Raw genomic sequence first — 1,153,433 nt, 5'->3', positions numbered from 1 at the left:
TAAGGGATACTGTGATGAGTCACCCCATCCCTTCTCAGGACCATAGGAATTATGACCCCAGCTGCTGAGTCTACTAGTTGTTGACCACTCTTACTTGTGGTACCCTCTCCAGGAAGTGGGCTGGAGAGAGCTGCTTCCTGGTAAGAACATCCTGTGTCGAAAGACTGGCTGTACCTAGAGACTGGAAGTCCAGATTCTTTGATGCAATGTAGGGGAACTCTGGAGGGTTATCTAGCTTCCCTGTGGAGACAGCTGTAGTGTTTGCTAAGAGTGAACCAATTTTTCTCTCTGCCCAGCTCCGTTCTCCTCTGGCCCATTTCCCTCCATGGGTGCTATTCCTGAGAGTGCCCCCAAATCAACTTGCTACATGTTACTCTTCATCTCAGAATATACTTTCCAGGAAACCCAACTTGGCAAAACCTGTAAAATTATTTCTCTGGTGCTAATGTTTATTGAGAAAATTTATGTGTTAGTTATCATGTATGCACTCTACGTAGATTATTTAATTTTATCCTCACAATTTGTAAGGGAGATAAATAATCATCCACAATTTTAAGCTAAGAAAACTGAGTTGAAGTAAAGTTAAAGTATGTGTATTAGTTCCATGAGTGAACAGAGTTGAAGTCCAGAGCTGGAATCCAGCACACTCTCTAGAGGGAGAAATTTCCCAGCAAGTTGCTGATGACAAAGCTTCAGGGATATTGGCTCTAGAGTAGAATTAAAAGTTAACATTCAGGAGGAGATTTAAAGTCCAATTTAAGGGGCACCTGGGTGGCTCAGTTGGGTAAGCATCTGACTTTGGCTCAGTCATGATCTCATGGCTCGTGGGTTCGAGCCCTGCATCTGGCTCTGTGCTGACAGCTTGGAGACTGGAACCTGCTTTGGATTCTGTGTCTCCATCTCTCTCTGCCCTTCCCTGCTTGCACTCTGTCTCTCTCTCTCTCTTAAAAATTAATAAATATTTAAATAATAAAGTCCAATTTAAGTAGGTAATTGTAACTCTTTTTGAATTAGAATAATAAAGGATTTTTTTCCTTTTTCTTTTCAGTTTTATTGAGATATCACCGACCTATAACACTATATAAGTTTAATGTGTATAGCATAATGACTTGACTTTCATGTACTGTGAAATGATTACCATAATATGTTTAGTTAACATCGATAATCTCATGAAAGTATAAAAAAAGAAGAGATAATTCCTTTTTGATGAGAACTTTCAGGGTTTATTCTCTTAGCAACTTCCAAATATACCGTACAGCAGTATTAATGCAACCATCATATTTTACATTATATCCCCAGTAATTACATCTTATAACTAGAAACTTGTACCTTTTGACTACATTCATTCATTCATTCACCCACTTCCAACTCCTGCTACTGGTAATCACAAATCTGATCTCTCTTTTTTTATAATGTTTGTTTTTGTTTTTATTTTTATATTCCAGATATAAGTTAGATCACAGAATATTTGTCTTTTTCTCTCCGACTTATTTCACTTAAAATCTTTCTAATTCCATCTATATTATTGCAAATACACACACACACACACACACACACACACACACACACACACACACACTTGTTATTCATTCATCCATTTGTGGACACTTGGGTTTCTTCCATATCTTGACTGTTGTAAATAATACTACAGTAAACATAAGTGTGCATCTATCTTTTTGAACTAGTGTCTTATTTTCTTTGGGTAAATACCCAGTGGTAGAATTACTGGATCCTATGATATTTCTATTTTTTATTTTTTTAAATATTTTTAATGTTTATTTTTGAGAGAGAGATAGAGCATGAGCATGGGAGGAGCAGAGAGAGAGAGAGGGAGACACAGAATCTAAAGCAGGCTCCAGGTTCTGAGCTGTCAGCAGAAAGCCAGATGCAGGGCTGGAACCCATAAACCGTGAGATCACGACCTGGGCCAAAGTTGGATGCTTAACCAACTGAGTCACCCAGGCGCCCCATCTATTTTTAATTCTTTTGAGAAAACTTCATATTGTTTTCTACAGTGGTTGTGTTAGGTAGAAGGGGAATGATGGAGACATGAGCTGGAGGCAAGGATGGTGATAAATGAACTACATATTAAAAGCCTGAGGTCATGACATCCTGATGTGGCTTCTAAGACCTTGCAGATGACAGATAAAGAGCCACAGGTGAGACGCTTGCACTCTCCTCTTCCACCTCTGCCCTAAGGTAACCCCTAGACTCATTATAATACATTTGCATTGTAGGTGCAGCATCCCCTGCCCTCCATAGAGAAAGGCTGCCAGGATGGTTCCAGTACAAATCTTGTAAGGTCAAAAACTTCCCTTCCCAACCTGTGGGGGGAGTTCCCCAAATGAGTGGAAGCAGCCTCCATTAGAGACCAGCCCATGTACTTCACAGCTCCTCCTAGCCCAGAGAGAGGCAACAAATATTCAATCCAAAAACAACCTAGAGCCAGTCCCACCTGGTAGAACCTGCCTGCTCTCCCAACTTGAGAATGTACTTTCACTGTGACAAACTGCTTTCTGCTTGCTACTTTCCTTCTGGCTGTTTTTATTGCAGCACAGATCCTCACCTAAGTCCAAGGACTGAGACCTCCACTCACACAACATAGTCTCTCCCGCCAGTAACAGTTGCACCAGTTTGCATTCCCGCCAACAGTACATAAAGGTTCCCTTTTCTCCACATCATCTTATTTGGAAAAGGTCCTCTGCCCATTTTTAATCAGATCATTTTTTTACTGTTGAGTTGTATGAGTTCTTTATATATTTTGGATAGTAATGCTATATCAGATATATCACTTGTAAATATCTTCTCCCATTCAGTAAGTTGCCTTTTATGTTTTATTGATGGTTTCCTTTGCTGTGCTTTTTATTTTGGTGTAGTTCATTTTGCTTTTGTTTCCCTTGCCTGAGGAGACATTTCCATAAATATGTTGCTAAGGCCAATATCCAAGAGGTCCAAGCCTCTGGTTTCTTTTGGGAGTTTTATGGTTTCTGGTAATACATTTAGGTCTCTAATCCATTTTGTGCTTATGTTTGTGTATGGTGTAAGAAAATGGTCTTCTTTCATTCTTTTCATGAGGCTGTCCAGTTTTCCCAGCACCATTTATTGAAGATAATGTCTTCCCCATTGTGTATTATTGCCTTCTTCACACTAGATTAATGAACCAAATAAACATGGGCCTATTTTTAGGTTCTCTATCCTATTCCAGTGATCTAAGTATCTGCTTTTATGTCAGTATCATAGTGTTAGATTTCTATAGGTTTAAAATCTGGAATTGTGGTACTTCCGGTTTTGTTCTTTCTCAAGATTGCTTTGGCTACTTGAGGTCGTTTGTGGTTCCATGCAAACACACACAGTCTTCCAAAACTGAATTGGGAAAAAAAAAATAGAAAATTTAAACAGACCAGTTGCTAACAACAAAATTGAATCAGTAATCGAAACTTCCAATAAACAAAAGTTCAGGACCAAATGACTTCATAGATGAACTCTACCAAACGTTTAAAGGACAATTAATACCTACTCTTCTCAAACAAGTCAAAAAAATAGAAGAGAAAGGAAAGCTTCCAAACTTATTCTACAAGGTCAGTGTTACCTCAATACCAAAACCAGATGAAGACACTACAAAAAAAAAAAAAAAAAAAGAAAACTACAGGCCGATATGCCAATGAACTTAGATGTAAAAATTCTCAATAAAATATTAGCAAACCACATTCAGCAATGCATTAAAAAGGTCATTTACCACAATCAAATGGGATTTATTCCAGGGATGGTTCAATATTCACAAATCAATATGAAATACCATGTTAATAAGGAAATTTTAAAACCATATGATCATCTCAGTAGATGCAGTAAAAGCATTTGACAAAATACAACACCCATTCATGATGAAAACACTCAATGAAATGGGTTTAGAGGGAACATACCTCAACATAATAAATGCCATATATTAAAAAAGCCCTACAGCTAACATCATAATGGCGAAAAACTGAAAAGTTTTCCTCTAAGATCAGGAACAAGACGAGATGTCCAGTTTTGCCACTTATATTCAACATAGTATTAGAAACCCTAGCTGTTGCACTCACACAAGAAAAAAAATAAAAGGCATCTAAATTGGTAAGGAAGAAGTAAAACTCTCACTACCTGCAGATGACACACTATACAAAGAATACTCTAAAGAGTCCACCAAAAAACTGTTAGAACTAATAAATGGATTCACTGTAGTTGCAGGACACAAAATTAACATACAGAAATCCATTGCATTTCTATATACTAATAGCAAAGTAACAGAAAAAGAAATTGAACATACAATACCACTTACAACTGCATCAAAAAGAATAAAATACTTAGGAATAAATTTAAGGAAAACAATATTTAAGGAATATTTAATATTTTAAACAATTATTTAACAATTTATTTAATATTTAAATGCTAAATATTAAATATTGTTTGTTTAAATATTTATTCATTATTTATTTAAATATTAAATATTATTTAATATTTAAAACAGTTTATTTATTTAATATTTAAACAATATTTAAGGAAAACAAGGAAAATTTAAGGAAAACAAACTATGAAAGAACTTAAAATGACACAAATGGAAAGATATACCATTCTCATGAATTGAAAGAATTAGTATTGTGAAAACGTCCATACTACCCTATGTAATCTACAGATTCAACACAATCCCTGAATACATTTTGATGATAGCCATTCTAACAGACACGAAGTGATATCTCCTCATGATTTTGATTTGCATTTCTTTAATGATTCTTGGTGTTGAACACCTTTTAGTGTACCAATTGCTCATTTGAAATTTTCAAGGGTAAAATTGAATAATAACAAATAAAAATATCTGATTATACCCCTGAATTTAGAGCTCTAAGTTTCAATCACCATTCAACCTTGAAATATAGTTCTTTTCCAAGAATGCTGCAGATAACTTTTTATAGAAATATTAATTTCTTATATGGAAGTTTAGAGTTTTTATTATAAATTATTTTTTAAGTTTATTTATTTATCTTGACAGAGAGAGAGCAAGACAGCATGAGCCAGGGAGGGGTAGAGGGAGAGAAGAGAGAGAATCCTAACCAGGCTCAGCTCAGCTATGACCTGATGTAGGGCTCAATCTCATGAACCATGAGATCACGACCTGAGCCAAAATCAAGGTTAGATGTTTAACTGACTGAGCCACTCAGGTTCCTCTTACTATAAATTAGTAAGTAACATTTGAGATAACACTTAATCTAAGAAAATTCAGAAATTCTACCACTCTGTTTAGCTCAGTATTGGCCTTGTACTAGAGGAGAAAGAAATCCCTTTAAAAAATTTTTTGCTTCCCTTCTAAATGTAGTATGTAACCATGATTAATAAGGGATGGAAATATAGAATCTAAAAAAATACAGTTTTGTTATGTTTCTTTTAAAAATTTTTTTTAATGTTTATTTTTGAGAAAGAGAGAGAAACAGAGCACGAGTGGGGGAGGGGCAGGGAGAGAGGTAGACAGAATCTGATGTAGGCTCCAGGCTCTGAGCTGTCAGCACAAAGCCTGATGTGGGGCTCAAACTCATGGACTGTGAGATCATGACCTGAGCTGAATGAAGTCAGACGCTTAACTGACGGAGCCACCCAGGTGCCCTTTTGTTATGTTTCTTAATATTTGTTTTTTAAGCTTGTGATTATGTTAGCAGCTTCACATTTTTTAAACTTAATATGAGTTATTTTTCACTTATACGGGCACTTCATATAAATTTTAATGTTTTCACAATGTCCCACTGGGCAGGTGTATAATTTTAGCTTGAGTGAGAAATGGGACCCTGAAGCCAGAGGTCACTTAGGGAAAGTCAGCTAGCCCTGAAGATCCAATCTACTCAAGGCAATATTTGACTTGATCCCAGTATCAAAATGGTAAGAATTAAATAGAAACAGGAGAACCCATGAATCACTTTACAATGAAAAACTTACATAGAAGAGCAAAGTGTGACTAGTGAGTGTGGATTCGGAGCCATGGAAATTAGTTATGTGATAGTAGTGGTGGTCTCATGGCCCTCACCTTTGAGAATGTCTGTTCAACAAACCAGATTAGATTATATGTCAACCAAAGACTCTGTTGGTGTCATTACCTTTCTTAAAACCCTTTAATGGTTTCCATTACTGTTAGATTAAAATATAATATCCCTTTTGATAATTTGTTCCTAACCATCCTTTATATCTCATTTCCTACCACTCCCATCTTGCTCCATATAATCTATATACAATGTACTTTTTCTCAGTTCCCTGAACTCATCAAACCCCTTGCCCTTTGAAGATGCCACTCTCTTGACCAAGAATGACCTCTTCCCTAACTTCTCCACCCCATCTATCAGTTCAACTTCCATTTATCATTCATGGTTCCTCTGGAATGTCATTTCCTCAGAAAGTCTCTGAGTTACAGATTAGTGAAATTTGCATTCTCTGTCTCTCTGTTCCTTTCTATCTCTGTCTCTCTCTCATCACCCAGGCTTCCTTTGGGACACTTGTCTCACTTGCAATTAAACAATTACATGCACAGTTTTCTGTGGATCAAGTATATATTTAAAGCAAAAGTTGATGTGGTAAAATCATGTGCAGTGAATTATGTGAGGTCAAGGACCATATCTCTCTTACTTACCACTGTGACTTTAGTGCTGAGATGTGGAGTTGGCACATATTAAATATGTGTTGAAATCACAAACTTCTTTCTCTGCCTTTTTCTCTTCTCTGCTTGCATTTTTAACCAAAACATTTTTCTTCCCTTTCTTTGTTAAGATAAACACACATACACACAGGCACATACACACACACGTCTGTGTGTATCTGTGTGTGTCTGTGTGTATATGTTTCTATAAAATCTCCAAATTCAGGTTAAAATTAACTTTTTGTCTCTGAGTAAACAGTCTGTTTAAATTGACTTTATATATTTCTGCTTTGATATGAAAATAGAGACTCTATTTTTAAGATTTCAGGATATGTCTTTACAGTTTCTTCTAGTTATATAAGTAGTTGGCCATTTCCAAAATCTTTGGACAATTATGCTCAATTATTTTTTTCTACTATATACAATTCTGTAATGAACTTATACTTAGAGAACAAATACTTATTTTTGTATTTTCTAGTTGATTTTTTCCTAAGATATACCAAAGAAATGCTTGTAAGAGATGAATAAGCCCTTCCTGAGATAAAATTTTAAAAAATTAAAGTTTTGTGACAATGGATTTTTATTTTTTTTTTAATTTTGAGTTCTCTGAGTTCTCAGTTTATTATGAAGATTCATGTAAACGTAAAAACATTACCAAGCTAGAAAATGAGTGTGGCTAGCTGGGTTTGGTTTCCTTCAGTCTTTCAGGAAATGACAAAATGTTCAACCTTTTGAGAGAACTTAACTTTATGTTCCCGTATTCAATGCTGACACTTCTAAGAATGAATCATTAAATGTGAGAGGAAGGCTAAAAGGAAAAATGTTTAACCAACTGTCCTTTCCTGGTGCTACATTTAGAAAAACTATTTTTTGAATATACAGAATATGTTTCAATGGCTAGGATACAATAGGACCAAAAAAGATATTTGTCAATTGTTGGAATTTATTTATGAAAGGATTTTACATACTTACAGAATCAAATTCTGGAGTCTAGAATAAAATGTGGAGGGAGGAGAGAGGAGAGTTTCTTTATTAGTTAATGGGATGAAAAATTTCTTGTAAAGTAAAATAATAGAGCTCATTACATACCTCAACAAGAGGAATTGAATTCAACATGAAAGGAAGAAACTACTTCATCCCTCTTGTAAATTCAGGAGCTTCAGTTGCAGGAAGTAATAACCTTAATCACATAGAATTAAAAGGGGCATTCAGCTAATCAGATTTGTTCCTAGAGTTCAACTTTGGGGGGAAAAAAAACAGGACCCAAAGACCAGCCTATTAATACATATTTGGTTCTTATTATTGACTAATAGTTGCATCCTGAGGTATGGATCCACACTACTAAATGTATATTTATGTATTTTATGCTAGACTATGAGGAATGACACTTGGGATGATTTATTTTTTTGAAAAAAATATTTTTGCATGTCTATAATGTGTCAAGTGTTGGGATAAACACTTTAGACTAAATGGTAAACCAAAATAGATATTATCTCTGTTCTCGTAGACTAAGAATCTAGTGGAGGACATAGACATGGGAAAAATTGTTTTAAAAAAATAGGTAAATTAAAGCTCAGATAAGCACTACATGAAAAGTGACATAATGGTTTAAGAGAGTGTAATAGAACTGTTTGAACTAACTAGGAAGGTAAGAGAATGTTTTCCTAACAAAGGTGTGGTTGGGCAGTGAGAATAAGAATTATGTAATTATTAGTTAAGAAAGAAGAATTTCTGAAGAAATAAGCTTTACAGTTTTTCATATTACCCTCTATATGAAAAATGCATATGATAGGAAGCATGATAACTTTTTTTTTTTAAATTGAGGTACAATTGATATATTAGTTTCAGGTGTGAAACACACTGATTTTATATTTGTATATATTGCAAAATGATCACCACAGTGTCTAGTCAGCATCTGTTACCACACAGTTACACATTTTTTTCTTCTTGTGATGAAAACTTTTAAGATTTACTCTCTTAGCATTACTCTATTAGCATTCAAATGTGCACTAAAGTATTAACTACAGTCACCATGCTGTACATTATATCTTCTCGACTTATTTTATAACTGAAAATGTGTCCTTTTACCCATTTTGCCTATGCTCTACCCCTCACCTGTGACAACTACTAATCTATTTCTGTGTTTATAAGCTTGCTTTCTTTTTGTCTTTCTCTGACTTCTCTCACTTAACATAACGCCCTCAAGGTCCATCGATATTGTCACAAATGGCATGATTTCATTCTTTTTTATGAGTGAATAATATTCCTATGTGTGTGTACATGTCTGTGTGTGTATATCACAATTTCTTTATCCATTCATCCATTGGTAGACACCTAGGTTATTTCTATCTCTTGTCTATTGTAAATAATAGAATAATGATACTGTTATTAGTTTAAGAAAGAAGAATTTCTGAAAAGATGAGCTTTAAAATTTATTCCTTGATATTGCCCTGCATATGAAAAATACATATGACTGGAAGCATGATGACTTTTAAGTGATAAAAATACTCCCATTTGAAGAGTTTTATTTCATTATTCTTTCAACAAATTATCAATTATTGTCTAGTTGTAGTAAGAAACACTCTTGATTGTGGTAATGTGGTAATAAATAAGAAAGACAAACTTTCTCACCTGTGGAGCTGAACTCTGGTAACCCAAGTTAACCAAAAAGTATATAACATTTTTAATAAGTGCTGTATGGAAAATAAACCTAGGTAAGGTAACAGACCTAGTGAGTGTGACAGGAGGGGATTTTGTTTGATGTATGTGTAAGTGTTTGGGGTGTGTACACATTCAATAATTTTGGATACACTGGTCAGGATATATAGAAATAACTGACAATAAAGGGCAAACTTGAAAATTGAGAAAGATTTATGAGAAAATGTTAGCATAGGGAGGTTTATGTGGAACATTAACAAGGGTTGAACAATAATTGTAATGGCCTTGGACCAGACATTTCATTCTCAAAAGCCAGGGCACTTGGAATATGGTGAATGTAGGAGAGAATGCTAGACAGTGTGAATCTCAGTGTCATGGTCAGACATAGATTGCCCAAGGCAATCATATGCCTTCTGCCTTAATATTTGCTCACCCATCTATCCACTCTTTTATTCCAATATTGAATACTTAGTTTGTGCCTTTCTAGAAGCACTGTCCTGTGGGCACACAAAGATGAGAAAGACAGACTAGGTCCTTGCTTACTGAAACTTCCATTTTATTATTTATTTATTCATTTATTATGTTTATTTATGTATTTAGTTATGTATTTTGAGAGAGAGAGAGGGAGAGAGAAAGAGAGAGGAAATGAGTGGGAAAGAGGCAGAGAGAGAGAGAGAGAGAGAGAGAGAGAGAGAGAGAGAGAATGCCAAGCAGGGGCCATGCTGTCAGCCCAAAGCCCTATACAGGGCTCGATCCCACCAACCCTCAGATCATGACCTGAGCCAAAAGCAAGATTCAGATGCTTAATGAACTGAGCTACCCAGGTGCCCCTGAAACTTCTATTTTAAATAGGAGCAGACAGACTGGTAAGCAAATGAGTAAATAAAATGCTACAGTTTGTGATAAGTGGGATGAAGGAAATAAAGAAGCTCCTGTGATAATAAATCATGGTACCTAAGTTAACTAGGATGATCAGGGAAGGATTCTTTGGGCTGGAATCAAAGCCATTATCTGTAGAGCTTCATGAGTCCTTCATGGAGTCAGGCAGGTATTTAAGGAACCTGGAAGAGACCTTTAAATCAGGTGTGTGTGTGTGTGTGTGTGTGTGTGTGTGTGTGTGTGTGTGTGTGTGTTTTATTTCTTGATTACCTACCAAATGAGAACTCAGAGCTCTGGTATGACTAGGAGATTTTATTGAAGATTCTTGAGAAGAAAATCACTACCAACATCTTCCCTGACCCCTCCACTGTAAAGGATTAATTCATTTTGATCTCTCTTTCAGTGTAATTTATTCAAAATAATTTTTATACTCCTATTGGTTATAAAAGAAACACAAATTACAGTTAATTACATTATAAAAATACAAAATACATAACGTGAAATTTCCAATCCTTTGATTATTTCCTCTCTGAAATATACATTATCAACAGTTTTGCATACTATTCTGCCTTTTTATATACATATGTTTATATATATTTTTTCCTTTTTAACAAAAAAAAAGGAACACTACTCAATACATTCCTATGGAGCTTGTATGTTTTTGTTTTGATTTGTTTTTATTTTTCTCTTTATAATAATATCTTGGCGAGCTTTCCCTGCCAACATATATGAGACTTTTTATTGTTTTTAATAGCCACATAATAATCAATTTGTGTATCTATCATTGTTTAACAGTTTCTGTATTTAAGAATATTTAGTTTTATTCCATTTTTTTCTACCATTATTATAGATGATGAATGAAAAAGCCTAGGCAATTGTAGAGTTTTTGTAAAAAAAAGATAGTAGAAATATTAGGTCAAATGTATATGCATATTTTAAATTTACTAGATATTTCCGTGTTGGCATTCCAAAAGTTTGTAGCATTTTTGTTCATTTAAGGAAACAAAGCAGTAAAGAACCCATTTAGTTTTCTCTGAAAACTAAAGGTTACATATCAATATAACCTTTTTATGTTCAGTTCTTTGATAATCAATGAAGTTTATATTGATACTGTCACCCTACCAAAGAAATTGATTTCTCCTTTCTAAATTACAAATAGCAATACTTTAATGGCCGTTTGTCTTACCATTCTAAATTTCTTTCTGAACTTTATGTAGTTTTATTGCCCAAACATTACTCAGATATGCAAAACCCCAAACCAAAACGGCTTTAAAACTTAAAGGTGATAGTAGCAATTTCAACAGTGAACACAATTTGGAATATGAGAAACACTTTACATGTGCTAGGCTAATGTTGGTGCAGGGAAAAGACAGCAGGAGAAGTGAACATTGGAGTACTCTGCTAGTGACAGTGAATTCCAGCAGTTCCCATTTGAAACCATAGCACAGAGATCCTAAAAAAGTGGAATATTAAACTGTATACAAGGATCATCAAGAATTATATTTCACTATAATTGCTTAGTGGCACTTACATAGGTATGGAATTTAGTGAGGTTTTCCTCACTAAAGAGGTTTTCCTTTAAACATACAATGAATTTTCCTGAGTATTTCATGAATATTTAGAATCTGTAGTTTTGGGGTTTCATCTATTAATTCTACTTTATTAATTGTATTGTTCTTATCCTTTACACGTTCTATCTTAAACTGGGGCGATGTGTCCTAATGAAGAATAAACAAGCCACAAGCAATATATGACATTTTTCTGAAGTGCTGATATCAGTATAAAACAATGGAAAATTCTGTTAAAGTTTGATTTTGGGAAGCACCACTGTTATGTATATTTAATATACTTGAGTAATTTTTCTATCATATACAGATACAGATAATAGCTTCATAAGCGTCCACTGTTGTGTTTCTATCAAACATTTTATCTAGGTATCTCTAACTTTTTTTTCTTTATGTCTTTTTGTGCTTTTTTTTTTCTTTTAATTTGGCATTTAGATATTTATTACTTTTAGGTCTTTAATTTGGATGTAGTTTATATCAATTTAAAATGATCCTCACCTTCCCTTTTACTTACATTTTAATTTATCTATAGAATTTTTGTTTTATTATTCTCCAATAAACATTTAGCACTCCTTTTATTTTTTACTAGTTTTATTTTCCTTTAGAGTTCCATATAAGTAGAAGCGCAGATACAGTGTATCTTATTCAATTTCAAGAGATTATAATGGTTGAAATCACTGTCTATATTTATTCATGGAAATCTGTTAATTTCAAATTTCTGAAAACTCATGGTAACTTATTAAGTAAAAAAAATGTGGAGGATTTGAAAACATAATGAGAAAATTTGACCATATTGACATATACAGAATATTGTATTCAACATCTGCAGAATACACATTCCTTTGACTACACATACAGAATTTCCTAAAAAAATGATCATATTCTAGACTATTAAACAACTCTCAACAGCTTTCCTATGTCTGAAATCACATTAAAACTCCAAGGACTTAATAACACAATGGAACTAGGTTAGACATGAATAAACAGTACAAAATCCACAAAATGTGGGAACCCTCTTGCACTGTCAGTGGGAATGCAAACTGGTGCAACCTCTCTGGAAAACAGTGTGGAGGTTCCTCAAAAAATTAAAAATAGAACTACTCTATCACCCAGCAATAACACTGCTAGGAATTTATCCAAAGGATACTGGAGAGCTGATTCATAGGTACACATGTACCCCAATGTTTATAGCAGTGTTTTCAACAATAGCCAAATTATGGAAAAAACCTAAATGTCCATCAACTGATGAATGGATAAAGAAGATGTGGTTTATATATACAATGGAATACTACTAGGCAATGAGAAAGAAGGAAATCCTGCCATTTGCAGCATCGTGGATGGAATTAGAGGGTATTATGCTAAGTGAAATAAGTCCATCAGAGAAAGACAAATATCATGTGATTTCACTCACATGTGGAACTTGAGAAACTTAACAGAAGACCATGGTGGGGAGGGAAGGGGGAAAAATAGTTACAGAGAGGGAGGGAGGAAAACCATAAGAGACTCTTAAATACAAGGAACAAACTGAGGGTTGATAGGGGGGTGGGGGGGAAGGGAAAATGGGTGATGGGCATTGAGGAGGGCACTTGCTGAGATGAGCACTGGGTGTTGTATGTAAACAATGAATCATGGGAATATAACCCCAAAACCAACAGGACACTGTATACAGTGTATGTTAGCCAACTTGACAATAAATTATATTACAAAAAATCTATAAAATGTGGAAATTAAGCAACTTACTTGTAGGTAATACAATGGAATACAATATTTGGATCTTACATCAACCTAAAAATATCTATTTAAACCAATGGAAGAAGATGGGAAAAATTATTAAGAATAGAAACTAATAAAATAGGAATGAAAGGTTCAGTAGAGAGGATCAATAAACCAAGAGTTGGATTCTTTGAAAATTGATAAAATGTACAACCTCTTGGTGAGTCTGTCCGTAAGAGCTGGTCAAAAATAACAAAGAAGACCACAAAACAGATCATACAGAATATAAAAAGAAAGATGTTATAAACATAATTTTGAATATATAGAGGAAATGAACACATGTCTAGGAGACCGGAATCTACCTAAACTTACATAAGAAGAAAGGTAATATCTGAATAATATTATTATACACGAAAGAAATTGAATATGTAATTAAAAATCATTCTACAAATAAAAGTCCAAACTTAGCTTCACCAGTGTAGGAACAATCCCGTCATGTCCAAACTCTTTCTGAAAACTAAAAAAAAAAAAAAAAAAAAAAAAATTGAGAGCAAGTTATGAGTCATTTCATGAGGCTGACATAAACTTGACATGAAATCTGACAAAGACATTACAAGATAGGATATCATAATTCCTCTGACACATAAATATAAAAAAAAATTCTAAAAATATTTCCTGATTCCAGTGAAATGGGTTGATTCCATGAATATAAGGTTGCTTTACTGTTTGAAAATTTGTATTAGTGGCCACACATTAATAGTACAAAGAAGAAAAAAATCCTTTCAAAGGTTGCAAAAACACTCAAAATAATGATCTATTTATGCTTTAAAAAAATAGTAAACTAACAATAAAAGAAAATTTCATCTAATAATGAACATCTGTTGGCAAACATTTTACTTAATGGAGAGATATTGAAAATGTATCCCCTAAATTAAAGAAGGAGAAAGGAGGTGCTATTGTTACCATTCATATTCAACATTCTACTACATAGTCTAACAAATGGAATAAGACACGAAAATAAATAAAAGATACACAGACTAGAGAGGAATGAATAATACTACTCATTCATAGACCTCAATACATAAAAATATTCCAAAAAGAATTTATAGATAAACCAGTAGAGTTGACAAACAATTTTATCAAAGACACAATCTAGATTGTGGATACATGGGCACTTTCATTTTGTGATTATTTATTGCATTGCATAGTTATGATTTATTCAATATTTTATCTATATGTTATACTTCATTAAAAGGTATTAGAAGAAAATGCAGAGTAATAGAGCTAACCTTGGCATAAAGGCCCTCCTAGAGAATTTGTAAATTGAGTAAAGTAAGATAGATAATTTTGACTTCACAAATCTCCAGTCTTCTATATTGTAAAAAAATAATGTAAGGCAAGTAGTACTCTGAGAAAATATTTGTCAAAATAAAATAAAACACAACATTGTTATCCAGATTATAAAAAATTCAAATATTAAGTAGAAAAGGCAGAGAAAGACATAGATATAGTAAAAATCTATGATCAGGCAACTCACAGAAGAAATATAATTGACCGATAAACATATGGGAATGATTTCAACTTCAGTATTACTTAGAAAAATGCAAAGTAAAACAAATAATATACTTTTAAAAAATGTTTGTCAGTATAAAATGTTGGCTAATATGTGGTGAAATTGATGGGAGTGTAAATGTGTGCAGCCTTTTGGGAGACCAATGTGATAATGCCTACCCACAATAAAGGTAAATATTGTTCTTTGAGCTAGCAAGTATATTTTAATGTGCCTTACCTGCATGATTATACACATGCTCACAATCAGTCATGTGCATGGATTTTCACTAATAGGAATAATCAGAAACAATCTTAATATAAATGTAGTGATATGAGTAGATCCTAAGTCAAACTGGAAGATAAAAATAGTAAGTTACAGAGTAATGAATCTGATTGGTTTCCATTTTTTTCTTAATGTTTATTTATTTTTGAGAAAGAGAGAGACAGAGTGTGAGTGGGGCAGGGGCAGAGAGAGAGGGAGACACAGAATCTGAATCAGGCTTCAGGCTCTGAGCTGTCGGCACAGAGCCTGATGTGGGGCTCAAACTCATGAACCATGAGATCATGACCAAAGTCGGACGGTTAACTGACTGTGCCACCCAGGTGCCCCAATTTACATTTCTTTATTAAAGAAAATAAGCTGTGAGCATATACAAGATTGTACATCTATGTGTTTCTTTTGTTTTTGTAAAAGTAAAAGAAAAGGTATAGAGAAATATACAACAAAAAATTAGAGTGGCAATTCTGTGGAAGGAATTAAGAGGACCAAATTAAGGAGTTTTGCTTTTTTCCTACTGCTGGAATTTGTTACAAATTTTTAATATAAAGACTCTATTCTTGGGGGACCTGAATGGCTTAGTCGGTTGAACATCCAACTCTTGATATCCACTCAGGTCATGATCCCAGGTTCATGTGATTGAACCCATGTTGGGCTCCATGCTGGGCGTGGAGCCTGCTTGGGATTCTCTCTCTCCCTCTCTCTCTCTGCCCCTCCCCTAGTTGTGTTCTCTCCCCGCCATAAAAAAAAAACAAAAAACAAAAAACAAAAAACCCTATTCCTGCCTACTTGAGTAATTAAAAGACAAGAAGAAAACAATAAAAAGCCCAGTACAAATGTGTCTACTGGTTTTTATTATAATATCCATGTTTTTCAAATATCATTCTTTAGGGGTATGTTGAAAGGCGTAGTATTTGCACAAATACTAGCCATCCAGGAATCCAAGAGATTCAGAGGTGATAAATGAAATCCCCACTTGTCATAACTACAAGGAAAGATCTTAGTGAAATTACACAAGAAATGCCAGGAAAGACATCTGAGTGTTAGACACAATACTAGAAGGGAATACAGAAAAAAAATGAACATTTCTATGGCCCTTACTTACTGTACATGCTTTTCAATTGCCCCTAATTATTTCTCTCTCTCTCAGGAAGACATTAAAAAAGGAAGTAGTTTCTTGCCACAAAGAAACTACTTTAAAAAGCTATGCTAGAATGCTAAATACAGATTTTGATGAGTATCTAAAGAATTCTCAAAGCCAAGGCACATTTATCTGAGCATACAGTGTATGTATTTTAATGAAATTCAGTGAAATTTCTAAACATCTGACATCTGTTTACTAGTAAACATTTAATTAAGTATTTGAACACAACAATGCTAAATGAAATGTTTTAAAGAAGCCATTAGAACTCGGGAGTTCTAACTGTAATCCTAACTAACTCATAGGAGAGCAGTAGAATCTGCTACTACAGTCAGGGACAAGAGAACCCATTTGCTCTGTGTTCTTTTATTCTGTTATTTCTTTGACTGTTGCCTGCTTTTTCTTGCCATCTCTCTCTCAGTGATGATGCATTATTCATCAAGCCTTATGTATGAGAAGGTTAGCATCTTGTAATCAGAGCAGTGGGTCTGAAGGTTTTCATTCAGAGACCATTGTGCCTATACACATTTGAAAATCATTTGTTTTCCCAGTAAAAGTAAAGCATGCATCTCATTAAATGTTTTCACTTGGGGCATTGCCTTCTCTTGGTAGTTACAAAACTGACTTTTATCTGGCGATGAAATATGAATTCGGCATTGCAGCTTTAGCAGATTCCATGCAAACATAGCAGGCAGAGAAACCCTTTTATCCTGTGCCATGCTGTTTTTAGGAGAGGATGTGTGAGAGTAGGTACATGGGAAAGAGGCTTCTCAAGTAGTGGGAATTTTCACACAGCTGTTGTGACCTCTCAGGACAAAGCTGTACAGGGGTGTCTGTAACCTCTCCTATGGGACACTCTATTACATTCTGGCACCCTGTTGGCCTAGGGCCCTACTATTTCCCAGTTCAAAGAGGGCCACTTGGGACTTCCCAGCGTGGTATTCCTGAGATCCCAAGCCTCCAGAGCAGCCATCATTATGCAGACTTTCCCAGATCCCACTCTCCTTATTGAATATCAGAATTCACTCTTGTTCATTCTTGTTCCCCTAAGATAAACCTACATTAATGCAGTTTATCTGTGGAAAGAGGAAATAAAATTGTGATGTTAGAAGCTGATAAATGACTTAACCAGGTCTCCTTTCAAATAATACCAGTATTTGGAAAATAATTTTTAATGTCTTTGTACAGCATGAAATATTGCATGCAAACACCTAGAATGTTGTGCCTGGCAACTACTAAAGTGGCTATCATTATTGTTGTGCTGTTATAAAGAACACAGGAGTAGCAGGCAGAGAGGCTTATTTTAAGATCCAACTTCTTTATCTGCGATGCTTACTAGCTCTCTGGTTTGTATTCTCTAAATGTCAGCTCAATGTCTAGTTACATTCTGACCTAATATCCTCAACAGCAACAACATGTAATCTTCTCACTGTGTTTATCCTGATTCTAGAAAGGCTGAAACACTATTTTCCTCTAATAATAATGGCAGCAATGGCTAATATTCATTGATATCATACTCTATGCCAAGCACTGCACTAAGCCCTTTATATGGATTATCCCGTTTGATCAATACAACAATTCCATGAGGAAGTTGTTATTATTCCATTTTTATAGATAAGGAATCCATGGGTCAGAGAAGTTAAGTAATTTTTCAAAGGTCAAGTAGCTTGTAAATAACACAATTAGAGTCCAAACCCAAACTCTTAACTAGTAAAATATTCTTCTATCACTCCTGGAATGGTCTCCTCCTCCCACCCATACATTGCCTTCCCTAGCCTGTTGCTGATCTTTGTCTGGCAGAGTCTATTTCTTCCACCCATGAAATGGGAAATCAGTACCTTTGCAACTTATGTCCTTTTTCAATGAAGTTGCCTTCCTCATTTTCCTTTTAAAAAGCATTAATCACCATCAGAGTGCTGTACAGGATCAGAACAAAGGCATTCATTCAACAAATGAGCTTCTACTAAGTGTCAGGCACTATTCTAGGTAATGCAGATATTGCAAAATAAAATATCTGGCTTAATGATACTTATAGGCTAGAATGGGAAGACAGGATGAAAACAAATAAATGATCAAGATACCTTTTGTCAGTGATACATGCTTTGAAGAAAATAAAACAGAATGCTAAAAGCAAGTGACCTAAGAAAAGCTACTCTACTTTAGACTGTATCAAAAGATGGGTAAAACACCAGTGACCAACAGTAGGAGATTTATTCAATGGACTATGCTCTATCCACATAATAGAGTACTAATCAGCTGCAAAAAGTAACAAGGGAGGATCTCTAAGTACTGATGTGGAATGATTACCAGAATAGTTTCTTATTTAACATACTACCTTTTGTGTAAGAAAGGGGATACATGAACATATATGTATATATATCTATTATACATGCATACACACAAATATATGTATATTAAAAGTGTATATTTTGCTTGTATTTTTTTAAATAAGAGTGGCTGAGAGAAAACTGATGAAAAATTTACCAATAGGAGAGAAGGGAAAAGAGCAGAATGAAAAGGAGTAGCAGTGAATTTTCTGTGAATGTGTGTTCTTTGGTATATAATTGAGGCAAATTATTCTTTTCATAATTTAAAGAAAGTTATTGATTCCAGAAATTGCAGAAAATAATGGAAACAAGATTCAATGAGATGCTTTAAAAAATATTAGTAGATGCCATCAACACTGTTTTCTTACTGGTTCTTCAATATATCACATATATTCCTGCCTCAGGGGCTTTGAATTCAACATGCTCTTTTTAGAATGGTCTCTGTATCCCATAGCTTGTTCACTGTATTAGGCATCTGATGGTATATTCTGAGTTGTCTGTCCAAAGTAGCACCTTCACTTTTTTATGACATTTATTACCATTTGTCAAACCATGAGATACAGGAAATACATAGCTGGATCACTGTGGAAGAGAGTTAATCTTTGGTAATATCTGTATTCTTCTTTTCTTTCCAGGCTGAAAGGTACATTAGATTCCCAGGCTCCCTTGTAATTAATTGTATGTAACCAGTCATGTGGGTAGACTGAGTTCTAGCCAGTTTACTATGAGCAGAAGTGATGCAGACACTCCCACACAATTACTCTTCCCAGTCTTCTATCCTTTCTGTCTCCCCATATACCATTGAGTAGGGAAGACTCCAAAGACTTAGATAAGGTCAGAATTTCAAAAGCAAAGGATCTTGAACCCAAATGCCTGCTGGAGAAGGGCTCCTGCATTTTTCTGTGAAAAGAGCATGGTATAAACCTTATTTTGTTAAGCCCTTTTATCTGTTGAAGTCTAAACAGGTAAATGGAAAACACATGAAGTACATAGACCAAAAACATGGAGAACTGGTTGACATACATGATGGAGGAGATGAGAGTCAGATAAGGGACTGAGTCATAAACCAGAGGTTAGTATCAGCAAGAGACTACTACCATCCTAGCCAAGGCAGATAAATGGAGGTGTGGTGATCATAGAGCTTAGGGCTTGGTGGACGCCAGGACCATGGAAAGCCTGCTCTGTGGGAGGTACAGGAAAGACACAGAAATATATTGGAGTTTCCCTTTCCAACCCTCCAATCCACTGGCAGTGCCCTCTGTTATTGGATTGATCTAGAAGTGAGTTCACAAAGGAACCTTTGAAGAGCAGCTTGCACAGATCAGCTCACTTGCAATCAGAGCAGAGTAGGAAGAGGGTAAGTCTCAGGCTATCCCTGATGTTGGCTTTTGGGTTTCTTTAGGTTATGGTAACTATGCTAGCTTTTATGTCCTGTGTAATCAAAAACCTCTTGAGGATTGTGAGCAGAATAATACAATGATCTGATATACAATATGATAGCATTGCTCTGGCAGCGATAGGGAGAATCTACTATAAACTGGTTAGGAAAAGAAACAGAGAATAGTAGCCTATTGCAGAAATCTAAGCAAAAAATGAAGAGTACTTGAATAGCATGGAAGTAGTGGAGGGAATGAGAAGCAATTGAATATCGGAAGTTTGAGCCAACAGTGTTTTAGATAGATTGGATATGAGGTATGAGAGAAAGAGAGAAGTCAATGAAAGCTTCCAGATTTTTGATCTGAGTAATTAGGTGAATGTTAGTACAAGTTACTAGACTGGGGAACACTTAGGTTTAGAATTTGGAGGAAGGAGTAAGGAATTACTGGATTTTTGAGACGCCTATAGGAATGACAGTTTTTGTTGGATGCTTTAGACACCCACTACATTTTTTTAATGTTTTAATGTTTATTTATTTTTGTGAGAGAGTCAGAGCATGAGTGGGGAGGGGAGGTGCAGAGAGAGAGGGAGACGCAGAATCCGAAGCAGTCTCCAGGCTCCGAGTTGTCAGCACAGGGCCTGATGCTGGACCCTCCAGCTCACCACTGTGAGATCATGACCTAAGCCAAAGTCAGATGATTAACTGACTGAGCCAACCAGGCACCCCACCCACTACATTTTTAATGGTGGGCAGTGGCTACTTGGAAGTACTGGAAAGTCTCATTTCATTGGCATTATCTATTTGGATCACCACCATCCTTTTATGTAAAACAAGCAAACAACAACAAAACCTTGTATATAGTGCATAGAAACCTAGTTTTCATAATGTCACCATTGTACCATGTTACTATGTCACAGTAACACCAAACTAAATATGAGTTCCTTTGGTTAATAGATTAGCATTCCCACTTTTTTTCCATAAAAAAACTGAAATCAGATCTGAGTCTTGGAATGAGAGGGAAGGATCTTAGGAAAGAAAAAAATAAAATCTGGTTTTAGACCAAAATACAACTGAGTCATAAAATTTGAAAATTCCAAGTAATGACTTTGTGGTTCTGAAGAATTGAAACTAACCAATAACTGTTATATAATTATAATCTCACCTTAAATACTAAACTTAAAATAAATATATGACTATAAGACTCACCTATAAAGTATTAAAATTTTATTATACTGATGATGATGGGAGTTATTACACAATATTTAAAAAAAAAATTTAGGGGCACCTAGGAGACTCAGGTGGTTAAGTGACTAACTTAGGCTCAGGTCATGATCTCATGGTTTGTGGGTTCGAGCTCTGCATCAGGCTCTGTGCTGACAACTCAGAGCCTGGAGCCTGTTTTGGATTCTCTCTCTCTCTCTCTCTCTCTCTCTCTCTCTCTCTCTCTCTCCCTCATTCTGCTTCTCCCACACTCATACTCTGTCTCTCTCAAAAATAAATATTTTAAAAATTTAAATTGTTTAGTTTATTTATTTTGAGAGACAGAGAGAGTGAGTGGGGGAGGGACAAAGAGGGAGAGAGAATCCCAAACAGACTCCATCCACGCTGTTGGCACGAAGCCCGAAGCGGGCTTGAACTCACCAACCGTGAGATCATGACCTGAGCTGAAACCGAGAGTCAGACACTTAACCTACTGAGCAACCCAGGAGTCCCATTTCACCATATTTTTTAAAAGTATTCTCACATCTTTTCCTTTGGATTGCCCTTAAAATAGCTTCTTATGTTAGCATGGCTGAAATTAGAAATAAGAAATGGCTTTCAGTCTGTCACACTGTAGTCTCCTTTTGAGGGTGTTCAACATTAGTCAGTGTTGAAATAATGAATAGTGTCTTGAAATGGACACAATACTTCTGATGAGATCTAAGTAAGGTACTGCACAGAGACACTATGGTTTCCATGATCTGGACACATGTCCAGATAATGACAGTATGACCTGGTGATTACAACTGGTCTGCTTGGGTTTGAACCCCTTCTTGGGTTTCAGCTGCTCACTGGTGATGTGATTTTGAGTATGTTCTTTGTTTTTAAGTCTTCTTGTTGGAAAAAAAAAAAGAATGTTCTAGGAGGCATTGCATCTTAGCAATTGGGTTGTAACCCTCTTCACTTAGCCATCCCTTTCTGTGTACTTTCCCAAGGCAAAATGGAAACTGTATTATTCAGAATCAAATCTATAAAAACCAAATCTCCAAATAAACACAATGATCTATAATGGAAATGATCATTATTTATCCCTGGGACAAAAAATTAAATAGATTATGAGTCATATTTTGCTGAAATTTCAGGTTGAGGAGTCCTGTGACTCCATTCCCATATATTACCCAACACTGTCCCTGGTGTGAATTATTGATAACTTTTTTGGTGGATTCTTCTTAGATTGAAGTTTACAGGTGAAGCAAATATTCACAAAATGTGATAGCTATTGTGGGGGTGGGACATGTATAGATTGAGTCAGAATGGGGAGACACCTGTTTCTTTAGTAACAAACAACATACGAGATATTGGCTTCATTAATTTCACTGCCTTTGTAAACTTAATTAACAAACATCAGCATCCTGCTATCTATTCCCCAGGGTCCCGACATTTTCCACATCTTCAAATACCTTCATTTTTATTGATTGAACATTTCCCAAGCAGCTATTCTGACAAAGTTACCAATAGGTGAAATGTCAAGAGTAAAACTATACTTCTTGAGGCTTTTAACTGGCCAGAATACCAGTGCAATTTTTGACCACTAATCATGGGGTGTGGAAGAAAAACTGGGTACATCGCATTGGTTTTTTTCTTACTGTCCAATTCCACAGATGTCAGCAAAAAATTCAAGATCACTTCAGTGTCTGTAGTGCATATATAACTAAGTTCATATCAATTCAGTTTGTTTTAAAAATAACCAGTGATTCACTACGCAGATCTTAGATGTATTTTTATATTCCCAGGCATATTCTTTTGTCCTTTTGGTGCCCCTTCAACATCCACCCAGGGTTTGATCTTCCTCAGTAGTGGCAGATTTATGGCTGTGATTACAAGGAATGGGGAAATCTGTCTGCTTCTCTTTCATATGAATGGAAGGCCTAGATGTGGATTTTGATGGAGCTGGGCAAAATTATTTTACCTCCTAAAGGCCTCAGGTGAGTGAGTTTGTGGCAAAAGATAACTGTGTCTAAGAGCCCTCTGAACTAGCCCATTTCTCTTAAAGTTATTTCAAAGGATGTCCCTGGCAACCAGCTGATTGCTCAGCCTGCATTATCAATAGCCTGCGTAGGTGCCACAATTTAAATTGGCTCCCTGGCTTCTTAGGTTGATAGTTAATATTTTCGAGGGATGCATCTCAGTGCCAAAGGAATACTGGTTGGAAATGGAAAATTACAGACATATAGGTAAAAAATTATTCATTTTTATAGAAGGAAATGTGTTCTTTTAATATGCTGCGATTATTTTTAGATGTCGAGATGAGAGCATGACTCACCACCTTCCATTTCATCCACCACTTGTGCCGGCCCCCACTCATCTTTCCTGACACATTGTGCTGATGAAGGGAGTGACAGCCTGTTCTTCACAATGTGGCCATCACCACATGTTGCAGCCACTTTGGGAAAATATGGGGTGCTCTATTTCTTGGATACATATCTCCTGACTTAACATCAGTATTCTGTGGGTCAGTCCACCCTGTGACCTAGAGTATGTATCATCACATAGGGTATCAATCAGTGTACTTCTTAGGTTTCAGAATATATTAGACATCTGGGTTCAGATCTAGGTCTCACCTCTTAAAAGTTGTTGGCACTGAATACATTTTGTAACAACTTTGAACATCTCCTTTTCTATGAGGGAATGAATAATACCAACCCAATAGAGTTATTTGAAACATTAAACAAGATTGTGATTATTAAGAACTTATTACTGTGATTTACACAGAATATAAAGCCATTGCTCTGCTAATAGTGAAGATCATTATTATAATCATAGTTATTCCAACTATGGCCTCTCCCATTTTCTCAGCTGTAAAATTAAAATATGCCTATAGCATCCATTAGAATACCATCAAGCTAAATTTCTACATATTCATATGAGCATGGTGTGCTTTTGGGGAAGAATCCTAAGAAAATCCAATTTGCTATTACTGATATTTACATCCGGGGGGATTTTTGATTGGTGGTATCAAAAAAGAAATTTCCTTTGCCGTTTGATTTTTCTTATGCTCAAGAGGCAATTATTTATTTGTAGTCAGTTTTATCAAGCCTTAGGCATGATTCATGTTCTATCCCATCCTTGGCCAAGATTTCTGCCCACTGGCTCCCCACACACCCCAGTTCTGCCTCATTGCTAGTCCATTGCTCATATTTTCAGAATTACCCTTCACCAATTTTCCTATTATTCCTCTACTTACCTTCTTCTAAAAGCAATTGGTTTTTAGACTATTTTTACTGATTGATCAGAAGAAATATAAGAACTGTAAAACACTTTAAAAAGGGGGAGGATAACAGAAGAGTGCTCAAAATATGTTATACATCATTATCCTTCTCATGTGAAATCCCTCCCCAACGTCTCTGATTTTCATTGCTCGTATGACTGGTGAGTAGACACATCTTAGAATCTTTGTCAAGCCAGCTAGGGGACAGATGATTGTAGTAGATTTATATCAAATTATTACTATTTCAGAAGAATTTAAGCCACGATGCGTAGTTCTTCTTTCTTAGTCAGACATTATGCTTCTTGATATAAACTTAAAGTTCAGAAGATTATAGGGGACATTTTAGGGGGGGAAAAAGCATGTCCGTAGTGATTTGTCTGGTGATCTCTTCTTTTCTCACCTCCTTTTCTCTCTTGGCAAATAGAAAGGGAGAGAAAAGAATATTCTCAAAACTAGCTACATATTGAAAATAAAATTGACAAACTGCCATCTTTCTAAGGGGAGGGTGAAAATATCAGTTGACTGTTATTCAGAAATGAAATTTTTGTATGTGCAAGTCCATTATAGAAGGAGGGATGGAAAATGTGAAGTTAAGAAGAAGTAATTTAAAGAAAATGATTACTCTAGTTCTTACATTGGTGTGGATATCTATGTGGTAAAATAAGGAAGACAATGACCTAAATATAATATAGGTTTCCCAATGTTGCTACTGGTGCTTAGGATCTAAGAATCTCTAAACAGTGCCTTTAAAAGTGAGTCTATTCTACTTCTAGATCAGAGCCAGATTAAGATAGTGTAAACTTCTAGAAGTCTTAAGTAATAATAATAATGATAATGATGATAATGATGATGATGATAATAATAATAATAATAATAATAATAATAATAATAAGTCCCCACTGTCCCAGACTTGTCACATCCAGTAAAACACAATACATTCCCCCACACACCTCCCCTCTGGTAACCATCAATTTGTTCTTCATAGTTAAGAGTCTGTGTCTTAATGGTACCCTACATATAAGCTTAGTGTGAAAACTTGCATTGCCTTAAACTTTAACAGATATGAAGTGACAGGTTGTAAATAGTTATAAGTTTCAGCTTTAGGATAAATCTCTACTCTTTATTTTGAAACCTGGGAAAATTTCTCTAAGCTTCAATGTTTTATAAGTGATGTGAATGATAATAGAAGCAAAGAATTAGTGTATTAATTAACTGAGATAACGTTCAGTACATTTTAATCATTATTATAAAAATTATATGAGTGCCCCCTCTTAGGTGCTCATGAACAACGGGACAAATACCTGATCCACTCATATCTCTTCTGTAAAAAAAGGAATGGATAGCAGCAAAATGGGAGTAATGAAGAGTAGTATTGTGGAGAGATAGAAAAAAATCATGTTATTAAAAAACAAAGCAAAACACAAGTCTGGCACATAATAGACGTGTGGTAAATCTTCATTGTCTTTTATCAGTATGCCTTACCAGCACCAATGCTGTTCAATGGATTATTTGTTTGTTTGTTTGTTTCTGGGAATGTAGCACAAGTTATATGAGTGTTGCTGAGGAGGAGAGGACAAGGAGAAATCAGGAAATTCTTTTTCTTCATTTTCTTCAAGTCACCCTGACAATTGAACACTACTTTACCAAAGAGAATTTGGAATGGACGATAAGGGTTCATTCTCACTTTGAGATTTTATAGGATTTTGAGTAGAGAAACTGTTTCATAATAGTATAGGACATTTAACCAGGAATTGGTTAGCAAAATATGAAGATCTGGAAAGGACAATTTTCTTAAATGGAAATCAAACACTAACCCCATCAGTTAGTGGCACCATTGCAGAGGCTGTACAGAATCTGAAAATGTAGTCAAAATAAGAGTTTGCTGGCACAAAAGAATTATCTTAAGTCTTTCCTTATTTTCTTGGTTGTTTTTGTTTTGTATTGATTAATACTTACTTCACTGGGTTATTTATGGAAACTGATTAAAACCATCAAAATCTGGGAGTATGATGAATGTTAAAAAATAATCTATATATCTAATACTCATACGAGGACACTTGCAATAAAATCTAGCCATGCATGATACATGCTTATCAAGATTGTACTAAATAAATTATAAAAGCAAATCTCAAATATTTTCTTCTATAAATATTGTGTATAATTAACTTCTATAGCAAACTTACTGGTTGTCAGTTTCTTTTATGAACACTATATGTTTACAAATATGTTTACAAACTCAGTGCCTCTTTTAATTGTTTTGTTGTGTTTCCTCCCAATAGAATAGACATGAATAAAAGAGTTTTTCTCCAAACCCATTTGAACTTTGAACCAAAAATGTTAATTGATGGGAGAAAAGGTGTTGAGATCTCCCAATTCAAATCATAATCATCCAAGGAGTCAAAAAATAGACAAAATAATGAAATAATCATTTTTAAAATACTGGATGAATGAATGAACGATGCTTAACCCTGAGAGATGGAAAACAAAAAAGATGAGCCAAACAAATTTCACAATTACTAATTTGAGAGCATATCTAGGCAATGGTATGTGGAGGAGAAAATTATGTGGGGCCAAAGGAGTCTTGAGTTAAGGAAACAGTGCTGAGAGTCTAGGAAGACAAAGGCAGCTAGAGTATAGGACAAATTATCAGAAAGAGTACAAAGAAAGAACACTCCTGAGATCTGTAAGTGTCTCCCTTCAGTATTCAGCTGCACATACATGTGAGAAAACTACTCAGGACTATGGAAACAATTACCCAAAAGGAATAGAGTAACGATGTCTAACATGAAGTAGGAATAATGCCTGCTTGTATCAGGCAGATTGAAAAATCTCATGATTTACAGGGACTTGGGAAGTATTTAAGGAGATCTTGCCTTGATAGTGCAAAATAATTATTTCTAAATTGACCATTGACCCAGAAGCAACTAACAATCATTAAAGCAGGACAATTTCCAAGTGACTTAATTGAGTACCAGGAAGAAATCCAATAATATTTATAGGAATACAATAGTACTCAATACCCAATAAAGTAAAATTTGTAATATCTGGCATTCAACAAAAGATTACTACATACGTAAGAAAATATTCCTATTGAGGAGAAAAATCAATCCATTGAAACCATTTCAGGTCTGAGCCAGATGCTAGAATTCACTGACCAGGGTTTTCAAAACAGTTATTATAGATAATTTAAATTTGTTTAAAAAGTAGAGCTAGGGCGCCTGGGTGGCGCAGTCGGTTAAGCGTCCGACTTCAGCCAGGTCACGATCTCGCGGTCCGTGAGTTCGAGCCCCACGTCAGGCTCTGGGCTGATGGCTCGGAGCCTGGAGCCTGTTTCCGATTCTGTGTCTCCCTCTCTCTCTGCCCCTCCCCCGTTCATGCTCTGTCTCTCTCTGTCCCAAAAATAAATAAAAAACGTTGAAAAAAAAAATTAAAAAAAAAAAAGTAGAGCTATAGAAGATATGAAAAAGACCCATATCAAACTTGGTGACATGAAAACTACAACATGTGGGATGGAATATATAGGATGTTGAGTAGATATGATTAATTGCAGATTAGACAGTGTAGAAGAAAAGATGAGTGAATTTGAATGTATAATAAGAACTGTCTCAAGGAAAACACAGAAAAATAATTTTTAAAAAATAAAGACAGTATATTCTATGGAAGTGTTGAATCATTATATTGAACACCTGAAACTACTATTACAGTGTATATTAACAAACTGGAATTTAAATTAAAACTTTAAAAAATAATGAAGAGAATATTACTGAACTGTGAGACTTCAAATGACATAATGTATATTTGGAGTCCCTAAAGGAGTAGGAGCTGGGGAAAGGAAAATATTTGGAGAAATTGATATGGAAAAGTTTCCCAAATTTGGTGAAAATTATAAACCTGTGGTACCAAGAAGCTCAACAATTCCCAGACCAAAACAAAAAAAAAAACAAAAAAAAAAACAAAAAACACAAACCATGGAGAAAACCTTAGCAAAGTAAATTATACTAAATCATTCACAACCAGTGACCAAAAGAAAAATTTAAAAACAGAATAAAAGTAAATATAAAAGTTCAAAAATAAGTATGATAGAAGGTTTCTCATAAAAAACAATACAATTGAGAAAATAGTGGAGCAGAGCCCCTGGGTGCTACATTTGCTTAAGTGTTCAACTCTTGATTTCAGCTCAGGCCATGATCTCATGGTCATGGAATCGAGCACCGCATCAGGGTCCATGCTGTCAGCATGGGAGCCTGCTTGGGATTCTCTCTCTCTACTCTCTCTGCTCCCATACCTGTTCACATGCTCTCTTTCTCTCTTCTTCTCTCCCTCTTTCTCTCTCTCTCTCTCTCTCTGTGTGTGTGTGTGTGTGTGTGTGTATTAATGAAGACATTGGAACAATATCTTGAAAATACTGAGGGACAAAGCTGTTAAACATGAATTTTATATCCATTACTATATTTTTCATATATGAAAGTGAGATTAAAACTTTTAGGCAAAGGTGAAAGAATTCGTTGCCAGAAGACTTGCACTATCGGAAATGTTAAAGAAAGTTCTTCAGAAGGATAATTAAGCCAGAAGGAAATATGAATTTATGCAAAGTATGAGGAACACTAAAAGTGGTAACCACATGAATTCCATTCCTAGGACACTCCTCAGTAATCCTCTTGCATATAAATCTCAGCATATCAAATTATACAATCTATAGTAATAAAAGGAAAGATGATAATGATTAAACTCCAGTGTCTGAGCTAGTATTGGCAAAGAATATTAAGACTAGTGGCAAATTAGTTAATTGAGTAGTGTTTACTATGTATTCTCAATTATGCTATTTGTTTATTTGAAATTCCTCTGAGAAAGAGAATGTATGGAGTTGGATTTCACAAATATGTGATAATTACATAAATGTGATATTTCCTTAACAAGGATCAAGTTCAGATTGCTTTCAGATATTAGCTTTTCTCAAGAAGGCAAGGAATCCATGTCAAAAAATTTGTCCTTTGGGGGTGCCTGAGTGGGTCAGTTGGTTAAGCATCAGATTCTTGGTTTCAGCTCAGATCATGATCTCATGGTTTGTGAGTTTCAGCCTCTCATCGGGCTGTGTGCTGAGAGTAGGGAAACTGCTTAGGATCTTGTCTCCTCCTCGCTCTCTGCCCCTCCCCCACTTGTGTTTTCTCTCTCTCTCTCTCTCTCTCTCTCTCTCTCTCTCTCTCTCAAAATAAATAAATAAACTTAAAATCATCTTTTGCATTAGAAAAACAAATTTAAGAGTAATCCAGGATTTACTAATAAATCTTGTTTCCTATTTATAGACTTTCCAAATTTGCTCTAAATCATATATATACTTCTATATATAATTATACATATGAACATATATCTATCTATATATAACTATATATAGAGAGAGAGCAAGAGAGAAAGAGTGCTAAGTTTATATATATATATATATTTCTGGTATAACATAAAATGTTCATTTATGCTTAAGCATATATATATATATATATATATATATATATATATATATATATGTCTATAAACAAATATGGCAGTTAGGGATCCTAATTCACTATACAGTCAAAAATATGCCTGTATTGAGGGAATCAATAACTTTTTATTCCCCCAAAAAGTAACTACCAATAGCTTATATACTATTGGTATATAATACCAATATAGTGGACTGATAACCTTACCGATAATATAAATAGTCAATTCACACATACTTTGTATAATTAGATGTATTATATGCTGTATTTTTACAATAAAGTAAGCTAGAGAAGATGTTATTAAGAAAAAAGGAAAATATTTTTACTTGGCTGTATGTTTCTCAAAAAAAATCCATGTATAAGTGGACTCATATAGTTCAAACCTGTGTTGTTCAAGGGTCAACTGTATGTGTGTGTGTGTGTGTGTGTGTGTTATTTAAGTGCATATATATGTAATTTGTAAGTATAATATAGAGATATTCCATAGTTATATTTGCTTAAGTTATATATACATATGCACATATAAATGTATAATTTATGGGTGTATAAATATATAAATATATATCCTACAAACTATATTTGCTTCAGTTATACATACATATACATACATATATGTATCATATATACACACACATATAGGTTTTTTTTAATGTTTATTTATTTTTGGGTAGAGAGACAGAGCATGATCAGGGGAGGGGCAGAGAAAGAGAGGGAGACACAGAATCCAAAGCAGGCTCCAGGCTCTGAGCTGTCAGCATACAGCCCAACACAGGTCTCCAACTCACAAACTGTGAGATCATGACCTGAGCCAAAGCTGGATGCTTAACTGACTGAGCCACCCAGGCACCCCAAAACATATAGTTTTTATATATAGTTGTGTGTGAGTGAGTGAGTGTGTGTGTGTGTGTGTGTGTGTGTGTGTCTATGTCTATATACTCATATATAAAACTTATGATTCCATAGGCACAAACTTTTGGGAGATAATACACAAGACACTGTTAGCAGTGGTTGCATCTGGGGAGGGATATTGTGAATCAATACCTTTTGTACTATTTGAGTTATGTTTTTTTTCATTATTTGTTTGTTTTCTGTTATATACTACAATGCTTGGCTGATTGCAGAATCCTGCTGTCTAAAACAATAGTCCTACGTGGCTGTTAATCATTTGAAAGTGGTTAGTCCAAACTGAGATGTGCTGTAAAGTATGAGACACACTGGATTTTGAATACTTAGTGTCAAAAAATTTAAAAAAGTGAGTTTTACTAATATAATGATTATATGCTGAAACAGTAATATTGTGGATATATTGTCTAAGTAAAACATGCTTATTAAAATAAATAATACCTGTCAATTGTGTTGGGTGTACATTCAGAGTTGATACTTTGCATAAGGAATAGTATTTTCAGTACTTATACATACCAGTATTTCTTACAGTATGCCTTGAAAGTGCCTTGTTGTGTGTTACTTTCCCCATGTTACAAATGACAAGATAGAAGCAGAAAAGTTTATGGAAATTTTTGAAAATTTCAGAGTGAATAAAATTTAACGTCATGAGTTAATTTTTTCAGCTGGCAATTTAAATATATGAGGAATTAAATTTTCTGGGAAATATAGCTGAAATAGAAACATGAAACATTTAATCCAGTTCATTACTCTATCATTTAGAGGAAGACTTTTAATGTCATTTCCACATAGAGGTATAGAGGTCTTTCCTTTATCCCAAACTAGGTTAGGTGACTGGTATGTATGTAGATCTCTTCAATCCTGTCATAATTTTAATTAATTACTTTTCTCCTATTAAACTATGGACGAAGAGAGCAATACCTCTCTGTTTTGTCCATCACTTTATGTCCTGTCATTAGAGAACCAGGAAACTAGTTGATACTCAGCACCTATTTATTTAATCAATCAACCACTCCTGGAAATCAGGAAATTGTTAGTTTTACAAATATGATGTATCTCTTTGCTGTGCTCCATTGTGTTAATTACTCATTCAGTTATTTTACAAATGGAATTGTGTGAGAAAACATACTCAGTGCTCATTGTTTTGTGTACTGAGTACAACTTAAACCTTCTTCATATTTTTTTCCCATTGTTTGCAGGGGTACATAGTACCATTTCTCTATCATTCTTCTCACCACCTGGGGTTAATTCTACCTTCTTTTATTATTAAACACTTAGAATTTACATTTCAGAAGCTTTCAGATTCTCTTTTTGTCATAGTGTTATGTTGGCATTACCAGGACTATACTGGATGTTGTTGCATATTTCACCATCTTTTGTGGGTGATATGACACTAAATATGACATAGTATTTATCATGCCAATAAAGAAATAAATATTTTGTAACTATAAAGAGAGAAGATTGATGGATAATTCCTCACCATGCCAAGAACGACATTCTACAATCTGTGTGAATCTTGAGGTCATTAAATTTATAAGGCAGCATGAAATAAATTAATGTCTTAAAGAGAGCTGATAATGATTTATTATGAAATTGACAATAGCATGGTATTTTATAATTTTATAAGAGCAAGCTAAGCTATGTGTCTCATTGACAGTACAAGTGAGAAGCTCTGCTCTTCCTTCTTATGCAGATATTTAAATCTCATTTGAGATGAGGCAAACCAGGTTCTGTCTTTCTCCAACATGTTGAAGAGAATGTGCAAACACACACATTTTATTAATCTATTTTAATTATTTAAATGAATAATGAATGAGATGAAATAAGTGGATAATATAGCAAGATATCATGGATTTTTCTTTAAAGTTTATTTATTTTGAGAGACAAAGAGAGAGAGAAAGAACATGAGTGGGGGAGGGGCAGAGAGCGAGGGAGAGGGAAAATCCCCAGCAGGCTCCCTGCTGTCAGCACAGAGCTGGACACCAGACTCAAACTTGTGAATGGTGAGATCATGACCTGGACAAAAATCAAGAGTTGGATGCTTAACCAACTGAGCCACTGAGGCACCCCATCATGGTTTTTGTGTTTATTTGTTTGTTTGTTTTAATCAAATTTAAATTATCTCCTGTGAACAGAGTCTTAAGGGTTTAGGACTCAAAGGACTTTTTATGCAATTTACTGAAAACCTCTTGGAAATACTGACTCTTGGAGAACAGTTTCTATAAAATTAACAGCTTTGCTGCATTTCTCTATCTTTTCTTAAAATGCACACCTCACGATAATGATGTCCAGACCCTGATATTTGCTACTTGATTCGTGAACTCATGTACACATATACAGACACAGACTTATAGATATTGCAGCCATATAAAGAGAATTTAGAGACCTATATGAAAGAAATTATATAAAAACCATTATTAGTTTTAAATAGCATCTATACAACACAGAAAAAAAAGAAGAACATTCAGTTAATAAATGTATTTCCCACATATAATACAACAAATGTTTTTGCTCTCTTTTATTTTCTGAACTGAGTTGATGTTTTAATATCCTGTGCACAGTGGATGAAAGCATTAAGGGATTTGCTATATTTGCCTCTGGAAACCACTTATTACTTCTGACTTCATGAATTTCCTCAAATGATAGGACTATGGGTGAATGAAAAGAGCAAGGGACTTGTATTAGAAAACATGAGTTCAGTTGTCATCATTTTTACTTATTAGCTCTGTGAACTTTTTAAGGTCAAATTTGCTAAAGATACTAATTTTTAAAGAAATGAAATTTAGAGAGATAATCAAGATCTCCTTATAAACTTCTCTTCCTCCAGAGGAAAGGAAAAAAATCACTATCTTGAAGTGGTGTGGTATTCTCATGCCAATTTTCATACATTTGCAAGATATATATGTACCCATAAAAAATATTTAGTATTCTTTTCTGAACTCTCTTCCACAAATGTTCTTAAATTGTATGGATTATATTACACTTTACTTTTATTGCTTATGATTTAACATTTTTCCTATTTAAATTTTTATAATCCAACTGCTACTTTTTACTATAACTGATGTTGATTATTTTTTCTTTTATTTATTGGTCATTCAGGCATCCACTTCCCAGAATTAGCTCATCCTATATTTTGTTTGATTTTTTTGTTTGTTTGTTTGTTTTTACTTTTGGATTGTTTGTCTTATTTTAGTGTTAGTTTGAAGGCTTATTTTTATGTTTAGTATAATCTAGATACCAGTCCTTTCTTGATCACATGCTATGAAAAATACCTTCTCATAAAGATATTTGTCTTTTAACTTGATCTTTAAAAATTTTTCCCATTCAAGTTTATGCCATTTGAATGTTTTTTTTTAAAAATAGTTGCCTACTTCTAATTTATAAAGGCATTCTCCTTCAAAAGCCATAATGTTCAGTCTTTAATTCAAATTTGAGGTGATGTGAAATAAAGTTCTAAGTAGGGAATACGGTTTTATTCATTATCCTATGGTTAGCCATTTTTCCTAGAACCATTTTGTAAATATTGTCCTTTCTCCCCACTGAGTTATCATGCCAAATTTGTCATACATCAATTTCCTATCTATAAATAGGTCTATATCCAGGATTATAGCTCTGTTCCAAGGGTCTACTTTTCTAATTCTATAAGAAGTAAACATTATCCAATTATTTAGCTTTGTGATATCTGCCTATCCTATAGGAGAATTCTACTTCCCCCATTTCTCAAAATTGGCCACAATCTTGACTGGAATTATATTTGATTTATTGTTTAATTTGAAGAGAACTGGCATCTTTGTATATTGTTGTCTCATTCATTACCATAATGTGATAGCCATTGTTGTAAGATGGCTTGCTTGCTTGCTTTCTCTCTCTCTTTCTCTATTTCTTTCTTTTTCTTTTTCATAATCCTTTTAAGGCATTAACATATAGCATGGAGAAAAGAAAAAAAAATATGGAATACAAAAAGCAGAAGGATAGGTAATAACTCAATTAACCCAACAGAGCAAAATTACAAAGTAACAGTAGGGACAACTTAGGATGAGCCTTTTGCCAGAGAAAACATGAAAGTCGTAGGAACTGGAACACCCAGTTACCCTTAAACCAAGAGGGAAAAGAGACCAAAAATAAGGAAAATTGAGTTAAAGCTGTTTGATAAGTAGTTAGATTTCTAGATACTTATCTTTCTTTTGCTTTGTTGGGTGACTGCTTTTCCTCTGCCCCAGTAAAAATGTAGGAATTTGTTATCTTGAAAGAGAATCCACAGCATCATTGAACTGAAGATGGCAGGCACATTTAAGATCAGGGGTGCCCTCCTAAACAAAAGGAAGACAGGTAACAGTAGATATACTAAAGGGTAAAGATAGAGGCCCTTAGATCTATACCCTCCATTTGACCTCCAGAATACTAGGAACCAAATCCTTACTCCAAAGTTGAAGAGATATAAGGGCTCTTCTAAAGACGTCTGAGCAGCTCAAGAAGAATATGAAATGATCCATCTATCTCATACTGTGAAGCACAAATAGTTCAAGTTGCCAATTCTTAACAATTTCTACAGAGTCAAATATATTCATATCACAGAGAAAAGTTATTAACAAGGAAGAAATAGACACAAATAAATAAACCATAGAAACCAACTTGAAAAAAGATACTAAGAACAAAAAATGTTATTAATATTCTCAGAAAAATTGGAGAATATGTTACATCTATGAAACACGCTATAAAGATAATATTCAGTGAATAGAAAAGGATTCTTAAAAATTAAAAAGAAAAAATGTGAGGGGCACCTGGGTGGCTCAGTCAGTTGAATGTCTGACTTCAGCTCAGGTCATGATTTTGTGGTCCATGAGTTCAAGTCCCACATAGGGCTCTGTGCTGACAGCTCAGAGCCTGGAGACTGCTTCAGATTCTGTGCCTTCCTCTCTCTCTGTCCCTTCCCTTGTCATTCTCTCTCTCTCTCTCTCTCTCTCTCTCTCTCTCTCTCTCTCTCTCTTTCTCTTTCTCTCTCCCCCTCTCTCTCTCTCTCTCTCCCTCTCTCTCTCTCTCTCTCTCTCTCTCTCCCCCCCTCCCTCTCCCTGTCTCTCTCTCCCTCAGATTAATAAATATTAAAAAATTAAAAATGATTTTTAAAAATGTGAGAGTAAAACAAAAATAATACAAGTGTTAGAAAATAGAGTTGAGAAAGTTTTCTCAAAATTAGAGCTAAACATTTTAAAAGGTACAAAAGGAAAAAGAAAAGGAAATCTAACATATGAATAACAAGTGCCCCAGGAAGAGAAAACAGAAAGAATGAAATTATCAAAGAGGCAATATGAAGAATTTTCTTAGAATTTCAGACTAAATATTGTTAAACTGACAAGTCCAATTGGATTAGGCTCAGTAATAGATATGCAGAGGCAATGTTCTTGAATATTCTTGTTCCTGGAATAATTTATGTCATACATAAGTCAATTATTCAAACTGATCTATAGCTTCAATCAATCACTCACACAGATTCTTTTTTTTTTTTTTTGAGTTTATTTATTTGAGAGAGAGAGAGCAAGAGAGAGTGAGCATGCATGCAAGCAGAAAAGGAGCAAAGAGAGAGGCAGAGAGAGAGAGAGAGAGAAGAGAGAGAGAGAGAGAGAGAGAGAGAGAGAGAGAGAGAGAGAGAGAGAATCCTAAGGAGGCTCTGCATTCACAGCTCAGAGCCTGACTCTGGGCTCAATCCCATGAACCAAAAGATCATGACCTGAGCTGAAATCAAGAGTCAGATGCTTAACCAACTTAGCCACCCAGGGGCCCCACTCACACATATTCTAATAAAAGTTTTTCCACGGAACAAAATGGTTTATGACACTTAACTATTGCTGAGGATAGGGTTTTGTGGTTTTTTTGTTGTTTGTTTAGTTATGTTTGCTAGTCACTTATTATTGTTAAATGGGAAAGCTTTTGTCTTTTTGTACATTGATGTTGTTGTATGCAACAACCTTGCAAACTTAATGATGCTTGTGTAGATTTTTCCAAATTTTCTGTTGAGAATTAAACTATCCATGAATAAACGCAATTATATTTTTTTCCTTTTCTATCCTTAGAGCCATTCATTATGTTTTTCTTATATGATGCATTGGCTAGAATTCCTAATGCAATGTTAACTATGATATTTTAGTGAGTTTGAGGACTGAATCTGGCAGGTTAAGGAAAGCTTTTCTATTTTTAGTTTGCTAAGAATTTTTCTTTTTATGACTGAGCATTAAATTTTATTTCCCTTTTAATCTGTTAAAATGGCTAATTATATTAATAAATTTGGGGTGATATTGTGAAAATTTTTAAGTACATATTCCTGAATTTAGTGTTTAGTATTTTAATTAGGATTTTGTATATGTGTTTATAAACATGATCTGTGTATAATTTTACTTGTGCAGTCATTTTTGGGATTTAGCACTAAGGACATGCATACTAAATTCAAAAGAAGTTTGGAAAGTTTAACTTTTTCATATATTCTCTTGAACATTTTATGTAAAATAGAGATTATGTATCTGTTCCTGGAACATTTGGAAAACTCTATCATCAGGATGTGATGTTTATTCTGTGGAGATATATATATTTAGCCTAATTTATGTTGTATATGTACATATATAAATATATATAATAAGGCATATATATATATATATATATATATATATATATATATAATCATGACTAATATTCACTAGAGCATTAAATTGAAACTCTGGCTTTAAGTTTTATTTTCATATTTTTAACATGGGAGTTATGAGGATTTTCTTTCCTTTTTAAAAATTTTTTCACCATGAAGGATATTCAAACTTTTTAACCCAATTAGCTAATTTTCAAATTAAATAAATACAGTGGATGTATCTCACCCTTATAAAAAAATCTTTGTGGAGATTGAAACAGTTACTGGTTTTTCCAGTACTTGATATTTGAGTATTTTAAGCTGAACTCTTAAATATGGAAGAATGGAGCAATGTAGTTGATTTCTGGGTTTTATTATAAAGAGTAAGACATAGCTTTGTACTCAAGGAACCAAATGATGGAGTTAAGACAAAGCAAATACAGATATAAAACATGTCAATATAGGAAGATGTCAAAGGGAAAGTTGAAATACCTTGCTGTAGCCTTGTATGATCTGACTCTTGCTATGTGATCTCCTATTTTCCTTGCTCTCCTACATCTTTGCCTACTATGCCCTATCCATCTCGAACTTTGTTTTGAATCTCAAAACTCTGAAATGATTTACATCTCAAATTCTTCATACTTCCTACTCTCTCTGTATGAGGTGCATCTCCCCAGATTCCACATGCCAGCTCCTTTCTCAGTTGAGTTCCAACTCTAGTGTGATGTCCTTGAGAAGATTTTTACCACTATTGTAAAGAATCCCTCCCACATAGTTATTCTTGCTTATCCTGCTTTATTTTCTTCAAGACTTTACTCTGAAATTATCTGTTTGCTTATTTGTTCATATATTTATTGCATGCATACTCTCACTAGAATGTAAGCTCTATGAAAGAAGAAATGTTGCTATCATCACTGAATCTACGGAACCTTAAAAATCCCCTTGCAAAAATTATGCTGCTCCACAAGTATTTGTTTAAATGAAAATGGCATTTTCTATACTTTTGAGTTTTTGTTGGATGCTGTATTCTTTAAATTGACATTGGAAGACGCACATTCTTCATTTTAAAGACAACAGCATAATAAGAGTTAGGTATTCAGCAATGATACCCCACAGAGCCCCAGAGGGATCACAGCTATAGCACAGCATATAACACAATCATTTCACACATAAGAAATATCAGGAAATATTTTTAATTTTAAATAGAATAAAAATGAAATTTCTCCATCCTCAAATTTCATTTAGTTCTTTTAATTTGGTTAATTTTCCAAAAAGCAAATTGCCTAAAAAATGACTGTCAGTTTTTAATATGCACTGCCTTCAGAAGGTATACTTGAGAAGTACAGATAGAGAATGATGTTTTAAGTTATATTTACAGTGAAATAGCCTCTAGAAGGAATTGTCTCTAACATCAGGTACATAACAGCATGTTATATAACTTCAAGTTCTTCACAAGTACTGACTTATTTTGTAGTTATCGTTGATGTCAAATTGTCTCCTCTGTAAAGGATGTTCAGTTAGACCTCACTATATTTTTCTGTTCCATGTGTAACAGGATAGCATCAAGATAGCATTTATTAAATGTCATCGACCTGTTTCTTACCTATAGCACCAAGAGTGTTGCCCTGTATTGAAAACAATGTGGTCTTTTCGTGGTTATGGTTCAAACAATACTGTTATGCTTCTGCAGATTTTCAATAAGATGATATCTAGCTAGACAGATGAAATTTATATGCTACAACATCATCATCATCATCATCATCATCTGTTTTTAAATATGTACAAGGAATTGCTCCATCAAAAAGAACACAGATGGCAAATATCAAGGCCTAAAATAATTTATAAAGAAACCAATTTCTCCAATGCAAAAACAAATGCAAAGCGTGATACCTTTTAATTGTACTTATATGCAGATCCAGATATTCCCCAGCTTGTGTGAGTGAAGAAATCTATTTTAATATAATTGAGAACTGCCTTCCCACTATGGGGAAGCACTCAGTAGAGTAAGCAGTTTTTAGGACTCTCATTTTGACTGCTCTCCCCCAGCGTTGCCATCCTGTCATCTAGCCACATGTGCTCCTGATCCAAATCACCATGCATATGCATAGCCATATGTTTCCTCCTTGTGGGCCTCCTTCGTCTCATCATTTGGTTCAATATCAACATTCCCATCCCCTCCCTTGCAATTCCACACATTGTGTTTCACTCATTGCACCTCTAACCACACCTCAGGAAAACTGTTGCTATCCGAAGGGAAATGATATTGCCTAAGATGTGTGATGGTTGTCATTCTGACAATCTATACCATCTATACCATGGCTATTCCTGACTGCCTTCTCCTCTGATCTGTCATCATAGAGAAGTCAGTGTTTTTCTCTGCTTTGTAAATTGGAGTGTAGGTTGAAGTTCTTTGCCATCCTCCACTTCTCAAATGAATTAAGGTTCTCAGAATAACTCTGAAGGGAACTGAGTTTTGCATGTGTTTCTAGCAGCTTTGTCTGCAATGGAGGTGATCTAAACTGCTAGGACACCCAAGGGAGCTTGGTTGAAAAATGCCATCTGACTTGTCATCACTCATGAAATCTAAGTGTGAAGTACTTTGTGGGAGGGGGGTTCCAGGGGGAGAAGGCAACAAAACAAAGTAGGAATATAGAGAGGTACAGTGGTGTTTCTCTGCATGTCAACAGGGAAGGTAAACAAACATTTACATAATAGCTGTTCTCTTTAAGTAAGATCTCCTGAGAAACACAACTTTCCAGAAAAACAAAATGCTTTGCGGATTAGGGGGGGAAAGGAACTTTAGAAAAGGAAAGTAAATGCCCAGAAATGGCTTAAATCTCCTACATCAAATTTCTTTGTTAATTGATTCTACTTTTAGGTCCAGGTATATCATTTGTGAGACCTAGTAAAAAATGAAAATGTAGATTTCCTTGTACAAAAAGCAGGAAAATGTTATGTTGAATATACTAAAAAGTTTTTCTTCCTTCTGTGGTCTCACTCTCAATCTGTGGTTATGTTTATTATTGGGTGTTTAATGCCATTCTAAGTAAAAAAAAAATTAAAATTTGAAGCAATGAGCGTAAATTTTACCATTCATCTTAATATTGTGCAATGCTAATTTTAAATACAATAATTAGAACATAATTATTATGTGGAATCCCTTTAGTTATATAATATGCACTTTGTAGCTCATACCTTCATATGTATTTTATACTTACCAGAGCTATAGAAATACCTCACAAAACTAACTCAACTTCTTCTATTCCTTGACTCATGCACATCTACCAGTACAGTCTATCCTTGGCTTACTGATGAATAAGAAATGAAAACAGACTATGGATTGCTCTGTTTTCCTTTTCTATCTTCTATGTTATGATTTTCAGCCAAAGTGGTTGACCAATACAGGAAAGTAACATGAGTAAGAAGAATATGATAGGGTTTCTTGGTTGCTCTTGTTTCTTTTAATTATCTTCTTTCTACATTTCAAGCAAGTTCTGGTTCAAACAAAATGTGACCTCTTAGAGCTATTAATACCCTTGTTTACTCTATTGTAAATTTAACAGGTTTTTCTTTTGTGCGAGTCTCACCAAAGCGGCCACACATTTTGAGTCCATTTGAATTCTGTTCTCATGGGACATCGTGAATGCTATATGTACATGTGGTGACAAGGAACAGGGGACACGCATTTGCATGCATCTTGTTTGCTTTATTTTCCCATTGTACTTCACTTACAAAATTCAAGTACAAAGATAAAATCATTAAGAATTGCAAGATGGTGAGAGCAGAGTACTAAACCAAGTACAAAGCCCTTCTGATTTCAAGACCCTGTGTGACTACACAATTGTATTCCTATACAGGTTTCACTGTCCACTCTTGATTGTTGCCTTGTTAAGTGGGAATCTTTATTTGAGGACCTAAAGTTGTGTTATGTTCACCTTCATTCAATCATGCCCAGATATATCTTGAAACTAAGAGGATAAAGTCTCCAATCCATTTACTTGGAAACAAAGGAACCCTTGGGAGGGGAGAATCAAGAATAAATTTGTTTAAGTAAATTTTGCTCAAACAAGTATTATAGAGGTTAAAGATACCTAAATCGAAGGGTATCCAGTATCAATGGGCATATCCTGAAGGCTTAAGGAAGAATGACATAGTAAAGAGTGAGCACAAATTAGTATAGAGATGTCTTAATACAATCTCTGTTTTATTTTATTTTATTTTATTTTATTTTATTTTATTTTATTTTATTTTTTTATTTTTAAGTTTATTGATTTTTGAGAGATAGGGCACAGAAGTGAGCGGGGAAGGGGCAGAGAGAGAGGGATACAGGATCTGAAGCAGGGTCTGTGCTGACAGCAGAGAGCCCATTGTGTGGCTCTAACTCATAAACCACAGGATCATGACCTGAGCCAAAGTCAGAGGCTTAAGTGACTGAACCACCCAGGCACCCCTCTATAACATTTTAAAATCAAAAGTCCTCATTGTTTGTCACCTGTGTAAGGAATAATAGCACCATGCCTCAAAGAAGAATACTTAAGGTTCTTGGACTATTAATATTGGAGTACGAAATTCATGCAATGAGTAGCGTCCAGCCCAAAGAAGAAACTCAATAATATTTTGGGTAGTAGATGATATTAATGCTCTTAGTACAAGATTTTTGACTTCTTGGTGTCAGAACAGAAGCTTCAATACTAATGGCAACAAGAAAGAGCCCCGTAAGAGGAAACATTTAATAAATACAGTTTGTCAATAGGAGTAACAGTAATGATGATAAATAGTAATTATGGCTCATATTATAAGAGCAAAATTGTGAACTCTGTGCCATAGTGTGCTTAGACTATGTATTATCTTACTTAATTCCCACAATAAATCTGTAGGAGAGACAGAAAAGAAACGAACTTCATTAAGATCCCAGTTTAAATGTGATAAATATGAAGTCTGGAGAATGAAATATCTTGCCTAAAGTCTCTCAGAGGATAGGTTGTGGAGGCAAGGTTTGAGAACAGGTGGTGAGCAGGTGGCATGGATGACTTGGGATTTCTGTACCATCTGCATGTAATATTCCTCTTCTTTAAGAACTGCACCACACTGCCTTTCCAGAGGTAGAATCCCTTAGCCAGGTATGTAAGACATCATAGTTCCTTCTTTGAAGAAGTGTATTCATGGTAATTTGACAAAAAAAATACTGGTTGGTAAGAATCTGTTTCCCAGGATTTTGGAATTGGGACTGACAAACAGCTAATTAAGTTTTTTTGTGATTCTAACAGTGATGTGTGAATTTTATTTATTGGTGCTTCAGGGGAGAGGGCAGCCATATCCTACTACTTCTACTCTACAATTTTGTGTTTACAAAAGATAAAGAGGAAGAGATTGATGAGTTATAGTACTTAATTGTGACTTTTGATTCATTTAGTCAATTACTAGTTTGTTGTTTGGGTTAGAGGAACAGAAAGGCTAGACTTGCTTAAAAAATCACCAGAAGAACCAGGTGAGATTAAGTTATCTGTCTCTGACCGGTTTTTGTTAAATCATCATCTGTATTGGTTCTGTAGATAAGATAGGGGAAGGAAATATTATCCAAATATAGAAAAACTCTACTTACTCAGAGGACAAGATTATAATAATTCCAATAAATTGAAAATAGGAACATATCCCACAACCAGAAATATGTGAATGCTTCAAAAGCCAATATCTAAAGTTGCAGTATTTAAAATCTTTCTTTCTTCCTTTCTTCCTTTTCCTTTCTCCCTTTCCTTGCTTTCTCTTTTTCTCTCTCCCTCTCTGTCTCTTTCTTTTCTTTTCTTCTCTTTTCTTTTCTTTTTTTCTTTCCTTCTTTTCTTTATTTCTACTATTGATTCCCACAACAGAGCCTAAAGAGAATATATGTGAGAAATACTCATGAACCCCATAGTATGGTTAGCTCTAATTGACTTTAAATTCAGTGTTGTGACAACTGTCAATTCTATTTTTGTCCCTTCCTCCTCTACAACAGAGAAAAGACATGCCCCATTTTCAGTGACACCTGTAAATCCCTTAGTTAACTGGTGACTTATCCTGTGGGATGCATCTTTGGACTGATCTTGAGTGACAGAGGCAATTCCAAATTCAACTTGCATTTTCTGCTGATCAAAGGTACTCATCCTCCCAAGCAATGATCACTTAAATCTGTAGAATGAGAGTAGGAAAAGCTGGCACAATTAAGAACTGAATTACATACTGTCCCCAAACTCAAATTGATTGGGATAGAGCTAGTTTGAGAAGTAACCAGTTTTCTTTCCCTATCTCTAGTTCATAGGCTTCAATACTTACATGACAGAAAACTCACATGCAATAATGAGTGAGTTGTTAGGAAAAAGCAAAGGTTTGTATGCTAGGTTATAACTCCTGAGAGCAGCTAAAAATATCTGGGAATAAACATGTCACAATCTAGCCTTCATGATTTGGCCTCTTCGTAATTTCATTTGGTAATTCATCCATTTATATTTTCTTAATCACTTACTACATACAAAGTGCTAGGTAATAAGATTATAATAATGTGTGTGGACAATTGTACTTTTCAAAAATAAATGTGTGTGTACATTTCATTTTACACGCTCTTCCTACAATGTGACTGGCACTCTTCTCACTGAGATGTGCATTTCAGGTGTCTCTGCCCACCTACCTTGAACCTGAGGAAACTTTGCAACTATCTCAAGCAATAAAATGCAGCGGAAGTGGCACTGTATGACATCTAAGCCTAGCTCATATAAGGCAATGCGGCTTCTACTGGCTCTGTCTCAGGAAGTTCATAGTGAAATCCATGTAAGGATGAAGATTACAGACAGAGATCCAGGAACACCGAAACTGAGATTCCCAGTCAACAGTCTGAATCAATGATTCAATGTGAGAAAATGAAACTTAGGATAATTCAAGCCCACAGTCTTTTTTTTTAAATTTATGTTTTTATTTATTTTTGAGACAGAGAGATACAGAGCATGAGCAGGGGAGGGGCAGAGCGAGAGGGAGACACAGAATCCAAAGCAGGCTCCAGACTCTGAGCTGTCAGCACAGAGCCCAACGCGGGGCTTGAACTCACAGACTGTGAGATCATGACCTGAACTGAAGTCGGATGCTCAACCGACTGAGCCACCCAGGCGCCCCTCAAGCCCACAGTCTTTTATCCTCTGCCCAATCTCTTTTCTTTTCAAATTCCTCATTCATAAAAACCAGGAAAGAAAATAAATGACAATTACTGCTTTAAGCCACTAAGTTTTAGAGTAATTTGTCATGTGTCCAAAGGAAGTGACAGGGTAAAAAAAAAAAAAAAAAAAAAGAAAGGCCTCCACTTTCATGTAGATAACCATTTGTTAAAAGATATTAATCCAATATGACTACAAACAACCATAAACCTTAATTACAAGTTATAAAAGCTAGAATGTAAACTCAATGAGGGCAGAAATAATGTCTATTGCCTTCATTGTCTTATCTGCAAGCCTTAATGCAAAAACCTAGTATGTCCAGAATTGTTGAGTGGACAAATGAATTAATTGAATGTTATGAAGGGAATATACACAGAGGTATGAAAGCATATACCAAGGAGCCTGAATGAGCCTGAGGGATTAGGGCAACTTTTCTAGAAGAACTTTTCATGAGCCTGAAGGAATAACATGTGTTAAAGTCTGATTGGAAATAAGCAACATGATACATGTAAAGGTTTAAAATAAGATCAGTGCAGAAGAATGTAGAAGGTAAAGGTGAAAGTAGTTCATGAAAAGGAATAAGCTTTATTGTAAAACTAATGGGAAACCATTCATGAACTTTAACCAGGGTCATGATATGACAAGATTTTTTTTGTTTTTTTGTTTTTTTTTAAGTTGACTCTGGCTTAAATATAAAGGCATGGGTGGAGGAGTTAATGTATCTTTTTCAGTAGTCCAGATGAGAAATTTTGGTTAAAACATTTGTGGTAGGACAGAACAAATAAGTGCATTCAAAAGATATTAGGCAAATAAAATCTATAGGACTTGAAGATGGATGATTTTTGGAGGGTGAGACAGAGAAGGGGCATTAAAGATACCTTCAAGTCTCAAGAAATGAGTATTTCCTGCTTTCATACATTGAGAGAGAAACCATTAAAGAAAATGAAGTTTAGGGGTTAAGATCACAAACTGTACCTGTTACACATCTGAATGGAGATCTCATGTAGATGGTTAGAAATATGGATTTGAAGTTCAGAGGAGACTACTTAATAGAAATAAAACTTGGCATATTAATGATTAGTGAAGATTTGAGCAGAGATGAAGTCATTTAGTTCACAGCCTAAAGTAATATTTTGGAACTTATAAAGGATGAATCTAGAGAGGAAAAGGAAATATGATCAAAGAGATAGAACTGAAAAAAGTATAAGGTCATGGAAACCAAGGGAGAGATCATTGCAGCGAAGAAAGTATATAGTACTGAATACTAGGGGAAAGCCAAATAAGAAGTAGACTAAAATCCAACTAATTTGTAGTGACCTGAACTGTATTGTTGACCTTACATGGTGCTTACTTGTGTTTGGGCATTAGGTTAACTTCTATACACATCTTGTCTCATTTATATTTACAAGTGAGGAAAGAGATTAGGAAGATCTAACAACCTGTTTCAGAATTTAGTTTAATGGAAGTGAGACACATCTAGAAACTGAAGTTTACTATAGTTTCTATTCTTGAAAATGGTGATAAGGATTGTGTATTCCACCAATGAGTTACTTAAGGAAAATTTGTGATTTACATTTGCCCAACATTTAAAGAAAATTAATGGGAGGAAGTTTAAAATGGACCTAGAATATCAATTACACCAAGTCAGCTAGCTTTAGAAATGAAACTACAGAACAGTATGCAAGATGTAAACATAATTTTAGAAAAATAATGGATGATTTACAAACCTGTGACATGTAGGTAATAGTTATGCTCTATTACATACCATTCTGCCTAGAGCACAAGGAGTTGATAAGTTGACAACAATAAGTTAATCTGTGTACTGTTGGTCTCCAAATAAAAGTATGTAAAGTTTCTATAGATAGGCATTTTATCCTTACATGAGTATCTGGCCATAGCAGTGAAAACCAGAATACAATCAAGTTCATAAAAACACATGATGGTGGACAAAAGACCATGGCCTCTGGAATGTCTAAAAACAAGTAAGAAAGCTATGGTTTACTACTCTAATTTAGATAGCTGTTTTATTGTAGGTGGCTACTTTGCTCGCAGTGGCTAACATTATTTAAAGGGACTAGTAGATCTTCATGGACAAGAACTGCAAGAGTGAAAAGTATAAAGTTATGTCTGCTGAGTAGTGGTTGCAAGTTTCAGATGAAATGTGGACTAGGATTGCCTTATTACTACGATTGGGTTCACCTATAGTTTGATGCAGGACTGGGCCTGTTACTGAATCAGAGGAAATGAGTCACTGCATTCTTGTTAAGTGCTCAGTTTCCCACTTCTATGCCCAGATGAACCTAGTATTTCTTAAAACATATTGGTGATAGAACAAATCAATCCATACCCAAAGTGGGTAGAGAGAAGATTTGCAAGCAGGGAAGAAATACGGACAGAGAATATTTGGGAAGGCTGTTTATCAAGATTTTGGCAGGAAAAACTGGGATATTCAAACTGCGTAGCTTGAGAAGAATTTATTTTTTAAATGTTTATTTATTTTCAGACATACACACAAAGATACACACACACACACTATAGGGTTTGGGCCAGAGAGATAGGGAGAGAGAGAATCCCAAGTGGGCTCCCATGCTAGTGCAGAGCCTGACACAGTTTGTGAGGAGATCATGACCTGAGCTGAAATCAAGAATGGGGCGCTTAACCAACTGAGCCACATAGGCACCCTGAGGAGAATTTGATGCAGGGCCTATTTATATAAAGGTGTATTAAGAGTTGAAACCAATCAACAATAACACATATCCTGCATATCATTATAATAGTAAGCAGCCACTGGGACTCAGAATTGAGACAGCCAGTGGAGGAAGCATTTATTGGAACTCAGTAGTGAACTGGCAAGGAGAGATCCAGTGGAATAAACATGCTTAATTCACTTTTCTCCTTTTCTGACATGGCCTCTCATTGGCCAAAGCCAAACAGAGGGGAAGGAAGCTTGTTGAGGTAGTCCATTGAGTTCTGCCTCTCTATACACACAGCAAAGTGGAGAGCACATCTGGAAGGTCAAATTGGAGACTCTTTCTAAGTATTGCCTCTAATGAAAGATGGAGCGGGTGGTTCCCTGGTTTTATGTTTAATTAAGTTGAACAAACATTTATTCAGAGGAGAATAGATACAGTGGGCACACATTTTGAGATGTAAAAAAATGGATAAATCTCAGATTCTATCCTTAGAGGAGCAGCCATGTAGCCAAGCAACTATACTACAACTTACAAAATGAAAAAAAAGTGACTGAAAAGAGGGATATATTTCCCTTAACGTATTAAGAGATGACCCTGATATGCAAACTTTTTTATAGCTGGGGAAAATTTAAAACTTTGTTGCTGGTTATTCAAATTTAATCTTAGTCAAAAGCTCACTATGTTAATCAGATAAAAGAGGCACATTTGTTCAAGTAAGGATGCGTCAAGAGGTGTGTCTATAAACGACACAAATCTATTGTGTGTAAATAAGAAATGATATAAAAATTTTGGAATAAACACATGTTTTTTTGAGTACCTGCTATGTAATAAATATTACAATAGGTACTGGAGTTATAAGAGTGAATAATAATGCAACATTCTTTGTCTTCACAGAATTAAAAATCTAGGGGAAGACAGAGAAGTAGCAGTTCAAGTTGATAAGAATTATAGGAAGAAAGAGGTGCTATGGGAGCATCGGTGAAGGGAATAAGGATTGAAAATTTGGAGCTCAGGATACATTGGTCAAGAGAGACTTCCAGGTGATGTAATATCTAAATTGTTATCTGATAAAATTTCCTCAAAGAAGCCATGAGGGGGTAATTTTCCAGGCAGAGAGAATGGCATATATAAAATTCGAGAGAAAAGGGACAGTGCTAGCATGATACTATCAGGGAGAAGCAAGAAATTGAATAGTATTGGAATTCAAAAGGAAAGATGAAAGAGCTAAGGTCAGGCACATCAGCAAAGGTACATTCATGATGAGAGCAAAAGAGGAAAGAACATAGATTTTATCTGGAAGGCCCTGGGAAGTCTTTGAGGGTTTTTAGGCAGGGATGTGGCCTTAGCATATTTGCATTTTAAAAGACTGCTCCAATTAATAGGGTGAATTAGAAGCAAACTAGATTAGAAGAAAGCTAGAAATCTAGGTAAGAGATAATGATGACCTGAGCTAGGAATGGAGTTGAAAGAACTGGATGAATTTCAGAAATATTGAAGAGATACAATTGTCTGGATTGACGATGGATTTGATGGGGCCACGGAAAAGAGAGATATACACATGGATGCCGCCTGTTTCTGATTCGGCAATTCAATAATCAGTGGCTCCATTTACAGGGAAATTGCAGGGAAAGAAACAGGTTTGGAGTGGGGTGAAATGAGTTTAATTTTTGATATTTGACACTAAAGTACTTGGAAGATATTCAAGTATAAAAGCCCAGTAATCATTTGAAAACATGAATCTGAATTTTCTGTGAAAGTTATTAGATGGACCTCTAAATTTAGGAGATGTCAACACATGAGTGGCAATTAAGCTATTCAACAGTATAATGTTACTGTGAGAACATATAGAGTGATAGGAAAAAAGAAAAGATAGCTTGAAACATAAAAAATTAAGAATGGCCAAAGGAAGAGGAGCCTGCCAAAAGACTGAGAACAGGTGGTGTGGGAGACAGGACAAAAACTAGAAAAATGTGGTATCCAAAAACTCTTACAGAAGACAGTATTTCCAGAAGAATTGGTTTTTGATGGTAGCATGTACATAATCACTTTTCATTGACATGAAGGACAGACCAGAGTTCTTGCTGATACCCGTCTTAAGAGGAGAGACACGTTTTTATCCTTTCTTACAATTTCAAATTTTGTTTTCTGTATCTACAGCAAACAATTTCCTTCACTTCACTAATATTTCAGCAGGTCAGCATGTTCACACTTACTAAAAGTCACCATGTTTACACTTACTAAAAGTCTACAAGGTGGGTGGAGTAGATTCAAGAAAGTTTCTATCACAGAGTTAGTTGAGTAACTATATGTGGAATTATTACCATTTCATTTGAGGCTATGCTGAGTACTCAAATCAATATTTCTCAGCATCAATATGTAGGACTTCTTTGACTAAAAAACAGTCATTTGCCAGTGTGAAAAAAAGGAGAGCTCAATGACAGACTAGAGGGCATTTCACAATAAGTTAATAGATTATTTAAGTCACATATATAGAATATATATGTATATTATTTTCTATTGTGCTATAGATAGAAAAGCATAATTTTTAAATTTTATATCATTTATATATAAATATTTTTTCTTGGTTGAGTCCTGCTCATATAAAAATAATCCAACTATATGATTAAATATGTGATGAAAACTATATATGATGTTTTGGGACTTGATGAGTCAGAGGAATGGGGCAGAAATTTCTTATTGGACTGACATCATTGAAGGATTCCAGCCTTGCATTATCAACCAGATGTTTTTTTAACAAGTTGTCACCTTCCTCCTTTTATTTGTTTAGGAGTAGGACACAAAATTTCAAAGCTCTCATTTGGGTAGACACAAAGTTATAGGAGTATAGGTGGACAAGGCACACAACTTGCCTTTGCTGTATACAAGCATATCGACGGGTTCTAATCCATCTAAATTAATTAGACTTCTTGATACCAAGAATCAAAAGATTCGCTAACAAGGTAATGTTAATATCTTAGACCTGAGTGACAAGGGCACTGTTTTGTTGGATCTAAAAGGTTGAACTTGATTACAAAAATCTTCACAGAAGAATTTCCTTTTAAAGTATTCACTAAACCTCAGGAGAGGTAAAGGGATAAAGCCGTTTAAAGCATTTATCCTAAAAATTTTTAAAGATCTCAGTCAGAAAACTATTAAAGTATAGCTATCTTTTTAGAGATAAATCATCTTAAAACACAAACTCTCTGAGGGCAAAGACCATGTTCATATTGTTCATCACTGTACCCTTAGCTCTTAGCACTTAATATTGCCTGGCACATATCAGACATTCAAAAATATTTCTTGGATAGATGTAGCATAATCTCAGCTTGGTTAAAAAATACTTGGCTGAAAAATACTGAAGCCTACTCTAAGTATGGTTTCTATCATCCAATAGTTATCTCTACCCATCAATTATGATTGATGTCTAGGCCACATTATGTTGAATTGGAAGCTGCATTCACAGCTTTTGCATAACAGCTATGGTGGAGAATCAAAGATATCTAAAACTTCTATGTGGTTCCATATATATAAGGCAGAAATCACCATAATAATGTTGATTCTTTAAAATTATGTAACACTTTTATAGACTTTTTGTTTTCATTTGAGCTTCACAACAACCCAGGTAGAGAAGAAAGCAGAATACTATCTGCAATTCACACCTCTCTGTGTGATTAATTATTCTTTCAACAGGCACTGATTGTGTTCCAAATACTGACAGTACCCCTTGCCAGATAGATACATAGATTATTAGGAATGAATCCTGCTCTTAAGAAGCTGGCATTCTTTTAGAGGAGATATGATAACGATATAAATAATTATAAGAAAGTGAAGAGATCAATATCAAATAAAATACATAACCTCATTGTATAAGGAGGCTGGAGAAGAGTACAATGAAGTCCTTAAGAGGGAAGGTGGCATGTCAGTGAGATTTTGAGATATGCATTTATCAAATTTTGGAGGTTAATAATAATTCACACCTACTGTATTTTAAGCACTGTACCGCATGCTGGGAATAGAAAAAAAGAATTAAATATATTTCTAATTTTTTGGTGTCCTGTTTACTGTAAAATGAGTATAGACCTTAAAGCAAATCATTACATTGCAGGGGAAAAAGTTGTAACAACAATCCACTACAATAGAGCCAGTACCCCCTTAGTCCTTGACAAAGAGAGACCCTGCCTCAGCCCTTAGTTTTGTAGAAAGGAGTTACATAAAAATATTCACTGGAGATGGGACTTTACATACTTTAGAGGAGGCACTGGGTAGAAAGGTGAGCCAAGTACTTTTGGAGGATTGATGTGGAGGAAAATAACTGATTAAAAATGGTTAAAGAAGGCTTACAGAGGAGACAACATTTTTAATGAGAGAATTTGATGTTAAAAACATTATTTGCTATTTTTAGCTAATATAATTATTTCAAAAGATATAACTATTTTACCTCTTCCAAAATGAACTTTTGAACAGTGTTAATAAAGATATAAATTTTGTACTATTTGCAGCATGGCTAGAAAAATATCAGGCTTGAACATAGGCTCTGAATGAGTTAGACTTACTATATAAAACCTAGCCAAATTCCCCAAATTAATTTGTTTTGCAGAGAAGGATTTTATTTCATTCATACATTATTAAAAATAATTTTTTTAGAATAAAGCTAAAAATGATGTAAGGGAAATATGGTGCAATGGGAAAAGAGCTGGAGTTTGATTCTAACTATAAAAACTATGCAAAAAAAGTATTGACACAATACAAAAAAGTTATCCCTCATTTTTTTCCCCAGCTTATTTTCTATAAGCCCTCAGGATGTGGATAGTAGTATATTGTTCATTTATGGTTTCTTTTTCCTTTTCCACCACTGTTAAGCTTTACTATTCAACTGGGAAGAAACGTCCTTTATATTGTCCCAAATGACTATCACTAAATGTGCCACCTAGAAATACATTTAAAAATGGTCGTATAAAATTTAACAGGTAGAAACGAGAATTTCCTTTTTAATTTCCTCTTACTGTAAATAGTTCTTATGGAGACTCTTGAATTAATTTTGATGGAATGGATTATTTATGAAAATAAGAAAAAGGAAACCTATAAAAATACTTCATGTAATATAGATCAAATACTGGTTTCACAGATGGATAGACTTATTTAAATTTTATACTTCCAACAGAAATTTGTTATCATTGAGGCAAAAAAGTCTTCAAGTCACACACAAAAAATACTTTGAGAATGAGATTCTGATAAATCAATCAATTTTACTTAAGTAAAGATGATAGTGAAAATAATTTGGTTTTTTTTTTTTTAAATAATTCCGTTGGAAAAAATAATAAATGTTTAAGTCAAATCTTCTCATTGGGGCCTGTTAGTAGAGTGCTTGGAAGCTTTTGGGTCTCCATGGCAGACCTGAATTTTACTTTCTCAAGAATTATAGTTGGAGGCTTAGAATTTGTTTAATAAATTCACATTCTCTGGAACTTTTTATTTAACAATTCAGTTTTATTTGTTTATAGCAAATCTCCATTGTTAACTCATATGAAAGTAGAGACATTTTTGATGTAAATAGCTAAATTTATTAAAAAATAATAGTAAAAGCAACAAACAGGTTTGCATTTCATCTTCATAACTGTATGAATCATTTATAGGAATTGAATTTAAATATAAAGTGGTGTTTGGAATATTTTTATTTCAGTTATGGTGAGGTAGCATTAAGCTACCCTTTTTTCTCTCTAAGAGCAGCTACCAAACTAGATATAATTTAAGGGGGGAAACAAAGCAGCTGTTTGAATATATCAGGAAACTGCAAGCTAGGAATTAAGGAACCAAGATGCTAGAGATAATCAGAAATAATGGAAACACAACTACATGAGGTGTGTATTTATGCCTAAATTTTCTCATCAGGGAATTTGTTGATTTTAATGGTGAGATATGAGGCTGAACAGAAAGTAATGATTTGGATATTGCTGTCTTACTGGACAAGTGCAATTAAAATTTGAATTTAGGGCTGCCAAGGAATTCTACAACTCAAGGGACTGGTCTCAGAGAAATGAGAATTACAGAAAAGTAAGCCATGAATTCTGTGTGTGATTTCCTCTTGAGGCATTTGTTGGTTCCTGAGTTAAATATTTGTGGGCCACAATTCTGGAAACACAACATGGGAATGGTTACTAGATGACTAAAAGGCAAGCAGATATTTAAGCAGTTCCAATAGGCTAGAGACACAAATGTTAGAGTTGAGAGCCCACCCAGAAAGACATACATAAATATCATAGACTTTTTAGTTAAAAACTCAGAAATGGATAGGATTTAAGACTAATGGTAAATTGGAAATAAACTATTTAAGGAGATCCTGCCCATAGTCAATACCAGTCTATTACACCTTTACTACTTAGTCTTTTATGCCATTCAAACTGTGTACAATTTTTCATTACAATTTCTAAGGTTTAATAAAACTTGACAGGAATGCTAGAAAATAGATCCAAATGACTAAACCAAACAAAGAAGGATTATATAGGAAGACCTATAGGGTATAGAAATATTAGAGTTATCATCTAAGGACAGTAAAATAACTGTAATTAACATATACAGGAAAAATATCGCTTTTCAGGCTTTTGGCTAAGATCAAGTGTAGTATCTGTTCTTATCAGTTTAATATATCTAGGAAAATAGATGTATAAGGTAAAGAATTTCATTGAAGAATTTTAATATATTACAAATAATCTGGAAATAATGGGACTGAGAAATAGAATGAAAAAATTAAAAAGTCAATAAGCAACAAATTAGATAGTGTAAAACAGATGATTAATGAACTTTAAGTTATTGTGGTAAAAATAATTCATCTTGAAAAATGCAGAATAGTAAAGAACATAAAGAAAAACAGAATCCTATAGGACCCAGTGAAAAGTTTTAACATAATTGTATTGCGAGTCTCAGTAAGAGAGTATTAGAAAGTAAGTGGGTCAGAAACAATATTCAAAAAGATAACAATAAAAGAATTTTCAAAATTAATGACAGATATGAACACAGAGATTCAAAGAGATTTTGTAACCCTAAGCAGAGTAAATATAGATATTAACCACATCTAGGCATTTCATAGTGAAACAAGTAAAAAACAAAGATAAGAGAAAAAGCAGCCAGAAATAAAAGATACACCATCTTCAAACAATAAGATTCATGAGTAATTATTTACGATAAACTATGGAAGTCAAAAGATAAGGGGATGACATTTTTATAGTGCCAAACACTTTCTTAGAAAAAGTCAAATTTGTCAAAATGGACACAAAAGAAACAATGTAAACAACTTTATATCCATTAAAAATGTAATCATAATTTACAACCTTTCCACAAAGAAAGCTCCGGGATTAAAGGGCTTCATCTACAAATTTTTCTAAACATTAAAAGGAGAAATAACATTAATTTTATACAAAATCCAGAAGATAGATAATAAAGGTGAAATACATACCACAAAAATTTTGAGAACTAAAGAGCCTTAGATTGTACAAAGATAATACAATAAAGGAAAATTGTAGGCATTATCTCAAAAAAACCTAAATATAAAAATCTTGGGGCACCTGGGTGGCTCAGTTGGTTAAGCATCTGACTTCAGCTCAGGACATGATCTCACAGTTTGTGGGCTTGAGCCCCACGTCAGGCTCTGTTCTGACAGCTCAGAACCTGGAGCCTGTTTTGGATTCTGTGTCTCCCTCTCTCTCTGCCCCTCCCCTGGCATGCTCTGTCTCTGTCTCAAAAATAAAAAAACATTAAAAAAAATTAAAAATCTTGAACACATTACTAGAAAACTTGATCCAGCAATACATAAAAAGGATAATATACCACAACTAATTTGGATTTTCCAGAAACGTAATGTTGGCTAATCATTTGAAAATAAATTATTATGGATCAGTACAGTAAACAAACCAAACCATATGTATATTTCAATAGATACAAAAAGCAATTGATAATAATTTGATAGCCATTCATGCTGAAAACTTTTGGCAAACTAGAAATAGAATGAAATTTTGTTAATCTGTAAAGTTTAACTTAAAATTTAGAGCAAACATGATATTTAATAGTGAGATATTGAAAGCCCTTCCCCAGAGATAAAAATTAGAATGCCTGCTATTATGGCTTTTATTAGTATTTTAATGGAAATCTTCCTGATCTTTCTTGCTAGAGCAATAAAATAAGAAAAATAAATGAATTTCCTGAGGATTTTGAGAGGCGAGTAAAATTGTCATAATTCATAGATAACATGATTGTGTACCTAGAATGAATGTGTGTGTGTGTGTGTGTGTGTGTATCCGAATTTAGTAGTAAGATAATATACAAAGTTAATATACAGTAATCAATTATATTTTATTTCTAGCAATGACCATTATGGATACCTAGGAGCAGATCAGAAAAGCAATAAGCAAGATCTCTATAGACATGGCCACTTTGAAGCAAAGTTTCAGTACTTTGGCACCCAGTGTCAGTCAGTCATTAAGTATGAGCTGTCCTCTGCCCTTGTCTCATGATAGACTATAGGAGGTATAACCTCGCTCTGTGGTCATTTGCAAAGGCATTTCTCTGGAGAAGAGGGCAGCTGTGATCATTAACAGGCAATATTCACAGCTCTCAGGGGCTGGTGTTTTGGTGCACTTGCCTAGAAAATGGGATCTGGGAGGCATATCAATAGGGTGCTCCACATTTGAATTTCTGTTATTTGACTCCCACTATAGGCTGAATGTTTGTGTCCCCTGCAAATTCAGGGTTGAAAACCTAATGGCCAAGATGATGGTATTAGAAGGTGGGGCTTTGGGGAAGACAATTAGGTCTTGAGGGTGGAGCTCTCATGAATGGGATTGTGCTGTTTAAAAGAGATCCCACAGAGGTAGCTTGCCCCATAAATCATGTCAGGATACAACAAGAAGTCTGTGACTCAGAAGAGGGCCTTCACCCAGCTGTGCTGGCATGCTGATCTTGGACTTCCTCCTCCAAACTGTGAGGAATAAATTTTCATTTTTTATAAGCTACCCAACTATTCAATCTATGGTATTTTGTTATAGCGGCCTAAATGGACTAAGACACTTCTCTGCTAAAAGGGGAGTACCAATATTCCTCTGATCATAATTTATTATGTATCAATCAATACTTAGTTATAGAAGATGACAGGAAATCCTGTTTAATATACAAGAAAAAATGAGTTTTATAAAGAAAGGTGAGAGTATAGGGTAAAATGTAGAGAAAACAGTATGAGATATAAAAACAAAAGTTTCTGAAAATATGCAAAAATAAAAAATTACTATAATACAGGAATGTAATTTTGAGAATTGCAAAAGCAGGAACAAAATTTTATACAGTCCTTTTAGTTAAGGTGACATCTGATTAGCAAAATATATTCTACCAAATTGAAACTAAAAACTAAGACACAAAACCATGAAAACAGAATCAAAGACAATTTTTCACTAATTATGGATTTGAAGATATGAAATGAAAATCATCACCAGTAACTGAAGCTGAAATACAATTTCATTCCAAAGAAAAACAAAATTTGAGGAAGGAGATGAGAAGATATCCTTGCATTGCATGTCTCTGTATCAGAGATCAGGATCTGTATTAAGAAGAAAACTTAGTCATGCTCCCTTAATCCCTTAAAACTCCCTTAATCGTTCATGCATTTGGACATCCTGCTTCTTGTAATAAATATATCAATGAATGGATGCTAGCACACTTATAAAATTTGAAGTCAGACTAGTAATAGTTTGTGATGGAAAAGTCATGGGAGTAGTACATTCTTGAAATCAGTTTTTATTCAGGCTTTTTGGCAAGAGGAAACTATTACTATAAATTACTAAAGACTAAATTTTAATTTTCTTAATCCCAGTCAGAGCTAGCAGATGATTCCTCCCCTGAATTCTGTAGCCAGATTTGAAAAATTATTGCTAGATACACAAATTTTGCCTAGGGGATATGCACATCTGTGGCCCTCTAGCTTAAATCCTGAGAGGAAACTCTGCTACTTGTAACCAGGAAACAGGAATAGAAACAAAGGGAAAGTCTTGTTTATGGCAAAATGCTAGCAATGACTGATCTCTTTTCATTCAAGGCTGTGTAAACAGAAACACCCAAAAACATGACCATGAAAAGACTCTGTACTCAAGTCAAAGAAAACAAGAATAGAGTACTGAAGAAACAGAAGAACATACTTTTTAAAAATTGTAAATTTAAGAAACAAATAAATTTAAGAAACAAATTTGCTTTGTCCTCATAATATAAATCAAAGAATTAGGGACTTAGTAAAATTAAAACTTTGATAAAACAACAGTCTAAGATAAATAAAATTATATGATTGAGAGGGGGATAGAAATGAAAAGACATCCAGTTTAGAGAATTATTGAGAGAAATTTTATGTATTGATGGACATACAAAGAAATATCCAAAACAAGATTTTTTTTAAGTATTTAAGAAAGTAAGTTTTAAAATAAATTTGAGAGAAAACAGACTTGATGATTTGTAAGATAACTTGGCGATAATACTTAAAGTACAGAAGTAGAGTCATGCAACTGGGAAAATGGGGAGAAAACATGATCTGTATGGAAGAAACAAAAGAAAACACATTGTTTATGGGAATTTTGCATAATAGATTCATATATAATAAGTGGTAGTATAAGTCAGTATTTTCATTTATTCAACAAATGTTTACCAGCTGCAATGAATGGGGCACTACTATAGATGAATCAGAAACATAAGTGAACAAAAGAGTTAAAGATTCCATACCCATATACAGCCTTTAGAGTGGGAGGGCAAACAGTTAAAAATAACACAATAAATAAATTATGTAGCTAGCACTTTGAGGGTAGTAATTGCATAAGAAATGTGATAAGGTGCGTTTCATTGAGGATGAAAGATTTTTTTAAGTTTTAATTTTAATTCCAGTTAACATAGAGTGTGATATTAGTTTCAGGTGTACAATATACTCAGTCAACAATTCTATACATCACCCAGTGCTCATCACACTCCTTACTTTCCATCACCTATTTCACCCATCGCCCACGCCCCCACCCCACATCCCTCTCCCCTCTGGTAACCGTCAATTTGTTCTCTGTAATTAAGAGTCTGTTCTTTAGTTTCTCTCTGTCTCTGTCTCTCTCTCTTTTACCCTTTGCTCATCTGTTTTGTTTCTTAAATTCCACATATAAATGAATCATATGGTATTTGTCTTTCTCTGACTGACTTATTTCACTTAGCATTATACTCTCTAGCTCTATCCATGTCATTGCAAATGGCAAGATTTCATTGTTTTTTATGGCTGAGTAATATTCAATTGTATATACACACCACACCTTCTTTATCCATTTTCTGTTCTGTTCCATTGAACTGTGTGTCTGATTTTGTGCCAGTGTCATATGTTTTGACTATTATAGCTTTGTAATATAGCTTAAATTCCATACTCATGATGCCTCCAACTTTGCTGAATCCATGTATTAGTTCTAGCAATTTTTTGGTGGAGTATTTTGGGTGGTCTATATAGGGTATCATGTTGTCTGCAAATGGTGAAAGTTTGACTTCTTTCTTGCCAATTTGGATGCCTTTTATTTCTTTTTGTTGTCTATTTGCTGAGGCTAAGACTTCCAGTACTGTGTTAAATAATTATGGTGAAAATGGACATCCTTGTCTTGTTTCTGACCACAGAAGAAGAGCTCTCAGTAAAGTCACAGAATACAAAATCAAAACACAGAAATCTGTTGCATTTCTATACACCAGTATTGAAGAATCAGAAATTAAATAAACAATCCCAGTTACAATTGCACTCAAAATAATAACATACCTAGGAATAAACCTAACCAAAGAGGTGAAAGACCTGTACTCTGAAAACTATAAAACACTAATGAAAGAAATTGAAGGCATCACAAAGAAATGGGAAATCATTCCATGCTCATGGATTGGAAGAAGAAACATAGCTAGAATGCCTATACTACCCAAAGCAATCTACACATTTAATGCAATTCCTATAAAAATACCAACAACATTTTTCACAGAACTAGAACAACATTCCAAAATTTGTATGGACCCACAAAAGACCATGAACAGCCAAAGCAATCTCGAAAAAAAAGAAAATAAAGCTAGAGGTATCATGGTTCTGGACTTCAAGCTATGTTACAAAGCTGTAGTCATCAAGACAGTATGGTACTGGCACAAAAACAGACACATAGTTCAATGGAACAGAATAGAAAACCCAGAAATGGAGCCATAACTATATGGTCAACTAATCTTCAACAATGTAGGAAAGAATATCCAGTGAGAGAAAGATAGTCTCTTCAATGAATGGTATTGGGAAAACTGGACAGCAACATGTAGAAGAATGAAAACTGGACCACTTTCTTACACCATACATAAAAATAAATTCAAAATGGATGAAAAACCTAAATGTGAGACCTGAAAAAATAAAAATACTGGAAGAGAACACAGGCAGCAACCTCTTTGACCTCTGCTGGAGCAACTTCTCACTAGACACATCACTGGAGGAAAGGAAAAACAAAGAAAAATGAGCCTCATCAAGATAAAAAGCTTTTGCACAGCAAAGAAAACAATCAACAAAACTAAGCGTAGCCTATTGAATGGGAGAAGATATTTGCAGATGACCTATCCAAGAAAGGGTTAGTATCCAAAATATGTAAAGAATTTATACAACTCTACACCACCCCCCCCCCAAAATAATCCAATTTAAAAATTGGCAGAAGGCATGAATAGTCATTTTTCCAAAGAAGACATCTAGGAGGCTAACAGACACATGAAAAGATGCTCAACATCACTCATTATCAGGGAAATACAAATCAAAACTACAATGAGATATCACCTCCTGCCTCTCAGAATGGCTAAAATTAACAACACAAGAAATAACAGGTGTTGGGGGAGGATGTGGAGAAAAGGGAACACTCTTACACTGTTGGTGGCTAAGCAAACTGATTTAGCCACTTTGGAAAAGTATGGAGTTTCCTCAAAAAGATAAAAATAGAACCACCCTAAGATCCAGTAATTGCACTACTGGGTATTTATCCAAAGAATACAAATCACTAATTCAAAGGGATACGTGCACCCTGATGTTTATAGCAGCATTATCTATAATAGCCAAGATATGTAAGCAGCCTAAGTGTCCACCAAATGTTGAATGGATAAAAAAGATATGGTGTATATATACATTGAAATATTATTCAGCCATAAAAAAGGATGAAATCTTGTCATTTGCAATGACATGGATACAGCTAGAGAGTATAATGCTAAGCAAAATAAGTCAGACAGAGAAAGACAAATACCATATAATTTCACTCATATGTGGAATTTAAGAAACAATAGATGACCATATGGGGGAGAAAAAAAAGGGAAACAATCCATAAGATACTCTTAACAATAGAAAGCAAACTGAGGGCTGATGGAGGGAGGTAGGTGGGAGATAGGCTAGATGGGTGATAGGTATTAAGGGCACTTATGAGGAGCTCTGGGTGTTGTATGTAAGTGATGAATCACTGAATTCTCCTGAAATTAATACTGGACTGTATGTTAACTAACTAGAATTTAAATAAAAATTTGTAATGAAAAATAAATGTAATAATTTTAGATGTGGAAGTTATCCATTTCTGATGAAAATTCTGGACTACATTAACATTAAATAAAATATTTATTGTGATTTAAAAAATAATTTAAAAAATGAAATAACAATATGTGTTTGATAGATCAAACATGATATAAGGTATTTTAATGATGATGATAGGAAACAGAATTCTTACTCTGAGCCAGACACCAGCTTAAATGCTTTGTTTTAATTAAGGAAATCTGTTTTTTAATCTGCTGGGTTAAAATTAACTTTGTGAAATAGAAGGAATTATAGGAATATGTTTCATTTTGTCTACTGAATCAAAAAAATGTCAATCACACATGAAGATGCCTTGATAGCATCCTGATGGCCAAAATTATCATCTATTGTATGGGATTTTCGCCTGTCAGTCTCTCTGATTATAAACAAAATAAAACAAAAATGCTCCACCTATTGGTGAGCATTTCTATGTTTTGGAGGTTGTATGAAATACTGACACACTTTATAACTATTAATCTTTATAATAGTTATGTGAAGTAGGCAATATTCATCATTTACATCTTATAAAATCAAGTCTTTGAGTGACTACATGGCCCGAAACATCTTAGCTAGCAAATGCCAGAAGCAAGACATAACCCAAGATATATCCAATACTCAATCTTCTTTGCTTAACCACTACTATCAGCTCTTAGGAACACAACTTAAATACAGGCTTAAGTCACTAGATTTTCTATGCATGGTGGATAATTTGTTCACTGCATTTATCTACTTTATTAAATTCAGTCTATCTAGGAATTTTTAAAGCACATTATATGCTTAGAATAGAATGCTAGAATCCAAAGAACCTTTGGTTATCTTGTCTAACCTTATGCTCTAAATTGTTATATCTCTCAGTAACATTTCTTGGTGGTATCCTGACTGCAATGCCTACTTGACTGAAACTCTTTCCACAGCATTTTTGAAGATTGTTGTGTAGTTTCAAAGGATCCTTCAAGATTTTAGTAAATTTAATAGAAGCTTAGGATCTGGTATCTTTGCCCTAGAAGGAGCAATAATACCGATGGAAGCAGATTTAGTTTACAATTGAGTATAATGAGTTCATATGTAAATATGTATTCAGTATCTGGACACACATATACACATACTTTCTCCTCCTTCATTTAGTAGCAAGCATTTATTGAACACCTAATACATTCCAGGCAATGCTCTAAATGCTAACGATACAGTAGTGAACAAAACAGGTAACATCCCTCACCTTCAGACTTCAGGGAGGATGTATACCAGAAGTGGCCAAAAAAATTTTTACAATAGGAAAGAATGAAAACTCAACAATTGATATTAAGACTAGAGCCAAAGGAATTGTTTTAAAGCTTTTCATTTAAGTTTATTAATTTGAGTGACACTAATTTTACTGCAGGACTGGCTGATGCCTGGGAATATGCATTGCTATTTTGTAAAATTTTGGAGTTGAAAGGAATAGTAAACATGACCGATGCTCAACTTTCTTGATCATGGATGGAACTCCTTTCTTTAACTTTCCCCATTGATCTGAGTTCTGCCTACTAGACTATAGAACAAAAAAATATGACATAAGAAAGGAATTTTAATCATTACAATGCTTTGCAATACATATCAGCATTCCCATTTTATAAATTAAAAAGTTGATACTTAAAGATATAAATTGACAATCTAAAACATACAGTTATTAAGTATAAGATATGGCATTAGAACATGGGTCCATTTGTCTTGATACTGTACTCCCTGCCTTATCAAATCCTTCCAACTCAACAAGATTAGTATTTCATGCAAGGATTATGCTAAATTACTTGGAAGATAAAGCAGTGTGTGTCTTCACTTCAGAGTAGTGCTTTGGGAATAGAGCTAGGGACATAATTAATGCCAAATATAGGAAATTAGAGATGATTTCACAAAGATGTTTTGAGATGGGCATTAAGGATAAATAGAATGTTGATACATAGGGTAAAGCCATATCCCCTCTGGCCTTACCATGATAAACAAAAGCTGACTTCCAAACACCTAAGAGCTTGCTATTACACCAAATCTACTCTTCCCAAGCTTATGGTAGGCCAAATATGACTGCAATTTTTTTTTCTTTTAAGAGCAGCTGCCAACCAATGACAAATGGGATTTGGTGTAGAAATATCCTCCTTCCTTTATTCCTCAGGCGGGTTAACTACAAGGCACAGGTTCCAAACAGACTCCTAAAGTTTTCAACAGAATTAAAGAATTAAGCTGCAGTAACCCACAAAGAAAACATGATTTAGTGCACTCTTTATTGTTTTCTTTCTCTTCATTGTTTTCTCCACTCGTTTATTGGAGTTTGCTTGTATTATTAATCTACTAAACTACTTGCATTTGAATTGACTCATGATCTGCTTCTGAAAAACTCCTCCTTCACATCATCAGAATGGGAGGTTCTAAGAGCTTGCTGAAGCCATTGTGAGTCTCCAGGTTATCTAGTAAATTTACAAAGGCTAACTCACAGTAATTGTCAGGATATGCCCTGAAACCAACTGTGAATTTCAACATTTGCCCATGTGGGGTTGCTGATGCTCCCAAGATTGAAGGACTATCTTTGTCTTGTACCTTCCAAATATCATATTAATGCCTTTATTGACACCTAACTCCAAATCTCTGAAAGCAATGTAGGTGATGTTGAGTTGATAACAGGAAATGCAGCAAATTTTAACCTAAACATTATTTCACTATTTCTCTATACAAATGCTCCCTACTGACCACTGTTTTCTGTTCATATCAACAATAACCATGGTGAGATTTCTCACCTTTTCTCTTTCTGCCAATAAAAATCCTACTCAATCTTCAAAGTGCAGCTTTTGTCATTGCCTTGCAGTGATGTTTGGGGGGTGGCTGGAGGAGATTTGGATAAAGATCAGCTGCTTTTATTGAGAATTAACAGAGAGAAGTGGTAGACTTAAGAAAAAAATAATGACCTGAAGAATAAAAACTCTGTAAAGAATTAGGTAATTTATTCAAATCCCTATGGCTAACTACTGGTTTTCCAAATCATTTTGGAAAACTTCCATTAAGAAATTATATTTTCTGACATGATTGCTAATACATTGTATTTCTAGTCTTTCTGACCCCTTGGGAGAGTTACCATGTCCAAAGTGTTATCCTAAAACCTTCCTCAGTAAAATGGGAGCAGGTAGTACAGCTAGAAAAGTTTTAACCTAATTTAATTTTGGAGATGAATGTTGGTTTGATGACATTTTTTTTGAAAATTTGCAAGCAAAACCCAAACTACTTCCCAAACAATATTTTCTTCTTTCTGTTTGCCTTATGTTTATAACCAAGGCATCTGACCAAAGATTTTCCCAAATTTTATTTGTCTGGAGTAAGCAAATTCAATCTTTAGATTATGTGTATTTGTATGTCTAGTATGTGTGTGTGTGTGTGTGTCCCTGTCTATGCCAAAAGGAAGAAAATACTTGCAATTATTTTCTGAGTAATGGCTATCTGATCACTTCTGAATTGTTATAATAATTACACCTGAAATTCATTACAATACATGAGACCCTGTCTCATACTTGTATATGCATATTATCATTTAATCCTTACAGTAAATCTATGTGGATACTTTTATTATCATCACTTTTATAAAAAGGTAAATGAGTTAAATATCTTAAGAATACAAACTATTAAGAACTAGAGTCAGAAGTTGAATCTAAGCCTACTACCTTCCTGCTTGTAACCAATAAAATATTCTGCCTCTAGGAAGTACTTAGTTTTGCTTAAGTGTTTATAGTACTATTTAGGAGTATTCCCGTATCAGAGGGAAGCACAGTGTCTGTGGTCCCAGAAATGCAAGATGAACCAATGTGCTTAAAGTTTTCTCGCCACCGCCATATTTGACCCTCTATATCAGCCTTCTGATCAAAGGCAGTGAACACCAGGCTTTGGTTAAATTCTCCAGACAGGATTTTCTCCATGGAATGGAGACCTCCATTTTTTAGTAAAAATATATTTAGGGGCACCTGGGTGCCTCAGTCAAAGGTACAACTCTTGATTTTGGCTCAGGACATGATCTCAAGGTTATGAGATCGAGCCTGCCATACTGGGTGTGGAGCCTGTTTAAGATTTTCTCTCTTTGTCTCCCTCTGTCCCACCTCACCCTCCCAAAAAATATCTATTGAAATTGATGGATATAATTGCGATCAATATCAAAATTTCATAATTTTTATCGGAAAGGCCACTATATCATTAGTTCTATCTCTTCTCTGTGAAGTGATTTGAGGATTGCCACAACAGTAGTTGAAACACAGTCAAAACTACAACTTTAAATGTCCTGTATTAAATATACAAATGAATGGAAATAACAATTCCTTTGAATCCTTCAGTTTATATCCCTGACCAACACTAGGACTTCTCCATAATCAGCTTCCAGTGAGCAAAACTCAAATACTCCTTTAAGAACACAATTAAGTAGGACATTTTTACATTTCTGGATTTGGTAACTATACATGTAAGAATGTCCTGTTTGTGTTATAGAAACATATGATCTTAAAAAAAAACAACAAAAAACAAAAAACAAATCCCAGGGCAAAGTAGAGAAAGGGTTTGGAAACCAAAAGCTAAGGAAGATATTCCATTACAATGATCACATGGCAGGTCAGAATTTAGCATGGCCTCTGTCCCAACTGTCATCTTGCCCTTTATAAATTGAGTTTTTGCAGAGTTCCAATTCATAAAGTCTCTTTCTCCTCCTTTTGTTTAGAACAGATTCTGTTTAACACTTCTGCCTTATTTGTGAGTCTGAGCAGTACAGATTACAAAACACAAGAAGTTGTCCTTTATGATACATGTACACAGGTCATGGGGCAATTAAACCTCGGTTGCACTGACTACAGGTAATATGTAAATTAATGAAATGGGATTGTTCTAACTGCAGCAGAAGAGAAATGCCAGATGTGAGGTCAACCAAGAGTTGTTATATCAGCAGCTATTCTAAGTAAGAGGGAATTTAATTATTTGAATGGAGCAATAACTGAGACTAAGTTTTATTTAACACTCAGTGAAGATGTGATAAGGATAGGCTATCATAATAAGGTTTTTCATTGTTCATTTCTTTTTAAAAAATTTTTTAATGTTTTTTTATTTCTGAGAGAGACAGAGCATGAGAGGGGGAGGGGCAGAGGGAGTGGGAGACACAGAATCAAAAGCAGGCTCTAGGCTCTGAGCTGTCATCACAGAGCCCAACACGGGGCTCAAACTCCCAAACCGTGAGATCAGGACCTGAGCCAAAGTCAGTAGCTCAACCGACTGAACCACCCAGGTGCCCCTTCATTGTTCATTTCTGAGGGATTTCTAAGCACTCCTGAGTTTAATGGAATCACAGGGAAAATACCTGTTGAGAAAACAAGTCTTAGAAAACAGTTCAGAATATTCACTTTATGCTCTGGATTAGAAAAGGGTACCAGAATAAATACACAATGACCATTTAAGAGGAGGAAGAGGCAAGAACAATAACAAAATTGAATTATTCTTCATCCCTACTAGAATTTTAGAATTAAAAACACTCTGATAAACTAAACATGTGTGTGTGTGTGTGTGTGTGTGTGTGTGTGTGTGTGTGTGTGTATACACACATTTAGTTTCCTGGATTCTGGTTTTTTTTTTCAATTTCCTAATCCTTTAGGAGGACAAAATCTGACATGGCCAGTATCATCTTTGCTTCAACAAGCTCTTTGAATTACTTTAGCACATTTTTTAAATTATATAAACCAGGACTTTAATAACATGAAAGAAAGATCTTCTTATCCTTTAAGGAGACAATATATTCTCCTTTTGCCAAAGTATCTTCACTCACATTGGATCCCTGAAAATTTATCAAACATCATGGAGTATTTCTTATATTCATACATTCCTGTAATACCTTACTTCTCTTGTCAGAGCATAAAGAACCATGAGGAATGCTCTGAAGTCAGACTCCCTTCTTTCAAATCCCAGTTCTACCATTTCCTCATTGTATGATATTTAGCAAATTGTCTAGCTCTCTAAAATTTAATGTCCTCATCTATAAACTCAGAGTATTACTAATAGATACCCTAGAACTATTGAAAGATTAAATAAGATAACTATGTGGAGGATTTAGCTACATGCCTAGCTATCGCATACAAAGAATGATCGCGATTCCTATATTACCATTATCTATATAAAAATTATGTCTAGGCTCTTTGAATAAGACAAATCATTCCAAAATCTTGGTCACAGGTTCTTATGATTCCTTGAAGTACTAATCAATACCAAGATTGGAAACTAAAGTCAAAAGCAAAGCAAAGTGTCAAATAATTCCTTAAGATCACCTAAAGATTCAATGTGGAAAGATTCTAGAAATGTAAAGGACACAGGCATGCTTTATCTTGGTGACTTGTAAGAATAGTAATTCTTTTTGTTGTTATTTTTTTCTTTTTGTTTTTAACTTTTTAAAGTTCTTATTTAAATTTCACTAACAAACTAATATATTAGTCTCAGGTGTGCAATTCAGTGGTTCAGCACCTCTGTACAACATCCGGTGCTTAACACAAGTTCACTCCTAAATCCCCATTACTTGTTTTACCTTTTCCTCCACCCACCTCCCTTGAGGTAACCATCAGTTTGTTCTCTATAGTTAAGAGTTTATTTCTTGGTTTTCCTCCTTCTCTTTTCCCCCTTTGTTTGTTTCCTAAATTCCACATATGTGTGAAATTATATGGTATTTGTCTTTTCCTGGTTGACCAGAAATTACTACTTATCTCCACCCATGGACATCTAAATGCAATGAAAATAATATTTTGTTACTATTTTATTTTATTTTATTAAAAAGGTTGATTTTATTTAAAAAGGTTGATTTTAGGGGCGCCTGGGTGGCTCAGTCGGTTGAGCATCCGACTTCGGCTCAGGTCATGATCTCACAGTCTGTGGGTTCAAGCCCCGCGTGGGGCTCTGTGCTGACAGTTCAGAGCCTGGAGCCTGCTTCCGGTCCTGTGTCTCCCTCCCTCTCTGCCCCTCCCCCACTCTCACTTTGTCTCACTCTGTCTCTCAAAAATAAATAAATGTAAAAAAAAATTTTTTTAATAAATAAATAAATAAAAAGGTTGATTTTAGTCTCAAAATCTCAAAAGCAAAAGAAACTATTTCTACTTAGGCTTTTTAGAATTCATTTCCATTTGGGGCTGTTGCCATTAAATGTTATTTTCTGGGGCACCTGGGTGGCCCAGTTTGTTAAGTGTCTGACTTTGGCTCAGGTCATGATCTCATGGTTCATAGGTTCAAGCCCCACGTCGGGCTCTATGCTGACAGCTCAGAGCCTGGAGCCTGCTTCAGATTCTGTGTCTCCCTCTCTCTGTTTCTTCTCGCACTCTGTTTCTCTTTCTCAAAAGTAAATAAACATTTTTTTAAGTTATTTTATGACTCTAACAATTATGGTGATTTACTTTCTGAGCTAACTACTTACTAGCTACTGGTATTGCATACTAGCTATGCGACTCCAGAACTTTACATGGCTTCTCTGAATCTGGTTCCTCATCTACAAAAGGTATAAATGATCTTCTCTTAAAAATCATTTTAATGTTTATTTTTTGAGAGAGAGGGAGACAGAGAGAGACAGAGCGCCAGTGGGGGAGGGGCAGAGAGAGGGAGATACAGAATCTGAATCAGGTTCCAGGTTCTGAGCTGTCAGCACAGAGCCTCATGTGGGGCCCGAACCCACAAACTAAGCCAAAGTTGGATGCTTAACCAACTGAACCATGCAGGCATGCCTAAAATGATCCTTAAAAAAAATTTATTTATTTATTTGAGAGAGAGCACAAGTGTGTGTGTGGGGCGGGGGGGGCGGTGCAGAGAGAGAAGGAGAGAGAATCCCAAGCAGGTTCTGTACTGTCTGCATAGAGCTCAATACAGGCTCGAACTCATGAACTGTGGGATCACAACCTGAGCCAAAATCAAGAATCAGACGCTTAGCTGACTGAGCCATCCAGGGACCCCTGTATAAAGCAATCTTAACAATATTTTCCTAGCCTAGTATCTATGATACTTTATAATATATATAATATTTCTTGTATACACATATGTATGTATACCATATGTAGTCAGTATACAGCATAATGAGTAGTTAATGAGGTTAGCTCCAACCCATAGATAAGTATATATATGAATATCAATATCAAGATATTTACATCATGATACCTATATCAAAATATATTGAGATGTCTATTTTTATATTTCCAGAATCAGCACAGAAGCCTTATTCTGAATAAGGTTAGACCTTCTCCAGATAAAATAAAAATGTATACTTAGGAAATACATATCGTGTGCAAGGCACTATGCAAGATTTTATTGAGAATGCAAAAAAGCATAGATATTGTTCTCATTCTCAAAAATTTACCTTCAAGTTGAAAAGATGAGGCTTTTCCATCTGAAGAGTTATGTGATAATAATGGCAATAATTACAAGTGCTGCTCCTGTGTGGTGTGACATTATTTGACCAATAAGTAAATAGAGGCAAAATTTTCACCTTAGAAGGTCTCTACTTCCCCCTGAGAAGCTACAAATTTAATCATGGTTTAACCCTTTTGGAACATCCCATAATTTTCAGGGTAAAGTCTGTGCTTCATTCAACAAGGCTTGCAAACTCTTCCAGATCTGCCTCTTTCTCCATTCCATCTTCCTTCCTTTTGATACATGTCCCATATATCCCAGTCACACATCACTTTTTTTTTTTTTTTTTTTGTAGTTCTTTGATTAAAACAAACTCTTTATCAAGACAGGTCTTCCATCATACTGTTTTCTCTAGTTGGAAAGCTTCCTCTCCCTCACCTTCCTAGTGCCTGTTCATCCTTCCAGACAGCTCAGGCATGGCCTTCTATTAAAGTGAGTTTAGTGGGTCTCCTTTACGCACCAGTAACATTCTGCGTGCATTTCACTTGCCACAGGGTTCTACTGTAGCCTGCTTTCATCCTCTCTTTGCTACTAGGATCTGATCTCCCTTGAAAGTTGAGGTCCTGTTCTCTGCATTTGTGTGCAGACTACTGTGCTAAGCACATAGTAAGGGTATAATAAGTGGGTATTAATGTTTGATAGGGTTTTTCTGAAAAAAGGTAGTATTTTGACTGGACCCTGTATGCTAAAAAGGAAAGGCTTATGCCTATTAACTGATAAGAAGAAGAAGGCTCTAAGAATTCTATGGGGAATTACAATCACAGGACCAAAGAAATTATAATCACTTTGCTATAAATTGCCTATATCCTAGTCCGATGAAGTCATTAGGTATACGTATTTTTTTCTTTTAAAAAGTTTTTAATATTTACTTATGTTTGAGAGAGACAGAAACAGCACGAGCAGGAGAGGGGGAGAGTTAGAGAGGGGGACACAGAATCCAAAGTAGGCTCCAGGCTCTGAACTGTCAGCACAGAGCCTGATGCAGAGCTTGGACTCACTAACTGCAAGATCATGTGTGACCTAAGCCGAAGTTGGGCGCTCAACCAACTGAGCCACCCAGGCGCCCCAGTAGGTATATGAATTTTAAACTATACAAATAACATTTTACACAGCACTAAAATTCAATTATGAAAAGTTTTCAGGAGAATTGGCTGTTATACTTTGGTATCAGAACGCTTTCTGTGTAAATAATGATAGTAGGCCTAAGTCTAATACTGAAACTAATTAAAAACCTTCACATGATCAGTATTCCTATGGAATCGATGGCATGTTCTGAGAAATTATATTTCTTGATTGAATAGTGATTTTGATAATAATCCCTTTTTTCACTACTCTATAAAAAAACAAGTTCCTTTAATATTGACAAGAATGTTATAAAATATATGCAATTCTTATTCTTCACAGAAATTTTCCTCTTTGAAAAATAAGAATTATGTCCATTTCATAACTAGAAGTTGTATGAATGGTCACATTAATTACTTTTTGGTTTTGGTTCCACCATGTAGAATATCTTTGTAAAATGAGAAAATTATAATAATTTAGAACTGGAAAATATCTTAAAAATCTTTTTCTATCCTTATATTAACCTTATTTCTTGCTTTATGAAGAAGAATAAATCTTGCCATTTGAGATAAGTAAGTCCTATGTCCTTCACAAATACCCAAATTCACCAACATTTTACAGTTTTTACCATTGCCTTCCTGTAGTCTCTCATTTATATTGCAAACATGGTGTACTTTAGAAATGTGAACATGGCCATCTCACACCCTTCCTCAAAATAACAGGATATGCCTTTTCTTTGGGTTTTCCTAGGATAAAGACACAGACGTCTCCTAAGAGGATCTATTCTGTGGTCTGGCCCCTGCTTACTTCTCCAATGGAGCAATCAAATCTCTAAGCAGTGGCTTCCCTAGCCTTCTTTTCATTTCTCCAAATTACTGTGCTACCTTTGCCCTGAGGCTTTTGTGCAGCCTCTTTTCTCTGTCCCTCCTTCCTACTGTCCTTTTTATGGTTAGTATCTTTTCTTTCTTCCCATCTCAGCTCATTCTGTTTCCTCAGAGAAGACTTCCTGCTCTCCTTGAATAACTCAAAGCTCCTGTTAGAATTTTTTTCACAGCCATATATTTCTTCTTCACAGCATTTATCACAATTGTAAAGTTATTTTGTTTGTGTAATTATTGATTTTTCCATGCTCTGCACAGAACTGTAAGCTACATAAACATAAACAAACATACATAAAACAGAGACTCTGTTTTACTGACATTATATCCCAGCATCTAATGGTGCGTCAAGGACAAAGTAGGTGCTGTTACAAGGATTTATAGAAAGTAAGAATGTGGGGCACCTGGGTGGCTCAGTTGGTTGAGCGTCCGACTTCAGCTCAGGTCATGATCTCGCTGTCCGTGAGTTCGGTCCTGTGTCAGGCTCTGTGCTGACAGCTCAGAGCCTGGAGCCTGCTTCGGATTCTGTGTCTCCCTCTCTCTCTGCCCCTCCCCCACTCACTCTCTCTGTCTCTGAAAAATGAATAAACCTTTAAAAATAATTTAAAAATTAAGGTAAGAATATATATGCTTCGTATTATGTAATTCAGCTATGGCAAGAAAAGTTAACTAAAGATGAGGTCATATAGCTGAATTGGTAATTGATAAAGAAAATTGAAAGATTTAAAGTCTTTTCATATGGGTGATCTGAGCTCTTCACTGATAGGAATTGATAAGTAAGGAGATGTTTCAAAAATGGTTACGTGGTTATGGGGCACCTGGGTGGCTCAGTCACTTAAGTGACTCTTGATTTTGGCTCAGATCATGATCTCACAGTTGTGACACTGAGCCCTGCATTGAGCCATGCACTGGGGATGGAGTCTGCTTAAGATTCTCTCTCTCCTTCTCCCTCTGCCCCACCCCTGCTTATGATCTCTCTCTCTCTCTCTCTCTCTCTCTCTATCTCTCTCTCAAAAAAAAAAAAAAAGTTACATGCTAGGATTTCATAAAATGTAATTTAATTTTGTCCCCTTATAATTAATACATTTCTGTCTAAGGTACTGTTTGATTTATAACCTTAAGGATACTGTCTTAGTCAGTTTGGACTGCTATAACAAGTTGGTGGCTTAAACAACATTCATCTCTCACGGTTCTGAAGGCTAGAGTCAAAGATTTAGGCACCAGCCGATCGGGTATCTGGTGAAAGTTTTTTTCTGGTTTGAAAATAGCCTGTCTTCTCATTTCATCTCATGTGGTGGAGAGAGAGAGAGATCATCTCTCTCATGCCCCTTCATATAAGGGCCCTGATGCCATTTGTGAGGGCTCAACCCTTATTGCGTAATTACCTCCCAAAAGCCCTATCTCTAAAACCTTCATACTGGGGACTTAGGCTTCATCATAGGAATTTTGGAGTGATACAGGCATTCAGTACACAACAGATCCAGTATGCTTCCTATGCGGAACAACATTTGTTATGTTTATTAGAAAAAAATGCTAGTTCTTTACTTAGAGTTATAAGTCATATCAGTCACAGGAGAATTATCTTTCCCATCTATGTTAGTGATAATTAATTTAGTGAACATAAGTAATCTAGCTCTACCTAACTGGTAAAAAAAAAAAAAAAAAAAAAAAGACTGTGAAGTTCTTTAATTTGTTAAAATGAGGAAATAACTAGAGCAATCTTTAATCCTTATAGATATATTTACAAATAGAGTCAATTTAAAAATAAACTACAGAACCTAAATAGTATCAAAATGGTGACATGTGGGGTGCCTGGGTGGCTCAGTCAGTTAAGCATCTAACTTTGGCTCAGGTCATGATCTGGCGGTTTATGAGTTCTTGCCCCACTTCGGGCTCTGCGCTGACAGCTCAGAGCCTGGAGCTGCTTAGGATTCTGTCTCCCTCTCTCTCCGCCCCTCCCCCATTCGTACTCTGTCTCTCTCTCAAAAATAAATAAACATTAAAAACTTTTTTAAATGGTAATATGTAATAAAAAGTCTGTTAAATATCTTAGTGGATTTCTGGTTTAATCAAAGTTAAATTAGATTTTTTATTTCATTGTCCCAGAATCTTTAATACAGTAATCTTCATTGTGAATCTTAAGGTAGGAAAAGTACAAACTGTATTTAATAAATTCATCTTGTATTTGATAAATTCATCTGGAAACACAATTCTTTTTTACAAGTAGCTCCCAAAGAATATACGGGGGAAAGCAGATACTGGGGTACTTTCCATTTTTGTCATTCTACATCTTATGTCTTAGATGTATACTATGATGAATATGCCTGAGAAGGGAAAAGAAAGAAACTGTTTTAAAAATAAAGTGGAGATATCGGATTTAAACAATTGGGAAAAGTCTTTCAAATATAGAACTTGGTGAAAAATGGCACACTCAGCACTTTGCTATTTCCCACTCAACTCTGAATTTGAGATGTTACTGCTTCATGTAAAGTACACTACTTTACACACATACTAACCCTACACACATACACGGAAATTTACCTTAACACTTGTTGCGTTAGGAGGGCACAATTGCTAATGATGTTTTCATGACTGTATGTATACCCAAATATTTAGTTCATCGCACAGCTGCACACTCACTGGATGGCTAATTTCAATAGACAACTTTTAAAATTTAAATTCTGAGGTAGGTAAGTAGAACTTTCTTTCCAAGGCCTCCTAGCTTAATCATCAAATTATATTAATTATTTAAGATGTTTTGTCAAGAAATGTGGCCAGTTTTAATTCATATTGCCAAATAAATTTGAAAGAACACATTCATTAAATTCTTCTATTATGTTCTTGTCATTGTTATTGGTATGAATGTTCTGACCTTTGAAAATGATGAACAATTCAGAAATTAAACATTTAAAAAAGCAGTATTAAACTGTGATTGAGGATACTGAAGAGTTGTTTTGCTGTTATTGACTTTTTGGAATTTGCTACTGGTTGTCATCAATTTCATCTAGGCTTTCTCTCGATAAAAATAAACAAATAAACACTAAAGCAACTGTAAGGCAGACATGTGAGCACTTTTGTTAGAAATTCAAATATGGAGTCTTAGAATTCTTTCTCAATCTAGCACAGTGGTATAATAGCAAAACAGGTTCTGAACTGTGAATTATAGAATCTAGGCAGATGTCAAAGGTCAGGATTTTTATACACCACATTCTGTTGCCATTTCTATTTACAAATGTCTACATGAAGAACGTAAATGCTCAAATTACCTTCTGAGTAATTTGTGTTATCTTTAAGAATTTAAAGTACTTTGTGGGGCGCCTGGGTGGCTCAGTCGGTTAAGTGTCTGCCTTCAGCTCATGTCATGATCTCACCATTCGTGGGTTCAAGCCCCGTGTTGGGCTCTGTGCTGACAGCTCGGAGCCTGGAGCCTGCTTTGGATTTTCTGTCTCCCTCTCTCTCTGTCCCCCTCCCCTCCACTCACACTTTGTGTCTATCCAAAAATAAACAAACATTAAGAAAATTTAAAAAAAATTAAAAAAAGAATTTACAGTACTTTGGAATATGTAAGCATATAAACAACTAACAAATAATGCAGGCATTTAAATATAGAATATTGAACATGGTACCACACAAAAGAAATATTGTATGTGTATTTCAAGGAAGAATGCAAAGTATGTTATTTTATATAGGTCTTAATACATGAGTAGATCTTTACAGGGAAATAAAGAAAAGGAGGTACTGGTAGAGGGGGAATGGGGGAACCATAGGATTTCCAGATTAGGCAAGTAAGAATATAGAATGACTTTGGGAGTCCTTTCACATTCCAGATTGAATAGAAATATTATACCCAAAAGGATTTATTGATATTAACTTTCATATTTAATGGATAATCCTGTGTGAATACAATATTGACTTGACAATGATGTGGAATGCCAAGCTGTTACATAGAGTGAATGTGAGTCAATAGGGCTCAAAGTGTGTGAATTTAAGCACTGGGTGTTATATGTAAGAGATGAATCACTGGGTTCTACTCCTGAAGCCAAGACTACACTGTATATTAACTAATTTGAATTTAAATTTTAAAAAAATGGGTGAGGGGCGCCTGGATGACTCAGTTGGTTGAGCGTCCAACTTCAGCTCAGGTCATGATCTCACAGTTCATGAGTTTGAGCCCCGTATGGAGCTCTGTGCTGACAGCTCAGAGCCTGGAGCCTGCTTCAGATTCTGTGTCTCGCTATCTCTCTGCCCCTCCCCTGCTCATGCTCTCTCTCTGTCTCAAAAATAAATAAAAAAAACATTAAAAATTTTTTTTTAAAAATGGGTGGAACAACCAATATGGAGAATGACAATGGTTACTGACTAGTACCTACTAAAATAATTTTCTCAGGGCACCGAATTTTCAGTATATTAGAAACTGTCTTCATATATTATTTCAAATATCCATATACTTGATATAGTATAAGCACATATACAGGTATAGTATTAACTATATAAATACTTCTTATATATTTTCTTTTTTAAATGTTTATTTATTTATTTTGAGAGAGAGAGAGAGAGAATAGGGGATAGGCAGAGAGAGAGAGAGGGAGACAGAGAATCCCAAGCAGGCTCTGCACCACCAGCATGGAGCCTGATGCAGGGCTTGAACTCATGAACCATGAGATCATGACCTGAGCCAGATTCAAGAGTTGGACACTTAACAGACTGAGCCACCCAGGCACCCCATGCTTCTTATATATTTTCTTATATATTATATGTACCCAATTACATTTTATTTTAAAATTAATGCATATGCAAGAAAGGGAAATTTAAGGCACACAATATGTAAATATAAAGGAAAAAATAATCATATCAACACAGAAATAACATGTTACATATTACATATAAATATATAGATAATATATGCATATATGGCTATACATAATATTTAAAGATTCATGCACTATTCGTGCACTGATAAATAGGAAAGCATTTTATTTAATTAAAATAATATGAAAATATCATTCTCAGTGGCTATATATTATGTTGTTTGTATTGATAATTATTGAAGCAATTCCTTATTATTTAACATTTAGAATGCTTTTCAACTGTGCACTGTTAAGGTAACATTGCAGTAAAGTAAAATCCTGTAGCATAGAATTATTGTTTACCTTTTTGTTATGTGTTTAGGATGAAGTCCAAGAAGCGTAATTAAAGCATGTACAACTTTTAGATCTCTGGATTTGTTTTGCCAAATTGCTTTCTAGAAAAGTTTTATGAATTAACTTCTGGGAGTATGAAAGAGTATTTGCTTTATGTAAATTCACTAACATTAAATATTTTTAAAAATTATTAACTATTCTTAGGGGTTCCTGGATGGCTCAGTTGGTTAAGCGTCTGACTTTGGCTCAGGTCATGATCTCACGGTTCGTGGGTTCAAGCCCTGCATCCAGCTCTGCGCTGACAGTTCAGAGCCTGGGGCCTGCTTTGTATTCTGTATCTCCCTCTTTCTCTGCCCTCCCCTGTTTGTGCTTTGTCTCTCTTTCTCTCACTCAAAAATTTATAGACATTAAACAATTTTTTTTAATTATTAACTATTCTTGAATTCACATTTCTTTGTTTACAGGAAGTTTTACTAGGAAGAGAAAGCATAGGTGTGCCTAATTCCAGGATTATCTGCTCATGTCTTTCCTCAGTTTTCTATTAGGCTATTAGCTTTTATTTTCTTAGTATTGCACCACCTTCCCATTTTGAGATTAGGCATAACATATGCCTTACTTTAGCCAATGAAATGTAAGCAGAAGTGGTGCATAATTCTGTTGAACAATTTCTATCTTCCTTTCTCCTTGCCACAGTACAGAGCATATCAATATTTGGGTTCCTGAATGAGCATCATATGGAACAGAGCACCCTTCCAACTGACCAAAGATATGAAACATGAGTGAGAAATCAAGGTTATTTAGGGGGATTATTTGTCACTGAAGTATAAGCTAGTCTATCCAGAATAATTCAAGCATTTTATAATTTTTTTCATATAAGTTTATATAATAATATAACTAGGCAATAATTCCATGTGTATATGTGTGAAGAGTACATTGTTTTGCGTGTTTTCAGTGTGCAATACTTCTGGCTTTATGATATTTGATTGAAATGTTTTTTTTTAATATTTCAGGTACTGTATTTCAAGTACATCTGATGTACTTGATTTTTTATATTAATCTGATTTTTATATTAATCTAGAATATAACCACTGTTCTTCAGATGAATTCAATCTAAAAGGTTATCTCTCAATTCTCTACCATTTTCTTATATACGATTCGGCCACCTGCAAATAATGTTAATTTTGTCTCATTTCCAATAGTTATATCTCTTATTTCTGTCTCATGCTTTATTACTTTGGACAGAACTTCCAGACAACGTTAAAAAATAATGATGTCTTTGTCTTGTTCCTGATTTTAATGGGAATGACTATAGTATTTCACCATTAAGTATGATGTTGGCATTTGTTTTAAAAAAAATTCTTTATCATATCAAGGAAGTAACTCTCTATTCTGACATTTCCCCATATTACTTTTCTTTTTACCCAGAAGTAATTATTTCATGCCTTTAAATGCTTTTTTATTGTTGTTTTGAAATGATAACATTGTTCTCTATGTTAATCAGTAGGATTAATATTAACATATTAATTGATCCCCAAATGTGGTGAGATGATATTTGTGATGTGTCATCTGCTAAATGGTCCCTTCTCAGTAACTTGTTTTTCTGAAGCTCTTCCACCATTAATATAAGACTTATAGCCTCAGAAAAAAATAGTAATACTGCCTCTGTAAGGAGAAGAAAATATTAAACAGTTCCTTCCAGAGAAGAAGGGGAAATGGGAGCCCCTTCTATTGCAAAGATGGATTTCTGGGGAGAGAGAGATAAAGATAGGTAATGCCTGGAGGAACTGAAGAGGACAGCCCCCCAAACATGATATTCCTTTTTTTTTTTTTTTTAATTCCTATTCTTCTATATGCACAGATGACCCAGGGCACAAAGGATAAAAAGATTTTCTAATTTTCCAAAACTTAGTATGTTCTTAGAATAAAGAAAACTATTTTTTTGTTCCAAAATAAAAGCAGAAGGTTAAGGCTTCTGACTGGTGACTTCATATTCTGTGTGGTAAAGGAGCTAGGGATTTTTAGAGATTTTTGACACTTATCATTTGGCTGATGTTTAGTGATGTGATCACCATTCTCTGGTTGCATGTGACAAAAATTCAATTTAAAGTAATTTATGAAATAGCGAGAGGTGCCTGGGTGGCTCAGTCAGTTAAGCATTTGACTTTGGCTCAGGTCATGATCTAGCGGTTTGTGAGTTCCAGCCCCACATCAGGCTCTGTGCTAACAGCTCAGAGCCTGGAGCCTGCTTTGGATTCTGTGTCTCACTCTCTCTTTCTGTCTCCTCAAAAATAAATAAAGATTTAAAAAAGTAAAAAATAAACAGATAGTGATGGTTGTACTCTTACCCTGTTTGTTGTTTGATTTTAGGATCCAATAAATCCCCATAACTGGAATCAAAACTTCTCAGTCTCTATCATTCTCTTGCCATTCTTTCTCATCTTCTCTCTACATGTTGCTTTTATCTTTTAGGACTCTTTTTACCGTGAAAATGAAGTCCCAGTCACTGGTAATTCCATTCGGGAGGCGGGGCAGGTAAGGACCAGATTGATCTGGCTTGGGTCCTGCGTCTATCACAGTCAGCAATATTTTGTTCTGGAGACAGAATGTTGCCTTTGGTGCAAGGTGGGTCATACATCTGCCCTTTGGCCATGAGAGTGGGATGTCATGATTTTTAGCTCGCATGTGAAATAACTGTTGTAGAGAGGGAGAAGTATTTCACTAACATAATGGGTATGTAGTTACCAGGAGAAGGGAAGAGGATTCTTTGACAGCCCAACTCAGGAGTTGTTTATTGCAACTAGGAAATGGGGAACAATGTCCAAAAATGTACCGATAAAAGGCAAAATTAAAATGCAGAGTAAAGATAAGCTGTTATTAATAGTTCCAGAAAGAGAATGTAATCAATTGACAGTTGACAGCTGATAGTTGAAAAAGAGGAAGTGGAAGATTAGTGAAGTGTTGATGGGACAAATACAACAGCAATTTGTCAACTGAATGGCAGTAAGGAATGGAGGGATTAAGATATTTAGAAAATACAACCAAGTGAATACTTAAGTTTTGGTAATGATAAATCCCAAATTATAAACTTTACTTTGCTATTAATAGAGAACAAGTAAAACATATGGTATGAGGAGATCTGAGAATTTTTCAATTGAGATGGAAAGGACACATGGAATCTTATGTGCTAATTGTAACTCTGTGTATTTCTATCTGTGGGGAATCACAAATATTCCAGGCACAAGGGAAACGCCCACAGAGTATGGCATACCTCTACGTCTCATCTCTGTGAGAATTCATAACTATTCTTAAACAGCCACACTGTCAATAGACCATGAAAAAGAAGGTGGTCCATGGAGGATGGGCTAATAATTAAGTAGCATTTCTATTAATAAAGAAGTCAAACATTCTAATTTTTAAGCAGCATTCAAAATTAAGTATTTTTTTCTATTATAAAAGTTATGGAAATGAAAATAATAGTCAATAAACATTTGAAGAAATTAATGTGGTTATAAGGGAAAGGCTTAGATAAAGTAAGATTTCAAGGCAAAAGATGTACATATTAGATGACTTCTGTATCCATCCCCATATTTTCTCTGCTTACCCTTTTATTCCAGTCTTTGATGTGGAATCCAGATTTGCACAGGTATAAACTAATAGCATCTCACCTCAATTGCACTATATACCTCTCACTTTCTGCTTCCAGGCTTCCATTCAGCCATTTTAATGCTTTTGCAAACAAATATGAGGTAGTTATGGGTTAATTCTTGACTGGTGGGAAATAGAACCCAGTGGATTAACCCTTACCTCTTCTGCCCCTTAGGCAGACAATTTTTTTTAAGTTTATTTATTTATTTTGAGAGAGAGACAGCGTGAGCTGGGGAGGAGCAGAGAGGGGGAGAGGGAGTGAGAATCCCAAGCAGGCTCCACACTGTCAGTGCAGAACCCAGTGCAGGGCTTGAACTCACAAACCTTGAGATCATGACCTGAGCCAAAACCAAGAGTTGGACACTTAACTGACTGAATCACCCAGGGCTCCCTGGCAGACAATTTGAAGTACATATTATGACTCCCCAAAGAGTTCTAGCAGGATTGAATCCTGATTGCCCACAATAGGATCACCTTGTGACTTACTTTTTGGATTGTTTTTTTCCCTTCCTGTTGCACATCTCCTGACCCCTCACTCTTGTTCTCTGGGATCACCTCCCAAAATAAACTACCTGAACAACAGCCATTTTTTTCTGGCACTGCTTTTAAGGAAATTTTAAAATAAGACAATGGGATAAAGATGATACAAGTATGATTGTACAAATGAAGTCAGGGAATTCTAAGGGCCAGAACAGATGAAATTTGCATGCTAAAGGAAAACACTAATAAAATTACTGACTTTGTAAGTTGTGATTTGGTCCATGGAGAGGTAGTTCTATGCTCTGTGAGTATGGTATAATCTGAAGAGATTACAATGGAAAGAAAAACTTCTTTAGTTTCAACTTCATTAAGAGAAACTATAGTATAGTGCTCAGAGGCATGTGGCCAAAAGCAAACTATTTAACTTCTGTTAACCTCTGTGCTCTTATTCTGTATAAAATATAAGTAATGATAGTATCCTCTTCCTTTGGTTGCTATAGGACAAAATTGGGTAATAAGAAGTAATGATGATATCTACCTCATTGATTATTTTAATGAGGTAATGTCTATAAATCAGTAATGCATTTTGAAAATACAAGAGCCAATTTATTCTCCATGATGGAAGGAGAAACACCTTATATCATATTATGATATATCAATATCTATTCTGAAAAAGATAGGGATTCTTCCTACTACCAAAGTAATCTCCATCACTACAAATTAGTTTTCTGAGGGTCACCTACTATCCAAGTATTTCTTAGGATACTCTTATGCTCTTACTACAACTGTTTTTACGTTACATACCATTACAAATTGTATATCAACATGACTATTTATATCTGTATTTCTGGCATCCAGCTAGTCCCTAACCTGAGTACTCAGTAAATATTTTTTGAATGTGTAAACAAACAATTTGCTAAACTATGAATGGTATAATAATTATCATAAAGAGAGAATTGACAGCTATAATGGGATGAGAAATCTCTAGCAGATGTGGCCTCCCTGGTGACACCAGTTTTATAGTGAAGACAAAAATTAATATAGTTTGCCAGACCTGAAAATTAGTTGACATCATGATGAATGTCTGCATCACAGGAATAGACAACAGAATATCTTAACCTTTAGTAGAAGGAACAAGTTTTTGCAACTTCAATATATTAGTATGTTAAAGAATAAACATCAAGTTTACATATATCCTGCATATATTTCAAAAATGTAAAGAATTTTAACTTTGACACTAAGATCACAATTTGAAAATCTGAAATGCTCTGAAATTGAATGGAATTCAGAATCTCACAAATTATGCTTAGCCAAAAATACAACATGTACAACGTTTTTACCAATAATAGTAATAATATCACTCAGGGACACAAGACAGTTTCAAGGGCAGGCCTACGAAGGTCAAGCCACTGAGGCAAAATTAAATATCCCAAAGAACACTGTTGGCTTTCAAAGAATCTGAAGAGCATATGTTGTTCTGTTTCTATTCAAATAGGCTTATTTTTAAGTCCCTCAGTATAACCCTTTATCAATGAGAATATATTAAGAACATAATGTTGCCACTCAAGTTTAAAGCCCCAGATATTTTCCACAAGAATGTGAAGAATAAACATTCCATTAAGATCTCAATGTCATTAATGCTTAATTTTGGAGAAATTATTAACTGAAGAACTACCACATGACTGGACAGGCCAATGCCTCAACTGATCAAAGGCAGAACAGAAGAAAGTGGCGTAATGTGTGACTGACTGGTAAACCTGATGTCAAACTTTAACACAACTCTAGAGTAGGTTATGCATAATAAGCATTAGGAACAGAAAGAGTCAACATGAGTTCCCTAAGGAAAAGATATGTCAAAGTAATAAAACTTTTTAAACTACTGTCTCTGTTCATAAAGCACTATAAATTTAAAATGCTTTAATTTTATCAAACTATTTGATAAAAGGAAGAGACTTTGCAGCTGAGGAGTATAGAGTAAGCTGAAACATGTATGATGCAAGTGAGTGCACCATGTGAAGATCTGATTAAAAAAAAAAGAAACATAGTGCCAGAGGGGAAATGGTCTTGAAGTGAGAAAATTCCAGTCATGTTCCAGGGGTAAGGAAGCCACTGTGAATGGTGTGGTGCGAGCACGGAAGAGAATAGTAAAAGATGAGATCAGAAATAGAGGGAAAGACTGTATAGAGTCATGATTGTAATAAAGAGTCTGGGTTGTTTTTGTTTTTGTTTTTGTTTTTTGTTTTTTGGTTAGGATGAGAAACTGTCATAGCAGGATAATTATGTGAATTATGATGAGAATTATGATTATCAAGATAGAGGATCTGTTTTTAATCATTCTGACCTCCATATGGAAAATAGATTATCGGGGGCCAAGAATAGAATGAGGATGTAAGTAGGGCGGTTTTGCAAGTTTCTAGTTGAGAAATGGTACTTTGGATATGGTGTGATTAAGGCAGAGATAAGGAGTGGTTATATTCAGATTCATTTTTTTTAATTTTTTTTTTAACGTTTATTTATTTTTGAGACAGAGAGAGACAGAGCATGAACAGGGGACGGGCAGAGAGAGAGGGAGACACAGAATCTGAAACAGGCTCCAGGCTCTGAGCGGTCAGCACAGAGCCCGACGCGGGGCTCGAACTCACGGACCGTGAGATCATGACCTGAGCCAAAGTCGGACGCTTAACCGACCAAGCCACCCAGGCGCCCCAGATTCATTTTTAAGTAGGACCAATGGTCTTGCTCTTGATTCCATGAAGAGCCAAGAACAGTACGTGGGACATAGTTGATCCTTGACAGATATATAGTCTTAAATAACAAAACAAAACAAAAAAATTGTGATGGAGTGAAAGGAAAAGAGAAGTGGCAAGCATCATTCTTAGGTTTAGGCCTGAGGTGAACTGGAGAAAATTAGGAAAGAAACAAAGTTAGGGATCAGGAGTTTTATTTTAGATGTGATAACTTAAGGATGTCTATGTCTATATTTATAGACATAGTTTTGAGGTCAGAAATCCCAAATTAGTCTCATTGGATTAAGTCAGTGTCCTTAAGGTTGTTATCCTTTTTGGGGGCTCTAAGAGAGAATCCATATTCTTGTCTTTTCAACTTCTAGAGGCTGTTGGCACTCCTTGGGTCATGACCTTCTCTTATCTTCAAATCCAGCAATGATGGCTTAGTCCTTCTCAAAGCATCTTACTCAAAACACTGACTCTTCTGCCTCTCTTCCATATTGGGTTCACTCAGATATCCAGGATAATTTCCCAATCTTAAAATCAGCTAATTAGCAAATATAAGTCCACATGCAACCTTAATCCCCCCTTTGCCATGTAGCATAACATATTCACTGATTCATGATGAGGATGCAAACATCTTTGGGGGAACATTATTTTGCCTATTATACATATCTATAAACTAAGTTTCTCAGGCCAATATCCTACAAGAAAAGGAAGCCAATGAGCTAATGCTAAGGTCTATTCCTTTATCAATTTCTGTGTATTTTATCACATTGTGGAAAAATAGGTAAACACACATACGCACACATTATTTGAAGAATTTATAAGCATTTCATGAGTCTGTATCACAACATAAGGTACTGATTATTGCTTGAAATGTATGGTTCAAATGATCCATAGAAATCGATGCGTGTTCAGAACTTGCCTATCAATAGCACCTTAAGTGTCAGATTTGTTAGAAATGGTCTCTTAGCAGGCAACATAATTTCCAGTGGAATTATATATAAATATACTCTTGGCAACTCCTCCTCCCAATCTTTTCCTCTATTTGTATATAAATTACTTGTTAACACTTTTGATGGAAGAGATTTATGATCCTTTCTTCTGTGCACACAAGCAGATAGAAAATTAAGTATTTTTCTATAGACTTCTGTCAGACACTTCCAGATCACAATCATTTTAGTGAATGCCTCTGAAATTCTAACAAGCCATCAAATCTCAGGTTAAATAGATGTGTCTTGCTCAGGGAAGACTTCCCTGTGACCATCACCTTAGAATAATTCCTTCAGCGATATTTCTTCGTGGTACTTTGCACTTTTTCTTCATATTTAATTACAGTTGTAAAGAATTAATTGAATGATTATTTCTTCCATGATTGTGTTCACTGAGTGCAAAGGCAACACCACTTTCTTTGGCTACCCTGCTTTACCACTAATGCTTCACATACAACCCTACCACTTGATGTGCAATAATTATGTGATGAGTTATTTAAGCCAGCAGACTTAACCTAGATATGTGTTTTGTAACTGATTTATCTTGAAGGATTAATAGTAAAGTTACAACTTTAACTTCAGCTGTCCTGTGAGTACATTATACATTTTATTTTGAATGACTTCCTGAAGATTTGGCAATATTTGCTTTAAAAAAACGTTCAATTTAAAATTTTCTTGTGCATGTAGGGGCATAGAATCACTAATTGTCTACATATTCAATAATAGATCAGAAATTATGGAGAAAGAGGATCTTGGCTTTCTGGCATATATACACTTGGCTCACCTCAGTGTGGACCTTTAATTTAGGACACTGTTCTTATTAAAACATATTAACTGTCATAACTTACCTATAGACACAATAATAATCAACATTTAATAAATGTTTACAGTGGGCTAGGTACTAGTCTAAATGCTTTTCATACTCATTTAGTCCTTACAACAGTCTGCAACATACGTATTTTTTATTGCCTTCATTTTACATATGAGGCAACCGAGATACAGAGAAGATAAATACTTACTCAAGGTTGTACAACTGAGGGAGGTGGCCAGGATTCAAGCCAAGGCTGATTTTGCTCCACATCTCATGCTTTAAACCAGCAAAGTTTATTGACTATGGAGTAACTGCTAAAGCAATAGAAAATATCTTTATTTCAGACATTTCTTAAAGGGTATACATAAGATGTTCAACCACAAAATAGTTTTCCAAGGCTCAGAATGGGAAATAATATTCAAGTGAGACTATCTGAAGAACAGGTAGTCTGGACATTCCTCTAGAGCAATGATTCTCAAAATGTAGTCTTTAGACCAGCAGCATCAGCATCACATGGGAATGTGTTAGAAATGCAAATCATTTACCACATCACAGACTTACAGAGGTGGTGCCCCATGATCTGGGTTTTAACAAGACCCCTATATAATCCTGATGCATATTGAAGTCCAGGAACCTCTGCTCTCTTGCATGGGTTGGAAAAATTGCAAGCATTTTTTTTAGTACCACTTCATTAGTTAAGAATTGTTTTTACGTTTTTAAAGATGAAAAAAAGCAAATGAAGGTAGTATTTTATGATATGTCAAAACTACATGAAATTCAAATTCAGTGTCCATGAATAAAGGTTTATTGGAACACAACCATGCCCATGCATTTATGTTATCATCTATGGTGACTGCACACTAAAATACTAAACTTGAAGAGTTACATAGACTCTATGACATGCAAAGACTGAACCATTTATTATCCAGCCCTTTGTTGATCCCTGAATTGAATAGTGGTAGTCAACTGAGAAAATAGGGCTATGGTAAACCTACAGATGCAGAGACCCAACATAGAGCTACTGAATAATAATCCTCTATCTATCTATCTATCTATCTATCTATCTATCTATCTATCTATCCATGTACACACACACACACACACACATACATATATACATATATACAGCAACAAAAACAAACCAAATCATAAGGTAAAAAAAATAAGGTGAATTTGAGATGAAGCCAGGATTGAAAACCCCATTTCTAGATACACTATGTTATGTCAGGTTTTCATCTCAGCAATTCTGAGAGATAAGTGATAATTATTATTTTCTCCAAGTTACTGACAGAAAAACTGAAGTGCAGAGATGTTAAAAATTTTTCTGAGTCACAGTTAGTAGGATTTGAGCTCTGGATTTGCACTTTGGCCTAAAAACACAAAACCAATGTGTTTAACTCCCTCTTCTGTACTGCTCAGTTTTGTTTTTTTTTTGTTGTTTTTTTTTGTTTTGTTTTGTTTTTTGTTTTTCCTGCCTGAGGGTATCTCCTCTGGGCCTCCACCAGTGCATTCCTTTATATACTCTTTTATACTCTTTTGATGTCAGTACTTTTTAGGTGCCTGGTTCTCAGTTTTTTAAAGTTTTCTACTCTGTGTATTTCCTCCAGGCTGTAAACTTGTGTGTAGCCTTGCAGTCTCTGATCATACTTTTTTAGCTTTTAGCTCATTTCCATTTGTCTGCTGTTTCCTGTAGGTCCACCTTGACCTTGTATCCGTGACAAGGTAAAACCCATTGCTCTAATTTTCAACCTCTGAAAGCAAATGAGCTGTCTTTTACAGGGCTCTGGATTTCTACATCGTGGGTCATGCCCTCAGTAGATCTCTTAAACACCTAGAATACATCAAGAGAGCTATGTTTCCATTCAGAAGGAAGGTTATTTTCGACTTGGACCCCAATCAAAGGTAGGACCCATCTTGCAGCATAAGTATAAAGCACCTCTCACACGGTCAGGCCAGAATACTGCCTATGGAGAGACTGCATAGATCAGAGAGCAGTGTGGCTCCGTGGCTCTCATTATTAGAGCAGCACTTTACAAAGCCTGCTGCTGGGTGACTAAGATTCCCTGAACTCAGGACTTGTAGCAGAGATTTCTAGAACTCTCTAGTATATGAACTCTCCTTTTCTTTGGCACATGGCTAAACTCTATTCCCCAGAATTCTTTGAGTTAAGTACAGCCATTTGATTGAGTTCTGTACAATGGAATGAGAGCAAAAGCCCTCTCACCCTTAGAAAGCCCCATGCCTAATCCCCCATGCTTTCTCCATCTACCAAAAGTAGAGAATCTAAGGACCTAGGAGAGGGTAGAGACACAGCATGGTAAGAGCTTTGATCTCTAAATTTGTGCATGGAGTAAACCCCAACACACGCACACACTCACTCACTCACTCACTCACTAACTCTACATGTATTAGCATATGACATGAACTGGAATTTAGTTGTGTTAAGCCACTGAAATTTGGGAATTTATCTCTAATAGAAACCAGTGTTATTTACCTTAATACAGCTCTTAAAGTCAGTTCTGAGTAGCCACATTAGTTGAGGTGAAAGTAATATGAAAATAGGTATCAGAAAAAGGAAGTATTGAAGTACAAACAACTCAGACAGTAAGACACTGCATTTCATGTACTAACTTATTTACTCCTTAAAACACCCATTTTATGGATGTGGAAACTGATGTAAAATGTTAGGAAACTTGTTTCAAGTGACACAGTTTCAAGTGGCAGAGCTGATATTCAAACCTTGGTCATTTGGCTCTAAAGTCTAATCTTGACTACTACACAATGCAAAATGCTATTCATATGCTTATAATCTTCAGATCACCCTGAGCTAAAGATTTCTTCCACAATTGTTAAGAGCCTTTTGTCCATGGTAAGATAGATATTGTACTCGGCAATTATACATCTGATTTATTTGAATACTTTATACCTATGCTATTATCCCTCTTGTGCAGAGGAGAGCACGGAAGTTTGACAGTTTAAAGCTCATGGTTCCAGAGCTGGTCTGAGCTATTATTCTTACCAGTAAGATTCCAGAGGATGTGTTTTTATAAGCATGCTCTGCTATCTCAAACCTGTGTAAATTCCCCTTCTAGAGTACTCTCTTCCTCCTGGCTGAGTGTCTACAAGATTGCTTTGCGAGCAGGATGACATAACATTTGGGAAAGTGCTCTGTAAACTTGGAAACACTGCACAAACATAAAGTCTGGTTATTACCATTATTACTTAAGACAGAGAACAAACCATGACAGCCAAATTGCATGTACTTCCTTGTTATTCAGTCAGGGAGCTCAGAGGAAAAGGCTTGCCTGGGGAATTCACTACCATCTGACTGTATGCTCTGCAGTTCATTCAGAAAACTGTGATTTGGCAGTTCCTTTCCTAAGTTCTGCTTCCCAGTAATTGGGTGATATTCACTTAGATGCAGTGCAGTAGGATCACCTCTGCCTCACGCACCCATGCCTCATTTCCTCACTCAATGCCTTCTTAGTTCCGTTATTTATTTTCTTTAATATTACAGCAGCACGGCAGGATGAGTCACATTCCCTGCCATTTCCAGTAGCACCCTCAAAGGCCCATGAAACCATAAGGTGATTTATGAGGCCCTTTCCACCCAAATGCTACACAATCATGGAAGCTCATTTTCACAGAATTGATCTCCAGATCCAGAACAGGTTTCAGCAAGCCGATCAGGGAAGGGGCTCTGGATCCTTTAACTGAGCTCCTGTAATGAGACCATTCCACTACAGGGAGACATGGATGGCTGGATGGCCTAAGAGAGAGGGTAGAGACAAGGGTATGAGGGCAAGTGGATGTAGTCTATAGAAAGAGAGATCACAAACACAGAGCTCAGCTTATACACTACTTCTTAAAATGGGAGTACTACACATCTAACCCCATAGTTCTCAACCAGTGAGCATTTTTGTCTTCTAGGTATCATTTGACAAAATCTGGAAACACTTTTTGCTTGTCAAAATTGGGAGGGGGGTGCTACTTGCATTTAGTAGGTGGAGGTCAGAAATACTTTACACATTCTATGGTGCACATGACAGCACCCTCCTGCCCCACCCCAGCACAGAAATAACTGCCTCAATTTCAGTCATGCTGAGATTGAGAAACCCTGCTTTAAATGAAGAGAGAGTACCCAGTCCCATTCAGAATTAGAGTTTGAACTTTGGGACCATGATGGAGGAATGGAGCAATATGATTGGAGTCTCCAAACCCTTGGTGACACCAGTGTTTTCTTTTCCCCAGTGGTACTTGCTTTCAAAGTTAAATTATATCACTTTCTTTTTAAAGTTCTTTCCAGTTTTATCAAGACATAACTGACGTATAACATTATGTAAGTGTAAGGTGTGTAATGCAATGATGTAATATATATGTATATTATGCAATTATTATCACAATAAGTTTAGTTAGCATCCATCACCTCACATAGTTACATTTTTTTTTTTAATTTCTGATGAGGACTATAAAGATCTATCTTAGCAGCTTTCAAATATACAATACAGTATTGTTAACTACAGGCACATCTCAGAGATGTTGCAGATTCAGTTCCAGACAACTATGATAAAGCAAATACTCCAATAAAGTGAGTCAAGTGATTTTTTTGGTTTCTCAGTGCCTATATAGAAGTTGTATTTAAACTCTAATCTATTAAGTGTATGGTAGCATTATGTCTATAAGCACAATGTATATAACTTATACTTTATTGCTAAAAATAATACTAACCATTATCTGGGCTCTTGGCAAGACAACATCTTTTTTGCTGGTGGATGGACTTGGTCCAGTGTTGCTGTCTGCTGACTGATCGGGGTGGTGGTTGCTGAAGGCTGGGGAACTGTGACAATTTCTTAAAATAAGACCACAGTGAAGTTTGCCTCATAAATTGACTCTTCCTTTAATGAATGATTTTTCTGTAGCATGTAGTGTTGTTTGATAGCATTTTACCTATTGAACTTCTTTCAAAATGGGAGTCCTTTTAACTCTATTGGTCCTCACTCAGTCCTCTTAAACTCTACTGGTGTTTTATCAACTTAAGTTCATGTAATATTCTAAATATTGTTGTCATTTCAATAGTCTTCAGAGCATCTTCACCAGGAATAGATTTTATTTCAAGAAACCACTTTCTTTGCTCACCCATAAGAAGCAACTCCTCATATATTAAAGTTTGATCATGAGAATGCAGCAATCCAGTCACATCTTCAGGGTCCACTTTGAATTCTACTTCTGTTGTTATTTCTACAACACCTGGGATTACTTCCTCCACTAAAGTCTTGAACTCCTCAAACTCATCCATGAGGGTTGTAGTCATCTGCTTCCAAATTTCTGTTCATGTTGATATTTTGACTTCTTCCCATGAATCATGAATGTACCTAGAGTGGTAAATTCCTTCCAAAAAGTTTTCAACTTCCTTTGCCCAGATCCATCAGAGGAATCACCATCTAGAACAGCTATAACCTTATGAATGTATTTCTTGAATAATAAGACGTGAAAGTTGAGGTTACTCCGTGATCTATGGGCTGAGAAATGGATGTTGTGTTAGGAGGCATAAAAAAATATCAATGTCTTTATTCATCTCTATTGGAGCTCTTGGGTGACCAGGTACATTGTCAATGAGCAGTAATATTTTGAAAGGAATCTTTTTCTCTGAGCAGTAGTTCTCCATAGTGGGCTTAAAATATTCAGTAAACCATATTGTAAACAGATGTGATGTCACCCAGGCTTTGTTGTCCAACTTAGGGAGCATAAACAGAACAGATTTAGCATAATTCTTTAAGGCCCTACGATTTTTTTGAATCGTAAATGAACATCATCTTCAACTTAAAGTCACCAGCTGCTTTAGCCCCTAACAAGACAGTCAAACATGTCCTTTGAAGCTTTGAAGACAAGCATTGACTTCTCTCTAGCTATGAAAGTCTTAGGTAGCATCTTTCAATGTAAGGCTGTTTTGTCTATGTTTAAAATCTCTTGTTTAGTGTAGCCACTTTTATTAATTATCTTACCTAGATCTTCTGGATAACACTCTGCTGCTTCTACCTCAGGACTTGCTGATTAACCTTGTACTTTTATCTCATGGAAATGGCTTCTTTCCTTAAGCCTCAAGAACCAACTTCAGCTAACTTCAGACTTCCTTCTAAAGCTTCCTCACCTCTCTCAGCCTTCATAGAATTTAAGAGAGTTAGGGCCTTGCTCTGGATTAGGCTTTGGCTTAAGGGAATATTGTGACTGGTTTGATTTCTCCAGACCTTAAAACTTTCTCCATACCAGCAATAAGACTCTTTGGCTTTCTTATCATTTGTGTGTTCATTGGAGTAGCACTTTTAATTTACTTTAAGAATGTTTACTTTGCATTCACCACTTGGCTACTGTTTGGGACAAGAGGCCTAGCTTTTGGCCTCTCAGCTTTTGACATGTTTTCTTCTCTAAGGTTAACATTTCTAGTTTTTTATTTAGAGTGAGAGACATGCAACTTCTTTCACTTGAACAATTAGTGGCCATTGTAGGATTATTAATTGGCTTAATTTCAATATTGTTGTATCTTGGAATAGAGAGACCCAATGGGAGAGAGAGAGAGAGAGAGAGAGAGAGAGAGAGAGAGAGGAGCTGTTATGTTGGTGGAGCCATTAGAACACATAGCATTTGTCCATTAAGTTTACCATCTTTATATGGGCATGGTTTGTGGTCCCCACAAGCAATTACAATGGCAACATCAAAGATCATTGATCACAGATCACCATAACAACTAAAATAACAATGAAAAAATTTGAAATGTTGTGACAATTACCAAGTGTGACACAGAGATATGAAATGAGCAAATGTTGTTGGAAAAATGGCACTGGAAGACTTGTTTGTTATAGTACAGGGTTGCCACAAATCTTCAACTTGGAAATAATGCATATCTGTGAAGCATAATAAAGCAAAACACACTGAAGTGATATATGCCTGTAGAATCATCATGCTATATAGTCCATCTCCAGAACTCATTTATTGTATATAGAAGTTTGTACCTTTTTGACCACTTCATCCAATTCCCCCACCCCACCCCACCCCAAACTCTTGTTTGTGGCAACTACCTATCAATTCTCTGTTTCTATAGTTCAGGTTATTTTAGATTCTATCTATTGGTGAGATCATATAGTATATGTCTTTGTTGGTGACTTATTTCACTTAATGTAACACCTTCAGTGTCCATCCATGTTGTTGCAAATTGTAGGATTTCCTTTTTATGTGTGGATGAATAGTATTCATATATCTAGATATATGTTATTTAGATATAAATAACTTTAATAAATGACTATATTAATTCAATGGGAGACACTCCATACCTTGTCTATTGTGAATAACCCTGCAATTCACATGGGGTTGCAGATATCTTGTCAGGATGTATCGCTTTCGTAAAGAGGGAGTTTGTGAACTGAGGAAGGAGCAGTGACTTTGGTGCTAGACAGACCTGAATTCGAAAGTGTAGTCAATCACTTACTAGCTCTGAGACCTTAGAAAATGCTTGTAACTTCTCTGTAAATTTCAACACCTGTACAGTGGAAATAGTAATAGTTAACTTGCATGGTTTTGCTAATGTTTAATAAATTGCTGGAGTTTCTGGTGTTCTTCTCTGCTAAAATTGAAGCGCCTAGTTGTCAGAGTTGCAATCTAATATTTGGGGCAGAGGGAGAGGAAGAGTATACCATTTTTGAGTGCCTCCAATCTGTTGGTTGGTGACTTCACAAATATCATTTCACCTAGTAAACAGGACCTCGATTAGAATGGTTATAGTGGCATGAGAGCAGAGGATGGACATCACCTCCTCTGGAACAGGATCAGTTGACTGAGGTTTTCCCAGTAGGGATCCTAACTATGCCTGGGCAATGAGGCATTTTCTTAGTGCAAAACAAATCTAACTCCTTAGCAACACTTCTCACAGTGTCCCCCTTTGCATCTGTGACACTACCTTCCCCTTGCCTCTTTTCCCACTTTTTTGACTGCTTTTTGGTCAATCTTCTTGAAGAACCCATCTTAAGTATTCATGTGTTCCTATGACTCTGTCCTAAATCCTCTGAATCTCTGGTTGTTTGTTACTCATTTCTAATTAATGCTCTCCATAAATAATTTAACTGTTCCATATAGGAACAGTATCTCTACAATTGTATTTGTAGTTGATATGTATATTTTAAGTCCTCCTGAGCATCAAATTTACAAAGTGAGAAAGTCTTGCATAGTGGTTAACAAGTATAGACTTGAAGATATCTAGAATTTTAGTAACATTTTGGCCCTGGCACTTAAACCATTTTAAATAAAACAAATTCATCTCTTTGAGCCTTCATCTTTATTTTACTTTATTATTTTATTATTTTATTTTATTTTATTTTATTTTATTTTATTTTATTTTATTTTATTTTTTTGAGAGAAAGAGCAAATGGGGTGGGGGAGCAGAGGGTGAAAGAGAGAGAGAGAATCCCAAGCAGATTTCATGTCCAGTGTGGAGCCTGTTGCAGGGCTAGATCCCACAACCCTAGGATCATGACCTGAGCCAAAATCAAGGGGCAGACACTTAACTGACTGAGCCATCCAGGTGCTTTCTGAGCCTTCATCTCTAAAATAGAAAGATCAATATCTTCATCACCAGATATTTGTGATGATTGATACATGAAGTGTCCAACAGAGTTTCTGTTATTAGCCCACAATATTATTTATTCAACATAGGTATCTTAAAGCTAATTCTGTCCTAATATAAATGACTTTTTATCTACTCCTACTCTGATTCTCCAAGGGAGAAATGCTCCCTTTGTCTTAACTTCCATATCCAAGACCTATAAATTCTATCTCTAATTCTATTTTGATTCTGACTTTTTCTTTCTTTTTTTAAATATAATTCATTGTCAGATCAGTTTCTATACAACACCCAGTGCTCATTCCAACAAGGGCCCTCCTCAATGCCCATCACCCACTTTTTCTTTCTATTTTCACTGTTCTTGCCTTAGTTGAGCTCTTTATCATTTTTTTATCCAGATTACTATAATAAACTCAAAGCATGTCTTTCTACCCCCCGTCTCCCTGACTTCTCTAAATCCAATGGTACAATATCTTTCTCAAATGTAAATGTGATTACTTATTTTCATTTTGAAACTCTTATTGATTTCAATTGATTTTCAGAATAAAATTCAAACTTTTAGCCACAAGATTCACGGCCTGGCTTTTCTGTCCCCTTCAGCCTCATCACTCTCTACTCCACCTAGCGAACTCCATCCTCAATATGTCCCTCACCTTATACAAATGACCATTCTCAGGAGACATACTCCATCATCTCCAAAGAAAGTTAAGTGTTTCTCCCTCTGTGTTACTACACCATCTTGTTCTCACCTCTGTCTTAGCATTTATCAGATTTTTGTAATTATTTTCTATGTGTCTGGCTAGAGTAATTGGTTTTATACCAAGAATTTAATAACTATTTATTAAATGAATGACTAATGAATGAATGAATCTTCCAGTGTGAAAGTCAGCAGCTATTGGTTTCATAGCCCTAAGTATATAACTTATGCTAGTATATTATATTGCATATTTTCTCCATTATATTAGGCATGTTAAGGTAGTGTCACTATGCATGTCTATGTTTTGAAGGGGAAAAAAGTAGAAGAATAAATCATATATATATATATATATATATATATATATATATATATATATATAAATCACATATATATATATATATATATACTTACAAATATCTATATCTATACATAAATACACATACAAACACACACATGCAAACATACATAGATACATACATACATGCATACTGATTAGCAATATATAGTACATACAGCCAGAACAGACACTTTTTCTTGGGTTAGGTGAAATTATCTTACATATATGCAGCCTGTATACTCCATGGAGTTCTCAAAGGCCAAGTAATTCTTCATAATTCATTACCAGAGAGGTGCCTTCCCATCCTTATGAAATTAAATTCTTAAAAAAGAGTTTGTTATACATGAAAAAGTCAAATGCCTCTAGAAACTAGGCTTTCAGAGTTATGATTTCCTTTATCACCATGGCTTGTCCAGTACAGCATGATGCAGAAGGGTTCTTTTTTTGCAGCTGGACCAGTCTGGATTCAAATCCTGCCACTTGCTAACTTTGTAAACACACAAGTCATTTAGTCACTTCCATTGGCCTCATCTGTAACCCGTATAGTGAGAATATTATACTCACCACATAAGACTTTATGAGAGTCAGTTTCAGAGTTTCTTGATGTTGGTACTATTAAGAGTTTAGGTGGAGGATTTCTTTGTTGTGTGTGTGGGTATCCTATTCATTGCAGGATGTTCAGCAGCATAACTGGTCTCTACCCATCTGATGCTAGCACCCACCCCACTGTAAGTATGACAGCTAACAATATATGTAACTATCACCAAATTTCCCCAGGGGAAGGGAGAGGGGGCAGGGGATCACAGTGGTTGAGAAACAACTTATATGTGATCATATATGTGATATGCCCAGCATAAAGTAGATGCTTCCTTAATGTCCTTTTCCTTCCCTTCCTTAATGGGATTGATGAAATTCTATACCAAGTATTTATTTCCTCAGGAAAAAAGAAATTATGTCTGTTAATGGCCACATCCCAGTGAATGTTTAACCTGCGGTGTGTGAAATTTTTATCAGCCCTGCCTCGCACTCCGCAACAGCTTTACTCAGAAAACCTTAATTACAGAGCAAAGTGATAGTCTGAATTTTCCAACGACAAAGCTTGAGCTCTAATAAGTGTTTCCTGTGAAAAAGAAAAGATATACTTCTTTTAGTAGGAGAGGAGAGAGAAGGAAAAGAAAAAGAAGCTCCAAACCTGAAATAAATTGGAGGCTGTAGGTGTCATGGCAATGTGAGTTGAGGGATGATCGATTCCCCTAGATTCTGAGTGGCACATTCTGTGCACGGAGCGCCGGCTGACGTCAATCGGATTAAGTGGCCTCAATGGGAGCACTGCATGCAAGTTGAGTGAAACGCAGGATCCAGGATTTGTCATTGCCTCCAAACACAGCTTCCTACTTCATAGAGGGTGGGAGGGGAGTCTGAGAAGGAGGAGGGAGAAAAGGCATGTTCTTGCTTAAGGAAAATCTCTCTGGGTTTGTAGAATAGCTGCAATGCAAGTGAAGTTTAAAAACACTTTACGTTTTTTCACATGCATTTGTTGAGTAATATCTCTAGCCAAATGACATCCTCTCCTCTTGGATCAGGGGTGTATAAGCTCCCACAGCTCCATTTTGAGAAAAGGTGACATTTCCAAGAAAATATTACCTTAAGACATGAATTTAGAGAGAGCAGAGGCTCAGAGTTTATGAGTTTATGAGTTATTCTACTTCTAAATTAATAATTTAAATAATTTATTCAAAGGGCTTTGAATAGTGTCTGACATAATAATTCTATGTAACTGTCAACTGCTTTCATCATCATTGCTGCTGCCACTACTGTTACTTTCTCTTTTTGCCAAACACTATTTTTCAAGGGTGTTTTGAGGAAAGATTTCCCTGAATCTCCAGGATGGATTAAGCTCCACTCTTCTGTGATTCCACAGATATAAATCATCTCTTTCACAACTTATTCTATTCTATTGAAATTGTCTGCTTCACTGTTTTTCTTTATTGAAATAGCTTCTTGGATTGCAGGGTGTTATTCAGTTTTTGAATTTTAGCATTAGCAAGTTGCTTTAAAATTCAGTTATTGAAAATTGCCCCCTGGTGTATAGTCTTCATGATCTTTCTGGAATATTTCTGTCATGGAGAAAACATGCTTGAATAACCAATCAAAGTGAGAAGAGCATAGGCAATTATTTTTCTCCAAAGATTGTGGGCTTACTCTTCATCAGTGTCATTCAGCTGAATCCAGTAAAGACTCTTGTTCTTAGGACAGCTGGTCAAAGATCCATATGTGGCCCTGTGCAGTGAATAATACACTTTACTCAAAGGGAGGTTTAGCTTTTATCCTCGACTACTAAGAGGTAATCTCGAGTTCCCTGGAATGTTCTCTCTGGTAGAGTGTCTTTATTTGCCTGAGAGCTTTCACCACCCAACTATCTAATGATGTGATTTATGAAAGGAGCTTTGAGATACAAATTTTCAGTTCCAATCTCTGGGAGAACTGACAACCATCACCCAGAGGTCCAAGAGGGGTTGAAGACTAAAATTCTCCCATATAGAGGATATATCATCAAGCTGTAGTAAAAACTCTAGACATCGAAAGCTAGGGAGAACTTTCCTGTTTCGCACAACTGTGCAGTGTTGCCACATGCCATGGCCAGGAGGAAGTAACACTATCCATGACTATCCAGATCATTTTTGGACCCCTCCAAGACTCTACCTTATGAATTCCCTTCTTTGGCTAATTTTAACCTGTAACCCTTCCCTTTAATAAACCATGAGTATAATAGCTTTCAGTGAGCCCTGTGAGTTCTTCTAGTGAATTATCAAACTTGAGGGTTGTTTTGGGAAACCCCAAAACTTGAGGTCAGAAATGAGGGTGATCTTGTGGAGAATGTTCCTTCTAATTTCTCAGTTGGCTAAAACTAATGCATGATGACTTTAATGACCATGATTTGGATCAGTTGGGTGTATTCTCATTATAGATCATTACTCTGTACTCAGGACTTTTGAGTCTACGAGAGCAGTAAATTTTCTTTCCTTTGTTACCAGCCAGAATTGGGTGATTATGGGAAGAAGATAAAACAAACATATTATAAGGGTATTAGAAATAGACCTTACATGAGTTGTGTTCTCTTTTTTTACTAGAAAGGCTATAACCCTTACATCATTTCATAATAAAAGCAAGAGCTACCTATGTCTTGTGCTATCCAAAGATGGTCACTTGCACATGACTTAGAACTATGCATACCTTAGTTACATTACTAGAAAATAGACATAATTTTCCAGAGTTGGGTCCAGGAACTAACTGAACAAACTATACAGAATAGCTGGTCAGGAGGAATACTAGTGCCTTTTTTTTTTTTTTTAAGCACTGTTTTGTTTTGTTTTGTTTTTCTACTACCCTTCCTGTACCTTCTACCTTTCATCCTGGAGCTAATGACCAGCTATATCTTAAGAATATAACAACAAGTTTATAAGTCATAAGTCATGAATCAGAGAAGATCCTCAATCATGAAATGCAGGTGTACAAATATGTAACTTTCTTATTTATAACTCAACAAAGCTTCTATTTCAAACCCTTACACTGGTAGGCTGGGAGGGATTCTAATTCACTTCCTCTTGGAATGTATTATGATTTCCAGGAGTACATGTGTACTTCTAGGGTTTTGTAAAACAAAAGAAAGTATATGCTCTTAGAGATATCTAGATACACAGGTAATCACCAAAATGTCTACATCCCTGGTCAATTCAGTGACTACTGTGTGGCTCTGCTTCTGTGTCCTTTGAGTGAGCCTTGAGGCTCTTTATGTGATCCCTCATGATCCCATTTTCTTCAACTAATCAATTTCCTCTCTCAGATATTACTACTTTCCAGGGAAGCTACTGAGAAGTTGATGCAATTCTTCTTCCCATTCTTTTCCTCCCCATATCTTAGGCTGGAAGAGAATTTCTTACCTGTGTTTCTGACTTAAGGTCTTATTTGTCACTTCTCACATCAGTCTTCTAAATTATATTGAAGATTTCAGCTTTTGGAACAGAAAATCAGAAAGACTATGAATTTATTTTTGAGTTCTATTTTGTTATATCATCTACCCTGTGAAGCGGTGAACAAAGAACGGTTTCCTTAATGTCGGAAGAGGAAAGAGGAAATTCAGGGAAGAAAAAAGTTGGAGAAGATAATATATTCTCTTTAAAACCTTGGGCTCATCCCACAGAATAAGATAACACATTTAACATCGTGACCAATTACCACATGGGCATAATATCATACTACCCATACATTGGCATGACCAATTACTATGTTTATATATGCATGCACACAGTGTCATAGGCATATATATAGACACACACATATGCACATGTGTATGTGTAAATATGAAAGAAATGCAAGTTTCTAAGAAAATGCTTGCCTATACTATATTGTATGTACTCTGTAAAAAGTATTTTCCTGTATTTTATTTTGTTATTATGATGACCATCCACCAGATTGACATTAGGAGGATTGATGTATCACAAACTAATATTTGAAAAAACACTAACTTGGTTATGTGGCAATTCTGTTTTCATTGTTGAAACTGACTTTTGAGGGAAGTGGCTGAATTCTTTTCAACCTTCAGGTCAGAGAGTCAGTGATCCATCAAGCCATGCAATTGGAAGGATTTTGTTGCAGAGGATTATATTAAAGAAATTCCAACACCTCTTAAGTCCTATGATTCTAAGAGCACGGTTTGGAAAATTAAGATCTTAATATATTTTTTTTAAATGATACTAAATCTCCTATCATCACTCTGGTAATTTAATTGACAAAAAGAAAAAGAAAGAAAGGGAAGGAAGGGAAGGGAAAGAAGGAAATTCTGAGAGATTTAACATCCTCAGTGCTACAAAGCCAGTAAGTGCAAACGTAGATCCAAATTCTTATCCTCAAATTGCTAACTAATTTCATTCACATTATACTATACCACTCTGCATCTTTAAGTATTTTAAGGTCAAACTTATAAAGTGCTTATTATGAGCCAGGTACCTTTCTCAGACCACTGTATGTAGTGACTAATTCAATCTTCACTGTAACCCTGTAAGTATTATTTCTTCCATTTTAAGAAAGAGGAAACTAAAGCAAAATAGGTTAAGTAATTTGGTCAATATTATATAACTTGTAAAACATGGAGACAGGATTCAACTGTAATGTCTGTCTCAAAAGACTCTTTAGCACAGAGGTTTGTAGGAAAGACATGTTTGCTCGCTGGTCCAAAATAATAAAAAATATTTAGTGACAACTTGTGGCTATGAATATAAATTTTCTTATGTTTTTACTTAAGTACATATGTCAAGCCTCATTAAAATATGTATAATAATTATATGCATATAAATGATATGATTTCTATAAATATAGAATATAAATAACAATAATATAATTTTAAGGTAATGTGGCTACAAAGTTTAAAAAAATCTATATGATTAAAGGAGTGAATTTTAAGTGAGGTAAATAAAAACTTGAAATTTTTAAATCAAAAAAGAGGGAAATAATGGTGGGACAACACTGTGTAGTTATTACATAACAGTCATGATGAAAGGCTTTGGTGTTGTCCACTTGAGACACAGAGAAATGATTTAGTGCTGGTGTTGCTAGAAGGCTATGCAACGGGGTACAAACCATTTTTATTATTTATAGAACTTATTAAGTAAAATATATTTTGATTATAATTTAACATGGAAAAGTATTCCAGTTCATAATAATGTTTGAGTAATGCCAAAAAGGATTTATAAAACTGGGCCAGAGATTTTATAGTTCTATGACAATGTTAGGATTTAGAAGTTAGGCTTTAAAGAAAAAGATTTAAAGTTTAAAAACCAATAAATAATTAGTAATATACATTAGAAAATAGAAGTGAAAGTGGCATGCATCTGCTAGCAAAGACCACATTAGTTTAGCAGAAATGAGGTGAGAAATGGACCATATTATTTACGTAACTTTGGGCAGAGAGTTAAATCTCTAGCGCATGGGTACAATCTAGTACAGCATCTTGAAGCCCCACCTCTGCATTGTTTTTTTTTTTTTTTTTTTTTTTTTTTTTTTTTGATCACCAAGTTACATTTGCCAGTGATCCAGTATTTGCAGATTTTGATAAATTATCAGTCTTTCAAATAAGTAAATTATAGCAATAATTTATGTTCCAAACTGTGAAAAATTGAAAATAAAAGGGGAGTGGTTAATAATTGCACTGTGATAATAGGCAAAAAATGGGACAGTTCCAGGCAAACTGAAAAGTAAATTCACGTGGAGAACATTTAGTCAGTATAGTTGCTAAAATGTATAAGTTCTTTTTCTACAACTGTTAGAAAATTCCCAATGCTCCAGTTTCCCTAAGTGCTTTTTAATGCTTCTGAACCACTTCAGCTCATACCCTAAGTCCTATAAGATCAATTGATGATTGAGGAAATAAAAGGACAGTGACTAGGACCCTGTTCCATGACTTCACTGGAGTCCTCATACCCATAGTAGTGTGATCATTTCCTGGTTTGTACCAACATCATTATTAATAGTGTTCCTTTTCAATCACAAAAATGTCCAAAGTTGAATGATAAATGTTATGACTACCCTATCCATGCTGAATGAATGCAGTGTTCCGGATTGGAAGAGGAAAACAGAATATAAACTTTTTCTCAGTTCCCAAATCCACCTAGCTGAATAAAGTATTAACTACTCAAGTTCTGAAATATGGCACATAATAATAGCCTCTCGGTATGACTGGTGTCCTATGGAGTAGGTCTTACAGCTTTACTCTAGTACACAAAGTGATTTTCCTTGAAGCTGTGGACTCCTTTGAATGAAGATGAGTCAGACAGTCCTTTGGGGCAGGAGAAAGGGATGTACATTACTGCACTGGAATTGATTCGACTTCCTGTGAATATTCTTTTCTCCAGAAATAGCCTTTGGTTCCCAGTAATTATTTTAAGATATTTTCTAAGTTGACACTGTTTTGGCATCTTGGCACTTAAAGTTATGTTTATTTTACAAAATAAATATATTCCAAACTACCTATATATACATATCGTATCAGTACCACACTGACTGGTATTCTTCTGGAAGCTGGAAGTGATCAGAAAAGACTAAATTTGCACATTCATATATTCATTCCATAATTAAATATTTATGAGTACCTTTTGTGTGCCTGGCACTGTCCTAAGTACTTAGAACACATCAGAGAACAAAACAAAATTACTGGGTAGATCTGGCACTTTTAAATAAGGTGGTCAAGGTAGTCCTTGCTAAAGCGAGATTTGAGCAAAGATTTGAAGGAAGTGAGAGAGTTAGCTTTATAAATACTTTGAAGAAGAAAATTCTCTGAAGTGACAGTAAGCAGTTCAAAGGTTCTGAGGGGATTTTTTGCTTAGCCATTCAAAAAACAATGTGGGGGTGGGCATGGCTGAGGCAGCATGAGCAGGAGGTGAGGCCAGACAACACAGAAGCAAGCCCCACATAATACAGTTGTGTAGTCCATTGTAGTTATTTTTTTTATTTCAAACCAAGAATGTTGTGGATTGAAAATAGACTGTAATAATGCAGGTTTGGAACCTATTTGCAGCAGACCAGGAGAGAGAGAGAGAGAGATGGTGGTGAGTCAGAACAGGGTAGTCAAAGTGAAGGTGGTAAGATTCTTCCTATATTTTGCAAGTACAGAAAAAAAATATCTCTTTAGAGATGTGAAGTATGGTAGAAATTAAAAAGGGAGAAGTCAGTGATGATTCCAATGCATGTGTTTGATTTACTGATCAGCTGGAAGGAAGCTGTTGCTATAATTTGATATAGTGATGGTGTGGTAAATAAGGATTAGAGGATTAAAAGTGGAATATCAGTTTGTTAAATTTAAGTTATCTTTTGGGTATTAAATTTGACACATATGTAAGTCAGAAATCCAAACTTTATTTAGTTTTTAATGTGTACAACACTGCATTATATACCAGGGACTATAAAATTAAAGAGGGTGCCATCACAGCCTTTTTTTTTTTTTTTTTTTTTTTTTGATCCTATGGCCTCATCACCTATTTATTTATCTCTCCCTTCCACAGGCACATTTTTCGAAAGTGCAATTTATACTTATTTCCATCTCACCAAAGATCCCACTCCTTACTCCATGACCATCAGACTTCTTCCTTTACCAGTTCTCTAAAACTAATCCTCCTAAATTAACACGTAATATACTTGTTGCCATTCTAAAAGTTTTCAGTTCTTATATTACTTGACCCCCTGTGATATGTGGCAGTGTCGAATACATTCTCCTTTAAATGGTCTTCCTTTGATTCATAAGGAAGCTCTCTCTCTCTTCCTGTTTCTCTGTCATCTCATGATTTCTTTTCATTTTCTCTTAAAGGGTAGTGGTCTTCTGTTCATACTTGAAATGTTATGTTTTCTCAAGTTGTACCACTACCCTTCAGATCGTCTAAATCAACATGCTCTCTCTAAGCAATCTGCTTAGCTTCTAGAGCTTCAACAATATGCTGATGACACTGAACTATGTGTCTGTAGTTGAGACTTTTCTCTGTCTATAGACTCATTGAGACCACTGTTTGCTGGGTATCTTCAGTGGTGTTTTCCATAGATACCTCAAAGTGAACATAATCTCAATTTTCATTCTTCTGTAACAAACATACACATGCAAGTACACATACAGTTTCTCTTCTCATTCATGACATTTCCTTCCTAAGTAGGCCCTCAAGTCAGAAATCTTAAAGTTATCATAACTTGTCCTACTCCAACTGATTAATTCTACCAATTTTTGGTTTTTAATACAACCCAAATCTTTCCCTTTTCTCCACTCCTGAGTGTTCTCTTAATCTAGCCTCACATGCATACCTACCATATATTTCTGGAATTGTTACCTACAGGGATGGTATTATTCTAGCTAACTTAGATGATAATGTGAATATTAAACTGTGCTTACTTGTTTTGTCCATGAACTTCCTTTATTATTTATTTTTATTGAGGTATAGCTGACACACAATGTCACATTAATTTCAAGTATACAGCATAGTGATAGCATATGTTATGTGTTATGGTTATAGTGACAACTGTATATATGATGCTGTGCTTACCACAAGTATCACTACCATCTGTCACCATACAGCACTATTATAATACCACTGACTATATTCCCTCTGGGGTACCGTTAATCCCTGTGATTTATTCATCCCATATCTGGAAGCCTGTATTTCCCACTCCCCTTCACTCATTTTGCCCAACCCCGCCCCCTCTGGCAACCATCAGTTTATTGTCTGTATTTATGAGTCTATTTCTGCTTTATGTTTATTTGATCATTTATTTTTTCATATAGAAGTGAAATATGTTTTGTTTTTACATATAAGTGAAATTATATGGTATTTATCTTCCTTGACTGATTTATTTCACTTAAAATCATATACTTTAGGTTTACACATGTTGTGAATGGCAAAATTTTTATGCCCAAATAATATTCCAGTGTGTGTGTGTGTGTGTACACACTTCTTATCCATTCATCTATTGGTAGACGGTTATATTGTTTCCATAGCTCATATCCATATCTCCATATTGTAAACAATGCTGCAATAAATATATAATTGTATATCTTTTTGAATTAACACTTTTTTTTCCTTTGGGTAAATACTTAGTAGTGAAATTACTGGATGATATGGTAATTCTAGGTTTAATTTTTTGAGAAGCCTCCATACTGCTCTCCATAGTAGTTGCACCAATTTACATTCTTACCAACAGTACATGAGGGTTTCCTTTTCCCCATGCCCTCACCAACACTTATTATATCTTGTATTTTTAATACTAGCCATTCTGACAGATGTAAGATGATATTCTTGTGGTTTTGATTTCCACTTCCCTGATAGTAACGTTGAACATCTTTTCAAGTGTCTGTTAGCTATCTCTATTTCTTCTTTTGGGAAAATGTCTATTCAGGCCCTCTACCCATTTTTAATTGGATATTTTTTCGTGTTGTGTAAGGTCTTTATATATTTTCAATATTAATCCCTTATTGGATATATCATTTGCAACTATCTTCTCCCATTTCATAGGTGACCTTTTTGATTTGTTGATGGATTCTTTCACCATTCAAAGCTTTTTTCTTTTGGTGTACTCTAAACACTTTTGCTTTTGTTTTCCTTGCCTGAGGAGATACAGCTAGAAAAATGTTGCTAAGGCTGATGTCTGAGAGATAACTGCTTATGTTTTCTCTAGGAGTTTTGTGGTTTCAGGTCTCACATTTAGGTCTTAATCTACTCTGAGTTTATTTTTAGGTATGGTGTAAGAAAATAATCTGGTTTCATTCTTTTACACATAGCAGTCCACTTTTTCTGGCACTTTTTATTGAAGACACTATATTTTCCCCCATTGTATATTTGTGCCTCTTTTGTGCCATACAAGTGGGTTTATTTCTGGGCTCTCTATTCTCTTTCATTGATCTGTGTATCTATTTTTGTGCCACTACCATATTATTTTGATTATAGCTTTTTAGTGTAACTTGAAATCTGGGATTGTGATACCTCAAGCTTTGTTTTTCTTTCTCAAAATTGGAATCTTTTGTGGTTCCATACAAATTTTAGTATTATTTGTTCTAGTTCTGAGAAAAATATTGTTGGTATTTTGATAGAGATTACCCTGTATGTGTATATTGCTTTGGGTAGTTGTGGACAATAGCAATATTAATTCTTCCAATCCATGAGCACTGAATATCTTTCCATTTGTGTATGTCTTCAATTTGTTTTATCAGTGTTTTATAGTTTTAAGAGTATAGGTCTTTTGACCGCCTTAATTAAGTTTATTCCTAAGTATTCTTTTTGGTGCAATTATAAATGGAATTGTTCTCTTAACTTATTTTTCACCTACCTTGTTATTAGTGTGTAGAAAGCAACATATTTCTGTATATTAATTTTGTATCCAGAAGCTATACTGCATTCATTTATTCTAATAGTTTTTTGTGGCACCTTTTGGAAATTTTTAATGCAGTTTTATGTCTTTTGCAAATAGTATCAGTTTAACTTCTTTCTTACCAATTTGAATGCCTTTTATTTCTTTTTCTTGTCTAATTGCTGTGGTTAGGACTTCCGGTACTAGGTAGAATAGAAGTGGGAGAGTGGACATTCTTGTCTTGTTCCTCATCTTAGAAGGAAAGCTCTTAGTTTTTCACCATTTAGTATGATGTTAGCTGAGGGTTTGTCTTATGTGGAGTTTATTATGTTGAAGTATGTTCCTTTTAGTCCCTCTTTGTTGAGAGTTTTTATCATAAATGGATATTTAAAATTGTCATATGCTTCTTCTGCATCTATTGAGATGATCATATAATTTTTATCCTTCATTATGTTAATGTGGTTATCACATTGATTGAATTGCTGATACTGAACCATCCTTGCATCCCAAGATAAATCCCACTTGGTTGTGGCAAATGACTCTTTTAATGTATTGTTGAATTCAGTTTGCTAATATTTTGTTGAGGGTTTTTCATCTACATTCATTAGGGATATTGGCCTTGGCCTATAGTGGTTTTTTTGTTTTCTTTGTTTTGTGTTGTTTTGTTTTGTTTGTTTTGTTTTGTTTGTTTTTGTGGTGTTTGTCTCTGGTTTTAGTATAAGGGCAATTCATAGAATGTATTTGGAAGCTTTTCTTCTTCTATTTTTTTAGAGTAGCTTGAAGTAAAAAGGTATTAACTCTTTATTAGCTGATTGATAGAATTCACCTGTGCATCCATCTGGTTCTGGACTTATTTGTTGAATGCTCCTTGAATACCTATTCAATTTTGTTACTAGTAATTTGTCTGTTCTGATTTTCTATTTCTTCCTGATTAAGTTTTGAAAGATTGTATGTTCTTAGGAATTTATCTATTTCTTTTAGGTTATCCAGTTCATTGGAATATAATTTTTCACAGTAGCCTCTTATAATCCTTTGTACTTCTATGGTGTCGGTTGTTACTTCTCCTCTTTCGTTTCTGATTTTATTTATGTGGGTTCTCTTTATTCCTTAATGAGTCTGGATAAAGGCTTATCAATTTTGACTATCTGTTCAAGGAACCAGCTTTTGGTTTAATTGGTCTTTTCTATTATTTCATTTTTTAGTCTCTACTTCATTTATTTCTACTCTAATCTTTGTTTTCATCCTTCTGTAACTTTGTGTTTTGTTTCCTCCTTTCTTCTGTTTTTATTTGTTTGTTTGTTTTTGGTGTAAGTTTAGATTGTTTGAGATTTTTTAGTTTATTTTTGTAGGCCTGTATTGCTATAAATTTTTTTTCCTAGAACTGCCCTTTCTGTGTCCAAAAGATTTTTCCCATTGTGTTTTCATTGCCATTTGTCTCCAAAATGTATTTTTTATATCTTCTTTGATTTCTTCAGTGACCTATTTGGTTATTTAAGTAGTATGTTGTTTAGCCTCCACGTGTTTGTGTTTTTTTCAAAGGCTTTTTTATTTTTTATTTTTTGAGTGGTTTCTAGTTTCATACTGTTGTGGTTGGAAAGAAACTTGATATAATTTGTTTTCTTAAATTTATTGAGAGATAAATTTGTGTCCTAACATGTGATTGATACTGAAGAATGTTTCATATACACTGAAAAGAATGTGTTTTCTGTTGTTTGGGGATGGATGTATATATCTGTTATGTCCATCTGTTCTAATGTGTCATTTAAAGACAACGTTTCCTTATTGATTTTCTGCCTGGACGATCTATCCATTGATGTAAGTGGGGTATTAAAATCCTCTACTATTATTGTATTACTGTCAAATTTCTCCTTTGATTTCTGTTAATTTTTACTTTATGTATTTAGGTGCTCTGATATTGGTTGTATTGGTATTTACAATTGTTATATCTTCTTTTTAGATTGATTCTTTATCATTATGTAATGCTCATCTTTGTTTCTTGTTACAGTCTTTGTTTTAATGTTATTCAGTTTAAGTATTGCTTCCCAGCTTTTTTTTTTTCATTTGTATGGAATATCTCTTTCCATCCTTCACTTTCAGTCTATATATGTCTTTAAGTCTGAAGTGTGTCTCTTGTGGGCAGCATATAGATGGTTCTTGCTTTTTATCCGTTATGTTGCCCTATGTCTTTTAATTAGAGCATTTAAACCATTTGCATTTAAAGTAATTATTTATAGGTATATAGTTACTGCCATTTTACTTGCTTTGTGGTTGTTTTTGCAGGTTTTTTCTGTTCCTTTCTTATCTTGCTCTCTCTGTCTTTAATTCTCTTTAGTGTTATGATTGACTTTAACTGCATATTTTTTTGTATATCAATTATAGTTTTCACTTTTTGGTTATGTGGTTCATATGTAGCATTCTATGTGTACAGCAGTCTATATTAAGTTGATGGTTCAAACACACTGTAAAAGAACTTCATTTTTACCTCCCACCACATTTTATGTATATGTTGGTATATTTTACATCTTTTTATTTTGTTAGTTCCCTTTACTAACTTTTAAAATATAACTGATTTGACTACTTTTGTCTTTTAACCTTCCTACTAGCTTTATAACTGATTGCTGTATTAGCTTTGCAACTGATTGCTATATTAGCTTTGCTGTATGTATGCTTTTACTCATAAATTTTATTTTCTTTCATAATTTTCTTCTTTCTTTTTTCTTTCTTTCTTCTTTCTTTCTTTCTTTCTTTCTTTCTTCCTTTCTTTCTGTAATATAATTTATTGTCATGTTGTCTACCATACAGTGTATACAGTGTCCTCTTGCTTTTGGGGGTAGTGATTCATTGCTTACATACAACACCCAGTGCTCATCTCAACAAGTGCCCTCCTCAATGTCCATCACCCATTTTCCCCTCTCCCCTACCCCCCCCATCAACCCTCAGTGTGTTCTCTGTATTTAAGAGTCTCTTATGGTTTGCCTCCCTCCCTCTTTGTTTGTAACTATTTTTCCCCTTCCCTTCCCCCATGATCTTCCATTAAGTTTCTCAAGTTCCACATATGAGTGAAAACATATGATATCTGTCTTTCTCTGATTGACTTATTTTACTTAGCATCACTTCTTTTCCACATAAACAAGCCCCTTCAAAATTTTTTGTAAGACCAGTTGATTGCTCATAAATTCCTTTAATTTTTTGGGGGGAAAATTTTTATCTCTTCAAATCTGAATGGCAGTCTTGCAGGATATTCTTTGTTGTAATTTTTATTTTGTTTTGTTTTATTTCATTAATCACTTTAACTATATCATGCCACTCCCTTGTGGCTTGCAAATTTTCTGCTGAAAAACAGAAGATTGCCTTATGAGGTTCTCTTTGTAGATAACTTTTTGCTTATCTCTTGCTACTTTAAAAGTTTTCTTTCTCTTTAGCCTTTGAAATTTTAATTATTCTCTGTGTTGGTGTGGGCCTCTTCAGGTTCATCTTGTTTGGGATTCTCTGCACTTCCTGAAACTAGATTTGTGTTTCCTTGCCCAGGTTAGGTAAGTTTTCAATTATTATTTCTTCACGTAAGTTTCTGCCCCTTTCTCCTTTCTCTTTTTGGGATGACTATAATGTGAATGATTCTTTGCTTAATGTTGTCCAAGAGGTTCCTTAACCTATCCTTATTCTTTTAAATTCTTTTTTCTTTTTGCTGTTCAGCGGGGGTGCTTATCCTGTCTTCCAGATCACTGATCCATTTTTCTACATCCTTTAATCTACTGTCGATTCCCTCTAGTGTATTTTTCATTTCAGCTATTACAATCTTCAACTCTGAATGGCTCTTTTTTTTTTTATATATATATATTTTCTATCTCTTTGTTGAAGTTCTCACTGAGTTTATCCACTCTTCTCTCCAGTCTGGTGAGCATCTTCATGATCATCACTTTAAACTCTTTCTCAAGCATATTGCTTATCTCTGTTCCATTTAGTTCTTTTTCTGAGGTTTTGTCTTGTTCTGTGATTTGGAGCATATTCCTCTATCTCATCATTTTGCCTGACTTTCTGTGTTTGCTTCTATGCATTAGAGAAGCTACTTCTCTTAAATTAGAAGGATTGCTTGTGTGTATGCTCTTCCCCTGTGTAGTGTATGTGCCTGGTGACTTTGGTTGTGTGACTGCACCTGTGGCTTCACTGGCTCTGGGTCCTAGGGCGCTTCATGCTGGGGACACTCTGTCAGGAGAGCTGGAGATGAAGTGGGTGCAAGTCAGAGGATGTGGTGCTGTCTGCTCTGGTAGTACCCTAACAGGACAGCTAAAGATGAAATGGGCATGTGTTGGGGTGGTCCTGTTCTCTCCATACTCAAGAAACTCTGGGAGAAAAACTGAAGCTGAACTGGGTGCAACATGGGGTGTGCTGGGTTGTTCCACATAGGGAGTGCCCAGGTGGAATGCCTGAAACTGAGGTGGCATGGGCTAGGGATCCCGTGGTACTCTGCACAGGGGTACCTTGGTAGAGCATCTCAAGCCAAGGTGAGCATAGGCCAGAGGGTCCTGGGGTGCTCTGCACAGAGGGATTTTGGTAAGTCCTCTGTCTATGAACTTTTTAAAATCTATAACTTTACCTATTTTTATCGGTAGACATGAGACCTCCATTGTCTAAGAGAATTTGATCAGAGTGGAACAAAAGATAAAAACCCTTCATTTTAAATGTTCAAAAGCAGAGACTTTTGTTAATAGAGGGGAGATTTTTGTGAGAATACTTCACAAGTCTTTTTTTGTTGTGCTTTTAAAAGTGATAAATCCTTTCTGAACTAGAAGAGAGAGAAAGAAGTATTATGTAAGAGAGCAATAGAGTATGGTTGTGTTGTATGTTCTTTATTTTAAAGTATTTTTGGAAAAATAAATAGTTTTTAAACTTTTTAACCTAATGCATATTGGAAGTACATTATACATTGAAATTTAGTATATATATCCACATACACAAAACACACATATGCGTATGTGACACACAGATACACATATAATTTACATTTAATTACATTTTCTTACATATATATATAAGAATTCTTACATATATAATATACATATTATATTATATTATATTATATTATATTATATATACACACATTTCTTATAATATAGAAATATATATTTAAATGTTGCTCTTGATACATGAAGTTGTTTTCATTACTAATTAATGGAGCAATTAGCCCTGCAATTTGGAAAACCATAAGAGTGATCTAGATAGATGTGTTTGTAAATTATTTGTAGTCTACAATCAATGGCAGTTAATTAAAAATACAAAAAACAAAAAAACTGAATCAAGGGCCCATGTTTCCCAAACTTCATAACAAGTACTTCAAAAACTTCTAAAAATGCACTAGCAATTTGACTTCGACTAAGTGATATTAGCAGTGACTTTTGTGTTGAAGTAAACAGTATTCACAATATAAATGGCTACAAATACTATATACGTATGTCTCTTCTTACATGAATGGAATTTTAAAAAATTATGAAAAACTGGTGAACCCACTAGCCAAAATTTAGAACTGTATACTTGGTATAAAAGTCCACACTGTCCAGGTTTCTACCCCTTTTGCTCACTAGTGCAAATCTATCCTGTGTGATGTAACTATAGGCACATCTGATTCTTCCTGGGAATAATTTCTGTTTCTACCTTATAATAAGCCTTTCAGTCAAGGTGATTGTTAGGGAATTAACAGGTCAAAAATCAGAAAGTATCAACCATGCAGAATAGACTGGCTAACTGTCTTTAGACCTGTTTGCTAAGAAATGTTCATAGCTGTTACAGATTTCATTCTAGACTTGCTCACATTGTCACAAAATATGGTAAAGGGTACAGGTAGGAAATAGGGAACTTCTCCATCTCTAATCATCAGGGTAATTCTATATTACCAAAGAAAAAACAACCTTAAAATTGTGAATAGTCAAATTAGCTAATGGCAGTTTGCAATACAGATGTTAGTGGGTGCTTGAGAAGTGCTAACTTGCCAATTTCTATAACCCAAGGGTTTCCCAGGTAATGGGGTCAATAAATATTCCAAATGAATGGAGATGGAAAGTAAAAGATACATGTTCTCTACTTCCTTTCTGGGCCCCTTAAAGGTGATACCTTCACAGAATTTGCAGGATCATCATCACATAATGTGGCAGGAAATCTGGGTGGTGAGGTAGAGAAGACCTAAAGAGACACAAGCTTTCTGGATTCCAGCCTCAATGGAAGAGCAATTAAATTTCCAGTCAACCTGCAAAGGTTAAAGTGGTTAGCTAAATGCATTTTAAGGTCAGGTTAGGGGACTCCACATCATAAATTCTGGAGCATGACTTCGAATCTTTAGCACTTCTTAGGTGTGCATAAACAAGTTATTTAATGCTCTCTGAAGCATAGTTTACTGACCTATAAAATGAGGAAAAGGATACATACCATTCAGCATTGCCATGAATATTCATTTGGCAAAATTATATAGAGAGTATTTGCAAATAGTTTATACCTATGCATGTATGAAGTCTACATTGATGTCAGAGAGATATAACTTTCTTCTCTTGTAACAGATACACTGAAGATTCAGTTACAAATTAAAAAGAAAATAGAATTAATCCCTTTTGAATGCCTTTATACTACATAGAAAGTAGGAACTTTGCAAATATATATCTTTAATCAGCTCAACATTCCTGATCAGTAAGTAGAATTCTTACACCCATTTTATAGCTGAGGAAAAAAGACACTAAGCTATTTACCCCAAGTCATAGAGCGCAGAAGTGGTTAGGTCTATATTGAAACAAATCTGATTTTTCAGACAAAGACAAATATTATGTTATCTTACCATATGTAGAATCTGAAGGAAAAAAGAAAAAGAAAAGAAAAAGAAAAATCTCACAGAATGGTGATATCCAGAGGTGGGTGTGAGTGAAGGTGTCCAGAGGTATAAATTTTCAGTGTTAAGATAAATAAGTTCTTAACAATACTCCATTGAATATTTAAAAGTTGCTAAGAGAGTAGATCTTGAACATTCTCATCACAAGGAAAAAAAAGTGTAACCATATGAGGTGATGGCTATTGACTATATTTATTGTGATAATCTTTTTACAATATATACATATATCAATTCATTATGTTGTACTCCTTAAACTTATACAATATTGCATGTCAATTATATCTCAATAAAACTGAAAAAAGTGTATAAAAATAAAAATAAAACCAGAAAAATATGATTTAAAAGCCACCCTCCATACTCCTCTTGATAGTGACACTTTAGACAAAGCTGGATGCTGTGTCACTAAGTGATGAACTGAAGAAGGAAGATAAGTCATCTACACTATTTTCAGTCACAACTAGAAGGGTACAAAAGAAATAATACCATTTCTGCAAGTGAAGTTTAACAAAGACTTCAGACATATTTTTAGGTAAAGGGAAAAAAAAATTATTTTAAGTAAAACTATGTAAATATACTTGCAGTATAAAGAAGTATCTTGTCAATTATTTCCCTTTTTTTGAAAGTATAGCTGACACATGGTGTTGCGTTAGTTTCAGATATACAACACAATGATAGTGTATATGTTACATGCTATGGTGAAAGTGACAACTGTATATTCCATATATGGAAGTCTATATCTCCCACTAAGCTCCACTCATTTGGGCTATGCCTCTACTCACCTTCCCAAAGTAGCCATCAATCTGTTTTCTATACTTATGTGTCTGATGCTGCTTCTTGTTTATTTGTTTATTCATTTAGACTTTTTTAGATTCTAAATATATGTGAAATCATATGGTATTTTTCTTTCTCTGACTTGCTTCACTTAGCAAAATACCCTCTAGGTTCATACATGTCACAAATGGCAAAATTTCATTCATTTTTATGGCTGAGTAATATTCCATTATATGTATGAACTACATATATCATAACTATATGTATCATATATATCATATCTTTTTCATCCATTCATCTATCAATGGACTCTTGGGTTATTTCCATATCTTCCCTATTGTAAATAGTGCTGCAATAAACCTAGGGGTGTATGTGCATTTTTTACCTTTGGGTAAATAGCTAATAGTGGCATTACTAGATTATATGTTTTTTATTGGCGGGTAATCAACAGGATAATAATTTTAGGATAATTATAATCAATTTTTTTTAAATAGCCTACCAGCATTATAGAACACCAAGATTATTTCTTTCAACTGATGTTCAACCAATAGAAATCATTCTGCTTGTGTTTAATAAATATTACAGAATATTAAATAAATTAGAAATACAAAACCTGTTTTGTTTTTTTTGTTTGGGTTTTTTTTTTGTTTTTTTGTTTTTTTGTTTTTTTGGGTTTTTTTTTGGTTTTTTTACCAATTGCTATATTGTTACTCAGAAATGGAAGTAAATCAATCTCTTTAGGAAACTGAGCAGCCTTTCATGGATACCATACTGCATTGCAAAAGTTATTTCTCCTTTTTGATTTATATTTAATGATATAATGAATGTAAATTTATGGGTGGCCTATCTAATCTTGGATTATTTATATTTCAACAGATGTACCTATTAAATGATCATATTTCACCATCTATGAAAGCCAGACCCGAGTCAAAATTGCATAAGAACAGGGGAAAATATACATGAAACACATACGCCACTTGGGTTACTATCTGGTGATTGCTTAGTCCTCAATCAATAATTTTAGTGCTGTTGTTATAGTAGTAATAGTTGTTATTTCTATTGCTGCCATTAATTTATTATTGTAAAGCACTAGAGAAAAATAACTCAATTGTGCTATATCTATAAGAAGTATATTTCATAGCTGGTGGGTATCAACTTGGCATGATGATGATGGTGGTGGTGATGGTGACAATACCAGCCCATTATCAATAATCTAATGTATAGCTTAAGATTTAGATATATCATCTAATGGAATTCTTACTATGATTCTATAAGATGCTTGCAAGTATGGTAGCTTGAAAACATGTTCACCTATTCTTTGCCATTCTTGCTAAAGACCAATTGGTTCCAGGTCTCAATATATTTTTTTTTAATCTTGGCTAGGCTAAATGACTTATTTTTAACAAATAGAATGCTGCATAAGTGGTCCTTGCATGACTTCAGAATTAGGCAGGAAAAAAACACACATCTTATTCTTGGCTTGTCTCATTAATTAGTTGATTTTATTATTTTTAAAATGTGTCTCAGCAGAGACTGAGCTGAAGAATATTTACATCTGGAAATGGGTATGTTTTCTTCTTTGCTCAGGCTGTTAGGGTAGGAAGTTGAATCAGTCTACTCGAGGAATTGAGTTGGGTTTGGGTTTTTGTGGTGTTGTTATTAATCCACTTGCACTGTGGGCTTCAAAGTTCTCTTGAAGTGGGTACTGGTTTTCTGTGCTTAAGATATGAGTCGGAGCAACAGAGGAATTTGCTCAGTGATTGTGCTTTATCCTTGGCTTTCAGTCATCCTGGCATATTCAGGCTGGAAGAGATCCCTCTCCGTGCTCTTGTCCCTTCCTCAGCAGTAGGCTATTGTAGGATATTCTCAAGGTGGAAGACAGGACTTCTCTGTTGTCCTGGCCCCAGCTTCAGTTTTAGGTTAGTTCTATATATGTAGGCTTCTGGAGGTAGAACATTTTAATATATTTGCCTCTCCTCAGCATGGCAGCCAACTCTGTCTTATATCTGTGCTTGGTCTTGTGTGGGCATTTTGCTGCCCCAATGGAACATAAAGATTTTTTTTTTTTTTTTTTTTTTTGTAGAAAGGTAGGGTCCAGGGAAGAAGATGTGATAGGCACCTTTCCCTTAGCAGTTGCTGGTCAGATAACCTTCTTCAGATTTGCACCATCAAAGGGGACTTTTTCAGGTCTCTTGCCCTGCATCCAATCTTTGTTGTGAGGACCAAGTAGAAGCCTAAGGAAAAGAGCTGGTGAGTGTAAACAAACTCCTCTGTGTCTGGAGTTCCCATCCCTCATTTTTCTAAACTAACTCAAGCTTACACTTGGCCTTTAACAATTCATTAAAATTCTAGCTGATTTCTTCTTTCCTGATGGCAACTTTGTGGTGGGCATAAGTGAACCACTTCATGAATTCCATCACTCCTTAGGAATTCAGGTCACAGGATTGTCTCTAGACTTCATTTCTTTGATTCAGATATTTTTGTTAACTATTTTTATTTGTTAACTAATCTCTTTTAATTTTGAGATTAGCATATGCATATATTTCCCATATTTTTCTGCATTTGAATATCAAGACAAGCTATAGAGAATATGGGTTAACTGAAAATCATGCAAAGAAACTTGAAGGTCATTTAATTTGATGGACTATGCAATTAATAATGATGTATTATAGTATTCTACCAAGTGGTCATTTGGTCTGTGCTTTTTTTTTTTAAATAAAGTTGCAAAGATAGTACAGAGAGTTATACCCCACACTAAATTTGCCCTATTTTTGTTTTAAGTTTATTCATTTCTTTTGAAAGAGAGAGAGAGAGAGAGAGAGCGAGAGCATAAGTGGGGGAAGGGTAGAGAGAGAAGGAGAGAGAGAAACTCAATGCACAGAGCCTGATATGGGGCTTAAACCCACAAGATGTGAGGTCATGACCTCATAACCTGAGCCAAAACCAAGAGTTGGATGCTTAACCAACTGAGCCACCCAGACTGCCTTGCCCTATTTTTAACATCTTAAATTTTATGATAAATTTGTCACAAGTAATGAGACAATACTGACATAGTCATATATTATTAATTAAAGTTCATGCTTTTTTTGGAGATTCCTTTAGTTTTTATATAATGTCCATTTCACTTCCAAGATCCCTTTGTGGATACCATGTTATATTTAATCTTAATGCCTTTTTCAGCTCCCCTTTGCTGTGACAGTTTCTCACATTTACTTTATTGTTGATGACTTTGAAACTCTTGAGGAATATTTACCATGTATTTTTAGAATGTACCCCAATTGGGATTTATCTGATGTTTTTTTTTCATGACTTCACCAGAGTTATGAAATTTAGAAGAATAGAGAGGTAAAGTGCCATTTTTTTTTTTTTTACATCATATCCAGGATACCTACTATCAACATGACTTAACATTGTTGATAATAACTTGATCACATGACTGAGATACTGTATGCCATATTTATATGCTGTTAAGATTCTCTCTGTCCTTTTTTACTGTACTTTTGTGGAAGGATGTAGTGACTATGCACAGCCTACTTAAGTTTCAGAGAGTTATGTTCTACCTCTCTGAGGGCAGAATATCTCCATAAATTATTTGATTCTTCAAATTCTTCTGCATGGGAGATTTGTTCATTCTTCCCTGTTTGTTTATTCAGTCATATGTTGGTATCAATATTGGGTATTTTTATAAGTATATGGATATCTATTTTATAGTTTGGGATTAAAAATTGAGTACTTATTTAATATTTATTTTGTTGCTCAAAGTGTTCTAGCTATGGCTATTGGCAATTCTTTCAGTTGTCTTCTATATTTCTTTAACATATTCTCATCAGTGTGTGTGTGTGTGTGTGCATGTGTGTTCTAACTTCCTGTAATTGCAGGCTTATCTTGTATATATCCTACCCTAGTTTCAGATCTGCCATTTCTCCAAGGAGCTCTGGGTTCTTACATGGGAACATGTTATTAGAAATAAAGGTCTGAGTGCTAAGTGTGCTTGTTGCTACTGAGATTTTATTGCTTACAGGCTCTCTCAGTTGACAGACCAAAGAAATATAATATTTATGCTAACAAATGTATATTTACTTGTCTATTAATGTTTAATTTCTTGTGAAACCACTGGTATCTATATCAAACTGAACATAAATTCATCCTCACGTCTCCAATTCTAATTCATTGTCACATGACTCACATAGACCCCTCTTCCTCTTGCTTGTCTCTAACCATCCAATCCAGTAGTAAACCTGGCTTCCGCCATCTGCCATACCTAAATGTAAATATACATTTAAAGCATTATTATAATTGTTGGCCTATACCTCTGTGGGAAAAACTTTATTGACTGAAGTGTTCTTATGTACGTTTCCTTTTGCCTTTAGTCTTACAGACTGCATGTACTTCCAGAATTACTTAGATCATCATCTTTTTTCTCCACCTCCTTCAGTAAAATGATTTCATAGATTTAAAAAAATTTTTTTTACATGTATTCACTTTTGAGAGACAAAGAGAGACAGAGCACAAGTGGGGAAGGGACAGAGAGAGAGGGAGACACAGAATCCGAAGCAGGTTCCAGGCTTTCAGTTGTCAGCACAGAGCCCAGTGATGCGGGGCTTGAACTCACAAACTGCGAGATCATGACCTGAGCCGAAGTCGGATGCTTAACCGACTGAGCCACCCAGGCGTCCCTCATACATTTTTAATAGTTACATTGTTTTGTCACATTCTGCATTCTAGCATGAGATTTTCTAATCTCGAAAATGGGTGTTAAATTTTGTGTACATTAAAATTCAGTCTTTGTGTTGTCAAGTAGTATGAGTTTTGATAAATACATACTTTTGTGCATCCATCACTATGGATCATACAAAATATTTCCAACAGTCTAGAAAATCCCCAATGTTTCATGTATTTGAATTTCCTCCTCTCCCTAAAATAACTAATTAATAAGCATTAAATATGGTGTTAACTGTAGGGGTTTTTTGCGGGGGGCGGGGAGTTAGATTTTTTTTTAACTAAATTGGAATGTTCTCCTCTATTTCTAGTTTGCTCAGAGTTTTTATCATGAATGAATATTGTAGTTTGCCATATACTTTTCAGCATCAATGGATGCAATCATATGCTTTTTCTTTTTTGGATCGAATTGATGGTTTTTGAATATTGAACCAGTCTTGTATACCTGGAATAAATTCTACTTAGTCATGGAATAATATTTTTCTACATAGTTGGATTCAATTTGCTGATCTTTTGTTGAGAATTTTACATCTATGGGTATGATATATTATCTGTACTTTTCCTTCTTTGTAAATATCTTTATCTGACTGGGTATCAGGTAATGCTGGCCTTATATATGAGTTGGAAAGTGTTACGTCTACTTTTATTTTCTGGAAAAAATATTTCTTTGTAAATATTTGTTAGAACTTACTAGAGAAACTATACATTTCAGGTGTGTTCTTCTTTGAAGATGTATTCATTTTTTATTCAATTTCTTTAGTAGATATAGGCCTACTCATATCAATTTCTCCTTGTGCAAGTTTTGGTAGCTTTTGGGTTTAAAGAATTGGTCCATTTCATTATCAAACTTGTGGGTATAGAGTTGTTTGTCATATTCCTTTATTATTTTTTTGATGTCCATGGAGCCAGTCGTAATTGTACCTCTTTCATTTTGTTGTTGATGATTTGTGTTTCTCTCCTTTTTTTTTTTTTTTTCTGGACAACCTGTATAGAGGATTATCAGTTATATTTACATGTTCAAAGAATCTATTTTTGGTTTAATTGATTTTCTTTATTTTTAAATCTGTTTATGATTTCTGCACTATTTTTATTGATTTATTTTCTAATTTTTATTAGTTATTTTCTTGCTTTAGACTTAAGTTGCTGTTTCTTCACTAGTCCTAAAATATAAGTGTATATTATTGATTTTAGATCTCACTTCCTTTCTAAAATATGCACTTAGTGGCATAAATTTACCTTTAAGTACTACATTCACAACATCCTGCAGCTTTTGACAAGTTCAATCTTTATTTTTTTCTTTACATTTAAAACATTTAAATATTTTTCTTCTTCAGAGTGACTTTCACTTTTATCCAAGGGTATTTTAGAACTTTAATCTCTAAATATTTGGGTATGTTTCAGCTGCCTTTTTGTTACTAATTTCTAGTTTAATTGTATTATGGTCTGAGACCATGCTTTGTGTGACTTTATCATCTTAAATTTTCTAAAGTATGTTTTTAGCCCAGAATGAGATATTTATTCTATATTCATTCATATTCCATATAAGCTTGGGAAGAATGTGTATTCTGCTATTGTTGAAAGGAATATTCTCTAATGGGATATTTTATAAATATCAGTTAGGTCTAGTTGATTGATAATGCTATTCAGGTCAAATATGTCCTTACTGATTTTCTTCCAGATTGATCTATCATTTACTTAAAGAGGAGTGCTGAAGACTCAAACTGTAGTAGTGGATTTGTCTTTTCCTTCTTTCAGTTCTATCAGTTTTTGGCTCACATATTACGACACTTGGTTGTTAGGGACATACATGTTAAGGATTGTTATGTTACTTCCATGTCAGATTTCCCCTTTTATCACAATATAATTCCCCTCTTTAAACCATATACTTTTTCTTGTTCTGAAATCTGTTTTGTTGAAAATTAATATAGTTCCTTTGGCTTTCTTAAGATATTTTGGTTAATATTAACATGGTGTATCTTTTTCTGTCTCTTTGTATTTAACCTATCTGATTTTATTTAAATGAAATTTGTGATGACCTGCTTCTGTGTTGGGGTTTTGTACATATCAGAGCAGCTCCCTTGCTGCAAATTATTGAAAGTCAGCCCTCATCACAGGGGTTTATAAAACAAAACAAAAAAGACTTAATTTAAAAAATTTAAAATTGAGTTTCTTGTAGACAATATATGGTTAGGTCTTGTTTTTTGTTTCTGTTTTGTCTAATCTGCCAATCTCTGCCTTTTAATAGATGTATTTATACCATTCATATTTAAAGTGAATATTAGTATAGTTGGATTACTATCAACCATGGTTGTAGCTAACCACTTTCTATATGTAGTGTTTGTTCTTTGTGTGTTTTTTTGTTGTTGTTTATTTGTTATGCTTGTTTTGTGTATTATTGTTTTGCTTTTTTATCTCCTTTTCTGCCTTCTCTAGTTATAACTGAGAATTTTACTATTACATATTATCTTTTCTTTTACCATATCAGTTATACTTCTTTTAAAAAGTTTAATGGTTGCTCTAGAATTTTCAATGTACATTTTTTCCTAGTCTGTGCACTTTCAGTAACTGTGTTGTTACACTATATTCACAGGTAGTGTAGATCTTTTATGATATTGTATTATAGCATTTCCAATCCCTTCCTTGTAACATTCCTGTTGTTAATTTCACTTATCCTTATGCTATAATAACCCCCATAACGTTATTATTATTTTACACATTAATTTTTAGATCAAGAAAAAATATTTTACCTTATTTTATTTCTAATTTGATCTTCTTCCTTTCTTTATGTAGATCTCCCAAAAGAACTTTCGTTTTCCTTCTCCCAAAAGAACTTATTTTAACATTTCTTGCAGAGTAACCCTGCTCATAATGAATTCCTACTCTTTTCATTTGTCTGAGAAAATCTTTGTTCATTTATTTATTTTTCCACTTTTAAGGGATAATTTTTGCTGGTGCAGAATTTTAGATTTTTTTCTTTCTAAACTAAGTATTTTCCTTCATTCTCTTCTTGTTTCCATGACTTCTGATAAAAATTTCACTTTAATTCTTACCCTTGTTCTCTCATAGGTGAGGTCTTCTTTTTTATGGCTATTTTCAAGACATTTTTCTCTGTTTTTCTGCAGGTTGATTGCAGTATGTATAGGTGTCTTTTTGTTGTTGCTGACCCTGCTTGCTGTTTTCTGAGCTTTCTGGCTTTGTGATTTCGTTCCTGTCCTTAACTTTTAATGATGCTATTAGCCATCATTTTTTTCCCCCAAATATTTCTTTTCCATCCTTTTGTTAATTTATGCTTTTGTTGTTGTTGTTATTGTTGTTGTTGTTGATGATAATGTTTGAGTGAGAGCAAGTTATTTTTAGCTTTCCATAGTCCAAATGAAAATAGGATCATTCATCTTGTTCTTTTGAAATGAGGGGAGCCATTTCCCAAATAAAATTCTTGACTACTCTGAGCTGACTGTGATGGTGGATTCATGTGCAGGTGTTCCTGTCAGCATTCCAGATTAACCCCCAGGTCATACCTAGTAATCATTGCCATTAATCTGACAGATCCATATAAAGTGGGGATTAACAAACCATGGTCCATGGGCCAAATCAGCCCTCTGCCTATTTTTCAAACTATCTTATTAGAATAAATAAAGACATCCATTCATTTGCACATTGTATATAACTACTTTTATACTAAAATGGAAGAATTGGATAGCTGTAATAGAGACCATCAGGGCCACAAAACCTAAAATATTTACTACTTTTCCCTTTGGGGAAAACATTTGTCAATCTTGATCTAAGATTAAGCCTAGTTGAGCCTTCAGATTACTGCAGCCTCAGTTAACATCTGACTGAAAACGCATGAGACATTTCATGCAAGAATCAACCATATGAGCCTTTCCTAAATTTCTGACCCCCAAAAAATCATAAAATAAAATTGTTGTTTTATAAAATTAAGTTTTGGGGTAATTTATTACATGACAATAGAAACAAGAGTAACTGGAAGCTGGTTTCTGGTTGTCAAGAACGTCAGTATGTATTCAAGATCAAGACAACCACATTAATATCAGAATTTTCTGTGAGGGTCTATTTGGTGGGACCACTTTGTATATATATCAAGTATTGCAAGAGTGCAAACAAAGAAATAGGTATACGTCAGTTATTTTAACAGCAAAAGTTCAGTGTAAGGAACTGGTTAAATGGACATTAAAGGACTGGAAAGGCAAAAGGAGAACTCAGAAGTGGCACAGAGGTACTAACTTCCAGAAACAGCCACCGTTCTGGGAAAGGAGAAACAAAAGACACTGTGATGTTTAGAACCTTGAAGCTTACAGGAGAGTCTTTGTAGATCTTGCAGATAGACATCAGAAATGTGGATTCTAACTGATTATGGTACTCAGGAACAAGAAGGAATAAGTCACTTTATCTTTGTAATGTCCATTTAGTACCATTTATTGGCAGAACCTAACAGAGAACCACCTGGTAAAACATACATGCTTCACCAGGAGCCCCCTATAAGAGTGATTTGGAGCTTAGATAATATAGCTTAATAACTATCAAATCCATATTATGGTACATCTAACTCAATCTCCACTCAAAGCATCTCCCCAGACAGTTCTGTAAATAAATAGGTAACATCATCCGAGCTACTGTGTGACCTTCACCATATTTATTCCTCTCTTGTTCTAGCTGTTTACAGACATTTGAACTTGAAAATGAGAGATAGTGGCTTCCCAAATGCTTCTGCTACTGGGGCTGCTTCTTGGCAGTAGGGTTACTTCTTACTAAAAGAGCCCATGGAATTTCAAGTGAGCTAATACTACACAGTGCTAATACCATTCAGCTGTGCTAGAGGTAATTCCTGTCCCCTCTATACTCATAGTTTATCCCCACTACACTAATAACTTTTCTATTAATTAGGACTCATGGATTCACAGACACTCTTGCTAACTCAGGCAAAGAAGAATGTTTTAGAAGGATATCCCAGGAACCGGAACATCTCTTGGATCTGGGTAGTTGGAATTTATATTCTCTTCAGTGTACTATGTGGGGACGAGTGAATTTAAAATCCTTTTCAGCCTTTGTGTCACACAAATAAGATTCAGGTTTGAGGCAGGGAATCTGATTTAGGTTGTTCACACGAACATTTTGCTATGGAAAACAGAACGCTTTGAATGACAGCATTCTAAGATAACATGAAATGGAGGAAGGGTAGTTTACTTAAGGAAAATCAGAATATTCCTTTGAGATATAAGGGGAATAAATTCTGATCTGACAAAAATAACTTACCACCTCTTGTAATATACTTTGTGATGTATATTACCAAAGGAATTTACCCAAAGGAATATAAATATATGCTTATCCTACTTGTAAATTGCTTCTTCTGATATTCTTTTATAAGTCCTTTTGCCTAGGACCCAGTCCACTCTCTCAAATAGATGTGGTGTGCTCAATATGTATCACCAGTACCCATACCTTTTGAACTCCTACAACCCAGGTCCTATCATTTCTAATTGCCCACCCTATGTTCTGCCTTCATCCCATTTACCAAGAGCTAATATTTTGCTATAGAAGTTTGCTTCTTTTTTTGATTACTGTTTGTGAATTTAAAAGGCTAACAATATAGTCAAAGACTTACTTGAACCTTTAAAGATAAAAAGCATTCTAGAAAATAACACTTTGAAAATTTTCACATGAATTGAGACTGCCACTCATGGTCAGAAATTCTTTAAGGTCTCCACCATGAATTTTGCTAACATGAAAAAAAAGAAATAAAAAAGAAGTTCTAGTGAGTCAAGGATACATGAATAGTTGATAAAAGGTGAAAATGTGTGTAAAACAATAGGGTTATTAGTTATTTCATAAACTAACAGAAGTGTTATGGGCTCTGTGGCTTTGACATATGCTACCCCACTGGTTGCTAGAGGAGATTTTCCCAAATATGAGTGATTAGACAGGCATGCTCTTTCTCTTTTACTTTTTGTAGGATTCATGCTAAAACCATGGGATCATCTGATAGCATCTAAATTTCTAGCTAAAGAAACATTTCGCTTCCTGAAAACCTAATATCTTTGATTAAAGGAGAATTTTTCATCTATTTCATTTTTATCCATATGTACATATTAAGTGTCGATGATATTTCAGGTTCTATGATGGACACTAGGGAAAAGTTTTGCATAAAGAAGATACATTCTCTACACTTTCAGAGTTGAAAGATAGTGAAAGAAAAAGATATTAAGTGAGTTTAGTCTGCTGGATCCTAGGATTGCCATTTTTAGAAAATAAAAATTCAGGACACAGTTACATTTCAGTTGCAGATTAAAAAAAATTAATATGTATGTCCTCTGTAATATATGTGATATACTTAAAATGCTATTTATTAGAAATTCAAATTTTTCTCTGCATTCTGTATTCTATCTGACAACTGTAGATGGACAGTTCAACAGAAGAATTATATTTGGAAGTATGTTTTTATTTCTCTAACAAGGATTATCCCTAGATCTTAAAGTCCCAATTAGAATAATAATAATAATGAGCCAGTCTGGAGAAAAGATATGCAGTGCATCTGCGGAGGGCTTTTCCACCAAGTTAATATTGAGATAAATAATTCAATGTCACAATGCAAAAAGATTATTTTAACTTTAGGAGAAAAATCCCATGTCCTGAAAAGGATTTAGTATTCTGCCTCAGGAGATTCCATGCGGCATTTGTAGCATCATCATCTGTGAACATTACTGCACCTAATCATTAAGACCATTGCTCCCAGAAAAATGCAAACACTCTCATGTGACTTCTGGGGACACCACATACACCTAGACTTTTCAACCAGTATGGAAAAGTCGGAATGTGAGACATTGGAAAACTGGGATATAAACTGTGAGAAATGCAGTCTGGCAGAAAAATGAAGGTCAAGGGTTAACAAAGGTGACAGTTCAAGTTCTATTACTAAAATGTGCTTGTCCTTTATCGATCAGGTAGTGTCTGTTGCTACATCTTGCCCAGGGGAGGCTGGTGAAAATTGGTGACTCTTAATTTGGCCATCTCTGTCTTTCTATGTCTGTTTCTTTAGTTATTTAGTAATTGAGGTGTATTAAGATTTACAGCTAAGATGACTACTCAGTAACTAGATTGTAGGCCTAATACTACTAGTTTATAGGGACTAGTTTTACTTGAATATCTTTAATAATAGTTAGCTTGAACATTTCTTTCCTGTTTAATAAGTGTCTGGTTCCAGGTGAAACATCTACCTAAATGCATTATTTTAATCTTCACAGCAAGTTTAAGAGATAGAAGCTTCATCATCTCCATTTTATAGGTTAAGTAATTGAGGCTCCAAATATTTATTTGTCTGAAGTTCCGTGGGTAATAAATGTAGATATGGGATTAAACTCAAGATAGTCTAAGTCCAGAACAAGTACTTTTGATCATTAAAGAATTCAGTCTCTACGTGATAATAGCTACCAGTGTTTTGAGTTCACTAAGTACTTTATATACATTATCTTATTTAATCCTCATAAGAACCCTATGAGTACACTAGCTTAAGGAGATCATGTAACTTTTCCAGGGTCACAGAGTAAGGAAGTAGCAGAGTCAGGATTCAGTCCTAAATCTTTCTAATTCCTAAGTCATTCTCATAATGACACTAAATGCTGACTATTTCATCATATGTAGGAGGAAGCTCTGACTCTTAGAAATTAAGAAGCTGACCTAAATTCACACATCTAGTTAGTAACAAGGAAGAGGACCAATAAATAAGGCCAATAAATAAATGTCTCTTGGCTCCTTGTCCAACAAACTTGTGATTATTCCTCTGTCAGCTTTCTTCTTTTATTTTTCTCACTTGCTGTTCATTAGTTATTAAATTTAGAGAGAGTATTTCTCTAATCTCACTCTGTTGATCAAGCTTAGGAATGTTGACTTGCTCATATAAATCATAATTTCTGCCATAGTCCTCTATTTATCAGTGACCTCTAGCATGTTCACAAAATTACAGACTGATAAATTTCTTAAAGAGTCAAGTATATTTAAAAAAATATAAAATTCAGACTAGCCAAAAATCATAATTTTAAATAAATCATCTCATCTGTTGCCTGTAATAAAATTTGGATTTGTGGCAGTCCTCAGAAGTTACATATAGATTACAGACATCTTCAAACTCCATTTATAGTTTTGGGTCTGTTATTGGCAAATTTACTTAAATGAAAATTTCCTAAATTATGTTCTGTATAATATTAGTTATTCTGCTTAAAAGGGGGTTCAGGGCCAAATGCATTTGGAAAATACAACATGATATAGCCATCTATATATTTATAGCTAAAATGTAATTTCCATCAAAGTCACAGGCAGGATTTTTGTAGACGTAGACAAGAATATTCTAAAATTAATATGGAAATCCATAGGACCTAGAATAGCTGAAACAATTTTGAAATAGAAGGATAAAGTGGGAGGAATCATTCTAGCTTATAGCAATAATAGTCAAAAGAGAGTGGTATTGGCTAAAACATGGATAGACAAATCAATGGAATAGAATAGAAAAGCCAGAAACAGATCCATATAAATATGCTCAACTGGTATTTTTGGTTTTATTTTTTTTAAGTAACATATTTAGTTAGATAATAATTTGTTTACTACAAAAGTTAACCTTTTAAAATGAAAAGAAAAAAAACTGTGTCTTTTAGAATAGTCACATAGTTATATAACCATCACCACTACCTATTTTTAGAACAAACATTTTCATCACCCCTAAAAGACACTTTGTATCCATTGGAAGTCATTAACTATTTTCTCCTCAATACCTGAAAATCCTAATCTACATTTTGTCTCTATAGATCTGCCCAACCTAGATATTTCATGTAAGTGAAGTCACCAATATGTGGTATTTTTGGGACTGGCTTCTTTCACTTAGCACTATGTTTTCGAGGTTTATCCATCTTATAGCAACTACCAGTACTTCATTCCTTTTATTGATATAAATGTAACATTATGTGACTATACATATTCATTCATTCATCTTTTGAGGTTGTTTCTACTTTCTGGTATTCTGGTTCTCATGCTCCAGCTTGCTTTTTTCTTTCTTTTTTTTTTTTTTTTTTTTTTTTTTTTTGCTATTATGAATAATGCTGCTCTGAATATTTGTGTACACATTTTTACGTGAACATATGCATTCATTTCTCTTGGATATATGCTTATGAGTGGAATTGCTAGGCCATATGGTAACTATACTAAGTATTTTGATGAACTATCAAGTAGTTTTCCAAAGTGGCTGCATTATTTTACATTTCCACTAGCAATGAATGAAGGTTCCGATTACTCCACGTCCATATCAACACTTGTTAATATCTGTCCCTTTAATTTTAGCCATTTTAGTATTCTGAAGTAATATTTTCCTGTAGTTTTGAGCGGCATTTTTCCAGGATTTATGAATTTGAGCAATTTGTGTGTGTGTTGGCGGGGGGGGTGGGGGCTCATTATCCATTTGTATATGTTCTTTGAAGAACTGTGTTTTCAAATCAACTGTCCACTTTTTAAATTGGGTTATTTATTTTCCTGTTGAGTTATTCGTCTTCTTTATATATTTTAGCTAAAAATCCCTTATGGGACGCATGATTTTCAAATATATTTTCCCATTCCATGGGTTATCTTTTCACTTCTTGATGGTGTGTTTGAAGCACAAATTTTCAGTGTTGATGAAGGCCAATTTGCCTAGTTTTTTCTTTGGCTCATTATGCTTTTGATGTCATATCTAAGTGGCAACCAAAGATTATGAGGATTTACTCTTATGTTTTCTTCTAATATTTTTATACTTTTAAATCTTATATTTAGTTTTATGATCTATTTTGAATTAATTTGTACATATGGTATGAAGTAGGAATCTAACTTCTCTTTTATTATTTTTAAAAATTTTACATATGGATATCCACCAACTGAATTTTTACAGTTGCTTAATTCAATTGAGGAAGGATAGACTTTTCAACACATGATGCTGATGCTGGCTGGATTAATTGGATATCCACAGGCAAAAACTTAACAGCAACTTAAACCTTATACCTTATGTAAGAGTTAATTCACAGTAGATCATGGACTTAAATGTAAAACAAAACTAAAAAGCATTTAGAAACAAAATTTTTAAATTTAGAAAAAAAATGGAAAAGAATTTTTGGAATCTTAAGCTAGGCAGGGTTCTTAGACTTGACAGAAAAGTATCACTTAAAGGGAAAAATCAATAAAGTAAGTCTTACCAAAATTTAAAATGTTTGTTATATGAAAGAACCTGTTAAGATAACAAAAGCTACAGACTAGTATAAATATTTGTAGACCACATATCTGAAAGTAATTGTGTCTAGGCAAGTTTAAGGAATACTCAAAACTGAACAGTTAAAAAAAATTGGAATCCAATTAGATAATGGGTAAAATACATGACAGACATTTCACTGAATAGGTTATGCAGATGGCCAATACATGAAAATATGTTTAACATCATTAGCTAATAGAAAAATATAAATTAATATGACAAGGAGATATCACTACAAGCCTATCAAATGGCAAAAAATAGAAAATACTGATAATACCAAGTGCTGGTGAGGATACAGAAAAACTGGATCATACTCTGCTGGTGAGAATGTAAAATGGTACAGGCATTCTGGAAAATCATTCGGCAATTTCTTATAAGACTTATAAGACTAAACAGGAAACTATGATATGGCCCAGCATTTGTATTTTAGGTCATTTATTCCAGAGAAGGAAAGACTTACATTCACATATAGTTCTACTCAGGAATATTTATAACAGCTCTATTAGTAATAGTCAACAACTGAAAACCAACCCACATGCCCTTCAGCATGTGAATGATTAAACAAATCATGGCACATCTAAACCATGGAATTCTGTTTAGCAATAAAAAAAGATTAGACAGCTGATACCACCAGAACTTAAATGGATTTCAAGGGAATTATGCTGAGTGTATGTGTGTGTGTGTGTGTGTGTGTGTGTGTGTGTGTGTGTGTGTATAGCTAATTGCAAATGATTGCAAACCATATGATTCTTTTTCTATAACATTTATGAAATGACAAAATTATAAAGGAAGATAGCTTGCCAAAGATGATGGGTGGGGGGTGGGGAGAAGGCAAGTGGGTGTAGCTATAAAAGGGTAGCACAGAGGATCTTTGCAGTGATGAGACTATTCTTTATCTTAATTGTGGTGATGATTACAAAAACTTGCATGATAAAATTTCATGGAACTAAACACACACACCCACACAGACACACAGTCAAATGAACGCATGCAAATCTTATAAAATCTGAATAAGGTCAGTGGACTGCATCAATGCCAGTTTCCTGGTTGTGATATTTTATTATAGTTATTCAAGATGTTACCCTTGGGGGAAACTGGATGAAGGGCATATGGGATCACTCACTCAGTATTATTTCTTACAACTGTATGTGAATCTAGATTTACCTCAAAAAAAAAAATAACACAAAAGAAAACTTCTCAGACTGGAATTTTTTTTATCTCGAAGTAGATGATTCCAAGGGGAACAAAGCTGTCCTGTTCATAAGTATGATTAAAGAGATGGTAGAGAAAGAGTGTGCTTCCATTTCCTCTGAAGAAAAAATAAACAGTTTTAATCTTGGTAAGAAGACATGTAAAATATCATTAAAGTGGTCCTATAAAGTTTAATCACCTCAGAGCCACCAGTGTAATATTTACAAAATGTAATTGAGATCATGTCTTTCCTATGCTGAAAAATCCCCAGTGGTTTCCCATTGCGCTTAGAATAAAAATGAATATCTTTGCTACAGTTTGCCAGGCCCTACATGATGTGGCCCCTACATAGTCTCTAATTTCATCTCATCTTTCTTCATTCCTTGTGTTAGTTATCTATTGCTGTGCAAGAAGCCACTCAAAAATTTAGCAGCTTAAAACAATACACATTCATTATATATAATTTTTGGGAGGTAGGAATCTAGGCATAGTTTTGCTGGGTTTTCTGCTTCAAGGTCTCTCATAAAGGTGCAATCCAAGTGTTAGCCAGTGCTGAGTTGTCAGCTAGGGAAATACCTGTTTCCAAGCTCACTTATATGGCTGTTGGAAAGATTCAGTTCCATAAAGTCTGTAGGATTGAGAGCCTCGTTCCTTGTTAGTTGTTGACAAGAAGCACCCTCTGTTCCTTGTCACAGAAGTCTCTCTGGCATGTCTCTTGTTTCATCAAGGCTAGTAAGAGAGGGAGAGATAATCTGCTAGCAAGACAAAAGTCACAGTCTTTTATGACACAGTCCAGAAGTGACATCCTCTTAATGTTGCCGTCTTCTGTTAGTTAGAAGCAAGTTACTTGATGGAAAGGCATGACCTCAGGCCCTGAGTAACAAGAGATAGGAATCACTGGGGCCCATATTAAAGCCTGCTTATCACACTGATGTTCTTACTATTCATTGTGTACCTGATCCAAGGTTGTTATAAAGCTGACTTCTCTTTTGGTAGGTCACACTACAGTGAGAGTTAACTGTAGACAAATCTCAAAGACTATAGATTGTGAGGGAAGGTATATCAGGCTTATGGATAGCTGGTAAGCTAGCTGAGTGTTTAGGTATGCCTGTGGATTATTGAGTTAGGCTGACCTGAACTGAAATTTGGAAATGCCAATACAAGTATGACATTTAAAAAAATATGTAAGGGAAATAATATTTATTAAATGACTTCTATGACTCAGGCACCTTGTTTGTAGTTTTGCAATAAAAAAAAAAATGGTATTACAATCTTATTTGGAAGATATAATCTTAACCTCTTATGTAACAGAATCTAAGGCCCAGACGTATTAAGTATGTCTCCTGAATTCATATAGTTGGAAGATCATTCAAAACCCAAGGTTTTCTGACCTCAGTGGCTATCCCCATCCCATACTGTTCCCTGGGATGATAGACAGGTTTGGAGTCAGGACTCTTGACTTTGCAGTCAAGAGTGGATCTGACTCCTGTTTTACCGGGACTTGCCTACTGAGTTTTTCCCTAGGGTACAGTGATGCTCCTTTGCATTCTGCTGCCCCCTAATGTCCATAGCTGTAATTGCAGCTAAGCCTACAGCCCAGGGCAGTTACCAAGGGAAGGAGGTGAGGTAGGCGTCTGAAAGAACATAGACACATCAGCCACTTAAAGGAAATAAAGGCTTTGCTAAATTAAATAAATAAATACACAAATAAGTAAATACATAAATAAATAAATATTTATTTTATTTTCTATATTTTTTAAGGAAGACAGGAAGGAATTAAATAAAGGAAATGAAAGCTTGTGGGGTCAGATCAGATGCTAAAATGCTGGTATAGATCAGCTGTCTTTTATCCAGGCCTGCCTAGAAGAAAACCCATCCAGAGCTTAGGGGAATACATTCTACATGAAGGACTAGGACTCCTTGAGGAATCAGACAGGTATGGATGAAAAGACCTTTGCTTTCCTGGCTTAAAAAGAATATGAGGAAGTTGGTAGAATAGCTAAGAATCTACTAAATAATTAGGACTGGGCAGGCCTTTTAAAAGATTATTATTCAGTATAACTTAACTACAAAACAATAGCTATAAATATAAAACATAACTGTAAAATTAACTTCTAGATGCATTATTGCTTTGTATAATCTAAACAAACCTATGAAACAGAATTCTCATCATCCCTATTTTACAGATAGGAAAATTGAGGTTTAGGGCAATTTAGACTTTTTCCAAAATCACTTGGTTAGAACTGTCAGACCCAGATAATACTTCATACCCCCATTTTGAGACTCTGTGCTTTTCCTGATATATGTTTGTTATCCCTATCTTTCATTTTTCAAGTATCTTTAACCTGATTCTCTTTCCAGGTGGTCTTCTGCATTTTATAGATTTTTTTTGGCTTCAGTGCCTAGTTGCATCTTCTTAGTCTTTATGCTACAAGGCAATTATTCATGTGTGATTAATTTTCACATCCAGACCACCAACACCCATGCTTTTCCCACCTTCAGATAATGCATACTTAGGAAATTTGAGTTATGCTGGACAGACTGTACAAAGATAGTTATCAATGAATTTAAAAAATCTGTTCTTGATCTCCTGGGAAGGGACATAGTACCTAACTGAGTGCTAATTGATTGTGTCCACCCCCACCCCAACCCCACAGGAGGTTCCCTACCATCCCACACTTCTATTATATAGGTCTTAAGGAGCATGATTTCTGAACCCACCAATAATTCATCAGATTAATATAGACAAGAGGTAATAATCACAGCTTGGAGATGAGGGAATGAGATCACACTGACTGAAGAAATAAAGGGCAGTTTGGAAGGGAGGACCAGGAGCTGCGCCTTCATTGTTTTTCCTGTCTGTCTGTAGTTCATTGTGTTCTTGAAAATGTTACTTTTCCAGTACCTAATGAATGATACATCAAGGGCTGCCATGAAACTGTAGGGAGAAACTTTATGGTATGACTCATGAGCCATGCTGAATTACAGATCTTTTCTCATTAGTCTGATTAAAAACCTAAGCTCATTATGGCTCAGGAAGTGATTTAGTTTCAATGCCTTTTGGTTATGTTTCTTTTTTTATTTTCTAGGAGCACATATTTTGGCTAAGAATTCATTTTCTATTTTAAATGGTTCTAAATTTCAATTCTTAAAATGTGTATTCATTATCATATCATTCAGACCTGTAAATGTTCTTTTTATATTTTAAGAACTATTTTTTAAAAGCAAGAGTGATTTTTATTTTATCTCATGTAATATCTTTCTTCACAAATAGGATTCTTTTTTTTATTTAAAATTTTTTTTAACGTTTATTTATTTTTGAGACAGAGAGAGACAGAGCATGAACGGGGAAGGGTCAGAGAGAAAGGGAGACACAGAATCTGAAATAGGCCCCAGGCTCTGAGCGGTCAGCACAGAGCCCGACGTGGGGTTCGAGCTGACGGACCGCGAGATCATGACCTGTGCCGAAGTCAGACGCTTAACCGACTGAGCCACCCAGGCGCCCCACAAATAGGATTCTTTAAGAAAGTTATTGATGTTTTTTTTTTGTTTGTTTTTGAAAAAAATAGACTCCATAATATCATAGAGAATGTTGGGTTTGCAGTTAGACCTAAGATATGTACCTTAGCCATTGCCAACAGTCTCATCTTGGTTAATTTACTTAAACCTACTAAGTCTCAATTTCTTCATCTTCTAAGGAAGTCTGAATAATTACAGTAATTCAATAGCACTGATATGAAGATTAAATAAGTTAATGTATTTAAAGCATGTGAAATAGTAGGAGTCCAACAAATGTTTGTCTCCCTTGCTTTCTCTGCTAATATGGAGATACAGAGCCTTTATATTTTTAGTGCCAACAAAAATTAATCAAGAGGCTGATGAATTGATTTTTAAATAACCCATGTCTGCTGTGTGGATTTAAGTCTGTGTTTGCATGCCTCTGGGGACACATGTAAAATTCTAAATGTAGACTAGGAGTTGATTGCTCAAAATTTGTGGGATTATTTCTCATGAACTCTACTTGGCATAAGGCATACAAATGAAACAGGGTCTACATGTGAATATGTGTTGGAAGATGCCTACCTCTATGACACCCCAATGAACTTCTCAGAGAAAACTATATAATTTTCAGCCTTGGAAGAGCCTGATAACTATGAAGAGCTTTTCTATATATTGGCAACTAGAATCTCAGATCTGGTATATCTGACTGAAAAACTGAAGATGTTAGGACCCTTTCTGGTATGTGTACATGTTCCTTGTTAATTGTAACTGAGCAATCTTCTTTAAAACAGTGATATCATGGTTCTCAATAGAGGGTGGGTGAGTTTTGCCTTCCAGGGGACATTTGGCAATGGCTGGACATGTTTTTGGCTGTCACAAATGGAGGGGTAGTACTGGTATCAGGAATACTGCTAAACATTGTACAATGCACAGGACACACCAACTAACAAATAATTATCTGGATCACAATTTCAGCGGCACTGTTATTGAAGAACTTTGGCCTGATAACATTACCATTTCCCCTCAAGTGTTTCAAATACTTTTGAAATGTTTTCTTGATGTCATGTGGAAACAGCCAGAGGCTTACAAAGTCGGAGGGGTTGTCAGGGCTATTGAGTAGAGATGTGACCAGCTGTGCTTTCTTTCTATTCAGACTGATCAAGTAAAAATAGGTCTGAGGTACAAGAAGCTTAGTTTGAATTGAGGGATAGCTTTCTTCTAGTAAAGAAGTATAATGCTGTTAACCTTGACATTGGAATTTTAAGATAGACTAGGGAAATTATTTTCCTTGCATTATTTCACATTGGTCATCATCCTGTCTTCCTGTAACCCAACTTGGTTATGATCAGAAAAATTAGTTAGATGGCAAGACAGCCTGGTTTGGATTCATAAGCTTTCATCAGCTGAAGTTGCTGGTTAACCCTACTGTCTTCTTCTTCTTTTTTTTAAATTTATTTATTTTGAGATGTGGGGGGAGGGGAGGGACAGAGAGAGAGAGGGAGAGAGAGAATCCCAAGCTAGCTCTGTGCTATCAGCATGGAGCTTGACACAGGGCTCAATCCCACAAATTGTGAGATCAAGACCTGAGCCAAAATCAAGAGTCAGATGTTTAACTGACTGAGCCATCCAGGCACCCCTAATTCTACTGTCTTTAACACTTTGACTTCCCAACAAAGTGCCATTTTACATCATAACAAAGTCATGGATAAATTCATTTTTAAAATTTTCTTTATTCTTTCCTTCAAATAATTCTTGATTGGCTTCTTCCCATCATATTACTTCAACAGCTATCTTATTGCTTTGTATATCCATGGCAATTTATAGAAGGCTCCTAAACAAAGGAGAAAGCGATATAAATATGTTTGGTAGATGGCAAGTATTTCTGAAACTCCCTGTGATTACTTAAGTTTTGATTGTTATAATAGTCATAATGAGAGGCAACAAGTGTAGAAAGGGGTCCAGTTGGTACCTCAGAGACGATAAACACATTCTAAAGAATCTACCCAGGAATCAAAAGGACATATGCTGTTACCTTTTCATATATAATTATTATGTTTTCTTTATGTGAGTTATCTCATGACTAAGAATACCAAGTTTAGGGGAATATGGAAACTTTATTTCACAGTTTAAGGAAAACTTTCCATTTTTGAAAGTATTCAACTTCAATATGAAGATATTATTCTACTAGTGGGTATTTAAATTATGAAATTTTTATGAAAGAGATCTGAAAAAAATTATTTCAACATTTGAGACAGGTATTCCTTTGTTCAGCAATGTCATTGTTAGGAATCTATGTAAATGCATTGCTTAAAAAAGTATATATAATGGGCCTATAAGGGTAAGAATTATTTATAATTAGAATTAACCTAAATGTATAGCAATTAGGAACTGGTAAAACAATTTTTAACATTCATTTGATGGTTCTAGGTGGTTTTCAAAAAATATGATTGATTTATATGTATTGACATTGGAAGTTCTCCACATCATGTTCAATTGAAAAAGAGACTGTCCAAATAATATGGTCTTATTCATGTAAAAACCATATATATCCATATATATCACTTTATATTTATATATAAATATATATCCATATATATATATATATATCACTTTATATATATGTGCGTGTGTGTGTGTATATATATATATGTATGTATATATATACATACATATATATATATATACATACATATATATATATCACACATATATATATATCATATATATATATCATATATATATATGATATATATATATCACAGAGAAAATAAAGACTAGAAGGATATTTGGAAATAGTTTTTCCATGGGAGAGAAGCAGGATTTTTTTTTTCAGATGGTTATTCTCTATATTGGTGAAGTTTTTATAATGAGTATGAAGTCATTTTATAATAATATAAATATTTTAATAGTTCAATTTTGAAAAAAATCCAAGTAAGTTACAGAAAAACTGCCATGGCTTGCATTTATTTACTCAATAAATGTTCGGGAGGACTTGCTATTCATCAATCACTGTGCTGGTCACCAGTGATATGCTACTTTTCAAATAGTACCCTTGTGTAGTTTGGAGCATGTAGTGGATGAAACAGATATTGATCAGATAACTATATGAATATCTATAAATTATAGATTAGAGCAAACATATTAAGGAGAAGTTCCTGGTAATATAAGAGTACATAATGGGGGATCCTGACCCACATCAGCACGTCAGAGAAGTTTTCCTCTATGGAATGAAATGGGATCTAAATATAAAGTATAAATAGGAATCAAATAGGTAAAAAGGAAAAAGAGCATCTTAGGTAAGGTAAACTGCATGTAAAGAGATTTTCTGGGGCACCTGGTGTCTCAGTCAGTTGATCATTCAACTCTTGATTTTGGCTCAGGTCATGATCTCAGGATTGTAAGACTGAGCCCTGAATTGGGTTCCATGCTGGGCATGAGTCTAGTTAAGATTCTCTCTTTCCCTCTGCCTTCTCCCCCTTGTGCTCTCTCGTCTTTCTCTCTCTCTCTCTCTCTCAGAAAAAAAAAAATTTTCTGATAGAAAATGCATTGGTACATTTAGGTGATTAAGAGACAGTCAGTGTAGTTGGACCACAAAGAACCAAAGGACCTTGGTCAGAGAGATGGCTGGTAGGGGCCAATACTACAGAGCATTTAACTCACACTAAGGATTTTTGAGACTATAATAAGCATGAAGGGAAACCATATATTTCAGAAAATATAACAGAAAATTTGTGTGTATGGAATACCATTTGGAAAGATTACTCTGGCTCCAGTGTAGAAAATAATGCTAGAATAGCAACAGAAAATTCATGAATGCTGATCACAAGCCTCTTAAAGCACTCACCATGCACCCTATCACCTCATATAATGGTGGTCCGCATAGTGGCCATTTCCCAACATATTGGAAGTACATGAGTGGTTAACAACCTTAGGATCACCTCCAAGAGATAAATTTTTAAAAATTTGTCTAGAAATGAGTGGAGCATGATATCTGTAGAAAGAACATACTTAATAATACTTTGAAAATGTGCAGCCATTTAAGTATAATTGTAATAACTAGAATGTAACTTCAGAAATATATAAGTGGAATCTGAGTGTGTTTCGGGAAGCTACAACTTTTCCAAGGGTGGACTGACCAATATAGAGCCAGAGTAAAAGCTAAAAGCAAGATTTTTGTCAGGGTGTTTCTCATTGATAGAGGTCTTGTACCCTGATCATTTGCATTCTAATCTAATTGGAAAGTATATGTCTTTAGAGGAGATGGATAGATTTTTCAATCCTTTTTGCTCTGATTCTGTGACCAAAGCAGCCTTCTGATTATAATGTGTCTTCCTGACTACTATCCTACAGGACAAGAACATACTGCTCAGTTGAAATGAGCCATTCTGATGATTTCCAGTTATATTTAACACTAGACATTATTAAATGGGCATAGTTGTCTCTTATAGATTTAATTTAATGAGTCCCTCTGATCTCAAAAGACTAGTCACTTTTCAGCAGATATAATGAAGTTAAGGATATAAGACTAGAAGTTGAAGACCAGATTCTGGAGTTTGGGGAGCTCAAATATTTTCCGTGTAAACTCTTCATGATTGACAGCCATCATCCTTTTGCCTCCCAATATACCTTGAAATCCATTATTCTAGCAAAAATTTTCTAACCAAGCAGTCATCACAGGAACATAATAACTTATATAATTGGTGTTTACAATTCCTGAAAGCCTAGTCCCTTGTGTTGAATAAAAGTCATAGAATTAGAATTCTGCTGATAGCTGGGTGCTCCCAAATACGTAAACAATTCAAGATAGTGGCTAAGAACACAGTCCCTGGAGGTAGGTCCATCTATACTTATTCAACTCTGCCTCTTACTAGCAATGGAATAATGAACAGTCATTTGCTCTTTGGAGTCTGGGTTTCTTCCATTATAAATGGGGAATAATTTTGACCTCAGATAAATGTCAACAGAGATTAAGTGGTGAAACAAGTTCATAACATAGTGCCTGATAGAATAGGTTTTCCATAAATAATAGCTACCATTATTGCCGCTATTTTTATTTACTTTACCCCTCAAAGCTTTACCTCCATGTATCTAGAGAGATTCTATTTCCCATTCTTCCAAATAATCTTTTGTACATGACACTGGACTTTGTCTGCCCTATCAATATTTTACTTCTCTTTTTTATTTTGTTTTCTGTTCAGTTTTCTGTTCTGTTTTCTGTTTTCCATGGTGTAAAATAGAGACATTCTTCCAATAATTGTCCTCTTGGCATGTATTTTAAATTCTAAATCTTGAGGAATGTACCTGTGGCACAAAAATGCATATTTGACATTGATGAGGGCATCATGGATAGAAAGAATTTAATTTACAATTTCACTCAAACAAGCAATAAGAAAGGACCTCCATGCATCATCAAATGAAGGAATAGTAAAATCCCTATCAAACAGCAGGGTGTTTTTTCTTTGATCTGCCACATGTCACCATTGCCTGTCTTGAGCTGCACACCAGCTATCTGGCAGGCAATACTTCTGCTCTTGAAGATGAACAGGTGCAGTGACTTATCCCGCAGGGAGGGCAAAGATTAATGAAGTGTGTGTGTAAATTCCATGAATATGAGAGGCAACAGTCAGCCTTTTAATAATACCTTAATTAACACTGATATAATGCATTAACTAACCCTCAGCAGCACATTTTGACTCATTTGTTAATCTTGTTCTTAACAGCAGCTGTTCAACTGTATCAAAAAGCATTGCTTCTTTGTTTCATGTTAAAGAGCCCAGAGCCTTATAAAGCACCTTACAATGCAGTCATGCTACTTGGCTGAGAGGAGGTTATCAGCGAAGGCAAAAAGAACACAGAACACTGAAACAGTAAATAAATTTCAAGTCATTATCTATATTGTGGGTTGTAGCAGACTTTCTTGGTAGTCCAGCACAACAAATTTTATATGGAATTTCCCTAACAATCCTTGACATTTTACCCCTTCTGTATATTTGTTTATGCTATTTTGTAACCTAGAACAGCAGTCCAAACATTCAAAAGCTTGGTCACATTTTACAAGCCACACACTATCCCCATATTTATCTATTCTTGTTAGATCCCCTTTGTCCATGTTTCTGTTACCCATTTGCTTCTCTTTTTACATTGATCACACTATTATATACATCTCTTTAAACGTATCTGAAAATACCACTAGACTTTGAGTCTTGAGGGTGGAGGCTGTATGTTATTTATTTCTAGAGTATATTTCCAGAGTTTAGCATGGTTGTTGGTATCTGGTAAGCTCTCAGTAGATGTTTGTGGTCTTAATAAATAAACGAAAAATCAGTTAATAGAATTCATGTAGGTTATTAAGAGATTTTATTTGAGTCCAGATTGTTCTTTTATGTCCTTTAGATTCAACAATCCACAAAAACAATGAAAATCATGTTTCTAAGAATTGCCTCTTATAATACCTGTGATAGAAAATTGGATACAGCTACTGAATCTGTAGCCATGACTACATAGTCTGGGACTAGGAATCCATTCCATCCTGTTTACCATGACAAATCATTCTGATTATCCCATGACTAAAAGTTCTGCTAAATGTCATAATTAAACATCAGTTTAAAAGGAATGTCAGATGTTAGGAAACACAGAAATTGCTCTCTCAACAAATTTTCTAATACCCTAGACCTTTACAAATTCTGCTCTTTTCCTAAACCATCCACTCTGTCACATGTCTGCTGGCTTAACTGTTGTCTATTTTTTAAACTCTGCTTCATGGTATCTGTGAGGCAAGTCTCCCAACTATAACACTTTATATCTACATCCATCCAAGGAAGTATTTTGTGTGTTAATTGATTGTTCAAGAGTGTGTTTGTCACTAATCTATTCACTTTTAGATAACTGGGACCACATCTTTTCAGCTTTGTATCCCTTCTTTCTATCTATGGGTTAGAATATCTAACCCATAGTAGGCCTTTGAATATATTTGATGAATAAATGGTTATTTAATGTAAACAGTGGTTTATGGTTATGACTGTGTTTAGTTTCTATGATGATTGCATTTTAGTAGAAGCATTTTCCTGTCAGTGATAATAAATTTATTTTAAAACACAACTAAGTGTATGAGAAAAGCTTCTAAAGCTTGGCTTATGTTCTGGTGCTCCATCTTTTCTGTGTCATTCTTGAATTAAAGCTCACAAGGACATTAGTGCTCCCAGCACTATATCACTCAGTGGCTTAGTTGATTTACTGGAATAACCCAGTGCAATGTTCATGTCTTTAAAGGATGGATCACCCAAATACACAGACACTCTTGGGAAATAAACCTAATAGAGACTTTAACATCAGTTCTGGAAACCTTTTCACCATGAGGTGGCATTTTTTAGCACAACAAAGCTATATTAAATATGTGGGGATTAAAAAAAAATAATACTTTGGCCATTTATAAGCCTCCGTTCTTCATTTTCTTAATATGAACAGCTATGGAATTTGGTAGACAATAAGCCCTGTGATGTTTGGCATTGCTTGTAGTAGTTGGGTTCATTGAGTTACCATATAGATTTTAGTTATTTCCTTATCCATTTGGTTGTTTCCAACAGGTGAATAGTGCTCTGAATCATTACAAATACAGTAAGTGTGGGCATTTGAGTCAATTATTATTGAAACTATTTCCTTGACTCTGTTCCTAGAATAAGAGTTCCTTGAGGGTGTAGTCTTGTCCTTATTCATCTTTGCATTTCCATTTTCTTTTTTTTAAAGAATTTTTTAACATTTATTCATTTTTGAGAGTGAGAGACACAGAGCATGAGCGGGGGAGGGGCAGAGAGAGAGAGGGAGTCATAGAATCCCAAGCAGACTCCAGGCTCCGAGCTGTGAGCACAGGGCCCAACATGGGGCTTGAACTCACGGACTGTGAGATCATGACCTAAGCTGAAGTCGGATGCTTAACCGACTGAGCCACCCAGGCGTCCTTGTATTTCCATTTTCTTAATGCATAGTACTAGACGTGCATTAAGTTTATAATAAAGACTTGGCCTTAGAAACTGTTCTTGAGTACCCATACTCTTATATGCTTTTTTCCCCTACTATCACACATGTATACACTCAAAACACATGCATACACACATCATTTTGGGTCCAAAGGGGTTTTTGATGCCTGAATTATTATGAATTTCATCCATTTGTCCTGTAATTAATTGCTGTTTAGATATTCTATATTTCATTTTTCCTTTTATGAATTGTGACTAGTAAACACATTTATTCTTTAGTGAGTTCCATATATGTCTAAATTAGAAAACTATTTTGATATCTCAGTGGCATGAAAGACACAAGTAATAATTCCTCCTGAAAAGCAGAATTATATAGTGGGAAAGATATGGGTACTAATACCAGACTGACAGAGATAGCAGGGTCTGCTGATGGATGGGAAGGAATGTATGGAAAAAAAACAATAAGACTGTAAAGGTACTTAGAATGTATATGCCACTTATGAAGATGGAGTGGCTATAGGAGAGACACTATCTTACAGAAACCGGTTCTTTGTCTAGATGAGGTTTGAAATGATCCACAGACATTCAAGTTAGAGATGTGGAGTAGGCAATTGGATGTATGTCCCTGGAATTCAGAGGAGAGACTTCCCACTAAAGATAAAAATGGACGTATACCAAAAAATACGGTATTCCAAGCCAGGAGATGGAATTAAACTTTCATAACTATTGGAGGTTGTTACTCCTACAGTCATCGTCATCATCGTCATCATTGTCGTCGTCATCATCATCGTCATTTTGATCATTATGTTAGCCCTGTGTTCCTCTGTGAGGCCATCAGAATCATGCTCTCTTTGGTCTAGATGATTAAGAGAAAGTAGACATAAATGTGGACCTGGAATAGACAGTGCAGCAATTCTATAAATTGTAGCTGGAAGAGCAAACAAGATTTGGGGTTGATTAAAACATTGTCAGGTCTAAAGTTCTTTTGAACCCATTTGCAAACCCAATCAAGAACAGTTGGAATAAATTAAAGCTAAGTGACAAAATAAACCTTTTCATGTCCTAGGGAGAGATGGTTTGAGTAATTAAGGGCAGTTTTGCACTTTTATTTCAGTAGCATAATATTTGCATTGCATATTAGAACTGTGTTAATCTGACAATTGGTTTCTCTGTTCACAATTCCCTTTCTTAGTCACTGATACTGAAAATGATTCAGCACCTCATGTAATAATAATCTCTCAGCAAAATTCAGCCAAATAAATCCACTCATCTGATCATTTTATACTAAAAGTAGGTCAAATTGCAGGCAATCTATAATCTGCAAGGTCAAATTATGTTTATGGATTAGAAATTAAAATGTTCAGGGGCATCTGGGTGGCTCAGTCGGTTAAGCATCCAACTCTTGATTTTGGCTCAGGTCATGATTTCACAGTTCGTGGGTTGGAGCCCCACATCAGGCTCTGCACTGACAGCATGGAACCTTCTTGGGATTCTGTCTCTCCCTCTCTCTGCCCACCCCCTTGTGCTCACTCTCCCTTAAAATAAATAAACATTAAAAAAAGAAATTAAAATGTTCAACTCTGAAGGGGGATTTAGGTAGTCTTTTCAACATTTATTTTAATTAAAAAATAATTCTTCAGTATACACTATTGCTCATGTTAATATATTAACTTCCAATTATTAGTACCCACTGTACCAAGTATCTACTAAACACTTTGGAGATGTTATTTTATTTAATCCTTATAACAACCTTATAAGGAAGCCACTGTCATGTCTTATAGATGAGAAAACTAAAAATAAGACTTTCGGACAATTTTTCTCAAAGTAGATGCAGATCAGTAGGTCTGGAGTACAGATTGAGATTTGCATTTTTTTTATTTTATTTTATTTATTTATTTATTTTTTTTAACGTTTATTTATTGTTGAGACAGAGTGAGACAGTGCATGAACGGGGGAGGGGCAGAGAGAGAGGGAGACACAGAATCAGAAGCAGGCTCCAGGCTCTGAGCCATCAGCCCAGAGCCCGACGCGGGGCTCGAACTCACGGACCGTGAGATCGTGACCTGGGCCGAAGTCGGACGTCTAACCGACTGAGCCACCCAGGCGCCCCGAGATTTGCATTTTTAACAAACTCTCAGGTGTAGCAGAGTTGGCCATAAATTGTCTGGTCCAAAGGCGCTGCTTATAATCCACTTACTTTGAGTCCAATTTCATCCTATTGTAAAAAAGAGTATTTCTTCCTGCAGCTGAGCTCCTTTCTCCAGTATCCTATGGAAACTCAGCCCTCCAAGCCTACTTGATATTTTCTGTAGGTGAGGCTGTGAGTGTACCTTAATCCTTGGACTTTATATGTCTTCTATTACTGCGCCTTCCTTCTGGCTTCCCAATCAAATCATGGCTCAAGTTCTTCCTTTAGACTCCACCTGTTTCCTTGACCTTAGTGAAGAACATAAAGTTTTTGCTTCTTTGTCCAGACTCAAAGAACCAAATTCACAGGTTTTCCTAGATTTCCTAATAATTGGCCACTCTTCCTTCCTATTCTCTACTCTTTTGCATTTTTAGATTAATTGCTATACAGAGGTATGAAGGAGCAAAGACACCAGTGTTCTCTCTCTGTATTCTCACCTCCTACCTACTCTAATCTGCTACGAGTCCTTTCTTACTTATATTCTCACTCATCCCATTTGTTATTCTTGGAATTATCTTTTACTATAAGTCTACCTTCTTTCCTCTTTTTCAAAGGTTTTCTAAAATCTTACCTCCAACAGTAAAAATCTTCCAGAAATGAAGTCCTGTGAGAATTCTCTTCCCAAGGCTGGTGAGTAGCTTTCACATTTTCTATCATAGAAACTGCAAACATAGACACTTTTCTTAATAAAAATGTATATATAATTTGTGTTTTTCCCATTAATTTTCTTCTGTCTACAAGCTGTGTATATTATATATTAATGATATAAGAACTAGAAAGTTTTTACCTTAGATTTTACCTACTAAAAAACAGCCATTCTACAACTAGAAAATTAAGCCAAGTACAGATTTAAAAAGTACAAGATACCAATAACATTGTGAGAATTAAATAAAATAAAGAAAGTTATGTGCCTAGCAGTCTAAGTATTAAAGCTGAAAGAAAATACTAAAACAAAACTGTAATAGCACAGTTTATTAGTAAAATTGCTGAGAACAAAAATAGTTCAGTATTAATTCAGTACTCTTTCCACTCAACCATTTGGAATTAAAGCATTTAAAATTCTCAGACTATGACAATAATGGTATAAAACTATGTGGCTGGGTCTTTAGGATTCAAAACAATAAAACATTCTAATCTTCTCTGGCCTTTACTGTAAAGACATACCTGCCTGCAATAGTGGTTGAGGAAATATGATCAGAGAGCATTCTCTGCTTTTTTGAAATCCAGAAGAAGAGCAGGGCATGATGGAGCTGAACATAGGACCTAATCTAACTGAAATAAGAACAGAGACCCTTAGGCATTTGTAATGCAACTACATTCATAAGTTCACCTTCTTCAGGGGTATTAGATTCATCCTTTGAAGCTGTCCTATCAATTTCCCGAGAGAGAGAAAGGAAGGAATAGGGGAAGGAAATAGTGCTTCTTACTATATTCCAGACTTGATTTTACACCAGTCAGAGTTCTAATCATCTGCATCTTTGATGCAGCCACTTTTAATTATAGACATCTATGATTGTGCACCTTTAAAACGGACTTTCTCTTTTTCTATCATTCTCTACCTTGTTCTCTTAAAATCATTGATTCTGCCTCCCCAACTAGGGCATTTGATATCATTCTGGATGCTTGTCTTCTCTATCCCTTTTTCTCCATTTAAGAAAAATATAGAGTGTCTGTTATATGTGGAGATTTTTTAGATCCATATTCCCTTGTCTACCCCAAATGCTACTATGTTAAATCGAGTCACTTAACATCTTACTTGAAAACCTGCAGTTATAACCAAATGCTCCAAATGCCATTCCATTTTCCAAATGACAAAAAATTGTCACAAATATTTGTTCCTTAACACAGGGTGATCACAACACACTTTGGTCAATATTTACCATTGGCTCTTTGTCTTTGGATTAGTCCTTATTCACAGGGAAGTTCCAATCTGGTGCAGCACAAAAATCTGTCCTTGATAGTGTTACATAACCATCAGCCAACAACACTGAGCTGAGTCGTAGATACTAGGAACTAAAAATGTACAGTTTACTTTTTTTTTTTATTGTTTTCAGTCTTTATTACATACAGATTTTTTTCTTTAACATTTATTCATTTTTGAGAGACAGAGAGACAGAGCGCAAATAGTGGAGGGACAGAGAGAAAGGGAGACACAGAATCCGAAGCAGGCTCTGGGCTCTGAGCTGTCAGCATAGAGCCTGAAGTGGGGCTCAAACCCATGAACCATTAGATCATGACCTGAGCTGAAGTCGGACACTAAACCGAGTGAGCCACCCAGGCACCCCTATTACATACAAGATTGACAGTTTTTCTTTAATCGGAAAATACCATAACCTTGAAACGTAAAAATAATCAGTCTGAAAGTTTACTTCAGTAGGTATTGGGTGGCCCTTACTTTCTAAAAGGCGATAAGATACATACTAGTAGAGGGAGGTAGTTGAATAGCAAAGCATTTCGTTTATGCTTTTATGTCTCTATCAAATTTTCTCATTGTATTTTTTAAAATACATGCTTTTGTGGGCTGGGAAAATATTTTAATTTCAGTTGGTTATCTGGTAGGATTGTAACCAGGCACAGGAAATTTCTATGTGTGCTACTTAAAAATAAAAGGAAATTTCATAGCTTTAGTGAATTATTTGACTTTAAAATTTTCTAGATAAAGTATCACAGAAAAGAAGTTTCTTGGCCTGCTTCTATGAGAACTTCTTTGGGTGAATACATTTGCAGGGATGTATGAAAGCATTCATTAGAAGTGAATCATAGGGTACTTTCTTCAAATAATTTTCCATTCAAGTGACACTTAATTCATAGTTTATAAATTCAAGGCCAATAACTACACGGTCCACATTCCATGAGGAGTACCAGCAATTTATAAGATGCCCCAGGTTTCCTGAAAGCAGAACATATTATGTCTACAACAGATGATAGTCAGAGGAGTGAAATGGTGAGATTGTCAGCATCCCTTTGATGTCTTTTAAACAACGATCCTAATGAGCATTTACTTATTTTTACTCCATGTGATCTTATGAAAGAAAAATGTTGTTTGGGTCTTGGGATCTTAGGCGTGCAATGAACCTACATTTCGTTCCGACATTTTTTTCATTTTTGTAGTGGAAATATTTTTTTTTATTCTTCAGATCTCACCCTCATTAAATTTATAAGCTACAAGGACACACAAATAGCATTCAGTACATTTGTGCATGTGATGATTTCGGTAAATTCAAGAGCCTTTTACCAATTTACCCCTCTACAGCATCCAAAGTGGGAGTTCATCTCCTGTAAATTGTCTACCTGCTAATGCTAGATACCACTGAGAATAATGATCTTCAATATGTTTTTAAATGGGAAAAAATATATTTTCCTAAAGGAAATAAACTATGAGTCAATTACTCTGTAAAATTATTTGTTTGGTGGGAAGTGCTGTCTTACCTCCCTTAATATACCATAGAAAGTGTATTCGTTGTTGCTCTTTAATTTTTCTGTTGAACCAGATTCTCCATCATGCAGATATTTTGCTGAGATTGAAAGTTAAGTATCTTAATAGATGTGTTTGTTTAAGTCTCTTAGGCCACTAGAAGTATAGGAAGAGGTGGGGGAGCTACCAAGGGAAAAGTTCTTCCTGGTGTCACCCACATAAATAACAATAATTACATTTTATTTTGACGCCTTCAAGAACATCTCAATGAAGATAGACAAGAGAATGGTAAATAAAGTAAGTGAATGTTCCTGTAGCATAAAATATGATTACAAAAAATTAGAGAATTTACCCTTAGCATTCACTCAAGAGATTTTCTGCTTAGTAGGTGAGAGGTTTTGTTTTCTTACCTCATCACCTCTTCTAAAATCCCAGTAAGAATTTTTAAACAGGAGAATTACGGAAAGGAGGTAAGGGTGGCTTTTTTCCACTCTCTTCAAACTCCTCCCCACAAACTTCACAGGAATGAAGAATGCTTAAATTTCTCTTACTTGCTCCTCTTCCTCTAGAAGGAAATTAAATGCCTTCCTGACATTTCCTGGGTGGAACAATAAGAGTCCCTAGCTTTTTCCCTCTGGCCATTTGCACATGCCTCAGACAACTCACAAAGAAGAGCCAGAGGCACCATGGAATATTAATTACAATGAGGTAAGGAAGAAAATGTTTCTCTAAATACAGTTCAGAAATCCCAGGCAGGCTAAGTAAAATAAACCCTTGGCATCGTGGATAATAGCAAACAATTTGTACTGAAAAAGAAGTAATCTGGTGGATTTATCAGTATTTGAGTCTTCCCTATCACTGAGTCAAGGACAACTCCTGTCTTAAATATTGTGGTAAGAAACATATTAAATATTGCTTTAAGACTGTCACTGTAAACTTAGGTGACTTTGCCAGTTATGACTATAGTGGGCACTGGACTTTACCTACCAAGGAGAAGTTTTTCTTGACTTCTGGAGTTTGGCCAATTTCCCCAGCACATGTCCTTTCCTAGTTAGGTATGGGCTTAATTTCAGACCAGGATGATTAAGTTGCATATTTATATATTATCATATTTCACAGTATATAAATATGAACTCCATTAGAGTCCATAAGATTTTAGAGATTCCTAACAATGGTGAGAGATAGGAAATCATGAAGACTCCTACTGTCCATCTGATCAAAAAGTTCCAGCTTCAGGACTTTAAAGTCCTTTGGGTTAGAGACCAAGCTGTTTTACCCTGTCAGGCTCTTAGGATCTGGTTTTCCACTGCAAGAGCACATTGATCATCAGATGCATGTTCAAACTTCTCTCCAGTTGCCAGAAGCACTATAAGTTGAAATAGGGGGTTTTAGTGTTTTTTGCTTTTTATTTTCTTCTTTCAGGAGTAGCATGCTATGCCTTGGTTCAGCCCATTCTTTTGAAGCCAGATGAATCTGGATTTGAATATCAGATCTGGAATTCATTTATCTACTTATCTGACCTTGGAAAATTAACTTGCCCTTACTGAATTACAGTTTCTTTGATCATGGAAATTCCAATGCCAAATCTTTTCTTCTGGATTTGTTAGAAAGAGTAAACATCATGCCTGTATAGTAATAGTAACAGTAGTAATTCTGCCTCAGGTTATCTTTGCTGTCTCTATAGCAAGTCTTCTAGCTGAAAATGAAAATTGGGATGTTGTCTCATTGCTTGAATTCCAAGTCATATCTGAGATTTTATAATTGACCTCTTCCCTTGGTTTTTATTCTTATGAACCTGTTTTGTTCATCTGCCTAGAACCTGGATTTTGAACTCTTACCTTAACTATTATACAGTAAGCCAATAGCCCTGGTGACTTCCTAGGCATTGTTTTTCTTGCCTACTGACCTATCTCATTGTTTTAAGACTGTCACTGATAACTTAGGTGACTTTGCCAGTTATTACCATAGCGGGCACTGGATTTTACCTGCCAGTGAGAACTTTTTCTTGACTTCTGTATTTTGGCCAATTTCCCCAGCACATGTCCTTTCTTGGTTAGGTATAGGCTTAATTTCAGAGCTACATTCTACGCCAGGAATTGTTTGTTCTTCCAAGAGAAAATGGACAATTCATGACCAAGTTCCAGGATATGAAAGCACAGGCCTTTGGTAAAACATTAAAAGAGTGGATTAACTTCTAATAATAAGAATATAATACAATAATAATCAACATCCTAGGTATATTACACTTCTTCCTTCACGGATATTGTCTATGAGCCTCAGAATAATCCTAAATGTTCATCATTATTCCTATTTTACAGATAAGGAAAATTGGTTCAACCGCACTAAGCTACTTGTCCAGAAATATGTTGTTAGTGGTGGAAAAATCAAAATTGAATTCAGCCAATTACAACTCAAAAACCTATGCTCTTTTTACCAATGCCTTCTACAGTGTCATGAATTATGCTCCATTTTTTTTTTAATTTTTTTTTTTTACATTTATTTATTTTTGAGACAGAGAGAGAGCATGAACGGGGGAAGGTCAGAGAGAGGGAGACACAGAATCTGAAACAGGCTCCAGGCTCTGAGCTGTCAGCACAGAGCCCGATGCGGGGCTTGAACTCACAGACCGTGAAATCATGACCTGAGCCGAAGTCGGCCGCTTAACCAACTGAGCCACCCAGGCGCCCCATTTTTATGCTCCATTTTTTTTTTTTTTAATTTTTTTTTAACGTTTATTTATTTTTGAGACAGAGCATGAACGGGGGAGGGTCAGAGAGAGAGGGAGACACAGAATCTGAAACAGGCTCCAGGCTCTGAGCAGTCAGCACAGAGCCCGACGCGGGGCTCGAACCCACAAGCTGTGAGATCATGACCTGAGCCGAAGTCGGACGCTCAACCGACTGAGCCACCCAGGCGCCCCTTTATGCTCCATTTTTAATGCTGTTAAAGCAAAATTCCAAGGTAATTGATACTGTTGTTCGATGTAATGGAGATATTATTTTCCAGAAACAAATTAGTCAATTTTTCATAATATCTGTTGTCAACATCTTGCCCTTAATTCCCTAACACACTCCTTATTTCAGTTCTTTTCCTTAATTTGGACATGTAAAAATTATAAAATAATGGCAGTTTTATAGTAGAGATTTATTTGGCTTGGTGGCCTTTGACATGATTTGGTCAGGTTTTTTATCTGTTTTAAATTGATGGAAGCATCTATCTGTAGCTATCACCTGTATCTCTTTGCACACATCAGACCCTTGATTTTATGATTTTAGTCAGGTATACTGGAGAGTAAAATGAATGTGTAGAACATTTGGGACACTCATAACTTTGTCTATAAGCCCTCTTTTTCTGAATTAGGTGAAGAAATTGAGGCAATTATCTGGAATATTACCTTCCAGTTGGGACTGAAGCTTAAATCATCAACATCACATCTCTGGTTTGCATGTGCTGGCCTTGGATAATAGTTTTATCTGGACTGCCTTGTATTTGTTTGGATAAAGGGACATATCACAGAGCATACATCTTAACACTATTATTCATCCCATTATAAATGACACTTACAAATGTGAAGGAGGCGGGGGCCCACTTATGAAGTATTCATGACACACTCCTTTTCCATCATCCCACATCCGCCCACCCTGACATTTCCTGATCCAAATTGTGTAGTAATTCTTATCCTCATCCTATGTTTTCCACATATTCTTTCAGGTCAATACACAGATGCTTTTACTTCTCTGAGTTTGAAAAAATAAATTATACTCCCACACCCCTCTATAAAAGATTATTCAAGGTCATGACAATAACAACTCTTTCTTCCTGTGCAAAAAGAATTACTTTGCTTTCTTATAGTGGATATTCTTTCTTGTTTGCCTTAAAAATACTCCTGGGATAAAAAAAAAGAATAAATTGGAGTTTCCACTGCCCTTCGTGAATTCAGAATGGTTTGCTAATATGAGTTAACAATACTATATTAAAAGTAAGAGCTTTCTAGGTGCATTATACTGTCTAGACCAATTGGTTCTTAACCTTGGCTGTACATGAGAATCACGTGAAGCATATTAATATATCTATATCTGTATCTATATCTATATACCTATAGATAGATAAACATAGTTACAGATGATATAGATATATTTCTGGTTCTCAATCCTCAATGGCTGCATATGAGAATCACCTGAAGCCCCTTAATATCTATCTATCTATCTATCTATCTATCTATCTATCTAGATAAATAGGTTGATATTTATCTAGATAAATATTATCTAGATTGAATCTTACTAGAGAGATAGATATATAGATATTAAAGGGCTTCAGGTGATTCTCATATGCAGCCATTGAGGATTGAGAACCAGAAATATATCTATATCTATATCATCTATATCTATGTTTATCTATCTATCTACCTAAATTGATAGATATCTATCTAAATAGACAGATACACATTTTTTTTTTACCTCTAGTTCTAAGTCCTCAATATTCTAATTAAAATAATCTAGATTGGGTTCTCAGCATCAGTATTTGTATTTAACATTTTAAATGTGTAACCAGGATTGAGAATCACTAATCTAGACAATGTGACACAGGGGTTAAGAACATAGGCTTTTTGGTCAGAAAGACTGAAGATTGGATCTTACTCTCACATCAGATATTAAATCTTGGGTATGTGTGTAACTCTTCTCATCTTAAGTTTCTTCATCTATAAAATGGTTTGGCAACACTTCCTTGAGAAGTTGTTATGGGTATAGGATACAATAATGAACATGACATACTTAGGAAGTGCCTGGTTCTTACTTATTGCTCAAGACATTATTTAGTGTAATGATTAAATTTATTGTGAGTTTTAGGCGTGTCTCTATGATAATACACAAGTTAGGAGACATTTTTATTAATAGTTTAAAGTTCCAAATTTGAATATATCACAAATATCAATAATAATAATTGCAAACATTTATTAACAACAATAATATATGTAAGGCTCTTTGTTGAATCTTTTACTTAAATTATATTTTTGATTTGCTCAAAATTTCAAGATATGCTTTAAGCCACTTTTACAAGAGAAGACCTAGATTTTGAGAGATTGAAACTTTTTTTTCCCAATCTGGTAAGAGGAGTTGGAACTCAAATCCATGTCTGAATATATCTAAACTCAGACTTCTAATTTTTAATTATATTGTCATCAGAATAAGAAATCTATATAAGATCAATATATAGTCTCTTTAAACAAGGCACCCTCTCTCCTTCCTTCTTGACTAAACTCAGAGAATGGAAACCAGGACTAGTTTCATATGTGTGCAGCCATGCAGTGCAATTGCACTGGAATTAGTACTCAGAAGAGCCCTGCACTCAGAAGAACCCTATGCTTGAGATTTAACACTTTGCAATTGGCATTTGAAATACTTAATAATTTCATCTTTGGACTTAACGTTTTGTAAGTGAAATCTAATAGGATAATGGAGGAAGCATTGGAGACTTGAGGCTTAGCTTACACATTGCCCTGCTCCCTACCCTGTTTCTGGGATGAGTTCTTAGTTACTCATTCTCTGCTGCTATGTTCTTTTTTATTTATTTTTTAATTTTTTTAATGTTTATTTCCTTTTGAGACAGAGAGGGACAGAGTGTGAGTGGGGGAGGGGCAGAGAGAGAGAGAGAGAGAGAGAGAGAAAGAGAAAGAGACACAGAATCCAAAGCAGGGTCCAGGCTCCGCACTGCCAGCACAGAGTCCAACGCGGGGCTCAAACCCACAAACCGTGAGATCATGACCTGAGCCAAAGTCTGACGCCTAACTGACTGAGCCACCCAGGCACTCCTCTGCTGCCATGTTCTTTTCCCCCTACTGCTCCTTTCCTCCACCAAAGTTGGTGACTTGGTCACTTTGTTTGGGGTTAGGGAGGCCTAGATTTCACCATGACTGTCTGCCTCTGGCAGGAGCCTAGGTATGGAGGGTCAAGTTTTGGCACATATCCTACATCATCTCTGAGTAAAGCAAGGAGGCAGTCATCTCCAGTTCTACTTGCCAGTGCCATGGCTTATTAAGCAGATGACTTGGCATGGACCTCTTGCTTATCCTATTTCTTACTTTTTTAGATGTCTCATATCTCCTGATATAGTAGTTGTTATCTCCAGAATCTCCAGGATCACTCATCTGCTCTGGTTTGATTGAGATGGCATCCTCATGGGAAGGAAAGATTGAAATTTTCAACACTAGCTGGAACTCCACGTTTTCATTTTACACTAGACCCTCGTGTTAATAACAAAATATGAAAGAGTCCCAATAAGGTGGGTTTGGGAGGGTGGCTTGGTATGTTTGGAAAGGACAAGGGCAACTTGAGGCTAGATGAGTGAGACTGAAGCCGAAATGATATGCCTAGTGTTTAGAACCATGAGCTCTAGAATTTTAAATATTCTCAATGTAAATGCCACCTGTGCCACTTATTAGTTGTGTGATATTGGATAAGTAACTCACCATCTCTAAACCTCAGTTTCCTCTCCTATAACCTTAACATAATTATTATATTAACCTCATGAGACTGACATAAGGTTAAATAAGAGAGTGTATGTGGAACAATTGCTTACTAATGTCTGGGAGGCAGTAAGCACCAGATAAATGTGGTTAATACTATTTTTATTTTGGGGATACCTGGGTGGCTGAGTCAGTTAAGTGTCTGACTTCGGCTCGGGTCATGATCTTCAGTTTGTGAGTTCAAGCCCCGCAGCAGGCTCTGTGCTGACAGCATGGAGCCTGGAGCCTGCTTCAGATTCTGTGTCTCCCTTTCTCCCTGCCCCTCCCCTGCTCATGCTCTGTCTCTCTCTGTCTCTCAAAAATAAATAAATGTTTAAAATTTTTTTTAAAAAAATACTATTTTTATTTTCTTTTTGACTCATTGTGCCTCTGAGCTGAGACCAAGTTTTTTGCAATGAAGTATTTGACCAAGACCCTATAAAAAAGAAAAGATTGCTGAGAGGTATGCCCCTTCTTATTTCTCAGTTATGGTCTAGGTTCCCCCAAGAAAACTCATTTGATTTCCTATTTCTTCAATCAATTCAAGGGATCTGTAGTTTCTTATTGTATACTTTCATCAGCCATCTCAGAAAATAGGAAATAAAATTTTTAGCTTTGCTCTCCCTCCTTTCTGTGCCCTTCATGTCATAATTTAATTAAAATGGGAGAAGCATTTAAGTAACAATTGTTCTACTTCTTCTACCTCCAACTCACCCACATGAATATCTATATATTCTCCTTCCTTCCTCTTCCCTCTCTCTCTTTCTCTGGGGATGTCCATTCATACACTCATGCTAATTTTCCTCTAAACATTTAAGATGCATTTCCAAGTGACAGGAAGGGCTGCCATACAGAAGCATCATCTTTTTTTTTTTTTTTTCCATTCTCCAACACATTAATTGGTTGGATTGATTTTCTGGATGAGCAAGAAGGGAGAATATGCATTAAAGAAAGATTGATAGGATAACACAGTTGTTTATGTTTGAAAATGCAATTTTTTTCTCAGGAATAAATACATAGGACATGATGAGGCCAAGAAATATCAAAAAGTACATTCCTTGCCTTAATTTATCTCATCTAGGTAAAAATATAGTCTTCTGATTAGAAACAATGTTAGCAGATATTAACCAACAAGCTAGTCAGAGAAAATATAGTGGAAAATAAACAGTACAACAAAACAATGATATTTCCCTTTGCATTAATCAATTTAACAGATTTTTCTTGAGATTAATTTTGTTGGTGAGGGTTTATCAAGGAATATACCCTTATGAATGTAAACCATAAACCATTCTGGACTATAATTTAAAAATTATGTTCAAGACTTTCAAAACTGTTAGGACTTTGAGTGCCAATTGTTCCGCATCTAGTAATATTGTCTAAGAAAATGATAGGAAATATAGATGAAGATCTATACATCAAAATGTTTATTTGTGTCATATCATCAATTATAGTAGTAAATAATTGACCACAAGCTGAATGTCAAAATATAAGGGCTAAATAAATTATTTATTATTTTTTATATCCTCTCCTCTAATTCATCTTCCTAACATTTACACATTCCCCCCCAGACCCCACCCCCATAGATATCTCTCTATCTCTTCTAGTTTGATGGTGTTTCTGTGAGGAAAAATGAGATTAACGAGAGGAAGGGTCATTCTCTGCTGGTTCAGTAATGGTCTCTATCTGATCTCCTTTAGAGTACATCTGTGGGTGAACCAGCATCATTTTGGGGGATCTTTGTCTTTACTTCTCTTACTATTATCAGTGTCTCTACTAGAGACAATCCGCTTGACACAGACTCTGTTGGAAATCTCATTTATTACCTTTTCAGGCAGTACACTTAGGTTGGTTCTTTTTTAAATTGGTACAGGAAGGCTATTATATAGCCCCCGATTGGTCCAAGAGAAATTTTCACATATCCTTTGCCCTGAAAATTCTAGGTATTCATAATTTTCCCATGGACTCACACCTGTTTCCTTACCATCACAGAGGTCATCTAGTAAAACTCTCACAATGTTAGGCCTTTCTGGTAAAGGATTCAGCACTAGCTGCAGCTGCTGTGCTCTCATAGATTTTAATGAACAAAGATCAAGCTATTGAATTGCTCTTCTGGATTCTTCTCTCACTTGTCTTGATGGGGAATGGAGGCATTCTCTTTCTGCCCCCTAAAGAACAGAGTCTGTAGCCTCATTACATATTGTTTTTCCAAGGAAATTTTATCTCCCTGATGTGTCACCTCAATTCTCTTACATATTCTTCAATAAGTGCTAAGCCACAGTTGAAAAAATAGACATGGGCTACCTCCTTTATAAATTCTACTAATATAGTGTGGCACATTCTTTTGTATCCTGGGATAGTTGGCATCTGTGATCTTGCAAGTTCAGTTCAAACTGAGATTGAAATAGCCTTTTTTTGTGTTCTTTTAGATTATGCAACATTAATTGATGAGATACACAATAGTATAACAGAATACAGGAGATACATCAATCCAGACCTGGGAGCAGGGAGGGCTTTCCCAAAGAAAGTAATTACCAAAATGAAGCCTCAAGTGTAAGTATTAGTGAGTAGAGTGAAGTAGATGAATGAAATAATAGCAAGACAAGCAAAAGGGCCAGCATTAAAAGAGAATATTGTAGAAACGCAAACTGGCATAGTCACTTTGGAAAAAGTATAGAAAGCAGTTTATTATAAATTTAAACATAACACTCAACATACAATCTAGTAATCCAAGTCCAAGGTGAAATGATAATTTATATTCATGCAAAAGCCTGTAAGTGAATGTTTATAGTGGTTTTATTCCTAATAACTCCAAACTGAAAATAATACTAATGTTCTTTAATTGATAAATGGATAATCTGTGGTATATCCACAATGGATGACCACTCAGGAATAAGCAAGAGATCATTACTAATAAATGTTCCAATATGGATTAATAATTTCAAAAGTGTTATGATAAATAAAAGTATCCAGACTCAAAAGGCTCCATGCTGCATGATTTTATTTACATATTTTTTGGAAAAAAGAAAACCATAGGTACAGAAATCTGACCATTAGTTACCAGGAAGAGGTTGATTGGACATGAGGGAATTTTGGAGGGTGATAGAAATGTTCTATATATTGATCATAGTGTAGTCATATAACTCTATTCATTTTGTCAAAGTGTGTAAAACTGTATAAAAAACAAGGGTGAATTGTAGTGTATGTAAATTATACCTCAAGTGAAAAAAAAAAGAGCATGGCTTCTTTGAGGAACTGAAAAATAGTTACTATAGAAATTCAGTGAGAAGCAGGGAAAAGTAAATGATGAGGCAAGAAAGATATATGAGTATCAAGTTATTAAGGTCTTTGTATATCATGCTCAGGAATCCGAGCTTTATCCTTAAGGTAATGGTAAACTATTGAGTGGTTTAGCTTTGTTACAGATCATTTTATTTTATTTTATTTTATTTTATTTTTTAATTTTTTAATGTTTTATTCTTGAGAGAGAGAGAGAGAGCATGAGTGGGGGAGGGACGAGTGAGAGAGGGACACGGAATTGGAAACAGGCTTCAGGCTCTGAACTGTCAGCACAGAGCCCGACTGGGGTGGGGGCGGGGGGGAGCTCAAACCCACGAACCATGAAATCGTAACCTGAGCTGAAGTTGACACTTAACCGACTGAGCCACCCAGGCGCCCCATGTTACAGATCATTTTAGAGGGATCACTCAGCCAATAGAGTGAAAGCAAGAAGACCAATTGAGATGTTAGGCAGATATGTAGTAAAACAAGTAGGAGCTACTGCTTGCCTAAACTAGGAAAGTGTGGTAGAAGCTTATTCATTTTTTAACAAATATGTTTTGAGTGCCTATTATGTTATAGACACTGAGGCACTTCTGGAAATAAAATGGGCAGTAAAAATCAAACATATACTCAATAAGCTCAGAACTCACAATCTATTAGCATAGACAGCAAATATACAATTTTGTCTCTGATAAATTATAAGAAAAAAGAGATAGTTATTATTATGAAAGGTGACTGTGTCCCCAAATCTCTTCTCTTTTTCTTTTCTAACAGAAATTCCCATTGTTAGGGACACCTATGTGTTAGCTTTAAAAACAGTATTGCCCAGGTTCCCTAGGAGTTAGGGGCAGTCATGTGACTCAGTTCTGGCCAGTGATATATAAGTGGAAGCATGCTGGGTGTTTCTAGGAAGGTTTTGCTTTCTTGATTATAGCCTGTCTTTCTTGCATTCTTTCTTTTTCCTGCCTAGTACCTGTGATAATGGTTGAATTAGTAACAATATCAAAACTTATGTTGGCATAGCAACTATTTACTGATTTTTAAAATTGAATGCATGATAATAATTATCGATTGTTACTTACCTGGAACTTTTTCCTCCCTCTCCACACCACTCCCCCCACCCCCCACCCACCAACCCAGTGCTTAACAGAAGTTGAGACAAAAGGTTCATCAGGCATGATATAGTTCATCCTATCAAATATCTGTGCTCTCTGACTCTTATCCACTCTCTAAATAACAATGTTGAAACGCTTGGGTTCTTCAAGCCTACAGAAGGTTGAATATAGGGTTTTGTGGGGGAGGTGAGGAGGGGAGTGTTTTTCATGCATGACAGTGCTAATCAATTGGTACTAGCATCCCCAAACATTATGTTGAGGAGGATTCTGTATCAGCAGGAAAGTGTATAGTCTTAATTAGTGAGGTCTGCCATGTACAAAGAAAGGTAGATTTACAACAAATAGTTTTTGTCATCATGATGTAACCATTTAAGAAAGGAAAGTGAAGCAGTCCTTTTAGCTATGGCTTATATTCTCAAGAACACAAAAGCAAGGTGAGATAGTTCTTGGAGCACTCAGAAGCCTGACTTACATAGTTGCCAGTCTGAGCAGATAGACCTGAGGACAGTGAACACACACCCAGGAGTGAAGGAATAGGGTGATACCCGTGGTATGGGGGGGCATAGACTCTGACACCAAAACCTTCATTTTTATCAGCCTTCACTTTAGTGAGTTCTAAAACCCTTTGAGTAGTTTGTCTTGCCTGAGGCCATTTGCTACCCCTGGAAGCCATTTTCTTCCTGCCTGAAGAAAGTGAGGAGAGGTGAAGAAGTGGGGCCATGAGTGAAAGCAGCCTTCTGTGCCAAGCAGTCAGGTCTCAAACTAAAAGCAGAACAAGTCATGAGGTTAATTTTGTCTAGTTTTAGGTACAAATTACTTTATTTTAGTTTTGGGGGAAGTAAAATGAAGCAATTCAGAAAGAAGAAAGAATTCCGGAAAGAAATTCTATTCTTACCAACCCAGCAGGGATGTACATTTCAATTGCTGAGAGGAAACAATATTAGATGTAATACTAGAGGCTCATTGGAAGCGGAAACAGGAGCCCTAATTTGAAGCGGGAGCCATTCATAAAATGACTCACAAACTTGCTTGCAAGAATTAAACCAAGTTTATGAAGAATAATTCTTGTTTGCATTTTTTTTCCTTTTCAAGCAAGTAACGAACAGTAATGTGGCCCGTATCCAAGGTAACATCAGTATTTTTTCTGGTTTTTAACCATGGTCATTCTTAAAGGAAGAGACGGAAAGACACATATGTTGAATAACCAAGGAGTAACTGACAACAAAAGGGGGGATATTGGAAAATCCTGGCTCCTGGCCGTACACTGGATTAATAAGAGGATAGAGAAGTTAATAGTATTTCATATTCGAGGTAAATCTGACGCCCAGATTTCTCCCATGAAGGACATTAGGCAGCAGTGGAGCCAGTGACAGGTCCTTTCGTATGCCAGCGTGGCTGCCTCAAGGGACCTGCATGATGAAAGCAGGCGATTAACAGAAATCATGTTTTCACTGTGGGACTTTTACACATTTCCTGCCGGACAGCTCCATAGTCAGATGGCACCCTTTATTGAATTAATTGATCAGATTAGTTCCAAAGTGTTTCCGTGTTCTGTGTCCTCCCCCACATTCATGTATCTCACTTCTATCTGGGACAGAAACATCTTTGCAGGCAGTGGATGCCAGCAAAGCTTCCGCAACTCGGAACCAAAAGAGCAATATCTCCTTCTGACTCATTTCTCAAGACTCCTGACTATTACCACTTTGTATCATATTATGGGACAAGCAAGTTGCTTTGGATCACAGAGCTGCTATGCATTCCAAACTTCTCCCCAAGAGAGAAAACACAATGTAATGTAAAGTCATGGGTCTGAATAAATTTCTGTTCTCCCCATAAATTGCTGTTGTCTTACTTAGTGCCAAGAGAAATGAACCTATGTCACTGTAGTTCCTTAAATGTGCTCTCTCACACTTCAGGGCGTGTCTTTTGGAGAGAGAATTGGACGTTTAGTTCCCTGGCAAATCCAATCCAGAGTGTCAAGTCTTTCTCAACTGAAACATGGGTCAGATGTCAAATCTGTCACTGCAAACAGGAGAACTTAACCTCTCTTATTGGTTTCATATTTTTGTTTCTCCTCTCTCATTCCCCATTCCTCATCTATGGCACATTTTCTGAGTGTCTTGGGAGAAAATTGGGACACCCTCGCTCTGCAAGACAATAGATTTAGGGAAATGATAAAAATAGTTAACTTTTATGTAGTGTGCTTCCTATCTATTTGTCTCAGTAATTACTTAGAATAACTCATTCAGTCATCATAAAAACAAAACAAAACAAAACAAAAAAAACCCTGAGGTCAGTGCTATTTTTATCCTCATTTTATAGGTAGGGAAGCTGAAGCATGTGGAAGCTAAGAAACTTGCCCAGGTTTACAACAGTATTAAGTGGTGTAGCTAGTACTAAAGCTAGTCTAACTCCAAGAATATATGCTAAATGGCTTTTTTACAGAGATTCTTGTTTTAGTATTTCTCAGAATATTAGACTAGTACTACTAAAGACTTTTGTGCTAACGAATATAGTTAACTAATGAAGACTGAGCCAAGTAGAAAGCTAATGAGAGCTGAAAGAAGAAATACATTTACACACACACACACACACACACACACACACACACACACACATGAACATTGAATCATAAACTCATACATCATGTGTTTATTGACTATTCATTCATTCCTTCATTCAGAACACGTCACCTACATGTGCCACTTTGGAAAGGTAGTTCCAATCTCTCTAAGATTCTTCAACCTTTTGTAAAACAGAAATACTAAAAGTAGATATAAGTTTTTTTGTGAGATTTAAGATATGGCATGTATGCACAATCTGGTCCATAGTATGGCTCAATTATTATATATTTAAACTAATTATTTTTACTAATGTTTTTTTTTTAGAGTAGGAAAAACAAGCAGCTAATGTTTATTGAGCCCTACCTATGTACAGGGCCACTGGGTTTAGAGAACAGGGTAGTTAACATGTTATTCATCTCTGTTTATGTGATTTCTGCATATTATGTTTCTCCCTTTCATCCCATCCATTCTTCCTTCATTAGTTTTTGTTTTTGGAGAGAGGCAGTTTGGTCATGGGCCAGTTTGTGTCACTACCCCTCCAAATATCCTCCCCCCCCCCCCCCCCCCGCCTCCCGGGCTCATGTCACACCTGGTGTATTTTCAAAGGTATGATTTTACTTTCAGGCTGCCTCTCATGATCCAGAGCCTCATTCAATTAAATCCAATTTAATTCAATTCAGTTTAGTTCAAAGAAAAACAAATTGTGTGGCTTCTACAATGTGATACAAAGATGTTTAAGGCAAGATCCTGCATCAAGTTCCTTACAGTATTTTCTTGTTCTACCTCAAGGCATGTTGTTGATATTCTCCCCTCATAACTGGAGTTTTGGCTCAGTCTTTATCTGCCACCACCTTACCTCTAACAAGCCACAGCAAGTTCGAAATCTGAAGACTGCTAGCTGACCCTAAAGGGGCAAGAATGGCCCACTCTGAAAATTCATTCATTCATTATGTGCAAAATGTACTCACAAAGAATTCTTCAAAAAATGGCTAATCTTCAACTATATCAAGAATTTAATAAAGCTCTATGAGTCAAGGGCATTTTTCAAGACAATAACGAATATGACATTAACTGGCTTTGTTCCCTGTGACCAAAATGCATTCCAGTTTCCTTCTAGTGTCAGTCTATTTGAGGTTAACTCAAAAGCCTCCATCAAGATCCATTTTCTTCTTCCTTTCTCTAAACTCTCACCCTTTTTGTTAAGGACATTATCACTCCAACTTCATTTGGGAGCCTAAACACTTCCCTTTGTTTGTATTAGAATATTAACAAGCCAAATACCACAGCCATGAGGGAGAATGGAGTCTTAATAAAGTAAGTATATGTTCTGCCCAGATTCCATTGTTTTCCAATGAAGTAACATGTTCATTTATATCTAATATTTCTGCACTACTCTGACCATGTAAGGTAAAGAGCAGACGTCCAGAAGACAACAGACCCATTAGACTCAGGCTACATTATGTTCTAAAATGATTTGACAATAAAAACACAAGATACATCAGAAAGAGAAGGAAACTGAGATTCCAGAAGTAAGACTCAGCTATTCAGGAACATGGTCATATTTTGTTTCCTGTGCTAAACTGAGATATTACAAAGAATTGTTAATATTCCCATGACTCTGATGTTGAAAAACTATTTTAAATCTTGTGAATCTCTTCTATGTTGCCTGAAATGCACAAACAGCTTCCTTGTCCACATAAAGAGCAATTTGTCATTTTAAAGTATTTCCAAAGAACCCATTACAAGCTTTCTGTGTTTTCTCTATCATGCATTTATTTTATGTTTTATTAATTGATGCTTTATCCATGTTATTTCTTTGCTCTGATTTATTTGGGTTTAGTTTCCAACTATTCTTCTATGTTCCTGAGATAGTTACCTAGATAATTGATCTTCAGCTTTTCTTTATTAAATATATGCATATAAGGCTATATATTTTCCTCTAAGCATAGCTATAGTTGACCAATGACAGAGAAAATAAATAACATGGGTGAGGAGCCAGAGTAGCAGTGTCCAACATGAGATATCTTGAATCACGCTCTAGGGTTTAGAATACCACTATAAGCTGCCATGTTTCTTTCAGACTCTGAATAGTAGCTTGCACTCTGTACTGACATTCCTGGTTTCTCACCCTGATTATAACAAGAGAGGCCACTGTTCAAGTGACACCCATACTTTATGCCCTCTATGACTTTCTGTTTTTAGGATTAGGTAGAAGGAGAACTTTGTTGCTCCCCTAACCAGACTGCCCCCACTCCCAGCAAGAGCAGGAATATGTTTGTAAGCTCCTAAGTATGCTTCTTCTTTGGATTCTTAAGCCACCATTAGTCTGTCCATTTAAAGTAAATCTTCTTACTTTTCCAAATCACCATCCTCTCTATCTACTTCTTAAGAACTGTATTTAGATTAGCCATTTAATCTTCCACTGCTTCAAAGAAAGAAGAACAGAATTTGCCATGATATATATCTAGAATACACATTTTAAAATATATTCCTTAATGGGGCGCCTGGGTGGCTCAGTCGGTTAAGCATCCTATTTTGGCTCAGGTCAGGTCATGATCTCATTGTCCATGAGTTCAAGCCCTGTGTCAGGCTTTGTGCCAACAGCTCAGAGCTTGGAGCCTGCCTCAGATTCTATATCTCCCTCTTTCTCTGCCCCTTCCCTCCTCATGCTCTATCTCTCTCTCTCTCAAAAATAAAAACATTAAAAAAACTTAATATATACATCTTAGAAACTGATACCTATAAGAAAATCAGAACACTGTCCCTCTAAACCCTTAAATCCTACCCTCTTGAGGTAGAAAAAAAAAAAAAAACACACAACACTACATTCTGTGGTCCTACCACCCAAATACATCCTTTTCCTTGCATGAAAGAAAATGAGGCAAAAGCCTGTGTAGGTGGAAATTTTTTCTTACATTGTTTCCAGAACATCCAGATACCTAAGTGAAACCTCCTGTTTTTACCCAACAGAAATTTCACCTACCTCATTTTCCTGTTAGAAGACCCATATTTTATTCAAATATTAGGCCAAAATTGTTGATATTTGTGAAGAGGGGCCCAATCTCAACTTCTTTTTTTTTTTCCACAATCTCAACTTCTAGGCAATGAAAATATAAGAGGAAAAAAAAAAAAGATGTGTTTCTGGGAAAGGTTTTCTTCCCTAAAGCATAATTACATCTCTTGTCCCTGCCTTTGCCTCACTTCCTGCTTTTGACTGTGGTCATGTTTCTTAGAGACTGTGGAGCAGTAACTCAAGGATGAAAAGCCAACCCACAAAGAACAGAGGAGAAAATGTAGCAATAGGTCTGGGGTTCTTAATTTTTTTTAACTTTATTTACTTATTTTTGAGAGAGAGAGAGAAATGAGTGGGTGAAGGGGCAGAGAGAGAATCTTAAGCAGGCTCTGCACTGTCAGCAAGGAGCCTGACATGAGGCTCTATCCCATAAACCACAAGATCATGACCTGAACCAAAACCAAGAGTCAGACGCTCAACCAGCTGAGCCACCCAGGTGCCCCTGGCCCCAGGGTTCTTGATTAAATTGTTGAGGAGCTGAGTCAATGCCAACAGCTTCCTACCTCCACACTTCTTGCTCTGTAGGATCAATAAACTCCCAGTTGTTTAAGCCATCATTAGTAGGAAATTCCATTACTTTTGGCTGAAATGCTTTTCTAACAGATAAATATATATATATTCTCCATTCAGATGAACAGATACTTATTTTCCTAGTCCCCAAACCTCAGAATATGCTCTCAAACTGAAGTGGCAAACTCTTTTGTACCCAAAACATTAATGCTTAATGATGGCTTAATGAGTTGCACTATACTAGGAGACATTTATATTTTAAAGTTGGCTTTAAATTCTTAAGAAATAATAGGTATTTTGATAGGGATTGCACTAAATCTGTAGATTTCTTTGGGCACGATAGACATTTTAACAATGTTTATTCTTTCGTAGTGTTTTATAGGTCATAATATAGGTCTTTAACCTCTTTGGTTAGGTTTATTCCTATTTATCTTATTTTTGGTGCAATTGTAAATGGGATTGTTCTCTTAATTTGTCTTACTTTTGCTTCATTACTACTGTATAGAAATGCAACAGATCTCTGTACATTGATTTTTGTATTCTGCAACTTTACTGAATTCATTTATCAGCTTTTTGGTGGTGGCTTTAATGGTTTCTGTATATGGTATCATGTCATCTGCAAATAGTGAAAGTTTCACTTATTCCCTACTGGTTTGGATGCCTTTTATTTCTTTTTATTTTCTAACTGTTATGGCTAGGACTTCTAGTACTATGTTGAATAAAAGTGGTGAGAATGGACATCTTTGTCTTGTTTCTAATCATAGGGGAAAAGTTCGCATTTCTTTACCCTTGAGTATGATGTTTACTGTGGGTTTTTCATATATGGCCAAATTATGCTGAAGTATGTTCCATCTAAACTTACTTTGTTGAGGGATATTGTACTTTGTCAAGTACTTTCTCTGTGTCTATTGAGATGATCATATAGTTTTTATCCTTTCTCTTATTGATGTGATATAATACATGGATACATGCACCCCTATGTTTATAACAGCATTATCTACAATAGCCAAATTATGGAAGCATCCCAAGTGTCCATTAAAGATGAATGGATAAAGAATATCTGATATCTATAGATAGATTAGATATCAATATAGATAGATAGATAGATATAGATATAGATATAGATATAGATATAGATATAGATATAGATATCTATGTAATATTATCCAGCCATAGGAAAGAATAAAATCTTGCCATTTGTAACAACATGGATGGAGCTCAAGTATATGCTAAATGAAATAAGTCAGTCTGAGAAAGTCAAATACTATATGATTTCACTCATATTTGGAATTTAGTGAACAATGAGCAAAGGGAAAGAAGAAGAGAATGAGAGAGAGAGAAAGAGAGAGAGAGAGAGAAACCAAGAAATAAACTCTTAACTATAGAGAACAAACTGATGGTTTTCATTAGGGATGGGTGAAATAGGTGATGGGGATTAAGGGGTGCACTTGTGATGAGCACCAGGTGTTGTATGGGATTCTTGAATCACTCTATTGTATACCTGAAACTGATATAATACTGCATGTTAACTCTTTGGAATTAAAATAAAATAAGAAAGAAATGAAGAGGGAAGCCTGGGTGGCTCAGTCAGTTAAGTGTCCGACTTCGGCTCATTTGTGGTTTGCAAGTTCCAGCCCCACATCAGACTCTGTGCTGACAGCTCAGAACCTGGAGCTTGCTTCAGATTCTGTGTCTCCCTCTCTCTCTCTGCCCTTCCCCTGCTCGTGCTCTCTCTCTCTCTTAAAAATAAATAAACATTGAAAAAATTTTAAAAAGGAAGGAAAAAAGGAAAGAATAGGGAGTATGACAATAAAGGAATAGTTGAACCACTGAAGAAGATTAAACTGCTTATACCTCAAAGCACCTTTGTTGACCTATGCTTGCGATCAGCTTAGAGAAGAGAAGACATTGATTGTGTGATTTATAAAAGTGAATCTCACTACTCTATGGTCAGCAGGTGGAATCATGTGTCAAGGAAATGAAGCAATTGGGAGATTTCCTAAAACATCTATTAGCTTCCTTGAATTATTATTGACAAAAGATAATTTCTCTTCTTGATAGCAAGTAGAGACTGAAGATAACAGCCATTATCCCTTTTACCAGAGAAAGGAGAATTCAGAACATCAGTTCAAAAGATTTTTCTATATATCATCTCAAATTCAAAGTTTGTACATATTTTTAAATGTTTATTTATTTTTGAGAAAGAGAGAGACAGACAGACAGAGCACGAGCAAGGGAGGGGCAGAGAGAGAGGGAGACACAGAATCCGAAACAGGTTCTAAGCTCCAAGCTGTCAGCACAGAGCCCAATGCAGGGCTTGAACCCATGAACCGGGAGACCATGACCTGAGCTGAAGTCAGCGCTTAACCAGCTGAGCCACCCAGATGACCCTCAAATTCAATGTTTTAAAACTGAACTCAAAATTCATTTCACTGAAATATTTTTCTTCTCATAATCTCTAATAAGTTTGCTGCTTCCTTGTGATCATTTCACCCTGTCCTCATTTCATTGTGTTATGAAGCCTGGCTAATTCTCCTAAATTGTTTGGAATCCATCTCCACCTTCCACTCTAATTGTCATACTTTGGGCCATTTTATTTCTCTTAAGGGGCATTTGCAGAAGTCCCCTCAGATCTCTCCATCTTTCATGTTGTACTCGTCGTTATTTCTCTAAAATTCAGACCCGATCATATCACTCCTATGAATAAAATGCTTACACATTTCCTTAGATATATCTCTTATAAGCTAATGCCTCTTAATTTCTCTAGGAGCTTCTGTCATTTCATTTATATACCATGGGCCCCAGCCACACCCCAATGCCTGGTAGTTGTCTATCTATGCCATGCTATCTCTGCTTTGCGTGACTTTTAATGTGCTATTTCTTCAGGAGCATCTTTCACTTGATCTTCCATCCGTTTTCAACTTAGGAGAGGATAACATGAACACATGAAGAATAGGAGAGAGTGGTACAGCAGGAGGCTGCTTAGATGTCAGAGAACCTTCCCTTTACTGCGAGTCTGCTCACTGGGTCCTATAGCATCTGATAATTATCACCACCAATAATATGTTATACTATAAGATTATGTATAATAACGTTATCACTTTCCCACTAGACGATTAATTCTCAACCCCAAGCTATACAACCTAGGAGTGTTTTTGTTTGTTGTTTGTTTTTCAATGCTAATCTTTGGTCTCCATTCCAGACAACTTGCTAGGACAAATTTCAGATATTTGAAGAGGATTTTCTATATGCATACAGTAACTATAGTTGGCAATCTGACTCAACTATTCTATATATGGTTCTTAATTCATTACACTGAATACCATTTAAAAGTCAATTATTGATGTCTGTGTCTGCTTTCTTCAAGCTTGGAGTCTCTATGAGATTCTGCTAAAAGACTAGCTTCCACCATTGTGATTATTGCTACTTATTTGATGTTGGAGATGTAGCTTCTTCTACTCTGGTTTATTTTTCAAAGAGTTACGGAAATTATTTAAATTGCTTTATGTTATTTTACCACTCCCTCCTATTCTTGGAGCTTTTACACATTCCCTTCTGAGTGTTTTAATTATGGTTCAACGAGATGTAGGAGGTAAGGGAGTCTGCCATTTTGTCTTGAAAGACCATTAGAGCCATTTTAGGTACTCTAACACTTTTAACATTTTGTATCATTAATTTTAGTCACGGTATCAGGTAGGAATATGTCAAGCTTCAAATAAAACAAAAACAAAAACACTGTGTTAAATAGAAGTATATTTTTTCACATATTAGGACGTTTGAAAATAAGCATACAGAGATGTTACAAATTTTCAGTTTTCTCATAAAGCTTAATTTTATTCAGTTTTCTCATCCTTAGCACATTATCTAATTTTCTAAGATGGCTTTATAACCTGAAGCATCACATATGTGTTCTGGCTGAAAGAAAAAGAAAAAGACTAGTAGCCAAATCTTTGCCCACTTTTTATTAGAAGAGTGATAACTTTCCCAGAAGCCTCTTCAACAGAATTACTTTTACCTACACTGTCACATGTACTTTAACATATGGGAGACTATAAAAGTAAATGTTGGGATTTCTAGCTTCTGAATAGAGAAAAGGAGAGGGTGGTAAGAAATTAGTATGTAGGGCACCAGCTTATTGGTGTGCCAGAGCTACTGACTGCTTCTCAGAATTTACAAGTAGTTAAAACAAAGTAAAATCCTACACAATATCATAAGCATGTCTGTGCTTGAGAGAGAAACTGGGAATTGATCCATTGATATGGAGGGAGTATAGTTCCACAGAGAGAAAGTTGAATGGTAAGTAAGCCAGAAAGCAGTAAGATGAGGGGAAAAAATAGAGCACAGGTGTTTCCAACACTTCAACCTTGATAGGGATAATTCAGGTTGCACGTACTGTGCACATTTAATTTCTCCTGAATTTATTTCCTCATATCATTATTTTAAATTTTATTTAACTTAGAAGTTTTCTTTTAAGGAGTTAAAAGCCTTCCTACTTCCTATATCTAAGAGAAAATGCAGTTTATGTACCTATTTACTCCTATGAAAGACCCCGTTTCCAAAAGAGATTACCGAAAAGCCAACTCAATGATGGCTTAAGTTCACATTATCAAAGGAAAGTAATGTGTTTTTTTTTTCCTTTTTATATGCCATAGGGGTATCCATTTCTCATTATTTCAGCCTAGATTTCAATAGTTCGCTCAATCTGTCCTCTTAAGTGCAAAGTAGAAAAGTCAAAACTTGTTGCCACACCTTAACAGGTGTCTTGGGGTTTCCTCTGGTTATACTATTACACTAAGGGAATATTCAGATTTGTGTCCTCAAAGATGACTATACAGTGGCAAAATAAATACTCATGGCACAATTAGGTGTTATTATTCTGAATGGTAAACTAAAATCAGAATTTGGAATAGAGATTGGAAAGTTTTCATTCATATGAGGACTGGACCAGAACAGGTCCTGAGTACAAAGATAGAACGTTTCAACCATCATAAAAACTGGGGGTTGCTATCTACAGTTCTGGCCAAACATGTTTCTGGCACTTAAACAGTTACTCTTCTGTCTCACCCACCCGCTATCATCTGGTCACCAGCCAGTGCCTCCTGGCTAAAGTTTCATAGCACTGCCCATACATCACCAACTTCCACCTTACTTCTACATCAGCATATCCACCATGCCCAGATTTATCCTTCCACACAAGAATCCCCATTGACTCACAACTGCATATCAGGAAATATCTTTGAAACCTTGGCCAAACCATTAGCAATACACAAATTGGTTTATAATTCAAAATTTGAATTTTAATTTCTAGAGTGATGAGTTTATTTCAAATTTGGAGCCAGTTTTCCTATTCCATAAAATAATCCAAAGACTCCATTTAGTGCAATGAAGGAAAAATCACAACAAACAATAAAATAAACCAATCTACATCTTGAGTTTTCAGATAAAAGCAGATAGGAATCATGTGCCAGGTCATTGTTATTGGCACTTCTCATTTTCTTCTATTTGTAGATATTTGGTTGCATTTCATTCCTGAATTAAGACACTGAATAAAGGTCTATCTAAGAGTCAGTTGAAGCCTCTGGGCCATGGTTCCCTTGAAAGGAAGTCTGAGACTTGAATAGGGTTGGTTACTAATAATCAGAATGAGCTATTTTTGCATATTTTAAATTTTAGAATGGTTTTCTGGCACTTTTAATGGAAACAAAAGTATAAAGAATGCCATAGCAAATGTTCATATTCTCACTATTCAGAATTTAATATGTTATTAATTTATATTTCTTTTGATTTTGTGTAAATTTTTATTTTAAATTATTAAACAAATTATTTAAATTATTATTAAATTATTAAACAATTTGTATTATATTAAATACAAATATAAGTCAAGTCTCCATTAACCATATTTCCCTACTAATATACTTGTTTCCTTTCCTTAAAGGAACATCTCTATTCCATAAGCTTTGGCTATCCTTCATTCTTAAGTACAAAACATCTAACTAATGTGTTGACTTTCAAATTAAAAGGCAAATAACTAGCATTGTTTATCCTTTCCCTCAAAAGTTAGTAAAATAGTATATATAGTGACTAACTGAGCTTTGGAGTCAGAGATATTAATGTTAAAATCTATTAAAATCAGTTATCAGACTACTTCTGACAACTCAGATAAGTTTATATCACTTCTCTGGGCTTAGTTTCCTCATATGTAAAATATTAACCATAATTGTCTCATAAGGTTATTATTTTTATTAAAAAGAATTATAAAACGTTTTTATCCCAGTAGCTGCATAAATGTGTGTGATTGAGTGTGTATATTAGTATATATACATAGTCTTTGATGTTGTGATTGGATTCTCTTGATGCAGTGTCTAACAAAAGGAAAAATTCATTTAACTGTGTAGATGATGTGATTTTATAGTGTTTAGAACACACACCCTGATTCTAATAACAACTTGATTTTCTCATGACTTACTTATATTTGTGACAGATTGAAGATCTAGATTTCCCCAAATTTCACCACTTTTTATTATAAAGGAATGTATATTTTTTATGTTATCTGTTAACGTATGTTTACAACCTAATGTTTTAAAAAGCTGGAATATATAGCATGAATGCTTGAAAACTCTCCTCAGCACAATGAGCTGTTGAGAACATAAGTAATCCTTCTTTCTACTGTATTTAATTTTTCAAACATACACACATACATACATATACACACGGTACCAGCACTTGGAGTAATTATAACTAAGTCTCAGTCTCCATCATCTAAGAGGGTACACTAATAAGAAGTAATTACAGGGGCACCTGGGTGGCTCAGTAGGTTAAGTGTCCGACTTCGGGTCAGATCATGATCTCACAATCCGTGAGTTTGAGCCCCACTCGGGCTCTGTGCTGACAGCTCAGATCCTGGAGCCTGATTCGGATTCTGTGTCTCCCTCTCTCTGCCCCTCCCCTGCTCATGCTCTGTCTCTCTCTGTCTCAAAAATAAATAAAAACTTTAAAAAGTAAAAAAAATATATTAAAAAAAAGTAATTACAAACTAAATTCTTTTGGATTAAATTACATGTAGATTTTTCACTCCTAAAAATTTATGTATGCATCTAGACAGATCTTCTAATTGTCATTGTAGTTGTATAAATGGAACTTTTATTTAGCTTAAAAAATAGGAGTATTTCTATTACTCTCCTTCCTTTTCTGTATATTTGGTTTGAGTGTTAGAACTCTGCCCCATTATCGCCTTCAGGAATAATAATTGCAGTAAGTATAATGAGGCTAGCAGTAGTATGATGAAGCTAGAATGTTCAGACTTATAATTACCATATCATACTAGGCACTATCTACCCCAATCCTGTAATACTTAACTATAACCATGAGAGATTATGGTACACACATTCAAATCATCCACATAGAACAAAACTATATCTCCCAACTCTTAGATCAATGCCTTTGAATATGCACATTGTCTTGCTCAGTGGATGCCAGAGAAATTTCCAATTCTGCCACAACTTAGAGCCAATGCTGTAAAAGATCAAACCAGTAGCTGTCAACTTCACTCATATTTATTCTCAGAGTAGTTATATAACTTGAGGAGAGAATACTCAACCGCTAAACCTGGAGTTCTCAATCCTGACTGCACACTGGCATCACCTGGGGGGCTGTAAAACATACTGATGCCATTCCTGGATTGCTCACTCAAGGATTTTCATTTAATTGCTCTAGGGTAGAACCTAGGCATTAATGTTTTTCAAAGCTACCCACACAATACTAGTGTACAGGTAGAGTTGAGAATCTATGCCCTAAAACCTCAACTGTAAATTAAAGGAAGTCACACGGGTAGAGGCCAGCTTTATTTTGATTTAACCAGCAAAAGAAAGCACAGAAAAGTTAGAGGCAACAGAGCTAGGTTGTATTTTATATATATAAAAATACTTTGCTATTTGACTCCCATGTGGTCTCAAAAGAAACTAATCATTTCTCTATGGCTAAAAATTAACTACACTAACTCATGGCCAAGAGTTAATAATCTGTCTGTAATGTGGTATCCTGGATGGGATCCCAAAACAGAAATAAGACATTAAATAAAAACTCAGGAAATCTGAATAAATATTTTAAGTTAATACAAGTGCATCAAGGCCATAGCAACATTTTTCTAGGTATGTCTCCTGAGGCAATGGAAAAATAAACCATTAGGACTACATCAAAATAAAAACTTCTATACAGTGAAGAAAACAGTTAACAAAACTAAAAAGGCAAACTAAGAAACAGACTTTTAACTATACAGAACAAATTGATGATTATCAGAAAGGAGGCAGGTGAGGGGATGGGTTAAATAGGTGATAGGCATTAAGGAAAGCACTTGCTGTTATGAGCACTGGGTGTTGTATGGAAATGTTCAGTTACTATGTTGTATGCTTGAAACTAATATTACACTGTATGTTAACTAACTGGAATTTAAACAAAAACTTTAAAAAATAAACAATAAATAATCAAAAAGCAGCCTGCTGAATTGGGAGATGATAATTGCAAATTACATATCCAATAAAGTGTTAGTATCAAAATATATAAAGAACTTATAAAACTCAACATCCAAAAACAAATAATCCAATTAAAAGTGGGCAGAAGGCATGGACAGACATTTCTCTAAAGAAGACATACGTTCAGGTCTTTTATCCATTTTGAGTTTATTTTTTTGAATGATGTAAGAAAGTGGTATAGTTTCATTCTTCTGTTGAACTGCTGTCCAGTTCTCCCAGCACCATTTGTTAAAGAGCTGTCATTTTTTTCCATTGGCTATTCTTTCCCGCTTTGTCAAAGATTAGTTGGCCATACTTTTGTGTGTCCAATTCTGGAGTCCCTATTCTATTCCATTGGTCTATGTGTCTGTTTTTGTGCCAATACCATGCTGTCTTGATGATTACAGCTTTGTAGTAGAGGCTAAAGTCTGGGATTGTGATGCCTCCCTCTTTGGTCTTCTTCTTCAATATTACTTTGGCTATTCGGGGTCTTTGTGGTTCCATACACATTTTAGGATTGCTTGTTCTGGCTTCGAAAAGAATGCTGGTGGAATTTTGATTGATTTTGATTGGGATTGCATTGAATGTGTAGATAGCTTTGAGTAGTATTGACATTTTAACAATATTTATTCTTCCAATCCATAAGCATGGAATGTTTTTCCATTTCTTTATACCTTCTTCAATTTCCTTCATAAGCTTTCTATAGTTTTCAGCATACAGATCTAAGATATCCAGATGGCCAACAGGCACATGAAACGATGTTCAACATCGCTCCTCATCAGGGAAATACAAATCAAAACCACACTCAGATACCACCTCATGCCAGTCAGAGTGGCTAAAATGAACAAATCAGGAGACTATAGATGCTGGCGAGGATGTGGAGAAACAGGAACCTTTTGCACTGCTGGTGGGAATGCAAACTGATGCAGCCACTCTGGAAAACAGTGTGGAAGTTCCTCAAAAAATTAAAAATAGATCTACCCTATGACCAAGCAATAGCACTGCTAGGACTTACCCAAGGGATACAGGAGTGTTGATGCCTAGGGGCACTTGTGCCCCAATGTTTATAGCAGCACTTTCAACAATAGCCAAATTATGGAAAGAGCTTAAATGTCCATCAACTGATGAATGGATAAAGATTGTGGTTTATATACACAATGAAATACTACGTGGCAATGAGAAAGAATGAAATCTGGCCTTTTGAGGCAACGTGGATGGAACTAGAGAGTGTTATGCTAAGTGAAATAAGTCATACAGAGAAAGACAGATACCACATGTTTTCACTCTTATGTGGATCCTGAGAAACTTAACAGAAGACAGTGGGGGAAGGGAAGGAAAAAAATTAGAGGGAGGAAGCCAAACCATAAAAGACTCTTAAAAACTGAGAACAATCTGAGGGTTGATGGGGGGTGGGTGGGTGGGAAGTGTGGGTGATGTGTATTGAGGAAGGCACCTGTTGGGATGAGCACTGGGTGTTGTATGGAAACCAATTTGACAATAAATTTCATATTAAAAAAGTAAAAAGAAAGAAGATATACAGATGACCAACAGACACATGGAAAAATGATCAACATCACTCATCATCAGGGAAATACAAACCACACTGAATTTCTACTCCTGAAACTAATATTACACTATATTTTAACTAGAATTTAAATAAAAACTTGAAACACAACAAGAAAACTACAATGAATTATCACCTTGCACCTGTCAGAATGGCTAAAATTAAAAACACAAATGATAGATGTTGGCGAGGAAGTGGAGAAAAAGGAACACTTGTGCACTATTCTTAGGAATACAAACTGGTGCAGCCACTGTGGAACACAGTATGGAGGTTCCACAAAAAGTTAAAAATAAAACTACCCTATGGTCTGGTAATGCACTACTGGGTATTTACCAGAAAATAAATAAATAAATAAAAAGTATGCAAAAATACCTATTCAAGGTGATACATGTGCCTCTATGTTTATAGCAGTATTGTTTACAGTAACCAAGCTATGTAAGGAGCCCATGTGTCTATCAATAGATCAATGGATAAAGAAGCCCAACAGTATATATACATATACATACATACAATGGAATATTGTTCAGTCATAGAAAAGAATGAAATCTTGCCATTTGCAACAACATGGATGGAGCTAGAGAATATAATGCTAAGCAAAATAAGTCACTCAGAGAAAGACAAATATCATAAGATTTCACTCATAAGTGGAATTTAAGAAACAAAATAAGGAATGGAAATAAAGAGAGACACAAACTAAGAAACAGACTCTTGACTATAGAGAATGAGCTGATAGTTACCAGAGGGGAGGTGGCGGGGGGAGAGATGGATGAAGTAAGTGATAAGGATTAAAAATTAAATGATGAGCACTGAGTAATGTATGGAATTGTTGAATCACTCTATTATATAACACTAATATAATATAACTAATATATTCCCGTAGGCTATATATATATCATATATGACTGTAGGTTAACTATACTGGAATAAAATAAAATATAAAATAAATAAAATAAAATAAAATAAAATAAAATAAAATAAAATAAAATAAAATAAAATAGGGTGCCTGGGTGGCTCAGTTAGTTGAGTGTCCAGCTCTTAATTTCAGCTTAGGTCATGATCCCAGGGTCATAGGCTAGAGCCCTGTGTTGAGCTCCACGCTGAGCATGGAGCCTGCTTAGGATTCATATTCTCTCTCTCTCTCTCTCCCCCCACCCCACACCTTCACCCCTTCATCTCTAAAAATAAAAATAAAAGGGGCGCCTGGATGGCGCAGTCGGTTAAGCGTCCGACTTCAGCCAGGTCACGATCTCGCGGTCCGTGAGTTCGAGCCCCGCGTCAGGCTCTGGGCTGATGGCTCGGAGCCTGGAGCCTGTTTCCGATTCTGTGTCTCCCTCTCTCTCTGCCCCTCCCCTGTTCATGCTCTGTCTCTCTCTGTCCCAAAAATAAAAATAAAAATAAAAATAAATAAAAAAAAATAAATAAAAAATAAAAATAAAATAAAATGGCAAAGAAATACAAGTGCATCAATATCGTTTAATTAATCATAACAAAAATACTATACTCATGTAAGATATTAATAATAGAGGAGATTGGATACAGGTCAGTATACAAAAACTTTCTACTATTTTATGATTGGTGTGAAAATCTAAAACTGTTATAAAATTAAAGTTTATTTCAAAAAGTAAAGGTATTAAATGATATAGTCAACTTCTGTAAGTACAAAATACTGTATTAACATAACTTTCAATTTAAGAGACATTATAACATTAGTACTTCTGTTTAAAATTTATGGAGTTAATATTTCTCTAACCATAGCTCTACATTTATTATTCCAAATTTTCTTTACAGATCATCCTCATTTAAAATATAAATCATGGGGTGCTTGGGTGGCTCAGTCAGTTAAACAACCAACTCTTGGTTCCTGCTCAGGTCATGATCTCATGGTTCATGAATTTGAGCCCCATGCCAGGTTCTGCCCTGACAGCTGTGGAGCCTGCTTGGGATTTTCTATCTCCCTCTCTCTCTCTCTGCCCCTCTCCCACTTGTTCTTTCTCCCTTTCTCTCTCTCTCCCTCAAAATAAATAAATAAACATTAAAAATATATAAATAATCATAATTTTTAAACATTCTTTAAAACATTTTGAGAAGATTGATAATAAAAGACATATAAACAATAAAACTGTAAAAAGGAAAGCAAGACATCAAGATTTTACAAAAAGATAATAAAAGAGAATAATAGTTAGAGGCCCAGGGAAGGCAATTGTCCTTAGTGTTAGTAGTAATAAAATTAATACAGTCGCTGAGAAGCATTGCTAATATTGCTTTAAATTTCATCTCCACTGTTAAATTACTTGTAACTCATATTAATATATTAAACACTTTTATACATCAGTTGTCATTGTTTTCAAAGTTGTAAAGTTGAACAGATGGAAATATTAAATAGTGTGGGTGGCTTATCTGGCTTGGCTTTGGAGACTGAATTGTGCAGTGGGAAAAAAAATTCTATTGAATTCCTTTGTACTTATTCTACCAATACCCCCCCTAATCTGCCACTCTGCCCAGAAGGGGACTGACAGTCCAACTGCTTGAGGCTCTTATGCATACATTTGTCAACATCATTTCTTTCACTTTCCAATTCCACAATCCTTCACAATAGAATTAAAAGTGAAATGTGTGGGCAGGATTCACAGTATTCTCATTCAAATTTGAAACCAATATCGAATTACTCACTTATAAGGAAAAAAAAAAGAGGGAATCCCATCTCATAAAAATGAAAGCACCTTGGCAGGGGGAGTGGAAACTGGGATAGGGTCTTATATACAATAGGAAATAAGCATGAAAAGAGAAGTGCTTTACTGATGTCAACACTGGTCATATTCTTGGAACATTTTTGATGTAACACTTATCACAGGTGTTCTGATTGATCAATGCTTTTGGACAGCAGCAAACTGACAGGAAAACAAAGTTTCTTAGGAATAAGAAAAAAATAAGACAATGCTATGTGTGGCATCAGACAAAACCTGGCTTAATTTATACCTCTGTTCCATGTTAGTTGCGTGAGTTTAGGTAAATTACTTTATTTTTCTGAGCTTCACTTTTCTGATAGATCAAGTGACAAAATCACACTCTTACTTTATAGGTTTTTTTGTAAGAATTAAATTCTGTAGATTCTGTAGCATAGATTAAGTGTGTAGCATTGTGTGAAAATTTCAGCTTAAGATGCGCAACACATAGATGTGACCTGTGTTCTCACAGCACTTAGTGATTGTCTTTGCATTGGGTTTTCTGGTACAGAAACTAAGGTTCAATGGTGTATGATATAGCATCTTCTGAAAGCTTTCTCTACAACCGTTGTATCTTGGGATTTTATAGTCATCGTTTTATCAATAAATTAAAATACTCCTAAAGTAGAAACCCTTTGAAATATCACTTTAATAGTGATTGTATTAGTTTTCTTCTATTTATCCTGGAATCTGGGTCCATTTGTGGAGCTGAAATAGGTAGTTCAGCTCTACCTGATACAAGCTGTGATTCGGGGGTATGGGACACAGGGACTCAGCATCCATTCTGTTTCTAAGCATCTCATGTTTCTGAGTCTAGAAAAGCAAAGCACTACCTTTCTAAATGTCTCTTGTAGTTACAGTTCTGTATGAGAATTAGATGCTACCACTTCTTTATTCAGTTAGAATTCCAGAAGCAAAACCAAAGAAATTTGAGCCATGAGAGACCGTTCTAGCAGCTGGGATTGCAAATTTGTTCCATGAGTGTTGGGAATCAGTGGCGGTGGTGGCTCTGGTTATAAGCCTCATCTGTGTATATTTGAATTTGGTAGTCCAATAACTTTTCCTGAACTTCCTCTCCTCCAGAATTTCCAGCTTTGTGAATACCCAGGTCTTTGTACAAAATCTCTTTCTGCAGTAAATATCTAGGGTTCTGTTTCTTGAATTGTATTTTGACTGATAGGCTATGTAACTTTTGGGGGGACCTTAGTATTGATTTTATTATTTCTTAGATAGCAGTAAAATCATAAAAAAGTAAACTACAGAATTTTAGGGTCTATACCAGCTTTACAACTGCTACAATCTTGGGGTGCCTGGGTGGCTCAGTCTATTGAGTGTCCAACTCTTGATTTCAGCTCAGGTCATGATGCTAGGGTTGTGGGATAAAGTCCAGTATGGAGCTTGCTTAAGATTCTCTCTCTCTCTCTCTCTCTGTCTCCTCTTTTATTAATACATACATACATACATACACACATACATACATACCTGCTACAATCATGGTGGCCATTGCCATCCCCAAAGTTGGGCATCAAATTGAATTTGAGGTTTATTTTTGTGCTACAAACCTTCTGTTTTCCCCTACAGATCTATTCCTCACCTTCTTTGTCCCTGCTCTGTGTTCCAAGAATCTCATCTTTATGGACTTCCTCCACAGGCTCCTCTTGTCTGGCTTCTGAATGGGTTCAGCCAATAGAAGGCACTAGCAAAATTGGTGAGAGGGAGAGGGGTGAAGCTGGGGTCGTAGCTCCCTCAGCCCTCTCCCTTACAGATGGCTTCAGCTTGAAGCTGTTCCTCTGTTGAGGACCATGGTTCCTTTGTGCAGTCCTCTGCTCAACTATAGCTACTCACAGCAGGTTCCAGTAACTATTCATTTTAATTATTGAGGCCTGAGACACAGCATATGTTTCCTGTTGTAGGTAGGCCTAGAGTACTGCATGGTTCCTTGTTGATTCCCTAACCCTATCCACACTTTAATAAATAGCCATTTTATTAACTTTTCCTCAGTTGTTCATTTTAGCAGGTCAACTGTGTCCTGTGGAACCCTAACTACTTTAGGTGAGAAAGTAAATTAGTACCATGAGTTAAAAAAGAGCAAAACAAAACTAACAAAACAAAGAAAAGGAAAACAAAACAGACATCAGCAGGCTCCAGACTAAGCTTTGGAAAATATATACTCTTTAGTCTGTGACTATCCTTCTATCCATGTACTCACCTATCAAATTCCTACTCATATTTATTATATTTTATAATAAATTAATCTTAGATTATCCCTGCCTTATGCCAAGTCCTGTTCAAACTTTAGTGGCTCCTTATTACCTCAGAATCACTTAAATCTTCTAAATTTTTTTTAATGTTTATTTATTTTTGAGAGAGAGAGAGACAGAGAGAGACAGAGCATTACCAGGGCAGGGGCAGAGAGAGAAGGAGACACAGAATCTGAGGCAGGCTCTGGGCTCCGAGCTGTCAGCACAGAGCCCCATGCAGGGCTCAGACTCATGAACCATGAGATCATGACCTGAGCTAAAGTCGGATCCTTAACTGACTGAGCCACCCAGGCGCCCCAATCACATAAATCTTCTAATTTGATGTTTCAGGTCATCTGGTTTTCCCCTGAAATGTATTGTGTATTTGCACATGTGATGTGTGTGTGGTGTGTGTCATGTATGTGTGGACTGTGTTGCATGGGTACTGTGTGTGTTGTATATATGTGTGAATGTAAGTGTGGTGTGTGTGTCTTATATGTGTTGTGTGTGTGTGTGTGTTACATCTGTTGGACATGTGTGTTTGTGATGTATGTGTAGAGTGTACAGTATATGTGTTGTGTGTGTGACATCTGTGCAATGCATGTGCCGTGTGTGTGTGAGAGATCTATATGTTGTTTATGCAGTAGATGTGTGCTATGTGTGTTTTGTATTTATGTTGTCTCTGCATTGTATGTGTGCTGTCCATGGGACACATGTGACACATATTCAATCCTTATTTCTCTGCAGTTCTTTCTCTGGAGAACCTGCTGTGAGTTTTCACCCTTGAGCCTTGGTCATTCTGTTTTCCTTCCCTACAATAACCACCTTTCCTTGTCTTTCAATATTCAACCCAATTCACAAAAAGCTCAAGTTCTGTCACTTTCTTGTGTACTATGATGAGCAGGGCAATCTCTTTCTTAACTACCTTCAGTATATTTGGAGCCAGAATGTATAGTTCACTTGTATTATTGTATCACATTATAATTCACGTCGATTTATTTTTACTTTTCAACAATAAGATCACAGTTAACATAGATTGAATGTTTACCACATATTGAACATTTCCCATTATCACATTTAAATTTCACAATAACTCCATGAAGTCGTTACTGAAATCCTTGCTGGCTGTGTGATATGTGTTAGTTAATTAATTAGGCTGTACCTCGGTTTCCTCATTTTAAAATAAGTATAAATAATAATTCTGACCAGGCGGTCATATGAAGATTAAATGAAATAATATATGGGAAACACTTAGAAGAGAACCTGGGAGAGGGGGCAATGGGTAATGGACATTGAGGAAGGCACTTGCTGGGATGAGTACTGGGTGTTGTATGTAAGCAATGAATCACGGGAATCTACCCCCAAAACCAAGAGCACACTATATGTTAACTAATTTGGCAATAAATTATATTTTTAAAAAAGGAAAAGAATCTAGCACATTATAAGCATTCTACAAATTCTAAGATAGTAGTAGTACCCCATTTTATAGAGGGGAAAACTGAGGTTTAGAATTTACCACAGGTCACTTAGCAGTAAGATGTAGAACAAAAAATCTGAAAGTGATGTAGCAGTTAGAGCCCGTACTTTTAGATACCATGCAATTCAGGCACTATATTATATCTTCTTTGAGGGTAGATAATATTTATTGTTGTTCTTATTCTTGTATAAGGGCCACACGTAGTAAAATCTTTTAAGAACTAATTATCTGAAAAAAAATTGGTGTTTACTGAAAAACTTGTATTTTTTTCATCTTGTTGGGAAATATTATCATTTCTGTTTTACTCTTTACCTTAGATGTGCCGGATCAGGGTAAAATTTAATGTTCAAAACAGTGTTGACATTGCTGGGATATTGGTATAAATAATTTCCTTTCTTTCAGTATAATTTGTTTAATATATTTCTATTTTATTAAGGAAATGGTATGTTTGTATTTATTGCAAAATATATTTTGGAAGTCGGTGAAGTATAATGTATAAATAATGAATCTAGCTTTATACTACCATATTGCCTAGCCCAGTGTGCTTTGTATAGCATACATGTGACAACTAGTGTTAAGTCAACCTAATACTTGAGTTGCCTGATATAATACAAATAATATACAAATTAGCATAAATGTACCTAATTAAAATCCAACCAAATTTCTTGGATTTCAAATAGGAAAAATCTCAGGAACTTCAGTGAACTTCCTGTATAAATGTGAGTTTCAATTCATATTTTATCCAGTATCTCTTTTCAAATTTTCCTGCCAAAACTATTGTATTATGCTACAATTATCCAGAGGTGCTATTTTACACTTGGACTATTACTTCAGAAGCTCTGCTTCCGATGTCTAATAAGGTTTCCACACATAACTCCCACACCCCAGAGCTGCCTTCAAAGGTCATTTCTTCATCCCGTTCTTTGCCGACATAATTGCACCTGCCAGGTGAACTGCAAAACAAGTCCCAGGCGCACAGGGTGAGTCAGTCGTTGTCATCTAAGCCACTTTCCTGTTTATGCTCATCTTGAGCATTGTGGGCTGGGAAGGCTCTAGGGCCATTTGTAGCTTCTTTTTTTTGATAGCCAGAATTTTCCATACATTGGTTCTCAATTCCCAATTTCCCATAACAGGAAGTTGGAACAGATTTGATATCAAAAAGGAGAGTTTGCAATGAGCAAAAAAGTGTGTGTGTGTGTGTGTGTGTGTGTGTGAGAGAGAGAGAGAGAGAGAGAGAGAGAGAGAGAGAGAGAACAACCGACCACTCACATTTCCAAAACATCCCAATTTGAAGAGGGAAATATATCATGTTCTGAAATGGTTTGAAAAAGCTTGCAACTACTGAAAAACCTTTTGCTCACATTTCCCTGTCATGTTTACCCTTTTTGTAGCTTCCCAGGGGCTCTTTCAGTTGAAATTCCTTATTCCTAGTTGCAAATCTCATAGCAAAGTCAAGTATTTCTCTGTGAACAAATAGATGTGCTTAGTATTTTCCCAGTTATCTCTGCGATTGGAGAAAAAAGTGAATATTTTCAAAATCCTGTCCCACCATTGGAATATGATTTAATGATATGACTCTCTTAAAAAGTGTCCTGAAAATAAAGGGTGATGTAAAACATATAATCCAATAGCTAATGATACCTGTTTTAAGCCAACAAATTGCATGTCTAGATTTATGAAGTGTTTGTAAAACCTTGAAAAAATGCAGATAAATACGACAGTGTTCATGGAATAGAGTGTCTTATTTTTGTTTAAATCTTGGAATATCTTAGAACAGATTATTCATATGCAAAGTAATAGCCAGCATAGAATAAAACATTATAATAATTTAGATGGTTTATTTTCATATAATTCAACATAGTGTTTCTAGTGTTATTTTTTTTAAAATCACTGGAGAAAAGTTTCAAGTCAAGTGATTGTATGAATTTTCATAATAACATAAAATGTGCCAGGTAGTATGCTTAGCTCCTCAGCCACCCACCCACCCACACACATCATTTCCCTAAGATAAATATTCCTCCTTTCATTTCACATGTGAAAAATAGAATCAGTGGTATTGACTACCTGAAATAACACAGCTAAAAAAAAATCAGTGTGTGCTTCACTTCAGATAAGTTTAAATATAAACCGTTTTATCTAAAGGTTATGTCAACATTATATCTTTATATACAATGCTGGGATATTGGTCACATTCTTGGAACATTTTTGATGTAACACTTATCAAAGGTATTCTGATTGCTCGGTGTTTTTGGACAGCAGTAAACTGACAGGAAAACAGTTTCTCAGGAAAAAGAAAGAAAGAAGGCAATGCTATGTGTGACATCAGACAAAACCAGGCTTAATTTATAACTCTGCCCCTTGTTAGCTGAATTTAAGTAAATTATTTCTCTGAGCTTCACTTTTTTGATAGATCAAATGACAAGAGCACACCCTTACTTTATAGGGTTTTTGTAAGAATTAAATTATGTAGCATAAATTTAGTGCTATATCTGTGCATATATGTATATATATATATATATGTATATATATGTATATATATTTGTTTAGATATCACATATCTAAACATTTAAATATAAAGCTATTAAAAATCTATATCAAAGCTGCCTAACCCAAAATATTATATCAATAAAATACTATATATCATTATAACAGTTATTATAATAACCTAAAATAATAATCTATACATTTTAATAACATAACAACACTAAGGAGTATCATGACTGGTTGGCTAATGGTTTGTAATGAACCCTAGTTAACATGAGGCCAACTCAGGGCCCTTTGAGGATGACTACTATGCAAATAGTAGAGGAGGGCAAATGTTTTGGCAGATAGCAACAAATTCCAAAGGTAAGGGGGAAAATGTGGAGTAGAGTTGCCTACCTGGAAATCTGATTCAGAACAGAAAGTAGCATGAGCTCATTCAGAAACTAAACTCTGTATAGAGATATTATTTTTAGGCATTTTCTGATGTTATGATAAGTTCTTTGTCTAAAGGTCCTGGGTCAGGATGAAAAATTATAGGTCAGATGATCAAAAGTCATGGGTCAGATAATCCCAAAGTGACTTTTGAACTGCAGTTGTTTGATTCATTGAATCCTTGTGGTGGAACTCCAATGATATTCCATTGAGTACTTTTTCTTCTAGTTCAGTTTGGTTTCCTAACTCAGACTTAGCCCTGTCACAAAGAATCATAAGGTGACTTGTCCTTTTCCTTTATCATTCACATTTAAAAATACAAATGGGAAAAAAAAAACAAATTATGTATGTATGTATGTATGTATGCATGTATGTATGTATGTATGTATGTATGTATGTAGAAATGAGGGTATATGGAGATGCCATTTGAGCAGAAATCCATTACCCATAATTCATTACCTTTTTCCCCAGATTTATATTTTGCCTCAAAAGCTGGCTTCCAGTTTAATCTCCTACATGAACAGCCATGCATGTTCTCACCTGGAATATTTTAACAACCATTTAACCGGCATTCCTGGGTACAGTCTGTACCTCATTTATGCCATTCTCTACTCTTCCTTAACTATGATTTTTCTAAAATGGAAATATGATACCAATACTATGCTTGAAGCCCATCCAATGTCTGTGCCTCATTACAAGTCATTTATTATTGTAGACAAAACCTTTCATAACCTGGACCCTGATTTTCTCTCCAAATCCATTCTTTCATTTTATATTTTAGAAACATCAAAAATATGTGTGGCTCATCATTTTGTTTTATCCACTGAAAGCATTTGTACTTGTTATTACTTTGGTTTCTAATGCTTTTCTTTTCTCTTGTCATATGAACCCCTTTAGAGTAAATCATTCTTTTTTATGCCCCTACTATAGCTTCTGCATACTTGTTATTGCATTTACTATACCAACTATAAGTATTTGCTGCCTTTTTGGACTAATTTCTTAGATTGGTGTGTTCTTTAGTATTAATTCTGTGTCCTATCTCCATTTCCCCAGAGCTATTTTTGAAACATGGGAGAAATACAATTAAGTTGGCTGTATTGCATTGAATTTAATTGTGTCCCCAGTAAATTCTTCCTGCAGGATTCTAGTCCACTTTGAAGATTATCATAGTCATTGGGTCACACAGTAGGAAGGTCAGGAAACTACTGTCGATTTGTGAATTTTTGCCTGGACTTGTGAGGAGGAAGGGTCTTTTAAGAAGTATAATGACCTTCCTGCTAAGCTCAAAGATCTCCAGATAGAGCCTGTTTATAACTTGAGTCATATGATGTCTTGTGTGATGTGTTGATTTGCATAGAGTCTACGAATGCATATTTTAAGGCAATTTCTTTTTTAGTACCCTAACAGTGTACCTGTTATCTATGTCAATGGTGGCAAATACATGACATAGATGTCACCATTCATCTTCTACAGAACTGATTACCATCAAAATCTATTGGATAATTACTTTTTTCAGAGGGGAATTCTTGATTTATTCATTAGACATTCAGTGGTTTTAGCTGAGTAGAGTAATTTGTACCATGATACATACACTATGCAATTATGTAATGTATTTTAGATACAAGGTAGAATTGTTTGAGTTAAAATTTTAATTTATTATATAATATTAATTACAATATAACTCCTGGTGAATTTTGAGATTTTTTCAGACCCCCATATCAGGATAACATCATAAATTAAACATGGATATCAAAGGATCACCTTTACAACTGATAGAAGCTGGGTTTGAGTATCTGTCTTCAATCAATGGCAAATACATTTGTCAACATTTAACCCAAGAATCATGCATTTCTATACCCAGTCCCAGTTAGCACCATACTGGGGTAGACATGCCCAATCTGCCCAGGTAGAATTCACAGCATGAAGAAGTGGAGAACTCATGTTCATTGTGAATATTTGCTCCTAAGATGAAGGACAGAGCTGATCTGACCAGACCAATTTTTTTTTATCCCAAATTTATGAAACAAATAAGTCACTTCAGCTTCCCTTTGGCAGTGAGAATAAAGTAGTAAAAAGAGACAAATACTAGATTTAAAGATTATTTTTCCTCATAAAGTTAAAGTTTGGAGAAAGCAATTACCTTCTATCAGTTTTTCCTAAAAATTGCAATATTTTAAAATGCATAAAGAACTTGCTCATATGTAATCTTAATTGAAGCTCCTATGCCCTCATGATTAGGCAGAGCAAGTATTTTTATATGCATTGCCTAAATAAGAAAACTGAGTAATTTTTATGAACAGACTTATTGTTGATAAGAGTCAAAACCCATTTTATTTGACTCCTAATCCAAAGCACTTCAATATGATATATAGTATATGTCTTGTCTTTTTCACTCAGTTTTTCTCATCTGTCTCACAAGGAGTTCTTTTTACTCATGTCTATAATTCTTCAGTTCCTAAAGCATTGCTAGGTACGGCATAAGCATTCGGTCATTGAATGATGTCAGTAGTTTCTCATGGAAGCAATTTTAGTGCAGAGGATTGATTTTACATTAATATTGTTGGTCTCTTTCAAAGATGCAGTTTTACTAAGTATAGCTCTTGAACAATTCCAAGAATAGTTAGGTGCTCCAGAAGTTGTATGGTACTTTTAATTCATTAAGTTGACTTTTAAGGTAAATACCTGTAAATTATTTTAGTTGCCTGAAATAATGACTTAAGATGATTAATATTGTTAAATGGTTTACTTTTAAACATAGGTAGACCTAACAGTATGTCACTTCTTTTCAGTTTCTCAATTAATCTAGCTAAAATGTTATTTAAATTAACTGTAGGTGTTTCTAAATTTCTGAAATTCTTTGTGCAGAGAATCATTGTTCAAAATTGTGAACATTCCAGAAACAGTTTATTTTTATTTTCATTGAAAGTTAATTTATCAGCTCACAACCTGACTATTTAGCAAGTAATTCAATTTTATTATTTTTTGGATCCATGGACTATACAAAAGTCTCAAGGATTTTTTAATCTCAAGACTTTGATGATATTTTTCTATCCATTACTTATTAGTACCTACTGGCTAAAAAATAATAATAATAATAATAACTCAGTTGTCCAGCCGACTTTGTCTTTCCAAGTACTAGAGCTTTGCAGTGACTTTATTCATCATCTTCCTCCTTCTTATTGTTGTCATCCAGGGACATCACCTTCACATCATGCCTGATTATTTGATCATCTTCCCAGTAGTATTATCATCATAATCATCTTTGCCTTATCTCCAATATCATCCATCAGCAGGACCTCATCGTTGTTCACATTGCTACACAATTGTCATTATTAATTTTAACACTAGCACCACCCTAACATCACAGTAATCATTATTGCCATTTCCTACTTTATCATTAACACCATCAACACCATTCCAATAGCCATCTTCATAATTAGCAATGGAAAAAGCATCAAGCCTTTTCATTGAAATGTAGTGTTTAGTTCTCACATGTCAAAGATAATTATTTCATATATTTTCTACTTTTTCCACAATACTCCTTTAATGATTAAAGCCTTCATGTCAAGCCTAACATTTAAACATAACAAAGGGAAGATATCTAATAATTCTCTTAATATTTTTTGCTCATGTTAATTGGTGTATTTACCTGACAGTTTTTCTTAGAGGACCACTAATGCTGTAAATGGTCTCCTTGGAAAGCTGACCATATGCTATGAGATCATGAAATCCATAAGATACCTCATAAGCAATTCCTATGTGCTCAACCTTTTACTAGTTGGGAAAAAATAAAGAGACTAATATAGAATTAATTCTCTATCCTCAAAGAGCTTACATGAGTTCCTTAAACAAAAGAAAACAAAATTCTGCAACTATTTATAGAATACTAGTTATATTTCTGACACTGCACAAATTGTTGTAGGAATATGGGGATGAATATAATTGTTGTTCATACGTTACTTGCAGTTTAAGAGCTACACTGTCCTGTCCTGTTATGCTTGTACTGCTTTCCAAAATGGGCTGTGATCTCCTCGGGGTAACAACCTCTTCATCTCTAAGGCACTTAACACAGGAATTCTCTGATAATAACAACACTCATTATGTTTTTTGCTAAATGAATGCTGTTTGGATGAATTATTTAATGAAACCAACAATAGGTTTTGTACAACCTAAATTATGAAATAATTTATGGATTATGTATAACCTGCTAAGGGTTATAACAACTTAAGAGGTAGATATTTAACTTACACACAGTTATTGGGGAGATATATAAAATTAATTTTAAAACTTTTTCATGGATATTATGGTATGATATGACATCTGTTGTGAAGCATTTTAAGCTGAAAAAAAAATATTCAGGGCAAAGTGTATTGGTTATCAATTAAGGAATATGTTCTTGAAATGAAAATTAAAGCAATGCCTTACCTGAACTTCCTGGAAACAGCCCACAGGAGACTCTCTAGATACTGAAATGTCATTCCCACTTCCACTTTCTTTTGAATTTAACCTCATCTTTTACTTTGCTGATAAAGTTGAGGCCACCAGGAGCAAAGAACTCTGCTCTGACTCTGGAAACTTGATATTGGAAAAATCTTAGAAGAATCCACAAACTTTTACCTCTAATGGTCCTCCACTGTTTCAAAAATTGTGGGACTTCTGTTCCATTTTCAATTTTTTTAACTTCACTCTTTTCACTCATACATTACAAATAAAGCAATTTCATTGAAAAGCGGTTTTGAAGATATCCACACTGTCAATGAACTCATAAAAGTTAATCAACAGGTTCAGAGATTTCCAAGTCACTAGTCTTTATTCTTTTCCATCTTTACTTTGGTTTCTTGTATTTTCCATCTTTATTTTGGTTTCCATTACTATCATTTTAGTCCATTAGATTGCTATCCCGGGTTTGATTGGAATATTGTACTACAAGAAACTATGGTAGCACTGAGATACAAGAAAGAGCATATTTTCAAAAATATTTACTGCAGAAAACGCATATTTAAAAATGATCTTCGTGTTATAAATAAAAAGCAACATTTTAATAAAAAATTAAGAATTGGATAAATACGATGTGATTAAAAGTAAACGAATTACCTTAAACACAGGAAGTAATAAAATAGGAGAGACATTTATAAAGGAAATATAAAGAAGCTAAAAATTCACTCACGGGATTAAAATGAGCATTAGAAAATAATAAGCCCCAGGGGCTCCTGGGTGGCTCAGTCGGTTGAGCATCTGAGTTGATTTCAGTCAGGTCATGATCCCAGGGTCTTCTAATCAAGCCTCATGTAGAACCCGCTTGAGATTCTTTCTCCCTCTCCCTCTGCACTCCCCTACTTCTCTGGAAGGAAGGAAGGAAGGAAGGAAGGAAGGAAGGAAGGAAGGAAGGAAGGAAGGAAGGAAGGAAACATAATATCCAGAATCAACAGTGCAGAATAAAAAACGATGTGAATTACAAAATAAGGAGGGAAAATACTAACTAAACAACAAATGGTAAGAAACAGCTCTGAGATAGCAGAGAGGTTGCAATGGAGTAACAGTGGAATTTCAATAGATGAAAAATGTGTGTTTCAAGAAAAGAGAATATAAGATAGTCACAGAAATTTTTCAGTGATATTTTAAAATTTTTAAATAATAAAGTCTAGTAACAAACTATAGAAATGATCCCTGAAACTAAATAACAAAGTCAAATACAATGAAACTTTTCTGAGCTGAAAAATAGTATCTCTAAATCACAGCTATCTATTTGAGAGGTTAATAAGTAACACTGCTGTAGACTAAATGTCAGTGCCCCTTCCCCACAACTCATCTATTGAAATCCTAATCCCCACTGTGATGGTGTCTGGAGATGGGCTTTTGGAAGGTATTAGATCATGAGGATGGAGCCCTCATGAATGGGCTTGGTGCCCTTACAAAAGAAATTCCAGGGGGTTCCCCTTTTCCTTCTGCCATGTGAGGACACAGCAAGAATGTAGCCATCCGTGAACCAGAAAGCAGGCCCTCACCAGACACTGAATTTGATCTTAGGCTTCCCAGATTCCAAAACTGGAATAAACTGGAAATAAAATTATGCTGCATACAAGTCACCCAGTCTTATATGGTATTCTGTTACAGGACCCCAAACTAAGACAAATACCTAGGAATGGCCTAAAGAATAATGTTTTGAAGATCCACAATTAAAAAAAAAAATCACCTGTAATCAATCAGGCCAAGGAATGGGAGTGACAGTGAAGAGAGTTACACACTGTGGAAGAAAAACTGGGTTTGCCAAAGAATAAAATCTTTATCTCCATAAATTTAAATTCCAGAATACAATAGAAAAACCCCTAGTGATTTTTTGTACCTGACTAAGTTTTATTTCATCTTGGAAGGAAATTTAAAAACAAAAAACAAAAACAAAAACAAAACAAAACACAAGGGCTAAGAAATTTAACAAATTCTTCTTGAAAACAAAACAAAACAAAAAGTACCTAGGGCAATTTCAGGCAAAACAGAAATAACAGCAACAAACAAAACCCCCAATAACTTCCAAAAACAAAAAGACCATGGAGATTTGTGACATAAAGTTACAAGTGTGAGTACTGGATCTAAAAATCATGAACTAAATGGGGTCCTGGGGGGCTCAGTCCATTGAGTGTCTGACTCTTGATTTTGGTTCAGGTCATGAGCCCATAGACATGGAATTGAGCCTGAGTCAGTCTCCATGCTGAACGTCGAGCCTGCTTAATATTCTCTCTCTGTTCCTCTCTACCACTTGCACTCGCTCTCCTTTTTTTTTGCTAAAATAACAACAAAAAGTTAAAAAATTAAATAAATAAGTAAATATCATGCACTAATTACAAATTATTGTTTTAAATATGACCCAACATGAAAACTACTTGATGTCATTTATTCATTCACAAACGCTTATTCCACAAATGCTAATTAAGTGCCCACTGTTCTCATAGCTGGAACAGTACCCTTAAGAAATTTAGTTCATAGTTTGGAGATTTATTTATCAAAAAATAAAATAAATACAAAAAAATCAAGGTATGATAAGCATATAATGGAGAAATTGGTGTGTTGAAGTATGACGTGATATACTTTAAGTTGGGCTGGCTGTGAAGACCATCTTAAAAAGGGAGCTTTAAGCCGAGCCATAAATATAAAAGAGCTTTGTTCTGTATAATAATATGGAGGAAAAGTATTCAAAGTAAAAGGAACAGTTATTGCAATGACTCAAGATAGGAATGAATGTGATAGGTTTGAAGAATCAGAAGAAAGTTGGTGTGGTTTGAACGTGGTCACCAAAGAAGAATAACTGGAGGATCACACAGGTATTCTAGTTTCCTCTGGAAAATCCCAGTTTCTTCCCTCATCTTCATCTATTTTTAGTTGGAAAGTCCCAGTTTGTTCCAGTCATCTTCATCTACTTTTAGTAGACTACTTTTTACATTCAATAGTGCCCTAATTTGGAAAACAAATGATATAGATACTCTCAAAAGGGTATGAAATGAAATCCGAAAGGTATACATATTCATAAACAAAATTGTCGATTCCATACTTACTCTTTCCAAGGTTTAATTTCATTCAGCAACAGATTAGAGAGGAGTGGAATTGCAACAGAGATGCTCACAAAAATTTATTTTATTTATAGTGCTATGACTAAGGTCAGTGGGAGTGCTGTTAAAGTCCCAGTTAACCTATAAATTACATTATTTTTCTCCTTGTGTTTTGCTTTGTTTTGCTTTCTGGTGCAGAACCTCTATAAACTCTTCCACACACCTTCCTCTAAGGTATACCTATATAGGCCATGCTTTGATGCACCTTGAATATACGTGTGGCTTTTCTACCTATTGCATAAATATTACACAGGTGTTCTGTCACCAAGGCAACATGAAGTGGAGCATGAGAAGCTAATCTTTGCAGAGAACCTAGATTTAATTGGTCAGCCTCCATTCTGTGATGAGAAGGATGTAAACATACTGTATGTAATTCCTTCTTATTTTTCAGCTCCTTTATAATATGTTGTAGAAGAGTACAATTTTCCATGAATCTACCTATTTATTTCTACCAATGCACGTTGATGTGTTCTCCTTCTTCAATATTGTGATGTTCCTTTCTGATCAACATTGTGTACCTAACAGAAATGCTGTCAGGCTTCGCAAACCAGAGTGAAGGATTTGGATTTTGTTCTGAGTGTCACAAGAAGATCATGACAAGTTGGAAATGGAGAAATGGAGAAATGATATGACCTGATGATTGCTCTGACTATAGTGAGACCATGGAATACAGAAGAATAAGAGTAGAAGCAGAGAGAACAATCACAGAGTTGTAACAATATTCCATTTGGGAGAGAACTGTGGCTTTGAACAAGATGGTATATTGGAGACAGATGAAAATAGATGAATTCAAGATATATTTTGAAGTTACAGTGAACAAGACTTGCTAATAGATTGGTTGTGGCTTGGAGAAAGATCATGTGAAGTAGAAATGAAGGCTATACCCTTCATTTTGTTTAGCTATTTGGATAGAACGTATGACTGCTTATTTATAAAGGGAAGACAAAAGGAAGTAACAGGTGTCTCAATGGTACAATTCTGGACTCAAGTTTAGGATGTCCATAAAATAGCCAGGAGAGTTAAAGGAGGTACAAGCCTCACATAAAAGGACAGATAAAAAAATTTGGAGTCGAGAGGATGGTCCGGAAGATGGCGGCGTAGGAGGACGCGGGGCTCACAGTGCGTCCTGCCGATCACTTAGATTCCACCTACACCTGCCTAAAGAACCCAGAAAACCGCCAGAGGATTAGCAGAAGGGAGTCTCCGGAGTCAAGCGCAGACGAGAGGCCCACGGAAGAGGGTAGGAAGGGCGGCGAGGCGGTGCGCGCTCCACGGACTGGCGGGAGGGAGCCGGGGCGGAGGGGCGGCTCGCCGGCCAAGCAGAGCCCCCGAGTCTGGCTGGCAAAAGCGGAGGGGCCGGACGGACTGTGTTCCGACAGCAAGCGCGACTTAGCGTCTGGGAGGTCATAAGTGAACAGCTCTGCTCAGAAAGCGGGAAGGCTGGAGGACAAAGGGAGGGAGAGCTGCTGAGCCCCCGGACGGCAGAGCTCAGCTTGGCGGGGAACAAAGGCGCACGCCAGCGCCATCTCCCCTGCCCATCCCCCAGCCAAAATCCCAAAGGGAACCAGTTCCTGCCAGGGAACTTGCTCGCTCCGCGCAAACACCCAACTCTGTGCTTCTACGGAGCCAAACCTCCGGCAGCGGATCTGACTCCCTCCCGCTGCCACAGGGCTCCTCCTGAAGTGGATCACCTAAGGAGAAGCGAGCTAAGCCTGCCCCTCCAGCCCCTGTGCACCTTGCCTACCCACCCCAGCTAATACGCCAGATCCCCAGCAACACAAGCCTGGCAGTGTGCAAGTAGCCCAGACGGGACACGCCACCCCACAGTGAATCCCGCCCCTAGGAGAGGGGAAGAGAAGGCACACACCAGTCTGACTGTGGCCCCAGCAGTGGGCTGGGGGCAGACATCGGGTCGGACTGCGGCCCCGCCCACTAACTCCAGTTATACACCACAGCACAGGGGAAGTGCACTGCAGGTCCTCACCACGCCAGGGACTCTCCAAAATGACCAAACGGAAGAATTCCCCTCAGAAGAATCTCCAGGAAATAACAACAGCTAATGAACTGATCAAAAAGGATTTAAATAATATAACAGAAAGTGAATTTAGAATAATAGTCATAAAATTAATCGCTGGGCTTGAAAACAGTATACAGGACAGCAGAGAATCTCTTGCCACAAAGATCGAGGGACTAAGGAACAGTCACTAGGAGTTGAAAAACGCTTTAAACGAATTGCAAAACAAAATGGAATCCACGATGGCTCGGCTTGAAGAGGCAGAGGAGAGAATAGGTGAACTAGAAGATAAAGTTATGGAGAAAGAGGAAGCTGAAAGAAAGAGGGATAAAAAAATCCAGGAGTATGAGGGGAAAATTAGAGAACTAAGTGATACACTAAAAAAAAATAATATACGCATAATTGGTATCCCAGAGGAGGAAGAGAGAGGGAAGGGTGCTGAAGGGGTACTTGAACAAATTATAGCTGAGAACTTCCCTGAACTGGGGAAGGAAAAAGGCATTGAAATCCAAGAGGCACAGAGAACTCCCTTCAGACGTAACTTGAATCGATCTTCTGCACGACATATCATAGTGAAACTGGCAAAATACAAGGATAAAGAGAAAATTCTGAAAGCAGCAAGGGATAAACGTGCCCTCACATATAAAGGGAGACCTATAAGACTCGTGACTGATCTCTCCTTTGAAACTTGGCAGGCCAGAAAGGCTTGGCACGATATCTACAGTGTGCTAAACAGAAAAAATATGCAGCCGAGAATCCTTTATCCAGCAAGTCTGTCATTTAGAATAGAAGGAGAGATAAAGGTCTTCCCAAACAAACAAAAACTGAAGGAATTTGTCACCACGAAACCAGCCCTACAAGAGATCCTAAGGGGGATCCTGTGAGACAAAGTACCAGAGACATCACTACAAGCATAAAACATACAGACATCACAATGACTCTAAACCCATATCTTTCTATAATAACACTGAATGTAAATGGATTAAATGCGCCAACTAAAAGACATAGGGTATCAGAATGGATAAAAAAACAAGACCCATCTATTTGCTGTCTACAAGAGACACATTTCAGATCTGAGGACACCTTTAGATTGAGAGTGAGGGGATGGAGAACTATTTATCATGCTCCTGGAAGCCAAAAGAAAGCTGGAGTAGCCATACTTATATCAGACAAACTAGACTTTAAATTAAAGGCTGTAACAAGAGATGAAGAAGGGCATTATATAATAATCACAGGGTCTATCCACCAGGAAGAGCTAACTATTATAAATGTCTATGCGCCAAATACCCGAGCCCCCAGATATATAAAACAATTACTCATAAACATAAGCAACCTTATTGATAAGAATGTGGTCATTGCAGGGGACTTTAACACCCCACTTACAGAAATGGATAGATCATCTAGACACACAGTCAATAAAGAAACAAGGGCCCTGAATGATACATTGGATCAGATGGACTTGACAGATATATTTAGAACTCTGCATCCCAAAGCAACAGAATATACTTTCTTCTCGAGTGCACATGGAACATTCTCCAAGATAGATCATATACTGGGTCACAAAACAGCCCTTCATAAGTTTACAAGAATTGAAATTATACCATGCATACTTTCAGACCACAATGCTATGAAGCTTGAAATCAACCACAGGAAAAAGTCTGGAAAACCTCCAAAAGCATGGAGGTTAAAGAACACCCTACTAATGAATGAGTGGGTCAACCAGGCAATTAGAGAAGAAATTAAAACATATATGGAAACAAACGAAAATGAAAATACAACAATCCAAACGCTTTGGGATGCAGCGAAGGCAGTCCTGAGAGGAAAATACATTGCAATCCAGGCCTATCTCAAGAAACAAGAAAAATCCCAAATACAAAATCTAACAGCACACCTAAAGGAAATAGAAGCAGAACAGCAAAGGCAGCCTAAACCCAGCAGAAGAAGAGAAATCATAAAGATCAGAGCAGAAATAAACAATATAGAATCTAAAAAAACTGTAGAGCAGATCAACGAAACCAAGAGTTGGTTTTTTGAAAAAATAAACAAAATTGACAAACCTCTAGCCAGGCTTCTCAAAAAGAAAAGGGAGATGACCCAAATAGATAAAATCATGAATGAAAATGGAATGATTACAACCAATCCCTCAGAGATACAAACAATTATCAGGGAATACTATGAAAAATTATATGCCAGCAAATTGGACAACCTGGAAGAAATGGACAAATTTCTAAACACCCACACTCTTCCAAAACTCAATCAGGAGGAAATAGAAAGCTTGAACAGACCCATAACCAGCGAAGAAATTGAATCGGTTATCAAAAATCTCCCAACAAATAAGAGTCCAGGACCAGATGGCTTCCCAGGGGAGTTCTACCAGACATTTAAAGCAGAGATAATACCTATCCTTCTCAAGCTATTCCAAGAAATAGAAAGGGAAGGAAAACTTCCAGACTCATTCTATGAAGCCAGTATTACTTTGATTCCTAAACCAGACAGAGACCCAGTAAAAAAAGAGAACTACAGGCCAATATCCCTGATGAATATGGATGCAAAAATTCTTAATAAGATACTAGCTAATCGAATTCAACAGCATATAAAAAGAATTATTCACCATGATCAAGTGGGATTCATTCCTGGGATGCAGGGCTGGTTCAACATTCGCAAATCGATCAACGTGATACATCACATTAACAAAAAAAAAAAGAGAAGAACCATATGATCCTGTCAATCGATGCAGAAAAGGCCTTTGACAAAATCCAGCACCCTTTCTTAATAAAAACCCTTGAGAAAGTCGGGATAGAAGGAACATACTTAAAGATCATAAAGGCCATTTATGAAAAGCCCACAGCTAACATCATCCTCAACGGGGAAAAACTGAGAGCTTTTTCCCTGAGATCAGGAACACGACAGGGATGCCCACTGTCACCGCTGCTGTTTAACATAGTGCTGGAAGTTCTAGCATCAGCAATCAGACAACAAAAGGAAATCAAAGGCATCAAAATTGGCAAAGATGAAGTCAAGCTTTCGCTTTTTGCAGATGACATGATATTATACATGGAAAATCCGATAGACTCCACCAAAAGTCTGCTAGAACTGATACATGAATTCAGCAAAGTTGCAGGATACAAAATCAATGTGCAGAAATCAGTTGCATTCTTATACACTAACAATGAAGCAACAGAAAGACAAATGAAGAAACTGATCCCATTCACAATTGCACCAAGAAGCATAAAATACCTAGGAATAAATCTAACCAAAGATGTAAAAGATCTGTATGCTGAAAACTATAGAAAGCTTATGCAGGTAGTTGAAGAAGATATAAAGAAATGGAAAGACATTCCCTGCTCATGGATTGGAAGAATAAATATTGTCAAAATGTCAATACTACCCAAAGCTATCTACACATTCAATGCAATCCCAATCAAAATTGCACCAGCATTCTTCTCGAAACTAGAACAAGCAATCCTAAAATTCATATGGAACCACAAAAGGCCCCGAATAGCCAAAGTAATTTTGAAGAAGAAGACCAAAGCAGGAGGCATCACAATCCCAGACTTTAGCCTCTACTACAAAGCTGTCATCATCAAGACAGCATGGTATTGGCATAAAAACAGACACATAGACCAATGGAATAGAATAGAAACCCCAGAACTAGACCCACAAACGTATGGCCAACTCATCTTTGACAAAGCAGGAAAGAACATCCAATGGAAAAAAGACAGTCTATTTAACAAATGGTGCTGGGAGAACTGGACAGCAACATGCAGAAGGTTGAAACTAGACCACTTTCTCACACCATTCACAAAAATAAACTCAAAATGGATAAAGGACCTGAATGTGAGACAGGAAACCATCAAAACCTTAGAGGAGAAAGCAGGAAAAGACCTCTCTGACCTCAGCCGTAGCAATCTCTTACTCGGCACATCCCCAAAGGCAAGGGAATTAAAAGCAAAAGTGAATTACTGGGACCTTATGAAGATAAAAAGCTTCTGCACAGCAAAGGAAACAACCAACAAAACTAAAAGGCAACCAACGGAATGGGAAAAGATATTTGCAAATGACACATCGGACAAAGGGCTAGTATCCAAAATCTATAAAGAGCTCATCAAACTCCACACCCGAAAAACAAATAACCCAGTGAAGAAATGGGCAGAAAACATGAATAGACACTTCTCTAAAGAAGACATCCGGATGGCCAACAGGCACATGAAAAGATGTTCAACGTCGCTCCTTATCAGGGAAATACAAATCAAAACCACACTCAGATACCACCTCACGCCAGTCAGAGTGGCCAAAATGAAGAAATCAGGAGACTATAGATGCTGGAGAGGATGTGGAGAAACAGGAACCCTCTTGCACTGTTGGTGGGAATGCAAATTGGTGCAGCCGCTCTGGAAAGCAGTGTGGAGGTTCCTCAGAAAATTAAAAATAGACCTACCCTATGACCCAGCAATAGCACTGCTAGGAATTTATCCAAGGGATACAGGAGTACTGATGCATAGGGGCACCTGTACCCCAATGTTTATAGCAGCACTCTCAACAATAGCCAAATTATGGAAAGAGCCTAAATGTCCATCAACTGATGAATGGATAAAGAAATTGTGGTTTATATACACAATGGAATACTACGTGGCAATGAGAAAAAATGAAATATGGCCTTTTGTAGCAACATGGATGGAACTGGAGAGTGTGATGCTAAGTGAAATAAGCCATACAGAGAAAGACAGATACCATATGGTTTCACTCTTATGTGGATCCTGAGAAACGTAACAGAATCCCATGGGGGAGGGGAAGGAAAAAAAAAAAAAAGAGGTTAGAGTGGGAGAGAGCCAAAGCATAAGAGACTGTTAAAAACTGAGAACAAACTGAGGGTTGATGGGGGGTGGGAGGGAGGGCAGGGTGGGAGGGAGGGCAGGGTGGGTGATGGGTATTGAGGAGGGCACCTTTTGGGATGAGCACTGGGTGTTGTATGGAAACCAATTTGACAGTAAATTTCATATATTTAAAAAAAAAAAAAAAAAAAAAATTTGGAGTCGACCGCATGAAGACATTATTTAAAGCCCTCAAATGGAATGATATGTGAAGAGAATGTAACTTGAGATGAGATGGGGTCCCAGGACTGAGCAATGGAGTACTCCAATATTGAGAGAGGCTAGTAAAATAAGATGAATCAGGAAAACCTCCCAGGCCACAACATGTAATTGAGAGATACACATGTGACCATAGACACCACAGAGAGATAAACCCTACTCTCCTGACTACAGCATTTGGTTTAAGAGAAGGAGAGAGACAAGGAATAGGCATAATCCTAGGAAAGTTTTTAAGTTTTTCCTTGGGTTTTTTTCTTGCAGCAATTTTCAGAAAAGATTATCTTCTTTAGTCTTTGAAAATGTGACGATACACACCCAGATTTTCAGTGTAATCAAGGTGCTAGCTTCATGGAGAAAGCTAGTTCAAATGAATAAAGTTGATATTTTTGTTAATTTAGTTAATTATTTATTTAATTAATCATTGTATGCTTCTCAATATCACCTGAAAAAAAAAAGTTATAATTTTCTGTCTCTAGCTACTGAAATTTAATAAGGTCCGTGGGGGCAAAAACTTTTTGTTTATGTGTTTACAGCACCTGAAATAGTGCCTGGCCCAGTAGATGCTCAATAAATATTTTGAACGTAATATTTGGAATGTAATATCCACACATTGTATTGCCCAGAACAGAACAAGTTCTGAAAAAATATTTTTTAATATTTTTACCTTAAATTAACCAATACCTCCCTTTAAGGCTCTTTATGCATTACCATCTATATGACTATTTTCATACCATTTCTTTTGTCCAAGATACTCTCCTTGTTACTTGTCCACTTCTGTTTGAATTCCTCTTTCCAAATCAAAGATTCAATTCATGTCTGAACCCCAGAAGATGTTATTGTCTATTATTTAGTAACATAGCTTCCTTGATATCTTTTGCCTTCTTTTCTTATCTCAATATAAGATTTCTAAGCATAGTTATAATAGACATATTCAGTGGGTCTGCTCCTTCCACACCTCTTCTTAAAAAAACTAGCCGTTCTGTAGTACAAAGAAGGACAAGGTATACATGTTACATACAGCCACAACTCGCAACTCAGTTCTTGCTCTCTGGAGAGATAGACACCTTGCCCAAAGTATCTATTCTTTTGTTCAGCAACCATCAAATTTTCTCTGAAGAGAGAATTTAAACTGAGAGACTGTGATGCATTCCCCTCTAGTTTAACATTTGTGTGAAGCCAAGACTGAAATCAGTACCACTATAAGGCAAAGTCATGTACCAGCCAATCGTATAGGACAAAAAGACTATGGAATAGGTACATATAAGGAAGCTGAGGCTACATAGAGGGGTGGTTGTTTTGTTCCTAATAGTTTTCCAGTTCTCAGAAGCCTGATTTGTACCTTACTTTCTGCCCTTGGGTAATATGACTTTCTTCCATGTTCCCATCAATGAACCACCCCCCTTGTTTGAACTAGCCCAAGTGGATTTCTGGTTCTGGAAGAAATTGGTTTTAACTGAAACCATAGACACTAAATTCTCTACTAATTTATTTCCTTCCAATCTGTTCAGGTGCTTTATACATAGTAGGAGTTCAATAACTCTATGGCAGTGTGTTTATTTTTTTTATAATCTACACTTCCCCCTCCCTAATAATTAGCTCAGTGCTTGTCCACAAAGTTCATTATTCTCTGTTTTTTACTGTATGCACTTCATGCAACAAATGGAAATGAACCCTATATATGTTTGAGTCACCAGATTGATAATGTACAACTTCAACCTGTTGTTTCAGTTGTTGTGATAAAGCATAAATACTAGATTTTACAAGAGCAGATTAAAAATATTTCTTTAAAATGTCAATGGAAAAAGACACTTTGAAATGGTCTCTTCATACAATATGCATCTCCAGATTCCTGCAGCTATGGTGCCACCTTTACTTACGTACAAAGGATTATTTTAAGTCAAGTTGTTTTCTCAATGCTATCAATATTCACTAGATTTATTTGCCCAATGAAGTATTTTTTATTTTTTTGTTCTTCATCAAAACATCTCTCGTCCTTGCTGGGCTGATGGTCGAGGATCAGAAAGCAATATTCCAGCTGTTCTTAAAACCAGCATTTCCTAGCAAGGTTAAGCAGTGCCTTTTCAAACTCCCCGTGCTGTATGCGTCATCTCCTGGTGAGTCAAACCTATTATGTTAGTGCATCGCACAGAGAAAGGCGAGCAAACTTCAAAACTTTGAAAAAGCAGTGTCTCTTCTTGGTCTACCTAAGTTGGCTTGAGATGTGTTATCTGGACTCCTCCTGCCACTTTAGACTCAATAAGTCCTTTCTCTAAACAGCTGAAGCCACTTTCTGTTGATCTACAGGCTCCTGAACTGCTACTACTTCTTTAGCTGGAAAGACTGAGGGAATAAGAGTATAGAAAGATATGCCTTTTTTTGGAAGAAACTCACTTGGGTGGTTCCCACCTTTAAGAATTTGCCTTTGAGAAAACTCTCAACAGTAGACATTGACCCTTCTGTGCCCTATCACCTGAGACCTGATGATGCTTCTCAACATTTTTGAATGCCCTAGCTCCTAAACCTTAGATACCTTCTCCATCACACTAAAATAGCACATTCCCTAGCGTGTTAGTTGATGAAATGTAAATAAATAGAGAGGGATTATTCTAAAGCTGAATAACGTGAGATTGCTGGGCTAAACCAAGTTGATGGTTTTCTCCCTGCAGAAATCCTCTGTCTTAAATACATTAAGGTACTTTCTGCATTTTCAGGAAGATGATAATGAATGCCTGTTTCCTAGGCTTATTTGATCATATAATTCTTTATTTGATATGAAATATCTTAGGAGGGTTCTCTTGGAAGCCAGCCTTGATCTCCTGGACTTCTGACCATGGATTCATTGGGAATTTATGTAACTTATTTGTATCTTTGACAATGTTAGTGTTCCAAGTCCCATGTCACTTCTGTCTCCATTCACCTAATACTCATCTTTTGTCTAGGTTCAGTCATCCAATTTTTCTAACTCTCACATACATATCATCATTTATCCTATCAACCTAATCCATCTCCATTCAAACTCATTGTTTTCTTTTTCCCTGTGATGAAATTCAATCGTTCTTTTAAGAGTTAATTCAAATGTCGTTACCTCTGTCCTTGACTCATAAAATGGCAGGCTGGAAGAAGAGATTTCAGTAATTGTTCTGCCTCAGTTATCTTTTAGATGAGAAATATTTAATGGAGATAATTTTCAGTAGTTCTGCTTCAAATATCTTTTAGATGAGAAATATTTAAAGGAGATAAGATACTTACCCAGGGTCACATAGGAAAGGAGTGCTAGAACTGGCATCCTGACTGGACCACATAAAGGGTAAGTAAGTCTTCTATGAGCTATCAGAACTGGACCGGGAGTTGTAAAGCAAGGGAGATGAGGCAGAGTTTGGGCTTTGTCCCCCTAAAATCAGGTGGAGTTTATCTGGAGTCCCATATTAAATTTTGTACCAACTGTACAAAATGGGAGTTGGATAAGAAATGCCGTGGTCAAATTGTAGATTAAAAAAGTAGAATTCACGACATGGGAAGAATATACATTCTAGGTTCTTTAGATTAAATTATTCATTCAGTTAGAATTGTCCACTGAGGACCCAAAGCTTAATTCCTACAAGGTATAAATCACTGGTACTTTTAGAGAAAGGCCTTACATTTCTTTAAACTTCAGTTCTGACAGCTAATACTAAAACCTAAGCCTTATGACTCCATATAGAATTCTTCGCTACCACACTCTCTCCCTAAAAGGGAATTTGCTAGAATTTTGGGGGAAAAAATTGATTGGTTCTCAGGGAGATAGGACAGGATAATAAGATGACTACCTTAGTCCAGCAACAGCAGAAATGGCTGTGTGAGTTTTGCTTTGCCAGTTATGGGAATAAATCTTTCCTGAGTCATCCTTATCATCTGGTCCCCTTGTGAGTAGAATTTTTCTTTTAAATCTGCCAGTTTCTTCGTTAGTATGTAGTTGAGATTTGCCTTATCACCAACGATTATAATATAACACACATTTAAATAACAAACTGATTTCTACTCTCTCCACAGCCATTTTTATCAGACATGTTGGATTTGTAATACTAAAAACCTATCATTTCATTATGCCTTTGAAACACTTAATAAAATTCACAGTTTTTAGATTAGTTTCCTTTGGCATGCTGTACAGGTTAAACCACTTGCTCAGTTCCTCATCTTTATGTTTAGATGCCACTACACATATACACTTGAGATTCCACCGGAGCTGAAAACTCAGCATTTCCAAAGCAGAACACTTTTCTCCTGAAAATGCTTTTCCTCCTGCATTTCTACCTCAGGAAGTGGTATCACCATCCACAAATTGCCCAAGCCCAACATCTGGATTTCACCTTAGACTTGGCTTTTTTAAAAGAAATCTCCAACTCTAATTAGAATTTCAGACACATTGCTTTCCATTGCCTCCCTTTCTATACCCATGGCGATAATTTAAACCTTCATCATTGTAGGGTAAAATATTGTAATATCTTCTTGAGTGATCTCCTTGTCTCAAGTATTTACTCCCCACTGCCTCTGAGAATAATCTATCTGAAATACAATCTGACTACACTACTTCCTTTCTTAACATCATATAATAGCTTCCAATCACTGATGGGGCAAAGGATGTCAAACATCTCTACTATCATATTCTCTCATTCTTCAATCATTCATTGTTATAACCCTTGTCAACTTACCTAGTTATCTACAACCACTTGCAACTCCCTAGTTTTCCATACCTCTCCCCCACATCAGTTTTATTTTTCTCTCCTGCCTAGAATATCTTTTCTTTTTTCTTAGTCATATTTAAGACTCACTTTATACTTCTCTAATTCTAACAAACTTTTCCTGGACCATTCAGACTAGGTTATGTGCACTTCTTCTGGATCCTAAAGCATGTATCTTCTGCTCTATTAATAACTTCTCTGTAACCAGCCATTCATGTATGTTCATCTGAGATTTCAGTAGGTCTCCAAAACCAACTTCAGGTTCAATGATTTGCTAAAAGGTCTCACAGAACTCAGAAAATCCCTTATACTCAGACTTAGGGTTTATTACAACACAATTATTTTACAGATTAAAATAAGCAATGGGAAGAAGCAGACAGGACAGTGTACCAAAGAGTTCCAGGCATGAGCTTCCAGTTGTCCTTTACCAGTACAGTTATGTAAACAGCATTTATTTCTCACAGCAGAGAGTATTGCCAATCAGAGAACCTCATCTGAGCCTTGGTGTCCAGACTTTTTATTGGGGGTCAGCCACATAGACACAGATGACCACCTGAATGTCTGACTTTAGTCTCTAATCCCTCCAAAGGTGGAGCTGATTATGTATAAATCACATGGTTAACATAGACTATTTGTCATGGTCAAAGATCTCCATGTAAACAAAAATGCTTTTGTCAGGTAGAATATTCCAAGGGCTTAGAAGCTAACTCTCAAGAGCAAGGCACAAAGTTGAAAACCTATCTTTGGTCAAGGTTAATCTGCGCTCACATATTCCCACTAAAGTATGAACCCCATAAAAAAAAAAGAAAAAAACCTGTGCCATGTTCATCTCTGAATTCTCATTGTCTATACATGTTCAGCCCAGAGTTCAGAGCATAGTATGCAACTGCACAATGAATGAATGAGTCACTGAACATAAAAAATGAAGGAAATCTTTAACAGCTCTTGAAAATTTTATACAATTTCTTCACTACCATCTTCGAAGACTTAAGCTGAATTTACATAAAATTAAATATGTCTCTTATATTTCACTACTCACCCAATTTCTGTTTTGCTTTTATCTTTCAGTACATGAATAAGATGTACATTGTTAACAGATGAAGGAAAACACAATAGCCAAAAGAATAGACACAGTTTTCTACCTTCTCCCATTCACTGCAAATGAACCAACTCCCTTAGGTCATTTGGGTAATGGAACCATATAATGAAGATAAGGAAGAGAAACTTTACCAGAGATAAGTAGTAAGGTCTCCCGGAGGGAGGAAATTTGTTGTTGTTGTTGTTGTTTTTGTTTGTTTGTTTGTTTGTTTGTTTTTGCATCTTCCTTCTGTAGGACATGTCCAATAAGTGGAATCAGGAGAAATTTGGCTATCATATATAATTCCTGTGGTGCTAAGGCTTCCTTTCTTCCAAACATCTAATTCATAGATAAATCACTGTGTCATATAGCTATCGTGTGTGAGAGTGTGTGTGTGTGTGTGTGTGTGTGTGTATGTGTGTGTATGCGTTTGTCTATGACACCATTAGGAATCTGTTTTTTTTTTTTTTTAATTGTCCTTCTTCTTGATAGATCTAATGCTAATCCCTTATTCTCAGTGTACCATAAAGTCTCTCCTTAGGTGATCTTTTGAAAATGCAAATTAGTTCACATCACTATGCTTATACCCTACAGTGGAATGCCAATGTCATTTAGAATAAAATGAGTATTCTTGCTATGGGCTACGGGACCATAAATTCTACATTATCTAGCCTCTATCTTTCATTCTCACCTATACTCATTCTACTATTTTAGCTTACTTAACTTACTTTAACTTACTTTAACTACTATTTTACAACTTGAGTTGTAAGCAACTTACAACTCTCTAGAATTATTTTGTTCATTTATTTCTCTATATTCTACGTTCTTCTGACTACAATGAAACTCAGGAGCTCAGAAACCTTAATTACCTTACTGCTGTAGCTCCAGTGCTTAGAATGGTGCCTGACACATGGTATTTATTATCTGTCAACTGTCAATCATTTATATGGCAGCATTAATAGGTTTTATCATGAGATGGGAGACCAGGTCACTAGATAGCAACTTCACTAGGGGAAGTGGGAAAAGTTTACACAAGTGGTTGCTGCTATGGTAAAATTAAGCATGATAGAACTTTGAGTACCCAGGAAATGTACTAGGACATCAGACTCCTGAAATCAGGGAGGCCTACAAAGGAATATGAGAGGAGAAAACACAAAGGCAAAATACTGCTACTTTCATCTTTCCAGACTACCTCTCACTTCAGTGCCCTTCCCGTCTACTCTTGGTCACCACTCCCACATTGTTTCCAGCATACAGGAATGGAAGAAAATAACATGAAAAACCTTGTTCTCTTTCTATTGTTAATTCCTTATTGGTACCTGGAAACATTTAATATTTAAACACCTTCATTAACTGTTTATTACTTGTAAGATAAAAGAAGACACCTGCATCTCTTAATGACTCAACTATTGTCACTATTCCCAGTGACCCTATGCATCCAAGTATTCTGTTGACTACTCAATGGTACTGGTAGCAGTGAAGGGGTATAATCACGTTTATTCTCCTTAAGGAGGAAGTAGATAAGAGAATAACAAAGAAGGACATTTTTCCACCTCACTATGGTGGGAAAAAGGAATAGAATGGGCAATCAGTAGAAATTTATTCATGCTCAAAAAATCCTCTTTTATAAATGAGGAAATTGAGATTTTAGCTAGAATAAAAAATAAGAGAAAATCATAATTCTAATTAAGTGGCAAAGCTGGGTTCTGAATCCCCAAAAACACTTTTCTCCAAGGCCAGTACTCTTTGAGTCACAGCAGGATGCCACTTCAAGGGTGAGACCAAATGGAGGAAAAGGCATTAGGAGGAATCTTGTGGCTGCGTTAATTAATATTGATATTTATCAGATCTGCCTTCAGGCCCAGAATATGTATACACAGGAATATGGTAGCTGGAGTGCTAGAAAGTATCATGCTATGTATTTTACCTTTTTTCTTTTTTTCCTTCTTTTTTTTTTTTTTTTTTTTTTTTTTTTTGAGAAGAAGAACATAAAGAGGCATCTGACCTGGCACACTGAGAAGGAAACATACTTGGCTGGTTCCCTTTCTCCAACCTATACGGAAAGGGTTGGGAGAGAGCCTGTGGCTCTGGTTAGAGAAGCAGCTGTCTCTCTGGGGGAGATAAGCTCTAGTTCAGCCAGGCAGGCAGGCAAGCAGCCCAGAGCTGATCAAGAGAATCATCCTCCTCCGAGTTGCTATCATGGGACTCTCAAGGGGTTAAGCATGGCAGATTTTTGTTGTTGTTGTTGTTGCTATGCACAGCCAGAGAACAAGCAGATTGTTGCTGACAACTCCAGGAGCACCCCCTTTAATAGGTGAAGGGTGGATTCAACCACAACGCACTTGCTGACGTGCAGCTGATCCCTAGAGACTCCAGGCTGTTTTTGTGTGTGATCAGTGTAATATTCCACTGCTAAATTTAGGGACCCTGCATCCTATGACAATGGCACCTCACCATGACTAATTAACAATAAAAACTATGGATGGTGACAGGTTTAATTATTTAATCTTCAAGATTTTGATTAAATTAAAACCCTTTACCACAAGACAAAAAAATTATAACACACAAGTTAAGGTTATAAAATAATAAGGCTGATGCCACAAATCACAAGAGGAAAAGGGTCTCATGATCTAACCTCTCTCTTTCTGTGTATATAAGATTACTCTTCTGTGTGTGTGTGTGTGTGTAAAACCCTAAAGATGCCTGTGTATGTATGTAGTAGTGAACATTAGTATGTGTATGCATATAATATGAGAGATGTATATGCACATGCATTTAAAAAAATTCATGGCTATATAGGGATATATTTACACATGGCTGTGTATGTTCATATATATGTTTACATATGTGTGAACAACTCTGAACATTCATATGTGTATATCCACCACTGAAGAGATATGCACATATGTGTGGATAACATTGGAGTTGCATATATATATGTAATCCTGAAAATGTAGCTGTGTATACAGAACTGGGTTTTATATATTCAAGTATTAAGATGCATGCATGCATATATGTGGTGTATTCACTTTGGGAGAGGACTAGGCTGGTCCTGGGGATGTATCTGTATGTATTTTATATACATACAAAATCTATATGGATGTATGCAAATGGTATGTGTATATCTTACATATAATATATATAATGTATATATTCAGTAATATATAATATATGATAAATATACATTGACAATAGATTATGTAGTATATATTAAAATGTAGATGTACCACTAGGTGTATGGTTGTATGCATGAAACACTTGAGATTTATTTATAAGTCCTACATGTTAACCTGTAAAATGTTATTCATGTGAATTTATATTTAATGTTGGAAGTATGTGATATATATAATACTAAAGATATGTGTGACTGTGTTCATAATATTAGAGATAAATGTGTAAATATTCACCACACAGGAAGTATGCACACCGCTCCTGATGCATGGTGTTTCTATGTATTATTTTTTTAATTATATAACATATATATATATATATCAAATTTTGGCATTTTAATAATTTTTTTTGAGTGAGAGGGTGCAAGTGAGTGAGGGAAGAGAAAGAGAGAGAGAGAATCCCATGAGGGGGAGAGAGAGAGAGAGAGACAGAGAGAGACAGAGAGGGGGAGAGAGAGAGAAAGAGAGAGGGGGAGAGAGAGAGAGAGGGAGAGAGAATCGGCACTCACCCAGGGTTCGTGTTTTACCCAAAGTGGGGCTCATGCTCACCTGCAGCAGGATTCCAGCTCATGAGCTGTGAGATCAGGGCCTGAGCTGAAGTCAGATGCTTAATGACTGAGTCACCTAGGTGCCCCATTTTAATAATTTTCAAGTGTATAGTTCAGTGCATCAGTGCATTCACATTGTTGTGCAACCAGCACCACCATCCATCTCCAGAACTTTTTCAGCTGGCAAAACTGAAACGTACCAATTAAACAACAACTTCCCATTCCCTCCTGCTTTCAGTTCCTGGAATCTGCCATTGTACTTTCTGTCTCTGTAAGTTTGACTACTCTAATTACTTCATGAGTAGAATCATACAGTATTTGTTCATTTGTGACTAGTTTATTTCATTTGGCATAGTCTAATGGGTCCATCCTTGTTGTAGTGTATGTCATAGTTTTCTTCCTTTTTTATAGAGTTGAAATGCAATGTTACATTAGTTTCAGGTGTACAACATATGTATTCATAATTCTATATACTACTTGACCCACCATAAGTGTAGTCATCATAGCAATGTTATTCCAATATTATTGTCGTATTCTCTATGCTGTCTTTTTCATCTCTGTGACTTATTTATTTTATAACTAGAAGTTCGTACCTCATAGTCCCTTTTATCTATTTCACCCTTCCTTCCACTTACCTTCCCTCTGGCAATCACTAGTTTGTTTTCTGTATTTAAATCTGTTTGTTTGCTTTGTTTTATAAATTTCACATATAAGTGAAATCATTTGATATTTGTCTTTCTGTGACTTGTTTCACTTAGCATCATGCCCTCTAGGTCCATCTATGTTATTGCAAATGGAAAGATCTCATTATTTTTATGACCAAGTAATATTCCATTATATATATATGTATATATATTGGATATACATATATATATATACACGTATATATATTATATATATATACGTGTATATATATATATATAATTATATATACAAACATACATACACATGCATAGATACAGATACACACCATATATTTTTCATCCATTTATTTATCAATGGACAGTTAGGTTACTTCCATATCTTGGCTACTGTAAATAATACTACAATAAGCACAGGGATATGTACATCTTTTTGAATTAGTGTTTTTGTTTTCTTGGACTAAATACACAGTAGTGGGATTACTGGATGTAGGGCAATTCTATTTTTTTAATTTTTTGAGGAAACTCCATATTGTTTTCCATATTGGTTGCACTAATTTATATTCCTATCTGCCAATTGTGCACAAGAGTTCTCTTTTCTTCAATCTTCACCAATGCTTGTTATTTCTTGGCTTTTTATTCTAATCATTCCAACAGGTGTAAGGTGATACCTCATTGTGGTTTTGATTTGCATTGCTCTGATGATTAGTGAGGTTGAACATCATTTTATGTCTGTTGGCCATCTGCATGTTTCTTTAGAAAAATGTCTATTCAGGTCTTCTGCCTACTTTTTAATTGTTTCAATTGAATAGTGTGTGCGTGTGTGTTGAGTGGTATAAGTTCATTATAAATTTCAAATGTTAATCCCTTATTATATATATCATTTTCAAATACCCTCTCCTATTCATTAGGTTACCTTTTTGTTTTACTGATAGTTTCCTTTGCTTCCCAAAAGCTTTTAATTTTGATATCATCCTAATAGTTTATTTTTGTTAAAATAAAAATAAACTTGCTTTGCCTGAAGAGACATATACATAAATATGTTGTTAAGGCCAATCTCAAAGTGATTATTGCCTATGTCTTCTTCTAGGAATGTTGTGGTTTCAGATCTCACATTTAGGTCTTTAATTTTGAGTTTATTTTTGCATATGGTGTTAGAAATTGGTCCAGTTTAATCCATTTGTATGTAGCTGTCCAGTTTTCCAGCACCATTATTGAAGAGATTGTCTTTTCCTCATTGTATATTCATGTCTCCTTTGTTATAGATTAACTGACCATATAGGTGTGAGTTTTCCTTCTTTTTTTTAAAACTGAACAGTACTCCATAGAGTGTGTGTGTGTATGTATGTATGTATATACATGTATATATATATACATACACATATGTACATACATATATGTATGTGTGTGTGTATATATATATATATATATATATATATATATACACACACATGTATATATATGGAGACAGAGAGAGACCACATTTTGTTTGTTTTGTTTGTTTGAATCCTGCTTCACACAAGTCTATTGGTACCAGTTTTCTAACAGTATTTGCTCATTTTGTCTCTCTGTCACATTTTGGTAACTCTCACAATATTTCAAACTTTACTCATATTTGTTATGGTGATCAGAGATCTCTGATGTTACTGTCATAATTTTGGGGGTGGTTATCACTGAGAGCTGTGACCATGTAAAACAACAAACTTAATCAATAAAAGTGTGTGTTCTGGGGAACCTAGGTGGCTTAGTTGGTTAAGCATCACTTGATCTCAACTCAGGTCATGATCTCATGGTTCATGAGTTTGAGCCCCACATGAAGCTCTGCACTGGCGGTGCAGAACCTGCATGGGATTCTGTCTCTCCTTCTCTCTTCCCCTCCCCCATTTGTGCTTGCGCTCTCTCTCTCTCTCAAAATAAATACACTTAAAAATTTTTTTAAGTGTGTGTTCTGACTGCTCCATCATCTGGCTGTTCCCCATCTTGACCACTCTCACCCACTCTCCTTGGGTCTCTCTATTACCTAAGACACAACAGTATTAAAATTAGGCCAATTAATAATCTCACAATAAGTGTTCAAATGGAAGAAGGAGTCACACGTCTCTCACTTTGTTTTAATGTTTGTTTGTTTGTTTATTTATTTATTTATTTATTTATTTATTTATTTATTTATTTATGAGAGACAGAGAGCACAAGTGGGAAGGGACAGAAAGAGAGGGGAGACACAGAATCTGAAGCAGGCTGCAGGCTCTGAGCTGTCAGCCCAAAACCCAATGTGGGGCTCAAACCCATGAACCGTGAGATCATGACCTGAGCCAAGGTCAGACGCTTAAACAACTGAGCCACCTAGGAACCCCACACATCTCTCACTATAAATCAAAAGTTAGAAATAATTAAGCTTAGTGAGGAAGGTATGTTGAAAACCAAAGTAAGTTGAAAGCCAGGCCTCTCACGCCAAGCAGATTAGCCAAGATGTAAATGCAAAGGGAAGGTTCTTAAAGGAAGTTAAAATGCTGCATAAATGAATACATAGATGATAAGAAAGTAAAACAGCTTTTTTGCTGATGTAGAGTAAGTTTTAGTGGTGTGGATAGAAGGTCAGACCAATCACAATATTTCCTAAGCCAAAGCCTAACCTAGAGCAAGACTCTATCTTCTTTTAGTTCTATAAAGGCTGAGAGAGGTGAGGAAGCTGCAAAAGAAAAGTTTGAAGCTGCCAGAGTTTGGTTCATGAGGTATAAGGAAAGAAGCTGTAGCCATAAAAATGCAAAGTGAAGCAGCAAGTGCTAATGTAGAAACTGCAGCAAGTTATCCAGAGGACCTAGCTAAGATAATTCATGAAAGATGCCATGCCAAACAACAGATTTTCAATGTAGATGAAAAGCCTTATACTGGCAGAAGATGCCATCTAGGACTTTCATAGCCAGAGAGAAGTGAATGCCTGGCTTCAAAACCTCAAAGGATAGGCTAACTCTCTTAATAGTAGCTAATGTACCTGGTGACTTTAAGTCAAAGACAATGTTCATATACTATTCGAAAATCCTAGGGCCCAGAATTATACTAAATCTCTTATGCCTATGCTCTATAAATGGGGCAACAAACCCTAGAAGGTAGGGTTTACAACATGGTTTGCTGAATATTTTAAGCCCATTGTTGAGACCTACTCCTTAGGGGGAAAAAAAAAGATGTTTTTAAAAATATTACTGCTCATTGACAATGTACCTGGTTGCCCAAGATCTCTGATGGAGATGTACAATGAGATTAATGTTGTTTTCATGCCTTCTAACACAATACCCATTCTGTACCCTGTGGATAAAGGAGTCATTTCAACTTTCAAGTTATATTATTTAAGGAGTACATTTAATAGGGCTATAGATGCCATGGAGCCTGATTCCTCTGATGGATCTAGGAAAAGCAAATTGAAATCTTCTGGAAAAGATGCACCATTCTAGATGCCATGAAGAACATTTGTGATTCATGGGAAGAGGTCAAAATATCAACACTAACAAGAGTTTGGAAGAAGTTGATTCCAACCTTCATGGATGATTTTAAGGATTTCAAGACTTCAGTGGAAGAAGTAACTGGACATGGTGGAAATAGAACTAGGATTTGACATGGAGCCTGAAGAACTGCTGTAATCTCATGAACAAAATTAAATGGATTAGGAGTTGCTTCTTATGGATGAGCAAATAAAGATTTTATCTTGAGATAAAATCTCCTGGTGGTAATGCTACAAAGATTGTTGAAATAACAACAAAAGATTCATAATATTACATAACACATGGTTGATGAAGCAGTGGCCAGGTTTGAGGAGACTGACTCCAATTTTTTCTTAATTTTTTTTTCATGTTTATTTACTTTTGACAGAGAGACAGAGACAGAGCATGATCAGGGGAGGGGCAGAGAGAGAGGGAGACAGAGAGTCGGAAAGAGGCTCCAGGCTCCAAGCTCCAGCACAGAGCCCAATGCAGGGCTTGAACTCAGAAACAGTGAGATCGTGACCTGAGTCAAAATTGGATGCCCAAACTACTAAGCCACCTAGGGGTCCCAAGAGAATGGACTCCAATTTTGAAAGAAGTTCTGCTGTGTGCAAAATGCTGTCACACAGCATCATATGCTATGAAGAAAACTTTTGGGAAAAGAAGGGTCAATTGATGAGGCAAACTTCACTGTTTTCTCATTTTAGGAAATTGTCACAGCCACCACAACCTTCAGGAAGCAGTACCCTGATCAGTCAGCACCATCAACACTGAGGCAAAACCCTCTACCAATAAAAAGATTACAGAATGCTGAAAGTCCAGATAATGGTTAGCATTTTTTTAGCAATATAGTATTTTTTAAAGTTTATTTTTCCTTGAGATAGTGAAAGATAGAGCACAAGTAGGGAGGGCGGGGGGAGAGAGAGAGAGAAGGAGACACAGAATCTGAAGTAGGCTCCAGGCTCTGAAGTGTCAGCACAGAGCTCAACATGGGGCTTAAGCCCACAAATGGTGAGATCATGATCTGAGCCAAAGTTGGACACTTAACTGACTGATCCACCCAGGTGCCCCAGAAATACAGTATTTTTAATCAAAGTGTGTCTATTATTTTTTAGACATTATGCTATCACACACTTTATAGTATAGTATAAACATAACTTTTATGTGCATTGGGAAACCAAAAAAATTCATTAGTTGCTTTATTGTGATATTCATTTTAGTGTGGTGTCTAGAATCAAACCCACAATATTTGAGGCATGCCTATATTGTATGTACAAACATTTGTTCACGTCCCCGCCTTCAATCCTTTTAGGTATATCCCTATAAGTAGAATTGCTTGATTATAAGGTAATTCCATAACATACTATTTTCCATAGTGGTTGCACTATTTTGTATGTAATGCTCTTATTTCTATGTGTGTTCGCTATATAGGAAACACATACAACTATGCATTCATATTTTTTTATTTATAGAATTATAGATATAGCATGTGAATATAAAGCACTGGCCGTATGAGTGTGTATATAACACCAAAGCTAGATTGCTGAATATATACTATGAAATGTGTGTGTGTGTGTGTGTGTGTGTGTGTGTGTGTATAATAGTGATGATTTATATTCAGGATCATGTTCTCATTAAAAATGAAATTTTCTCTTAGTGACTTTTGCTGTACAAAAAACCACCCCAAAACATGGTAGCTTAAAATAATAACAAATTACTTTGTTCATAAACATGAAATATGCCAGAGTTTGGCAGGGATAGCTCTTTCCTATTCCAAGCTCATAACCTGGGTGGCTTGATTGGAGGGGGAGGTTCTGCTTTTACAATGGTTCAGTTCAGTCAAATGGCTGGTAAATCAGTGCTGACTGTCATCTGAGGACTCCACCATGGCTTGGGGCATCAGCTTCAGTTCCTCACCATCTGAGCCTCTCCATGGGTTGACTGAACTTCCTTACCACATGGTGGCTGTGTTTCAAATATAAGCATCTTAATAAGAGAAGCCAGTGGAAACCATTTTGCTTTTCATGACCTAACTCTCAAAGTCAGATAGTATCACTCCTGGCATTCAGATTTAAGGGAGAGAACACAGACCCTACCTCTTGATAGGAGGAGTGTCCAAGATTCATTATAAGAAGAATATGTGGAATGGGAGATACTATCATGGCCACTTTTAGAAAGGATAATCTTTGGAAGGGAAGGAAAAAAAAAGTTAGGGAGGGAGCCAAACCATAAGAGACTCTTAAAAACTAGGAACAAACTGAGGGTTGATGGGGGGTGGGGGAGAGGGGAAAGTGGGTGATGGGCATTGAGGAGGGCACCTGTTGGGATGAGCACTGGGTGTTGTATGGAAACCAATTTGACAATAAATTTCATATTAAAAAAATAAAAAATAAAAAAATAATAAAAAAGCAAGGATAATCTGCCACAGTCACATGTTATTATTTCCAAACAGTTTGAAAGATATATTTCTTAATGCATGCAACAGATATTTATTAAATGCCTACTGTGTGTCAGCACTAGGAATTAAACAATAAAGGGAACACTTAACATGCTTGCCCTTGTGGGGCTTATAGAGCAAGAAATCAAGAGGAAAACAAGTATGTGCCATGTCATATGATAAGTGTTATGGAGAAAAATAAAGCAATATAATGGGTAAATGGAATGATGAGGATTGGGAATGACTATTTTGTATAGGATGATCTGGGACATAATGTCCAATGATGTGACTTTTGAGCAGAACCTAAAGAATGAGGAGGGACTAAGCCTTGAGGATAAACACATCAGAGACAGTAGCTCTAAATGGAGTCATGGATAAAGGCCCAGAAATCTAACCACACTGACATGTTTGAGAAAGAGTGCAGCCAGTATGCCTGAAGTATACTGGAGGCGCATGGTAGGAAACGAAATCTTAGAGGTTATGGAAACCAAATCATGTTGAAATAGTAAGACGATATTATCCTTCCTGATGCAAAAAAAAGAAAAAAATCCCCCAGGAAACATACCACTAATAACATTCTGTTTAGCCACATTGTCTTTGTTTCAATCACATTATTTCCACAAACACTGAATACAAGCTTTTGTGTGTGGTAAGTTAGTGGGCATCAGCTGTCATATGGATTTGTAGGAAGTTGGCCAACTGATAAAAATTGCCTCTAACCTTGGAGATGAAAATTCAGGTCTCAGAAGGATATGAGACGTCCCTTCTGTCTGAATCTGTTCTCTCTGCCTGCTTCATGCCGCGTCTGTGCACACGAAATGTTCAACATACTCATGGACCTGAATGGCAGAGGTAATAATGGTGCTGGTATTTAGATGCTTAGATTTGTGTTCGTCAAAAGGACTTACAGAAGATTTTGAAGTTTGGTTTCCTTACTCCCCAGCTCCCTGATAAAATTGGGTGCATCCTTCTTGTCACCATTAACATCAGAAGTAATAGATGGAGAACAGCTGCAATGAAACCAGCCGAATACCCAGCAAACGCTGATTAGTCTCTTGAGGAGTTTCTTTAGTGAGAAGTTGTTTTTAAAACTGGTTGCAGATTAGCAGCCCACCTTAGCGCTCTGGAGTTGGGTCCCGGCATGAATTGTTTTTTTTGTTTATTTGTTTGTTTAATTTTTAGCTCCCTAGGTGATTCTAACATGCAGCCATATTGCAAAACCAAATGCCTCCTAGATGCTACAAGGACTTGTGTTTTATTGCCTTAAACAACATCATGCAAAATAAATTAGTATGCCTGAAGACTAAAACCTATTAAAGTCCCGGGGTGCCTGGATGGCTCACTCGGTTGAGCGTGGGACTTCAGTTCAGGTCATAATCTTAGAGTTCGTGAGCTCAAGCCCTTCATGGGGCTCAGTGCTGCCTGCACAGAGCCCATTCTGAATCCTCTGTCCCCCTCTCTCTCTGCCCTTCCCCCACTCATTCTTTCTCTTTCTGTCTCTCAAAAATAAATAAAACATTAAAAAAAACTATTAAAGTCCCAATTTTCAAATGATTTCTCTGAAGAAACTTTCTCGGTAAGTGCTAATTTTACAAATGTCACTGGAGGGGTGCAGGGGTGGTTCAGACGGCTTAGCGTCTGACTCTTGATTTTGGCTCAGGTCATGATTTCACAGTTCCTGAGATGGAGCCCCTCATTGGGCTCTGCGCTGATGGTTCAGAGCCTGCTTGGGATTCCCTCTCTCCCTCTCTCTCTCTGCCCGTCCCCTGCTCTATCTCTCTCTAAATAAATAAGCAACAACAACAAAAGTCACTGGAAATGACGGCGACATCATTCAGCCTATCCCTCACTCCATTCTTTCCTTCCCAATTTTGCTCCTCATCTTTGAGAGAGCAAGCAGCATCATTCCTTTCTTCTGAGAATATCTTCTGAATAATTTCGGCCCATTGCACAATTCTCTGTGTTTTTCATATTTTAGTATTGTGATACACATATATTAATTAACTTAAAATGTTTTTTTCATCCTGCAATAAACATGCGTTAGCCCCAAGATTTTTGGGCAGTTTTCTCTGCCTGGCATGTTTCTCTGCCAAGTATCTAAATATACTTTCTCATTTCCTCCAAGTCTCTCTCTGATCATATAATTTCATCAGTATGGCCTTCAATACCATCCTACTCATTATATCCAACATTCCTGACTATAGATTGTCTCTGTTTTAATTTTCTCCATAGAGCTTTCACCATTTGACATACTCTGCATTTTTGTTCATTTGTTTGTTTATTGTTATTCTCGTCTAGTTAGAATATTACCCCACAGGAACAGGACATTTGTGTTTCAGTTTTGTTCACTATTGTATTCTTAGTGATTAGAATGATGCCTGATACATAGTAGTTGCTCAATAAATATTGGTTAAATAAATGAATGAATAAATTGCCCTGAGCTCTAGCCATACAAGCTTTCATTATTATCTGAACCTACTAGGTATTTTTCTAGTTAGTTATTTGCACACATGTTGTTTCTTCTGCTTGGTGAGCCATCTCCACTCCCTCAGTCTCTAAGACCTTTGCTGTTACTTACTTTGTGAAACTTCCAGCTCCCTTAGGCAATTGTGGATTCAATCAGCTGTTGTGTTGCAATAGCTGTTTGTTTATTAGCATTATGTTATTAGAGGTATCTATTAGAACATTGCAACATGGTCTCTTAAGTATTTATTCCCATGTCTTTCTCCCTTTACTACAACACACTGTTTCTTAGGGATAGGAAATGAGTCTTATTTACCTTTGAATGTGCAGCATAGAGCATAGAATGTAGATATATATTTGTCAAATGAAGGAATTAGTAATTCAACAGTTCAGATCAATATATCTGTCTGTGAGTGTCCAGGAATGCTGATTGGGAACAAAAGGCAAAAACAACAAGAAGTACAAGAAAGAATACCAGGTGACATTTCTTCCCAAGAGTGGAAAGTATTTGTTTTGTACACTGTATTTACATGAACTGATAGGAAATGGAGATTAAAGTGAAAACCAACTAATGGAATTTGAAAGGGCAAGTCAGGGTCAGACTTGAGTTCTTCTTTTTCCTGCCAACAACAATGTTGTCTTCTGGAACAAGACAGGAGAAATGGCTATTAGAAGATGCTCATGTAGTGCTGCTAATGAGATCTGGGTCATAGGTGAAAGCAATTCTCCAAGTGTGGCAGAAACTTCTCTCTTTTGTCTTGGAATTTGTGACAATAATGTTTGTGAGTATTATTCAGGGACTCTAACCAAGCTCAAAAGTCTTGTCCAGGCAAACAAAACTTAGATGTGATTAATTTTAGAAATGGCCCCTTTTAACAGACTATACATGTGAGTGTGAAAATACCTGTTGGAGTTTGCTTCCTAAGTCTCTGACATTCACAAGATGAATAAGGGAAGCCAGCTGGGGCTGAAAACTTCAAAACTACCTCTCATAGTGGGAAACACTAAAGCCATTTCATTGGCAATGCCATCACACTCAAAGAACCATGTTACATATTCACCCAAAGCACACTGTGAGAAATAATCTGTTGATTACTCCTTTTTTTTTTAAAAAGTAAGTTTTACCTCCAGCATGGAGCTTGAACTCATGACCCCGAGATCAAGAGTCACATGCTCTATTGACTGAGCCAGCCATGTGCCCTCACTCAGATATTCTTAGACACATGTTTATTCTGGAAATTGTTGCAGTTTATATAATTCAAGGCTATTCAAGTTCTCTAATGAATTGATATGGTATTAGGTATAGATTTTTCTTAGATGACCTTTATCAATTTGAGGATATTCCCAACTTGAAGGGTTTTTAATATTATTATTATGGATGGATGTTGAATTTTGTCAAATGTGTTTTTCTTTTTTGCATTTACTGAAATTACCATATAGTTTTTCTCCTTATTTTCTTAATACAGCATTATATTACTGGATTCAATTCAAGTATTTTTGTGTCTGTGTTCATGAGAGATATTATTCTATAGATTTACTTTCTGACAATATCTTTGTCTCGTTTGTGTATCAGGGAATCCTGGCCTCATAAGATGCCAGATGGGAAACCTTTTATTCTCTGGAAGAATTTTTATAGAGTTGAAATTATTTCTTTCCTAACTTTTGAGAGAAGTCACAAACAAAACCATCTATACATGGAGTTTTCTTGATATGAACGTTTTTAACTACAAATTTATTATCTAATAGGTATAGGGCTATTCTGATTATTTTTATTGAAGTATAATTAACATACGGTGTTATATTAGTTTCAGATGTATAACATATAGATTCCACGATTCTATACATTACTCAGTGCTTAGCACAGTAAGTGTAGTCACCATTTGTCACCATACTATATTGTAATAATATACAATAGACTATATTCCCTGTGTTGTCCTTTTCCTCCCCATGACTTATTTATTTTATAACTGGAAGTTTGTACCTCTTAATCCCCTTTATATATTTTGTCCTTCCTCCCACCCACCTCCCTCTGGCAGCTACCAGTTTGTTCTCTATATTTAAGAGTGTTTTTTGTCTGTCTCTTTTTCTCTTTGTGTGTTCATTTATTTTGTTTTTTTAGATTCCACATATAAATGAAATCATATAGTTATTAGTTTTTCTCTGTCTTATTTTGCTTAGCATAAGTGAAATCTATATCCATTCGTGTGGTCACAAATGGCAAGATCTTACTCTTTTATGGCTGAGTCATATACCATTGTGTGTATATTATACACACATACACTATACCTTTTTCCCCACACACACTACATCTTTATTCATTCATCAATCAGTGAACACTTGGGTTGCTTCCATATCTTAGCTATTGTAAATAGTGCTGCAATAAACCTACACATATTTTTTAATTAGTGTTTTCATTTTCTCTGAGTAAATAGGCAGTAGAGGTATTACTGGATTGTATGGTATCTTCATCTTTAATTTTTTGAGGAACTTCCATATAGTTTTTACAGTAGCTACATTTACATCCCCACCAGTAGTGCCAAGTTTCTATTTTCTCCACATTCTCCCCAAACACTTGTGATTTGTCTTTTTGATTCTAGCTATTCTGACTGGTGTCAAGTGATAACTCATTGTGGTTTTGATCTGCATTTCCTTGATAATTAGGGATGCTGAGAATCTTTTCATGTGTCTTTTGACTGTCTATTCAGGTCTTCTTCCATTTTTTAATTGGATTTTTCTTTTTTCTAGTTTTGAGTTGTAAAAGTTCCTTATATTTTTTGGACAATAAGCCTTTATTGGATATATCATTTGCAAATATCTTCTCCCATTCAGTTGTTTTGTTGATGGTGTCCTTTGCTGTGCAAGAGGTTTTTTTTTTTGTTTTGTTTTGTTTTGTTTTTGATATAATCCCAGTAGTTTGTTTTTACTTATATTCCCCTTGCCTGAGGAGACATATCTAGAAAAATGTTACTAAGGCTGATGTCAAACAGATTGTGGCCTCTGTTTTCTTCTAGGAGTTTTATGGTTTCAGGTCTCATATTTAAATCTGTAATCAATTTAGGGCTTATTTTTGTGCATGGTGTAAGAAAGTGGTTCAATTTCATTCTTTTGCATATAGCTGCCTAGTATTCCCAGCACCATTTATTGAAGAGACTGTCTTTTCCCCCATTGTATATTCTTGGCTCTGTTGTCCTAGGGTAATTGACCATATAGGTATGAGTTTCTGAACTCTATTCTGTTCCCTTGATCTATATGTCCTTTTGTGCCAGGGCCACAAAAGGTTTTGATTACTACAGCTTTGTAGTATATCTTGAAATTTGGATTTGTGATTCCTCCAGCTTTATTCTTCTTCCTTAAGATTTCTTTAGATACTATCATTTTCTTTTTTAATGAGATTTGATAGTTTTTTATCTCTCAAAGAATGTGTCTATTTCACATGTGTATGTATATATTTTTTGAACAACTGTAGACTCTGTAGTAAAATTCTCTTTCATTCCTGAAAATAATTGATTTGTTGGTTAGTTAGTTGGTTGGTTGGTTTTTCATTGGTCTGGCTAAACATGTATCTGTTTCCAAGAACTAGCTTTTTTTTTTCCATTGGTATTCTCTGTTCTGTTTCTGTTTTCAAGAATAAATCCAGTATCAATTACTCCACCATGGCTGGAAGTTGAAATCTTATATGTTATATTCTGGTAATTTTATAGTTAGCCTTATTGTGCATATCCTGAAATTGTTTCTTTTTTTTCATAAATGGTGGAGTTTATGTTTCAATTAAAATAATCCTGAAAGAATGGTAAAAATAAATCAGGGAAACTAAATGTTGAGATTTTAGATGGACTAGGTCTGCTAGTGACTCTTAACAGAAGAGATGTAGAATCATAAATATATTTAAGTTACATTTCTGTGACTATGAATTTTCTTTCCCTATTCCTGAATTCTACTAATTTAAAAAGTGCTACCTTGGGCACCTGGATGGCTCTGTTGGCTAATCTCCTGACTCCTGATATCAGTTTAGGTTGTGATCTTGCTGCCATGGGATCAAGCCTAACATTGGACTCCACATGGTGAGGGTGGAGCCTGTTGGGATTTTCTGTCTCCTCTCTCTCTCCATCTCTCTCTGCCCCCAACCCCCTTTTTCATGCTTGCTCTATCTCTCAAAATAAACATTGTTTGAAAAAGTGCTATCTTGTTTCAAAACACAGTAAGGTTTAGGAATGTAACTAAAATCTGACCCCTGCCTTAGAGTTGTTCATAGTCAAGTAGGAATATGAAATTTAAGAAATGTCAACAATGTAAGGCTGATTGAAATATGTGTCATATAATATATGGATACCCTATTACAGCATTTCATTTTACTATATTTGAAAGCAGTTTTCATGACTCAAGTCTAGAATCAGTCTGCAAATCAAAGCACAGCAAATATGTCCATTAGAATCTCTCTTTTTTTTTTTCCTGTAATAGATAAAAATGTATAGAGATTCCAGAAATATTCCTAATTGCTTACCTGCAAAAAGCAGACACAGGGCACAGAATAAAGAAAAAAATTAGAATGAGGTAGGGAAAAGTGATGGAATTTATAAGTTGTCTCGATAATGGTGACTCCATTTTGAATGTCTCAATGAGTGTGATATATCAAATAATTGACTAATAAAAATCCTTTTAGAAAAAATACAATTATGACATATCTGTAGGTCTTTATTTGAAATGAATTAATCATACCCAATTTTGTCTAAAAATTATAAGATGTTTCAAAGACATCATGAACATGGAAATATTGCCCATCGCTTAATGGTTTCGATACTGCAGGGGAGTTGCAAATCAAAATTAATATTTCTGAGATGAAAGAGCTAATATTCCATCCTGCTGGTAGGAGGGGAAAAACATCTAACAATTTGATTACAAAAGAAAGAAAGAAAGAAAGAAAGAAAGAAAGAAAGAAAGAAAGAAAGAAAGAAAGAAAGAAAGAAAGAAAGAAAGAAAAGACAAAAAGAAAAGAAAAGAAAAAAGGGAAAAAAAGTTTAAATAGAAAATCAGACCTGCCCCATGGTGTCAAATTATTATCATGTCATATTATAGATGACAATATGATGTGGCCCTTAAATTGCTTACTTTTACCAATTCAGGCCAAGTTCTTTGATGTTCAGAATCTAACAATAGGGGCGCCTGGGTGGCGCAGTCGGTTAAGCGTCCGACTTCAGCCAGGTCACGATCTCGCGGTCTGTGAGTTCGAGCCCCGCGTCAGGCTCTGGGCTGATGGCTCGGAGCCTGGAGCCTGTTTCCGATTCTGTGTCTCCCTCTCTCTCTGCCCCTCCCCTGTTCATGCTCTGTCTCTCTCTGTCCCAAAAATAAATAAAAAAAAAAAAACGTTGAAAAAAAAAAAAAAAAAAAAAAAAGAATCTAACAATAGCTTTAATGAAAAGACAAATTGGAAAACTGCAACAATTAATATATATTTGCAAATATTTTATTGTTTGGGGAAATAATAATAACGTAATTGTTAAGTTTACAAAACATAAAATAAATACAAAGTGTGATGAAAATTTTTTTGTAAAAAAAATATACTTAATAAAAATTTCAATATATTAAAATAATACCAATGCTTATTACTGGGATAGTAAGATAATAAATGATTATAATATTTTTTATTTAACATTTCTGGTAATCTACGATCTTTCTAACATTAAAAAAATCCATGATGAAATTAGAATTTTAAAAATCCAAAATTAAATTATTAGCAACAAATGTGATTTAGAGGGTCATTATATTTTAGAAAATGAATTCCAACAAACTCGTGTTCTAAATTTGGGGAGGATTTCAGGATTATAAATTGTTTGCTAGGTTTTTATTCTGTGATAAATATTTCACTTCTGAGTTTATGAATTTTGCCTTTAAATGCTTTGCTTACTTTTGAAGCGTCTCTGAAATTTAGGTGCATTGCCACTACAAGGTACTTGTTTTAGAAAGTGGGATTTCTCCTTAAAAACATATAGAATTTTATGATTTATCTTTTACTGAAAATAATAATAAGGAAGATAACCATTTGCTAAAGCAGTTAAGTTTAAACATTTAGTGAATCTTTTTAAGTTGAAAGGTAATACTTTGGGGGACCTAGGTGGCTCAGTCAGTTGGGTGTCTGATTCTTGATTTCGGCTCAGGTCATCATCTCACAGTTCCTAAATTTGAGCTCTGCATCTGGCTCTGTGCTGACAGTGTGGAGCCTGCTTGAAATTCTCTCCCTCTCTCTCTCTCTCTCTGACCCTCCCCAGTGTGCTCACATACTCTCTCTCTCTCTCTCTCTCTCTCTCTCTCTCTCTCTCTCTCTCTCGCAAAATAAATAGACTTAAAAAATTATTTTTAAAAAGTAATGATTTAAAATTAAAATTTTCAGTAGAGATATTTTTCTATTCTCTTCATCAAAACTACTTTTCTTTTATTCATGTACTTTAATGCTAATTTTACATACTGACCTTGATCAGAAAGTCCATCAAAATTCACTGAGTATAAGGTCTTATTTCAAACCGTTCTGGGACATATACAGTGTTCTGAGTGTCAGACTTGTTGGTGCAGTGGAGAATGTTGATGATCTAATCCCTTCTTCCCTCCTAGAATTCTAATTTTGTTCCAGGGGTGGCTCTGTTTAATTTATGGACTTAGCATTGCCATAGGTTCAGAAAATAACTTGACCCAGCTGGAATCAACCAGAACCTAGATTTTGCTGGGAGCTTCTGGGAAAAACATTCTTAAGAAAGATGCAGGAAAAGAAAGCCTTTCTTCTGCCTATCATGAGATGTGGATGCGAATTGCAAAGGCATCTCTCCCACTTCTGAAGATGAAGTGAACACACTGAGGAAAGCAGAGCCAAGGAATTCGTAGAGAATAGAGCCAGAACCACTTGATTAAGTCTTTTCTAACATCAGATCTTCTTGACTTTCTGTTAGATTAGTCAAAACAGTACTAATTTTTTGAGCCAATTTGATTTGGATTTTCTGTCAGTTGTAGCCAGAAGCCTCCTGATAGAGAGACAGTCTTGCCCTTAGGGCACTCTTTATGAGTAGGCACCTGGACCACCTTAGGGCCACTCCTAGCCACTGGCTTTCTTTCTCAGCGATTGCCCTCTGAAGTTTATCTTTTCCCAATCACGTTCTCTCTTAGTCAAAATGATGAGAAGAATACCCAAAGGGAGTGTTTGAAAATTAACTTTTCTCCTACTCATATAAATGTGCCAATCTGAAAAGCTTTTACTGATGTGTGTTTGTGTGTGTGTGTGTGTGTGTGTGTGTGTGTGTGTGTGTGTGTGTGTGCGCGCGCGCGCGCACGCACGTGAACGTGTATTATTTTATGTAATTTTTTCTATCATATTTCCAAATGAAACTTTGGAAAGCCAAATTGGTATTTATCAAGATTTTCCTCAGGGAGATTGGACTTCAGGGTTCCTAAATGTAGGGTGGTATTTTTTAATGGAAAGACTTTATGAAGAAAAACCCAAGTAAGTATCAGCTTGGTCATCCTCTAGCTATGTGCCTGGGGCCAGTGATTTTATCTTTCTGCTTCTAGGAATATCCTTTTTATTAGTGATAGTAGGACCTACCCCACAAGTTGCTTGTAGGTTTAAATAAGATAACATGAAATTTCACATCTCAGATCCTAACACAGGCAATCAACTAAGTATTTATTCCTTTCTTTCTTTGTTCACAAGAGAAACCCATGTGACTGTCTAGTTTTTCCCTTACCTGAGAAACAGAAAATCTGCAATGTCTACAATCATTCTCAAACTAGAAGGTACTTACTTTATTTTATAATGATTTTTTTTTAATTTTTACACAGTAGAGCCCTTTAATTCTTTCCAAAATTAAGGTAAATTGCTTAACACCATCTCCAGAGCTTATTTTTCTGAGAAACCCCAGTGACTCCAAAGGAATTTTAAATCCTTCTAAAGGAGTCTTTTAAGTAGTCTCATTAAACAGAAGTGATCAATAAAGAAAAATCTTATCCTATCACTACCTTTTATTCTAGCAACATAAATCAAATTCTCAACACCCACCTGCATCTGTAAGGTATAAAGATATTTACAATTTTCTGTCTAATTTTCAAGAAACTAAACCAACCAAATACGTTCTCTTTGGGGAACATTTTACATATTTATATGCAAGTCCTAAAGTTTCCATGACCTTGCAGTTTGCTATTAACATTTTGTGTAGTCTTTGTCCTAGCTAAAGATATATGAACACATTTTATACAGAGCCCAAATGTTGGCCAGACCTTCCTTATACTTAGAGACAGATCTTTCCCTTGGAACTAATTTTCACTAAGATATATTACAGGATGTGTTACATTTGTCCTGGCTAGCAAGAAAACAATATTAAATATCAAATGTATGAGTTGATACACTAAGAATTTCTAATAATTTTGGTTTCTCGACTGGTAAGGAAATGGAGCCATTTTCAATATTTAAAAATTTGCTTATACTACTAGGACCAGAATAACAAAACCAGCAACAACAACCAATATTTTAGTATCTTTATATGCTAAATCTTGTTCTCCTTTGTGCTTTGTGTGCATTTTCTCTTAAGCATCAGACTATTCTGTCAAGTAGGTACTATTTGATATGACTATTTCACAGATATCAAAACTAAAGCTAGGTGATGTTGAGAGATCTGACCAAGGTGACTGGACTAGTATATGAAAGAAGGAATCTAGGATATTAAATCTAAAACTCTGTCTAAACCTAGACCCTATATTGCCAATTCAAATAATTCAAACCACCTCCAAGGATGGATTGGGTTTATACTTTAGTTTTAAAACATGATCAAACAATTAGTCTAGTTTGATATGTACAAAAGAAATCAATGCTGAAGAAATGACAAGTTTGTTTGTTTGTTTATTTATTTATTTATTTATGAGAGTGAGTGAGCTGGGAGAGGGGTAGAGGGAAAGAGAGAATTTAAGTAGGCTTTATGCTCAGCATGGAGCCCAAAATGGGGCTCGATCCTATGACACTGGGATCTTGACCTAAGCTGAAGTCAAGAGTCAGGTGTTCAACCAGCTGAGCCAACCAGGTGCCCCAACAAGTGTATTATTTAAGACTTTTCTCTTAGTCATAGACATTTACCCATTTGAATAACATTTATGGGCACTTCTCCAGAGTAACTGGTAAGTATTTACGTCATGTTTCCCAATGAACTCTTCCAATGAGAAGTAAGAGCAAACAGACATGTATCAAATTTCAATTGACTTACTTTACTAATTACATATGGAACTGATTTAAGATTTTCTAGAAACTCATCTATATTCTATCTAAAATATTTTATGTACTGGGTATTTGATTTTGGGATCTTTTCAAATTTGGCTTACACATATTTGTAGTATATAACCGTTGAACAGAGACAATATAGAAAAAGTTCAAATAGCAGAATAAATATTGCTTTAGATTACATTGATAAAAGCCTTTAATCTTAGATACTATTATCAAGAAACATTTCTTCCATAAATCAACTAATATCCAATCTTTTAGAAGATATAATTAAACTTTTCAGTTAAAAGGAGACTTATATTCTGTTTTGGTATCACAAATGCTGTTTTTATTTTTAATTGAAAACCATTTGCCAAAATCTTTATTTACAAAAACCAATTAAATAAATTTAAGTGTTTTATAACATATCTAATAGTACATTTTAGGCAGAGTATTAGTATCAGGCTTGATTATAAAATTAAATTCGTGTCACCTACACAAAGTCTATTTTTCCCATTCAATGTTATAGTAGGATTACTATGAGATCCCCCAAAACCTGAACTGTCCTTTTCACTCTTTTGGTGATATCATCTAATGCTTTGCTACTACTTCCATAATGTAATAATCAATTAGATTATGATATAGTCAAATGAATTTCATCTGTTATGTTTGGAAAATATCTGTGAAGTTAAGCCTAAATATAACTCTCACCAAAACAATATGCTCATTTCAAAAGCAATTTTCTTAGGAATTCTCCAGTCTCAGATTCTCCATGTAACAAGATGATCCTATGATAATACTCAGACTTGTGTCTTTTTCTGATAGCTTTAGTATGCACATGGACCCATCTCAGATGAATGTATAGGGATTGACTAAGAGCTATACAATCTTAATGCTAAATGGTCTAGAGAACCTCTATTCTATTCTTTAAAGTCTACACTTGAGAAAGTGAGACTTCCCCAAACTTAATTGATCACGCTTCATTCTTGAGGCCACACAACTCAATAGTGATAGAGCAAGGTTTCTGACACTATGGTTTATTAGTTTATTATATAGCCTTCCAATAAAACAACTAGATGAAGGCAAGATTCTGAGACAAGATACAAACATCTTAATAAAGGAAGTAAAAGTCTTTATCACATAGTTCTAGCCGTTATCTTACAAATACCATTTTGAGAGAGGGATGTAGCTATTCCATAGTAAACAAACAGAAAGAATTACAGTGGAAATAATTATCCCAACCACATGTCTTCCAACCTTCTAATCCCATGCCTCTGCTTCCCATTGGCTAAGCTCAACCAGAAGCTAAGGGACAAATAAGTTCACTGAAGCAGTCCATAAAGTTCAGCCTCTTGGTGGCAGCTTTTTCTGGAGCATAGAGCATGATGAGGAAGTGTGGAATATAGAAATGGGAGATCAAATGGGTTGTATTCCATGTATAACTATACTAGAGCCTTTATGGTTGTGGAATTGTATTTTTCTAACACAATTGTACCTATGTCCTTTGGTTTTCACCTTGAATACCTAATGCAGTACAACTATGTTTCTACATGTCACTTGTTAAAAAAATAAACTTAAAAATATAAGTTGCATATAGGGCTCCTGGGTGGCTCAGTTGGTTAAGCCTCTGACTTCAGCACAGATCATGATCTCATGATTAGTGAGTTTGAGCCCTGTGTTGGGCTCTGTGCTGACAGCTCAGAGCCTGGAGCTGCTTCAGATTCTGTCTCCCTCTCTCTGCCTCTCTGTCTCTGTCTCTCTTTCTCTCTCTAAGATAAACATTTAAAACAAAATTTTTAAATATAGGTTGTATATATTAGAACCTGACAGAATACTAAGGAAAGAGCGTTGTAATGTAGAAAAGGAAAGCATGAAGACATTATTAAGTCTTTTATGCTGTCCTCCCAATGGAGATGATGGGAAAATACTTTACACAAAAGATTGCTACAGAGTAGAGCTTTCATGTTCTTACCGTTGATTTGGAAAGGAGGTGAGCTAATGGTTAATATTTGGCACATATTCTGAATCATTGTGTCAAAACTGGAATGAGTGGGATGAAAACAGCATCTGTTGCTGCTGATTTGCCCGCCCCCAGAGGCTGGGCAGCATTTGAACCTGTGACTAAGAGGCAACAGGTTTATCAGAGAAGCAAAATCCCCCAAGCTCTGTTAGTCTTAGGAAAATTCCCAACAAAAATAACAGGGAGAATCATGAGTGAACTATATGCAAATTTGTGAAATGCAAGCACTCAGGTGGTAATAGGCTACCACATGGATTATTAGGACAGGTTAGAAGTCAGAGAAAGAAAAAGATGTGAGCCTCATGCTCATATATGAATTCGGGGGTGGGGGGAAGCCACAGGAATACTAAATTCTTATTTTAAAGTATTAACTTTTGCATTGCGCTGAAAAAGAATATACTTTTGTGTGTAACTGAAGACTCTGAGTTGCCACGATGGTAGAAAAGATAGAATGAAACTTGCTCACATGCAAATCAACACAGACTTTGGTTCTCTTCCCTATGGAGTCTAAACTTGCACAAAATTGGAAAATCAGTCAAGCTTGCCGTTGGCATCATTTCTGGTGCCTTTCACCCATTTTCTCCACTTTATAACACCCCTCAATTAAAATATTCATTATTTTTAAAAAATTCATTATTTTCACAACGCCCATCTTCCTTACTTGAGTATTCTCTCAAGGCCAACATGCTTAACGAATGCTCTGAGCCAAGTCAATCCCTCTCTCTCATGGTCCGTTAATTTATACTCTGCCAATCATTAAAAATGGCTTAAAGATCTCTTAGGATCTTCACATTGGACAAAGGTCTTCTAAAATCTAAAACCATAGGAATATATTTCTAAGGTGTCATTCTTAATAGCCAAGAAATATTTGCTGTTAAAGGGAACTATTGTGCTCACATCAGACAGCTATGCCTTTTTATGATACTACTTTAGATATTTCCGTGCTAATCCTGTCTGAATTTATGGGGTAAATCAATAAGGATATTTAATATTCTTATGACAATTTATTTTTTATGCTGAATGCTTGCCAGCCAAGTTTGATATGTGTTATAGACTCACTTGTCTTTACCTATTAACTGGAAGTTCTTCTCAAAAATTATGTGCAGAACTTCTGTCTCTCTAGTAGCTGTGAAGAATTAACCAGATACTGTAGAGATAGCAGACCCTCACAACCTTTCAGAGAAAAGTTATAGAGAAAGGGTATAGAGAAAAAAAAAGTAGGCATCAAATCTAAGATGTAGATTGAAGGCCATTTAATATGAAGCCTCTCTGTCACAATCTTCCCATATTGTGGAATATTAGGAAATCAAGAGACAATGTGAAGGACAAACCTTTTAAAGGCAAAATACTCAGACTAATTTTCCATTATAGTTTACCCAGACAGCCAATAGAAAGAGATACCATAAGAATATTTTAGGTGTATATCCATTTGTTTGTTTATTTGTTCATTTGTTAACTTAAAAATATATAAACTCTGCTACATGTTTGGTTACACAGAGGCAACAAAGTTCCATGAAGGAATTTACTGTAGTTTAGACTCATGATTCCAGACTTAAGTTCAAATCCAAATTCTATCACTTAAAGTTATAAGGTTATAAGCATTTTGGGAAATAAGAGCTTCTCTGAGCTGGATATCTTATCAATTTATGGAAGATCACAGTAGATAATTTATATAAAGCAGTGGTATCAAGCATATGTTGGACTTTGTGAATAAGAATTATAGTCTAGTGATAAAATCTGGAGTCAGATCACCTAGGTCTGAATCTACCTTCCATACCTTGACATTTGACATGATAATTATCATCACAAAAATTATCTCAAAATGGATTAAAGACAAATGAAGAAAATATAGGGGAAAAGCTCTTCAACATTGCCTTGGCAATGAATTTTTGGATATGACACCAAAAGGGCAAGTGACAAAAGCAAAAATCAGTAAGTGGAACTATAACAAACTAAAAAGCCTTGCACAGCAAAAGAAACAACAAAATGAAAGGCTAACCTAAGAAATGGGAGTAAATGTTTGCACACCATATATCTGATAAAAGGTTAATAATCAAAATATATAAAGGACTCATCTAATACAATAGCAAAAAAATAAAAATAAAATAATCCAATTAAAAATGGGCAAAGGACCTGAAGAGCCATCTTTTTCCAATAAATAAATATAAATGGCCAACAAGTAAGTGAAAAGGTGGTCAACATCACTAATCATCAGGGAAATGCAAATCAAAACCACAATGAAATATTATCTCACACCTGTTAGAATGGGTGTTATCAAAAGGACAAGAGAGAAGTTTTGGCTAATATGTGGAGAAAAATGAGCCCTCGTGCACTGTTGGTGGCAAAGTAAATCCATAAAGTCATTATGATGATCAGTATAGAGGTTTCTCAAAATTTGAAACTAGAACTACCAAAGGATCCAGCAATCCCACCTCTGGGTGTATATCTGAAGGAAGTATGATCACCATGTCAAAGAGGTATCCGCACACCCATGTTTATTGCAGCACTATTCACAATAGCCCAAACATGGAATCAACTTAAGTGTCTATTGACAGATAAATAGATAAAGAAAAAAATATATACATTGTATGTGTACACACATGTGCACACACACACACGCACACACACACACTCCAGAATGTTATTTAGCTGTAAGATGAAAGAAATCCTGCTACTGGCAACAACATGGATGAAACTTGAGGGCATTATGCTGAAATAAATCAGAGAAAGACAAAAACTGTATGATCTCCTTGATATGAGAAATCTAAAAAAGCCAAACTCATAAAGAGTAGAATGGTGGTTGCCAGGAGCAAGGGGGATGGGGGAAGAGAGGAGATGTTGGTCAAAGGATATAAACTTCCAGTTACAAGATGAATAAATTTGAGGATCTATTGTACAGCATGGTGACTATAGTTAACAGTACTCTATTGAATATTTGAAAGTTGCTAATGGAATAGATCTTAAATATTCTCACTACAAAAAAAGATGACTATGTGAGATGATAGACACATTAGCTAACCTTATTGTGGTAATCATTTCATAATATATATACATATTAAATCACATTTCACACCTTAAACTTATGCAATGTTATATGTCAACTATATCTTAATAAAGCTGAGGGAAGATATATCTATTCTCCTTGTGATTCATTTTCCTCTTCTGTAAAATGAGGATAATAATAGTACCAGTTCACAGGGAAATTTTGAGTACTAAATGAGATAATGTCTGCCAAGGACTTAAAATAGTGGTTTGCCAAACCTAGCGCTACCTACATGTTTCTGTCATGATCATAAATGAAAACAATGGTCATTTTCATTATTGTTATTGAATATGATCTTGATCCAAGTGGCTATAATACAACACAGAAACTGGTGAGCTCTCTTAGATATCTAAAGATAAATTATTGTAGGATTTTGTAAAAAGAATATTTTAGGTTGAGAGATGATGAGAAAGCTCAAGGGAATAGGACTGTATTGAGACAGGAGAGTTGAGAAGTCAAAAAAAAAACAAAAACAAACAAACAAAAAAACCCCTACAGGTAGATGAAAGAATATGAATAAAATTAAGGAGAAACTGTGAATAGTTTCAATGTTGGTATATGGCAAGACATAGTGAGTGTATAGTGTTACAAATATAGGTTAAGGCAGATCATGAAAGAACTTGAATAGCAAGCCATAGACTGTAAACTTTATTAAGTCAGTAAAAGGGAATCTCTCAGGGTCTGTGGGAAGATCTATCTTGTAGAATAGGTTGCAGAGGGAAGAAAGAGGAAGTAGAAACACCAGCCAGGAGATTTCTGCATAATTCAAGTTAAATGTACAGGAGAGCTTCACTAGTTTAAAAGCAGTGGGAGATAGAATGATCATATATATCAAACTCCCAAGTAAAACAGTTCAAATAAGTATTGGACTGTATTTTTTAATGTATGCCATGAATTTTTTTAAAAATGCCCTTCTGTTCTTTTTTCCCCACTGTCATTTTACCTTTTTATGAAAGATATACATACCAGTCTTTACCTGAGGGGTTTGTAAACTCAGATGCCTATATGAAACACACAGGTAACCCAGAAAAATAATGAGTGTTTGCCAGAACAAAGCTGTGGAGAACCTGGGGTTTCATGAACTCCCTTAAGTGTATGGTAGCCATGGGGCTCTCAGCAATTCTCGGTATGCAGAAATGTAGCCCAGAACTGCCAGCTATTCTGATTTTTCCAAGAGAAGTAGGAAATTTGGATCTTTAAAGTGTAAAAACTATCAAGTTTTACATGTGGCAACTACTTCAAAAGTTTTAAAAAACCATCTCTAGGCCAAACAAAACATGTCTGTAGGCCAAATGTGGCATGTGGGTCACCAGTTTGTAAAATCTGTCTAACTCTGTTATCTGGCAAGGTAATGGAGCATTCTGGTTACTCAACATTCCACATATGTTATATAAGGCTTCCCAACCTTCCAAGAATAGGAGTACATCAGCTACACTAAACATGAAAGTTCTAGTTAACATTACCAAACTTTTTCCTTTTGGTTCAAACATATATTCATTCAACAAATATTTAATGAGCTATGTATCGTATATGATAGTTATTTTTGGATATGGAAATATGAATTTCAAGTAACTTATATTTGGCTAAAGGTATAAACAGAAGACACAAATAGTGACCACACAAATCATTTTGACAACTCAGAATCATTTGGTACTTCTAGGGTATCAACGATCAACATCTAGAAAACATGGAGAATGAAAGTTGGTAGCATTTTCCAGCTAATAGATATTGTAGAAGTTCTGATCTAGGACTTCAACTCTCAATACTTGGCAATTTCTCAGAAACACTGCATCGGATTCTCAAGCCAGACTTTATGTTAGCTCCTGTCTTTTCTCAAAATACTTTTTCTTTAGACATTTCTTTGAAAAATAGGATCTGCCTTCCAAAGTTCAAAAAAAAAAATCCCATGTTAAGATTTCTGGGCTTGTAAATTAAGTTCCATAGTTGGGAAGTAGAAAGTCAGAAGAAGGATAATTTGTGAGGGTGTATAGGAAATACCCACAATTTGCAACTACTCTCCTAAAGCAATTCTTCCTTGATACCCTGCAGAACAAGGTGTACAACATGCGCCTCTGCTATGGCCAATCCTGTTCAGCAAGTTGAGAACTGCTAAAAGAAATAATTATAAAAATACATACAGCATTATTTTGCCTCTCTTACCTAATATATGAGTTCCATGGCTACCTACCCATTTGTTGTGGGAAGCAAATTAATGTTTTTAAATGTATTTCTTCCTAGCTATGCTATTACGTGTCAGGGAAGGGGAGAATATACATTTTCATATGCAATTTTGAACAGGGTAAAAACCTATATAATTAGTGAACTTCACCTAAACTCCACAGTTCTCATCATTTGGTGTGACTAAAAGACTGTTCCAAAAGTTTGAATTTTAAAAAATAAATCATTATTTCATTTTTAGAGTTGATATATCCAAAGATATGGACAGAGCTATTACAAAGAAATCCACAAGTGAATAAAATAAGAATTAAAAGTATAAAGTCCTTGTTTCAGTGGTATATGAAATAACTATTTTTCTTTAGTGGTAGAATATATAACGTCACATACTCCGAGTTCTGTAAAGAACAGGAACTGAATGATACAGGATCAATTACCACACTATTGTCATCTCTAGCTAATAACAACATAGCAATCAACCCTGCTGTTAAAGTCTCTCTGGATTTATCTGTTTGCCTTTGGCATAAATTAGGGAAGCACATGAGTAGAAAAAGCACAATAAAAAATAAAGTTTGTGTCTTGAAAGGAGAGAATTTGTTATTGCTTTGTCACTGCAGGCAACAGGGTGTAAAACCAGTAAGAAATCAAGCCAGTTCTTGACGTCAGTTATTCCTAATTTGGTGCAATTGAGTGCATCTTTGACTTATGTGCAAGAGTTGATCATTGATTAAGCTGCAGGGGTGTTTCCTATGGTGTTCCTTTGGCCTTATTACTGTGAATAGCAATGCGTTGTTAGGTTGCTTTTTCTTTTGTGTTTTTGTTATTTTATTTCCCTGGAGACCCTGAATGAAAATCTTCCTGTAGTTGGTTACAACCAAACTTAGTAATTATCAGAGTTTTATATACATATTTTCCCTTGATTTTGACCTTCAACTTTGGAAAAGCAAATGTCACATTTAGGTGGTTTCATAGATTTAGAGAAACATTTTACTCTCCTGTTTTTAAATTGGGATAAATGGCACCAAGAGCAATCATTTTGACAAGCAAAAACAAGCTCCTTAATTGTTATACACTATAATTAGACTGTTTCAATTTAAATGAAATATCACTTAAGAGAAAACACAGATAGTGAAGATCTTTTTTCAGAGGCAGTGAAGTTAGAGGACATTTAAATATTTAATATTTGATAAAAATTAAGAGCCATTATGCAACCCAAGAATATGGCCAATATCCTGTGGTTGCCATGAAGAAAAATGGAAAGAGTTAGGTTCTCCAATGATTTTTAGAGCTGCTGAAATATCCAACTCAGTCGCTGCAGCTTCTAACTGTGTTTGTTATTTGAGACTCCCATGTCCTAAAGATCTTATTTTCTACTCCTAGAATTTATTAAGATATTTTGCAAAATATGTACAGGTTCTTCCCTAAGATGGATTTGGCTGTCATTGCTTAAGATAAAACTAATAATAATCATCGTTTCTACAATGAAAATTTATGAAACCAGATATTTATATGCCAGATATTATGCTACACTTCTTACACAAATGATCTTGTGTATAGTTCTAGATTTATTCACTGTAATCATTCCCGTTTAAAAGTTTGGAATGGTTTCCTCCTTGGGAAAAAAAGAGAGTTTTTAGATTCAGTGAATTTTATTTTATTTTATTTTTAAGTTTATTTATTTATTGAGAGAGAGAGAAAACAAGTGGGGAGGGGCAGTAAAAGGGTGAGACAGAATCCTCAGCAGGCTGTGCGCCATCAGTGCAGAGCCTGATGTGGGGCTTGAACTCATGAACCATGAGACCATGACCTGAGCCAAGATCAAGAGTTGGACACTTAACTACTGAGCCACCCAGGCACGCCTATATTCAGTGAATTTTAAAGAATTTGCCTATGTTCAAATAACATATCTGACTCAATATTGAATTACTTCTTTATGGGAAAAAAAATGATTTCTCTTAGATTAGTGGTTTTGAATGTAGAAAATATACAAGACTGTTTCCACTATAAGTATATTTAGCTGGGTATGAAGTGGGGTAATCTGCTCTCCAAGTGCTACCATCTCCCAAGAATTTTTTTCTGTATTTTGGATACCAGCTAAGATTTCTGTCTTCTGAGTTTTAAATTAAAATGACTTGAACACTCTCTTTCACTTCGGAGAAGTCCAGTACCCTCTTCAGGATTTCTCATGGTATTGTCTGTCTTTCAGTTACTGACTTCCCTGGATTCTCTAACTTCCATGAGGTGCACCAGTTTGCATTCCCACAACAGTGCACAAGAGTTCCTTTTACTCCAGCATCGCTGCCAACACTGTTTCTTGTTTCTTGTGTGTGTGTGTGTGGGGGGGGGGGGGTGGGGAGTGTGGTTTTGTTTTTTTTGTTGTTGTTGTTGGGTTTTTTTTGATACTAACCTCTTATCAGATCTATTATTTGCAAATATATTCTTCTATTCAGCAGATTGTGTTTTGGTTTTGATGTTTCTTTGCTGTTCATGAGCTTTTTATTTTGGTGTAGTCCCAGTAGCTATTTTTGCTTTTGTTTCCCTTGCCTCTGGAGATGTATCTAGAAAAAAATGCTGCTATGGCTGATGTCAGAGAGATTATTGCCTGTGCTCTCTTCTGGGATTTTTAGGGTTTCAGGTCTCACATTAGGTCTTTAGTCCATTTTGAGTTTATTTTTGTGTGTAGTGTAAGACAGTGGCTCAATGTCATTCTTTTGCCTGAAGCTGTCCAGTTTTCCCAGAACCATTTGTTGAAGAGACTTTTTCCCATTGCATATTCTTGCCTCCTATGTTGTAGATGAATTAAGTTTACAATTGTGGGTTTGTTTCTGGGCTCTCTATGCTGTTCTGTTGCCCTGTGTGTCTATTTTTGTGCCAATGCCATTTGGTTCTCATTACTATAGTTTTTTAGTATATCTTGAAATCTGGGATTGTGATACCTCCAGTTTTGTTATTCTTATTCAGGATTACTTTGGCTATTTGGGGTCTTTTCTGATTCCATTCAATCTGTATATGACTTTATGCTTGATACAAGTTTTTTGTAGGCAACATATAGATGGGTCTTGCCTTGTTATCCATTCCTTCACCCTATATCTTTTGATTGGAGTATTTAATCCATTTACATTTAAAGTAATTATTGATAGGTATGTTCTCATTACCATTTCGTTACTTTTTTATAGTTGTTTTATAGTTCTTCTCTGTTTCTTTATTCTCTTGCTCTCTAATCTCATGGTTTGCTGGATTTCTTTGGTGATTTATTTGGATTCCTTTTCTTTATTTTTTGCATATATATTACTGGTTTTTTGATTTGAGGTTATTGTTAGGTTTACATATAACATCTGGTACATATCACAGTCCATATTGATTGTCACTTAAGCTTGGCCCATTGTAAAAGCCCTAAATTTTTACTCCTCTCCCCTCCACATTTTAGGTATAAAATGTCATAATTTATATCTTTTTATTTTGTGAATCCCTTGACTAATTTTTATAGATACACTTAATTTTACTGCTTTTTTGCTTCCTACTTTTCCTACTCATGCTTGTGGTCTTTCCTTTCTACTCGGAGTCCCCTTTAACATTTTTTGTAGGGCTAGTTTAGTGGTCATGAACTTTTGTTTGTTGAGAAACTGTTTATCTCTCTTTCTGTTCTGAACTATAGGTTTGTTGGATAGAGTATTCTTGGTTGCAAGTATTTTGGTCTTTTTTTCCCAACATTTTGAATATATCATGCCACTCCCTTCTGGACTGCAAAGTTTCTGCTGGACAATCAGTTGATAGCCTTATGGATTTCCTTTGTATGTAATGGTTTTCTCCTGTCTTGCTGCCTTAAAATTCTCTCTTTATGACTACTTTTTGACTTTTAATCACTGTGTGTCTTGGTATGGACCACCTTGAGTTAATTTTGTTGGGGAATCTCTGTGTCTCGTGGGTCTGGATTTGTATTTCCTTCCCAAGGTTTGGGAAGTTTTCAGCTATTATTTTTCCAAATAAATTTTGTACACTTTTTCTCTCTCTTTTCCTTCTGGAATTCCTATAATATGAATGTTATTACACTTGATGGTGTTGTTGAGTTCCCTTAATCTATTATCATTCTTTATTAATCTTTTTTCGTTCTCCTGTTTAGCTTGCTTGCTTTCTATGACTCTCTCCTCCAAGTCACTGATCTATTTTTTTTTTTTTGCTTCTTCTAGTCTATTATTTATTCCTCTAGTACATTTTTAATTTCAGTCACTGAGTGATTCATCTCTGGTTGGTTCTTTTTCATGTTTTCTATCTATTTGTTGAGGGTCTCAATGAGAGCCTCTTTGAGGCTCTCTTTCTCAAGTGCAGTATCTTTATGACCATTATTTTAAATTATCTTTCAGGCATATTATGTCTATCCATTGCATTTAGCTCTCTTGCTGTGGTTTTCTCCTCTTCTTTCATTTGGGCATATTACTCTGCCTCCTCATTTTGTCTAACTCTCTGTGTCTGTTTCTACGTGTTAGGAAAGCCAACTACATTTCCAGTTCTTGAAAGTAGCAGCCTTATGAAGAACAGGTCCTGTGGTGTCCTTCAGTGCAATGTTCCTTGTTAACTAGAACCTAGCACTTCAGGGGTGTCTCCTATATGTTGCAAGTGTCTTACTATTGTGGCTGTGCTACATTTGCCTTCAATCCAGTCATCTGCAATGGCTCTCTTTGCTGTTGTGTGCATGATTTGGTCCCTGTCTTGTTAACAAGCTTCTCTGGGGCCACTTTGGGCTTGAGTTGGGTCAGATCAAGCATTTGACAGAACTGTGATTACACTGAACTACAAGGCCCTCAATCTGTGTTGTCCCTTAGGAAGCTTTCATTGGTAGGGTTTTCCCCTACCCCCCTGCTGAGGCTGCAGTTGAACTGGTATGTGTGGTTTTCTGGGGCAGGAGTCACTTTGGAGTGGTGCTGACCCCTGTCAGTGCTGCTTGCACAATGACACACTGTCCACCGCTTTGGATGTACTCCTGTCATGGTTGGGTTGGAGAAGGTGAGTCTGAAGATAAGTGTGGGACTGGGACTTGTAGTGTTAGCAAAATTTGTTCGAGTCTGCTGTGAAAGGAGACCTGACACTGATTTGGAAAACTACCAAGGTGGAGGTAGATGGGACAAGTCTACAGAAGAACATGGGGGCAGGGTGCACTGAGAATGTGGGGACAGCACTGGTTCCTAAAGGTGTCCATGTGTCCATGTATCTAGTCTGGCGGGTTAGGGAGGCAATTTGTGCCTACCAGCTCCTTTCCTTGGAGAAGTTTCTCAAAGATCCCTGCCCCTCCACTACACACTCTGGATTAGTAAACCAATCTTTCTGCAGTATACCCCAGGCATTTTTCAAACTGCTACCTCTATGCTATTATGTCTGTGGGGCTGTTTATTGTGCTGTCTCCTTAAGAGTGGGGACTCAGACTCTTCTCACCTTCTGGCTTTCCCAGAGCCAAGTCTGCTGCTTTTCAAAGTTCCAGGAGCTAAGTGCAATGATTCTAAGAACTCAGGAAGTTAACCCCTCTGATTTCCAAAGCTGGTTGTTATGGGGATTCATCTTCCCAGTGTGGGTCCCCTGTGCCCCAGGTGCCCAGTGTGGGTCTGCTTCTGTCCCTCCTCCATGCCTGTGCTGGTCTTCCCTCCCACAGTTTCACAGATCAGGTTTTTCTTGCTCCTATCTCTGCACTTTCTGCCCTCTTCTCTGCGGCCTCTTCTCTATGTTTAGCTATGGAGAGTATGTTCTGCTGGTCTTCAGGTCATTTTTCTGGGTTATTTGCACTGATGTTGGTGTTATATAATTTAGCTATGGGCCAAGTTGATTTTAGGATACTCCTACTTTGCCATCTTCCTCAGAAGTCCATTCATTTTATTCTTTATAATAAACTTGAGAAATAAGAACTATTGACACTTGATGACTGATAAGGAAACTAAATCTCAGGTTGGTTAAGAAAGATTCTTAAATTACATAGCTATTAAGTGATAAAGCCAGGATTTTCAACAGAGCTGTTTGACTCTAAAACTCATGTAATTCTATTTGGTGGTTTGAAGCACAACCATGCTTACTCCATCTCATTTCCAGTGTGTCTTAATAGAAGATAAGTGATAGGAAGTAAAGACACCCTTCTGAGGCTTTGTTCTTTAACATAAATTGGGTGGGTTAATAAAATAGATTATGTCCAGAATTGAGAAAGAATACAAAAACTGCTTTACAGCTCAAAAGGTTAAAGAAAATAGAAAAACAACAAACACAGGGGAAGCAGAATGACAGATGCTGGGACAGATTGTGTACCTTTTCCCCAGATTCACACTAGAAAAGAAAGGGGGTAGGAAAGAGAGATAAAGAAAGAAAGAGGGAGACAATGAAACCTGATCCATTTACAGTTGGGGCATTTTAGGTCTCCTCTGGCATGGTTAATGCCTTCCCCCACTAAAAATGCATAGCAAATGTTCCATCATCTGCTTTATACTCTCCTGTTGGCCAGAGTAGGACAACTGGCTCCTTGCAAACTGTCTCCAGTTTCTAATGGTTCAATATTTTAATGTTTGGTTGTTATTGTCTAAAACAAATGACATGCTTTCTTCTGTCTCTTGGTAAACTGGGCTTGTTAAGATGCTCAGTAAATATAATGTAAACATATAAAACCTTCCCCTGATATTTTTACTTACTCGTTTGTTTTAGATGTTTTGAATTCTTCTCCCATGTCCCCTCGAGGGATATGTACTAGTTTATACATGGCTTTACTTGCTTACTTCTCTTTTGCTTTATTTAGTTCCATGTTTGTTGTTACAAGACTTAAAAAGAAAAAAAAATCATAATCATTCTTGTATTATAAAGTGAATAAAAGGCTAAGAGATAACAATTTTAAACAAAACTGAACATGCTTAGCTGGGTTAATATGATGCTAAAATATCCAACTGCAACGTGAAAAGTTTAGTTAACAGATGGCTCTTTAGTAAATACATAGTGTGTGTTGTTAGATTGGTTTGGTCCTACCTCTGCATTCATCAACCCTTGAATTGGTCACATTGGCACAGTATAAACCTAGCTATAGATTGATTTCCATCCTGTAGAGTACTTACAATATATAGAGTACCAAGAGAATGATTTATATAACATCTAGAGATGAGGAGAGAGAAAGGAATTGATAGTTGTTGAACACTTACTTTATATCATGTGTTGTTTTAGAAGCTTTATATATATTGTATAACATATATAAATTAACTTATTTTCTCTCAATCAGGAAAAATACAATTAGACTATATATATATTTACATACACACCCGCACATATATACACATACATATATATGTATACATATATATACACGGTCTTGTTGGGGGAAATACAATGAAATATATATATCTTATTGTGATGTATATATAAATACACACATATATATTATATAATGTCTCATATTTCCCACAAGTGTATATATTATATCATTATATATATATGGTTTCATTGTATTTCTCACAGCAATTAATGAGAAAACACAAGTTAATTTAGTATCTCTTTTGTGTTTACCGCTGTACAAAACACTCTAAATACTTTACCTAATATAATATTTAAAATTACACTATGAAAGAGATGTTATCCATAATTTATGAAAGAAAGGTTTGAAGAAAATAAAGAATTTGACCTATAATCAAATTTGATTAAATGTGGATCTGGATTTTAAATTTTATCTCTGGAACTTCAAAGCCTATGCTTTTTCCACTAGGCCAGTACAGTGCTATATGATCATGTTCCTGAGCCTACACAGAACTGAATTTAAAAAAAAAAAAAATTTATTTTTCATTTATTTAATAAGGATATTTTCAATGCACAGTAGAAGAGCAAAGTGCATATATTTCTCTATAAGTTAAATTTAAAAAGACTAGTGATGATGGTATTTTAATGAATCACTTATTGCAGCATAATTTAAAAGACTTTAGTCATATTGGAAAATCTTAAAGTAATAATTTGAAACCTTAGGGAACAGTTTCTAAAACAGGAGGGGGGGACTAATGTTCATCATGTGCCTGATATGCTTGAGATGATATCATTTATTTAACTCTTATTTATGTGCCACAAATATGAGAAGTGCTAAGCATTTTACATTTATTATATCCTTTAATATTTATAATACCTTGTATGGTGTGACACATTATTAACCTCATTTTCCATTGAGGAAAATGAAGCTGGTCAGTAGTGAAGCTGGAATTCAAACCAGGTCTTTTTTCCTCAGACCTAATGCTTTCTCTCACATTGTGCCGGAAACACATAGAGAGCCAGTAGCTGTTCCAAGCAAATTCTGCTTAGAGCAACTCCATGGTTGCTCCCCAGGCCAGCAAATGAACAGAGCATTTCATCACCTTAAAGATTCATTACTCAGGATTTCCCCTCCTTCATCTAATTAAATCATTTCTCAGCTAGTGTTCACATTTGGCCAGTCTACCACAGTCTCCCAGCCTCTTTGGATGTATGGACAGGTCAACCACCAGAATAACTTTCATCTGACAAGCTCCAATTGAACTTGTTTTCCCAGATCATTAAGCACATTGGCATTTACATTTACAATCATTTTCTGCTTTGTTGGTTTCCATCTACTTCATTCACAAATTAATAACATAAAGAAGACTCAGTTAATGCCTCTTAGCATGCCACCACCAGCCTTCTTGGTGGCAGATAGTAAAACTTTGATGTTAAAAGAGCCTGGACTGAAATAAAGATTCATTCATCTTTTTGGACTTGTAAACTATGTCAATAAGAATGAATCACAGTTTTGTGAAATAAAACTTGCCCTTGACATTATCAACATTCTCTGTCAAGAGCCCTCTAACTGGGGTTTCTCAGTCTTGGCACTACTGACATTTGGGGCTGGATAATTTTGTTGTGGGGACTGCCCTGTACACTGTAGGCTGTTTAGCAGCATCCTTGTTTTCTATCCACTAGATGTCAGTAGCACCCCCCATCCTCCAGTTGTATCCCCCATTTTCTCCCCACTTCTGGTTACAATCTTCAAAACTATCTCCAGATATTGTGAAACGTCTCTCTAGGGAGTAAAATCACCCTGATTGAGAAAAACTGGTCTATCCTTATAAAGATTTACCTCTGTGTGCTATTCTCCTGGACTTCCAGAACTAGCAGAAGTCTTAGAGAACACACTCTTCCTTTTCACTGATAAGAAAACCAAATCCTGAGAAGAGGAAGTGAATTATTTAAGTGGGAAGGGGCACCTGGGTGGCTCAGTCGGTTAAGCGTCCAACTTCAGCTCAGGTCATGATCTCACGGTCCGTGAGTTCAAGCCCCGCGTCAGGCTCTGTGCTGGCAGCTCAGAGCCTGGAGCCTGTTTCGGATTCTGTGTCTCCCTCTCTCTCTGCCCCTGCCCCTCTCATGTTCTGTCTCTCTCTGTCTCAAAAATAAATAAAACATTAAAAAAATGAGTGGGAAATACTTGAAGAACAATATTTCATTATTCATATACTAAAGGGAATCCTCCTGGTAGAATCCTTGCTATTCTTATTTTATACATGAAGAACTAAGGACCAGATTTTGCCCAAAAACTCACAGTGACTAAGATGTCTTGTTAAGACTCATGTGTGGGAAACCCAAGTTTTAGTCCCATACAGATAACCCTCAATATTAAAAAAAAAAAAAAAAGGTCACTGCAAAGACTTAAAAGTGTTTATTGAATATTTACTATCTGAAATGAAAATCAGCTCAAACAGATTCACATGGTCACAATAGAAAAAAAAATATTTCAGTTGCCCTTAAGTTCATGCAGGAGGATATTGAATCCTCTGCAGTCATAACACAGTTGTTGGTTCCCTTTGGGTATCATCTCCTGCTCTGTTGTTTAATGTGTTTGCATTATTGCTATTATTTCCCTCACTTTTTCTCTTAAGATTTAACTCTTCAGGGGTCCTCAGCGCTTCCTTTTGCAGGTGTAGGGACACCACCAACCAGTTCCAATCTCTATAATTCTATTCATATCTTTTGTATTATGTCATTGTGTATTTACTTAAATATCCTTTAATTCCTTAAATATTATTGAATTGTAGGGGGAGAAGAATGTATCTGATACTCTACAGTATTGTAACTTACAGCACAGATTTAATTAAATATTAAATAACTTAATAATTGGCTTTATAAATGTACTTTATACTGAATTCCTGTTTAAGACAGTTTTAGTATTATTTGGGACATTTGCTTAGGGTTTTTGGATGGTTTAGGAACACTGTATTAATTTCCCATGAAAATGTCTCAAAATTCAATAGCCAAGACATTTACAGGGAGATATTAGAAATGAAATAAAAGGGATGCCTGGGCGGCTCAGTTGGTTAAGCATTGGACTCTCAGTTTTGGCACAGGTCATGATTTCATGGTTCATGAGTTTGAACCCTGCATCAGGCTCTGTGCTGACCCTGCTTTCGATTCTCTTCCTCCCTCTCTCTCTTTCTCTCAAAATAAATGAATAAACTTAAAAAAAAAAGAAAATTACTTGATTATAGATGAGTTCGTGTTAGACCATTTTTTTCAAAGTAAACCTGGTCACTTTCTATAGACATCTCCAAAGAGATAGGGGGAAAGAAAGTGTGAGTCCTAAGAGACATGTATTAAGAACAAGTGAGAATATAAATATAGAGGAATGTTTTGAAGTTAACAAGGAAATTAAAAACTTTCTACTGAAAGTATTGACCTTAGTAGGCAAGACTGACTTTTTTTAAACTAACTTTTGCAATCAATGTGCAATTAGGTTTGAATCATCTTTTTCAAATTATGCTCTATAAAATATTACTTTCCACAAAGTAGACATAAACTCTATATACATTTATACATACTGTAATGGTTATTTGTTTAGATGTTACCATGAAGGTAGTATTTAAAGTGATTAACATCTATAATCAATTGACTATAAGTAAAGAAGTTTACTCTCAATAATGTGGGTGGATCTCATTCAATCACGTGAAGCCTTAAGAGCAGAATCTAGTTTCACAGATTACAAGGCATTTTGCCTCTAGACTATAACAAATCCTGCCTGAGTTTCTTGTCTGCCAGACTGCCCTGCAGATTTTGGACTTGCCAGCCCCCACAATTGAGTGAGCCAGTTCCCTACTGGAACTATTTCTCTAGAATAGTTTCTCTCTAGAGAACCTTGACTGATCACACATGCTTAAATATATGCATATTTATACACACACACACACACACACACACATAAATATACACACACACACACACACACACACACACACACACGCATACATACATACATACAAACATAAATAACCACTAAAATAAGTCTGAGAAACACTGGAAGAAGCCTATATTTATAACATAGCAATGTCTTAGGAAGTTATTATGTTTATGTCACCATATTTCATTGTGTGTGACATGCTTATCAAACTTATTTTGCCACAAAATTTTGTTGTTGCAAAGTATTTGTGAAACTTGTATTGTTTGGAAACCATTTTGAGAAATCTGGGTTAGAAACTTGAGCGAATCAGGTAAACTTTTGAATAGCTACCATGGGAAGATGAATTAGGTAAATCAAATGCTTTTTGAGAAGCACTGATGTCCCAAACATTTTATGAAGTACAAATATTATGCACCTGGTTGGCCAAGCTTTTGACTTTCCCTATGGGTAAAGTAGACAGTGGAATTAACATACCTCTTGGTATTAGCAGAAATTGAAATAGAAAATCAAGAAGGTATATAACCCTAAATCATCTTAAAACCATATTTATAAAACAGACTATGGAAACTTTTCTTATTTACTTAACCTATTTACCTAAGCCAGAAAGATGGGAATCATTACTAAACTTCTCGCATATAAAGGATGTCAATACAAGTCATTATACCTCTTTTAACTTCTTCTAAATCTGTATCCTTCACTCCACCCATATTGCCTTAAATGAGCCCATCATTTCTAAGTTATATTTATTTAATAGATTCATAGGTTTCCCTCAGTTCAGTCATCAGAGGCTTCTCCTTGCTGTAGCAAGAATAATATTCCTAGAACATAAACTTGATCTTATCACCTTGAAACTTAAAACTCATTATTTTCATGAAAAGACCAAAATTCAGAAGGGTCATCGCTTACTGATAGTGACACGATGTCACCCTTCCTGGTCCTCCTTCAGCCTCCTCCCTCAGCGTATCCCCACATTAACTATAAACCCAAAAACATCAAATGAGATATTGTTTTCCTAATTCAATTGGTTCCATCAGACTTCATGTCTTGCATATGATTTTCTCATTGCTTAGGATGCTAACTACTAAGCTGTTGAGATGCAAAGCAGGAGCCATGCCTGAAAAATATACTTATAGTAATATGAGGAAAAAGAAAATAGATATAGGAAATTAGAAACTTGTACAGTTATTTCTTTCATAGGACAGAAGACTTAGAAAATTATTTTCAATTTAAAACTATATGTAAATATATGTAATAATCGTGGAGTGCCTACAATATTCAATTAATTAGGTCATGTGTTAATAAGTGACATGTTATCTTCATTTCCTCATTTATTGTTTTAAAATTCAATTTGAAAATGTATGTTAGTATATTCTGAAACTAGATGGCATAGTATAATAGATGGCATAAATAATTACATGTAACATGTATACTTATGATGAAAAAAGCAACAGATGTGTTATACTAACAAATAATTGTGTCTTAAAAATCAAAATCTATAAAGTTTTGATGCCAAACTAGTTCTTTTTGTTTCCACCTAGTTATTTTTTAGCATTTTCTTATGATTGTAAAATGAATTTTTTATTTAGAAATTTTAAAATATAGACACACCTAAACAAGAGAATATTTAGTTTTGTCCATACCTGTATTATTGCAAAAATGGCCCTTAGTATAACTTTTTTATTTGTTTGTATTGTTCAGTCACATTCTTTATGCAAATATATTATTTTATATTAACAAACCTGTATTAAACAGTAATCTCATGTCATAAACTGTTTTTATCACATAAGATATACTTTATCCTTCTATATCATCAAATATTTTTCATGGAATAACTTTCAAAGGCTATGCAATGTTACATGATGTGGAACTGTAGCAATTTAAATAATTATCTATGACTAGACACTACATTTATTTTCATTGTTTTATTATAACAAGAAGTAAACTATAATAAGATTCTTTATATACCAAAGGATTTGTTCCGCTTAAGATTGATTTCTAGAAGAGGAATTGTTGAGTCAAAGGATATGTAAGTTCAAATATACTGATAATGTATTGCCACATTTTTCCTCAGAAATGCAATTTTCATTCCTGTCAGCAAGGTGTGAGACTGCCCATTTTCCTTCTTGTTTTTATTTTTTTTAATTTAATTTTTTAGTTAACATACAGTGCCATATTGGTTTCAGGAGTAGAAGTCAGTGATTCATCACCTATATACAACACCAAGTGTCCATCACAAGTGCCCTCCTTCATACCCATCACCTATCTAGCCCCCTGAACACATCTCTCCATCAACTATTTGTTCTCTGCGGTTAAGAGTGAGAATGCCCATTTTCTATCCCATTGTTAGACAGTTATTTAACCATTTCTAAAGTGATTGTTTAAATTTTCTTTTCAACTTGTATTTGCTGTCAATTTCCCTAAGGCCTTGTCTTTGCTATCCTGGTTTTCTTTTCTTTAAACAAGTGAAACTTTGATATAGAAAATATGATTAGTAAGAAACATAGCTCACTTCCCAAAAAACGGCTAGAAAGACAGGAGCACTGGGGGGAAGGAGAGGGTTCTTGCAAAATTTCTAAGAAGAAAAGAGCCACAAGAAGTTGCTAGAATTACTAAGCTAAGTGATTTGACAATGTACACGACTTTTTTTTTTTTTTTCTGTTAAGCCAGTTACTTAGTATAGTGTGGTAAAATCAGGGAAGTGTGTGTGTGTGTGTGTGTGTGTGTGTGTACACAGACACACACACATATATTTTGAATTTTTGGTTAGCATAAATTACCTCTGTTAGATAAGAATCAGGCACACAATTAGACACTAAAGAGGATGCTGTGGGAAGACATTGGGATAGAAAAAGAAAATTCTGTAGTTTGTCAGGTTGGTCTAATAGTCAAGTGGATGAAGCACTTAAAAATAATAAAGAAAAAGAAATATGATAAGTTATCTATTTAAATAAAGAATTAGTCACAGAAATAATGATATATCCACACTGGCTTGTAAGCAAGACCTATTTAGCTAAGCAAGCTGACAGGTATTCAGCTGATATTGGGGTGGGGGGGGTGGGAAACAACAGTAACAAAAACCTGACCATTAGGCATAGAGGGTTATAAAACACAAGACTGCATGCATCTGTTTTTACCCTTATACACCCTCACTTTACACATTCTCACTATACACATTTTAATTTTACCAGGAAACATGTATATTTGTATTTCAGTTTTCTCTAGGTCACTGCAAGGGAGCCCTTTTATCAAATGAATATAATTATGACATTCAAATTTTACCATGGTCTTCATTTTCTTCTCAAGAATATATGATTGTCTCATCTCTACAAAGTCTTGTATGTGAAATGCAGAACAAACTACTGATATCTCCTGTACTCAGGAAATAAATATTACATATAAGCTTTTCCTTCCTTTTGGGAATTGCCCAGAGCTAGGGGAAGCATCTACCCTGCCCAACCAGCTCAGAGTAGTGCTTGTCAGTGGAGTAAAAGCAATACATTTTATTAGTTCAACAGGAGACAGCAGCAGTAAAGAATAAAAAGGAAATGTTATTATTAGCTGAGAAGGCAATACTCCTCCTCCTCCAGCAAAAGCTGCTCACCCTAATAAAAATATAAATAAATGAATCACATAAGAAACACCAGCAAGGCCTGCAAAGGCACTGCCATTTGACTCTCTATTTATTTAGAGAATTTAAGTTTTCTAGTAAAAGGAGTGGTCAGGATAAAGGGACTGGGAGTAATGGGAAGAGAAACCGAGTCAAGACAAAGCTTTCGGTTCTTAGATAGGAGGTCTTTTCTGTGCGCGCTGTAACATGAGTTCCCCCAGGTGCTCCCACTGTTGAAGCTGGCCTGCAGAGAGATGGAGATGTTTCCAGATTCGTGCAAAAGAAACCCACACTGATTTCAGATTAGTTAGCAAGTGGTATTTTCCCGGCTAGGTAAGAGTGTTAACTGTGTCCCCCCCTCCTTTTTTTTAATCGTTTAACCCTTTGAAAGTACACCACCCATCCTCCCAACAATTGCCAAATCTATGTGCATGTGTGTGTGCATGCATGTGTGTGTGATTTAGCTACATGTGAATACACTGACAATGACATCACAACTGACCATTACTATTCTCCAAGAGCTACCTTCACAGAGAAGACTGATTACACAGAAAACTACACTTTTATAGTGCAGGGGTTGTTCAGAGTTGTGTGATCACACATTTGTAGCTTTATTCCTCAGATTGTAATGCTTTAAAACCAGTCTGTCATTAACACTTGCACTCTCTCATTCTGATAGAATATAACAGTTTTCATTTTAATTAAAGGGCCATTGGTGGCTGCAGTGGGGTGTGGGGGATTGGATTTTAGAATGTCAAGGTATCCCATAGCCACAAATATATCATGCTATTTAAGTTATAACTTTAACTCACTGCATTTGGCAAGCATAAGAATGCAAAGGAAGCCAGAAGGGGGAAAAATGACATCTTTTAAAAAGAGTGAAGGGATTGATTTTTACATCAGTCACTTGAGTGAGTGATTCTCTCCAGAGGGTGCAGGGAGTAGGCTCCTCTCTAAATGCTAGGAGTGTCTATGGATTTGAATAATGGATTAGGAAGTGCACAAACATCACGATTTTTAGATTTCTCCTGCTGAATCAAGACAGCTTGTCCAAAGCATCAGGGAGAAAGCTTTTCTTTACCTTGGAAACACTACAACAGGGGGCCCAAATAATGACATTGCAGTAGGGACCAAGTTCCCAAAGGCCAGTGTCGGATGAGACCGAGCTGGAATGATCAGAGGCAGTTAGCTATATAGGTGGGTGGGCCTCTGAGTGCTTTCCTGCTTGTCATTTTGATTCTGTTAGGGTGTGTGGGGGGGCAAGGGACTGCAAAATCAGAATGCTTTAGGGAGAGCAGGTTGTAGGGGGTGGGGTGGAGGAGGGATCCTAATTATTTTCTGACTAGATTCTTTGATGATGCTGTCCTTAGAGACCCCCATGCTTCCAGCCTATTACTCATCCCAGAGTGAATGTCACTTTAGTGGAGGTCCAAAGTTGATGACATCTGAATTGAAGCCTAAAAATCATTTCTGAAAAAAACAACGATGCTGCTCAGACTGCAAGGATTGAAAATTGCGTTAAAATCTACTCCTATATATTAGGAAAGGATCCTGTAGCCTGAAAATGGGCTACAGGAACCAATATAAACAATCCAGGCCTTCAACACTTTCTTTAAAAAGAAAAAAGATACCTTGAGAGATACCAGGAAAAGCTGTGGGGAAGGGTCAGCTTGTTGGCAAGAAGAGGGTAAAACATTGAGTGGGAGACGGAGCATAACGACATTATTTTTCTTGTCAATGAAAACCACCAAACAGTTGCAAGGGTGGAGGCAAATATCTTCCCTTTCCTTCAAAATGAAAAACTGAGTGAGCAGCCATATGTGAGGCTATGTAAACAGGACACTTCTTCTGATCCCAGGAGTTAACAAGGACAGTGCCAGAAAAATGAGTCACTCAAGCATCTCCATCAAAGCCAAGGCTGAGGCTGGGGCTGAGTCATTTGAAAATCAGATCTAAACTCACATCCTTGCTTCCTTGTCCAGCTCCCCTGCATGGTACAGGTGAAATGGACTTCTAGCTGTGCCTCTTATAAATATTGGCTGTGGATAAATAACCAGAAAATTCAGGATTTTTAAAAAGGATTTTCTTAACTGTAATTTTCCTCTCAGCCTTCCTTTTATTTCTCCAGAGCTATTTAGGCCCATGTCTAGATTGGGGAAAAACCATACCCAAGATGAGAGCAACTCTGAGGACTCCTCAATAATAAATATATGGAATTATTCTTGTGCCCATCTGGCCACATCACCATTATTGGGTGAAAAACAATCTGTACAGAGAATACATTTCCTATGCCTCCTGAGGTCCCTAAAGAGCTCTCTTCAGTCTTTAACCTCCATGTCTAATGCTGGATTAGTCAGCCAACATGCCTAAAACGAGTCATTGGCCAACACACAGTCACTGCCGCCAAAGAACTAATAGTCTCTTTGGTAAGATAAATTATGTAAACATACAACTTTCAAAGATAATTTAACCATGAAATAGGAGTTTATAAGGTGGAATCAAGGTGACTATATAGACAGAGTTATAAGAGGCTCAACAATAAAAATTTTAAAATACAAGTGACCTTAAGTAATAGCAGGATTAGAGGTGCCAACCCGCAAAGCAGTCAAAAATCCACGTGTAACTTTTTTATTCCCTCCAAACAGAACTATTAATACCCTACTGTTGACCTAAAGCCTTAGTGGTAACAGAGACAGTCAATTAACATATATTTTGTATATTATATCTATTATATACTATATTCATAAAGTATATAGTAAAAAGAAAGTGTTAACACAACCATAAGGAAGAGAAAATATATTTACAGTACTGTATGGTATTTATTTTAAAAAGGTCTACAGGGGCACCTGGGGAGCTCAGTAGGTTAAGCATCTGACTTAGGCTCAGGTCATGATCTCATGGTCCATGGTTTCGAGCCCCGCATCTGCCTCTGTGCGGACAGCTCAGAGCCTGGAGCCTGCTTTGGATTCTGTGTCTCCTTCTGTCTCTGTCCCTCCCCCACTTGCACTTTGTCTGTCTCTCTCAAAAATAAACATTTAAAGAAAAGAAAAAAAAAAGATCTACAAATAAATGGACCCATGCAGTTCAAAACTATATTGCTCCAAGGTAAATTGTATGACCCAATTCAAGGGTCAAACCCATTGTGTTTATGCATCATATATGTATATGCGATCAAAGAATATAACCTCCTATTACAAGATAAATAAGTTTTGAGGATCTAATGTATATCATAGTGATTTTAATTGATAATACTATATACTTGAAAGTTGATAAAAGAGTAGATTTAAAATGTCACAAAAAGAAGGAAAGAAAAAGGAAGGAAGGAAGGAAGAAATGGTAGTTACGTGACATGATGCAGGTGTTACTTTACACTATAGTGATAATCATTTCATGATGTGTAAGTGTAGTAAATCAATACATGTACATTTTTAAATTACACAATGTTATAAGTCAATTATATCTCAGTAAAGCTGGGAACAAATAGGGGAAATATAATATACATAAATATATGCATATATTTGGTGTGTGTGTGTGTGTGTGTGTGTGGTCCGAGATGGGTTTTAAAAATGAGATGGGGGCGTCTGGGTGGCTCGGTTGGTTGAGTGTCTGATTTCAGCTCAGGTCATGATCTCACAGTTCATGAGTTCGAGCCCCGCATCGGACTCTGTGCTGACAGCTCAGAGCCTAAAGCCTGCTTCCAATTCTGTGTCTCCCTCTCTCTTGGTCCCTCTCCCCCTCATGCTTTGTCTCTTTCTCTCAAAAATAAATAAACATTAAAAAATTTTAAAAAATGAGATGGGAGATGATACTGAAGCCCTTCAGAGTGGGTAATATTGAGAGAGGCAGAAAAGAAGAAGGAACATAGCATGGCCAAGGTTACATATCAGTAGAGGAGTCAGGATTTGCAGCCAAATTTTTCTTGACTTCAAAGTCCATGCTGTTTACACTGCATATTGGTTTAAAACAGATACACTGAGAAGCTAGCAGCTTCTACTTTTCCATGTCTCAAAAGCATGTGGTAAAGTCAAGTAGGCAAGAGACTTACACATTATTAGAGAATTCCTATGTGCATAAGATTAAAATATAGAATCTCTCCTTGGTTTCTAACTTGTAGCAACATTTTTTTTCATACATGTGTTTTCACTTGTTCTTTTGTTTCTAAAATTGAACCCCTCAAATGTCAACCAGGTTGAGTTCAATGAGTTTGAGGCTAAATAATCACCTCTTTCTGGAAGCCTGATGATTTTCACCATTGTCCATATTTTAATAAGCTAAGGAAATCTATTCTTTCATCACGAGCCTCAACCCTTATTCTTTATTTTTATTTATTTTTTTCAATTTAAGGGAAAAATATGAATCAAGCATTTGAATGTTTACAGACACCCTAACTAAAGAGGGTGATGCTGATCAAATTGTTTTGTTGGTCAAGGGTGCCTGGGTGGCTCAGTTGGTTGAGAGTCCAACTTTAGCTCAGGTCATGATCTCAAGGTTCATGAGTTTGAGGCCCACATCAGGTTCACTGCTGTTGAAGTGCTTTGACATAGTTGAGTTGGAGATAAGTAGAATTTCCTTTATACTGTATCAAGTGAATCTAAAGAAATATGTACATATAGTTTTATGGTGGCTGAGATGAACTAACATTGACAGTAGGAAAATGACCACATATATGAGCTGGAATATTTTTTTCAATTAGATTCTGAAGAATCTTCATTATTAATAATGACCTACATTATAATTATTTAAGGTCAGGGATTTCCAGATGTGTGTGTGTGTGTGTGTGTGTGTGTGTGTGTGTGTATGCAGGTATGAATTTTAGTTCACAATCAGAAGATACAAGTGGTAGCATGGTCCTTTTATTTTTCTAAATTAAACTTAATTGCCTCAGAGTTCTTACCAGTGAAATACTGTCATGTCAATTTGAGTAATTTGGGGGCTCTATCTACCTGCAAGGACCTAGATATGGAGGAGGCTGAAGTCTTAATCTACAGAAGCCATCATTTAAAAAATTGCTCCTATAACCACATGATGCTGTGTCAGCTGCCAGTCCTAGCCATGTAGCTCTTTAAAACCACTGTTCTAAGCTGGCTCTAACATGACCCTCAAACATATTTCCCTATTAACCCAATGCCCCACAGCCATTCTCTTCCCTGGAGTGCTGGGGCATGCCAACAGCCTCTGCCACCTCATCATCTGTCCTTTTCCCAGTCTAGGGAGAAGTTAAAACTTTCTCTTTGGGAAGGAAGCTCCCACCCCCATCCCCCATTCGAAGTGCTTTCTTCCATCTGTCCCCTTCATCTTCCCCCTCCTTGACCTTTAGAAACACAGCAACATTTTCATTATTTACTTCCTAATATATATGGATGTTCATGCTGTATAATTTTGAAGATTATTTCACACTATCTATGTATTCACCAATATTTGAGGCTGTTTACTCCGTTTAACAACGTCATGCAAGTTATGACTACACATTAGGTCAGGGTGCATCTGAACATGCAATGCTTGAAGGGTGAACTTCCAAATTTATTTTAAACTATGTTTATCCAGGTAAATCAATTTGACTCCAATCATTTAAAACAGCTATTTAATCAACAGCCACGGCTTAGTCGTCTGAGTTCTTTGCAAGCTTTCCTCCTATCTTTTCCTTCCCCTTAACACCCTAGCAAGGGATCAGGAGCTAAACAAGCTGGTATGACACTTCCTTATTAAAATGACTGCTTTTCTATTAAACTGTCCAGAAAATTAATTCAAAAAAACAAACTGCTTGGTGTGAGGTAGACATCCCTTTTCAAAGATAGTGTGATACTGGATGTTGGGCATCTCAAAGACTTACAGTAGAAAAAAGGAAACGTGGTTGTTAAAATAGCCTTGTACAGTTTCTATAAACAGAATTTTTTAACACACAAACTGTACAGTGAGTACAGTGTTTAAATCCACAAAGATGCTTTAAATAGAGTATTTCTGTAATGCAACATCTTGTGTTTTCATATTTCCCATCATATTCAAAAGTATTCTTCAACATAAAGAAAAAGTAAAATATATTTGCATGTAGTGAAAACACCAGAGACTACAGAGGAACTGGAGTAATAAAATATAATACTTTCTGATTTCTATATATATTCCAAAAGTGTTTACACTTATAAATCATTCTAGACAACATTACTATCACATTTATGATGTTTTTAGAAATACAGTGACAGTGTTTTGTTTAAATGCTAGAATCACTATGATTTTTTTTCTTGTGGACATATAGATGCCAAAGTGACACATATGCTTATGATTATTCTTTATAGAGAGGGAAAAGACTCAGCAAAGTAATATAAAGAAAAACAATTCTAGTAGTTAGTGGAAAATTAAGGCCTTACTTACACATCTATAATTAAGGAAACCTATTCACTTTTAAAGAAGATATCATGCTTTCTTTAGAATCACTTATAAAATGATTAGGTATTTTAATTTTTTGTAATTAAGCTTTCATTTCATCCATCTTATACTCTTTTTACAGGAACAAGATAGTGTTGGGGGAGAAGGAGGAGTGGCTTATGGATTGCTTCAGGCTACATTTTCCTCTTTCAATAAATATTTATTATGTCAGTTACTAAGCATATAACTACAAATAAGACAGACACAATCTAAGCCCTCATACAAACCCAGACAATTATTAAATTAATAATGATTATGCTTCAAAGTGTATCTAGACATAGTTTCTTGATTTCTAATTAACCAATTGTTCTTCCTAGATGTGCACACCAGGAATACAAACATTTTATTTCTAGCAGTAAGCTTGGCTATACATTAAATCTTTCACCACACATAACATGTGTCCTATTGTTTCTATAGTTCCATTATTCCAGGAAAGCTAGAAAATCCTTCCAAAAATAACTAGATAATTCAAATGTGAAAATTCAACAACATTTAGAAAGAAATATTTTATAGTTAATGATAAACCTTAGTTTATCTATCATATAGTCCTAAAGTTTGGTTCAGAATGGTTAATTCTTTCTTTACCTACTTCAATAGTATTATTTCAGACAGACTGTCAATATGTAATATTTTGAAAATAGAGTAGAACTGGAAGTTGTTACTGTAAGTTATTGCTGCCTAACAAATAGAACCAAACATAATTATATAAAAACAAAAATAATTTTATTATGCTCATATATCCCTTGAGTCAGGAATTTGGAGAAAGCACAGCACAAATGGCTTATCTCTGCTTGGCACTGTCTGATGTTTAGCTAGGAAGACTCGAAGAATAGAGATGGTCAAAGGCTGAGGCTAGACTCATGTGAAAGCTTACTCACGGGTGTAGACATGGATGTCAGCTATTGGACAGACGTCACTGGAGGCTGTCAGCCAACACACTTACATGTAGACTTTCCATGCCATCTTTCTTCGTCTTTAGAGCCTGGTGACTGGATTCTCATAGTGAGCTTCTAGGAGGAAATTGTATCACCTTATATGATCTAGTCACATAGTGTCACTCTCACCATAGACATAGGCCTACACAGACTAGAGGGATCAGAGACCCCATATTGTAATAGGAGGAGTGTTAATGTTACAGTGTAAGAAGAACACGGAGAATGAGATATGTTATGGTCATACTGGAAAATCTACCACAGAACAACTAAAAATTAAGGACTATTTCTCATTATATGTTTTGTTTCTGAGCATTATGTACTGCTATGTTGTTTTATAGGACTGAAAGACTCCAATGATAATAGTAAAAAATAATAAATGTAATATATATTAATATAATATATAAATATATAAATGTAATATGTAATATAATATATAATACATAAATATATATAAATATAATATATAAGAGCAATAACTTCGTATTTCTATATTGTGGCTATGAAAATTTCTCTAAACATGTACTTGTTTTTAATGTTTATTTATTTTTGAGAGAAAGAGAGACAGAGACAGACCATGAGCAGGAGAAGGGCAGAGAGAGAGGGAGATACAGAATCTGAAGCAGAGTCCAGGCTCTGAACTGGCAGCACAAAACCCGACATGGGGCTTGAACCCACGAACCATGATAACATGACCTGAGCTGAAATCAGATGCTTAACCCAACTGAGCCACTCGGTCACCTCCTCTAAACATGTGCTTTTAATGACTCACTAGCAGATCATAAACCCATTTAGTGGATATAAACTTAAACATTATATTTTCAAATAATTGCAATGTCATATGTTAGAATTAAATAGAAAATATGAAAATCTTTTTCATATAATAAGGTATGTGTTGCTTCAAGAAACATTGCTTTTTTACATTTATTTATTTATTTATTTATCATTACAGTATGGTTGAATACAATGTTAACATTAGTTTCAGGTATACAACATAATGATTCAACTTCTTTTTAGGTTATTTTATGTTCACAACAAGCTTAGCTACCATCTCTTACTATACAACACTATTACAATATTATTGACTATATCCCTATGCTGTGCCTTTTATTCCCATGACTTACTTGTTCCATAACTAGAAGTCTGTACCTCCCACTTCCTTTCATCCATTTTGCCTATATCTCCAACTCCTTCCTTCTGGCAACCATTGATTTGTTCTCTGTATTTATAGGTCTGATTCTGCTTTTTGTTTGTTTGTTTATTCATTTATTTTAGGTTTTTAGATTCCACACATAAATGAAATCATATGGTGTTCATCTTTCTCTGATTTATTTCATTTAGCATAATACACTGTAGATCCATCCATATTGTCACAGATGGGAAGATCTCATCCTTTTTATGGCTCCATAATATTCCATCATGTGTGTGTATGCGTGCGTGTGTGTGTGTGTGTGCACAACCACATTTTCCTTAGTGGAAAATTTCCACATTTCATCTGTTGTTGGACATTTAGGTTGCTTTCCATACCTTAGCAATTGTAAAACTGCAATAAACAGGGGTGCATGTATCTTTTTGAATTAGTGTTTTTGTTTTCCTTGAGTAAATAACTAATAGCAGAATTATTAGATCATATGGTAGTTCTCTTTTTAATTTTTTGAAGAACCTCCATACTGTTTTCTACAATGGCTACACCAATTTACATCCTCACCAACCATTCATGAGGGATCTCCTTTCTCTGTATCCTTGCCAATGCTCATTATTTCTTGTCTTTTTGATTCTAGCCATTCTGGCAGCTGTGAGGTGATATCTCATTGTGGTTTTAATTTGCATTTCCCTGATGATGAGTGGTGTTGAGCATCTTTTCATGTGTGTGTTGACCATCTGTATGCCTTCCTTGAAAAAATATCTATTGGTGTCCTCTGCTCATTTTTTAATCAGATTGTTTGTGTGCTTTTTGGTGTTGAGTTGTGTCAGTTCCTTATATATTTTGGATATTAATCCCTTAGAAGATCTATCATTTCCCAATGTTGTCTTCTATTCAGTGGGTTCCTTTTCTATTTTGTCGATTGTTTCCTTCTCTGTGCAAAAGCTTTTTATTTTGATGTAGTCCCAATAGGTTATTTTTGCTTTTGTTTCCCTTGCCTTAGGAGACATGCCTAGAAAAATGTTGTTACAGTGGATGTCAGAGAAATTACTGCCTGTATTCTCTTCGAGGATTTTTATGGTTTCAGGTCTTACATTTAGGTTTTTAATACATTTTTAGCTTATTTGTGTGTGTTTGTATGTACTTGGCTATGAGTTAAATGTCTCTCTTCCTTATTTTCAGTCAAAAAAGTTTGAAAGCCACTTCTCTAAATATAATAAGGGATTTCTGGATAAATATTGCAAATTGTGGACAAAGAAAACAAAACAAAATGATGAATTACATAAGATTGTTGGTTATGGGGCGCCTGGGTGGCTCAGTCGGTCAAGCAACCAACTTCAGCTCAGGTCATAATCTTGTGGTTCATGAGTTCAAGGCCTGCATGGGCTCTGTGCTGACAGCTTAGAACCTGGAGTCTGCTTCAGATTCTGTGTCTCCCTCTCTCTCTCTGCCCCTCCCCTGTTTGTGCTCTGTGTCTCTCTCAAAAATGAATAAACACTAAAAAAATAAAGAAAAAAGATTGTTGCTTATAAATTAGATTAAAACAGGCTAGTATTTGTCAGTGAAAATTATTTTACTTCTAAAATAGATTAGATTCTTTTATTTACAGAGACTATTAAAAGTATCCATTGTCTGTTTGAGGTGCCTTAAGTTTAGATGATAAAACCAAGTTGTCTACCTATAAGTCATTGTTTCTCTTCATCCCTGTATAAAGGAAGGCAGTGGAGGAAGGATAAAGGCAGTTCTTTGAAAGTGGCTAAAAATCATTAAAAAACAATATTAAGAGGATAAAGAACACAGATCCTGTTTTGTTTTTCTGAAAGACCATTCCTACTGGATCTCCCATTTTTTGGGTTAGTATAAGATATACTCTGTATAAGCATTTATACGGAGTGATTTGTGGGGATGGGGATGTTATGGTGAGTTTCGGCACACTGACCCATAATGAATTTTGTTCAGAGTTTAAGGTGAAGAGCTGTCAATAAATGCTATTTATACTTATAGTGTTCCCAGTGGACTTTTTTTTCCCCCAAGAGAAACAGTTTTAAAAGTATAGTCCCAATGTCCTAGCTTGAAATTTGCCAGTTAAGTAATTCCTACAATTGGAAGAAATGTCCATTAAGCTGGAAGTCCATGCATGCCTGTGAACTATAAGAAAGGTTTTTTGTTTGTTTGTTTTGTAAATATGAAATCAACTCAACTCTAGTTTCATTTGGAATAATGATACCCACAAAAATTAAATATGAAATAGCTAATGATCATCATGCATTCATGACTATATGTGTTTATCAAATATATACTGACTGCCCACTATATACCAGGTACCATGCCAGACTTAGGAAATGCAATAGTATACAAAACAGGTAAGTTTCTTGCTCTCATGAAGTTTGCATTGAAAAGTTCAGTTGGGGGCAATCACTATGAGAAGTAATCCTCTGCAGTATTTCAAGTATTTTCTCCCCTTTGTGCACTTAAATTTTCCTATCCCATACATTTTGTATGAAAGCAGTCACCAAGAGTGAAACTGCAGATATGTTGTAATAGGCTAAGAAATTATATAAACACCTTTTCCCTCTGTCTTTATTGTATAAAAGTACAAAATAGTTTAAGTGAAATAAATATCAGAAAAATAACTGTTAATCCTATGGACCAGAATTTTTTAAGTTTATTTTATTTATTTATTTTGAGAAGGCAGGGGAGGTACAGAGAGATAGGGTGAGAGAGGGAATCCCAAGCATTCAACAAAGCCCAATGCAGGGCTTGAACTCACAAACCATGAGAGCATGACCTGAGCAGAAATCAAGAGTCAAGACGCTTAACCAACTGAGCCACCCAGGTGCCCATGGACCAGAATTTTTAGTCAAAGCAGTATCCATATTTTTGGATTATAAATCACCATTATAAAACCACAAACATTAAAATGTCTTGAGGCCATACTTTCTTCACCTAGGTCAAGTATCTTTTAGTCTTTAAAATTTTTAACCTTGTTTTGTTTTGTTTTCTCTTTGAAAAGGGAAGTGTGGGGAAATTACCAGGTGTATCTTAGTCATGTTTAAACCATTATATTGTTTCTATCAAGGATGTTCTTTGATATAATTTTGTTGATGAAAAATTAGTCCTGTTTCTCCTTAAGAATAAATTGCTTTCAGAGTTTGTGTACAAAATGGGGAGGAAAAACTTGAAGCAATGAGTGTCTGTGTGTGTGTGTGTGTGTGTGTGTGTACAGACAGAGAGTGAGGAGGAGGGGAAAAGGACAGGAAGAAAGGGGGAGGGATGAATACACTACTCTTCTTGTGCTTTAATTTTAAATCTGCTACTGCTATTATTGCCATTATTTCTAGGAGGAAAAAAAGATACTTAGTACCAATCCTTAAATACTTATGACTGAAAGTCATGTTCAATTAACTGATAGTTCAGCCTCACTGATTTCAAACGTATCTGTAGGATAGTAAATGAACAGGGTGATTATAATTCCCACTTTGCCTGAAAGAGTTCCAATTTACACACCAGAATTCCCAGAGACAGCATTGTGTTTCTCCTCATTCTTAAAACTGTCCTCATCTGGGCAATAACTTCTGTGGTCACCTTCCTAGTGAGAGATTGGGAAAGTTTCAAAAAACAAAACAAAAGCTTAATGTAAAGAGTTAAATTCTATTTGATTTTTAGTTCTTGTATAAATTAGAAGAAATAAGAATAAATTAAATTACAAGAAATTATTCTCTGACGATCCAGAAAATAACAGATAGTCTCTGAATTTGACTGTTGAAAAGAGTTTCCTAAATATATATTTACAATTGATACTTGCACCTGCATAATAGCTAGCTACTAACCAATAAAAATGAGAGGAGAATCATTTGAGTCCATAACTTTTGGATATCAATCCAACAGTATAACTCATACACCATGTCCCCCCAAAGACAATAAAACAAAATCAAAAGTAACACTGCTGAATTTGAAAATCTTCCCAGTCACATGATGCAGCTGGGTGACAAGATGGTGAAGACCAAAGATTTAGAACTTAGGTTTTAATCTTTACTTTGCCCCTGAATGGAAGTGGGGGTGAATAACCTTGGAAAATCATTCACTCCTTTGAACCTCAGTGTCATCATCTATTAGCTGAAGAAGTTGGATTCACTTCCATATTTTCGAACTCTGTTGTATGGGGCAAGTTGGGGGTGGAGGCAGGATACTCAAAAGCTCTTTCAGGGAATGATGTCTTGGAGGGAATCCCTACGAAAAAAAAAAAAAAAACAGATAAAAGTGAACTACTCAGGTTAAAGGGGAAACAGAAGAACCTAGAGCACTGTACTATTGGGCTTCCTCTTACCTTCCATAGCAACTTGTGAGAGCACTTAGGAACTCAACTGAAAAAAAATTGCTAAGGTGCTTTCTCACCAAAAATTCATAGGTACAGAGATTTCTCTCAATGTTGGCACCTCTAAGGTGTCCTATTGTGTTATTCTGGTGCTTATCAACTACTCAGTTACCCCTCATCATTTCAAAACAGTGGTAAGAAATTCTGCAGTGATTAATAATAATGAAGCATTGAGTTTATTTAGCATTGAAAGCTCTTTTTAAAATTTTTTTTAATGTTTATTTTTGAGAGACAGAGAAAGAGAGCATGAGCAGGGGAGGGGGCAAAGAGAGAGACAGACACAGAATCCAAAGCGGGCTCTAGACTCTGAGCTGTTAGCACAGAGCCTGATGTGGGGCTAACTCACCAACTGTGAGATCATGACCTGAGCCAAAGTTGGACGCCTAATCAACTGAGCCACTCAGGCACCCCGAATATATACAATCTCTTTTTCTTTTTTTTTGCAACTCATAGCAACCATGGATGGTTGACAGCAAAAATACTATTTCTGCTTTATAGATGGAGAAACTGAGCCTCAAAGCAATTGAGCATGTAAAAACACAGACAACTATTAAGAGATTGTTAACCTTGCAAATAAAAGTCATTTTACCGGTAAAAAATGGGTTTGTTTGGAAATAACGGAGAAATGCAATTCAGAACATGCAAGCTATGGCAAAACCACAGGCGAGTCCAACAAACAAAGTTGAGGAACATTATTTTATGGAGAATAAGGAAGAAATTAGGAGGAGGTGTTTTCAACTGAAGTCCTTTGGAGAAAAGCATGGGTCCAGGGTAATGACAGTTTCTCATTGGCTGAGTTGCAAGGGTAGTTGATATCTTGTAGGAGAAGCAATGCGTATATTTCTCTGTTGGGGCTTGTAATTGATAATTCTTTCCTGTTGATTCTTGTGTTAGAGTCTGTAATTGACAATTCTTCCTGCAATTGACTGTTGAGTGCTAAGACTTTCCCTTCTATCCTCTCGACTATATTTTAGTGAGTTTTCCCTTTATTAATTTCACAGGGTGAATGTATTTCATGCTGCTTCTCTATCAAGCATACCTCATGCTGTATTCAAAAGGATAAAAGAATGAATGTGATTAATTGACTTATGTACCTTAAAAATGTAGAGTTAGGGGCACCTGGGTGGCTCAGTCAGTTAAGAGTCTGACTTCAGCTCAGGTCATGATTTCAGTTTGTGAGTTTGAGGCCTGCGTCAGGCTCTTGTGCTGACAGCTCAGAGCCTGGAGCCTGCTTCAGATTCTGTGTCTCCCTCTCTCTCTGCCCCTCCCCTGCTTGTGCTCTGTCTCTCTCTCAAAAATAAATAAACATTAAAAAAAAAGATGTGGAGTTAAACATCATATTGTTTAGAAACTGGATGAGTTTCCTAAACCACATAATCAGCAACAAAGAAGAACAATCAGGGGACTTTTAAAACTTTCTCTTGCATAAAGTGTAAGAAGGTGTAACTGATTGCTAATCCAGTAAAGAGGTCACATGGAGAAGTACATTACTGGGGAAGTCAGAACTAAGACTATACTACAAAACATAGAGTGACAAGTAACAATAGTGATTGCAGTGGGTACTCATGTTGTTACCCCTTCAAAGTTCCTACTCCTATGGAAATAGAATTCAGCAAAGGGAATACCATCACACATTCCTGTGATGGTGGGGTGAGTATGGGAGAAAGTGGAGGCAGAATTAATACCGAAGTGGAAAAAGCAACGCATTTGTGGACCTTAAGTATCAAGAGAGCCTATGTATATTTTGCTACAAAGTACCTTTATATCTCTCCATTTTTTTAAGTCTTAATTTTCTTATCCAAAACAAGAGAGTGTTGGACTTAGTAATTTTAGTTCCCCTTTAGCACAAACATTTTCTTATTTTAGAGTCTGCTATAAGTTTACGTGACTATTGGTATAACTTGGGGGATCCAGGGTGGAAAACTGAGAAGTTTCACCAAAACTATAGATCGACCTATTTGGAAAAATAAATCCATTACCTTACAGGTAATATCAGTTATCTATTTGGCAAGATTGAGATGCATGTTCTATCTGCCAGGGAATTGTGCCAACCCTCACTGCAATTACATTTGTGAGGACTTTTTTGGTGGCAAATGACAGAAAACACAACTTGAGTTAAAATAATCAATAAAGAGCAACTATTGCCTTATACAATCAAAAATGCAAAAGGTAGATAGCCCTTGAGGTGGAAACTCAAAAGGTATTATAAGTATATAGTCTCTATTTTTGACTCTGTTTTGTTTCTATTTTGCATTTATTTTCAAGTTCTGCAAGGTATTAACATGGCTGCCAAAATATTCAGCATGAGTTATTCCAGATTCAGATTTCCCAGAATTCTTTCAGTATCTCCAGTATAACTCCTGAAATTCACATAGATTGGAGCATTTTGGTTCTATGTTCTCATCCTTTAATCAATTATTATTGCCTGGGGGTTAAAATACACTCACCAAAGAGAGAAATATTAATTCCATGGAGTTGACTGTTACTTGACCTAGCATGTATCAGTTCCTCAAGATGACTGAAAACTGGAACAGCCCCCTACATACCACTCTTCATAAATAAAGCACTTCCCTGCTTTATTTTCTCCAGAGCACCTATCATTACCTTACATATTCTTACATATTCATTTGTTTATTGTCTTTCCCTCCTCAGCTAAGAGGTGAGCTGCATGAGAACAGGGATTTTTACCCTTGACCTAGAAAAGAGTGTGTCATTTGGGATAGGATGTGAGAAACATATATTATTATTCACCTTTAATAGATAAGGAGAGGAAATTGAGGCACAGAAATGTGCAAGTGTCCAAAATCGTGTATCTACTAAATTGCTGAGCTGGAATTCACACCACAAAGTCTGACTTGAGAGGTCACACACTTGGCTATTATGTTAGTTGCCAGAAGACATTGTTTTTATACTATATCTACCATTTGGTATCATTCCAAATGGGGGAAAGACTTATGGACTCTTGACCTCAGGTTTCCACACTAAAATGAGGTCCTAATATATAAGATTATGTCATTTTGATAATAGAACAATCTAACATCCCTGAAAATTAGTTCAAAAACTAGCTTCATTTGCACATCAAAGTTTGAAGTGAATATTTAAGCCAAATCAGTATCATTAACTTTCACTTGATTGAGCTCAAACACCCCTAGGTAACTTTCTCAAACTTCTCCCATTCATAGATGACACAGCTGGGTAGAAATTAGTCTCTAAAAATACTTTCACACAACCGGCTTGTTTTCTAGTCACTGTCTGCTTATGTTATGCTCATTCCATCTGTCAATAGATGTGAGTCACACATTCGACCTTTCAGCTTCACTTGCGCACATAAATTTCTTCCAATTTCCTGTGAAACAAACACTTTTAACTCTTTAGGGTTTAGTAATTTGTACACAGGTCATTCAGGGATGATTCAAATGACAAAAAAAGCCCCTCAACAGTGTGACAAATTTGGCTTTAGACCTTTATTGCAGGATTACCTTTTCTTTTACTGTTTCACTAATAAATGTAGGTTTAGATATAGAGACAGACATACAATAAATTTGTATTTGTGTATATATATATATATATATATATATATATATACACACAACCAAACCTTCCAGTGGCTTCCCATGATGTAGGATAACTAAAAACTAAACAGTTTAAAGGAGGCACATGTACCCACTAACAAATTTCTGCTAAACCTTCCTAGGTCTGTGTAGTTTTTCCTCTTGCAATTTATGTCAAAGACTTGAACATTCAAGCAAGAAAGCGAAGTTGATTCCTCTCTAATGTCTACCTGTGATCATGACTGCCTTATCAAATTTGTCTGATCTTTTTTTATTCTGAATCTAAGTTGGATATGTTGGCAGGAACACATCACAAGCTTGAGAAATTTTGAGTTTAAGTTGCAACTAGTGCCATGATTTGACAAAACCCACAAAACTCATCCCAATGCCTTTTATGATAAAAAGCGTATAATAAATAACAAAATGACGGAATTGACAAAGGTAACAAAAACAAACAAAAACAAACAAACTCTCAAAAGCTATTATTACCAAGGACAAAAGAGGAATACCAATACCTTTTTCTTCTGTTTCTTCCTTGGTTACCAATCCCAGAGTGGCTGAAAGAATGAGAGCTGTTTCTTCAAGTACTGTGGAAGGGAGCGCTAGGAAAATGGAAAGGAGATAGTCTTTCTAGTTTTGTGCCAAAATGTTAAGGACTATTCCTCCATGCTCATTTTTGTTTTACTTATTTTCTCTCCTTACCTGTTAGTTGGCAAATCCATTGGCCTCAATAAAATTTTCTGACTGCACTTTCTGTATTATGGATACAGGTCTAGGACCACAGGGACAGATAGTTAGGGAAGATCTATGATTATTAATAATATAATCAAAGCACCTCATCTGAGACCAAGGGAAGTAGAGAAACTTTCCCTGACCACATAATCCAGATGGAGAACCCAGAGATTCTGATTCACTGACTGGTGCTTATTAGCCATGGTTTCTGTTCCATATCTCTTTTTGAGTTGGTAGAAGTAGTTCCTCTGAATCATACTAGCAAAGGGTATAAGCACAGTTTATCCTTAACATATAAGACCCAAATCTTGCTGTGGTTTCCCTTGAAAACCTTTGGTGTTACTTTTGTGATGAAGTCTGAAATGTAGGAAGAACGACAAAATGGCAAGGGACCTGGGAGCAGCATATAGCAGCTGGGTGCAGTGATTGCTCAGGGGACCTCTAAACATATGGAAATAGGTGGGAAATGAAGGAAAGCATAGCATGGATAAATACATGGAACCCATGGAAGGTTAGAGACATATCCCATTTCAGTTTTGCTGACCTGGTGGTATAATAGAATTCGGTCTGAAATAAGGCAGATCTAGAATCTAGTCTAACCTCTGCAAGTCTCAAACCAGTGGCTCAATTTCATCACTTATAAGATGGAAAGAATGGGGAGAAAGTTGGTAATAATAACCAGCTTGAATGATTCAGAAGATTAAATGACATGAGATACTGTATATCTTACCACTGAATCCTCAGTTCTTGGGTTTGGCACATAGTGGGAGCTCTCTATAAGTTAGCTGTGCCACTCTCTAAACTTCTTTCTTGACCCAAAAGTAATGGAACTTCTTCTAATGTGATTTGTTATCCTGAGAATGTGTGGATAGTGAAAATGAATCAACTTATTATTATGGTATGCCTTATGGAAGAGATAATCCTAAATGAAAGGCAAATCTGGCATCCTTAATTATTATTAATTATAATTGTTAATATTATTGATAGTTCATTATTACCATAAATAATAATGGAGATGTCCAGGAGGTAAGGGACACTTAGCATGTGAGAAGGCAATGAAGCAGACACAGGGTCTGTTGTTGCAAAGGCCACCTCATTAAGGAAACAACCAAAATATAACCCCATACATCTTTGGCAATACCAAGTTCAAGAAACTTGGATTTCACTTAAAAGGATACTAGAATTTATTACCAAGAGAACCATACTCAAATACTAAACTAAGGGGAAGCCATGTTACATAGGAAATGCATGCCAGTAGGTTGAAGCACAGAAGAGGCAAAATGATACCTCAAATTTAAATTCAGATCTATCTAGAATGGATAATGATTAAGAAAATCAGCCTTTTTCCCCAGGCCACAAAGAATAGTCTAAGGAGACTTAACCAGAAAATGAAGAGCACAAAATGTTGGTTGAAAATAAAACTTCCTGGCAGGAAAGTTTATCAAAATGATGACTCTTTCCAAGAAGGTGATTCAACCAGCCCCCCAGGGAGAATATGAACCCAGGTTGCACAGAGGAATAGAAAATACATCATGGTGAACAGTCTGCTCCCCCAGTTCCCTGGGAGTGCACTGGCTGCACCAAGAAGTCTTTCCATCTTGATTCTCTGTAATATCGGCACAAATTGCTTTGACACGGGGTGGGCATGGGGGGATTCTGACCCCTTCTGGAGCTTATGAAGTTGCCAGTAGGTGACTAAATCAATGGAAAAGAGAAAAAACAAGGAGGCTCCCAAATCAGATTACTGTGTAAATATTAGAGATGCTTCAGAGGGCCCAGTGTATTTGGACTCTGGCTTCTGATTCAAAAAGTAAATTTGTTCTCCAAGTATCTGTGTTTATGGCCTTCAGCTTACTGTCCAGTTGGTGTTTTAAACAAATAACTTTCTAAACTTTATTTCATGACATCTTAGTCATATTTCAAAGTTATTCTCCACAGGCAATGAGTCAAAGGGAAGTAGCAAACGACATAACCATTTTTGCAGTCACTTTCCTTTGTCTAGAGCTTTCCTGTGATGAGAGAAATATTTAAGATGGTCATTCCATATTTATTTTCCCCTCAGTTGATGTTCCTGGAAGTCTATTTACACCTTGTCTACAACAAGCTACGATGCATATAAATATTGTAAAATGATCCTATTCTAGTAAGGAAAACCACTACTACAAATTATGAGCAGGAATAGGTCAGAGAAGTAAATAACCTATTGCCAATTATGTTGGATTCTTAACTAGAAATTCATTCCCCAAATTAAGACTCAATAAACCTGAACTAAATCAAACTGGTGTACTGCAGAAAGTGAATGAAGGCTGGGTACATAATCAGAAACTTAACTTTCAAACACTTTATTATTTCTACTCTTCATTTTAGCCTGTGTGTGCATTTCAGCAAGATTGCTCCCAAGTTAATTTAGGTACAGCAATCCCATTTTCCTTTTATTTTATCCTATGTAACTGGGACAGAAGTCACAAGGGAAATGAATCTCAATCAGAAAAGTACTAGTGGGGGGTTCAGTCGGTTGAGCGTTTGGCTTCAGCTCAGGTCATGATCTCACAGTCTGTGAGTTCAAGCCCCACATTGGGCTCTGTGCTGACAGCTCAGAACCTGGAGCCTGCTTCAGATTCTGTGTCTCCCTCTCTCTCTTCCCCTCCCCTGCTCATGCTCTGTCTCTATCTCAAAAATAAATTAAAAAATTTAAAAAAAAAGAAAAAAGTACTAGTGGGGCACCTGGGTGGCTCAGTCAGTTAAGCGTCCGACATCAGCTCAGGTCATGACCTCATGGTGAGTTTGAGCCCCACGTTGGGTTCTGTGCTGACAGCTCAGAGCCTGGAGCCTGCTTCGGATTCTGTGTCTCCCTCTCTCTCTGTCCCTCCTCATCCATACTCTGTCTCTCTCTCAAAAATAAATATTTTAAAAATTAAAACAAAAGGAAAGAAAAATACTGGTATAGTCAAAATGGCTGGCCCTGTTGCAAATTGAGTGCTGTAATCCCCAAATAAGAATGTCTAGTGTCTTTAAAGTTCTTTACATTGTCCGAAGTATATTTACATGCAATCATCTCCTCTTTTTACATAAAGAAGAAGCTAACTTTCAGGGAAGTTAACTGAAGTGACCAATGAGATAAAAGTTTGGATTAGGTCTGGTCATAGAACAGTTGACCCAAATGCTCAATATACTCCAGCTCATGTCCGTGGCAACCCACATAGAGATGACTCTCTTTCTTGTCATCCTTCTGCAGCCAACCTTTCTGCCACTGGTGTTTTAATCCCATTTTGCTACTCCAGATAATGGGTATTTCTGATCCCTTTTAGACAAAATTCCAGATCCCTGGTGGGTAAATTACCAAAACGGAATGCAGTATAGATAACTCTAGGACCAGTGACTACTGCTCACCCCATCAGTTTATTTGACTGCTCTTAACTGTTGAATCTTTGCTCCTCAGTAACTACTCAGACTCGGTTGTCAGGCACATCTATATGCAAATCAACATTTAGCCACTCATTTTTGGAAAATGTACTGAACTCTTATAAAATGGGCATTATAATAACCACTGTTAATGGTTGTTTTGAGGATTAAATGAATACTAATGCACTTAGATCCATATCACTGAAATAAATGTTTTCCTTTTTCACTCACTCCCCATTTTCCCCACCCTAGATCTCCATGCCTCAAATTAACACAAATTGGATCTTCTCACAGTGCTCTGCCTTACTTCTATAGCCAATAACTTACTGTAAATTGAGGCCCCAACCTCAATTTACTTAGAAATAGATTAATGCCAAAACCCAACATATATATAAATTGCTCTGTCACAATGATCTTACCCTTAAAAGACACAATATTTATTTTATCATTTTATTGTTGTATCTCACAAAGAGGGGCAAAAGCAAATTTTAAAAAAAGATACAGAGTAATAGCTGTAATGCAGACAATTGTGTAATTACACCTGAGCCAAGAAATAGAACACAGCTATCAACACAGATGTTCTTGTGAGGGTACTTTTCCTACAGACAGTCACACACATACATAGAAATAATGATATAGTGGAAAAGACATGAATTATAAGATTACACGGACCTGGGATTAATTGTATTTCCCTTACTTATAAACTATGGGATTTTTAGCCAAGTCACTTAATCTCTTCGGCCCTGAGCACTCACTTTTGTAAAATGGGAATGATAAAGCCTGCATTTCAGTATTGCTGTGAGATTAATATAAATACATAAGCATATATATTGTATGTGGGGGCATCTATAGTTCAGTGACAGTAGCTATTACCATTAGTAATTATATTTCAAAGCCATCACGATGTATACTGGCTTCAACACATGATAACTTCACTCATTTTAGTAATTTAAATTATAAACTTTTGCCTTGGCTAAAAAATTTGTCTTTGGAATAATTACGTATCTAAGGAATAATGATTTCTTAAGCAAATGGATATGCTATATTAGAATATAGAACATTTATTTAAATAACCTTTAAGCATTGTTTGTATACACTGCAAACTCAAAAGTTTTGTTAAAATATACCCAGCAGACTTTCCACATTGTTGTTTACTAAAATATTATAGAAATGATATTTTACTGAAACATTCTAAGTTGAGACTTTTAATTAATTGACCATAATAGACTATCTCCAATTAATTGGATTTAGTGCTTTGATGGAGTATTACTACATTTCTGTTAATAGCCTTTTGTATCAACACAGTTTTACAAATATGATTAAACTGAATTATTAAACAATCCCCTTATAGAATAAATTTCACACCAGGCTATTCTAGCATGTAATTCTTGGGAAAGCCTACACATAAGCTGATAAGAGAGTGGTCCCAAATTTTCTAGAATTCTCAGGAAATACATCAGTCTGTTTAAATTACTTTTCCACCTGTTTTTCTTTCATGATGGCAAGATTAGGAAAGAGCTAATGGGAATATATTTAGATAATTAGCATTTAACCCTTTATGTTTAGTTTTGACTTATGCCCTACACCTGAGAATACATGCATGGACAATTATTTTATCTTCCCACAACAGTAAATACATGTTCTTGTCACATCTTGGGTTTGAGTCTCATCTCTGAAACTTTTCCTATTTGATATTGATATCTTTATATCTTTTAGATTTGGTTGTGTCACTCTTAAAATTGAAATAATAATACCAGCTGTACCTATAGCATAGATTTATATTAAGTATTAACTGACAATGTATGTAAAGTACACTCTTTTAAAGCCATAAATTCATATACTCATGGAAATTATGACTGCTATTTTCTCATCTGGACAGAGTTTAGTTAACTCAATTTTTATGAGTTGTGACAGTCTTGAGATGGATTATTTTACAGATCCTTCTTCACTGTTTACCTTACTTTGTGGATGTCTTTAGAATGTAAAAGGAAAAGTCATGTTTATGGCTACATACTTTGTGGATTAACACTTCCAAGAAGAATCTCAGCCTCCATCATTTTGTTAGGTCTATCAAGCGGGATCTCACCACTCAGGAATGCACTAGTTATGATTCAAAAACTTTCACAATTCACTTTTGCATTAAAATGGATAATACTCATTACTTTGACTAAGACTTGTAATTAAGATTATTCTTTAAATCATCTGACTAAAGATAAAGTGTGGATACAGCAACAAGCATATTAAGCTCATGTAGATCCATCAAGGAAGTTGCTGTAACATGGTTTCCTCTTCCGAAAGGTTCTTACCTTTCTCTTCCTGTTGAAATCTGATACGTAATTTAGAACCCAACTTAGCTGTTACCTTTTCTATGATAATTCCCCAAAGAGAATCAATGTATGGCCTTTCCTCATCCCTAAAATCTACCTCTCCTCTAGTGCATGTCTGCTGCCTCTCCCAACCATTGGCTCCTGGCATCCTTCAGGTCAGGAAACTAGCCTCACTCATTCTTATATCCTTTGGGTTATCATAATGTTTTTCATGTTTGTCATTGTGGTGGTATATGCATTTCCCCCAATTATCTGATATCATTTTCTTTCTCATATTTTTCACTTGGACATATGAGTGCCCAGAATAATGACGATGTTTCCAAAGCTAGGTGTGGCCTTGTGACGAGGTCCATCTAGGTCATGATTTAAGAGCAGAAATGACATCAGAAAATTCTGGGTTGTGCCTCTTAAAAGGGAAAGTACTTTTAACTTCTTTTCCCTTTCTTATGAGTCATCTTGAAACATGCAGATGAGGGCAACATTCCAGAGAGCATAAAACAACATGACATAAGAAGACTGTGCCTTCACACCATGGAGCTACCATCCTAATTCTGGCATTCTTATACTCAGGTGGTTAGTAGAGAGAAAAACAAAACTTCCACTATGTTTAAGCTTCTATTGTTTTGAGTTTCTGTCATGGCAGTCAAACTTATACCCTAATAAATACACTTCCATACTGGGGATGCAAATAATTCAGTTTGGACAGAATATATGTTTTCTAACACCCCTTTGGGTATTATTTGCTGGTATTTGTTCTTTTAGCTATGCAGATCATCTAAGCTCTGGATTACAAATACATTTAGGTTATCTGTTAATAGTGATGACATTTTTTCAGGGGTTTAACAGCAGTCTCTTCTCTTCAGGAATAGGATTCCAAAAAGAGATTGTAGAAAGAGCATCACTTTCTCGTTGATATAATGTTGACTATGGGTCTAAATCTAGACTATATTAGAGATTGTTTTGTTCATTTTCTTTGTCTTTCCATTTTCTGGGAGGCTTCTATATTTGGGATTGCTTTATGTATTATTTATCCTCTTAGTCTCAACAATGAATATTGTTTTCTTTAGGAAAGCCTTCCCTGAACTTACAGACTTGTTAAAAATTAATATAGTACTATATTTGTTATTACTGAAATTACTGCAATTATATAACACTTTGTATAAATTTTAATTTGATGCCTGATCCCCCCACCAGACTAAGTTCCACGAGGGCAAAGACAATGTCTATAAAGTTAACTGATGTATCCTAAGGGCCTGTAATATTCTATGTATTCAATAATTATTTGTAGGAAGAAAGGAAGGAAGTAAAAAGAGAAAGAGGAAAGCTACCTAGCCATGAAAAGGAGAAGAACTAGAAGCCATTTTGGGGATCTGATTATTTGAAATACACATACAATGAGGGAAAGTGTGTTTCTAGAGGAGAGGGGTTTGGGTCATTAAGATTAATTTCCTCAGTTCTCTTCATTCTGTGTGGGTAATTATAAAAGAAAAGAAATAAGACTGTCCTTTTTATTATTATTATTATTTTCTTCCATATTCTAAACAAGTCAAAGCTTAAAAACTTTGCCTATTTGCAAATCAGGAATTACCTCCAAAAAATTCTCTATAGCATGTTGGGATTTATGTCCAGGGTCTTCCCCTTTTTCTTATTTCTTGAACAAGAATTTGTCAAGAGGGACTTGATCAGGCCCACCTCTGGTGCTGCCTGCCTGACTGAATTTCCTGGTTCTCTAGGTGGTGTTGGAAATGTCACTTGAAGGAGTGCTGCCAAGCTAGGAAATGACTGCTTATGACTCCACATGCAGATAGGGACAGGTGTCTTCATCTGGCTGCTGGCAGTTTCTATGCCATGAGAAGCTTCTGTAAAAAAAGAATGATAAAGTCGCTTTTGAAATAGGGATTTTAAATTTCGAGTACATCTCAAATCAAAAATATTTGACAGAGTTGACCCTCCTGCGCACTGATACACTTTGTTCACTTGGCTTCCAGAATATCACATTCTGCTGGCTTTCTTCTACCTCCTGACCATTTCCTCTCGGTCTCTTTTACTCATTAGGGTGCCTCATAACTCATTTCCAGGGTCTCTTCTCTTTCCTACTTGCACTTCCTAGAAGAATTTATTTGTATTCACAGTTCTGATCATGATGTCTGCTGATGAGTTCCAATTCTGTATCCCTAGCTATACTGCACACCCATGCACCAAACCATTTCATTTCATTTGGCTGTCCACAGTCACCACAAATTCACCGTAACAAAAAATGAACTTCTGTCCCACGTCCAAACTTGCATAATCTCAGTTTATTCAAACCCAAACTTCGAGTTGTGGAAGGAAAAAGAAAAACGTGACATTAAGATAAAGCTTTGAGTCTTCTCTCTTACATTTTACTGCTGAGCCAGCAGGACATCTTGTGTACCCTACCTCAAGATATATCGATACTTTGGCCATTTTTCATATGACCTACAGCATATTTTGCCTGCATTATTAAATAACTTCCTATGTGGTCTCCCTGATTTCACAAAATGTTTTGTCCTTATCACCAAATCTTCAAATAACAACCGGGTGATTCTTTCAAAATGTAAGTCAGATAATGTCATCTGTCTCTCCAAACACTGTAGTGGTTCCCCATTCCATACCATATTATAGCTAATGTCCTTTTCTCCACAGCTTTGTGTTATCTGCCCCCATGACCTGCCCAACCTCATCTCCTTTTCTCCTTGTTGCTCACTCTGCTTCAGCCATGCTAGCCTGTTCCCTGGTGTTCAAATGCACTGGGCAGCCTCTCATACCAGGGCCTTTACACTGGCATTCCCTCTGCCTGGAATGTTCTTTCTCCAGATGTCCACATGGCTAACTCTCTTACCACCTTTGGGCCCTACTAAAATATCATTTCCTCTGAGATCTATCCTGCACCACCCTACTACAACCTAACCCCTCCAATTGTGTTGGGTTTTCTTTAACCATATTAATTTCATCTTCTAATATTTTCTCTAATTTATGTATTTTTGTGCATATTCTGTGTTGTGCATCATTCCTATGATAATATAAGTTTCATTAATGCAGGAATTTTTATTGTTTTATTTAATGACTGGAACTTGTTTCTGACACACAGTAGGGGGTTAATAAATATTTATTACACAGATAACAATTTGGTAGGAACAGGCCAAGTTTGCCTGCTATGACCACTACTGTTCAGTATGATATCAGCTGACCAAGTTGGTGAGAGAGAAAGAGGAAAAGAAATGAGTTATAAATAACAGAAAAGGAGAGCCAAAACTGACTACATGCATATATGATTATCTACATATAAAACAAGAAAGTCGCCTAAGAGATCTATAAGAATGAATGAGAGAATTCAGTAAAAAGGATACATTAATGTTCAATATGTATTTTTTATTAATAATTTTTCTATGTGCCAAAAGTAACCAAATTTTAAAAATAAAGTCATGGACAGAAAGATATCATATTTGCAATATCAAAAAAAATAGAATAAAATGTATAGGAACACACCTAATGTAAGAAGCTCAAGGCTAACAATAAGAAAACTGTCAAATAAAATATCAAATAAATAGCATACCAATATCATGAACAGGAAGATGTATTATTATAGACAGAAATATTTCCCAAAGTAATTGATGATTTTAGTGCATTTTCATCAAAATACTAAAAGGAATTTTTTAACTTTAACAACTTATTTCAGTTCAAATGGAAGAAAAATCTTTAAGTATATTCAATACACTTCTACCAATGGTTAAGAGAGAGAGAGAAATTGTATTAGTACAGGATACACTGATCCATGATATTTCAAATTTCTTAGCAAAAGATTGACTATTAAATCATGTGCAGATAATTTGCTTTTTATTTGGAAAATAATAAAGTCAAACTGTAATTCAGACATATATCAAGTTCAATTTGCAATGGATCAAAGAGCTATAACCAAACTACATAAATATTATGAGAAATAATAAGAGAATATATTATAATTTTATAGTAGAGAAGGGCTTCCTTAAGAAAGATACAAAATCCAAAAACATCTAAGAAATACATTACCCCCTTTGCCCTCATAAAAATGAACAAAAATAATTTTTAAAAATAGGTTAGCATAGACATCATTAACATTCTGGATAAATATCCAGGATGCATAAAGAGCTCTTTCAAATCAGTGGAAAAACAGACAACCCTCCCAGAAGGCAAAATATATGAAAATATAGTTTACAGAAAAAAAAAGAAATAAATATGGAAAAGCTTAATCTCACTGATAGGGAAACCTCAACTGAAAGAGAGCATTTTTTTTTTACATATCTAATGCATAAAAAAGTTTAAAATACTGGCCAAATTGGGGCACCTGGTTGGCTCAGTCAGCTAAGCATCTGACTTCGACTGAGATCATGATCTCGCAGTCAATGAGTTCCATCCCAGCATTGGGCTCTGTGCTGACAGCTCAGAGCCTGGAGCCTGTCTCAGATTCTATCTCCTCTCTCTGCCCCTTCCCTGCTTGCACTCTGTCCCTCTCACTCTCTCTCAAAAATAAACATTAAAAATATTTTAAAAATAACATTAAATATTGCCAAAATGGAGTATCAAACAAATATATACAGAAATGGAAATATATCATACACTCCGGGTAATAGGTGAAAACGTTTGAAGCCACTTATTTAATGACTCAACTCCCCTGCCACTCTCTCTTAAATATTGCCTATAAACCCAGAAGTCTCAAAAGCTTGTTTTTTTTTTGTTTGTTTTGTTGTGTTGTGTTTTGCTTTTGTTTCTTTCTAAATAAGGAAAAAATTAGGAGGGAATATAACAAACACTCTCTCCTCTTTTTGATATAGATGTTATTCTCTCTCCTTGATTCCAAATACTCTTATCAACTCAACCATTTATTGACCACTTAGTGCCTCCCAGTTATAAATGCCATAGCAAAAAAACAAAAACAAATTTTATATATACATACACATACACACAGTGAATCAGAGTCCATGGGCTATACAACCTATTGGATGAAGAAGAGCCTCTATAAGTATCTCTTATTCAAGATAGATTGTTAAGTCCTCTGATAAAGGCACAATACCAATTGCTATGGTACCACTGGGGAGGAAGAGATTAATTGCTTCCATTACCACATTTTTAAAATCAATTTATCAGGATCCCAGCTTTGCAATTAAAGGAAATTTTCCAAGGCACTTAGAACAAAGTATCTTTATGTAATTTTCTTTCACTAATCTCCTCCAGGTCCTTCCACTCAGTTACAAGTGATGGGTTTTTTTTTTTTTTCTTTTTTCTTTATTCCTTTTCTTTTCTCTCCACTCCCCACCCCTCTCTCTGGTCACAGTATGACTCAGAATGAAAGACTGACTTTGGATACAGTGTTGATGCCTTAAATGGCTTCACTATTGCCATTTATAATCTCAGAAATATCATATAATAAAGGTCATTCATTCTACCAGCATGGCAAAAAGTTTGGAGAAAAATATGCACATAGGAAATTTGTGAATTCCTTACACTCTAAAATTGTGAAAGATTTCTACCAGTTATCTCTTTGGGAGATAATGTTCTGATTATTTCTTGTTTCTTATTTGTTGAAAATTATGTAATTTATCCAACTTTATAACAAAACATTTAGAAAGTAAATTGAGAACAAGAAGCTAAATTTTGCTACCAATTTACAAATGAAATTTCTCCTCAATTTTTATTTACTTATTCTTTCAACTAATATTTGTTGAATACCTATTAAGTTCAAAGAACTCTTCTACATGTCAGGAGACAGAGGTGAACAAAATATGCTAAGTCCCTAAACTCACTGGATTTGTTTCCTCATAGAAGAAACCAACAATAATAAACATAAACACAGCACAATTTCATATAGCAATAGGTGTTAAAAGTGGCAAGAGAGGGATGGATTCAAGGGATAGCAAGTGATAGGAGAAAAGGCTAAGATCTACTGGTAAAGAAAAAATAAGTGATGTTTGAGTAAAGTTAACAGATGAGAACACATTCTATGTGGATATGAGGAAACACCATTCTAAGCAGAGAGACTCACAAGTGCAAAGACCCAGAGGGAACCAGGTATATTCCAAGAACTCTTAGAATTGTTACAGTTTGCCAAAACTGAGAAGGTTCCTAGGATGCTTCTCTTTCAGTGCAAAAACAGAAAATCCTGTAAAAACAATGAGTTGGAATCCTACCTTAGAAAGATACTCTGACCAGAGTGGATGAAGAATGGACAAAGTGGTGGGAGATGAGTTTACTGAGGCAGGCAGGTGCTGAATACTGTGGAACCTTCAGAATCAGGTAAAGAGACTGTACATTTTAGTGTGACAGAAGTTTGGAGGGATATAATCAGGAAAACCATGTGATCTATTTGTTTTATTGAAATAAGTAGGCATCCTTCATATTGGAAAGGCTTACTGATCTGAAGGTCAGGGTCAGAAAATTCTGGGCAGAAAATTCACCAGCCCTCAACAATATATTTAGAAATATTTTTTGTAAGTGCTTTACCACTTCTCTGTTAAGAATCTGGAGCAAACAGCCTCCACATAGAGGAAAATGTTGAAACAAACTACCGTGGGTTTGTTGACATAGGTAAGAGATCTCAGATTCTGGCCATGACCTATTCATCACCTCTCAGTCATTCTGAACTGAATGTGATCACTAATATGATTTGAGACCAAGAGCTCTTTATTCAGCAGAAATACTGAAGGTTTGTCCCACTACAGTTTCTGTGTTAATGTCTCTGTTTTTATAGTGTATTTCCTGGAAAGTCTCAAAGCAATTTCTCTAAGCTATGAAAATGTCCTTATATTTTGGCCCAAATGGAGAAATATATCCCTTCATGGCTAGAATGACTACCTCTAAATGGACTGCTATGTTCAGTCTAAACTGTAACAGCAAAATACTAAAGTCTAACTTTCTTTGGTGCTGTGCTTCTCTCCACTGTGCTTCATTTTGTCTGAAGCACAATGCTCATAGAAAAAAAAATTAATTAAATGATTGACAAAAGGGGGTAAAAAGATGGTGATATTACCAGTCAAGAAAGTAAAGGATGCAAGAAGAAAGAAAAGATGAAGTAAAGGTAAGAGAAGAATTCCATTTACCAAGGAAAAGCTAAAGCTTGCTCCCTCTTTTGGAGATCATAAAAGTCCTGTACATTTTCAAGTCCTTTTCGGTGGAGGAGCTTCTCAATAAATGGATGACATAGGATCCAAAGATGGAAAAGGTAAAGATAGCAAGAAAGAATAATTTACATGCACTCTGTTTTCTCTAATTTCCTTTGACATCACGTTCTCCATGAACTAGTCACTGCCTCTTTCTAATCAGAATGTAAAATATTTCTTCTTTGGAATAGAGAGTTGGAAAAAAATTAAAATTATTAATAATAGCTTGAAACAGTTATATCAGAGTGGATGGATTAATGGTGAATTGCTTTTATTTTAAATTTCTTCCATGCCTTTATTATTATGCTAAAATTGATAAAACCAAATTATAGAATGATACACGTAGATACATGTAGATGGAACCAAATTTATTGTTCAATGAATCTAGTCTAAATTTAATTAATTGGATTTTTAATTAATGAGATTTAACATAGGTATATATAACAAAGTATATAGAGTACAAAGTATAAATAACATTAGGTTATATGTACATAGCCTCACTGTATTTATAACAGATTTCCCACTTATCTATATAGTGCATTTAAGAATCCTAACATTTGGATTATGTATTTCATGAAATATTCATGTCTTCTTTAAGGAAAAAAAAAATCTCATTTCACTGAACTAGGGCAGATAGACTGCTTAGGAGATTCCAAGCCTCGAGTATCAAAATCATCAAAATCATCAAAATTTTATACAAAGAATGGCCCATACACAATGTGGTTTCCAGGTAGGCAGATAAGAGTATATACAAACTAAAATATATAATTATGTGCATAATCTTAGGAAGAGACTTTACGATAGAAAAAAAGAAGTAGGAGTCATTGAGTAAAATATTTCAAAATCAGATATGTCTTGGGAAAAAGCAACAGAAATTTCAAGAAAAAATAGGACCAAGTCAAGGACTGGTATGAGAAAGAAATTTCCTGAAAGCTTAAATTTCTTTCAATAAGCTTACTTATTTTTTATAAGCTGATCACAATGTCACATTAGTTTCAGGTTTGTAGCATAGTGATTCCATATGTCATGCTATGCTCAGCACAAGTGTAGCTTGTCATCATACAAGAATAGTACAATACCATTGACTATATTCCCTATACCATGCCTTTTATCCTCATGAATCATTCCATAATTGGATTCCTGTACCCCCCAGTGCTCTTCCCATTTTGCCCTTTCCCTCCCACCACTGTTTCATACAACTGTACAACAGTTTGTACTCTCTATTATAGGTCTGTTTCTGTTTTTGTTTGTTCGTTTATTTTACTTTTTTAGATTCTACATATATGTGAAATCATATGATATTTGTCTTTTTTTAATGTTTATTTGTTGAGAGAAAGAGGGAGAGGTAGAGGGAGGGACAGAGAGAGATGGGGACAGAGGATCTGAAGCAGTCTCCATGCTGAGAACAGAGTCCCCAATGCAGGACTCAAACCTAAAAACTGAACTGTGAGATCATGACCTGAGCCGAAGTTGGGTGCTCAACTAACTGAGCAACCCAGGTGCCCTGACATTTGTCTTTATCTAATTACAACTAGCGTAATACCATCGAGGTCTACCCATGTTGTCACAAATGACAAAATATCATCCTTTTTACTTTCTTTTTTCCAGTATAGTTAACATAGAGTGTTATGTTAATTTCAGGTATACAACATAGTAATTCAACAATTCTATATAGGACAGTGCTCATCAAGAGAAGTGTACTCTTAGTCCCTTTGCCCTATTTCACCCATTCCCCATCTACCTCTCCTCTGGTAACCACCTATTTGTTCTCTATAGTTAAGAGTCTGTGTTTTGGTTTCTCTCTTTTTTTTTTTTTCCTTTCTTCATTTATTTCTTAAATTCCACATATGAGTGAAATAATATATTTGTTTCTCTGTGACTTCACTTAGCATTATAGTCTCTAGCTCCATCCATTTTTTTAGATAAAATATGCAATATATTTTCATATCAGAAGGGCGCAGTCAGGAATTCCACAGACAGAGGGAATTCTGTCTCTAGACTGACTTCAGACTAGAGCTGAACATCTATTCCCTGGATCTCCAGTTTATCCCTAAGATCTTAGACTTTATAGCCTCCACATTTTTGTGAGCCAATTCCTTTGAAATCTCTCTCCCTTTCTCTCTTGTGTCTCTATTAACTATAGCCAATATTATTGGGGAAAATGAATAGAAAGTTTCTCCCTCTCTCTGTCTGTATATTGGTTCTGTTGCTCTGGAGAACTCGATGAATGAATAGTCTTTGAAAAATTTCTGTGATCAATACAAAACTGCACACCCCATGTACTTTACTATTGGTCCCGGGGAGCTGGGTGCACATTATTTCATCAGTAATTTTATGTCCATAGCAAATTTCTGGGATAAGTACAAAGAAAGCGTTACTGAATCCAAGTTCTGCTGCCAGTTGCCTGAAAGATCTTTTCTCAAGAGACAAGTTTTGATTGGGAAGGAATCAGATTTATTTACGAGGCTGGCAACCTGGGGAGAAATTGGACTCTTGTCCAAAAACCAACTTTGAGGTTGCTACCTGGCCTGGTGGTTTGTAAAGGGGTTTAGGGTGGTTATTCAACAAAGGGAGTGCAGTGGCCTGCAACGTTTCTTGGCACGGGATGACTTGATGGTGCCAGTTATAAACATTATCTCAGTGCTTGGCAGTTGTTTGAGGGGGGTCCAGTTCTGGTTAAGTGATGTGCAGGAGGATTCTTCTGTTATTTTTGCAAAGGAGGGCAAGGTCTGGGCTATAACAGTAGCTTCTACAGTGACTGTCCTTCTTGCTCTCAAGCTCATAGTTTGTTTGTTTGTTTGTTTGTTTTCCACTCTGAAGCCAGATGAAGTCTCTTAAGACCTTGGTAACATCACCTACGTACACCGTAGGTGTACCTCTGTATGTCCACCTCTGTACAGCGGGGACAAAGCCTCCTTTCACACTCGGGGTGCATTGGCCCTCTGGAACCTCTCACAAGGTGAAGACACCTGCCCTCTATTCCCTTTACTACTATGTCTCTGTCTCTCTTGCCATTTTCTATGTGGTTTTTATGTAATTTCTTATGCAGAAGATGCTCAGTGAGCTCTCACTACTTCTTCAGGAGGAATTGCTCTATAAATATGTGCAGATTTGTATGTCCATTTAGGAGTTGAGTTCAGGGTCTTCCTATGTCACTATCTTGGACAGTAACCTTAAATCTAGATGATTTACATTTAAAGTAATTATTGATAGTTGTGTACTTATTGCCATCTTATTCATTGTTTTTTGGTTGTTCTTGTAGTTGTCTGTGCCTTTCTTCTCTCACTCTCTTTCCTTGTTATTGATGATTCTTTAGAGTTCTTCCTGGCTTTTTTCTCTTAATTTTTTTGTGTAGCTATTACAGGTTTTAGGTTTGTGGTTACCATGAGGTCCATATGTAAGTAACATCCTATGTATATAAGCAGTCTGCATTAAGTTGATGGTAACTTAGGTTCAAACACATTCTAAAAGAACTTCATTTCTACTCCCCACTCCATGTTATTTATGTGTGTGTGTGTGTGTTGTGTTTTACTTGGTATTAGCTTTAAAAGTGTTCTACTACCTTTACTGTATGTTTGCTTTTACTCATGACATTTTTTTCTTTCAAATTATGGTTTTTTACACTTAAAGTAGTTCCTTTAACATTTCTTGTAAGGCCAGTTTAGTGATGAGCTCCCTTAACTTTTGTTTGGGAAACTGTTTATCCCTTCTTTAATTCTGAATGGTAACCTAGCTGGGTAGAGTATTATTAGTGGTAGTTTTTTGTTTTGGTTTGTATTTGTGGTTTTTTTTTCTTTTTAGCACTTTGAATCTATCATTCCACTCCCTTCTAATGTGCAAAGTTTCTTCTGAAAAATCAACTGATGGCCTTATAGGGTTTCAGTTGTATGTTACTAATTGCTTCTGTATTGCTGCTTTTAAAAATTCTCTCTTTAAGGGTGCCTGGGTGGCTCAGTTGATTAAGCATCCAAATCCTGATTTCAGCTCAAGTCATGATCTCAGAGTCATAAGATCAAGCCCCAAGTTGAGATCTACTCTGGGTATGAGAGCCTGCTTTGGATTCTCTCTCTTTCAAAATAAAAATAAATTCGCTTTGAGATTTTAATTATTATGTTTCATGGTGTATACCTCCTTGGATTCATTTTGTTTGGGGCTCTCAGTGCTTCCTGAACCTTTTCTGCCCCTTTCTTCTCCTTCTGAGACCCCTAGTTTGTTCACTTGATGTTGTCTAAGAGATCATTTAATGCAGCCTCATTTTTTTTTTTTTAATTTTTTTTTTTAACATTTATTTATTTTTGAGACAGAGAGAGACAGAGCATGAACGGGGGAGGGTCAGAGAGAGAGGGAGACACAGAATCTGAAACAGGCTCCAGGCTCTGACCAGTCAGCACAGAGCCCGACGCGGGGCTCGAACTCACATACCGCGAGATCGTGACCTGAGCCGAAGTCGGACGCTTAACCGACTGAGCCACCCAGGCGCCCCAATGCAGCCTCATTTTTAATTTTTTTTTTCTTTTTAAGGTTCATCTTGTGTACATTCCATTACCCTGTTTTCCAGATCATTGATCCATTCTTCTGCATCCTCTAATCTACTGTTGCCTCCCTCTGGTAATTATTCATTTAATTTATTTTAATTAATATTTTAAATATTTTCTCTCTTTAATGAAATTCTCACGGAGTTGAATCTACTTTTCCTCCAGTCTTGCAAAATTTCTGTGATCATTATTTTGAATTACTTATCAGGTAGACTGGTTATCTCTTTTTCATTTAGTTCTTTTTCTGAGGTTTTATCTTGTTCTTTCATTTGGAGCATATGCCCCGGTCTTCTCATTTTGCTTGAGTCTTTTTTTTCCCCTATTTATTAGATAGAACAGCTATATCTCCTAAACTTCAAAGAATGTTCTTCTATATGGTTGTCCCTTGTGTAGGCTGTATGTGTCTGATGACTTTGATTGACTACAGCTGTGGCTGCTATAGGTTGGGGGTGGTGCTGGCCCCAGGTCACTCCATTCTGGGATTGCCCTTATGACATGGCCTGAGCTGAAGTTGGTATGGGTTGCAGTGATCCCAGTGCTCTTTCCAAAGTACAGCCAGGCAGGACAGCTGAATTGGGCATGGGCCAGGGTAGTCTCTGGGCTCTCTGCACAAAGAGAAACTAGAAGGAAAACTGAAGCTTAAGTGGGTACAAACTGGAGTTTTCTGGGGTGCTGTGCTCAGGGGGCACCCTAATGAGGCATCTGGAGCTTGTTGGGGGAGTCTGAGGTGCTCCATGCTGGAGGTACCCTGTGTGGCAACTGGAGCCAAGATGGGCATGAACTGGTGGTTTCCAGGTTGCTATATACACAGGACACTGGCTGGGTGACTGAAGTAAAAGCAATGCAGACTGGGTGGCCCCCGGGCTCTATGAACGGGAGTGCCCCTGTCAAGGGCTTCATCTGGAGCTGAAGCAGTACAGACCTGGGATGTTTGGGGGACAGGGAGGCTTTGTGCCTGTGTCACTTTGGTGAGAGAGCTGGAGCTATAGTGAGCACTGACCAGGAGTGTCCCAGTGTATGTCAGGATGCAGCTGCCTTTGTGGGATGGCTGGCACTGGTGTTGGCCAGGGTACTGTGACTTACTGAGATGGCAGACTGGCTAGGGTGCCTGGACGCTGCTTCCATCTGCACTGTCAAGATGGAGGGGAAACAAACCACGGTACTCACCAGCCCTTTGACCCAGAGAGGGTTCTAGCATCTCCCTCTCCATTTGGCAGGGTTATAGGACTAATTCCTTTATTTTAGTTGCCCTTTTAAATGATGTTGTTTTTTTTTTTCCTGTGCCCCAGGGCAGAAGAATGTGCTCATTGTCCCAAAGTATTATCCTTCCCTGCTGAGGTTTGCAATGTCAGAGGTGCAGGTTTCTTTTGTAACTGTGTCTCTATCTTGATCTTTTTTGTCATTATCTGTGTGGTCTCTCTATCATTTGTTTTTCAGAAGCTGTTCAGTCAACCCTCAGCTCTTCAAGAAGAATTGCTGTATAAATAGGTGTAGATTTGTTATGTCTGTCGAGAAGGTGAGTTTAGGGTTTTCTTACATTGCTATCTTGCTATCCTGCTTTAATTTCTAAACTTAGTAATATTTACCCAGGTATGTGCTCAGGACCAAAGAGGCAAATAAGTGAGATTTAATTGGCCTTAAGAAACTCTTTTAGGGACTCCTGGGTGGCTCAGTCTGTTGAGCATCTGGCTTTTGATTTTGGCTCAGGTTGCAATCTTACAGTTCAGGGGATCCAGCCTCACAGCACAAAGCTGCTTGGGATCTCTCTCTCTCTCTCTCTCTCTCTGCCCCTTGCCCACTCATTCTTTCTCTCTCTCTGTCAAAATAAATAAATATACTTTTTTAAAAAGTTCTTTTAGAAGATATTAGATTAATTTTCATTTATTGAGCTTCTATGTGCTGGATACTGGGCACTTTATTATCTCATTTTATTCTGAGAAAAAGAATGGGTATCTTAGCTAATTTAAATGACTCTTGTAATAGATATCATTAGCACTCATCCCTATCCAGTTTTCATGTTCTTTCCCGCACCTAGAAAACAACAATTCTTAGGTGACTTGAAGTCAGGCAAAGCCATAGGACTAGTGCTAGTCAGTGATATGTGAGTTGAAATGAAAATAGCCACATTCTAGATAGGCCTTTATGAGCTTGTATGACACCTCCATACCTTTGTCTTTTCTAAACAAAGTTGGATGGGAACAACCTGTATCCCTTAGACGTTGTTTGAAAGAGCTTCCCAATCCAAATTGGACTTATTATGAGCAAGAAATAAATCTTTCTTGCAATAAGGAGATGAGATTTAAGGATTTATTTACTCCCACAGAAAAGCAGAAAATCCTAACATACACACTTAACTAACATACTAATATACTTATAAACTATTATATAGATACTAATATATATAATAATATGTAGAATATATATATATATATATATATATATATATATATATATATGTCAAAGGTTAGGGTTAGATATTAAAATCTATACTTGCCTAACTCTAAAGACCAAGGTCTTTCTACTCTATGATATGGCCTCTAATAAGCAATGTAAAAACTGCTGTTACACGGTGACTTAGGCTCTACATGCTCTATCAACTTAGAATAAAGTAGATACCATTTTTAACTCAAGGTCCCAATGGTAGGATAGCTGGGATTCGACTTGGATCTTGAAAAATGTAGGGCATTATCAACAAAAAGAAAGGAAAGCCGTATAAAATCAGACCTTATGGGTGGGCATGAGCATAGTCTCCTTGGGGAGGAGATATATACACTGGGAAACCATAGAATATAAGATTAGAATGAAAGAAAAGCTATTTTCTTGAGTACCGCAATGCTACCCTGAGAAACTTCTATTTAGAACAGTAGAAAATGGTTGAGAAAGTACTAGAACAAGAGTCCAGAGCACTGGAACTGTTCATGCTCTTGTCAACAGATTTACCTCAGCTGAACACAAGGATCTCCTACTTAATGTATGGGGTAGATTCTGAATATGTTCTAAGAACCCTTACAATTCTGTATGTCTTCAAGTATACATCTCAAAGTTCCTTTGCATGAATTCACTAGTTACATTTAGGGAAAATTAAAACCAATGGCATTTGATAATCATCAGATTTTTAATAAAGTGGTAATCATCTAGAGTTAGAAATGTTCCCATACTTATATCAGCACATAAATATTTTTATATTGATTTTGCCACAAGGAGTAATGTCAGTGGAATGATTCTGCTGCTAATAGTGATAGAATTGAATAACTTTTTTTTTTCTATTACAAATAGGTTCTACCCTCATTGCCTTCTGGTGGGCAATTTATTATCACCACTTTCCTGGAAATTGATCACAAATTCCTCTAGTCCTCATTTCATCTTTCCCCAAAGCATTTCTTTCTTAGGAAGCCGCTCTGTTCAGAGGCAGTGGGAAAGGTAGCATTATATGACTGCATATGAGCATAGGCATACATTGACTGTCCTATAAATGCTAGCAATCTGTTGAACACTAAAGATTATATAAATCTTAGCAGCTTTACTGATGCTTCATACACAAGCAGCTGTTGTTTCTTGGTCGCCTGATTAAATATGCTGCAAAATTTCTCCCAAGAAAATCTCACCAAAGTTGATTCCAGCAAATCCTTCATAACATCTCTGCTAGCAACTTCAGTTTCTAAGCAATTCAAAGAAAAGACACAATCAATAGCAATTCTTTGAAGGGGGCTGCTCTTTCTCCTTTCAAGACAAGGTATTTATAACACCAGACCAAGTGTTCTAGTCTTGGCTCTGCATTAACCAGCAGTCACTCAACATTTTCAAAAAGAACTTCTGAATATTTTAGAGACATGTGGATTGGAATGTGTTTTTGACAATATGTCTCTCTCGATATAACTGTATCTGTTTCTATATCATACATATATGTGTGTGTATACACACACACACATATATATTAAGTAGTATAATTATGGACTATGTATTTAGAGAAAAAATAATAAAAATTCCTAAAGCTATTAAAAATTCACATTACATTCATGAAATTAACCATCTATGAGACATTCACTGGGGAAATAAAATTAGAAGTCTACCTAAGGTTCCAGTTCAAGATGGCAACATAGAAAGACCCTGAACACATCTCCTCCATGGACACACCAAATCTATGTTTGTTTATAAAGCAATTCATCCACAAGAAGAATTGAAAGTTGACCTGAAGAGCTTCAGTACAATAAAAGACCACACAGAGAATGGCAGGAGAGCTTAAGACATGATAACAAAGAGAACACCCACCTCTGATGTAGTCAGGAGGGAGAATACTTTGGGATTATGAGCAGATTCATCTGACCTGGGGAATAGAAAAAAGAAAAAAAAACTTTGGTTTAAAAGAGCTACAGGAATATAGAGGAGCTATCCCTAGTACCCTGCCAAATGGTAGAGAAGTTATGGAACGCTCTTTCTGGATTGGAGGGGCTTGAAGGTGCCATGACCCCCTTCCACCTTAATAGTGTGGAGGAGAGAAGGGTCAGGCTGCCCCAGCTGGCCTCAGTGAGCCCCAGACCCCTAACCCACTGGAGCCCTACCTATCCCATGAAGGGAGACCCTGTGCAGTGCACACTGAGATAGCCCAGTCATTGCTCATTATAGCTCCAGCTGTTGTGTCAAGGTAACACAGATGCAATGCACCCCCAGAATTCTACAGGCCCACATCACTATGGCTCCAGCCTCCCAGCCAGGGCATCTACTGCTTGGAGAATCTCAAGAAACCTCAGCCCATTTTCACCTAGATTCTGGTCATCCTGTCAAGGTATCCCCTGTGCAGAGCTCCCCTGTACACCCTGACCTAAGCCTACCTTGGTTCCAGCTACCCCACCAGGATACCTCCTATGCTGAGCAATCCAGGAAAACCTGGACTGCATCCTCTTCAGCTTTAGCTGTCCTACCAGGATACCCCCTGCAGAAGCACCCAAGAAATCCCCCAACCCATGTCCACCTCAGCTCCATCTGCTGGAATGCCCCTTACATGGAGATTCAGCAGACCCTACCAGCCCACATGGAACTTGGGCTCCAGGGATCCCACAAAGTCACCCACTGTAAGAGAGACCCAAGAGACCTCAGTTTGCATCCACTTCAATATCAGCTATACTATCCAGATATCCTCTGCACAGAGAGCCTCATTACTGCCCAGGCCCACATACACTCTAGCTCTAGGCATCCCACCAGGAAAGCCTCAGGACCCTCAAGCCATACCAGCCAAATTGACCAGACACACAGTGTACACAGAGGACAGCCATATGAGAAGTAACTGTTCTAATTCATAGACACAAATACAGATAGTGAAGCAGAGTGGAGAGACAGAGGTATATGCTCCAAATGAAAAAAACCAATACAACACTTCGGAAAAAGGGCTAAATGAAAAGTAAGTAACCAATCTACCTGATAAGAGATTAAAATAATGATCATATAGATGCTCACCAGACTGGAGAGAAGAATGTAAGATCTCATGGAGAACCTCAACAAAGAGATAGAAAATATCTATCTATACAATAACTAAAATGAAAAATACACTAGGGATAATCAACAGTAGATTAGAGGATGCAAAGAATGGATCAGTGATCTGGAAGACATGGTAATGGAAAGCCTCTAAGCTGAATAGCGAAAAGAAAATAAAATTTAGAATGGGGATAGGTTAAGGAATCTATTGGACAACATTAAGCAAACAAACATCACATGATAGGGGTCCGAGAAGTAGAAAAGAGAAAGGGGCAGAAAACTTATTTGAAGAAATAATAATTGAAAACTCACCTAACCTAAAAAAGGAAATACTCAAGCTCAGGAAACACAGAGATTTCCAAATAAGATAAACCCAAAGAGGTCCATACCACCATATAATACTTAAAATTTCAAAGGTTAAAGATAAAATTTTAAAAACAGCAGGAGATAATCAAAAATCTATATACAAGGAAAATCCCATAAGCTATCGACCGATTTTTCAGCAGAAGCTTCACAAGCCAGAAGGGAATGGTATCAAATGCTGAAAGGAAAAAAAAATACAACCAAGAATACTCTAACCAGCAAGGTTATCATTCAGATTTAAAAAAGAGAGAAATAGTTTAACAGACAAATGAAAATTAAAAGTTTTATTACCACTAAACCAACCTTGGAAGGGAACTTCTTTAAGTGGAAAAGGCCAAAATTAAACATAAGAAAATGATGAATAACATATAATGTAACAGTGTATACATATAACATGGGAGTAAAAAAATATATTTTAGGATGGGTTCAAACATAAGTGACCTTCAAGTTAATATACTGCTGTATACTTAGATGTTATATGTGAACCATATAGTAACCACAAACCGAAAACCTACAGTAGAGGCACAAAAAATAAAGAGGAAGAAAGCTAAGAAAAATTCAACAAAAAGTCATCACAAGGAAAGGGAGCAAGAGAAGAAGAAAAACAAATAAACTAAAAAAAACAATCAGAAAACAATTAACAAAATGACAATTAGTATACATCTCTCGATAATTACTTTAAATACAAATGGTCTAAATGCTCCAACTGAATGATAAAGAAGGTGGAAAGGATAAAGAAACAAGACCTATCTATATGCTGCCTATAAAAGACAGACACATAAAGACTGAAAGTGAAAGATGGAGAAAGGTATTCCATGTAAATGGAAGAAAAAAAAAAGTAGCAATACTTATCTTAAACAAAATAGACTTTAACACAAAGACTGTAATAAGAGATAAAGAAGGGCCTTACATAATGATAAAAGGATCAATTGAACGAGAGAATATAACAGTTGTAAATATCTATGCAGCCAATATTTGAGCACCTAAATACATAAAGCAAATAATAATGGACATAAAGGGAGAAATTTATAGTATGGGATTTCAACACCCAACTTACTTCAATGGATAGATCATCCAGACAGAAAATCAATAAGGAAACATTCTCTGAATGACACATTAATCATATAGACTTAACAGATGTATACAAATATACCATCCCCCCAAAACATAATACACATTATTTTTAAGTACACATGAAATATTCTCCAAGATAGATACCATTCAGCCATGTTACTAAAAAGCCAATGAATCACTGAAGAAATCAAAGAAGTAATCACAATATGCATGGAGACAAATGAAAATTAAAACACAATGGCCCAAAAATCTTTAGGTTGGAGCAAAAGCAGTTCTAAGAGACAAATCCAAAATCATACAGACCTACTTCAAGAAAAAAGTAATCTCAAATAAATAACATTACACCTAAAAGAAGTGAAAAAAAAAAAAATAGAACAAAGCCCAAGATTAGTAGAAGGAAGGAAATAGTAAATATAAGGGCAAAAATAAATCAAATAAAGACTAAAAAATGGTAAAGATTAATGAAAACAAGAGCTGGGCAAAAATAAATCAAATAAAGACTAAAAAATGGTAAAGATTAATGAAAACAAGACTTATCAAGAAAACGAAAGTACCAAAATAAATAAAGTTAGAAATTCAAGAGGGGAAAGAACTGACAACACAGAAATACAAAAGATTATGAGACTACTACAAATATTACATGCCAACACATTAGATAACATAGAAGAAATACATAAAATCATAGAAACATACAATCTTCTGAAACTAAATTAAGAAGAAATAGAAAATCTGGAATGACCAATTTAGTGTTGAAATTGAATTGTATATCAAAAAACTCCCAACAAAAGTGCAGGACCAGATGGATTCACAGATGAATTCTACCAAACATTTAAAGAAGTATTAATACTTATTGTCTTCACTGTTCCAAAAAACAGAAGAGGAACGAAAGTGTTCAAGAACATTCTGTGAGACTGGCATTACCCTGATGCCAAAACCAGACAAAGACTACAAAAAAAAGAAAACTACATGCCAAATATCCCAGATCAACCTAGATGTAGATCCTTAAAAACATATTAGCAAACTACATGCAACATCACATTAACAATCACTGAGCAGAATCAAATGGGAGTTATTCTGGGGATGCAAGGATGGTTCAATATTCACAAAGCAATGAGATATACCACACTAACAAAATAAAGAATATAAATCATATGATCATTTCAATAGATGCAGAAAAAAGCATTTGAAAAAATCCATCATCTGTTCATGATAAAAATTCACAAGGTAGGTTTAAAGAAACTGCCTCAACATAATAAAGGTCACATATGACAAACTCACAGATAATACCATACTCAATGGTGAAAACTGACAGCTTTTTCTAAGGATGTCCACTTTTGTCACTTTTATTCTGTGCAGTCCTAGAAGTCCACAGCAATCAGACAAGGAGAAGGAGAAGAAAGAAAGAACAAAGAGGAGAGGGGAGGAAAGGAAAGGGAAAAGGAAAGAGAAGGAAGGAAGGAAGGAAGGAAGGAAAAGAAAGCAAGCAGGCATCCTAATTGGTAGGGAAGAAGTCAAAGCGGTACTATTTGCAGAAGACATGGCACTACACATAGAAATGCCTAAAGCTTCCACCATAAAGCTATGAGAATAAATGAATTCAGTGTATTTGCAGGACACAAAATTAATATACATAAATCTGTTGTGTTTCTACACACTAATAACAAAGTATCATAAAGAGAAATTTTAAAAAAATTAATTTACAATCATACCAAAAAGAATAAAATACCTAACAGTATACTTAAGCAAGGAGGTTAAAGACCTGTACTTTGAAAACTATAAAATATTGATGAAAGAAAGTGAAGATGAAATACATAAGTGGAACACATCCCATGCTCATGGATAGGAAGAATTAATATTGTAAAATGTGTTTACTATCCAAGGCAATCTATAGATTCAATGCAATCCCTATCAAAATACTAGCAGCATTTATCATATAACTAGAATAATACTAAAATTGATATGGAACCACAAAAGACCCCAAATATTGCCAATAGAGTCTTGAGGAAGAAGTACAAACCTGGAGGTATCACAATTCCAGATTCCAAAATATAAAGCTATAGTGATTAGAACAATATAGTAGTGGCAGAAAAATAGACACACATATAATTGGAACAGAATAGAGAACCCAGAAATAAATCCATACCTATATGGTAAATTACAACAAGGGACATAAGAATATACATTGGGGAACACAGTCTCTTCAATAACTGGTGTTAGGAAAACTGGACAGCTACATGCAAAATAATGAAACTGGACCACTTTCTTACACTAGCCACAAAAAATAAACTCAAAATAATTAAAGACCTAAATTGGAAACATAAAACCATAAAACTCCTAGAAGAAAACATAGGCAGCAATCTCTTGGATGTTGGCCTTAGAAACATTTTTCTAGATATGTCTCCTCAGCCATCAGAAACAAACAATTGAGACTATACCAAAATAAAAAGCTTTTCTCAGTGAAGGAAACCATCAACAAAACAAAAAGGCAACCTACTGAATGGGAGAATATACTTGATAAGGGGTCGATAACCAAAATACTTAAAGAACTTACACAACTAAATACCAAAAAACACAAACAATCTGATTAAAACCGGGTAGAGGACCTGAATAGACATTTTTCCAAAGAAGACATACAGATGGCCAGAAAACATATGACTAGATACTCAACAGCACTAGTCATCAAGGAAATATATATCAAAATCACTTGAGGTATCACCTTACAACTGTCAGAATGGCTAAAATAAAAAGGACAAGATATAAGTTTTGGCAAGTATGTGAAGAAAAAGGAACTGTCATGTACTATTGGTGGTAATGTAGATTGCAACCTCTGTGGAAACAGTATGGAGTTTCCTTAAAAAAACTAAAACTAAAAATACCTTATGATCTAGTAATTCCATTAATCGGTACTTACCTAAAGAAAGTGAAAACACTAATTTGAAAAGATAAATGCACCCCTATGCTTGTTGCAGTATTATTTATAATAGCCTAAATATGAAAGCAACCAAAGTGTTCATTGATAGATGAATGGATAAAAAATATGTGAGATGTGTGTACATACACACACACACACATCTATGTATCATACGTATGTAATAGAATATTAACTATAAAAAGAATGAGATCTTGCCATTTGCAACTATAGAGATGAATCTAGAGGGTATTATGCTGAGTGAAATAAGTCAGAGAAAGACAAATACCATATGATTTCAGTTGTATGTAGAATCAAAAAAAGAAAACAAAAAAATAAACAAAAATGCAGAAATATACCCATTTTACAGAGAATAACTGGTGGTTGTCAGAGGGGAAGGGATGGCACAAGGGAAAAATGGTGAAAGATGGAAGGTACGGGTTTCCAATTGTGGAATGAATAAATCATGGGGATAAAAGATACAGCATAGGTAATGCAGTCAATGGTATTGCAGTACTGTGGTATGGTGACAGATGGTACCTACATTGGCCATGAGCATAGAATAACCTATAGACATCCTGAATTATGTTGTACACCTGAACCTGATGTAACATTGTATGTCAATTTTAGTTCAATTAAAAAAAAAGTCTAAAATGTGGTTTGGCAGACCATTATTCACAAGGACAGCATTCTGCTTAAGTCTATGCAAGGATTTTGGGAAGTTTCCTGATGCCCAGTGCTTAATTTACATTTACATCTCAACTGAGATGTCACTTCCTCTAAGAGTTGCTTAGCATTTCTGTATCTGAAATGCCTAGATTTTCCCCAGTAATTACGATAATCACATTTGCTTGATTCTCCATTAATATGTACTTTTAAAAAATGAACCATTCTGTCTCAATCATTGTATTCTTAGCAGTTAGCACAGTGCATGATACATAGTGTGTTCTCAGTTTTAAAAGTAAATTTTTGTAGGAATTATTGAAAATTTACATGTTTGATGTATTACCGTCTTAGAAATGGTACACATAAATTACAATGTCACATTATAATGACAGATTTTCAGCGAATGCATGGTACTTCATCTTTTTCCTGAGACTTTTATATATGTTATTCCCTAATCCTGGAGTGCTTTCCCCAGTGAATTCCCTAGTGGCTGTCACTCCCCATTCCAAAATCTGGTGATACAGTACCCCTTCAGATACTCTTTGACTACTCACAAATCCACATCCAAATACATGCTCTTGTATATCCACTAACATCTCCCATTGCATTTATAGTCTTTGCCATTTTGTATATAATTGTTTAAATATTTGTTTAATGTATGTTCTCCCACTAGAAAGTAAGCCCGATGATGGCAGATGAATGTTTTTGCCAATCCCTGTATCCCATCATCAAGCAGAGTGCATGGCACACCGAAGGAATTCAATAATGATTTCTTGAATTAATGAATAAGTGACTAGAAATAGATTTAAAAATGAGAAATTCCCAACAATATTCCAATATTGTTCAGGGAAATCATATATATTATTTACAATAATAAATATAAATTTATTTATACAAAAGGAAATTCACTAGACTTTAAAAATGGAAATGGAAATGATTCCTTAAGAGTATATATTTTTTGTTATTACTTGCACTAGCTTCCTGGTCACCCAGAGGCCTTCAGATCTGAAATTTGATCTTCTTTATTAATATACATTACAGGCAAGGCTATTTGTACAAATACCCAGAGCTAAGTCATCTGCCAGAAACATCCTCAACTATATAATAAATGTTTTATAAATCAGTTCATTGCATCTAGTCACTGTGAGATGATAATCAAGAGATAGGCAATATTCATTATATACATATTCATTCACACATGCATACATTCTTCAAGTTATTTCCTGAAAACCTACTGGGTGCCAGCCCTGTGTCAGATATTACTTTGGTCTTCTTAACCATGTATAAAGGGTTAAAATCAGGCCTGGGCTGATACAGAATTGGGAATTCAGTGTCTGTCTTTGCAGTACTGTTTCCTTGGAAACTACAGAGTTAAGATAAATGTGGAATGTTGGTTCTGCCTTGTCTGCTATATGGAAATACACCTGGATTGGAGCAGCTGGGATTGGGCATGCAGGCCTTGGGCCTTTGTAAATAGAGGTATAAAAGATTGCTGAGAAATTAGCAGTTTCTCTGAGTCAGAATGACCCACACACATCTTGGCTTTCCACAGAGGCAGCCATGCTCACCCCATATGGACACAGGGACTAAGGAATCTGTAAACTCAGGTAGCTGCAGGTCTTCCTTGAGATGAAGATGGCATTAAATGATGAAACTGCTTTCTTGTGAAACTAAACAAAGTAGGATTGGATTGAAGCCTATTTGTGTTCCAGGAGTTAGACTGCCTTCCCAAGCTTGTAGCAATGCTGTGGTGGTACACTGACAAAACTTGGGACTGATCCCCCAAATTCAGAACTACACCTTCACCCCCCCAAAAAAAACCTCCTTTTGTGGTACAACTCCTTTATAGTACAAAGGTCCCACTTTGCATCTTGCTGGCCTTTCCCTTTTGCTTTTGTCTACTCTGTGGCATCTGATGCTCTTAGTAGCTCATGATGATCAGCATCATGATAAGAGACAGACCTGCATTCGTGTATCAGCCCCACTACGTCTTGGCTCTGTGGCCTTGGCAACTAATTTAACTACTTACATAAGTTTTCTTCTGCAAAATTGGTTCATACTAAAGAAAGAGGAGAGCACAATTGTTAAAAATGGAATCTTTACAGCCTGATTGAAGAAATGGAACTATCACTAATAAATAAATGGCTGGGTGTCCAACTTGTGGCCAGGTTACTGAACCTTTCTGTGTCTTAGTTTCCTTAAGTACAAAATGGAAAGAACAATTGCACATATATTATAGAGTTGCTATGAGAATTTAAAAAGCTGTAATATATAATATAGTTGATGCAATGTCCAACATATAGTAAATCCTCAATAAATGCCAGCTATTAATTATATTTATGTTCAAATTACAACTTAGTATTTATTCTTTCAGTGTTTCTACTTCATCAAAAGCAATGAAATGATAGGTCATTACCCTGGAAAGATTAAGTAGTGAAAAAAGGGTTACAAATTCCACGTATGCATGACAGAAAACAAAAAGCAAAACACAAGTAATACAGAGTGGTTACTTTTCCTCTCATAGACTGGAGAAACAATTAAATGATGTTAAAATGAAATAGCATAATTCACAAGTAGCAAATTAATTGAGGAACAAGAAGACCAGGGTATATACAAAGTCACCATGGTGATCCAGAACAAAGCATTTCAATTGGCTCAATCTATTTAATACTTATTCCTCCTTGTTTCACCGAGGATTTGTACAAATCGATACATTTCTTCCTTTCTCTGGGAGCCTTGGTTTTCTCTTCTCTCAAACGAGAGTGTAAGATGACTTCTATGGCCATTTGTAGTTTTAAGTTTCTATTACCCATCCAAGCTAAGAAGAATGAAGCAAAGGACTTTCAGATGTTTAGTACCACTGGATAAGAATTTTATATATACATATGTCTTGTTCTTAGTAGAAAAGAAAACAAGGGAGATAAAAAGTGTAACTCATCTTCTCCTTTAATTAATGATCCCAGAGATTTTTAAAATGACTTGTCTATCTTCATCTGCTTAAAACTTTTGTGAGAAATTTCCATTCACCTATGGGGAGACTGAATATTGAGCCTATTCCAGAATCTGAAGTCATGTTTGTCCCACACAGTCCAATTCTGAAATGTTTTTGTGTCATTTTCAGTAGTTCAGTAAACCATCTGCAGTATACCCTCTCTCAAAAAAAATAAATACAGTCTTTAAAGTCTAGATTGTCTGATATAAGTATGGTTACTCCGGCTTTCTTTTGTTGACCATTAGCATGATAGATGGTTCTCCATCCCCTTATGTTCAATCTGAAGGTGTCTTTAGGTCTAAAGTGGGTCTCTTGTAAACAGCATATAGATGGATCTTGTTTTCTTATCCATTCTGTTACCCTATATCTTTTGATTGGAGCATTGAGTCCATTGACGTTTAGAGTGAGTACTGAAAGATATGAATTTATTGCCATTATGATGCTTGTCCCCTCAGAGAGGCCCCCTTAAAATTTTTTGAAGGGCTGGTTTAGTGGTCATGAGCTCCTTCAATTTTTTTCTTTGTCTGGGAAACTTTTATTTTTTTTTTTTATTATTATTTTTTTTTTTTGCAGAAAAAGTTTCTTTTATTTTTTTTAATTTTTTTTCAATATATGAAGTTTATTGTCAAATTGGTCTCCATACAACACCCAGTGCTCATCCCAAAAGGTGCCCTCCTCAATACCCATCACCCACCCTCCCCTCCCTCTCACCCCCCATCAATCCTCAGTTTGTTCTCAGTTTTTAAGAGTCTCTTATGCTTTGGCTCTCTCCCACTCTAACCTCTTTTTTTTTTTTTTTCCTTCCCCTCCCCCATGGGTTTCTGTTAAGTTTCTCAGGATCCACCTAAGAGTGAAGCCATATGGTATCTGTCTTTCTCTGTATGGCTTATTTCACTTAGCATCACACTCTCCAGTTCCATCCATGTTGCTACAAAGGGCTATATTTCATTCTTTCTCATTGCCACGTAGTACTCCATTGTGTATATAAACCACAATTTCTTTATCCATTCATCAGTTGATGGACATTGAGGCTCTTTCCATAATTTGGCTATTGTTGAGAGTGCTGCTATAAACATTGGGGTACAAGTGCCCCTATGCGTCAGTACTCCTGTATCCCTTGGGTAAATTCCTAGCAGTGCTACTGCTGGGTTATAGGGTAGGTCTATTTTTAATTTTTTGAGGAAACTCCACACTGTTTTCCAGAGTGGCTGTACCAATTTGCATTCCCACCAATAGTGCAAGAGGGTTCCTGTTTCTCCACATCCTCTCCAGCATCTATAGTCTCCTGATTTGTTCATTTTGGCCACTCTGACCTGTGTGAGGTGCTATCTGAGTGTGGTTTTGATTTGTATTTCCCTGATGAGGAGCGACGTTGAGCATCTTTTCATGTGCCTGTTGGCCATGGGAAACTTTTAATCTCTCCTTCTATTTTGAATGACAGCCTTGCTGGATAAAGAATTCTTGGCTGCATGTTGGAAGTCTTAGCCTCTGCAATCAAACAACACAAAGAAACAAAAGGCATCCAAATTGGCCAGGAGGAGGTCGCACTTTCACTCTTCGCAGATGACGTGATATTCTATATGGAAAACCCAAAAGATTCCACCAAAAAACTGCTAGAATTGACTCACGAATTCAGCAAAGATGCAGGATATACACTCAACACACAGAAATCAGTTGCATTCCTATACACCAACAATGAAGCGACAGAAAGAGAAATCAAGGAATCGATCCCATTTACAATTGCACCAAAAACCATAAAATACCTGGGAATAAATCTAACCAAAGAGGTGAAAAATCTATACACTGAAAACTATAGAAAGCTTATGAAAGAAATTGAAGAAGACACACAAAAAAATGGAGAAAGATTCCATGTTCCTGGATAGGAAGAACAAATATTGTTAAGATGTCAATACTACCCAAAGCAATCTACATATTCAATGCAATCCCTGTCAAAATAACACCAGCATTCTTCACAGAGCTAGAAAAAACAATCCTAAAATTTGTATGGAATCAGAAAAGACCCCAAATAGCCAAAGCAATATTGAAAAAGAAAACCAAAGCAGGAGACATCACAATCCCAGATTTCAAGCTATACTATAAAGCTGTAATTATCAAGACAGTATGGTACTGGCACAAGAACAGACACTCATCAGTGGAACAGAATAGAGAACCCAGAAATGGACCCACCAACGTATGGTCAACTAACCTTTGACAAAACAGGAAAAAATATCCAATGGAATAAAGACAGTTTCTTCAGCGAGTAGTGCTGGCTGGGAAAACTGGACAGTGATATGCAGAAGAATGAACCTGGACCACTTTCTTATACCATACACAAAAATAAACTCAAAATGGATGAAAGACCTAAACGTAAGACAGGAAGCCATCAAAATCCTCGAAGAGAAAGTAGGCAAAAACCTCTTTGATCTTGGCCGCAGCATCTACTTATTCAACACGTCTCTGGAGACAAGGGAAACAAAAGCAAAAATGAACTACTGGGACCTCATCAAAATAAAAACCTTCTGCACAGTGAAGGAAATAATCAGCAAAACTAAAAGGGGACTGACAGAATGGGATAAGATATTTGCAAATGACATATCAGATACAGGGTTAGTATCCAAAATCTATAAAGAACTTATCAAACTCAACACCCAAAAAACAATCCAGTGAAGAAATGGGCAAAGGCATGAATAGACACTTCTCCAAAGAAGACTTCCAGATGGCCAACCATGAGCAAATGAAACACGTGAAAAATGCTCAACATCACTCATCATCAGGCAAATACAAATCAAAACCACAATGAGATACCACCTGACACCTGTCAGAATGGCTAACATTAACAACTCAGGCAAAAACAGATGTTGGAGAGGATGCAGAGAAAGAGGATCTCTTTTGCATTGTTGCCGGGAATGCAAGCTGGTGCAGCCACTCTGGAAAACAGTATGGAGGTTCCTCAAAAAAACTAAAAATAGAACTACCCTACCACCCAGCAATTGCACTACTAGGCATTTATCCAAAGGATACAGGTGTGCCGTTTCAAAGGGACACATGCATCCCAATGTTTATAGCAGCACTATCAACAATAGCCAAAGTATGGAAAGAGCCCAAATGTCCATCAATGGATGAATGGATAAAGAAGAAGTGGTGTGTATATATATATATATATATATATATATATATATACACATACACACACAATGGAGTATTACTCGGCAATCAAAAAGAATTAAATCTTGCCATTTGCCACTACGTGGATGGAACTGGAGGGTATTATGTTAAGTAAAATCAGTCAGAGAAAGACAAAAATCATATGACTTCACTCATGTGAGGACTTTAAGAGATAAAACAGATGAACATAAGGGAAGGGAAACAAAAATAATATAAAAACAGGGAGGGGGACAAAACAGAAGAGACTCATAAATATGGAGAACAAACTGAGGGTTACTGGAGGGGTTGTGGGAGGGAGGATGGGCTAAATGGGTAAGGGACACTAAGGAATCTACTCCTGAAATAATTGTTGCACTGTATGCTAACTAATTTGGATGTAAATTTAAAAAAAAGTAAAAAACAAAACTAAAAAATGAAAAAAATAATAAAATAAATTTAAAAATAAAAAATAAAATAAATTATTCTGCAGTATATACTTGCTTTTACTTTCATGATTCCCCATCTAGAAGGAGATGGTGAGGGAGAAAGTAAGCAGGAAAGAGAGGAAGTGGAAAAGGGGGAAGGGGGAAGAGGGGAAGAGGGAAGGGGGTAAGGAGGAAAAGGGGGAAGGGAGGGAGGGAGGGAGGGAGGAAGGAAGGAAGGAAGGAAGGAAGGAAGGAAGGAAGGAAGGAAGGAAGGAAGGAAGGAAGGAAGGAAGGTGGGTAGGTAAGGGTAAGGAAGGGGGGGGGGGAGGAATGAGGGAAGGAGGAATATATAAATGAATCTGGTCTCAGCTGCAGAAACTTTTCTAGTCACCTCCCACCCACACTCACCCAGCTCACCTGGCAGCTGTTCATAGCAATCATTTCAATTAAAGCAAAAATCATTTTAAATCAGAAAGGCTGGCTGGCTTTGTCTGTTATGTCTTGTTGCAAAGTTTCCTCAAGTTCCACAGATGCACTGTAGATGATTCAAACTCCTTTGTCATTTATTATGTTCCTACAAGAGTTTAATGTGACTGGGCTAGTTTGGAAATAATTAATTGTCTTTCTACAGCTGAGGAGGAGTCCTTCAGCTATAGCTCTCTGGGGCCAAAGAATGCTATGGAAATGTTCTCAGCCATCCAGCCAGTGAGTGACTGCATAGAGACAAGTAAAATCATAGGCTGGGAAGGCTGATGTATAATAGGACTCTGTATGGAAATTCATGATCACTATACCATTCTCAGCTGGGGATAAACTCAGAGTTAGGAAGTTTACGTGGTGCATAGATGTACTGTGCCAGATCTTCATGAAAATCAGAAGCTATAACGTTGCATTACCCTATGGGCTTTGGAATTGGAATGACCTCAGCTGAAGTATGCTCTTTAAAACTTATCTACTTCATGTTTTTGAAACCCAGCTTTCCTGTCTGAAAGACAGGGAAAATGTTATGTACTTTATAGGATTTTTATCAAAATTAACCACGTTAATGCACATAAGGTGCTTATTATTATGTTTGGTACCTAGTACTGGCTCAATAAATACTTATCATTGTTATTACTTAGCCTACATCATGGGTGTGACTCCCATTGATTCATTCAATTTCATGTGCCAAAACACTCATCCCAAAGTTCTAGGCTTTTGTACATATGACACTTTTTTTGTACATACATACACTTTTTTACATATGACAAATGTGCCAGCAATGTCAAAAAAGAATATGGTCATCCCTATTTCTACAGAGACATCTGGCATCTACATTTACAGAGACATATTTATTTCTGAAAATGGTTTGTAGCATCACTTTAGTATGCTTTGTAATCATGTGGAGGACAATCTATGACATAATATCCATGTACAAACAGTATAAGATAAAGATCCAGAAATGGTTCCAGGTGTGATGGAAAAATTCTTCAAATCTAAAGTAGAACATTATCTAGAATCTTGAGGTCTGAGTAATAACTATTACTTGAGTAATAGCCATTATTAGACTATTAAAGTTTACTATAAAATTTACTCTAAAGCTAGTCATAACGTATGGATTCTAAGATCCTATTAATATTTTTATCTACATGTCTCAATAGCACCACTTTAACCCAAGTATAAGTAGTCAGGCAACACTTCAAATGGCAATGTGATCTGGGGGAAACTGTTCTCTTCCAACTATACTATTAGTGATGCTTCTGATTAAAATTTACCTAGAAAAAGGCTCAAGATAATTTAATATTCATAGAGAGAAATAGCAAACATTTGATAAGCCATCAGAGATACTAGGATATTTATAAAGTTTTAGGCATAATAAAATAAGTATATAATGTATGTGAGGCACTCTTATGCATTGTGCTTTTATGATTTCTAAGGTATTGATAACATTGGACATCTGTGAAATGTCAAAGTCTTTGTGGTACATCTCCAGCATGCATTGGCTGAAGAAAACTAGTTGATCCTATCTTCCAAGTGTGAATTTTACATATAGATAGAATTGGAACAAAAATATAGTATCAGGGCACATATATTTCAGTTTTAAGCACTGTTTTACTAAGACACAGATTCATCTGTTGGGTACCTTTATATTCAAGACACAGAACTAGGTACTTTATATATGTTCATTTCATTTGATGTTAATCTCAGCCTGACACATTACTATCTCCATTAAAAGGCTGAGAGAGAGAGGGGCACCTGGGTGGCTCAGTCAATTAAGCATCCAACTCTGGGTTTCAGCTCAGGTCATGATCTCAGGGTTCGTGGGTTCAAGCCCTGTGTCAGGCTCTGTGCTGACAGTGCAGAACCTCCTTGGGATTCTCTTTCTGCCCTTCCCCACTTACTCGCTGTTTCTCTCTCTCTCAAAAATAAATAAATTTAAAACAAAAAAAAGCTGAGGAAGAGTGAAGCTCAGAGAAGGAAAACAACTTGCCTATGATCTCATAGCTAAAATGCCAGTGCTGGAAAAAAAAAAAGAAATAAAATAAAATAAAATGCCAGTGCTGGATTTTACATTCACTAATACAAATCTGATTTCCTCTTTCCTACATTAAAGAAAGGGGAGGAGTTGAGTAATGGGGTCTAAGGGATACTTAATATCCACCATATAGGGCTCCTTCTTGAAGCAGGCACCTATTCCAACATCATAGCAATTGCAAAACATGAAAGGTCTTTGTTCATACCTTTATTTAATGAGTGCCTATTATTTGTCTATCATTGTTCTAGGCCTGACAAATAATATAGAAAAAGAGAAAGGAGGGAAACAAAATGATCTTTTTTAAGAAGGTTATAATCAATAACCATCTATCGATCTAGCTTTGGAACTCTGTTATTTCAGACTAGTGTTTGATCCAACAGTAAATCTTGTGAATGATGCTACATTTTGAAACAGATCTATGACCCATAGGATATATTGGTAATCCTACAACCTGATCAATTCTCCCAAAAACATAATTAAATGTTAATATGTTGGAAACATTATATTAGAGGCTTATAGAATGGAGGAAGGCAATCATACATTTCATGTAATCTTGCTATTGAATAAAAAAGGGTTGGTTGAAGACTAGTCACTAATTACCACATTTAAAATGGCCAATGATTTAATCATTTGAATGATAACCTAAAAATAATCCTTTTTTGAGGAAAAAAAAAAAAAAACCTAATGGAACTGAAGCTCTAAGATGGAAAAAAAAAATTGCTAACCATGGAAACAACTATCAAAATAAGCCTTAGCATGTAGACTTAATTACTGACTCTTGTAAAGTATGTGTATAAATAGTTTGACTTTGCAAATAAATGCTATCTGACAGCTATTTAGTAAAATGAAATTTTGTTACAAAGCCTTAAATTTTATTTAATTATGTGTTACACATATAAAATGAGTCCAGAGAACAACATGAGAATCTCTCATTCGATTATTAAATTTCTTATGCCTTACTAGGTGAGGTGTCTTTTGTTGCTGTGTTCCCCTGTACATGCCATGGTTAGAGGTTTATTTTTCTAAAATACAGCTGCGGTCTCTTTGTTAAGACCATATCACTCCACATAAAGTTTCAGGCACCCCTTGTCAACGAGACCTGGGTTTTATTGAGTTGGAATTCAAGACCTTCTAGGATCTCATTAAACTCCTTTTTTTCCAGCATTATCTTCCACTTTCCCCTTCAACTGTGGCCTCTGTTTTGATATATTGTTATTTGCATTCCCCAGTCAGTGGTTTTGGGGGAGGGCTTTTCTTTTGCAAACCCCATGCTCTGCTCTCTCTCCACTTCCCTTTTCTCCTCTCCAAGAAAAGGTCTCCATCCCCACTGCAAGACACATGGCTTTTCTCTCCTCCAGTTCTCCTCTCCACACCACATCCTGGCCATGTTCTCTCCCTCAAATTATGTGGATTGTTCTCTTAATCCTCAAAATGAAATCCTGGGTATTCAAAATGATTGGATGTTGATCTAGCTGTGTTAGAGGGATGAGACAAGCCCAGGGTCCCCCTACTACTCCACCATCTAATTCCTCCTGCATATGTTTCTCTGTCTACATGTTATTCTCTTTAAGACTAGCCTATCCTAAAAGGCTGTGACAAAACCATGGTGGGTCCCAAGCACAATCACCCATAATATCCATTATATCTCATAAATGAACACAAATAAACACACTTTCTAAATTGAAAAAAAAATGCAAATGCAGGTTTGGTGACTAAAAATGAACACTCATTATGAGGTTGTTTACTAGCATTTACTACTCAATCTGCAACTAAGCAGTTCAAAGGGAATATAGGATCAAAGATACAAGCAAGGGAACAAGGCTCTCCAACGCCTTTCCTATTTTACAGAGATGTACACTGAAATTTGGGTCATTAATTAATCCATTAGAATGACAAGGCTGCTTGATCAGAGTAGCTCAGAGCCATAGACTTACAATATCTGCCACATGTGGCTGAGGAACAGACCCTGTCAAGATTCAAGAGTGCACTTAATGAATTTTTTGTTATGCTAGAGTTTCATATTTCTGCATTCTACTTACAAATGCACCTCTGGGCCTATAGGTAGTGGGTGGTGGTTCACCATATAAATAAAATAAGATGCGCTTGCCCTGCAAACATAGCACTAAGACAACTCACTTAGGCTGGGAACGCTTTCAGCTAGTCCTTCAACCTGATCACTACTTCTAAATGACTTGTAAGCTCTTTCAAGATAATGTTGCAAGGTCAAGCTGGCATACCAACCATGTGGGACATTTTCTAGGTTATTCTCTGCATCAGAGAATAACCTACCCCTCCAAACCATCAATAGTTCCTTGGGCTGCTCTCTTGGGTTTTCACATTATATTTTCCATAAAAACCATTGGAGTGGATGTAAGTGTATTAAGCCTGGACTTGGCCAGAAACTTTATTGTGCCACTTATTAAAAGAACAAAAGAGGTGAATAAAGTGTTGTTGATTTACTTTGCTGCTTGGACAAGAAAGTTAATTCTCCTATTTCTAATATCTGTGGTCCCCGCTCATCTCTCAATCTTGACCCTGAGTGCTCACCAGGATGATGAAGAGAGAAGTCAAAGGTAAAGCCATAAATGCTTTCAGATAGCCAAATGATAGAGATACTTATGGAATAAATGTACATGCTTGGCCCACTGTTACAGCTATATCTTTAAAAAAAAAAAAGAGGAATAGGGCAAACTGGACTTTGCACAATTCTTAAAACAGTCAGTAACATAAATACCAGCTTCTTTCAATAAGAAAGATAAAGCCAAGAAAATAAGGGAATGAAAGAAAAGACTTATTTAATCTATTTCTTTATGAGATGCATGTTCACACCAACCAGAAAGGAGAGGAAGTAGCATCCAAAGCCAATAACTGTTCTAAGCCCTGAGGGCACTTGATGTTGCTCTTGTGGCAAGATCCTCAGCTCCCAGGAGGTCTCCAGTTCACCAGTGAGGAAGGACATCAAGAAGTAGAGTGTACCTTGCCCAGGATCACATAGCCCCATGAGGCAGAGCTAATATACAAACGTAACTCTGACTCTGAAGTGCTGTTGCCTAATCTCTCTGGGCTGAGCAACTTTGTTGCTGTTTTGTAATAATTATTAGAGGATGGCGTATTATAGAATGACTATTTAAGGAGAAAAGTGAAACAGCTCTGGGAGACTAAAAATAGATTGAGGTTGTGGAGAGGTTCCAGTACCAGTGAGGTTAATTAAAAGTAGATATTTAATAAAGTTTTCACTGAAACACAGAATGGCAGCTGTAATCAAATCCATGGGAAGGGTAAAGTATACAGGCTCCCAGTGAGTGAAGGACAGAGCTATTTCTGAAATCAAAACAGTAACACGAAGAGATTACAGTTTGACCCATTTCCTGGCATAAGAACTTGGTATTTCCAGATTGTTTCAGAACACCAATAACCCTACCACAGCTTGAAAATATTACTTAGGATCAACTGATCTGCAGGCAATGTTGAGAATGGATGCTGAGGCACTTGAAACAGATTTATCTATTACTTAAATTAAAAATGTTATTAATGTCTTATATGCAGAGATGGCCTGGGGGCCAGATGGCTGTACAATCCCATATTCTAAAGCTTATAAAGCATATTAGATTTGAATTTTGAACTTAAAGTTTCCATATTTAAAAAAGAAATTATTAAAGCCACATATAGACCCCATTGTCAGTAATTAAAAATGATTCTTAAAGATTTCTTTAAACAAACAAACAAAAAAGCTAGCAAACAGCACAGATTTATTTCTAGGATGATTTGTGAGGGCAAGTGATATAGCATGAATGGTTGTTTTTTCCCGGATACTTATATTCTCCGCCAGTGCCAACTAGAGGAAGTCAAAATGTTTTCGGTTATTAGGGATTGAACCTTGTTTCTAGAGCCTGTAAATCATTGTGTTTCTAAAAAAATAAATTGCTTTAGGAACATATAAAAATATTTTTATCTAAAAAATGAGAAGCCATTCCAATAAAAAGTGAAAAATGCAATCTATGGTTCAGTGACTTGGAAACATCTGGATATTTAAGTACAGCTCCTTGAAAACACATTATATTTGGCTTTGCGTATATGAGCCACGGAGATGTTTTTCTGAAATTATCACTTTTATATGAGTTAATGATAACACCCTTTAAAGAAATATTCGAAGATATTTTAAACATTTTCAAAAATATATACAAAATAAGCAACTACCCTTAAGAGACAGTATATGGCTTAACAGCTTGGACTTTGGAGAAGGACAGACCTAGCTTTAAATGCTATTTCACTAATAGTGGCTTGATTATAGGTAGTTTATTTTAACTTTTAAGATAATTTTCTAGTGGGTAAATGAGAAATTTAAATGAAATAATGTATACAAAATATTTATATAATACTTGAAATATAGTAATTACTCGATAAATGTTAGCTCTTATTATATTAGATTGAACCACAAAATTGCCATTTTTTGTATGGCAAATAGTCAAACGTTGGCAGCTGCATATACTTCAGTTTAGCATTATAAATTCCAAAAATACTGGAATTAGTGAAGGCCTAACTTTCTCCACTGAATCAAGAAAGAAATTTCTCAAAAGGCAAGAAGCATCTAACAATAATAGTAAACATACAGCAATACCCATAAGCTCAGAAATGGCATTGAGTTTTCAGAAGAGGAGATGACAAATGATACATGCAAGAATAGGGTAGAGGGAGAATTCTCTGATAAACTTGGAATATTGAGTACAAGAGAGGAGTAATTATCTACAGGGTTATAGTTTTTATTGGTGATTTTTTTTTAAAAAGTGTCATAATGATCAAAATGGAATAAAAAAACAAACAACATGGAAAATAGCAAATTCAAATACTTTCTTTTTTTTTAATTTTTTTAACATTTACTTATTTTTGAGAGACAGAGAATGAGCAGGGGAGGGAGACACAGAATCTGAAGCAGCCTCCAGTCTCTGAGCTATTTGTTAGCACAGAGCCCAATGTAGGGCTCAAACTCACGAACTTCAAGACATGACCTGAGCTGAAGTCAGATGCTCAACCCACTGAGCCACCCAGGGGCCTGATACTTTCTTGGTTGAGTAAACTTTCTATCAATCCAAATCAAGATAAACTGTTCAATGACAACAAAGGTTTCTTCTCCCTATTCATATTCTTTTTCCAAACTTTCTAAAAAAAACTATCTAAGAACACATTTATTTCAATTCTCTCACATCCCGAAGACAGAGTTGTAAAAATTCCTTCAATGCTGAAAAATGTAGGTAATTCTTTATATTTTTAAAATTCTGATAAGTTGCAGGCAATGACTATCCTGCTTTTCATATACTTTGAAGTAATTCTAGTGATCAGATTTATTGTGGTAGTGACTGAGAAATGACCAAGGATATTCAGGAAATATAATAATTGTATATTTAAATTTACCCTGATAAGAACCAAGGGTTCCTTAAAACCTTGGAGTTTCCAACACCTCTGATAAAAGATGCCTTCTAATATCCTTCAGTTATCTTCTTGTCACAATTGTGCTTATTTCATCTTTCAAGTAGAAAGACATATCAATTCACAAAAAAAGGATGTGTCACTGAGATTGTTTATAATGAAACATTCAGCAAATTGAATGTGTTTTTCACATTTGATTCCAAAATATAAGGTCTACCAAGAACTATGCAATGCTAAATAGGCACACTGTACCAGCCTTACCTTCACAAAAGCAAATGTCAGAGATAAAGGAAACTGAAGTATCCAGCAGAACAATAAAAAATCTCCACAGAATAGGCTCCAGAACCCAGAACTTGTTTTCAAGTATTCATAGATTCCTTCCTTCCTTCCTTCCTTCCTTCCTTCCTTCCTTCCTTCCTTCCACTAAGATATACTGAACTTCCTGCAACTGGACATATAATTGTGAGCAAAAACATTAAAAAGTTTCTGTTTTCATGAAATTTGCTGTCTGGAGGGGGGAACACTCAAATGAAAAAATAAGTACTTCAAATTGACATATGTGTTACACAGAAAACAAACAACATACTACAAAGGACTTTATCTGGTATGGGTTAATGAATTCCATCCCCAAGGAAGTAGCATTTGAGGTAGAAGATGAAGGGTGAAAGAGTTAACTTGGAAAAGCTGAAAAGTAAATGGAAATTCTGGGAAGAAGGAAAGGAATATACAAAGGTCCTAAGTCTGGGGGGAAAAAATGGCTTTTCCTAGTATATGAAAGGCCAGAATGGTTGGGGCACAGAGAATGAAGGAAATACGTCTCTAAGATGAGGTTGGAGACATGAGCAGGTTCAAGACCATGGCTCTGGAGGGCCATATTAAGGCTTTTTACTTATTTTATATTGTTTTGTTTTATGTTACTGTCTTTTTCTTATGGGCTAGATGGATTAAATCAAGGGGTGAAAAAATCATCTTTATGCTTTGAAAAATTTACTCTTAAGTAGGGTGGAGAATAACAAAGAGAATCAGGTAAAAGACCAATACTGTCATGGTGGTGACAAAGAACTAGAAGTCAATTGGGGCCAAGGACCCAGAGACAGTCTTCTTTTGCCTCAATAGGTGGCATAACGATGGTGGAAAGGGTGGAGTGCATTTCCCAGCCAGAAGCTTGAAGGCCAACTCACCATGGTCTCTGATTTCTGTTTACCAAGTTAGTATATTTGGAATCAAGGGACAAGAAATTTTGGAAAAACAAATTTTTCAGGAAGTGTTTTTTGTTTTTTTGTTTTTTTGTTTTTTTTTTTTTTTTTTTTTTTTTGAACAGAGCATGAGCAGGGAAGGGGCAGAGAAAGAGTGAGGCATAGAATCCTTAGCAGGCTCCAGGCTCTGAGCTGTCAGCACAGAGCCAGTCGTGGGGCTTGAACTCACAAACTGTAAGATCATGATCTGGGATGAAGTCAGATGTTTAACCAAGTGAGCCACCCAGGCAACCTAAGTTATAGTGTTTTAAGATTTTTCTTTTTTTGAGAGAGAGAGAGAGACAGAGAGAGGGAGAGAGGGAGAGATGGAGAGAATGTGTGTAAGCAGGGGAGGGGCAGAGGAAGAGGGAGAGAGAGAATCTTAAGCAGTCTCCAGGCTGGGTGTGAAGTCAGGACCTGGGGGCTCAATTTCACAACCCTGAGATCAGGACCTGACCCAAAGTCAAGAGTTGGACTCTTAAATGACTGAGCCACCCAGGGGCCTCTAGTGCTTTTTTAAGGCAGAAATTCTCTCTACTTCATAAACCCAACTATCAGGAATTTAGTACTGAGTTAACTTATGATAAAAGATGCCTTCTAGAGTTTTTGTAATGATTATGTTTATTTATTTTTGGGAGGAAGGGAGGGTCAGACAGAGAGGGAGACACAGAATCTGAAGCAGGCTCCAGGCTCTGAGTTGTCAGCACAGATGTGGGACTGGAACTCATGAATTGTGAGATCATGACCTGAGCCGAAGTTGGGACGCTTAACTGACTGATCCACCCAGGCGCCCCTAGATTTCTGTTTGTAGGAAACAAAGTTACCTGTTGAGGGGTCTTTGCCAATCAGCTCAAGGAGAATTTTAAAAGGCAGTGGAGGGAATGGTTGAAAAGACTCCAAGAACTACATATGGGATTTGACAAAAGCAAATACAAACAGTGCTTATAGGAACTGGAAATATTTAAGATAGCTACACTATCTTTCTGAGGCTATATTTTCTCTATCTGGTATTTTCTTCATACATGTTCCATTCTTCTCTGTAGACTGACTGACTTCCTCTGCTTATTCATACCTCAACTCACCCACAACTTCAAATTATTTATGGCTTTGCTTTGCCTGTGAAGCTCCTAGTCTGACACAGAGTGACTTTCCAATCCTAGAGCCATTTTCCTCTGAACTTAGGCTTTTTGTGTCTAGGTTCAAGTTATCTTTTTGGCATCTAAATGGGTAATTTCAGTTTGTGGTTGCTTTTCTCTTAGTTTAAATATCTACCCCAGAAACAATTTGTTATCACACTAGGAGAGTTTGATAAACATGACTGCCTACTTTAGAGTCTGTCATCAAATCAGATCAATTTAGTAGAGGTAGCTGAACCTAAAAGAAATTGAGTTCATATTATAGATTAAAAACGAAAGAATAACAGCTACAATGATTTTAAAAACTCAGAGAAAGCCAACAACTTGAGTTTCTATACTCACACCTCTAGGAAGGATATAAAAGGGCAACTCAGATAACAATAATGCTTAGCAACTTATCTGTAAGTCTCCCCTGATCAAACGAGACTTGAGCACTGGAGATCTTTTATCTGTTTTTGCAGGATTACATTCCCTAATAACCCAACCACCTAAGTTATGAAATGCTGTAATCAAGCTTAAGGACGGAATGTTACTTCACACTTTCAGTACACACATATAATTTGCCTGAAGCTGGGTTTTGCAGTTTGCAATGTGGAGAAGCCAAGTGCTCTCCTGGTCTGAAACTCTTTTTTTTTCTCTTAGAGACACCATCACTGGACTACTCTTGGAAGATGGAGGAGAGAATGAGACATCACTTTTGGTTGAGTGGGAGTCGATAGTGGAGGAAGAAGCCTGGGGCTGGCTCACCAAGTACACTCCAATTTTCAAATTTCTGGACTTTTATGGGCCGCCAGATAGACACTCTGGAGCCATCTAGTGGTGTAACATCATTGATCTAAAATGTTCAGAAGAGACGGGTTTAGCCTTGAAAAAAGTCCATATGCAGACAATGTCTCAGAATAATCTCACATGGAGGTAGCATCATTTTAGGAAGGCAACTCTAGCTGTGGGTGTCCTGGTCCTAGGAAAGCAATGGATATCCTAACTCTGACTCATTCCCTCTGACTACAGCTTCCTCTAGCACTGTTCCAAGCTGTACATCATTTAGTGACCTAGGTGGGGTGGAATTTAGAAACACCAGTTATTGTTTTAGCAAGTCCATCAAATACAAGACTGAATGTATCCAGTGGAAATGAGGTTTTGCTGGTGACTTTATTATTGACTCCTATATATACTCTACCTGTTTTCAGATGAACACATTTGGGCTGAGGTTGAGTTGTCAAGGGGGGGGTTGGTATTCAATAGCTTTAAGTTGTAAGGGTATTGCTCTGTTTTGATGGATATTTATGGAACTTGAGGAATAGAAGGACTAGTGCCATTTCCTGTTCCTGAAGCTGAAAAACAATCCTCTCTATGAAGATTTGGACTAGATGGGACAGATTTGCAATACTTGGAAAAGGTTTTTCTTGGAAACTGCAATGATAACTTCTTTCTATTCATTTAACCTCATTTCTTTTATTGGTAATCTAAATTAGGCTCTATGGCAATTGTTTTCAAAATTGAGCATGTGTTCATCACATCAACTGAAGGTTTGTTAAAATATATACTTCTAGACCCTACTCTCAGAGTTTCTGCTTCAGAAAGGTCTGGGTCTGGGGTCCAAGAATTTACAACAAGTTTCCAAGAGATGTCAATATTACTGACTGAGGAACTGTACTTTATGAACTACTGATGTGAAGAATCAAGACAGAAAGGTTCAGCCTTTATTGTTTCACTGACTTAAGGACAAGACCCACATGTTCTGTTAGAGTTCCCCAATGAACAGCAGGTTTTTATTCTTGGTAATTCTTCTGTTTTTAAAAATAGACCTGATTCTTCAAATGAGATCATTTTCAGAATCCCAATATATTAAACAGAGAGAAATAAAGCCACTCTGATTATAATGAAGGTTGCAAGGGGTGCCTGAGTGGCTCAGATGGTTAAGCATCTGACCTTTGATTTCAGCTCAGGTCATCTCAGGGTCATAAGATCAAGTCCCATGTTGGGCTCCATATTCAGCATGGAGTCTGCTTAAGATTTACTCTCTCCCTGGCTCTCTGCCCCTCCCCCACTTGTGTATGCATGGACTTTCTATAAAAGTAAGTAAGTAAATAAATAAATAAATAAATGTTTCTTAAAAAATGAAGTTTGAGGAACAGCAGTGGCACGCCTGTTATTCCTCACTCCCACAAATATCCATAGCAAATATAGAATCACCTCTGCAGAACCCTTAAGCTATCACAGAGCAGTTGGAAAACAGCAGTCAATAGAACTGGTGTCTGCCTAACAGTCACCAGTTACACTACTTATCACATGGTTCTGTTTATGATCCAGACCTCTCTCCAGTTGTTCAATCCCAGTCTCAAATACTATTTCCTACCAAGTGCCCCCTTTTTACCTCATCACTATTTTTCATTGGGTGGACCATGAGGAAGAACTTTGAATAGAAAAAAATGCGCATTTATCTTTTGAGGATAACACGTGATTACAAATTTTGTTTCACAGTACTAGTCAAAGAGATACTGGAAATGAATGGTATAAAACATCAACACTGTATGAGGAGTATCTTCTGCACGGCCTGGTTCTTGAGTACCAATATTTGGAAACACTTTTAAACAATATCTTTTAACTGAAGATTCCTCTCCTGTAGTATCCAAAATCGGGCTTATTATAAAGCAAAGAAAGAGACAGAGGTTAAGAATGGTCATCAACTGGGACACCTGGGTGGCTCAGTTGGTTAAGTGTCTAACTTTGGCTCAGGTCATGATCTCACGGTTCATGTGTTCGAGTCTCGCATCAGGCCCTGTGCTGACAGCACAGAGCCTGGAGCCTGCTTTGGATTCTGTGCCTCTCTCCATCTCTTCCCCTCCCCTGCTTGCTGTCTGCCTCTCTTGAAAATAAAAAAAAAAAAGTAAAAAAAAAAAAAAGAATGGTCATCAACTTGCAGGTTTTCTAAGCCTCAGCCTTTATTCAGCTACCTATGGAAATGTGTAACCATGTGAATATTTATCTAATGTAGATATTTCTCTTTTTTCCCCCTCCAAATGAGTTCTTGAATCTAAACTATTATTTAAAAGCAGATAGGTGGAAGGTTCTGTATCTCTGAGCACTAGGCTTGCTTTGGGATATAAATCTAGAATAAATTTGCTTTGGGCTGCAGAGAATTGTATTATTTCCTGTGAGATAGGAACCAAAGAGGAATAGTCTCATGAATTAACTGTTAAAGATATAACCTACTTTGATAATCAAGGGCAAACAGATCAATCATATTAAAGGCAGGGATTACTTTGTTACTGATGTATCAGTTTTGTAAAGGAGAGTTTCAGAATAAGAGAAACTCACTGAGATGTACTAGTTCACTTTTGGCTTGTTGTTTTCTTATTCCCATAGACTAAATTATGAATTTCATTGAGCATGATTCAGATAGTCAATATTCTTTCTCCAGAAATTTCCATTACAGCCCCTATACCCATTCTCACTGATCATTTCCTTAATCTGAACTATTGGAAGACCCTAATCTGAAATCACTATTTCATTACATCTATTACACACTTTATTGGATCCCCTTGATGGGGAATCCAAGCCTCTTTTGAAGAGGCCAAAGGCAAAATTAGCTAATGCAAAGTGGATTAAGAAGTTATAATAAGTGGGATGACCCAGAGGTAAAAACTAACTATTACAAAAATGAGTCCTTCGTCTATCACTAAGGATCAACATTAGAGAATCAAAATTTATGTTTTAATTCAAGAGGAGAAAAAAGGGTTAGCAATGTGAGATAAATGTTTAAAAACCAATTTCTAAACAAATCTAGGGATGTGGAATTAAAATAAGAATAATGTCTGTGTATCCAAAACATGGGAAAATATGTTTTGTCATATTATACAAAACAGACACAATAAATGTTTGGTGACTCTATTTCATAGGTTTGTGTTGCAAGGCATATGTATTAAAGTATATATTCAGAATATGCATATAATATACCATTATAATTCCCCAAATGTTTTGTCTACTCTTTTGCATTCCTTAGATTAGACACACCTCAGATGTCTGAAGAGCAGTCTAACAACAAGATCAACCAAATTGAGTTTCCAAGGGAACTATAATGGAATATACACGGAAAAAACATGATAGAATCTTATCATTTTCTCCTCCAACCCCTTGGAAGTTGTTGTCAATTACCACATTACCAAAGTTGCCTACTTATTTAGTCTCGAATTAGTTCACTCTGGATATGGAACACAGAAAACGTCAACGCAAACCCTTCAAAGAAATTCTTCAAAAGGCATTCATCAGGGACTCTTTACATAGATTGCTTAGGGACCCTATCCATGGCAGGGCATGTGAGGTATGACTTCAAGATATGAAGGTAAATTGTCCAGCTTCATATCACAAGGTGATATTGGAATTATAAAACCTCACCCAAGATTTACTGCACTTGTTCTAGCCACTCTTTCTCATAATCAGAACCTACATGTAACTCTGTCTGTATTCACTACTTTTACACTTAGGAAGGAAAAAGAAAAAAAAAAAATTTCTCCCTTAGATGCAACTGCTCAGTTTCTTATGGAAAAAAAAAAAAAATAAAGTATCTTATAATACACTGAGGAAATTTGGATAGTGGTCCAAATAAATCCTCCAAACTGACAGACCTATGATTTTTCAAGGGTTGTTACAAAGACTATGCCCTTAAGCCAAACAAGCATCATCTTTGGGGAGATTTTATTTGTGTGATCAATTCATATCTGGACAGGTCTTCTGCTGGTTGGCATAGCAACTAACTGAAGTTCATTGAACTTTTAGATGTGTGTGCTAACAGTCTAAAGCTGATTTTTTCCCCCATTGGGACCAGAAAAGGCTTTCTTTGTTAAACCTCTCCAATTGCATTCAAAAATACATCACTTTCCTCAAGCCTACAAATACACACATTTGAGATTTAAAAAGTAATATTAGGAAAATTGCTTCTATCATATAATACCGTAATAATTTTGTTCTATTTTCTGAGAGAAAGGCTAATGTTAAAGTTAAACATTATCCTGTTTTCTATTCATTTCTACGTCTTTCCATGCTAATCTTAGGAGATTCTTTCCAAGAATTTTTTTGGGTAACATTTTGTTGAAGAAATCTGGGCAGTGATTTTTCAGAGTGGTGGTATTTACTCTGGCCTTGATAAAGTTTTCAATTTGAAAATGTTACATCTCTACTTTGTAGTTAGATAAGGATCTCCATAACTTATTTTCATGCTGTTTGTTAAGCAATGAGTTAATCAATGCATATTTAGAGGGGACAGCCTGCCATGAACCTATAGTAAGCACTGTGGAAGACGATGAAGAAGAATAGATGTCATTGTTTTTAAATAATTTATAATATCAAGCTACCTGGGTGGCTCAGTGGGTTAAGTGCGCAACTCTAGATTTTGGCTCAGGTCATGATCTCCTGGTTCGTGAGACTGAGCCCCGCCTGGGCTCCATGCTGAATGTGGAGCCTGCTTAGGATTCTGTCTCTCCCTCTGTCCCTCTCCCCTGAGCGCGCGCTCTCTTTCTCTCTCTCTCTCTCTCTCTCTCTCAAAAATACAATAATAATAAAAACAAACACCTTTTAAATAATTTAAAATATATTTTTCTTTAAAAAAAGGACTAATGGAAAGGGAATATTAGCAAAGATGTTTCTACTACAGGAAACAGCACAAAATATACTTTAAAAGGACAAATTTCTAGTTATATCACCTTCTTGTGGGTTAATTCCCAATTGTGAAAGCATTACTACTGTGGGAGTTGAAGAATTTTCAAGTGTAGGCTGTTTTTTTTTTTCCTGAAGATGTAAAATCTGACCTATGTGTACTTTAGAAGATCATCTTACTATTTAAAGATATAAGAAGAAAAGATAGCTTTTAAAAATTACTTCCTTGTAAAGAATAGAATGGTAATTATTTGTTCCAAGGATATCCTCGGTCCTTATTTAAAGTCTACAAGAGTATTCAATTTTCCTAATTTCAAAAATATTTTATTTGTCTTACTTCTTTTTTTCTGAATTATAGGAAAAACATCTCAAACATGATTTTGTAGTCATTTCTAGATACTGGATCTGTTGGAGGCCATGCTGCTCTGATGAAATAATTACCATCTGACTACTCACGAAGACTATTTTCTTCTAGCATGGACCTGAGCCAATCTACTGCCGATGAGGCTATTACACTTCAATGACTTTATTGATTAACAGCGATTAGGTCAAGTTGCTGACGATGTGCAACTGACCACTGCTATTTATATATACAACTACTCAGTATCCCCAAACTAAGGCTTGGTTGCCTGTGGTTTTGTGGGCAGCTAGACTCTGGCCTCCTGTGTCTGAGGGTCTTTGATAATGAAGCTGGTGTATTACATGGATCTTCATTTATAAATGTCCTTTTTGAACTGAAGGGGCTGCCTTTGTTTGATACAGAAAAAAAGGGGGGGGGGAGTGAGAAATGTTTAAAGCAGGGGTTGCAGAAGGCTGTGGGCATATGGAGAAAAGGAGAGTTGAGTGCCAATTCTGAACAAAACCCTGCTATAGGATATTGAAGGGATTATGTGTGTGGTGAGGTTTAACATTAACCTATACTGCCATCCTGTGGAGAAAGGGAGAAATTTTTATCCTAGTGACCTAGCTGAAAACACTGTGGGGAACTTAAAGTGATAAATAGGAGGCCAAAGCCTGGCTTCAAACAACACACGTTTAATTAAAAATATCTCGAGTCCACCTTCCCCCTCCAAATGACAGGCTTTGGGGCATTTTCTAGAGTATTAAACAAAGCAATCCTCTGAGACTACTAATAGTCTCCAAGGGCCTGAGGCCAAACCTCTTCCACAATAGAAAGGTTGAGGCTCTGAACTTAGGGTCCTTCATCCAATCTGACAAACCAAGTAAAAACAATGAAAAGTTCACAAACAAAAGGTTCTAAAGGTTAGATTAGAGAAAAGAAGAAAAGGGAAGAGACACAATATCAGTAACAAATAAGTACGAGTGGAAGGAAAATGATAGAAGAAAACATTAGATTTGAAACCAAATAACTCTGCATTTAAACCCTGACAATCATTTACAGAGGGTTCTTAAAGGAATCATTCCCTGTTCTTGTCAAAGAAAATATGTACAAGGTGGAGTTAAAGGGGAAAAAAAGACATTATTTAATAGTCTAGCTTTGTGTTGTGAACTCATTTCTAACACGGTTTTCTCATTCCTGATTTGTTTCAAGCATCTGTCAGCTGTTTTCACAAAAATGTGACATAACGACTCACCCCCAAATCCAGTGTCTTACAAAAATGAGCATTTACTTCTTGAAAGAAGGAATGGAAATGTGCTATAGGTCTCATGCTGCTTTTGCACAAGGCTGGGATGTAAGTGATCTAGGCTGGATCACTCTTGATTCAAATCCAGCTTGGAAGAGTGTTCCAGGTCTGCTCCACGCGCTTCTCTTTATTCTGGGACCAGTGAGCTATTACAGTGTGTGTTTCTCACGGTAATGGCACCAGTGCAAGAATGCCAGCCTTTGATCATGACACATCTACTGAAAAACAGCTGGCTAACCAAGTCACATGGGCAAACCCAAAGGCAAGAGGAGGAAAAGTATGCTTCCCAGAAGGGCAAGAGGGTGAATATATAATATTACTACTGAGAAGTAGAGAATTAAGACCAATAGCTCAATCTACCACAATTTATCATCACCGTTTGTATGTATTATAGCTTTCCCCATACTTTGGTGCCCCAAATCTTCAGATCTTCAGTGGTGACTAATTATAGGAGTAGAGAAAGTGAGCATAAAGCAGAATCTCAGGAGAAAGGTAGGCGTATTCCCACCACATATTCCCTACCACATATTCCATTTGAAGGAAAACATGACCCAAACAAAGTCATGCATCTGTTTGAAAAAAAAAAAAATTCATTATGCAAGTGTCTTATATTTTTCAATTTCCTTAAATTGATTCCTTAAATCCCTTATTGAGGAATATTTCCTATGATAAATTAAATGAAATAGAGTTGTCAGGCTGAAGTAAGGAATTTGAAAGAGTCTGCCAGGCACAGAGGAAATAACAACTATCAAAAGGTAAGCAAGATGGGGCGCCTGGGTGACTGATTCAGTTGAGTGTCCGACTCTTGATTTGGGGTCAGGTCATGATCACAGCATCCTGGGATTGAGCCCCACATCAGTCTTTGTGCTGAGTGTGGAGCCTGCCTGAGATTCTCTCTCTTTCCCTCTGCCCCTCTCCCCCACTCATGCACTCTCTCAAAAAAAAAAAAAAAAAAAATTAAACTCTTTAAAAATAAAAAAATCAAAAAACTCAAAAGGTGAGCAAGAGATGGATAAGAATGAGTACTCCCCCCCCTTCTTTAACTCCTCACCTCCTACTCATACCCAAACTAACAAACCTGCGTCATTTGAGCTGAAAGAAGAATTCATCTCTGAATATAGATCTGAGTTAAAATCATTCTGCAATGGTCCTACTGTGGCTTTTGAGAACAATGCCATCTCTTAAAATAACTGTTTTCAGTCGTGACCTTCAGCATGTCTGAAAGTTTGTGATGATGAATAGTGAATGGTGAATGGCACGCTACAGAATGCAGCCCCTTAATTGCTCACAGAGAAGTCACATAGGATTTTCAATCCTTCTGTTTATGCCAATGCTTGGAAAAGATCACTGAGTTTGGATCTATGTAGAGCTACCAGACTGAATCAGAGATGAAAATTTCCATTTGAGCCAGCTACTCAGCCTTTCATGAAACAATTTGGAGAGGCGGAGGCAGGAAACACAGTGCATAATGATGGTGCGCAGACTTTGGCATCAATCATGCGTGCGCTTAAATTCTCGTGTTACCATTTAATAGCTGCGTGGCCTTGAGCAAGTTTGTAATCCTTTGCAGTTCAGTAACGGTATCTGCAAATTAGGAATCATCATCACTACCAGGGGTTGTGGTGAGGATTTAGCATGCTAATATATGTAAAATATGGCACAGGTAAGTACACAAAAGAAGATAGCTGTTGTTGTAGCTATTATACTACATTAGGGAATTTATTTTTAGCAAAGAATAAGGTAAGAAACCAGTCTGCTTTTGCAAGGACAAACTTGAGCCATGGATGGAGCAGGGTGGAGGCTGTGGAATTGGTGAAGAAGGAGTCCGATAAGATGGGTAGGTAAGGAAGGTGGGTCTGTAGGGAATCTATCTGGATAAAATGGAGACCAGAAACAGTAAAACAATAACAAAAACTACTTCTTCTCTGAGTCTGAGCATTGCAAGTTGGCTCATGCAGCATCAGATTCATGTTAACGATCCTAATTTAGTGACTATAGTGGAAAATATGTTTTTCAGCCACAGGAATAAAAGAAGAAACGGTGTGATAGTTAATTTTACGTGACAACCTGCCTGCCCTGTGGGATGCTTGGATACTTGATTAAATATTATTCTGGGTGTGTTTTTGAGGGTGTTTCTGGGTGAGATTAGCATCTGAATCAGTAAAGCATATAGCCCTCCTCAACGTGGGTGGGCCTCATCCAATCTGCTGAAAGCCTGAGGAGAAGAAAAAACGCTAAGTGGGCATTCAACTCTCTTTACCTCCATGTCTTTGAGCTGCTACATTGGTTTTCTCCTGCCTTTGGACCCAGACTGAAACTTCCACCAGTGTTCTGGTTCTCAGGCCTTTGAACCTGGACTGGAACTATATCATCAGTTCTTCTGGGTCTCCAGCTTGCTGAAGATCTTAGGACATCTCAGCCTCCATAACCGCAAGAGCCAATTCTTCATAATAAATATATTTATGATACATATGTCACATGTGTGGTTATGTTTCTCTGGAGAACCTAGACTAATACAGAGAATGCCATGCTTCTAGACACAACCCGAAAACAGTACCAAACTTATCTGGACTCAAGATGTGAGGCAAATATACTGGGAATTCACCTCCAATATCTGTGTTACAGGGAAATCAGGTAATCATCAACATCACAGATAGCTCTGAAGAAGAAAAGCAGGCAGTTGTCAGGAAGTACAGCTAGAAAAAGCTTTGGGGGGCATTATTAGAAAACTAGAAAATAAGGACCTTTCCCTCCAAGTAGAGTGAGCATGACAATGGGGAAATTATAGGAGCACTGGGGAGATTCTGGGAGACAACAGAGAGACTGCTGACAGCAAATCGCAGGAGTCCCACCTGAATGGGGAATGGAAGTGAGGGGAAGAATCCCCATTTGGGGAAGGAATGGGAACAATATCACCAGGATTTTTAAATTTTGTCAGAACATATTTGGAGCTGAGGATTACAAGTAGGCCTAGATTTAGACACAGGGCACAACATGATGTCTTCTTGGCAGTAACTAGGTAGAAGCCTGGTCACTAGGACTAGAACATAAGACACAGAAGGGCTGGAAGCTGATATGACTAGATGACAAGCACCTGAGATTCCAATTAGAGTCCTCTGAAAAGATCCAGACAGAGGACAACCCTGATCCAGGCTGGGCACTGCCTGGGGGACAAGAGACCCTAACAAGACTTTTGTAATGACCAGACTGCCAGCTGGGCTTTTGAGCAATAAATCTCCCCAACATCTCCTTTTCCACACTTGTCTTCATCCTTCTCCAGGTCTTTCTATTCATGAAGCTTACCTTGGTGAAACCCCATAAGGTAGTATAGATTTATAGACCAAATCCTGAAGTTCTGGCTCAACTCACTCTACTCATGATATAATCTCAAATTGCTCTTTAATCTCTGAGTCGTGACCTTTTTACTGACTTTCTCATTTTTAACTTGGCTACCCCTCAAACTTTAAACTTGATGTTCAATACTGTTTTCTGAGAACCATTCTTAAATCCTTCCCTTGAATGTGTTGAAGTAGAATAATAAGTACACAGGGGTCTAATTATTGAAATAGACTTAGAAATTAACTTTCCCTATCTCTGCCAGAATTCTTGAAGGCAAGATGGATTTATTGATCAGGTGCATGCATAAAGGCTTTCCTTTACCTTGCCCTTGGTTTAGACTATGTCTGCTAAATGATCACTTCACCACACTCTGGACAGAACCATGTCAATCTTTATCAAAGGAAGAATAAGACAGTAAGTTTCCTAGATACGAAATACACAATTCAATTTTTTTTAAGAATTAGCATGGGATGCCAAGCAGCCTGACAGGGAATCTTTGGAAAATTAAAGCATGAGATGAGAACTTTTAGACAAAGGGTAACTGTTACCACAATAGACTGTGTCTCCTGATACTCTTTCATCCATAGATACGTGCAATCACTCTGCATGTTGAAGTGTATTTGAAATTGGAAGATGAGAAGTTCCTAACGTTGAAGAGGTTTAAAGTTCATTGCAAATACCTCTCTTTTGGAATTAGATTTGAATTGGAAAACTTTTCAAAGTCTAGTGTTATAGGGGCAATAAAATATTTTAAAAGTTAGCAAGCCAAATGGCTTCTCTTTCTTCTAAATTAATTTTTCTCCAATAGCAAACTAGGCAGAAATTCTTTACCATGACTGAATTTAAGAAGGTTGGAGGTTATCAAAGCAGTTTGTAGACTTTTTTCTAGACATTTCCCTTCCCCCTGTTCTCACACCTATTCTCCAACCACTTAAGATGAAACAGTTTGAATGAAAGCAACAAATACATGTGAGCAGATTCCATGGCTTGAAGGCTGTCCACTATCTGGTAATGCCTAGGGAGCCTTTCCCATTAGGGGAGTGTTTGGACTATGACTTCAAAAAACAAAGACATCATGGAAGCAGAAATATGCTATGATGTTGTGATTTATAATAAGATATATATTTGCCACTTCTGGTGCAGAGCTCATAAAACCCTTGGACTTTCCTAAGTGATGAGACAAAGGTGTCTTTTGTTATTTTAATGAGGTGACTTTGGGCAGCACCTAAGGATGGGGCTGGTTGCCAGGAGAACAAACCTGTAATTAGACAGTTGGAACTTCAGTCCTATCCCCTTGATCTCTGGAGAGGGGAGAGGGCTGAAGATTGAGTTCAGTCTCTAGTGGCCAATGATGTAATTAATACCTTTGTAATGAAGTCTCTATAAAAACCCAAAACAAAGGGCACCTGCGTGGCTCAGTCAGTTAAGCGTCTGACGCTTGATTTTGGCTCAGGTCATGATCTCACGTTCATGAGATCGAGACTTGCACTGGGCTCATTAACAGTGTGGAGCCTGCTTGGGATTCTCATTCTCTCTCTCTCTCTCTCTCTCTCTCTCTCTCTCTCTCCGCCCCTCCCCTACTTGCTTTCTCTCTCTCTCTCAGAAATAAATAAACATTAAGAAAAAGAGGACTGTGTTCAGAAATCTTTGGGGTTGAAGAATACATGGAGATTTGGGGAGAGGACACACCTGGGAAGAGCATGGGAGCTCTGTGCCCCTCTCCATCCCTTGCCCTATGCATCTCTTCTATCTGGCTGTTCCTAAGTTATATCAGTTTATAATAAACTGGTGATCCAATAAGCAAAATGTTTCTCTGACTTTTGTGAGCCACTATAGCAAAATAATCAAACCCAAGAAGAGGATCCCTGGAAACTTCAGTCTATATAGCCACTTAGACAGAAGCACAGGTGGACTTACGACTGGTGTCTGAAATATGTGTGGCGTAAGGAGGGGCAGTTTTGTGGGACTGAGCCCTTAAGCTGTGGAATCTGATGCTATCTTCAGGTAGATAGTCACAGAAGTCAGTTGAATTGTAAGATATCCAGCCAGTGTCTGAGAAATGTTTGTTGATGTGCGGACCTTCATACACATATTGTAATTGGGTGCCGAATTATAAGTTTTCAAGGCCTTTCAAGTGTGGCCTGACTTTACCATCCCATAGTATCAGATATCCTGTCCTCCCCTCTGAGCTAGGCACCAGAAAGCCTGTTATTAAATATCCTCTTTTTTGGATACAGCCACCTTGTTCTGAGACCAAATGTGCTGTGTAAGAATTTATAAAAGATGTTGAGAGCAAAACATTCTTAAGTGAGTTACTGCAAGAAACATGTCCCATGCATTTAAATGCTGAGCTCAGATTATGCTTGCGTGTTTATAAAAATCCTTTATTATTTGAAGAAAATGCTCTAAAATGTAAACAGAAGCTGCCTTTGGGTTGCAGGATTACAGATGGCATATCCTTGGATTTTTTTTCTTTTCTGCCTTTATTACTTTTTTTTTTATTAAGTGTGTGCTATTTTTGTAACCTTAGTACAAAATTAAAATCCTATCCATTTTTTGAGCACTTTAATATCTTCCTATTTGTGTGTGTATGTGTGTGTTAATGTGGCTGCATCTCTGCATTACTATATCAGAACAGACTATTTTCCTGTATTATACTTTCCTCTTCTTTGCTCCTCGGAATTATTTTAAAGCTATAATCACTGCAAAAGAAAATCCCGAGGTGGTTTACTTTTCTCACATCCAACTACCACTTTAATTTATTCTAAATGAACTCAGTATATCAACAGTAAGGCATCATTACACAACAGAACATTCAAAAGACAATATACTTCCTTTTTTTTAATGTTTATTTATTTTTGAGACAGAGAGAGAGACAGAGCATGAACGGGGGAGGGTCAGAGAGAGGGAGACACAGAATCCGAAGCAGGCTCCAGGCTCTGAGCTCTCAGCACAGAGCCCGATGCGGGGCTCGAACTCACTGACCGTGAGATCATGACCTGAGCCGAAGTCAGACGCTTAACCGACTGAGCCACCCAGGCACCCCAACAATATACTTCTTAAGTAATATATTGCATATTATACCTGCTTCTCAAGAGACCCGCAACAAGGCAGGCATCTCCAGAAGATTCAGCTTTACTAAAGACCAAGCATATATAATGAATTATCTATGACCCCAAGATTGTTCACAAATCCCCAAGAGGTCAAGATCATGGGGTCCTGAGAATATCAAGATGTTACTTGGAAGCATTTAGAACAAAGAAGTGATAGATTAATTGAAGATTATGTGACTTCCCATGAATTGGGATGTATGCTCCAGGTTTGAGTTAATCTGTAAAATGTCACTTAGAGGTGGATATGTTATCTTCATTTTGTGGATGAAAGCACTGAAGATCAAAGAGTAAAGTGGCTTTCTTGATCTCATATATCCATTAAATGGCAGATTTCAGATTTAAGATCATGTCCTCTGACTACAAACTTCTAATCCATGACTGTACAGAAAAAAAGCCAAGAGTATACAGAAGTGTAAGCTGTTCTATATGTACAGTTGTGGGGGGGAGGGAGAACACAGAATGAGAGCATACAAGGGGGTGGAGAAAGTGAATGTCCAAATCTTCACCTATCTCTAAACCATAATGACTCTAAAGAGTCCTTTTCTTCCCTCCCCCTCTTGTATTGCCTACATTTAAGTCCAATCTCTTATCTACGTTGGGCTATAAAACAAGTGTAGGCTAAAACACACACACACACACAAACACACACACACACACACACACAAAGGAAGGAAGGAAGGAAGGAAGGAAGGAAGGAAGGAAGGAAGGAAGGAAGGAAGGAAGGAGGGAAAAGAAAAAAAAAGGCTCAAATAGTCATTAAATCTCAGAGAGTCTTAGATGACTTCTGAACTTTTAAAATTACCTTATTTTAAACAAATTGTCTTAGAAACTCTTGATTTTTTTTTTTTTTTTAGCAATGTGAGGAGGATATTGGTATTGGCAGGGCTAGTTATATAGACTGAGTAGGTAAGTCTTCAACTGCAAAATAATTTAAAGGGATACTTTGCTTCAAAATATCTGTAGTCAGAGTATACCAGGATTTAAAATCAGACAAAGGGTTTGAAATCTAGCCTTGACCAGTAAAGGCTAGAACAAGCTACTTCACCTCTCTGGACCCAGGAATAAATGCCTAAGATATATGCTTACCCTAGGGTACACTGAGAGGTAATGAAATAACTGGGCTTGGAGCCCAGGTCGATTGATTCCTAGCCAACCATGTTAACCAAGAAATAACCCACAGTAGACCCCAAGTAATTGATTAATACTTTCTACTTTGACAACCTGCAGCTTAGAAGCTGTATTCTTTTTTCAGTCTTAATGATCACAAAAACTTTCTGCTACAAATGGTAAACTCTGAGAGTCCTGGAATATTTTCTTCCAGACCCCAGCCTCCAACACCATTCCCTCACCAGCATAGAACACAGCCTAGAGACAAAAGAGGAGCGTCTTTGCTTTTTTAATAACCCACCAGGTGTCAAACACTATGATGTTTGCACATTAACTCACACGTTCATGCATGTTATCTCAAATCATCCTACCAAGTTATGTTATGATTATTGCTATTTTCAACTAAAAACTGGAGAAACTGAGGCCCAGAGAAGTGAAATAACTTTCCAATTATCATACTACTAGAGAGTGACTAAAACAGGATTGAAGGTCCATGTTGTTTCTGTGTCTCATGCTTTCTTCCACAGAACACTAAGGAATAGGTTCATTAGATTTGAGAAGTTTTGATTAACCTACATGGTGCCTAGCCTACCAGGAACATGTCCTTAGATCCAAGAAAAGAGGGAAATGGAGAAGCCCATTCTGCACAGCAGTCTGCACTGTTGTCTTTCTCTCTGTACTCTACATTGGGTGGTAAAGCAGGTTCCTTTTCTACTACATGGGAGGGACAGACAAAAGGTGTAAAAGTAGGAAAGTAGCAGCAGCTCTGCTATCTAGAGTCCATGTGCCTCACGGGGGCCTGGAGTGCCTCCTTGGTTACCCCCTTCTCCGTGTGAGTCCTGTTGGTTTCTCGCCTGGGGTTGACCAGGACTCCACAATGAGTGGGTTAAGGAATGCTGGCATGGCTTTCCATTTCTTGTCCTTTACAAGGAATGCAATTGGCTCTGGTTCAGCTGCCTCACAAATAAAAACCTTCCACAAAACAGCAGTAGGAAGAAAAAGCAAGTCAATCTTGCAGAGGGCAAGGACAGCAGAAATCCTGTGTCTGTAACAAATAGGTTTATGATATTTCCTGAGGCCTTTAAAAAAAAAAAAAAAAAAAAAAACCACCTTGCTGAGCTGCCTCAGTGAACAAATAGTTGTCCGCTAGGTGGCAGCACACCTTACCTCTGGCTTCCTGTCTGCTGCTTTGGAGAGCTTGCCTTTCTCAAAAGGAAAAGGGAGAAAAGCTGGGCATAAGGTGGGCACAGGGTGAGGGTGGGGGGATGAAAGGAATAGAATATTTCTTGAGTGTCTCCAGTGTTCCACACTGTGATATATATGCTTTAAAATACATTAGTTCATTTAATCCCCACAGCTTATTGAGGTAGATATCCTTGCCTTAAAGTCACTTATGATTAGTAGCAAATACTGAGGATTTAGTTTATGCCAACCACTTTACTATATATTCATTATCTTATTTAACTGCATTAATACCACTTCCCAAAATGGGTATTATTACTAACCTTCTTTCACAGATGAGGGAACCAAGGTTTAAAAAGAGTAGACTTTTAAAATCACATAATTACTAAGCCAGGACATTGACAACTGAACTCTGGGAGGATAATATCAGAGTGCATGAGTGACTGAACACACTCCTTGTGTAAGAAAGACTAAATAACCCCAGATGTAAAAAGTAACAGAGCTAAAACCTATGCTTCTAAATATTTTTTCCTAAGTATAAAATGAACACACACACATACACACACACATGCACACATATACACACACATATATTTTATAGAGAAATTTTACATATAGGAAACAGATAAAAAGAATGTAATTATCATCTGCAATCACATGATCCAGAGATAACTCTTATTACTTCTTCCCTTCTATTCCTCTCTGCAGGTATATGTATTTATCATAGTGAATATCATACAGCATATATAGTGTTCGAATAACATTTATTTCACTTAATATTTAAAAATTTTCCCAGACCATTAAAGTATGTTGAAAGTAAAATATTCCTTGGAATGCATGGCATAACTTAATTAATTATACACATATTTCAGAATCTGAATTGGTTCCAAGTTTTCACTACTCTAACTTTTGTTGTAATGCATAGCCTTAGCTATAAATCTGAATACCCATCTCTAATTTGTTCTGCAGACAAGTTTCCTATAAACAGAACTGTCAGGTCAAAGGATCTGACCACTTTTAATTCAATAGCTACTACCAAATTTATTTCCAGAAAGACTGTATTGATTTGCATTTGCTCCAACACTGTACATTTTCAGATTCATTTTCTCCTTTGTTTTTGAGCCTGTTCTTCTGACTCTTATGCATTATGTCACCTACAATTAGATCCCTTCTTTCTAGAATTATCAGTGTCTCTATCATCCTAGACTCCTTGCCCTGCTTTCAAATATACACTACACTTCTCTTCTACCCCAACTGAAAATATTTTTTTTTATTTGACCCTGTGCTCCTTAAGCTATACTCTATTGCTCTCTGCCAGTTCATTCTCAGTTTTCTGAAACACATGTGGTGTGTATCCTTTGGTGCTCTGCCATGGATCCACACACTGCCAGTTCCCTCCAACTACAGTTCTACCTTCTTTATTCTAATGTATCAGACCTCATACAGGTAACTGTTGACCTCTCACCAGTCTTGATCTCCATTATTACCAATTTCTCTGTATAATTTAGCATCATCAAACTTTTTACCAGATTTCACTCACTTTAGTCCCTATGATATTGCACTTTCCTTGTTTGTCTCTTATGTTTGACCAACTCTCCTCTTTTACTAGAACCTATTCCTTCTCCTTGGAAATCCTCAAATTGTTATCAGATTCTACTTTTTCTAGCCCCAGTTGAATACAAAGCTTGGCTATTTTGATGAAAATATAAACTTAAATTATAACAAACTTTAATCTCTCAAATAAGCATAAAATTTGTCCAAGTAGATGGAAAAGGCAGAATATATAGAGAATATTCAAGGCAGAATAGTAAAATAAAGATGGAGTTAGGGATGTGAATACTATTCTCAAGAATGGCTAGGGGCACCTGGTGGTTCAGTCAATTGAGCATCCAACTCTTGATTTTGGCTCTGGGCATTATCCCAGTGTCATGAGATCCAGCCCATGTCTGGCTCTGTGATGAGCGTGAAGCCTGCTTAAGATATTCTCTCTCTCTCTCTCTCTCTCTCTCTCTCTCTCTCTCTCTCTCTCTCTCTCCTTCTGCCTTTCTCCCGTGCTCACATGCTCTTTCTTTCTCTCTAAAAATAAAATTTTAAAAAATCAGTAAGAATGGCCAATGTGGCATTTCACCTAGCATGCCAGGGCATTTGTTAGTTGTTCAAATTAAAAGAGGGAGAGTGTAAAAAAGAGCATTCAAATGTGAAACAATTTGGAAAACATGGCAAGATGTTCCATAAATTTACCATATCACTTTACAGAGTGAGTCTTCGAGAAGCCCTATGGTACAAAGACCTGTTCTTATACTTATTTGACCGTTGGACCTTTTGTGGGAGAAGACCTAGTGGGATATGAGCATGGGAAATTCTGGACCAAGAGGATAGGGTTCCCAATGATGAGGTTATAAAGTTAGGGAAAGCCAGTTCGTGGCAGATCTTAGCTGTCCAGGAGTAATAGAAGGGCATTTTAGATGTTTTGTCCAGCTTTGAAGACTGACTAAAAGTATTTAAAAATGGATTAGTCAGACAGAAATTTGTTCTTTAGATAGATAACTCTTCATATTATGTAATCCCAGTTGTGCAGCAAGGAGATGAATTGAGAGGATTTTGAAATTGATGGAATTTCTCTACTGAAAAAAAGAGGTACTGCTCAATTCTCATCATGGTGCCTGAGATAGAGAGAAAAACACTGAAAAGAGATGCAAAGACCAAAACTTTGTAATTGATTAATAGAGAGGGTGAAGCAGAGAAAGGAATCATATGGCACTCACATCTATTAATTCACTTATTATGTATGTTATACATACAACAAATGTCTGCAGTGCTAGTAAGTACAATTATAAATGTCAACTAATATTCTATAGCCTCTACTGTCAAATAATTCTTAGTATGTTAGTACAAGAGAATGCTTAGAACCCTATCTGTATCTGTATCTGTATCTATCTGTATCTGTTTCTATCCACATGGATAGAAATTTTAAATGTAAAAAAATTAAATATATAAAAATACATAAAATTCATACAAAAATAATTACTTATACAAGATAAATAATACATAAAATATATATAACACATAAATGTATAAACATGATTACACATAAAAATATATAATGTATTCATGTACCTGAAGCATATTTATAAAAATAATTTTATGTTAGATGGGTATATATAAATAAAATATTGAACTGTAAGGGAAATTGTATGTGTTTATATGCATATATATCATGAAATATGCAAATTCTATAAAGAGATAAGATAAATCCTGTAAAGCAGAAGGTAACTGATATTATCATACCTCTAAGAAATCATGGCCTAATACTGATACAGCATTCAAAATTCTGCTTCCAAATCACTCAGCCCATTATGCACTATTTCATTGCACTGTTCCTTTTTTATTTCTACAGTAATGACAACAATCAACTCATCAATACCTGGTGAGCAGAGCATACTACCACCAAAGAACATCTATTGTGAAAGATAAACCAGATGCTCTGAGCTGAAATGACACTAAAACATCTATCTATCTATCTATCTATCTATCTATCTATCTATCTATCTATAAGAACACACGGGAAAAAAAAGAAAGACAATGTGTTATCTGGAGGGAGAAAATTCACTCTCTTTGCTACAATTTTAGAAAATGGAATATAACAACCTCTTTTGGTTTGGTGTCTGTGCATGTCTCAATATTTTTATAGAAAATGGTAATATAATTCCCAGTCTCAGAAGTGAGCTGACATGGCCAGCAATTTTTAGTAACCTCTAAAGAGGATATAAGGCCAATATGAATTACAGCTTTGAAGTTATCTGTGTACTCACCAGCATTATCCAATGAAATAAAACTCCAAAGTGTTATCTTAGAATCACAATGAGGCAGAAATGGACAAAACACTTGATCTCACGATATTTTGCTTCTCCTGGACAAATCACAAATTAAATTGGCAAGCACGTACGTAGCTGGCCAGTTGAGGAAGCCTCCTGCTAAGAGTAGGAAGACAGTAATACAAAAGTTTAGGGGTTGGAGTCAAATTGTAATACCCCTCTCCACTAATGACTAGACGAGTAATCTTAGGCAAGGCATTTGACCTCTTTGAAACATGATTTCCATTTTAGAAAAATGGGGAAAATAACCACAAAACATCTTATACAATTGCTATGAAGGTTTTCAAAAGTGAAAACTTTGTGTCTTTCACAGAAAAGGAGCTCTTAGTTCTTGGTTATTTCACCTCACCCGACATCCTTGTTTTACTATACGGTCAAACTGAACCTAAATTCTTTGTGAATAGGGATATGGTTCCAATTGTTAGAGAGGCTGTGATCCAGCTAAAGAAACAAACAAACATACAAAAGTAGACTAAGCAATTTTTCATAAGGCCCATTCAAAAAAAAAAATCATGAGCTACTTCTCAATACATTTCACTGAGTTGTGTAAACAACAAATGTTTCAGGATTAAAATAGTCTCCCTTCATAAACACTGATCTAGGTGTTAAAGGATCCATAAAGTTCAATTAGGCAAGGAGCATTAGGTGAGAGCCCTCCAGTGGGCAGAGGGTTTCATCAAATGTGAAGGCAGAACAATGCATTTTAGAGTTAAAGGAGAGAAGAACCCTTTCTTGTAGCATTGCTACTTGACTATATTTGATCTTCAACAGCTGGAACAAAAACTTTTCCACCTTAGGCCTGATTGAAAGGAAAGTTCGTTAATAAAAAGGAAAAAGAGAAACGTGTTAATTAAAAATGAGATGAAGGATGTAGCCAAAGAAATAAAAGAAAAAATAAAAGAAAAAATAAATCGCATTTAACCTTTCCATTCTTAAATATCATAAAAGGAGGAGGAGGGGGAGGGGCAGGGAGAGAGGCAATAGCTCGTGTTGGTACAAGTATGGGATAATAGCCATGCACACATAACTGGTTGGCACAAATTGGCACAATCTTTCTGGAAGTCAATTTGCTGTTATTTAGCATACAATTTTGAGTTTTTCATATAACTTAGTCCAACAATCCCTAAGAACTTCATCTTTTAAAATATAGTCATGGATACACACAAATGTATGGTTAAAAGAATGTTCATGACAGCCTTCAAATAGCAGTGAATCATTGTCAACAGTCTACATACCTTACCATGAATGGCTGATTTAATAATTTATGTCATATCTATTCCTGGAAATTCTATGAAGTTGCTAAGCATGCTTTACATGTATAAGTAATGCCACATTACTTATGTAATGAATGTAATGTAATATAAAACAACACTGCAATGTAAGTCACTTATAATATGTATATAAATGTATACAAGCAGAAAGAGCAATTGCTGTTTTGACATTAGTTGTCAATTGGTGATGTTTTTACTTTTAGTTTGTACATTTCTGTCTTCTGAATTTTCTTCAATAAACAAATGTCCTTTGATTAAAAAAGGTATAAAAAAAACAAGTGAAAACTGAAAAAGACAAGAGCAAATGAGGAAATACTATTCTGTGTTAGCGGGAAGTAGTTCTTCAGGATCTGTGTATGAGATTAAAATATGGAGGAAAAGACAGTGAAACTCTAAAGGGACACTCTAAAGAGAAACTCTAAAAGGGAAGTGGTTTGTGTTTAGCCAAATTCTATCTTGTGTGATGTCTAATACATGTTTTATTCAATAGTAATTAATATGCATCTTGAGTGGGCATGAAATGGTAATGGAGACTAAATGGAGAATTTTCAGGGATATTCAAGGCAAACAGCTGATTTTGTGACATGGGAGAGTCTTGGTCTGTAGCCCCTGATAATAACTACATCTTGCAGCAATCCTAAGTGCCTTTCCCCGTGGAATTTTCTTTCTGTTATCATAAAGCCTTCAATAACATCTTATTAAACTATAGCTTTGCCTTATCTGTCCCATGGGGCATTATTAAGAAAGGATATATGCATAGTATCAGGATTATAGGGTTGTAGTGAACAGTGTCCATTAGATGGAAAGAAAGATGATGAAGACCAGATTCTCAGGGTAACAGCAACACGAGGACCAACTGGTGGATTATGAAAACATCTCCAGGATGTCTAGAATAAACTATATGTACAGTTAACCTGTTGTTTTGCATTCAATTAAAATATAAATGGTGAATTAAAATCACAGTGGTTTAATACTCCAGGTCTTCATACAGTCAGTGATACCTGGAGAACTCAGACCCAGCCCCATGTCATATGGTACTGTCCTGTTCCCAAACACCAACTGATCCCAATTCAAGAACTGTCATTAGTCCATGATGCACAATAATCATAGATAAGACTTAAAATGCACAAAATGCAGGTAAGGAGGCAGAGGAGCAGAAAAGAAGATTTACTTAGAGATGGAGTGCTTTGATGTGAGCTTCTCCTATGTTTTCTCTTTATACAGCTTTACTGATGGCTAGATGGTGAGCAAATCCTTACATTTACCCTTAAGCGGGAGCTCAGCGTAGGTAGTGATTCCAGTTATGTAGTCTATCTGATCTTCAGTTTAATTATCTACAAAAATAAAACATAACATTATCTTTGCTAGACTATTATAATGATTAAACAGTTAAAATACATAAAAGACTCAGCAAAATATCTGATTCATAAAATAGGCACTCAGTAAGTATGGAAAAGCAGCATAAGGCGGGAGAAGTAGTAACTCTCAAACTCCATTAACACATCGGGGACCCCTGAAGGGCTTGTTAAACAGATTTTGGGGCCTTCCACATAGCCAGGTTCTGTAGGTTTGGGTGGCACCCAAGAATTTGCATTTCTAGCAATTCCCAAGTTCTGCTGCTGCTGTTGGTCCAGATACCACACTTGAGAAACACTGGCCTATGGAATCAGATATACTTGAAATCTCATCCAAAAGCCATTCTTTATGATGTCTGTGGTCAGGGGCCAATAACTTAGTTTCTCTTAGTTTCTAATCCCCTATCACTAAACTGGACATAATAACACTTACTCACAGGACTGCTTTGTAAAGGGCGCCCTAGTAGAGTTTGGGATATAGTATACGAGTAAGAAATGTAAACTACCTGTCTTCCATTTTAGTCTGTTTCATTTCTCTGAGCTCTGAAATTACCAACCAAACCTCTCAGCACTTTCTAATTTTTATGAAACTAATTCTGTTAGATTGTCTTTTCTACTTGACAGGAAGATATTCAAGAAAAAAAAAAGATATTATTTTATATATCACTTGCCCCACACAGTGCCTGGAATATAATAGATACTCCCGCAGTAAATGTGCATTATCTTTATTAAACTGGGTCCTTCTAAAGATACTGTATGCCTTCATTGTCTTCTCTTTGCTAATTTTTCCAAAACAAGAAAGTGCAGATAAATAGAAAGTTGGAATAATTTTTCCCTGTTTCAAACATAACTCACATATCCTTGGCTACTGGTTAATCAGAAAACAAACAAACAAACAAACAAACAAACAAAACTATTCCTAACATATGAGCAGTTGTCGAAAGATAATCTAGCAAAGTTTCTAAGATGTGATATTAACCGTTCTTTTGGTCAGTGTTCATGGAAATGCTGTTCACCCTTGTTTCTCTACACACCTGACCTCCATATTATCTTGCTCACAACTTCCTTGTGACCCATTCTGCCATCCAATACTGGCACTCAGGGCTATCTTCGTAGGTGTGTAACCTGTGCAGTACACAAAGCCCCATGCTTAGAAAGGCTCTGTGCTTGATTAATACTTACCATCACCATCTATCTGTTCTTCATAATATTTGAACAAAGGAAACTGAATTTTCATTTTTTACGGGGCACTGAGAATTATGTATATGACCTTGCTGGCACAAAAGCTGGGATTCTAGGGAGATGAGACTGCTGCATCGACAATCAAAAACTGCATATATATATATATATATATATATATATATATATATATATATACACACACACACACACACACACACACACACACACACACACACTCATTTTCTGGCAATCCATTGATAGGTTTCTCAATAACTATATAACCTTGGGAAAATCACTTCAATTTACTGAGCCTGGACAACCTTATCTATAAAACCACATCTAAACTTAGTGCTCTCTTATGTACTTCCAGTTAGTAACTACTATAAAATCTGTTAATTTCTAAATACAGAGAACTTTACAACTTAAAAAAAGGAACCCCTGCTTTAGAGAGACACATTTTCTAAATCTATCGAATCTATTTAAGAAGAAAAACAGATGGTGAATGTATCCTAAGATGCCATTATTTCTCATATAACTATATACCTTGCATTTCCATGTAATTTCCTGGGGACAGTCAATCTGAAAATCTTTCTATACCTTAGTCTGAAAAATGACACATCAACAACATGCTGAGTCTCCTAATTACCAGGAATGTAGGGCCCATTAAACTGTGAGCATGCATATGCACACCTAATTATGTTTATGCCTACTTATAAATCAGCAAAGTGAAAGCATATGCATGCTGAAAATTACCCATCATTAACTTTCCTAATTGCACGCATATAAAAAGGGAAATAATTCACTTCAGAGTATGTTTTCATCCTTTGGGCAAAGCATACACTCATCTTGTTTAGGTTTTGAAAAATTGTCTTCTTGCTCATGAATGGAAATCAATTCTTTGGATGCCAAAACCAACATAGTTCTTCCCTGGGTGTTGAGCCAGAGAAAATGAAAAGATTCAGATACGAATGTCAGAAGACTAGAGCATGGATCTGGGAAGCAAACAGCACAGAGAGGAGATACTAGGTAAATGAAAACAATTCCATCATTCTGATGAAGAGCACAGTGTAGATGATGACAGGCCAACCACAGATACAATGGGATGCAACAAGGAGAGACAGATCCTCAGGGAAAAAGAAGCATTAAATTTAGATGTCGGACAGAAGACTCAATTTCATGACAGTAATTGAGATCAATTGGAGCACTGTCTGCTCTCCTCATTCACAATTTCCCTTGTAGTTTCTTGAACAATTACTGTTCTATTACTGGCAGGATTAAGATAAGACAGACAGGAGTTGTGCATGCCTAATTGGGCTTCCATATATGGTTTATTGCTGTCCTTAGAGACGGAAAGCAGAAAAAAGGGAGGAGGGCAAAAAAAAAAAAAAAAAAAAAAAAAAAAAACAGTGCTTTTGATGTTCACAATAATGGGAAACCATTCTGGTACTAATTCAGAGGTGCAGAGACCTGAATAATAAAGCTGAGGATGTGTCTCCTGATAATTCTTCTCTAGGCACTGTGCATGCATTATTTCATTTAGCCCTCACAACAGCACTGCAGAGGCTTCGTTACTGTCCCCGTTATACAGATGAAGATGAGGGTAAGGAAATCACCTAAATGGCCCAACCACTAGTTGGTGGGGTAAAGAGTCAAATTTCAGCTCTTTCTGACTCCAAACCCTTGTTTCATGCTATGCTGCCACCCAGTTCAAAGTAGCACAAATTCCCAGATTTAGTCACTTTCTCTTTGCTAAAGATTCAGATAGACTTATATTTTCTCTTCACTATATTGACAGTTTTTTTTAAATAAAGCATCTGAATTAATGACTTTCTAAAATGAAACTTGTACCCTATGACTTTACTGACTTCTATTGACCTATGCTAGAACAATGTTTTCCTTTGAGCCTAACCACCATCTTTGAAACCCCTCTTCTATTCTAGTGTTTGCCAGAGTGTAAGTCAACTTTCCCTAAGGAAAAAGGTAGAAAAATCTGACCTAGTGTACGTCAACTTTCCCTAAGGAAGAAGGTAGAAAAATCTGACCTAGACTCTACCAGTAAGATTCACTTGTGCAAGATTTTGAATGAGAACTAAATAGCCCAAGGAAGCCAGGTCTGAGGCATTGAACTCTGGAAAAGCAGAAACTTGTATGAGTCCAATTCTTCATGGATGGTAATGACATTGCTTCTGGTTTCCAACCATGGACATCCCAGTTGTTCCATGGCACCTGATATGGGGTTGAGCATTGATTTTGCACTGGGGCTCACTTTCTGGCTCTCTCAACTCCTGAGGATTCTGAAAACCAATACTCCAATAATTCCCTTTTCTTGCTTTTACTAAGTAGAGTGCATAGTATTTTGCAACTAACAACTCTAATTTTGACACCAACTTAAGGAAATATGAACTCTCTTCCTTGTCACCCATAGTCTTCCCCAGTAAAAAGTCTCCAGTAACATCCCCTATGACTTTGTTCTTCATACCAGTGTTCTATTCAGTGTGACTTGTACAGTGTTCCCTCTACTTGGAAATCAGTCCTATTCAATTAGACTTTGTGGTAGGCTTCCTGCACCTGAATCCATAGACTGACCAGCTTCAAGGGCCATCCAACGCTCCCAATTATTTTAGATATGAATACCTAGGCCGAGCCCCTGTTTGAGGGTAAATATAAGGATTTGCTCACCATCTAACCACCAGTAAAGCTGTGTAAAGAGAAAACATAGGAGAAGCTCACATCAAAGCACTCTATCTCTAAGTAAATCTTCTGTTCTGCTCCCCTGCCTCCTTTCCTACATTTTGTGCACTAGAAAAGACCAAGTGCTGGAAAATCTAAAGGTCGCATTTACCTTCATTTCTTCTTCCTCTGTGTCAATTTTTCTATTTTTAATACATTCTATGTGACCCACTCTATCACCCAAGCCAAAACTCTGAGTCATCCCTGATTCTTTCTGTACCTTTAGTCCTTCAATCCTCTTAAATGTATCCCCTTCATATATATATATTCTTTAAATCTCCTATGTTCATCTGTTCATGCCCTATGGCGTAGCATCCTACTGTTTTTCTTGCTTCCAGTTCTCTGGTGTTCCTCTGTTCTTCATAAGTATAAGCAGAGAGACTTTTCCAGAACACACATATGATCATGTCTCTTCATGGCCTAAACCTTTTCCAATCAACCACTAAATCCAACTTTCTGGCACTGTGTATGAAACCTCCATGATCAGCCCCACTCTGTCTCCACCCCCCAAACCCACTTCATCTCCTGTGCTGTCCCACACACAGTATGTTACAGCCCTTGAACAAACTACAAAGACACATACATTTCTGCAAACAATCCTGCTTTCTATCTCCTTTTGCCATGTTGTCCCACTTGGCTATGCATCTTGTATGGTGTGGCTCAAAAATCTCAGCTTTAACACGTCAGCATCTTTAGACTATTCTGAGATCTCCCTCTGTGCCCCCACACTCCTAAAGCATCTTAGTCATTCACCCCTCTCTCTCTCTGCATTTATGATCTGTTTGTGGAGACCCTGCATAGTCTCCACACCTCCTTCTCTTCACCACCAGGAGGAAGAGACAGATTTGATGTCTGCCATGCTGCCTGGCTTTGGTCAGTGAATGATGCTTGACAGTTTGTGTAAATTTTATTATCCCAGCTGACTTCCATGATATTCTTAAATCTTATGAATTTGTGAGAGAGCCTTTTTTCACTCTTCATTGAATCCACCTGAGTCTAACAGTAGATGGGGCATTAATGATGATGATTAATAATGATGATAATTCTTAGCTACTATTTATGGAATGTTTAATACTCATCACAAAACTGCAATAATATCATTATCGCTTGCAGCTGAGGAAAATGAAATATATAAGAATTAAGAAAAGTGCCCGGTGTCACAAAGCTTACTCATTGCAGAACCTATAACTGAACCTCACTCTGTTTGATCCTCTGGCCCTTCTCCATTGGTGCCCCTTTCCACAGGATAAATCATTAGGACCACATTCAGGTAACTGGGACCCCAGAATTTCCTGCCTGCATGGTTGAGGGCCTGTGCCGCTTCTCTAGGCCTATTATTTCAAGAGTGGGACCAACCACTGGTGGGGTGGTTGTTTGTGCTGGAGTATGAATAGGGCTTTGACCATGGGGGCTGTAGTGTCCATACACAGGCACATAAGCTCCTTACACAGTGCAAGGGAGCTGACAGTGGGAAGGAAAAGTGGAGGGCAGTTGAATAACACAGAGATATCTGATTCTAGGTTTGAACCAGGGGTCTGGTGTTGTTAGAAAGAAGGAGGTACAACACATTTTATTTACAGTTTTTAGATTATGACTTTCAAATATTTGGATATAATGTATGTTGACCTCTTTTTAAATACTTATGTATTTATTTATTTATTTATTTATTTATTTATTTAGAGAGAGAGAGAGAGAGTGCGAGCGGAGAAGGACAGAGAGAGAGAGAGGGGGAGAGAGAATCCCAGGCAGGCTCCATGCTGTCAGTGCACAGCCCCACGCATATGGGAGTCAATTTCATGAACCATGAGATTATGACCTGAGCCAAAATCTTGATGGGGTTAGAAGCATGGAGACATGAGAATTTAGAGATCAAATTGGCAGGAATAGCCAATGGGATTTTTAAGATCTCTTGAATCTGCTATTTAAATTACTTACTGTGTATCAGTTAAGCTTATAGTCATGTAAGCTCCTATTTGTACCCTCAAATCTCCAGTAAAATTTACCTGTACATCTCTGCCTCATGTAAAATGAATTTGTAGGGAAAGTGTTTAAGAGATTGAGGCTGTTATTGACATCTGTGTCAATGAGAATACTGAAGCAGGAACAGATGCAGGGCACTTCTAGAAGCCAGAAATTAGAGCCAGAACAGACAAGGAAAAATACAATTTTTCAGAATGCGAGGAAATCTTGAAGTGTTAGATTTTCCATAGAATTTAGAACTGTCTTTGGAGCCAATTTTATCTTTTTTAAGTAGGTAGGTAACCTCAGCTGGTATCTTAGATAGTCTAACATTTTCTTAGTTCCTAAAAACTTGCAGAAGATAAGAACATTAATTATCTCATTTTATCCACTTAAAAAGTCTGTGAGGTGGGCTGTGTTTCCCATTTACAAATGAGGAAAATGAGGCCCAGACTATAAAATAACCAAGATCACAGAACTCGACAGACTTGGCTCACAGGGCTGTCTGGCATTCGAACTCCTCTTCCTAACTAACCTCATGTCCTTTCCTCTGGGACTCACTCATATTTTAAAACAAATGCTAAAAAATGGACAGCTAGCACTTGATCTTTGTTATTGCTCTTTCTCCACTGTGCCTGTATGCTGCTGCTGAGTCCAGTCAGAGCCTCAATATGCTACTAAACACATTACTCCCATTAGAGAATTAGCAGGTAAAGTGAAAACCTATTCCACATCACAGTCTGCAATTACTGGTTCGGACTTCTCCCAGAGGTTCATTGTGCTGATGAGGAAACAACAGTCAGAATTATGGAGATTTTACAGCAATGATTTGGCCACAGTACTTTTCAAAAGTTTTAGCTCTGGCTTTCACACCTGTGTCCCAGTCTTAAACTTTGAGCTCAAGCTTCCTACAAGACATTCCAATGTGGATATACTTGTGATTGAATAGTCCCCAAATCACGCAGAGAAGCACAATTGCAAGAGTCTTGGTTGGTAGTGATCAATCATTCATGTTACATGAGTATATTTTACATTATAAAATAGTTTTGTGTGTTCAAAGAAAAATCCAAATATTTTCGCTTGCAAGAGTTGTTTTCCTTTTTTTTTTAATTTATTTATTTTGGAAAGAGAGAAAGAGAGCACATGCATGCATGAGTGGGGCAGGGCTGAAGGAGAAGGGAGAAAGAATTCCAAGCAGGCTCTGCCAGGGCACAGCCCATCCCGACACAGGGTTTGATCCCACAAACCATGAGATCATGGCCTGAGCCTAAATCAAAGAGTTGGACACTTAACCAGCTGAGCCACCCAGGCGCCCCAAGAGTTGTTTTCTGATTGCTGTGTTAGATTAGATTAGAAGAATGTTTCTTGCGGTTTAGCACCGTGCTCTTGCACGTTAAAGAGAGTATCTTGGTTCCCTTTGCCACCGCAGATAAAGTAGGTCATTGTCAGCATCCTTCCCTTCCTCCTTTCTTTTTTCAAAAAAAAATTTTTAATGATTATTCATTTTTGAGAGACAGCGAGAGACAGAGTGTGAGTAGGGGAGGGACAAAGAGAGAGGGAGACACAGAATCCAAAGCAGGCTCCAGGCTGTGTGAGCTGTCAGCACAGAGCCTGATGTAGGGCTTGAACCCATGAACTGTGAGATCATGACCTGAGCCCAAGTCCGATGCCCAACTGACTGAGCCACCCAGGTGCCCCACTGCCTCTTCTTTCTGATGTTCATTACCCCTATACTTGCCCCCTTATCCTCCATCACAGCTCCTGGTTAATTTCTTTCCTTGCATTTATCATGAGTGATTTCATGATATCATCTCCACTCTGCTATAACCTCCACAAGGCAGATATCACATCTGTTTGGTTTACTGCGTTTCCAGCAGAGCACTTAACACATATTAAGTGTTCAACTAATATTTGTAGAATCAAATAATCTAAAATATATGAATGAATAAATGGATGGTGGTGCTATATTTGCTGGAGACTTAGGAATCAGTCTAATGAAATCATACCCTCCTCATACCTTCTGTTCTAATAAACAGACATGTTCTTCTGGACTGCCCCCATCCCCACTGTCATTTGTTTACCAGATTTAGGAACAATGTTCCTCTGTCCCCAAGTCCTTGCCTTGGACTGCTGCTCAGGACTGGCTTCCTCTGTCTTTCATTTCCTAATTCTCATAGGAACGACTTTATGTCCCTGAGTGCAACCAATTCTGTGTAGGCTTTCTTTTCTATTGTTTATTTACCTGACCCCACTATGCTCTGCCTAAAATGAGGCTTGTTCTTCCTTTTCAGTGACGGTGAAAGTAAGGCAATGATTCATGAACCCTAATACCTGAGTGTTTGCATATCATAGCTACTCAGGGCCATACCTTAGCATCAGAGTCTCTAGGGCTAGGTATAAGGAATCGATATTTTGTAACAAGCTTCTAGGTGATCATGATAACCAAGGGGTAAGGGCAAGGAGAGCCCACAATCTTGGAACATGTGAATTTTGAATATTCCTTCAGAGAGGGATTAACTCAGTGGCTTCAGCTAGTTACCCTGAGTTTGTCTCTTGCTCTGCAAAATGGTAGACGGTGTGGGGCAACCTACTGGTTCTTACCCCACCTCCAGTCCATTTAGAAGTAGATCATCTTTTAATATTGAGGGAAAATTCTGTAAGGGCCCAGGCCCAACATTTTTAACTTAAGCAAATAGTTTTCCTAGGCTCCAAATTGTAAGATAAATCCATTTCTTTAGCAAATGTATTCAAATCACAATAACCCAAGTAATAATTACACTTAAACACAAATGTAGTACAGAATGTATGATTATCCAAGTAATATATAATAAGTAGATTTAAAAAACTTGTTTATACACTTTTCTACTCCTTCCAAAAGCCTTTTCCTTGCTGTCACCAGCACCCCAGTCACTGGCTCTACTCCCTCCCCGCTCCCCCACCCAAAACACACATACACACACACACACACACACACACACACACACACACACACAGTTTCCACTGCCAGCTGACCAGTGTCCTTTTACACTCTACTTCATGTGGGCTACAAGACATGCTGACTTAACACCATTGGAATCCCAAGGCTAGTAACTAATGTCCCCATTGTGGGAGCCAGTAGGAATCTCGCTTTCGCTGTTGAGCTAATCCTTATTACCCTGTCCTAGAATGCCACATTAATCCCTTATTACAAGTGATATTACAAACAATGCATAGGAATTTAAGGGTCATTGTAGGTAGTGCCGTAATTCACCACATTAAAAGTTAAATAGAAATTAGCGGTAGTTTAGTGTGGGTAAATAGGAATTTTCTTGTTCTGAAGGTGGAACAATAGCTGTTTCTTTGCCTGATTCAGACTTAAGGCCACTTCCTGCTAACCTTGACCCACTAGGGAGGGTAAGGCCCATCTCTTCCATCATAGGGTAAGGAACAGCTTCCCCACTCCTTACTGGACATTTCCCAGTGGTGTCTTTACCTCAGGGAATGTACCTCCATCACCTAATGGACACACTACCCTCTCCACCCAAAACTAATCAACAGTCCAGCCTTTTCAGGCATCTGACAGTCAGACTCTCCTCCTGAATGAGACTACTCTTTTTCTTTTTTTTTTTTTTAATTTTTTTTTTTTATTTTTTAATATATGAAATTTACTGTCAAATTGGTTTCCATACAACACCCAGTGCTCATCCCAAAAGGTGCCCTCCTCAATACCCATCACCCACCCTGCCCTCCCTCCCACCCTGCCCTCCCTCCCACCCCCCATCAACCCTCAGTTTGTTCTCAGTTTTTAACAGAGACTACTCTTTTTCATGTCCAAGTACTGACACACCCCCTGCCTTCAGGGACAACTCTGCCTTTTGGTGCTAAACACAGACCAGGGTGGAGTTTTCCTTCAGCACTTTTGTGGAGGCAGGCAAGGGGTGTGTAAAAAAGAATTTAAAGTGATAGGGCAGAAAAGCTTAGCTGACCTAGAGGGCCAAAGTGGGAGGGAATGAAAAAATAAAAGCACTTCTTCATTTTGTTCTCCCTCTTGCAGAAGGAAGAATGAGATAAAAGTTAATTTCACTGTGTATTTTCTTGCCACACTTGTGGTTCTCTAATGTTTCATTGAGGTGAAAAGACTATCGAAATTACAAAGGATCCAGCCAACACCAACTAAATTTTAAGTGTGCTTATGTCATTAAAGAAAATGATTTTTAGTAGATCATCCATTTCGAAAATATTGTTGGGGGAGAGGTGCCTGAGTGGCTCAGTCAGTTTAGCATCTGACTCTTGGTTTTGGCTCAGGTCATGATCTCATTGGTTCCTGGGCTCAAGCCCCATGATGGGCTCTGCCCTGACAGCACAAAGTCTGCTTGGGATTCTCTCCCTCTTTCCCTGCCACCCACTTTCTATCTCTCTCAAAGTAAATAAACATTAAAAAAAAAAAAAACAATAAATATTGTTGGAGGAAATGTTAATAGGTATGTTTCATTCTCCAAAAGTAGTGTTCAAATAATTCTAGGAAATTTTCTGCTATTCTCCTTTTAGAGAGCCCCATTCATATTTTAAAAGCTGGTCTAAATCCTGATATAAAAATCCTATTAAGCATTGTTTAACTCATTGTTTTCCCATTTCATTTATGTCCCCATCCCCTCAGGAAGAGCCTGTACCTTACTGACTTTAGAGATTGTGTTAATATTTTGAGCATGTTCAACTGGAAAAGATACTGGATCTGCCCTTGCCCCTCCCAACCATGTGTAAGTGTGTGTTTGGGGCTTGATAACCCTCTTCAGAGATGCTATGGAGACATTGGCAGAACTGAATTTCTTGGCTTCCATCTCTCTCATGTTGATTCTAAGGAAAGACATTGCAATTTGGAAGTAAAAATAGCTTGGGAGATTGTAAATGGCAAAAGCAGAGGGAAAAGGAGGCAGAAAATGATAAGAGATGTAGCTAAATATTTATATATACAAAAAATGAAAACATGAGAAACGTTCCTTCTGAAATACATAATTAAGCTCAAGACAGAGTAGGCAGATGGAGTCAGTAATTACAGGTTCCTAATGTATCTAAAATTCCCAGAGAATGAAAGTGTTGCTACTGATTTTGTAGTTTCACAGTTTATAGCTTGTTGCTGTTTGTAATAGGCTCTGCTCCATTAACACTTGATGTTCCAGTTAGATAACTTGCATTTTAAATATCAACCTAGCAGAGCAAAGCTATACAATTTCTGACCTACTTAGACTATATGTGAGAAAACACTATATAAACTAAGGTTATTATACATGTATCATAATTATTCCTATTACTATCATCCTCATTCCTATTAACGAGGCAGCTGTGGTGTCATAAAAAAAAGACCCAGGATCTGGGACCTCACGTCATTCCAACAAAATTTATTGAATGCTTGCTACTAGCTAGATACCCTCCTGAGTCCTTGGGATACATTACTGAATGAAACAGACTTAGATTTCTGCCTCATGGAACTTTCATTCAGGTAGGAAATGGGCAGACAGAAAATAAATAGTAAAGCAAAATAAATAGGTAAATATATAGCATATTAGTAAATAAGTAAATTATATGGCATATGAGAAGGTGATAAAGATGATTATAAAAGAGGGGTTTTTTTTGTTTGTTTTTTGTTTTTGTTTTTAGGCAAGTGAGTTTATCAACAGACTAGTCAAAGCAATGCTCATGGGAAACATGACATGGGGGCAAAGACTGAAGGAGCCGGCTATGTGGGTATCTGTGGGAAGGGAAGAGGGAACAGTCAGTGCAAAAGCTGTAAGGTGGGAGATGGCCTGTGTAGGAATAGCTTGAGATGAGTATGTCTGGAACAGGCTGAGAGGGTGGGAGCTATATGACACATGGGGAGATCATATAGAGCCTTGTTGGCCATCATCAAGTTCTTGACTTTTATTTTGAGGAAAATTGGGATCTGTTTCAGGAATGCAGAGGAGTGCAGTAAATTGACTCACATTTAAATTTGGGACCTGGTTGCTAAATGATTTGTTTTGAATTCTCTTTGAATTACACAGGTTCATATTTTCTTTCACGTCTATAGAAATAGAAAATAATACTGGGGCACCTGGGTGGCTCAGTTGGTAAAGTGTCCAACTGTGGCACAGGTCATGATCTCACATTTCATGAGTTCGAGCCCCACATTGGGCTCTGTGCTGACAGCTCAGAGCCTGGAGCCTGCTTTGGTTTCTGTGTCTCCCTTTCTCTCTGCCCCTCCCCTGCTCTCTCAAAAATAAATAAACATTTAAAAAAATGAAAAAAAAAAAAAAAGAAAAGAATACCAATTCCAACTACCTAGCTCTTAAACAAAGAGAATGAGGTAGGTGTTTTACTTTTTACCAACAGAGTTCTTCTTCAGAAAAGCACTCTAACATTTTTTTATAAAAGAGGTTCCAATTTGTTGCCATTTTGGAAGACTGCCAAGTGCATGCCAGGTCCACCACCTTTTCTCCACTGCCATACAGAAGTAATGTTTCTCTCCCTGGTGTTAAGAGAGCAATCTCTGTTACAGTGAGAAGAGTTACACAGAGAACTCCAGTCCATGACTGCACACTGGAACTCCTCCCCCATTCTCTTGATCAGGGTTACGATTCTATTGCTTTTAACTCTAGCCTCTCCATCCCTTTCAAACTCAGGAACAACTACAGAAAGCCGAATTTGCTACCCACACCAATCACATAAGCAGGCCCCTCATCCATTTAGCCTGGTTCCATATTCCCCATGCCCACAACCTCCAACTGGAGAACACTCAAAGCTTTCCTTTTTATTTTTATTATTATTATTATTTTCATTATAAAGCTCCCCCACTCCCCTGCTTACTTTGGGGTATGTCAAGGGCAAACTATGGTAATGGACTCCCTTGCTAGTGCAAGCTTTGAAAAGACAGCCTGTTTCATGGGCCCTGTGTTTCTTTCTATAAAGCCATCTTCATTCCCCATAAAAAAGGAAGGAAAGATGGAGAAGGGCAGGGAGGAGAGAAGTGCCCCAGAAAAAAATATGTCAGTTTAGTCTCTGCAGTTTCTCCTGTTTCTCCCATGAACTTTGTGGCTTAAGGCAAAAGCAAATTTAATTAATTAAAATGTTTATTTGAGAGAGAAAGTCAGGGAGAGGCAGAGGTGGGGGTGGGGGAGAGAGAATCCCAAGCAGTCTCTACACTTTCAGCACAGAGTCCAACATGGGGCTAGATCCCAGGAACCTCAGAATCATGACCTGAGCTGAGATCAAGAGTCAGCCTCTTAACTGACTGAGCCACCCTGGTGCCCCACAAAACAAATTTTTTATATCACCAGAGTCTGTGGGTTGGAAGTCCAAATATATGCTAGCTGAATCCTTTGCTGAGGGGCTCAATAAGCTGGAATAAGTGTCTTCCAGTGTCTGCAATCTCATTTGAGGTTTGGCGTTCTCTTCCAAGATCACTAGCTGTTGGCAGATTTTAGTTCCTTGTGGTGGTAGGACTTAGGCTTTCAGCTCCCAGAGGCCACTAACCATTTCCTGCCTTCTTTCTACCCTTCTCTACAACAGGGCAGTTTTCTTCCTTCCAGGCCTTTAGAAACGGCCCTCATTCTCCTCCTCCTTTTCCTCCTCTTCACCCTCCTCCTCTGCCTCCTTCTCCTCTTCTTCTTCTACTCCTTCTCTTTCTCTTTCTTCTTTTGAAGGGTTTGCCTGATTATGTCAGACCTATAGCAGGATAATCACCTTCTTGAATAACTCAACATCAACTAATTGAAGACCTTAATTACATCTATGAAATCCCTTCATCTTTGCCTTGTAACATAACATGATTCCATCATATTTGCAGGTTAACTCCAGGGAAAGACATTATACAAGAATGTGAGGCATTAGAGGGTTATCTTAGAAATCTACCTATTGGGGCACCTGGGTGGCTCAGTCGGTTGAGCACTGGCTTCTGCTCAGGTCATGGTCTCATGGTCCGTGAGCTCGAGCCCCGCGTCGGGCTCTGTGCTGACAGCTCAGAGCCTGGAGCCTGTTTCCGATTCTGTGTCTCCCTCTCTTTCTGCCCCTCCCCCATTCATGCTCTGTCTCTCTCTGTCTCAAAAATAAATAAACGTTAAAAAAATTAAAAAAAAAAAAGAAATCTACCTATCACAGATGGAATGACCATATTAATAGATTTCAGAGTAAGAAAATTACTTGAAGTAAACACGAGTATTACCTATGGATAAAGTCTGGATTCAGCAAGAGAACATGATAATCCCAAACTTATGTATACCTAAGGACAAAACCAAAATAAATTTATGTGCACATGAGAAACAAAAATTGAGAGTAAAGAAAAATAGGGAAATCCACAAAATTCTTTGGAGACTTCTACCATTCTCACTCAGTAATTGGTAGAACAATAAACAGGAAGTCATTAAACACAAAACAACTGAACAACACCATGAACCAAATGGAGAAAAATGACATTTATAGACCATTCCACCAACAGTATATAATACATTCTTTTCAAAGGTACATGGAACAGTCACCAAATATTCCATATTCTTGGCCATTAAACACATTTTAAAACAATAGATATCATACAAGGAATGTTCCCTAATCACAATAAACTTACTAGAAATTAATAATTGAAAGATACCTAGAATAGCTACAAATAATTGGAAGTCAAACCACACTCCTCCAAATAGTCGATAGGTCCTAGAGAAAGTACCAAATGAAATTAGGAGCTATTTTTAACTTAACTACAATGAAAAGGCAACATATTATGGGATAATGGGAGCTAATTTTTTTCTATTCTATTTAAAGTCCTGATTTGAATTTTTTCAAATATTGCTTTACATTGATCTGAACTAAGTAGGCTTCCTTCGTTTTGGTATCAAAATATTTGACACTTAAATTGGGTCTTCCAGGTAAGCATTCTATCTTTCAAAACAAAGCTAGAGTGAGATCTGTTGTGAAATGTGTTATATAGTATAATTTCATAAATACCTTGAACTTACTATCATCATCAGATTTTTCCATGTGATTATTTTATTCTTAGAGCACAAATGTTTTTCGTTTATTTTTCTTTTAATTGAAGTACAGTTGATATATAATATTAGTTTCAGGTGTGCAACATAGTTATTCAACAATTGTATACATTATGATATGCTTACATTGGTAAGTATAGTTGCAATCAGTCATCACACAAAGTTAATTCAATATTATTGGCTATATTCTTTTAATCCCTGTGACTTATAACTAGAAATTTGTACCTCTTAATCCTTTTTACCTAGTTTGCCTGTCCCTCATCCTCTTTTCATAAAAATTATAGAATTGTACCAATTAGGAAACTAAAACCCAAGGATATGTGCCAAGTAGGCATATAGCTGAGACCAGAGAGAGCCAGTTGTTCAGATTTGTTATGTGTTCTCCTTCCATCAAATTATCTTATTATCCTCATAAAGCAAAGAATAATTTCATATGGCTGAAGACATTAAAAACAATAATTTCCTTGTTTATATATTAAACACAATGGCCTATTGGTAACTCCTTCCATAACTGTTTCTTCCTTTCTTTTCTATATCGTTTGCTCCTCCCAACTCACTACTCATTACTTGAAATGCCAGATTCAGAGAAAAGCAATTCACTTAAAATTAACCACAAAGAAAATTACTCATATTTTCATGTTCAAAACCTCCACTTCCTTGATTTCCTTTTCCAGGCTTTAATTCTTCAAGACTCTTCCATAACTTCATTAAGAAGGCCACTACACTACCATCATATTCTTTCTTATTAACACCATTATTTCTAATATTTATTGAGGATTTAATAAGCACATGCAATGTTTTAATGCTTGACCTACATTATCTAATTTAATCTTCACAAAAATTTCAAGTGACAGAGAACAGTAGAATTTGATTCTCTCCTCTAGGCTGGATCAGAGTTAGTGAAAATAAGTTGAAGGATGAACTCAATTTCCAATTCTTTTAGAAAAACTAACTTCTAAGTCAGAGTAAATATAGATCCATATTTACAAGTTGCCCTGAAGGAAATATCCATCTCCCTGACAAGGCTTTTATTTTTGAATGTCTGTTCTCATTACAGACATCTATTTGTTTCATTTTTTAAGAGAAGAAAGATGAAATTACTGTATTTAGCCTTTTCTTCTGTTATTCCTTTGGGTTTTGGAAAAGTTCCTAGGATTAACTGACACACAAAGACAGGCCTGTAATCCCAGAGAGGCTGCACCAAGAAGGCATCATGGAGCTATGGCTGCAGAATCAGCAGACATCTGGGCATGGAATAAACATAAGAAGAGTACTAAATACTGTAGGTGTACCTTAATACCCGGTTGTTTGTAAGGCTTTGGTGGAAAGAACACCAAACTAAAATCTAGCTCAGCAATTTATAGTAGTATTTTACATGAATTCGTGCAAGCCATTTTCTTTTTCTAGGCCTCAGACGTTTTTCTGCTTGAGAAGAAGTGCTTAATTGGAAGGGAATCTGATGTACCAGTAAGGACACCAGTTTTGGAGTCCAAAAGAACGGAGTCTGGATATGAGCTCTGCTACTTACTAGTGTCCTTTGATAAGATATGTGATTTCTCTCAACTTCAGCTGTGCCATAGGGAGTTACAGAATGGAATTTTTAAGAATGAGTGTTATTATTTCAAATATTTTATAAAAAGTTACATAGATACTCATTTCTTTTTTTTAATTTTTTTTAACCTTTATTTATTTTTGAGACAGAGAGAGACAGAGCATGAATGGGGGAGGGGCAGAGAGAGGGAGACACAGAATCTGAAACAGGCTCCAGGCTCTAAGCTGTCAGCACAGAGCCCAACACGGGGCTCGAACTCACGGACCGTGAGATCATGACCTGAGCCGAAGCCGGCCGCTCAACCGACTGAGCCACCCAGGCACCCCCATAGATACTCATTTCTTAGGGATGTTTTAAAGATTAATCTAGAACATAGCTAAAATGCTAAACATATAGTATAAACACAATGAATGTATCGATATTCTTTTTTTTCCCAATAGTTGATACTTCTTTCATTTCTATTCCAGAGATAAGTGAAGAAGTCAATCCTATCATCCCTGCCTGTATGTATGTATATGTGTATATATATAGATATATACACACATATGTGTGTATACATATACATACATACATATATGTAACACACACACATAGAAGATAGTATCATAATACATAAATGAACAGCTGAGATTTAAGAGAAAATAAAAGTCCCCAAAAGACATCATAATGAGGAATGAGGAGAATGAGTCTCAGCTGTACCTTGTTAATTGCTATATATTGATATTCTATAGAGATTTTACATATAAGAGTCAATCTTGACTCTCAGCCCAAATATCATTGTATCACTATCTTAGCAAAAGCTAAAGGAAAGGGATCACTGTTTCTTTTGAACTTCCTTGTAGCCCTTTGATTATAATATAATAATAATTTCCTCCCATCCAAAGACTGTTCAGTAAAATAATCGGTTTGGTGTGATAACTGCCAACATTAGATTTTCCAGACTTTTAAAAGTCCATCGGTAGTAGCTTCACCATTTCTTAACTACCTTTCTTTTTATAAATTAACTTTAATGACTTATAATTTACAAATAATAAAACGTACAGATATTAGAAGCACACTTTTATGAGTCTTGACAAATGTGTATATCTATATATATACCACTATGATATAGATACCAATCATGATATAGCATATTACTCAATGAAAAAAAGTTCCCTCATGCCCTTTCTGTCAATTCCCCAGCCACTACTCCAAGCAACCCCTAACTAATGTCTATCTCTATAGTTTTGCCTGAATTATCATATGAATGTAATCATATGGAATGTACACTATAGATAGATAGATGATAGAAAGATAGATAAATAGATAGATAGATAGATAGATAGATAGATAGATAGATACAGTACCCAATGTACTTTTGTTTTGGCTTCTTTTGTCCAAGATAATTCTTTTGAGACTAATCTTGTTGCCTGAATTCTTTATGGGACTTGGCTTGTTCCTTTACACTTCTAAGTAGCATTCCATTGCCTATTTTACTATTTCCTTAGCTTTTTTCTAAAAATGAATTTGTGTTCCTTTATTTATTTTTGTATGCATATGAATTTTAAATTAAAATATAATTAAGACAATAAAATTAACTTTAAGAAACTTTTTTAAAAAATTTTTATTTATTTTTGAGAGAAAGAGAGAGAGCATGAGCAGGGGAGGGGCAGAGAGAGAGGGAGACACAGAATCCAAAGCAGGATCCAGGATCTAACCTGTCAGCACAGAGCCCAACACGGGGCTTGAACTCACAAACCAGGAGATTATGACCTGAGCCAGTCAGACACTCAACTAACTGAACCACCCAGGCGCCCCATAAAATTAGGTATTTTAAAGTGTACAATTCAGTGAGTTTTAGTATACCCACAGAGGTGCAACTATCACTGCTTCTAAATTCAGAACATTTTTATTTCCCTAAAAGAAGTCTCATATCCATTAGCAATCATTTCTCATTCTCCTCTTCTATCAGCCCCTGGAACCCAGTAATCTACATTCTGTCCCTATGGATCTGTCTATTCTGGAAATTTGATATAAATGGAATTATATGTCGTCTTTTGCATCTAGCCTCTTTCACTTAACATTTTCAAGGCTCATTCATGATGTGGCATGTATCAGGGGACTAAAGTCGCTGGAATTCAGGATGATCTGATTAGTCGGCAATATACTGAAGTACTGAGCAAAGCATACAATAGTTTTGTTTTGTTTTCTTTAGAATGGAATTACTATTAGACTACAGGGGTGAATTGAATTTTGGTACTGCAGGAAGTTTGGAGAATAAAAAGCTGAGTATCTGAGGCCCTTTCTATTTATATTCTACTTTTCCATGAACAGGTTGAATCTAAGAAAGCACTTCATGAGGATTCATTGAATATTATTATTTGCATGACTTTATACTCAGAATAATATAAATAATATTAGCACCTCAGTGACATGATGACTCATTTAAAAAGAAGTGAGACTATTGAGGGAGGTGGTCAGGAAAAACAGAATTTTGTACGGACTGTCTTCCTGTATTGTGTTTAAGACAATAGTCTGTGCTCTGGAGATTTCCAGAAGAAATAAGCTTACAATTAGTTTCTTCAAAACCAGGCAATATCCAGATAAGCATATCCAAGTGTTGCACCATCACAAGGATAATTTCCTTAAGATTAATAAAAGTATCGGGGCACCTGGGTGGCTCAGTCGGTTAAGCGTCTGACTTCAACTCAGGTCACGATCTCGCGGTCTGTGGGTTCGAGCCCTGCATCAGGCTCTGGGCTGTTGGTTCAGAGCCTGGAGCCTGCTTCGGATTCTGTGTCTCCCTCTCTCTCTGACTCTCCCCTGTTCATGCTCTGTCTTTCTGTCTCAAAAATAAATAAACGTTAAAAAAAATTTTAAAAAAAGGTATCCACCTCTATATCTATCCAAACATCCATCAATTCATTCAATATATATTCATGGAACACCTACATTACTCAAGTTTGGTGCTAGATATACAAAATGCAGAGACTAGACATAATTCCTGTCCTAAAGGTAAACAGAACTGCTCCCACTGCTTTGGGAGAAATACGTGTTCAATGAATAGAATATAAATGGAAAATTATATTCTAGCAGTCAAAGACAGCACTAGAGAGTTAAGTAAATAGCAGACTTTTTTTGGCAACTAAAGAATTTGAAAACTATAAGGAAGCGTTTTAGGGAATTGCACTGGAAAGTACCATGATTAGGTTAACATTTCAGGAAAATCACACTGATAGCAGCGTAATGGAAGGATTTGTTTAGGAGATCAGTTAATTGCAGGGGCAAGGCTAAAGTATGACAGTTGAGGTCCACTCCAGTCCTGATCATGTTACTTATCAGTTCAAAATCATGAATGGCTCATATTCAGTTTTGAGGTAGGAAATGGGTTTATAAGTATTGTGGTATGAGAAATGGTGATACTTTGCAGTGGAGTATCTTCAGTGTGGTTTCACTGAAGTTTCTCATCTGAGCTTGCTTGTTTGCATTTGAGGATGTCACAGATACAAGCTGTATAAACCAGGAGCTATGTGAAATTAGATGTAACAACAAATGCCATTTAGGAATATAGCTGAAATAAGTCAGACTAAGAACAACAAACACCATATGATTTCATTCATATGCAGAACCTAAAAACAAAACAAAACAAAAAAAACTCACAAATGAATAAACAAAAAGTAGAATCAGACCTGTAAATACAGAGAACAAATTGATGGTTGCCAGAGGGAAGAAAGATAGGGTTTGGGCAAAATGGGTGAAGAAGATTGGGAGATCTAGGTTTCCAGTTATGGAATGAGTAAGTGTCAGGATAAAAGGCACAAAATAAGGAGCATAGTCAATGATATTATACTATCCATTTGTATGGTGACAGATGGTAGCTACACTTGTGGGGAACACAGCATAATCCATAAACTTGTTGAATCACTAACTTGTACACCTGAAAGTAATGTAATTCTGTGTGTCAGCTACATTGAAAAAAATTATCAAAAAAAAAAAAAAAAGAATATAGTTCAGGGTGCCTGGGTGGTTCAGTTGGTTGATTTTGGATTAAGTCATGGTCTCAAGGTCTGTGAGTTTGAGCCCCACATTGGGCTCTGCACTGATAGTGTGGAGCCTGCTTGGGATTCTCTGTCTTCCTCCCTGCGTGTGTGCAAGAGCAGAGGAAGCCCTCCCTGCTCTTGCACACACGCATGTGTTCTCTCTTGCGCTCTCTCTCTCTCTCTCTCTCAAAATAAATAAGCCTTGGGGGGAGAAAAAAGAAAGAACATAGCTGAAACTACAGAGAACCAGGCATTCAGATTTTCTATTTTTCTCTGTTTACTAAATGCTCGTATTCCCCTTGCAAACCAGAGAATACTTTTATAAACATTCTAAAATTAAAATTTTATTAAATATTGAAGAGGGATATATAGAAAGATGTCAGCTTAATGAATCCATCCTTATTCTAATTCCAGTATGAATTACAAAGCAGCCATATCACTTGATATAAATAGCTAAAAGGCAGCTGATACCAATGTGTGGTAAAAGCCTCAAATTTGCAATCCAGAAATGAGTGTTTGCTTCCTTCTAGACTTTATATAGGCCTGGGTAGTAATATAGCAGAAGTTTGGGTAGAGAGAAATCCAGCAGTTGCCTGGATCCCAGATAGGGAAGGAATTAAGGAAGAGATCACCAAACACTAGTATTAGTGTTCTCCATTTTCCTGACCCTCATAGTGCTGAGAAAGAGCTACATAGGTAGGCTGAGTTCTCTCCATCTTTGACACTTCTTATTTTCAATATATTTTTAAACTTTTATTTATTTAAGTAATCTCCACACCCAACATGGGGCTCCAACTCACAACCCTGAGATTAAGAGTAGCATGCTCTTCCAACTAAGCCAGCCAGGCACCGCCATCTTTGACACTTATAAAGAGAGTAAACATAAGGCTGATGACATATTGGCCTGCCCAAATGGCCACCCAGCCTTTCACCACCTAGAGCATTATCTCCATTCATAATAATGAACGGTTGAAGAATACCAGAATTCCTAAGGGAGTTAAACAACTAAAGGAAGAAATTCAGAAAAGTTAAAAGAAAACTCTAATGAAACAGAGCTTTTGAAGGAGAAAGACAACAGCTAATTTAAAAAAGTAGAGTATAAGTGCATAAAAATTACTCTTAACCCATGGATCAGAGAGAATATTGACAAGAATTGTAAGTCATATAAGCTTTTGTAAGAAGTAATGAAAAGGAGAACATTTTCTACAAATATCCATAAGACATTACAAAATATATATTCTGAAGGAACCACACAGCTTTAAATTCATTGATAAACAAATGAGAAAGGTAAAAAATAAAAGAACTTATTATCCATCTGCAAAGTTCTATAAAGGACTACAAAACAATTCTAAATATGTTGAAAAAAGAAAAGCTATAAGGAAAAATCCAAATGGATAACATAGGAACCCCAAACTAGTCTGAAGAATAAATGAATTCAAAAGTTGTCTTTTTTTCAAAGGCCAATGAAACAGATAAACCCCTTTGTGAACATGATTAAGGGAAAGAAAAAAATAAATGTGTACAAAATGTGATATTTAAAAAGAAAATAAGTAGAATTGGATGTGGGATGCAAGAGAAAGAAAGAAGTGAAATAGAATTTAAAGAATCTGTTCTTAGTGACTGGAAGGACTGTGATGCCATATCTAAAATGTGGATATGACTAAAAGGCTGAAGGCAATGATTATGAGTAGAGTTTGGACTTGTTAATTTTGAGATACTTATTATATATTAAATGGTGATGTTGAGTTAGTATTTAGATACATAAATTGCATATGCAAGATGTAGTAGTTTTCATAGTTAACAGGCCTGGTTGGAATCATAAAATTTGGGAGCAAAAAGAATGTAAACAAATAAGCATTTATAGCAAAGGATTAGATGAGATTACCAAGGGAATGGGTTTACTTATAGTATATTTAGAACTCTAGTGTGGTAGGGTTCCCCTCCCTAAGGAGAGAAACAAAACAAAACAAAACCCTCAAGGCAACCTGGCTATATGCTTATATGACAACATCCCTCAGACCTTGTAACATGAGACCACTTAATAAGACTACATGCTTGGGAGACAAAGAAATAGAAAATGTATAAAAAAAAACTATGCCATGTGGTGTTTGGGGCTCAGTTCCTGGGTAAGAACCCAACTGATCTGTGCAGGAATGATTAAAGTTGCTTCCTGGAAAGAAAAGCCTTGGTGTCATGACTTTCTGTGCAAGAATCCTGCTACACTAGGGCACTGCTATATTGTTAAAGTGAATAGAAAGGAACAAACAACATAAACTAAGGAGAGGATACAAAGGTATAAAGAAACAGGTGACAGACATTTCTTAATAAAGCTAAATATAGCAAGTAAGATGAGAGTTAAGAAACAATCATCTGGACCAAGATGATCCAGTAGTCAATTTTACATTCTCCTTTTATTTGACCCATTAGCAGAATTTAACTCAAAGAGGTAATTTCTTCCTCTATGAACAAAGTCTATATTTGTCTTCCATGAAACCTCTGTATCCTTAGTGTTGAGTAGTAAAATTAACAGGTATGGGATCATCTTTGGAGATGGGGCAGGCTTACCTAGAAAATGTGAGGTGAATTGTCTTTTGACTGCTGACAGAGTCCTAGAAGAAAGGGTTGGCTTACTCCAAGTATATGGATTTCTGTGACACCCTATGGATTATACTGTTGGAAGGGTAGAGGATGAAAGGAGTTGACTTCCCATAAGAATAATACAATAAGTATTGACCAAGTAGGTCTTTTCTAACAAATACAAGTATGGTTTAATTACAGAAAATTTATTAACACAATTCATTTCATTAATGAAATATATAGGTCATATTAACAGCTGAGAGAAAAGCTATTATCAAATTCAAGAGCCATTAATATGAAGATAGAATAAGAAGGAAAAACTTAAGAATGATGAAGAGATAAAACATATTTAACAAAACTCAACACCAAACATAACTTGAAATGTTAAAAAAATAATATCAATAATAATCGGAAAATAGATAGGGATTACCATTACCCTATCATTTAATAATGCCTTCTAAAAACTGCTGAATGTAATTAAATATGACAATAAAATAATCGACATAAATATTGGAAAAGTAAAACTACACTTTATTTTAGGATGATTTTATGGTATGCTTTGAAAACTCAAGTACTATTTAAAAATATACATAATTTATAAGGATTTGTTAAAGTAACTACATTATCAGATATTTGTACCAAAATCAAGTTTTATCTATATAAGTAATAATAAATACAAATTCAACAAATTTATTCATAGTATAGAAAAAATGATAAAAATTAAGAATACATTTAACTATCAAAGCATAGAACTGGAAAGACATGACTTCTGGCATGAAAGCATGGGGAATTCACTGACCTACTTCTCAGTAAAAATGGTGAAAATTATGGAAAAACAAATAATGACCCTGGAAATTACTGTAAGGGCAAAGAACCCTTGAAAAAATTTAAGAAAACCCATAAAAATTCAGAATGAATTTCATTTTCATAAGAGTATGAAGAATTTTCAACATGAGAACACTCTCAAAAATAGAGGATTTGACAGAAGTCAGGAGGATATTTGTGGCTCTAATGAAGATACAGTCTAGACTGTTGGCTAGCTAGTTTGTAGGAGAGAACTGTAGAATAAGAGAATTGGAGGAAGCCCTCTTAGAGTCAAAACAATTATCAAATGCTTACCTCATAGTATTCCATGAAAGAAGTCACAATTTGATTGCATTTATTTGTATAGAAATGTATACCCTAGAGCATTACTGAAAACAGTGAAGCGTTTGGTTGGGAATTAGTGGAAATTAACAGCTGGGTATGGTCAGGGAAAGAATGGAAAAGAACCCTACCAGTACTGCTCTCCTTATAGCATGACTGTGGGTGTACACAGAGCTGTGTCTCCCTGAGGAACAACATCAGAGGTTTATCTCTATGGATGTAAAATATAATTCTGTAATATAATCCAGCCAGCCACTAAACAAATCAATAAGCAAATGAAAATAGCAAGCCCTGGAGAGAGCGGATCAGTATTCAGAATTGTTATATTATCTAAAAAGCACAATTTCCAGGGGCACTTAAGTGGCTCAGTCGGTTGAGGGTTGAGTGTCTGACTCTTGATTGGCATAGGTTATGAACCCAGGGTCATGGGATTGAGGTCCACTTGGGGCTCCAACCCGAGTTCAGAGTCTGTGCTCTCTGCTCCCTGCTTCTCTCCCCCACTTGCACTCTTTCTCTCTTTCAAAAAAAAAAAGTACAATTTCCAACAAAAAAAGGATGCCAAGAAAAAGAAAAGTGTGACCCAATCAAAAAAAAAAAAAAAGGGCACACAGTAGAAACTACCACATTACTGTCAGATGTTATATTTAACAGAAAAGAGATTTCAAAGTAGCATTTCTAAATATGTTCACAGAACTAAGGAAAGTATGATTAAAGAAGTAAGTGAAGAATCACTATAATGCTCACCTGAAACTAATATAACACTGTATGTTAGCTAATTGGAATTAAAATAATTTTTTTTAAAAAAGAAGGAAAGATATTATGAAAATGTCATAACAATAAGAGAATATCAATAAAAAGATGGAAATTATAAAAAAAAGAATTGAATGGAAATTTTGGAGTTGAAAAGTATAACTCAAAAATTCACTAGAGGGCCCCAATTTTAGAACTGACATGATAGAAGAAACAATTGGTGAATTTGAAGAAAAAATTATAGAGATTATTCAACCTAAAAAACTGAGGGAAAAAAAGATGAAGACAAATCAATGGAGCCTCGAGGAATTATGGTATAATGTTATCATTAGTCATACTAACATATATGTAATAAAAATAGGGAGGAGAGCAAAAGGAAGAGAAAAAAATATTCAAGAAATATAAATGAAAAGTTCCCAACGTTATTTAAAAGAAATAACCCCTACATCCTGGAAGCTTAGTGAACTCCAAGTAGGATAAAAGTAAATAAACCCATAAAAAGACATAATATAGTAAACATGCTAAAAATCAAAGACAAGGCAAAATTTTGAAACCAGCAAGAGAGAAATAATGGACCATTGACCACTGACAAATGAATCCAAATAAGATTAACAGTTGACTTCTCAGAAAAAAAACAATGGTGTTCACAAGTAGTTGAAAACTGATACCAATACCAATCTTCACTTATATTTCTTTCAGAGCATTACCAAAAAAAAATAAAGTTTACATTTTTTTCCTATATTCTCTTTTTTCCCCCTATAGTCTCACACCTCCTGACTCTTCTAGAGCTTCCTACTCTCCATCTAGGTAGTCCACTTTACCAAAAACGGTTCTTTCCATGAAGAACGAGACTACCAGCTCTTGTCTTTTTGTCCTTTCTTTTTTATTTCCACTTCTCCAGTATTGTCTGTTTGTACCTATTCCAAAACCCAACTTACAAAAAATGAGAACTCTCTTTAGGGCTTGAACTTAAACAGGAAAATATAAAATTCTCTTTTTTAAGAGGGTTGGACTGTTGGAGTGCTGAGGAATATCAAAAAGTAGCACAGGTTAATCTGTGGGACCTCATTCAGGGGTTATTTGGGTTTTTACTCTGAAAGAGAAGTTTGAACCAACATCTGAAGGATGACTAGTATTAGCTGGATGAAGAATGGGAAAGAACATTTCAAGCAAAGGGGATTATTTGCACAAATATCCTGAGGTAGAAATGAGAATGATGCATTGGAGAAGCAGAAAAAGAATTTTGTTGCTTGAAAAGCAATGAGTAAAGTTTAAAACAGCAATGAGGTAAGGTTTGTGGTTTACACAGTTACAGAATGTGTTATATTTTGTATTCCATATTAAGCCAGTGTTTTTCTCTATTTTCCTTCCCATAGTTGACATTTCATGACTCTAACTCCTTCAATCATGAATGATTAACCTACTGTCATTGACCTACCTGGAAAGGATCCACTCAAGTGGATATCTTAATTCAGAGAGTTCCAAAGAAATTGCAATATCTTAATTCAGAGAGTTCCAAAGAAATATGGTTTTATTATTTTTAAGCACAGGCAGAAATTGGCAATGTCCACATGGTACTTCTTACAACTCCTTAGAGGGATGTTTAAGGGGGTGGAAGAGGCTATCAGTAATTAGTAGCAACATTTGAATATAATTAGACCTTTGATGCCTTATAAACTGATTCTGAATAAACGTTTAAAGCTATGTTTGTATTCTTCAATTTTTTTTTTCAGAAAAAAAGCATTTCTGTCAAATTTCAAATAAGGAAGTGAGTTAAAGAGGTTTTACTAACATCATTTGGCTCACCTGGGAGGCCCTAAATACATATGCAGGATTTCCTAGAAGACAATCAGTTTTGACTTTAGATCAGTAACTAAGGAAGCCTCCCTGCCTGAGGTGAAAAAAAGCAAACCAACAAACAAACAAAAAAAAAAGGACAGAATTTCTTTCACCTTACTTAATGATGTTTTTGCATATCTTCCCCACCTGCCATGCAGCATTTAAATTTTCTCTACTTTGGAAATTTCTACCCTGATTGTGTCTACTTCTACACACTGCGATTTGGGGGGCAGGGGAGGGAAGGGATAAGGAGAGAATTGTAAGGAAAAATGTGCCAGCTCATCAAGCCTGCTCCCCTCCCAAAAGGTGATATATATGCACATAATTGTGTGAGGGAAAGAGGGACCATTTTACCAAGCATGAGTGTATGAAGTCTTGTGAACATGAGTGTGTTGAGTATTCTTGTATTTTTGTGATTTTTGCATCTGATTCAGTGTGAAAGATGAGAATGTATGTGATATATATACATATATCTCACACATATGTGTGTGTATATATCTCTCAAAACTCATTCATAAAACAATAAACTGAGACTTCTGGTCTATATATTGCAAGTCTCTTTTCTTTGGATGTCTGCCTGTGAAAAGCTTATGAAATAGAGACTAAATTACTTGTTTGAAATGTCCGGTTACAGCTACTTATTTTCTGTTTTTTAACTGTTACTGATCAACCTATTAATCAGGAACATTTATTAATTTTACTGTGCTGAGAAGGAAGGGGTGTTACATATGGAAACCTTAACTTTAAAGAACTCCGCAACAAAGAGAAATTGCAAGAAGGAATCAAGCTGCTAAATATAGTCTACTCTCTTGAGTAAACAAATGACGACAGTTCTTTTCAAGAGCACTCAAGAGTAAAAGCGTGGTGAAGCACAGTGTTCTTGCAGGGAGAGATTATAATTCCTTTTTACTAAGTCCCACCTTATGGGCTACACATGTCAAGAAGGTGATTTGTCGGTTGACTGGGTTTCATTTTGAGCCACTGTTTATCCAGAAACTCCCGTTCTCTCTTCTTCTTTCTCATCAGTGAATATTGTGGAATAGAATGTATTTATTTCCTATTTGATAGTCTCAGATGTACAGAGAAGGGAAAGAAACATATGAAGAAAAGAAGGAAGGAAGGAGTGAATCCAAGAAAGAAAGGCACCAAGGATAAGCTGAAAAGATAAGGACATGAGAGTAGCCAGAGGTCTAGACTCTAATAATTACTTGGCCATTCAAGATATGAAATCATATCCTCTGCCCTTTCAGTTAGTAGACTAAAATAGTTGTTGTCAGTTTTCAGAATGTATTCTGTGGATGATAGATTACCTTGTGAGGTAAGAGGTAGGATTTTTATCAATTTCATGATATGAATTTGGGAAAAGACTCTATCTCTAATACATATTTGAAAACCCTTGGATTTTTACTAGTCTTTGTTTTAAAATCTAGTTTGTCTGATACAAGTATGGCTACTTTGGCTTCCTTTTCACCTCCATTAACATGGTAGATAATTCTCCATCCCATCACTTTCAATCTGCAGGTGTAACTAGGGCTAAAATGAGTCTCTTGTAAACAGGGTATAGATAGATCTTGTTTTTGTTTGTTTGTTTGTTGTTTTTTTAATCCATTCTGATGCCCTATGTCTTTTTATTGGAGCATTTAGTCCCTTTACATTCAGAGTGGTTATTGAAAGATATGAATTTAGTGCCATTGGCACTAATTTACCTGTAGAGTCGGTGTTTTTGGTGATGTTCCCCAGTCCTTTGTAGTCTTTGTTGCTTTGGTCTTCTTCTTCCTCTTTTTTTCCCCCTCCACTGAGAGAGTCCCCCTTAAAATTTCTTGCAGGGCTGGTTTAGTGGCCACAGGCTCCTTTAGCTTTTGTTTCTCTGGGAAACTATCTCTCCTTCTCTTCTGAATGACAGCTTTGTTAGATAAAAGTCCTCTTGACTGCATATATTTTCCCATTCAGCACATTGAATATTTCCTGCCACTCCCTTCAGGTTTTTCAGTGGACAGGTCTGCTGCTAACTTTATGTGCCTACCCTTGTAGAAGGACCTTGTGCCCCTACCTACTTTCAGAATTCCCTCTTTATCTTTGTACTTTTCAAGTTTCACTATGATATATCATGGTGTTGCTTTTTATTTTCTTAGGGGAGTTCTTTGTGCCTCTTGGACTTGAATTCCAGTTTCATTCCCCAGATTGAGGAAGTTCTCAGCTATAATTTATTCAAATAAACCTTCTGCCCCTTTTTCCCACTCCTTCTTCTGGGACTCCTATGATACAGATATTTTATTTTATGGAATCACTAAGTTCCTTAATTCTCCCCTAGTGATCTAATAGTTTCCTTTCCCTCTTCTTTTCAGCTTCATTATTTTCCATAATTTTATCTTCTATATCACCTTTTCTCTCCTCTGCTTCTTCAATCCTTGTTGTGACTGTATCCAGTCAGTTTTGCATCTCAGTTATAGCATTTTTTTTATTTCAGCCTGACTAGTTTTTAGGTCCGTGATCTCTGCAGCAAGGATTTCTCTGGTATTTTCTATGTTTTTTTTTTTCAAGCCCAGCCAGTAGTTTCTGACTGTTATTCTAAGTTCTTGTTCAAATATATTGCTTATGTCTGTTTTGAGAAAGTCCCTGGCTGTCATTTCTTCTTGACCTTTCTTTTGGTGAGAATTCCTCCATCTTGTCATTTTGCTAAGTTTCTGTCTTTGCATATTTTAAAAACTTGTTGTTTCCTGCACCTGAGAGTAATGCTATATTAAAAAGGGGTCATACATTGTCCAGGGCCTGGCACTTCAGGAAGTGTTTCTGGTGTATGCTGTGTGCACTCTGCTGTTGAATGTGGGTTGCTCTTTCTCAGTGGTTAGTCCTCTATAGGGTTCCTCCTTGCTTGCAGTGGGGAGTGTTTGGCCTTTTAAGTAGGCATGCTTTGATTTGTGTGTTAGAATGAGCCTGGAAAAAAAGGGGGGGAGGGAGCCTGATCCTAAAAAATGAAAAAAGGAAATGGAATAAAAAAAAAAAAAAAACAGAGAATCAAAAACTGTAAATCTGTTTCCAAAGAAAACAAAAGGAAGAAAGGAAGAAAGGAAAGAAGGAAGGAAGGAAAGAAGGAAGGAAGGAAGGAAGGAAAGAAGGAAGGAAGGAAGGAGAAAAACTGAAGCCTGATTCAAGAGAGAGAGAGAGACAGAGAGAGATAGAGATAGAGAGAGAGAGAGAAGGAAATGAAACAGACAAACAAACAAGAAATTATGAGCCTAATTCCAAAAGGAAAAGAGAAGAAATAAAAACATGAAAAAGAAAGAAAACAAAAAATGAGCCTGGTTCTATTCCCACCAGAACTGCAGGTTTCGTTATGAAACACTCGTGTTTCAGTATACTCATGGGATTCAGGGTGCTGCCTGTGCTGGTCTTCTGGAGGAGAGGGCTACTACATTGGCTTAGAATCAGTCTTTTCCCAGTAAATAAGCAGTTGCCAGACTCAGGGGGGCAGGCTTTGGTGTAAGTGGATCCCACCTCCATTGGGGGCCACTGTGCTGCTCACTGACGTCCCATGGTGTTGGTGTTGGGCAGAAAATGGTGCCACCCCAATCTTTTGTCCTGGACTGAGGATCTCACCCCTCCACCACCATCACTATTCAGGCAGCCCTTACAGAATATTAAGGGCACTCAGCTCACTCTGTACCACAACTCTACTGAGCTGGGATTCAAAACCTGAAGTCTTAAAGGACCTGGCACCACATGGACCCACCACCCTCCTCTAGAGTGGAGATTCTTCATGCGTGTCTGAAGTCCTTCGTCCCAGAAAAACAGTCCCATACCTGCACAGTTGGGGGATCTATGGTTTAACACTGCTAAAAGCAGCAAAAAGGTTGTATTCCCTCTGGGTGAGCCTCTGTCCCCTGCTGATGAAAGGCCTCTTGCTGGCACCTGCAGTCTTTTGTCCTTGGAGAGGCAATATACCCTCCAAAAGTATTCCAGGAAAGGTAATATTCTCTCCCAATGTGCCCTGGAGATCCCTACACCACACTATGCACTCTGGGGCCAGCTCCTTCCTTCTCCCCAGGAGTGCATGCCACAACTCCACTCTGAAGAAAGTCATGAACTTTCAAAACTTCAGAGTTTGAGTTGCAAATGCTGTTTGCAAAAACAAAACAAAACAAAACAAAACAAAACAAAACAAAACACCTGTGACACTTAGTACTTCCTACTCCCCGGTCTGTGGTCCAAAGAGGTTTTCCTCTTGTTTGAACCTAATGCCACACTCTCTCCACACTTTTCTCTTTCTCTCCCTTTTGTCTCTCCACAAAAAGCTTTCTCTCCCCTCCACGGCACCACCATTTTTCTCTCACCCAATTCACTTCCATGCATCTCGCACCCACCAAGCTGTCTCCCTCCAACCTCGAAGCTCCTTCTACCACTTCACAGATCAATTTCCTGGGTCAATATCCTGGGTGTTATAAATGATTTGACCTTAATACAGCTGTGTTTGAAGGAAAGCCCAAGGACCCCCTACTTCTTCATCATCTTAACTCCTCCCCCAGACATTCTCTTTCTTCATCATAGTTTGGTCTCTTGAAGGTGACAGTTTCCTTTTACAGTGTCCAGGAGTTCAGAGAGAAAAGGATTTTTTAAAAGACCACACAGGAGATATTTTCAAGATTTCAGTGATCTCAAAGGGAGGCAAAATACTGTCACAGATACTGCCACTTTTTTTACTCTCATTTGATCTATATTCCCTTTTTACACCAAATTAAATTCCATGGTCAATTAATATGATCACTGCTTCACATATATTTCAATTTTTCCCTCCACCTAATGTTATTGGACTCTTGCATTAAAATTGAGCCTTGCTTAAATGCAACTCCTCACCCACTCAGAGCTTCATCAGTATAGCTAAATGTGGCTGGAGAAAAGCATATTAACCTATTTTAATATATTTTAGCCACTCAGGTTAAAATATGGCCACAAACATCAAGTATGCCCTTTATTGCTCTGCAATCAAGCTACATTTTCCTAGTCCACTCATTTTATTACTTGCCTAGAGGGTTATTTCAAACACTCCTTTCTCTCTTCATATTCAATTTTTACCCTACTTTCTACTTTACTGGAAAACTTGAAGCAATCAGAAGAGAACTTCCACAAACTTCCCTTCCACAGCTTACTTACATACTAGCAGTTGTGTCCATTAACTTACTTTGTCTTCCATCACTGCATAGGCATTATTCATGCTTCTATCTAAAACCGACCCCCATATCTGACATATGTATCACCCTTTCACCTGTTCAGGTACATCACTCAAAATGCTCCCCTCTGGGGGTGTCTGGGTGGCTCTGTCAGTTAAGCGTCCTACTTCAGCTCAGGTTATGATCTCACGGTTCATGGGTTTGAGCTCCATGTGGGGCTCTGTGCTGATGGTTCAGTGACTGGGGCCTGCTTCGGATTCTGTGTCTCCCTCTCTCTCCGATCCTTCCCTGCTTGCACTCTGTCTCTCTCTCAAAAACAAACAATAAAAAAGTTAAAAAAAATGTTCCCCTCTGTCTTCTATGTCATCATTATTACACCTTCAAACATACTGCTATTTCTTCTATCTTTAAAAAAAAAAATCTCTTTATTCCACTTCTCCTTCAACTACCATCCTATTTCTTCATTACCCTTTATAGCAAGTCATCTAAAAAATACTGTATTTGCCCACCAGGCTCTTTCTTCCCATTTTTTTTCCAACCCACTGCTTCAAACTGGTCCCACTACCCCACTGAAACTGCTGTTACTAAAATATATGAATAATCTCCACATGTTCAGTTCAGTAATATATCCTGACTCCTCATTTTTACTTAATTTGTCATTAGAGTTTTACACAACTTATCACTCCCTTCTCTTGTAAATTCTATTTAGTTCTAGGGTACCATATGCTTTTGGTTCTCTCCCTTCCTTCTCATCTGTTATTAGTCTGTTTTGCAAGTTCCTCTTCTTTCTCAATTACCTCTCAGTTCTTAGACCTTCTGTCCTCTCTACCCATATCCACTACCAGAATGAAATCATCTCTAGTGTCATGGCTTTAAGTAATATCTATCTATATCTATATCTATATCTATATCTATATCTATATCTATATCTATATCTATATCTATATCTATATCTATAAATGCTAATGATTACCATCCAGGTTGTCTCCTTTGAAATCCTCATAAATCCAGTCAGTATGTTTCCCTGAAATCTACACTCTTATGTCCAATTTCCTACTTGACAATTTCCCCTTGGATGTCTGATTAACATCTTACAATAACAGTGTCCAAAACAGAACTCATAACTTTCTGCCCCACTTCTAAACGTGCAGCATTCACTTTCCTCATGTCACTTAAGGCACACAACTCTATTCTTTCATTACTCAGGCTGGAAATCATGGTATTCTTACTTTCTCTGTACCCCATGTCAGTCTAAAACAAAGTCCTCCACTTAAATTTTATATTCAGAATCACATCACTTTATACTTTTCCAATCTAAGCCACTATCATTGCTTTCATGGATAACTTCAATTGATTTCCAACTGATTTACCTACTTTCCCCGTTGTGCCTTTCCAGTCTATTTCAGCATAATGGCCAGGAAGATCATATTAAAATGTAACTGGGTCATGCCTCTTCTTTGTTCAGAACATTGTGGTCTTCTCCATCACACTCAAAATAAGAGTTACAATAGCCTGTGAAACCTTATACAACCTAACTTCCAATTAGCTCTATAAGCTCATCTCTTACTGGTTTTTTCTCAATCCATACAGACACTACAACTTCCTCACTTTACAGGTATATGCCAAACATGTGATTGCTTAAGAACATCATACAGCCTTTTCCTCTGCCTATAATTCTTTCCCCAGATAGTCACATGTCTCATTACCTTTTTCAAGACTGGTATAATGTTAATTTCCTAATGTATACCACCCTGGCCATCTGTTAAAACCTGCACACTTAATATCTAGTACTCATAAATCTAAAGTCTTTGTATAATTCAAATAGAAAAAAAATGAATCACTCTAGATCTTTAAAACAGAGGACATTTAATATAAAGAATTAATGACAAAGTTTATGGAAGAGCTGAGAAGCCAAAAAAGAGGATGGTGAGGCAACCCAAACATTAGCAACCCCTAGGACTAGAATCCCATAGGACTAGAAAGACTAACAAAGGGTCACCAGTGCTCAGAATCTGGGACTTTCTGGTTTGAGATAAAATCATGATGGAGACTGCCCGCTATAGCTGAGACCATAGAAGAAGGGACTATTTGGCTAGATGCTCCAGAGAACAGAAAGCTGCAGAAGGAGAAACACCTGAACTTCTACCCTCCTCCCAACCTCAACTGTTTCACACTGGGCAGACCCAGATAAAAATCAGAAGGCCAGGAAGCTTAATAAATATAGTTCCCTGTAAAGCACGACCAAAACTGATCTTGGCAGAGAGTAAGTAGGCAGTTGACTTGAACTTACTGTCTTCTGAGTGTACCAGATAATGCAAATGGTTTATTATCTCTTTACCACCACAAGACCAAAGGTCCACAGGGGCATGGATTCCTTCCATTTTATTCACTGGGATATCCCTAGGAGTTAGAAATATATCTTCCACATAGTAAGTGTCAAACATATTTGTTGAATTGAGTGAATATGGCAAAATATGAGGTTGAAAAATGAATTTAATTCCACCATAAAACTGGATAATTATTTTTATGAGGTAAATTCATCTAACTAACATGAAAATTTTTATTTCCAAGGAATTATCCATAAGGACTTAGTCACCCTTGGATTAATACAGGTCGCATCTTACATAAATCTGTGCCAGCCTTCCTCACGAGATATGGGTATTGGGTGGCACCACTACTTTACTTTAGGAAACTAAATATTCCTAAATATTCCATATATTAATCAACATCGAATGTTCATATCAATCTTATTTCTTCTCATTTTTTTAGTATATATTTACTAAATGTCTGTCTCAGGCTTTACAAATGTTGGATTTCCAAAAGTGGCACAATTGTTGCTCTCAAGAAGAATACAGATGAGGATTTATGAGGCCAGAAAAAAATAGATGAAAAGTTTAATATTGGAAAGCATTGTATAAACCATAAAATGCTATGTAATTCTTCTTTCCTCATCTGATAATTTCTAATAGTGACCCTCAGCTAGGGCATAATTACTACCTATTTACAAATATTGTGTTTCTCCTACAAATAAAAATTTTAAGGTTAATGTGGAAAGTGCTCTTTAAAGAGAAAGGGTAGATGTTACCTTCTTGGCTCTGTTGAAGAAAAAGCCTTTAAAACTTCTTTTTACACCTAATAGCAGATGTTTTGTTTCCCTCTTTAATTACTTAAGTCCTGAAATGTTTAATGCACATCCTTGAGCCTTCATGTATAAACTTTTGTGAGAATTTAGTGATCAATTTCGTGTTACTTCCTAAAATCCAGAGACTCAAGAGTTTACGTACATTAAAGAGACCTATAAGGACTCTTCTGAGAAACTTCTAAAATAGAATAGCTTCATTTCATTCTTCCTGCTCTCCCTCTCTGCAATTATTGATGAGAGGATTTCCTCCCTCCCTCAGCTGTTGACTTCCATAGCAATATGTTCTTGGAGTTCTTTCATTCCTCTCTAGCCACTCCCAAATTGAGGACTCTCCCTCTACTTGCCTTTGACATGCATCCTTCCCAAAATGCCCTTCACCACATCCCAGAATTCCACTTCTGTCCATTCTCTTCCTTCTCTTCCATTTTCTCACTTCTTCTATTCCCTTTCCCTATCCCTTATTCTTTAATCTCCTTCTCTAATCTTTTAACTTTCTTATCTGCCCTTTTGCCCACTCCTTCTCGCCACACTTCTCCTGGGGAATCTTATATACTACTGTAATTTAAATACTGCTCTTAAGGGGTACCTGGGTGTCTCAGTCGGTTGGACATCCAACTTCAGCTTAGGTCATGATCTCGCAGTTCATGAGTTCGAGCCCTGTGTCAGGCTCTGTGCTAACAGCTCAGAGCCTGGAGCCTGGTTCAGATTCTGTCTCCCTCTCTCTCTGCCCCTCTCCTGCTTACACTGTGTCTCTCCCTCTCCTTCAAAAATAAATAGACATTAAAAATAATTTATAAAGACTGCTGTTAATCTGAGAATGTTAAAATGGACATACCTCTCACACAACTCTTACATGGCTGCTAGACTCATCTTTCTTACTGCCAAAGAACAGTTCTACTATCCTCCACACTCCTATGCACTGTCTCGAATACCTTCCCCACAACCTCATTTTTTATTGCATCATGCTGTAATGTGAGGCAGTGGCAAATGAAGGGACAATGGACTCATATCAATAGAACTTTTTTAAAGTTTATTTTATTTATTTATTTATTTATTTATTTACTTACTTACTTATTTATTTAAAGAGAAAGAGAGAAGGGAGAGAGAGAGAGAGAGAGAGAGAGAGAGAGAGAGAGAGAGAGAATCCTAAGCAGACTCCACACTGACAGCACAGATGCCACAGATCATGTGGGGCTCAAACCCATGAACCATGAGATGATGACCTGAGTCAAAATCATGAGTTGGATGCTTAACAGGTTGAGCCACCCAGGTGCCCCATGTAAATCGAACTTTTAATCTTGGCTCAACCACTTGATTACTGTGTAACCTTGTGCCATCGTTTGATTTCTGAGCTTAAGACTCAAGAACTTTTGTAGCTTCCACCACTGCTCTCTGAGAGAGAGAACTTACTGCATTGAGACCACCATGCCATCAAGAAGCCCTAGAAGTAGGGGCTCCTGGGTAGCTCAGTTGGTTGAGCAACCAACTCTTGGTTTCAGCTCAGGTCATGATCTCACAATTTGTGAGATCGAGCTCCGCATCAGGCTCTGAGCTGACAGTGCGGAGCCTGCTTGGGATTCTCTCTGTCTCCCTCTCTCTGCCCCTCCTCTACTTGCATGCATTCTCTCTCTCTCTCTCTCTCTCTCTCTCTCTCTCAAAAATAAATAAACTTAAAAAGGGGAAGAAGAAGAAGAAGAAGAAGAAGAAGAAGAAGAAGAAGAAGCAGAAGCAGCAGCAGCAGCAGCAGCACGAGCAGCCTTAGAAGTAGATGGAAATGTTCTAAACCTGATTTATGGCGATGGTTGCAATACACAATAAAGTTATTAAATATCATGGAATTCTACACTTGAAATAGGTAAGCTTTATGATGTTTAAAATATATCTTAATAAAACTGTTAAAAATCAAACAAAAAGAGGCCCTGAATGAAGACCACATGGAGAGAAAGGCACAGTCCTCCCAGGTATCCCAGCTAAGCCCAGTCCCCAAGCAACTACTAGTTCAACACAGCCAAACGAGTATGTCTAAGCAAGACCCGTCAAACCAAGAATTTTGAGACACTTTAAAATCAGAGCTATTTTAAGCATCAATAAATCATTGGTATAATCCATCTGCATAGATTATCCTTATTCTAATTTTTAACACATATCTGGAACTCAGGTTACTTCCTTGAATTTGCAACCCCATACACATATACACACATCTACAAACATTAAAAGAAAGTGCATATGTTTATATGATAGACATTACTGAAGGGCTCCAGAAAGAATTTACAGAAGAATATTAGGTATCCTTAGGGGCGCCTGAGGCTTAGCCCATTAAGTGTCTAACTCTTGGTTTCAGCTCAGGTCATGATCTCACAGTTCATGAGTTCAAGGGCTCTGTGCTGATGGGGTGGATCCTGCTTGGGATTTCTCTCTCCCTTTGTCTTTGACCCTCCCCAGCTTGTGCAGGCTCTCTTTCTCTCCCCATCTGTCTCTCAAAAAATAAATAAACATAAAAATTAAAAAAAAAGAATATTATGTATCCTTTTTCTTAAAGTTCTTTCACTTTATCACTCTCTCTTCCCTCCTTTCCTCTCTCTTCCTTCTTCCCTTCTCCCTGCTTCCAAATATCTGTATGATACACCCTTACTTACACAGCATGGTTTACTTCTTGGTTTCCTTATGTTTCATCATCTGAGGTCTCAGTTTTATTCCCAATGATCTGTCAAAATATTTTCCTAACTGAAAGCAATCCCTACAAAACCATCCCAGAGCTGTTACAATTATTCATTATCTTACCACTGTATGTATGAAGATTTTATATATATATATATATGTACATATATATACATATATATACACATATATATGCACATACATATATATGCACATACATATATATGCACATATATATGTGTATATATATTATATGTATTGTATATATAATGTATATATATCATCCTGTACAATGACTGACACATATAAATTCTATTAAAGTTTATCATTCTTCATGCCTTCCACATCTTGTTTCACCATATGTCAATCTATTCACTATATATCACTCTATCTAGTAGGTGGTTAGAAAATTTAAAAGTGTGCTGACCCTTCTCTACATCTGCCATTATCACTCTAATCTCTTGTGTTATTGTTTCCTTTTCAGCAATACCTTAAGCACGTATCCCCTTATCCACATTCTTGCACCAAAATTCTAGGTCAAACTCTCTTCATATGTCATCAGCATTGGCATAATCTCACCTTAATTTTCCTTTCTACCTTTAATTCATATCTCTTCTAAACAATGCTCCAGGGCAAAAGTTGCTGAATTATTTCACACAAGCCAAATGTGGCCCAACATCTATTTTTGTAAATAAAGTCTTACTGGAACACAGCCATGCCCACACATTTCGTGTATTATCTAAGGTTGCTTTTGCATTTTAGCATCAAAATTGAGTTATTATGAGAAAGATCATATGACACACAAAGCCTCAAATATTTACTCTGGCTCTCAGAAAAAGTTTTCAGCAACCCCTGTTCTACAATCTGCCATAATGTTCTTTTTAGAGCACAAAACATTTTGCATGGTTCCTTTATTGTTTTTAAAAGTAATATAACTTACTATTTAACATTTTTGAAGCTGGAGGAACATTTGTCAGTTTGTTAACAGGACTTCAACACGGATAGTGAAATTGTATTAATAAATTTCTATAACTTGGTATGTTGTAACTTGGTATTGAAATACTATTAACATGAAATACTATTTTATACAAAATCATGGATGATATGTTTTATAATAACAAAAAGTAATGATTTGGAAAGAATGTGAACTCACTTCTCTGAGACTTCCAATGATTATTTTTGCTTTCAAGAAAATATCTCAATCCTTTATAAAATGCACAATGCCCTCATAATTTCCCCAAACTTCTCTTTCCAGCTGCCTATGCTCACTATGCCTCACACTGCCTCTCACAGACTCTAGCTTAGTGGATCTTAAACTTTAATGGGCTTAAGAACTGCTGAAAATTCAGGTTTCTAAGTTCCATTATTTAGTATATTTGCAGTGAGACCAAGAATTTATACTTTTAATAAGCACCCATGCTAGTAGTTTATGGGTCACATTTCAACACAGCTTTGCATTGTGAAATCAGACTTGCCTAGGTTAAAATCCTGACTCCAATATTCACTAGTTACCTGACTTTGGGAAAAATGACATAAACCCACTAAAGCTCAGTTTTCTTTTCTTTGAAATGGGACACTACACGTTTTTGCCTCATTAAGTTTTTTGGAAGGATGGTACAGGTTAAAGGTTTAACACAGTGCTTGACTCTGAATAAATATTTGGTAAACGTTTTTTGTTTTCTCTATTGCTTCCTTGTTATTATCAATGATATCATTATTTTTTTAAATGTTTATTTTTGAAAGAGGGAGACAGAGTGCCAGCAGCGGAGGGGCAGAGAAGAAGAGAGACACAAAATCCAAAGCAGGCTCCAGGCTCTGAGCTGTCAGTACAGAGCCCAGTATGAGATTTGAACTCACAAACCATGATATCATGACCTGAGCCAAAACTGGGCGCCTGACTGAGACACCCAGATGTCTAAGTCAATGATATCATTATTTTAATTATAGAACTCTCTTTGAATCATAATGAATTCCAGGCCATTCCCCATGTCACATATATGTCCTCAGGTCATATTCCCTTGCCATTACACATTAGTGTCTCTTTCTGTAATATCCTTCTTCACCCCAGCCCCATGTTTGTTTACTGAGTTAACTTCTACTCATCCTCTAGTGACCAATTCATACATTGCCTTCATATATCTTTCCCTTAACTTGACTTTCCTCACCAAAGCTAAATCCATCTCTCTCTCTCTCTCTCTTTCTCTCTGCTGCATCCTCATAATACTCTGCATGTACCACAGTACTAGTACTTATTATATTAAATTTTGCATGTTTTTATGAGCCCAGAAGAGACTGTGATCTCTTTGAGAGTAGGTATCCTGCCAAAATCTATCTTTGCATTATCATTATTGTCATCATTGTGGCCACCGTTTATTCTGGGTTCCCATGAGATAAATCTCATATTAACCATGTGTTTCTGATGCTTTGACATCTGGGGAGTAGCTAACCCTGGAGTGCCTGCCTCTCCCAGGACTAATTAATTCCTAGAGATAGGAAATGAATCACCTGTTAGAACTTTTTTTTTTTTTTTTAATACACAGAAACCCACCAATCCCGAGCCCTAACCCCCAACCACCTCCTTTATCAATCTGTTACATTTAAAGCCACTCTTCTGCCCTAATCACCCCAGGACCAGGTACCAGACAACTAGAGGTCACCCCTGTGCCGCAGCGCCCACTGTAATAATTCAAACTGACCCGACCTAAAACTGCCTACCCTGCTTGACCCATTCCTTCCCAAGGAAACCACAGTGAAGCCTCTTCTGCATTTTCCTCTCACTTGTGCTGCTTCAGGACACCCTGGTGGTTATGTGTGTGCCCCACCTCAACCCCCCATGGAGTGGTGTGCCCCTTCCTTTTGAGATTTGAGTATTTTTTCAATAGAAGTTGTCTCCTGATCTGTTGGATTTAATATGTTTAATGTTAACATAGCTAGTAAAATCTATATTTTAAAGCAGTCCCTTTCATGAATTTTAAAATTTTATTTTTTTAATTTTTTTTAACGTTTATTTTTGAGACAGAGAGAGACAGAACATGAACGGGGGGAGGATCAGAGAGAGAGGGAGACACAGAATCTGAAGGAGGCTCCAGGCTCTGAGCTGTCAGCACAGAGCCTGACGCGGAGCTCGAACTCACAGACTGCAAGATCATGACCTGAGCCGAAGTCGGACGCTTAACCGACTGAGCCACCCATGCGCCCCTGTGAATTTTAAAATTTTAAAAATCACTTAAAAATTCTTACTGTAGCCATGTGCAGTTGGTTTCTTACCAAGATGAGAAAACTATACACAAGCTGTTTAAGTAACTTGTACAAGGTCACATGACTAGTAGGCAGCAGCCATAATTCAAATCCAGGTCTCCAGATCCTGAGTTCTCTTTTCTGTACAGCTTCTAACACTTCTCCATCACACCTGCCTCCTCTCAAGGATTAACTCAGGCATGCTTACTAAGATATGTTGCCTGAGTGCTAACACATTGATTCAAAGTATCTATGTTAGTTTCATCTATCTATTTTTTTCTATCTGCCCCCTTACAATATCAACAAAATCTACATCCTTTGGGGGATTCAGAGTTGGGGAAACTTATGGGAATTCTTACATGGTCCATTGAAAAAGTGGCTTACCTGATATTTCTAAATGACTGCAGGAAAGTTAATTTTGAAATGAAATTTGAAAAGAATACTAATTTGTTTGGATGAAGCTAGTTTTAGATCAGTGTAAAAATAATTAAAGTACAAATACCACCTCAACTTGATTCATTAGCTATTAACAGGAAACTAGTTCTATAAGTGATAAGAATTTGACATTGATTAAAATCTACTTGATGCTAAGCTCTAGGAATCTCTATCTCCCAGCAACTAGGACTATCAACATGGAATCAAAGAGATTAGAAATAAGGGCCTCTTCAGATCAAGAGAACAAGAAAAAAAATCTCAAAGAAAGTTGGAAAAAAGAATTCATGAGGAGCAACTCAAGTATAAGAGAAAAATCTATGTACTGTAGTCTAAAATCTCCTCAGCTGCGATTTCAGTGACAGTCAAGCTTGTAGCTATGAGACCTAGGACACATCACTTCCTTTCTTGGAGTCTTTTCTCATCTGTGAAACGAGGTGGAATCCATTAAGTAACTGCTCCCTGCAGTTCTTTGTATTTACCCTGAAGTCTGGATTCTATTTAACTTCTTTTTAATTTCCAGTATCGCCACTAGGTGGCAGCAGGAATTAAATAATACCTCTGCCTTAGTTTTCTGGTTTTCAAAATGCTTTTTGCAAGAGTGGGGAATCATTTTGGAGAATAATATCACCACCACTGCCGCCACAAAGGCATGGTTAAAAAAAGGGCTTAATGCTCACAATAATTAAAATAACCTCGACCACTTCAAACTCACTACAGTCAGCATATTACTACCTCAGTAAAATGTCCGATTAAAGAATTTATTTAACCTGCTTTCCCAGTGGAAACATTGTCACAAGGTCTAAATTTTCATTATTTAATAGATTAAATTTATTAATTCTATGAACCCAAGGCACACATATACAACTACGTGCTCAATATTTCCATTTGGATGCCTAATAACTACCTCACATTTAAACAAAGCACTCAATTTCTCTCCCTCAGACCTGATACCTTACCAAACTTTAACCATGTCAGAAAAGGAAAGCAACATTCTTTTCATTGCTTAATCCAAACATCTAGGAGCTGTAATTATTTCTCTCTCTTACTCCCATTCTACATCCTCTACGTCAGGGATGCTTTGACTCCACCTTCAAAACGCATTGCAGAAGTTACCACTTAATTTCCATCTTCACTGCTACAATTGCTATAGATAATTATCTATCTGCCATTATCTATCACAGGAATGACTTCAAAAGCCACCTACCTGGACTCTCCTTTTCTTGTTGTTGCCCTACAACTCACGATCCATATGTTAACCAGCATGATAGTTTAAAATATAATACTTGTCACACCACTTTCTTAAAATCTTCCCCAAAATTAACAGTGCCCTTAAAATAAAGTCCAAACTCCATAACATGACCTATGTATTTCTTCACACTTAGAAGGTTGCCTGCTCCTTTTACAATTTACACACTTGCTCACAGTGCTCCAGTAATACTGAACTTCTCCAACCCCTTCACACATGCACACCAATCGCTCACTCCTGCCTTAGAGCTTTGCATTAGTTATTTCTTCCCCCTGGAATGCTCTATTCCCCGTTCTGTCCACTGCTGGCACCTTCTCATTATTCAGATCTCAGATCATCCACATTTTACCTAGCCAGACCACTAACAGTGCCAATGGCCACTTTCTATCACATTAACCTAATTAGTTCATATCTCTGCACTTGCCACTCTCTGCATGATCCTGTTTGTCCGTTTGTTAACTTGTTTATTGTCTTCTGTCACAAAAATGTGTCACTTAGGCTGGGAATAAATATGTCCGTTATTTACCACAGTGCATTATACTTCATGTCTATAAGAGCATCGCGTGTACTCAATAGATTTTAAAGTAAGTAAATCAATGAATTATAGTTGGATCTTTCTTTAGAGACTGAAAAGATGTACCAACATGGCACTGAGGAACACGATCTCTGTATTGATCTTTGGTCTTCACTGAATCTAGTCATCGAGAATAACTTTGTTCTTTCTTGTGAAAATCCTCTTCTCACAAGCAAGTGGCATCCTTAATGTTTAGCAAATTTTTTCTCTTTGGATAACATTTAATAACAAAATCATGTTGTGTCTTAACATCTATTAACAATGACATGTAATAATGGAATACTTACTCTGGGATAAGCTCTGGGCTAATACTTGACTTTCACAGTCTATTAATTCTCATAACATCCCTATGATTAGGCTACATATTTTATGTATGTATACGCTACATATTTTCTTAAATATTGTAGTCAATATGGCAAATGAGAGTGGGGGTTGTTGCCAATCATGCCCAGGTTTTACAGCTAAGATGTGCCGAAGCCAAAGTCAGCCTTCCCAATATGGCCTCAGAGGCAGTCCACTTAACTGCTTTATCTTGCTCCCAGAGTCAGTTTCCCTTGGCTGTTGTCATAAATTACCACAAACTCAGTGGGTTAAAAAAGACAATTAATTCTCTTGTAGTCCTAGAAGTCAGAAGTCTGAAATCAGTTCCACTGGGCTAAAGTCAAAGTGTAGACAGAGCTGGTTCCTTCCGAAGGCTCGAAGGGAAGAATTGGTTTCCTTGCTTTTTTTCAACTTCTAGTGGCCATCTGCATCCGTTGGCTGTCACTCCAAACCGTGTCACTCCAATCTCTGTTTCCATCATCACATCATTTTCTCCCCAGACTCTGATTCTGCCTGTGTTCCTCTATATAGACCCTAGTGACAATATCAGACCCACCCAGATAATCCAGGATAATCTCCTCATCTCAAGACCCTTAATTTACTCACGTCTGCAAAGTCCCTTCTGTCATATAAATGAACATAAAGGAACTTTTACAGATTCCAAGGATTAGGTTGTGAATATACTTAGGGGGCCATTTTTCAGCCTCCAAGATTCCCCATGCTGGCTGGTGGTAGGAAGGAGACACCAGGCAGACTCATTTGCTACCTAAATGACTTAGACACACACAAGCCTCTCTCTATATGCAATTCAAGCTAATGCTTCAGTAAAATTACAGAATACAGAACATCATGGAACTTTGGCATCACTCATAAGTAATTTATGCTGAAGATGCTTGTAGTCCAATATAATTGATAACAAAATGCCTACAAAAACTTTGAGACTATCTAAGCCTGAAAGATATTAAACACAGATATATAAGACTAAGTCTTAATGCATCCCCTTTCTGCTTTCAGTTTGAGCTTCCTATCTAATAATCCCTCTGACGTGCTATGGATGATTTTTACTTAAAAGAGAAGACTATTTTACAAGGTTCAAAAGCCCTTGCCTCATTGAGATATGACTTAAGTGAATTAACTTGAAAGAGAATTAATGCTGGGTTTCATTAAACCAGCTCCTAGATGCTAGTTACAGAAAATGAACAATGATATCGCCAGCAGTAAAATACCTTGTAAAGTGCCCAATAGCTTCTATAAATAAATTTGCAACTCACTTAGGATGTAAACAGTACAGAGGAAGCCTTGAATACATCAGCAAGGCTGTAAAATGATGCTTTTGCTTTCCTTTACTTCTGACCTCTCAATTCCAAAGGCTTCTCAAAAGTGGGTTTGTGGTAGCATATCATCCCCAAGTTGCTGCTCTCAGCATGTCTGGCAATATAGAGCTTCCACTGAAACTTTCATTTTATCATATCCCTGGAGGCAGAACAACTTTCCAAGTCTAAAGTGGTTCTGTAAGAGGAATAGTTTAAGCACAGGACCATGTCCAATCAAGGTCAAATTGTCTCTCATGGCACATTTTTAAAAGCCACTACAACTGAGTGTTTCAATTCATTTTTCTTTTGCACACAGATGAAAATATATGATAACCCTAGGAGAAATGGTAATTTTGCTATAAAGCAACATTGTTCAAATTCTTTTTGGCAGAAGGTGAGGTCATTTAGTAAAGAAAAAAAAATGTCCCATTGCAAACGTTGTTGAATAATACTTTATTCTGTGTTCCTTTTCAGGAGATTGAAATAGCAGAGTAACATTGTAAAGGCTCTGAGAAGTCCTGCAATAAGAGGCCATCAATTACTTTGTTTAACCTAGCATTTTAGACCACTAACTCCCTTATCTCTCTGGATATTGACTACCCGCATCTTACAGAAGGATGTTCTGTGGTACACATTGTGTAAAACACTGATCTAAAGTGTTTCATGTAGATGGGGTGGTTCATGTAATACAGGAACAGTAACATGAAAAAAATGATGGTTTCTGAAATAGATGGGACTAAGGCATACTGATTAGAAAATTCAGAAATTAAAGGAGTTTCAAGAATAAGCCAAACTAGATCAGGTAAGATTCTAATGAGTGGATTAGATGCTCCTTGAAAACAAGAGTAGTATTTCTTATCCAGTTTTTTTTTTTAATTCCTAAAATATACCCCTTTATTCCATTAAAATGAAGGCTAGATCTTTATACCAAAGGTCTCTGAACATGTCATTTTACAATGATTTCAAGTTGTACCGTGTGAAATTCCTGGTTCTCCACTGACTATATTTGGATATTTGGTAGAAAAGTAGATACTCTCTCTAAAAATTATAGTTTATAGAAGATAAAAATACAGTCCCTGTAATCAGACTCCCTTGAATTCCAATATTAGTTCTTCCAGTTAGTAATGTGGCTTCGGACAAATGAAGTGAATGCTAAGGAGAATTTCACGGAATTCTAGTCTTAAAGGAGTTCTGTGTTATATAAATTTAGCAAACATTGGGCACTACACCTACTTTCTTGGAAAGTGAATCAAATGCTGAAAATAAGCCAGATTAACTGTAGTCCAATTTTCCAAGGTCTATGTGAATACAAAAATTCCATACATGTTTCCCGCCCCCGGGCAGTAACAATAGATACTCTGGGGAACTATCGTGGAAAGTCCTTTGGAAGAAGATAGCGATAGCATGGTAAAATGAATACAGACTGTAGAGAGTGACCAACTTAGATTGAAATTTTGGCTCTGCTACTTGCTAACTGCTTGACTTTGTATGAATTATTTCACCTCTCTGGGTTTTCAGTTTAGTTGGGGCCTTTGAGGCAGTTCATGGTAAATCAGATCCCTCCTCTCTGCCCAGGTTTTCAGGAAGTGGAAAGAAGAATTAAATATAAATATTCAGGCTTTCATATGTCTTAATAGGATTTTCATGGCTAATAGGTCAGGGGTTAGGACATGGCTGAAGGTTGATTAATCCTGGTGGACTTGATAATACAGAAAGCATCCGTTTTAAAGAGGAATAAAGGAGGAGCTGAGTCCATCACATCTGGATGTGTACTAATCAGATAAATCCCTTCAGCTGTCAGGGGCTGAGGGATGGAAGTGGTGGCAAGAAGCCAGAAGTGCCACACCCGTGACCTTCTCTCTAAGGAAAAGAAACCATCCCCTGTCAACAATGCTTTTTCATCTCTTATAAATATCTACACAAAACCTCACTGCCCACATGCAAACCCAAACATAAATACTTATAGCAGCTTATAAGAGCTCCAAATGGGAAGCATACCAGATATCCTTCAATAGGTGAGTGGCTGAGCAAACTGTGGTATATCCACACAATGGAATGGTATTCTGTGAAAATAAGAAATGAACTAATAAAGCTACAAAAAGACTTGGAAGAACCTTAAATATGTATTGCTAAGGGAATGAAGCCAGTCTGGAAAGCCTACATGCTATACAATCCCAAATATATGGCATTAGAAAAAAAGAAAATATAAAGAAAATAAAAAGATCAGTGATTTTCAGGGGTTTCAGTTAAAGGAAGGGGAGGGATGAATATGTGAAGCACAGGAGATCATTAGGTTGGTGAAACTATTTTGTATGATGCTGTATTGGTAAAGACATGATGTTATGCATTTGTCAAAACCCATAGACCTGTACAGTATAGGAGTAAACCTTAATGAAATTACAGAGTTTCGCTAATGACAATGTACTGATAGTGTTTCATTAATTATAACTAATGCAAGAAATTAATAAGTTAATAATAAGGGAACAAACATATAGGTGCCTGTGGGAGGGGTTGGCATGGGGTAGGGTATATACTCTGTGCTCAATTTTTCTGTAAATCTAAAACTATACTAAAATAAAGTTTATTAATTATCAAAATGAGAAGCTATACTTAATGAAAGTGAAGATATGAATACCTTATTTATATGGCTGCTCAAATGACTGAACCAAAGTGGATACTATGTATATATCCTCTACAACAGTAATCAATATTCATAGCAACCATATTGAATCTATCCATCGCATTTAGAATTTAGTTTCTGGGCATGTCTGGGTGGCTCAATCGGTTGAGCATCCGACTTCGGCTCAGGTCATGATCTCACAGTTTGTGAGTTCGAGCCCTGCATCGGGATCTGTGCAGACAGCTCAGAGCCTGGAGCCTGCTTCAGATTCTGTCTCTGTCTCTGTTTCTCTCTCTCTCTCTCTCTCTCTCTCTCTCTCTCTCCCTCTCTCTGCCCCTCCCCCACTCACACTCTGTCTCTCCTTCAAATATAAATAAACATTAAAAAAATTTTTTTTAGAATTTACTTTCTGCTTTCTGGATTGAGATTATAATCAGTATTTTCTTCTTTTTTTTCCAAGTGTTTGTTTATTTTTGAGAGAGAGAGAGAGAAAGAGAGAGACAGACAGAGAGAGAGAGAGAGAGAGAGAGAGAGAGAGAACAAGCAGGGGAGGGGCAGAGAGAGAGGGAGACAGAAGATCCAAAGCAGGCTCTGTGCTGACAGCAGAAAGCCCAATATGGGGCTTGAACATGCAAACCGTGAGATCATGACCTGAGCTGAAGTCCGATGCTTAACCAACTGAGCCATTCAGGTGCACCTATAATCAGTATTTGCAATCTCTGCCTAAATGGACATTCCCCCTGATATACAACCTTACATGATTGAGATAACACAGTCAAGCCAAAATGTTTCCTCTCACCTTCTTGAGGTTTGCAAGGAGAAAAAAGAGAAGATTTCCAGCCAACATTGAGAATGTGGTGTAAGAATCAATACAGAAAGAATCAATAACAGAGAAGGGGTATGATGAAGGTGCATAGCTTGTTATTGACCTAAGAAACAGGCTTCATCCTCATCTGCTTGGGGCAGAATTTGCACTTTGATAACATCTCAGAAGGTGGAAGAAAATTTGAAGACCAGGTTTGTATGTAGATGCTTCAGTGTATTTTCCAGAGATCAAATAACCATGCTTTTGTTTTATACAACCAGCTGTGTGTTGTACTGATTCTTATCAAGAAAGGCTAAGCATTGAGGGACTGGGATGTCCATACAAAAGAGATCCACTAATCCTCTAAGAAAAATCATTAAAGGCCAATTGTATTTGTTTTCTATTGCTGTGTAACAAATTACCACAAATTCAGCAGTTTGAAACTACACCCATTTAACAACACTCGGGTTTTATAGGTCAGAGCCTGCTACGCCCAGCTTGTTTCTCTGCTTCAAGGCTTACGAAGCTAAAGTCAAATTGTCTGTAGGGCTGTGTTCTTTCCTGGAGGCTCAAAGGGACAATCTGCTTCCAGGATCATTTAGGTTGTTGTCAGAATTCAGCTCTACGCCGTTGTATGACTGAGCTCCCCATTTCCTTGCTGCCTGTCATCTGGGGGGCAGTTCTCATCTCTGGAAGCTACCTGCCTTCCTTGGCTTGTGGCCCCCTTTGTCCTCAAAGCCAGCAATGGTGGGTTAAGTCCCTTTCGTTCTTCTATCTTTTGTCCTTCTTCTTCCATTTCATGTCTCTCCGATCTTCTGCCTTCCTCATCCACTTTTAAGGGCCCATTTGATTATACTGAACTCAACCAGATGATGATTAAAACTCTGTTTTAAGATTAAATGATTAGAAACTTTAAAATTCCTTCTGACTTGTAATGAAACATATTCAGAGACATCACATTGGGGGCAAACTATCATGGAGGCCGAAATCCCACCCAACATACCTGTCTCACTTTAAATTTAAAACATAGGATTGGAATTTAAATACACACTGCTTATATTCTAATTAATTTGCTTTGGTCTTTTGATTTAATAGGTATACCATTGCTGGGGGACAATCTGTTGACTGAAGGAAGGAAGATTTGGTACAAAGTGGTGTTTGCTTAAGGGATGACCTGTCCCTCAAAAGAAATCAAAAAGAAAAGTCTCATTACTATGGAGCAGTTGCCTAGGAGACTCAGATCCCATGAAATGTATTGTCCTGGGATTCCTCCCCAAGTGCACCCCACACCTGCACCTCAACCCACACTTATTTGCTCTGAGTTTTCAAATCACTTACTGGCTTCCTAGTAAAAGGAGTGAACTCATTATCTGTGAACCCAGTCTACCAAACTTGTTTGTAAGGAATCACGCATTATCTGCCTTGAATTTCTTTGAATCCTCAGAAACAAATGCTCCAAAATATGAATAGGACCATACAATTAACAGGAGACAAAACAAGAAATTCAGTTACCTACAAACAAAGGAAACAAAATCTGCCCACTAAAAATGAGAGAAGTTAAGGAAATTAATAGAGAGAAATATCTTGGATGATTTGCTATGTGATCTATCGTTTCCTAATTTTTGATCATTGTTTTCCTCATTTCTGATGAAAACTGGAGATACCAAGGTTCTTTTCCTACTTCCCATCCTGCGATTATACTAGCAACAACATCCCTTTTATTATATATCTTCATTTACAACATTGAGTTAACATGTTTAAGGACTATTAACCACATACTACTTCCCTGATCAGTACTTATGCTGTAGCTATGTAGAAAATGAAATTATCAAACCAGCCATAAGGAACCTCAGGTTGGAAAGGAAAAAAAAAAAAAGGGTAATGACTCAATGACCACAATACAAACAAGTGTGTTGAGTTAAAGTGCATGAAAGGATGTTCCTGAGACAGCTATGCAATTCCACCAAAGTCATCAGAGAAACACGTCACTGTAAGAACAGTTACGAATAGAGAGGATGAAATCTTATTTTATGATAGAAAGCTTCTGAACTTCTCAGGAAAATTTGACTTTCCACACCTTTTTTTTAGGATTCACTGCATCTTGGAGACCCATGGCCTACTGTGTTGACTGAATCATTCCATGCTGGTTTGCTTACCTAACTAGGTGCTATAAAATAGGCACCACAGCAGTGACTATAAACTGATTCTATAATTGGGTGGGACATTCAAGACAATGACATGTGCATAACAAATACTCTTTTTTATATTTGGTTAAAAATATTAACTAAGATGAATGTGACTAGTAATGTTGCAGATTTTAGACTGAATACTCAAAAATTAAGATCAATAAAGATTCTGGGATATTCATATAGGAAATCAACCCTTTAGGGGCACCAAAAAGGTGCATTGGACATCCCTTAGTTAAGCATCGGACTTTGGCTCGGGTCATGATCTGATGGTTCCTGAGTTTGAGACCCACGTAAGGCTCTCTGCTGTCAGGGCAGAGCCCGCTTAGGATCCTCTGTCTCCCTCTCTCTGCCCTTCCCCTCTCCCCATCCCAACTCAGGTTCACATGCTCATGCTCACTCTATCTCAAAAATAAATATTAAAAAAGAAAGAAAGAAAATCAACACTTTCTAAAATTTCCTCTTATGAAAGAAAACATTCTCTTGTCATGCTCCAAAGTACCAGAAGAAGGCAGAAGATGCACGTGGTTGAGACTATCCAATATCTCTGAATTCTGTTACATAAAGTAGCCTTTTTGACGATATCTTCCTTATACTTTTCTGAATTTAAATTGAGTGTTTTAATCTTCATTCAGAATTTTTCCTAACAAAATAATAAAAATATATAGTAGATTTCAGTTTTACTATGTAGTGATACTTCTAAAGTCTGACGATTCTTTACTAAGGAATACTATATATTGAAATTTTAGTTATAAAGTAATATCGAACATTTGTTAACTGTTTATGTGAATGGTGAGTTTTCTAAGGATTTTACAAGCATGAGATGTTAGGCAGAATTCTAAAATGTTACCCAAGATTTCCCACTCCCTGGTGTATGCATCCCACATAATCTCATGGATTATAATTCTGATAGATTTTCCTATATGATTAGGCTATGTTATTATTGGCACAGTTGACCTTAAGATAGGGAGATTTTCCAGGTAAGCTGAGCAAATCACATAAGCCTTTTAAAAGGAGAAGATTTTCTCCGGTTGGTAACTGAAGGAAGTCAAAGATTTGAAGCATGAAAAGTATTTGATGTCCCATTGCTGGCTTAAAGAGGAAGCAAGTCATGTGTCAAGGAATATGGTGGCCTACAGATGCTGACACTGGCCTCCAGCTGATAGCCAGCAAGCAAACAGGAACCAAAGCACCACAACCACAAGGAAACAAATTCTGCCAGCAGCAAGAATGTAAGTAGAAGTCTATTTACCCTCAGAGATTCCAGGCACTAACATAGTTTGGTCTACACTCTGATTTTAGCATTGTCATACCCAGAGCAGAAAACTGACACATGCCATGCCATACCTCTGACTTATAAAAACTGTGAGATAATAACTAGGTGTTTGCAGCCTCTAAATTCCTGGTAATTTGTTATAGAGCAACAGAAAACTATAAAAATAAACTCACTTAATTCTCATAACAAACCATATGAAATAGGAACTATTATTCTTCTTTGTATTTTTTTCCATTTTTATCAAGGTACAATTGACAAAAATTGTACATATTCAAGGCATACAACATGACGATGCCCAAGTTGTTGCAGATGGTATGAATTCCTTTTTATAGCTGAATAATATTCGTGTGTGTGTGTGTGTAATCTTTATCCATTGATGGTCAATTAGATTGTTCCCATATCTTACTTATTGTGAATAATACTGCAGTGAACATGGGAGTAAAAGTATCTTTTTAAGATAGTGATTTCATTTCCTTTGGATTTATATCCAGAGGTATAATTGCTCAATCATGTGGTAGCTTTAATTTTAATATTTTGAGGGATCACCATCCTGTTTTCCATAATGGCTGTACCAATTTACATTCCCACCAGCACTGTGAGATGATAGATACCTCACTCTAGTTTTGATTTGCATTTTTTTGGTAATGATGTTGAATGCCATTTTACATACCTGTTGGCCATTTGTATGTGTTCTTTGGAAGTATGTCTATTCAGGATTTTGCTTATTTCTAAGTGGCCTATTCGTTTCTTTGCTATTAAGTAGTATGAGCTCCTCATATATTTTAGATATTAAGCCCTTATTAGATCTACGGTTTGCAAATGTTTTCTTCCATTCTATAGGTAGCCTTTTCATTTATTTTTCTTGGCTGGGCAGAGGTTTTTAGTTTGATATAGTCCTATTAATTTATTTTTGCTTTGGTTGCTTATGCCTTTGGTGTCATATCCAAAAAATCATTGCTGAGACCAAAGTCAAGGAGCTTTTATCCCTGTTTTACTCTAGGAGTTTTATGGTTTTAGGTTTTATGTTTAACTTTTTTAATCTGTTTCTAGTTAATTTTTAGTATAGTGAAATATAAGGGTCCAATTTCTGATATTCTCCTTTTTAAAATTGAGGCTCCTGGGATAAACAAAGGGATGGTAACTTGTCCAAATGATACCGGTAATAAATGGAAATGCCATGATTTAAAACTAGACAAAATGAGGGGCACCTGGGTGGCTCAGTCAGTTAAGCGTCTGTCTTCGGCTCAGGTCATGATCTCACAGTGTGAGTTCAAGCCCCGCGTCAGGCTCTGTGCTAACAGCTCAGAGCCTAGAGCCTATTTCAGATTCTGTGTCTCCCTCTCTCTCTGACCCTCCCCCATTCATGCTCTGTCTCTCTCTGTCTCAAAAATAAATAAGCGTTAAAAATATTTTTTAAAAAACTAGATAAAATGAATCCTATGTTCTCACTCACTAAGCTTGTTCACCTCTGAAGGGAAATGCTAGTAAACTCAGAACGAAATATTTAAAAGTTATTCAGCCACAGGACAAAAATTTACCACAAATTGACAGAAAGCCTTCCAGTGTATTTGTAAAAATAAATCCTTAAAGGGTATACTAGAGGGGAACCTGTGTGGCTCAGTCGGTTAAGCATCTGACTTCGGCTCAGGTCATGATCTTGCAGTTCGTGAGTTCGAGCCACCCATCAGGCTCTGTGCTGACAGCTCAGAGCCTGGAGCATGCTTGGGACTCTGTCTCCCTCTCTCTCTCTGCCCTTGCCCCACTCACACTCTGTCTCTCTCTGTCTCTGAAAAATAAATAAATGGTAAAAAAAAAAAAAAAAAAATTAAAGGGTATAGTAGAAAGTAACAAGCATGTACTAAAAGACACCAGACTTGGACTTCGTTATTTATCAAATCAGCTTAAGGAGTCAATTAACCATTGTAACTAAAAATATTCCATCTATAACTGATAAGAAGCCTACCTTCCAGCCTTATTGTTCAGTTATAAACTATAATATATGATACATTTAACAAATATCAGTAATGTTTTTACAGAAGAATGTTTAATAAAATGATAGACTCATGATAAAATGTTAAATAAAAATGGAAATTACATATATATAATTAAAACTCTGTGTGTGTGTGAGTGTAATTATCACGCTTATGTATGCATTTTAAAAAGTTTACAAGCATACCCACAGAAGTATTTGGGAAAATTTTAAGGAAGTACATTCAAATGTTAAACTCTTAGGGTTTTAGGATTACACTTTGTTAATGCTTTTTTTTTTAATTTATTTTTCAGAGAGAGAGAGAGAGAGAGAGTGCATGAGTGGGGGAGGCAGAGAGAGGAGGAGACAGAATCCCAAGCATGCTCCAGGATCAGTGTGGAGCCCGACATGGGGCTCCATCTCACAACTCTGAGATCATGACCTGAACTGAAATCAAGAGTCAGATGAGTAACTGACTGAGCTACCCACCCAGGCATCCCATCCCAGGATTATACAATGACTTTTAAAATCTCTATTATATTTCATTGAAATTTATAAACATAAGTTAATATAAATTTATTAAATTTATGCTATATTCTTTGCCTACATGAGCATTATTAGGAAAAAAAAAAGTATTTGTATCCTCCAAGAAGGCTCCCTCTACTCTCTCAGTATTCATTCTCAGATGTCCAGGACTTTCACCCTGTTTTTCACTACATCCAATACTAAATAGCAAAGGTTTTCTTGTTCACCTCTCCTGCTAGACAGAGCTTTCTGTCAGAGACTATATCTTGTCCTATTGTATTTTTAGCACCAGGCACATTGTCTGGCACATAATAGGATCTCAATAAAGTCTGAGTTAATTCTATTCTTTGTCATTTAAATAATAATGAATGAATCTTGAGAAATCAGATAGTATGTTAGAATCTATTAAATTTTTGGCCATGTTATAAGAATGGCATATTATTTTGCTATTTCCTGGATCTTAATGCCATATTAGAAAGGCTAGTCAGATTCTGATAGGAGCCTCTTCCAGCCTTCTAGGAAATACCCATCCCTAAATTAAGCACAGGCATGCAGATTGTGTATGTAAACGATTTGTTTAATCTAAAAGGAAAAGTAATTATCCAATTAAAATGAAGAAGGGAAGACTAATTTAGAATGCGCTCACTTCTAATGAGTAAGAGAAAAAAATCTATGATATTATGGAGGTGTTGAGAGAGAAAAAGGGGAGAGACAGGAAGGGAGGAAATGTATGTGTTTAATGAGAGCCTCAGGACTAGAAAGTACCAGTCAGAAAGCAGAGTTGAAAGCACCTCATAGACAAATTGACATTCCCTCCAGACAGTCTTAGATTCTTGGTGAAAAAAGACTGTGGGGGCTGTTGAGGAGGAATCATGCTGTGAAGAGTATATCAATACATATTTTATAAAGCTCCTTTCCTGGGAAATTTTCAGATCACACAAATAGTTAAAGAGGTATCATACTTTTTTTTTAAGTCATTTTTTTCTGCTTCTGTAAAATTTTGACCAGTGGTCCCATTTCACCACACAAAGAAAGGATAAACAGAGGAATGATTTCTAATGAAAACAAATTTGAGTGGCCTGAATTTTGCTTGCTCTTACTGTTATGGACTGAATTATGTCCCCCTAATTTTTTTAATGTGTACTTATTTTTGAAAGAGAGCATGTGAAAACGTGAGTAGGGGAGGGGCAGAGAGAGGGGGAGACACAGAATCTGAAGTAGGCTCCAGAGCCCAATGCAGGGCTTGAACTTACGAACTGTGAGATTGTGACCTGAGCCAAAGTTGGAAGCCCAACTGACTGAACTACCCAGGTGCCCCTCTCACTTTTTTACGTCCAAGTCCTAAATCCCAATGTGACAATATTGGGAAATAGGGCCTTCACGGATATAGTTTAGGTTAAATGAGGTCATCAGGGTATGGCTCTATCCAACAGGATTGGTGGCTTTGTAAGAAGAGAAAGAGACCTACAGATCATCTTCTCTCCACAAACAGAAGACAGGTTTCTGCAGGTCAAGAAGAGAGCTCTCATCAGAAATCCACCCTGCCCACTTCTTGATCTTGGACTTTGAGCCTCTAAAACTATATGAAAATTAATTTTTGTTACTTAAGTCCACCAGTATATGGTATTTGGTTATGGCAATCTGAGCTGCCTAATACATAGATCTCTGTGGTAGCAAAAAGTCAGTTAAGTTGGGGCACCCAGGTGGCTCAGTCAGTTAAGAGTCCAACTCTTGACTTTGCCTCAAGTAATGACCTCACAGTTCATGAGTTAGAGCCCTGAACTATGTTCCATGCTGACAGCACAGAGCCTGCATGGGATTCTCTCTCTCTTCCTCTCCATCTGCCCTTCCTGCATCTCTCTCTCTTTCTCAAAATAAATAAATAAATTCCTCTCCCCTACTCATGCTCTCTCTCTCTCTCTCTGTCTCTCTCTCTGTCTCTCTCAAAAACCAAACCAAACCAAATCAAACAAACTCAGCTAAGTCAATAAACTGTGTGATCAACTGCATCTTCTCAGGAAAAATGACTCGATGTGACTGGTCTCCTCTTCCTGCCTCATTTCCTGGGCTGGGATCAGATAGACACTGCCAGGAACCCCTTACTTGCTCATGTCAGCACTGAGACTATAAAATAACTAGGCGAGATAAGAATAAAGCCTGCAGGACAAAAGGAAAGAGCCAGTCTCTGCCTCGGTGTTTGATGTGTGAATCCTAATCTGTCCATGGAAAGGGAAGGGCCATATCTTCGTGGTTAGGTCTGCAAGAAGGACATAACTATGATTAAAAGTTTATGAATCATGACCATGGCCTTGAATACTAAAAACCTAAAAGACAGAGACTCAAATGATATTCCAGGCCTATTAAGCACTCTATATTTGTAGTTAAAATTTGGCAACCAGCCCTAGCATAGCTTTCTAGTCAACTGGAATAGAAAACATGAAAGCCACAAGAATTTTTACTTAATAGGCAAGTCAAACAGGGTGACACAGACCTTTTTCTCCCTGAATCCCTTCCTAGTTTCTAAGATAGAATTCCAAGGTATGAATGGAAGATACATCTCTCCAATTAGGAGACTTTAGGCCCCTTTTATTGTACCAGCCATATTAAAGAAAACAGGTCGTGAGTTTGATTCTCCAAATACAAGTGTCAAAAAGAAGAATCAGGTGGACCATTCTTCACAGTCACAAGGACTAGTTACCTTTCTCCACCTCCTATTGTGTACAAAGGATTAATGTTTTAGCACCATCACATAATTTTAGCATAGCATGTTGTCTTTGATGTGAGAGTTGGGACTTCAATCTAGATTATAGTACACTTAAATATTATGCACTGGTAGAATAGAATGCTATGATTAAAATGTCTCAGTTCCCCCATGTGCCATTGTTCATTCCATTTTACACATATTATATAAGCTTTACAGAAACCTAGTATATTGTAGTTATCTGCTATTTTTTGCATCTTAATATCCATTCATTCTAAACCTTTTTAATAAATCTCAATTTCCTTCTGGGAACTATCCCTTCTCCATTTTGTTAATTAACTTCCTGTGGATTGACAGTAGGGGTGAAGCATGTGACAAGTCTGAGTGGTCAGCAGTTCGTAAACAGTATGAATGACAATGGCATTTCCCCTAAAATTTCTATTTTACATGTCTATTTTCCTCTGTGACTGAACTGGGATATACCTTTGGGAGTTGCTGATTTTGGTGTCTTAGATTAAACTGCTACAGATGGAATGGATGAATGAATGAGCGAATGAATGGTAAAGCTATAAAAGCATAAAAACTAGAGATGCTATAAAATGCTATAAAAAGTAGAGATAGAAATTGGGTTCAGGTGATATTACTTGAATCCTGGATCAAGCCTCAACTTCAGATGATATGTTCAGTTACATAAAAATTTTTAAAAAGTCTTTTCAGCTGAACCCAGCTTAAACCAGGTTTTCTGACACTTGTAACAGAATACTCACTATTGCATCTCATTTTATACACCAGTCCCTGAATCTTAGAGAAACTGAGATTGTTAAGTAATTTAGCCTAAAGCAATACTGTTATCACAAAAAGGAAATTCTAGGCTGTATACACAAACATTTGGAGAACTTGAGTGCAAAATTCTCCATGTCTAAGCTGAAGATAACTAACCACCAACTGGTTTGGGGAATTCATCAAAAGAAATGTACTTTGAAGGACACTGGCCTTCCCTTGCTGTTTTTCATTCAACATGTACATTGTCAAAGGAGGATTCCATCCCAGGTTTGACCAACTTTATAGTCTATACATAATATACTTTTTCATGCAGCACAATCAATAAATGATAACATTCTATCACAGAGAACCTGATCCTTTCTCATTGGAGCCAGGAGAAGAACAAGTAAAATATTGGAGGAGAGGTTAGAAGTGTTCTACGATTAAGACTGTGGGCCTGGAGGTGCGTGGGTGGGTCAGTCAGTTAAGCATCTGACTCTTGAACTCAGCTCAGGTCATGCTCACGGTTCATGTGTATGAGCCTGTATGTCTCCCTCTCTCTGCCCCTCCCCTGCTTGTTCTCTATCTGTCTCTTGAAATAAATAAAAATAAATAAAATAAATAAAAATAAAAAATAAATAAATATAAATAAAAATTAAAATAAATAAAAATAAAAAAGACTTGTGGGCCTGAAACACATACTGAATTAGAGTATGTGAGCTGCCTTCAGAACATGTAACATAGACCTTCCATTCTTAAGCCTCTAAGAGGCCTTGGAAGGGATTGGGCTATCAGACGAATCTGGGCCTTGGTCAGAGATGGCTAAAAGGACATGGCTGATGATATTATTTGGGAGGATATATGTGTATTCGTAAAGTATTTTCCCACAAAATATGTTCCTGGCAGCACTACTATCAGAGATGCCCTACGAACATATTCTTGGTTACAACCAAGGAAAATTGAATTTGGTAAAAGAAAGAAAAAAAAAAACATATTGGGAAGATAGTGGTTAGCTCTTAAGTTGATAGTTAGTTGAGCATCCACCTTGGTTAATGGCAGGATCCTTTGTAGCTGGGAGCACAGTAGCAGTCTTGTTAGAGAGAAGTTTCTCCCTGCCACCAGACACTAATTACCATTAGCACTGATGCACTGTTCATAAGATGTTGTCCCCATTCCATGAGGGGACTTCTAAACTGTGCCTCTGCTTTCTCCCATCATTGGTTCCAGATGAAAGTCCTTTGGAAGAATCTACTGGCAAAGCTTAGGTTATTTCCTTAAATTCTAGTTGCCTTGTTTGAAGGAAAACAAATGTTGGGTCTTTTTTGGCTCCTGTGGTATGAGGCAGAGCCCTGATCCATGTAAAGCCTCACTCCAAATCAGAATCTTAAAACATAAAAATAAGCAAATAAGCAACGAACACCTACTTCTTTCTGTAAAATATTAAACAGAACAATGGAAAGAACTGATACTCTAATTTTCTCTTGGATATTCACAATTTTCTTTATGTATTAAATTCTCTGAGAATTCTTACAGCAAAACAAGTGAACAAAATGCCTGTTACCTCTACAACTCAGCATTCCTCAAACTTATTTGAGGAATAATGATAGAATAAATTAATGCATTGGATATTTTTCCTCAGGTTGTAATTTGAGAACAGTTATCTTGAACCTTTTATCTATCTATCTATTTAACTACCTATCCAGACATTTTATGTATGTTCTCCCTTAACCTTCTTTTTTTTTTTAATATTTTATTTTATTTTTGAAAGAGCACAAGCAGGGGAGGGGCACAGAGAGGGATATGGAAGATCTGAAGTGAGCCCTGTGCTGACAGCAGCAAGCCCAATGTGGGGCTTGAACTCACGAACCCACAAAATCATGACCTGAGCCAAAGTCAGAAGTTTAGCCAACTGAGCAACCCAGGCACCCCCTCCCTTTACCTTCTGTAAAAGTATCCTGAAATGGCAACCTAGAGACAGAAAAAAAAAAAAACCTCATTTTTCCCTCCAATTAAGATTATATCTAATACCAGGATCCTTTGGAATTCATTAACAGAACTTAAATCCTGAATCAGAGTTTACAAAATAAAAGAAACTAATAAAAGCCAGGAAACTTCTGGTGTTGAGATGCTAAAGGAATGTCAAGGAGAGGACAAGAGATCAAAGTATAATGGCCAAATTTCATGATGCACATGACATCCTTTACCAGGATTATGTAGGAGAGACTCTAGCCTACAACCTCATGTGTGTATTCCTTAGTTATATCATGGATATCTCAAGTCTAGGTTCATGTACATATTTTCCTTTTCCCTGGAATACTCTCCTTCTGCTCTCTTCTCACCTTTCAGGTTATCAATCTAAATAGACTTTCCTCTTGAAAGCCTTTCTTTGACTTCACTTGCAACCTCTTTCTCCATTGACTAAATTAGACTTAATTGACTAATATGCTCCCATGACATCATGTAAGTGCTTTCCCACTTAACAAGTATCTCAGCTTATGTGATCGCTCATTTAATTACATCTCTACATGATGAATTGTATAAGAAAGAAAGCAATGGATCTATTTTCTTCCTTTTTTGGTAATCTCTAAAAATTTCATCCACTAAATAATAGGGTAGATGATATTTGGTTCCTGCCAAGTAAAGGTACGCATGTTGGTTTCCTAAGATTGCTGTAACAATGCACCACAGGCTTGGTGACTTAAATCAACAGAAATTTATTCTATCACAAGTTTTGGAAGTTTGAAGCTTGAAATGAAAGTGTTGGCAGAGGGCCATGTTCCCTATAAAGCCTCTAGGGAAGGAAATTTCTTTGCCTCTTCCAGCTTCTGGTAGATCCAGATGTTCCTTGACTTGGAGCTGAAGTACTTCAATCTTTCCCCCTGGGGTCACATAGCATTATCCTTGTGTGTTCCTTATGTAAACACCAGTCATATTGGACAAGGACCCACCCTAATGACCTTGTCTTAACCAGATGACATCTACAAAGGCCCTAATTCCAATAAAAGGTCATATTCACAGGTACTGGAGGTTAGGACTTCAACATACCTGTGGGGACATAACTCAATTCATAATAGTAGAGTTCATGTTCACCTGATAACTCCACAGCTTCCTCCTAAAAATGTTAAGGCATAGCACATATTAAGTGGATGTTTTCTCTGTAGATAGATGTGTGTGTGTGTGCGTGCGTGCGTGTGTGTGTGTGTGTGTGTGTGTGTGTATAACAAATAAGTCACATTTGAGAGAGGACTTTATGTGTTTCCTAGTTGCTATGCTATTTTCCAGGAGAGGATTTCCTAGAAGGAATGCAAAGACAGATCTACTATAAATCCCTACTCTTAAAGAAAAGTTATGAGAGATAATTGTTTTCCTTCAAACTCAAAGAGATGGGAATGCAGACTAAATCCGACTGGTAATCTGGGCAAATGAATTCGCAAAAAGAGAGAGGAACAAAAACAATCTTGTCATTGTGACAGGAGCAAGAACACGCAATCATCTTTTTCCTTCTTTCTTTTTCCTCATCCTCTTCTACTGCTTCTTCTCCTTTTGTCTTTTTTCCCAGTTTCCCTATAACCCCTACTAAAATTGAAAATGCTTTCTCCACCTACCTCTTTTTTCCCCAGGAAATCATTACCTCTCAATTTCTCCTTTCTTAACCAATGGTTTACAATCCTGGCTAAGCATTAGAATCATTTGGAAGATGTTTAAAAATACAAATGCAATGGCTATATCTATGGGGTTTGTTTCAACATCTGTGATTCTATGGTAGGATTGAGGTGAGATCCACTGGCCTTCTAATGCTTCAGGATGGCAGATCCAGCATTATTGTCTTCAGCTGCAGAATTCTGAAGGCTAAATAATTTCTTTAATAAACATTATCTTGAACATTTAGTATTTTTATTACCTTCAAGTTTGCATTATGTCTTTCATGTTATAAAATGGATTAGCCCTGTATTATTTAACTTGAGTAATTTAAATCACCTCCAGCCTACTCTCTCCTTCACCCTCTAGATTTCTACCTCTATCCTACCTAACAGACAGCCCCTTAAGGAGGGCACTGTTTCTTTTATCTCTGTATCACAATTATCTACCACAGGAATCAGCATGCAGTGTATCCTTAATGCATTTAATTAAATGATGAATTGTTTCTACAGTTTGAGTTTCCAGGAAGTAGCAAATTTCTCCTACTCTAAACATCTCAGATTGGCTTCAGCCATAAACCAATCTAAGGTAAAGTGATGGCCAAATTTCAAGCTACATCTCCCATGCCAACGTTAAAAATAAATTATTTTCCTTTGATCTCTGCTGCTTATGGAAAGACTATGAGGTAACAGAAAGTTCTTTTCTTCTTTAGGAAAAAAATGTGATACTAATGCCCAGGAGAGATCCATGGTTCTATTTTTATACCTTCTCTGAATTATCAATTTGCTGCTAGGCTTTGTTTTGAATTTCAGGGCTCTGACTGAGCAGGCTCTGTCTTTCAGAACTGACTGTTATGCAAGATCATTTAAAAAGTAGCCTTATTAAAGTAAACACAGTTAGAATCAAAACAACTTTGGTGCTTCTAGAGATATTTCCTAGAAAGGAGTGTGAAAAACAAGTCAACTGCCTAAGAATCATTTTGTTACTTCTAATTAGAAGTGGTTTTCTTCCTATGTTATGATGACCTTTTTAACAAAGAGGTGGGGCTTATTTAAATAATTCCTCATATTTTCCAGGTACCACGTAGTTTGCACTTTTGCTTCCCGAGTCGATGCTTTTAGTGTCCTTCACAATACTTTTTCAGGCAATCTTCAGGTGCTCCAGATCCTATACTGCAGAGTTTGCTTGACTCAGAATTTTCACAAATTTGCATTTAAATAAAAGAAAACTTCAAAACATTTCTGTTGAATTTATAGTATAGCAAAGGCCAAAAGCCTGGAGAGGCAGTTAAATATAATAGGAAAAGACATAGATTTGGGAGATTTGGGGATCAAAGGACCTGAGTCCCTGCACATTAGTTATGTGACCTCTGGAAGGTTATTTCACATCCTTGAATTTTATCTCCCTTATCTGCAAGGTGGAAATACTGAACATATAGTTTATATGCACTTTTGAGAGTGAGAGAGGATCAGATATAAAGCCCTTGACACATAGCAGTGAGTGCACAATAAAATAAGGTTCCCTCCACTTCCCATGATTGTTCTTTCTTCATAAAATTAAAAGAGCCACCATAACAATCTCTTCCCTTTCCAATCATCAGCTTTATTAACTCATATTTGTCTTCAATTGCATCTATATTCTGGCTGTAATTGCTTTAAAAAAGTAACAGGCAATGTAAACGAAATAAAGATACAGATAAATGAAAAGAGGTCAAAATTTAACTCACAAATGTAGTATGGAAAATGTCATTTGTACGTTAATATTTTTTGGTGCATCTCCGATATGTCAGAGACCATGCTTATTATTAACTCCTAATTCCTCTCCTCCAAATACTGGGAATCAAGTAGTGGGGCTAGACATGATAGAAAAGTTCCAATATGAGGTTGGTATTGATATATACCTTGAGAAAAGCATAGAAAAAGACTGTGGCCTTTCAAAAAGGGAGTCATTCCTTCCATCTTGGGAAAAGAGCAGCAAGGATTGAATTAGCCCTTGAAATGAAATATGGTATTTGGAAATTGGGAAACTAGAAAGGAAAATATCATCAGTGGAGATAGGAATGTGATCAAAAGCATTGGGAGGACAAGCAATGGTGCATTTGGAGAAGTGAGAATTCAGTGTTGTTGAACCAAGTGGTTCACTGGAAGACAAAAGCCAGTAAAGGGCTCGTTTCATGAGTGTTTTTCAGCTGCAAAGTACTATGATTATGCAATTTAGCAATTCTAGTAGGTATTTGAATTGGCCTTAAATAATTTGAAGCTGGGGATGCATCTTCCTGTGTTTGAAAGCAATACATTCTGGCTTCGAGATGACTCCTTTTTGAATGTAGTCTGATGGATTAAAACCTGGATTGAGGAGTCTCAGGAAGATGGCGGCGTAGGAGGACACTGGGCTCACCGGGCATCCTGCTGATCACTTAGATTACACCTACACCTGCCTAAATAACCCAGAAAACTGCCAGAGGATTAGCAGAAGTGAGTCTCCGGAGCCAAGCACAGACTAGAGGGCCACGGAAGAGGGTAGGAAGGGCGGCGAGGAGGTGCGCGCTCCACGGACTGGCGGGAGGGAGCGGGGGCAGAGGGGCGGCTCACCGGCCAAGCAGAGCCCCCGAGTCTGGCTGGCAAAAGCGGAGGGGCCTGACGGACTGTGTTCCGACAGCAAGCGCGACTTAGCGTCTGGGAGGTCATAAGTTAACAGCTCTGCTCAGAAAGCGGGAAAGCTGGAGGACAAAGGGAGGGAGAGTTGCTGAGCCCCTGGACAACAGAGCTCAGTTTGGTGGGGAACAAAAGTGCTCGCCAGTGCCATCTCCCCCACCTATCCCCCAGCCAAAATCCCAAAGGGAACCAGTTCCTGCCAGGGAACTTGCTCTCTCCACGCAAACACCCAACTCTGTGCTTCTGCGGAGCCAAATCTCCGGCAGTGGATCTGACTCCCTCCCGCTGCCACAGGGCCCCTCCTGAAGTGGATCACCTAAGGAGAAGCGAGCTAAGCCTGCCCCTCCTGCCCCCGTGCACGTTGCCTACCCACTCCAGCTAATACACCAGATCCCCAGCACCACAAGCCTGGCAGTGTGCAAGTAGCCCAGACGGGCCACGCCACCCGACAGTGAATCCCACCCCTAGGAGAGGGGAAGAGAAGGCACACACCAGTCTGACTGTGGCCCCAGTGGTGGGCTGGGGGCAGACATCAGGTCGGACTGTGGCCCCGCCCACCAACTCCAGTTATACACCACAGCACAGGGGAAGTGCCCTGCAGGTCCTCACCACTCCAGGGACTATCCAAAATGACCAAATGGAAGAATTCCCCTCAGAAGAATCTCCAGGAAATAACAACAGCTAATGAACTGATCAAAAAGGATTTAAATAATATAACAGAAAGTGAATTTAGAATAATAGTCATAAAATTAATCGCTGAGCTTGAAAACAGTATAGAGGACAGCAGAGAATCTCTTGCTACAGAGATCAAGGGACTAAGGAACAGTCACGAGGAACTGAAAAATGCTTTAAACAAAATGCAAAACAAAATGGAAACGACGACAGCTCTGATTGAAGAGGCAGAGGAGAGAATGGGTGAACTAGAAGATAAAGTTATGGAAAAAGAGGAAGCTGAGAGAAAGAGAGATAAAAAAAATCCAGGAGTATGAGGGGAAAATTAGAGAACTAAGTGATACACTAAAAAGAAATAATATACGCATAATTGGTATCCCAGAGGAGGAAGAGAGAGGGAAAGGTACTGAAGGTGTACTTGAAGAAATAATAGCTGAGAACTTCCCTGACCTGGGGAAGGAAAAAGGCATTGAAATCCAAGAGGCACAGAGAACTCCCTTCAGACGTAACTTGAATCGATCTTCTGCACGACATATCATAGTGAAACTGGCAAAATACAAGGATAAAGAGAAAATTCTGAAAGCAGCAAGGGATAAACGTGCCCTCACATATAAAGGGAGACCTATAAGACTCGTGACTGATCTCTCCTTTGAAACTTGGCAGGCCAGAAAGGATTGGCATGATATCTTCAGTGTGCTAAACAGAAAAAATATGCAGCCGAGAATCCTTTATCCAGCAAGTCTGTCATTTAGAATAGAAGGGAGATAAAGGTCTTCCCAAACAAACAAAAACTGAAGGAATTTGTCACCACGAAACCAGCCCTACAAGAGATGCTAAGGGGGATCCTGTGGGACAAAGTACCAGAGACATCGCTACAAGCATGAAACCTACGGACATCACAATGCCTCTAAACCCATATCTTTCTATAATAACACTGAACGTAAATGGACTAAATATTCCAACCAAAAGACATAGGGTATCAGAATGGATAAAAAAAACAAGACCCATCTATTTGCTGTCTACAAGAGACTCATTTTATACCTGAGGACACCTTCAGATTGAAAGTCAGGGGATGGAGAAATATTTATCATGCTCCTGGAAGCCAAAAGAAAGCTGGAGTAGCCTTACTTATATCAGACAAACTAGACTTCAAATTGAAGCCTGTAACAAGAGATGAAGAAGGGCATTATATAATAATCACAGGGTCTATCCATCAGGAAGAGCTAACAATTATAAATGTCTATGCGCCGAAGACAGGAGCCCCCAAATATATAAAACAATTACTCATAAACATAAGCAACCTTATTGATAAGAATGTGGTAATTGCAGGGGACTTTAACACTCCACTTACAGAAATGGATAGATCATCTAGACACACGGTCAATAAAGAAACAAGGGCCCTGAATGATACATTGGATCAGATGGACTTGACAGATATATTTAGAACTCTGCATCCCAAAGCAACAGAATATACTTTCTTCTCGAGTGCACATGGAACATTCTCCAAGATAGATCATATACTGGGTCACAAAACAGCCCTTCATAAGTTTACAAGAATTGAAATTATACCATGCATACTTTCAGACCACAGTGCTATGAAGCTTGAAATCAACCACAGGAAAAAGTCTGGAAAACCTCCAAAAGCATGGAGGTTAAAGAACACCCTACTAACGAATGAGTGGGTCAACCAGGCAGTTAGAGAAGAAATTAAAATATATATGGAAACAAACGAAAATGAAAATACAACAATCCAAACGCTTTGGGACGCAGCGAAGGCAGTCCTGAGAGGAAAATATATTGCAATCCAGGCCTATCTCAAGAAACAAGAAAAATCCCAAATACAAAATCTAACAGCGCACCTAAAGGAAATAGAAGCAGAACAGCAAAGGCAGCCTAAACCCAGCAGAAGAAGAGAAATAATAAAGATCAGAGCAGAAATAAACAATATAGAATCTAAAAAAACGGTAGAGCAGATCAACGAAACCAAGAGTTGGTTTTTTGAAAAAATAAACAAAATTGACAAACCTCTAGCCAGGCTTCTCAAAAAGAGAAGGGAGATGACCCAAATAGATAAAATCATGAATGAAAATGGAAGTATTACAACCAATCCCTCAGAGATACAAACAATTATCAGGGAATACTATGAAAAATTATATGCCAACAAATTGGACAACCTGGAAGAAATGGACAAATTCCTAAACACCCACACTCTTCCAAAACTCAATCAGGAGGAAATAGAAAGCTTGAACAGACCCATAACCAGCGAAGAAATTGAATCGGTTATCAAAAATCTCCCAACAAATAAGAGTCCAGGACCAGATGGCATCCCAGGGGAGTTCTACCAGACGTTTAAAGCAGAGATAATACCTATCCTTCTCAAGCTATTCCAAGAAATAGAAAGGGAAGGAAAACTTCCAGACTCATTCTATGAAGCTAGTGTTACTTTGGTTCCTAAACCAGTCAGAGACCCAGTAAAAAAAGAGAACTACAGGCCAATACCCCTGATGAATATGGATGCAAAAATTCTCAATAAGATACTAGCAAATCGAATTCAATGGCATATAAAAAGAATTATTCACCATGATCAAGTGGGATTCATTCCTGGGATGCAGGGCTGGTTCAACATTCGCAAATCAATCAACGTGATACATCACATTAGTAAAAGAAAAGATAAGAACCATATGATCCTGTCAATCGATGCAGAAAAGGCCTTTGACAAAATCCAGCACCCTTTCTTAATAAAAACCCTCAAGAAAGTCGGGATAGAAGGAACATACTTAAAGATCATAAAAGCCATTTATGAAAAGCCCACAGCTAACATCATCCTCAACGGGGAAAAACTGAGAGCTTTTTCCCTGAGATCAGGAACACGACAGAGATGCCCACTCTCACCGCTGTTGTTTAACATAGTGCTGGAAGTTCTAGCATCAGCAATCAGACAACAAAAGGAAATCAAAGGCATCAAAATTGGCAAAGATGAAGTCCAGCTTTCGCTTTTTGCAGATGACATGATATTATACATGGAAAATCCGATAGACTCCACCAAAAGTCTGCTAGTACTGATACATGAATTCAGCAAAGTTGCAGGATACAAAATCAATGTACAGAAATCAGTTGCATTCTTATACACTAACAATGAAGCAACAGAAAGACAAATGAAGAAACTGATCCCATTCACAATTGCACCAAGAAGCATAAAATACCTAGGAATAAATCTAACCAAAGATGTAAAAGATCTGTATGCTGAAAACTATAGAAAGCTTATGCAGGTAATTGAAGAAGATATAAAGAAATGGAAAGACATTCCCTGCTCATGGATTGGAAGAATAAATATTGTCAAAATGTCAGTACTACCCAAAGCTATCTACACATTCAATGCAATCCCAATCAAAATTGCACCAGCATTCTTCTCAAAACTAGAACAAGCAATCCTAAAATTCATATGGAACCACAAAAGGCCCTGCATAGCCAAAGTAATTTTGAAGAAGAAGACCAAAGCAGGAGGCATCACAATCCCAGACTTTAGCCTCTACTACAAAGCTGTCATCATCAAGACAGCATGGTATTGGCACAAAAACAGACACATAGACCAATGGAATAGAATAGAAACCCCTGAACTAGACCCACAAACGTATGGCCAACTCATCTTTGACAAAGCAGGAAAGAACATCCAATGGAAAAAAGACAGTCTCTTTAACAAATGGTGCTGGGAGAACTGGACAGCAACATGCAGAAGGTTGAAACTAGACCACTTTCTCACACCATTCACAAAAATAAACTCAAAATGGATAAAGGACCTGAATGTGAGACAGGAAACCATCAAAACCTTAGAGGAGAAAGCAGGAAAAGACCTCTCTGACCTCAGCCGTAGCAATCTCTTACTCGACACATCCCCAGAGGCAAGGGAATTAAAAGCAAAAGTGAATTACTGGGACCTTATGAAGATAAAAAGCTTCTGCACAGCAAAGGAAACAACCAACAAAACTAAAAGGCAACCAACGGAATGGGAAAAGATATTTGCAAATGACATATCGGACAAAGGGCTAGAATCCAAAATCTATAAAGAGCTCACCAAACTCCACACCCGAAAAACAAATAACCCAGTGAAGAAATGGGCAGAAAACATGAATAGACACTTCTCTAAAGAAGACATCCGGATGGCCAACAGGCACATGAAAAGATGTTCAACGTCGCTCCTTATCAGGGAAATACAAATCAAAACCACACTCAGATATCACCTCATGCCAGTCAGAGTGGCCAAAATGAACAAATCAGGAGACTATAGATGCTGGAGAGGATGTGGAGAAATGGGAACCCTCTTGCACTGTTGGTGGGAATGCAAATTGGTACAGCCACTCTGGAAAGCAGTGTGGAGGTTCCTCAGAAAATTAAAAATAGACCTACCCTATGACCAAGCAATAGCACTGCTAGGAATTTATCCAAGGGATACAGGAGTACTGACGCATAGGGGCACTTGTACCCCAATGTTTATAGCAGCACTCTCAACAATAGCCAAATTATGGAAAGAGCCTAAATGTCCATCAACTGATGAATGGATAAAGAAATTGTGGTTTATATACACAACGGAATACTACGTGGCAATGAGAAAGAATGAAATATGGCCTTTTGTAGCAACGTGGATGGAACTGGAGAGTGTGATGCTAAGTGAAATAAGCCATACAGAGAAAGACAGATACCACATGGTTTCACTCTTATGTGGATCCTGAGAAACTTAAGAGAAACCCATGGGGGAGGGGAAGGAAAAAAAAAAAGAGGTTAGAGTGGGAGAGAGCCAAAGCATAAGAGACTGTTAAAAACTGAGAACAAACTGAGGATTGATGGAGGGTGGGAGGGAGGGGAGGGTGGGTGATGCGTATTGAGGAGGGCACCTTTTGGGATGAGCACTGGGTGTTGTATGGAAACCAATTTGACAATAAATTTCATATATTAAAAAAAATAATGTGTCAAACAATAAAAAAATAAATAAATAAATAAAACCTGGATTGAGCATATATATTGAGTTACATCAATAGATGCCCCAAATAACTGAACTGAGAGCACCATGATCCAGGTCAAAACCACACTGAACATTTCCAAAGCCAATAGGTGATGAAATGAGAAAATCAGTTTCTCACCAAATCAGTTATATAATCAGTTATTGGAAAGCAAATGGCCAAAAATGATCTTTTGTCTTGACTCACATGCTTATAAGAATTTTGCTTAACATTTGAGGCACACCTAAAATGCCATTTAATGCATTAAACCTTTTTGTCTCTTAATGTTTCCCCAACGTATTATCTTTGTTTTCTTCTCTTTATATTCACTCTTTTGGTGATTTTATTAGCCTCATGACTTTAAATATCATCCATTTTTGACAATGACTCTTAAATATATATCTCCATTTCAGACATAAGTCTTTAACTGCTGATATATTCCTCCAACTTATTCAGCATCACTACTTGTATGACTAGTAGACATCACAACCTAAAATGTCCAAAACAATTTCTGATCTTCCTCCTCAAAGCTGCTAAGCCATCACCCTTCTCTGTCTCAGTTAACGCCCACTCCATTATTTCAATTTCCTTGGCCAAAAAACTTGGAGTAATTCTTGACTCTTCTCTTTCTCTAATAACATCCATCTATTCAATCGACTAGAGGACTCTGCTATCTCTATCTTAAAAAATCCAAAATCTTTTATGCCTCATTACCTCCTAGTCCAAATCACCATTTTCTTATTTCAAATAACCTTCTAAAAGATCTTCTTGCTTTTATACTTGTCCTCTCCCCAAGCCCCAACTAGCTCTCAGCAGAGCAACTAAAATAATCCTTTTAGTATAAAAGTGAACGCATATCATGTTTCTGCTCAAATCCTTGCATTAGATCACCATTACACTCAGAGTTAGAGAGCCACACAATGGTCTATAAGATCTGTGTGGCCCACCATGCTCTGTTCATACCTTACTGACCCCAGCTTCTACTAATCTCTCTCTTAAATCATGCTAGCTACACCTTATTCCTCCAACAGAATTCACTCCCATCCCAGAGCCTCTCTACTGCTTTTTCCCACTGCTTGGAATGATGTTCTTAAGATATCTTCAGGCTTTACTCTTTCAACTACTTCAAGTCTTTCTCAGATGTTACCTTCTCAGTAAGGCCGATTGTAATTCCTACTTGAAATTGCGACTACACCTCCATCGTTCCCAAACCCTCTTGCTCCTTGCATGTCTCCATCTCGCTTTTTCATAGTGTTTATTATTTATTTTCTATGTTCCTACATTGGAAAATATGTTCTTTAGAGGGCTTGCATATTTCCTGTTGGCGCCATTTATGTTTTTTAAGTGCCCAGAAGAATGTCTGATACACGATAGATGCTGAAACAATAGATAATAAATGAAATTGATTAAAAGATCTTTCTCCTTCCTTTTCTACTCACTCTTTCATTTTGTCCTTGATACCTGTAGCTTCTTGTAGAATTCATTACATGTGGAGGTGCTCAGTAAATGTGTCATGAATTCAAGTGTATGCCACATTTCAGTAGATTCTTTTAGAGCGTAGAGCTTGCACATTATTAATATACAAAACAAATCACTATTTGTTTATCTCTGTTGATACCAGTGGAAAAAATCATTTTATCTTTTACAAAAAGTCTATTTTGTTAGCAGCAGAATCTTGAGCTTGAATTCCCTGGATTAGTAGCTTTTAAACCATTTTTCATATCTTCCTTATGGTTCTAGGATATGCCACAAGGGTTAATGAAAGCAAAAGCAAAAAGTCACAAGGCACTTTCACCCCACCCATCAAGGGTCCTATCTGAACCTTCCTGAGTTTCTTCTCACCCAGGCCAGCTCTGCTATTTCTGCTTTCATATTGAGCTTTTGAGTAAGATTTTGTTGGACTAAAGGATTCCAGAGCAAAAGGAGATTTTGAAAACAACTAAATTAGGTCATTTTCTCAACTATCTACTTATTTTGATCTGAATAGACATCATTTCTCCTTTCAGTCCTTGCCAACTCTGAAGCTAAGTGGAATCACACTGAATACCAAAAATAAAAGATTTAAAAAAATTCTTTCCCGAACTGACACTTTCTATTTTTTTTTTAAAACAGGGTGAATGATTTTTTCTTATCTTGTGTTGAACTACAGTTTTATTTTATTTATTTATTTTCCCATTGTATCTTCCCCTTGGTAGACTGAAAAGCTGAATAATAATTGCTACAATTGTGTCCAGGAAAATTCATGTTTGCTATTAAATAAAACCGATAGAGAAGGAAGAAAGAAAAATCAAAATGACAGAACTTATCATGTCATAACATGTCATGCTGTCAGAATCTTTAATTTGATGTATGGAAAAAAAAAGCCCCCACCTACAGATGTGCTACAACTAGCAATTTTGAGTCATCCAGGGATATTTAACATCTACTTGTATTTTATTACCTTGCTTGGTACTTTTCCTTTTCATTTATTTTACATTTTCCCTTCTTTGGTTTGTAATTGTCGTCAACAAAAGTGTATTAATATATATCATTGGGGCTCAGTTAGTTGAGCGTCCCACTCTTGATTTCCACTCAGGTCATGATCCCAGGGTCCTGTAGTCAAACCCCACATCAGGCTTCATGCTAATTACTGAGTATGCTTAAGATTCTCTCTCTTTCTCTTTCTGTCTCTCTCTCTCTCTCTCAATCTGCTCCTCTTCCCTGTTCTCTCTCTCTCTAAAATAAAATTTAAAAATACTTATCATGTTCTTTCTTATTTGTCTGATCCTTATTTTTCTAGGAAAAATAAATTTGGAATTTTCCAAATTCCTTTCTGCTCCTCCTCTCTCCTCTGCTTGGGGCATTCTTAAGTGAGTACTTAGTATGTATGAGTAGTTTTATCCCATAAGCAATCTGAAATTAAGAGATAATATACTGTTTGATTTCCAGCGACCAATAAAAATGTAGATTTTACTTGCCAAATATAATAAATATTTTAGAATCTTTCAATTCCCTGGCTTTTCATGAGAATTATTTTGAGACTTTTAAAATGATGTTTTGGCCCCAGTAAGGACCACTTACATCAGAATCTCCCGGAATGAGGCTTAGGCATTGATATTTTTTAAAGGTGCCCTGGATCATTCTAATGTACGGTTTGTGTTGAAAAACAGTTCTCTAGGAGGCCTGAGTTACTGAAAAGTAGACTAGGCATTTATTTTAAATTTGGTTGCCAATGCATGATGCTTTAAGAAAAAATTAAAATACAATGAGAACTGACTTTGCTATTGCTTTACTAGTTCGAGATGACCTAAGTGACTTAAAGTGGAGCCAGAAGTGGATTTGCTGTGAACCTGATGAGATTTAAGCTTCAGAGTGCTCACTTGCTCCTGCCCCTATGAGGGCTGGGAGGTGCCAAGAATTGGACAGTGTTCATGTAGGATAAGTGAGGTAGCAACCAGAAAGCATCTCTAAGAATTACTTGTAAATTACCTAAAGAGATCTCAGAAAAAGGGGCCTGACTCATATAGTCTACAGTAATTTATTATAATACCTTATGCTACATGAATATTCATTTTCAAACCTAATTTTATATTTTTAATGTTTGCATTCCTTCTGTTAAAGAAAGGCTCACAAATTGGATGTGCTTGAAGCTTTGCAAAACCTAGCTCTGTCCCTGAATGGGACAATTTTAAAGAAAGTAGAAGGGATTGTTGGTCATATTCCTTACTAGAAACTTCAATGTTAGAAATTCAGGGTAAAGAAAGGTTCTCTGTCTTTCAGTTCTTTTCAGTAGCTTTCATGTATATTTTGAAATGCCATTCTGAATTAGAAATGGCCCAAGAATTTCCATTTGATAAGACTCCCATTTGATTTTCACAACTGCTTTTTCCTGAATTCAACCACAAGACTTTGAGGCTCATTGTTGTCATCATTACAGACATTTTATAGATAATATTTTCTTATATATTAAATCATTTGATATTTATAAGATATCTATAAGTTAGGTATTTTTACCCCCACTTTTAGAGAGGATGCAAACTGAGAGATCAATTTCTCTGATCAATATCCAGAATTCAAACCCAGAACTATCAGATACAGAAAGCTATATTCTTTCAGGCACCTGGGTTGTTTGGTCAGTTAAACGTCTGACTCTTGGTTTTGGCTCAGGTCATTATGTCACTGTTCCAGTTCCACAGAGTTCGAGCCTGCATCAGGCTCCATGCTGATAGTGCAGAGCCTTCTTGGGATTCTCTGTCTCCTTTTCTCTCTGCCCCTCCCTCACTCATGCTGTCTCTGTCTCTCTCAAAATAAATACATTAAAAAATAAACCTATATTCTGTCCATCACTAAACTCTTCTTTCAGCAAGACCTGTGTTTCTATATTGACCTGAAATGTAAGCATTATTCCGAGCTTTTCAAATTCCAGATTTCTGATGATATTACAAGATCATGACTGCAATCTTTTTTTTTTGTTGTTTTGTTTTGTTTTTATATAATTCTAAGGAAGATTCTATAGGGTGAGACTGGGATCAGCAGAGGACTATGGTGAGAAATTAATATCTGCCTTTATGCATGAAGAAGGGCTGGCCTACATACCAACACAATATATTTTCTCAGCTACTGATTATAACCAGCCCCTCATTTCCCTCATTTAAATTTTAACCAATAGTCTGTTGGCCTTACCAACAATTTCCAGTACTGAATGTTTCTCTCCAGACCAGTGGAGAGAAACACTCAACCAGACCACTCAACCAATATCAGTGATGGAACATTCACTAAATATTCCTCTACTTAGATTTCAATGCCATTAGGGAAGGTTAAAACTCATTAGATCTGTTTATTTCCCTTAATTTTCAAGTGGAAGATGTATACTGATTTTGGGCAGACATGGAGGAGCTTTGAAAATTAACTTTGGCTTAATGTAATGGACCTTATATATTGTGTCATTTCGTATTTACAAATCTGGATACAGTTTTCTACCCGAATCCACCTCCGCATTTTTGATTTACCATTCAAAAGTGAATTAAGCTGTCCCCTTCTTAAGGAAGCTGTTCTTGATTTTATTTTCTCTTGTCTTTTATACAGCTAATTCTATAACTGAAATAGGAATGAATTTAACTTCAAGTAATGGGAAACTTTAAGAACAAGGGCTTAAATACATGAATATATAGTTTTTCACTTATTAAGAAATCTAGAATATGGGGTCTATTAGCATTTATCTTGTGGATCAGCAATCTCTGGATCCAGCATCTCTGGAATGCTCTTGGTCTTTCTGAAGAAGCACAAGGACTCACATCCATATTAAAAGCCATTAATGAGGGTAGTGCTTCTCTTCATCACCAGGAAAAAACTATGTCTTCCCAAAGCACCGTATCAAGTTTCAATTAGATCTAAATTGCAACAATTATGTCATATGATTCTCCAAGGTAAAAAGGAGTCTGTCAAACCAATTAATTAGTTTTTCCATCTTCTCTGGTAGAGATAATGGCCAGAGAGAAATGGATTGTGTACCGTGATGAGTTACTCAACTATCAGTGTCAGAGTTACTCTTCTTACGTTAACTACAATATATTTTTCATATTTTGTCCTTTTAATAAATGGTTTGCTAGGTGAGGAGAGAAATGGTGTCTTTCATCACTGAACACAAGATTTGCACCTGGTGCAGAGTACTCACTACCTATTTACTGAACTGCACTGTGTAGTCCTACCATTCAGTGTCAGCCTGGCTACACTGACACTGCATTTCTCAGAATCTTCTACTGTGTGTGATCTAAGTTTACTGTTGCTACAGAAGTGAAATTTATGTAAGATTCGCAAAGCAGAGTGAGTTGGCAGCCCTTATTCTCTGAAGACTGTCATGGTTAGATACAGTGAGAGCCAGGTATGGAGATGCCCGTGTGTTTGAATTTATCCTTGCCCCTCCCTGCAGCGAGACAGACACAGACGTGCTAGTGAATTTCAGTTTGTTTTCCTCCTCTCCTGTCCTGTGTCCCAGCTCTTTCTCCCAACCACTAGCTCCACTAACCAACAACAACAAGACTGGGAGGAAACAGCTTTCCAAAGACTTCACCATTTCCCTTTATAGTTTCACACCATGGACCAGGCATGTCTGAATCCTGATTTCCCTGCAGCTCTACCCTGCCCTCCAGTGCAGTTGCTTCAAAGGAGAACATTAGGGACTTTCCTGGGATCCTCTAACTCCCCTTGGAAGCCCATGTTCCCCATTTCCCCCCAATTATATAAAGTTTAATTCTGTAAGAGATCCTTCATTTCAATCCATTTCCTTGATTTACTCGAACTGATACAGAGAAAATCAAGTGGCTCTTGTTCATGGCACCTCATTTTACCATTATCTATGTCACATTTTTTTGTGTGTGTGCATTAACAAAGAGGTATAAATATATTATAATAGCTACATTATTTTATCCCAGATAACTGTGTGTATATCTGGGTGTCTGTTCTTGCAACTTCAGTAAGAATTATGAGAATTATGAAGCACTTCATGAATATTTGCAAAATAATTTTGTTTTAGAGACTTTGTTTTTAAGGGAACACTTAAAGGAAATGTCATAACCAATTTATTTAATTTCTCAACTCTTAATATTTGATATATAATGAGAGGAAATCTGAAATGAAGCTAAGAAATAAAACTGAATAGGTTCTTTTTTTTCAGCAAATTGTTCGAGCATACTTTATGATTCAGTGCTTATTTCCCATTGACTATATTCAGAATAGTTCTTCACTTTTCATTTGGTATCATATGTGGTTAAGCAATAAAAAATGCCTGATGTTAGCAACATGGTCATTTTCTCTTCATATTTAAAAACCCATCCTCTCAGGAAGGAGATCATGTTCAGGAAGAAGAGGTGATACACCTCATCTTTTTTAAACATTTTTTATTTACTGAAGTATAGTTGACATACAGTGTTCTATTAGTTTCAGGTGTATAATATAATGACTCAACAGTTCTATACATTACTCAGTGCTCATCTTGATAAGTGTACTCTTAATCCCTTTTATTTTACCCTCCTCTGTGGTAACCATCAGTTTATTCTCTGATTTAAGAGTGTTTTTTTGCCTCTTTCTTTCTTTTTTTGTTCATTGGTTTTGCTTCTTAAATTCCACATATGAATGAAATCATATGGCATTTGTCTTTCTCTGACTGACTTATTTCACTTGGCATAATAACCTCCAGGTCTGTCTATGTTGTTGTAAATGGCAAGATCACATTCTTTTTTATGTCTGAGTAATAATTCATTATATATTTTATAGATATTATATATGATTTATATATATAATGTTATATATATACATATAGGTACATAATTCATAGATCATAGTATATATATTCCATTATATATACACCATAGTTTTTATTCATTCATCTATCAGTAGACACTTTGGTTGCTTCCATATCTTGACTATTATAAATAATGCTGCAATAAACATAGGGATGCATGTATCTTTTTGAACTCATGTTTTGTTTTCTTTGGATAGATACCCAGTAGTGGAATTACTGGAACACATGCTATTTCTAGTTTTAATTTTTTGAGTAGACTTTATATTGTTTTCCACAGTGTCTGTACCAATTTTCATTCCTTCCAACAATGTACCTCAATTATATATATTATATATATATATAATATATATATATGTGTGTGTGTACCTCAAATATATATATATATATATAATATGTATATGTATACACATATACATATGTGTATACGTATGTGTGTGTGTATGTGTGTGTGTGTGTGTGTATATACACACACACACACACACACACACATATCTCCATAGCTATAGCCTGCATTTGACATTTCTGGCAAGAACCAAAGGAAGCCTGTCTTCCTGGAGTTTTACCTGGAGGGATCTTTTCAACATTCAGGGGAGAAGGAAATATATTCGAAAATAAGTGCTGGATGCTTGCCTGCAAACACAGGTAAACCCAGAGCATTCCAGGTGTCAGTCAGCTAAAAGCTCAGCAGGTAATACAAAAGGCAAATTAGGCTTTGTTACTTGAGAGTGAATAGTCAGAGCACATCACTAATTAATTTTATTTTCAAAAGTGAAATTTGTGTGAAGGAACCAGTGGTTACAGGATCACTTTTGTCTTTTCCAGGGGGCAACATACAAGCCTAAGTATTTGACCCCAGTACGGTAGAAAAAAATTTGTCAAGACCCATATTGGAAAAAAATTTGATTAAGAAATATGTTGGGGCACCTAGGTGGCTCAGTGGGTTAAGCATCCGACTTTGGCTCAGGTCATGATCTCGCGGTGCATGGGTTCAAGCCCCACATTGGGCTTTGTGCTGACAGCTCAGAGCCTAGAATCTGGAGCCTGCTTTGGATTCTGTGTCTCCCTCTCTTTCTCTCTGCCTCTTCCCTGTTGTGCACGTGCTTTCTCTCTCTCTCAAAGATAAAATAAAAAAAAAAAGAAATATGTTCACATGGTTTAAAGAAGTAAAGCAAAAACAACTCATCTGTAAAAAAAAAAAATCTCAGTCTCACTTTTATCCTCAGGCCCCTGCCACATTTCCAGCTACAAACAACTTGTAATTGTTATGTATCCTTTCAGTGTTTCTATGCAAGTATAAGAAAATATGAATTCATATTGTAAGTTTCCTCCTGTACATCAAGAAATATACGATTTTATATGAATCTTGCTTTTCTTTTAACATATATTATAGAACTTTCCATATTTGTAAATAAAGAACTTCATCTTTTTTTTTTTACAATGACATAATGTTTCATCTTGTACATGGACCATAGATTGATCATTCTCATATTGACGGAATCTCGGCTTCTTTTACAAAATACACATGCACACAAAGCATCTTATACATATGCAAGTATATCCATTGAATAAATCCGAAACAGTGGGATTGTTGAATCAGAAGTTGAAGCATTTCTCATGAAGAAAGAAATTACCAAGTTGCTTTATTAGCCATTGTAATCTCACCTGAGATATATGAAATAGATATGTTTTCCCATAACCTCACCAATATGGCTGTCAGAATTTTTGTTGATCTCAAAATTAAATCTGTTACTGGATTATTTTTAATTTTCAGTTCTTTTATCATAAAGGAAACTTAGCATCTTTTTCTATGTTTAAGGGACATTTGTACTCTTTCTATGAGCTGTCTTTTTATATCCTTGGCCCATTTATATGATTTTGGAAAAATTTTTGGTCTTTAAATAGCCAAATCTACCAAAATTAGCCTTTTGAGTAAGTAAGGGCATCCTCACTCTAAAATTATAGGAAAATCTTCCCACATATTCTTCTAAAATTTCTGTGATATATTTTTCACACTTAAGTACTTGTTCAACTTGGGAGTTTATACTGATGTGTAGTATGAAGCATTGCTCCAGCTTTATCTTTTATAGCTGACTGCCCCATAACCCAGTTATTCCATAGGCTTTCCATACTGTCCTATTGATCTACCCAAACACCACTACTATATTTTGGTAATTAAAGCATTATTATATAGTAAAGAAAAGTTCTTCCTCAATAGTCTTCCTCCCTCTCCCTCATCTTCACTTTGTTAATATTTCCTGTTTGTTTTTACATATGAATTTTAGAATCCTTAGGATCCGTAGGATTGTTATTTTATCAATGTAGCATTTAAAGTTATAAAACAACTGTTTCCAAGTTTCTTCCACTAAGGTTTTCACATTTGAAAAACTTATCCCCAAGTATTTTATCTTTATCAATAACAATTTATTTTCTTTACTTCTATTATTTAACTATTTTTTGTTTCTACCTATAAAACTTACTAAATTCTGTTTATTTTTTTTAAAGTTTATTTTTATTTTTGAGACAGAGAGAGACAGAGCATGAATGGGGGAGGGGCAGAGAGAGAGGGAGACACAGAATCTGAAACAGGCTCCAGGCTCTGAGCCATCAGCCCAGAGCCCTACGCGGGACGCGGGGCTCGAACTCACGGACCGTGAGATTGTGACCTGAGCTGAAGTCAGATGCTTAACCGACTGAGCCACCCAGGCGCCCCAATTCTGTTTATTTTTTTAACCTTACAACTTCATTGAATTATAATTCATAGTATTTTTTTTTCAGTTGATTCTCTTGGTTTTCTAGATATGTAATCATTTTGTCTGAAAGTAGTGATCATTTTGCCCTCTTCTTTCCGATTCTTATGTCTTTAAGTTATTTATTTTATGAAATATTATTGGTTAAAATTGTAATACAATGTTAAATAGTATGGATGGTGGTGAGCATTTTTACCTTATTCCTAACTTTAGTGTGTCCCTATTAAGCATGATATTGGCTCTTCTTTTGAAATATACATGCTATATCGTACTGAGGAAAGATCAGTTAATCCTCCCTTCCTGTTGAGACGTTTAAAATCAAGAATGGGTGAAATTTAAAAAAAATCCCTTTTCATAATTGTAAGCCTACAATGAAATAAAATGCAATTTATTTCATTACATTGATTTATGTTATATTAATATATTTCCCAATGTTGACCCAATATTGTATTCCTGCTACAAAACACACTTGGTCCTGACATATTAGGTTTTTAATGACCTACTGAATTTTATTTGCTATTATGTTATATGTGATTGTTTTCATCAATACTTATAGTAAAATAAAACCATAATTTTCTTTTCTTGCACAGTCTTTGCCACAGTTTGGTAGTAAAGTAATGTTAACTTTAAAAATAATTTTTAAATTGCCTTTTTTTTCTGTATTGAGGACTATGCTCCAATCTGGTTACTATGGAAGGTGTAACATCATTGGAATCATCTGATCTTTAAACATGTGAAAAGAATTTCCCTTTGAAGTCATCGGGACTGTTTCTTTGTGGTGGGAGGGGAATATCTCTTATACTACTTTTGCTATTTTTTCCCTAGGAAAAATGTGTAAACACATTATTTTCTCATTCTAAAAGGTTTTGGTGGAGGGTTAGGGGGGAGAGAAAGGAGTCATTTGGCAAGTGACAATGAAACACTGGAGAAATGATTATTAATTACTAATTGAGGAAGAAGGGAGACATTTTTAGGTGATCATAGAGTGCTATTCCTTACATTTAATTTTAACTAAAACTGAAATAGGCAAATACTACCATCTCCATTTTATAGGTGAACAAAAGGAAGTTGTAAGAAGTTATAAAACTTTCTCAAGAACAGAAGCAGGAGAGCATCATTCAAACTCTTGCCTCTGCGACCACAAAGCCTAAATATTGTAGATTACACTATTTTTTCTCTCTCCTGCTTTCATAGATGTGATGATTAACGTATAAATCAGGAGATATAACTATCAGTTAGTTATTACGGTTTTTAATATCAAATAGATAATCAACAGCTTACATAATAACTCAAGTGGTTGTCATATCTGCATGCAGTCAGCTCAGCAAACAAAAGGAATAGGATGTAAATACCTCTAAGGCATTAAGGGGTCTGACTGAGTAGTGAGAATTGGAATTAGCTTTTGCTGGTAGTACTAGGACATGTTGGACAGAATCGTCCCATACTGAGTGGCTTATTAGTGTAATCATCCTGTCTCTTTTCTAGTGTCACATTGGGCCAATTCCTAAAGAACTACTGAAGTTTTTAAAAAAAGTATTTTTATAACAAATGCAACCTATAGCCGTACTGACTTCCTTAAATAAATCTCAGACTCTTCTGGTAAAAAGAATTGTCGAACCGCTTTATCAATATCTTAGTGCTGAAGCTCATATGGGAATGGTAAAATAGTAATCAAAAGTGTGAGAGCTTCCCCCAAATCCCAGCTTATTCACTCTGACAATAAACATGTATTCTCCAATCACTCTTCATTTGAAACTTTACTGTTTCTAATTCTAGAATTATCAGCCTGAAAACTTTTTCCTGTAAACTTATATCTTGAAATTTTGCACCACAGATTAAGCTATATAAATTTCAGGTTAATCTAGAAGCCCTCAATAGTGTGTTACCAAATTATAGAAATTCTAAATAGCAACTGAAATGAGATATAAAAATAAGGGAACTTAGCACAAATCACAGCACACGTGAGTTTCTTCCACATTCTAGGGTTGTCAAATATCTTAGACTCAACAACAAATTTGCTCATTAACTCCAATAATTTCATGAAACATGTATTCTTCTAAGACTTTGGAAGAAAATAAATCAATACCAATGGTTCTATTGAACTAATCTCTATTGTCTCCTCTTGTAATTGGTGGATGTCAGGGAAAAAAACAAAGCAAAATCAAATTACCTTGCTGATTTTTAATTAAATCCATATGCCTAACTAAATAACTAAATATGATAAATAACAGCTTCATATCAACACACACATAGATACCTACCCATATTCTGTTCAGAAGATGATATAATTGCATATTGTGACTGTTTCCAAGATCATTAATAAAAAGTGCACATTCAGGCCAAAGAGAGACCAGAAGTAAAATTATCAATACTTTAAGTTGTTAAAACTATGACTCTCATATAGATATAAAATGAACATATCTAAAAATAGATGAAGATGCCACTATAAACTTACAAGAAAGAGAAAAAATAGAAATAGAAAGACAAAAGGTGACAACATTAATTGCTGGTAAGGGTGTCACACAACAGGAACTCTCATTCATTGTGGTTAGGGACGCAAATGGTATGGCTGCTTTGGAAGACAGTTTGGTGGTTTCTTACAAAACTAAGCAGTTTTCCCATACCATCCAGGAATTGTGCTCCTATGTGTTTACCCAACTCATTTCAAAATTTGTGTCTACACAAAAGCCTACATGGAAATCTTCACAGTAATTTTACTACAGAATGGAGGCACTCAAGGTCTTCTTCAATAGGTAAATGAGTAAACTAGGACACAGCCACGCAATGGAATACTATTCATCAATAAAAAAGAATGAGCTAGCAAGTCATACTAGCTCTGCACCTTAAATGCATATTGCTAACTGAAATAAGCCAGTTTGAAAAGGTTACATACTGATCCATTCATATGACATTCTGAAAAAGCAAAACCATAGTGTAGCAGGATTCTTGCACAGAGTTGTGACACAGAGGCTTTTCTTTCCAGGAAGCAATGTTATTCATGCCGGCAAGTCTCAGTTGGGTTTGTACCCAAAGAACTGAGCCCCAAATGCCACGTGGCATAGTTTTTTATACATTGTCTACTTTGTCTCCCATATATGGTAACACACAAACATGCAGTCTGATTAAGTGCTCTCATGTTACAAGGTCATGAGGGATGTCACGCACACATATAGCCAGGTTGCCTTGAGTTTTGTTTTTGTTTTTGTTTTTTCATTCCTTAAGGAGGGGACCCTACCACAACTGATATTATAAATGGATCAGGAGTTTCCAGGAGTTCAGATCTGTTGGGGGTAGGAAGGGTGGAGGGTTGTTTAATAATATTAGAAGCACAAGGGAGTTTTTAGGATACTGAAACTATTCTGTATGATGCCATCACAGTGGGTAAGTAACATTAAGAATTTGTCAAAATCCATAAAATTGAACAGCACAAAGATTGAATGTTAATGTATATGACTTAAATTAAAAAAAAAAAAAAAAAAAAAACTATTTAGAAAGCTGAAGCTTCCCAGGGTGGATAGTAGACTGTGGCAAAGAGGGGGAAAAAAAGGCTAATTGGATTAGAAATATATGAAACAGCCTCACTGACAGGATAGGGGGTAAAAAGTGCTGAAATAAGTGGAGTCTGAACTCCTAAAGGCAAAAAGAAACGGTACATACACTCCATCCTTTAGTTGATAAAGTTGTCTCCCATAGAGATGTGGGTTAGCAATTGTGAAATCTCTGTCCCTGTATACTAGAATTGAATAATAAACTCTATAGATGGGAGTGAGTTTTCATAGCATTGAAGTGGGGTCTAGGAAGGTTTTTATAACAAGTAGTCTTTGAATAACATACAGAAGAATCTTAAACAACATATAGAAACTCACAACCAGAAAAAGAAGAAAGCACATTTCAATGAAAGGAAACAGCTTTAGCCAATTGTCCTTAAACCTTTAGGTCTCAAAAACCCTTTACCTTTAGAAAATTATTTAGCACCAAAAAGGACATTAAAAAATGTGCATATATCTATTGATATTCTCATATTATAAATTAAAACTGCTAAAAATTTAAAATGTGCATTTACTAATTTATTTTAAAAGAAAATAATAAACCCATTTTCTGGAAACCTAGTCTCCGGAAAACTCAACTTTACACTCATGTGAGAAAGAGATTGAAAAGACATGGACTATCTTAATATTAATATGATATAATCTTAGCCTTCGAGACCTTGCAGAATGTGTCTTGGGGACAGCGTAAAATAGTATCACACACTTCGAGAACCACTGGCGTAAGAGGCACAGAAGAGAGAAAGCCTCCAGAACATTGAAGGGAAAGAAGGCAGAGGTTAGTAATAATATTATCATATTTGAACAGTGTAATAAAACGTAGCTAAATAAAGAATTAACTGAGGGGCACCTGGGTGGCTCAGTGGGTTAAGCATCCAATTTTGGCTCAGGTCATGATCTCATGGTTTGTGAGTTTGAGCCCCGCATCAGGGCCCGTGCTGACAGCTCGGAGCCTGGAACCTGCTTTGGATTCTGTGCCTCCCTCTCTCTCTCTGCCCTTACCCTGCTCATGCTCTCTCTCCCTCTCAAAAATAAATAAACATTAAAAAAAAGAATTAACTGAAAATCAAATTGTCAGATATTGGAGGGGTTTGAATATTATTCAGAGTAGTTTGGTTTATTGGTTTATTTTCTAACAATCATGGAGAGCAGTTTCTTGTGAAGAGTAACAGTATTTATTTTTTTATTTAAGGAAATAACTTCTAATAGCAATGTAAAATATAACTTGGAGTATCAAAAGTTTGGAAGTTGGAGAATATCACCTAGGAAGTAATTTCACAGTACACATGAATTATAATGGGACCTAAGAATTTTTTAAAGGTGGTGAATTTTATAGCCAATATAAGAGTAGGATGAAGAGTACTGAGGGTTAGTAAATATGTGGTTGAGGGAAGAGAGAAAGATATGAGGGACAGGGGAATTTGAGATATATTTGAAAGAAGCCCATATAACAATACATTTATATTCCCTGTACCTATGCCTTACAGAGGAAACTTGTAGTAGACTTTCCAAAGACAGTAATTTTTTTTTTCAGGGAAAGCTAAAACTATAAGGAGAACAATCTTAGCAATAGCATTCCTCTTAGGAAGATGGATGAATATCTTAGAAATATCTTTTGGAATTAGGTCTAAGACCATATGAAGGGCCCTCTTGGGAAATTATATATGGACTCTGTGTGTTTTTTAAAACGGGTCATTGTAGAAATCATGCAAGGATTCTTAAAACTTATCTTAATGAAAATGATGTTTGGTTAACTGGTGGTTTTGTTTTGCTGAGTGGGATATAAAGACAAACATCCAGGGCTGGATTTCTTAATATAGGAAAATTTTGAAAGATGGTATTAAGGAGTGACTTGTGTCCTTCCGGAATTCATACATTAAAATACCAACACTTAGTGTCTAAGAACTGTAACTGTATTTGAAGATAAGCCTTTTAAAGAGGTAATCAAAGTTAAATGAGGCAATATGGATTAGTCTTAATCTAAGTAATTATATTTGGAGATAGGGCCTTCAAAAAGGTGATTAAGATAAAAGGAGGTCCAAAGGGTTGGGCTCAAATCCCACATGACTGGAGTGCTTATAAAAAAGAGACCCCAGGAATGCACACATACAGAGAAAACACCATGTGAGGACACAGGGAGAGGGTGGCCATCTGCAAGCCAAGGAGAGGAGACTTAGGAGATACCAAAGCTGCCGACACCTTGATCTTTGTTTCTAGTATCCAGGACTGTGAAAAATCAAATTTCTGTTGTCTCCTATTCTATGGTAGTTTGTATGACAGCCTTAGAAAACTAATACAAATGGTGAAGGAAAGAGAGATCAGAAAGATAAATTTGCTTAATGGAAAGGAATATTGGGGAATAAACACATACATTTAATGGGCATTTTGTTTACTTTATCTAGTAGCAAGCAGACTTCTCTTTACCTCCCAGAGCCTCATTAGTAAAACTACATTACTTCAGTATTTTGGAATTGGTTAGTTTTCTTTTTTTTCATTTTTTGGTGGACAAGACAAAACTTCAAGGCAGACTTGAGTTCAGTAGAGTTTGTACATGAAAACCCAGTTCATCTAAGTTAAATAAACAACTAGATTTATTCCAGTGTGAAATACTGACATGACTGGAGCCATTTTAAAATGGAACTGAAGTAGCCAAAACTGTTTTAGCTGTCTGTTTGAAATGAGCCAAAACCTCTGGACTGGGAAAAATGACAATTATTTTAAGCAATTATTTGAAAAGTCAGCAGGAGAATGGACATCCTGATCACAAGACTGATGGTTGTGGTCTTTCTGAAGATAGCATTGGTAGTCAGTCAATGTATAACCCAGAGTAGTTTTTCTTGTTAAAACCCACAGAAAACTTACTTTTTTTTCTTTTATTCAACTCAGGTAATTGCCCTCTTCCTTTCCTTTATAAAAACTCCTGTTTTTTGGTGCAGCCGCTCTGGAAAGCAGTGTGGAGGTTCCTCAGAAAATTAAAAATAGACCTACCCTATGACCCAGCAATAGCACTGCTAGGAATTTATCCAAGGGATACAGGAGTACTGATGCATAGGGGCACTTGTACCCCAATGTTTATAGCAGCACTCTCAACAATAGCCAAATTATGGAAAGAGCCTAAATGTCCATCAACTGATGAATGGATAAAGAAATTGTGGTTTATATACACAACGGAATACTACGTGGCAATGAGAAAGAATGAAATACGGCCTTTTGTAGCAACGTGGATGGAACTGGAGAGTGTGATGCTAAGTGAAATAAGCCATACAGAGAAAGACAGATACCATATGGTTTCACTCTTATGTGGATCCTGAGAAACGTAACAGAAACCCATGGGGGAGGGGAAGGAAAAAAAAAAAAAGAGGTTAGAGTGGGAGAGAGACAAAGCATAAGAGACTGTTAAAAACTGAGAACAAACTGAAGGTTGATGGGGGGTGGGAGGGAGGGGAGGGTGGGGGATGGGTATTGAGGAGGGCACCTTTTGGGATGAGCACTGGGTGTTGTATGGAAACCAATCTGACAATAAATTTCATATATTGGAAAAAAAAATAAAAATAAAAAATAAATAAATAAAAACTCCTGTTTTAGGGGCACCTGAGTGGCTCAGTCAGTTGAATGGCTGGTTCTTTGTTTTGGCTCAAGTCATGATCTCATGGTTCATGGGTTCGAGCCCTGCACTGGGCTCTGCACTGACAGTGTGGAGCCTGCTTGGGATTCTCTCTCTCCCTCTCTCTGCCCCTTCCCCATTCTCTCTCTCTAAACAAATAAAGTTAAGAAAATGTAAAAAAAAAATGTACGAAACAAAAACAAAAAACAAACCCTTGCTTTCACCCTACAAGCAGGGCAGTATTTCAATTTCTACTTGAATCTGTATTCCCTGAATTGCAATTCTTTGACCCCAAGTAGATTCATTTGCCTCATTGCAGCTTTCTATTTTCAGGTTAACACGGTCTGACTTTGATTTATATGCTTCCCATACTCTATAATTCCTTTCATTAATCTAAAGACAGAAAATTGACTATTACCATCTAAGGGAAGTTTTTTATTTACTCTCTTATAAAGGTTTAGAACCTCATGTACACAATTTTCTGGATCTTCTGGAAACATTTTTTTAAATAAAGGTGATCTTATTCTTGCATGTTCTGAAAACAAATTCCTCTTTAGATTGGTCTGCCCCAGATAACTGAATTCTTACAAAACAGGAGTGTCAGATAAATTCCAAGAAAAAGTGGTCCTCTTGCTTTACAGAAATGGCAATATAGGGGAAAAAATGGAGATTCAGGGTTATTTGCATGTGTTATTCAAGAGATAGACTTTTAACCCCATTTGGCAAAAAAATGAGACATTTATAATCATGCCAACCACTTTCCTAGTCTTTCCTCCAGCAAAAAAAAAAAAAAAAAAAAAGTCATGGGTATTCAAATTTAAAAAAAATAATAAAAAAATGACTATGCATAAATTTTACTTTTCTCTTTTCCTAAATGGATGGCTTGGATTAGTCATATATTCTCTGATTACATTTCCTATTTATACAATCAAGAAAACCATACCTTTTTAAGAAGATCATAGCAAATATTTTTTTTTTAATTACAAAAAACAACTAGTCCAGTATTTGCCGTAATGGTGATTACATTTTCTTTCCTTCCTGTTTCCCCAAATAAAAGAACCACAATAGTTATTCTCAAAAGCTCCAGTTAAATAGAATTTTCCAAAAAAATGTCTCAAAATATATGCTATTTCCTTTGGATTGAACAGGTAGCTGAAAGTGGCTTCATCCATTTTGCATATCAAATATATCAGAGTGAAGGTTTCTGTGATTAATTTGGCAGTAAGAATCATTATCCACTTTCTGAGTGGCCAAAAGAGTCAGACTGGATGTATTATGTTTCATTTATTTAATAAATCTAGAGAAAGCTTTGGCTAAAGAAATGTGACCAATTTATTTACCTTTACCTTCAGTTGCTATGCTCTGGGCAATGATTATAGAAAATGCAAAAGACACAGCTGAAAGCTCCCAGAAGCTTCCAATTCCAAAGCCAAAGATAAACCTAGGTAAAATTCTTTCCTCCTTTGGTGAAAATAATCAGCAAGAAATGGCATGGTTTTAATTTTTATAAATTTTATTTATGTTTTCTAATATTTAATGCATGTATTGTTGTAAAGTTAGAAGACAAAGAACATGAAGAAAGTGGAATAAGAACCCACATAATCGCATGATAAAAATGAAACCCTTCTCTCTGATAATCAATTTTTGACAGGTGGGAAGATGTTAACTGATGTCTTCTCACTAGAAAACTAATATATTCGTGTTTATATTTAGTTATATTTAATAAATTCATAAACTAATATTAAATCAACAAACTAAGTGGGATAATCTTGCATATATTGATTTGTAACAATAAGTTTTTTAACTCAATATATCATAGATAAATTTCCAAGACTAATCATGGATCTTTTTATTTGAGTGGATAGCTATATCATGTCACATCTGATTCTGAAGGATATATATTCTTAGTTCTTTTTTTTTTAAATTTTTTAACGTTTATTTATTTTTGAGACAGAGAGTGACAGAGCATGAATGGGGGAGGGTCACGGAGAGAGGGAGACACAGAATCAGAAACAGGCTCCAGGCTCTGAGCTGTCAGCACACAGCCTGACGCGAGACTCCAACTCATGTACCACGAGATCATGACCTGAGCCGAAGTCTGACGCTTAACCCACTGAGCCACCCAGGTGCCCCTCCCTTAGTTCTAAACATTGCCACAATGGACCAGTTTGCTGGTATGTACTGTGTGTGTGTGTGTGTGTGTGTGTGTGTGTGTGTGTGTGTATTTTTTAAGTGAAACTCTAGAATTGGAGAACCTTAGCCAAAGGCTTTTAAACCTTAGGTCAAACTGTTTTCTGGAAACAGCAATTATTAATCTTAAATAAAACAAACTGTGAAAAGATTTCAATCTAAAATAGAATTGGAGGATATGAAATAGAGAATCTCACGTGTGCATCTCAGAAGAATGAAACTTCAGAACTAAGAGACTGATTTCCTGCGAATACCTAATTTACAGAACACCAAAACTTATCTCATGAGCAGTAAACATCTGCCAAGAATCCCTCCACACCTTCAAGCCAATGAACTTAACTGCTGGGATCCTGGGTGGACTTTCCCCTCTCTGCACTCCTTGCCTGTACACACAACCTGCCCAAACCCTCAAAGAACTCACCTACAGCTTGCTACAGCATGTGTTTCCCAAATTGCAATTCCTCTACTATTCTTGAGCAAACTCAATTTCTGATAATCTGGGCTTGCCTCAGTTTACCTCTTTGTTTAAGTTGACAAACCAGGTAAAAAAGCGTTCATTCTCCAAAGCTTGTGAAAACACTAGATATTATCTATCTTTTAATATTCTGTATTTTGTCAGTCCTCATAACTCAAAATAACAAGAACACCAACAAAAACCAGTACTTAATGTTTTCTTTAAATGTTCATGATTTTAAATATAAAACTTTATGCTACTTAGCCAAAGAAAACAAAAATACTAATTCAAAAGTGATATCCAACCCTGTGTTTATTGCAGCATTATTTACAATGGCCAACATATGGAAGCAATGCAAGTGTCCATCCATAAAATAATGCATAAAGAAGACGTGGTTTATATATAGAATGGAATATTCCTCAGCCATAGAAAGGATGAGGTCTTGCCATCGGCAACAATATGGATGGATCTAGAGGGTAAAATACTAAGTGAAATATGTCAGAGAAAGAAAAATACCATATGATTTCATTCATATATGGAATTTAAGAAAGAACACTGATGAACATAAGGGAGGGGAAGGAAAAATAAGATAAAAACAGAGAAGGAAGCAAAACATAAGAGAGTCTTACTATAGAGAACAAACTGAGGGTTGCTGGAAGGGAAGTGGATGGGGGAATGGGCTAACTGGGTGATGGGCATTAAGGAAGGCACTTGTTGTGATGAGCACTGGGTGTTATATGTAAGTGATGAATATCTAAATTCTACTCCTGAAACCAATACAACACTATATTAAATTAACCTGTATTTAAATAAAATCATGGAAGAAAAAATAAAGAAAGAATAAACAATCACACTAAAGAGAGAAAGAGAGAGAGAGAGAGAGAGAGAGAGAGAGAGAGAGAGAGAGAGAGAAAGGGGGAGGAAAAACAAAACAAAACAAAATGCCAGACTTTGATATACAGAGAACAACCCGCTGGTTGTCAGAGGGAAGATGGGTGGGTAGAAGGTAAAATAAGGGGGATCAAGAGTATACTTATCTTGATGAGCACTGCGTAATGTATACAATTGTTGAATTATTATACTGTACACCTGAATTATAGCACTGTATGTTAATTATATCACAATTAAAAAAAAGTTAATGACCTCAAACAAAACTCTTTATTTCCATCACTCATATGTATTGTCTTTCAATTGCCTTTTCAAATTCTTTCTCCAATTGTCTTTCTGATCTTTCTCCTACATCTTATTGATTTTAAGATATATAACATATATATTATATATTATATGATATATATTTATATATGCTATAGATACACAATTCTATGTTTTATCTTCTATAAATATCTTCCTGTTTTGCTATTTGTATTAATTTTGCTTGTTTTTCTTCTGGGGTGGTATATTCTGCTCCCCTTCACTTCAGTTACTATTAAGTAGTTTTTAATTTTTATTTAATATTTCATCATATCTTTTACCATGGTTTAGAAGTTTTCCTTGTACCACATTTCAATAACCCACTTTTTTATGTCTTCCACGTTGTTAAAATGATCACATATCTAATTCATTAGAGATTGAGTATGATGTAAAGTATAAGAGATATAAATTTACATTTTTAATTATGTACAATTATTCTAGCACTGTTCACTATTTCTCACAATTCCTGGGTTCAAGCCCAGCCTCGGGCTCTGGGTTGACAGCTCAAAGCCTGGAGCCAGCTCCAGATTCTGTGTCTCCCTCTCTCTCTGCCCCTTCCCCACTAGTACTTTGTCTCTCTCAAAAATAGTGTTAAAAAATTAAAAAAATATTTCTTCCTATGTACTAGTCTTATATTGTTATTCTTAAGTTAATTTTTGTGTGTAGTGTGAAGTAGTAAACACATATATATATAAAAGATATACATAAAATATATATATATAAAGAAAGAAAGAATACACATAAAGAATTATCAGTTTTCAAGGTATCATTTATGGAGTAATCTTTCCTTCCTATGTTTATAATGCTCAGTCTATATAATATCAAATGTCTGTATATGCAGGGGTTTGTTTTTGACCTATTTTATTTTACGATTCTATTTTCTCTCCCTGTACCAATACTACAATATTTTTTAAACTATTATAGCTTTTCTTAAAGAAACTTTTTTTTAATGTTTATTTATTTTTCAGAGAGACAGAGACAATGCTAGTGGGTTGGGGCAGAGAGAGAGGGAGGCACAGAATCTGAAGCAGGCTCTAGGCTCTAAGCTGTCAGCACAGGGCCTGATGTGGGGCTCGAACTAACGAGGCAGGAGATCATGACCTGAGCCGAAGTCGGACGCTCAACCAACTGAGCCACCCAGGCACCGCAAAACTGTTATAGCTTTATAATGAGTCTTAATGTCTTATAGGTTGTATTCTCAGCTCCTCAATCATTGTCTTCTTCAGGTATGACTTGGATTATCTTCACTCTGCTTTCCACATGAATTTGGAATTAGCTTGAAGGATTTTTATTGGAATTGGAATTTTATAACTCATTACAATAGTGAATACAGTTTTACTATCCAGAAAATAGAATATTTATACTATTTTAGCATTATTTCAACTCTTTAAATTATATTTTTTAATTTCTCCTGAAAGAACTTGCACATATTTTGTTAGATTCTTAATTTCTTTATATATTTTTTACTAATGTAAATGGTATTTTTTTTAGAGCTGCTGGTGTTTTGTTTTTTCTTTTTTCTTTTTTTTTGCTATCATACAGGAATATCACTGGAGTTTTTATGCTTATCTAGTGTTTAGTATATTGATGAATTTGTGTTTGTTCTAAATGTTTATCTGTAGATTCTCTTGCATTTTCTATGTGGATTATCATATCTATCATCAGAAAATTACAATACTTTTTTTTCTCCTCAATTGATGTGATATTGTGATTCATAGTAAGAAATATATATTTGGTTTTCATCCCCTTTCCTGGCACAGAACTCTTAAAAACCTGGTGGAATTTTCTCTGTGATAAGAGCTTTAAAAGAGAAAAAGTCTTTTGTTATTCATAACAAGCCCCTTTCAAAGACACCCAAATTATGTTAAGGAAAAGGCTTTTGAAAAACCCATAAGGATGGGTGTTGTTGGCCAAAAGAACTGACCTTGACATTAGAGGGTTGGAACTTTCACTTCCTCCCCACACTTTCTGGGGAGGTTGAACTAATCACTGATGGTCAATGATTTAATCATCATAACAAGTAATGGAGCCTCCAAAAAAACCGGAATGGATGGGGTTCAGAGAGCCTCGAGGTTGGTGAATGCGCAGAAGTGCTAAAAATGGGACACCCTAGGGACAGCATGAAAGCTCTGGGCTCCTTTCTACAGGCCTTGCCCTATATATGGCTTCCATCTGGCTGTTCCTGAGTTATATTCTTTTATAATAAACCAGTAATCTATTAAGCAAACGCTCTCTGTCAGTTCTATGAGCCACTCAACAAATTAATTGCACCCAAGGAGGGGATTGTTGGTACCTCCAATTTATAGCTAGTCATTCAGAAGCACAGATAACAACATGGACTCTTGATTAGCATCTGAAGTTAGGAGCAGTCTGGTGGGACTGAACCCTTAACCTGTGAGATCTGATGTTATCTTCAGTTAGTATCGGATTTTAGCTAAATTATAAAACACTCAGCTAGTGTTTGAGAATTTCGTGGTGGGAGGAAACCCTTACACACTTGGTGATCAGAAGTGTCAAAAGTGTTCAGGACAGTATTGAAAACGAAATGTTGTTTTATGAGTAGTAAAAGAAATTTTTATTCCTATACGATAGAATATCCTTAGTATTCCATTTTTTATTCTCTACTGGCTTATCTTTACCTCTTTTTGATTATTTTTAGCAGTAGCTTTAGGGTTAGCATGCTTAATTTATGCATGTATTAGGGTCAATATTTTACCATTTCACACTTCTTACACTCACTACTCAGTTCCCAAGTCACAATTCTCTCTTCCTACTTTCCTTATTATAGTTTACACTTCAAAATCTCCATTTCTGGAATGCTATAACTTACAATATTATCATTTAGTTTACCTACTTCTTTTCTTTTGCACTATTGTTGTTATTTATATTTCTGTATACGTTATTAACCCCACATTACAACTGTATTATTTTTAGTTTTAGTCATTTTAAGAGAATTTAAAAAGAACAAATACAAATACTACTATGTTTATCCATTTAATTACTATTTCTAGGGCTCTTCATTCCTTTCTGAAAGCATCTTTCCCTTCATCCTGAAAACATGTTGAAGCATTTCATGTAATTCAGTACAGCTAAAGACATAATTTCTCAGTTATTTAATTTGTCTATAAGGGTTTTTCACTTTTGTTTCTATCAGATAGTTTTGCTGAATAATAAATTCTAGATTGATAGATTTTTTTTCATTCAGAACTTTAAAGATATCATTTTATTATTTCTACCCTTCTCTCTCTTTATTTTCCCAATGAGATATCAAAAGATATCTATCAGATAGTTTTTTCACTTTTGTTTCTATCAGATAGTTTTGCTGAATAATAAATTCTAGATTGATAGATTTTTTTTCATTCAGAACTTTAAAGATATCATTTTATTATTTCTACCCTTCTCTCTCTTTATTTTCCCAATGAGAAGACAGATGTCATTCATCCTATTTCCTCTCATGTACTGTGTTTCTTTTCTCTTTTATTTCAAGATTTAAACTTTAACTTACAGAAATTTGGTTATGATTTGCTTTGGTGTGTGTGGGTTCTTTCATACTTATCTTGCTCAGGATTTGCTGAATTTATTAAATCTCTAGATCAAAGTTTTTAATAACATTTGAGAAATTTTATACCTAAATTTTTTTTCAAATATTTTTTTTCTACCCAGTAGTCACTTTCTTCTCCTTTCAGTCTCAAATTACATGTATGTTGGACCATTTGATATTATTTAGGAAAATTCTGGAACTCTTTTCATTTTTCTTTGAAGTCAATTTTTTGTTGATATAGCCTTGTATTCATTTCCTCTTTCTTCTGCCATGTGCAATACAGTGAAGCACATATAGTAATTTTTTAATTGCCTGAAGCATTTTTTAAGTTCTAGAATTTCTATGCTATTATATTTCATTATTTTCATTTTATGCTGGTATATTTGTTTGGTTATTCTTTAAGGTAATATTTTCCTTAGATTCTGATTTTTAAAGTGTTAATGCTGTTTTAAGTCTTTGTCTACTCTTCCCAATGTTATGCCACCATTAGGTAAGTTTTTATGGATTGCTTAAAAAAATGGGGTCTATTTTCCTGCTTCTTTATACTTCTGACATTATTGATCATATATGGGGACATTGTGAATTACACTATGTAGATACTATAACTTCCATTGCCTTTCTCTGCAAAGTATTGATTTTGTTCTGTTACATGGGTTGCTAACTGGATGCTCACCTTGAACTTGTATAGAGTTGGTTTTACAATTTGGTAGGGCAGATCTGTGGAAAGCCCACAGTGTTCATCATGCTTCTCTAACCTGTTAGAACTTACCTTTCAAAGTCTTTGGTCCTATGTTAATATTGTAAGAGCTTAATTTTAGTCTCTGTTCTTACTCTAGGACATAATCCTTACTACTAAGGCATCCTCTTCCTATATCTCAACTGGAATTGGATGGTAAAGACAATAATGAAGATTTAAGGTTTCTCCACTTTGGCTGGATCCCAATGTTTCCAGCACTGCTTAGCCTTTAATATCTTTTTTTGCAATCTCCATCCCATACTAGCCACTTTCTAAACCTGTGGTGGTCTCTTACCTATGTGTAGTACAGACTTCTGCCAAGGACTTGGATGAGACTTTCATACTGAACTCTGGGCTCTGCTTCTGTACAGATCTTTCCTTTATAGTGCTGCATCTAGCTGAATCCAATCATTTCAGCTCTGCCCTGAACTCAAAACTCTGCTTTCTACTAGGGCTCTGCTTCAGTCGTTGCACTGGATTCAGAATGCTGCAACTGAAATTAAGAAATTTTCCTTGGGCCAGGCTAACCCTGGGGATTACCTTGAGAATGTCCCTTCTCTTAGGGATTAAAATCTTGTATTGTCAGTTGTCCACAGCCTGGTAAAAGTTATCTTACATAGTTTGTACAATTTTACAGTTGAGTACAGCGGGAAGACTAGCCCAGAACCAATGCCTGCATCATAGCCAGAAGCAGAGATCTTTGCCCTAAAATATTTTAAGGTATTTCTTCAGCTCACTTTTCTTACGTAAATTTTAATATGATGCAAGTGTGATATATATAAATTTTTGAAACCTTCTATTCTTAACACTAGAAGTATTTTTCACCATTGCTTAAAATAACGATTAACCATCTGAAACACTTGATAGAAACAAATAGTCGGATTTGCAATAATTTTCTATAATTATAATTCAAAACTGTAAAAATCTTCTACTTTGTAACCATTCTTGTTTTATGCCATAACTATTGTTCTTTCAGACTTTTGTATTTAATCCTTGCTGTCAGTCACCCTGAGGCATAATATATACAGTTGTCTCATGAAGAACAACTGAATTACAAATCGATGCTTATAATCTGAAGTGGCAAACGTGATTTATCACTAGTAATGGCAAATATGACACTCATAAATAACAGTAGGTAATTGAAAGTGAAAAGGTATGTTGCAGATAAATGCGTATTCACCTCTACTCTTGTCCTTCATTTTATTGTATTTATAGCCTCCTTCATCCTTTATAAAATGTACTATCTCCATTAAGAATTTTGAGGGCTTTGTTGAATTAATAACAGACTTCAATATGATCTTTATATTGATATAGCTCATCTTTTCATTTCAGGTATTGGCAGCCCTTTTCCTCCCCTAATGACTATTTAAGCAGTCACATTTTTGAGTGAAATTGAGGAAATTTCAGATTTCTTTTTTTAGTTTTTCCCCAGATTTAATAAATTGGAAGATATTTAAGGTGTACAATGTGATAACTTGATATAAGTATACACTATGAAAAGATTCCCATCATTGAGTGAATTAACACATCCATCAACTCACATGTTCACCTTTTTTTCTTTTTTTTCTTAGTAAATTCAATTATACAGCAATACAGTATTATGAGCTATAGTCACCATGTTATACATTAGATCCTCAGAACTAATTTATCTTGTAACTAAACATTTGTACTGTTTTTGTGAATCCTCCCCATTCTCCCTAAAACCTTGGAAACTTCAAACCAATTTTCTACTTTCTGTTTCTAGGAGTTTGACTTTTTTTTTTAGATCCACATACGTGATACTATGCAGTATTTTTCTTTATTTCACTTAGCAAAATGTCCTCAAGGTTTTCCATATTGTTACAAATGATAAGAATTCCTTCTTTTTAAAGGCTGAGTAAAAAACCACTGTGCTTTGTACATTCCAATATATATACATAGGTCTGTTTTTATACTAATACCATACTGTTTTAATTACTATAGATTTTTAATATAATTTAGAGTCAGGAAGTGTGTTCCTTCCTAGCTTTGTTCTTTTTCAAAATTGCTTTGGCTATTGAAGGTCTTTTGGGGTTCCAGATAAATTAGGATCGTTTTTTTTCTCTTTAAAAACACCATGGAAATTCTGATAGAGATTGTGCTGAATCTGTTGATTGCTTTGGGTAGTATGGACATTTTAAGAATATTAATTCTTCTAATACATGAGCACAGAATAACTTCCCATTTATTTGTTACTTCTTTAATTCTTTTCATTAATGCTTTATAATTTTCAATGTACAGATCTTGCATTTCTTTGGTTAAATATATTACTAAGTATGTTATTCTTTTTGATGCTATTATAAATGAGATTGTTTACTTAATTTCTCTTTTTGATAGTTCATTGTGGGTACATGGCTAGCTTTTGAATGTAAGGATTAATATAGATTTTGGGGGGTTTTCAGAACCACAGTTTGTCTGTCTTTGTATGTTACACACACACTCAAATATACCCTGAAAGACACACATACACATTTCTTTCAGAAGTTCAAGCTTTCTCAAACCTTTTACTTAACTATGTAGAACTAAAACTAAGATGTACTGTAGAACAAAGTTTTTTGCTTCAGGTTGGCTATTTGGTATAATTTATTTAAATATACTAAAATATAAATGAAAACAAATATGATTAATAACTTAAAAATCATCTTGTTATTCTTAGGATTTCTCTGATCATCCTTATTATTCTGTCACCTTACTTTATTTTTTATCAAAACACTTATGACTACCTGATATTATTCATTGTTCCATTTATAACACCAGCAATGGTATGTAACCAACAATAAGGATGTATTGAATTAATAACCTTAGAAAACTTGATTAGCATTTAAATTCCTCAGTCCCCACCAAAAATTTCCACTAAAATCAATTTAAAAACAAATTAAAACATATTCTGAACTTTTCTCATGGAGATATCTAAGTGTCATAATATTATACAAAATAAGAAAGTTTCTGAGTTGCTACATGGATCCAAAGTTAATTTCATGTGCTCCATATAGACTACATTTTAGGTCACAACCTCTATATATAGTTAAAATCCATTTAGGGATTTAGCTTGCTGAATTAATAAATATAAAGACAGATCTAGCTAGATATACTTATGTTTATTTACATATATGATTGTAAAAAGCTTTTTCATTTATATTGAGATTTCTGGAAATTATTTTTAATGGTTACATATTTTACCACCAAAAAATGTAATTGTTCACATATTAGCTACACAAGTTTCTCAAGAACTGTATAAATAGGGCTATATTTGCATTACTTATTCAAATTTCACTGGTTCTTGACATCACCTCCCTATGTAAGTCCTCAAAGCCTGCAGAGATTCTAGAAAGTGTTTTTGGACAGTCCCCAAGTGGTCACATAATAGTATCTCACACTTCCTCATGAATGTGGAGCTGATCTGTAGCCATGTGATCACTGACATTCTTGGATACCCACCAGGCAGTTCTATGCCCTCTGACCACCACCATTCCTACTAGGTTCCAAAATGTTGAGGAGGAATGGTGGACAATTATTCCACATTTACTGGGAATCACAGTTGCCGGCAAATACTATAGCCTCAACTAAATGGTGTCCCTACTACTTTGGCCTCCGTCCAGGTGCACACGTAGCATACAGGGGTCTACCACAGACTCCCAGGAGCCACCACAGACACTAGAGTAATGTTCCACAGTGTGGGAAAGACTGTCACTTCTCGTATTACACCGAAGTACTTTAAACTGTGCCCTGATACCATAGAGGTGAATTAGCTTTATTTAGCTGAGAGTCTTCTCAAATCATAGATTCAGAATCAGCCCTTTCCTTGTACCTACGACTTTACTATGTGACAACGCTGGATATACTTGGTTTGTTTTCTCCATAGGATTAGTTCTTTTCTAGCTTCATCCGTAGTCATTCGTTCAAATTGATTTCTGATAACTCTCCTTCCTTCAGCCACCTTTCCTATTAGTTTATGAAACATAAAAACAAACTAACTGCTACTGTATAACCATTCCTCTGTTGTTAAATGGTGGGTAGTTTATTTTTTTTTTCTTTGAGAATCCAGGGATCCCAAAACAGTGGGTGGTTTAAAGTTTTCTTCCTATTGCTAGGAAAATCTTGAAGTTTAAAGCTCTTTTCAGGGTTAGAGGTCAATCAGTCAGCCATTTATCTATTTTTATTATTTTGGAGGCTCTTTATTTAAAATAGAAGATGGATCATTCGGGTAAAAGTTTTGAAAAATTTAATCTCAATATATATTTGAAAGTAGATACTCTTACCTGAGTTTTGCTTATAGATAATCCCTTTCCTAATCTCAAGAAAGAAATTTCCTCATTAAGCAATTCCTGTGGTGAAATAACTGTCATTCTTTAAAACACCATCACTTGCTATAAATACACCTAACTATACTAATAATGGATCACATTAAAACACCAAAACCTTCTAATTCTTAAAAAAAAAAAAATTCCTTCAGTGCTCTTGCTAGCAGAATATTATTCTCACAAAATTTTGCAATTTTTAAGCTTTCAAGTTTGAATGTCAAGGTTTAGGATCAGGCTTTGAAATCTTATACCCATAAATTTTGTGTGTGTTATATACAAAGAACAGCTCCTCCAGTCTACCGTGAGGTATTAGCAGCCTTGATAGTATGTCATCTCCTTGTCTTATCACTCACAGAGATTAAGTGAATGTCAACCTTCAAGAGTTTCCATAAATCCATGGAAAACAATGTTAATTATATCAGCTCTTCATGGCTCCAAACTAACCAATTCCTACCCTGTGACTCAGTGAGTTGTACACACCAATATTATGTTTTGTCCTTATCACCGTTAATGCGCCAGCTACTGACATTCAAAATTAGTTTTCTAATGTATTTATAATTGCTGACTAATTTTTAACCCTTTCATCCATTTTACTTTTCTTTCTCCTGCTTTTTACCAAAATGCAAAATAAAATATGTATAGTAGATAAAGCAGTGTGTATGTATAGATGAAAACACCCAGACTAACTTGCCAACAGATTTGGAAGGCACACTGATGTAAATGTTTAAAAAATTTATCTTCTAAGCCTGTCAAAACAACCTAAAAAAAAAGTCTTTTATAGGATTATGTGCATTGACTCTGCTGATTATAAAAGAAAATTATCATAATCCTCTTCATCATTATTCTCATTGTCCCAGATATTATTATTGAATGCCTACTAGGCCTCAGGTAATGTTTTAAGCCCTTTACTAATTTATTAGTTTTCTAGGGCTGCCATAATAAATTACATGAACTTGTTGACTTAAAACAACAGAAATTTATTCTCTCACAGCTCTGGAAGTCAAAAGTCTGAAAGCAAGCAGGGGTACATTCCTCCTAAGCATATAAGAAAGATTCCATTCCTTGCTTCTTCCAGCTTCTGGTGGCTCCATCTTCTTTGAGGTTGTGGCCACATATAGGACCCCCCTGAATAATCCAAATTAAGCTCATCTCAAGATCCTTAATTTAATTACGACTGCAAAGACCCTTTTTCTAAGTAAGAAAACATTCACAGGCTCTGGAGATTAAGGCATGGACATATCTTTTTAGGAGACACGATGCTTACATTTTTTCCAATTGTTACAAATACAGAGATAAACTGAAAATGATAGCAGTTAGAAATTTTTTTAAAGTTTATTTATTTATTTTGAAAGAGAAAGCAGGAACGGGGGAGGGGCAGAGAGAGAGGGAAAGAGAATCCCAGGCAGGCTCCAACGTTGTCAGCACAGAGCCTCACACAGGGATTGAACTCACGAACCATGAGATCATGACGTGAGCCAAAATCAAGAGTCAGATGCTTAATGGATGCTTGCTTAACCAACTCAGCTACTCAGGTGCCCCAGAGGTTAGCAATTTTTTAAGGTTGCACAGATCATGAGTGGTAGGATTGCATAAGGAGAACCCATCCCACTACATTTTGTTGTGTTTGTTTCATTTTTATTGAGATATTATTGACATACAAACAAGTTGTACATATTTAACGTACACATCTTGATGAGTTTAAAGATAAGCACACAACTCTGAAACTGTCAACATTGCTCTTAACTTGTTCATGTATTCATTTGTATCACTCTTTGACTTAGGTTTCTTCACAGCTGAGATGCTCTTGTTCTCTATGTTCACCAAACCTTACATGCAGCCTTTAAGACAGAGTAGGCACTAAATAACAAATTACTGGATAAATACATGTATGAATTCTCACCAACAAGTCCTCTACTGATAACAAGCTAGGGCCAAGATCCATAACATAAAGTAAATGTATCTGTTGTTTTACAGGTGTTTTACCTAAAGGTTGTAAAAAATCACTAGCAAAGACTAACTTCTTTCTGAAGACATTTAGTATGAAAATTTAGTTCTTTAGACTTAGCTTCTCAAAGAACAAGATCCAAGATATAGCTCTATGAATAGGAATCAGCCATTGCTCACCTTCTTCCAGTTCTTTTTTTATTATATTTTGAAAACTCAGGGCTAACTGAAAGAAGATGACCTTGATAAATTACCTCTTTATCTGGTCTTTGGCACAGCCACTGCCACATATTGACTGGTGTGGAATTTGTACAGAGCAGCAGGATCCAATTTGTTACCTAGTTATTGCTGGTGACTGAAGATCGTCGTTGTTGTTGTTGTCGTTTTTCCTCAGACAAATCGAGTGATAATTGAGAATGGCTAAACATCACGTCAGAACTGCTCAGTCACTGTGGCAATTGTTTTGTGAATGAATCATTCAGACTGCCTTTCTCTCCTTGAGGGAATTTAGTCACACATTTCAAAAGGCAACTAAAATTTTGGTAACATAGAGGACTAGGATTGAAAATTGTAAGAGCTCATATATTTGATGAAAAATTTTCTCAAAGTTACATTTTTTTCCCCTGAGTGTTTCATTCTGGTCTTTCTTTGTCATTCATTCATTAACATTGTTATGCCAGGGCAAATACCATCAAGGTAAATCTTCATGTTTTATCATAGACTCCTTGCTTGGTTTAGACGTAATTTCTTCTTGGGTTTTTTCGACATTGGGATTCCTTATTTGTTTTCTAAACTACTCTGAGTTTGGCAAGGATGCTTTGGGCATTGCAAAGAAGAGTTCTATCTTAAGTTCATATTTCTATCATAGCTCATTAAAAGGGAGTTGACATCAGATTTATAGATTTGAGAATGAAGAGATTTGAAGGAGTAGATTTCAGGGACACTGATATGTTAGTATTGAAATGTAATTGATTTGAAGTATACCATTGAAGCACCCTGATACAGAGGTACATTAAACCACAAGAAACTAACCCTTCCTGATATTTCTGATGTTGAAATGCTTAATTTATAAAATTCATATTATAAAATATTTCAATTAGGGTTCATATAAAAGTAGATTAGTAGTAGAGTGGTAGATGTTTAGCATCTAGTATAATGCCTGGAACATATTAGGTGCTTGAGTATTATAACTTAAAAGAAGTGGAAGGAGGGAAGATAATTTCATACTTTTTCTATATTTTGAGGGGAAATTTTAACATGTAGTTATTAATTTATTACCTTTGTAAGTTTTCCAGTGCCCCGTGTTTACTCCTCAAGCATACTAGCTCAAGAAACTAAATTGAGACAGAAGATAAGTTTCTCAGAGAAAAATTTGCATTAACTAGATTTATGACACTGGCAGATAAAATCAGAATGCTAATTTCTAAGTTTCCTGGTTAAAACATAATTGTCATGCAGTTTGAAGTACTTGAGTCCTTATTATTTTATCTCTCTTGGCAGACTTCATGAGAAACCATATCATAATTAGAATGCTATGTGGAATCTGAATAAGAAACAGTAGATGAATAGAATTTTAATTACCATCAGGTTTATTCAGTTCAACAGATTAATCTCCATCCACAACATGGGTGGTCTTGTTAACAACACTGGAATGTTTGAATTTATTCTCTACTTTTTTATTTCCTTTGAGTGTTGGTTGGATGGATATAACATTTATTTGTTTCTATCACTGGAATTTATGTGCAACTTCCTGGCAGATCAATCTTTTTGTTTCCCTTCAGGAGTATTGATGTCCTCAGTCAAGAGTAGTCAGTCATTGCTTGACAAGAGCAAATCTCTTTATAAGACATTCTCATCTCTCAGCATTTTATTCATTGTGTGATTTTTATACTACAAATGTCAGAAAGCAATCTCATCTTTCTTCTTTCCACAATTCTTGGATCACCTCTAACTGAAGATGCTACTTAATTTTTTTCTGATTTTAACAAATAAGAATTGATGTACTGCATTGTGTAAGCTTAAGGCATACAGCACGATAATTTGATTTACATATATTGTGAAGTGATTACTGCGATAGATTCAGTTAACATCCATCATCTCATATATATACAATAAAAAGAAGAAAACAAAATCTCCCTATGATAAGAACTCTTAGAATTAGCTCTCTTAACAACTCTCTTAGATCTCACACACCATTAGTATCCATAGTCATCATGTTGTACATTACATCCTTAGCCTTTAATTTATCTTAAAACTGGATATTTGTACTTTTAACTACCTGTTTCCAAATATTCCTCCTCCCTACCCTCCTCTGGCAACTACAAGTCTGATTTATCTTTCTATGAGTTTGTTTAAAAAAATTTTTTTTTTAGATTCTACATATAAGTAAGATCATACAGTATTTATCTTTCTCTCTTTCTTACTTCTTCCATTTAGCATAATGTCTTCAAGGTCCATCCATGTTGTTGCAAATGTTAAGATTTTCTCATTTTTTAGGGCTGAATAATATTGCACTGTGTGTGTGTGTGTGTGTGTGTGTGTGTGTGTGTGTGTTTACCATAACTTCTTCACCCATTTATCCATTGATGGACACTTAGTTTGTTACTATGTCTTGGCTATTGTATATTATGCTGCTTTGAACATGTGGATGCATGTTTTAGTTAATGTTTTTGTTTCCTTTGGGGATATTCCCAGAAGTGGAATTGTTGGATAATCTGGCAGTTCTTTTTTTTTTTTTTAATTTTTTGAGGATCGTCTATAAATTTTCCACAGTAACTATACCAATTTATAATCCCACCAATAGTGTACAAGTGTTCCCTTTTCTCCACCTTTATGCCAGCATTTGTTACCTTTTGCCTTTCTGACGATGGCCATATCTAACAGATATCTCAATGTGATTCTGATTTGCATTTCCCTAATGACTAGTGTTGTTGAGCATCTTTTCATGTACCTATTGGTATGTTTTATGTATCTTCTTTGGAAAAAATGTCTGTGTAGGTCCTTTGCCCATTTTTAAATTCAGTTATTTTGTTGTTGTTGTTACTGAGTTGTATGAGTTCTTCATATAATTTGGATATCAGTCCCTTATGAGATATATGGTTTGCAAATATCTTTTCTTATCCTGTGGGTTGTCTTTTTACTTTATTGGATTCTTTTGCTGTACAGAGGCTTTTTTAGTTTGATGTAGTTCCACTTGTTCATTTTTATTTTGTTACTTGCGTTTTAGGTGTCGTATCCAAAAAAAATCATTACCAAGGCCCACGTCAAGTCGCTTTGTTCTTATTTATTTTTTTAGGAGTTTCATAATTTCAGGTCTTACATTTAAATCTTTAATTCATTTCAAGTTAATTTTTGTGAGTGATGAAAGAAAGGGGTCCATTTCCATTCTTTTACATGTGAATATCCAATTATCCCAGAACCACTTATTGAAGAGACTGCCTTTTCTCCATTTAGTATTCTTAGCTTTCTTGTTAAATAATAGTGGGAAGTATATGCTTGGGATTATTTCTGGGGTCTTGATTCTGCCCCTTTGGTTTATTTGTCTGTTTTTATGCCAGCACCATACTGTTTGGATTACTATAGACTTATATTATGATCTGAGATCAGAGTGTGATGCCTTTAGCTATGCCCTTTCTCAAGATCGCTTTGGTATTTAGGGTATTCTGTGGTTGCATACAAATATTCATATTGTTTTTCCTAATGAAAAGTGTTATTGGAATTTTTATAGAGATCACATGGAATTTGTAGATTGCTTTGGGTAGTAAAAGTATTTTAGCAATATTCATTCTTTTGATCCATGAACACAGGATATCTTTATATCTGTGTGTATCTTCTTCAAATTCTCTTATCAGAGTCTTGAAGTTTTCAGAGTTCAGAGCTTTCACCTTCTTGTTTAAATTTATTCCTATTTTATTGTTCTTGATGATATCATAAAGGGACAATCTCTTTATTTCTTACACAGAAAATTCATTAATAGTGTATGAAATGTTACTGATTTTTTATGTTAATGTTATATTCCACAGCTTTAGTGAATTCATTGGTTAGATCTAAGAGTTTTAGGTTGAGTGCTACACATTTTCCTCACTTAAAAATGGAGATGAGAAACATATCTTCCTCATGTTGTTTTCTTTCATTTTGTGTTGTTTTCTTTTCAAGAGGTTTAATAAAATAATACTTTCAAAGGCCTTAACACAGTGCCTGCCGTAAGTATGGACTCAGTAAATGTTTTTTAAAAACTCTCATTCCCCTTACATTTACTAACTTTTCCTGTGGCCTGACTTGTCACAGAAAGGGAACACTGACATAGGAAACTTTTAATAATACATATAGCCCACACTCTGTCTGTAACATTTTCCCCTGATCATGTGAAAGAGTAAAGACCACCTTTATGCTGACTAGCTGGAGAAAGATGTTGGAAATTCTTGAACTACATTTTCTAAGGGTGACCTGAACTTGGAGCTTTAGATCCCAATTTTGAAGAGGAGTCAGGCAAACTACATAGGATAATGCACATGAATGATCTTCAAAAATGGCAAAACATGTGGCATATAAAGAGGGTAATCACTATTCTTAGGAGAAGGATGGTAACTTTGAAGATAACATGGGAGCAGTACATACAACAATGAGGCTTTCTGGAGTTGGGGAAGGGACGAATTCCACAAACTTTCATGCAATTCTTCTGATATAAAATCTTGAACAATCACTTGCTTCTTTAACAATAAAATTATCACAAGGCAATCTAACCACATAACAAGACAAAGTGCTCTGGTTGTTAACGCCTTCAGGTGACATCTCCAGAAAAAGAATCGCCCCTACAGAGATTACAAAATGGCATTATTCTTGCTTCACTATTTTCATGTGCAGCAAGAAGAAACTACAGGCTAATGAATCAACACGTCACTTATCCAGCCTCCTCCTCTCAGCAGCCTTGCTTTAAATAATTTCTTCTTTGAATTATTCAGTAATTTCACCAGAAGCACAGCAAGGATTATTAGTTGATCTTTCCTACACCAGGCATGGTTGAAAGGCTTAATAGTTTGAAACTTAACATTATTTCTTTGTTATGTAAATGTTTGTGATCTATCATTTGTTCATGAAATGTTTTATGAAATAGTGAAGCTAAAATAAAACTTTCACTTTGAAACAAGAAATCATTTACTATAATAAGAAGAGAGCAGTCACAGGTTTATCAAGTAGATAAAGTGGTCATGGGGCTTTTAGTCAGATACATACATATTAAAATATACAAACACTAGAATTCTTAGGAAGAAATGGATCCCAGTGCAGACTGCCTCTATATAAATTAGGCCACCTTTCAGCTAAAAACAGTCTATTGTAAAGTTTTGTCTTTAATCCATTCTTCCAATTCAAAACTCCAGAAATTTCTTTCTGACAATATCTCTGTGTAGAACAGTTGTCTCATGCTGGACATGCCTTGGTTGCTGCCATCTTGGGCAGAATCAATTTGATCTAGTTTGATCTAGATTAATGTAAGTTACTCTATTTGCCAATTTCTTTTGTTGCTCACATTATCAGATTGGACTAGAGCATGTGTTAGTAGTTTATGTCTTCAAAGATTGGGGTCTTTATGCTTATCTTCTTTGCCTTTGGTTGACTTGAACAATCTGTAGAAATTCTCTTTATTCTTTGGAATAATGGAATTATGTATGATCAGTCCATGCAAGTCTAATATGTCATGTCCTGACATTGTAGGGAAGGAGATGTAGGCTGAACCTAAGCAGAATCAGGCAGGACATAAGCAGTTCTTAGTAACCAAAGAGGCTTAGGCCAAATAATTAATTGAAAGTCATGCATTTAAATGCATATGTTTTCTTGTGGGGAGTTTTTCTAACAAAATATTTACTTAGCATCCCAAAGAGAAACAGTACCAGATATCTGAGAGATAACCTCAAAGCTGTTGAAGCACTGTACATTGGTTTCAGGAGCTAAGTTGGCTTTTCTAAGCATGGCCATGTGCAGTAATATAGCAGAGCATCATTTGACTCCTCTTATATAGCTTACAGTCAACGGATGCTCAAACATGCTCATAATTAAATAGAAATGAAAGATGAGAAGTAAGAAATGAGGCATGAAAAACAACTACTCTCCATGCCTCCATTGTAGGCTTCTAAACCTGAACTAGGATAAACATAGGAGTGGTGGGGAAGCTTTAAATTTTGATTAAGTAATGGGGCGCCTGGGTGGCTCAGTCAGTTAAGCATCCAACTTCAGCTCAGGTCATGATCTCACAGTTCATGAGTTCAAGCTCCACATCAGGCTCTGTGCTGACAGCTTAGAGTCTGGAGCCTGCTTAGAATTCTGTGTCTCCCTCTCTCTCTGCTCCTCCCCCACTCATGCTCTGTCTCTCTCTCTCCTTCAAAAATAAATAAAAACATTTAACATTTTTTAAATTAAAAAATAATAATAATAAAATGAATTTAGATCAAGTAAGATTTGTTTGGACACTTGATTACCAAAGAGTCATTTATCACTGGAAAGGCTTTTGGATCTACCCAATTTTTTTTTCTGTATATAGAGAAGAGCAAGTCCATAAAGTAAATTTACTAATTCATCTGTCAAATTCAGCCCATTCAATAAACCTGTTACACATATAGAAGCTATTGACTATAATAATGAATGGATAGATGAATTAATATATGAGTAAATAAATAAATAAAGACCTTAAAATACATGTGTTCCTTTCTTGGAAGTCAGGTCTGGGTTAGCATAGTCATAGGAAAAACCAATGCCATTTTAGGGACTGCTAGAATTAGAACTGGATCTACCATGCCTCTTTTTCTCCTCTTCTGGTCTCTCTCCCCGGGTAGTGGTTTTATTTATTCAGAATCTATATTCTTACAGTTCCACCTACAGGGAGGAAAAGAAACTTTGGGAAAAAATCCCAAAGGATGGCTCCATTGACTAGGTTTTTGTCATGTGCCTATAATTAGACAAATCACTACGGGGGGGAAGGGGGAGTGGTACACGGTGACTGGTAAACCCACCAGGAAACACATGGGTGCAATGGAGAAGGAGTTGTTTGCCAAAGAAAATGGGGCATTTGTGGAAGCATTTTGGAAAGACAAAAATACTGAGGGTCTATTCCCTATGTCCTCCAGTTTTGTTCCTAAAAATAAATTGCTAAAGTGCTCCATTCACCGGTGAGAGGGATGACAAGGATTTATGAGCATTGAGATTCAACAGTTTCTGTCAGTGTTCATGATGACTTACTGACAGCCACAGTTACCAACAACTGTGGGGGGGGGGGGGAGTAGCAAATGCTCTGAAAAAGGTAGTCAAGTAACACTTAACAATATTTCAGGTAAGGCAATGCTGCTCATTCCTCAGAAACTCTACTTCTGTATGAGTGAAAAATTCTTCAGGCAATTCCCAGGAGTGGTTTTGTTTATAAGAGCATCTCTATTAATTTTAATTTTGTCTTACCTATACAGAATAAGAACTAATGTATATTAACTGCATTTCAGAACACAGATGTTATCAAGCATTTTATATTTGTTTTCAGTTGATTTATTTGGATTTGCAGAGCTAGACTTCTATAGCCAGTTTCCACAGAAACATAGTTTTCCAATAATTTAAGTAAATTGTCACTATGTAAATACTGGTAAGTCTTCATGATACAAAAACTTATCTTACCATAAATGTACAAATAGTATTAGAACCATTTTACTTTTTTCATTATTGTAAAATGAGCTTATTTTTATAATAAACTTGAAAACATTAATTTCCAAACTTTTTAAACAATCCAAAAAATTAAGGAAGAAAGTTACTCATAGTTTTTAATGGTAATATTTTTTCCTAAATATTTTCTATATATTTAGAGAAATACAATTACCAATTGTAATCGTTTCATTAATTTAACCAACTTAACCCATTACCTCACACTTCTGTAGGTTTTTAAAAATCATTTTTAGTTAATACCATGGGCTTTGCAAGCATTTTATTGGAGTTTATATCTAACTTTTAATGGAATCCTGCATTTATTAATTTTTGGTTGTTATTTAATGGTGTGTTTAAAGCTGAATGTTTTCAACTGGATATTTATATATTCTTCCATAGGTGATTCCATTTTCTGGAAACTTATAGGATTCTTTTGATCTTGTCTTTTTTTTTTTTTATTTGAAGGTCAAAATCCTCAGGATGTATTTTACACATTTTCTACACTTGCTTTATGCTTTTCTAAAAATCACCGAGTCTTTTTTATTTTCTATGTTTTTTCCTTTTTTTTTTCATTTGGAAAACTTTGTTTTTAAATTTGGACATTTTTTATATTTTATTTTTTCTTTATATTTTAGCTCTCTATTGTATGTCTGGATTTTTTTTTTTTTTTTGCTTTTTTAAAAATTATGTGTATCTAGCCTGCCTAAAATCAAATTCCATTTTCTTTACTGCCATTTTTATATGTTGTTATTTCTAATTTAACTTAAAAATAGCATCATTAATTTTCTCTTAAATTTCTTAATTTCTTGGAATAATCTCGTACTAATTTTGTTCAATTTTATTCTTATCTCCTGACTATCTTATGCATGCTTTAGATTTTTCCTCTTTTCTTAATGGGTTTAATTCAACACTTTTGCCCTACAGATAAACAATTTAGGACCACAGAAATTGAATGACTTTCTAAAAGTCACAGTGAGATGGATTACTCTACATATCCCACCATGTTGTTTCTCCCTCTCTATTGCCAGTTCCAATAACAATGCCTTGGTCAGATTTTGGGCTATAAATTTTGTAAATTCAAAAATAAAAACACAATTTAAACAGGGAATTGTTTATCTACCAGCTCCATAAATAAATATGGTCACGTTAAGAGTTAGTATAAAGTAAGTGAAATAAACCAGACCCAGAAAGATAAATACTGTATGATCTCACTTATATGTAGAATATAAAAAAACGTCAAATTCATAGAATCTGAGAGTAGAATGATTGTTGCCAGGGGCTGAGTGCTGGGGGTGGGGGAGATGGGGAATGTTGGTCAAAGGGTTACAAATTTTCAGTTCTAAGATGAATTAGTTCTAAAGGTCTATTGTATGATATAGTGACTATAGTTAATAATACAGTATTGCATACTTGAAATTTGCTAGGAGAATAGATCTTAAGTGTTCTTACCACAGACAAGAAAAGGTAATGGTGAGGTGATGGATGTGTTAATTAACTTGATTGTAGTAAGCATTACACAATGTATACATATATTAAATCATCATGTTGTACATCTTACAAAAAAAAAAAGTTAGTAGAGCATAGTGGTTAAGAACAGAGATGCTGGAGCCATAGTCCCTGGCTTAGAATCCCAACTCCTCCATTTCTAGTTCTGTGCCTTTGTAAAAGCCACTTAACTTCCCTGAGCCCAAGTGTCTCCATCTGTAAAAAGGGATGATAATACCAGTACTTACCTGGTACAAAGGGTTGTTGTAAAGATTAATTGGGTTAATACATATAAAACTCTTAGAAATAGGGCGCCTGGGTGTTTCAGTTGGTTAAGCGTCTGACTTCAGGTCATGATCTCGTGGTTCATGGGTTCAAGCCCCCCATCAGGCTCTGTGCTGACAGCTCAGAGCCTGGAGCCTGCTTTGGATTCTGTGTTTCCCTCTCTCTCTGCCCCTCCCCTGCTCACTCTCCCTCTCCTCTCCTTTCCTCTCTCTCTCTCTCTCTCTCTCTCTCTCTCAAAAATAAATAAATGTTAAAATTACTTTTAATTAAAAAATAAAACCCTTAGAAGTATCTGGCAAATATACCACAGCTGTTATTCCATAGCATTGTTCTTATAGTATTGAACCATGGATCTTTGGGCCATGGAGATGAATCATCGTGATGTGGTGAGGGCGAAGGCTAGCATTCAAAGGAGTGCATGAAGACATCTGAAAGAAAAAGGGAAGACAGAAATATGCTGCCTCACTCATGTCCCTGACTGTCCTGAGCTTATTATGAAAATGATAATTTTTCTTTGTTTCTGTCAGTTCCATGCCTGTTATAGAAGCACTTAAAAGACCCATATAATATATGGAATATAATTAGGCACATCGTAACAGTCAAAGCATTGGCAGGACCAAGATGGATCACTCCAAACAGATCATTGAAGAGAAAGGACTGTTTACAAAAGAGTGGTCAGGGTAAAGGAAATCAAACAAGGGTAACATCATCATGTATCCTCAGAGGAATAACATCTGGAAGTAACTATGACTCCTAGATGCAAGGAGAGGGAGTGTTTGCCAGAATAAAGTGAGACCTGCTGCTTTAAGGAAGGGTTGCTTCACTGAAGCTGTGTCCCTCATGAAGAAAGGCAGCTAATGCTAGCCTGGGCCAGGGCAAGAATAAGTACCCAGAATTTTCTATTTTCCCATTCTCCAATCTCCTACTTGTACCTCTCATTGACTAAATTCAATGATAAATCAAAGGACAAGGATCTCAGCCTCTAAGCCATGTCCTGCTGGTGTCGTCAACTGTTTAGATGCACGTTAATGACTATATTAGTCTTCACCTTTTGTCTGACATTCAAGCCATCAACCAAATAACTCCAAATTACCTTAGGGCTCTGGGGTGGATGATATGAACTGGCTCATTCAACCTCTATTCCCTCTGCCTTTCAGGGTTCCTCTACTGCACAGGCTGAAAGGCTATAAACCAAGTTTCCTAGACACATTGTTAACTACTGCTCTGGATACAAAACAGGTTCTACTGATGAGATGCACATGTGTGAAATTCAGAATGCAGATATAATGCCAAGGTTATCCTGCTGCCACTGGTCCTGTGTTCTCCCTCAAGAAGGTGGGAACTAAATGCCAAGAGGGAATTAGAGAGCACACGCTACACCATGCACTGTCTATTCACCAAATCTGGAAGGCTTAAAAGGCAGTGGTGGGTTGGTAGAAGCAGTGGTGGCAGCATTTTCAGATCACAGCTCTCCTGTGTGGTGTGCTCTTGAACTTTATCCTATTCAAGATTCCTGCTATTTCACAGCACTTTCAATAACTTTGTAAGTACATATTTATCTACATTAAATCCTTTGCTGCTTGAAAGAGCTGGAGTGTGCTTTGTTTCCTGCACTGAACTGTGTCTAATACAAACCCCACCACTCCTACTCTTCAGCACACACCATGCACTTCAGTGTCCTGGGTCGCTATTGGGCATCAAATGAAACTTGAGATTCTCTGATTCTAAGGTCTTTGCTTGAACTAACCTTCCTTTCTGAAAAACCTCACCTTTATGTAATGCACTTTTATTCATTATTCTGCTCCAGGTTCAATGCCAATGACAACTCTCCATGTGACCCTTTTCCTCCCCTCGCCTCCCCTTCTCTTCCTCCTCCTCTGCCTCTTCCTCTTTTATTGTTCTTTCTGTCTCTCTCTTTCCCTCAGCCTGGCTCACTACATACCTCCAAATGTCTATAGCAATAAACTCCTCTTCTTCACTGATCAGATAATATTTACATCTGTCTCATATATTTACGTCCAATTCCCCTAAACATATAAGGACATACCTCATGCCTTTTTGCTTGCTCATTGGATTTTTATGTATGTATGACAAATTTACCAGGACCTATTCCAATGTCTTGGATATAGCTAAAATGTTTTCAGGTTAATTATGCATAACCGAAATTTTGTTTTCCACATGCAGACCTAGAGTTCATAGACTCGCACACAAAAGCCTATGACTTGCAAAATTAACACCCTAGAATTGCCATATGTCCTTGATATACTTTGGTATTCAAGCCAAAATAAAGGGTTTCAGAAATTGTCTATGACTTCTCGTGGAAGATGAATGTGTGCTTTTTAATCTTGAGGGCAGGAGAGAAACTAAGATAATTCAATCAACTTATGCATTGTTTTAAATCTGGCTCAAAAACCAGAAACTCACATCTGCCATTACTTTATTCCCAGAGAAGCACTTGTTGACTCCTAGAAAAAGTTGTTCTTTTTATGTTTTTATGTCATCTAAATATACACACAAACAGAGTTCCAGCTCTGTTTGAACATATATATTCAAACAACAAAGTTTTGGGCTTTTCAAAAGCATAATAAGAAGTGAATATATATTAACATGGCTACAGAGAATGAACTATGCCAAGAAATAGAAATGGATGCATTGCAAATTAAAAATCACCATATAAATACAAAATACTTTAAGTGAAGATGCCTTTCTTAGTAAGGAAATTATAGGCTTTAGATCAAGCCTTGGTGCCATACTTAGCTATATAAACTTGGGCAGGTTGCTTATTCATTGAGTTTCATTTTGGTCACACATCAAATGGGAAAACTGAGTTTTAGCTTCTTGGTTCTCTTGAATTAAAGCACAACAACTTCTGAGAATGCTCCTGAATACAGACTAGATTTATAGCAGATGTTTGTCACATCTTGAAAACATGTCACAGGTGTGAAACATGGCATGACAGCCAAATAGGACAATTTTGGCTTTTATCTATCATCTTGGGTCTTTGGTAAAGTTAAACGGCAAAAAGGAATCTGCAATGTAGTACTTCTAGAAGACACTAGTTCCTAAGATAAGATGCCAAAACAGTTGCATGCTTAAGAAGCATCCACTTCCCTTGGTCACACAGATGTTTTGCATGAAACATTCCAGGATTCAGATGTTCAACCACAGTTAGTACTGCATTTCCAGAAGTTAAAGCATGGTATAGAATTGGCTCTAACACATTGTTTTCTCCTCAGTAATAGCTTTCATCTTTCTTTCTCTTTTATAGTTCTCAAGACTGAACATCTTCATGTTTTCAATCTGCAATGGATCATCTTAGGCTCATATTTTCTATCTAACCATAATAAACATAAGTTTGTAATCATAGTACTCATTTTAAGAAAAGTCGTGGTTTAATGGAAAAAAATAAAGCTTGAATGTTTTTGGCTTTAAAAATTATTTTCAATGATAGCAATTTTAATATAGCATTTTGAAGGAAATTACATTTGAATAAAGTCTAGATAAAAGCATTTACATGTGGGAACAGAGATTATCTACGAATTGATGAATTATGTTTAAATTGATAACATGGCTTAACCCAGAATCCACTAGGTAGTATCCCAAAAATCATTTTAGGGCAGTCCCGATTAGGTTACAAATTGCAGAATATCCCCCCACCCCCAGTGAATACATTTCCTAGAAATGCTGCTTCATTACCATTCCATTATTCACACTGACGATTTCCATCTGGTACTAAGAACATTGCAATTTTTTGGTTATCAAATCTGTAACTACTGATATATCTCAGGAAAGAAGCATAGACTATGTACAAGTGATTGAATCTTCACCAATGTATTAAATCACCTTAACACCTTAACATGCTCCCCTCCCTCGTCTCTCTTCTGGTTTTTGTTTTTGTTTTTGTTTTTGTTTTGGTGAAAGTTTGAACAATCAGGTAATACCCTGCTGATAAGTTAATGGGTGCAGCTGGTTTTATAGCCCAAATTTTCCAGTGGTGCAAATAGAATAGAATACAGATCTGTGATAATGTAATTAGAGCTGCCACTATAGTATATTGGAAATATTATTGAATTGGGAATAAGGAAACTGAGATTGCAGTTCTGTTTTATTATTAACACAATACAAAATAAAGATGTTTGATTTATGCTTTTGAGTTTTATTTCCTTATATATCAATAAGGGGTAGAAGGAGGTTGTCTCTAATGTGCCCACTGCCAATTAGCCTCCTGTTACAAGTCATGTGTCTGCCCTAGCATAAACAGGAAGTACTTGTATTTGCTTTATTACCTAAACATACATTTTTCTTTTTTTTTTAATTTTTTTAATGTTTTTATTTATTTTTGAGACAGAGAGAGACAGAACATGAGCAGGGGAGGGTCAGAGAGAGAAGGAGACACAGAATCCGAAGCAGGCTCCAGGCTCTAAGCTGTCAGCACAGAGCCCGACGCGGGGCTCGAACTCACGGACTGTGAGATCATGACCTGAGCCAATGTCGGACGCTTAACCAACTGAGCCACCCAGGCGCCCCAACATACATTTTTCTTCTCACACCCACGATATATATTTTTTCGTCATTAGATATGGAACTACTATATAAATTCTTCAACGTTTTAAGAGAAAGTGACTAATGACAAGCATCCCCAAAACAATAATTCTCTAAAAATGAAGACTATATGGTCAGAGCCCAGAGACTAACATATTAAAACTCTACAAATGTGGAAAATCCAAATCAGCTGAATATTGATTGTGAATTTAACATTTTAGTTGTGCTTTAAAGAAGGCTGATAAATATCACTCTATATGAGGCTACTTATACGTAAACAGCTTTTAAAAATTACATGATTTAAGTTACCTTTAAATAAATTTTAAGGTACTTTAAATTATAAAGTATGTATCTTTTTTATGTTTATTTATTTTTGAGAGAGAGAGAGAGTGTGTGTGTGTGTGTGTGAGTTGGGGAGGGGCAGAGAGAAGAGGGAGACACAGAAGCTGAAGCAGGCTCCAGGCTCCGAGCTGTCAGCACAGGGCCCCACACGGAGCTCAAACTCATGGACTTTGAGATCATGACCTGAGATGAAGTAGGGTGCTTAACCGCCTGAGCCACCCAGAAGCCCCATATCTGTTTTTAAGTTTAGAAAAGAGTCCATTAGACAAATCCAATAAAACACCAGTTTTTAAATGACTTTTCATTTTTCATTTGTTAAGGAAGAGGGAAATACATGAAGGCAAAAGGAGTCTAATAAAGGTAAAGAGACTAGGGAAGAGTCAAATGAGGAAAATCGGTTAATTCTGCTGTGGCTTTGCATAAGGAAAATTGTTATTTTCAAACACTCAAATATTAATTCACTGAGATAGTGAGTTTTACAGCATCACTGAATGTCATTGCCCTTTGAAATGTCAATTTACCAATATTCACAGTTCATTAGCTGAATTAATCCTTAACCTTTGGAGGCCTTCTCTTTAGAAGGCACAATTCAATAAAGAAAAATTGTCTTCTGGACAGGGAGCAGCCATGAAACTTCAGCTCCTATGAACCACAGTACATAAGAACATGGGAGAGTACACACACACAGGCGCACGCGCGCACACACACACACACCTCATACACAAAGTAGACTATCTGAAAAGATAAATGAAAATATTTATAGAAGTTATCTTTGGATAGGAGATTATGGGTAATTTTCGCAAGATATTTATCTTTGTTTTAAAACTTTCTAAACCATGGGGTGCCTGGGGGGCTCAGTCGGTTAAGAATCCAACTCTTGATTGCGATTCAGGTCATGATCTCACGGTTTGTGAGTTGGAGCCCCACATCAGGCTCTCTGCTGTCAGTGTAGAGCCTGCTTCAGAGCCTCTGTCTCCTTCTCCTTCTCTGCCCCTTCCACACTCACACTCTCCTCTCAAAAATAAATAATTAAAAAAATAATAAACCCAAAACTTTCTAAAACACATGAATCATTTAAAAAATAATTTATTAACCAATTAACTAATTAACATATAATATAGGTAGGAGTCATTTGAGTATTTCAGCTATTCCTTAAGCAAATGGACACTACCACTTGCAACAGTAATTATAGAATTGTACTACACATTGGAATCATCTAAGGAGTTTAAAAAAAATCCCATTGCCCAGGCTGTACTCTATGAAAATAAAATTAGCTCTGAGAATCAGACCTACACAACAGTATTTGTTTTCCTTTTTTTAATGCTTCATGATTTTGCATGCCATCCTTGCGCAGGGAGGGGCCATGCTAATCTTCTCTATATCACTCCAATTTTAGTATATGTGCTGCTGAAGTGAGCACTAGACATCAGTGTTTTTAACATAACCCCACCCGGTGAGTCCATTGTTCAACCAAATCTGAAAACCAGTGATATAGAAAACAGACATGTTATATATAAATTCAAGGATTTTGAATTCTGAAAAAAATGGCATAACAATGCAATTGCCCAGTAATAAGTGTCCAGTGTTGGTATTCTTAATCAAACTCTTTCTGTGATCTTGTTTTGGCAGACTTCAAAATAACCCATCCTTCCTTGATTCATCGCCCTTTTCACACCTGGCTCACCAAGACTTCTGTCAGTTCTGTGAACTACTTGATATTCTTCTTATAAATTCTTTTATGACATAAGATACTCAGTTATTTAAAGCCTATACCCCTAAATGATATATTCTTAAAGCATTATTAATGTCATAAATAATTTGAACTAGGCAAAAAGAGAAATTAAACCTTTAAATAGGTAAAATTAAATTGTACATTATTAACAAAAAAATTTGGACCAATACTATCTATAATAATTAGTATGATATATACTAATTATCATGTATATGACAGTATGTTTTACAAGTATTTTCTCACTTATGATCCTACCGATATCATTAGGTAATTACTGTAACTATACTCATGCCACAAATGAGTATTTATGGATAATGCTTATTTGTGGATATGGGTTGTTATGATGGTGAAAAGAATGTAGGGGGAAAAAGGAATTTGAAAGTGATTACAAAGCTGGAAGAGTCTTGAGCTACATGTTTTGTAAATGCATATTCCTTTCGCAAGGTTTTGGTACATTACTTCAATCATGTTGTGTTTAATTGTTAATAAAACACCCTAAGGTTCATTAAGTTTCTCTTATCCATGACTAAAGAATAAGGAGAAGCCTAAATCTCTGCGTATGTGGTAAAAAAGATTATCTGTTTCAGCCTGATTGATAAGTTAATCATCCTATCATACAACCAGGGAATGAAATTCATGTCATATGAATGGTGGGATGATACAAACATCTTAAAATCAGGATCTGCTTTTGATACATCTTTGCATCCCTCATGACACCTAAATACTAGAGACTTTTTTTTCAGTTTTAAAAAATTTACTGACATTGCCAAGCCAATAGACTCAAAGTTTTTCTATGTATTTATTATTTCAAAATGTATTTAATAGAAATCAGCTATATTTAGAAGATAGAGACACAAAATCAAAAGTAATGATCCTTTCCCTGAAAGGGTGTTCTCCAAAATGAGTTCAAATACTGGGGAAAAAAGGAGAAATAGTATTATTCTATTTCAGGTGATTATTAGGTGAGATAATAAATAACACTCTTCTTACTTCTATGGTTCAGGCAAGAAAACTATCAAAATTCTATCTCCATTTCTGATCTTTCCCCTAAATCTCAGAATCTTATATCCAACTGCTTAACTGGTATGTACATGTGGATGTTTACACCTAACAACAACAAAACCAAACTACTACTTTCTGAACTTAAATCTGCTCTATCCCATACTTCCCTAGGTCAGTAAATGGCAATTTCATTCTTCTACAGGCACAGCCAAAGTAGCTTGGAATTACTCTTGCTTCATTTTTTAATCTTTCTGGCACACGTCAAACCAAAGTTTATCAGCCAAACCTGTCATCTTGATCTTCCAAATTCATGTAAAATCTGACCCCTTTTCTTACCACCCTCACTGCTACTACCTTAGCAATATATGACAAGCCCACAGCTAACACTATATTTAACAATGAAAGGTTGAAAGCTTTTTAAATTTTTTTTAAATAAAAAGAATATTTTAGGACTAGGAACAAGTCAAATATGCCCACTGTCACCATTCCTGTTCAACATAGTATTGGAAGTCCTACATAGACCAATCAGGCAATATAAAGAAATAAAAGGCATGCAAATTAAGACAAGAAATAAAATTGTATTTGTGAACCACATGATCTTACATTTAAAAAAATCCTACAGTCTCAACTATAGAACCGTTAAGTAATCAACAAATTCAGTTAAGTTGCAGTATATAAAATCGACATACAGTAATCAGTTGCACTTCCAAACATCAACAATAAAATATTTGAAAAGAAATAAATAAAATAGCCTCATTCAGGATAGCATCAAAACTATGCAAACTTAAGAACAAATTCAAATAGGGATACCAAAGATGTCTTCACTAAAAATTCTGACTCTGATGAGGGAAACTGAAGAAGATGCAAACAAATATAAAGATAGTCTATGTTCATGGATCAGAAGAATGAATGTTTTTAAAATGTCCACACTACCCAAAGCTATCTGTAGATTCAATGCAATCCTTATCAAAATTCCAACAGATTTCAAACTATACTACAAAGCTATAACAATCAGAACAATATGATAGTGGAATAAAAAATAGACATATAGAATAGAACAAACAGCCCAGAAATAAAACCCTGAATATATAGTCATATAATACTTGGTAAGAGAACCAAGAATACTCAATGAGAAAAGGAAAGTCTCCTCAACAAATGTTGGGGAAAACATCTGTTTTCTGTGTTTATCTAAGCACATGCAGAAAACTGAAATTGGACCTTGATCTTAAATAAGTCATAAAATTAACTTGAAATGGATTAAAGATTTAAATGTAAGATATGAAAATGTAAAACTCTGAGTAGAGAACAAGGGGAAAGCTTGTCACAGGTACTGGCAATAATTTTTTATATATGACACCAAAATGACAAGCAACAAAGTGAAAAAAAATAAATGGGGCTACATCAAACGAAAATGATTCTGCTTAGCAAAGGAAAGTATCAACAAAATGCAAGAACCTACAGAATGGGAGAAAACATTTGCAAACCATATATTTGATAAGGGATTAATATCCAAAACATATAAAGAACTCATATAAAAAAAGCAGTTTGATTAAAAATGGGCAGATGAACTGAATAGACGTACAAATAGCCAACAGGTAGATGAAAAGATGCTCAACATCATTAATCTTTAGTTAAATGCAAAACAAAACAAGGAGATGTTACCTTACACCTATTCGAATGGCTATCAACAAAAAGAAAAGAAGTAAGAAATATAGGTGAAGGTATGGAGAAAAGGAACCCTTGTGCACTATTGAGAATGTAAATTAGTATACCCACTATGGGAAACAGTATGGAGGTTCCTCAAAAAATTTGAAATAGAATTACTTTATGATACAGCAATCCTACTTATGGGTATATATCCAAAGGAAACTGAAAACAGGATATCAAAAAGATATCTACATTCCCATGTTTATTGCAGAATTATTCACTATAGCCAAGATATGGAAACAATCTAAGTTTCTGTCAATGAAAGAATGGATAAATCAATTGTGTGTGTGTGTGTGTGTGTGTGTGTGTATAAATGATGGATTATATATTATTCTGTATATCATTTCCTATAATAGAATATATATTACATTATATATTATATAACACATATATTTTATACATAACATATACACCATGTATATCATACTATGTACTTGAAAATTGCTAACATTTTAAATGTTCTCACCACAAAATAGAAATGGTAATTATATGACTTGATAGAGATGTTAGATAACACTGTAGTGGTAATCATACTGTAGTATATAAACATATCAAATCAAACTTAACACATATTTTCTTTTTCTCTTCTTTCTTTTTTTTTTTTGAGAGAGAGTGTGTGCAAGTGGGGGAGAGGGGCAGAGGGAGAGAGACAGAGACAGACAGACAGAAAGACAGAGAGAATCTTAAGCAGGCTCCACACTCAGTGTGGTGGGGCTGGATCCTAGGACCCTGGGACTATGACCTGAACCAAAATCAAGAGTTGGAGGGTCAACCGACTGAGCCACCCAGGTGCCTCAGACATAACACACTTTAAAGTTGTTGTACACTTTAAAGTTATATGTTATATATCAATTATATCTCAATAAAGTTTGGAGGAAAACAACTGAACTAAACTAAACAGAAATTCAGGTTAACATCAGACTCTTCAACATCAACACACAGAGCAAGACCACAGTGGAGCACTGTTTTTAAGAAACTGAAAGAAAGACACTATGAGACAACTGTGTTACACTCAACTAAATGGTGATGTTAAGGAAAGTGATATATTTTAGAATATATATCAAAAGAAGTACTCAGATGAACTGCAAAACCTTAAAAAAATTATATAAGTAATAATGAGAAAATTAAAATGAACACCCAATAAGAACAAAATAAACCAAAGACAAGCATTATAATGACACATTAATAACAGAAGTTAACATGTTAGGTAACAGAATAATAATGAGATGAACAAATAAATTAAAAGTTGGTTCTCTGGGAAATAATTTAAAAGAAAAAAAGAACAACAAAAAAATTGGCATATCAAAAATGACTGTTAACACTAGTTTCTTTAAAAAAATAAAGGAAATAAAATAAAGAATTCATTTTTTACCCTGTCTTTTCATGAGGAAATATAGTTCATTAACAGTTGAAAAGAGAACCTTTTTTAAAGAAACAGAATTATGACAGCTAATAAATATGTATGTTAGTGTTTTGGACATCAAATACAATAATTGTGTCAGGAAAAGATCATCAGTGAATGCTAAAAAGAGGCAAAAATTGATGTAGACAGGATATTTGCATACTGCCAAAATATCACCACAGATTACTTTATAACTACAATGGAAAAAAAAAATTATAATGGAGTAGTTTGGTTGTCACTCCCTTAAAAAAGTGACCAACTTTAACATCAAGTAAATTACTTGACAATATGTTTCTCCTGATGTGATATAATATGAAGTAAATAACTCTTTAACATTTTTTTAATGTTTATTTATTTTTGAGAGAAAAAGAGACAGAGCACGAGTAAGGGAGGGGCAGAGAGAGAGGGAGACACAGAATCCACAGCAGGCTCCAGGCTATCAGCACAGAGCCTGACACAGGGCTCAAACTCACAAACCATGAGATCGTGATCCAAGCTGAAGTCAGATACTGAACTAACAGCCACCCAGATGCCCCAGAAGTAATTAAGTCTTAAGAAATATTCCCAACAGAAAAAATACTTAACATGAATGCAATCAAGCTATCATTTCTAACTTTTAAAAAGAAATTCAACAATACACACAATTATCTAAAATGACCCTATGAGGGGAAAACAAACAAACAAACAAACAAAAAACAGAGATCTAAAAGAAAATTGGCCTAGTATCTTGAAAAATTATTACTATTTTAAAAGGGGGGAGGAAAATTGTTCTAAATTAAAAGAAATGCGGTGCATATTTCAATCACATGCAAAGTGAAAACTTGGTTAAATGTTATCTTGAAAAGAACTTGATAACAAACTATAATTAGTTAAATCATTTTTAATTGATGTGGATATAATATGTTATCAAGGTTATTGAGGAGTATGTCTTTATGCAGCATTTTAGGGGTTAATTACCATGGTGTCTACAACTTTTTTTGAAATGGTCAATGAGGAAACTGAGATATCTATATACATATCTATATGTCTATCAATATCTGCCACATCTATATCTATCGAAATAGTGCAAAGCATTAACGAGTTTTGAATGTAGCTGTAATAGTGTATGTAGGTTGTTCATTGTCATAGTCTTTCATGGTTTGGAAATTTTAATAACAGGTGACAAATAGCCTGCTAATTAAAAAAAAAACTGAAGTGTAAAAAATGCAACATTTTACCTACTTCCTTATTCTCAACCTCAGTCAAAAAAGTTCTTTACGTCTAGGTAGACTTCGTTTCTTCAGACAACCACCATCTGAGGTAAATACTACTAAAAAATTTATGGTTATTTTAGCAACTCCAAACTGAATTAATACAATTGAAAACTTTTTATAATTGTCACTTTTTAAAGAATCTGAAGTACTCACTAAAAAATTATGCCGCTAATCTTGTATCAATAAAATCCAAAAAACCAACCCTCGGCACAGGCAAATTATATTTTTGAAGTCCTGTACTTGACATTCACAAAGGCCAGAGGAATAATTCATTAGTAATTGACTGAAGGAGAGAGGGTGGAGAAAATACTCTTGATTTTCACTTCCCTATGACTTCTGTTATCTATGATCGTTGTGTAGAGTCCATCATCTGTGGATTCAAATTAAATTAGTCAAGAAATTATATTTGGCAGAAGAGTTTACCTGTATGGTGGTTGGGACTGAAGAGCATCCAGCCAAACCTATTTTCTTCTTTCTCAGATAATGGCATTTGATGATTTGCAAGGATGGTAGTCTTCATTACTTGGATTACTTATTGTTGTGTCTTTTATTTTCTATCCATTTTATTCAAAGCTTAATAATTTTCATTTCCCTTAGAGTTCTGTGATCCTGACTCACCAGTGCTGCATTAGATGTGGGAAAACCCTAGCAATATCATGTGCTAAATGTTACCAGAGTTTACCAAAACTTTCCTTTCTAGGCACATGAATACTCTTAACATTCTTTTTTTAAAAAATATTTTTAAATGTTTATTTTTTTTGAGAGAGAGAGAGAGAGAAAGGTGAGGGAGGGGCAGAGAGAGAGGAAGACACAGAATCCAAAGCAGGCTCCAGGCTCTAAGCTGTCAGCACAGAGCCAGATGCAGGGCTCGAACCCCCAAACCATGAGATCATGACCTGAGCCAAAGTCGGAGGCTGAACTGGCTGAGCCACCAGGCGCCCCCACACTCTTGTAGTTAAGGAGAATCATGTGACTAGATCTGGCCAATAAAATGTGAACAATGGAAAGTGATGTGAGACTTTCCTAGTCTGAAACAGTGAAAAATCACTGAGAGAAACAAGAGCAGCTCTGCTTGCTTCATTGAGCAACATTACCCATGTGGGAAACAGAGCCTCTTCCACTGTATATTAATATAAACTAAGTCTTTTTATTTTTAGGCACTGAGATGCAGGAGTTAATTTGTTAGCACAGCATAACCTAGCCTATCCTAATACACATGGCTTCTTCCTTCCCCTATGAGTGAGGATATTTGCTTGGTTGCTATATTGCCACTGACACGGCCATTTAATTTGTGATTGTTATGCCTGTGAAACTAGCTCAGTAGGAAATCTTAGCATCAGTTCTACATTTGTTTCAGCTAGAGAATCACGCTTCACAGATTATTGGGCCAAAACTGTAGTTGCTCCTGAAATCTGTATTTTCGTCACCTCCTGAAGAGTAATACATCTGGCATGTACCCCCAAAGATACTTACTTTACTTGCTTACCCCAGCTATTGATGATATGTGCCTCAAGTAGCATTAGTTCTGCCGTATTTCTTTTGGCAATACTGGGATCTATTCTATTCCTTTCAGGGAGATCCTACTTAAATTTTAGTAGTTTGATATGCCTGTTCATTTAGTTCCATTCCTTTTTAATATACCTAGAATTCACATTTGTTTACTGGAATTCAGTGCCCTTTTAGATTTTAGTTTTAGTTTGCCCTTGGTTTTTGGATCAGAAGTTTGTTTTTTAAATAATCCCTTAGATTTTGAAATCTCTAGTCTCTCACAGTAAGATATGCGAAATCAGTGAATTCTGTTCAAACAAATCTTCAAAGCTTAATCTTCATTCTTCATCTCCCCATTTTGGATAACACTATCCTGATGAGTTCCCACACCAACTCTAAAACTGGACTCACTAGATCTACTTTGATATATTTCCAATGTGTTGTGAACTTTCCTTAATGTCCTCATTCTGTAACTTTCTTGAGTGTGTTGCCTAAAGGGAGAGACAATTGCTAAATTTCAATCTATAATAACCATGTTATATAGAATCCCATCTAATATTGATTTGATTGTTCACACTAATAATATTTTGGTCTTCCCTTTTCATGTCTGAACACATTTTCTTTTTCCTTCCTTCTCAATGTCTATCTATTCTGGACTATAGGATTCATATTTCCCTTTCATATATCATTAGCTTGGTTTCTAACATCTCAAATTTTAAGGAATTCTCCTTTTCCTTTGTCAGTTGGTTTTTCTTTATTTTACTTTCCATCATACAGTGCTTTTACTCTAAAATAAAATTAATCCAAGTTTTCCAATATCCTACATATTGTCTGTTAAAAGCCCTGAGAAAATATGATTCCCAGAGACAGCTTTGTAGGCACAACCATTTTTGGCCACCTACTTTGGGCATTTAGTTCTAGGTATACACTTTATAATAGGGGCTTCCATTCCTCCTTTTCCATTAAGTAAATCAATTGAGTTATCATCTCAGTGCCACACATGCTTGCTAAGTGTGAGTTTCTAGGCACAATTGCTAACAGTTCAAAGCCACACACACACACACACACACACACACACACACACACACACACCACATGAACTCATCAAGAATAAGACCCCCTTACAGTTCCCTACCCAGTCCTGAAGGCTTCTCCAAATTGCAGATAGGAAGAACAAAATTTGGATCAAGTAATCTAGAAAGGCCTGCTTATGTTTCATATTAAATAATTTGTGCTAGAAGTTCATACTAATTCTGTTATCAGAGACAGAATGTAGCTGTCTCTTCAGCATAACATCTTAGCCTACAGTTCTGTCTGATAAACATAATAAATGCAAGAAAAAATATTCAGTCCATTAATGCCATAACATCTCTTAGACCCTAATGGTTTTCTAAAGCTCAATGAATTCAAGTTGCCCCTAACTTCATTTTCAAGATTCTCCAACAAGGTCAGATTTTACAAAAACAGCATACTGTGGAAAGAAGATGAGTAGGCTCTCCAGTGAAGACACAGAAAGGGTGTAGCCACTAATTTATTTTTCCATTTCATTAATTTCAGATTTTCTTTCTAACAATTAATTATTTTTACTTAGCTCTGGTTTATAATGCTGTCATTTTCAAGTTTCTTAAAAGAGCACTAAAGTCATTTATTTTTAGACTTTCATATTTAATAACGGTAGGCATTTACCGCTATAAATTTTCTAGGTGACAAATTTCACCTTTTCATAGGATTTTTTTTATTAAGCATGTATTTTTCATTAGTTTCAAGATAGCTTATAATTTGTTTTGATTTTATCTTTGATCCTATGCCATTTAAGAATGTTTCTTATATTCTAATTAGTAACTACTTTTGCTACAATTTTATTATCTTCTTAAGATGAGAAACTGGCCTGCACAATCTGCCTTTTAACACTTTCTGCATGTTATTGGCAACCAACACATGCCAAGTTTTACAAATTTTAAAGTTACTCATCAAAATATGTAAAATAAATACAATTTTACCTGTTGTTTTTATTAGATCTATGTGTTCTGAAAGAGGTTTATTTAAAATGTACCTCATAATGTTAATTTCATCAATTTCTTCTTGAATTCCATTGTTTTGTATTATAGATTTGTTTGATATATAGAGTAATAGGACTATAATCCTTTCCTAGTTAATTGTGGCTTTGATTATTATGTACAATTCCTCCTTACTCATACCTTGCCACTTTTTATGCTTTTAAACTTTGATTTTTGTTAACTAATATTTATGTTGATTTTTCCATTTATATTTTTGTTTGGATTTTAGGGTCTCTTTTAGTACACCACTGTGTAATCAAATGCAATTTTATATAAAGTTTATTTTTTAACAATTGAAATAAGCTTTGGGGGATAGCATATAACAGTGTTTTTTGATGTGTGTCTTTGTTTGTTTGGTAACCCACTCAACAGTGTCCCATTTATGGTTGGAGAATTTGCTCCAATCACATTTCCTGTATAAAAACATTTCAGCTTATTTCTCCTACCTTCAATTATATCTATTATGAATTTTACTTTCCTCTTTTCTCCTTTCCAATTCTCTTTTTCTGGTTAGAATGAGTTACTAATGATCTTCCTCTTTCCCCTGTCAATGTGGGGATTTCATACCACTTCATTCTATTATTGCTTACCCACTGTTCACAAATTCGATAATCACACATGTGGTTCTATTCTATGTAAAGAAATATTATATAAAGAAATATTTCAATTATTTCTTTGAACTAAATACTCTATATTTCCTTACTACCCTGTCCCCAAAATGAAACTTTTAAAACAACTTTCTCACCTTTTCACATCTATCACTGTGAGATTTTTAGATGCTTTTCTTCCACCTCATCATCCCAATCCTCAGTCACAAATTCCTAGAACATGCTAGTAACATCTACTTTAGCCTGTTAGGATTTCCCTACAATGTGTTCTGCTATGTTAACAGATTGCTTATTTAACACCTAAATTACGTAGTCACAGTCACTCTTCAGCATCTTTTTATATTTAACTATACTTTTTAAGATTTGTTCTTATCACCATTTCCTCTCCTTTTAGAGTCCTCCTATCTAGAGGTCACTATTTCAATTTTTTTTTCTTTTTCTAGAGTTTTATCTCAAGGAAACCACAGATTGGAAATGTTAGTGATACATTCTCTCATTCTTGCAGTGCCTCAAATGTCTCTCAGTCTCCCTAATAGATAAATTATACCCTGGCTTACTGCAGTATTCTTTGATTGTAGCCTCACTACTCTGTACTCTGCAGGTGTTATTACAAATTCATTGACTTACAAGGTGGTAGAAGAGAAGTCTGTAATTGGTCTGATTATTTTTGTTTACTAAGGAACCTGTCTCTAAGTCTGCAAAATTATATACTTAACAACAACAACGAAAAAGTTATCCTTGGCATTTAGCAATGTTATGAGAATATGCCCAGGCAAGGACACTTTTTTATCAATGTTAAAAGGAACTTAGTGATTATTTGCAATCTGAAGCCTCAAGAGAAGAAAGTTTCCCTTAGTATTCGTTTATTTTTTTCCTGTCTTTCATCTATTCATGTTTCCCATCTGAAATACATCTACAAGGACTCCTGAACATATCCTCTTGTCTCCTATCTTTTCTTTCTTTCTTTCCATTGTTCTGCAGTTTTACTCTGTATTTTGCTTTTTTTTTAAATATGTAATTTTCTAGGAGGCTAATTTTGGTCTCATCAGTGTCCATAATTCTTAGTCTATTTGCTGACTCTTTCAGTTTTAAAATTATTCAACTAATTGACAAAATGGCTTTTGTTTCAAATCAACTCCTATTAAATGAGTATATTATTAGATTGCTACTCTATTGCTTAATGTGTTGCCCATGTCCCCTTATGTCTGATTATCTAGGAGCTGCCCATTTTCTTTCTACTTCTCCTTGCCAGCCATGTTACTTTTTTTTTTTTTTTTTTACTACTACTCTGAGACTTAGTTATAATTTCTGGGAGATGTTATAGAGTGGAAGTTCCATAAATTGTAGGAGATAAAACATTATCTGACCCTCTGCTTTTACAGGTTGGCACTCTCTCCTGAGGCACCAGGAGAAAGCTACTCATCTCTCAGATTTCTTTTACCCCAGTAAGCCACAGATTACCTGCATGAACCTTTAGACCAACAAAGCCAGGATTATTGTTTGTTGCAAGGAGGAATGCCACACACACAAAAGAACTGTTAGGTCTGACCAAACAAAAGAAAACTAGAGTGATTATAGAATTCGGCAGAAAGACGAGTTACAGGGACATTTAAAGGAAGCAGTGTTTTGATAGGCTTATAGCAAAGAAGGACTATATGCAAAGAGGTCAATGTCAGTGAATAAGGGAACCTGTGGGTCTTCCCCTGAGAACAGTCATCAAATCCAGCCTTGCCCTTCCCATCTGGATATATGAATCTCTGCAGGCCACCTCTTCTCCATATTTTTAATATTCTGATCTTTGTACTTTACTGCTGATTCCCAGGCTCTGTCAATTTTTTTTCTTCCTAGTTTTCTTCCTGGAACTCACAGACTTTGAGGACCCTCTTGTACCTTCAGGACTGGCTTTCCTGCTGGCCTTAGCAGATTCTCAACTCAGAAAAGATAGCTATTGTTGCTCCTGGATGGCTCAGTCACTTAAGCATCTGACTTCAGCTCAGGTCATGATCTCGCAGTCAGTGAGTTCAAGCCCTATGTCAGGCTCTGTGCTGACATTTCAGAGCCTGGAGCCTGCTTCAGATTCTGTGTCTTCCTCTCTCTCTTCCTGTCCCCCGCTCATGCTCCCTCTCAAAAATGAATAAACATTAAAATTTTTTTTAAAGAAAAGATAGCTATTAATTGATTTTGCATTGGAGAGGGAATCTTGAAAAAAAGTCGAGCCACTCTCTTCCTAGAATCTTCTAGCAACTCCTATTTTAACTGTGTACCCCATGATATGTATTTTATGCATATTATTTCAAATATTCCTTGCCAGAAAGCCAATTAGGCAATGGTGTTCTTCTTATTTTATGGATGACAAAACAGAAGTTTGAAGAAATTCAGCAATTTTCCCCCAATTTTACAGATAGTCAATGTTGGCCCCAGACTGTGGACGTGGACACTTCAGTTTCGCCATTCGCTTTCTACCATATGTCATGAATATGTGTTGTGTAGCTGTGTTAAAATATGACAGAGACACTATCTTAAGATGGACGTGGAGCCTAAGGAGGTTCTTAGCACTGATACCTATCTCGGTATGCATGTGCTTTTGCTAGCAATCACCTTATTGAGGGATTAGAGCCTAAACTTCAGCTTTAATGGTAAGAAGAGAGATGCTGTCTCTTCCTCCTCTAGCTACCCATAAGGCCCACTTCCCATAGGCATTGGGAAGATATTGCTGAGAGCCTAGTTAAACACTTGGCAAATACTTCTCAAGAAACAGATAAGAAAATCTGAACTCCCAGGCCTTATAGATTTTTCTACAATGTAGGAAACCTAAAAATGGATATTTAGAAAATTAGTGGGAAACTTTTGCCAGGAAGAATCCAAAGATTCAGAAAATATTTACTCCCTTATTTTCTGCTATGAAGCACTTATAGTTCACCTTAGTTTTAGTCTCAGAAATACCCAACAGCATGCAGCAGCCTTTGATGTTTTATTAAAGAAGCAAGTGCTTTGATGATCTACTCATGGGCTCAGGGATTATACCTCTGCTGGTCAACCTTCCCACCCCCCCCACCCCCACCCCCCCGCCGTTGCCAACCACCTCCACTAGAAGCTGATGCTATGGCATAGGTTTGGCTTTGTGGTTTTGTTTTTATTTCTTTGCTTTTTTTAAAACTAGCTCATTATTCAAAATTTGAAAAATAGTCCATGATGAAAACCATAGAAATATTTACTAGATAGTAAGTAAGAAAAGTTTAGGCAAGAAAGAAAGAAAGAAAGAAAGAAAGAAAGAAAGAAAGAAAGAAGAAAGAAGGAAAGAAAGAGAAAGAAAGAAAGAAAGAAAAGAAAGAAAGAGAGAAAGAAAGAAAGAAAGAAAGAAAGAAAAAAGTTTAGATATTACCTTTAAAAAAATGTTTTAGTGTATGTTTATGAGTCTGTGTAAAAGCAAATGTTTTTCTAAAATCATTAGCAATGCTTTACTCTTAGAATAATTAGTATAGGCTAGATATTTTCCATTTGCTCCTCTGGATCAGTCTCCATCCACCTTTCTTCATCCTGCTCTGCCCCTCAAGATACTGACTTCTTACTTCTGTTTATTGTATAAAAGGACTCCTTAGCTCATTGGTATCCTAGAGTTAGTTGAGTTATATGAACAGAAGTCAGTAAATGGAGAGCACAAGAAGGGAGGCTGAAACACAGTAAAGTTGGAGTATTTGTTCTTTCTGTTCCCTTCTTTCTAAGCACCATAAGTTGGATTTTTCCTTTTACCAAAGACTCAGCTCCTGTTTGATGGCCCTCTTCATACAGCTACCCACTTCGGGTAGTAGTAACTGCTTTCTTTCCTTGCATTTTCAGATTTAGTGGTTGTAGTAACTTTCTGCTAGTAGTCAGGAAGTTGCTAGTACTGGGGAATTTACTATTTTTTCCTCATCCCTGATGAAAAATCTTTCCAAATAGTTCCTTTATTAAGCTCTCTCAAATAACCTAGGATGGGCAATGCCATGTGCTTCTTCCTGGAACCTGACTGATATACAGTGTAAAAAAGTATTCATTTGTGGATGGTATAATGTTAACAAAGGAAAACCTAAGGATTAATCATTAGCTGAAGTCAAAATACTTGGTCTTAATTTAAAATCTGATCTCTCTCTCTCAGTTTCTAGAAGTTTTAGAAAGGTTCATTGACCTATGTAACATCAGATTTCTCAAGGATGAAATACTTTCTCATATTTTTTATTCTTTTAAGTTTATTTAGTCATTTTGAAAGACAGAAGGGGTTGAGACAGAAAGAGAGGGAGACAGAGAGAATCCTTAAGCATGCTCCACGGTCAGTGCAGAGCCTGATGCCTGGGGCTCCATCTCACAAACCATGAGGTCATGACCTGAGCCAAAATCAACAGACACTTAACCGATGAAGCCACACAGGCACCCCTCTCATGGGAGTACTTAAATGGGATAAAAATTGGTACAGTGCCCGGAAAACATGGTAGTGAATAAATATGTGTCATAACAGTTTTTTAATAGCATCTACATAGCTAAGCTAAAATTATGTTTCCTAGAATCCTTGCCTGTATAGTTCTATACTGTTGACTCTAAGAGAAATGTGCAGAAGTAAAGCAGAAGCCATTTACTTGAGGCATGAGGCAGCATCAGGACCCACATCCCCTCCAGTTTCCATTAGGACTCTCTTTCAGTTTTTCTGAGTCCTGGGCCAGAGGAAAGAGTGCCAGTGTCTTTTGCAAGTTGCCCACATCATTAAGACTGAAAGCCTTGAGAGGCAGATGCTAGTTCAATTCATCCTCACAAATTCCAATGTGTCCCCACTTTCCCCAATTTTATGTCCATGTTGTCTTCCCAACAACTGATTTTGTGGATTTGTGGCATCTTTAGTTTCCCACCAGACAAAGAGGCAATTTCCACAAGTTTAAAAAAAAACCTGCCACAACTGTAGTTGGCCTAATCCTTATCATAGTCTTTTATTCTACATTACTCAAAGGGGCTCTGTTCACCTGATTGAATTCAGCCAATACACTGGTCCTCATCTATTCTTCCCCTATTATTGACATGATCACAAACATGACTGAGCAGATCACAAAGAATATCAGAATCTGTTATCCAATAAAAATGGGGAGACTAAAATAACGTAATAAGTATTTTACCAGGTGGATCATGAAGTTAAAGAAATACAAAAATAAAAATAGAAATAAAAACACAATACTAAACTCTAGAAGTCTTTATTTCAGAAATTAAACCCACCTCTTAACATTAGTCCCAGATTTCAAGAGTAGTCTGGAGTTCAAGTCTTTTTGGCTTTCTTTTTCTCCATTCTACAGGCACAATACAAAAGCTCTGTTCAGTGTTTGGGAAAGGAGATAGAGAGACAATTACTGATTATTAATTTTCACTGGGGTTATTGAGCAAACCCTTGGCTGCTTTTTTTCTCCTCAGATTCCTGTCATTGTCTAGTCAAGTTTAACTTCCAAGGCTTTGCTCCCAGATAAAATTTCATGCTCATTTAGCACATGATACCTTTAGAGCTGACAGAAGTGATCCACCTGGAACAGCCCAGCAACCCTATGCTTGGTCCCAGAAAGTGACAGAAATAGTCTTCTTTGTCTCCTGGATTCTCTATGGGTCATTTAATAGCAACAGTTCCTCTTTATTCTTTTCCTTTTTGAATGGTGCTTTTGTGAGTTGGAGTCTTGATGTAGCTGTCACAAACCTTCCACTTCAGAGGTTAAACTACAAGATCTAATGAGGGGAAATTATTTTTAGCTTAGCCTCTGGCACTATAAATTCCAGAAAATTTTTGAATTAAGCTTTATGACTTTATAGGAAAAAAATAGCAGGCCGCCAAACTGTTTTAACTCTTTCTCCCTCTGCCTTCTTCTAAGCAAAACCTAACTAGGTGGTTTTGTTTTTCAATAGTGTTTTAAATGACCTTTGGTAGCATGGCAGTATAATTCAACAAAAATTCTTTTTTATGTGTTTGTTTTCTAATTGGAACTTTATCTCTGACAACTACTGTTAGACTGGCAAAGACTCTGCCCACAATCAATGATATGTGAACAAGGATTCTGTTGTCTTCATGTCACAGTGGAAAATAGAATTTACCTGTGTGGATGAATATTGAGGTTGAAAGAAAAATATAAATACTACCACTTTATCCTTAAAAGTTGAAGTATTTCTAAGGTAGAATTCCATCCTAACTCAGAGTCAATAAATAAAATGGAATCTGAGTCATATTGGAAAGAAGCCCAGTTGTGAATTGGGCTTTCTTCTCTGCATTATGTCTTATCCAAGCTCTAGGCCACTGTACTCTGAATCCTGGCTTTGGGCATTTCATTTATTATTAACAACTTCACTGGAGAGAAAGGACTGGAAGAGATGGAAAGTAAAAGTAAAGAAAGCCCTTGTTTTCAGGCTGATGATCATGAAAAGAAAATATTTATTGTACAACTATTATCTGCCAGATAATGGGGGGGTTGTGGGGATATCACTTTTATTACAGACTGGCTGCGTAGAAAGCTACAAATTACAAATATAAAGTTAAGTAGCACAACTTTCTAAAAATGTTACAACATAAGCTTTTGTTCTCAAGAAATTTTAAATATCATTAGTGGGAACTGTTGGGCCTCATGACTGACTGACGGAAACTATTACTATTCTCTAATACCAGGGAAGGGTACATTTCAGGCAAAACCTGCAGGAGGTTGGAAACTCTCCTCTTTAAAGTGGTTATGCATAGTGTAAAAGCCATTTAAGGGCGGAGGTGTGCTAAGAAACAAAGGAAGACAATCTGATATAAACAAGATAGAGATCTTGGAGTCTTAGTCTGAATACTAAAAAGAGAGGCCCTTAAATTATTCCAACTATGGTAAAACTAGACTATCAGTCATGATGATAAGGCAACATTTATTGTTTTCTATGGCCCAGGAATTGTGCTAAATCCTTTATATATACCATCATATTTTTAAAAAATTTACTTTAGAGAGAGAAGGGCAAGGGGAGAGAGAGAGAATCTTTTTGTTTTTTTTAATGCTTATTTATTTTTGAGAGAGAGAGAGAGAGAGTATGGGTTGGGGAGGTGCAGAGAAAGAAGGGGGCAAAGGATCTGAAATGGGCTCCATGCTGACAGCAGAGTCCGATGTGGGGCTTGAATCCATTAACTGTGTGATCATGACCTGATGTTTATCCAAATGAGGCATCCATTAAGAGATAGAATCTTAAGTAGGCTCCTCGCTCAGCAAAGAGCCAAGTTGGGATCATGACCTGAGCTGAAATCAATAGTCTGACAGTGAACCGAGACACCCAGGTACCCCAATACATCAACACACGTATTCTCAAATAAGTATTACTACCACCATTTTACAAAAGAGGGAACAGAGGATTTAAAAGTCCATGTTCACACAGCAGTGAGTCAAAGTACTTAGACTCAAACTTTAAGTCAATTTTATTCCACAGCTCTTGATTTAAATGTTAAAGATAAATAGAATGGCTCAGACAACAAAGAAAAATTGTGCCATTGTGAGTTTAGGTAGATGAAATATTATGCAGTCTGAAAAGGTAAAATTTGAATTGAGCCTGCAGGACAGAAGAAGCTAAGTGAGAATACAGAATGTTCTTCGAAAATTAGTTGCATGAACACAGTTATATAGACAAATAAAAAAGGAGTGTTTGGAATCAGTGAGTCACTGGTCTGAAGTTTTCAAAAGGCTTATGGGTTAGGGGTGCTTGGGTGGCTCAATTGTTTGAGTATCTGTTGATCCCAGCTCAGATCAAGATTTCACATTTTGTAAGATCAAGCCCCACATAGGGCTTTGGGCTGACAATGTGGAGCCTGCTTGGGATTCTCTCTCTCTCTTCCTCTTTTTCAGCCCCTCCCCCAGCTAACTTACTCTTGTTCTCTCTCTCCCTCAAAATAAATAAATAATCATAAAAAAAGTTTTGTGTGTTAATAATATCCATCATTCATGGATCCACGAAAATTTACAATTGCAACCTTTCCCCAAAATGATATCTAAATGTGTAAACATTTGGTATAGAAAATTATCTTCTTGGAGATTCCAAGGGGAAGATGGGGGCATAGGAGGACGCTGGACTCACCGCGTCCTACTGATCACTTAGATTCTACCTACACCTGATTAAATAACCCAGAAAACTGCCAGAAGACTAGAAGAACGGATTCTCTGGAGCCACGCACAGATGAGAGGCCCACAGAAGAGGGTAGGAAGGGCAGAGTGGCGGTGCGCGCTACACAGAATGGCAGGAGGGAGCCGGGGCAGAGGGGCAGCCCGCCGGCCAAGCAGAGACCCCCAGTCTGCCTTGCAGAAGCAGAGGGGCCGGAGGGAGTGTGTTCTGGCAGCAAGTGGGACTTAATATCTGGAAAGTTATAAGTTAACAGCTCTGCTCAGAGAGCGGGAGGGCTGGAGGACAACGGGAGGGAGAGTTGTTGAACCCCAGACAACAGAGCTCAGCTTGGCGGGGAACAAAGGCGCTCGCCAGTGCCATCTCCCTCACCCATCCTCCAGCCAAAATCCCAAAGGGAACGAGTTCCTACCAGGGAACTTGCTTGCACTGCGCAAACACCCAACGCTGTGCTTATGCAGATCCATCCCTCCAGTGGGTCTGACTCCCTCCCTCTGCCACAGGGCCCCTCCTGAAGGGGATCTCTGAAGGAAAAGCAAGCCGAGCCTGCCACTCCCGCCCCTGTGCACCTTGCCGATCCACCCCAGCTAATACGCCAGATCTCCAGCACCACAAGCCTGGCAATATGCAAGTAGCCCAGACGGGCCACACCACCCCACAGTGAATCCCGCCCCAGGAGAGGGGAAGAAAAGGTACACACCAGTCTGACTGTGGCCCCAGCAGTGGGCTGGGGGCAGACATCAGGTCTGACTGCGCCCCACCCACCAACACAAGTTTTTCAAGACAGCACAGGGGAAGTGCACCTCAGTTCCATACCACTCCAGGGACTATCCAAAATGACCAAATGGAAGAATTCCCCTCAAAACCACTACCAGGAAATAACAACAGCTAACGAATTGATCACAAAGATTTAAACAATATAACAGAAAGAGAATTTAGAATAATAGTCATAAAATTAATCGCTGGGCTTGAAAACAATATAGAAGACAGCAGAGAATCTATTGCTACAGAGATCAAGGGACTAAGGAACAGTCAGGAGGAGCTAAAAAATGCTATAAATGAACTGCAAAATAAAATGGAGATGACCATGGCTCAGATTGAAGAGGCAGAGGAGATAATAGGTGAACTAGAAGATAAAATTATGGAAAAAGAGGAAGCTGAGAATAAGAGAGATAAAAAAAATACAGGAGTATAAGGGGAAAATTAGAGAACTAAGTGATGCACTAAAGAGAAAAAATCTACGCATAATTGGCATTCCAGAGGAGGAAGAGAGAGGGAAAGGTGCTGAAGGTGTACTTGAAGAAATCATAGCTGAGAACTTCCCTGAACTGGGGAAGGAAAAAGGCATTGAAATCCAAGAGGCACAGGGAACTCCCTTTAGACGTAACTTGAATCGATCTTCTGCACGACATATCATAGTGAAAATGGCAAAATACAAGGAAAAAGAGAAAATTCTGAAAGCAGCTAGAGATAAACGTGCTCTCACATATAAAGGGAGACCTATAAGACTCGTGACCGATATCTTTACTGAAACTTGGCAGGCCAGAAAGGAATGGAAGGAGATCTTCAATGTGATGAACAGAAAAAATATGCAGCCGAGAAACCTTTATCCAGCAAGTCTGTCATTTAGAAAAGAAGGGAGATAAAGGTCTTCCCAAACAAACAAAAACTGAAGGAATTTGTCACCACTAAACCAGCCCTACAAGAGATCCTAAGGGGGATCCTGTGGGACAAAGTACCAGAGACATCGCTACAAGCATGAAACCTACGGACATCACAATGCCTCTAAACCCATATCTTTCTATAATAACACTGAACGTAAATGGACTAAATATTCCAACCAAAAGACATAGGGTATCAGAATGGATAAAAAAAACAAGACCCATCTATTTGCTGTCTACAAGAGACTCATTTTATACCTGAGGACACCTTCAGATTGAAAGTCAGGGGATGGAGAAATATTTATCATGCTACTGGAAGTCAAAAGAAAGCTGGAGTAGCCATACTTATATCAGACAAACTAGACTTTAAATTAAAGACTGTAACAAGAGATGAAGAAGGGCATTATATAATAATTATAGGGTCTATCCATCAAGAAGTACTAACAATTATAAATGTCTATGCGTCAAATACAGGACCCCCCAAATATATAAAACAATTACTCACAACATAAGCAACCTTATTGATAAGAATGTGGTAATTGAGGGGACTTTAACACTCCACTCACAGAAATGGATAGATCATCTGATACACAGTCAATAAAGAAACAAGGGCCCTGAATGATACATTGGATCAGATGGACTTGGCAGATATATTTAGAACTCTGCATCCCAAAGCAACAGAATATACTTTCTTCTCGAGTGCACATGGAACATTCTCCAACATAGATCACGTACTGGGTCACAAAACAGCCCTTCATAAGTTTACAAGAATTGAAATTATACCATGCATACTTTCAGACCACAATGCTATGAAGCTTGAAATCAACCACAGGAAAAAGTCTGGAAAACCTCCAAAAGCATGGAAGTTAAAGAACACCCTACTAACGAATGAGTGGGTCAACCAGGCAATTCGAGAAGAAATTAAAAAATATATGGAAACAAACGAAAATGAAAATACAACAATCCAAACGCTTTGGGATGCAGCGAAAGCAGTCCTGAGAAGAAAATACATTGCAATTCAGGCCTATCTCAAGAAATAAGAAAAATCCCAAATACAAAATCTAACAGCGCACCTAAAGGAAATAGAAGCAGAACAGCAAAGGCAGCCTAAACCCAGCAGAAGAAGAGAAATAATAAAGATCAGAGCTGAAATGAACAATATAGAATCTAAAAAAACTGTAGAGCAGATCAATGAAACCAAGAGTTGGTTTTTTGAAAACATAAACAAAATTGATAAACCTCTAGCCAGGCTTCTCAAAAAGAAAAGGGAGATGACCCAAAAAGATAAAATCATGAATGAAAATGAAATGATTACAACCAATCCCTCAGACATACAACCAATTATCAGGGAATACTATGAAAAAGTATATGCCAACAAACCGAAACCTGGAAGTAATGAACAAATTCCTAAACACCCACACACTTCCAAACATATGAGTCCAGGACCAGATGGCTTCCCAGGGAAGTTCTACCAGATGTTTAAAGCAGAGATAATACCTATTCTTCTCAAGCTATTCCAAGAAATAGAAAGGGAAGGAAAACTTCCAGACTCATTCTATGAAGCCAGTATTACTTTGACTCCTAAACCAGACAGAGACTCAGTAAAAAAAGAGAACTACAGGCCAATACCCCTGATGAATATGGATGCAAAAATTCTCAATAAGATACTAGCAAATCGAATTCAACAGCATACAAAAAGAATTATTCACCATGATCAAGTGGGATTCATTCCTGGGATTCAGGGCTGGTTTACATTCACAAATCAATCAACGTGATACATCACATTAATAAAAGAAAAGATAAGAACCACATGAGCCTGTCAATCGATGCAGAAAAGTCATTTGACAAAATTCAGCAACGTTTCTTAATAAAAACCCTCAAGAAAGTCGGAATAGAAGGAACATACCTAAACATAATAAAAGCCATTTATGAAAAGCCCACAGCTAACATCATCCTCAATGGGGAAAAACTGAAAGCTTTTTCCGAGATCAGGAACACGACAGGGATGTCCACTCTCACTGCTGTTGTTTAACATAGTGATGGAAGTTCTAGCATCAGCAATCAGACAACAAAAGGAAATCAAAGGCATCAAAACTGGCAAAGATGAAGTTAAGCTTTCACTTTTTGACATGATCTTATGCATGGAAAATCCGATAGACTCCACCAAAAGTCTGCTAGAACTGATACATGAATTCAGCAAAGTTGCAGGATACAAAATCAATGCACAGAAATCAGTTGCATTTTTATACACTAATAATGAAGCAACAGAAAGACAAATAAAGAAACTGATCCCATTCACAATTGCACCAAGAAGCATAAAATACCTAGGAATAAATCTAACCAAAGATGTAAAAGATCTGTATGCTGAAAAGTATAGAAAGCTTATGAAGGAAATTGAAGAAGATATAAAGAAATGGAAAAACCGTGCTCATGGATTGGAAGAATAAATATTACAAAATGTCAATACTACCCAAAGCTATCTACACATTCAATGCAATCCCATTCAAAATTGCACCAGCATTCTTCTCAAAACTAGAACAAGCAATCCTAAAATTCATATGGAACCACAAAAGGCCCTGCATAGCCAAAGTAATTTTGAAGAAGAAGGCCAAAGCAGGAGGCATCACAATCCCAGACTTTAGCCTCTACTACAAAGCTATAATCATCAAGACAGCATGGTATTGGCACAAAAACAGACACATAGACCAATGGAATAGAAGAGAAACCCCAGAACTAGACCCACAAACGTATGGCCAACTCATCTTTGACAAAGCAGGAAAGAATATCCAATGGAAAAAAGACAGTCTCTTTAACAAATGATGCTGGGAGAACTGGACAGCAACATGCAGAAGACTGAAACTAGACCAATTTCTCACACCATTCACAAAAATAAACTCAAAATGGATAAAAGACCTGAATGGGAGACAGGAAACCATCAAAACCCTAGAGGAGAAAGCAGGAAAAGACCTCTCTGACCTCAGCCGTAGCAATCTCTTACTTGACATATCCCCAAAGGCAAGGGAATTAAAAGCAAAAACGAACGACTGGGACCTTATGAAGATAAAAAGCTTCTGCACAGCAAAGGAAACAACCAACAAAACAGAACCAATGGAATGGGAAAAGATATTTGCAAATGACATATTGGACAAAGCGCTAGTATCTAAAATCTATAAAGAGCTCGCCAAACCTCCACACCTGAAAAACAAATAGCCCAGTGAAGAAATGGGCAGAAAACATGAATAGACACTTCTCTAAAGAAGACATCCGGATGGCCAACAGGCACATGAAAAGATGCTCAATGTCGCTCCTCATCAGGGAAATACAAATCAAAACCACACTCAGATATCACCTCATGCCAGTCAGAGTGGCCAAAATGAACAAATCAGGAGACTATAGATGCTGGAGAGGATGTGGAGAAATGGGAACCCTCTTGCACTGTTGGTGGGAATGCAAAATGGTGCAGCCACTCTGGAAAACAGTGTGGAGGTTCCTCAAAAAATTAAAAATAGATCTACCCTATGACCCAGCAATAGCACTGCTCGGAATTTACCCAAGGGATACAGGAGTACTGATGCATAGGGGCACTTGTACCCCAATGTTTATAGCAGCACTCTCAACAATAGCCAAATTATGGAAAGAGCCTAAATGTCTATCGACTGATGAATGGATAAAGAAATTGTGGTTTATATACACAATGGAGTACTACGTGGCAATGAGAAGAATGAAATATGGCCCTTTGTAGCAACATGGATGGAACTGGAGAGTGTGATGCTAAGTGAAATAAGCCATACAGAGAAAGACAGATACCATATGGTTTCACTCTTAGGTGGATCCGGAGAAACTTAACAGAAACTCATGGGGGAGGGGAAGGAAAAAAATAAAAGAGGTTAGAGTGGGAGAGAGCCAAAGCATAAGAGACTGTTAAAAACTGAGAACAAACTGAGGGTTGATGGGGGGTGGAAGGGAGGGGAGGGGGGTTGATGGGTATTGAGGAGGGCACCTTTTGGGATGAGCACTGGATGTTGTATGGAAACAAATTTGACAATAAATTTCAATAAATAAGTAAATAAATAAATAAATAAATAAAAGAAAATTATCTTCTTTATTAAGTTGAAAGTTTATGAAAGATAGAAAAAAAAACATCTGACAGCTTATTAGAAATTTCTAATTGAGACATCTAGTTGTGTCAATGAAGTAATATAAATGTCAGATAAATGTGAAATACGCTTTTTTTTAATAAAATAAAATCCCCAGAACTTATCCAAAATAGGGCCGAGTCTCCATTTCCAAATATTTACAAGACCATTTTGGAATGACAAAATCAGAATGAACTTAGAACCAAATTATATTCTACTTTTTAGTTTATTCAATTTTTTGAAACATTTTGTCTCCAGCAGAAACTCCTCATGCATGTCAACAGAGCCATACAAACACAAAACTTTGTTTTGAGAAAAATATTTTAGGTAATTTTGACAGCGGCTTCATTGAGCAAGAGCTCACACTGGAGAAAGAGAAGCAAAAAAGTGATGAGGGACCATAAGGCAAGTTGAGGGCCAAGTACAAGGTAGCGCAATCCCCCACTCCCCAGAAAACAAATGGTTACTCTGATAGTCTTCATCAGTTTACAAATATCTTAATAATATTATAAGAAAGGGATAATCTTACCAATACATTCATCTCCAGGAACTCCCTACTATCTTAATGATAATGTTTTGCAAGAGGAAAAATCAACCTTAGCTTGACAATACCCAGGTCTCTAGTAATCTGTAAATCCTCTTTAGCGTTTGGAAATCCTTTTAAGAAACTTCCTCTTGACTTTACCTCCCCCAACTCCACAGTATAAGCAGCCACTCTGCACAACCCCAGTTCAGCTCTTCCTGCTCAAGGTCCTGTCCCAGTGCTTTAATAAAACTGCCTTTTTGTACCAAAGATGTCTTCAAGAATTCTTTCTTGGTTGTTGGCTCCAAACCCCCACCAACACCCCAAAAACCTATTAAAAAGTATTAACATTATTCTATCAATTACCCTTAGCAACATGTATATAGTACTCTAGGAAAAGTGGGTCTGAAGTAGACTGAAGGTATGGAGGTCACACCTGTACAGGCTAAGTGAATCACAACCTCAATGTTCCTGATTCCAAATGTCTGCCAGTGTTACTTGTTAACATCAAAAAGATGTTAGGGATTAGATCTAGGGATGAGAATGATGCCATGGCAATATTTCCAGTGAATCTTTGGATCTTTGAATTAACCTTAAATTCTACAATACAAATTGCAGAAAACCTTGTTTCTTTATATAAATCAACCTTTGCCACATATTATCAAGAATTTGCAGTAGTCCTTTGACCCAGATAAACATTAGCAGGGTCTTCTTTTCCAATGATTTAGGGATTATTGATTATCAAATTTTCCCAGTAAAAAACTGTCTGTGATTGTAGATGAAACTGCATTTTATTTATTTTGAAAGAGTAATTTTCTGGTATGTGATTTAGAGGTGAAGATGGTTTCATAGCATGAAAGACAAAGCACAGTATGCTAGACTGTGTTTTGTTTTTGTTTTTTTTCCTGATGCAGATTTTTCCCTTAAATGGAAGATTTCCATGCAAGTCAAAAGTCAGGATAGGCATGGAAGGGGCAAAAAGCCAGCTTTAGCATTACTGTAGCTCAGAGGACAAGTGCAAGTCTGGCAAAAATAGCAGGTTACAGGAGAAGGTTGACACTGGGTCAGAAAGAATTTAAATCCAAGAGGCTTTATCATTAAAGCCTAGGTATATTTCTTTGTTTCTAAATATCCTGGAGACTCATCTTCTTTTATTCTAGATACATTATCTTTGGAATTCAGGTATCATTTTCATTTTACCATATTTTCTGGGTTTACTAGAGGTCCCATAAGGGAATCATGCTATAAGAATACAATTACACTCTCCTAGCATGAAAGGAGTATCTTTAAAACAAAAAACCTTAATACCTTAACTTTTCTATCCATCCCATCTCCCAGAATCCACACAGCTGAGAAATCACATGTAAATCCATTGGTAGCAGTGTTTCAAAAGTAGCAGTTCTTCTAACAGGGATGGTAGGGGAGGAGAGTTACTCATCTTTACCTGTGTGCATCAGGGCTTCAGCAAGACATGAGTAGACTGAAAAAGCACTCCAACTATCCTATACATCTTAGAGAAATGAACATCATCCTCTCCTTCTCTAAGCTCCCTGTTGAGAATCTTTTGTGTGGAAACTGTATAGGCCCAGCCTGGTATGGTACTATCTTATCAATAGCCAGACTAACCATAAGTTTAGGCCAATGACAACCATGGACACAACTAGAAAGGAAAGAAATTAAGTATTCAGTGTTTGATAACTAAAAGGAAGGAAGGAAGGAAGGAAGGAAGGAAGGAAGGAAGGAAGGAAGGAAAGAGAAAGATAAAGAAAGGTCTCAACATAGTTAATTATTAAAAAATTAGAACCCCAATGTTCTCCAGGATAGATCACATGTCAGGCTACAAAACAATTTGCAATAAATTTAAGATTGAAATCATGTTATGCATCCTTTCTAACCATGATAGTATGAAGCAAGAAATCAATAAAAAAAACTGGAAAAATTACAAACACGTAGAGGGTAAACAACATGCTACTAAACAGTCATTGGGTTAATGAAGAAATCAAAGAGGAAATTAAAGAATACATGGAGACAAATGAAAATGAAAATACAAGAACCCCAAATCTTTGGGACACAATGAAAGCAGTTATAAGAGTAAAATTTATAGCAATACAGATCCATCTAAAGAAACAAACAAAAAATCTCCAAAACAAAAACGATCCAAACTTATATCTAGAGGAATTAGAAAAAGAACAAACAGAGTCCAAGGTGAATAGAAGGAAGAAAATCATAGAGATCAGAGCAAAAAAACTGAAATAGAGACTAAAAAGTCAATAGAAAAGATCAATGAAACCAATAGATGGTTCTATGAAAAGATAGGATAAACTTTTAGCCAGATGCATCAGGAAAAAGAGAGAAGACTCGAATAAATAAGATCAGAAATGAAATAATGAAGTAACAGCTGACAGCACAGAAATACAAAGGATCATATGAAAATTATATACCAATAAATTGGAAAACCTAGAAACAAATAGATAAATTCCTAAAAACATACAACCTTCCAAAACTAAATCAGAAAGAAACAAAAAAAATCTGAACAGACCAATTGTAGTAATGAAATTAAATCAGTAATCGAAAAGCTCCCAACAAACAAAAGTCCAGGACCAGATGGATTCACTAAATATTTTATTCTACTAAACATTTAAAGAAGGATTAATATCTATTTTTCTCAAACTATTCCAAACAATAGAAGAAGGAAAGCTTCCAAATACATTCTACAAGGCCAGTATCACCCTGATACCAAAACCAGACAAAGATACTACATAAAAAGAAAACTACAGGCCAATATCCTTGATGAACATAGATGCAAAAATCCTTGACAAATATCAGCAAACTATATTCAACACTACATTCAAAGGGTTATCATTCAAGATCAAGTGAGATTTATTCCAGGGATGCAAGGATGGTTCAATAGTCACATTTCAATGTGATATACCACATCAACAAAATGTAGGATAAAAATCTCATAATCATATCAATAGATGCAGAAAAAGCATTTGACAAAATACAACACCGATTCATGATAAAAACTCTCAACAAAGTGGGTTTAGAGGGAATATACCTTAACATAATAAAGGCCATATATGAAAAGTCCACAGCTAATATTATACTCAATGGTAAAAAACTAAGAGGTTTTCCTTGACAGTCAGGAACAAGACTAAAATGTCAACTCTCACCATGATTATTCAAAATGGTACTAGAATCCTAGCCACAGCAACCAGACAAAAGTAAAAGACATCCAAATAGGTAAGGAAGAGGTTAAACTGTCGCTATTTGTAACAGACATGATACCACACATAGTAAACTCTAAACATTCCACCAAAAAATTATTAGTATTAATTCAGTTAAGTTGAAGGATAAACAAAATTTTATGCAGGAATTGGTTGTGTTTCTATACACTAATAATGAAGTAGCAGAAAGAGAAATTAAGAAAAGAATCATATTTACAATTGTGCAAAAAAGAATAAAATACCTAGGAATAAACTTAACCAAGGAGGTGAAAAAACTGTACTCTGAAAACTATAATACATTGATGGAAGAAATTGAAGATGACACAAACAAATGGAAAGATATTCCATGCTCATTGATTGGAAAAATATTGTTAAAATATCCATACTATTCAAATCAGTCTACAGATTTAATGCAATCCCTATGAAAATACCAACAACATTTTTCATAAAACTAGAACAAATATTCCTAAAATGTGTATGGAACCACAAAAGACTCCTAGTAGCCAAAACAATCTTAAGAACAAAGCTGGAGGCATCACAATCCCACACTTCAAGACATACTACAAAGCTGTAATAATCAAAACAATATGAAACTGGCACAAAAATGAGCATACAGATTAATGGAAGAGCACAGAGAACTCAGAAATAAAGCTACACTTTTATGATAAATTAATCTATGACAAAGGAGGCAAGAGTATACAATTGGGAAAAAAATAGTCTCTTCAATAATCAGTGCTGGGAAAACAGGACAGGTGCATGTAAAAAAATGAAACTGGACTACTTTCTTACACCATACACAAAAATAAACTAAAAATGGATTAAAGATTTAAATGCAAGACCATAAAACTATTAAAAGAAAACATAAATAGTAATTTTTTCGACATTGGCCTCAGCAAAATTTCTCTAGATATGTCTCCTCAGACAAGGGAAACAAAAGCAAAAATAAACTATTGGGACTATATTAAAATAAAAAACTTTTTCACAGTAAAGGAAACAATCAACCAAACAAAAAGGCAACCCATGAATGGAAGAACATAAAGGTAAATGACAAATCCAGTAAGAGTTAATTTCCAAAATATATAAACAACTTCTAAAACCCAACACCAAAATCATCATCATCATCATCATCATCATCATCATCATCATCATCATCTGATTAAAAATGGCCAGAGGATTTGAATAGGTATTTTTCTAAAGAAGACATATAGATGGCATCAACCTCACTAATCATCAGGAAAATGCAAATCAAACCACAATGAGATATCATCTTATCCTCTCATAATAGCTAGAATCAAAGACAAGAAATAACAACTATTGCCATGGATGTGGAAAAAAAGGAAGACTTGTACACTGTTGCTGGGAATGTAAATTGGTATAGCCCACTGTGGAAAACAGTATGGAGAGTCCCCCAAAAATTAAAAACTTAAAATACCATAAGATCCAGTAATTCCACTACTGGATATTACCCAAAGAAAACAAAACACTAATTCAAAAAGACATATGCACCCCTATGCTTATTGCTGCATTATTTACAATGGCCATGATATAGAAGCAATCCAAGTGTCCATATACAGATGAATAGATAAAGAGGGAATGGCATATTTATGCTCATACACACACACACACACACACACACACACACACACACACACACTGGAATATTACTTAACCATAAAAAAGATGAGATGATCATGGGTATGTCAAAACATGAACAGATCTAGAGGGTACTAAGCTCAGCAAAATAAGTTAGAGAATGACAAATACCATATGATTTCACTTATATGTGGAATCCAAAAAATGAATAAATGAACAAAGAGCCAAAACAGACCCATAAATACAGAGAACAAACTGATGGTTGCCAGATGGGCAAAACAGGTGAAGAGGAGTGAGAGATACAGGCTTCCAGGTATGGAATGAGTAAGTCATGGGAATAAAAGTTTCAGCGTAAGGAATATAGTCAGTGGTATTGTAATAGCACTTTATGGTGACAGATGGTAGCCACACTTGTGGTGAACATAGCATAACATATGGACCTATTGAATCACTACACTGTATACCTGAAACTAATGGAACACTGTGTCAACTACACTGCAATAAAGAAAAATAAAATTCTGCTCACTGCTTTATGCATATTTTACAGTATGACACTGTCTTTATTTTGAAATGTACTACATGGGGACATAGTGTCAGGAGACATTTATGGCTTTAATGTTAAAAGTGATAAAGTTCTGGGGTGCCTGGCTGACTCAGTCAGAAGAACATGTGACTCTTGATCTCAGGGTTGTAAGTTCGAGCTCCACGTTGGGTGTAGAGATTCATAAAAAACAAACTTTAAAAAAATAAAAATAAAGTGGTAAAGTTCTTAATCTTATTCTAGTTTAGGATCAGAGACTCAGCCATGATAGACTCTGTTGAGATAGTCTCTGTGTATTAGTATTATGATAATTCTGGGGTCCCTCAAAAGCAGACAGGCACCCAGACACATACTCCTCTAAACATGTTGGCATACTGAGGCTTCAGATAGAAAGCCATGAGTCAACCTTTCCCAGTTTGCACTATGTAATTATAATAGGGTGGCTCCTAGAAACCAGCACACAAAATAAGTGAATGGTAAAATATTTGAGGGGACTGGACATCATATTCTCCCTCAGGTGATACACCTTCCAACTCTGTCATGACTCATGGGTCGCCATGATGTGGCAGGCTGAAGAGCAATCAGTTCTTAGATCCAGCTTGCTTTTAATAGGCCTTAATCTGAGAGTAGGTTCTCTTTCTTGCTGTCATATATAAATAGAATCTGAAGAAAGGCAGTTATTAAGGGGGCTGGGCAATGATCTCACCCTTCCCATTACACCAGACATTGGTATATATATATATATATATTTTTTTTTTTCTCCTTCACTTCTGGGTACCATATTTCAGTATTTGCAAATGCTCAGTGAGGCTGAAACTCAAGTTTCAAGCACCTCAAGTAAAAGAGCAATGTTCTTTTCTGAGAGACTTTAATATTATTTTAATCTGTTCTCTTTGTTGTTGTTATTGTAACATATTTGCTTTCAAATAATTTCAGAAAAGCTTATGGAAAAGCTGTAAGAATAGTACAAAAAACTGTATAGTACTCTTGTCCAGACTCTGAAGTTGTTAACATTTTATAATACTTGCTTCATCATCATGTGTAATATTTTTTCTGAATAATTTGGCAAAATGTTGTAGTCAAAATGCTGCATATTCTAAGAATAAGAATATTCCCTTACATAACCACAGCACAATTATCAAAATAATGAAACCAATAATAGCACAGTCTACTATCTAATCAACAGATCTTATTCAAATTCCACTAACTGCCAGAACTAATGTATTTATTGCTATTCCAGGGTCCAATCTGGATCGGGCATTGTTTGTCAGGCTTTGTCTTCTATGATATTAACATTTTTGAAAAGTATAGGATAGTCATATTTTAGAGTGTCTCTCAGTTTGGGCTGGGCTGATGTTGCCTTGTGATCAGATTTAGTTGATTCATTTTTAGTAGAAATATTACACCACTGATAAAATGACCTTAGTGCATTGTATCTGGAGATGATGTTGATTTATCCCCTTCATGGTAATAAGTTTGATTGCCTGGCTAAGGTTATGTCTGCCAGATCTCCATGGCAGAGTGATTGTATTTCCTCTTGCAATTAATAAGTACCTATAAAGAAGATACTTTGGAACTATGTAAATATCCTTTTCTCAGCAAATTTTACTCAGTAGTTTGATGATTTTTGCCTAAGTCAATTATTACTGTTTGCCAAATTGTAATTTTCTAACTCAATTACTTGTTGTCAGTTGGCATTTTACCATAAAGAGGAACTCTTTTTCTCCCATTTACATGTTTATAATTAAGAAACCCAGATCTGGGCCCAAGATAGGCTCACTGCTACTGAGGAGTCATATTTCTAGAACTTTTGGGGGGACAGAGCTAGAAAACAAATATAATGTGCACACACACACACACAAATACACAAATATTTATCTCTATCTCTTCTATCTCTGTCCCTATCTATTATCTATATCTATCTGTCCTAGACATCTTAAAAACCATGAATTTATACTGACACCTTCAATGCAAATCCAACACCATATGTTTAATTTTCATCTTCTCTCCCTCCATATGCTTAGATTTCTTTTTTACTTATTTGCTCAATACTAGAATATAGAAAGAGTAGTTTCAGAAACATAAACCCACACTGCTTCTACAAACAAATTTAGCAACTAGTGTTCATTATTTGCTTACAGTTTTTTAAATCTTTAGTCTGAGGGTATAGAGAGAAGACACAATGTTCAAAGGTTCCCTTTTGAATTTGTTATTATACCCTCATTAAGTGTGTTATTCGTTTGAAACAAAATTCAGTCTATGAGTTTATTTGTATTCTAATATTTCCCCTCCACATACACCTTTGTTGATTTATTTACTTTTAATTTTTTGAATATATAAAGTATTAACATGGATCTGAAGTCAGAAATATACAAACAAATACACAGAAAAGTACTAGGCCTTTGGTCTAAATCCTTCTACTTGACTTTCAAATACTTTCTAAATATAATAAAAAACTAGTTTCTGGTTTATATTTCATATATGTGCTTGTGGTATTATTTTTTTGTTTTTGAAAAATAAATACATATAGTTTTATTTTTTAATTTTTTAAATATTTATTTATTTTTGAGAAGGAGAGAGAGAGAGAGCCAGTGTGAGTGGGGAAAGGAAGAGAAGAGAGGGAACACAGAATCTGAGGCAGGCTTCAGGCTCTGAGCTGCCAGCACACAGCCCAACGTGGGCTTGAACCCATGAATTGCGAGATCATGACTTGAGTTGAAGTCGGACACTCAACCAACTGAGGCACGCGGGTGCCCCTATAAATATATTTTTCATTATTTCCTTACCTTTCTTACAACATAGCTAAAATTAAATATATGTTTCATTTAATACTTTGCTTTTGCTTTTAACAATATATATTAAAATCATATCATTTCATTTCTCATGATTTGTTGTGGCTTCATAGTCATCCATTGTGTGGGAGGACCATAGTTTATTTAACCAAATTCCTAGATATGAGCATGTAGGTTACTTCTGATATTTTATAATTCTAGCCCATAGTGCAGTTAATTACCATATAGATATTTTTCATATTGTTATATAATATGGAATATTAATATATTAATAATATATTATAATTATAATATACATTATATATTTATATATACATAATATTGTTTTATATATAAATATAATTACCACATATAATATTATACGTATGTGAATATAATTGCCATATATATATATTTCATATTATTGGCAGTGTGTACAGGGTAAATGATTAGAAGTTGAATTTCCAGGTCAAACACATATATAGTTCTGATAGATTTGCCAAAGTTCCCTCCATAAAACGTTGTGCCAATTTGCATTCCCACCTGCAGTGCTTGTTTCCCCACAGCCTTGCCAACAGAAGGTGTTGTTAAGCTTTATTTTTTGCAGTCTAAAAAGTGAAAATGATATCTTGGTATGGTTTAAATTTACATTTCTCTTATTATGAGTGAAGTTGAACATCTTCCCAACTTTAGGAGTCAGTTTGGATTTTTTTATGGATTATCTGTTCATTTCTTTGGCCAATTATTATATCATGCTTGGGTCTTTTCCTTCTAAATTTTAAAGAAAGAACTATATATAGTTCTATATATATAGAACTATATATATATATATATATATATATATATATATATATATACACACACACACACACACATACACATACACACATGGATATATATATACACATATATACACATATATATGTGTATATATATTCAATATTCCATATATACTGGTTCATAATGGAATAATATATGAAATATTGCTATGCTTTTATATTCCTCATATTCCTCAGTTTTGCTCATAATGTCATGGAAAGAGGGGATAGCAGAATCCTGAACTTCTTCTCTTTTCTCTGTAACCACACACTTTCTTTTCTTCTTTTCTTCCTAACCTAGCTCTGTCTACACTCTCTTGTATCTCACTTCTCCACAAAGAGTTGTCTCTTGCCTACTCTTTAGACAATTTGTCCTTAGGCCTACTGCCTGGGAAAAAGGCCCCCAATGCCTCTGTAGATGAGTTTACGTTAATTTGAATATGAAATTTCAGAGTGCAGTGTTCCCAGCATGGTTAAAAAGGAGTAACATGGGTTTGGTGTTCCAAGTACATGTGGTCTTATGAAATTCTTGTCTCATGGAGAGAGGCATGACTAAAAAAGCACCAGAGTGGTCCTATAAAATAGCTTTTCTATTTTCTGTCCTTGTTGAGTCTAAAGACAGTAATGTTAAAGAGTAAAGCAAAAATTTTTTTGCCTATCAAATTTGTATGGTGTGTGTGTGTGTGTGTGTGTTATGAGGTACTAATGACAGTGTGGATAATGAGATTTCCATTTCATTACTAGTAGTAAAACTCTTTGAAAAGCAGTTTGATTACATGTACATATTAACCTAGTAATTACACATTTGGGAATCTAATTTTAGGAAATAATGCCAAGAATCTAAAATCTTTAGTTTTGATTACCATCACTGTAGAATTACAGTTGGTGGTCTAAAATAGGAAACAATAGATATTGCTAATACTAAGAGATTAGCTAAGTAAACTATGATGATTTCACCAAGTAGAATATTATTTAGGCTTTAAAATTGTTACTTGAAAAACTGTATAATCCCACAGGAAAATGTTTCTGGCAAAATTAAGTGAAAAATAATATAAAAATTATATATAATTGTATACACAATTTGACTTAAAGTGGGTTAAGATAATCTCACAGAAATGGAGGAAAGGATAAAAATTCTTCAGAGTATATCAGTGTATCAGTAGTTTAAGGCATAAAATTGTTTTCAAACTTCTCGAAAAAAAATTCTGTGCAATATATCGATGTTTGTTTTGGGGTGTTAAGTCTAAGGGTGAATTATATTTCCTGGTTTGCTTTTCTGAGTTTTCACATTTTTTTGTCTTTGAATTTATTACTCTTATAATTAACAGAATTATGGTAAGGAGGGCACCCAGTTATCTCTAAGGTCCTTTCCAAATTCAGCATGGAAATATTTTTACCCATAATCAAGAGCTTGCTGTGTTCTTTGCTGTTCCTTCTGTTTCTGTTGCATGTGTATTAATCCAGGATTTATAGTTGATGTCTGTCTTGAAATACATGAACATTAACTAAGCTCTCAAATAGATCCTGAAATTTTGAGGCAGATGCCTGTGCTGTACAGCCAATTTCCTCATAGTCAGTGTTCATTAAATGTGTCTATGATAAACTTGGAGTATAAATAGACTAGACCAAGACCTTTATCATTAAGGTAAATTTGCATTCCCCACATTGCCAGACATTTTGTTCCAGCTCAGAAACATATCAGAGGCAATGGAATTATCTGTTAGAAATTGCCTCACTGGCATTTTTTTTGTTTGCACCAGTTCTTCCTAGTACTAGTACTATGAAAAAAAAATCTTTAGAAACTTTAGTTTCATGATAAATTTTCATGATAGATTTAAAAACCTACTCTTAGCTAAAATTCTGTCTATAGCTTAGATCTAGACCAGAATTTGATATTTCTTTTTTTTTCTTTTTTTTTCAATATATGAAATTTATTGTCAAATTGGTTTCCATACAACACCCAGTGCTCATCCCAAAAGGTGCCCTCCTCAATACCCATCACCCACCCTCCCCTCCCTCCCACCCCCCATCAACCCTCAGTTTGTTCTCAGTTTTCAACAGTCTCCCCAAAGGCAAGGGAATTAAAAGCAAAAGTGAATTACTGGGACCTTATGAAGATAAAAAGCTTCTGCACAGCAAAGGAAACAACCAACATAATTTGATATTTCTAAAACAAAGAAGGGGGTGACACATCGTTGCAGAAATACATTGCTTGATTCTGAGAACCAAAGGCAGCGTTGGACCCAGCATGGACTTCAAAGTCAGTCCAAAATGTGTTCAAATGAAAGCTTCATCGGTTTCTATCTGCCCAACTCTCTACTATTTATTTAACTCTTTTGAATTTCAGATTATACTTCTGTAAAATGTCAATAACCTTAGTTAACTTACAGGCTTGATGCAATATTAAATGATGTAATTTTAGGCAATATACAGTAGTTAAATAAATAAAAATTTTAGTATCCTCATAATTGTACAATGATATGAATTCCAAGAATGTAACATAAAGAGTCACTAAATGTTAATTCTTTTCTTTCTGCTGTGTAAATATTACACTAATAGAGTCCACTAACGGTGGGAACACTTGTCCAAGTATGGATTCTTGCAGTGACTCGTCAGCTGAAATCTCAAACATTAAGAAAGGCTAAACTAGAGAAAAGACGAATTTTGGGGCTTCAAAATTGTAACACTATCATCAAGGCTGAAATAAGGAAAAAGATACTTCATAGGATAAATGATAAGAAATTAGATATAGGAAGTTATATTCAAGAACCATTTTATTAATAAACTATTATTGGTTAATATGAGATATTACTTATAGTAATATATACATATATATTTAATTTTTTAATATTTATTTAGTTTTGAAAGAGAGAGAGGGAGGGAGGGAGGGGGAGGGGGAAGGGCAGAGAAAAAAGGAAACACAGAATCCAAAGCAGGATCCAGGCTCTGAGCTGTCAGTACAGAGCCTGACATGGGGCTTGAACTCACTGTGAGATCATGCCCTGAGCTGAAGTCAACGCATAACTGACTGAGCCACCCAGGCACTCCTATTATAGTTATATATTTAGACTTGCATTTTAGGTTATGGTAGAATTTTGTCCTTGTTAATCCTAAAATTGACTTACTTGTACAAAATAATCACCTTTTTGGTTTGATTTTCATATTATAAAATGTATACAAAAATAACTTCTCATAATTTTATTATGAACATTAAATAAAATGATGCCTTTAAAGCACCTAGCCATATGCTTGGCATTTGTGGATGCTCAATTATCATAGTCTCTCTATAACATTCACAGCTACTCTAGAATAAAATTCCGTCCCTGAAGGTAGACATTGAATGCTATAACTAATAGCTCAATATACTAGGCAGTGAGAAAAATCTAAGCCAAGAAATTCAGTTTCTGACTCCAGTCTTTTTTTCTATCCTGACCTAAACATGGCTTCCTACAGCTCTGATATACATCAGGTGGGGCTGTGATAAAATGGATCATCTCCCAGCTGCATTTTCATCCTGGAGATATGTTCAGATTCAGATAGTACTGGGTGTTGCATAATTAGGAAGGTGTGGAGCAAAAGCAATTTGGCCTTGCTTTAACCAAAGCTTATCAGACTCTTCCAGATCTTCAGATACAGAAACATAGACCCATCTATGAGATCATGGATCTCTAGTTGCCTATCTATACATTAACACCACTTTAAGGAGCTTCCTGGGAATCCCGTTGAGTGGCCTTAGAACACACAGTGTGTGATCTGAAACAAAGAGCAGCTGTGGCCCATATTAGCTCTATATCTTTACATAGTTTCCCCCAAGTCTCCATAGTTTCCTTCATTTAGTTTACCCAAGTCTCATTTGGAAAACTTGGAACAAAATTTCTTGTCCTGCCTACAATAGGGTCATATGAGGGTCAAATGGGGTAATGGATCTAAAAACACTGTGGAGAAAAAAAAAATGTAACATTCTTTATAACATAAACTAGGATTATTATTATCTTCAGAGATTAAAAAATTAAAGTCTTTTAAACAATGTTAAAAAATATTGCTTTATAAATATAAGGAATAGCATACTTGTAGGGGCAGAGATTGAAGCTGCTAAGACTGACAAGGAGGTAATTGACAACTTTTGGAAATCACAAGCTCTGTTGGGGATCTTCCTCTGCTGGCATCCATTCTCTTGTTCCTGGTGTTGTTAGGATTTAGCTACTGGAGCCCTGAATTTGTTTTCTTAACTGATGTTTTATCCTATGAGTGCCTCTAACTTTATCTAGCCAGAAGAAAAGCAATGAATAGTGAACATGAAAAAGAAGCAAGATGAGAGAAGTAAAAGACTGGACAGAGAGAGTTCTTCTGCACAGTGCTCCAAGACAAGTCTACTCTCACCTTACCGCCTCCCGTAGTTTAGATTTTAGGAACTAATGACCACCAAATCAAACATCATGGCTCCCATCGTGAGTGTGCTGGTATCCTCTCTGCTCTGTGGTATATTTACGTGTTTACTGATTATTCCAAGATGATATTTTTCACTCTCTGAAAGTTTCAAGGGCAAAAAAATGCACTAGAAATTTGGGAAACACTCAAGAAGCTATAAAATATTACCTCTTGATAGCAAGACATTTTATAATGATATTGTGTCTGGTGGGCAGGGCTGTCAGTGTAACATGAAGATTAAATCCTCACTGGCAGTGGATTTTTATCTATTGCCAAGGACAGAAATGTAAAAGGTCATTTTAAGGAAAGCAGCCTGTGCAGAAGGTGATGGGGCATAATGCTTGTGGATGGCTAGAGAAGCCAAATACAAGGGGATTTCTGCAAGGTAAAAGGTCACAGATGCTGTTACAGGAATGACTCAAGAAGATGACAACCTACATTGGCAGCCTACATTCACAAGAAGCTATCCAGATGAAAAGAAAGTGAATTCTTAGAATTGCCATGAGAGCTCTTGCCCTTGATTGTGACACAGTTCTGACAATTCTGAGATCACTACTAACTCACTACCAGTACTGGGAAACAGATAACTTCACAGGAGTTTAATCTTCCCTTACAAATGCATGATGTCAATATGCTAAGGTCCATTGCAACAGACCATGATTAAAAAAGTATTTTCCCAAAGTACAGGTGAAGAAACTTAAGGTTTAGAGAACTCACAGAGCAAGCAAGTATTGAAGCAAGCTAGTGTGCAAATCCAAAACACTTCAGCTTCAAAGTCAATTCTGTTAATCAGCTTATTATATGTGTATAGGTCCTATTCATAACAAAGTATGAAACTGCAAGGAGGAACAGAAAATTGAGGAACACCGGATTTTCTGGATGTTAGTTTCTTTAATCGTTAAGGGAATTAGTGACAATACCTAAGGTATGATAACATTCAATAATGAAGGCAAAAAAATTACCGGTTTTAGCCTTATCTAAATATTAGTGAATAATTTATTTCCGGTGCCTGAAACATTGTACACATGCGATAAGTTTTACTAACATAATTCAATCAAGTGTCTCCAAATTCCTGTTTTTAGGTATGAGTAGGTTAATTCCAAACAAGTTAGGCACCACCCTAAGAATTGGCAAAAAGCAAAACAAACAAAAAACCAAAAACATGGTATATTGGAAGAGAAATACAATGGGGATTGTAGTGGAGACAGGGAACATATATCCCCACATTCCATAATCACTCTCAACACTGAATTTTGATATCTTAGAGGAAATAAATTAAAACCATCAGAAATGATTTAGTGCCTTAAGACTGTCAAAGATAAATGAATCACCTGTGTAAAATATCAATAAAATAAGTGTTACATTGTCCAACAAGTATAAAAAAGAATCACAGTTTTGTTCATATATATGTCTTCAGCTAATTTTATTTATGTTTATTTGTTAGAAATTATGCTAGAAACATGTTAGAAATTATGTTAGTAACAAAGGTGAATAAGATAAATGTGATTCCTCTCCTAATTGAGCTTACATTCTAATGGAAGATATAGAAAGAAAATAAGTACAAATTTTACAATTTAAGGTACTGTAAAGTGCTATGAAGTAGGCAAAAAGAATTTAGGACAGCATTGGTTATTCAGATAGGATGTTTACAGGCTGATTTTTTGGACATGAGACAAGATGGCTATAGTATTAAAAGGATCATCGCTAATTATTGGCTACATTTAGATTCCTGGTATGAAAAGGTAACCCAACATCCTTACCTTCTTTTGAGAAAGTTCAACTTTTGTTCTTAGGATAACAGAAAGGATTTATTTTCTTAAGAGTCAGTTATTTTTACTGCTAAAGAGTTCAAATGTAGTTCAAAATGCCAACCTGATACATTGACTGGGAAAATATGGCAAAGCATAATTTCTAAGAATTAATTATATCATCTGATACATGACAGCAGGTTTTGCTGGTCTAAGAATTGTATCTAAAAGAATATACACCACAAATATAAAATGAAAAGACCAGGTTATGTTTAATAAGTACACTTATAGCAAAGAGAAGGCAACTATAGTGAAATAGAGAAATTTGGAAATAGCCCTAAAAATATAAGCAAATCAGCTTATCTCATTAAGTCTATTTTTTTCCTATCTGAAACAGAAATGTGGGTAATAAATTTGGGAAGGAAATGTTTCTTTGCTACTTCTGATGTTTCTTTCCAGGTGAAGGAAAAACAGTTTGGGTAACAATTCTGGCTTCTCTCTGCCCCTTTATTTGTTCTGCTCCAGAAAAAAAAAACAAAAAAAAACAAAACAAAAAAAAAAACTAGATGACTTCCTTGAAATGGTAAATTTATGAATAACCTGGGCCAGTTAAACATCTCTCTCTCCTTTTTGGGAAGGAGCTATGAAAGAGGCAGGCTCAACCATAGGGAGGATGCAGTGGAGAGCCAACTGGCAGGTAGATAAATCAGTCAGTGTTAAGATACTTGATGATATTCTTCAAGGTCAAAAATCAAGATAATAAGGCAATAATGTGCAGATATCCTTAGGATTTTTATTTTTCAATATGTCATATTCTGGTGTGGAAGACAAATTCTATTCAAACTCTCAACAATAATAATTTGTGATTTACAATTCAGTTGTGGCATTAAAATATAATGACAAATCTGAAATTGTTGCAAAAAATTCAACTGCATAGAAACGTGTACATTTTTTTATTCTAGCAGTATACTTCATAACTAAAGCTCAATCTTCAAAACTAGAAATAATAGTGAAAGCATAGGATTGAGGCCCAGAAATTTTTAAGCAACCAAGAGACACTTCCAGGATACCTCAGCTTTAGGTGAAGGATGCTGTGTTCTATTGATCAATAAAGGACTCATTCCTGTCTGCTAGGTAATGGTCTCTGTTATAAGTTGGATTGGGTCCCCACCCCAGAAAATCTCCATTGATGTATTAACTCTTGGTACCTGTGAATGTGATCTTTTTTTTGAAAATAGTCTTTGCATATGTAATCAAGTTATGATGAAGTCATACTGGAGTAGGGTGGGCCCTCAATCTAAAATGAGTGATGTCCTCATAAGAGAGGAGGAAAGACTCAGACACAGGTACACAGGGTAAGAAGACAGCCATGTGATGATGGAAGTAGAGATTAAAGTGATGCATCTATAAGGCAAGGAACACCAAGGATTGTTAGCAAATATCAGAAGTTAGAAAAAGCAAGGAGGGGTTCTCCCCAACAGAGATCAGAGTATGACCTTTTAAATACCTTAATTTCAGACTTGTAGTCTCCAGAATGGTGAGACAATAAATTACTATTGTTTTAAGCCACCTGGTTGTAGAATTTGGTTATGGAAACCCTAAGAAACTAATACAGTCCGCACACCTAGTTACAAGAAAACCCAGGCATCACTTCCTGCTCCACTGAAAAGATCATATATCATTATGTAAGACTTCTGTTGTATAGCCTGGTCCTCCTCGAACTTGGAGAACACAACCAAAGCCATGCCCCAGTTGAGTGTGCTTTCTCAGACGCTGTTGAACTCAGTTCTACTTCCAAGAACTTGCCCAGACCAGTGTTGGTAGTGTTGTGCCAAGGGGCTGTGTAAGTGGAGAAGTCATGGAGGTTGAGAGGATGGCCAAATGGACTAAGAGTGAGCTGACTCTCAAATTCAGGAGAGACTCAGAGTCTCCTACTAATACGGTAATCATCTGTGATTTACCAAAGTAACCCTGTGTATTTGAGTCTAGATTTAAGGGTCCGATACCTGAAAAATCACAGAATATAGTAGCTAAGGGATTTACCATCTCTCCCTATTGATTTGCTTCTAACCTTTCACCTTTGCTTCCAGGGTTTCATCATTCTAATACCTTGGACCCCATTCCTCTCAGCTACACATATTTGTTCCTTTTATTATGTTTAGTCTCTTGCCTCTAATATCCTGCATATTTTTGTCTCCATATTTATAGCTGCTGATGTTTCTCCAAACTAAAGATTCTCCTTGTTCCTCTTTGTCCATCCAAATGCAACCTTTAAGGCTCAAGTTATATAATCTACTTTCTCTATGAAAACTCTGCCAGTCATTGTAATCACAATCAACTACCTTGTGTGATCTTATTATGCAGTTCTTGTTCCTAAGTTATTTTATAATCCTACTTGATGCTATTACATTTATGGTGTTTGGTGGGGGAGGTGGGGAGTGAAGACAAGGTGGTAGCCTTATCTTTCAAGAGGATGCTTGGCTCATTTAGGGTAGGTGTAAATTAAATCGGTTGTACAATTTTAATATTCTCTCTAGTACATAGCAAAGTGAGGACTATAGCAGGTGGTCAATAAAAATTGACTGGGTAATGAAGAAATCTAGTGCTATTATAAATGAGAAAAAATACAGCTAAAGTGTAAATGTAGAATCTGGGTCAATCATGAGATTCCATTATTCTAAAAACTATGCAAATCTTGATTGGTCCCCGATGAAAGTAGAAAATAAAGGAAAAAAAAATTTATTGAACCGCTGTACTATGTCTCAGGTACTGCACCAAGCAACTTACATGTATACTCCTCCTAATCCTCTTTAAGATCATGATCATTATTCCCAATCTAAATATCAGAAAATTGAGAATCAAAGAGCTTCTTGAAGAACCAATATTGAGCAGAAGATCCTTGCATGATACTATGCTCCCCTTCTCTTTCAAAGTCATGTTTTAAAACATTTTGAGGAGCAGAGCAAAAGAATGCCTTTGGACTCTGTATGGGAATTCAAGGGTCACATTAAAAATAAATTGATTGACAGCAACTACATGTGTATGACAGGGCAATCTTGGTTCTTGGTGACATATGGGGCATTGTCCTCCCAAGAGATAAATGTCAACCAGAGGTTTTCTTGATGGAAAACATTATAAAAGAACTTCTTTGAAGGAAAAAAAATCTACTATTAAAGTCATTTCAGAGACATTGAAAATGTTCTTTATTCTCTTAGACTGTAGTGAAAAAAGCATTTAACCTATCAGCCTGCAAATTGACCTTGTGGTCTTAGAAAAGACAGGCTAATTATTTTAAAAGGTTACATTTCCTCCCACTTCCAGAAAAGAAGAATGAGGCTCAGCGATATGGAATGACTAGAAGAATTATGGATGTTCCTCTTCAAAGTTGATGATTCCCTAGGCTCAGTAACAGCTCCAGGCACGGACATAGTAGGTGGGTGACGGATTCAAAATAGGTTCTTTTTCAATGTAGTATAACATAGTGATTAGGAAGCATATCTAAAAATGTACAAAGAGATATGCAGATATCTCATTTTTAAGTGCAGCCAAGTATAGTGATTAAGAATAGAAATGCTAGAGTCAAGCCAATATTTTCAAATTTTGGCTCTACGTCTTAAAAGCTATGTAACTTAGGTCACGTTATTACACATTTCTGTTTCTTCATCTATATGAAGGTAATTATACTGCCTAATTTATAGAGCAGTTAGGATTAAATAAGCTCATATTTATAAAGTGCTTATAACAGTGGTAAAGAGTTATAACTATGTTTTTATGTAAAGTACTATTAATCCCTGACATTATTTGTAGAATCATAAAAATATAAATTATTTTCTTCAAAATCTTTGAATCTAAATGTACATTTTTTTTTTTACTTGAAGAAAACTCTTGCCCAGGTTACACAGTGAAGTATGAGCAGAATGAAATCTTCCAACTCTTAGCGACTATTCCGGATCTTTCCCCAGTTCATGTGGCACTTTCAATATTGTCAGCCATGAAAAGATGCCATTAGCTCTTCTGTTTCCTTCCTCTCATGCTGGGAGCTTCCCAGTTCTAGAACCCAGTTTGGGAACCTACAAGCAGGCTCCTGGGGCTTCAAAGCCTTCCTACTCACAGAAATTGAGAACCAGGAGGACACTATCCTCCAGAACTTGTGAGTTAGTAAATGATTTCCTGAAGGCTGTGATCAAAATGTAAACTATTCAATACACGGGAACACTAATGAATTTATCTGAAAGAAAAATGATTGATGGAGAATGGGACAAGGACAAGTAGATTGTTAGGAGATAATCAGTTTTTGGAAAATGTCATGGGTAGTAAATGACTTAGGAATTGGAGGTGGGGAATATGAGCAGGGTTCACAGAGAAAGAAAACACTAGAAGCCAGGCAACCCACACATTAAGAGAAAGAGTTAGCAATGCACATGGTGTCTGCATATCATTTAAATGTAGCTTTTCCTTCTTCCAGAATTTAATTAATTGGACAGAGAAGAGTAGTGATAAAAGAACAAAAAGGACAAAGAAAAGATGGAAGGCAGGTCTGCTGCTACCGTGTGCAGATACTGTGTTGATTTTCATCACAATAACCCTATGAGGTAGGTTGTTTGCAACCCCACCTTCCGATGAGGAAACTCTGTTTAAAATAGGTTTTAAAACTTGCTTATTCAGCTAATAACAGGCAGAACTGGAATTTAAAGATAAGGTCATTCTGTGGTGTCCAAATGCCTGGCTCCCTCTCTATTGTAAAAATCCCTTTTCTTTTCTCCCCCTTGCTGAACCCAATTGAATGGGTTCTCACTTTGAAGCACTTCTTTTCTTACCACTGTGCCTGCCAAAAACTCATCACCCTGTATTAGAAGGCACTTGACTGCACGTCAAAGAGAGAAGAGAAACTGCTCTTCTCTAGTTAACTATTTTTAGCACAAATGAACCGACCCACTGGTTTATCTTAAACGATGCTGGCAGTATTCTCGGGGCCTGGGCTAAGGCTGAGAACACACTACTGATCGTGCTTACAGCTGCAACTTGCACCTCACTCTCATTGAAAGGCAGACTACAGGGCCTGGTTCCACGTAAATTTGCATGAACTGGATAATTGTCTTAACTTCTCAGCCTGATCATCATGCTCTTTGCTACATTTAACATTATTTACTTCCCTAAATAACTCAGTTGCTGAAAATTCATCACACGCCTGTTTATTGGAAACAGAGAAAGAGGTCACTAAGAACAATATTAGAATGGATTTTGGAGTCTCCCTCATACTGAAAAAAATCCTGTGGAAACCAGTTCAGAATTATATATATAAAAAAAACATGGCGAGTGAAAGGAAATATGATTCTTCTACTTCACACGCTCCACATGACCCAGGTAACTCCAAAGAGAACACAAACGATAAAGGTCAGTTTGTGGCTGAAGAGGAAGACATTCCCATTCATAGTGAAAATTTTTATGACCAAATGAACATCATCAATAGAGGTAGTTAGAACATGAATACCAGTGTTGGGTCATAGATTTTTAATACACAGAACCATGAAATTTTCCTCCAACCTTCCCTGGCTGCCAGATACTTTTCTGAATGATAGTGGTTAGGGATTCTTTAAAGTGCATGTCATGGCCTTGTAAATAATGTTCTGTTTTGCTTTTGCAGGTTTATGAATAATGTTGTATTTTGTTTTTGTGTAATTAAAAAAAACCTCTTCCTCTATTTTCTATAATTGCTGTCTCTTCTCTGAGGCACCAGAAGATGATATTTATTAATTGACGGTAATTAGTGATGAATATGTACACAGTACGGTGAAAGCTACAAGAAAAAGAAACATAATGTAAGAAAGATTCAATGTTAGCTTGCACATCAGTTCTGGCTCTGTCACTTGTGGGTGAATGAATGACTTTCAGAGAGTAATCTATATCTATAAGCAGCAGCTTCCTTAACTAACTTATAAGAAGATAAATAAAAAAGAGGAAATCCATTGCATTCTTATGTGAAAGGAGATTTGGGAGGAGAAAATGACATAACGCTGGTAAGTTGTTCAACACAGTGCTAGCCACATAACAAATGCTCCTGTGAGGGGAGCACCCTTACTTACTGTGAGGGGCACCCAGGTGACTCGGTTAAGCATCTGACTTCTGCTCAGGTAATGATCTTGTAGTTCTTGAGTTTGAGCCCCACATCTCCCTCTCTCTCTCTCCTCTCTCTCTCTCTCTCTCTTTCTCTGTTCCTCCCCTCTCACGCTCACACACACTCTCTCTCAAAAATAAACATTTAATAAAAGTACTTACTATGAGCAATAGTAAAATGGGTAATTTCTAATTTCATATCATCTTATTGTTTTCTGTAAAACAAGTGACTGGTTATATAAGTAAACATTTTCTTTCATTTAGAGTAGCTTTTGATAGATTGCTTTAATTTTTTGCTATATATTGTTTTGTTTATATACCTACACTTATTTTGTTTATTACATTTTGCTTCCTGCCTTTTGAATGTATTATTATGTCATAAACACATTTACATATTATTCTCTATTCTGTGGCTAGACTGTATCCCATGAAGTATAGATACTGTATCACATTTTGGTCATAGATGAAGTCATGAAATTTAGAAATCTTAATGCTTCATTCATTCCTTGCCCAACACTCAGGTCTATCTTTTGAATCTGTCCACTTATCTATCCTTACTATTGTAGCCCTCATTTGGACCATTTCACCTCCTTTGTATTTCACCTGAAGATTATAACAGCTGCTTTATTGAACTTCCTGTCTCAGATCTTGTCCCTTTTATTTCAATCATCCCTCACTCTGTAAACAAAATAGAATCTTTTAGTGTCAAATTTCTTCTGTTTCTCAGAGCCTTTTCATTTGGAGTCTCAATAAATGCATTTAAACTCATTGAACTCAACAACAACAAAAAATCCTAACTCCTTGAGGTTTTTACAAGGCCCTTTAAGATCTGACTGTCTTCTAAATGTATTGCTTCCAAACGTAGATAAATGCAATTTTGCACAGAATTTATTTTTTTAATAAATAGGTTAAAATAATTCAAATTTAACATAGAAAGGCAAACATCCTCAAATATCCATTTAAAAAATACTAAAACACCATTTTAAAAATACCGAAGAAAGATACGCATTTTTGATACTACATGAACTAGATTATGGTCTTAAAATTGTTTATTTTTTTAAATGTTTGTTTATGTTTGAGAGAGAGAGAGAGAGAGAGAGAGAGAGAGAGAGAGAGAGAATGTGAGTGGGGGAGGGGCAGAGTGAGAGAGAGAGACAGAATTCAGAATTCGAAGTAGGCTCCAGGCTCTGGGTTATCAGCACAGAGCCCAATGCAGGGCTCAAACCCACGAACTGTGAGATCGTGACCTGAGCCAAAGTTGGAGTCTTAACCGACTGAGCCACTGAGGAGCCCCTATGATGGTCTTAAACGTAAAGACATTTTATATGGACTCAGAAGTAGCTTAAGATTATAGTGACAGAATCAGAATTAATAAATTGAATAAAGTAGATATGAAAATTTAATATGTAGCAAAAATGGCAGTTTAAATCACAGGAAGAGGAAGATTTATTTTAAAATTTTGCTAGAATAAAGGACCTCTCATTGGAAAGAAAATAAATCTAGATTTTTAATTCATATATATATACATAATGTTAAATTATATATATATATAAATTTATATATATATAATATATATAATTATATATATATAAATTATATAAATTATATATATAAATAAATAAATATATAAATATATATATAAATTATGTAAATTTATATATATATAAATTTAATTCATATATATATATAATGTTAAAACCACATACATGGATCATTAGATATGAAAATAAATAATTAAAATATTTCAAGAAAAAACGGAAGTTAATTTTTAGTCTATAGAAAATAGCTTCTCATAGAATACATGGGTGGGAGGCCTTTTTTGACTAAGACAGTACCTCAGAATCCAGACGTATATAGATGTTTATAAATAGGTTGTTAGTGTGGAAAAGGCACCTTCTAAAAATTGTAAGAAAAATAATAGCATTGGATAATGTTTATGACAATGTATGTGACAAAAAAGTTATTATATTTACTATTTTAAAAACTTCCTCTAATGATTAAAACAAATCAGAAAACCTTATAATAAAGTTGTCACTGAATACAAACAGGCAACTCACAGAAGAGGAAATCAAAATGTCCAAAAAATGTGCAAAGGTGCTCAATCTAACCTGTGGTAAAGAAAATTTAAAAGAAAGCAACAATTAAATACATCTTCATCAGGCTGGCAACAATTATAAAGGGCAGTACCATCCACTACTGGTAGTGATGTGGATAAGTACCCAATATGTTCATGTTGGGAATGTGAATTGAAACGGTATTTTGTCAAAGCAGTCTGTTTATGGCTGGTCCGATTAATATTACAGATAACAAATAACAATCAAATTTGTGGAATGTTCTCCAATAGTACATGGGCAAAAGCAATGAGAAATTGTATATATAGTACATAATAAGCACATGTATATTATGTATTATATATGTACATAATCACATATATTTGCATATATTTACACACATGCTTATAGTTGAAAAAAGTAAAGACAATATGGATAATGTGAATGCATATTGTACATTTGTAGGAGAAAACAGTTGAATCAATAAGTATTCATTTTATGGATATATTAAGAAGCATAAACTAAGATTTTGGACAAGATAGCTAATTTAGAGTGTATGTTTTTTGCTCTTCTTGTCAAGGCTCAACTAAATAATAATAAAGAGATAACTACATAATAAAGGGATAAGACAGATATAAATAAAAACAGAGATAGGAGGGATCTTTAAGAATCTTAAGCAAATTTCCACAAGACAGAAAGCAGATGGAAGATAGGAATCTGGTAAAGGAGATCAGAGAAAGCTGTAGCATAAAATAGAGGTAAAAAGGGACTTTATAACCAAGGAGAAAAATAATTTGCCTCAAAAATGCTAGCAAAGTCCAGAATTTAGGAATCTCAGGTACAATGATGGGTAGGATTGATACTATAAATAATAGGTAGGTTACTTTAAAACCTATATAAAGAATAGACAATCATCCTGTCCCTGCATGAAAAATACACAGATGTTGAATGTCCTATTTTGAGGCATGAGAGAGAAAAAGCAAGAGATTGGGAGAAAAAAAATTCTTTTGATAAAGCTATTGAACAAATCAATGAAAAATATACATAAGTATCAGGGTACAATGAATTAGTTTGTCCATGCTTTATGTATTTTCTTGTGATTTTACTTTTTGCTCAATATTACAATTTAATATTATCTTGTTGCAGCTCTAAAAATATGAAGCATCAGTTGATATACATAAGATTCATTCTAGATGTTTAAGTCTAACATTCTTTCATTTATTATTCACCAAAAAAGTTATTGAGCATCCACTATCCTGGGCAGTGAAGAACTTGACACAACTAAAATTAAAAACTTAGAAATGGATAAATATCCAGAATAATCTTAATTACCAAAACTGAATCAAGGAAAAATGAGAGACCTGACTCATTTAATAAATATATTGGTAGTGAAAGGTCTTTCTCACAAACACAAAACCCACCATAAACAGATGGTTGCAGGTGAGTTCCCCAAATATTTGAAGAATGAACCCTTCCAATAAAGACTTCTAATAAATACTTCACAAAAAAGAAACATTTTCCAAATCATTTTATAAGTATTTATATAAGAGATACCAACTTTATACAAATATCTCATTTTCGAAATGAGGAATCTCAAGCCCAGAGAAAAGTCATACTATTTCCTAAATTTGTTCATAAATTTTTAATGTGACAAAACCACTATGTCATGTACTTCTTTCCCCATAAGGGATAAAACTTGTCATAAATAATATAAGTTTAACTTAAAGATATTTGAAAATCTGTCATCAATTATGCATGACGCTTTTTCTATCATTTAGTTGAGGTTTATCTAAGTCAACAGGCTTGGAAATTACCATAAATTGAATAGAAATTGTTTATACAATCAATCAACCAACAAAATATTTCAACTCTACGCAGGCCAAATCCAATATAATAGATGAATAAAAACAGGATTCTTGCTACTCTATTCCTCAAGAATTAAAAAAAATATATACGTAGACAAGTAAACTACTGAAAATATAGTAAACAATACCACACAATGATGATGCAAATAGGAACCAGGGTGAGGAAAAATTCCGGTGGGTTGACAGGGACAATTTGGTCTCCAAGGAAGAGGAGACGGATTGTTAGGTAAACAAAGTCTACATACATAATGTGGAAAATGATTTAAAGGCCAACCTAGCACTCAAGTTGTCATTCATGGTATCCATTTCTTTTTCTTCCTTCTTTTTAATTATGATAAGAACACTTAACAGTAAGACTTATCCTCTTAACAAACACTGAAGTCCACAAAAGAGTATCATTACCTATAGGCATAATGTTATACATCAGATCTCTAGAAGTTATTCATCTTGCATAACTGAAACATAATACCCACTTCCCCCTCTTCTATCCCCTGGCAACCTCCATTCTGCTGTTTCTATGAGTTTGACTATTTTAGATGCATCACATAAGTGGAATCATGCAATATTTGTTCTTCTGTGACTGGTTATTTCATTGAACACAATGATATGAAGATTCATTTACATAAAGTGACAGGATTCCCTTCTTTATTAAGGCTGAATAATGTATTATTTGTATATGCCGCATTTTCTTTATTCATCTGCCAATGAATACTTAGGTTGTTTCCATGTCTTGGCTACTGTGAATAATTTTATAATTTATATGAGATTGCAAACATCCTCTCAAGATCCTGATTTCAATTATTTTGGAGAAGTACCCAGAAGCGAAATTCCTGGATCATATGGTAGTTCCATTTTTAACTTTTGAGGAATCTCCATACTAATTTCCATAATGGCTGTATCATTTTACGTTCCCACCAACAGTAGACAGTATAATTTCTCCACATCTTCTCCAACACTTATCTTTTGTTTTTATTTTTGATAACACCCCTCCTAATAGGTGTGGGGTGATATTGTGGTATTGACTTGCATTCCTTCAGTGATAAGTGATGTTGAGCATCTTTTCATATATCGGCCATTTGTGTGTTTTCTTTAGGGAAATGTCAATCTAAGTCTTTTTCCCATTTTTTAATATTGGTTTGTCTTTTTGCTGATAAATTATGGGAGTTCTTTATGTATTTTTGATATTAACCCATTAGATAAATAATTTGTCAGTATTTTCACCCACTCTATAGGTTGCCTTTTCATTTTATTGATTCCTTTGCTATACAGAAGCTTTTTGTTCAAGGTAGTCCCACTTGTCTATTTTTGCTTTTGTTGCCTGAGCTTCTGATGTAGCATTCAAGAAATCATTGCAACAATGTCATGAAGATTGTCCTCTATGTTTATTTTTCAAGAATTTTACAGTTTCAGGTCATGGTATCCATGTCTAAATGAATATATTCACAAAGATTTTCGCATAGTAGGCACTGTGAACATGGTTACCCTTGATGATTTATTATCCAATTTTAAGAGCTCAGAAATTTTTAAGAAAGATGAGGATTTCAAAGTGCTTACAGAAACATTAATACAGAAATACAAGTAAGCACAACTGAGGGAGATTAAGTCTGAGATAAAATCCTAAGCTTAAAGAAAAGTCCCATTTTTTCTAAGGAACTGAGAGTGGAGAAATCAGCATCCTATAAAAATGAAAATTACAACTACAAAATCCGCTTTGGGGAAAAATATAATTTGTCAGTACACATTCATAACCACTTATTTGATAATATATTTTCTTTTTCTCGTTTAGAATGAATGTGCACAAATATTTATGTTGCTTTATTTTTCCAAATCTATTTTCCCAAATATAGCTCTGTGTCCCTGTGTGCATCTATAGCAGTCATTCTTAGTGAACACTTCTCCCTTTCCAGGATTGTCCAAGCAATTGGCTTTACATTGTATTTGGGGGTAAACTCTGGTCTTCAGTCAGTCACACTCGCTGATAACAGGCCCAAGCTCACATAGACCATTCAAATACCTGATACCCACCTCTCTCCCTGGCAATCTTAGGAATCAAGAACTTTCATACTAAGCACCAGACTTCCTCCTTCACCTTTCTCTCCAATTGTACTGATTTTTTTTCTTTGAGACTGGAGCACAAAATATTTTGTTCCCCTCTCCTATATGCACACACACATGCTCGGACTTTAGAAATATACTACTGTCTTCCCTTTGCTATAATATAGGAGTTTAAAAATATGAGGTTTAAAATAAAGAAGTCTATTTTCTCCTGGTGACTTCACAGCATACGTTTGTGTGTGCACAAAACACAGTGTATTTTATTTTCCTTGTAAGTTCAGCTTCTGGCATATTTTAACAATCTATGTTTCCAATGAATTATTTGAGCATCATCTTATAAAAATGGAAATTTAAGATGATTCAACATTTTAAAAATCTGAACTTTTTTAGTCCTGATCTTGTTTATTGGTTTGTTAAATTACAATTGTCAAAGAGTATCTGCATGGCTCTCCAGAAGGCTGGTTTCACTTTTTTCCAGGCAAACGTGGACATGGGTAGAAGGGACTCTGGATTTAGGCTGAGAGGGGAGAGGGGAAAACATTATCAAGTCAAATGGCAATATAATCAGTGTGTCTTTTTACTAAAACTACTTGGGAAAAGCACTCTAGGAAATCCTTGGCTCTTTGAGGATTTCATACTGGGCACCTTTTGTTTATAACTAAGGTGATAAAAGGATTTAAAAGGGGAAGGTCTTAGTTGTACTCCATCTACAGCTTTCAAGGAGAAAATGCCACTTTTATGTTGAATAAAATTTGCACCATAGCACCAATTTGTATATAAATTGATTATTCTCCTTATTCCACCTCAGAAAAGATGGTAGGAGAAGGGATAACCTGAAGGAAATCTCTGCTGTGGGGGGAAATGACATGTAAAAAAGTGGTTACCTGGAACAATAAAGAGGCATCTCACAAGAAGGGTATAACTGGAATTGTTGCCATTTGCTCCCACTTTGGGCAAAGACAATTTCATCTAAGTCTAAACCAGAGCAACAACTGCCAATAAATGGTGTCAAACCCCAGCTAAGACAAAGAATTTGAATGGTATAACTCAACCCCTAGTCCTACCATCCAGTTAGCTTGTCCAGTTTCCCTGTTCATTTCATTAACCTCATAGTAACTTAGAACCATATTTTACTTGCATGAATTGTTTGGATTGGAAACTGGTATGAATCTTAGTAGGCAAGACAACATAATTTCTATTTTAAACTCATATTTATCAGACCAGCAGAAAAGAGTATCGATCAAATTGGAACTTCTATTTTGTATTGGATTGTGTCTAAGAGGCTTATCCAGTTCTCAGGCAAGGTATATGGGTGAAAGGAAGGAAATAGGAGAAATAGCCCTTGATATGTCCATCAATCCAAATGATCATCAATCACTGATTTCAAGGTCACTTTTGTCTTTCTATTGGCCTGTGTGGGTCTGGAAGATCTTCTCTGCTATGTCCATAACACAGATGGTAGTCTATCTACAGACAGACCTATACAGATAGTCCTACAGATATATCCACAGCTTATCTAAGAATTCATCTGTTTGGCCCCCAATGGGCCTCACAGCTATGTACTGTGTGAGGGCATATCACCTCTCTGGACTCTGCTTGGGGAAAGGCACAAAACCTTACTCTCTGGATCAAGCCTCCTTCCATCTTTCTTACTCCAATCTGGGAAAGTCTTTTTTTTTTTTTTTTTTTTTTTTTTTTTTTTCTAGTTGCCACAGAGATCCCACTTTCTTTCATAAATAAAACTTGGTTCCCATGGAACTTTATTCTGGTACCATTTTTTTTAATGGTTCAAGGTTCTAGGTCTCTCCTGACTGTGAACTTATCTCAAAATCAGTCACTAAATGTAGAATGGCTTAATTTTAGATCCTATTGGTAAGGTTTGTCTGTATGCTTCAACATTGCAGGTATGCATGTTTATATAAACTATAGTCTCAGGCAGAAGCCATAACTTTCTTTTGATCACATTTCATAGGCTAGTGAGCTCTGCACCTGCCCCAGGTTTCATGCAATTAACTTGACTCTGATCTCTTGCCATTCACATTGAGCTTTGAATCCCATTACTCTGCAGGAGGCAAATCCTAGCTGCATCCAGACCCAGAGCCCAGTAGGCCCTGGCTCTAGTCCTTGATTACTAACTTACCATTTTTCTATTTCCTTTCTAGTCCATGGAGATATTTTGCTTATTTTGAGTTTACCATACCTTAATTATTTTCTTGTTCTTTAAAAATTTTATATCCTTGCCATGTTTAGAGTTGATTGAAAAGTTGAAGACTAAACTCCTAGTATTATCCTGATCGTTGGTCCCAACTTTTAAGTTTCAGCTTATCCAGCTATAAGAGTGTCATTGTGCACATTAAAACCCAAGCAGATAGGCAAGTCAGCAATCCATCCTGTCCACAGTCCATCTGATGAGTGAGACTGGGTCCATTATCTTGCATGAAAAAGGAGCCTCTACCTACCTGATGGCTACTTCTGTATCACTTATTGTAAATAGATCATTTTCAAAGTAGTGGCTGTTGCATGTTTTCACTATCTTTACCATCATATAAAGAATTATGCATACAATAATATTGAAAAATTGTTTCTTGCAATGGGTTGAATTTACCATTTTATCTCAGATAAAACCTAATTTTAATCTTTGGTCTCAACGCTGGCATTGTGCATAGCAAGACAGCAAGACCAAGAAACTTAGAAACCTAAATACCAGCAGTATTCTTTCTGAAATTCTGTTGAGTGCAATGCAAAGCTAATCTTGAACTTTGTGACTATTGTTACCAATTTGTTAAACGTTTTAATGAAAATTTTAAGACAGCAAAATTTCATCATTTTCTCCTGTGTTTTAATCAATGACATTTGATATGCAGGCTACTGCCTTGTGGACAATATTGCATTCTATAGCACACCATTTTTTACATTGTGAAGAAATTTTGTCTCCACTGTGGAATATCTAAATAGTTTCTAAATAAAGGAAAGTATCTGTTTGAGTAAAGTGTCTTTATGTTACAGTTGAAGGACCCAACCCATAGAGTGTCTTTTAATTAGCATTCAGCTAAAAATTTATAGAACAGCACTTGAACCCCGAAGTTCTGACTCCAAGTTGAATGCTTTTTATCCTATACTATGCTTCCATTTATTATAGTAGTTCATCAGCCAAAAAGGAAGTTTCCTGCCTGCCACTGAGCTGACAAATTTAATTAATTATTTGCATGTTCATTGAAAAAATATATTTGTTGAGTTTCTCTTGTAGTTTAATGTTAAATAAAACCATGCAGGGGCAAAATACCTGAAATCTGAAATTATATGAAGAATTACTTAGTTAAAATTATTTAAACAAAGATATAGGTGGCATGAGTATATGGAAAGAGGAGGTTAAGTTGGTTTAGGAAAATAAGACTCCTCAACGAACATTTAAGTTAAGACCTTAATGACAAGTAGGTGCCTTGAGGAAATTGAGATTGCTTTGGACATAACATTTGAGTCCAGAATTCATATGTTGAAATCCTAACTCCCAATGTAATGGTATTAGGAAGTGTTGCCTCTGGGAGGGGATTATGTCATAGGAGTGGAGCCTTCATGAAGGGAATGGTGCCCTTAGAAAAGAACCCCCAGAGAACTATCTCATCCTTTCTGCCACGTGAGGATACAGCAAAAACATGGCTGTTTAGAACCAGGAAGCTCGCCTTCATCAGATGCCAAATCTGCCAGCACCTTGATTTTGGATTTCCTAGCCTCCAGAACTATGTGAAATAAACTTTTGTTGTTTATAAGCAAACCAGTCTATGGTATTTTGTTATTCAGCCCATAATGATTAAGACACAGATGGACAGAATCTTTTCAGCAAGAAAAATAAGTTCATATAAGATCCTCATACATGAGGAAATCTTTGTACATTAGAAAAGAAAATGAAGTCCAATGCTAGTGAAATATAATGAGTGATGGGGCAGGACATGCTCATAGATAAAGAAAAGTTTGTCCCACATGCAACTTCCAAAAAGCACTCTCTTTATTGCTGCATGATGTAAATCTGCTCCCAAGTACCCAGGAGCAGTGATTACCTAGGATAGCTATTTCCCCTCGGTGCAGAGGCATTTTAAATTTCAATATATGATTCACAACTTGCCATTGCAAATGTTCCTGTATGGATGCCTATTGTGGTACCTAGAGATGGAGAAATGGGAACAGATAAATAACCTAGCTGTAGAGTTTTGGAACATGGTGTAAGACTTAATTTCCTCTGGATTTCCATAGAGAGAAAATTCAAAAAAGGAATAAACATGCAGCTACAGTCCAAAAGAAGAAAAAAAAAAGAGATACACACTTTAAATTAGAATGTTTTTAAACTATTCACTTTATAACCTGGCCATGCACTAAAGTCCCAGCAATTTTCATTATCAGAGAATTGAAAAGGTTCCAGCTGCTGAAGGGAATTTTTTTTCTCTTATTTTCTCTTACAGTGAAACTATGGGCCTTAGTTTTAATGCCTCATTCTCCCTGTTAGTTTCCTCTGTATTTGGGGACCAGAAATTTTTTATCCTAATTAATTGATTTTTTATTGATACTACCTGTTCTCTGAACTCTAAAGTTTATGAATTTTGTAAGTGTTGCATTCATTCTTTTCAATATTAGGAATACTAGAAAGACTATTTTTGCCCAAGGGTAACATTTCTTAGATATTTCTTACCAGTTATCTTCCTTTTATTTTGTTTAGGACTACTTTCTATGAAAGAATTATATGTATATATTCGTATACCTTTAAACTTTAATCATCATCCTAATTTCACAAAAGAACTATTTATAACCTAATTATGCAAAATTATTGGAGATGCAAATGTCAGCTCAGCAAAAGATAGTGTTTGACAAATGATTACATAGTCACTTAGTAATTGGATGAGAAAGTGGCGAATGCTACCACCTATTAACAGTACATCCTAATCCCTATCAGTACCATACATATTAAGGACTTATCCTGAAATAGAAAAACGCTCTGAAATAACTTATGAGTGCTGCATATCATATAGCTATCTGGCACATTGGAAAGCAACACAAAGCTAGAGAGAGCTGATAATGTCATTTCAGCATACGGCATCCATGTTCCCTAAACAATATCAAAGTCCAAGCTAAAGGATAAGAGATTAGTTCCCACAGAATGCAAGAAAACGCAATCATGCCCACAAAACCCATGTGCATAGACTGATCCTTCCATTGTCATGCTAGCTTTTGTAATTTATGAATGTCTTGGCTGACTCACTATATTGACATTAATCCTGACCTAGATTTTCCAATGTCAGGGGTAGTTCTGAACATACCTATGTACAACCACTTCCTACTATCTGTCAAAATAACCTATCATTTATTGAACACTAACTATGTGCTAGATACTTCATTCCCAATGTGGTACTCTTACCTCATATATTATACTATTTGATTTTAGTTTCACATATCTATAACTTAAAAATAAATGTATAAATGACTTACCTTAATGTATATAGAAAATATAGCTGGCCTTCTAAATTCAGGATATAATGCTATGATAACTAAAATCTCAGAACATAAGTTAAATAAAAACACTAAATAAGAGTGTAAGTGATAGGTATTCAGCAATGATTGTGGTGGTGTGTTTTTTCATCGGGAGGGACAGAATGAATGTTTGGACCACTTTTAGTTAGGTTAGAAGCTATGTATCTTCAATGCCTATATTTGTTAATTCAAAAAAGCTTTCTTACAGTTTTTCATACTTGCTGTGATCCCTTTCTTTGATTTGCTTCTTCATGGAGTCCCATTAGCCATACATAAAATCTTCATTGCCTATCTTTAATACTTGTCATTGTCATTTCTTTTTTAATTTCTTTTTTAATGTTTCACCTCTTATAACAGGTAGCTCTCAATGATTCCCACCTCTGGATATTCCCGTGTATCCCTGAAATGTAGGCTGGATATAGGGACTTCTAATAAATGGAATACAACAATAACAATTAGATGCCACTTCTGGGATTAGGTTATAAAAGACTATCGTTTCCACCTTCTTTGCCCCTCCTTCACTCTCTCATTTGTTCAGTTGGAGAGGCATACCTAGCAAGGAATTGATGTCTAGCCAATGACCAGAAAGGACGTGAGGCCTGCAAGAGATACAGGAATAAGCCTGAAAACTGACTTTCTCCTATTAAACCTTGAGATGACTACTCAGGATGATGTCTTGATTTCAGCCTCGTGAGAGACCCTGAGCTAGAAACAGCCAGTAAACTGTACACAATTTCTGTCTTGCACATACTGTGAAATAAATGTGGGGGTTTTTTTTTGTTTCATTTTGGGGTGATCTAAGCATCAATAAATAGTAGGCATTATTTTTGTCTTATGTGTCTTTACATTTCACTTCTAAAATTATTTTTTCTTTTATTTCTAGTTCTTTTTCCATGTTCAACTATCTCATACCAGAGTTTTTGAAACAATTTATATTGTTCTTTCATGTATTCATCATTTTCTTAATGTCTTTTAGTAACTTTGGAGGTTACAGTTTTAATGTTTTTTAGTCATGACTGTATTTAGTGCTACCTGTAAAAACATTTTGCTCCTCATTCTCTCTCTTTTTTTTTCAATGTTCATATTTGAGAGAGAGAGAGAGAGCACACAAGTAGGGGAGGGGCAGAGACAGATGGAGACAGACTCTGAAGCAGGCTCCAGTCTCTGAGCTGTCAGCACAGAGCTCAGTGAGGGGCCTGAAACCATGAACTGTGAGATCATAACCTGAGCTGAAGCTGGACCCTTAACCAACTGAGCAACCCAGGCGCCCCTCTCTTTTTATAATAAACATATAGAATTTGACCTTGATATTCACTGAGTGCTCATTTTTATATAAAGTTAGTTTTCATGAACTTTCTGAAAGCATATTCAAGGTAGCTTTCTTAGCACTTGCTGAGGGTCCTATGTACCCACTCACTCTCAGTGTGGGGATAAAAACTTTATTTTCAGTGACAATTCTCAAATTAGCCTACCAACCTTCCCAGTAAACTCCTTCTGGCTATTTTCAGGCTTGTCTTGTTTCCAGGTCTATAATATTCCATATTGCATTCCTCTACTTTCATACCAAATAAACCACATAACTTTGGTGGTTTTCCCTTACCACTTGTATATTGAGGCTTATGGGGATAACTTGTACTGAAATTCGTTGTAAGTATCCATGGCTTTTTTTATTTCTGCTATGTACCTTCTTTTATGTTTTTGTGTGGGATTCTCAGAAATTTTAAAACTCTGTCCTGCCACTACACTCATTGTTCCAAAGTCTGTACAGATTGTTCATGCAAATCCCATCTGCTACCTCTCTTTATGACCAAGAGTATACACTGCAAGAGGATAGGTGAGGTATAAGGTGGAAGGAAGAGAAGTTTGTTACAGTGAGGAAATACAGCTTAAATTTCTATAAAATATAACATCTAACAATTAATAACAATTAGCTGTAAAATGCCTCTTTTCCCAGCCCCTCTGATTAAATTCCCCGTGGCCTTTTGCTCAGTGAACATGCTCTATCTTCCAAATGAGTCTGTTGAGAATAGAATGCTAATTTGTTTAGGCACACAGATTTTAAGAATGTCATGGAAGGGGAAAAAGGGTATATTAACATTTGGTTTAACTGAAGAGAATGGACTATTTAAGTCCCTTACAGAAAAATCCAGGTTCCCACATACTTTCACTATAATAGATGGAATAGCACTAAAAAGCATAATTACCATTTCAGACATAAAAATATAATAAAAAGCAACACTGGAATCCTAGTTTCTCCCCCCTCAATCCCTTTATTCCTTGCCATGAGATCATTTAAAAGAGTTAGCAATGTTATCCAACAAATATTTAGCTGTAATACTGCATTTCCTTAGATATTCTTTTTTTTTATGATAATGTGGCAGAGAAATGGATACAGCATTCAATTACCAAAGTCAAAATGCATGATTGAGTGCCCCTCTAGGCAGTTGTCCATGCTCCTGGAAGAGACCTGCTTTCCAACGACTTCCTTCTCTCTCTGTATTTATGAGCCACTGCTCAGAATAGGAAATATATTTGTGCATCCCGTAAGAGCTGGAGGCAATGAGAAGGGGAGAATTTATGGCAATAAAAATGGAATGAACTTGTTTTAAAGCCAGGTCTTCTCTTTTAATTGTACATAAAAAATAAGAGTATGAGCAACACAGTGCTCAGAGTTCACACTATGATCTAGGCTGACTGCATTTTCATCTAAAATGCTCCTACACAATCACATCTACACTACAAACAACTTTTATTTCCAAAATCAATGGGTTTGAAAGCAAGTTTGGCATATTTTAAATGCATGTCTGTTGTGTGTGTGTTATATGAGTGTGTTTATGTTTGTGCTCACACATACTCAAGCATATAAATCTCTATACTTAAAAAAGGCCAAAGAGAAGAAATAAAAGAGTGAACCCATTTAGAACATATTTGACATTCAGCTGCTGAGGAATTTTCATTGATATCTTTAAAGGAAATAAAAAATATTAAACCTACTTTCCATTTGAGAAAGTATCATTCCACAAATCTTGAGGAAAACTGATGCCCATAAGGATATGGAAGGGCTTTATTTTTATTTTTATTTTTCAGTGAACTCAGGAAGAGGACAAGACAACCATAATACTATGTAATTGAACAACATCTTCTAGAAACAACATATTTAAATCTCTTATTTTTTCTTATGAAATTAAGCAAAAAAAAAATAATACTAAGTATTATCTAGTGTCAGCATTAATGATCTTGTCTTCAAGTTACAATCACTGTACATCAAAATTAATAGCAAAAGATTTAAAAACTGGAGGGTTTGCTCATTAACTAAACTGAAGAATAGAAATCCAAAGATAAAATGCAAATAGACATTGCTATATATTGACAACAATTTGAAAATTTGTATTTGGTCTTCAGATAGATAGCATGACTAAAATTTATATTTTTAACACATATTTTGGTTTATAAAGACTTCCATGTCAAACATATACATACACATAAATGCTGCGGTATAATGGTAAGTGTGCAATAAACATTTGTGAAATTATTTAATTTTAGCACATACACTCTTAAAGGGATACTTATTATCTAATCAAATATGTTCTATTCCTTGCAGTGACAAAGTTGTGTGGGGAAACAAATGTCATACATGTTATCCACAATAGCCAAAACACAGAAGCAACCTAAATTTCCATCAATGGATAAATGGATAAGGAAAATATGATATATTCACACAACTGACCATTATTCAGCCTTAAAAAAGAAGGAAATCCTGTCATTCGTGACAACATGGATAAACCTAGCAATATTATCTAACAAATCTTTAGCTGTTACACTGCATTTCCTTTTACATCATGTTGAGCGAAAGAAGTCAGACACAGAAAGACAAATGCTACATGATACCACTTACATGAGGAATCTAAAATTGTCAAACTCACGGGAACAGAGAGTAAAATGGTGGTTGTTCAGGATAGGATTAGGGGAAAATGAAATATTAATCAAAGAATACAGAGTTAGAGCTACACAAAATAAATAAGTCCTAGAGATCTACTGTACAGCATAAAGCCTATAGTTAATAACATTGTTAAACTACAATAAATACAATATTGTACTGTATACTTACAAATACTTAAAATTTACCAAGAGGGCAGATCTTATGTTAGTTTTTCTTATCACAAAAAATTATAATAAGTTGAAGAGGGTGGAAGGAAACTTTTGGAAGTGATAGATATGCTTATGGCATAGGCTGTAATCGTGGTTTTAGAGGTACATACTTATCTCCTAACTTTAACTTGGATTCATTACACGTGTACAGTTTTTGAATGTCAACCATACTCAGTAAAGTGGTGGAAAATATTTACCCATGACTAACCAGTTATAAAATACTTGCTATTTACACATGTAACAATAAATTCTATTTCCCATGTTATGTCACGATCTCTGTTGGTAGATCTTTCCTATATTTAACAATACAGTAAAAAAGTAATTCAAATTAATTTCAAAGAAAAATATCAAATATACAAAGATGTAGCATTTTATAAAGTCTCTAAGTGGGATATTGGATGTGATTGTTGAATGTCTTGAATTACTGATTTCATGAAAAATTCAGATCAGGTAAAACACTATCATTTAACAACTGAAGAATGAGAAGCCACGTGGATGATGTCACAGCAGGTGATTAAATAGCATAAGGATTTTAATATCAAAAAAGAAAATCCTCGTATATTTTTAATAAATTTTTATAACCATGCTATGACAGTTTAAAAAAGGAACATTTATGTTTTCTTATTTGTATCTCCTTATTTTTCTTTTCCTAAAAACAGCTCACAGCTTCATTTGGAATCTAAATTTTATTAAGTAAAAAATGAGACAGGGTGCTCACCATTCCTATTGAATACAGTACTGGATATCCTAGACAGAGCAATCACAAAAATATAGATAGAAAGATAGATAGGTAAACAGATAGATGGCATAAGAATTAGAAAGAATTAGAAAGATTAGAAAATCATGTGCAGATGGCATGATTTTATATATAGAAAATCCTAAAGACCACCAAAAAATGGTTAGATCCAATAAATCAGTGAATTTGTAGGATACAAAATTAACAAACAAAAATAGTAGTGTTTTTATGCACTAACAATGAATTATCTGAAAAAAAATTAAAATTGTCCCCTTTACAAGAGCAACAAATTGTAATTTAACCAGGGAGGAATAAATTTGTCCAAGGAGGTTAAAGACCTCTAAATTGAAAAGTGCAAACCACTGATGAAAGAAATTGAAGAATACACAAATAAATGTAAATATATCACCTGTATATAGATTGGAAGAATTAATTTGTTAAAATGTCCATACTAACCAATGTTATCTATAAATTCAATGCAATTCCCATCAAAATTCCAATGGTGTTTTTTACAGAAGTCGAAGAAACAATTCTACAACTCATATGGAACCACAAAAGAACTTAAGCAACCAAGGCAATACTGAGAAAGAAAAACAAAGCAGGAGGCATCATATTTCCTGATTTCAAGCTACATTATAAAGCTATAGTAATTAAAATAGTATGATACTGTCATAAAAACAAATTGATAGATAAGAATCAAGAGCCCAGAAATAAACCTAAATATAGATGTTCAACTAATATGTTCTTTAGTAATATTTACTCATTTGTTAAAGATAATGTCTCATTTTTTTCAAATTTATTAAAATATGTTGATGTCTGTTTTAGTGGAATCATCAAAGGAAGTGTTTTCTTACCAACTGTCCTCAGATATTTCCACAGTGCCCATTGGGAGGCCATTTTATCTATTAGGCTTCCATTTCATTAGTGTATAAAAGAAAGGATAATAAATAATATCTAATATCCCTTTTAAGTCTAGATTTTAATTAAATAATCCTGTCAATTATTTCATTATGATCTCCTCCACATGTGTTCTTTCTTAACATTCCCACAGCTGCCCCTTTAATTCATGCTTAGACTACACTACTTCATACCTTATATTTTTCCTGCCTTATTTTAACAGTCATTACAGAAAGATGTTACTGAGCCAATTTAGATGACAATGTCAAGAAATAAGCACACACTAATACAGTTACAAGTAATGCTTCCTACTTTAATTAATGATCATAAAAAAATTTTTGATTGCTGTTGGACAAAGACGTAAGAATTGCTTTAAGCTATAAAAACGCTCAAGCAAGCAATTTATCATAATGGTTGACAACATGAGTTTTGGAGTTAGACAGTCTTCAGATCAAACTTCAATTAAGTGTTAATTAAATGCATATCTTGGGGCAAGTTAAACCTCTCTAAGTCCTATTTTCGTTAACTGAAATAGTACTAATTAATATTACTTGGCTGATGGATTAAATAAGATACTACTTATGAGGTAAACACAGTGACTGCCCATAGCATAGAAATCATTCCATAACTAATGTGAGTTTCATGATAAAGCTAAGATTATGGTGTACTTTTCTTCTTTTTTAGTTCACATATAGTATATTTGCAAATGGATTGTTTCTTGCAGATGGGTGCTGAACCAAATTGAGTCCCACTGATTTGAACATTAAAAGACTTCTAAGTTAAAAAAAAAAAAGGCTTCTAAGTTAATCTGAAATACATTATTTGAAAAAATAAAACACTACATACACACACACACACACACACACACACACATGAATTAAGTGAAAGCCATTGTATTACAATTTCAGTAATATAAATCAATAATTTATAACCACTTCCCCCAAAATATGTTTTTAAAACATTTTATATGAGTTTAAAATTAACTGTTTTCTAATTCCCTGAAAATGTCTTAGAGTTCTCTGATAGTTTTCTAAGGCTTGAATGAAGGTTTTATCTGACAATTTTCAGGTGGAAAGAAGTTTATCAAGCAGTCAATTTATCCACATGAATAGTATGTATCAGTGTAATCAGGATGTATTCAAAATACGTGTCAATACAGATTCCTGGCAGCCAGTCATTAGCAACAATATGGCTGTTATTAATGCAAACCAACTGAATATCCTTAAATATTACAGATAGATACTTTTTCATCTCTCATTATCATTCATCACTCATATTACTCACCATTTGTATCACAATTCAGCTTTTTTTTTTTAAGGTTGAAAGTTGTATGTAGCTAACAGGCTCCCTTACATCATACTCTACTTAGAGATAAGACAAACAGATATCCCATTCACTCAAACCTGTAGCAATTTAACACTAGTAAATCATGCAGGGTCCCTTCAGGAAATACCACAGTCACATTTATAAGAAAATTACGAGGGATAGTGCAGAACCATGAAACCAGTAATTGTAAACCTGCTACAACGTCTAAGCCTGGAGAAACGGGACAAGAGATCCTCAGCATCTAGATGGAAAGTCCTATATGGAGGGTCATCTTTAGTGGAGCAGCGACATTTCATGGAAAAAAAAAAATACAGCTAGCCTGGAGCAACCTCCCAAGAAGGGATCCAGGGGACACAAAATCCTACCTTTCTCCTCTCTTCCTCTGATGCCATATGACTTCTTATTGACCGAACACTGTATGCAGTCAGAAATCAAGGGAGCTCAGTCTCCTCCACTGTGTCCATGAAGTTCAGATCCTTAAAGCAAAATACATAATTGAGATCACTAAAGAATAGATTTGGAGGGACAGAAAACAGGTACCCGATACAACTAGCTTGTCTTTTCCTATCTCATTTTCCTATCAAATATTTAACTCTGAGACCAAACAAAATTAAAGACGGTTTTAACCTAGGTTTTACTCTGATTTAAACCTTAACAAAAGGACAAATCTCTAAGAATAGAATAAATATGATACCATCTGTCATCTGAATTTTTCCCTTAGAAAGGTTAAATTTCTACTGTTCTTAATATTTAAACATTTACATTATAGGTTAATCCAGCCTTCAGACTGACATAGGAAGAGTGAAAAACTTAGATTCTCCAACCTACTACAGAGATGTGTTTTCCTTAAATCAAAAAGAGTTACTGCACGCTTTGAGTTGGGAAGGCATATTCAGTGCTCACATGAGTAATTGGTTCTGATGCTACCAGTTGAGTGCTCTTATGAATTTTAATAAAATATTATTAATTCCAAATGAGAGTAATCACTTTGCTGACATTTATTATTTAATGTCAGTCACTGACTCCATGCTTTGCCCTGTGGGGAAACAGCTATAAACTGCAGAAATAGTCCACTAGAAAATAAAGTTCCAAGATACAAATAGGGGAGTTAATGGAGCAGTAGAATTTTCTAATAGTCTGTGAACACAGTAACCATCTCCCAAGAACAGTGGTAGCTAAATGTTTTCTAGGAGACCAGGCACAGCTGGGTCCAGACAAAGTTGTTTATCAGGGAGGGAAATGAAAGAAATATACCTGGAATCTCCCAAACAAAAGAATCCAGTCCCTGTGAGGTCCATGGAGTTCAGGAGTGATGTTATTAAGGCATTGTAAGAATGAATTAAAAAAATCTAGAAATTAGTAAAGGCAATGGGGTGTTATAGGACAATTCTGCTTGTGGTGAACAAAAGTGTATTTTATAATGACAACCAGATAATTCTCCACACAATCTAAAAATCTCACAGTAAAATCAAATGAGAAAAGCATCTCTGGATCTCATGACTACCCTTAAATAATTGGTGTAAGGAAGGCCAGGTGATCAGGTTAAAACATCAAAGAACCAGTATTGAGGATCTGCTGTCAGAAAGATCATTCTGCACCTGCTACCCCAATAAGCCAATACTATAGTCTTCTTTAGAGCGGTATGCATTTATTTCCTTATTGAATAAACTGTCTAGTTCTAGAAAATCCAAGCCAGGAAGTTTGGGAATCAAGACATGTTGGGGCGCCTGGGTGGCTCAGTCAGTTGAGCACCCAACTTTGGCTCAGGTCATGATCTCACAGTTTGTGAGTTCTAGGCCCACATCCGGCTCGCTGATGCCAGCACAAGTGCCCACTTCAAATCCTCTGTCCTCCTCTCTCTGCCACTCGCCTGCTTGTGCTCTCCCTCCATCTCTTTCCCTCTCTCTCAAAAATAAACAATTTTTTTAAAAAAACTTAAAAAAAAAAAAGACATGGACTACATGTCAAATAGTGTATATTTGATTGAATTTCCACTCTCAGAATGAAATGCATTGTATTACCTGTTATGCATCAAACTCTGAACCCTTCTTAGACAGCCTTAGAGATTCATCATTGACCCAGTGACATTACTCCGGATTAGAATTCTTCCAGAAGGGATAGCTTCATTGAAAACCCTCTTGGGCCACGGGTGATCAAATATTCAAGAATTACCTAGGAAAGCCAAAATCCCCCTTGGGCCTTTCCAAGGGCTCAAAGCCTTCATTTTTCTCATGTCTATTCAACTTTGAAAAATGATCAACAGAGTAGAATCTACTAGGTTAAGATATTGACTAATCCTGTCTTCTTCACCTTATGACAAGTACAGAAAAGTAAATGATTCTGTAAAAGAAAAACAGAAATATCTGCTTTCAACAACCTGAACTTTTTGAGAAATTTACATTAGGTGGGGCTTAGGACTGAAATTTTAACTCTTAGAAGGGACTGTGTCTAAACCATTTACATGATCAATTCCTGACAGAAATATTAGGTAATCTGATAACTATGTAAGTATACTCTGTGTCTAAATCCTCACTGCAGCCACAAGGGGAAACAGGAGTCATATCAGAAAGCAGTTGGAGGAGCTTAGACATCCACTTCAATGAAAGCCCAAATGAAAGCTCAAATTTAGTACCAGTTTCAAAGGACAAATAGGAAACTCAGAAATATTGATGTTACACAGAGTGTAGATACAGGGAGTAAACTAAAATCTCTACTTGTTTAAGTAAAAGTGATTTTTTAAAGCATCAACCAAAATGTCCCTAAATTTTCAAGGCCTGCACAACACACAAGAAATAGTAAAAGCTGGTTCCGGAAGATGGCGGCGTAGGAGGACGCGGGGTCCTGCCGATCACTTAGATTCCACCTACACCTGCCTAAAGAACCCAGAAAACCGCCAGAGGATTAGCAGAAGGGAGTCTCCGGAGTCAAGCGCAGACTAGAGGCCCACGGAAGAGGGTAGGAAGGGCGGCGAGGCGGTGCGCGCTCCACGGACTGGCGGGAGGGAGCCGGGGCGGAGGGGCGGCTCGCCGGCCAAGCAGAGCCCCCGAGTCTGGCTGGCAAAAGCGGAGGGGCCTGACGGACTGTGTTCCGACAGCAAGCGCGACTTAGCGTCTGGGAGGTCATAAGTTAACAGCTCTGCTCGGAAAGCGGGAAGGCTGGAGGACAAAGGGAGGGAGAGCTGCTGAGCCCCCGGACGGCAGAGCTCAGCTTGGCGGGGAACAAAGGCGCCAGCGCCATCTCCCCCGCCCATCCCCCAGCCAAAATCCCAAAGGGAACCAGTTCCTGCCAGGGAACTTGCTCGCTCCGTGCAAACACCCAACTCTGTGCTTCTGCGGAGCCAAATCTCCGGCAGCGGATCTGACTCCCTCCCGCTGCCACAGGGCTCCTCCTGAAGTGGATCACCTAAGGAGAAGCGAGCTAAGCCTGCCCCTCCAGCCCCCGTGCACCTTGCCTACCCACCCCAGCTAATACGCCAGATCCCCAGCAACACAAGCCTGGCAGTGTGCAAGTAGCCCAGACGGGACACGCCACCCCACAGTGAATCCCGCCCCTAGGAGAGGGGAAGAGAAGGCACACACCAGTCTGACTGTGGCCCCAGCAGTGGGCTGGGGGCAGACATCGGGTCGGACTGCGGCCCCGCCCACTAACTCCAGTTATACACCACAGCACAGGGGAAGTGCCCTGCAGGTCCTCACCACGCCAGGGACTCTCCAAAATGACCAAACGGAAGAATTCCCCTCAGAAGAATCTCCAGGAAATAACAACAGCTAATGAACTGATCAAAAAGGATTTAAATAATATAACAGAAAGTGAATTTAGAATAATAGTCATAAAATTAATCGCTGGGCTTGAAAACAGTATACAGGACAGCAGAGAATCTCTTGCCACAAAGATCGAGGGACTAAGGAACAGTCATGAGGAGTTGAAAAACGCTTTAAACGAAATGCAAAACAAAATGGAAACCACGATGGCTCGACTTGAAGAGGCAGAGGAGAGAATAGGTGAACTAGAAGATAAAGTTATGGAGAAAGAGGAAGCTGAAAGAAAGAGAGATAAAAAAATCCAGGAGTATGAGGGGAAAATTAGAGAACTAAGTGATAGACTAAAAAAAAATAATATACGCATAATTGGTATCCCAGAGGAGGAAGAGAGAGGGAAGGGTGCTGAAGGGGTACTTGAACAAATTATAGCTGAGAACTTCCCTGAACTGGGGAAGGAAAAAGGCATTGAAATCCAAGAGGCACAGAGAACTCCCTTCAGACGTAACTTGAATCGATCTTCTGCACGACATATCATAGTGAAACTGGCAAAATACAAGGATAAAGAGAAAATTCTGAAAGCAGCAAGGGATAAACGTGCCCTCACATATAAAGGGAGACCTATAAGACTCGTGACTGATCTCTCCTTTGAAACTTGGCAGGCCAGAAAGGCTTGGCACGATATCTACAGTGTGCTAAACAGAAAAAATATGCAGCCGAGAATCCTTTATCCAGCAAGTCTGTCATTTAGAATAGAAGGAGAGATAAAGGTCTTCCCAAACAAACAAAAACTGAAGGAATTTGTCACCACTAAATCAGCCCTACAAGAGATCCTAAGGGGGATCCTGTGAGACAAAGTACCAGAGACATCACTACAAGCATAAAACATACAGACATCACAATGACTCTAAACCCATATCTTTCTATAATAACACTCAATGTAAATGGATTAAATGCACCAACCAAAAGACATACGGTATCAGAATGGATAAAAAAACAAGACCCATCTATTTGCTGTCTACAAGAGACTCATTTTAGATCTGAGGACACCTTTAGATTGAGAGTAGGGGATGGAGAACTATTTATCATGCTCCTGGAAGCCAAAAGAAAGCTGGAGTAGCCATACTTATATCAGACAAACTAGACTTTAAATTAAAGGCTGTAACAAGAGATGAAGAAGGGCATTATATAATAATCACAGGGTCTATCCACCAGGAAGAGCTAACTATTATAAATGTCTATGCGCCAAATACCCGAGCCCCCAGATATATAAAACAATTACTCATAAACATAAGCAACCTTATTGATAAGAATGTGGTCATTGCAGGGGACTTTAACACCCCACTTACAGAAATGGATAGATCATCTAGACACACAGTCAATAAAGAAACAAGGGCCCTGAATGATACATTGGATCAGATGGACTTGACAGATATATTTAGAACTCTGCATCCCAAAGCAACAGAATATACTTTCTTCTCGAGTGCACATGGAACATTCTCCAAGATAGATCATATACTGGGTCACAAAACAGCCCTTCATAAGTTTACAAGAATTGAAATTATACCATGCATACTTTCAGACCACAGTGCTATGAAGCTTGAAATCAACCACAGGAAAAAGTCTGGAAAACCTCCAAAAGCATGGAGGTTAAAGAACACCCTACTAACGAATGAGTGGGTCAACCAGCCAATTCTAGAAGAAATTAAAACATATATGGAAACAAACGAAAATGAAAATACAACAATCCAAACGCTTTGGGATGCAGCGAAGGCAGTCCTGAGAGGAAAATACATTGCAATCCAGGCCTATCTCAAGAAACAAGAAAAATCCCAAATACAAAATCTAACAGCACACCTAAAGGAAATAGAAGCAGAACAGCAAAGGCAGCCTAAACCCAGCAGAAGAAGAGAAATAATAAAGATCAGAGCAGAAATAAACAATATAGAATCTAAAAAAACTGTAGAGCAGATCAACGAAACCAAGAGTTGGTTTTTTGAAAAAATAAACAAAATTGACAAACCTCTAGCCAGGCTTCTCAAAAAGAAAAGGGAGATGACCCAAATAGATAAAATCATGAATGAAAATGGAAGGATTACAACCAATCCCTCAGAGATACAAACAATTATCAGGGAATACTATGAAAAATTATATGCCAGCAAATTGGACAACCTGGAAGAAATGGACAAATTTCTAAACACCCACACTCTTCCAAAACTCAATCAGGAGGAAATAGAAAGCTTGAACAGACCCATAACCAGCGAAGAAATTGAATCGGTTATCAAAAATCTCCCAACAAATAAGAGTCCAGGACCAGATGGCTTCCCAGGGGAGTTCTACCAGACATTTAAAGCAGAGGTAATACCTATCCTTCTCAAGCTATTCCAAGAAATAGAAAGGGAAGGAAAACTTCCAGACTCATTCTATGAAGCCAGTATTACTTTGATTCCTAAACCAGACAGAGACCCAGTAAAAAAAGAGAACTACAGGCCAATATCCCTGATGAATATGGATGCAAAAATTCTTAATAAGATACTAGCAAATCGAATTCAACAGCATATAAAAAGAATTATTCACCATGATCAAGTGGGATTCATTCCTGGGATGCAGGGCTGGTTCAACATTCGCAAATCGATCAACGTGATACATCACATTAACAAAAAAAAAGAGAAGAACCATATGATCCTGTCAATCGATGCAGAAAAGGCCTTTGACAAAATCCAGCACCCTTTCTTAATAAAAACCCTTGAGAAAGTCGGGATAGAAGGAACATACTTAAAGATCATAAAGGCCATTTATGAAAAGCCCACAGCTAACATCATCCTCAACGGGGAAAAACTGAGAGCTTTTTCCCTGAGATCAGGAACACGACAGGGGTGCCCACTGTCACCGCTGCTGTTTAATATAGTGCTGGAAGTTCTAGCATCAGCAATCAGACAACAAAAGGAAATCAAAGGCATCAAAATTGGCAAAGATGAAGTCCAGCTTTCGCTTTTTGCAGATGACATGATATTATACATGGAAAATCCGATAGACTCCACCAAAAGTCTGCTAGAACTGATACATGAATTCAGCAAAGTTGCAGGATACAAAATCAACGTGCAGAAATCAGTTGCATTCTTATACACTAACAATGAAGCAACAGAAAGACAAATGAAGAAACTGATCCCATTCACAATTGCACCAAGAAGCATAAAATACCTAGGAATAAATCTAACCAAAGATGTAAAAGATCTGTATGCTGAAAACTATAGAAAGCTTATGCAGGTAATTGAAGAAGATATAAAGAAATGGAAAGACATTCCCTGCTCATGGATTGGAAGAATAAATATTGTCAAAATGTCAATACTACCCAAAGCTATCTACACATTCAATGCAATCCCAATCAAAATTGCACCAGCATTCTTCTCGAAACTAGAACAAGCAATCCTAAAATTCATATGGAACCACAAAAGGCCCTGCATAGCCAAAGTAATTTTGAAGAAGAAGACCAAAGCAGGAGGCATCACAATCCCAGACTTTAGCCTCTACTACAAAGCTGTCATCATCAAGTCAGCATGGTATTGGCATAAAAACAGACACATAGACCAATGGAATAGAATAGAAACCCCAGAACTAGACCCACAAACGTATGGCCAACTCATCTTTGACAAAGCAGGAAAGAACATCCAATGGAAAAAAGACAGTCTCTTTAACAAATGGTGCTGGGAGAACTGGACAGCAACATGCAGAAGGTTGAAACTAGACCACTTTCTCACACCATTCACAAAAATAAACTCAAAATGGATAAAGGACCTGAATGTGAGACAGGAAACCATCAAAACCTTAGAGGAGAAAGCAGGAAAAGACCTCTCTGACCTCAGCCGTAGCAATCTCTTACTCGGCACATCCCCAAAGGCAAGGGAATTAAAAGCAAAAGTGAATTACTGGGACCTTATGAAGATAAAAAGCTTCTGCACAGCAAAGGAAACAACCAACAAAACTCAAAGGCAACCAACGGAATGGGAAAAGATATTTGCAAATGACACATCGGACAAAGGGCTAGTATCCAAAATCTATAAAGAGCTCATCAAACTCCACACCCGAAAAACAAATAACCCAGTGAAGAAATGGGCAGAAAACATGAATAGACACTTCTCTAAAGAAGACATCCGGATGGCCAACAGGCACATGAAAAGATGTTCAACGTCGCTCCTTATCAGGGAAATACAAATCAAAACCACACTCAGATACCACCTCACGCCAGTCAGAGTGGCCAAAATGAAGAAATCAGGAGACTATAGATGCTGGAGAGGATGTGGAGAAACAGGAACCCTCTTGCACTGTTGGTGGGAATGCAAATTGGTGCAGCCGCTCTGGAAAGCAGTGTGGAGGTTCCTCAGAAAATTAAAAATAGACCTACCCTATGACCCAGCCATAGCACTGCTAGGAATTTATCCAAGGGATACAGGAGTACTGATGCATAGGGGCACCTGTACCCCAATGTTTATAGCGGCACTCTCAACAATAGCCAAATTATGGAAAGAGCCTAAATGTCCATCAACTGATGAATGGATAAAGAAATTGTGGTTTATATACACAATGGAATACTACGTGGCAATGAGAAAAAATGAAATATGGCCTTTTGTAGCAACATGGATGGAACTGGAGAGTGTGATGCTAAGTGAAATAAGCCATACAGAGAAAGACAGATACCATATGGTTTCACTCTTATGTGGATCCTGAGAAACATAACAGAAACCCATGGGGGAGGGGAAGGAAAAAAAAAAAAAAAAAAAAAAAAAAGGAGGTTAGAGTGGGAGAGAGCCAAAGCATTAGAGACTGTTAAAAACTGAGAACAAACTGAGGGTTGATGGGGGGTGGGAGGGAGGGCAGGGTGGGAGGGAGGGCAGGGTGGGTGATGGGTATTGAGGAGGGCACCTTTTGGGATGAGCACTGGGTGTTGTATGGAAACCAATTTGACAGTAAATTTCATATATTAAAAAATAAAAAAAAAAAGAAATAGTAAAAGCTTGCTAAGTCATAATTAACATTTTTAGTGATACACTTATCTAAACTTATGTTTTTAGATTTGTCACCAAGACTTTCATAGAGCAGATAGACAAAAAACCTATCTTTATAGCCAGGTAGAATTCCTTCACTTAAAGGTACTTTAGTGGAGGGAGGGCTGGGTGGCTCAGTCAGTTAAGCATCCGACTTCAGTTCAGGCCATGATCTCATAGCTCCTGAAGCCCCGTGTCAGGTTCTGTGTTGACAGCTCAGAGCTTGGAGATTCCTTTGGACTCTGTGTCTCTGGTTCTCTCTGCCCCTCCCCAACTTGTGCTCTGTCTCTCTCTCTCTCAAAAATAAATAAACATTAAAAAATTTTTTTGGTAAAAAAGGTATTATAGTGGATATATAATGTTATTGGTTCTCAATCTTCACTATGCATAATAATCAGCTTAGAAAATTAAAAGAAATGGTATTCTGGGGCTCCTGGGTGGCTCAGTCATTAGAAGTCCAACTTCAGCTCAGCTCATGATCTCGCGGTTCCTGGGTTCAAGCCCGGAGGCGAGCTCTGTGCTGACAGCTTGGAGCCTGGAGCCTGCTTCGGATTTCTGTGTCTTCCTCTCTCTCTGCCCCTCCCCCACTCACACTCTGTCTCTCTCTCAAAAATAAAAACAAATACGTTAAAAAAAATTAAAAAAAATAAAAGGAGGGGCGCCTGGGTGGCTCAGTCGGTTAAGCGTTCGACTTCGGCTCAGGTCGCGATCTCGTGGTCCGTGAGTTCGAGCCCGGCATCAGGCTCTGTGCTGACTGCTCAGAGCCTGGAGCCTGTTTCAGATTCTGTGTCTCCCTCTCTCTCTGACCCTCCCCCGTTCATGCTCTGTCTCTCTCTGTCTCAAAATAAATAAACGTTAAAAAATTAAAAAAAAAAATAAAAATAAAAACAAATAAAATAAGCATTAAAAAAAAAGAAGAAAAGAAATGGTATCCTGGCTCCACTCTTGATGGTTCCGGCTCAATTGCTCTGGAATGGGGCTAGTCACTAGTATTTTTTGTGTTCCCAACATAATTTGGTTGCACAATGAATGCTGATAACCACTGGTCTAGTTGAACCTGAATCACCCATTTCATAAGGAAGAGAGGGGCTATGGAATTTATGTGATCCACACAAAATCTACTGTTAGGAGAAAGAACACCATATTTGTGTTCAGAGATATGGTCAGATTTGGTCAGAGATATGGATTAGAGTCATGTCTCTCTTGCTGAATAATAATGTGAAATCGTGCAAATCACATCAACTTTCAGTTTTGGGTTACTCATAAGGAAAATGAAGAAAAATGCATGCTTGACTTATTTCACAGGGTTTTTAAGGGATCATCATAAAACTAAGCAACATATACTATGTAAAATTGCTTTGTAAAAGGAAAGTAATACACACTTATTAGGGATAACTGTTACATGTAGTAAAGGCAAGATCAGAAGATTCTGCTATCTTCTGATTCTGTAAATTTTAAACAATTCCTTTTTTTTTTATCAGAGACATATTACACTACTAGTTATCAGGCATCATACAAATCAGCACATAGTATTAACTAGCTTATCCCCATGCAGTGGTAATTAATTTTCATAATCATGACCCAGATGCTCCATAAGCTCACTATTCAAACTATGGTTGGTCCAAGAACCAGCAGCATTGACCTCACCAGGCAGCTTACTAGAAATGCATACCATGCCTCATCTGCATCTTCTGTTTAACAATGTCTCCAGGTGATCTGAGGCACATGAAAATTTGAAAAGTCCCATTTTATGAGATCTCAAATGTCTTTGGATGATGAAACCAGGTCTGGTGCCATTTGAGCAATTATTTTTCCATTTTAATTCATCAAAAACTAGAAGTGCATTTAATATATGTGCGTAAAGAAGTGTGATTCCATCTGAAACTACTGGATTAAGTAAATGTTCCTTTTCTCTGTTTAAGCTGAAGAAAGCATTACATTAATTTAATCAAACTCTCTTTAGATTTCTCTTCATAATAATCAATTCTTAGCAGCAATTTAGATACATTTGAACTAATCACTATTAGGTCCTGTGGAGGCTTAGGAATTTAGCATTGTCATTTTAAATGAGATTTTGTGAACAGAAGTGATTAGACTCTATAAGATCAAAGTCCCTCATTGACTAATACTTTCCTTTTTCCCATTCTCCAGAGCCACAGACTCATTTTATCCAGTCCAGGTTGAAACTAATTTGTGATTCTAAGGGGTGACCAAAACATGCAGTTTATTATTTGGATTACATTTTTTTTAAGTTTATTTATTTTTGACAGAGGGAGAGGCAGAGAATGAGCAGGGGAGAGGCAGAGAGAGATGGAGACACAGACTCGGAAGCAGGCTCCAGGCTCTGAGTTGTCAGCACAGAGCCTGATGTGGGGCTCGAACTCACAAACTGCGAGATCATGACCTGAGCTGAAGTCAGATGCTTAACCAACTGAGCCACCCAGGCGCCCCTGGATTACATTTTCTTAGGGAAGATGAATTCTTGGTGATTTTAATTCAATCAGAATATCGCAATTTGGGAGGAGTTCATGGAGCAGAATATGGTCTCATTATTCAGACTTAAAAAAAAAAGGAAAGAAAATAAGTAAATAGTTTTGTCTCTTTTTTTTTTTTCTTCAAAGATGCTATGCTCCAGTTAATTACCTTGTCTTAAGTCATTCCCTAGGCTCTGCACAAATTAGGAGTGTCTGAGTGGAGATTAAATAAGGTGAAATCTTAACAAATGGCAGTTACATCAGTCACTCAGCCATCACACAGATCTTGCATACTGAGTGGCTGGAAATTTTCCTGCAACCCCAGATTTCCCTCCACATCTAATTGGGTGTAAATTGGTGCCTATTTATAGTCAATCTATGAATAGATGTCAGTCCAAAAGTGTCATGGGCTTGAGGTGTATTTCAAGAGGCTTATGATGAATTTGTTTCCACTGGAGGTAATGATTTTTGAAAAGTGTGGCCACAACACGTGAACAGGGCAACAAGATGTGGCAGGAAAGATGTTTCCTACAACATCTTTTCCACCTTTTGTGAAATGAGCCAGCAGTAAGGAAATTCAAAGTGATCCACAGGGCTCTGGCAGAGGAAGGCAGGTAGGGGCTCCTGCTTTGTGCAAGTGTCAATTTCACTTAGGAAGGTCTAAGCACAGAGACAGAATCCAAGGCTCAGACATAAGGTAAAAGCCTGCTCCGGAGAATGAATTTCTTGAATGTATTTCATCCCCCACGTCCACCCCAAGGAAGTTACTGATTGTCAGCTATTAAGCATAGGTAGCTAGTCAATATTTCTGGCATAGTTCTCTGGAATGCAACTTGTAGTGAATGAATTAAATAATGCAAAATGTGCAGCCTTACTGCTAGAAATAACATAATCAGCTTTGAATAGAGCCAGGCCTGTTTTACATTAATTTATGTAAGTCTATATCATGTAATATGTCCTTTTCAATTCAATACTGCATGGAGCTGTATCTTTTTTTTTTTTTTTTTCACTTTCTACAGGAATATTTCATGCTAAGGCAACAAGAAATGCTCACTGGTACATTCACCAACTTTGTCACTTTGATTATGTTTTCAATGAATTTCTCCCTAGCGGTATTTCTCCCTGTGCTTCCTCATCCCTATTCCAGTCAGAAGGACTTATCTCTGCCAGGGACATAGAAGCATGCTGTACAAACACATGCTTTATGGCTAGATGCGTGTTCCTCCTCAGTTTATAGACAAAGAGATGATCTATCAGATGTAGTGCCTGAAGATGACGGAATGGGCATTTACAATTGACAATAAAAAAAGTCTAAAATGCTCAGAAGTTTCCCTGGACATGGAAAAGTCTCTAAAAGTTTTCACTTTTCAGCAAACACTATTATGGAGTACTTGAGAGTTCCTATACACAATTCACTCTAATTAGCTAGGTTTCATAGGGCACGAAAACACAATTATTCTAGCTTCAGGCAGAGTATAACAGAAAGAGAATCAACCAGACAGGTTTCTGTTTCCATTCCTGGCTCTGGCACCTACAAAATATCCTCAGATCCTTTGATATCCTCACTTATAAAATGTCCACCTTGGTGTGGCTACTGCAATGAAAAACTGAAACGATAGAACACATCTAGAATAGTGCCCAGTGCACAATAACTTCTTCAGTAACTGCCATTTTCTTATTTCTAAAATAGTTCACAGTATTGTCAAGAAGACAGAAGGACATGAACTGTGTGCAAATTAACACAACATAAGGATAGGCTATGGAAATATACTAAAGGATACAATGTGAATGCCCATATGCTGTTTGTGACTGATAATTCTGAGACCCCCATCGAGACTGATTTGAGGTTCTAAGTTGATTTTGAGTTTACTAAGTATCATTGAAAAATAGAGTGTCACAGAAACTCAAGCTATGCGTCCAGATTTTTTCTAGACCTTCTTGTCTGCCAATTCATGAATCTAGCATCCCACACTGAAAAAGCTGTTGCTCCTGGAAAATAAAATTAAATTTTGATCTGGAATTTTTGTTTTCAATGAAGGGTTCATCAATCCCATTTCTAGCCAACATCTTCTGGGACATATGTATATAACAGTACCTCAGCTCCTTAGAAGGAATGTACACTCATAAACACAGCATATGCCAACCCAGCATAGCATGTCTATCTTCTGAAACTTTGATATTCTGCCTGTGTGTATCAATAGAGCTATATCCGTGACCCAAATAAACACTAAAATACTGCTATACACTAGGTAAAGAGCTAGCTACTCCTTTGAGCCTTGACAGTGTCCACCTACCCCACAACCTTCCTGTGGAAACCCTACATATCTCCACAATCCAACAACCAAACACGCTTGTGCTTCCAACGCCCTGCTCTGACGCTGGTGCTAGAGTCTGTTTTCATTGAGCAGTGTCTGTGCGGTACTTGTTATTAAACAGCTGTATCACGTATTCATCTGTGTCTAGGTCTTTGTCCTTATTGCTCTCCAGTAGAGCACAGAATAGCGCCACTAGCTTGTTTCCACAGCTGCTTTGATTTCTGCTGCACCCACACCGTCATCCCACTGATCCTTGGCAAGCATGGTACTGATAGAGCCTGAGAATAAATCTCATCTCTTTTTTTAAATGTTTATTCATTTTTGAGGAAGACAGCATGAGCAGCAGAGGGGGAGAGAGAGATGGGGGGGGGGGGGGGGGACAGAAGATCCAAAGCAGGCAAGTAGACTCTGAGCTGAGAAGATAGAGCTTAATGTGGGGCTCGAACTCATGAACCATGAAATCATGAACTGAGCCAAAGTCAGATGCTCAACCAACTGAGCCACCCAAGCCCCTAAATCTCATCTTTTCAATCTTTAGTTTTATCTCTTAAAACTAAACCCTCCTTTCCGCACGTAGGAAAATTTTGGGAACTTCATCCTACTTTACTGCCATGGCACTGACCTGTCCTTCAAAGCTTTCTAGTCTAGTTTACCTACTCTGACTGCAGTCTACTGTAAGTATCACCGTGTCCATCTCTGTAATGAAGACTGTAAGTACGAGAGGTTATTCCTAGTGCTATGGAAGGAGTCGTGACATTTATACTAAGAAATTCTGGATGCTTCTTAAAGGGCAGGCACAGAGATATAAAAGAGGAATAGTTGGTCTTGGTTGGTTCTGTCAGAATGCCTTTCAGAAGATGTAACCACATCAGGATAGACAATGGTCAATGGTTTTAATGAATTATAGACTGTGGCTCTATAACAGAATAGAAATAACATTAATTCTTATGAATTTTGTATTTCATTCTTTGGAGCTGTGGTGATGAATTTGTATAGAACATTAGGAATATTTGAAAATAATGAAAGACCCAAAACCGAAGGCTCTCCTCCTCCAGCTGGCCCACCCATGACAAGAGCCCCAATTTGTCAAATTCTATCCCAGTTCTCTCTGCCTTCTGCCTTCTGCCATTGGTCTGTGTTAACATCTCTGATTTCTTTTTCATTCACCTAGCTTCTAATATTTCTGTCCTATGTTTCCCAGCCTGCTCCCAGCTTTTGAGAACAGAGATTTGAATTTGCCCTATAACTCTATACAATTTCTGTGACTCTTAAAAGCTACCCTTCCCTCTTCTGCTTTCCACTTATTTCACTGATTTCTGTATAGCTGTAACCCAACAAAATGTAACCTTCCAAAATTGTTTGTATTTATTATAGAATTATTCAACATTAAAAACTGACTATAAAATTATTCAATTTATATAAACTAAGTCTTCCTATTAATAAATAAACCATTTATTTATTCTCCCCAGATATGGAAAAAGACCATAGGACTTTGACACAGTCTCTGAATTGGCCCACTAAACATTGTGTAGGAAGGAGGATCTCTCTTCTTCTCCAGTGCCTAAACAGCCTCTGCAGATCAATTATGGTATGAGGCCTATTATTAGAGCAATATTGAGTCTTCAGTGAGAGACTTCAAGCTATGTAAAAGCAGAAGGACCTCATGTACCCTGCAACAAGAATAAGTAATACTGAACTATGGAAGCACAGAGATCTTAAGCCCTTTCGTGAGGAACTGCTTTCCTCTGATTGGTTCTATTTTCACTCTTGATATGATTTTATATGCAAAGTAACTAATCTTAATTTATTGACTCTAAATATGGTTAGCAAACATGTTAGCACAGTGACTCCTCCCATTTGGCATTGGTTTTCTGAATATACAAATTAGAGACTCTTGATGTGCTGATGCTGATACAGTGCTGTGGCTAGAACTGAGACAGAGTAATTCCAATTAATCACTTAATCCTCCTGGTTCTCCCCATTTGGCTAATGCTCCAGCCTGGCCTACCTCAGGTTCAACAACTAGTATGTCATTAAGTGATGCCAAAGGAATTCACACCCACTAATTAGGGTGGTAGTCAAAAAGTGTTGCAATTTGAGCTGTAATAGCTCCTTCCTGGTTTTGCAGCTTATATGGTAAAACAGAATATCTTTCTGTGGATTTAGGCAAAGAAAGGATAAAATAGGCATCCATTATAAAAATGTTGAATGGATTTTCCTTCTTTCCATCTCTAAACTTCATCTGAATATTAGTTGTCAAATTTATTTTCAAATAAATGTGAAAATGGGTCCCATCCCCATTCTGATGGAGACTTTCTTGAAATCGGAGTCCAGGAATCCAGTCTTAACAAATATCCAGTATAATGTGGATGTAAACTACGCATTGAGACATACTCCACAAGGGACTCGAGGCCAATTCTGAACAGATGCTGCTGACTTCTTCACTGTTCAGCAGATGCAGTTGCATACATTAAATATGCATCAGTTATTTAATCAGAAAGAGAGACCAATGAAATACAATAGAAAATCCAGAAATAAAGCAAAGTGCATATGGCAATTTGGTATTATAAAGGTGGGTTCTCAAAGTAAGTAGAGGAGAGAAAAATTTTTAGGAAATTGTATCAGGGCAAATATTCATTTGAGAAAGAAGATAAATTTGGATTTACACTTCCAACTTTATATCACACAAAAGGTAAATGTAAATGATTAGAAATATAACTGTAAAAATAAAACCATATAAGTATTGAAAAAAGAAAAATCAGTGTATTCCTTTGCAATCTCTAAGTGAGGAAATCTTAACTATGATTTGATTTAGAAGTAATTATAATAAAAAGTAATATATTCGGCTACATATATTTTAAGTTTCCTTGAGGAAATCAAGGAAATAAAGTGGGGGAGGCACTTATGTTCCTATACATAAAAAGCTCGTAGAAATAAAACAAAGAACAAAACCTAATTTTAAGTAAATAAAATATATAGACATTTCACAGAAAAAGAAATGCACAGAGCCATTAGACACAACAAAACGCTTAGAGAGCGAGCCATGTTGCTATCCGGAAGTGTTTCAGGCAGAGGGAAGAGCAAGTACAAAGGTCCTGCAGCAGGAGCATGTTTGGTGTAACTAGGAAAGAGTGTGTTGATTTCATACATTGAAGCACAGTAAGCAAGGGGGAAGAGTAGTTAGAGACTAGGGAATGGATTGTTTGGGATTTTATAGGCTCAGTTTAGGACATGGACTTCATTCTGAAGAAAATGGGAAACCATTGGCTTCAAGCAAGGGAGAAGCCTACTATAATAACTTGCATTATATAAGGATAATTCTGCTACAAAGTAGGGGATAGAGTGATGGTAGATTGGCCCATACTCTGCTTATTGTACTATGAGCAATACGCTTAAGGTAAAAACATAGAACTGTGACCTGTCTTGTCCCAAACTTTCCAAGAAACACACACATACACACTCAAAAAAACAAACAAACAAAACAAAACCAAAAACCAAAGCAAAAAAAACACATTTCTTAAGTTCCAGAAAGAACCGGGTTATGATGTGGCTCTGATGTACATTAGCTGTTCACCATGACCAAAATACTTATCTTCCCTAAACTTCAACACATCCTCATCTGTTGCATGGGTTAGAAACAAATACTTACTAAGATTGTAGTCAGAATTAAATGAGATAGAGTGCATAGGCACCTAATTTAGATACCTGTCAACCATTTCTTCCGTTGTTTCTCTTTCCTTTCAGGCTAGTCTCTAAGGCTTAACTTTCATATATGAAGTTGCTTGAGGTAAAGTGACAGAATTAGGGATGGGGAACCCAGTGAGGAACTGTCCTCTGCCTATAGGAAGAAGGCCCCATTCTCAGAATTTTGACATTACTCACAATCTAGCCCCAAGCTAAAAAAGATCTTCCATATTTGATGGTATGATTGAGTTTTCTGAGTTCTTCAAAATTCTATTTTTTTCCCTCTCTAGACCCATCAGGAATTCAATACAGAGTTCTTTATGCCTTAAGTTGGCCCAATATGGTCTTATATTTTCCCTCAACTTGACTAAACTTTAAACAGGTTTATTTCTGACATAGGTCCCTGACTTCCCTTTGCTTAGAACATTTATTTTAGAAAACTTGCAATTGTAAATTCTTTCTCTGCCCCTTTGAGATATAAATCTTCTCCCAGACTCTTTCCAGTTTTACAACCCAGTAATGTCTTTCTCCAGAACCTGGGAGCCATCCCCTCGAGTCAAAATCACTAATATAAATAGTGCTTCTATATTCCAGTTTTGGTAGGAAACTATAGACTCTAGTCTATAGACTATAGCCTATAGGAGCAAAACTTTGATAAGCAGCAATTAGAAAAATCAGATGGCCTAATCACACCAACCAACATCCCCACTAAAATCCTTCTATTATTTTCCACTAGCTCACCCAGTGCGTAAAACCTCTCCTGCTTTTTGTGTCAGTAGAGTTGAATTCAATCTTTTCCCCCTGCTGTAATAGTCTTGAATGAAATCTTCCTTGACTGTTTGACCCAGTCCTGTGCATTTTTTCTCTGATAATAGATGCCATCTTGTGAAGACCAGAGCACTCACTGAGACCCATGCTTAAAACTTAAAATCCAAGATTCCAAGGAAAAGAGTCCCCTGTTTTAATGCTACCTATGAAATTCCTATAGCCACACTGAGTAGTTATCCATGCAATGAGAAACTACCTACACAATCCCCCCCCTGCAAATAGAAATGTGTTCAGAAAGACATCACAACCTGCTAATAAATCTTTACCTATGACATTATTATTGGTTAGCATTTTTAGTTATTCAACTGTATCATGTGGGAAAATGAATTGCCAACTTTATGCATATGGCCATGCTTCCCCCATCTCCACAGTTGTCCAGTAAATTCAATTTCCTACATTTGCTGTCTTTCTCTGAAGCATCTGTCTGGTAACTTCAGTAGGGAACCAGGTGCACCTGAGAGCCCACTGGTTGTGGGGCTCTAGTTCACTGTATCTCTTTGATACTAAAGCTGAGGAAAAAGATCCCAGATGCTGGAAACATTTATAGACAGAAGACTGTCCCTAGTTTTCATTTGCATCTCTTTGTTCTCATCATCAAAGACACTTGTACAGTAATAGCCATAAAGAAAATCCATCTACTTGCTCATTATATGCTTCTTTCTGGGGTAGCATCATAGCTGACATTTCCCTTGCTAAATCATAAAAACTCTGATTAAGGCGCTGCCCTGAGGAAGGAACCTATCCATCCCCAGGTGAAATGCAAGTCTCCTGCTTCTTAGAGCTTTCTTTAAGTGCCACCTTCACTCTGAGGTAAGCTCTGTGCATATGAGAGCAACAAAGGGCACATGAAATAATGATCTCTACTTAATCAAGACCAATGGGAGCCTTGATTGCACCCACTTTCCCCCCAAAAAAATGTTGCCTTAGACATGTTTGTCTAGAGTGAAGGCTGAAAAAAAAAGGCTGTTTATTAAATCAGATGAGTGTTAACCTCGAATCTAGCATCATACCATTGTGAATTGGTAGAATTAGAATTTTGTGGCTACTTCAAAAGGCAGAGTGAAGGTCAGAAGTTTGGGGGTCAACTTAAGGAAGTGAATTTTAACAGGTGAAATGCATAGGACAAGCTGCCTTGAGAGGTGGTGAAATAGTTACAAAGGGAATTCATGCATGAGAGAATCACTACCATTTCTACAATTTCTGAAATGATTGGATCCTTTATGTCAAATTTTCAACAAGAACAATTTGAAGATATCAATGAACTGCAACAGGAATCTGAAAATTCTTTCGGACTTTTGCAAGGCTTTCCTTTCAGTAAATTTAGAGGAATATTCTAAGCAATGAAATTCTTAGAGATTGTCAATATTTTCCTTTATACAGGTTATATCAAGTTACACTTCTGCTAGTGAATTATGAGAAAGCATATTTCCCTATACTCTAACAGACCCATAGTGTATAATCAAGATTTTTGACGTTTTCCAATCTGAGAAGTAAATGTGAAGACCTGGGTAGTTTGGATTCACATTCCTTACATGATGTATGAAGTCAAACAGGTTTTTATGTGTTTAACAGCCAGTTGTGTTTCCTTTCTGTGAATTCTTTGTTCATTTCCTTTGCTTATTTATTTATTGAATTGTTGGCCTATTTCTTATTGATTTATAGAGCTCACAGCCATTTCCCTTTGATATTAGCAAATGCTTCCCAGAGTTCCATGTTTTCTCATGACCTTATTTATGTTTTTTTTATAATATAAATTTCAAAAACTTTTTTAGTGGTATTTATCTATTTTCTCTTTTTCCCTTTCATCTTTGGACATAGTGTCATACTAGGAAAAATATTTTTTAAATTATTCTCCATTTATTGGACCAATATTTTTAGCAGTTTATAACTTGTGTTTAAATCTGGAGTTCATTTAGGTGTGAACTATGAAAGTAATTTTAATATTTTACAGGTGACTGCTTAGATATTCTAACAACATTCATTGAACAGTCTATCAGTTCCTCACCAGTGTGAAATGTCACTTTTACCACATACTTAAGTTCTCACATATATTTGGTACTATTTCAAAATTTGTATGGTATCCCATTGACCGGTCCATGTAGGTAATAGTATACACTTTTAATTATTCTAGTTTTGTAATATGTTTTAGTATCTATTAAGACTATCCCCTATCCCAGTCAATCAAATAATGTCCTAGACATTATTTTTTCATATGAAACTTGTTCAGTAAGAAAATGAATAAAATTTTTAGTAATATCATACCAAATGTATAGAATGAATAAATTAATATGAATTGTTAGCATGATTATGTGAGTCCTTTCAAGAATAGAGCATTTTATTTCATTCGTTTATATTTGAGGTCCCCAACAGTATACTTCAGTTCTCTTCATGTAGATCTTGCATATTATTTGTTAAGTTTATTCTCTAATGTGTGTTCCTCCATATTTCATTCTTGTTTGTTTTTTCTTTGAAATGGGGTATTTACAATAGTGAACATATTTTTTTTAAAGGAGAGAGTTGGTTTGTCTCAAATAAAAAATGTGTGATAAGGAATGGCTGGAGTCAATACTGGAGAAGGACATTGGGGTCAGGTTTAAAAGGAGCCTGAGGGCATTCGGAAGGCTCAGTCATTAAGCATCTGACCTCAGCTCAGGTCATGATTTCACAGTTCATGAGTTCGGGTCCCACATCCGGTGAACTCAAGCCCTATTTTGGGTAAAACACAAACCCTGTTTTGGGTGAGCTCCTCTTCTCTCTCTCTCTCTCTCTCTCTCTCTCTCTCTCTCAAATAAATAAATAAGTAAATAAGCAAATAAATAAGTAAATAAATAAATAGGCAGGCCTTGAATACCAGGAAATTTGAATCTTAGTTTTTAAACAATAATTAATATAGTGATTTTAAAAGGTTATCTATTATTTTTGGAAGATGATAGTTCTGGAATCAGTATGAAGAAAGGACTAGAATCAGATCAACTTGTTGATCTGATTTCTCATATTTCTCAGTCCTAGGCATGTAATTTAGGCATGTAATTTAGAAAAATGCTATGCTTTCCCTCATATTCAGGAAGAAAGAAGACAGAAAGCCAGTACTTACTAAAGACCTGTTATGTTCCAGACATTGTGCTGGTACTTACAGAATTTTCCCCCAAAGTAGGCTCAAACTGTACCCCTCCCTCTGGATATTTGGTAGCTATTCGTTTACCATTAACTGCTGGTCTATTAATATAAGCTTAAATAAAACTGCTTTATTCTTTGTAATTTATCAGCACTGTTCCTGTAAATGATCCCTCTTTCCATGACAATTGCTCTCTACCTGCTTGCTATTTATCTTGTTTCCCTAGGTCAAGGTCATATCTGTGTGACCCCATCTTGAATCCATGGCTTTGGCAACTTTAGATTAGACCTCATCCTCACCTACTATGACATTTGGGCCTCTATTTTTCCTTACCAATTCTGGCTCAGCCTTATTTCTGAACCAACATTTTAATGATCTCAATCCAGAATCCCAGTTATCAGCTTTGGCCCCATGAAATTATGTCCTCAGTTCAGCTATTGGACCAACACTTTATATTTGAGAATTGGGAAACTGAAGGTGGACTATGTCTGAAAATCAGTAAAACTAAATTTCACAAGTCAGTATAAAAATGAAGTTACACCTCATGAGTACCTGGCCTGTATTTGTTTGATATCTTCCATCTGCAGAATGGCTGACTCTCAATAACACCCTCAATTGTTTCAGATCATCGTCCTCCTTTAAAATCTTACAATGTTCCCATTGTTAGCACACAATATTTGCAAATCCCTCTGGTAAGGGTGACCAACTTGTTCCAGTTTGCCCAGTACTTTCCCAGTTTAACATGGAAAGTTCCCATTCTGAAAAATTTCTCAGTCCTAGGTAAACTGCTTTGATTGGTCACCCTACCACCAGTGCTCAATTCAGGCTCCTTCTCATGTTTTCTCTTCTCTTCTCTTCTCTTCTCTTATGTTTTTTTTTATTTTTATTTTTGGGAGAGAGAGTGTGAGCAGGGGGGAGGTGCAGACAGAGAGGGGGACAGAGAACCTGAAGTGGGCTTTGCACTGACAGCAGTGAGCCTGATTCAGGTTTGAACTTGGGAACTGTGAGATCATGACCTGAGCCAAAGTCGGATGCTCAATCGACTGAGCCACTCAGGTGCCCCTCATGTTTTTTTCTTTTAGCATTGCTGTGTGCTTTCTTCTGAAATGAAATTTCACATCATCATGGCCTCTACTCATGCAGTTCTCTACTTCCAAGACACTAACCCATTCCTTTTGGCTGCTGTCGGCATCATTGTCACCTCTAATTCTGACACCTCCGGTACTTACTTCTCTCCAATCTACTTGAGCACATTCACCTCTTCCCCACCCCACTTGCCCCTGAATCTCACTGTTCTGATCATTTGCAGGATTCCTCAGTCAGCTGGCTTGAGCAACTAGGTGTTACAAATATTTTAATATTTATGGATACAATACTTCCCTTTCTAGGAAACATACATATTACACAGATGGCTCATTCTGGCTCATTTCAGGTACAAAAACAATGCATTTATACTTACAGCCACTTTTTTCCCTATGACCCTCAGGCTCTAGTGTGGAGTCTGGCTTACTGACCTATATCCTTTCTCTCTCAGGTTGGATGAATCCTCTTCTAAGACTACTGTGTTTGTGTATTCTTTGCACCACTTCCATAGGCCTCATAGATGCTCATATATCCCTGACCCCCAAGGATGAATAGGATGGAGTTCATAAATTCATTTCCAGGAGGCTCCAGACCCCTATGCAAATCACTGGATACTTAGATACAGAAACAGAGGTAAGGGTAGATAACAGATCTTCAGTGAACCTTTGCTCTGTAATAAGCTGATGTACCTCCAGACTCAGCAAATATTCACTCAACTGTCAAGTTAAATGTGGCTTCTTTGTTTCTTAATTTTCTCAGTTGGAAATAACTGTTTTCCATGTATGTTTTCACATCACTTGATTCACACCCTTTCTCTACTATAGCCAATACAAGTCACTATTACAGCTTTTGTTGTTGATGATTTTTTTTTACTTTGCCATGTACTTTTGTATCCCAGTTATCCAACACATAACTGATGTCCAAATACCTGCTGTTTGTTTAACTGCCTGAAAACAGTACCTCTGTCCTCTTTGGTAATCTTTGCTCACTCTCATGGTTCACAGCATTGATAACAGACCCTATGATACTCTCTTAATCTATATATCCATGGGTTGGCTCAAGCCAATAGAACAACATGACATACCTGGGGCCCTGCTTTGTTAGTTCGATTCCTGGTTCATTCTAGAACGAAGCAAAGCAAAATCTCCTATGTATAGACACCAGTGTTTACACCACCACAGAAGATCACTGGCTTCTCTATCACTGGAAGCACTCATAGTTGCTTCCGCTTCATTCCCTTTGAATGGGCTCAGTACTTCCTCTAAGGCATCATAACCAGCCAGCCAATGTTAAATTCTGAGACCAAGAAATCATGAGACAGCATTCTTTAGTAACTTAGTTTCCACAAGACACATAAGAAAGGCAATATAAAGGAGAGGGCTTCTGAAAAATGAGAACTGATTTTTATTTCTGGTCTCTACATTCATAAAAACTATTTTTCATGCTAGCAAATAGCTGAGGATTACAGGCAGACCACATGGATTCTAATCCATGTCTATGCTTTTAAATTTCTCTAAGAATTATGATTTCTGGGCACCTGGGTGGCTCAGTCAGTTGAGCATCCTACTTCTGCCCAGGTCATGATCTCACAGCTCATGACTTCAAGCTCCACATCTGACTCACCACTGTCACCTCAGAGCCCACTTGGGATCCTCTGTCCCCCTCTCTATCTCTGCACCTTCCCCATTCATGTTCTCTCTCTCTCCCTCTCTCAAAAATAAATAAACATTAAAAAAAGAATTATGATTTCCTCTTCAACTAAACTCTCTTTTAAGTTTTAATTACTTAAGTAATCTCTACATCTAATGTGGGGCTCAAACTCAGGATCCTGAAATCAAGAGTCAAATGCTCTTCTGACTGAGCCAGCCAGGAGCCCCTCAACTAAACTTTCAAACACACCACCTCAACATCAGATCTAATGAATTTCCTTAAAGCCTCATATATTCTAGATGCTCTAACAGATATTTGTAATTACATTCAGTCATTTAAAATTCTTAATAATGCTGTGAACAAAGAACTATTATTGGCACTTAAAAATGAGCAGAGATTTAGAGAGGCTAAAATAATTACCCTTCCTATACATCTACTACCTTTTGGAATCATTATTGAAACCTAAGGCTAATAATTCTAATTCTCAAAAAAAATACTTCTCATTATTTCTATAAAATAAGTATTTTTATATCCCAGCAAGTGTTAAGATGTATAATATGTGGCAAGCAGACTTCTAAAATGGTCCTCAATGATCCCTGTCCCCTGGTAGTGAGATCTTTGTATAATCCCCTTTTCCTGCTTGAGGACCAGATCTTGTGACTTGCTTCTCATGAGTAGAATATGGTAAATGAGATAGGATGTCATTTCTATGATTAGGTTCCAAAATATTGTGATTTTGCTGTTGTTATTTTTCTGTGACTCTTTTGCTTTCTTGCTTTCATTGAAATGCTATATGGAAAAGCCAATGTGGTAAGAAACCAAGAGAGTCCTCCAGCCGACAGCTAAACAGAGTCTGGATATTGGAGATGACGATACTTGGGAGCCTGGCTACTACACTGTTCCATATCTGTTTCCCTTCTTATCTCATCAAATGTCAAAAGCTACCTTCAAAGAAAAAAGTGTGGCAGTAGAACAGATCTGCTGCTTACTGTCTTTGTTTTAAGTAAAACACTTAGCTTTGACATACCCTTGTGTCCTGATGCAAGAAATTAGGGTAAATATCTATACTTTTGATGGATTTTGGTGAAAATTAATGATAAAAATATGTAAATGCTGAAGCAGAGTGCTAGTACTTAATGTGCTCCATGCATAATGGATATTTCCAGTTTTCTAATTCCTATATCCTCCTCTGGACCCATATTTTAAAAAATATCTTCTTTGCTAGGTTTTACCACTTCTTGCCTTTTATTATAGTCATTTATTATCTTACCTAACAAGTTACAAAAACACTTAGAAGTAGGAGTTATATTTATCTTTATAACCCTATTAATTCAGTACCTGGTAGGTGCTTAATAAATAATCATCAATTAAAGGTTCACTACTTACTTGCGCTATTCATCTGGCACTCTTTATTCATGGCCTTGTCCACTAATGAAGGGTCAGCTCCTTAGTAGAAGTGACTGTACCTTGTAACTCTTTGTCTCCATTGTCAGCCTCAGGCCCTGTACAAACTGTTTGCTAACTGAAGTCTATGGAACAAATTGTAATATCCACTGTTTTCTTAACACATTCTCTTATTCTTTCGATTGGATCTTTCCTATCTCCTAGTAGGAAACAGTAGGACAAAGTGGAAGAAGGCAGTAGAACAGAGGTTAGGCTCTAATACTCGGGGGTCAGACAACCTGGTTTGAACCAGATTTATGCAATTACTACTTGTAAACTTTAGAAATTGTTAAATCTAAGTCTCTTTTTATCATTTGTAAAATCAGGAAAAATATCTTTTCCTCATAGGGTAGTTTTGAGAATAAAATGGAATCATTCATATATATAAACACTTAACATAGTTATTACACAAAGCAAAGCACTGTAAATTTCAATTTTTAGTAAATGTCACCTCTTCCAGGAAACCTTCTTAAATTGCCCAGCCTGAATCTCTGCCCACAATACCTATGTATTTTCTTGATTTTTCCATATGGAATATATCTTACTCAACCCTTTTTAATAGTGAACTATGTGGTTCACTTTATCTTCCTTACTTGATTGCAAATTCTTAGGCCACAACATCTGGATAAGATTCAGCAGCAAGCCCTGAGTATAGCACAGGTAAAGGGATATTTTTTGTGTCCTTTCCCCATACCTCTAACTCAATCTGTCCTCCTTGCAGCAATTATATAGATTAAAAGGAGTTGCTAATATTATTGGTTGAAATCTGATATTGGGCCGTCTTTTTTCAGGCAGAACTTTTGATTAAGCCTGTCACTCTGATTACTGTTCTTTTGATAAATAGACGTAGGGTTTCACTTGTAACCAGCATGTCTCTCTCTCTCACTCTTGTTCTTGCTCTTTGAAGCTATGCTTAAGTATGTGTTACTCTTAATAGTTATCCCTTTTCCACTATCTTGGAGATGAAGACATGAGTAAATACCTAAAGTTCATTTTACAACTCATCTTTAACCAGGGAAACTTGCTTTCAGAATTATTGAGCACCAACTCAATATCCTTCACTCTTCTTTTGTTCCATATATATATTTCTCTCAGTCCAGAATTCTGTTAGGAGGCAATGTAAATGGAGAGCAGGGCCTGACTGTACATTTGTTCCTGGAGGTAATACCACCAAACCCCCATCCCCTGAATATCTAGTGCATAACAGTAGTAATACTAGTAATAACTACAGAGGATAATATGCAGTGAGCTCCTTGAGAGCCCCTCTAAATTTTTCCTATATATTAACTCATGAAATCCTCAGAACAACTCAGTGAACTAAGTGCTGAGGCACAAGTATGTTAACTACATTACCAGTGTCAACTTGCTGCTAAGTAGCAAAGCTGGGATGTAAAGCCAAAAAAACTTGGTGCTAGCAAGAGATAGCTCTTATCCTTTGCAATATACTGCCTCTTGCTGGGTGCCTATAGAGAGTGAGTGCAGAAATGTAACTGCTCCAATCTACCCCATCATTCTTCCTTAATTAGAAAGTCATGACAAGAAGAATATCCAATGGAAAAAAATATATAATCTCTTCAAAACATGATGTTGGGAAAACTGGACGACAACATACAAAAGAATGAAACTGAATCACTTTCTTATGCCATACATGAAAATAAATTCTACATGGATAAAAGACCTAAAAGTGAGACAGGAAACTATCAAAATACTGGAGGAGAACACAGACAGCAACTTCTTTGACATCAGCCATAGCAACCTCTTACTAGATACATCTTCAAAGGCAAGAGAAACAAAAGCAAAAATGAACTATTGGAATTTCATCAACATAAAATGCTTCTGCACGGTGAAGGAAACAATCAACAAAACTAAAAGACACTCTTTAGAACAGGAAAAGATATTTGCAAATGACATATTGAATAAAGGGTTAGTATCCAAAATCTATAAAGAACATATCAAACTCAACACCCAAAAAGCAAATAGTTCAGTGAAGAAATGGGCAGAAGACATGAATAGACACTTTTCCAAGAAAGACATACAAATGGCTAACAGATACATGAAAAGATGTTCAACATCACTCATCATTAGGGAAATACAAATCAAAACTACAATGAGTTATCACCTCACACTTGTCAGAATGGCTAAAAAAATAACTCAGCAAACAAAAATTGGCAAGGTGGAGAAAGTGGAACCCACTTGCACTGTTGGTGGAAATGCAAAATGGTGCCACCATTCTGAACACAGTATGTAGGCACCTCAAAAAGTGAAAAATAGAACTATCATACAATCCAGCAATTACACCATTAGGTGTTTATCCAAAGGATACAAAAAGTACTGATTTGAAGTGACATATGCACCCTAATGTTTATGGCAACATTATCAACAATAGCCAATTTATGGAAAGGACCCTAATTTCCACCGAATAATGAATAAAGATGTGGTGGATATATATATACACACACACACACACGTGTGTGTGCAGTGGAATATTACTTAGCCATAAAAAAGAATGAAATCTTGCAATTTGCAATGACATGGATGGAGCTAAAGTATATAATGCTAAGTGATATCACTCATATGTGGAACTTAAGAAACAAAACAGGTGAACATGGGGGAATAAAAGAGACAAGCAAACCATAAAACAGACTCTTAACTACAGAGAACAAACTGAGAGTTGCTGGAGAGGAGGTGGGCAGGGGCATGGATTATATGGGGAATGGTATTAATGAGGGCACTTGTGATGAGCACTAGACATTATATGTAAGTGATGAATCACAAAATTCTTCTAAAACTAATATAACACTATATGTTAACTAACTGGAATTTAAACTTAAAAAAAGAGAAATTTATGACAACCGTCTTGTTAGATAAACCTAAATAAATAAAAATAAAGCAAGTATAAATCCACTTACAGGCAAAAGTAGGGGGGAAGGCATTTGAGGTTATAAAAGAAGTTTTAGGACAAATATCTGATACCAATAGAAACAAAGCAAAATTATGAAAGCCTGGGTGTAGTCTACAACAATAGCTTCTCTTCTCAAATGGCTTTGAAGTTTTTATATTTTTTATTGGGAAATAAGTAATCGGATCCCATCCACATTTCAACCACCAAGCAGAAATTCAGATTCAATGAAGCTCTACTATCCACTAATAACGATTTATGTTGTTCCTTCATTCCTTTGTTTCCCTTAGGTAGTGGATAGGTCTAAATCCAATATGCTTCTATATCAACACTGAGCAGTATGAGGTTAGTATGTTAATTGAAATAAGTTCAACTTTGGTAATTTACCTGCAAAGTCATGGAGCCAAGAAAGGTGGTTAACACTGCTGTTTATGATTTGCAACAAGATTTGTAACCTTGAAAAATAGTCAAAAATAGGTATACTTATGAGGCTACAATGATCCTGACCATTGATCAATGTCCATCCAGTTATAACCTATAAGCAGGAAGAAATGTATAAGCAAATCAATGCATATCATTTAAGTACATATTGGAGCCAAGGTCTGTCCAGCAGCATAGTAACCAGGTAGGGACCTGCCTTTAAGGAGCCTGGGGTCTGCATAGAGAACTAAGACTTAAATAAATAAGACAGTGGTCAACACAAGACAATATCAAAGGTATCGAAGGCAGTGATACACACATACACACACACACATATATGTATTGTACACATATATATATTTATATATATACATAATACATATGTGTGTGTGTACACACACACCCACATACACACACACACACACACACACACACACCAGTTCCTGAACAATCCTGAACAATATCATGGCATATATACATTATCATGCACTTAGAAATAGAAATTTCAAAAAAGTTTGAAAATGTATTTTTCATATATTTTTTTTTTTACACAATGTAGGTATAAAAGAGTAGTTCAAACACAGAATCCCAGGATATATATTCTGGGGGATGGGGAAATGTTAACAGAAGGAAGATGTAATATCTAAAACAAAAAATAAAATAGGGGTGCCTGTGTGGCTCAGTCAGTTAGGCTCAGGTCATGATCTCACAGTTCATGGAATCAAGCCCTGCATCAGGCTCCACACTAAGCATGGAGCCTGCTTGGGATTCTCTCTCTCCCTCACTCTCTGCCCCTCCCCTGCTCACATGGTCTCTCTCACTCTCTCTCTCTCTTTCAAAATAAATAAATAAACGTTAAAATTAAAATAAAATAATAACAAACAAAAATAGTAACCTTTGTTTTTCATTTGTGGTACATATGGCTATTGTACTTAGTAAATCATTCATGGGATTATTTGCTTAATATCAGTCTAGCCCTTTTAGAGAATAATTCTATTTTTGTCATTGTTGCTGATTTCCAGAGTCTATTACAGCACCTAAAGCAAAGTAGGTGCTCAGTAAATAACTGTTAAATAAATGAACAAATAAGTGGATGAAAAAGTATTTCATTAAGGACATTAACAAATCCCATTCAAGTTAACATGAAATTGAGAACCATAGCCTGACAACAATCAAATTATACACAAAAGAGCTAGTTTGTTTTTTTAGGAGGAAATGACATATGTGCACTATATACACAGGTTCTGTGTGCACACGAAGACTAACACTCCATTTCTCCATATGTGACTCTGTGATTTGCCTAACAGGTTAGACAGTGATGTTTTCCTGGACTCCAAAATTCGCTGAGGGTACTTGTTAAATGGTGTGTTGTACAAATGCCAAACACCCCAAATAGTCAGCATTCCCCAGACATTTCATAAACAAACTTCAGAAGTCAACTGGTTTAATTGAACTGTCAAAGTAGGTCAGACTGAAAGGGTGGAGAGTATATATAAATAGTCCAGTGACTGTCAGTCTGAGGGAGCTAGTCATTAGATTTCAATCTGATCATAATTAATATGTTATTAAAATACTCACAAAATAAATTAGTTTCATTTAAGTCCCAAAGTTGAAGTCATGCAAAAGAAGTGAGGAGGGAGAATATTCAGGCTAAAGCTCTGTACTTTACTAGAATTCCAAATCTAAGCAAAGCATATATATGTGCTACATTATTTTTATGCCTGGAGAAAATGATAGATTTTTTTCACTTAGTAGCAATCCATTTATATTTTAAAGACTTGAAACTTAAAACAAATATCTGCAAATCTAACCATTTTAGGTCAGAGTCAAGAACTTCTCAATCCAATATTTGTCTCCAACTAAAGACATAAGTGGAGTATTTTGCCCACCTGTACATCATCCACAAGGTTTAGATAGGTCTACAAAATATATGTGTACCTAGCACAGTGCCTAGAACACAACAGAAGAGTAGACACATAACAAATTTTGTTGAAATGTCTCAAATTCTGACTTCCAAGAATAACTCATTCATTGATTTTCTCAACCACTGTCTAATTTTTTCTCTGAATTTTCTTATGGATTTTACTATGGAATTATCCTGTATCATGTAGGAAGCACAATCTTTGTAATTAATTTTAGGAAAATTTTTATTGAATATCCATTGTGCCAAGCACCGTATTTCATTTTAACCTCACAATAATCTTATGAAAGGGGTGTTATTAGTATGTCTATTCTATAGATGAGGAATTTGACACTTTAAGAAATCTGATAAGGTGTTCAAGTTTACTCAGGTAAATAATAAGAGAGCCAAGGTTTAAACAAAATCTTTATGTCTTCAAAGCATCAGCTTCCCTTCACACCAGATTTCAAATTAAATGCAGTGAGAGAACTAGCTCTCTCCTCTCAGCATGGTCTTTGTCTGTGTCCTGGGATCATCTAGTTCAGAATGTTTGGGACTAGGGCAGGGGTGGGGAGAGGTCTTGTTAAAAATGCAAGTTCATCAGCTTTGCACAGACCTGCTGAAAAACCATGATCCAGAACTACAGAAGAAAGATGGCCCCTGAAAAAATTAAACACCCATGACGTTGGAAGGAAGCTGAAATGAAATTAAATGGAATTTTGAGTAAATATTATTGGTCTTTTCTGAACTGGCTGATGTGATGGGCAACTATGTTAGATATCTGTGGCAGCTAAGATTAAGCTTGAAGCAGAATTTCAATCATTTCATATACCACAGTTATTCATAGAAGCTAAGGATAACAGGTTAACAGAGCAAGTTTAGTACCGTTGAAAGGATGGGAAGAATTTTTAAGATAGAAGTAGGTGATCAATTTACTTACTTAACTAGGTAGCCCTGAACACATTATTTAACTCTAAGCTTCAGGTTATTTATGTATAAAATGGTGAAAATAACATCTGTAAAGGAATAATAATACTGTAAGTAAAAATGTGTAACTGAGCATCCGATGTGTAACAGGCACTTAGCTAAAAATACCTTCTTTTTTCTTAAAATAGCTAGCTTCACCTAAGCAGATAGTCCTAAATTCTCTGGTATATTTGTACAGCTCTCTGTTTAATTTTGGCTACACACTAAGCTAGAATGCTATTTCTCTAGCCCAGTAACTATCCTGTAAAGCCATCCCTAGGATAAAAAATGGGAAAAAAAATTAACATTGTCTTGTAGGTCCCCAGAATAGCGATGTGTTCATCTTCTCGCAAACGAAATGCCCTTTACAAACACGGTCTAATGCTGAGATCATTCTGCTCCAGATATTCTAAAAATGGCATAAAGACTTTTTCAAGTTAACTATCTTTATTGAGTCAGGCACATGACCTTGGAGCTACGACAGCAGGGGTTATCGGAGAGAAATTCAGCAACCTCTTTAGAATCAGTTCTGCTGGGTAGAGTTACTAATAAGGACTGGGTCACAGGTTCAATCCCTGTGTGTACCCATTATATTAGCTTTCTTATAAGACCTCATTGGCAGTATGACTTGGGCCAGTCTTATCCCAAGTACAGCAGTGACCACAGAAGAGATGGAGCAGAGGGCAAGGCATCAGCAGAAACCATCTCTATTCTTTAAAAACTTCCATGCACCAAGTGGATGAGGAGCGTTTCTGTCATATTCCCTTAGGAGAGACACCAACCTTTGTTCTGACTCTCAAAACCTATTCTGAATCTGTTTTCACTGCAAGAGAAACGTGAAGTTAAAGTGTTTTCTTGAATCAATGATTGGGGAGGTAGGGAGAGGAAAGATTTGTGTGCACAATTTGGATAATGAGGACACGTGGATATTGCAGTATTTGTATTTTGAGAGAGATGTGCTTCTGGTGAAAAAAAGAGGGAAGGCAGAAAAAGAGCAGAAAGACATTCCCATTTATTAAGCACTGTGAGAACGACTTCACATACACTCTTTATTTATCCACCTATTAACTATTTCTAGGTGTCAGGCACTGTGCTCATAAGGACCAAGAAAAAGAGGAACAGGGCAGACAATCTTCCTTGTTTTTATAGAATTTACTCTTTGGTAAGGGAAACAAATGTTGAGTAATTAATTATAATTGTGACATGTTATAAGAACAAGAACAAAGGGCACTAAGAAAGCATATGGCAAGGGATAGCTCCAGTTAAGATTTCTGAATGTAAAACACAGAAACCATTTCTGACTAAATTTAAACAGAAATGGGTCGGGGCGCCTGGGTGGCGCAGTCGGTTAAGCGTCCGACTTCAGCCAGGTCACGATCTCGCGGTCCGTGAGTTCGAGCCCCGCGTCAGGCTCTGGGCTGATGGCTCGGAGCCTGGAGCCTGTTTCCGATTCTGTGTCTCCCTCTCTCTCTGCCCCTCCCCCGTTCATGCTCTGTCTCTCTCTGTCCCAAAAATAAATAAAAAACGTTGAAAAAAAAAATTAAAAAAAAAAAAAATAAACAGAAATGGGTTTACAAAATTAATTTTATAGTTCACAGAATCCAGGAAGGAATATAGAATCCAGGCCTTTAGAGGACAGGCTATAGTGCAGCCCAGAATCTCATTAGCAGGACATGAGTGAGTCCACCTGGAGATCCTACCACCACATGACTCCACTATAACCACAGCCAGTCTCTGTTTCTCCACGTAAGGATATTAGAAGAAAAAAAATATCTGCTTGGTTTATTTATGGTCATCTGCTAACCTTTGATCAAGGTGGCAGGATCTATTAGCAGACGCAGGATGAGGTGGGAGTGAAGTAGATATGTCTTCAGACAAAAATATCATGAAGATCTCACTGAGATTAAAAATTGAAAATAGAAATACCATATGATACAGTGATTGCACTACTGAATATTTACCCAAAGAAAATGAAAACACTAATTTGAAAAGGTATATGCACCCTTAGTGTTACTGTAAACAATTCTGCTATGTTTAGCAGCATTATTTACAATAGCCAAGATATGGAAGCAACCCAAGTGTCCATCAATAGGTGAACAGATAAGGAAGATGTGGTGTGTGCGTATATGTATACACACACATCCATACACCATGTGGAATGCGATATTACTCAGCCATAAAAAAAGAGTGAGATTTTTGCCATTTGTGACAACATGGAAGGATCTAGAGAGAATTATACTAAGCGAAATAAGTCAGAAAAAGAAAAATACCAGATGCTTTCACTTAGGTGTGGAATCTAAAAAACAGAACACACAGGGGAACCTGGGTGACTCAGTTGGTTAAGTGTCTGATTCTTGATTTTAGCTCAGGTCAGGATCTCATGGTTTGTAAGTTTCAGCCCCATGTTGGGCTCTGCATGGTCAGTGCTTAGGATTCTCTCTGCCCCTCTGCTCCCCCCAAAATAAATAAATAAATAAACATTTATTTTATTAATAAATAATAAGCAGGCTCAGGTCCTGATCTCATGGTTTGTGAGTTCAAGCTCCTCATCAGGCTGTCTGCTTTCAGTACAGACCCTGCCTCGGATCCTCTGTCCCCATCTCTCTGCTCCTCCCCCTCTTGTGTTCTGTCTTTCTCAAAATAGATAAATAAACTTAAAAAAAAAACTTTGAAAAAGAACTAAGAGGATTTACACTATCTGATGTCAGAATTTACTATACATTTATGGCAACTAGGCAATATGATATTGGCATAAGAAGAATCATAGATCAATGGTAGAAAATACAAATTGTACACATAGATCTCATATTTTTAGTCAACTGGTTTCTACAAAGGCACCAAGGTACTTGAATGAGAAATAAAAATCTTTTTAACAAATGGTACTTATTCTAGTACTTATTCTAGTAGATATACTTACAAAAATAAACTTGAACCCTTACCTCATACTATACACCACGCAGTTAAAAGGACCATTGATCTAAATGTAAAATGTAAAAATAGAAAACTTTCAAAAGAAAACATAGGAGACAAACTTTATGACTGTATACAAACATTTCTTAGGATACGAAAAGAAGAAACTATTTATTAAAAAAAAAAAACTTTCAAATTGGGCTTCGTGAAAATTCAAACTTCTGTTCACTGAAAGACATGGCTAAACTATAAAAGGGAAGCTGTGGACTGGAATAAAATATTCACAAGACATAAATTTGACAAAGTACTTGTATCCAAAACACATAAAGAACTCTTCTGACTCAGGAAGATGGCAAACAACCCAACAAATGGGCAAAAAATTTTGAATTGGTTCTACACATAAGAAGATATACAATTGGCTGATAGGTCTTTGAAAAGCTGGTCAAAATCATTACATATCAAAGGAACACAAACCAAAACTAGAACTAGATACCACTATCTACACGTTAGAACAGATAAAATTAAAAGGATTGACAATGCCAAGTATTGGTGAGAATGTTGAGAAGCTAAAGCTCCTATATACAGCAGGGAGGAATGTAAACATTACAATCACTTCTGAAAACAGTATGCAGTTTCTTATAAAGTTAAATGTACGATTGATATATATCCCAGCAATTTCACTCCCAGGAATCTAAAAAAGAGAAATTAAAACATATATTCATACAAAAACTTGTACGTGAATGTTCACAGTTTTATTTATACTAATCCAAAACTGGAAACAAGATAAATGTCCATCAACTTATGAAAAAGTTGTGCGCTAGCCACATAATGAATATCAGCAATAAAAAAAACTACTGATAGACACCATATGGATGAACCTCAAAAACATTATACTAAGTAAAACAAGCCCAATATAAAAGAAAATATTCTATATGATTTCATTTAGATACACAATTATAGAGACAAATCTTGTCTATAATGACAGAAAGCAGGCCAGTGGTTATTTGGAGCCAAGATGGCAGATGAACTGTGATGGGGCCCAAATGAACTTTTTGGGGTAACGCTCTATATCTTGATTGCGGTTATTATAACATGTTCACTTAATTTTTTCAAATTCATAGATATACACAACTACAATAGGAGCATTTCATTATATTTAAATTATATTTCAATAAAATTGAATTAAAAATTAAATATAAGGGGTGCCTGGATTGCTCACCTCTTGATTTCAGCTCAGCTCATCATCTCACAATTCAGTGTGTAAGCTAGAATCCTGCATCAGGCTCTGTGCTGGCAGTGTGGAGCCTGCTTTGGATTCTCTGTCTCCCTCTCTCTCTGCCCCTCACCCACTCATGCTCTCACTCAATCTCAACATAAATAAAAAATAAACAAAAAAAAAAAATAAATACAAAGGGATTGGGGAGATGGGCAAAATGGGTGAAGGAGAGTGGGAGATACAGGCTTCCAGTTACACAATGAATAAGTCATGGGGATAAAAGGTACAGCATAGGGAATATGCTCCCTATATGGGGAATACGGAATAGTCATTGGTATTGCATTAGCATTGTATGGTGAATAATGGTAGTGGCTACACTTGTGTTGAGCATAACATATAGAGATGGTGAATAACTATATTGTACACCTGAAACTAATGTGACATTGTATATCAACTTCATTTTAATAACAATATACAGGAAAACATTAGATACAACTCCCATCACAACATTTCTCATCTCTCCCTATTTTCAGTCCTTTCTAAATGCTATCACACAGGGCAGGAATGGAGGAAACATATTGTCAAGACATATAAGTGTTGTCAGACTGTCACTGGGATCTTCACCACCTTTTCAATCAACTCACCTCTTCTGTTTGTTCTGTTAGAACTGTGTGACCTTCAGAACCTGCCCATAAACACTTAAGCATCTCAACTTTAGTGAGCATTTAATAGTAAAACCTTCGTTTGAATTAACTTGGTCCATACCAGAGAAACATCTAAATGTTATAGATACATCTCATCATCTATAGAAGTGAGAATTATTTCCTGTGTTTCTGATTAAGTGACATGGATCCAGGATGACAGAGGATTGCAACATCACCTAATCTAAGACAGCAGTGATGAAGAAATCTAGAGCAGAGACGATTTAGTTCTGCTGGTTAAGAAAAAGAGTCCAGATAACTTCATAATTTCAATAATTTATCCATCCTTGTGTGTTTCCCACACCCAATTAACACTAATACATTTCAGATAATTTTATCTTCTCATTTCATAAATAGGAGAAGGTTTTATTTTTAAAGTAAAGAAAGGATAAGTGAAAACTGAATGGAGGAAGGAGGATGGACAGGTGACAGAGATAACATGAAATACATTATATAATTAACCTTGTTTGCTTGGTCAACCCCTGAACTTATACATCTTTTGTTTTACAGAATCTGATAATAATGGACAATGAAAAAATAGAAAGCAAAAGAAGCCAGAAAATCTTGATTAATTTACCAATAAAGGAGGATGAAGTGGAGAAAATAGTAAGAGAGAGCAGAGCATCACAATCCACAATTTAGCTTCAATTTGAATATAGAGCCTGAAAAATAGAAGTTGACATTATGAAAAAATTACAGAACACTTAAGAACCACTTCAGTGTGTGTGAGCAAGATCATGACAGAATTGGGAGAGAAGGTGTTAAAAGTTTTGTTTATACATGAATTAATATACCATTTGATGTGCTTTGAAAGACTCCCATAATATCTGAGTTAAATTTTTGATTATTCTTGGTAATGGACTGGAAAATGATTTCTTGTAGACAGTATCAGGGCTCTAAAGTCCTCTTCAAAAGGCAAAGAAAAGAAAAGGAAGGAAATAAATGGCTTCCCTTAGGTGCCATGTTGGATACTGAAATGCTTTTGGTGAAAAGCACGAGATTCCTTTAAGCCTTTAGATTTCTATCATCTTAGCTTCTTTCCTGAATGACACTCTCAGGGTTACAGGATGCTTGAATCCCTTCTTGGAAATAAAGTAATGGTTAAATTCAAGTTGTATCCCCTCCTGTTCTCTTTATTTTGCTATCTTCTCAGGTTTTTAATGGGGAGAGTGGCACTATTTCTTTATTTCACATATTTTGATACCCTGAGGAAGGTACACAAAAAAACATCTTAACTATCATAAAGTTGAGAGACAGTAGGATATATTATGTACATAAATATGTTTTGAGCCATCAAGCTTACACATACAATAGCCTAAGTAAACGTGGTTTTAGGATATGAGTACAGGGTATAACAAATCCACAAGAAGAAAGGATTCAGAAATCAGAAGGTTTTGCAGAGGCTTCATCACATCACCTGTGGGGTAGTTTGGTGGTCCATATTTTAAGATATTTCATACTTGTAAGCACACATAAGAAACAGTCTTCTCTAATTATAGAAGACATTACAGAAGATTATGTAGCATTACTATTAGCAAAAACAAAATGAATTTGAATGAGTGGTGTTAATACAATTCTACTTTTCAACCTGGATTTGGGATTGAGTAGTCTGAAAACTCAGGCTATAGGATTCTAAGTTGCCTTAGAATATGTTTTTGCAAGTGGAAATGATATGTAAAAAAGAATAATGCCTCCTAGGTAAAATTTAAATAAATTTCCTCTCTTACACCCCCTTAATCCAGATGGCCTCTTTTTGAAAATTATATAAATGCTTATGTGATATTCTAGATAGCACAAAAATTATTCTCACAGCTTCTAGAGGATTTTCAAATTATCTGTTATCCTCTCTATAAAAATTTAAACTGAAATTTTCTTGAAAAATGACATAAAGAATTTCTTTTCCATTAGATCATAAATGATGCCTTTTTTCACTTACTCATGTAAATGAGAATATCTAAGATTTGAAAAGAAAATGAGAGCTGACCAAATCGGCAAAACTCATTCACAAAACCATCAGGCCTTCTGCTAGAGATGGATCATAAATCACATCAGGGCCTCCTTTCTTCCAATTTGCACACAATATTAAATAATGGAATATAATTTGATTTCTCACTGTCAAAGAAGCTATCAAGGTCATTTACAGAATTCTATGCTATATCTATCTTTCTAGGCATTCATCATCTTCTGAAAATATTATCCAACATTTAAAACTAAGATTTAGGGTAATTTTTAACCATATCATAAAGGTCTTGGGCCAACTATAACCAAATCTTATTTCCTGGAAATATCCAACATTTATGATAGAAGGAGAAATATCCCAACGACCTATACTCACTTTTACTCATATCATCTCTTCAGAGCTGGCATTTCACCCATTTTTTATAATTGTGCATAATTTTTACTTATTGCATATAGTTCATTTCTTCTTTTGATAAATACTTGTTGAGGATCTATTACATGCCAAGTACTGAGTGTGGCATGGTAGACAAAGTAGCAAATAAAACACAGGAAATTTCTACCTCATATACTTACATCTTAGTTGTTAAGGATTTCCCTTCAAAAATATATTTATTGAATATTCAATACATGTGTGTCAAAGTCCATTGGTGCTGAGGATACAGAGATGAGGCTGAGTGTGCCCAGTGAAGTATATGGACAAATCACAATGTTCCCTTTAGTAAGACTCTAGAGAGATCCTAGTGGAGACACATGGCATTTTAAACCAAAGGCATTCCCTCTTCATGTTCAAAATCACTTTTGACTTGTTGCTGTACCTGGTAGAGACTGAACACCCAGTCTTGGAATACTCTGTGGCTTTGAGATCCAAACAGCTGATGTAAAGGAAACATGGGTTTGGTAGCAGAGGAGGGAAGAATAGACACCAGTTATGACACTATGGCTGAAAGGGAAACGAGGACCACTGTATCTATCCATGTTTTCTCTCTTACTGTCTATTTAACTTAAATAAATTTCTTCTGTTTTCCTCTTCCTTTGCCCTCCTGTTTTATGTCAAATGTGTTATCAGTGGTTAACATTACAATTTACTGCATAACTTGCATAACTTCAAGAATATTGAGTAGCTCAACATGTAACTGAAGACCAAAAGGAAGCAGTAGGGGCCAAGATGGCAGAACAGCATGGAAGTCTTTTTTGTGTCTCATGTGCATGAAATATAGCCAGATCAATACTAAACCATCCTGCACACCTAGAAACCTGATTTGAGTATTAACACAACAATCTGCACAACCTGAACCACAGAACTCAACAGGTACATGGCGCAGAAACGTGAACTGGGGGAGAGAGAAGCCTCAGAGGGGAGGGAGCTGTTTTTGCTTGCAGAGGACAGAAGTGGGGCGGGAGGAGTACGGGAAATCACCCTCCCCCCAAAAGCAGCTGGAGAGAAAGTGCAAAAGTAGAAACAGCCACAGGGACTGAACAAAAAAGGGAGAAAGGAGAGGGTTTAAATTCCATTAAGACTCTAAACAGGGGGAGTGCACAGTCTGAAACTCTGCAGCTTGATACCTGGAAGTAACCTGTTGGCAAGGGCAAATCCCCAGGAGCAGAGAAGGGTCCGAGGGCCACGTGGGGAAAGGCGGTACCCCTGCTGGGAGGACATTTGGTAGAGGCTGTGTGGCCACCTGATAGGCAAAGGTCCCAGCAGATCTTAAGAGTAACCACATTTTCTGGTGCTGAAACAAGGATGTTAAGAATGAAGCCTGGGGCCAGATGTGTGTTTTGATTTTCCATATCCTGAAATGCCGCTGATACATGATTGTGTGAACTTTTTCTGGGGTGGGCTGGCACCCAGCTGCAGTCTCTGGGCATTGGCAGCAGCACGGTCCCGTAAATATTCCTGGGTGTGTCTGGAAACTGGACATTGTTTGGTGAGACCCTCCCACAGAGGGGCAGAATGGGTCAAAGCCACAGTCCCTCAGAAGTGAGGGGTTGGAAAACATAGCTGCATCTGAGATAAAACTCAGGAGGGAGCTGCCACCTGGCAACCTCATGGCTTGGTCACGGACATTGTAAAAGCAGGGAGTGGATGGAAGCTGAAGACAAAGGACGGTTGTGTGATTGTTGACTGGGGAGAATGGATTTCCAATACTAGAGACTGGGTAACGGGGTGACACCATTTCACCCCTCTCGTGCATGCGCATACACACCTACAAGCACCACAACAATCCACCCCAGTAAGCTAAGCAGCGCCATCTAGTGGAGAAGAGAGCTGTTACACTAAGCCCAGCCCAACTGGGCCAACCTCGCTCTTCAGGAACACCACAAGTCTCTCCACCTGCTTACTTTACAGACTATAAAGTGCTTCATTGTTTGACTTCTAGGGGAAAAAGATGTAATTTCAATTGTAATTCAGTCTGTTTGCTGGTCCATCTATTCAATTTTTGTTTCTTTTTCTTTTCTTTTTCTTGAATACAGAAAGAAAAAATTATTTTTATTTTCAATTTTTATTAAAAATATTTTTAATTTTTTTAATACTGTATTTTTTATTTTTGGAAAATTTTCAAATTCTATTTTACTTCCATCATTTCATTTTATTCTATTTCACTGTATTCATATTTTCAAATTTTCAAATGTTTTCCTTTTTTTTTTTTTCTTTTTTTTCCTTTTCTTTTCTTTCCCTTTTTTTTCTATAAAGCTCCTTACAACACCCAAGCCAAAATACACCTAGGATCTAGCATCATTTATTTTATTTTTTGTGTATGTTGTTTTAATTTAAGAATTTTAATTTTTTTCACCTTATTAATTCCTTTTCTTTTTTCAAACTGACAAAACAAATGAATTCACCCCAAAAGAAAGAGGAGGAAGAAACAACAGCCAGCGACTTAATCTACACAGATACAAGCAAGATGTCTGAACCAGAATTTAGAATCATGATAATACGAATACTAGCTGGGGTTGAAAACAGATTAGAATCCCATTCTGTGGAGATAAGAAAAAATAAAAACTAGTCAGGATTAAATAAAAAATGCCACAACTGAGCTGCAATCTTGAATGGATGCCACGGCACCAAGGATAGATGAGGCAGGGCAGTGAATCAGTGATATAGAGAACAAATTTATGGAGAATAATGAAGCAGAAAAAAAGAGGGAGACTAAGGCAAAAGAGCATGATTTAAGAATTAGAGAAAATAGTTACTTATTAAAAAGAAACAACATCAGAATCATAGGGGTCCCAGAAAATGAAGAGAGAAAAAGGGAGAGAAGAAGGTTTATGTGAGCAAATCATAGCAGAAAACTTTCCTAACCTGGGGAAACACATAGACATCAAGTGAAAAAAAAGTCCTTAACCTACAAGGCAAAACAGATCAGGTTTGCAGCAGACCTATCCACAGAAACTTGGGGTCCATAAAGGAATAGCAGGATATATTCAATGTGCTGGATCAAAAAATATGCAGCTAAGAATTCTTTTTTTTTTAAATTAATTAATTAATTTATTTATTTAGGTAATGGAAACAATATATTTCTCCACTGACATAAAGAATTCTTTATCCAGCAGGGCTGTCATTCAAAACTGAAGGAGATATAAAAAGTTTCTGAGACAAACAAAAATTAAAGGAATTTGTGACCATTAAACCAGCCCTGCAAGAAATTTTAAGGTGGACTCTCTGAGGGGAGAAAAGATGGGAAAAAAAGACCAAAAGCAAAAGATTAGAAAGGACCAGAGAATGCCACTAGAAAGCCCAACTATAGAGGAAATATAATGGCAATAAATTTATATCTTTCAGAACTCACTCTAAATTTCAATGGACTAAATGCTCCAATCAAAAGACATAAGGTAACAGAATGGATAAGAAAACAAGATGTATCTATATGGTGTTTACAAGAGAACCACTTTAGACCTAAAGACACCTTCAGATTAAACATAAGGGGATGGAAAACCATCTATCATGTTAATGGTCAACAAAGGAAAGTCAGAGTAGTCATACTGATATCAGACAATCTACACTTTAAAATAAAGACTAACAAGAGAGGAAGAAGGGCATCGTATCATAATTAAGGGGTCTATCCACCAAGAAGACCTAACAATTGTAAAAATTTATGCTCCAAATGTGAGGGAACCCAAATATATAAATCAATTAATCACAGACATAAAGAAACTCATTGATAATAATACCATAATAGTAGAAGACTTCAACACCACACTCAGCAGTGGACAGATCATCTAAACATAAAATTGACAAGGAAACAATGGCTTTGAATGACACACTGGGCCAGATGGACTTAACAGATATATTCAGAACATTTCATCCTAAAGCAGCAGAATACACATTCTTCTCCATTGCACATGGAACATTCTCCAGAATAGATCACATACTGGAAAACAAATCAGCCCCCAACAAGCACAAAAAGATTGAAATCACACCATGCATATTTTCAGACCACAATGCTATGAAACTCGAAATCAACTACAAGAAAAAGTTTGGAAAGATAACAAATACTTGGAGACTAAAGGACAACCTACTAAAGAATGAATAGGCTAACCAAGAAGTTAAAGAGGAAATTAAAAAGTACATGGAAGCCAATAAAAATGATAACACCACATCCCCAAACCTCTGGGACACAGCAAAGGCAGTCATAAGAGGTAAGTATATAGCAATCCAGGCCTTCCTAAAGAAGGAAGAAAGGCCTCAGATACACAACCTAACCTTACACCTTAAAGAGCTGGAAAAAGAACAGAAAATAAAACCCAAAGCCAGGAGAAGCCAGGAAACAATAAAAATTAGAGCAGAATTCAATGCTATCCAAAAAAAATATATATATATATATAGCACAGATAAATGAAACCAGAAGCTGGTTCTTTGAAAGAATTAACAAAATTGATAAAACCATAGCCAGTTTGATCAAAAAGAAAAAGGAAAGGACCCAAATAAATAAAATAAGAACGAAAGAGGAAAGATCACAACCAACACAGCAGAAATACAAACAATAATAAGAGAATATTATGAACAATTATATACCAATAAAATGGGCAATCTGGAAGAAATGGGCAAATTCCTAGAAACATATAAACTACCAAAACTTGAAAGAGTAAGAAATAGAAACTTTGATCAGACACATAACTAGTAAAAAAATATAATTAGTAATCAAAAATCTCCCAAAAACATAAGAGTCCAGGGCCAGATGGCTTTCCATAGGAATTCTACAAACATTTAAAGAAGAGTTAACACCTATTCTCTTGAAGCTATTCCAAAAAATAGAAATGGAAGGAAAACTTCCAAACTCTTTCTATGAAACCAACATTACCTTGACTCCAAAACCAAAGACCCAACTGAAAAGAACTATAGACCAATTTCCCTGATGAACATGGATGCTAAAATCCTTGACAAGATATTAGCAATCAGATCCAATAATACATTAAAAAAAATATTCACCACAACCAAGTGGGATTTATACCTGGGATGTAGGGCTGGTTCAATATCTGCAAAACAATAAATGTGATTCATCACAACAATAAAAGAAAGGACAAGAAACACACGATCTTCTCAACAGATGCAGAGAAAGCATTTGACAAAATACAGCACCCTTTCTTGATAAAAACCCTCAAGAAAGTAGGGATAGAAGGACCGTAGCTCAAGATCACAAAAGCCATATATGAAAGACCCACTGCTAATATCATTCTCCATGGGGAAAAACTGAGACCTCTCCTCCTGAGGTCAGGAACAAGACAGGATGTCCACTCTTTCTATTGTTATTCAACATAGTATTGGAAGTCTTAGCCTCAGCATCAGACAACACAAAGAAATAAAAGCATCCAAATAAGCCAGAAGAAGGGTCAAACTTTCACTCTTCACAGATGACAACATGATACTCTACATGGAAACCTAAAAGATTGCACCAAAAAAAACGTTATAGAACTGATCCATGAATTCAGCAAAGTGGCAGGATATAAAATCAATGCACAGAAATCAGTTGCATTCCTATACATCAACAATGAGGCAACAGAAAGAGAAATCAAGGAATTGATCCCTTTTACAATTGCATCAAAAACCATAAAATACCTAGGAATAAATCTAACCAAAGAGGTAAAAAGTCTATAGATTTTTCTTAAAACTATAGAAAGCTTATTAAAGAAATTGAAGAAGACATAAAAAAAATGGAAAAATATTCCATACTCCTGGCTAGGAAGAACAAATATTGTTAACATGGTAATACTACTCAAAGAAATCTACGTATTCAATGAAAGCTCTATCAAAATAACACAAGCATTCTTCACAGAGCTAGAACAATCCTAAAATTTGTATGGAACCAGAAAAGATGCTAAATAGCCAAAGTAATGTTGAAAAAGAAAACCAAAGCAGGAGGCATCACAATCCAAGACTTCAAGCTATATTACAAAGTTGTAATCATCAAGACAGTATGGTACTGGCATAAAAACAGACACTCAGATCAATGGAACAGAATAGACAACCCAGGAATGGACCAAAAAATGCATGGCCAAATAATCTTGGACTAAGCAGGAAAGAATATCCAGTGGGAAAAAGACAGTCTGTACAGCAGATGGTGCTGGGAAAACTGGACAGTGGCATGCAGAAGAATGAACGCGGACCACTTTCTTACATAATACACAAAAATAAAGTCAAAATGGATTAAAGCCCTAAGTGTAAGACAGGAAGCCATCAAAATCCTAGAGGAGAAAGCTGGCAAAAACCTCTTTGACATTCGCTGCAGCAACTTCTCACTCAACACGTCTCCAGAGGTGTGGGAAACAAAAGCAAAAATGTACTATTGGGACCTCATCAAAAGAAGCAGCTTCTGCACAGTGAAGGAAACAATCAGCACAACTAAAAGGCAATCGATGGAATGGGAGAAGATATTTGCAAATGATATATTATATAAAGGGTTAGTATGCAAAATCTATAAAGAACTTACAAAATCAACACCCATAAAACAAATAATACAGTTAAGAAATGGGCAAAAGACATTAACAGGCACTTCTCCAAAGAAGACATCCAGATGGTCAACCCACACATGAAAAAATGCTCAACATCACTCAGCGTCAGGGAAATGCAAATCAAAACCACAATGAGATACCACCTCACACCTGTTCAGAATGGCTAATATTAACAACTCAGGCAACAACAGATGTTGGCGAGGATGTGGAAAACAAGGATCTCTTTTGCACTGCTGGTAGGAATGCAAACTGGTGCAGCCACTCTGGAAAACAGTGTGGAGGTTCCTCAAAAAATTAAAAATAGGACTACCCTATGACCCAGGAATTGCACTACAAGGTATTTATCCAAGGGATACAGTGATACTATATCACCCTCAACAATAGCCAAAGTATACAAAGAGCCCAAATGTCCACCAATGGATGAATGGATAAAGAAGATGTGGTATACATATACAATGGAGTATTACTAAGCAATCCAAAAGAATGAAATTGTGCCATTTGCAACTATATGGATGCAACGAGAGGGTACTATGCTAAGCAAAATTAGAGAAAATTACATATCATATGACCATTCATATGAGGACTTTAAGATACAAAACAGATGGACATAAGGGAAGGGAAGCAAAAATAATATAAAAACAGAGGGGGACAAAACATAGAGACTCTTAAATATGGAAAACAAAGAGAGGATTCCTGGAGGGGTTGTGGGAGGGGGAGATGGGCTAAATCGGTAAGGGGTATTAAGGAATCTACTCCTGAAATCATTGCTGCACTATATGCTAACTAACTTGGATATAAATAGAAAGAAAGAAAGAAAGAAAGAAAGAAAGAAAGAAAGAAAGAAAGAAAGAAAAGAATGAAAGACTGCATAGGATATTAAAAAAAAAGAATGGAAGTAGTAATAGATCAGTAAATACATATATACTGTCTTATTTTATGCCAAGCCATAATACATTCTAGTTCCATCCATGTTGTTGCTAAGGGCAAGATTTCATTCTTTCTGATTGCTGAGTTATATATATATATATATATATATAAATGTGTGTGTGTGTGTGTGTGTGTGTGTGTGTGTGTGTGTACACACTACATCTTTATCCATTCATCAATCGATGGACATTGGGGGTCTTTTCATACTTTGGCTATTGTTGATAGTGCTGCTATATAAACATTGGAGTGCATATGCCCCTTCAAATCAGCATCTTTGTATCCCTTGGATAAATACCTTGTAGTGTAATTCCTGGGTCATAGGGTAGTCCTATTTTTAATTTTTTGAGGAACCTCCACACTGTTTTCCAGAGTGGCTGCACCAGTTTGCATTCCTACCAGCAGTGCAAAAGAGATCCTTGTTTTCCACATCCTCGCCAACATCTGTTGTTGCCTGAGTTGTTAATATTAGCCATTCTGAACAGGTGTGAGGTGGTATCTCATTGTGGTTTTGATTTGCATTTCCCTGACGCTGAGTGATGTTGAGCATTTTTTCATGTGTGGGTTGACCATCTGGATGTCTTCTTTGGAGAAGTGCCTGTTAATGTCTTTTGCCCATTTCTTAACTGTATTATTTGTTTTATGGGTGTTGATTTTGTAAGTTCTTTATAGATTTTGCATACTAACCCTTTATATAATATATCATTTGCAAATATCTTCTCCCATTCCATCGATTGCCTTTTAGTTGTGCTGATTGTTTCCTTCACTGTGCAGAAGCTGCTTCTTTTGATGAGGTCCCAATAGTACATTTTTGCTTTTGTTTCCCACACCTCTGGAGACGTGTTGAGTGAGAAGTTGCTGCAGCGAATGTCAAAGAGGTTTTTGCCAGCTTTCTCCTCTAGGATTTTGATGGCTTCCTGTCTTACACTTAGGGCTTTAATCCATTTTGACTTTATTTTTGTGTATTATGTAAGAAAGTGGTCCGCGTTCATTCTTCTGCATGCCACTGTCCAGTTTTCCCAGCACCATCTGCTGTACAGACTGTCTTTTTCCCACTGGATATTCTTTCCTGCTTAGTCCAAGATTATTTGGCCATGCATTTTTTGGTCCATTCCTGGGTTGTCTATTCTGTTCCATTGATCTGAGTGTCTGTTTTTATGCCAGTACCATACTGTCTTGATGATTACAACTTTGTAATATAGCTTGAAGTCTTGGATTGTGATGCCTCCTGCTTTGGTTTTCTTTTTCAACATTACTTTGGCTATTTAGCATCTTTTCTGGTTCCATACAAATTTTAGGATTGTTCTAGCTCTGTGAAGAATGCTTGTGTTATTTTGATAGAGATTGCATTGAATGTGTAGAATCCTCATTCTTAACCACAGTACTGATCAAATGTTGAGTTGGACTTCATACAGCAGCTTGATTTTCCAAAGGTATCTTGAATATCATTGGCTCCATCAAATCATAGGAGTCATATGAGAGGCGCTTGTACTACAGTCTGGATTGGCAACAACACAGAATTGAAATATACTCTCTATTGAGACACTTGCCATAAATATTACACTCTTCTACTTCTTAAAGGGGAATAAATGATTTTTTTTATTTTATTTAATAAAAACTTTATTATGTCAGGCAGGAATATTGGTTGGAATAAGATTTTGAAATTTAAATATTGTCCATGTCTATAATTTGATATTGGGCAAAAAATAAAGGGTGGACTGTAGTAGATAATTTTCTTTAATTTGGGTGCATTAAGTTTTTGAACACTCTCCCTAAATCTAAGGAATTCAGTACCTTATCAGACTACAAGGTTCTTTACAAGAAGCCAGATAAACAAGTTTCCAACAAAAATATACACCCATATCAAATTATGTTGAATAAAAATCTAGTGACTCGTAATAATATGAATGCACTTAATACCACATGACTGTATACTTAAAAACAGTAAATTTATGTTATGTATATTATACCACAATAAAAAATAATTTTAAAAAGCTAGTGATGTGAAACAGCAGGCTTTATGCAGAAATAATTTTGTTGAGGGTGGCACATGTACATCTACATCTTAGAGGGAACAGTTCATAGGTTCTAGAAGTAGCCTGCAGAGTCCAGCATCCATGGAATTAGCTATGCAAATTTCAGGGTCACTCTACAGTAATAGTATCACCATTGCATCACTTCTGGAACATGATTTTTGACATTATTCCTACTGTAAATCCTCAAAATATAGTTTTCTCATCCTTCGAGGAATCTACTGAACTATACAAATTATTTTAATAAATTTATGTTTTTTGCATAAACAAATTTAAATAGTTTTTGATATTTGTAACAATGATTACTGATTGAAACAATGATCTCAAGTACCACTTATTAGTATTTAGCTTGTGCTAGGCACTGTATTAAATTATTAGACAGTATTTGACTCTCACAAAAATAAAAAAGAGATGCAAATGATTATCCTCATGGAGTTTAAGAAATTTAAATTGAGTGGGATTAAGTAATTTCTCCAAAGCCACATAGCTAGTGAATGGAAAAACTAAGACAAGGACCCAGGTTTGATTGATGCCAATGACTATGTTCTTAACCACTGTCCTATAAAAGTTATTGATTGATTGTCTTACATAAATATATTCCAGTAGTACTATACTTTATTTACTTGAGAGAATATAAGATTGTAAATTGATGACTACCAAACCTAAAGTCTGAAGAAATGATTTGTAGATCTGGCTCTTCTTTCTCTATGACATACATGACCTTGAGCCACTGACCCATCTTCCTGGACCTGAGTTCTCTCCTCTGTAAAGTGAGGGATGGGTCAACTAAGATTCTCTACAGCTGTTCCATTCCACAGGTCTAGCTCTCTAATTAAAAACTTCTCTTCTTACCTGCCTAGTTAAGAAGGAAATGTATAAAAAAATGATTATTCACAGAGCTTTGAAGCTGTCCTCACATCCTCCTCATCCCCCTCCTTTCTATGCCTGGATAGAGTCATGTTATGATTAAAAGTCTAAGGAGCATTTTTATGTACAGTGCAGATAATCCAAGGTCAGGCTTCAGAGGCTGTTGTGTAACTGCCAGTTCAAAATCAATAGTACATGTCCTGTGTTCAGAGACATACACACACAAATAAGCACACATCACTTAGGATGACATTTGGTCCTTTGTTTCATAATGAAAATGCCAAAGGGTTATATTTTTCTCAATGTCATCTTATAAAGGCAATGTATTCCATGGGGCAGGTTTTGGACCCAACTATGAGAAAGGTCATCGTTGGATTTGAGGATTTTCCCTAGGACTCTAGGTGTCATTGTAGAGGCCTTTCTTTACCCATACACCCGTTCTTTATTCAATACGACTGCTGTATCAGCTCCAATATTACTGATACTTTCATCACCCACATTAGATTTCAGGATCTACTGCCAGACTATGAACCCAAATTGGAGATTGTGTCATCTATTGTAGTTTTTAAGATGGCTGAGTATCAATAATAATAAAAATAGAAAAATCTATATAATTTCTATAGTATGTATTGGAAAAAGAGGTCAAAAAGCATTATCACCTCTACAAGCATGGCAAACTTATATGATAGGTACTATTATCATCTTTATATTATGTATGGAAAAACTGAGCCTTGGAGTAAAGGTGTGATTTTTTCCAAAGTCACAAGGATAATACTGTAGGTCTACCTCACTTCAAGGCCTTAACATCCTAATTATTCAGATAATAATTCCCGCTGAGAATCAGCCTGTCTAAAAGATACATGAAATAAAATATTGTTTAGAGATTCTAACAGAATAACCAAGCTCATCTTCCATCCATTACTGCATAGTTTCTTTTTATCTGAGAAGGCCATTGTCTCAGATAGAGTTTCACTAGCAGGAGACACATATGAATGTACAAATGTGACTAGGTAGGTGGCAATGAGATAAGACCAAAGAGCATATAAGGACAAAAGTAGTGATTTAATTCCAAGTCCAAACCTAAGGCAGAGGCAAAGGCTGGAATGAGGATTAAAGGCAAGGTCACCTACTAGATCTCCAAATCAAACATGCCAAGAAAAGGAAGAAGTCATAAAATCATCAATTAGCAACAATAACAACAACAATAACAAAGGTATCTAGAAACTGGTATTTATGGAGGATCTTCAGGTGGTACAATATAAGATCACAAGATAGCCTATGGGTTCAGGACTATTTTTGAAGAGATTGAATTATGCATATTTACTGAGATATGATTCTTTATGAAAAGATGAATTGAATCAAAGCTGGTGTAGAAGAAATGAACAGATTGTATACTCAGATGAGAAAATATTTCTGAAGACTCTTGCAATATAAAGAAAAAGGTACTGATTCTAAATTGGACAGTCCTAGGTTTTGAAATAAACACTAGCATAAAAAAGGGCAAATAATAAGGCTTACAAAATGTAATAGATACTTCTATTAAATTCCATTTTGCAAACAAGCAATTGTATGCTGGGAAATTAAGGCTTGCTGAATAAGCCCAACCAGGTTGGGAGTGGGAGAGCTGAGAAGGTCGCTAGTGGGGTACCACTCACAGACACCAGAGTCTGATTGACACATATTTCTCTCATTGTACAAGTTTATTCATTCTGAATTATTCAACGGCAAATATTTTTTGTGCATATTTGAGTTCTGGAAATATAATGGTGAACAAAATAGTTCCCACCCTCACTAAACTGAGTCAATTTAAAGAAACAAGAAAGTGAACGGTGACAGCTGAATGATAGGTACAGGGTGAAAAGAAACCTAGTCAGAACTAAGAAGCTGGCAATGGCTTTCCAGAAGAATTCATACTTCATATGGCACTAGGGGATTAGTAAGAGTGATTCTAGAGAACAGAAGCAGGGATAAGAGTATTCTAGGATACAGGAACATCTGGAAAGACCCAGAGTCTACTAAAACTATGGTAAATGTACTAAGTGTCAAAACTTTAATATGTTTGGAGTATCATTTACCAAGAGAAAATGGTAAGAGATGAGGATGGCAAGGTTTATGGAAGGCAACACAGGGCTTTGCAAGCTTATATTAAGAAGTTTCAGGGAGCCTGGGTGGCTCAGTTGTTTAAGCATCCAACTTTGGCTCAGGTCATGATCTTGTGGTTTATGAGTTCAAGCCCCACATCGGGCTCTGTGCTGATAGCTCAGAGCCTGGAGCTTGTTTTAGATTCTTTGTCTCTCCCTCCCCCTCCCATCCTTCCTCCCCACTCTCTCCCTTCTTCCTTCTCTTCCTCCCTCCCCCCCCCCACCTCTTCCCTTCCCTGCTAGTGCTCTGTCTCTCTCAAAAATAAATAAACATTAAAAAAATTTAAGTGAAAGAAGAAAGAAGTTTCTACCTCTTCCTGAGACCAGTTGGGAGCCATTGATGGATGGCAAGGAAGGAAATCACATGATCATATTTGCATTTTAGAAATAGAGCTTTGGCTTACCACTATGCCAGGTTAGTTTGAACAGCATATGTTATGTCCCCAAGATAAACTCATGAATGCCTTTACTGACCCCAGAGTAAGATAATGAAATTTACCCTCTGAAACTATGAAGTTGAGGCTATTTCCTCAAGGTAAAACCACCAATAGAATCATCTAGATGTTCTCAACATTTTACTATGAAAATATAGTATACAATAACCATGACTTGGGAGTCCCAGTGCTCTATTTAAAAATACAAACCCTCCCCATGTAGTTAATTCTGATTCCAAACTGATCACTAGTTCACACAACTCATTTGTAGAGAGTAAGAGTAGCTTAAAATAGTAAAGGTAAAGACATAATATTAGCTTTCTTGGATCAAAATCTTCAATGGCCTTATGCTTTTAAAACAGAACCACAAAGAAAAATGCCTACTACCCATTTTAATAGGTTTCAGAAACTATTATAAATACTCTATGTGCATTATCTCACTTAACTTCATGAAAATTATCCATGGTTGGTACTAGTACCATGTCTACTTTTTTTAGATAATAAAACTCAGATTTAGTGAGATGAAATAGCTTGCCTAAGGATGCACAATTGCCAGGTATTAAAGTTTATCTTCAAACCCAGATCTGTTCTATTGCAAAGCATGTGCTTTTCATCACAATTCAACCCTTTTTCCATTTTCATGGAGTGTTAAGAGAATTGTCACAGTGCTAAATATCCTATTGGGAATGGAGGAAACCATTGAATAAATCTGTCAATTGAAATTCAATTATTTTCGCTCAAATGTGATTGTGCTGTAGAACTTAGTAGGACAGCCACATTGAAAGCAACAAATACATGCTACCATTAATAATATCTGCTTTTGCCACCAAGCAGGCAAGGACCTGGAACCTCAGACTCAGATGAGGATTCTAGAAGTCAGGATTATGTAAGTGAGTATATGTGCACTATGGTGATGGGAGATTATTTAGTCAGCATCTTCAGAATAAGATGTTAGGGAGAAAAAGTCAAAATGGGAAAAATGTCCAATCAAGAGAGAGACTAGACAGAGACATGCAATTTTAGATCAAATTAAAGGGGAAACAATTGATATCAGCAAGGCTGACTAAGCAGTTTTTACAGTTGAGAGTGTGAAGAAAGGCAGAAAAAAAGATTCTACAGACAGTCCCTGACATATAGACCCAGGCCCCTTTCATAGAAAACAATGATTTGGTTTGGATTCACCCTCCACTCATATGCAGGAGATTTACCACTTACCTCTACTCCAAAGAAGACTCTGGTTAGTAGATTATGATCATAGGTATTCAGGACATTTTATGGAGTCCAGAAAGTCCCATAAAATGTAAGAGGCAGTACAGAAGAATGGTTGAGTCTCTAGAAGCAGACTTCTTAAGTTTGATACACAACTTTAGCTCTACATGTATGTTCTCTGGCACCTGGCTTATTCTCTTTATACTTGTTTCATCCTCTATAAATTCAGGATGAGAATATTAATATCTATAAGACTGATCCAAGGAACACATGAAGAAACCCAGTGAAATACCTAGCCCAATTACTTGAACAAAATCAGAATTCCCAAAATGTCATCATCAGTGTCATAATTATACTTGCATTCTACACTCATTAAGGCAGATGCTCTGAGTACAGAATTTTGGTAAATAGGATAGAATTTCAAGAGAAAAAATGAAATGTCTAAAAAGTTGAAGGATTCTGAATAAGGCCAGTGTGATTTAATATATCAAACAAATGATAAAGTGCTAAGATGAAACAGTGTAGGTAGCAGGGCTCTGATCCAGAAACCCCTACAATTCTGTTGAAACATTTAGTTATATTCCAAGGACAGCACAGATATCAATAAATGAGGTTCTTTCCCCAGGAAAGAAAAATGAGTAAATAGGTATGTCAGTGCAATGTAATAGCTATAGCAGATATCAGAACAGGGTTTTTGGAGCAAAGAGAAGAGAAATTTCATTCAGCCTTCTACAAGTTCACACTTTGAAAATAGGGGAGATATGCATAGGTTACATTTTCATAAAAAGAAGAGGCATTAGTTTGATCCACATTGTATCAGAAGGTATTTCCTTTCTTATTGAATACAAAATACCGGTGATCTGGTTCACTATTACAATGAAAAACAACAGTTAATTTAGATTATACATGTGCCACTAAATCCAACTTTCTCACCAATACATCTCTTGCCAGGAAGAACCCGCTGTTAAAAGTTCAGACCTTTAGAACATCACATCTCATGACAGGTTGCATGGAAACTCAAATCCATTAATGTCAGCTGGGCAGAAATTAGCAGGCAAGCAGAGGTAAGTTGCAACAACATCCTCAGAGGAGAAATTAGAGCTGCTTACTTATTTTCACTGATGTTCATACATGGAAAATTGCTTGTGATAGCTGGAGAATTCCTGGGAGTTCACAAGATGCTGAAGGACAGAGGCACCATCTTCAGACTTCTCCAGACTTCTGTCATTTTGAAAGCACACATGGCCAATTATATTGGAAATATTGGCTGGAAAGTTTATCTCAGGCTAAGATACCATCAAGCAAGGTCCCAGGGCCCAGAGGCCTGGCAGGGCCATAACACCAGGTGACATCCGGCTTTTGTATTAATGAAAGCATTTGAATTTTGACCATTTAGCCAAAGTCACTCACTAAAGGTATTCAAAGGCTCAGACAGATCCTAATGTCAGAAGGTAGATAGCCTAATCCCATACAGGAACAAGATTCCAAATTAAAGTTATCTTAACATCACAATTAAGCAAAAATTTCATTCTTACCTACCACCCACCTCCAATAAGCCTTCCATTTCAGCCATTTTAGCCTGAATAGACTATACATGACATGCACTATCTTCCGTCTTTGACTCCTGCTGGTCACCCCTCCTCTCTAGTTGTCAAAATCCTGTTAATCCTTTAAGGTTTAGTTCCAGCGATAGCTAAGGAAAAGGTCAGGATTATTCTACCCCAGAGTGGAGTAATTGCCTTTCTGAAAACTTCTCCATAATCAACTTTATAGGTCTAGAAGGAAATCTGAACCAAATCCCACATAATACATGTAAAAAGGTAGCATCATAATTTTTTATTCACAAATATGCTGTCAAATGAAATAAGCTATGCCTAGCTTTTTCTATTAAATATATGGTTGCTGATTGCTTTTGTCTTTAGTGAGCACTTATTAGCAGGTAAGAGGTATAAGGATTAGTGTTTAGGGGCGCCTGGGTGGCTCAGTGGGTTAAGTGTACGACTTTGGCTCAGGTCATGATCTCACAGTTTGTGGGTTCGGGCCCCACATCAGGCTCTGTCATGACAGCTCAGAGCCTGGACCCTGCTTTGGATTCTGTGTCTCCCTCTCACTCTGCTCCTCTCCCACTCATGCTCTGTATCTCTTTCTCAAAAATAAATAAACATTAAAATTTTTTTTAAAAGGATTAGCGTTTAAAAAAAGATTTGTGGAAGAAAAACACAAGATAGTGAATAGATCTATGTCACTTTTAATACTCTTCTGGTAATTGTAGAAATGTTAACATTAAAAGATTTCAAGTATGGGACATTTCAGTATAACCTATAGAATACCAATGTTTGTTCTAAACATATTGGGACCCAGTGACCCAGATTCTTTAATAACCTGTGTTCAGCTCTGTCCTTCTATATTTAGTATGCTTCCTCCAGAAGGGGACTGAGCCTTCTGCACCAGGCAAGGAATGTTGAACTAACTGCATTTTTGCCTGACTGATCAGCTGGCAGGCAGACTTAATGTTTGATCAAGTAACTAGCAAATTCCACTGGAAATATATAAGCCTAGTAGAAATACACACACGCATACATGCGCGCGCGCATGCGCGCACACACACACACACACACACACCCTGAGTTCTTATCTCAAGAGAAAGTCAGTACTTTTGTTGTTGTTGTTAAATCCCAGTTAATTAACATACAGTGTAATAACGGTTTCAGGAGTAGAATTTAGTGATTCATCCTTTACACATAACACCCAGTGTTTATCCCAACAAGTGTCCTCCTTAATGCCCATCACCCATCTAGCCCATACCCCACCCAACACCCCTCCAGCAACCCTCAGTTTGTTCTCTGTCTTTAAGAGTCTCTTATGGTTTGCCGCCCTCTTTTTATTTTATTTTTCCTTCTCTCCCCTATGTTTATCTGTTGTGTTTCTTAAATTCCACATGAGTGAAATCATATATTTGTGTTTCTCTGACTTAGTTCACTTAGCATAATACATTCTAGTTCCATCCATGTTGTTGCAAATGGCAAGATTTCATTCTTATTGATTGCTGAGCAATATTCCACTGTATATATTTATATCTTGTTTATCTATTCATCAGTCAATGGATATTCAGGCTCTTTCCAAAATTTGGCTATTGTTGATACTGCGGCTATAAACATTGGGGAGCATGTGCCCTTTCAAATCAGCATATTTGTATCCCTTGGAGAGATACCTAGTAGTGAAATAGCTGGGTTGTAGAGTAGCTCTGTTTTTAATTTTTTTAGGAACCTCCATATTGTTCTCCAGAGTGGCTGCACCAGTTTGCATTCCTACCAACAGTTCAAAAGAGTTCCTCTTTCTCTGCATGTGCACCATCATCTTTTTTCCTGAGTTATTAATTTTAGCCATTCTGACAGGTGTTAGGTGGTACCTCATGGTTTTGATTTGTATTTCCCTGATGAGGAATGATGTTGAGCATCTTTTCATGTATCTGTTAACCATCTGATGTCTTCTTTGGAGAAGCGACTGTTCATGTCTTTTGCTCATTTCTTCACTGGATCATGTGTTTTGGGGTGTTGAGCTTGGTAAGTTCTTTATAGATTTTGTATACTAATCCTTTATCCAATATGCCATTTGCAAATATCTTTTCCCATCCTGAAAAGATATTTGTTTAGTTTTGTTGATTGTTTCCTTTGCTATGCAGACGCTTTTTATCTAATAGTTCATTTTTGCTTTCATTTCCCTTGCCTCCAGAGACTTGTCTAGTAAGAAGTTGCTGCAGCCAGGTCAAAAAGGTTGTTGCCTGTTTTCTCCAAAAGTCACTACTTTTGAAATAGTGTCCTCTTTAGAAAGACTAAATCAAACAGGATTAGATATTTTTACCTTTTTTAAAGCAAATTTTCTAAAATAGATCTCTGAATGTGGGGAAGGCAAGGAGGAGCATCTGTGGCCACAACAGGAAATTGGTAATATAAAATGTGTTCCATAGGCCAACAGGAGGAGCTTTTATTGTAATCCATAGTGCACCCTGCCTTAGGGCTGAAGGAAATATCTAGGACTTGTTTGAGGCTTGATCTCTGTTTATCTGTTCAGAAGGCCAATTAAGCAAAGAATTCAGAATCTGTGTGTCTCCAACCATTCTCTTGACCAGACTCTCAGCTTGGGACTGAATGAACAGTAGGAAGCCAAGGGTTATACAGATATCAGCTGGTAACCTGGCTGAAACATTGCTTCTCACCAGTCAAATCTCAGCAGCATGGAAGGGCACTGTATCTCAACTTTTAAAACTTGGTTTGAATCAATTAACCTGCAATACTTGAGGACTAGGAAAAAAATAAACATTTTCCAATTCATATGGAAAATTTATTTTCAGCCTCTTAGCTTTCTCTCCTAACCCTCCACCTCTCTGTCTTATTCACTTAACACATACCATATTTTCACCACATTACTTTACTTGGATAATAACCTATTAGAAGTATGAATATATGTATATAAATATATATGATTTTATAGCATATACAATTCTAAATACTCAAAATTGATGAATATATATATACCAACATATACATACATGTGTGTATACATATGTATATATATGCATATATATAAAACATAGGATGAAAATACAATTATGTATATATCAGACCAATTACCCATATTCAATTTTACCTTGTAGATGCCTCAAAAAATCATTTGATTTTCATTGTCTTCAATATACTTAGCTTTAATATTAAGAATAATTTCAGATCCATTGTTTTATGACTAAGTGAAATCAAGAAACTTTTCTTATGCTAAGCATCAATTCAGTAAGGTATTATCAAGAAAACCATAAGGTGATGAAAATTGAAAATGATAGGATCTTCAACTCTGAAGGCTTTATAATCAATATCACTGAATCCAAGTCCCAAGTCTACCACATTAATTGTGCAAACGATGTCAAATCTCCAAACTTGACCACTGGCTTCCTCATTTGTAAGAGAGAACGATGATAATATTTACCTCACACAGTCATTTTTTAGGTTTAAATTATGTAATGAATATGAAGCTCAAAATAGTGTCAGGCAAGGAATAAGTGCTTAATACATCATCAGCCAGGATCCCATTGGGGAATATGTGGCTTATACGGTTTAATTTGAGAAGTGTTCAATAAAGGAACAATTTGCAAAGATGTTTAGAAGGCTTTGGGAAATCACAAGAGATAGAGCAGGGCTATCACCATTGCAGTATGAGAGGAGATTGTGGAGTTATATGAATAGAGTAAGGAACAGAGAGCTGCCTTAAGAAGAATTAAGAGTTTGACAGGGAGACTCCCTAGCTCAGGGAGATCTTTCCTAAAGCTTGCTCTATTTATCTCTCTCCAAGCTCTTACTCTGTGTTCCATTGACCAACCAACTGGAACTTAAAAGAAGCCCACGGATGTAGTCTAGAACTCAGCTTTTATTTTTTCCCTGTTAAGAGTCAGATAGTAGAGATTTATAAATTATAGAGTCTAGAGGATCCTGGGAAGATGGCGGCATAGGAGGACACTGGGATCACTGCGCATCCTGCTGATCACTTAGATTCCACCAACACCTGCCTAAATAACCCAGAAAACCGCCAGAAGACTAGCAGAACGGAGTCTCCAGAGTCAAGCGCAGACGAGAGGCCCACAGAAGAGGGTAGGAAGGGCAGTGAGGTGGTGCATGCTACACAGACTGGCGGGAGGGAGCCAGGGCGGAGGGGCGGAGTGCCGGCCAAGCAGAGCCCCCGAGTCTGGCTGGCAAAAGCGAAGGGGCCGGACAGAGTGTGTTCTGACAGCAAGTGGGACATGACATCTGGAAGGTTATAAGCTAACAGCTCTTCTCAGAGAACGGGAAGGCTGGAGGACAACAGGAGGGAGAGCTGTTGAGCCCCCTGACGGCAGAGCTCAGCTTGGCGGGGAACAAAGGCACTCGCCAGCGCCATCTCCCTCGCCCATCCCCCAGACAAAATCCCAAAGGGAACCAGTTCCTGCCAGGGAACTTGCTTGCACCACGCAAACACCCAATGCTGTGCTTCTGTGGATCCATCCCTCCAGCAGGTCTGACTCCCTCCCGGTGCCGCAGGGCCCCTCCCGAAGCGGATCTCTGAAGGAAAAGCGAGCTGAGCCTGCCCCTCCCACCCCTGTGCACCTTGCGGATCCACCCCAGCTAATATACCAGATCCCCAGCACCACAAGCCTGGCAATGTGCAAGTAGCTCAGATGGGCCACACCACCCCACAGTGAATCCCGCCCCTAGGAGAGGGGAAGAGAAGGCACACACCAGTCTGACTGTGGCCCCAGCGGTGGGCTGGGGGCAGTCATCAGGTCTGACTGTGGCCCTGCCCACCAACACAAGTCATTCAAGACAGCACAGGGGAAGTGCCCACCAGGGACCACTCCAGGGACTATCCAAAATGACCAAACAGAAGAATTCCCCTCAAAAACACATCCAGGAAATAACAACAGCTAACGAACTGATCACAAAGATTTAAACAATATAACAGAAAAGTGAATTTAGAATAATAGTCATAAAATTAATCACTGGGCTTGAAAACAGTATAAAGGACAGCAAAGAATCTATTGCTAGAGATCAAGGGACTGAGGAACAGCCAGGAGGAGCTAAAAAATGCTATCAATGAGCTGCAAAATAAAATGGAGACAACCACGGCTCGGATTGAAGAGGCAGAAGAGAGAATAGGTGAATTAGAAGATAAAATTATGGAAAAAGAAGAAGCTGAGAAAAAGAGAGATAAAAAAATCCAGGAGTATGAGGGGAAAATTAGAGAACTAAGTGATACACTAAAGAGAAATAATCTACGCATAATTGGCATTCCAGAGGAGGAAGAGAGAGGGAAAGGTGCTGAAGGTGTACTTGAAGAAATCATAGCTGCGAAATTCCCTGATCTGGGGAAGGAAAAAGGCATTGAAATCCAAGAGGCACAGAGAACTCCCTTCAGATGTAACATGAATCGATCTTCTGCACAACATATCATAGTGAAACTGGCAAAATACAAGGATAAAGAGAAAATTCTGAAAGCAGCTAGAGATAAACGTGCTCTAACATATATAGGGAGACCTCCAAGACTCGTGACCGATCTCTCTACTGAAACTTGGCAGGCCAGAAAGGAATGGCAGGAGATCTTCAATGTGATGAACAGAAAAAATATGCAGCCAAGAATCCTTTATCCAGCAAGTCTGTCATTTAGAATAGAAGGAGAGATAAAGGTCTTCCCAAACAAACAAAAACTGAAGGAATTTGTCACCACTAAATCAGCCCTACAAGAGATCCTAAGGGGTATCCTGTGAGACAAAGTACCAGAGACATCTCTACAAGCATGAAACCTACGGACATCACAATGACTCTAAACCCATATCTTTCTATAATAACACTGAATGTAAATGGACTAAATGCGCCAACCAAAAGACATAGGGTATCAGAATGGATAAAAAAAACAAGACCCATCTATTTGCTGTCTACAAGAGACTCATTTTAGACAAGAGGACACCTTTAGATTGAGAGTGAGGGGATGGAGAACTATTTATCATGCCACTGGAAGTTGAAAGAAAGCTGGAGTAGCCATACTTATATCAGACAAACTAGACTTCAATTAAAGGCCGTAACAAGAGATGAAGAAGGGCATTATATAATAATCACAGGGTCTATCCATCAGAAAGAGCTAACAATTATAAATGTCTATGTGCCGAAGACAGGAGCCCCCAAATATATAAAACAATTACTCACAAACATAAGCAACCTTATTGATAAGAATGTGGTAATTGCAGGGGACTTTAACACTCCACTTACAGAAATGGATAGATCATCTAGACACACGGTCAATAAAGAAACAAGGGCCCTGAATGATACATTGGATCAGATGGACTTGACAGATATATTTAGAACTCTGCATCCCAAAGCAACAGAATATACTTTCTTCTCGAGTGCACATGGAACATTCTCCAACATAGATCACATACTGGGTCACAAAACAGCCCTTCATAAATATACAAGAATTGAAATCATACCATGCATACTTTCAGACCACAATGCTATGAAGCTTGAAATCAACCACAGGAAAAAGTCTGGAAAACCTCCAAAAGCATGGAGGTTAAAGAACACCCTACTAAAGAATGAGTGGGTCAACCAGCCAATTCTAGAAGAAATTAAAAAATATATGGAAACAAACAAAAATGAAAATACAACAATCCAAATGCTTTGGGATGCAGCAAAGGCAGTCCTGAGAGGAAAATACATTGCAATCCAGGCCTATCTCAAGAAACAAGAAAAAACACAAATACAAATTCTAACAGCACACCTAAAGGAAATAGAAGCAGAACAGCAAAGACAGCCTAAACCCAGCAGAAGAAGAGAAATAATAAAGGTCAGAGCAGAAATGAACAATATAGAATCTAAAAAAACTGTAGAGCAGATCAACAAAACCAAGAGTTGGTTTTTTGAAAACATAAACAAAATTGATAAACCTCTAGCCAGGCTTCTCAAAAAGAAAAGGGAGATGACCCAAATAGATAAAATCATGAATGAAAATGGAATTGTTACAACCAATCCCTCAGAGATACAAGCAATTATCAGGGAATACTATGAAAAATTATATGCCAACAAACTGGTCAACCTGGAAGGAATGGACAAATTCCTAAACACCCACACACTTCCAAAACTCAATCAGGAGGAAATAGAAAGCTGGAACAGACCCGTAACCGGCGAAGAAATTGAATCAGTCATCAAAAATCTCCTAACAAATAAGAGTCCAGGACCAGATGGCTTCCCAGGGGAGTTCTACCAGATGTTTAAAGCAGAGGTAATACCTATCCTTCTCAAGCTATTCCAAGAAATAGAAAGGGAAGGAAAACTTCCAGACTCATTCTATGAAGCCAGTATTACTTTGATTCCTAAACCAGACAGAGACCCAGTAAAAAAAGAGAACTACAGGCCAATATCCCTGATGAATATGGATGCAAAAATTCTTAATAAGATACTAGCAAATCGAATTCAACAGCATATAAAAAGAATTATTCACCATGATCAAGTGGGATTCATTCCTGGGATGCAGGGCTGGTTCAACATTCGCAAATCAATCAACGTGATACATCACATTAGTAAAAGAAAAGATAAGAACCATATGATCCTGTCAATCGATGCAGAAAAGGCATTTGACAAAATTCAGCAAACGTTTCTTAATAAAAACCCTCGAGAAAGTCGGAATAGAAGGAACATACCTAAACATCATAAAAGCCATTTATGAAAAGCCCACAGCTAACATCATCCTCAACGGGGAAAAACTGAGAGCTTTTCCCCTGAGATCAGGAACACGACAGGGATGTCCACTCTCACTGCTGTTGTTTAACATAGTGTTGGAAGGTCTAGCATCAGCAATCAGACAACAAATGGAAATCAAAGGCATGAAAATTGGCAAACATGAAGTCAAGCTTTCACTTTTTGCAGATGACATGATCTTATACATGGAAAATCCGATAGACTCCACCAAAAGTCTGCTAGAACTGTTACATGAATTTAGCAAAATTGCAGGATACAAAATCAATGTACAGAAATCAGTTGCATTCTTATACACTAATAATGAAGCAACAGAAAGACAAATAAAGAAACTGATCCCATTCACAATTGCACCAAGAGGCATAAAATACCTAGGAATAAATCTAACCAAAGATATAAAAGATCTGTATGCTGAAAACTATAGAAAGCTTATGAAGGAAATTGAAGAAGATATAAGAAATGGAAAAACATTCTCTGCTCATGGATTGGAAGAATAAATATTGTCAAAATGTCAATACTACCCAAAGCTATCTACACATTCAATGCAATCCCAATCAAAATTGTACCAGCATTCTTCTCGAAACTAGAACAAGCAATCCTAAAATTTATATGGAACCACAAGAGGCCCCGAATAGCCAAAGTAATTTTGAAGAAGAAGACCAAAGCAGGAGGCATCACAATCCCAGACATTAGCCTCTACTACAAAGCTGTCATCATCAAGACAGCATGGTATTGGCACAAAAACAGACACATAGACCAATGGAATAGAATAGAAACCCCAGAACTAGACCCACAAATGTACGGCCAACTAATCTTTGACAAAGCAGGAAAGAACATCCAATGGAAAAAAGTCTCTTTAACAAATGGTGCTGGGAGAACTGGACAGCAACATGCAGAAGGTTGAAACTAGACCACTTTCTCACACCATTCACAAAAATAAACTCACAATGGATAAAGGACCTGAATGTGAGACAGGAAACCATCAAAACCCTAGAGGAGAAAGCAGGAAAAGACCTCTCTGACCTCAGCCGTAGCAATCTCTTACTCGACACATCCCCAAAGGCAATGGAATTAAAAGCAAAAATGAACTACTAGGACCTTATGAAGATAAAAATCTTCTGTACAGCAAAGGAAACAACCAACAAAACTAAAAGGTAACCAACGGAATGGGAAAAGATATTGAATATATGAATTGAACACATAGGCATATTTTCTTTAGCTATATAGTGGCTTTTGCTTAAGCATGCCAATCTTATACAGGTGTATCACAGAAAGCTACAAATAATCAAAGCTATACAATCTCCATGAAAGTAGAGACTACATTTTATTCATGACTGTGAATTCTGGGCCTAGCATGGTGTTTTGGTATATTGGAGGTACTCCATAAATCCTTGATAAATTAGTGAAAGCCAAAATGTATTAGTTGTTCTAAGGAGGATGGGTCACCATTTTACTTAGAAGTATATTATACATATAATAAAGGCACAATTTTTAAATATACAGGATCAATAAATTTTCACAAAGTTAACACTCCATTTACTCATCACTCAGATCAGGAAAAAAAGTCCTTTTCAGACATATTTACTGCAAATATAAATATAAATATAAATTATATAAAAATAAAAATATAAAAAAAATAAACTATCCTATCTGGATTGTCTTTATACTTTTGGAACGGTGTTTTCTGAAGATCAAAAATTTATTCCAAAGTTGTCTGAATTATCAATTTTTCATTTATAGTTTCTTGTTAAATTCTCTCTAATAAATATTTTCTGACCCTAATAACATTAAAATATTCCCTTATGATAACTTCCAGAGACTTCATTGTTTCTAATTTATACATAAATACATTAAAGAAATAAGATTTTGTATGTGGTGTGAAGTAAAGGTCAAGATGCAGGCTTCACTTACAGATATCAAATTGATCCAGAACGATTTACTGAAAATACCATCTTTTACTCATTGCAAAGAAATATCTCATAAGGTTCAAGTGACTGCATATATGTGTTCCTGTTTTAAGATTTCTGTTCTGATCCGTTGGTCTATTTACCTAAGTTACATGTCCTAAGTATTGTACCTTTATAAGAAGTATTGCTATCTCAAGTTTGCTTCTTTAAGATTCTCTTGGTGATTTCTTGGCTCATTGCAAACATACTTTTGCATATGACCACCTTCTTTCTGTGTCCTCACATGACCTTTTCTCTGTGTTCATGAAGAGGGTGGGCACTCTCGGTCATCTCTTATAAGGACACCAGGTTTATCAGATTAGGGTCCCTCCCTTATGACCTCATTTAACCTTAATTACCTCCTTAAAGACGCTGTCTCCAAATATAGTAACATTGGGGGCCAAAGCTTCAACATATGAATTTGGAGAGAACACAATTTAGTCCATAACACATAGATAGGTAGTAATAGTAAGGATGTTGATTCCCCACAGTGAATTTATTTGGCAGCCTTCATCATTATTATTTTTTTAAATCTTCACAAGCCCATGAGACTGTCAAAAAGATCCTCTGAACATCTTAGCTTCTTTGTAGCAACTTACCACTCAGCACCTCGTCCTCTTGGTTCATGACTCTTAAGAATCAGGGAAGTCTCAAGAAAACACAGGGTAGTGTGTCGGGCTCATTCAATACATCATTTCCTTCCTCTAAGATGCAGAAGCCTTTATAGCTCTCTGATGCCTTAAAACCATTTATTTTAAGTACTCTATCTAGTTTTTTCAGTTGATGATAGGGTTGGTCTCCTATATGGTAGCCCATTATATAGCTAGAAGCAGAAATTCGTACAAAGTCTGATCGGGGAGTTCTTGAGAGAATAGAGACTGAGTAGGAGCTTAATAAGAATTATACAGCACAGAGGTAGGAATAAATATTGCTGAAAGGTATAACAATATTAGGAAAGTTTCAGAAGCAAAAATGAGTCTGTGGTGAAAGATGGTGTGTGTTAGAGAAAAGATTTGGCAAGCAATCAATTACCGATTGAGTACCATTTACTGGGCTACATACCAGTAGAACTTAAGGACAGAGTGCCTGACTTCTGGAAGCTTCTTTGGTTGGAGGGGAGACAACAGATAATACCAAATAACCTTAATCAAGGTTTAATGGATATATGTCTTATACCATTTATATTTTTAATTCTAAGACAATTCAGAAACAAGAGAAAGCAAGTAAGGCATTTCAGATGGGTTTTGTGTATGTGTGTGTGTTTATTAGTTTTGTTTTTAACCAGGAAAAAAAGAGGAAACAGGGCATATAGGATAAAATAAGGAAAAGAAGCAGAAAGTATGGAATAGGGCACCGGGTCTCAAATTCCATCAAGAATTAGACTCATTCAGAGCCCTTAAAATGCAGATTTCTGGGCTACATCTCCAGGAGTGGGAGCAGATAATTTGCATTTCTAGTAAGTTCCTATGTATGCTCTTGATCTGGAAACCACAGCTGGAGAAACCACTCTTATAAAGGAACTACTCAAATAATAGTAAAGGAATGTGTAAAGAACAGCTAATAGAGAGGTAAAATTGAATAATAATTTGAAAAAATACTTCAAATTGAAATGTTTTTCATTTGACTAAAGCACAGGGGTTAAGTATAGAGTTCTGGCATATAAGATCATAAGCAATTTGGGCCAGGATTATGAAAAAAAAAACCCTCTAATTTACTAAGAAACGTGATGGCCATGCACATAGCAAGGAGTATAATTACTTTACAAAATCATTTCTCCTGAGCCAGCATCCCATTATCTCCATAACCTTATAAATAGTGCAATTTCCCTATCCAATATTTCTTCTAAAATCCAGCCTGATTAGTTTAAGAGGTGTTAGTAGCACTCCATGATAATTGAACATATTAATAATTGTAAGGAACAAAATCACTATACAGCATTTTTTTAATTACTTTCCATATGACTATCATTTTTTTTCTTTTTCTTTTTTAATTTTTAAAAATGTTTATTTACTTTTGAGAGAGAGCAAGAGAGACACAGCATGAGCAGGGGAGGAGCAGAGAGAAAAGGAGACACAGAATCCAAAGCAGGCTCCAGGCTCTAAGCTGTCAACACAGAGCCTGACTTGGGGTTGGAACCCACGAACTGGAGGATCGTGACCTGAGCCCAAGTCGGACACTCAACCAACTGAGCTACCCAGGTGCCCCCTGACTATCACCCTCTATCAACTACATGCCTGAGATAGAGTGTAGTTGAAATATCACTTATGATAGAATGAATCTATGTGAAATAAATTTCCTTCAACATCAGGGGAAAAGTTTTAATAAAAATGTCAATTTAGAAAAAAATTAAAGTTAATATTTAGATACAGAAAACATTACATTTACAGGTTTCTGAAAAACCAAAAGGAAATAATTGCTTGTGGTAAAATTAAAATTAAGGTAAATTTCCATATAATCATCATATTGCTTCTATACACTAAAGGTTAAGTTTCAGTATTAAATAAAATCTAATTATGGAAAAGAAAATTTCAACTTCATATTCCTCAATCTTCACTTGGAAAAGTACATCTAGATGTCTTCAATAATTATGTAACTATTTTCTTTATGTGAAATGCATGATATTGTTTTAGGAAAGTTGGATATATTTAAAGAAGGGGCAGACACTCTGGCAAGTCTTACTGACTATCATTCCAGCCTAGTTTAACAGCTGATGATGGGTTCATCCACAGTATTTCTGAGAATTCTTGTACAGACAAAAATCATAGTGGAAATTGCCAGAACTCAGTACATTAATACATTAACAATATGAAAAAAGGTAATGAATCTGGAGATAGAATAGCTGAAAACCTGGGGAAATGTCAATCACGATAACATCAATAATAAAATTTATTCTATTCAGTTATAGATGAGACTTGCTGAGCTAAATCTCTCAGCTCTTCATAATTATTCTAAAATGTCCAATAGTTTCCATCACTCTCAACCTGGGGCTGATCTGCTAGCAATGAAGGAAAGGCAAATTGGATTTCTAAGCTTTAAGAACTGGGCCAGCAAATCCCCTATTGGTTCTTGGGTCTTTTAAATAATTGAATGTGTGATCTTATTAAGCAGACATTAAAGCCAGAGGAGGTAAAAGACTCCATGGGACACTGTATACAAAGAATCATTTTGATTTAATCAAAATATAATTCTCTGCTTTTTGTAGTAAAGCATCAATTTGTTTGTGGTTACCTAGAAAGAATCTGAAGAGTTCTGGAATTCATTACCTCCTTCATTATTGAGTAAAGCACAATGTGTCGTCTCAAAAAGTTCCAGTCTTTGGTCATCAAGCAAATGCAGTCTTTTGGATTTCTGGGGGTACTATTCCCTGGGGATCACTGTGGGGCTGCTACAGTTCATCAGGCTGTCTAGAGACACTCCCGTTGCCTTCTTGCCCACAGGGGGAATAAAATCAGTCTGCAAGACACAGTTCCTTCTTCCTGTAGCCTACCCAGAAACAATAGAGTTGAACTACATGTTTATTAATTGCAGTATTTGTTGAATGGCTTTATATTTTGCTTTCTTAATATCAAATTTACAAAAATTATAGATTTTCTCTCTGCCACAACAGAAACTTAACCCCTCTATCACACACTAAATTTATCTTACTGGCATGGAGCCTTTGATAAATGCTTTCAGTGTTTTAGAGTTCTTCAATATGCAAAAGTTATGTACTCTTGCTTTCAGTTCAGAATATGGAAAACTATGTCATTCAAAAGCTGTATTTTACAGACTACATGGGCTGTGTCACAACTATTCGATTCTCCCATCATAGCAGCATTTAAACTGAAAACAGAATGGCCAGAGTTTGAGGTCTAGCTCTGCCATTATATGACCCAGGGTAAGATATGTAACAGTTCTGGGTCATAATTTGCTTGTAAAATGGAATAACAAGGTCTCTCTCACAGGCTTGTTGGAAAGCTTGCTCTTGAGTCACTAGTATGTTTCAGGGATAGTACAATACAATTCCACATAGTGTCTCATCCTCATCCTCCCAACAGGGGCTTGTTAATACCAATGCATTCAGAGAGAATAGTACTGGGTCATTCAGCCAGTAAGGCAGAACTAGGATTCTGAACTAAAGTTTCTGAGACTCCAAAGTCCTCTGTTCCTTCTAATCCAGGAGGTCTGGTTCTCACTATACCTCCTGTCACAAATGAAAAAGCATGCAAAAAACGTGACTAGTGCATTTTGTGGCCTGTGGTAGGTACTAAATAAATGTTGCCTTTCTTTCTCTCCCTAGAGAAGCAACCCAAGGCTTGTTAACAACAGCACTGGAAAGATAGCCTGATAAATCTTCCTGAGGAGAGGAGAAAAGGAGGAAGTCACCTATCAGATGATACTGACAGCTCCAAGTGGAAAATTCAGTAGCTCCATGCAACAGCAATTTCTGATAGACACCAAAATTGGACTTGGGACTCAAAGTCTGGCTGTAGCTGTGAAGTTTCCATAAAGAACGTGTGTCTGTTTAATTTTCAATTCCAGTTCCCGTCTCAAGTTTGTAACATTCTCATTACTTTCAATGGTATGTGTTCAGTATGCCTAGGAATTAGCAATATGAAGTTTCTCTCTTAAACTTGCATTGTGTCCCAGCAGCCCAGAGATGAATTAAGGTGCACGGCAAGGCCAGTTCTAGAAAAGGAGATGTCTGCAATCAGGCCCCTTGGTACTAAATAATTCCACATAATCTCAAAAAACACAGATGCCCACATATTATCCCCTGGTTCTTCTTTCCTTTTTCAAAGGGGACTTTTCTGGGTCTGGCATTCCTATCTAACAAGGGTGGTGTGGGGTCCCAGAGGACTTAACTACAATTACCCAAGCCACATAGCCACTTTTTATTAAGCATGGCGACAAAAATACCGTATCAATCATATTGAGCTGGTCTGTGCTGTGCCAACCAATCAGGCTTGAAATCTCAGTGATGTCATACAACAATGACTTATTTACTTATTTTTCGCTCTTATAAACTCTCACGTAATCTGATGATTCTCTGGAGAAGCAGCATTCTAGTGGTGACTCAGTACTCAGTTTCCACCCAAGCAGTTAGATATGTTAGTCCAGAAGTGAGATATTTTCCTAAGACTTATAGCCCATTACCTGGAGCTGGTCATAGGACCTCTTCTCATTGCAAAGGTATGGAGGTGAGGTGGAAGGGAGAACAGATGGAAATTCGTTCAACCATACATGTTTCTTCCAGAGATGTGTCTGCTAACAACCAGTGCAATAGAAATAGATCTTTACCTGGATGCAAAATCATTTAATGCTCTTTCCCATTGTCTTTAATTTCCATTGGAGGATTACAATGTATGATGAACTACTCATTATAAAAAATATTGTCTTAGGTTTGTTTGAATTTTCCCTGGATGTCATCCTTCGCCAAATTAATACCTTAAGGATGGCATGTCTGTGCTATTCTATGAGATAGACCTAAGACCAATAGATGTTACTAGGAGATAGGTTTTGTTCTTACATTAGTGGAGAAAGTCTGCATTGTGTCTACTCTGTGTTTTCATTTACAGTAGAGAGAAAGAAGGGAACTCTGGGGTACAGATTAGACTCTCAGTCTATTCTTCTTTCCTAAAGGGCAAGAAGTTGTGATCTCAATCACCAGGCTCATCAAAGATAGAGCTAAGGGAAGAGAGTTTGCCTTCTACTCTGTTCTGGTATAAAGTTATGTGAATCTCTTATCTGAGCATAATATTAGAGAAAAAAACACTCAAATTCTCTCCTAGATAAGAGAACCAGAAGAGAGTTGAAGAGTCAAGAAGATATCAGGTTCAGAATAGAATAATCTGGACAAACTGCTCTTGTTGGCTAACATCTATAGCTAAGGTGTTTACTTCTTTTAACTGTATAGAGAAGACCATTTAAAGGGGCCAGGAATGCATGAGATGAACACAGTGGAAATTTTGACTAAAAGACCTTTGGCTAAAGAAGAGATGAATAATTGCCCAACTCCTATCAGTGAGTTAAGGACCCTTGAGAAGGCAAGGGTAGCCCACTCAGGGTGGGGGGATTGAGGACCATGCACCTTGTCCTGCTACAGTTTTGGTAGAGGTAAAAGAAACTGATCATCCAGCGTAAGATGTACCTTCACCAGAAGCTCTTCAATCCTCTCCTTGAGAGCGTGGTACAAGCCCCTGTTGAAATGAGTTATAAAACAGAAAGAACAAAGAATGTCTTGTGGGGTAAAGAATGATTCTGGGGAAAACAAAACATCTTTAAATGGCACAGAAAGCACCATGCACTAAAGTAGCTAAGAGGAAGGCAGCAGCAATACTTAAGGTGAGCCATTCTTCCAGAACTAGTTCCATGAGTCTGCATTGGCATCGGTAGTCATGAGGTTAGTGGCACTGCATAAAGTAAGCAAGCTAAGGGGGAGGGGTGCTGCTGGAATTGGAGACACAAGATCCAAATTGAGCCAGGGTTGCATGTCAGCGTTAAAGAGTTGATTTCTCCCATCATCGCTAGGCCTGGGGCATATGGAAAAGGAGGAGCCCAGAGGTGTGGCTGAATGCAATAGAATAAGCTGCCGCAGGAAGTGGTGACATTACTGTTAATGGAAACATTTAAGAGGCAGCAGGATGACCACCTGCCCAGGTTATTATAGAAAACTTCCTGTTTTGACTGAGAAATTATGAAGGATGCCCAAAGTTCCTTATAATATTTATCGAATTGTGAAACTCTGTTTTTCATGGGGTTTAGTTATACTAGGTCACGTGTGTCTGCCCTTTTATTATTTAAACCTCTGTAAATCCATGGTCATGGTCATTTCAAGAACCAAGGAGACAATGTATAGGACAATGAAAGAAGAGATGAACATAATGGGCACGCTGTCTAATACTTTCATTTGTAGCTTTCTCCCGATTTCTGTTCCTATCATCAGGCGCAGACATGCTATCAAATAGCTGTTCCCAATCCACAGTGGCAGTGCCTCTTTAATGACAGTCTGAACCTGGGTATTGATTCAGAGCAAAGCTTGAGATTAGTTGGTGAGGCAGAATTTTGTGTTTTTCACTGTAAACAGCAAGAGGCAAAGATGAAGCTGGTGAATCCCAGTGTACCTCTTGACAGAGGAGCCTCTGAGCTGTCTCTGGAAGTCTGCCTCATTCCTGTTCCAAAGGCACCATAATTCCTGTCCCCATCCCAGTCAGGTGGCCCATTTGCTACCAGCTCAGAGTAAAAGGAGCTGGATGTCATAGCTTCCTTGAGGCCTGGGGCCCCTCTGCACAGCAGCTTCCCCCCTGAGCAGTTCCAAAGCTTGGACCTGCTCTGCAGCTTCCATTGGAACAGCCAGTATTTCCCTTCCAGGCCTCCCACAATGAGGGCCAGGCTCATTTGGATGCAGCACAGTCTGCCTCCTGCCAACATGATTTTTCTTCCATTCTTGATCAATAAGTCACAGGCCTATTTGGCCTTTCCCCAGCCATGAGAGAAACACAGCTTGAAGTCAAAAGGAAAGAAGACCAAAATAGACTCCCTCTTTTGCCCTGGATTCCTCTCCCACGTATTCCCAGCCCCACTGCTGTGCCCAGGTTCCTCTCCATTCCTAGGTTAGAATTTACATCAAAGGCAGCAAAGAAAGAAGGAAAGTAAAAAGAAGAAAAATGGGAAGAAGGAATGAAAAGACAGAAAAAAGAGAGAGGAGAGGCAGGAATGGGATAAGAGGAAGTAATTATTTGTTGAATAAATATAGAAAGGAAGATGAAAAAAGTTATCTTTCTATTCTGGAAATAGGTACATACACTCTTATTCTTCCCACTGGCTTGAACCTGAGGTCACAGCCCTTTCCTGATCCCTCCAAAAGACCTCCTGCTCCCCTATAATCTGACCCTATGTCCCCAGCCATGCTCCCACTATCCTCCTTCAGGTTCACAGGCTACCAAACTTGGAGGCAATATTTGACCAGCTGATTTTACTTGACAAAATAATAGCAAGTAGCTATTGATCGCTGTATGTGATCCAGGCTCCATTCCAAGTGCTCAATAAGTATTCTAACCTCCAGTTGTCATTACCTCCCTGTAAATTACTATGAGCTCAGTTTTATGGTGAAGAAACGGAGGTTAAATAAGTTGCCTCAGAGTGTGCAGCAAGTAAGAAAGCATGATTCAACCCTGTGCAATCTGAGGCTGGAACTCCTGCTAATTCCCCTCCTTCAACACTGCTTCCCATGAAGGGAGGAAAAGAAGGACACACGACAAATGGTTAGCTCAGACTCTGAAAGCAGATGACTCCACAAGCTACCATATCCTCCAACAAGAGTAGTAAGACTTCTTCAGAATCAGTGGGGATTTCAGAGATGATATCACTCTTTTCTCCCCCTAGGAGGTGGTCTGGGACAAAACGGAGAAGTCTGGCTATATCACAGAACTTCAGAGCTGGAAGAAAGTGTATCCAAACATTATTTTATAATTGGAATCCCCAAGGCTTTCAAATCTGAGTAGACTCATACATTATTTTGCTGAGTTTAATTAAGACCAAAGCTGCTAGATCAAAGAACCTTAGAACTAGAAGACATCTGCTAACATACCTAGTCTAAGCCACTCATTTCTACCTGCCATTCTTTTACAGATATGAAGCTTAAGTAACTGCTGTATCTTCAAATCACAGCATCTACTTTTCCACAAAATGTGAAGGCAGCTGTTGTGGTCAATTCCAGAAGTATATTAGGGTTCTCTACAGAATAGATGGCATCTAGAATGAGCAGGCCAAGTAAAGGACACAGTATATAGTGCATGGATATAGAAGGCACTCAAGAGATGTTGTGTAACTGAATAGATGTATGACTGAATGAATAAAAATATAAAAGTAGAGTCAGAAATAAATGAAGTCTTTCCATGCAGTTCTAAATATGCCATATTATAATATTCCACAATCACCAAAAAAAAAAAAAAAAAAAACTTCTGGAAGAAAAATTCAAGCATCTTCATTATTAAGAATATCTTTTCTTGTGCTTGGGTGGCTCAAGTTGGTTGGGTGTCGGACTCGTGGTTTTGGGTCAGGTCATGATCTCATTCATCGTTCATGGGTTTGAGCCCCATGTCAGGCTCCGTGCTGACAGTTCAGAGCCTGCTTGGGATTCTCTCTTACTCTGCCCCTCCCATGCTCCATAACTCCCAAAATGAATAAATAAATTTAAAAGAAAAAGAAAAGAAAATCTTTTGACTGATAAGGTGAGTGGGACACTTTGACACTGGATAAAAGTATGATAGGCTCCAAATTGCTATTAGATGTACAGCTTCATCAACTTTCACTGGTCTGGCATATTGAAACAGGAGACAAGCTTCAGTTATCCCAATGACCTTGCAACAAGGTTCCAGGTTCTCGTGGCTTAGGCTGCCATCTTGAACAGAACTTCATCAAAGGTGTCCTCAGTGTTTGCAGATTGCTCTGCTTACTTCACATCCATCCCAAATCACCTGGTATTGTTAGCTATCATTTTAAGTATGTCCCCCCAAATTTAGTACTAGTTCACAGTATAATTTAGTGGTTAGTTAGAAGTTTAGGCTTTAGTGTTGTCTAGGTCAGACAGTTCTTGTTCACATTGTGTCTCAATCACTTAGTAATTCTAAGATCATCCATGCATTACTGAATTTCTCTAAACTCCATTCAGAATTCATCTATAAAATGGACCACGGTAATAATAGTTATCTATACTCCAGACCTGCCCTTATCAATTCCTCTCCTGACCACTAGTGGACAATGTTATAATGACCTCATCTCCCTCCCTAGTTTTATTTTTACAAAACAAACTTCTCCTCTGGTTGATCATTAACATGTTTAATCCCCAGACACTAACTATTGAGTCAGAGTCTGAATTAAGGCTGTCCTCTACTTTAAAAGACAATTTCAGGCTAGAGTGAAGACAAATTGCTTGAGAAAAGAGGTTTGATTCCATTTATGCATATATGCACTGTCCCCATGGTCAGTGAACAGTATCTCATTCAAAATTCAATTTGGGGAATTACGGTGCTTCTGAATGAGAAAAAGAGAAGCATAGATGAAATCACCATAAGTGGCATTTGTCTATTTCTTACAGGTTAGACACGTCACTGCAGATAGAAGAGTCTTGTTCAGAGGTCTCTTCTGCTAGGAATCCTAGAAGGAGAGCAAAAGTCAGAAAATAAGGAAGGTGTTCTCTCTCTAAAGATTCTGCCTGGCACTGTTGGGTGCTCTACCAGGCAGCTAAAGGGAGAAAGTTATGGATGGAGGGAGAAGCCAGAGGACCTCTTTCTTCCCCCCCCCCCCTTTTTCTAACTAATGAGACAGAAACCTTATGACGCTCTCAGAGATGTCACATTATACAACTAAGCAAAAGATGTCTTGGGTCAGACATTTCTCCTTTGTTAGTGGAGGTCACTGAGAGGACATGATCACAGACTGACTTGTGAGCTGTACTCCGACAATCACAGGCTCCTTACCCCACCTCTGTCCTTGGAACATGCATTCTGCTTGCCTTCCACACTCCCAGAAGGTGCCCCAAAGACATAGACTTGAGATGTGATGTGGTATTGAGACCATCTGGATGCTATATGTGACTGAACCCAGTTAATGACTCCATATAAACATTTAAGATTCTGGAGGGCAGGTGTGGAGATCTACTGTCTTGTTGCCACTCAAGATGAGCCTCATATATAAGTTCATTTGCTTATTAAACCTACCAATCTGGAGTGCACCGCCTTTTTCTTGGGACTTTCCCTACCCTCCCTCATAGGGCTGGTTCCAGATTACATCCTGAAAGCTCCTAAGGAAGTTGTGAACCAACATTCTTTCTCTGTATTCCTAAGAATTTAATACTTAACTTCAGCCCCTTGTATTTGAGGCTGCTACTAAAATTTAGTCCTAGCATTTGATCCTTCTCAGGAGGGTCAATTAAAAAAATTACTAATGTTATTTTTCTTTTTCTATCTTTCATGGTACAGGAAGGCAACCCACCAGCACCATGGAATAATTGACGAGCCAACTTACTTTGGCAGAAGCTAGGAAGTATAGACATGCTCAGAAAAAAAAGGGTCCAGACAGGAGACAAGAAAGAACATTCAAGCATCTATTCTGCAGCTAGCTTTCTGTACACCATCTCATTTAGAACTCACCACAAGCCCCTGACATGAGTGTATTATATCCATTTAAAATATGGAAGAGCTGGGACACCTGGGTGGCTCAGTCTGTTAAGTGTCTGACTTGATTTTGGCTCAGGTCATGATCTTGTGGTTCATGAGTTCAAGCTCTGAGCTGGGCTCTGTGCTGACAGGGTGAAGCATGCTTGGAATTCTCAGTCTCCTTCTTTCTGCCCCTCCCCCACCAAAATAAATAAACATTAAGAAACATGGGAGAACTTAGGTTCAAACAGTTAATAGCTTGCTCAAGGTCACATAGCTATTAAGAGGTGAGGTCAGGTTAGTATTTCTAGCTTGGATAAGAGTCCTCATTTATGAATCCAACTCCATACTTTGTGCCTCAGAATAAAATACCTTAACAGCTGGAACAAGAGAGAAATAATTTGTTTTGTAAAAATGAAACTTAGAAAAGAAGATGAGGTCATTAATTAGATTACTGTTCACTTCTATCCCTTTCTCTTGCCAAATCATTCTCATTTCTAAGCAGAAGTGACTTTGTCAATTAGACCAAGAGAGAATTTCTTCTTCTTCACAAGATCATCAGCCTGTTGCTAAATGATCACAACAGGGGAGAAAGTTCTCTTTTCTTCATACAAACAGATGCATACACACATCTACATACATATCAATGAGTTTAAGAAGGGTAATCAAAATGAATTTTATGCACCTTCTTCATCATCATCATCCAAGTACAAAGCTTAATTAAATAGATAAGGAATTTCCTTTACTGTTAATTTTGGCAAATGTTTCCCCTATCTCCAAAACAGAACTCTTAGGCAGTTCTAAGGACCAGAAGGGAACCAGAGTCTTCCAATATTTGTCTTTCAAGCAGCACCAGGCAGAGAAGACTTTTGAGGCCCCTGATAAATATTTATCATTTTTCTTCCTTCCTTCTTTACTCTTCCTTCCTTCAGAAAATGTTTATTGATTGTTTGTGATGTGGTAAGAACTGGACAAGACCCTGGGGATGAAATCGTCATTCAGAATCAAATGTACCTGTTGAATAGAGCTTTGCAAGTACTGGGGTAGATGGCATTAGTCATGTGGCACAAACAATTATGAAGTTAAAACTGTGGCAGGTATACTGAAGAAGAAGTGCAAGGGGCTTTTAGAGATGGGCTGGTCAAGGAGGAAAGGAACAAGTTTCTGAAGAAGGGATGCTTGAGTTGCTGTCTAAAGGACAAGTAGGAATTAACTTTTCAAAGGAAGTAAGGAACATGTTTCAGGCAGGTGGGACAGCATGTGCAATGGTCCCATGGTAAAGGAGATTATGACAAGTTGAAGGGAATAAACAAATGCCAGTGCAGATGAAGGACAAATACAAAATGGAAGTATGACGCAAGATAAGGCTGAAAAGATGATTAGGACCATGACCATAAAGGAACATGTAGATTACTATAAAGAGTTTTGTCATGACAACCTCAGAAGAGTTCTAAGTAGGAGATTTCATGATCAGATCTGTGTTTTCAAAACTTCATGTTTGCTTAGATGGGAAGAATTAATTCTCTGTGCAGAGTGGGGTAGGGGGCACAAATGAGTTCTTCTGCCCATCTTGTGCTCCGAGTTTCTGTTCTCATTTAATTTCTATCATCTCACACATCAACATGCATCCTGTGGCTACACTTCTGTCTTTCATCCTTTGATCCCAACACTGGACATTGTCCTGTTATCTTGATTCCTCCAAACACTGCTAACACAAGGTGGTATGTGCTGTGTTTTCTACTAATGTTTAGTGATTATAGAAGGTAGTTCAGCAGAGTACAAAAAGGGGCAAAAACTGAATGTAGAACATTAGATTTCATTCTTTTAAAGTCCCTTGAATAATTTCTACCAGGATTTTCTCACTGGCTTCCATTTATCTTCAGCCCCACCTGACTGATAGCTTGCCACAGCACTTTTTTTTTCTATTGATATCTTTTCCACCATCTTCTCCAGGCCTCAGGATCTTCACCCAAGCTCCTGTCTACCCCTCACCAGCAATCAGAGGCAGGTTCAGAATTCCTGCTTCTATTAAGTTTCTCAGGATCCACTTAACAGAAACCCATGGGAGAAGGGAAGGAAAAAAAAAAAGAGTTTAGTGTGGAAGAGAGCCAAAGCATAAGAGACTCTTAAAAACTGAGAACAAACTGAGGGTTGATGGGGGGTGGGAGGGAGGGGGAGGTGGGTAATGGGTACTGAGGAGGGCACCTTTTGGGATGAGCACTGGGTGTTGTATGGAAACCAATTTGACAATAATCTTCATATATTGGGGAAAAAAAAGAATTCCTGCTTCTATTTATCCAGGTCTCTTCTCAAGGCAGTGGGGAACAGGACAAGAGATGGAAGGCTTGGCTTTTCAGAACCAAACAGGACTAGAGAACAGGTTTTCCTAAGCAAAGAAGGCAAATCTCTTCCCAACAGGAATTCTACCTAGCTGGTTTCAAATACAGTCATATTTTAAATTAATGATTATTTTTCTTTCTTTTACATGTGCAAGAATCATTTGTTTCTGTTTTACCCACTTGACCCTATATGATTATGCTGTGCTAATACCAAAACACAAGATGTTTGAGGGATATTTAATAAAAGGTGACTTTGAACAAATCAAAGCTGGAAGATAATAAATCAAATGCCCATCACCCAAATTTAAAAGAGAGGAGATAAAAAGCATGTCCTTATAAGCAAGTAGATAAAATATATCTGCAGATGAATTTTGAGATTTAAAAAAAAGCAAATTTGTTATAGGAAACATCACCTTCCGAAAGACACTGAGAAGTGACAGCATAAACAGCAATAAAGGCAGAAAGGGAGATAAAAAAAAGAGAGATAATGAGAAAAAAATGAAAGCTGCCAAGATGAACAGAACAATTTGCCAACACGTGTGTCATCCCTCCCATAAATTAATTTCATTGATGGGCTTAATTGTTTGAACAAATGGGAAGGAGCTATTTTCAGAGCAATTATTTATTCTAATCACCAATTCCCTTACAGTGAAGGGAACTGCAGAGAAACCATGCTTTTCTAGACTTCATTATTTCAGTTAAATATTTATACATTCAAACTGATACTAAAAGTAGATGTTGCTTCTTGGGTCTCTGAGAGATAAGGGCTCAGGACAATAGAGAGTTTGAATGGTTACAGATGGGTCCATCAGAGAAGCCCATCTCTCTGTGCACTACCTGCTGTCAAAGAGCGGCTTTTTTTCTGTTCAGACTCCTCCTGTCCCATCACCAAGCCCAAAGCCCAGTCACACGTGGTCCCAGACCCTTATCAGTTTATCCCTCAATTTTATTGAAGTTTCACTTCTTTCCTTTTTTAAAATTTGCACCTTAACTCTTCAGGCAATACACCATACTTTAATAAAATGAGAAAGATAAAAGAAATATTACATATTAAATATATGTATGTTTGGGGCGCCTGGGTGGCTCAGTCGGTTGAGCGGCCGACTTCGGCTCAGGTCATGATCTCATGGTCCGTGAGTTCGAGCCCCGCGTCGGGCTCTGTGCTGACAGCTCAGAGCCTGGAGCCTGTTTCCGATTCTGTGTCTCCCTCTCTCTCTGACCCTCCCCTGTTCATGCTCTGTCTCTCTCTGTCTCAAAAATAAATAAACATTAAAAAATATATATATATATATATGTTTATATACAAATACATTAAGTCCACACAACCATGAATTAATTAAATTTCTAGAAAACCAGATGGCCTAGGTTCAACTACTGTCTCCATCATTGCCAAGCTGAGTGACCTTGACCAAGTTACTTATCTTCTCTAAACTTCAATTGCCTGTAAAATGGGAAAAATAATAGTTTCTACCTCATGGTGTTGTTGTGATACTAAGAGAAAACATGTAAACACTTATAATCATAGATATCACATAGTAGCCCTCAAAAGTCTAACTTATTATTTCTTATTATAAAGTTAGTAGATGAGGGGTGCCTGGGTGGCTCAGTCGGTTAGGCATCTGACTTTGGCTCAAGCCATGATCTCACGTTCAGAGATTTCAAGCCCCGCAGAGGGCTCTGCTCTGACAGCTCAGAGCTAGAAGCCTGCTTCAGATTCTGTGTCTCCCTCTCTCTCTGCCCTTTCCCTGCTCACTCTCTGTCTCTCTGACTCTTAAAAATAAATAAACATAAAAAAATTTAAAGTTAGTAGATAAAGTGACATAGTTTAAAACGCAGTAATTCTCCCAGGTATGTTGGTCTTCATGTGAATTCCCCCAAAGGTAGACCAAAACAAGGATCTGAGTGCAGGAGGTTTATGTGGAAGGTTCAGAGATGAAATGCAGGGAAACCAGAAAGCAATATGAGGAGGGAGGCAGTCAATACAATTAAGTCAGCCATCACACTGGGTGACTGAAGCTTAATCCTGCAGGGAATTTCCAGAAAATGCTTGCATATCACTTGAGGTTTAGAGAACGGGTATATTTATATATTCACCTGCTTCAGTAATTGGTGGAGGGTGCTAATTCCCCAGCATTTCTCTAGCCTACTGTCAATGAACAGAGCAGCCTCCTGGAAGAAGCCCCCAGGCAAAGAGCTATACAGGAAACTAGAAGATGTCTAGATCACTGGACATCTTAAATTAATAATAAGGTCACAGACTTGAACACAACTGATTTCATGACACACCTCTGAACTATAGCAAGTGACTTCCTTGTAGCTCTAATTTTTAAGTAGCCTTTGAAATGGCCACACAATATGTGTTCCAGACAAGTTATCACTTTAGAGATTTATTGTCCCCAAAGAGAATTACATTTTTTTTCAAAAACAGTAAGGGATAAAGTATTAAACAATTTGAATAAGTTGACAAAATTGAATAAATATATAGTAAAATAAAAATAATTTGGGGTACAGAATATATGTAATTGAGTCTTGCCTATGTAATTTACTAGTTTGACTTTTTAACCAAGTTATGTAATTTCTTTGAGCCTCTCTTCTTACTTAATTTGATTGGAAATTATATTTACCATTCAAAGATCTTATATTAAAGTCACTTAAAGATGTTAAATGTTTTATAGTTGTAATGTATTCTCACAATCGTCACGTCCAGATAACTGAATTAACAAACTTAATTTTAGGGGGATATTTTGACGGAAATGTTTGCAAAATACAAATCCCTAATAAACGGTATTTGATATAAATGATCGAACTATTTCTCAGACCTGTAACACTGCAACAGCAATGGTCTCTAGGCTAATATGATGTGTCACACTAATCGCTTTTATTCAACCTTCTCCCTCATTAGTTTCTATGGCAACTAAATAAGCTCATTAAAGCAATAATTCAAGTTAACACCTAATACTAACCAAGTAAGTTCCAGCTAGCTTGAGGGTAGGCACCAATGTAAATAAATTTTGTGATAGCTATTTTCTTTGCTGCTTAGAATAATTTTTCACTTAATTTCAGCTCCTTTGCTGTAATTGGATAGTTGAGGATTCCTGAAATCTCATCATTTCATAGAAGAGTAATGCTAGGTGTAAATTGGCTGTAGCATTAAAGAAGATATGGCACCTAGATAGTCCTTGAAAAATACCTCATTCATTCACTCAATATTGTATTCACTTATTCATTCATTCCTTTACTTATTCAACAAATATTTCTCCTCCACAGTATACACTGCAAATATAAGAAGAAATCAGACATTTACCTCATTGTAAAGGAAAATTGCACATCTGATTAGAATTTTATTGTATTCTACATTCATCATTATGTTTTCTTAAATTTTATAAGTTTCAGTTGCAGATAAAGTGCTTTGAAGTTTAGAGTTCAAGTAGAGAAAAAAATACTTCTAGTTTGGGAGATCAAGAATAATTTAATAAATAAATTGAGATAGTAACTGAGTCCTCATGAATGAGTAGAATATGGATTTAAGAAGGGAAATGGAAAGGCTATTACAGGTGTAAAATAAAAGCATGAACAGGCACAGAGGCAGCTCCCTAGGAGATATAGCATGTGGACTGGTAAGTGGTCAGTTTGACTTGAAGTAGACATGTAAAGAAAGACATAGGAAATAAGTTTCTTAAAGTGAGTGTAGCCTGAAAGTAGAAAGCATTGAAAGCCTGACTAATAGATGTGGACAGTGAGAGCTACTGAATGATTAACAGGTGCGGGTAGGGGTCGTGGCTATACACGGGGATTATGTATTATGTACAGCAGGCAAAGGCTGGACTCGAAGAGGCAAGTAAATAAGTGTTATGGAGAGAGGAAGAAAGCCATGAGAGAAGAGTTACAGCTTACTGGGAAGGAGAAACATAAATGAGGTCTCCTAAGGAAAAGACAGAGAGATGGGGAAGAGTCTTGGGACTCTGTCAAAGGCAGAGGGACACTCTGTGTCACTCAGCTCTACAAATCATTTCTTCTCTTGGAAATGAGGTTATCTATTATGAACTTTTTCTGCTTTTCCCTTGTCTGTCACCAAAACATTTATCTCAAAATAATTGCCCCTTAGTCATCTCTCACCCTAAAGAACAAGTACATGAATCATAATTTCTATTTTATAGCAAAAAAAAAAAAAATGAGGAGGCATAAAAAGTTCTGAAATTCAGTCATCATTAAAAGTTCAGGTAGGAGCTAAGATGATAACTCAAAATATTAATGAAGTAAAGCAAGTCTAAGAAGAACAAAAAAGCCATGAGCTTATTCAAGTTATAATAAGGTATATGGTAAGTAGTAGGCACAAAATAAATGTATAATAGTTGCATTAATAAATAAATGAAGGAATGAATAAATTAAAGGAACAGAGTCCTAAATGTGACAGTAGCATTGCCTCAATCTTTTACATTTTTCAAAAAAATTTTTACATGCAAAACAAGCTTCAACTTGTTCAAGTCAGGTCCAAATTTACTCAATCAAGTCACAATTATCCATGTGTTATGACGAGATGTTTATTCAACACACATTTGAGCAGCAACTATGTGCCAATCAATGTATTAGTTGCCATGGGTACAAAGACATATAGAAGGACCTTGATCTTGAGAAGTTTACAGTCTGGGGAAGTAAGCTTTTGAACAACTATAAATTTTGATAGGAGTTAAAAGTAGGCAGTTTTTAAGGGACAATAAGATCTCTGTAGAGTGTAGGGATACATTTTAGTTGCACTCACTCTTTACTTTGTAAGTTTTTTTTAATCATAAGACAGCAATAATAATGTTCGACTGCTCCATAGGATGCAGGGTTATTGTGCAAGTCTTCGGAGTCAAAAAAATTTAAAAACTCTGCTATGAAATGACATTATTATTATTATTACTCATTGGAAATTTATGGCATCATTGCATAAATATTCCAATAGGCTATTAGCAAAACTTTTCATATCTAGAAATTGATTAAATCAGTGCTCATTGACCAAAATTTCAGAAAGTTCTCTCCAATTATACAAGTTGAATGACTACTTTATAAAAAGAAAATTCTGTTACCATAATTTAAATCTGGCCCAAAACTTTCAGACAAATTATTTTCTCTGAGAAATGATAGAAAACCGTCCTTTAAAGTGTGCCAGTCACCTGTTTCAGATTCTGTGTCTCCCTCTCTCTGACCCTCCCCCGTTCATGCTCTCTCTCTGTCTCAAAAGTAAATAAACGTTAAAAAAATTAAAATAAAAAAAAATGGGGCGCCTGGGTGGCTCAGTTGTTTAAGTGGCCGACTTTGGCTCAGGTCATGATCTCACGGTCTGTGAGTTCGAGCCCCGCGTCAGGCTCTGTGCTGACAGCTCAGAGCCTGGATCCTGTTTCAGATTCTGTGTCTCCCTCTCTCTGACCCTCCCCCGTTCATGCTCTGTCTCTCTCTGTCTCAAAAATAAATAAACGTTAAAAAAATTAAAAAAAAATAAAGTGTGCCAGGCAATATATATATATGTATATATATATATATATATATATATATATATTCATTTGAAATGGTATATGATAGAATGTCTTTGTCCCAGGTGAGGGCACTTGAATACTTATCATATTCAAGAGAAGGAAATTTGCAACTCTGACTCGCATTCCTGTTGCTGCTGGTATGAAAATCTTCATAGAATTTACATACAAAAGTTTATCATCAAAAAATGTAATGCTTTTTAAATAAGATTACTCATCAACAGGGAATGAAATGCACCTCTTACCAGTGATAAGGGCTGGTACTCACAGCTTGAGTACAGGACACTTGCAAAAGCCAAGAGGAGGTGGATTTAATTTTTTCAGTGATGTTTCAGTTTGCATTCAAGTCTCATATCCTAGATTCTTCACGAAGTATGCTAGCAAACTGGATTGCATATTGGTTGGATTTATAATTCATGGTATTAAATTATGACAGTGAAAGGAGAAATAAACAGAAAGAGTAATCTATCACTTTCTTATTGCCAAACAACATCATTCACAAACACATTGAATTTTGGATCAGCACCCAATGATTATCCTGAACTTAATGAATGTTTGAAGTTTGGAACCAGAAAGAATCTTGGAAATCATCCTCTCCATCACATCACTTTCCCCATCCTTCACAGATGGAAAAAAATGACAAGAAAACTGAAGTTATTGTTCCAAGGAGCCAAGAAGAAAATACAGTATACCAAGCTATCATGTACCAGACACACTATCTATGGGTGTTGTGTGTCCCAGATCAACATCATCAGGTTGAATTTTCAGGTTAGGAACTATTTCAGTTTTTGTTCTTCTTTTATCCTCACTATGTAGCATAGCACCTGACACTTAATAACTTCTCAATAAATATGGATGACATAAGTGAATAGCTGTCTCATTGAAGACAAAGCTATAGAGCAAGCCAATAGCAGAATGTGGCTTAGAACCCAGTTTTCCTGACACCTAGACCGATGTATTTTCAGTGTGCCACAAAGGCATCCCTAAGGTTGGTTCCCAAACTTGAGAGATTCCCAAGTGAACTGGCCTCAGTACACAGCAGGAAAGGAGAGACCTGAGAAATAGGCAGACCACTCCAGATTGGTAAGTGACAGGTTTAATAAGCAAAGGAACTGATATACAAGGCTCGTCTTGGGACACCTGAAGATGAGTAGATCTCCACACTCACCCACCACTCTTAGAAGTTTATGTAGAGGATCTGACAGGGTTCAGTCACATACACTGTCCAGAATAACACATTGTTTTCTCAAGGGCACATCCTTGAAAGTGACTCATAGTATGAGAATGGTGGGCAGAAGTTACATTCCGAGAACAAGGTAGGGGGAAAGGAGCTTCCAATTGCCTGGGTCCAGCTTGTGGGTCAATGGTGGCTATGTCTTCTCAATAACTTCCTCAAACACCAGGTTTTAAAACTGGGAATTTACTACCAAGAACAAGCCTTTTGGCACTGCTGAGTCCTGTTTGCTAAATTTAGTCCTGGGCAAATATGCACAAAAAAGATGCCTATCTGATATCAAGTTAAAACTTATTTTCCAGATTTTAGTAATGTCTGGTAATTGTTTGCTGCTCAATATATCTTTTGAAGCTATACTTCCCAAATAGCTTGACCAAAATAGAGTTCAGAATCATGAACAATTCAGTCTAAGAACCACGCCCATAGTGGTTTAGCAAATTAAGAGATAATCTCAAAAAGAAGAGTAATAAGATTAAATAACCCCCAACATCTCATTCAGCTTTCATATTCTATAAAATTATTTAAAGTTAAAAAAAAAAACTGGGGAAATAAAATCAGGAAACTAATACATAAGGATTCATTCATTATTCATGATAGCAATAATAACATAAAGCTGCAATTATACAACATATAAAATTTACAAAGCACATTTGCATAAATAAGATTATTTTGATGATTAAATAGTACACACAGCCTACTTAGAACAATGCCTGGCACATGGGAAGTATGAAAAGTTTGTTATCCTCAGTATTATTATTTATCCTAGTAATCATCACATTTGAAATTTAAAGTTAGGAAAGCAGAGGTGAAAGAATCAGATATACTGGATTTGAAATTCAGTTTCTTCACCTGCTAGCTGTGTGATGTTGAGAAACCCACTTAACAATTCTGAGTCACAGTCTGCTCATCTTCAAAATGAGGAAAATAATAACCTTTTCTTATGGGTGCCACAAAGATTAAAAAAGATAGTGTGTGAGACACCTAAACTTTTTCCTGGAAGTTATAAGGACAAAGTAAATGTTGCTCTTTTAACAGTTTTATAATTGTTACTATTTAGTCATAATATTCATGCGAGGTAGTTTTTGTTACTATGTCCACACTATTGAAGAAGAAATTGGAGCTTCTAGAGAGAAAAGAGCTTGAACAAGTTCCTCTTAATGTTTAGAACTGAGATGATGATATAGATCTGGTTCTTAAATAGTCCAATTTGCACTTAGACAAAACTGTATCATAGAAAATAGCACTCACTCTTCTGGCACAACTTGTTGGTAAAAGCTCACGGTTACGTGTGCAAACTGTCCCAGCTAATACCGTTGACATTTTTGTGAGCAGTTTCTAGAGGCATGGTACCCTAAATAAGCACTTTTTAGAAGTGTCTTTTATGGGACAAAATGCTGTTGTAATACTTAGAAATAAAAAATAAAAAGGAAGGGGGACAGTGTCCCCATATCTTCATTGAGAATTACTCTAGTATTTTATCTACCAGTTGTGAATTCATAATGCACATTATCATATCAAAAGAATCCTGCACAAGATACTTGAAGAAGAAACTGTATTTAACCCCATACTTAATTCCAAATCCCTGGACTCTTTGAACACAAAACACCTATTAAATAGCCCACAGAACCCACTTTGGGAAACACCATCTTCTTGAGGCTGGGAGTTACAGATACATTGGCAAATTGTTAAAGCAGACAGTAAAGAGCAAGGTAGATTTTTATTTACTCTCAAATTCCAAAATGTATGTGAATACCTAATCTAGCTATACATGATTATCTTTGAGATTATTAAATGTTTCATTAAAAATTTTGAGGTACAGGGGCACCTGGGTGGCTCAGTCGGTTAAGCATTCAACTTAGGCTCAGGTCATGATCTCATGGTTCGTGTGTTCAAGCCCCGCATCAGGCTCTGTGCTGACAGCTCAGAGCCTGGAGCCTGCTTCAGATTCTGTCTCTCCCTCTCTCTCTCTGCCCCACCCCCACCTTTGGTTCTCAGTCTGTCTGTATGTCTGTCTCTCTCTTTCTCTCTCTCTCTCTCTCAAAAATAAATAAACATTTAAAAAATTAAAAATAAATTTTTGAGTTACAAAAATTAGGGGCACCTAGCTGACTCAGTCAGTGCAACATGTGACTCTTGATCTCAGGGTTGTGAGTTCAAGCCCCATGTTGGGTACAGAGATTATTTAAAAAGTAAATAAAAATATTTTTGAAATGAGAATGAGAGTTAATTGAAACCCTGGGCTTAATGTCACAGACCCTAGGTTCTAGTTCCCTCCTCCCCACCTTTTTTCTTAACTGCAGCTTTATAGCTGGATTGACTTGGGGTAAAAATCCTACCCCTGCCACTCACTAGTTATATAACTTCAGTCAAGTCTATGATATTTATGAGCCTTTACCTACACATCTGCAAAATGGGGATAAAAATAAGTACCTTTCATGACTGCTATCAAGTTGAATGTGAAATGGAGCTAATACCATCTACTGGGAATGGATTTTGCAGGTATAATGGTAATGCATGGAAAGTAACCATCAGGGCTGGAGCATGATAGGTATTCGGTAAATTTCAACTAAAAGTGTGACTACTTTAATATCCCTCATTGTCACTTTTCTTTTCAGTAAACTAGAGTTGATACAGGACCTACACATCACTCAGGATCACCCCCATTCTTTCACTCACTCATTCGTTCATTGTTTCTTTTTCTTTCATTTATCAAACACTATCTTCACATGGCAGAGATGAATAAGGTATATATCTGGTATTCAAAGAGCACACAATCCAAGAGAGAAGACAAATGTGCATATAATACAGTAGAAATTGTTTAGAGCCACAGGAAAGTTGCATATTGTACTATGGGAGCACAATCAAATGGGAAAAATTATTCCTGCCAGAGAGGGAGAAAGGAAAGTTAAGAATGTTTCAAAGAAAAAATAATCTTTGAATTGGACTTCAGAGGTTGAGAAGTTCACAACGCAAAGAAGTAATATCATTAAAAATGGCTACCATTTAATGAGCCCTTAAAATATGCGACGCATGCAGGAAATTGTAATTCCAATTGGCAACCAGGGTCTAGAACGGTGTCCCCAGGTCAACTATATCAAGGAATTTATTCTGGAAGGTGACGGCTTCATCCCTATGTGTTCCCCTTGAAAGCATTGATACCACTATGCCACTGGCTCCCACATCTTACTGTTTGCAGTCTTGGTTTGTTTTAATTCTGTCCCAACCCATACCGTAACCAAGATTTAAAAAGGAAATTATATAGCATCTGAGGAGGAGGATAATTGTCTATGAAAGCAGGTTAATTTTTTTTTTACTCCTCTATCAATTTCCTGATGCCTTGCTTTCATTAACACATCTTTTAGAATTAGAGCTTTAATATTTACATATATGTGATCTCAGTTCCTTATTCTATTTTTTTTTTTTTCGTTTTCAGTTACAGAAAAACATTACCCCTTCAAACTATGTTGAATACACAGTTCATATTCTGTTTTTTGCTGCTTTCTTTGGTTTTTAAGAAAGGAGGATGTCTTCTTTGTGCCAGGTACACTAATTTTAGCTTACGTCTTCCACTTCATTAAGACTGAAACTAGATTGGTTTCCTTGGAGTATTCCTTGGAGGGAGTTAAAATTTCCAGGGAGATCACATTCTCAGGTTCCTTTTTGGTTCTTATTTCTTGAGTCTGTTCTTTGCCGGTTCCCTGAACAGTCTTACTTCTGCACTCCCCTAATCTCTACACACTTCCTCTCCTTTCCAGGAACATTTCAGAGTCATCCTGAAGGACTCACATAGCACATACCAAATTACTCAGCCAGCTGGCAAAGCACTCACCTGAATAAAGAATCTTTTAAGACAGTTTACTGTCTTTAAATGGCAACTGTGGGGCGCCTGGGTGGCTCAGTCGGTTGGGCGTCCGACTTCGGCTCAAGTCACGATCTCGCGGTCCGTGAGTTCGAGCCCCACGTCAGGCTCTGGGCTGATGGCTCAGAGCCTGGAGCCTGCTTCCGATTCTGTGTCTCCTTCTCTCTCTGCCCCTCCCCCGTTCATGCTCTGTCTCTCTCTGTCTCAAAAGTAAATAAATGTTAAAAAAAATTAAAAAAAAATAAAAGGCAACTGTGTTTATAACTAATACTTTTTCCTTTCTATTAGCCTCTTCTTTTTGTAGCCTGAATGACTGAAGATGACTTCTTATCTTCCACCTCATCTTTTGACAAATGTTTACTGAGGACCTCCTACTATATGCCAAGTATATTTCTTGGCACTGATGATACTCCAGGAACAAAGCAAATTGATCTCCTCTGGAGCCTTAGCTTTTGTTGTTGTTGCTCTGTTTTTCTTATTTTTTTAAAGTTTATTTATTTATTTTGAGAGAGAGACAGAGAGAGAGACAGCAAGCAGGGGAGAGGGTCAGAGGGAGAGAAAGACAAGAATCCCAATTAGGCCCTGCACTGTTGGTGCAGAGCCAGACACGGGGCTTGAACTCACTAACTATGAGATCATGACTTGAGCAAAATCAAGAAGCAGACATTTAACCTACTGAGCCTCCCAAGCACCACTGTTTCATTTTTCATTTGTAAAGAAGTGAAGGTAGACATAGCTACTGTGAATTTTTGTTGTAAGGGTTAAATGAAGTATATGAATAAAGTACACAATAAAGTACATGACACATTTTACTACCACTACTAATATCATCATCAGAACCAATGATAACATTGAGGAGAAGCTTAAACTTGAGGAGAAACATGGGAAAAAGCACCCCTTACATTCTACCAGGGGTAGCAAAGTGGTTGTGACTAAGAGACAAATAGTAAACAAATAAATATTAAATTATTATAGAGTGTATAACTACTAAGAAAATAAAGCACAGAGAAGTTGATAGGTGGTGGGAGACCTATGTTAGGACAGACTATACACTGAAACATTTAAGACATGCCTACAAAGTACTTTATGGCACACGACCATAATTGTAAAAGTCAATGGGAAAGAATGCTCATTGGGACCATCTTTCATGCTTGGTAGAGGGTTATAGCAAAGTGTAGTTATAGGAGAATTTAATCTTCCATTTTTGTTTCTTTTGGAGTAATTTCTTTTTGCTTTATATAAAAAATACAATTTATTCTAAAAATGAATGATCTATAATTATCATGATGAATATACACTGACAAGCTCCAAAACATACACTGAGTTTAAGGTGAGAAGCCTGCCATGCAGTGACAAACTTGCAATCTAGGATGCAAGGTGTTAGAAATCAACATGATGAGGATTCCAAAATGGCAGCCCACCAAATCATAACTCCAAAGAAAGGCATAGCCCATCTACCTCAATCACTTTTGGTGCCAGCAAGAAAAACAACATCGACCAATCTGTGTTTCTGCCTCAGAGTGATTTTCTTCTGGTGCATTTGTACCTGTTTTCCAATTTGTACAGTTAGACAGGATTGATAGACTGGGTCTCTGAGCCCAGGTGTGCTTGTAGAACAAGGTCTCCGCCCACAAGTGGGATTTAAGAGCAGAGAAACGAAGTTGGTAGGTTTTTTAGTTGGAAGAGAGACTCCTGTTGATATTCCCCAGCTAGGATTTCTTTTTGCAGCTTACAGAATGGAGTTGAGGAAAGGAGTTAGAAGGATCTTCTGTTTCACTAGATAACTGAGGTGGCTGTAAAAATGTACCAGCATGTCTGTGAAGAGTCCTAGCACACAAACAAGACAAATCAGCAGAAGCCTTTTTTCCTTAGTGGTATGCTTTGACTGGCTCCCTAACACTGACCCCAACCCCACCCTGTCTTGCATCATTGACGTCTCCCTCTTGATTTCCTCCTCCCATTTTTCAGCTCCACAGGTCCCCTCAGGAACTTGCTCTGAAGTCTATCATATCTACAGGTAAGGGAATCTAAGGAGCCAAATCCAGTAACTTGGATGACTTCTCTCTAAGTCACCTTTGCTTTCCTTCCACTGCGACCTACTATCCCAGCCCCAGGAAATAAACTTCTTATTTTTGATCAGAGTCTCAATCTTGGACCTCGTTTTGAGAAAAAATTTTGCCAAATTTCTCTCCATGCCTGAATTTCACCCTTAATATTGTTGCTATTCTTGCAATTAGTAGTAGTAGTAGTAGTAGTAGTATGAGGAGTAATATTTATGTCAGACACTTGTTATATGCTTAATACAAATAACTTTAATTCATCCTCCCAAGAAAAATTCTAAGTAGTCTTTTTTACTCCCATTTTTGAGATAAGAAAACTAAGGATAAATAATGTGCCCAAGTGTAAAGAGCTAATAAATGGAGAGCTGAGATTTACATCCGTATCTGTGCAATATAAAGCCAATGATTTAACCAGAATACTATCTTGATAAATATTGACCTATCCAATTCTTCTATGTTATCATCTCCAGCCCTTCCAACATACAAGGTCATGCTAAATGCTCTCACACCTGACTCCTGTCAACTTCCTTCCTACTTTCATCACCACATCCTGGTTCCTGTTCGAATCCTTACTGTAGTACCCTGTTCTTGTTTAGACCTTAAATATTCTCTCCTGACATCTACCAAAGGCCAAAAAACACATCCTCTTCTTACTCTAGAGAGCATGTATTCTACCCTCTGGACCCTCCCTAACTGTGTGGCTACAGCACCCTCACAATGGGCGTCTATTTCCCTATCTGGGCCCTGCTTGGCCTTCCTATCCCACTGTGTGCCAAATATGGCCATCATTCATTACATGGAATAGACAGAGTTGATAGCTAAATTCAAGGAGGAGGAAAAATCATTTTTCTCTAAGCAAGGCCACAGAAAAGCAATACCAAGTACCCAGGAGACAGTACTTCAAAAGGTTAAGATTAACAAACCTCTTTATAATTTTAGTTGCTTGTCCATCAATTGATTTAATCAACGTCATTTTGAGATAAGTCCCCCTAAAATTCCAGGTGTCTAAACTCTCTTAGGAAATACTTGTTGCTCAGAGTTATCCATATTTTTCTATCACTAAAAGGCTTCCCTGTTACTATTTCATTAGCTAACTAAATTGAGAGTTGTGCCTACTACACCTCAAAACTGATTTATATTCCCTAGAAGAATCATTTCTGCACACAAACCATTGTTTTTCTCATTATTTTACAGTATTTCAGAAAGTTTCAAATGTCAACTCAAAAAGAAAAAAGCATCCTGTAACTGTAATTACTTTAATTCCATTGCTGACTTTCCAATATCATTTCTGCCACCTTCTACAATGAAAAATCTTTAACACTTGAAGTATGTTTACTTACTTGTTTTAAGTTTTATGACACGTAGAGCAAATCAACATATTTCCTGCAAAAATGAGTATTTTGTGAAATGTATAGAGGAAGCCAAAAGCATTAAGGAATAACATCTGAAAACATTTCTTATATACTAGACACATTCCTGGGCACTTTACATAATTTTTTATACTGGAAATCAACATCCCCGAGTTCTGTTTGAAGCTATCATTACCTGTGTGTGATGGATGACACATAGCTATAATTCCTCCCATTCTGTGTACTTTCCCTTCTGCATTTTGATGTTACCACTCCTCCCATAGCGAGAGGGAGTCAACTTCTTCACCCCTTGAATCTCTACTGATCTTATAACTTGCTTTGACCAATACATGTAGCAGAAGTGATATACTGTCTCAGCCTGAAGCTTAAAGAGGCCCTGCTATTTCTGCACTTATTCTCTTGAAATCTTGATGTCAATATGCTGTGAGGAATCTTTGGTTAAAGGATGTGATAGAGAGAGAAAGGTTCAGATACTTTGGCAATGCTTGCTGATTCACCAGCATACTGAAGTTGTATGATTGATGTCAAGAAAAAACGGCAGACCTGCCTCACTTATCACATAGAAGCATAAGAAATAATGTTATTGTTGTTTCTACCAAGCAACAACTAAAAGAGATATTGGCATCAGAAGTGTGGTGTCCCCATAACTAAAACCTAAGGCATGTGACACTGGTTCTTAGGTAAAGCAACAGGCAGAGACAGGACAAAAGCAAGGAAACATTTAGTGGAAATATACCCAATGTACCTCAAGAAACTGCTCTTGGAGACTAAGATGAGGGAAACCTATATTATGTTGTAAATTTGGAAAATCTATCATTTGGGATAATCACAAAATGTAACTAATGAATTTGTGGATCTGTCTAAAGTTTCAGGGCAGAATGTTAAATATGTCAATTTTTATTTTTAAGCTGATAATTATAAATTGTGATACTAGAATGATGAATGAAAAAAGGAATTCTCCCCTATAAAAACATAATTTAAAAGAAATGCAAATAAAGCCTTCTGGGTTGGAAAAAAGACTATTTCACATTTCTGGTCTCTGGGTGACAAAATCTCTCAAAGTAAGAAATGACTTCAGGGTAGAAATCAAAGCAAGGGTATAATTCTTAACCCGTTAAGATTGCAGAGAGATTTAAGGTGGTAGCTATCAGACATTGTTGGAATCTTAAAGCTGTGGTTCCATAGCAGCCATACATGCATCTTAAGGTAAGAAATGTCTGTCACACAAAGAATTATGGATATGACTTTTGGGGCATAGAGTTAACCTCTACCAGATTTATAAAAAAAAATCACAATATTTTTATGGGTGACTAACGAACTCGGACTAGAAGAGATAGTTCAAAATGAAAAGAAGCTTGTTGTTCCCCGAAATTCTATAAGTGGAAAGCAGGATAATTAAGCCACCTAGCTATAAACATGGAATATTAATTACATCTCAGTGGGCACAGTCAGGAGCCCAGAGGTCAGAGCCAACAGCAGAAGAGAACAGAGGACCAAAGAATTACACTCGGAAAGCAGGAGATGACCCCTAAACTAATCTAAAAATATGTCCTTTCCGACAGATAGGAGAACCTGACAACATGAGACCTTCAAGTTTGATGCTGAAACTAAATAAGACACTGTGGATACTGTGACAAGATGGAGTATATTTTTATGTGGGAGAAATGTGAATAACTTATGGCTAGAGAGCCAGAAATTTATCAAATTTTCTAGTAAAATGTAGTAAGTTGTAAAACATGGCCATATTCTTCCATTCTTACCATGCAAGCCTCTTTGCAACACGACTTTGCCATTTCTCTCATCAATATATGGGGTTTAATTTTTGCCTCTTGCATCTGGGCTGGCCTGGTGATTAGCTTTGGCCAAAAGAATATTGAGAAAGCCAAGGCTTCTAAGCCAAGGCCTCAACGGGCATTGTAGCTTCTTTCCTGTCATAACCCAATACCACCACACTATGAAAAAGAGCCAGATGAAAACCCATGGGGATAGAAAGAGTTTGGTCACCTGAGCTATTCCAGTCCTCCCATCTGACCCATTAGATGATTATGGTTGCATGGGATCTGCAGAAAAACTACCCATTCAACCTCCAGTGTCATGAGAACTAATAAATTGAGTTTTCTTAAACCACTAAATTTGGTCTTAGTTTGATGTCTTGTTATACATCTATAGATAATTGAAACACCACACAATACATTGTGGAAGTGTTTATCCTTCATCTATCTCTAATCACCTGTGATAGAGAAACAATATCAAGTTTACCCTTTTTTCCAGAGATTTTGAAATAAAGGTGATCCTAAGCATTTGAATAAAACTGAATAATGCTTTCATTTATGCAGCCTCTTATATTTTTCAAAATTATTTTACATTAAAGTAGTATTATTGAACTGTATTTAAAAATCTTGGCCACAAATTTCTTAAAAGAAACATTGGAGTCAACTGTAGTAAGGAAATGGTAAGTAGCTCAAGAACAGGGAAAAGAAGGAAGAGAGGGAGACAGGGGAGGAAAGTGGGGGGGGGTATACAAAAAGGAAAAGAAAAGGGAAAAATTAATACTAAACTATCAACCATAACAAAGGTCTTTACTCAAATTAATAGATTGGAAATTACCTTTTTTTTACTGAAGTATAAAGTTAGGGGTGAGCTGAACCTTGAAATCACAGCAGCACACGTACCAGTGTTGGGAACGTTTTAAAAGATGTGGTGTTCAGCTTCCTATGCCAAATTTAGGCAAGTGGGTATCTATGCTTGGTTGAACACATTTAGGAATAAATAATTTGCTTTCTCCCTAAGTATTTGTTTTATTTCAATGCAGGTCAAAATGCTAGACTTTTCCTCTTCTGCACTGAAATTTGATGGTTTACACAGAAAACATCTCTCTAGAGACACTCCTATGTATCTAAATCAGAATTCTCCAGACATTGGCCTCAATTTAGATTGATCAGCATCTCCTGTGGTCTTCCTGATCCACTTAATCCACATCTCAAGGTGGGTACCTACATCTGAATTTTTAACTTGTGTCCCAGGTCATTCTTATGCATATCAACATCTGAGAACCTCTGCCTCATACTCTAAGCTCTTCAAGGACAGTAACAAAATCATATTTCACCTTGGATCCCCGGCCTTTGGCATAGAGCCTGATATATATAGGAACTCAACAGTTTTTCTCAAAGAAATGAGTAAATTAAAGAGAAAACAATGAAAAATGACCTGCACAGTTCTAAGATTTGAATACTGTCATGTCCTATGAATCACTGCTTCCATTTAGATAACTACTTTAAGTGAAGCCAAACCCAAATCCTATCTAAAACTACTAGTTACAAACATATCTGAAGCTGTATTCTTTTGCCCTCACTAAGTTCACTGGTCTTCCTTTCCAGATTCTGAAATCAAAATTTTAGAAATGTGGCCTAATAATCTGGTCCCCAGTTCCTGGCACATAGTAGGTGGTTAACACTAAACTGTTGAAAGATTTTGCTTTCAAATTTTTTCTGGTCTATTTCTTATTTCTTTTTATAATCTGAGTGGTTGAGGCTTATTCTGATAACTGAGAATATAGTTAATATTCTGTCCTAAAAACCTTTCCATGACGCCAGGCCCCTTGTACGGGGACCTGTCAATATTTTACCAAAATCCTCGGATAGGATACCTGACCAAAACATACCCAGAAGTGCTGAGTTCCTTTGAACTGCTGCCTGACTGCCTTGTAGATGCCTTTCCAGAACCCAAATAGTGCCTACTCTTGCATAGCCCACCTCTGTGATCTACCCACCAGATCTCCTTGAAGGTAACTGATGATCTGATCTCATTATCTATTTCTTGGAATACCATATCCTAACTCCTTTCACCATTCATAGGTTGAACTTAATTTTTTTTCTAACTTTTATTTAGTTATTTTGAGACAGAGAGGGGTGGTAGAGGGGCAAAGAGAGGGAAAGAGAATCTCAAGCAGACTCCATGCTCATAGCGTGGAGCCCAATGCCAGGCTTGATCTCATGAACTGTGAGATCATGACCTGACCTGAAATCAAGAGTTGGATGCTTAACCTACTGAGCCACCCAGGATCCTCTCATAGGTCCAACTTTGGATTCTGGCCACTTGTTGGAAGAATTTTTCCAGAGACATGGAATATTATCACAATCTAAATTCACTGATTTATTTTCAGTCCATGGGCTAGAGAGCAAGGTGCCTTTAAACTAATAAAAGGCTAGGGAATTGTTTCTCTAATGTTATTTAAAAGCTGAGATCTTAAACTAATTATATCCCATTTTCCCTTTCCAATTGTGCTTGGAATTTGAGGTCAGCCAGAGATGGACTTGAAACCAGCTCTGTTAGTCACATCCAAAAAGGTATTTAACTCCTCAAAGTGGCAGTTTCATCTGTAAAATGGTAACAATATTAGTGTCTCCTTATTGGATTATTGTTGGGATTCACTGTGAGGACAAGTTTTGCACAGTTTTGGGTACATAATAAGTGCTTGATAAGTGGTACTATTATTTTTCTATATGGTTCCTCTCCAGAAGACCATCATCTTACACACAGCAACAGGGTGGTAGGAAAGAAAACAGTGTGGGCATGTTTTAGGATCCTCTAAGATAAGAATGCATCTGGATCATCTCTGGTGCATAGCTCCTCTTTCCTAAAAATAGAACACCTTCTGCTTTATGTCAGGAACTATCATTATTCCATTAGCAGCTTTGCTGAAAGCCACAGACAGCTCAGCAGAACCACTGTGTCTGCAGCTTGCTCTTTGACCCCCTAAAGAACCATAGGGGCTGAATTTCATTTCGCTTGCTGGTACATCAGACCACACATCCCTCACAGTTCTCCTTGTTTCTTATATCACCTACCCCATTAATGAATATACATTCCTCTCTAGAAAGGAGGAAATCACAGAAACCACCATGGCCATGCCCATATGAAAATTGATTGATCAATTCATTCATTTTAAAGAAGTAACTATAAGAAGCTTACAAACATTGAAAAATAATTTATGCTAGTTGAGATATTTGCACTCTGGTTTCTCCATCGGAGTAGAGAGACAGGTGACAGCTCAGGCAGCCATGAAAAGGTAGTTTGCATTCTGTTAAGTAAATACTAATATTTGAACCTGACACAAAGTCTTTATCAAAAGGAAGCTGCTTTAATTTCCCCCCCCTAGCTGTAAGGATCATGGATTTGGCTAAGCAAAGAAAGAATTTAAAGCTTAACAATTGTGAAGTAAAAATAATTATGATAAAAATAATTACAGCTTACATTTACTGAGTATTCATTCACTCTGTATTACCCGTTATATTAAAGGATTAACATGCACTAATACATTCAATTTGGAGAAGGCTTCAGAGGTAAATATTATCATCCCAAATTATAAAGGTGGGAAACTTTGATTATGAAAGTTGAATACCATGTTCAATGCCCCATGGCTAGTGGGTGACAGATCCCGGATCTCAACAGGACAATCTAACTCCAGAGTCACAGATTGAACACCCATATTGCTTAAGACTGGGGCCAACAAACTTTTCTACAAAGGGCCACACAGGAATTATTTTAGGTTTTATGGGCCATGATATCTCTGTGAAAACCAGTCAACTTCACTGGTAGAAGGCAAAAGCAGACACAGATAATACATCAGTGAATAAACTTGGCTGTGTTCCACTTTACGTAAATAGGTACACAGCCAGACCCTGCTCAACATTGCTGCCTTTCCTGCAAACAAAGGAAGGAAAAATAAATGATTAAATGTTCTTTCAAAGTGAAATCTTTATATGACCATCACAACAGGAGAGCAAAACAATTCTGACAAACTCTTTCACTTCAGTGAGTTATTATGCTAGAACTAATGAGTAATTACTTTGTCACTATTTATTAGTGTACCACTTCCTTATTAAGTAGTCTTTACTAAGTAGAGAGGTCCTCCCATGCAATGAGTGGACCCCAGAGCCAGACCACCTGGCTTCAAATCCTGCACTGGCACTTGCTAGCTATATAACCTTGAACAAATTAACTTACAATTCTATGTCTCAGTTTATAGATCTTTAAAATGAGTATATTAAACTCATTTAATTTGGTAAGAACTAAATGAGTTAATATATGCATGTTAAATGTTAAGAAGAGTACCTAGTGCAGAATATTTTAAAAATGTTAACTATTTTTATTAAAATACATAGGGAAAAAGTTCTTAATTGTGTCTTTTTTTGTTAAGGAACTACTGATTGAGCCCATGCCTTGGACAAGGGTCTTTCCTGAGTTTTATTCTGCATAAAACATATCCTAGCCATTAAGGAACTTAAAATATAGTAGTCATTAAAACTCTGAGCTATTTCAAGGATGTTCTAGGAAGTGATGTTCCCATTACATTAAAATATTGTGAGCATAGTTGCCTTGTTTCCCTTCCTTCTTATGTACCACAGACATCTATCAAAAGTTTCATATAAATATTTAGTGGAGAAACATATAGGAAGGGAATATAGTGGGGAAAACATGAAAAGGTATATCATAGGTGGAGGAAGGACAACAATATGACTTAGAAATGAAATATAAAAATAAAAGCAGAGAAAATATTGGGAAACTGCAATGCAAAGTAATGATTTCCATGGACAATAATATATATCATGACAGTATGATAGCCTCACACTGCTTGAGAGGTCAAATTTCATTTTGATAAATTCTAAGCAAGATTCATAATTCCTAGATTACCTTGAGATCTAGTGGTATTAAAAAGTTGTCATTTGTGATGGTGGTTTAAAATTATGCCATTTACAACATGTTCAACTTCAATAAGAATGATAATCTCAAAATGTCAATTCTCTCATCTGTAAAATGTCTTAAAATAATAATGATTACCTCATCACATTCTTATACGATGTAAATGCGATAGTGCATGTAAACCACCTAGCACGGGGCTAGTTCACAGAATAAAGTCAAAACATAGTATTTATCATCTTATTTTCACCAAGGGCTCAGAAAAATCTGTTATCTAGAACCTATCACAAAGGGATATGTTCAATATTATTCAACCCAGTTTGAGTATGACAGCCATATTAGGGTCCACTGGGTACTATGGCTGCCTCAAAAAACGTACCACGTAGGTTTCCTGTTGTGAGAGTGTAGGTTATTGACAGCCCTAGAAGCTGCCTTTCTGGATTCATCCTCACATTCATGAAGAGGCAACATTTCCAGTGGGCTACTCCCAATCAATGGCTAAGCATAATGGGAATAGTAGTGTATATACATCTTATAAAACACAGGACTATTTTAACAAGTGCCTTTGACTGGAGAACTCATCATCAGCTTGGCCACAACCTTCTTAGAACTGTCTCCAAACTGACTCTTTCTGCCTGGTCCTCTTCTTTACCACTTCCTCCTCAAGTGTCAGACCTGCATAGTGGTGTGAAGTCTCCCCTTCCTCCTTTGACTCCCTCTCCCCTTTTATCCTTCACAGAGCTTTCCCCTAATGTCCTACAATTTAATCCTACCTTGGCATCTGCTTCTTAGTGGACCCAAACTGAAACAGATACCCAAAATGTATTGATACAGATCCTGACCTGTTCGGATTTCCCAATCCAATTTACCCTCACTCCTGGCTCCATTTTTCAACCCTGTTTTATTGGTTATTCAGTACAAACCCAATCAACTGGACACATGATACATATTTTTCAAGCTACTGACTTCTGCTCTAATTCCAAGCCACAATATTATCCCTCTGTCCCAAATAAGTGCTTCCATTACTTGTATCAACAATACCATTTCCCCTCATCTGTACCTAACATGGGCCATATGTGCACTGGTGCTTCTCCTTTCGTAGACTGCCCAGTGACTACCCACCTCTATGGGAAATCTCTCTTCACTCATGGTGACCTTTCAAAACAGTTTGTCTAAGCAAGGTGATAGTCAGGACCTATTTGATTTCTTAATGGTACTTATTAAAACAGAAATCTAGGGAAACAAATATTTTACTGCTAGATTGAAGAAATTTCTTAGGGGCACCTGGGTGGCTCAGTTGGTTAAGCATCAGACTCTTGATTTTGGCTCAGGTCATGATTTCACAGTTCATGAAATTGAGCCTTGCATCGGGCTCTGCACTGACAGCATGACCTGCTTGGAATTTTCCCTTTTGCTCTCTCTCTCTGCTCCTCCCCACCTCATGCATGTTCATACTTTCTATCTCTCTCCCTAAATGAATAAATAACCATTAAAATAAAGAAGAAGAAGAAGCTTCAATAGTACATGAAGCAACTTTATGAAGAGCTCCAGCACCCAAAACTGAGGGAAATAGAAATTTGAAGACGACATGTCGGGACAAAGATTCTAAAAGAGGAAAAGATGTATGCTCATAAGAAGGTGGTGTACAAAAAAACATAGTTGCTAATAAAATTACGATTCAGAATAATGCTCTAGACAATCAAATGCTTAATAAATCAATTTTAGTAATCAAGGAATTTTGTCTGGACATTTAGCTACAGGCTCACATATAATTATGAGTGTTTTAGTAATCACCATATGCAAATATAGCCACATTGGCCTTCCAGATAAGAAGAATATATTTTAAGTTAATAGGCACTGTTTTTTCCTAACAGTAAAATTTGGTCATTTATCCTCAAAATTGTTTTTTTTTTGTCCTTTAAACACTAAAATATAATGTTTTTCTTTTTCCCTAGGTGGGTGGGGGGTGAAGATTACCTTTTTGTTTTTGTCATATATTTGGTCTATACTTCAACATTAACGATACACAAGCAGGAGGACATTTTCACCACCAGTGGGCAACATGTTTAATAACTTGATGTTACATTGGTTATTTTCAGTTAGAAAATAAATGAAAATTTAGATCAATAATCTACAAACCCTAACAATCATATCACACACAACTATCAGTAAAAAACTGGGGGAGACGCACATTTTGCAATACATATACATTAGTTTATTTATAAATTATGCACAGGACTATACTAGTTGAACATATCATGCATAACAGTACATAAGCCAAAATAGTACTTCAAGGAAGAATGAAAAAATAAATATTAATGTTAGGGCTAATATTTTTCATTCTCTCCCTCATGGATCATTTTGCATATCCTACTTTTTATACCACTGGTTTACTTCATGAAAATATAAGTGAAGTCCTCAGAATATTATCAAAACAAAATTCCATTTCATTTTCTTCATATATTTCTACCAGGGATGCATTCCAACCACTTTTTTCTACGATTTTTGTCTGTTGTTGACAATTTCTAGATTACCTATATGATTTATATCTCTCAACATTTCCCTACATCAAAGCTTACAAACAGGTAGGCAATGGTGAAAATCAAACTTATTCTACATGGCCTAAACAGTATTTCTTAAATACCTGAAATCTAAAGTACATAGGAAGGGGGAAATGCCCTCTAAGCTGTATGTTACCTACCACTTTTTTTTTTAACTCACACGTACACTGCTTAATTAAAAATGGCCACAAATTCCTTGGCATACCTTCCAGAGTTGAGTATATTTCCTCTCCACTTGAATTTGGCTTAGCCCTATGGTTTGCTCTGACTGATAGAACTAAATGGAAAATGGCAATGTGTAAATGTCTGATAGCTTCTGTTTCACACATTTTCCATAGATTTCAGGAAACCCAGGTTATATGAAGAGGCCATGTGGAGGAGAACTAATGCGCTCCAGCCTAAATTCCAGCCGAGCCCCTAGCTGATAGCCATCACTATCTGTGAACTATCTTTGTAAGTAATCTTACAATTCAATGGATTCAAGCCTCTGGACCACCACAGCTGCATTTGATAACATATGAAGCAGAGGAACCACTTTACTGAACCCAGTCTACCTACAGAATTTTGAATGATAATAAATGGTTGTCATTATTCCAAGCCAACAGGTTTTAGGGTGGTTTGTTACACAGTAATAGATAATCAAAGCATACATTACCTTTAAATGCTATGTGAATTTGTGATATCTTCCCTATACAAACTTTTCATTCTAGTTGGATTAATGGGTTTTTAATGTGACTTCACTTGTGCATTCTCCATGTCTTTGCTTGTGATACAGGTTTGGTGCTTATGTACAAAATTCTAACCATCTTTCAAGACACAACTGGTTACATATTCTAGCTCCCATGCCCTAATTAAATAATCATGGATGAATTGCTTCATCTCCATAATCCTCTTCTTATTTATAGAATATGTGTAGTAATAGCAACTATTTCACAAGGTTATTAGGAAGATTAAAAGACATATTGCATGTAAAGAGCTTAACAGTGTCTGGCTCCCAATAAGTATTCAAAGGAGGCTATTTATTATTGAAACCCAACTCAAGTATTTAAATAGCCTTTATCTTCCTTCATTGTAGTGTTGTTTAGCGGAGTGGTTCTGTTTCCAGAACTCTATTCCCAAAGATATGAATGAATTCTCTTCCATCCCTTCAAATCTTGGTTCAAAATAGATCACTGAAGAGAGTATCTATCAAAAGCTAAGACTGATCTTTCAAAGTGGAAACATTTTGGTCAGAGTAAGATCTATAAACAATAGGAAGTCAATGGATATTTGTTGAATTAACAAATAAATGAAAAAACCAGAAGGCACAGCCGATGTTCACCCAAAAATAGGAAAACAATTATTTCAGATGCTTTGTGTTTTATAATGTGTTACCAGTACATTATATTTCATTTACAAATTGGACTGATTATTAGCCTTATTAGTTCTTTCTCATGTGCCCTGTGTTATACCATCTTATGAAATGTATAATCCATAAATATGTATAAAATAAAAGAGTTGAACTTCATCAAGTCCATTGTCTAAGAAATATTGTCAGAATCCATGAGTATCTCAGTGTTATTTAATGGTGTTGTTGTATAGCATAAGAGCAGGTCTCCAAGATGTTAGTATTTAATGTTATGTCTAACTTTTGGCCCTCACTCTTATATTGTACCCCTCACTGAGTAAAAGTTCTAGATACCCCACTGATTAGGAAAAAAAAGAACAGCAGAGAAGGTGACTCTAGAGAGGATAACATAAAGCCAGGTAGAGTGTCAACACGACAACTTAGAAATACAGATATCTCTTGTTTATGTGTTAGTAACCCACTCCTAAAAATCACATGTGCTATGGGGGGGGGGGGGGAAACAAAGCAAAACAAAATAGCTGGAAAGTATTTCCATTGTTTTATATAGCAAAAATGTGAGTGTGTGTGTGTGCACGTGTTCACTATACTTCAACCCAACACTCTCAACATATTTATAAATATGACTAAAACATACACAAAAAGGTTCTACGGAATTAACAAACTCTCATATTATGATATAAAATAGTTAGAACATATGTCTGTGGTTATCAAATAATTAGTAATTTTTTTTAAATTACATTTTCTGCAGTAACATTTCAGTTCTATTGCAATCACTTTCTCATTTGCTTTGCTTATTTCCACACAATTTTCCTGAATACTTCCTTGTGTTTGGGAGGTCACATTGTAAACTTCTTGGCAAAAATCTGGCAACAATATGAAAGACATTCAGAACAAACACCCAGTGGCAGATAATGGCTCACCTTGAGTTGACACTGCGATGCCTTTCTTAGCATCAGACACGTCCAACCTACACATCTCCTTTGTTGACACTCATTGTACTTTACACTTCTCAAAATATTTATCATGAGTTTGACATTCTACTAATTGTTTTTGGAACACAACTGAAGGCTTTTCCAAAACATCATTTTCTTTGAAATTTTATATTGAACTCTGGGGACAAAAATATAAATTTTCTGATGCAAATATAGGCTGAAATGTTGGAGTTTAGTGCTATAAGCACAATGAAGTTTAGATCTCAAAAACTAAAATAAACCAGGCCATTGGGATATATTAATTAAAGAGATAATATACAGGGTATACCTGTACAATGTTGCCTAGAATTATAAGGAAATTATTTCTATATTGAAAACAGAAACTAATGTGGACTTTTTGTCTCCCAGCATCAACTCTTTTTTAGTAATAGCATTTCTGTTTTATTTGGGGGAAACACTCCCATTCATTGTTAGTCTGTATGATGTGGGTAGGACTGACCATACCTCTGGTGCTGGCCAGGCCAATCATAACACATTAAACCTATGGCCACAATTCATATTTATGGATAGAAATATAAATACATGATCCAAGCCAGTACAATGATATTCAATTCCAGGTTAGTTTGTTCTGTTCAGAATGAAGTTCTGCATCAGAACTTCAAAAGCCTCTTTTTTACTGGACTGCTAAGCTGTAAGGAACCTGATCTACTAGGAACAGAGTCAACACAGAGAAACACAAAACAAAGATGGATTTAAATCACTTAAATCCAGCTCTTCCATAAAGTCAGTTACCTCTAGAGTTTTAGGCTATGTGATTTATTATTTATTTATTTATTTATTTATTTATTTTTTGCACAAGCTACACTGACTTAGAATATCAAGCAAAATAGGGGCACCTGGGTGGCTTAGTTGGTTAAGCGTCCAACTCTTGGTTTCAACTCAGGTAATGATCTCACGGTTTCACAAGTTCAAGCCCCATGTTGGGTCTTGGGAATCTCTATCTCCTCTCTGATTCTCCCCCACTTGCACTGTCCCCGTCCCTCTCAAAATAAATAAACTTAAAAAAAGGATATCAGGCAAGATATATAAGCAAGGCCATGGTGGCAAGTAAACACAGCGGCTTAACAATTCTCACTCCCACAAAATCTGATGTGGATCAGGTAACTCTCAAGGGAAGTTCTTCATGCAGTGACTCAAGGATCCAATCTGATTCAACATGTGGCCTGCACAAAGTGCCCCTCAAAGAGGAAGAGACAGTGTTAGGTAAAACATTCTTCTTAAATACTTTGGACTAGATGTTACATGCATCATATTTTCTCATGCGCTGTTGGCTAAAGCTAGTCATATGGCTTTTGTGCCAAGAAAATGGGCACACTGAATCTTGTTAGCAATAATACTCTTCTCCACAAAATAATTTTTGGATATCTTTAACTAAGTGTCCTGACTAATACGGAAATATTTTCAAGCAAATTATAAAGATTTCCTTTCCCATAATTGCCTACTAGAAAGAGGTTGAGAAAGAAAGATATTAGGGTGAAACATGGTAACGAAGGCAAACCTGGGTCTCTTTGGAGAGAATATGCCCTGTATAAACTACTGGATAAATTGCCTAATATGATTCCATGTGATGGGTGCACACTAGTGCCATTCATCTTGTCACTTTGCAGAGATGATATTATTTTCTCAAACAATGTAGCATTATGTACCTCACCCCAACATGCAGTAATCACCCTCTTTTCGTTCTGCATCCTGGCATCAATCACACTTCATAGCTGAGAAATGACATTGGCAGCTTGGGCTCAGCTGTGAGGTACGGGGCTTAGAGCTTTCATTCATCTTTATCAACTCCTCTATAGACTTTCTTTGCCACTCTCAGCAGCACCACCAGCTTCTCCGCCACCAAGGCATGGTATTACACAGTTTAACCTTTTCAACTCCATTTATTCAACAAATCTAGCAACATTCCCTTCCCATCCAGACTGATAGCATTTAAACCCAGGACCCCATCATCTAGCTCCTCATTCAGATCAATATCCTTCTTCTTGGTTCTCCTGATATTAGGTGCACTCCTCTCTGACTCATCAGGTACACCCTTGCCAGTCCGATTTTACATAAACACCCACAATGTATTCCTTCATATTATTTCACTGACTTTCCAGTGAGTCTCTATTTTCTACCAAAACCAATATAAACTCACTCATTTTATTAATATGATCCCATCCTTTCTGCTCAAGTTTGTGGTACATTCTTTCTGACATTTATCTGTTATTCTACACAAGGCTGTCTTCAAACAATCTCACGTGGAATATTCTAGCAGGGTTGACTATAAGGCCTGCTACTTCTGTAGAAGAAAGCTGGTTTGGAAGAAAAAAAAATCTGCAATCATGAGTTCAATAAAATATTCTCAGTAGAATATTTTATTGCAGCAGTAGACTTGGACTCCAAAATAGATAATCACCAGTCTAAATATTCAGATATGGGAAACTCATTAATTGGATTTAAAGGGGTTCTGTCGGACTTCGGCTCAGATCACGGTCTCCTGGTTTGTGCCTTCCAGCCCCATGTAGGGCTCTCTTCTGACAGTGAGGAAGGAACCTGCTTCAGATTCTCTGTCTCCCTTTCTCTCTCTGTCCCTCCCCCACTCATGCTTACTCGCTCTCTCTCTCAAAAATAAATAAACACATAAATAAAAATTTAAAAAATAAAATAAAGGGGTCTATACTATATATAAAGGTACTGCAGTATAAGTCTCCAGGATAGGTTATTTAAAAAAAAAAAAACTCGAGGCTTGGCCGGAAGATGGAGGCGTAGGAACGCAGGGCTCACAGCGCGTCCTGCCGATCACTTAGATTCCACCTACACCTGCCTAAAGAACCCAGAAAACCGCCAGAGGATTAGCAGAAGGGAGTCTCCGGAGTCAAGCGCAGACTAGAGGCCCACGGAAGAGGGTAGGAAGGGCGGCGAGGCGGTGCGCGCTCCACGGACTGGCGGGAGGGAGCCGGGGCGGAGGGGCGGCTCGCCAGCCAAGCGGAGCCCCCGAGTCTGGCTGGCAAAAGCGGAGGGGCCGGACAGACTGTGTTCCGACAGCAAGCGCAACTTAGCGTCTGGGAGGTCATAAGTGAACAGCTCTGCTTGGAAAGCGGGAAGGCTGGAGGACAAAGGGAGGGAGAGCTGCTGAGCCCCCGGACGGCAGAGCTCAGCTTGGTGGGGAACAAAGGCGCCAGCGCCATCTCCCCCGCCCATCCCCCAGCCAAAATCCCAAAGGGAACCAGTTCCTGCCAGGGAACTTGCTCGCTCCGCGTCAACACCCAACTCTGTGCTTCTGCGGAGCCAAACCTCCGGCAGCGGATCTGACTCCCTCCCGCTGCCACAGGGCTCCTCCTGAAGTGGATCACCTAAGGAGAAGCGAGCTAAGCCTGCCCCTCCAGCCCCCGTGCACCTTGCCTACCCACCCCAGCTAATACGCCAGATCCCCAGCAACACAAGCCTGGCAGTGTGCAAGTAGCCCAGACGGGACACGCCACCCCACAGTGAATCCCGCCCCTAGGAGAGGGGAAGAGAAGGCACACACCAGTCTGACTGTGGCCCCAGCAGTGGGCTGGGGGCAGACATCGGGTCGGACTGCGGCCCCGCCCACTAACTCCAGTTATACACCACAGCACAGGGGAAGTGCACTGCAGGTCCTCACCACGCCAGGGACTCTCCAAAATGACCAAACGGAAGAATTCCCCTCAGAAGAATCTCCAGGAAATAACAACAGCTAATGAACTGATCAAAAAGGATTTAAATAATATAACAGAAAGTGAATTTAGAATAATAGTCATAAAATTAATCGCTGGGCTTGAAAACAGTATACAGGACAGCAGAGAATCTCTTGCCACAAAGATCGAGGGACTAAGGAACAGTCACGAGGAGTTGAAAAACGCTTTAAACGAATTGCAAAACAAAATGGAATCCACGATGGCTCGGCTTGAAGAGGCAGAGGAGAGAATAGGTGAACTAGAAGATAAAGTTATGGAGAAAGAGGAAGCTGAAAGAAAGAGGGATAAAAAAATCCAGGAGTATGAGGGGAAAATTAGAGAACTAAGTGATACACTAAAAAAAAATAATATACGCATAATTGGTATCCCAGAGGAGGAAGAGAGAGGGAAGGGTGCTGAAGGGGTACTTGAACAAATTATAGCTGAGAACTTCCCTGAACTGGGGAAGGAAAAAGGCATTGAAATCCAAGAGGCACAGAGAACTCCCTTCAGACGTAACTTGAATCGATCTTCTGCACGACATATCATAGTGAAACTGGCAAAATACAAGGATAAAGAGAAAATTCTGAAAGCAGCAAGGGATAAACGTGCCCTCACATATAAAGGGAGACCTATAAGACTCGTGACTGATCTCTCCTTTGAAACTTGGCAGGCCAGAAAGGCTTGGCACGATATCTACAGTGTGCTAAACAGAAAAAATATGCTGCCGAGAATCCTTTATCCAGCAAGTCTGTCATTTAGAATAGAAGGAGAGATAAAGGTCTTCCCAAACAAACAAAAACTGAAGGAATTTGTCACCACGAAACCAGCCCTACAAGAGATCCTAAGGGGGATCCTGTGAGACAAAGTACCAGAGACATCACTACAAGCATAAAACATACAGACATCACAATGACTCTAAACCCATATCTTTCTATAATAACACTGAATGTAAATGGATTAAATGCGCCAACCAAAAGACATAGGGTATCAGAATGGATAAAAAAACAAGACCCATCTATTTGCTGTCTACAAGAGACTCATTTTAGATCTGAGGACACCTTTAGATTGAGAGTGAGGGGATGGAGAACTATTTATCATGCTCCTGGAAGCCAAAAGAAAGCTGGAGTAGCCATACTTATATCAGACAAACTAGACTTTAAATTAAAGGCTGTAACAAGAGATGAAGAAGGGCATTATATAATAATCACAGGGTCTATCCACCAGGAAGAGCTAACTATTATAAATGTCTATGCGCCAAATACCCGAGCCCCCAGATATATAAAACAATTACTCATAAACATAAGCAACCTCATTGATAAGAATGTGGTCATTGCAGGGGACTTTAACACCCCACTTACAGAAATGGATAGATCATCTAGACACACAGTCAATAAAGAAACAAGGGCCCTGAATGATACATTGGATCAGATGGACTTGACAGATATATTTAGAACTCTGCATCCCAAAGCAACAGAATATACTTTCTTCTCGAGTGCACATGGAACATTCTCCAAGATAGATCATATACTGGGTCACAAAACAGCCCTTCATAAGTTTACAAGAATTGAAATTATACCATGCATACTTTCAGACCACAATGCTATGAAGCTTGAAATCAACCACAGGAAAAAGTCTGGAAAACCTCCAAAAGCATGGAGGTTAAAGAACACCCTACTAACGAATGAGTGGGTCAACCAGGCAATTAGAGAAGAAATTAAAACATATATGGAAACAAACGAAAATGAAAATACAACAATCCAAACGCTCTGGGATGCAGCGAAGGCAGTCCTGAGAGGAAAATACATTGCAATCCAGGCCTATCTCAAGAAACAAGAAAAATCCCAAATACAAAATCTAACAGCACACCTAAAGGAAATAGAAGCAGAACAGCAAAGGCAGCCTAAACCCAGCAGAAGAAGAGAAATCATAAAGATCAGAGCAGAAATAAACAATATAGAATCTAAAAAAACTGTAGAGCAGATCAACGAAACCAAGAGTTGGTTTTTTGAAAAAATAAACAAAATTGACAAACCTCTAGCCAGGCTTCTCAAAAAGAAAAGGGAGATGACCCAAATAGATAAAATCATGAATGAAAATGGAATGATTACAACCAATCCCTCAGAGATACAAACAATTATCAGGGAATACTATGAAAAATTATATGCCAGCAAATTGGACAACCTGGAAGAAATGGACAAATTTCTAAACACCCACACTCTTCCAAAACTCAATCAGGAGGAAATAGAAAGCTTGAACAGACCCATAACCAGCGAAGAAATTGAATCGGTTATCAAAAATCTCCCAACAAATAAGAGTCCAGGACCAGATGGCTTCCCAGGGGAGTTCTACCAGACATTTAAAGCAGAGATAATACCTATCCTTCTCAAGCTATTCCAAGAAATAGAAAGGGAAGGAAAACTTCCAGACTCATTCTATGAAGCCAGTATTACTTTGATTCCTAAACCAGACAGAGACCCAGTAAAAAAAGAGAACTACAGGCCAATATCCCTGATGAATATGGATGCAAAAATTCTTAATAAGATACTAGCAAATCGAATTCAACAGCATATAAAAAGAATTATTCACCATGATCAAGTGGGATTCATTCCTGGGATGCAGGGCTGGTTCAACATTCGCAAATCGATCAACGTGATACATCACATTAACAAAAAAAAAGAGAAGAACCATATGATCCTGTCAATTGATGCAGAAAAGGCCTTTGACAAAATCCAGCACCCTTTCTTAATAAAAACCCTTGAGAAAGTCGGGATAGAAGGAACATACTTAAAGATCATAAAGGCCATTTATGAAAAGCCCACAGCTAACATCATCCTCAACGGGGAAAAACTGAGAGCTTTTTCCCTGAGATCAGGAACACGACAGGGATGCCCACTGTCACCGCTGCTGTTTAATATAGTGCTGGAAGTTCTAGCATCAGCAATCAGACAACAAAAGGAAATCAAAGGCATCAAAATTGGCAAAGACGAAGTCAAGCTTTCGCTTTTTGCAGATGACATGATATTATACATGGAAAATCCGATAGACTCCACCAAAAGTCTGCTAGAACTGATACATGAATTCAGCAAAGTTGCAGGATACAAAATCAATGTGCAGAAATCAGTTGCATTCTTATACACTAACAATGAAGCAACAGAAAGACAAATGAAGAAACTGATCCCATTCACAATTGCACCAAGAAGCATAAAATACCTAGGAATAAATCTAACCAAAGATGTAAAAGATCTGTATGCTGAAAACTATAGAAAGCTTATGCAGGTAATTGAAGAAGATATAAAGAAATGGAAAGACATTCCCTGCTCATGGATTGGAAGAATAAATATTGTCAAAATGTCAATACTACCCAAAGCTATCTACACATTCAATGCAATCCCTATCAAAATTGCACCAGCATTCTTCTCGAAACTAGAACAAGCAATCCTAAAATTCATATGGAACCACAAAAGGCCCCGAATAGCCAAAGTAATTTTGAAGAAGAAGACCAAAGCAGGAGGCATCACAATCCCAGACTTTAGCCTCTACTACAAAGCTGTCATCATCAAGACAGCATGGTATTGGCATAAAAACAGACACATAGACCAATGGAATAGAATAGAAACCCCAGAACTAGACCCACAAACGTATGGCCAACTCATCTTTGACAAAGCAGGAAAGAACATCCAATGGAAAAAAGACAGTCTCTTTAACAAATGGTGCTGGGAGAACTGGACAGCAACATGCAGAAGGTTGAAACTAGACCACTTTCTCACACCATTCACAAAAATAAACTCAAAATGGATAAAGGACCTGAATGTGAGACAGGAAACCATCAAAACCTTAGAGGAGAAAGCAGGAAAAGACCTCTCTGACCTCAGCCATAGCAATCTCTTACTCGGCACATCCCCAAAGGCAAGGGAATTAAAAGCAAAAGTGAATTACTGGGACCTTATGAAGATAAAAAGCTTCTGCACAGCAAAGGAAACAACCAACAAAACGAAAAGGCAACCAACGGAATGGGAAAAGATATTTGCAAATGACACATCGGACAAAGGGCTAGTATCCAAAATCTATAAAGAGCTCATCAAACTCCACACCCGAAAAACAAATAACCCAGTGAAGAAATGGGCAGAAAACATGAATAGACACTTCTCTAAAGAAGACATCCGGATGGCCAACAGGCACATGAAAAGATGTTCAACGTCGCTCCTTATCAGGGAAATACAAATCAAAACCACACTCAGATACCACCTCACGCCAGTCAGAGTGGCCAAAATGAAGAAATCAGGAGACTATAGATGCTGGAGAGGATGTGGAGAAACAGGAACCCTCTTGCACTGTTGGTGGGAATGCAAATTGGTGCAGCCGCTCTGGAAAGCAGTGTGGAGGTTCCTCAGAAAATGAAAAATAGACCTACCCTATGACCCAGCAATAGCACTGCTAGGAATTTATCCAAGGGATACAGGAGTACTGATGCATAGGGGCACCTGTACCCCAATGTTTATAGCGGCACTCTCAACAATAGCCAAATTATGGAAAGAGCCTAAATGTCCATCAACTGATGAATGGATAAAGAAATTGTGGTTTATATACACAATGGAATACTACGTGGCAATGAGAAAAAATGAAATATGGCCTTTTGTAGCAACGTGGATGGAACTGGAGAGTGTGATGCTAAGTGAAATAAGCCATACAGAGAAAGACAGATACCATATGGTTTCACTCTTATGTGGATCCTGAGAAACATAACAGAAACCCATGGGGGAGGGGAAGGAAAAAAAAAAATAGGTTAGAGTGGGAGAGAGCCAAAGCATTAGAGACTGTTAAAGACTGAGAACAAACTGAGGGTTGATGGGGGGTGGGAGGGAGGGCAGGGTGGGTGATGGGTATTGAGGAGGGCACCTTTTGGGATGAGCACTGGGTGTTGTATGGAAACCAATTTGACAGTAAATTTCATATATTAAAAAAAAAAAAAAATAAAAAAAAAAAAATAAAAAGTATGATGTATTTCACATTTAAAATCATTATTAAACTGAAAATTTGATAAGAAAAAAAAAAATAAAAAAATAAAAAAATAAAAAAAAAAAACTCAAGAGCATATCTTGAATATAATTAGACCACTAAATTGAACTCTTTAAAAGATATAAAATAATTACATCTTGATTTGGGTATAGCTCTCAATGGCAGATATATAAACTATAGTAATATTTCTCAAACTTTAGTGTAATGCTTCTCAAACAAGACAGCTGGGAAATGGAATATTTAACTTTTCAATAAACTTCAGAAAAACAAGGTGCTAAATTGGCTGCCTCTACTCATTACAAACACCAGCAGAAAGCTAGGAATTAGAGGGTCTCCTAGGTGGCTTAGTCACTTGAGCAACCAATTATAAGATTGCTTCTCAAACTTTAGCATAATGCTTCTCAAACTTTTTTCCAGTCTTATTGAGATATAATTGACATACAGCACTGTGTAAGTTTATGGTATACAGTATGATGATTGACTTGCATATATCATGAAATAACTGCCATCACAGGTTAACATCCATAATCTCATATAGGCACACAAAAAAGAAAAGAATATATATATATATATATATATATATATATATATATATATATATTCTTTATTCCAACTTTTTCAAAGTGTGCAGTTTGTTCACTTGCAAAGCCTTGAGGTCTATGCATAAAGATTATAATTTTGTAAGTCTATAGCAGGGTACTGAAATGTGTACTTTATCAATCATTCTAGGAAACTCTATAGATATCCCATGTCCCATACCTTAAAATAACAGTAACAACAACACTGGTTTATACAGTAACCAGTCCTATGAAAAGAAGTTGACCATGGCTGAAGGAGTTGTCAAAGCATCAATCAAATGTATTTATCAGGGGAACATTCAAGATTTGGTGAAGTATAACTGGACATACAAGACACTTTTCACTTAGAGTATCCAAATATGGCAGATGCAGTGGCTAGGGCAAGGCTGCAGTTCATTAACTACGAAAGTTACATTACTACTACATTAACTCTCGAGCTGACCTGAGGGATTCAAATGATCAGGCTTTATCTAAGGATTAATACAGAAAAACTAATTTAGTTTACACTAATTCATAGGTATGATGAGCTGATAATATACTATCTATTTTGGACTGAGTTGACTCAGAAACTGGCATAGTGGCTGCAGGTTGAAGACATCAAAGCTGGAAAATAAGGAAATATAAGGCTGTAAATCTAAGGAATGCCCAACAGTACAAATGCCCATACTCAATGCTACTCCCCTACATCAAGAGCCTTACATGCAAAAAGCATCTTTTAAATGAATAGAGTGCTCAGAGTGGAAGAGTAATTATATAAAGTATATACATGCAAGGTCAATTCTGGGTATTCACAAGCTGCTGACCACAACAATGTGTGATTTCAAAGGCAGGTTAGAGAGCAGATGGGTTCGAAGGGGACAAAATGTGATGCTTAGAACTCATCAAGAAAGAATATGATCTTCTTTTTCCAGAAAGAAGAAATGACACCTGAGGAGTAGTCTCAAATTAAAAAACAGAAAAATGGGTTCAGTCAAAGCAAAGAAGCTGCAACTTTGTTACACTAAGGTGGCCTCTTTCAGGCCATGATTTAAGCCACGACTTTAATCAAAGCAATCTTAAAAATCACTATTAAATATATGACATAAGATCTCATGCCTTCTAGCTATTTTTTTTTCCCTCTTACCAGGGCTTTATTTAAAATCATCTATACTATATCATTCAGCCCTAAGTTCTTTCCTTTCCTTTTCTAATCTGTCATGAATTCATTTAGTAAACATTTACTGAATACTTTATTGAGCTAAAATGGTAAGGAAAATTTTCTTATTCTCAAAGGGCTTAGAGTCCACTATAACTCTCTCTTTTACCCCAAATAAATAAGCACTAGTTCAGTCAATGACTGGACCATATCTCCCAGCTGTGTCCATTTTAATATCTGTCACAACTAGAATCAATGTTGTCTTTGAATACATTTTTGCTGAATATCACACACATTTATTAAACACTGGCTTTCTTATGAGAATATTCCTGGCACCATGAGTTGGGTTATGCCTCAGGATGACCGGGACTTATAACCTACAACACTGGAGATGCCAATATCTACAATTAGTTTGGAACTTTTCACTGAAATGAAACATTATTCTGTATTTTTAAAGCTATTTAATATTTAGGTTTTAATATCAAATAAAGTGTCTGGAGTGGTTCCCAGATAGAGGGAACTTGTATAGGTACCAGACTGGATTTTATAAATTGTCAGAAAAAATAGCTAAATGTTACCATGTCTATACAACAATGAGAATCAACTAAGTGGGAAAGGTTAAAATTGGAGGAAAACTAACAGTAAATTAGTTGTTTGAAATGAAGAGTCTAAACAAGACAGCTGGGAAATGGAATCTTTAACTTTTCAATCAACTTCAGAAAAACAAGGTGCTACATTGGCTGCCTCTACTCATTACAAACACCAGCAGAAAGCTAGGAATTAGAAGGGTGCTTGGGTGGCTCAGTCAGTTGAGCGACCAATTCTTGGTTTTGGCTCAGGTCATGATCTCATGGTTTGTGATATCAAGCCTTGTGTCAGGCTCTGTGCTGACAACATGGAACCTGCTTGGAATTCTCTCTCTCCCCCTCTCTGTGCCCCTCCCCTGCTTGCACACTCTCCCTCTCTCTCCAAATAAATAAACATTAAAAAAAAAGATAATTAGAAATTAGAGTCACATTTACATAAATTATTTATTCATTATCCTCGTATCCTATTATCCTATTTATTCAGTATCCTAGTATTACTATCAACCAATTTAATCAGGTTTTATAAGCCATCTAGACAATGTCAGTTATGGAGCAAATGATGGGGGCTAAGATCTGGTGATGGGCACTGTTATTGATAAAATCAGTGTTCTCTCTCAAACTTATACTTATCATTATATTTAAGCCTGGGCTTTACCAGCAAAGGAAGAGAAGATTTAATTTCCTACATTTCCTATGAGCACTATTCTTACTGACTAAGACATAATTGAAATGTTCTTGGTAGGACATCTAGGGGCAGCAGTTTAGGCTTTATTTGTCAAGATCATTAAACCCATAAGATTAAGAAGATCCAGTCTCAAGTAATAGAATCATTCATTCAAATGTCTACTTAACAATGATGATGCAGCGATGTTACATCAAAATAATACATGAGAAAGACAAATATAAGAAAAAAATAAGTCCCTTCAGGTCTTTTACAATCATTATGCAGACTTAGTAATTTTCTTGATTAATACAAGAGGAATATTTAAAAGCTATTACATAGCTATGTTCTGTTTAGGAGACAAAAAATAACTCTTTGCAGAGATAATTCACAAGTTGTTTCAAAATGGAACTACAAACACCAATTGTCATTTGTTATTTATAGTTGCAATAATGTTGTAGATAAATGTCATTTCTTAGCTAAAACAAATCTAAGTTTATGTTGAAATCCTAGTTAAACCATTTTTATGGGTCAAGGTCAAAGGAGTCGTTGGGTGATTTCTGGTCACCAGAACTTACTTGGAAGAAAAGGAAGCAGGATAAAGTTTTTCAAGGTCCTATGCATGAAAATTGGTCAGCTGGAAGAAAATTGGTCAGCTATCGTTATTGAAGGAACGTGGAGGAGAAAAGCTGGAATAGGAGAAACTTGTGATGTCATATAAAGGACATCATTTGGCTGCCAAAATGAAAAGTGAAAATCAGCAGATGACCAAGACAGATTGAGACTCAGTCGAATATATATGTTGCCAGGAGTGCAGGAAGTAGCACATTTTGTCTGGACCCTCCTCTGGTTCTAATCTACTAGGGGCTAGAAAGCCATTATTGACCAGTCAGTAGAGCAAAACAGCTAGAATTCAGACCTATCAATAGCACTATATCAATCACATTGCCTTTTTGTTTTATTTTGTTTTGTTGCTACTCTAGCATCTTAAGTATACAGATGCCATCTCAACAAGAAGGGAGAGAAGAGGAAATTAAATTAGGTCCTTGTGTGAGTTCAGTAGCTTCAGGAAGCAAATACCATCACAGAATTAGAAGTACAAGATATTTAGTAGAGAAAGACAAATAAAAAAAATAAGTAGGAGAGGGATCAAGAGTAGGTGGTGAGTTACTTTAGACTGGTTCGGGTCTGACACCTATCAAGGGAGAGAGGAAAGGAAGGAGAATGCAGTAGGAAGAGCTTCATGATGCACTGTTCCTCTGAGAAACTCAGCCAGCTCAATGAGGAGTCCAAAATAGAAATACTGCACTGACCATAAACAGCCAGAGTCTAGTACCCCTGCTGCATTCAGTCGCTGGATGGAGAGATTATAACCTTGGTGTGAACAATGTAGCATATTCCAATAACAAGATTGGCTACCACACTCCTCACAGGACCTCTTCTCTGACCGTGACATCTGAGCCACAGAACTCTGTTGTTGCCATAGTCCACCCTTCACACTTCACTCTGCACAGATCCATTTTTCTATACAGTTTCAAAGCAGTTGCTCCATTTTTCCTTTGACCCTCTCTTCAGAAAAGGAAACTTGAAATAGAGAGGTCAATAGGATGAATTACATCCTCTGTTGTTGCATTTGATCTGGAAACTGCAACTGATGATCATCTTCCTCCCTCTGCTATCCATTCTAAATTCCTCTCACCTTCAGTTATCGCCTCTGCAGGTCTCAGTAGCTTACCAAGTATTACCTAAATCTTCATTCCTAAGTCTCTGGTAATCATACACATCCCTGGCTGGGATAATTTCATGTCATAATTCATAGTAAAAATAGTCCAACAGAGTACCAAGAGAAACCAAGGAGATCACTTGAGTTCCACATACATTCTTCTCTGCCCCAAAGTGTAAAAGCAACCCCATCTACTCCTGCTGATCAGGATCAATTTTTATGGCCAGGATGGTGACATTTCTCATCTGTTCATCCTTATTCCCAGGAGTCCAAAGTTCTCAGGCAGCTGCCATAGCTTATAGTTCAATGGGATCTGCTCTGTCTCCTGGGAAATTTTTTTTTTCCTTTGGGGACTAAGATCTCCAACCTGCATATCTGTAAGTTTCAGGGATGAAAAGTATAAAGTATTCAGTTGTTCAAGAACATGATGACAAAGAAAAAGTTAAAAAGAAATAGGGGAGAGATCTAAGGATACATTAAACTACTGCATTCTATCAGACAACTCTCCTTCCTTATACAAGTCTATTTCTGTTTACAACAGTGATCTCATAAATGTACCTGAAATAATGTTATATACTAAAATAATACATTGACAAAAAACATCATGAGACAGCCTTCTCTCAAGCCATTTAAAATACAAATTATAAAACAAGTAGTGTATTTTTCAAAGTCTCTGATTTCAAGAGCTTCCTGTGATGCTCATGACCATCTCTCCACCATCAATGTTCTAAACAAATGATATACTTGAGAGCAAGATGTATTCTTTGTTTCATCATTATGCATCTGCCCATGTCCCCATTTTCCTAGAGGAAATATGATACTTTCCCAATTTTGATGCCAGTATCCCTTGTTTAAAGTTGATAAAGGACTTCCATTCTCAAAACATCTGTATACTTTCCCTCCTGCAACATTCACCTCTGTCTGTGACTTCTGGATTCAGAGCCCCTTTTGATGGTTCCTTCCTCATGCTGATTATTAAGTATGGACTTTGTTTTAAGCCTCACTTAGTAAGATATAGGAAAAATATTACTTAACACCTCAAGTTTAAGGTACTTTCCCATGCATAAATCCATGCATGCAAAATACTTTCAATGTCTCCTTTATGAGTAGCAGTAGTAAAAAATAACTGTAAAAAGAAAATCTGAACTAGAATTTGAAGTGAGTGGGTTTGAGATCTGCATCAACAAGTCAAATCAGCATGAGGGTAAGGCAGTTACCCACTCTTTCTGACTTATCTTTTTATTTGTAAAATGAAGATAAAAACCAACCAGATGAGTATTTTCTGAAGATAAAATGAAATAAAAGATGTGAGAGACCATTGTAAACTCTGAAATGGATTATATATGAAGTGATGTAATTATTAATAATATTATAAGTATTTATAATCCAAAGAAATACTTCATCATTAATCAAATCTTCATTTGGTCAGAACAAAATAATAAAAGGAAGACACTTGAAGTGAGTTGTACTTTTTGGAATCCTTTAAAATGTGCAAAGGATTCCCTACTCAGTACATTCTAAGATTAACCAACCTCATTCCTCTCTTTTACTGTATGATCTTGGCCAATTATTTAGAGTTTAGCCAAGGATTCTTAATCTATCATTAGGATTAGTAACTCTTGTCCTACTCATTTATAAAGCTAATTTGAAACCACATAGAATAATAAAATTAAAGCATTTTATACATTGTAATGTGACAAGCAAATTATAGGCTTTGTCTTTCTTCACTTTACTGTTCTAGATAGTGCTTTGGAAGTCTTAGTTTGGTCCTCTACTCAAACAGGCTTAAAGATAGTATTCAATATCATATATATTTGAAATTTCATATCAGAGGAATTTAAATCAAACACTTTTGGTTTCAAGGATTTTTTTTTTCATTCTTATGTGCTATATCAACTATATGGTTCCAGGTCAGAGTTGGCCAAAAGAGGAACTCGCATATGGTTTGGAAGACAGAAGTGAGGTAGAGCCAACACTCCCTGAAAGCTATAGCATTCAGACATGGTAAAGGTCAAAACAATAAGGACAGACGAAGAGGTGCTCAGAAAATCCAAGCTTGCCCATATTCTCCTCTGCTCCACATCTAGCTAGTGTCTCACTACAGGCTCCCTTGGCCAACAGAAATACCAGGCCCAGCACCAGAGACTTGGGTAAAAATTCAAAGAGATAAAATCATTTCAGTAGAGGCAACAACTTTCTCTGAGCTTGCATAATCTCTTGTGCTGTCCACATTGCCTCTGACCTGTCCATTTGCACCAGTGTCTCAGGCAGGCTGGTTAGCAACATATTACTCTGACTCCGACTCTTCCCCTTTTCAGACCTCCACTTCACCTTATCCTCCTAATTTCTCAATAATCCCCCAGTTTCCATAAAATGTATGCTGCCTCTGTTTGCTGACTGATACAAAAGTTACATAATTCTCATGCCTGCTGCAAAACTCTGACAAATGTTATACCTATGCAAAGCTAAATATGCAAAAATAAAAAGTTTAAAATTTTTGTTTTGTTAGTTTAAAACCAATAGGAATTTAGTTATTTTTTCCTTTTGCTATGTGGGTTTTATTACTGATAACATTTTAGTAGCCAAAGTATAAAATGCCTTTAAGTGCTCTAAAAAACTTAGTGACTCTTGGGTACTCAAGGACCTTAGAAAACTACTTTCTCTATATCTTTACAAGGCAAATGAGGAAACTGACTTCCAGAGAAATCACTTACCTCAGGTCCCTCAGAACAGCCATTCTGTTAAAAGCAAATTTCTTAACATGCTCCCTTACCTAATCATAAAGAATACAAACCATCTACCCAGGGGATTCATTCAATTCAGAATGTCAGGGGCTATGTTTCAAACAGCTTCATTTTTATATCCATGACCTATCCCTGACTCTTTGGTCCACTTCTGTTTTGTTTTCCATTCTAGAAGCTTCTATGCCAGGCAATATGAATTGTGTTGCTCTTATCTTACCTAAACATACACTAAGGTTCCTTCTCCCTTCCTCATTTTGGCCTTAAATAATAACAAACAATCTCCTAATCCTATCATCAGACATTTGGTGCATTTCCTATAACCTGCTCTATTAGTATTATCCATTCTCTATTATCTTTGCTTACTGGTTGTTATTTCAAAGATAATGAAAAAAGGAAGAGGGTGCAGATTGGATTTTTCATGAATAAAACTATCAAATGAATGGTGCACTGAAATCTATTCAGGCAGAGGAAATACCCTCCATTATAACAGATGTCAGTGCATGTTGATGAGTACCCATCTGAATATAATCATTGGAAATGAACATTTCAGAGGCCTGAAATACCTGCAGGCAGCTTTTTCTTAGGTCAGCATTGGAAAGTTTGAGAAATGATGCATTGCTCCCTCAAAATTCATTGGTACTAAATGAATTCTGAATACTAAATTCATTGGTACTTCTCCAAAATTAAATCTTATCTTGCCTGAAAAAGAAGAAGTGTTTCTTAAAACACTTCACCTGCCTTTTACTGTTTCCTTTGCCTGGGATATTCTCAGGATAGGTTTTATTTATTATAACTAGATGTTGGTAAATTCAATCATTTATCTTAATAGGTTTGTTACCTACACATCTAGTTTTTTTTTTTTAATGTTCATTTATTTATTTTTAAATATTTATTTTTGTGAGAGGGAGAGCACAAGCAGGGGAGGGGCAGGCAGACACATACACACACACAATCCAAAGCAGGCTCCATCCCTTGAGCTGTCAGCACAGAGCCTGACAAGGGGACTCAAACTCAAGAAATGTGAGATCATGACTTGAGCCGAAGGGATGCTCAACTGACTCAGGCACTCAGGTGTCCCTCTATTTATTTTTTTGAGAGAGAAGCCTGGGGAGGGGCAGAAAGAGAGGAGGAGAGAGAATCCCAAGCAGACTCTGCACTATCAGCACAGACCCCAATGTGGGCTCGAATTCACCAGTCCTGAGATTATGACCTGAGTAGAAATCAAGAGTTGGTCACTTAACAAATGAACTACCCAGGTGCCCCCACATCTAGTTTTTTGTTATTTAATCTGACATTTCCTGACTACCTCTTGTATGCCAGACTTGGTAGAAAGTGTTAGAGGTATAGAATGCAAATCATTAGATTCTAAATTTTGTGAGAGTAGGAACTTCGTACTGCTTATTCACCAGTAATATAATCTATGCCTACCACTTAACTGAGAGCTGTCTAGTTGAAAACAGTGCAGAGTCTGGTAAGAATAATTACACTACTTGTAATGAGTGTGATAATAGTGCTATAAATGCAGAATTGACAGAGCTGACAGGAGGAAAAATATAATTGATATTCTAATTTGAGCATCTCACTATACAAAGTGGGTTGGGTGCCTTTTTGGACAACCTATGGATGAAACTCACCTACAGTAAAACAGTGAAGAAGAAGGTCAAGCCTGATCTCAATCTAGAAAGTACAATTAGAGGGGAAGAATATTCAAATGTTAAAAAAAAAAAAAAAAACCCTAGACATGTTGTACAATAATTGCCATTACTCATGGAGACTCCAATAACCAGAAAAAGGAGCTGAGATCCCTGAAAAGTGAATGGCTTTGCTAACAACTTAGAGGAACCTTCTAATCTGACAAACAAAGCTTGTTGAAATATATTTATACTTCTTCCAAACACATAGAATAAAAATGAAAACTGACGAAAAGCAAGCTAATCAAATAAACAAAATAAAGAGCCCTTCATTTCATTACCTATCATCCAATTGGCTTTGTTAATGAAAATGGGGTTAAATATGAAAGGAACTGGTTGGTAAAGCATCTAAAGATTCATGTCCTGGCAAAAGAGACAGAGCAAATAAGCAAGTTCACACTAATGGGCTGCTGTAGCATTTTGTATATTTACAATAAGGTCTAAAACTACAGAATCTGCTGGTAAATCACAAACATGTTAAATTCAGTTAGAAAATCAAGAATATCTAGAGTAGTAGGAAAAATATGAAGCTTAAATCTAAAATTAAACCCACGAGTATAAACAATTCAACCAAGAGCCAGGTGTTGGATACAAAATCAACTAAAATTTTAGCGACTTCAGTGTTATTTTAGCTAGCAGGAATCATTTCAGAAGGCTGGGAGGCACAGCTTGCCATACCCAAGAGATTGAGCTTACATCCCAAACTTAGAACAGAGCCTTTCCTGGTTATGCTGTTGGTATTTTAAGAAACATGACAGCCCCATCTGCCATCCATATGAGAAGTCACTCTTTCCAAGATGTCACTGAATTTATGCCTGTAACCCCAAACTAACAGGAAAAGGAAATATCATTCTCCCTCATCTCCTTCCAAGAAAGGTTTAATGTGCAATAGTCTAGCACTCTTTCCAAGAAGATAACCAAAGATTTTTTCTACAAATATATATATCAAAGTATGTCAATATCTAAAGAGTATGAGGTAAAAAAAAGGGTAGCAATACACACAATGATTATTTTTAACCTGAAACTTCTTTGCCAAACCTTTACTAATCATTCCAAATGCATTATCTCATTTAAACCTAATCCTTACAATGATTCTAGGATTAGTTATAGCTATATTCATTTGGCAAATGGAAAAAAAAAATAAAAATACCTTAGAAGGTAAGACACTAGTTCAATCAATCAACAAAGATAGCAAAGTTTAGGACTGGGATCCAATCCCATATTTTTATGATGCCAAATTTCATGCTTTTAACTATTCTGACATAGTGTCTCTATAATCACATTACCCTTGAGATTATAATCTTGTGACAGCTCCCATCATCTGTATCAAGGCTCCTCATTCTGCCATTAGTTGGCCATGGATAGAATTCTGAGTATCTATGAACGTGGATGTGAAAAACTTAGCATCCGTATTTTTACCAACCTCTAATGCACTTTAGCATATCCTCCATTTATGAATGTAGGCAAAACATCATAGCGATATCAGTAGTACCTCTAACCTTATCACTGATATTTCCATACCACTTTACAGTTGCAAAATAACTCAAAATATTATTTATTGTGATCGCCATTTTTGTAATTATGTTAGTTTTTAGGTCTGCCACTAAAACTTGTCCTTTAGTATACTAATAAAGAAGCCATAGGTATCACAATTTTAAAAATATTTTGGTTCAATCCAAATGCCTTACTTTGAAATTCTAATAGTATTGTTTTATATCATTTAAAAACATCATTCTGAGAAGGGTTCCATAGGCTTCACTAGACTACCAAAGAGGTCTATGGCACACAAAAATTTAAGAAACCCTTCTCCATAAGATATAATCCAAATTCTTTTATAAGGCATCCAATTTTTTTCATGTAGTCTATTGGATAAGGAGCATTTCTCACGGGTCCAATCTGATCCCATGAGAGTATTTCTTAATGATTATTTTGAGCTGGAATTAAGGATTGAGTCAGCTTCTCTCTGGAAACTTCTGAAGTTGTTAGGCTGTGAACTCTTTGATGTGTGTCCCCCATCATGCCCAAAGGAGCATGTATGTGTTAGAGAAAAATAAAGCTAAGTAAACACATCTATAAATACAAATGAATCAGTAAGATTCAGTCACCTCTATTGCCTTACTATCTCCCCCCAGCTCAATTTAAAATCTAAGTGGTTATCCTTGTGTTTTCTATTCCCTTCCAAGTCAACCCCGTTTATCATTAAGTAGCACAACCAGGCTAATTTTTCTAAACAATGACTATGTTAACATCCCATCACTCTTCAAAAAAATCCCATGACTCCTTATCATCTGCAAACCAAAGTTCAGACTCCTTCAATGGATAGCATTCAAGGATTTCCATGTAACGGACCCACTTTAGACTTTCCAACTTAATCTTCCAACTTCTTCCTCTCCATCATCCTGTATAATAGACAAAATGGATCAATCACTGTTTCCTGTTTGTGACCCCATATTTTTTTTTCCCTTTCTCTGTGCTTTTAATTACCCTCCTCCCTGTTGCTGGGATACTTCTGTAATCTTCACATATCTAAATCACACTTACTTGTCCAGATCCAGTACAAATGGCAACCATCCTCATCCAGTCCTAATTTCTGATTCTTCCCAGGAGACATAAAATCTCTTCTCTGAGCTTTATGTATAATTCACCTATGCCTTTCACTGGCCATCTCCCCTATTCTGTCTAATTTGTAATTATTTAATATATAACATCACTCCCATATTAGTAATAGTAACAGCAATTGAGCATTTATGCCGAGAACTACTAAACACTTTAGTTGAACTGCCTTATTTAACTTTCACAACCACCCTGTGAGTTAGAATCTATTACTAGTACCATTTTATAGATGAAGAAACTGAGGCATTAATGGTTAGACTATCTTGCCAAAGGATTTAAGTACTAGCCTTCAAACTCAAGCACTCTAACCCTAGAATTCACCCTTGGCCATCCTTCACTATTCTGCCTTATCTAATAGACTGTAAGCTCACTGAAAACATTTCTGAGTTTGGTACAACTTAATTGTTTACACAATGCTCAGCACTGTGTTTTGGGTGTAATCTGTGTTCAATAAATATTTGAGTAAATAATTTTTAGATATTCACCTATGAATCACAGTGTTTGAGACAAAATGAAAGGGAAAACAGTGTCTCCTTCTAAAAAATATTTTATTTCTTCTTACTGGAGTCATCAGTGACCTTAACTTTTCTTTTATATGTATTAAGCTTAATAAAGTATGTAACATGATGGCTCCACTTAATAATTGTTCAATAAATGTTACTGATATTTACTGTTTTTTTCTTGCTATTATTATTGTTCTTATTACCACAGTGACTTAGGAAGAAATGTTTAAGACTCCCATTGCACATAAGAGAATAATGTCTTCAAAGCCAAAACTTAAGCCAGTGGCTTTTCATTTCCAGCCTTTGGCTCAAACTGATAGAGCCCACAGCTATCACCTAATCTCAAGAATCACATCTACTTCTTTAACAAAGAGTAGAAATGAAATCCATTCATTACTGGCCTGTGACATATTTAGTAGCATTCAGAAATTCAATTTCTATGATCATCTTTATTCATTTATTTGAAACAGAAGTTGTAATGGAAAAAAAAAAATTGAAGACGATTTGTGTGCTTAACTAGCACCAGAAAATTCAAGATGTTATGCAACTTCCATTTTTAAATAGCTTCTTCTTCTACCTCAGAATTGCAAGTATAGGAGAAATAACCAACCTTTGTTTTGAAGTCTCTGGCTTTTGTCATTTCATAGCAAATTTTAAACTGCTTAAAGATAACATCTTTGATTCATTCTGGCTGGAAAGATAAAGCCAGTGTGCTAGTATTCCAACTTCAAAAGATATATACTGCTAAGTCACTCCCTGCTTGTGATCTATCATCCTTTCTGAGGAATAAAAACTGTTGCATAGACCAAATGGACAGAAGGGGAAAAATTAAATTTAACAGCTTTCTGCAACAGACATGCCTTTCTCTAGAGACCACTCCAATTATCTTAACCGTAATAAAAAGTTAATTGTTAGTAGCCTTCCCTCTGCCAGCTTTCTTCAAGTTCAGTCCTCAAATAAGCAGATTGCCTTCAAAGTAAATAGAAATTCATTGCAGGGATGCAGAAATGTGAGTGCTCAACCTGGAAGCAATGACCCAAGTGCTTCATACTCCATTTCTATCTTTGGCTTTCACTGTGACTCTAAACAGATGACAAATTACCCTTGATTTGAACTTAACAGCTGTCTGCTCTCCCCACCTCAGCCTGCTTCCCCTCCCCTTACCTTCTCTAATATGATCCTCTTCCTGTATATCCCATCTCTGTTAATGACACCATGATCTACCCAGTCACTGTGTCCCTTTCACAGTCCTTACGAAGATATTCATTCAACTATGTTAGCCCTCTCCTAATGCCTTCCCAGATGCTGAAAAATTAGGTCCCTTTCGTACTATTTGTTCTATGCTCCCTCTCCAGATTTTGTGAGTTCACCTTGCCACTTTAACATTTTATCAAAAGCAAAAATAGCCATTGTGCCAGACTGGAAATGTTCTATACCTTTAAACCAAAATGGAACATGCTCCAACAGGTATATCATATTCATTAGCAACAATATAGCCTTCGCTTGTAAAGGGTTTGGCAAACTGTCAGACCTCAACTAGCATTCCCCTCTTTTGAGATTGCTAAACCTTCATCTCTTACCAGCATTTTTTTGTCCCTCAAGTAAAACTGAAAAAGGGAAATCAGAACTGGAATTCAGATAGCACCACGTCACACAGTCTTATTGTTCCTGTCAAAAACAACTGCCACCACTTTTATTATTTGGGTCAGTTTTATAGTTTCCCAAGCACTAAAACAACGCTGCTTAAAATGGCCACTGGCCACTTTTGATTATTCTCTTCAACTGTTCCATACAAGTACTCTTCTAACAGAAAAAGAGAGGAACTGAAAGAGAGAAAAGGTGATGTAAACTGGCTTTTGTTGGACTTCTGATAGTAGAGATATTCTAGAATGACTGTGGATGATGCAATTTTGACTAGAACAGGCCTTTTAGATTAAGACAGCATTGTCCAAATGAATAAACATGATTTTAAATTTTAAAAAAACATAAAAATAAAAATAAAGGTACAAATATTGGTGGAAACTCAAAATCAGTTTACCTGTATTGGTGTATTATCAAAAATATTTGGAAACTGCTGGATGATCACATTACCCAAATAACAGAAAGATGCTTAGAGGTACAGTAACCTCTCAGCTATTCACTTCTGTTGAGCTATTTCCCCTTCTCCCATGGATTCAGAGCCAAAGCCATTTTTATGCTTTTATATATAGTCCAGTTTACAAGAATAAAGGGCAGGGTGGTTGGCATTTCTGCCCATAAGAATACTGTTGAAACATAATCTTCACATCTTTAAATTCCTCTAAACCAGAAACCTCATAGTCTCCTTAAAACCTCCCTTGTCATACAAATACTGACTGCTCACCAAGGACCACTGAATTTTATCCCTGAATACTGCCTCGGTCTGTCCCTCCACCCCATTTGCCCTACAGCGATGCCACAATGCATACAGCAAAGGGTGGTGCTCCTGGCATCACAGCACAGGGTCTGGACATCAACACAAACTCTTTCGCATGGACAGTATATGTACTCTATCCAGGTTCATTTCCCAACATTCCCCTTACATGCACACTCCTGAAATACTGAATTTGCTATAGTGTCCCACCCATACCTGATGTTTCTTTGGGTCTCCATATTTTGGGGAACTTCCAATTACCTAGAATGCCCTTCATTCCCCATTATCAACTTTTACTTGCCTAGTTAATTCTTGTCCCTTCTTCAAAATTCCTCTGTTCTGTTCCCACACAAGACTTACTTTAACCTTCACTCTTGATCCCAGTCCCTGTTAGACTTCTATCACTTTATTCATTAAACTTAGTCTTACCATATTATATTCATATGATGTGTTTATGTGTCAGCCTCTTCCACTAGATTGGGAGTTCTTTGAAGTCAAAGACTTTCTCTTATTATTTTTGTATTTCTGAGCATCTGTGTCTAATAATTTCAAATCTCTCCCTTGGCCCTTTCCTAACCATAGTATTTGATTATTTTGACAAAAAACAATTATTTCTCTTATTATATTTTGAAGACTGACCTTAGCACTTTATACAACAGTAAAGTCATTCTACGTCTTCGGTATCACCAAGACTCAATTTCTCACACTGGCATCTAGAACATGAGGTAACTAGATGGTGCTTTGTAAAGTTCCATTAAAATTATGACAAATTGTATTTGCCACTTTACATTTATTAGTACCATGGATGCTCATTGCTTTTACCAAAAAGGCTGAGTTTCCTTTTCTTGTTTCTCAGGTAGGTGATAGTTAGGAAATCCTAGAAAAGGCCTGCATCACTTCAAATCCTTGTTCAACTCCTTATGGAGATATCTGACCTTAGGCAACTTACTTCATTGACCTCTAAAACTCTTTCTTCATCTGTGGAATGTTGATGTTAATAATGAAACCTGCCTTATTTGTATGGATTAAGTGACCTAATGTTAACATGTCTATTAATTACCATTAGGCTCATTATGAGAAATAAAGTCCAGAGAAAGAAGTCCACAGATGAGCGATCTGTATGGTGGCTTCATTGTACCAGGCATTCAGGATCTCTCTGTCTTGTTACTAGACAGTACTTAGCTTCTATTCTCATGGTCATTTCATTATCCTAGAAGGAGAACTATTAACCAGGACACATCACATTTCAAGCAGCAGGAGGAAGGGGAAAAGGAGGGAGTATTGCTTACTTGTAAAAGACAATTCTTGGACACCCTATCTGGCAGCCTCACTATTAACTCACCACGTAAAATTTGTCACTTATGATCTACATGTGAAGGAGACTAGTGAAATGGTCGAGGACAGTTATTGTAACTGTAGTGGCCAAGGGCAGGCCACCTAAAGATGGGCCAGATGGCATGAAGATTATTTTGAGTTAAAAAACAATCAAAATGGGGTGCCTCGGTGGCTCAGTCTGTTGAGGGTCTGACTTCAGCTCAGGTCATGATCTCACCATTCATGGGTTTAAGCCTGTGTCAGACTTTGCACTGACAATGAGGACCCTGCTTTGGATTCTCTGTCTCCCTCTCTCTCTGTCTCTCCCCAACTCTTGTGCATGCTCTCTCCCTCTCAAAAATAAATAAACATTAAAAAAAATCTTTAAAGCAATCAAAACCCAGCAGATTCAGGAAAAGTTTTTTTTTACTTCCTTTTCAACTATCTAAAAATTTTTAGATAGAGGACCAGCTCCAGTAACAGAGCTATCACTATAGCTGAATAATTATAATATGAACTATGCATGGTAGACAGGGAGGAAACTAGCAAGGCGTGTTTGATCACAGTCCTATGTCCCATTGTTTTTCAGCAGCCCAGCAAACATTTGTTTACCAAACATTTGCTCTTTTTCATTTTCCTGTGAATTGCATTTCTTTTATTTGAAGTCCGAGACCCCTACACACTTCTCCTTAGTTCAAAATGAAATATATACCTCATTTTTGCCTGTCTTTGGAATCTCATGTCTGTGGGGATTCTCTATACATAGGAAATTAAATTTGATTTGTTCCTGTTCATCTGTGAGGAGCAAATCTGACAATCCATCAGTTTGATTCTTAGTCTTGGTAGAGGATGTTGAAGAGTAGTGGAAATTCTTCTTCCCTGACCTAATCTTTTTAGGTTTTGGTTAGGTTTTTGTTTAAACTATAATCAACAGATTTTCTTATCTACAACATCATTATCATAGAAATATGAATTCTATTTAGAATCCCAATTAGATGATAATCAAATAAAGATTTCATATGCCATTGGAATCCTGGGTCCAACTAATGTCTGTCTAATGTTCATTATGTAGAATGTCAATACAATTTAGCATTAATACAAGCCTAAAATTATACTTTGGCCCAGAATGACCCACTCTAAGCATTACTTTGGAAAAATATGAAAAATAGTTATTTGGGAAAAATAGATGTATTTGCTGTCCCAAACTAAGAACTTTACAGTTTATCCAATTCCCATATATGGTTCAAACCAGAATATCATAAATTATTAGCATGTAAGTAGCCAAAAGTAAATAGGCATGCTGATAAATGATTACCTGCAAAATGTCATCCATCAACATCCTTTCTGAACAAACATAAAAGTTCGTTTTCCCAATTTGTTTTTCTGCCCAAGAAACTCATTATTTAGGATGTGATTAATGTACTGTTACTTCAATATCACTGACGCATGTACTTAGTCACATGGATCACATACTTAGAATAAAAACTTGCCAGAAGTGAATTACTGGAAAAGTTGAGATCTCAAAGCAATGAAATCACTTGTAATTTAATCAATAATATCTTCAGGAATTAAGGCACCTGGTTCAATTGAGAATAGAGCTGCTCTGAAAATTACATGGTTAACTTTGCTATTTCTTTTTTTAGGAATAAAATTATTTTGCAGCACTATATTGGACAAGAATTTGGGTTCATGTTCAAAATGGCTGCAAGTATCCAAAAATAGACTTCTATAACCATATGTTCCAAAAAATATAGTTATCTCATCAGAAAACTATAATGAAGGCTGCTAATGTTTCAAGGACTTACTGTAGATACATTAGTATCTGATGGAAATAATCTTTAAAAATTGGGGGTAGGGTGCTAAGAACTATAAACAGAACTAAAATGAGTGATAGACTATGAATATTTTTGCAAGGCAGCTTTAGGGAAGCTAAAGGAAGGCAAAGAAATCTGTACTCAAGCCAGAACTTAGAATGCTGAGTTGGTTACTGAGAAAAAAATGATGTTGATATAGAAAAGGAGTAAAGAGGACTGATAAAATCAGCTTTTACGATGTCTTCTGCTGTGTTCTTATGTACTCAATCATGAAATACCTAATCCTGCAAATTGGGAAAGGATTTTGAAACAACATACTTTTAGTGCACATGGTTACTTCCTGCTAGCTATGTCGGTTGAAAGATGGGGGCAAAAAGTATTGCCAAATTTTTTTCTCATTTAAAGAAAACAATAGGAAAGTATAGTGGGCCCTAGGAGACAGGAGTCAACAGATTCCTTTATAGAAGAATACTATAAGTAATGGCACACCTGATGAAATATATCTTCTACTGAATATGGCACACAGATTGAAATATTTCTTCTACTGAATATAGGTTCTGTGTTTAAGATATCTATCCAAAGACAGTGTGTGGGAAGGACAAGTTTTCTTGCCTATGGTCATATCTAATGGGATACTGAAGCTGCTAGTAGATAGCAAGAGCCAAGTGTTAAATTTTCAGGAATTCTGCCAACTAGTTTTTAAATGCAGCTACTGTTAAAAATTACATTACATAAACTTAAAATAGAAAAATTATACTAAGGGGTACCTGGGTGGCTTAGTCAGTTGAGCATCCAACTTCAGCTCAGGTCATGACCTCATGGTTCTGAGTTCAAGCCCTACATCAGGCTCTCTGCTGTCAGCATGGTGCCTGGAGTCTGCTTCCGATTTCTATGTCTCTCCCTCTCTCTCTGCCTCTCACCTGTTTGTTTTGTCTCTCTGTCTCTCTCTGTCTCTATTTATGTCTCTCTCTCTCTGTCTCTCTGTTTCTCTCAAAAATAAATAAATAAGCTTAAAATCAGGAATTATATTAAAAACAAAAGTAATAAATACCAAAAGCAGATCACTTCTTAATTATTTTTTTACCATATTTATTAACTATGGTCTTGAGGCTATTTACATCTATTTTGTCTCTATAATGGAAATACTATATAATGCCAGACTTTGTGCATCTCTTCCCAATTCCAAGTTCAAGGACATCATATTAATAGTTTGAAATTGTCCATGCTGGAAGTATTTACATCATGGAAACCATTAAATGCTGTAAATCAAGGGTTGATCTATTATTTTGTTGATTAGTATCTAAATTTAAAGTTCTGGAAAAATGTTAAATATTAAGATTAAAGTGGATCATGTCCCCAGGTGTTATGAATTTCCCCCCAAAATGAGAAAATATGCTTCTAGTATTCAAAAACTCTTATCCAATTCAGCAGAGAAATAGCTTGCATGATTAAAGAATGAGTAAAGTTGCAATGGGCATCTTCATTGTTTCACTTTTATCTTATTAAACTAAATTAGAGTATCAGTCAACATTCATGTTGGTTCTGCATTCATTTATCAATGTCATGAGTGACTCCCATTGTCAACTATGATAGTAATAAAGAATTTATTGCAACGTGACTTTGTCAGATCATTGTTGAATCGCAACCGTAGGTAAACTGTAATAGAAGAGTTTAACAAAATCAACAAAAGCATTTGTTGAGAATCAGTTGATTGTGTGGATTAACAATAAAGAATATTGTTTAATTTCATAAGTATTTATAAATGTACTATACAGCCTTCATATCTTTAAAGTTTATTATAAACTTACATATGCACATATATGCATGTTCTTTTGTCAGAGGGCCTGTTAAACATATCCAATATACCACAATCAATATCTAAGTTATAGAGCATTCTTCTAAAAGTATGCTTCCCCAGGGGTGCCTGGGTGCCTCAGTTGGTTAAGTGACTGACTTTGGCTCAGGTCATGGTCTCGCAGTTCATGAGTTCGAGCTCTGTGTTGGACTCTATGATGACAGCTCAGAGCCTGGATCCTGCTTCAGATTCTGTGTCTCCCTCTCTCTCCACCCCTCCCCCATTCACATTCTGTCTCTTTCAAAAATAAACATTAAAAAAACATTAAAAATATGCTACCCCCAAAACACTGTGGCTTTGTGCTGTAATCAATCTGTTCTTGAATTTATTTATATTTTTAATTTGCATTCCCTTTTACCCTTAATGGTATCAATTACAATGTAAAGTATTGCTTCTGTCAGACTGGTTCACTTTTCCATTTGTGACTTCATGTATCTCAGTGACTTCCCCTCTCAGCTTCCATTACTTCAAAATGAAGATCTCTCATCTAACTGATTCAGCCTCTATCTTTGCTTATTTCTGTTGTTCAGAAATCCCCTATAAATCAAAGACCATGATATTCATTCACTTGATCAAAAAAAAATTTTCCATATTATCCATTGATATTGCCAAGATCTAGAAAGCCTGGAAAAAGTTATGCCACCATCAGAGACGTCAATAAAAGGAAGTGAGTTCTACTCTCAACCCTGCACCAGAGACTGCAAATGGCAGATGAACAAAACGTTCAAGATCCAGGCAGAAACGAGATTACTTTGAGAATGGGAAAAGGAAATCATGAGACTACTGGAATGTAATCAAGAAAGCATTCCAATGCCTTTGGATTACCATTAATGTTTTCCAAATTGAGGTGCATCCATAAGTAATTGGCTATAAGTAGAGGGTTCCATCTTTTTTTTTTTTTAAATATTAGTAATACCTCAACATACTACGTGCTGCACTAGGTGCTGGGGATACAACTGTAAGTAGGCTATACTTAGTGCCTACCCTCAGGAAGCCTGTATCCCAAGGTTGGAAAGGATAACTTCTTTGTCATTTTGCTTCTTAAGGAAGCATGTTTTCTATTTCTATCGCAGTACCTGTCCTTTCCTTGACCTTCTCTAGACCTGTACCATCCCGAGACCATTCTGAGAAATATCTTGACTTCAAATATTTCTACACATATGTATATGTCTATAACTATATCCCACTAATTTAGTGTTACATTTATCCACTCCATGGTTATTCTTCTTTTATCTCATCATTAAATAGACTACCTTAAATAGACTACATCCGACATTATTGTTTCTTTCACCTTACTCTCTGATCATATATTTTGTTTTTTTCTCACTCCTTCACTCCACTCCAGCCACACTGGCCTCATTGCTGGTCATCAGACATGCCAGGCACACTCCAAATTTAGGAAATTTGCACTGGATATTTCCTATGCCTGGAACATTCACATGAGTAACTCCTTTACATCTAAATCTTAGTTCAGTGTCACCTTCTTAATAAGACTTGCCCTGACTACCTGTGATGGTTATTATAGGTGTTAATTTGGTAAGGCTATGGTGCCCAGTTTGTTAGTGCTTCTGTGAAGGCTTATTATAAATGAGTAACATTTAAAATCAGTTGACTTTAACTAAAGGAGGTTACTTTTGCCAATATGGATGGGACTTATCCAATCAGCTAAAGGCTAAAGAGCAAAAATTGATGCTTCCAGGAGAATTCTACCTCAAGATTGTAACATAGATCCTGCCTAAGTTACGAGCATGTTCATTGGCCCTATAGATTGCATCATTTGTCAGCTCCCCAATATGTGGGCCAATTCCTTAAAATCTGTGTGTGTATACAAATATGTGTGTATGTGTGTGTATAAAATCTCTCTCTACATATATATACATATATATAATAAATATAAATTTAAGATTTTAAGGAATTTTTAAAAATATTTTTAAGTTTATTTAGTGTGTGTGTGTGTGTGTGTGTGACAGAGAGAGAGAGAGAGAGAGAGAGAGAGAGAGAGAGAGAGAGAAGAGAGACAGAGAGACAGAGAGAGAGAGAAGGGCAGAGAGAGAGAATCCCAAGTAGGCTCTGCACTATCAGTGTGGAATCCAATGTGGAGCTTGAACTCACGAACTGTGAGATCATGACCAGAGCCGAAATCAAGAGTCAAATGCTTAACCAACTGAGCCACCCAGATTTTAAGGAATGTTTAATGGAATGTGTGCACAGAACCAATAAGAAAATGATGATTGACATACTATCCTACTTAAAATTACACTTTCTGGAACTGCCAAGTCTGTTTATTTTTCTATACTCATTTCCCCCCATAAAATTTCTTACATTAAAACATACTGTTGAATTTATTTCCTTTTTAGTTTATTTATTTATTGACTATCTCTCATCCATACTAGGAAAATATACCATAATGGAACACAATTTTGTCAGTTTGTTCACTGATGTGTCCCAGTGAACAACACCAAACCAAAACACTGCCCAACACATGATGGATGCTGAATAAATATTCGTTGAGTGTATTAATGGTCTATGATGTCCAAATATAATGCATAAGACATTATGCAAAAACAATTTTGCTACCATTATCTTAATATTAACAATTTCTGCAATTTACCAAGAATTACTACAAACAAGATACACCATAATTTCATCTTTTTGTGTTTATGTCACTTAAAATCACAAAAACCCTATGAGGTGAGTTGGATGATTAATCTTGTTTTCCTAACGAGGATGCTGATTTACAGAGAGTTAGATGATTTCCCAAGATCACAAAGCTCACAAGTGTCAGGATTTAGTAAGTGGACTAAAACACATGTCGATTTTCTTCTGGAGCCTATTGCTCTTAATTACTCTGATATTGGGAACTATTGAGATATTAAATCTTTACCCCAATTCCCTGAATTACTCCACATAATTGGAAAGAGTAACAAAGCTAAGCTTGGCCAAGTTACTTTGTAGAGACAGAAAGGTTTTGTCCTAATGAAACCCATCTCAAATGTATACTCATCTAATATTTTGCCTTGTTTTCATTCTGATCTAAAGAAAGACTAGGGTTTTATTTTAGCAAGACTTTTTATCTTTCCACTCATTTCTTCCACTGTTATGAACAGTTCATCTGTAATTTAAAACTATGAACTATAAATCTTGCTGATAGCCATGCATATCTCCTGAAAAGACACTTCATACTGCCTGGGTTTTATTATTACAATTTGTCAGATCAGTTGGCAATTGAGAGACTTGTTCTTATCTATCAGCTATAATAGGTAGTGAAATAATAAGCGATTGAAGCACATATTCATTAATCATCTTTCTCCAATTATTTTCTTAGCGAAACTCATGTGGCTTTGAAATCAAGTTGCTTTATAAACTTTTAGGAAATAACCAGAGAATGAATGTGAAGAGAAGTAGATTCTATTAAGGTTATGTTTCAAGGATATGCCCATTATAATGAGGTTCCAAGAAATGTCTGTGTCTGACATAAAGTGATCAGTATGTACAGGAGAGTTCAGGGTGGCTGCTGGGTTGTTTGCTTGAGCACACTTAAAAATTGTGAATGTGATTGCATTTCATTCTTAGGATATGTATAACTCATAGGATATTCAGCTTACATCTAAGATAATGGCATTTTCTTTTGCTTTTATTACATCAAGATCAAACTTTTTCTCATGAGAATCTATTTCTTAGTTCCCTCATGTAAGAAATGAATCTTAAGGCACCATCTCTAAATAAATTATAACCATAATCTAAAAATATCCAGGCCTCAAATGCTAGTAAACCACTGTACTACTTTGATTGCAAAGAATAGTAGAGTCAGCTGGCTTAGGCAAAAAATAAAAATGACTGCCTCACATAACTAAAAGTTCAGGAATAATTTAACATCAGCAACATCTGAATCCAGGTCCTCTCCACTTGTCTATGGCACTTTCTTCTCTGTCACCTTTCTGCCCAGAATATTTTTCATGCTGTGTTAGGAAGCCAGCCACCACTAGTTCCAGATATGTCTCTTCACAGTTAACAACTCTATTTGGGATGGGGGGAAAGAAGTGTTTTAATATTTTCTTCTGAATATTTTTAGATAGGAGTTTTGGACTTGAGTCCCATTGACCTAATAGATTGTAGGACGGGCAAGCAAAACCAATCAGTGAAGTCAGGGAAATAGAATATTCTTACTGACTAAGCATGTGTCATATGCCCATTATCAACCTGGGGATAGGTCTGGGGACAGATCAGAATCACCCAGGAACACAGACTGAGAGTTGAAAAAACTGCATCCCTTCCTCAGGATTCACTAAACTAGCCTACTTTTCCCTCTGCTTTTTTTTTTTTTTTTTTTTATGAAACAGGATCTGAAACACAACAGAAAACCATTATCTCTTAAAACGGAAAAAATGTAAAGAAACTGCTGCTTTTAGCTTGTAGTTGTTTTTTTTTTGTTTTTGTTTTTGTTTTTGTTTTTGTTTTTCATGAGTAGCAGCCTGGCAAGGAATGAAAGCCAGTCACCTGGCAATCATGAAGCTCAAGTACCAATCCTGGCTCATTCACCATCTAAATACATGAATTTCTGTAAGTCTTACTGCTTAAGAATTCAAGTTTAAGAAACAGCGTGCCTGGGATCAAATCTGTAACACTTCTTTCTAGATAGTGGGCCTTTTGAAATGTTAGAAATTGAATTGTGTTCTCCAAAAATACATGTTGAAGTCTTAACCCTTGGTACTGAATAAATATGACTTTATTTGAAAGCAGGGTCCTTGAATATGTAATCAAGTTAAGATGAAGTAATTGGAGTGGGTTTTACTCTAATATGAGTAGTGTCCTTAGAAAGAAGGGAAAACAGAGACACAAAACACAGAGAGAGAATTCCATGTGATGACAGAGACAGAGATTATAGTGATGCATCTACAAGATAACAAATACCAAAGACTGCTACCAACAGAAGCAAGGAAGAATTCTCCCCTACAGGTTTCAGAGAGAGTACGACTATGTCAGTTGGGCTTCTAGATTCAATAACTGTGAGAGAGTAAATTTCTGTTTTAAACCACCCACTTTGGGGGTACTTTGTTAGAACACCCTCAAGAAACTATTATAACAATATTCCTAAATGGTTTAAGACCCAGTTTCCTCAATTATGAAATGGAAGAACCTCAGCCTCATTTGATTGTTGTGACAATGTGTACTACTGGATGAGTACTGGGTCTTGTACAGAATAGGCACAAAATAAATGGGAGAGGGCATTTACTACCACTGAATGCTATTGCGATTAATAATAACTCACCATTCACAACTTCACATATTTCAGGGAGTTCTCATAAAAACCCTGTTAGCTAGACAGAATGGGGATTCTTGTCCCTATTTTACATATGACATACTGAGACTAAAAGAAATTCAAACTTATGCAAATTCACACAGCTACCTTGTGATAGATCTTTGATCTAGATTGATCTACATCTAGATCGATATAGATCTAAATCTAGATTAACCTTGTGATAGATCTAGGGTTTGATCTTAAGCATTCTGAATGTTAGTGGGAATTTCTTCACCTTTAAGAAAGTATCTCTCCGGGGTACCTGGGTAGTTCAGTCAGTTAAGCATCTGACTTGGGCTCTGGTCATGATCTCACAGCTTGTGAATTTGAGCCCCATGTCGGGCTCTGTGCTGATAGCTCAGAGCCTGGAGCCTGCTTCAGATTCTGTGTCTCCCTCTGTCTCTGACCCTGCCCTGCTCACGCTCTATCCCTCTGTCAAAAATAAATGAACATAAGAAAGAAAGAAAGAAAGAAAGAAAGAAAGAAAGAAAGAAAGAAGAAAGAAAGAAAATATCTCTCAGACTAGCATAGTCTCTTTACCCTTCAGGTTGAGGGTCTAATATTACTGAACATATTCTGTGTGTGTCACTTTTCTAGGTGAAATATTATCATTAATACATTGATCTCTATAACAACCATCCAGGCAGTGTGTGCCCATTTTCCAGGAGAGGAAATTGAGATTCAGAGAGGAGTCATACAACTTGTAATGGGAGAAGTGAGATTCAAAAACCTAGATTCCTTCTACTTCTCATTTCATTTTGTCCCCCACACAAGGGGTCAACAAAGATTATGTGTATGCTTTTGGCTGTTCATTATTCATTTGCATCATTTATCACAAGCAGTTTGGATGATATAATTCAAAGTTCTTCCAATTCTAATTTGAATATGTCAAGGTAACCTTTAATTCTTTTTCAATACCTGCTTTTTGCCTGCCCAGCACCATTAAGAAGCAGACAACTTGTCACAATATTTAGCGGCACAAAATTATATGAATATAAATGGTGCTGTCTTCTTTAAGAGACAACTTCTAGATGCTTCATTTGCAGCTGCAGTCTGAAAACTCTGGATCCTTTTGTGACACTCTGTTTCACCTAGCATCTTTGATCAGGGAAATAAATAAGGCATGATTATGGAGTTACATAAAATAATATCCAAAGGAAAATGAAATTTAAGATCTGGGAAGAGGTAAGCAATACAGAGAAGATGAAGCAAAAGAGCTCTGATTCTCAGAACTAGACATTCAGATAGAAAAGTAGATATGATTTCACTTGTAAATATGTTGAGGTAAATACCACCACCCTCCGATGCCCAGCTGATGGTTTCTTTGTTGCTTTAGTGGATGACTGGAAATCCAAAGATCGTGTGATAATCATGCAGTACAAATAGCTTGTGCTGTTACATACCATATATTGAGAAGATATCTTACTAGAAATGATCATCTCCTGTCAAGTTTAGCCAGTAAAGGAATCAGGATGGCAGGAATAAAGAAGGAAAGGAATATACCCTACAAGTCCACATTCAATCACCTTTAATTGATCACCTACTTTTGTAAGTTAGTAGTCTAAGTCACTTAAAATGCAGCACTGAATAAAGCCAGTTGCCTTCCCTCATGGAGCATTCATTCCAGGGTAGTCTATTATGTGTCCAGGGCTTTATGAATGTTATATTGTTTAATCTTTACCAGACTCCACCATAGTAGATACAATAGAGATATTCTTCCTTTTATCCATTTTTTTTGAGTACTTGACACTTCCTTACCTTTCTTGTGGCACATACCTTTGGGGGGGGGGGGAATTACCTCTCATTCATGGTGTGTAATCTTTGCAAGTCTATAAATCAAAATGTCCTGTGCTTACCTACTCAAACCGTCATGTTAAGCCAATTGTACTTTCTAGGAGTCCAGAAAGTTGATCAGAGTAATTAAAGGGGAGAGGGATAAGCAGTGAGGGGTATTCATTATAGCAATGGTCTCTAAAAACATTATAAAGTGTTTCTGCCTCTTGAACCCCTCCATGGCAGCCCTATTTCTTGCCCATCTATAAGTGTAGTTTTACAGTCTTTCCATATATTCTGGGAATTTCCCCAACATCCTTCCAATAAATTTTCTTTCTTTTAAGTTTACCAATGACTATTTGTTGCTAGCAACCAATGAACCCTAACTATAATAATAGGTATTATTATCACAATGTTATAGATGAGAAAACTAAGTCTCAGAGAGGTTAAAAATATATCCAGGTTCACAGAACTACTACACAGTGATAAGTGTGTCTAGTCCCAAAGGTCAAGCTCTATCCTCAATACCATGGTTCATACCTCTTGATGACCGCAATTTAAAGAAGAGCATTCTTTCCATAACTGTTGATATAGTTATTACTTCTTTCTAAGAGGGTTTGTTAAATGATAGAAATAACATCAAAGCAAACAGAATAGACTTTAGATCCTCTTTATAGAAAAATGCAAAGACCAGAAAATGTAAAGGCGAACTGCTTGAAGGCTCCAAGTTCTACCTATTGTTTGAAACAAACAGAAAGAAATGCTGCAATAGATCTGTAAAGGGATTTATTAAAACACTTTCCTCTAATCCTTTGTTTGCAGTTTCTTAATGCCTAAAATGATCATGTTCCCTTAACCCTCTGGCAATTAAAAACAGGCATGCCAGGAAAGAGCCCAAATGCCCAAATGCCCATCGATTGATGGATGGAAATTATATATATATATATGGAGCATATATATATATATATATGGAGATTTTATATATATATATATATATATATATATATATATATATATATATATGGCTATATATGTATATATAACTCAGCAATCAAAAAGAATGAAATCTTACCATTTGCAACTACATGTTTGGAGCTAGAATGTATTATGCTAGGCACTATAAGTCCATCAGAGAAAGAAAAATAGCATATGATTTCACTCATATGTGGAACTTAAGAAATAAGACAGATGAACATAGGGGGGAGGAAAAGGCAAACCATAAAACAGACACTTCAGTATAGAGAATAAACTGAGGGCTGATAGAGGGAGGTAGGCAGGGGATGGGCTAAATGGGTGATGGATATTAATAAGGGCACTTGTGATAAGCACTGGGTATTATATGTAAGTGATGAATCACTAAATTCTATACCTAAAACTAATTTTACCATATATGTTAATCAACTAGAATTTAAATAACACTTTAAAAATAAACTAATAAATGAAAATTAAAAATAAGTAAAAAAAATAGAAACAGGCATGCCATGGCTTACAATGCCAAATAACTAAATTCCACAGTAAAATACATTAGGAAGAAAAAAGCTGTACATAATTATCAATGATATTCTTTTGGTTTTTTTTTTTTATGGACCTAGCACCCTCCATATTCCATCTATCCCCATGACAATTCTTTTATTATATTGCATTTAGCCCACAATGCTTTTAGCCCATAGTGAAGGTTGGCAGAAGAAACATCTTTGGAAATGCATGGTCTTATTTACTCTAAAACTATTGCACATTATAATGTAATTTTCTATTAGTGAGGACTCATTCAAGAAGACTTTGACCAAATCTGCCTATGCTGGTCCTGAACTGCTGTATTTTGTTTCTCACAATGATTCATGCATCAGATTATATTTCTGTCTTTCCCTCGATTGGTAAAAACTTAGAGACGCAAGAGTGTGTAGGGAACTCCGAGCTGGCTTCATTTTTACCTTACTATGTTTTTCTATTATTGACTCAGATCCCCTCACTTTACCTACATGTATTCCTGTGTTCTAGTTCTAACTTTATTGAAATTAAAATAATATATAGATAACCAAACACAATATGTAATACATGTTGACTTAATTTGCCTGCAATGTGTTGAGTTCCTAGTAGATCTTGATCTATGCCAGCCTGTGCCTCTACTGTACACAATGTTAGTGCTGCAAATAATTTGCTAATCAAAATATAAAAATGTGTAGAATATTCTGATCTAACCCTTTGGGGAATCAGAGTGATCTGAGAATGTTACTGAAATGTAATATTTAGGTAACTGTGGAAATTCCCAATATCCTAGTGCCAAAGATATCAGCTTTATGGTTATAGATGAAGTCTAAGTAAACACTAGAAACAGTTTTTCTTACTGATTTTCCTCTTTTCTGACAGTGTTATTGAAATGAGTCATCAGGGCTGAGTTCATTTTTTACTACCAAATTTATGTTCAATTTCCTTTTTGAATTGCAAGAGCCTTGGTAAAGATTTTTCTTTCAGCAATGCTTATGTTGTTTTTTTTTATATTAAATATCATTTATTGTCAAATTGGTTTCCATACAACACCCAGTGCTCATCCCAACCGGTGCCCTTCTCAATGCCTATCACCCACTTTCTCCTCTCCCCCACCCCCCCAACCCTTAGTCTGTTCTCAGTATTTAAGAGTCTCTTATGGTTTGCCTTCCTCCCTTTCTGTAACTATTTTCCCCTTCCCCTCCCCCATGGTCTTCTGTTAAGTTTCTCAGGATCCACATATGAGTAAAAACATATGGTATCTGTCTTTCTCTGCCTGACTTATTTCCCTTAGCATAAAACCTTCCAGTTCCATCCACATTGCTACAAATGGCCAGATTTCACTCTTTCTCATTGCCAAGTAGTATTCCGTTGTATATACAAACCACATCTTCTTTATCCATTCATCATGTTGTTTTTAAATACAGATAATTACTGGGGCGTCTGGGTGGCTCAGTCGGTTAAGCCTCTGACTTCAGCTCAGGTCACCGACATGAGTTCAAGCTCCGCATTGGGCTCTGTGCCGACAGCTTGGAGCCTGGAGCCTGCTTCAGACTCTGTGTCTCCCTCTCGCTCTGTTCCTCCCCCACTCGCACTCTATCTCTCTCAAAAGTAAATAAAGATTAAAAAAAATTAAAAAAATAAATACAGATAATTACTTCCAAATAGATAGATGTGAGAACTTTCATAGAAGGGAGTGGGAAGCAGGTTGAATGCCTTTAGAACTAATGGAATTAATTGCCAATCAAACATTCATTCTAAGACATGAGATTTTTAGGGGAGCCTGGGTGGCTCAGTCAGTTAAGTGTCCGACTTTGGCTCAGGTCATGATCTCGCAGTTTGTGGGTTCAAGCCCCTCATCGGGCACTGTGCTGACGACAGCTCAGAGCCTGAAGCCTGCTTCAGATTCTATGTCTCTGTCTCTCTCTCTGCCCCCCTCCACTCATTCTCTCTCTCTCTCTCTCTCTCTCTCTCCCCCTCTCAAAAATAAATAAACATGAAATTAAAAAAATAAATAAACAAAATATGAGGGATTTTTTGTTTTTTTTTTTTTTTTCTCCCAAATGACACCCTAAGCCTTAATCATCTAAAAGCCCTGGACATATCACACCTCATTTAATCAATGTAATACCATTGCTAAAAGCAGAGAGACTTCAGGAACAGACCTAATATGGTTGGTCTCCACTTACTAATGATAAAGTCTTTATGTAACCTAAGCCCCTGTTGTTTTTTCTTCAGTAAAATGTGAATAGGCAATTCTAATGTCTCGTTGCTCAGAATATTAAATAAGATAATTAATATGAATTTATTAGCTCAGTGCCCAGTAAATAACATTTAATAAAAATATCATTTTATATATGTACATGTCTTCGTGTCTAGTGAGGATCTCCTGTGTGTCAAATACTCTACTATTTAGGGAAATGTAAAAAAGAAAACAAAAACAAAAACAAAAACAAAAAACATGTATTAGATATAGTCCTAGCCTCAAACAAAAGTTTGTGGGAGATAAAGACCAAACTGCCAAAGTATGTGGTAAAAATATAAGTTCAAAATTAGTCCTGAAAATAAATGTAAAATTTAGGGAAAAAAATTATTTTAAAAACAGGTTTGAAATGAGCATTAAAATATGGTATTAATAATCCATCTAAATGGGTACTGAACCCAAATCAGAAGTTTTAAAATTTAAACTTTACTAAATTTACATATTTTGTTACCTTTTCTTTTAGCCAAGCACAGGTTCCTAATTTTTTTAAATGTTTTATTTATTTTTGAGAGAGAGAGAGTGGGTGAGCATGGGAGAGGCATAGAGAGAGGGGGCAGAGGATCCAAAGCAGGCTATTCACTGACAGCAGAGAGCCCAATGAGGGGCTCAAACCCACAAACCATGAGATCATGACCTGAGCTGAAGTTGAATGCTCAACCAATTGAACCACCCAGGTGTCCCACAGGCTCCTAATTTTTAATAAACCCATCACTAGAAAATATTCTTTTTATCTCATATACATGTAGTCCAAGTTGGAAACTTCTCCATATATAGATTTGGTATTTTTGAAATTACCATATGCTATTTTTAGTTTGACACATATTTGATCCTTCAGTGCATCTCTCTTTTTCCCTCTAACCAATTCAGAACAACTTTGGTAAAGTATGTATTCGGTGCCACTATGGAAATCATGCTATATGATAGTATATAATAATGCCACATGGTTCCTATTTACTGAACATTAAGAACATACCAGGTAGTGTATTGTTTCTTGCAATAACACTAGAAGGTATGATCATCTCGTTTTTATAAGTGAGGAGACTGAAACTGAGAAAAGTAAGTGAGAAAGATAAATTTTTTAAAATAGTTTTATTACAAATAGAAGAATTTCTGTATGACCTTTCTTTCCATTAGCTGGACACATTGGATAAAATCTGTTCTGACTAAACACGCAGCCACACGAAGGATGGTCCCTCTGAAGTTACTTGCACAAACTGGCTCTTTTCCTTTCCTTGCAGTAGAGTTTAGGCTAAAATATTTGTTGAAACAGGCATAATTTACTTGTACCTTTAGTGATGAACACAGGAATGCCCAATAAATAACTACCAATCCACTTTTTAGAGTTTTCTTTTCTTCTTTTTTTTTTTTAAGTTCATTCCCCTTACCCCATGACTGACCCTAATATATTTCTTGGGACTGATTCAAGACATGAAGATCAGAACTTAGAATAAATTCTAAGAATAAAAGCATAAGAAATAAAGGAAAATGGAAAATGAGACTTTCAATAAATTGAGCATAAACCTATATGGGTATAATCTTGCATAGCACTTTCTTAAGCCAAGAGAATGCTCTTTCCTGGGAAACATGGACACTCAGATTGCTTCAAGTTGATCCTATTACTGATAGGTTCAAAATATGCCTGGCAAAATATTTGTAAAGCAGTCAGTTGGGAGCATAGGCTGGGGGTAGGGGACATTCGTTCATTTGACTGCTTTCACATGCGTTTGGAGAATGTATTGGGCCTTCCTTAGTGGAAATACAGGTGGATGAGAAGGACCAGATCCAAAATTAGCTATTATGTTCTTCCCTCTCCACACTACTACAAATCTGTTTTCTGATGGAAGTGAGGTAGAAAGTTTATTTCCCCCAAAAGGTGGGTTTAAATCTTAACCCTCTAGTACCTATGAATGTAACCTTTTTGGAAATGGATCATTGTGGAGGTAATAAAGTTAAAATGAGGTCACGTTAGATCAGAATAAGCCTAAATCCAAATACTGCTGCCCTTATAGAAAGAGGAGAGGGTACACAGAGACCCAGGGAAGAAGGCCATGAGGCCACAGAGGCAGAGCTTGGAGTGATGGAACTACAAAGGAAGAAAGGCCAAGGCTTTCCCAAGGCACCCAGAAGCTAGGAAATGGCCAGGAAGGATTGTTCCATAGAGCCCCCAGAGAGAGCATGGTGCTGCTGGTCCCTTGGTTTCCAGACTTCTAGCCTCCAGAACTGTGAATTAGTTTTTGTTGTTTTATGCCACCAAGCTTATAGTAATTTGTTTCTGCAGCCCTAGGAAACTACTACAGGAACTATTGGCCATTCCTCTCTTTGCCAGTCTCTATGCAGAGTAGGACTGTGCCCACCTCTCCTCTACCTTTCCTCTCTGCAAGGTGTACTGACAGGTCTCTTGTTACAGGCTACACTGCCCATCACTCCATGGAAGCGGGTTGGGGGAGGCGGGGCTGGGAGGATCAAAATCAGCAAATGGGAAAGACATGGGAAGGCATATACAACATTCACTGGGCTAAGTGTGTCTCTCCTTTATTTCACTAAATCTGCACCATGATGCTGGATGATAGATATTTTGAAACTGCTCTATTAAGATGAAAAAGCTATGTTTCAGGAAGTTTAGGTCACTTATGCTGAAGCACACTGTCATCCATCTAAAACAGGAGAGCCAGGATTCAGACTGAAATGACTCCAAAAAGACTCCAGAGAACTTTCAAGTTGTACTAATTTGCAATTAATATTTCTTTTTTTCTTTAATGTTTGTAAAAGTGTTATATAGACATTACTCTCTATACTCTCCTTTTATGATTTATTAGTTTTATAGTAAAACATTATATATTTTTAGTAAAGAAAGAATTTTTGTGGTAAACATTTCCTATATATATCTTATTAACATTTCTTATATATGTGTGTCTACATATATATGTACACACATGTATTTGTGTACATCTAGATAGATAGAGATGAGAAGTAAATCTCCCTTCCCCTCTCAGACATAACCACTTAGTTCTCTTGCCTGGAGTCAGTCACTGTTATCACTTTCTTATACATTCTTATGAGAATATCAATGAATTTATACGTTTATGCATATAGATATCATTGCTTTTCTCCCAAATGGCAGCACAGAATATACTCAGTTCTTTGTTTTTCTGACACTGCTCTTAGCCAGCCACAGAAACCTTCCAGCCCATATAATGTTCCTCTATTTCCTGAAATACTGGTGAACAATCCACATCATTCCTCTTATTCTTCTTTCTTTCTCTCAATGTTCCCCTTCCTAATGGTGGCAACTTCAAAGTTGTTTTGTTTCTGTCACACTATTATTGAAGAAAACATTTAGTAAACCAAAACTCCCAAACATTCAGTAAACCAGAACTCCCTAGCTCTACTTACCCAGTCCTAACAATCATTATCATAATCTACTAACCGAAATTTTACTGTTCTAGAAGTTTTACTAATTGGAGTGTGGAGTTCAGGGATTTTTCTTGGTTTGTCTTTGTGAAAGATTTATACCCAGGATACACGGCAGGATTGCTCCCAAAAGGAACCCAGGTCCATCATGAAAAAAATCCATTTGTCATTTTTCCTTTCCAAAGAAAGCTCATCCATTTTAGTACAAAGGAGCAAAAGAGACTAACTTTGTTTGAAGATTAAGGAAAGCAAAATTGTCACTCCATTTGAATTTTTTAAAACATTTGTAGCAGTGTACCTGACTCACATTCTCATTTTCAATATCACATAGTTTATTTGCTCAGCTTTGTCCACATCCTCCAGCTCAAGACCATCAGAAATGCACCTAAAATTTAACAACTTGGGTTTATTACAACTTGTGGAAGTGAGGGAGAATACACACCAGAGAGAACCATGGGGCATCTCCGTAAAAGAGTGTTGGAAAACACATAGATTGAGGCTTGTGTTGGACGATGTTAGAATGTGAGGAGGTGGAGTTTTCTTTGGATTGTATGCATCATAAAGTAGGGATAACTCCATGACTGCCTGTCTTAATTTTATCTAGAAAGAGGGAAGACTAGACTGAGACTTGAAAACTGTTGAATAGGGGCACCTAGGTGGCTCAATGGTTAAGCATTCAACTCCTGATTTTGGCTCAGGTCATAGTCTTTTGGTTCTTGGGTTTGAGCCTCACTTCAGGTTCTACGTTGACAGCGTGGAGCTTGCTTGATATTCTCTCTCTCTCCTTCTCTCTCTGATCATCCCTACCTCTCTCTCTCAATATAAATAAATAAGCTTAAATAAATTTAAAAACTTAAAACTATCGAATAAAGAAGCAGAAGTCATTCATACTAGCCAAGGTGAGAAAAATGTTTGGTCATTGTTATGGCTTGGACAAAAGTATGCATTTTGTCTTTATTCAGACACAATTACAGAATGGTCTTATTTTTGTCTTGAATCAAAGATCACAAAGTTGCATTGTCTGATATCGGTGTTCTTGGAAATTATCTATGCTCAACAGAAAAACATCAAGCCGGCATAGTTGTGAGTACCAGGCTAGCTTATAGAAACATTAAGCCCTAGCTGATAGCACCAGGCCAGCTCCTGGGTGTCAGGGACTGATTATCTCTTTCTCATTCCTCCCCTTCTGGCCAAAGGCAAAGTTAGACTACAGGACATTATCTAAAATCGAGGTAATGAATCCAACTGGGTCTGTTTTAAAGAGTCAAGTAGTAAATAAATAAATATAAAGATTAGTCAAGTGGCTATTTTTTCCTTTTTTTTAAGTTTATTTATTTATTTTGAGAGAGGAGAGGGAGGAAGAGTGAGTAGGAGAGGGGCAGAGAGAGGGGGGGAGAGAGAATGCCAAGCAGGCTCCATGCTGTCAGCACAGAACCTGATGCGGGGATCCAACTCATGAACCATGAGATCATGACCAGAGCTGAAACCAATAGTTAGAAGCTTAACTGACAGAGCCGCCCAGATGCCCCTATTTTTTTTTTAATTACAAACTTAGCTATCAGCTTTTTTGTATGTAGGCGCAGCAAGAAGTGCTTGTTATACCATAAATATTCTTTTGGTTAGCTAAGAGGAAATCAAGAAGTATATGATTGTCCATTAACAACCCTTAATAAATGAATTTAGACATGTTGGACTTTCAGAACAGTAGTTGTATTAAAACCCAATTTTGAATGTAAACAAACGTAATAATGGTAATATTCATGGTAGCTCTGCACTTATTGAATTTAATCCTCAAAGAAATTTTCTGAGGTGTTATTTGTCTTTATTGCACATAGACAGTAAAGCATGAAAAACAAAATTCCCCCAAGGTCATAGCACTAATAAGTAGAAGAAATGAGGATTCATCCTCAGGTTTGTCTGACCCTTTACAGCCTGCATCCTTGGCAATCACTCTGTAGTGTCACCATGTTTCTGGAATCAATTCCAATGATCCGTTCCATGAGTAATAGGCCTGGGAAACTGCCTTTATAAACAAATCTTCCACTGTCATTCTCTGTGCCTACATGCCTGGAGTGCCACCACTTGCAGCATAGTAAAAGTATGGATGAGAGACTGAGAGATGCCATGTGGTTACCCTCATTCCATAACCATCATCTGGCTTCTCCCTGAATTGACGTGATAAATATCCATTTTGGAGTGGTTGAAGTATTGGAAGTAAAATTTTCAAATAATAATTCAGAAGGTATTCCTGTGTCCTATATCTTTCCCCAATAAGTATGGCTACAGAGCTTTTAGACAGTTATTCACTTTACCTACTTTTTTAAATGCTTTGTTTCGTTAAAATGTTCCCACTGAAATGTAATAGAGTAACCTGTCAAACTACTAACGCTGCACCATATCATTTAACTTAGCAAAGTGTGCTGATGGATACCCCCAACTAATTAGAAAGAGGACTCGAAGACCATATCCCAATGACTCAGAAAAATCCACCTCAACTATTTTTTTCTAAGTTAATTATTGGTTTGGGAATACACATCCTATTTTAGGGCTAAATTCCTCTTCCCTGGAATAAAAAAAACACAAAAATCTATATCGGTGTTGATTTTTATGTCCACGGTTCTGATTAAACTTTTCCATTTATACATATTGTATCCTCACCCGTACAAATCACATTTAAAACAAAGTTCCATAAAGGTTCATGTATACCTATTTTTTACACTGAGGCTTAGAATATCACATAATTATTTTTAAAGCAATTTAAAGTAGAAAGCTGCTCTATGAATATGTGTTCTTCATTTCACGTGATAGGTAGGATACTGAAAAGTTGTATGAAGAAAAAAAGGCCTAGGAAATTTAATCATATTGTGAATATCTCAATGCATACAAAATTATCCCATTATAGAGTTGCTTTAAAGCCAGGTGTTGTTTTCGAACTTTCTAATTTATCTGTACCCAAAGTTCATATGCTCCCATCTCAAGTTTTCCCAAAGTAGGCAGGCCTATGCTGTTGAACACATTGCAATTCTGGGGGAAGAAACTGTGTATTCTCACAATACTGCTTACATAAATATCAAGTATGGTGCTGCGTAATCTAGAGAAAATGGTATGCAGTGTAGTCATGCAAATGCATCAAAATTCAAGGGTTATATTTATTCTCTGGAACTTTCAATGAAATGGATGACATTAACTGCAATTTAACAGAAACCAGTGGCCTATTCAGCTGAACATAAATTTCGAACCAAATCCAGCATGAATATAATCTTTAGACACATTATTGTTGGCTCTATGAAGTTAGGTTTATTTTAACTGTATTTTTAAAATAATGCTCATTTCTAAGGAATTGAGATGCGGAAATCAGATCTTGATCCATTCCAGATGGACTATGGCAAAGAGTTTATTTTGTTTTATATGTAATGTCATGTTTGGGATGCATTTAGAAGAGGAAAGAGGAGGAGGAGAAAGAAGGGAAAAAAAATGAAGAGGAAGATAAAGTAGGACTGGAGAAAGCAGGGAATGTTCACACTGATCTAATAGAAAGTGGAATGAAAGACCAAAGAAAAATCAAAATTTGTTCTATATCCAACAGTTCATGTGATTTCTAAATTTGGCAAACCTCGAATCATGTCTCCTCTCTATAGTGAAATCTCTTCACACTCTGAGGCTCCTAACAGAAAACCTTCTGGAAGGTAGGACTATTCATATTTTGCTCTCAGATGTTCCTACAAAATATTCTGAAAATTTAATTAGACCTTCTTTCTCATGAATAGGTACAAAGGCCTTTTTAAATGCCATGTAAGAGAAGAAGAGCTTAGGAGATCACCTTAGTAATTTGTCTGACATATAAAAAGCCCACTTCTAACCCCATCCTGTTCAATAAACATTCTTGATCACCTCAGTCCAAAATAAACCGTATTTCTACACTCTCATAAACAACCTATTCTTATTTATCCCAATAAATGCCTACTTATTCTTACAAAACATAATTCCTACTTATTCCTGGGGTTCTTAAGGATCCAAATCCTACAGCCTTATCATAGGAGTTGAAAATCTTGCCTTACTTCCTAATAACCAGGTGGTATTGAGCAAAACACTTACCCTATTAGTTATGAGATACCATCAGTTATATCTTGACTCTATCTTAACTGTCAAATGGAGATGATACTTATTTTGCATTGTTATTGTAGTAGTAAAGGTGTTCAAACATGTAATCCTCTTAGAAAAATGTCCAGCAGATTATAAGAGTAAAGTGAGTGTTAGCTGCTATTGTTACCATAACTGTCACCATTATAATTATTATTAGTAGCACTTCTGTGATGGAATGTACCACATGCTTTCTTTAAAATATTTTGACTAATTTTCAGGCACCTGGGTGTCTCAGTCAGTTAAGCATCCGTTAAGCATCCAACTCTTGACTTGGACTCAGGTCATGATCTCACTGTTGGAGATCGAACCTCATGTCAGGCCCTGAGCTAACAGCATGGAGCCTGCTTGGGATTCTCTCTCTCTCTCTCTCTCTCTCTCTCTCTCTCTCTCTCTCTCTCTCTCACTTTCGCTCTCTCTCTCTCTCTTTCTCTCTCTCTGTTCTTCCCCCACTCGCTTCCTCGTGCTCTCTCTCTCTCAAAATAAATAAACATTTAAAAATAAAATAAAATATCTTGACTAGTTTTAATCAGAACTATAAGCCCCACAAATGGCAAGGATCACAATCTATCCTTTATACTCAGCTCTGACACAGTTCTTTGAGATTTAGAAGTGCTCATCAAATATGTGTGAAACAGTTGGAAGATGAACTTGTTTACTTCTTACAACACTAGCTCTATAGATTAAATTTCTTTGCCATGAATAATATATAGTCTCTGGGAGATCATGCACTTCATCCATTTTTGTTCACGTAGCACAGGATCTAGCATAAGTAGATAATACATGTTTTTGAGAAAGCTAAATGCATATGCACCATACATGGAAGTACTCCATTTTGTTTATCATTACTTCACACATATTATCACTTCACACAGACCTAGGACAAAGTAGCACCAACCAATCGAAATGAAGAGTATATTTACTAATACTCAATTACTTTAAAAATTGTTTCTATTTGGCAATGAGAAAGAATGAAATATGGCCTTTTGTAGCAACATGGATGGAACTGGAGAGTGTTATGCTAAGTGAAATAAGTCATACAGAGAAAGACAGATACCATATGTTTTCACTCTTATGTGGATTCTGAGAAACGTAACAGAAGACCATGGGGGAGGGGAAGGGAAAAAAAAGTTAGACAGGGAGAGAGCCAAACCATAAGAAACTCTTAAAAACTGAGAATAAACTGAGGGTTGATGGGAGGTGGGAGGGAGGGTGGGTGATGGATATTGAGGAGGAGGGCACCTGTTGGGATGAGCACTGGGTGTTGTATGGAAACCAATTTGATAATAAATTTCATATTAAAAAATAAAAATAATAAAAATAAAATTGTTTCAAGTAAGCTCCATGATAAAAACCCTGAAAAAAAATTAGTATCCAAAATGCCTATCATCTAATATCAAGTGAGGTTGAATATAGGAAGTATGAAACCATATTTGAACAAAAATGACTGACATGACCATGCAACAGAACAATGAACGGCTTTCAGTAACATTCGATCCTACTTCTTCTGGGGTGACCTATCCAATTTGCAGAAAACTTCTATAAAGTCTCTCTTCCTAGTCCTCTGCTTCTGCAAAATGCAAACACTAATCTATTTCTCTAGAATGACAGCCCATATATCTAAGGTTTTGGGAGAAGTACAGCAGTAAAGGAAAGATTAATATCTTCATCCTACTTTTCTTTTCTCCAAAATGAACATTGGGTTCAGCAGTAACAAACATCAGCCTCTGACTTTCCTTCTGAGATTTCAAAATCCACAGGCTCACAGTTCTTTCAAGCAGAAAATAACTTATTTTCTTCTCTGTGCTATCTTTCTCTTTCATTTCAGTTTGCAACTTCTTGAGTTAATATGCTATATAATTGATCACAAAAGAGAAGGAGGAAGGGAACTGTGTGCAGCCAGAAGCCTTGGGGCTAAACTGGACTAACGATTACAAGGGGATGGTTTCTGAGCAACAGAGTGAGTCTCATGGCTTTTGTATAAGGAGCTGTTACCTGCCAAGTGGTTTTCAGTTATTATAGAGGGAGAAAACAGAGTTTGTTATCAAAATATTTGGAGGAGGAATCATGAGGACAAAAATACTTCAGCTTTATCTTACTTCTTCCTCTATAATAGCAGTAAAGCAAGCAACCATTCAAATTCCTGAGTATGTCAAGTGTGTTACCACTGTTGGAGGGTAAGACATAGACATGATTATTAACAGCACCATAATATATGATAAAACACACACACACACACACACACACACACACACACACACACACACACACACCAGTCTTCTGGGTTAAAACCATTAAAAAAATAGAAATAAACAGATATTATACTCACACTGACATTAATTATATGATTGTTCCTAATTATTTATTCTCCCTCTTCCTACAATGGGATGATATGTCCCTGTTTCATTGACATCAGGCTTATCCATGTGACCAGCTTTGGCCAAAAAAATTGGAACAGGAAGCAATGAAAGTCACTATTGCATGTTCTACCATTGTTCTTTTCCCAGAGTCATAAGCCTAGATAGGGACTGTTTTTGTTTTTTGTTTTTTTTAGTCTGTATTCTGATGTGAAGAGGCTTAGAGCAGAACCACAACTCAAATGTATTAGTGAGAAATAAAATCTCTTTTTGGAAAGTACTGAGATTTGGGAGTAGTTTGTTACTACTGTGAAACCTAATATAAACTGATTATACACATAATACATCTCATACTCTGTTATTTTGTTTCAGTTTCTTCCCTACTTCAAATTTTTCTAAGGTTCTTCTCTGTTTAGAATGTAAAGTAAAAACTCTTAATATAGAATTCAAAATCCCATAGGATATAGAATTTGACCCCTCTTTGGCTTCATCTCCTTCCTTCCATTCCACCCAATACAATCATACTCATACATCTACAATTCATTCATTTCCCCAAGATGTGTAACTTCCATATGTGGTTTTCAATGTTCCCCCTTCTTCGAATTCTATCTACACCCATCCTCTGCTTTCACTTTATCTGCAAGGTCAATTTCTACTTGTTTGCAAAACCCTTCTTCTCCTTTTCCCTTAAGCCTCTAACCTACCCAAAAAATTACTCTCTTTCTGCTTCTTGTCACCAGTGCAATATATTAGACTTCACTGCAATTACCTTTTGATATTTCTGACACTGGGAGTTTCTTAAAAAGAAATTAATATGCTTTAGAGATCTTAGATCTCCAGCACCTAGTATAGAGTCTGACATATAATAGATACCTGATAAATATTTTGAAACTCCGAAGAAGTTAATGGACTTCCTGTTTCTCCTTTCACACTGGCATGACTAAAAGAGAAAAAAGTAACTTGTTTGCATATGTTGATTTCGCTCTAAAATAAAAAATGTTATTATCTCCTTACTAGTGTGCTCTCTCACAATAAAATGAATATTTCTATCCGTGGAATAAAAATTGTGTATACTAGACAGTTTCATCTCAACTAGAGATTATTCTTCTAGTCTTTAACTTGGCTTTAATTTCTATAGTAATGGTGAAAATTACTTGAATATATAGTGGATATTGCATCAATCTTAGATGATCAATCTTTCTGTCATATTTATTTTTGCGTATTTTCCAATACAACATCATCCTAACCCTCTTAGTATGTTCTTCACTTCATCTAGAAGGTCAAAAGAAGTCAACCCTTCAAGCTTCTATATGACACTTCTTTCTATCTTAATGCAGGAAATAAATAAATATCCCATAATTCTCAACCAATTGAGGCCAAATTTATTTCTGACCAAACCATACTACTTTTGTCCTTTGGTGTTAGGAACACTCAGTGGGACATACAAGCATAAAACACGAACTCAAGAAACAGCTCAGTTACAAACAGGTTGTATGACTCAGGTTGTTGCTTTTCCTTTATTTTTGGTTTTCTCATCTTTCTGAAATGAGAGTGGAAGAGGGGAGGAAAAATGAAACTTATTTTACATTATAGCTATGAGAAACAAATGAGAGTAAATGAATTCACTTATAAATTTAGAAGCAAACAAGAGGGCTGATATTCAGATTTAAAATCAACTAAGAAAACTCCCAGAAAAACTGAATCTTCCTTCGTACCTAAAACTGAAATCTACAGAACAGGTTGTGTAGCCAGATACACCTGGGTTGGAATTCCAACTCTACTGTTTCTTGACCATGTGATCTCAGACAAGTTGTCTGATCCATTTGAACTTAGTTTTCTTATGTATAAGAAGATAAATTGATTTTTCCTGGAGAATTTTTACAAAACTCAAATGTCTCCACATCTCAGTTTATGACAACTTCCTTCTTCTGGTTGCTCAAACCATAGATTATGGTGTCATCTTTGATTATCTTTCTTTCTTTCTTATTCCACATCTTACAACTAGAAAGGCATCATGTATTTGGAATGCAACATTTTTCACAACCTTCACTAGACCATTTAATCCTCACAACAACCTTATGAATGAATGGTGATGCTAATGGTATCAATCAACTCTTCATACTTACTATCTGTGTGTCAGGAGCTGTTCTAAAGAAATGGACTACCTCATTTAATCCTTATAATAACATCATAAAGTAGATAGTAAGACCTGGTATTTGAATTCAAATGATTTAGCTCCAGTACTCTTAACCTGGATGCTCTACTACCTTCCAAATAATGCTGAATAATACATGGAATCCTAGAGCCATGGGAAGAACACTAAGATTCAAACCAAAGCTTTAAATGAAATGCATTCTTTAAATGAAGTGCATCCATTGAAATCTGAAAATATGGGCTTGAATTCCAGCTTCACTAGTTTCTATGTTACCCTATGCACTTTCTGAATCTCTCTGAGATTTAAATTCCTCAATTAGACTTGCCATTTTGGTTTTCATCTCGGATATCTGCTAAGTGTCACTCCAATATCCATTTCTACTTATCCATTCCTAGCAGTACCTCTAATCTCTTAACTATATGTATGGGGAAGGTATTAACTGAACTCTGATCCAGGCATGGGCCTATATCTGTAGGAGAGGACCACCATTAAGGAATGTGAACTTTGGTTGAAAATCAGAGCTATCAACTCTGAGCTTTGCAGGCAGTAAGCTGAGGAAAAATTCCCTAGCTTCACTTTTTACTGCCCAACAGTTTCCTGCTGAAACCAAGTGGAAACCAATGGGCAACCGAGACTATGGCTGTAGTCCATGAAAAGTCAGCATCCTGGTACACAGCAATATAAAAAAGGACACAGGGTGGGTCTGAAGAGGCAAATGAAACCGGTACATTTTGATCATCAATATAAAGTCTTAATGCCTGGACTTCCAAACCTCCATCACCACAGGGAAAGGCAAGAAGAAAACCCAGAGGACCCCTAAAAAATGAAAATCTACCTCAGGACATTATAAGTAAACACATTTCTTTTCAACTTATTAATAAAATGGAGGACAAGAAGTAGTAGTAAACAGATTTGTGTTATAATAACAAAAAGTTCTTGTAGTGTTATTACATTTTTATTTCTTAGCCTTGGCATTTTATCCTGAACAGACTTCTCAGCTTTACATTTTGCAAGCTCACCTCAGTCAATCCCTATTTTTGTTTATTGAAAGTCTTCCCACCTTGACTAAATCATGTCTGGCCTGGCAGTTGCTGTTCACATAAAATTGAGGACTGAGAAAAGACTGAACTGATGATAATTCCTCTTTGAAGAAAGTACCTAGAGTTTTCCATAATTGGTTTTCTTGATAAAAATAAGTCTCTTCAATTTCCCCCCAGACTCTACTGTAGAGCGCTACCTGCATTTTCAATCAAGCCACCATGTAATACTTGCCTTCAAACTTACCCTTTAAAGTGTTTTCTGTCTGATACTATGATCACTTGTACTCTAGTTTATCTTATTAATAATTAAAGCGTTTCAAGCTTTTCATCCAGCCATCCCTGTGAATTAGATGGGTTCTTTTTGCTTTTGCTTTTTTCTTTTTCTTTTTTTTTGTGGGGGTGGGGGAGTGGGGGAGAAAGTGAGGAAGTTAGGTTTGCCTTTGCTTGAGTTTTCATGGAACAGTAAAGATGTTTCTTCTTCTATACATATTACTTGTCACTAGACAAGAAGCAAGAATGGCCCCAAATTTACTCTGGGAGACCTCTCTTCTGTCCAATCCATATCACTGCAGATTCAAGACAGTCTATTCTAGACAGGGAAAGAGTCTTCAGGGGAAATATCTGCACAATCCGTCTAAGCATCTTTGGTGACAGAATTCTTTAAATCTCAGAAGCTGAAAATTTTAAGATCTGAGACTTCTTTTAAAAGTATATAAAATTGAAATTCACTACATGGGGCAACAATTTTGAGCCTCCTAAGGAAATGAAAAAAGCAGAAATAAGGTTGCCATTTGGAAGCTAAGCTATATAATCAGAACAAAAATGCATCAAAGTAGAGTTATGCAGTTATCTTAGAGAAGCAAAACTGGCCATGAAGAGTAAAGGAACAATATCAGCAAAAATAGTAATACTAGCAACAAACTGGAAAAAAAAAGTGTTTTTTTAATTTTTAACATTTATTATTATTATTATTGTTATTATTATTATTATTGAGGGGGGAGAGAGAGAGAGAGAGAGAGAGAGAGAGTGTGTGTGTGTGTGTGTGTGTGTGTGTGTGTGTGTGCATGTGAGCAGGGGAGGGGCAGAGAGAGAGGGAAACAGAATTCCAGTTAAGCTCTGTGCTGTCAGTGCAGAGCCCGATGCAGGGCTTAAACTCATGAACCGTGAGATCATGACCTGAGCTGAAATCAAGAGTCAGACACTTAACTAAGCCACCCAGGCATCCCCAAATTAGAAAAAAAAAAAAATCAATATACACTATGCGTCAGACACTATCTTAGGCACATGCTGTAGTTATTTTATTTAATTCTGATGAAACCTTATGAGGAAAATGTTATTAGGGTTCTCTCTTGCTGATGAGAAAACAAAGCTTAGGGCCATTAAGTAAGTTACTTGTTCAAGGTTCATACAGATTAGTAAATGAGAGTTGGGACTTGAACCTTTAGAACCAGTACAATCTATGTATCCAATCAAAGAGAAAGCACAGACAATGGAAATTCAGGCAGTCACATACTGGTAGATCTGTGCAAAGTAGCTCTCCCCTGAAGAAATTTCCCATTCTCTCTGGAAGGCACTTGCTATTGCAGAAATAGACATGGCAGCCTGCCTTGGGTTGAAGTTATTAAACACTGAAATCATAGAGCTGACTCCCCCTACTCTAATTCCAGGCTTAGTAGTGAGCCTTAATAACTTGGTTGCTCCTGTAGCTCTCCTATACAGAAATGATGTATTGAATCTTTCGGCAGTTTAATTATTTGCTGCATACTCTTATGAGTTATTACTGTGAGGTGGTTTTATACCTTCAGAAATGGAACACTAACAAGCTTGAATTTAAGGACCTGTGAAGAGGCATGTGTTGCTTTTATCTTCCTGGGTCAGGAACCAACTTCTGACTACCTTTCTTTCCTCTCACTGTAAGCATGTATTTTGAATGGAAGTTTCCAGATTTTTGCATATCCAATCAGTATCCACAGTCAACCTCTGGCCCATGATGGATCTATCCTAGTATTCAGCCAAATTGTGAGTCCAAAGATGTGCACCGACTGCAAATGGAGGCAATCAGAACTTCTCCTTAGGACTGCTTAACATGGAACTAGAGAGAGAATGCATTTCATGTTCTTTCCTAAAATGGTGCTATATGACTTTAGAGCTTTGAGAGGCCACAGTCTCCATCTTGCTAAAAAAAATCTTTGGTAATAAGAAAGCTACACAGAGAGAAAGGTAGAGATGAAAGCCTGAGATGACCAAGTTATCATAGATGCCAGTTCTTTCTTGTCCTGATTGCTCTTGCTACCCCACCTTCTGTTAAATAAGCTTTCTAATTTCCCACTTTTAATTTTTTTAATGTTTATTTTTGAGAGAGACAGTGCGAGTGTGAGTGGGGCAGAGAGAAAAGGAGACACAGAATCTAAAGCAGGCTCCAGGCTCTGAACTGCCAGCACAGAGACTGATGCGGTGCTCGAACTCACAAACTGTAAGATCATGACCTAAACCAAAGTCAAACACGTAACCGAATGAGCCACTGAGGCACCCCTCCCTCTTTTTAGGCCAAAGCTAATTCATATCTGGTTTCAGAGTACTGACTGATCCAGCAATTCTACTTCTGGGTATTTACCAGAAGAAAACAAAAAAACATTAATTCAAAAAGAGATCCATCTCTGTGCTCACTGCAGCATTATTTACAACATCCAAGATATGGAAAAAAGCTTAATATTCATCGATGGATGAATGGATAAAAAAGACGTGGCATATGTGCACACACTGAAATACTATTCACCCATTAAAAAAAAGAATTAAATCTTGCCATTTGCAACTACATGGGTGGAAGTTGAGGGCATGCTGAGTGAATTAAGTCATACAGAGAAAGATACATATCATATGACTGTGATGTCCCTTATATAAGAAATCTAAAAAACAAACAAACAAAAACCCATCATGGTCATAGATACGGAGAAGAGATTGGTAGTTGTCAAAATCAACTTGGGGGGTGGGGAGTTGAGAAGCAGGTGGAGAGGATGGGCAAAATGAGTGAGGAGGTCAAAAGGTACAAACTTACAAGTCATGGGGATGTAAGATACAACATGACAACTATAGTTAATAATACTGTATTGCATATTTGAAAGTTATTAAAAGAGTAGATCTTAAAAATCCTCAAAAGATTCAGCTGACAATTCCTGGGTTAGATATGGTTTTCTTATAAGTTTTAGGAAATAATATGTGCATGTGAACACCCAGGCCAAACTTCCCATTGCAAGCCATACGAACTACGCAAATGCTCAGCCACTTGGATAGAATATTAAGTGTTTCCAAGTCCACAAGCTATACTTAATCATTTCCTGAGTATCTCAAAAGAGTTCTGTCGTTGTCATTGTGGTAAGTAAGCCAGCCATGTCATACAGCCTATTACCACCAGCAACCGGCCTTAAACTCACCATAACTATCTTTCATATTCTTCTTGACTATTATTAGGGAATGTATAAAGATGAAAACTGGGCTACTTGCTTTTACATTTATTCAGTGAGTCACTTTTTCTCTAAGCCATATAGGAAATTGTAGGAAGGGTGAGGATTTAAACTTTCACTGCAGTAACAAGCAACCAAATGGGGAAATAGGCCATGATTCTTATTATGCAGGCTTCTCAATGCCAATCAAATCTCTAGCCAAACACTGTCACTGGAGCTCCTGAAAATACAGCTTCTGATACCCACTTAACATTTCCATTCATTTGGATTAATCACCAGTTATTTATTCTTTTAGTTAAGAGACCATATAATACAATGGCTAAGAGTACAGGCTTTCCAGTTGGTACCTGATCTTAATAAAGTTATTGAAATTCTCTGGGTCTCAGTTTCTTTGTTGGTAAAATAATGATAAATGTAATGCCTATGATATAGAGTTATGTTAAGTATGATAATACGTACAAAGTGTTAAGAACCACTCCTAATATGGCAAAGACTCCACAAGTATTACTTTTTATTAGCTTGTACATATTTCATAAGTATTTATTAAGTTTTTTCATATGCTGGCTATTGTATTAAGAAATGAAGAAGGAAGGGGCGCCTGGGTGGCTCAGTCGGTTGAGGATCTGACTTTGGCTCAGGTCATGATCTCACTGTCTGTGAGTTCGAGCCCCACATCATGCTCTGTGCTCTCAGTTCAGAGCCTGAAGCCTGCTTCGGGTTCTGTGTCTCCCTCTCTCTGGCCCTCCCCCATTCATACTGTCTCTCTCTGTCTCTCAAAAAATGAATAAAGGTTAAAAAAATTTTGTAAAAAAGAAATGAAGAAGGAAAATTTAAAAATGAGTAAGACAATACTGCTGTGAAAGAGACATATTATGTAATGGGGTGAGGAAATACATAGACAATTAACTCCAACAAAAAGCAGAATGCATTAGATGTTCAACAGAATTAAAAACCACACATTATATGCTATAGATATTCCAGGTGACTGGTTCTCACTGGGGCTTTAAGAAAGTCTTCTCATTGGGACTTCTCAATGTAGGGAGAGGATAAATAGTAGGTGATTTAGTTAAATGAGATATAAAGTGGAATGTAAGAGAGAATGAAAACTTCCATAAAAATTCATGATTTAACTCCCTCCTTACAGATCCTGACCCCATAGTAGCTCCTCAATTAGTCTTTCCTAAAGAAAAAAAAATATATATGTCTTTCCATCTCTTACTGTCGGTGAGTTTATGACACCTGTGCCTGCTCAATCACTCTGCATTTTGATGCTCATCAACCTGAACTTTCACAGTGAACCTACTATTGTAAGAAGAATCAGATGAAACCAACCCTTATGATTGTGTCAGCAGCCCTGAGGTTTCATTCTCTTATGCAGTATTTGTTTCTATTCTAAAACAAAACAAAAACCTCCTGGGTAATAAGATACCAAAAAATAAGAAAAGGGAATAACTCTGGAAATTCATACTAATGTGCATTTATCCTCTGGCTTTGTGTTTGTTTTAATGACCATGATGCTGAAAAATGTTTTTTTAATGTTTAGTTTTCAGAGTGAGAGAGAGAGAGAGAGAGAGAGAGAGAGAGAACATGAGCAGGAAAGGGGCAGAGAGGGAGACTGAGGATCCAAAGTGGGCCCCATGCTGACAGCAGAAAGCTGGATGCAGGGCTCGAACTCATGAACTGTTGAGATCATGAGCTGAGCCAAAATCAGATGCTTAACCAACTGAGCCACCCAGGCACCCCTAAAAATGTTTTTATAGTTTCAGTGGTGTTTCACTGGAAGGAAACTTAGAGATAGTCTTACCTCCTCCCATCCTATGCTGTAAATTATACAGATGAGGAAACAGAGGTGTCAAATTATGCAACCAGCCTTCCAGCCTAGAAGGCCTTGTCCTTTCACCACACAGTGCTGCATTTCTGATGGGTCTGTTCCTTTATTCTTTATTACACACTGGAGTTTTCTTCTGCCTCCTAGAAGTACTGATTTACCTGACTCAGAGATGCTTTGAAAGATTCTTTGATGTGCCTTTAATTCAACATGAGAACTTCCTATTTAGAAGCAAGCCTGAAGAGCTGGACCCAGGAGCTGGCATTATCCCTCATTCAGACCCTGCATATGGAAATATTTCATGCCTCCTGTGTGTGGCCAAGTGGATAGTGGGAAAAAAAGGGCCTCATTTATAAAATGTCTGTCAGAGCAGCAGGAGAAAGGAATTGGAATCAAGATTGTAAATGTTGCTCCTTTGCCTGTGTTTAAAAAAAATCTATTTCTAGAGCCAAATGGCCTTCAGCTAAGGACATAAACATATAGTGAAAGCTATTCAAAAACTTAGAATTGTGTTCACTGATTAGATGACTACGTTCCCTTTCTTACCTCAAAAATCTCCTGAATCTAGTCCCAATTAACCTAGTTCAATCGTATTTCAATTTAATAAACATTTTAATTATCACCTCTATTTCTACTTTAATGCTTATAAATTATGTTTAATCAAGAAAAAAAAGTTAATCAGGTTCTTTTGCTCTCCAAACCCCTCAGACTAAGACCTATTCTAGAAACCTATAACCAGAGGGTGCCTTGAGAAATTATCAAGTTCAGCTTGTAGTCTCCTAAGAAATGACTATCTATGGGGCACCTGGGTGGCTCAGTCAGTTGAGGGCCCAACTTCAACTCAGGTCATGATCTCACAGTCCATGGGTTCAAGCGCCATGTCGTGCTCTGTGCTGATAGCTCAGAGCTTGGAGCCTGCTTCAGATTCTGTGTCTCCCTCTCTCTCTGCCTCTCCCCTGCTTGTGCTCGCTCTATCTCTCTCTCTAAAAATAAACAAACATTAAAAATTTTTTAAAAAAGAAATGAATATCTAAGACACCCAAGATTAGGAACCATATATTATTTTCACACACATTTCCAGGATTAGAGACTCTTCAATTGAATTTCTTGGGTTGCTATCACTCTGATAGAATGGACCTCCATATTTCCATTTGAAACCATATGGTTTTTTTAAGTTTGTTACACTTTATTCTAGTTTTCATTCATAAGGAAACAACCAACTACCAGATGTCTAGTTGGCCTCTAGGATTCCTTCCAACTCTCAGATTTTATGTCCCTATTAAACTCAGCATCTCCCATATAAACTTGAAAATAGTAATTAAATCTGCCCTCAGCTTCTCTAAGCTAAACCACTGCTTTTCCTTATAATGCATTCATTTACATAGAATATGCCCTGTGCCAAGTGTCGTAAATGACCCTGGGGACACAGAATTAAAAGAAAGTCTCTAAACTCTATTTGCTCATGGTCTAGCAAGAGTGACAAACAACTAAATGTGATGAGATCTGGGATAGAGATAAGTATGGAGTATCATGGAAAGAAGAGAGGCAAAGCATAGAACTCACTGTGTGGTTTCATTGCCAGGTAGAGAATGGGTGATTAACACGTCCAAAGGAAACAACCAAAAGACTTGAGAGCAGAATGAATTCAGGTGTGAGAAATGGTTTTGGGGAAATGGTTCTCATCTAAGATTGCAAGACAAGTAGGTGCAGCCTGGAAAAAAGAAGCAGTTAGGGAAAGATAGAGTCAAACAGAATAAGCGTGAAGTAGAAAGCCTTCACAATGATAGATGAAAAGACCAAAAACCAGGCACATACAGAAGTTGGGACCAGGCACATACAGAAGACATGGTGATAAACCATGCTTTGGGTTTGAGCTCAAGGCAGAATCAAAATGTATGTGGCTCAAGATGTCCGAGTAAACAGAACTCACACATGCTAGTTCAGTAGAGAAATTTTAATGCTAAAACTAGTTATAAAGATCTAGGGCAACCTGAAAATAAACTAGGAGGTATGAGACAAGATTAACAACACCAAGAGGGCCATAATGATACCTGGAGATTGAAATATGAAGAAAGTATCTAGGATAAAATATTACCACATCCCAGGACCATGGGCAAACAAGAGAGGCTTTACAGAAAAGTCTGGAATCATTGAGGAGACACCGTACCTGGCAGAGATGTCACAGGGAGCAGAGGAGTGAGGGAAGGAACACCCTGGCTTTTTCCTTCCTCTGGTCCTCCAATTTCTTGTCAGTGCTTCCACTGGCTGAACCTAACATGAAGTCAATTGGCAAAAATGTCTTAGAAATAACAACTGTTAGCCCCCCTGAGATTCAGAACATAACAGGGGTCAGGAGAGGAAGGGACATAAGAGCAAACAGGCAAGTGACTGGCAGAGTGGATAAGAAATCGGAGAAGATGAAACCAGAATCCAAAGACATTCACTGAATACTGCACCAAGAAGAAAAGACATTCAAAAACTAAAAGTGGCACAAGTGGTTCAAGATTCCTTCTTTTAAAATTTTTTTTTCACAACATATTTTATAATAAGTGTTCAGAATATGTCGGTGCTATGAGTTAATTACCCAGCAACATCCTTATCTTGATCCAAGCGTAGACAATGCAAGTAGATTGAAGGGAGCATAACTGCAAAGTAAGCAGCCCAGAAACTTCTACAAAGAGCTTTGTGTATGGATGGTTTTGTATCTTCAAGTCATGGTGGTGATAAAAGGTACATTAAATGAATGTCTGGTATACAATATATAATGTACTGTACACTTCAAATGCACTATTCCCAAACAGCACTGAAAGGTAGCATAATAATCACACTTAACCGTTACAAAACACGAGGCACAGAAAGGTAAGACAACTGCCCAGGGTAAGACAACCAATGAATTGGGAAGCTAGTATTGGAATTCCAGTCCTCCCATGTTCATGACATTAAATAACTCTATAAACTATAGAGTGAACTATAGTTCACTCAGTAAACTATAATGAATGACCTCAACCTCATGTATAGAGAGTAGATTTAGTGACTAAACACACAGATGGTGGAACCAGACTGGTTCAAATCCCAGCTCTGCCATTTAATGATTATGTTACCTTGGAAGATGATTTGGTTCCCTGATGCTACTAGAACAAATTACCACAAATACAGTGGCTTAAAACAACAAAATTTTGTTTGTTTATAGTTCTGAAAGCCAGCAGTCAGAATGGAATCTCAAAGAGCTAAAAACAAAGTGATGGATGGCATGGCTGGTTCTTTCCCAGGGCTCCAGGGGAGATTCTGTTTTCTTATTTTCAAATAAGTCATATACTGAGGTTCTAGGTGAATGTGAATTTTTGAGAGACACTATTCAACCCAGTATAAAACTTAATAAATATTAATTTGTATGAGTGAATAAATTAGTTCTGATCTTGAACTAACAAAGTAGGCTTATTATTATGGGTAGTATAGAAAAATGTAAGCCAAGAAAACAGAATGGCTGAGACTCAAGTGCTCGATGCATGATGGGAGAAATCTCTCCACATTTAACCTTGATTAGTGGCAGTCAATAATGAAATCAAGGTCTACCTGAAGTGAAATGAAGGATGTTTTTCTCCCTTGTCTCTCCACACATAAAGACAAAAATTTGACAGGCTTAGCTGGGATTAGAAAAGAAATTTTCAGTTTGTATGTAGTCACTGAACTAGACATTCAGAGTCATGAAAATAGCATTAACTGGGGACATATATTTTGATTTGAGCAAAAAATAAAAAGGACATGCCATCTCTAGAAGCCCACAGCAATTAAATGAGGCTGCTGGAAAAGGTGCAAAACACCAATTTAGTTCACTTTTGTGGAAGCAACATTATTCTATTGACTTGAATCTTCTGTCTACGAGTACAAAGTTAAAAAGCTTCTTGACAATACATATTTCTCAATACAGACTCTAAAAATACATCCTACATGCACACACGTATGGTGACTAGTAATTAGTCATTGCTTTATCCATCTCATAAGCCAAAGTGCAGTAGATACCACACATTAATAAAAACCAACCAATGCAGAACAGCTGAAAATGGACTTCATTGAGATTGAGTAGAGTGAGGCTAGTAGATTACCATATCTACTAGTTACCTACTCCTCCTTTCTGTAGATGTGCATGGCCTCCACAAAAGATACAGTTAATATTCTGTTCCACAATAAAAATAATTATAATCTAGGTAATTCTCCACCTGGGAAACATCCATTTACTTTGCTTATTCTGTACGTAAAATTTTACCTCAAGAGTATTAAAAACATTTCTAATCAAACCTATTAACAGTATTAATATTTATTATCAGTATCCAAGTAGGTACCTCCCTTCCTATTATTCTTTTGTCTTGTCATTTTTTCCACACATAAAAATTCATTCCTATATGCAAATTAGTAACCAACATCACCCATCATCCCCTTTGCCATAGCATCTGGTATATTCCAATAGCCAAAAAAGTCTGCTTCGGAGGGGGCTAAATGTTTCTAATGCATGTAATTGTTCAATATAATCCTCTTTTGTCAGAAGTAGAGAGAAATTCTTCCTGACATGAGTAAGTCATTAGCTTATACTGGACCTCAATGCCACAAATTAACATCGTCCCAAAGTTCAAGGTACCAAAAGGGATTGGGCTTGACCTACAATAAAATTCAGCTGGAGGTTAAAGAGGAACAAGAATTTTATCCTCTCTTCTGTATGCTTCTGCTGCTGAGGCTCAATTGCTGAAGGCATATAGGTCTTTCAGAAGCAGCAGGCAGATTGTTCTGAGGTTTGGGAACTAGCTCTGAACACGTACTCCTTCTCTGATTGAATATTACAGTAAGATAGCAGCCTCTAAAGCTATGTCAGCAGGCACTGCACATTTGACCATTTCAGCTTAGTGATCCCTGATCTACTGCCAGTGAAGCTGGACCAGTGGGGGAGTGATAGGGAGAGGATGGAAAGTCCCCAGACTTGAAATGGGGAAGAGAGAGAATGGAAGAGAGAGAAAGGGAGAGAGAGAGAGAGGAGGGAGGGAGAGAGAGAGAGGAGGGAGGGAGAGAGAGAGGAGGGAGGGAGAGAGAGAGGAGGGAGGGAGAGAGAGAAAGGAGGGAGGGAGAGAGAGAAAGGAGGGAGGGAGAGAGAGAAGAGGGAGGGAGAGAGAGAAGAGGGAGGGAGGGAGGCAGAGGGAGGGAGGCAGAGGGAGAGAGAAGGAGATAGATAGAGGGAGAGAGAAGGAGATAGAGGGAGAGAGACAGAGGGAGAGGGAGAGAGACAGAGGGAGAGAGAGAGAGACAGGGGAGAGAGGGAGAGAAGCACAGTATTCTTTCAGGAAAATAATATGGATTTATAATTTCAGTGCATCCTTTTAACGAAAGAATAATTGAATAGAAAGGGTTTTCTTAAGAAATAAACCATATCTATAACAAAAAGTTTACAAGAAATAAAAATAGCACCTCACTATGTTTTCTTCAGTTTTGTATCCCTAACAACTATCACACCTGCAGAAACATGCAAATTGTTAACATCAGGGCAAAAGTGCCCATGAAAACATCTCAAAAGGAGCTACCAGAAGAATTCAAGTCTGCACTAAATGTGTGCTTCTTTGTGCTTCCAGTACTGTTAAGAGTATTTGTTTTCAGATAATTCCTTTTGAAAGATGTTTAGCTATTTAACAAATTGTACCAATTCTTAACTTTTTTCCCACTTCTGTTTCTGCTAAAATCTTAGGCTGTGACTTTTGCATCCTACAGGACAAATGTACCTAGTCCCCACTTTATTTAGTTATTATCAAAGAGCCTTTGTTCCTCTGAAAACAAAATGTTCAAATAGCTCTTGCTACCATGATAGAGAACCATGGGCTGGGAACTTTCATCTCTTCTATGGAATCCTTCATTATTATCCTCATTATGTCAGAAGTGATTCATGCAAATATGGGCAAAACTGGTGAAGAGGAGTGGGAGATACAGACTTCCTGTTATGGAGCCTATAAGTCATGGGGCTAGAAGGTACAGCACAAGGAATATAGTCAATGGTATTATACTAGCGTTTTATGGTGACAGATAGTAGCTATGCTTGTGGTGAGCATCCCATGAAGTATATAGACTTGTGTAATCACTATGCTGTACATGTGAAACTAATGTAACATTGTGTGTCAATTTCATTTCAATTAAAAAAAAAAAGTAATCCCTCCTTTCCCCAATTATTTTCCCCTTATCCTGTATTGTTTTCTTCATATCACTTACTACTAACAGAAATTATCTTTATACATCTCTTTCCTGAATTCGTGCAATATTCCCTCACTGTTCACGTTCACAATGAGGGCATGGACCCTTGTCCATCTTGGTCATAGCAGTACAGCAAGTACTCAAAAACTGGCTGGTATAAGATAGAAATGTAATAAATTAAATACATAGAAAATGAAAGTAACTTTTTTTGCATATCTTGATATTTATTTAGCAAAATAATTTGACTCAACAAACAATAGCAGCCATCATTCTGGATAATCTCTTAGTTTCCTCTTGTTAAACCTTTGAAGGAGGCCAAATCATCTGGTTTTCTTTTATACACAGTAATAACATTTATCATCACACCAAGAAGTTTCCAATATAGAACTTCCTTCTTGTTAGACTCTGAATTCAATTATCCAGAATACTTGACAAAAATCCCAAATTCCTCTTCATATATTCCCCATCCACTTTATCCACATTTATACATTAAAACTGTATCCCATGAAACAAGACTAGGTATTGTACAACTGTCCACAACAAAGGTACTACCTACATTCCTTAGTAACCCTGCATACAGCATTAGATTTGCCTGAAACATGTACAAAGTAAGACTTTCATCCAAATGAGCTCCAAGTCTTCTGCACTTTTTTTTTTTTGTACAGGTGGTAACTAGAACCTAAAAGTGTTCATTTCCTCAGAAATAGTTAATAAAATATATAAATCACCCTGGAATTACAGTCTACATAAGAAATTCAAAATCAGGTTTCTCCAGCATTTTTCACAGCCCTTCCACATTTTGACTTAAATTCAGGATGTCCATGGTGCTACTAGTAAGGTGATTTACTTCCCTTCCACATGTAGTACAATAAACACATTTGTTGTGGAGACAATAGTGTTGGTACCTCACATTTAGTCCAGTTCAGTCTCCCAAGAAAAGAGATCAAGTGAGGCTTACCGAACAAGTATCAAAATCCTTGAAAAGTACAAACTTTAGTTATAGACGTGATACACACAGTCTGCAAATAGTGAATAAAGACAAATGTGCTGTTTAGTGCAATTTCATTATAGAACTTCTCACAGTACACATTTCTTTCAGATTCTCTTTGCATGAAAAATGGCTCCTAGAAAATAGACTTTATTGCAAGCTAAATTAAAGTCTACATTAACCAAGAGAAGAAAATATGCTCATTGTTACTAGAAGGAAGAATTAATATTTGTTGTGTAGCTTTCACATATTGGGTTATTGTGTTATTTTTATTTAGTGCAAACCATCCATGATAGATATTATTATTCCCATTTTCAGATGGGTAAATTGAGTCCTAGAGATGCCAGCAAGATAGTTAGAGAAAGAATTGGCTCCAATGTCCATGCTGTTTTACTTGTTCCATGTTAATTTTCTCTGCACTAATGCCAACCTGTATCATTAGGATCTTAAATCTGCTACAAGGACTTCAAGGAAACGGTCTTAGTCAGCTCAGGCTACTATGTCAAAATACCATAGACTAGGCCACATAAACAACAGACATTTATTTTTCACAGTTCTGGAGGCTGAGAAGTCCAAGATTAAGGTGCCAACAGATTTTGTTCTTGGTGAGGGTGCTCTCCCTGACTTGCATAGAGCAGCCTTCTCCTATCCCATAGCAATAATACAGCACTATTCAGCAAGTTTCAAAAATTTCTTTTTTTTAAGTGTATTTATTATTTTGAAAGGGAGAGAGAAAGCATGAGTGGGGGAAAGGCAAAGAGAGCGGCGAGAGTGGGAATCTCAAGCAGGCTCTGCACTGCCAGCAGGAAGCCCAACGCGGAGCACCAGCTCACAAACCCTGAGATCATGACCTGAGCTGAAGTCTAATGCATAACAGACTGAGCCACTCAGGCACCACAGCAAGTTTCAAAAATTTCTTGATCTGAACTCCCCTGGAGAAAACGTCTGTTTCAGTCTGAACACTTCTACCTACTTAATTATTTGATATATTTTGATCATTCACAGTATAAATTATTATTCTCTTAGTCATGTTCAAATCTCTTTTAATAATTTTTAATACTCTGGCCACTCTTTATCTTTCTAAACTGCTTCCAAAACAACACATATCCCTCCCCTCTTTTCCTGTCACCTTGCTTTCTTCTTCTTCCCAGCTAAAGGTGCTTTGTTTTCCTATTTCTTATTTGAAGATTGTTTTTCTGAATCCACAATCCAATCCCATTCCTTCACACAAGGAACGACTTGTACTTTTTCTTTTTTTCCCCCCAAAACATAACTTTTTTTAGGGCCTTTGATTTGTTCCCTTTGCTTCTGCCCTGACTGAAGCAGGCTTCACTCTTTGGAAGCAATGGTCTTTGATCTCCACTGGATCAGCTCCCCTGAACCACCTAATGAGATGTTGGATTTTGGATGGATGTAGAAATAATAAAAAGCCAATGACTTAAAGGAAAAGTGAGAGAATCAGAAAAAGATTGCCTTGTCTCTAGTGTAGTCATTAATTAATATTTATTCAATACCCACTGGGTCATAAGGTAAAACTAGATAAAACTTGGTGATCAGCTAACTGAATAATTAGAAATGTTACATTGTACCTTTCGAATCACAGACAGTGAGAAGCAGAGAAACTTTAGAGATCATCTACCCCAATCCTGCTATTTAAGAATGACTAGGTGGGTTAAATGACTGGCCCATGACCATACAGACAGTTAATGCCAGAACTGCTATTAGGCTCAAATGTCTGAAAACCATAGCATTGTGGTCTGGAAGAATTTCAAGAAGTTTTTACAAAAAACAAAAACAAAAACAGGTTAATAGGGACAAGTTTACAGGTCAGCTGTGGAATAGGAAGGACAGGGAAGAAACATCATTTTCCTCATTTTGTATTTTATTAAAAAATGGATTCAAATCTCTGCTTCACTTACTGCATGTAAAATTTGTGACATTAGGCAGATTACTTAGTTTATGTCTCAATATCCTTAATATAAAATAGATTTGATAATAATAATGTCCAGAGATTTATCTGAGTAAAATGTAAGACAATGTACACATATTGTTTAGACGTTGCATTTGGTTGCACGTATAAAACCTCTATTATAAAAGTTTAACCAAAAAGAAGACATTTAATCCACAAATTCAAAATCTAAAGGTAGGCATTCCAAGGTTGGTAAGAGGCTCCACAATGCCTCAGGATCCTTCTATCCTTCTGCTCCATAATCCTTTAAAAGGCTTGCATCCTCATGGCTGCATGATCAAAGCCAGAGGGCTATTTTCCTCTAGGATTGTTATCTGCTTATAGGCAGAACAGAAAGAGGAAGTAACAAGGAAGTGGCAGAGCTTTTCCAGAAACTGGCAGCATACTTCTGAATCTAAATCTGTTGCCAGAACTTTGTTATGTGGTTGTTCCCAGTTTCAAGAGAGGCTAAAAAATCTATCTTTTAAGCTATAATTTAGTATTCTGTTAACAAAGAACAGATATAGGAATGACAATTGACCATACCTGCTCCAATAATGAAAGTAGTTAATGTATTGCCTGGAATATATTAAGTGTTTAAGAAATATGATATATTATTATTGTTCTCATCATTAATAAAGAACCTGAACTCCAAGAAAAATGAGAGTACCTACCATATCCCAGCACTGTGCTGAAGAGTTACACATATGTTATCTTGTTCAATAATAACTACAACCCTATGAGATCAATTTGTGTGGTATGCCATCAATATTTTGACTTAAAGAATATTAAGTTTAGAAAGAAGGGAAGGGTCTTGTCCAATGCCCCATAACAAAGGAATAATTGAACTGAGATTCAGATACATCTGACTCTAGAGGCTCACTCTTTTACCCATTCTGCCACTCTGTGACATCATTTTTTGAAAGGTGTCAAGAATGTCGACACCATGGACATGGGAATAGTTTCTAATGTGATCTTTTTGGGGCTTGCCTCAACTGTACTGGTAATCTAGCTCCCAGGCCATTCTAGGCTGTAAGATGTGAGTACAAGCTGTTAGAAAGGTACTTAGGAGCAATGTGAGATAGAAAGCACAAGCAGCAGATCCAAAGAAACATCCCTAACAGACATCTGACTCATTTGGAGCGTGTTCCACAGCACATGCAGCCCCCACACACTCAGTACCTTAGAACTGAACAATGCACTCCCACACTTCATTCCTGAGATAAAGCACAGGGTTCTTACTGCCAATAGGGGATCAATAGGACCAAATACACTGCACAGATGAGTTACATGGTGGACTTGTTGCTACATCTATACCACAGAACTCTTAGAGCTTCTGACTTTCTGAAAGACCTTTACAAGGTGGGATTTCTCACTTCCTTCCCAGACAGGATGAGTGTTTGGCTGTGCATCTTTAATCTCCCTGTAACTCCCTCAGAAGGTTTCAACATTAAACAGGTGGGAACTGTGTTTTGATACTATATGATAATTTATTCCTGACTATTACATAAAGAAAAAGATTTCAAGCCAAATGAAATCAGTACCCTCACCACTACCTTTTGCAAAGTACCTAAATAATATGAAAGCTGACACATGATTTTAGGGATCTAATAATATGGAGAAGTGTGAGAATATTCCCCAGTAGGGAAATATTCTTATATACATTTGCATGGCCTACAAATGTGGGCAAATATAAAAAGTAGTGGTTTGAATAGATTAGGAATAAAAACAAATCAGAATGCAGATCAAATGTTACGAAGATCATCTTTTTTGGACTCTTGCTTTGGAAAAACTGAAGTGGATGGTCATCTTAAGAGACCCTACATTAATATGGGCACCAATAGCCCCTATAGCCTCTGTGTCCTAGGTTTATACTACATTGTGTTTGGAATAAAAGAAGTCTCTTCAAAATAGCTGGTGTGACAGTGAAGATTTATTATATCTATTATTTATTCAAAAAGTACTTATTCTATATATTCTAGTATTGGTAAAAAAAGGGGGGGGGTTAGAACCAAATATACAAGGTCTCTGTTGTCATGTGGTGTATTCAAGCAGGAATTTGATAATAAAATAAAAGGTCAAACATGTAAAGTTCATTTGCACCCATTTATGATGTTAAATGCTATGAGGAAAATACAGCAGAGTGACCTGGGGTAAAGAACATAACTCTTATCTACTGGGAGATGACATTCAAGCTAAGACCAAAGTGACAAGAGAAATCAGCCATGTTAAGATCTGGAAAGAGTGTCCATGAACTCAAGAGTAGAAATGTAGAACCTAGAATCTGGAATGGAAAAGTCATCAGGGACTACAAAGCCATCAGAAACCAAAATAACCATTCTCTTAAGGGATATATCATCCCTGTCTCTGCTTCTCTCTGTGCCCATCATTAATTCTTCTCTTTATAAACCAGCTTTATCAACACTGTTTGACAAAAATTCATCCAGATTACTGATCTGAGTCACTATACCACACATTCAGATTTCAAGAATCATTTTGGTCCAACTTGGACCAGCTGATTGCCCTTGATTCAACATATGATTGCTTGGGCAGATTTCCAGCCTCTACTCTTCATGAAGCAGGGTAAAGAGAGTACAAGCTGGTTTGCTAAAAGGGGGTATGGAGTTTCGTAAAGTGGATTTGCTGAGAACATTCTATTCTTTAAGTCTCCAATAGTTTATCTAATTATTCAGTCATTCATTCACCCAAATTAATATATGATTTAAAGAGTCAACTATGTATCTGTTACTCTGTATCTGGGTACAGGGAATGGGGCGAGGAGAGGAGTAGTATCAGTTTGGCATACAAATATGGAAGCAAAGGCTCTATTAGGGAAGATGTGTCATAAACAAAAATATCTATAATGTAGAGATAAAAGTGCCATAAGAGACATACAAATAGAGCACAGGGTATTTTAGCATAAGCAGAAAGATATATACATTTGTCTATATGATATACATTTAGTCCCATTTCTCAGAGAAGTGGTAGAATTAAAGTTCCAAGCCATTGGCAAGATTTTGAATCTACTACTGCCTTCTCATGACATCCTACAAAGTTAATTTCCATCAGAAAAGTAAGCATAGCAGGTGAGGTTAAAGGGTTCTGTCAGGGAAAGTGTTGGGAGGCCAGAAGGCTAAGTGCTATATCAATAATATATGTGTGTTCTATGGTTTGTGATTAAACCAGGCTTTTCAAAGAGTCAATAGAGTAGGATTTCAGAAAGACAATTATCGTTGCCAAGGTACTACTGTGCTAGTAAAAATGGAGTTGAGATTTTTTGATAAATCATACTGGTATAGCATTTTATATTCCCCCAACCACATTCACATCCATGATCAAGTTTTAGTCTAAAAATTAGCAATTGCAGGGGTGCCTGGGTGGCTCAGTCGGTTGAGCGGCGGACTTCGGCTCAGGTCATGATCTTGCGGTCTGTGAGTTCGAGCCCCGCGTCGGGCTCTGTGCTGACAGCTCAGAGCCTGGAGCCTGTTTCAGATTCTGTGTCTCCCTCTCTCTGACCCTGCCCCGTTCATGCTCTGTCTCTCTCTGTCTCAAAAATAAATAAACGTTAAAAAAATTAGCAATTGCATTAGGAGTTTGGGAATCAAAGCTGTTACTCTTAATCACATACATAAATTTTCTTGGCCCCATTTTTAGGAGAAAAAAATATGTGAGCTGATGTTTAAGAATTTAAGATGTGAGGAATTGTCAGTCACTCTATATAGGTGTAATAAGATGTTACATATATTTTTTCTATTATTTTAAAGTCCTACAGAGGTCTCAGCAGTTGAAGACAATGGAATAGGCAGCAGGCCACAAAATCAAGTTATTTAAAAGATGGTGATATTGGATATTCAATCCTTCATTCATCAAGCACCTTGAGGCTGAAGATTTGAAGTGTGGATAGAGAAAACAATTTGGAAGAGTTTTTCTACTGTGCTGGATGTAAATGCTCTCAACCACCAACCATTACCCCCAGTGTGGGAATGAGAAGAATATTTCTTTCTCATCTAAAGCTGAACGAGATTTTTAAAAGAACCATTTAAGAGCTTGGTTATACCTTGAGTGGCCTTTAGTGACAGAGTAAGAAGACAGGCTGAATACAGAGTTTTAAGTGACCATATAGAGATCTCATTTTCATAGCTATATCTGTGAGTGGAGAGGCTCCAAGAAGAAACCTTGAAGACCCCAAAAGGGCTCAATAAGAGAAACTCCCAAATCTGGCACTACTAAACAGACATTAACTAAACCAGACTACTATGCCTTCTATAACTGGCTCCAAACTCACAAATGCTCGACTGTGAAGGAGTTGCCCAATATGAATGGGGAAAAAAGATAGAGAAGAAGGCAGGATCAACCAAATTCCCCCTTCCTTTTAGGGACCCAGCCCAAACTGGGAGAAGTGAGAAACTTGAATAAGGGTTTTTGTTAGACTGGGCTGGAACTTTTACTATCTGAGAATGACCAAAAGAATTGTGAGCTATACCTAACATTTCATTCAGGGAAGCAGTATGCTGCGGTTTCAAAATGTGTCCACAAATTCTTTGATGCTCCCTCCTTCAGATGGTAAAGTATAATACTCCTTTTGAGTGCAAGCTACTCTTAGTGACTCCTTTCTAAAGAATAGAATATGGTGGAAACAATGTTATAGGACCCTGGTCATATAAGGCTGGGCAAGCTTCTTCCTTCCATGCTCTCTTGGATCATATGTTCTAGAGGAAGACAGCTTCCCTTCCATGAGGAGATTCATGCAGCCTTTGTGTGACCTGTACCTGTTTGCAATTTTCATATGCAAGCTCAAGCTATTAGAGCTAAGTCAGGAGTGGCTCCATGTACAGCATCACTCCTGGGGCATCAGAGACCTCAAATTCCCCCCATTAATTTCTAATCCAAGGTTTTATCTCTGATAAGATGAACTGTCTTTGGAGGGAAGACATGATTAAGACAGCCTTGCTACCTATTAGCTGACTTTTACAGCTTTATGAACGACATGGTTTGTCAACACCAGCACTGTTGAGACTTTGGGCCAGATGATTCTTTGTTCTAGGGTCCTATCCTGTGCATTGGGAGATGGTTAGCAACATCTCTTGCCTCTGTCCATTGAATGCCCATGGCAGTCTTGTTCCCAGCTGTGACAAACAAAAATGTTTCCAGACATTGACAAATATCCACCAGGGGTAAAATTCCTTCCAGTTGAAAAGCAGTGTTTTCCTGTGCTAGATAATCAAATCCAAACTAACCACACAGTACAAAAGGATCTTACTGGTTCACATGATGAAAAAGTTTAGGCATAAAACCTGCCTCAAAAGCAACTGGATCCAGGGGCTCAGATGAAATCAGACACTGTCCCTCTCCCTTTTCTTCAATCCTTTGGTATTAACTCTATTTTCATGCGGGCTCTCCCTAGGAAGTTATTGCCAAAATTTTTAAATTACATCTTTCATTTCTAAGATCAACTTAAAAAATTTATCTATTCTTCAGTAGTTTAATTTTAAATCTCATCCTCACTGGCCTTTTTTGAGTCTCAGGCTCATTCCTGAACCATTATAGTAGTTTCATGATATACTGGGTTCTGGATTACAAGCCCACCCTTGAGTGTTGGGTCAGTCCTACTCAATCTGATGTGTTGAAAATAAGGGTGGGATGTTTCCTCTAAAGCAAAGTTGGATCTAGTGCAACCGAAGTGTTGGGGTAGGGTGTGGACATTGGCTGCAAAACTAAGGTTGATACTACAGGTGACTTTACCCCATGATGCTTCTGGCTTGTGTCCTTTTTGTGGTGAAAAATAGGCAAGGCTGGCCTCCTAAGCTTACCCCTGACCCCAGGCCCCCTCATTAAGAAATATTAGTCACAAAGCCTTAGAGAATCAATAACACTGAGGAAATGACACAGCACATAATTCATCCCCTTGGAAACTTTTCAAAAGTATCACCTCACTGATGCAGAGGAGGATTTCTTTCCCTACTATAAATTAGAAAAAAAGAAGGAGAAAAGAAAAAATCTGAGATGCCTGACAATTACCCTCACTGGCATCACTCACACTGCAATCACGCCCACACCTCTGTGCCAGCACTCTAGCAACCACAGGCACGCACACTCACAGCACCCTCACACACCCTCTCACACACCTACCACCTCAGAGTCAGCCCCCCCCCCCCCCCGGGCTGACAATCACACTGGAGACTCAGCACAGCCAAAGCCTTCTTCCCCCGCACCCATTATTTCCTAGGTTACCAGCTCCCCAACACCAGAGCGGCTACAGACAGGGGAAAGAAATGCCCCTAGACATGCAGCCAACCCAGTCACATAAAAAATACGGTCTTGGTAGGTGGAGAAATCCTTCTAACAAACCTTCCCAGAGGGCTAGCTGCAGGTGAGGATCTGCCGCTGGTAATTCACTCCCCATTCCCTTTCTGAAAAGTGAGATGCCAGAGGCATTGGACAGACTTCAGTAACCAAATTGCGACCCCTAAGCCAAGGGCCATGCTTGCTCTGTGCCTGAGCTAAAAGACAAACTGAATATAGGCATTAGTAAGAGAGATGAGCAGCGTATGAGGAGGAGGAGAATGAAGACAGTGCCAGGAATTCCAAAGAGCAGTCCTCCCCCAGGGAGCTGGGTGCCAGGCTCTGTGGGATGGGCAGGAGACATAAATAGCATTCTCCTGGATCCCTGTGGGGCCGGTAGTGGGTGGGCAGCTGGAACCCTCTGTGACCCAGTTAAAGGAAAGCTTTCCGAGGGCTGGAGCTGGCCTCGTGTACAATGAATATAATAGCAATAGTGATATTATTTCCTCAACTGTAAAATGATGATAACAATATTTAATTTCTCCCTTAGGGTAATGTTGTGAGTATTAAATGAAGTGAAAGACACAAAGCTCATTGAGTAGTGCCTGGCTTATAGTAAAAGCCCAATAGATATTGGCTAATAATAACAGGCAGGATGGCATAAAGAAAACAGAACAGATCTCAGTCCAAAACCTGATCCTACCACTTACTTGTCCAACTAAACCTTGAGTATCATCTTCGAGCTTCAAGTTCCTTAGCTGCAAAATACTTATTTCGTGTGTTTTTTTAATGAGAATACATATGTAAAATCTTCTTAGCTCTATGCCTGATAAATAATATTTCAGAATTAGCTAGTGATTTCATCATCATCATCATCACCACCACCACCACCACCACCACCACCGCTTTCCACTTTTGGGCTTTTTTCTTAACAAAACAGTGTTATATTCAGTATCTCACTTTTCCTCATTCAATTCTGTGGAATATGTAAATAAACAGGACAGGCATTACCCTCATTTTCCAGATTAGAAAACCAGGGGCCAGAAAGGTTAAATGACTCATCTATAACCAAACAATTAGAAAGGGCATTTGGAATATATGTGCCTTTGGATTCGAAGGTGATGCTCATTGTATTTTACCACAACATCTCCCAACTAGAGTGAGACACCAGCGATCCACAACAATAATCACAGCTGTTGTTTATTGAGTGCCTCTTAGGCTACAGGTCCTGTTCTAGACACTTCTCAGGCTCAAAAAGGATGAACACAGATCCTGGGAAATCTTGTTGGCCGACCCTTACAGGTGTCCTACAATCTATTTTAGGTTGCTCATCTCTCTAAATAGCACTTCTCTGCAAACTGCGTGATTTCTGGCAAGGCCCAGCCTCCATCTCATCCACAGATGCACCGTCTTATGTACTATTTAGAAGACTCAGTTTCTGCATAACCTTCCAGAGCTTTCCTCTTGCCTCCTCCACTTTCCTCCCAGTCTTAAAAAAGACTCCCTTAACCTCATAGCCAGCTGGGTGAGTCATGGGGGAGGAGGCCAGCTTTCTTCATCTCTCCCCCAAACAAGGACCTGTTTTTATTTTGATTTTCCCATTCCATACACCAGTGCACCAGCACACCAAGGAGAAAATCTTAGGCAGACCACAGTAGGGGGAACACCTCCCTGCATTCATGTATTGGGGGGGTACCAAACCCCTCCAGGGTCTAATATCTCCCCCTCTCTCGTGGTAACATTTCATTTAGTGTACAATCTAGATTATTCTATTCACAAGTTCTTCATTTTTCTCGATAAGAACACTGCTCATTAAATGGTCTCTTTTGATATTAATGTGGGTGTCAAAATGTGGGTTTGTTTGATGAGTGCCCTAACATATAAGCAATTTCTAAAGCAAATGTTTAAAAAAAGAAAATAAAATGGTTGGGAATCAACTTGTTATATACTTTTACTGTACAAGACTGGTAAGAAAGATCTATCCTTAAAGTGTCAGATTTGACAAGACAAGGGAAATGCAGAGAGGGATTTCAAAGTCACACAAATGATACTAAGGTTTGATGTTGCTCATCTGACACAGATATGAAATGAATCATATTTATCAGAGGCTTTTATAAGAGGGGGATATGTATCCCTACACCTGAACCAAGCAGTGAAAGGTGCTTATTTGCTTAAATGCTATGTTTCACAATTGGAGTAGTACTCATTTTGAATGGCATGCATTAGTCTCCCACCTAGCTCAAGTTCTCTGACCAGAGTTTATAAATAATAAACCTCAGTGGTCATAAAGGTTTAATTTTTAAAATGGTTTTTGAGATAACTCATAATTTCTTTCTTCTGCTTAACTCATACCTTGACCTGGAAATCTCCTCAGCCTCCAAATGAATCCCAAATTTGTACTTCCTGTTTATTTTCCTCATTTGGGGTTAATATTAGTCAGTTATGGAATGCTTCTGGCCTCTTACAGCTGTGAGAAATGAAGATTTATGTGTGACACATAGAAAGGCACTTGGGGTTCAAGTTCCACCAGAAATTAGCCATTGCGACCACAAGGAAACCATCTTCATTCTTTGGGATACACGTGTCTTGTTCATAAGCAAAGGCTATTTACTAGAGTAGACACTGTCAGTTGAAATGTCTGCAGCAACAAATAGAAGCACAGAAGGCTCTTGGGGGAAACTGAGCTTAAAGTCTCTGGGTTTTAGGAAGCAGTGAGTTGCCAGTGTCAGCTGAACTGCAGTTTTACTGATTAAATTTATCAGTGGATGGAAGTTTGAATTTCACTCATTCACTCATTCATTCATTCAGTAAATACTTTCCTGGGAATCTGCTATATTTCAGGCATTGTTATAGGCATAGAGATGCAATAAAGAGAAAGAAAAAATCCTTTCTTTTTTGGAGTTTACATTCTGATGGGAGAGACAGGCAATGAACAGGTAAATTTTTAAAATAGAACTTGAGCTAGGAATAAGTGTCATGAAAACAATAAAGATCTTTATTGCCAGCAGCATGGGGGAAGGACTATGAGAAAACAGACCAGGCAAATTCAGGGACTTCCTTCCAAACTTTATCACCTCCCATCCATTAAATATTAATAGATCCATGAATAGAGAATGCTTAATAGTGTTGCCTCATGGGGAAGTAAAGAAATAAAATAATGGAAAGGATAAACAAACTGAAATTTGAATTGTGCTCAATAAGCCAAGGAGAAAGCTGAAGTTGTTCTAGAGAGATGCCAATGTGGTGTTCACCCTGCATTAAGTCAGGATCCTCAAGGGGAAGAAAATGGTCCCCAGTGAGTAGAACCAGCTGGTTGTAGGCAAGAAGTAAATACAAGTATCCCCCAGGGCATCCCTATTAAGTTCAGGATTTCACATATTAAGTTCAACAAAATATGATCTATTTGACCTCAGTTAGAATTGCAACTACAGAATATAAAAATACATGAAAGATTTAAAGAACTGAAAGAGCAGAATAAAGGATAAGTGGACAACAAAATACTATCAAAGATGAGGGTCACATTTTTTAAAGGGTCAAATGGATCTCTATTGCTAGTTTTTCTAGTGATGAGCTAGGTTATTCAGACCAATGCTCTGCTGAAAACAAAATTTAAAAAGTCATGCTGAAATTTCCTTAAACACATGTTTAAGAACTAAAAAGATATAAAGGATTTATAGGGCCCAAATCTAAGCCAACACTTCTCAAATTGTTTCCACCAAATGCCTGAGGGAACCCAAGACCCATCCAAAAGATCTAGGAGATCAAAACTATTTTTATAATAATAGTAAAATGTTATTTTCCTTTTTCACTTGGTTAATACATGTACCATTGGTGGGAACAGAGGGGTAGGAGGGAGAGGCAATACGGCTGATACCTTAGCCCAGTTCAAAGCAATAGTCCCAATATACTAGCAGGTCAGAGTACTGGCATTCCAAAAGCCAGTTTCACTAAATACCTTTAATTGAATAGTAAAACTATTAAATGTTGACCATTGAATGAGCCTTTTTAATATTTTGTGTGATAAAATGGACAGAACACAGAAGGCATTTTTGCTGCATACTAAACTATAACGTCAAGAGGGAAAGCCCCTGTGCTATTTGAGCTATAGCTCTACTGGCTGCTTTTTTCTTCAATCATCACTTTTACCTGAAAGAACGACTGACAGACAACTATGGTTTTTCAAACTTAGGTGTTTCCTAGGATTTTTCCTGGAAATGAACGAAAGAGCCTATCACTTCAAGGAAAACAACAGATAGTGTTTGTTGCCAATGATAAAATCTGAGCTTTCTTGGGAAACTTATGTCTGCTACCATGAGCTTGACAGCTTTCCTATACATAAAGATTTTTCTGATGATATCACTGTGATAGTAACAAACTGTTCATATTAATCAGGAGACTTTCTGCTTTTTTTTTTTTTTTTTTTTTTAGAAAAGCTCTAAGTTTAGGGAGAAATTGAGCAGATAGACCAGAGCTTCCATAGACTACCTCTCTCCTACACAGTTTCCCTTATTAACATCTTGTATTAGTGTGGTACATTGGTTAAATTGATAAACTGGCATTGATACATTACTACAAACTCAATTCCATAGTGTATATACATTAGGGTTCATTCCTTATGTTATATGGTTCTATATCTGGACAAATGAATCATGTCATATATCCACACTACAGTATCATACGTAGTGTCACTGCCCTAAAAATCCTTTGTGCTTTATCTATTCATCCTTGGCCCTCCCCTGCTCCAATTCATGTTCTTTTTATTTCTGTAGTTTTGTCTTTTCCAGAATATCATACAGTTAGAATCATACAGTACATAGACTTTTCATACTGACTTCTTTCATTTAGCAATATGCATTTAAGTTTTCTCCATATCTTTTATTGGCTTGAAAGCTCATTTCTTTTTATCACCTAATATTCCATTGTGTGTATATGCCAAACTTTATGTATTGATTCACGCACTGAAGAACATCTTTGTTTCTTCCATTTTTGGCAATTTTGTAAAACTGCTACAAATATTTGTGTGCAGGTTTTTGTGTAGATTTAAGTTTTCAATTCATTTGGGCAAATCCCTAGGAGTGCAATCATTAGATCATAGGATCAAATAGTTTCATTTTGGTTTTTGGGTGTTTTTTTTTTTTAAGTGTATTTATTCTTGAGAGATAGAGAGAGACAGAGCATGAGCAGGGGAGGGGGAGAGAGAGGGGGAGACACGGAATCCAAAGCAGGCTCCAGGCTCCGAGCTGTCAGCACAGAGCCTGACGCAGGGCTCGAACCCACGAACCGCGAGATCATGACCCCAGCCGAAGCCAGATGCTTAACCGACTGAGCCACCCAGGCGCCCCAAATGGTTTCATTTTGTAAGAAACCGCAAAACTACCTTCCAAAGTACCACTTTTCATTTCCTCCAACAGCAAATAAGAGTTTCTGCTGCTCCACACCCTTGAAAGCACTTGGTGTTGTCAGGTGTTTAGATTTTAGTAATTTTAGTAGGTATGTAGTAGAATCTCATTGTTTGTTTTAATTTGAAATTCCCTAATAGCATACAGTGTTGAGCATGTTTTCATATACTAATTTGTCATTTGTATATTTTCTTTGGTAAAGCATCTTTCAGATCTTTGTTACATCATAACTGAGTTTTTTTGTTTTTGTTAAGTGCTGAGTTTTGAGGATTCTTTGTATATTTTGGATATAAGTCCTTTATCAAATACGTGTTTTGCAAATATTTTTTCCCAGTCTATGGTTTGTCTTTTCTTTCTCTAATTTTTTTAATGTTTATTTATTTTTGAGAGAGAGAGAGACAGAGTGTAAGCAGGGGAGGAGCAGGGAGAGAGATACCCAGAATTGAATGCAGGCTCCAGGCCCTGAGCTGTCAGCACAGAGCCCAACACGGGGCTCAAACTCACGAGCCTTGAGATCATGACCTGAGCCAAAGTCAGACGCTTAACCGATTGAGCCACCCAAGCACCCCTGTCTTTTCTCTCTCTCTTTATAGTGTCTTTGCACAGAAGTTTTATTTAAAATCCAATTTATCAATTTTCTTTCAGGGATTGTACTTTTGATGTTGTATCTAAAACCTTATCGCCAAACAGGTCACCTAGATTTTCTCCTCTAGAAATTTTACAGTTTTACATTTTACATTTAGGTCTATGATCCATTTTGAGGTAATGTTTGTGAAAAGTGTAAAGTTTGTATCTTTTTTTTTTTTTTTGCATGTGGATGTCCAGTTGTTTCTAGCACCATTAGTTGAGAAGACTATTTCTACACTGAATTGCCTTTGCTCTTTTGTCATATATATATGTATATATATGTCAGATATATATGTATATGTGTGTGTATATGTATGTGTGTGTGTGCGTGTGTGTATGTGTGTGAGTGTATGTGTGTATGCGTATGCATGTATGCATGTGGGTATTTGGGTGTATGTGTATGTTCATATGTGTGTGTATATATATAGGCCTATTTCTGGACCCTCTATCCTGTTCCATTGTTCTGTTTATTCTTTCACCATAACCACCCTGTCCTGGTTACAATGGCTTTATAATAAGTTTTGAAGTCAGGTCAAGTCAATCCTCCAAGTTTGTTCTTTCTGTTTCATATTATGTTGGCTATTTGAGGCTTTTGCATGTCCAAATACATATAAATTATTTCTTTAGAATCTGTTCATCAAGGGGTGCCTGGGTGGCTCAGTCGGTGTAGCATCTGACTTCGGCTCAGGTCATGAGCTCACTGCTCATGAGTGTGAGCCCTACATTGGGCTCTCTGCCATCAGCATGGAGCCTGCTTTGAATCTTCTGTCTCCCTCTTTCTGCCTCGCCCCTACTTGCCTCCCCTCCTCTATCAAAAATAAACATTAAAAATTATTAAAAAGAAAAAGAATCAGTTTATAAATATCCACAAATTAACTTCCTGGAATTTTGATTAGGATTACACTGAATTTATAAATCAAGTTGGGGAGAGTTAACATCTTAATAATCTTCCTATTCATGAACATGGAATACCTCTGCATTTATTTAGACCTTTGATTTCTTTCATAATTTTTTTAGTTTTCCTCATATAGATCCTATACATATTTTATTAGTTTTTATTAGTTTTATGCTTAAGTATTTCTCCATTTTTTGGTGCTAATGAAAATGGTATTGTGGGTTGTTTTAATTTTTTTTTCATTTTTATTTATTTATTTTTTTTTTTTAGAGAGAGAGCACACAAGCAGGGAAAAGGGATGGGGGAGGGAGGGAAAGAAAGAGAGAAAGAAACAGAGATTGAGTGTGTGTGTGTGTGTGTGTGTGTGTGTGTGTGTGAGAGAGAGAGTGAGAGTGAGAGTGAGAGAGAGAGAGAGAGAGAGAGAGAGAGAGAGAATATCTTAAGCAGACTCCACACTCAGCACAGATCCTGATGCAGGGCTTAATCCCACAACCATTGGATCAAGACCTGAGTTGAAAGCAAGAGTTGGACACTCAACCGACTGAGCCACCCAGGTACCCCAGTATTGTTTTTAATCTCAAATTCCAGTTGCTCATTTGTTGATGTACAGGAAAGCATTAGCTCTTCTATATTAACTGTGTATCCTAACCTTACTATAATTGGTTATTAATTCCAGGAATTATTTTTGTTTGGTTTTGGTTTCTTGTCATTTTGGTTTTAGCTTCTTGTCATTTCTTTGCATTTTCTACATAGATGATTATGAACAAAAACAGTTTTATTTCTTCTTTCCCAATCTGTATGACTTTTATTTTCTTTTCTTGTCTCATTTCATTAACTGGGACAAGTACCCAGTGATTTACATAGCAAGTTCTAGGGATGATGAAGAATGGGCCATAATAGATATTATTTCCCAACTGGGAGAGATATAAAAGCTTCACTATAATCATAATTTAATCTTTTGTGATGTTTATTTATCTACTTTTGATATAACTAGCTGAAGAAATTTACAGGATATATGCAGCTGTAATGGAAATTAATCTTAGGGAGAGGGAATCCTCTCTATGACATTTATAAGACTAGTTACCTAACAGACAATCCCAGAGTCTCCTATATGACCATACTCTCCAGTGACAAAATTGCTGTTAGCTTGACATTTGATGCATTGTAATGGATTAAACACAGAGCGATGCTAATAAATACGTTTGGCAGCAGTTTTATTTGTATTGAAGAAACAGCAGCTGAAAAGTATCAGCATCAACTGGGTGACTGTAACTGTATCATGAGATCTCATTTCACAACACCAGAGTTGTAACAGCAGGAAGCTAATTCTGCAATCACAATTTAACCAAAGCTCTGACAATGCAAGCTGCTCGCTTCCATGTAAACAGGAATAGGAAGCTCTGTGAAGAATTGGTAGAAAGGAAGGGAAGAATGGGCCAGTTATTTCGATTTATTATAGGATAAAAAGTATTTTATTCTGAAAATCAGAAGCAGTCATTAAAGTTTTCATTACAGTTAAAAAGAATGATTTCCCCTAAGAAATTCCGCCTCTCTATAATCACAACTAGCAACACAGTCCTCTTCCACATTCTTTATTACTATTATTACCATCCAGGTTATAACAGAACCTGGATCTGTTAGGATCCTGGACACTGAAATCTGTGAAGTCTAGATTGGAAAGCCACTTAGCTGTGGATCCTAAGAAAGTTACATAACTTTTCTAATCTTCTGTTTCTTCATTTGTAAAGTTAAAAAAATAATTATATCTACTTTAGATTGCTGAAAGAATTAAAAGAATTAATGCCTGTAAAAGACACAGTGGTACCTGACACATAGTAAGATCTTTATAATATTGTTGATAGTATGTGGCTTAAGAGTCCCACCAACTCTACTGAAAAAAAATTGTCACATATTCACTTCCTGTCTATTTCTATCTTATTACAGACCCATACTAACAACAATCACTTGGCCCACTCAGTAGCCTCCAGTCTCTAGTCTTTCCCCTGTTTTATTTTACACACAGATGCCAAGTTAATTTCTCTAAAGCAAACCCTTTTAAAAACCTTTATTGGGGCCACAGTGTCTACAGAAAAGAGTATAAACTCTTTGCTTTGGCACTCAAGGCCTCCATAACCTGACCACAACCTTCAGCTCTGAATGCTCCATCCCTGGCATGCATTTAAATTCCAGCCAGCTTGAATAGGGCAGCCAAGCTCAGGCTTGATTGAACTTCACAATTTCCCAGAATGGTCGGGTGGGAATGAAGCCAGATGAGGAGTGTAAGCTGCATCCAGAGGAGAATGCCAAGGTTTAAAACTACAGAAAAGAAGCCAGATCTGTTATCAAGACCAAGGGATAAATGGGGAATCAGGAATAATAGACAAAGCCAGGAAGGTCTGAGGACAGTAAGCAACAAGAGTGAAATCAAAGAACAAACACTGAAAAGGAAGAGGATTCATGACTTTTTATGTGAACAAGGCTAAAATTGACAAAACACAATTTCATTTGGTTCTAGCTCTATGATGTGAAGAGAGCACAGTTGAAAATATGACTAGGGCTAGGAAAAGAGTACATTGCATAAAAAATTAACTGTAAAATTGTTGTAACCTAAAACTAGAATACATATGTAAGTAAATTGCTAAGAAAAATATATTAAATGATTAATATTGGTGGTTGAAATTTACATAATGTTTATACATGCATATTTATGTATGTATATATATTTATATAGGTTAATATGTAATTGTCTAACAAATATTTTTATTTTATATAAATGTATATTTAGATATGCTTACATATATTATGTATGTTTATATTCTATATACACATTTATATGTTGTGTGTATATGCAAATTTATCAAAAAGACACATATTAGAATGTTAATCATAGTTAAGAGTCATTTCAGAGTTGCCTGGGTTGCTTGGGAGGTTAAAGGTCTGACTCTTGATTTTGGCTCAGATCATGATCCCAGGGTTGTGGGATTGAGCCTGATTGGGCTCTGCACTAAATGTGGAGCCTGCTTAAGATTTTATCTATCTCTCTCTCTCTCTTCCTCTGCCCCTCCCCAGATCATGCATGTGCTTCCTCGCAAACTCTCTCTAAAATAAACATTTTTTAAATATATTTTTAAAAAAGTCATTTGAGGTTAGGCAATTCATTCTCTTCTTTCTTCTACATAAGTTGAAATTTTCTGAAGTGAATGTGTATTGAAACAACAACTGGGATAAATCAATTGCCCAAGCCACATAATTAATCAGAAAGAAATTAGTACTTTATCTCTCCATGAAATGTCCCAATCCACTCATTATATAACAGGAAATCAAGAAACAGATTCAGTTATATAAAGAAGTTTAACTTCTGAACAAATATACTGATTTTTTAGCAAAACAGTAATAAATGTAAGAGAATAAAAGACATAAAACTCCATGACTATTACCAGCCTTGGATATAGGTGCTCTATATATTTTAGAGCACTTTTGCCGACCTAGTCACATTTTGTTCTCAAGAAAATCCCTTATGTACAAATGTGGAAACCTAGACACAGAGGGATTTTTAAAGGGATTTCTGTCAATTTTACAAAGTGACATTGCACAGCAGTGGAACTAGATAACATCCAGATATCCTTGCAAATAACATGAAGTTTGATATACTTCATAGAACATTTAATTGCATGGGGATTTTGTTTTTTCAAGCTAAATGACATTTTACATGATATAGCAAGAATATCTGCATCTGTTTTTGAAGGAAAAATTTAGAAAGACATTAAGTTCTCTATTATGATTGAGCAGTATCACAAATAAAAGGAACCAAACCAAAATAGAGAACAATGGGGAAAAAAGGAAGAGAGGAAAGAATGAAAGGAAGGAGCAAGGGAGGGATAGAGGAAAGAAGTAAAGAAGAAAACAGATTCTTTAAGGAGTAGAGATTCAGTTTTAGAGAAAAGATGTTATTTATTTCCTTCTTTGCACATTTTCTTACAAATAGTACAATCCCACAAATCCACTGCTAATATGACATCAGGGACTAATTAAACATATAAACCAAAAACTCATTAGAATGGATTGATGGGATTTAGACTCTGGTGAATAGCCAAACAGAAGAAAAGCAAGCAACTAGCAAGTCTCCTATAGTCCATTTTAAATGATTTATTATTTATTAAAGGATTCTAGATATGGATAGACCTCTTAATATTTTTTTGTACCTGCCTTGAATTCAAAAGTACTCTGATAGATGGACGAAAAGGTATACACCACTTCTGAGTAGTTTCATTTCTATCTCTGTGTACTGGGCTATCATTCTATTTTATTACTCCTTTCAATAATAATCCTTATTGAATTACAGCAATACCCATGGTACCTTCCAGAGTACAGAGAGCTGGGTGTGTTTTCCCATTTCCTGTAAATAGTGGAAAATGCCAGTGAGGAAAACCTGAGCTAGAGTCTGAAGCCAATTCTTTCAGCTCCATTGAGACCAGAAGGAGGCTATCTATGCTGTGAAAGTACCATGTGGGCTCCCTAAAGTGAATGTTTGGTCCATAAATAAAAACAACAAGCAAAAATTTCTGGTTTTCGGCTTGATGACTTTCCATGCAATGATTGTACACATTCCACCCATTCTCTTGAGTCCAGTTCCTACCTCACCTTCTGACCAATGCCAACATCGATCTCGCCTGCTTTTGAATTCATGTATTATCTGTTCTGCTCATTTGGCACTTTCTTCATATTGCCTTGCACTGACACTTTTTTCTATGAACATTTTTTGATATGCTATCTAGATATCAGTGTAATTTGTAACCAACCAGAAAGAAATAAGCCATATTATGCAGCTTTCTATGCAAAGCTCTGCTTAAGTGGTCCTGGGGATGAGAATCATGACTTTAGTGGTCAGGTAAGGCCTATCTATGTCTGTCTATAACAATATCCAAGGAGATTCAACCAAAAAAAAAAAAAAGTAGTCACAATTTATTGGGTAATTCAACAAATGCATACTGAACATTTACTACATACCAGGCATTATTGACATGGATATACAAGATACAGACCCTTCCCTGAAAGAGCTCAGGCTATTGAGAGTTCAATAAATAAAGATTAAAGGACACAATAAAAGAGTGTTCTGAAACCATACCTTGGAAGGATTTTGCTATACTGACTTATAAAAGGAATGCAGCGAGATCTTATTTTAGAATTCCAGATTCTTCTCAATGAAAAACAATCCAAAAGTAAGCTTGAACCCAGGAGGGCCTTATCTGGCTGGGTGGTCCTTGCAGTTTTGTTAAATGTCTTGGGTTTGCCCCCATGTTGTTCTCGCATGCCAAGCTACACAGGGGTGTCACTTTCTTACAACAAAGCCACTGCTGAAATTATGGCAGTATCATTGGTTTTTCATAATTTTTTTTTCAAAGTTTAGATTTAAAATACAGAAGTGTTGGGGCGCCTGGGTGGCTCAGTCGGTTAAGCGTCCGACTTCGGCTCAGGTCACGATCTCCTGTCCGTGAGTTCAAGCCCCGCGTCAGGCTCTGGGCTGATGGCTCAGAGCCTGGAGCCTGTTTCCGATTCTGTGTCTCCCTCTCTCTCTGCCCCTCCCCCGTTCATGCTCTGTCTCTCTCTGTCTCAAAAATAAATAAACGTTAAAAAAATAAAAAATAAAAAAAAAATTAAATACAGAAGTGTTTACCCATCATCTCACACAGCTGGTAAAATGCCTAATTGCAATTATCAGATTTTCTTGTTGTGTAGTGTTAAGTGTCCACATCTCTCCTTGGGCATGTTGTAAGCTGGGGGCATTCTGACCCTCTGCCTCTGAACTTCTTATTCTGAAACTGTCTCAATGGGAGGGGTATTTGTTAATTCTTAGGGGCTGGAAGGGGAAGGGGATGAAATACAGTTGGAGAGTGACTCCATTAGTGTCCTGGCTATTAAAAAAAAAAAAAATAGCTCTTCTTGGATAGAAACATAAGTAAAAAACAAATTCCCTTGTAGTATTCATTTACATTGTCCTACCTACCCCTCCCTCGGTGCAGCCATGCAGGAATTTTTAGGCTCCTTAGACATGGAACAATGAGAAACTATATTTTATACTCCTGCTAACAACCTCACCTTCACCACATCCCAGCACCTAGTACATAGTACATACTTAATACGTGATTGACTGATTCTTAATTGTTTTTATGGCAGTATCCATAAAAGTCTTTAATGCAAATTTTCATCATGCAAAAACCTATTTTTATATCCATCATTGAAAAGCCTAGGCCTGCACTGCCCAATAAGGCAGCCACTAGCTACCTGGAAACGTGGTTAGATCAAGTTCAGATGTGCTGTAAATATAAATACATACTAAATCTCACAAACTTGATACAAAGGATGTAAAATATCTCATTAATAATCTTTACCTTGATTATACATTGTATGATGATATTTTGTGTTAATCAAAACATTAAAAATAACTTTACCTTTTTATGTTTTTTAAACAATGTCATCAATACAAAGTTGAAAATTACACATGTAGTTTGCATTTTATCTCTACTGGATAGCTCTGGTCCAGGCAAGATGAGGTTACTTTGTTTTAATGTTTATTCATTCTGAGTGAATGAGAGAGAGAGAAACAGAGAAAGAGGACATGTGCACATACACAAGTGGGATAGGGGCAGACAGAGAAGGAGAGAGAATCTCAAGCAGGCTCCACACTGTCAGTGCAGAGCCTGGTACAGAGCTTGATCACATGAACTGTGAGATCATGACTTGAGCCAAAATCAAGAGTCAGAGACTCAACTTACTGAACCATCCAGGTGCCCTGAGATTACTTTTATTTTTTTTTTTTAAGCGAATTGTTTGTTTTCACAGTAAGGGCCCAAAAGAAGATAATCCAGGTTGAGATCCATATGCAGCAGTGCTCGGTCAATATATCAAAATGTTACAAAACCTGGGGAAACTGTACCATGGTGGAGCCTGGGACCAGACAGGAAGAAAGACTTGAGCAGAGTTTCAGAGTTCCCATGAGAACTTCCATCTAGTCTGTAATAGCTTTGGTTGGTATTTTAACAACCTGTTTTGGAGTCCTACAGAAAATTATCATAGGATATATCGTCCTGATGGCAGTGAAAGCTGTTGGGCTTATTGCAGTGAAATAGGAGTTGGGATACTGTTTGTTGAATGATACTAAATTACAATCACATGAAACAAAGCCTATTCATCGAGGCAAAGTTAGAAGTAAACCAAGCAAGCAAATACAAATAAAAGCTCTATCTAGTTTCAGGCCAAGTAGACAATAGATATCAATGCTATAAAAGCATTTACGTTTCACTTCCCTGGTGCATTAATTGCCACATTTTTCACTGAAAATCATCTTTTCTCATAGGTAATTTTCATGGGCAAAAAAAAAAAAAATCCTTCTTTAACTTATTTTAATAAATATCCCAATTCATCATTGCCAGCAAACCATTACTTTAACTTTATTAATTGCACAGACCATCTCATAAATGCAGTGATTTGTATACTTTGGAAAAATCCATGAAGTCTCACTATATCTTTTCAAGTGTTGCTGTGGATCAATCACTTCAAAACCTCTGGCACTATTTTCTCACCTGTACAACAAGTGGAGCAATGCTTTCTATATTTACCTTACTTAGCTATGAAATAGTCTCCTAAAAAAAAAGTCGCCTAAGAAAAAAGAGTGGGGGATAGCATGAAAGAACTTGGGTTTAGAACTTAATCCTGGTATGAAAACTACCACTTTCTGACTTAGGAAAGTTATGTAACCTGAGCCTTGGTTTCCTTTTTTATAAAATATAGTAATGACATATATCTTGCAAGATCACTAGAGGATTAGAGGATTAACTGAGACCAATTATGTGATGGTCTTAATACAGAACCTAACATAAAATAGGCACTCAAAACAAAGTAGCTGTTATTTGGAATATGTATGCTCAGCAATAAAACCGATATTTTTCAACTAACTTTAGAGAATTGCTTATGAGTCTATTCTCAATAGCATTTTTCCCCATTCTTCACTTAAGAATAGATAAACCCATTGTAAAATATCATGGGTTAAATGGAAGTTTATGCAAAATGGTAGATTTGCTTAAGTTAAAAGTGTAAGGCGTGATGGTAGGTGACCAGAAGAAGCTTTGAAGGGAAACATTTCAATTCCCTCTGCTGGATTCTGGACAATGTCCCTGAGGAAACTCCCAGGTAGTTAAGACTTTGAAGAGGGTCACAGACTTAATCACATGACCTCTCCTGGGCCTTCTGAATTAACTAGAAAGAGGTTTCAGTATCACTCCTAGTCTTAGAAAAAGAAGTCACCTCTCTCCTAAAAACATGTATTATTTTACTTAATAGAAAAAGTAAGGCAGAGAAGAAGGCAAGGAAGAAGGAAGGAAAGATGTGAGGAAGGTAAGAAGGAGTCAAACTCTCTGCTCAGAAGTTTCCTATTTTCTTCTTTATTCGTTATCTCCACCAATGACAGTTTTGTGCGCCTTAACCAGATTTTTTGCTCTGCCAGTAACATGTGAGTTTAAATATAGGTCATTGTTTTTTTAGAAGGCAGTTAGCTTGTGAAGAAAAAAAAAAAGGAAAAATCCAGCTGGCATGCTAATTGGATCTTTAAATTGTTATTTCAGATAAGTTCTCAGCTCTGTAAATGGCTTTTATGGACCCAGGCAATGGGTCATACCCCATCCGCATAGAGCCAGGCATCCTGTGTGCTTCCCATTGTTAGTCTCCTTAACAATTCCAGGGTTGGAATTTCTGGAAACCACCTTTCTTGTCAATGGAAACTACATCCTGGGTTGTATGTGGACTCACTCCTTCCCCACTCAGAGCTGGTTCCTAACTGTACAATGAGAAGAAAAACAGATTGCTGGCCTGTCCTATTTATGCATCCCTAATGTCACTGTGCCTGAAAGGACAGGGAAGACTGAACTGCCTTTTTGCTAAGCCTGCCCTGTTGGCCAGTATGGCACCAGACTGCCCCATCTGGGTGATGACTAAGGGTCAGATTAGATGTTAAAGGCCTCTCAGCCCAACCAGCAATGCAATTGTTATTATTTTAATAATTCATAATGATTAAAATAGTATTTCACATTTGTGTATTACTTCAAATATTACAAAATTTTTTTTCCTTGACTACTTTACCACATTTAACTGTGCATGAATCAGAATGCAGTTGTAGAAAGAACTGTAGAGGTAGGTGAATACATGTTAAATTCCAGTGTTGCCAATTATCAGCTGTGGGACTTTATGGCAATTACCTAACCTCTCTAAGCCTTGGTTAATAATGTGTCAACTGGGGAAAATATCTAAGATTCTGGTTTAGATTAAATGGATTAACATATGTAAAGCTTCTGGACATCACTAGGCCCAGGTCATATTATATTTACTCTAGCATGCCTCAGGGGTTTAGCCTCTGTGGAGGAGGAAAAGGAGGACAGAGACTTGAAAAAGACAAGTGGAGGAAGGAGAAGAAGCTAACTCACCTAATGAAATATAATATTTATCATTAGCAGAGTGCTCATTATCTATGGTGAATACTACTTTTTGTGTATTACCAGATCTACTCTTACAACAATTCTGTCAAATAAATACTATTATTATTTGTGGTGTGGAAATTTAATGGAATTTAAATAACTTGCCTAAAGTTGCACAGTTGACAAGTGGAAGAACCAGGCTTAAAACCCAAATCCATCTGAACCAAAACCCATGCTATTAACAATGTTGCTACCAGAATTTGCTGTATATCTCTAAAAGTCTATAGGCCCTGTGAACACAGAACACTTTCCTTCTAGTAAAAAGTTAAAGTAAAATAAAATTATAGTGCTTTATGCAGAAATAAAAAGTAAGGGGCACCTCAGTGGCTCAATCAGTTAAGCATCCACCTTCAGCTCAAGTCATGATCTTGTGGTTCATGAGTTCGATCTCCACATCGGACTCCACACTGACAGTGCTGAACCTGCTTGGGATTCTCTCTCCCTCTCTCTCTGCCCTTCCCCACTTGTGCATATGCTGGCTCTCACTCAGAATAAATAAACAAACTTTTTTAAAAAGTTTAAAAGCAAATTAACAGTAAACAATTATGCTTTTGCATACATTGGCTTATCCTAGCAATTGCAAAAAACAATCAGAGGTCTGTTTTCTTCATTCTATGGATAAGAAACTGAAGGTGACAGTAATTAGCTCAATTCCATATAAAGGGTAGAGTAAGGACTTGAACCCTGTTCCTGACATTGAAACACACATTTTAGTCCTGTGTTCCACTTAGGTACTGTTGAACTGTTCACATTAATAGCATGAAAAGGTCTCAGATGGCCAGATGTCCCCTATGAAGAGGAATATTCTACTTCCCTAGGACCTGTCACTAGATATTTAACAGAAATGTTATCAAAGCCAATGCACTCCCAACATTACAAAAGTGTGCGTGTGTGTGTGTGTGTGTGTGTGTGTGTGTGTGTGTGTATTCAAGTGCAGGTCAGAGCTGAGAAGTGGAGATGTGGAATTAAGAAGTGTTATTTCTAGGGGTACCTGGGTGGCTCAGTCAGTTGAGCATCAGACTACAGTTCAGGTCATAATCTTATGGTTCATGAGTTTGAGCCCCATATGAGGCTCTCCGATGTCAACACAAGGCCTGCTTTGGATTCTCTGTCCTCCTCTCTGCCCCTCCCCTGCTTGTGTTCTCTCTCTCAAAAATAAATAAAAATTTAAAAAACAACAAAAAAGCAGTGTTATTTCTCATCTCAATTTTCAGAGGACTAAGTAATTTTTAGAGATATTTGCTTTAAAGGAACCAGCTTCAAATGACCTAGACCCAGCCATGCTCACACCAAGAAAGGACATTGGTCCCATCTCATCTCAAATATTCATACTCTTGTCAGCCTACTTCTTCCCAGTGCTGTGTCATCCTGTCCCACCCAAGTGCACTTATCTACACTTTACCCTCACAGGACACCATTGCTTGTCATACCAAGATTGCCCTCACAAAGCTTCCAGCATCTTTCCTTCTTTTCCCTATAACTTTTGTGCTGTTTCTGTTCTGCTTTCCAGTCTCAAGAACCTGCTACTGAACAGCACATGCTGTCTTTTGCCCTACAGATCCACACTTCATTTTTGGCTTCCTTGCCCTCCACCCCAGGTGGCTGATTTGTGCAGCCTACAACAACATATGAAATTGTTCTCTGTTCCCAATTGGTTTGTCCAGTGGTGAGCCCAATAGGTATACTAAAGGGAAGAGAGAGAAGTCTGGATATTTATTTCCCCAGCTTCCTCCCTGCTGGGTCTCAATGGACTGGCTCAGCCTCACATGTCACTGCTCCTTTCAAGGACCCCTGTCTGTACTGTGCTTTCCTTTAGGATCTGGTAACCACTCCTTGCTGTTCTTTGGGCCTACGGTGGTTTAAGTTCCTCTGGTTTAACCTGCCTTAGGATTCTGTCTCTCACTGTTTGCTTTATCCTACACAAATTTGTATGAATAGGTCCCTTTTTACACCCTCTTTAAATTAACCTATTTTAGGGACACCTGGGTGGCTCAGTCGGTTAAGCCTCTGACTCTTGCTTGATTTGGGCTCAGGTCATGATCTTTTATTTCATGAGTTCCAGCCCCTCCTTGAGCTCCGCACTGACAGCATGGAGACTGCTTGGGATTCTTTCCCTCTCTCCCTCTCCCTCCCTCCCCCACCTCGCTCAATAAATAAACAAACTTTAAAAAATTAACCTATTTTAAATATGCATTTATTTTGCTGATATCCCTGACTGATACATGTACCAAGTAACCAGCTTTTAGATATTACCTTAAAAGTCTCCATCTGTCACAAATTCTACACCAAATTGAGGCCACTGTACAATTATAAAACTTACCCAATAATCTCTCTAGGCAACTTTAACCTTTCCACTGTATCCTACACCAAGCAGCCTCATGAATCTTTCATTACAACTCTGATATTATTTTCATCTTTAAAGCCTTTAGTGATTTCCTATGTTCTTCAGGTTAAAGCCATGCCTCTCAGCACAAGAGGCCATAAATACACCCAGCTCTTCCTCTCCCTTCCACTTTCCCTGCCCTCTTACTGTGAGTCCCTCCAGTCACCCACAAAGCAGACCCTGAGATAAGGATTCAGCTCAAAGTAATTTAGTGGAAGATGATGCCAGAAAAAAAAGGAGGTCAGAAAAGTGAGAAAAGATCATAAAATATACATTAAAAAGCCAGGCAGCTGGAGTCCAATTCTACTAGAAAGTTTCTGTGAAACTGTTTAGATTGAGCCTCAGGAGGTCCCCACCAGTGAACCAAGGGACTGTTTTGTGCCAGTCTTAGCCTATCAATGACCAAAGTTGTGGTTGGACCAGCGCTTGTGATTCTTATTCAGATTGCAAGACACCTTTCAGCAACAAACCATCAGGAAACTTTGGAAAAAATAGAGGTTTACTACTTACAAGATCTGGAACTTACACAGCACATATAGGGCCTCACGGTGAGGTTGTAGTTAGAGAAAGGAGGAGGCAGAGTGCACTGGAAAAAGGGGAGGGGCGTCTGCTTTTATTGGAATTGAGTGTGGGGGCATAGGATTTCAAGGGCTCCTTTCTTATTGGTGAATTTAAAACCTAAGGGTGGGAATTTAAAATACAGGGAAGAGAAAAGACAGGTGGCCCAAATGATGAGTTAATGGAAATCAGCCAAGATTTCTAAATCAAGGGAGCCTCAGTTGGGGAAGGTGGCCTGACTTTGCATCCAGTCCTGTGGCTGGCAATGTGTTTACTCAAGATACCTGTCTTTGAAGTGGATGCCTCTTTGGATGCTTAGCAATCAAAGCTTAGGGCATGTGCTTGCATTGTAAAAAAAAAAAAAAATGGGGGGGGGGAGTGGGGAGAAGCAACTGTCAAGGCTTACACTATAGGAACTAAAGTATTACCACTGAATCCTAACTCCCCTAGGTTGAGGAGTGCCCCTCGGGTTAACTCTCCACATGTCCATCTCACAGCTATCTGCAATTGAGCAAATGTCTCTGCTGACAGAAAAAGTCTCCAGGCTGAGAAGCAGAGGCCCTGGTGTTTAAATTGGCAAACGATCCACAACAGCTTCAGGTGGATTCAGAGGTGAGTTTAAGGATATGGGTTGGCGCATTAACAGCATCCACTACCCCCACTTTGCTGCATGAGCCACCTTGCAACGTACCCTGTACCTGAGAAATGTCCACCTACTCCCTGTCTCATTCACTTTCACCTGTGCAAAAACTTGCTCAATCTAATCCTTCAGTCAGAAAGATGGCTGCTCCTATCGTTCTCATACGACTTCCAAACCCCAACCGAAATATTACCTTGGAACCACACCTGGGAAAGAACAACTTGTTTTTTCCTGAGTTCCCAGATCGTTTGTTCATGATTCCGTATTAGAATTCAGACACATAAACTAATAAATATTACAGAATATTTTAATTCTCCCCCACCATATATATTAAGCTGAATGATCTTAGCTTTAATAGCTTAGAGCCTCAGTTTCTGTACCTGAAAAAGAATACATAGTATTGGGGTGTTAGATGAGATGGTATGCATAGAGTGCCCAACACAATGTTTGGCTCATAATAGATACGATCCAAAACTCATTTCCCATTGTGCTAACCCTCTCATGTTTTCACTTTTGAAATTCAAACATCTAGCACAACCCCCACATACAGCAAACTCTCGTGTAGTAAGAATGCCTCAGTAGCTTACTAAATTATCCCATGTCATTCCTATAACAGTTCTGTCATAGGCAAGTGAAGGATGATGGATCTTCAAAAATAACTTTAGAATTTAAAATTTCAGGCAGGGGCGCCTAGATGGCTCAGTCAGTTAAGCATCAGACTCCTGGTTTCAGCTCAGGTCATGATCTTGCAGTTTCATCAATTCAAGCCCCGCATCGAGCTCTGTGCTGGCAGCATGGAATCTGCTTGGGATTCTCTGTCTCCCTCTCTCTCTGCCCCTCCCCCACTCGTACTGCCTCTGTCTCTCTCAAAATAAATAAACTTAAAAAAAATAAACAATAAATATTAAGATTACAGGTAAATTAACGTTTTATTTTGGGAAAAAGACAAAAGCAATGTCTGGAACATTGTTGCCCTACCATTATGTCAGAACATAGGGCAGAAAGTCCTCTACGGAGAATTTCAACTAGCTGTAGTAATGATAGGGAACTGGGTTGCAGGAGTTCTGAAATGATCTGACCTGTGGCGAATTGTTTAAAATGAGTGTTGTCTTCCTATAAAGCCCATAGTTTTAATTGCTTACCTCCTCTCAGAAGCAATTTCAAGTGCAATATCAGCTAACTAAAATGGTATTACACACTTTAAATAATTCAATAAAAACGTACTGAACAGCTCAAATTGAATTTCCTTTGCCCAGAGAGTATGATAAGTTGATACCAGGATTTCTAAAAAAACAGACTTGAGCAAAAATATTTTATTAGAAATAAGATGTGACTCAAGGGCTTTAAAACATCTTAAGGAGAGGGTCATATGGGTGGCTCAGTCGATTAAGCATCTGCCTTGATTTTGGCTCAGGTCATGATCTCACCATTGTGAGAGAGTGGAGAGCCTGTTTGGTTTTCTCTCTCTCCCTCTCTCTCTGCCCCTCCCCCACACATGCATGTTCTCTCACTCTCACTCTCTCTTTCTCCCAAAAATAAAAATAAAACTTTAAAAAAATGCATCAGATAAATTAATTCAGATCTAGCTAGAAGAATGTTCTTGAGGGAGAGTCAATGTGTTATAAGCTATTATTAATCTTGATGATGATGATTACCATTCATTTATTGCTTACCCTTACTTAGGGAGCTGCCCAAGGGACTTTGTATTCTTGTTATTACATCCTACTAACAAATCTACAAAGGAAAGAATCATTTAATATTATATATATATATATATATATATATATATATATATAATATTATATAAATTGAAGAACTGAGGTTCAGATGTTAGTAAAATGCTTTGTAGTTCTAAAGTTGGAATATTGAAGAACCACAGTTCAACTTATACCTAATGGCTCTGGAGCTCATTCTCTTTTCATTTTCACCCATAGAACACTATGCCCATGAGATTTAAGTTTAACTGAATGGGCTTCAAAATAAATAAATAAATAAATAGAAATAGAAAAGGTAGGGAAATTACAAGATGGGTTAAAGACCAAATACTGAACCTGAGGATGACCAAGATTATAAATATATCTAAACTTACCCATTTTAAGGATTAAAAAAAAAAAACAACTTGGCTATAAGACTTTAGTCACTCCCCTATTGAGTATCTCTTAACGCTGTGTGCTCAACACAGCTGGAAGAAATTTGAAAAATACATAGGATCAAGGGAAGATATGAAATGGGGAACAACAAGGTAGAATGTAAATAGTTAGACATAGAAGATCCCTCAGGAAACTAAGGAAACAAAGCAGTGAAAGAATCTAGCTGGCAGCCAGAAGTCTCTGTTGCAAATTGCATGATTTCCTAGAGAACTGCATTGTAGAGAGAAGTCAATGACAGATGACAGTGGCTAGGGTTAATGCTGTTGCAATAGCAATGTTGGAAATGATCATGTTCAGAATATATATTTATTCCAAATAAATATGCTACAGTTCTATCAGTTATCTATTACTATGTAACAAACTCCCCAAAATCAGAGGCCTAAAGTAACAACCATTTATTTTCTCAATATTCTGCAATTTGGGCTGGATCCAGCTGGCAGTTTTTCTGTCTGGTCTCTCCTGGAGTCCCTCATGAAGCTGTAATCACTTGGCAGTTCAAATGAAGCTGGATGGTCCTATGTGGCCTCAGTCACATATCTGTTGGTTCTCTGGGAACTGATAGCCAGAGAACCTTGGTAAACCGCTACATGGCCTCTTCAGAAAAATAGCCTAGGCTTTGAACAGAGTGATAACAGCATTCTAAAGGGTAGACCTCAATGTTCCAGCACTTAAAGACTGCTGCTTATTAAAGGCATAGATATCAATGGGTATAATTAATTAGATATCATTGATGTAGCAATCTAACACAATGGTTAAAAGAATGAACAGAAATTACATATTATGGATTTCTCTCAGAGATATATAGATATAAATGTATCTCTCAATGCCTTTCAACCTAAGATAAGTCTGATAATACTTGTATTCTTTTGACCAAAATCATACAAAATTAGCAGAATAGTAAAACAAAGATATCAAATATTACTAATAGGATTTCATGCTTACTTTATTCATTATCAAAGACAAGGTTAAGTGAAAATTATTACCTGCATTGCTTTCAGCATGGAAAAAAAGAAGGAAATTTCAATGGTCTCTTCAATCCTAGATCTGGCACTAACTCACTTGGCAATGGGAGAGTACCTGAGGGCTCTAACCCACAACCTATAACGACTGGCCCTAGTAACCATGGTATTCCAATCAAATAATGACTTTGTTTATTCTCATTTTAAATACAAGGGACATATTTCTCTCTAATTAGTGTATAGTGAGATAACAAAGGGCAAACAAATATTACTAAACAAACAGACTTAAAGCAAAGACTATAAATTGTTATAATCAGAATTATTAAGAGTATCTATTGGGAGAAGTAATGTGATACATCGCATACTAAGACACTGGTTAGAATTTTAGTTCCATCTGCTCCTGAGAGGAGAAAAAATATATGTATTACCAAGCAATGCCAGAGTTTCAAGCTTAAGGAGGCAATGGCTACAAGAGAAATTCCTACTAAGTGGAGTAAAGATTGTAGACAAGAATCTCTTTTCTCTCTGTCTACAAAACTCAGAAACTAAAGGGGCTCCTGCATCCACTTCTCTTCTCTGGATCAGGGTTAGTCAAATGGTGAAAGATTCTGCCTCCAGGCTGATCTACATGAAGTAACAAAATGGAACACTGGATTTTTCCCTATTGGAAGGGATAGTTTATTCTTGTTTGCAAAGAAGGGTGCATATCCATAACTGGTGGCAAGGGAGGGAGCTTGTGGTAGATGTGATTAGCTGCTCATAAAAGAGTGAAGTTCCCTTCCATTTTATACATTCATTGTCAGGAAAGGGCTGGAAGATTAAACACTACATTTCCGGGGAGCCTGGGTGGCTCAGTCAGTTAAGTATCTGACTTTGACTCAGGTCATTATCTCACACTCATGGGTTTGAGCCCAGCGTTGGGCTCTGTGCTGAGAGCTCAGGGCCTGGAGCCTGCTTCAGATTCTGGGTCTCCCTCTCTCTCTGCTCCTCCCCCACTCGCTCGCGAGCGCGCTCTCTCTCTCTCTCTCTCTCTCTCAACATCACAAAAAAAAAAATAATAATAATACAAAAACAACAACAAAAAAACCACTACATTTCTGAACGTGCTTTGAATCCAACTACTGGTCAATCCAATGCCAGTAGTAGTTCTGTGTGCTATTCCTAGACCTGGACATATCCTCTTCCTCTAATTTTGCTGGCTCATTGCCACTTTAGTAGCTGAGTATTAAGGATGGCACATCTCCAATCTGCTTAGGACCCTGAATGACTGCATGGAACAAAATACCAACTCATCCTCCTCAAACCTTACCCATGTGGTTTATATGAGCAAAAATAAACTTTTATTGTGTTAAACCACTGAAATGTTTCATTTGTTTTACTAGATGGCATTCCCCTAATTAATATGTGGGATGTCAGGAATTTTAGCCCCACTGGAATTCTGATGTCAAGTGAATTAGAATAAGCCACTTGGCAAATGGAGCGGCTGGGAAGAATGACTATGCAGTGAAAGGGATCAGAGCCAAAGGCAGGATTTTTGGAGCCAAACAAATTCAGATTTGAACTCAAGATACACCATTTATGAATAAGTGAGTGACTGTCATAAAGTGGCATTCTTTATAAAATGCCTACTATTTGCCAGACACTGTTGAGCACACTAGGGATATTGTAGCAAATGAACTAGAAAATCCCCTATCATTGGTTGTTTATATTCTAGTCAGGGAGGCAGATAATACAGATTAAAAAAAAAAAGTAAAAGTTCAGAATGTGATAGGATCTGCAAAAAATAATGAAGAACCAGGAGATATAAGAGCAGAGCACACTGTGTTAGAATGATATTCAGAAAAGTTTTCTCTAAGTAGGTAAGTGACATTTGATTACAAATGCATATGAAGAGGGAGAGTGAGCCTAGTTGCTACTGAGAGAACAGAGTTTCAGGTGGAGGGAAGAATATGGATACATACCCTGAAAATGGCAGATGTGTATCATATCAAGCATATCATATCCCAGCAAGAAGGCTGGGACTAGCTGGAATCAAGTATGTCAGAGGAGAAGCAGAAAGAAATGAGATTAGCAAGGTAGGCGGTGACCAGATCATATAGGATTTTGTTTTAGTTCTGGTCTCCCAGAAACAAAACCTAAAACAAGAATTTGTGTGCAATTGATTTGTGAAGGGAATCCTCTCAAGAGAGGGACATGAGGTAAGAAGTATAGGATACAGAAGGGGCACCTGGGTGGCTCAGTCGGTTGAGCGTCTGACTTCAGCTCAGGTCATGATCTCACAGCTTATGAGTTTGAGCCCCGCGTCGGGCTCTGTGCTGACAGCTCAGAGCCTGGAGCCTGCTTCCGAGTCTGTGCCTCCCTCTCTGTCTGCCCCTAACCCATTCGCATTCTGTCTCTGTCTCTCTCAAAAATAAATAAACATTAAAAAAATTTTTTTAATCATATGACTTCACTCATACGAGGACTTTAAGAGAAAAAACAGATGAACATAAGGGAAGGGAAACAAAAATAATATAAAAACAGGGAGGGGGACAAAACAGAAGAGACTCATAAATATGGAGAACAAACTGAGGGTTACTGGAGGGGGTGTGGAAGGAGGGATGGGCTAAATGGGTAAGCGGCACTAAGGAATCTACTCCTGAAATCATTGTTGCGCTATATGCTAACTAATTTGGTTGTAAATTTTAAAAAATAAAAAAAAATTTTTTTAAATTAAAAAAAAAAGAAGTATAGGATACAGGGGAGCAAAACAAAGCAAGATCGTGAGCTCTGATGGAGACTAGTTGCAGCCCAATGCCACAGGGAGCTCTGGAGAATGAAGAGCACTATAGAGTTGATCCCACTTCATAGCAAGAGAGATATCCCTTTGTTCCCTCATGTCACCAGTCATTAACAAGCTGCTCCTGGGAAGAACTTCCTAGCCGAGGCAGCGCCTGTACAGCCAAGGGCAATTCTCAGAAGTGGGCAGATGTGAGCCATTAGAAGCCATGAACAGGTAGATACATTGGCCTGGTAAATGAGATCTGGCTGAAGCACTAAGCGTCCACCACATCCCACCCTGGCACCACTCAGGTGCACTTGCTTCTCACACAAACTTCACTCTATTCAAACAATGTTGTTTCCAAGATTCTGGTTGGTCACAATTTCCAGGAAAGCTTATAAAGAAGGAGAGGTTAGTGCTGCTGCTACTGATCCTAAGGCTGTAAGTGATATTCCTCATCTCTTTCCTCCATCACTGATTCTAGACTCCCCTGCTGGCTCATCTACAACTTCCACTGAATTGCTAGCTTGCCAGTTAGGGTGGCCCTCGTCTATGAGGGATAGGAGCCTCTTGCCCCCCTGCTCTTACTGAAAGAAACATGGTGGCTGCACTGCACACTCCAGTTAAAATTGTGCATGCAACAAACAAGAGATGTCCCAGGATATCAACCAATTGACAAAACTATGTAACAGCAACCCAATCTCTTGATAATCAAGGACAATCACCCCATTCTTTGCACAGGTATCCAAAGTAACCTGGTGGCAGTTGTAGTTTTAAATTTATGGAACTCTTACTGTATGCCCTAGTAGAAGAATCCTTCTCTGGGATCCAGCACCTGTAGCCAAGGATCAGCCAACTTTTTCTGCAAAGGGCCAGAGAGTAAATATTTTAGGCTTTTAAACCTAGATACAGTTTCTGCCACATATTCATTGATATATATAAATTAAAAAAAATTTTTAAAGATATATATATCTTTTAAAAAATTTGTAATTACTCCTTGCTCATAGGGCTGTGAGAAAACAGTCTATGGGCCAGATTTGGTCCATCGGCCCTGGTTTGCTGAACCCTGCTCTAGACCCAAAGAGCCTAAAGCTGTGGGGACAGGAAACAGAAATTACCTACATGGGTCACAAGCAGTGACATGAATAGGTCACCCTATTCTTCCACCCTTAGGTTCTTGAATTCATATATTCTACCTACTGGAGACCCAAAACTAACAGCCTGATGAGAAGGAGCACCTGCTGTTGGGTTTACATACAGCTTCCGACTCTGCCAATAGAGTTACCTCATTAATAATCCTGTGCTAGTACTGAGGTGCCTGGGGTGGTCAGGGACAGATGCTGGCTGATGCCAACTGGCCAAGTCATTCTGTCCGCTTGATTATTTAGTGCCTCTTTTGCAGAGAATGTTCTCTGGTGGCATTCAAATGTAATACCAAGACTGTCACACTTTGAATTTGCTCTCTGAATTTGATACCAAACAGCCATAGCCTCCCCTGACTTGCTGCCCTCCTCCATTCTTTTTTTAAGTTTATTTATTTATTTTGAGAGAGAGAGAGAGACAGCACACATGTACAAGTTGGGGAGGGCAAAGAGAGAGAGAATCCCAAGCAGGCTCCCTACTGTTAGTGCAGAGCCCAAAGCTGGGCTTAAACCTACGATCTGTGAGATTATGACCTGAGCTAAAAGCAAGAGTCCAGCGCTTAACCAATGGAGGCATCCAGGCACCACCAGGGTTCCTCTATTCTTGTTATTAGACATTTTGAGAATGAGGAGGGAGAAGCCCAGGTGAGAAACTTCACATTATCAAACTCCAATGACATAAAGTCTTTTTTATATCTTTTCCTTGCCCTCCATGTGCAGCCCCCTTACTCCTCTTCCCTCTACAGTGCCATCAGATAAAATACAACATGCCTAATGAAAGCAGAACTTAAATAAACAAATACACTTTACTATGCATATGCACCAACCAATATTTCTTTTTTTTTCATCTTTATTTATTTTGAGAGAGAGACAGAGTGTGAGCAGGGGAGGGGCAGAGAGAGAGGGAGACACAGAATCAGAAGCAGGAGCTTCTGATTCTTCCTGAGAAAGGGAGACACAGAATCAGAAGCTGTCAGCACAAAGCCCGACACGGGGCTCGAACTCACAAACCGTGAGATCATGACCTGAGCCGAAGTCAGACGCTCAACTGACTGAGCCACCCAGGTGCCCCAATGTTTCTGACACACATCTACTAAAAATGACCTGTTTTTTAGCTAAATTTCTAACTTAACTGGTCATTCTGTAATTCTATTTGCTCAATCTGGCAGGCCTATATCTCTAAATACCAGTACTGTTTCATGACCTGACACACCTCACCTTTATTCTAATTCTCTAGTGATATTTCCAATTCTCCCAACACTTGTGCTTTTCTAAATGTATTTTCTTCCCCTCTACCTCTGCCTGCTCTTGCTCTTCCCTCAGCCTAGAGTCCCCTCTCCACCAGCTCCTACATAGGGAAAAAAAAAAAAAAAGATTATCCATGAAAACCCAGCTCATATGTCACACCTCTGTGAAACCCTCCCAGGTTTCCCTGACAAATTCAATTGCTTTTTCATTTTTGCCCCCCTGGCACTATTTACCTATAAAATAGCATGTATTTCATTCAGCCTTATATCTTCAATAGTTGTTGAATACCTTTTTCTCTCATTGGCTTTTTAAGCTCCCCACCCACCAAGCACAATACTTTCAATATAAGAGATACAAAAGTATTTTTCCATTTCAGATGGATTGGACCACAATGTGTCAATCCAATTCATCAGCAGACTAGACATGAAATATGATTCTGCTGACAATAATTAGCATTGATAGTAACAATGAGAGTCACTTTGGTTGTATGTTGCCCTGTTTGGCAGACAGCTTTAGACAATTTTTAGTCTAAAATCTATGGCAAGAGGAGTTGCATATGAGAAGGGCCAATGTTAAATAGGTTTTTAAAAGTGGTGATTAAAAAACTGTATTGCATTAACAACACAGGGTAAAAACTCAACATTTTAAAGCACAACCATTGGGGCACCTGGGTGCTCAGTCAGTTAAGCGTCCACTTTGGCTCAGGTCATGATCTCATGGTTTGTGGGTTCAAGCCCCGTGTCGGGCTCTGTGCTGAAAGCTCAGAGCCTGGAGCCTGCTTCGGATTCTGTGTTTCCCTCTCTCTCTACCCCTCGTCTGCTTGTGCTCTCTTTCCATCTCTCTCAAAAATAAATAAACATTCAAAAATTTAAAAAAAAAGCACAACCATTAATAAAATAGTTTAGGAAACACACAATAAAGGGTATGATTATTACATAGTCACATATAATATTACCATCACAACTCATTTTAGAAAGTGTTACTGTTTTTTTGTTTTGTTTTGTTTTAGGTTTGTTTTGTTTTAGGTTTGTTTTTTCTATGGTCAAATTAGTTTGTCTCTGTCTCATGGTCTTGGGTCATTCTTAATTCTTGATAAGTCATAATAGATGCATGTCCTCTTTCAACCAAATTCTAAGAAACACTGCTGGAAGATATTCTAACCAATAATAAGCCTTCAGCCTCATTATATTCAGAAATCAACATATATGGATAAATTATATGAAAAGCATGAGTCCTAGAATATAAAGATATGGGACAGAGTTTCAGCTCCACCATTTCCTAACTTGATAACTGTGGGAAACTTCCTTAATGTTCATGAATTTTCATTTCCTACCAGATAAGTTCATGAGTTCTTCTGGGAATGAAAAACAGTAACCTTTAGTAAAGGAAATATCAGTTATATTTAGAGATTAAATTAATCTGCAACAAAAAGTTCTTTCATCAAAGTCCTGAATCTCAGCCCTTTGCCCCTAGTAACACCTATTTTGATAACTTTGGTCATTACTAAAGTCTTTACAACCAAATGACCTGGCGGGAGAATGTTCTATTTAGCATCTGTTCATAAGACAGTTGGACAGCTGTTGTAATGAAAGTATTTCCTTGCAGGCTTAAAGTCAGCCACACACCTGCTTTTGAGAAAATGAGGTTTGCTGGTCTATACTTTTATTAGCAGCAACTCCCCAGAGCTGAGAGGAGCATGGAGCTTTCACCATCAGCAATTTCCCAGAGTTTTATTCCTCAGGTCCTTCTTAGGTGACACTAGTTAGGATTCCTTGAGGATAGAGTGACTGAATGCTGTGGATAACATTTGGCAGGCCACCAGCACCAGCTTTGGTGGGGTAGGGAGAAAGGAAATGACTTCTTTTTCTTCTGTCTAGTAGTGGAGACCAAAGATGGGGGGGGGGGGAGGGGGGGAGGGATAAAGGTGATGTCACTATTTTCCCTCCTGGCTGGGAAGAGCTTCTCACAACTCTAATCAACAGAATCCTTTTTTTCACACAAGCTTGTAGAACGATAAATGCATCCAACAACTCAGGTTCAAAATAGGTCACTTTCTTGATGTAAAATTGCTTTGGGGGTTGGAAAACATGGTGGGGAATAGATTTTTGTGACAGGGTATACACTGGGGACTAGACCTACATCTGCTATTACCCTCTTTTGGAAATTCTGAAAATCTACATGAAATATCATTCCACAGGTTTGCTCTAGTCCCACTCCAGCCCCGAAGCCATATAAGGTATGGTACCTTATACAGCCTGTAGGATCAATTAATACATTGTGCAAATGAACAAAAAAGTAATAAGCAAGCAACACTCAAGGAGCAAAAAACAAAAACAAAAACAAAGATATATAAGAACCTCTCCTCTCTGGAGGAGACTTTGTCCCTGAGGAGACATCTGATATTTCAAATATTGGGACCTGTCCTTGGGACAGTACTATTTAAAAGAGTTACACTTGTTTAGTGTAATCCAATCACTTGCTGTGCATAAAAATAAGTACTTTTAATTTTATTCACTCCTACATGGTCTACACAAATAGAGGAATAACTTCCACATGATTATAAAAACAATAAATATTCTAAAACAAAAATATAATTAGCTTCAACATAGAATCAAGACACATTCAAATACATGCAATAAGTGTCTACAGCCATTGGCTCATGCCCTCTGCTTTCCAATACACATATAAGATTAAATGGGGCAACACAGATTTGGTATACTTGTTTGTGAGAGGGAAATATTCCGGCATTCATCCATTCAAAGTGAGTAGTTTTATCCAAATTGGTATCTCTGTCTACCCAATTTCCATCTCCCATAACCTAGCTTATTTAAATACTAAGAGTTCTCCTTTCTTCCTATCATAACAGTACCTTTGGCTTAACTATTTTTTGCACAAAATGCTTCTCGTCTCTTTATTTTACCTTATCAACCTTTCTTATCTATTACATGTCAGACCCTACCCTTAGCCTTTGGGGCAAGAAAGAAGGGAAATGTGGTCACATTTCCACGGTCTGTTGAGGGCAAACAAAATAGTAAAAACAGAAACAAAAAATCCCCGAGAGCAGATATGATGATTCTCTGGGCTTTGTATCCCAGTGCCTATCTCAGTTTCTGACACGTGCCTTAAGTATTGATGGAAAGAAATGCTTTCTAACAGAGATAAATACAAGTGCCTTAGGAAAGGGAAGAGGTTTAAGTGCAATGTCAAAGAAACTGAGGACTGAATGATGGGTCAGCAGGTGGATGAAGAGGATAAAGTCATACAAAGGAGTGGAATCAGTAAAGATAGAGGGATGCGAGCTTGGTGCATGGTAAGCTCACAGGTAGAAAGTAATTTGGTACAGCTTGTGTGTTGGTATCAGCTTGTGTTAGGAGTAGTAGCAAGGGATGAGCAAGAGAGGGGTGGGAGGAGACATAATTAGTGGCCTTGACATCGAATGAAGGAGTTAGAACTTTATTCCTATATAACTTGTAACCTGTGACCATTACATATGCCAGGTTAAGTCATAATCCCTATGTAAGAGTATATTTGTTACACCCTAGATGCATAATATAGTGCTATGCACAGAAGGAAATCATCATCATCACCAACACCACCCTCATCATCATCTAAGATTTTCTGAGGTTTAAGTGTATGTCATATCCTGTCCTGACCTTTTAAATGTCACAACACCCCCATTGAGGTAGGTACTATTCTTGATTTATGCTTAAGCAAACAGGCTTATGGAAAATTAGGTAACTTCTTCAATTCAGTATGGCTACCAGAGCAGCTAAGTTTTTAACTCACTTTGACTTGAAGCTTTGTCCCTCAGATAATCTGTCTCTCTTATTAAACATCTGTTGATTTACTGAATTTACATTTTTCCCTCTACCCCAAAATAGTTGCATTCAATGATCAGTTTAACTATTTTACTAAGGTTCATTTTTCTTCTTTCCATTTCTTTTCAGCTAATATCATGATGAGGTGGGCAATATGGCAGAACATGGCATTAGGTTAGCCTAGCCACTGACTTTCTGGCAAGGTCTGAGGCCTTCCACCCACCCACCCATCACTCATTATACACATTTACTCTGGTAAATCCGAGTATAGACATCTGAGTGCCTTTCACCAGCTATGATAAGCTTTTTTCCCTCTTTACCTTCCCAAAACTGACAGGTGTCATTAAAACCTCCTCCATAGAACTTTTTAGCAGTTAACTAAGTTGCAGTCTCCATGGGAAGAATAAATGAAGGCACATTTTTTTAAATGTATAAACTGAATCTTCAGAGGTACAGCGTTGGAGGTTGCCATGGAAACTTTTCTCTCTCCTTCCCACTGTTTTTGGCGAGTTTTTTATTAAACAAAACAAAAAAAAAAATTAAATGCCCTCATTAGCCCCATATGCATTTCCAGCAGAATCAGATCTTTTATTCCCATGTCTAGAACCCAAGTCACTGGCTCACAGTCCCCTGAGTGCTGAGAAACACAGGTACTTTCGTTCCCCAATATGAAGAAGTGAGAACTGAATGTATTCACTCACTCATTCACTGCATGTAATCCAGGACTCCCTCTTTACAAAGCTCTAGTCTAGGCCCCTTGTGAATACAGACTTGTGAAAAGGCCCACACTCAAAGGAGCCAATCACCCAGTGGGAGAGATAAAATGAGCACATGGCTATGATTTAAGCCAGAATTAAAGAGAAGTTCAAAATTCTGTAAGGGTTCACAGGGTAAAAGCAGTCATGTCCAGCTAGTACCAACGGGTAAGGCTTCTCAGAGGGAGTAGCATTTAAAATGATCTTAGAGGGGCCTCTGGGTGGCTCAGTCAGTTAAGCATCCAACTCTTGGTTTCAGCTCAGGTCATGATCTCATGGTTCAAGAGTTCAAGCCCTGTTGAGGGCTCTGTGCTGGCAGCATGGAGCCTGCTTTGTTCTCTCTCTCTCTCTCTCTCTCTCTCTCTCTCTCTCCACGCTATCTGCTCATGCTATCTCTGTCTCTCTCAAAATAAATTAATAAACTTTAAAAAAATAAAATAAAATGAAATAAAATAAAATAAAATAAAATAAGCTGATCTTGGGAAGTTGACTAAGAAAGAGTAAGAGGTCAGATTTAATCCACTTGATCTCCTATGTCAGGCTGAAGAGCCTAGTCTTTACTTACCAGAAAAGGTATTTTTGAGTCCCAGTATGATATCATATCATATCATATATCTGGATAACAAATCTGAAAGTGTGGAACACTGTTGAATTGGAAGAGAACCTGAGGGCTTGGGAGAATAGAGATGAGGAATACAGGGAATTTAGAAGTGTGGGGAACAGGACAGTGTTTCATTTCCCACATTCCAGGCTTGAGGTAGAAAAGATCATCTTTCCTCCAAATTAATTGGAAAGATAGAAAAAAGTCACATAAATATTTCTTTTAGCAATGCTAAATGAAATCCTAGTCAAGGATGAAAATAAACTTTTTTTAAAGCACAGAGTTTTAGGAGGAAAGGCCCCATGGTTATTTCTTGATAAATAATGACTAAACTTTTTTATATGCAAATTAGCTATCCTCCTCATTTTTCTCAGTCTTTACTTTGATCATGTATTCTGAACAACATTTATTCCATGGTAGAGGTTAGAAACCAAATCTGCTCTTGAATAAGAAATGCTGAAAGCCTGCTCACCCTACATCATCATTTCAGTGAGGCAAAGTGCAGAAACTCAGTTCTGTTGGACCTACTAATTCCTGGCACTTAGCAGATATAAGCAGGTATTTGTGCATTATGGTAAAAATGCTTCCTTGAACATTCAGATAAGATGCTGACCCTAAAGTAATGCCAAAGATCTCCCACTAAAAGAAAAAAAAATTACCCTGCTGGACACTGATAACTCCTAAAAGTTTTACCCTAAAATTCAACCCAAGAACTATGACTTGTCTTAAGTCAGTTTTTCTTAGCCTAGGTTTCCTCAAAAAAGTATTTTTTAAACAGAGGAAAATAGATTTTCAAGAGAAAAAGATATATATAAATTAAATTTAAATATAAATATAAAACATAAATATATATATTTAAAGGCTAATTGCAGTTCTTCATTTACATATGGCACGTCTGGAAATTTCCTTGCTTTTCACTGGATATAATCATCTCAGGATAGTCATGCTGCTTATATCTCATGCTGATCAGGAGTTCTCTGGCAGCTGTTTAAGTCCCTGGTTAATTAAAAATGGAAAAACAAATTAATTATTACTTAATATATGCAGTTGGCTTGATAGCCAAATCTTTTAGAAGAAGTGAATCCACAGAGGATATAAAAATAAAAATCAAATGATTCTTAGGTATAAAAATATGGGGCCCAGAAAATTCTTGTGAGTGCTCAACTAAGTACCTATTACCTCCATTCCCATATTAAGAAGAATTCACCTTTCTTAGGCACTGGGGACAGGACATGGGACAAATAAGCTTTGATGGAAAAGGACAGGGGTAAATAATTACAGCAGAACTTTATAGAAGGCCAGGAATACCTGGGGCTTTGGGTTCCTCAGCAGCAAAGCAAACTTAGCCTCTTTCACAATTTAGTTGTAAGCTTGCCTGGTCTGAAGCAAGCAGCTGACGCTTGAACAACACAGGTTTGAATTGCACTGGTACACTTATACGTGGATTTTTTTTTTATATGTATAGTACTATATGTATTTTCTCTTCCTTATACTTTCCTTAACAACATTGTCTTTTCACTAGCTTACTTCATTGTAAGAATACAGTGTATGATACATACAACATAAAAGTATGTATTAATAGACCATTTATTGATAAGGCTTCCAGTCAAAAGAGGCTATTAGTAGTAAAGAGTTGGGAAAGTCTAAAGTCATATGAGTTTTGACTGTGTGGGGTCAGTGCCCTTAACTCTTGCGTCAACTGCATACCATTAAAACAGCGGTATAATGGACAAATAGCAAGCTCATCACACAAACAGCTGTGATTGACGATTCAGTGGGAAGAAATGGCAGAATTATTTTGCCATGATGGTTTGTGACGCAGCTTAGTAGAAAAGCCCAGTGAATTCCCAGGTCAAGCTGTGGTATCAGTCAGGTCTAGTAAGTTCTGATTCTAGACTCAAAATCAGAAAATAATAGATTCTAATAGTTGCTGACTTAGTATATGACCTTAGGCAAGTCATTTGACTTCTCTAGTGATTCAGTTGCTTCTAATATAAAAGAGATGCACTGCACTCTTGTCTATTTGTCCCCAAAATGCAGTGGAAAAAATTTATGCTGGACTATTCTGAGTTCTGAGGAAGGTATTTAGATTCTTCTTGGCTCTGAAAGCTAATGGCTTTTTTGCCTTAGGGTATTTATCTTAATTGATATTTCTTCAGCTTTGCTAATACCAGGGAGGCCAGCTATGTCTAGACTTCTTCAGGGTCATTTCATGTTGCTGTTACAGAGCAAATTATTAAGGGGAATTCACAGTGTAAATCAATCACCTTTCAACCACAGCATTAAAAATGACACCAGCTTCCTTGAATTTATATTGTCATTTTCTTTCAAAGAGCTCTGAGCCCTTATAGCTCATTTTGACCTCACAACATCCCAAGGAAAGACTCTTACTAAGATCTCCAATCCCCATTACAGATGGAGAGACTGAGAATCAGAGATAAATAACTCGTCCAAGGAGATGAAATGGATTTCCAGTAGAGGTGAGAATAGGACATACGTCTCTTGACTTTCTGCCCTGTAGGAATAGCTTGCTCGATAGAATTCAACTGAGAGATACAGAAAGATGCACCTCTCACAAAATAGGACTTTATCAGGTTTCTAAAGTGTCTTATATTCGCCCTGATCCTTATATGTTATAATAATATAACAATATCTGATCATTGTGGCTAATGTTTACTGAGAATGCACCTCTGTCAAATATTTACAGCCCATTTAATTTTCAAGACAGTCCTAGAGATGTGGAAAATGACATGTAGTAAGATTAAATAAATTATCCAAGGTCACACAGTTGGTGGACTAGGCATTAAAAGTCCTTATTAAAGGGCAGATGTGTATCTAAGTGAGTTGATCTGTTGGGAATGGTAGGGCAGTTTACAGGAAAAAGGCAGAACTATGAAGTAGGTCTAAGCTCAAAACCTACCCAGCAGTCCAAGCATCATGCAACATTTGGCATGCTACACATCCAGAACAAAATACAAATTGAATTGTGTTACTTTGAGACCATTTTCTGGTTTCCCAGTGCTCTGGGTCCCTGCATAGTTCACCTTTCCTGCTTCTCCTGCATCCTTTCCTATCAGCCTCCTCCTTACTCCCTGGGTCAGATCATGTACCCCCATCTTTCAGTTTTCAAACAGGTCATAATCTTTCACCTACCTCAGAGCTTTATAGCATCCTGTTCCCTTTTGCTGAAGCATATCCCCAGCCCACCTCTCACCTTGCTTCAGCAGCCAAGCACCCTGCCATACATCGGGTGACCTTCGCCTCAGTCTAACGGTCATTATTCCACAACTCTGTGCAGCACACATTATTCTTCACACATTCTGGACAAGGACACTGAAGTTCAGAAAGTCTCACTTGCTGCCTGGAGTCACGTCACTAGTGAGTGAGTGGCTGAGCTAAAATTCAAATCTAGCTGTAACTCCAGTTTGGACTCTTTGCACTTAACCAAGCTGGCCCTGACTCTGCTCTCTGATACACCTGTAAAGAAAGCAAGCATGTCTCACCCTTTCCGACTGACCATCAGTTTACTACTGAAAACTACTGAAAATGGCGGCTTCACAGACTATGGCTTAGGCCCTTCCCACAATACCAGGCCAAAGCCTCGCACTGTCAGAGAATGCATGAAATCCTTCAAAACTCTACCCACTTGGCCCTATGATACCTTCTGCCAAGTGGTATGTCCCTATGTTATTCTCCAAATGAAGGCTACAAGAGCTAAGTAACTCTGTTCTACTATTCTTCATGAATGTGGTAACCCAAAAGGGACTTGTGATAAAATCAGGATCACTGAAATTAGATTGTGGTAAGGATTACTGGACTTGAACAAACTTGGAAGTTTCCCATAGTATGCCATTTGTTCTCTTACTCGGCACACTCAAGATGAGCGGCTACCACACCGGGTACACTGCATAGGTACTTAACACACTGAGAGGCATAGACAACACATGGGCCTTACCATTTTCCTATCTTGGGGGAAATCAAATAAGAGACAAGTAAACAAATATACCAATAATTATTTGCAAACTGTGGTGTGATAGGGAATAATGAAGGGGGTTGGGGGGCTACTTCACACAATCTCTTCTTGGAGCCTGGCACCCTGAAGGATGGTAAGTTTCCTCCACATGCAAACATCTAGAAGAGAAAACTGCAACTGGAAGGGATTACAAATGCCAACCCACAATTCAGCAAGAAGTTTGATGTGATCAAGGTATTGAAGAGAGGAGGAAGGTTTATTATGGCGGTTGGAGAAGGAGATCTTCAGAATGAGAAGACATTATTCAATCATTCACACATTTACTGGAGCACCAACCATTTGCTAGGCATTATCGCAGGTGCTGGAGACTAACTAATGACCAAGACAGAGAAGCCTCTGGCTCCCCTGGAGTTGACTTTCCAGCAAGAGTTTGGAGCAACAGGCAGGCTTCAAGCTTTTAAGGTTTTATAAGACATACAAAAGAGTTTGGAGTTTATTCTAATTGGAATGTAAAGCCAGGAAGTAACTTGATATGATAAATATTTTAAAAGCTCACCCTGGTTTCCTCTTTGTGATGACAGCCAGAAACCTCCAGAATTGTTGTTGTGGTTTTGATTATTATCAATAATAAATAGCCTGGGTCTATCTTGCTTACATTTTTAAAGACAGAAGTCTTGTCAACATGGTGACAAATATTTCAAACCACTAGAGGGAATCGTTTACAAAAGGACACCAACAGAGCACAGCATTGTTTGTTCTCGGAGACTTTCTCCTCCAGATAATTTCTAAGCTAAAACTAATTGACATACTAGCCAATAATGTTTATAAGGCAGAAGCACCTGAGGTAAGTTGAAAGGGAGCAGAAAAAAACACTGCCCGTCTGTAAATGCAGGGATAGTTTATAATCAATCATATTCCTTTCCTCTCTAAGCCTATCCCTTTCTAATCACGGACTACTTTAGAAAGTGACGAATAATCAAATTCCATTCAATTCTTTTATACAAGGAGGTAGAAAGTTCTAGAAAGAACATAGCTTGGGATTGTAAAGTCCTGATTCACATCCCAATTCCAGTATTAGCTATTAAACTTAGGCAAACTACATAGCTTCTCAAAAATAAGAAGTTGAAAACAGGTAATTAAACAAAAGCTTGTACATGAAAGTTGATAGCAGTACTATTTACAATAGCCAAAAAGTAAAAATAACTCAAATGTCTACCAGCTGATGAGCAGATAAACAAATGTGGTGCATACATACAAATGGAATATTAGTAAGCCATAAAAAGGAATAAAGTACTGATACATGTTTTCACATGGATAAACCTCAAAAAGATTATGTTAATTAAAGGAAGCTAGACCCAAAAGGCTCTATATTGCATGATTCAATTTTTATGAAATATCCATAACATGTAAACCCAGAGACGGGAAGCAGAATAGTGGATGCCAGGGGCTGGAGGAATGGTTGGAGAATGACAGCTTAATGGGCACAGGTTGCCTTTCTGGATGATGAAAGTATTTTGGTTCTAGGTAGAAGTGATGATTGTGTGATACTGTGAATATGCCAAATGTCACTAATTTGTATACATTAAAATGGTTAATTCTGTTATGTAAATTTTATCTCAATTAAAAAAAAAGTCCCAGGAGCCCTCCTGTTTTTCAATAGGTATGACTCAAATTTGGCATGAAAGTCACATTTGCAAACTCTGTGTTCATGGAAACCCAGTTACTCGTGGCCTTTTGGAATCCTGGGATAATGATCTTTTCTGCTGTACACCTTGGTGTCCCATTTAACAGTCATTATCTGCCTGCCATAGGGTTCTTTGTCGACACGGGATTTTTTTTTTTAATCTCATATTTACAACAAGTAGTCTTTATCTATTTCTTTAAGTTGATGAAATATCATTTATTGTATTTTTTATTTTTTTAATTTACATCCAAATTAGTTAGCATATAGTGCAACAGTGATTTCAGGAGTAGATTCCTTAGTGCCCCTTACCTCTTTAGCCCATCCCCCTCCCCCAGCCCCTCCTGTAACCCTCGGTTTGTTCTCCATATGTATGAGTCTCTTCTGTTTTGTCTCCCTCCCTGTTTTTATATTATTTTTGTTTCCCTTCCCTTATGTCCGTCTGTTTTGTCTCTTAAAGTCCTCATATGAGTGAAGTCATATGATTTTTGTCTTTCTCTGACTAATTTCACTTAGCATAATACCCTCCAGTTCCATCCATGTAGTTGTAAATGGCAAGATTTCATTCTTTTTGATTGCCGAGTAGTACTCTATTGTATGTGTGTGTGTATACACACACACACACACACACACACACACACACATATATATATATATACCACATATTCTTTATCCATTCATCTATCGATGGACATTTCAGCTCTTTCCATACTTTGGCTGTTGTTGATAGTGCTGCTATAAAATGGGGGTGCATGTGTCCTTTTGAAACAGCACACTTATATCCCTTGGATAAATGCTTAGTAGTGCAATTGCTGGGTTGTAGGGTAGTTCTATTTTTAGCTTTTTGAGGAACCTCCATACTGTTTTCCAGAGTGGCTGTACCAGCTTGCATTCCCACCAACAATGTAAAAGAGATCCTCTTTCTCTACATCCTCACCAACATCCGTTGTTGCCTGAGTTGTTCATGTTAGCCATTCTGAGAGGTGTGAGGTGGTATCTCATTGTGGCTTTGATTTGTATTTCCCTGCTGATGAGTGATGTCGAGCATTTTTTCATGTGTCAGTTGGCCATCTGGATGTCTTCTTTGGAGAAGTGTCCATTCATGTCTTTTGCCCATTTCTTCACTGGATTATTTGTTTTTTGGGTGTTGAGTTTGATAAGTTCTTTGTAGATTTTGGATACTAACCCTTTATCTGATATGTCATTTGCAAATATCTTCTCCCATTTTGTCAGTTGCCTTTTAGTTTTGCTGATTGTTTCCTTAGAGGTTACAAAATAAAATAACAACTTAACTTGAACTTGGGAGCATATGTTTTACTTTTAAATTATCTTTAATGTTTAAAAGTATTTGATACTTTAGAGTATCTAATAGACTAGCCTTGAGTTTATGGAGTAATTGATCTTAGACTTATGATTTCTGCTTGAAAAGTATAATGGCACTTAATCTTGGTAAACAGTTTTAGATTCACCATATGTAATTTATTTTTCTAGAATTGCTTAAGTACTTGGGAAGATTTTGATGGTTAGTCATATATCTGAACTGTTTAAAAAGTAATAAATTAAGTTTAAAATATTTGAGGAGAATAAAATAATAAAATAAAATAAATATTTGAGGAAGTTTAATAGGCCAAGTTTATAAATGAAACCCATCTTATTTTACTAGACTTATAAACAGAATAAGATGAATCAAGAATCTTAAAGAAAAACAAACTTTCTGAATTTATGTTTGATAAAATGAATATTACTTTTAAAATAACCAAAAAAAATAGCCTTTTCTATGCATAAAAATCGTCTCCAAGGAAATCTAAAACTTCATTCTGACATTTTCCATTCAAGAAAGCTATCCACACTCCCTCTAATCTTCTCTGACTAAAGCACATATACATGTTACCTCCCTTATCTGGACCTGTACCAAATTTTTAGAGCCTAATTCTCGAGCATAGTGTATTATGGTACAGCAATATAACCCTGTATTCATGTGCACCCATGGCTTTCTCTTTTTTTTATAATTTATAGCAATCTTAGCTTCTATGTACAAGAGATGCCAAAAAGGAAAAAAAGAGACAGACAGACATAAAAGTGCTTTCACTTTCCCCTTCTTTACCTAGACTTAGAGCAGTCACTATTAATTGATCATGGCATATTTTCCTGCAGAGCTTGGCTATTGCCTCAGAATATCTCTCAAAATAGCCTTTTAGGTAACTGCTACCAAATTATCAGAAATAATGCACAAAATGAAATCTGTTTGTCACCTTCAGTCTTCCTTGCTGAATTATTTTGTCAGCCCCACTTCTCTATCCTATGCCCCTTAAGAAATAGAGTAACACTAACATTCTATACCATATCTGATATATGTGATTGGACAGGCTCCATTAAAAAGTAACTGCTTAACAACACCTCTGATATATGGTCACACTCTATTCCTAGGCAGAGAACCCATTCAAGTTAATTAGTGAAAATATCCAGGGGCGCCTGGGTGGCGCAGTCGGTTAAGCCTCCGACTTCGGCCAGGTCACGATCTCGCGGTCCGTGAGTTCGAGCCCCGCGTCGGGCTCTGGGCTGATGGCTCAGAGCCTGGAGCCTGTTTCCGATTCTGTGTCTCCCTCTCTCTCTGCCCCTCCCCCTTTCATGCTCTGTCTCTCTCTGTCCCAAAAATAAATAAAAAACATTGAAAAAAAAATTTAAAAAAAAAAAAAAAAGAAAATATCCAAAGCTAGGTAACTCTAAAAATGGGCCCCTTTCTATTGCAAAACTCCGGGGAAAAGAACAGTCTCTTTCTAGGGTCCACAGATATCAATTCCTCCATGCAAGGCCTATCTGCAAATTGTTCTGCATCTAAGGATTAAAACAGTTCATGGTGTCATTGCACATTCCAGAGTAATTAAATGAAATCATCTTCAGGACTTATCCTTCCCTAGGCAGTCTTTTGGAGGAACATAATATAAAAGCTCCACTCCAATGGCATATTATGGTGTGTTAATCTATCATCAGGATGCATTACCAGTAATTCTTTTGATACATTAGTGAGTACACTGAGGTTTACTAAAGGTCAACTACATCATCAAATGAGTTTCCAACTGACAAGATCACTTAAAATTGCAGAACAAAGAGTCTAGAAGCAAATTTATTAATGGGTCTTATTCTCAAAATAGCCCCATCAATGGTTTCCAGAATATTTAACTAATTTTAAGTAATTCTGCACAGTAATTTCAGATACTAACAGATTTGCAATATGTTTTCTCAGCACCCAAGGGCCCTCCACCCAAACTATCATACACACAAATTCTATGTCTGTTTCAAAACAGTTCTTTAGCGCCATATCTCCATGTTTCATAACGTCTTACATTCCATGAGTTCCTTCCAGATTGTATAAGCATTAAGGGGTAGAACCAGGACTGTGATCTGGTGATCCAGAAGTGAAACATATTCAAAAACTTTCTTCCTAGAACATCTGGACATATGACAGTGATTTCTTTACAGCTCCAACTGTCTCAAGAAAATAATGTTTTATTTATTTAACTCTTTGTTTATGTCATTCAATCTATTAATTGTGCATAAGTAGTTTAGAAATAGATATATGAGAAAGTTTTTCAAAGAATTTCAGCTGGCAAATGGTCCTCTAAAAGTCAAACATTTTTGCTTCTGGTCATGATAGAATAACTGGCATGGGATTTCCCACTTTGCCATAAACAGCTACAAACCTGAACAAAGTATATATTCCAATATTGCATAACAAGAAGAGCAGGACTGTGATTATGAAAAGAAAGAAAAAAGGATACAATTGTCAAAACCCACAAATTGCACACTCAGATGAATGTAATTTGGGGCTCCTGGGTGGCTCACTGGGTTGAGTGACCGACTCTTGATTTCAGCTCAGGTCATGATCTGAGTTATGGAAATGAGCCCCACTAAGCCTGGAGTCTGCTTGAGAGTCCATCTCTCTCTCTCTCCCTCTGCTTCTCTCCCTCACTCATGTTCTCTTTCTCCCTCTCTAAAATAAAAATAATAAAATAAAATAAAATGAAATGAAATAAAATAAAATAAAATGTATTTTACTGAATGTAAATTATATATGTAAGTATATGTATACACTTAGGAATATGTGTGTGTGCATATAGGGTTGACTATTAAGTAAAATATTGCATAATCTCCAGTGGAACCCCCATATATAAACAAATAAAAGCATAGATTCAATGTCTGCAAAGGAGTAAATGTCTTGCAGACCCACCCACTTTAATTTCCCTTTACACAGTATCCCTTAAGAAACTGTGAAGGATCAGGAGAACTCAAAGGAATAAAAAGTGAACACCCACTATCCACAGTATCTATCTGAGGAATGGCAATAAAGAAATTTAACAGTTTTTATCATTTCCATATTTCTCTTCAATACGAATAATTAATAGCCTATCTGATCTAATCTAATATACTTTACTTAGTTGAATAAGTCTCAAAAAGAAAATTAATGTCAGAAAGATTACCTTTTGAAAATATCTGGAGTGAAGTTAAAGATCAAAGTATCTGCCTGTAACATTTTCCCAACAGGTGAAATCTGAGCTGTGTCAGTCTTGGCATCCATGGAGAGGCAAGTGATGTGGAAAATGTTGGTGTTCAGAGTTGATGGCCAAGAAAGAATTCTTGAGACATCTTCGTGCAAAAACGTGGTTTTATTAAAGCACTGAGACAGGATCATGGGCAGAAAAAGCTGCCCTGGGATTGTGAGGAGTGACTGATTAAATACTTGGGAGATGGGGGGAGGTAAAGGCAAGAGGAAGTTTCCAAAGAATTTTCCTTTGTTAAAGAAGACTTACTGGGTACTGGAGGCCTAGCTATTGTCAAGCTAAAGTTGATTTTCCCTCTAGCAAAGCATTAACATTAAGACAGTAGGGAGTTTCTGAAGGAATGCTATACTCTGCCTGCCTCAAGTATTTGTCAGTGGGCTGAAGGTTATAAGGAAATTTAATTTTATCTACCATTTCCTTCTTACTTTGTTTCCCACATCAGCAAGGGCTACTTACAAAGAAAGATATACTTGTGGGGCACCTCGGTGGCTCAGTCAGTTAAGGCGTCCAACTTCAGCTCAGTTCATAATCTCATGGTTCGTGAGTTTGAGCCCTGCATTGGGCTCTGTGCTTCAGGCTGGGAACCTGGAGCCTGCTTCAGATTCTCTCTGTCTCTCTCTCTCTCTCTCTCTCTCTCCCTCTTTCTCTCTCTCTCCCTCTCAAAAATAAATAAATATTTTTAAACTTGTTTTAAAAACAAAGAAATATGAACTTGTGATAAAAAGTCTTTCATTTAAGGCTGAGGAAGCCTGGAATAATATCACTGGCTTCTTTATTCACAGTTGAACTGTACCAATGTCTAGGCTTCACATTTAATTTAAAAAATGTGTTTTTGTGTGTTCTCATTCATTTGGGTTGATCAAGAGACAAGTTCTAATAACCCTGACATAGGCACAGCAAGAAAAGTGGTGCCAAGTTTTTTTTAAAAGATACAGAAGTTCACCAATGTCAGTAGAATTTGACTTTTATCTACGCATTGCCAGAATCAAAAATTTTGCTGAAAAGTCAACCCTTTATACCAAATGCTGGAATGAAATGATTCTTCCTTCTTTCCATCAAAATCCATCAGTTAGAAGCACTTCGTTGCAAGCAAAAGTGATATTTCAAGTATCAACCATGATGATAATATATAAACCTACAAATAAATATTCAACTCAAACATTTAAATATACATTTCCTTTTAAACCAAAAGTAAACTATTTGTTTAAGTGAAATACATCATTCATCAAATCTTCCAATGATTGCCAAAGCATTTGTTGATTTTTATAAATTGTTGCTGTAATTTTGTTTGACAGAGCTGCCACTAGCTAAGGGATGTCCTTGTCTGAGCCATAATTTATTGTGGTGAACCACATCAACTCTTCCAAAAACTTTTCCAATTAGTTGACAGTCATTCTATTACTTATGGCCTTGATAAGTAGAACATTTTTGTAAATTTCCCAATACTGTTATCTGATAGTTGCTCTGTCCATCTTCTTCCACTGTTCTCTGCAGCCCCAGGAGGCTAACCTCTGGGAAAGGAGCTGAAAGAAAAGAAGAGCTCATTGAGGGAGAGCCCCCATTAGTAGCTGGATTGATGGCAGCAGCATAAGCCCTACCTGGCCCTGCCTACCAGGACAAGTAGGTAAACACGTGGGCCACCAATCTTTCTGTCCTAGCCCACCTCCTGTAAGACAGCCTCAGCAATCCAAGTGCCCTTCTCTCAACCAATCTCAGTGGAGTTTAACCCAGAGAGCAGAAACAGGGAAGGAGAAGATATTTGGAACTCTAATATCTCCTATTCCTATTCCCAGTGTAAACCAGAACCCGCCCTGCACAGAGCGGAAGAGATTCCAGTCCAGGGAAGCATGACCTGCACAAGTAAAGTTATTTAATAGGCCACACTTGAGCTTCTAAAAGCAGAGTACTTCTTGACAACCCCAGAACAAAGCTGTGCTGCTTTCCAGGGCAAAGACTGAGCTGGTAAGAAAAGTGCTTTGGTAGTTTTTCAGACATCACCATAAAAAAGAAGACCATTCCTCAATGGTTAATGCAACATTTAAAAACAATAATTAATCTGCATGCCCTCAAGAGGCTCTGCTCTTTGTTTTTCTGCTTTAGAATCTTCAGCAAGTTGGCTTTTCTTCCTTATGCCTGTCACCTAAAAACCGTACCATGGATTTCATAAGTCTGAGCATCACACAGCCAGGAGGAAGGAAGGAAGGAGGGGCAGAGGCCACAATGTCAAGAGATATCCATGTGCACCTTCCTATTATCAGGAGTGATAAATGTTTCTTGAAAGCTTCTCAGGAAACCTCCTTCTATCATAACTTCATCCAATGCAAGACAGTCTGAAGATGAGTCATATGCAAAAAGGTCCAGAAGAATGAGATCATAGTGTCTCCTTTAGACCAATAGTGACTTAACCTTCTTGAACCAGTGGAATGGGAAAGACTAATTTCCCTAAGATCTACAACTGCCTATTAATGTACAAAATGAGGGTTCTGTTTAGAAAGATGGCAGCTGTCAAATGGGATCTACCACATTGGATTTTTTTTTTTGCAGATGTATTCACAACTATTATTGGTACAACTATTACTATTATTACCACTATTAGTACCATCATCTTTCATCAAGGGAGTGCACTTTGCCAGGAAATTCGTTGTACTAAATATTAACATTTTTTAAGTTTATTTATTTATTTTGAGAGAAACAGAAACAGCACGAGTAGGGGAGGGCAGCGCAGAGCCCAATGTGGGGGTTGAACACAAGAAAACTGTGAGATCATGACCAGAGCCAAAACCAAAAGTCAGACGCTTAACCACTGAGCTACCCAAGTGCCCGTTTACTTACATGTTTTATTTCATTTATGCAATAATTTTCAAAGACAGAAAAGGCCAATAGAATTCATATAGTTAGATGGTGCTGATTTCATCGAAGATCTGCATGATTCCATAGCCCAAATCACTTCATATTCTTGTGATGACCCATATTTCTACACATGGATAAATCTTAAAAACAGCCCTCCTCACAGTTAAGTCTTGGCATTATTCTTATTCTTTAATTCCATGCAGAAGGATGCTCACTGAAAATAGATGTAACTCACTACTCTACCTTTGTACATAATTGTCTTTAAATTGTGTCAATGGACATTGATTTTACTAAGGCCTTTAGAAGAAAGGATTTCAGCAATGCTATTAGGAAGTGACGATAGCACAGGAGTTCTCTTCATAGGAGGATTAAGTAAAATAATACATGTGAGCTTTACTAAACTATGGCTTGTCACAGAATAAGTGACCAATGAGTGTTAGCTGAATGGATGAATGGGACTCAAAGACACAAAGAACTGTTACTTTGGACACTTCTGGTGCTACTAAGCACACAGAAAAAATGGGGGGAGGTAATTTTTCTACAAACTTTGAAGATTACAGGCAGGCATCTGGATTTTGAGTTTGGTTTGGGGGCTCTTGACCAAAAATCAAGGTTTAATACATAAATTCCTTTTGGCCTTCATTTTTCGCACCTATATCAACACTTCCAAAAACTATTCAGCATGATCTGGATTTGGATAAATTGGATGCATTTTGAAATAAAGGTGGTGTTAAGCCATGTTATTTTAAATAATTAAAGTTAACATTTATTCACCATTTATTAAATGTCAGGTGCTGTGCTAAGAAATTTAAATGCAACTCATTTAATTATCACGATAACCCTATGAGGCATTCACTGGAGATAGTCACTGGAGTTTTAGGCAGCCCAATAAGTAACGTAAATGTCTCATCATGCCTGAGTTCAGAACTGTAAGATAGATGATGCAATTACACAGACAGAAATAAAGTATCATTATCATATATCAAGCTGATCAAAGAACATGACTTTAGATCTGGAAAAAGCAGTCCCACCCTGTCACAGATAGCATTACACCATGGTTACCTCCTAGAAGGTTAGGATCCTTCAGTGACAAGATAGTGAGCTGACCAAAGCACACACTCCCTGAAGATGAAAAGATCTACAAGGAGACAAGAGGCATTAGAGAACTGAGAAGTACCTGTAGGCCTTCCTCATTGCCTATTCACCAATCAGAGAAGTTGTCTCTCTTAGATCTGGTTCCCTGGAAGGAGACTCTAAACAAAGATTTATTTACAGGAGGTTCATTGAGAATTTCCTAGGGATCAGTGTTTTGGGGGGATTGAGGGAAGCAGGACTGGGCAGATAGACAAGTTGAACTGCAATACAATTGCAACAGAGGCCTCTGGAGATCACCCAAGGAATATTGGAGCAGGACAGACTGGCAGACATATCTTGTGTTGAGGCAAAAAGCCCAGGTCTTTGTGCCCTATGGTGACTAGTCATGACTAGTCTCAAGCTGCCCTTGAGAGGTGACAGAACTTGGACAAGGCTGCTCTCTTCAGTTGCGGGCCATTCTTACAATATGACTTAGCTGTGAGCTGTGAGCTGTCAACATCCTTGCAGAGAAAGAAATGAATACATTTGTCCTAAGGGGAAGACTTGGGCTGAGCAGAACAGCCTTCCTCAGTGGAGCTTTTTCCAGTGGAGCTTCCTCCATATGGAAACAGAAAACAAGGGAAAAGGAGACTCCCCAAGAATGGATATCACAATTATATTTATTTTTAAACATGAGTAAAAATTAATGAGAATACACGACAACTGGTAAAGATGGGAATAGTCTGAACTCACTCTGCTATACTGTCTTTTGCTACAGAGCTTGGATATAAGTAGCTTATAAGAAAATATGAGGACATTTTAGACTTACACTGATATAAGTGACATCACATGGGTTGGAAATATTTGACTCATGACGAAAATTAAAAGTAATTGTTCAGCACAGGTTACTTTGGCCAATAGTATGCATATAAGCATATCTCTGAATATTAGTACTAAGTTTTTTTATTCAAATTTGATATCCTAGTTATGCTGACTCTTGACAGTTATATTGGTTTTAGAAAGTTCTCTCTTTGGGGCATCTGGGTGACTCAGTCGGTTAAGCATCTGACTCTTGATTTCGGCTCAAGTCATGATCTCATGATGGTTGGGATTGAGCCCTGCATCAGACCCTGTACTGACAGTACAGAGTCTGCTTAGGATTCTCTCTCTCCCTCTATCTCTCTCTGTCTCTCAAAATAAATAAACATTTTTTTAAAAGTTCTCCTTTTGCATGGAATCAAATTCTGCCTTTCTATAAATAATGCACACTGTTTATAAATACTAATTTTATTATCCATGGAGCTATTAAATATAAACGTCTATACTCTGCATAAGATCTACAGAATATCAGAGCCTCCTTAGTTGGAATCTAGATTCCATTTACTTTTTTTTTTTTTAATTTTCTTAGTTAATTCTGTCCTTTCTCCAGGTTAATCACCATTGTTCTGGTGTGACACATATTGACTTACTTTTTATAACATTGAATAGACATTTAATATTTGCATGATACATTAATTTCCTTTTACATATTATAAATTCAAATTCTCCAATATAAATTTTCTAGGTAAAACAAGCATGTTCTTTCAAGCAATACTCTGAAATTATGGTTTATACCATACTTTTATGGCTTATACCATACTTCAACATCCTGCTACCACAACTCAATCTCCAGTGCTCCAGTTTAAAAATATATTTTTGCCTTTTAACAACTTAATACTACATTTAACACAAAATATTTAACACAAAATACTATAGATTTTGTTTAGTCTTTCCAGTATCTGTGCATATCAAGTACCATGAACATATGGTTCCAATTTCTAAAAGAAAGGAAAAATGAGAAGTCTGAAGTAGATAGCTAAATACAATTTTCAACCTTCTTCAATTCTTTACTATATTTAAATTGTGAATCCATAGCCACTCTGTTTGGTATTTTAAATGCATTTAAAATGTTTACTTTTGTAGCCAAATTATAGTCACAGTCACACTAACACATTGTTGGCATATGAGGAAATTGTTGGGCAACATGAATGCCCACTAGAATGTAAGGTCCATGAGGATGGGACTTCATTCTTTGGTTCCTGTCTGCACCCCCAGCACCTACAACAGTAGCTAACACATAGTCCATGCCCATCAAAATTTTTAATTGCCTTAATAAATATCAAAGTTGCATACAAGTGGAAAGTAGCTCATAAAAGTGACTATTAAATAAAATCCAATAAGTTCATAAACAGAGGGCCCATGGTGGCAGGGATAGATCACAGTGTTCCTAGGATTACAAAGATTGGGAGTTAACTAGAATAACTTTTATAATCAGACAAAATCAAGAGCTAACAAGTAGAAGGCTGAGGTCAGCTGCCAAGAGTCCACTGACTGAAGAAGAGACCATGTTCTCTGAAGGAGAGAGTATAGAACCAAATCAAGTATACTCAATAAGCATTCCCCACTTCTTCCCAAAAGGACTTGCAACTATTTATCAGAGTAACTATATTTTGGGAGGTGACAATACATAGACCATTCCAGGGCTAATGAATGCACAGACCATTGCAGGGTCTGTGCTATTACTAATATCTGAGACCAAAAATATAATCATGGACTTTGGTTATATTAGGTGCTAATGGAAGCCAATTAATAAACTGAAACCTGACTCAAATCCATTTCACATGATCCAAAGGGTCCATGGGCCCACCTTGTAGTTACTTCCCTAGTCCCTGAATACATAATTGGAATAAGTGTACTTAGCAGCTGGCAGGATTCCCGCATCAGTTCCCTGAAATAAAATACAAAACATTGTGGTAGCAAATGTTTTGTGGAAGCCCCTTAAATTGCACCCCATTCACCGACCAAAATAATAAATCAGAAGCAATTCCACAGCCTCGGCAGAATCAACCATAGTTTGTGTTACTACCAAAGACTTGCCAAATAATATGGCATTTTAAAAGCCCATATATTATGGTCATGATGGCATATCTGTGGGCAAAGAAGGAGAAACCGTATTCTGAGTATGCATTAATTCCAGTTGCAATCAATTTTTGTTCCCTCCAAAGAGGAAAGGATGTGATATAATCAACCTGCTACCAGGGGACTGTTTAGTCTCCCTGAAGAATAGTGACCTATCATTTAGCATAGATCTCTGAGTCTGGCAGGCTAACCTTCTAGGAGGAGCTGTAGCTGGATTATCTTTGACAAAAGGGACCCCATAATGGTTGACTTATTATTGCCTGCACTCCTGTTACATGCATTCTCTGTTCATGGGCCCATTAAGCAAGTACTGAGACGGCTAAGAACATCCATAGAATAGGTTATCTTAATTCTTATATAAGCCGTATTTTCTAGATATTGTAACCAGTCACCACTTTTAAGGTTGTACGATGAATTACACATAACTAGAATAACCTGTTGAATTAGGACACAGGTTCAAAGTGTGAACTGCATGAGACACCTCGTTTGCCCAGCTCACATTCTTTTGGCCAACTTTTTTACTCCAGCCTTGCTGTTATGGCACTCAGGGGACTCAGCTATGGGTAGGTGTAATGTGACAGCATGCTACCTCAACTGTGTTGTATAATTCCTGCTTTTTGTCCTATAACTTCTTTAACCCAACCAGTTATACTACCTCCATGATCCCTCTCAGCTATTCTAATGTGCACACCTCAGTGAGAAGGAATTATTACACAATGGCAAACCGTGACCAATGGAAAAAGGAACCTGTGGACAAAAACTTTCTTCCTCTGTCCATTGGGCAGGAAATTCTGAATTTCACTCTATACAACTCAAAAAGTCCCCAGGAAGATCAATCCCCTGTTGTCCATAGCAGATACTAGGTGGTAACACATCCTTAAATGGGTGTTTGATCCTATTTCACTATTTCACTCTTCCCCTTCTCCTACTCCTTATTTTTTAGGTCACTCCTTAAAGTGAATAATCACCATGAAAGCCTTCATTTCTGGCTCTGTTTTTGGAGAAACCTAAACTAAGTTTCCAGTTTACAGACAGAAGTCTGAGCAGAAGACCCTGTTCAATTGAAAGGAAGGGAGTCAAGATAAAAATGGCAATACTGTACAAAAAGGAGACAAACTACAAAAACTTGCAAATTTCAACTTGGGATGTTCCTATATATTCTATTTGTGGGACTACAACAACAACAACAAAAGTCCCATGTCCAAACGATGGGGAATTAATGGGATTATGGCTCTCAACACAGGTTACTTGATATAACCTAAAATATGGAGTTACTGCTTCATATTTTTTTTTCTTTCCCCCTTTCCTTGGCCCTCTCCTTGTGTACAAACCCTTTCCACAAATATCTTTGTAACAGAGCTCATACCCACTTCTTCTTTTACAGTTCCAAAGCCCGCCTCCTCATTTCAGTCTCTCAGTATTTCATATCTGAACTTTCTTATTCCAACGCCTCTACCGCTACTCTAACAATATTTCTAAAATATCATTCTGCTTATATTGCTGACCCAAAGCTTCAGGGTCTTTTTCACTTCAGAATAATGTAAATAATCTCTCATACAAAAATATTTATTAATCACATATGAAATGTCAGGCAGTCTAGTCAAGGACTAGAAATAAAATGCTGAGCAAAGCAGTGTGTCATCTTTTTCACCTACATGTTTAATATTTATCTCCTATTACTCCTAAAATCTGTGGTCTAATTCAGTTAGCTAAATGATTCTTTAGTCTCAGGAAACATGATATTCAAGTGTCCATTTTAACTGTTTCTGAAAAGAACTAGTCCCTGCTTATGTTAAGCATAGTCTTTATTCCTAATATTTACCTGTTCTCCAACGAATCTGACCAGATTTTTCTGCCTGCAAGTACTATTTCCTTCCTCTGAATTTTTACTCTAATCACTGTCCTTAGCATTTATCTAACCCTATGTGTGCACAAGCACCTGACAAAGACTGATGTTTTGCATTAAAGCACTTGTTACACGTAGTCTTAAAATTTGCTCCTTGTTATGTTACTATTTTCCTCACTGATTTATAAATTAAATACAATCTTAGGTTCAACTTTTCTAAAATATCATTTTTAACAAGGTTTTAAAACTCAACCTTGAGCAATGCTGCCTCTCATACATTTAAAGCTTCTCCTCTCCCCATGCTTGGACCTGCCTTGGGTGAGGAAATGTGCAGTGGGGAGGTGGTGAAGGGCATAATGTCCTTTTGCATTATTTGTCCATTGTGTTCCTCTATCCCCCCCACCCTCTTTTTCACCAGTACTCTTGATTCTTCCATAGGAGGAGTAGGTAGGGAAGGAAGAGGTGAGGGTAAGGAAAGGCCTTGCTTGACTGATAAGGTTATCATCTGTCTTGGGACCTTAGTCAACTGGAAGCCTGTTTCATATCTAATCATTTGGGGAGTACTCAGAGACGCTCTTCCTGGAGATTTCTGACTGCAGCTTCCTTGGTGTGGGTGACACTTTCTCTTGTTGCTCCAGTCTTCAAATTTTCCACCATTCTGTGGAGACCCCTTGCACTCCAGGTGGTCCTGTTGGGTGCTGTGCCTTTGGATAAGTCCCCCTAGTGTTTTCTTTTGGGATCTATATATGCATAGATTCTGGAATCTGCCCAAATTCTGGAAGTGTAGGCCTATCTCTTTTTCTGCTGCCACAGACCACTTCAGGCAGAAGTCACATGCCAGGCCTTACATTAAAAAAAAATCTAGAGAAAACAAGCCAAGTCCTCTAAATGTGTTTTAAGGACCCTTCACCCGGCTTCAAGATTAGGAAGGCCTATCCCCTGCTCCCTCTCAATAGATGCAAGAATCACTCAGTACACTTACAAGTATCTCTGAAAATACTCACATTCTGACTGTTCTCAAGAACTCTTAGTTTTCTAGGAGTCTATTATGTAGCCAGAATTTAATGTGGGTAATAAGCTTACCCTGAGAGGATTTTTTTTGGCCACCCCATTGCACGTCCTGCATTGATGGTCAAGCACTTCAATGTAGAGGTTCTCATTTCTGAGAACTCAGCTGAAATTCCAAATCAAGAACATTTTAACATCCCTTCATGAATGCATAAACACACACTGTTTGTTTTTAAAATAACAGGTACTCTACATATGGTTACACAACCTGCTCTTTTCACTTGCCATGTCTTGGATGTCTTTCCAAATTTCAAATTTCTTTTGGTCAATAATTCTAGGCATAATATAGTAATGGTTTAGGGATATCAATATACATATACCTTTCTGATCCATAAGCAAGAAAGTCATTAGAAAGTTTTGCAGGAGGACTTTTCATTTTCCATAATGAATGTCGTAAATGTCACTGGTGAGATTAAAAGCTTAGCTATTAACTGTGAATGTCAGGATTATCATATGAATGGCAGGCAAAAAACAGGTGTGAAAGATTGAATCTAAGATAACTGAGTATCTAGACTAAAATGAGCCACCTTGTACAGAAAATGTGGACCAAGGGCTAAAATTGTGAATTCAGAAAATACCAATATTATGTGTGTGTTCCCAATTGCAATAAAAGTGGAGAAAAATAGTCATTCACTTTTTCACCTTTATGGCTCTGTGCTAAGTGTTTGTGCATACGATATTATTTAATCTTTATGCTAGTCATAATTTATAACTATCAGATGGACATATTTGCCCCTTTTTTTCCTTCTTTGGGTAAAAAAAAAACTAGAAAATTCACAGTGATCTCTCCTGTGAAGTTTCAATTTCTAGGGTGTCACAATCAACCTCAGAGGGACTGGGATCAACATCCAGGAGAGGAACAGTGGCCTCAGCTTTATCTTTTAAATTCTAAAGTAACAATTTGGTTTTAAGGAGGAGATTCTTAACATATTGGTAAGGAACAGCACTTAAGAGTGCCTAGGCATATCAACTTGGAGATTTACCATCTCAGATAAGCTGAAAAACCTCCTCAGTTGTCAGGGGTAATAGAAACAAAATGTTCCTTTCTCTTTTCTTTTCTCATTAAGCACTGAGCCACCAGTCTCCAAGGATGGGATCCCTCATATCCTACCAGGTCAAGGAACAAACTATATCAGCAGTAGGACAAGCAACAATAAAGAGATTTGCCTGTAAAGCAACATTTAAGCCTCCTGGGTGCCAAAGCTCCCATAAGAAGAGAACCCCATATTGTGTTGCCAGTGGGTCCCTATAGCTTCCCAAGTGATACTGTGCCCAGATTTTTTTCAGAGATGTTCTCTAAAAGTGCAAGCCAGTGAAAAAAAATTGCTTATGGGAAGAAAACAACCCAATCTGACCAATTGACTCTACCATTGACTTCAGTGCTGTTGGGTCAGTGGATCAGACTTACCTCCAACACAATCTTTCTGGAATAAGTCTCCACTCACTCCCTTCAGGGATCCTTTGCCTTGCATGTTAGCCAATCAACATAATTGCCCTTTCCTGAGCATGGCATAAAGCATTAAACAAGATCCACAGGATCCAGTCATATATCCCAGAATGTGGCTAATCTTTCCCTAAAACTAAATTTGATTCAAACTAAATTTGATTCAAAACTAAATTTGATTCAGGTATACTATAGAAGCAAATGCCTTAGAGATTGTCTTACAATTTACATTAGAACACCATGGCAATATATGGCACACACAGCATAAAGCTGTGACAGCTGAAGCATAAGCACAAGCATACCTTCCCAGGGAGCACTCACTGGTGAATCCAGTTAATAAGGCCAGCGCAACCTAGGGGCATGCCCCTCCACTGAACACCAAGTCACCCTGCTCACTGTACCAACTGTCTCAATTGTATACACAGACTTTTAATTTATACAGGTTACTGAGGAACATACAGAAAGGTCAATGACATTTTAAAAAAAGAGTTAATAACTCACAGTTAAGAAGAGGAAACATTTCACATCATGCAGGGCCACGATAGAGTCAACAGGTTTGGTCAGAAGGCAGGAGTGAGGGGCAAGCATGGTTTAGAAACTTTATTGCTATAAAGTTGTCAGGTAGGCACCTTTCCTACTGGGCAGGAAGTACAACATAAATGTTGGGGTTTGTGGTTGGGGAATTTATAATATATTTTTTACTTATGGACTCCATAGGAGATATAGCCATCTTTGTTAGTTTGGCCCTATGATCAATTGATGCCAAATCACAAATTACAAGATCTTGGTTAGAACCCAGGATATCCAATGAAAAGCAGCTTATATGTTATACATTTATTATCCCATATATTAAGAGCTCTGAATGTTGATAAATTCCAGGATTGGTGAAATGCCTTTGCAACATTATTAAGGCTCAGGGTCTCTCCATCTTACTAGTCGACCATCCACAACAAGCCTCAGCATGTTGACTTTTTCCCTCAGGTCTGTCCTCATCATATTCACAAAACTACTGCCACACTCTAGGATTCACATTCTTGTAAGTTTTGCATCAAGTACATTTTTATTAAAGAACTTTTCTGCCTGAAGTATCTAAAACTCAATCAGGTTTTCTTAGCATGGAAAGTGATGTAAATGGTTGCTGGATAGATAACCAATGGTACCTGCTATAACCAATGTGCTTGGATTATATCTTTACTGCCAAGCTGTTTCCAATGCCTAGGAGTCTAGAGGATCTAATCCTTGTGGACAAGGGATAAGGACTGTGAAAATGAGAATGTTTTGCATGTAGTTAAGATGATTAAGACCATGGAGATATATTTAAAACAGAATCATAATTCCTCCCCCAAATGGTACAGAATGTGTGAAATGAAAACTCTAGTAAAATCTAGGATTTGTGTGTGTGTGCTGAATCTATATGATAATATATTTATCTAATTAGGTTAATTCATTAAAAGCAATAAGAAATGGTGAATTTAGAGTCAAAGAGGAAATATAGAGATTATTAGATTAATTCTTTCAGTCTTGATCAATTTTTATGATAAAGTAGAGGATCATCCTAAGTAATACAAGGATGCTATAAACAGATTTGATCACTCACATACTTTTAAATAAGGTCTTGTCTACAATTAATATGGAAATATATTATAATTTTTCTCTTGTTCAGGTCTAGCTATTTTCCTCCTAGACTGTGACATTGTTTGTTTAATGGTATTTTTTCATAAGGGCCCAAAACAGCAATGTGTGTAATTTACATACTTACATATCACCCAGAGAGATTGACTTCCTTAGTACGAATGATTCCTTCATTGTCAGGATTCAAGAGAGTATATTAAAGGCGAGTGTAGATTTTTAGAAATTTCATGAACTCTTTCTCTCAAACTTGCATAGGAAAGAAAGTCAGGTTTGGTTAAAGAAAGGGCTTTTTAATCATCTTCAAAGAAATAAAGCAGTTGCTCAGTTCCACAGCAGGGAGAGATGCCTTCCCCCACAAAAAGTCTACATTTAAATGTAAAACCATATAGCATTTCAACTCTTGAGAGCTGTTCAAAAATACCAAGTGTATCACTAGGAAAATGTGAGCTCTATACTATGTTAAGATAGTTTATATGCCAAGATATGCAAGAGGAAAAAGGTAAAAGCTCAGCTTAAATTTCTATCCATTGTTTCAACATAGTTGCTCTGTTAAGACCCAAAATATTCCAACAGCTATAAATCAGTTGGTATAGAATGTAATATGCCCTTTATGTGAACTGGTTATTGATGAATAGCAAATGAATGGAAATTGAAGACTAATTTTAAGAACAATGAAATAGACTGTGGTTGTTTTACACTAAGTGTGATAGGTTTATATTACACATCAGTGTGTGTCACTTAGAGTCCAATTACAAAAAGAGAAACCATAGCAGCCATTAAAAAAATGAATCTAACATAGAGGATTGATTACATGGGTGTTATAAGACTTAATATGAAACAACACAGAAAAAATAACTGTAGCAAACAGCTACCACTGCCTTGGATTAGGGAGAAAATGGAGGAGTTTGAAGTTCTCAAAATCTCGTACTTCAAATAAGGAGCCTCACAAATCTGGGGCTCTGACTTATGTGAAGAGGTATGACCCAAACATGTGGGTACCTCAGGAACTCAGGGAGTAAGGCTTTGGAACTGGAGAATATCTACATCTCTTTCTCTCAAACCCCTTCACTTTTCTCCTTCTACCCTTCTCTTTTCCTTTCTTTCCTTATCATATACATTAAATTCCATAAAATATTTTTTAAAAATTAATCTTAATCTAAAATCTTTAGCATTCAATATCAATTTTTAAAATCAAGCTCATTTAGGGGCGCCTGGGTGGCTCAGACAGTTAAGCATCCCACTTCGGCTCAGGTCATGATCTCACAGTTTGTGAGTTCGAGCCCCACATCAGGCTCTGCTACAGATTCTGTGTCTCCCTCTCTCTCTATCCCTCCCCCACTTGCGCTCTGTCTCTCTCTCTCTCTCTCTCAAAAATAAATAAACACTAAAATAAATAAAATAAAATAAAATAAAATAAAATAAAATAAAATAAAATAAAACTCATTTGATTCATTACAATTTTCATCTTTGAGAACATCCAGCATGGAATCAATATTAAAGAATTCTCCCTTGTGTCTTGCTATCCCTCAATGAGACCCTGATCTTTCTTTTTCCAATACACATTCACACTTCTCACACACACACAAATCTGCTCGACCATGTCCCCCATCTCAGTAATTGTTAATTCCATTCTACCCATTGCTCAAGCTAAGAAATTTGGGAGTTATCCTTGACTCCTCTTTCTCTCATACTACAGACCGAATCTATTTGGAAACCCTATAGCTTCTATCTTCAAGATATATCCAGAATCAATTTATGTCTTACCATCTTCATTGCTATGTACAAACCACCATCACCTATGTTCTAGATTATTGCAGTAATTAGTTTGTTTCCCTGATTTCATCCTTGCCCAATTACATCAGAGAGATCCCTTTAAATGTAGGGAAGATTACATCTCCCTTCTGTTCAAAATCCACCCTTCTTTCACTCAGTGTATAAAGCAAATCTTTACAAAGCCTACAGGCCCTGAACTCTCTGATTCCTTATTGACACATTACACACATGGACCTAACAGATACATTCAGAACATTCCATCCAAAAACAACAGAATACACATTCTTTTCAAGTGCACATGGAACATTCTCCAGAATAGATCACATATTAAGCCACAAAACAAGTATCAATAAATTCAAAAAGTCTGAAATAATATCATGCACCTTTTCCAATCATGTGGTATAAAACTAGAAATAAATCACAAGAAAAAAAATCTGAAAAATACAAATATGTGGAGGCTAAATAATATTTAGCATGCTAAATAACATGTTACAAAACAATGAATGGGTTAATCAAGAATCAAACAGGAAATAATAAAATACACAGACAAAAGTGAAAATGAAAACACCGGGGTCCAAAATCATTGGGATGCAGCAAAAGTTGTTCTAAGAAGTAAGATTATAGCAATACAGGTCTACCTCAAGAAACAAGAAAAAATCTCAAATAAACAACCTAATCTTATACCTAAAGGAGCTCAAAAAAGAACAAACTCAAAGCCAGTAGAAGAAAGGAAATAATAAATATTAGAGCAGGAATAAATGGAGACTTAAACAATAGAACAAATCAATGAAATCAGGAGCTGGTTTTTGGAAAAGCTAAACAAAATTGACACACCTTTAGCCAGACTCACCAAGAAAAAAAAGAGAACTCAAATAAAATCAGAAATGAAAGAGCAGAAGTAACAACTGACACCACAGAAATACAAAGAATTTTAGAGAATATTATGAAAAATTGTATGCCAACAAATTGGACAACCTAGAAGAAAGGAATAATTATCCAGAAACCTATAACCTTCCAAAACAGAATCAGGAAGAAATAGAAAATTTGAACAGACTTATTTACTAGCAATGAAATTGAATCAGTAATAAAAAAACTTCCAACAAAGTCAAGGACCAGATGGACAGGACAAGTGAATTCTACCAAACATCTAAATAAGAATTAATACCTATTCTTCTCAAACTATTCAAAAAAATACAAGACAAAGGAAAGTCTCCAAATTCATTCTATGAGGCCAGCATTACCCTGATGCCAAAACCAGATAAAGACACCACAAAAAAAGAAACTGCAAGCCAATATCCCTGACAAACATAGATGCAAAAATCCTCAACAAAATATCAGCAAATGGGATCCACATTACAGTTAAAAAAATAATTCAACATGATCAAGTGGGAGTTTTTCCTAGGATGCAAGCATGGTTTAATATTTGCAAATCAATGTGATACATCACATTAACAAGAATAAAAACCATATGATCACTTCAATAGATACAGAAAAAGCATTTGACAAAGTACATCATCCACTCATGATAAACTCTCAAAAAAGTAGGTTAAGAAGAAATAAATCTCAAGATAATAAAGGACATATATGAAAAATCTACACTTAACATCATATGCAATGGTGAAAGACTGAGAGCTTTTCCTCTAAGATTAGGAACAAGACAGAGAGGTCTACTCTTACCACTTTTATTCAACATAGTACTGGAAGTCCTAGCCACAGAAATCAGACAAGAAATAAAAGACATTCAAATTGGAAAGAAAGAAAATTCTCACTGTTTGTAGATTACATGACACTATTTATAGAAAACCCTAAAAGTCCACCAAAAAAGTACTAGAACTGATAAATAAATTTGGTGAAGTTGCAGGATACAAAATTAATATACAGAAATGTGTTTCTTTTTATATACTAATAATGAAGCAGCAGAAAGAGAAATTATGAAAACAATTTCATCCACAATAGCATCAAAAAGAATAAAATACTTAGGAATAAACCTAACCAAAGAGGTGAAATACATACACTCTAAAGGTTGCCTGGGTGGCTCAGTCAGTTAAGCATCTGACTTTGGCTCAAGTCATGATCTTGTGGTACATGAGTTCAAGCCCTTTGTCAGGCTCTGTGCCAACAGCTCAGAGCCTAGAACCTACTTCAGACTGTGTCTCCCTCTGTCTCTGCCCCTCCCTGCTCAAGCTCTGTCTCTCTCTCTCTCTCTTTCTCAAAACACGATAAACATTTTTAAAAAATTAAAAAATAAAATAAAACTCTGAAAATAAAATACACTCTGAAAACGGTAAAAATCGATGAAAGAAATTGAAGATGACACAAATGGAAAGATATTCTATGTTCATGAATTGGAAGAATCAATATTGTTAAAATACCCGTAGTATTCAAAGCAGTCTACAAATTTAATGCAATCTTTATCAAAATACCAATAGTATTTTTCACAGAACTAGAACAAATAATCCTAAAATTTGTATGGAACTACAAAAGACCCCAAATATCCAAAGCAATCTTGAGAAAGGAGAAAAAAGCTAGAGATATCACCATTACAGATTTATAAACATATTACAAAGCAGTAGTAATGGAAACAATATGGTACTGGAACAGAAATAGACATGTAGATCAATAGAACACAGGAGAAAGCTCAGAAATAAACTCATACTTATATGGTTAATTAATCAATTGATTAATCTTGGAGGTAAAAATATGCACTAGGGAAAGATAGTCTCTTCAACAAATGGTACTAGGAAAACTGGACAGCTAAATGTAAAAGAATGAAAGTAGGTCACTTTCTAACATCATTCACAAAATAAACCCAAAATAGATTAAAGACCTAAATGTGAGACCTTAAACTGAAATAAAACTCCTAGAAAAAAACATAGGCAGTAATTTCTTTGACATCAGCCACAGAAACATTTTTCTAGATGTCTCCTCAGGCAAGGGAAACAAAGGCAAAATTAAATTATTGGGACTACACCAAAATAAAAAGCTTTTAAACAGAGAAGAAAACCATTAACAGAACAAAAAGACAACCTGATGTATCCAATGAGGGGTTAATATCCAAAATACATAAAGAACTTACACAACCCAACACTAAAAAAGCAAGTAATTAAAAAAAATGGGCAGAGGATCTAAATAAACATTTTTCCAAAGAAGACATACAGATGGTCAACAGATATATGAAAAGATGCTCAACATCACTTGCCATCAGGGAAATTCAAATCAAAACAACAACGAGACATCATCTTACACCTGTCAAAATGGTTAGAATCAAAAACACAAGAAATAACAAGTGCTGGCAAGGATGTGGAGAAAAAAGCAATTCTTCTACACTGTTGGTGGGTGAAATTGATATAGCCACTGTGGAAAATAGTATGGAGTTCCTCAAAAAATTAAAAATAGGGGTGCCTGGGTGAGTCTTTTGAGTGCCTGACTCTTGATTTTACCTTAGGTCAGGATCTCATGGTTTGTGGGATTAAGCACCACATAGAGCTCCATGCTGAAACCACAGAGCCTGCTTGGGATTCTCTCTCTCCCTCTCTCTCTGCCCTTCCCCACCCTCTCAAAATAAATAAACAAAAAAATAAAAAATAGAAATACCATAAGCTCCCACTACTGGATACTTATCCCCACCAAAAAAACCCCAAAACCCTAATTCAAAAAGATAAATGCACCCTTATATTTATTGCAGCATTATTGACAATACCCAAGATATAAAAGCAAACCAAGAGCAACCCAAGTGTCCATTGACAGATGAATGGATAAAGAAGATGTGTGTGCATGTGTGTGTGTGTGTATATATATATATATATATATATATATATATATATATATATATGTATATATATATATGTGTGTGTGTGTATATATATATATATATATATATATATATATATATATATGAGATGCAGATTTCCAGTTATGGAATGGATAAGTCACAGAGGTAAAATGTACAGCATGGGAATATAGTCAATGGTATTTTATTAGCATTGTATGGCCATAGATGGTTGCTACAGTTGTGGTGGGCACAGCACAACATACATTCCTGTTGAATCACTATGCCGTACACCTAAAATTAATGTAACATTGTGTGCCAATGCCACTTCAATTTTTAAAAAAGAATTTTCCAGTGCATTTTATGAAATACTTACTGGCATAAAGTAGGCACTCAAGAAATATCTTTCTCTTTCTCTAAAAACCAAATACATATGATATGTGTATTATGGAAGAGAAAATATGTAAGGAAAGAACATATGAACCTTTTCAAAACCTAATAGATTATGTTCGAGTTTGATTGTAAGTGCATTTTACTTCTGAAACTTCAAACAAGTTCCCCTTAGTCTCATTTTTTTAATAGTTCACATGCACATGACAAATTATTTTTAATGAATTCCATATACTTTGAACCAAATAACTAAAATTAAAACAGCTGAAAGGAACTTACTACACAAAATTGAAAGATTTTGTTTGAGAATATCAAATGTTATAGCAGGAAAGAACAATTGATGGGCTTCATTATAGAAATCTGCTAGGCTTAAAAAGGATGACATTGAAATTGCCCCATAATTGGATTTCATTTTTAATACATAACAGTTCATAGAACATTTGATTATACTAGTCACTGTGCTTTGTAAAAAAGCTGGAAAGGTAATAAATGCTGTTAATTAAATAATAGAATGTATAATTTCATACGTATAAATTGTCAGAAAATATACCACGTGGCTGTAAGTACTTTGCACTTGGTGGCAAAGATAGGTTCTATAGATGTCACCCTTCTGAAAGTGCATATTTTCCATTAAAATTGTCCCTGATATCTCTAAGCACTATTCAGAAATAGTCATGATGGATGCAGTAATCAAGTTAAGTCTTTTACCATGATTCTAAATGCTCTGCAACATAATTGATACCAAATTCCCCATTTCAGTTCTGTTGCCTTGAGTATTACATTTTCTATTGACTCTAATACAAGACTCACTGCCTTCAAGTCTTCAGTGTCAAAAAACAAAAACATGAAAAATGGACCACTTACGGTACCAATGTGAAATCATCTTGCAGACTAAATTTAAACACTATCTGCTCCACATTAGCAAAACCAGGATATATTGCAATTTATTTCCCCGTATTCAGAGGAACAGGAAGGAAGAAATAAAGACAAACAATATTAAAGCTATGTTTAAAAGTGGGCATCTGACTTAAAGTGCACTAGGCCAAGGACTTTAAAATCACACAGCACCCTGTTTTTAATTATGATTTTATAGTGTATAATTGCAAAACTAATTTCTCAAATTGATTTTGGTTGACAGTATTCTTTATAAGTGGCAGTTGTAAATATTGTCTGAATTAACTAAAGTATTGCCCAAGTTTCTTGTAAATCAAAACTTTCAGGGCACCTGCATGGCTCAGTCAGTTAAGTGCCCGACTCGATTTAGACTCAGGTCATGATCTCACTATTAGTGAGATTGGGCTCTGCATAAGATTCTCTCTCCCCCTTGCTCTCTCCTCCCTCCTCCTCATGTGCACATGCTCTCTCTCTCTCTCTCTCTCTCTCTCTCTCAAAAAAATTTGCTAGCCACTTTGCATGGCCTCAATAGTATTACAAGAATAGGGCACAAACAAAAATAAGTTTTGTGAACTCATTTTTTAAAGAAAATTGTTACATTATCTAATTTTTAATTTCCATTGATTTTGCACAAGAATTGTTCAGTGTGCATAAAAGACATAGGTTAGGAGTGCCTGGGTGGCTCAGTTGGTTAAGCATCTGTCTTGACTTCAGCTTGGGTCATGGTCTCAGGGTTCATGGGTTCAGCCCCACACTGGGTGCCATTCTGACAGTGTAGAGCCTGCTTGGGATTCTCTCTCTCTCTCTCTCTCTCTCTCTCTCTCTGCCCCTCCTTGGCTCAGGAAGTCTCTCTTTCTCTCTCACAAAATAAATAAGAAGAAAAAGATATAGCTTATTTTCAAGGACTACACTAGCAGTTTCTTTTATTTGCATATTGTTCCTGAGTTGTCTACAATTATTTACAGAAATTTTATATAGTCTGGCAGTTTTCAAAGAACATATGAAGCTAAAGGAAAATAAAATGTATCCATGATATCCCTGAGCCATTACACCATTATCAGCAAGTATAATTTTTCTTTCTTTCTATTGATAAAAATAAAATATCACTTTGACACTGACATTTTTTATCACTCTTGTTGGCTCTCTATCTTCCATGCACTTATGACTCTGCAAATGCATCGTTCAGTATTCCACATTAGGGGACAATTATTGGGAATTACAGAGATCTGTAATCTTTTATTCTAAAAAAATAAAGTTGCTGGTATTTCAAATATTGATGGTTTTCTTATACAAGTGAAACATCTCTTATATGTTCATTATTTGGACTGAATGGAATTTTGATACACATATTGCACCTGATTATTTTTTAGTCATTCTACAGAACTAAATACTGTAATGCAATTCAATCTGTTCTCCAAATGTATTTCCAAACTCAATTTCATCTAGAAATTGGAATTTTGCACTTCTCAATTGCTTACCATCAAAATCTCCATTGTTTTCCAGAGCACCCTTAGTCTTAAACTTGCCAAATTCTGTTCCAAATAATATAAATTCCTTTATGGAGTGCTTTAGACCTCTCTCTTCTTATGGACTTTGTCTCCACCTAAGCAAAATCTCTGAGCCATTACTCTAGAAGTAAGGCCATGGACAATGGCCAGCTTATCCTAAAGTGATACTTTGGCTTTACTAGCAGTTTTGAGTGGGGAAAGTAGCTTCTGGTTTTCTCAAATTTCTTCTTCTACTGTGGAACTTATGCTCTATGAGCAAGGTGGGGTGAGGGTGATTACCTGCCCCACAGTGGATAGAACCTCTACCCTATGAGTAGAACCTGGACTGAGGAAGAGATCACCTCCAACTTCTCAGCTGCTCCTTCCTGGAATAGAGTCTCTGCAACATGGAGCAGGGAAGGATGAGAAATACTGGTGACCCACTCCTCTACATGAGATATTATAATTCTCAGCTGGAAGCCAAAGGGGGAGATAGTTTCATCCCTTTAGTTCCATCTGTTCACAGTGAAGCTTCCATTATACTGAGCTGAGAGATGGTGTGAGAGGAAGCAGGTCATGGTTCAAATGCCCTAGACTTATCGTCCTTACAGAATTTTTCTTGAATAAGTGGTTATTTTTTAAATGCTTTTCAACAGTTGCGATTGTTTCACTGGAAAAGTCCATGGAGCTCCTCATGCCACCATTCCAAAAGAGTAGCTGCCAGGTCAGTCTTTTGATATTTGCTCTACATGTGTTGTAATCAAGTTTATCCATTTCCAAAGGCAAAGTGATAGTCTAGCCACTCAACCACATTGTTGAATTATGCTCATGGTAACTTCCCAGGTTCCTAGGCCTTGTAGATATGCTTTTCTTTTATAAAGAATTAGAATTTCCTGGAACATAAATGTTGAATCGGAGCAGGTGAGGAGAATCTGCTCTAACAAGTCATTTTCTTATTTTTTAATAAAATAGAATTATATAAATGAACTACTGAAAAATATCCCGCAGAGTGACAATCTTTAACTGCAACCTCCAACTGTCTAAACCTATCTGACAGGCATAAACTGTGACATCTACGTGAGTGGCAGTCTTTATCATGCAAAGAAATACAGAGTTTACTCATATGACAATAGCAATTCTCCAAAGAAAGTATTTGACTTTTCACAGATTTAACAATAATGTGTAAATTTATCAAGCTGTAATTTTACAAGTGCTGGGATATAGTGATTTCTTATAAAGGTGGAGTGTTTTCATAAACTGTTACCTTGACTAGTTTACTTCTTAAACTAGTGCCATGCATCATTTTGATGACCAGTGAAGTTAAAAATAGAAGTCGCATCTTCTACTAGCTTGCAAATATAACAGCCTTGATATTTGCATTGAAGAGTGAATTCACTGAATTATAAACCCAATTTATAGGACTAAAAATAACTTGAAGTGCATTTCTGCTTAAATAGGCAATTAAAATTGGCACAAAATCAAAGATGACTCTTTCAAACAATTGCATATTTGAATGCATTAACTCCAGCAATTCAGAATGGCCATAATTCTCATATGTAAAGACTTTCATTACTCATCTTCCCAGGACAAGAAAACAGCATTCTTAAATATGCTTATACTATAAGCAGTGGGACTTAGTATAACATCCCTTCCAAGGCCTATAGAAATTTACATTTTTGATGAGGAAGCCAGTGATGGTACAGTATTTGGAGATGGAGCCTTTAGGAGGTAATTAGTCCATGAGGGTGGAGCCCTCATGATGGGATTGGTGCTCTTATAAAAAGAAACACAAAGATCTTTCTTTTTTCCCCCTTTTGAGGACACAGCAAGAAGATGGCCATCTTTAAGTCAGAAACAGGATTTTCTCTTGAAAATCCTGACCAAACTGGCCAGCACCTTGATCTTGGACTTTTCAGCTTCTAGAATGATGAGAAATAAGTGTCTAATGTTTAAGTTACTTGGCTTATGGTATTTTGTTATAGCAGCCTCAGTGGATGAATACAATTTTAGACCCAAAATGGAGCACCTAGGTGGCTCAGTCGGTTAAGTGTCTGACTTTGGTTCAGGTCATGATCTCATAGTCTGTGGGTTTGAGCCCCACTTTGGGCTCTGTGCTCCAGCTTAGAACTTGGAAACTGCTTCGGATTCTGTGTCTACCTCTCTTTCTGCTCCTCCCCAGCTTGTGCTCTTTTTCGCTCAATAATAAATAAATTAACTTAAAAAATATTTTTAAAAATGTTGGACCCAAAATAAGAGCACATATGTAACTACTTAGTGATGCACTTGCTCATACTAGTTGATCAGCAAATGTTAGTTTCTTCCCTTGACATTTTCAACCTCTCCCATACTTCCATTCAGAAGACTTCTTCCTTATCTTTTTCTCTTCTACCTTCATTCATTCCATCTTTATTTAAGAGATAGTACAATAAATTGCTGATGGCATAACACTTATTAGTTTAATTTTGTGTTATGTTTCAGATAACATACTTACTTTTAAGTAGCAGCCTCTGAAACAATAACAAAAACAATGTTGAACATTTAAAAGATAGCTCAGTATTAAAATTTGGGGGGTGGGTAGTTGGACCTTTGCATACCAGTCTCATTGTCTCTTAAGGTCTTTACACTTACTCTTTCCCCAGGGTTTTTCTTGGCAGCCACATTTTTATCATTCAAGTCTGTTCTTTCCTTCCTTCCTTCATTTGACAAATATTCACAAGGCACCCACTATGCCAGACACTGTCATAAACCCGTAAGTTTATGAAGATTAGCTTCCAGGAGGGGAGATAAGCAATAAGCAATATCATATTATATAACTAAGCAATATGACATGTTAGAAGATGCCATAGAAGCAAAATCCAGGTAAGACAATCAGAAGGAAAGTATAGGATTGCAACTGGCAAGGTCATAAGTAAGTATATTTGATAGAGAAAAGATAACCCTTCAGATATCTAAGGGAAGAACATTCCAAGCAAGAGTATCTGCCAGCACAAAGGCCAGAAGTTGAAGTGTAATGAATAAAAGAAGTGAAATAAGAGCCAAGGAGTAATGGAGAGAGCTGGGAGACATGGGGATTCTCAAAGGATTTAGAACAGAGGACTAACGTGATGTGACTCACAACTTCAAAGAACCAACGTGGATGTCTTGATCAGAATAAACCAGTTCCTCGACTTCAGCACTGTTGATATTTTGAAATGGATAATTCTTTTGGGGAGGTTGTCCTATACACTGTAGAATGTTTAGCAACATCCTTGGCCCTCTTCCCTCACTACATATCAGTAGCAAATACCCCTCTAGCTGTGACAACCAAAGTATCTCCAGATAATATCAAATGTTCTTTGGGAGGGTGATGTGAAATCATCCCTAGTTGGGAACCACTGCTGTAGGGGAAAAGGGTGAAGGCTCAAATGTCATCTCTGCAAGGAAAGTCCTCCTTTATCACCCAAACTAAAAATCTCAATCAACAACCAGCAGCCCCAGTCACCATCCATCACATCACCCAGTCTTGTTTTCTTTACAGGAAACATCATACTCCAAGAAATTATCCTGGCCATTTGTTGCTTTGCTTGCTTATTGATTCTCTCTCTGCCTAATGATAATATAAATTATATAAGATTAAGGACCTCATCTGCATTATTCACTGCTCTGCTACCCAATGCCTTGGATGAGTCTTTGCTGAAAATCACAGCTGAAACCACTTAAGATTTTAATTAGTTTTCCATTGCCAGAGCAAGCCATGTACATACACTCAACAAATACAGAATGCTACGATTCTATGATGGATATGGAAAGAGGTCTGGAGGGATTTTTAAAGGGCTCATAAAAGACTATCAAATGCATGTGGAACAAAACTTACTGCTTGGAATGGGGAACAGGGAGGAAGGTAGAACAGTCTACATGGATGCTTCCTTGACCAGTTTGGCCCACATTTTTACCCTCTAGGTTTCTTTTTTTAATTTAAAAAAATAATATATTCATTTGAGAGAGAGAGAGAGAACGAGTAGGGGAGGGGCAAAGAGAGAGGAGGACAGAGGATCTGAAGTGGGCTCCAGGCTCTGTGCTGACAGCAGCGAGCAGGACACAGGGCTTCAACTTAAGAACCACGAGATCACGAACTGAGCTGGAGTCAGACTCTCAACCAATTAGCCACCAGGCACCCCTCCAGTTCTTTTTTTTTAATTATTTATGTCTATGAATAGTTCCTTTGGGTACTTGGGTAATATCCTATTGCTGAATAACATTTTGTATTCTATTCTATATTGAAATTATTTGCAATCTTTGTGTTCACCTTACCTTTCAAAGATCAAGGCTAAACATAAGGATCTCTGGGTTTGAAACAGTAATCCTGGAGGCAGAATGCTGGTAGTGAAAAAAGTTGTAAAAAAAAAAAAAAAAAAAGCATTCAGCTGCTTATTATCCATAGTGAGTATCTGAGTACATCAGGGCCACCTGAGTCAAGACTTTTGAACACTGTATTGTAGACCCTTTGTGTATGACTTCAATCCTCACAGTAGGATTATGGTGACCCTGGAGATGCCTCAATTAATAGTAACAGACTGGGTTTTATTAACAATATCTTTTTACAAGAATCATAAGAGATTGAGAGATGAAAAGATCCATTCATTACTTCATTCATCCTACAAATGTCCACTGTCTCATTGTTTCAGGCATTGAGTGGAAGCACTGAGCAAGCCTGAGGTCTTTTGTAGTTAGTCTAGTCAGAGAGCTATGAATTAGATAATTAAACATTCTGTTAAGTGCTGTAAAGGGAAAGTAGGATGTTATGAAGTTTTTTTATGTGGAGGTTAAATCTAATCTCAGGAAATAAGAAAAGATTTCCATGCAAAAATAACATTTGAAATAAAATCTTTAAATTGGACAGGAGCTAAAAGGTGAAAGATGAGTGTTCCAGAAGGAAGGATGATTATATACAATAATAGTCCTATGCTGGAGAATTGAAGGAACTTCATATATTACTACAAATAGTTATTCTAGTGCTTGCCATAGACTTTGATCAGTTTACCTAATTGATCTTTTATAAAAATGAAAGATGTAGGAGTATCTGGGCAGTTCAATCAGTTAAGCGTCTTACTTTGGCTCAGGCCATGATCTCACAGTCCATGAGTTCAACCTCACGTCAGGCTCTGTGCTAACAACTCAGAGCCTGGAGCCTGCTTCAGATTCTGTGTCTCCCTCTCTCTCTCTCTGTCCCTCTCCTGCTCACTCTCTCTCTCTCTCTCTCTCTCTCTCTCTCTCTCTCTCTCATAAATAATAAAATATTTTTAAAAATTAAAAAAATGAAAAGTGTAGACAAATAAGCTTTAAACCCTATTAGCTTAAACTTTATTAAGAACCTATTAAGTACTAACAGGATTTCTGGAATGAGGAGATACTCAGTAGATATTTGTAAGTAAAATGAATTAATGAATGCATCCTTTCATGTCCTGATCTCTTGAGTCGGTTATGAAAAGAGATTGGTAGTAAAACCCAAGATTCTTATTCTTTGGCTTTCACTAGTAAATGAGTCATATAACACAGTCATATTGTGAAGCTTGAAGTCAAGGAAAGAGAGTCTAGGGGCACCTGGGTAGCTCAGTCAGTTAAGCATCCAACTCTTGGTTTCAGTGTCTTGGTTGCTCAGGTCATGATCTCATGGTTTTATGGGTTCAAGCCCCATGTTGGACTCCACGCTGACAGTGTGGAACCTGCGTGGGATTCTCTGTCTTCCTCTAACTCTGCCCCTCCCCCACTCGTGCTATCTTTGTCTCTCTCGAAATAAATAAATAAACTTTCAAAAAAGAAAAGAAAAGAGAGTCTGCAATACAGTGATGCTTTTCCTCAAAGGTCTTACCTCATATGACTTGATGTTATAAGGTACTGCCTAATGGATCATGGGCATTTCTTTTACATGCATTTTTGCACTACCAGCAACCTACTTCTAGCCTTACTGTTCTGATGCCAGATACTTATAAAATTAGCCTTGATTTATGAAAGATAAAGCAAATACAGTGATTGCAAATAATCTCAATATAGAATGGGATGTAAATGTTACCCAACAATGAAATGAAGAGAACTGTGCTTTTGGAGATTAACTTTGTAATGATATTAGTTTAAAAAATAGATTGAATTATGAAAAGATAGGGGCAGAAAAAAATAGGGCCCATTGGAATAAACCACAGATAGGTAAGGAGAATCTGAACCTGGGAAAGTCATCCAAAATGAAGGGGAAGGGATAAATTTTAGTAAAACTAAAGGGATAGAATCAATATGACAGAACAACTGATTGGCTATCGAGATGAAGAAAGATGGGAAGTGTGCATTTTAATTATATCAATCTGCTCTTTATGCAGTTAAAACATTAGGGCAGGTTTTAAATATCTGCTTCTCACCCCTCCTCACCACCTCCTAAATCCTCCCTTCACAGAAGTAGAAGAATTATTGAGGGGAAGTTGTCTGGTTGTTCTCTTGTATCAAATTAATTTTCTTCATCCCCCATATGCCAATCGTTACACAGCCTGTTCTAAATTTTGATCTGGTGCATTATTGATGAGCTCTTAAAAAGAGATTAGAACAACAATCTCCCACTCTCTTTTTGGAGAAAAAGAAAAAAAATTATGCAAAAAAGAACTGACGATTTTGACTAACATGGGCCATCCAACAAATCAGTAAATCATATTTATGATAGATTTTTTGTTACTGGATAAGTACCTCTGAAGGAATACTGTGTATAAAGCACCACACAATTGATTTATTCGACATTTGACTAGATCTATATTAACATTCCATGACTAGTACTCTCAGGTTGTGAAAAGAAAATATTTGCCCTTAGCTAATTTTAATTCTAAAGATAAGTCTTAGTACCTCAATAATTTCTTATTTCTCTCAGGAAAGAAGTTCAAGAAATAATTTTGCAGTCCAGCACATTGGTCTTTTGGGGTACATTCAGAGATTTTCATTGCTCATTTCATTTTTATGCTTAGTTATTCCTTGTTAAATAAAGTAAGGTGTTTTTTAATGGAATTCTCTACACCTGAATTTGAACACTTGTAATTAAAATTCAAGTTCTATATTACCAACATAATAAATTGAATAAGTAATACTGATTTTGAAGTGCACAGGATGAAATCCAACCTGTTTTCAAATACTCTATCTGCTAATTGACAGGCATGATCAGCCCAACTGAAAGGGGGGAAAAATGATTGTTTGTAGAAATAATCTAGACTGAATTTTAAAAAACCTAAATGGTAATTAATACCTTTAAAAATTAATTTTCAAGATTTTAGTGAAGAGTTTTTAATAATTTTATTTTTAATTCACTTGTGACTCCTTTTTAAATTTACAAATTACTCTTATCGCAGAAGCAATATATACTTTTGGTATATAAGCAATATATACTTATTTACTTTACGGTAGAAAATTTAAAAAAAAAAGAAAGAAGAAAAAGAAAAGTACATTTAGTATTACACTACCCAGAGAGAGTAACTGTTAATATCTTGTTTTGTGTCCTTCCAAATCTTTTTTTTAATGAAAGATTTTTTTCCAAAATAAAATGTAATCATACTATGCATATTGTTTTGTAATGTTATTTCCTTGAATAAAACACTGTCATGTCAGTTAGTATTCTGCAACATACTTTTAATGATTAATTACCTAGGAGTTACATAATATGGTATACACCACCATGATTTCTGTAACAAATTCCCAAATGTTTGGTACTTACATTATTTCCAAAATACAGCGTATGTTATGGTAAATCATTATCATCTCTGGGAACTTTAAAATGTTTCTGAAACTCAAATGCCACTCTATGCAACACAGTCTGAGTTGTGCTAACTTCCTCATTTACAGAATTGGCCTGCCTTTGACTGGATATCTCTACATCAGTGACTCTGATTGGCCAGGCCTACTGTTTAAACCATTTATTGTATTGTTGCTAATTCACTTTCCTCTTTTAACTGTCACAATAATTTTCAAATCTCGGCCAACTGCCTCTCCACTCAGGGCCAACATCTTTCATCATAAAACATGCAAACTGATTAAGCTTCAACAATTGGCAGCACAGAAAAGTCAAAGGACTTGTAGCTTCATCTGCTTACCCCAGATTTTGCCTCTTAGCCTGTCTGAACTCTTCTCCAACAGGGGTCTTTTGAAATAATATGTGCTTATATTATCCTTGCTGCTACCTTAAGGCTAAGAAGGATATGGGGGTAGCTTCCAGAGATGTCTGGGAAAGCACACCCATCTTCCCACCTACGCATGATTTCTAACCACTAGTAGGTCAGTAAATGAAATTTCTGTCCCAACTTGCACCTTCCTGACTATCCAGTAACATAAACATAACAAATGACAATATTTTTCTCATAATTATTGGGTATTTGTGACTTTCCAGAGATTGTGCTAATCATGTTTCAAGTGTTATTCCATTTAATTCTTACAACCATATGAGGTACATACTATTATGGCCTCTATTTTATAGGTGAATGAACTGAGGTATAGGGTTATTCAGAAACTCACTCAAGGCTATATAGCTATAAGGACTGTGTTCTGAATATAGATTCTGCGCGTGTGTGTATATGTGTGTATACATAAAGCATACATATATGGAAATATAGGTAATATTTGTGTATGTGTATCGAGATCTATGTATAAGGATGGTTATTACAACATTGCTTATAACAGTGAAAAAATGAAAACCTATGTGTCAGATAATAAAGGTAGTTAAAATAAGAAACATCCAAATAACAAAATACTCTTCATTATTCATAAATGATATGGTGGGATAATATTAATGACAAAAAAATGTTTACAAGTGTTAAGTAAAAAGGCTTGCAAAATATTCAGTGTAAGCTAGTACTTCATAAACATGGATCAGAGGAGGAGTGGAAGGATATATAACAATATATTAACTGTATTTATGGCTAGAGAGAACTGTGGATGATTTCTTATTTTCTTATTTTTGTCCTTTACCTAACTATTCTGCAATAGCGTTTATTATTTTTATACCTAGGAAATTCTATTAAAGTTAATTACAAAACAAGTCACTTTTGTCCCAGTTCTAAAATGGACATCTCTTACAAGAGAAGCAATATGGTATGGTTATTGTAGTGAGAGCTGAGCAAGTTATTTATGTCCCAGTTATCTGTAGGTAGCTGTCCAGCTCTTCCTTTGAGGTGAGGCAGCCCTCCATCTGTGATAGCTAATTAGTGATGATAGCTGCAATCTGTAACTTTGCTGTTTTGCTTAAGTGGAAATCATTTCTTTTCTTTGTAGAGTGCCAGCTTGTTTTAGGAACTACACACTTCAAGGTTATTTTTTTAAGTCAAGGCTTTGAATTTAAGCTAAAGTCTCAGAGGTGCCTGGGTGGCTCAGGTGGTTAAGTGTCGGACTTCGGCTCAGGTGGTTAAGTGTCGGACTTCAGCTCAGGTCATGATCTTATGGTTTGTGAGTTTGAGCCCCACATTGGGCTCTGTGCTGATAGTTCAGAGCCTGGAGCCTGCTTCAGATTCTGTGTCTCCCTCTCACTTTGCCCCTTCCCTGCTCATGCTCTGTCTCTGTCTCTCATTCTCTCTCAAAAATAATTCAACATTAAAAAAAAATTAAACTGGAGTCTCATTTATCAAGCAGGTGACCAAATAAACAAAGGAAAAAGAAAGGGAGTGAGGAAAAGAAAGAAAGAAGAAAGAAAGAAAGAAGGAAAGAAAGAAAGAAAGAAAGAAAGAAAGAAAAGTGTAGGAAATTTATTTTAGGTTAGTCTTCAGTCACAAAATACCAGTATGAGGATGAATTTTGAAGGATATGTCCTTCAACTTCCCCATCACACAAATGAGAAAACTTCAGTCGGAGCAAGGAGAAAAGTGCCTGGTGTTCTGGCAAATTATGGATTCAGATAATGAGGAAGCAAATACAGAAGGGGGCACTTAGAAAAGCTTAACTCTGGGCTTATTTTGCAGTCATTATTTTCACTCCTTGAAAGCCTGGAGGATTTCCACCAACATAATATGCTTGTCATAATAGTCAAAGCCAACTTTAAGTGTTTCGGTTTTTCCCGTTACATCAGTGTCTAAAAGGCAAAGCCCCTAGCGAAGTGCTCTATCTTGAAATGTGCCCTCTGATGAAATTAATACAGATATCTGAATAAAACTCAATGGCAACTTGACATATTTCCTGAAAATGAAGACCTGAAAAAAATCAATATGGAATATGAAAGGCAACTTAGAAGAAAATTGAGATTGAAATGTCTTTTTGTCATATACCGAGTATTAGAATCAAGAGTCACAGAAAGCCAACCACAGCACTCTGTGTACACTTCAAGACTGCTATGGCAGCCTATCTCTTGTTGGACAGCTCCAACTTATATAAAGAGATGCAGCAGAAAGAACTTAGAATTTGCAGTCCAAGGGACCTATGTTGAATTCTAGATCTCCCCATTGATAAGCATTCCTAAACTCCAGCTTTCCTTATGTGTAAAAATGAGGAAATAATTCTCATTTTATGAGATAGTTATAAAAATTAAGTGACATGTGAATGCATATTCCTAACACATCCTAGGTACTAAATATTTCCTTCCTTCCTTCTAGTCCCCCACGTATTGGTTCTATTTTTATCTGAAACCCATTGGGCTCCATACTAAGTGTCTATTCTCTCCTTCAGTTCAATCATCATATTTCAAAAATTTTTTTACTCCTCATGTTCTGTGGTCTGCTCACCATCCCATGGTACACTATATCATATACCCTGTAGATACACTATAACTTCTCAATGCCCATCATATTTACTGCCACACCAGTCTCACTACTCAACCATGGTTGCTCCTGAAAAGGAAAGTTTAAGATTGATTTTTAATGTGATGCTTTTGATAAATACAGTCTCAGAGCAACAGGTATGTGTGTATGTCTACTTAGTCATACTAACTCATTGAGACTAAAAACTCTTCACAGTTTTTAATCCATGGCAATAGCTTATATTTGTCAAGCAGTTTTTCTGTGCCAGCCACTGTTCTAAGTCTTTTCCATGAAGTACTAACTTAATTATCAAAGCATCCAGAGTGGCAGTTACCATTATAATCCCCATTTCAGGGATGAGAGGACAAACAGAGAGGCTATATTTCAACGTACTAAGTTAAACACCAAGGATCTGAGCCTGTGCAATCTGACACTAGAATTTCTGTGCTTTCTTGGTGATAATAAGATAATTAAAATGTCATGTAAAGATGCCTAATATTCCTTTAGAAAAGAAAAAGAAGTTCTTGCTCCAGATATGAATATCTGCACAGGGCAAGCCATAAACTCGTACATTATGACACAGAACCCCAGTGCTCACACAGCAGAGGCAAAGACAAGAGTCAAAGAATAGAAATGCTCCCTAATGACTAAAGGCAAGTATAGGTAGGGGGAGAGGGAGGATAAAAGGCTTAGACCAAGGCAGCTGTGTCCTTTATATCTGAGGCAGCAAGAGTAGAACTTGAGCTCTTCAAGGCCCAGGTTTCTACTGAGGTATATTGGTGTGGGCCAGTAAGTACAGTAGGAAGAATCTAAACAGGCAGGGTCCCCAAGGTTCTGTAACTTGAGTTCAGCCTCAACAGTCCCATTCCCTTTGGCTTCATCACAAATTAGGTTTCTCCATAATATTTTGTTTGGATAAGTGTTTTTTTATTTTGAAAAATTTGAAAACCACTTATAGAATGAGCATTTATTTAGTGTTCAAGGATTACCTTGTGACCTTCCTCCTGCCCAGCACTTTCTCTGAACATTAACTTCAACTTGGCTTTACAGAGTTATTATAAGGAACAAATACGACATTTAGGAACAGCTCTTTTAACTTACTATTAATTATAATATTTGGCACATTAAAAACACTAAAGATCTGTGTCATTGTGAATGATTCCTGTGGCCCATCAGCCATGTACTTATGAGTCTACTCGTGAGAGGTAAAACTGTTTAAGAAAAATGGGATTTGGGGTCAGAATCAGCTGAAATCAAATCCCAACTGATTACTGGGTTACATGACTATGGGAAAGTTACTTCAGCTTCCCAAGCCTTTGTCCCATACCCATGAACCACAGCTACTGACAGCAGGTGTTTGTGAGGACTCACTTCAGTGCAGTTATGTATTTAACATGCTTTCATGCTTTAAACAGGGCATAGTACATTCTATAAATGGAAGCATTGATGACCTGTTAATATTCTTATAACAATTCCAATCTCTCAAGTTTTCTACCTGCCTTGTGAGAGAGGCTCCAGGGAAAAATAGACTGCAGGCACATTCCTTTATACAGGAGTGTATCCTGAGCCCCCACATCTGATTTCCCTTTGCCAACAGGCATAAATATTCTGTAACCGCTTCAGAGTGTACTGTTAACAACATGGCCAACTGTTCCCCATGATGACTCAGGCGTTGCTCTGAAACAGAACGGATTTGTGCAATGGGAGGCTGTAAAGCTCTCAGGTCTGAGTCACTGTGATGCTGCAGCCTTCAGGCTCTGATGTTCACAAGTGCCTTGACAACATCACACACATATGTCCACCACTTAGCCCAAGGACACCTCAATACTTTTCACATCATTGAAACAACACAGCTCAACCACCACTTGCTACATAGTCTCCTGCCTACTAATAGTCTAGCCATCCCATACCAGGGACATCTCAAATGCCACCTCTTCAGAAAAGCCTTTCTGGATGACCCTAGTCAATCCAAATGACAGCCTTCATTAGCACCACCACAAGATACCACAAGCCCACAAATTTTGTTTATGCACACTTGACATTTTAATGTGAACTTTTTGACTTGGCCAAGGAGGTATCTAGACTTAGTCTCAAAGAAACTGTTTAGATCCTAAATTTGTTGAGAGCAAGAATGCTTTCTTATTCATTCTATATTCCCCTAAATTGTAATGTACACAGTGAGTGCTTAATCCATGATAAAGTGAAATGAGAGCATAAAATACATCCAACTGTTCAATCTAGGCCTAGCAATGATATGTTATCTCGTATGACATGTAAAAACTGGGAAGGTTAACAATGACTTTTAATGTCTTCTCATGTATTTTATAATCCAATATTTTATATGAAAGCATCTTTATACTGATAATGGCATTGAATTTTTACTGAATACTATAAAAAAGAAAAGTGATAAGAAATATTTTACTACAGCCATTCTTATTTATTTTCTCTCTTAAAAATTAGCTGATAAATCTATGTGTTTCTGAAACAATAATTTGTGAGGATTAGGGTAGTCACAGAGCCCTGGCTTCTTCTGTATTTCAATAGCATATTACTACTTGGAGAGTTTGCTCTCACCACAAACTTAAAACAACTAAACTGAGCTTGTTAACCTCCTCCAACAGCAGTTCCTGCTCTCAATGGCTCTGCCTTTGTCAATAACATCACATCTGCCCAGTGGCTCCAAACTTTAGAGTTAAGTACTATGGAAAACAGAAAACACTATATATATATAATCTGGCATATTTTTACCTACCAACACTTAGCAATTCCTCTTGAAATTTTGTGCAGTGTTTCTCTTCCCATCTATGTCTTTCTGTCGATTCTCCTGGACATGACTTTCCTCCTCCCCACAAACCATCCCCTCATACCTAAATTACAGCATTGGTCTCTTGTCATCCTCCTTGAGTTTAAGCTCTCTTGATCTGATCTATTTTAAGTGTAACTTCAATGCATTTTCTTCCATAAATAGCACTTTCATAATACTGTTCCTGTGCTTAAAAACCTTTTATGGTTTGTGAGTTCTTACAACTTCACAGCTAAGCTCTTTTCCCTGATCTTGTGTAGGCACTTTATTTTCTACTTGCTCCTGTTAGAGGAGTTTCTGACCCATTCTACCAACATACAAGGAAGGTGATTCTCTTAACCAACCAGTGAACTCAGTGCCAAGCACTGCATGACATGCTGGATGAATGAGAGGACACTGATTTTGAGAATGTCACCATGAGCCAGGGAAGCTAGAATACAATTAGACTGTCAGAGTAGAATGGTGATGTCTAAATGGGCATAAAACACAATGAAAATATAAAATAGGCTAGCAAAATGGGCTGCACAGATTAGAAGGACCTTGTGCCAAGATGGCATAGTTCTTCATGAACTATGAAAGTGCAACGCTATTCACACTCTATCTTTCACCCAGTCTTCTACTCACACTTTGTTTTTCTCCAGTCTACTCCTTCACCAATGGTTAACTCAAGCCCAACACTATATGGTGAGTCAGAAGATGTCTTCATTTGATTTTTCTCCCAAACAGATCCTCAGACAAGGACACCAGTGAAAAAAGTTCATTAGTGCTATGATCCAAGGAAACTCTGGAAGAGGAATAAGAAAATAAATAGGTATATTATATAAGAAGCATATTATCAAGTAAATTACCCCTATGGATAACTACAGCTTAATCCCACAGGGCAAATCCCAGAACAACAGTATAGACTCTTTACATGTAAAGAGCAAAAAAGTTAGGGTAGTTCTACACAAACTTCTGTTATTTATTGCTTGGGCTTGATCACAGGGGTTGTTAATTCTTCAGGCTTTCCATCCTTCCCCACATTCCAGCAGAGCAGCCTCCCTACGGAAAGTCCTCAAGTGAAGAGATACCAATACAGGTAATTAAAAGTCTTCCCTTGTAACTTTGAGAGGCCAGGAGAATATCACTCTGCACCAATGGAACCCTCTATAGGAATCAGCTATGAGCTCTAATGATGGTACTGCCTCTGCCTCTTGTTATGAATGTGACTCTGAGGTGGTCAATCTTCTGAGTCTCAGTTTCTTCATTTTTAAAAGGGGGTGGTGTTTATTATTGGTGACTTTTCAATTTATGAAAGTAGAACCTGGGATCCCCAAAGAAAATCTTGAATAGAACCCTAATTTGTAAAACAAGCAAAAATCAAGTTGTTCCGGTTGAAGCATTGGCAGAGAGTCTCAATTAAGAAACATTTTCTTGGATACCTATAGTTTCCAGAGAGCAACAAGTAAAATACTCTGCATCACTGGATGGTATCTAAGATCCCCCTAGCATCATTGCATTCCCTCCACCACTAATGTTCTATGATGCTTAGTACTCAGTTTGGTTCTTTGTCAAGGAAAAGAAGGCACAAAGCATTCACTGAGCAGTAGACATCTTGGCTGATATTATATAAACAATATCTAGTGATGATGGTTCAAGCATTTCTATATGGGAAAATAGTGGTTGGTGATCAAGCCAGAGTATAGGTTGTGGTGCTAGGGTTCTTAAAACTTTGATTGAATAACAAACAAATGACTAATTTTATTTAGACTGCACAACCTATTTGCAGTGACTTTGGGGATGGGGAGAGAGAGATTGTGAGTGATTAAAGATTCACAAGGTTGGGGCATCTGGATGGCTCAGTCAATTAAGCATCCAACTTGATTTTGGCTCAGGTCATGATCTTGTTTTCCATGAGATCAAACCTCACATCTGCACTGGCAGTGTGAAACCTGCTTGGGATTCTCTCTCTCCCTCTGTATCTTTGTCCTGCCCCCACTTGCACCTGTGCATGTATGTTCTCTTCCTCTCTAAAAATAAATAAATATTTTTAAAAAAAAACTCACAAGGTTAACTTTTTTATGCCACCACACTAATCTTCACAGTATATGAAATAGGTATTACTACTGTTGTTACCATTATTTTTTTAAAAAATTTATAATTATTAACATTGTAATAATGTGTGCCTAGATTACTACAGGTGTTCAAAATGTGTTAGCTATTTGATAATGGTAATGACTAAGATGATGAAGATGACTTTGAGAGTCATGTACATAGTATGTTACTTAAAGCCATGAGTGCAGATGGAATGAGCAAGTGAACAATTATGGAAAGAAAAGTAGAGCAGGAAAAGAACAGAATCTTTGGAAACAGCTATAGTCTGGATCTGTTAGATTACATGTTGCATAAATGGCCTCAAGATTTTTATTCCTGCATGCTTCTCTAGATTCTTGCCATTTTTCCATCAAGAAGTGGAGTCTATTCCTTTCTTCTTCAACCTGAGTGGGCCTTTGTGACCATCTAACTAAATGAAATGCAGAAATATGCATGACTTCCAAGAAAAGTCATGAAAGGCTGGCCTTCTATCTTGAGACATGTATCTTTGACTCCATGAACTTCCAAATAAAGTCTGGCTAGCCTAAAGGCATTGTTAGAAAATTTAGCAACACCCTCGCCTGCTATAATGTAGAAAATAGGGAAAATGCACCTAATGGACTAGATGATAGAAGATCTCCAGGCAGAGCATTGAAATGGCTGCCTGCTTTCTAGCTGACTATAGTAAAGTGCATGAGGAGAGCAATAACCAAAAGAAAGAATTGTTAAATATAAAGGAGCCAGGGCTTGCTGCATAAATAAAACATTCATCCTGAGCCTCTCTGGAGGAAAACAATCCTCAAAATAAGAAATAGCTTCAGGGTACAGAAAAAAAATCTAGTATGCAATCAGGAAAACATGGTCTAAAGAGAAAGCCATGATAAAAACATATATGAAGAAAAATTTAAGGTAGTACCTGAAAAAAACAAAAAGACTTTCTAAGCATACCAAGGCCTGTCTCACAGATCCTTTCAATTACACAATAGGACTTCTAAGAATCTGAAATGCACTGTCCCATAACCATCTCAGAGGAAGCTACCTCAGGGGTACCATGGAGATTACCCTGAAGAGATCCATGGGTGTTACTTTTGTCTAATGTAATGGTTTAGAGATTGATACATTAAAAAACATGCCAAGTTTTAAAAAAAGAATTATATCAGCTTGGCTGGAAAAGGACAGAAACAGCACCAAATGAAAGAGGCCGTGCTTGAGCTTCTCCCAGCAGGAAACAGACTAAAAAAACCAGAGCTGCAAACATAGGAACCATTTTATGAGAAAGGCAAAGACAAATGCTGTGGAAAATCATTCCCAGGCAGTACGCCTAAACCCGAATCAAACAATTGGCAATATACGCCCAGTTACTTTTTCCAAATTGCTGCAGACCACTGACTGCTGTCCTGCCTATTTCTTCCTTTCTGAAAGGGAACCACTCTGGAGAGGCTCACCCATATCTAAACCTGATTATATGCCAAGATCCTGGCCCTTGAGAATTAGCCAAATGCCATAATAGCATGACATCTGCGGGGGATGGTGTCTTAGGGGACTGAGTGAATGTATTTTTCATGTAAAAGGGATGTACAGTGTTGGGGCCCAAGGACAAACAGTGATAAGTTCTATTTTCTCAAAGTGCCAACAAAAGTATTTGATTCCATGTGCTCTTTCAGAATCTTGTCTCACCATCAACAAGAGCAGAGTTTATTTCTCCTCCCTTTGAAACTGAGCAGACCTTTGTGACTATCTTGATGAATAAAATGTTTCAGAAGTGACAATGCTTGACTTCTGAGGCTAGGTCAGAAAATGTTATCATTCTCTCTTTCTCCCCACTCTCTCCATCTACCTTCCGAGCTCAGAAATGTATCTATGAAGGCCTGATTCACCACGTGAGAAGCATGTTTACCCCAAAGCTGCTGTATATAAAAAACTATGAAGAGAGACGACATATATACAGAGAGAGATGCCCAGGGATCTTCAGCTGATGCAGCCGCCATCTATTCACATCTCCCAGCTCCTCCTAGGAGACAGACATGAGTGAGTAAGTCTTCAGATGATTCCAGCCCTGCGTTCCTGATGGCAACTGCATGAGAGAACCTGAGAACCCACCCAGTTGCGCTAGTCAACCTCCAGACTGTAAAGGGTAAAAATAAAATGACATTGTTTTACTCCAAAAAGTTTGGAGGTGGCTTGTTATGCAGTGATGGATAACCAGAACACAATTTTTTTTTCAAAAGCTGGAGGAAGTGGTAGTCACATATTTAAGGAGAACTAAGATAGTAGAGCCTTGCAGAAGTCAAAGAAAAATCCAAGAGGAAGTACTGTTCATTATCAAAGTCTTCAGAGCAGAAAAGTAAAATGAGAACTGAAGAAAGTTCATTGGAAATTAAATCCATTTGTCATCTCGTGTCTAGTAGGTAAAACTGACTAGCCCTCTTAACACAGAAACATTATCAAATATAGGAAAGCACCAGTATGTTCCCCCCTACCTGGATTCCTCATGTCCCACTCATCAAGTCCTTCTCCAACCCATCCAAAAGTCTGGCATGCAAAGGAAAGTGGCACTCATTATCAACTATGAGCAAGGTACAATGTAGGTGCTTTTATCTCCATTAATAATAATAATAAGTCCAAATGAATATTATCCTTACATTAACTGATGATTAAGATGAGGTTTAGAAAAATTAGGTAATTTGAAAATAGACACACAGCTAGTAAATGGTGGACCTATTATTTTAGCCTAGACTTATATGAGTTGAGTAGCCATAATAGAGAGAACTATAGTCAGCTCTTCATGATCAAATCTAGTCCAGTGGAGACTAAAATGGGTCTGATGATTTAAGTGCTGGTCTCCTCTGAACTCTTCCCTCCTCCATATGGCATCCTCCAGATGGTTGGAAGCTCAAGAGAATGATCTGTGGCAATCAGTTTTTCTCTTTCCCACCAATGCCAATTCATGTATTACTTTCCCATCATACCCCCAGACTCTAAGATAACTGCCTTCTGTAGGCACAAATTAAACCTTCTCTATAAAAGCATGAGGAAGCTAAGTTCAAAATTCTAAAAATGAACTACAGAAAAGTGTGTTTAATACAGGAATCAGGTTCCAGATTGTGTCCTGTTTACAAAGGCACATATTGTGCTGATAGTAAAAGCAAGTGAGTTCTACTTTCATAATGGTGGCCTAAAATGAATGCCGCCCACCCATACTCCCACCCTACCCACACTCACACTCCATCAGAGCAATTCAATCTTAAATTCACCTTGCTCTGAACTGCACAGACAAATAGAACTCTGAGCACATATTTGTGTGGCTTATCATCTTCCCCAAACCGCTTTACCAATTGAAATGAAAGAACTAGCTCATCCACATATGTATTCTGGTATTTTAAGTTTTAACTCATAAGATAAATGCACTCCTGTAGTGACCATAGGAAAAAACCATTTACATGAAACAAGAGTCATTCACTGCCAGAAGTCAGTGTTTCAAACTGTACTCCAGAGAATTCTAGGTTCTCTAAAATTCTAATAGTTATTCAATAAGATTAGGGTTTTGTAGTCAAATAATTTATGGAAACACAGCAGTTCATTCCACGCTCTTGGAAATCTATACCGTACATTAACATTTTAGGATATGGGAAGTCCTACAAGGTACAAATTTGTTTAACTGTTTAAACCAGGATTTCCCAAATTTATTTTACCATAGGTTCTTATCTTCATATAATATCTATTATATTTCTTTTAGAACATCAATTATTAAAGAAATACAAAAGGGCACACACCATTCTCATTCCTTTGCATGGAATTATTTTTGATCAATTGGTGGAACAATGGAAGGATGAGCTTTTATCCTTTTCAACTTGCTTAAATATCTGATGTGATTGTTGGAGAAGATGAGAAAGAGAGAGGCAAGTCAAATGCTGTGAATATGCATGTGAGTTTGAGAAGGAAGCATACAGAATTGAATAAATATGAAGTTACCAAATTCAAGTTCAGTGTTGTTTTCTCAGGGAAATGATATGATATGATGAAAAACTTATGGGCTTTGGATTAAACAGGGTCTGACTAAAATTCTTCTCTACCACTTATTAGCAGAATAAGTGCTTTTTAGAACTAGCTTAAAGCAAGTTATTTAATCTTCCTGGGATTTAGTGTCTTTGTGTGTAAAATGGGGATAAAAATAGTTACTTTGGGGGAGCGGTTATGAGAATTAAATCAAGTATAGTATAAAAATGTCTGCCACACTGTAGGCATGAAATACTATTTTTTTTTCCTTTTTGGTTAAATTACTTTAATTCTTCACTTAAGCAATTTTATATTTAATGCATAGAATAATGGACCCAGATGAAGTAGATAAGAACACATGAATTTAAGTCACAGGCCTTCTAACTCAGGTTTATACAGCTATGTAAATACCTTGAGGAGCACAGAAGGAAAGGAAGATTGATTGATAGACCTCTCTAGGCTGCTCTGATCTATATTCTGACAATTCTAAGCAATCATAAGAGAATTATCTTAAAGGAAGAACTTCTATTTTTCCCACCATGCCTTCTTGTGCAACCCAAAACTCAAGATTTTCCTCCTCCTTGATGACCAAACCAAAAAGCATTCTGCCATTTTAAAAACCCTAATAGGGAATTATGTCTCTGTATCTTTGTTTTCTTACTAAAAGATCTATCTAAATTTATTAAAATTCAAATCAACTTCTTATTCATGTCCTTCTTCTTTTTATAGCTCCCATAGAATCCAGCACATTCCTGGGCTCATACCAATCGCTTGGTGAATACTTATTGATTGTTTTAAACCATTCACAACTGTAAAGAGGTGCTAGATACAAAACTGTAATCCTCAAAATTCATATGTTGAAGCCCTAAAACCATGCGATTATTTGGAAATGGGATGGTTGGAAGATGATTAGGTTTAGATGTGATCATGAGTGTGGGGCCCTTATGATGAGACTAGTGTCCTTAGGAGACGAAACACCAGAGTTTACTCATTCTCCTCTCCCCCCGACACACCACCACTGACGAACAGAGCAAGAAGGCTGCTATCCACAAGCCAAGAAGAGAGCCCTCACCAGAAACTGCCATGGTAATGGTCTTAATCTTGGTCTTGGGCTTGATCTTAGATTTCTAGCCTCCAAAATTCTAAGAAAATAAGTCTCTGTCATTCAAGCCATCCCGTCTATGGCGTCCCAAATTAAGGTAAGAGGAATAAGATTTGGAATGTTAGGCTACCCCAAACTGACAAAAACAAGAGGAATAAGTTTTGGAATGCTGGAAACTAAAATCAATGAGCCAATTCCCCTTCTTGACATTTTTTCCCTTGTGTGTTTATATGTGCTGATGTTTTAAAATGTCTCTTTTCAGTTAGTTGTATTGGGACTAAAGGAATCAATCACAATCATTTCTTTCCTAGGTGACCTGAAGAAATATTTTATCAAAACATCAGTGAAACCTAAGTCATAGAAGTCTCAGGTTTCAAACACAAAATTTTGCAACCTAGGAAAAAGAGCTCCATGTATAAAGTATACAGTTCTATGTATAAAGTTTGCTATATGGTTGATCAATGGAAATGCAGTTGTTTGAGAACTTATAATTATCAATGTATCAATGAATCATTCTGTGGTTATATGTGGGCTGAAGGAGTGATACAGGGATTAAGAAAGGTAATGATAATAGTAATAAATATCTGCTGGATACCCAGAACATATTTGTTACCTGATGCAGTGGTGGAAAAAGAATAAAAATTTTGGAAAAATAAGACCATGCTCTGAAATCGTTCAGCTTTGGAAGACATAATTAAACAAACAGAGGTGAAGAATGCAGAATGGGTCTACACCTAGATAGTATTCAGATAGCAACCTTCAACTCAAGTAATGAAATAAGTAATAACCATTAGGTAGTCCATTGGGCATCAAGGTGATATACAGAATAAATATTTCTGACTTGATTTGTTCCAGAACAACCCTATTTAATTTTCAATTAAAACAAAGCAAAACTTGGAGAGATACTAAGGAAATTAATGCATTCCACCTACCAAATGGCAATCCATCAACTATCAAAATTGAGGAAAAATTTTAACTGTTAAATGAAGGTGAATACTGCATATCAAACAGAAAAGGGGATATTAGCAACATATACATGGGTATAAATATGAATGTTTGTACTGTAGAATTACAATCTGGAGATAACAAGACAATATAAAGACAATTTATGTTTTACTGTCTCATCAGCATAATTTTTGAACCACAATCCTTCCAAGTCTAGGCTTTTCCCTGTTGGAGTCCAGGATAGCTTATTAACATAGGCTTGTGGAGAAGCTGTTCCTCTTTCCATTCCTCCTTTGCTATAGTATGAATGTTTGTGTCCCCCTACCCTCTAAATTTATATGTTAAATCTTAATACCTAAAATAATAGTATTAGGAAATAGGATTTTGGGGCATTTATTAGCCCTATCTGCCATGTAAAGATACAGTGAGAAATCTCCAACACAGAAGAAGTTCTTCATACAACTATATTGGCACTGTGATGTTAGGTTTCCAGCCTCTAAAACTGAGAAATGAATTTCTGTTGTTTATTAGCCACCTAGTCTGTCATTTTTTGCCATAGCAGTCCAAGTTGACTAACACACCCTTTGGGAGGTGTTGGCTGCCTGTGTTCTCTCTTTTTGGCACCTATTGACCTTCATCAGGACTTTTCTCAGACACTCCTCAGGATATCATTCCTTTCTTAATCCCTAGCATTAACCCCAGCACTCCTGCAGTTCTGATGTTAAAGTGTTCATCTCCATGTGACACCAATTATTTTTTCAATGAGAAAGGAAAGTGTTCCCTCAACATTATTAGGACTCATATCAGACTCCCAAATAAGAATGTTTCATTCTTTTAGATTTTGATCATGTCCATGGTGTTTCAAACATTCTAATTGCCTTGTTCTTGTCATTTCTCAGATTTACTTGTTTCTGTCGTGGCAATAAGGCACGTTTTCTGAGGAACCAGATTCAAAGGCAATTGTCAAAATAAGACCCTTACAAAAAAAGACACATTCAAAATCATCTTTTTCCAGTCCCAGTACTCAACCAATGTTCTTAAAGTATTCTACTGATGGTAGACTCTATTACAGAAAAGTATGTTTCCCTTACTTTAAATTTACCTTAAATTTTAATAAGTCTCAGTCTGAGACTAATCATTGGAATCTATCTTGACCAATCATTCTATGTTCTTCAATGTCCATCAGAACTTTAGGGGGCAGAAGAAAATAATAGTTAACATCATTCTTTGAAGTCAAAAAACAGCTTCAACTCCTGTTTCTATCATTTACTGGTTGTGTGACCTTGAGCAAGTTACTGAATTTTGCTTAGCCTCAATTTCCTTATTTATCCAATCAGGGCAATAAACAATTTTCTCAAAAGGTTGTTGAGAGGAATAATGAAATGATACCTATAATTTAACCAAGGACTGAAACATAGTAAGAATTCAACACATGATAGTTAATGTGAGAATAAGGATAATGATCTAAAATGAATCAGAGTTGGCTCACCTTGTTATGTATATATCCTCATAAATAACTCAAAGATGAGAACTTCTTCAGTCACCTTCGTATTCAGGGAGTCTAATTAGAAGGCAAGTAGGATTGGTGCCTCATTAAATATTATATATATTCCTATCCTATAATAAACATTTAGAGACAGTAATCATAAATAAAAACCACTTTCTATTCATACACATAGTTTTATGAGCTAAAAATCCATAAAAAGTACTGCAAATACTGTGATATATAAAATATGTAAGATGAAAACCACTGTTATGAGAAAGTTAAATTAAGTAAGAAAACATAGGAGTAGACTCCATTTTTAATGTAATGATGGTTAACACACCCCATAGGGAAAGAGCTAAAATATAAGTGTACTTAAGTATTCCAGACAACTTCATCACCAGGACGTTAGAAATATGTCTAAATAAAATAGAATCAACTGGTATTCTAAACACAATGTGAAAAAAAAAAAGACAAATAACAGCTAAATTGAGGACAAATCTTTATCTTTGGTTTTTCTACAGATAGACTGAAAAGTGAGATTGTTCAGAATTTTAGGCACATACACTCAAATAAAATAGCTTATTACCAATCATTCCATAAGAAACAAGAAACCTTCAAAAATCAAGCCAGACAAAAAATGGGAAACTATTGATAGTTGGTGAAACTATTGACAATTGTCTCTGTATCATTACAAATTGAGCAGTAGCAATCTTTAGGTATACAATGGAATTACTGTGGGTAGAGATAAATCTCTTTTATGCCTTATCAACTACTGAGCCACAAATATGATAAGATATACTGCCTAAGACTTAAATTTCCTGTCTCTTAAGAAGCAGACAGTAAAATAAAAAGTTACAGCCATTTTTAAAAATGGGCAGAACTAATATTTTTAAGAGTAGTGTATAATGAAATACTAATTCCACAATAAAAACCCCATTTTTGTTATGTCCACAGCACTTGGATTTGTCTGAATTAGGTGCATCTAATATATATTTTGAAAGCACATAATCCACATGGTTGTTGTTCAGAAAATAAGTATACGTTTTTTTTCTAGTGGATTATACAAGGAAATAAACCCCGGAGCAGAATCGCATTTCAGGACTAGCAGCTAAAAAGTTTACTTTTATTGGGTAGGCGGGGGTGGGGGTGGGGTGGGGGGTTCCAAAGTTGACTCCTCGTAATTCAGCACAGTAGGAGTGAATGTCATTTTCTGTTCTAAGCATTAGTACACGTCCTGTACAGGTATGACACCCATCATCTCACTGTCACTGTTGGAAGACTGTAGGAGTATCTTAAAAAAAAAAAAAAATTTACCTAATGAGAGCTGGTGCCCTTGTAGGTAACAACATACTTTGATGTCTGACTGGTCTCTTAGGCAATATTCATTTTTCTTCTTTTCCATCTTATTCACCAGCATTTGTTTTGGTTTGTCTGTGTTCCTTCTTGCATATAAATAATTCAGTGATTAATACTAGGCAAATATAAAGTATAGAATTAAAAGATAATCCTATTTAATTACTTATATATGTTCAAAAGAATGGTATTGTCAAGCAATCTCCCTCAGGAAGTACAATGTGCAATCTGAATGAGTTGGGCAGAAGTTCAGTCTAAATTTTTAGTTACAAAAATCTTAGAACCAGACACCTGAAATGTTGCTCCCCATTTTTTTATATTTCAACTTTTATAACACATGATATTTTCTAAACATGATAAAAACAATGATGACAACATCAGTAGCTACCATTTTAACAAGATCATTTTTTTTTGTCATGTCAACGCATTCTGGATCATTTGAAAGGCAGAAGCGCCCTATAAGAAAATACAAGCTTTTCATAATAGCAAAGTGAAAATATATTAAAACTCATAAGTCAACATGATGTTAGTTTTGGGTTTTAGAATCAGACGTATTTGGTCATGTTGGAATCCCAGCTCTGCCACTTATATGACTTTGGGAAAGTTAATATTTTTCAGTCTCAATTGTTTATTAGAAAAAAAGACTGGATATAAAAGCACTTGCCTCCAGCAATTCCATTTCTAGGTATATATCCCAAAGAACTAAAAGCAGGGACTCAAACAGATACATGTACAGTAATGTTCATAGCAATATTATTCACCTTAACCAAAAGGTACCAACAACTCAAATGCCCATCAACAGATGAGTAGACAAATATTGTTACACAAACAATAGGATATTATTCAACCACAAAAAAGAATGAAATTCTGATACATGCTACAGCATGAGTGAAACTTGAAAACATTATGCTAAGTGAAATCAGTCCAACACAAAAGGATAGTGTATGATTCCACCTTTATGAGGTAACTAGAATAGGTAAATTCATAAAGACAAAAATATAAGTTACCATGGTCTGAGAGAGAGAGGGAGGGTTGAATGGGGAGTTAGTGTTTAATAGAAAGTTTCTCTTTGGGATGATGAAAAAGTTCTGGAAATGGACAATGGTGACAGTTGTACAAAATTGTGAATGTCCTTAATATCATTGAACTGTATACTTAAAAGAGATTAAAATGGTGATATATATATATATATATATATATATATATATATATATATGCGCACATGGTAAAAATATATGTATATTCTAAACCACAGTAAGAAAAGCATCTGCCTTATGGAGTTGTGAAGATTAAATTAGATGAAATATCTTGCATAAATAAGTATCTGACCAATGCAACTCTGAAGTCACCCCAACTCTAACTCCTTTTCCTTGCCTTTTTTAGAGAATAGCACACATATTTTGAAGCCAGTGCTATGTTAATTCACACTAGCACAAAAAAAAGTGAGAGGAACCATCAGTGTCAAAGTCAAAGTATATTGTCTTGATGAGAAACATACACCCAAATATTTTGACCAAAGAACTCATGAACTGCTGTGGGCCTTTCCATTAGATTAAAAGCACTCTCCAAATTCTCAGTGAACTATCTACCTTCTGCTTATATAAACCCCCTGAGTTTCAAATCTCTATTATAAAATGTTGTGAGCATCAGTTAAGGCTTTCTTCTATCTCAGAGAATTTATTTTTCTTACCTCTTTGGAGTAACACTTGATAAAATAAGATACATTTATTCATATAGACCACAAATTAATAATGAGCATTAAATGTATAAGGCACTGTAGGAGAGCTCAAGAAATATCTAGCTGCCTATCCCCAGAAATGCAGTAAAGAAAAGAGACAGAAATAACATATTCCCTTCTGGAGCCTGAAAGATCCTCAGAGGAGTGTTCTCCAAGGGACTCACATACAATAATTGTCATTTTTGTTATTTCTACTGTTGTTGAACCTCACTTGCAGTTACCTGTTTTATCCAGCTTCTTCTACAGTCCTAACTGTTCCTTAATATATATGTAGGAATTCTGACAATACTGATCCATCTTTGGCCCTCCATCTTGTTCATGACCATGTAAAGACTTCCCTTGGGGCTATGTGTAGGAAGGCTTATTCTCAACTTCCCTAAAGTTGTTAAGATAACTTGTAGAGATAACATAGTTTCTTCTCCTGCTTCCCCTCTGGCACACAGATGGTACCATAAGGTCTATTAAATGTTAAACTCTTTGGCCTCACCATAGTGGTCTCCACACATTTCCTCACTCTATAAAATCTATGGATTAAGGTTCAGATTTTGCAGAGAATTGCTGCGGGGCACCTGGATTATCATCTACCTGACTCCCCCTGTCAGTAAATTAGTCTGAATAAATCTCTGTGTAAATGATATGGAGTGGCTGTCTTCCTTCATTATTCATCTCAAAGTAGCTTTCAGTTGACAGGATACTTTACTGTCCCTCCTTCATCTTCTAACAAGGTCTATGTGTATTTGTGTATGTATGTATGTATGTATGTATGTATATATGTATGTCACATATCTAACAACATACATACATATATTTATATGTATATACACACAAGCACACCCACATACAGAAAGAGGGAAGTATGAGAAAGAACCAGCAGAGACGTTGCTCATGAATTACCTTTACTACCCTCTCTAGTTACTATTCTGCTGTCTTCCTTCCATTTGCAAAGTGAATAACAATAATTTTCTCAAATTGTTCATAAGTCCCTCAATCTATTGCATTGTTTCCAACCTCAACAAGTTTCTCTTTCAAGATTCACCAACAGCTTCTTTAATCCAGAATCCCAGAGTCCAGTGGCCTCTTTCAGACTTCTTTGCCAAGAAGCTTCTGCTGTATTGAATTTTTTGAAATCACTTCATTCTTGGGTGTCTGTCAATTTTTGAAATCACTTCATTCCTTGGTGTCTATGCCATATACAATCTCCTTCCTACTTTTTGTCTCAGTCAACTCTGTGCATCACTCCACTTTCTCCTCCTACATCCTAAATTATGGTTTTCCCCAAAACTCAATGCGTTATCATATCCCTTTGTCGCTCTACAGTTTTGTCTTTGAAAAGCTAGTTTACTGTGACCTTTCAAATTATACCTCCACTTATATTCTTTATCCTTATATCCTGAGTTTTAAAACCTTTTTTTCAGAAACCTTGTGAATATTTTATTTCCATGTCTTATTTTCATCAAAAACTCAACATTTCCAGAATCTAATTAGTTTTCCCTGCTTCTTTTCTCAAAATTCATTCCTGTAACTTTTTCAGTGACCCAACCATTTGCCCAAGAAATTAGGCCCAATACCATTAATTCATCTCTAATTTGTCTACTGTTTGTTCTTTCAATATGATATCCAGAAACCGCCCCTAAATTTCTAAATAGCACCCTCATCAAGGTCCTCATCATTTCATGGTTGGGTTACTTGAATGGCCTTCAGTTAGTTTCCCTGATATCAATCTTTGTTACAAACTGCTAGAAGACCAATCTTTAATAGTATAGTACCTAAATGCTATAAGCTCTATTTTTAAAATAAAATTATATTGGAAATGAATAACAAAAACCTTTCATGAACAACTCAGAACCATCTATTATTCCTTACTGCCTTCTAAATTCAATATAAACTTTGGTATCTGTATTTGAGCTTCTTTGTGATTGGAAACTCTCTTCCTAGTTGACCCACTATTCCCCAGGATATACACTACATTCCATCATCCAGTTAATCATCTTACTGTCCTCTCACTTGTTGGTCACAATCACTCTTGCCCATTAATCTCCCCCTCTCTTCCTCTTCCTGGTGGGATTTGACCATTCCTCTAAACTCTGACAAAAGCAATTTCTTCTGATATCCAAACCAGTATTACAACTCAACGACACATTTCTTTAACTTCTTTGCTTCTGTGATGTAATTTAAAATGTAATGACATACACCAGAATTATCGGCCCTTAATTCACTAGTCTTCATTTTGATGTAGTTCAAAAGTCACCTAATTAGAATTTAAATTTTTCCTTTGCTATCTACTAGATGAATGGCTTGCAATAATTTGTACACCCATGAGCACAGTTTGGGTTTCTTCAGAGGAATACCAATAACCTTTCCATGGCATCAATAAGAACAGGAGATGAGATAATGTAATAGTATATTAGTTTACTATTGCTGCTACAGTAAATTACCTCAAGTTTAGTGGCCCAAGACAATGCAAAGTTATTATCTTATATTTCTGGAGATCAAAAGTTTAAAATGGATAGGCATTATCCAGTAATTCCAGTACTAAATATTTACCCAAAGAAAACAAAACACCAATTCAAAAACATATATGTACCTGTTTATTTCAGGATTATTTACAATAGCCAAGTGATGGAAGCAACCTGAGTCCAAAGTCCATAAATAGATGAATGTATAAAGATGTAGTGTACACACACACACACACACACACACACACACACACAATGGATTATTACTGAGCCATTAAAAAAAAGAAGAAGAAGAAAAATGAAGTCTTGCTATTTGTGACACATAGATGGACCCAGAGGGTATCATGCTAAGTAAAAAAGAAAGGTAAATGCCATATCATTTCATTCATATGTGGGATCTAAAAGCAAAAATGAGCCAACAAACAACATAACAAATCGACTCTTAAAAACAGACAACAAACTCATGGTTGCCAGAAGGGAGGTGGATGGGAGAGAGAGTCAAAATAGATGAAGGGGATTAAGAGGTACAAACTTCTAGTTATAAAATAAGTAAGTCACAGTGAGGAAAATTATAGCATAGGGAATATATTCAATATTATAATAGTGTTGTATGGTGACCACACTTATTGTGGTGAGCATTGAGTAACATACAGAATTATTAAATCAATATGTTGTATACCTGAAACTAATATATGTCTATTATATTTCAATAATTAATTTAAAATCATATTAAATTAAAAAATTAAAATTAAATGGGTAGGCAGACCTATGCTCATTGTGGAGGTTCTAGAGGAGAACCCATTTCTTTGCCACAGCTTCTACTGGCTGCAAACTTCCTTTAGTTCATGGCTCCATTTCTCTTCAACCTCTGCTTTCATGGTCACATCTCCTCTCTGATTCTCCTGCATCCCTCCTTCACTGATAAGAGCCTTGTGATGACATTGGGCCATCCTGAACATCCCAGAATAATCTCCTCACTCAAGATCCTTTGCTCAATGGCATGTGCAAAGTCTCTTTTACCATGTAAGGGAATATACGCACAGGTTCTGGGGATTAAGACACAAACATCTTCAGTGGACTGAATATAAGTTACACAATAAATTTTGGTTTCTTTCTCTCATCCTGTAGAGTATAAATTGTATGAAAGCAAATACCAAGTCTCATCCTCTTTCTATAGCTTTCTCATCATCTATCACGTGCAAAGCTAATGACAACGTTGAATAAAGGCTGTTAATATTGGTCAAACTCTGTATGTGTCAGATTGGGGCAGACTGAATCATGCCCTCCTGTTTCTATTACACGTCTTACTTTGTAGAAGCATCATATACAGACCCTAAAGCCTAGCACAAATACATAAATACATTCCAATTCATTCCAGGATGGTTTATCCAAGAAGTTCAATTTTGCTTTAGTGCTACAGTAATATTTTATTCTCAGGGCACCCAGGTGCCTCAGTTGGTAAAGTGCCTGACTTCGACTCAGGTCATGATCTCCTGGTTCGTGAGTTCAAGCCCCACCTTGAGTTGTGTGCTGACAGCTTGAAGCCTGGAGCCTGCTTCAGATCTGTGTCTCCCTCTCTCTCTGCTGCTCATGATCTGTCTCTCTCTCAAAAATAAATAAACATTTAAAAAATTTAAAAAAAAACAATTTTATTCTTATTTTCTTGGGTTACTTCACCTGACTTCTCAGGTTTTCTTTATAAAAACTATGTAGGTTGTAGTCTATAGCTTCTTATCCCAACCAGGGATTTGATTGAAAAATACATAAGATATTTATTTCCTGATGAAAATAGATATATTACAAATAGTCAGATTTTCTATAAATTAACATTGTATAAAACCCATCCTAATGATAAATGATTCTTTAAGGACATAAATTCTTTGTTTTGGTTTGTTTTTTTTGCTCTTAAGCTGCACTGCTCATACACACTACTGAAGCTCCCCTTCAAAGAAAAAAATAAAACCTCATCTTCATTTCCAAATAGTGAAACCACAATATTCTTCTCAGGAGGCATATGAGCATGAAATTCTATACTTCAAAATAGAAACCGTCTAGGTTAGATTTTGGGGTTTTTTCCCTCTTTTTTACATTTGTTTTAATGATACATGTTTTCCTAGGTCATTTCAAGGCTCCTTTGCTGTGAGATGGGTTTTATGTATTATCCTCACCAAATACTGTTAAAGCAGTCTTCATAGTCACATCAATTTAGCCATCATAGCTGAAAATGAAAAATGCCTCTGAGCTAGAATGTCTGTAGAACACACGCACACACACACACACACACACACACACACACACAGTACTATGAATGAAAACAGATGCAGGGGTTCTCACTTAAATGTGGAATCTTAAACAGTCTAATACATAGAAGCGGAGAGTAAACTGGGGTTACCCAAGGCAGGGAAATGGGGCAACTGGTGAGATGTTGGTCAAAAGGTAAAAAGTTGCACTGATGTAGGATGAATAAATAAAGAGGTCTAGTGTTGCTATAATTAATTATCTTCTATTGAATACTGGAAATGCGCTAACAGTGGATTTCAAGTGCTCTCATCACACACACACACACACACACACACACACACACACAGTATATAAGGAGACAGTGTTATTAATTAGCTTAACCACAGAAGTCATTTCACTATGTATATGCATAAAATCATCATGCTGTACACCTTCAATATGTATAATTTTTATTAAAGAGAAAAGAAATACAGGGAGGAGGAGTCTTAAATCAACCACCAACATAGTGTCACATGGGTCATTTAAAAAGGGACTCAAACCTGATCATTTGACTCTATGCTACACTCAAGCCCAGAAAGCTTTTCACTGGCAGAAATGTCTCCTGATGCCTGAGGAATTATGCATTCATAGATTAGCAGAAGTTAATGTATCATACTTTGACCTTCTTAGACCTTACTTGATTGAGTCATATTTCTAATGTTGTTTTAATGAACTTTTCTAAATTCAGTTAATTGTTCAGTTATCCCAGTACTAAAGCTTAAAAAAAAAGAAAAAAAAAAAAAAAAAAAACCAGGATCTTATCTGGTGTCTCTATTTCCTATTACCCAGTGCTATTATCCCTGAAGGAAAGTAGCTACCAAGTCTTCAATGCTTTCATAGGCAACAACAGGCAAGTTTATTACCAAGCTTTGCCAACAGATTAAAATGCTGGATTGCAGAAAATTCTCTGCCCTTTTCTCTACTGGAGAAAAACTCAGGGCTTTATATAATGCTAAATCTTTCTATGACATAAAAGCATTAATTTTTTCTCCTACATTTGATAAATAACCTATATTATGTATGTTGCATATTACGCAAAAATGGCACACATAACATAACATTCTAGAAAACTTAGAGCTGGTTACAAAAGATAACTATTTCAATTTGGAGAAATTTAACATCATGTATTATAACACTGTCTTTCACAATATCCTTTCCCCTCATAAATCTATGACCTTTATCTAATTGTCACATCATTTTAAAATTTTTGGATAAATCATCATTAAAAGTTTTGTTTTTTTAAATAAGCACCTGCTATGAAAAGGCCCTTGTAGGTTGTAGCAAGAAATTCAGATCTGAACATGGGCTCTGCCTGCAAAGAGCTGTTTATAAAAATAGACTGGAATAAATGGAATAAAACTGCTATTTTAGAATTCTGTTTCTTTGCTGATTGAATCCCCCAAAGGATCACAATCACACACAATATATACACAAGGTAGCTTCTGGGAAAGACAGAAAGGTTAAGTCAGGTTTACCAGCCCTATAAATGATAATACACAGGGTACCAACCGAAAGCAAACCAAATATATTCCATTACATTTTCCTGCAGAATTTCCATTAAAGGTGCAAGAAAAAAAAGTACCTATCCACAAAGGCACCTGGGAGTGAAAGAAAAATACAGTACCTTTGTAGACAACACAGGGTCTTGAAATATCTGACCCCCATACATCTGTGATCTTATAAAGCAGGACAATGTTGCGGGCAGGAGAATTCCTGCTGACAATAAGAAAAAGAGACAGAGCACTCTTTACTCCCACCGTTTGGGTGCACTCTTAGGGGCGGGAGCTCTTCTATTGCAGTGATTCAGCACCTGCTGGACCCCTACTACTGACTCATTCATTCAAAGCCATAATTGATTAAATTTACTATAAGTGCAGCAAAAGAAAAAGGAAGGAAAGAAGTTTTTAAAGCTCATTTTAAGTAACTATTCTGAAAGAGAAAAGTAAAATATAACGTTTATTCTATCCTCCATTCTCTCTTTCTCACCCCGACCCTCTCATTTCTCTGTCTTAGACACACAGACCACATACTTATTTCATATACTTATTTTTCCCTGAAGCCAAAGAATTTAAGAGCCATATACAGCTACATCTAGGGTCATAAATGTACAATAGTTATGTGTCTCTGTAAGTCATGTACTTGTTTGAAGCTTCCAAAGTCTTTGTTTCTTTAGAAGCTCACTGAAACATTGATTAAATGGAATCAATGTGGATACCAATGTGGTATGTGGGTAAGAAACAGAGCCACACATTTAGTGTCTTTTAAAAAAATGTTTTTTTTAATCTTTATTTATTTTTGACTGAGAGAGAGTCAGAGGGTGAGCAAGGGAGGAACAGAGAGAGAGAGAGAGACAGAATCTGAAGCAGGATTCAGGCTCTGAGATGTCAGCACCGAACCTGACACAAGGCTCAAACTCACGAACCATGAGATCATGACCTGAGCCAAAGTTGGCTGCTTAATCACCTGAGCCACCCAGGTGCCCCAGACACATTCCATGTCTAAGTGGATTCTCCATTCAGGACAGGTTAGGGCATATATTTCCACCCTAGGACTTAATAGCCATGTGAACCTAGACTAGTTTTCTTTCTCCTATAAAGCTGAGGTTCCTCTTGGGTAAAGAGGAAATAATAATGCCTACCTTATTTAATTATTGTGAGTTAAGCTACAATGGTGGTAGCATAGCCTCTACAATTTAGTACCTGGTATGTAGTGAATGGTCAATAACTAATGTTTTTTTTTTTTTAAAAAAGGAAACAAATAAGAAAATACAGTAAGGGAAAGATTGCTAAAATCTGTTGATTGTCTTTTCTGCATTAGCAAGAAGACATTTGTGATCTAGCAAGTTCTCAGAGTCATCAAACCAAGTCAGAGCTGCAGGCATAAAAGAATTAGATTCCAGACCAAATATCAAATCAGAACCTACCTTTCTTTCGTCTTTCCATCATTCCCTCATTCCATCCTTCCTTTTTGACTTTCCTTTTTCATAAAGAAATGTACATTGACAACTAGTCTGTGATTAGCCTATGCCTTGTGTTTGAGATAGAGAAAAACTGTCAAATGCTTTTAGGAAAGTCCCAGTCTACTCAGGAAAAGCAGTAAAATGGTAGTTGTGAAACAGGAAACCAATGTCCTGACAGGTAAGTTCTAAGGTGTTGCTGAACCATCAAGGAATAGCTGAATAAGGTGCAGGGAGCAGTGATGACTAAGGCAAGCCCAGGCAAAACACACAGGCATTCAATCTTTGAATATATATATAAACACAACACTCTCAACCTTAAATAAACCTTCTTAAGGCCATGTGTACCTAAGGAACTGCTTTCTTGATTTGGCACACTAGAATCTTTGATCTCAGATTCTCAGGTTGGTCCTCTCAATTCTGAATTCAGAGTTTAACAAAATCTACAAAGGCCTTCATTAGGAATGACCAAGTTCTTTCTATGACATGGGAATAACCTACATTTTACACCAGAGCTGAACTAGGCAAACTAATAAAACAAACTACAAAAGATATACAGTGTGATTTTAATAATAAATTTCACTTCTCTCTTCTCTAAAATCTAATGAAAATCCTTAGCAGGTCAATGTTTTATACTGTTTCAATTTCTCTTCTTGCATTATCCACATTTTTCTGTTCCATACTGTTCTGATTTGCCAGTCTAAGGTGACCTAACTTTCTTGAATTGGGGTTATTATTATTATATACAGATGTTTTCCATCTCTATGAACATGACAGCATTTGCCTTGTTCACTGTCATATTCACAGGAATTAGAACTACTATATGCTTGGCATATAGTATGTGCCAAGCACATAGTAGTTACATAATACATATCTGATGTATCAACAAGCAAATGTCCTTTTCCAAAAACAAACAAACAAACAAAAAAACACAAAAAAACCTGTGGCCCTTTCCACAAAATTAGCTTCTATCTCTGTACAGTCTTTCTGCTTTTGGTCTCTCTTTAATCTAGCTTCATTGTGACTAGAAGAAATACCTCAGAATTGGAATACAAATTTAAAACCATAGTGCCATTGGGCAGGAATATGGATACTTATATTGAATCAGTTAGAATTCTTAGTGTCTAACCTAGGGCCACCCTTGATGACAACCCACCAGTGAGTAGAATACACAAGAACATGAAAAAAAGAGACACACGGATCAGTTGGGAGCTTCATGGTGTTCATTTTGCAGGATGTGGGGGGCCAGGGAGGAAGGATGCAAAGAAAATCTGATGAGAAGCCTCAGGTGGAATCTGGACAGCTTCTCTGAGCCATGCCTTGGAGTGAGGCACAGCTCTAGGTATGGTGGGAATGTAAAACTGACTCAAAACTAAACTCCCCAAGATTTTTAGAAATATTTTTAAAATTATAAATTATAATACACAATTTAGATAAGATTTAGTAATATAGGCACATTTAGTGATTTCGATTTAGTGATTTCGATTTAGTGATTATAGGCACGCATGCACACACACACACACACACACACACACACACACACGTATACATATGACACAAATGCATAAGGTACATAAACAGATATACAGTGTATCTGTATAAAATTTGGGGAGGATAGCAATGGGGGTGGGGAATTCTTGAAAATCTCCTTTGCAGGACAATAAAGAACAAAAGGCTGAGAAATACTACTATAGAAGAACATGTATTAAGAAAGAAAATATTTCTGATAAAAATTATAATAACCACAATAATCATTTTTTTCTGTTATTATAACAATAGCTAATCAAATGTGCCCAGTGGCATGTGCTCTCTATAAACAATAATGGTTCAATTCTCAGGCAGTACCTATGAAATAGTTGTTATTATTCCCACTATATAAATGAGGAAATGGAAATTTAGAAAGGCCATTATTTTTCCCAGATGAGAAAAGTGGAAGCCAAAAAGGTTATGAAATTTATCCAGTGTGATACAACAGTAAAAGATTCTGTTCCAGGTCTAGATTTGATTGAATCTAGGCTACTTACTCTTAACCATTATGCAGGTTTCCAAGTGGTGTAATTATGCACATGCACTTACACACAAATACTAATGAATGGAAGTATGCAAACCAAATTATTAATGAAAATACATGGAAGTTTAAATGTTCAAATTTCTTTGGCTCTTCCTTGTTACCAAGTTTTCTGATTGCATTAATTTTAATAAAAAATAAACATAAAATGCCAGTAGTTAGTTATAAAGCTTGCCCAAGGAGCATTCAGATATTTAGGAGGGAGAAGACATGAAAGCAAACAGTTCTGATAGTAGTGGAAATAAATGCTACTTCATTCACTCACTGCCTATATTCCTTGGGCAAGTTCCCCAAACTTTGAGTCGCAGCTAAAAAACAGAAATGAGAATATCTATGAGGATGAAAAGTGTCACAAGTTCAAAGTAAAGCCCCCTCCCCCTTGAGCCTCATTCCCAGGGCCTACATTCACTGGTATCAAGGCTTCAGAGTCAGTGTCCGAGGTAGTGTGCTATGGACATCAAAGTGACCTTGAATGCCATTAGGAGTCTGGACTAAACCTAGCAAATGTACTCTTGAATTAATCCCTAGTGACAGTGGGCTCCATTTTCTTTCTTTTTTTCCTTTTCTTATCTTTCCTTTCAACACTTCACTTGTAGGAGAAGAGACTAAGAGATTTTTAAAGTTAACCTCAGGGTTCATATTAATTGAATTTTTCCTTTATTGCTTGCTGTAAAGATTGCTGGAGATGTCTCCTGTGTTGAAGGACTTATTAGCAGGGAAAATGGCACATTTTTCAGCCTGCCAGCAGAATTCAGAGCAGCCTGGCACCTGCCTTGCTCAATTAATAAGCAAGTAAGGGTTTTATCTGAGTGCACATTCCCCCTTTCCCTCTCCTCATCCACCTTGAACAATCATTAGAGCTAAACGGGTTCTGTTCTATGCTCCTGGGAAAGGCTCCATCCCAAAGTCATCCTTCTCCGGACCTCCACTTGTTGTGGCCCTTCTTGGGCATATGGTGTCTGGAAGGCTTGATTGATAAACATGTTTAAATATAGAAGGCAATCTTTTCTGTGTGCCAAGCAATTACTCAGCATCACAGATAGGACTGCCATGGACCAACAAAATAGCTATAGTTTGTGATTTAACACATGAAGAAAAAGAAAATTATTAAGAAAGCATCAAATGTCAGTGTGACAGCAGATTCTAGAAAACATTTACCAGTCACCATTTGCAAGCAAAACTACCAAAATATAGGAAGGCTGAAAGTCACCTTGCCTTCTTCTCCATACACTGTATATTCACAGTTTGGAGAGGTTCATCTCCTTTTAAGGAAAATGGCTCTACTACAGAACATATATTAAACCAATCAAACTACATCTCTTCATCAGAACCTGACTGTTTTCTTCCCTCTACCTGACCTGAATGAGTATAATAATCCTAAGTGTCATAAGGTCTTTGACGTCCCATGTGTGAGGTACTGTGTTAAGCACTTTACATACATGGTCCTGTTTAATTGCCATAAATACCACCCTGGTTATCTCCAAAATAATAGCTGTAGTATTAAAGATCAGGAAGGTTAAATTGCATATGAGAACAGAGTTTATAAGTGTAGAGACAGAATTTGTGCCAAGGGATAGTCCAACTTCAAATCCTATGCTTGTTCCACGGGACTAGTCTGACCCTCATTCACTGACTGGTCCACTCATTGCAGGGATCTCCAAGTCTTTGTCACCGCAAATAGTCCCTACCCTATCAAATATCCCTACTCTCCTCTAACCCCAAGTTGTGGCTACATGACAAGATGATTACAAATTGGAGAGGATCTTCTCAGGCAAAACAATGGCTTCAATTTTCAAAGGTTAATTATGGTCACTGCATATTATTTATTAAGAGAAAGGGTAGACTGACCCATTTTATATAGAAAAAAAATTTTCCAACAAAAACAACAACAACAAGAGATCAAAATCAGAGGGAGGGGTTTTGGCATGGAGGGATTCAACTATAATCTAACCAGTTTGATATCCCTCCCTACCAACAACCCATGGGTTTATGCTAACGGTATTAGAGGTTTAAAAAGAGGTGAGACTTGAGGTGCCTCAATGGCTCAGTTGGTTAAGTCTCCATCTCTTGATTTCAGCTCAGGTCTTGATCTCACAGTCATGAGATTCAGCACATCAGGTTCCGCACTAGGCATGAAGCCTGCTTGGGATTCTCTCTCTTCCTCTCCCTCTGGGTCACAAGTTCGAGCCCCGCATCAAGCTCTATGCTGACAGCTCAGAGCCTAGAGCCTGCTTTGGATTCTGTGTCTCCCTCTTTCTCTCTCTCTCTAATCCCCTCCCCCACTAGTACTCTGTGTCTCTCTCTCTCTCAAAAATAAATAAAACACCTTTTAAAAAGTTAAAGGATGGTATTAGTGTGTGTGTGTATCTACATATTCATGGTTATAAAGACAGAAAGAGGTTGACATACAAATTAAGTCCTACATGCCCATTTGATTTTATAGCCAAGGACATGGTAATAAAAGTGACTCTATCACCACTGGTTTCCCCTTTAGGCTTCTCTGCATCACCTTCTACCAAAGAGCATGAATTTTCACAATATGATGCTCTCTTCCTAGTTTAACATCTGGAGGAAAGGATTTTCACATCACATATAGACTGGTAGACCTAGGAACAACAGCTAACATTTATTATTAATCATTTAGTGTGTATCCCTCAGTGGCTACATGTTTGACATGATTACCTAACTTACTTTTACAATAACCTTATGGGTAGAAGTTATCATTATACCTATTTTACAGATGAAACTAAATTCAGGAAGGCTAAGTAACTTATTCAGGATCTGATCAAGTTCTAGATCAGATCTAGATCAGATCTAGGTCTGCCCTGCTCTAAACCCATACTTTTAATAGTCATTCTATTGGTAGACTTTCTGACTTTGATGCTTGTTTTCACCAATCTGTCAGGGCAGTGAGCATTTTTCTCTGAACATGCCAATAGAGAATATAAGGACTCTGAAACAGATATTCATTCCTTTTAACTATATGGCTTTGCACAATCATTTAAAGGCAAGAATTGTCAATAAATAATTCAAGACTGTAACATAAAATATTCCATTTATATCAGCAACCAAAGTATAAGATGGCTCATTATAAATTTAATTTTTTAAAAAAATAAGCAGGACCTATAAGAAAAAGGCTACAAAACATTCCCAGTAATAGATATAGAGACAATGTTCCTAGAAGAAAATGACTTCATTTTGAAAAGATGAAGCTCTTTCCAAATTAATGAAGAGGTTTAATGCAATTCTAATTACAACTTCAATAAGAAAACTGTAGGAGAGACTAAAAGAAAGGTCCAGGAATTCACCTGGTAGAATAAACTAACTATAACAAGTTAAAAAATTTCTCTAGAGGAATGGGTCAGAGAAATATGCAAAATATATTATAAAGCTACAACATACCCTCTTGCTAGCTGTTTGATCTTAAGCATGTACTTAAACTCTCAGTGCTTCTGCTTTGTTACCTATTAGAGGGAGATTTAATAGCGCTATTATTAAGTGCTATTTGCAGTAATAAACTTAAGTATGTCCTCAATAAGCAGATCCTATTTGGTGGATTATGTGAAATAATGCTTCGTAAAACACTTAGTTGACTATCACAGAATAAGCACTCAGTAAATTTAGCTATTACTGTTGTCATTATCTTTACATTATTATACTTCACAAATAACACACAACAATTCATTCATTTATTTGAGGAGCATATTAATTGAAAGTGTACTATGTTCCACACTTCAAGCTGTATTACAAAGCTGTAATCATAAAGACAGTATGGCACTGGCACAAAAACAGACACTCAGATCAATGGAACAGAATAGAGAACCTAGAAATAGACCCACAAACATGTGGCCAACTAATCTTTGACAAAGCAGGGAAGAATATCCAATAGAATAAAGACAGTCTCTTCAGCAAGTGGTGCTGGGAAAACTGGATGGCAACATGCAGAAAACTGAACCCAGACCACTTTCTTACACCATAAACAAAAATAAACTCAAAATGGATGAAAGACCTAAATGTAAGACAGGAAGCCATCAAAGTCCTCAAGAAGAAAGCAGGCAAAAACTTCTTTCACCTTGGCCACAGCAACTTCTTATTCAACACGTCTCTGGAGGCAAGGGAAACAAAAGCAAAAATAAACTATTGGGACCTCATCCAAATAAAAATCTCTCCACAGTGAAGGAAACAATCAGCAAAACTAAAAGGCAACTGAAGGAATGCAAGAAGATACTTGCAAATGACATATCAGATAAAGGGTTAGTATCCAAAATCTATAAAGAACTTATCAAACTCAATATCCAAAAAATAAATAATTCAGTGAAGAAATTGGCAAAAGACATGAATAGACACTTCTCCAAAGAAGACATCCAGATGGCCAACCGACACATGAAAAAATGCTCAACATCACTCATCAGGGAAATGCAAATCAAAACCACAATGAGATACCACCTCACACCTGTCAGAAAGGCTAACATTAACAACTCAGACAACAACAGATGTTGGCGAGGATGCGGAGAAAGAGGATCTCTTTTGCACTGCTGGTGGGAATGCAAACTGGTGCAGCCACTCTGGAAAACAGTCTGGAGGTTCCTCAAAAAGTTAAAAATGAAACTACCCTACAACCCAGCAATTGCACTACTAGGTATTTATCCCAAGGATACAGGTGTGCTATTTCGAAGGGACACATGCACCCCCATGTTTATAGCAGCACTATCAACAATAGCCAAAGTATGGAAAGAGCCCAAATGCACATCAATGGATGAATGGATAGAGAAGATGTGGTGTATATATACAATGGAGTATTACTCAGCAATCAAAAAGAATGAAATCTTGCAATTTGCAACTATGTGGATGGAACTGGAGGGTATTATGCTAAGCAAAATTAGTCAGTCAGAGAAAGACAAATATCATATCACTTCACTCATATGAGGATAAAGATACAAAACAGATGCACATAAGGGAAGGGAAGCAAAAATAATATAAAAACAAGGAAGGAGACAAAACTTAAGAGACTCTTAAATATGGAGAACAAACAGAGGGTTACTGGAGGGATTGTGGGAGGGGGGTTGGGCTAAATGGGTAAGGGGCATTAAGGAATCTACTCCTGAAATCACTGTTGCACTATATGCTAACTAACTTGGATGTAAATTTAAAAAAATAAATTAAAAATGAATGAATGAATGAATGAATGAATGAATAAAAAGAAAGTGTACTATGTTCCAGGCCAATCTAATTCTCAGTGTTGGGGAAATGGTAGTGACACACAGGCAAAGTCCATGTTCCCATGGAACTTACATTTTGGTGTTGGAGACAATAACTGTACGAGTAAATGGACAATTAATTTTGGATATTGCTAAGTCCCAGGGAGATAATATAATAAGATCAAGGGACCAGTAGGGATAGGGGACCAGTGTTTAGATAGAGTGGTTAAGAAGGCCTTTTTGAAAGAGATAGGCATGATGACAAGTAAGTCATATGGAGATCTGGGGAGGGCGTCCAAGCAAAAGAAACCAAAGGTCAAGTGTCTTGAGGGAGGAACCAGCTTGAGTATAAAGAAAGAGTAGGAAAGAGAGTGTTGCTAGAAAGTATTGAATCAGGAAGAGCGAGGGACATGAATGGGTTTACTGAAATAGGCAGGGTCTGGGTCACGTAGGGCCCTATGAGCTAAGGCAAGGAGTTCAGGGGTGAACAAATCAAAGTAGGCCCAACATCATGCTATGCACCAAGGTAAGATCAAGAGAGATCAAAGTATTAAATATAAAATATGAAAAAAACTATAAGAAAGTGTATAGGATTATTTATCTGATTGTGAAATGGCAAAAACCTTTTTAAGCATAAAATTAGAGGTAGAAATCATATAGGAATAGGTCGGTTATGTGAACACATGGCATCTTAAAATTCCCATATGTTAAAAAACAAAAAAAATAGGGATGACTGGGTGGGTGGTTCAGTCAGTTGAGCATCCAACTTTGGCTCTGGTCATAATCTCACAGTTCTTGAGTTCGAGCCCTGCATCAGGCTTACTGCTGTCAGCGCAGAGCCTGTTTCAGATCCTCTCTCCCCAACTCTCTCTGTCCCTCACCCACTTGTGCTCTCTCTCTCTCTCTCTCTCTCAAAAATAAATAAACATTAAACACACACACAATAAATGGTATGTTTAACAGTAAACATACAAAGCACTTGATAAGCTCTGAAAAATACGTGTAATTCATTTAACAAAGCACTAAAATCCATAAGCATGGAAAATATTAAAATATGTGAAGTTACATAAAAAATATACTGGAATAAAAATATATAAATGCATGAATAGAAAAAATATACAAATACATGAATAGATAATTCATAAAAAGTGAAACAATGATGTCAATAAACATGGAAAATGTTACTACTAATAATCAAAGACATGCAAAAGTAAAAAGCAGAAGATAACTTTCTGATTTTTTACTTATGTATTTTATCAAATTCATAAATTCAATAAAAATTATCAATTCAGCATTGATGAAAGTCAATTATGCTACCCAATGGGATAGGCATTCCCATGGAGGACTTTAGAAAGTGTAAATCAGAGTATAAATTGGATTATAAAATGGAAATGTAAATTAGCAGAGCCTTCTGGAGGTTAAGAGCCTCAAGAGTATATATATGTTTAACTCTATTTCTGGAAATCCAAATTTTGAGAAAAACTAAAAGATTAAATATTTATTCACAAAGACAGTGGTTCTATGATATACTATTGAGTGAACAAAGGAAAGTATAAAATTGTATATATTGAATGAACACAACTATGTAAAATGAAAGAAAAAAAAAGATAAAATCCTGGAAGGATATATACAGAAATTCTATCAAGTTGCCTTGGAGTGGTAGGTTTCATGTTGGGATTTTCTCTGCTCTATACTGTGTAATACTGTCAGTGTTTTTGAAAATGAGCATGTATTTCAAATTTAACATAAAAAGAACTATTAAAAAAAAAGAAAACTATTGAGTATAAATAGCATTCTATATCTACAATATCCATTCCAAAATTTGCCCTGGTCTTTTTTCCCATAAACATCCTCTGTTATATCATTTGGTCTCTTCTTTTCAACAGACAACCTCTATCAAGCAGGTATAAATCACAGCACACAAATATTTTAGGCCCATACCAGTGACACCTACATATACATATATATCTGGATATACAAATTTAATTCATATAAAAATGTTATAAGCCAAACAGAATATATAGACTAAAATAATTAGAATGGAACATTTAGGAAATCGGCAAATAAAGAAAAACATTACTTCCACTCTTACCCTGAAGGCATAGCTACATAATAAAATATCCAACTGAACAAGTATTTTTATGCAGCATCTAAAAGCCAATGGTAGGCTGTTGTATGTCTAAGGTATCATTGTTTCAAGCTCTGACTTGACCTTACATGTAACTGTTTGCTTAGCTTATTTTGAGCATTCTAAGAATATTCACACAATTTGTTTTGCTTCGGGCAAAGCTAAGAATATGCACTTCCCAAAGTGGCGTATACTTCTCTAACCTCACATCGGTTCACCAGACCAGTTCTATTCACTCTGTGAACACAGGAAAATGTTAATGGACACGCAAGATAAATGAATGAGCTAAAAGAACTCCCAGATTTCAAGGAGGATTTAGAATTCCAGGGCAGCTGAACTCCAACCTTTCAGGACACACACTGAAGAAGGAGGAGATATTTTTGAGCAAAGAAGCCCAATCTGTCTGAGCCTATTAATTCCCCTGTTGACCAAATATATCAAGTGTGATTCAGGATTATTTCAACAAATCATCTTGGCAGGTAAACATTTTCTGCAGACCGGGGCTCGTTCTGCCTGTTGCAAAATGAATTGTACGAACAATGCTGAGGTAATATTTATATGAATCAAACAATAAGGCAATATTGTGCTTGTGTACCCAGCTGCCAAAGCTTGAAGAGTCTAAACATGCAATTCAAAACAATTCTTCATGTTTTCCTTTAGCCCATACTGGTTTTCTGGTGCTATTTTTAGCAATAGTATCTTTTTTTTCCTAACCTAAAAAGATTCACACATAAAACCCCAATTCACAAAACATAGAATTAGGAGCATTTCTGGCTGACATGTGGCAGAAGCCCAGCCATTCCACACATCTCTTCCAAGTACTCTTGGGCACTTACCTGCAACACTAGGTTGTATGCAAGATAAACTCTCCTACTTTTGAAGAACTAGGAGAAGCTACTAGAAAAGAATTGGCTGAAAATGTCTATTTATTTTGAGAAGGTATATGAAATTCATTGGGCATAAAACGATTCTGTAAGGAAAATTACTGGTGTTTATCTTTTGAGTGCCCTCCTACCTCTACTTCCCTAACCTCCATTCTTCCTCCTTTGTACTCCCTCACTGTTTTCCCCAAAGTATGCAGCCCTTCCATTCAGAGCTCAGAGACTCCTGCCCCACCCATACCACAGACATCTCTGTACCCTCTTAACCGCTTGCCCTCCCACTGGAATAAGCACACTATAATATTTACAGTGAGCACTGTTTTTGCTAGCGAATTTCCATTCTTGGATTTCCCCTGACAGCGTTTCCTTTCCCTCTGTGTTGGCAGTCTTGATGGTCTGTTAATAAGTCTAGCTGGTCCAGGTGGAGGGCTTCTGCCCCAACATGAGGACATTTAGTCTTGGTCTAGCTCTCTCCAGGGATTATGAATCTTGAGCAGAAGATCTCAAAGAGACAAAGGCAGAAGTGATTCATGCTGGTGATGGCATCCTGACAAGGCCATCTACTGGTTTGTGTCATTTGGATCCCTGGTCCAGCCCTGGTTACTGTGCTCCTGCTTTGTCCTCTATTTGGTGAGTTACCCAAGGGCCTTCCAATAAGTTCCCTTTTGGCTTATGTTAGATGGAATCTGTTGCTTATATCCAAAGACTCCTAAATGATGGAAGGTTTTATAAGCAGTTTCAGATTCCTTATTTAATTTGCCCCCAGCAAAATCCTTTGGAATTGAGTAGGGAAATACTATCAATCCCATTGTATAGGGAAGAAAATGCAGGCTTGAACTATTGAGTTTTATTGTCCAAAGTGTTGTATTCAGGACGCAATGCAGCATCATGATTCAAATCCAGCACATTCTGGATCTAGCCCTCTCAGAGAAATGTGCTTTCTTATGTCTAATTCCCTCAGAGCCTCCTGGAATTACCATTAGTTAATTCAAAAAACCACATCCTATGGAATAAGAGACTAACAGAGGATTCATGTGTTTTCCTCCTCAGGGGGGGCATTTATTTTCAACAGGAAGTCAAGCAAGCTTACACTCCCTTAGCCACAAAAACACTTATTAAAATAGATGCCTTAAGATGATAGGTTTATATATATATGGACCTATATGTAGGTCACATATATGTCATATATATGTTTTATATCAAATTCTATATTTCATATTTTCAAAAGATACTGATCCAAATATTGTTTGTCAGGTACTCTTTAGAGAGTACTCCTGTAGAAAGCATCCAAACTCAGCCATTATCTGATTTCAGTCTGATGGTTAAATTCATATGTAACACTAACCATTACAAAGAGAAAAAAAAAGATTTTAAATACATTGGAAAATTAATAATAAGCCACTCAGATTATAATGGAAAGGAAAAGAAATAATTAAATTTCCAACCTTTGGGAGAGAACTAAATGACCCAGACCATAAAACCATAAAATTCTCTTTTGCATCTGGAATCAACAAGGGATGAATTATTATTGTCTTACTATGCTTATCAGAGCTGCTTGTAAAGTAAAGGGAATTCAATCACAGGGAAAAAAAATTCCAGGTTCCCTTGCCCATACAAACACACACACACACACACACACACACACACACACACACACACACTATGCACATTATTAGATTTTTCAGGGAGGTCTGGTCCAGGATGATGGACAGTTTATGAAAAAGATGATTTTTTTAAAAGATGCTTAACTATAGTTTCAACAATCTGTCTGGAATTATTGCCCCTTTCCAATGAAAAAAAAAGAAACTTCCCTCCCCCTCTTTCATCTATACCTCCAGGCTTCAGGTTGTCTCAGTAGCCACAGAAGAAAAGAAATTAAACAACGCAGTATTTAGAGTCAGAATACCAAACTTGGACTTAACCCCAATGTGACTTCAGGCAACCCGTTAGCCCTTCTGAGCCTTTCCTCAATTCCATTTAAAATGGATAAAAATAATATTACCCATCCTTCTAACTCATGAGGATTTTCAGATGACTATTTTAAGGAAATTTTTTTTAACGTTTATTTATTTTTGAGACAGAGAGAGACAGAGCATGAACGGGGGAGGGTCAGAGAGAGGGAGACACAGAATCTGAAACAGGCTCCAGGCTCTGAGATGTCAGCACAGAGCCCGATGGGGGGCTCGAACTCACGGACCGCGAGATCATGACCTGAGCCGAAGTCGGCAGCTTAACCGACTGAGCCACCCAGGCGCCCCGAGAGGACTATTGATGCAGATAAAAGAAAAAGCAGTAAAGGGAATTTGGATATCATCTGAGAGAAACTGGCTAGCCACTCACACAGGTCTATTAGCCACTTTCCTCAGGCTTACAGAGAAGACTCAAAAAACTGGCCTGCTAATAGATTAAGAGGATCTGTATCCCAGGGGAGTAACTTCATGTTAACTATTATATAAATCCAGAATGTCATGGTATTATTTTACATTAATAATTAGTATAACTGCCTCCCAAAACATTTTAACCTTCCTCTAAGCTTGGTCAGTGCATCTATATTAATTTAATATGGGCCTAAAATCAAACAGAGTCATATTTACATTAGTACATAATTTCCAATGGCTCTACATTCTCACCTACTCTTTGAACAATAACCCCAATGTGTTGTACAAGTGTCTTTCCCCAAAGATCTCTAAGGATCTCCAGGAGTGTTCATGTGTCCAAGAGCCATTGCTTATCTGCTGCTCCTTGTCTAAAGAGAGGAATTTAGACCTTAAGACTGAACTTGACACCCACTGAAATTAGCATTATATTTGCTGACCCCCAACAGTTCTGCTTATTAGTTTTAATTAACATCATTGTCACTGAGTATCTGGTGATAAAGGTGGGCTTTCATCCCCCACTTTTGTGTTGTTGCATACGTTCTCACATTGCTTTTGGTAAAGAGAGCTTCATGGATTCCCAGGCAAAGATGCTGTTGGCTTTCAGCTATACTTTGTAATCCCAGAGAAAAACTGCCTGATGCTTAAGATCTTCCCTGTTTTAGTGAAGTTCTTTCAACTACAATACATACAGTTTCCCAAGGCATATCCAAGATGTCAGGGTGGTTTCAAAATGGTTCCAGGGTCATTCATCCTGAGCATGGAATCAGGACTTCCTCTCCTCCAAAGCTTAACTACTAATGAGAGAAAGGCTTCCTGATCCAAACTTTTTATTTTTATTTTTATTTTTATGCTCTCATATTTTTTTATTTTTTGAGTATAGTTGGCATGTGTTTACATCAATGCAACATATTGATTCAACATGTTTATATATCACCATGATTATTACAGTTACTGTCTGTCACAATACAATGCTATTACAATACCATTGACTATATTCCCTATGCTATATCTTTTATTCCCATGGCTCATTCATTCCATAACTGGAAGCCTGTATCTCCTACTCACTTCACCCACTTTGCTCATCCCCCACCTCCCTCCCTTCTGACAACAACCAGTTGTTCTCTGTATTATGGATATATTTGTGCTTTTTGTTTGTTTGTTCATTTGTTTTGCTTATCAGATTCCACATGTAAGTGAAATCATATCATCTTTGTCTTTCTCTGACTGAGTTATTTCACTTAGCATAATACCCTCTAGCTCCATCCATGTTGCCACAAATGGCACAATCTCATTCTTTTTTTGGCTGAGTAACATTCCATTTTGTGTATATATATATAAATGGAAATATATATATATATATATATATATATATATATATATATACAAAATATATATACAAATGGAATGATATATATATATATACAAAATATATATATAAATGGAATGATATATATATATATACACAAAATATATATATAAATGGAATGATATATATATATCATTATATATATCATATATATATGATATTTATATCATTATATATATCATATATATATTTATATATATATATAAATGGCATATATATATATATATATATATCATTATATTTTGGCTGAGTAACATTCCATTTTATATACATATACCATTTCTTTAACCATTCATCTATTGATGGACACTTGGGTTGCTTCCATATCTTGGCTATTTGTAAATAACGCTGCAATAAACAGGGGTGCATGTTTCTTTTCAAATTATTTTCATTTTCTTTGAGTAAATATCCAGTAGTAGAATTACTGGATGATATGGTAGTTCTATTTTTCTTCTTCTAAGGAATGTCCATACTGTTTACCACAGTGCTGCACTAGTTTGCATTCCCACCAACAATGCACAAGGGTTCCTTTTTTTCCACATCTTCACCAACACTTGTTATTTCTTGTCTTTTTGATTCTAGCCACTCTGACAGGTGTAAGGTCAGGTGTAAGGTGTAAGGTGTCATTGTGGTTTTGACTTGTATTTGCCCAATGACTACTGGTATTGAGCATCTTTTCCTATGTCCGTTGGCTATCTGTGTTTCTTATTTGGAAAAATATCTATTCAGGTCCTCTGCTCATTTTTTAATTAGATAATGGGGGGGGTTGGTGTTGACTTGTATAAGTCTTTTATATATTTTGGATATTAACCCCTTATTGAACGTATCATTTGTAAATATCTTCTCCCATTTAGTAGGTTGCTTTTCTGCTTTGTTGATGGTTTCCCTCGTTGTGCAAAACCTTTTTATTTTGATGTAGACCCAATAGTTTAATTTTGAATTAATTTCCCTTACCTGAGGAGATGTATCTAGAAAAACATTTCTATGGCCAATGTCAAAGAAATTACTGCCTGTGTTCCCTTCTAGGAGTTTTACAGTTTCAGGCCTCACATTTAGGTCTTTAATGCACCTTGAGATTTGTGTGTGTGTGTGTGTGTGTGGCGTTATAAAGTGGTAGTCCAGTTTCATTCTTTTGCATGCTGTCCAGTTTTCCCAGCACCATGTATTAAAGAAACAGTCTATTCCTCATTGTATATTCCTTCTTTGTTGCAGATTAATTGAACATATATGTATGGGTTTATTTCTGGGCTCTTTGTTCTGTTCCACTGATCTGTGTATCTGGTTTTGTTGCACTACCATATTGTTTTGATTATAATAGCTTTGTAGTATATCTTGAAACCTGGGACTGTGCTACCTCCTGTTTTGTTCTTCTTTCTCAAGATTGCTTTGGCTATTCAGAGTCTTTTGTTGTTCCATACACATTTTAGGATTATTTATTCTAGTTCTGTGAAAACTGGGTCAGGATTCTTTATGCCTCCAAGATGAGTTGCTTTTCAAGCACCTCATTCCTCTTTCCTACAATTTGGCCTTTATCAAGTTCATCCTAATCTATCAGACATATTTTAATACCTTTGAACCTTAAAGAAAGACTTAGGTCCAATTTTTTCTCTCTAGAAGTTCTTTCTCATGTAAATTAGTGGGTGCAAAAAAAAAAAAATCAAGCAAGACCAATGTTGCCTAATTTTATCCTGCAGCATCCAAGCTGCAAGAGTTAATAGATATTTGAGAAAAATGTTAAGGCAATCATTCGCACCAACAAAGTTTGGGTTCATAAACCTAGCCAAAAGGTCTTTCTCCCTCATTCTCTCTTCCTCTCCCCCTACCCCTTTCACACAGACACAGACAGACACACACGCTCACACAGTTATCATCTACAGAAAGCAATGTTCAAAAAGCTGTAGTGCTAATGAAAGTGTACCAAATGAAAATCTAGACTGAAAAATGGGATGAAAAATAGAGAGAGACATTAAATGAGCAAATAAGCTACATGATGAGCTGGTTGATGGAGCCTGGAAATGTAATGAGCAACTTGAAAAATCATTTAATATCTGGTTAGGAAGGAACTTAAAGATCATTTAGTCCAACCCCTTCATTTTACAGCTGAGCAAATGGAAACCTATACTGAGGAAGTGACTTGCCCAAGGTCACAATGTTCCTGTGAGATAAATGAACTAAAGTTTTTCCGTGATACCCTCTCACAGAAGGTGATTCCTTCATAGGTAATATTTGCTAGAAATTTTGTTCTGCTAAAAGACAAAGGGTAAGGAATCATTTTCATTAAATCAATCAAATGTTATGAATCATGATGCATTTCTCTGACTTAGAATACACAGGAAAAAAAAAAGTTTCATAGACGACTCATTCCATCCAATGGCACTACACTGTTACTCGTAGACTTCACAAGTAATAAAAGCAATAGTACTAATAGTTATTACCAATAATTGACTATTTTCCATTCATCAGGCACCATGCTAAATATAGTGGGTTTTTTTTTTCCATCAATCCTCTTATTAAATACACAGAAATGAGTTTAAAGAACTCAGTATTCACTCGACATTGGACAAGTTATCTAAGTGGCAGACTAGGATTCAGGGCTGGGAAGATTGATAGTATTCTGAAGGGAAAAGCAGATTGAAGCCAGTTATTTGGGATACTAAACTACTGAATAACATTTGTATCCTTTAGACCACTAACATCTATTCTCCTTTATCTTCCCCATCACTGGTATCTATATATTCTGTCTACCCCTTCCTTCCACCAATCTATACTGGACACTTCTACCACAGACTAATTTCTTGGTGACACATACTCACTCTAAAACTTTAGTGGTTTCCCACAGTGTATTTAATGCCTTCATAATTGCCCTAAATCTATCTTTCTAACATTAGATCCCACTTCTTCTGTATCAAATACTTGCTCTTGTCAAACTAGATAACCCTATCCTCAATATACACTTTGAAATTCATCCTTCATTCTTTAACACTTACTGTGTACCTACTATGTGCCTGACATTGTGTTAAACATTGGAAATACAAATAGAAAAGAGATCCCCCCTCCTGTCTTCTTAAAGATGTTTAGAGTGTTATAGACAAACAGGGAAACAACTGATTATAGTCAAGAAAGGTGATTGCTACAACTCGATCTTGTCGAAGTGCAGTGGGAACCAAGACAAACTCTGAGTTTCTAGTATGTAACTTTGGGTTTCTTTGTTTTGTTTTTTTTTTCCCTGATATGCCTTCCACGATCCACACTTCCATCTTCATATAACTATATCCCAAAGAATTAAGTTCAAATGCCTCATGACCATGTGGATATGTTTCTTCCCATTTTTTTTCTGTGAATGCCTTCTCTCAAAAATGTAGTGCAAGTTCCTAATAAATAAACAAAAAAAAGTTTTACTTTTTTAAATACCTTGAATATTCATGCTTAGAAAAGCAAGAGAAGCAGAAAATAAATTTGCCAAATCCTGAAGGTGATTACAGGGGGTCCAGTGGTTACAGGCTATAACAGCATCTAATTTTACTTCAAAACTTCTGCCTTTCCTTCCTCTATATATATTTGAGTATGATTAGGGTCTTTTATTGGGTCACAGATGGAATGAGAAGGAAAGATTTTTTTTCCTGGTGTGAATAGTTAAAAAAGAGAAAAGCACCAAAAAGGATATGGGTATATTGTGACAGCAAAGCTGTCTGAAGTGAAATAAACTGGATTTTAGCAATGAAAGGTACAGGAAAATAATGGTACAAGTAAAAAAGACTCTTCCCCAGAGATACAGCCAGGGATGGACTGAAGAAATGCAAAACCAAGTAGTTCCCCAGATCATCCACTAGGCGTCCCATCCTGCTTAGTCCCTCAGGGCTCCCTCTAGGCAACAAGAAAATTAGGAAGCTCTCTCTAGACAGCCAATCATATTGCAGTGCTCTAAATATGTCCTACCTTGAGGCTTCTTGAGCTCAGGGGCCTCATCAAAATCATGTTCATATTCCGCAATGTCTAACACACTCTTGGGCACACAATAGGTATTTGGAAATATGTGCCGAATGCATGTTAAATAAAGGAACAAACAGGCACTTACATGGTTGTAAAGAGCACTTCTAAACCACTGTATTGAGAGTTTTCCAGACCTTTTCCTTGACATACTATATGGGTAGTGCTTCTGAGGGCTTCATCATCCCAGCCTATGCTGCAATAAATCTCTGAGCATGTCTAGCCTACAGCACACCCAAGAAATTTGCTTATACCTTTCCTCTATTTCTTTATATAGAAAAGAAAGTAAAAGATGCTAACTATTGGGCTGAAGCAAAAAGTCAAGAGGTAGAGTGTTCCAAAAGCGTTCCTGGACTTGGACAACTTGCAAAATTTAACAAGCACTCTAGATGGGGTTCAGTGTTCACCACAGTGACAGACAATTACTGCCCAATGGTTCTGAGTGCCCAGGAGGCCACAGTGAAACCAATGCAGGAAGCCTTTTGATATCCTACTCACTCTGTATTTATTGGCCCCCATGGCTTTCTACCCTAAGCCATGAGAACATTTTGTAAAAGAGAATATGATCCTGGAGAATTAACTGGACTCTTCCTTGTGCCCATGGTAAATCATGAGACTGGATGGCCTACAGCTAACTAAGCCTACAAATTACCAGCCTGCTTCAGAGGCCATGATGCAAAGAACAGTCGTTTCTGCACATAAAATAACAGCCAGACAGTGTAATAGATTTTTAGGACTAGGAACATCCCTAAAATCATTCAAGAAGAGCAGTTTCCAAACTATTTTAGTCATGGAGTCCTTGTTTCAAGTTACAAAATTTCAGATCTTTAGTATAACCTAATAAGTAAAAGTTACTCCTGGGGTATGGAAGACAATGAAGGCAGAATCTCTAGAGCTTCAGAAAATTGTATTTGAACAAAATCATCCTAATCCACCCCCTGATTTTAGATATGCAAAAGGTCTATGAGAAATTATTTTTCTTCCACTTTACACATGAGGATTTTTGGGGCACCTGAGTGGCTCAGTCGGTTAAGCGTCTGACTTCAGCTCAGGTCATGATCTCATGGTTTGTGAGTTCGAGCCCTGCATCGGGCTCTGGGCTGACAGCTCAGAGCCTGGAGCCCGCTTCAGAATCTGTGTCTCCCTCTGTCTGCCTCTCTGCTGCTTGCACTGTGTCTCTCGCATTATCTCAAAAATAAATAAACATTAAAAAAATTATAGATGAGTATTCTTACTGAAGAACAACTTAAAATTTTTTTGTCAACATTATACAGCTAGTGCATCAGTCAGAGTCCCTTTGGAAACCAGATGGCACACCTAAATTCAAATACTTTGAAGAGGTAACAAAGGGACTATTTACAAAGCTGTGGCAGGGTTTCCAGAACAAATAAGGGATGGTGCAGTTCCCTGGAGTTGGGGATTTGGGCCTGAAAAGAGGAGAGGGAACAGTTACATGTAAGAAGAGAATCATGAGCCACCTTAAGGAGACATGCAATCTATAGTAGAAAGATATAGGCAGCTCTCAGCAAGCCTACAAGAAGGAAACTAGAGGAATATGTATACCATCCTCATTCTCCCCCTTCTCCCTGATCTCCTGCCAGGGCTTGCACTGGCTGAACTAACTAGAAATAAGACAACAGAGTATCTATCAATGTGTTCCATACAGATCAGCCTCCTGAAGCAAAAGAGTAGGATAGAGAAGAGCAGAGAGTAGACATGAAGAGGTAAACTGAGGTTATCTGCCACAGTCAACCAATGCCTGAAACAGAATTATTCAGATATCTAATGGCAAAATCTATATTCTTTTAATTTTTAAAGTTTATTTATTTTTGAGAGAGAGAGAAAAAGAGAGAGAGAGCAAGGGAAGGGCAGAGAGAGTTGGGGACAGAGGATCCCTATTGACAGCAAAGAGCCCAATGCAGGGCTCAAACTCATGAACCATGGGATTATGGCCTGAGCTAAAGTCGGACGTTTAACTGACTGAGCCACCACCCAGGCACCTGGCAAAATCTATATTCTTGATCACAATGGTGTTTTATGCTACATGAATTTTTTTTTAACCCATATACTGTTTGGTAACAAAGCTAGTATTGAATAGGATTTCCTGTCCATTGGCCCACAAATATGTCTCCTGTTACTCTATAAATCTATTGAGAATGGTCCTTCCAAATATTCAGCAATACTTTCAACCTCTTAGGTAACTCAAATCATGTTCTCTTAATATAAATATAGAGATTATTATACTAGTCCTAATGTTCTTCATAACATTAAAATGGGAATCTGTGTTTTAGTAAATACCGAACCACATTCCAGTTCAGTGTGTGGCAGTTCATCTTCACCAGATGAAATGTTTAACATCTGAAAGAATGTTTGGCAAACACATGAGACCCTACCTGTTCCATCTATGCCCATAGCAGACATCATTTGATAATGGTTTTCTGTCTTGATGAGAATAGGTACAAACTCTGGATCTTTCTCAGCATAGTCAACAACTTCCAAATGATCAGTTAGCACATGAGAAGAAGCCCATATTTATCTCAATAGTGAAGAAGAAAAATATAGGAGAACAGAAAAAGTCTGTGTGAATCTAAGAACGCAAGACTGAAAGCCCCAACACGTTGAATGCCATTTTTAAAGAGCTCTCATCCTGAGTCACTTTTAGACCAGGCAAGAGAAAATAAATACATGTTGAAACAAAATACCTCTTTGCTCTAGAGAACAAATCTACCCTTAGTTAAAACTGAGAATATATAACAAAGTGGGTAGTTTTAAATTGTTACAATATGAATATAATTCCACAATGAAAATCATTTATAAACAACTATTGGATGGACAGTTCAATACTCTCTTAAGGTTATAAAGGGATTTATTCTGAAGGAAACCTGTGGGAAGGATTTTGATCCAAGAAGCTATTCTCCCTTCCAGCAAAGAAAAAAAGAAAAGAAAAGAAAAAGATGTAAACAGAGATTAAAGGAAGAGGAGGGCAGAAGGAAAAGAATAGAGAATGGACTTTGCTCAGGAAACAAACAAAAAAAAATGATATGAAGTTTCTATAAAATACAGAAGAGAAATCCTCTCTTGCTTATACCTCATTTTATTAGATCAGGGTGTTTAGAAATAATCCAATGTCTTTCCTTGAAACTTGCAGAGTAAAAAGCAAACTCCATACCATTAGCAACAAGATCCTACATGCCTAGTTCTCCCATTTAATTCCTTTCTACTTCTTGGTCATCACACTCTACACACACACACACACACACACACACACACACACCACCTTCCTGTGGTCTACTCACAGCTACTTGAATATTCCAAGCTCTTTTCTACCTCAGGATCCCTGCACGTTGGTTGCTCTCTGCCTGGAATGCTTCCACCCTTCCTACTTCGTGACTAGCTCCTACCCATTCTTTAGAAATCAGCTTAAATAAAGACCTTCTCTGAAAACTTTATTTAAAGTAGGTCCCTTCTGTTATTCTCTAACTCTGTTTCTTATGTTTTTTTTTCCTTTGAACTTTATAGTTGGATATATTTTATTTATACTCCTATTTGTTCATTGCTTGGCTCCTACGCTGGGATATGAGTCCTATAAGAGCAAAAACGATCTCAATCTTACTCACTGTTACATCCACGGAACCTACTACAGTGGCAACCACACACTGAAACATTCTATAAATGTTTGTGAAATAAATGAATGGCAAGCTATTTTGTTTGTAACCTATAAATCTTTCCAATCTTACCTCCAGGACCCACAAGACAAAAGCATATGAAATTTTGTGATTTGATTTGCAGGTAATAATCATTGAAGCTTATTGAGCACCATTTGCTATGTCTAGACACAACTCTAAACATAAATAAATAAATAAATAAATAAATAAATAAATAAATAAATAAATTTACATGGGTGCATGTATATGTGTAATTTTAAATCTCACAAAATCCCAATGGATTATTATTGGCCCCATTTTACCGATGAAGAAAATGAGGTATCTGTAGATTTAGTTAGCGAGACAGAGAAAGGTCTATTAAAATGACAGGTCTTAGAAATATCATGATAGGTGATCTTCAAATATATTTTCAACATATCCAAGCAACCAATGTGACCCAGACACATCCTCTGGGGGTTGTTCCTGAGAGACAGTCACAACAGAATGAAAAGGAAATAAGCAGAGTCAGGGACACTAGAATCAGACTGCTTCTCTTCCACTTACTGCTTGTATGACTGTATTAAAATCCTTTCTCTCTTACCTGACCTCAGATTCTACATCCGGCCAAGGAGAAGTTGGGTCTAGATGAATTACCTGGTGATTTATGTAACTTAAAGACCCACCACAAAGTCTAAGAAATGGCTCATATGTTCTGGCATGATATTGATTGCCAGGATCTGTGCTTTGTGATAACTGTTCCTCAATGAGTAGTAAGAGATCACAATACTGGGTTTGACTGTAGGGAATTTAAAATTAATGCTAGCAAGCAAGAGGAGTTGCATGCTGGGATTAAAGTGGTAGCAGTAGAGTTGAGAATGGAAAGATTCAGGGATATGTTTGAGTTAACAGAGAACTGAATGAAAAGAATTAAATTTAAATTCACTTTAATTACACCAGAGAGGTGTTTTCATTTCAAACCACTTGAACTAGGGAAAACAATGTAATATTACATCATCAAAAATAAAGTTAACATACCAAAAAATAACCTCTGGTATGTTTCAATACTCAACAGCAAGCTATGGATATTTGGGAGAGAATACGGGAATCAGAGATTTCTCTTCTGTAAAATAAAGGAGCTAGACAGTATTATGCTAAATGAAATAAGTCAGTCAGAGAAAGACAAATACCGTATGATTTCACTCATATGAGGAATTTAAGAAATAAAACAAATGAACATGCGAGGGGAGGAAGAGAGGCAAACCATGAAACTCGTAACTATAGAAAACAAATGATGGTTACCAGGGGAGATGGGCAGGGGGAAGGGGAAAATAGGGGATGGGGATTAAGGAGTTCACCTATTACGATGAGCACTGGGTATTATATGGAAACATGGAATCACTAAATTCTACACCTGAAAATAAGATTACACTGTATGTTAACTAACTGGAATTTAAATTAAAACGTGAAAGCAGGTCACAATCTCACAGTTTGGGAGTTTGAGCCCCATGTCGGGCTCTGTGCTGATAGCTCAGAGCCTGGAGCCTGCTTCCGATTCTGTGTCTTTCTCTCTGCCCCTCCTCTGCTCGTGCTCTGTTTCTGTCTCAAAAATAAATAAATAAACATTATTTAAAAAAAAACTTGTAAGAAAAAAATAAATTCAAAACAAAATAAAGTAAAATAAAATAAAGGAGTTGAAACAGATAATTCTATAGGCCTCCTCAATACCTCTACAATTCTTTATTCAGTATTTCATAAGTACTTATTGAGCGTTTCACATGGACTTCACCCCATCATAGGCAGAGCAAGTCATACAGAATAAAATAACATCATCCATGCCTTCAGAGATGCTAATCTAATTACGAGATCACTGTAGATCAAACTGATGGAAACAAAATACAGAATTGTAATATAATACATAATTTCAATTTATCCCTGTTTTCTTATATATATCATAATATATTAACTAAAACCCTGACTTTTTGAAATAATGGAAAGTATTAAAATTAAGACATTAAAAATAGTAACATATTGGGGCCAAAAAAGGTAACTGATTAATTATTTTTATTTGTTGACCAGACAATATAAACGTAGTATATTTTCATAGGGATGGGTTTAGAATGTAATTGGAAAGTTACGTTTGCAGGAAGCAGAGTTCTCTCATGATAAACATAATGGATAGCAATGAAAAGAAAATAGAACAATTGCCTCTGGTTTATAAAAAGCGAAAGGGATGCAAGTGTTAGTAGCATTAAAACTTCATGGGGTGGCTCAGTGGGTTAAGCATCTGACTCTTGATTTCAGTTCAGGTAATAATCTTAAAGTTTGTGAGCTCAAGCCCCGCATTGGGCTCTGTGCTCTCAGCTTGGGATTCTCTCTCTCTCCCCCCACCTCTCTCTTTCAAAATAAATAAATAAACTTAAAAAAAAAACAAACCTTCAACTGTTGCCTACACCAAAATGATTGTCACTATAGTGATACTGACCCAGAATAAGCATCAAATAGGAGGGTCAAAATGAAAGATAAATTGCCCCCAAATATAAAGTGTACACACTCAGATGGGCAGCAGCAACATGGAAGGCAGATTATTCTCATAAATTTCCCTTTTCATGAACTTGTGTTCATAAAATATGAAAATTCTTGTGGAATTTTCTCTCAGAATTCTATTTCTTTTTGTTAATGGGCTGTCCACAAAAATCAGATTTTGAAAAATAGTCGAATTAATGAAAACAAAGGTAAATATTAAAATTTTAAATATTTCTAGTATCTTAATGGAAATATAATGCATATTTTAAAATTAAATCAAGCTCTTAAAAGATCAAGAAGATGAATTATATTAATTATTATCTAACTTTAAAAATGAGGGAGGAGAAACCAAATCCATTATCATCATAAGACAGAAATTTTCATACTGTGAATAAAAATATTGCTTTAAGAAAAATTTCCCAGATGATTTTTTAAATGCTTATTTATTTATTTTGAGAGAGAGAGAGAGAGAGAGAATGTGAGCTGAGGAGGGGCAGAAAGAGAAGAAGAGAGAGAATCCCAAGCAACCTCCATGCTGTCAGTGCAGAGCCTGATGCAGGGCTTGATCTCAGAAACTGTGAGATCATGACCTGAGTCAAAATCAAAAGTTGAACAATTAACTGACTGAGCCACCTAGGCACCCCTTCCAGATAATTTTTATAAGACATTTTACCCACATTGGAAAAAAATGTAAGATTTCAACAAAGTAGAGATAACTTAAAATTGTATATATAATGGAAAGAAACAAAAGCATGAAAAATTATTCATGCACTCATTCATTCAACAAATACTTTTAGAGCATTTCTATGTGTTAGGTGCTGTGTCCAGTGATCATATAAGATATCATATGCAGATGGAATGAATTTCAAAATCCTAAGGGACTCACAGTGAGGAATGGGGGTAGGGCAAATAAATATACAACAAACATTAAAAAGGCTATCAAACTATACCCCATGATAATCATAAAGGTAGTAAAGGTTATAGGAGATATGTTAATGATCAGTTCAGATGATTGAAGATGGCTAACAAAGTAGGCAGCAAAATGAGATAAATATTGAAGGATGTAGGACTTTTTAAATGAATTGGGAGGGATAGAAATAATAAAGATGTTAACATAAGAAACTGACACAAAATACTGAACAGGTATAAAAGGGTCAGGAATTAGAAAGCCTTGACGGCTGCAGTAAATATTCTGTGCCTTAAATGTATAGGTAATCACAAGCTACTGTCATTTATGCCAGGTATAAACATGGAATCATAAAACAGTTGGAGGCTTGTGGGGAGCAAGGGTTGGGGTGGGAAGTGTTGAGAAGAATAATGATGTCATTTCCTCCTTCCCTGTCCCTGGAAGAATTCTTAAATTAGCCACTACACTCTTCCACTGATTCTGTACATGACTCTAGAATGCCATCTCAACATTCCAAGAAATCACTGCCAATCTCACTAAGTGTGAATTTGAATATTCATCCAGTATTTTGTTGTTTTTATTTTTATTTACTCTTTCGCATTTGATATGCAATCACTTGACCAGAACAAATTATCAACCCAGATTCTATACTAGGCACTAGTGAAGAAGAAAATAGACCCAAACTTAATGAATACTGTTTTTAGGAATGTAAGAAAAAAAGAGCAGTTTTATATTCACTGAGATGGTGTCAGCACTTGGGGTAAAGAATCTTTACATTCTTTTAATAATCTCAGCTTTCTGGGTAGTGTCTGAACTGGGATGATGGAAGTGGGCCTGGAAAGGGAAGCAGAAGTGAAATTGAATACAGAGCTATATCCAAAGTACTTACTGAATTTCTATCACTCACCTTCACCTGCCCTATAATCCAGGCATCTCACGATTTTCCCTGACTATGCCTTCTTCTTCATGTCTTTTTATGGGTTATTCCCTTCACTGGAACCCGCTTTGCCTTCTTCACTGTTTGGTGAACTTCCTGCTTATCAAACTTAATTCACATGGGACGTCTTCCATTCTGCTTCCTTGCCGCTTCTGTAATATTGTATACCTTTATTTTAGTATTTGTCAGCTATGTTTATTCTCTTGCCTTTCTGTTCCTTGGGTCTAACATGACTCTTCATCTTCATACTACCAATATTCAACACTGTTCCCACCACCCAACAGGGTGTTCAATAGTGATTTGACTGAATAAATAAACGCTTAAGTTGAACATCAGAGTATAGGATATGGGGTTTTCACCAGGTTTGTTTTATCATGCTTCCTAATGTTCACATTATAAACTTAAACATAAAGAGTTTAAAGACATCTACTTGGTGGTGTTTCTGAAATACTGGATTGCATATGAGAAACCCAGGTCAAAATGGCAGATTTCCTGTGACTAATATCCAAAACGAATAATCCTAAAAGGTGATGTATGAGTTTCTGTATTCAAAATAGGTATGTTTAGGTTGGCAGTTTGGTGTCTCTCTTGAAGGACAAGTCTCAAACCCATCTTTTAAAAGAACTCTGACCACCTGGAAAACTTGCCTGAATCTTTTCCAAAAAAATATTGTTTATATTCTATTGTAAATATTTAAGTATCTTATCTCTTGTACCAGAGTACAGGATCTTCAAAGGTAGGTCCATGGACATTTTTTATCACCATACTATCTAAAACAGTGCTTTGAAAATAACAGGTATTTAATAAACAGAGGACTTCAGCTTTTGCATGCTTTAAATTAGAAATACCAGCTCTAGTATGACCTATCCCAATATTACTTTCTTTTCTTTATAGAGTCAGGGACATCAACATCATCTTGGATGAGTCAGTTCCATGTTACTCAATAATTCTTAACCTAAGCCCTCTTTTGATGGATATCTTTATTTATAAATACGATACCCTTTTACTTAACAATATGATATCCTTTTACTTAACACTCACGCTAGCACACTAGCACCTATGAACAACAGAACATGTGGTCAAATTTACCTGTATAAGCTTTACCTCTATGGCTTGTAGTCTGAGACAATAGCTGAATTTTTTTCCAATTATAGAATATCCCTTACATTGAAAAATCATTGTAGTATTGGCATACAAACATTGAACATTAATGATAATCTTTGCCTTGACCTCAGATGGTACATGGCCTTATATGATTTCATTTAGAGCACTTGCAGAAATGTGCTCTCAGCCTATTCATTTAGCCTGGTATATGTGTCTGATATTTTTTTTTCCCCTTTCATAACAGTGTAACAACAGCAGAATTTAACTAATCACCCTGATGACTAGAGACCCTTTGTGGATTTTATGAATTAGTGATAAAGTGGAACAAATCTGCAAAATAAAGGAAAATGCCTCATCAAATTTATTCATTTATTTTGACAAGAGCAATTTTGTTTTAATTAGTTATGATAGCATCTCAGTAAATGTGCTGTAGCATGTTTTCTCAAATTAATTAAAGCCCCTTTTCCCACCAAGGCACTGTGCTTATACAGAAAGGAAAAAAGGGAAGAAAAAGCACAGATTTAATTGAGACAATCATTGGTTTTCTGGATTATTTTAGGGGAATACATGAACATTTTTCAAAAGACAGTGTCTGCTCCTTTTGAATATACATTCCGTAAGCTCATTGGAAGAGAAAATTAGGAATTGCTTTTAAAAGATAAATTTGGATAGGAATTTAATTTTGAGCTGAATTTGCTTTTCAATTTTAAAAGTGTTTTGAAATAGGTCCTAAGGAAAAAAAAGTAGTTTCAACTAAGCCATTTTTACTAATGTATAGACTTTCAGGATAAAAAACAATTTAAGAATTGTCTAATCTATTAATAGACACAGTATTTTATATTTTATACCCCATTTATCACCTCATGAAAGAACTGAATTCCACCACAGTTTAAATGAAGATTTTTGGTTCTGTTAAAAACATCTACATTTTGGCTGGCTCTAAATTACCCTCTTGGACCAAGTCTAACATATTGGTTAGAAGTAAAGATGCTGCAGACAGACTAATAGGGGTCATACTCCCTTTCTACTATTTCCCACCCACATGGCCTTGGACAAGATACGAACCTCAGTTTGTAATCTTTTTTAAACTGTAGATAATAATTGGGGTGCCTGGGTGGCTCAGTTGCTTGAGCGTCCAACTTCGGCTCAGGTCATGATCTCCCGGTTTGTGAGTTCGAGCCCAGCATCGGGCTTTCTGCTGACAGCTCAGAGCCTGAAGCCTGCTTCAGATTCTGTCTCCCTCTCTCTCTGCCCCTCCCCACTTGTGCTCTGTCTCTCTGTCTCTCAAAAAACGAATAAATGTAAAAAAAATTTTTAATGTAGGTAATAATATATTCGTTATATCATTCAGAGAACAAAATGAAATAATGCATATAAAATGCCTCACATACTCTCTGGCATATTATAAGCACTAATACATGTTAACTATTTTTAGTAAGTTGCCAACCTCACACTGTTGCCTTGAGAAGCTGCTTGGTGCAAACACAGGATTCAGAATTGAATGTTTACTAACACAAATCCACTCACTGACTTGGAGCAAATTAAGAAAATCTCCCAGGACACTGATTTTTCACCCTACAAAATGGGGTTTGGTGGATAACCAAAAAATTCATACACTAGAGGAATTTAGGTCAACCATAAATTTCCAGGACTTGCAGCACATAATCACAGTATCCATTACCTTTATTTTGTACAGAGAGTAAAATACATAATCTTCCCTGGTGAATAATAGCATATTTTAATTCAGTGAAGACTTTCTCTGACCTTGGAGAAAGATATTTAAATGACTGAGTTTTATGTTTCAATTAATGCTGTGGCACTGGTTCAAATCTACTGCAAACATTTTTAAGTAGCACTTAAGCAAACTCAATTAAGATTTATTGCTAAAGTTCCACATTCTAATGTTATTTTCCCATCATTCTCTTGGAGCAAACAGAAGACAACCATATTATGGGTTGAACGTAGGCACCAATTATATATGCATAATCAATTGCCTGGCATCAAGTTGCAGTGTGAAATATCTTCCTGTTTATATAAAGTATTACATAATGATACTTAAAACTCAAACTCCCTTTTATTTCTCTTTAAAGCTAAAAACTCCCATTTTGTTTGCATGTGGTAACGACTTCTGATAACTGACTGTTGACTCTATGAGTGGATAAAACATTTGTCTTAACCCTAATTCTCAGTGCTGCCTAGGAAAGAGCAAGGCTGAGCCCAGAGGAGCGATTCACAAACAGGAAAAACATACTCAAGGAAATTATGTATCTGTATCTGACACACTAAAACCAAGGTAATTGTATTTACTTTTTAAAGGTAAAATTGAAATTTTTGAACAAACTCAAATAACCTACATTTTATTACAATAATTGATTTTGCACTTGTGATGACTAAATCGATACTTTTGATTCCTTCTTTGCCCCTCCCCCACCATAACTTACTTGTGATTAGCACTTTCCCTTGAATTGGTTCATGTTATAGACCCTGTTTATTGCCTTTATCTGATTTTATGCCTGCTTACAGCCCAAAGACAAATTGACATGATTTGGGGATTCCACAATCAATACATTGCTTTGCAGAGAGCCCAGTGGAGGGTGTGCAGGGATGGAAATATAAGACATGGTCCCTGCTCTCAAAGAGGATTATCCCTCATGCTCTGATCTCTTTTCCCCCATGCATTAGACAGTGTGATTTATATAAAGCTACATGAATGCAAATACACAAACATAAGAATGTAAGTGTGAGATTACAAGGAGCTCTGACACAAATTTCTCCATTCTTTCTCTGACTAATAATCTACATTTTCATCTTTCCTAATACACAAATGAGAAAACAATATTCTGTACACAAATTTGAATTCACTTTTTTATTTTCTTCAAATGCAGTATCGTAATTGTACAGCATCAGGCGCTGAATTTACAGTAATATAAGTGTGATAAGTTTAGCATTCTTATATTACATAGCTATGACACAGACCTTGTTATGGCGGTCAGCGCCAGCCATCTAAACATATGAAGAGGGGGACACAAGAGTAGCCCAACAGATTATATACAACTTAGAAATGGAGGACAGATCAGCCAGCTCTCTACCTGACTTTCTACCACCAAGTCAGAAAAGCTCTTATTTGGTTTAATATAGGGAACAAGAAAACAAAACAAAGCCAAAACAATATACACCACCAACAACAACACAAGAACATATACACAAGAATATGCACAAGTGCCCAGGATATTTTATGTCCCCCTTTTAAAAATGTAGTTTATAGTTGAGTACATCACTGGATAATTTGAATCTGTTTTTCTTTTCCACTGGCATCTATAGTTTGTTGTATCTTTTCTGCTCCAACAAATTGAGTGTAATACATTAAAAAAGTATCATAATTGTTAGTATTGTTAATGCTTTATTACACAAATCTAGGAATATTATAAAATCATGATTCAGACTCGATTAATTTAAAATTTTGATATGACTAAGGATTAAACTAAAGTTTCACTTTGTAACAATGACAAAGTGTCTGTAAAGCAATTGCAGGAAACGTTTAACCTACTGAAGAAAGACTTTTCATAACTCCATCAATTGTTTGCAAATAGGAGTTTTGGGTTACATACAAATAAATCTCTATTAGGAAGAATTTCTTAGCAAGGAATTTGAGGAGTAATCAATCCAAGCACTGAGAGGGGGATTGAAGGAATAACACTGCACTTATTTTTAGCACAATCCAGATATTTCACTGGAATCTTGGCCCAGTTACTCTGAGTACACAGCCTAAAAAGCAATTTTAGTATTAAAAAAAAATAGAATGGAATTTGAAACAAATTATTTTTATAATAGCTTTAGCCAATATTTAAGTATTTGACAATGGATGCTAACCAAAGCACAGGGTGCAAAGACCATCTGCTGTCAATGTGGTGTCAGCATAACCTAATGTTTTATCAGAGATGTCAAATAAGCAGCTCAGCTTCTGTGAGGATATTTCCTTCCTCCCCACCCCCCACTAATCATTTCTGTTGCTCTTTCTCATCAAGCTCAAACAGTAGCCTTAGAACCTCTCTACAGAGATCGCTTCAGATATCAAAGAACAAATAAATGGAGTTAACCTAAGAGATAAACCTTATTTGTTATTTTAGCCTTAAATAATTAAAACTTCGTCTGATAAGCTTTCTCAAAGAGTCAGTTAAGACTTTGGCCTAAGCTTGGTGCATGAATGTTGATATGGGTAAACAGTTAAACAGGTGGGTCAAACTAAGAATTACTCTAGATGTGGAATTTAACAGTCACAGTTATTGTTTACAGAACAGAGACTCAAACTCTCCCACTAGGGACTTCTCAAAAAAAAAAATTGGAATACTTCAAACACACAGTGCAGTGTTAATGCACATAGCTATTTGCTATTTTACTCTAAATTTATGAGTGAGTGAATGAGTGAGTACCTGTCCTAACCTGGTAAAATTATAAAGAAAAATAAACGGAACAATAACCATTTACTCAGCTCCAACTCCCTGTTTTGTAAGGAAATGCCCCTCTAACCAGCTCATTGCCAAGCTCCAGGCAACAGAAACTATTTAAACATTTTTCAACCAGGAACACAAAGTGTGTTGCAGGGGCCAGTATCATCAGTCACCTGGGACCTTAGAAATGCAAAATCAGGGGCGCCTGGGTGGCGCAGTCGGTTAAGCGTCCGACTTCAGCCAGGTCACGATCTCGCGGTCCGTGAGTTCGAGATCTCGCGGTCCGTGAGTTCGAGCCCCGCGTCAGGCTCTGGGCTGATGGCTCGGAGCCTGGAGCCTGTTTCCGATTCTGTGTCTCCCTCTCTCTCTGCCCCTCCCCCGTTCATGCTCTGTCTCTCTCTGTCCCAAAAATAAATAAATAAATAAATAAAAAAACGTTGAAGAAATGCAAAATCACTGGCCCCACTGAGACCAACCAAATCCAATTCTGCATATTAACAGACTATCCAGCAAATTTGCATGCAATTAAAGTTTTAGGAGCACTTATCTAGACTCCTAGAAATCCAGATTCAAGAGATAGGTTATAGAATTTTAATAAAAATTGTCAAAAATTCTCTTTTCCAGATTCTATAAACAGTATTGACCAAATTCTGTTCTGTGAAACAAAACATCAATGAGATGCTTTGCAAAGAGATAAAAAGAGTAGAGGAGGAAGGTTTGCTTTAAAAATGTGAGAAAGTCCACACATCATCCTCTTAGAAATTCACTATACACATCAGCATATTGTAGGTTCTGAGAAGTACCATCACAAAGAAACCAGTTCTACTTTAACTCAATCTTTCAAAAATGACCTCTTCTTTTCAACTAATAACTATTAACTACTTTTGAGATGCTTCGGGAAAACTGCTATAGATTATAATTTATTTCAACCCACAAAAATATGCAGCACATGTAGGCCTCCCACTATCTCACCTTTCATTATGCAGACATGAGGTACAGTGAGGACCTTTTGGCATGTCTGGTTAAAACTGAGAAAAAAATGAAAAATGAACATCTTGGCTAGAGCCCCAGAACAGCTTGCATCAAAGTGAATTTTGGCTTTGCGAGGCTCCCTTATGTTTGCCTGGAGCCAAAGTATAAAGATCTAGAGTTTGAAACTGACTCATGTCAATAAACCAGCACATCTAAAAGCTTGACAACAAAAGGTTTTGATGCTCTAAGCCCCATGCTTTATTTAGTTTAAGTTTATTTATTTTTTTCAGTAATCTCCACACCCAGTGTGGGTCTCAAACTCACAACCCTGAGATCAAGAGTCACATGCTCTTCCAACTGAGCAGCCAGGAATCAGCCGCATGCCCTAGAGTTAGAAGTTCTTAGAGTGAGTGACATTGCCCAAGAGGATTCACAAATACTACAAAGAGTTGTGTCTTCATTTATGAGTAGATTCACAATATGAACATCATCGCTCCCTGAAAACTGTGATTAATAAATTACTCAAATATAAGGTACTACCCAGTACTGAATCAGTCTAACCATTTAGCACCACCTGAATCCATATATTTAAAGAAAGAAGATAGAGCTTAAGACGCAGAGAAACAACAGCTGAATGAGAAAATACAGTGACAACAGAATGAAGAAAACTATTCTGGGTTTTTACACTCCGCATCAGCCCCTCCACCCATACACATGTCAAAACCTGGTTATATGGACTTATATAGCTATATTCATGTTAAGTTCTCAATTTCTGTTCTCTTCCAAAAGATATATCAAGTAGGTTTAAAATTTCACAATCCCCACCTTTTTTTTAACTTTTATATTATGGACAGTTAGTGTAAGGCAAAACTTCAGCCTGTTGTTAAGAGTAGCTGAGGGACCCCAGGGAAATCGTATACTCTGTAACCCATGCATCACTCAGACGAGCAACACCTGATCATAGGATCAAGGATAGAGTCCCTTCTCTCCGCACAAATCCTTGCTTGTTAGATCCTAAATACAAAGACAGGAACAAAATAATGCCACAGGCTCTGTCTGGGGAGGCAGATATTCCCCTCTGAATCCTCACCACCAAGACCTCAGAAACTGATTCTTTTTAAGGGTGAAGGGTGCCCAGCCAAGAATGGAGGACGAAGCCACACCAGGAGACAAGTGTTTTGATCCCAAACCAAAATTAATAGAGCCCTCAGGGTATGTTTCATTATGAACCAGGAACAAACAACCATACAACCACTTATCTGAACATTCCCCCAAAATGTAAACACAAGTTCCTATCTTATTAACAGCTATTAATAATTAAGAGCTCTTAAAATCTATACTCAGATTTGCCCACCTTAGGACCAAAACTTCAGTGCTGCAATTTAAAGATATTAAACTTTTTTTTGAGACAGAAAGAGGAGAAAAGGGTCCATTTGATAGTAATAGAGGTAGAGCAACCAACCAGGTTTGAGCTATACACACACACACACACACACACGCACACACACACACACACACACACACACACAAACACACACATACATTAGGTATATCAGGCCCCCAGATTGGATTCTATGTCATACAATATATTCCAACTTTCAATTCAGAAAATATGGTCACTCTAACATTAACAAGAGTAGAAGTATGGGAAATATCTTGAACCAAATTTGGTAAAGATTGCATGACTTCAGAGGTAAATAAGGAGGAAATGCCACATTTTGGACTCTCAAACTAGTTCAAGCTGTAAGTCGCTAGAAGGTAGAACCTCCAAACAGCTGCTCAGTAGCCTGTGCAAAATGAGTCAGTTTTCTAAATCAGGTCTTCAGTGAGTTGTAGAGGCCAATGGAGGTTATACTGCTTTTAAGAGGGGCTATGATGCCGTCGCACAGATGGAAACAGCTGTGTGGGCAACTATGGGAAACAGAGGATTTCCAGCATCACGCACCTAAAAGAAAAAATGAATCTGACCATTTCTTTCTTCTCTGAAAGAAAATCTTGCTTCCACGGGCCATGAATAATTTCTATCAAGGACTTTCCCCAAAACTAGCCTAAATCTCTGCAAACCAACCACATGAGATTACTCTAATTGGACCCATCTCACTATCAGAAGTTATTTCAGGGGAAAACATGACTTGCCTTTTAAAAAATTAATAAATTTATCCTATTTAAATTACATATAACTTTGACAAGTATAGAAGCATCAACCCAGAGTGCCTTTGCAGGAAAGGACATTAATCCTTGATGATATATGAACATAGCCAGAAGTTGGACTACAAGAGACAAAACTGGAAAACTCGACCACTGGATAATGCACAAAATAGGGCACAGAAAGCAGGCTCATGGGGAGATCATTCAGGAGACAAGTGCATAAATCACAGAGCCTGTATCTCTAAATATCTAAATCCCCTTCCTCTTTTAAGGGCCAGCTAAATGCCATGAAAATGCTCCAAGAAGCCTTTTCTGGTCCCCATAACATAGTTTACCTCTGAACTCCAACAGCTTCCTATTTGGACCTTTCTTCTGCCACATAGCACTTTGCCTTGTATACAGTTATTCGTAGATATCAGTTATTCATAGATATCTTTCTTACCAGACTGTGAGCTTTTTGAAAATAGAAATGAACATTTATGAAGCACCTCTGCATGAGCCACTGCACTTGGTGTTTTCACACGCACTATCTCAATTTAATCCTTTTAACACCCCTGTAGTATGGGTCTCGTTTTCCTACTTTTGGAGGTTAGGCAACAGGTTCAAAGTGGTTATGCATTTGCTCACAGTCTTTCTTTTACTAAGGGCTAGAGAGGAAATGAAAACTAAAGTTGCATCTGAAGTTGATAGCTTTTCCATTATAAAGAGTTGTAGCTAATTCATCTTGATAACCCAGTACAGTTTTTTCAACATAGGAGATACTCAATATCCTTGCTTATTTGGTTAGATAATTTAGACATGTCTAGTAAATATAAATGACAAGATCAATTGTCTATAATTCACGTCATCTTCTGAAATGGAGCACAGAATGTAAAATAGCATCAAAATGACCATGTGTATCCTCTATAGACTGTAAAAATTCAAACTGCAAAAAGAATAAAAAAGAAAATGAAATAGAGGCATCAAGCCAGTTTCTAATTTATTCTTGGGAGAGCTCCATAAAAACTACATATATTGTACATAAGAGCACACTGTTCTAATTCACTATAGCATTCGGGTACATTACACAGATGAGACGTGGGAAAGTAGATGGTACCGAGTTTTCTCAACAGATCATTAAGTAGTCTATAAAACAATCAATGACTAAGCTCTACTTGTGCCCTCTGTTCATAAAAATCAAATGTTTGCCATTTTTAATATGTAAATTTCTTAGTTGTGGCCTAAATGAGAAGTATTCACAAAGATCATATTTTCCCCTCTAAGAATTCTAGGCGGCACAATTTCAACTGGAACCACACTTATAAATTTTATAAACTTCTTGGGAAAGCCTTAAGGTATTTTTCCCTTAAAAAAATATCAGGGTACTTGGGTGGCTCAGTTGGTTAAATGTTGGACTTTGGCTCAGGTCATGATCTTGTGATTCGTGAGTTCAAGCCTGGCATCAGGCTCTGTGCTGACAGCTCGGGGCCTGGAGCCTGTTTTGGATTCTGTCTCTCTCTCTGTCTCTCTCTCTCTCTCTCTCTCTGCCCCTCCCCCACTAGCATGCACACCTGTGCACACTCACTCTCGCTCTCTCTCAAAAATAAACCTTAAAAAATTTTTTTTAATGCGACTGAGCTAATTTTGAAATATTCTGTTAAGTGTGTCTACAAATGAAGTCCAAGTGGCTAGACTATCTTCAGATTTCAAAGTGGCCTCAAATTCAGTTTAAAACTACTACTGGGAATTTTATAATGTGGCCTCTTAATCACAAACCAATTAATTGGCTAATGGATACACTTTTAAGAAATGCTGTGTGAAGGGGCACTTGGGTGGCTCAGTTGGCTAAGTGTCCGACTTCAGGTCAGGTCATGGTTTCACATTCACGAGTTCTAGCCCCATATTGGGCTCTGTGCTGACAGCTTGGAGCCTAGAACCTGCTTCAAATTCTGTGTCTCCCTCTCTCTCTGCCCCTCCCCTGCTCATGCTCTCTCTCTCTCTCTCTCTCTCTCTCTCTCTCTCTCTTTCTCAGAAATAAATAAACGTTAAAAAATTTAATAAAAAAAAAGAAACAAAAGAAATGTTACATGAAAACAGTTGAAAAAGTCACCTGATTAGCGGTCCAGGACCTGGGTTTTAGTTCCAGGTGGTATAATCCTCTCTGCTATGTTTTATTTTCCTCATCTCTAAAATTAGTGATCTAATGTACTTTTCAGATCCAAAATCTGTGATTCTACCCACCAAGTAATGGCCATGGCTTCCAATGAACCTTCTTTCAGGCACAATTATGGACCCCAGATATATTCACATCCTGATTCCCAGAACTTGTGAGAGAGCTTTTGTTCATGTAATTCCATTACAGATCTTGAGATGGGGACATTATCATGCTTTATTCAGATGGGCCTAGTGCAGTCACAAGGATCCTTACAGGAGAGAGACCAAGGGTCAGAGTCAGAGAAGGGAATGTGACGTGGAGGTTGGAATGATGTGATTGCTAGCTTTGGAGATGCAAGAGGATCAGGAGCCTAGGATTTGGGCAGTCCTAAAGGCTGAAAAAGGCTCTGCTAGAGTCTCCAGAAGGAATGCAACTCTACTGATAGCTTGCTGTCTGATCAAGGACCTTTGATCTCCATAACTGTAGAATAATACCTGTGTGTTGTTTCAAGCCACTTGATTTGTGGTAATGTTTTAAAGCAGCAATTGGAAACTAACACAGACCTGAATATGTTTCAGTATGATTGTATCAGATATGCCACAAAAATATGAAAAGATATTGTTCTCTTGCTTACATGCGTCAGTTGGATATCTTCAAAGGTGAAAATTTTGTGTTGCTAATGATTATGGGGAATGGTAGAGAAATGCTTTATGTAATCCTACATAATCATAAGACATTCATGTAAAAGCAAAGTGAAGTAATGAGAATAATAATTATGATAATAAATAAGCATTGAGCATTTATTATACACTAGGTACCGTTTTCATCACTTTGCATGTGTTAACTTTGTTGTGGCATGCTCCAATGTCACTGATTATACATCACTGCATTCTTGCCTGCTCCATAAAGCAACATTTGATACCTGCAGGTGGGGAACCATAGAGTAGGAAGGCAAGGTAAGATTAGTTAGTACTAGGTAATAGTCTTCAGAAAGAAGAACTAAGGGTCATTTTTCTTATTTAATTCAGAGAATACTCATGTTATAATAATGAAATATGAGTCAGCCCTCTCAGACCAGTCAGACACTAGTTTACAATGTACCAGAAAACCTCTCTTCCATTTGAGACTAAATACTTTGTTCAAAATCCATCCCTGGAAGCCAAGAGCAGAAACTTAAAAATTAATGCTTAATTGAGCTGCTTACCTAGAAATTCCCATAAGAAGAGTCATATTATTATTACCTAACTGGGGCCCATTATATTATGTGTATGTGTATGTGTATGTGTATGTGTATGTGTATGTGTATGTGTATGTGTATATGTATGTGTGTGTGAGAGAGAGAGAGAGAGAGAGAGAGAGAGAGAGAGAATGAGAGAGAGAGAACACAGCAATGGGTTAGGTGCTTTCACATTTAATTCAATTACCTGGAAAGGCAAAAGGTCAGAAGTCGAATTTCACTGTTGTAAGGGATACATGTTAAGAAACAACCACAGCCATCTCTATAAACAACATAATAATCAGCTGATGAAATAACAAGTTAGTGGTACATGAAGAAATCATGACAATTAACAAAGATAGACATCCGAATTATACACCCCAATATCCAATTTTACAATCATATGCAGAGAAAACATGTCATCATTTGTGAAAATATCACTTCTTTCACCTGATCGTAATCAATTTCTACCAGTATCTCTCTAAATATGGGATATAAAATGTTTCTTTCCAATAGGAAACACTATTTCAAAAATAAGTTACAAAATAAAATTGACACTATTAAAAGAATATGAAAACTACAGTTCTAAATACATATTTGCAAGAGTTTAAAATAAAAATAACCATAAGGTTAAAATTGTGTGTTTTCTTCAAACTCTTACTAAAGCAACAGAATGGGTTTAGCAACAAAATTACATTTCTTCCCCCATAAGTTTTCCAGAAAGTTCTGGTATGAAAGAAATGCCAAGTCAACAAGGAATTTAAAATTCCCATGACACTGGGTAATGCCACTTGATACTCACTAAGAGTTTTTTGAATGATAAATTAACAAGTTAATACCAAAGACTTTGACCTGAATATACACTGAAGTCAAGAGTATGCCTCATCTATGCTATTGACACAGCACAGGTTTCTGCATATAAAATAGGTTCACTAAATATTGGTTGAAGACAGAATTAATGAACAATTACACCATATGCCATCCATGGCATTTTAAAATTTTTAAATCAGTGACATCAACTTATAACTATATTTCAAGACCCTTAACTATCCACTAGCCAAGTCTGATATATTCTCTCCCCGCTGGAGTGGTTGTAAATAAAATAATAAATGGCAATTTTTATTAATGCTCAATGACAACCCATCCCAGGGTATCAATACTTCTTCTCTCTACTTCTCCCATTTCTCCATTCACCCATCCACTTAGCCAACTGGTTCACAAGGGTCCCAGTCTGCATTTGAAAGCACAATAGAACTGCCTAATTGTTATATCATGACAACTAAACTAAAGAATGCTGTGATTAGTTTAATGTGAGATGGAATGTGATAGAATCCCAGGAGCCTCACAGTCAGTTCAGCCAAAGCAACTATGGAGTAAGAGGAAGAAAATGTTTCTGGGGTAGAAGAGGAAGATACCTTCAGGAGCTTAATTAGTGTAGAGATATACATATGTGTGTTTGTATATACGTGAATATACACAGACACACATATGTTTGTATTTTTATGTACATAATCTTTATACTGATGAAGTGGTCAAGTATTTTGGCAAAACATTTTGAGGACAGCATTTGGCTAAAATTCTTTTAGGAAAGCAAATGGAACAATGCTACGAAGATCTCAAGGCAGCTTCTAAAACAGAAATCCCACTGGGACTGGTTCTAGGAGCTTTGCCAGGGTATAGGATAGAGAATTTGCTCCAGCAATATCATTGAGATTTCTGTGTTAGGAAAGCAAAATTTCATAGGCAAGATGGTCAAAGTAGAGCCAAAAGAATTTCTTTCGTGGTAGTCAGTCTTTCCCTGGAGAATCTTTGTGGCTAGAGGGAAAAAGGAGAAAAAGAGAGAAATGTAAATGCAGATGGAAAATAGAGGAAGAAAACTTCAAAGGAGAGGACAAATGAAGAAGGCCCCAGAGAACTTAAAAATGTGAATGCACTTAGACATTAATATTAGATTTAAGAGGATAAGTCTGGAGATTTAAAAGAAGAGATGTTAAAAGAAAGATTTAAAAGAACAGGCCTCCTAAACTCACATTGCTCTTAACTTAAGTAACTATACTAACTTTGACAGAGATAAAAATGGTCTTCATACATTTGCCTCAGAAGAGAAACTGCAGCTCCCCTGGTGAATGCAACTTCTGGTTGAAATGATTGTCACAAGAAGAAAGAAAAAGGAAAGAAAGAAAGAAAGAAAGAAAGAAAGAAAGAAAGAAAGAAAGAAACAGAGGCAGGGAGGGAGGGGAAGGAGGGAGGGAGGGAGGAAGGAAGGAAAAAAGAGAGGAAGGAAGGAAAAAAAGAAAGGAAGGAAGGAAGGATGGATGGAAGGAAGGAAGGGAGGGAGGGATGAAGGAAGGAAGGAAAGGAAAGAAAAAGAAATCTAATGAAAGTCTCAAAGAGCTTAATTTTAAATGGGGAACATAGAAAACTCTGCATTTCACTTATCAACTCTTATAACTAAAATCCATTTAAATGTCATGTACTGTTTCTTCAAACAAAGAAGTGCTCTGTCAGCATACTGCTGGTCTACTTATACGTCAACATGTATTTCTACAGAAATCCTCATTATTGCTGCCATCAAAGTGACAAATGGCCTAGAGATAAAAGTGACCTCTGGAAGAAAAGATTGTGCATTCTTGATTAGAACCAATTTCCTTTGGGAAATAAATCATTAAGAACTGAATTTTTAAATACTAAGTAATTCAATTTAAATATACATATCTTGTTAACTTTTAATCATCTGTTATTTTCCTGTAGTGTACAGAGAAAATACATATCCAAGTATCATAGTAAATGACAAAAGATGAAATTTAGTTCTAAGGACATGAAACAATTAGCAGGTGGCACTGAAAACAACTTGGTGAAAAACATCAAAATAGGATTTAGAAAACCTAAATGTCCACCAACAGGTGAATGGATAAACAGAATGTGGCATATCCATACAGTGAAATAGTACTTAGCGATAAAAAGAAACCAACTACTGATACATGCCACAACATGAATCAAAAGCATTATGCTGAGTGAAAGTAGGCAGAAACAAAAGAGTCCATAGTGTATGGTTCCATTTATATAAAGTTCTAGAAATTCCAAAGTAGTCCATAGTGACAAAATGCAGATTTAATTTGTTGCTGGAGTCAGGGATAAGACGTCTGCACCTTGACTGTAACGGTGGATTCATGGGTATATACATTTGTCAAAATTCACTGACGTGTACATTTTAAGTGAATACTGTTTATCATACAAAACTTATTCTTTTGTAGGGATGATTTTAAAGAAAACACAAGAAATAGAAAAGAATAGGGTCTGGGTCCAATCTTGCCACATTTTCCAAAATAAATTAGCAAAGGTTTAAATATACCGTAACAGGATTAGTGAGTTGGATTTGCATGTCAGGGCCTGTTTCTTCAGAGCTTCTAGTATCAGTTCAGATACTTCACCCACCACTGGATAAACAGGATGATCAAAATTCAATGGTCTCAACCATCAGAGAGGAAAGACTGAGGCATGGAAGAGCTCATGAATAGGACAACCATGCAGATGAAGGCACTATGACAATAAGTGGTCCAAAAGAACAGTTTCCTGCTCCCCTTTTGCTTTTAGAATGTGATTTTTCACATTTCATGGTGATATGAAAAGATGTCTAACAGTATTATCAACATGGCAAAGGATACAGAAGATAAGTGAAAGTCTGTCCAATTGCTTTTGACAAATATTTCACATTGCAAATTCTCTCCAGATCCTTCAGTACGGGCCCCTGTAACCTCTCTTTCTTGGCATTTTTTCTTTGACTTTTTATTTATTTATTTATTTATTTTATTTTATTTTATTTTTTTTTTTTTTTTTTACTACCTCCCCCTAAAGGGAGGAGGGCACCGTTCCTGGAAGCACTGCAATACCAGGTCGATGCGCGGAGTGGACGGAGCAAGCTCCTATTCCATCTCCCAGCTCCAAAAATCCATTTAATATATTGTCCTCGGATAGAGGACGTATCAGATATTAAACTGATAAGAACAGATACTACACTTGATCTTAGCCAAAAGGCCGAGAAGCGATTCTTTGACTTTTTAATATTAGCAACCATATCACTAGGTGAAGAACACACAATAAGTGAACTATAAATATACTATGTGTTCCTTTATGAAAAACTAAATAAATGTTCTAAAAGAAAATAGAAGGTAAATTCAGGAAATAACTTTTGACTACTCTTATCTTCTCTCATTAAATACACACATATCTTTTGTGGTCTTCCCATAGAAATCCCTAAAAATAAAGTAGTCAATGAAGCCACCCTCATCAAGCAGTAGATATGCCTATGTTCTGGCTAACAAGTGTTTAGGAAACCCTTGTTGTTGTTGTCATTGTTGTTGTTGTTGTTATATGTTCTGGCTAACAAATGTTTAGAAAACCCTTGTTGTTGTCATTGTTGTCATTCTTGTTGTTGCTCTCCTCCTCCTCCTCCTCCTCCACTTCCTCCTCCTCCTCCTCCTCCGCTTCCTCCTCCTCCTCCTCCTCCTCCTCCTTCTTCTCCTTCTCCTTCTCCTTCTGTTGTTCTTATTATTAATCAAAATTTAATCTATATGCACACAGAGAATACTACAAGAGCTCTGCTGCCTTATGTGTGTGGAGAAGTAACAGCTGCAAGAAATATAATTGATGGAGATATCCACAGAAAATAATTGTCTTTAGTTATTAAAGAATCCTAATGTTATCCAAAGCACTGACTTTGCCATCTGATGGGTATGTGGAAATGAAAAGGCAATGTTCAGGTATGAAATTTAAACATGACAAAGGAATCATTCAAAATCTCTTATTCAGAGTTTTGAGCCAAAGGGGAAAAGATACAATCACATACATGTCTATACAACAATAGCAAGGGAGAGAATTATTATATTACTATAGTGATGATAATTTTCCTGAATAACAGATTGATCTGCCCTACCAATTCCAAAGTCCCTGGAAATTAATGATTTCCTGATAGATAAAGCCATCACGTGCATTTGGAAGACATCTTTATACCATAAGGAAGAGAAAAAATATAGAAATTCTCAAAGCATTTCCTCACAGATACATTAGAAAAAAATCCGCTTTTTAGCCTATGATGCAAGACATCTACTAAAAGCAAGAGAAATACCAAGTTTAACATAACCGTTATTGATGTCAGTAATGAGCCAATATGAATACTCTGAAATCACTTGAAAATTTGTTATAAGATTGATAATACACTCGCCAGATATCAAATTGAGCACATTTCATTACCAGATGTTTCGTTGACAACTGACTAGAATTGATCCACTGCTTGATGAAATTCGCATGTGCTACATATAAAAAGATCCAAAGTTGGACATGCACTTTCTAATCAAATCTCACAGGAGATAAGATTTAAATTCACAATGGAAAGCAACGTTCTTGGCTCTAAATTCAAAGAAAGAGTTCACGTTAACACAAAGATTTATTTTTTCAGATTGTTTGAAACAACTACTAAAAGTACTGAGTCACAAGAAAACAAAATGATGTACTCATTGCTTAATGTGAAATTCTTCTCTCTGTCTAGCCAGTGGAGTCTATAGATTAGCCAATAACACTGTGTAGGCCACTAGCCTGGGAAAGAATACTAGAAGAAGCAAACAATCCTTTATATTTTGAAACTTACAATTTTCTCAGGAAAGAATTTCAAAAACCTAATAGAGACAAAATCATTTTACTTTCTACAAACTACTACCTTTACAGACACATATAATCCAGAGTCCATAATGTGAGTCCATTTCCCAAGATGCACTACACAGAAGAGAGTTTGAAAAGTAGGCTAAATTAAAATATTCTTTTTTCTATGCATTCTATCCATAGACAGGGTCAGCTATCTCTAAAAGATTAGTTCTGGAATAGATTCTTTATCAGACCAAATCTGCTCACATGCTGTGTTGTTAAGTCTATTGTTTTAAGCCACAAAGCTTTGGAGTAGTTTGATATATGGAAAATGCGAATTATATACATGCTACCATATAAACCAATTTATAATTATAACTTTTAAGCACTTTACAAATTCCAACTGGGATTTATCTACCATTTCTATGAATCTGTTTTCATCAGACCCAGGGTGCAGATACACCTTAGTAGACTAAGACACAGAAAAAATAAATAGATTTATAAGATCTGAAACAAAAGTCAAAACTAGAAACCAAATCCAGAAATGCTAGAACTACTGGATTGCCTGAAGTCTGTTTACATATCAAGAATGATATTTGAAATATACATGAAACTGGTAAAGCATGAACAATTAAGATGAATCATAGCCTTAGCACTTGTACTAAGTTTTGGAGGTCCCTTGAGGTACCTTAATCCATAGCTCTTAAACAGATCTAAGGGGAGGGGGGCAGACCCTGGGGCATTTACTGGGCACCAACCAGAGCATCAGCCGGTAACTAATCAATACAGATACATTTCAACAATGCCATGCTCAGCTCCAAATATAACCAATGAGTTTTCAAAAATAGAAGCATTATTCATAACTTCACTGTCTCACTTAGAGAGTTAAAATGTTCTAATATCTTTGTTTGCTTATTTGCTGTAGAAACTAGTATTTGGCTCCTGGCTTTATTGTCTCTTTATTGACATGACTGAACCTCAAAAGCCCATTGTTACAGTTTAAGATACCAAGACCTCCCCCTGTCTCTCTGAAAAGCAAGATGCAATTTGGCAAATTGTCTACAAGATTACAAATTGTTTCAAATCTTTAAAAGGAAAAGAAAAAACAAATAATCTTCTTTATTTCTATCATTTCTTCCTAACACGAGAGGTGGTCTCTAAGAATAACTGGAAACACCTCTAATTTAATTGGATTAATTCCCCCAAACTAGCATTTCCAAAAAATAAGCAGATAATAAGAAACAGGAAAGAATTATGGGCTCAAAGTTCAAAATAAGCAGAGATTTTCAAAGATTCCAAAAATCCTTTTGGGAAGTCCTTAAAAAAAAAAAAAAAGCTAAAAATATGCTTTTAGCTGCTAATAAATAAATAAATAAATAAATAAATAGGTTAGACACTCTCCCTTCCCACCCCGAGCCTCTTTTCATTGAAGTGTTGAATTCAGGAAGTTAGGTAGAGAGATTATTTTTGGAGAGCAGGAATTAGAATTCCTAGGAATAGCCTGTATTATTGCCAGAGACAACTTCCACAAGAATATAGGATTCATTCCCATAAGGTTTATGTACAACCCAATAGTCCATGCAGCTCAATTCTCTAACCAGAGGATGGGCTGGTAGGCTTTGACCTGAATAGTTTTAAGCTCTTCTAAGGGACCTTCCAATTCCATATAAGTGAGAAGAGAGAAATGGGCAGAGAGTTTCTCATTTGTAATCTGTCCCATAACATTGAAACATCACATCAGTGAAAAGCTAGATATTCAATCGAGAGAGAGAGAGAGAGAGGAGAAATCGAAGGAGAGGAAGGAAGAAGAGAACAAAGAGAAAGCAGAGAAACTAGAAGTAAAACCTGTATCCTGTTATTAAATATCCTGTGATGAAATTAGCAGGAGACCATTCACAAGCCACACAGAGATTAGGTGGTTCAGGACAATACGTTGTCTTGAGGGCAAATGAAGGACTTGTGATGGTAGAGTTAAGAGAGACGAGACCTGAAGGCAGGTCCTTCAGGTAAGACACGGAGAGAGAATTAACCTGACCACCTTGAACCCAAAGAAAAGTTATAGGAGTCTACTTATGATAAGACAGCAGAGAACTAATGTGAACTACTTTGTTAGGAGTTGTTCAAGCAACATTTATCATCTCAAACAATTTGCTATATGATTAGGCAAACCTGAGGTCAACAAATAGCCATTACATTATTGATATTTAAATGATTAATGCTTGCTAAATGGCAGAGAACATAAAATGAATTATTTTCAAAATTTATTTCTTGCCCCACTAGATTCATTATTAATATATTGCATTATACTGGAAAACAATGCAATATCATTTAAAATTAAAATCGCTTTATTTAAAAACAACTTCCTCTGGGAAAATGGCTTTAAAAATAGTAAAAAGATATTTTAAAATATTATATTCATGAAAATATTCATCACAGTTTTATTTATAATGAAAAAAATAAGCAATTTAGAAAATATCCATCATACTGGAATGAACAAGAAAATGACATGCATTGATTCCATGGAATATGGTGCAGACACAAAATCATGGCAAAAAAATGAAAATAAAAAATTATGTAGCAACACTAAGAAAAAGGTAGAGATATTACATTCAAGGGAAAACACAATTCAAATTATAAATATGTTATAATTACATTGAGGTAGGATAAAAATGCTTAGGGAAAAAGGTGTTACAATTACAATAACAAAATTCCTCCCCCCTCCCTTCTCTATTTACATATTGAGAACATAATAGAGTAGTATTTAGGTAAAAAATATTCAAAATAACTCCTCTGGCCTTAATTGGAACTCTCTTCATTATGATCACATGCCATCATTGTTACATGCAATCATTACGTTACACTCCAAAATACTAGAATGAGATAAACAAGCTTTAATGGTGCTTTAAAAAAATATGAAAACACATGCACAGAACCCACAAAAGCAATGAGTAGATAATTTGGTCATCCTCACCACTATAAAGGCACAATTCAAATGCTTTCAGAGCCTCTTACAAACTGCTGGAATTCATGGAGCATACCACACAACCTTGAATTTCGAATGTCATTACGTAGCACAAACCAAACTAAGTAGGAAGCTTTCTTCCACTAGCATGAATACAAATGAAGACCCTTTTGTCAGCTGTGTAGGAGTCTCTTTGAAAACACTTCACATATATATAAAGCATATATCAGCCACTTAATCAAGGAAAAGCACGGATATCTTCATTTGGTTATGGACAAACAACCCAACTGGCCAAAACCACAAACACATACTACTGCTTCTCCCCAATACTGTTGCCATGTGATCTATATTTCAAAGATGGATTGGATACACGCTCCTAAAAAATAAAACTTTCCTTAAATAAAATAAAATTAAATACTATTCTCCTAAGAGAATCTGAGAAAGAAATAAAAAAATAAGAAAAAACTTTCAGCACAGATATGTTGATAGTACTAGTTAGTAGTGATAGACAGTGGCAAATTCTATGACCATGTCTCCCCATCCGCTAACTACTAACAGACTGCAAAGCACACAATCTGGATTTACCACCTAGGCTTCACTGGAAATTAACAAATTACCAAAATATGATTATATTAACATGGTAATGATAGAAATTATAAGATAATAGATTTGTGTTATAGCCACCAGCAGAAACATACAAAGGCAAATTTTGCTTCTCCATAGTTAATCTAACCTTCTTGTTCTTATCTATAGAAAAAATAGCAACCAATAATTATGACTTGCTTATAGGGGTAACAATGATGTCAAAAAAAACCAAAAAACAAAAATAAAAACTGAGAACAATCTGAAGGTTGATGGGGGGTGGGAGATGGGTATTGAGGAGGGCACCTGTTGGGATGAGCACTGGGTGTTGTATGGAAACCAATTTGACAATAAATTTCATATTAAAAAATAATAAAAATAAAAACAAAAATATTATTTTATTTAATAGCAAAACCCTCCATATCTCTACACCTCATCCCCCAGGTTTTCATTTGACCATTCGATAATAATTAACATTTGGCAACTAATATCATTTAAACAATTGGAGCTATGAGAATCTGAACTTTTTTTTTTTTTTAATGAAATTGAATCACTTAAGTTGTCCATACTTTCTATTAAATGCCCTGGAGTTACCTATAATACTCTCCTTGAATATCTGCCATAGAACCATCTTTCTGGTGAGAGATTATTACAAGATGCTTTTAATACTATTCTATGGGGACCAAGAGGTTTAATTCTCTATGCCAAGCAGTTAGGTTTAGATAAATAGCATGACAAGGCTGCAATAAATACTTAGTGAAATAATGTGAGTTTGAAAAAAGGCAGAAAAACAAGATTATTATGAAATTGCTTTAAATGACTAATAAATAAAGGAAAATATGTTTTATGTGCTAATTCTCTAGGAGTCAATCTGCACAAATTATTAGTCTCTCCTATTTTTAAGGCAAAGTTTTATTTTAATGGAAATAAATAATTAATGATTATTTAATGCCATAGAAGCCACCAATTTGGTGCCAGAAAAAGTAAAACCTAGAACCAAACTGTAAGATCAAGATCCAAAATAAAAGTTAAAGATAGTTAGGCTAACATATTTATATTCAAATGTGTACATAAAGAGAACTTTTCTTCTGAAAACATATTGCTTTTCTAGGGAGACAGGCTTTCAAATTGCCAAACTCTATTCTAAGAACATTCACACATAGCCTGTGAGGCTATTTAGTATGTTTTAAAAAAATAGGCCCTAAATAGAGTTAACATTATATGATATGAATTTATTTAAAATCTCAGAAATGTAATCTACTTAATGTAATACCACATTTCTAAATTATACACTCTGATTAGATACAGAAAAATTCTGATATATTTTAAATGCACTTGGCTTCCATTAAAATACTTATAAATGAACCACACAGAATGTTTTGACAATAAATATATATTAAATACATATATAAACACATATATATTAAATATATATAAACATGTTTATATATTATATATTAACATATATATGTTAAACATATATGTTATATATATTAAATATATATAAAGTTAGTTCCTCCTTTATACTATAACAATGAGCAATTCAGCTATTTGCCCAAAGATCTTGAAATATTAACTATGTGTCTGTTAATTTAGGCTAAAATATATATTTCTAGTTTGCAAATACTTTCATGAAAAATTGCAAAGGAAAAAAATCTTAGTTTTAAGAAATCACATAAATAATGGGTTCATTACAGAATGTCATATTTCTAAGGCACAAGAATAGTTGCAGTTTGCTAAAGTTAGAATAGAAATCCCACAACATAATGATTTTACAATTAAAGGTATTTCCCTGACAGAATAGATAGCAATTGAAAACTCAAATTTAAAGAGAATCCAGGATGTGTTTGATACTAATGGCTTTAATGAAGCAGAATTGAATGTCTGACTTCACAGTGCCTTGGCTTTTTTTTTTTTTTTTTTCCCTTCACTGACTCCACCAAGTGTTTTGGCTTCAAGTAGAAGTGGCTTCAATTAAAGATAATGGTTGTTTGGTGTGAATGAAGACTAAAAGCCAGTGTCTCTAATGTTATGCTCTGAAACAGCCGGAAAATAAACAAGATAGTCTTTAAGATCTATTTCACAGGAAAAGTCTGAGTTGTTAAGAAGTTAAAGCTAGTTAGAGAGAGCTGAAAATGTTATTGCGACTGCATTTCAAATGCGAAAGTCTGAAATCCAAGAGAAAGAAATCAGACATCATCTTGAAAGCAAATGGAAACCTGAGCAAACACCTATGGGATCTGATCAATGTAGATAGAGGCACCTCAGAAAAATCCCAAAAGTCTGCCTCAACTGCCCTGACTTAACCATGTAATTGATGCTATTTCATTTGGCTTGTCTCAGTAGAAATGTCCACAAAAAGAACTATCTTTTTCACATCTCTCCAAAAAAGAAACCCAGGTCTTTATTCAAGTCAAAAATTGTAAATGCACTATCAATGGCAAGCAAGCCTTTCCCAAGGACAAAGATATAGGTGTTTTTGTTTGTTTTGTTTTTAAATGGGGAGGAGTGGCAGAAGAACCATGGTCCTGGAAAAAACCTACTTTAGAATAAAAAATATTATTATCATTTACTGTTTCATAGATGTTTATTATTTCAGTCAAATCCACTTTCTCTCACTTATAATTTAATCACATGCTATTAAATAGAAGAAATAGAAGTTCTGGGGATTAAAAGAAGTAAATATTCTGTACAATCACCTCTACTATTTGAAAGCACTGACTTATTATTCATGCAAGAATCATAAAAAAACTGGCAAGTTGGAATTCAGTCCCATTTACTATGCAGTTTATATAGAAGCTATCACAGAAAATGAAGCACATTACAGAACACAAGATATAATTTATAAAAATTATTATCAAAGCATGATAGCATGGAGATTCACTCTCCAAGGAGAAACAAGACCTAGTCACATATATAGATTCAGGGTTGGGGGGGGGGGGACTAATAGTAATAATAAATGAGAATCCTGCTATTTAGAAAAAGGAATCTTTCTGTAACTCAAAAATCCTTCTACATGGACTGTGATTCTTTGAAGCGTTAGTACATTTGGAGACTGGGAACATGGGCACAGCCCAGTCATCTAGCATGAGTCTAACAAACATCTGTTGAAAAAATAATTGGTGAAAGAAAAGAAGTCTGTACACCCTTTTTATTCTAATTTTAGCCCTGGGTGAGGAACCGACAAACAGCACCTGAATTAAATATGTCCCGTTCACAATACCAAACAGTTTTATAAACCTACAGATCATCATAATAAAGCATTGCCTTGTCTTTAAATTTCAACCCCATCTAGTCAGGGTTGAAGCTAGTCACAAAGGGACAAACCTAAAAATAGATTCTGGTGCATGAGAGGACTGAAGCCTGCCTGCTCTGTCAGCTCCTCTTGCCAGCAGTGAATGCAAAACTCAGGTACTATGTCTCACCATGTGTAGACATTTCCCCTGGAGCAAATAAATGTAACAGCCAAAGCATAGCTTCAGTAGCCTAAGGAATATCGCAAGAGGCATTTTAAAATTTGGTAAATCAACTGTTTCACCTAAAAGTGGAAATGAGTACGCTGTATCTAACAACATGTTTGCAAAGCAAACAATAGCCAAAACTGTTTGCCCTGAATTTTCTTGATTAAATTCCTAATAACAACAGTTGCACAGAGCAAGATTTCCGCTATTATAGTCCCAGCTCATTCTACACTGAGGCTGTTTCTACACAGTAATAAAGCATCTGAGTGAAAAATGCAAAATACACAACTAATCATCCAGCTGTTTCTAAAATCCCAGCTGTTCAGTAATAGGCAGACAATACCCAACATAATAACAGAACATAATAGACTCACATTGCAGGTGATTGTAGAAGCTTCCCGGGTTTGCACTGGAATGACCTGATTTATAAAATGGGAAAATGTCTACCTGGATCATACAAAAAACCTCCCCCTGAGAAATTTGTGAACTTGGGATAGCAGAAGGCTTCCTGATCTGGGCTTTCACGTAAATAAATGTGAATGGGGTGTAGCGGGGTATGGGGAAGATGGGGGTGCCAAGCATTTTAATGTCTATTTCTGCAGTTAAAAAAAAAACAGGTTTAGTAACTGAGGGAAAAGATTGAAACAGGAAACTAAAAAGGAGACCTTTGAACAAGTTTATATTTGATCAGAACTTAGAATCTTCTACTTTAATTTCCCGTCCAAATCTTTTCAGGGGTGCAGTAAAATTTTTAAAAGTTGAGTGACTTTCTAATCCCTCTTGCAGAGCTTATAACACAACTACAGCTTTTCACAACTGAAATAAAAACATGTTTCTGGTATGTAATCTTCAGCTTATTTTAACAATGATGGCAGTATTTATCCCATGCTAGACTGATTTCCAACAGTGATACCACAAACAAAAAGGGAACAGTAATTCCTAAACAGAGCCTCTCCTATCCAAAAATTCAACTCAGTCCCTTGAGTGAGTAAAAATAGTCTGGTGTCACAAGATGATTCACACCTTAAAATACTGTATGTTGCTTCACCCTTATCAGTCTAATCTAACCCTTTATTTCCCCCACTGTTTCTCACACTGCCTTGAAGCCTGTGAAGTATGTGGATTCTAGTAGTGAAATGATATGTCTTCTCTTTGGTTGAGCAGCAGCAGCAACTAAATCAGCAAGGAGCATACGATGACAGCAAGAAGTTCTAATTATGTTGCACAGATTTTATGATTTTTCCATTCCTCTAAGAATTGCACACCAGCAATAACCAACATAAACACATCATTCAGCTCTGTGTTAGTGACAAGCACTCTTAGGGCTTCAATTGATGCTTAATTCTTAGTTTTAATACACCTACCACATTAACATTCTGCATTAGATTAAGGGTGGGGGAGATTATCCTCTGTGAAATATAAGTGCCCGCATGGTAATCTTTTAAGAATGTGACTCTTGCTCTGAAGGGAAAAGTGAGTTTTACCCTTAGTAAGATGCAGCTTTGGTTTAATGGTATGTGAGTGCTCTCAGAATACCAGCAAAGGGAGTTAGAATATTGGTACATATACATACACATGCTTACTACATCTGGTACCAATACTAAGTGATCAATCTGCTTTTCTGGATTTCCTAGATTAAAAAAAAATTAATAGCATTACCAAATGAAGCAGTTTTAGTCTGATCTACCTATTTTCACCATCAAATGAATGACTTCACTTAGGCAAAACTCCTTACCCCTTGCCTACCTCCCTCCCATTCCCCAATGCCCCAATTAGCCCTTGATCCTTCTTACACCCTGTTGCTATACCAGGAAAAAAGCAGTTTACTAGCTTCACACTGGTTGGCTCAGATCTGGAGGAAACAGGTCAAGAACTCTGAGAACACATCTAGGATCCCAGAAGGAAAATCTATTCTGAGTATACCTTCTCGGTCATCTAGATTCTAATATGGTATACGCATTATGTTATGTTGTTTTCCATATATACTGAAATCAGACTGATTAATAGCAAATGTTGCAAAAAAAAAACCATCAAATGATCTTGTCATCCTCTGATCAATTTGTAATCAAGCTTTTCACTTGGTTTGGTAAAAGAAAATTCATAACCACTAATTTAAGTATAATCCATAAATTTAAATATAGTTTTCAAAAGTCAGGAGATAGGGAAGAAAAATAAAGAGATTCCATTAACCTCTCAAGAAACCTGAATAAATGAATCATTATTTATGGGCTAAATCTCTCTCCAAATAAATGGCTCTAAATATGAACTGCAATCTCCAAATCTCAAATTAATATCTTAAAATATTTAACTAGAGTTATTCCTCAAGCTAATGAGATAGTGTGGAACTTATGATCTCTATTTTGTTATCGAAATTCATTTTAATATTAGGTAAATCACCCTGAAATTAAAATCCATTCCCCCAACAGTAATGCCAACGACACCAATTAGGAATGACAAATAAACAAATACATATAAATCCTACTATATTCCCTAGAGATTCCATACCCCTTGCTATATTTCAGTCCAGTGGGAGCTTCATTAATTATTTCCTACCTTATCTGCTAGCGAATGAAAGCCTCATTTGGATCATGATCCCTACCAATTAAAGAAGAAAAAAAGGACTTGTTCAAGTGCTATGAACACATTAGTGTTCTCTAGGGGAACCATCAATCTACTCAGGTATGAGTGAATTAAGTTTATAAATAGAATAACATGCATCCTCTATGTTAACTAATGTGTCCCTATCATTGAAGGAGCTCAGATAAACAGCCCTAGTCTCTAAGAGATATGAGATTTTCTAATTATCTTACAGTTTTGTGTGTGAGTGCCTGCAGAGGCTGAGATATTGAAACATTTGCCCAAAACAAAAACAACCTGAGACTTTTTAATACTGTAATTGAACCTAAGAGAATTAAGGAAGTCACATCAAACAACAGCTACGATAAAAATGCAGAACAATAATGGCTTTAAGTTAATTGATTTCTAGAGAGCACAAAGTAGCTCTATGGGGCTAGATAGTCTAGTTTCCATGCTCTATGTATCCATTATGTAATGGGAATAATGACCATGAAAAATAAGATAAACATTTTGCAATGTTTCATAAAACATAAAAATCAACCTTCCTGGGAGTGAAACCCCATATATCCTTACTGCATGGAATATCTCAGAGCTTAGCCCTAATACCACTGTGGTTGTATGGCACAAAATCCAACCTAGAGTGTAAAGAAAGGTTTCTCAATCCTTAGGTCTCACCATTTTCCCCAAACACAAAAGAATTATACACTTTTACTTCATTTCAAAAAGTCTCTTGCAATGCCTTAGACAATTCATTTTGCTTATATATCTTTGGCCAGAATAAAGGCAGAATATTAAATATATGATATGTATATAAACATATGAATAAATAGTAATCTAATTATTTTTAAACAAATATAAATATTTGGCTCAGCATTGGTACAAGTGTAGTCAATATCCACAGGGGCTATTTATTTCACTGATTTAAGAGGTGACTGATTCGTCAACAGTCAGTAGCTTAAGAAGCTGTGTATAAAAATGCCTTCATGTTCTGTGGCTTTAAAAATATGCCTTTGGTCTACGAAGTCATGAAAAATTAATCCAAGTACATTTGCACATAACACCAATAACTGGGAAAAAACAGCATATTTTCCATATTCACTAGTTATTCCTAATAATTACTATCATGACCACTTCTAAGGTAAGTTAGCATTTCTGCCATTTTCACAGAAAATGTTAACTTGCACAATATCTCAGTAGCTCATTTCTGCTTTACAACACACAATAGTCACTCCTGGTTAACTCTGCTAATGGCAAGGAGATAGGGGAAAGGTTATTCCTAAATCCTTCATATTTCATTCTGAGGTACATAAACATTAATTTGAACAATAGATTTGGTTTTCCAAGTAGTTTGCTTGGCTATCTAGTTTCAGGGTATTTGTTGTTTCTTTGTAGTATATTGTTTTCTGTTTACAATTTTGCATGTTTCTAGCCTGGCTATTGAAAGGGAGACCGTGGTTTTGAGCCTGAGTAAAGCCAACTCAGATGAGAAACTAGTTTTGGACAATCTGTACAACAGGTAATTTGCAAATCAGGAAACAGAAGATAACTATTTGTGGATCAGCGATCAAAATCATTTAGCTCCTGGTACTCTGGATACAAATTCTCCTTCCAAGATACCAATGATGTTAAATAAATCAAAAACTTGACTGCAAATCAGCAACACCATGATCAGTGGATGTGGGAAAATCCCTCCCTAGACAACATTAAGATGCCTTCTTTAGCATTTTATTTCCTTGATATATCTATTCTGGTACCATTTTGTATTACCTACAGGCCTGAAAGGGAATATGTTGTAGCCTCACTTAGAGCCATAGCTCATTACTATATGCTATGTTTTTCAAAGCACCCAACTCATACCCTGGGATTAATTTATTTATCTGTAAATAAAGTAACCATATTTTCTGTACCTCAAATTGGGCCATATGGTCTGATATGTATTAGCATACTTTTTTATGAAGATACTGTAAGAAATTGGGACTGCTATGGAAACAGAGAACCAAGTCAGAAATAAAACTCATATCACAGTCCTAATCTTAATTTACATTTCAGAAGTACACATTCCCATTTACTGCAAAAATAGCTCTGCTTCCTTCAATCTTGAACACAAACCACTCCATCAACATTCTTTCAAATAGGAATACTGATCTTCGTACTAGAAAGTAGGATTGTTTTCTAACCTGTAACAGTTATATTTGTTTGGATGACCCTGTGTTTTGAGTCAAGCTTCTTTGCAGGCAGGAAAACCAAGAAGTACCTTTTGTCCACACCAAATGTCCCTTGCCGAATTCAGAATGACTTTTGGGTCAGGAAGATTTCCTGGAACGGGCCCCTTTGCCACTGAATGACAACCCGTAATCATTCTATACTGTATCAATAAAACACACACACACACACACACACACACATAAAGAGGGATGTTACACTCTGCATCATGCACATGAGCACATCACATGCTCACCAAAAACTGTAAAACCAACCTAGGTGTATTTGCCACTTTACCTAGGAACAGCTGCGATGTGGTGGCTAAAGGTGCATCACAATCCTCAAAATCAACAACAGAGAACACCATTTCTGATTCTGTTGGGATGTGGAGATACTACTGTTTATGATTCCAGTGCAATTAAAAATAACTTTCTACTGGCTAATGTTGACTTTCTAAAAACTGGATATATATCTGAACTCAAAAGTATTTTCCATAGTTATTTCTTATGCATAGATTGGATTCTATTTCAACAGATGTTTTATGAAAACATTTTCACAAAACTTCAGTGATCCTGTTTAAAACTAATTTGACAAGCTGGGGCACCTGGGTGGCTCAGACAGTTAAGTGTCCGACTTCAGCTCAGGTCATGATCTCAGGGTTTGTGAGTTCGAGCCCCACATCAGGCTCTGTGCTGACACCTCAGAGCCTGGAGCCTGCTTTGGATTCTGTGTCTCCCACTCCCTGTAACCCCTCACCTGTTCATGCTCTGTCTCTCTTTCTCAAAAATAAATAAACATTAAAAACAAAACTAATTTGACAAGGAAAGCAGTGACACTCGTGAAATACTACATGTGCTTAAGCATAAAATGAGTTCCCTAGCATAGGTCGGAACACTCGTTTACTGACAAGACTGTACTATAACAAAGCAAGAAATCAAAATGTTTACTTACCAACTTTCACATGTATTCAACTGGAGACTGAGTTATTTTTTATTAAGGGAATCCCTTCCCTTTCGTTGTTAGAATAAAGAGCTTCAAAATACACCCTATTCATTCAGTTTCATTTACATTCTAAAAACTCAATCTCAAAATCTCTGGTTCTCTATTTAACCCAACAGTGAGATTTTAAACTGTTTTTGCTCTTATTACCTATGAAATCAAGACCGATATGATTTGAATACTTAGAAAATATCCAGCTAGTCTAATAACTTCCTTCCACTCCAGAGAATTTTGGTGCTAAAAGGAATCAATTGATAATGTAGCACAACAGCCTGGTTGTACACTTAAAAACAAAACAAAACAAAACAAAACACCTGAGAGTCAAGATGAAATGATGTGTCAATGTCAACGAGCCATCTCTCTACTCCCAGACCATCCATCATTCCTTTGGCACCCAAAAGCTCTATTTTGCAGAAATTAAAAGGAGTATTTAGTCCTCTTTTCTCCATAACTGGTCTGCATAACTGTTCCCCTTTCAAACATTTAAAAGAGAGAACAATGTATCCACCCTTGAAAAAACTCTGGTTAGGATGACCTTCAAATATTGTACTTCTGGTAACATTATCATCTGAAAAGCAACTAGAGGATCCGAGGTTCCCAAAATTCAAATCTCTAAATGGGGCCACTTCTCTTTTATCTTACAGCCAAATGTGTGTGGTGGCCTCTGAGAGCAGAGTTTCCTAAATGTCAGTTACAAATAGCTTCTGAAAGCATATTACTCAGTAGATAAAATTTTTACAAATGGTACTAAAGCACCTTGCTTAGCTAGCTTTAACTTGGAAAAATGTTATACATTCACAGCTGCCGTTGACACTTTCTCTACCTTCACACATTCTCTACAAGAGAAGTGTTCCATACAAAAGTGCCCTAGACAAATCTTGAGGGCTTACATGCTTTCTTCTTAGTGTGGAATCAAGATTCAGACATCCTAAAATAAATGCATCTTGAAAGAAAATGCAAACCAACACACATGCATGTAGTGATAACCTAATATTTGCTTTGGAAGCCCATGGCTGTCACTTCTTGTCTGTATTACACTTAAAAAAAAAAAACTATGTAAGATACAGGAAAATCCCAGGATCCCAAAAGGACTATATTTCTTGAATTCACAGAATTATCAAATCTAATACATATCGGCTAAATTCATTATAACTTTCAGCTTTAAAAAGGAGCTGTGGTAGAAATTTAATACTTTTTCCCTTCCAAGCATAGCCAAATCATTGCCATTGGGATTATTGAATGTTCAATAAACATCCAATGCTGGATAGCATTTAAATTATCTAAAATATAATCTGACCTAGTTGGGTACAGAAAAAGATACATGGTACCTCACTCACAGAGTCAACTTTTTTACACCAGGACATGCCCAGGATCTTTCTTTCCCCCAAGTGAAGAAACTGTAGCAATTATTCAATGAGAGGCTATCTTGTATCTGCATATCCACTTCCTGTAAGGAGCTCAAAATTAAAGAAATTACCCATGATTTTCACGATATCCTAATAAAGCAGATGTAACTCCTGGGTTCTTTTTTTTTTTAACTTTTGTTTAATGTTTATTTATTTTTGAGAGAGCACAAGTGGGGGAGGAGCAGAGAGAGGAGGAGAGAGGATCCAAAGCAGGTTCCTCACTGACATCAGTGAGTCCATGAGGGGCCTGAACTCAGGCACCAGGAAATCATGGCCTATGCCAAGGTCCCAAGCTCAACGGACTGAGCCACCCCGGTGCCCCATAACACAGGGGTTCTAATTCTTCTCTTTCCAGAGGAAGATTAAGCAATGTAGACATAACCTCAGGCATTTATATGGAACTAGGCATTTCTGAGTTATCACATGTTATTTGCTTTCCATAACAATTCTGTGAAGTAATGAAAGCCTTTATGTGCCCTTTTTTTTTTTTTTTTTACTAATGAGGAAATTGGGATGTGGAGATTAATGGTGGCTTTTTCAAATGAATAGTGACCAACCCAGATAGCCTTACTCCTAGTCTGTTTGTTATATTTTTGCTTCAAATCCAAAATATATTAAAATGACGTCTTTGAAATCTTATTACAAGATTGCATATCCTTGTTTTATCATTCACTATTGTCCACTGGAGATCTTTGGTCAGAACATTCAATCAACTCCCCCGCTTACTGCCTTTCATTCTCCAACAGGTATTCTTGAAAGGTATTTTTCTTTAAGTGGTGGGGATGGGGTGGGGAGAAGGGTGTAGCTTTGCTTTTAAATCTAACATGGATTTATTTTGAATTTCAAATATCATTAAAGATTTATGTTATTATCAAATCATGGCCTGGGATTTAAAAGCTTGAGAAAAGCTATTCTTGATCATTCTTTTCTTCCTTTCTTTTTTTTTTTTTTTTTAAATTCACAGTTGTCAGAGTTCATTATGTGCTACATAGTATATTTTTCCCAAACCTCAGGACAACCATTTTATAAAGAATAGATGTTGAGGAAACATTAGAGAATAAGGCCTCTTATGCATTCTAAATTTGCTACTCTAGATCTCATTATGACTTACTAGTGTAAGTCCGATTACTAGCTGTTACCTCACATTCTAGAACATCTTGTCATGATTTAAGTGCAGTTACATGTGTCACAAGTTCCCTTTACAAAACTGATAGCGATGGTGATATTGAAACCAAATGTTTGACACAATCCTTCTTTGTATCATTTTTAGCAAGTGGAATGCTAAATTCTGAGGTGAATCCCCACCCTGTGCCTTTATGCAGCTGCACAAAGAAATAAACTTAATAAATCTAGCATTTACGTTGCACATTTAATAGAAAGCTCTTAAGCCATAATCACTGTAGCTGCTGGGCATCTTATTTTCTTCAAGAATTCTTTCAGTGCATGCATTAACTTTGGTTAAATTATTCTGCATTTAAAAGGCAGAAGAATAATTAAAATAGTATGGTTTCAGAAGCATCATTGTCACAGTCCAATTTCTAAAAGATTCTGTTGCTAAATTTTACTTCAGAGTCCCTTTGCAGATCAGTTATTTAGATTTTAAAAGAAGGGAACCATGTGCTGTTATCTGCGTGGCCATTAGTCTCACACAAAGAAAAGAAGAGAACATAAAATAAGACTAAGAAATCATTCTTCCAATGATTGTCACTGAACTGTTACATTAGTAAACACTCACAGTAGGAAGTCTCTCTCAATCTCCATCATATAAAGTAGTGCAAAGGAAAAAAAAATTCCAGTCCTGTTATCTGTGAACAAAACTTGTTACATTTTCTCCGATTTCACTTCTTCCATTATTGTTAGGCATTTGCTGTCATATCTTCCCCCAAATTAATAATAAAATATAATCAATTTCTAAAGGCCCCTGAAGCCTTTTTAAAAGTTAATTTCCAGTTAAAAATAAACTTTAATTAAATCCAAGATAAAACTGTGACCTATATTCTATTAAATAATTCACTTTCCTTTTTTTTTTCCCCTACACAGTAATTCTTACAATTTTTAAAAAACAACCATGGAATCCAAAGACATGAGATGCTATCAGAGCACTGATAAATGACTGCTCAAATTCATTAGTTCTTACATAGTAAATACTTCAAAATGCCAACTCTTCCCATCACTGCACAATTACTAACAATGTTGACAATTTACTTGCACATGCACGCAGCACGTGTGCGCGCGCACACACACACACACACACACACACACACACACACAAACACACATATACCTTCTCTCCACAGAACCACCTTTACTTTTAACATCTTTTCCAGTTAGTGTGCAAAATTCTTGCATTCTAATAAAAAATATAAAGATAAGATTTGCTCCTATTTTAGCCTCCCTCTTCTCCAAGATGTATCATTTATTTGATATGTAATACAAGTTGAGTAACAATTGTCACGTATAACCATTAAATGGTGTACTACTATATGCATTAGATTCGTTTGCATATTTCATTTTCATAACTCCACTCTCTATGCATAAATATATTTGGAGATACAGGGGCTGGGGGGGGGGGGGCGGCGGGGAGGCAGTGGCAGGTGGAGAACAAGATTCACACATCAGTCTCCACAGCCTTCGCATTAGAACAGTTGTTTTTATCTGTCTCACTGTCGTCCCCCTTTCCCTGACACTTCTCCTCCTTTGCACAGAGAGATTCCTTAACTCCTTCTTCCATCTCTAGATACTCTGACTTGTCCCCCAGGGAAGAAGAAGTAGAGCTCCGGAATTTCTTCAGCAAATTAGAAGGGAGGTATGGGCAACTGACTGCGTTCTGTGTCAGCTGTGTCTGTTCCTCATTCTCAGTCTCTCTGTGGTAGAAATAGTTAAAGTTAGAGACAATCACTGGCACTGGCAAAGCAATGGTTAAGACACCTGCAATGGCACACAGGGACCCCACGATCTTGCCCCCCACAGTGATGGGCTTCATGTCCCCATAGCCCACAGTTGTCATGGTCACCACGGCCCACCAAAACGCATCTGGGATGCTTTGGAAATGGGTGGTAGGTTCATCTGCCTCTGCGAAATACACAGCACTGGAAAACAGGATGACCCCAATGAAGAGGAAGAAGATCAGAAGTCCCAGCTCCCGCATGCTGGCTCTGAGGGTGTGGCCCAGGATCTGCAGGCCTTTGGAATGCCTGGAGAGTTTGAAGATCCGGAATACTCGGACCAGACGGATGATCCTGAGGATAGCGAAGGACATGGCCTGCTGCTGCTGACCGTTGCCACCCCCCTGCTGCTGGGCCAGATCAGTGCCCAGGGTGATGAAGTAAGGCAAAATGGATACAATGTCAATGATGTTCATGATGTTTTTGAAGAAGAGTGCTTGGCTGGGACAAGCAAAGCAGCGAACCACAAACTCGAAGGAAAACCAAACAATACAGACTGTCTCCACGATGAAGAAGGGGTCGTTGAAGATGGTGTGCCCTGAGTTCTCTAGGTGGGGTGCCGAGGTGTCATTCAACAACCCACTATGCCCGCCTGCACTCAGTGCCATGATGAGATCCCTGTCGTCCCTAAACTCAGGTAAAGTTTCCAGGCAGAAAATGACAATGGAGATTAAGATGACCAGAACAGAGACGATGGCTATGCCCCTTGCTGGACTGGAACTCTCCGGATACTCAAACAGAAGCCAAATCTGCTTTTTAAATTCATTCTCTGGCAAGGCCCTGTCCTCCTCTTCTCTCACAAAGCCCTCGTCCTCCCGAAACTTGAGCAGGGCCTCCTCTCCCAACTGATAGAACTTCACCTCCTCAGTGAAGATATCAAAGGGGACATTGACTGGCCTCTTGAGGCGGCCTCCTGATTGGTAATAATATAAGATGGCATCAAAGCTAGGCCTGTTTCTGTCGAAAAAATACTCATTACGCAAAGGGTCAAAGTACTGAGTCCTCTTCTCAGGGTCTCCCAACAAAGTCTCTGGAAACTGGGCCAGAGTCTTCATCTGGGTCTCAAAGCGCAGGCCCGACACATTTATCACCACACGTTCACAGCAGTCACTGTAGCGGACTGAACTGTAGCCGCCGCCGCCCCCGTCATCCTGGGGCAGCAGGTCCGTGTAGGAACATTCATCACCATGGTCATCCTCACTATAGTAAAACCTTCCTTCCTCTTCCTCCTCCTCCTCCTCCTCCTCCTCTTCCTCTTCCTCACTCAGTTCCCTCAGAATCTTCTCCTCAGAGCCACTGGGCATCAGGTCGGAGCAATGAGGAAAGCTGCTCTGGCGGTGGTGGACTCTCCTCTTCTCAGGCCGCTGGCGCCTCCTCCTCCGACTACCCCGGCTGCCCTGAGGGTCATGGGAGGTGCAGGCCCCACGCGACTGGTGGTGGTGGTGGGAGCCCCCTCCAGAACCCCCACTGCCCTCCACAGCAGCTGTGGCAGCTGCCACGGCGGCTGCCGCAGCTGCCCTCGAGTGAGCAAGCCTCTCCCGCTCCCGTGCCCTAGCCTGGGCCGCGTAACCATAAGGCATGTGACTGTTGCACCCTGAGCTCTCCGCACTCACCATTGCAACCTCCATGGTGGTGGTTTTTGGAAATGGCTGGTTCCAGTTGTAGAAGAAGAAGAAGAAGAAAGAAAAATAGGGCAGCTTCTTTTGTCACCAAATGAAGGTAAGTTTGGAACCCTTAAGCAGATTGCTTGGAAGACTAAGGATATTTTCAGTCCAACTTTGCATTTTCTGTTTTTAAATCAGCACGCCCCATGCTCTCTGTTCCCAGGGATTCAACATTGCTCTCCGGAGCTTGGCTGGTCTAGATAAACAACCTAGCACTCTCAGGCCTAAGTCAGAAAATGTTGGGGTCTCCCAAACACCTGTTTCAGGGTGGCTGTTCAAATTTGGAAATACGTCTAGGGTGGTTGGTGATGATGCTGCAAGATTCAAAGGCAGCAAGTGTCTGACAGCCAGCAGTTGTGCCTAGAAAATGGAATATATTTTTCTGCCATGGAAATTGTCCAAAGCTCAGTCCATCAAATTTAAATAAAATGCAAATAAGCCTTTAGTCTTAGCACTTGCCTTCTAGTGATGGCTTGACCCATGTTAACATGTGGCTTGAAGTATGTCCAGCCATTGCTGCTCCAAGCCTATCAGGATGATTCTCCAGGTGCTCCCCTTAAGTTCATCATAGGCTTTCTGGACCCAGGGGCAATGCCAAGCTATTGAAAGAGGCAAAGACCTTGGGAGGTAGAGAAGGTACAAGATGAGGTGTCAGCAGGAGCAAACCCAGCTCTGAGGTCTCCATAGAAATCAAGGAAATGCAGAGCATCCTTCAGCTAAAATCATGCAGAAGAAGTACTTCACCTGAAAAAGGAAGGGAAATAAGCACAGGAGAAAAATAAAAAGAAGAATCAAATCATAAAGAGCAAACAGTGTTTCCTTCCCATACACTTCTTTTTCTTGTCCTCAAGCAAACCATATAAAGCACCAAGGGGCCACAAATTTCCAAGGAGTATGGGGCAGGTTGTTAAATCTCCTCCCTCACTAAACCATCCTTCTTCCCTTCTTCTTTGGTTATTATTTCGGCTCAGTCTATTTTCAAGGCAACTCAATTATTTTTCTTCTCTCCACTCTCGACCCACATGGCTCTTCCTTCGGCTCTCCCTTTCACTCATGCCAGGTCTTAATTCTCGCTGTCATTTTCTTCATGTCACAACAATAATGCTGTCACTTTATAGCTGCTTCCATCATTCAGTGATCTCAAGGCAGTTTTTAAAATTTCCACTCATCAAATATTTCTGAATTTAGTGCCTTTCCACCCCTCTCTGTCTTGATTCAGGATTAGAGCAGTTGGAAAAACCAGTTCTCTTTAATCCAGGCTCCATCACTTCCACAAGATTCAATCATCTCATCTATGAAGTGTGGGTCATAATACAACCTCCTCCATCCCACTTTGTAAGGTTTGAATGAGACAATGAATGTTGATAGAATAGCACCGACATAATGAATATCAATACACACTGGACAGTAACCTAAGCTTTTATCATCTATCTACACACCTCCAGATGTATATGTCCTTATACCATACTGTCTGAATTAGGGGAGGACAGAATGTGAGGACACCCAAAACATTTTGAGACTCATCAATGGCCTGTATTAAGTTGGCACTTCTTGACTCCCTGAAGCATGTCCCTGTTGTTGTTTTTCTGTTCCCCAGACTCCAGAACACTCCCTACCACCCACAGCCTAGGAGCTAATCCCAGTTTCCACTTCTCTGATAATCATCTTCTCTCCTTGCTGCTTCCTCCGTGTTCACCTCAATGCTTCCTCCTACACTCTTCTCAACAGACTATTTCCTTATGTTTTAAATCCCAGTTTGTGTGGACTTCATTTTCAGCCTGTCATACTTCCCCCCATAATTTCATCCATGATCTCCCATCTCCCAACTCCCTCTGCCTCTCCCTGACTCTCTCTGCCCACCTTTATCTCCAACATGCCCACTTGCTGATCATGTCTTCCTTGCAGCCCCAATCTGGCTCCACCGTCACTTGGTAATGCTGGCCTTTCTTCTCAGTTGGCTCTCTCTAGGTCAGGCTAATTCATTTCCTCAGCCAGGACCTGTAAAAACTGCCCCAATCTCCTGTCTCCTATGCTTTTGCATTCACTGTGTCCAACAGGACTTCCAAGAATGCAGACAGTAGCCCAGAGACTTGGGGAGGATAATGCCAGTCAGAATCCAGGGCATCTACCAGGTTCTGTTACTGGAAGCACTTGGGAAGCAAGAGAAATGGCTTTCTGGAGCTATGAACAGGATTCAGCTCCTGACCACCTGCTGCTTCTTGCTGAATCCTGTCAGGCTAGAAGCCTAAACCTACCAGAGTTTTATGAAGTGACAAAGCAGAGAAGGAGCAAACAGAGGGCTTCCCAATCATCTCACACTCTCCTAGGGCAAGAAGTGAGCTTTATTGGGACACATAAAACCCAGAAAATACACTTCTGAAGGTATCTCAAATGACAAGCCCCTTCCTTTGCCAGACTCCTAACATCATCAAATACTCTGAAATGTTTACCCTCAGAAGGTCTCCAAACCTCTACTTACAAAACTACCCTGGGGTTACATTTATTCTGGAAGGTCAGGCCACCGCCTTTTAAAGACTTTCACAGGCCGAAGAGCCTGAGAGTTTGCTCAGTTTCTTTCCCAACTCCCTCAAAGCCGTTATAATACACTATGTAAATAAAACCCCGATAGAACCAAAGTGCCTGTATATTTGTGTACTATGCACACCCCTCTCCCAACTAATTGACTCCCAGAAGGTCATGAATTAGCAGGTCTTCCAATATCCCATCAATTCTGCAGGAGATAGAGACCTGCCCTCATCTGGCTCTACACTATTTACTTTATTTATTTATTTATTTATTTATTTATTTATTTAATTTATTTTTGTTTGTTTGTTTTCTTCCTCCCCCACCTTACAAAAAGCAAATTACCTTCCTTTTAATTGGCTACCAGTTACCTCACTATCCCTAACCTAGGAGAAGATGATGATGATGATGAAAAAGAAGAAGGGGAGGGTGAGGAGGGACAAGCAGGGAGAAGGAAAAGAATAAGAAAAAAAGAAAAAGAATTAAAAAAAAAAAAAGGAAAAAAAAAAACCTTCCACACAGCAAAACTCATTTTAAAAATCTCTCTTCCTTTCCAAGGTATTCCTGTTTCGGAGAATCTATTCAATCCGACTCCCAGGAGCCTTGATGGGGGAGACCTTTGCAGGGAAATTTCCCTTCCTCTTTAACACCATTAAACTAATAGGATTTAGCAGACTACCTATTCCCGAATCCCTGTGCCCCCCCAAACAACAGCCAAGCATGCCTCCCCTCCTCCTCTCACCCCCCAACAAGGAGGCTGTTTTCCTCTCTCAGTGCTAATTCCTGCAACTGGCTTAGGGTGGTACCTGAACCTATCAGAGAGAGAGAGAGAGAGAGAGAGAGAGGGATTGAATCAAAAAACCAACACCGTGAGAAATATACACTTCAACGCACGCCATTTATACAGTCCCTATGTGCTGCTGAAATGCTCGGAAAAGGCACGCAAATCCAAATGCTGGGAGAGACAGCAATTCAAACCCGTTCGCCAGCTGTTCCCAAAGAAACAGAACCGGTGAGTCTGGGATGAGGCAAAAGGATGCTAAATCTAAACCCCACCTCGTTGGGAAACGACATGTTTAATCGCGCCCTCCCCTCCAGACCTAGGTTCCCGCTCCGGCACATTAAGCAGGGCGCACGCACCCCATCCCCGGGGTTAGGAAAATAACAACTGTTGGCCCCCCGGAGCGCCGCGCTGCATCTGCACCTCCCTTCTTCCACCTCCTGGTTTATTTTTAACCGCCTTCCATTCATGTCCTTCTGCCACATCCCCCAATATTATTTATCCCTCAAATGTCCACTGTTTCTTAACAGCCAAAAGAGAAGAGTGGAGGAAAGAGAAGAGAGGTATCATACTCACCGTTCCCAGGCGGAGTGAAAAATAAATATAAAGAAAACCCCCGCTCGGTTTGTCTTTCCCCCTCAAGCTGCAACAGCTGGAGGAGGGGAAGAATGTTCTTGGGGGTAGAAGGAATCACTCCGGTGTGGCAGGTGGAAGCTGCAAAATATCCACGGAACAAGTTCTGTTGCCTGGGGGCACAGAGTCCTCGCTGCTGGAGCCCAGGGTGGGGATCAGGGCTGCCCCGAGGAAGACCCCAACACTTCTGGTTCCTCTGGAGTTCAGCACGGGTGGGCACGATTGGGAAAGGAAGTCAAGGTTCCCCAGAAAAAGAAAATCCTAGACAGCAGCGATCACTTGTTAAGCCCAAATTCCTCCTCCAATATCCATCCCTCTCCCTCTCTCGCTGGCTGCAGAAGCAGCACACGCCTCCCCTGGCCGGGAACGCGCGCCGGCCGGGGGCGGGGCCAGGGCCGTGCCGAGGGTGTGGCGTGCAGGCGGTCGCCTGGGGCACCTCCCCGCGCCGCGGGGCGGGCGCAGTCACGACGCCTGCACCGCCCGCCCCCAAGCTCGGACCCCGACGCCGAGGCTTCGGGGAGCAACAGGGAGCGGTTCCGGGAGCCCCTGGCCGCCTCCCCCAAAGGCGAAGCCCTAGTTTCCGAGGGAGAGGTGTCCGCGCTGGAGCTGATATCGGGGTCCCCACGGCAGAGCGGGAGCCCAAGACGGAGGTTGGGAGGGGAGACCTCGACGGGAGGTCCAGGCTCGCCGACCGGGTGCTTCTGCGCGGCTTCTCTCCCTGACCCGCTTTCTCTACAGCTCAGCGCACACACGCACCCGCATAACGGGTTTGTGGGTTTGTGGGGTTGGGAGCCCGGGTGCATCTCTAGCTAGGCCGCTAATCGGGAGCCCCCCAGTCGCCTATGCACGCGCCGATTCCCCTTGGTCTCCCCCTCCATTGCACGCTTGTCTGCCTCGACTGGCGGCGGCGGTGGGGGTGGGGGTGGGGGGTCGGGCCTCAGGGCGCAGAGGAGGCCGACTTTAAAAGTGTGCTTGACCCGGGTGAGGGGTGGATTGCAGAAATTGGAATCAGGCCCAGGTTAAGAGTTGCGCACCAGAGGCACGAGTCCAAGTGGAAGAGACTCAGAGGGCTCCCGGCCCGGGGGCGGAGGCCCCTGGAAAGAGTGCAGGAGCCCTCGGCGAACCTGTTGCGAAAAGAACACAACTCGGCCAGAGGTTTGGCTCCCGGGAGATCTTTATGGTAGAGGTCGGAGTTCTACACCACCTACCTTCACTGAACAGCAAAAACAAACGTAGTACCCCGCGGAACAAGCCAGAGCGCCCGCAGCGGCGTCCTCGCGGGGGCATGGACTCCTAGGTTGCTTATTAGGTATCAAGCATATGAAATGCCCCAAGACAAGGATGTAAAATTGCAATTCCCATACATCCACTCAAAGTAAGGTTAGCGGTGGAAGTGCGAATTTTTACACACACATAACCACCCAGTCTCCAGGCACCTTTCCAACTCCCTCTGATGGACCAGACAAACACTAGGACGCACACCAGGACTGCTGGAGTAAATCCGACCTTGGGCGGGTCACTTGGCGCTGAGGCGGCCACTGTCGGCCTCAGCTGGCAGCTTTGTTCGATGGCCCTATTGGGCCTCCTCCTTTTGTGGTGCTCGATTAATTATTAAGAGAAATATTCCCGAGCTGAATTATAGATATGCTCTGCTCTCACCTAACTGCTGTTGGCTCAGCGAAGGACACCTGGAGGACTTCTTTTCGTTGTCTGATTTTTTTTAAATCTTTTAAAATAATAAAATAATAAAAATAAAATAGCTAAAAAAATCACATTATAATCAGTGGAAAGAAAGAAAGAAAGAAGAAAAGGAAAGTAAAGGACAGAAGAAAAAGGAAGGATGGAAGGAAGGAAGAAGGAAAGAAGGGGGGGACGGAGAGAAAGAACTGATGTGCGTGGTGGTTTTCCTAACTTCTTCTAGCTAGTACACCTTGAATTTTTGTCCTGAATAAATTTACCTGTGATCTTCTGGCCTCAGGGGAGGAGGAACTGAGAGAAAGGTACCTCCACACTGGCTCAAGTGAGGTTTCATTAAGGCAAGTACGGAAGGTGGACTGCTTCAAAAGTAAAAGTGATCACGTGCTCTGGCCTGAACCCTCCCTCTGTACCTCTATAATGTGATGTAGACACTGTACAGTTTCACACATACCAAAAGCAGATATTTGAGCTTATTGCTGTCTCATGAGAAACATGTTTCTTGGGATGGTAGAAAGCAGGACTGAGAACCCAAGATCTTGGGACTGGTTTCCCAAAAGCGATTTGTGAGACCTATCCAGAGCAACTGTGGAATGCTTTCAGAGAGATGAAAACAGAGAGCGATATGAAGTACAAAAGATGACAGCTATATTGAAGTTTGGGTATTTTAATTGGATCATGTTAAAACTTTATGAATTATGCCTCCGTGTGCCCTTTCTTGTTTGTTCCTTTCATGGCCCAGAGAATTTTAAGATTTAAAAATGTCTGAGGACTTTATAAATACTTTGTACTTCTTAGGTATCGGGAATCTGAATTACAAAGCACCACAGTGAGAACACAGCTGACGGAAAACCACTCTCACCAAGACAGTCATTCAGGTCATACAAGGAGGACTTATTGAGGACTCGATCGAGGCAAGTAACACTCATCGAGTACCCACCTAATACCTGGCTCTGTGTAAGTTCTTTGCATGCATATTGTCTAATTTTATCTGCATAAGGAAACACGTTATATGGTAGGTACTATTTTATTTACATTTTACGGAGAAGGAATTGAGGTTTACAATGGTTAACAAACTTGCCTAAAAGTTATATAGCTAACTATGTAACAGAACTGGGCCTTAGCAGGATGGACCCCGTGTTAGTGATGTAACACCATGTGTTCTGTGCCCATTTGTCCTCACAAAGGAATGGCTGTTTCAGATACATAGATTATGAAACAAGGGGGTATGTGCTATGATGAATGTATGAGAGTGGTGTTCCGGGGATACAAAGAATAGAGTAGCATCTAATTGGGGGAAGCAAGGAAAGATTGACCAGGAAAGGGGAAATGTGTCTGAACAATGGCGAGAATAAAGTTTATGCAGGAATGTGTCATCAGGGTGAACCAAGAGTAACTAGAATATGGGGCGCCTGGGTGTCTCAGCTGGTTAAGCTTCGGACTTTGGCCCAGGTCATGATCTTGCAGTTTGTAAGTTCAAGCCCCGTGTTGGGCTCTGTGCTGACAGCAGAGCCTGGAGCCTGCTTCAGATTCTGTATCTCCCTCTCTCTGTTCCTCCTCTGTTCATGCTCAGTCTCTCTCTCTCTCTCTCTCTCTCTCTCTCTCAAGAATAAATAAACATTAAAAAAATTAAAAAAAAAAGAGTAATCTAGAATCTGATTGATAGGTGGGGTCCAACTGGGAAGAACATTCTGCTCCCCAGCCTTCACCCATCTCTCTCTCTCTCTCTCTCTCTCTCTCTCTCTCTCTCTCTCTCACACACACACACACACACACACACCTCTTTGCCCTTTCTTTATAAAGCAAATGAGAAACCTTCCATTTCTCTCCCTGAAATTCTCTTAAAGAGTCCCAGAAATTCACATACACAGTAGCAGAAAGATTTTTTGCTTGTGACCAACAAAATCTACCTTGTCTCAATCCCCGAAATTTATTTTCCTTGGAGAGGAAAAACTCATTTTCTAACCTTTCTTAGTCATTGACTAGTCAACATTCTTTAAGCTCCTCATCTCCAAATACACCTTTTACCACAAATAATTTCTCCCTGGCTTTGAATTCTCTCAGTGGTGGTACATATGTTCCAGACCACACTATGAAGTCTTTGTTTATATAGAAAGGGGCAAAGGGCATTAGATCTTCCTTTGTACAAAGCAGATAGGAGGCCATGAGGGATACAAACTAAGTCCATTATAAATGTTTTTGTTCTCTTTGGGGACTGTGATCCCCAGTGAATTGCAATGTTCTATTTACTTCTCTCTCTCCCTAAGAAGCCTTCAACCCTTCCCTGAAAATAGGCACTGTATCCCAAGCAACCAGTGCAAAATACCTGACCCAGAGTAGGCACTGGATAAGAATGTAATAAAATGAATGAATAATGGAAGAGGCTGGCTTTCGTTTGCCAAAAACGTTCAGCGCGTGTGTTGGGAGAAAAAAAGAGAAGATGGTTTTTTGCCTGCTTACTCCCAGCCTCTCAACTATCTGACTTTTAAAATTCTGAAGGATGTGAAAATAAAGTCCTAGGAAAGTTGATCTCATGCTTCCCATTCCCAAATTTATGGATGTGGATGTTCTGTTCTGCCCATATAATTCCTTATAAAATGTAGATCACTCAGCCAGTTTTTCCTTATACATGGATTTTCAATGACTGTCCATTACCATTCCCCATTCCTGATTCCATCTTATCCATATCAGTACTGGTGAGGTCTTAAGATGTAAGAAAAGCATATTTACTTTTTTTGACAATGAGGAAACATCATCCCTGCAGAGGAAGACTGACTACTTTCTTCCTGACTTTCTGATCACAACATTGCCCCAGGCACAATGGGCAGTAGGATATCCTGCACCTGCCTGGGGAGGATGCCTGCGGTCTAGAAGGTGCAAGATGAGTCAACATACTTCGGTGGTAGGGGTCTGTCTGGTAGAAGTCACACAAGGGGCAGAGAGAAGCAGTAACGTAAGTGAAGCTAGAAAGAAAAGTCCTAAGCCAGAAGGAGCCCCAAGGCAAAGGCTAACTGGAAAGAATGGCACTTGTGAGGATAAGCAAAGATAAGCAGACCACATTATGGTTTAGGAAAGGAAAGTGAGGGTGGACGTGGATATGCCATGCTCAAGAGTTGGAACTAGGGTCTGTGACAAAACACTGCATAAAAGGATTCACAACCCTTCTTTTATCTCTACATGCAGGACAGATGGGGTTCATACGCATAGTGCATTGCCCTAGGCAAACTTAGATCAGCAGTGGCAGCATCTACTAAATAGACTGAGTTACAAGCATTTCTGGTCTTCCTGGCTGCAATGGTATCCCTTTCTCTCCATCTATGAATGCATCTCGGAGGCCAAGTGAGTGAAATTGAGTTGGCATAGTCTAAATTATCTCTGAATAGTTTTCTAAATGCAAATCCATCAAAAATGTCCTTTAATTGAAGCAAAGCACCCCACCTTGAACAGTGATACACTGATGTGGGGTGACATCCCCTCTGTCAGATCTACTCTTCCACAGTGAAGTACAGTCTTCCTTTTAGCTCTTTGTTCTGCTTTCCTTATACCTAAGTGGAAAATAGGGCAATTGTGGAGACTCACTCAAATAAACTTAGGTGCAAAATAAAAATCACCCACAACCTTGTCTTGGCACCAATCAGGAGCAAACGTGGGGCAGAGGTGAATCAAGTGAGGTTCAGGTATAGAATGGTGTTATTTCCTATAGACACTACCACCACCATGCCTTTTGTAGTAACTTCTATTAGTTTACATCAAGGAACTTTCCCATATACCTACATATAGGCCTTTTCATAAAAATAAGAGGTCATGGCATACTTCCTGCCAAAACTATGTTCCAAACCCCCCAGAATCCCTTTTAAATTCAGTCAATAACCATGGATGGCTTTTTATTCCTTGCTACCAGAGAACCTATAATGAAACAGAAGTTGTAACTGAGGACAGCACATCCTGCCTTTTAGAGAATAAGCAGCAGAGTGTCAGACCCTGGGGAGGAATCTGGGAACTACATTTACAAATCAGGACACCTGGGGATAGCAATCATCATCGCCTTTTATGTAAATGTGAGTGGAATTCAGATTGTAGAACTGTGAACATTTCTCTCTGCCCAGGGCTATCTTCTTAACCCCTAGAAGAGCCCCCTACTATCCATTCCCTAGCCCTTTGGGGGAGCATGTGCTAGATAAGAGCTTTCTGACAATTAACCACATCAGAAGGAGAGGTATTCAGGGTGATGGCATCTTGGAAGAGGTGTGTAAACATTCTTATGATGCAGAACAGAGGCCTATTATGAGCTTTGGTGATGCCTGTTCTAGGGAGTGAATGGTGTTGATCAAAATCAAACTGGGGGAGTAGGGGAAGGAGTCAACTCTTACAGCAGAATCTAGCCTTTCCTATTTTAAGAGGCAGAGAGAGAGAGAGTGCACAAGAGGAGGGAGGGAAGGGGGGGGAGAGAGAGAGAGAGAGAGAGAGAGAGAAAGAATCCTAAGCAGGCTCCGTATTGTCAGTGCAGAGCCCAACGCAGGGCTCAGTCTCATGACTATGAGATCATGACCTGAGCCTAAACCAAGAGTAGGACACTTAACCCACTGAGCCGGGCACCCCTCCAGCACACTAATTCTAACAGCATCTTGCCAGATTGTTTTTAAAGTCTTGGGAAATCTTTGGTACTCTTACTTTTACAGGACCTTTCTGGCATTGTATCTAGCATATTTAAAATGCTTACACATTTCATATTAAAGGTTATGTCAACTATTTTACAATTGAGTTGCAACTGACTAGTAAACAGTATTATACTGACATTTCACAGTATTTTTCCCACTGTATTTCAGAGCTAATCATTTCATTTTCAGAGCATAAACACTTCATAACCTTGTGAAAAGCTTATAGGCACAAGTCATGGCCCAGAAACAAACTATAATCCCTGAACAAAGAAGTAGCTCCTTGATTAGTATCAAGTATTTTAAGATTTTTGGCTTTTTAAGGAATTATTAACTAATCTCATTGGCTGATAAAGTCTGGATGAAAAGTATCCTCCTTCACCTGTTTATTTGCGTATGAATATATGCTGATGTATGTGAATGCATCCTGTGTTTATGTTGTCTTCTATGTTGTGTGTAAGCTATAATGGGAAAGCTAATTATTAAAGTCTGCAAACGCACCCAGAGGCTACTGTGAGCGATGCATCCAAAAAAAAAAATCTAAAAATAACTAAGTAATAAATAACCATTTGCAGATGGGAATTGTTCATGCAGTTTTCTAAACAACGGCAGATTTCTTTAAGATATGTTTTTTTTTTTTTAATTTTACTAAGTGTACTAAATCTTCTGTACTTAAAAGGCAGATAATTTGAATAAGAGTGACATAAAATTGACTGCCTCCAAATTAGAGTTATTTTTAAGACAATATCAAACCATCGCTTTCATCTTAAAATAGCTTTACACATGCATATTCTATGTTAGTTAAAAGCACGAAGAGAGTCATTTCTGAAAGGCAGGGCAATTTTTTTAGCAATTATATTAGCAACTATTTTAGAATACTACAATTGCTAAAAATGTAAGGGCTACTCTTCAAAATAATATCATGATTGCTTAGTGTTATATTTGTTCGGGTTCACATGAAATAAAAAAATAAAAATAAAAAGGATAAAAAAGGAGACTAAACTAGAGCTACAAAGTTCATTATAGTCTGGGAATATGTTGCAGAAATAGTCAGAAAGCTGCAGTTTTCAGCAAGGAAAGATGAAAGGAAATTAGGGATTCTTAGGAGGGGTGACATTCCAAACTTTGCAAACAGTTAAAATAGTACTACTAACCAAAATTTAAAATCATCATACAGAGTGGGCTTGATATGTGATAATATGAAACAGTTTATTCCATCCAGGATGGATTCAAAGTATTTGGCACAATCTTTCAAGAGAACTCCAGTTCACATGGCTTTTTACCATCACTAATGTATATATAGTTAGTGGTCTGGTCACATGCTCCAAACTTAGCTCAACACAGACCCTGCACTAATAACATACTTAATAACACAATTAATTTTCCTGTTTGTAAGGCAGTGTACATCCATCAAGTGAGAAACTTTGGGTCTGGTATTAAGCTTAAAGAAAAAATTAGTATAATCTCCTCTTCCACTTGGGGAAGTTACTAAATATTTCATTCCTAAATGAATGTGATATATGCAAAAAATAATTTCACTTGCTTACAGTGATATATAGGTTACAGATTAAAAGCACAGCCTCTAAAATCAGTAGATATCTATCTATTATTAGATGTATGAGCTTGATTAGGTTTAAACTTTCTAAATGTAACATTCTCATATACAATATGAGAATTGCACCTGCTGTTTATTATACTTAACACTTATAACTCAGAGAAAACATAGCTATTTTTATTAAACCAAAAATATTATGTAACTGTCATTTGCCAAAGATTTGCCTAAATTATGTGAGCTTGAAATCGTAAAACATTTGATTTTATTTCTCTAAAGGTACTTTTTAAATCTAGCACATTGAAAGTCTTAGTAAATCAATTTCCTTAATTTCTGGGAATTTTAGGGATATTCAATTATATATGCAATAATTTACCTCTAAGCCTATCAGAATAGAACTCCTTAAAGAGATCTTATAATCAAATTCAGTAATTTCATCTGAAAATAGGAAATATTATATAATGAAACGCAAAAGCCTTTCTAAATGACAGACATAAATATCCAAAGAGAGAAAAGAAAACATAGCTTTAATTCCAAAATTTCAGTCATAAGGGCGCTTGAATGGCTTAGTCAGTTAAGCATCAGACTCTTGATTTTGGCTCAGGATGTGATCTCATTGTTGTGGGATTGAGCCCCATGTTGGGGCTCTGTACTGAGTGTGGAGCCTGCTTAAGATTCTCTCATTCCCTATTCCTCTGTCCCTCCCCTCTCAGACTCTCTGTCTCAAAATAAATAAATGTTTTAATAAAATAGAATAAAATTTCAGTCACAGGTCAAACAGAAACACAAAATTCACTGATCCACATTAATAAGCTATTCCTTTCCCAGTGGGCATAAGTTCTTAATTAATTTGAACTCAGAAAATAGACAAACAGAAAAGACTAACAAACCAGAGTCTCTTACTGTCTTTCACATGAAAGAGACAAGATTTCTACAAATCATTAATTCCTTTACAGAGACCACCAAAAGAAGACCACAAAACCATAAGAAGCTGGCCACAGAAATCAAGCTGGCACCTTACCCTGCTACCTGTGGACATGAGTCCATAGCACAGAAATCAGACTCACCACTGGGTCTCCAATCATTCTTCAGGAGCAGAGCACAAAAGGGGTACCAGAGGCTTCTCTACCTGGGTATGTAAACAGGGACCCAAAAAACTGAGATCTGGTCCTCTCTGAGTTACAGCACCAAACTGTGAAAGACAAATACACCAGCCAAGGAGATTATTTTATGTAGAGTATTACAATAGCAAGAATATTCATTAATAAGGAATGTCTCAAAGAACAAAAGGGGACCTGGGACTTTTTAGTGGCAAGTAAGCAAGAAAGTCATCCCAGACTTTATGGGAGTCCTGAGAGAGGACAGAAATGGGTCTTCTCTCAAGACACACCAGTGCAGGGTGCAAAGTGGTCCTAAAAGGGTGGGAAGATTTCCAAACCATTCTTATTTTCCAGAACCGAAAGGGCTCAGATAAAGTTCAGCATTATCACATTATCAGTTTTATAAAATGTTTACTCATAAGGGGAAAAGTGTCAGCAATTATTGTTGGAGGGCACAGTACACTTGGCAGTGTAATTTACATATTCTGCATAGAGTCAAATACTGACTATCCTTTATTACCTGTAGGATGCTGGGGAAATTACATAATTTCTCTGGTTTTTAATTTTCTTATCAGTTTATTGGACGTAGAAAGTAGTGGTCTCTTCGTAAAGCTGTTGTGAAGATCAATTATCACAAAGACGAAAAATTCAAAGACCAGGTTTTCACCGCTTGCACTCACAAACAGTGGTTAACTATCATTGTCATCACCACTTAGAACTGAGTGAATGCCGTAAAACAAGAGGTTACTGTTTTTTTCCTAAAATCCACTTGGTGAAGTAAACATTTCTAAAGCATAAGGATTTACTTTTTTATTTTCCCAATTGGCTTGGTAATTTTAACAGAAACTTTGGTACTTCTTAATATAATATTTAAACATTATTGTCACTTCATTGAGATAGAGGGAAATTTTGAATTTATTTCTTTAAAAAATTCTGTTACTGTAGAGGATGCAGGAGATAAGCTGTTCCCTAAATAACTGAATCTTAACAAATTAAACCAAAATCAAAGTTGGAGAAAACTAAATGACGCTAATGATGTTGTGTTAAAATTCGTAATTCTGCTGTTTTCCAACTGAGCTGATGTAAACTAGAACTGATTGAATGTAGTTTGAGAAAGATAATGTTTAACTTCTTGTCATCTTCTTTTCCTTTTAATGAGTGAAATTAATGGTAAGGAAATTTTGCTAGATCACTGACTATGGAAGGACAAAGGTTTTCCTGTTGAAGAGTAGCAAATAAAGCAGTCCTACAAATTCTTGAATGACCAGGCAATTCTCTTCCTCTACTTAGAGCTTGGAGAGCTTTGTCACAGGGTTCAGAGTCTGTATCTCTTTCAGTTCTCAGCCTCCTACTGATGCTATTAATGCTACCTAATTTAATGACCTTTACAATATCAAGAAGGAAAATAATTTATGCTGATTTCCTTGACTCCCTACCTGTGATGAGGACAGATTTAAAAGGGGGGGAGATGGTGAGATGAGGGAGCATTTTTTTCTCATTCTGAGCTGAGTCTCTCAAGCACTTTACATCCACATTGCAAAGGCCTTTGAGGTAATACCTGTTTGCTAAGTGGACCAAACTTAGAGCTTTGAGCTAAAGAGCTCTTCAAATCATCCAGTACATTTAGTATATTTAAAAACAAGACAAACATTTTATTCCAAGAACTGAGCATCATAACAGATGATTATAAGAAAGAAGAGTATGGCCATAAGAAGATTCAAATCTACCTAAATGCTTGAGAAGACAAAGCCAACCTTTACATGACATTGTACTAAATATATAACATAATATATAAGTTTCTCTGGTTTCTGAAGTCCTTTGGTTCAGATTCTGATTCTATCACTGATAGACAATACGCAGTTAACTGTAAACTTCCTTTTCTTCATCTGAAAAGCGAGAATAAAGGAAGTATACACATTGCAGAATTGCTTTGAGGATTAAAGAGAAAATTCAATTGATTAGCTCAGTTCTTGGCCCATGGTAAGTACTCTAAGAAATGTTAGTCACAGTAGTAGTAAAATAGTACATATATGTATAGAATAAAAAATTTATATATAGACCACATGCATAGTCTATAATTAGCAAATCTGAGAGTATATAATTAAATAATATGTATGGTGGCACAGATATAAATGTAATAGCAAGTCAAAGGAAGGAAGAACAGTGGGGATATCCTTTGGAAAATTAATGTTTTTTCTACCATGCCTGGCAACTAGTAAGCTCTTGATAAATGTTAGATGCTTTTATTATCACTGTTATTGATTGTGGTAGGCTTTGTAGAGGAGGTTAAGACTGGAGTTGAACCTTAAAGAATGGGTAAGATAAGAGTAGCAAAAAGGACTCTCAAATGAAGATAATTTCAGGACTGAGGTATCTGATGTGGGAATTAGCATGACACAGCCTATGAAGATAAGACACTGGTCTGAAGAAAACCAGTGAGGATATCCTCCAATTTATCAATAAGGCGTTTTCATTATCTTCATTAATAATCCTTATAGTGTTTGAGTGCCTGTTACTATATGTAGTAAGCTGAACCATAGCCCCTGGTCCTTTGTGTCTTAATCCCCAGATCTGTAAATATTATCTTATTTGGAAACAAGGTCTTTGCAGATGTAATTAAGTCAAGGATCTCGAGATGAGGAGATCAACCAGATTACCCAGGTGAGCCCTAAATCCAGCAAATATCCCTATAAGAGAAACACAGGAGAGGCCCACAGAGAACAGGATAAGGCAATATAGCCATGGAGCAGAGACTGGAGTAATGCAGTCACAATCTCAGGACTACCAACAACCACCAGAAGCTAAGAGAAGCAAGGAACAAGAACTCCCCTTGAGACACATTGGGTTTGAACTTCTGACCCCCATAACTTTGAAAGCATACCTTTCTATTTATTGGTTTGACAAACAAAGCTGTGGTATTTAAAAAACAAACAAACAAAACCCAGCCACACTGAAAATGAGTACACTATGCCAAACATTTACTTTATTCACCCTAAGCCTTCTACAATCTTCTAAAATACAACATAAGTGTTATCATCACCAGTTACAGTTGCTATAGAAATATTTAATAGGCACTACAGAGATATTTAACAGGCACATCTAACCTAGTCTAAAGGAAGAGTCAAGAAAAACTTCTCTTTCTTTAAAATGTTTATTTATTTATTATGAGAGAGTGTGCATGCTCTGGGGAGAGAAGGGGCAGAGAGAGAGAGCAGAGAGAGAATCCCAAGCAGGCTCCCCAACACATCCCACAAACTGTGGGCTACATCCCACAAACTGTGAGATCATGACTTGAGCCAAAATCAAGAGTCCAGTGCTTAACCAACTGAGCCACCTAGGTGCTCCAAGAAAAACTTCTTAAAGGAAGAAATGTCTAAAGTTCAATTAATTATATGGGTAGGAGTTAGCCTATACAAGAACTGAGAGCCATGACAAGCAGGTGGAGGGCCTAGATGAAAGGATGAAGGACTGAACAAAGTTTGGAGAGGTTGGGGAACAGGAGAAAGAGTATCTTGGATGGAGCACTAGGGTTTGACCAAAGGTGGAGGATCTGCCTGAGCCTGGGTGGGCTTCCTGGAAACAGAGGGAGGCAGGCTAGAGGAGAGGCAGAATCTAGGAGATTCTAATAACAAGGAGAGATCAGAATTTCTTTGTTTTATCAGCTAGCCTTTTGATAAATAATAGATAGGCCTGGATTATTTTAAAGCCGTGCAGGTGTGGAAGGGGTAGGGGGAGAGAAAGGGGATAAAATACACATGGAAATCGGCATATGCTCTCCAGGGTTTTGCAGAAACCAGTTGGTAGCCCCCAAAGAAAATCAATAACCACTGCTTCTATTTGTGGCTCTGTTTCCACAGAAACGTGTTTGCGGGTGAATTTGGAAGGCAGATTTACAATGCCAAAACCACCAGTCCAAAAAGGAGAAAAATTCAGTTCAAATAAACTTTTCACTATAGTAACAAATGTTTGATTTTACTAACATTTTTCCATTTAATTAACTGAATTTGGAGAGGATTATCAAATAAACTCAGCCATGCTCCTGTAGGCACAATAATAATGAAATCTGGGAGCAATATTAGCTTCAGTATAAGCAGAGTATGCAAAAGCTGGTAGGAAAATGTTTGGCTGGCCTGTCAAGTTGAACCTATTTTCAAAAATAATGAATATAGTCAAACTTTAGGGCACTATGCTAGTGAGGTTAATACTGATTAAAAGAAAAAAAATCTCACTTGTGCTTTTGTGTCTTCCTAAATTTTTTTTTAATCTTTATTTATTTTTGAGAGAGAGACAGAGACAGAGACAGAGCAGGGAAGGGGCAGATAGAGAGGGAGACACAATCCGAAGCAGGCTTCAGGCTCTGAGCTATCAGCACAGAGTCCGACGCAGGGCTCGAATTCAGGAACTGCCAGATGATGACCTGAGCCAAAGTCGAACACTTAACTGACTGAGCCACCCAGGTGCCCCATGCCTTCCTAAATCTTAAATGCTGTACCATATATGTTGTAGATGCATGGTAAAAATGTTCTTGAAATTATCTGCCAGGCGTAATTCATACATGACCTCTTACCTCAGACAAGATAAAGTTTGCCCTATTTGTCCTTTAGTAGAATGAGTACACTTCAGTATTTTTGTGAGTATCAAACCCAAGATATTAAAAGTGGTCATAAATTTAATCATTTAAAAATATACTTATGAAGATCTAGAACCCAGCAGGTTCCCTCATACCATCTCCTGTTCATAGAAGTGGAAATATATTTTCCTCAGCATATGTCTATGAGATTCATTCATGTTGTAAATGCAGTAGTTTTTTTCCATTGCTGTGTATTGTTCCCCTGTATAGTGATATCACTATTCATTCTACTTTGATGCATTTTTGGGTTATTTTAAGTTTTGGCCTTTAAAAAAAAAAAGCATGGAGCCCAACATGGGACTCAAACTCATGAATATGAGATCAAGACCTGAGCCAAGATAAAGAGTCAGATGCTTAACCAACTGAGCCACCCAGATGCCCCTAGATTTTGGGCTCCAATGGACAAAGCATCTATGAATATTCTTGTAAATATGGTTTATAAGTACTTATTTCTTTGGGGTGTGAACCTATAAATGGAACTGCTGAGTCATAGTGTATACATTTTCCTAAAGTAGTTCAACCAATTTACACTCCCACTATTATATGAAAGTGTATACAGTTGCCCCACACTATCTTGGAATTTTTAGTACTTTTAATTTTAGTAATTATGGTGGAGTAATGGTGTCTCATTGTGACTTTGATCTGCATTTCCCTAATGATTAATGGTGGTTAATAAAGTTAAACTTCTGTAGTATGCTCAAAAAATATATATAGTTATGATAGATTATTTTTAATACTTCATTTTTAGAGTAGTTTTAGGTTTGCCACAAAATTGAGAGGGAGGTACAGAGATTTCTCAGATACCTCTGCCCCACACATGAATAGCCTCTCTCATCAACATTGCTCACTAGAATGGTACATTTTTTTACCAAGGATAAACCTACATTGACACATCATAATCACCCAAAGTCCATAGTTTACCTTAGGGTTCACTCTTGGTGTTGTACATTCTATGTGTTTGGGCAAATGTACAATGACATACATATTATCTATTATTATAATATCATACCAAGGATTGTTGCTATCCTTTAAAACTTCTGTGCTTTGCTTATTCATCTCTCTCTCTCCTTCCACCCCTGGCAACCACTGATTTTTTTATTGTCTTCGTAGTTTTGCCTTTTCCAGAATGTCATATAGTTGGAAGTGTACAGTATGTAGCCTTTTCCAATTGGCTTCTTTTACTTAGAACTCTTCACTTAAGTTTCCTCCATTTAAGTCCTGAGAGCTCTTTTCTTGTTAGCACTAAAGAATATTCCATTGCCTGGATGATAGTTCATTTCTAAATGTGGAATTTTCCCAGCTTCTAAAGGAAACATGAGCTTCATTTATTAAAAGTGTGCCTTAGCATTGAGTCTCAGATCCAGACCTCACTAAGTTCTCCTAACTTTCAGGTTGCCTACAAGAGAGGTAAGAGAGAGGATAGGAGGAGGAAGATAATGTCACTGGCCTTAGCTGTGACATGTGTGGGGGATTTGAAGGAAAATGAAATAGGGATCTAGGTAGATTGGGATATTTACAAGGATATTTCCTTCTTATCATAATAGACAGTAATCTCCATAAATTATATGGAATGAACCAGTTTATTTACCTTCTCACTTCTTAAATCTGATTCTTCTCTTTCTCCCACCATCTCTTATCATAAGTGGACATTGTTAGTTACTTACTGACCATCCTTTAGCATCACAAATTGAAACAGCATTACAAATTGAGTGGCCTTGTACCTGGACACCACCATCCTTATTCTAAAAGCCTCCTCATGTGTCCCCCTGCTTCTACTCTTATTCCCCTAAGTTCTTTCTTCTCATAGCTCTTATCTTTTTAAACTTAAGTCAGATCATTCCACTATCCTATTTAACTGACTTTACCAGGTATTGAGAATAATGTTCAAACTCCTTACAAGGACCCACAAGGTTCTAAGGACCAGGCAATGCCTCCATCTCTGACCTTACACCGGCTGCTCTCTTTTAATACATCAAGTCCTTTCCACCCCCAGGGGTTGTAGTAGTTCTGTCCCTTGTAGTTCCTTTTGCCTGGGAGACCTGACCTCAGTCCTTTGGGTGATTGAATCCTTCTTATCATTTAGGTCATCAGCTAAACGTCATGGGCCCTTCTTGCCCACAGTCACCATCACAGCGTCTTGTTTTATGATCTCCATGCCATAGATCATTATCTGAAATACTTGTATTTACTTATTGTTTAATTTTTTAGAATGAAATATTTTTTAAAATTTTATTTTAGAAAGAGAGAGCACGTGAGCAGGGAGGAGGGGCACAGAGAGAGAGAGAGAGAGAGAGAGAGAGAGAGAGAGAGAATCTTAAGCAGGCTCTATGCTCAGCACAGAGCTCAACGCAGGGCTCAATCCCAGGACTCTGGGATCGTGACCTGAGCCAAAATCAACGGTCTGATGCTCAACCAACTCAGCCCCCCAGGCACCCCAAATGAAAGCTTTATAATGCAGGAAGCTTTTCAGTGTTCTATCCCCAAAGCTTAGTAAGTGTGCAGTAAATGTTAAATAAAAGAAAAGAAGGGAGGAAGGAAAGAAGGAAGAAGCAGGGGAAGGAAGGAAAGGAGGGAAGAAAAGGATTGAATATAATTCTGATTGCACTCAATCTATAAGGAATCAAAATACATTTTTAGACTCACAAGGTACTAGCTGAGAAACATGAATCTAGGTTAGTACCTTAGAAATATGATGAAATAAACACCTGAAATAAATTTTTTAAGACACATGATTTAATAAACTCATGGATGACATAACCTATTTCTAATGGTTGCACTAGCTTCCTATAACATTGTACCCTAGTTGGATAGAATTGTCTATAAGTAATGGGAAACTTTAAAAAGTAGCATCAACTTTTTAGCAGAATGATTGGGCATAGTCTTTGGTGCCAACAGGCCTAGGTTTAAAAAGCAGCTCTGGTATTTACCAAATATAAACCTTGGGCAGTTTGCCTAACTTTTCTGGGCAGTTTTCTCATCTATAAGATGGGACTAATGCTAGCCTCTCCCTCATAGTGCTCTTGCTAGGACTAGACAAGTTTGCATGTCAGGTTGCTTAGCACAGCTCTTCCACAAACTGAGGATCTTTCAAATCTCCACAGTTATTAAAGTGTTTTATATTATACATGTTATCAACAGATTTTCTAAGTGGGCACTTGGCTTTCCGACGTACAGAAAGACCAAACGAATGAGTCACTCAGCATCGGGTCCACAGGCAATACTTGATACTCTATTCTCGGGGCCTTGGCAGTATATTCATTTCTCTTTAATAATGACAGTAACACTTTCGTCAGCTGCCAGCCAGGCATGCCTGCTAGGTCTTTCTTCCCTTTCTGTAAAGCTCTATTTTATCACAGCTTCACATATGCATCTGATTTGCTCTCTGCTCTATGTTGCCGCCGCTATGTAGAATCTGTTTGATCTTGATGAAACTACAGGGGAAGGGATGGAAATTTAACAGGATCCCACAGACATTCTTTTTCTCCCCTTCCAACTGGGTTGGGTATCTTGAAGATAAAAATAAAGAAGCATTATTTTCAGGCTGATTCCTAGAGAAGGTTTCAAGTGAATTCAACAGCCAGTAAAAGGTATACAAAGGGCTACAAAACTTGGCGATTATAAATATGTGTTTAAAAAATGCTTATGAATAAAATGTAACAAAAAGCAGATGCTGACAGAGGCAGAGAATAAATTACCTAATCTCTCCTAAACTCTTAGAGCAAGCCACCCTTATGCACCCCACACTATGGAATTTCCATGGAGAAAAGATATAAAGGCTCCCCTTAAACCAAAGTTCTGAATTGGATTGAACCCTAGTTTTACAATTCCATATTTTCCTGATATTTTTGTGGTTTGTGTTATATGCTCATAACAGCCTATCATGAAATGAAGCATAAGCAAGGGAAAAAAATGTTTCCCATGATACACTAAGGCCAAGGCAAGGGGAAAAAAAAGGAATAAGGAAATGAAATTTAGAGTAAAGTTAATTCTGTTGGAACATGAAAAGCATAATTTTTCATGTGATAAATAGCTCTTCCCCAATAAACGTGGTATAATTGTAAATCTTTCAGCTGTAGACAAAAGTTACAGATGAATCATGCCATCATAGGGTAGCTCATTTGGCAATTCAGACTTAGATTCAAGGAACATTTACTATATGCCAAGTGCTGTGCTAGACGCTGCCTCATGTTATCTCACTTATTTCTCACAATTACCCTACAGAGAAAGCATAATTGTCAGCTTTTGTTATATGAGGAAACTGATGCTCAGAGAAGTGAGTTCACTTGTGCTTAGTAGCACAGCTTAACATGCCAGCTCTGAGACTCACACCTGAGTCATTGGATTCCAAGTGATTTGACAGACATACTCAGATCTATCTATGATGGGAGAGAAATGAACACTGGCGAGTTGGAGACCAGAGGGTGTTGAAGAAAAGAGGTTATAGATACAAGTAAGGCTGTGAGGTTTAAAACAAAATTCTCAGAGAAACAGAAGAGGGATTGCTCTGCTGCCTCAATTTATTATCCTCTCCCTAAATGTGGGTGATCCTCAAGGCTCCATCCTCAGCTCCTCTCTACTTCCTTCCTCAGGGACATCATCCACTTTGCATGCCACCTCCATGCAGACAATTCTTAGTTTAGTACTTCTAGTTTTGACCTCTTTCAAGAGCTCCAGACACATCTCTCTTATCATTTCTTATATTTATACCTTTACCTTTTACTATGTTTGGCTAATTTAAACTCTTTCCTGCTGCCTGGGAGAGATTCTTATTGTCTCCTGCTTGTCTAGATATTCAGAATACACTGTCTCTCTTGTCCTACCTTTATCTCCAACCATTAAATCCTGCTTGAGACTCAGGATCCAGCTCATGTGCTGCCTCCTTCAGGAAGTCTTCCCTAACTAGATTCCCAGTTAGATCTACATTTTTATTCGGTAATACTTATTGTCTGTCCACCTTCCAGCAGCATTTAACAACCCCTCAAGAGTAGGACTGTTCTTATTCATCTGTACACCTACCCTCTTATTTATCGTTCACACACTCAGCTTCCTAAAGCACCGTGTTTGAATGTGATTGGATTGAACTGTGTCTGTGTTCTTCCCTGCAAAATTGTTAGAGATAAGGGTTAAGGTCAGAACTTAAACTTTCTCTTAATCTCTATAAGTCCCTGATCCAAGTTCTTCTATGTAATGCACAATTGATAAATGAAAAAAATAAGCTACTTATAAAATCTTAGCTGAGAAAGGATCAGAGATTTGTTGAAGGGATTTTAAGCTCAGAATTCACAGAAGCAAGGAACTAATTGGTGTTTTCATGTAGTTACAGATGAACAACTTGAGCCTATACTGGATTTCTTCTCTGTATATAAATTGTATAATGGTAATTTTTCACGTTCCAAAAGTAAAATGATTTCAATAAAGGTGCATATGAATATAGAAAGAAATAACAGGGCCAGACCACAATCTGAAACCTGAAATCTAAAGAGGAAAATTCCCTTTAAACCCTTAATTGTAAAATGTAGATCACTAACAGTGGCACCCTTCTACAGGGGAACATCTTAAGTATTTTTTTAGTGAATTAAGACAACACAGACTTATTATCTCACAATTTCTGTGGGCCTAGAATTCAGTGAGCATAATTGAATGTTTTGGCTCTGGGTCTCCCACAGGCTGCAGTTAACTTAAGGTTCAATTAGGGGTGGATCTATTTCCAAGTTGGCCCCAGTAGTTGTTGGCAGGATTCATTGTCTCACGCTGGTTTTGAACTGAGGGCCTCAGAAGTTTCTCAAAATCTACTCACTGTGGGCCTCCCTGGAATACTTGCCACATGGGCCTGTCCATACTGGTAGCTGGCCTTGTCAGAGCAAGCAAGAGAGAGGACAAGTAGGAAGATGGAAGTCATAGGAAGTGGTGTCCCACCATTTTTGCTGTATTCCATTCCTTCAAATCAAGTCACTAGTTCCAGTCCATACACAAAAGAGTGAGATTACATAAGTGCACAAATACCACACTTCTCCACTGGTCACTTGGCCTCACTAGGACATCTGAGACCATGATTCTCCCACATGGGCTCTTGCAAGGTGCTCTAATGAGAAGGCAGGTGGAGTAATAATCATAACTTGGAAGTATGTGAGGTAGGTTAGCCAAAGCAAATTCTTCTCCGGGTACATACACTGGTAGAGTAATGAGAGGGGAAATTCACATCAAATGTTGCCCCAGTATCATTAGTGGAAATTGCTTTAGACAATGAATTGATTCATTTAAGCATTTATATCATCCATATATGGCACAAGAATGATGATGATGATGATGATGATATGTTATTATTATATAATAACGTTTACTATATTATTATATTAAAATTATATTATAGTTATTATTAGTATTACCAAGACAACATTCTAACCACATCAAAGGAAATATGCTAAACCTTTCTACATTTATGCCTTAATGGGGCCACTTAAGTTTTCCGTATTCTTATCTATGTTTTGACCATATGTATACATTTTCTTATATATTGTAGTGAAAATGTAATTTTTTGTTCTCCTTTCTTTCATTTAAAATTACATCATATTATAGGAAGTTCTGTGAGAGATGACCTAAATTAGATTTAAATTATATTTAAATTTAAGAGAAACTACCTTTAGCAAATTAAACAAAAACAAGCAAAAAAAGTTAAAATAGCAAAGATATGATAACATTGAAATATTTAGTAGAACAAAGCTCATGCCTCAAACTGAATAGTATCATCTATAACAGAAAAATTTGGACCAAGTTGAAATAAGACACAGGGAATTTATAATGATGAAGGATCCAAACCATGAGATATAGCTACCATTTACCTATAGGCACCATTTATATATGGTAGACAACTAGTAAATTAGAACATTTCTAAAATTAACAAAATATATTGATAGTGTAGTTTGTTTTTATCACATTCTCTCACTCTAGAAGACAATTCAGCAGATAAAAAATAAGTAAATAAATAAAGGAATAACTAATATAGTCAGGATGATCAGTAGGTCTTAAAATGAAGAAAAGCCACCCTTTGCTCAAGTGGCATAAAGAAAACAGTATATTTCCCCAAAGTAGCAATAATACAAATTAGATTTTCTAATCACAAACATTAAGACATTTAAAAGAAAGCAGAAAATTTTAATTATCTACTAACTAAATTCTGTCAAAAGTAAATCAATAGTAAAAACAGAATAACTAGAAAATGTAACAATAATAGTATATTTTAGGTTATGAACTACAGTCAAAGATGTACTCAGAGGACACTTCATAGCAAAAAAGAAAGGAAGGAAGGAAGGAAGGAAGGAAGGAAAGAAAGAAAAAGAAAGAAAGAAAGAAAGAAAGAAAGAAAGAAAAAGAAAGAAAGAAAGAAAGAAAGAAAGAATGAAAGAAAGAAAAAGAAAGAAAGAAAGAAAGAAAGAAAGAAAGAAAGAAAAGAAAAGAAAAAGGGAAAGAAAGAAAAAGAAAGGTTGATTCCCTTTAATTAAAATTGATTTCATTTTTTTATGTTCATTTATTAATTGTGAAAGAGAGTGTGCATGTACATGTGAGCAGGGAGGGAGGGGCAGAGGGAGGAGAAAGAGAATCCCAAGCAGGCTCCAGTGCAGTTAGCATGGAACCCGGCATGGGACTTGAACATATGAACTGTGAGAAAATGACCTGAGCCGAAATCAAGAGTTTGACACTCAACTGACTGAGCCAGCCAAGCATTCCTAAAACTGATTTTAAAACTAAATTTGAGAATTTAGAGAAAGAACAATATATTAATCCAAATAAATCAAGAGGAGTGAATGAGGATAAAAGCAGAAATAATTTAGAATAAATTAGAGAACAGAAAATTTATCAACAACTCTAAGAACAGGTTATTTGGCAAAAGTGGGTATATGAGGATCAGGCTGGGGAGGTACAGGAGATGAGAGGAGTAAGGGAACAATGAAATAGGTAAATAACTACTTAGCCTAGCTTTTTCTGTTTTTTAATGTGGACACAACTAGTATACTAAATTAAGAATGATTAAAAGAAAAAGAACATAGTTTATTTTTAAAATAAGTTAAAATAATTATAGAATAAGAATATTTTGCACAATTCTATAAAAGACATGTTTTTAAAATTTTTTTATTAACGTTTATTTATTTTTGAGAGAGAGAAAGAGAGAAAATTCAAGTGGGGGAGAGGCAGAGAGAAAGGGAGACACAGAATCTGAAACAGGCTCCAGACTCTTGAGCTATCAGCACAGAGGCCAATGTGGGGCTCAAACCCAGGAACTGTGAGATCATGACCTGAGCTGAAGTCCGATACTTATCCAACTGAGCCATCCAGGTACCCCAAAGACATAAGTACTATTTAAACAAAATTTTTTAAAAATTGACTCAGACAGGGGTGCCTGGGTGGCCTAGTGGGTTGGGCATCCAATTCTTGATTTAGACTCAGTTCATGATCCCAAGGTTGTACGATCAAGCTCCACATCAGGCTCTGTGGTTAGTTAGCATGGAGCCTGCTTGAGATTCTCTCCCCCCTCTACAACTTGCACTCTCTTTCTCTCCCTAAAATAAAAATATAAATAAATAAATAACTCAAATAGACACACATATCCTAAATGGAACAAAAACAGAAAAGAAATTAGGAACTTTGTTTTTTAAAAAAAATTGCTCTTGGAAAAACTGAACAGCCACATGCAAAAGAATGAAACTTGATTCCTATCTTACACCACACAGAAAAATCCACTTAAAATAGATTGAAAACTTGAAGGTAAGACCTGAAACCATAAAATTCCTGGAAGAAAACATAAAGAAAGAAAACATAGCTTAAGCCATTTGATAACCAGTTTTGTAATTATTTTTTTTAATTTGACACCAAAAGCAAAGGTTACAAAAGCAAAAAATAAACAGGTGGGACTACATCAAATTAAAAGTCTTATGCATAGCAAAGGAAACTGTCAACACAATGAAAAGGCAATCGATGGAGTGGGAGAAATATTTGCAAATCATATATCTGATGAGAGGTTAATGTCCAAAATATCCAAAAAAAAATGCAAACAAAAAACAAAACAAAACTCATACAACTAAATAGAAAAAACAATATGATTAAGTTGGGCAGAGAATCTGAATAGCCAGTTTTCAAAGAATACATACAAAGGGTCAACAGGTACATGAAAGGTGCTCAACATCACTAATCATCAGAGAAATGCAAACAAAACCACAGTGAGATGTTATCTCACACCTGTCTTAATGGCTAGTATCAAAAAAGTATCAAAATAAAAAGCTTCTGCTCAGTGAAGGAAAAATCAGCAAAACTAAAAGGCAACTGACAGAATGGGAGAAGATATTTGCAAATGACATATCAGATAAAGGGTTAGTATCCAAAATCTATAAAGAACTTATCAAAGTTAACACCCAAAAAAACAAATAATCCAGTGAAGAAATGGGCAAAAGACACGAACAGACATTTCTCCAAAGAAGACATCAGATGGCCAACCGACACATGAAAAAATCCTCAACATCACTCATCAACATCACAAATCAAAACCACAATGACGTACCACCTTACACCGGTCAGAATGGCTAAAATTAACAACTCAGGCAACAACAGATGTTGGCGAGGATGCAGAGAAAGAGGATCTCTTTTGCATTGTTGGTGGGAATGCAAGCTGGTGCAGCCACTCTGGAAAATAGTATGGAGGTTCCTCAAAAAACTAAAAATAGAACTACCCTATGACCCAGCAATTGCACTGCTAGGTATTTATCCAAGGGATACAGGTATGCTGTTTCGAAGGGACACATGCACCCCAATGTTTATAGCAGCACTATCAACAATAGCCAAAGTATGGAAAGAGCCCAAATGTCCATTGATGGATGAATGGATAAAGAAGATGTGGTATATATATATATATATATATATATATATATATATATATATATCTATCTCCTCCCCCCCCACACATATTACTCGGCAATCAAAAAGAATGAAATCTTGCCATTTGCAACTACATGGATGGAACTGGAGGGTATTATGCTAAGCGAAATTAGTCAGTCCAAGAAAGACAAATATATGACTTCACTCATAGGAGGACTTTAAGAGAAGGGAAGCAAAAATAATATAAAAAAAGGGAGGGAGACAAAACATAAGAGACTCTTAAATATAGAGAAAAAACAGAGGGTTTTTGGAGGGGTTGTGGGAGAGGGCGATGGGCTAAATGGGTAAGGGGCATTAAGGAATCTACTCCAGAAATCGCTGTTGCACTATATGCTAACTAACTTGAATGTAAATTAAAAAAAAAATTAAATTAAAAAGATAAGAAATAACAAGTGCTGGCGAGGGTGTGGAGAAAAGGGAAACTTTTTGCACTGTCAGTGGGAATGTAAGTTGGTGCACGTATGGAGTTTCCTCAAAAACTTAAAAATAGAACTACCATATGATTTTGGAATACCACTTCTGTTATCTGTCCAAAAGAAATGAAATCACTATCTCAAAGACATACCTGCTCCCCAAAATGTTCATTAAAGCATTATTTACAATACCTAAGATATGGAAACAACCTACGTGCCTAGTGATGGATGAACGGATAAAGCGTGAGATAGATATACCCATACAATTTGAAAAAAAGCTTTTAAGAAATGCACTTAGGCAAGATATTTCATGGATGACTTTTTAGAAACTTAAATAATTTTTACACTTTTCCAGAGTTTCCCCAAATCTTATATATGCACACTGATATCAAGAATAAAATACTTACCATAGGAAAATAAAACTATAATTTCACTCACTTGTGAATAGAACTGTCAATTTGCATATATAGTACCCTAAAAGAATAATACATTATTACCAGGTGTGGTTCCTTCCAGAAAACCAAAGATGACCCTATATTAGAACATTACCACAGAGATGAACAGCTGTGCATTAACAATTCTTGATCCCCTATCCATGTTGTATATTTGCAGGTGGAAATTAGCTGTTTAACTGGAACTGTATTCCCCAGCTATCTTTGCAATTAAGTTTGGCTGTGTGATCAAGTTTTAGGCAATGAAATGGGAACAAACGTGGCATGTGCCACTTCAAGGTATCTTATATGAGGTATTTCTCCATGCTCTTATTCCCGGTTAGACAGTGGGACTAGAAATGATTCTAGAACCTGAGAAGCTATATTTTGAAGATGGTAGAGCATCTGTCAATCTGGCTATCTGAAAGATTATGTGGAAGAGGATTGCCTTAACTTATTAATTTCTCCAGTTCTGCCTCATAAAAGTAAACTTGTATTTGAATTATTATACTCTGGATGTTCATTGCAGAAGCTAGCCCACTCTAACTAATAATATATCTATTAATGTAAATTGTATAGATAACAAAATAGACACAATTATTAATAAATTCTTATACAGTTTTTTGATAAAATTCAAATTTTCATCATTGATGTCAGCTATTTCTGACGTCCAACAGATTCTCTGACTTTGTTCCAGTTTGGCTGTCCATTCTGATGACCAAACCTCCTGATGACTTTCCACCCTTTTGCTTAAGTGGAATGACCTAGCTTCCATAACTTGATACCATGGCCCAGTTAATACAAAGCTAAAATAACTAAATGTAAAGTTTTAAGGAATAATTTTATTTTCTCCTAGGCAAGCAGAATACTTTCCTCCTTTAATCCAAAAAGAGTACAGAATAAATTCATTAGTATCCTAGCACTTGCAAGAATAAGAGCCTGTTAAGATTCTGCCTTCAAATATAATGTCACCTATTCTATTACCAAGCAGCAAGAAATGGGTTTTGGTGATCAATTGGCATATGTTGTTTTGATACAATCACTCATATAACAAGACCAGTAAATGAAGCAAATACCGTCCCCCTCAGGTGAAAGAACCCAGAGCATTGTCAACATCCTTTTGGCAGATAATAATAGCCCTTCGTTACTGAGGCTTGTGTACTATTACATAATGTTCTGTGACTTAATACACCCATAGCATTTTTAACAACCGTAAACTTCTCCTAGTTATAACCACAAATTGATACATAGCTAGTTTCTTCTATGAAAACCATTATGGGTCCACAGCAGCCTTCTTCATGGAAATAATTCCTACTTCAGAAATTACAAAACCTGCAGAAGAGCAGAGAAATTTCCATTGTGTTCTACAGAATTATCTCTACTGGAAGTCTTTACAAGAAAACAAGGTTAGACATGCTACTGAAAGACAGATTTAATGTTTATATTATTTAAAATATGCTATTACCAAACCCTTTTGCTACAAATGTTTTGAAATGCTTTCAAGGAATCTTAAGTTTTCCCTTATAGAATATTGGTTTGTGAGCAAAAATCGTTGGAAACATGCTTGTAATTCATGTATCAAAGAGAATTTCAAGAGCCTTTGGCTCAGTTGTGATCACTGACATTCAGCATCCTGTACTACTCGTATTGCAAGACATTGCTCATTTATCAAGTTAAAATTAATTAGAAATGTTTGCTCATCTTGGAGAACACTCACAGAACAAGTTACTTGCAACCCAAGGTTTTACTGTAGTAATTTCCTGACTTGATGTGATTTCTATAATCAGGCACTTTTTAAAATATATATATATATGTTTTAGAGAGAGACAGCACATGAGCAGGGGAGGGGCAGAGAGACAGGAAGACAGAGAATCCCAAGCAGACCCCACTCTGAACTCACGAACTGTGAGATTATGACCTGAGCTGAAATCAAGAGTCAGACATTTAACTGACTGAGCCACCCAGGCGCCACCCCCCACTTTTTAAAAATATTTATTTGGGGGCGCCTGGGTGGCTCAGTCGGTTAAGCGTCCGACTTCGGCTCAGGTCATGATCTCGCGGTCTGTGGGTTCGAGCCCCGCATCGGGCTCTGTGCTGACAGCTCAGAGCCTGGAGCCTGTTTCAGATTCTGTGTCTCCCTCTTTCTCTGCCCCTCCCCTGTTCATGCTCTCTCTCTCTCTGTCTCAAAAATAAATAAATGTTAAAAAATTTGTTTTCTAATATTTATTTATTTATTTATAAGAGAGAGAGTAAGGGAGGGACAGAGAGAGAGGGAAACAGAAGACAGAGTGTATGAATCAGCCACTGTTGAAAACAAGTGACAGAAGTCCATCTCAAAAAGGTTTAAGAAAAAAAATGGTATAATTTATATTGATAATGTAACTAAGAAGTCCAGCCTAAGCTAGGTTGGATCTAGAGACTCAAATGTTGTCTTTTTTTTAGATAAATTCTCCTCATGTGGTAGCAAAAATGACAACTGTCAATTAATTCTAGTTTTACATAATACTTAAAGCTACAGATCCAACTGTAAAATTGTTTTGAACTTTCCAATTGATGTCATCAGTTTTATAGCCATCCTTGAATCAATCACTATGGTGAGTGGATGCAATGTACTAATTAATTGGTCAGGTCTTATGATTAGCTCTGTGGCCAACCTTCTGCACCAAAATATGTGTAATGGATTCTCCATGAGAAAGAGGACTCTGTCAGCAGAAAGTGGGGGTGGTGATGAAGCACAAAACTTTGAGCTGACTAAAACTTCAGCTATCACGGTCCACAACAGTTAATTTTATTTTAATTAATATCAAGACTCCTAAGGGGGAAAAGCACCATTATTTCAACTAACATTAAGAAATTGTCATTTCTGAAACTTGATGCTGCTCTCTCTGTAGGGACCTTTATTTGTTGCTGGCAAGACTTACACCTCTTTTAGTTATAGTTATTCATCAAGTTGTCTTCTAAAATTCACTTTGACCAATCAATTCCTATGTGGGGAGTCTGTGAATCCAATAAAAGGACTGTCTGATGGTTGGGTAGTCCTTTTTTCCATTTAAAGCTTTCTGGGCAATAAATGAATAAAATGCGACCACGACTCATTTAACAACATACCCCAATCCACTGAGCTAATCAGTCCAGAAGGTCAGCAATAATTATGATTCAGATGGACTCCAGGAAGATTCCAAGAAAAAAAGAAAAGAAGGAAAAAAGAAGGAAGGACAGGAAGGAAGGAGGGGTAAAATCAATGTACATTTGATCCTTGAACAACACAAATTTGAACTGTCAAGGTCCATTTATATGTGAATTTATTTTTTATAAACACAGTACAGTACTGTAAATGTATTTTCTTTTCCTTATAATTTTCTTAATAATATTTTATTTTCTTTAGTTTCCTTTATTGAAAGAATACATTATATCATACACATAATATACAAAATACATGTTAACCAATTGTATATGTTATCAGTAAGGCTTCTAGTCAACAGTAGGCTATTAGTAGTTAGTAGGCTATTAGTAGTTAAGTTTTTGGAGGAGTCAACATTATATAAGAATTTTTGACTCTGTGACGGTCAGCACTCATAACTCCCATGTTGTTCAAGGCTCAAGTGTATATCAAGTTATTTGTCAGATTCTCAGCCCATAATGTGAGGTCTGTAAGAAATACCTCATTAAAATGTGTTTTCAGTCAACCAAATATTGACTCTGGTCCCCACTTTAGTAGGCTGAAAGGTCATGTAACCTGGTTTGTTGTTAGATCATTCCCCATGCTCCAGAGTGTGCAAAACACCAGGATCAAAATGACACTAAGACTTCGGGAAGCCCCATCTGGTTTTCAGTCACCCATTCATACCAGTGGCCATACAGGCACCCATGATGATCCCAATCCATGTAGGCAAGAGAGGTTGCCCTGCTGCTTCCCTGTGAGGCTTCAGTCATATGACTCTTAAGTAAGGCTGGGAGGCCTACCAGGTGGCAGCCATTGTCCTCTGAGATTTCACCATCATCCCCAAAGCAACTGAATACTTGAGCATAGGTGCCCTCTTTTCTGGGGAGGCATAAACTTTCCTGTCTTCCCAATTTCTCAGAAGCTCCCCTCCCTGCTCAGTTTATTTCTGACTTATATACCTACTCCTGACTCCCTCTCTAGCAAGACACTAACATCCTATTTATGGCTTTGAGATCATAAAAAATAAAGTTTAACAGAACAGAAAAAGCATGATCCAGCTTCTGCTTTCTATAGAATATATTACAAATGTACCAAAAACAAGAAATTACAAAGCATGGTTACTACCTTAAAATGAGGATGAAGGGGAAAATTAAAGGAAAAAAAATCACCATTTCCCACTAGGTCATTTGCCCCATTTATTTGAAAGGAAACAGAAAAAGAAGAGAAAGAATGTGAAGTTTGGAAAATTTAAATAAATTGCCAAAACCCATCTGCCAGTAAGTGGTAAAATCTGGGTATTTTTTTTCCAGTACTTTTTTACTAACCTATCCTAAGATGATCCAAGTTGAGACATTTTAAAAATTAGAGTTGAACTCCACAATTAAAATCGTCAGTTGATTTTATTACTCTTCGAATTGTTTAATTTTGTCAATTTTGTTGACAATTGCTTTAGAAATATCTTTGGATTTCTTGAAAAAAGTCTTGGTTTTAAGAACTTAATCATCTATTAGAAAAGTCTTTTAGAACTAAAACTTTCATAAATTACAATGGTATAGCTTAGGATTCAAAATGGTGAGGGTACTAGAATTTTAGGGGGGAAAAACCATCAAAAAATAAAATCCCTGAACTCCTATTTCTTATAATTCCCTGGTAGCAAAGTGGGATTTGAGAGTCTCCTTTTAGTTGCAATTGTTCCTAGCTGCCTTACTCATAAGACATCAAATGCTGAAACTAAGTCACGTGGATAAATTTCCTACCATTAAATTTCTAACAGCAAAGAATAGATATGTGAATCCTCTGCTTTTACTATATATGTTCAAAGATCTGGGAAAGTTCCCAGAAAGTATGTGGGTTAGCTGAAGTCCAAATATGTGAGGGAAAACTGTGCTGTGAAGAATTGTTTAGCAACAAAGCTAAGACAAGAGTCATTAGTTCTTTACAATAATGAACCTATTTGATGATCACAGGCTCTGAATCCTAGAACCCTTAGGATTTCTCTGAAATTTAGAGCAGTGGAGATTCTGTTTAAGCAGAGAACAATCCTAGAAGAGAAATTAAGGGAGTTCATAGACCACTAGACAATATATTCTCTGCAAAATAAATAATGGCCTTGGTTTTAAGCTGTATTACAGAAATTCAGTAGAGTTGCATGATGCGTGCATTTAATTTACTAGAATTTCATATATAAAACAACTATATTTTTTAAAAAAGCCAGATCCTCCTGGTGATTGATTATAGAAGATTTTTCAAAGTCATTTTGACTTTACTCAGTTTTTGCCATAAGTTCTAAATTTTGAATCCGATCCCAACACAAGAGGATGTTGCTGCAGTGTTGTTGACTAAAACTAATGCTGGCTGCGGGACAGGATGCATTTCAAAGACTGCACTTAATCTCAACTTAAGTGAATCTTACTTACCTCATCTGCAAAGTCAGGGTACAATGTCTGTTTTCTTACCATCATATTAGCCCTTCTCTAAAAATCATATTACATAATAAATATGAGAGTATTTGATTAATTCTCAAAATACCATTTAAATTTGAGCTACCAGTTATTTACATGGTGGTTAATGATATTTTTATTCTTATTATAATCAGGACCCTCCTTTGAAGATTCAACCAAATCTTGCAAGGGTTTGTAAAGTTTAAAACAATTTGCACTAACTGTAGTCTGTTCAAAGGGCCCTTTACAGTCTCTTGGATCTGTACCCTTAATCCAGTTCAGAGGATGAAGTTGCTATTAGTGTCTACTATTTATTATTTTTGGTATTGCTACCTCTGTTTTCTTTCTTTTTTCTTTTCTTAATCTTCATTTATTTTTGAGAGAGAGAGCGCAAGCAGGGAAGGGGAAGAGAGAGAGGGAGACAGAGGATCCAAAGCAAGCTCTGCACTGACAGCAGAAAGCCCAACGTGGGGCACGAAATATGAGAACAGTGTCTGGTACATTATAAATGTTCCCCCCCAAATTGGGCTAATTAATTAATACATAGAGACCTCCTACTGGCCTCAAGCTTTATCTACTATAATATTTTTATCTCCCAACTTTCCATTTGATAGCACTGGTTTATATGCTCTCTGTATTTTAAAAATAGAATTCTTTAGGGGCACCTGGGTGGTTTGGTTGGTTAAGCTTCCAACTCTTGATTTTGGCTCAGGTCTTCATAAGGTTGATCCCTGTGTGTGAGATCAAGTCCTGTGTCAGGCTCTGCACTGAGAGCATAGAGTCTGCTTGGGATTGTCTCTCTCCCTCTCTCTCTGCCCCTCCCCTCTCATGCTCTCTCTCTCAAAATAAATATTTTTTTGAATATAACTCTTTAATGTATAGATTATCAAATCATAAAATTGATCTCATTAAATTATTGTTCTTCTTCAATTTCCTAATTCTTCTATTTTTTTTTCTTAAACTTGATAGTCGGCCCCAAATACAGAAAACATGGTTTTATCAATTGACCTATATTGTAATGTATAAAACATGTAATTTCAGGGGCACCTGGGTGGTTCAGTCCGTTGAGCATCCAACTCTTGATTTCGGCTCAAGTCATGGTCTCATGGTTCGTCAGTTCAAGCCCCATATCAGGCTCTGTGCTGACAGCGTGGAGCCCGCATGGGATTCTCTCTGTCTCTGTCTCTCTCTCTGCCCCTTCGCTGCTCGCACTCTCTCTCAAAATAAATATAAATGAATTTTTAAAAAAATTAAAACAAGCAATTGTTTGAATCAATCAATCTTAAGATGCATTCCAACATTTGGGCTCATATGATAGAACCCTCCCTTGCCAGGGAAAACACAGCAGACCTCATTTCTGGGAACTGTATTGTTTTCATTTCAGTTGTTGTCTTGGCAGTTGGCCATGGGGGTAACAAAAAAGGAAAATGCAAGCAAACATCAAAGGAGTTCAATGCTTTAGAAGTACCATTGCCATTGCCAATCTCCATCCCACCACTGGTATCTGTTCAGATTTTTAAATAAAGCCATGCTGTTTACTACAAGTTGTATTTTAAACTTGAAAGGTGCAATCAATATATAAAACTGCTCTCAAACCATGAAAATGGGCAGTCAACTTCAGGCCTTGCCAAATTTTAATCAGGGCTTCCAAAACTAACTGGCCCTAGCAACTGTTTTTTCCAGACCTCTCTCAAAGTAAGGAGAGAAGCTAAGAGTAAGTGAAAGGGCTTTTGTACATGAGAATCTACAGTGTATTTTTAAAAATTATTTAGAGAGAGAGAGCAAGAAAGAATGCACACACATGAGTGGGGGAAGGGCAGAAAAAGGGGGAGAGAGAGAATCCCAAGTAGGCTCCGTGCTGTAATCTTGAAGTCTGATGCAGGGCTCCATCTCACGAACTGTGAGATCATGACCTGAGCTGAAATCAAGAGTTAGTCACTTAACCGACTGAGCCACCCAAGTAGGTACCCAGAGAATCCACAATGTATTAATTTCAAAATTCCCTTCTCTGGACCCTTTGATTCTCCCCACATTGAGGTGAGCACTTCCCTTCCTTTTTCTTGTCCTTTGCGACGGAGTCTACTGCACCAAATCCAGAAGTACAAATGTAATTGTATTTGTGTCTTGTGCTTAAGAGGCAAAAACTTAATCTGCCCTGTTAAATAGAACTTAACTGAAACACTACCGTTTGAAACTCATTTTCTTTTGGGTTGTCAAATTTAGTGTTCTTTCTCTCCCCTTTACTCTTACGGGATTATTTAAGATCCTAGGGAAATTACTTGTCATCCTAATATGAGGAAACCGTGGCTCTCCTTGTATCCATGGCTGCTTGGTATGTTGTCCATCCTAATGGACAGAGGCAAAAATTTCACTCAGGAAATTTTCAGTCTCCCCTCCTCATCCTTGCTAACTCGGGCCATGGCTCTGTTCTCATTCCCATTTCTAAGTTCTAAAACCCAACTGTACCCTTCACCCTGGCTATGGCTTGGACTTCTCCCTTTAAACTCTGCTGTGGGGTCTTCTTGACCCATGACATACACATGGCAGGTACCCTGGCTCAATACCTCTGGGTTTTACACCTCACCCAGGCATGTCAAGACTTTTCCTATTTGACCTTTGTTCACTAATAAACTGGATTAATTCTGAATTTAGGCTGTTACAATGCTTCCCCAAATAACATTCTGCATTCTCCCCCAATATATACCCTAAAATGCACATATACCCTGTCCATTCTTTGGGATTCATCTGAGTCCAGGATAACTGCTCAGGAAATCTGGTTAAGTAAAGCGCAAGTTCCAGTTGTATTTAACTGGTGAAAAAAGCAAGCATCTTTTTCTGTTTGATTTTTTTTAAATTTTTTTCTAGTGTTTTTTTTTTTTTTTTTTTTTTTTTTTGAGAGAGAGAGAGAGAGAGAGTGTGTGTGTGTGTGTGTGTGTGTGTGAGCAGGGGAGGGACAGATAGAGAGGGAGACACAGAATCTGAAGCAGGCTCCAGGCTCTGAGCTGTCAAGCACAGAGCCCCATGTGGGGCTCGAACTCACAAACTACAGGATCATGACCTGAGCTGAAGTTGGATGCTTAACCGACTGAGCCACCCAGACGCCCCAATTTCTGTCTGATTTTAAATTTTAGTTGTTAAGGGTGGAGGTGTTCTTTGGAGAGGATTTGAAGATGCTGTAAGTGAGCCTATGATATTCTGGTCCTCTAATTAAATGTCTTGCTAATGACAAGATTGTATGTCACCATCTTTTTTTAAACAGATATTTATGTGTTTATTTCATAAACTCACATTGTCTTTTCCCTTGAGCTGGTCTCTGTCAGTGCCATTAAGTAGGGGGTTTGGGCTCAGTTAGTCCTCAGTGTGACAGGGCAAAAACTCCAATCCAAAACAAGCCTGTAAGCTTTGTTGTTTCCTCTGAGGAATCAAAAATAGAAATGCACTTGGTGGAAGGCTGACCTGATAGGTGCCTGGGATACCTTTGAGCTTCTGATAAAGCAGAGGGTAGTCATGGACATAATATGCAAAGAATAAATGGGTTTATTTTTCTTAAGAGGAGAGGCAGTTTAAAATAGATTCTTTCTTTACTTACTCTTTGTAACATATTGTATGTTTCTTATGAAAGGATTTCTTTTCCCACATGAAAACTGATATTCTCCTGCTCTGATATTGTAGTTATAGAAATTCTGATATAAGAAAAATATTCCACTTCATTCCAGAATTGAGTTTTCTAAATCATTTGAGTCATCCCACAGTAGCTTGCAACTCTGTGGGTGCTAAAAAAAAATACAACAACAACAAAAAAAACCCAACTCTTTGTTGAATAATGCTTCTCCTGAAAAAGACCACATAGTAATTATCTTCTCCCTTTTAAAAGTGGAAAACAGTTACCCTTTGTAGATCCATAGCACCTACAGAGTTTAAAATATTGTTCAAGCAACTTGAAAATGTGTTACAATCCTAATCAGAAATAAAATTCAGTACTGTTCCCACTTCATAGGTATTAAAATGAGACATGGGGAAGAGAGTGCAGTCATTCAAATATAATAACTCATATTTATTGAGTCTTTAACATTTGCCAATCACTGTTCTGAATATGTACAAAGCTCACTTAACCCACATCACAATCCTATAAAGTTAGTACTATTATTATCCCCTTTTTACAGATGCACAAGCAGGTGTAAAGCAGTTGGGCAACTCACTTAAGGTCACATAGACAATACGTGTAGGCTTGAGACTTGAATGTAGGCCTCCTGAGTCCATTGCTAACCTTCTTAATACTATTGTATGTTACCTTTTTTCCTCCATCTTTTTTGAAATATAATTGACAAAATTGTAACATATTTAAAGTGTACAATGTGATTATTTTATATATGTTCACATTGTGAAAGGATTTCCACAATCAAGTTAATTAACACATCCAATACTTCATATAGTTACCTTTTCTATTTTTTTTAAAATTTATGTATGTATTTTGAGAGAGCGCGCCAGCTGAGGAGGGGCAGAGACAGAGGGAGAGAAAGAATCCCAGGCAGGCTCCATGCTATCAGCACAGAGCCTGATGTGTGGCTGGATCCCATGAACTGTGAGATCATGACCTGAGCCACCATCTGGAGTCCAACACGTAACCAACTGAGCCACCCAGGTGCCCTCATGTAGTAACCTTTATTACAATGAGAATACGTAAGACCTATTCTCTGAGCCAGTTTCAAGTACACAATACAGTATTATTAACTAAAGTCACGCAGCTGAATATTAGATTACCTTATAACTGGAAATGTATATCCTTTGACTTATATCTCACCATTTCCTTCATACCACTCCCTCCCACCCCCCCCCACCCCCCCACCCCCCACGTAAGTCCTTGGTTGCTACCATTCTACTCTTTGTTACTATGAGTTTAACGCTTTTTAGGGTTTGGGTGTTTTTGTTATTTTTTTTTTTTAGGTTCCACATATAAGTGATACCATACAATACTTGTCTTGCTCTCTCTGGTTTATTTCACTTAGCATAATGCCCTCCAATTTCATCCCACAAATGGCAGGATTTCCTTATTCCTTATTTTCTGTGGGTGAATAGTATCCCATTGTGTGTATGTGCACACGTGCACATAGGCACATACTCACATGCACATGCATGCATGGGTATCATATTTTCTTTACTCATTTATCCATTGATGGACACTTAGGTTGTTTCCATATCTCAGTTATTATGAATAATGCTTAAATGAGCATGGGAATACAGATATTTCTTTGAGATAATGATTTCAGTTCCTTTGGATACATATCCAGAAGTGGGATTACTAGATCAGATGATAATTTTATTCTTAATTTTGTGAGGAACCCCCATACTGTTTTCTATAATGGCTATGACAATTCATCTCCATCAAGACTGCACAAGTCCTTTTCTCCATATCCTTGCCAACATTTGTTATCTCTCACCTTTTTGATAATAGACATTCTGACAAGTGTGAGGAGATATCTCAGTGTGATGTTGATTTGCATGTCTCTGATAGGTAGTGATGTTGAGCATCTTTTCATATATTTGTTAGCTATTTATATGTCTTCTCCGGAAAAACGTCTATTCAGGTCTTTTGCCCATTTTTAAATCAGGTTATTTGTTTTTGTTTTTGTTTTTGTTTGTTTTTTTGGTTTTTTTTTTTTTTTTGGTTTTGTTTTGCTATTGAGATGTAAGAGTTGCTTATATATTTTGGATATTAACGTCTTACTGGATATATAGTTTGAAGATATTTTCTTCCATTCCATAGGTTCCCTTTTATTTTTATTTTTTCATTTGTTTCCTTTGCTGTGCAGAAACTTTTATTTTGATGTAGTCCCACTTATTTTTGCTTTTGTTGCCTGTGCTTTGATGACATATCAAACAACCATTGCATTGACCAATGTCAAGAAGCTTTTCTCCTACATTTTCTTTTAGGATTTAATGGTTTCAGGTCCCACCTTTGAGTCTTCAATCTCCATTGTGTTGATTTGTGTGTATGGTACAACAGTGTAATTTTTTAAATGTGGCTCTCCAGTTTTTTCAAGATCATTTTTCAATAAATTATATATTTTGGGCAACCTTGTTGAGAATTAGTTGGCATATATGTTTGGGTTTTTGTTCTGGCTCTTTATTCTGTTCCACTGGTCTGTGTTTGTGTCTATGTCAACAGCATACTGTTTTTGATTACTATACTTGGTGATATAGTTTGAAATCAGGAAGTGTGCTACCTCCACCTTTGCTCTTCTTGCTCAAGATTGTTCTAGTTATTTGAGGTCTTTCATAATTCCACACAAATTTTAAGGTTCTTTTTTTCTATTTCTGTAAAAAAAAAATGGCATTGGAGTTTTCATAGGGATTATATTCAATCTGTAGATTGCTTTGAGTAGTATGGATGTTTTAACAGTGTTAATTCTTATAATTCATGAACATGGGATATCTTTTCAATAATTTGTGTCTTCATCAATTTCTTTCATCAATGTTTTATAGTTTTCAGTATACAGTTTCATTTCCTTGGTAAAATTTATTCCGAAGTATTTTATTTTATTTCTGTTGCTATTGTAAATGGAATTTTTTTTTAATTCCAATGCAGGGTTTGAACTCACAAACTGTGAGATCATGACCTGAGCCAAAGTTGGACACTCAACCAACTGAGCCACCAAGGTGCCCTAAAGCCAAACCAATTCTTGAAAAATTTAAACTGCAGGTGGGTCTAGATGTTCAGAAGACAAGTCTAGTGCTTGATGGTACCTGGTTTTAAATATATATATACACATATATATTTGGTACCTGGTTATATATATATATATATATATATATATATATATATATATATTTGAGGCATCAGCAAATGTAGCCAGGCTTGATACTTTCTGGAGATTATCCTCTATAAAAGAAACTCAAGGTTTTGAGTTTGAAATACCATTTATCCACTTTAAGGACCTTTGTCAAGGTAATTAGATGAAATATAAATAAATATAAGAACCTACATTAACTTAATGCTTTACAGTTTACTGAATGTCTTCCTGTAGGCATCATATTTAAGAAAGGGAAGAGATGTATGATTTTTCATTTTTTATAGTTGAGAAGCAGAGGCCCAGATAGTTTAAAAAGTCTTGTTTAAGGTCTCACAGCTGTGAAGTTACATGATTGCAATACAAATAAATTTCATTTCTCTTTCAACTATGTATCTGGAATGGTTTAGCACTTGCCATTTATGGAATATTTTCATATTTGCATATTTATTGTATTCTTACAGTAGCCCCAGAGGGTGATGGTGTGCAGCATTTAAGAATATGGACTTCAACATCAGATTGACTTGGTTCAAATTCTGACTCTGCCCCTTACCATGTGACCGTAGACAAGGTACCTCACCTCTTTGGGTTTCAGTTTTCTTAGCTCTAAAACAGGATTATAATTATATCTATCTCACAGGGAAAAGGGAGGATGTGTTAGTATTAATAAATTAGATACTCTGAGAAAAACACTTGGAACAGTGCATGGTACAAAGTAATATATGTGAGTTTTTACACTCAGTGTATGCTAGTTCTTACATAGAGAAAGGATTATGTCCATTTTACAGATAAAAGGACTGTGGCTTCAAGTGAAATGACTTACCTATTGAGCTGGAATCCAAACTCAATTCTACTGATTCACAGTCTGTTCCTTACTACACCAGCTTGTGCTATGAAGAAATCTGGGTTTTACTGAATTCTTTTCAAGTTGTAGCATTATATATAGACAAGGGTTCTACATCCGGTGTCCATCTGTGAATTTCAGGGTTTCCGAAAACCCTCTAAAATGGTACAGAAAATGTACCTTAGTATATTTTTCTAGAAAAGAATTCATATCTTTCATCAGATTCCTGAGAAAGTCATAAAGGTTAGGGGCCAATGATTGTGCAGGAGTACGGCATAATATTTAGGACTCTAGGCTTTGGAACTGCTTGAATTCAAATCACAAATATAACACTATAAGCTCTGTGACCATGGACACTGGTTCATGGACAATTTCTCTCTAACTTTATTTTCTCATCTTCAAAAGAAGCATGATAATTTGTAAGGATTAAATTAATTAATATGTATGCAAACACTTAAAACACTGCTTGGCAATAACAAGCTCCATAGAAAGATTGCTGTTATTATAATTGTTATGATCAGGGGATGTTTAAATCCACCTGTTTGGAACCGTAACCATCCTCTCAATAGCTTTGAAGATGATCCTCAATGACCCCAAACTCCTGGCTTAACATCATTGTGTAATCCCCTACTCTTGAGTGGATTTACTGATCAGCTTCTAATGAATCAAATATGGCACAAGTCATGGGATGTCACTTCTGATGTTAGGCTGTAAAAAGACTGCATTTTCTGTTTTAAATGTTCTCTTTCTCTTTCTCTTGGACTGCTCACTTTAGGGAAAGCCACCTGCCATATTACCACGTAGCCCTGTGGAGAGGTCCATATGAAAAGAAACAGAGAGGCTTCTGGCCAACAGTCAGCAAGGAAATGAGTCTCTCAATCTGATAGTCCCAAGGAATAGAAGCCCACATGAGTTAGCTTGAAATATTTTCTCCAGTCCAGTTTTCAGACAAGACTTCAGACCCAGCCAAAAACTTGGCTGCAATCTCATGAGAGAACTCAAGCCAGAGGCATCTAGCTAAATTTGGCCCAGATTCCTGACCCACAGAAACTGTCATATAATAAATATGTATTATTTTAAGCCACTAAATTTGGTGGTAACTTTTACACAGTTATATTACATATAATAGAAATGCAAAGTACTTTATAGACATTATCTCATTTAGAACTTACAACCAACCTACCATATAGGTATCACTGTACTGATTTATTGAGGAAGCCTGAAGAAATCAAATGACTAACCTGAACTGTTAGTGAATTTTGACTGACTCCAAAGCCCAAGATCTTTCTTAGCTAGGTTATTAATTTCTTTTGTTGACTCATTTTTGAGACTACTGCTTATTCTGCATAGGTTTTATTTTTAATAATTAAAATAAGAACTACTGAAGTTATTCAGGAATGAACTTCAATCTACTTTTGAAACTTATTTCTGGTCTTTATTTAACCAGATATCGGAAGCCTGAGTAACTGTCACATAGCATTAGGTTTTCCAACATTTATGTTATTGGAAATAGAATCTAAGATTTTTATAAACATGAAATTATAGACTCTAAATCTGCACTCTTCACAATAGCCTCTACATTATTATTGTTATTTATTTTTGTGGAACATAGCCCTTTATTTTTTTAATGTTTATTTATTTTGAGAGAGAAAGAGTGTGCATGAGTGGGGAGGGGCAGAGATAGAGGGAGAGAGAGGATCCTAGGCAGACTCCACATGCTCAGCACAGAGCTCGATGTGGGGCTTGAACTCACAAACTGTGAGGTCATGACCTGAGCTAAAATTAAGAGACCAATGTTTAATGGACTGAGCCACCCAGGTGTCCCAAAACACAGCCCTTTAAAATAGTAACTCATAGGGTGCCTGGGTGGCTCAGGTCATGATCTCATGGCTTGTGAGTTTAAGCCCCCATCTGTCTCTGTGCTGGAGCCTGTCTCAAAGCCTGGAGCCTGCTTCGGATTCTGTGTCTCTCTCTCTCCACCTCCCTTGCTTGTGCTCTGTCTCTCTCTCAAAAATAAATAAACATTAAAAAAAAATTCACTCATGTTTAAATTAATCAATGACCCTAAGTAAGATGGATAATTATCCATTGTCCATGGACTCCCATTCTCAAACAGAATTTCCCTCAATTAGTCAGTGGTCTCTTGACTCCAGGTCGTTTGACTTTCAGTCCAGCAGGCTGTCAGTTCCATCCTTGATTTCCTAGTGCAGGAAATACTTAAAGTTCTGGGACAGTTAATGACCCATGACAATCCATTTTAAAAAGCAATAGAACCCTTTTAAAATTGCAGTCAAATTTGAAGAAGGACTCTAAAGAAGAGGTATTTATGACTTCAGAATATAGCTCAGGCTTCATAAACCAATTCTTGACAAAATCTCTTCTCTCTGCCTTTTTGAAATAATTAGTGACTTTAACTCAATAGAATATTAAAATTTGATCTCTGGTTACTGTAGCAAATTGAGAACAAAATGAAAATCATTAATCCCAGAGACAAAGATGTCTTGGATACAGAGACATTCCAGTGGAATATGTTATCAAAATGATTAAGTATATTTTTGTTTCAGACACCAAATTTCCTTCTTTCTGTTCATCTATTTATCCAGCATCTATCTGTGTTAGAATCAGTCACTCAATATTGAAACTATCCCTAATTTCAAAATAGACATACTTGGAAATAAATGTTTTTTGGGTCACTAGTGCCCAAACTAGTGACATAACCATAGTTTTTTTAGAGGTTGAGTCATTTGAATGTGACATTGTTGAATCTGAACGATATGATGAATATATCATATAAAAAAGTTAGGAATGAAAATCTAGTTTTTGATACTGTATATATTATAAAAGTTTTTTTTATTTAGCTTTATCATTTTAATAATACCTTTAAGATCCACCCTGGTTGACTTTACTCATAGTTTGTGCTGAAGACTAAAACCAGTTTGTGTGTATGCAGAGAGCATACATCTCTGTTGGGTATGGTGAAATAAAAGATATGTTCATCATAAAAATTAGACTCATAGAAGATCTGCCATTGATGCTAGTGAAATTATCAAGATTAACTGTCAATGCTCATTGCTTTTGCTATGTTGAACTCCTTAATTTTTTTTGAATGGATTCAAACCAGGAATTGGCATAATCATTCATACGATCTCAACCTTAACATTAAATTCTATGCTGTATGGGGTAGAACAGTAATGAAAAGCTTAGGATCAAGGGATAAGAGATTTAGGCCCTGTTGAGCTACCAAGTGACTTATAATGCAACTTTGGGAAAGGTGTCTTTCCCAAAGGTGTGGGAGCAATACAGCTTCAAAGAGTGCACTTGCTTTTCTAGTAAAAAGCAGGATCAATCTTCTTTACCTATAAAAATCGATCTTTAAGATTCCTCCCAATATTAATGTTCCAGACTGAATAATTATGACCCAATCAAAAGTGCCTTAAAATGTTTAAATAACCCAACCTCTAAAAAAATATGGTTAGGTTACTCCTTTATAGCAACCTATAAACATTTACTTCTAAGTACAGTAGATCCTCACTGTTTAAAGATTCTGTATTTGTGAATTTGCCTGCTCACTAAAATTTATTTGTAATCCCCAAAATCCAATATTCACATTGCTTTTATGGACATTCATGGATATGAACATTGAGGTAAAAAATTGGAGTCATACAATGTATATGTTTGCAGTTGAGACCAAATAAAGTTCAGGCAAATTTCTTCATTCTTGTTTCAGTTCTCACACTATAAATAAGTGCTTTTTGAAGTCCAGTTGGTGCCATGTTATTTGCATTTTTCTACTTTTTGCTGGTGATTTTGTTATTTAAAATGGCCTTCAGTGGTGTATACACACACACACACACACACACACACACACACACGTACGCGCACAGTGGAATATTATTCAGCCATAAAAAAGAATGAAATCTTGTCATTTGCAATGGTGTGGATGGAGCTACAGAATATATAGCTAAGTGAAATAAGTCAGTCAGAGAAAGTCAAATGCCATATGAGTTCATTCACATATGGAATTCAAGAAACAAAACAAATGAACATGTAGGGTGGGGAAAGTGTAGGAAAACTAAGAAACAGACTCTTCACAATAGAGAACAAACTGATGGTTGCTGGAGGGGAGGTACTTGGGGTGTGGGGTGGATGGATAAAATAGGTGATGGGGATTAGAGAGGTCACTTGTGATGAGCACAAAGTTTAGTATGTAAGTATTGAATCACTAAACCTTATACCTGAAAGTAATATTACACTGTATGTTAGTTACTATTTAAATGAAAACTTGGAAGAAAAATAAAATAAAATAAAATAAAATAAAATAAAATAAAATACTCCCCAAAGTAGTGCTGATGTTCCTTAGTCCAAGAAGGCATGCGACTCAGGCATGAGTTATAGTGCTGTTGGCCATGAGTTCGATGTTGATAAATCAAAAATATGTATTAAATAAGGTGGCTTTAAACAGACATGAACATAAAACAAGGGTATACGTTGACTGGTTGATGAAAAAGTTGTGACCAGGGAATCGTAGGAACCTAAAAACCAAGTATTTCCCCTAGGAGCTTACAAAAATATCTTTTTTCTAAGAATTATCTCTCTAAATAAATCCTTTAGTAAATGTATAATAGAATTTTATTTTTATACAATGTTTTGGGTGCTCACCACAGTATTCAATGTGACAGTTATAATGTAACATATAGCTAAATATTTAGGATTTTATCTTTTTTTGTCTGTTAATAATGCTCTTGCTATTTCTAAGTTTCATTTTCAAGATTAGTCCCACTTGAGTTGTACCTGAATGGTCCAAGGTTTCATTTGATGTTGTAACTCCTCAAAAACATTATTTTACAGGGTCCCTCCCTTCCTATCACTCAGTAATACACTTACCTTCTTCGAGTTCACGTTCAGCCTCCTCAATATTCTATCTCTGGGAATGTAACAACATCATTTCAACAGAAGCATATCTGAACATCTTAATACACGGCAGAACATACTTAGTGAATGGGATACAGGTGTGAGAGCAATACAGCTTCAAAGAGTGCACTTGCTTTTCTAGTAAAAAAAATTCCTTTTTGAAACCCTGTGATCTGAACCATCTGCAGATAATTTGATAAACAGAGGAAGGGTGAAAACAAAAGGTTGTGTTAACAGATTGTTGAATTACTAATTTTGAATTCTGCAAATACTGAAACTCATTTCACACCAATACAGGCAATGAGTTTTATAATAGTTTGAACTGCTAGTTAAATAGGAAGAAATAAGCTCTATTTAACATAGAGCCATCCCTGTGTGGTAGAACAATGTACTGAGATATTAATTTGCATTTTATTCTCACTGCTGTAAATAATTCACACCTCTTTGTTTAAAGAAGGTCGATTTTTTTTTGGCTTTGCTTTCCCAAGAAATGGGGGAAAAACACAAACATACCCCCCAAAAATCATTTCCAAACAGGACTTTTTTTTTTCCAAAAGTCTAGGCTCATAAGAGAATATGGAACTAGGTTATCTGAGGAGAGGTATTTCAGGGACGGGAAAGGTAATGGATTATGCTTGGAGTAGAAAGGTTTTGAGAGAGTTTTTCCAGAGAATGGGGAGTAGATATTTAAAGAGTCCAGAAGCATTGGAGAATGATTGCTGCTCCAGATTCTATAATTGGAGAGATGCAGGTCTCCGAAGAGAATGGCCGCAAGGTGTATCTGAGGATTCAGCAACTAGACACGGCAGTTCTCAATCTGGGCAAAGAACCAAGCACCTCTTTGTTGGAGGCAGAGAAAGTGCATGCACCAGTGATGACCAGTATGTACTGTAGACCAGGCCATTCTACAAGTATCATGATTCTTGTGTGACCCTAGGCTCCCCACAAAAACACGAATTTCGGTTTTTTAACCAGGTAGGCAAGAGTCATGGGCAAACTGATGTGTTTTTTTTAATATATAGAAAAATAAGATAATGTTTCTTGCACTGGGCTACAGTCAAAACTGTTACCCATAGATTACCTCATGTAATCTTCCTAACCTGCAGTATTGAAACCCATTTTACAGATGAGAAAAGTGATGTGTAGAAAAGTCAAGCCAGAGAACCAGGAGGTAACAGAGCTGGGATTTGAACCCAAGAAGCCTGGCCAAGAACTCTGTGCCCCTGAATACTCTGCTTTTCTGCTGATCCTGTCATGTGAGTGTCAGGCCACTTAACTCTTTTTAAAAGTGGTCTGCTATAAATAATTATCGAGCACGTGTTTTATCTCCTCTCAGCTCCCTGAGGCCTGGCATGCTTCTTATGCTTTATGTTTCTTACAGTGCCTTACACTGGCCCTGGAAAAAACATGACACCCTTACATGAATATGTAGAAATCAAACTTGCTCAAAAAACAGGTATGAATGTACATGTGTACACATACATGTATATACATAGTCTTCAAAACATAGATGGTCAGGATTGATCAGATGCAGTGCAATAAACAGCTATGTAAAATGTCTCAAGCCAAGTTAATCGCATGAATTAAATGTATTAAAATACATGTCCACTAGAGAATGCATTGATATTTTTCATTATCTGTTTTACTTCATGGCATCAGAGTATAGAATAAAAATGGTAATTAGATGCATCTTTTAAAGCAGCTTCTAAACTATATCTCTGAAAAAAATTTTTTAATAAATTTTTTTTAATGTTTATTCACTTTTGAGAGACAGAGAGAGACAGAGCATGAGCAGGGGAGGGTCAGAGAGAGAGGGAAACACAGAATCCGAAGCAGGCTCCAGGCTCCGAGCTGTCAGCACAGAGCCCAACACGGGGCTCAAACACACAAACCGTGAGATCATGACCTGAGCTGAAGTCAGACAACCGACTGAGCCACCCAGATGCCCCTGAAATTTATTTCGAATGGCATTTCAGAACTATTTTGAGTAAGAAATATATGATTTCTAAAGAGTGTGCTGTGGTTAATAGGATGGATTCTGTTTGCACACTCAACTCCCCCTTCAGACCTCAAGAACTTATGCCCCAGATGCTGCAGGCTGCCAGCTGCCAGTCCTCAAAGCTAAGCTCTCACCAGACATTACCCTCAACTGGGGAGAGCTGCCTCAAGCAATGTTGTTCCTTCCTATATTTCCCCAGAGGGACCCTGCACCCTATCACTGGTCAATGTAGGAATATAATGGTAAGGCCCTCCTTGCAACAGCTTGGGACCACTTTGGCAGGCCATTACCATTCCAGAGCTCCCTGGAGGAGCCAGCTGTGGCCTTCCTTGAAACTCTATCAACTCAGCCAACTTCTACCCTCTGCCCAGTCCCGCTTTCTTTCCTTTCCTTCTGCGGGTATGCATCCTGAGAGCCCTCCAAATAAACTTCCTCATGCTAATCTTTGTGTCAGTGTCCGCTTCTTATGGAAATCAAGCTGGGACACCTCATGCATCCAAACAGATGTTGCATGCTAAACTGACATCAGCCTTGTTCCTTTGGAGGCACGTTCAATACATTTTCTTCCAGCTAAGGATGTATGTAATCTAACCTAATGGAAGCAGATAAGCCATGACTCAAAAGAGTCAAGAAGCATATCTGGTCCAGCATGATGCCCAACATTAAAAGAAGAACCCCTTCTAAGCAATTATTAGATCCTCATATGATAGTGTTCATTGATTGCAACTGTGGCTGCTAACACTGAGTGCTTATTAGGTGGCAGGCACTGTGGTGACTGCTTTGCATAGGTTATTTCATTTAGGCCTTATAACAACCCTCTAAGATAGACACTATTATCAACTCATTTTACTGTAAGGCTTACAGTAGTTAAAGAACTTTCTCAAGGTTACATGGTGACATGGCTTTCTCTGCAACCTTAAGAGGCTGCTAGATTCCCTCACCTAAATACATAATGACAAAGAGCTGTAAAGAATTCAGTAATGCATTTAAATTACTTTCTATTTTATTCACTGTAAAACAGCACCTGGACTCATTTGAAATATAGTAGTATATAAGCACTATTTTTATTCAGCCTGCAGAAAATTTTTGGAATACATATGCATTTGAAAACCTCTACAATAGCAAAACACAGGAAAAAAAGTGGGAGGGACATTCAAAACTGGCAAATGCTATCAACTTTGAGAAGCAGTAACCGAAGGGACAAAGTAGAAAATTTTAGTAAGACTTGGTGCCGATTTAACATTTACTATCATTATTGTTTCCTGAGAGCCATCTTGGGGAAAGAAGGTAAGCACTCCAGATCTTGAGATTTTCATTATTCTCTTCAATTTTCAGAGAAGTGGACTAAAGGGGTAAGTAGGAATGCAGGAAAAACAGTCAAGGCAAATTCTTAAGAATAAGTGCCACACTGGATGATGAGTGAGCAGGAGCAAGAAATGCCAGCAGGGACATGATTTTCCAAAGCTACATTTTGAATTGAGTGAATTAACTGAAGGCTTAGTGTATTCTACCAGAAAAACAGGATACTCCTCCAACCAAGTGAAATAAACCATAGTAATGGATATTTGACAACATCTCAGAAGAGAGGGCAAATCCTAAGGGTTTTAATTTTTTTGTCAAAGCAAACTGCCATGTCAGGAGCTGATGAACTCTTCTCCTTCTCTTGCCTCTGCCCCTACTTTAGGCAAAAAAAAAAAAAAAAAAAAAAAAAAAAAGACATAAACAAAAGAAAAGAGAGAGAGAGAGACAAAAAGTGAGGAGAGGAAAAGAGAAAGAATCATAAAGCCCACAAAAGGCAGGCAGGCAAGTTTAGAACACTGCTTGGAATCTATAGATTTCAACAAACTTCAGATATTGATCTTTTCACAGAAAATAATGCAAATTTTATCAATTTTGACAAAACAAATATACTAATATAAGTAACTATAAGAGTATAATACATAAGAATGTGTGGGAAAATGGAGGCAGAAATGCAAATCTAAATCTTTCCTATTTTTCACAGCAGGAAGGCATTCAATACCATTTCATCTTGAACTCTAGAGTTCAAAACAGTGACTGGCACGTATTATTTCACAATATGTTTTTACCTGCCTTTAGGACAATTTATTAGAAAATAGTATGCATTTGGGGAAGAAATAGTTATTGGATGCTCAGCTCATTTATATTTACTTTCATTTGTTATAATAATTTAATATATTTAATTTAAAATAGAATGCATTTCAGGATGCTGTTTTATGAAAATTGTTTCCATTCATCTATTTACCCACCTAATCTTCTATCTATCCACCTACTTATTTGTCTACTTATCTGCAGACCAAAGAAATATCAGCTATTATGTTCACTGAATGGAGATGGTGGTTATCTTGTTAATAAGATTATTTTTCTTTCCTGTATCACTTAAGCTTTTTAAAAATGATAATGTATCATTTTTTATAAAAATAGTAAAGCTTTTCTTGTATGGAAAATTTTTTTATTATTATTATTTTTAATATGAAATTTATTGTCAAATTGGTTACCATATAACACCCAGTGCTCATCCCAAAAGGTGCCCTCCTCAATACCCATCACCCACCCACTCCTCCCTCCCACCCCCCATCAACCCTCAGTTTGTTCTCAGTTTTTAAGAGTCTCTTATGCTTTGGCTGTCTCCCTCTCAAACCTCTTTTTTTTTTTCTTCCCCTCCCCATGGACTTCAGTTAAGTTTCTCAGGATCCACATAAGAGTGAAAACATATGGTATCTGTCTTTCTCTGTATGACTTATTTCACTTAGCATAACACTCTCCAGTTCATCCACGTTGCTACAAAAGGCCATATTTCATTCTTTCTCATTGTTGTATGGAAATTTAAAAACAAGACCACCCAAATGAGAAAAGCAATGTCTGCTTATTCAAACCTCTTGATAGTAAGAGTGTTGGCCACCAATCACGTGCATTTTGGCAGTTACTCAAAGGCAGGCAGAAGGACAGGAAAGCTTTGTAGTGAAAAGAAGGGAAGGCTTCTTTTCAGTCAGGTGTGCCCTGACGGGGGGCTGTTGGCTTGAGGAAGCTGGAGGTGGGTATTCTATGTGATTGGTTAGGGGTACACATTTGGCTTTCTCTGGTCGGTCCTAAGTTGGAAGCAGAGACGAAAATTAGGAAAGTTGTCAATTATTAATCAAGTACTTAGCCATTTGGGAGCTGATTGTTCCATGAGTTATTGTTTGGCATCCCGGGCAGATTGCTAGGGATGGTGGTCTGACTTCCTACAAGTCTGCCTTGTGTATAGTAGGCTGGCTTCTGGGGCTGATCACTATAGATAATGGTTCAGTTGCTGTATATTATGAATCAGAGTTATATATATATTTTACATATCTGGCCATTGTCCATTTGTATGTTTTTTCTCCCACTTAAAACAAACAGATAAATAACAACATTAAGTCAAATTATGTGAACAATTCTTAAACTGTTCTTTGGACTTTATTGAGGGACTTTGGAGAATGAAACAGTAATGGGAGTACCAACTAGTCCCAGCTCATGGTTTTCTTTTCCATTTTATCATTATGTCTCTTTCTAAGCCTTTGGGTTCTTCCTAAAACTTTGATTAAGGAAATATTCTTGGATTGCAAATTTGGATAACATTCGATTAGATGTCCTATTTATCTGAGCTATTCCCAGGAAATACTGACATAAGTTGTGACATAATATGCAACACAGCATAGTGAGAGTGAATTATTGTGTGACTTGGAGAATTGACTAAAGCCTGTTTTCCTCATCTCTCAAATGGGAAAGATTTATTTTTATAAATAATAAATAATGTCAAAAAATTGTATCTTAAGTATACTAACGGGCTAATGTCAGGAGAAATTTAAGCTGTTTAACCTAAAAGACACTATGCAAGAAAATGCTTATATTTTTAATTTAATGTATTTGATGTTGTTTTTCTATTTGTAATTGGAATGATTATGTTGCTATACAAAATATAAGTGATGTGATCTTGGTGCTCTGATTATGTCTATACTCAGTTTATATTGCACTGGAATTAAAATGATGAGACTATTCCTATTTCTGATTAAAAAGCATGAATTAAAATAGCTTGGATTCTTAACAAAACTGGGTGCTGATTTTGTCAGTAGATAGTTTGTCTTTAGATTGACTGACTTTCCCTATTTTCTTTCACTGTGGTTATCAGTTAGAGCCCATACTACAATGCATCGTCAGTCTGAGAACATGGTTTCTTTCTTGGCTTAATGCTTCCAAAGCTGGAAATAGATTCAAATCATCTTTTGTTTGTTTGTTTTAAATATGATCATGCCTGGGGCACCTGGGTGGCTCAGTTGGTTAAGCATCCAACTTTGGCTCAGGTCATGATCTCATGGTTCAAGAGTTTGAGCCCCGCATCGGGCTCTGTGATGACTGCTTAGAGCCTGGAGCCTGCTTTGGATTCTGTGTCTCCCTCAGAGCCTGGAGCCTGCTTTGGATCCTGTGTCTCCCTCTCTCTCTTCCCCTCCCCTCCTCATACTCTGTCTCTGTCTCTCTCTCTCTCTCAGAAATAATAAAATAAACATTAAATTTTTTTTAAAAATGACCATGGCTGATTATGAATGATTTTATTTTGTTACACAATTATTTATTCTAAATACTATGAAGTGTATATGAATTTTATGTAATGAAATAGCATCAAAGAAAAAAGAGAAAACGTCACCACTTTGAGTTTTATGACACAGATATCTTGTATCTAGATGGCTACTCTATTCAAAGTAGACACTTATTATACATACAATGACAGTTCCCCTTTCTCCTGGGAAAGGAAAGTGGAAGAGAGCTGGGCTGAAGCAAATTGCCACAGAATAGTCTTGAGAAAACAGAGATGCAAACAAGCGCTCAGACCATGCAAAGTTATCCAGGAAGCAAAATACCACATCCAAAATCACTTGATTTTGTCTCTCAAAAGCTAATTCAAATATTGTCCTTTTTGTGCATTTTTTTTACTGTGGTCATTTTGTAATGAGTATATGACAAAATTATCTGATTGTTATCAATAAAGGGAAAATTCATTCTCCATCTATGTGTTTTGCTTATTGGGAACCCCATTAGCCACAGATATTTGACTGGATAACAAAGTTTCATATATTGACAGCCTACTGGCTGCTTTCTTCTATTATTAGCCAACGCAGCACATCCCTTAGCATGTAGGTGCTTCCTTTGTAAGTATATCCAGCTGCTGAGTGCACTGAAATGGGCTGAATTAATCAAGTGTGACTGATTGCCTTAATTGATGGGGGAGACACAGTAACCTTTTTCTCAGAGCAACGACATCATGTAATTACAGAGGAAACAGTATAGCTTTTTCTAGTTGGACTAGACACCTCTAATGACTTTAGCCAAGCAAAGGGTATTATTATCTCCCATTTTAGAGGTTTAAAAAACTGAGACTAATATCAGTTAAGTAGGTAACAATCCTAAGGTCATAGAAAAAAAAATGAGCAAATTCAGAATTCAGGTCTGTTTAACCCTAACCTCCATGTATTAAGCAGCACAACCAGAATCTCACAGATTGGGTTACAGTATATGTAAGTCCAAATAAGATATTTCTAGCTAGTCTCAACTCACATTTCTGGGGCTGCATACAAATGCTTCACTTGTCCTGGGTCTTTACTTTCTTGGGATTGTAATATTTGACTAGTACTTCTAGCTTTTCAGAAAACTTCCCTATGGGATGAGTTATAAAAGGATACCTCGGGGTGTTCAGTCGGTTGAGTGTCTGACTCTTGATTTCGGCTCAAGTCATGATCAGGTCATGATCCCTTGCCAGGCTGTCGTGGAGTCTGCTTAAGATTCTCTCTCTCCCTCTTCCTCTGCCCCTTCCCCACTTGTGCATGCAAGTTCTCTCTGTCTCTCTGTCTCTCTCTCTCTCAAAAACAAACAAACAAAAAAAAACACCTCACACAATTACCTTAAAAATCACCTCTTTTTTCTTGACCAGGTGCCCAAGACAAAACTGGGAACTGTGCTTTCATTTTCTCTCAATTTGTGGCAGGTATCCTCCCAATCCAGGATAGCCTTCAGAAAGTTATAGGCTATCACTCTTCTTCATGAGTATTGATTTTCCTAAGAGGAAGCCTACTGGGGCTTTCACATAACTGGCACCCTCATTGACCTGCTTCCTCCCCCAAATACTTATTTCTTAGAGTTCTCAAAGGAACATGCAGAAGCAGCCCACATGGGAGACCGCAGCTACAGGTAAAAGGAAATTTTCATCTGTTTCATTTGGCAATCGTTACTATCCAAATGTTTCACTTAAACTCCATTCCTCTCTCCCCCAGTTAAGTCTCATGACTACCTAATGCTTGTCTTCACATGGACAATTCTGAGAGGTAGAAGCTTCCTTGCCTGAATCATTTCCTGCCTCTGGACCTTAGATTTCCCATCTGTAAAATTAGGAGGCTTGACCTTCTATTATCTATAGACTCCCTCTGTTTCATAATTCCAAGAATTTCTTCCTATGAAAGAGAACAATCGAGAAAAGTAATTCACATTCTCTACTTTCAAGGAACATAGAAAAAATATAAATCATGATTTTTAAATATAAAATTACATACACACACACTTTTACTTTTCAGGCTTTACCTTAAAATAGAAAGTTAGTTTTATTTCAGAGAGTAGTGGCACCGTGTGGAGAAATGAGGAGGGAGTTTTGATCTTAAAGACTTGGTTTGATATCCAGATGTGATATTTACTCTCCCTGCAACACTGGCCATATTACTTCACCTGCCTTACTTTACATGTCTGTCAAATAGGACAAATGATACCAAGCTTATAGGATCTTATGAAGATTCACAAGATAATATATATAAAGCATCTAGTAGAGGACATGATTGATAGTAACACAGATTCTAATGTTAAAATTAATATGAATATTACTTAGAGTTTATGAAAACTCTGAATACCATAATACTTTTTTTTTTCTAAGACCACATAGCACACAGTTGGGCAAATGCTTGCATTGCATTATTAGCAAGATCATTTTAGGCTGCACAATGGATGGAGAGAGAAAGCTGACCTCCCTAAAAAGCTTTTCCATATCTTTCCCTTCATGTCCATCCTTACATTCAGAAAAAGGAAATGAAAGTGTTGGAGTGTCAAAGAGAAAATAATATATTTTTCTCTTTGTGACTTTACATATGCAGCATTCTTTCACAATTAAAGAGTCAGCATTTCAATATATGTGTTTGATTTCTAATGATCTCATGGCAGAAATAGTGGTCTTTGTTCATGAAGAAAAATGTTTACTCTATAAAGATTATGCTCATCCCTCCAGATCACAGTTTTATATTAAATCTTTATAGCTTTAAATAAAATAAGATTATAATGACTAGGTCTACATTAAAAAATCTATTTCCTTGATGATTTTCATTAACTGGTTATGAACAAAATATTCACTGTTTTAAATATTTAACAGATTGTTATTTGCTTCATGGACAATGAAATTATTAAAGGTTATTGATTAATTCCCTTGGGATGAACTGTTTTCATTGAAAAAGGAAATGACTCCAGGTCTCATAAACAGAAGGAATTAATTTCAGGAACTGATTACTAGGTAGTGAAAGAATTTAAAAATCAATTAAAGGACAGTGAGGCAATCCTCAGGTTCACAACAAGAGGAAGCCACTACCACTGCTAGGGCTGGAGGGACACTGGGAGTAAGTGGACTGCAGGAAGCTGGCCCAACCTTGGAACCAGAACCACAGCAAGGATTGCTGTAAGCTGAAGCCCCAGAGGAGATTCAGTTGCTGCTAAAGATGCCACCATAATCAGGGATGGCAAAAGCGAGAGTCTCCCCTCTTTCTCTCTCTCTCCAGCCTCCCCCTGGGTTCTTCTTGGCCAAACCAACCATCTTGAGGAAATGCAGCTCTATGAGAAACAGAGGAGGGGAGAGAAAAGGCTATGGATGGATCTGAGAACAAAAAGAGGTTTAGTTGATCAGCCCAAGAACCACGTTTCGGTTAAAATTGTAAGCACCTGGAGGACAGGAACCGCATCTGATTCCCCAGTATATATATGACATTAATTCAGCACAGTGTACAAGATGTTCAGTACGTATTGACAAAATGAACCCATATGTGTCAGACATCTCATAGGCTGTATTCTGATCCTCAGAGCCATTTGTGTCTGGAGTTCTTTGCTGCCTGTTTTACTCCAGCTCCCACAGCAACTGACCTTGGTGGGCATAACCCAACAATGTGTCTTGACTTCCATCTCCCAATCCAGAGGAGCCTGCTTGGTACCCACATATGCACAACCTAGAGGTTAATACTCCATTGGAGACTGTAACTGGCAGACACATTTGTCTCTCTTATTCTTCCCACCAATGAACTATCCCGAAGTGCTGTTGTTTATAAAACCTTCTGAGAAAATGCTCCCATGTTGCCAAGCAGTCAGTTGCCCTAGATACCAAAAGGAAGTGTCCTTGGAAATACACCCTCAAATCGCGCTCCCTCCTTTCATGCCTCCTTCTCTGTTTCTCTTCTGCTTCCTGAGGATAAAAGCACTTCCTCATGACATATTAGCACCTAAAATTTTGCCTCAGCTTTTGCTTCCCAGGCTGAGGCACCCAGCCTGTGGAACCCAGGCTGAGGCACTGGTAAAACTGAGAAGTAGCACAGAACTAGAAGTCAAGAGTTATGGGTTCAAGTGTGAGTTCCACATTGAGCTAGCTGCATAACTTTTAGTAAATCTTTTAGCCACTCAAGACCCAAATTTTATTTACTTTTTCATGAACATTTATTGAATAGGTACTCTGAGCAAAGCATGGTACTAAGTGCTAGGATAAAAATTTGAAAAGAACATGGTCTTGGCGCTCAAGGACTTTACATATTAAGAAATAATAATATCCTCATCTGTGAGATAAGAATGTCCTTTATAGCTCAAGTCAGTGATTCAAAATTCAGACTTAGGACATTCTATAACTATCACAAATAAATTGTTACCCTCAAATATCTGCTATTTTCATCCTAAGCCATACAGTGCCTTGTCATTATATAGATCACCTTGAATCCTGAATATCAATTTAATATTGAATTGTTTCTCCTATAGTATTTAAATATATTCTCCTATAGTATTTAAGAATGAGAATTGTAGGGGTGCCTGGGTGGCTCAGTCAGTTAAGCATCCAACTCTGGATTTTGGCTCAGGTCACAATCTTACTGTTCATGGGGTTGAGCCCCAAGTCAGGCTCCGTGCTGACAGAGTGGAGCTTCCTTCAGATTCTCCTTCTGCCCCTCCCCCGCTCGTGTGTGTACAGACACCCTCTCTCAACATAAATAAATAAACTTAAAAAAAATAAAATAAAAATGATAAATCTTTATTATGTCTAAATTACACTTGGCAATTTATCCAAATGAAATAATCAGGGATGTATACAAAGATACATGGACATGGAATTTCATAACAGCACAGTTTATAAATAAAAGGCACTGGAAACAACATAAATAGCCAACCAATATAGGCTAAATAAATTATGTAACATTTCTATGGTGGAATACTAATGACTCTCTAAAATGCATATGGATGTTTACTTATGGCATAGAAATAATGTTGAAGAGGTTCTTAAGTGGGGAAAGTTCATATTTTAAATCAGTAAAGTATCCTATTTCTACAAACAAATTATATATATTCACACACAACTAGAAGGAAACATAAGAAAATGTTAGCATTAGTTATCTTTGAATGCATTAGTTATCTGTATAATTTTTCAACTATAAAGCTATGTACGTTTTTAAAGTGTATTTATTTATTTTGAGAGAGACAGAGAATGCAAGCAGGGGAGGGGCAGAGAGAGAGTGGGAGAGAGAGAATCCTAAGCAGGCTCCACACTGCAAGCACAGAGCTCGATACAGGGCCCAATCCCATGAACTGTGAATTCATGAACTGAGCCGAAACCAAAAGTTGGATGCTTAACTGACTGAGCCACCCGAGTGCCCCAAGATATATTTTTAAATATATTAAATATATATATTTAAATAACTTTAAATAAGGTTATAGGAGTAAGCTAAGTCCATTTATTCACTCAAGCACCACTACAAGGGAAGTGACAACTCATTACTTCTTATATCATATCCTTTTTTTCTGTTAATGTACTTTAAAATACTGGGGATATTAAACATTTTCTCCATGTTGAAAAAATTAATAAGAGAGAAATTCCCCTCTGTATCATTTTACATTAAACCTCCATTTTTATGAAGGATGCTTACAGCTTAACAATTTTGATGTCCCTTGGAGCTCATTAAATTGAGATTCTTTCTGAATAGTAAATTAACTTTTAGTGAATTATAACCTGGAATAGAGGAAGGGAGCAAACTGGTACAGTACTGAGAACACATTTTGAAATCAGTCTTTGAAACTAGGTTTCAAATCCTGGTTCCTCACCACCCAGCTGTGTGAACTTGCACCTTAGTTTCCTCACATGAAAAAATGGGAATAATAAAATCTGACAAACAATTTGTGAAGTTGAAATGAGACAAAGTCTAGGAATGGCCCAGCACAAGGCTTGGTGCCAAGACACTCAATCAGCAAAAGCTTTAGTTCCATTCTTTCTTTTATGACCTCAAAGTCTATAAAGAAATAGAAATTAAAGGGAAGTAGAGATTATACATTTGAATGCATCCTACTTTCCTCCTCCTTGGACCTTTTTACTCTTTTGAAATATGAGGGAAATAAAAAGAGGGATTTAAAATTTTTAGGGGTGCCTGGATGGCTCAGTCAGTTGAGAATCTGACTTTGGATCAGATCATGATCTCGCAGTCCATGAGTTCAAGCCCCGTGTCGGAATCTATGCTGACAGCTTAGAGCCTGGAGCCTGCTTCAGATTCTGAGTCTCCTTCTCTTTCTGCCCTTCCCCCGCTAGCATTCTGTCCCTCTCTCTCTCTCTCTCTCAAACATAAATAAACATCAAAAAAAAATTTTTTTAAGTTAAAATACCAGTGGAAGGTTGAAATGTCATCATACCCACAAATATTGCTATTATCCAAATTTATTTCTGAGTGGTCCCAATTTAAAACAAATACTTGTGTTTTTTTTTTACCTTTGTATAAATTGAAGCAGATTATTCATATATTCTTCATTTAGGGAGGGGAAAATGTCATCTTTTAGAAGAGCAATTTACTGTAATGTACTTTTTTGTGTCAGAAAATTCATTTTTAGAATTCATATTGCTGTTAAAGTATGCAGTTAAATGATTCTCAATACACTATAATGCATCAAATCCTACCAAAATGAATTTCAGTATAAAAATTAAATCTGTTTCCTGTCATGTTCATACCATCAAACTATGTAAAATATTTAAGAAAGAAGAAAGAAAGAAAGAAAGAAAGAAAGAAAGAAAGAAAGAAAGAAAGAAAAAGAAAGAAGAAAGAAAGAGGAAGGAAGAAGGGAAGAAAGGGGAGGGAGGGAAGGAGAGGGAGGGAGGGAGGGAGGGAGGAAGGGAGGAAGGGAGGGAGGAAGGAAGCAAGAAAGAAAGAGAAGGGGAGAAAGGGAGAGAGAGAGAAGGAGGAAAAGAGAAGATAGGGAGGGAGGGAGAGAGGAGAGGGAAGGGAAGGGAAGGGAAGGGAAGGGAAGGGAAGGGAAGGGAAGGGAAGGGAAAGGAAAAGAATCCATTTTTTTAAAAAGAGAAGGGGAGAAAGGGAGAGAGAAGGAGGGAGGGAGGGAGAAGAGAGGGAGGGAGAAAGAGAGGGAAGGGAAAGGAAGGGAAAGGGAGGGAAGGGAAGGGAAGAGAAGAGAAAAGAAAATCCATTAAAAAATTTAATGTTTATTTTTATTTTTGAGAGAGAGAGAGAGGGACAGAGTGTGCGCAGGGAGGGGCAGAGAGAGAGGGAGACACAGAGTCTGACGCAGCCTCCAGGCTCTGAGGTGTCAGCACAGAGTCAGGTGTGGGGCTCAAACCCATGAACTTTGAAATCATGAGCTGAGCCGAATTAGGATGCTAACCCAAGCCATCTAGGCACCCCAAAAGCCATTTTTCAATAAAAGTTCAGGAGTGCCTGGGTGGCTCAGTTGGTTAAGCATCTGACTTTGACTCATGTCATGATCTCATAGCTCCTGAGTTCGGGCTCTGTGCTGACAGCTCAGAGTCTGGAGCTTGCTTCTGATTCTGTGTCTCCCTCTCTCTGCCCCACCCCTGCTTGCACTCTCTTTTTCTTTCTAAAAACAAAATAAATAAACATTAAAAAATTAAATTTACAAGTTCAAATTTTCCCAGAGAAATTAATTTGTTCTTATCATAACTTCTTATGTAAATGGACAATATATCCAGAGAAAAATAAGCAATTGGGTGAACATCAGAAGACATACTGATATGAATAAAGCTATAGATATATCCTAAATTTGCTATCTCAGGAAGTCTTAAAGAATACTTTCCTCTTAAGATGGGCAATCTGATTTTCCTCTGGATTTTTTTGTTTCACCCCCTCATCTTTAGAAGGAGCTTTGGTGCCTTCCTCAGAGCAACAAAACAGCTCTTCTTCTTGGCCTAGAACTGTACCCATGGGGAAATTTCACCCCCTGGTTAGAGAGGCAATATATGAAGAGCTGGGAGTTAGGGGTGAGAGGTATCAACAATGATAAAAGCAAAACAGTGATTATGACAATCTTCAGCTCATCCACCCTATTTCTTTCCAGAAACATAAGACCGCTAATGAAAGAGCAACATGACCCATCATCTCTCTATGAAGTCCAGAGTAGACTAAATCTGGGCTATGAAATAGCAATATACAGTGACTGGGGCCCGGTACCAGTCTTGTAAGTCCTTCATGTCCCGGGGTCCTTGCAGAGACACTTCCCAGGGGAAATGTATTATTAGGTCGAGACAAAGAGAATTGGGTACGGTATTGGGTCACGGTCCCTTGGGGTACAGCCTACATATCTCTTTCTTAGCATTTAGGAGAAGCACACATTTAAAAAACATTTTTTTAATGTTTTTATTTCTTTTTTTGAGAGACAGAGAGACAGACTGTGAGCAGGGAAGGCGCAGAGAGGGAGACACAGAACCCAAAGCAGCTCCAGGCTCTGAGCTGTGAGCACAGAGCCTGATGTGGGGCTCGAACTGGGAGATCGTGACCTGAGCGGAAGCTGGACGTTTAACTGACTGAGCCATCCAGGTTCCCATAGAGAAGTACTCATTTTAAAAGTCAATTTCATATTTCCTCATTTTTCTTGTGAGGATTATTTTGGAATGACCAAGCCCCTAATTCATTAATTCTACCTCCATTCTCAATTAGAAGTTTCAAAGCATCTTAAGAAGTAAATTCAATTAGGTCACCTGGGTGGCTCAGTCAGTTGGGTGGCTGGCTTCGGCTCAGGTCACGGTCCGTGAGTTTGAGCCCCTTGTCGGGCTCTGTGCTGACAGCTCAGAACCTGAAGTCTGTTTCAGATTCTGTGTCTCCCTCTCTCTGACCCTCCCCTGTTCATGTTCTGTCTCTCCCTGTCTCAAAAATAAATAAAATGTTTAAAAATTTTTTTTAAAAAAAGAAGTAAATTCAATTAGTTAGACTTCTGTCAAATCACAAGGTGACAGAAGGAGAGCTGTATAAGAGTTAAAGCTCTCCAACTTCTCCAGCAGCCTAGCATCTTTATGCTTCTTTTTGGTTTAACTTATTTTTTTAAATTCAAGTCAGTTAATATCCAGTGTAGTATTGGTTTCAGGAATAGAACCCAGTGATTCATCACTTACATACAACACCCAGTGCTCATCCCAACAAGTGTCCTCTTTAATGCCCATCACCCACTTAGCACATCACACCCCTCCCCACCTCCCCTCAAGCAACCTTCAGTTTGTTCTCTGTATTTAAGAGTCTCCTATGGTTTGCCTCCTTTTCTGTTTTTATCTTATTTTTCCTTCCCCTCCCCTATGTTCATCTGCTGTGTTTCTAGAATTCCACATGAGTGAAATCACATGATATTTGTCTTTCTCTGACTGACTTATTTCACTTAGCATTATACATTCTAGTTCCATCCACATTGTTGCAAATGGAAAGATTTCATTCTTTTGTATTGCTGAGTAATATTCCACTGTATGTATATATATCACATCTTCTTTATCCATTCATCAGTCAATGGACATTTGGGTTCTTTCCATACTTTGGCAATTGTCCATAGTGCTATAAACATTGGTGCATGTGCCCCTTTGAATCAGCATTTATTTTATCCTTTAGATAAATACCTAGTAGTGCAATTGCTGGGTCATAGAGTAGTTCTATTTTTAATTTTTTGAGGAAGCTCTATACTGTTTTCCATTTTTATGTTTTCTGACTTGGAGAAAACCAAAAACAAGTTCAAGGGAGTAGAAAAGAGAGTGACAGTATTGGCTCCCAGGCACAATTACCCATCACACAAAGCAAGCTGTATGAGAAGGAGGGCTAAGGGGTTAAAGAACAGAGTGAGAAGGAACACGGGTGAGAATACTGAGGAAACAACACTGATGATTGCATCTAGAGAGTGCTGTGGCAAAGCCAGTTTAGCTCCAAAGAAACAGAAAATGAGTACGTTTTCATAGAAGGTGAGTGAGGGCTCAACAGTGACAATGCATGGGCTTAATAAACAGTAGGAATACCAGACCCCATTGAGTCACTCAGAGATATCTATACGAAAACAAGGCCAGGCTGGGCAGGTGTGGGGGCCTGGAATTCACATGGGCAGAATGAAAACAAGAAAACAATTGCCATTCATCGGTTGAAGGTACAGGGCAGGGCACCCTATGTTAACTAATGTTTAGAGCAGGGCACCTTCCATTACCTGCAGTAGAAGACAAGGCACCCCTTGGTCACCTGCAGCAGAAGGCAGAGCTCTTCTGGGCTGGCTGAGGAAGGGATAGGGTTTCACCCCAGGTTCCAGTGTCCTGAGGCAAATCAAAGAAGCTCAAGGGATACCAAATGAAGGGAACACAAGAGCCTCTCTCTTTATGAAAAGTCAGCTGTAGTCTTGCTTAGGTATCTCTGAAATTCATTCCACTGAATACCTTACCTTTCCTCCTTTTCTGTAGAAAAGCTACTCTCAAAAAAGAATAACAAAAGCTACTCTCTTTCTGTTGCACAGTACCTTAAAATTTCTGCTTTACCCCTTTGGCTCCTGATTCCTATCCCTGGAGCTCTCTGCTTTCTGACAACTCTGTCCCCACCTAGCACTGCCTGTCAAATGTGGTTTTACCTGTCCAGCCCTGTCTAGCATCCCCCAGTCTCAGGACCTCAGGATTGACTCAGTCCTCCTTGTTCATACATGACCCTCTACAAGTCCCAACTATAAGTAGGATTGGCCAGTAGGCAGTCTCTCTATGACATCTTTAAAGTGTTTGCATTTTAAACCTTTGAATGAAACAGCCAAGATTAATTTCCAATTAATTTTCCAGTACCCTCCAGATATCTCATAAATCTGTTCTCCATTCCCCCGCCTCATTCTGTAGTTTAAGACCTATAATATTAGTCCAAACCACCCAACTCTTCCTTTCTACAGCTTTTTACAGCACCTGCACAAATGTGTTTTACATAATATGGTGAGATAGTTTTCCTGAAATACAACCTGACCACATCATTGCTCTGTCAAAGATTCATCAGTGACCTCCCTTGCTCTCAGGATAAAGTCTAGATACTTTAACAATGCTTACCCATCCCTTCAGACAGGGATCCGGGCTGTCTGTTTCTTTAGCATCTTCTTTCTCTGCTCTTCCTCACCCCAACACTGAGAGCTCCAGCTATTGCAACCCACTGCCAGTGTTCTGGACACACCCAATAGTCTTGCATCTGTACCATTACATATGCTAGACTTTTCTTCCTTGTCCCTTCCCTCTTATTCTCCTACCTTCAGTTGACTAACTTCTGCTTATCCTTCAGTCTTTAGCTCCCTCCAGAGAGCCTTCTCTGCTCCCACAGTTAGGTCCAGTGGCCCTTTGTACCCTGTCATGGCATTTTATTCTTAGATCTCTTATGATACTTAACTACATGATGTATGAATCAGCCACTTATTTTCATAGATCCCCATTAAAGTCAAAGCTCCATGAGGGCTAGACCACCTCTGTCTAGCATAGTGCCAGGCATATTTTTTTGTGTGTAAAAACAAACAAAACAAAACAAAACAAAACAAAACAAAACAAAAAACAAAGAGGAAAGGGGATAGACTTGCCTGGCTGTGTTGATTAAAATCCTAGAAGGGCCTGGGTTCCTTATAAATCACTTGCTTCTCACTATGAAGAACAGGGCTGGGGCAGCTGCAGGTCAAGACTGATACAGAGAAGATATGTATCCAGGTCACAGTGGGCAAAATCTTCACAATATCAAATTAGAAAAACCCTGTCATATGTCTGCCTTCACCTAGAGGGATGGCACACAGTGAACTAGGTGTCCCCTAAATGTTACTGCCCCAACTCATATATTTGAGGAAAAAGATGAGGTGGAAGGTATCTGTCAGGTGGGGTGTGTGTTCACCTATTTCCCAGGATTTATCTGACACATGATGAATTGTGACACATGTAACACAACATTAGGAATATGCTTCTGAACACAAACTTTAGATATGTCATTTGGAGATTTCAGTTTCCCCCACAAGAGGATGACTCAGGGAGATGCATAAACAAGAACAGGCAAGAATTCAGGTGCTCAGGTGAATCCCTCAGTCTACTTTCAAACTACAATGGCAGAATCCAGAAAAGGATATCCAGCTCACTGACTTCCATGTGATGAGCTCTGAAAAGTACCTTGGGAAACTGGAGGGGGAAAAAATGCTATCTGTACTTTCCTGCCATGTCACACTCACAGAGTGAATGTCATTTGAACAAAAGCATTATATACTCAGTGATGGTGCCTAGAAACTTTGTATTCTAAGTTGGAAATATTAGCAAGGTTCATTTATTCAACATACAGCAGATTTTTATTGAGTACCAGCCATATGATGGGTATTGTTCTGTGTACTGAAGATACGGCAGTGTGAAGTACATAACAATGCTTGTCCTCATCCTCATGGAACTCAAATCCTGTACAGTAGCTAGTATTTTAGATGGAGAGAAGTGATATGTATCAAGAAAAGCAGAAAGGAGGATATGAAATATTGGGAGAAATGGAGGTTTTAATTTTTCAAAGGTGGTCTGAGAAGGGCTCCCTGAGAAGGAAATGACTATCTTTTATCATATTGGGGAAAATTTCAGTCACTATTTCTTCAGTATTTTTTTCTGTCCCATTATCTGTCTCCTCCCTTTCTGGGACTCCAATTATACATATGTTACATATGTGAGATATTTTAAAAATCGTTTTCTCTGTTCTTTGGATGAGACAATCTCCATTAATCTTTCTCCTTCTGTTTTTGCCATTCTGCCGTGAAGTACAGCCACTTTTTTAAAAATTTCAGATACTGTAGTTCTGCACTCCAGAATTTTGTTTCTTCTTCACAATTTCTATTCCTCTGAAGAAAACAATTTTATTTCTAAACAGAAATTTATCATTTGTTTTCTGTCTTTCCAGCATACATGTGGTTTCCCTTCCAACCTTGAACATATTTATAATAGTCAATTTCAAACCCTTGTCTACCAATTGCAACATCTGGATCATCTTGGTGTCAGTGTTCTTTGATTTCCTTTTCATTTCAAAATAAGCCACATTTTCCTGAATCTTCATATGTTCAGTAATTCTTGGATATAACCCGGACATTAGGAATGACATGCTGTAGAGATTCTGAAATATTCCTGCATACAGTATTGATTTAAGCAAGGGGTTCACTTACACAGGGTTGTGTGCAAATGGCAAAGTTCTGTCTCTGCTACAGCTCAAATGTCATTTCAGTTCTTTTAGAGTTAACAGGGCTTCTTGGACTCTGCCTATGTGTACATCTCAGAGGCCAGAGATTTTGACAAAGTTTTTTCACAGAATTATGAGCTCTCCTTCTCCAGTACAATAGTTTTTGTTCTGTTTTGTTTTTGTTTTTAAGTTTATTTATTTATTTATTTTGACAGAGAGAGAGAGAGAGAGAGAGAGAGAGAGAGAGAGAGAGAGAGATTCCCAAGGAGGCTCCACACTGTCAGCACAGAGCCTACCTGATGTGGGGCTCAAACCCATGAACCATGAGATCATGACCCAAGCCAAAATCAAGAGTTGGATGCTTAACCTACCGAGCCACCTGGGCAGCCCAGTGTGGCACCATTGTTGATGTTGTTTTTCCTGGGATGTTCCAGAATGATTGTGGTTGCCTCAAACCAGTAAGACTATGGGCTTTATTTCAGAGTTTTAATTACCCTACACAAGGCAGACTGAGGCCTTCTTTGAGATGAAAACTACTAAAAATTAGAAAGTCAATGTTTTTCTTCTTTTGAGCATTGTCTCTTTTCAGCATCTACTTGCTTTTGATCACTTTCCTATTCCTAAAACGTACTAAGTCTTATTTGTTGTCTCCAGTAGGATTTGCCATAAGGAACTACTTCATCATGGATAGAAGCTGAACTTCTGAAAAAGCAATTCTGAACAAATAACTAAAAGATGAGTGGGAGCTAGCCATGTAGACACCTGTATGAAGAACATTCCAGAAAGAGGGGACTGCATGGGGAAAAGCCCTGATGGAAAGTTTGCCTGATGTGACTGGGGAATGATAAGGAAGTCAGCATGTTTAGAGAAAAGGAAGTGAGGGAGAGAACTAGATGGGGTCAGAGAGATCAGAGAATCCAGCTGTATTGGGCCATGTTGCCACTGTAAGGGTTTCAGCTTATACTTTGAGATGGAAAGCTTGTGAGTGTCTAAATTTTGAAAATCATTGGATATAGGGTTGAAACAGTAAGATCATATGAGAATATGGAGAACACCTGGCACCTATTTACATGCATAAAATGCCCAGAACCATGTAGGCTTGCCATTAATGTTAGGTCCAATTCCCCACCTCTTCAATTTGCTTATTGTGTACCGTCTACCTGCAGTAGGGGGGCCCTCACAAGTAGTGACTAACACTATAGACTCTACAGTCACAACATCTGGGTTCATATCCTGGCTCTATTGCTCAATTTGTGACTTTGAACACATGATTTAACAGTATTGGGCCTCAGTTTCCTAACCTTTAAGGCTGGATATAATAATAACAATGCTTGGGCCGTCTAGGTGGCTCACTTGGTTGAGCACCAGACTCTTGATTTCAGCTCAGGTCATGATCCTAGGGTTCTGGTATCTAGCCCTGCATCCAGCTCCACACTGAGTGTGGAGCCTGCTTAAGATTTTCTCTCTTCAACCCACCCCTGCTCTCTCTCTCTCTCTCTCTCTCTCTCTAATAAATAAAAATTTAAATAATAACAATAACTATGTTATAAAGTGTCTTTAATTGATGTAGAGTTTATCACAGTTTATAAAATAGTAAATGGGATAATACATGAGAAGCAATTAGGCAAGATTCTGGTTGAGAGTAAACACTCATTATTTCCTACTAATGTCACTACTCCTAATACCACAGTTACCAAAGGAATATATAAAAAATTCACTCAGAGCAGTCACATGAATCAGTCAAAACATTTGCACAGAATTCACTGACCCTCAAAAAATTAGGGTAGCAATGACTGAACAGGGTATGTCTTAATAAAAATTTCGTGTTATTGCCTTTTTTCTAAGTTGTTTTCTCAGCTTCTTCAGAAAATGAGGCTCACTTTACATTTCTTGTGTGTCACTTCAAGAAGTACTGTGCTCTGGCTTCAAAGATGTCATTCTATTTCATGATGTGATACATTTTGCTGAACTAAAGCAATCTTGGGTGAGTCACTGCAAAAAAAAACAAAACAAAAACAAAAAAAAAAAACCAAAAAAAAAACCAGTGCATCATCCAGGCAATTTTATCTTTTTAAGAAAGAGACAGCAGGGCAAAGTGTTTCTTTCTGAGCTCCTCAAGTTGGGCTGAGAATAAAGGCAACTTAAAAACAAAAAACAAAAACACATGCTTCTCTCCGTATCAATTCTTCTCACCCCAGCACAGCTGGAATACCAGGAATGTAGGCTCTGCTATCACACAGACGTGTGTTTAGATCCTGGCCCTGGCCCTTGCTAATTAATCAGTTAATCTACTGAACCACTTTGTGGTGGGACTGGCTGATGCCTCTCTATCCTTCTCTTCCATATGGCAGAAGTGTGTTGAGAAGCAGTTGCACAGCCAGCAACTTCATTTTCATCCTTTATTAAATGTGGAAAGGGCCATGTGAATGAGTTCTGGTCAAGAAAGTGTACTTTCTGTACTGGCCCGTAAACCGCCTCCCCAAGCTGTCTCCTTCCCCATCCCTGTTGGCATATCAATGTGCAGGTGACCACAGTATCCAGGTGTTGAGGTGAGTGAAACCTCTATTAGCTTAGATCTCTGAATGACTGTGATGTGCCCCCACCCCTGACCACCACCACCACCACCACCACCACCACCTTCTTTCTCTGATTTTGAACTTTGTATGAATGACAAGTATAATCCTATTGGAAGAAACCATTGAGATTTCAGGGTTTAGCTGTTACAGCATTACCTTATCTAATTCAGACTTTAAGCCTCTAATTCTTCTATAAAGAGGGAATGATAATAATACTAGCTACTCAGAGTTTTTGTGATAAATAAGGCCTGTAAAGCACTTAGCCGAGTGCCTAGAAAAATGTGCTCAAAATAAATTAGCCATTATATCCACTAAGATATTTTTCCTTTTACTGCTCCTGAAGTTGGTATATACATCTCCTTTGCCACCAGCCATCACTAGAATAAGCTGTTCTTCAAATGATAGTAAATCTCACCACCAACAGTTTCTGAGCATTGGAAAAAATATACTATTATTGCTATTGCTATCATTATTAATTATCCAAATTTTTACTAAGATCATCATACAAATTATCTCTCTTCTCTTTCTTCCACTATGTCCCTCTGGTACTAATCTGTCTTTGTATATCAATGTTAGCCAATGTCATCTAATCCTTAAGAGGAACCTCTTGTTTGTGAACCAAGGAAGTGATAAGATACACAAGCCTACTGCTGGCAATATCTCAGACCAGCATACAAGCTTCATCAAGTCCTTCGAGTTATTTAAAACACAATGCCACACAGGAGATGCTACTTGAGATACTGTTCCTCATGACTTATTAAATGACAGCATGTTAGAGGGGCTGCCTTACAGCAGGAGAGGGGGTGGGCTAATCATTCAGTTCCTATCTGCTCAAGGCCTGACTGTGGGTGCTGAAGCCCTACTACAAGCAACCCATGCCTGTCTGTTTCTGAACTGATGAGACTTAGACCTAGTATTATCATAGGAGAGGCTTTACTATGCATGATATAGGGAAATGTAAGGGGAGACTCAATTTGTTGCCCTGAGCTGGGTGTGCAGAGGTTACAATTTGAATACTGGGCTGTCTTTCAGGTTGACCTCCATCCTAAACCCCTCCATGGATGCCCAAATAGAACAGCTGGGTTTATTCATACCCTACTCCAGTGCTATCTCACTTCTATTCCTGGTTTGCACCATGCTTTTCACTAAGAATGGTACACAGCTCTGAATCATAATGATCAACATCATTATCATTATCGTCATCACCTGGTAATAATAACAGCTAGCTTACTGAGCATCTTGTGTGTATCAGGAACTGATTGCTTCATATATATCATCTCTTTTCAAAATATTCATGACATATCTTCAACAGAGACATTATTATGCCTGTTTTCAAGATATGGAAATTGAGGCTCAAAGTAATTAAATAGCTTACTAATCAAGAGTGGAGCCAGAATCCAAATCCAGCTCTAATTTTAAAATATGCGAGTTTTGTCTTTTAGCTGGTCACCTCTTAGCAGGCTGTGTTCCTGAATCCCTACCTACTTCCTACCTATAAGGGTAGATTTTGTCCCTTTACACAGCCAGTTGGCTTGGTCTTTGCACAAACCCAAATCGGCTGCCTTACCTCCTTGTAATGCAACTTCCCAACAGCTCCAACCTCCTTAATTAGAATCTGTACATGCTGACCAAAGTCTAAGGACAGCACAGTCAAGCTCCCTTTGAATAAGGAGATTTGGGCACAACTGACCTCTTCTGGAAGAGAAAAGTAAACAACCTAACTGCCATGTTGGTTCCATGAGCCCTGGCCTTAGAGGTCCCAACTCTCTCATTGCTCTTTTGATTCTACCCTATGTTCTCTGCCTCACAAACACTCTTACAAGTGTTACTAAAACCCAATAAACAGAACATATCCGGGGCCATTATTCCATATTCAAAAGCAATTAATCAGATCCTTCTAAAAATAGAATCCTTTAGGTGTCATTTAAGTGAACCTATTGCAGATCACTAACTCTTAAACCCAGAGGTAGTTTATGGAAACAGTCTCCTCTTGCTTCTGTCACCTGCTAGCCATGTAACCTTGGGCAGGTTACTTATCCTCCCTCACTACACCTTAGTTTCCTGGACCATAAACAGAGGATCATAATTGTACCTACCTGAAGGAATTATGAGGAATATTGCTTATGACAGAAATTAGCCCACAATAAGCACTCAATAACTGTCAGCTACTATAATAGTCTTCTCTCCCCATATTCTGTTTTGAAACTCACATGATTTCTCCTGGTTTTTGCCTGCTCCACTGCCCATTTATGAGCCTCTAGAGTACCTGTCTCAGTTCTCCACTTCATTTCCCAATTTATTGCCTATGTTTTCTCTCTTTGCTTGACATTTTCTGCTTGTTAACACGTTAAAGGTGATTTGCATCACCTTGGGATTCCTTCTCCTTACCCTCTCTAAATATCGATGGTCTTAACTGTGCACAGCCATACCTGGGGCCTTGTCCAGACAGTAATAGTGATTTCCCCCCAATTCTTTCATATTCCTTACACTTCTAAAGAAGCTCTTTATTTTTTTGTCCTGTGGTTTTCTGTGTCAGGCCATTTTCATTGTTTTATATCTCTTTCTTACTTGCAGTAGGTGATCTAATCAATATTCTCTAACATTTTGTTCTCGAGTACTCCTCTCTTTGCTTATTACTCCCAGAAATCTGGTCTGGTGTTTAAGAGCATCCACTACCAGACCAGTAATGGATGGTTACAGGAGACATTGATCTTTTACTCCATCCACCAGATGAAGTATTTCTATTGGATGATTTCTCTCTAGAAAACTTGCCTCTACTTGTGACACTTAGGTGTCTTCTATTTTCTGGCCCACTTAAATCCCCATTGTTGGCATCTCACACCTCTCACATCCTGTAACCATGAAATCCACCTAAATGAACATAACTCCCTATTTAAATTTTTGAAGCTGATATGAGACTTAAAACTTCTCAGGCATGGAGTAACAAAATGTGGTGCTATACTGTGTCATCTTGTCTCTACCTAACAACATAACGACTACGCTATTGACTTGCAAAAAAGTCTGCCCTCATTCTCAAGCAGAAAATTGTCTCTGGATTTCCCATATAAAAGATGCTTTGTGTAATTAGAAGAAGGGATGAGAGTGAATAGAAATTCAAAATGCATTCTCTTCTTCTACATATCTTATTTTGTTCAGAGTATAATTAAGGGAAGGACTTGGCACTTATCTTTGAAAGAGGGTATGGAACTCGTCAATGAATTTTGAATATTCATCCATCAAGGTTTCTGTGTCTGAATGAAGAGCCTAGTTGAGATTTTGTTCATGCACACTGAATACAGCCTTAGAAAAAGTCCGCTTCACAGTTATCACAGTTTATACCCAGTTTATATCTTCCCCTTTCACCCTATGATAGAATGCAAAGACCTTGCCACACCACCCCCAAAAGAAGGAATCCAAAGTATTTGAAGAGAAAAAGGTTGTACTTTTAATTGTTTTAAAATATGAAGTGTTGGGTACAACTGATTTTTTAATGTATTTTTTTTTCCTGGTATAGCAGTCTGAGAGTGACAAGCTTAGTCTCTGGAATTTCCACTTGATCTTGGCCAGAGAGTGTTTAGGATTAAATTAGAAGAGAGGTGCCGGGGTGGCTCAGTTGGTTAAGCGACCGACTTCGGCTGAGGACATTATCTCGCTGCCTGTGAGTGTGAGCCCCACCTCAGACTCTGGGCTGACACCTCAGAGCCTGGAGCCTGCTTCGGATTCTGTGTGTCTCTCCCTCTCTGCCCCTCCCCTACTCACACTCTGTCTCTGTCTCTGTCTTTCTCTCTCTCAAAAATACATAAACATTAAAAAAATTAAATTAGAAGAAATGTGGAATCATCTGGCATAGTCTCTGGCACTGAGAAAGCATTCAGTAACTGTTGGATCAGAACCTGAAATTCTCCTTCTAAGTAGTAGAAGATAAGGTTATCCTTCTTTCCATAGTATCCTCCTCCCTAATTCAGGAAGACCTAATCAGCAGAGCCCTCAGGACTATCCCATTGGATATCCCATTGGGGCGGGTGACAGCCCCAGAAATGGTCTGGAAGGGAGTGCCTGGGTGGCTCAGTCAATTAGCATCTGACTTCGGTTCAGGTCACGATATCATGGTTCATGAGTTCGAGCCCTGAATCAGGCTCTTTGCTATCAGTGCAGAGCCCGCTTTGGAACCTCTGTCCCCTCCTCTCTCTCTGCCCCTCCCCCATTTGCTCTCTCTTTCACTCTCTCTCAAAAATAAACATTTTAAAATAAGAAAAGGAGAGGAAAGGAAAGGAAAGGAAAGGAAAGGGAAGGGAAGGGAAGGGAAGGGAAGGGAAGAGAAGAGAAGAGAAGAGAAGAGAAGAGAAGAGAAGAGAAGAGAAAAGAAGAGAGAAGAAGAGAGAAGAAGAGAAGAAAAAAAAGGACTGAAACAGTGGTACATGCAGGTTCAAAGGGAGAGACAGCTGAGTCTGGAACCAGAACTGAGAGCCCAACCATGGGCATGCTGTCTACCTGGAAGAAACAGGTACTTGAGTGGCAGTCAAAAAACCAAACAGGGTAACAAACAGGACATGATTCTATGACCTTTTGACATTCTTTCCAATTCTGAGATCCTATTAATCCCTTGATCCTTATTGCACAAAGGGGGATAAGACCTTAAACTGTTTGGTGAATTTTAATTTCCCACATCCCTACATTGGCAGATCCTTCAATCATACACAAAGCAAAACCACAGCTGCAATGTCCCCAAATCAACAGGTTCCTCTTATCTGTAGTATCCTGAGAACTTCACAGTCTGTTACTCCAACTATTTAACCTTCTAGCATCTCTTAATTGCTGAGATGCCAAAACCTATCTTGAGACAGAGAAGGGAGAACTGGAGTTCATGAATTTATAAAGCAGATACATGGAATCCTGCCCAGACAATGTCATGGAAAATCCTCTGTCACTGACTCACATTCTGTAGTTGAAACAACACTCCTTCTCCTAAACCAAGTGCTCTATAAATACAAATAGCTTGTACATGGTAGGTGCTCAATAAACATTAATAACTGATTCCCATTTCTTCCTTTTTTTCTTTTTCTTTTTTATGTATATATATATTTTTAATTCAAGTACAATTAACATACAGTGTTATATTACTTTCAGGTGTGCAATGATTCACCAATTCTATACATTTCTCAGCGCTCCTCAAGGTAAGTGTGCTCTAAATCCCCTGTCTATTTCACCCATCCACCCACCCACCTCCCCTCTGGCAACTACCAGTTTGATCTCTGTATTTAAGCATATGCTTCTTTGTTTCTTTTTTTCTTTGTTCATTTGTTTTGACTGTTAAGTTACATATATGAATAAAATCATGGTATTTGTCTCTCCCTGACTTATTTAATTTAGCAGTATAGCTTTTAGGTTCATCCATGTTTTTGCAAATGGCAAGATTTCATTCTTTTTTATGGCTGAGTAATATTCCATTGTGTATATACCACATTTTCTTTATCAGATGGCCAAGGGACACGTGAAAAGATGCTCAACATCACTTGTCATCAGGGAAATGCAAATTAAAGCCACAGTGCAATATCACTTTACACCTGTGATAATGGCTAAAATAAAAAAACAAGAAATAATAATACAGAAAAATAATACAGAGAAAAAGGAAAAAGGTATGTTATTGGTGGGGATACAAATTGGTACAGCCATCATGAGAAACAGTATGAAGGCCTCTTAAAAATTTAAAAATAGGGGTGCCTGGGGGGCTTAGTCGGTTGAGCGACCGACTTCAGCTCAGGTCATTATCTCATGGTTTGTGAGTTCGAGCCCCACGTCAGGCTCTGTGCTGACAGCTCAGAGCCTGGAGCCTGCTTCTGATTCTGTGTCTCCCTCTCTCTCTGCCCCTTCCCCACTCATACTCTCTGTCTCAGAAATAAACAAACATTAAAAAAATTTTTTTTAATTAAAAATAGAATTACCATATGATCTAGTAACTCCACTACTGGGTACTTACCCAAAGAAAACAAAAACATTAATTTGAAGAGACATATGCACCCCGATGTGTATTGAACCATTTTTTACAATAGCCAAGATATGGAAGCAATCCCTTATGTTCTTCATTAAAGATCTATTGTCTTTATTTTATCTTTACTTTGTCTTGTAGATTGCAACTGGCTACAAATTATTTTCTTCTCTGTATTCATGTCCCTTTGCAGTTGATTTTGCCATTCCTCCCATAAAGAAGTTGGAATTTATTTCTCTACTCCTTAAAACTAAGAATGGCTATGAAATTTGCTGTGGCTGAAGAGACATTAGCAAATGTGACATAGACAGAGACAAGAAAACTGCTTGTTCAAAGTCACTTATCCTCTCTTACTTCCCTGAGACATCCTCTAAAGAAGCCCAAGCTAGTTCACTGGAGGATAAGAGATCAAGTATAGGCAAGTCACCAAGCTGAGGCCTACTAGACCAACCAGCCTGACGATTACCAGTCACATGAGGGAGGTCATGGACTATAAGGTCTTAACTGATCCACCATGTCACTGCAAGAAGGCTTGGCTAATGCAAGAAATGGCTATTTCTTTTTCACGTGGTTTTAAATTTAAGCCACTAGGTGTTGCAATGGTTTGTTACACAGCAATAGATAACTAATACACCTTGATTGACAGCCTGGTCTACCATTTCCTTTAAGTTTTACAAGATTCCTTTCTTTTTTATTGTAATAAACAGTATGAGATCTAATCATTTACTATATTTGTTATTTATTTATTTATTTATTTATTTATTGCCGGCCTCATCTCATAAAGAATTTAACGAAGCTCATAACGAAAATTCAAAAATACAATAACTATACAATAGAGATAGTTGGATGCAGGTAAACAGTAAAAATAAGAGGAGAAATGTTAAGACAAAGTAGGAACACAAATATATTGGCCATAAAGGACTTATTCAATAGATAGAATTGGACTTTAACTTTGTCTCTGTCACAGTCAAATGGAAAGCAAAAGTGTGTATTTTTTCAACATTAGGAAAATGTAAGCATACCTCTTCCTTAGAAGAAACAAAGTATGTCTTGTGTTGGATTTTGAAAGACTTTTTTAATGTGGATTCCTCTTATAGGAGACAGGAAATAACATGGCAGATAGCATTTTCCCAAGCCAGTCTAAGAGCTAGCTTTAGTATGTAGCATCCTACAAAAACCAAGAGTATAACATAAAAACACAAGTTCAGGAACACAATCCTTTAAGGGGTTACTGAAGTTAACATTTCAGATTTTTCAAGACTCACACACTTTCCCTGGTATAAGGCATGAACAGATTTTGGAATTAGTAATCAAAAGGATCTTGGATTATTCAGTAAAGACTTAAGTTTTCTCTTGTCAGGAATAGTTCAATTTTAGTATTTTTATCAGTACAAACTGTGAGTATTTTGATAATGTGCCCAGTTTGAAAATAGCAAAATTAGGATCTGAACTCAGATCGTATTTCTGATTTCAAAGCCTATGGCTTTTTAAAAAAAATTTTTTTTAGCAATTTCTTACTTGACACATTCCCAAAGGCAAGGGAATTAAAAGCAAAAATGCACTACTGGGACCTCATGAAGATAAAAACTTCTGCACAGCAAAGGAAACAGCCAACAAAACTAAAAGGCAACCAATGGAATGGGAAAAGATACTTGCAAATGACATATCGGACAAAGGGCTAGTATCCAAAATCTATAAAGAACTCACCAAACTCCACACCCGAAAAACAAATAATCCAGTGAAGAAATGGGCAGGAAACATGAACAGACACTTCTCTAAAGAAGACAACAGGAAGGCCAACAGGCACATGAAAAGATGCTCAATGTCGCTTCTCATCAGGGAAATACAAATCAAAGCCACACTCAGATAGCACCTCACACCAGTCAGAGTGGCCAAAATGAACAAGTCAGGAGACTATAGATGCTGGAGAGGATGTGGAGGAACGGGAACTCTCTTGTACTGTTGGTGGGAATGCAAATTGGTGCAGCCACTCTGGAAACCAGTGTGGAGGTTCCTCAGAAAATTAAAAATAGACCTACCCTATGACCCAGCAGTAGCACTGCTAGGAATTTACCCAAGGGATACAGGAGTACTGATGCATAGGGGCACTTGTACCCCAATGTTTATAGCAGCACTTTCAACAATAGCCAAATTATGGAAAGAGCCTTAAATGTCCATCAACTGATGAATGGACAAAAAAATTGTGCTTTATATACACAATGGAGTACTACGTGGCAATGAGAAAGAATGAAATATGGCCCTTTGTAGCAATGTGGATGGAACTGGAGAGTGTGATGTTAAGTGAACTAAGCCATACAGAGAAAGACAGATACCATATGTTTTCATTCTTATGTGGATCCTGAGAAACTTAACAGAAACCCATGGGGGAGGGGAAGGAAAAAAAAAAAAAAAAGAGGTTAGAGTGGGTGAGAGCCAAAGCATAAGAAAGAGACTCTTAAAAACTGAGAACAAACTGAGGGTTGATGGGAGGTGGGAGGGAGGGGAGGGTGGGTGATGGGTATTGAGGAGGGCACCTTTTGGGATGAGCACTGGATGTTGTATGGAAACCAATTTGACAATAAATTTCAAAACAAAAATTTTTTTTTACATTTATTTATTTTTGAGAGACAAAGACAGAGCGCAAGTTGGGGAGGGGCAGGGAGAGAATGAGACACAGAATCTAAGCAGGCTCCAGGCTCTGAGCTGTCAGCACAGAGCCCCACGCAGAGCTCGAACTCACAAACTGCAAAATCATGACCTGAGCCAAACTCGGACACCCAACCAACTGAGCCACCCAGGCACCCCAAAGCCTATGCCTTTAAAAAAAAAAAAAAACTAAATTGTGTTATCCTTGATTGGATAATTAATTGGTGATTTTAAAAATACCAGCTTCTTTAAGAAAATATATCTGTATTTCAGTAGGAGATTTCAAAGGTTTGAAGCCAAGGTGTACATAAAGGTAGGAATTTCTTGTGCTTTAGCCAAACTGAGAAGAGTATAGAAGGGAAAGGGAAGAGAACAGGTTGAGATTTTTACCAAGTTCTTCTGCTAGCCCTCAAATCATAGCATTTGGGTCTATTCAACCAGCATTCAGGGTCTGTTTTACCCAACCCCACTTAACCAGTGAGGCAGGCCCACTCCTTTAAAACCATTGTATGTGTCAGCAAATGCTATGCACCATAAATTGTTAGAATAATGGAGCTTAACATTTGGCCCTCCTTGGATTGCAGATCCTCAAATGTTTAACTTACAAAAAATGAATGGAATGTAAATATTTTGATTTCACTGAAAATATGTTTGTGCAACCTTGTCAAAGAAAACATTCACACTGAAAACATTCTGTTTTGTGACTTTAGGTAAGAGTAATGTGAATTTACCAAGCCTCTGAGCTCTCTACCTCCGATCTGATTATTTAAGGGCTAATAAATAATTACAAAGTGAGAGCCGAGATTGCAAAGCAGTTGAGGCTTCAGAATCCACCAGCTATTATTCACAGGCAGGCTTCTTCCCATTTAGCCTTTCCGAATGGGCTGCTTGCTCTAAATTTTGTTAATGACTGTGGAAACTAGAGCCCACACGTACATTAGGGAAGAGACTTTGATATCTCTCTTCATGTACATTCCACAATGGAGACAAACAAGATGTGGTGCTAATTCTATTTGGAATGTGTTCATCAGTGTTCAGCCATCCATGGAAATATGTCCTGTTGAAAGAAATGTCATTTGAACCAATAATTGACCATTTCAAATATCAGCATGAAAATTGCATATGACACAGTTCAAGCTGGTGACCCTATAAATATCCATCAAGAGGTGGACCATTAATGAATTGTACCTACATTAACTGCCACAGTCCTAATTGGATTGTTTGTTTTTATAACAGATAGCTTCTGTCACCAATGGGGAATTAGCTGACTGTAATATTGGCCTTCCTGCAATGCAATGAAAAGAAAAATAACCATGGGCTATTATTAACTATGGGCTTATTACATGCAAAACACAGTATTAAGTATTTCATATCTTGTAACTCATTTATCAAATATTTATGAAATAAGTGCCCAGCATTTTTTGATGCTCTAAAATAAGGTCATGAACACAATCCTTATACTTAACGGGTGGAATTTATAGCTACAAATAAAAACAAAGAAATAATTCTTAGCTCGTTTCGTGTTCACAACAAAAAATGCCCATTATCCTAATGTTCACTGAAGAAACTAATGCTTAGAGAAATTAAATACCTTTTTCAAGGTCAGTGTTGTTAAATGGTCAGGATTTGAACCTAGAATCTTCAGACTCTAATGATTCTGCTCTTAACTACGTCATTAAATTGCTACCCTTTCTTTATATATTTGTATTATTGACTGGATACCTTATTACTCTGATCCTATTATAAATTTTCTAACCCCCTTTCCTTTGTTTTCTTAGCACATTCATTTAACCAGCCAGCATCAAATATGTGTTGGATACTATCTACATGCTGGGGATACTGGATCCATTAAAACTATAGTCTATGGTAGACATTGAGCTAGGATTTCTCCTACTTTCTGTTGATCTGCCTCTATCTCCAGGACTTGTTTTGCTCCTCCTCTTATATTAAGTGGAATAAAATCTTTCTGTGTCTAAATAATATCCATTTTAGCTTGTATCAACATACCACAATTAACAGATGCTTGTGAATGAACGCTTATGCCATTTAGCAGATGCTTCTAAAAAAGAGTGCTCCCTTGGGGCGCCTGGGTGGCTCGGTCAGTTAAGCAACCCACTTCGGCTCAGGTCATGATCTCATGAGTTTGTGGGTTTGAGCCCTGTGTCAGGCTCTGTGCTGACAGCTCAGAGCCTAAAGCCTGCTTTGGATTCTGTGTCTCCCTCTGTCTCTGACCCTCCCCCACCCACACTCTGTCTTTCTCTCTCCCTCAAAACTAAATAGACATTAAAAAAAAAAAAAAAAGTGCTCCCAATTTGATTTTCACCATTGGACAACAGTTCTTAACATGAGAATCTCTCTCTTTGTTTTTAATATAATTTATTGATAAATTGGTTTCCATACAACAACGAGTGCTTATCCCAACAAGTGTCCTCCCCAATGCCTATATGAGAATCTCTTTTAATCAATACCTGCTTTGAGTCCAGAGTCACTTTAAGTGCCAAGGGAGAGGACAAATACTTTAAGATTCTTGGAGGTCATCTATTTTATCAGTTCCTGCCTTTTTAGTGTTGACTCAGAGGCAGTTACTTGTTGAGTGAGCTCTCATAGAATTAAAGAGTTAGGTTTCTTAGAGATCATCCATCCTAGAGGTTTCAAAATGCGGCTGTGCATTAGGATCTCTTATGAAGCTTATTAAAAAACACTCCCTTGGTTAAAGACCAATGGAACAGAATAGAGAGCCAAGAAGTCCCACACATGTATGGTCTCTTGATTTCCAAAGTAATTGGATAGGGAAAAGGTAGTCTTTGCAACAAATGGTGCTAGAACAACTGAATATCCACTTGAAACAGAAAATAAACTCCACCTTTACCTCACACCATATACAAAAATTAATTCTCAATAGATAATGAAACTAAAAGGTGGAAGCTAAAACTAAAAGTTTTAGAAAATAACACAAGAGAAAATCTTTACAAATTTGAGGTTTAAAAAGATTTCACAGGTAGAGCACAACAAACACAAATCATATAAAAAGAAAATAATAAACTGGACTTCATCAAAATTGAAAACATGTATTCTTTGAAAGATACTATGTTAGTTTGCTATGACTGCCATAACAAAATACCACAGACCGGGTGGCTTAAAAAACAGAAGTTTATTTCCCACCGTTCTCGAGGCTAGAAGGCCAAGATCAAGGTGTCAGTAGTTTTGATTTCTTCTGAGACCTCTCTCCTTGGCTTGCAGATGGCTGCCTTCTTGGGGTGTCCTCACATGGTCTTCCCTCTGTATCCGTGCCTTCTAGGTGTCTCCATGTATGTCCAAATTTCCTCTTTTTGTACAGACACCAGTCAAATTGGAATAGGATCTACCCTAATTGTTGCATTTTAATTTAATCACTTCTTTAAAGACCCTATCTCTAAATATTGTCACATTCTGAGGCACTTGGAGTACACTTCAACATGTAAATTTTGGGTGTATTTGATTCAGCCTATAATAAACACTATTAAGAACATTTTAAAGGGAAGACAGTGACAGGGATAAAATTTTCTAATACTTACCTCTGACAAAGGATTTGTACCCAGAATATACGAAGGACTTTTAAAACTTAACAAGAAGATAATTCAATAAAAAAATTGGGCAAAAGATTGAAAGACACATCAGAAAAATGGATATGCAAATGGCTAACAGGCACACAAAAAGATGTTCAACATAATTAGTCATAAGAAAAACAAAAATTAAAACCACAATAAGATTCTACTACATACTTAATTAAATAGATAAAATTAGAAAGAATGACAAGGCCATGTGTTGGCAAGAATGTAGAGCAACTGGAATTGCCACATATTATTGGCAGGAATTGTAACTGATACAACTACTTTGGGAAACAATCTTATAGTTTTTTAAAGCTATATAGATATTACTATACAATGTAACAATTCTACTCCCAGGTTTTCACCAAGTGAAATGAAAAGATCCACACAAAGACATGCATAGAAATGTTAATGGCAATATTATTCATCACAGGCAAAAATTCAAAACAACACATATACCTATCAATGAATTAATGCATAAATAAATTGTGGAATATCTATGTAATAGAATATTACACAGCAAAAAAAAGAACAAACTACTGATACACCTGGAAATATGAATGAACCTCAAAAACATTGTGCTGAAGGAAAGATGCCAGACACGTAAGAGTTCATACTATAGAGGCACTTGGGTAGCTCAGCCGGTTGAGCATCTGACTTCGGCTCAGGGCATGATCTCTCGTGGGTTCGAGCCCTGTGTCAGGCTCTGTGCTGACAGCTCAGAGCCTGGAGCCTGCTTCAGATTCTGTGACTCCCTCTCTCTCTCTCTCTGCCCCTGCCCCACTTGCACTCTGTCCCTCCCTCTTTCTTTCGAAAAAATAAACATTAAAAAAAAAAACAGTTCATCCTATAGATGCCACATATCAAATCTAGACCAGGCAAACTCATTTGTAGTGACAAAAAGCAGATCACTGGAGGCCTGGAATTGGGAAGGGGACAACTGACCACAAAGAATCTAAGGGAAATTTTGGGAGTTATGTAAATGTTCTGTCTTGATTATGATAGGTATGTGCATGCATGTATGTTAAAACTTATCAACCTTTGCACTTTAATGGGTGCACTTTTTGTATGTTAATTAAAACTCAAAGATGTTTAGATACAATTCAAATGTATTAAATCAAAGTTTCTGGGGCATCTGGGTGGCTCAGTTGGTTAAGCGTTGGACTTCAGCTCAGGTCATGATCTCAGGGTTGGTGAGATAGAGCGCTGACAGCACAGAGCCTGCTTGGGATTCTCCCTCCCTCCCTCTCTCTTTGTCCCTCCCTGACTCACACTTTCTCTCTCTCTCAAAATAATAAGAAAAAAATATTTTTTTTCTTCAAAAAAAATCAAAATTTCTAAGTAGAGGGCCTAGGAGTTTTTTTTTAGAAAATCTCATCCACAGTTAATTCTGCTTCAGCCAGGGGTGGGGATGGTGATACAGTCCAGCTCTGACTCTGTGCAGGCATCCCTCTATTGCACTGTCCTCAATGCAACTCATGGTCATGCAGCTTCTGCTTGATGCCACCCTGCCTCCACCTCCACCTCCCTTCTACCCTGCCCACAGCTCACTCTCTTGTATGAGAGCCAGTTCTATTTTAGAATAGCTCTTTTTCTCACTATGGCATGCATCTCTCTCGTTTTGATGGTTGAAGTGACAAAACCCTGTGGTCCCTTGCTTTCCTCTATTGCCTCTGCTCTTGCCATTCAGGATTGCCCTAGGAATATCTAAGAAACAAGGGGTCCAACCAAAGTGAACACATAATGTCTTTGATGTTTAAATTAATGTACTGATTTAGCATATACTATTGATTCACCATTTCTTGGTACTGGGCTAGATGCTAGGGTTAGAATAAAGAATATTTATAATGATGGTCCCCATTCAGGTCCTGGCTGGACACTAGACATCTATATTTGAATGTGTGGTGTTAGAGGAAAACGAGTAGACAAAGGTGTGTGGTAGGGTTCCCTTTCTGTCCATGCCCAAAATTAGGGATCCAAGCTCTTTTCACTGATGCCTCAAAAATCTTCACATGCTTTCATTGGCCTATTCCAAAGGCAACACCAACACATTCTGGAATGTAACCAATTATATAGTCTTATTAATTCTAGTACCTATTTTTGCCCCTCTCTTCTACTATCTCCTGGATGTCCTCAATGGTCCTTGTGGGCCCTGACATGTAGCAGAGTCCAACTTATACCTGCTCCCTCCTCTTGAACCACAGTCTGCATCAGAGTCCTAGGCCCACCAGCTGGTAAGGCAAGACTAATCTAACAACCAGATTGTGAAAGAGTCAAAAGTGCTTTTTATGGAGGCAGGAAAAAGTGTTCCAAGAGCATATAGCCAGAGTATTTTCATTTGCAAAATATTTTTCACATGTATTATCTCATTTGAACTGACCTACAACTGAAAATAATAATAGCCACCATTCATGAAGTTCCTACCATGTATAGATACTGTGCTAAGTGTCCTGTACTTTTTAAACCTCATTTGAGTCTTGAAACAATTGTAACAATGTACATACCACGTCACTCTCACTTTACAGATGTGGAAACAGAGGCTGAAATAAAGCAAGTAATCTTTCCAAGGTCACACAAATAGTAACTGACAAAATTCAGATTTGAATCCAGTTATGTGTGACTTCAAAGACCACACTCCTAACTACTATTGTCATTAATGATCTTAGCCTAATAATGCCCTGTTCTAAAAAAAAAAAATGTTTTTACTTTTCTATCTGTATTGATCTTTAAATGTTTTTAGACGTACCTCTATCAGAATTAGTCTCCTGGTCCTGGCTTTTCTCTGCCCACTGCCCACTCTTCTCCTGAAAAGAGTGACTTTGCAGTTTGGAAATGCATCTTATGTGGCTTAGCCTCTTCTAGGATCTTCTTGGTATTGTCTGTCTAGAAAAAACACATATAGTTGACCCTTGAACAACATGAGTTTGAACAGCAAAGTGCACTTACACACAAATTCTTTTATTTTTTTATTATTTTTTTTATTTTTTATTTTTTTTAACATTTATTTATTTTTGAGACAGAGAGAGACAGAGCATGTGTGGGGAAGGGTCAGAGAGAGGGAGACACAGAATCGGAAGTAGGCTCCAGGCTCTGAGCTGTCAGCACAGAGCCCGACGCGGGGCTCGAACCCACGGACCGTGAGATCATGACCTGAGCAGAAGTCGGCCGCTTAACCGACTGAGCCACCCAGGCGCCCCACACAAATTCTTTTCAATAAATACAGTACACTACTGTAAATGTATTTTATCTTCCTTATGATTTTCTTAACATTTTCTTTTACCTAGCTTATTTTATTGTAAGATATTACAATATCTTACAATATCTTATGTTTATTGTACATATAACATACAAAATATGTGTTAGCTGTTTATGTTATTGGTAAAGCTTCCAGTCAACATTAGGCTATAAAAGTTTTTGAAGAGTCAAAAGCTACATGCAGATTTTCTACTGCGTGGAGGGTTGGGTCCCCTAACCCCCAAACTGATCAAAAGTCAACTGTATTTTGATCTGCCCTCTGGGCCATGAATAGATGTATTGGGGTATGTCTTGCTCCTATGAACCAGGCCTATAGTCTTCCAGCTCTGTCCATGACGAAGTAGATAAAGTGACTTTTTAGTTGCAATATTAATGAGACCATTTTTGCCATATGCATAAACCATATGTTCCAATCCAGGATATCTGCACCTTATGTAATTTGAAAAAGGTCAGCATCCTCTATGAAGATCAGCTACTACTTTAACTGGTAAATCTTGAAATCAAGGTAGAATCACAGAAAAGCAGTTAATTTCTTGCTCATGTAAACTCTTGTCTGTGCTTGGGAAGGTTTCCTTTAACTCAGTCATTCAGGAACCCCAGGCTGTGGAAGGCTCTGCTATCTTCAATACTTGGCTTCTAAGATCTACCTGGTCATCAGTGCCTAACTGGAAGACAGAGGAAGACAAAGAATAGCAGATCACAAGGAAGGCTTTTCTAGGACAGGCTTGACAACTGATATGCCTTGCTTCTTCCTACATTCTATTCATCACAAGTCAGGCACAACCTCATCTAACTGAGAAGGAGGATGGGAATAGCTGTATGCCCATATAGCTGTAGCTGTATGCCCATTGTGGAAGAAAAATAGGTTTGATCAACAGCTCGTTTTTTTCTGCCACATATTAAGAATGAACAAAGAAGTCCTAAAAATAAGTAAGAAAAAATTTTAAAACATCTAATAAAACATGGGCCAAAGATAAAAATGGGCATTTCACATGAAACACAAATAATGGGCAACAGATGTATCCAGAGGGGTCAGCTTCATTAGTAATCAGAGAAATGAGAATAAAACCACCATAAGATATTGTTTTATAGCCAACGGATTGGCAAGACATTAAAACTCAGATAATGCCAAGTGCTTGCCCGGACGCTTAGTGCAACAGACACTATCAGTGGCTGTCCATCTCCTTTGGCTTCCTCCAGAATCTAGCTGTGGTAGAGTGAAAGCAGTCCGTAAGTGCTGGCATGAGACCAAGTATGGGAGGGGCATAATTTTATGTTTTAGAAATACAGATCCTGAGTCAAATAGATTTAGGCTTGAATCCAGCTTAGCTCCTTGATAATTTCTTCTCGTTGGATGAATTCTTAGCTTCTCTGAGCTTCACTTTCCTAATCTGTAAAATGCACGAACAATAGCACAATATGGAGACTAACAAACTGATGAGCACAAGTACTTAGCGTAGGCCTATATGTTGTACACTCAATAAATGACCATTGTTAAGGAACAGGCTGAGACAATGATGAGGGAGCATTGTCAGAGGGATGAAGAAAGGCCTCAACAATACACACTCAAAGAAACAGTGACTGCTCAAGGCCAAAGGGAATAAAATTGGCTCAACTTTCTGATAATTGGATTTTGGAGTTGCTGAGATTATCGATTTGTTTGAGGGAAATAATTCTTAAGATGTGAAGGTTTTATAAGCCTATAGTTTCTATGACCTCATAAGCAGTCATTGATAATCATTAAGAATTTAGTTTCTAGACTATGTTGTCCTTTGCATGTTAACAATACTACCTTGTGGGTGGTATTTAATTTTTTGTTTTCACTGTTTTTATTTTTCATTTTCCATTTATTTTTCTCTTTTTACACTGGGTAATTGTTTTTTTCCTTAAAGTTCTCATAATCACTCAATCCTTCATATCACCTGCATCAACCATTTACTATCTACCTGGGTCACAGTAGCTCAGCACCCAAGCTAAATTATGCCCTTTTGTAATCAACTAAGTCAGCCAGTCATTTCAACTGTTCCACACAAAATCAAGTTCCATATACCACAAGTTTCCATTCCCTTCTTTAACTCAGTCAATAATGTGTATTACAAAATAGATGTGAAAATACTTCACTTAAACCCTCTCAAGGGTAAATGTTGAGAGTGTTTGTAGAGTAACATATCAAGCCACATATACCTTGTGGATTGTACAGCCCCACAGAATAAATCTTCATGTATTTTAGAGTCATTGTTACCACCCACTCCTGTTTTTCTTCATGCTAAGAAAGCCTAAGTTTTTCATCCCTCTTTATAGGTCTGGTATCCATTGTTAAAAAAAAAAAAACAACAAAATTCAATCCAATAAATTTGAAGATCTAATTGGTTTATTAAGCAATCATGATCAGGTAGCATCCCATTCAGCAAAAATAATGAATGAGCTTACAGAGGTGTTTTGAGGAGTTGTACAAAACGGAAAGTTTTTATAGGCAGGACAGCGGGGCAAGGAAGCTATTAATTAGCAAGAGAAAATAAAAGGGTGGTTCAGGCCAGGACATCTCCTTTTGGAGGGGAAGGACATGACAGAGGTTTTTGTTTGTTGGTTGGTTGGTTTGTTTATTTATCACACAGATGACCTCACTATCACAGATCAGGAAATTTCAGAGTGACTTTTAAAAGGCCACATTACTGGGGTAGGTTGAAATTGTAATTAAATCTTGGTTTGCTGTCTTGAGAGGCAAATTACTCCATCTTGAGCTGGTTTTTTTGTTTTCTTTTTCTTTCTTTCTTTCTTTCTTTCTTTCTTTCTTTCTTTCTTTCTCTCATTCTTTCATTCTTTCTTTCTTTTTTAACACCATCCTACACTCCAAAGCTTTTTCAAGTTCTTACATCCCATAGCCATATACCCATGCCCAAACCTATACCTACTGTTCTTGGAGGTTCTTGTTTGGTACATTTAGTCATGTGGATTCATCACAACTAACACTACTGTTACTGGAATTAGCTTGTTCATACTGGCCACAGTGTTCTCATTCTACATATTGTACTCAGCAAATGCCAGACCTGAACTGGTGAAGAAAATGAATTAAATTCTGATTCTGTCCCCCACACATACCCATACATTTTATCCTCTGTCATTTGATGTCCATTTTCCAAAGCTCTGGTTATCTCTTCTGCTCCTATCTCTTTTGGATACCTACTTCCATCCCGGTTGAAGATGCTTCAAACTAAATTAGCATGTTTCTTCCTTTCTATAATTACATCTTGAGGGCCAACACCAAGGTGGACATGCCACAATTTCTGCCCTATGAGAGTTTACCCTCTGGTAATGTAGACAAGATAACACACACTCAGGACCCTATGCCATAGCATTATATCGCAGAGTGTTGTGGAATAACAATAGGGGAGCAGGGAGGACTTCTCCATGATTATGATGCCCCAAATGTTTCTTGAGTGACAAATGAGCTTACAAAGAGAAGACAGGTCAGTGAGAAAAGCTATGACAGCGCTTCCCTCCTCTACAATGTACCAAGTATGCACTCTCTGGGTGTTACCCTAATTCAGTGCACACTCATACTCAGGGTTTTGTTAACTAGAAACTCAGTTTCTAGGGTGTTGACAAGCTACTAAAAACAGTGAAACACATGCTAAATGTTTTTTTTAAGCTTTACAAAACATTCCAGATGAATTTCTGGTAATCCTGATAGTGATTGCCAATCAGTCCATGAATCATAAACTATTACTTGCTTCTCCTTGGCAGTGAGGATATTGCTGGGCCGGGGTTGAATCAATCTCCTCAGCCCATTTTTATAATGGTGGAGATGAGGGACTTCTGGGGTTCACTAAAATCCCAGGAGCATTATGTAAGCTGTTGAGGCTTGAGGATGTCCAAAAAATAGGCCCCTGTGAGTTCAGATATAATTGAAAGTTAGGAATAGGGGTACAGATGGTAACTAAAATGTTAGCTTCATTGCTATTTAAAATTGGATAGGAACACATGGCTTATGTGTGGCAAAAATGGTCTTATTAATACTGTACCTAAAAAGTCACCTTATGCAGCTAGTCACAGACAGTGATGGGAAATGACATGCCTAGTTCTCAGGGGCAGGATCTATCCCACTAAACCTGGCCCAGACAGCATACCAGAATGCATGCTCTTTCCAGGCAGACAGACACCGAGAAGATCCCAGTAGGGACTCAGCCACACACAAGCAATTCCAGATCAAAAAGTCACCCATACTCCCAGGGTAAGAATGGGCAGGGAGCAGAGAGAAGCCAGGACCAGGAGGCTAACTCATAAAGTTTAGTTTGTTTCCACATATTTATTTCCTTGTGATAAACATACAGCTCTTAGATAAAGGAACTATGTCTTAACCACCTTTTTATCTCCAGTGCTCTGCTCTATGCCTGATACGTAGTAGACACAAAATACTTGATTGATCAATTAATTAATTTTATAACCTAAATTGTCTAATTCTAGAAATGGCAATATTCTACTACTTACCTAATTACTTTGCCTTGACTCTGCTCTTTTATTTTACTCCCCTTTTCCTCTCCTCTCTCTACCCAGGATTCTGAATCTATCCTTATTAGACCATTTCCCCTTTCACTCTCATATAATTTATAAACTTATTATATGCACTTTAACATTAGACCAACATGAGCCTTAGAAAGTAGTGTTAATGGAAGTCCAACAGGAAAAAATGAAGTCAATTGTTGAGATGTCTTGTAGTTTGTATGTATCTCTTTGCTTCTCTCTAAAAAGAAAAGGGAGGGAGGGAGGAAAGGAGGAGAGGGAAGAGGGGCAGAGAAAAGAAAAGGAGACAGAGGAGGAGAGGGAGAAAGAGGAGAGGAATGGAGGGAGAGAGAGAGAGTTATTAAAGTTGGCTCCTTGATGTGTGTGAGGGGATAGGTCCCTTGGAGAGATCAGAATACTATTGCACTAATAAGAGAAATAGCACAGAGTAGTGTTTACATGTGGGACCATACTGCCTGGGTTTAAATTCTGAGTCTGCCACATACCAATTATGACCTCGACAATTTTCTTAAACTTTCTGTGCCTCAGTTTCCTAACCTTTAAAACAGAGGTGATGAAATACTTCACAGGGTTGTAGTGAAGAGTAAATGTATGTAAAATGTTTAGATCATAATAATACATAATGAGCACTATATAGGTGGTAGCTGTCACGATTACTCTGGGGGGTTCCTAGTAAGTTTACAGAACAACTGAATGAAAAATCTGGATATGAAACTAGATGTAGCATGTACTAGGGGTCATTTCAAAGAGGGACAAGATGTTCTAGGATGGCGAATACTTGACATCTAAGCTAACACTACCCTTGACCTGTGCTTATGACAGGAATTTCATACCAACCATGAATTCATTTGCTCTGAGCCTGGACGTAGTTTCAGAATTTTTCTCCGAATATCATACCACACAGTCACTCCTAGTCAATTACAGCCAGAAAATAAGGTGAAGCCTATTTGCTAGCCCTATTAGAGGCCCAGTATAAAGTTAGTCACCAGGAAGGTGGCCATGATATGAGTTTGGGCTGGGTCTCTTGGAGGACCGGTACAGACCAAATGAGCCACCTGGTGGAGGGGCCTTTCTGTCTATAACCTAACCCCACTGAAGTTCCTTCTACTGATGAGAAGTCAAATCATATTTCAGAGCAAATAACAAAAGAAACTTCCATAATGACAACATGACAGTGAGACCAAGACCCAAGTGCCTATTCACATGTATGTGAAAAGAAGAAACAGAGAAAGTATCTCATAGGCTAAGTCACTTGCTTACTTTGTTCATTTTGATATGCTTGGGCCATACCCTCAGTGTTTTCCTTTCAACAATTTTACTTCTCCTCACTAAGCTCATATTTGGTCCTCTCAGAAGTGTGTATTTGGAAAGAAACGGACCCAGAATGGTGACTGAGACTGGCATTAGTCAGAGAATGATACTGATGTTCATTGTAATTACTTGAGCAGACTAAGCTGGGAGCACTGGTAACTGAACCTCTTTTTTCAGGAATGAAGGAATCAAGATTCCTTTTTCCAAGTGGGACAGTTTTATGTATTAAAGTGTTTGTGTGAGTGTGTCTCCTACATCTAGACCATCATGATAGAAAAAACACATACTGTAACTAAGCCCTAGACCCAAGGGCAAAAGTCCAACTTCCTGAAGACTTAATGAAACTCTTTTCCAAAACCTTCACTTAATTCCTGTCTGGGGTAAATTTTGTATATGGAGGCATTGACACTGGAGGGGGAACCAGACCTTAGAATTGGACAGGGAATGAGCAGTATTTTTTCCTTACATGTTGAAATGGGCATATCAGTCTTGCTTACTTTCAGCTCTACATCTGCTATATCTCCTGCTAACTCATTTGAATCCATGCCCATCAGATACCACTATGGGATTCCCCAAAGTTGTTGGAGATGAGGATTCTGCCTTCAGCAGCATCAATTCTGGTGGCTTCCAATCCCCAGCTCACCTGGTAGATCAACATTTGCAAGTGGACACCTCTAGAGGGAGCTAACTTTACTGGCTTCATTTATAATATAATGGGCAAGGAATTGTAAAATATGGGATTTTTTCAGTGTCTCCAGAATTTGAAGACTTTCAGGGGACCCTATAATTATGCAAGAGGGCAGTCATGTGGTAAGGCATAGAATCCATGAAGGAGAAGGAGAAAGAGAAGGAGGAGGAAAAGGAGGAGGAGGAAGAGAAGGCTACTTGCAAAGAATAGAGATTTATAAGTTCCTAAAAGGCATTTCAAAGGGATACTGTTTTCCTCCCCAAATTTCTGTGATTCTTACTTTAATATATCTGATTCCACCTCGATAAAACATTAGCAGTCAATGGTGGCAGAAAAGGGAGACTGTATGAAGAGCAACGAAGAGATGTAGTCTGACTGGAACTTCATACTTTACCAAATGTATAAGATATTTTCAACCTAACGTTCATGTTTCCGATGAGATGCAGGCACTTGGGCTTGTGGGCTCTAACCAATGTGAAGCTGGGAAACAGCTGTGTGGAATCTGCAACTCCTAGATATGTTAAGACTTGGCTGATTCCCCGCAACATCTCAAAGTTTCCGCATAATAATCAGCTAAACAGAACAGCAAATAATGAGCACTGATACAACCAGGCAGAAAAAGTATAGCTTCAGGCTGCCAGCGGACAGACAACCTGCCATTCTCTGCAGGTAAATGGGGCTTCTGAATTAGAGTCTGGAAAGGAGAGAAATAGGAGGGGATTCTGCTAGCCTACTGTAGCCCTGAGCTCCCAGAGGCATCCAGTTGATACTATACAGCAATGCCAGGAAGAGTGGTTGGGGATGGCAGAGAGGATGCCCAGGACCCAGACCCCCAGTGAAAGGAACCGAGCTCTGTTATACAATTTCCAAGGCAACATAGACACTGGGTCTCAGTCATAATAGAAAATAACTTCCTTTGGTAGTCCCCAAACACTTCCACCTCCAACTGCAAAGGGCTTATCAGGCTGAGGACAAGGGGCTCAGCCTATGCTAAAAAGGAGTCTCTTGTGTTCTAATTAGTGACCTGAACAGGCTTAAAGGATGAGTGGGATCAAGGAATTAAAAAAAAAAAAAAAAAAAAAAAAGAGTGGCTAAGAGACTGTATTTCACTTGCGGTCACCCTAAGGCCAGAGAACATATTAGAAAAAAAAAAAAATTGGAACCAAAGTAGATCCAAAATGGTATGTCTCAGAGAAATATTATCCTTGTGAAAACTGCAGTGACCTCTAAAGAGAAAGTGAAAACTGTGTAAAGTAATAAAACGCTTAGCTGAGACCCTTATGGAGTCACACCTGGATCACAGCCACAGCCTCCCCACCTAGCGTTCTTGCATCTAGTCACTCTTTCCCAGTCCATCTTGCATAATGGCATGAGACATTGATCTTCCCAGAACTTTCCTTCCATCATGTTATCATCCCCTGCTCAGAAAAAGGTCAAGGCATCTTTGCTGCAACTCCCAGAAAGTCAGCTTCATGTATCTAACTGTCCTCACTTGTAACCATAGAAGTCGGCATATTCACTTACTCTTGGACCAACAAGCCATGAGGAAGCCCAGCAAGAGAAGAAAGGATGTGTGCTTCAGTGCCCAACAGACTCGCTTTTGATGTCAGTTCCTGTGCTTGACCAGTGGCAGAACTCATTCATGTTATTTGATTTTCTCAGCCCCATCTGTAACACAAGGATAATACCAAACCTCATAGCAGTTGTCATGACAAAATGGCAAACTGTGTCTAAAGTACTCAGTGTTACAGAGCCTGCAACCCACTGCAAATTCATAGGTAATACTTTTTGCTTACTAATCATTTCCTGTTTTCCAAATTTTCTGTGATATTACCTTAATATTTAAAAATATATAATAAAGAAAGAAGTATAGTATATCACCTTATCAAAACTAGGGAACAATGTCTTAGATGATGAGGGAGAACAGAACCTGGAGAAATTTTGAGGGAGGGTAGCAGCTATATTTGCTGCTTGGTCTGCTTCTGTTTGCAAATTCACAAGTTCCTCCTAAGTGTCATCTGCATTTTCCTTGACATCCTAAGTTGTTCTGTGACTTCAAATGACAACAGTAATAGTAGCTCTATAGAAGAGCTCAAATAGAAGACACAAGCATCAACAGACACAGAAACCCTCCCTACAGAAAGTTCCAGCATTTAAATGTCACTGTGTTAGATCCATAGTCCTTGCTTATACAGTTCATGTTTTCTTCAACCTGTTCTACAATGAGAAAAGGCTGACAGTACACAGCTGGTTTTGTACCTTCTAAGTTGTTCATCAGAAGACATATTTTACATGACCACAGCTAAGAGCCGTTTTGTGAAGATAGCAGGTGAGCTGTGCACAAGGCTGTTTCGGGAACATACACATGCCAAGTGTGCTATTCTGTGTTCTTACATTCTTTTTCCCCTAGGAGCTGAACTCCCATTTGGCTGTTCTAGTTCCTCCAGGGAACTAAGGTAAGTTTCCATCTTCAAAAAAGTAATTAAAAAAGGAAATGAAGTTGAAAATAAGATTATGTGGTGGTCATCATCTTGCTGCCCAAATTCAAATATTCACTAACCTTCAGGGCATAAAAGACAGGGAAAAAATCTTCAAGGCATAATAAACACAGAAATGATAACATCTAAGGAATAGACAATAAAGAGAGCAAATTTAGGATCAGAACAAGAAATTATATTAAGAAAACAGAAGGTGGCTTATAAGTGGAAATGGTAGATTTGTTCTACTAAAAAAAAAAATGTATATTTTCGAAGCAATAGGAGAACAAAAAAATTTTAAAAATAAGTTTTTGCTAATATACTTTTTCAGAAGCAGAGCACCAAATCCAAAAAGAACTCTACCCTTTTTTAATTTATTTTTTTTAATTGAAGTATAATTAACATACAATGTGATGTTAGTTTCAGGTGTACAACATTTGATTTGACAATTCTATATATTACTCAATGCTTACCATGATAAGTGTAGTTACCATCTGTCACCACACAGCCTTATTACAATATTTTTGACTATACTCCCTATGCCATACTTATCATCTATGTGATTTAGTCATTTTATTATGGGAATTTTGTATCTATTCCCTTTATTTCACCCATCCCCTCACCAACCTCCCTTCAGGCAACCACCAGTTTGTTCTCTGTATTTGTCTGCTTTTTTTCATGTTAGTTTGGAAGAACTCTACTTTTAATCTCTTATATGACACAGAAGAATGAACAGCTGCCACAAAGGAATCAAGAATACAATAATTCACTAAAGTTAACATTTCAGGAGGGAAAAGAAGAAACTTGCACCATTAGGAAACCCAATGTCTGCTTACACAGCTGAAAAGGGGTATCCAAATGGCAAGGGGGAAATGAAAAACAACCTCATTTGACTTTGTACTCACCTTTTTTTGTATGTCACAAACTGATCCAATCAGGAAAAAAAGACTGGGTGTTTCTGAGTGCAGTTTCCACTGCATTATACACACAGGGTTGTTTTGAACCAACGCTGTGTGGAGCTATTGCCTTAACAGAGTTTGGTGGCCAAGGCCAGAAACTCTGGTGTGACAAAGACTGGGGAGGAAAAAAAGATTCAGAACATAGACAGAGAATTAAAGACAGACTCTGAGAGGTTCAAAATTTTAAAAAGAAATAGCTTCAGTAATCTGAATCATTAGTTTCCTGAAGCCTAAGAGAAGAGGCTTTTAGTAAGTTTCCAAATAAACTTTATAGACCCAAATTAAATAGGCTGTTATTGGAGCCTTGGGAAAGATTCAGAATATCCTAACCTCTCACCGTAGTTCTGCCAACACTTTTTATTTACCTCTTGCTGCTTCTTCAATGCCTCAGGTTTCTCATATCCCCATACTAAGCACTCCTGACCCTCTTCTCTCAGACAAGAAGTGCATCCATTCTTCTAAATACTCATTTTATGTTATGGTTGTTGCATATTGTTTCCTCTCCAATAAATTTTTACTTTTTCCAAGTCACAAAGGCAGGCTCCTCTGTTTGCTTCGAGAAGCTTTATAATTTTAGCTTTTACATTTCATGATCCATCTTGAATTAATTTGTGTGTAGAGTGAGAGGTAGGGGTTGATGTTACTTTTTTCCATGTGTTTAGCCCAGTTGCTCAAGCACCACTTGTTGAAAAGATTTTCCTCTCCCCATTGTATTGCCTTGGCACATTCGTTGAAAATCAGTTGACCGTATACGTGCGGTTTAATTTCTGGATTCTATTTTGTTCTGATGTATTTTTCAGTTTTTAAGCCAGCACCACCCTGCTTTGATTATCATAAAATTTATAGTAATCAACTTTCACATTTCATAGATATCATGATGCAGAAGCCTAGGACTTAAGTCCTAAGGCTGACTTTGGCATTATCTAGCTGTGAAATTTTGTACAAGTCATCTGATTTCTCCATGACTTAATTTATTCACCTATAAAATAAGAGGTCGTAGATCAGAGCTGAGAATTAAAATACTTGGCAGATAATTTCAATTAATTAATCTGGAAGTTTCAACACAAATAAGGAGTGGTGGGCAATGTGCCAAAGTTCATGTCCAATCTAAAGAGGAAAGTTACCAAACAATTCTAGGTTGCAGGAATGTAAGTTTGCTGTTGCCAAATCTTCTGATTTTTCCAGAGAAGCCAGAAACCTGTATTTTTATGTGAAATCTTCTGACTTTTAAAGCACCATGCAGGCCAAATAAAACACAGATGCTCAGCCTGTGAGCTGCCAGTTTGAGACCCATGAACCAACAAATCTCTCAGAATGTTAATTCTTCTTTTATAGAGTTATTGTGAAGAATAAATGAGGTAACATATGAAAATGCCTAGTACTATGCCCAGTACATAATAAGTATTTAGTAAAAATTCTGTATTTTCTTCCTGATTAAACATTCCATAAGTTGTACCCCAAATTTCTATCACTAAGCCTGTTCTTTTTTTTTAAGTTTATTTATTTATTTTGAGAGACACAAAGACAGTGCAAGTTGGGGAGGGCAGAGAGAGGAAGACAGAGAATCCTAAGAAGGCTCTGCACTCTCAGTGTGGAGCCTGATGTGGGACTCAAACTCATGAAACCATGAGATCATGACCTAAGTTGAAACCAAGAGTCGGATGTTTAACCAACTGAGCGATCCAGGCACCCCACTAAGCCTGCTCTTCTTATTAGCTGAGAGGCATTTCCAACTATTAGTGCCTTTATCATTTAGTTCACAATCTATCCTACATTAGAAACTTCTGGTTCCCCCTCTGGAACCTTCCTCCATGTTTTACTGTGCCCACATAGGCTGACCTATGTGAACTTCATGAACAGGCATTTTATGGTCAGTGGCCAATGGAGACATCAACAAAAGATTCAAGGGTTGGAGGAGAGTGAGGTTGGAGTGCATAATCCCCCAGCGCCCTACCTGTTGAATCATCAGGGCTGACTATGGCCTGAAGCCATAGTTCTCTTCAGCCTGCTCTCTCCATACTGCCCACCACCATTCTTGCATTCTACTATTTTCTCCTGCTGACCTTTCAAGACAAGAAGTGGTTAATAGATCTCATGTTCTTTAAACTCTGTCCACTCAAAGTCACTCAATTTGAGTGTACTATGTCATCTTGTTCATAGATGTTGTCTAATATGCCAACCTCCCACTCCAAACAGAATTCCCTCCTTTGTCCCCTTTCTCAATCAACTTTGCCACTATCTTGCCAATTAACCAGCCTTAAGATGATGCTCCTCTCATGGCACCCCTATACCTTATTTATCCCTATGGATGAGCCAGGAAAAAAGGCAAGAAATGACACTCAACAAAAACTAGTGTAATCGGTTACATTCAAGGATGAGTTGGCCACATTTTCTAGGACTGGAGTTTCTAATGAAATAACATTAACTGCTTTTGAGGCTGCAGTTTCTTTTCTTTATTTAACCAGGCCAAAAGGGTGAAGGCTCAGAGCTGTTCTGTGTAGCCCTTTTTTCTCTCCTTTGTGAATATTTTTTCATTCATGCCTAGAGCCACCAGCACTTTTTCCCGGGCACTGGGTATGCTCTGAATTTGTCTTTCCATACCATCGGTGTAAGACGTCCTATTCATGCTGAACTTAATACACATAGGAGCTGTTTGGTCTGCTTTGGATCTAAGCTATACATAGGCTGCTTCTGTGCCTTACAAAGTTTTCATGTGGTTCCTCCTAGCTTATTTTGCACTGGCATTCCAAGCTGAAGTCTCTGCTAATAGCAGTATTACTCTGCTTGTTCTTACTTGCTTTTCTCGTATCTTATTTAGTGACCTCAGAAGCAGGAGACTTGGATGGATTAAGGCAGAATTTATGGACTTATTATACTAGCATAAAATTCCAACCCAACCTATAATCAATACAAAATACTTGACATTGATTTTTACTCATGCCGATTCTTCATCACCAGTGTTCACTCTATCACATGCCCTTTGTTTCAAAATGCCATCTGTATCTGCATTCCATTCTGCATTCTTGCCTTCATCCCACTTGTCTTCATCCCTGACCCATCATGCCAATCCAATTATAAGAACCTCTGCCCTTTCATGTCCATTTTGCCCACCTCTGCCAGACTGACCTTTCCTGTAGAATATTTCCACCATGACTCTTTATTACATATTACTTAAAATATAAATTCCATGGCACAGGCTTTAATGTTGCCCATAATATTCACAGCCAATTTCAACTGTCCTGAAGAGAAGGGTGAGAGAGAGCAATCTTCTCAGTGATTCTTCTGCCTACCATGCTTGTTTCTACCTCCAAGCTGTTCCCTAGCCTGATATGCCATATCACCTTCCTTCTTCCTATAACCAAGCCCCGTTAGGTCATATCCTACTTTCCCAATTAATCCTTTCCTTCTAAATTTAATCAATAGTTAATTCTTCCTATGAACTCACATGAGAAGTTTAGCCTTTTCCATACAATATAACCATTAAACACACATTATCTCATGTCATTTTCTAACTGCTTTAAGTATATTTGCATTAAATATATTGCTTAGTGTTAATGCTGGGGTTTTAAAAGATATCATGATTAGGGGACATAGGAGATGTTCCCATTTTACTCTTGGTCCAGACATTTGTTCCTCTTCCTCAGGACTCTAAAAGATATATTGCTAACAAGGAGGATAACAAATAGATACACATCTTATTTATAGCTGGGCTTGGTTCCTTATACCAAATGTAAACCCATCTAGTAATCGGGCCTTGGCTTGAAACTTAAACCTAAGAGGAAGGCTTCTGAAGAGGAAGTTCTTCTAAAGCCAAATTTACTAATAGCTTTCCAAGACTGAGTCAATGAGAGTTTCACATGCATATAAGAGAAGGGAGAGAGAGAGAAAGAGAGAGAGAATATCAAGCATTCTATCACATAGACTTAACTTTAACTTCTGCTACATGTAAATCAAGAGAATGAGAGAGTCACACTTACAAGTTCATGGATTTTTAACCTATACTGAGGCAGTGACAGCACCCATTATTAAATAAAGCCTAATCAGAATCCTAAATTCTGATCGAATCAGATTAGTATTTAAAATAATAGTTAAAAGCCTTGGATTTAGAGTCAGACTGTATGGGTTTGAACCCCAGCTAACCACTCTGACCTAAAGCAAGATATTTTAACTTCATTGTGCTACAGTTTTCTCATCTGCAAAATCACAACAGCAACTGTACCTTCCTTACAGGATAATTTTGAGAAAAGATCTGCAGTGATATTGGAACAGTGTTTACCACTGTTATGGAGGATAGAAGAGGAGAAGAAGGAAAGAAATGTACACATGCCCCCCCACACACACACACCAAGGGTCACATTGCAATAGTTCTAAGCAATGTGCAACATGTTGCCAAATTCAGAGTCAGCTCTGAATGTATGCTTGGTTTGAGATGTTTGACAGTACCAGATATCCTGCTGTTCCTTTAATTGACAAGGAGACCAGACCTGGAAAGGATGTGGAGAAAAACCCAAATAACTTGATAACTCAACTAAAAGATTCAAGAAATGAGGAGCAGTACCTATTAACTGTTTCAGGGTCCCCTCTCTAGTTTCTGGAGGGCACAGGACTTACTCTGATTAATATGTCTGAAATACCATTTTAAATCCTTGTTTATCCCCTTGAGATATCAACTTATTTCTGTAAAATAATTTCTCTCCCAGAGTCACTGGGAGAAAATAAATAAATATCATATTAGATTCTTCAATAGCTACAGCCTGCAAATTGAAGTCAATAGGAATCAAGAGGTTGGTTACCTTCTTTTTTTTTTTTAATGTTTATTTATTATAGAGAGACAGAGAGACACAAAGTGTGAACAGGGGAGGGGTAGAGAGAGGAGGAGACACAGAATCTGAAGCAGGCTCCAGCCTCTGAGCTGTCAGCACAGAGCCCGACGCAGGGCTCGAACTCACAAACTGTGCGATCATGACCTGAGCTGAAGTTGGTCACCCAACCAACTGAGCCACCCAGGTGCCCCAAGAGGTTGGTTACCTTCTGATCAAGACCAGCCTCATAGGTAAGCAGACTGGTGTTCCCTAATACTGATTTAAAAGTATCTGAGAATATCCAACTTGTCCCAGGTTTCCATCTCACTACCTTCTAGAGTTTCTACTTAAAATCTCAGTTGTGCTTTCCTACTAATTTTATTCATAAATTCAATTTTTCATTCATTCACTTATTCATTTTAAACACTGAGTACCAACTAAAACACACACGTACACACACACACACACACACACACACAGAAACACACACACGTACAAAATAACTGTGACTCCTGTACAAGGCTTAAAGAAGTTTAGAGATGAAAAAAAAGATGCCCCTGCCCTTAAGAAGCAAAGACATTAGAAATATTACTGGAAAGATAATAAGTGTTTCTGCCTTATAGGATATTGTGACAATTAAATGAGATAATGAATATAAAGTCATTTCACAATTCCTGGCACATAATCAATAAATATTTCTTGTAATTACTGTCATCAGTATTAATAGAGCTGTAAGGGTTTAGAGAACTTTGAGCCCAAGTGGTTCTCAAACTTTTGCATGCATCAGAATTACTGGAGGGCTGGAAAAAACCTCAAATGCTGGGCCCCACCTCCAGAGTTTCTGATTCAGTAGATCTGTGGTGAGTCTTGAGAATTTGCATTTCTAACAAATTCTCAGATGATGTTAATACTGCTGATCTGGGGTCACACTTTGAGAACCCAGCTGTATTCCAGCCTCCTCATTTTACAAACGAGGAATGAAGCATTATAGGGTTAACTGATTAGACCAAACACTCATCAATAATCAGCTCTTCTGACCCCACCTGTCATTACTCTGTTGCCCCTCTCTGATAACTGCATACATACCTTATCAGAGGTTTTCATTTTATTAGCCTGAAAGAAAGCAGTATTATAGGTTCTACAGGTGTCATACATGTTTGTGCATGAATGGGTGAGAGGACAGGAGATAACTGTGGACAGGGAGCTCTACAGTATGAATGGTTAAGTATGGTTAAGTATGAATAGCACTTGTATTAGTTACCTGTTGCTGGGTAACAAGTTCTACTCCCTGCACACATTTTTTTTTTTAATTTTTAAGTCATACTCCCCCAAAAGGAAGAAGGCCCTGGGCTGTGGGATGTAGAAGTCTTGAACCTATGAACTCAAACACTAAACATTTATTATCTCAGTTTCTGTGCATCAGGAATTCGGGCATGGCTTACCTAGATAGTTTTCTTCAACGTCTCTCATAATGCTACAGTGGTCCCATCTGAGGTGGTGCATAAGGCTGAGGTCTCATCTGAACTTGCCTAGGCAAGGATCTGATTTCAAGGATCTGATTACATGGTTTTCGGTAAGATTTATTTACCCGGGGTTTGGGAATAAGGGCTTCAGTTCCTCACTACCTCTTCTTGGCCAGAGACCTTCTTCAGTTCTTTGCCATGTGGGCCCCTCAAATAGTTTAGCTTGCTTCATCAAAGCCAGGGAGATAGAGGTAGACAGAGTGTGTTGATCAGACAGAAGTCATAATCGTTGCAGACGTGATTATGAAGGTGACATTCCATCACTTTTGCCCTATTCTATTGGTTATAAGCAACTCTGTGTATTCAGCCCACTTTCAAGGCAAGAGAATTACACAAGGGTATGAATACCAGCAGTGGAGATAATTAAGGGCCATGTCCAAAGCTACCTGCCACACTACTCAGGTAAACCAAATTCCTCATTTCACAGATGATGCTCAGACACTACAGGTGGCTTAAAAAAGATCATGTGAAACAAGGGCCCCGAATGATACATTGGATCAGATGGACTTGACAGATATATTTAGAACTCTGCATCCCAAAGCAACAGAATATACTTTCTTCTCGAGGGCACATGGAACATTCTCCAAGATAGATCACATACTGGGTCACAAAACAGCCCTTAATAAGTATAAAAGAATTGAAATCATACCATGTACACTTTCAGATCACAATGCTATGAAACTTGAAATCAACCACAGGAAAAATTCTAGAAAACCTCCAAAAGCATGGAGGTTAAAGAACATCCTTTTAAAGAATGAATGGGTCAACCAGGCAATTAGAGAAGAAATTAAAAAATATATGGAAACAAATGAAAATGAAAATACAACAATCCAAAAGCTTTGGGATGCAGCGAAGGCAGTCCTGAGAGGAAAATACATTGCAATCAGGCCTATCTCAAGAAACAAGAAAAATCCCAAATACAAAATCTAATAGCGCACCTAAAGGAAATAGAAGCAGAAGAGCAAAGACACCCCAAACCCAGGAGAAGAAAAGAAATAATAAAGATCAAAGCAGAAATAAACAATATAGAATCTAAACAGAACAAAACAAAACAGTAGAGCAGATCAATGAAACCAACAGTTGGTTTTTTGAAAAAATAAACAAAATTGATAAACCTCTAGCCAGGCTTCTCAAAAAGAAAAGGGAGTTGACCCAAATAGATAAAATCATGAATTAAAATGGAATTATTATAACCAATCCCTCAGAAATACAAGCAATTATCAAGGAATACTATGAAAAATTATATGACAACAAACTGGACAACCTGGAAGAAATGGACAAATTCCTAAACACCCACACACTTCCAAAACTCAAACAGGAAGAAATAGAAAATTTGAACAGATCCATAACCAGCGAAGAAATTGAATCAGTTATCAAAAATCTCTCAAAAAATTAGAGTCCAGGACCAGATGGCTTCCCTCGGGAATTCTACATTTAAAGCAGAGATAATACCTACCCTTAAGCTGTTCCAAAAAATAGAAAGGGAAGGAAAACTTCCAGACACATTCTATGAAGCCAGCATTACTTTGATTCCCAAACCAGATAGATACCCAGCAAAAAAAGAGAACTACAGGCCAATATCCCTGATGAATATGGATACAAAAATTCTCAACAAGATACTAGCAAATCAAATTCAACAGCATATAAAAAGAATTATTCACCATGATCAAGTAGGATTCATTCCTGGGTTGCAGGGCTGGTTCAATATTCACAAATCAATCAGTGTGATACATCACATTAATAAAAGAAAAGATAAGAACCATATGATCCTGTCAATTGATGCAGAAAAAGCATTTGACAAAATTCAGCATCTTTTCTTAATAAAAACGCTTGAGAAAGTTGGTATAGAAGGAACGTACTTAAACATCATAAAAGCCATTTATGAAAAGCCCACAGCTAATATCATCCTCAATGGGGAAAAACTGAGAGCTTTCCCCCTGAGATCAGGAACACGACAGGGATGTCCACTCTCACCGCTGTGGTTTAGCATAGTGTTGGAAGTGCTACCATCAGCAATCAGACAACAAAAGGAAATCAAAGGCATCAAAATTGGCAAACATGAAGTCAAGCTTTCACTTTTTGTAGATGACATGACACTATACATGGAACACCCAACAGACTCCACCAAAAGTCTGCTAGAACTGATACATGAATTCAGCAAAGTTGCAGGATACAAAATTAATGAACAAAAATCAGTTGCATTTTTATACACCAAAAAATGAAGCAACAGAAAGACAGATAAAGAAACTGATCCCATTCACAACTGCAACAAGAATTATAAAATACCTAGGAATAAACCTAACCAAAGATGTAAAAGATTTGTATGCTGAAAACTATAGAAAGCTTATGAAGGAAATTGAAGAAGATACAAAGAAATGGAAAAACATTCCGTGCTCATGGATTAGAAGAATATTGTTAAAATGTCAATACTACCCAAAGCAATCTACACATTCAATGCAATCCCAATTAAAATTGCAACAGCATTCGTCTTGAAGCTAGAACAAGCAATCCTAAAATTAGTACGGACCCACAAAAGACCCCGAATAGCCAAAGTAATATTGAACACGAAGACCCAAGCAAGAGGCATCACAATCCCAGACTTTAGCCTCTACTACAAAGCTGTAATCATCAAGACAGTACAGTATTGGCACAAAAACAGACACATAGACCAATGGAATAGAATAGAAAGCCCAGAACTAGACCCACAAAAGTATGGCCAACTAATCTTTGACAAAGCAGGAAAGAATATCCAATGGAAAAAAGACAGTCTCTTTAACAAATGGTACTGGGAGAACTGGACAGCAACATGCAGACGGATGAAACTAGACCACTTTCTTACACCATTCACAAAAACAAACTCAAAATGGATAAAGGACCTGAATGTGAGACAGGAAACCATCAAAACCCTAGAGGAGAAAGCAGGAAAAAACCTCTCTGACCTCAGCCGCAGAAATTTATTACTTGACACATCTCCAAAGGCAAGGGAATTAAAATCAAAAGTGAACTTTTGGGACCTCATCAAGATAAAAATCTTCTGCACTGCAAAGGAAACAATCAACAAAACTAAAAGGCAAGTGACAGAATAGGAAAAAATATTTGCAAATGACATATCAGATAAAGGGCTAGTATCCAAAATCTATAAAGAACTCACCAAACTCCATATCCGAAAAACAAATTATCCAGTGAAGAAATGGGCAGAAAACAAGAATAGACACTTCTCTAAAGAAGACATCCAGATGGCCAACAGACACATGAAAAGATGCTCAACGTCACTCCTCATCAGGGAAATACAAATCAAAATCACACTCAGATACCACCTCACGCCAGTGAGAGTGGCTAAAATGAACAAATAAGAAGACTATAGATGCTGGAGAGGATGTGGAGAAATGGGAACCCTCTTGCACTGTTCATGGGAATGCAAACTGGTGCAGCCTCTCTGGAAAACAGTGTGGAGGTTCCTCAAAAAATTAAAAATAGATCTACCCTATGACCTAGCAATAGCACTGCTAGGAATTTACCCAAGGGATACAGGAGTGCTGATGCATAAGGGCACTTGTACCCCAATGTTTATAGCAGCACTCTCAACAATAGCCAAATTATGAAAGAGCCTAAATGTCCATCAACTGACAAATGAATAAAGAAGATGTGGTTTATATATACAATGGAATACTAGTTGGCAATGAGAAAGAATGAAATATGGCCATTTGTAGCAACGTGGATGGAACTGGGGAGTATTATGCTAAGTGAAATAAGTTAGGCAGAGAAAGACAGATACCATATGTTTTCACTCATAGGTGGATCTTGAGAAACTTAACAGAAGACCATGGGGGAGGGGAAGGAGGAAAAAAGTTACAGAGAGGGAAGGAGGTAAACCATAAGAGACTCTTAAATACTGAGAACAAACTGAGGGTTGATGGGGGGTGGGGGAGAGGGGAAAGTAGGTGACGGGCATTGAGGAGGGCACCTGTTGGAATGAGCATAGGGTGTTGTATGGAAACCAATTAGACAATAAATTATAATAATAATTAAAAAAAAGATCATGTAGCCAGTCTACATCCCCAAGTAGAACCCTAGTGCTTTTTCTTTTATACACTATGAAATTCTCTCCATTATCCCTATTGCAGACATCACAAACAATACATCAATTAAAAGCAAAAGAACAAAAAGTAGTGGTAGAATAAGGACTTATGAGTTTATCAGACCACAACTATAATTCAAATAGAATTTGGAAGTCATGTATATAATCAAGAACCCAAGAGATAAAATATAATATAATAGTTCCAACAAGCATTTATTTGATGCTTTCTTCAAATAACACAAAGATTGGCATTTCCTTTTGGATCTCATCCATACAGTCCAGGAGGCAATTCCCCTATGATATCAGCAAGAGAATGTATGTCTCCTCTTAACCCTGTGACGCTCTCATATCCTTCAAAACTAAATGTACCTTATAAATCTATATTATAGACTTCATCAAGGGATACTTATTCTCCAGGCAGCTGACTAGGAAGAGCTAAAATACACATTCATTTCAGTTTCAGTAAACATTTATTTATCACCAACTATATGTAAGACAAAAAGATTATTGCACTAATAGTCCTTCAAATCTACTAAGTAAAACAGACATGTTTTAAACATACAGAGAGCTAATTAGTTCCTAGCAGTGCTATTGCTGGGTCATAGGATAGGTCTATTTTTAATTTTTTGAGGAACCTCCACACTGTTTTCCAGAGTGGCTGCACCAATTTGCATTCCCACCAACAGTGTAAGAGGGTTCCCGTTTCAGAGAGCTAATTAGTGTGCAAAATGCTTTGAAGGTAGAATACAGTGTTATCGAAGAATATAACATTGGTTTCTAACCTAACACAACAGTATAGAAACAAGTGATAATTAGGCTGAGATCTGAACAGGGCACAGAAATTTGCATATTCTGTTCCCTCATTTAGGCAATAGAAAAACAAGAGCATTCCAGGTCTCCAAGGTGAGACAGCTGATTTTATTGGTAAGATCAAATCACAGAATATAGAAAATAAACAAACAATATAAACCATCTTTATACAGGATTGGGAACTAGCAAAACAGTTATCATTGATTATATGCATTTGTGGCAAAAGTTTTAACTGATGCCTGGGTCTGTCAGACTTGGCAATTTGGTTCCAGAGTTAACCTGACTCCTTGACAAAGGGCATATCTTTGGAGAGTCAAGCCCATGAATCACCCTTTCTTACTAAAAACAGAGTGGATATCCAGTTACTGACTTGGGGACAATTTCCCAAATTTCCAAAATGAATCTAGGTCAGGGGGATTCCCCATTGATTAAGAAGGGTTATGCAGGACAGATGGCTACTTTTCATGGGGGATAAACTCCACAAAGGAAGCAAACCTTCCAAGAAGGAGAGATTTTAAAGATTAATCATTGGTAATTTTCATTAATGATGAGTCATTAGTAATAACTCATTCATGATCCCCTTCCCAATAATGATGGTTAAAGGGATGCATCAGAACAGAGAGTTCTGAGTAAAAGCTGGGATGCCAGCCACTCAGGAGAATTGGGCCCCAGGATTCCCTGGTGGGTAACACATTTTCTCAATAGGAAATACAGCTCTCTCAGAGGAAGCCAAGGCACTTCTCAAAGCATTTTTTACAGTGCCATCTAGTGGAGATTAGAATTACTGCACAACAGTTCCAACTACTGGGTTCTAGTCCTCGCTCTAACACTAGCTCAAGCCAACAAGCTGATTCTATCTCTAAAGTTCCAGAACACTTGTGTTCAGTGACACCAAACATTATTTTTTTTTGCCATTACAGTGACCAGTAAGTCTCCTCTATCTATAACATGAAGAGAAACAACAGCTACCTCTCAGGGATGTTATGTAGAAAACAGTATTTTTAAATGCTGGAGTTGGAGTAGATGGTTAATGGAGAATAAAGGCAGAAAAGGAGAGAGATTCTTGAGATGGTAAAAAATAAAGGTGGTAAATGGGAAAGATGTGCTGGCGATGAGCTTCCTAAGTTTGCCCCAGTGTAACTGAGAGATGGACTGGTATAGAAGAGAAACCCCAGGCTCCAGAATAAAGGTGGGTCAGAAGCTGGCTCCACTAGTTCATAGTGGTGTGGCAACAGGAAAGAGGCTTACCCTCACTGAATCTGTTCCCTCATCTATAAAAAGGTGATAGCCATGCCAACCTCACATTGATATTATGAAGATTAAATGGGAAAACAAAGGCAATACTTGCAAATAGAAAATGTGTTTGCATGTCAGTTCTCTTCCCATCTTTTCCATCAAACCCTCGGGTGGTTTTAGGGCTCAAACAGTTCATTCTTTTTTCCTGGATCCCTTGAAGGAGGGTTTTAGATCTTCAAAGTCCTCTTAATCCCTTCCCCCTAACTTCCTTTTCTGATATTTCTCCCCAAGGAAGCAACAACTGGTTCCTTTATTCATCACAAGTCAGATATCTCTGGCTAGTCTTTTCCCACAAGTTGCCAGAAGATTGTTCATGCTTCTGTCTGGTCCTTACAGAAAATCTATAGTTATTGTTCCTCCCACGGGTCACCCAACATGGAGAAGAAAGCTACAGCATGCTATAGTGACTCTCTACTCAAGATAATCTGCTCAACTCATACTTTTTCTGCACATTTCTCTCCTATGGTCTCACCTTCAAGGTTTTTTGTTTTTATTCATCAGGATATTAGTCTGATATCCTCACAGTTCGAAATAGTTTTCTGCTGCTCTATCCTGTATATCTAAGCTAGTGCTGCCCTGGAGCTGGGAGAACAATAAAAGATGACACGTTTTTTTTTTTTTTAATATTTATTTATTTTTGAGAGACAAAAAGAGAGCATGAGCAGGGGAAGGGTAAAGAGAAAGAGACACAGAATCCAAAGCAGGCTTCAGGCTCCAAGATGTCAGCACAGAGCCTGACATGGGGCTCAAACTCACAAACCAAGAGATCATGACCTGAGCCAAAGTTGGACGCTTAACTGACTGAGCCACCCAGGTGCCCTAAGCATGACATGGTTTTAATCCAATGCTGAAAAAGATAAGTATGTGTCCCCTATTTCTCTATAAAGGCTCATTCTTACTTAGAGGGATGTATCACCACTTTAAAAAGTCTTCCCTCCTCTGATGCTGGTTTGTTCCTCTCAGAAGCGAAAACAACATTTTCCTCAGTAAAGGTGATTTTCCTCCCATGAAGCCTGTAGGAAATGGAATTGATTTTTCAGGACAAAACAAAACAATTTTAGAGTCTATTTATCTTCTCAGGATGATCACCTTCACCAAATCATTTTGTCATCTCTTTGCTATGGACTTCTTTAAAAGAGAATGTTGTAGGCCTTCATACTTAAAAATAAATGAAAAATAAATTCTATCTGCTGTCTTTGCTGAAAGCATCCCTCACCCATGCTGTTGAAACACAAAACTCTAGATACGGAATATACGATGGCATCCATGTAAAAGTAGGAATTAAGTACTTTATCATTTTTTTTAACTGTCTAGTTTTCTCTAGTAGCTCTACAATAACAATTTTATAGGTAAAATTTAGTAAAAATAAGAGTGATACACTATAAAAAAAAGCTATATTGAGGACTCAATTTTTTCACATTTATGTTTCTTCCCATTAGAATACTGAGAAAGAGGCATGAATTTTACCTTTTCATTGTAAAATCAATGTATATACAGTTAAAAAAGAAACATAAAAGTATAGAAAAATTTAAGATGAAAGTAAGTCTTCCCCTACCTTTATTCTCAGACACACTCTATGTAGTTTTAGGTATATAACTATTTTAAAATATAAACATAAATAAAACCCTTGTTTCTTCCATATAATATACTGTGGAGATCTTTTTATACCAACACTTACAAATATGCCTCACTTTTAAGTGGCCACATGTCATGAATATTATGGACAGATCAAAATTTATGTACCCAGACCTTGATTGACTTTTTTTTCCAGAAATGGCAGCAAATAGCAATTACAAACCATGCTTCAAAAAACATCCTTTACGATAAATATCATATGATTTCACTCATATGTGGAATTTAAGAAACAAAACAGATGAACATGGAGGAAGTAAAGGAAATATAAAATAAAAGTAGACAGGGAGGCAAACCATAAGAGACTCTTAAAGACAGAAAACAAACTGAGGGCTGCTGGAGGGGTACTGGGTGGGGGGATGGGCTAAATGGGTGATGGGCATTAAGGAGGGCATTTGCCGGGGTGAGCATTGGGTGTTATATATAAGTGATGGATCACTAAATTCTACTCCTGAAACCATTACACTATATGTTAACCAACTTGGATTTAAATAAAATTTTAAAGAATAGAAAAAAAGATATATCTTTGTATTTTTGGATGAGTGAAACTGCATGATATATTTGAGCAATGCAATTGTTAGGTCAAAGGTGTGAGAGAAGCAGGAAAGAGGGTACAGAGCTTTCCAGTTCATATATCTGCAAGTCAAACTGACAAGTAGATACTGAGTCTAATATATCTAGCCTGATCTTTGTAGGAGACTGATGAAAATAAAAGTCAGTACAGGGTAGCATATAATCACATGACGTTGCCATTTTTAAATTCTTTTCCACTTAAAAAAAAAAAAAAAACCTCTTTGGGTTTTGTTTTGTTTTGTTTTTAGCTCTGGACATTCTTCACTGACACCTGATAAGGTGTGACTGGCCTATACCAAGTCTTCAGCATTGTGCAGATCCACAGCTGATAAACATGAATTTTACCATTGCCTCCGGTCATGAATTCCCTATACTCTTACAGCCTTCTTTTCTTAACCCCAAATGTATTCAGACCATCTATCCTCTAAAGCAACCCCATGCCTCTTGATTAGGCACAAAGTATTTTCTGCATTTCCCAAGTGCCATGCCCAGGCGAGGGACAACTGGGAACATCATCTCAGGCTCATATTTCAACACCATCCTCCTCTAAGGCTGCCTTACAGTTCTGGTACTATTCTGCATATGGCTGGGATGCAGAGCACCAACCTGCATAAACATAGATCCTCCCTCCACCTGTCTTTGGTTTCCTTAGGGCAAAGATAGGCAGAGTAAGTAGCCATAGAAATTCTATTACCATTCTCAGAGTCTTAGGTTGTATAGGAACTTAATCTAATCTCCTCTGATTTTTTTTTCTATTCCTGTCTTCTTTTATTTTATTTTCTTTTCACAGTCAGGAAAGCTGTTGTCATCATACTGCACCTCTACATTATGGCTTTTTGGAAAATTCTGTGTTCTGATCTCCAGCTTAGTTCTTGATATGTAAAGGGAAGCTTTTGGAATTTTGTAAATTCATTATTCTCTTAATAACACTGATCTTTCAAGACCATTGACTTGCTATGAACTAAACAAAGCCTAATTTGTAGCTCAATAGTTCTTATATTTTAAAGTCCATCTGCCCTATACCAGAAGCAAGGTATATTACTGATTCAGTCACTATTACGACTTACTGGGAATGAAAATATACAGGGGAAACTTCTACTCCTGACTCAGTTAATAAAGCTCCTATCAGACTGGTCTTCCTGTAGGCAATGACTATAAACTTTCAACAAAGTAACAACAACAAAAGAGAATAAAGGGTCGGTAGAATGTATTCTGTAGAGGAGATTATATAGAGGAGTCAAAACCCTCACTCCATCTGACTTGAAGAACAAGAGGAAGTTTGGAGAAGCACAAATGCTGGAAACAAAAGGTAAAGAGAAAATATTTACAGCAGTAAGACAAAAAAGATCACATCATATTCAGGGGAATGATTAAAGTTCAATTTACAATTCAAGTTCTAATTTAAAAACAAACAAACAAACAAACAAACAAACAAACATTAAGGCCTGAAGAGAGTGGAGTAACACCTTTAAAGCGTCAAAAAAAAAAAAAACCAAAAAACCCAGACCTACCATCTTCAAACAATTAATAACTAATAGAATTAGTGGTATAAGGAATGTTAAAAAAAGTTCTTCAGGGTGGGTGATGGGTATTGAGGAGGGCACCTTTTGGGATGAGCACTGGGTGTTGTATGGAAACCAATTTGACAGTAAATTTCATATATTAACAAATAAAAAAAAAAAAAAAAAAAAAAAAAAGTTCTTCAGGTGAAAAGGAAATACCAGTTGGAATCTCAGATTTTTAAGAAGGAATGAAGACAGAAGACAGACTTCCTGGGTAGGAATGAAGACAGAAGACAGACTTCCTAGGTAGATGGCAGAGTAGGAGGATCCTGGGCTCATCTCATCCCACAGATACAACTAGATAACACCCACATCAGTATAAATAACCCAGAAAACAACCCAGCGCCTAGCAGAACACTCTCCACAGCTAAATGTAGAGAAGAGGCCACATTGAGGGGGTTAGGAAGGACAGAGGCAAGCTGGGGAGCCAAACAGATCTGCAATACTATCTAGAGGAGGAAGGGATGTCTCAGGTGCAGACAGAGGAGAGGAGCAGATCCCACACTCCAGGCCTGGGAGACCCACACCAGGAAGATGAATCCCCTAACATTTGGCTTCAAAACCCAGAGGAGCCTGGCTTCATGAGCTCTTACAATCAGTGGGGCTTAGCACCTGGAACCTTAAAAATCAGCAGGCTCAGTTCTGGAAGAGCTGGAAGGCAATAGGAAACTGAGTCCTGACCCTTAAAGAGATAACACAACAAATAACCCTATTGAGATACAGCACAAAAGCAGCAGTTTGAAAAACACTTGAGGTATATGGAAAGGAGATTTATTTATTAATCTCATAGTGTGTGCTTGAGGGGAGGGATCTTTGGGAGAATTCTCTGAAAGCAAAAGTGCTAGCAGGCACCATTTCCCTACCCTGTTCCTCAGCCTAAATACACAGACACCTGTGGGAACCAGCATAGCACCAACACTCTCCACCTAGTTTGCCAACAGTGTACCCTGCCCCTGCAAGCTTCTCTGTTTCCACCACCTCCAACCCAGCAGGCCTCAACAGGAGTTTTTCCAGGTAGCTGCAGGTCCTTTCTTGCAGTGAACCTACATAGACATTGCTGCCATCATGCATCCCACCCCTGATTTCGTCTGTAGCCCCCTGACCTCCAACATACCCTTAGCAGGTGTCCATCCAAACTGGTGCCACAAGCCTGGCAATGTGTAAGCAGCTCTGACAGGGGCCATTGCTGCTCCAAAGTGACTCACTCCCTGGGGAGACGGAAGGTAACCACACACACCAATTTAATTGCAGCCCCAGCAGTGGGCTGGGGGCAGACATCTGGTCTGACTGCACACCCTGCCCAACAACGAAAGATTCTCAGAGGACAACACAGGGACAGTGCCCTGCAGTTTGGTGCTACTGCATCTCTGGCAAATGCAGCTCCAGCCTGGCCTGCCAACAACTCAGGGACCCAACCCTGCTCACAGCAGGCAAAGAGAACCATTGCAGACAACTGGACAGAGAGCCAAAGCAGCTCAGCCACAACAGTAGGGCACAAGAGGAGACACCCCTGAAGCACCAGGTTCTAGTGAACAGGAGACAGGGCGCTGCAGGGTACTACAGGACCTCTTCTTCATACAGCCACTACTTTCAAGAGCAAGAGATACAGCTGACTTTTCTAACACATGGAAACAGATACAGAGAGTCAGATAAGATGAGGAGACAAAGGAATATATCCCAGATGAAAGAACAGTACAATATCACAGCAAGAGAGCTAAATTAAAAGGAGATAAGTAGTACGACTCATAGAGAATTTAAAGTAACGGTCATAAAGATACTCACTGGACTTGAAAAAAGAGGGACAGACTTCAGTGAGACCCTCAACAAAGAGGTGGACAACATTAATTAAGAACCTATCAGAGATGAAGAACTCAATAACTGAAATAAAAATAAATTAAATGGAATAAATAGTAGACTACAGGAAGCAGAAGAATATATCAGTGACCTGAAGGATAGAGTAATGGAAACTTACCAAGCTGAACAGGAGAGAGAAAAAAGAATAATAAAAAATAAAAATAGATTAAGGGAACTCAGCAACACCATCAAGTGTAATATATTCACATTATAGGGATCCCAGAAGAAGAAGAGAAAGAAAAGGGAGTAGAACATTTATTTGAAGAAATAATAGCTAAACACTTCCCAAATCTGAGGAAGGAAACAGAAATCCAGATCCAGGAGGCACAGAAAGCCCCCATAAAATCAACCCCAGGAGGTCTACATCAAGACACATAATAATTAACGTGGCAAAAAGTAGTCATAGGGCATCTAGGTGGCTCAGTTGGTTGAGCTTCCAGCTTGTGATTTGGGTGCAGGATATGATCTCACAGTTTTTGAGTTTGAGCCCCGCATTGGGCTCTGTGCTGACAGTGCAGAGGTTGCTTGGAATTCTCTCTTTCCCTCTCTCTCTCCCCCATCCCTGCTCATGTGCTCTCTCTCTCTCTCTCTCTCTCTATTAAAATAAATAAATCAACTTAAAAAAAGTAGTCATAGAGGGGCACCTGGGGTGGCTCAGTCAGTTGAGCATCCGACTTGAGCTCAGGTCATGATATCACAGTTTGTAAGTTCAAGCCCCGTGTCAGTCTCTGTGCTGACAGCTCAGAGCCTGGAGCCTGCTTCAGATCCTGTGTCTTCCTCTCTCTCTGCTTCTCTGCCCCTCTCGTGCTCATGCTTTGTCTCTCTCTCTCTCTGGCTCAAAAATAAAATTAAAGCAATTTTTTAAAAAAGTAATTATACAGAATTTTTTAAACAGCAAAAGAAAACAGTTACAGACAAGTTAAACTCCATAAGGCTATCAGTTGATATTTTAGCATAAACTTTGAAGGCCAGAAGGGAGTGGCATGATATATTCAAAATGCTAAAAGAAAAAAACCTGCAACAAAGAATACTCTATCTAGCAAAGCTATCATCCAGAATAGAAGGAGAGATAAAAGTTTTCCAGACAGACAAAAGTTAAAGGAATTCATTACCACTAAACCAGCCTTACAAATGTTAAAGGGGACTCTGAATGGAATGGAGAGACCAAAGTAACAGTAGGAAAAGTAGCAAGGATAAAAACAGTAAAAATTAAGTATGTCTACAAAAACCAGTGAAGGAATTCACACACAAAAAAGCATGTAAAATATGATACTATCTAAAATGTAGGGCGGGGTGGTGAGTTAAAATTTAGTGCTTTTAGAATGGGTTCAAACTTAAGTAGTTATCAACTTAGCATAGACTGCTATATGCATAATATGTTATATACAAACCTAATGGTAACCGGACATCAAAAACTAGTAATAGATACGCAAAAATTAAAGGGAAAGAAATCCAAGTATATCACTAAAGAAAGCTAGCAAATCATGAGGGAAGAGAGAAAGAGAAGAAAGGAACATAGAAAAACTATAAAAACAATCATGAAACAAGTAACAAAATGGCAGTAAGTACATATCTATCAAGTTACTTTGAATGCAAATGGACTAAATGCTCAATCAAAAGATACAGCGTGATATAGAATGGATAAAAAAGCAAGACCCATCTATGTATTGCCTACAGGAGACTCATTTCAGACCTAAGGCACATGCAGATTGAAATTGAAGGGATGAAAAAGCACTTATTATGCAAATAAAAGTAAGTAGAATGTGGAGGAAGCAAAAGTTGTATCACACAAAATAGACTTTTAGACAAAGACTGTAACGAAAGACAAAGGTCACTACATAATCATAAAGGGAACAATCTAACAACAATATATAACAGTTGTAAATATGTGCTTAATACAGAAGCACTCATATACAGAGAGCAGCTAATAACAAACATGAAGTAACTGATAGTAAGAAAATAATAGTAGGAGACTTTAACACCCTACTTACATCAGTGGATAGATCATCAAAACAGAAAAACAATAAGGAAACAGTGGCTTTGAATGACACATTGGACCAGATGTACCTAACATATATTCAGAACATTCCATCCTGAAACAGCAGAATACACATTCTTTTCAAGTGCATATGAAACATTCTATAGAATAGATCACATGTCAGGCCACAAAACAAGTCTTAGCAAATTCAAACAGAATGAAGTCATACTATGCATCTTTTCTAACCATAACACTATGAAACTAGAAATCGACTACAAGACAAAGTCTGGAAAGAACACAAATACATGGAGGCTAAATAAAAGGCAACTGAAGAATGAATGGGTCAACCAATAAATCAAAGAGGATATTAAAAAAAAAAATACAGCAGTCCAAATCCTTGGGTTATAACAAAAGCTGTTCTAAGAGGGAAGTTTATGGCAATATAGGCCTACATCAAAAAGTAAGAAAAAGGGGCACCTGGGTGGCTCAGTCGGTTGGGCATCCAACTTCGGCTCAGGTCATGATCTCGCGGTCCGTGAGTTTGAGCCCCGCGTCAGGCTCTGTGCTGACAGCTCAGAGCCTGGAGCCTGTTTCAGATTCTGTGTCTCCCTCTCTCTCTGACCCTCCCCCGTTCATGCTGTCTCTCCCTGTCTCAAAAATAAATAAACGTTAGGAGTGCCTCGGAAGATGGCGGCATAGGAGGACGCTGGGCTCACCATGCGTCCTGCTGATCACTTAGATTCCACCTACACCTGCCTAAAGAACCCAGAAAACCGCCAGAGGATTAGCAGAACGGAGTCTCCGGAGCCAAGCGCAGACGAGAGGCCCACGGAAGAGGGTAGGAAGGGCGGTGAGGCGTTGCGCGCTCCACGGACTGGCGGGAGGGAGCCAGGGTGGAGGGGCGGCTCGCCGGCCAAGCAGAGCCCCCGAGTCTGGCTGGCAAAAGCGGAGGGGCCTGACGGACTGTGTTCCGACAGCAAGCACGACTTAGCGTTTGGGAGGTCATAAGTTAACAGCTCTGCTCAGAAAGCAGGAAGGCTGGAGGACAAAGGGAGGGAGAGCTGCTGAGCCCCCGGACGACAGAGCTCAGTTTGGCGGGGAACAAAGGCTCTCGCAATCCCAATTAAAATTGCAACAGCATTCTTCTCGAAACTAGAACAAGCAATCCTAAAATTCATATGGAACCACAAAAGGCCCCGCATAGCCAAAGTAATTTTGAAGAAGACCAAAGCAGGAGGCATCACAATCCCAGACTTTAGCCTCTACTACAAAGCTGTAATCATCAAGACAGTACAGTATTGGCATAAAAACAAACACATAGACCAATGGAATAGAATAGAAACCCCAGACTAGACCCACAAACGTATGGCCAACTAATCTTTGACAAAGCAGGAAAGAACATCCAATGGAAAAAAGACTGTCTCTTTAACAAATGGTGCTGGGAGAACTGGACAGCAACATGCAGAAGTTGAAACTAGACCACTTTCTCACACCATTCACAAAAATAAACTCAAAATGGATAAAGGACCTGAATGTGAGACAGGAAACCATCAAAACCTTAGAGGAGAAAGCAGGAAAAAACCTCTCTGACCTCAGCTGTAGCAATCTCTTACTCGGCACATCCCCAAAGGCAAGGGAATTAAAAGCAAAAGTGAATTACTGGGAACTTATGAAGATAAAAAGCTTCTGCACAGCAAAGGAAACAACCAACAAAACTCAAAGGCAACCAACGGAATGGGAAAAGATATTTGCAAATGACATATCGGACAAAGGGCTAGTATCCAAAATCTATAAAGAGCTCATCAAACTCCACACCCGAAAAACAAATAACCCAGTGAAGAAATGGGCAGAAAACATGAATAGACACTTCTCTAAAGAAGACATCCGGATGGCCAACAGGCACATGAAAAGATGTTCAACGTCGCTCCTTATCAGGGAAATACAAATCAAAACCACACTCAGATATCACCTCACGCCAGTCAGAGTGGCCAAAATGAACAAATCAGGAGACTATAGATGCTGGAGAGGATGTGGAGAAATGGGAATCCTCTTGCACTGTTGGTGGGAATGCAAATTGGTGCAGCCGCTCTGGAAAGCAGTGTGGAGGTTCCTCAGAAAATTAAAAATAGACCTACCCTATGACCCAGCAATAGCACTGCTAGGAATTTATCCAAGGGATACAGGAGTACTGATGCATAGGGGCACTTGTACCCCAATGTTTATAGCAGCACTCTCAACAATACCCACTTATTATGTGGATCCTGAGAAACGTAACAGAAACCCATGGGGGAGGGGAAGGAAAAAAAAAAAAAAAAGAGGTTAGAGTGGGAGAGAGCCAAAGCATAAGAGACTGTTAAAAACTGAGAACAAACTGAGGGTTGATGAGGGGTGGGAGGGAGGGGAGGGTGGGTGATGGGTATTGAGGAGGGCACCTTTTGGGATGAGCACTGGGTGTTGTATGGAAACCAATTTGACAGTAAATTTCATATATTAAAAAAAAAATCCTCCAAAAAAAATAAAAATAAAAAAATAAATAAAAATAAATAAATAAATAAAAAACATCTCTTTCCCCTAAAACATAAATAAATAAATAAATAAATAAATAAATAAATAAATAAACGTTAAAAAAAATTAAAAAAAAAGTAAGAATAATTTCAAATACACAACCTAAAGTCACACCAAGGAACTAGAAAAAGAACAAGCAAAACTCCAAACAAGTAAAAGGACGGAAATAATAGAAATAATAAAGATTACAGCAGAAGTAAATGAAATAGAAACTAAACCATAGAACAGATCAATGAAACCAGTAACTGATTCTTTGAAATGATCAACAAAATTGATAAACCCTTAGCCAGATTCAGAGAGACAGAGAGAGAGATGACTCAAATAAACAAAATCAGAAAATAATGAGGAGAAACAACAACTGACACCACAGAAATACAAAGGATTGTAAGAGAATATTATGAGAAATTATATGCCAACAACTTGGAAAACCTGAAGAAATGAATAAATTCCTAGAAACATGTAACCTACCAAAACTGAATCAGGAAAAAAAGAGAAAATTTGAACAGACCAATTACCAGCAATGATAATAGTGATAAAAATAGTGATAAAGACACTACCAAAAAAATGTACCGTCCATTATCTCTAATGACTATAGATGCAAAAACCCTAAATATTAGCAAACTAAATCTAACAATACGTTTTAAAAAATCACTCACCATCATCAAGTGGGATTTATTCCTTGAATGCAAAGGTGGTTCAATAGTCACAATTCAATCAATATAATGCATCACACCAACAAAAGAATGGATTAAAACCATATCATCATTTCAATAGATGCAGAAAAAGCATTTGACAAAGTACATCAATGCATGATAAAAAAAAAAAAAAAAAAAAAAAAAACCTCAACAAAGTACCTCAACATAATCAAGGCCTTATAAGAAAAACCTACAGCTAACCTTATACTTAATGGTGAAATCCTGAGAGCTTTTCCCTTAAGATCAGGAACAAGACAAGGATGTCCACTCTCACTGCAACATAATACTGGAAGTCTTAGCCATAGCAATCAGACAAAAAAATAGAAATAAAAGGCACCCAAATTGGGAAGAAAGGAGTAAAACTTTCAATATTTGAACATGATACTGTATATAGAAAACTCTAAAGGCTCTGCCAAAAAACTACTAGAACTGATAAATGAATTCAGTAAGGTTGCAAGATAAAAAATCAATATACAGAAATTTATTGCATTCCTCTACCCTAATAATAAGGTAGCAGAATGAGAAATTAAGAGAAACTGCATTTATAATTGCACTAAAAATAATAAAATACCTTGGAATAAATTAACCAAGGAGATGAAGGACTTGTACTCTGAAAACTGTAAAACACACCTTAAAATAAACTGAAGATGATGCAACCAAATGAAAATGTATTCCATACCCATGCATTGGGAGAACAAATATTATTAAAATGCCAACACTGCCGAAAGCAACGTACAGATTTAATTCAATCCGTGTAAAAATACCAACAGCATTTTTCACATAACTAAAACAAATAATCCAATAATTTATATGGAACCACAAAAGACCCTGAATATGCAAAGAAATCTTGAAAAAGAATAAAAGAACTGGAGGCAACACAATTCCAGATTTCAAGGTATACTACAAAGCTGTAGTAATCAAAATAGTATGGTGTACTGGAACAAAAATAGACATATATATCAATAGAACCAAATAGAGAACCCAGATATAAACCCACAAGTGTATGTTCAATTTATCTTAAACAAAGGAGGCAAGAATATGCAATGGGAAAAACAGTCTCTCCAACAAATGGTGTTAGGAAAATTGGACAGCTATACACAAAAGAATGAAACTGGATCACTTTTTCATACATAAAAATAAATTCAAAATGGATTAAAGACCTAAATGTGAAAATAGAAACCATAAAAAAAAAAAAAAAACCTAGAAGAGAGCACAGGAAATGATTTCTCTGACATCAGATGCAGCAACATTTTTCTAGATATGTGTCTCTTCAGGCAAGGAAAACAAAAGCAAAAATAAACTACTGGGACTATATCAAATTAAAAGTCTTTGCACAGCAAAGGAAAAAATAAACAACACTAAAGCCAACTTACCGAATGGGAGAAGATATCTGCAAATGACACATGCAATAAAGAGCTAGTATCCAAAATATATAAAGAACTTACACAACTCAACACCAAAATAATAATAATAGTAATAATCCAATTAAAAATGGGCAGAAACCATGAACAGACATTTTTCCAATGAAGACATACAGATGGCCAATAGACACATGAAAAGATGCTCAACATCACCAATCATCAGGGAAATGCAAATGAAAACTGTAGTGAGGTATCACCTTAGACCTCTCAGAATGGCAAAAATCAAAAACAGAAGGAATAACAGGTGTTGGCAAGGATGTGGAGAAAAAGAAGCCATCGTGCACTGTTGGTGGGAGTGCAACCTGGTGAGGCCACTGTGGATAACAGTATGGGGGTTACTCAAAAAATTAAAAATAGAATTACCATGGGGCACCTGGGTAGCTCAGTCGGTTGGGTGTCCGACTTCAGCTCAGGCCATGATCTCGCAGTTCATGAGTTCAAGCCCCGCATCAGGCTCTGTGCTGACAACTCAGAGCCTGGAGCCTGTTTCAGATTCTGTGTTCTCTCTCTCTCTCTCTCTCTCTCTCTCTCTCTCTCTCTCTGTACACACTGTCTCTCTCTCAAAAATAAACATTAAAAATAAATAAAAAATAGAATTACCATATGATCCAGTAAAAAATGAAAACGAAAACACTAACTGAAAAGATATATGCACCCCTACCTTTATTTCAGCATTATTTGCAGTAGTCACAATATGGAAGCAACCTAAATGCCCATCGATAGATGAATGGATACAGATATAGTATTTATACATACAATGGAATATTACTCAGCCATAAAAAGAATAAAATCTTGCCATTTTCAACAACATGGTTGGACCTAGGGGGTATTATGTTATGTGAAATAAGTTGGAGAAAGACAAATACCACATGATTTCACTTAAATGTGAAATCTAAAAAACAAAGGAAACAAATAAAACAGAAACAGACTCACAGAGACAGGGAACAATCAGGTGGTTGCCAGAAGGGACAGAATAGAATAACTAAGACATGGCAATGCAATGTACAGCACAGGGAATACAGTTAGTAACATTGTACCAATTTTGTATGGTGACAGACAGTAGGAAGATTTATTGTGGTGATCACTTTGTAACACATATGATGTTGAATCGCTATGTGCTGTACACCTGAAACAAATGTAGTATTGGATATCAACTATATTTCAAAAACAAAAAAACAAAAACTCAATTACCTTGAATATGGATTAAAAAAAAAAAAAAGGACTCCCATTTCAAATATGAGGTAAACAGTGCTAAGAGAGGTTGTATATCAAAAGCTAGTAAATGAAGAATTTAAAATTCAAATCTGGCCTAGGGGCACCTGGGTGGCTCAGTCAGTTAAGCCTGTGACTCTCGCCTCAGGTCACGATCTCAAAGTTTGTGGCATCTCTAGCACCAATGTGAGGCTCTACACTGACAGTGTGGAGCCTCCTTAGGATTCTCTCTCCCCTTCTCTCTCTGCCCCCCCTTGCTTGTGCTCTCTGTCTCTCTCAAAATAAATAAATAAACATTAATAAAAATAAAATGAAATTCAAATCTGGCCTAATTCTAGGGCCTAGTTTTCATATTCTACACTTAGAGGATAGAAAATTATTCTTATAGTTTTGTTATTGTTAATGTCATTAAGGTGGTTTTGTGATTATTGTTGAGATCTTTACTCTTACATCTTCTATCAGCAAGGCAGTCTAAGTTGTCACACATAGAATGAATACTGCTTGTCAAGGAACTGTAGGTTCCAACACCCAGAAAGGACCACAAAGGCAGCCAGATTCCCCAGTCAGTGGGCTCTTTAATGAAGCATCCACAGTTTTGCTTCCCAAAAGGTCCACTACAAACACCTGTTTTATCAATTATCAGGAAGCACATACTCTGGAATATGAAGCAAGACAGGTAGTTATGCAGGGGTCTGAGAGATAATCAAATGTCTGTGTTAATAGGAGACTATCATGCTTGCCTCTGGCTTTCCTACTAACACATTTTTTCTTAGTCAAACAGCATGAATGGAACAGCCTTTTATGTTGATACTTCTTTTAATTTATAGGCTCCCTTAAGTTCAATGTGGTTTACAGAGAGGCTTGTTGTAGTTGTATTCTTTAGCCACAGCCAGGCACATGGGGCTGAGAATTGATTACCACTACCACCACCCCATTCTAGAGAAAAAGTAGGCATAGTCCATGGGCCAATCTAGGTCCCTGAATAGATATTTCAATAAATTTGAGTTTAAACATTTTTGTATGATAACTCATAATTGCCCAGAAGTGACAGTTACATGGGTAGATGTTAGATAGCCAGGGAAGGGACCAAAAGAAGTCTTTAACAACATCTTTTATTATTTGCATATTATGTTATTATTAAAAACTCTAAGCCTTGTGAAAATAACAGAAGTTCAGAAGGAGTCACAAATGCTAATAAGAATGCAAAATAAACCCAAAATGAACCACAACTGCACCTGACTTTCAGAACACTCCTCATTCTGACCTCCCCTGACTCTACTCCCATATCAGCTAATAATATTTTCTCAACAGCAAAAACAGTTCTTTTGCCAGGCTATCTTCATATTATTGTAGCAAGTGAATTGATATCAGGAAATCTCTATCTCAGTAGCTATATGAAAGAGAAAAAAATCACCATGAACTCAAGAATAGAGAACACAAATTTATGTATATTTGAATATGCAGCCCAGATTATACCCTAACACAGAGTTCCTGTTTTCTTTCTCTGCCCTTCCCTTCTTCCCATTCTTTCCTCGCTTCTTTCTCTTTTCCTTCTTTCTTCTCCTTTTCTCTTTCTGTCTCTCATTATCCTGTTCCTTCATTCTATCCTTGTGTTGTCCTTCTCTTTTCTTTCTTTTTATCTTTCCCTTCTTTTGTCATTCAACAAACATCTGAGTGTCTACTATATGGCAGGCACTATGCTTAACACTAGCTATAAGAGAAAACAAGAGGGTAACAGCCCTGCCCTTTTCAAGCTTGTAATCTAGCAGGTGGGGCTCACTGCATATTGATGAATTAAATAAACATTTCCTTCACTTTATGTCTCTTTGTATTCCTAAACAGAATAGATAGAAAAAGTATCAGTGCTAAATGGCTCTAAAGAAGAATACTTCTTGTGCAGTGGCCATCAATTATAAAGTGCTACAGGGCCAGGCAGGTTAAAAAACAAAATTTGAGTTAAGTAGCTCATTCCCCAAAACAAAAGAGGGAGGGAATATGGAAAACTGGAAGCATACAGCCCATCTAAATTGGGCAAGTGCTATTCAGCTCTCACCGATAGTTTTCATGCAGCAATGTAGCCCTGTACTGCTAAATCTCTTACATTTTCAAGAGAAAGTATAAATCTCAATTGTAGTATAATTGCCTCATTTTAAAAACACCATGTGGCCCAAGCAGGAAATATCTGAAAACTACATGTAGCCAGTGAACTGCCAGTTTGTGGTCGTTCTTCAAATTTTTTACTACTCTCAGCTTGTCCTGGCAGGGAAGTCTTCCTATCAGATACACAGCAAAAGCCACCCTAATAATCCAAATATTACTCATGGCCTTTTAGAGCCCAAGACTGTGGCTTGTATTGGTCTATATAACTTGTAGATGTTTACAGCAAAAACATTGCCCCCCTCCCAAAATTGTATAAAATTATATTCTTTTAAGTTTTCTCTTAGGTCTAGTGGGGAAGGTCAAGTGTTGAGAAGTAAATGCCAGGGGTAGTCAGGAGGACTGACTTCTACGGTTACATTGGAGTCATCATTGAAAGGCTTAGAATTCTTTCCAACCAGTCTAATCCACATTGTATCACGACCATCTGGATCTCCTTTTCAGCCTTTTCATTTGCTTGAGGGTAGTGAATACCTTGGTGATGACTTCATTTGCCAAATTAAATGGAAGCTTGACCAAGCTTCTCGGTCACATCTTAAGAACATACAGTATCTTTAATAGTTTATACCTGTGGTTATCAAACCATTCTTCCAGGTCCATATTTCAGTTAAATATGTGGGTCACAAAAATGTTCCAGCTATTCTCTGGAGCAGCATTTTCTGAAACACATTTTATGGAATTCTAACCCAAAATGCTCTTTGGAAAAAAAGAAAGGGGAGGGCAATCCATATTCATATATTTTTAGGAAATACAGCAAGATGTACTACACACACACACACACACACACAATTTTTTTGGAAATTTCTCAATAAAATTGGCATATTCAAAGGTCTAAGATATATCAGAATAGAAACTTGGTGAATTTCAATTCAATATTTTCCAAGTTTATACAACCAAAGAATACTTTCTTCTGTAATCTCAATTCACATATCTAAAGAAAATGCTTTAGATATTGTTGACTAAAACTAATAATATAGTTTCCCCCATAATCCCCCAAATCAAGTCATATTAATGAAAATAATATACATTTTATGTCAAAATATACTTTGAACAGCTTTTTGTTTCTGTATTTTCTCTATTGAACTTTCTCCATCTTAAGACATAGTCTAGTGTAGGACCTGAGCAATTTATCATCAAACCAACTTATACAGCACTTCACATATAACATAGCATTTTCACAAATAGTTCTTCATTTAACCCTTGTGACAAACCTTCCAGGCAAATATTTCCCTGTGCTTTGTTTGCTAATCTCAAAAAGGGTAAAGACAAATGACTCGCCCAAAGTCATCAACTGATGTGAGATTGCAATTCTATTGGCTCCTGAGACACAGATTCTTGAAAACTCTCCTTCAACTCTGTCATTCCTGATGGCTCAGTGTTTCTATAAGAAATAACAAACAAGCAAGAGTATTTCTCTTCCAAAATTGTGGATGACCTTGGGGTCATAAGCACAGTCTATGTTGATAGTGACGATAATTAAAGGGATGAGTTAGAAAAGAGGCCCATCAGAAATTTGTGGTAAGTGCAAATTAGAAAGACAAAAGCAACATAGGTCACTGTAGAACTCCTTGGCTCATTTGTGAAGAGCCAAGCCATCTATCAGTTCAAATATTTGTACATGGAAGTTACTGTGATGGGCAGGTTATGAAGAAGAATAAGATATATTCCCTATTTTCAAATAACTATAAGAAAAGCAACCAAAAGCTTTAAGACTAGGTACATGATCAACTTCCAAAAGAAGAATTCAAAGGATAGAAAAACCAAGGCACCTCAAGCAAGGAAGCTGAGAACAGAGAAAAAGTCCCTGCATTTCAAACCGGGAGATGATCTTACTAGTGATTCTTGGAGAGAGCAGATTGCTGTGGATGTAGATCACAAAGCGTTAATATATAAGTGGTTATACCTGACAACATGCACCTCAAGTCAAACCTAAGTTTAGAATTTGTTCCCAGAGATCACAGAGCTCTCAATAAACTTCATGAGCAAAACACTGCCTTGTGCTGAAAAATGCTTTCATACATTATTCTTTTCAACCCTGTAGAGAACAGCTAAATGCTATATTTTACCACACGCATGTATGAGTTTATCTCTGCCTCTTTCGAGTAGGAAATGAAGGATGCTCTCCAATGCTTCATCTTTACCCTAAGGCTTCCTGTAGTTGATCATAAAGAGCATTTGCACAGCCTGGCTCTGTATGTTAACCAGGCCAGCCTGAAGGGAAGTCCCACAGATCCTTAGCACCGATATTCTCTATCTGGCCTGACAGCTGGAACAGTGTACAGCTCTGATGCACTGGGACCAGGAAGCTCCAAGGGCAGCCTTGAGGGATCCAGGGAAGGCTGTGAATCTAGTACTCTCTACACTTGTTCTGCCTTTGATCCAGTACTCTGCACTGCTGGCCTTAGATGTCCTCACCAAGGGAAATAGCAAAAATAGCAGCAACAGACTGTGTTTTCCATACACTAGACATGGCTTAAATGTCTTACTATTACATCTGGGTATATGACTATTCACCCAACCCCCATAAACTATTCATGGGCTCCCCGAAATTCTCTACCTCCTAGTCCCTTCCTACTCACCCCTTGAGGTCCTCATCCTCCTCCTCATCCTCCTCCTCCTCAACCTCCTCGTCCTCGTCCTCCTCCTCCTTCTAAAATTAAATTAGTCCTTTTGTTTGGGGAAGTTTTCTTGACAATTGCATCCCACAAACTTTCTCAGTTTCACAGTACCATGACTATTTTCCAAATATTTCATGATCTTTGCCTTCCCATTAAAACCCAAGCTCCCTGAAAAAAATGGGATAGCCACATACTCAATGGCTTATATGACAAGCACTATACCAAGTTCTTATAACTACTTTATGTAACTGAAATTATTCTGTTTTGTAGGTGAAGAAACTAATGCTCAGAGGTTCCCTAAGTTACACATCAAGAAAATTATAAGGTCAGAACTTGATGCTAACTCTGTCTGGCCATGAATCCCTTGCTTCACCACAATGCCCCTCTGTCTTTCACATTGGATGTTACAGACCATATTATATGCTAAGGCTTTTTGTTTCTCAGGGATAGATATAGTATCCCATTCTGCAAAGGTTAGAGAGTAAAAATACTTTGTCAACCAGGAAAATGAAGTATCATCTGTTGAACCATGAAGGAGAAACTGCAGCAAATAAAAAAATTTTGGAGAATAAAGCCATCTAACAAAAATGTCTGATCAAGAAGGGCAAGGGTTGTACATGCTAATGAAATCAAGGACTATATAAAAAGTGAGCTCTTCTTTGTTCTATGCCACCTCCTCAGAATCAGAGAGTATCAAAGTGACATAGCGTATTTCAGGTGCATCAGACTTAAAACTCATGGCTTGCTAAAACATCTCTACTATTCCTAGACCTTGGAGCCATCTTGACACTTCATTTCTACTTTCTCTGACTTTGTATTGTCTACTACATTCCAGATACTGTCAAGCAAAGGGGATGCTGTGTAGTCCTTGTCCTTAAAGAGTACACTAACAGGGGAGATATTTTAGGAACATTTGCAGTAGAATAGGGCCAGTATATCAGATATATAATAAAGAACACTGATGACACAAAGGAGGGAGTATTCAACTCTGCTTAAGTGAGTCAAAAAAGGCATTTGATAGAGTTACTTGAGTTGAGCTTTAAAGAATCAAAGGACCACCAGAAGTTTCTAAGAATATTCAAGACAAGAACAATATTACAAAGATACCATAGCATGAAAAATCAGGGCATTTCTTTCATCTATAAGAGACATGAAGTAGGATGCTAGGGAATGTGACAAACAGGTTAAAAGAGTGATGCTGGCTTCCATAAGGCTCCTAGGAAACACTTAACCTTACTTAAAAAAATTAATTGAAGAACTAAAAAGAGGTTTGCTTGCTACTATAACATACTTTTCAGGAAGACTATATATTGAAAAGGTTCATGTAGAAACACAGATTACTCAATTAGATGTGCTTAAGAGAGAGGCCAGCCTCAGATGTTCTTGAAACACAGGAGTAAGGATATATTTGGGCAAGAAAGTATGAAGAATAGAAGGAACTAAAGATGCTACCACCCTGTGATATGAACATGACTCTACAGGGTTAGGAACAGAAACTGAACCTTGAGTTTGCAATTGCTGGTTACAGGTCCAACCAAGCAGCTGAACATCTCACATTCTTTCATCAAGTCAATAAATATTCATTGAGCTTCCACCATGAGCCAGGCCCTGTTTAAATGCTGGGAATAAAGTGAACAGAACGATCTCCTTGCTTCATAGAGCACTCATTCTAGTGGAAAGAGACAAAACAATATTCAGAGAAGCAAGTATATCAGAAGATGACAAGTGCTATGAAGAAAATAAACCAGGTTAAGGAGGCGAGGACATGTGGGAGTGGGAAGAAGAGGGAACACCATTTTATATTGAATGCTCAGAAAAGGCACGTCTAATAAGGTGATGTTTGCAAGAATACCTGATGGAAGAAAGGGAATGAACTGTGAGGCTGTATGGAAGAAAAGCATCATATTGGTGTTAAGGAATCAGTTAGGAGTCTCCTTGTGACCCAAGGGGATGGGTGGAGATGGAGAAAATGATAAAGGTAAGATCGAGAGGTAACAGGAAAGCACAGGTAGGATCACAAAAGCAGGGTGACTAGATACCTGGAAGTTTACATTCATGGCTGTTGTCTGGACAGAATTACTAATAGCACCTTCTTTTGCCCCCAAATAGTTCCACTTTGGATAATAAATTATAGTATCACCCTACTTATAGACTTTAAGAGCTTCGGATTTGACTCTTATTAAAATGGGAAGACCATAAAAGACTTTAAGCAGAGGTATAACGTGACCTAATGTACCTTTAATAGAATCGCACGAGGATAGATACAAGAGTAAAGCAAGGAGACCTGGTGGGGGTGGGGAGCTATTGAAATACCCTGGAAAGAGAGGAGATGGCTTGAAGCAGGGTGTTTGTGGTAAAGACAGTAAGGAATAGCACATTCTGGTTATATTTTATTTTGCCAAGTGAACTGATAGGATTTGCTGATGGACTACATGTAGGATATGAAATAATGAGAGAAACTCAACTATGTTCTGAGTGTCTCTATGTTTTTGGTGCTTATGTCTGGCCTCTTTGCCTCAGGAAACAGATTTGTTCGATTTTTGGTATTTAAGTATTTCAAATTTATAGAAAAATTGCAAGGTTAGTACAAAGAGCATCTATAAATCCTTCACCCTTTTTCCCTGAGAATGGCTCCAAGGTTTGGGGCCTGAGTACTTGGAAGTAAGAAATCTATTTCTCTTGCTGAAGTGGATAGTCCTTAATACCTAGAGGAAAGTCTTCCCAAGTTTTAAAGTTCACATAAAAAAAGCAAGCAATACTTTTTGATTCTCTTGTTCCACACCTAAGAATTTATCTTAAACACAGAATGGTTTAATACAAGTGAAACATACATTTGTGAGAATACCAACAGCATTATCTATAAGAGGAGAAAATGTAAATGATGGAAATGTTAACCCTTGGAAAGAGTTTATAAATCAGGGCATAGTAACAAAAAAAAAGAAAGCAGGGCTTCAAAACTAAAATTATATAGAAATATGGACAATTATATATGTGTGTGTGTATGCATGTGTATATACACATATATTTGATAGGTTAAAATAGTGTATTACAGAGTAAAATATATATTAATTTCAGTCTTATAAAAACATCTATGCATGATAACTAATATAAAAAAGCAAAATATTCACTGTGTTAATATGGTAGATTGGTGTGTTACCTAATTTTTAGAAAAAAAATGCTGTCAATTCTTGTTTTATTCTTTTCAATAACAACAGAAAGAGGAAGTGTTTGACTCAGGAACCACTGATTCTTTCTTTTAAATGTCTCTTGGGGCACCTGGGTGGCTCAGTTGGTTAAGCCTGCAACTTCAGCTCAGGTCATGATCTCATGGCTTGTGGGTTCAAGCCCCACATCAGGCTCTGTGCTGACAATTCAATGCCCAAAGCCTGCTTCGGATTCTGTGTCTCCTTCTCTCTCTGCTCCTCCCCAACTCACGCTCTGTGTCTCTCTCAAAAATGAATAAACAGTTTAAAAATAAATTAAAATAAAATAAAATAAAATAAAATAAAATATCTCTTACACATTCAACCAGGCATACATTCATTCCCATTCCATTATGCCAGCCCCTGGACTATGATAAAGCGACCTACTAAGTCTGTTGCTTCTACTTGTGTGACTACCTGCCCACAATCTTTTCACAGCACACCAGCCAAACTAATTTTTTAAAATGTATGTCCGATTCTGTCTCCACTCTTGTTTTAACTCCTCCTACTCCTTAGCAGGTCAAGAACAGCAGTTCTCCGGCTGCCCTGGACACCATTTCAGGTGAATTCATGAGGTCAAAACTATTTTCATAATAGCAGTAAGATGTTATTTGCCTTTTTCACATTTGTTTTCTCATGAATATACCAACTGAATGCATAGGACAGAAGAATCCAGCCGCCTTCTATGAAGCCTGGCATTAAAGAGACTTGCAATTCTATACCCGCCTGTAATAGTTCCCTATTTCCTATCACAACAAATTCAGAATGTTTGGCACAATCTGACTCACTCTTCTTGTCCAACTACATTTCCTCCTACTCCTCACACATACCTGTTCCTCTATTCAGGTCAGCACCTTCAATCTCCCTGAAACAGCTATTCTCGTTGCTGTGTATACACTTTAGTTCCTAACATACTCTTCCCCAAGGTTACCCTCTTCTTACCCAAAATGCACTCATCCTTTAAAACCCGGCTCATGGCATCTCTTACGTTGGGCCACACAGGGTATTCCAAGCATTACTAATGTCCCTTCACTCTGTGCCATACACCTTGGCACGAGGATTGGAACTCAGTTTCATCTCATGCACTAACTCCAATCATTTGTTAGGGTTTAGCTGAAAAGTGGTGTTGAGAAAGATTCTGAGCCTCAGAGGGGAAAAGAGTGCCATGATTGAGTACCTGCCAGTAGACCCAGGAAGTAGAAGTTACGTAGAACTTACTAATGGGTTTCTGGCCATCGGTTCCATATAACCTCTGTGTGTGGCTCATATATGCCATTTCTATCACTCACTCCTGTCTTAGTAAAGAAATATGGAGTAACTTGAAGATAGAAAAAGCTCTGATTAGCTCCTTCAGCACCCCTCCTAACTTCAAGTCAGATCCCAGCAGAACCTTCTAACCTGGCTTTATCCAGCTGCTTTTCAGCTCTCTACCTCCTGACAAAGAGAGAAACAGATCTAGGTACCAGGTGCTGGTTGTCTCATTTTTTTTTATCGTCAAGGCTGCACTGCAGAAATTCTGCTTCCAACTCTCTTAGCAATTTTAATTGCCCTTTTTATCTTCGATACAAATGTCCACTTTTTAATTTATTTTTTAATTTTTTTAGTTTATTTATTTTGAGAGAGAGTTAGTGAGCATGGGGGAGGGGCAGAGAGAGAGAGGGAAAGAGAGACTCTCAAGCAGGCTCTACACTGTTAGTGCAGAGCCTGACACAGGGCTCGAACTCACAAACTGTGAAATCATGACCTGAGCCAAAACCAAGAGTCAGAAGTTCAACCGACTGAGCCACCCAGATGCCCCACAAATGTTCATTTTTGTCTACTCATTACCAAAATTATCTAAATGGTAAATTTCCTAAGACTAGAGTGCATCTCTAAGCTCTGCTTCCAACACTTTGTACCCAGTATGGAACTGAGGTCAAAGCAGGAGTTTAGTCTGGGTTGAATGAAAAAGAGAGGAAGCATGCTACTATCTTATGATTTTGAAGCTTATGGAGCATGTTGGCATGACACAAAGGAGAGCACAGTGATGCTAGGATATTCCATGATCCAGTTAGTTCCACTTGCCATGTTTACAAACACTCTCCTCTCCTCACTTTTAATAAGATGCCATCCAGATTTCTAATAGCAACAATCACTTTAGTATGAAGATTTCATTAGAGGTAAAAGCAAGAAAAATAAATATTTGTCAAGGGACAAAATATCAGGAAAAGTTCTATATACTATCAGTGGACAGTGCAGTTAAAGCTGAAGCTCAGTATCAACCTACTTTTTCTTTGCTTTTATCAAGAACAATGGAATATTTTGGTTTAACTACTATAACTTAGTTTTGTGATGCTAGGCACTCACTTATCCTTTTTGGATTCCAGTTCCCTCATCTGTAAATGCAAGGAGTGGAGGGAATGATGCATTTACTATTTTTTCCAGCTTTAAAGACTATGATCCATCATCAAATTGATATTTTAAGTATTGGATCTGCAAAATGAAATTAATTTGATCAATATTTAATACAGAGAGTGTTCTGTGATAAAGGACCTGCTTGGATTTTAAACATTGGAGGAAGCATTTGGCTCTTTCAGAGTATGTACTTTAATCAGCCTACCTACACTTTTGGAAAACAGTTTATAATTGGAGAAGTGGGGAGATTAGATTTGATCACATTCCCAACTGCCACTCAGTATATTCTTTGCCAGTGCAGAGTGGCTTTCTTACAATTTTACTGTATCCTCGTTCCAAATGCAATTTCAAAACCAGCAAAGTCAGAGCTGCCACTGCAGTTGGAGATTTTCTTTATCAAATTACTTAACCTTAAATGTCCCCCTGAGTCCTTCATTTGCTTGTGCCATTACCCTTACTTTCTGCCTCTGCCTCCTTCAACTGCTTGTAATCAAACCAGCCTGTGTGACTGCCCCATTTTCTGTCTTAATATTTCTCCATGTGATAGCTTTTCCTAAGCACTCAGGACTCATGACCTCTCCCTACTGCAACAGGCTACCTCCCTTAATGAAATAAAACTGGGAGGCTCCAGCTTTCACTTTGGAAAGATAAGCCATTCTTATTACACTCTTGAATGCATCCCATCTTCGTCCTCTGGCAGTTTCTTCTGCCTGAAACAACTGTTCCCCCAACTTTTGGCATAGCTAAATTATTCTCATCCTTCACATTTCAACCCACATATTACTATCTTCACAAGGCCTTTGCTGATCTCCACCCCTCCAACAACTGCCATCTTCCAGTATCTCCTTGGATGCTTCCAAAATAACTTTAATAATTATATCGAGCTTGAAATTACTTTCTTCAATCTCTATAATCTACCCTAGTATATAGCTGTAGGAGGTCAGGGACTGTGTTCATCTTGTTCACCAGCTCGTCAGCACCCTGAGAATCTAGAACTATGCCAGGAATGGTCTAGAATGAGTGGAAGGCAGGAAGGAGAGAAAGAGCGTAGAAGAGATAGAAAATGAGTGGGCCTGGCTCTGTCTTAGGCTATTACCCTCCCCTCGAGTTCTCTGGCTTTGATCCCTACTGTTTCCACCACTGTGGTGCTCTTAGCAATGGGAGACAGAATGGTATTCTGTGGCAAGACCTAGGTTTACATTCAAGTTCAGCTATTTAATAACTCAAGGATTTGAGCAAGCTACCTAGCCTGGCTGACCATGATTGCCTAGAATATACTCTGCAAGGTTACTGTGAGGATAAAATGAGATCATACCTAAAAAAGTACATGATGGTTGCTCAATAAATATTAATTACTTTCCATCTCCACTCTCTCGCAGCCCCCACCCCAAGTGTGCCACTGTTCCTTTAACACTTTGGCTCAAGTGTGGACAAAAAACATCTTCTCTTGGTTCTGCTTAGCACATCTGAGACAGACTGGCACTTTACTAGTTGCTAAGGAAAAACAAACAAAAAAAAATTAAATCTAGAGAGAAGCAACAATAAGGCAGTTTGACTTCTCCAGAATATATAGTTACTTGTTTTTCAGACTCAAAGTCCCCACTGTATTCTGAGTGGGATCTTAAAGAGAAGGAGAATCCTATGGAACAAACTCTTTTCTTTTATTCATCCACTCATCCATTCATTCATTCACTCAATAAATATTGCTTGTGTCCTAATTAGCGGGAAACTGGTGTTGACCACCTAGCCTGCAGTCTACACAGCATTATAGACAAAGGGAAAAGACCTTGTCCCAGACAGAGAAAAAGAACAGCATGCACTAATAGGAATACAAAGAAATGAAGGTAAAATTGTTGTCCTCAGGGTAGGAAGGTAGAGTTGCTAGATTTTAAGGGGGGAGGGTGGAATCAGGATATCTAGAGTGATTTGAAAAATAGCCCATCGTATTTCTGCAATTTTTTTGAAAAAAGTTGAGATCAGGTACTTAGAATGTTCTGACAAAGTCAACACGGAATGCAAGTTACAATCATTAAATACAGAATATGTGCTATCTATACAGGATGCCTGGCAAGCCAATCCTAAGGGAAGGGGCCCATGATTAAAAGCCAAGTTCTATTAATAAGGCCAAGACAATTAACATGAGCCTTGAGAGAAGCTTGGATCAAGGGAGGAGATTTCAACCATTGGCAGATAAGCCATATGTGGCGGTCACCAGGAGCAGGCTGGACAAAGGACTGGAGGATGGTGACTACAGAGAGTGGTACCAGGTTTCAGATGTGGAGGTGGCAGGGTAAAAACAGAACACTGGCAGACTGGGAAAGAAGGAAAATCTGTAAGACCAAAAAGGAGTTCAGGGAGCAGCTTGGTTAGTCCCTGCAAAGGGGTGGTGCTCAAAATATTTAGGAGCTGGCAAGCAAACATGGGAGCAAGCAAAATGGGTGTAGTCCTGGAGGCCCTTTGCCAAGCCAGGCATTAACTCTTCAGCTGCTGGGCCATGGGAGGTCCAGGAGGTCCTAGATAGGGTCCACGGTGGCCAGGGTACCTGTGAGGGTGGGGGTTATTCAGGGAGCTAAGGGCAGAAGTATTTGCCCTGGAGAAAAAGTGTTTCAGTATCTTAAGACCTAGTATGGCTGTTTTACTGTGAACCAGAGAAGATCAGGCCTCCCTCAGTCAGTTCTCAGAAGGAATAATGTGACCACAAGGGTCAAGAATAGGCTCTGGCACTTATTCTAACCCCTGCTGGTTGTAGCCTGGTCCTCCTAACTATTAAACATCTGTGGAAGATGGCTGAGCTAACTTTGTGACAAGCATCTAGTATCTGCTGGAGCTAGGGGTGAAGCTAGGGGCCAGACCAAGCACACATCACACCTGTATCACTTCTCTCACACCTTCTCCATTTGGTGAGGACGAAATCAACGTCTCCTAGACTGGAAGCTCCAGGAAGAAAGAGATCGAGATAAGTAAACACAACTGTAATATATAGGTAAATATGGGAAATAACATCAGAACAGAAGGGTTCAAACAGTACTGAAGGTCATTTGTTTATTCCACATACATTCCCTTTCAGCACTTACTATGTTACAGGCAATGTGCTTTGCCCTGGGTTAATAATAATTAAAAATATCTTACTTAAAAAATAGTTATAAAATAGACATAGACATTTTTAATCATATTCAAAATGTTGATTATAAAAATATGTTTTAGTATATATATATATAAACACACACACACACACACACACACACACACATATATATAATGTATATAAAACCAAATACTTTATAAGATTCCAAAGTGAACCATATTCATTTTATTTGGGAAGTACTTTATATTGCCTTGCTTGGCAATAAAAAGAGGAGACATGATAGTCATCTATCTGCAGTTATGTAAGTATAATCTTTCCTAGGAGCAGGAAGACAGACAAAATTAATTCCCTTTGATTACTGTGATGTTGAATCTGACTTGTTCTCTGTATAAGAATGAGAATTCCATGGCATAGTACTTAAATGAGTAAAGCCTTGCTACCTGTTTTTTATACTTAGCTTGCCACACTCTAGATTTGTACATAGGTACAATTTTTTGGGTATGGAAGGTGTTTACTGGGAGTCTGGCCACCAAAACAAGCCACCATATAAGTCTTCACCTCAAATTAGGAATAAAACATGTATGGACAAAACTTCAGTCAGCCAAATAAATTAACTTCAAGGAAATCATTTATCTGAGTAGTTATTAAAATGTTTATTGATTGTCTGTACATTTAGACATATGCTTTTCTTGGACAGTAACAATGTCTATTTCTTTTATTTTTTAATGTTTCTTTATTCTTTGAGAAAGAGAGAGAGCACAAGCATGATCACTAGATCATGACCTGAGCTGAAGCCAGATGCTTAACTGACTGAGCCACCCAGGTGCCCCACGATGTCTATTTCTTTAACAGATTATGTCCAAAAGGGACACCACATAACTTACGATTCAAATGAGGACAGTCTGGAGAGTGAAAGGGAAACTTTTATTAATTATGCCAGGATGACAACAACAAGAACAATAAAGTAAATGAGAGCTTGCATTCACTGAGTGCTTGCTTCTTTTCTACAATTCAATGCTGTGCATTTGACACATGGGTCTTTACTTAATATTCAAAAATTCTCTGTGAAGGATATTATTATACCCATTTTACAGATTAGCTAGCTGAGATTTTAGACAGTTTAACTAACTTGCCCCCAAAATGCACTGCTGATAAGTGGCAGAATCAGGACTTGAATCCATCTGACTCCAAAAACCTTACCTTAAAGGAACCTACTTTGGGGGCTCCTGGGTGGCTCAGTTGGTTAAGCTTCTGACTTCAGCTCAGGTCATGATCTCGTGGTTCATGAGTTCGAGCCCTGTGTTAGGCTCTGTGCTGACAGCTCAGAGTCTGAAGCCTGCTTCACATTCTCTCTCTCTCTGCCCCTTGTCCAGTCACTCTCTCTCTCTCTCTCTCTCTCTCTCCCCCTCTCTCTCTCTCTAAGATAAATAAACATTAAAAAAAAAAGGAACCCACTCTCTAACAAAGAGGAAAAACTCATAAACAGTAACAGTGCAAAGCAATAAGGGCTCTGATAGAGGGAAATGCAAGGTACATAGGAACCCAAAGGTGAGCCCTGGTCCAGTCTGGGGATATCAAGAACAGCTTCTCAATACATCCAAAGAAAGTGGCATTTATGCTGGGACTTACTTCCAAATGATTCTCAAATCATTCCAAAATAACTATCAGCAACTACATACACACACCAATTTCCTTAAATATACCAAAGGCAAAGCACCTAAGAAATGGTTATACCACTGGAGAATTTCAACAAATTGCCAACAAGACGGGGTAACAGGAAAAATGAAAATCTCAGTGAACAACTTAAAAGTGTAATGGGGTGCATGGTAAGTGTCCCAATTATTATTATATATCCTGTCACAGTGATCGATGCTATAGAATATTATTCTGCTGGAATACTATCTGTCTTGTCAAAAAGACAAGTTGTAGCTGCCATAAGGTAGCAGCAGTGTGCTACCTGACCTGGCATCCTAAAAGAAAGGGAGTATATGCTAATTCTTTGCAACAATACAAATGTTATAAGCTACTGAGAAATAAAGTTACTAAGTGAAGGGCTCGCCTTATAGTGCTATTCTTGGATTCAGACTTTTTCCTATCCACTGCCAGAGGACAGCCCTAAAAACAGTGTAAGTGGCGAAAGTGACTGATTGCTGTCTATAAGTGCCTGGTAAGGAGACAACAGGACAGAGCAGAATGAGCACCAGCAGAAGTCTCCCTTCTCAGAGACCTCACTTCTCTTCCTAGCTCTCCTGTTTCAAAGCAGTGTGATCTTGGGCAAGTTCCATAACCTCTGGATCTGTTCCTCCTCTGTAAAAAAGAATTCAGTACCAGGATTTCATCAACTTTGACATTCTTTCCATCACCAAACCATGAGCGACTCACCAGGTCAAATTCAGCATTAGTATTAGAACAGCCATTCACCTAAGAAAGAAACTAGAAAAAAAAACTCGGTTCTGTGCCTGAGATGGTCCACTCAAGGTTATCATACTCTTTATGAGACTATGTTTAATGAAAAAGGATCAGCTTTCCACACTTTTCTCACAAGCCATAAAAGACTTGCCAAGGCAAAGTGACATCTTTTCTGATTTTTTACTAGGCTCCACATCCTTTTCAATATTAAATGAAATTATGTGACTAACATGCACACCACAGGGATCAGGGATTTAATAAATGGCTAAACATAAATATTACTTCTTCCTGCTTTCTCTAAGGATCTTGGGCGTCTAATATTCAATTTTTTTGTTGGACTTATTCTAAATAGAAATTCTCTAATCCCTGATTGAAATTATAACTGGAGATACACGGAAATTGTTCCGGATCAGATTATCTCAATTCAGTTAAAGAGAATTTCCTTAAATATACCAAAGGCAGAGCACCTAAGGAATGATTACACCATTGGAGAATTTCAGCAAACTGCTCACAAGACAACTCTGTTGATGAGTCTTAGAGGCTGGCCAACTTTATCTCCTACAAGACCCAAATAAATAGTGCTCTACATCCCTGCCTGAGCCCTCAAAATGTTGAAAAATAGAACCAAGAGTATATCAGAAGGAATCCCACATATCCCCCTTATTCCTGATAGAAATTAAACTGAACATAGAGTGTTGTGTAAAGCAATGTTCGCCTACTAACTCCACCCCAAAATAAGGTGAACACCTACTGAGACAGAGGCTGACCTTCTTCTAGAAAAGAAAAGGAAGATGTGAGACATGTTCTCTGTAGGTAAGTCTGTCTCAGAGAAAGAAAGGCAGAGAAAGGCCAAGCAAACCCTCATTTCTTTCCACGTTTACAATCAGGTAAAACCCTCCGTCACTGTAAGGGTGGAGCAGTAAAGACTTTGAGATATGCTAGGATAGCTTCTAAGGACTATCCCTCCATCCAAAAACCAGGAATGAAAAGGCAGGGGGGAGTGGCATTCTTCACATTCATGAAAGACAGTCTATCCAGAAAATCGTGGAAAAAATAAATGAACAAACTAAAAACCAGTTTCAGTTACACTAATGAGAAGCAGGTCCAGGCAACTGAAACTCTAACCTGACCACACAGAAGTAGTCAAGATAATCAGATCTCTCTTTCAAACTCTCTGAATTTCTAAATGTATCCCCTTTACATCCTAAGAGAAGAGACACTCAGGTTAAAGTCTGACCATTTTCAGAAGCCAAGATGGGACTAATTTGCTATGGCCAGTGAAATGGAGGGAGATGTATTAAGGGAAATGATGTCCTCTGGGATGATCACTCAGCTGAAAAATTACTTGACCAAATGCAAGCAGGGTGATAGTTCCACTGCCCAGAAGGGTACCAGCTGCTAATTACAATGGCTCTCTGGAGAAGTGCTTCCAACAGTATTTCTGAGTTATTAGTTGATTAGTTTTCAGTCAAATCGATAAAGCCTTCAAGGTTAACTATCTACATGATATTTCTCTACAATTATAATGCATAAAAAAGTGTTTATTATCAACTTTCTCTTGCTTTGGCTTAATTATTTAAGCACTTGGAATTCAGTAGTTATCTTCCTGCCTCTCTAGAAAACAACCTGAGAGGGAAACTGGCAAAAATTTCACAGAGGCCAGATCTATTTCTAATGGACAAGAGAATCAAATGAAAAATAAACCCATTTCTCAATTATATTCAGGAGCACAACATATTCAATCAATCAATAAACAGCATAAAACAGTAAGACACACCATGTATTAAGTGCTTACTACATGTCAAGTTCGAGCTAAGTGCATTGCCAACATTTTATCATTTAATCTTTACAATTTCCCTGCAAGTAAATCACCATTATCCCCATTTTCAAAAGTGAAAACATGTTACATCAGTAAGAGAAAAAGAGAATTCAAATTCAGGTCTATAAGTGCTGTGGGTTGAATTGTGTCCCCCCAAAATTCATATATTGAAGTCTGACCCCTTGTGCATCAAAATGTGACCTTATTTGGTAATGGAGTCATTGGAGATATAATTAGTGAAGTTAAGATGACAGCATAGTGGAGTAGGGGGCATCCCTAATCAGATATGACTAATATCCTTATAAAAAGGAGGATTTGGACACAGACATGCACACAGGAAGAATGCTACATGAAGGTGAAAGCAGGGATCATGGTGATAGTCTACAAACCAAGGAACTCCAAAGATTGCCAGAAAACTGCCAGAAACTACGGGGAAAAGCATGGGATAGATTCTTGCTCATAGTTCTCAGAAGGAACCAACTCATTGACACCTTGATTTTGGACTTCTAGCCTCCAGAACTGTCAGACAATACATTTCTGTTGTTTAAGTTGTTCAGTTTGTGGCATTTTGTTATGGCAGCCCTAGCAAACTAATATAGTTGGGTTCCAAAAATCTGTGCCTTTCTGTTGGGTCATGCAGCCCAGGTGGGCAGTTTCTTGCTGCTCTTATGCCACACATCTAGTTAGACACCTTTACTGGAGTTTGGACTGAGATACGGAGATATCTCTGAACATATGTCTAGTGGCTTGTTTTCCTGAAATCTCACCTTCCTCTGGCATGACTATCTCCCCATCCATTTTAGTGTTTCTGAGAAATTCATATTGTCTCACTCTTTGAGTGAAAAGCCATGTGTTATTCATTCATTCACTAAACAAAAACAACCAAAATATACTGAGTGTCTTCTTTGTTCCTACTGGCTTTTCACAGTATAGCAGAGGAGCATGACATTAAGAAAATTATTACATCTAGAATTATGACAATATATTACAAATGCTCATCTTAGACCCTATTAAAATTGAGATTGATCTCTGTTCTAAGCCTTACTTTGATTCTTTTTAAAATAAATAATAACATATTTTAGAACACCAAGAGACAGAAGCCAAAGAATAATTGAATTGTTTACTTTGTACTCAAGGCAATGATAAGTAATATTTGGAATTATCTGTACATTTTTCTCAAATTTAATGAAAACTATAAACTTGTACATCCAAGAAACTCACATGGAAATCAGTGATAAAAATAAAATCTTAAAAGCAGTCAGAGGACACAAAACACATTACAGAGAGGGGGTAGAATTCTCATCAGAAACAATGCAAACAAAGAATATGAAGTGCTAAAACAAAACAGCCAACCAACAAACTTACATAGAATTCTATAACCAGCAAAGATATCCTTCAAACATTAAACTGGATTAGGATATTTTTAGTAAAGTTAAGATTAGTAGAATGTACTGTCAGAAAATGTGCATGACAAAGAATTTTAAAGGATGTTCATTAGACAGAAGGAAAATAATATGAGATCTGTTGAAGAGGTAATATGGGTAAGTATAAAAGACTTTTTCTCATTTTCTAAGTTTTTAAAAAATATAATTGACTATTTAAGAACACATTGAGGGATTAGGAAGATGTCAAAGGAAAATAAAGGACAATTGCACAAAGGATGAAGGTGGAAAAAAATTGAAGTGTAATGATGTAAGATACTTTCATTATGTGTGAAGTGGAATAATATCATTTGAGGTAAAGATATGCATTTTAAACTTGAGAGTGAGTAAATAAGTAAATAAATAAAGCTGATAAGCCAATAGTGGAGATAAAATAAATACTAAAAATTAATTCAAAAGAAGACAAGAAAAATAGGAAAATGAAGAATAGATGAGACAAATAACAATATGATTAAAATAAACCTAAGAGTATACAAATTATGTTAAATGTTAAGATTACGAGCACCACAATGAAAAGGCAAAGATCATCTGATCAGATTATTTTTTAAAAAGGAAGAATCAACTATATGCTACCCAAATGAAATGCCCTTTCAATATTAAGGCACAGGATGGAAAATGATATATCTTGCAAACACTAATCATAGTTGGAGTGACCATATTAATACCAGAGGAAGTAGAGCTCAGGAGAAGGAACACTACTAGGCATAAAGAGGAACTTTTCATAAAGTAAAATGGTCAATTCATAAAAAATATGGAAAAATCTGGGGCACCTGTGTGGCTCAGTCAATTAAGAGTCTGACTTCAGCTCAGGTCATGATCTCACAGCTGGTGAGTTCAAGTCCCACACTGGGCTCTATGCTGACAGCTCAGAGCCTGGAGTCTGCTTTGGATTCTGTGTCTCCCTCTTTCTCTGCCCCTTCCCTGTTCATGTGCTGTCTCTCTCTGTCTCAAAAATAAATAAACATTAAAAAAAAAAAAAAGGAAAAATCTAAAATGTGCCATGAACTTAATAACAAAGTTTCAAAATACAGGAACAAAAACTGATTAATTTAAAAGCTAAATAGATAAAACTATAATAGGAAATTTCAACATTCCTCTCAATAATCAATAGAACAAGTGGACAGAAAATAAGAACATATATGAAGAGTCAAACAACACTATCAAGTCAATAAACATCTGTAGAACGCTCCACCCCAAAACTGCAGCATGCACATTCTTTACAAACACATACAAATGTTTTCAAAATAATTCATAGGCTGGCCTATAAAATATATCTCAAAAAATTTTAAATAATAGAAATTATATAAAGTATGTTTTCTAAACACAATGAATTAATCAATAAATAATCAGAAAAAATCTTAAAAAATCACCTAAATTTAGAAATTCAGCAACATGATTTTAAATGACCCATGGATCAAAGGATAAAACAAGAGAGGAGAATTATAAAATACTTTTAACTGAATGATAACGACAACTCAACATGAATTAAGATTTGGAGATGAATCTAAAGCAACACTTAAAGGGAATTTTGTAGTTTTAAATGCTTATGTTATCAAAGTAAGTAGGTGTAAAAGAAATTATCTAAGCTTCCACCTTAAGAACGTGGAAAAAAGAAGAGTAAATTAAACCCAGTATAATTGAATTTTAAAAAGGTATAAAATTATAATAGTGTATTTAGTAATATATGTTCATATACGTCCACTTCTAGTGGTATATTAAATTCTTGCAGTTTCACTTTCATTTAACTAACATTTATCATGTGTTAAATGATATGCGCAGCCTTTGCCAAAGGCTAAGAAAATATGCATGAATAAGTATCAACCCCTGCCTTTAAATACATTATTTGAAGACACGCACACACTCCACAGAGACAGACAAGGAAACAATTCACAACAGGAGTATGGCTAGATGCCAAGGCAGTCAGAGAAGAGGATGATAAAAGTTCTCCTTTACCTCATTCCTTTGCTTCAGTTAGAGTTACAGGTAGAACAGCACCTGATATGGGTCATAAAGAATGAAGAATCTGTGCACACTGTTCCTTCTCATTAGATTTGGCACCAGGGGCGCCTGGGTGGCTCAGCTGGTTAAGCATCCGACTTTGGCTCAGGTCATTATCTCACAGTCTGTGAATTTGAACCCCGCGTCAGGCTCTGTGCCAACAGCTCAGAGCCTGGAGCCTGATTCAGTGCCTGTGTCTCCCTCTCTCTCTGCCCCTCCCCCACTCGCACCTGTCTCTCTCTCAAAAATAAAATAAAAACATAAAAAAATTTTTTAAAAAAAGAAGATTTGGGTCCATAGTAGATTTGAGGAGAAAAGGATCAACAGCACATTTTGGGAATTAAAAATAGAATAGTGATGTTGCTAAATTGGTGAGTGGGATTTGGGGATTAGGCAGACCATTGGGGACAGGAGTCTAAGGAAGGAGTTAAAAGGCCAGTGATGGAGGTCATATAATTTCAATATACTTTTCAGAAATGTATTATTTATTTCTCTGACCCACCATTCTCATCATAGCCAAAACCAAATCTTGGAGATTCTGAATTCATGAAATTAAAGATGACAAAGAAAAATCTATAGTCATGTATAAACCAACAAAATAAAGGAGTAGATATGCTATTATATTGAATTTAGTTCTGAAAAAGTAATCTATTTTAGCATTCTTTTCCCTAATATATTGTTTAGACAGTTTTAGGGGCGCCTGGGTGGCTCAGTCAGTTAAGCGTCCGACTTCGGCTCAGGTCATGATCTCACGGTCCGTGGGTTCGAGCCCCGCGTCGGGCTCTGTGCTGACAGCTCAGAGCCTGGAGCCTGTTTCAGATTCTGTGTCTCCTTCTCTCTGTGACCCTCCCCCGTTCATGCTCTGTCTCTCTCTGTCTCAAAAATAAATAAACGTTAAAAAAAATTTTTAAAAAAAAAGATAGACAGTTTTAACAATATTTGAACATTCTATCTATTGAAATACTTCTTCAATTTAAGCGCTAGTCAAGCCCTGGAACATTTTAATACCCAAGAAATTGACCACGTTAGTAGGTACACATGCTATTGTATAAATAGTAGACTTGAGATTTGCCTCTGTCTATGGCATTCCTCATCCAAGACAACAGACTACAGGTTTCTGCTCCTGTAGTTATCAATTGGGGATATTTTTTAAATTATTGATTCTCAGGATCTAAAAAACAAATTGAGACTCTCAGGAAAGAAATTTTTATTACTGCCTTGTAGGAAGTCCAGACATGCCAGTTTAATTTCTCAAAATTTATGTATCTATTACAAACAGGGACAGCAACTAACTAATTTTATAGACCTATTAACTTGACCTTTGAAATATTTTCCTACTAATCAAATGTGAACAAAATTATATGCCCTTATTTAGTTAATTCAAAAATCAAAAAATGAATTCTCAGGCACAAAATTTTCTTTATTAAAATCAAAATGGTCATTAAAACTGAGACTGAAGGGGCCATTTAACAATGACAATTGCCTGGTTCCAGGCAATCATTTTCATTTTAAGATAATCCCCTGAAGCATTTTAATCCCTAAAAAAAAAAAAAAAAAAAATACACCTCCACTTAAAGAATTTTATGAGGAGTTCTCATCTGTAACATGTTTCTCTTTTGTCAAAATATGCTTGTTAAAGCTGAATGTGACTGTGGAGTTTGGGGAGCAGGTTTATTTCCATTCAGTCTGACTGGGTCAAAGTTCATGACGGTGAAAATACCTTGAGTTTCTAATTGTTTGCTTCCTAATCCAGGATGAAGTCAGTCCAGTTTTGCTTTCTCTTCTATTGCTGGAGAGCAATCTGCTGCATGAGCATGACGAACATCACCATCACAGTGGAGAAAGGAATACCCCTTCTGCATAAGCACCAATGCCACTTGGTGTGTGGGCTACTGCTACACCTGGGCAGGAACTCACTCCTGCTGGAAGTGAGGGTACTGAGGATCTGTACAAGGCAGGCTTCATTAATTCCCAATTTATCAATATTTTGTCTCTCCTCAACAATAGCCATGAATCGCTTAGCCAACTTCTCTGCATTGTGATTAAGGTTAATTACCATGATACCATTTCAATGTCTAGGTTTGGATTTAATTTGGGTAAAACAAATTTGGGACAGCTCATATTGATGTAAATGAATGCTTCAGTGATGTGCCAATTCTGCATTTTAAAAGAGTATTTTTCTGCTAGCTTTACCTATTGAGAGATAAACATGGGCATGAATACATATCTATATTTGATCATGGAATATGATCAATACTCTCAAACAGCCAAATGCAATAATTAAAAGGCATACCTTTGTAACAGGTATAGTACCAAAATGTCTTTAAAGCCAAATAAAAACACAAACACCCAATTAGAAGATTCATTTTATTGCTCTACCTTTAACACAAATGCCAGCAAGCAGCCTGAAAATAATCAATCCCTGTAGATTAGAACCAAAAGGAATCAGCAAACCTACTCCCTTTATGCTGGTGAGGAAATCAAGGCATAAGGGCATTAGACCATTTGTCTACATTCTCTACAGCTTCTTCACAATTGGCCAGTTTTCAGTGAACATGTTTCTTCTTTGCCATTTTTCTGTTGCATCTGGCTGTACAGGGGTCCAATAAACTGAAATTTAAGGTGGCTGCATTTTAATGAATATGCTTTATGTGATAGTAAAAATTTGATCAATGAAATTTAACTCACTGCACTTTAGGTGGGATAGAGACCTTGTGGCCAGCCTGGGAAAGGAATTAACCAGCAACCTCTTCTCTCCCTTAAAGCCAATTATTTTCTCATTGGGCAAGTAGAAGAGTGAAACATACTTGGCTTGAGTTAAATGTATTGATATTGAAACTATGTCATTTACTTTTGGATTAAGAACCATGCAAATACAAAGAATTTAAGGCAGTGGCAAGGAAAAACTTAAAAAGCAATAGAAGGTCCAAAATCCAATATGAGACTTCACTCATATTTCAGGCAAGCATGAATAATTCAGCATATGACTCTTATTCCTCTTTTAAATATACATAGAAAAGAGTGATGGAAATATCTTTATAAGCAATTAAACTGAAGTGTTATATGTTTTTATCTGTCATTAACATAGCTTCAGATTACTAAGTACAAAAAGAAAAATCTTTATATTCCAAGGTCATATTTCTTTATTCCTTTATCTCTACATGCTTTTATGCCATACAAATTTAAAGTTTTATAGAACTTTACAAATATTAAACATGTGGGTATTATCATGGTGGGGAGGAAGGAAACAGTCATATTTTCTATAACATTTCCAGGACAGTTTAGAAAAGTGGTATAACATGCATTTTTTAAAATAAGGTCATGTTTCCTGTGCTTAAGGATCCTACAACCTGGTCTTCAGAGGACAAATATTAGAATAAGCAGTATTAAATCCCTCTTTTTTTTTGAGAGAGAGAGAGAGAGAGAGAGAGAGAGAGAGAGAGAGAATCCCAAGCAGCCTCCACACTCAGTGTGGAGGCAGATGCAGGGCTTAGTCCCATGACCCTGGGATCATGACCTGAGCCAAAATCAAGAGTTAAATGCTCAACTGACTGAGTTACACAGGCACCCCAAAATCCCTGTCTCATTTTGACTAAGCCAAAAGGAAACTTCCAGAATTATAATCTAACTCTCTCCTTCCTAAACTCCTCAGGCTCTAGTGTACAAGAACCCAGGCAGGCCCAACATTCAGAAAATATGTACCTCCAAGGAGCTGATGTATGACGTGGTTAGAGTGCCTAGCTGTGCTCGCCATGTAGACTCCCTGTGTATGTACCCAGTAGCCACTGCGTATCACTGTGGCAAGTGAGACACCAACACTGACTACACCGTGTGAAACCTGGGGCCCAACTACTGCTCCTTCAGTGAAATGAAAGAATAAAGAGCAGTAGACATTTGGGACAGCCTACCCTTGTCCTAAAGGACCAAGATATCCCAAACTCTGTGTACGTCCATGTGCCCAGGCTAAAAAACCACTGCAGGCCAAGGGATCATCAGGCCCCTGATCCCTGCTGTCCAGGCAGAGGAGGAGCTCCAGGATTGGAGAGTGCCTGGCACCACTCATCCCTGTATTCTTAGGTGTGGGCTCAGTCAGTTTCATTCCACTTGAATTCCAGGGCTTTAAGTTGTTTCCCATATTCAACGGATTTAGAGGTCCCTAGAGAAACTCTATGATTTTATAAATGAGAAAACCTAGACTTGGAAGAAAGAGCTCTCAAGATGACTGGGTAGGAAAACTAAATCTCGTATGAGATGTACAGCGTGCAAGGGGAGGGCCAGTATTGTTTTAGTGTCCTAAAGCCAGTACCTAACCATTTAAATATTAAGGGGAGATTCAGGAAGACAGGGAGACTGAGCCAAGACTGCCCACTTCATCACTGGTCCTTGGAGGTGGTAACATCAGTTCCACTTTGCCTGTGTTTTTCTGGCAAAGAAGTTTTTGCTGATCTGTGAGGGTAGGAGAAGAGTAGAGGGAGGTAGTGCTGGGAAACAGGCCATGCATTCAGAATGTGAAGCCTAAAAAACCACATCTTAACAATTTTTTTAAGTTTATTTACTTATTTTGAGAGACACAAAGACAGAGCAAAGTGGGGAGGGCAGAGAGGAGGGAGAATCAAAAGCAGGCTCTGCACTGTCAGCACAGAGCCCGATGCGGGGCTCAAACCCATGAACCATGAGATTATGACTTGAGCCTAAACCAACAAACAGTCGGGCACTTGACTGAGCCACCCAGGCACCCCAAAAATCTTTATTTCCAATTTGAATTACTAACCCAGACCAAGAACTATTAGTTTGGGTCTGTAGAAATTCAATTACAAAACCAATGGATATATTTTCCTGAGTTGTTCCCCTAAACGTGTTTTACCACTTAAAAAAAAATTTGATTGAGAACTTCCAGCCTCCTGCAAAACTGCCTCTTGGGCAATAAGTCGCATACCTGTTGCTTGTTGCTGTGTCATCTGGATCAGAATCCTCCTCCTTGGTGGGATGGGAACCCTGAAGTACAGTGATAGCACTTTAGGCAACTTGACAGTTTTTGTTTGTTTCAAATTTTTATTTAAATTCCAGTTAGCTAACATATAGTGTAACATTAGTTTCAGGAGTAGAAATTAGTGATTCATCACTTACATACAATACCCAGTGCTCATCCCAACAAGTGCCCTCCTTAATACCCATCATCCATTTAGCCCATCCCCCACCCACCTCCCTCTATCAAACCTCAGTTTGTTCTCTACCATTAAGAGTCTGTTTCATGGTTTGCCTCTCTCTTTTTTCTCCACTATGTTCATCTATTTTATTTGATTGATATTTATTTGATATTTATTTATTGATATTTATTTGATTCCACATTTGAGTGAAATATGCCATTTGTCTTTCTCTGACTGACTTACTTCACTTAGCACAATACACTCTAGTTCTATACATGTCATTGCAAATGGCAAGATTTCATTCTTTTTGGTGACTAATATTCCATTGTGTGTGTATGTGTATGTGTGTGTGTGTGTGTGTGTATGTGTATATATACATATATATACATATGTATATATACATACATATATACATATATATACATATGTACGTATATATGTGTGTGTATGTACACACGCCACTTCTTTTTCCATTCATCGGTAGATGGACATTTGTGCTCTTTCCATAATTTGGGTATTAATGATAATGACGCTATAAACAACAGGGTACATATGCCCCTTTGAATCAGTATTTTTATATCCTCTGGGTAAATACCTAGAAGTGCAAATGCTGTATCATAGGATAGTTCTATTTTTAACTTTTTGAGGAACCTCCATACTGTCTTCCAGAGTGGCTGCACTAGTTTGCATTTCCACCAAGAGTGTAAAAGGGTTCTCCTTTCTCCACATCTTTGCCAACATCTGCTGTTTCCTGTGTTGTGAATTTTAGCCATTCTGACAGGTGTGAGGTGGTATCTCATTGTGGTTTTGATTTGTATTTCCTTGGTGATGAGTGATGTTGAGCATCTTTTCATGTATCTGTTGGCCATCTGGATGTCTTCTTTGGAAAATGTGTATTCATGTCTTCTGCCCATTTCTTAACTGGATTATTTGTTTTTTAGGTGGTGAGTTTGTTAAGTTCTTTATAAAATTTGGATACTAACCCTTTATCAGATACATCATTTGCAAGTATCTTCTCCCATCCCAAAAGGTTACCATTTGGTTTTGTTGATTATTTCCTTTGCTGTGCAGACGGTTTTTATTTTGATGAAGTCCCAATAGTTCATTTTAGCTTTTGTTTCCCTTGCCTCCAGAGACATGTCTAGTAAGAAGTTGCTATGGTCAAGGTCAAAGAGATTGCTGACAGGCTAGTAACTTATTTGCCAATTATCTGTTCAGAGAAATAGTTCCCTTCAAAAGAGTTGGGAGTCCACAGAGATTAGCTATATTTTCTGGGCTCTCTACATTTGCTTTATCACTTGACTACCTGTTCTCCCAAATCTATGATCTTTCAAAAGAGTACACACTGAAAATGCCTCATGACTTAAATTACTTTAAAAAATATTAACTTTTATTAGCTGAATGTTAAAACATACAGAAAAAATTTTTAAATGTTATCTACCAAAGGTACAACTTTAGATTTTTCAACATTCTTGAGCCACTTATTCATGACACATTCATGTAGAGTTTCATAATACTAGTGGGAATATTATTAGGAATCAAATGTGTCTATAAATATAACCTGCACTCATTGCTCCCTTGGAAATATCAATAACAATTTTGCTGGATTTTTGTGGTCTTTTTTCCCTAAAATACATCTACCAAAATTGCTTCAATGAAACTTTTTTAAGAAAGAAGTCATCATTTTCTTAAAATATCTCTGTTGCTTCTCACCCCCTGTCTACATTAAAACTGACTTATTCTCAGAAAGCTCTTAACTTATTTTTCTGCAGCTCAGGCTCAGTGGAAGTCTTCCTTATAACCTTTGGAATCTAGTTAAGTACTAGCACTCATAACCTGGAACTAATATAACACTGTGTATCAACTATACTTCAATTTAAAATAATAATAATAATAATAATAATAATAATAATAATAATAATAATAAAGAACTAGAGCTAATATATTTTTCAGCACATGGATATCAAGGATTATTTTTCACAGTAGATGCAGAAAAAACATTGACAAAACTCAACAACCTTTCATGATAAAAACTCTCAATGAATTGGGTATAGAAGGAATTTACATTAACATAATAAGGGTCATATGACAAGTCCACAGTTTACATCATATTCAGTGAGAAAGACTTAAAGCTCTTTTTCTAATATCAGGAACAAGGCAAGGATGCATACTCATGACTTCCATTAAACATAGTACTAGAAGTGCTGGCCAGAAATATCAGGCAAGAAAAAAAATTTTAAATCATCCAAATCAAATGCTAATTACACTGGTATCTAAAATTTAAAAAAAAAAACAGATATAAATCAGAATGAAGAAGTAAAATTGTCTCTCTTTGCAGATGTCATGATCTTTTATATAGAAAGTCCTAAAGACTCCATCCTAAAACTGTTAGAAATAATAAACAAATTTAGTAAAATTTCATAATACAAAATCAATATACAAAAATCAGTTGCATTTCTATATACTAAAAACAAAATATCTGAAAAAGAAACAAAGAAAACAATCTCATTCACAATAGCATCAAAAATGATACAATACTTATGAATAAATTTAACCAAGGAAATGAAACACCTGTACAATGAAAACTATAAAATATTGATGAAAGAAATTAACAACACAAATAAATGGAAAAATACCCAATGTTCATGGATCAGAAAAATTAATGTTAAAATGTCCATGCTATTCAAAGTCATATAAAGATTCAATGTAACCCCTATCAAAATTCAATGGCATTTTTTTATAAAAATAAGGAAAAAACTCTGAAATTCATATGGAACCACAAAAGATCCCGAACAGCCAAAGAAATCCAGGGAAAGAAAAATAAAGCTAGACACATCATACTTCCTGATTTCAACTATACCACAAAAGCTATAGTAACTAAAATAGTATGATACTAGCATAAAAACAGATAATCAAGAGCCCAGAAATAAACCTATGCATATATAGTCAAGGACAAGGGAGACAAGAATATTAATGGGGATATTCGCATGCAGAAGAATGAAAATGGACTTGTATTTTGCACCACTCATAAGAATTAACACAAAATGAATTAAAGGCTTAAATGTAAGACCTGAATCCTAAAATTCCTAGAAGAAAAAATATGGGGTCTGGTCCTTGACACTGGTCTTGACAATTATTTTTTTAATATAACACCTAAAGTACAAGCAACAAAATTAAAAAAAAAAAAATAAGTAGGGCTACACCAAGCAAAAAAGCTTCTGCACAGCAAAAGAATGATCAACAGAATACAGAGGTAACCTATGGGAGAAGAGAAGATATTTGCCAACCAATATCTGATAAGGGCTTAATATCCAAAATATACTCATAACAACTCAACAGCAAAAACAAAAAAAAAAAAAAAAAAAAAAAAAACAGAAAACAAAAAACAAACCCTCCCAAATTATCTGATTGAAAATGGGCAAAGGACCTACATAGACATTTTTCCAAACAAGACATACAAATGTCTAACTGGCATAAAAAGATGAAACTCACTAATCATCAGAGAAATGCAAATCAAAACTACAGTGAGATATCTCCTCACACCTTTTAGAATGGCTAGTATCAAAAAGATAACAGGTAAGTGCCAGCAAGGATGTATGGAAAAGGGAACCCTCGTGTTCTGCTGGTAGGAATACAAACTAGTGCAACCACTACAGAAAATAGTATAAAAATTCCTCAAGAATATAAAATTGAACTACCATGTGATCTAGCAATCTCACTTCTGAGTATATATGGGAAGGAAATAAAATCAACATCTTGAAGATGTGTTTATGTTCATGATGTGTTCAATGTTCATTGTAGCATTACTTACAATAGCCAAGATACAGAAACAATGTGTCTGTCTGTCAATGGACTAATGGATAAAGAAAACGTGGTATACTTATACAATGAAATATTCAGCCATTTAAAATAAAGGAAATCCTGCCATTTATGACAACACAGATCAATCTTGATCAACCAAAATGAGTCAGACAGTGAAAGGCAAATACTGTATGATCCTATTTGTGGAATCTAAAAATAACAAACAAACATAAAAACAAAAATGAACTCATCGAAACAGAGAACAGTTTGGCTGTTGCCAAAGGTCAGGGGTGAGGGGGGAAAATGAGTGAAGCTGGTCAAAGGGTACAAACTTTCAGTTACAAGATGAATAAGTTCTGGGATCTAATGTACATCATGGTTACTACAGCTAACAATACTGTATCACATATTTGAAAGTTGCTAAGAGAAATCTTAACAGTTGCCACCACAAAAAAATAAATAAAAAGGTAACTATGTGCAGTAGTGGACATGTTGACTAACCTTATTGCAATAGCCATTTCATAATATACATATATATCAAATAATCACATTTTATACCTTAAAAATGCTGTATGTCAATTATACCTTCAATAAAGCTAGAAAAAATTAAAATTAAATTCCTAAAGAAAAAAATGAATGATTTTTTCCAAACGACTTTTTTCTTCCAGTTCGAAATTCTCATATGGAATACATATTAAATCTGTGGGCCTCTCATAATAATTATCTGCCTAGTTCAAGAATAGATGTGATAATATTTTTTGACTGTACAAAGATATAAGGACAAAATGAAAGTTGAATAGAATTATGGAATGGACAGAGGATTGAAGGCCATCTAGTTCAATGTTGCTATTTACTGGAGGTTAACACTGAGGCCTGAGACCACATAGGCCATGATAGGATCAGAATTAGAACCCCAATTCCTTATATTTTTTAGTGTCTCTTTGGAGTATCTCCACTATGCCATGAAAACACTTTGCCAACCAAACTAGCTCATTCAAATATGGCTATCTGTAAAGTGTAGACCATCACATACTTCAATACTTTCTACCATATTTTTAATGCCCAAAGTAGACTGAAACTCTGGTGACCAAAATAACAATAATTTAGTGACTCTGCTGATGCAGGGATTCTGCCTGCCTCACTCACTTCTGAGTAAACCCTTAGCACTTAGTAGGTACCATTAGTGGTTTAATTGGATTGATTCAAACTGAACTGAGAATTTCTTTTTCTGCAATTTCCATCTAGTTTTGTCTTCTGGAACCATCCAAAACAAGATTAATCTATTTTCTGCTTGAACACATTCAAGTAAGGAGAATAATTAGGTTCTCACTTCCAGCCTGAAGATGATCAGTTCATTTAGCTATTCTTTGAATAATCCAGAGCTCAAACATGCCTTCCCACAATCCTGATCAATATTCCTCTGTGTGTTAAGGGCTCATAGAAAGTACGGAGATTCAAAAAGGGCAGAATGGACCCAGACTGAGGGCTTTAAATAACTGCAGACATCAGATTCACACAAAAGGTCTTTGACGACAATGAATGCATTATAATTATGTTCAGAGCACCCAGCCTAGTGCCTTACACACACCAGGCTCTAGTGGCAATGTCTAAATGACTTGATCAGAGCGCTGTCTTCCTGCTCTCTCAGCACCACTGACCTATGTGTTAAGCCTGTGGTCAAATCCCATTTCTTTTCAATTTCAATTATTTTTACTTAGTGAAGTCTGAAACCATTAAGACAAAGCTTTTTCCCACTTCAAAGATAAGTATTCTTTTTTACACTCAGTGTTACTACTACAAATGTCATTCAGTCCACTTATTGAGTTTGGATTTTACATCATTTATTCTTTCTATTTCTTTTCACAAAGAAAAACAGGAAAATATTCAAGGCAAGAACTTGAAAGGAATTCGTGAAAGATCTAAGATCTATAGAAATACTGATATTTTATCAACATGAACACCGCAACTTTGTTTACATACCAAGGGCTGCCCAGAGAAGTGGCCAAGGAATACTGGTATGAAAAAAAACCTATTTGCTAAAAGGTAATGTAATAGATGATTGAGAGAAAAGATGTGAGTCCAAACCCCAGCTAGCCTCCTTTCTGTGTGCTGCTGGTTAAGCTATGTAACCTCACTGAGCTTGTGTCCTCAATTTCAAAATAAGGGTAATATTTATAACCATGTCACAGTAAGAGCTAACATTTATATGGCAGCTACTATGAGCCAGGTACTATTTATTAACTCATTTAATCCTCATATAGTCCTTTGAGGTGGGAACTATTACCAGCAGCATTTGACAGAAGAAGGAACAGGTTCAGAAAGATTAAGAATTTTAAACAAGTCACACAACTATTAGGTGGTGGACTTGGAATTTAAACCCAGGCAATCAGCTTCAGAGTGTCTGCTTACAGCCATTGTACCATACTGCCTATACTATCATAAGTATGAACTCCAGAATATTCTCTTCCTATGGCCACCATTTCCCTTAGCAGTGTGAAAGAAAAGAACATTAGGCTAGATGCCAGGAGGCCTGGGTTTTACTCACAGCTCCTCCCTGAGTAGTTCTGTGACCCTGTGCAAGTTTCTCTCTCTCTCTCTCTCTCTCTCTCTTTCTCTCTCTCGGCCTCAGAATCCTCATTGGTAACATAAAAATGTCAGGAGTCATGAATTCATGCTTAGAGATGCCCAAAGAGTAACTCAGGGAATGACTTTTCCCTAGAGGGACACTTTGCTTGCATATATAAATTACATGAGCACACAGAAAGCACTCAATACTACTGCAGCTATCATTATCATTTACTCTCCCTTTCTGCTTCTGTCCTCACACCTCCAGAGTCTTTAACCTTAGTTAAAGGGTAGGAAAGCTACATGTCTCAGTTACCCCAACCACTTCCGATCCCAGAGAAAGTTACTAGCATGGAAATAGCCTTGCAGAGATAAGGCCCCAGGAAGGCCAGGGACTTTCCTATTTCCAAGCCTGTTTAGTCTTCAAGTAGCTGACTTTGACCTTCTGGCTAGCTCTGAATCAGTCACACCAAAGGCTCTTTAGAACCAAGGTTGTGAACACATGGTGCTCTAGCAGTAGTCATAACCTCCCAAATCTACTTAATCCCTTAATCCCCACCTCCTAACAGAGCTGGACCCCACACAGAATGCCTGTCTCAGCCTCTACCCAACAACATCAGCAAAGACCTGAGCTCACTCTGCTCTGATCAAGAGGCCTCTGCTCCAACCTTCTCAAACCCTGAGTTTCCTTCTTTCAGAGGAAACATTCTCATGTATAGCTGGCGTTTGCTAATACGTAAGTGATGAAATCCAAAGTACATTTGGTATTTGGACAAATGTCAAATGTTTTCCCTATGCACCACATAGAAAATATAAATGAGGGAAGTTAAAAAAAAAAAGGCAAGAGACAAGCAAGTAGGCTATTCTGAGTATGAGGCTGCTTCTTTGCTCCAACAGAGGATTCTAGATAGGTAAGTGAGATTCCCACTGTATGCTAGAATGCTAATGTTACTCCCCACAATAGTAGGTAAAAACAAAACAAAACAAAACAAAAACAAACAAAAAAAAAAAAAACCGAGAACACTGGACTAGAAGATAGTCAGGAGGCCTGAGTTCCAACCACAGCTCCTCCTAGACTAGCTCTGTGACCCTGGGCAAGTTACTTTATTTCTCTGGGCCTCAGATTCTAATCTATAAAATGGAGATGTCTGCATATCACAAATGCAAGCTCAGAAAGGCCCCGAGCATAAGGCAATGATGAAACAGACAAAGGATTCATCGCACAACAGAGAAACTCTTCATCTGTATGTGTAATGCATAATATTCTCCACTTTTCTAAAGAAATATGCCAATTCCATTTAGGAAACTTTTAATTTTAGAATTTTTTAAGATTTATAGAAAAACTTATAGACAGAGAGTCCCGATATATTTCATACTCAGTTTCCCTTTTTGTTAGCATCTCATATTAGTAGCATACATTTATCACAACTACTTTTTCTAAATACACAGCCCTCTCAGCCTATCTACAGAAATGAGTACATAGAAATATTTCTCTACTAAAGAAGAACAAAATGCAATCTTATCTTGATAATTCTGCCTCAGTAAGAGATACAGTAGGGATGGAGGAGACTAGTGTTAACATGTACAAATCCCAGGCAGGAGCTGCAGGGCAGATTTAGGGGGACAGCTACTATACAGGGATACAGAACCTGTATTTCTAAACCTCTGGGTTTTGTTTTTGTTTTTGTCTTTGCATTTCAGATAAACTAGAAATCCAGATTTTTACATAAAACACAATTTTTAAATACTGCTTTGTTTCTTTTCCTTTCTTAAAATATTACTCTGGCCAAATAAAACAGATATGCTAACTGGAGTTGGCCTGTGTCTTTCAGTTTGGGATCCCTAGTTATATTAGTTCCACCGGGCAAAGTCAAGGTGTCGGCAGGCCTGGTTCCCTCTGGAGGCCCTGAGAAGAGAGTGCATTTCCTCTCCCCTTTCAGTGTCCAGTGGCCACTTGCTTTCCTTGGCTTGTGGACCCTTGTTCCAGCTCCAAACTGCACCTCTCCAACTCTGCTTGTGTCACCACATGGCCTTCTCTTCTGCCTCTGACTGCTCCTGTATTTCTCCCTCTTATAAGAACTATTATGATTACCTCAGCCCCACACAGCTAATCCAGGATAATCTATCTCAAGACCCTTAACTTAATCACATCTGAAAATTCCCTTTTGCCATACAAAGGTAACACTCACAGTGCCACAAGATTAAGATGTGGACCTATGTGGGATCAATAACCAGCCTGCTACATTAGTTTAGAAATGAATTTCTGTTCCAGCTTTTGTATTTAAGGATTCTCTCTCTGATCACTTTCATATGATTCCATCATCTTGGCCTCCTATCAGAGAAGCCACTTTAGCAGATATTTGTGGGGCAGCTATCGTGTACCCAGCCCTGTGCTAGGAACAGAGGGGAGGAATAAATATACAAGAACAAATATTCTCTTCTGTATCAAAGATTTATGATATATTTGGCAAAGGACAAGAATTTATAGAAGGTGTAATACTCTGAGAACTCATTTCATTAGAAAGATTTTCATTAGATCTAGGGGAAAATTGAAAACACAGGCCTAGGATGAAGAATATGAAGAAGGACACATTTCTGAGATGAAATTCTTGGGGTGACATGGCTAGGACCACTTTATTCTCCTAAACCAAGCTTTATACTCAAATAATATTTGCCCATAAACTATTAGGCAGGAAGGGCATCCTTTCATTGGAACCCTGAAGTCGACATCTTTTGGAGTGTCTGTCTTACACATTAAGTCAATGACCCTACTCCCTTTCTCTGGGAAATGAGTCCCCTTCTAACTCACTGAAGTGCCTTCTTGGAGTATCTTCATAATCATTGACTTCATTTAACTGAGCCAGTAGGCATTTGATAGCTAAAGTTCCATCCTGGACATTTGGAATTAAAATAATTAAAAATTGTAGTTAGTTGAGGCCTCTACTGTCGAAATTTGGAAAATAAAGCATGACCATCTTTCTCTTTCTTACATCTGGAGATGTAGAGAAAATCACACTACACAAAGAGAGAACAGGCAAGGCATGAAACAGTGACACACAGACCAAAGTGACATCCAGAGAAGCCTCATGGCTTTTACACTTCTGCTTCTAGTCACTTCCTGAGGTTTGGCTGCATTTTTGCCTTTGAGTTCCAAGAGAAAACCCTGTTTCTTTAAAATAAATTCCCTGTCTTTCCTTAGGTGCAACCAAGTTGGTTTCTGTTACTTGAAACTGAAAAAGCATTATAGTCCCCTGAGATCTCTCAAAGAGCTTCCCCTGAAGGCTCCCACCCACTGCTGTCTCTACTAAAAATGTTTTCTACTATTACTGTGTTTGGATTCCTGTCTTTTAGGAACCATTTCAGAAGAATTTGGCACCTGGCATCTACAAGACTTGGGAACAGAGGACACCTTAGGCAACACAATTCACACATCAGTTTTGCAAAAGTGAAATGTTTGGCCTAATTTCTCAAAATAAAGTCATTTTTATGGATGGTTAAATTTCTCATGTCCCAGTTGCGGAATGGTTTCATGTAAACCTAAAAGTCTGTAGGGATTTAATCCTCATCTCAGGGGCTGCCCAAATTTTATGCAACGAAGTGTGGCTTGAGAGACAACTGTTTGGTGCTTTCACTTTTTAAACAAGTATTGAAAGCACGTAAAGACATGTTACTCAATATTTTGCCAATGACAGAATGTTTTCATTCACAGTGCCTTATTCAATCCTCACAATCGTGTGGTGGGAAAAGACAGGGTAGGATCCTGCATTCCATTTTATGGATTTCAAAGGTGTTGAATAATTTGACTTAGGTTAGGAAAATGGCTCAGGATTTTGGGCCCCTGAAGGGTAAGTGGTAAGCACTAAGTCTAATCATAATATGCTTATCACCTTGCACAGTAACTGACACACAGTGTTTCAGGAGTGACAAATCATTTCATCTCACACAAGCAATTCTAGTCCACTGACAGTGGCTACCTGCAACTCTGTGTTTAGAAGGATTCAAGAGTGCATCTGAACTCTGTACGAAGGAATGTTGTGATTGAATAGTGTTGCCTGCTGACTGAAAGGTAAGAGAGAGGAGAGTGGCAGTGCAATTCTCAGTATTTCCATGCCTACAACAAATGCTCTGTAATGTTCACTGAGTTAAATAAAACTGGCAGAGCCAGGACTGAAAACCAAGTCACTTGGCTCTGTTTGCTCATGTACTTTCCATTACACCAGAAAGCATCTCCCATCACACCTCTAATATCCTAAAACCAGGAGTCAGAAAACTATAGCCCAAAGACCAAATCTGGCCTGCTGTCTGTCTTTGTATATGCTCACTTGTTTATGTATTGTCTACACATGTTTCTGTGCAAAAATGACAGAATAAAATAGTTGCAACAGAGACCAGGTTGTCCACAGAGACGAAAATATTTACTATCTGTTCCTTTATAGAATTCTGGCCAAACCCATTTCTAAACCAAACCAAAAAAGTTCAGAGTAGCTCCAAAAAGATATGTGCAATCCCATCTTTTCTTCTCCATAGAATAAAGTTTCCCAACTTTGTGCTTTGCTGACCAGATTAAAATGCACCTTGCCATCACTCAAGATTATAAGATAAAGCAGGCAGGTGTATACTTATTCTGATATTCATAGATTGGCATTTAGAAAAGAATAAGTTCTAATATGAATTAAGGACTCAAAGTACGTGTGCCTGAGGTAATGAATTCACTGAAGGGTAAAAGAAAAATATAATAAATATATAATAAAATAAAATAAATATAGTAAATATAATATAGGAATGCAATAAATATACAATAAAAATAAAATGGTAATAATAGCATAAAAAGCTACTGTAAACTCCCATTCACCCAGTATCCAACCAACCAGAAAGTCATAACTTATTTTATTTTCCTTTTTGTGGAGAAATACTTTACAAAGATTAAATAAATTGATGAGTGAATCAGTTTTCAGCATATCCTTCTGAATTAAAAGTAACTGATTTTCATGGTTATAACACTAGAGCCTTATGAGTCATATAAAGAAGCTTTAGCAATCTTTGTGAGACTAACAGGGCAATAATAAGTCAGCCAGCCTTAATGAGCCAAGCTGCCCAAGTTCTGAACTTACAGGAGAATAGTATGTTGGTCTATCTTTAAACTTTTGGCTTTTATACAGTATTATAGGAGTTAAGCCAAGGAATAGAAAGAAAAAAAAAAGAAAGAAAATACATTGAGTTTTTCACCAACAAACTGTGGATTGTCATACTACACAATTAAATGCTCACATGGGTGATCATTAAAACTTGTGAGTGATAAGGCGATTTATATGTGGCTACCAGATGCAGTGGAAGATGTCAAGAAAGCATTAAACACATAAACATGCAACATAATATCAGATATTATGGGGGGAAAAGCCTTGATAAAAAGACTATGCTGGGTTGATTGAAAATGTAGTGGCTAATAATCCCTCACATCCAAGTATATGCATACTGCTCCTCTGAACAAGAAGTGAATCTATTTTCTTCTCCCTTGAATCTGGACAGGACTTAACTTTGGCCAACAGAACGCAGCAGACATGGCATGCTAAGATTTTCCAGCCAGGTCTTAACAGAATCATGTCTCTCTCTTGGAATCCAGCTGCCAGGCTGTTAAGAAACTCAGACCAAATTCCAGAGCGAGAGATGCCACATGGAGGGAGGCCCTGCTAAACAAGAGGTCATCTGAGACATCCATGCTCCGAGCAGTTCTCACTGAATGAAGAGAAGCACCACTCAGCTGAGTCCAGTAACACATATAATAAAGTGTTGTTTTAGACTATTACATTTTAGTGTGAGTGGTTACACAGAAGTAGATGGCTAAAACAGAGACAGATTTTGTGGGAGAGATCATTTAAACTGATGTTCAGGGAAAGTCTTAGAAGGTGTTTGCAATGAGTGAAAAGACAGAACTAGCCATGGGACTCTGGCGGCAGAGCATTCCAGGCAGAAGAAATAGCAACTGCAAATCCCTGAGACAGGAATAAGCTTGGTGGGCTTGAGAAACCATGAGAAGCCTGATATGGCTACAATGTAATGAAACAAAATGAGTCAGAGAGGAAGAGAGAAGCTAGATCCTGGAGGGATTCCTAAGCCATGTAAGGAGTTTAGACTGACTCTTAAATCAATGACAAACCACTAGAGTTTTTTAAGCAAAGGACTGATGCAAACCAATCTATATTAAAAAAAAAAAAACACCATTCTGGTTGCTGTGTATGCTGTGTAAAGGACAGACCGGAGTAGTGCAAGAGTACAACCGGGTAAACGAATCCTAGCATTCTGGACAGGGAACACCAAAATACCATTAAAAACAAAAATAAAAACATTATTGAGGATACCATAAAACCCACCCATTTTAGATAAACAGTTGAGTGATTTTTGTTTGGTAAGTTTATGTAGTCACACAACCCATACCACAATAGAATTGTAGCATACTCATATCACTCCATAAAGTTCATTATCTAATTCCCGTTTTCAGTCAAACTCCACTTCCACTCCCAGCCCAAAGCAATCACTGTAACTCTTGTTTCCATGAAAGTTCATGTAACTAAAGCTTTGCCTTTCCTAGCAATTTCACATAAAAGCAGTCATACACAGTGCAGTCTTTTGTCTGGCTTCCTTCACTTAAGCATGATGTTTTTGAGATTCATGCAAACTACTGTGTGTACCACTAGTTTATTCCTTTGATACCTAGATAGTGTTCCATTATATGTGTAATCCCATTTTGTTTATCCATTCACCAGCTGATGGGCATTTGGAGTGTTTCCAGCTTGGTGCTAATCCTGGTAATCCTGCAACAAATATCTGCATACAAGCCATTGTGTGGATATATATTTTGATTTCTCCTTGGTAAATATCCACATGAGCATATACTTATGTTTGCGTATGCTTTTAACCTTTTTTTTTAAAGTTTATTTGTTTTTGAAAGAGAGAAAGAGAGCAAGTGTGGGAGAGGCAGAGAGAGGGAGAGAGAGAAAGAATCCAAAGCATGCTCCACACTGCCAGTATAGCGCCTGATGCAGGGCTCGAACCCATGAACCATGAGATCATGACCAGAGCCGAACTCAAGAGTCAGACGCTCAACTGACTGAGCCACCCAAGGGCCTCTGTTTTTAACTTTTTAAGAAACTATCAGACTGTTTCCCAAAGTGACTATACATTTTTACATTCTTAGCAGCAGTAAATGAGAGCTCCAGCTTCTCTACATTCTCACCAACACTTAGTATTGTCTGTTTTTTCATTTTAGCCATTCCTAGTAGGCATGCAGTGCTATTTCATTGTGGCTATAAATTGCATTTCCTATTTACTAATGATGTAGATCCTAATTTGCTTTAATGTGCTTCTTGGAAGAAGCAGTTATTCAAATATTTTGCCCATTTTTTATTATTATGAAGTTACAAGAATTCAATTTGTTCATTATCAAATAATGTTTTGAAAATATTTTCTCCCAGTCTGTGGCTTGCCTTTATTTTTTTAATTTTCTTAAGGGAATCCTTTGAAGAACAAACTTTTTTTTTTAAGTGTTTATTTATTAACAAGAGAGAGAGAAAGAGAGAGAATGTGCACAGTAGCAGGGGAGGGGCAGAGAGAGAATCCCAAATAGGCTCCTCGCCATTAGTGCAGAGCCCAGTGTGGGGCTCAAACCCATGAGCCATGAGATCGTGTCCTGAGCTGAAACCAAGAACCAGATGCTTAACCGACCGAGCCACCCAGGCACCCCACAACATACTTAATTTTGATGAAATCTAATTTCCTAATCTTTTTTAAACTGGCTTGCTTCTGTGCCCTATCTTTGCTTAACTCAAGGTCACAAAAGTTTTCCTCTATACTTTCTTCTAGAAATTTCATAGTTATAGCTATTATATTTGGGTCTCTTATCCATTTCTTTGGCAGAGTTTTATGTACTGCCAGATCACATTTTGGGGTTATCTCTTATTTAAAAAATTTTTTTTAATGTGTACTTATTTTTTAGAGAGAGAGACAGAAAGACAGAGAGACAGAGTGAAAGCAGGGGAGAGGCAAAGAGAGGGGGAGACACAGAATCCGAAGCAGGCTCCAGACTCTGAACTGTCAGCACAGAGTCCGATGTGGGGCTCGAACCCACGAACTGTGAGATCATGACCTGAGCTGAAGTCAGACACTTAACCGACTGAACTGAGCCACTCAGGCTCCCCTATCTCTGCTTATTTTAAGGAGCAGGTTAAAATATATTTTATAATTCAAACAAATAATAGATAATCTTTGGGAAAGAAGGGAATCTACTAATTTTTCAATAATTGTATTTGGCTAAAACTGTGTTGTTCCTTGGTCATGGCCTCATTCATTCTGTGAAATACATCTTGAAACTTTCTCACACCCTCCACCCTAAATCTTCTTGATATTTCCTTTTTTTTGTTGGGGGGGGACAGAATGTTCTTCCCACTCTTGATATTTCTGTGCATTTCCACTAGTTTAACATCTCTGAACTCCTTTTGCCCCATCACTTGTCCCCCAGAGAAGAAGACAGAGGTATCTATTTGCACATTTGTATCGTTGCCCCTTGTCTCTTCCTTTACTTGGGAGGTGGCCCATATGCTGAGAATGTGTGTTCCCCACTGCCCTTAGCCCTACAGTGACCAGGGTTGTAACGTCCCCACCCCTAAGGGATTCCTCATCCCCATGCTGCTATTTTTGAGTTAGAAAACTCATTAGCACACCTAAGTTCCTGAGAAGTCTTGCAATAGAGAAACCTGCTGACTTTAACCAAACATTTTTCAAAATTATTTGATACAGGCATTTTTCGCTGAATAGTCCTTCCTTTAGAACAGACTTTGGGCGATGCTGTGCTCCTATCAGAACAGTCTTTAAAGACACTCATTTCACATCAGTTTGTGAAATGAGCCATTACCTGCACTTTTCCTCAGAAGCATCTATTAAGCTTCATCCCCTCACCCCTGTCTTGTGCTTGTATTGATTTGTTGAAACTTTTGGCAGAACTTTACATTTTTTCTAATCAGTTTTATCTTATCTTATTAGCTTAGTCTTTTATTCTAGCTTAACAAGATCTGGAGAGGATATTATGATCAAGTATGCATTCCAAGCTTGTTTCCCAGAAGATTTATTAGCTTGATTTTTTTGTCTGTCACTAAGTATTTGGCAAAAATATCAAGGAAAATAGGTTCAAGGATAGGACAAGTTTTATATGAATTGTTTTCTATTTGTCTGTTAGTGATATCTATCAATGCTGAAAATAATTCTCACTAATGTGTTGGTGGAAACAAATATTAAAATAAAATATTCTTCCAAGTATTTTGATAGAAGCCTGATGAAGACATTACCTTTGATGGGATGGAAAACTGGTTTTATTGTAAGTACATAATGATCTATTAGTAGCTGCAAGGGGCATACTTTAAGAAAGATTTGGAGCCCCCTCTGAGATCCAAATGGTATCTGCCATGGAATAGGAAGGGAAGAGTTGTAATTATGTCACATACTTGCCAATCCAACCTCATCCCAAAACAGAGACAAATTCTTTTCCACCTGATCCAGACGCAAACCTTGCAGACATTTGGAGCCAAAAATAATTCTGTAATCTCTTAGGTTTGCTGCCACCTAATCAACTCATCCAAAGCATTAGCCCTGTGGTATTTCATTGGTCAGTTAGGATAGAAATTTCTTTAACAAAGCACAAATTATGTTAACAAAGAAAAAGCAATAGTTTAATAAATTTGTTTTAAAACCAAAGCAATATAATCAAAGTTGTCAGAACCTAGAATCAAAATAAATAATCACAACAGGAAATACAGGTGTTTTGTTTTGCTTTGCTTTTGCAGAGGACAATAGGGTTCTATTAAAATAAGTTAAGGTTCACGTTCAAGTCTATTAAGGTTAAGATTATGCCACAGTACCTTCTAAATAATATTATCATATTTTAAGAGCTATATTAAAAGTATGTTTTTAAAAGAATATTGAGAAAATAAAGTGCCTTTGCAGTACATGAGGAATTGGCGGGGGGGGGGGGGGGGGGGGGCAGGGGGCAGTTAGACAAGTGTCCTGAAACATTTAATTAATTAGATATGCTTCATTACAACTCTCCTGGCATTCAATAATCATCACCAATCCTTAATCGAGCCAAGACCTTGCTCCTGTGCTCCAGACTCATATTCCCAACAAACTGTTAAAACTTATTTCTGCAGGATTACAGAAACACCTAAAAATTCACATGTCCAAAACTAGACTCATTATTGATCTCCTCAAACTGACTTCTCCTTTGTTTGCCTATGCTGAGAAATGGCTCCAACTGTTCCTGGTTAGCAAATCAGGAATGTAGTGGTGTCATCTTAGACACTTTCTTTTCCTCATCCCTACAATTGGTGCCTCAGAAAATCCAGTTCTTACAAAAACACTAATAATAGCAGCTTGTGCTTTTTGAGTGCTTCTATGTACCAGCCCTCACCGTGAGTGCTTTATATACATTAAATTATACATGGTCTTAAATATTATTTAAATTCTTTCCTTCCACTCCATTTTTACTGCCAGATTCCTAATGAAGGGGCTCATTTCTCCTCTGGATCACCGCTCCCTCCTCATCAAGAGTCTCTCGCTCTGGCCACCCAAGGCTTCTAGTCCATCCTCCACATAAAGGACCTTTCTAATACAGAAACCTGATCTCGTCACTTCTCTGTTCAAAATATTTGCATGGTTTTCTGTGGGCTAAGGGTAAAATTCAAATTCCTTAGTGGGATAATGGATGAGCACACTTCAGTTATTCCTTTTACTCTGTGCCTCAGACTTTCTTTATATATAAATCACTTCGATTTTCTGAAATACAGCATGCCGATTCCCTCTCTGCCCCCTGCCTTCACACATTCTCTGCAGACTGGAATGCCTTTTCCTGCTCCTGCTGCCTCTTGAACTACTTTTATTTTTCAAATCCCAGTTCATACTTCACAATGTCTTTGAAATCTTCTTTGCCCAACTACAAAGTATTATCTCTGTACCTGTATTTATTTTCTTTACAAATCTGCTTTCCCTGATAGACTGTGAGCTCCTTAAAAACAAGTTTAAAACTTTATATATTTTGATATCCTCAGGTCCTTATTGCACAGCCTCCTTTCAAAAATTAAAGTTCTACTCCATGGAGAGTGGGACTATATAACCTCCCTTCTAGTTCTAATATTCTATAAGATAATATCCTTCAAGAAATAACTACATATAGAGAATGTTTGATATTATGGAGATATGAATCCCAGTCATCAATGGCTTTCTGAAGATAAAGTGTTGTTCTGTGTCTGGCCATATATTCCAAAAATTGTCACAACATTATCTCCTATCCCCCACAGTCTTCTTGCAGTGAGACATTGACTCTTTGTCCACTGGAAGTGAGACATGTTCCTTCCTCTTGAATATGGGTGGGCTTGTGACTTTGAAGAAAGTGCCACTATATGATTTCCAAAACAAGACCATAGAAGGTGATACAACTTCTTCCTGGGACTTTTGGGATGCTCAGTCGTGGAACATGGCCACCATGCTGTGAGGAAACCCAGCAACCACACGGAGCCATGTACAAGTGTTCCTGCCAGTAGCTGTAGCAGAAGTCCCAGTCCCTCGAGACATGTTAAAAGAGGCTGCAAATGATTCCAGCCTTCAAGTTACCCTGAGCATTGTGGTCTTCCCAGCTGAGCATTCAGACATCCCTCCTATCCCTACTGTGCCTTTTACAAATTCCTGATCCACAGAATCTTGAGTGTAATATAATTAATTGTTCTTTATCCCACTAAGTTTGGGTGGTTTTATTATGTAGCAATAAAAGAATGATACAGTAAGCAACAGCTGGGCAAATATTTCTCATACCACTCTAACAGAGATCCTAATACCTTGGAGGTATCACTAAGTTTTCTGAAAAAAAATTAAGGTGGGAGAGGAAATGGTAGTTCTGTGGTCGCTCATACTGTATCTCCTTCTTAAAGATTCCCATTGCATACAAGAAAACTAATGATTTTAATAAGTCCAGAAGCAACAACACAACACCTACTATTGTCAATAGAATATTCCTCAAATATATTTGACATTGGGCTCCTTTTGTCATTACACCCAAAACATCCCCCCCCCCCCAAAACTACTATTTGTAGAAGAGTCTGAAACACAGGGTTACATTAATTTAAACTCACCAAATTAAGCAATCCCAAATACTGGCCAATTGGAAGAGAGCCTTATTTTGTTAAAGTTTTATATTCAGGAGGTGTGGCCTTAGGCAAGAAATAGAAATAGTCCGGTTGCGGTTGGAAGGTTCAGCTAGCACACTGTACCTTCCCTTGGAGTTTCTATAGGAAATTAGTTCCAGAGAGAGGGGAGGGGAAGGCATTTGGCAAGACTCCATACATGTATAGTCTGCAAAGAGCATGCAGGCCCTTGCTTCTGCTGTATTAACATGAACACAGCTGTCCCTGGCAAAGAATGACAGGTCTGAATGCATTCAAAGATGGGAAAAGAGGGAGACACCTGCTCAAAGGTAGACTATGTTCCCAAATGGCAAAAAACCCTTGTTTTTCTGCATGGCTTCTTTCTATTCTTTCTTTCACAAGCCAGAGTGGAAAACTGACCCTCAGATAGCCCAGAACAGTTAATCTTAGTTGTTCATATGTGGTAAGAGCCTTGTAATCAGTGAGTCTGTCTCATACCTGGGGCTTGAGGCTTAAGGTGGCATTTTCAGTTCTCAGGTTTTCCATCCACTTATGTTATTAATGTTCTGCATCAAAATACCAGAGCCTTGCTCTTTCGGTGTGATTTGATGCTGATGAGAGAGAGGCAAGGTGGACCACAAGGTTATCCATCACCTCCAACCAAGTGGCTGGCTCTCAGCATGATTACTTGAGCTGTGGGTGTGCGCCACTGCCACCTAGTGGCTACCCACCTAAAGCACACACTCCTTCCTCAACATTTTAGTGGAGTCCAGATAGCTGTAACTATTAATGAAATTCTCTAGGTCAAGAAAGACAAAGTAAAATATCTTATCTTCATCTTTATTTCAAAGATATCCATCAGTTAGCACATTGAGATTATCTCCCATTTGGAAATCAAGAAGAAACAACCATATAGCAGAAATCTCCTGGACTTTATCTAAACAGAACTAGGTGGGCAGTTTAAAGGTAAGTGATTATGAGTAAATCACCGTATCTCTCAGAGGCTCTATTTATTCATTTAAAATTTAGGAGATATTATTTACTATAGGGATATTATAAATATTGGTGATATATATTGTGTATATATATAAACATATATGTGTAAAATATATATGTGAAACATACATACATTTTATTGTCACTTTCACAACCAATAAATAAATGGAGATTTGTAGCATATCTATAATGTATCAAGGACAAGGGGGGAAAAACACCTTTTTTTTTAAATATGTGCTTTTCAGACTACTGTGTGGACCATGGGTAATGAAGAACTGGGCTAAGTATTAATTCACCACCTTCTTTAGTTCCTGCTATAGATCTATGACTTAGATAATATTTCTCCCCATTTTAGGGACAAGGGAATCAGAGCTCACTGATTCTTGTGCACGATTTATAGTCAGTAAATGATGGATGATTCTAAATTTGTTTGGATTCAAAAGTTGGCTCCTGAAAACACAACCTTCAAAAGAGGATGCCATATAAACTGCATTGTAGTATCCTGGGCAGTAAAAGAAGGTCAAAACTGGTGAGAATTCAAAACCCTACTAGCACAGGGATTTGCAGTATGGGTTCCATAAAGGAGATTCACTTGTTCTTGTCATCTTACTGCTGTCATTGTCTGTATCAATTATTTACTACCACAATAATGCTGAGTAACAAATAATCACAAAGCACTACTAGAATAAGAAGTAAGCATTTGTTGATCACGTGTCTCAAATCAACTGGCTTTTGGCTAGGAAGTCTACTGATCTTGGCTGGGCTCAGTCACATGTTTGAAAAAGGTATGACTGCCATCTAGGATGACCAGGCAACTGCATTCTACTCCATGTTCCCTTATTCTCCAGCAGGCTAGCCCGGGCACATGTTTAAGCAAGAAAAGCAGCACAAATGCAAAGGCAAAGTCCAATTACACACAAGTACTTTTTCCAAGCCTCTGCTTGCATCACATCTGCCAACATTTGATTGGCCGAAACAAATCACATGGTTCAGTCCAGTGTCAGAGTAGGAGAGCACTGCAAAGTTTCATGGTTGTATTAGATTCCTAGGGTTGCTGTAACAAGTACCATAAACTGAATAGCTTAAAACAACACAAATTTATTCTATCACAGTTCTGGAGACTACGCCTTGATATTAAGGTATCAGCAAGGTTGGTTCTTTCTGGGTACTCTGAAGGAGAACCTGTTCCATGTCTCTCTCCTAGCTTACGGTGGTTTCTGCAATCCTTGATGTTCCTCAGCTTGTGGAGATACTACTCCAATTCCTGTCTCCATTGCCACATGGTATTCTCCCTGTGTGTGTCTATTCTGCTTTCTCTTCTTGTAAGGATACCAGTCATTGGTTTAGGGTCCACTCTAATCCATTATGACCTCATTTTAACTAACTACATTGGCAAAGATGCTATTTCCAAATAAGGTTACCTACAGAGCTTCAGGTAGACATGAATTTTGGGGGGACACTATTCAACCCAGTGCAATGGGAAAGAATGTGGATACAGGGAAGGATGAGGAATCGGGCCCTTTCTGCATAAATTGCACTATCACTGAAGTCATGAAAATTTGTATTTTTTATTTTATTTAAAAGGAAGTTGCTACTAAAAAATAGAGATAAAAAATTGCTGGTCTAGGACAATTTTTTTTCCTTTAAGAGATGAAGAAAATGAAACCCAGAAAGCAGGTGGCTCAGGCTAGTGGTGCAAGCAGGAATAGGACTCAACTCAGACCATCTCTTCTTCCACTACCCTGCAACACCACAGAAGGCAGCAGGTGCATTGTTGCTGCTGCTGCTGCTGTCATTGTTGAAAAACAGAGTACCATGTCAGACACTGTGGCCGGCAGAATAATACTCCTCTCCCCCAAAGATTTTCACATTTTAATCTCTGGAAACTGAATAAGTTATGTTCTACATCAAAGGGGAATTAAGGTTGCAGTTGAAATTAGAATTGCAAATCAATTGACCTTGAGGTGGAGGATTATCCTAGATTATCCAAGTGAGTCAAATGTAATCACAGAATCATTAAAAGTAGAAGAGAGTCAGTCATAGGAAGATGTCACCACAAAAGAAAGGCACAGAGAGATGAAATGTTGCTGACTTATTGAAGATGGAGGAAGGGCACCACTAGTCAAGGGATGTGAGTGGCTTCTGGAAGCAAGAGAAAATAAGGAAGTATTTTTTCCTAGATCCAGAAAGGAACACAACCCTGCCAACACGTTGTTTTTAGTCCAGAGACTGACTTCCACAACAGTAAGATAATACGTTTGTGTTGCATAAGCCTCTAAGATCATGGTATTTTGTTATAGCAACAATAGAAAACTGATATGGGCACTGTGGGAAACAATCTCTACTCTAAACCTTTATTTCGGGTAAGAATACTTTTAGCTACAAATTAAAAGAATGGATTCAATAAATATGGGCTTGTAGTTCTCAATAACAATAAGTTTGGAGTTAGCAGGGCCAGGATGGTTCATTTGCTCCGTGAGATCATGAAGGAATCATTTTCCCTCTTATCAGAGGCACCCCTCTATCAACCAGTCTTTACTGTATGTCTTATCAGCCTAAACTGGATTACATAACTATACCTAGTTGCTAGGAAAAGTGTAAAATCTAGTATCTGGAAAAGAATAAGAGCACTGTCAGACTAGATCAACCAAGTTGTGATTCAATGCTTGGGGCTGGGCATATTGCTGTCCTGTGGCCAGGATGCAGGAATTGTAAAAGCTTACAATTCACAGGGTGTTGGGACAACTACTCATTTCTATAAGCCCTAAGAACCCAAATAAGGCACTTATAACCAGATATACCTAATCGAGGCATACAACGTGCAAAGGGAGGACACGAGAGTAAACAAATTATGCATAAGAATTAATACTCTCAAGGGGGCATACAGGGTGAAAGTCATTATTCTCACTTAAGAGTAAGGAAACTATCTCTTGGGCTAAAAGAGGTTAAGTGGTGTGCCTAAACTCACTTGGTGAACAAAGGTCCCAGTTCAGATTCTCATTCTGCTTTTCCCTGATTAAAAGAGTAAAAGAGGAGTGACTGGTGTTAGTTAGATGCTGGTCATTAGGAACTTCCCAGATCTATCTAGAGGGGCATCTGAAGAAGGATAGCCAAGCTATTGTTACTATGAGGTCACCTGATAAGGCCAGTTTTGAGGAACAAGGAAGGAACACATGGAAACAGGCATAGGGGTTTTTGCCTACTCACCTCTGAAACTCTATTATTTCTTCTGCTACAAGAAATTAAATTTCACATAATTTCGAACTCTTCAGAAATTGAGGACTACTTATAAGTCTTACTTACTAAAAAAGAAAAAGCATTCCCTTGACCTGTCACCAACGACTAATTTCATAATAGTGGTTACCTCTGAAAAGGAAAGGGAAAGGGATTAAAAGAGGTATACACTCTTACAGACACTATAAGCAAGACCCACAAAGTCACTGCCCTCAGGGAGGTGAAATTCTAGACAAGGCAGACAATAATCAGACAAGGCCATTTCAGAGAGTGTTAAGTGTACTGAAGGAATAAAACGGAGGAATGTGATAAACAGCGGCCCAGAAGATGTTTCTCATTCGGGTAGACAGGAAGAGGAACATCAGTGAGGAGGTGACTTTCAGTCTGAGAAATGAATTATAAAAAGTCAATGAAAGAATAAGGAGAAGAGTGCTCCACAAAGAGCAATCAGAAAATGCAAAACACCCCTCATTTCCCCCACCCCGCCCAAAGCAAAGGCTCTGAAGCCTTACAACACTCTGAAAACCAAGAGCAGCCCAGTGTTGTTAAGGCACAGCAAGCCACGCTATGAGAGATGTGGTCAAAATGGTGGGCATGAGGGCACTACAGTCATGGCAAGAAGTATACATTTTATTAAAGTGCAATGGGCAGCCAATGGATGGAAGGTTGAGGGAGAGGGTTGAGGGAAGGAAGCAAGATGATCTAGTACATTATTATATTATTATCATTTAAAAATAGTACTCTGATTGCTAAATGGGCAATGATGCAAGAAAGCAAGAAAAAAATAGAAAATTTTGCTAATAGCCTACAGAAATAATTCAAGCAAGAATACTGGCTTGGGGATAAATCCTATATACCAAAAAAAATTTTAAGTAAAAAAATATTTAAAAACAACATGATAACAACATATCACAGTTTACCCAAAAAATGCATATTATTCACAGGCAGAAAGTTGGGGAACATTTATATGAATATGGTGGGATTTTATGTGGTGACTATTTTTTCTAGTTGCTTATCTATATATTCTCACTTTTCTTTCATTGCCCAGACATTAATCCTGACTTCCAATCCAGTACTATTTCCAGGGAATCATAAATGCCCTTCCTATATCTGGCTGTCCCAGTAAATGTTTTAGGAAGAGTTCCACTGGCTCTCAGACTAACTTTGGATTTCATCCCCTGTAAGTGTCTGGTTTTCAATGCCTGGGAGGGAAAGAATGGTAAGGGTTTGTTTGTTTGTTTATTTTCATTTTTTTAAATGTTTATTCATTTTTGAGAGAGAGAGACAGACAGAGCATGAGAGGGTAGAGGCAGATAGGGAGACATGGAATCCACAGCAGGCTCCACGCTCTGAGCTGTCAGCCCAGAGCCTGATGCAGGGCTCAAACTCATGAACCAAGAGATCATGACCTGAGTCAAGCTGAAGTTGGACATTTAACCAACTGACCCACTCAGGCACCCCAGGTAAGTTCTCATTTTAAATATGTCAAGTGTGAGATATCTATATTAGTTAGGACAGCCATAGCAAAGTACCACAGACTGAGTGGCTTAAGCAACAAAAATTAATTTTCTCACAATTTTGGAGGCTAAAAGCCCAAAATCAACATGTCAGGAGGGTTAGATCCTTCTAGGCCTCACTGCTTGGCTTGTAAATCACCATCTTCTCTTGTATCTTCACAAGGTATTCCCTCTGTTGTCAATACTCTGCCCTAATCTCTTCTTACAAAAACACCAGACATCTTGAATTAAGACCACCTTAGTAAACCCATTTTAACTTAATTGCCTCTTTAAAGACTGTGTCTCCAAATATATAGTCACATTCAGAGGTATTGGAGGTTATGACTCCAACATCTGAATTTGGGGGGATATTGAGGAAGTGACACACTTCAGCCCATTATATATCCATCCAGGGGAAGATTTTCAGAGGATGCTAGAAACATGGCTCTGCAGCTGAGCATAGCACACTGGCCTGGAGGTAAAGACTTGGGAATCTTTCACGTATAACTATAAATGAGCTCACCCTAGGAGAACCAGTAACATGAGGAGTCAACGACAGAGGGAGGCAGAAAGAAGGCGTGACCCAAGAAGTAGGACAATTAGAAGAGAATGAGGATATGTGAGTGGTCAACACTGTCCCTTTCGTACCCTTCAAAATCCTTCAGAATTAGCAGCACAGAACTGTTCTTACATGCTTGCCCAAAGTTCTGTGACCTCTGTCCCTTGGTACATGTTACCTCCTTACACAGGAATGCCCTTTGCATTCACTGTTCTGATTCTGAACCTACTATCTTTCGAGGGCAATGCCATCCTTAACAATTTCTCTGTATGAAGTTGATTTCTGTGTCTGTTGAACTGGGCTGTGGACTCCTTAGGGAAAATCTCTATTTATGTCTGGCACCCTTTGAAGCCTGCCATGGTGCCTAGTATATAGCAGGTACTCTAAAAATGGCTTTTTGAATAAATGAACTAATGTTGTTTTGTACCAAGAAGATTAAAATAAGAATTTAGCAGCTGGCATTTGAAAATGTCGATGCTACTGTCTCACCTGTTTGGGGGAAGGGATGAGTTTTAACAACAGTGACTTTCACATCTGTCTGATATGCCTTATCCTTCTTTAATGTGGTCACTTTTTACAAGGAGAGACAGTTACTCAGGATTCAGGTATTTTCATACAGTCGGATTATTATGTCTGGAATTTAATATTGCTCTGTCCTTTGATATTTATTTCAGGGTCAGTAGAAACATAACCATCCTCTCTATTTGTGTTCAATCTAATCACTTAGCAGGAGGGTTACACTGAGCACACACTGGTTTTTGAAGTTTCAGGAATGAATTTAAAAAATTTTGCTGCTATAAATACTTTCCAAGTGTATTAATATGTGATAATTATTACTTAGTACTTGAATCTTAACATGCTATTAGCCTCTGAGTATAATATAGATAATCTATGTTAGGTTATAGGTGTGTACAGTATACAAAAATTTTTCTACAGCATTTTATTGTAAATAAATGTACAGATAATGTAGGGTACTGCTTCCTTCAAGACCTTCATCAAAGTCAAATTGGAATTTTACTGTGAAGTAAGGATGTAAAAGCATTCATTACTGTAATATAGTAATGTAACATATGATGCTTTTCAAAACTTTTCCATATGTATAAACTCATGTAACAGAGCTTTAGGATAGTTTAGCTAATGTTATGACCATTTTATGCATTAAAAAACTCAGACACAAAGAGATTATTTAAGATGATATATAACAAGTTGTCAGATCCGCAACAGGAACAGGTCTTCTTTCCTTAATGTGGCGTACTTGCAAAGACCTTAACTAAATAAATCTCATTCCACAAATAATTAGTGACTGGATTAAATGACCTTTAAGATGTCTTCTAATTCTGAGAGCTAGGAGTCCACAGGCAATTATATTCTTTACAATAGACCTTCTATATCAACCTCTATTTTTTTATTAGCTGTATCGCTTAATGGTTAAGAAGCTGTGATCTGAAGTGAATCAGAATCACAGTATTCTAAGTAGGTCAATTATAATATAGCTTTAGGCAAGTTATATAATTTTACTGAATTTCAGTTTTTTCATCTGTAATTTGGGGATAATAATAGTAATAGTAATAAATACGTATATATAAAGTTCTTACCAAAGTACCTAGGGCATATTAAGCACTCAATAAAAATTAGACGCTATAATTAATGTTGCTGTGCTACTGTTATCATTGTTATTACATTCTAGGATATATTTGTACTTTTAGAACTATGTTCTATGAGTATTAAAAATAAACTAGTTAAATGTCTTCCCTATATGAATTTTATATAAACCAGGGTCATGAAATATAGTTAGCTAATTGACCATTCATGCTGTAGAAGACAGAGCATTTACATGCTCTGGAATAGGAATTCAACCATGAATTAAAATATCTAGTCTGCTCACTGTAATAAAGACAAAATCTCTAGTGGAAATGGTTTACCAAGGATTTATTAAAACTTTCTTGCATGAGAAAAATATTCAGTGGATTTCAGTATATTTTAAGAGGGAAACATGCAGAATCAGAACTTAAACCTCAAGGCTTTGATCTTTCTTTATAAAATTCAATACAAGTCCTTTCAAAAAATATAATCCATTTAAATATTTACCAAACCTTATGCTAAGGTGAAACTGCTGTCAAATCTCAAATTAGAAAGTCTCCTTTTTAGTTAACCCCCATTATATTTGGTTGCAGAATTTTCTGTTATTTGCATTGTAAGGAGAAGAGCATTTGCACAAAAGCTTCAATATCATTGATGGAAACTGGCAACCCAATGGAAATGAAAACACAACAGCCAAAGACAGAATGGATTTCTTGTGTGCTCTGTAAAAGGGAAAACCACTTCTTTGGTTATTAAGAATGCAATTAAAGAAAAGTTTTAAGGTAATATTTTCTATCAAAGATTAAAGAGATGAATATTAAATCCCTATTATGAGGCAAGTATATAAGTATATCCTATCAATTACTCTTTCTACAACTTTATAACAAAAAAGTATCATTCCTTATCAACCTAAAATGGTGCAGAGACTCTTAAAGGGGGTAGAATTTCAAAGATGCACCATTGACACCATACAGATTTATAAGCATGCAAACTATGAGCACATCATCATTTAACTTCACTAGCAGGGCCCCAGTGATCCAATCCCTAAGCATACATCCAGAGTTGATCTCTAGGGATGTTCCTGAATCTTAACCAGTCCTTCCTGAGTTCCTAATCTAGTATGAACTTTCAGCCTGAGGATGAGAAGAATAATGAGAAAGAAGATAGATGACTCCACACAACATATTGAAGCACAAAATCAACTTCCCTTCAGAAATACTTGTTAGCTTCCAAAAAAGAAAAGAGAGGGGCGCCTGGGTAGCTCAGTCTGTTAAACGTCCAACTTCAGCTCAGGTTATGATCTCATGGTTTGTGAGTTTAAGCCCCACATCGAGCTCTGTGCTGACAGCTCGGATCCTGGAGACTGCTTCCGATTCTGTTTCCATCTTTCTCTGCCCCTTCCCCGCTCATGCTCTCTCTCTCTCTCAAATATAAATAAAATGTTAAAAAATTTAAAAAAAGAGAAAGAAATACTTTTTACCTTTCAATATCTCAATTAAAATTTAAAGGACACTGTTTTGTTTTGGTTAAAGGAAAGTACAGATTCACATGATAAGGGCAAGTAGATCAGAGTTAACTGCTTTATGCTCTCTCCCACATTAGCACACCAGCCAGACTAATGGCGGCTAAAGCTATGTTGAAACTAGAGTAAGCTCAAAATTATAAAAGCTCACACATAGTTTTCACAATCCACAAATTCTCTCCTTCCATGACACAGCTTTTCCATACACTGTCGTTATCTCCTCCCCATAGTAATCACTATCTTTTGTGCCATGTTCCTTTACCTAACCAGGATGTTAGGATGTTCAGTTCCCCTTTGTTCACTCATCATCAAAACTTCACTGTGATTCTTTTATGTGTCAGGCAACATACTATGGGCTGGAAATATCAGAATGAAGGGACCCGTCTCCTCCCACATACATACCAACTAACAGTCTACCACCTGAGCAAATCTTCCTGCTTACATGGTGGTAGTAAAAGATGGCTAAAGTGCTTCAACTAGCCCAGGACTGTCAAATATGGAGAACAATTAGGTGCACTAGTGTCAGCCTGTTGATACTCAAATCCTCGAGATGGCCTGGTTATTTGACCTTGGGCAAGTAATTTATGTCTTCGGTGCCACAGTTTCTCCATCTTAAAAATAAAGATAATAATAGCTTCTAGCACATAAGATGATGTGAAGATTTAAAAAGAGAGGATGTGAATGTTTAAAAAGAGAGTACATATTGATTATCTAGAACAATTCCTGACACATGATACGTGCTCAATAAGTGTTAGTGTGTGTCTTTTCTTGCAAAGCTGGCTAGTAGTTATGCTGGCTGGGATTATTTGGATGCAGATGTGATACAGGGATGCAAAAGGTTTATTAAGAAGTAATATCTGTGAAAGGCAATAGAGAAGTAGGATTGAACAAAAGGAGCTATCTCTGCCAGCTAGCCATGGTAGCTATAGCTGCCATCTAACAGCTCTGGAACACAGACTGACCTTTAAAGTCGTCTCATATTGGGCAGAAATGGCCAGGCCCTTATGCCCACAACTCTGCTCAGGGCTTGAAAAGCAGCCACCCAGAGAAGAGTACAATCTAAGCTCAAAAGCAGAGAGACCCCGAAGTATCATACTCTTGGCAGCTGGGCAGCAATTCTTTTCCTAAAAGGAAATGTGAGGAGCACGTAGGTGGCTCAGTCAGTTAAGCATCAGACTTTTGATTTCAGCTCAGGTCATGATCCCACAGTTCGTGGGTTAGAGCCCCGCATCGGGCTCTGTGCTGAACCTGCTTGGGATTCTCTCTCTTCCTCTCTCTCTGCCCTCTCCTGCTCTCGCTCTCTCTCTCTCTCTCTCTCTCTCTCTCAAAATAAACTTTTTAAAAATATTTAAAAATAATAGACTTGAGCAGACATCTCCATGTTGGTCATAACAGCCTGTATGGGGTTCTGGCTCAGAAGGATTATGAGGAAGTGCTGGAACTCAATGAGCAAAGGCAAGTGGAGACATCAAGATTAAGATGTAAGCCATGGTTCTTGAACAAAGAGAGTCCCCACCTGCCAAAAATATGCCCTACTCAAGTAGACTGTTTCAAAAGGCTCCTCCACCTCTGAAAAACTCAGTTCTTTACTCCTTCTGCAGTAGTTTCTCTGAGACCCCAAGACTGGCAGGAAATAATGCCAGAACACCGCTGCCCCCCAAATACTGCAGTATATACCATGCTCTTCTAAGAAAGGGGTAAGCTTCCAACTGTCCAGAACTCCAGATTTATAGAAACATTGATCATTGCTCAAGGCCTGACCACCAGCTTTGGTACTGTGAGTCCTTCTTAGAACCTCATCTAAGGCCCAGAGTTTTTCAGTTGCATTCAGACTGTCAGGCCAGCTCTGGAAGAATGACAGCTTGAGTTAGAGCACCACTAATTACTTACACCCAACCTTATTTCAAAATAGATTTAAAGAATCTTCAAAAACAGTATAACTAGGCTAGTTCATCTAACAAAGACTTTTATCTAAATTAATGATGTGCTAGTGCAAGAAACTAACAAAATATAGACAGAGTACAACTGCAGGGAAAGTTTCTGCAGAAAAGAGACTGGATAAGAGGAAAAAGCTATCAGGGAACAAAATCAAAGTTATCAGCTCAAACAGGTAATGGATCATTTAGCACTTAAGTATTTTCTTGTTGTTTTGCAACTGTGCTTTCAGCAGGAGGGATCTGTGATTTAGTAATAGGGCTCATTTTTGCTGTCCACCATATTTCATTTATAGGTAACCACAGTGAGAATCCGGGCTATGGCAGGTGTGTGTTCAGCTGCACCTGCCAGAGAGCAGGAAGGCTGAACAGCTGCTGGCAAAATCTAGTTCCAGGTCTCACCTGGTGGCAACCACCTGCAGTGAGGTAAATCTCCTAGGAAGAAACTAAAAGTTTCAATTGCAATTTTAAAGTCTTAAACCTCCAAACTCCAACTGTACAAAGGAACTAAAACAACCCCTAATGTTAATACCTGAATTTAAAGATCCAAATATGTTTAAATTTTTAAAAATATGTCTTTATGAAGCATTTTGGTGGTCATGAACAGAGCTAGAATGGAGCTGGCTTCTCAGTTTCATAACTGCTTGCTGACTCTGCAAGAAATAACAAGATAAAGTTGTCCTCTATCCTTGAAGTTCATGAAGCAGATTTACTAAGTTTAAAACCAACACCTCTTGGGATGCCTGGGTGGTTCAGTCGGTTGAGCGTCCGACTTTGACTCAGGTCATGATCTCACAGTCTGTGAGTTCGAGCCTGCATTGGGCTCTGGTGCTGATGGCTCAGAGCGTGGAGCCTGCTTCTGATTCTGTGTCTCCCTCTCTCTCTGCCCCTTCCCTGCTCATGCTCTGTATTTCTCTGTCTCAAAAATAAATAAAAACATTAAGAAAAAAAATTTTTTTTAAAAACCCAACACCTCTCATCCACTATCTGTTGACCCTAACGTCTTCTCTAGGGTTCCGAACCATGGAATCATCACTCTTCTCCCACTTACTCCCCCACCCTCAATTCCCTACATGTCATCAACGTCTCGTTGCTTCTTGAGCCCTTTAGGACACTTGCCCCTGACCTTTGTTCCCAACACCCTATAAAAACAGCTGAGCTCAACAAGGACACCCATCAAAATCCCTGGTTTGAGCTTCCCACAGCTTACCTCAGAAATTTAGACTGCAACTCATTCTTAAGGTCAAGAATGTAAAGGATCAAGAGGTGAACCTTGGGAGAGCTCCAACTAGACTTCTAATGGGATTCTTCCAAAACGCCACAGCCATAGCTTGGGCACCTTTCCCACTTCCAGGCAAAAAGCTGTGACTCATCCTCAGCAGCTGGTTTGAGGGCACCTGAGCTCCACAGGCTGAACAGGTGGGGGTTGTCTTCTCTCATTTATTTGACAGAGTTTTCTAAATAGGCAAGTACTAGGAGAAATGAAAATTACAGTCACGGCTCTTAAGCTTCTAAAGATACACAAGGTTAGCTTTGGGCAAATTTTGATCTCGGGACATTGGGCTTTTAAGGCTTTCCAACTTCATTTTTTGACATCCTTTTTACTCTATGATGCTTCTGATTATTACTCCAGCTCTCCCCTGACATATACTCCCATATCAGAAAATATCTATGAACATCTGAGAAGGTTTCTCTGATCCCAATGGGGACTAGTTGTTCCCCTCTATGTAATGTTATTGGAACATACTGTAGCCCAACTTATATTGCATTATTGCTGGTTATCCATATATTTGTCCACCTTGATAGACTGTAAGATCCCTAAACGCAGGGACCAAGTACTATCCCTCTTAACACAGCACATAGTAAACTAGCTGAAATGTAACCGATTTGCACTGAAGCGTTAGAAGGAAATTATGAAGGAAAATATTGGTATGTTTGGCTATACTAAATTTAAAGATTTATAAAAATAAAGATATCCTTTTACTCATTTAACAATGAGTAAATTAGATGAAACCAACAATTCACCAAATGCAAATAAACAAATAAAAATATTCAACCTTACCAGTAGTTAAGAAAATACAGTTATAATTGTTTGAGTTACTGCCAAACACACGCACGCACACACACATGTACGCACACCCTTTTTTAAGAATTTCAATGTACTGCCAGCAGTTTAAGGAGAGTAAGGAGAGGCCTTGTTACCATAGTGTGTGTGTGTGTGTGTGTGTGTGTGTGTGTGTGTATTTTGCCCATGTGTGAGAATATTGGCCCTTTAATTTTCATTTAAAATCAGTTTCTTTAAATATTTTGGTTACAAGGTCTCAATAGGGAAGTCATAGTAGATGCTGCAGGCACTCAGTATTGGTTTCCATTCCTTCCCCCTGATACACCCCCAGACCTTGCTGCTTCACTTAAGATACAGATGAGCACTCTGCACTAAATAAATGGCCTCTAAGTCAAGTGTCAGCAGCCTCAGGCCTGGATGAAAGTTGTATACAAAGATAGGAAGCCCAACAGTTTTTATGACAAGATGGATGCATTTAACCATGCTCCAAGGAATCCCAATAATTCAGCACAGACATAATGGGCAGTACCACAGAGGTGACATCAGCCATTTCCCCACTGTACTAATAACATGGGGCTGGTTTCCACTATAGCTCATCTGCACCCAGACCTGTGTTCTGCAGAAGAAGAGTCAAGGCCTCACTCCCTAAGGAGTGATAATGCAGGCCCTCCCTAAGGGCCATAATGCAGGAAAGAACAGAACTGTCTCTTCAAGCCATGTGCTTACAGCAATGGAATTTAGAATTTCAAGTCAATCTGAGCCAGTCTACAGAAAGCCTCCCTCACCACAACTCCAACACACACACACACACACACACACACACACACACACACACACGTAGAGAGAAAGAGAGAAAGGGAGAGAGACAGAGAGCATGAGAGAGACAGAGAGGTAGAGAGGGAGAGATACAATAATAATCCTGCATCTAAGAATCTGATCTAAGGAAAAATCAGACATTCAGAATTACAAATAATATGCTTGCAATGTTCTTTGCAATAGTTGGGGGGGGGGGGTTGAAAACAGCTTGTCTAACCATTGGGAAGTGGTTAGATTAACCAAAGTTCATTCAACAACTGAAAATGAGTTTTATAAGAATATTTAGTGATATGAATGAAAGCTCATGATAAAAATGTTAAGTGGAAAAATACCAATATTTTTTTAAAGAGGAAAATAGTAAAAATGTTATACAAAAGTCATGTAAGACAAAGTTTAAAAAGGGAATAGCGTATCAATTTGGCAGTTTAGGAAGTCAAACTTACCCTCACAAAAGTATTTTTTCTTGAGTGGGGGAGTGGGAGCAGAGGAGAACCCTAGGCTCACTCATCCCACAAATACAACTAGATAACTATTAAATTTCCTAAATACCCCAGAAATCAACCTGAAGTCTGGCAGCACAAACTCAACAACTAACGGTATAGAAGAGGCCACAATGAAGAAGGTAGGTAGTTCAAACATGTGGTTTGGGAGAGAAATGAATGGTGGCCATTGTGGTGGGAAGGGAGCCATGGTCATGGAGAAGGGTAGATAGACACATAGGGAGTGCATGGGGAAAACAAATCCCCATAGCACTTGGCTTGGAAAGCAAGAGGAACCAAATTTCATGAATTCTTGCAATCAATGGGGCTTAAAGCCTGGTGTTCTAAAGATCAGCAGGCTTGGCTCAGGGAGAGCCCAAAGGCATTAGGGCTGCTCTTGGCAAGAAGGAAGGACAAATGGCAATCTAAAGAGCACCTGGGACACACAGAAGGGAGGTTATTCATGCATCCCACAGAGACAGCATTCTTGGAGAGACCCCTCTGGAAACAAAAGAACTGGAAGATACCATTTCCCTCACCTGTCCCTCAGCATAAACACAGGACCACCTGTGGGAACCAGCACAGGACTGACAAATGCTCCCTAATTTGTTACACCGCCCCCTACGACCTTGTGCTCCAGTGGAATCACCCTTCCTAGTCATGCTTACCTCAGTCCCAGCGCAGAGGGCCCTATACCCCAGAAGAATAGCCTAAATCCCTGTCAACACCACATCTACTGACTCAGGAGTCTGTGGAGCCTTGGTTCCAGCAGCAGAGGCAACAGGCCTTATTTCACAAGCACATCAAAGAACATCTAGTCAAAACATGTCACATTCAAGCCAGGGACCAAACACTGCCACAACAGGCAGAAAGAGCCTCTGTAGACGACTGATCTGAAGGATAAAGTGGTCAGGACACAACACCAGAGCACATGCAGAACACAATGGAGACGTTCTCGGAAGCACCAGGCCCTGGTAACAGGGGACACTACACTGCAGGGCACTACAGAACCTCTTCTTCATAAGGCCATTACCCTCAAGAACAGAAGATGTAGCTGATTTTCCTAACACAGAGAAACAGCCAAAACACTTAGACAAAGTGAGAAGACAGAGAAATTTTTCCCAAATGAAGCGACTGGAAAAGTAACAGCCAGAGATCTAAGCAAAATAGACATAAGTAACATGATGTAGTATTTAAAACAGTGATCATAAAGATACTCACTGGACTTGAGAAAAGAGTGAAAGACATTAGTGACACAGATATAGAGCACAGACATAAAAAAGAACCAATCACAGATAAAGAATACAATAAACGAGATTAAAAACATGCCTGATGCTATGAAGCAGAGGAATGAATTAATGACCTAGAAGACAGAGTAATGGAAAGTAATCAAGAAGAACAAAAGAGAGAAAAAAGAATTATGTAAAATGATAATAGACTTAGGGAACTCAGTGACTCCACTAAATTTAAGAACATTCCCATTATAGGAGTCCCAGAAGAGGAGAGATAAAAGGGGGCAGAGAATCTATTTGAAGAGAAAATAACTGAAACCTTCCCTAATCTAGGGAAGGAAACCGATATCCAGATTCTGGAGGCACAGAGAACCCCCAATAAAATCAACAAAAGCAGATCCACACCAAGACATACTATAATGAAAATGGCAAACTATAGTGATAAAGAAAAGAATTTTAAGCATCAAGACAAAGGAAGACAAAGAAGACAGTTACATACAAGAGGAAATCCCATAAAGTTATCAGGGGATTTTTCAACAGAAATTTTCTAAGCCAGAAGAGAGTGGAATGATATATTCAAAGTACTAAATAGGAAGAATTTGCAGCCAAGAATATTCTATCCAGCAAAGCTATCATTCAGAATAGGAGGAGAAAGTTTCCCAAACCCAGCAAGGCTATCATTCAGAATAGAAGGAGAGAGAGTTTCCCAAACAAACAAAAACTAGAGGAGTTCATGACCACTAAAGCAGATCTGCAAGAAATATTATAGGGGACTCTTTGAATGGGAAGGAAAGACCAAAGTGACAGTATGAATGTAGGAAATATAAAAGCAATAAAAATGAATATTTTTGTAAAATATCAGTCAGGGAACTCACAAAATAAAAAGGATGTAAAATATGATAATATACCTAAAACATGGAGAGGAAAGGAGTAAGTGATGGGTTAAAATATAAACAACCATCAAATTAAAATAGACTGCTATGTGCAGAAGATGTTATATACAAACTTAATGGTAACCACAAATCAAAAACCACTAATAAATATGTAAAGAATAAAGAGAAAGAAATCCAAATATATCACCAAAAAAACCCAGCAAATCATGAAACAGAGAAAGGCAAGAAAATAAATCAGAGAAAATCTTCAGAAACAGCCACAAAACTAATAAAATGGCAATAAATATATATCAATAATCAGTTTGAATGTAAATGGACTAAATAGTCCAAACAAAAAGCAAAGGAAGACAGAATGGATTAAACAACAACAACAACAACAACAACAACAACAACAACAACTAGACCTAGATAATTGCTGCTACAAGAGGTTCATTTTAGACCTAAAGTCACCTGCAGATTGAAAGTGAGGGGATGGAAAATATTTATCAGGCAAATGAATGTCCAAAGCTGAAGCAGCAAAATTTATATCAGACAAAATAGACATTAAAACAAAGACTGTAACAAGAGACAAAGAAGGAAACAACATAATAAGAAAGGGGACAATCCAACAAGAAGATATAGCAATTGTAAATATTTATGCACCCAACCAACATGGGAGTACCCAAATACATAAAACAGTTAATAATAAACATAAAGGAACTGTCCACAATAATACAATAATGGTAGGGGACTTTAACACCTCACTTACATCAATAGACAGATCTAACCAGGAAATCAACAAGGAAACAATGGCTTTGAACCATACATTGGACCAGATAGATTTAACAATATATTCAGAACTTCCATTCTAAAACAGCAAAATACACATTCTTTTCAAGTGCACATGGAACATTCTCCAGAATAGATCACATATTAGGCCACAAAACAAGGCTTAGCCAATTCAAAAAGATTGTATTCATGCCATATATCTTTTCTGACCACAACACTATAAAACTAGAAGTCAACCACAAGAAAAAAATCTGGAAAGACCACAAATACATGGAGGTTAAATTACATGCTAAACAATGAATGGGTCAACAGCAAATCAAAGACAAAGTAAAAAAGTACATGGAAACAAATGAAAATGAAAACACAAGAGTCCAAAACCTCTGGGATGCATCAAAAGTGGTTCTGAGAGGGAATTTATAGTAATAGAGGCCTACCTCAAGAAGGAAAGAAAAAATCTCAAATAAATGACTTAACCTTACACCTAACAGAGCTAAAGAACAAACAAACAACAACAACAACAACAAAACAATAAATGAAGCCTAAAACCAGAAGAAGAAAGGAAATAATAAGATTAGAGCATAAATAAATGATATAGAAACTCATGAAATAATAAAACATATCAATGAAAACAGGAACTCAATCTATTTTTGTTAAGGTTTATTTATTTTTGACAGAGAGAGTGTGAGTAGGGGTGGGGTGGACAGGGAGGGAGACAGAGGATCCCAAGTAGGCTCTACGCTGACAGTGGCAAGCCCAATGTGGGGCTAGAACTCACAAACTGGGAGAGCACAACCTGAGCCAAAGTCTGATACTCACCCAACTGAGCCACCCAGGTGCCCCAAGGAGCTCATTCTTTGAAAAAGAAATCAATAAAACTGATAAACCTCTAACCAGACATATATTAAAAAAAAGAGGAAGGAATAAAATAAATAAAATCACAAATGGCAGAGGATAAATAACAGCCAACACCATAGAAATACAATTTTAAGAGAATATTATGAAAAACTATATGCCAACAAATTGGATAGAAGAAATGGATAAATTCCTAGAAACATAAACTACCAAAACTAAATCAGGAAAAAAGAGAACACTTGAACAGACTGATAACCAGCAAAGAAATTGAATGAGTAATTAAAAACTTCCCAACACACAAAAGTCCAGGACTAGATGTCTTCACAGGCAAATTCTACCAAACATTTAAAGAAGAATCAATACCTATTCTTCTCAAACTATTCCAAAAAACAAAAACAAAAAACAAAACAGAAAAGGAAGGAAAACTTCTAAATCCATTCTATGAGGCCAGCATTATCCTGATACCAAAACCAGATAAAGACATCACACAAAAAAGAGAACTACAGGCCAGTGTCCCTGATGAACATAGATGCAAAAATCCTCAACAAAGTACTAGCAAACCAAATCCAACAATAAATTTTTTAAAAATCATTCACTACTATCACAGGAGATTTATTTCTAAGTTGCAAAGGTAGGTCAATATTCTCTAATCAATCAGCATGATATATCACATCAGTAAGAGAAAGGATAAGAACTATATGATCATTTCAACAGATACAGAAAAAGTATTTGACAAAGTATAACATCCATTCATGAGAAAAACCCTCAACAAAGTAGGTTTAGAAGGAAAACACCTCAACATAATAAAGGCCACTTATGAAAAAACACAGCTAACATCATACGTAATGGAGAAAAACTGAGAAATTTTCCCTTAAGGTCAGGAACAGGACAAGGATGTCCACTCTCACCACTTTTATTCAACATAGTACTGAAAGTCCTAGCCACAGCAATCAGACAACAAAAAGAAATAGAAGGCATCCAAATTAAGGAAGAAGTAAAATTCACTATTTGCAGAGGACATGATACTTTATATATGAAACCTTAAAGACTCCACCAAAAAATTGTTAGAACTGATAAATGAACTTAGTAAATTTGCAGGATACAAAATCAATGTACAGAAATCTGTTGCATTTCTATATACCAATAATGAAGCAGCAAAAAGAGAAATTAAGAAAACAATCCAATTTACGATGGCACCAAAAAAAATAAGATAACTGGGAATAAACCTAACCAAAGAGGTCCATACTACCCAAAGAAATCTACAGATTCAATATAATCCCTATCAAAATACCAACAGCATTTTTTACAAAACTAGAACAAGAATCCTAAAATTTGTATGGAACAACAAAATATTCTGAATAGCCAAAGCAATCTTCAAAAAGAAAAGCAAAGCTTGGGGGCCGCCTGGATGGTGCAGTCGGTTAAGTGTTGGACTTCAGCTTAGGTAATGATCTCACAGTTCGTGGGTTTGAGCCCCACGTCAGGCTCTGTGGTGACAGCTCAGAGCCTGGAGCCTGCTTCAGATTCTGTGTCTCCCTTTCTGTCTGCCCCTCCCCCTCTTGTGTGCTCACACATGTGTCCTCTTTCTCTCTCGCTGTCTCTCAAAATTAAACATTAAAAAATTTTTTTAAACAGAAAAGAAAAGCTGGAGGCATCACAATTCCAGACTTCAAGTTATATTACAAAGCTGAAGTAATCAAAACAGGATGGCACTGGCACAAAAACAGACACACAGATCAATGAAACAGAATAGAAAATCCAGAATAAACCCTTAATTATATGTTCAATTTATCTTCAACAGAGCAGGAAAGAATATGGAATGGGAAAAAGTCTCTTCAACAAATGGTATTGGTAAAACTGGTCAGCAACATGGAATGAAAGAGAGAGAGAGAGAGGGAGAGAGGGAGGGAGGGAGGGAGGAAGGAAGGCAGGAAAGAAGGAAGGAAAAAAAGGGAGGAAGGGAGCAGGGAAGGAGGAAACTGGACACTTCCTTACACCATACACAAAATTAAACTCAAAATGGGTTAAAGACCTAAATGTGAAATCTGAAAACATAAAAGTCCTAGAAAAGAGCACAGGCAGTAATTTCTCTGACATCGGCCATGGCAACTTTTTCTAGATACATCCCCTGATGCAAGGGAAACAAAAGCAAAAATAAACTACTGGGACTACATCAAAATAAAACCTGCACAGCGAAGGAAACAATAAAAATAAACTTGAAAGGCAATCTATGGAATGGGAGAAGATATTTGCAAATGACATATCTGATAAAGGATTAGTATCCAAAATAAATAAAGAACTTCTAAAACTCAACGCCCAAAACCAAATAGTCCAATTAAAAAATGGGCAAAAGACATGAACAGATATTTCTCCAAAGACATACACATGGTCAACAGACACATGAAAAGATGCTCATTATCACTCATCTTCAGGGAAATACAATGTGATATCATCTCAAACCTGTAAGAATGGCTAAAATCAACAACCTAATTAATAACAAATGTTGGTGAAGATGCAGAGAAAAAGTAACCCTCTTGCATTGTTGGTGGGAATGCAAACTGGTGCAGCCACTGTGGAAAACAGTATGGAGTTTCCTTAAAAAGTCAAAAATAGAGGGGCGCCTGGGTGGCGCAGTCGGTTGAGCGTCCGACTTCAGCCAGGTCACGATCTCGCGGTCCGTGAGTTCGAGCCCCGCGTCCGGCTCTGGGCTGATGGCTCGGAGCCTGGAGCCTGTTTCTGATTCTGTGTCTCCCTCTCTCTCTGACCCTCCCCCGTTCATGCTCTGTCTCTCTCTGTCCCAAAAATTAAAAAAAAAAAAAAAAAAAAAAAGTCAAAAATAGAATTACCTTATGATCCAGCAATCAGACTACTGGGTATTCACCCAAAGAATACAAAAAAAAAAAAAAAAAAAAAAAAAAAAAAAAAAAAAAAAAAAACCCAAAAACAAACAAAAAAAAACACTAATTCAAAGGGATACTTGCACCCCTGTTTATAGCAGCATCATTTAGAATGGCCAAGATATGGAAGCAGCTCAGTGTCCATAGATCAATGAGTGGATAAAGAGGAAGTGATACACACATACACACTGGAATATTATTCAGCTATTAAAAAGAATGAAATCTTTCCATTTACAAAAACATGGATGCTTAGCATTATGGATGTTAAGCAAAATAAGTCAGGGAAAGACAAATACCATATGATTTCACTAAATGTGGAATTTAAGAAACAAAACAAAGGAGCAAAGGGGGAAAAGAGAGAGAGAGAGAGAAACCAAAAACAGACTCTTAATTATAGACAACAAACTGATGGTTACCAGAAGGGTGGTGGGTGGGGGGATGGGTTAAATAGGTGATGGGAATTAAGGAATGTACTTGTTGTGATGAGCACCAGCTGGTGTACAAAAGTGTTGAATCACTATATTGTACACCTAAAACTAATAAACACTGTATGTTAAGTAACTGGAATTTAAATAAAAACTAAAAAATTAAAAATCAATAAAATAGACATTATCCAGTTATTCTGTTAAAAAAAAAAAAAAAGGAAGCCTATCCTGTCACATGCTACAACATGAACGTTGAAGACATTATGCAAAATGAAATAAGCCAGTCACAAAAAGACAAATACCTTATGATACTTCTTATAGGAAATATCTAAAATAATAAAATTCACAGAGAGAAAATAGAATGGTGGTTTCTGGGGGGCTGAAGGGAGGAGACATGGGGAGTTAATGGGTATTTGGTACAAAGTTTCAGTTTTACAAGATGAAAAAGTTCTGGAGACCTGTTGCACACTACTGAACTGTAAGCCTAAAAATGGATAAGATGGTAAATGTTATGTTATGAGTTTTTTCCCACAGCAAAAATAAAGTGTTAAAAAACAAGAAAAATGTAGTTTTTCTTTTCCTATACCTTCAAAAACAGCCATTTGCTTTTCTGAGTGTTTAACCAACTTCTGGGTTCTCTGAGAGCTAGATGCAGAGGGAAGTACTCCATCAGGGTATGGGTTTAAGTCTTAATTCCAAAACACATTACCTATGAGACTTTGGAGATATTACTTCAGCTTTGAGCCTCATTTTTCTCACTATAAAATTAGCATAATAGTTGTAAAGAGTCTAATACAGTAACTAGTAAATACAAATGATAATTTTTTTCCTTTTCTTGCATATAGGATTAAATATATTTATAATTACCTGTCCCACTCTCAGCTCCTGCTAATTAGACATTAACCAAATCAATCTAATCCTTGAACATAGTTGACGGGACCAGGTCAACTGACCTTAAAGGAGGCGCATCCATAAACTGATTTAATTCAATTCAAACATTTATTACCTGAAAATCTAAATAATAAGAGGGCAAAATTCCAGTAAAAGAAAGAAGGTGGAGCTAAAAGATCAGCATATAGAGTTAAACTGATAGCTACACAGTCATAGATAGAATAAATAACAAAAGCCCATTAAAAGAGAAGAGGAAAAAGATTGAAAAGAAAGGAATCAGTAGACTAATTGTATCTGTTTGTTGTAGCTGCTGTAACAAATTACCACAAGCTTCTCAGGTGAATCAACCCAGGACCAGGCTAGGGGCTTCTGTAGAGCTATCCTCCCCTGTGGGCCCACTGGCCCCTCAAGCCTGTAGAACCCCCACCCTGGGGTACTGCTTGCCAATCTCTCCCAGGAAGACTCAACCCTTTCTTTTGTCCTGGGGATGCTGGCTAGGCCGTCCTTGCTGACACAGGCATCCCAATCAGGTGCCACCCCACTCTCCTTCTCCATTCAGCCGCTGTCCTTGGTAACTTCTGCCCCTGCATCCACTCTCTAACTGAGCTTTGCATTATCCACCAATGCAGGCAGACAGTGGGTAGAGACAATAGCCTCTGGCTGCCCTGGCTCTGTGAAGGCAGAACTCCAACTTGACCATAAGTACGGTCTCTGTGGCACTTGCCACCAATAAAGGCAAATTCAACCTTATCAAAAAAAGTATTGTAAGTTCAGTGACTTAAAGCAACACAGATTGATTTATCTTACAATACTATTTAGTATCTTATAATTCTAGAGGTCAGAAGTCCAAAATGGGTCTCACTGTGTTGAAATCATGGTGTTGGTAGAGCTGCATTCCTTCTGGAAGCTGGAAGCTTCCTTTTCCAGATTCTGTGAGGCCACCTGCATTCCTTGGCTTGTGGCCCCCTTCCAGGTATAGGATCACTCCAACCTCTGCTTCCATCACCATAATTTCTCTTCTTCTGTTGTCACATGGTCTCCCCTATTATGTCCCTATTATGACCCTCATGCATCTCCCTTTTGTAAGGACCCAGATGATTACATTGGACCTATCCAGATCATACAGAATAGTCTTCCCATCTCAAGATCCTCAATCAAACATCCAGAGTCCTTTCTCATGTAAGGGAATGTAGCTGGCTAAGAGAATTAGGATGTGGACCATTGGGGTGGGTGGGGTGGCCTGTTAGCCTACCATGGTAACCATTCAGCCTTAGAGATCATTTCCAACCCTGACTTCATACTGCTGCTTACTGCAGTTTCATGGGACAAAAATAATGCCTTTTCCTGGGCACATAGTTTCTCAATCTCTTTGCAGTTGGGTTGGGGTCAAGAGAACGACTCAGACTAACAGGATGTATTTAGAAGGGAAGTAAGCACTATTTTCTCAACGTGTGGTCTGCAAGACAGCAGCAGCAGCATCACACTGAAGCTTGTTAGAAATGCAGAACTCCAGGCTCCACCTGCAACCTCCTGAGTCAGAATCCTCCTTTTAGCAAGATCCTGGATGATTCTACTGCACATTAAAGTTCAGGAAGAACTCATCAGACCACTTCCAACCCCTAGCACTTAGAAATGTCGTGCAACACCCAATCCTGCAGCTGTCTCTTCCTCTACTGCAGTGACCTCAGGGACCAAGAACTCCAGGTAGCAAAGTCACAACACAGAGGCCACCCAACCCACAAGAGACTGTGACAACAAGCAAAAAATAAACTTCTGAGTCAAGGCACCAAGACTTTGGAAACTGCTTGTTGTAGCAGCTACTGTTAATTACTCTGGTTTTCAGTAAGACATTTATCTGAGTTAGCTTGTGCAGATTCCCGTTTCTCTTGATCAAAAAAGCTTTGCCCGCAATGGTGATTCTCAAGCAAGTGTGTATCAGGATCACCTGGAGGACTTCTGAAAATACATACTGCTTGGCTTCATCTCCTAAAGGTCCTGATTTAGTAGCTCAAGGGTGAGGCACAACAATTTGTCTTTCTAACAAGTTCCCAGATGAGACTCATGCTGCTGGCCCTGAGACTACATTTTGAGAACTGTTGGTTTACAATTTCACTGTTAGTTGCTCTCTATCACTATACAGCTCAATTCAGAAAACATAGACCAGGAGTCTGCACACTATAGGCAACAAGCCAAATCTGACCCACTGCTGGTTTTCACACATAAAGTTTTATTGGAACTTGGGAACCTAACTACACCTATTGATTTATGTACGATCTGTGGCTGCTTCCTCACTACAAAGGCAGAGTTGAATCACTGCAGAAGATATGCCCTGCTGCTCTGGACTGAATGTTTGTGGATTAGTTTAGGGCTTACCCACTGGTGAGCTGGCACATATTAGTCCCTATATAAATTCATTTGGTGAAACCTAAACCCCAAAATGATGATATTAGGAGGCAGAGCATTTGCTTAGTGCTCAGATCATGAGGGTGGGATTATGAATGTTATTAGCGCTTTTACAAAAGGGACCCCAAAGAGCTCCCTTACCTTGTCTGCCATGTGAAGATGCAGTGATAAGATAGCCATCCATGAACCAAGAAGCAAGTTCTCAACAGAAACTGAAGCTATAAAGTTAATTTATTTATTGTGAGAGAGAGAGAAAGAGAGAGAGAGAGAGAGAGAGAGAGAGAGAGAGAGAGAGAGAGAGATCGAGCAGGGGGAGGAGCAGAGAACAAGAATCCCAAGCAGGCTCTGCACTGTCAGCATGGAGCCTGACGTGAGGCTCCCACTCACAAACTGTGAGATCATGACCTGAGCAGAAGCCAAGAGTCAGTTGCTTAACTGACTGAGTCTCCCAGGCATCCCAACAACGACTGAATCTTCCAAAGCCTTGGTCTCAGGCTTCTAGCCTGCGGAACTTTGAGAAATAAATTTCTGTTGTTTATAAGCTACTTAGTCTGTCATAGTTTGTTACAGCAGCACAAATGTACTAAGATATACACGAAACCGAAAGTATATACTATCTGGCTATTTACAAAAAAAAATGTGCCAACCCCTGATAGAGACTACAATAAAGTTTTCCTTATAATACCCTACAAAACACTGAATAGAGAATACAGAATACTGACCTGCTTGAGGATATTCATTGATTATTCTCTATTTCCACTATGCCCTTTTCCACTTTGGCAACAACCACAAGAAAATTATTTGAGAACTGGTATTTACTATTACTATTATGTCCCTAGTAAGAGCCACTTGTTATCAAGCACAAATCTCTCCAGTATGGAACTGGAAATATTCTGGGGAAGCAATAAAGATTTTCAAAGAACTTCATGTGTGAAAGCTGGGGTTGTGCTAGCATACCTGATTACAGAGGCAGAAGGGGACAAAAAGCAGGCAGTTTCCAATGCTATGAACACACTCTTAATGACCTTATGACCTTTGTGCTTATGTTACAAATCCAAATGGGCTTTTATGACTTTCATCATGCTGGGGTCAACTTATTTTATTAAAATTAAGCTGCCTGTCATCTTCCAGAATGGTACACAAGACTATAATATATGCTCTCCACCCACTTCAAAAGCCCTATGACCCATTTTTTTTTATCCTTAAATATGCCAACCCACACAAAAGCACTGTCTTTTTTTTTTAAACTACTCTTTCAGGTTGTGCCTTTTAAAACAGTAGTGTCTGCAGAAATGTCACATCAAAAGAAATTGCTCAAAGGAAGAAGTACTTAACTGAAACTGCTTTTATTAGTATATTGGAGGAAATTTGCTGGTCTGAGAAAGGAAAGAAGGACTGATACTGAATAAAAACAGTGTTGCCAAAAAGGGAGATTTTTTTTCTATAAAAAACTCACCTTATATTTTAAAATCTAAATCAGAAGATTCTCTATGGACCATAGCTAGTTTTTTTTTTTTGTTTTTTTTTTTTTTTGAATAATAACACTTTCCTAGTCTCCCCAGAATTCTGATGCATAAACGAAGCTTAGGGCTAATCCATTAGGCTGGTAGGCTGGCACATCCACTGGTCTCCATAGGAAGTCATAGTCTCTGCTGCACAGTTGTCAACTATGTCAAGCCTCCACATGACCCGGTGGAGCTACTCACACCAGAGCTCTTAGTAGGCACCGAGCTCTCAATTTTCTCTGGGCTTTGCACACTCATCCTTTTGAAAAATGTTAAGTCCTCTGTTTTGATGAATCCTCATTCAACCACTTATGATTCACCATATGCTCAGATTTTGATGGCCATTACCCCCTTCCCCTTCCAACCATCTCAAGGAGAACCCTAACTCCCACAAGTGTCCCTAATTCTTTAGGAGGTTTGCAAGAAGATGCTTCCATGCCCATAAACCAGTTATCCAACCCCATTATTTACCCAGGGTCTGCCCTGTTTCCTCTCATGCTGTGGCTTTCCCTGTCTAGGATTTGAGAGTAGTCCCCACTGCAGATGAATGCCAGTCATATGATGCCAAAGTTCATGCCATGGATGTTGCTGAAAGTGCTAAAATGGGGAAGAGGGATACTGGCTTTCCTGTTGAGGTAGGAGAATGTTCTTCTTCTCTAACCCTATGCCATACTTTGTCACTTGGGCTCCAAAGAAAACATTTCTTTCATCTTCCCGGAGCAAGTCCCCAAAGAAGCATACATACATCTTTCTCTGACAACATGCAACAGTTCTTCCTCAGGTTAGTCTAAATCTAGTCAATTGAAAATATATTTCCCCCAAGTTCACATTTAACCAACAGGGCATTTTCCTTCCAATCAGTGCCCCAGTAATGCCTCCACAAACATGTCCATTTTATTAGAGATGTTTAGATTTATATAACCCCTTCTATCACCTACAGCACTGGGCAGACATAAAGGTGAGTAAATATATTAGAAAACATCTTGGGGCGCCTGGGTGGCTCAGTCGGTTGAGCGTCCAACTTCAGCTCAGGTCACAATCTCGCGGTCCGTGAATTCAAGCCCCGCATCGGGCTCTGGGCTGATGGCTCAGAGCCTGAAGCCTGCTTCCGATTCTGTGTCTCCCTCTCTCTCTGCCCCTCCCCCGTTCATGCTCTGTCTCTCTCTGTCTCAAAAATAAATAAATGTTAAAAAAAAATTAAAAAAAAGAAAACATCTTATTAGTCTCTTAGGAATACCCACAGAGAGACACCTAAGTATCTCTCCACTTTTCCTGATCACTTTCATCCATACTGAATCAGCCTCAGATGGACACCTGGACATCTCTCTCCTGATCTCCCTCTAGCTTCTCTTTTCTACCCTCTTGCTCCTGGCCTGCTGGTGTCCATGTTCTCTCCTAGATCAAGGCCATGCACACCTTTCTTTCTCACTCCTCTATAGTTGTAGCTTGGTTTTTCAAATATTTCACAGCTGACCATCTGTAGTCAAAAATCCCTTCCTCATCTCTAGTAACATCACGTCAATGCACTGTATCAAAATATCCCCCTTACTACCAGTGCAGAAAATGAAAAAAACAGCGTAAAGGAAACACAAATCCGTCACATCACATGCATTTTTGTCTAACTAAAAGTTTCTCCACCAAAGATGATTAAAATCTTCATATTTTAGAAGACAAAAACAAGCAGTTTTTTAAATGGCAATTTCCCCATTTTGATGTTCCAAGGTATTAGAGCCAAGAATCATTCTTGGGGTCATCTCAAGGTATCATAGGCTTTCCCTACTCTCCAGACTCTATAAAACCTAGTTATCCTATGTATTTGACCTAAGAATTGGAGCTCTACCCTGAGATAATGGCTGTGAGACTATACATATTAGTTCAATTCATTCAGCTTCAAGTAATAGAGACCCAAAATAATAGTGACCTAAACAACATAGAAATTGTTTTCCTCTTCATGCAAAATTCTAAAATTATGCAGATTGAGTCTGGACTGGAAGCTCTACTCTGAAAAGTCCTCCGCACCTCATGTGCTCCCCAGGTCACTGTACCACCAGCTCTACAGTGTAGCCTTCACCCTCCTAGCCCAGAATGACATATCCATATTACAAGGAACAGGATGAAGGAAGAATGAAAAAGAAGAAAAAGGGGCATAAAGTTGCTTGCTACCTGTCTCCTGAAGTTCCTGAAAGCTGTCACACAACATTTTAATCACATCTTTTCAAACATAACCATTCCTGGCTGCAAGGGAGGTGGGTACATTTTACTCTTTCTTCCAGGCAACCATATGCCCACCTAAAAAATCTACTGCTATGGGAGAATGGAGAAAGAATGGATATCAGGAAACAACTAGCAATGTCTGTCACTCGGGCTCCTCAACTCACTATCTTTTTCTGGGCTAATAATAAATTCTGGAGTTACCTAAAATAGAATGCTTTAAATTCCATATTCTTAAAAAAGTTGAAGTAGAAGTCAAAATTCTGGCATTTGATGTAACTGTCGGGAAGTCACTCAGTGGTTTAACTCTCTGCCTTACTCGATTGGGAATACACTGAGATGATTAAGGTGAAAGAAATTTTTGAAATATGACATAAATAACTCTTGAAGCAAAATAGAATTAGAGCAATAAATTCTCTTTTGTCTCCTTTAAACATATGTCTCTCATTCAAATTATCTCCATTATCCTTTTAGGTCTCTTAATAAAATGTGGCAGATTTATTTGCATACAGCAAAAGACCAGAAACAAAGGTATGTGGTCTGATACTAGGTGATTCAGATAGGGTCACTGGTCTATCAGAGAAAGAAAAGGAAATTCTCTAGAAATTGCCAAGATTTATGAAGTATCACACTATCAACATGGTCTCCCCAACCTACTTCCTATATTTAATTATTATTAGATACAGGATTAGATCTTCATAACAGAAGTTATTGTTTTTCAAGCAAAATTCTAATAATTACAGTTCTAGCAACTGTGTTTTGCAGAGAAAGCTATCCTGGCCATTTAGGGCAAGCAGAACAGCTAAAAAAACAGCTTTTATAACTTTCTGGAGTGTTTAGTTTTGCTACCGCTATTATTGCTTCTTCTGTGGTTTGTTGAAAAGCACTAGAAAGATGGAATGATTGGAAATCACCTAGTGATTCTAAACTGCTTTAAGGAAGGGAATGAATCAAAGGGAGTCTTGGTAAAAGTAACTTGTATTGATGCTATGTTTTGCCATGCTCTGCTGGAGGAAGAAAGAGAACACAGAGTGAGCAAAAGGTGTGGTGAGGATTGAAAGCTTTGGAAACGCAGAGGGTGATTCTGAAAATCATATTAGAACAGATTCCAGGCTTTGAATGTATTTTTCTTCCTCTCCTTGTGGTTTGGAATCCTATAGTGTCAAGCAGACTACTAACATGCCCTCCAGGGAACCTGGTAGAGGCCTCTTAGTCAGAATAGGCTGGGTAATGGTGCAGTAACAAAAGAACCTCAAATTCGCAATGACTTAACACAATAAAGGTTAACTGCTTTCCTATACTACATATCTAACATGAGTCACAGGCGACTGTGCTCTACACATTCACCCAAGGACACAGGCTGTCAGAGTCTCTCCTAACTTACAGCTGCACCACCTGGAAGATGAAGACTCTGCAGTACCCACAGAAAGAAGAGAGCATCAGAAGTCATGCAAGAGATTTCTACTGGCTCAGCCCAAAAGAATAGCAGGGACTCTGGAGTCTTCTTGCATGGTCTGGAGTTGAAGCTCTGCCACTTACTTACTGTGACATTGGGCATCCTAATGCACTGCTCTGACCCTCATTTCTTTATTTACAATGTACAGATATTAGTAATATGTACTTCAGAAGGCTTTTGGGAACATTCAATGGTTCCATGTATGTAAGTATTTACCACAGTGACGAGTACAGAGTAAGTGTTCAGTAAATGTTTGTATTCTGTAAGATGAGGACCATAATACTACTCTCAAAAGATACACATGAACTTAAGGAAGCTGTGAAAGCACCATAAATGGTTATGTCAGCATTTTCTATGTATGTCTATGTGTGTGTATACATATATATGAGATGCTCCCTCTGAAAACAAAAGATGTACAAACAACTGGAATCTGCATTTCATGATGGGGTAACTGCCACTCCAACATTTGATTATTATCTTTTCACATTATTTTCAGTATAGGCCACATCAAGAATCAATATATTGTTAGCACTTAGATGTCCATTCTATTCTTAGTGCTTCATTCTTTAGTTTCTAGAAATTTGCCAACTAGCATCAAAACAAAAATCAAATCCATAAGTATTTACTGAATGCTTACTCTATGCAAAACACAATTGCTATAAAGCTTAGGAAATATTTTTAGCTTCATGCATTATCAGTTGACTGATACCAAATGTACTGCCTTCTTACTGGAACACTATCATGGAATATTCTGAGTGCCATTACTGCTTTTAAAAGAGTTTCTATCAGGAGAGCTCTATGCTACTATATTCCATCTTGCTCTGAGGAAAAGAAAATGCAATAAAGATGAGCATTAGATTTCATTTCGTTGTTCACAGTATGCTACTGTCTCAAAGAATGAAATAAATTAAAGTTCCATCTGACTGCCCCAGTGGATAAGAACAAGAAGTTTACCTGCTAACATGAAGACTGACCCTCCTGACCCCATCACCGAAAAATATAAAGTGCATTATTGTATCTTCATGTTAATAAACATGTCAACCAATAGACTTTTCACTTTATTATTTTTTAGTTCTATCAGTTGACCTAGACTGGCAATGTGTAATACACAGAGCCAGACATTAGACCAGTAAACAGGTCTTATAACTTCTGAAAATTTACTCATCAGCCAACATGTTCTATACTTGTGCTGTCCAATAAAAATATAGCATGAGCCACTTATGTGATTTAAAATATTCTAGTAACCACATTTTAAAGTAATTTTAGAGTAAAAGGAATAAGTGAGATTGACTTAGTAGTATTTTATTTAGCCTAATATATCCAAAATAATGTCCTTTCAATGTAACCAACAGAAAAATCATTGAGATAATTTATATGCTTTCTTTGAAACCCAGTGGGTATTTTATACTTATAGTACATCTTAGTTTGGACTAGCTGCGTTTCAAGTGTTTAATAGCCACAAGTGGGTGGTGCCTACCATACTGGACAGTACAACAGCTCCATACTATTGTTGGGTAATTCGGTAGGGTAAAATATAAAAATTTAGTACTTAATATGGAAATATCCCATAATATATATTATATATTACTGTGTAATTTAAATAAAGGAAATATTTTTTTTTATTTTGTTAACATTTTTTTTGAGACAAAGAGAGAGACAGAGGATGAAAGCAGGGGAGGGGCAGAGAGAGAGGGAGAAAGAGAATCTGAAGCAGACTCCAGTCTCTGAACTGTTAGCACGGAGCCTGACATGGAGCGTGAACCCACAAACCATGAGATCATGACCTGAGCCAAAGTCGGATACTTAACTGACTGAGCCACCCAGGCGCCCCTAAAGGAAATAAATTTAAGTAACTAAGACTAATTTGAATAACTAAAAATGACACGTTTGAATTAGAAATTATTTAAAATACATTAAGCATCTTTAAAAATCTACATAATGAAACATAATTCACATAGGCAAAGAAAAGGAGAAAAAGGATACCATAGAAGGAAAAAGTAGTTTCTCAAAATACAAGCATGAGTACTTAATTTCCTATTTTTTAAACTCAAACATTTAAAAATGACTTTACAAATTCTTTTTTTATAATTAAAAAAAATTTATTTTTGAGAGAGAAAGAGAGAGTGCAAGTGGGGGAGGAGCAGAGAGACAGGGAGACACAGAATCCAAAGCAGGCTCCAGTCTCTGAGCTGTCAGCACATAGCCTAATGAGGGGCTTAAACCCATGAACTATAAGATCATGACCTGAGCTGAAGTCAGACACTTAAGCAACTGAGCCACCCAGGTACCTCTAAAAATTCTTTATAAATGAAAGAAGAATGTGAGTCATTGAGCATATGTACAGGTAGAAATGCTAGGAATATTACACAGTTGAGGTCATTGGTTCACCAGAATTCACAAGATAAGTCTGTTTCACATTTAAATTATAATGTGATAAGGGGTGGTTCAGTCGTTGAGTGTCCAACTCTTGATTTTGGCTCAGATCACGATCCTAGGGTTGTGGGATCGAGTCCTGTATTGGGCTCTGCGCTAGTCTCCCCCACTCGTACTCTCTCTCTAAAATATATATGTATATATATGTAAATATATATTTATTTTATATAAATATAAATAAATATATATTTATTTTATTATGTAAATATACATACTTATTTTAAATATATATCTAAAATATATATATTTAAAATAACTATATATACACACACATACACACATACACACAAATAAACACATACACATAGAATATGACGAGTGTTAACATTGAGATAAGTCCTGGGAACTAATGAAACAAAACAGAAAGCACTGGACTGAGAATAATGACTACTGTGTAAGGTGGAGTGAATGCACACTAAAGAAGCTACATCTAAATGAAGTCCTATAGTAGTGCTTGTAGGAGTAGCTTAGATGAAAAGAAGATCTAGCCTAAGGAACAGAACCTTTTGTCCTTAATACATGGTATATTGGGAAGTGGGGAGGTGCTTCAATAAAGTAAGAATTTGACATAGGGTCTCCCAGAATAATGTTCAATATTTCATCAAATATGGAATTAATAAAAACAATATAGAGCTAGAAATAAAGGCGGGTGTTATCAGCTTCCAACCAGGAAAAGAGCAATGACCCCTAATACAAAAAACAGAAATTTTAAACAGGAATTTAATCCAGAGAGTTGACTACCAAGTGTTAGAATTGCTAAGAACCCAGGCAGGGAAAATGAGGCAACCCAAACATCAGCACAGCACAGGAAGTCCGCTTACCCTCAGGACTGGAAGACACAAGTGGGGTTTCCATAGCCAAAATGTAAGACCACCCAGCAGAAGCTCAAGCCATAAGAGGAGTTTCCTCACAGAAGCCGGAAACACTGATGGAGGAGCTGTCTGATATGACCTGGACCCAGAGAGAAAATGCAGCTACTGCCAAGAAAAGAAGAATGTAAAGGAGAGAAATACTCTGACTTCTTTCTTTTCACTCTCCAGTCTCCCTCCACAGAGGTGAATCCTGCTGACAATGGAGCTTGGAAAGACAGCCTGCAGAGGTCTTCCCCAAATATTTTCCTCTCTCTACAAAACCCTCAGCAATTCCTCTACCATCCTTATTCTCAGATGATGATCTTACTTCATACTTTACTAAGAAAATGAATTAATCACAGGAGAGCTTGCACAGAGCCGTTCACCACACCTACCACTCCCCATCTTCTGCACCCACCGCATCTCTGCACCCACCAGCACCTGCCCTCACAAGCTCTGCCTCCTGCCTGATACTGGAATAATCTCTCCATCCTCCTGTCTAAAGCCAGTCCCTCCACTTAGGCTTTAAAGTCAGTTTCTTCTTACCTACTCAAGAACACTCCAGAAATTCTCCTCTCTTCTTCCAACATAGTCATTTCTCTCTTTCTACTCAATCATTTGTATCATGATGCAAACACACAGTTATTCCTTCCATCTTAAAACAAAGATATCAAAAGAAAATTATCTTTATGCTATTTCCACTTTACCAAATCACCTACTTCTTTGGTCATCATTGTATCAAAACTCCTGGAAAAAGTTGTCTATATTCAACTTTTTTTTTCTCTTGTCAATAACTAAAATACACATCAATCAGGGTTTTATCCCCCTCACTCCAGAGAAAGTTATCTAGCCAAGGACACTAGTGACCTTAACATTGCCACATGTGCTGTACAATTCACAGTCCTCATCTTAACCTGACAACAGCATTTATCACAGCTGTCACTCATTCCTTGATACACTTCCTTAGCTTCTGGGACACCACATTCTCTCCATTCCTGTCTTTTCTCAAAAGGCCTTCTCAGTTTCCTTTAGAAAAAAAGCAGCAAAGGGGCACCTGGGCGGCTCAGTTGGCCAAGCATCTGACTTCGGCTAAGGTCATGATCTCACGGTCCGTGAGTTCAAGCCCCATGTCAGGCTCTGTGCTGATGGCTCAGAGCCTGGAGCCTGCTTTGGATTCTGTGTCTCCCTCTGTCTCTGTACCTTCCCCACTAGCGCTCGCTCTCTCTCTCTCTCTCTCTCTCTCAAAATGAAATAAACATTAAAAAAAAAAAAAAAAAGAAAAAGGCAGCAAAAAAAACCTTCATCTTATCCCTGACCTCTTCACGTTGGAGTATACCAGGCTCAACTATTGGTCTTTCTTTTTCCTCTATTGTACCCACTCCCTTGGTAATCTCTTTCTAGGCTCATGTCTACAACTCCCAAATGTATACCTTCAGCCAATATATGTCTCCCAAAATCTAGATTCAGCATTCTATTTAGATGTTTTAAAGACATCTCAAGCTTAACATGTCCATATGGAACTCTATATCTTTGCTAAAAACTTACTACATTGACAGCCTTCCCATTTCATTTGATAGCAAGTTTATCCTTAAAGTTGCTCAGGCCAGAATCTCTAGTCATCCTTGACTCTTTTCTTTCTCTCACACTCAACATTCATCTGTCAGAAAATTCTGTTGGTTCTACTTTCAACATATATCCAGAATCAGATTATGTCCCATTACCTTCATTGCCACCACACTACTGTGAACAAATATTTCTCACCGGGGTTCCTGCAATAGCATCTAATAGGCCTTCCTGTTTCTACCTTTCTTCCCCTACCTTAGCAAGGGATTCTTTTAGAACCAAATCAGAACATGTCACTCCTCTACTCAAAATCCTACAATTGATCCCCTCTCACAGACAGTAAAAACCAAGGTTCTACATGATTTGACTTCTGTTATATCTTTGAAATCATATCCTAATATTTCTACCATTGTTCTTTTGTTCCGGCCACACTGTTTAAATAATAGATATTTGTTTAAAAAAATCAATCCCAGTCTCCAAGGAGCTCATACTCTACTGGGAGAAACAGAGAGATATTAATGATTCCAAAACAGAAGGTGGTGATTAAAGCTCTCCTCCATTTCCCATCCTAAATTCTGGCAGGTGAGTGTGGAAGGTTGAGAAATTTACCAGGGATGGGAATGGTATTGGAGAACACAGGTAGGAAGCAAAGACATTTCAGGCAGGACAAACACGGCACATGTAAAGATCTGGAGAAATGAATCAGCAGAACATTTAGAGAATTACAAGTAAAGCATAAATTAAAGAATAACATTTGAGATTAGAGGATCTGGACGTGGGAGGTAAAGACAAATACAATTTATACTTTAGATAGGAGTCAGATAATGAAAGACTTTCCATTTGTTTGTTTCTTCCCTTACAGCTTTCAAGCTGCTCTGAGAGTAATTTATTAATCATATCTTTTGATGCACCCTCTCAACAGGGCTAAAACAATACTTGGAAAGGATTCTGATTTCCCTGAGTTAAAGATACAAAAGAAAAACCTAGAGTCACATTTAATTTGACAAGGTAAAGGAGTGGGTGTGCTACTATATCAAATTTAATTTGTACAAAATCATAATCTCTGGTAACATTATTTTTCCTGATCTACTGCGTTTAGACTACTTTAGTAAGGCTTGATCTCCCTGTCTACCTAAACACTGATTCACTTACAGCAAGCTTCAGGGTAACATTGGTCTTATTAATACCCAACAAATCCACAAGGTGTTAGTTGCACATGATTTTGTATAAAAGGTGAACTCAGATGACTCAGTCTACAGCTTTCACCAGACTAGACAGCCAACCAAAGGTGAGTCTTGACATCTATAGTTATCAAGTGGTGATGGTTACTTTTAAAATTATAGGTTTTCCAGGATCTGGAGAACAAATCAAGACCTTTTCAACTACTGTTGCGTAGACAATTTGTGCTTGTCAACTTGATTCTTAAATATGGTTAATATGCTGTAGTCACTCTTAGCAAGCAATTGAACTTTACATAGACCAATTCACCTGGCTTCTTAAAATAGTCTTATTTTAAACAAAAGTGAGCAAAAGCAAATGATGATATTTATGAGATGCTAAAAATGATGAGCTAATTTTATAGTATAGAATTTCTTTTTTCTTTTTAAACAAAAACAGTCTTTAAAATGGTAATGAATGGACAAATATGACAATCACAAATTACCATCCTCAGAATAATCACTTAAATACTCTAATCTTTATATTATTGCTCTGCTTAAATCATTATATTGGAGTTTTGACCTGCAATATGGGTTTACTTTGACAAAAAAAAGAAAAAAAAAAAACAAGAAGGAGTATAAGAGGAAATGTTTGTTCAAGAAACAAAGAAGGAAAGAAAAAGGAAGGAAAAAATTGCTGAAGCAAAATGTGACTGGGGAGGATGGGAAGATCAATTATTTTTGGTTTGGCCAACTTACATAATGATTATAATTATTTGTTTTTTTGTTGTTTGTTTCTCATAGTCTTAATTGTTTGCTTTATAGACCAGGATGAAGTCAGTCCAGTTTTGCTTCCTTTTCTGTTGCTGGAGAGTAATCTGCTGCAAGAGCTGTGAGCTGACAAACATCACCATCACAGTGGAAAAAGAGGAATGTCGCTTCTGCATGAGCATCAATGCCACTTGGTGTGCAGGCTACTGCTATACCCGGGTAGGAACTTTGCTTTGCTGGAAGTGAGGGTGGTAAGGGTCTATACAAGGCTGGCTTCATTAATTCTCACTTTATGAATATTTTAACTTTTCAAAATAATAGCCATGAGTCCTTTAGCCAATACTGCCTGTGTTACGATTGTGGTTAATTGCTATGATATCAGTTAGATGTTTGGGATTGGATTTGATTAGGATAAATCTAGGGAAGCCTCAGATTTGATCTGATCAACTTGGAAATATGCCAATTCTTCATTTCCAAAAAAAGAAAAAAGTAGTGCTATGGCAGATTTTACATATAGAGAGATAAACATGTAAACATACGTATATTTAATAACAGATCTAAAATATTCCCCAAAAGCCATTTTCTGTAATTGAAGCCATATCTTTGCAACAGAGATAGTATCAAAATATGTTTCTACACCACATAAAAAACATAAACAGCCATATTTTTTACAGTTATTTATTTATTTGAGAAAGAGAGAGAGAGATACAGCATGACTGGGGGAGGGACAGACAAGAGGGAGAGAGAATGCCAAGCAGGCTCTGCACTGTCAGCATGGAACCCAACACGGGGCTTGAACTGGTGAACCATGAGATCATGACCTGATCAAGAACAGACTGAGGCACCTAGGTGCCCCACAAACAGCCATATTATAAAAACTGCCTTATTGGTCTACCTGATTAGAAATGGCAACAAGTAGCCTGAGAACACAGTCAATGCATACAGACTATTAGAACCAAAATGAATCAGCAATCCTACTCACTTCTTCATGTCTTTGAGAAAAACAAAGCACAGAAGCATTAAAGCACTAGTTTGTATTCACTCAGCTTCTTTGCATTAACTCAAGTAAAGAGTTTCTACTTTGTTTACTTTGTTCTCCTATAATACCTGGTTATCTATGCAAAATTTCATTCTATAGACTGAAACTGAAAATAACTTTTTAATGAAATATATTTATTGGGCAGTAAATGAGTTTGATCAATAGACCTGGTAGCATGATACTGAAACAAATTAAGCAGCACTGCAAATTTCCTCTCGTGATGCAAACAATTTTTCTAGAAACTATTGGAACAAACCTATTCTGCCTGGATTAAAAGTTCTCATGTGCAGGGGCAACTGGGTGGTTCAGTCGGCTGAGCATCTGACTCATGATCTTGGCTCAGGTCATGATCTCACTTTGGGATCAAGCCCCACCTCGGGCTGGGCTCTGTGCTGACAGGGTGAAACCTGCTTGGGATTATCTCTCTACCTCTCCCCCATTCATAGTCTGTCTGTCTGTCTGTCTGTCTCTCTCTCTCAAATTAATAAACTTTAAAAAAATGTTTTCATATGCAAACCGTGTAGGTTTTGAAACCGAAAGCCCTGCAAAATATACAACATTTAAGGGAGGGAAATGTCTACAAAACAGTAAAATATTTAAAATTTGCCATGAGCTTTCATAGTCATGTTAAGCTAAGCATTAACATTTCCTATTATGTCTTTTTTGGCCTTTTATAAACACCAAGGGACAATGTATTTGGAAACATTTTCTGAGAAATTAAACTTCAGTATTTTATGGTTAATGTTGTCATTAATACAGCTTTTGACTAAGTACAAAAATCAACTTAAAATTTCTGTTATATTTCACTTTTCATCTTTTTCTATATTGAAATTTAAAATTTCTCTACAGTTTGAGAAATATTTAAGATTTGATATTGACATAAGGAGTAGGAAAGGGAATGACTTATCTTTTCTATATGATTTCCAGAACCAGGAAATAGGATATTTATAAGATCATATTTCCTTGGTTAGGAATTCCTTAAGTGAGCTTTAATGGGTAAATGTTAGAACAATCAATATTAAGTTTCCATCTCATTTTCATTATGCTACATAGAAACTTCCAGCATATTTTAACCTAATCCTCTCCTTTCTAAACTCCTCAGGATCTAGTGTACAAGGACCCAGCCAGGCCCAACAACCAGAAAACATGTACCTTCAAAGAGCTGGTGTACGAGACAGTGAAAGTGCCCGGCTGTGCTCACCAGGCAGATTCCCTGTATACATATCCAGTAGCCACTGAATGTCACTGTGGCAAGTGTGATAGTGACAGTACTGACTGCACCGTACAAGGCCTGGGGCCCAGCTACTGCTCCTTCAGTGAAATGAAAGAATAAAGAGCAATGGACATTTCAGGTGACCTATCCTTGTCCTAAAGGACCAAAATATCCAAGAAGTCTGTGTGTGTCCATATGCCCAGGCTGCAAACCACTGTGGACCAGGGGATCATTAGACCCCTGATCCCTGTTCTCCAGGCAGAGGAGGTCCAGGAATTAAGAATGCTGGGGCCAGGAGCCTGTCACCACTCAACCCTATAAACCTGGTTCCATAAATTTTATTCAGTCTTACTTAACTTATAGACATGTGGGTGCTTTCCTATTTAATAGCCTTAGAAATCCTCTCAGGCAACCCCTTTCCTTAAAAGGAAGGGATTTTAGGCCCAAAGGGCAGAAATAAGATGGGAATGGATCAGAGTACTAAAGGCAGCCTTCTAGACATTTGAGCCCTCAAAAGCAGGGCCAGCATCTTCATGATTATAGTCTTAATGCCTAGCATCATGCCTGAAATTTAGTAAGAAATTCAACAATGGCTTCCTTAAGGAAAGTAAGATCTGAAAGGTAGGGATAGGAAACACTAAAAGAGCATGTTTGACTCTGGCTGATGAGATTGCCTTCAGCAATGCCAATCAGTCCATGAAAGTGGGGGCATTAACCCCACCTCACCTCTCCTTCTCTGTCACATGAAGTACTGAGATACGATGCATCTTGCATGAATTGCTTAGTGTATATGGGGGTTACCAGAGCTCAGGATTTCTAACTATTACTACCAAACCTTTCAGTTAAAGGGCAAAAGCAAGAAATGTTAATGAGGGCCTGGGAAAATTAGCCCGTATCTATTTCATCATTTAAACAAATTGAACAAATATTGTCAGGCTCCTGAAAAATTCCCTTTGAGAAGTAGAAAAAAAAACTACATCACCCTGCGCTCCAGGCTAGGATTCACTCCTTTGAAGGGAGGTGGATTTGAAAGTAGATTGGAAAGCAATTTTGTCAACTTAGTAAATACATTTATCCTATCTACAAACACATTTGTGTAAAAAAATATGTTTTTTAGAAAGAGTTAGCTAGGAGGAAAAAGAAAAACTACCTGTTTTCTAGAATCCTCTGTATGTCAATCTTTTCTTTTGTCTATCCATGTTCTCCCATATCTGTTTCTTTCAAGAGGATAAATATTAAAACTGTTTCATGAGTTGATTTCTTTTCAAGGTGTTACCTCTCTTAGTCATGGAGTTATTTCATACTTATATTGTCTAATTTATTTAAATCTTATTTTTTTAATAAAGATGCTAGCCACAGTCTTAGATTTAGATTTTTTCATGTATAAGCAAATGACTAAAATATGTCTTATCTTTATATTAGTAGAAAGAATATTAAAAAATAATTCCTAGTTCTTCTGTAATATTTAATTGTTCTCACCTTTGGAAACATTAAAATTAATTTTGTCGCATTTCTAGAAGTGTTTACTTAAATTTCCTATCATTTTTTGAACTCAGTTTCTGATGGGGGGGGGCAGTGGGAGACAAAGAATCACAGAGTGGGTGGGGACATTAGAGATTTTCTAGTTCATTTTTGAATTTTTGAAATGGAAAAATTGAAGTCTAAGGATATTAATTGACCCACCCAAGATCACAAAGACAGTTCATGGCAGAACCAGGATTAGAACTCTGGCATCTTAGGGGCCTGGGTGGCTCTGTTGGTTGAACATCCAATTCTTGATTTTGGCTCAGGTCATGATCTCAGGGTTGCAGGATCAAGCTCCACATCAGGCTCGACACTGAGCATGGATCCTGCCTGAGATTCATTTTCTCTCTCTTTCTCTCTCTCTCTCTCTCTCTCCCTCTCTCTCTCTCTCTCCCCACACACACACACACCTCCCTGCCTTGCACATGCACAGACACTGTCTCTATGTCTCTAAAACAAAAATTAAAAAGAAAAAAAAAAGGAACCCTGGCCTCCTAGCTCTTAGCCAGCTCTCCTATGACTACTCCACCATATTAAGAAGTCATTTTGACAAAGATTGAAGCAAAATTGTAAGTATTGATAATCAAGCTATGCCCATTCAAATCTGGTACTGATCGTGGCTTATTTATATTCTTTACAATATTGTGACACACTGAAATTAGGGCTTATTAAGCAAAGTTGAATAAGAGCTTTAAATTATAACAACGTTTTCCTTCTCGCTATACTTTTAGAAATCAAAATAATTGCCTTCCTGTTAGAGACAGTACAGGGCAATGGCTCCAGAGTTAACTTGTCTTAATCACCTTGTCCAGATGTAGCATCTTAAACAAGTTACTTAAATCCTCTGGATCTCTTTTTCCTCAGCTGTAAAATGAGGAGAATAATATTTACCTCAGAGGGTTATACAGATGATTAAATGGGAAAACACATGTAAAGGGCTTAGAACAGTGCCTGGCACACAGCATTCCTCAATAAATACCAGATGTTATGCTTTAAAAGAGATGATGTGTCAAGATGGTAAGTCAGACCTAAGTAAAGCAACATAGCTTAGGTTCTTTCTAGTAATATTAGGCAAGCTATTTAACTACTCCGGGCATCACTTTCCTCACTTTTAAAATGGAGTAAAGATGGTAACTATGCCACAGGGTTGCTGTAAAGATTAAAAAATATAATGAATGTAAGGTGCTTTAGGAGTCCAGTAGAAGGACTATAATCTTGATGTAGAGCGATCTCTACAACTTAGCTTAGAACATCAAGGTCAAAATGCTAGGAAATTTTCCACCTGAGACACCCCCATGCCAAACTGAAGTACAATCCTTTATGAAGCAGCAAGAAAGAACATTTGTGAGCTCTCCAAGTGCTTGAGAGCCTAACCCCATGGACCACTATTTTAGAAGCCATATTATCTCTCCTTAGCATTATAGCAAGGGTCTTTCTACCTCTGAGAAGTCCTCATGGGTCAGTTCCTCACAAATCACAACTTTGATCATGTCTAATAATGAATGGGATTCCACTTTCTTTTCAAAATAAAATCTTAATATTTAGCTGACACATGAGGCTCATCATGGTCTGACCTATTGACTATCTCTCAACTTCCTATATCCCCATTCCCTCATTCCCAAGAGGCTGCTATACCTGAGACCATCTACGAGGGTTGAGGGATGATTTTGTATCTTCCACCATGGAATGCTTTAACAGAATACCATGCCTTTCCTCCCATGAAAGATTTTGCCGACTATCATAGAATTCAGTAGTGCTGACTTACTGACCAGTTTAAGTGATTAAAAATGTGGTATCAGTATACAAGATTAATAAATACTAAGTTCACAATAGCGAGGAAGGATAAAGATGAATGGAACTGGAGGAAAGTACTTAAGGAACCTCAAACTAGATTTACAATGTTTATATCTTAACATAAATCAAAGTTACAAATATGGTATAATGTTAACATATATATAATCTGGGGAAGAGCTATCCAGGTACTCATTATATTCTTTCATACACACAAAGTGTTTGCTAGTTAACAAGTGACAAAGCATCTTTATATGCTTTATACATTTAATCCTGAATTTATGCCCATTATAAGAAAGTTGAGATGGGCCCTGAGCCTAAAGTCACACAGCTAGTGTGCAAGGCTCAGTCATTAATATTCATTTAGGAATTGAGGCAGAATTTAGGATGTTCACCAAGATTTGTGTTTACTTCTTCCTGGCCATAAAGCTGAACTCCATTTTCTAGCCTTCCTTGCAATCAAGTTATATCCGTGTTCCAGTGAATAGAATGTGAGTGGAAGTACGAGGAGATATTCCATATCTGTCCCCTGAAATCCTCTCATAAGCAGTCATCCATTCTCTTCCTATATCAGCTAGATGTCAACACCCAGGATGACCTTGAAAGCTTTGTGTTGATGATAACAGAGCCACTGTCATCCTGGATTCCTGAATGCTTGCATGGAGTAGTATGCCCCAACATCAACAATCCTTACAGCAGACTGGATGGACTTTAGATCAATGAAGAAATTTTCTATTGGGTTAAACTACTGGCATTTGTGGGTTTATCAATTAAGAAAAATTGCATTATTTTAAGTAATATATAAATTGGCACTGGAAGTAGAGTGCTGCATTAACAAAAAAATTAGCAGATGTGGCATTAGCTTAGTGGTTGTACAATAGGATAAAAAAAAGTGATAATCAGAGTAAAACTTTCCGCTGTAAAAACGTGAAGGCCAATCACATGTTTACTGAGCTTTTAGCAAATTTATGGCCTATGGCCCAAATCTGGCCCATCAACCTTTTTAAAAAATAAAGTTTATTGGTACATAGCCAGTTATCTATGGCTGTTTTTGCACTACAACAGAATTCAATAGTTGTGACAAAAACTGTTTATGGTCCACAAAGTCTAAAATAATTTACAATTTAGACCTTTACAGAAAAAGTTTGCCAAAAGGTTTACAAAGAGTTCAAATGTTAACAGAATTAGCTTTTACCCTCTAGTTATTAAAGCTATGGTTTGTTTTCAAATAGACATAAAAGGGAATGGAAAAAGTCTAGGAATTTGAAGACTTGAGGTTTATAATAAAAGGTTATTGCTTCTAGACCCCAAATAGTAAGAGATAAAATGGATTTGAGGAACAAAGATCTATTAGGATTCAGTCCTGAGGTAGACAGATTTAAGGTGTGGCCTTATCACCTAGGTCTTTTATCTCAGATAGTATCCACAATAGAACCACTAAGTTGCAAGGAAGCAAAAAAAAATAAATAAATCAGGATTTAGGATCATGTTTAGGAAAAGAACTTTAGATATTTTTATAGGCGCCAGGAACAAAATGAAAGTATTTAAGAGAGTTGTCAACAAAACCAAAAGATTAGACTAAAAATGCCTTTGATTATTCAAACAACCTTTGAGTCCTAAAAGTTGGTGAGCAGAAAGTACTCTACTAAACTTGTACAACTCCAAGGAGGGCCACTTTCCATACCTACTTCAAATGTGATGATAGAGCCAGAAGCTATGGAGAACAAGGACATGGAAAAAAAAAATGTTCCTCTAGAGAGAAGAATCAGCATCTAATTAAGGAATTTCGTCAACTGCCAAGGCAGAAGGATTTCATAAAGCTTGTCCAGTAGGATTTGATCCTTGATTCCATGAGCTGTGTCTCCTAGTCTTCCCTTTTGTGAATGGGAATGTTATTGTGATTAGTATTATGGTGTAGAAGTGCCACTACTTCATCACTGAATACTAGGTGGAGAGGGAAAAGGAAGATAACTTGTCTTTTTAGTTCATGGGTTGCTAGCACATAAGAAGCCACATGTGGAATGATGGTGAGAACTTTATCATCTGGAAAGTAGTGACCTGGAACTGGACTCAAGTATGGATGAGCTCTTTGGAGAGGCAAGGAGGTAGTTTGACATGAGGGAGAAGGATGAAACTTGTATTGTTCTTAGATATTTGGACTGTGACAGAGATTGTTATATGCTCACCAGAACCCTTTTTCTTTTCTTCTTGGGACCATAACTAGTCTACCTTTCTTAGTCTTACCTGTAGAAAGGTCTGATAATGTGACTGAGTTCTACCAATGGAAGGTTATCATAAATGATGTGTGCTAATTCTAGGTCTGGCTCATAAATCCTTCCCATAAATGAATAATACTTCCTCTCTTTTCTGGCCGAGTTTTATGCTTAAAGCAATCTTGGAAGTCATGTATAGAAGATGGCAGAACATCCATCAGCCTGTCTCTGAATGACCAGAGGATCCACATAACCCCACACACCTGTTCCCTCTGAGAGGACTTAGTATCAAGAATAAACTTCTCTTGTGTTAAGTCACTGAAACTTGAGGGTTTACAACAGGTAATGCTACCTTAACTAATCTAGGGATCCACAGTTCTCAAGAAACTTAATGTTTTATACCAATCCACATGAACCAAATACAAAGTCAGTTATCTAATATTGTTCACATATATGCCCATAGATTACTAGCTTCTAATGAAAAATTTGTCAATTAGTATTTTAACTTTGAGCCTGGATGTGTGTGTGTGTGTGTGTGTGTGTGTGTGTGTGTGTGTGTGTACACACGTGTGCACAATTTCCCTAAATGAAACTTCCTTCGTCTTTCAGTCTGAAAGTAGATTCAGGGAATGACACTGAAAAGCCCTGATGACCAGTAAAAAGACCTCCCCAAAAAAGGCAAGCTAGTGCCTCCTTCCTGTTTCCCTGGCAAAGTCTCTTTCCTAAGGCATTATGATCATAGAGATATTAAGTGGGGAATCCAAGAGTCAGGAAGTTCCCATGATTTCCATGCCTGTGTGTACACAGTAATGCTCCACTGTTTCTCCACAGGTTTCATTGTGAGGGTAATTTGAGGGTCCACTTAGAGGTAGACCACCTGGCAACATTTGAGTAGGCCTTAAAATTCAACACTCAGGTCACTGATAAATTTTAATGAAGCCAGGAATTCATATCACACTAAGATATGATGCTGTCTATCGAATGTAATTATTTCAAAGCCTCACCTCACCTGGGAAAAGAGAGGGTGACCCTGAGGGAGAGGTAATAATGATTAGACCAAATGCTAGAGATTAAGTCCAGTGAGAGTGATAAAGTACAGAGGAACTAGGCAAAGAATTTCAGTTATTAAGCAATAAGTCCTCAAAGGCTCCCATATGTGGAATACATTTATTTCCATCTAGAGCAAGATAGTCTATTCCTTTAGCATTTTTTTCTCAAGCTCCAATACAGATCCTGAAAAGATCACCAAATAACATCAATAACAAAACAATCTGAGCCACTTTGAAGCAATATACATAATGATCATATTAAAAGTCCATACATAGAATATGGTCTGTTGGCCCATGTGATGACATGGATATATAGACAATCAGCTCACACTAAACAATGAAAATAATAAATATCCACTCAGAACCAACGAAATAATAGATGTTACATTCAGGAAGTCAGCTGTCCTTAAAATAAGCAGGAAAACAAAAGTCCATCATGTAGCAGCTCAGACAGGTGAGCCCTGAAGATGTGGCTATGTTAAGTGTGCAATGAAATTGGTGCCAGTTTACCACATTCCTCCAGACAGGGCCTTTTTTGGTGTCAAAGGACAGACACCCATCACGTTTCTTTATAGTAAAGAATGATTTTACTTTAAGAACGCTCATGGAATTGGAACTAAAACTAAAACACTTAAAAGGATCAAGACAGCATCCTTGTTCAGGGGTCCCCAAGGCTCATTTCTAACATCTCTCTCTCTCTGCACAACAGCTCCAATATCTTCAGTATGGATGTGGCTGTTTAATAATTAGAGACCCCTTTCAGCACAGCACCCAAAATCCATCACAACTTCTCTTTAAGTCTCTTAGCTTAAATCCCCAAGAGAGAAGACTTGATTGACTCAAATGGTATCATCTCTACTTGGGCAGAGTTCTTCACACAGGCCATGATGAAGGTCACTAGATGCCCCAACAGTGGGCTTCTGAGTTACCTAAAAGCAGGCTGCCTTTGAAAGCAAAATATAAGCTTTGTCCCTTCAGTATCTTCCCATAAGCAAAGAGCAGCCTGATGTTGTTTTCTTGAGCAAGGCAGAGGTAAAAAGCCAGTTTAATCTCAAAAGGGAAGTTGAACATGGCAGGCAGATTGACTGCCAGATCTCAAATAGATATTGCTGAAATCATACCCAACAATTTTAATGGACTTGAAAAGCCTAAGTTATTGTTCTGCACTTAAAAAAACAGGTGATTAATCAAGTTCAAGATAGGCATATTGATCTGATTTCAGGCTACTTTCTATACATTGGCCCCAACATATAAATATTATATGCTATTGTCATCAGTACACTGAAAAAGTAGGATTCGTGGAGTGTGATCCTAAAAGCAATTTTATTTGTTCTCCCACTGTCCCTTTGAATTTGTTCAGAGGCAGCTGTCCCTTCCCTGCCACTGCATAAAAATTTATCAGGTTACATGGCATCACAGGTCACTCTTGGGTAATAAAAAATCTTCATTATCATTTCACAAACACAATAGCAACCCCAAACCTCCAGTCCCGGCTAACAACAAAAACTTCAAACAGGAGCTGTTATTAAACTTTTTCCATCCTTGCTGGAGTGGGTGGTTGATCCTTAACTCTCCCTCTCCATATAGATTTCCTGCAGGTTGCTGGCACCCCTGGATGGGAATACAGAGTAGGGAAAAGAAGGATAAAAAAGATAATTGCATGCTTTTAGGACCTGACAACTGTTTGAAGCCGACTCTCTCCGAGCATATGTCTGTGTTCTCCAGAGGCGACTCTGCTGGGACTCTCCAACTGCAATTCCCTGACATGGGTAGTGCATCACCATAGGCATGCCTCTCCTGAGCCCCTTACCGTCTTTATCCAACACTGTATCTCCAGCCTCTGACACAACCTCTTGAGCAGTATCCTTTATTAGACAGACATTCCTAAAGTGGCCTTCCCATACAGACCCAGAATTTTTGAGTCACTAGTCCGATATCGGAGAGGAGAGAAGTTACTTTCCAGATCCTGACCTTCTACTCTGAAGTCACAGGAAGCTTTAGCCAGTTTCTTAATGTTTAGCTTTCTCAGGCATGACTCAGGTGTCAGTCATACAGTATATGCATCAACTCTAGAGAATGTATATTAAGCTGTCTAAGGGGTCACATTGAAGCCTCCCATCCTTGAAGTAGAAATGAGGAGAGAGTACCTTTGTACTTTGCAACAGGGAATAGAGTGGGAATTTCATACAAGCTCCTCCAAAGCACTCATCTTCATAAGACCCTCTCATTTCCAACCATCAACATTTAGTTAATTCCTTAATGAGAGTGATGCTCTCTAAAAACTTTTTGGATGTCTGCTCTGAAATTCCTAGAGGATGGTCAGTTCTTTTTAATATCTGAAACCTATTATATCTCAATGTCTTGAAACTTTCATTTTAACATCCTGTTATACTGCCTAATACATTGTGAGAAATCAATTGATCAAAAAGAAACATTATGCTCATGTTTTTTATTTTTCCCTATCTTCAGTCGGATGCAGGAACCCACCCTTAGCTATGCACTTACGTTCAAATCATTCTTAAGTAATTTATTCTTGATGATACCAAAAGAAATGCAGTAGGGAGTGCTAGTACTGATACATGGAGGAAACGGAAATGGAAATGATCTCTAGATAGACACAGGCACTGTGAGATAACTACATCTCCACTCAAATGCAATTTTACCATCTCCTAAATTCCATTTTCCCCTCGAGTTCAGTTAATATGCACCTGCAGAATGCTGTCTCAAAATTTAATTTTCTTCTGGGTAAAATTCTCATCCAGCCTTGAACATGTTTTATGTCCTTCTGTACTTTCTTAAATAAAAGTTGTAACAAAGACAAATGGGCAGAAGTTGGAAAGGGACACATGGGCCAATGAAAGAAAAAGAAAGAGGGGAAAAAGCAGTCTCAGGAACTGTCTTAGTTCAGGCTGCCATAACAAAATACCACAGACTGGATGACTTAAATGACAGAAATTCTGGAGGTTAGAAATCCTATATCAAGGTGCCAGCCAATTCAGTTCCTAGTAAGAGCATTCTTTCTGGCTTATGGAAGGCCACCTTCTCACTGCATCCTCACATGGTGGAGGAAAGGAGAGGAAAGGGAACAAGTGAAGAAAGGAGGAAAGTGAGGAAAGGAGGAAAAAGAGAGAAGTGGGCAAGGGGGAAGAGAGAGGAGGAGAGGAGGAGAGGAGGGGAGGAGATGGGGAGAGAGCGAGGAGGGGAGGAGACAGGCAAGAGGAAGAGAGCATTTTTGTATCTCTTCTTCTGTTTTTTAAGTTATTTGAGTATGGCTGCCACATAATCTTACATTAGTTTCAGGTGTACAACATAGTCATTTCATAATGAGTCTATATGTTATGTTCATAACTGTAGCTATCATCTGCCACCATACATCTCTATTACAGTATCAATGACTATTCTTATGCTGTGCCTTTTATTCCAATGGTTTATTCATTTCATAACTGGAGGTGTGTATATATCACCCCCCATCACCCATTTTTCTCATTCTCCCACTCCCCTCCCTTCTGGCAACCACAAGTTTATTCTCTGTAATGGCCAGCCTGATTTGCTTTTTTAAAATTTACTCATTTGTTTATTTTTTAGATTCACATATGAATAAACTCATATGGTATTTATCTTTCTTGGTCTTACTTCCTTTAGCATAATACCCTCTAGGTCCATCCATGTTGTCTCAAATAGCAAGATATATTTTTTATGGCTGCATAGTATTCCCGTGTGTGTGTGTGTGTGTGCACCACATATTTCTTATCCATTTGTCTACTGAGGGACACTTAGGTTGCTTCCATATCTTGGCTATTATAAATAATGCTGCAATACATATAGGGGTTCATATATCATTTCAAATTCATGTTTTCATTTTTTGGGGGTAAAATGCCCAATAGTGAAGTTACTGATTCATATGGTATTGACATTTTTAATATTTTTAGGAACCTCCATAGTGTTTTTTCTACAGTAACTGCACCAATTTACATTTCCACCAACAAGTTCCATTTCCCCCATATTTTTACTAACACTTGTTATTTCTTGTCTTTTTGATTGTAGCCATTCTGAGAGGTCTAAGATGGTATCTCCTTGTGGTTTGGATTTGCATTTCCCTGATGATTAGTGATGTCGAGCATCTTTTCATGTGTCTTTTGGTCATCTTATGTCTTCTTTGGAAAAATGGCTATTTAGTTCCTTTCCCATTTTTTAATCATATTGTTGTTTGTTTTTCAGTGTTGAGTTGTAGAAGTTCTTTATATATTTTGGATAGGTAACCCCTTATTGGATATATCATTTGTAAATATCTTCTCCCATTCAGTAGGTTATCTTTTTGTTTTGTTGATGGTTTCCTTTGCCATGAGAAAGTTTTTTCTTTTGATGCAGTCCCAATAATTTATTTTTGCTTTTGTTTCCCTTGCCTGAGGAGACATGTCTAGAAAAATGTTTCTGTGGCCAAAGTCAGAAAAATTACTGCTTATTTTCTCTTCTGGGATGTTCATGTTTCAGGTCTCACATTAGGTGTTGATTCCATTTTGAGCTTATTTTTGTATATGGTGTTAGAAAGTGGTCCAGTTTCACTCTTTTTTACATGTTGCTGTCCAGTTTTCCCAATACCATTTATTGAAGAGATTACCTTTTCCCCATTATGTATTTTTGCCTCCTTTGTCATAGATTAAATAACCATATAAGTGTGGGTTTATTTCTGGGCTCTCTATTCTGTTCTATTGATCTATGTTTCTATTTTTGTGCCAGTACCATACTGTTTTGGTTACTACAACTTTCTATATAACTTGAAATCTGGAATTGTGATAACTCCAGGTTTGTTTTTCTTTCTCAAGATTGCTTTGGCAATCTTTGGCAATTTTGGCAAAAAATCAGGGTCTTTTGTGATTTCATACAAATTTTAGTATCATTTGTTCCAGTTATGTGAAAAATGTTATTGGTATTTTGACAGGGATTGCTATGAATCTGTAAGTTGTTTTGGGTAATATGTACACTTTAATAATATTAATTCTTCTAACCCATGAGCAAGGAGTATCCTTCCATTTATTTATGTCATCAACAACTTATTTCATTAATGTTTCATAGGTTTCAGATTACAAGTATTACACCTCTTTGGTTAAGTTTATTCCTATGTATCTTCTTCACTTTAGAGCAGTTGTAAATGGAGTTGTCTCCTTAATTTTTCTTTCTGATACTTCATTATTATTGTGTAGGAATACTAATGATTTCTATGTATTAATTTTGTATCCTGCAACTTTAGTGAAACAATTTATTAGTTCCACTAGTTTTCTAAAGGAGTCTTTAAGACGTTCTATGTATGTCATATGCAAATAGTGAAAAGTTTAACTTTACCAATATAGATGTCTCCTATTTCTTTTTTATTTAATGTTTATTTTTGAGAGACAGGGAACAACCAGGGGAGGGCAGAGAGAGAGGGAGACACAGGATCCAAAACAGGCTCCAGGCTCTGAGCTGTCAGCACAGAGCCCAACGCGGACTGCGAACCCACAAACTGTGAGATCATGACCAGAGCTCAACCAACTGAGCCACCCAGGCGCCTTGCCTCTTATTTCTTTTTCCTGTCTGACTTCTATGGCTAGGACTTCCAGTACTATACTGAATACAAGTGGTGAGAGTGTACGTCCTTGTCTTATTTCTGACCTTAGAGGAAAAGCTTTCACTTTCAGTTTTTTACCATTGAGTATGATGTCAGTTGTGGGCTTTTCATATAAGGCTAAGCCCACTTTGATGAGAGTTTTTAACATGACTGGATATTGTACTTTGTCAAATGCTTTTTCTGCATCTATTGAAGTGGTAATATGATTTTTAACTTTCATTTTGTTGATGTGGTATATCAATTTGATTGATTTACAACTATTGAGCCATCTTTGCATCATGAGAATAAATCCCCAATCATGGTGAATGATCTTTTAATGTACTATTGTATGCTATTTGCTATTATTTTGTTGAGAATTTTTGCACCAATGTTAATAAGGATATTGGTCTGTAGATTTTTGGGGGTCTCTTTGGTTATGGTATCAGGCCTCATAAGATGTATCTGTAAGCTTTCCTCCCTCTTGTTTTTTGGAATAGTTTGAGGAGAATAGTATTAACTCTTCTTTAAATGTTTGGTAGAATTCACCTGTGAATCCACCTGGTAGTTTTACTTTTTGGTACTTTTTGATTACCAATTCAATTTTTGTTAGTTATAATAATTCTGTTCAATCTTCTATTTCTTCTTGATTCACATTTGGAAGACTATATGTTTCTAGATATTTACCCATTTCTTCTGGATTGTCCAATTTGTTGGCATATAATTTTTCACAGTATTTTCTTATAATCCTTTGTATTTCTTTTTTTTTTAGTTTATTTTTATTTATTTTTGAGAGATAAAGAGAGAGCACGCAAGCCAGGGAGCAGCAGAGAGAGAGGAAAAGAGAAAATCCCAAGCAGGCTCTGCATTAACAGCTCAGAGCATGACACGGGATTTGATCTCATGAACCACGAGATCATGACCTGAACCAAGATCAAGAGCTGAATGATTAACAAACTGAGCCATCCAGGTACCCCTAATCCTTTGTATTTCTATGGTTCCATTTGTTAGTTCTCCCTTGTTTCTGATTTTATTTGGGTACTTTCTCTTTTTTTCTTCATGAATCTACAACCAGGTCTCGGTTTAATTTATATATATTTGTGTGTGTGTGCATGTGTGTGTGTGTGTGTGTGTGTGTGTGTGTATGATCTCTGTGTCATGTACTTATGCTCTGATCTTTATTATTTCCTTCCTTCGACTCACCTTGGGCTTTCTTCTTTTTCTAGTTCCTTAAGTGTAAGGTTAGATTGTTTATTTGAGCTTTTCCTTGTTTCCTGATGTGGCCTATATTGCTATATATTTCTCTTGTAGAACTGCTTTTGCTAAATCCCAATGATTTTAGACCATTGTGTTTTTATTTTCACTTGTCTTCACGTATTTTTTTTTTTATTTCTTCTGTGACTACTTCATTCACCCACTGGTTATTTAGTATCATGCTGTTTAGCCTCCACATGTTTGTATTTTTTCCAGCTGTTTTCTTGTCATTTATGCCTAGTTTCATAACACTGTGGTCAGAAAAGATACATAGTACGATTTTAGTCGTCTTAAATTTATCAAGTCTTTTCTTGTGGCCTAATATATAATCTATTCTGGATAATGTTTCACATGTACTTGAAAAGAATGTGTATTCTGTTGGTTTGGGATGGACTGCTCTCTATATATCTGTTATATCCATCTGGTCCAATGTGTCATTCATAGATACTATTTCCTCATTGATGTAAGTGGGGGATTAAAGTCCCTTATTATTGTATTGCCATCAATTTCTCTCTTTGCTTTATATATTTGCTTTATATATTTAGGTGCTTAACAATGGGTGCATATATATTTACAATTGTTATATCCTCATGCTGAATTGTTCCCTTTATCATTATATAATATCCTTATTTGTCTCTTGTTACAGTCTTTGTTTTAAAGTCCATTTTGTCTGGGGCTCCTGTGTGGCTCAGTCGGTTAGGTGTCCAACTCTTGATCTCAGCTCAGGTTATGATCTCAATCTCAGGGTTGTGAGTTCAAGCCCCATATTGGGCGTCATGCTGGGCATGAAGCCTAAATAAATAAATAAATAAATAAATAAATAAATAAAGTCTATTTTTCCTGATATAAGTATTACTATCCTGACTTTTTTTTTCTTCCATTTGCATAGTAAATGTTTTTCCATCCCTTCACTTCAGTCTGCATATGTCTTTAGGTCTGAGGTGAGCCTCTTATAGGCAGCATATTGATGGGTCTTAATTTTTTTATCCATTCTGCCACTTTATGTTTTGATTGGAGCATTTAGGCCATTTAAATTCCAAGAATTATTGATAGATATGTACTTATTGCCATTTTGTTATTTGTTTTCTGATTATTTCTGTAGTTCTCTATTCTTTTCTTCTCTTGTTCTCTTTGTGATTGACAAATCACTGTAGTGTTATGTTTGGCTTTCTTTCTCTTTATTATTTGTGTATCTGTTATAGGTTTGAAGTTTGTAGTTACCATGAAGTTGATATATTCATAATATATACAAGTAATTAGGAGTCTATATTAATTTGGTAGACATTTAAGTTCAAACACATTCTACTAAAAATGGAGAGGGAAACTTTCTTTTATTTTTTTCCTTTCTCTTCTTTCTTTTCTTCTTTCTTCCCTTCCTCCCATTTTCCCTCCCTCCCTTTCTTTTCTTTCTCACCCCTCTGTTTTATATATGTCCTGGATGTTCTTATACAAACACTAATCCTATCACTATTACATCAGGGCTCAGACCTTATGATTTCATTTAATCTCAATTACATGCATAAATGCCCTATCTCCAAATATAGTCACATCATGGTTTGAGGTTCAATATATGGATTTTGGGAAGACAAGTCTATAATATTATTCCATATCTGGCAGACCAAAATTCATGCCCTTCCTATATGCAAAACACATTCATTCCACCCAATAGCCCTCAAAGTGTTAACTCATTCTAGCATCAACTCTAAAGACTAAAATCTCATCCAAATATCATCTAAGTCAGATATGGGTGAGACTCAAGGTATGATTCATCTTGAGTCAAAATTGCTCTCCAGCTGTGATCCTGTAAAACTAGTTATGTCCTTCCAAAATAAGACAGTAAGGCAGGCAGAGGATAAACATTCCCATCCAAAAGGGAGAAATAGGAAAGAAAAAAGTAGTGATGAGTCGCAGACAAGTCCCAAACCTAGCAAGATAAATTCCAGTAGGTCTTAAGGCTTGAAACTACTCTCCTTTGCCTCTATATCCTGTCTTCCAAGTCACTGGGGTGGCAGCATCACCCCCCACAGCTCTGTAGTGACCTTCTCCCCCTCCCCCTTAAGCTCCTTGCCCTCTAGCCCTTGCTCACATGGCTGTCTGCAGAGGCTCTGCACTCTGAAACCAGGGAGGAGAAAATAGCCTGGCTACCTGGGCCCCTGGTGAAAGTGGCAGCCCTGATGATCTCAGAATAGCCTCTGGGTCATTGTTCCCCTTCCCTGAAGAATAGCACATGTTCACAGGCAAACAGCTCTGTGCTCTGGTCCTACAGAATCCAACAAGTCAGACACTTGTTCCACCCACTTTCTCTGCCAGTTTATTTCTTTCTTTTTTTTTTTTTTCATTTTTTCTTTTTTTTTTTATAATTTATTGTCAAATTGGTTTCCATACAACTCCCAGTGCTCATCCCAACAGGTGCCCTCCTCAACGCCCATCACCCACTTTCCCTCTCCCCCACCCCCCATCAACCCTCAGTTTGTTCTCAGTATTTGAGAGTCTCTTAGGGTTTGCCTCCTTCCCTCTCTGTAACTTTTGCCCCCTTTCCCTCCCCCATGGTCTTCTGTTAAGTTTCTCAGGATCGACGTATGAGTGAAACATATGGTATCTGTCTTTCTCTGCCTAACTTATTTCACTTAGCATAATACTATCCAGTTCCATCCATAGCATAATACTCTCCAGTTCCATTCACATTGCTACAAATGGCCAGACTTAATTCTTCCTCATTGCCAAGTAGTATTTCATTGTATATATAAACCACATCTTCTTTATCCAGTTGTCATTTGACGGACATTTAGGCTCTTTCCATAATTTGGCTATTGTTGAGAGTGCTGCTATAAACATTGGGGTACAAGTGCCCCTATGCATCAGCACTCCTGTATCCCTTGGGTAAATTCCTAGCAGTGCTATTGCTGGGTCATAGGGTAGATCTATTTTTAATTTTTTGAGGAACCTCCATACTGTTTTCCAGAGCGGCTGCACCAGTTTGCATTCCCACCAACAGTGCAAGAGGGTTCCCGTTTCTCCACATCCTCGCCAGCATCTATAGTCTCCTGATTTATCCATTTTAGCCACTCTGACCGGCATGAGGTGGTATCTCAGTGTGGTTTTGATTTGTATTTCCCTGATGAGGAGTGACGTTGAGCATCTTTTCATGTGTCTGTTGCCATCTGGATGTCTTCTTTAGAAAATTGTCTATTCACGTCTTCTAACCATTTCTTCACTGGATTATTTGATTTTTGGATGTGGAGTTTGGTGAGTTCTTTATAGATTTTGGATACTAGCCCTTTATCTGATATGTCATTTGCAAATATCTTTTCCCATTCTGTCACTTGCCTTTTAGTTTTGTTGATTGTTTCCTTTGCAGTGCAGAAGCTTTTTATCTTGATGAGGTCCCAATAGTTCATTTTTGCTTTTCATTCCCTTGCCTTTGTAGATGTGTCAAGTAAGAAACTGCTGCAGCTGGGGACAGAGAGGTTTTTTTCCTGCTTTCTCCTCTAGGATTTTGATGGTTTCCTGTCTCACATTCAAGTCTTTCATCCATTTTGAGTTTATTTTTGTGAATGGTATAAGAAGGTGGTCTAGTTTCATTCTTCTGCATGTTGCTCTCCCAGCAGCATTTGTTACAGACTGTCTTTTTTTTTGGATATCATTGGATATTCTTTCCTGCTTTGTCAAAGATTAGTTGGTCATACATTTGTGGGTCCAATTCTGGAGTCTCTATTCTATTCCATTGGTCTATGTGTCTGTTTTTGTGCCAATACCATAAAGTCTACTAGAACTGATACATGAATTCATGAAAGTCACAGGATACAAATTAATGTACAGAAATCAGTGGCATTTTTATACACCAATAATGAAGCAACATAAAGAGAAATAATGAAACTTATCCCATTCACAATTGTACCAAGAACCATAAAATACCTAGGAATAAATCTAACCAAAGATGTAAATGATCTGTCTGCTGAAAACTATAGAAAGCTTATGAAGGAAATTGAAGAAGATACAAAGAAATGGAAAAACATTCCATGCTCATGGATTGGAAGAATAAATATTGTTAAAACATCAACACTGCCCAAAGCAGTCTACACATTCAGTGCAATACCAATCAAAATTGCACCAGCATTCTTCTCAAAGCTAGAACAAGCAATTCTAAAATTTGTATGGAACCACAAAAGACCTCAAATAGCCAAAGTAATATTGAAGAAGAAAACCAAAGCAGGAGGCATCACAATCCCAGACTTTAGCCTCTACTACAAAGCTGTAATCATCTGCCAGTTCATTTCAAACTGGCAGTGCCTTTGACGGTATTATCTCATCTTTATTCCTGTTTTCTGCTGAGAGGGTTGATTAAATCTATGAATTGTATCCATAATCTCTTTATCAAATGTTTGTTCAGCCACACATTTAATGTTCTCTTAAGAACAAGCCTTCTCATTTTTGCATTATGAATAGGCTGAGAATTTTCCAAATCTTCAAGTTCCAGTTCCTTTTTGCTTCACAATTCTTTCTTCAATTCATCTCTTTCCTCTAGCATTTTACTATAAGCAGTAAAGAGGACCCAATCTGTACCTTCAATACTTTGCTTATAAATCTCCTCTGCTAAATATTCAGTTACACAGTTTGCAGATTCTATGTTTCACAAAACACTACAAGACAATTCAGCCAAGTTCTTAGCCACATTTCCTTCAGTTTCCAACAAACTGTTCCTCATTTCCATCTGATACCTCACCAAAATGGCCTTTATATCCATATTTCTACCAACATTCTGCTGATGATTATTTACATATTCTCTAATAAAAAGGAAGCTTTCTCTCCAGCACTCCTTTCTTTCTGAGCTCTCACCAGAATCACCTTTAACACCCATAATCCTACCAACAGTCACTTCATGACAACTTGACTTTTTCTAGCATGTACCTCAAAACTCCTTCAGCCTCTACATATCACTCAGTTCCAAAGTTATTTCCACATTTTTAGTTATTTATTAAAGCAGAACTCCACTTCTTGGTACCAAAATCTGTTTTAGTCACTCAGGCTACCATAACACAAAACCACAGAGTGGGTAGCTTAAACAACAGAAGTTTATTTTCTCCCAGTTCTGAAGGCCAGAAATCCCAGATCAAGGTACCAGCCAATTCAGTTCCTGGCAAAGACTCTCTTCCTGGCTCGCTCTTTTCTTTCTTTCTTTCTTTCTTTCTTTCTTTCTTTCTTTCTTTCTTTTTTGAGAGAAAGAGAGAGAGAGCAAGAGAGAGAGTAAAGGAGGGGCAGAGAGAGGGAGAGAGAATCCCAGAAGGTTCTGCACTATCAGTAGTGCAGAGCTTGTTATGGGGCTCCAACTCAAGAACAATGAGATCATGATATGAGCCAAGATCGAGAATCAGATGCTTAACCAGTTAAGCCACCCGGTTTCCCCTTCCTGGCTTATTAATGGCTATCTTCTTGCTGTATCCTCATGTAGAATACAGAGAGGGAGAGAGAGGGAGAGAGGGGTGGAGAGAGGGAGAGAGAGAGAGAGAGAGAGAGAGAGAGAGAGAACATGCAAGTTCTCATATCTCTTCTCAAAAGGACACTAATCCTATTGATCAGGACCCCACCCTTGTGGCCTAATTTAATTACCCATTTCCAAATACAGGCACATTGAGGGTTGGGACTTCAACATATGAATGTGGCAGTAACACAAATATTCAGTCCAAAACAAAAATGATTATATCTTCAGCCAATTTAACATTATTTTGCCCCATGCTGTAAAGAGACCAGCAACCTCTACAGTTGGAATGGCTAAATATGAAGCCTACAAGGTGATGAATTTCTTTTAATGAATCACAGGCCACATTAGAATGCTCTAAGCTTATAAAACCTACTGTGGTAGGCCAAATGTCCATGTGCCTTAAATATTTGAACCTGCGAATATTATGTTACACAGGAAAAGGGACTTTACAGATGTGATTAAGAACCTTGAGATAGAGTGATTACCCTGGATTATCCAAGTGACTTCAATGTCATTACAAGGGTTCTTAAAAATGGAAGAGGAAGGCAGAAGAGGAAAGTCATGGAGAAACGTGACTATGGAAGGTCAGAATGATGCAATGCAAGGACTTGACCTGCCATTGCTGGCTTTGGAGGTGGAAGAAGGAGACCATAAACTAAGGAATGTGGGATGGCCTCAAGAAGCTGGAAAAGGCAAGGAAATAGATTCTCCTTTAAAGCTTCAAGAAAAGCACAGTCTAGCTGACACCTTGAGTTTAGCCCAGTGAGACCTATGTTGGACCTATAATCTACACAACTATAAAGTAATAAATTTGTGTTATTTTAAGCCACCAAGTTCGTGATTATTTGTTATGGCAGCAATAGAAAACTAATATAGCTGTAAAAAGTTCTCATCCACCTCCCAAAAAAGTGAGTCAAGCTCTTCCAGTCAAGATCCATAGCCAAAATCTGTTACAGGTGCAATGTGCCTCCAGCTACACTCTGGGTGGATTGGCTAGACACATGGGGCCTCAACCAGAACAGTTTACCAGATGTCTACACAATTTCATAATAGCTTAGAAAGTAAACAGGCTGGTGGAGGTAAAGACTAAAGTCAGGATCCTTTGAGGAGATAACTTAATGTCTATTTCTGATGCTAAATCCTCTAGATTATAAGCACTCCTTGAGGGTAGGAACTACCTCTTCCTCTCAATTCAGTCTTCAGAACCTAGAACCTCAGTGTTTGACATATGATAGGCACTGAAGAATTATTTGTTGACTATTAAAGTAACCATCACAGACTCTGATTGAAATTTTAGGAGAAAGGTGAAGCCTGAAGATACCTTATGAAGTGCCTGGTGGCTCAGTCGATTGAGCATCTGGCTCTTGATTTTGGCTCACAGCATGATCTCATGGTCATGGGATTGAGCCCCACGTTGGGCTCAGCGCTGGCAGCATGGAAGCTGCTTGGGATTTTCTATCTCCATCTCTCTACCCCTCGCCCCATCTCTTGCTCTCTCTCTCTCTCTCTCTCTCTCTCTCTCTCAAATAAACATTAAAAAAAAAGATACTTTATGATTTTTCATTCTCAATTTTGTTGTAAATAAATCTATTATATTTGTCAGGGATTTTTTTTTCCCTTAGTTTATAAGAACTAGAAACCCAAGCAAATGAAGGAGTTTGTAATAATATGATTAAGAATAGCCACCATAGTTCCAATTTCATGTAGTACTAAGTCCAGGGTAGTTCTCACACTAAGTCCTCAGGATCCTCTCTGTTGTTTGAAAACTTATTCCATTACTAAAATTGAAAATTAAAAATATAGATCATTAAACTAAATAGCCCGATGATTCCTTTCTTTTCTGACAGCTTATTGTTTCATAAGAGAATGTCACTTGCTTACCCAGAAAAAAACAGGATTAAAATGTATTTGCAGTTATATATCTGAAATAGCTCTCAAATAAACATGAACAAAACAGATTTTATCATATCCACTTTTAGAGATATTCATTTCCCACACCTAAAGTCAGCAGATATGACCATTATTTTTTAAGATAAATCATTATAATATAGATTTAAATATTTTATGAGTGAAATTATCTCTCTTCTCTCTCCCCTAGGTTTTAGTTTTAGCAACAATGGAAACTGTGATAAATATAATCTGATATTCTGTCCTCTAATATATTATAATCTAACCAGGGACTAAACTAGCACTATAGATAAGATGAATTTATTTTCTGAACCAAAAATTGGTCTGAAACACATCCCTCTAGCCATTGCCTTCAATATCAATATGACTATCTATTGCTAGCTCTGGAATTAGAGCAGAAATCACATATCCTTGCAAATATTAAGAGAGTTCATCTTGCCAAAGAATTACGGTATTACTTCAATTATGAGACCTAGTTTGTTGGCTCTGATTTATACATTGTAGTCATAGAATTCTGGCTAATGTTGATGGTTTATCCCATGTTGTAAAGATTTTGAGATCATGACCTGAGCCAAGGTAAAAGACTTTAAGACTGGTCACAAAGTCTTAAATAGAAGACCATCTAATCAAAAGAAAAAGTTGAAAGGACCCAGGAGAAAGCAGATAAATTATGAGACTTCATTTTGATCCATAAGCAGCTTATATATAATGGAAAAGTAAAATAATGTAAACCAGAGGAAAAAACAAACACTAGAAAACAAAATACAGTCAAAGTGCTAGGATACATAATACAGAAGATGAAAGCTACAGAAGAAAAGAAAAATAGCTATCCACTTCAGATATTTTGCATTCACTTCTTGAATTTCAAGTGATTGTATGTATTTTCTCTCTTCACAGTCACTTATCTCAGCTTAGTAACTGGGATTTTTATTAAGCAAAAACCTAGCCCCTAGTCCCCTTTCCAAATGACAGCCCATGAGAATAAACCTTTTATCCTACTCACTTGGAACAGAGCCAGCCTCTCAATGACTTCAGCAGATCGAAAAATTAAACCTTTTAGAGGAAATATATTTGTGAAAGAAATGTGCTAACTGGAATACATAGCCACTGATCATGTATTATATAATAGCTACCAGGATGGCATTGTGGAGGAGAATTTTGGCCCACTTAAAAAATAAATTGAAGGCTCAAAGTTCTCTGAAACATGACAGACAAATAAACAACTGAAATTGTTATGGGAAAGATAATTATATGTAACACTATATAATGTGTATGGTAAGACCAGAAAAACAAACCAGTATATCTCAACTCTAGCAGAGATCAAGTCAAGTGAATTCAACAATGTTAAAGCAAGCCACATGGCTAATCTACTTTTAGTTGAAAACAGTGTTTTTAAAAACCAATCTCTCATGTTCTACTTACAAAATCTCTAGATCATTCCCTCTATCTTCCTGCAGCTGACTTTTAAATAAATATTTTGTCTATTTCAGAATGTAAAATTTAGTTTATCAGGGTCCCTTTCTCATATTAATAGTTTACTTTTATGATCTTTAATTTTTACAGATTCTGGGTTACAAGATCTGTAAGTAACCTAAAAAATCCTTTCAAGTTGAAAGATATAGAGAAATCTTTTTTTTTTTTTTAATTTTTTTTTTCAACGTTTTTTATTTATTTTTGGGACAGAGAGAGACAGAGCATGAACGGGGGAGGGTCAGAGAGAGAGGGAGACACAGAATCAGAAGCAGGCTCCAGGCTCCGAGCCATCAGCCCAGAGCCCGACGCGGGGCTCGAACTCACGGACCGCGAGATCGCGACCTGGCTGAAGTCGGACGCTTAACCGACTGCGCCACCCAGGCGCCCCAAGATATAGAGAAATCTTGAAAGAAGTGCAGGACAAGCAATGTTGCAGTGATGGTGGCAACCACTCCAAACTTTGCCAAAATGATGTAAAAGTATCCATTTAATAATAAGATTACTATTCAATCTGAAAACAATTATAAATGGGCATTTAAATCCATAGTTATTTGGTCTAGAAATAGCTAAAAGTTCATAATTGTAAACATTCCCACTAAAAATTGCAAATATTTATTGAAAAGATATAATATACTAGAAACTGTAGTAGGGACTATGAAAGACACCAAGTATAAGGCAGATCTTTCATTCAGTAACACTATATAATCTAGTAAGGTAACATACGAAATATAATGACTTTTGGTGGGTACGAGATGGTGTAGACCTATTTCTCCCTGCTCTTCCTTCCTGCTAAGCATAACTATGAATCCTGGAAATAACATAAAACACAAAGGAGAATTCTGAAAGGTGTTCAGAAGAAAGTGAACTTATGTAGGATCCCATTTAGAGGGACAACTGCAGCAGGGCATCTTATATCCTTCCAACTAAGAGAAAAAGGCAACCCAGATCTATTTACTAACCCCTAACCTCATTCCTCTCCATGATCCAGCTAGGGCCGCTTAGACAACAACAGGCAAACCCAGCCCAACCACTGGGTTGACCAGAAGGTCTGACAACAAAAAGGGGCCAGAAAAGCACTTATCTCTACTTTCTACCAACCCCTTACACCCTCTTCAAGAATGTGTTTAAAAAGACCCAACTACATCCTACTCACAAGAAACTCATTTTAAATTCAACATAGGTAGTTTTAAAGTACAAGGATGGTAAATAGTATGCCATGGAAACATCAATTAATTTTTTTAAAGCAGGAGTGTCTATGTTAATATGTAATAAAATAGATTCAGAGCAAAGAAAATTACTTAGAGACAAAGAGGACGGTGGCATAATGACAAATCCACAATTAGAGCTGAATACTTCAATAACTCGTCTCAGCATCTGACAGAAGTACTAGAGAGAAAAGCATCAAGGATTTAAGAAGTCTGAACAACACAATCATTCCATCACCAATAACAGAATACACCTTTTTTCTCAAATGCTTGTGGAACATTCACCAAGAAAGACTATATCCTGAGCCATAAAGAAAACCTCAGCAAATTTAAAATAATTGAAATCACACAGAGTGTGTTCTCTAAACATAAAGGAATAAAACCAGAAATCATTTTTTTTAAATACAAGAAAATCTCTTATATGAAACTTAAACAGAAAACTTCCAAATAATCAATGGATCAAAGGAGAAGTCCCCCAAAAAAATTAAAAATTCATTGGACTGAATGAAAATGAAAAAGTATAACATAACAAAACTTGTGGAATACAACTAAGGCAGTGCTATTTTTATCACTAATGCTTACATTAGAAATGGCAAAATTATTAAATCACTAATCTAAATTTTTATCTCAAAAGAAGAGGATAGCAAATAATCTGAAATTAAAGACAAGAAAGGAAATAATAAATATCAGAGTAAAAATCAATACATTAAAAAATAGGAAAATAGAGAAAATCAATGAAACAAAAAACTAGTTCTTAAGAAATTTTCAGTAAATTAACTTCTACCAAGTCTAAAAAAAAAGACACAAATAACCAATATTAGGAATTAAACAGAGGTTATCACTATACATTCAGCAGAGATTAAAAAGATAAGGTAATACAACAGCTTTATGCTCAGACATTCAACAAATTAAAAGATACTGACCAATTCCTTGAAAGCCACAAACTACCAAAACTCAACCAAGATGGAATATGCATCATGAATACCTCATAACCATAAAAAACTGAATTTGTAATTTAAAAGCTCCCAAGAAAACAAATCTCCAGGCCCAGATGATTTCACTGGATAATTCTAGCAAAAATTTAAAGGATTAACACCAATTTTACACAATATATTCCAGAAACGGAGGAAGAGAGAATATTTACCAAACCATCTTATTAGGCCAATATACAAAACCAGACAAAGATACTTTAAAAAGAAAATGAAGAGGGAAAAAACCTGCAGACCAATGATTCTCATCAACTTAGAAGCAAAAATCGTCAATAAATGTTAGCAAGTGAATTCCAAACAATGCATAGAAGGATTTATATACCATGACAAAGTAGGAGTTACTGCTATGTAAGACTGGCTCAATATTCAAAATCAATGTCATCCACTGCATCACAGCAGTCTAAAGAAGAAAATTCATATGATCACATCAAATGATGCAGAAAAAAAAAAATCATTTGACAAAATCCAACATCCATTCATGCTAAATACAAAACTCAGCAACTGAGAAATTGAGGGGAATGATCTTAATCTGATAGACAGCATCTATAAAAACCTACACTTAATTTAATGGTGAATTTTTTTATCTTCCTAAAATCAAGAATAGGGCAAGGATGTTCATTCTCACCACATTTTGTTTTAACATAGTACTAGAAAGCTCAGCCAGGGAAATAAGAAAAATAAATACAAATAAATAAAAATAAATCATACAAATTGGAAAGGAAGGAATAAACTATTCTCTTTTGACAAATGACCCAACTGTCTATATAGAAAATCTCAAGGAAGCAATAAAAACAAAAACTTCTAAAATTATAAAAAGGCTAACTAATACAAGATCAACATGTAAAAATCAATTGCATTTCTAAATACAATGAATGTGTGGAATACAAAATCTAAAAATAATACAATATACAATCATTCTAAATAAAATGAAATTTGGAGGTATGGAGTTAGCAAACCACAAAATCTATATACAGAAAATTACAAAATGCTTATAACAAAATTAAATATCTGATAAATGGAGACTCAACATTTAAGTAAACATATCAATTCTCCACCGCAGTGATATATATGTTTAAAGCAATTCCTATCAAAAACTCAATACGGTATTTTTGCAAAGACAAGCTTATTCTAAAATTTATATGTAAAGTCACAGGCACCAGAACAGTTAAACTAATTTTGACAAAGGATAAAGTGAAAGGAATCATTTTACCTGATATTAAGACCTAATAAAAAGCAGCAGTAATCAAAACTGATATTGATGGAGGCATATACACATAAGTCCATGGAATAAAATGGAAAACAAAATAGATTCACACAAACAATAAATTATGTTCAACCAAATTTTCAAAAAGGCACAAAAGCAATTCAAAGCAGAAATGAGATATTAGTACATACCTATCATAAAATAAATAATGACAATACTAAATGCTGGTGAGCATTTGATGCAATCATTCACATATTGCTGGTAGAAATGTAAAATGGCACAGCCACTCTAGAAAACAGTTTGGTAGTTTCTGATAAAACAAACAAGCAACTGCCATTTTACACAGCAATTTCCCTCTTGGGCATTTATCCCAGAGAAATGAAATTTATTTTCACATAAAACCTGTACACAAATGTTCATACCATCTATGTTCATATTAGCCAAAAACTGGAAACACCCCAGATGTCCTTCAACAGGCAATTGTTAAACAAACTGAGATACATACATGCCATGAGCACTACACAGACATAAAAAGGAACAAGCTATTGACACATACAATTTGGATGAATCTCCAGGAAATTAGGCTGAATGAAAAAAGCCAATACTCAAAGGTTACACATTGTATGATTCCATTTATACCTGTAGAGTTTTTGAAATGATAAAATTTTTGAAATGGAGAACACATTAGTGGTGAGGTTAATGGTGTTAGGAGGGAAGTTGGTGTGGTTATAAAACTCAACAGGAAGGATTCTTGCGGTATTGAAACAGAGTAGTACTTTGACTCTGGGTGAGAATACCTAAACCTATGCATTTAATAAAACTGCAGAGAACTAAATACACATTCACAAATACATGAGTTCAAGTGAAAATGGGAAATCTGAATAAAATAGGCAAATTGTATCAATGTCAGTATCCTGGTTGTGATATTATACCATGGTTTTGTAAAATGTTAGCATTCAGGGAATCTGGGTAAAGTGCACCCAAGAGCGCTCTGTATTATTTCTTATACCTGCATGTGATTCTACAATTATCTCAATAAGAATTCCCCCAAAGATATTATCAGTCATTGCTGCAAAGCACAAGTTTGTTCTCCAGGCAAGTGTTTGTCATAACCATTCTCAATGCACTTTAGAAAACTAAACTCCCAGAAATTACAGGGCCTTTATAGATTGCATTCAGTTTTACCAATATCTAATTCCCCTTCTTGAAGTCACATTTGGCCTTAGCCCTAGATTTGATCTAGGAGCACCTGAGTGGCTCAGTCAGGTAAGCATCTGATTCTTGATCTCGGCTCAGGTCATGATCTCACTGTTCATAAGTGTGAGCCCCGTGTTGGGCTCTGCGCTGACAGTGTGGAACCTGCTGGATCCTCTCCCTATTTCTCTGCCCCTCCCCTGCTCCTGCTCTCTTTCTCTTTCTCTCAAAATAAATAAACTTAAAAAAAAAAGGCTAGCTTTAGTCAACATAATATGCAAAAAAGTGACACGTGTCACTTGTGGGCAGAAGTTTTAAGAGCCAATACATGCCCAAAGTTGCCATGTTTTTTTTTCCCTCTGTCATGGCCATACCAGTGTTTCAGGCAGTGGCTGCTCTGTCAGCCTGAGCCCCCAAGTGAGGATGATGATGACTTGGGAGCAGAGATCCCAGTCGACTCATGACGGTTATATATAGTGGGAGCAAGATATAAATTCTGATTGTTTCAAGCCCTGTGATGTGGGTGCTCTTTATTACTGTGGCATAACTTAGCATACCTTGCCTGATACACAGTCCAACACGTCTCATGTTACAGCTAATCAAACTAAGAGCCAAGGGGCTAGAGCCCAGGTACCTAGGAAGTTAGTGATAGAGATAATGCTATCACCTAGATAGTGACAGTCCCAGACTGGTGCCCTTTCCAATACAAATTTTATCAGTAAGCCTCAGGTTATTTTGTTCATAAAAATAAAATTAAAATACAAATAAAAGCTCGGCACCAAACTGAATAATCAAATTAGTTGTAGTTAATAAGCCAAAAGTGAAAGAACATATTTTAAAAGTAGACTGAATGAAATGCTAGCATTTCAAATTTTATCGTGTATTTATGAATCAGTAGCCCGTCATTCAGAGGGAGAGAAAAAAGCACTTGACTCAAATGAGTCATGTCAGAGAAGTCCTTGATATTTTGAAAATTCAAATGTCAACAAGCCACATAATATGAAACATGGGAGTCATTGGCTCCAACCTTTTGAGCAATATCTACAAAATGAATCAAAATCAAATACCAAGACTAGAGGTTTATTAACCTACATAAAGATATCTGGGTAATTCTGCAAAGAGATGCTTCCATAGTGGTCATGACCATTTGTAAAATTAAAAGAGAATATGTGAGGGACACCTGGGTGGCTCAATTGGTTGAGCGTCCGACTTCGGCTCAGGTCATGATCTCATGGTTCATGAGTTCAAGCCCCGTGTCAGGTTCTGTGCTGACAACTCAGAGCCTGGAAACTGCTTTGGATTCTGTGCCTCCCTCTCTCTCTGCCCCTCTCCTGCTTGTGTTCTGTCTCTCTCTCTGTTTCTCTCTCTCAAAAATAAACAACATTAAAAAAAGAGAGAGAGAATTTGTGAAAGTATGGAGCATGTTTTCTTCTAAGGAAGGGAGTGTTTTTTTCAGCCATTTTTTGTGAATCTGCTTAAGACCCAAGAGACTTCTTGTGGTATGCATTAACATTTGAAATTTGATTATTAAAAAAATCTTAAGAGATAAACCTATTCCAGAATCATTTAAGAAAATATTTACTCCATCCTCACTTGCTGTATATCACATAGGAAAAAAAAATTACTTCTCTATACAAAAGAACCTCCTAAAAATTGCCAGTTACCAAGTCAGTCAGGCATTAAGGCTTTATTGCAAATATTCTACTATAAAACAGCAAGCAGTTCATGAAGAGAAAAAGATGTAGCTGAAATGTTCTTTAGGGGAAAAAAAACACTTCACCTTGTCTTTATTTAGCTATTCTATTTATAGATCACTTCTTAAAACCAAGAATTTTTTCTCTTCAATTTTAATTCTGATGATAAACATAATAGGGTCATTAAAGAAAATTTGGGAAGGGCGCCTGGGTGGCTCAGTCAGTTGAGTGTCCAACTTCGGCTCAGGTCATGATCTCACTGTTTGTGAGTTCAAGCCCCATGTCGGGCTCTGTGCTGAGAGCTCAGAGCCTGGAGCCTCATTCGGATTCTGTATCTCCCTCTCTCTGCCCCTTCCCCACTCATGCTCTGTCTCTCTCTGTCTCTCAAAAATGAATAAACAATTTTTTTTTAAATAAAGGAAATTTGGGAAGTTTAAACAAGATAAAATGAAAAAAAAAAAAAAAAAGGTTTCCTACAATCCTTCCACCTCAAGCAAATAGTAGCATAATTTTAGAAAATTTCCTTTGACCTTTTTTCTGTATACTTTTCAAATATAGTTGAGTTGACAGTTTATAATTCTGAATATTTCTGTGTTCCAGTCATCACTATGTCAAAAATATTCTCTCATATTAAAAACTCATGAGTAAGCTCATGTCATTAGATGCACAAAATTCTATTGTCATTATACAGTTATTTATTTATTCAGTCCTGAAACACAGGACATCTTAGTAATTTCTTCTCTTTCATCATCATAAAGTATCTGAGTTAATTCAACTTTATTTCACTTTTATTCAGTATTGTTTTTATTTATCCTGAGTTTAAAAAAAAATTATGTAATATAGACCTTTCATTTCCATGCTGCCCTGCTTCCTTCCCCCTTAAGCTGCTGCTTCTGTAGATTGTCCTAAGAATCTTGAACAATCTTCTCTCCACAGATATAGTTAAACCTTGCATTGCAGCAAGGTTGAAAAAAAAGTATTTGATTTTTGGTGCTCTCACTAGTACTGAGAGAGAGAGAGAGAGGAGAATACCTCACGTTCGAAAAATAAATAAATCCATCAGTAATTGCCTAAATAAAATAATCCTTTATGTCTGTTCCTTTTTGAAGGTAAATATAATGTGATGAAAATGGAAAAGCATTGGATTAAAGTCAGATTCTTTTTTTATTGAAGTACAGTTGATACACAATGTTACACTAGTTTCAAGCATACAACATAGTGATTCCACAAGTCTATAGTTCCTGCTACCCAAGCATGGCTACCATCTGTCACCATACAACACTAGTACAATACCACTGACCATAGTCCATATGCTGTTACCTTTTATTCCTGTGACTTATTCATTCCATAGCTGGAGGCCTGTATATCCCACTTTCCTTTACTCATTTTGCCCATCCCAACACCCCCCTCCCCTCTGGCAACCATCAATTTGTTCTCTGTATTATGGGTCAGTTTCTGATTTTTGTTTATTCATTTGTTTTGATTCTTAGGCTCACACATGAGTGAAATCATATGGTATTTGTCTTTCTCAGTTTGACCAACTTAGCATAATACCCTCTAAGTCCATCCATCTTGCCTCCAATGGCAAAGTCTCATCCTTTTTAATGGCCTCATAATATTGCAGTGTGTGTGTGTGTGTGTGTGTGTGTGTGTGTGTATACCCCCACATATTTCTAATCCATGTGTCTATTGATGGACATTTAGGTTGCTTCCATATCTTGGCTATTGGAAATAATGTTGCAATAAACATAGGGGTGCGTATATATTTTCAAATTAATCTTTCCCTACCTAAGTGAACCTTAATCTTAGCAATTTGATTATGATGTATCTTGTAAAAGGAGATTTCAAAATGGAGCAAGCTAGCCTAGATAAGAGAGTCCCTTTTAAAATAGGGTTGAGGGGCCAGAAGGGAAGGGAAATGTATACATGTACTAATAGGAAGAAATATGAACATTTTGCCAGGAACAGATCCTCAGCCTGGACTTAACTACCTCCTCACCATGACACCTGAATCATTGGCTTTCTTCACTTCCAAAGGAGTCTATGCAGTTTAACAAATTTTAATCTCTCATTTGCATATTAACGCAATCAATCTCAGCTAACCTAGTTTCAATCCCTGTTTTGCATAAAGTACCTTAAAGAGAACTGCACTCATGAACTTTTGTCTTCATAACTCTGCCCCCTCTTTGTCTTCCTCAGAGCACAGGTCAAGTTTCTACCTGAATCTATGTCTCCCAAATTGCTACTCTAATTGCCCAAATAAATGCCTGTTTGCTTAAATTTTCAGTGAATTCTTTCTTTGTGGACAACTTCCATATGGTTTTGAGTCTAACCTACTTGGGGTTCACTGAACTTCTTGGGACTGGGTTTTAGAATTTTCATCAAGTTTGAATTTGAATATTTTCCAGCCACTATTTCTTCATGTATTTTCCTGTCCTACAATCTTTTTTCTGGGGACTCCAAATAAATTGATATTTTCTATAGGTTACTGAGGCTCTGTTGATTTTTTTCAGACTTTCTTCTCTGAGTTTCAGTTTGGATAGACTCTATTTCATATATATTAAAGTTCACTGATGTTTTTATTTTATACTATCTAATCTGCTATTAATCTCATCCAGTTAATGTATTAGGTATTGTATTATTCTGCTCCAAAAGTTCCATTTGGTTCTTTTTTATAGTTTATGATTCTCTTATCATTATTTTCATGTTTCCAGTACCTTTAAAGATATGAATGATAGCTGTTTTAAAGTTCTTTACTGCTTTAATATCTTTTATCGGATGTCAGTCATTGTTAATTTTATATTCTCGAACACTAGATTTGTTTCAGCTTTTAAATAGTGTTGCACATTGTTCTGCCAGGCAGTTAATTTACTTGCAATAATGTTGATCTTTTCAAAGTTTCCTTTTCGGCTTTGTTATGAAAAGTCTAGAGTAGCTTATGTTAGGGCCAGTTTTGCCATACTTCTAAACTATGACCTTTCTGGGGTTTCTATGGAAATGTCCTAGGTTTTAAATGAGGACTCTCCACTCTATCTGGTCAGAATTTTAACATCTCCGAGCCCTGTGTGAACTATGGGAATTCTCAGCTAATATCTTTCCCTGGCGTCACTGTTTTCTATCTACAAATCTCTAGATTTGTATTCGGCATCAGACCCCAGGGACTCATGTGCAGATTTCTAGAGCTCTCTCTCTGCATAGCTTTCTCACCTCTCCTGTACTCTGGCCTGCAAATCCCAGATATCTCATCTCTTTTCCACACTGTGATCTCTCTCCTGAAATCAAGGAGTTCATTCTGCTCATCCTGGGACTCCCATCCCTGTTCCTCTGGCAGGAAACCAAAGTGATTTTAGGACTCACCTTATTTGTTTCCCTTCTCAGGGATCAGAGTTGTGGGATGCCTGTTATCTAGTGTTCTTAAAAGATGTCATTCTATATATTTTGTCCAGTTTTCTATTTGTTTAAAGTTAGAAGGCTCAGCTGGTCCCAACTTCTCCATCAAGCCCAGACGTCAAAAGCCAACTCATTTTCCTTTTATACTGCAAAAAGTAGAGCTTCCAACCATCAACAGCCTCAAAGAAAACTTCTTACAAAAGGTGTACGTGAATTGTATCTCTAGCACATGAATTTCAGGAACTGACACACTGTACAATCATGAGACAATTAATTTTTCACAGAAAGTTCAGGAGAAGAGTAGCTATTTTGGAGTTCTTTGCTGCCAGCAGGGAATCACAAATGATTTTTTTTTTCCTGCCTGTAACTATTTTTGGCTTAGGTCACTGAATTCAGGCCCTTTTTTGTCAGAACTCTTTCTTCAGCTAGTGGAGCAAGTATATTCCATAGTTTGGCAGTTGGATAAGCTGCTGACAGGTACTGTCATTTGGTTTGCAACTTTGGTGATGGCACAAGGGAAAAATGCCTCATCCAGGGTAACCAGATGGAATACCCAAAGGCGGGAGAAACAGAGAAGACATAATGAACGAAAGATGAATTTATTCCCTCATTGTTTCTGTCTTAGGGAAGAAATGCCATGGGAGGTGTTGGCAGAAGTTTGACATAAAAGAGTGGAGTATAATCATTTCGCTCCTCTTGGCAAAGGGTAGAGCAGTTGGCTTCTCTAAGAAAATAGAGAGAAGTTTCAGGGGAGAGCAACAAAAATATTCAGGCAATGGAAAAAAAAAAAGAATCCGTGGGGAAAAAGGTTTATGAATTGACGTTGTTTATACTATGAAAAACTACTAAAGTGACTTCACATGTAGATTAGATTGCATTTATGCAACACTTTAAAACCCTTTCACAAAACACTGCTAGATTATCTGATGTTATCTTCATAATAACCTGTGAGTGCAGGATCTTATTTCTATTTGTAGAGACATAGACTAAGGAGTAGAATTTAAGGGATTTGGCTCAAATCACAGAGCCAGTTGATTACAGAGAGAAAACCAAATAATCAAACAACAACAACAAAACAGTTCAGTTCATTCCACAAGAGTATTTTGGCTACTCGTTCTTCATCTCCATAAAGGATGCCACAAGGGAGATTCACTTTAATAAATAAAATCAGAAGCACAACATCACAACAGACTCCAGAAAGAGTACCTTGACATTTTCTGGACTTCTGGGTAAAGTTGGAAGACTGAATACACATACCAACTTCCACTACCTATCAAATATCCACTAAAATAGTAAAGGGATTTTTTTTTTAAGGTACAAATCCACAAAAACATGGATAACATGAGATAAAACAAAAACAAATTGGGGGAGAATACAAAGAAAAAGAAAAAGAAAGAAAGAACTTAGCTGCCCTAAGAAAACTGAATCCTCAATTGGTGGCAAAAGACTCAGAAATTGTCAGTATCAGGCATTTCTGAAACTGTGGATAAAGGAATAAGGGCTTTAAAAAGGGAAATTATCTGAAAGTCTAGTAGGCCTCAAATCCCCAACCTACTATGAATAGTCAGGAAACTAGCAATGCTCTGTTCCAGCAAAGATTGGAGGTCCTGGCTTTAATGTAAGATACAAAAAAAAAAAAAAAAAAAAAAGTAAGATAGAGGCACCTCCCTTCTGGACTGATGTCACTGACAACAGTGACATCAGCTGACCTTAAGAGACACCTTTTTAAAAATAGAGGAGATCTCTACCCCACTGGGCTCACATCATGCTGTCAGCTAGCTTTCACCACCCAGGAAGGGGACTGAAGATTCTCTGCAAAATCTCACCAGCCCTGGAGGATATAAATGTCAGAGGTTCCCATTCAGAGGCCTTGACAGAACAGCCTGCAAGGGAGCTCAGTCAACAAGCCATATTCATGTTTTCATATTTTCAGTTAGCTTCTTAGTTCCGTCTTAAAACTACACAGAAAGCCACAGACCAACACACATGTAAGGAAATCTTCTTCCAATGGTGTTTTTTTCTAACACCACCAAGCAATTCTCCAGTTCTTACAAAACAGTCACTGGGTATCCTACAATTTAACTCAATTTTGATACTTTCTACCTGGAGATAGCATCAGATCCCACAGGTCAAGGATTCAGTCCTAGAAGACTTACCCCGATCTACTCCAATCCCAAATCCAGGCTATGCTTCTAACCAACTGGCTATAAATCAGAGGTTCCCACAACTCCCTGGTTGGATTCAATTAATTTGCAAAAACTGCTCACAGAACTCAGAGAAACATTTGCTTATGTTTACTGGCTTTTTTTTTTTTTAAGTTTATTTATTTTGAGAGAGAGAGAGAGAGAGAGAGAGAGAGAGAGAGAGAACATAAACAGGGAAGGGGCAGAGACAGAGGGAGAGAGAGAATCCCAAGGAGGCTCTGTGCCCTCAATGCAGAGCCAGACATGGGGCTCAAACCTACAAACCACAAGATCATGACCTGAGCTGAAATCAAGAGTCAGATGCTTAACTCACTGAACCACCCTGGCACCCCATGTTTACCAGCTTCTTATAAAGGATATTATAAAGGATATAGATGAAGAGCCAGATGAAGAAGTACATAGGGTGAGGTCCAGAAGAGTGCCTAGAGCAAGAGTTTCCGTCCCAGTGGAACTGGAGTGTACCACCCTCCCAGTATATAGAAAGTTTATCAATTTAGAAGCTTATCAAATCTTACTGTTGGAAAGGTTTTATACAGTTTAATCTGTAGCCTTCCTCAACCCTAGGCCTAGAGGTCGGTGGGTGGGGCTGAGAGTTCCAACCCTCTACTTACTTAGTCTTTCTGGTGACCAGCCCATCCTGAGACTGACTAGTGGCACCATCCTAAGTCACCTCATTAAAGCTCAGATGTGCTCAAAAGGGGCTCCTTATGAATGACAAATGACACTCCTATCATTCAGGAAATTCCAAGGGTTTGAGGAGCTTTGAATCAGAATCTGGGAAAAAGACCAAATATATTTCTTGTACCAGAAATCAGAAAAAAGAACAAATGTATTTCTTATACCATACTTCTAAACTAAAGATGCAGGAGGAGGGGAGAAAGGGAGAGGAAGGAATGAAAGAGAGAGACTATGTAGCAGAAGAATCACCCCACTCCTTACCAAAACAAACAAAGAAAAGAAAAACTATTGGGCATTTTTTGATCACTAGGAACAAAGAGAATATCCGTCAACCTACTAGAAAGGAAAAATGGGATTCAAAGTGGCTTAACCTTAATACTGTAAGTGAGATGACAATGGTGAATTCTTTCAAAATTCCGATGAAAAATTATTTTCAACTTAGAATTCATTACCAAGCCAAACTACCACTTAAAAATAAAGGAAAAAATATATTTTCAAACATGAAAAAATTTCAAAACAATTATTTTCTATAAGAATTAAATAAGAAAGACAAAAAAAGTAAGAAATAGGCTACAAAACAGAAAGAAGAGGTAAAGAATACCTCAGGATGATTATGAAAGAAGGTCCCAAGAAGGTGATCAAATATATATCAGAGAGGGAGTCAATTCAGACAGGTACAGCTAAGAGCAGTACGAGAGACTTCTTCAGGAAGACAAAATAGAAACCTGAATGTGAATGAATGCATTCAGAGGCACTCCAGACAGTTGTAGAAGAGTCTGAGGCTAGATTAATAACAGGTACTTAAAAATTAAGCAAATAAACAAAAGGGCACAAATATTAAAATTGTGTAGTAGAGAAAAGGTAATGATATGTCTATACAGGGCTCAGCTGTGATTACGGAATACAATCCTAATATAAGAATAGTGAATATATTAAACCAAAATTAGATCATCACTGTATTGAGAATGAGATAAAAAGGTCACATGTATTTAGTGGGGCAAAGAGAGGAAAGGATTATATGATTATTTTTCAAAGAGAGAAATCAACAGCTTGGAAAAATGAAAAAGTATCAATGAAACAATGTTATTTAGAGACACTAGAATAAATGTGGAACCAGGTAGGTTGTATGTCTTGCTTTGCTGGGAAATACTGGGCCTACTAAATCCATATAATATCAAAAAGGCAACACAGCATGATTCTGAAAGGCATATTTGAGAATTGAACACACCTGGATTCTAGTGCTGACTCCACCATCTATTGGCTGTGATATCATGGGCATGGGAAGTTGAGCCTTCCTCATTCATAAAATAAAAATAATAATAATAGTTCTATTAAATAAATATTTTTATTATTTTATCTAAAACATTATCAGGAATATAGTTGGCACTCAATATACATTTATTTAATGAATATTGGTGAAGAAATAGTGCATGTAATATGTTTAGCCTGATATATAATAAATATTAAGTAAAAATTAATATTGTGTTTACTAGCCAGTCTGTTTATAAGCATGTTCTAAATGTAAGCTCTTCCACTTCTCATCAAATTAGTGAGAGAGAATTAGTTATTATACTGACTTTATTCTCAGAAACTTTGGAGGCATATTTAACTCCTGACTTTCTTGGCCAACCTTTCACAATAATCACTACACTCTATTAATTCACAATATTAACCACTTTATATTATCTACCACAACATCTCCTTCCTCTTCTGAACTACCCTTATCTTCTCCTATTTGCCTTTGGCAAAAGTTTCCTAAATGGTTTCACTGCTTCAAATCTCTTACTTCTCAACTATATCTTCCACCTTGCTGCTAGAGTTACCTTTCTAAAAATATATATCTCATCATGTCACTTCTACACTAATACCTTCTAGATCCCCCTCATTACTTGTGGCAGGGCACCCCTGCTCTTCATAGTATGCCCACTAAGCCACTATATAATCTCATCCAAACTCACCTTTTGTCTCCTGGTATTTCCCAACCCTCCTCTTTCCAATTAGCTTTCCTCCCCTATATTGCTTAAACACATTCCTTCCACAGTGCCTGCAATGCCACGCTCTTTCTCAGATCTGGGGCTTTGGACATATGGTTCTCTCTGCCTGGAAAGCTTTCCCTTCTTTCCCTTTTCCACTTGGCAAACACATTACAAATTAATTGCTTGTTGGTCTCTCCAGCTACACTATAGATTCCTTGAAGTTTGCACTATCTTACTTCTATGTGGCCCACTATTAGGTGCTAAATAATTGTTGATTAAAGGACTACAGCCCTATAATGACTAGTCACCCATTTTAGGGCTTTTGCTTACTAATAATTAACGTGGTTGATTATTCCACATTACAAAAATTATATTCCATTTTTAAACAGTCAGATTTCCAGTTTTCCTTATATAATATTCAATATTTAACTTGGTTAAGTATAGAGAAATCCAATATGCTCACTCCTCTGTAAATGAAGACAAGCTTTCCACTGTACCTTACTTCTATCCCCTCTAAGAAAACAAAATCAACTGGTATGCACATGCCCATTTTAATAAACACAATACCTGCATTTTGGTGACTATTTACTTTCTTTCAATTTTTTTATTGGCTTAATTCCCACCTACCTCACTTCCTGGGAAACCCTTGTTAACAACCAGTATGTTTGCATGTATACCTTTAAGTATTGAGATATGTAGATATACACACTCAACGCATCTATATGCACAACAATCCTCTATTCTACATCTTGCTTTTCTCATTCAGTGGAATCTATGGAAAGTCTTCTAAGTATATTAATTCATGTTGCATGGGCTGCATAATAATCCATTGTATACTTAGATTTTTATGAAAGCTCTGCGTTATCTTCTGGCCTTAGTTCGGGCTGATAAAAGAATATCATAGCCTGGGTGGCTTATAAACCACAGAAATTTATTTCTCACAATTCTAGGGGCTATCAACGCATCAGTAGCTTTGTTTTCTGGTGAGAACCCCTTCTTGTTTCATTGACAACAGTCTTTTTGCTGTCTTCAGAAGGTGAAAGGGGAGGGGAAGGTTTCTCTGGAGTCTCTTTTATCAAAGCACTAATCCATTCATGATGGCTTTGCCCACTTGACCTAATCACTTTCCAAAGTTCCCACTCCAAATACTGGCACATTGGTGATCAGGTTTCAACTATGAATTTGGGGAGTCACAAACATTCACTCTATAGCATGGCCAGTGAGAATGAAGCATTAGAACCTTCCTTGCCAACCAAATAAAAGAAAACCTATAGCTCAAAATGTTTGGCAGAGCACTTGAGTGGCTCAGTTGGTTAAGCATCCAACTCTTGATTTCAGCTCAGGTCATGATTTTATGGTTCCTGAGATCAAGCCCTACATGCATCAGGCTTTAGGCTGACAGCACAGAGCTTGCTTGGGATTCTCTCTCCCTCTCTCTCTGCCCCTCCCCACTGACACATGTGTTCTCTCTCTCTCTCTCTGTCAAAATAAATAAATAAACTTAAAAAAATTAAAAAACAAAATGGTTGGCAATTTCAGATTTCTGTCAGAATCGAGAAGATGTAAAGAAACAAAATCTTAGCTGAATGTAATCAACTATGAAAGTTGGGTTAATGATTTATATACATATGTTGCTAGAAACATTTTCAAACTGTCTCAGGAATTTGCATTTGATTCATTTATATTCACTACAACAAAAACAGTACTGCAATTTATACGGTACCTCCAGGCATTTCATTTGTTAGACTGATTTACAGTAAATTGGTTTATTTCAGCATAATAAAGAATACTCTTTGCTATATGCCACTAAAATAAATTAATCAAGCAATTTAAAATTGAATTTTCACACCACAATCTTGTTTTGTTTTCTCACATATCTAAAATAACAGCATCTATCATCATTGAAAACCAATAATGTGATTTGTGCTTTGCAGAAACCAACAAATTAAAGACCAAACCTTTGCATTAGTAGCAACAGAAACAGCCAACAACGTTTGAGAAATGAGTCTGATTTTTCCTTCACTGTTACTATAGCACTTGAAATCTGGGAGCAAATGGAGCCTAGTACAATTTTGTGATTGGTTTAAAAGCTGTAACACTTCAGGACAACGCAAATAGGTTCTCACATTAAAAAGACATTAAATCGCTCAGCAATTTAGAAGAAAAGGCATACAACTGCTCTTGAATTTTAAAATGTATTTCTGTGAAAAATTACCTCTGAGTTGTAGGAGACCCTGAGGCTATTGTGATGTACCCCTTCATGTGTGCTGTAAGTGACGGTAGCCTTCCCCAGGCTTTCCAGGGTTGAGAAAGGCAGCAGTCCTGTTGTTCAAAATATCTAAAGTGAGTGATTAATCATGAGCTCTGTCATAAGCACATAAAGTGATGAAGATGGAAACACTGAAAAGCCAAGAGGCTTTGTGGAGGAGGTATAATCAACCCTCAATTAATTCTGCTAATGGAAAGAAGCGTTACGGATAACACAAACATCATTAAATGCCAAATGACAACCAGCCTGACTTTGTCCCAAAGATATAAGTTGAAATTTTAAGATATGAAACACATTTTCCTCCCATGGAACTATTATCCATGGGGATAGGTCTAAAATTTAACACAAACATTATCTTCAAAAGAATAATGCTTTGCAGTGTTAAAGGAGTTAGAGTGACAACATCTGACAAAGAGAAATACATTCCAGATACACCCCTTTCTAGAATAAGCACAGGTTTCTATGTACAGCCCCCATTCCTATATTCCTCAACCTTAACACAGATGGACTAAAAATTGTAAAGGTGAAACTGTTGGAAAATTAAAATTCTGCTGGAGTTTCCAAAAGTCAGATGGGGGACAGATGGGTCTGATAAAAACAGATGAAAGTAATCCAGGCTTATTAAAGTTTTTTCTTTTACAGGTATACAAACAGGGCTATACCCACATACACACTCATCAACATAGGGAGAACAGCCCCCTATTCATCAGTCATTTTTATCCAGACTTGCATAATGAATGTTCATTCAAGCTTCCAAAAATTATTATTCAGCAGGCATTATTCAGCAGGCATTAAGTCCTAGACAGTGTGCTAGATACTAAGGATGGACTGATCAACAAAACAAACTTGGTCATTGCCCTCATGGAGTAAAACACCCAACAGCTCTTAGCATATAAGTGCACAATAAATATAACTATTGTTTTCCATTCCCCTTAGCTTCTTTTAGCTTGTTTACTCTTGTTAAATGGGAATAATGATATATACCTTAGAGCATTACTAAGATTAAGAGTTCTAATAAAATTCCAAAAACTGTTGATTGATTCAGAAATCTCCCTGGGCTGAGCAGCCAGCTGCTAAAATATCAACTTATATTAAAAAGGGGGTGGGTAGGGGCGCCTGGGTGGCGCAGTCGGTTAAGCGTCCGACTTCAGCCAGGTCACGATCTCGCGGTCCGTGAGTTCGAGCCCCGCGTCAGGCTCTGGGCTGATGGCTCGGAGCCTGGAGCCTGTTTCTGATTCTGTGTCTCCCTCTCTCTCTGCCCCTCCCCCATTCATGCTCTGTCTCTCTCTGTCCCAAAAATAAATAAATAAATTAAAAAAAAAAAAAAAAGGGGGTGGGTATAAGGATTTAGGGCAACATGCTGGCTGTCACTTCTTCTACAATGGCAAGTGCAAATAAGAAAAGAAATCAAATCTAATATAAAATCCATGGGGAAAGATGGGATCTTAGGAGTTTAACTAATGGTTGTCAATATTTAAGAACATGAAAGAAGTGAACTGAAAGGGCATCAGATTCCCAAGGAGATTGTTCTAAGTTTAGTGCCAACACAGAAAAGACCAAAAAAAGGTTGGTAAAATGTCAAAAAAAAAAAAAAAAAACACACAAAATTAAAAATGATACTTGATTACACCAAGTGAACTTTGAGAGTTGGGAACAAAGGTAGGAAAATGCCTAGTCAATAAATCAAAGATTATTCTTAAATATTTTTACTGGATTCCTTATTATTCATATTTATTGGTTGGTTTTATCACTGTAGAAAGAAGAATCACAAGATTTTGACAACCTACACACAAACATCCAAGCCTCTAGAATTCTACCTGGAAGATTTCGTTATTTCTCATTTAGGACCATATATATGGAAAATGAATTGTCCAGATTTCCACCATATGTTTGAGTTTACAAATCAGTTATTCTCAATGACCTAGTACCCAGCTGAAATAAATACACATATAGCTATGTTCATGTGTAAAGAAACACAGGTGAGAACAAGATTTCTTTAGCCTCCTCTCTGTATAGATGAATTAAAATCCAACTGGAAAAAGGAACATATACCAAAAGCCAGAAATATTCTGAAAAATAAAATGAGAAAGGATAGCTCATCCTGATAATTAGACATGGTAAAAAGCTAAATTAGTTTGGTACTGAAGAAAAAGCATATAGATCAATAGAATGGAAGAGATAATTCAAAATTGATGTAAATCCATTCGATAAATGAGTATTTCAAATAAATTGTCAAAAAGAATAGATTATTCAACAAATCATGTTGAGGCAACTAGGTAACCAATTAAGAAAGTAAGGAAAGATTTGTATCTAATTTGTAGCAATTAAATAATTTCCAGAAAGGTATAAGATTTAAACACTTAAAAATAAACCCATGTAGCCCCAATAGTTTATTTTTACTTTTGTTCCCCTTGCCTGAGGAATATATCTAGAAATACGTTGGCATGGCTGATGTCAGAGAAATTACTATGCATGCTCTCTTCTAGGATTTTTATGGTTTCAGGTCTCACATTTAGATCTTTAATCTATTTTGAACTTATTTTGGTGTAAGTAAGTGGTCCAGTTTTCCCAACACCTTTGTTGAAGAGAGTGTCTTTTTCCCATTGCATATTCTTTCCTGCTCTATTGAAGATTAATTGGCCATACAATTGTGGGTTTATTTCTGGGCTTCCTATTCTATTCTATCCTATTCTATTCTATTCTATTCTATTCTATTGATCTATGTGTCTATTTTTGTGCCAGTACCATACTGTTTTGATTACTACAGCTTTGTAATATAACTTAAGTCTGGAATTGTGATACCTCCAGTTTTGTTTTTCTTTTTCAATATTGCTTTGTCTACAGGGTCTTTTGTGGTTCCATACAAATTTTAGTATTATTTGTTCTAGTTCCATGAAAAACAATCTTGGTATTTTGATAGAGATTGCCATTAATGAATCTGTAGATTAATTTGGGCAGTATAGACATTTTAACAATATTTGTTCTTCCAATCCATGAGCATAGAATGTCTTTCCATTTGTTTGTGTTGTCTTCAATGTATTTTATCAATGTTTTATAGTTTTCTGAGTATAGGTCTTTCAAAGTACAGCCTTTTCAAACTAAAAGCTTCTGCATAGCAAAGGAAACAGCCAACAAAACTAAAAGACAACCTACTGAATGGGAGAAGTTATCTGCAAATGACATATCTAATAAAGGCTAAGTATCCAAAATATATGAAGAACTCGTACAGCTCAATACCCAAAAAACAAATAATGCAATTAAAAATGGGCAGAACACATGAACAGATATTTCTCCAAAGAAGACATCAAGATGGCCAACAGACCCATGAAAAGATGCCCAATGTCATTCATCATCCGGGAAATGCAAATCAAAACTACATTGAGATATCTATCACCTCATGCCTCTCAGAATGGCGAAGATCAAAAACACAAGAAACAACAAGTGATGGCAAGGATGTGGGGAAAAGGAACACTTGTGCACTTTTGGTGGGAACTTAAGCTGGTGAAGCCCCTGTGGAAAACCGTATGGAGGTTCCTCAAAAAAACTGAAAAGAGAATTACCCTGTGGTACCTGGGTGGCTCAATCAGTTGAGCATCCATCTATTGATTTTAGCTCAGGTCATGATCTCATGGTCCGTGAGTTCAAGCCCCACATCAGGCTCTGCGCTGACAGTATGGAACCTGCTTGGTATTCTCTCTCTCTCTCACTCTCTCTCTGTTCTTCCCTGCTTGCACGCTCATGCACTCCCTCTCTCTCTCACAATAAATAAATAAACTTAAAAAGAATAGAACTACTCTATAATCCAGTAATCACACTACTGGATATTTACCCAAAGAATACAAAAACATTAATTTGAAGGGATATACGCACCCCTATATTTATGCAGCATTATTTACCATAGCCAAATTATGGAAGCAGCTCATTCATCAACAGATGAATGGATAAAGAAGGGGTTGTATATATACATACATATATATGTGTATGTATGTATATACATATTCAGCCATAAAAAAGAATGAAATCTTGCCATTTGCAACAACATGGATGGATCTAGAGAGTATTATGCTAAGCGAAATAAGCCAGAGAAAGACAAATATCATATGAGTTCACTTATATGTGAAATTAAGAAAAAAAAACAAACAAAGGGAAAAAAGAGAGAGAGAGAAAGAGAGACAAACCAAATAACAGACTCTTAACTATACAGAACAAACAGATGGCTACCAGAGGGGAGATGGGTGGGGGGAATGGGTGAAATAGGTGAAGGGGATTAAAAGTACACTTACCTTAATGAGCACTGAGTAATACCAGGACTTGTTGAATCACTATATTATAAACCTGAAACTAATATAATACTGTATTGTTAACTACACTGGAATAAAAATAAAAAATATAAATAAACCCATGAGTGTTCTAAAAGAAGGAATCAATAAATGCAGGCCTTTCTAAACAGGATACAATTTAGAAGTCATACGACTACATTAAAAAATTATTCATCAAAAAAATTTTAAAATAATACTCAAGACTGGGGAAAATCTTTATAATACACATATGAAAGGAATAATTTCCTTAACAAAGAAATTATAGGAATAAAGATTAAGATAAGTAATCTAATAAAAAATAAACAAAGAATATGAACATATAATTTAAAAACAAATGGTCAATAGGCATGGAAAAAATTCATAATTCAAGAAATGCAAACCAAAACAAGATGTTATTTCCACCCCTAAGATGAGCAAAAAATTTTAAAGTTTAACCATGACCAATACTGACACTGTTGGTAGAAGTGTAAATTTATGCAACATTTTGAAGGCAATTTGACAACACTTTCTAAAATTTAAAGTGTATGTACTCTTGGACCTAGCAAGCCATTGGAATTTATCTACAGCCACCCTTGCAAAAGTCAACCAAGATATATATATATATATATATATATATATATATATATATGTGTATATATATACATATATATATATACACATATATATGTACACACACATATGTACATAAATATGTATATATACGTATATACATATGTGTGTATATATGTATGTTTATATGTATATATAAATACACTCACACATATATATATACAAGATATATACATATATATACAAACACTATTAACTGTAGCTGAAAATGGAAACACATGTTTCAGCATTATAGTTCTTACTAAATAAAATATGACATACCCAGATTATGAAACACCATGCAGCCCATGACACAGGATAGAAATCTATATTAGCTGATAATGGAAAGATAGCTAAGCCATATTGTTGAGTTATGAAAGTGCAGAATAGTATATAAAGCATGATCCCTTTGTGCGTAAAAACACAGAAAAATTTCTATATGCTGGTAAATGCATGATTTTTTTTTCTGGAAGAAAGCATGAAAAACTAATACTACCTGTGGATTAAGGACTAGAAGTTATTTAGAATCTTTCTATACTATCTGGGTTTACTATAAGCAGGTCAAACCTTATTTTTTATGTCATAGCAATACAGGCAATTTCCTAAAATATATTTTACCATATGTTTAAAAATGAACAATTTCAGTTAATATTAAAATATTGTATCAGTTATTTGGAACTCAATTAATCATCCACTGAGCAACATAAGGCTAAGAAACCTCCATCTAGTCACACATGCGACTGTATGTTCCAGTCCCTATGTTCCTCTGACCATGAGGAATAAAGGAACAGAGATAGGATTTTTTCCTTAATAAGGAAACTAGTAATTAACCCTCTGCTAATTAGGATATCTGAAAAATATAATCATATACCTAGGAGTTTGCCTAGATAATTTCCTTAATAAAAAATCCCACTGAGACCTAAGCAAGTCCTAACCCTAGAGTCTAAAAAGATCTCTGCACAAAGGCAGTTGTGAGTTATGTTTAGGCGGAAAAGTCTTGCAAGACAGGAAGAGTGAACAATAAGTACTTGAAGTCGAGTGGAGCAAAAATTAAAAAAATAAATAAAATGGCATATTCTTTAACAAATGAATTGCAACAAGGAAAATAGAGATGGAGGGGAAAACAATAGATTAAAAGAGACTTAAATGATGTATTCATTGCAACAGATTAAGAAAAGGTGTCCCCTTCTTCAGTCTACCCTATGCAATTTAAGTTTGTAGTGCTTTCCAATCTGACACTAACTTGGCAATGTTACTTGCTTTGGCCAAAAGAATGAGATAGAAGTGATGTTGTGCCACATCTAAGCCCAAACTAGCATGCTATTACTGTCTCACTCCTTTGCCACTGCTATGAGAACATGCCTGGAATAGTTTACTGCTTGGTGACAGACATATGGATTAGGGCCAAATCATGCAAATCACCCCAGGTATGGCCCATCCACATAGCCAATAGCCAGCCAAACCCAGATATTCAAATGAACCAAGATCAGCAGAGTTGCCAAACTGACCCAGCTACACTGTGTTAAAAAGAAACAGACCCAAGGGGCACCTGAGTGGCTCAGTCAGTCAAGAGTCCAACTCTTGATTTCTGCTCGGGTCATGATCTCGCACTTCACAAGATTGAGCCCCACATAGGCTCTGCTCTGACAGAGTGGAGTGTGCTTGGGATTCTCTCTCCTCTCTCTCTGCCCCTTCACCACTTGTTCGTTTGTTCCCTCTCTCTCTCTCTCTCTCTCTCTCTCAAAATAAATAAACTTAAAGAAAGAAAGAAAGAAAGAAAGAAAGAAAGAAAGAAAGAAAGAAAGAAAGAAACAGATCCCAAAAAGAAACAGACACTTTTGCTAAGGCCCACCAAGATTTAATACCTGAATTAACTGCAGTTTCAGCCTCCCCCAGTAGTGAAATTTTAAACCAATCAGTCTGGTGTTTCTTGATTAGCACTAATGAGTTAATATGCATGATAAGATCCCCTGACTTCCCCTAGGAAAGGAAACCTTGCCTGAAATAATCCATTCTTCTAACTTCCTTGTTCCAATGCTCCTTTTGCCTATAAAATCCTTCAATTTTGTACCACTCAGATCTTCTCTTTGCTAGATGAGATGCTGCCTGACTCATGAATCGAATAAAGCCAATAAGATCTTTACATTTACTCTGTTGCATTTTTTTTAACAATTAGCAATAACTTCTTGTTTGTTTTTACCTCAGAAGTATTGTGGGGTTTGTTACAAAGCATTACTGAAGGAATAAATGATACAGCCACCAAATTGCAATATAGAGATCTTACATTTTGATTTGAGCAAACTGTTAAAATAAATATGTCAACTGAGAAACCTAACAGTATTTGCTGACATTATGGAAATATTCCCCTTTTTTCTCTCCCATGCTGACACTGAGTTGTAATTCACTTTTTTTGCAGTATGATGATATACTGTATCTTAAGGTAACTGTATACCTGAAGAGTCCTGCTCTCTTAAAGACATACTAAAATGATAAGATACCTTGGATTTACTTGAAAATAATTTGTGAACCAGGGTGGGGAAATGATAAGTCAGGTAATTTGATAATCATTGAAGATGGGTGATGGTTATTTGGGGCTTAATACCATTCTCTCTACTTTGATATGCTTGCAATTTTCCATAATTGAGAAGTCATGCCTGGGGGATAAAACAGGTTTATATCAGGAGCAAACAATTAAAACAGCAGTACATCAGGAGAAAAAAATACATAGGTTAGTTGAAATCAAACTGGCTTGTATTAAATATATCATTTATTCATTAAAAAAATAATAATATATGTGTGCCTAGTATTTGTCAAGGACTGGGAATAGAAGAGTGAACAAAACAGACAAAAGTACTTGCCCATAAAGGAACTTACATTCTAGTGGGAAACAGATACTAAATAAGTACAAAATTATATATCAGACAGTGATCAGTGCTGTGGAGAAAAATAAAGTAGGGAAGTGGGATAGGGGATATGAGGAGCCAGGAGAAAGTAGTTTTCTGTTTTTGTTTTTTTAATGTTTATTTTTGAGACAGAGAGAGACAGAGCATGAATGGGGGAGGGTCAGAGAGAGAGGGAGACACAGAATCGGAAGCAGGAAGCAGGCTCCAGGCTCTGAGCTGTCAGCACAGAGCCCGACGCGGGGCTCGAACTCACGGACCGTGAGATCATGACCTGAGCCGAAGTCGGACGCTTAACCGACTGAGCCACCCAGGCACCCCAGTTTTCTGTTTTAAAGAGGGTGGCAAGGAAGGGCTGGCCAATAATGTAGCATTTGAGCAAAGGGGAGCAGGAAATTAAATGCCTGATAATTTACAGAATAGAAAGATACTAAATTTCCCAGACACTTAGAAACATGCATTGGCCTCTCATACTGCAATACAGCCTTCAGAGATTTTCACACGTCAGTCTGAGCAATGCGAATTTTTTTTTTTTTTTTTTGCTTCATTCTCAAAGACCAAACATTTACTAGCCACATTTCAAATTCCTCAGGAAACCTTGCTATAGTTCTTTATGTTCTGTATTCGTGTATATAGATATTAGAATAAGCTTAATAAGTTATACTTCATAGAGAACGCAAACCTAAACATGAACTGCATACTCTGTCTATATCAAGAATGTGATTAGTATCCCTCATTTCAACTGCTACTACAGGAGCCCAAATTACCATCCACACCGAATTACTACAACAGCTTCCCAACAAGTCATGTGCTTCCACCCTTTCCTACGTTCTATTCCTAAGACAACAGCCAGAATGAACTTTCTGAAATAAAAGTCAAGTTAATCACTCTTCTTTTCAGAACTCTCTGACTCCCTATTTTACTCATAGAAACATCCAGACTTCTCACATGGCCTAAGAGGCACTAATGCTGCATCCTGATCCTTCACTTCCAGCCAGTTCTTACTACCCTTATCCTCATTCACTCTGTTCCAGATGCACTGACATCCCTGATGTTCTTCACTTGTCCCAGACATGCCTCCAACTTGGGTATCTGTACTGACTGCTCCATCTGCCTGGAGAACTTTTCACCAGATAGCTACATGGCTAACTTCCTCACCTCCTTCAATCCTTTGATCAAGTGATACCTGCTCAGTGAAACAATACCTTTCTCCTCTTCTACAGATTTGCCCTTGGGTTAACATTTTAGCACTGTCCCCTAGAAATCTGATAAAGGTGGAAGAACAGCTATGGTACTAAGAACTGTGATTATTGTAAAAACAACTCCTGATTGCTAAGTAGCATCTGCACTGAAAGTTATGTGTATGAACTATAAATTCAGGTTGGATGTCCCTGAAAGTGTTAACTCTTGTAAGTAAACACGTCCCTTGAAGGAACATGTTCCCATTTCTGAGACTATGAGATACCAGGTCATATTTGGAACATGAGGCTTCTAAGCCTTGAGTGGATAATGTACTTACCCAATTAAATCTCCTCTCCTCACACCTGAGCTAAAACTTGGGTGCAGGTGCAAAAAAGACTGGCTCCTGGATAACAATGCAGATGGTTTCCAGAACTACTTACTCCCACTGAAGAGAAACATCTGACTGCTTTGCTGGCATGCTATTTTTCCTGACCACTATCCCCATAAGTGAAGCTTATTTTAAGTCTGGCCTATGGTAATTTAGCTGAACCTAAGAAAACTTCCAGGTGGTAATCATACCCAGAGCTAAAGAGTAAACTGGCTGGAAATCAGCCATGAGGCAGGCAGACAGGAATGTGGGAGAACTAAAAAGGCCCTGAAAGAGATATATGGGCATGTGGACAGTCCAGGAATGCAAGACTAAAAGGTCAGGAGCTGAATGAAGTCTGCAGGCACTAAAAGGAGAAACTGTGAGTAAGCTCATCTACATAGCTACCCTGCTGTTACCCACCCACATCTAGGATGTCTGCAACCTGCTTCCTGGCCTTTGGATGGATCCTGTGCAGCAAACTCTTAAATTCCCTATATTGCTTCTTGCACCTGCTGGTGGAACTCAAAATCGTCTGCACCTGGCTGGAGTGGAGGCCACAGCCAATCAGCAGCAATTTCCAGAAAGGCCATCCTGAACAAGTACAGTGGCTGAGTCAGAGCCTTAAACCAAGCCAGAGCACCTCATACCAAGGCAGCTCTGGCAACATTTGGAACATGTGAGAAACTATGGCTCTAGGTCCAGAATGTTGGGTCCAGGGACTCAAGATCTAGCTCTCAGACTTCCTCCTCCTCCGCCCCTGTTTACTGCTCTGGCGAGATTCCTCATCACCCACCCTCAGTCCAGATATTCTCTGGCTACCACAAAGCAGGTGCCATGTTCTAATATGTTCTTGGCCTAATCTCTCAATTTATATAAAGGGGATTTTTGAAATTGCCTGACAAAAAAAGGCTTTTGAGTTGTATTTTGAAGACAATGACAAAAGCTAACCCATAAAATCTCTCTGGCATTAGCCCCTGGGGAGAAGTTTATAATCTCTATTCAGAATGTTCTGTAGGGCTTGGTGTCCTAATCAGCAAGTGGGCCATGTCAACAAAGGAATATCCCATTTCCAGAGACCCTTCACAGTGTGACTCCTATCAGCCTCTCTAGTTTCATCTACCTCCACTCCAGACCTTTCCTGTCCTGCCTACTCCTGACATGCTGCACATTCTCACCATGTTCATTTCTACACATTAGGCCTTTTCACACCTCTCCGCTTTGTTAAATATTATTTTCTCTGCCTGGCATAGACTTTACCAACTCACTTTCTCCATTTAACTTGGAAAAGGTCCCTGTAGGCTAGCTGAGTCTCTTGACCTAAAGTCACCTTTGCTGTAGGTGGCCCTCTCTCTAGCAAGTGCTTCTTCCCTTTTACCTTCAGACCTGCCCATATCTTCATTAAATTTTTCTCAAATTATTCCATTTTTGTGTGTTCCAACTCTTTCCTACTGGGACTTTAACTACATTTACAAAAATGTGTTCAGCTTTTTTACAGGTCAGTTTTTTAATGAAGATTACACTTGCCTCAAAAGTGAAGACTCAATTATTTTATCTATTTGTTCAGTAGCTTAACAAGTATTTACAAGTTCCTCCACTATTTCAGGGATTGTGCTAGACCCCAGGGATAAAATGACAAGCAATAAAGGCCATGCCCTCATGGAATTTACTGTCTACTAAGAGTCATTAAAAGACTTCCTTGGGATTTCTTAATTTGGAAGGCCACATCACACATCATATCAAACATTTTTAAACCTGCCAGTAAGAGTTATGAAAGTAGTCTTACAAATTTGTGTTAACATTACTGGACACAAGTAGTACATGTAACTCATAAATTATTATGATTTTATGGCAATTATACTTATTGAGGACTGTTTTAAAAATATAATTTATTGTCAAATTGGCTAACATACAGTGTGTAAAGTGTGCCCTTGGTTTTTGGAGTAGATTCCTGTGGTCCATTGCTTATATACAACATCCAGTGCTCATCCCAACAAGTGCCCTTCTCAATGCCCATCACCCATTTTCCCTTCTCCCACACACCCCTATCAGCCTCGGTTTGTTCTCTGTATTTAAGAGTCTCTTATGGTTTGCCTCCCTCCCTCTCTGTAACTTCCCCCCCTTCTCTTCCCCCATGGTCTTCTGTTAAGTTTCTCAGTTCCACATATGAGTGAAAACATATAATATTCTGTCTCTGACTTATTTCATTTAGCATAATACCTTCCAGTTCCATCCACGTTGCTGCCAATGGCATGATTTCATTCTTTCTCATTGCCAAGTAGTATCCCATTGTATATATAAACCACATCTTCTTTATCCATTCATCAGTTGATGGGCATTTAGGCTCTTTCCATAATTGGGCTATCATTGAAAGCACTGCTATAAACATTGGGGTACATCACCCCCTATGACTCACCACTTCTGTATCCTTTGGATAAATTCCTAGGAGTGCTATTGCTGGGTCGTAGGGTAGTTCTATTTTTAATTTTTTGAGGAACTTCCACACTGTTTTCCAGAGCAGCTGCACCAGTTTGCATTCCTACCAGCAATGCAAGAGGGTTCCCGTTTCTCCACATCCTCGTCAGCATCTGTTGTTTCCTGAGTTGTTAATTTTAGCCACACTGACCAGTGTGAGGTGGTAACTCAGTGTGGTTTTGATTTGTATTTCCCTGATGATGAGTGACATTGAACATCTTTTTTCTTTTTAATTTTATTTTTATTTAATTTACATCAAAATTAGTTAGCATATAGTGCAACAGTGATTTCAGTAGATTCCTTAGTGCCCCTTACCCATTTAGCCCATCCCCCCTCCCACAACCCCTCCACTAACCCTAAATTTGTTCTCCATATTTGAGTCTCTTCTGTTTTGTCCCCCTCCCTGTTTTTATATTATTTTTTTCCCTTCCCTTATGTTCATCTGTTTTGTCTCTTAAAGTCCTCATATGAGTGAAGTCATATGTTTTTTGTCTTTCTCTGACTAATTTCACTTAGCATAATACCCTCCAGTTCCATCCACGTAGTTGCAAATGGCAAGATTTCATTCTTTTTGATTGCCAAGTAATATATACATTTTATATATATATATATATATATATATATATATATATATATATATACACACACACACCATATGTTCTTTACCCACTCATCCATCGATGGACATTTGGGCTCTTTCCATACTTTGGCTATTGATGACAGTGCTGCTATAAACATGGGGTGCATGTGTCCCTTCGAAACAGCACACCTGTATCCCTTGGATAAATGCCTAGTAGTGCAATTGCTGGGTCAAAGGATAGTTCTATTTTTAGTTTTTTGAGGAACCTCCATACTGTTTTCCAGAGTGGCTGCACCAGTGGCTTGCATTCCCACCAACAATGCAAAAGTGATTCTCTTTCCCCGCATCTTCGCCAACATCTGTTGTTGCCTGAGTTGTTAATGTTAGCCTTTCTGAAAGGTTTGAGGTGGTATCCCATTGTGGTTTTGACTTGTATTTTCCTGATGATGAGTGATGTTGAGCATTTTTTTATGTGTCGGTTGGCCATCTGGATGTCTTCTTTGGAGAAGTGTCTATTCATGTATTTTGCCCATTTCTTCACTGGATTATTTGTTTATTGGGTGTTGAGTTGGTTAAGTTCTTTATAGATTTTGAATACTAAGCCTTTATCTGATATGTTATTTGCAAATATCTTCTCCCATTCTGTCAGTTGCCTTTTAGTTTTGCTGATTGTTTCCTTTGCTGTGCAGGAGCTTTTTATTTTGATGAGGTCCCAATAGTTCATTTTTGCTTTTGTTTCCCTTGCCTCTGGAGATGTGTTGAGTAAGAAGTTGCTGTGGCCAAGATCAAAGAGGTTTTCGCCTGCTTTCTCCTCGAGTATTTTGATGGCTTCCTGTCTTACATTTAGGTCTTTGATCCATTTTGAATTTATTTTTGTGTATGGTGTAAGAAAGTGGTCCAGGTGCATTCTTCTGCATGTTGCTGTCCAGTTTTCCCAGCACCACCTTTTCCCAGCACCTACTGAAGAGACTGTCTTTATTCCGTTGGATATTCTTTCCTGCTTTGTCAAAGATTAGTTGGCCATATGTTTGTGGGTCCATTCCTGAGTTCTCTATTCTGTTCCATTGATCTGAGTGTCTGTTCTTGTGCCAATACTATACTGTATTGATAATTACAGCTTTGTAATACATCTTGAAGTCCAGAAATCTGATGCCTCCTGCTTTGGTTTTCTTTTTCAAGACTGCTTTGGCTATTCGGGGTCTTTTCTGGTTCCATACAAATTTTAGGATTATTTGTTCTAGCTCTGTGAAGAATGCTGGTGTTATTTTGATAGGGATTGCGTTGAATATGTAGATTTCTTTGGGTAGTATCAACATTTTAACAATATTTGTTCTTCCTATCCAGGAGCAAGGAATCTTTTTCCATTTTTTTGTGTCTTCTTCAATTTATTTCATAAGCTTTCTATAGTTTTCAGTGTATAGATTTTTCACCTCCTTGGTTAGATTTATTCCTAGGTATTGTATGGTTTTTGGTGCAATGAGCATCTTTTTAATTGTCTGTTGGCCATCTGGATGTCTTCTTTGGAAAAGTGTCTATTCATGTCTTCTACCCATTTCTTCAATGGATTATTTGTTTTTTTGGGTGTTCAGTTTGGTAAGTTCTTTATAGATTCTGGATACTAACCCTTTATCCAGTATGAAATTTGCAAATATCTTTGAGGACTTTGAAATTAAGAAACAAACTTCTCAAATGCAATGAAATGTTTGTGAATAGCTAACTCAATAATGGAGTCAACATTTAATTATTTATTAATTTGGATTTTCTTTCTTTTTTAATTTTGGATTTTTTATTAATTTGAATTTATAAATTTAGATTTTTCAGTTTTATTTTCCCATTTTTGAATTTGGTAGACACAAGAATAGTATTCACCAATATCTGGCTCTCCTCTCTTCTGGATAAATAGAAAGCTATACTTCTCCTTCCCTACAGTTGAGCAAAACCACGTAATTAGTCCTGCCCAATGGAAGGTGAGTGACGAGGCAGAGAAAAGCCTGTGCTGAGCTCTTCAGGCGCTCTCTTATTCTACCTTGACAATCATGAAGGCTGTGTTTTCTACATAATGCAATTTAAGAGATGGTGGAAGTTCTATCAGCCTCAGTTCTTCAGGGACTTTGGGAAGCCCAGAATGCCCTTTTTCTCTCTCTCTTGTTTTTAATGTTTATTTATTTGAGACAGAGCGAAAGACCTCGAGCAGGGGAGGGGCAGAGAGAAAGGGAGAGAAAGAAAGAATCCCAAAGGCTCTGCACTGCCAGCACCGAGCCTAATACAGGGCTCAAACTCACAAATCTATGAGATCATGACCTGAGCTGAAATCAAGAGTCAGATGCTTACCTGACTGAGTCACCCAGGTGCCCCCAAAATGCCCTTTCTCTTGTCATTAACATGTAACTAACATGTAACATAAACTAGAAATAAGGTCCTCTGCATTAATACACTAAGACCTGGGAAATAATTGTTAACGCAGTGCAATCTAACCAATGCTGACTAGTACAAAGCCCCATTTTGTTTTTTGCAGGTCTTTTACATTTTCAGAGGCCCAGCTTTCAGGCTTTAGACATTATGCCATCACCACCTAGTAAAGGAAACAATCCTAAGTCTAGTAAAGGAAATAGATCAAATGAGAAGTTAAAACTGAATAAATGCAATTCATTCAACAAAGAGTTATTGAGCTCATACTATATGGAAAGAAGATCAGGTCAACCTCCCCTAAATTTCCTAGGTAGCATGAGAGTATAGTGAATACTGGGGCCGATTCATAGTCTACAATTCAGACTTAGAGAAAGAAGAATGGATGCTCTATAGACAAACAGTGTCTGCTACAGGTCCAAAGCTATAATGGCTTCTTTTACCAATGGCCCCAAATAAAAAAAGGATAAGACATTTCTGATTCTAAGGAAATGATTATTTCTCTAGGAAGATGAACTAAGACTCTGCACTATGTTGTTTTAGTCTGCAGGCTATTAACAGAGGCTAAAGAGGATGGTCTCCTATAAGGAAAATGGCCATTCCATTAAAGAGATGAAAGCACGTTCTCTTCAAGTGGGGTTTGAGAGAGAAAGAACCTGGCTACCTAAGAGATGACACTAACCAGGAAAAAGAAAAAGAAAGAAAGAAAGAAAGAAAGAAAGAAAGAAAGAAAGAAAGAAAGAAAACAAGAGAAAAGTTCTTAAGGCTTCTGGCCTAGGAAGTGCTCCAATCTCTTTTTGGCTTGCTAGTGATTCTATAGTTAAAACATCACCTTGCATAATGCTCCCTAGGAAGCCAAAGCAGGGAGGCATAAGCCATGCAAAGAAAGCTAGCCTACAAAACTAGGAGACAAAAAGCAGAACTTGTGAGGCAGAGAACCAGAGAGAAGAGAATAGAACTAAACAGAGAAAAAAATGCCAGAAATCTGCATTAGGATCTCAAGTCTTGACTGATTCTAAGATGCCATACAGCTGGTCAAAGAGCAACTACAATGAAAAGAGGAAGTATCAGGTTGCTATAAACTGACTTGTCTACTGGTAACACTGAGTTATGACCAAACACAGTAGAAACTTCATGAACACCTGAGACATTCGATAGAGACACCAGAAAGGCCACACCTTAGTCTATTTTTCTTAGGTTCCCTAAAGAGCCTTCCAACTTTATTATAGCAGGACATGTCTTACTTTTTCCTCCCAGAGAAATAGGCAACTTTCTTCAGCATCAAAATTGTTTCATCTACCCTTAGATAACATGAATAAATTATCTGAATGGCAACAAATTCCAAAACCAACAGAGAAAGGAAAAGAAATCTTAAATAGACTGCTATCAATTAACAAAATTTCAATTGTAATTAGAAGCCTTCCTAGACAGAAAATGGAAGTCCATTTCTGCTTCACTCAGATGGAGAATTCCATTAAACATTTAAAAAAGATGCAACACCAATCTTACAAACTCTCCTAGAAAATAGGAAAAGACAGAACACTTCCCAAGTCATCTCATGAGACCAATACAACCTAAAACCAAAACCTGCCAAAGACATTACAAGAGAAGAAAAGTACAGGATAATAACCCTCAAAAATATAGATGCAAAAGTCGTTAACAAAATATTAACAAATTGAATACCTCAACATAGGAAAAGTTAAGTTACAGATAAGGTTTACCCCAGGAATGGAAAGTTGGTTTAACATTTTTAAATCAATCAATATAATTCACCATATTAACATAATTAGAATATTCATATGATCATCTCAATAAATGCATATAATAATTAAATGAACTCAATAATTAGATGAACTGAATAAAAATTAATATCCATTCATAATAAAAACTCCCAGAAGACTAGAAATAGAAAGAAACCCATCCTGATAAAGCATATTTACTCCCCCGCCAAAAAAAAGCCCTACTGCTACATAATTCTTAATAGAGAATAAATAAACATGATGCCACTAAAATCAGGAAAAAATGAGGTCAACATTGTAACAACAAATGTTCTAGCCAGGACAATTAATCAAGAAAACAATTGCAATGAAAGAAATATACAGTTTTTAGTTACAGATGACAATATTATGTAAAGAGAAAATTGCACACTTTTATTTCTTCATTCCCCTAGTGGTGACCACTTCGGTTGCCTCTGAATGACAACAGTGATAAATTTCCTTACATGCACATGTAGAAAAATTTCCGTGTGATATAGGGGCGCCTAGGTGGCTCAGTTGGCTAAGGCTCCAACTCTTGGTTTCAGCTCAAGTCATGATCTCCCAGTTTGTGAGATTGCGCCTCCTGTTGCTTTCTGTGCTGACAGCGTGGATCCTGCTTGGTATTCTCCCTCTCCCTCACTCTCTCTCTGCCCCTCCCCCCTCCCTCTCTCACAATAAATAAACATTAAAAAAAAGAAAAAAGAAAAAGAAAAATTTCTGTGTGACACATACCCAGAAATGGGATTGCTGATTCTTAGGGTACAACCACACTATTAATTTAATTTCCAGAAATACTAAACCAGTGCCCATTCCAACCAGCAGTGAATCATGTATTTTGAACTTAAACTTATTTAAAATGTATTCTGCCATTTAAAGTGGCAGAATAATCTATTGAAATAATTTTGTTTTGTTGCTGGCTACTCTACAGCTACACTCATTAGGAAGAAAGGAAGGATGTCATCTCCACATCCAGTCAGGGGGTCAGGCCTTGATTTCTCAGGACTGGGCCAGATCTAAAGAAGAATAAACAATCACATTGTGTGTCAGAGCTCTAACGAGGAGTTACCATACAGGAATCCACTACCAAGAAGATAGCCCCTAAAAAGGGCTTTATGCTACAAAGGTCTGGGTCCATTCAGAGAATGAAAGAAGCTTTGGAAAGTAGAACAGAATAGAGGTTTTATGGAGTGTTATCTGGCAGGCTGATAGTTGTTGATTCTCTAGGATTGCAAATTTGCCATGGATGGGCATTAGGACTTATCTGCCTAAAATGCCTGTACAGTAAAAGAACAATAGAAGGCTCTGATTAGGTAAGAATTGTTACACTCCTGGGAGTCTAAGTGAGAGTCTCTCTGGTTAAACTTGGTGCCGTGGAAAAGAAGCACCCACTGGAGCATTAACCTTCAGTAGAATGTTATGCTGGCCTTTAAGGACCTTGTGAGTCCCCAGCGTTCTTGCAAAAGTCAAGCAAGGGAAAGAAATCTGTGAAATAAAATGCATGATAATGAGCTTTCAAGCAATCTTCACAGATGGAACCAGAGTTAGCCTCATTTTGAACCCCATCTCCCAAAAAAGTAAGTCCACCAAGGCATAGTCTAAGAATCATTTTTCTTATCCCTGTACCTCCTTTCCCTTATTCATCTCTTAGATTTCTACAGCTTTAAATGCCATCTATATGCTGATGACTTCTATTTCTATATCCAATTAGGAAATGCACACACTTACACTGAACATATTCCCTATAACCATATCCCCTACTTTTTCTTCTTTGAACTTCCCATTGTTTGTTTGTTCTAACATGTTTGCTCTCTATCTTCTCAACTAGGTTGTATGCTAAGCAAGGCAGGAACCACATATTTTTTATTTACCAAATACATACCATTTTGTCTCTAGTCCCTCATACAGAGTACATGATTAATAAACACAATAAATGGATGTGTTGTTTCCCTAGAGTTATACAGCAATCCATCTTTGTTACATTTAAAAAAAAGAACACCCCTTAAAATCTTCTCCCATTTGTCATACCACATGTACTTTCTTTAATAATTCTGGAGCATAGGGGCCTCTGTGAACTTTACCCCATCACTTTCCACTCTCATCCCTCATGCACAGAGGAGGACTCCCTCCCATAAAAATGAACATTAATGCTCTATGACTAACTTATTATTCAAAAAAAATTTTTGTTTGCTTTATAGGTGGTCCATTTAAGGAAATAAAAGTTCACCACTGATATTCAAATATGGAGTCTGAAATAGGTTTCCTGGGGAAGCAAAATACACCAGAGCCCAGCAGATAATAAAGGAGAAGGGAGAGAACAGACATAATAAAAGGACAGAGGTCAAGACACTGAAAAAGAAGATATTTCTTCGTGCTTATCTGACGATTATTCTGTTTAGACTGAAAGGTAACCCAATGGCAACAGGAAAGAAATGTTTTACATCATTCTCTGAACTATGAATATGTTTGCAATAACCATTTGTAAGATTAGATTCCTTTTTGTAATATCTAGACTCATCCATTTCCAATACAGAGTTACAGTCTAAAAGAAGCCCTCTGGTTCTCAATGAATTAGAATCATTCCTCAACTATCACATTGCTAATATCTGAGTTAGGAACCATAGACCATAAATTAATTTCCCATCATTCTATTTCAGAGTAGAATAAAACATCACAAAGAATAGGATTAATAAGAGTACTGTAGAAGGAGGCTAGGGAATAAGAAGACAAGTGATGAGTAGTTTGGAATCTGCACTTCAGCAAGGATCTGGGGAGAAGAGTTTTCAGGTTCTGTTTTTCAGGGTCATGGAACTTTTCTCCAAGCCAGCAAGTAAAACAAAAGTTAATCCCCAGCATCCTCTACTTGGCTCTCCATGGTACTCCCAGTTTAAAATAGCTACAATAGATAATAAATGCCATGGCATTGCTAATTTATTTAGATAAAAAGAGTCCTCATCCATGACTTTCCCATCTATGTCCAGCCAACTAAACTTTGCCTGAAGCAGAGAACATGCTGGTGGTTACTAAACTATTACTAATCTTTGTAGGTTTAGCTCATTAAAAATGATTTTGGAGCCTCTCAGTACAATAAGTATGACCTGTTGTCACTAATTCTATTTTTATTTCTTTGGGATATCACCTAGAAAGGCTGAATTAAATAATAGCAAGTGACTGTAGCAAAGTGTGAGGAAATGTGAAGAACAGAGTCTTCCTAGGTTTTTGCTACATTCTCAAGAATAGGTGGGAAATGACACTGGGGACTTTAAAGTCAGACCTGGATTTGCCAAGGGGAAGTTATTTAACCATTCTAAGCCCTGGTTCTCATATCAGTAAGGGTATAACAATAATATATATGTTGCAGAATTGTTGTTAATAATTAGAAGAAACAGGGGCGCCTGGGTGGCTCAGTTGGTTAAGCATCTGACTTAAGCTCAGGTCATGATCTCACCATTCATGATTTCAAGCCCCACATCAGACCCTATGCTGTCAGCACAGAGCCCATTTCTGACCCTGTCTGCCTCTCTTTCTGCCCCTCCCCTCTCGCACACTCTATCTCTCAAAACTAAATAAACATTAAAAAAATAAGTAGAAGAAACATGTATCTAACACACAAGGCATTTGATAGGGGGTTGATAAATGGCACTTGTTATAGCTCTCAGAAGCTTGCCAAAAAAACTAAATCCTCATTAAATCATATGAGTTTTTCCAATACATCCCCAAATTTTCATTAGCAGCTTACAGATACAAGCACAGTAGCAGTCATTTTGATACCATAGAAAGAGACATAACTATATGGAAAAATTGTAATAATAAAGTAACTCTCCTGTCAATATCAGTAAAGCTTATACCAGAATCAGTCATGACTGCAAGCAAAGTGAGAGGGATTCTATTTCCAGCTATAGTAGCGCAGCTTGTAGCAAAGCAATGTATTCCCACATCAAGAAAAACTAAGAAAAAATAAATCTCTGTTTGAAAGCACTGAGGACTGCTGAGGCAACCAGGAGTTAAAAGGCCAAGATCCTAAAGGAAGGTGAAGCAGAGAGAGATTAATGGGTAAGTTTCTCTTGGGGAATTTCCTAATTCTTAGTGCTGGATGCAAGGCTAAGAATATGGTCAGGGAGCGGTTGCTAAGAGGCAGAGTAGCTGAAGAAATTTTTGGTAGTGTCACAGGACAGAAAAGACAAAAAAATAGGGCCAGAGTCACCGACATAGCAAAAATAGGGGGAAGCACACAGCAAGCATGACCCACAGTCAATTTTTTAAAGATAAACACAGCAAAAGGTCTAGAACCTAAGTAGAATGCCACTTAAAAGTATGGTATTTTCAATAGTCTGACAGTGCCATGGAGACAAAAGACCACATGACTCAGCAAAAAGAAGGAGTCCTATTGAACACCCCAACCTCTCAGTTAAAATCCTTCGAGGGCTATATCCCCAAGAGGGGTAACAAGCCAAGTGTATATTAGTCTTAATAAAAATTGCAATATAGACGATTTATAGCAACTCAGTTGTTGATCAAATTAAGATGACCTGACCCCCACCCTAGCTTCCTAACAGACAAGAGAGTGAAACCTTTCTAAGAGAAGATAAAAGCATCTGGAACCTCTGCAATTTTTCATATACAATGGAAACCATTTAATGGAAGATGATAAGACATACCAAGAAATAAACAGAAAACCCAGATGATATAAACAGACCTTTGGATTATCTAGATCAGTGCTATCCAACACAGCTTTCTGCAATGATGGACACATTAACTACTGGGTGCCTTACCTGAAGAACTGAAATTTTAAAATTTTATTTTCCCTATTTATATTCATATTCATTCTTTTTTTTTTAAAGAGAGAGAGTGTGAGCAGGGGGGAGAGGGGCAGAGGGAGTGAAAGAGAGAATCACAAGCAGGCTCCATGCTCAGCATGGAGCCAAATAGGGGACTTGATCCCATGACCCTGGGATCACGTCCTGAGCTGAAAACAAGAGTCAGATGCTCAACCAACTGAGCCACCCAGGCTCCCCTACATTCCCATTCAAATTTAAACAGATATATGTATCTAATGATTACTCTATTGGACAGCACAACTTTAACCACTAATATAATCAATAATTCTAATGTTGATAAAGAGAAAGGATAATAAAAATATTTGATTAATCCAACAAAGGAGGAAAAAAATCAACATAGAACAAATGAGACAGAGAGTATAGCAGTCAGCATATACTCAAATATATCAATAACTATTACAAAAAGTATCTGCACATTAAGAGAAAAATAAAGACTGTCACACAGAAAAAAAGATTACTATATGCTTTTACAACCATCACATTCAATTACGGGAAGTTCTTTAAATGCCACCTCTCTCCACTCCTTCTTTTCCTCTAGAACTCTCATTTTGTTAAACATATGCTCACCCCATCAGTTTATCCTCTATGTCTTAATCCTCTATCCTCTGTGTCTTTTCCCTAGTTTTCATTTTATTTATCTTTGCTGCATTTTGGTTTTCTCAACTCTTTCTTCCAGGTCAGTAATTCTCATTTTTACTATGACCTATCGTTTAACCCTTCCATAAAATTCTTAATTTAAATGATTTCATGTCTAAGAGTTCTTTTCAATTATTTTTCAGATTCACACATTCTCATATCACAATATCCTATTCTTTCCTTTTTATTTTTACTCCTCTTTTTGTCAACTTAATAGTGTTAAGCATAGTTACTGTACAGGATCTTTCAGATTTTTGTATTTTTTCTCAAGTTCTTAAAGATCTAATCTTCTTCACCATGTCTAAGTATTCTCACATGTGAATTATTTTCTTCTATGATTTATAAGTTTTAGTCACTAACTCTTCTTGAGAGTCTCTTATTGCCCTGGACTGTTGGAAGTATTGCTACAGAGAGCTTTACTGCTGCTGGACATCCTAGGGTTTAGTGGTGTGAAAGATGAGTGTTCACATTAAAATCCTAGGAAGAATGTCAAATGAGACTTCACATCTGTATATGGAAAAATCTTGGAGCTTTGATTTATCAGGGGAACTTTTGTTAGTTTTTAGTTTTAGTGTTTAGTTGTTCTAATTCCCTTTTCACTGAGAAAGAGTGGTCTAAGGTCCTTTCATGAAGGGACCTCAGTTCTAACTTTCTGCCTCAGATAAGCCAAAGCTTTGTTTTCTGTCCCCAGGAAATCTTTGATACTATAGCCTTTAGCTCCTGGGTGTTACATTCAGTCAACAGCCTCCCTCCCCTAAGACACCATAGCATCATTTGGTTAGTTTATTGCTCTAGCTTAAAGCTTTCCTTTTCTTGAACCCAGTGACATCAGATTACAAAAAGTTTGGTTTTTTGGGGTTTTTTTTAATCCACAATTTCTTCTTGGTTAATGGAAATAAGTAACTCTGCTTTGACTCAGCCCAGAACTACCTGCATGATTTCTACACTATGCTTTCTCCTCTCTCTGCTTCTACTCCTAAATTTGTTCAGGTTAGCTTGTTCCTGTGTCCCCTCAGATCTAGAAGCTTCATTAGCTTACACAAAATTTCTATTCATACCAATCATATCTACATTTTTATAAATTGCCTAAGGAAGAAAGAGAACCTCATTATAGTATGCACTCCTAACTAGTTTTTTGTTTTTGGTTTTGTTTGTTTTGGTTCCCAGTAATTCTTTCCTAGTGTATAGAAATGTATAGAAATTAATTTTCTGTATTGACCCTTTGAGTCTTTTTTGTTCAACTTACTAATTCTTGTAGTGATTTTACAGTATCTATAGGATTTTCTACATAGACAAACATGTGGCCTGAAAATAAAGTTTAACTTCTTCCTTTCCAATCTGTATGTCTTTTTATTTTTTTCCATTATTGCAGTGGTTACAACCTCCACTACAGTGATGAATAGAAAAGGTAAGTATTCTGCCACCAAAGTAGCTTATCAGCTTGACTCATGCCTTCTTATGCCTTCTACATTTTCAAAGAAGAAGTCAAGCATTAGTTCACTATTTACTCTGTTAAGCTCTCTAAATAATCTTTTGAGAGCACACTCACCCACATAGGTTTCCAGTGCAGAGCAAAGAATCACCTACCTCTCCACCTTGTAAATATAAGGGAGCAGAGAAGCAGCTTTCTCCAAAAAAATTCCTTCACTAATTCTCACAAGTTTATTTTGATCCTCTTATATCTGTAAGTGAGGGTTTCTTCTTTTCTTATTAATAGCCATGAAACTAATTTTTGGTTTTTCTTTTGAGAATCTGAATATGGTTATCAGATAGCTATATCTGATAGCTATATCTAATAGCTATATCTTTACACTTTAATCCAAACTTGTGAAGTAATATCCTTTAAAGTGTTGTTACATCAGCATTCTTCATTCTTTTGTACAACTGTCCCTGAACTGCAATTGACCCAGTAAAATTTAAACTGGATCAATGTGATGGTCTGTCTTCATTCCTTAGTCAACTAGAAAGTTGAACACTGAGAAGAATACCTCAACACCATACTAATTGTTACCCTGATCAAATGTGATCTCTCACCTTGGCTGAACTCTCATTTAGAGTTTCAGTCCTTTACTCATTCTCAGTCACTCCACAATCCCATATCCAATAATGACTACTCTACACTTTCTTCTAAAGTTCCTACTCAAAGCTTCCTGTTAAATCAAGAGAATCAAGCTCATCAAGCATGATGTCTCTCAATATTCTATTTCCATACACACATTCACATACATCTCTTACTTTCTTTTAAGCTCAGAATTTCAGTGTCCCAACTCCTGAAGGTGAACTCCTCAATCTGTAAGCTTCATCTTATTCCCTCCCTCCTTTGTGAGTTCTTTTCTCTAATATCCTCTCCTGGATACCTTCAATCTTTCCACTGTCTTCTTTCCCATAGCTGGTAAACATATTCAATTATCTTTCTCTTCCTAAAAATAAAAAAAAATCTCTTTTCTGCCAGAATCTTCATCTAACTAATGTTGGACCTCTTTCTTCTCCTCACTGAAAACATCTGAAGGTATCATTTATTCTTCTTGGTTGTACTTTCCAATTCAATTGTACTTTCATTTTTCAACCACCTGCAGTCTGGCTTCTACCCAACCATTTTACTAATACTTTTTTCATTTAGATTAAAAAAAAAAACAGACAGTTTTCAGGATATATTTTAAGGAATTCTCTGCTGCAAATCACATTGTAGATCATTCCTTCCTTACTATTTCCTTCTTCTTAAATACCCTATTTCCTTTTTCTCCCATGGCACTGTACTCTCTACTTCTCCTATGTAATATTTCCCAAGGTGCTGGCACCCAGCCAGTACTCATCTCAAACAGCACACTTTCCTTATTAGACCTCAGTTACTACCTTTATTTAATTGAAACTTAATGACCCATGAATCCAATTATTCAACAATAGTTTTAAAACTCATATTAAGTTGCAGCCAGACATTGTCCTGTGGTCATCCCACAGGCCTCATTCTCTATATATCCCAAATCAAATTCATCATCTCCACTGGAAGAAGTACCCTGCTCTGTATTCTCTGCTTCAGTTGGAGGCACCATCATTCACCTATGATAGAAAGCTGGGAATCATTCTTGACTCCCCCCTCTCCTCCACCCTGCACATCCATGTACAGTATAACTTGGTGATTTAGAAACTAGCACCAAACAGGTCTCTGCACATAATGCCTTACCTATATTGCAAGTTTTTAGATGGCAATGTTATATGGTTCAATCTAGTCCTCAGTTTCTTTAAGCTTTTTTTCCCTCCATCTGTAAAATGGGGGAAGTATCATACATATTACACAGAATTGTTGTGAAGATTAAAGAAGGTAATGCATGCAAAACATTCATTCTGCTTAATATTTAAGTGCTCAATATATATAGTTTTATCAAACTCATCAAGCCCTATTTCCAAAATATATCATGAATTTATTCCCTCTATCTCATCACTATTTATTTACTCACTCATTTATTGATATAGCAAATTTTTATTGTATAACCATGTGTTCCAGGTACGAAGGCATGGGAATTACCTCATTTAACTACCTTGGAAATTCACGATGAACAAAGTAGACATGCCCCTGCTCTAGTGGCACTTTCAGAATGAAGGGAAAGATAGGCTGTTAGAAAGTAATCAAATGAAGTCATAAAAAGTCAAGACCCCAGGATTTGTTTTGGTTAGGGACAGAACACATTTTCCATATCCCATTCCCTTACCCCAGGGTCCTAAGTGATGGAACAACATATTAAAAACCCAGAGATGCAAGAAATGTTGAAGAAACTCCTGCCAGAGTAAGCCATCTAAACCACAAATCTATGTCAGTGTGCAAACTATTCTATGGCTCTTCATTGCCTTCAGAGTAAAGTTAAACTCCATAGAATGATAAATTTCTCACCTCATTTGTTAGCACTCTTTCTCTCTCTTATTTTATGTTTTAACAAAATTAAACTATTTCTATTTCTCCTACAGGCCATGCTTTTTAATGTTTCTAAGTCTTTGCTCCTGTAGTCCCCAAAATGCCCTTCACCCTCTCTCTCTGCCTCAGTAACTCTTTATACCAGCTGGGATTCTTGTGGCTGCAAAGGAAAGAAAGCCTACTCATACCAGTTTGAGAAAAAAAGACTTATAAGGATACTGGGCTGTCTCATGAAACCAAAGAACAGGGAAGTGGCTGCACATATATTATGGGCGACAAAAGAACCAGAGGCTTGAATGCTGGGAGGATGCATTCTCTACAGTTTGTGCTTCAATTTGTGTGTGTCAATGTAACTCAGGTTATTATTGCTGTTTTCTTCTGACAAAAGGCAGAAAACGAAGCAGTTAACAGTTCTCCAGTTTCACTGGGTCCCATACTGAAAAATCCTAGGAAGGAACACTGATTAACCCAGCATGTTTCTTTTTTCATATTATTTAAAAATGTTTATTTATTTGGGGGGGGTAGGGGTAGAGAGAGAGGGAGACAGAACCCCAAGAAGGCTCCATGCTGTCAACACACAGCCCCATGCTGGGCTTGAACTCACGAGCCGTGAGATCATGACCTGAGCCAAAACCAAGAGTCAGACACTTAACCAACTGAGCCACACCGGTGCCCTACCCAGCATATTTCAGATGTCCACTTGTGGATCAAAAATTTATAGCTTAGGAATGCAGTATAATAGTGTACTGAATGGCCACTCTCAACATAACCATGTGAATAGGGGAGGGAAGATTAAAGAATACATTGAATAGAATACATTCCTACTCCTTTATGACTTAGTTCTGATGGCCCTCCTCCAGAAATCACTCCAGATCCCCTTATTGGGTTGAATGCTTGTGTTCCATGCACTCTTACTGCCCCAACCCATATGCCTAATTGTCTAATACTGCCATTAGATTTTTCAGTGATCTGTTTCTGTGTCAATCTCTCATGAACTCTTTGAGGATAAGTGTGTATCACCTTATACCCCAAACTCTGAAGATACAAAAACAAAGCAATAATGAATGTGTAAATACCAAAGATTTCTGGAAAAATGAGATGATTACTTCAACTGATATGTGGATTTTATTTCTAAAACTCTTTGTATCAAAAGTCATCATTTTAAACTTTCTCTGGATTCAGTATATATTCATCCTCTTATGTAGCAAAATCAAGTGACTAATGAGATAATTCCAAATCTTACTACATTGTTAGTTTCTCTTTGAAGTAGTTATTAAAAGATAATATATATATTTGATTACATATATTTAAAATCACTTAAGTTGCCCAATATTATGGGGAAAAGCATGTGAAAGCCACACAAATTCCTAATATGCTTAAAGACTTTCCAAACCCAGTTCATTTGACAGTCTATTGACCAATAAGTTAAGTAGAATTCCAATTCATTGGTAGAAGCATTCTCTATCCTGCCCCAAAAAAGCAGGAAAAGGTAATATTTTTCTCACCACTGTCAAGGAATAGATCAAATATGTGTAAAAAAAATTAATAAGAGGTAAAACAGTAAGGAGAAACTTGGTGAAAATTGGCCAAACAATGTTCTGCTCTCCCTCTGCTGGCTCCTAGGCAGTATTGCTGTACAAAGATCCACCCGAAGGCCTAAGGAGGGTTCTCTCATGCAATCCCTGAAAATATTTAGAACTGTTCATATTGTTCACCTAAATAAGCCCTATGGCACACCAAAACATCCTCCATCAAAACCAACAGTACCTACTCCCGTCACTAATAATGATTAATATAGAAAAGCCAAAACATGTAGACTCTAATAACTTGGCTCCTAATTTTCCAAGAGAGTAATTCAAAGGAGAGTTATATGTAATATTATATTTTCTGGTTTTCTAAGAATATGATCCTTACTCATAGATTGTGTTGTAGGCCAGTAAAGTACGAAAAACAGTGAATTTTGAGTTAGATGATATGGGTATGAGTCTTTTTTCCCCCTATTACTTACTGGTTGTGTAACCTTTACTAATTGTCACTTATATATTGGTTGTATAATATTACTATTTCTGGAGCTGAGTTTTATCTCTAAATGAAGAAGCTGTGCAACAGAATTGTTGGATCCTTTTCCAGTTGTAATATTTTATGATTCTAAGTGCTGTTGAATTACAAAATTTTAATGATTTATTTCTGCTTTTTCTTTATACCAGTTGGGTCATTTTCAGACATAAGCAAAATGGTCTAAACCAATTCTGTGATCATCAGCTTCCCTCCTTGATGTAGTGCCAAATACTGTGGACATGCAAACGAATCTTAATTGATACAATAATGATTATGATGGCAATGAAGAGCCCAGGGATTTTAATTTGAGCCAAATTCTCTACTGGTTATATGGCTAGTATTCTGAGTAGCAGCTGTGAACAGATCTGCATTTCCTTCCCCACGCCACCCCCACAACAGTCTGAAATCTTTGCTTCAAATGAGAAAAATCAGAAGACGCTAAAAATGCAACTTCAATCTGTCCTACTGGACAGTAATTAAATTCCCTATATCACATTTCTTTACATCAATCAGCTCTTAAATATTGTTGTAAGGAAGGAGGGTACAAATTGGTGAGAGGGAAGTCAAGAGATACAGGTTCAAATACTTCTCAGGTTAATATCCATCTTTCAAGATTAGAACATAGCATGCCATGAATGACAGAACATATGTGAGCTGATCATTCCAGTGTTTCCAGATACATTTGGAGGTTCATAAATAGTAACAAGAATAATTATAGCTACCAGTTATTGAGAACTTACTGTGTGCTAGGCACTTTCTATATATATATGAATGAGATATTACATATGTATGTGAAGGGTATTGTGATATTGTAATCCATAACAAGAAATTTATATTTGGTCTTGGTCTCCTTTCCTGGCAGGAATTTAAAACTCTTGTAATTTCCTAAGTGGTAAGTGTGATTAAAGTGTCTTTTGTGATTCATAACAAGCCCCTTATAACCACACCATAGTTTATGTTAACAAAGGGACTACTGAAAAGCCACAAAGGTTGGGAAGGTGGGGGGGGGTGGTTACTCTCCCTACCTCTGGGAGGGAAATGGAACTGGAGATTAAGTTTAATCATCACTGGCCAATGATTTAATCAATCATGCCTACTTAATGATGCCTCCATAAAAACCCGAAAGCATGAGGTTCAGAAAATCTCCCGGGCTGGTAAACACTTGTAAGGTTCCAGGAAAGTGGTGTGCCCCAGAGAGGACATAGAAGTTCTCTGTGTCTCTTCCCACCTTTGTCCTATGCATCTCTTAGACTAGTGGTTCCTGTTACACCATTTTCTTTAAAAAAAAATTTTTTTTAATACTTATTTTTGAGAGAGAGAGAGAGAGAGAGACTGAGCATGAGCAGAGGAAGGGCAGAGGGACAGGGAGACACAGAATCTGAAGGAGGCTCCAGGCTCTAAACTGTCAGCACAGAGCCCAACACAGGGCTCAAACTCATGAACCGCTAGATCATGACCTTAGCCAAAGTTGGACACCTAACCAACTGAGCCCCCCAGGCACCCCTACACCATTTTCTAATAAGCTGATAAACTGATAATCTATTAAGTAAAATGTTTTCCTGAGTTGTGAGCTATTCTAGCAAACTAATTGACCTAAGAAGAGAATGATGGGAACCTCTGATTTATAGCCAGTGGGTTAGAAGCACAGCTAACAAGCTGGATTTATAATTAGCATCTGAAGTAGGCAAGGGGCAGTCTTTTAGGACTGAACCCTTAACCTGTGGGACCCCACACAATCTCCCAGCTGGTGTCACAGAATTTGTGTATCTGTTAGTACTGCTGCAGCATTAATTGTGTCTCCATTACCTAAAACTTAGTCACCAAAGAAATCACAGATTTTTTGTATCAAATTAAAGTTGTTACAGATATCTCAAAATATCATTTATATTCATCACTACTTTGAAATTATGGTAGTTATTAGATTTGGTCCTAGACTATGCCATCTTTTGCATTTTTTTTAAACATATCTGCAAATTTTTTTTATATTCCTCCCATCAAGAGGTGTAAGCCATGCTCCCACCTCTTGAATCTGGACCAAGTTCAATGACTTGCACATAACCAACAGAATGAGGTAGAAGTGACAATATGTGACCCCAGGGGATAAGTCATAAAAGGCAAAGCAATTTTCACCTTGCTTGCTGGAACACAAGCACCAGGAGCTCTGAACCACCGTGTAATAAATCCAGCCACCCTATGGCTACTATGCTGTGAAGAAAACCAAACCAGCCTAAGCAGAGACCACATGGAGAGACCTGAAAGACAGAGAAAGTGAGCAAGCTGGCCAGGCTCCACCTGGTCTTATTTCAATTGGTAGAAACAACTGGTATTACAATTGGTGTTACAAGGTTTCTCTACTATGGTTGATGGAACACAAACTATTCCCAGCCCCGTGTAAACATCAGAAATCGTTGGGCCTGTGGCTTTTGGTGGTCCTTTCCCAAGTCTCATGAAGTTTCAGTCTTCCATTGTGCAGATCAATACTCAGCCAAAGAACAAGGGGAAATCACACCTGACCAGACAGACCTCCGAGACTCTCTGTGTCTCTTACTCTTCTATCTTCCCATTGGCTTCCTTCAATTTCCATCTCTGTCTCTTTCACTCATGAAACCACTGGTTTCTGTTTAGGTTCCTCCCTGCTCTATGTCCTGAACACTGCCTCCAGGCAGCAAGCTGGAGTCATTGTAGGACTTTCCTTATTTCTCTTCTCTCAGGGATCACAATTCTGTATTGCCTGTTGTCCAATGTCTGACAACAGTGACTTCATATATTATGCCCAATTTTCTAATTGTTTTGCAGGGAGGACAATTCTGCAAATGCAGAAATTCAAATATAACTGTTAAAATTTACATAAAAAGCTGAATTATGCTGTCTGATCTTAAATTCATACTCAAAAGTACAAAGCCCCTCATACTATATTATTAATTGCAAAAATTTTTGAAAATGTTCTCAGTGGTAGCTGTAATCTCTAACTTTCCACTGTTTATCTAGGCATATTTTGGCTTCTTCACTGAAAGAGCTCTCATCACATGATCTATGACCACCCTTGTTACTATAGCTAAAGCTTATACTTTAGTTCTTTTCTTACTTGACCTTCTACAGCTGTGAGATACAATATGGTAGCCACTAGCTACATGTAGCTCCTGAGTACTGGAATTGTGGCTAGTTCAAATTAAAGGTGCTGGAGGTATAAAATGAATACCAGATTTCTAGGACTTTGCATGAAAAAAAAAGGATGCAACATGGCTCATTAATTTTATATTAATTACATGTTAAAATGTTTTAGATATAATGGATTAAGCAAAATATACTTCTAAAATTAATTTCACCTATTTCTTTTTACCTGTTCACTACTGCAACAAAAAAATTTATTATCTACATGACTTGCATTATACTTCTAATGGCCAGTACTGCTTTATAGCAACCTCTTGTACTAATAACACCCCTGCTTGCAATTCTCTCCTTCCATGGTTTTTGGGACTCTGCTCTTCCCTACTTTTCCTGAGACCAAAAACTATCATTCTCAAATTCTGGCATGCTGCAAGATCACCTTATTGCTTGCCAGAAATGCAGATTCTTAGAGTTTACCTGCAGACTCTAATTTAATCTGGTACAAACATTTCTTACTAAGATAAGAAAATTCTGGGGCACCCAGATGGCTCAGTTGGTTAAGTGTCTGACTTTGGCTCAGGTCATGATCTCATGAGTTTGAGCCCTGTATCAGGCTCCCTGCTGTCAGCACAGTACCCACTTCAGATCCTCTGTTCCCCTCGCTCTCTGCACCTCCCCACTCATTCATTTTCTCTCTCTCTCTCTCTCCCTCTCTCTCTGTCAAAAATAAACACATAAAAAATTAGGAAATTCTTATCTTCCAGCTCAAATTCTTCTCATCTCCTCTCCTTTTTCCACCTGCTTACTGTACATTTTGGGGATGTCTCAAACTTAACATATCCAATGTTTAATTCTTTATCTCCATTTTCCCTAACCTATTTTTCCCTTCGTCCTCCTCAGTTTGTCCTCCTTTGTCCTCCTCAGTAACCCGAGCTCAGTTACTCCTAGTTACCAAGTTACTCATTCTCTTTCTTCCTCACATCTATATATAATCCGTTATAAAATCCAACTAAATTGAATTGCTTAACCTCTATCCTCTCTATGCTTCCTTAAATCCCTTACTTGAGGGGGATCCCTTACTTCTCAGTCTTGGGACTACTGATATTTTAAGCCAGAGAGTTCTCTGTTGTGAACGACGCTTGGCTTGGGGCACCCAAGCGACAGTGGCCTTCATCTGAAGTCGAAGAGCTGCACCCAAAGTACTGAAGTATAAATCGATGTGACTGACGGAGACGGTGTCTGAGATTTGCTGCGAAGTGGAAAGAGTGCGGTGCGCCTGAGGACATTTTCCAAAGGCAGCCGCAGCCCCTGCTCTGCCTCCCGTTCTCCCGTGTGACCTTGATGCCCCTCCCACCTGGGCGGGGCCTGTAGCCTCTCCTTAAATCTCTGCCAGCTTGACATTTTCTTGTAACCAATAGAAGGTGTAGAAAAGTGGTTTGTGAGGCTGGGCCGGGAAGGGCGATGCCATCCCGCCTTGCTCTCGGGAACGCAGACCGTCTTCTGCATTGTAGGATGCACAGATTGTCTTGTGCATTGTAGGATGTTTAGAAGTTTCCCTGTCCTGGGGCACCCGGGTGGCTCAGTTGGTTAGGCTTCCAACTTCAGCTCAGGTCATGATCTCCTGGTGCATGAGTTTGAGCCCCGCATTGGGCTCTGTGCTGACAGCTCAAAGACTGGATCCTGCTTCGGATTCTGTGTCTCCCTCTCTCTGCCCCTCCCCTGCTTGTGCTCTCGCTTGCTCTAAGAATAAATATTTTTTAAAATTAAAAAAAAAAAAAAAAAGAAGTTTCCCTGTCCTCACCCCAGTATTTATCAGTAGAAACCCCTAGTTTGAACAATGAAAAATGTGTCCAAATATTACCAAATGTATTTGGGGGCAGGGGGATCACCTCTAACTCCATAGAACCACTGCCTTGGTTGATTGAGGCCCTCATTATTGATCAGCTGCATTAGGGCAAGAGATTCCACCTGGCCCTCCTGCCCAGGCCTGTACCTCTTCCCTATTTTCCACTCTCCTTATAGTTTTACACTTTTCTTCAGTATAAAATGTAGTATCTTTAATATGTCATAAAAAGGGCACTATCTGTCCTCTACTTACCTCTCCAGCTTCTCACTCCAACTATACTGAATTCCTTGCAGTTTCCTTAAGGATGGAAGAAAGTCATAAGAAGTGTTAGTCACAAGAAGTGCTAAGTACACTAGTAGCTTATGAGACAAATGCAAACCTCCTAGGATGTTTTATATATAGAATATGAGTAACTATGTACTTTCTGAAACACAGGCAGAATTGTGTTAAATATACATAGTAAGTTAGTAAACTATAAGGCATGCCAAAGCTAAATAAAAAATATGATGGAAGAGGGTCATTTATAGTCAAACAGGGATGGAAAAACTAAGGTATGAATAACTCTGCCATCTCTGGGACGAAAGCTTCGTCAGCCCTAAATTAGCTACCCACAAGTGACACCTAGTATAGTCTCATATGTGCTCTATCCAAGAAACGCAAATAAAATCAGTGCCTGTTCATCAAGCTAATTAGTAGGCTCTGGCTGTGGCCAGGCCTGTTTCCTTATATCGATCCAACAGAGTAGATGTGTGTCATTGGCCCAAAGCACTTTCTGCCTGTAGGCCTTCTTGCTATAACCCCATCTCTAGTCCTCATAAGCATATCATCAGTGGAAAAGGCAGATGTGGCAGATAGAACATACAAACATCGCATAACTCATGATTCAGGTGATGTCGTCCTTCTACATGTTTACACCCCATCCTAAGTGTGTCAACTCCAACTCTTTCCCCTGCCTGGGTATTTAAGTTGATTTAATAAACCATGTTTTTCAAGTATCTTAATGTGGTCTGTGAGCCTTCTGTTTCATTACCATTAGGATGGCTTAATTAGTAGTGTACTTGGATGTCACGAGTGCATCAAGTTAGTTTTCTACACAACAGCTCAATTCAAGCATTAATCTCCCTACTGAATGCCCCTGCTTTCATGTATCTCATTATATCCTGTTCATATCCTTGTGTTTCTATCATGGTATTTATCACACCACACTGTGATTAACTGTTTACTCCTCTGTCACTAGGCTGTGAGTTCTTTCAAAGTAGAGATAAATTTTATTCTTTTTGTCTCATTATTCCTTAGCAAAGCACCAAACACAAAGTAACAAAAGAACTATCGAATGCGACCTCTTGCAGACACAGCTGAGGGGATTATCTCTTGCTTTTTGCCTTTCTCCCATTCCCTAGTTCTAAGATTGACCCAGCCTGGTTGCAGAGCAGGAAAAAAAAAAAAAAAAAAAAAAGTGGTAGGAAGGGCCATAGGCTCACTGCAGAAAACAATTTACAGTAGGTGTGTTTTGTATCACAAACAAGCTGGGGCCTTGGTGGACCTTTTTTTTTTCCCCGGTCTCACATTTTTCACTTGGGTGGTCAAAAAAACAATAGTTTGGGTGCTTTCCTCCCTCCTATCCCCATCTGAAAAAGGTTGAAGGCTGAGTCTTCAGTCTAAGGGATCACAATCTCTCAAAGATTCTAGATGAATAATACCCACTCCAAAAACTGAGCGCCTAAACTGTGGCAGACAATAGGGATACAAGAAATAAACTGTTTTCTTCCCTCAGAAAATTTACAAGCATCTTCCTGGAGCCTACATTTTACTCCAAGTAATAAACATAGCTATTTCTATTGTTTGTAATTTAAAAAGATGCATTTTGCAATATATTTCGTTTTAACAAAAATCACACAAAACGTGAGACTATAAATAAAGGGTCTGTTCGTGACGTTCTTGTAACTCATTCACTTCTCCAGGGATTAGGAGGAATGGGGTGCAAAAATTTGGCCTCACGCACAGGCATAGGAATTTGCGAATACAATCCAAGCCTGCCGAACCTGTATCTCCCAAGAAATAGCCCCAGGGAGCTCCCAATTCCCTAACCTCACAAAACAAACGCAAAACCGAGAGGACTCCTGAAGCAACCATTGCCTCACCTTGCATATTCCGCCAATTAACACCGCCCAGCCCATTCCGCGCAGGAGGCGGGCCAGGCTCGGATCCGCTCTAGGCTTCTATCGGGCGTCGCTTTATGGTAGCGCTGAGCCTCTCTAGCCCTTGCCAGCCGTCCTCTCAGTGGTAGGACGGGGAAGAGAGGAAGAGCTGGCCGCCAAGTCGGCTCTACGTGGAAGCGGGTGCAGCCCAACCTCGGCCGGGGAGAGCTCGAGCTAAGGTGGAAGGGGCCCGGGGGAGGCTCTGGGAAGGGCGGGAGTGAGGAGACGGGTCCTTGGGTGGGAGGGGGGCCCGGGCCGGTTCACGGAAGTCCCTAAGGAGAGGTGGGAGAGGAGGCCCCGACACATGAAAGGGATTTCAGCTTCCGGCTTGGGCCTCCTGCAGCCGGCTATGCTGCTGTGGCTCCGACTCCCCCAGTTCTTCTGCGGCCCCTTGTGTCAGGGCCCAGCATAGTTTCCGGCGCTTCTGTCTCCTCCGCGGGTTGTCGCCCCTTTTCGGGAGACCTGGAGCCCTCAAAGCTATGATTTAGGCTTATACTATGTACATGAGGGATATTATGGCCCTGAATCTCTTCCACATCCTGTATCGCTGCCTGTTCGTTTTCATTTTTTAATGAGCATCCTCCCAGCCCTAGCTGATTGAGGCTGGAGGCCGATCAGTATTCATTTTTCCATCCCAGTAGCATGAACATAGGAAGTGTTCATTGGATGTATTTGGTAGCTTGACACATGATATGGCTGTCACCTAGGGGCGTTATGCATGTGACCATCATGCTGTTGGAGTGGGAATAATTGCAGCATCCTGGGGACCTAGTCACCCTGATTTGGAGAGATCCATCCTTCTTGATGTGACATGTGACAGTTTCTGAACATGGAACATGTATTCAAAAGATGTTAAGTGATTACTTAGTGCCAGTATTATGCTAAAGAAGCTACAACTGTAAACAGGAACTGGTTCATTCCTTGTCCTCACAGAGCTTAATATATTATTGAAAAACTAACAACAACATCAAAAAAAAAAAAAAAAAAAAAAAAAACCTGTGATGAGTGCTATGAAAAGGGAAGTCCCTGATGTTCCTCTTTTGCCCTTGGGTGATGCAGAAAATAAAACCATAATGCTCCTGCCTTCCAACAGCTGAGAATAGAGAAAAAGTTTTCTTGCACCATGAGATTGCTCTGCAGACACAGAGGAAGAAGGACCTATAATAATAGTACTTGGGTAAGGCACACCAGATAGGTTTAGACACTGGTACTGCCCTGAAGGATAAGTTAGCATTGCCTGGCACAGAAAGGGCCATTGGCTTTCCAAGCAAGAGTCATAAAGTGTAAAAGAACTTTGCAGGCAGTGTCGTTTGGCCTGGAGTATGTGGCATTTGAACAAGTAATGCCATGCTAGAGAGTCCAGACTCTTATCTTCTAGGAAGAGATGAAAGTATTTTCAACAGAATGATTCAGAGTTCAGTTTCACAATCACCTACTCAACAACTGGAGTGTTAAGTATTTTTTGACAATTTGGGCCACATCCAGAATCAGGTAGAACCAAGAGCTTTATTTACTCTTCTTGGTCTAGAAGCAGTCTCTCCATTGCTGAAATCCCACTTCAGTTTTCTTTGGCCTTTAAGGGCTAGAAGACTAGAGACAAATTGCGAATGGGGTTTAGAAGCCTGAAGGTTTGCTAAATTGTTCCAAAAATGATCTGAAACTATACTAGACAAAGCAATAAGAAAATCTGAGGGGAATATGTTAGATAAACCTAGAATAAATCATTAGGACCTAATTAAGAGAGATTCTTCATATAAAAGTAAAATTAATTTTTGTGGGGTTTTTTTGGTTTTATTCATTCAGCAAGAACTTGAATGTTATAACAGGCTCTGTGCTAGGCTTGGTAACTGGAGCTCTAAGCCTCAGTTTCTTCACCTGTAAATGGGGATGATAGTATTTATCTCACTGTTGTAAAGATTAACAAGATGATGTTTGTGCTTGGTGCTATACCTCACACTTAGTAACTACAGGCACGAAATATTTTAAGTGATACTTTGACTATATTTTGGTTTTAACTTCTCTTTATCTTTTTTTTTTTTTATTGGGGCTGAGTCTTAAGACTCAGGAAAGCTTGCTGGAGTCATTTCCTTGTATGAGCTCACTCAGCTGTGTTTAACCTGCCTATTGTAGAGTTTTGTAATGGATAGCAAGTGATAATGCTTAAAAGCTTATTCCATAGAATCTAAATATATATATATGTATAAATTTTAAATAAATCTTTTTTAAAAATCAACTCATAGATAAACAGAATAGATTGGTGGTTGCCAGAGGTAGGGGGTCAGCAAAATGGGAGAAGGGGGTCAAAAGGTACAAACTTCCAGGTATAAAATAAATAAATAAGTAATGGGGATGTGATGTACGGCATGGTGACTATAGTTAACAACACTGTATTGCATATTGGAAAGTTGCTTAGGAAGTAAATCTTAAAAGTTCTTACAAGAAAAAAAGTGTAACTGTGTGGTGATAGATGTTAACTAGACTTACTGTGGTGATCTTTCACAATATGTGCAAAATATCAGATCTTTACCTTGTACACCTGAAACCAATAATGTTATATGTAAATTATACCTCAATTTAAGAAAAAAAAACTTGTTTCTTGAGCTTGCAGTGTTCAAATCATATGATAATACAAGGAGAAAATAATTTTGTTTACTACCTAAGGTAGTAGAAGGGGTCTAATCTGTTCTACACTTATTTCATTGTTTCTTGACTCTTCTAGTATTGCTGTAAGAATATTAAATGTTAATTTTAGAATCACAAAACATACTATATTTAGGCACTCAATAAAGTGTTGGCAACCCTAAAGCAACAGAAAGTCCAAAATGCAAAAAGTTTTTGGGGATTTTTCAAATAAAAAAAAATCCAGAGTTAGTAAGGAGAGACTTTATTTGAAAGGTATGACAATAGGGGAAAAGGAACTATTGCAGTAGAGAGAATTCTTCGACCAAAAGATCTACCAGCATCTCCAGGGAGGAGTAAACTGATGCTACAACAGATCTCATTGATCCAAAGTTCAGGGACCTGGGGGAAGAAGAGAAACTTAAAATATGACTAACAAACATTTTTGTTCTGAATGGTCAGTTTTAACATGCAGTTAAGATTCACAAATTTGTAAATGAGGCAAAGATTGGGAGTTTGGACGACCTTTGTCCTAGTCTCAGGTAGACAAGGGGGTATCCTCAGAGTCTTATAGAAGCCATAAAGAGAGTAGTGGGAGGATTTCCTTAACCATGACTCTTGAAGAACCAGAAACACAGGCCTCAGGTAAAATTCAACTTCTCAAAAGGCTATTTGAAATGGAAAATGAGTGTACAAATAAAATTCATCCAAACCTCTCTACAGGAAGGCCTTAGGAGACCCATTGATCCTTCAGGAATTAACTGTTAGTATTTGTAAATCCTACATCACAAAGTACATTTTAAAAGTATTTGAAGACCTGTATCTCATTTGTATCAGTGAAATCTTACCAAAAGGTAGGGGAAAAGAACTGAATTAATCAGGCCTAAATGAACACATTTAAGGTTTTTTGTTTGTTTTTGGTTTTCATCTTATCCGATTAAAAACAGGACTTTATGGGGCACCTAGGTGGCTCAGTCAGTTAAGCATCAGACTCTTGATTTCGGCTCAGGTCGTGATCTCACCGTTCATGGGTTTGAGCCCCGCACTGGGCTCTGCACTAATGGTGAGGAGCCTACTTGGAATTCTGTCTCTCCCTCTCTCTGCCCCTCCCCCAGTTGTGTTCTCTCTCTCCCTCTCTCTCTCTCTCTCTCTCTCTCTCTCTCTCAAAATAAAGTTTAAAAAAATTAAAGTGAAAAATAAAAGCAAGACTTTTTTTTTCCTTTCAAGAGGCATAGTAGATTTACTGTTTAAAATGATTGACTGGAGGTAATTAATCTCTCACTACGTTTAAAAGAATTTTCCACCAAAAAAGGGGGTGGAAGTAAAATCATGACTGTTACACAGATATAAAATTATAAACACATGATTTTTGTTTACCTTATTAATGAGGAAACTATGTTGTAACCAATTCCAATGACAAAAGAACAGACATATTTATTCATCAGGACTATTGAAATGAGCAAATGGAGGCAAACGGTCTTCCACAGTGGGCCAAGCAGTCCATTGAGCCACCATTAGACAGAATTTACAAGACTATAGACAAGAATTGGATTTGCATTGCTATCCATTATCCATTATCTACAGTTGTCAGTTGAAAAATAGCTGAAAGGCAGTGGAAGACACAGAATGTGAAAACCCTGATCTCTGTGCTTTCAATAATGCACATATTTCTCATATATATATCGGTTTTATCAAATTTATGACTCCACTCCCCTCATAGTCTTCCCTAAATGTTAGACTTCCTGAAAGATAAGTTCATGTTTGGGTGTGTATCTTCCTTTTTTTTTTTTTTAATATGCTTTATAAATATGGAAGATGCTTGGTTAATATTCTCTTAATTGAATTACCTGAAGCAGTGGATCTGGATCTCAAAGTAGTATGCTTACATGTCACCTGGGGGTCTTTTGTTGTTTTGTTTTGTTTGTTTTAGTATAGATTCTGATTCAGTAGGTCTAGGGTCCTTACTGAGATTCCTCTTTTCTAATACGTTCCCAGCTGATGCCAGTACGGTTTGTAGACAGTAAATAGTAGTGCATTCCTGACTATGTTAATTAAGGAAGGTGTTCGATTAATCGTTACTGGAGAACATTACATCATGCTGTAGGTAAAGGGAGCAACATGGAGCTACTGGACTGTCACTGGAAGAAAAGAATAAATATGATTTGTGGGCCACATTGCCAGAACATAGACCAAAACGAGCAAAAGAAACAGTTGCTGGGAAATAGATGCAAAGAGCTGTACAGCAGAACTTTAGCTTAGGGAGGAAAGACAGAAATAAAGACATCAGATACTACAACAGGGGAGGAGCAGCTAGAGGCTGTAATTTTTAGAAGACAGGCAATAACCACTTAAGGTCACGGCCGAAATTTTGTGCTCCTTGAGTTAGCCTGACTTTTCTTTAGCAATACATGAAAAAACTGCCTAATTGTAGATCAGGAAGGTAACTTATGTAAGACTTCAAGCAGTAAAACTTTACTGACACAGGTGTATACACTTTTACCTTGACAGTTTTAATTTTTTTTTTTTAATGTTTATTTTTTTGAGAGAGAGAGAGACAGCATGAGCAGGGGAGGGGCAGAGAGAGAGGGAGACACAGAATCCAAAGCAGCCTCCAGACTCTGAGCTGTCAGCACAGAGCCCAACGTGGGGCTCAAACTCATGAACCATGAGATCATGACCTGAGCCAAAGTTGGACACCTAACCAACTGAGTCACCCAGGTGCCCCTACCATGACAGTTTTAAATGAGTGTACAGTTGTGCCATTGAGTTTTAATCAGTGTGTAAAATTTATTTTTTTACCGTGACTTGCAGTTTATCTTCTATCTGATAGGACGTTTTAATTTTAAACTGAGCATGTCCTATAATTTGTTCATGGGAAGTTCAGCTTTCTTTTAGCAACAAGTGAGAAGTGGTGCATAATGTGAAGCTGGTACCAAAGAAACATTTCTACTTTCAGGAATATACAAAAAATGAGGTTGCCAAATTTAACAAATAAAAATACAGCATGCCCAGTTAAATTTGAATTTCAGACAAACAACAAATTACTTTTTAGCAATATTTGGGATATACTTAAAATATTTGTACATTATCTAGAATTCATGTTTAATTGGCCAGTCTAATAGTAAATCTACCCTAACAGTGACACCAGAGGGATAGCTGCTTAGAAAATGGTATTGCACAGCAGTGTAATTCCTGCAAGTGTTCCTCCAAAAATTATAGTACTCAAAAGTGTGCCAAAAGCTCAAAATAGTTGGAAGCACCTGTTTACCAGTAGAGGATGTTTTCAAGGACTGAGAGGGTCATGGCTACATTGAATTAAAAACACATTTAAGTCTATGCTTTCCAACTAAGAGTTCAGGTTCATAGTAGTTTAAGATTAATAAAAGAATTTATGGTATTGTGGAATTTCCAAGCAAATACTTAGAAAAAGGTGGGGCTGCCTGGGTCACTCGGTGGGTTAAGCATCCTACTTTGTTTGGCTCAGGTCATGGTCTCATGGTTGGTGAGTTTGAGTCCCATGTCAGGCTCTGCGCTGGCAGCATGGAGCCTGCTTCAGATTTATTTCCTCCCTCCCTCCCTCCCTCTCTCTCTCTCTCTCTCTCTCTCTCTCTCTCTCTCTCTCTCTCTCCTCCTGCCCTGCTTGTGCATGCTCTCTCTCTCTCTCAAAATGAATAATAAACATTAAAAAGTGGTTTAATATGAGTTAATCATATTTCCAAGTTTCTGAGAGAGATCATTTAGAAATAAGTACGCTGGCACAACTGGCAGTCTTGCTAATAAACTCTAGTGAACCATGTCGTAATTTAGACAAGATAAAAGGAAAGTAAAGGAACAGATGCCCCAGTAGCCAAGGAAAAGAATTTCCTAGTGGGTAAAAATGTATTACTTCTGTAGACAGAATTTCCAAAATGAATTTTCTAAGTCACAGGATGCTTTTCCTGTTAAATACGGTTAGGGTGATGCAAGTGTTTGAATGCTAAGAAATAATTTTATGTTCGAAAAATCACAGATTAGTGGCTACAGATTGGGAATAGTACCTACAAATATAAAGAATCGAGCATTAATAAAACATTAAACAATAGCAGTTTCCATAATGTATGGGTCAAGTTTTTTTCTTTGTGTTGACTGTTAAGAAAGTTCAGAGACAGATTTGTGTCCCATATCTCTTAAAGTACAGTACAGCATAGTTTGTAGTTTTATAATCATATCTCTGGCTTCCTCTTTTCCACTCCTTAATTTATTTTAATCCACATTTCTGTTAAAAGAAATCTGCTTGTATAATACAAGCCATTTTGTCTGATATAATAGGTACCATTACTTGGAAGTTAAATTTTAAAAGTTGGTTAAAATAGAATAAAAAATATATAAACATGCTCCATCTTAACTAGCTTTTAAAAACATCATAAATTAAAATATTCAGTGACATTTTGAACTTTAAATTGTATTCTATTTTTTAACTTTTTAAATTTAGTATTTTAACTGAAAACAGATGCATAGTCACCATTTTTTGTTAACATGAGACCAGAGTCATCTGTGTATATGGTGTTTTCTTTGCATATGGTTTCTTTGTATATGGTTTTTCTCTACAGAAAACATGGCAAAGTAAGCTTTCTAACGATTTTTTTTTTTTTTTGAGCAAAATTTATAAAAGCACTGGCAAAACTGCAGGATCCTAGATTTTTCAGCACTCTGCCACCATCCAGATTTCAGTGATTCACATATATATTTTTTAATGTTTTTACTTTTTTTAATATTATTTATTTTTGAGAGAGAAAAAGAGTGCACAAGCTGGAGAGGGGCAGAGAGAGAGAGGGAGAGATGTTTTTACTTTTTTTAATATTATTTATTTTTGAGAGAGAAAAAGAGTGCACAAGCTGGAGAGGGGCAGAGAGAGAGAGGGAGAGAGAGGATCCGAAGCAGTCTCCACCGTCAGCACAGACCCCAGTGCAGGACTCCAACTCACCAACTTTGAGATCATGACCCAGGCTGAAGTCAGATGCCCCATTGACTAAGCCACCCAGGCGCCCCTCACATATATTTTTCCTAGTGACTTGTATTTGTTGAATTTTTTCTTAAGAATTCAACTAAGGTTTTGTATTTGCTTTGAAAAATATTTATGAAATTTTCAAATAGTACAGAAAATGAAGCATGTGTGTACATGCCACCAAGTTTTATATTCCATAAATATCTTTAAAAAGGTTCCTTCCTCCTTAGAAGTATGTATACCACAAATTTGTATTTCTCTTTTTTTTTTTTTTTTCATTCTTTATACTTAGAGAAAGCCCGCACATTTGGACGTGTGCCCAGGGGAAGGGCAGAGAGAGAGGAGGAGGGAGAATCCCAAGCAGGCTCTGCCCTATCAGCACAGAGCCCAATGTGGGGCTCCATCTCATGAACTTTGGATCAAGACCTTAGCTGAAGTCAAGAGTCGCAGGTTGTTTAACCCACTGAGCCACCTAAGTGCCCCAAATTTGGCATTTCTTAATCTGATACATATATTTTATCATGATTCATATTTTTATTCATAAACCATGTACACTCTTGTGTGTGTTTAAAATTTTAAATAAATGGTATGTGTCCTTTTACAACTTTTTCACCTAAGATTGTCCTTGAGATTTATCTATGTTGATTCATAGAATTCCTGTAGGTTAGTCATCTTACCTGACCTGTAGGAGTCCCTGTTGAGTAACTCACGGTGTCTCATTCTTAAAATTAGGTTCTTTCCAACTTTTTACTGTCAAAGACAATAAATGCTCAAAGTCCTTGTATATGTAATGTACAAAGTCCTTGTGCTCATGTGGGACATAGATTTTTCTGGCATTGACATCTAGAGGTGAAAGTGCAAGGTCCTGGGATGTGGACTTCTTTAATTTTGCCAGAAATTGCCAAAAATGCTCTAAAGCCATTGCAATTTACATTTCTACCAGTGTATAAGGAGCATGTAAGAGTTGGCCACAATTTAACCAGCACCAGGTTATCAGATTTTAAAATTTTGACATGCAAATGTTTGAGAAATGGTATTTAATTTGCTTTTTTTTTTTTTTTTTTTTTTTGACAGCAGTGAAGGGTGTACATCTTTGCATGCATTTCTTGGCTGTTTTGTTCTCTTCCTCTGTGAATTGCCTATCTGTATTTTTTTAGTTTTCTAATGGGTTCCTTGTCATTTTCTAATTGATTTGTAGAAGTCAGGATATGTTGTTGTTTTTTGTATATTTGGGATAATAATCCTAACCTTGAAAGCATACCTTTCAAGTGTGGCTGTTTTTCCTCCTTTAGAGTTATAAGGAAATGTTTAATTTTGATGTATAATCAGATATATCCATCTTTTCCTTTGGTATGTGCTTTCTTGTTTGAGAAATTCTTCTCCCAATGTCACAAAGTCTTCTATGCTTGCTTGCTTGCTTGCTTTAAATGTTTACTTATTTATTTTTGAGAGAGACAGGGAACGTGAGGGGGGGAGGGGAGGGGAAAGACAGAGGGAGAGGAGAGTCCCAAGATTGTGAAAGCATTACCTGAGCCAAAACCAAGAGCTGGACACTTAACCCACTGAGCCATCCGGGCACCCTGTCTATGTTTTCTTTTAAACATTTGTATAGTTTTTCTTTTCTTGTTTGATTATTTAACCCATCAGGAATTGATTTTTGGTTGTGAGAAAGAGATCTTAGTCTATTTCCATGTGGTTATCTGGTTATCCCTAATCTTTTAATATTTTCCCCATTAAGGTGTAATACCCTATAACACTGATTATATAAAATCATGTGTCATATGTCACACCAAACCCTTATCTTTTCATGGATCTATTTGTCTATACTATACTGCTACCACAGATTTAATTATAATAGCTTTATAGCAAATAAATATGTTACTTTCTTTTCCTTCAAGACTATCTTGACTGTCTTGGATTTTTACTCTTCCAAATAAACCAAATGCTAAATTCCAAGGTGGAATGAGTGGAATACCTACTGGGATTTTTATTGGAATAGTATTGAATTTATAGATAAATTCCTGGAGAATTTATATACTTTGGTCAGAGTTCCCATGATTAATTTCTACATTCATTTAGGATAACTTTTTTGTCTGTTTCATAATTTTCTCCATAAAAGTCCTGCATATCTGATGTTTATTGTAGGCTTTTGGTAAATGCCATTCTATTCCTCACTTATGAAGAGTTTCTTTCTTTTAAATAGGTGTTAATTTCAGCAAATGCTTTTTCAGTTTCCCAGATAAAAAGTTTGCAGCACAAATCTGACTCTTCATTTTTTTCTCTAGGGCAATCAGCACATGACCTACTTGAGAGAGATCTGTAGACAAAATCTAACAAGGGAAATTTGCTAGAATCAAGAGTGATGGATCCATGTTCAGTTGGAGTCCAACTCCGTACCACGAATGAGTGCCATAAAACCTACTATACTCGTCACACGGGTTTCAAGACTTTGCAAGAACTGTCATCAAATGATATGCTTTTACTTCAACTTAGAACTGGAATGACACTTTCTGGGAACAATACCATTTGCTTCCATCATGCGAAAATTTACATTGACAGATTTGAGGATTTGCAGAAGTCATGTTGTGACCCATTTAACATACACAAAAAACTAGCCAAAAAAAATTTGCATGTAATTGACTTAGATGATGCCACTTTTCTGAGTGCAAAATTTGGAAGACAGCTTGTACCTGGGTGGAAGCTTTGTCCAAAATGTACACAGATAATCAATGGAAGCGTGGATGTTGATTCTGAAGATCGGCAGAGAAGAAAACCTGATTCAGATGTATGTATGGCAGCCATTTTTGTCTCCTGTGTTACTTCTACAATGTGGGGTTTTGTTGAACTATAAAGAAATCATTTATATTATTATGATACTAATTGTAAATTAAAGTTGGGGAGGTGAAAGTAAATGATTTTCTAAATATTCCCATGTACCTAGACTGGATGATAAACCGGGCTTGAGAAAGAAATAACATACTATGCCCAAGACTCAAGCTGTAACTCCTAGGGCTAAGATGTCAGGAGTGGCTTTTAGAACATTCTGGTAAAGCCAGGATCTAGTTATTATCTTAGCTTCTTTTCTAATACCAAAGTAACTCAATGGGACATGCCAGCCAGTGAGGATCTGTATAGCACAATGAATTCCCCTTGAAAATTACTGCTTTAAAACGAACACCAGAAAAATCACTTCCAATAATTGTTTCTTCAACCTTTCTTTCTTCTTTGGTTAACACCATATGTATGGTTAACACCATACTATTCTTTGGATATCTTTTGCTTTTAGCTCTGAATTCTTACTTGATATGATCAAGCTAATTTTAGTGCTCCCTATGGTCAAAAAGCATACATTTTTACATTGTAAATACTAAATATTTATAACTCTCCCTTATTCACATACCTACATTCAGATTATTTAACTACATCAGAAAAAAAACCCCGAGATTTCATAAAGCTATCTTTGGGTGTAGAACAAAGACAAGTATATCAAAGGAGCACTTCTCAAAATATCTATTTATAACTAATTTATAATTCTTGCTGCTGGGATGTTTTTCTCAATTTCCCCCTTTTCATTATATTAATAAACCAAATTAAAAGATAATTAAAATTTTAAATTATATGTAGTACTTCCCTTTTGTTCTCCCCTCAAAGGCATATCTCCAGGACCCAGTGTTACCTTGCAGTTCATACTAGGTACTTGCACCTGTCACTATAGATGTCTTCTCCATTCCATTTATTTGTTGCTCTGTGTAATATATCACATAAACTGCTTTTTCCCCAGATAACAAACTTAAATCCTTAACCATGAAAATTTTGTTTTACCAATGCTTTTTAAAAAGATGATAATACTGTTTCAGGACTTGAAACCATTATTATCTCTCTGCTTTTAACTATGTATACAATAATAGAATCTTTTCTTAAGGACTCAAGATCATATTAGGAGCCTCAGTTTTTGTTTTTCTTTTTTGTTACGTTTTTAAAGTAATCTCTACACCCAGTGTGGGCTTGAACCCACAACCCAAAATCAATAGTTGCTCGCTCCACCAACCAAGCCAGCCAGGTGCCCAGGAAACTCAGTTTTATCCCATTGGGTCGTACAGCAGGGTTTTTTTTTGCCTTTTCTCCCATATTGACAGAAGCCATAGCAGTTTTCAACAGGCCTATCACCCCTTCTAATAGGCCAGAGACTAAAATTAGGTAATGGAAATATTACAAATAAGTTAACCAAAGTTAAACTTTGAATATTGTCTAAGGCTGTGTAAATTTCATTGCACTTGGGTTCTAAAACCTTTTTCTTCTTTTTTGTGAATTCCAGACTGTCCTTCAGGTTAAGGAATAATCAGGATTAACATTAAGTTAAATATTAATGTATTCATGGTCTGTTGTCAAGATTTGAGTTGATAATTTGTTTACCTTTATTCAGGGAAGAACTGCTAAAGCTTTGAGGTCATTGCAATTTGCAAACCCAGGAAAACAAACTGAATTTGCTCCAGAAACTGGTAAAAGAGAAAAAAGAAGGCTCACAAAAAATGCAACCGCTGGTTCTGACAGGTAGGCTGTGTGTTCCCTGAAGACCTTTGTTAGCTTGCTACGGCTCTCTGTTATTGTTTCACATCTTTCTCTGGAGTTTTGAATTTTTTGGGTAGATATTTTAAACTGGATAATCTGCAATTAGTAGGAATCTCCAAGGGCTGCATATAAAATGAAGGCGTCCCTTTCAGCTCTAAAAATTTATTTCTAAGGAAGTGTCAATGACGTGAACAGGTTAACATTTTTGGCATGAGAACTAAAATTCAAACATATTTAAAACAGTTTTTTGAAAAGTATTGGTATTATGTAATTGGTATATCACCCTTCTATGGGTGGCAGCTAAAAAGTAAATCTTATGAAAATTCAAGGTTGCTTTTTATTTTTTACATGTCTAAAATAGAAACAGTTATGGTATAGTCAACAGAACGAATGACAAAAGTAAATTGTTTAGAATATGACTTTTTAAACTGAACATTTCTAACACAGGTTGACAAAGAAATGTTAGTGTAATCATTCAGAATTATTTTCTACATATGCCATTTATTCCATCTGTTAAGATTTTCCAATGAGTCATTTAAGTGTTTTTAGGCCAGATTTGCTCGAGTCCGTTAAAGAACAAGAAACAGATTAATTGCAGTATAAAAACCAATAGGGTAATAGAGATTGGTAACCAACAAAATGTACCATTATTAAGCAGCCATTCTTTGTTGTTGTTGTTGTTGTTGTTGTTGTTGTTGTTGTTGTTAAGGGAAGGGGAAAATATTTTTCACAGAAATAATATTTTTTTGGAAATAGTTCTGGTCCATTCCTTTACTGAGTTGACTTTTAAATGGACTTCTAGAGGCATTTTCAGGCTCTTTGGATTTGTCTCAACGCTTTAGAACGAGGTCTCTTCTCACACACAGTTCATTACTAGTAATTATAGAGTAGGCTTGAGTCTGGTAAGTTATGTACCAGTTTTGCAGGACCTCATCCCTAATTCAAAATATTTTTACTTGCTTCCATTTTTTTTTTTTTTACCTTTTTTTCATTTATTCAAAAATAATGTCTTTGTGAAGTGTCATTCATCTTGTGTTTTCTTTTACAGACAAGTGATACCAGCAAAGAGTAAGGTCTATGATAGCCAGGGCCTGCTGATTTTCAGTGGAATGGACCTCTGTGACTGCCTCGATGAAGACTGTTTAGGATGTTTCTATGCTTGTCCTGCCTGTGGTTCCACCAAATGCGGAGCTGAATGCCGCTGTGACCGCAAGTGGCTATATGAGCAAATCGAAATCGAAGGAGGGGAAATCATTCATAACAAACATGCTGGATAATTTGTGGTATCAAATTATGGGAAAAGATCCCATCTCTATTTCTAAAACTCTGTCACTCTCAGATGCATTCTAAAGTTGACTGCCAAATGATGACAATTTGAAAACCACCTCAGCATGCACTCATTATGCATTAGTTTTGCAGTTAGGGTGCTTTAAGATTTATTATTTGATGTCAGTTTATATGGGCTTTTACTCAGCAGTCAGCTTTAAGCCTGCCCAGGCCAATGTCAACAAGTAGGTAAAGGCAGTCCTCCATTAGCACAGTTCACATTTCAGTTCCATGGTATATACCATGGGTAGTCACGTGAAGTACAAACTTCCCTGCTGGCTCTTTGTCCCTAAGTCATTATGTAACAGATGTGCCTCCTCATTAGTGACCAGTCCATCCGTGACCTTTACTCAGACCCCTCTAGTGGCTGGTTACCGCATATCTGTCATTCAGTCCACTCCTAGACAGCAAAGCATGTGGTTGTGCTGTCTCCTTGTCACCCATGTGACATTTTCCAAAAGTGGATCATCAAAATAACTGGCCACCAAAGATAAAAGAGCAGTGAAGAAATGAAAAATGATCATGCTAGATGTGAGATATGCACTGAACGTAGATGGAGTTGTAGAAGAAATCACTTATGGGAAGGTTGATGCTGCTGTTTCTTTAGAGCCTCAGTATGCAGCTAGAGGAAGCTCGCGGGGGGTTGCTGGGGGGAGCAATGTAAATAGGGAAATAGGCTGTGATGAAAAGCTTGAATATATCCCAGAGGAAGTGATAGTAAAAAACTTCACATTAAAGGACATTACAGTGATTTTACAACATTGAAAGCACAAATGAGAAAATGGTAGAAGCAGATCCAACCTTAAGTATCTGCAATGGTATAGCCTACTTTGTATCTTAAGTTAGCAAAAAAGCAGGCACTGTTCAAACCGCTCTTGATTAGTTTTTTGCAACGGAATAATGCTTTAATTCTCAGTGTTTCCAATGTTTTTCAATAACAGTGTACTAAAATACCTTTTTTTTTTTACAGTGTTTTCATTTTCCTTTACATTTCTAACAAGAGTTTTTAATATTTTGATGGGTTTTTGGAGGTCACAGAACATTTTCCCCATTAATTATTAAGGTTGCTACGAATGGTCATTTTTATGGTCCAGCACTACTGTGCAAGCCAAGGACTGTAGCCGAGAACAGTGCCTACTTCAGGAAAAATTAATTTCAATAAAACTAGGTGGTTGAGTGTTAAAACTATTTTGGAAATAATCTACATATCTAAGTGCTAAAATTCTTGTCACTACTTACCCTTAAAAAAAAGTTTTAGCATTGTAAACCTTTCATTGTTTAGCCATACATTCTTGGTGAAAATTTGTTCCTGGTGGCAAAGATCTTATTATGTATAAAGCATGGATATTCATACAATACAGAAACAGGGATACATGGTGTCTATGTTATTAAAGTTTTATAAGGTGGTGATTAGGATCAAAAGGGCTAAAAAAAAAGGCTTTAAGGCAGTAGTAATGAAAAGGAAAAAAAGTGGACAAACAGTGGTAGAGACAATATAAATTAAATTGGAAATTGCTTGAATCTTGATGTACTGGTTCTGTATGGAATTCGTATGGGTGCTCTTTGGAGAATGAGAGTGGGTGATAACTTCTCTGCTCCTTTTTCAAGCAGCTCCCTGTCTGTCTAAAATATTTTATCAGCTAGGGCATTGCCACTAAACTAGGTTTTTGCTTTGTTTTCCCTAAGTTGTAGTACTTTAGTTTAACCAGATAAGCTTTTAGTAGTTTCAGATACATTTTAAGTCATTTAAGTGAAATTTATGCAGCCAATTTGATTGGATTGACCAGTGGAGGTTTATTTTTATTTCTGTATACTTTGGTATCTGTTTAACAGGTTTTACTTTGATGGAATGCCATTTTGAACCATGGTATTGTCATTAAGTTATAATTGTCCACTGACCTACTTATCAGAAGTATAATCGGTATCAAGTCTTTAATTCAGATTTCAACAGAGCACTGGCAAAAAGAATATTTTGGCTTTATATACTTAAATTAGATGCTAGTTTTTTGGGTGTTTTTCTGAATTAAGGAAATATTTTGTTATAGAGGATACAGAGACTTCTAATTTTATCTGAACTTCTGGGTTCATTAGACCTTAGTTGCATTGCTACCAATGTTTTGGTTTTTTGTTTGTTGGTTTTTTTTGTTGTGTTTTGGTTTGGGTTTTTTTTGGTTCTAAGTAAGTATGATTTACTATATTGCTTAAGCTTTTCAGGGGCGCCTGGGTGGCTCAGTCGGTTAAGCATCAGACTTCAGCTCAGGTCATTTGTGGGTTCCAGCCCCACCTGGAGCCTGCTTCAGATTCTGTCTCCTTTTCCCTCTGCTCCTCCCCTACTTGTGCTCTGTCTGTCTCTCAAAAAATAAACAAACATTAATAAATAAATAAATCTTAGATTTTTTTTTTGTTTAAAACAGGAATATATTTTCAACAGAATAAATGACTTTAAAATTCAAACTGTTTATATTTCAACAGTCCTTAGACTATTTCTGTGTTATTTTTCAAAGATGGTAATATTTAACTTATTTCAGGGATAAGTTTCTATTATAATTTTGCTTATATTTGTTCATTATGCCTATGTAGAAGACCAGACTTTTAGTGAGCATGCAAAATATTTACAGAGAGAGGTATATCTAATTTAGTCTACTACAATAAAAGCTGTGTTTTGGGAAAATTACGTCATGAGTTCACTTATTATTTTTTACTGTAGAATTACAAAAATACAGAATACAATGAAATAATCTGAATTCTTTTTATATTTTCCATAAGTATGGTTCACGGTGGCTAAAATTATTTTAGAATACTATTAGTCTAAAAGGCAAAAATAAAAGTGATAAGAACACTTCTGCTGTATATGGGTCCTGCTTAAGAAGTTGATGTAAGGCCATAAACATTGGTCTTACACAGTGTTGGTCACAAATGTTAAAAAGTGCATTTATATATTTGAAATAAATGGCATCCCATGTAATCTTTTTTCTATTTATTTTATAAGCATAAGAAAATAGTTACCTTTGAAATATTATTCATGAGATTCTTCTATTTTTTTAATATTATAGCTATGTCTGTATAACAAGCTGTTCTACCATCTGACAGAATTCTCCAGAGAAATGCATTTGTGTCCTCTCAAGTACTCCCACGTTCAGAACCCCTGAATCTGTATCAGAGAACCTAGGTAATATGAGTGTTCAGTAAACCAAAACATGTTTTTGTTTTTTTTTTTTTTAAATGGGGATGGCTGTCTGAAGCATGGTTTAGTTTGCCGTACAGTGTTATAGGTGGGTTTTGTTGGACAAAATCTGAGCAGTCAGTTCTTTGAAAGAGCTGTTGCTGCCCTGAAAAGGCAGATTCCGCTGCGGCCTCTCAGCCCCACCCCTCCTGGGTCACGTAACACTGTATGAAACCAAGGGGTCTTAAATGGACTGCACTTTGGTAATTAGAGATTTTCTGTCGACATTAGGAATACCCTTGTACAAAGTCATATGGCACTGCCTTAGTTTTTGCTGACATCTGCTGGTATCTTGATGTAAATAAACTCTGCTGCTACTAAATGCTTAATCTCTTCACTTTTAAATTAAACTGTGAACACTGGTAGTTACACTAAAGTGGAATATTTTAAAGAACCCTGGGAGTAGAATGGTTTCTCTTTGTAGCATTCTTAGGTCTCACCCAATAGTAGTCAACCAGATTTCTTTTTTCAGGAATATGAGTCAGGATATGAAAATATGCATAGGCACTTCTGGGTTTCATTTATTTATCTATTTAAGGTTTATTTAAGTAATCTCTACACCCAGTATGGGGCTCAAACTCACTACCCTGAGATCAAGAGTTACAATGCTCTTCCGACTGAGCCAGCCAGGCACCCCTCACTTATTTTTATAAAGTGGAGAGACTTGGGAAAATAATGGTTTTTATTTACTGAAAACCATCAAATGCTTCACTGAACACTTAGTTTGAAAAGCATGATAAACTCCTGTAGAATATATACCCCAATTTATAGATTATTTGCAATGGCACAGTTGTGAGGATTGACTAATTTTACCAAGATAATCTAGCTTCTAGGAGATAAAGGAGATTTACCTGGTAAAACATTATTAACTGAGTTGGATTAGTAATACTGCATCTTTAAGTGCAATTTAAAAGTATTTAATTACAGTCCTATCAGTGGCACAACTAGCCATATTAAATTTTTTCCCCTTGAAACCATGAGGGATAAATGTCTTTGTGAAACACTTAATGATTTAAAAACTTCAATTTTCTCATTTCGTATTAATCTACAAGCAAACAAATGTTTTATTAAGGAGTTGCCATAATCTTCATCTGTGTTTTGTTTTGTTTTTTTTTAATGTTTATTTTTGAGAGAGAGAGATGGAGATAGAGCGTGAACAGCAGAGGGGCAGAGAGAGAGGGAGACACAGAATCCAAAGCAGGCTCCAGGCTCTGAGCTGTCAGCACAGAGCCAGATGCAGGGCTCGAACTCACAAACCATGAGATCATGACCTGAGCTGAAGTCGGTCACTTAACCGACTGAGCCACCCCGGCTCCCCCATCTGTGATTTTGAAATAAATGGACATACTAAAAGTATAATGCTTACAAACATTGCTAGGATGTCCAAAACCTTCCAATAGTCCCAACTTCAACAGATAATGCATGAAAACACAAAAGTTTGGCTCATGATTTTCATTGTAAACTTGGATGATACTTTTCAAAGACACATTTTAAGGTGAGGGCACATTTTTCTTAAATAGTGTAAAAACTAGACACAGGTCAAATTGCAGGATCTTTGTCCTTTTGAGAGAACTTCATGAAGAGTATGGCCTGTAAAAGGAGACCTGAAACAATCAAAACAAATACTATCTGTTAAGTATCCCTTTGTTACCAATAATCAGTTACCAATCAGTTTGATCAACCCAAATTAAACTTTAGTTTTAATTATATTCTGGTAGCCCAAGTTTATGATCTGGACTTCAAAGTAGTATTTACTTCCAGTTACTTTTAAAATTGAATTTCTGGGGCACCTGGTGGCTCAGTCGGTTAAGCATCGGACTTTGGCTCAGGTCATGATCTCATGGTTCATTGAGTTTGATCCCTGCGTCGGGCTCTGTGCTAACAGCTCAGAGCCTGGAGCCTGCTTCAGATTCTTTGTCTCCCTCCCTCTCTTCTCCTCCCCTGCTCGTGTTCTGTCGTGCTCTCTTAAAAAATAAACATTACAATTTTTTAATTCAATTTGTTATTTGGTGGCATAAGCTAAAGTAATAGTGGCAATCCTGGTACCATGTAAATGGGTTCTACAAAGATCTGGGTGAAGTACAAATTTAATTTTGGCATTAAGAGGTAAAATGATTCAGAGACGTTCAGTGAACTGTGGCATCATTAAGGTTTGTAAATAACAAACTCATTGTCTACCCCAAAGTGGAAGCCTTCCGTTTTGGATTGGACTTTCCTGTATTTCAGTTCAGCTTAGTATAGTGAAATCAGATCAGTTATTAGAAGAGAACCTGGAGGGCCAATCTGATGATCTAGAGAAAACTATCACTTGAGCTTTTTTTTTTTTTTTTCCTTTTTGGTAAATAAGGTTTTAGAAAATACCAATAAACTTTAGTCATTTATGCCTTAGTGAAGGAGACTGCAAAGAGCATTTCTGCATAAAATATAGGCCCTACAAACTGGTGCGTGCAAATAAGATTATTTTCCAAAATACTATGGCTCATGGCATTTCTAAATTTGGTCACAAAAAGACTTCCCTATAGCAAATATTGAAAGGAAAACATTCCCAAAGTTTGTCAGTAAAAGTTTCCAACTCATCTCCAAAAAGTTATAGTTGAATGCTTAATTTGTCCTTGATACCTTTTTTTTTTCAAAGAACTACACACAGATTTAAGAGAGAACAGCTAAACATCCCTGACAGACCAAGCTTTCCACTGTGTGACATAACCCACAAACTCATGTTAGGAGGATCCTCAGACCTTTTAAGGGAAATGGCCCTAGGAGATTCTTACTCTGCATTTTGCTTTCCCCTGTTCCCAACTGGTTGGGCTTCGTAAGAGACCTGACCCAAGGAAAGCCAATTAGGCTAGCAAAGCTTACACGTTGGGCAAATATTAAAGGAAACATCACCAAGTGATGAAAGAGATTAACTGAGCCTATCAGATTATTTCAGAAATAAAATTTGTTTTAATGTTTATTTACTTTTGAGAGAAAGAGTGTGAGCAGGGGAGGAGCAAAGGGAGAGGGAGAAACAATCTGAAATAGGCTCCAGGCTCTAAACTGTCAGCACAGATCCTGACGCGGGGCTCAAACCCACAAACCACAAGATCACGACCTGAGCCAAAACGGACGCTTAACTGACTGAGCCACCCCAGCGCTCCTATTTCAGAAATTTAGACAAGATACAGGAGAAAGAATTCAGAGGTTTGTAGAAAGAGAGATGAAATGGCAGAATAGCTAAGGCACGTTAGGGTTCTAGACCTACACACTTGGGAGGCAAGAGCTCTTGAAGCTGTCATTGAGTCTCCAGAGCTGCTGTCAGATTAGTACATCTGTTGTATCTTGAAATTACCCACTATCAGTGAAACCTGGCCACACAGTTGATTCCTTTATATTCATACAGATCCTTGCAACAAATACTCTATTACTTAAGCAAACCTTAATGAGCCTTAATGAGTTCTTTCACCCAAAGAGGCTTACTAACAGACCTGCCCTGCTAAGAAAAAAGAGAGTGAAGGTATAGTGTTAGTGTCCTGTGCTTGTTAGCATTGTGTTGTGGAACTCTAGACCAGTGCAAATTTGAGCATGCATCAGGATCACCTGGAGGGCTTGTTAAACCACAGTCTGCAGGCCCAGGGTGGAACCAACAGTTTATGATTTAGTAGGTCTGGAGTAGGGACAACAAATTCGCATTTTTATCAAATTTGCAGATGAGGTTGAAATGGCTAGTCTGGAAGCCATGCTTGGAGAATCACTGCTCTACAGGGCATGGTCCTGAACCTTGGTTGCACATGGAAACAACCTGTGGAACATCAGAAAAAAATACCTTACCTGGCCTCAGCCCCAAATATTTGATTTAATTGGTCTGGGGTTTGGCCTGAGCCATTGGGAGGCCAACTGCCTTCTGGCTCAATATGGAGATCATTCAGAATTCAAGTGGGTGACTGGGATGTTTGATTTTCTGTGTCAAGTTGGTCAGGCAAGGGTATCCAGTTTTTGGTGAAACATTACTCTAGATACTGAGAAGGTGTTTTTTAGATGTGATTAACATATACATCAGTAGACTTTTAATTAAGCAGATGACCTTCCATAATGTGAGTGGGCATCATCCAATCAATTGAAGTCCTTAAAAAGATTGATGAACCCCAAAGAAGAACAAATTCTGCCTCTGGACTGCCTTCAGACTTGAGCTGCATCATCATGTCTTCTCTAGGTGCCCAGATCACCTAAAGATTTTGGGTTTACCAGCCCAGCAATCATGTGAGCCAATTCCTTAAAAAATCTGTGTGTGTGTGTGTGTGTGTGTGTGTGTCTGTCTGTCTGTCTGTCTGTCTCTATACACACACCCTCTTTTATTTCTCTGGAGAACCCTGGCTAATACAATAACCTAGTAAGTCTCTATTCCAAATTGTTTCCCAGAAAGGCCCTGACTCTAAATCAGAATATAATCCCTTCATTAGATTTTTTTCTTTTCCTTTATCCTACCTTAGGTAAGTCCATGAATATATGGCACATTTTTTACCCCTTTCTTCTGTTCATATTGTCAAAACCATTTGGTTCCTCCTTGGAACATTCTTGAATCTGCTTTGATTTTTTTTTTTTTTTCCTGTTCATTTTTATTTTGTCTTCACCACCCTGGTTAAAGCTCAATAGTGTTTTGCATGCTTAGTATCAATTCCCCCTTTTGGTGTTAGTACTGAAATTTGTCTTTGAATAACTGCCTTTATACTCTCAGCCCATGTTGTTTAGGTGGCATTGACCTCACTTGGTGGTTCCAGGGGTGGGCACATCACCAAGTCCTGGCCTTTGAGAGTGCAGCATCTCCCCAAATTTAGTGACTGTTTCAGTTAGTGACTAACTGAGCCAATCAAAGCCAATAAACATCAGCTTTGCTGGGACTAGAGAACAAGAGATACTCATTTTTCAATGACAGTTTCTAATCTTACAGATTTAGGACTGGACCTATTGGTGGTTAATCTGGACACCACTCAAGAAGAATCTGACTTAGAATGAAAGCAGCATAGGTAAAAGCAGAAGCCACAGACCAAGACAGACAGACAGGATTTGGTACCTGGATCCAGTTACATCTGAAGTCAATCCTGTACTTTTCAGTTAACATGAGCCCATCATTTGCACTTTTTCCCCACGATTGGCTTTTAAGTGAATACAAGGAATTGACCAGATGAAGAGTTAACTCTATTCATCCGACAGTAAAAACCACCAGAGTTCAAAGGTAAAATGGCCTGTTTAAAAATCATGCCCTTGAAACATAGATATATTTTTTAACATTTTTTTTTTTTAATGTTTATTTTAGAGAGACAGAGCATGAGCAGGGGAGGGGCAGAAAGAGAGGGAGACACAGAATACAAACGAGGCTCCAGGCTCTGACCTGTCAGCACAGAGCCCAATATGCGGGGCTTGAACCCAATGAACCATGAGATTATGACCTCAGCCAAAGTGGGACACTTCACCAACAGCCACCCGGGCGCCCCTGAACACATATACATTTTAAAGAAGGAGCACAAGCAGCTGTGACCTATAGTCACATATTTCTTCCTCCTCCAAATTCTTGCAGAAGCTTCTCTATAGTTGTCATGGACCTTAACCTACTTTAAAGGATGAATGTAGCACAGACTGTGGTACTTTGCCACCAGGGTTTGAAATTCTATAATACAGAGAATAGACTTACAATTAAAATATCAGTGTTTGGTGTTTTGGTTCGTATTACTTGCTTTTAAAGCCCTTAGAATGTTTTAAAATTTTTTGTTTGAATACCTAATGCATTTTCTCTGCTAATAGTTAGAACTCATTCCTAGGTTAAATGATCTGAAATTTTTAATAGCTGAATCTGAATTAATTAACTTGTCAGGCAATTAAAGGTATATCATTGCCTTAAATTAGTGATTTATAATACATTGCTAGCAAAGTGAATTTTAAGCATTAACAGCTCTGGTTCTTCCTCCCTTCTGCCCTTAACAGGACATTTAATTCTGTATGGTTGAAGTAGAAAATGTGAGACAAGGTTCCTACCAGAAAAGGAGAACAAGGCACACACAGTTCAACATTTTCTGTATGTCACTTCCGATGCCAATAGTGCCAAAAAACTAGAAGTACAGTGACTCTGATACTTGATGGTACTTTAGAAAGCTGGATATTATTTTTTTTATTTTTTTTTTAACATTTATTCATTTTTCAGAGACAGAGAGAGACAGGGTGTGAGTGGGGGAGGGGCAGATAGAGAGCAAAACACAGAATCTGAAGCAGGCTCCAGGCTCTGAGCTGTCAGCACAGCCCGACGCGAGGATCAAACCCATGAACTCCAAGATCATGACCTGAGCTGATGTTGGACTCTGAATCAACTGGACCACCCAGGTGCCCTGAAAGCTGGATATTCTAAATCACTTATGATAGGGATATTTAGATACATTCATCTTTTTTGATATTCCACTATATTGATGCATTTTCAAACCTTTGTTTCAGTTTTGAAATTAGATGAAACAAAGTATAGATTATCTTTGCCGTGAATTTCACAGATTGTCAGATTTCTGAGGTTCTTGTTCCAAACCATCTTTGTAGAGATATCATTGATTTCCTTGGAAAAGTATGTAGCTCTAAAACTTGTATAATTTAGAGAAATATTTGGTTTGTTCAACCTTTGATATTAGCCAACACATTGATAAAAATAAACACACTTCAGGGATGACTGTGGCTCAATCAGTAAAGCGTCTAACTCTTGATTTCAGCTCGGGTCATGATCTTGCACGTGGGTCTTAGCCCCCAATCAGGCTGTGTGCTGACCGCATGGAGCCTGTGTGGGATTCTCTCACCTTCTCTCTCTCTGCCCCTCCCCTACTCTGAAAATAAATAAACATTAAAAAAAATAAACACACTTCAGGAAAAAAAAAACATGCTGTTTTTATAATTCTACATTGTTGGCTTTTGTGGTTCAAAATTTACTATAACCAGGGCGCCTGGGTGGCTCAGTCGATTAAGCGTCCAACTCTTGGTTTTGGCTCAGGTCATGATCTCACAATTCGTGAGTTCAAGCCCCACATCGGGCTCCATGCTGACTGTGGGGCCTATTTGGGATTCTCTCTCCCTCTTTCTCTGGCTCTCCCCTGCTTGTACTCTCTCTCTCTCTCTCTCAAAATAAATAAATAAACTTTAAAAAATTTTATAAAAGCAATACCTGATTCTATACAGTTAATAATTGGGACAGACCTAATAATAAAGTACCATTTCACACATATTGAGTCTAACTCTTAACAATGTTACTGCCTCTGTTAGGTTTTATCCCATTTCCTCTTCCCACCTGTCTTACTTTTCCTTTTTCAATGACACACTACAATATTAGCAATTACTGTCACCATGTTTTACATTAGATTCTCAGACCTTATTCATCTTCTAGCTGGAAGTTTCTACCCTCTTACCAACTTCTGCATATTTCCCCTGTACACTGCTCCCCCACTGCCAGGCCCTAGAAACCACTTTTCCACACTCTGTTCCTAAGAGTTTGACTTCTTGTTTGTTTGTTTGTTTGTTTGATTCTACCTGTGAGTGTTACATGCAATATTTGTCTGGCTTATATCACTTAAGAAGCTACTTTTATAATTCCGTTTTAACAAATGAAGAAACTGAGGCTCAAATAATTTAATAA

At 36.9% G+C, this 1,153,433-nt stretch overlaps 3 protein-coding genes, 3 long non-coding RNA genes, 2 other non-coding genes and 1 pseudogene across 11 annotated transcripts; 4 read left to right on the top strand and 5 right to left on the bottom strand.

The window, feature by feature from the left end:
* The first annotated feature begins 54,047 nt into the window (after nucleotides 1-54,047).
* On the top strand, nucleotides 54,048-54,156 carry LOC132662682 (U2 spliceosomal RNA; annotated as a pseudogene).
* A 214,461-nt stretch (nucleotides 54,157-268,617) lies between these two features.
* LOC144612945 (uncharacterized) lies at nucleotides 268,618-768,463 on the bottom strand. Its single transcript, XR_013550163.2, has 4 exons — nucleotides 768,309-768,463; nucleotides 513,466-513,576; nucleotides 286,428-286,482; nucleotides 268,618-272,331 (listed from the first exon to the last, which is right to left on the bottom strand). It is a non-coding gene; the product is annotated as an uncharacterized LOC144612945 (long non-coding RNA).
* LOC132662600 (U6 spliceosomal RNA) lies at nucleotides 448,878-448,988 on the bottom strand. Its single transcript, XR_009602623.1, has one exon. It is a non-coding gene; the product is annotated as a U6 spliceosomal RNA (small nuclear RNA).
* A 61,501-nt stretch (nucleotides 768,464-829,964) lies between the features above and the next one.
* LOC132662673 (U2 spliceosomal RNA) lies at nucleotides 829,965-830,155 on the bottom strand. Its single transcript, XR_013550407.1, has one exon. It is a non-coding gene; the product is annotated as a U2 spliceosomal RNA (small nuclear RNA).
* Nucleotides 830,156-836,811: 6,656 nt separating this feature from the next.
* Nucleotides 836,812-854,831, bottom strand: KCNA4 (potassium voltage-gated channel subfamily A member 4). The gene is made up of 2 exons (XM_060606260.3): nucleotides 854,424-854,831; nucleotides 836,812-851,287 (listed from the first exon to the last, which is right to left on the bottom strand). Exon 2 carries the CDS (start codon nucleotides 850,505-850,507, stop codon nucleotides 848,543-848,545), a length of 1,965 nt encoding a protein of 654 aa, XP_060462243.1. The 5' UTR covers nucleotides 850,508-851,287; nucleotides 854,424-854,831; the 3' UTR covers nucleotides 836,812-848,542.
* Nucleotides 854,832-854,925: 94 nt separating this feature from the next.
* On the top strand, nucleotides 854,926-924,570 carry LOC132661586 (uncharacterized). Of its 4 annotated transcripts, none has more exons than XR_013550167.1 (6): nucleotides 854,926-855,247; nucleotides 856,974-857,089; nucleotides 863,339-863,515; nucleotides 891,737-891,843; nucleotides 898,154-898,283; nucleotides 924,477-924,570. It is a non-coding gene; the product is annotated as an uncharacterized LOC132661586 (long non-coding RNA). The 4 variants fall into 4 exon arrangements; XR_013550166.1 differs by lacking the exon at nucleotides 924,477-924,570 and adding an exon at nucleotides 899,226-903,548; XR_013550165.1 differs by lacking the exon at nucleotides 924,477-924,570 and having other exon boundaries at nucleotides 854,926-855,130; nucleotides 898,154-903,548.
* A 6,419-nt stretch (nucleotides 924,571-930,989) lies between these two features.
* On the bottom strand, nucleotides 930,990-1,129,135 carry LOC132661587 (uncharacterized). The gene is made up of 5 exons (XR_009602300.3): nucleotides 1,129,020-1,129,135; nucleotides 1,127,131-1,127,175; nucleotides 942,868-943,011; nucleotides 934,315-934,451; nucleotides 930,990-933,621 (listed from the first exon to the last, which is right to left on the bottom strand). It is a non-coding gene; the product is annotated as an uncharacterized LOC132661587 (long non-coding RNA).
* On the top strand, nucleotides 1,052,648-1,054,959 carry FSHB (follicle stimulating hormone subunit beta). Its single transcript, XM_060606262.2, has 2 exons — nucleotides 1,052,648-1,052,806; nucleotides 1,054,729-1,054,959. The coding sequence occupies exons 1-2, from the start codon at nucleotides 1,052,648-1,052,650 to the stop codon at nucleotides 1,054,957-1,054,959; spliced, it is 390 nt and encodes a 129-aa protein (XP_060462245.1).
* A 10-nt stretch (nucleotides 1,129,136-1,129,145) lies between the features above and the next one.
* Nucleotides 1,129,146-1,144,924, top strand: ARL14EP (ARF like GTPase 14 effector protein). Its single transcript, XM_060606261.3, has 4 exons — nucleotides 1,129,146-1,129,255; nucleotides 1,138,965-1,139,464; nucleotides 1,141,103-1,141,230; nucleotides 1,142,297-1,144,924. The coding sequence occupies exons 2-4, from the start codon at nucleotides 1,139,042-1,139,044 to the stop codon at nucleotides 1,142,523-1,142,525; spliced, it is 780 nt and encodes a 259-aa protein (XP_060462244.1). The 5' UTR covers nucleotides 1,129,146-1,129,255; nucleotides 1,138,965-1,139,041; the 3' UTR covers nucleotides 1,142,526-1,144,924.
* Nucleotides 1,144,925-1,153,433: the final 8,509 nt, after the last annotated feature.

The sequence above is a fragment of the Panthera onca genome, chromosome D1 (assembly GCF_046562875.1).
Source record: "Panthera onca isolate mPanOnc1 chromosome D1, mPanOnc1 haplotype 2, whole genome shotgun sequence".
Classification (NCBI taxonomy): Eukaryota; Metazoa; Chordata; class Mammalia; order Carnivora; family Felidae; genus Panthera; species Panthera onca.
This window is presented reverse-complemented; position numbering and strand designations above follow the sequence as displayed.

Bases quoted from the DNA above. Each gene is read 5' to 3' on its own strand.
- ARL14EP (XM_060606261.3), top strand. From the start codon at position 1,139,042: ATGGATCCATGTTCAGTTGGAGTCCAACTCCGTACCACGAATGAGTGC. The intron at 1,139,465-1,141,102 runs GTATGTATGGCA...ACCTTTATTCAG, and splicing joins GAAGAAAACCTGATTCAGAT to GGAAGAACTGCTAAAGCTTT. The intron at 1,141,231-1,142,296 runs GTAGGCTGTGTG...TTTCTTTTACAG, and splicing joins GCAACCGCTGGTTCTGACAG to ACAAGTGATACCAGCAAAGA.
- FSHB (XM_060606262.2), top strand. From the start codon at position 1,052,648: ATGAAGTCAGTCCAGTTTTGCTTCCTTTTCTGTTGCTGGAGAGTAATC. The intron at 1,052,807-1,054,728 runs GTAGGAACTTTG...TAAACTCCTCAG, and splicing joins CAGGCTACTGCTATACCCGG to GATCTAGTGTACAAGGACCC.
- KCNA4 (XM_060606260.3), bottom strand. From the start codon at position 850,507: ATGGAGGTTGCAATGGTGAGTGCGGAGAGCTCAGGGTGCAACAGTCAC.